Below are 1,015,004 nucleotides of genomic sequence, written 5' to 3'. Positions count from 1 at the left end.
AATTTCAGTAATTTTGTCGTGTTTATTACTCCGTGTCGTGCCGTCTCTGCTTATACTTATATATACATACATGCTTTCATATCATATATCCGTTCAAAATAAAATAATTACGAAACTCGACTCAAATTCTACTTGTATTACTAGGATCGCATACTGCTATTAGAGGTTATAAGTAAGATACGATTTTATAGTTAAACTGAATTTTCCCTCAAAAGTTACTTCTTATATTGGGATAACATAAGAGGAATGGAGGTCTTTCAACGCTAGATGGCGCCTCTGTAAGTGTGATAAATTGGTTATCAAATTTCGTTCTTCGTATTGAGATAACATAGGTAGAGAAGAGGTTCTGCATTATAAATAACTCCGGTGAATTTTCTATTAAATTTTATCCTTTATGATAGCATAATATGATCTAAAAACAAGCTGCTTAATATCAAATATTATTCTTACTGCGACGTTAAATTTATGGTAGAAAAAAAATAAAGAGAATTTTATCCTGAATATCAGAATAATATGACGATGAAAGTATCTCGTCAATTTACCCGCTCATTTCAAACAGGATGTGCTCCACTGATAAAACGTTAAAAGGTTTTAAACTAACGAGATAAAGGTCGTTAATTTTTTTCCTTTTACTCAAATCTAGCTTTTTCTAAAGGAAACATGACGAATTCAAATTAAATTTTAATGTAAATCGTGAACACGATATTATACGAAAAATCTAATAGTGCTAATACACATTATAATTACAGAATTTGTAGAAAGTTTTTACATAATTTAATATGTAAGTATTACGAAATACAAGCAATATTTTTCCTTCTTAACATACATAAATACGTAACATGCGTATGGCCATTTAGTCATAATACGCGAGTAAACGATTACAGATCATTGTTTTTTCCATTCTAAAAGATCTAATTATCACAATGTGCATTGGCGCACTATGTAAATCGAATGTTTGCGTCTGCGCTCGAATCTTGCAATATGTTCTCTCGTAGTTAAACCCTCGCATCGTCTTAGTTATTCATCCGACGGAAGAGGATCAGCTTCGATTCTCTCATTAACATCACCAGGCCACGGTCGACACTTGTGCATCATTCGAATATGGTTCTTTATTTCCTGTGTACACTTACGATTAACGAATCGATGGAAAATTCTTGATAAAATATTTATAACGTTCTTGTTCAGTTCTGACTAAACGCTTCATTTTTCTTAAGGGCAAGATCTGTTTAAACGATCATTTAAAATGTGGAAAACGTTGAGTTACGTTTATTTGTAAGTAAACATTTTTCATTTTTATAGCTCTCTATTATTATCGACCAATCCATTAAATAATCTATTAGGCGCTTTTAGTCCGACTATATTAAACTTTAGTTTTCAAAGTAGCGCGATCACAATTTTTATTAGAATTATACTTTCCTTGATAATAAAACGGCTCTGATCGCACGAAATTCAAAATTGGTCAAGCAAACGTTATACTGGCGGTTAAGCAAACGCGGATACCGCTGCAGACAGGAAAAAGGTCGATTTTCTGTTGCGCGTCTGCAAAATCTTTCGCAACACGATTTCAAGCGTACAAACTATTACTCGTCCTGATCGATCGTCTCAAAATGTTCAAATCGAGAAGAAATTGAAAGAATGGCGATTAGATATGTAACGGAGGATTATTATTATTTGCGTCTGTTAAATTATAGCCGTATACGTGCTTCCGTGTTTGAAGAGGAATTAAGCCGCGAAAGATTAGATAATATTCTGCCACTATTTTAATACAATATTCGAAACTTACGTGACCGAAAAATGTTACAGCCGACCGATATATCGAAATAATTTTATAAAGCATCTTTCATATCGTCGTTTCATTATCTTACGATATATACCGATTATTGATTAACGCATGATCGAAATAGAATAACGTTCTTCTCGATGAATTCGCGACTCTCGTTGGCGAACACGAACGAAGAAACTTGCGATCTACGTCAAACAAACTCGAACACGAGCACCGAATGCAATTTCAAGGAACAAGATCGCCGTTTGGTTTGTTTTCATGGCCTCGAGGATAAATGGAAGACTGGGTGATTATCGCCAATGCTTCGTTACTTACTAATAAGTATTTAAATAGCTGTGGTACGGAGAGAAAAGCATTTAAGTATGACTGTTTAGAGATGAGAACGTGCGAACATTGGTGCTTTGCTATTGGCCCCTGACGACCTTCGATCCTCAGACTGTTCTACAGGGATTTTCTTCTTTGAAAAAGCTAACGATCAGAGAAGGAAATTTGACTAAATTAGTGTCATCCTTTCCAAACGAGTCTCGATCGATCGAGGTTCGTGTGTTTCGTTGTATTGATAATAATATTTAACCGAGTATTTCTCTTGTCGTTACAAAAGTGATATTTTTCTTCAGAAATTGGAAATAACTGGAACTAAATTAAAAATACTTCCAGAAAATACGTTCGTCAATCTTTCGAACTTAAAGAGCCTGGATTTTCGAAACAATAGCTTTTCAGAAATCGACGTTGAAACTTTCAACGTCTCCTCGTTACGTTACATTTATCTTTCTGGTAAAAAACAAAAAAAAAAAAAAATGATTAATGAAATTTTTTTATGAATTTAATTTATAAACACAATTTATTTGGCAAAAGGCAATCCTTTGAAATGTACGGAGGATACGAAGTGGATTCTAAACAGAGGAAAGGGTTCGTTGGGCCACAAAATCGCCGATAAAGAACATTTACGTTGCACAGTTCCTTATGATGGCAGATCACTGATTCCAGTTGTGGAAATAATTATTGTAATCAATTTTATATTACAGTTTATTGATAAGAGGCAACGTTAATCTATGCAAACCTTTCGAACTTAATAAATTTACTATTTCAGACGTTGAAAGAGGAATGTACAAAGACTGTATGCGATTGTGAATTAGTATACGTATTTGGTAACGGAGGGAAACATATTCAGAAGCAACTGACGGCCTTTGTTTCGGTGAACTGTAGTGATCGTGGATTAACCGAGATGCCAAGTTTCTTACCCGCCAATACCACTACTCTTCATTTATCTGGAAACAAAGTTGCAACATTTTAAATACTATTCTTCGAGATGCTTAATATTAAAAGCTCGTTAATAACTAAAGCAGCATTCGGACGATCAATATTATTTGTCGATATTATTGTCAAGATTTAATGTGCTCAATGTTGTATTGATAATACATGTACATATTTATCGACCGGAGATTGATCTTTTACGTACGATAATATTGGAAATCCTAAATATCGACAACAATATTGGCAATAATATAGATCGGCTGAATACTTCTTAAAAAATAGAATTTTAATTGTAGATACAGGATTTGAGGCCACTCACGACGAATCCTGTGTATAAAGGAGTAGAGGACTTATATCTGAACGACAATATGATCGAATCGATTGTTCAATTGGAGGGATCTAGTTGGGTGGATCGTTTTCGATTGCTTAATCTTCGTGGAAACAAATTAACAGATGTTTGTATTATATTCTTGTCGATCGAAGACACGTTACTGGAACAAAGATATTAGAAGATTTGCGTTTGATTGGAACCGGCAAATTTAATACAATATAAATAATCAAAGTTTTCTGTTATTATTTCAGTTGCCTACGTATGCCCTACAAAACGCGTTACTACACAATGGAAACGCAGTAAGTTTGTATCTTGGAGAAAATCCATGGAGATGCGACTGTCTTTTTACACCGGGTTTCCAGGTAAAATTCGAATCATCATGGTAGATTGATATAACATAAAGAAATCAGAAATTTTCAATTAAATGCCAAGTTCCAAGGACTTTGAAAACATTGAAGTTTAATTCATTTGCAGGAGCTCCTCATTAGGTATACGAATTTAATAAAAGACATTAACGATGTCAGATGTTCGTCTACCAACGGGGATGACATTTCTGATAGAATTGTAAGTTATTCGATCATTTTTTACCACGTTTTTCGTTGGAGAATATTTAAACGATTCATATATCTTTTTCAAAGATAAAAGACCTGAGACGCACTGAAATTTGCGTTTCCTCGGACGAAGATTCTATAATTCATCCCTTGGACATTTTAAATATTATCCTAGCATTTCTGATACTTTTGATCATCGGGAAACTGCTGTACGACTACTGGTCTTTCAGAAAAACTGGCAAACTGCCCTGGATCGTTGCTAAGATACCATAAATGAATACTTATCCATGTAAGAAATACGACTTCAAATATATTCCAAGACTTTCCTCGGATATTATATCAGATTATATAGATTATATTATAGTATCGTGAAAAAAATCGTTGTCGAAATCCCGACGAACTACGAATAATCTGCAGATACGCGAATAAATACAAAGAACGAATGGCAACACATCGAAACCAGCTGGCTGCTGAAACGAGCAAAACCCATATAAGGAGAAGACTAAGAAAAAAAACATCCTACTGACCTCGCCAAAGAAATAGAATGGACAAACTGGAAGATGGTATCCCGCTAGGAGTAACCATCCACCAGTTATTTAGTAATAAATAGAGTTAGACAAATTGTAAAGCACATATTAAAAGAAAAGAGAACTACAGGTAGAAAATGTAATATAATAAATAAAGATCACTAGAATTATAAGACCAAGGAAGCTTACCTTCGACTCTGCTTTCTGATCCTCGCAATATTGACGATACAACTCGTCGGCGGCTGCTTTCTTTGCCACACACTCTCTCACACCACGACCTGTATTTATTTAGAAAAAGACAAACTAGATGCAGGAAAGAAAAACGAATTGGAAAAAGTTGTTATCCAAATTTCTAGACTAAACCTTCGCTGATATAGCCTAACGCAGAGCAAGTAGCGACGTAAGTCAAACCCTGATAAGTTTTCATTTTTTCCACACAATACTTTGGAACTGGAACTCCTTTTTTAAGACAAAGTTGATATAACTTTCTTTGAGCTGTTTCTCTCAGACCGTCCGTGCCTAGATTAATTATTTCCAACAGTCTGTAGATAACGTTTAACTTATTGATTATGATCATCTAACATTGATAAGTAAAGGGTCGTGAACTAGGTTTGTACGTACTCTTCCTGTGTAAGATCCACGAGTGCACCGAGCTTTTCGTCCTTCATCTTCTGATTCGCGATCATTTGTAAAATTTTCGCGGCTAAGTCGTTCTTTGTCGATTCTTCGGTAAAACCTCTAGATGTTGCTGTTAATTCATATAAGATGCTTCGAATGAACTCAATATTGAAATTTTTACGCAACGATATTTATTTACTGTTCATTGTTATTATCTAATTTGTAAAAAATGATTTGCTCTATTTAAGAAAAATAGCGTTTGTTTTTTCAATTTTTGTCGCGTCGAATGAATTCGTTAAATATTTACGTAAGATATTACCAGCAAATCCAGCGAGATTTCCACGTATTACATAGACGTTCGATTTGTGACGATGTAAACAGTCGCTTGTGTATTCATATTCGACTGGTATTTTGCAACGTTTTGCATATGCCTCTAAAATGTTTAATGGCGTTCTTTGACTAACGATTTTCGGTGAACTGTCGTCACCGCTACCCTTTAATTGATTTTAAATTGTCCAATAAATCGTGTAAAAATATTGTATAATAAATTGTACATATGAGAAAACAAAGACAATTGTCGTTTACTTGAATTGAAAGATTTATCGCATCATCTTTATCGACGATAAATTTTTCACTTGCGGTTTCATGAAAGCCAATTTCCATAACGGAATCACCAACGTCAGCACATGTTTCCTGGCGGTGCAGTGTAATAAAAGAATCCTCGTGTTCTATAAAACGTTTGATCTTAGATATCTAATTATATGGTAGAATTTTTTACTTAACACTAAATTGCAAATGTATGATAAAATTACTTTTTATACTGTGGCTTTCCATTTTAGTTTCTTCGAAATTGGCTCGTTTTTCGAACATGTTAATCGTTTTTTTAACAGATTGCACCTCGGCTGGAAGAACAGAAGTTGACTTAGCGATACGAAAGAAATAGTTTTATAACGATTATTAATACCAGCGTCGTTTCGCATAGCATCATCTGCTATTTTACTCCACTCCTCTAAACTGCACGTCTCTCTCATCAATTTAGTGGTATCTGCATGAAAATAATAATCAGTAATCAATTGAATAATTTTCTAAAAAGAGAATGTACAAGTCTATCGGATAGAAATCGAGATGTGTTTCCTAGTCAAGTAATTGAATTATTATAAAACTTTTATTTATTTTATAGATATATATAAGAGCTATGTTAATCATTAGATCGTAGACTTTTTGATGAGTTTGCAATGTTTTGATGTGCAAAAATATACAAAATATCTAAAGTATAGTATTTATTATAGCGTTTAGCAAATAAGATAATTTCCTATGTAGATTTCATTTCTCAAACTACGTTCATAGAAATATAAATTTCGATAAATATCTACAGTCCAATAGTTATCAATTCAAATAATAATGATCGAAGATAGGAACTAAAACTTCCAATGCAATTTGCATAATTCATTTTGTCTTATAGTCCTTTTTTCAGAAAGACCTTCGATTATTACAGAGTATCATTTTAATCTTATCGATAAATGAGACTATGCAAACTTGTTTCAACGTTAAGAGAAGCAGATTCATCGCTTGAAAACTTCTGCGTAGTAGAACTATTCGTCATCAGCGAGTCACTAGATTGATTTCCTATATCTTGTTCTTTAGTAACCAAATTTTGAGTTTCATCGATTAAGTTAACTTCTCGTTCGTCGATACTGCTTTCTGAAACTTGTATCTCGGCCACGTTCTTACTTATCGCGTCACTTTCTTCTATAGTCTATGGTACATGTATATTGAATCGTAAAGATCAATTTATAATATTGGGTTTCCGATACCTACGTCATTTTCAGTGATTACCGATCCCCTAGCGGAAAACATTACAGTTGAGTCTTCTGAATCTTGTGTAAAGAAAGAGGTGGATGTTTCTATCGAATCGTAAAGTGAGAGATCTTTTTTAATACTAGAACTCATGGATAATTAAACAAAAAAATGAATGAAATCTTATATAAATAATCGCCATCTACCAATTTCACGACAAGGTGCTCGTAATTGCTGAAGAAGATCTTCGGCTCGATCGATAACCGTCTCCATTTCGCATAAAAGCGGTGCCGCATTTGGAAATCTTTCGATTATCATGTTCCAGACGAACTCGGCATCCTCTGTACCTTGCAATGATTTTGGTAATTCATATTTTTGACACGTAGAATCTTGGCGTTCAGACATTCGACAACATGGACTTTATTGTATCCTATTTATAAGATATTAAGGTTTGGTCCGATTGCCAGACTGGCAACAAAAACGTATACTGTAAAAAAGAAGGTGCCTTGGTTTCATTGACAGATTGACAGGACGTCAGACAATAGACGGTAATATTTATAGCAACACTGAGTTGGCTTTGATACTTTTTGCACCGTCTTATTGCATTTGGCTTTAATAGTAGTTTCAATTATACGAACAAGTAATATAAATAGAAAGTGCAATCTAAAAAATAAAAAGTGATGAATATAATAAATCTTATCTTTACACATACGACAAAAGCTCATATTTACGATTGATTATGGTTCTAAGAAGTTAAATCTAAAATTTCTAGATTTCGTCTCGAATTTTAGGTAATATTTATATAGATCAATAATTAGTATAATATAATATTGCATATCCCATTCATTTCATGTCATTATCTAGGTATTGTATTATTGTCATGCAATTTTTATTGTTTTATTCTTCATTAACCCTTTTAGTGTCGACCGAAAGAATTGTACCTAAGCGAAGAATACCGAACCAATTTGATGTAATTTGATAAAGTTTGAGAAGGAAATGATAAAGAAAATAAAAACGATACTTGGAGAATTCAACAAGAAACATATTACGAAATAAAGGGAGAATAAATTAATGCCCATTGTATTTCAATATTTATTATAAATCACACCAATAATACTTATTCAAAATCATTAAGAAAAATGGAGAAGTCAGTTTTCTTTTATAAACAGTATTTGCAAATAAGAAGAATGATCGTTTGATTATAGTTTGATATAGAACACGTAGTATGAAGCATAATTATTGCATTCTCAGTTATTTGTAAAAAAACCTCTAAAAACAGAAATATACAAATAACAGAAAACTAAATGATGCGCAACAAGCGTCATGGATTACTTGCTTCAAAACAAGTGATTCGTGTATCTAGTACATCATTGAAATAACACCCTAATATTATTATAAACATTTAAAGTTATCCGGCTATAGAAAATGTATAATATTTACTCATTATTACTAACGCAAATAGTTTACTTGGCATTGATGATTACTAATGTATTCGCCGCGTAATCCTTTATTGTATAGATTGCAAATTGTGCGTGATCTTCGCATAGGCCTATCAAAAATTTTATTCTCGCCCTGTTGATGCATGATTATTTTATGAAACATAAGGAAATATTTTATTCTAAGCAATGTTATCTAAAATCTGTGATTACGGTCTCAAGCAAATCTCCCGTATCAAATTTTTATCTTATGACACAGCGTATACACAATCTCGGTATCAACCATCGCGGAATATTACAAAAAGTTAAATCATAAACAACTTTTTCAATTTATGGAACATCTCACATAGGACTTTTGCAGAGAAATTCAACCATTTATAACGTTCCATAAATATTCACTATAAACCCTCGAAATAGCCTAATTACTCTTAATTTTGAAACAATGCGCTAAACTTATATTATGTAATTTGCAGAAACATAAAATATTAAAAACTCCTTAATAAAAATATAAAAGGTCGAAACAATAAGTAGTGAAAAAACAAATATAGCGTGAAATTTTATTGATAATAAGATACCTCTTACCACTAATTTTAATACACATCACATTTGTCTTGTGAAGTAATGTGATCGTTAGGAATATATACAAAAAGCCATTACAGGAAATTCCTTGATACACGGCGATACATCAAAAAATGTGTAGAATTCGTTTAAGGTACGTATGAAGAAATCTTAATTCTCTAAATGCGTCTGGTGGTGTTTCTTCAAAGATGACGAGTGTACAGTTAAAATTATGTGTAACCAATGTACAGTTTGGTTCAATTAAGTAAATCATGTACAATCATTTAATTATACTTAAGCCGATTGTTAACTATAATTAACTCCTTTTTGTGTCGCTGTTCCAAATTTTACAAGATCTGAGAAATTTTATCTTTAAAACGATATATATGTTAATTACAAGTAGTAGTAATAATGTCACCAAAAAAATCGACGATTTCTTAAAAACAAAGGCATGAAAAATTGGCTTCTTGAATGCACTTAATCATAGACAAAAAAAAAAAAAAAAGAGAGAAAAAGGAAACAAAAGAGGACAAAATTCCTTCTCCCAGATTATTTTCTTTCACAATAAAAGTTCCTCCTTTTCTTATTTCACGTTTTCTTTAATCAGCTTTCTGCTTATTACTTTCTGGTGATTTGTCGCCATTCATTGGTGATCGAGAACGGCTATGGCTTTTGCTATGTTTGCTGCCTGATCGAGATCTCGATCTGTCGCCTCTTGATCTTTCGCGACTAGATCTATCTCTGGAAGAAGAGCTAGATTAAAAAAATGACGATTGATTTGCTTTTCTTGCGCTAATTATATCAATTGAACTCACTTCGAGGGAGACTTGGCTTTGGATTTGGACTGCGACCTGGACTTTGACCTCTCAGCCTTGGACCTAGAACGAGATCTGGATTTGGACTTTGACTTAGATTTCGACTTTGAGCGGTCTCTTGATCTGCAAAATTATAGTTCAAATGAAGAGGATGCAGGGAGATATAATTAAAAGTATAAAAAACTGTTTTTCTCTTTCGTATAAACGTGAAAAATGCCGTAAGAGGTTTCTTAAAAAAAAAAAAAAAATCAGCCCAAACACAATGCCAAAGAATGAAAGTGAAATACATGTGAAACGTAGGAGATATTTGCATAACATTCGATTATTGATAATTGCGCAAGAAAGAAAGCAAATAAATAAACTTTACATCACAAAATTAGAAGTGACATAACACAAATACACAGAAGAACAAATACTCACTTGGATTTAGATCGGGTTCGGCTACGTTCGGGAGATTTGGATTTGGACTTTGATTTTGATTTAGTATGTGCCCTTGATTTAGAACGGCTGCTGCGACGGCTACGACTGCGAGAACTGCGACGACTCCTGATACAATTAAAATATATATCATTGCAATATGTTTAAAACATACTATACACGAAATTGATCTAGTTACTTCAATAACTGTCATCGTATCAGTTGCAATTGTTCTACGTTAGTCTAGATGAATGTTCTTGTATTATGCGCGAGAACTGAACATATTTAACATATGATTAAACATTAAAAGGTGTAAAATAATTTGAAAATTTAAACATGAAGTATGCAGTAAATTTCGAGGTAATCAAAATTAGAATCTAGTATGCTACAGGTATGGTTAGTATTAAAGTAAAAAATGATGGAGACATTGCCGCCCCCCGACAGTACCTTGATCGGGATCGAGAACGACGATAATACCTTGAGCGGGAGCGGGATCGGCGACGAGATCGAGATCGTGACCGTGATCTTGATCTCGAACTTGAGGATCTTGAGCGACGCCCACGTCTTTTATCTTCAATCAGTCTGATTCTACGTCCATTTAGTTCTGTATCGTCCAATTTATCGATAGCATTCTTCAAGTCAGAATATGTTGCAAACTCTACAACCCTGTAACATTAAATTATGCCATTAATCAAACTACATCAATATAACGAAATAATTGTAAATGAAAATGTAACTTACCCTTCATTCCTGCGCTGTTTGTGCGCATCTGCGTATGTCACTTCACCAGCTTGTCTCATATAATCCTTCAAATCCTGAGCATCACACAAGAAGATGAATTAGTATATTACAATGATAAAAAGATGTGTCTTACATTAAATTATAATGAGATACGGTTAATATTCACGTATGAATAAGACTAAGTTTTGTGTTCCTATACTAAAGATTACGCATAAGTTAAAATGTGTCCTGTGCACTTTTGTCCACTATACTTCTCCTATCACATATTAAATATAGTAATCCTCCTTGTCCTGAAGTATATACCAAAAACTCTATCCTTATTGAAAAAAACCATGTTATATCTCCTGTCTGTCCATAATCTTCAGTGTGGAGAATATATGTTGAAAGCATGTGCTCGAATTTAGTATCTGCGGTTGATGCAACCTTTCTTTTTATGCAATTCAATCTTTAAAACAAGTATAGTCATTTGTTTTTATAGAAAACCTCCACCCTGCAGAAAAATAATACATACCGTGAAAGGCATCTTTCAGTAATTAAAGAAAATACTATATTTTTACTCAAACGAATATATCATCGAATGTATAATTTCTGCAGAGCAGCTCACAATAAAACTCCACCAAAATCATGCTGCGTACAAACAAGTTTCTAAAAAAGTCAATTTTTCTATCATTTAGTTAAATCGGAAAGAAATCGCAAACCGTAGGTTCGATCAAAAACTATATGGATCGTTGAAAAGATGGAACTGCATAAGGCAGAGAGAAGACAGTTGCCTGTGAAATCAAACAGTGAACAATGAAAGACGAATATGGTTCAGAATATGTTGAAAAAATATTCGGTTTCTTTTAGAATGTCTCCCACATTGCAAAACCTGTATTTCAAAGATGACAAAAATAAATGTAATTCGTGTATACAGAACGAGGAACATATACTTTATTTTCTATCACACCATAACTGGAAAATGGAATTCGAAAAATCCGAAGAAATTGGACCGATGCTGAAAGTAAGAACATTTTCCAATTATTTTCCTTTAAAAATAACCAACGTAGAGGAGAAATCATTTATTTGCTATGATATTCATCGAGAATCTCCCTTTTGGAAACTGTATATTCCTCTTGATGTAATATTCTTTTCCTATTATGTCTTCTATGATTTAATGATGTGAGTGGATGGTTCTTATCTGTTCTTCATGATTCATCGTCCATAACGAGGAAAAAATCTCTGTTTGGTATCCACTGTATACGTTCATGGTTGAGAGACTGTTTCTTGTATTTGTGGGAACCAGGTACGGCTTAATGTCGTGGACTCTCTCTTTCTCTCTCTTGTTAGGTGCGTGCGTGTAGGTAACTCTTGTCTTTCAATCTTCATGTTTCTTCGGAATCATGCATGATAGGTCAGTTTTTCAAAACAAATTCTTATCCGATGCGTTAAAAAATCCTAAATTACGTTCTTGTATCCTGTGTGCATAGTAAAGCGTAACAATAGGAATCTTGTCGATACATCAAATTGTTTTCCTTTAATGGATAATCTGCAACGACGCTCGATGACTGAAATGTCTCCTTTCTATGTTTTATACACAAACCCAAAATTGAGAAGAAAACTAAATTTTACGAAAAGAAATAAATTGCCTTGCATAAAGAAAAGTTGTTTTTTTTTTTTTTTTTTTGGTTCTCATTCAAAAAACACGTAAAAAGCGTCCGTTTCATGAAAAACGTAAACGCTGAGTTATTTGAAAATCATGATTTATAATGATCAACGAATATATACACAAAGTACAGAAAATTAAACCAACTGCTACATATATCGTTATTAAACGAACGGATGCCTAATTTCGAGCACACTTAATATATATAAATATATAAATATATATATAAATATATTTATATATATATATGATATATCTAATATATATCATAGAGGTAATTTGTTAAGCTGATTCCCTATTTCCGGTATTGGTTTTTTTTATTGCGTGTGCACGGCTCCAAGCTCGCTGAACATTCTCAGTAGAGATCTATATTGATATAGGATGTGTGTATATATACACACACGTATAAAACACCTGAACTATGGTGCACAGTTAATAGATATATAATATATATCTTAAAAAGATATCAATAAATAAGAGAACAAGTTACAAAAGTGTGTAAGTGTATATAAGATATATAATAGATATAATGTATATATCTAAAGAGTACACTCGGTTAAGGTGACGCATTTACCTTGGGCCCAGGCACCACCTTGCTTACGGACAGAGAGAAAGGCCAGACACAACGGCGCTTGGTTGGGTCGAACGGATCTGTGTGGCGTAGTCGCGGATGGTTCGGGTTTCGGCCCGTGTATGCCCTCATGGGTGGCCGCTGCCTGACTTACTAGATGGCTAGGTTGGTGACGTACCAGTAGCAGTAACAGTCGTGGTGTAGTTACAAATGTGACAGTGATAGTAGTAGTAGTAGTAGTGATAGTAATAAGTAGTAGTAGTAGTAGTAGTAGTAGTAGTAGTAGTAGTAGTAGTAGTAATGATGACGGTGGTGGTGATGATAGTAGTAGCAACAGTAGTGGTAGTAATATTGTGAGTTGTTCATTATGAAGAGTAATATAAAGGGTCAATAATAAAGTTGAGTAACAAGATGTCAAGAGTATAAATGTAATGCAGAAGGATCAAAGAGTGATGATGATGATGATGATGACGAAATATTTCATAAAGGATGTAACAGAGAGAGAATATGTGGTAAGAATGGTAATGATGGGAGGGAAGTATGGAAATATATTGAGAGTAAAATAGTGGTGATTGTTGTTGTAACACATCCAGGCAAAGATACAGGTCAGAGTCATTGATGATCGTAGAAGGCAGACGACGTTTTTCTCTCCCAGCGATCACGATGAGAAGATCGCAGATACGTAAGAACCTATCTCATCACTGGGTTTCACCACGTATCACTGCGCAAGTAGTAGAAGGTGGTAGGTAGTAGGTGTACCCAGTGCCACGCGGCTATCTCTCTCACCCGGGACACCTCAGAAACCAACCTGGTGCCACTTGACCTTAAGGCGGGCCCATCGCGTGCATCGTCATCTTTATCATCGCACATCATCAGTCTATTGGCCCTACCGGTCGCCCCTCCTCGGCGAAGAGGACATGGCTCTTCGGAAAGAACATCAATTTTATTGTTTTTCTCAACTGTTGGCCGAACGTAAATGAAATAATAAATTGAAAAAGGAACGTCGAAGAATTGATTGAGCGAGAGAAATTCATAGATAAGTATATACTTTTTTTTCATCAAAAGACAACCAATCATCCGAAAAGTACGATTAGAGGATATATGTTTATATATATATATATATATATGCAATGTATATTGATCAAGTAAGACTTGGTCCACATGCACACAAAGGATCTCTATTTCTGTCTCGTTTTTTTTTTTTTTTTTTTTTAATTCGTTGGCATGGATATTTAGAGTTTTGTGTACACAGATGTATACGTATATACATCTCTTTTTTAAAGATCAGAGATTTCTAAAAATGGAGTGCGTCCTGGTATTTCCCACATAGTTCGCATTTCCCATTGTTTTCCCAAGATTGCCCTTCCGATTGGTCTATCTCGTGTCTTCCTCTCCGCTGTTCATTTGCTCGACGTCTTCGAAACGTACACACCTCTTCTTCCAAATAGTACGCACAAAGTAGCACGATCCGATTTCTCAGTGTCATTTTTACGTTTACTCAAGAATCAATGTGCAACACACGTTATACGTGATGTTCATCGAGTGATTCGCATGCCTGTTCTTTTTAATCAGGGGGGGGAGGAGGGTCGTGTATTTTCCATATTCATCCCTCTATGTTTCTGCACCTTTCGTCTGGTACTTTCTCTTTTTCCGTACATTTTCACTTCTGCTCACCACCACGAGCGAAAGTAATTAGGATAAAAAATTTTGTTTCGAAAATATGCCATAGACTTACTTGATCAAAATGTACATCTTTTTTTTGTAAACTCGGATTAGAGTTTCAGTTATGCATAAACAAACTTAAAAATGACGAAAGAAAAATCGAATAAAAACATTAATGCTAAAAATGCCGCGCGTGTAAGTTTGGTTCAACTCGGGGAAAACACGAAATGCGGAACGATCGAACGCTAGCGAGAAAATATATAGGGATCGGTTACCCGCGCACATTTTCGACAGAATATTCGCATATCGTAATCATTCTGAAAACCTCGAGTAGCAATCAAACTCACGAAAAAGCTATCGGACGTATTGTAAGTGCGAAGCCAAGGGTACAGATATTACTTACCTGCCAGCTAACGCGACTCGAGAGATTCTCCACGGTGAGCCGGTATTCGGTGCGTGTTGGTGGTCCGTATCTACAAAGGGAAAAGTACGGATATTATCTACTTTGTATTATTTCAATAGAAGCAGGTTTGTCTTGGACCTGACTTTATACGTAACAATAGCGAAACTCTAAGAATGGAAACGTAAAACTTGAGTTGTAATATTCAATATTGTAATTATTTAGAAGAATAAATTATAAGATGTATCGTTAGAGCGTAACATTGGATGTATGTACCTGGGCAATGATTGCTTGTAGCTAGATGCAGTCCTCGTGTTTCTGTTCACACTATCTCTGCAAAAAGGGATGTCATGTGAACAGAAATAACGGATCGTTGGTTAAACCTTCAGCAAATAACTACAGATCTGCACTCATTGCTCAGGCACACAATCAATCACCTGTTCCAATCGAATCAAATCTACTCAAAATGCAGCAATAGCGTACCTGTCGTGCCGCATATCGTCTCGGCTGTAACAAACACAATACCACACATCTATTAGTCGCCAATTACATCGATCCACCTCTCTCATCTACCAGTAATAAACATAATGTCTGGGAGGGTATTCACTAGGCATTATAATATACTAATTATGTGTTAGATTTCTCAGCTAGTGAGAGTTTTTTAAGACTTCCATTAATTCGACGTACTCGGGAGAGCAGTCAAATCCAAGACAACCAATTCAAACTAATTAGAATTCGCCGGTGCCTAGACGAACTTTCATCGTATGCAAATTGGCAAGCTTTGCAACATTCACTCGTTCTCTTTCGTTCTCTTTCACACCCTCTTTCATACTCTTTCTCTCTTTCACTCTCTCTCTCTCTCTCTCTCTCTCTTTCTATTTTAGAGCTTATCATATCCAAGGTTACGTTCTTCCCTGTATGGACGATATGTAAAATCATTTTTCATTACATACAATCGAATTTAATGTACATTCAAAGAGAACATTTTCTTCCGTTTTATTCAAATATCAAAAAAAAGAAGTATTGAAGTTAACTCGAAAAAATTTATTCAAGATTTTGCATATCTCAATTTAATTGCCTGCAGGGGAGTAGGGGATAATGATCGCTCTGATAAAATAAAAAAAAGGATAGCGTGTCTTACGCAGATCGCCTCGAGTCCCCATAACCACCACGGGAGTCACCATAGCGCCACTGGTCACTACCCCTAGGTGTCCCCCTGGCCCTCTCTACAGTAATTCTGTAACAAGACACATTGGATATGCTTACTTGTCTCTCCAGGAGCGTGAGCGTCCGTAGCCACGGTCGCCTCGCCTCCCTGAAACACCCCGTGCTATCTCCACCGCCACTCTGAAACACACCCAACAAAACCCCGCCTAAGTCCTCGACTAATTCTTACTCTAAAGCTGCTTCCTTCCCTCCATCCTTCTTTCCATTTTCTTTTCCATTCCTCAGCCTGCTCTCGAAATCCGTTCAAATATCATCCGCCTCGTTCTTTATCTACAAAGTCCAGCCATTGAGGCGCTGTCCCCTCATCATCGTATTTGTCTCTTCATCCCCTCTCTAATTTTTCTAGTTGCTGTCCACTTATAATTCGCAACTTATTCATTAATCTAAGTTATACATTCGTATAAAATTGCTCAAGGCTTTCTCATAATTAACTGGGACCAGTTTGTATTCATTCTTTTCTTTTACACCTCTCTTAGCTTCGTTTTTTTTATCACTTCGAGGAATTGGACAAAAAAATTGTTCATGATCACCAGAGAATTATGAAAACGCATTACGAAAGATACATATTTGTATTTTTCTCTCGTTTTGTTTGTTAAACAAGTTGTTGTTTTGTCAAAGAAGCAATATACATTATGTAAAATTCTGAGGCATTCGTTATAAAGTATATCAATATAGTCTCTTTAACACATATATCGGGGAATTGATGGAAGTAGTTCAAAATGGCGGCAAGTCATATCGGCTATTTAAGTAAGATGCACTTTTATTGCAGAACAAACCCAATCAATAATTTGGAGGACAGACGCCGTTTTGTTAAACTTAAAGATAATAACAAAAAAAAAAAAAAAAAAAATGTTTTTGTATATGTTGCAATTATACAGAAGCAACAGCAAATTATTACGTCAATAAGATAGAATTCAAAATACTTTAAAAAACATTAAAAATATCTAAAAACTTGAACATAAACAAAAGTAAAATAAGACTTTAAAAGCGCAATTATTCGCGATTTTCAATTTGCAAACGCTTTATTCCCAAAAAATAATATCGACTCTTTTTTACAGATATTTAATATAAAACTCTTTTCCCTTATAGCCAAGAATTCTACTTTGCCTCTAATCGCAAATAACTAGGAAACTTCTAGAACAAAACTATTATCCAATAATGCATAAAAGGTTATTAAAGTAAAATAAATATCAATGCTATTGCTTCTCATGTATAATCCTACCTATTTTACATAACATTAACAAAGTTATTTTCATCTCCAAATCTTTCAAAAAATGCTTAAATAATATATGTCCATTAAATCAAACTTTTTAATATTATAATTAAACAGGTTAATGTTACATTTTTAATATATGTTTATAATATAATAATAAATAAATGGCAAAGAGATGATCAGTAATTTAAAAAATTGTAAAAAAAAAAAAAAAATGAACTCTTGTAATTTCCAATAATCATAATATTTTGTAAACTGTGCAATTGAAAATTACAAGTTTTAATACGTAAATGTGAATGTATAAAACAAAATTTAATGGTGAACAAACTAATCATGCAAAACATGCTACCTACACCATTCTTCATACTTCTAATATATTTGTATGTATAAAATATGTATAACAAATATGTAATATGTATTACCTTTCTCCTAGAAGCTCCTTTCCATTGAGCTCATAGACCGCATCATCGGCATCCCTATAGTCATCAAACTCCTGTAAACAAAATAGATTTATTACAAATCACAATAAGGGGGAAACTTGTCAGTTCCAATTTTTACATGCAGCATTATATTGTATTATTCGTGTTATTCGATACATCTTATTAATTCATAAAGTACAGCTAGCGTGTAACACACATATGTGAACCTGCAGTTATTAATATTCAGGAATATTCCACCAGTGCATACTAACAAAGTGGAGTAATAATCTATACAGGGAGAAGATTCAATTAATAATTTAATGATTTAAATAATTTTGATTTAGTAACGCAAAATTTTTAAGGAATTGTTTAATTTTGTAATTTTATGGCCTTTAATTTTATAATTGGTATTTTGTCGCAAAAGTAAATGGTAATTAAATATTTGATATAAGTAACACGATTCCCCTTTGATAATACGTAACTTACAAACATTTTGTAGATTAATCGATGAAAACCAGCACACAGTTCCATTAAGCAGCCACAGTACCAATGTGTTCAGGGCTCAAGGTAGGTCAGATCAACTCACGAGTTCAAGTTATTTTTTAAGTAGAACACTTTATCCTCTACGCATATTGGTCGCAGATGAAATAATAAAATAATTCACAATTTTTCTACGAAGCAACAAAAAAGTGTAGAAGCGGTTTCTACACTTTCTATTACTAAATAACAAGACCAAATTGAGTAGAGTAAAGTGTTGGGTATGTGTATAAAATTTGATTTAGGTACTTACAACGAAGCCGTAACCGTTCTTGATGAGGACATCACGGAATCGACCGTAGCCTCTGAAAAATCTCTCAAGGTCTCTTTCCCTGGTGCCGTATGGAAGCCCACCGACATAGACCCTTGTCCCTACCATACTGTAAAAAAAACAATTGAACCACATTAGACTTACCACAAAGGCAAATCCATTCTTCATAGCGACCTCCTTGATTCTACCATATTTCCGGAAGAACTTCTCAAGGTCGCGCTCTCTCACCCGGTATGTTAATCCGCCAACGAATACTCGGGTGCTCATTCTTAAAGGAAAATATAAAAACACCATACATAACAGGCTACTTTAAGAACCTGCCATTTAGTCGCATGACAACATAAGAACTGTTACGTTAATTTCCAATATTCTGGCTGAGAATGGCAATGCAACTTAATAAAATTGACATTGGTGAGTTTACTTTATACTTCTGTCGAAACTTTAAAAATTTATGTCAAAGAAAGCTTTACCACTTAGATTTGTGCCTATTAAACTGACGGCAATAGGTCACAAGTGCAATATAGAGGTGCTATTGTAATACAAAACTATGAAATTTGCTTCCAAACCTAACATTCCGTGTAGTCGAGAAATATAGTACTTCAGCATACATTCTTTTATAACAATCACACAGGGTCGTTTTTAACAAAACATGTAAAACTCCACACGTATATTAAGTTAATATACAAATAAAAATTCATTAAAAAATAAAGCAAAAATTATACTTCAATACTCATGTCTATACATAACTTGAGTATAAGTATAATTCACATTGGGTTACATGCTATAAATTATATACAAATATGTAACAAATATATAATTTGAAGCCATATGATTTATTGCATGTTAAAAAAAAATTCTGAGAAGCATTAATATCTATAGTTGCATAATCTAATGAATTTAATAAGACTAAGTGATATATAACGATCTAAAAATGACAACTTACTGAATATTAAGTTTATTTATTTTCAAGCAAAGAAACAAGAGTGAATAATTACAACTATAGTAAGCACATCTCATGCACTTGTGGATAACATAAAACATTCTTTGTCTATGTATAACTAAATAAAAAGTGTTTTAATAATTTGCACATTGAGATAAAATATGATTTAATATTACTACGGTATTCGTCTTCATGCTTACTCAGCCAAAAAGTTTACACAAGTATTAAGGAAGTATGAACATTAGCCGTGTTCGGTATTTACAATTAATTATTCTGAATAGGAGAAACAATGCAAAGCGGAAAATTTTACTATACGTACCGAACTCGTCTGATGTTGTAAACAAACAATTAGGAATGGCAAATATGTAAAACAATTTTCGATTTGTGAAACTTAATTTTCAATATGCTGTATCAACATTTACCATCTGAGCACTGACTTTTAGGCTACGATATAAGCTTATAGAGTATACTCATTCGTGGTGTTAAAAAGATAGTTTTCTACTTTTATTGCGAGATTTTGACTGTACTTTACGACAACGTATCAATACATATGTACTAATACATGATACACGGGTTGAATTATTTTCCCTCCTTCGCCTACCACACTTTCTAAAAGTAAAAGAGCTCTACAATCCTTTTCCTTTTGTCCAAATTTTAACTTGCTTTTTTATTCATGTTTAAGTAAATAAAGTAAATGTGACTTAATATAAAAAGTATAATATATATTTCAAACTCCAGCGACAAACCATGTTTTTAGTGGGCACTCGTTTCATAAAATGGCGGTCGTGTGATTGCTTATCGTCCTCCTTTTCTGCTACGTAATTTACACGATTATATGCGGATAAAAATGTGATAACTGTATTTATAAAAACATGTTACGATTATATAAAATAATTATATCTACTGCGAAACATTATTTTTTTTTTTTTAGTTGTGGAAACCTCTCGAAAATTATCAGTATGATGTGCGAATTAACGATAACGCTAAGATGGAATTTATAGAACATTATATACATAATATCTAGACTATATATATATATATATATAATAGCTATCTAAGGAAAACGATTAATTGCGACGTGCGCATATCCATTGTAATTAATTCTAGAAGGTCTTGTGAGCGAGCATCCATATGACGTAGCATTCGGAGCGCTCCTGCCACGTCATTAACATACAATTTAAAAATAAACAAATAATACGATAAATTAATTATTTTAATTATGAGAAATGCAATTGGGAAATCTGTATCATCGATGAATTATCGTTAAACCATCATGATGTGATATGTCGAGGGTACTTATCATGAAACGCGGCCGTTCCATCCATAAAACAAAGTATTTGAAAACAAATCACTTTTTTAATGCATATTCAGTATTATAAGGAAATATATATTTACAAACTTACCTGAATATGCGTAAAAATAGGTTGCTTTGTTTGCCGAAATCTGTTTCCACGACACGACACCACTCAAATTACTAGAAGAAGTAATGATCGGCGTCTGAAGCAAAATGACTCGCTGCAATAACGGAAACAGAACGGGGTTCACACAGTGCAGAACAAAGTCGCTGGCTTGTCAAGCCTCGACAACAGACGCCTAGTAGCAGAAGTTCAGCATAATTTTAAATAAATTTTACGAATTCTAAGCAATAATATAAGATTATTATCTAGGGTAATAATTTTACCTTTAATATATAACATAAAATTATATTTCTTAATATGTTTTGCTATAATTCACTATCCCCGCTTGAACAAAAAATTTATTTATAGATAAATTACGCATTTACTACGTTTAAAACAATAAAGTTTATATTTATTCATTGTATCCCATTTTTACTTAGTATCGTAATATATGTATAGCTGATAATAATTTTTATCGGACTGGCGGACCGATATAAATGCATCCTACATACAATTTGTATTCGGGATAGCATACGCAGCAATATAGAGCGCGATATTCAAAAGATCATATTAGATGACAACGATGTTTAAATATGTAATGTTATTTTTGAAGTAATTTTTGTATATTTTAATACAGAATACTATGAAAAAAATACTTATTTTCTTTGATACAATTCAAATATTATAAAATTAAATACAAATGAAATTTTATTTTATCATAAAATTGAATTACAATTGTTTATCGTTAGAATTTCTTTTAGGCCGATGGTATATAATAAAAGAAATTTTTGACAGCAAATTGCATTAAGACATTGAAATAACATGTATGAAATATTACGAGATACAATAATATGTATGATTTTAAATTTAAATAAACAATAAAATTATTAGGTCGCGGCAATAAACGTTGGTAAAGCTATGGACAGAGCTATGGTTCTCCTATACGTTGGTTAAGCTGGCGCCACCTACTGAAAACAAAAATGGTGGCCAACAATATGCCCTATCCCTGCCCTGGTTTTATGGCACGCCAAATGTCTGCGTTCTCTAGGCTTCTTTCTACTATGTATTTCCCTCCGTCTGATACACCCAATTTCGATGTGAACAAAGGGAATCATTTCCTCGCGGTCGACCCTATCTTACGTGCTAAATAAGTGAGGCTACTTCTAACCAAACCGAAGGTGATCCAAAACTATCGAATAATTTCGCGAAATTATAACCGCACCAGCTCGATTCATCGTGTCATTCACCTTATATAATGTAATTGGTTACACACAATTCCATACGGCGGTTACATGCCTTGAACATGTATTGCCCGTTACAGGAAACACCAAATAAACAATCTAGCATTGTGGCAATGCAGTAAGCAGCAAAATCCTATATGCTTTACTAATACAAAACGCAAGATAGATGTTTTTATTTTGCTACATGCTACGTACGAATTACGTAAAAAAAAAAAAATTTCCTGTTGTCTATGTAACATGTATCACCAAAATCATTTAATATATTTTATGCAATGTCAAATAACCACAGGGTCATATTAGGTTCGTACTATTACAGATAAAATATTTGTTTCCTTGACAACGGGCTCACTAATACTAATATTTTAAATAAATTTCATTGAGTGATTCATTAAATGAAGCCTGCAACCTTGAATAGTTCATTTTACTATTAGATCTACTGAATATGATATGTTATAAAAGATACGATAGAGATTGATTCTTTTATACTAATAAGAGACTACAATATCTATTACTGACGATATGCTTTCATTATTGTAGGTTGTTGAATTTTATACAAACTGGTAATGACAGATAGAGCAAACACAATGAGGTTGGAAGCGGAAATGGCTGCTCCTTTGCATCTGCAAAGATTGGAGCGTAGTCTTAATGTACAGCCCTTTTTAAGGCAAATTAATGAATTGTTTCAAGATCCTACTAGGTAGCTTCTTTTTTATATTTTATGAAGTAAGAATTATAAGGAATCTTATAAAAAATTGTTACTTTCTTGATATTTACAGTGAGGATGACAAATCTGTATCATCAGAATCTTCTGAAGGATCAGATAATTATCTCGATAATGTTCTGATTCGAAAAGAAGGTTTGTAGATTTTTTTAGTATTTAATAAATGGTCATTCTACACTTTGTACAATAAATTCATAACTATTAATTTTGCAGAGGAAAGAATTAATAAACTAAGGCTATATAACATGTCGAGTGTGGGAGAAGAACGTCGTTGGTTGCAGGATATTTTGTTAAGTGACTCATCGGATAGCTCAGCTTCAGGATCTGATACAGATAGCCCCATTACGGAAGAAGATTTTCAAGAAATGTTAAAGTTTCACATACTTAGAAAAAAATACCAAGCACGTTTTTACCAAAAACCAGAGGTAAAATTGAAGCTTAAATTAAGATCAGTAAAATATACGTATAGAATTGTTAATAATATGAAATTTTTGTTTTCAGAACATTCAATATCAATATTATAGTGCTGGATTATTATCCAATTACGATAGGTTCTTAGAACATCAAAAATTAATAGTTGGAAATAAAAAGAAAAAAGAGAAGAAACCAGAAAAGAAAGTTATGAAAATAAAAAAGGAAAAATTACCGCGCCATAGATCTTTGGAAGATTATCCTGTACGTAGAATAAAAATTGATACAATGTATTTGAGAAATAAAATGCTGTTATAAATATTTTAGGAAGGCGATTATCCAGATGATGAATGGGATCGTACAATTCCTAGGGAAGAAGAATTAGATGAAGCCGAATTGGAAGCAATAATGCGCCATCAACCACGCCAGCGTGGCAGAAAAAAGCATAACAATAAAAGTCCAGAGGTGATGGCTATGAGAAGAAGAAAGATTTGGGTAATGATGTCCAAAAAAGAACTGGGAAAAGTACAAAGAGCAAAAACCAATAATCATAAGGAAATATTAATTAGTTGTAAAAAAGTAGCACAGCATTGTATGAAATATTGGAGGCAAAAAGCTATGCAAGTGTGTATTACTATGTTCATTGTTATTTGTTTTTATGCAAAGTCATTTTTTTAAACTTTAATTTATTTTTTCACAGTCTCAAAAGAATATGAAAGAAACTATATGGAGAGCCAAACGCCTCACAAGAGAAATGCAATCTTACTGGAAACGTTATGACCGAGTCGAACGTGAAACAAGAAGAAGATTAGAGAAGGAAGCTGAAGAACAGCGAAAAATGGATGTAGAGCTTATTGAGGTGATTAACACTGGTTATATTTATATAATATGTTTTACTTATAATGCAAAACGCGAATACACTTTATTTATCTTATTTCGCAATTTAGGCGAAACGACAACAAAGGAAATTAAATTTTCTTATTACACAAACTGAACTTTATGCACATTTTATGTCTCGAAAATTGGGGAAAGCTTCCCCTGAAGAGCAACTGCGGATTTTAAATCAATTAGACGAAGAAAAAAATCCAAGACTTGTTGGAATTGATGATTACGATAGGTAAATTTGTTATTTTTTTTTTTATACATACTGGTAAACAAATATATGTTATATATTGGCATGATTTGACGTATGTACAAACAGCGAAGCTATGAAACAAAAAGCAAAAAAGAATGCTACAGAAGCATTTGACAATGAAAAAGCTCGGGCGAAACAGTTCGATACGGCAACAGCATCTCAGGAACTACGTCTTAGCGATACACCCGAAAATTTAGAACATCCACAACCTTCGATTTTTAAAGGAAACCTTAAAGGTTATCAACTGAAAGGAATGAATTGGTTAGCTAATTTGTATGATCAGGTTGGTGCATGTATTAAATTCTTGTAATATATAATGCAATATCAGAAATGCATTTATGTGAATATTCTTGACATTTTCTTCAGGGTATTAGTGGAATTTTGGCAGATGAAATGGGTTTAGGGAAAACTGTACAATCCATAGCATTTTTGTGTCATGTCGCTGAAAAATATTGTAAGTTAATTAATAAATACTCGAATCTGTGTACCTCAAATACATCTAAAACTGTTTATTATAATATAATGGACTTACTTTTTGGTAGCTGTATGGGGACCATTTTTAATCATATCACCGGCTTCGACGTTGCATAATTGGCAGCAAGAAATGGCACGATTTGTCCCAATGTTTAAAGTAGTTCCTTATTGGGGCAATCCACAAGAGCGTAAAATACTAAGACAGTTTTGGGATACTAAAGATCTACATACGAAAGAAGCTTCATTTCATGTAGTGATAACTAGTTATCAATTAGTTATTACCGATTACAAGTACTTTAATAGAATAAAATGGCAGTATATGATTCTAGATGAAGCACAAGCTATAAAAAGTACCAGCAGGTTGGTGCTTACTCGGATGTTTATTTCTATTTTATAGGGATGATATTATAACATCTATTTTACAGTATGAGATGGAAATTATTGCTTGGATTCAGCTGTCGCAATAGATTGTTACTTAGTGGCACACCTATTCAAAACAGCATGGCAGAATTATGGGCTTTGTTACATTTTATAATGCCTACTTTATTTGATTCTCACGATGAATTTAACGAATGGTTTTCTAAAGATATCGAGAGTCACGCGGAAAATAAAACAGGGATTGACGAGAGTAATATATTTTTGTTGTATATTTCTTATTTAATGATATAGTAAAATAATATTTCACAAATCTAATACTTTTTCCTTATATTTAGAGCATTTATCAAGATTACATATGATTTTGAAGCCTTTCATGTTGCGTAGAATAAAGAAAGATGTAGAGAATGAATTATCCGATAAAATTGAAGTGATGGTATATTGTCCTCTTACTACTCGTCAAAAATTACTTTATTCAGGTAAGGTTGTAATGTTTTTGCATATTAGGAGTTTACGTTTTTTATAGTATTAAAAAATCATAATGTATTTTTTGGACAGCATTGAAAAAGAAGATTAGGATAGAAGATCTCCTACACTATACAGTGGGTGGTGGTGACACTGCATCCAATGATAAAAATTTCACATCAAATCTTATGAATCTAGTCATGCAATTCCGAAAGGTAATAATCGATATATTTAAAATTTAACATATTCTTTATGTTATCCACACGCTATATTAATACCTATTTCATTAATTTTAGGTTTGCAATCATCCAGAACTCTTTGAGCGTAGAGATGCAAAATCTCCATTTTTCATGCACACTGAATGTTATGAAATGCCTGCATTATTATATAAAGAAGGATTGAGGCACCTCTCATTGCCATCTAAAGATTACTTGTTGTATAATAAGCTATTTATATTTGCTACTGAATATATACATCGGACTCTTCACGATGGCAATGGAAGCTTTTCTCAAAATTCTTTTTCTTTTAGTAGATTTATAAATTTGTCCCCAATGGAAATGAATAAAATGTTTATTGTTGGTATTATATTCAGGTACGTAACTCTTTATGTTAAATACGGAGTGATTAAAAAAAAAAAAGGATCCATCACGTCTAAGGTAGATCATACTCTCCTAATTATGAAAAAGAATCCGAATAAATTTGGCTCAAAAAATGAATATTTTTGAAGTAACAAACAATTTTTTGTTTCGGTTAAAGCGGATGATTTTCTTGTAGTGTACTCTTTAATAAGGAAAATACAAAATGCCAGTAAAATAGCTAGAACATGTCTAGGATTTTTTGAAAGAGTACACAATTCTTTGGTAGGAAAATGTCAAGCGTTTGTGGAAATGGAAGAGGAATATGTTAAAAAATATTCTGTAACCAGGAAAAGAAGAAATGATAACGACAACCCTTTGTTTCCACATGATATGACAGCTCCTGAAATGAAAATGTCGCTTTAACCGAAATAAAAAATTGTTTATAATTTTGAAAATATTAATTTTTTGACCCATATTTATTAGGACACTTATCCATCATTTGGTCGCTATTATCTATCCTAGAGGTAATGAATCTTTTCCTTTATCACCCTGTATATAGTATACTACATTTTACAATATTTATTTTATCATTTACGCTTAGATTGTGTCTCGCAACTATAATGGAGAGGAGAATAAAAATGATGCATTACTGGGAGGATTGGAATGCTGACGAGAGAACGGAGATACCTATGAACCAGATGTTCCTTTTATCTAGAAAAATCGACTCATCAACGAATACATTGCAGGATTTAATATTCACAAGAAAGATAATTGAAGGAGAACCTGTATATACGCATACAACTCATGTTATTCATTCAATGCCCGAGACTGTCGCTCATCGAATTTTACGTAGCAGTAAAAAAGTTGCTAATCAATTATTGAAGGTACAGAATCAATATTATTCCTCTTCTTTCTTATATTTATTTGATGGGTTAATCCAATCAAGGTATAAATATATATATTTATTTATTTATTTATTTATTGTAGAGAATACTCCCTTCTACCAAAGCTGAACAAGAAGACACAAAAGTGACTTTGTTACCGGAGCATCCCCATTTTCCTAGGCCACCAATAATGCGACATTGTCAACAGACCACCATTCCACCATTTATTTGCGATACTTTTCCTAAGGTTTTTATATTGATACAATAAATCAATTCAAAATCAAAATAATGGAAGATCTAATATAATTAATAAATATTTCAGGTACAAGTTAGTCCTCGAAAATTATACGTTAGTAATAGTTCCGCAGCGTGCGCATGGAGAAGACACGAAGAATGCGGTGGGAAGTTTGGTCAACGACTTCTTTGGTTTGGTTGTGAACGAGCTTTTTCTATTACAACGTCACAAGAGAACTCGAGCTTTCGTTTAACACAGATGACGTCAACATTTTCTGTAGAACCGCATGGTGGAATTTCTGCATGTACTCCTATAAATGGATGGTCAAATATTATAGTACCGGGTAAGAATTTTCTTTGATTTGTAGTAGATTTTTCATATGTATTTTAATACAACATTCCTTTTATTTGTAATATTGTTATAGATAAGCAAACTTTAGTAACAGATGCTGGAAAACTTTCCGTTTTGGATAGTCTTCTACGTCGTCTTAAAGAACAAGGCCATCGAGTCCTTATCTACTCTCAGATGACAAAAATGATCGATTTGTTAGAGGTATTTTTATTTAATCTGGATCTTCGAAGAAATAGTCATTACAAGATTTTATATCACGTCTTCATTGCAGGAGTACATGTATCATAGGAAACATACTTTTATGAGATTAGACGGTTCTTCTAAAATCTCAGATCGACGAGATATGGTTGCAGACTTTCAAAAAAGGTAACTGTTATATTTCTTTCTTAATTTTTGCATAGAATTTTCGATTATTTTATGAAAACTCGTAAATATTTCGCGTGTAATTTTATGCCGGTTAAAAATCGTAATATCTATCGATCGATACGAGCGTCGTCTATTAATTTAACGGTAATATATCATCGATAAACCGAATGAATGTTTTCTTAGTGCTGCTTAAAATATATATCAACTACGCATCATGTTGCATGTATAAGGCGTTGCCTCTTAGCATGTCGTTCCTTCGTTCACTCGCGCATAACTAACACGCGAATTAATTGGCGAATCGGTCCTGTCTCGTAGACAGCTGCAGCTTTGGCTGCTCGCCATGAATGCCATTTTAGCCATGTCATTATCTGTTAACATATTCTATTCCAAACCTGAGTTGAATTTCAAAAAAGCAAAGAAGAAAAATGCAATATCCTTTCACCTGTGTTTCCAATTATCAAAATTACAATCGGATCATGGAAATCTTGAAAGCGATAAAATATATTCAGCTAATGTATTTCATACTGGAAATCCTCTAAGTGCACCACCAGCGTACCGAATTAATTTACATGCAAAACGCGTCGTACTCGACTGTTCGATCTACATGCACTGTTTCGTGTTTCAGGGCGGACATATTCGTCTTTCTGCTGAGTACTCGAGCCGGAGGCCTGGGAATAAACCTCACTGCAGCAGATACGGTTAGTAATGTTATCCTATGCTTTATCGGTTCGTACCTTGTACGTATTCGCCTTACGATTTCACAAAGTCGGCCGTTCGCCTTTTGTTTTTTCTTTCGACGTCCAGGACAAATAGCACGAAACTTAGGGAACGATTGTAATTGATCGAAAACGAACGAGCATAGCGTGAGAAATGGCGATTCTATTTTTTATCGAGATAACGTTTAATCACGATATGCATTGGCTTTCGCTATTCAACTTTGCCATCATCGATTTAACAAGGCTGATATCCTCTACCTAATTTAATGTCGTCTTGCGTGATACATAAAAACACTTTAAAAAAGTACAAATATACATGATAGATAAAGATTTATGGGAAATTCTTTATATTATATAATTAAATAAATAATTGAATAAATTGGTCTTCGCATAAGTTTCTCATCTGTCCAAAGAAACTGTGACGGTAGATCGTATATCTTGATTACGAATAAAGTGATACCACAGATTAATGGTAGAATCGATAAGAATCTTTAGTCAGGGTCGTTCCCCTGCATTGCCGAAACTGCATTCTGTTACGTACGAAAGTGCACGAACATAGACTGCAGGCATTCATTTTGCGAAGCCTACGATTTGCATATGCTCTCGTTCGAATATCGAATGGAAGGAGAAGTGTCCCTATTTAGAGCACCGCGTATGATATATAAATATGATCTGATTTTCAATCGTTAATTTTTGTATTAAAAGATGGTATTTTTTACCACGAAAGCAGTTGTACACATTTTTTCATGAATGACGATCAAATTTTATTTCATAGGTAATCTTTTACGATAGCGACTGGAATCCTACGGTGGATCAGCAAGCTATGGATCGGGCCCATAGGCTGGGTCAAACGAAACAGGTTACAGTATATCGATTAATTTGCAAGGGAACTATCGAGGAAAGGATACTACAACGTGCTCGAGAAAAGAGCGAGGTACACTTGACTCAAAATTGAAAATTTACATCAGGATCATCCTCAGGAAAGATGACATTTTTTAATAGTAAAAGAAACGTAATTTAAAAATTTTTGCAGATACAACGTATGGTAATTAGCGGAGGAAATTTCAAACCGGACACTCTGAAGCCCAAGGAGGTCGTTTCTCTTTTGTTAGACGACGAGGAAATCGAAGCAAAATGTGAATATCTTTATTTAATTTTTATTCGAGCGTTAATTGATTTATTAGCGATTTCTTACAATTTAATTTATCACATTGTTACGACATGTTTACAATTATTATAAAACAAGTAACTCTATAATCTTGGTGAATGAAAGTTTGAATGCAAATAAAGAATACTATACTGCATTTTTGCCTGCTGAAGCGCGATTTCAGTTGTATTCTCGTGCCGGGACGCAAGCTGGCACACAATAAGATAGAGAGAAAGGGAATAAGAGAAGATAGGGGAAGGAAAGAGCGTGGATGCAGTTACATTATGCTCGTTAGGTTATGCTAATGCTCTAATAACGAATAATAATAAGAAAAGAAGTAACGAACGTCCCCGTATATAAGCCTGTCCGTATATTTCAGACAGCCAACGGAGCGAGGAGAGAAAGCAGCACGCGGAGGATACCCGACTTGAGTCGAACTTATACCACAAGGAGAGAGACCGGAAGAGGAAGTTAACCGCGCTTCCGGTCAAGGTAAGCCTAGCGCCCTTAGTGCCGCTATTTTCTTTTTCATCCTCAATTTTTCCCATTATTAATGGAATGTTTCTTATTTTTCCTTAATTTCGATCTTTTTTATTTTTATTTTTTTTTTTTTATGATTTTTTACCAGAGCGATGTAAAGAAGCCTTGTCTGTCTGATGCTAACGGTGACAAGATCGGCGACATTGTTCAAGCTAATTCCAATGAAAGTACTCTAGTCAGTGGTGGTGTTCCGTCATATCAGATTAATAATCATCAACAGATGCTCGATAACGCAGACGACTATAGCGTACCAACCAGTCCTGTTAAATCAGAGGTATGCGTCAGTACCGTTCAAGAATAATGATAATACAATAGAATTAATAAATTCGAAATACTTTAATATGTTCAGGACGAGACGAGCAACGATGGCCTGGTTGTGGATGTGGATGGTCCAGTGGGAGTATCTTCTGGCGACAGTCGACAATCTCGAACGGGTCAGTTTGCAGATCCTGGAAAAGTCAGCCGTCTCGATCACCACGTGTCTTTCAGCAGCGGAAGTAGCGTTCGGATGAGGCCTACGATTCGTGGTACTAGCAAGAGGGGAAGACCTCGTGGTTCCCGTAGAGGAGGACCCGTTGGAGGAAAGGGTCGAGGCCTCCTTCTGCTTCATCCACCGTCCAAAGGTGTCGGAAGCAGTCCTCAATCACCGGTATCTTTATCTCCGACCAGTAGTGGTACAGCCAACGATCACACTCTGCAACATGGCAAGTATTTAGTTTGTTAGATTTGTCGCTTAAAAAGTAAGAGTATCCATTATCGTTGATGGTGAACTAGGCTAAAACCTATTAAAAAATTAAAGTGCATTAGTAGCTGTATAATAATTCGTGCCAAGGATTTTTCACGGGAACGTACAGAAATATAGATTAGTCGAATCCAGTTGAACGAGTAGATTCATCGCCGATACGCGAAATTGTATAATGTCTCCTAATGAATATTTAAGCATGCACTTTGCACGTAACGCAATGAGTTCGTTAATATAAAATATGCATTACTCGTAATCCGTTACCACGAATAACGAAGATTATCTAATATCCCTATTTGTACAGCGCAGAATGCGTAATACGTTCGGCGAGAGAATTTTCTATGGACATAGTTAGATTTCGAGCGGTCCAACAACGTTCACCTTTGAAACTCGAGCTTAAATCGCTGAGAAACGCACGCTGACTCTGGTAGAGTATTGGACGATACGGCTAAGAGGATTAAGCAAGAACTTTCGGGGGCCGACTCGAAATGTGCCCCCTTGCCTGATCCAAATGACTTTTCGTGACGCACCCTCAAATCGATACACCGTTAATCCCGACTGACTCTTTCATAGATCCAGAGCCCCCTTTTTGCATCTACTGCGCCACTTGGTTCGGTTCTCATGGGATTTTGGTCTCGGTGCGAAAAGAAAACACCCCTGGGCACCGCGAATATCCCTTGACTGACGTGAAATCCACCGAAATTCCCTCGCGGTTACATGTGCGCGCAAGTGTTGCGACGAACAGTTGGCGCTCTTCCTAAGGGTACGCGATTTACCCTTGGAGATATCCACCCTCTTTGTGACTCACTCTTTCGCCCGCAGTTTTCATACGCTCGAGTACTATGTAGCGTCTTCTGGGACGAGGATATCTTGATTTTTTTGTTAGTTGGTCAGTGGTCATGTTTTTTTTTCTTTTTTTTTGCAAGAATGAAGCGTGGTTTGAATTGACGAGGATGACGGATTTAGACGGACTTGGGGCTCTTCAATCTTGTTTTTGTTTTCTCTTTTCTGTTATTACGTTGCATGTGTAATATACGTGATGATTATTGACGGGTGAATGTGCTCGAGAAGACTGAAATTTCTAGACATATAATAACATTAAATCTAACATTCGGGTATATTCTTTTTTTGTAAGTAATCCTTGGAAATTTTTTATCGAAGATAACTGAATGATACATTTACATATTTTCAGTTGTCACGAGTCAAATTGATGCAAGCGATTTTCTATAATTATTTTTATTAATTATTTGTTCGAAACTATTTTAAGTTATTGCAAGCTACGGGACGGTTCGTGTGAAGCTACTTCAAATTATATTTGAAACGTTATTTTGAACGTCGACCATTTGTAAGATTAATTCGGTACCGCGATCCTATCGTTGCATAACGCATTGTGTCGCGCGAGATGCAAGTTTCGAACGACAAAGAAGGAGAGGAAAGAAAGTCGCACGAGTAAGCAGGATGGAGAGAGATAGAAGCGAAGGAGAAAAAGAGAAGTGAGAAGAGGGCCCGACGAAAGCGAGCCGCACTTAGGTGGCCCTCACGCAACGACACGTGGACCGAAGTTTACGCGGGCAACGTACACGCCACCTTCATGCACGCGCGCTCGCTCGTACGCTATTTCGTGCTATATATACGGAAAGGAAAGGGGTCGTTCCCTCTCTCACTTGTCGTCGACTGGAAGGCGAGCGGACAATAGCAGGTGCGGAGCGAACGCGACAGCTGCGATCGATGATGTTCTTCTTAGGTTTTTGGAACTCGCTCGCACCCCTCTCCGTCTTTTCTACCTTCCCCTTTCGACTATCGCTTCGTTACTCTGCCCCCTTTATTTCACCTCGTTTCTTTCTCTCCTCTATTCATTTTCCTTATGTTCCTTTCTCTTTACTTTACTCTAAAAATCTTTGGATTTGTCACTAAGGAAAAAATTTATTCCAAATAATCTTGTGTAATATCGCTTTTATCTCGCGTGCAATGAAACAATGCCTCGTTAGTCCGAAGTACGATTCTGTCTCGTTAGTATCGATCATTTCTGTCAATGTTATTCCATTAACTCTATTTGCTAATTATAGGTTTTCACGCACTGCTTCTTTCACCTTATCTTACAATTAGTAATTTAAAATGCACAACAAGAGACGACACTGTATTTTCTGATTTGTTCGAACTTTAATGAAAATACATTATCTTCTGTCCTTTTGTATCGTGAGACGATAAAGGATTCCGTTTCAGATATATTTTGCGAATAAACAGCAACATATCGATCGATGAAAGTAAGCGATATAACGCGCTCTCTTCTCCGCCAGACGTTCTCTTTTCTCATCTGCGTTTCTAAAATTCTGCTCGCACGATACATCTCGAAGAAACCTATTCTCTGTAACGTATCTACAAATGTAACGAAATCAAACGGTTTCCATTGAATCTGGTTCGATCTTCGTTTGCCAGAGTCGATCAAATTTCGTTAGTTAAATTACAAATATCCAAGCATCGGCGTGTTCGTCGTTCGAGTAATCGTTCGCATAATTTTTCGCCACGAGTTAGGTAGTCCTGCTTGCACCAAGAATATAGGGGTTTAAGAGGGTTGGATTTTGTAGATTCGTGCCGTACCTCACCGTACCGTACCGTACCGTGTCATCTTGTTCGTCCGCATTGCTTTCATCATATTTCCGTGTCATGTAACGGAAAGTAATTTCAACCAGTTCGAGTGGTTGAGACAACCTCTGTAGCTACGAGCTTCCTACTTCCGCCATGATGATTCAGCTACCTATCATTCGATCCAATTGTTCTTTCTGTCTGAAATGTGATCAGACGTAGAATGTAATTGCTCTCGAGCCTCTCGGTACCGAATTTTTATCAAACTTTCCGAAAAATGTATTTTTGCCAATTATCGATGAAAGGTAATCCTGCTAAAAATAGTTACGTTTAACATTTAGCCAGTCGATCATTTACTTTTGTCCTTCGTACGAGAAGAATTTGAAGAGTCAACGTTCAAATACTTGTACAAGCTAGTGTATCGTACTTCGAAGGATCATTTCGAAATGTTCCGATAATCCAGTCCTTTTAGAATCACCGAAAACTCTTCTTTCTCTTTCTCTCTTTTTCTCTCTTTCAGGGACATCAAGACACCTTCCCTTAGCTGAAAGGCCATTCGTCGGCATTACGATAACGAGAATCTGACGATTCATTATCCTCATTGGGCAGGAACGACGGTCGTTTAGCCGGAGGGTAGCGGCAAAACTATTTCACTGTCTTCTGCTTTAGAATGCAATAATTTTCTCCGGTTGCAGGGTGCTCGAGGCGAGAGAGCATCTCGAGACACCGCGAAAGAAGCCGCGCCACGGCAAAGGACGAAAAGGGGCAGGGAATGAGAGTTTGGCTGTGTGCTGTACGGCTGAGATACGGCAGGATAATGCGGGAAGATAGGACGGGGCAAGGATATTGCCAGCCGGACGGTCGACATTCCGCGGATCCTCGCGTTCCATTCGTCCTTCCAGCTACCTCGAAACTTCTCGAGAACCCTCCTCTTCGTACGCGTACACCAAACTCTATCTCCCGCCACGGATCTAACCCACGCGTGCTTCTCGCGGGAATCGCGGGATCCTCGATACGCGAAAATATTTTAACCGACCCCTCGGTGTTCTTTCTTCTTCCTTCAGATTTCGCTCTAGGTTGAACATCAAACCAATTAGGCATCGGATCTTCCTTCATTTTCCTCTCTTTCTTCGTTTCTCCCTTTGAGTTCTCGTTGAACGATCTTGTTATGGTAGACTGTGAATGTTGAGTCAGGATTTGCTAAAAGTTTTCAACATTTTTCGTTCGCTTGGTCAAATTTTAATTTCATTTTTTATTCGTTAATCTTATTCTGGATATTAAACTAGTTAGCTTTTAATTTTAGGAACACACTAATATACTAATTCTTTCGCGTTAAACATTCCTGTGTATACTACTTTTTCCTGAACCAAAATTGCTATTTATTGCTATTAATAATCGATAAACGATTATCCTCTGCCAACGCTCAGTCTTGAAAGCGTTAAATATTCCTTACAGATGAAACAAATGTTCTTCAATTACAACAAATCGAAAGAACGTTTGATTTAATAAAAGATTAAAACTCACCTTACATTTTCAAACGATACCATGTGCATAATTTTTTTTTATTCGCTGCTGACGGCGGCAAACGCGCAAACTTAACGATATCGCAAACGGCTGTTTCTCTTCGATCACGGTGAACATCTTGTACGTTTGTACGAAAACGTTCAACGCCCTTACTTTTCTTTTACCATTTTCCCCATACTACTTCCTTTAGAAGTAGTTTAACGCTCTGCAAACTGTGATCGCGTCAGCAGCACCAAGTACACCTCCAGGACGCTCTTTGTTATCCGAAGGAATTGGCGTACGCGTTCGAGGATCTGCATGGAGAAGCGCTGCTTGGAAATCTCGTTAGAATCGAGCGCACGGAAAACTAGAAAAGCGCGCCTGCTATAATGAGAAAACGAGTCCCTCGTGCTTTTCCTACCTTCTTCGGCCTTTTGTTGCCGAGTGGCCACTTCAACTTCCTCTCTTTTGCCGAGGTGGCTGAAGAGCGTCTGCTGAAAGGATCGAAAACGTGCCAAGGAATGTCGACGACTCGAACGAGCGCGAAGCCTGTGTGCGAATGGGAAAAAGGGAAAAAGAATAGGCGAAAGGAAAGGAAAGGAAGGAAGGAAGGAAGGGAGGGAAAAAGGAAAAAGAGAGAGAGAGAGAGAGAGAGGGAGAGAAATGCTAGCTGGAAAGAGAAAGAAAACGTCCTCTTGTACATCCTTGCTCGGCTACTGACCTCCGACCCTGTCACTCACCCTCCTCCTCCGCTAGCCAGAATTTTTCTCTCTCGCTATCTCATTAAATTCTTCTACCCTCTCCTGGCCCCGCGTGCTCGTCCTCGTGTGGCCGGCTCCTGCGCTTACCATCAGTCGAATAGATACCGTGGCACGATCCTCGAGTTTGTCTTCGTACCGTGCCGCGGTGTACCGGTGAATAACCGATTAACTGGTCAGACCACTCCACGTTAAATGGAGGGCCCCGTTCGTACCCTGCATCTGCCATTATAATCGTGAAAAGTTGCAGGAGCCCGGCCGCGTGGTCTTTGCGTCCTCTTTCCCGCGAAATTCGTACCTCTAAGGCATCTCGCTTCTTATCTTGCGACCTATCGTCTCCATCGCGCGTCGAGCACGCCGATTTTCTCCGGTGATCTTCGCGCCGACAAACTTCCAATCGATTCTCTACGGCGCATCGAGAACGTTCCTTGCGTACGATAACCTTTCGTCGATTCGACGTGTGGTCTCCGATGATCGTAGTCCTGGAAACGCGAGGCTCTTCGTATTTAAGAAATTCGACCTCGGCAATCTTCTTCTTCTTTCTCCTTTCTATCTATACTGAGTTATGGGACTTTGTTTGATTTATTTGTATTTTGTGAGGCGGTATAGAAACGTTATTTGTAACAGCCGTGGCGGATAAACATCATAGTATGGATAAATATCGTTTGTATTTGTTTGTACTTAACGACAAGCTACTTAATTTACAAAAGCTAATAGAACGAGATAAAATAGACGTCGTCGATTAAATAGTTGTCGTACGTGTGCAAGAATTGAACATCTTTGAATAGTTTTACAGTTACCAGACGCAGCGTATGTAAACGAATAACGTAAAAGGTAACATTTTGAAGAGGATTATTTGATGTTACAGGGGTACAAGGAGGTTCCGGTCCAACAGAAGGCGATGGTCCCAGTTCGGTAGGTCCATTGGGATCGGTAGGAACATTGGGTTCTCTTCCAGGCAGAGGAGGAGCACCAACGATTCGACGTGGTCCAGGACGACCTCGGTTGAGACCAACGGGTCCCGGTCACCAAGGATATCGTACTGCCGGTCATCATCACGGTCGGAAGGTCCAGCGGCCACTTCCGGTTCCTCTTAGATCCCAACAGACGATCGCTAGTGTAAATCAACAGAAATCCTCGGCACATCGAGCCTCGGGATCTGGTCCATCCATTTCTTCTTCGTCGATGAACACCGGTGCATCGTTTTCTCCGACGACGGCAGAATCCAGACCATTCGGATTCTACACGCAACAACAGCAACAACAACCGCGCGGTTCGTCCTAGCTTTCGCAGGGAGAGTTCCTTAGAGTGATCCTCGAAGGAGATTCCTGAACTGTCGGAACTCGACAATCTGTGTGAAGTGTTGTCTAAGAAGCAATTGAATCGCGTTCGTCTGAAATGTTTGCAAGACGAGACCGTTTCTTCGCTAATTTCTGAGTAACGTTTTAATTAATTTAAATGAAAGGGAAGATACTTGGATCCAAAGGAATTTTGAACTTTTATCTCGAGGATTCAATCGCATCTATACTCTAATTTTAAAGTAAGCAGTCTTCGATCGTTACTTATTTAAACATAGAGACATTGTGCATTCTTTGACGGATCAATTCCGATTTCGTCGAATGATTAGATGGATTTTTAAAAGAAGCTTCTAAAAATGTGTTCAGTGACCAGTAGCGAGAATGCAATCGTCATTCTCTTGTTGCTGTTTTCTTATACACAAAAGTATATACACGATAAGTATATCCATGTAGTTTCTTTTTGTTAAGGATTCTGGACTCGATTTACAGTGATAGACTTTACTCGCGAGAACCCTACGCTCAAATAGTGCAATGGAGATCTTTTAAAGAAATACATGCAGCGTTTGTTCACAGCGACGTTCTCCGTTCGCGAATGAAATTAGCCTGCGTTAGTGAAGTTAGATCCAATTGGTTGGCACAGTGAACAACACGCGAGTGATTCCAGTCACCCGGATCTTTCCGTCTTCGACGAAAGGATTTTTATCACGTGATTTTGATAATTCGACGTTTGAATTCATCGTATCGAAGCGATGTTTCAGAACCCAAGTCGATTAATTAAGAAATAAAGGAATTTTATCGATCGCAACCTTCCTGTATTTTAAGCGATTTCGAGAAGTGCTGGTATAAAATTCTCGAGCCGTGTGTAAAGTATGTATAAAATTGAGATAACTTGTCCATATTTAAATAAATCGTTAAGGAACAATTAACAATCTCGTGCGTATCTTCTTAAGAAAGGGAAAAAATGGTCGAATAAAGTAAATAAAAGTTAGTCTTGAATTTTTTCAACACGCGCGCTATCCTTAGGCAATTTGTACAAATTAATCGTGCCACTCGTTATTAGGTACTTAATGAAGCAAGTTTGAGCTTGCTCGATTAGAAGCAAGTGACAAGGAAATTCAACGAAGAACTAAAGCAAAGGGGGAAAAAAAAACAGTAGCCGAAAAGAGAAGAAGCAAAAAAAAAAAAAAAAAAAAAAAAAAGAAGAAGAGTAAGAAAGTACGTTAGGAAATACAAATAGACAAAAGTCGACCGATTCAAGACACGGTTATTACCGGAAGACTTGCCAAGAAAGTTCTTTGCACTTTCTCGAAACGGAAAACGAAGAAACATGAAAACGAACAAGCGTCGAAACAGCACCGTGGAATAGCTTTTAGATTTTATTTTATGATTAGTTAAATGTCGTGTATAGAATCGTTCGATCTACGCGACGAAAATGTCGAAATATAGCCAGGAATTTGAAACGAATAAAAATACGAGGATGTTCGTGCAGCGATCGATAAAGGAAATGTATTATATATCGTATATTTTCTTTTTCTTTCGATGATCGACAAAACGATCGTTCGACGAAGCGAAGGTTGAAAAGAAAAAGAAAACATTCTCCCTCGCAGTCCTCGTTCTTTCACTTTTTTCTCTTGTCTCTCTTCTTCTGACTCTTTCTCTCTCTCTCTCTCTCTCTCTCTCTCTCTCTATACTTTATCTCTGTCTGTCTCGCTTTTTCTTTTTCTCCATTCCTCTCAACGTATTATAACTTGTCAAACGCAGTAGCATTATTCCGTCATTAGACTCGGTTAGACGATATTTTTTATGCGCATTATGGACCGTCATTGGGTCGATTCGATCTGTAAATGAATGGTATTTATATTAGCAATAAACGATTCAAATGGCCGCTAATTGTCAAAGTTTATTTTATTCCGAACTTTCCCCGTTTACCGAAGACTTTGGTACCTTTAAATTATTATTATTATCAGTGTCAATACGTTATACAACGGACGATAAACAAATAGTTCTTGATAGTTGGGTAAATCTTTCAAAAAACGTGTATTAAATCGGTTATATATTAGTATAAATAAAATTTATTTTATATTTTAAAATAACTGAAAATTGAGAATCGACTGTTTTCTACGCGACTTCGCTTGTAAATCGAAGACAAAAGGGAAAAATAATTTCTAAACCAATGAAAAAGAAGAAGAAGAAAAAAAAAAGATGAAGAAGAAAGGGTCTTTCTCAGGAATGGGATTTCTGTGTTGTTGCGTTTATTTTCCACGGTACATTCCTTGAATCGTGACGTGCGCGTTACGAGTGTCCGGTTACTGGTTTTTGTGGCGATACAACCAAGTGAACGAGGTAAATGAAGTAAATGGATGAACGGTGAATAATGGATGAACCGATGCTAGTGTCACCAACGTACGGACGAGCGTTATTCGCTTCTTGCTTTCGCGCACACCCATCTCTACATCGATATCGTGAAATGTCACTTAAATTCAGCTTATCATTAAGTTAGTAATTCAAAAAGGTAATATTTAAAGTTTTTACGATCGAATATTTTTTTATTTATTATTTTTCTTTCTTCGATTATTAACAGCAATAAATACCGATGTTAGTTGAAAAAAAAAGTAATATACGCAGGAACGTGCAGCGTGACAAGATAAAGCATACTGGTGATTAGTATAGAAGCGTAAGAGAGCCCCGAATATACGATTAGCGTTTAATTTTCCAAAAGGCAAACGTTTACACTCGATCTTAATCAGTTTGTTTCTGTGTAGCTGGAATTTACGAACACCGCTGACCTATCGTTGACAGTAGAAGATGTCGAGAGAAAGTCAGACAGACGGGTATTTTAAGTGTTCCAGGCTGATTCGATGGATCGTGATAAAGAGGAACAGAAAATGATCTTGGATCGTTACATGGTTACGAATCGAAATTGCAGACACGGCCAGACTGCGCAAATTGCGATACGATTTCTGCTATTCTGCCGCTTTCTACGCTTATTTACGTGCGTCGAGAAAATGGCACGCGATACGGGGAAACCCATAATTCAGTTACCACGGAATTATCAGTTCCGTCCCCTTTCATCGGTCCTCTTAAATCATACTCCCTAATCGAACGTTAATAATAAAGGGAAACGAGCTGGTTCGATAGTGATTTAAAGAGCCAGTTGCAATTCTTTTACTGCCTCTTTACACCGTCACGAAGAAACTCGTATGCACTGTCGCTCATAAGTATGCCGATTCTATATAAACATTTGTCACTTGCAATTTTCATTTTTTCTAAATATTCCAAACGATAAAATAAAATGAAACAGATCGAACGATAATATGAACGGAAAGTCCATACGTTTTCATTTTACGATATCCCACTGTATTGTTTCTGTAAGAATCGATTTATTCAGTCAACGATACAGTTTCCATTAGTGTCTGCGTATTAGCGTCTCCCATCGTTCCACGATCTTATTAATACCAATTGTTAGAATTTTTGTGACTTGGACGAGGAACGTTCTTCAAGGGTATCGTCGCATTCCTCGCAAGCTCTGAATCTTTTGCTATTCAGATAATTCTTCAACAACCTGAACAATCGATAGCCGGATGGTGCGAAATCGGTGCAGTACCGATAAATATTTCGCAATTTCTGTTTATAAGTTTTTTTAATTTGCAATCATCCCGATGGAAAATACCTTCTTTCCTATTGACGAGATGTGGCTGATCTATCGTCGAGCATTGGTTGCAATTGTTCACGATAAATTGCTGAATTAAAAGTCTGGTCTGCAAAAGTTACAGTACGAAGACGTCTCTTTAAGAACGCAGCAACCTTCCGTTCAACCTATTAAATATTCATCCTATGATTTTGAGTCAACTTTTTAAAGATTTCACCCACTACGCAAAGGAACTCGTAAAATTCCAAATTCTGCAGCGAAACGAAAAGGTCATTGTCGTCTTATGATCGTCGATTCGCACGTAATTACGCGAAAGAACCAAGGAATTCTTTGAAAATGAGATTGCTGTATAATCAAAGACGGCAGAACACGACAGACGCACGGCTGAAAGCCGAGGGCGGTGATCATCGACGCGAAGCAAGCAGCTGCTTGCTGTAGTCGCGTCATCGTCTGTGTGATTGCCTTCGGTGGCGATCATTCTCGTTGGTTCGATACTCAAGGAACCAACAGTTGAAATGGGCCAACGCGTTTCGGTTCCCGATCATACACCGCCCCCCCCGTACCGCTCGATTTACGCCCCAACCACTTGGTCACTCCACGATTATTACGTTTCCGTTTTCACGCCCCCTCATTTTCGATTCTGTAAAGCCCAGTCGGCTGTCGATGAAATGAAAGCCTCCGTAAGCGACGAATTACCGTCACACCTGGTAGAGTAAACGATTGCTGCGTGATCGTGATTCGTCGAATTTAAATGCATCTTCTCCCATTGTTCTTCGCTTATATATCTTCTATTGTTTGTTATTTGATTTAAATACAAGTGTTTAAATTAGCCCTTTGATGCTTGATGTTGTTTAAGTGATTTCAAATTTACGTCTATTACGTCCTCTTTATAAAATGTTCCTCTCCTTCCTTCCTTGCACATCTCCTGTTTTTTTTTTCTTTTTTTTTTTTATTTAATTTAATTACTTGATTAGGTTTCGCGCTCGATATCGCGTATACCTGCGAATACAATGCATATTTTACGAAAAGTCGTTGAAATCCTCCAAGATACACCACTGTAAGTCCATAAAGTTTCTATGAGTACTTATTGGCCCCTTTGATCACTCTAATAGGGTTATTATAGTAATAAAGTGCTAAAAATAATCGACAGAAGTCGTAAATATCCGACGGTGGAAAACACTAGTAAATTCACTTGAGAGAATCGCGGACATAAAAGGACGAGTTTTCAGGAGTATTTGATACCAGCATCTTCCCTCGTAGATCTTTTAATGCATGGACTATTAATGATCGTAAATGAAAAATACACACATACAATTAAGGTGCCCGCATGCGTTATGCAGACTGCGAATTCTCGAAGGTCGCGGGGACGCAGAAAGAAGAAAATCGACGGACTTTACATTCCGAAAAACAACTGCGAATTATTCCACCTTACGCGGTCAACGTATGTGTTGCACCGAAAGTGCGTCGTGCTGTAGAGATCGCAAGAAAGCAGATTCTCTCACGTTGCATGGTAGATTAATTCTACAGAAATTGTAAAACAGTAAACTACGATTATTTTGCACTTAGAGCAACGAATAGAAAATTTGTTGAATTTTAGCCTACGTTATATTAGCACGTTTAACGTGTTAAAAACGAAGGTAAAGCAAGTGAAAAATACCGAACTAACACAAAGAATAAAAAGAAAAAACAGCGTTGCATATTCCTGAAACCAAGAAAGAAACTGCATTGCGATTCAGTGAACGAAGCAAACGCGACAAAACTCGGCGAATACGAAATTCCAGCTATGTATCGCACGAAGCACCAAATTATCCACAAGAGTGCCTCTTCTTTCTCTAAATCGAAAGGGAGAAGGGAAAGACAATCGACTTACCGAAATTCTAGCATCGAATCGGTCATCGCGCAAACTGGTTCGAATAGCAGCAGCGGTCTGCGCACCGATGTTTAATTTTCCAATCGGTCAGCCAAGAGGAAAGTCTGGGCAGAAAAGGAGCGAGAGACGAATGGCAGGATCGACGAACCGGACCCGATCAATTTTATGTCCCTCGAATCGATCGATTGTCCGACAGTGGCACGAGAGAGAAAGACGAAGCAACGAGAGGACCGAGATCTTGCGATGCACCTGCTCTTAGCTGTACACCTCCAGTCCACACCTTCCATTCGCGCGTGCAATGCATCTTTTCTTCATCTTTCTTCCATCTTTTCGCATCTTTCCCTTCTTCTTTTCCTTCTTCTTTCCTGTTCTCGCAGCTCGCAGAGACCGATCTTACATTTCGAATATTGCGAGTAAACGTGCGAGAGCCGATCGACCATGTTGATTCTCGATTAAAGATTTCATGGTCGAGCGTTGAGAGCGGCGCGGAGCGTCGATCAGCGACGACTGTCTAGGAGATTCGACGGCCCTTCTAAGACATTCGTGCCCTTCGTTCGTCTTTGATGCAGAAATTTCCAGCGATTAAAGTGTCGATAAATTTATCGGCCGGGTTATTTTCGGATAACGACGTAACGTGGATTCGGTGGCCAGGTGCTTCGGAATCCGTGTGGGTCTACTTGTCGGCCAACGAAAGTCTGTTTACTGTACTTCGAGATGGCAGAATTGGTAGCTAGACGGTTTTCGCAACGATAGAGTTTTTCGTTATACGAATTGAGTTTTATTGTTTTCTAGAAGTATGCAGAAGGTGTTAGTAATATGAGATATCCGTTTCGTTCATTGATCAACAGAATCTCGGAATAATCGGAAAGGATTTGCTTGGGAAGGATAATAAAAAAAGAAACATACGTCGTTGATTAAATAGATCATCTGTAAAATAATGATTTTCAATGCTGTTTCAAAGAAATATAAACGAGCTTATTACACGACTAAATGTTTGCTTCTTAGTGGATCGTATCTTTCGTGAACCAAAGCCCAGTTGATCGTGTCGAATTGGACAACGGAACTGCAGATTTTAAAGGGAGAAGGGATAAAGAAGTAATCAGAAGAAAGTACTACATTTTTCAATCACTGAATATTCTAGCGTTTAAGGTAAGAGAAAGATCTATGTGAAACGCGGTGAGGGATAGAAAGCACGAAAACACGTACGGGACAATGTAACGATCCTGTAAATTAAAAGCGTGACGAATAGAAACTAGTTCATTAATATGTATGGCTGTAACTGCGGTATTTTAATAATTCCTACGATAGTAAAACGCGAGCCGAGCAATGGTGAAACGGTTCCTTCGTGGCAAAAATGCCGCGATTCTCACAAACCTTGCGCCACCGCGTTTACTGAATGATACTATTTATACGTTATTTCGTCGGGTACAAGAAATGGATCAGAAAGAAAAATCTTTTTTTATTATATACGACCGGACACTTTTAAACAGTAGCATATATCGAAGAGATTGGACATCCAAACGGCAAGTTAATATCTCGTCCTCGACCAACACTTTAGTCATTTATCGGTCGAATGATTTATCAAAAGTCAAGAGAAATATCGATTATTGAAGTACAAGAGCCATAAACTGATCGGTTTTCAGATTCGCGAGGGCAGCAATTAGTCGTACAACGCTTGGCAACACTCTTTCAAACTCCACGAACAGTCCGATCGGTTGTTTAACCAGCGGAGGTGCAATCGATTCACGATCTCATCGAGGACACGTTGCAACCATGACTGACAGGTGTTCGATTCGGTGGCGAATAATTCTCTTCGTTTCTCGAAGGTTACCGGCTAAATATTTCTGAATTTCCGATCTTCCAACTAACGAACAGTTCGTTCTCCTGGTACAGATTAATTCCAAACGTTGCTGCTCGATCAAGTCGGAACTTTTTTCAACGTTAATTGCCTGTCCATTCGATGGATAAGTTACAAGTTCAACGTGATTTTGAACGACGTCTTTCTTGCCTGCTCATAATGCCGATCTATCGAGCGGCATTCATAGACTGCGAATATTTATGCGAATTCCTATTTAAGATCATTCCTATTTAAGTTAAAGAAATGGAACTTGAACGGTGATTTCTTTCTTCTTATTCCTAAATATTACAACGAGTATTGTAGTTTTGGAACTTTATATGAAGATTTGCCACTAAGAATTGATGCAGGAATCTCCAACCGAGAAATATTCCATATTCTATAAAAATTGTAAATGGTCGAACATGCTTTTTAAAAGTTGGGTATTTTATTAGATGTATGAATTTTTATTTTAAATTTGAATATTCCCCCGGTCTGACATTATTATCGTAACGCTGAACGTAACATTCTAATTTTATTTAAGAATCTACCGAACTAATTCACATACGTAATATTAGTTTCATCCTTTTATTGAAATTGAAAATTTTATTGAGAAATTGAAATTTCAAAAAAAAAAAAAAAAAAAAGAAATTGATAATATTATGCGGTTAATCTTGTAGAGATTGAGAGAGACTGTTGCGTAAAAGTGAAGAGTTTTGATATCGTTAAAAGAATTGGAAAGACTAATAACAGATTTACGAGTTAGTTGAGTATACCCACTTCGAAAAGACGCGTTTTTGTGAACAGACAGGAAGTAATCCTCTGGAATCAACAGGTGAATCGTCTCGTAACAGAAATATCCCCCCGGTCGCCGTGTCTAACTAAATTTCAGCCAATTACAGAGACAACGATCGTCGGTGAGTGATTAAATTTTGATCGGCGGAATGCTGGCACGCTTCAGCCCCATTCGACCGGTAGGTAAAAATAGAAAGAACGTATTATAATATAATTTTTAAGATCAGTTGCATTTTCAAAAAATATATTCTCTTCTAGCTGTTGAAATATTAAAATGAGTATTGTTGATAAAACGTGTCCGATAAAAAAATAAAAAGAAATGAAATCTTCGTTAACATTCAGTCTTTAATCAGTACATAGCAGCCTAACTGCTCAAGATGTCACGATAAACTGGTAAAAGATCAATTAAGAAGTAGCTGTAACATCCAACCACTTTCTTACGCTTCAGTATTCAATCAACCAAACTGAGTCATTAAATCTACTGCGTTTAAATTATAACTCTGCATCTGTGCTTCTATTGTACGACTTTTACAAGGCGTTACAAGCTATTTATTTCAAGCTCTATTTATCGCTGAATAGTGATCTCAATTAGATAAAGATAGTCTCACTAAATATTGTCATACCGCGTAATAATTTGATAGATATCTTTTATCTTTTACATATATTTACGAATTGATTGGAAATTTTATCGATATAATTGCGATAGTCGTGTCTCGTCACAATGTTAATGAAATTTCCACAAGTTTCGTATAATGCTATAATAACATTTGTATACAACACAATCTTCGTTCTATCTCTCACTAGATCTTTCCCACCGACTATAATTGCTCTAGTTCAGACTAGGGGCTGCGCAACGATAGTAGATATCTAAATATCTGTGACTCTAAAAAAAGAAAAAAGGAAATGAGAATCGCCGTTAGTTCCAACGTACGGCAACCGTCGAGATACCGGCCAGTTACGAAATTTCGGCGCCGTTCGGTCGCATTAGAATTCAGGGCGCAATTATCGGTCGACTAATTATAATTAGGGTGGCGATACAATGGTGGATACTGTGTCCATGCCGATGTTGATCGCATCAAAAGTCGGTGAGCCGTTGTATGCTATGGTTCCCCCGCACTTTTTCGCTTGGCAATTACGCTCTTCTGTCTGTTGTGGCGAGCCACACTGACGAATCGAAGCATTTATTTCGGTGTGCGGACGGAGGAAAAGAAAAGAAAAAAAGAAAAAAGAGTCGGAAAGATGGGGTGAAGCCACGAAATTAGCGGAGTGAAACGGTATACCTAACCGCCCTATGGTCATGTTCAACGCGATGATCCAGCGAGACACCGATTCGAGGAAGGAAGTCGTACCGTGATGTCGGCCTTCGTTGCGTTTAGAACACGGCTTCGCCCCAATATTTGCATATGTATCGTTCTACTCGTTCCTCTTTTACGTTCGACCGTAACGCGAACACGTGAAACGCGGGTTTCTGTTTCTCCACGGACTGCGTATTTCGAACGATTCGAACTTTGCCAAATTCGCGGTATCATAGTAAAATCCAATGACATAGGGTTTCCTGATTTTTCATATTTTGTCCAGTTACACCTAAGGTACACGATGTTTTCTCATTCCTTCGTTGGTATATTAAGGTTTGATTATTCTACGGAAAGCTCGAGAATGAAGTTTAGGAAAACCGAAACTTAGATGACCCAAATAATCCTATCGTAATACAAATGGAAGAAGTCGAGAGAAGCAGAACATAAGTAATAAGGCCGATGATACTATCTTGCGAATTAACAATGTCCCAAAAGGGAGCAGTGGATGGAAGGAAAGTAGCGAGAAACAAAAGAGGATTATCGTACTCCAATTATAATTAATCATTCGGTAATTATAGGGCTACCGCTATCGCGTGAGATTATTGATATGCCAGATGCGAGATTTTAACGCGGCCAATTAGCGTCGAAGAAGCGGAAAGCATATCGTTCGATACGAGGGCTGACCGTGGCGATATCATCGTGTGATTGCTGTATCGTGGATCGCATGAAAAAACTGAATATTCGCTATAAATTTGCTTATCTTGTATTATTATGAAATTCGTTCTTTTCGTTGTAATAAATATTCCATCATTGTTCATCCAGCTGCATGCGCCAACAAGGATCCATCCAATTAACACGTGACAATTCTTTTCTCGTCCGTTTCTTAAGGCTTATATAGATGTTTCCCAAGATACAAATTAATTCGATAATACGATTATAAATAGAAATGCTATGGTCTGTCAAACAGCGTGAAATAGCACAAATATCGATAAGAGTCGCTGTACATACGACTGAGAAAGTGATTCTTTTGTCAATAATGTATAAGTATACACTATGGCTTTAGGATTTAGCAATTTATTAATAAGATGATTATTAATAAAATGATAAAGTTTTTTCTTCGAGTCAACGCCAGTGGTTAGTCATAGGGTTTTTGCAGCGGAGTTGATCCATTTCTCTAGACATCTATCTAGCTAGCTAAGTAGAATACAGTTACGCGTTCGTAGCACAGAACAGGTTTAACGTGGTTACGTTTGACAGAAAGCTTTCGTGAACTCGTTGTCTCTCCACAGAGACAATTAACGACGTCGTTAAGTCGCGAGACTCGCCTACGATCATAGAATAAATACTCTATTGCGTAGATTTCGCGGCGAATGAAGCGCGCGCGAGAGAGAGAGGGAAATAAAACTCAGGGAAGAGGGAGAGAAATGGGAGGTAGTCTTTGCGTGCGGGTCAATTAACGGCATCGTTAAGCGGCGTGACTTGTTCGTAATCGCGAGAAGGATTTCACCGAAAGAAATGGAACAACGTATACGCTCTTCTTATTGTGAATTATTTAATAAGTACAAGCTGTAAGATCAACTCGGCCCAACGATCAGCGGAGTTCACTTTCTAGTGAGATTCGTAAGAGATTTCTAACAGACATCGTAATAACACGTTCTCTCTCCATTGTTTCTCTTCGTTTTATTTTTTTCTTCCTCCTTGGTTACGTGGAGGTAGTAGCAGGTAATAAATTCGAATGGATGATAGCTTCTGCTCGAGTTCATCAGATGATACGTTGTCTCTTTGATACACTTTCGATGGTACACTTTCGCTTTCCGTTTCTGCACGTCGTGCCTCAGCTGCTTGTACAGGTGCGTGTTAGGCTGTTAGAATAGAGATTGGAGAACAGAAGATGGAGAAGTTAACCTCCATTAAGAGTTAATTAAAGAAGGTAGTCGTTCCAGCAAGACCAAGATCCAATACGTGATATCCAATATTGTATATCACATAGGGGCAATTAAGGTAAGTGGACCACCGAGAAAGATGAAACTGATAAGTAAGCGTGTACTTTTTCAGCTATTTGTAAAACACATAATATGTCAGTGTTAATTTGTTGCAGTGATTATAATTGAGTGTGTCTACGCTCTTTACATGATATTCCTATTTTGATAGAAATCAATATGTTAATTTCTAGTAAGAATAATTCTTTACGCGATCATAAGTAAAGTGAAACTATGTTTATAGATGCAATTAAATGTTTCGTTTTATAAATACTATACATTGTTGTTTCTTTTTTTTTTTTTTTTCTAAATCAAGAAGGAAATGAAAAAGTAAGGAAAGGGAAGAGGATGGTGTGAAAAGTGACGGAGGAAAGGTTGGCCCGGATAGAATGACCTTGGAAGTAGGTTCCTCGAGCGAGGAGCGCCGAAGGGCCTTCCACGGAGAGCAGCAACGAGGCAGAGGAGAAACTGGGTAGCGAGACGGTGTAGATACGCGTAAGGAAGCGTAACGCCTACGTAGAGCCGAGCCTCTGACTCGCGACTTCCGGTCAAGCGGCAGGAAGCACGCTCGGTGCGTCGCCGCCATCGACGTCGACTTTGCGTCCTTAGACCTATCCACGAGCTACGAAATATTTATTTAGTCTCTTTACGATTTGATCGAAACGTTCGAATTTGTCACTCGTTTTGTCTCTCAATACCAATGTAAAGAGAAATGCCCATTTTCTATTATGTCACGAGTGACTGGCGAAAAATTCCAAAATACGATGAAATTTTCATTCCATCGTGAGATCACGTGGCGAGATAAAGAGTATCGTGGAGTTATGTGGTTTAATTAATACAGCGCAGACATAAGGCAGCAACGCTGAATTTTTATATATAACAGAAGCAGCGGATGAATTTTTCTGTAACCGTAATCCATCCCTTGGAATTTTATCATTATCTAGGGAATTCTTGAAGCAGGCCAGACCAGAGACAATATTTTATAACTTCGAATAACAATCTTCAGAAAGAAACTTTATTTCGTTAAACGAGTTGTCTTTCTATTTAGTTAGCGATTAATGTTTAAATGATTTTGTAATTCTTCCGAGCATTTCACGCCAATTTTAACGTATATATATATATACACTGACTTTCGAAAGTATTTGAACATCTATCGTAGAAAATTTTTATGTATATATTTCGGGTGTATGTTATACAAACATTTTCAAATTTCATTCTTACTACAACGAGGTACGGCTGTCGTAATTGTATCGGTAAAATTTCAAACTAATCTGAAAATGCATATAGATGTTATGAAATTTTGTAGGAATTGATTGGAAATAGAGGAGGGCACAGAAGAAGGTACATGGACTGTCAAAGTTCGTATTTTGAGGCGATTTTTATTCATCAGGCGTAACGTATTACGAGCGTTGGCAAAGCATAGTATAAGACTTGAGTATATCAGTTTTATGAATCAACGTGATCTTTGGGGAGGAAGATGATGTCAGAAAATGAAAAATGATTTGAATCGATCGACGTCCGAGTTCCTCTTGATTTTCCACTTTGATGGCGGCTCGTTAACGTTAACTGGTTACTTTACTACGGGCATGAATATAGAACGAAGGGGAATGCCACGAAGGTGGCTTCAACCGTACATCCGGACGATATAAATGAGAAATTGAATTTCCTTGGTAGCCGCTATTAAAGTTCATCCAGCTTCGATGTTGTCTTAACCCATGATTGGAATCGTTATTTGACACGCGATATCTTTTTTGTCCTTCTCATTAAACGACGAATCTTTTTCATAAAATTCATTAACCTTTTGAGGAACGCTGAGTTCCATTCACGCACTATTAGGTGTATCGTGCTGCATACATTGCTGCTCATTAATAACAGTAATTAATAATATGCAACAAATAATAATAACAAACTAATGGCCGAAAGCAATATTTGCTTATAACCGTATAATATTATACGCTTAAGCTTGTAATTCAATATTTTCGAAATGCTCAGGAGGCTGGGAAAAGCAGCTACTTAATTCTTAAAATCAAATAAGGCACAATTTTGAAACTAGTCGGCAATATAATAGAATTTTTAAACAGTTTTTTTTTTTTTTTTACAAAATATGGGAATGTGATTTGTCACGATCTTTGCCTATGTTCTTCAAATAGCGTGGAAACGTTTAATCCTTTACTGGTTTTAAAAAATTCGTCCCTGAAAAAATTATATAACTATGAATTCCTAAATTTTAATTAACTTGAAATTTACTTGTGTAAGAGTCCGGTAATTAGAAATGGCGAAAAGTCTCGTTTCTCCAACGAATACATTGTTACGGTAGAAACTTCGTTCCAATAAATAAAAGAAGAGACCTGATTTCTCTAATGAAGATTCACGGGTGAATTAAAATAGAACTCGGGGAAATCTGATAATCCTGATCGTAATGGATAAACTTTTTGAAGCGTTGCGCATTGCACCCAAGTTTTCAATCGTAGATCGATCTAGATTAAGAAGTAGGAAGAGGAAGATGAAAATGGGTCGTCTGGTTCAAAGGGAAACTTTCTCTAGCCTTTAATACCCGTGAAACTTGGTCGGGAAAAGAGCAAGAACGAGTAGTGTGATAAGAGAAAGAATAATTCCTTGTTCGTACGACTTTGTGGCTCGGAAAGGAATTATCTTTCGGTCCGTGCACTCGGCAGGAAACCTAATTTCAGTCTTCCTGTCATGGGAATGTGCGCACCCTGTATCGCGTTTTATAAGAACACGACTGGCTCTGGCGTCGTTTTCGTTCGATTCCAATCACAGATCGTAACCGTTATAATCCAAACTAAGAAACTTATGGTATAAGAATTTATTCATTGATTTTTGCGTTTAGATAAGAATTAGCTTTTCTTCGATGAACTTTTTTGTAAAAATGTTGGAAACAAGCGTTACTTTTGGTCTCTGATCGAAGTCGACCTCGTCTCGTCGTTGGAAAACGACGATTGCATTACTGTGAAAAAATTTAGCAGATTAAAAATAGCTGAATGGAAAGGAACGGTTACAAGAATGGAAAAAAAAAAAAAAACGTAAACGCTAGTTGTGTAGGATCTATATTGTTCGAGACAATTGTGAGAGTCAGTCTGGTGTCGCAGACGAAAGAAGTAGTGTGAACTCGGTGCAATATGTATGTCCTATCTTGCATTCAAAACGGTGCAGGAAAAGATTAGATCGGTCTCAAATTTTCAGCGCTTGTTCCTTCGGTGTCATAACACTTACTGTCACATTCTTTTTGTAAAAAATTTCGTCTGCCTTTTGTAAGTTTGAATTTCACATGAGTTTGGACTCTTAACCGAGATTATCAAAAGGGAACGGTTGTCATTGTAAGGTGTATTTCTACGGGGTGTTTCAAAATAACAATCGCACGAGGCAATTAACCCATTAAGAAGGAGGATTATAGTTGCAACGTCAAAATAAAGAACACGACACGCCCATGTTTACTTGTGTAAAGCAGGACAACGAGTACGAGCAAGGTAAAAATCTAAATTAGCTGAAAATATCTATACAATTGAGAAGAACGTGAAAATAAAGCAATCGAATTTATCGTTGACCAGTAAGATAATAGGAAGATACGAATTTGTAAGAACAATTCCGCGAATCAAGAAGATAAGAATCGAGTTAATGATGTGGTTTAATGACTTTCCCTTGGCTCGGCTGCATGTGCACAATTCACATCACGAAGTCTCCCGGTGCTTTCGACTGCCCGTTTTCGGGCAACGACTCGAATGATTTTATCGTTGCATCCTCCTTCTTCTCCTTCCTGCTTCCTGGGCGTGCAAGCACCGGTCGTTTCGCGATCGTCCAGTTAACCTTATACTTCGTTACGGGAATTAACGATTCACGGTCGAATCCGTCGTACGGACTCTCCAGAGGGTTATTTCATCGAAAGCTGGCCCTCTCGTTGGCTTTGTAACGTTGGCACCGTTGTTACTCATATGCATCGATACTAATCGTAACCTCTTATTACACTGGATTGTCCGAAAAGTTCCTAGCAAAATTTACGAGATATCTGACAAGAACTAGAGATAAACACTATAAACAGTGTAACATTGCTAACAGCGTTACAAGAAATTTTTGTATAAAAACCGCTTTAAAGTTGTCAATAACGAGCACTTTTAACGTTGCATCCTCGGTAATGCAATTGTCTAGTACCGTCGTTAATACCATTGGTCCAATAATTAACAATATCAATGATAGGTGGCAGCAATATCGATAATGCAGTTGCCTTCGATTTTAAAGACACGTTTAACAAAGCAGCATGTTGTTGAACGAGGACGAATAAATGAGTCAATGGAGCATTGTTCGGGCGATCGAGCCGGAAACGAGAAGGATGTCTAGAGAGTTGGGCGAAGTGGTGTTCGATGTCGTGCGACAGGCGGGTCGCGGCCGGAAAAGCGCGAAAATAGGAAGAGGAAGCGAGTGAAGAAAGAAAGAAAAGAAAGGCGGAGAAGTGGAAGTGGCGCGTGGCACTGCCGAATAAGTATCGGATGCCGCCAGATGTTGCGGTGAAGCCAGCTGCTGCACCTCCGCCACTCTGCCCTCTTTTGCTTTTCCTCGCGGTTTTTCGAGAGAGCCGAGCAGGTACACACACTGACCAATGCAACGTTGGTATTTGGTGTTCACTGGTGGTACTGCCGTGTATCAATTATTTTTCCCATTTGTCACTTGCGAAATTTTGTTGAAGCAACGTCGATTAAACACTTTCTTGCAACATTACACTCGCGCCATTGTACCTACTTTGATTGACAATTCGAGTACGACGGATATCCAAAGATTTCGTTTCGCGTGATTTTTATTCAAATTCGGGACGTTTTATGTTTCCCAAGTGCGCTGTAGTTTTACTTTCTTCGTTCTTGTATAAGATAAAGGAAGTTTTAATGATAGGTTTACTTCGAACTGTGCTCGCTGTGATAGAGGTAATCACGAGAGGTTAAGCTGAATTGAATAACTGCGACAAACGTAATTAGATTGCGTGATGATACTAACAAGGTTTATTACGAAAGTTCTTGAAAGTTCATGTCGAGAAGGAATAAGAAATGCAAACTGTTTAAACGAACGGAAATTATGGATGTAGGAATCGTAATAGACTTTCCTTTCCCTCGCTTTTCCCAGCGCTTCTCTTCTATTTTTTTCTTAAAATTTGAGAATACTTATGGAAAATATAATATATGAAATAATTTCAATTATAATTAAAGGTTTACGATGCAACATGAAACATTGGTGAGCATTTTGAATTCATGAATGGAAAGCTATACTATTACGCATAACATCGTCCCGTCGGTAGTAAAAATGTTAATTACAAATGTTTTATAATAAGCGCAGAAAACTTGTTCGTGCTGTTTTTATCGAAGATACATAGCATTTTAATAATTGGAAAATAAGAGTGCAGTAATTTCTTAAGAGGAAAACCATTTCTAACAAGATTAATGTAATTATGTAACTTACGTGTTTCTCATGCAGCTTGTTTATTATACCTTAAAACAGTTGATTCTCACATCCAGAAATTGTTGCCGCGTTTAATCTTCAAGCAAAGGCGTAGAAATCGCGCGATAAGCATCGTAGCATTTTCCTTTTCCCGCCAAATTAAACTCACGTAAAGCGGAGTCGCACTCATTATTTATTTACTTACTTCTTTATCATTATGAATCCGCGGTAAAATAACGAATTTGTCCTAGATAGAAATAATCTTTTATCAACAAATAGTTTTATAGTTATGTAGAACATGTTCAATGTGCATATAATTAAAGTAGCCTTGAGGTTATGTTACATACAATCGTAGATATACTTACGTTGGAGTTTCTGTAATTTCAATAGTGATTTTTTTACATTTACAAACACTATGAAAATTCATACGTTTCGTTAAATGAATGGAAAACTATGGAAAACAACTGTTGCTATACAATTTTATCATAATTCCATCTATCACACGCGGCACGTTGCATTGTATATACTTGCTAAATAAGTACACACGCTTGCTTTACATAGGTTATACATAATTTCCGCGAAATATACGAATTAAAATCTTTATAGTTTACACAATCCTGAGAATTGCACGCAATGTATCTTCGCGTATAAGGACATAATTATATATCATTTACTATGAATGGGTTTGACTAAATTTACAATATGAAAAATTTTAATACGATTCTGTAACATCTATTACATTTTAAATATGTACATAGTATCATATTTAGCAGCCACATTGAAATTTGAATATACACAATTATGATCTAATAGAAGTTATAAAACTGTATTTACAATTGAATGAATTACATGAAAATAAAAATTGAATAAACTATATTTAGTCTAGACAATCTAAAATGCATATTTCAGCTTTCTATATTGTGTAATATTAGCGCAGTAAGTGATTCTAACTCCGCTCAATTCTGCCATGATGAAATAGTTTATAAAAATATGGTACAAGAAAAAACGTTAAATTCATCGTATGTATTGTGAAAGAATAAATTTATATTATAAATATTGTGAAACGATAAAATGATATTTTATTATATGTAGCTATGTAACTATGATCGTCATTATAAACAACGTCATTGTCGTTTGATTTATCAGTAATTTCATAATTAAAATATATCTTAGAAAATATGAGCAAGCGTGCGTATAATTTTAAGCGTTGTACATCGATCCTCCGTTGGAAGGACGCCTCTGGAAACTTTTCTTTTTCATAATTCCTTTCAACTTGATCCATCTATATTTAGGTATATATTCGTGAAATCAGAATGAAATCAGAATAACGAACCCGCAAGCATTACCGGCATCCCTTCCACTTTGCTATCGTAGAACTGGCGTGAAAACCGAAAAGGGACAAGGAGGAAAAGAAAAAGGAGGGCCCTTGCAGCCAGGAGAACGAGATGGGAAGGAAGTGGCGGAGGGGGTCGAAAGCGAATATCCTTCCTGCCGGGGCAGCAAACAGGCAGCTGCTCGGATTTGAGCACGTGCTACCACCGTGCTGCCACGATGAACCTCGTCTTAGATAGCCGAGGTTGGTAGGTTGCTTGGTAGATACGTAGGTAGGTGTTATACACCGGCCCTGTGTGACTGAATACGATCCAGGTATCCGGCATCAGCCGAGTATTTTCGTGCGTGTTCCGGTGATCTTTGCACGTGCTACGTTTTATTTCTTTTCCTATTCAAATTCATCGTGAACCTTCCTGGTCTTCCATTCTTCCAGCAACAATTGAATTACGGTTGAAGATGCTTTTTTCTCTGCTTTTCGCGATGACAATGATCCCTTCGACGGTTTAATTCTCAATACTTGACGAATTCAATTCTCTGTCCGCAGATGCTTCTTAACAGATGTCGTTACGCACTGAAATTTTAACATACTCGAATTTAGCAAGAACTTGTTTGAAAATTCTGAAACAATTAGCTTGTATCGAATTCTTCTGATTCAGTCACATAGAATCACTTCTGTTGGATCGAACCATCTGGATTTCGTAAGAAATTAAACGCCAGTCGTATATTTTGCTTTTCCTCGAATTGAAAAATTTGAAAAGGTAGAGTCGATCGGTTTATCTTCCGAATTGTTCGATTTGGATTCCACAGGCGAAGCGAGTGGATAGCACGTGCTACGATTCCGTTTTGCTCGTATGGAAAACCGACCGACAAAGGTTGCTAGGTTGCTGGATTGATCGGAAGAAGGTGTTATGCACCGACTCTTTCAATAGGAGGTGTATACAAGCACCAGGTATCGCCAGGAAGGGGTACGATCGTGCATGCATGCGTGTCTCCCTTCGTGGCATGAACTCTATACAAGTTTTCCTTTTCGGGCTGTTAATTCCCTCTCAAGGTGGTCTCTGATTTTGCAATTTTACACCGTCTGAGTTTTATGCGCCTTCTTTCCTTTACGCGACGTCCTTTACGGACGTATTATAATTAACAAACGATTAACCCAAGCAATGAAAACTGGGAAAATTGTTGAAATCTTGAATTTTGTTCACTTACGTGCTATTAATCTCGATTAAATTTTTTGCATGCGGCTAAGGGGAGTAGCAAAATAATTTAGCTACCGATTTCTTAGGCGATTAGCATGTAGCAGACTTAATAGATAAAATAATTTTTCGTGCGTCGGTTCGATAATTAAATCTTCAGCGAATCGAAGATGTCCTTATCTGATCGTGCATCCGCACGCCTGGCGTTATTAATTTAGTAGAAATCTGCAGGTGCTTCTACAGAAACTTGGTTGACGGCCAATGCTGTATCGGTGGCGGGCATGCACGTGATCAAATCCGCGTCCAGAAAACCATCAAAAGAATTTTATCGAGTTTAAAATGTTTTAATTGCAAACGATCAATGAAATCTGCATTAATAATTAAGAAACGTCGACTTTTCCAAATAATCGAAGAATTTCGATATCAATTACGAGATAAATATAATATCTAATACCGGACATTAGTCCAGATTCGCTCAAGTTAACGATCTAAATGAAACGCGACGAGTAGCGGATTTGCTGAGATCATTGGTTAATCGATTATCCCGCAAGGCGATATTGTTCGTCGTGTATCAATTAATTTCATTTTGATCGACTATTGTTAATTAATCAATTTCATTTACAAAACAACGGAGGGTTGTTTCAAAGGTAGCCTGTAGACGAGCTCACGACTCATTATTTAGAATATTGGAAACGATATTTATTGGCCGATCTTCTGGTATCTGATAATCATGCGACACCTGTTACGACACAACACTTACTTAATTGGAGGCTACGAACAGCTGCCCACACGACGAACCAATCACGGCTGTTTGCCTGAAATTCTTCTTTACCCGCGACATCCCTGGCGAGCACCTGTTCCAATTCGGAATACACCGACCGAGGATCCTTGACCAGGATTTCGCACGAAAGGAAAGTTCGCACTGATTGTCGGATTCCGATTTGTTCGATCGACAGGCCGTGATTTCGCCTCACTGTGACGCAACCGGCCAATTAATTAAAACACGTGGCCACGGAATTCCATATACATATTATATATACTAGCAGTGAAAAGTTTGGAATTTGGAATCACTGCGTGTTCTGTGGAACTCACGGAACAGTTCAACTTAAACTTCTGTTACCGTAGAGAAGTCTTTCGTTAAATTATTATCAATGTCTGCAGCATTAATTGGTAGTAAAATTTGTTACTGAGCAGATAGGAAAGTGATTCTAAGCTTTTCGACGGCAATGTATATCGACCATTGTTATTTAAATTACAAAATGTTTAATATTTCGTAATTTAAATAAATAAAATCGATAAATCGTAGCCAGAAGACGGAATATTATCAAAAATAAGCAAATGTCCAGATACTTTTGAACGGTAGTGTAGATTCGTGGAAACCACCGAATAAAGTTACAGATATAGAAGCGAAATCTGGCGACGAAACTTTCCGAACAAGCAAATGCAAACAAGCGATTGCATTTAGCTGCTACTTAAGTTCTATACGCTTACGATCGATATCTTATTTCAACATTTCACGAATTCCTTATCGCAAGTTTATACGCACATTTTGCAGCTGCCATAGCTGAAGCTGGAAATTTATCCGACTGATGGAAGCGTATCGTGCTCAAATATTCGAGGAGGCTGCAGCTAGTTCCTTAAGTCCTTCGCCACTTTACAACGACGCTACGTAACTAACGATGCTGCACGCATAGCGGCAGCTGTTGGCCCGTGTCCACAAGAGGACCACGCTCGAATTCTACACCATCCACGGTATCATACTCAAATATGTATTCGGACCGTATATACAGCTATGGCAGAATTTCTTGATGTTACCTCACCATACTTAATGACGCGTAAGAGGCCTGCGTATTACACCTGTCAGACCACCTTTACCAAAAATTGCTCAAATTCTGTGCCTTGCGATGGGACACGGTTCGAGGACCAAAACCAGCTGGCGCTACCGCGAGTTTACGCGATTTTGTAATATTTGATCAACGAAATTGTCTCGAGAAAATTGATACATTGCGAAGCAATTACCAATCACGACGATCGAATCGAGATGAATATATATTGCTAATTAAACGCACCTTTGATCGGCGAGCGATTAATGAAAATAAGAAAGATTTATACGCGGACCATGTAGAGAGAGACTAAAGGATTATGTATGGTGATCATATGAGAAAACTATGATGCTCGATTTTTGTTGGTTTTCCAACTTTCGTCGCTTAGTTGCTAACAAGATGTATTTTAATATGAAATAGTCGAAGAAACTAAATCAATAGGAAAAACAGTACACGTTGTGTTAACATTATCGAATGGAAGATCATGCGAATGACTGCTTCTGTAACACGAGTCTTTGGTATTCGAGAAATTTCTGGCTCATATGTGTGCGTAAACACACGACTGGTTGATTCACAAAACAGGTGCCAATACCCGTGCAAGGAATAGCACGAAGGAAAGAAGAGGAGACAGGCCGATGGCAATCTGACGCAGCTTCGAATCGAGCAAACGCTCGTCGCGGAAATTCGACGCAAAGATCATTTCGCGAATAACTAGAAAACGCGAGCTTCTAACGCGCCAAAAGCTTAGTCCGCGTGAAATTCAACCACCGAATCGAGAAAAAGGTCAGAAGCCAGCAGCAGATGGTTCTTGCTCTCTGCGGCTTCACGGATGCTGCGTCTGGCTAGATGCATCGTTGCACAAACGCTTATGGTTTTAATTGTCCGGCTTTAAAAGCGGATCTTGATTTATGATCCTGTTTTATCGGCTTTTTTCTTTTTCGTAATTTAAAATACCAAAGAGAATCTGAAAGCTAAAAACTAACCACCAAGCGTCTACAAGAGATTGAAAACCAAATAGCGAAACACTGGATATATTCGTTGCTAAATTCGTGGATAAACAATCGCGTTCCATCCTTATCATCGAAAGAAAGTCAAATACCAAAAATCTATTCAACTTTTACCAAGTCTGCAAGTTTCGATAAATTCTACTTTACATTTATGTTCAAACCTCCTTCGAAAATCATCCAACCGAGAGCAGCATAAGGTCTTGGCAAAAAGCGGCGGTCTATAATTGCTTTCGTATTCGTAGTCGACAGAAGGTGAAGCGAATGCGCGCGTCGAATGCTGGCTCCGTGGATCAGGTAAGGATTTCTATGCTGCATATAAACCAAGCCACGTCTCGTCGTTCATCTACCAAGCACAGATGTCGACGCAGCTTTTCTTCTTTCCTTCTTCCTTTTCATTTTTTCAATCGAGCAGAAAAGAAAAACCATTTCTGCCGGTAGAAGAAGGAAAGTGGAGACGTGATCCGGCTTAGCCTGATCCGGTTCGATATGATCGGCGGAACGTTGGCCGCGGATCGGTGGCGGCAAAGAAGCGTGGCACGTGCCACGGTACAAAGAAAAACGCGTCCCGTCGAACGCAGCATCCGCAAGGTCGGTGCCATCTGTTGCTACTCACGGCCTGGAAACTGAGCCCGCTGGCCCACTTCGAACGAATTCTTTTCCGGTATTTTATCGGGGAACCTTTTGCGCCGCTCGCGTGCCAACCTCCATCCAGCTCCTGTGTATGTACTTACATGGTTTAACGTTACCAGCGTTGTCGGACATTCCAAAAATGCCGCGGGATGCGACGCGTCCGTGAGATATTCGAGTTCCAACAGCTGTTGGCTACATCGATTGTGACATGTCGTTGCGATTGCGTAGAAACACTACGCGAGAAGAATATCAAAACAATATAAAAGCATCAGAAAATACCTGTTTTCGACGTTAATAATACTTCTACAATAAAAAATTTATAATTTTGACTGATCCTCTGTTTAACGAATATCTCAATATACTCAATATACTCATATATATGATACCTGACTAAGAAAATGATTTTCTTCTTTTTAACACATTTTTAAAGGAAGACCATATTTTTGTAATTTTTTAGATTTATGTATTTTACTTTTTATTTTTTAGTCTTTAACCGCCATCCGATAATAAACGTTGTATCATCGATTATTTATCATTATTTATCACGATTGATCGACATCAACGTCTTTAGAATCGTTTTACACGATGGTATTAAAAAAAAAAAAAAAAAAAAAAGAAAGAAAGCACCGTGTTGTTTTAAATGGATTAAAAAAAGGCCGCGTCGTTCGGGATCTCCAGTTTCTTCGCGGCTAGTCAGCAACCTATCGTTTTCTCCATTGATAACGAGATTCATTCAGCAAAACTTGGCGGGAAACGCGAGACGTTCGATGTTGGTTCCGTTGTAAATTCGAGTAAACGAACGCGACTGTAAAATTAGACGGGGGAATAACGCGGAATCGATCGATCTCGATTCGAGGGACTCCTGCCTGACTACAATAACCCGATGATAACGATCCCCTGGTGTCGGATTTGTCCAAGTTTTCGATTACTCCGATCGATATCTCGTCCTTGCGGTTTTCTACCATCATGGACGTTCGAAATTGACGACCACCTTGCGCTCGAGGATCGTAACTGGCGCGTACAGTGCAATGTGTTTCTTTTTTAATGGTTTTTATTTAGCTTACTTTTCTGTTTATCTGTTTGTCTTGGTGAAATTTTTTGAGCGAAATTTCACCCACTTCTCGACCGGATAGAAAGCGGAAATTTGGAACGCACACTCGTTTCCGATGTCAGTACAGTATAATTTAAAAAAAAAAATTAACGATTTAGTCACTGGAAATAATTGTCCGATTAGCCGAAGTGAAATGTGAAAAGATCTTTTTATCGCACAATGCGATCCAACGTGTATTATCGGATATCAGATAAAGAGTAAAAAATAAAAAGTAAAATACATAAATCTAAAAAATTACAAAAATATGGTCTTCCTTTAAAAATGTGTTAAAAAGAAGAACATCATTTTCTTAGTCAGGTATCATTGAGTCGTTGAATGGAATAATAATATACAGGGGAATCTGTATATGTTGAGTACGCGAAGTAATCGTATAACAGAGTGTCACTCAATTGTTGATATTATTAATCTAATTCTAAAGTTTTTACAATTTTAGCACTATCAAAGACTATCTATTGGATCAGATAAATCTCGGATTTATGATTTCAGTCGAATGTTCTTTCATTCCTCTCGTGATCGTAAGGAAACCTTATCTTCCTTACCTTCGTTAGAAATTTCTTCAACCAAAAAATTCATTCAAAAGAACAGAAGAGACGTTTGCCGACCGGGGGATGCATCGCAATGTTAATGCAACGAATTTCTTTCTTATTTTTAGTAATACGAATTCAACAATTGAGTGATAGTATATTATTATTACATTGAATTACTTAATGGTACCAGATTAAGATAATTACACTTCCTTTTAGTGCATTTTTAAATAAAATAAATTCTTTAATTTTTGAAATTCATATATTTTATTTAATTTTCTGCAACGATAAAGATATACGATCTTATGGGAGGAAAGTCTCGCTGCGTCGTTTAAAAATTTTAAATCATTTTCATATTCGATATTCATATATTCCCTCTTTTATTTTTTTTCTTTTTTTTTTTTGTAATGTGAACTTTTTTTATAAAGAACGGAAACTTCTCTGAAACTCTTCTAAAGAATATTCCACAGTAGCACGTGCCAATGGTTAAGAAAATTGATAGATGAAAGAACCACCGTCTGGCAACCACCTTTTCCAAGCGAAATATCAACGCAGCGATTGTCCCACCACTCGTCATCCCTCTTTTGCTCGGCCGCATCCATAAGGTCCCATACAGCATCTGTGAAAATTGAAAGGAAACCGCTTCCGCGGGAGAAAGACGACTACATCGAAAAGTAGCGATGAGAAAAGCAAAGGAGAAGGAACGCGAAAGGAAAACAGAGCGGAGGGAGAAGTTAGACGCGTGGTGGAGAAGTAGGTGGTAGGTGAAAAAAGGGATAGGAACTCGGGCTGACTGACTGGTTGTTAGAAGATGGCCTGTTGCCTGCGAGTCGGTGGTTCTCTTGTACTCCTGGGAAGTAGCGGCAGATGTTTCGACTCGGTTGGCGCGTGCCCGCTGCCACTTGGCTGCGAAGAAGACGCTACCATCTGCCCCTTCTTCGTCTTCCCCTTCGACCTCACCCTCCTTCCTCTTCACCTTGTTCTCCTTCCTCCTCTGTGATCCGCCGTGTTTGCGTATATGCAACCACGTGGCTGCACTGATACACAGTATACACGTAATATCTATTCTCGAACCAGATATCGATACCAATTTGCCTTTTTTCTACCGTCTGCCGAGATAACAGATTCCGCAGAAGGCGGCGTGACTTATCTCTTGCCCTTAGAGCAGGCACGCGCTCCGATGCTTGCTTTGGAAAAGAATCTCCCAGGGGGTGAGTGAGAACTGTGACGAAGGGGAAGGTAGATTTAAGTGGGTATTCCAGTGGCGTTGACAGTATGGAAAGAGGACGGACGAGGGAATGGGGTGTATTCGTTTTTTTTGGCCATGTTAGGGGCTACGAAGAAGCGGGGGATGGCGATAAGAAGAAATTAGCGTTTTTCGGGGTGTAGGGTTTGTAGGTTTTTGAGAGGGAAAAATAGAAGCTCGAATATATTAAGTCGTGGGAATAATGTCAAAGATCATCGTATAGAATGTACGTCGTAATAAACGATGTATGTTTCGTAATTATACGAAGCTGTAAACATTTTTGCCATATTATGAAAGATGTCGTTGTTGTTAGATGCCTTTGTCCTGACATTTCGTATAAAATTATTCGTTTATTTCGTATAGTTTGCACATTTTTTCTGTAGCATACGGCAGATGTATACTAAGGACGACAGATCTTCGACGACAAATGCTCTTTATTTAGCAAAATTTCGACCTGTGATTCTTCTTAATGTCCGACGCACCGGTTCTCCTTTCACGATTTTTCTTTCTTCGCCTACCATTTTTCCTCCTTCGCAGATGCAGCTTTTCCATTATGTTCGTCGGGCTCGTGCCACCAGTCACTTCCCCCCACGTCGACTTTCGATTCTCGATCTTCGCAGATGCGCACGTGCTCGCTGCCACCTCCCCGGTCTTCTCTTCCTTCTCGATTATCCTTTGTATCTTGCGACAAGGAAATCCGTCGCGATCTTAAGCTCGTCATGCACGACGTGGCCCCATTGTAAGCCAGTACAATGATCGAGGGGGCATCGTGGGCCATCTCGAATTTGAAAGTCTCGAGTGGGAGTTGAAGCGTAAGGTACATTTTTTGTCGAATTGGTATATGCGTATATTGTACGAAAAACAGCTTTATGTTAGTGACACGTGCTTATTTTTATTTATTTGTATAATACTCTGACGAAGAATTTAAAAAATCTATTCTTTTGAGAAAATTAATTAATTATTCTTCTCTTTCTTTGTGAAATTTATGGACGATATAAATATGGAGATATTCTGTAACGAATCCCGAGCATTTCTGTCTCTGTCAGAAACTCGTATAGACAAGAAAGGGAAAGGTGAAGAAAGAAGGGGGTCTTCCTGATCGCAGCTCGATCGTGCCAGATGTAGAGTGAAGGTAAGGAGGAACTCGGATTTCCGATCGAGGTTCCTCCTTTAATGTGCACTCCCTATTCCACCTTGATTGCCCCCGAAAGATTTTATTACCCTTATGAAATCGAGCTACCGCAAATCGCGGCCTCGAATCTTCCCCTACGCCAAAGGATTCCGAGAACGGCAACTTACCAAATTACGTTGTTACCAGACGTTAAAATATACGAATAAAGATATTGTATAGTATTACGCGTCTATTAAGTCTCGATAAAAATTATACGCTTGTTATCGTATCAGCTGCTCTATTTTAGTTCGATTATTTATGACCGGAGAAGTCGAAGAATGGACAAATGAAAGTTCAAGATCGAAAATTGTGTACACAGTGGCTGACGAAAGCTTGCAGACATTTTTTACGAATATATTATAGATGTTGCAGGAAACATTTTATAATTCTATGTATATTGGTAAACTTGTACTCATACTTATCGTATACATACGCTTTATAAAGATTACCAACGCACTTGAGATCTCAGTTACTCCTTATTAAGCTAACGTATCATTAAATTAATGAAACTCATGAAACTAACTAAGCTAATGTATCAAACTAACGTAAATAATTAATGCATCTATATGACATTTTTTTTTAAACGACGAAAGATATTTTGAGAAATCAAGCAGAGAATCTGCAAACTTTGTGAAATCGCTATTCACGATCACCGAGAGAGCTCGGAAGCTCGTATTCGCCGCCAGGTATATTCGGAAGCCAGGTATCGTCCCGGTGCCACGAAATCGGTCGAGAAAGGTGTCCGGGGGATCGTAGGGCCCGCTAATCTCTCGACGTTGAAAGTTGTAGAGCGAATCTGCTCGTCTCCGTTCCACCCTCCCTCTTTTTTCTCTGATGTACAGTGCATCTGACACAGCACCAGCAGTCCAAATATGCTTTTGTCGCCTGTACCTATCCTACTGTACGTAAATGGCCCGTACCTGCCAACGGAGCCGGTTGCATCCATAACATTCGTCTTCTCCGCCTGTTAGGTCATCCTCGCGATTCCTCGTGAGCTGATCGTACCAATAAAGAGCGGAATCTAAAATGTCAAATTACACGAATGTTGATCGAACGTGGCTATTAATGAAAAACAAGATTTTGCACGTTGATGTGGGTGATTAGCGTTGGAATTTGTAGACAGAATTTAATAAGAACGTAATAATACTGTATCGGTCGTTGAATGTAAAGATTAAAAATAAAAAATACAACAAATTCTTAAACTCTGCCTTGAATAATAACGACAGGGATGAAACGAAGTTGGACAGGGACGTAGACGCGAACAGTGGCTGTCTGAAAGTTAGATGCAAAGTTCTTGGTTATACAATCAACGAAACGTTCAGTTGATTATAAATCGACAGGACAGAATGTTGATTACCGTTAAAATTATGCAGTCGGTCCTTCCGTGGATCTTTTGCAGGTAAACTTGTTGATAGAATGCCCCTAACGACCCGTCATTAAGCGTTATCTTTAAAACATCTATGACCGTGGATTGCTTCATCATCGGATATAATCTTAATCAACCGCAGTCCCATTCCCACCGCGTTGTATTTTTCCGGCGAGGGAAGAATAGAGGCGTCTCTCCATTAACGATCTTCGACGCCAATAAATTACCCTTGCGCGTCGCGCATCAACCTTTACCATTCGTGCAATAACCGATATTCCATCGTTCGAACGTTCAAACAACCATAATTTCCATACGAGAATGATCGACGTTGAATCGCTGTGTCGCGATACGTGAAGAAACCTTTATCAATAACCAAACAACGCATAATTTCTCAAGAATTATTAAGGGGGAAGGAAGAACGAAGATCGGTTAAAAATCTTTGCTTAACGATGAGTTTGAATGATCTAACGCATGCTATCGAACAAAAATAAAAAATGACGTTATTTTGCTGTTACGAATAAAGACAAACATGGACAGAAGTTATATATGTTACAAAGTCTTGATCCTGTCGAGATAGTCCTATAGAAATTATTTATAAGTTTAGAGAACTCGTAACCGAGCAAACGCTTAGAAATCGCTGACAAATTGAGTTCTCAATTGATCTGCAGGAATTGAAGTTTACGTCTGCTTCAGAACTAAAACCAGGTTGTCGTAACAACCTGAAACAGACCAATAAGGATACTCTTTCCGTATCATCGATGGAGATGGATTACAAGGTGAATGGAAGCAGAAAAACACTGGGTCTCCGTGGAAGGCCGAGGTTCTGCCGGTTTTGGAAAATGTTCTCGATTCGTTAGAACCAAGCCTGTCGCTTTAACGAGGCCAATAACGGTGCCGGCAGGTGCCACGTGCCCACCACCACTGTCGCTGTCTATCATCGTTCTTGCTTTCTTGCTCTCAGCCAATATTTTGAATGAAATCACCAATCCTCCTGCAGTCTGATTCGCCGCGTATCGCCACGCTGGGTACCACGATTATGCCAATCGAGAAACGGAGAAACGATACTAATTAAATGTGCGTAGCTGCGCAATTAATTTATCAGTGACGTTTTATACTTTACGTACGGTCGAGATAGCCACTCAATAAGAATTTGCCAGCCACTTTCGTTCCACTGGATCGCTCGTGCTCTTTCCTGGTTCGTTGGTTTAATGGACCGATGCAGCTTGAAGTTTCGTTTAATTTTATTACGGCAATATACAGATGAAAATATTGTGAATTGCGTAGGTTGAAATTCAAACTGTAACTGTACGTTCGAAATGTAATGGAAAAGTTAAATAAATTAGGAAGATGAGAATCCTGAGGGTATCTTCAGAGTATAGGAACTTTATTTTCACAAATAAACGATGATCTTAACTCTGTAATACCACGATACAGCCATGCGCAACCTCATATGCAATTAACACTTTTCCACCTATGAAATGTACATGAATCGTGATCCTTATTCGTCTACTATTTCTTATTTAATAGTATTAAATTCGATTTGTTCTTCGTCCGATAGTTGGACAAATTTTTTCTCGCTAAACCGTACGAAAAGGAACTAACGATACTATGATTTTCGATTCCCCTCCTCTTCCTTCGTTCCCTCGTTTTCTACCTTTTTTGCATCTCGCTATTTTTTCACACCGGTGCGTACGGTAATAGAGTTTTTTTCCATCATTTCCTTTGCAGACCGAGGAAACCCTCGTCGAAGACACCCTTGGCAGCTGTTCACCCTCGGCGCGGAAGCGATCCTCAGCTATCGGCTTCTCTAGCGTTGAAAAACGGGAAGGGAGGCCAATAAATCGTGGTCAGAAAAAATTGATTTCTCGTCGACCGATGAAAATCCGGACGTGCAACGCTTTCTCGTAGTCTTAAACCGATTAACAGCTCGCCAAACCAATGCCAGGGTTCGTTCCACGTGTTGGCTTCCACTTTTATTCTCCGACTTCCTAAACCCACGAATTAACGTCGGATTCCCGCGAATGTTCCACTCTCTGGCACACGTAGGTCAGGAAGCTTGTAAACAAAAGTTTCATCGGCACTTTCGATTTTCCTGATTTTGAATTTTCCATCTTGCAAAAGAATCCGGAGGATTGGCAATTTCTTTTAAGAATAATCTCGAAAACGTTCGTACCTGGAATTAGCTGTCCGTTTCAAAGCGACATGTAAATTCTTTTCGCAGCTTCGGGAGAAATAATTTCCCTGTTTTGAGAAAATCAGATTTTTATCTTTGAAAGAACTGTTGATCGCAGCAACGATATTTCTACGTTTTTAAAATGAACGATTTTCTGCTGCGAAAGATACAACTTGCTTTACTTAGAGAGGCGAAGTTTTCGCGTGTACAGTCTGTAGACTAAGAGCTGAACGTATGAAAAAATATGAAAGCTGAAGATGCGGAAGCATACGAAAAAGGTGGAAGACCGCGACGTTGAAGGAAGATGCGGAATGAGAGCGGTAAAGAAATAACGATGCCCAGGAGCGCGTCGCTCCATCAGTCAAATTCGATCACACGATACGTATGTCCAGTCACCTGTCACACGTGACGCGTACGAAGCGTGTATTTTAACGCAAATGACGATAATCGGCGTAGCGAGAGCTAATTTTTCCAAGCGTGTCGCGAAGAAGTGACAGGCGTTTTTAACAACGAACGATCGACGTTCGCCGTTTTCCGCTACCTACCTACATTGTTGCGCGCTGGATCCTCGAGCTAACGATAATTACAATTTAATAATACGTCAATTTCCACCTAATTACAGGTTGACTGATCGGCCGCAGGTGAACACGCGTATGAATTCTCGTTTCTCGTGTGAATTCCTCGTTGCAGATACATAACACGCTTATTAAAGTGAAAACTATCGATTACAGAGTCAGAGATGCCTTAAACGGTAGAACAAACGAATCATTTTCGAAATTCTGATGGCGAACGAAACGACGACGAATTGCGTCAAGATACATTGATTTAGTTAATGACATTGATGCCGTCCACATATTGTACATGTGAAATTGATTTCTCAGTGAAAACACATGCTGCAAGTTACGAGTTAGGAGCTCGCTTATGGCAAAGTGGTAGATACGCAGATAACAAATTTTCAACATTTTGTACAATATAATAGTTAAGAAAAAAGTCAAGGAGAACTAATAGAAAAGATATTTCTTTATTAAAAACCTTCGTTTACTTTCTTTTCCGTAGACATAGTCAAATAAATTCGAAACGAACCTTCGGAAATTTCTATCGATCGGTTTACGATGAACAAAGTTAATCGTCGAATTCGCCAATGTCGTATCGTTTCGTTCGAGAAATTCACCGCATCGTGCTTATTTACGATTTGTCACAGTTTATTCGTCGCTTAAAGAAAAAATTGCAGATCGTTGTTGAATGTCAGTGTCACAGCTGTCACGTGAGAAATGTTCAACGAAATTGGACAAAATACAGTCTGTTTAACATTGTCATTACTAACCCGTTCATTAAAGAGGCCGTCGAATTATTCGTTAATAATCGTTCTTCCGGGGTTTCATCATCCATCATTATTGAAACTTGTAATGTACGGTATATGATTGATTACAATGACCATCAGAACTTAACATCAAGCCACATTAGTGTCGCACGTTACATTTTCTTTCAAATATTCCATGTAATAAAGCGATTACGATTTACGACCAAAGAACTGGTAATGTTAATTCGTCAGGTTCGATGCAGGATCCTTTGCTTTTTTCGACGCGGTAAATACCATTTAGTATCAGCTACGTCAGCATTATCTATTAATTGTTGTTGAATCAAATTTTGACACATTGTACATAGCTATATCTTACCTTGATAGACTTGGCACGAGGATTTGGTACCTCAGTGAGTCTGATATCTACAAGACCACCCAAGAACTTTTTATTTCGATGCGTTGTATTATTATAATATTTATTTTTAAGTTAAAAAAATGAAAGATATTTATAAACTGTGATTCATATGTAGTCTATAATTTTTTGTAGTCTGTCATTAATATATTTCTATAATTTTTATTAGAAAAGAAGTTACACGAAGGGTTAATTCAAGAACAAACGAACGATGATTTTTTGTCTCCTGACACGGGCAATTTTGTTTTTTATTTGTATATCGAGTACTTTGATAGAAATCATTGATAAAATGTTTCGCTGATTTTACTTTTTTAAATCTTAAAACGAGCGAGTCGACACGAATAAAAAAAAAAAAAAAACGAGGCAAGAATTCGTCAATAATTAGTTAGCCTATTCGATGACAAACTTTAATCTTTAAAGTACAAAATTATTTGAACGTATAAAACGAATTACACTGGAAGACCTCGATTCCCAGAATAACACAGAATGGCAATAACGCGGAAAGTGATTTTTTTTATTCTTATCGAAGCTTGTTTAAGTGGGCGAAATAATTATGCAGAAAATAACGGAGAAACGGAACATCGACGTGGTTATCTTGGCAGAAAAATTAAGTATTCGTTACAAGAACGAGAAAGTGCGAGTCAAATAAAGTGGCGATGTTAGATGAAGATCAGGAGAAGCACGTATATACGAACATGGACTGGCAAGATCGAGTATCGACGAAAATTCGCCGCTGCATAATCAAGCTTCATTGGCAAAGTGAAAGGCAGACATTATTTGGTAATAAACAAGGCGTCGTAATAACACGATAATTGAGCGAGTAATGCCACAGCGTTGCGTTTCTTTTGCGCGTCTTTACTATTTTCTGACAAGTAACCATTGATCGGTTCGAATAAATTTCGATCTTACGATCAAGAGATTAATTAGTTTAATTGAGATTTATAGAGGTGTAAGTCTATTTCTCATAAAACACTGTTTCTTTTAATATAATACAATTTAATATAATATAATTATTATATAGGTATTTTATAGTTTTATAAATCTTGAAAAGATGAATATTATTACGTTTATTATACTATACGTTAAATTTCGATCTCACGACCAAGATATTAATTACTTTAATTGAAAATCATAGAGGTGTAAGTCTATTTCTCATAAGACACTGTTCTTTTAATATAATACAATTTAATATAGTATAATTATTATATAGGTATTTTATAGTTTTATAAATCTTGAAAAGATGAATATTATTACGTTTATTATACTATACGTTAAATTTCGATCTCACGACCAAGAGATTAATTACTTTAATTGAAAATCATAGAGGTGTAAGTCTATTTCTCATAAAACACTGTTCTTTTAATATAATACAATTTAATATAATAATATTATATAGTATTTTATAGCTTTATAAATCTTGAAGTAATTACTTCTAGGAAAACTCTACATCTTTTTCTTTTGTATACCAGTGACTTGGACACCGCCGTTACTAAGAAAATGGAATTTAGTGGAGCAAAAAATAAGAAGAAAGGAGAGGTTCGTATTATTGTGCCCTTGAATACGAATGTTGTTTTTGGGTAACAAGGTCTAGAAACGAGAGAGTTATAAGTAGATTTTTATTGCTGTTTCTTGTAACTTTCAGCTAGAATTACACACCAAGGTTAATTTCTTGGTAATGTTCTTTACTATAAATGTATCAACGTGCTCCCTATTAACTCTTATCGTAATGTAACACTGCTAGAGCGAGGATCTGGATCAGCATACGCTATACCTGTACTTATACTTACTTCGATATATGTTTCCATTACAAATTCATCCAATAAATGTTGAAAAGATGAATGTTATACTATACTATACGTTTATCGTTCTAACATATTACGAAACCAAAGGAACAATGCTTTTTAGACTAAAAGTAAATTCAAATTCTCAAAATCGTGACTTACATCTCTACAAATAATTTTCAATCCGTCGATTACGGAAATCGAAGGGACTTGACGTTGTTACCGTTTGATGAATACCACCTTTTGTGTCTTTTCCATTGTTCGCGTACATAAACATCCCTAAAAACCTTTCAGGATCTTTTCATACGCGATCCTGCTTCCCTGTACGATTCATTGCTCCTTGTACAGATCTTCCCTCTTACGCAAACGATCCGGTGAAATTTTGCAACGGTCGTACAACGAATAGGACTAGGTCAACTGAAACCAGCTAGAGAATCAAGGTACGAGCAGGTGTCGATAGAACGGTGTGACCTAGAGAAAGGAACAAACGATTTTAGCTTGGTCATGAGTTATAACATTGGGGAGAGAAAAGCGACAAAAATCCTGGAATTATGGATTATGGGGATTAGGAAAGATGAGCGTTGTTTGGACGAAGAACGTCGGAAAAACGGTCATTAAACTGTGCAGGATGTATATGCATTTGGGGAAAATTTAGCGCGAAAAAATGTATAAAATATCTCTAACAAGAGAGATTTCCTCACACTGAAACACACGATCGTATCTGAAACGACCCAAAGGACGCATTGAAATTCGAGAGAAAGGGTCGAGTTAAGAAAGACAAAGATTTGCAGAAAAGATATTTTTGCAATGCTACGATGGAGTCCGTGAAAGTGAAAAATTGCGATTCTCCAAAGTAAAGTAAAAATACCATAATCTCTAATAATGACAAGAAGACATATGGTCAGTCTAAAAATACCAACGACCACGTGACGTATGTACGCGTTTCTCAATTTTTCCTCGTGGAGCAGTGTGCTATTTGAAAAACGTCCCCTATCGTGAGCCAAAGTTTATCCTAAACGCAAATCGATTCGAAACGGGGTTCCTTCTGCTCCTCGAGTTAGAAACGACCGTTGCGCTGTCAGCGGCGATGACGAAGAAGAAGATCGGGGGAAGACAAGAGGTAGGAACCATGGCAGTGATTCAAAAGATTCTCCGTACCTTTGGGGTGTCTTGCAGCTGTTCCTCGCCCTCTACCTTCCTGACTTTCGCTACTGTTCCTTCGATCATCTTCTTTCTTATCTGCGAGTCGTGCAGAAGCACCAAATTTCTTCCATCTAAGTACTCGATCAAAGTTCTATAGTAACGGAGGGCGAAGCGTCGAGAAAACGTACCCATTCGTACCCTTTCGTCCATTCGTCGTTCTCGAAATTGGTATCGAGATACGTTTTCACAATTTTGGCAGGCACGTGATTCAGGCATATTATTTATGACCCTTTACGATGGTAGAATTCTTTAGAAGAGGTAGGTTAAGGTGGTTCTCGCGTGGCAGAAGATGGGAAGATGGAAGATGAAAGCAATAAAATAATTTGTAAGATTTACGGTCAACGATATCCATCAAAACGTGATTAGATCGAGAGTTACGGGGTTGGAAAAAGGAACGGAAGGGAATGGAACGTGATAAGTCGAAGAGTAGCGTTCGTAGAATTCAGTTTAACACGTTGACTGCCGCGTCAGCCATATTCGGGTGACAGCAAAGTTTTTGATAGGGTCGAATACGGGCGACGATTATTCGACTACTTGCGAAGGATCGTCATAGGTATTTGAAAAGATTCCACAGGAAGTAATAAAACTATCGAATTGTTATAAAAGTAATACGAAAATGGTTTATCAAGAAAATTATTTAGAATGTAAAACTTTGAAGCATTCTATACGAAGCTGAGTTTGGTCGAGACAATTTGGACAATAAGTTGTTGTTTTCTTTAAATTCTCCCGTGTCTTTGATCGGTCCGTTCGACATTTTTTATCCGCATAACATAGTTTGCATGCGCGTCTAAGGAACATCGACAAATCAGGAAGCAAAGGATTCTATATCCTATAGAATCGTAAACTACAATTGGCAGAAATAAATGGAAACTCTTCTCTAACCCACTTCTTTGACTCGCAAGTCAAAAAATTGTACAGCCCAAAATGAAGCTTCGAGTTTTAGTAAAATTTGTTCGAAAAGATGTATAATTGCGAGGTCGAATATGGTAGCAGCGTGCGAAGGAGCAAAGAGCAATGGGAGGAGAAGCAAGAGGATGATGAAGGCCTTCTGTTGGCCCAGAAGGTCTTGCTGGGTGGAAAGCTCGCCGACAGAAAGGAGTCAGTCGTGAAGCGGAGTAAACGAAAGGCAATGAAAGAAACGAGTCGACCGGCTGGCAAACTCTTCGATTGCTGTCTCGATCGAAGCCAGCAATCTGTCGTCTTTACGCCCTCCTCGATCCTACGGGAATCTTTGTCGAATCCTTTGCCAAATCTCTCCACCACGTTCCGACCGTTTCTTCCTCCTCCTTCCAATCCCTCCCAGCTTCCTATTACGTAACCCTTAGAAGGGAAGATCGTAGATATGGGCTGTTTTCTGGACGAAATCTCATGCATCTTGAGAAAAATTCTTAACGATTTGGGAGGAATAAAAATATACTTTTATTCGTATCTGCATATCAAGGAAATCGGTATTGCTTAAATATTCTATCTACAACGAGCCTAAGAAAGCGATAAAATAATTTGCAAGATTTATGGTCAACGATATCGATCAAAAACTAATAATTCTTAACCCCCGCGTCGTATCCTGAATTTTTGTTTTCGGTTTTTATAGTTAGTTACTTTTGTTTCAAAAAGAAACTATCCAATATCAGTTATATTCGATATGATCGTAGACCTATCGTCAACCAAGAACAAATAAGATAGAAAGAATTTATTTTTAAACAACGCGCGTCCATGGTGAGTGACAAATATCCTTTTTAAGCTTGACAAATTTCTTTCACCCTTTCTCGCGTATCGACCACTCCTCCTTGGAAGCGCAGGATGCGGCGAACGATGAAACTGGAGAAGCGAAAAAAAAAAAAAAAAAAGAAAAAAAGGGAAAAGACGGAAAAATAGGGACGAAGAAACTTCAGAAATCTCACGTCATGCCAGAAGTAGGGGAGGGTCGAACAACCCTATACGGAGCTTCTTTATTAAGCTCCAGAGACTTATTCTCGGTGCCAGACGGCGTGCTGTAAAAAGGGGGAAGAAATCCTGGCAACCCTTTCCCCAGGAAGACGCCAGTCCTCGCATAGTTTACGACCTTTCCACTTTCGTTTTCCTGCTTCTATATCCGTCTGGCGGGCTTGCAGCACGGGAACGCTTCCAAGGAATCCGTGAATCGATCGAACTCTCGGAATTGCTCGCTAAATGGATTGAAATCGTTGACCTTGCTGGGTGAGGCTCGTCAAAGGCAACGCCTAAAGATTATATGATTTTTGCGTATATGAAAATGCAATTGAAAATCAAGTTTCTTTTATTTTTTGTCTTTTATATCCTTAATTTTTAATATTTCTAGCATTCTCAATTTTAATCTCAGTTTTAATCTTTTGTTTACGGTACTTCGATATTGCAATACTGTTAAAATATTTTTAATTTTCCATTTTTATATTTCGATATTTTAATATCTTTAATATGTTTTTAGTTTCCATTTTTTATATACTTTCCTCTATTATTTTCCATTTTATTTTTCGTAGATGATATATCATGATTTGAAATTTATACAAAGCACCTGCATGGTGTTCCGGTAAGATAATGAAAGGTGAAAGGACATCCGCAAGTAAGTTTACAGAATCTGTTTGCAGAATTTACCTTCCATTGACCATTGTTCAAACATACGCAAGCTGATTCGAAGTTTTCCACGAGCATCGGTTTTCAGGATACCTGTGGAAAAGGTTCGCAGTTTTCGATTCGCTTTCAACCACAAATAATTCTTCCTTTTCTTCTTTCTCTCGTACCTATCTTGTTTCGATCACTACCGATCAACGTTTCGTGAGAATCACAGAAAAAAATGACAGTACTTAAATTTACCTTTCCACCATTTCACAAGTCATATTTGATCCATGTTCCTTCAAATTACCGTATATTGTAGTCCATCGTATATTCGTGCGTGTCACATTCACTATTAAAGCAAAATTCCCTCGGTTGTTGAAGATACTGACGAGTAGATTACAGCTATTTATGCAACTCATATTTCTATCGATATAATTAAGAAAATCAAATTTAAATACAAAATAGCTGATATTCTTGTATATTATCTATATTCTATACGTTTATGTACCTTCAAATTCGGTCCATAGAAATTCCTACGCTATTCATGATCTCATAAAATCATCGATGGAGAAACAAGCCACGGAAAAGGAGCTTTCAGCCACTGCTCTTCCCCTTTGAACATTAGCAAGTACATTTCGCCATCATCCTGCTGGTTCCGTTGACTAAACCGCGCCCCAGGTTCGTCGATAATCTCGAGAGATTATTTCCGGGCCCAGGAGAATAGAGGAGGCTGTGTCGCAGAAAAACCTGTATGTGTTCCAGATACGAAGTAAGAAGTTCGTACCATCCGAAATGATAGCACATGCAGAGAGAAAGAGGGCCTTCTCTCGTAGCATCTGTTGCATCGTGCTTCGACACCACCACCACCACCACCACCACCACCATTGGCCTTACCACCAGAAGGCACCATCACTACCACCGGCCCTGACGACCACCAGGTGCTACCCACCTTCCGTGTCTCCCCATCGTCGTCTTCGAAAAAACCTTCTCCGTACTCCGCTCCGTAGCCCCCTCGCCATTATTCCCCGAGATTTCTACCATCTGCGTCCTCTGCGCCACCCTTCGCCCCATCTCTCTTCGATATTCGTGAGTTCACGGCGTAGTTCACCGTCTTGTTCGTTCGAACATCTTCGAAGACTTCTGGCAACCACCTTCTGCCGAGTACGAGGCTAATTGTGATTGGAGTCCGGGATGGTTCCTTGCCGGGAGCTGGATGGGGTGGTAACGCTACAGCAACTGCCGATGGATGCTGTCTGGAGATCGTGTGAAAGGAGAATACGCGAGGGTGGATTCGCTTGACGCGGAAATAACGGTAATAATCGTAGAAGATGTACGTCGTCGGTTATAAGCGAAGGTCACAGGAGAAAAGGAAAGAAACTTTTGTTAATTTTTATTTCGATGTCATTGTATGACTAGAAAATGGAATGTTTTAACATAAAGTAGCTGAAAGTAGAAAGGACCTGTTAGAACCGACGATATAGCTGCCAAAGTTTCGTTGAAGCCAAAGGTATAACTGTTAGGATAAATAAAATTTGGACATTTTTAATCCACGCTAATCGATTACATCCGTAATAAAATTGTGGAAAAAATGGCAATCTCTGTATTAACAATCTGATTTCTAGAAAGCAAGAGTCTGATCATCGTGTTTACCGTTCCTTGAGTCCATGCCATTGTCCCTCAAACAACTTTTGTTTCTCCTTACAAAAAACGAGTCGATGGGACGAGGAAACTGGGCATTTTCTTGCTTTCGACTGCTACCACCAACCGCTTGGTTCACTTTGTCCGACTTTTCGTAGTTTTCTTCGCGAAAAGAGAATGAGAGAGAGAGAGAGAGAGAGAGAGAGAGAGCTGTTAATGGAACTGGCTGTTGTGTCGCGGGAAGAAAAGCTGACAGAGGGAGAACAGAGTCACAGAAAAGAAAAAAAAAAAAAAAAAGAGAAATACCCTGCATTCTTCGTACGGCAGGTACAGGTATGTGGCCCATTGTAATTTCATCCCCGCATGGAACCAATGTATGCAGATTCCCCTTGCTCCGCGAAACGCCGTCTTTACACCCTGGCACACCTGATGAACGTATTCTTCCATGGACACGCAATGTTTTGAGAACTTCATCGAGAAATATCGATCCTACCGTCCGTGTTCGTTCATTCTGTCCACTGACCTGGGCTAGACGCTACGTTTTGTCGTTTTAGGGCTGTTTCGCGGAACACGTAATATTCTACTCGGTCGTTGTATTTTTATTTCGTTACGTCAATGGCGATGAAATATATCTCGCGTATACTTTGCAAGTATGTATGAAGTATATTTGGAACCGTGCAAATATTTTTAAACGGTATAAATAATATTTAGTATTGTCCAAGGATACAACGACATCGCTATCTACGTACTTTTTCGCTCTTTGTAACGTTCTTTTTCAATTCTGTTCGATTCATCTTTTATACTTTTTCCCCCTCGATGATAAATGAACGAAGCGATCAACGATGTACTTTATCACTGGTAATCGGTACACCGCGTAAATTGAAACGTTAAGTACGGAATTTAGGTACAAGTAACGACCAGTGTGGTAATTATTGTGTTCAATGTAAATATCACGTTCGAGTAGCCCGAGGCAGTTAATGCTACATTACGACGCATAGTGATATACTTAAGCATTACTACACGGCAGCCGCTAACCGTGCCGTGCATACGAATTATTCTACAGCCGTAATTGCCAGGCGTAGAATCATTGGAAACAGTCCATTGGTAATGATTGGCATCGTTAATCGTCCTCCGTGTCTAGTTTATTTATCCAACGATAACATAATCGATCGCAGTTAGTAGATGTGTAATTACCTTGGTCTTGGCCCCGTTTCACTGCAATTACGTTGCGTGATACCTGTCGACCGAGGGAACAGGTTGCTGCGCCCCGGAATTCGAAGCCATATGGGTTCCATATTGAAACTTAATTTCGCTGCGATTTTTTAACTTTCATAGGTATTTCAATTTCGTTTTTATCCCGACACGTGAAAAGATCTGTAATGTTTTAAGAAAAACTTCAGCGTATATCACGCGATATTTTTCTATCCTTTTAACGTTCTAAGAAAAGCGATATATATCGCTGCAACGATCTTTTTACATTTTCTTAACACTAAAAAACGAAGAATACGTATCAGCGACGATTCTTTTATGCCGTTTTAACGTTTTGAAAAAAGCTTTCGTACTCTAAGGTTCTATTATCTTCCCATCCCTCTACGTTCCATCCGTATTCCAGGCGAAAATAAAAATCAAGAATTCATCCACTCCCACCACCCTTTACGATATCACTTGTAACGTACAATTGGAAACATCACTTGCAACATACACGACGCAAACACAACACAAACTCTGTTATCGTGCCGTGCAACCGACAGAATATAGAGAGTGTACAAACAAAGAATGGAGGCAATTTCACGTGGCAAACAATATCCACCCCCCACCCCGTGAAACGGTGTTGGCCGAAACGCGCGGAGTTTAAGCTCTCTTGTTATGTCTGCGTGAGTCGAAGCTAAAAAGTTTCTGCTTTCACAGCTGCCGCTCCGCTGCCATGTGCCATACGAAAGTTGTTTATACTTTCGCGCCGGCAAATACACGTATTATCACGACGCGAGAAGCCGCCTACGCGCGCCCAAACATATTGCGACCCGTGTATCGACTTTGAAGTTTCACCATGCAAACTGCAATACGTGTAGATCAGCCTCTCAGTATCGATCGTGATTTGCATCGACGCAGCGATTAGTATTTAATTAGCGAGTAGGGTCTGCTTTCTACCGACGCAGGATACTAACTGCTATAACGATGATCGATGTAGATCTCAATGTGTAAGTACGCGGTATTGATACCGAACCTGTGCAAGATGCAGCGAATGAACATAGTATGGCAACTACACTGGTTGTATCGAGTTGGCAGCTAAGCGATTGCGGATTTTGTCAAAATTTCTCCTTTTTCTGCTTTTACTCGTAACGATAATGTCGAAAATCATCGAGTTCTTCCTGATCAATTGATTTGTAATTAAATCCGCAATCACTTAGTTGCCAACCCAATACAACCGGTGAAACCTGTATAATTCGTAATATAGAAATATAAATAAATATAAAAATGATACTTAAGGTGCTAGATCTGTACGCTTTTTAATTTATGAACAAAATTGTGCAATCGAAAATGCATTTCTCAAACACCTTCGTAACGAAAAGAATGAAACTGAAAGATTCACGCATAGTACTCAAATCAACGAAAAAAAGAAACTTTCTCCTTTTTCTGATTTTACTCGTAACGATAATGTCGAAAATCATCGGGTTTGAGTACTATGCTTGAATCTTTCAGTTCTATTCTTTTTGTTACGAAGTTGTTCGAGAAATGCATTTTCGACTGCATAATTTTGTTCGTAGATTAAAAAGCGTACAGATCTAGAACCTTAAGTATCATTTTTATATTTATTTATATCTCTATTTCATAAATTATACGGGTTTCGCGTACTTGTCGTAACTGATATTCGTTTCATGAAACCTTTGTGTCGATACGTGCATCGTAACGCGTTGCAGAACGTACAGACCACTTTTAGAGAAGCAACGTCGATGAATAGAATCGAGGGAAGCCGAGCGCGAGACAAATTTCGTAACAGTAGCTCGTATCGTTCAGTTTGCGCAGGTGATGCAACCGTGGTTGTTGGCCATCCAACGCAGATATCGTGCAGCAAAACGAACAGATCGTGCCTATGTGCCGGGGCCATAGCGCATACCCTCGTGTTTATCGATCTCACGTATTGTATCGTGCCGATTGGATGTTCGACACGCACAACGATTGTTTGCACAAGGTGATTATCGCTCTTGAGGAATTGGAGGACAATTTTTAATGCTTTTATTTAGCTTATTGTCCTGTCTGTCTGTCTGTCTGTCTGTCTGAATGGAATTTTCTAAACGCAATTTCATCCATTTTTCGAACAGCTAAAAAACTGAAATTTTCAAGATTAAAAGATAAAAAATAAAATATGCAAATTTCAAAAATTTGTTAACGATGATTTTTATTTAAAAACGTACTAAAAAAAAAAAAAAAAAAGAATAATTTTCTTAATCGAGTATCATTAAGTCATTGAACGTAATAATATTTAAAACCTGTATATGTCGAATATACGAAGTAATCGTATAATAGGGTGTCACTCGATTCTTGAATTTATGTTATTAAAAATAAAAACCTGACGAGCGCATATTGATTTAACTCCGAAGTTTTCACAATTTTAACGCTTTCAAAGATTATCTGTTTGATTAGATAAAACTTGGATTTATGATTTCAATCCAATATTCTTTCATTTCTCTCGTAATCGTAAGGCAATTGCCTTTCGTGCCTTCGTTAGAAATTTCTTCAACTAAAAAGTTCATTCAAAAGAACGGAAGAGACCGAATGGGCGATACATCGCAAGGTTAATGCAACGAGTCCGTCAGGTTTTTATTTTTAGCAATATGAGTTCAACAATTAAGTGATACCTGTATATTATTATTACATTCGATTATTAACGATACGTGATTAAGAAAATGATTGTCTTCTCTTTCATACATCTTTAAACTATTTTTCTTATTTTTGAAATTTATATATTTTTTCATTTTAGACAAGCAATACCCAACATTTATTGCGCTGTTAATATCGAACAACTGTTTTTTTTTTTTTTTTTTTTACGAGTAATTATTACACGGTCTAATAGACTCAATGTCAAGAGAATTAAGGGAGAGCCAAAGGGTTGGATAGCGAGGATTTATAGGTCGTTCGGCAAAGTTGAAAGTATCCACGGACTATAGACAGAAGCGAAACGACGAACGAGGAGGAGCTGCTCAGGCGAAACTCTTCGTGGCTAATTAATCGCGAAGCGCGAAATGCCTTCGTTGCGAGCATCGAGAAATCGATCGCGGTTGTTCACCGTCCCTGCTTTCTACGATGCTGTTTAGAATTTAGAGGCAGCTCGAACTCCGCGACTTTCATTTCCACCGTGCCAATTAATCTTTGATGCTCGAGAATTGCGCGGCTACGTAGAATTTAGAAAATGGCGAGGAACGTGAAAGATACGGCGATATGGTAATAAATTATAATCTCCATCAAGCGCAATTACGATAAATGATATATTAGGTAAGCGAAGATAATTTTGCGGTTTACATAATCTTTTCATGATCTACAGTTTTCGTGAATTATACGTCTCTAGGTTCTATTGAAAACCGTATAAAAAGTATCGAAGTGAAACACGGAGAAGGTGGAAATCACGAACAGATTGCGGACTTTTACGCGAGTATTGAAAATTTAAAAATGCAAAAGTGCACTTTATTTTAATTTTAATAAATCTCTGCCTTGGTTCTATCTTTTTATGATATAAATTTGTCTAATAATTATTTCTTACCCATATATATTTATAAAAACTGTATACGTCCAACATTATATACACGGCTATAATTCAAATGCCATCAAGAAATTAATAATATTTCTCTGTATATAATTAACGATGTATTAGTTTGTACGAATTTATTAGAGATTAATTAATCTTCACGGATCGATAATCCTTGCCCAATAATAATTCTTAAATTGTTCCTTAAACGATCTTACACTTTCTACGGTAGAAACTATAGTCAACAGACGCATAATCCAGCGTGGCTAATGAATTTTAGAGGCTTTCGTCGTTGCATCTTGCAGCCTCCTGGATTCCTGGCTCGCAACATAGTTTCCTCTAACCAGACAAGACTGCTCGAAATTAATCAATTACGTACTAAAACAGCTTTTCCGCAACGTTACATCTACCTCTGCTATACGTATACCGTTCGTATGCTTCACTTCTCTCCCTTCATGCTCCAATTCGTACGTTCGTCCGTTCGTTCCGTGGATAACAGAAGTTAGCGGAATTTAATAGTCCGCTGATTCGAACAAACGACCACTGGTCGCTGTGAAAATATTTCAAAAAAGAAAAAAAAAAAAAAAGAGAAAGAATTTATATCTCTATACTCCGCCCATGTTGTGTACACACGACGAAAAATTGGGGCAAATTGTCCGTTTGATTTACACAATTCACTCGCGTACAGTATGTTAACTCGTAATTGGTATGGTAAGCATTTTGCTACGCGGACAGTACGATGGGACGTACGGTGGTTGTGCAAGAAATAAAAGAAAATAAATTTGTCGTTGTTGGTGCGAAAGTAAATCGAGTTGACCTTTTTTAGAATAGTTTTTGTTCCGTTTTATTTTCAATTTTACACGATGTTCGTCGGAGAATCGAAAAAGACAAAAAAATGTAAAAAGCGAAAAGGAACGCGTTGGGATCCGCGAGTCAATGGCCGCGATCAATTTATCGCAATCTAATTACGATAACCTAGCCGCGCTATTTTTAATTAGCACCGCTTTCGCGATAGCGATCGTTACACTTTCGCTTGTATCCAAAATTCCGATCGAACCCGGTGAACAGCCAATCTAAACACCGCGAGTCTCATAGATTCTTGAGAAATCGCAACGCTTTAATGAAAAAGAAAAAAGAAACAGGAATTATATCAGATTTCTTGCACAATTGAATTATATCGTATTATTAGATAATACAATTTCCTGTGGTAAGCGTTCAAATATTTTTGTGTGTCGATGTATACCAAAGTTGGCCATTATGTCGATTCTTTCGAGCAAATATTTATCTAAGACGACTATGTGAATAAATTCGTATCGGTCAACAGTAACAGATTGCTTCCTATATACATTGGAATAATAATACGAATAATTAATTGTTCATTTAATCTTGTACGAATATATGCAGATAGCAGTACGATTTTTATTATTAATTTACCGAGAAACGATATTTGGTATTTGAAAAAAGTTTATTGTAAAAGAGAACGCTACGACAACCGAACAAGCAAGCTTGAAAATATATGCCACGTTCGGTAACACGATCATTCTCGATGTAATGCAGAAATATTTATGTATAATACATAAATATAATTTTATTCGAATAAATTCTTACCTGAACAAGTTATCCGATAAAGTTATGGTTCGGATCAATTCTTACATGAATAATTTCTTATTCGAATAACTAGTTATTCGGATAAACACCTACTCGATTGGATATTTATTCGTCAATAGCGAGTAAAATGTTATTCCTTATCTTCAGTCGTTATCTGTTATTCGAATAAAATTTTGCCCACCGCTGTTGTATACTTTCGTTGTTTTCCAACCGCTCGATTTCATTTCAGAAACGTATTCAAGAACGAAGCGTCAGCTGTATGCACCAGAGTGCAAAAGTTCTACTAGAGGCCAGAAGAGATAAAGAAAAGGAGAAAAAAGAAAGAAAGAAAAGGGAAGAAGAAAGACGACGAAGGAGAGAGAGAGAGAGAGAGAGAGAGAGGAGGAGGAGGAGGAGGAAAGTGGGGAAAGAGAAAGAAGGAAAGGATGTATAGATCGCGGCTTCAAGCTGCACCGACACCAGAAACGTCCCACGGTTTTCGAGGTTCAGCAGGGTTAAAAGGAATTACATTATCGTGAAGCGTTTGGGCGTGGGAGACCTAAACCCTTCTCGAGACTTTGCTTGTGATGCACCCATTGCACCCGCGACCTACCTTCCGCACTTCCTCTATAACCTGCCTCGTTTCTTAACGCGCCACCATCCTTTATCTTTTCATCCACCCCCGAAAGAGACTACCCTCGTACACGGTGCAGAAGCGTTTCGGATAATTGTATGGAAGTTTACACGACGTATGAGAAAGGTTAGGGTGGATCGTCATGTTCCAATCCGATCTTGGTTTTAAGAAACAAAAAGAAACGTCAGCTTTACAGAAATTGATAGACATTCCTTTTAGAAATTATTGCTGACTTTATAAGTAACGTCGTTGTAGCAAGCGTATCTACCGGCTACTGAAATTTTATACGAAATTATACGCCAACGAGTAATTTTCGTACGAAAAGCCTCTCTACACCGTAAGATCCCAAAATTATTCTAAAAATAACTTCCAAAGTTTTATGATATTTAATTAAAATTCGACGCGCGTCTCGATATCCGTGACCATATATCGAACCAGATCCAAGATATACATACCGCACGTGTTAACGTCAGCTTAATTAAACTGTCCACATGATTAATATTGTGCACTCGAGCTTTGATTTCGATATCATAATTAATTCGCTGGAAAGATGCATTGCAAGGGACGACAAATTATATTAATACAACAAATACTGTAATTAAAATGAGCAAAGTTGAAGACAAATTATATTAATAAGGAAGATATTCGCATCTTCATCTTGCCTTTTTCGGAAAGTATTATATAAATCGAACATAATCTCCATCTTACGTAGTGTGTGCCTTGCAGGTTCCGCTGTTTCGCAGCCATCAGCTTCCAGAGGGAGACGGACGAACTGGACCACTGGCAGGTAGCCGGTGTATGTGGTGCAGCAGGTGAGCAGTAGGTCAACTTTGCTCACATGTACATATGTTTATATGCGTTTATATGGGTTTATATGCGTGGCCGATGCTCGATACTAGAAAGTTCTTTGTTTCGATCGAGAAACATCGTTTGTTCCTCTACACGTGAAATCGACAACACCCTGTATTTGTACTTGCAAAAGAGTTTCGTGTACTTTCCTCGATCGAACAACGATAACATAGACCAGCCGGGACTGTGTCAAGGTCGCTCAAGGTCGTTCAAGGTGACACAAGATTTGTACTTATTTCTTAATATTCGTTAGTAACGAAGGAAATATCGCGTTAGATTCTCTTTTCGAATTTTTGTTACAATTCAACGACTACTACTAAATTATTGGAATTTTTAAGCGGCATTTTAAGTACCAATCGCGAGGAATTACTCAACGATCACCGGCAATTTGTTTGGTCTCGAAAGCCGGTCGGAACCTCGGAAAATAGCGAGGAACTCGATGCACGTTGATCAAAGAGAACTCATCGACTGGTCGAAATGATTTGAGTTTTCGGGTACAGCCGGTACAGACACACTCACACAGAGTTAGGAGTCAGGTAGTAAGGTGGGTAGGTGGTGGGTAGGTAGGTGCATACGCGTAGCGTGGGAAGGTCCGGCAGCTGAGCGCAGAAGGGCCCCAAAAAGCGGCTGCAGCTTCTTCTTCTTGCCTGTTGCTGCCGCTGCCTTCTGCCTCGGTCCTTCCTTGCCCGTGGGACCTGCCCACTTCTTCTTCTTCTGGATATACGACCCCTCGGCCTGACTATTCAGATGCCCGTGAACGCGACTTTTCCGCTTTCCTCCTCTTCCATGGCTCTTAATTCCCAGCTGCGCCACCAGTCCTACTCATCGAACTGTGTACGCGAGCTGACGCGAGATGATCGATTCTCTGAAAAGCGTATAACGTTCTTTTCACCTCCGATCTAATTTTTTCAAATTTAAAGATAATTCGTTGGCACAAAAATTTGATTTCTCAGTGGAAAACGGTAATTACACGCAGAATCCAAATTTTTACGTTCGAAGAGAGAGCTCCGCACGGTTGAAATACCATTTCCCAATATATTCGTGTTTTTCTCCACGGTAAGAACGATATTCGAACTGTAAACTAACCGTAATTCGCATGCTACTCCTTCGACGTGCGACGAAACAGGACGTCGAGTATCTGCCCTTTCCTTCGACGGTGGAACAGCGGCACATGGGAAGGTAGTTTCCACGGTGATTCCCAATCGCGGATGCGAGACGTCGCAACGACAAGGACAACGACAACCACGACGACATCCTGTCCCTTGAATTGAAAGGACAGCCATTCGGTGAAGGTCTCATTATTAATTGTTCGAGTTCCTGCTCAAACACAGAAGATTAAATCCGGGAGGAACTAATCCAGCACGTAGTGCCTCTTTATTCTGTCTGTCCCACGTACAGGCTCTCACACACGCGTTTCCATACGTGTTTCTTGCGTCCACGGGTCTGCTAAGATAGCTCTAGCTCTTGTGTATCGTAAATACACGTACACACGCCTGTCCCCTGTGTGTCTTCGTGAGGGTAAATACACGCCAGGGCCACGCAACGTGTCTTCCTGAATGAAATTTCAACCCTTGAATCGTGTTCTCTACCTGGAATATTTTTTTATTTTGTTCTTGTTTTTCTTTATTTTTTTTTTTTTTTTTTTTATTTTTTGTTTCGTTTAAAGGCTTAGGTTCGTTGTAAAACACCGCGAGAATGTTAATCGAGGATAACGAAGGGTACGATTTAAGAGTAGGTTGGATCGTGGCCTGGTTTCTTCAATTGTATTTTTCGATATTCGTTAGAAACATGACATAAGTTGGTTTTATGATATTTTTATAGAAAGCAGATGAAAAATTACGCACATATATCTCTTATACAGATGTATATTTCCATAATTTTTATTCCGTGATATCTACCGTAAGAGTTTTATCCTAAACGTGTAAGATATCGAAATTAAAGCGAAATTATAAGGTAAAGCGTATTGCTATTTACGTCTATCTTCAATTATGTCCATAAAAATATGAATCCGGATAAACATCCGTAGCCTGCTGGGACCTCCTGTCCACGAAATCTCCAATTTCCGAAAATCGTTTCGTTTCAAAACTATCTCACCCCCACCCCTTCGGAAGACATCGTACGAACAAGTGACGCGTGTAAGAAGGAAAGAAACAGTGCCATTGAGAAGTGTCGGTCTGAATGAAACCATGAGAAGCCGACTAAAAGAACACGAGCATTCATAACATCCGGTGCGGCGGATCGTTCGAAACAGTAGTCGACCATGCTAAAATGCTCGTGTCCCTGTTGTTCCGGGCTTCGTGGTGAACCCACGGAAATGGCGTACGAACGTCGAAAAACCAGAATAAATCCAGTTTTAAAATACAACGGTGTTTACGTAGAGCACGAAGATGGTGGAGAGCTGCGAGTGCTTGGTCCTGAATTCGAATGCAGGACAGGAAGCGCCAGCCTCCCCCGTTCTCAGCTCGTATACGTATGTATATATTCATAGGAACGACCTTCCTCCCCACTATCCTTCGTCCTCACTGCGCAAAGTCCCTATCTTCGTCTCCTTTACTCTATGGGTCTCGCTGCAGGGCCGAAAAACGCGCGCAACAAACACAATAAAAAGTGCTTCCTTCCGTTCCGTCTGTGAATCCTGCATCTGGCTCGCCAAGCCGCCGATTTACTCTCATCTTTTCCATATTCAGCCTTTCTCCTCTTTCGTTCGCTGCTTCCGTGTAACTTCAATTTTGTTTCCACGCTTCGATTTCTCTCTCCTTGCCTTATCGAAGCCAACTCTGTAAAGAGTGAAACTAAATACGAGCAGCTATATAATGAAAATTGTTCGATTTATATATCAAGTAACAAACTTTTGTCCATGTGTTTTTAAAAAATCGCTCAAATCCCAGAAACGCACAATTTTACAATTTTACGACAATTTGTAAGATCTGCTTCCAAAACTTTGTTCGCTTTATTAATTGACTTATTGGTATTACATAAGAGAATTTGTCAATACACGCTGATAATCTGTGTCTCGTAACTTATGAAATTTCAGAAATTTAGTCATTAATATACCGGTACCAGCATCGGTAATAGTCAATGGTTCTAATTTGTGTAAAATAACTTTCTTTTGTCCTCCGCAATAGCTTCTGGCGCGCGATAACCTGCAGTCTGTCTGGTGAATCCCTCTTGTTCCGATTGCTCCTTCTCTGCAGCTTTATCTAAGTGGATGGCTCAGCCAGCGTCCGAGGAACAGGCCTACGATCTGGTCCAATCTGCGGATCGGAGTATTTTAGGTAGGCAGAACCCGCGGGGATTGATCGTCAGATGGGTGGCCGATTCCACGCCCACGAACGGCCGGGAGGCGTTTAGGGTGGAAGATAGGAAAGTTTGATATCCGGAGCCTTGATTTGCCCCAGCCGCGACGCCCTGCGAGCGCCGCTTTTATCCCGTGCGAAACCGACGACTTTACCTTTCTTTCGCCATCGACACTATATTATCGATGATATTTAGTATTTTGAAATAGCTTGGTAGTTTAGATTAAATCGAGATTAGGATGATTTAGTTTTGATTCGATCGAGGCTTTTCCCTCTTGGTGTAGAATTATTTTGAGTCTTCTAAGTACACAAGCACGCACACACACATACACGGAAATCAAGGAAAGTTTCAACGCTACTGGTATAACAAATTTCGTGTTTTTTTTAGATTTTCTAGGTATTTAACACATTGAATAATTACAAAGGAAGCAATTTTGCTACTCTGTTCTAAACGTATATATCTGTTATGTTTGTAATGTTTTTAATAGAACAATTTAAAACGAAATGAAAATTATGTGGCAAAGAATCTTTTATTAATTCAAATAGGATTTATGTTTCTATCGTACCCGTTCCCGGAAAGATCATTTTTTAGGATTCGGTGTAATATAACTACATCTATCTAATAAATTCCTCCACTAGGAAGGCTCCACGAGATAAAAACGTTTCCATAAAAGAGACAGGAAAAACGAATGGAAAAATGTCATTTACCACGCTCCATTGATATATCGTGGCTCGCTTAATTCGCATAATCGCTTGCAGCCGCTTTCCTGCCAGCCCCAGCTAGTAAATAACGCGAAACATAAATATCACAGAAGGCTGCGAATGGCGTCGTGGAAAAAAGAGGCTAGTTGGGCAAAGATTTCGAGAATACAGAGCCGAGAAAACAAAGAAAGAACATAAAGAAGAGAAAACTAGGGAGAGAGAGAGAGAATAGTACGGTGGGAATGGTCACGGAAGAAGGGAGAGGAAGAACAAGAGGGACAGAGTGGGCGGAAGTGGCCCGTATAGGGAGGCTGCAACCACCTTGGCTTCCGCTATATTGAGAACCACCGATACAACACACAACCACCTTGTGTTTTTCATCTTTCTCCCATGGTTCCCTCACACGTGTTGCCGTACAGGATCGAGAGGAGAGCGTGTATTCCAACTCGCTTCTGCGAACACAGGCCTAAAATAAGTAGTCCTCTCGTCCACCGTGATTCGTTTTCTTCCTTGTTTTCTTTCCCGCACACACCACGGCTCGCCATTCCTCACTCGCCCGATGCTTCCCTTCGTTTCTTCCGCCTTCTGCTACTTCCTCTTTTGCTTTTCGTATCGCGTTTTCAGTTTATTTCTGATATTTTTTGCGATACTTGCTGTAATTAATTTGATACAGTTAATGGTAGAAAATGAAACGTATTTGGATTTGATAACACATTGACTGCCAGGAATTTGCTATACGTTACAGGCAAAAGTTTTACAGTATTTCTTCTTCTTATTCTTCCTATTTATCGAACGCTAAAGGTTAATCACACGTTGAATTTAAATAAATTAAGAGAAGAATAACCAGGTTCTCGATTCTCTATTCTACTTTGCTCCCTGTTCGTAACATCTGTCTTCTCCTTGCACGTTCTTCGACTTCTGTTTCTTCCTTTTTCCTGAAACATCTTGCAGCTATTCAAAGCAGCATTGTGACTTCATCTTCTTCAAACTCGGAACTTTTCTTTCCTACGTGAATAAATTTTCAAGAAAAATACCGTTACTCGAACTAAGGAGAAGGGATTAAATTTCCTATCGTTTTTTCTCGAAACACTAGATTCGTATTATCTAGAAATTGCAAAATTCAAATTTCGACGGAATTAGAGTAGGGAAAAATTTTCTCGAAAATTATTTCTCCGACCCACCCAAGTGGTTTGCCGCGAGGTAAAATTAATTAAGGGGTGAGCAGAGTTAATTAAAATTCGGGCTGACGAACGGTCAGAGGGTGTATAACAGCAAGGGTCAGTCTGCAGCTGACAAGATAATCGTCGTGAACTACGTCAGTTGGTCAATTTCGCTAAATGGATGAATGCACCCTAATGAAGCGAGAAGACAGATCGCTTCCTCGTCTTATTTATCTTCGTTGCTTAAATATCACCGCTCCATCAGTTTCACGCTAGAAAATTGCTCCTCCGTCTTTGGCCTGCGACATCAATTAATTTTTTTTATTCTAAAAGCAAAGCGGACTTCCTACTGTCTCTGATAATATCTACTTGCAGTGAATTAGAAAATTGTTAGCATAGACCAATTAAAAACAAAAAAAAAAGAAGAAAATAGCGATCCAAGTATATAATCACGTAAGCCTAAGTGCATAAACATCCACAGTCTACGATTATAAGATCCATATATACGCAAGATTTTTTATTTTTTTATTTTTTTTATTTAACAATTACCTATTATATATAGCTGTTAAAAAAGATGTTGGGTTTTGTAATTATCGGGATTCTTTATTGTATTTTGTTATGCTTAGAATCAACTTCAACCGTAATGACAGCATCAGGTGTATTAAAACACACAGAATATCGGCGTTAATGATACGTCGATTTCACGATGATCGTCGATTCAGAGATTATGATTCATCGCTAATTAGCGATTCAACGAGTGCTACTCGTGATTTAACCACCACCATTCGGCATAAATTAATCGCCTGACGATTTTAACTTGACAACGATCAATAAGGCGGCGATTACGATCTCTAATTAATTAGCAATTTATCGAACCTTTTTCGATGATAATTAGCGATTCATAGTTACCAATTAGCCAATCGATTAGTCGGAGATGAAAAGTCACACGGTAGGAATACGAGAAACAAGTCATAGCTTGTAGGTACTTACAATGGAAGATGGAAGAGGTAAAAGGGCCATTTACCTCGAAACCACGGTACTTTGGGAAAGTCGATGGTGGTCATACCTAATGACACTCGTGACAGCGTACACGACGTCCAACGACACGTACTGCATCTTTACCGATAAAGTACCTTAAGCTTTTTTCGCTTCGACTTTGCATACTAACATCGAGGATATATATAAAAGTCTAAACTGTCCGACGTGGGATGTTGAGAATTAGGATATATGTAATTTACAAATAATTATTTTAACAAGAAAATCAGTCTAATAAAAATATTCTTATTATGTCGAAAGGTTTGTTCCGACTATTATCGAAGAATATCTGTTTGTATTAATAATTCGTAGCTTGTAAAATTCTACTAATAATATGAATTTAATTGTGCAGCGTTTTGGCTATCGTAGACCTTCGTAAGCTAAAGTTCCAAGAAACAAAAACATTGCAAATTACTGCCACCATCGAAACGTTCAAAGTTCGATGTTCCAAGAACTCCGATAAATCTGTCGAAATATTGGCACCATCCCTCCACAAAATTGAAAAATTCCCAAGAATGTAGAAATATTAAAAAATCGATCGTCTCTTCGATCTGCGAAACATTGAAAATCTGAAAAGAATTCCACAAAATGCATTCGCAGAGAAGTCTAAACGGAGATCGTGGAAACCAGCAACGCCCATTTCGCGATTTCATATTAATTCGTCGTATCGTGGTTACCAGGTGATTCGCCGGAGGAGCCACAGGAACGATAAATCACGGCTGGTCGACGTGGTTGCGTTTCTCGAGCGGCTTACGCGTACGTACGCGGTGCCATTAGCGCGATGAATTCGCGTCACGTAGGAGCCGCGTGTGGGAAAACGTGGAACAATACGCGCGCTTACGGCTATGACGAACCCGTATGCATTGTTATGGTAAAAACGGCGTGGCTGCCTTGTCGCTTTAATCACCGGCAGCTCACCGACGCGCGATCGACGTGGTACGCGCGCCGCCCCAACCTTTCTCTCTCGGTTCCGTGATTTTTGAAATTATTCCGACGATACACCTGCCCCTCCATATCAGCTCCCCTTCTTCCCCTGCTCACCTTTTTTCTTCTTCGTATTCTTCTTCGATGCGCCGCTATGCCAATCGTTCGGTTCGATCGTTCGATCGATTCGACTGTTGGAATTTGGGTTAACAAGATTTTGAAAATCGAATTAAGTAGGAGTTCTAGAAAATTTGAATCGTATCAATTAAATCATATAGATATTTCTAGTTTGAAATAGAAATGACGAAGCGTCGTTTCAACGATTCCGTATAGGAGAAGAAGAAAGTTGAAAAACACGAACATAGCTTACCGAATCTTGTTTCTTGACCGAATAAAAGGAAGCATTGTGACACAGACAGTGACCGCTTCACGGCTGGTCCTTTGCAGGAATAATGGTGGAATAATGGTGGAGCTGTTCGTTCAAAAATCCACGTGTTACAGCGATTCGTGATGGCTATTTTTCTACCGTCGTCGTGGCTTCCGTGGCGTACACACCGATGTAGGTAGATAAATGGAAATCACCGCAGCGTTTTGTTCACCGTGCGACCAAATTCACCGGTTCCCCCAAAAAATGTCCAACCTGTGTTTCGTGGCTCTTCTGGAATGTGACTGCGTTGTCGAGTATCTCTCGAATACATTTCGAATTCGGTATTTTTCGAATAAAAGTCTCGAACGATCGCGAAAGAGATTCGAGGAGAATTCTTGAAAGATTCGAACGAACGATAAAATGTTACCAATGGTAGAAGCGTTATTTTAAGACTTAACTTTTAACTTTTATCTTTTCATACCCTTTATAAGATTAAAAATATCCTTTGTTATCGTTCATAAACATTGAACAATATTAATACATCGATTATATTAAGATATTATTTGTCTTAACGATTATAACGAAGCTGTAACGAAGAAAATAAAAGTTAGGAGAAAGAAATTGAGAAAGAAAAAGGAGATATACGAGTGAAATAACTCGAGACAAGACAGGGTGCATGCAAGGATACTGCTTCCAGCTGTACCGCAAAATTCTTCTGCACGTTTTTTTTCCTCTAAAGGGCCATGCACATTCTCCGGAGTTGCTGGAGAGAATCCACATCTTCCAGGCATCTTTTCAACCCGTTACACGTCGGATCGCCTCCCTTCTGTGCGGTCACTCTATAGAGGCCTATTAATTTCCAATGATCTTCTGGGGTAACCAGCTGCTTTTCGAGTAAAAAGAAAGAGAAGAGAAAGAAGAGGAGAATAAAAAATATCCTCTCGAAGGTCGAGTATCGATGCTCCTCCGTATCCCTACTTCTCCCTTTGTCGTTCATCACGAAGTACGGTTTCGTTTTGAGTACAGAACCAGCAGACTCCTTCGGTTTCTTCCATCCGTCTCTGTGTAAACTCTCTCTCTCTCTCTCTGTTTCTTTCCATCAATGCCATACCTCTGTCTCGTTTTCCTCAGTCGCCTCGTTCTAATGAAAAGAAAAGCGAGCAGAACAGATGCTGCTCTTCTTCGGTACAAACCAATTCTGCCACGATCGTTTCCCCCGCAGGTAACGCACAGTCAGATGCAAATCGCCGTTTTTCCTGCGCTGGTTTCTCTCAAGTGGCCACGAGCATTGTTATTTTCTTTCTCCTTCTCCTCTCTTCTTCCCATTACTTTTTTTTTTTTTTTTTTTAATCATCGTTAGTGTATTATAATTATAATTTTGTAAGTTTCGCATCGTGCAGTTTAGAGTTTCACGAGTGGACGATACTATATACTTTCAAAGAGGGAAACTATAAAAATGTAGAAACTATCTTTTGTTTTGGTAGGTAGTGGTTTCCAAGGTTCTTTACGCTACTGATTGCAAGTTAAATGGGTATGAGAGCTGAATTCACCGTGGTCTCTTCTTTTACCGTGATAATTGGACACCGTATGGTGTCTGGTGAAACGATGATGGTGAAATTAGAGGTTCCCTCTGAAGCGCTGAAAAGTGGTTAAAAATTAAATCTGTCTGGTACAAACTTATCTATATTTAGTATATTTTAAAGGGGTAATTTTGCGTTAAAGAATACTGAAACAGTAGTCAATTTACGCGAAGTATCATGGGATAATAATGGTAATTTGTTTGCTGCCTGGCATAATAACGATGAAGTTAATAATAATCGCGTTACAGTTGAATCGCTGTTTGAAAAGATAGGTAAGAATCAATGTAAGTGTTAAATAAAGAGATTAGTGAAGATTTTTTATTCTTTAGATGAGACGTCGTTTGAAATTATCTTTACTGCTTAATAATTAACGAAATCTGTTAAATCTCTCTAAAAAAAAAAAAAAAAAAAAAAAAATACATATGCAAATTCATGCTTTCACGAATTTAACTAAAAAAAAATGGTATCTAGACGGATAGTCGCATTGCGTATTACGAATACTTGTACATTGCCATATTTTCACATACTTTATACGTTCCGAGTATTTTTGCAAATATAAATATGCCATAAGTGCCTAAACAACGGCAGTTCAATCGTCACCAATTAATTATCCAACCTAATCCAGACAATCAAATCCACCGGGTCGATAGAACCATTGGATCGACCGAAGCCAGGACGAAGGTGCGTGTGTTTAACGCGCAAGTTATTTGTTTAGGAAGCTGGCCCGACCCTGAGCGAGAAATCAGGCCGCGTGCGTAAGCAGGAAGAGCCGCGAGACGAAGGAAGGAAGCAAGGTAAGGAAGAAAGGAAGGAAAGGAATGGAGCGGAAGGAAGAAGGAAAGAAAGAAGGTCCGCTGGAACTCGCGACGGGAGAAACAGCAGCTGCAACACCCGATACGTATCGTGTTGGGTCCGGGGCGTGGTGGGGAATATGCCCGGCAGGGTCACTCGGGAGAGATTATTATCATTTGTATCGGTCGGTTCGTGCGTCTCCGTGGATGGTCGGCAGCGTTCGGGCGCGTGGCACGCGTGCCGTATCCCTACCACTCGGCCAACTGAGGAGAACAGGCCCAACCCGACTGTTCCTCGGTCCCCGGCCGTCCGTATACTCTACTAGGGTGTCTTGGATATTACGCTTGACCCCGCGACGCCAGCGATCGTAAAACTGGGACATTGTGGGCTCGAAATGAATGCGGAACGCCGTTGCTGCGGACATGCTCCATTTTATATCCGCTACCAGCGAATGTCATCGTTATCGCGCTATTCCTCGATCCACTGATAACGCATGGAAACGATTATTGTTAGGTGTAATTGGATTAATTACGGACTACTACCGCTGTGTATGTAAATACAAATTTGTAATAAGATTAACTAAGGACATTTAGAATTGTGGAGTGAAGGAAAATTTTATAATGGAAATTATTCGTGGATCAAGTAACGGGATTTTTGTATCGATAATTATAAAATGATTCTAGGAAGACTAGATCCAGAGCTAGGAAACACTCAGTAGCGAGTAATACCGTTTGTTGGGAGTGGATTGACAGGCGGAGCAGCAGCTGTAAGGAGAATTTAATTCGGACATCGTGACTAAACTGGCCTGACGAAGCTTTCTAATGTAGTCGAAGAACGCGAGACTGCCTCTGCCCGCCAGGGCTTCTGAAACTGGCCCCTCTTAAAGTAGCAATCGACCCTCGATAAATCTCCGCCAATCGGCTGGAAACGTCACACTGGCATTAAGGCGATTCTGCGGAGGATTACGCGTCATTACGTGAATCACGCTGATCCAACGAAACACCTAATAAACGAATCCAACCACTCCTCCTAAGTACGATCGCGTATTTCGTGTCACGAAACGTTTCCAGTTTCGTATACATGATTTCATCGTCCGTGATAATTGACATGGACGAGAATAATCCAGGGGGAGTCACTTCGCGGAAATGGAAATGGAAATCGAACGACCCTTTTAAACCGATACAATCATCACTCGAGCATACGGATATAGAAAGAGAAAATGTTGAATGTGACGAGAAGATTCGTTAAAAGTTGAAATAATGACTGATAGAGAGCGTCACTCGAGTATACGAATTTAATTTTTCTTTTAAAGATGAAACATAGAAAAGGTGGCAACAAATATATCGAATAAAAGGTTCGTGAAAACTGGAGTGACGACAAGACCATGAAACGCGAAGAATCAAGATAGCGAAGCAAACAGAGGGAAGGATTAAGAGGAGTGCTTGCGAGGTAAACAAACCACTTGGGAACCACTTTCTGGTCTGTGAGAAATTCAAAGAGCCCTGCAAACAGAAAACCACCTCAACATCACCCCCTTGTGTCATAAAACGTTGTTGTCACACCGACTGGAACTTGAAATCTCGTTGGATCTACCTGTTTCATTGTAAAGCCTCCCTAACAAAGACCACTATTATGTAATAAACGAGGAAATTGCACGTATATAACATTGCATACAAATAGAAATTCTTTATTAGTCTTTTAAAGACAAGATTATGTTTTTCAAAATGCAGGATGTTTATCGTCTTTCTCGTTTTCGCTCTTCCAGTTCGAAAATATCTTCCTCTGTATATAATTCTCGCACGATCCTAATTACGAATGTATATGAGTGCTGATAGTAGAAACGCTTGAACGTCGGCCAAAGCATCGAAGATAAGAATTATTTAGGATAACACGAGACCCGCATTTCCGTGTTCGGGACAGAAATAAGTTGGAATTAAGCTGCCCGTTTCTCCCTTGGTCGATTTATGTAACAGGGGCCAACGATCGAATAAGGAGACAATCGAGCAGCGTTAAATTAACATAATCGTCGTGTCTGCGATCATTAGTGTGTGTCGCTTAAGAGATCGATTAATTTGTGCTTCACCTGCTCGCAAGCAATGTGGGGGCGAATGTCGCCACTCACTGGCGAAGCACACGATGAAATTTAAACCTGAGCATACCGAGCTCGCACATATTGCGCACATAGACGCGTTGATTAATCGAATTATCGTCGCGCGTCCACCATATTGCACATTCTTCCATTTTTTTCGCCAAGTTATTCGTTCTCGAGAAAGAAACATTGGACCGTGTGCACGCAAGTGAAACGCGATCTTCGTTCTACGCTTAAAACTTGTATCATTCCATCAAACAACAATACGCGCTTATGCCGAAAGTTTATAAAAAAGTTCAGATTCGAAAATATTTATACAAATATGGATTGACAAGATCGTTACTGGCGTGACAACGAAGAATTTTTCACACGATCAACGTTATTACAATGGCGTCAATGAAGTTACAAAAAGTTAAGATACTTAACGGTCAGATCTAAATCAATTTAAAGCATAATTTCTTTTTTTCGAATGTACAAACAAGATGTCGAGAATTTTCTTCCACTCATATTCAAACCTATTTGTAGCATACTTACTTCTGTCTCTAGCGCTTCTTCAACCCCTTCGATAATCTAGAATGATTCCTCGCCCCTTCTTTCTCATCCGCTCCTTTTTACCTTCATTTCCACGCGGCAGATGCTGCAATCAAACAGAAATTAAGTTCTCCAAAGGAGAACCGGAATAAACAAGCAGATGGACGACATTGAAACAGAAAGGTGGAAAAAAGAAGTAAGGAAGCTTGGAGTGGGGTAGAATTAAGGAAATCACCGGTTACTTGCGTCGGTTAGGTATAACCCATCGGATCGATCGATCGATCTGCAGGATTAACGAACCGATAAAGTGTTAGGACTGCGTAAATGGCTGGTCTCGGTGAAGAACCGTAGAGAATGACCGCAAACTACCAATCATAGCGTGCAAGATCCCGTACACACGCTTACCTCTAATGGTACACACATGTGCCTATTACTAGACCACGTCGTGTAGTATACCTTAAGCGTCAGCAGTTCATTGAGTCCGGCCTAAGTACGCATACCAGTGCAACGGGCGCATGTGCCGATGCGTCACGGTCTTTCTCTTTCTTTCTCTATCTTTCGGCCTTTGCCCGTTCCCTTTCCTGTACGTGCATACATGAAACGGTCTTCTACATGGCAGCACGTATGAATGAAAGAGCGGCGAACGAAGAAAGGAACGAAGGGAGTCGCGTGACGGATTCACGTGTTCCGCGCCTATCGACCGAACCGTCACGTTAAGACCTGTGGGTCGCAGGAATTCGACGCGTGTTTTTCAGGTGACAATTGCGTGAAAGAATTGGAAAATTATTCAAAAGTTAAAGAGTTAACAGTATGGTAATGTAATTCGTTTACATTTCGAAATATTATAAATTCTCACCTTACAAATATATCACCGATCATTTTTGGCTTTAGTCGATTTAAGGACTTGGAATGCTAGAGAATTTTTCTACGTACGTAATAATAGCGGGCAGAAAATATGAAATGCTTAGAAATTCAAAATGTAAACCGAAACGTAAAATGACGTAAAATGAACATGTACAAGACATCGTGCGCTATCTGAAAAAGAACCTAGACGTCTGTCATAGAAATTTAGATAATCTCGATAACATGGATAATAAAGATATCGAGTAACCGATCAAGATCGATCTGTCAAGATTAATATGGATGATCCTTTCATAAGGGCTTGTTTATATCGACAGCAATCTCTTCTCTAATTTCTAGATTTATCTTCTTACCTCAGTCTGTTTGTACACAAGCCGTACACAATCTGCGAGAAAGAGAATAGGACAAGAAAGTAGGAGACAGTGCTCGTTTGCTGAGTATGCTTAGAAAAGGATGGAAAGAGAGTACTACTTGCAACGTAGTGGCAGAAGCAAGGGCGGAAGTGGTTCCATCTGGCTCCCCCTTGGTCTGACCTGTTGAACCACCTCGTGACCGGAAGTATACCATACACCTACGGCCTACGGGTACCATGGTCGCCACACGTCCCCGTGGTGTACGCCACGAAAACAACAAAGGCTTCTTTCTCCTTCGTGACACGTTATCACTTTTGTTAGCACTGTTTGCTCCATCACGCGGCCATGATTTCGTCCTCCTGGTACCATACATCCTTGTTCCTCCGCTTACGATTATATAATTGTGAAATAAATTACGTGATTAAGTTAGGTAGGTGCCCTACGCAACAGTACTAGAGTTTTTATTTTAGCTCTTTCATAGTGTAGCAAACGAAGTAACTTTCAAATGCTTGCTAGCGTTTATCTTGTAAAATATAAAATACGTAGAAAGTAAAATTACGTAGCTCAGAATTAAGTATGTAAAACTCAAATGTAATATAATTTAAACTATAATGATCATGAATCGTTCAAGGATATCTGAGAATTACTGGGACGATTGAGAGTCAAACAGAATCGCAAGAGATGAACATGGTAAGATGATAGAGCAAAGTGGAAACGAGGATGGACCTGGAGAATTTTACGAGCGGTACAGTTAGTTTCCGAGCCATAACGTTAGATTTACGATTGCACTATTGTCCATGGCACTTTGCGGAACAGGCTGCGAAAACTAAATGAAGGATCGAAGAGGGGACGAAAAATGCGATTCGCGCCGGGGAACAATAGGGGGGACGTGGATTCGTGCTCGAGACAGGTCCAGGGTATTATAATCCAAGTACAAAAGCCCGCGACGAGCAGTATGTGCACCGTAATAATCTGTCAGCCCGTACACTACACCACATATACTTAATACTTACGCGTCTTGCATAGAGGGCCGATAGAGGCGGGGTGGGGTTCACCGCACCCCATCAGGTTTTGCAACGAGTGACGTCAGACCGACCCAGGAGACTTTTGCGTATTACGCGTCCGCTGAAAGAACCGGAGAAGGGTGACGAAACCAGAAACGTTCGACGAATAGGCTGCCTAACTCTCAACAATTCGCGAGCAAATTGAGTACCAATATCGGGGTGATACGCTTTACTAACGAGAGCCGCGAGTCCATTTTCGTACTCGTATTTTTAAAATAAACATTTTTTTTATTCGTGAAACTTAGAAGGAGATAGGAACATTGATCGATGAAAATACATACAACGGAGTACAACGCGGGAGATGATGCACTCTCGTCTATAAGTCGCTTAATTATTTACATGTATACGAGAGTATTTATCACTTTGTATAAATACCGTCGCAACTTTTTCGTCGCCAGATTCCACAATAACTTTACTAACGACAATTTTACTAAAGAACACCCTCAGATCGCGACCTATAACATAATTTCTTTCGAGGTAACGGTGATCGAGCGAGGATACGAGGAGAGAAGAGAAGAGGACCAATACTTGGACGTGATCAAACCAGCGAGTAGCGGCCAGTGGATGGCGGTGGTGTGTATCGCGACTTAGGTATTGCAGCCCGGACTCCGGTAACCCGATCTGTGAGCGTATCGCGGCGCGTAAGAAGCGTAATATGCTTAAAAAGAAGGGTATGACGTCACGAGGAGGTGGCACGCGGCGCGTGCCGTCGGATGGGGTACGGCTGGTACGAGTTATCGTGGCTCGTGGAACAGAGACAAGAGACAAGCTGGGGAGTGTAACCGGTGCAATGTTGGAACGAAGGGAGGTAGAGCAGAAAAGCGTGCGAAGGAGCCCGAAGAAGGAGTAGGACGAAGACATAACGACATTGGCGAGAGGTGAGGAAGCAGAGCGAGAGAAGGGGGGCGGGAGAGAAGACAGGCGCCCCGAGGAGTCTCCACGACGGACAAGCAGGCAAGCAAGCAGGCAGGCAAGCAAAGCGGGCAAGAAGTCCGCACGAGTGGCTGGGGTGTCGTACAGGGGCTACGGTGGTGGGGGTGGGCGCGTGCAGCCGGCCTGCAGCTGCCTCTTTTACCATCCCCTTCCCCTCACGGTCCCTCGCCCAAATTCCCCGTACCCCTCTAGAGTTCCACGCGTAGTGCCACGGGCGCAGCCGCTACCCACCACCCCTCTAGTTGGCCAACCCCTCCCGCCGGGGGCCCGGCGGGACCACAATTATAAGTAGGGGTGCCCGGCTTACTACCTCCAGTCGAGGGTTGCACGCCGTGGTGTAGACGCGGATACACAGTCCGTCGTATCCAGAACTTAAAGCGCACGCGTGTTCGCGTAAAGTAGAAGAGCGTTTTTAGTTGAGAGAAAGACGGACTATAGTTTACTACGCTTTATCACCTAAGGATATCTTCTGTTTCGTCGTGTCCTAGGAGCGACAGAGATAGAAAATAAAACGGGGAAAAGAAGCGGGCGCGCGAAGAGACTATATAATCAACACGATTCGGCAATATTCCTATACAGTCATCGTGTACACGAAACAAACCGAGATCGGACTCGCCATCTGTCGATCACGCGCTGCTAGTGTTTCGCGAGCCAGACGATGCTTATAGTGCTTCCCGAAGTGACCACAGTGTGGCGCTAGTGTTGCCTGTTAGTGGCGCGGAAACACGTTCGACGATACACACAGAGCTTTTCTAGTGGAAGTTACAACCGTACATATATATATATATATATCTACACGGTGTATATACCGAGAGAACGGAAAAAGGATAGGAATACGTTTAACCGAACAGAGAGTGAGATCAAGCTGTACTCGTATACCGACGTACGTACGCATACGATCGAACAGTACTTTCACAAAGGAAAATACGGGCTTACTGGCACCGGTACCGCGGGCTAAGGGGCGCATCTCTGGATCCAGTAGTAGCTCAGCTGCGGAGTAGTGACTTTCGTGCCGGTTCTCTCTATAGTGTGTAACTTCTCCTGCTTTCCCCTTCCCCTTAACCCTACGAAAACTCTTCCCCTCTGTCGGTGTGCGAAGGCAAAAGCACATTGACTCTCCCGTTCGTCTTTGACTCGTCACACACGACGAGGGTATCCTCGCTCCACCTCCACCTTCGCCTCTCTACCACTACCCTTCTCTTCTTCCTCCTACTCTTTCCTCCATCATCACCACCACCACCACCATCGTCGACATCGCTTCTCCTCTCGTGCTACTCTTGCCGGCGGTCTCCGAGGGAATATTCCTCACGGTTCGTCGACGGCCAGTCAGTGCGCGACTCGTCGTTGTTGCGACGGTTGGCGAGGAGGAGAGTGTGGTATTCGTGCCTTTTCGTGGAAAATTATGCTCGTGGCGGATCGTCGTGCTCCTCGTCGACGTAGTGGCTCGTGCGCCGCGAACGAACGCTCAACACGAGCGTAGTTGTGGAATTTTTAACATCGATCGAAGAGCTGACGGAAATAGAAAAAAAAAAAAAAAAAAGAAAGAATTAATAGAAATCGTCGAGTACACGATCTGTCTATCGTATAGATACATAGGCATATAGAGGCAAAGAAAGAATCTGAGGAGATAACGAAATCGTCGGAAAGAGAGAGGCGTCGCCCGAAGGATCGCAAACCACCAGTGTGTTTTTCATAGATCCTACGCGCAAGAGTATTTATCCTGTACCCTGTCGGACGAAGCTGTTCTACGACTCTCGGCGTCCCACGGATAATGGAATAAAGTGTGTCACACAGTGTTCAGTGATCGCGCGTGATTTTCTTATAATTCTCGCGGCAACCGTGAATACCTCTTTGCCATCGGATATACATAAATATATACCAGTATCAATTTTTTTCTCAGTGTATTATACAGTGTGCTACGGACCAGCAGAAGTGACCGCGCGAGTCATTCGCGAGTTCCCTTCGTTCCGACGACTTTATTTTTTTTTTTTCCTTTCGCTACGTCTTTCCGTGAAATAGAAACCGGTCAAAGTTTTCACATCTATCGAAACGAGGATTACCTATATCGACATCTTGACGAAATCGATCGACGAAAAAACGGAAAAAATAGTGTGTGTTGGAAGGATACAGTAGGTTGTACCTCGTACGGTACAGTGGCTATGCAGCCTCGCGAAATTACGGCGAGCAGGTAACGCCGACGAGCACACCAGAGCACCACGGTCCACACACCTCCGCCGAGGACGCACCGGCGGCGTGTAAACATCGAACGAAACAACCACCAAACATGTGGACCACGATGCTCGTGTGGACGTTCGCCGTCGTGCTTCTGCCAGCACCCCGAACGGTAAGTTTGATCTTTTATTCTTTTCTCTCTTCTTTATCGATCTCGCATTTTACGATCAATTGTGTTGCTCGAAATTTAGAAAGAAAGAAATTTCGGAAATATTCCTTGAAAAGAGAAGAAGTTTATTTAGGCGCGAAGCGTGAAATTGGTCAAAATTTAAATACCGCCATTTCTTTCTCTTTTTCGCATTGTTCGAGAAAGATGGTCGGCGGTTTCGTGGAAATATTCCTGTTTATTTTTAGAGGCGTCCGTAGGTTGCTGTATAACGCGTTGCAAAACTCTTTTTTAAACGCATGCCGAAGTGTTTTACAACCGCCTTCTTCCGAAATATCTCGTACCTCCACGTTCCGGCCTCGGAATTGTTCCTTCCGAACAATCCGATTCTCGAAACTGCAATTCTCTTGCGTGTCACATATCGATGTAACAAAGTCGAATGATAGTTCGTCGAAACTTGGATGGAGAAAGATGATCAGGATACAATAGCATCTATTTCACCGGCTCTTTTATCGGAGATTGTCTTATGGGGTCCGTCAATCATTGCTTCGATCGATTTCATAGGAGTATTGCTTAACGCGTAATCGCCGCGCCACCTTTCTATAAAACTTGTAAAATGACTAAGATCGATCGATAACGTATCTTTATATTAAAACTACCAAAATAGTCTAAATGTCTTATTGGTCGTTTTTAGCGTCGATGCTTAATTAAAAAAAAAAAAAACAGAAAAAGAAGGAACATTAGTGTAACCGAAATATATAATTTACGATACTTTGTATGTATTTTATAGATTTATAACGGTCAACATCTTTTATCATATATTTTTTCATACCCAATTTGACTATATCGGTACAGATTCCATATTCCGGATCGTATACGTGAATAGTTCTAATGTTAATGAAATCGAACGATATCGTAAAATATCGACATGCAATGCTCTGGATGAAGGAATAAAGTGGTATATAGGAATGAACGAATTATTTTGTCAACGGATCTAATCCGTGTCGCGTGTTGTCAAACGGAACGGAGAGGGAGATATACGTTTGTCAACTCGGAGACACATCGTAAGCGACCTTCGTCGTCGTCGATGAATGGCGCGATGTTTTGGTTCGGAATCCAAGAGACGTTCCCGTCTGTCAAACCGGTCGTAAGCTCTCTGTTGGTATTTATGGTAAAAACGATGACACGCCATCGATGGGTGCGTTCAGAATAGAAGCTCGTCTCTATATATTTACCATCTGATTTTGGTGTTTGTGCGCGCGCACCACTGATACGTTCTCCCGCGTCTAATTAAGTACTTGCGTAAGTGCGATCGCGGCTTATATTTATCCAGTCGACCGCTATATCTGTAAATGTGTATAAGGTTCGATCGAGCTGCAGAATGCTTTCCAATTTTAACTCACCTTCGATCTGTCTTTTCCCTCGGTCGTCCTTTTTCTCTTGTGGAAATATTCAATTTTATAAATTCAACGTAACAACGTATTTATAATACAACTTCGTGGTTGCGTGTATAATAGTTTCGTTTCTTTTTCACGCACTAGTCACCACGAGTTCCAAGTGTATTCTTCCTGGGAGAGATGTTTTTTTTTTTTTTTTCACTCTTTGCCTTTCCCTCTTTCTCGCGTAGTTCTTTGCCTGTCCCTCCCTCTAACGTCGTCCATCTTTTTCTTTCTCTGTCGGTCACATTTCCAAACCATCCGTCGAAAGAGGAGAAAACCAGTGGCAGCAGAATTCGCCGGCATACAACTCTAAATCTGGATCCACTCTTTTAGAAGTGTCTAGCTTCTGTTCGTCTGCTCTGTTCGCGTCTCGTACCCCGTCGCGTCTTACTCTCTTTTCGATAATTTCTTTCCGACCTTCGCTGCGGGCGTACCTTTGAAAATACGCGAAAGCAATCTGTCATCTTCGAATCGGTAAAATCGAGTAAAATATCGAAATACGTAGTACAATGCGACGTGGGATCACGGGTGCTGAAAGGGTTCCTCTAGAAAATTGTTTAGTGACGAAATAACGCCGGTTGTATCCGTAAATAGTCGGTGGCGGCCATTCTCGTTCCGAGAATAGCGCTCCAGCGCGCCAAAAATGAGAATTCCTCATCGAGGATCGTGGCGAACCGCTTGTGTGTACGCGTTACCTCTAACCTGCTGTGTTTTACGATTCGTAATGAGAAACGTTCGCGAAGGAATATGTATTTCTTTCGTTCGATCGCGAAACCTCGTAGCCGTGTATATTTTTTCTCGTTCCGATCTTACAACTCGTAAAACGCGCCCCCTATATTCCCAGTGTGCGTCGCGAAAAGCGTGTGGAACGATCGTTTTAACGTAAACGCGATAAAAATGTCAGTCCTTAATGTTTATTTTCTCACTTGCTGACAAAAGAAAGGTGAAGGAATGTGTCGGTGTCACCGAGTACGAAATTCGAAGATCGCAACGGGCGTATAATGGACGCGCAGGACGGATCGTAAAACGATCCGCAGGCTCGATAGTAAGGTTAGTGCGCTCCTCTCGTTCACGCGAGACACGATATATGTATAGTTTTGCTAGGCTATACAATGTCTCGTGGGAAGGCTTTCTCGGTTGTCCGATGACTCTGTGTGTGCACTTGCGCACCTGCGCGCGTATGTATGTGCGTGTTCACATAGCCGTAGGCCATTGTCCACAGTGGTCAAGAACTTTTGCTATCCGAACGACGACAAAGGACAGGGTAGAACCGGAGAAATATTGACACATCGGCTCTGTTTACACTGGATACTCTGTCGCCGAAGAAAAACCATTCCGCCCAGATTGCTCTCTGATTCACCGATCTTAACCTCTACATGTGTTTACGCCTCTCGCTAAAAGTCTTCGTAGAGTGACATTGTAGGTTAGCGGACATTTTGTTACAAAGTAGCCATTGCTTTTCGATCGATTTAAGCTTTTATATATGTATTTGACGAAATACAGAAATCCTGCAGATATCTCTGGTTACATATACGGTCGTTCCTACTCTACTCGACGCACATCGGCAATGACTTTAGTTTAGCGCGACGAGGAACAGCGGTCGGTAGCATACGTTAATACGTTTACGACTGCTTTCAGAACGCTTTCTTTTTTTCTCTCTTTGCATGAAAACGCCCCTCGTGTTCCACGATCGTCGAAGCTCGGCAGCACGCGTGGCGAAATGTCCATCTGCGCCTCTACCCGTCTTCTTTTCCCTCTTTTCTTACCAGCGGTTTCTCGCTCGCGTCTTGTCAACCGAAAAAAAGCACTTTTTGCTGGGTCACTCGCGCGGATATCTCTGCTCCTCCTGGGAGACGTGCAGCACAGAAGATGAACGCGTGCGCAAAAACGAGCTTACACACGTGCTGCCCCGGCGGCGGGTTCGGTCGTTGGGCACGAGACGACCCCCGACGTGGAGTGTGTTGGCCAAGTTTGTTTGTCGCGTGTTGCGAGCAAGCTCCGAGGATTCCTTCGTTTTCTTGTATATTCTTCTGTCGTTGTCGTCAGTTCGTGGAAACGAATCGGCGTAAGGCGTATAAATTCGAGTTAAAGTCCGGTTCAGACGAAGGACGCGACATCGTTTCAATTTCGTAGCGATAACGTTCAATTTGGTAGATGTATATTTCTAAAGATACGAACAGACAGCGCGAGGCTGCTTCAAGGCGAGCCAACGATCGTTAGTTTTTTGGCGAAATCAGAAGTACCTGATTCGTTTGTCTCGTATGACGTTAGAGTACGCGAGGCAAGTTACTGAATCATACAGCGTCCGCACGATGAAATTACGACGACATTGTGCCACTTTACCGCGTTACTACTAAAGATGGAATCACGAAATGTTTGCCTTTTGAATCTTTGTAATCTAGTGGCGCTAGTGTACAGTTGGAATAAATCGGTGCAGCGAGAGGGACGCACTTAGGATAAGAATATCAATAATTTGTTTCTTTAATGGAATTTTTATCGAATGAAATCCAATTTGTTTCCAGGTAAACGCCTCCGGGGTGTTCGAGTTGAGACTGAAGTCATTCGTGAACGAGTACGGAAAAGACAGTCTGGGCAAGTGCTGTTCAGGCAGCACTTCCAAGACCGGCGAGTGCTCAGGCGTTTGTAAAACCAGGTTCAGGGTCTGCTTGAAACAATATCAAGTAAAGATCGACACGACGACGCCGTGCACATACGGCGACGTCGTCACACCCGTTTTAGGCGAGAACGTCGTTAATCTCAACCCCAACGTCGCCTTGCCAAGCTTCACCAATCCCATCAGATTTCCATTCGAGTTCACGTGGCCGGTAAGTGTCTCAATACACCGCATATACATCATACGTCAATCTTTTAAAATATTAATCGTAATCTTAGCTCAATCGATAAGATAGATCGGTAAGGCTACTAGGTACTACCCTCGATGATAAAACATATTTACTGGTTATATGCCGCTAAACAATTTACAATTGCCCACATTGAAAATATCGTCATCGATAGAACCGTAGACTTTGCTTTCGCTCCTCTGCGTTTTTGCAACTGGATGGCATTAACATATCGCGTGCGTCGCATAGAACGCGAAAAATTGTCCGTAATGTAAGCGGAACTGAAAAGTGCGACGCGTAACAAATCGAACAAAAAGTCAATTCATTATGAAAACCATCGGGCACGATCGTGTTTTTCTCACGTTCGTACGAGAATCGTCTATTAGATAAACGTTTCCCGCTCGCTACAAAGACTTCATTTCCAACAACAATCTTCCTCAACGATCGTGATTGTTCGTTTCTTCTTTTTTTCTGCAGACACGTCACGCTAGGTAGAAAAAGGGAAGAGACTATTATAGAGGGTTTTAACGTCAGCGATCAGAGTGCGTGTTGTGGCGTCTTTCAGGTACAGTTAGTCGATTCTATGTTGTGTAGCTTTGCTTCCTCGATCTCTGACGAGAAGAAACGACACCGGTACGACCGCGGCTTCTAACTTTGATCCTTGTCTTAAAAAATGAATGCGCGCGAGAAATTAAGATCTCGTCGTTGACTGAAACACGAAAGAGACACGCGCGAGTTAAAAAAATCTCTCGTTGTATCAGGCTGATTTTTAACTCCTATCTTTCCACATTCTGGGTAAATTAGCTGTGGCGCGAATTAACGTAGTAACCAGGTTAACTGATATTTCTAACTTCAACTTTCGACACTTACCCAAAAAATTATTAACAATCTTAAATTCTCAAGATCTTCAGTCATCTTGTTTTTCGTATCACCCTGTACAGCAAAGGTAACATACCGTTGATATACGTTACACAGTTAGCGACATTATTAGTTGTCTTATCTCTACTTGTTTTCCGACGGTACAATATCGACGGTAGAACCATTCGAAGAGGTCGTAAAGGTTGTCTTTAACCGCACGTTTTTGTTCTTCTTCTGCCGCTTCCGTCAGGGTATCGATAAGGGAAAATTGAAAAGTAAATTGGCTGATTAGCTGTCGCCTCAATTACCTCGTTCTTTAAAAGTAGACTGCTTTCCATTCTTGAAACACGAAATAAAATTGCGTAAAAATCTCACGAACATACCGCACCTGCCCATCGCACGCGTAACCGGTCGCCTCGAGTAATTAACCTCGTGGCGAAAAAATGAAACGAACCAAGAGAAAAAGAAGAATTTGTGTAAGCAGAGGAAAAATTACAGCCCCCCTTGTCCTCTTCCTACTTTCTCGCGGTCGCGACGAAAGAAAGGCAGGTCGATCAGCATTAAAAACGAACGTTTCGTGGCACGGTGCGCGCGTGCACGCACAGCCGCGCGCCACGGTGCGACGAGGATGACCAAACGAATGGCAGATGGTGCGAGAACCGACAGTGCGAGCAAGACGGACGATGGCACTTGTCTCTCCCTCCTGCTGTTGCTGCTATTACTTGCTTGTTGTTGCTTCGGTAATTCCTGGCATTGGCAGAAACCGTCCATTTTTTGAAATGATAAAATAATTACACAATTTAGATAAAAAAGCTTAATGAAAGAATATGAGCAATATTTGTTTCACTTTTATTTAATTTTTTAGACGTATTAATTTTAGAGAGAAATAAATTCTGCGGTAGTAAAACTGTCATACTTGTTTTCACAGTTACGAAAAACGTACAAGTACTTTTGACAAAATTAATCTGCCGAAGTAGACATATGATTACATCTTCATCGTACCTCTTTAATTATTATTTCTGTATAATATATTTAGGAACGTCTAGCGATCGGTAATTCTAGTAATAATTATTATTAGCTATGTATATTTGTCTCGTGTATAGAAGGTTTCGATGACACGTAGATAGAAGATGAATGGCAGACTATATGGTCGCAACGTAAAATTATAATAATACAAATTCGTCGAAAGAAAGTAGAGATTGGTATGTTTTTATTCGATCGTGCAGCAGTATCGCGAAGAAACTAGAATGCCATCAAGTTCAAACACCTTCGTTACATAAAGCGACGCGTTGACGAGGCGGTGCATCACAAGCGTATTCGCTCGTTAACGCGTGCCATCGAGTAGCGTGTCTACGCCAATGTTTGCCCACCATCCCTGGTATACATCAGTTCTCTCGTTGCTGTTCGCGTACTTCTGCCTATGAGACGCACTGCAGGGCCACTGGCAGATGGCTAGGCCTTTTGTGCTTCTACACTTCCCTCGTAATCTCTCTTTCGTTCTCTCTCGCACCGTTTATACCCTGTCCTTGTTCTCTTGGAAGCTCTCTCGCGGGCAGAGTTAAATTTACTAACCCATATGGCGCCCCTCGCGCCACCTCTGCGCCAGTTCTCGTTCTCACTTCAAAAATTCGCCTTGCTCCTTCCTTTTCCTCGCTTTTCGTCCTATTTCAAACCGCTTTCTGCATCGTCTTTCACTTTTTTCTTTCACAACAGCCGTGTACGTATTTATTTATCTTCCAGAATCTTTCTACCTCTTCTGCCACTGATTTCCATCCGAAATTTGTCTACCGCGTCGTTTAACCTGCTGCTCTCTGCCTCCATCCTTTACCCCCACTATTTTCCAACAGTGCTATCGACCGATATTGCAAGCTATAAAGCGGCAAAAGGCTGTCGGTTGTAAGACAGGAACTCTTCTCGACGACGAGGAAGAAAAAAAAAAAAAAAAAGGGCGACGTTCTCGGAAGAGAGGCTGGCCGAAATCCTGTGTGTAGAAGCAACCTTTGAATCGGCACGGTAGTCTGTGTCTCTTCTTATATGCGGCGGCGGACGACGTCAGGGAAAAGGAATAGACGCCGTACGTGTAATCGCTATTTGGAGTGTCGGATTTATTTTCGTTGCGCCGGTACGTGAGAATGAGTTTCCGTCTGGTAAAAAAAGAAAAGAAGGATCCTATGCAATAATAATCTACGATTGTACCGCCGATTATCGATGAAAAATCATATACCGTATAAAGACTAAACGTTTAATTGGAAAATAGTTAACACCGTAGATGTAGCGAGTGGGAAATCTTTGCAGGTTTAAACGAATGGTCAACGAAGAATCGTACACTTCCACGTTAAGACGAAGCATTTAGTGCTATGAAAGTAGTTAACAGCGTATCTTGTTCGAGCGGGAAATCCTTCGAAGTTTGAACGCACGGGTGGATCGACGTGCCGGAAACGCGCTAATTACAGGCACTGCCGGGAGTCGCGGTGCGTAGACGCAAAAGCAACAATGCATCGTTAATAACAGTTAGCTGAGTGGCGTGGATAGACGAGCTTCTTTCGTTCGAAGACAGAACGAAAAGAGGAGGTGAGATAAATAAGTGTGCCTTTCCTTCGTGATTTTCCACGCCGGATTCATTCGCGAATTCCTTTCTTAATTATCCTCTGTCGGTCGATCACGAGATAAAAGGAAAAGACGGGTAAGCCTGGTGTTACCGAAAGTTGGCCAGGAAATAGCGAGGAAGAGGTTGGTTGCGCAAGCGTGCTTGTCTGAGGTACGCGTGTCTACCGTTAATTAAGAGGCTGGAAAAGACAGAAGAGGCCCCGAGCTTGATACACGTAATCGTAACCTTCGTCTGGTTGCATCAAGATCGAGAGTCGCTCTCTGCCCGCTTCTTTCTGTCTCCGTCCTTCTCGGATTAATTGCTTTACGTTACACACTGCGTTGCAAGTCTTATTAAAACAGCGCCGGCTCGTGACAGTACAACCACTGTGCGGAATCCTCGAGGAATTCGCTTCGTTCCGTCGATTTCTCTATGTACTCGGTCTTCTTTAATATTCGCGTACATACATTTCATCTTGATTGTCACGAGTCTCTTGATTCTACACGGTCACTTTCTTTTCGTTAACGTTTTTTTCCCCCCATAATATTAATATTGTTATTCCAACGTATTTCGTTTCCTATCCTTTCGTAGCTTAACTATATAACTTAGTGTTTTAGCGGATTTCTATCGATAATTTTTCATCATACGCGGGTAACGTAATCCTCATTGTCGCTCGTAGCCGGACAGAGGACTCGGACAAAGATGATCGGGTCGGTTCAAAGAATCATTAAAAAAAAAATTCCTTTCTTTCCCTTATCCTTCCTGTGTATCCGCGGTCCACAATGCAAGCGAGGGCTCTCTCGCGTATCGTACATACTCGAGGATCGTGGGTACCAACCGGAGGAGGACGTGGAGCGCAGAAAGAAAGGGAGAGAAGGACGAATGAAAGGCTCCCGCCGCGCGACCGACAGAGACGGCCAAGGATAGAGAGGAGCATAAAGGTGGTGCACACATACACAAACACAGGTATATACACGTAAAGCAGCCGCGCGGAAGGTGGGGAAACGACGAAGAGAAGGTGGGGCCGAAAGAGACAGAGAATCGTGGTCCCACGGCCGAAAAGGCTGCGTGATTCGCGTCCCAGACGAAGGAACAAGCGGAGAAGGGCGTCGGATGAATGGCTGACTCGGGTGTACGCCGATACGCGGCATCCACGACGTGAAACGTTTAGCATAAATTACGTCTTAGAGACGGGCAGAGGACGCGACGTGGACTCGGACGCCAGCTGACCGGTACTCTACCCGAGTCAGCTCCACGATGCTCGGATACCGCGGCTTTTTTCTCTTATATCGCTCCGCGAGATAGGTACACCAGAGGGATTCGGTGAAAGTTTCGCAATTGTAAATGCCGGTGATTTCTCGAGTCAACCGAGAAACCGTCGATTCATCTTTTATGGTACCGTCAAAGAATATCGATAAAGAATAGATAAAGAATATTAATTCCGAGATATTATAGTAGCAAGCCTTTCGCACGTTTACTTTAAAAGCTTTGTAGCACTTGTTTGCATCGTGTACATATATCATTGAATAACTTCTGGATTGGCATTTAGGCTTTACCTTTATTTATTTTCATTGCTACAGTACGCACTTTTCTAGAATAATGTTCATGGATTTGTACTGTATTCGCAGCATTGATAAATGATAGTATATCTGTATTAAAAAAAAAGTATATTTTTGGTAGGAAGGCCGTGTTTATTAAATTGATTCATTCGTAAGCTCGGTCATATGGTGGATGTTTGGCACATTTCTGTTTTCCTTCTGATATGACGCAAGACACGATGATAGAGATGACGAAGTTCGACGCCAGCAGATCAAACGAAGAAACGACTGCGGGCAAACTTATTTGCTAGGGCTAGCAAGAGATTTCAAGCTGTAGAGTATCTTTAGAACCACCCGCGATCGACCTCTTTTCTACCTCGTCGCTTCCTTTCTTTCTCTATTTGCACGCCGCATACGTAATAAGATCGTTTCGTGTATCTTTCGAATCGATATATATATATATATATCGACATCGATATATATATCGACAATACTTCAAATCTGAACGAGAGCCGAATGGCGGAAAAACGCGTGGCAGGTGGCGCCTCGAGGCGGCCATTGTGTTCCGATCGTGGGAAAGTCGGCTGCTAATTAACCGTCAAAATCTAATTAGCAGAATAACTAATTAGAGCGTTACGTCGGCTAACGATTACAAACGCGCTTGAACTTATCTACAAATAGCTTACTAAGAGGCGGAGGCACGGTTACTCGAAGCGTGTCGCGGATGATGATGAAGAAGCGGTCTTTCGCTACTTAGCTGCTCGTCTTTTGCTTCTTTTACCTCTCTAGCGTCTTCGTCTTCCTTACGGCATCAGTGACTTCTTTTAGAAGGATGCTGAAAGAGCTGAACGAGAGAAGCGAGGAAGAGTGCCCTCCGTAATAATGGTAAAATGGCTTTCTGCCCGGGGGCCATCTTTTTTTGCCGGTTCGTGCACGCTGCTGGTACCGGAAAGAAAGAGAGAGTGTGTGTATATGGGCCACGAGCGTTTCTAACTTCACTCTGGTTGCGACTCGGAATAGAGAGACACGTAAACAGGTACCCACATATGTTTCTGCCTCATCCTGGAGGTGCGACACGTGGTCATCGAGCAGGTACACCATCAGCTGATAGACCTGCTGTTTAAGCTTATTAACATGTCGCATGGAACGCGCGACCCGTTCACGTGGATTCGTTTCATTCCAGCCTGCTTTCTGGCCCATTTCACTTCTTGCCGGTACATTAGCAGCATTTTTTTCCCCTTATACCAAGATCGCACGACCAGTTGTTTACACTTTGAACGCGCTACCGTTCTTTTTTCTGCTTGTTTTTCTTTTGTTCCTATTCTTTTTTTATCTTTTTTTTTTCTTCTCTTTTGTCACTAGAAACTCCTCCAATTTGGCTCAGGGTGATCGTAAAGCAATAAAAAAAAAAAAAAAAAAAAGAAAAAAAAATCACGTTTATAGATCGAGCGTTTTTGCAGCTGCGCTTGTATTTTTTGTCAGATATCTTTATTTTATCTGTTTTTTACTTGACAGACTCTATCCCGCCTGAGACATTTGTTTCTATACCAGTGTATTTACGAGAATAGATTGTATCTTCATCTCTCAGTTCTAGCTTCTAGCACGTTTCACTTTTTGCTCTTCTCGATGTTGTTCCTCCTCCTCTCGTTCTATATCTTCGTTCATCTCGCGATGGTTTCCATCCGCGAGACGCGCTGAATGCATAATTCTGAACGCGACACCAACAGAGGAATCGAGTTTATGTTTGTGTTTCGATGCAATAAATCCGCGACCGATGCGATTCTATCGACCAGACGCATCGATCGCAGGAAATTCCGCTGAATAATTGAATAGATTGCGCGGGAAATAGAAACTCGGCGAACGGGTAATATCGCCGCGGTCGCTCAGTGAAATATCCATTAACAGAAGAACGCTCGCGCGAGTTAAAGAGGGACTGTGAAAGCGTGACTTTTGTTCGCATTACTCAAAACGAGGAAAGGAACGAATAAAATTATTCGGTTGGTGTAATAATTCAGTGTAACGAGTAGCGATTAAATGCACGCTCCTGTGTTCGCCTCTAAACTACTTCGACATAGTCTCAGCGGGGGGAGCGGGGACGTATCGTTTCCATTCGTCGATAAAAAAGGACTCGCGGAAATTGTTTCGTACTTTTGTCGACCGGTCAACGTTACGGGCTACGTAACGCGTTTAAAAAACTTGATATGCACGTTCGAGTGGGTGTGTCAATGTACTTTTCATAGGTCGTGAGCGCCTATAGGAGGCATAGCTTAAAGGCGAAGAGTCGACGCTGGCGTCGTCGCTCGTTATCCTCGGTTTCCTCTTCCTCCTTTCGACGAAGAATGGAGGCCACGAAAATTTCTCCATGCGGAAATGCCACGCTTGTCGAGCGCGCGACCACACGCTCGTCTACGCGCGCGAGACATTAAAGCGTGAATGGTTAAAAATAGAACCGCTAGGACGACCGGCTTTCCGCGATAGCTCGTTCGATGTTTTTCTCTTACACTGTGCCCTTTTTATAACAACCCTTATCTGATCGATGCTTCGTCAATTAACCTTTTAACAGGCGAACTCGAGCGAACTTATCATTTGGATATGACATTTTTCTTCTTGAAACAGATTTCTCATCGAAAAGTATGTTAACAGGTAAATATTGGCACGAGAATGTTTATCGTAAGAACTTCACTTCGTCTCCCTAGCATTTGCATATTATTATCAGGCATTAAAAGCGTTTACGATTATTTAAAAAAAAAAAAAAAAAAAAGGAGCACAAAGTTAGTGCAACCGGTTGTAAAGATCTAGCTCGTAGCAAGGATAATCGCGCGTTTTCCCAGGAGACGGCGAAAAGTCGTAGCCGACTTCCGGCTCCCTTTTCCACTATGAATCATGCTGCAACAGCAACAGTCTCAGCCTCGATACCGAATCACCGGTCGCATCTATATGCGATCGTGTACACGTTCAGGCTACCTGTTTCTTCTTTCTCGTTCGCCGCGACCGTTTTCCGCGATGATTAATATACGTGCATATATGTACATATATGCAGCGCGACGAGATTGCAACGCTTGCGCACACTGCGTGGCGAAACTGTGCGCGCGTACGTACGAAAGAAGGACGGATGACCGAACGAGAGGAGCGCTAGACGAGGTTATTCCATCGGGACGAAGAAATAGAGAAAGAAGCCAGGGGCTAGGTATTAGGAGTAAAAGAAGTGGCTAGATGTAGTCTCGATAGTGCGAAACGAGGAAAGAACATTCTTTTTTTTTCTTTTTCTTTTTTCGAGCGAATTGAACGGGGAAAGACGAATTACAGAGTAGAAAGAAAGGAGTCGACGTGATGGCGAGTTGTTAGAGAGAGGAAGAACGAGACGAAAGAGGAGCACGAGCAGGAGAGTCGTGTGGAGCGGAGAGAGAGAGGCGAGAGAAGGTGGAGGTATGCTGCGCAGCCGTGGGAACCAACTGCCGCGAGTGAGCGAGCCTCTGTCTTTCTTTCTCTGCCTTAAGCCGGTTTCTTCGCGTTCTCTCTCCTTCACGATCGCCTCGTCCATTCTATCCTCGTTTCTCTGTCCGTCGAACACGGAACGAGCAGAGGCTGTTTCTCTTCCTTTTCATCATTCAGGTTCCTCTTCTGTGTGAGTATATATGTATATATATCCAGAAAAGGAATATACGACGGTGTCTCTTTTGCAGTGCCTCTTTTCCTTCCTTTTCCTTTTCTCACTTTCAACGTTACCTTACTGCTTACGGTGCGCTTTTTTGCGTCTATCTTCTTTCTTCTCTCTCTCTCTCTCTCTCTTTCCTTGTTTCTTTTTCACACAGTGTATGTGAATACATATATAAATATATTCATGTATGTACTTGTACATATACATTTACGTACATGATGTATATGTATGTGGAAGTACACCGTCCCTTTCTTTCTCTTTCTTTTCCCATATCTTTCTTCTCATTCCTTTTCATTCAAATCTTCGGTCTCTCTCTCTCTCTTCTTCCTCTCTCCTTGTCGCTCCTTTGCTCATCTTTATATCTCGTTCCGCCGTGGCAGAACTGCTAACCGGCCACTGAACACACCCAACACATTGTTCTTAGGATGCCTACGCGAGGCTTTTTCAGGTTTTTGTCGGCTTAATTCCGATCCCCGTAATAAATTAGCGGCCGATCACGGTGGCATTTGTCTCCTCGACAATTTATTTCCTTCCCCCCGCGGCTCGAGCCCCCCTCTCGATTCTCCGCCTCCGCGGACCGTTCGTTTCATCGTTCCTTCTTTCTGGCCTCCATCGCGCCTCGCTTTCGTCCTTGCCGCGAGAGAAAAGGGCGGTCTGCCTCTTTCAGCTTTCCTTCTCTTTTCAGACATCTACACCTTCCGCTCCATCCTCTCACCCTTTCCACCTTTTCCCTTCTGTTTTATCCCCATCGTGCTTTTCTTCTCTCTTCCCTTCCTTTTTTTTTTCATCGTTCCATCTCTGTTTCTCTGTGAACGAATGCGCCCCATCTCGAAGGTTCAACAGAGGACTAAGGTATACCGCGGAATTCACGCTGGAACTTTCTAACGTGTACACGCATGTGACATACCTGCGGCCCCTCTGTCTTTTCGTTCTTTTCCCGGTGACAAATTGCCTCGTGATTTTACGGGATATATATCGGCCAGAGAAATCGCCGCGGCCTTTTTTCCTACGTTGCCTGGTATTCCAGGGACTTTTGTCTACGATTTTTTGATTAAAGACTCGAAAATGACGAAATTCTAAATGTTCGTTCTTAACAGATCCCTCTATGTAGCGTGTATACGAACTCTGTCGAAACACTTGCCTGTTATGATATATACATATTATTATTATTATATTATGAACGTGTCGCAATGCTAAGCATTTAACTTGCAATCATATCTTGGTAATATTCTCTTGTAAGAGAATTCGGTTGTGAGCGTAAGTGAGTTTCAGTCGATTAATATTAGTCGTTTGTTAGCGAAGGAAGGATTCAAATATTACATTTTACAAATCTCGGCAAAACATTAAACGGTATATCACTCGCCTACAAGTTTTAGCTCGCATTACCCACTGGGATCTCTCGACGTATCAAATATTCATAGAAATGAAACCTACCCTCGGTACTCGATACACAAACGTAGTTCAGTTACACATTTAATCATCCAATTTGCATCTATCACGCCATCGAGGCACGATTCATTAGCAATTGCAGCAAAACAGTCGCTGCACAGCGGAGTATCGCGTTTCAAACAACGATCAAAAGGGTGTACACCCGTGCGCACGACGTACAAATCACCCATTCGTCAGGTGCTATCACGAATCGTGGAAAAACCGGGTTAAATCGTTCTGTTTAACCCGCAGGGAAAAAGAGGACGGGCCCGGCTACGGGATAGAGAAAGATAGGTGTAGGGATACACGCAAAGCGGATTTCTCACACGAGCGATGCTCGACTCGGCTTACTACGCGCCAGGTCATCGGGGATCTCTGAATAATGAAATTGTTCCCAGTGCTCGCGGCACGTCCGAGTTGCCGGCTCGTTTACGCGAACAGGAACGGCAACGATGATGACAGAGAGGCCGGATATAAACATTTATTATTCACGGTGCGGCAACGACTAACGAGGTCGTGTGTAATACCAGCCGCTCCTCGACCATCTCTCGCTCTCTCTCTCTCTCTCTCTGTCTCGATAGTCTCCTTGTCTGGCTGTGTCAGGTACACACGCATGCCGATACAGAAGCATGCGTGTGGATGTGTACATACGCGTGCGTGTGACGTTAATAATTAAACGTCGCATTATCACTGCATGTACACGTACGGAGCACCGCGTGTACGGCACGTACTTATTACACAATAATGTGCCGCCGCGCCGGTGGACGAACGACAGCGGCGTGCACACGATGCGTGTGTCGCCGCGGCGTGGGCCGTACGCTCGTCCATAGGGAGTATCGTTGCTGGATTTATGGTCGTGCGAGCGATTCGACGCCTACACCGGTGCCTTTCGCGCCCGGATTTCTACGCAGAGACGTGCGAAATCGTTCGATTCGCGCTTGCTTCGCTAACCGTTTCTTCTTTTGCTAGATAATTAGGTTCGAAGTGGTTGGAAGTTGATACGAAGAGCGTTATCGAAGACATCGTTTTCCTTACACTAACAATAATTCGGTATACGATAATAAGGTATTAAAAATAGCGAATCAAATTTAGAATACAGTCGGTGTGTTTGTACTCTGTACACTCGCGTCGTTTCAATGTATAATTAGAAACGAAAGAAATATATATCCCGTCGACTTGTTTATTCTCAGCTCGTTAAAGACCGACGATAAACACATTTGATAAGCGATCTTTGCGCAAGTGGAAAAATATCAGACGCAAGATCGCATAGGTGAGTAACGTAAAAAGCCGAGGAATTTTCCGAGTTAACAGAAACCTTATCGAATTCTCCGATCAACCGAATGATCAATTACAATTACTGTTCCGTTAATACGAATCAACGTAACGATCGGGTCGTGCGCGGGAATTAATAGATCGCCGGTTGCGTGTCTGCAGAGACAAACGTAATTTCTGTTACACAATACACGGTCGCGTGTGAGACCCGTTCTGCATACACACACGCACAAGTGTATATGTCCCCACTTGTAGTCGTATATATCCATAATGGATAATGCAAACAAGAGTATAACAGGTTTCCCCGGAACGACGACGACGACGATGGCGACGAAAGTATTCCATTAAAACGGTCTCCAGCGCGACGTGGATCGATTATTTATTTTCGAGACCAATTAACCATCCCTCGGTAATTCTTGGTCAAACGGAGCGGACGAGCACGTGCCATCGGTGGAGAAACGCTTGTCGCATGATTTATATCCGGTTGGTCGTTATAAAAGTTAACCCTCCTCTGTTCGAGGCGCCCTCGCCCTCTTCACCCTTCTTCCTTCACGGTAATTCGAAAAGCTGGAGGGAAAGAAGGGGTTCGTCGACTCGTGTACAGAGAGGGTTGAAGGTACGCGCGGCGTAACACGCTCTGTCGCGCCTCTATCTGTCCGCAACGCACGACCTCGGCTCGAGTTCCGCCAGGTTTTTAGGCACGCTTCGCCAAAGGGACACACGCACCCTTCTAATGCGTGGCAGGTGCGCACGTGACGCGATCGGCCAGCCCGCCTCTGGAACGTTTAATTTATTGTTAATTGCGTGACGCGATGGCACGGACAGCTGCCTCGCTTTTTCGCGCCGAAACGTGGACACTTGGGTTCACCGTGTTCTGCGTGTCGTTCGCGTATCTTCCACTTGACTTGCTTTTGCGATCGAATCTATCGCGTTAAACGATTTATATCGTTGTTCAACGCTCGCACTGCACATTTGCTAATCACAAGCACAACGACTAGCAGAATTTGTTCTAACAGGTTAAGTAAAACGCGAGCAAAATAACGTAGGCTAACGTATAGCTTGTGGAGGAAACGAAGTTGTAATATTATTAATTTCGAGGAAATTGTTAGTAATCGTGAGTTCGTTGATATGTAGATATATCGATCTTTGCACAAACTGACGTAGATTTACACACGCCTGACTCTCGTTAAAAAATATCTTGGATAAATAGTACAGTTTGTTACAGGTTAGTTTATCAACAATAGCATGATAGAAGTCTCTTTGATGAAAATGGTCCATAAGCATCAATATCATTTCCTAATTAAAGTGTTCGCTATCCTGACCGTGTTAAGTGTTCAGTGACTTACAACCAGCGGTATAAGTAACCGTATAAGTCGATAGGGGTAGCTGTTAAGATAAGTAATAGGATTAAGCTTGGCGTCTCATCGAAGTTCACCAACCTCCTCTCTGTTCCCAGGGCACATTCTCGCTGATAGTGGAGGCTTATCACGACGCAGACAACACGACACACCACTCACCCGGTAAGTAACCTTTTCTACCCTTCTCTCTCTATCTTTCGTAATTCTCTCTTCCTATTAAGCCTTCCTGAAGACTGTATCTGGTCTCTGTAGCGTTATAGGCCCCGCGTGTGCGCCTCGTATCGGCGGCACGAGTGCGCTCGCACGCGCTTCGAATAAAAAGAAAAAAAGAGAAAACGAAGAACGAAGGATGAAGGAGACGAAGAGAGGAAAAAAAAAAGAGGAGATGAAAGGAGAGGTATGGAGGAAGGAAGAAGCATGATATTTTAAAATTAGTCCTCTCTCTCACTCTCTCTCTCTCTCTCGCTCTCGCTCTCTTTTTCTCTATGTATAGTTCTAAATACGGGGAAGGTTTTAGAAGTTTTGGGCATGTGCGGTCCAGCTGGGTCGTGGCTCTCGATACCATGCATCGGGTTCGAACCAGTCGAGAACTCACTTCCGGCCTCTGTGCACGACACTCGCCAGAGACGTAACCTCCTTGTATACTTCCTCTTCTTCTTTTATAAGACCTCCGACACTCTTCTCGTCCTCTTCTACTTCGTACGGTTTCGATACGTTCAACCTCCGGAGGGACAGGTCTCTTCCTGTGCCGCACATTTCCGCGGACAAATTTCGTTGCTTTTTTCTGAATGCTGCGGTTCCAGCTCTCAGTTAACCGGATCTCCGTTTTTTCTTTTCGAGCTTTCGGTCGAAAGTCTTGTGGATTTGACCGATGAGAAATAGTGACACCGACAGAAGATATAGTTTCCTTCGTTCGCGGTTCTAATAGTTCGTAACTCGGAAGAAGATCGAATTTTTATCGTATATTTCGATCGTATTTTTCGTTTTCAAATAAACGCGCAGCGTATTCATCCGCCACCGTACATCATTTATTGTGTCATTTCCCAACGACAAAGTTACATGTACGTATTTTGTTTCAACATCGTTACGATCTTCGAATTCCTGCATTTCGATCTCGTTCCTATTTCAACAGAAGAAAAATAACTCGAAGGACATAATAGACTAATGTAAACAAAAAATACGGTAATTCTCGTAATTCCAGCGAACATCTGCGTCCTCTTTGCCAATTTTCATCCTCTCACCGCAAATCGCAACCGCGTTGCCAACGTTCTGCCGATAGTTCCAGCTGTACTTTCGAGTCTTTCTTCCCCCTTCGCGACCGTGTCTGTTCTCGACCCATTTTCAGTTATGTTTCCTTGCTCATTACCGCGACGCGTCCACGTGCACAAAGTGGTCGGCGCTCTCTGTTGTGTCATAGCGTGCGGAGAACAGGCAGAACGAGGGAAAGAGAAGCAGCCGGAGGCGCTAGTGTTTCCTTCCTGTGTAACCGTAGCACCTAGCTTCCAGCAACGCGCCACGGTAATACGAAACCCTCTGTGGACGAGGATATGGATGTATCCTATGTGTACCCGGCTAACCCGGGGTTCTCGTCTATCGAACTCTTCTATGCTAGCCGATATTTTGCCGAGAAACTGCGGAAGTTTTCTATTTATATTCTTTGATGTCTCGTCGAACCATTTTTTTTTTTTTTTTTATAGTAGATCATCTCGTAGCAAATTAAAACACAAATTAAGCTTTGAGAACGAGTTGTTTAATTTTAACTTTCACGCGGTATCGTTAAATCGTAAAGTAATTATATCATGTTCAAATTAAATACCGTGAAATCGAGTGATCCCAAAGATTGAGAAACCTAAATTCGTTTAAGCATCGTTTAAGCATTTATAGAATGAAAGAAGGGGATGTATAGTTTCGTCAAGTGTATTATGTGAAAATATAGAATTCACAGCTTTTCCAAGCATAGAATATGAAATCTTGCTAACTGTAAAATATAGAAAGTCGAATTTTGTGAAATATAGAACGCAGAATTCTAATGATTTTTGAGTTGATTCGACAAAAGAAATAAAACTAACTGGCTCGATCGATAGTTGTATAAATCTTGGCATAGTATAACTATTGAGCGAAACGAAAGCGCGTATCCATTTACATCTCCAAGTATTGTACAACTTATCAGTGTTACCAATTACCGGAACGACTCGTCGATCCAGTGATACCCTAATTTCCTTCAATTTCCGCAGATGATCGTCGCGAGCACGCTTGAACACGATAATCGTCGCACGGTTTCGAGACACGACATTCTCTCGTTAAAGCATGTACTCCGCGAAAACATGCATGTAAATAGCCGAAAGACGAGCAGGACTGTTTATTGCTTCCGCATCCGGGGAAAGCTCAGTCAGATTGGCGAGATAAAAGCGAATTAAGCGGTCGAACGTGAGTCCCGAAATAACGAAATTCAATTACCGTCCTGGCGTGATCCTCGCGCTCGATGGAAGCGTAGGTAAAGCAATGTGCTTGGGTACGCACGCACGCACACACACACGCGTATATAAGAGCCACGCATGAGAGCGTTGCACGGCCACGTATAGCTTCCGGTCTCTGGTTCATTCTAATTGCCAGTCAGACACACAGGACCTCGGGAAAGAAATTAAGCGGTCTCGCTCTTCTTACTATGCTTCAGGCCTTTTTGATCTTTTAAGTTTAGAACGACGCAGCTAGACCAAGGGATCCGAGATATTTGCTCGATCGGATGAAAATCATTCAGTGCGTTAAGAATCGTAATAGCGGTGTATATAATTTGAAGCTTCGAGAGTATTAATTAACCTAGAGGCGTTTGAATTTTCAACGATCTTTAACATAACGTTGTCCAATATTAAATACAAGATATCGCTTTATGAAACGTAGCGGTGGACCGAGAGGTCGGGTCTGACTACCATGATGATTCGTAACGCGACTTATAATACTTCTGTTATTTGCTCTGACACATAGTATCCTTCGGTAATTTGGTATGCTAAGAATATTCCTGTTGTTTCAAACCTTGCAATTTCGTTTCTACGAAATGTCGTTTCGCAGTGCGATCCTCGGCTCTAACTTTTTAATCAAACTTCTCCCGATGTACTACGTAAAATGGTAATTCCACGAAACAACTTCCTCGGCATTCTACTCTTTCATTCTGCTGATTAATATCATTACTCAAACTGAAACTTTTCCGCGACATCCTACGAAAAAGAAAAAAAAATATTGCGGTTCTACGGAAATATCTTGCCGAAAGGATCGCTTCCGCTACTTTTTTAATGAAATTTCTTCCGGTTCTCCGCGAAGCTTCCTAGTCCCACGGAGGCTCCACAGCTGCGCAACTCCAGAAAAACTCTCCTCTGATCCCCGTCGAAGCGGCTAATTACGAAGGGAATCGAGCTTGGCTTCCTTTGTTTCAAGCTCGCCCGAGAACGGAATTCCTACCGTTATCCCACAGATGTACCTGCCCGGCGCATCCGCGGCTGAAAAGAGACAAACCGAGACGAAGCAAGAAAGATGGAGCAACCACGCTCTGCCATTAATATAGTACGACGACGCGCGTTTTGTCCGCTCGGTTCTCGTATGTTTGGACATACCCTGGACTCCTTTATCGCCGAAACACACCGCGCACATTGTGCTCGGAATTTTGTGTGCTCCAGCCGTGTATATCGTCCGCGCCACGCACAATATAATGCCCCCAACGTACTGGTGAAACGAGCCCTTTATTGCTGCTCGCGTTGCTCGGATGCTGCTTCCTTTCTCAGGCCCACACCGTCCTCCGTCTCTCTCCCTCCCTTTCTCTATGTTACTAACCTCTCTTTTCTCTCCTTCTCTTTTCCTCTTCGCCACACGATGCGTTCGTTTGCCCGTTGCCCATAAGCCGAAGATACACAACGTGGTTGCTCGAGGACCGCACCTGCGCCACGAATTATCGTTGGAATTATTTCTCGTTTCGTTTCCAGCAGAAACTTGCTAGGGAAATACGGTTAAATCGAGCAAAAGTTGGCCCTTTCTTCGTCACGACAAAAGGCATATTCTCTTTTTGCAGTCGATTCTTGTTTACGGATGATATTGTTCGATGGTGTAGGATTGTCTCGAGATTCGGTTGATTCCGCATCGAATGAACCGAAACTGTCAAGATTCGACCTTCTACCGCGTGAATTGTATTATGAAACTTAAGAAAAAGTAACATGCGATCCCGTTGATAATAGAATCCATAGAATCGATTACAATGGAATCAGAACGAATTAAACTTCCATTAAACTTTCCATTAGTCTCTTCGTTATGACGATCTAACTAACCAGTTTCTCTAAAACTTTCCTTAAGACATATCGTCTCGATATAATAGAATTTATATTCTTCCATGATCTTTAGAAGATTAAATCCCGAAAAACATTGATTTTGGTAACACGGGTCTCCGTTTCTCGTCTCGTTTATCGAAGGAAAAGGCGCGAGTGAGGCAGCAGCCAGAAGAGAATCAGCAGCAGAGAGGTCTCGTTTGCGGTAACGCGGTTCGTTAAACGAAACGAGACGCGGCTGGATTTACGACGGTTTTGCGGTGTGGCAGTGTGTACAGAGCAGCTTGAACGGGAACTCGGGTATAGCGAGCAGAGAGGAGATGGCTTACGTCATCGTCGATTGTCAACCGCTCTCCATCGCTTTTCCCTTTTGCTCCTGTCGGGACAGGGGACACGCCGTGTGCACGCGGCCGCGTGTGCACTGTGCACGCCGTGCGCGTTCCTCGCGGCGCACCTGCCATTCCACAGCCGAACGATAATGAGCGAGCGGAGTAATTGGTCCGCTGTCGCGCGCATGTACCCGCCGTGATAACACAGAACTGGCCTGGCTTGTTCTCGGAACCCCGTAATTCGTCGAATCGACGATGAGATATCGAAAAATCAACCTGCATGCGTATCTCCTTGCCTCGTCAGTTGGTAACAAAGCTGCATTAAGATGTTTTATCGGCTGCTAATTAATCGTTAAGTGCGTTTTCTCTTATCTTTCGTACAGTTGTACGTACATCCCTTCTTTTAAGCTTTTTTTCTTGTTGCTTTTGTACAGTTTTTTATCGTGTTATTTCGAGGTAAACAGGACTCGTTAGTTATACAAAGTTATATCATACCGAATTTTCGTATTTCCTTGGTCTTCCAATTTCCGTGCTAATTCGAACAGTTCGACGTTGACGAAGGCTTCTTACCGCGTTTCATTCATAAATCATAAATTTAGTTCGGGTTCGTAGAGGCGGATGACTTAGAAGTTCTGCGTGTGTGTGGTTCGACAGAGGGTGTCGATCGCGAAGGGTGGAAATCGAAACCGACCGCAAGTCCTTGAGTTACATTTGAAAGTTACGATTTAAGTCGTAAAGTCTCGACCGCGCGAGTTTACATTCATAAGAAAGTAACAACTAGTAATCTGTTACCTTTAATTATACGTTTATACAGACTGTGATATTTACTCGATACGCTTATATATACCTTGATGAAATCCATGCTACTCTATAAATCGATCGAAGCGTTCAGTTACGAATGCTAATCTACGTAACCATAAGTTATCGGTCTTCTCGATATCACAAGGTAAAAGCCGTAACTCGCGAGACCACAGTGAAATGACGATACGGATCGTCAAAGGCGGCGCAGTAACCAAAGCTCGTCTCGGCTTACAAGCCTACGGTTTGACACGATTAATTGATCTACAAAAACAACAAATAAACATGTTCTGTACAAAGACGTATGCCGCGTATGATTTATTCCCGACGATATGTGGCGACCAGTGGAACGATGTCGTTCGAAGAGGCTACTAGCTATCCGCGACGCGATGATCCAGGTTACGAGAGTTTTTTCCGCGATAGAGGAGCCACGGTGGTTGAGTAATGCATCTGGCTACCTGCCAGCTCGGGGCTATCCTTCGACGACCGCTCGTTTCTGAATGAACAATAGAAAATGTCTGGCTACTCGCGGCGCTGCCGCCGCCGCGTCGTTAATGAATACCTTGAATCGGCCTGGCCTCGAGTTCACCGGGCGTTTTACAGGTGCACACGCAGGCGTGCACGCAGCCGTTCCACACCGGAGGAACGACTGCCAAGCGTTTTCTCCCGGAATAACGCGTTCACGTCGAGAAGGAAGTCGCGCTAAGACCGGTCACGAGCGAATGATCGACCTCTTCACCGGCCTCTTAGATTAATATGTATTTTCATTCACTTTTATCATCTCTTTTCACGCAAATTCAAACTTTGTTTTCATTTACTCTGTATCTTTATATACGCTTTGATTTTCCTGAAAATTTTACGCGTCTTTCCTCTCTTTCTTCGTAAGCTTAAATTTTCGCGATCCACAGAATCTATAACGCGGGATACATCGAGTTGGCAACTAAGTGATGGCAGATTTTATCAAATGCGCAATAACTTAGTGGCCAACCCAATATATCGTACAGATCGTGCGATCTTAAGATCGTCGCTCGATAATCGATCTTGGAAACCTCGATAACGGAGATTCGAAAAGGAAAAGAAGAGGTTTAGGCAAAAACGTTGTTCAAGAGGTGGAATTTACGCGAAACACGCTGCGTTTGTTCGAAGATTCTCTGCCTTATTCGAGCGATATGAAATTATCATACAACAAGTTCATCGATCTGTCTATCCCGATACAAATAAGACGTTTGAAATTGTCGAAGAAATTCTCAAGTAACATGTAGTTTCATAGAACATAGAACACTTTTGAAACATCGTTATTAAAGCCTTCATCTCGCTACGATTTTCATTGCGTTCCGTTGATTCGCATCCGACATTAGTCGCGAACATAAACGATCCGCCTATACGCGAACATGAATAATTCCGTTTTAATGGTACAATGTTTAATGCATGAGCAAAATCCACACGCATAGACACAGGAAACAATAGGGAGTTTCTCGTTAACGAACAGCCAGGAAATCAGTTTCTTGATACGATTTTTCAACGTAAACAGACCGCTTAAGAACCGTTCTTTCCCCCTTTATATCCTCCTGGATCTATGTCTAGCCGTTAGAAAAAATACCGATTCGTCCGAAAAGCAAACGAATAAAACGTATATAGAGGCTCGATATAGAAGAAGCGGTGGAAAAAGATGGAAGCATCGTGCCGTGCGAATCGATGCCGAAGACGAAGGACGACGAAACGAAGTCGATCGCGCGTACACACGTCCATCTGCGGTGGTGGCGTGCGAACATCGGCGTTTTCAGAACTCGTAACAGCATCACCTGGGAAGATAGGCTCGGTAAACTGCTTCTCCCTCGACTCCCGTTTCGCCGACAGCGAAACGTTACTTCCCTTCTGGGAACAGAGGGCCCTGGGTATCCTGTTTAAGTATTGCCGGGCACGCCATCGGCGAATCCTGCGTTTCGTCCTTTTATTTCTACTCTTCTTTTTATCTTCTTTCATTTTGTTTTTTAACTTCTTTGCTCTTTTCTTCGTCGATCCCCCCTTCCTTCCCTGCTTCGATCTGCCTCTTCCGTCGATTATTTATTAATAATTTGAGATATATGTTTGCTTCGCAAACATTGTACGAGTATGTTTAGTTAGGCGATACACTGTGTATTTTACTTGAGAATAATATATACTTACGTTCCCATCGAGACCTTTAGTCGTGAGAAATCTCAGTTTTGGTAGTTTCCTTTTTTTCGTGCTTACCGTCTCGCCGCTCGTATTCGTCAAATATTCGGACGATTATGAGAAATTGAAATGCGCAAAAATATCGAAAGTACGTGCTCGGATGAAATAGGCTTGTGGACTTTGCAATACCGGTCAGACTCGATAGCGTAACGAAAGGTCCGTTTTCTGACGATTGTCGCCGCGCGATATGTTCACGGTTTTCCGTAGCTTCAAACAGGCGTCGCGAAAATCGTTGGTCGGCGCCTCGCGTTTCATCCTTCGCGAAACAATTGCTTTTTGTATCTCGAAAGCACCTCGAACGCATCTCGAAACCTATTCTTGCCTCGGCTATACCAAAACTCTCTTTTCGCCCAATTTCTACTCGCGAGTTTTCGCTGGCGATTACTGCCGCAAAGTAAAAAAAAAAAAAAAAAAAGAAAAAAAGAAAAAAAAATGGAGGCTCTGGAAATTCAACCAAGTTTCAAAAATAGACCCCTGGCGATCGCGAGACTGCTCCGGTGAACCGTTCATTAGGTTCATCACGGAGGCCCTGAAGGGAACCGAAACCTAGAACGAAAAGAAAAGAAAGAAAAGGATAAAAAAGAACAGGAACACGGAGGCTGACCACTTAACTCTTCCTTACGCTACCGACCACAACAACGTAACCATACAGCACGGTCGATGTATACTACTCGACCCATTTGCCCGTGCCATGAGTCTCTGGCACGAACATGGTGAACTGGCCCGGTCGGGCTTGCGTGGACCTTGTGTGCATCGTGAGACGCAGCTTTTTCGGTAGGGCACCTGATCGAGGCTTGAACGACGGAGAAAGATGGACGAGCCCTCCTCTAATCTGTTGGCCCATTACGATAATACGTTTAGTAGAAAGCCTGAACCGTGTGTGTGCTCTTCTTCTTCTTCCTCCTTCTACTTTTATTCTGTTGCGAAAACAGGTAGGCAATGGTAGAAGGAAGAAGAAGAAGGAGGCAGCCAGGAGAAGTAGAAGAGGAGGTGGAGATACATAGGAAAGGAAGAGGGTAGTAGTTTGCGTGGTGGCGGTGTAGAAGAGAAGGAAGAAGAAAAGAAGAACGCCTCTTTCCCAGAGCCACAACGTGGTGGTATACGCTTACTCTCTTTGTGCCGGATGCGTGCCGCCGGCGGAGTAGCAATAGCGGACGAACGTCCGGTCTGCCCTCTCTCTTACTCTCTCTGTCTCTCTCGCCGGAGGCCGATGCACTTCGATCGCATCATTGGGCGCAGCACCACCACCTCGCTGCTCCTCTCTCTCTCTCTCTCTCTCTCTCTTTCTCTTTCTCTTTCTGCCCTACCGATGGACATGCTTAATTACTTTTCGCGTTTCGTGCCGCACTCTCTCCCTCTGCCGTGGACGATTGATCGATCGAGATGCGCCAAGACGATGATGATCAACAGCGATCGATCTTTTAGTACTCTTTCGAGGTCGGTTCGTGCTGATTTATGAAACTCGCAAGCGTCAAATTTCAGACTTATCGTATTGATCGCGTTGTTACCATCGGTGTTTTTCGCGGTAGATTTTTGAATACGCTTTCGATTTAGTGTCACCGCGTCGATCAGCGACATTTTGACGCGTGAAATTGTCGCGTTGAAGAATCGTCGTAGTAATTGTATCGGAGGGGTTGGTCGATCGTATAGAGCGAGAGAGTATAGAATGATAGGTGGTATTGTTGGGGATGTTTCTGGGGGAAACGGCGACACGTGGGACATCGCGGACGTGTCGAAATCAATGGGTGGTAAATTGGAATTGATTTCAACCGGGTAAACGGTGCAGTTAATTGTATCGTATCAATCGGAGCGAATCTCTTGGCAAATTCAGTTGAATTACAGCGAGATTAATCGATCTCCTGGGAAAGCAATATTGTCGTACTGTAAACAAAATTATTGCTTCGTAATAAGAAAAGACTGGGAAAAAGAATAAGAATATTTTAAGACAGTTTCGTAGCGTAGAAAGAAGAAGATGCAACGAAACCTTAATAGTGCTTAATAGTAATTAAACGGATAACCCAGTGAAAGAATGTACATTTTTCAACTCTGAGAAATAACAAAGTATCACAAAATTTTAACGAAGACAATTTTCTTAATTTCCAGAAAAAGTATTGATAACCAGGCTGACGACGCAAAAGTGGCTGGACGTTGGGCCGAATTGGACCGAGGACGAATACAGAAGCGCACACGCGAAGATGGTGTACGAGTATAGGGTGACTTGCGTGGCGCACTATTATGGAAAGGGTTGCGAAAACCTGTGCAGGCCGAGGGACGACAATTTCGGTCATTACAGCTGCAGCCCGTCCGGAGAGCGCGTCTGCCTCTCTGGATGGAAGGGTGACTACTGCAATACACGTAAGTCTACTCTCTTTTTATTTTCTCCTTGCAGCGCCTATTATCGTACACGTAATATGCGTGCACTCCCACGTTTCCCATCGCGACTGCACCACGCGTGACATCCCTCCTTTTGTAGGAATTCCGTGTATGAAATTACAGAGACGATCCTCTCTGACGTTCTCTTTCTTCTTCTCTTCGTGACTCTCCTCGTCTCTCTGTTCATCCCTTGCCCCGTCCGGCTCTGTGTCTCGCGTCCTCACCGCCGCGTAATTTATACTGTTCACTGGTAATCGGAGAGGCTGTCGAATTTAGGATTTTCTTCCGTGCTTGTTCCGATGACACGCGAAAAGGACGAGCAACGTGATTTGTGTAACAGGGTTAAATGACGTGGGAAATTATGCGAGCAGAGAATCGGGGGAAGAGTCTGTAGAATTGCAAGTGTCGTGTCAATGGCAACGAAAGTGATCGTTACAACAGAGAAAGGTATAATTGTACCACGTTTTCGATAGTCACGCTAATCAAATTTCATATATCGATCGACGATTACAATGAAATGTCAAATTACGTTAATTTAGAGAATATACGAATTCGTCAGCCGATAAAAATTTTCAAATATTTCGCTTCTAAAGCGTTTAAACAGCGATGCGTGAAAGAAGGTAGAAAGAGCCAAGTATAATTTTCAGAAAACTCGCGTAGAATCCATCCGGAGAGGCTAGTCGGTTCGCCTCTCAACGCTTATATAACATTCACTCCAGGACGTTAGTCCGCGCCGGCCGGTATATAGCGTTCTCTCTATTCTCGTTCGTAGCACGAAACTCGACAAACTCGACGAGAGTCCACGAAGGAGAGGCCCGGTGCAGTGTCGGTGCAGTGTCGGGTCCGAGCGTGCAGCAGCTTCCCACGCTCGGCTCGCGCGCGCGCACACACATACCAGAAAGAGAGAGCCTTCTCTTTCTGCTCTGGCCCCGCTCTGTACCCCGTGCACCTCTCTATACCTCTCTCATTCTTTCTGTCTGTCTGTCTGTCTCTCTTCCTCTCCTTTTCTCCCCTCCCCCCTTCCATTCCCTTGTTATATCCGTATCTGCTGTCTATCCGTCTCTCCGTGTGTATATACGTGTCTCCTCCTCTCCTTTCTTTCTCTTTTTCCTCTCTCTCACCCTCTCTCTCTCTCTCTCTCTTCATATGTATACGTGTGTGTATGTATACGAGTATATTCTCTCTTCTGATCGTGTTCGAGTTCGTCTTCTGTATCCAGCATCCTCCTTGTCGCTCGTTCTCGCGTACCTGAGCTCTCCTCTCTCGAGCTTCTCAGGATTAATCTGTACGTGTATGTATATACGTGTAGCTCTCGGTGTCTACATTCCACGTGCATCTCGTGCACGTTCAGGATAATCGTCGATGTGTGGATGGAAACTCCTCCATCGTGTGTGGCTCTTTCAGTCTCTCACCGTGTTGGAGGCTCGTCTCACCCGCATAGACGTGTGGGTGTGCACGCGGATGAGACTGGAACGGGACGACTGGATCGCCACGTAGCTGTCGCTGTGCTTGCCTCTCGATGCTTCTAGTTTACGACGAGCAGGTTACGTGGTGCAGCTGGTGCGAGGACCATCCAAACCTTCTCTTCCGTTTTGTCTTCGATCGTTTCGATCGGTCTTGCGCTTTCTCTCCTTTGTTTCGCGGCAATTCTCTTTAGCTCTTTTTTCTCGTCTCGTTTCTCTGGTTCGTGTTGGTCGATGGTTGCGCAGGAGTGTCGGAAGGATGGATTTGAATGGACTCGGTTTCGCAAGATCCGCGCGCGAGAGGGCTTTTTCTCTCCCTCGACGATGGCATCCGAGATCTCGATCTTATTTTGTTTCCTTTGCCAGCGTGCCAAGTCATCGCATTCCCGTCCGCGGCCAACATTCGAGTCAACTCGCTGTCAGGGCAATGGTATTCGCGAATTTCGCCACAATCGCTAGTCTAAACGATCCTATAAACGATCTCGTGATCCATCCAGTCATTAAGACGTTGTTACATATTTGAAATCGTTCAAATCGGACTGTAGATTATTTCGATTCTAAGATCGAACATCGACAAACCTGCCACGACTTTACGAGAATTTCTCTCCTGCCAAACGTTTACCTGTCGAATAGTAACCTCGACTGAACCGAAAGTGACCAACACTCTCTAAATTTGTAAACCCATGAAGCTTTGGAAATTTGTTCGCAGGCAGCTGGCTACACAGCTAATCGTACCTATTTTTCCCAAGTGCAAATATAACCATATATAAACGCATATGTAAACCAAATAAAACCATAGAAAATTACAAGTCTTGCGTGTTTCGAATCTTCGAAACACTTGTAAACCTCCGTCGATCTTCCCTTAATCATCCTCCCTGTGCTTCGATAATCCTGCCGTAACGATCGACGAGAGGAAGAGTCAAAGTCGTCGACAGGGTCTCCGGGTGTGTTCTCGTGGCCGTCGTCGATCGGTCGTTGCACTCGTCGTCGAGCACCGGCGCTCGACAAAGTTTCTCCGCGCATTGATTACTAATAGACTACTTACTCTTCATTTCGTGACATTCCCGGCCATTCGTGGAATCGTCTGTTCGTGCGTTGAGTTTCGCGAAGGAAAGTCAGTCTCTGTCGAGTGCCGTCCCTGTCTCTGATAGACGGCGAAAAACGCCGACGACCACACGGTTGCCTCTCGTTGCGATCGCAGGCCGATCTTTTCTCACGTGTGCGGCCAAGCTCACGCCCACGCCACCGTTTCCAGGATTTTCGCCGCCTTCCTGTTCCTCCTGCACCGCCGCCGCCCCCTCGACGCGATGAGAATGGGCCATTGTTACGATTTAATGCGAGTTCTGGCCCCGTGGACGCGTGCGAGGTCTGGCGACGGGGAAACAGATCGACTACGATTAATCGCCACGTAATGTATGTGACACTCTTTGCTCGATCGTCTTGTCATTGTTCCAAGTGTTTTTCTTTTTTTTTTCTTTTTCTTTTTTGCGTGAGATTCACAGTTATCGGCGGGTAACACTTCCTTCGTTTATTTTCGTTAATATATACCACGAATTGGTAAGGAGATAAATAATAGATGCGTTGAAAAATGTATTGAAATTGAACTTGCCTGGCAAACAAGTTTCGTGAGAACGGTACAAAAAGCAATGGAAGCCATCGAGGTTCGGTTTCTAGAAATGGCAAGAGCACACGCGTGTATCGTGTCCTAGCGGCTGTGTACTCAGCGCGTTTGCTCAGCTGACCCGGTGTGCCGCTTTCTGTAAAAAAATGTCTACCACCCGTGGGCAGAAAAATGTGACGAGACCCCCCTTTGGGCAATTATCTTTTCGATTTTATCTGTCCGTTAATCCTGCTGCATTCTTCCACTTACTTTCGATCCAATCTCTCTATTGCTCTTCGAGATTCATCGAACGTAACTGACATCGAAAAGTTAGGAGCGAACCTTCCATTTGAATTCCAATCAACCTGGTAATTCGTCAAAAAAAGAAAAAAAAAAAAAAAAAGAAAAGAAGAAGAAAAAGCAAAATACATCGGCTTGCAATTCAATTAATCCATTAACCTTCCTCAATTCCAGTTCCCGTAAGGTAAAACGTAAAGTAAAATTCAAACAAGGGCTGACCCATCGGAGCAGCAGAAAAACACACTGACATAAACGGTTAATCGTTGGAGACACGCAAAAGGAGAAGAAAGGCCGGCGCACAAAAACCAGTCCCTCGAGCATGCTATAACACTGTATATAGCCGATCGTCCTGTAAAACGGGTTAACGAGGCTAGGGGTAGCGGAAGGATAGGGTGGCTGGCAGCCAGGCGCATTTTCGGGGGTGCCTGGACGTATTACAGGGGTTGTTGCAGAGGCAGCTGCAACACGAGCGGGCGAACTACGCCGAAAGAGGCCGAGTGGGCCCCTGACAGCTGCACAGAGGTCGGTGCTTTAACCAACAGCTGCACCGGCCTCACGTTCACAGTCCGCTTCCATTTCAACCCCTCCCCTGGCCATTGGTCCCCGTCACTCTTCTTCTTCTTCTTCTTCTTGTCTCTCTTACTTATTGAACAGATCTGATGGAGCTACCTGTGGCAGCATTTCCTGGATTTTCCTTCGATGCTTTCTTCGGCTCTATGTATAACTTTCTATAGAGCAATAGCCCTGTTTAGCGCGTCAGGTAGACAGAGGTAGATTGGGAGGGGGGGGGGGGAATGTTCGATTGAAACTCATTGTCGCTGTTCCACGAAAGGTCAGGCACGAAACGACGCCGCGCCGGTTAACAGTCGGAGACCGGAGAAAAATCGATACGTACGTTGGACACGAGTCGTAAAATTCATTTAGGGGGGCGAAAGTACGTCTAAAGGCTTGTGGACGTTTAAATAGAGCGATATCGGTTTCGAAGCGTTTCGTGGTGTCTTTACGTGGAAGGAAAGGTGGAACGCGGTTGTTGTCAAAGTTCTTCATCAGAAGGGTCTGTTGCGTGGCGCAGGTTGCGGTCTTCTCGCGGCTCTTCCATCAGCTGAGGGCCACGAGTCTATCGTCAATGTCTGGCCGAATGGTACCTGCGAATCTAGGACGCTTTCAGCCATACTTACGCTGTTTCCTGCGCTCTATTTCTTTGGCATACTACCACATAGACTATCGGCCACAAATTTTCAAACATTTATCTTTCCAATTCAGTATTATCTTTACCGTTACAACAGTGCATTTTATACAAAGACAAGCAAAATATATATCATGCAAGTATGGTTGAAAGATGAAATTTTTTCCTTACCGACACTTGATTCAAATCTAATTAACACGGAAGCGACTCTACCAATTCTCTCCGATCAGCCGAGGATGATACGTACTCTGCGAAAGATTACCACACACCAATGCCACAACATAGTCTATCCAGGTTTAAACTGGGCATCGGACGTTGCCGTAATCCCAGGGTTTAATTCAGGAACAGTCGGTTTTCACCAAAGCCAATTCTCTCTCTCTCTCTCTCTCTCTCCCTCTTTCCAGTCCTGCTTTTGAATTCTTCTTTTTTCAAGGGCCGATAGAATCTGTGCGATTTGCCCGGTCCTTTCGTCGTCCCGCGGGATCCAGCAACCAAACTCGAGACTCGTTCCTCACGGTTCTCCACTCTATAAATACCATACGCTCCTTAGCGCGTCGAGACTGGCGAGCTCCATCGAGAGCCGCCTTCGTGGGCCGTTGCGCTCGGTGCCAAGGTCACGCGGCCCATCGGCCCTCTCCTGTCCTCTCGGTGGCCCCCACACGCTCTGCCACAGGGTTCACCTTCTCTCCTTTATCCAGACGAACCACCTTCAACCCCTTCATTCAGGAAGACACTGGCCGACCGAGTTCTTCGCGGATCTTTTGTCCAGCTTGTTTTCACCTCGCGATCTCTTAACTTCTATATTCTTTCTATGAGCTTAGAGAAACACGTGTCTTTATGAAAGATTGTTCGTCTGTGAAATGTTCTTTCGGTGGGGTTAGGTTGACCTTGTTTCTTTTTTTTTTTTTTTCTTTATTTCCATTCGGTCGATGGACTTATTCTCTTTCCAGTTGACCGACTTTTCTAAGGCACGCCAAATAATTAAGGAATTAACTTTTGTCATACAGTTTCGAAGGAAGCATTCAACTTGAAAATCCGTTTTCCTGGACTGGGAAAAAAGAAAAAAGAAGTACCCTATAGAGAGGGTTTCTCATTCATGAAACATCCTTTCGATGAAACAACTTTGCTCTTACGTTCTATTCGATTTTTACAAACGAAATTATAGTCTCTGTTCGTCTAACTTTTACCGATCGAATACTTTAATCTGATCGTGGGTTTTTATCATTTGAATGAAAAATCGTAATTAATGGGAAGAATTAGTGAAAAATCCTCTTGTATATATGTAAATTCTAGTTTATTTATATTCCATTTTATTCCAAGTAATTAGGCAATCGACTGTATATAATTTCGAAGTGTGCCATTGAATTTTCCTATTTGAAAATATCGTTAACCACGAATACTTATTGTACTGCAAATAAAAAAATCCACTGTGAACGATTTCGTAGCGTATCGTGTAATTTTTGTATTCGACAAATATCGTCGACCTCGAACTCCCACTTAACGAATTTCAGATAGATTCCGCAACGTATTTTTGGAGAACGTGTGCCGGCGTATAACGTGCACGAAGGATCATTGCGAAATGTAAAGATCGGAGAAGTTAGAACGCAAAGGTTGTTGAAAAATTTCGCGGACGGAAGACACGTGTGCGGGAAATAAAACCGATTGAAGACGCGATAGATGAGCAGAGGAGATGGTGTGGTGGCGTGGTGGTATGGCAGACGCGATCCGCGATCTATATGCTCGAGGAACGTACGTAACCGAACCGGTGGCTGGCAGCCAACTGAAAGACTTTGGATATATTTGCGGACTGGATAAACTGCGCGACACGTGACACAATTTCGTTACCCTTGCTGGCGTGTGCTGCTATGTGGACGATCTTTCTTCTCGTACCCATCCTGTCCTGCTCTAATTTATTATCAGAATTTGGTCACCAGTGTGGGAGAAACCAAATTGAACGATGTATAGAAACGTCGTTAATTAAAGTATCAACACGTTGTGTACATTACATTTTTCAAGTTTCGTTTCAAGTATTTTTGGCAAAATTTTTTTATTAAAACGATGTTTCCATGCATACGTTTTTGCTTAGAACTTTATTTCTCCTGTTTGGTCTTTCACGCGCACAGTGTAATAAATTTCATTGAAATACATTAAAAAAAAAAAAAAAGAAAAAAATAAAAAATGCCTGAACGAACAGCAGAAGGTTTTAAACGAGGCTCGATGTAATTATCAGGCTTCTGAGCGATTTTCTCACATCGTTGTAATACAGTTTATTTCATCTTCATTTCGGTTTTGTTTTCGAGTCAAGGAAAGCGAAAGATTTATAAAATAATTTTGAAAGAAGGCGGAATTGGTCAATTAGCAGGGCGTTAGAGGTGTTTTCACGATCGTAAGATAAGGATCGTCACACGTGACACAATTTTATCATCCTTGTGGGACGCGACCGTGTGAGCGCGAGCGCACGCGCGCGAGCGAGCACCCGACGACGTATCGTTCACCACTACGTGCAGCTATGCAAGGAATCGTGCGGTCAGACTCCTTTCCTATTCAGGATTCCCAGAAAACGGGAACGATTCGTGGTATATATGACATAAATTTTAATTAGACGATTCCCTCCATCGTATATTCGAGGTGTGAGCGATACCGACTTCGTGTTTATAAATTGGTCCTTTTTGGTTGAGGAAGCAAGTGCGAGACATTTACACATTACCTGTGTGCATCCACTAGAAATTTACAACAGAACTGCTATCATCTCGTGGAAAATTTGCGCAAAATTCTTTCTATAAAAATAACTAGCTGTTGCAGCCTTAAAGCTTCGACCTTCGACCTCTAACCTCCGCTCTCCGTCTAAACGTCTAATCTCAAAATCAAAGGATCGTTCCTTCCAAATCCTTTCGAACGTTCAAACTGTTTTATCAATTTTCCACGGAAAACCGCTTTGCATAATTTACTCTCTGGATAAAGCAACCTCTCTGACCTGCATTGTCCTATCCCAAAAGCAGCGGATCGATTTTCCATTCGAGTTTCTGAACAATTTAACGATTCGATTAACGGCGACACACAGTGGGTCCTTGTACAGAGAAGGAAAGAGAGAGAGAGAGAGAGAGAGAGGAGAGTAGCACGTTGAATTATCGAGTTCTCCTGGTACCCGACTACCTATAGCAGAGGAATGCATCGGGATGCATCGTATGGTACCGCTCGTGCAGTCGTGAGGGACGCGATCGACCTCTTGCGGAGAGTTGCCTTAACCTTTTGGATTTTTTCTTACTCGTTTCAGCCCGCTGCCTGCCCGGATGCGACGAGCAGCACGGACACTGCAGTCGACCCGACGAGTGCATGTGAGTATACGCATACAATCTACCATTTTTCTTTCTCTGTCTTTTCCCTTCATGATAATGTGTACATGTAGCCAACTTAGTCTTCTTCTTCTTCTTCTTCTTCTTCTTCCTCCTCCTCCTCCTCATCGTCGTCGTCGGCCTTCTTCTTCTTCTTCTTCTTCTTCTTCTTCGTGCGCCTTTTCTTTTTCTTTTTCCTTACTGATATTACATTCCTGACTCGATACCTGTACGCGTTGTATCATACTCGTGCCGCATTAATAACGACGCGACGCGACGCCTCGATAAACGAGCTTCCCGCGAAAGTCGATCGTTAATGAGTCTAACGCGATCGATGATCCAGCCGTGTTAATTGCCTCACCGTGAGAATATTTTCAGTTCCGTTTTCGAATCCTTTCTCTGATGAATCATCGAAATTCTGCCAACAATCGTTTATTTATAGTCGAATCTTCTCCTCGAATTTCAGTTTATTAATTATTTATCATTTACAATTTCTAGACTATCTATTTATTCGGAAATGGTTACGACACCGTGTACAATTATCTATCGCTATAATTCTTTCGTTTCCTGAATTTCCATTTGCCAATTATATTTCGTTATATCAATCGATTATTTATTAAAGATTAGGGTCCTGCTTGGCAAACAGTAATAGTTATTAACGACCACCTGCATTTATTGAATTATGAAAACCTTCGCAATCTAATATCGTTCCAAGATTATTGAAAATATCGAATAATGTATACCGAAGTGGATTGCATATCGAATTATCCAAGCAACTATACTATATAGCGATAGTATTTACCTACAAAATATCGGAATTCTCGATTCGTCGTAAATAATTTGAGAAAACTGTGCGCCTTATCCAATCGAGTATTTCCATTAGCATAGCTACCAGTTTCCGCGATTGGGTCGCGCCATTCGATTTTCCCTTGACTCGAGGATCGGTGCGCGATTAGAATATCATCGGCGGAACTGGTTTCCGGGTGTTGCGATTCCCCTCGTTCCTGTTTCACCGGTAATTTTACAGTCAGAGGCGCGTCGTGCACGATGATCGTCGGGGGTCGAAGAGAACGAAGAGGAATTCGAAGCAGCCGGCTTGTTTCCGCCGTAACGAGAGAACCGATCTTGCAACCAACACGAATTTTCCCCTCTCGCGTCCTTTTATTCGATTCTCGTCTTCTTTTCCTCGCGTTTACGCCACCCTTTGCTTTCGTCTATTTCCAAAGTCGCGCGATTGTGTCGTTGAACCTTCTAATTCGACTCGACGAGTGGAAAAAAGAACACGCTGACTAGGGGCAAAGATCGATTCGAGAATTTCTGTATTTGTCGAGAATCCTGCTCTATAAATATGCCGCTGCCTCGAGCAACTCTTTATTGTTCTTGTTTGCGCGCGAATTTTTTCTCGGCTGGAAGAGAAGAATACCTTCTTCTCACCCTCGAGTTTTAAGTCTTAGACGATTCTAGAGACGCGTAGAATGTGAAATTCGATCGCTGTTTTCGCTATCGAAAAATACGCGAATATTTAATTCCTTTGGAGAAAATTGTATGCCCGTTAAACATTCTAACATCAATGTCAATGGGATTACTCGATTTAGCTTCCGTACGTTATTTATCCAATTTTTCTTATCGTCGTGGATCATCGTAGATTTTTATTTTTTATTATTTTATTAGAAGTTATCAGGAAGCATGGTTGGCTCACGATCATAGGAACACAACGATTTAGCTGTCGAAAATCACGATACTCGAATTTAGAACGAACGCAGTTAGAGCAGATGAAGATTCCGCGATAATTCCGATCTGTCTCCGCATGGGACTCGAATCTCGGTGCGACGTTAACCCAAGGTTTAGAGTTAACTCGATCATCTAATTACTGTACGAGACTGGGGTTAATTGTCCCGTTAGCCGCAGTCGTCGGTCCCCGTCGAGTTCCCTGAGAGCTCCATCCATGTCTCTCCTCCGCCATTCTCGTCCACTTTCTTTCCCAAGGGTAATTCTCATAAAGCCGTGGAAAAATAATATTTTCGAAAATAGACGGGGCACTCGTCCAGACTGTTCGCTGAGACGCGGCTTTTAAAGGTCCCAGACGATCCGGAATTTATGGGCGTACCGTAGGCGCGTAAATAAACAACACACCGAGTCGTCTGTAATAAATTGTTCGTTGAATATCGTGCAAAATACTTTGAGACATTGTGAGGGTTTTGCCGTAACTTTGCTCTCGGACGCGGAGCATCGGTTTTCATGTCCAAGGAAAACCTGTTGCGAAACGAGCATAGAGGTTCTCGACGATTGTAAATCGTTGAATTCCAGTGTAGTTTTATTGGTTATGGATACTTTAAAGATGATCGAACTGCATTAATTTTCTCCTAATTATAAGAGGCGAGAATCGATTCTCATAGAGCAACATATCGTAAATGGACACAAGGATAAGAATATAAAAGCGATGTTATAAGCAGGCTACAGATATTTGTATAAATTTAGATTTCGTGTGAATGCGAAGTGAATATTAAAAAAAATGAGTTCTAAGTGAACATTGGAACATCATCTTCTAAATGCTAGAATCAATACCTTAATTCTATAATGTGTTGTATATTTATTTCTGGAAATCTAGATGACTCGTAAACGCATAAAAACATCCGCAGACTGATCATAAGTACGCAAGATATTTGTGGCGCCAAGGTAGTGATGGATGGTGCAAAAATAGCAACGATCAAACGTTGACAAACGTTTCGAGGAAAGGTTTCGAATAAATAGCAACGTATTACGTGGACAAAGGGTAATCTGTTTTCTGGTTGCGTAACCGTATGCGTGGAAATAGTCGATACGATCGCTAAAAGCAGTTGCCATCTTAAGCCTCGTGGGATGTTGGCCCCATTCGTGATACGTGAAAGAATCGCGGCCCTACGGTGTCCCATTGAAATTTCGGAGTCCATGGCCGGAGTCGTACGTGTCATTGTAACTGAATACCGATGAGGATGCATATCGTGCATCATTTTACGATCTTCCCATCCTTATTTCTTTTAAACGTATCTACCTAATCTTATACCTACGTAATATTCGCAATTTCTCCAATTCTTTTTTGCACCGAGTACCCGAGATACTTCTAAATATCGGTACTCGAATATACCACTATTTTAAATTACCCTTATCGATAGTGTTGAACATTGGCATTTTCGAATACCGGTATTCCCGCACGCTAATATGCCTAAGTACCGGTATTCGTGCGATTCCCAAACTCCACACTTCTCCTCTTTCACTTCACCGTTCTAGCAATTACTCGATTACCTAAACTCCTCGAGTATCGGTACCCGAAGGTATTCTACCGACTTTCTAACTTTATTCGTTTCCTACATTGTTCTAATTTCGAATACGATAGCACTAGGATCAAGAATACGATCGTTTCTCCGTATGGGTACCGCTGAAAGCGAGCTGCGTTTCTTCGCGGTCGTTAGAAATCCGTTTCGCGCCCTAGGAAGAAGATTCGTTCGCTAGAGAGGACAGCTCAAAGAATCTCATTAGCTAAGCTCACGCGCGAATATATAAACTTCCATGAATTTATATATACGTATATATATTATGTACTTTTGTGTGTGTGTGTGTGTGCGCACGCGCGTATATATATGTATATATGTACATATGGTGGCACAGTTCGACTCATTCCGTTCTACCTTCTATATACTCTGTTCGCGGAGCTGCTGCTCGTCTTTCCTTCTTTCTCTCTCGATTACGTTGCTCGGTGTATACATGGGATTTAATGGTATAGTCATGCGACGTCGACGGCTTTGGGGCTATCTCTCTTGTCGCTGTTTCTTTCTACTTCTCGATGTGTGTGTATATATATATTTATATCTATATAATATATGTGTGTACATATATATAATATGCATGTATATATGTAAAAAATATATATAATATATATATATAAATATAGAAAGAGAGAGAGAGAGAGAGAGAGAGGCGGATGGGTATTAGTGGGCAGAGCAAGGCGCGCGCGCACACAGAGGAGCGTAACCTTTCCTTGACCCGCATACTGAACGGCTGTGCCGAGACTCGAACCGTGGGAACACAACTCGACGACTCGTCTCCCCACTCTCCTTCGAATTCTACCTCCTCTCCTGTCTCTCTTGGCTAAGGTTCTTCCTCCCTTCTCTCGACGGTTCTCTCCTTTTCCTTCTCCTTCCTTAACCTCTTCGTCTCTCTCTCTCTCTCTCTCTCTCGCTCCCTTTTCTCCTGCTCATTCTATTTCTCCTCTTCTCTTTTCATCTTTCTTTCTTCCTTCCTTTCTTTCTTTCTTTCTTCCTCTGTTTCTTTCCTCAATGTGAATTTGCGTTAGTCTATGTTTGTATTAGTGTACATATAAATGCGCGAGGAAGGTGTATTTATACGTAATATCGTATATATATGTATATGTACGCACGTCTCTCTTCATTTCTTCCTGTCTCTTTTTAATGCTTGCTCTTGTTCTATCTTTTCACCAAACCTCTTTGTCCTTTCTACCTCGGTATAACCCCCTTGGATGTAATGGCCGACCACCATATCCTCCTCGTTTCCCTCCCGCCTGTGTCGCGGATCCAGCTCCTCTCTATACTACCTTTCTCCTCGTCGCCTTCTTCTTCTTCTTCTTCTTCATCTCCGCGGCCTTTACCCACCTTCGCGTATCCTCTGTCACGGCGAACTGCCTTTCTTTTTCTGTTCAACCGTTCCGCCCGTTTCTTTTCCTCCCTTTGTCCCTTTTCTTCATCGCGTTTTCTCCTTGCTCTCTTTCCTGGAACTTCTTACCCAAAAACCAACGATCGTGTAAATCTTTGGTCACGATATCTCTATGGGCAGCTTTTTCTTTTAGTTCGACTCCTGGAACGAAATTCGGAAAGTTACCACAACGATGATATACATCGTTGGAAGTTCGATTAATTTTATCGGACGTGAGAAATAGACGATGATTTCGTAGCATCTTATTTTTATCACGTTCCTTAAAATTACGTCTCCGCGAGGATCGATTAGTATTTAACGATCCAAGTAATTAGAGTCTCGTACTCGTTACACCTCCACTGCTTGCATAAAGTAACTCGTGCGTTCGTACAGAATCACCCGGTATAAAGCTGGGTTACCTGGAAACGGGGATTCCTACTCGTCCCATCTTCTACCTCTTTATTGCGCGTCCTCTATCGCATTTCATCATTTTTCATACGAGTTTAACGAGGTCTTTGACATTCGTCTTCCAGCAAGAATCTCAGAGGATTCTAATCGTCGCCTGTCGGGGAAATTATACCAACGATAGCCCGAAAAAGATACGAAAGATAAAGATGTTCGTGTTTCGTTAAAAATTCTTCTTGTAACATTTGTAAAAAACGATGTTCCGATTAATTTAATTCTCACGTTGCTTCGTTCTTTAAAAGTTTCTCCGTTTGCCATGCATAGTCGAGTTAAAAGGAAAGCTTCCGTTAGCCGTCGCGCATAGCCGCGGTTACTTTCTCCCCGTGTTCGTCGAACATCGAAGAAAAGCGGCAAACCGATCAACAGAGCTAACGAGCAACATCCTCTCTTGTCTCGGTTACAGATGCCACAATGGTTGGAAGGGAGCATACTGCGACCAATGCGTGAGATATCCAGGCTGCCTTCACGGTAGCTGCCAGAAACCCTGGGAGTGCCTGTGCGACGAAGGCTGGGGCGGTTTGTTCTGCAACCAGGACCTCAACTACTGCACGAATCACAAGCCCTGCTTGAACGGCGGCACCTGCTTTAACACCTTTAACGGCCAGGGTTTGTACACCTGCTCGTGCGCGCCAGGCTTCAACGGCACTAACTGCGAGAAGCCTCTTTTGGACTGTGACTCGAACCCCTGTCTCAACGGTGGATCATGCACCATGGACCCGCCCTACGGCAATTCTAGCCTGATCAAAAGCTCCGTAGACTCGTCCTCCTCGTACTCGTCGTCGTCGTCTTCGTCGTCTTCGTCTTCGTCTTCGTCGTCGTCGTCGTCGTCGTCGTCGTCGTCGTCGTCGTCCACCAGGCAACATTATCGTTGCACCTGTCCACCCGGTTGGCGCGGTCGACACTGCGAGATCAGCTCGAGATCCTGTCGAGATTCTCCCTGCCATCACGGAGCCACCTGCGAGGACGATTCTCTTCACGGCTACGTGTGCCGCTGTCCGCCCGGTTACGCTGGCAACGACTGCGAATCCCAGCTCGACCAGTGTTCTCCGAATCCATGTTCGAACGGCGGCACCTGTACAGACCTGGGTAACAGCTTCCGGTGCTCTTGCCCGGCCGGTTTCACCGGCGAACGCTGCGAAACCAACATCGACGACTGCCAAGGCGATCCCTGTCTGAACGGAGGAACCTGCGTGGATCTAGTCAATCAGTTCCGTTGCCAGTGCGTGCCTGGATACGTTGGTCGATTATGTCAAGATAAGGTGGATTATTGTCTGACGAAACCGTGCGCGAACGGTGGCCGGTGCATATCGGGAACGAACGATTACCGGTGCGCGTGTAAACCTGGCTTCACTGGGAAGGATTGTAGCGTGGACGTGGACGAGTGTCGAAGCGCGCCCTGTAGAAACGGTGGCACGTGTCTGAACCGAGTGAACGGGTTCCTCTGTCAATGCCCGGAGGGTTGGCACGGAGACACTTGCTCGGAAGAAGCAGGCAGTGGAACGGCCAATTTGCCGGCTCCTTCGAACACCGCGGCCGCTGTTCCTGCTGTACCACCATCCGGAGCTAGTTACTGGTCGGGAAATCTGTCCAGGCATATCGCGTCCGCGTCCGCGGAGCCACGAGACGCCGGCTTGACCACGGAACACGTAGTGGTGATAGCAACCCTATCGACGGCAGTTCCAGCATTCGTTCTAGTAGCTGTACTCGCGGTGATGTGCATGAAGAGGCGACAGAAGCGGGAACAGGCGAAAGCGGACGAAGAGGCCAGATTACAGAACGAACGAAACGCTGTTCACAGCAGCATGAGCAAAAGAAGCGGTGGTGTAATGGGCGGAGTCGGTGGCGGAGCCGGAGTTGGTTCTACCGGGAGCACCGGGGTTGGTATCGGTAACGTTGGACTGTTAGGAGGCGGTGGCAGCGGGATGATCAGCGGCGGAGGCGGTGGCAGCGTGTGTACCCTGGGTACCGGGGATGCTCACATGATCAAGAACACATGGACGGCGAACAAGAGCGTGAACAACGTCGCGTCTGCCAGACAGGACGACCTCGACTCGTCGTTTCAAACGGACGTCACGCTGGATAGCTCTTGCTCGGGTTACAAGCCAGAACCGGTGCTGCAAGACGGTCGAACGCGGACAACGAAACAACTGAACACGGAGGCGGCCGCTCACAGGGCGTCTCACCTCTTCCAAAAGGAGAAGGACTGTCTGGGTCTTGGTCTCGGTATAGGCGTCGGTGTCGGCGTGATCGAGAGTGCCAAGAGGTCGTCGGTGTTCGCCGGTAACGCGACGACGGACAGCTGTTGCGCGGCGGAGGCGGCATTGCTCAAGAGGCCGACGACCATCACGGAAGGGGGCAGTGGTCCACCGGGTAGTGGCGGCGGCGGCGGCGGCGGTGGCGGTGCCGAGACCGGTTGTGGAGTGTACGTTATAGACGATCACTATAGACACGACACGTCGCTGGCGGCGACACTCGCGACGGAAGTGTAGTTATTCTTCTTCTTAAACGAGTGTTTAACTGTTATTCTAGTAGTATAGAGAAACAGAGCCACGGTCGAACGAGACGACGAAATGGACTCTTGTATAATTCGTAAACGAACTTTTTCCCTTTTTCCGTAACGACCGGTAATAAGCTGTGCATGCCCCCGCGTGCGACTCACACGCGACAAATCAAGAACTCTTGTAAGAACTCTTGTTTTCTCTCTGTGTTTTTCGCGTTCGTTTGGCGTTGCACTCTGTTGTACGCGCTCAACCACCGACCGACGCGACAGAAGAACCACGCGTGCGATATCCCCCTTTGTGCATGTACACGTATGCACGAGAACCACCACGAATGTTACACGGTCATCGGTGTGTGTGTGTGTGTGTGTGGTGCACCGTGCTTGGCTCTCCGTTATGGGCCAGCGGGTGAACGAGCGCGCGTTTCTTCGCGATTCCTTTGTTTCTCTCCCTCCCGTTGCGCAGGACGTCGCGCGTGAGAACGTTCCACCGGACTTTGCCACCACGACGACGACGACGACAACCAGGACGACGACGACGACAACGACGACAACGACGACATTGATGATGATGATTATGATGACTATGACGACAACGATGACGATGGCGATGACGATGACGGCGACGGAAGCTGGCGGTAGCCGTAACGATAGCCACTATGCTATCGTTGCTGTTACCGCTGTTGCCGTTGTTGTTCTCGATGGTAGAAAAGAAAGAAGTTGACTCACGCGCGGACGTTCCGCCAGATGATCACACGGGACGATCCTCGTCGACGTTGATGATGACGAGGAGACTGTCCTTTAAGAAAAAGAAACGGAAGATGACGAAGAAGAAGACGATGAAGACAAAGAGGAGACTTCAGCGAGAAGAGTTCGACAACAGGGGGACGAAATGAAATATACATATATATATGAAAAAATATATATATATACATGAAATGCTGTGGAGGCGGACGATGGCGAATATCGTCGTCCGACTCGTCCTTAGGTATTAATATTATATATATATCATGTTTGAAGCGAAAACTTTGTACAGAACTAATTTATTATTATTGTTATTTACTATTATTACTATTTGCTATTATTATTATTATTATTATTATTATTATTATTAATATTATTATTCTAATTATTATTAATATTATTCTATCGTATCACATTATCATTGTTCCGATAGTTCTCCATTACTTCTTCTATTTTTCTCCCTCTCTCTCTCACACACACACACACACACACACTCTTACTCTCTCTCACCCACACACCCACCCACCCACACACACACACACACACAATCTCTCTTTTCTCTGTTCTTTTTCGAATCGCGTGACTGAAGACTTTTCCCTCTCTCTTTCCTTCGTGGCTAACGAGAGACGCGTTCGCGAGGATACTTACTTTTGCGTGTACACAATTGCGCGTGTATTGTGTATGTATGCGATTCTACGTGTGTGTTTCGTATATGTGTGCGCGACCGATAGCGACATAGCGTGCATGCATCGAGAGTATGTCTGTTTTGGTACGTGTGCGCGCGTGCGTGTTCGTTGTCTTCTTTCGTATATGTAGTATGTATATATATGTAAATATACATGTATATGTATGTGCGTCCATCTGTTCGCAAGTCTGTCTGCGAGAGAGTACGAAGCAGAGTAACGACCAGAGAGAGGAGAGCGTTTGTATGTACCGTGCGTATATAGTTACGAGCGAGAAAGTTTACGACGAATCAGAATTCAAACGATGTTGCCCCTTCGTGAGATTTTTTTATTTTTTTTCTCCGATTTCTTTCCTCTCTTTTTTTTTTTTCTAGACTTTCGGATAACGCTTTTTTTTTTGATCGACGATCGATCGATATCGGTTCCTCTATTTCTTTTGTCATTTACTAATTTCGTAAGAAATGATCGTATTTCTTCTGGGACGGTGCCACGTGGATCTTGAAACGAGGCTTTCGAGGGTACAGCTTCGGGATCGCGCAGAGTCCTTGGTAATTGCGTAAAATAGCAACGCACGGTAAACAAACGTTGGAACAAACTCATCGTCCGGCAATCTGGGATATCCTGTTTCTCGCGGCAAGCCTGGCTTGCCGGATGATCGAGCCCTGAAATCTATGAATTAGCCGTTTCAACGTCGAATCATCCGTTCGAACCATCGCATCGGTAACAGAAACGTCAAAGGGACGAGAAATCGAAGGAATTCCAATTTCGTCTCTTTGGCGCAGAAACACGCGTTACCCGATCCGGAAGTCGTGAAAATTCCATGAACGGAGCCCTCCACTTGCCTCGTCCGAACGACGAGCACCGTCCCCGATCGTGGAATGTGACTAAAATCAAAATTCACGCACGAAACCAGCCATATGATCGAATAGCGAACTTTCGAACCGTGTTTTTTGTATTAAAAAGAGGAAACTTTACGACAAAAAAAAAAAAAAAAAGAAGAACAAAGAAGGGAAGAGGAAAGCTTATGGAGAAAATTCGCTATCGGAGAATGTTTGAAAAGTTAATTTTTATAAATTGAATAGAGTAATTGAAACGATTAGAATCGTGAAATTGAACTTTAGACGATGTTTCAAGGAATCTGGTAACTTTCTAGGGACATTCGACCATCGGCTTTCCTTCGCCCAACTTTTAAAACCTTTTCGTATCTGCGTGCGCCTCCGATGATGTGGCACATCACACAACGGTGAAATATTACTCGCGATATGTATAAATACAGATAAATAAAATGGATAAATAAATGAATATATAAATATATAGATAGAAGAAGAAATATATAGAAAGTATATATATATAAAAGTATATATATGTAAATGAAAAACCGGCGTCGTCGTCAACGGAGTGCGGACGACGAGACGGCTTACGTTTTCGAGATCGAAGTCTGCGAGCAATCGATAGCTGTTCGAAGAAATTCGATAAATCGACTCTTTTCACATAGGATTCGAATTATATTTCCATCGAAGTTTATAAAATCTATAATCGTTCGATTAAAATCTTTTTCACATCTTCGTTGAATAGACAAAAAATTAGCTTTTTTATACTTTGTAAAATTTCTCGCCCACTTCGACCGCGGAAACGCGAACAAATGACGATTATGTGTTGTTATCGCACGGTTGATGATAATTATTTATTTATATGGATGATGAAGCTGCCGAACAAACAATGATGAATATGATGATGAAGGATGCTGCTGATATAATGATAATAACGATGATTGACACGCTACGACGCTACTTGTCCGATACGATCAATTAACGCCGGTGGTGATAATAATGCTGATAGTGATGATCACGATAATAATGTAGAAACGTACGATGACGATGTAACGAACAAAGATTCGATAATGTTCCTGTTAATAAATAATAATGATAATTAAATAAACGAAACAAAGTACCACAACACTAAGTCAGGTCACGTATTTCTTTTTCTTTTTTTTTCTTTTTTTTTTTCTTTTGGGTCTCGCTCGTGAGCAAGGAGAATAGAATTTAAAAAAAAAAAATATATATATATATACATATACGTGTATAAGGAAATTTACAGAAAAAAAAAAAAGATAATGGAGAACAAAATAGTGGACGGAGCGCATATTAAAAATTGTATAAAAAGATGGAAAGAATAGAGAACGCGGAAGATAAGAAAAAAAAAAAAATAAAAAAACAAAGTGTGCGCGCCGGCACACAGCGTCGACGACGTGGATTCGGATCGATTAAGCGGCGATTAATCGATCGTTCGTTCACCGGTCGACCGGCGATGACGCTGGCCGGCATTCGTCGACCCATAATTAAACGAGAAGCACGTACGTATAAACGATTATATTATATGGAATACAATGTGTAATAAAGCTGTTGTCATTTTTTGTACTTATACTTCTTTCGACTGGATTTTTGATTTTTCGACGATTTTTTTCCGCGGCTTCGCGTCGAATCACCGCCTTGCTTCCTCCTTGCCTCCTTATCCGTAGATACCTCAGTTTTCGGGCATTGCGAGTTCTTAGTTTTTCCTCTCTCCACTTGTTCGCTTAAGAGAAAAATAAAACGAAGTATTTTTCTTTTTCTCGTTCCTCGTGCGATCGCACGTATTCTTATGTTTACGAGAAGAGAAGCAACGCGTATACATATAGGGTATACGATGTAAAAAGATTCCTAACTTGTCCGTAATTCTCTGTCAGCTTCTATAAAAGTCTTCTTCTATAAAAAGAAGTTACGTTATCTATACACGGAGATTTATTTGCGGAGATCTATTATGTATATTTGTAGCAGAAAATTGTACAATCGATCACGGTCACGATTTTGCGACTATTATTACTATTTTTATTCTTATTATTAATTATTAATTACTGCGTTATGATCATCGCCAACGTGTACATAGGGAAAACGAATTGTCAATATGAGGATGCCACGCGAGTGACAGCGAACGATTAATAACGATTCGTTAAAACGAATAAATCTGTGTCCTGCATTTCACCCTCTTATGTTTCACAATTTATTATCTATAGATTTTAAAATAAAATGCCACATTATCTGAAAGCTTAAACACGATATTCTTAAATAATGCGCAATACGATACAACAAAGGCTAACGAATGAAACGCGCAGTTGAATAAGTCGCCGCGAGACATCGATGCGATGTCTGCAAGAAATTAGACATTAATATACTATATGAACATATAGGTACGGAAAAATAAGAAGAAGAACTGAACCACGTTCCAAGAGTTACGCAATGCACGTTGAATCCTTAAAGGACGATCGCGAGCTCGCTATTTCCGCGGAGGGCCCCGCTTAAGAAGGCAAGACACGGATACATCGCGACAAAGTAGCCGCGAACGTGGCCCCGCTTGTGGGAAGATCGCGAAGAAACAGCGAGGAGAAAGGGAGAGCGAGAAGGAGAGAAAACGAGAAAGAAAGGTCCGGCTCGATGGAGGAAGTCGCATCTTCTCGGAATGACATCAGATTACTCTGATAAGGGGACAACGATTTTATGTAACCCCGATCGAGCATCGTCTCTGTACATATATACGATTTCCATTAGAATTCAGGGAATCACGACGATCGTTCTGCTGTTGGAATAAATGGATTCGACAGCAACCGTCAACCTTGCGGCCGTTTCTATGGGAAAGTGATAAGCGTGTATGGACGCATGATTCGAATTCTAGAAATCGGCCGAGGATCAGCGTGTTTCAACGCGTTACAATCCTTCCTTTTTTTCCCCTATTTTCTTATTATTTATTTTTATCTCTACCGTGCCTACTTTTCAGTGCGTTATCTTCGCGGTTAGTTTCTTATTCGTCGTCGTACAAACATCGACTTGCATGGAAGGATACCTCGGTGAAATTAGTGTCACGAATACTTTATACAGTTTTGATGGTTCTAGTCTTTATAACCCGCGGGACGAAAGCTGACTTTATGCGCGAATATTACGACTTTTGGCCGCTGGATAATTCCAATTGGCGGATAAAGGTCGGTTGGCAAAGTGATTCGTGGTGAAATTTTCAAACGATTTTAACGAACCTAAGAATTATAATAAATTCCTTTGCTTGTTTTCTCTTCGTTCGAATGTCTACGATAATAATACAGATTCGCACACAGTGCATAAATAATCTAATCTAATCCGATGTTATCAACGAATACTAATTGCTGTTTTGTTGTTGATCCGTTCCGGCACCGATGCATGGGAATACAAATACCTGCATATTCATAAAACGATGATCAATATTTATGATCACGTTATTAGATTTTACCTTCTCGCTATTATTATCTCCTATAATAAATATTGATTTCAACGAGGCGGCGGAGGGAGGGGGAGATAACGAGCAGCTTTGAAAAGGATTTGAAAAGGAAAAAAATATATCGAACGAATGTTCGAAAGTCCCTGATACACAGTGGCGATGTTAGAAAATCTCGGTGAACTAGAATTTCTAGTACTCGAATCTATCGGGTATTCGAACGCCCTCGCCATTAATTTTCTAGAAGACGTCGACGAGAAGAGGGACCGTGATTCCACGGAACACGGTCTCGGAAGATATTATACACGGTATACGATATAAGCAGAAGCCCGGGAACCTCGTGAAAGTCGTCGAAGTAACATCGTGGCCAAGCTACCCACGACTCATCGTGTCGTTATATACGCGCCGGTTATTACCTGCAGCTTTGCCGCTGCAAACCCATTACGACTGCCGTGGCATTCTTCGTGTCTATGCCTGCCTCCTCTCCCCACTCGCTACACCGTCAGCCCATCTTATTCTTTTCCACCTTTCCCCTATAGTTAATTAACATTTTTGCCCGTGCATTTTTCGCCGCTACTTCTTTCTATCAAAGCGTTTTCCGGTCGTGCTTTCGCGCAATCCATGTTATTAGGAATCGAGAAATATTTGCGTATACGCTATATACGTATATACGCTACACACCAACATTATCGGTTATTATAGGAAAATTATTATAAGAAGATCGCATGGGAAAAATACGGCAAACCCGTTTCTGTTCGTTCTCTCGGTTCCATGTCACTCGCTGTCTAAAAACCAATATTCTTATATAATTTTCTTTTTATCGTTTCAGAAGTAATACGTCATGCTCGTTCGTACATGTCACTCGACCGTGTACGAACAAACGTTGCATGGGAAACTATCGAATACTTTCCTCGGCCACCGTGTATACGCGAAGGTCAAAAACTACGAAGCGAAGAGCGAAGTTTCAGTCATTTGCAATCGCTGGTGTACTTCGTCGATGCTCCGTGGGATCTCGTTCGAAGGTTACGTCCAGGTGATCGATCGTTGGATCGAGGTTCGCCGATTTCTTGTTTAGAATCGAGGTTGTAAAAAGAACGGGCTATCGATTCAGTTGCCTGTCATCGTCTTAACTTATACGATTCGATCGGCGCAACGTTGACAGAAAATATCGTTGAAGATTTGTAACCGATCGCCGATCGATTCTCGATTTGGAACGCGATAGACAAGCTCGAGGTACGAAACAGCGCGCGGAACAAGTTCGAAGAAGTTTTCACCGTTCTATACGCGATGGAATATCTGGTTGAATGTAGGAAAGCCAACGGGGCGAAAGCGTTGAATGGTCGGAAGGGAATCGGCGGCCCGACGAAATCTGTCGCAATCGATCAGAGATAGGATTGAACGTAGCCGGTCGCGATTCCATTGCGCTCCAACGATCCCGAAATTTCCTCGTCGACGCGACGGTTCGACGTCGAGTTTCACCCCAGGAAATTTGGCGCCTCTGCCCGTCTTCCCGACGATGATCGAAACCGACGAACCGAGAAATTGTTCTCATTCGTCGAATCTTCTCGATCGAAAAGAACTTTGCTCTTCGTAAACGTTCTATTCGATAAAGATAGAACCGAATTACGAATTGTACTAATTCTAACGACTGATCCGAAGCTAATTAATCGACATCGAAATACGTGTACGAGCCGTTCGCAAATTCACATTGACCCACTCTATAAACTGGAAAATACAGAAATACGATGATGTCACAAACATTGTTTTCTAGATTTACCTTAGGATTTGCTATCGTTTAGGCCATCTTCTAGCGATAAACGAACTTATGCTAATAAGTCGTTTGTTCTCTTGCCAATTGAATGTTAATCGGCTCGTGAACTTGTAGATGCTCTAATTGCGGTAAATAGTCTAAAAGCAGAAAGTCTATCTCTAATTAAATCTTCCACGATGCTCGCTACAAATTTTCCGAATAATCTGATGAAAGAATTTTAATTGCTACAAAGTATAATAAGGTGATAAATAAAAGAAGATAATACAACAAATAAACTCTATTACACTAGGTGAGGCGGAAATCGTAGTACAACCGGGCACAGGGTGATTCTATAGGAAAAAATGATTCGTCCGAGACTTCGTTCTCGGGAAAATCAAGTTTGAAAATTTGTCGAGTATACCTTAACTCGGCCAAGTACCGAATAAGTATGAGTTATTGTACATGTGAAAATAGGTAAAAAATGATGAATAATATTTTCCCATTTAAGGCCTCGTTTCTAAGAAAATAAAATTTGTCCGTGTTTAATTACGAACTGACCTGATAAACACGCATTGTACGTTTCCGAGTTTATTTTTCTCGAAAACGGAGCATCTTACGAAAAAATGTTACTCTATATTTATGATTTGTTTTCACGCGTAGTTGAAATTTCCGTCGATCATTTGCTCTCGTTCGATAACCAAAGTTAACCAAATTCAAGTATACTTGTGAAACGTTCGATCTCGATTTTCTCGAAAACGAAGCCTCGTACGACAAACTGTTACTTCAAATCTTGACGCGAAATCACACCTTGTCCTACGTTGTACATTTTTACACCATTATACCACATACAACCTAGAAATATTTGAGTATTAAACAGGAATATAAGTAGTCGCGATTCGATAATGTTTGTACATTTTAATTGACGGAAATCAGCATCGAACTAACGTACGGTAGCTTCGTTCATCAAATATTTGCAACAAAAAAAAAAAAAAAGCAGTTTAAAAGCTGAATTCAACAATTTTGCTGCAGATGTACCTACGATTTATACGAGGAGACGCGTGGAATTGCATGCAGCTAAAGGATATACGTTCGAAGGCATACGTCCACGTATACACGCGCGTATTCCTCGACGTCGTCTTTCCAGAGACTTTCACTTGCCCTCCGGTTCGGTGTATCGGCGTGCAGAGTTTACAGCCACGTGAGACGGCGTTAAGGATCTTCTTCCTCTTCCCCCACTATTCTTTTTCAGAGGTTGATCCGCTTCTTCCTCGAGGTAGGTATCGTCGTGAATCGAGCTCATATACCAATCGCGACACGGTTCGTCGCTTTTTCACCTATACTCCATAAAGATTTCCTCCGTGCTGAATAGATTCGTTGTTTTTTCGGTAACGCGTTCGCTAATTGACGACGCGGTATATACCTAGTGGCGCTTAAGGGGAACATCAACTGGAAACCTGTAATTTACTGTTCTTGAATTATCATTTACGTAGACGTTCTTGTCCTCGTATAATGACGCGAACTAATTTATATTTCGTTCCAACTTACAAATTCTGTTTCTAAAGAGAAAAGATTAAACACGATACGATATAAGCTGAAATTTAACGCGACATTTTTCTTATTTATGGTCCATTAATTTTCATTCGATCTCGATCCCGTCTCAACGGCAAAGGAAATCGTTAATTTTCAAAGAAAAAAGCGCTCTAATATAAAATCGAAGGAGGAACCCTTGAACCGAAGAAATTTTACAAGTATAGGGACAACCCGAACAAGCTCTGAATGACCGAAAGAAGCAGGAAGGTTAAACGTTGGTTCAGTGTCGTACTACCGTTAAAGTTAGATTACAAGTAATAACGGTAGAAAGAAGACGTTGAATCTTTGTACGCATCGGGCTAAATCGGACGAAGCGCGCGTAGATCTCGTTGAACGCGCCAAAAACATCAGCGACCGCTTCCGGCCGGTTCCAGGTTCCCTTTCCAGGTGCACCGCGACGTTGCACCTCGGTGCACCAGGTCAAACAAGAGCATTCGGCGAGGAAAAGGGACAGCTCTCGCGAGGGGGATGCGCGGAGAGGCGGTTCCGGCAAAAAAATTAATTGGGCGGATGTAATCCGATCGATTCCCACGATTCGACTATGCGCCGCCTTTATACGCGACGTACGTACGAATCGATCCGGTCCATTATCGTCGATAACCGGTGCACCGACCACTATATATATGCTTCTGTCGGTTCTTTTCAGAAACGGCTGATTACTCCTTTTCGATGGTCGACGGACATCCGCGCCTCACGGGATTTTGTTTCGTACACGCTGGAATTAGGGAGCGGTTACGGGTTACAGACGCTATCATCTTTTTTCCTCTCGTTTCTTTTTTCGTTGATGATGATTATAATAACGACGTGCAACTTGGTATTCTCTCTCTCTCTCTCTCTCTCTCTCTCTCTCTTTCTCTTGTTTTCTGTAAAACGTAAGCTTGTAGCATTTCCGAAATCTTCTTCGCTTTAATTAGCAGAGAAGGATGCAGTGGCTCGGGAAAACATTTGAAACAGTTTTTGCGAATATATCGTGTATGTCGAGTAAAAAGTTAACAAATTTGAAAGCTTCATTAGCAGTGTCATGGTTAAAACGATAAGTTTTTTAAGCTATTAGGTCGATTTTTGTGATTCGTTTCGGACCAGTTTTTCACAGAAAAGAGCGGAAATTCGCTCGAATTGTCCGATAGGAACTTAATGCTCCGTTGATATTACAGTTCGCTTATACACGTAAATCGTTTATCGCTTTCCCATTTCTAAGGCGTCGATGCGGCCATCGATTCGACCCTAATAACCGGAATAATTTCAGCCACCTCGTGAAAGCGATCGTTTAATGTCCCCATTTTTTTTTTTTTCGTTCGTTCGTTCAAGCTCTTCTTACCAATCGAGTATCAGCCGGACTAATGCGAATCGTCTGCATCGTGTTAGGAAAGTAAACATAATTACGTACGCGTTGTTCGTTAATTGATACAATTCGTTGGAGTATCACACACGGTAGATACGTAATTAGAGAGGCGCTTGTCCCGTGAATTTCTTTGTCGCGCAATAAAGACCGATCCGCCGGCACGTCTCGCCAGGAATACTCACGTGGCGCCAATACGAGCTTCGCGAGCTTAATTATAGTCACTCGATTAGAATGCACCGGCAGGAGAACCGTGGTCGTTCGAGGTACAAGTGCAACGGTGCACCTTTCCTTTTGTGTTCGTGCCTCTCGCCTCGGTTCCCTCTGTGCGATTCCTCGCTTTTTTTGCCAACTGCGCCACCAAGACTACGTTCACGCGACAAAAATCGTATTTGGATGAATGCGAAGGGAAATAGAGCGTCTTTATATAGAAAATCCACTTCTAAAATAATTCGTTCCATTTAACAATTTTTCATATCGATGAATCTTCGCACCTATACACATCTGTTATACCGAAAATATCCTATTTGCAATTTCGGATCATAGGAGAGAACCAAAGCTTCGTCCTCTTTTCGTATCGTATCTTTCCGCATTGAATTAAAAATATCCAGTCGTTACGTCGCTACAGTTCGTGTAATATAACTCTATGTACAGAACAAAGTATACGGGAAACATCGAATGTTTTCAAATATTTGGAAAAATCAGCTCGCTCAGCGCTAAGGAAATTCCAAAAAGATTTCTACGAGCATTCAAATACGTTCGCGAGCCACTGTACGCATCTATCGACTTTCGAGGAAAGTTGCCCAGCGGCGCGGCGTGGCGGGCTCAGTTCCGGCAACATAACGATCCTTCGATAGTTCGGACGATCCTATTCTCCGCTCACTCCGCTCTATTCCGCTCGATTCTTTCTGACATTTGGAGCTCCCCCGGTTTATACACACCTTCGCACGCAGGTATGCAGAGCTATGCCTCCTCCTACACCTTCTCCGCGAGCTGCATGCCCTCCCCTTTCGTGTCGTACGTTTAAGCGATCGAACCTTAACGGTCTACCGGCGCCGCGGCCGGTTTTACCTAGATTCTAAGCGTACGTACAAGTACGCTTCGAACAGCGTCGAGAGAGAACGCTGGTCAAAGAACCGATAGAGAGGAGAGGAGGATACTACCGGCAAGGGTCAACTCTCCGCCACCTCCGACGCGCGTTCTTTTCGTCGGCAGGATGTGCGCGCACGCGGTTGATATCCTTTGACCTTACCGGTACTTAAACGCCAGGATTTCGATTGGATTTTGTCGCGCGTTTTCGTGCCGCTTCGCGCCTCTTCGTGGCTTTCCTTTATCGTTCGTTTCCTTGTTCGATTTCTCTGTTTCCTCTTCGTTTTTACATACATACGCCAGCGCACAGTGCGTAAATATTTATTCGCTTCGAATGAAACTTTTCAATGTAATTCTTCTTCCTACGTCACGCGAAGTTTTATTAAATTAATCGGTAGAAATAAAGATAGTTGATAATTTGCGTTCCTTGAAGAATGTTTTGAAGCTACAATGTGGTACGTTTCTATTCCCTGCGTCTCCAGTTTTTTTAATCAATTTACATTTCTTTCGTACCAAATTTGTTGTATTTTTAGCAATTGTATTTTACGTAGAATAGAAATTGATTCAGTTCAATGACTCCATCGACAAATGCATTCTTTCCTACCCTGAAGAAATTATAAATATTATAAATATTATTCTTATTATATTAATATAATGTTACGTAATTGAAAATATTAGAAATTATAATTAGAATAATTAGAAATTATAAATATTATTGTTATTATATTAATATAATATTACGTAATTGAAAATATTGGAAATATCTTTATAATAATATTAATACAATATCGGAAAATTAGAAATATTATAACGAATCAAAGATAGGTTGATTCTACTTAGCCAAGTTAATTGATGAAAATTGCAAATCTTACGAGCGAGCGTAACGTATGGGTGGACGTTGACAGTGTCTTGATGTATAATTTACATTGTTTTTAGCATCCAATTTTTATGTGCCACGGGACACTATCATGGAGATTACTGTAGGAGGTCAAGTATAGCGGATGGTCGAGGATTTTTCGCGGAGGGGATGCGTGTACGCGGGGCATGCAGGTGATATCCTTTGACCTTACCGGTACTCTAATGCGGGCTCGAGTTTGGCCGAACGTGGATGCATTTTAACGCGCTATGCCTGCACGGTTAAAACCGTTGCTTTTAGTTCTAAAGGCAAAGTCGACGAGGCACGCTCGTTCGATCCGTTTAAACTTTCTAATACGAATTTTGTATTTTCTACAAAAGTCGACCAATTCGTAATTTCGAATTACACAGCAAATTAATAATTGGTCACTCGGTTAGCTTCAAAATATTGCCATCGACGTGTTTCAAATGTAACTTTCATAAAACAGCGATCCTTAAGCCAGTAGCGAATCAGTTAGAAAGAGGATAGGAACAACGTTTCGATAAATCGAACCTCGACCAGGAAACAAGCGTTCTTATCGTAAACGCACGCGTTGCTTGCCAGCTGAGGGGAACCTCCTACTTTCTCATTACGTGCGTACATCGATAAACAATCGTTTTAAACAGACCACCGTCTAAGATTTTATCGCGCACTTCCGACTTAACTTTTTTAATTCGATTTACTGTGAGAACGAAACGAGATAACGCGTAAGAAAGTGTAAATGAACGTATTCGTGGCAAGATCGAATACGTCGTCTCGATCTTGGAAGAACAGTTTTTCGTTCGGTTCGATGGTTTCGATGTCAACAGCTACGAAAATCTCGTTGTTCCGTGTATTTATTAGGAAAAGAAAGAGGAACCAGAGGGCAGGTAAGGAAAGAATCTTGCACGTAGACGATGAAACGATGCAAAGGGATACGATGCAGCAAGGTACGGCACGGTACGGCACGGTACGTTCACCAATGACCGAGTGGCACGGATCTTCTTCCATCCTTTCCTCTCTTCTCTCATCTCCGCGTCGTGCAAACACTTTGTACCCACAAGCGTACCGCTTTCTGTACATGTGCCTCTATATACGTATATACGTGTAGAAGAGTATACGACCATGTGTACTTAGAACCACCGCGAACCTATTCCCCTTCGAATGCAAGGCTTGAATATTTCCAGCGGCACTCTTTGCCGGTATTAATAGTCCTTACTTTGAACGTGATATCAGACTTCTTACCGATGAATGATTTTCACAAGCTAGCCACCAGTCATCGACGTTTTTAATTTCACGCTGTTATTGCTCGATCGATGCAACTCGACATTCAGTTAGCTTCGACTTAGTTTCACGACGTAGTGGATTATTAATCCTTGGAAAAATTAAATAATCCGAGGCAATAGTTTCTACTTCAGCAAACGGAGTACAAAGATTCGATGTGCTTCCACGATTAATTTTATCAATTACTTTTAAAAATCAATCTTGCAGACTGTTACCGTGTATAGATGCAATAGCGACGATCGTAGAGAATAAAATCATTGCAGATCCTCTCCCGAATACGATTTTCCGATTGAAATACATTCAGCCAAAAGTATGGAAATTTCCAGAAATTTTTCATCAACGATTACGTTCGCAACGATTTATTCGTCTTAGAGCGGGAAGAAAGATGAGAATTGGAAAATTTTTAATCAGTAAGACGTATGCTTAACGAGCGTCGGTGAATCGGAAATCAACGAGAGGAAAATCAGTGAAAATTAAAGAGAGGACGCGAAGAAGGAAAGTATCGACATAGCGATGGAGTCTTGATAAGAAAAAATGGAAGGTAATAAATAGCTGGGATGGGAAGGATGCAAACAAGTTGAGTCGACGTTGGCTTCGCGGGGAGTCAGCCGCGGAAATCAAACGGAATTCCACTTGCATTGCGTTACGCTGCATTCTCCGCGATCGGAGGCTCCTTGTACTTTCTAATTACGCGTTGGTTTCTCATTCGTCGTGAAGGTGCCTCGTAACGGACGAGACGCGGCACGATAACACGGGCCGATGATTTTTTCGTAACAACCCGACCGATTATTTCGGAACGTGAATTTCTCCTGGTGAATTTTTTTCCATCGATCCAGACCACAACGTAGCCTAGCAAACACGGTCACGCTCGCTTCCTACTGGCAACAGTGAATCACTGGATTAATCGTATCAGCCGATGATATATTAATTTGTCTCTGGGTAGCTCGTGAATCAAGCGTTTATTACGTTTAATACGTAGCAATTGCAGACACAGATTAGATCGTTTAGAAAAATCCAAGTTCACGTATCGCGCGCTTCGTAAAAAATTTACAAACAACTCGATACGTATCTGACCATTGCTTCTCAACTCTACCGCGGTCCTCGAATTCTTCGAATATTCCAATCTCGTTCTATACGAACGTCCGATACGGAAAAAAAAGACTCGTAATATTTTAGGAAAACTTTAACAGAAAATGAAAAGAGAAATTCCTATTTATCGATGATGATTCTTTCGTATTTCCTTCTCAAATTGTACAAGTACAAGTAACTTGAATTTGCCATAGTTCATCGCTATATATCTCTGTTATTATTATTATTGTTGATAAAGTTCAAAATTTATTCGTAATATAGCGAATATAGAAATAAACTAGTTGGTAATAAGAAAAATCGATACTTTGAAATTAAAAGTTGCCAATTCAACTCGGTGTATTAAAAATAAAATCCAGCAGACTAATCCTCGCGTTCCATCATTTAAGATCCAGCAATCCCATTCACGCGCCTTCCTAAAGCGAATCGTCAGTAGCGGACTATTACAGGCTATGGGAAGTGGCTTCGCCTTTTCCTCCGCCAATAACGTCTAACGAAAAATCTGCAACAGCCATTGTGGCATAACGCTTGCAAACCGCTTTTACAAGTGAAATTGCGGAGGACAAGAGGTGGCGGCTGGTTGTGTTCGAGGCATAGAAAATCGCCAGCGATGAAGGCAGGAATTACGACGAGCGGCGGCGCGTTGCACACGTTCGCCCACCTTGAAAACAGAAAAGAAAGAGAGAACACCGACGCATCACGTGCATTCATCGGCTCCTACGAATTAATCCTATTATAGCGGAAAGCCTCACCTTCGTCGGCCACATCATCATCGGCGTCGCCGTCATCTGACATCGTCATCGTATTCCATCGTCGATCCCACACCGCGTGCGAAGGCGAGCCTTTTACGTAATGGACCGGAGGTTCCGTTTGTTTATGTAATCAGATCCCCCAGAAACTCGCGGAGAACGGTTCGACAATTTTGCAATAAATTCACCATTCATTTCTCGTGCTTTCCGCACCTCGAGATTTAAGAGAATCTACGCCATTCAAATTCCAATTTTTTTGCAACTTTTTAACGATATCGTGATGAGATGGCGCATTTTATCAATCACATCTGCAATTATACATAGAAATATAGATTTTTGTTTTGACTTAGCTAAATAATGTTCGTACTACGAGTAGACTGCGCGTGTTCGTACATTTATGGGAAACTTGAAAATTATTTACTTAAAAGTATAGAAAATGTTCAAGGTACACCGCTTTCGTTCACGATAACTTTTTCTTCTTGTTTCTTCTTCTTCGCTGCAATTTGTAGTTCTCTAATTGACCACTGTATAGCGATTGAACGAAAAAATTCTGATAAAAATATCGAATACGTGTCTCTTTGTATCTGCGATTACTCGCCGGCACGGTATTTCATTTCTGGTCTACGGTACTCGTGTCCTCGTAAATATCAATTGCAGCATTGGCAAATCGCTCTTACCATAAGGAGAACGCATCCAGTCGAATGGTCGAGCGGGTTACAATCACCGTGCACCGAGTAAAAAAATGATACGAGCGCCACGTGTAACCGCGCGATTACGGCTCATGGGATTTCCTCGGCAGATTCGATCTTCTCTCGCCTTCGATCAACTCCAGGGACAATCGATAGTTTTCTTAATCGCGTTGCACCGCCATCGAATATCTATTTTACGCCGCTTGTTCAGCCGCGGTCGCCGATGCGTAAACACGCGTCCTTCGACGTTAATAACTACGATAATGATATCACGGTTGCAAAAATGCCGCAGAGAATTGCGTGGCATCGTTTTCTGCGATTTTGCACGCATCGAAAATACAACGCTCTTATCCGTGTCCCGTGGATTTTTCTGCCTGCCTGCGCGAAGAACGCGCTAATTAATGAATCGCCGACGGTGTTGCACCTTTAGAAGAACGCGATGGGAATGCACGGGGTGGTGATCGAGGATCATAAACGAGGTCAAAAGATCGTATTATTTATATATCGAACCTTTCTGTTTCTTTTCGATTTGCAAACCAGCGCTCGATTAATTCCGTTTGATTTAATTCATTATGATATTCGTGATAATCTTCAACTCATTCTCAATATACCCCGTCGTCCGTAAGTCACCGGAAACTTGCTTATTTTTGACGAAATGATCGCTGCAACGTATATAATATAATAGTAACATAATATAAGATGCTTTTCGATTGATCTTATGGTTTATCCAAAAGTTACTTAGTCGAATGGAAATATACGCGATTTTATATTACGAAATAACCTATATGACGTTATGAAGTTAGAATCGATTAGATATCGAAATTACAAATTACGTCAAAAATATTGTAAATTGTAAGAATCATTTTGCCCAAAGTAGGAAAGCGTCCGGTGAATTATAGATGGGGTTCTAACGATTATCATCGATAATAATGAAACACCCTGTGTATGTGGATATTCATTTTTCATTCTTGCCTCTGTCTTGCCAATGATCGTGTTCGAAAAAACAGCCTTAGGTTCCCATTTCGAGCGCGTCGGATGCAAAGAGTACAAAGTGTGAATAGTGAAAAGCGTTATCCAAAGCGTCGTGTGTGTTCCCTGCAGCGTGCGATTGTTTCGTATTTCTGGTCACGAGTGCGGCCGCGGGAGGAGACAAAAGAAAAATGAAAATGAGGGAAACGAAAGGAGCAAGTGGAACAAGACGATTCTCGACGGACCAGCAACAAAAGAACTGATATATGTAGACAAAGAGATAAGGACGAGGAATAATAAAAAGAAATAGAGAGATGCAGGGAATCTAATGCCGCTGGTGTACTTGTGTACATACGTAGAGGACAGGAACGCGACACAGGACAGAAAAACAAAGAGCAAAAAACAAGCTGGAAATATACGGATACAATAAACGACGGATAGAAATTCTGTAGAGAGGAAAACGTTCTCGTTTTTCACAAAGGCCGAAAAAGAATTGCTGCGTTTCGTATCTCCGGGCTACATTCTAATTTTCGAATGATCTATACGCTTGAAACGATTAATTTATAACATAACGATTCGATGTACTACACGTACGTGAATTTATCGACAGCGATCTCGTTTTACTGTTCTATTATTCGCTATCAAGATCCATGTAGTTTTCGAAGATTAATTTCCGATCCGAAGGGGTTAATGTATCCTAACCGTCACAATGGCACATAAACGTCACATCAAACGATCGGTAAGAGGCCGGCGAACCGGCAGAATTGCCAGGAACAAAGTAATCCGGAGGTTGTCTACTCAAAACAGAAGAATTCACCTGACTGACTTCGTGACCCTAAGCCCGGGCACAGAGAGAGAGCAGACCCGGATTTCCCATTAGGCTAATCATCAGGCCGCGGGCGCACGATCGTACAGCATATACCTAATCTTCGTGAATGTACCGATTAAGGCAAAATTGCCATCCTTTTTGCTCCTGAAACGAGTCCTCAACTGGCGTTTCGTGATAAATTCAAATCTACTTTTTGATAAACAGATGGCATTCGTTTAGATTCGATGATTTTTCAAATCTGTAAAACATACCTAGACGATCGTAATCGTGAGTTCTAACGATATGTGAATTTACATTCGTAGTAATTATCTATTGAAATAAATAATGTCTATGATCGAACGTCTAGAATGTCTATAATTTTCTTAATTTTTCTCAATTTTAAGAATTCCCGTTCGAAACAAAACGTATACGTATATCTTATATATAGCTTACTTGATATATTCACAATTTTTAGTAACAGGCTATCGTGATGCAAAAAACTGGGTAGAAACAGTCGGATCAGGAACAAAGACAGATAATGACTTCTAATATAATAATAGCTGATGCGTGCGCTCGCCCACGGCTATTTTTTTTTTTTTTTTTTTTTTTCTTTATACCATTCGGTCCATCCTCGCTCTGAATTTAAACGCCGGAAGCAGGAGCAACGCGCTGGAACCTTAATAGCTCGTCGGAAGAACAGTCTAAAGCTTCGACGAATCTTCGACGTCGTAGGTCAAGATTCTAATAAATCAAGGCAAGTAATCCCGAATATTTCACCATTTTACGATTCATTCGCGTTGAAATTGAGAAAGCCAGTAGCAACGTCCACTTATGGTGAATTCTTTACTTTATGGTCGATTCTTCCGGACGATAGCATCTCTCCCTCCCTCTTTCTGCATACCACCACTGGTATTTTGACTGGAAACAATATAACGAACGGAGAATAAAGGTTCTTTGCGCAAAAACGATCATAAATCAGAATTTTCCATACATCGATAACAAAGCGACTTCTCGACAAAATTGCGAAGCTTGGTTCGAGCAATACCGTGGTTATCCTTAAGACCGTTCGAAAATAAAAGAACAGCTTCCATAGGTACATACCCCATTGACATCGGGGAATCTCGCATTTCCGCGTGTCTCCTCCTCCTGCTCCCTCCGCTGCCCCGGCAACTAAAGTACCGCTCACGTGACTAGGTTAGGACAAGGATGACGTGGTCATGGGTTAGCCGAAGGTTACTCGGAACTCGTCGACTCGTCGGATGGTAGTCGGCTGGCTATTGGTAAATCGCGACTCGGAGGAGCCAGCGGCCGCTTCCTTCGTGCAGCATGTCCGCGAGGAAAAGAAACCGATACCTCCGAAGGAGGAAGAGGAGGTGAACAACTTTCACGCGACCACGAGCTTCTTCGTATCGGAATGCATCCGTGCCAGTGTTCGGCCTCCCCGAGGGGAACAAGTCCCCCTAGCTGTTTTAATTGCAAATTTCTCCTGGCCGTTTGACCAATCCTCCTGCAAATTGTTCAACGGAACTAGCATCAGGGGTCGAACATTACCATCAAGGGTCTATGATCAGCGTCGTGAATTTCTGGCGAAAAGTCGCGCCTTCTCTGAAAACGTTATTTCCTCAAGGTTATATAACATGATTTTCTTTTGTTCGATGGATTTACGTGTGCCGGCGTTCGATCGTATATCGAGAGTGTGAAAACGAGGTTATATTAGAAGGATGCTTGTTGCAAAAGCCGGCTCTTGAACGAGACGTAATGAACTTCGATCATGACGCTGCCGTGTTTCCACGAGAGTCGGGTCGCGTAATAAGCTTTGAAAGTAACTAGCAAAGAGCCAAGTGATTCAGTCGGCGATAGCGCGCGCGGGGATGCAGAAAACTTGATGACGCAAGGACAGAGGTATGCGTGGAATTTCGCGGCTGTTCGCTGAATTTTTCTAGCCATTTACCTGAAATAACAATCAATATGCTAATGGACGCTTGAAACCTTCTTGCAAATGCTTATTACCTCTCCTTCGTCGGTCATTAATCATCGTATTATCGACGTGTAATACACGGCGAAGATGCCTATTAAAAATACATCTAAATCTTAGACGTTTCAAGACACTTGTCGCATTCTATTACTCCTTCGTTTGGCAATCAACTTCGAACATTCTCAATTGGGCATTGCCATTTCCCGACCATGGAACATGGCCGTAACTTGCGCAGACTGATCGACTTAATTATTCGCCAGATTTCAAAGAGCGTAATCGCGAGCGTAAAGGTGGCGCGATAGCAGCGTGGGGTTAAGCGCGACGATTATTTGACGTCGAATCGGATCGACAAGTTCATGGTCACGGCAGCTCCGGTGCCACGAGCCCAAGAAAAGAGAAACAGGTACCGAAAACGGTACCGGACACGAACAGAGTGTGCAGCAGGTGGATGACGCAAGCGGGATGACTTTACTCGTGGTTATCCCCTCTCGAAAGCCAAGTTTCTTTCTCCCAGAGGGACTTTACAGCTGACATTTCGCATCTTTCTATCTTTCAGGCTCCCTCATTTGCCAGGTTCTGGCATGATGTCGGCTTTCGGTAGACAGGTTATATACACACAGCCGTATACCTTTATACCATGCAAATTGCTTTGCGCGACGTCCTCCGCTTGATATATTTAAGAATTATCGGCTTCGATCGCCCATTATTAACGATCCTCCTTTTGATCTTTCGGACCGCGGTACATAGAAACTCTGTTGTGATCAACGTTGCATCGTTCGATTTCATTTGCTCGTTGTTGATGAAACCCGTTCACGTTTGGCAAATTATGCGCGACCAATGTTGTTGCAACGTTTTATGCTATTACGTGTTAGGTAATATCGCAGCTTTAATCCGACGTTTAATCGTCCGATAGAATAATTCTCTTATATCGCGTTTGTATCTTTTTCAACATATCTTTTTGCTTTCTTTTATTTTTATGTTTGCACGTTTATTAAAAGAATCGAAAGATATTCGTATTTCTGGTAAAATACACGACACATGGTGGAAAATGTTCAGGTTGCAGTAACGACGACATAGTGTGATCGAGCATAATCACGCACCATGTCCCCTTAGAATTTATTGTTTCGTTATCGAGCGGTTCGCGATCCACTTTGATAATTACGTACCGTGTAAAACGATATTAAAGGGATAGCGTTTCACGAACGTAGCAGGTGATAAGTAGGTTGCTACCCCGTAAATTTATGTGAACTTCGTGAGGCACGTTCTTCCTCGTTATTAACTGCACATACGCGACCCAGTGTGCCGCGCTTGCGAATCATCCATCTATCGGTCGATCCACGCTCCACCGTTCGATGAAACCATTCGAAATCGGGTCTTGCTCTCGTTTCTTTCGACCGGTGTTCCCGCGATATCGAACGTTATTGATCACCTTGCCCAATTATATCGACACAGTTTCTCGACCAGTGAAATACACATGTACTCTCAATTATATTCCATCTTGCTTGTCGTCAAAACTTTTTCCTCTCTTTCTTCGTGGCATATTTATTGCACACCAATGTGGCGCTTCAAATTATCATTCGATAAATGAAAAATTACTCGATCAAGTTTCTCGAATCAGCCGATAAGCGAGTACGACTAACGTTCTCAGCGTCGTTGGATCGTTCAGCTTGCGTATTCGCTTCGATCGGTTGATACCGCCGAGCGCAACACACGAATCACCGAAACGGACATGGAAAAATCACGTTGATTATTCCGAGGATTACACTCGGTCATTGACTCGCCGTCTTCCGGTAAATATCCCCTCTGAAATTGGCCGTGCAATCTGCTTCTCGACGCGATGGTAACACGTTCATTTGCATAACAACGAAACACGCGAAACAAGAAACGCGTCTATAGGGGACAAATTTTGCGCAACGGTCGCTAGCCGATCTTCCTGGTCCGATCGAGCTGGTTTTCAACGAATGCAAAAAAATATTATTAACGCGGAAATACGTCTTTGAAACGACTCGTCCTTCTAATAATACTATTAAAATACCATTAAAATACTATTAAACATCGCTACAAGATATTCAGAGTTCCATTGTACCAGCCTGTACAAACATCGATCGTGGACTATTAAATGCACAATGGAATCGTTATGCCTAAACCCATCGCCGGCTAAAACAAGATAAATCGTACGATTTATTTTGCCGGGGATCGAGCAGCGACGTGGATCGCAGGCTCGCAACTCGAAGCTCGCGTAGGTGCATCATGCGAAGCGCTAAGCACAGATATTTCAATAGCGCAACCAGCAACGAATGCCTGTACACGATCGTGTTGCCCACAGGCTTCGTTTGCCCCGGCACAGAAACCTTTCTCTCTTTCATCTCCTCGAACGCATCTACGCGGTGCTCTACGTCCTGCGGTATATGCAACCAAGTGCGGTTAATTGACGCAGCGTCGCGTAATGACGCGGTTAAATGATCGACGAGGTGCACAGTACAGTCGCACGATAACCAAATGCTCGCTTTCTCTCGCTTACTTGGCGTTTGCTTTTGTATACAATTCCAACGATATGTCGACCGTTAATAGGCTGATTTTTATATACATAGTAGCCGACGAAAGTAGCGAAACACTGTACGATTGTATTATGTTGTACGAAGCTTCTATAACGTATAACGACAATACACGAGAATAATTTTACATTCGTGACAGTCGTGTCTCGTTAGAGCGCTGAAATTTCAAAATGTTTTATACATATAACACATATATAGAAGGTACGGATGCGAGCAATATTTTACAGTATGCGTTCGAATATTTTCACGAGCCACTGTACGTGACATCTGCGCAGTTTAGATAAATAAGCAAAGATACGGTTAGAAATGCGAGAGATTTGTTTCACCTGAAAAATACAATGGTTATTGTAATTTGCCTGGAGCAATATTTGAAAAGTTATGAAAAATAGAGAAAACAGGATTGTCTGAAGGATTTGTCGCTTTCTGCGGGTCCGTGCGAGCTGATGATGCAGATACGCGTGAAAACGTATACTCATTGTTGGAGCACGTTCGTACCAAAGCCACGACCCACTAAAACTAATAAATCCGCGAATACGCTTAATTAATGCGCCACGACGGAAGAACGCGGCTAAAATGATCAACGACGCGCGGAATTAACGATGTTAATGAGACAGTTTCAGCCATACAATCTAATTTTATGGAGCCGTTTGGTACGTGTCAAGGTGCTTCTCGTTTTTTTTTTTCTACCACGTTCTTCATTAGGAATCCCCTTTAATTAAGCCTTCGTTTCGAACGCGTTTACTCGCAATTAGCGGCCGATGTAACCCGCCAGTTCTCACGATCGAATAATCCGGAATATTTAGAAACTCGGGCCGAATTCGAATTAGCCGAGCGCGTTTTTAATTTCACCCAGGTGGTCCGCTATGTTTGCTCTGACTTTGCCGTGTATCCGACAGTGCCACGCATCGCGCCCCTTGATAATAATGTTCTATTTAAAAGGAGGAGACAAGCGACGCGTTGAACACAGGGAAACGTGCGCGGTGAAAGTGGCTTTTTCTACAAAGAAACAAAGAGACAAGGCAATAATGGACGAAATATCACGGCGTTCATCGTACCGTACGATTGTGATCTGCATCTGCCCGGTTGTTACGCCTAAATTACGCATTGCCGGAGAAATTTGATGCGCCGTGGCAACGTAACGTCGTTATTCCGAGATAGCAACTCTTCTCGACAACAACATCACCGATAAAGTAATTCGATGACAAGCCAGATGCGTTTAATTAAACGATTGCTCCCTCTTCCAGACGACACGATGTTAAATCTTGAAACATCAGGACGCGCTAGCCACGTAATAATTATTCGTTCGCTATCTCGGATGAAATCTCGTTATACGAATTTTTCTCTCTTTCTGATGTTACCATTCTGCAACAGCACCATTGCGATCTTATTATTCGTAACCGTCGCAAATGAATCAACAAATAATAATCGGACGATTACGATTACAACAATAATAACAAAGAGATAGCCGATATCGGATAACGAGAAAATATTTAACTTCGTCTGTTTAATGTTTAATTTAAAGGAGCGTACCGCAACGACGTTTCACTCGCGATAGCCTTTAACGATCGACAAAAGCGGAAGAAAATAAATGCCTAGGACAACAATGGAGATACGAGGCGTTGTTGCGTGTCGAGGTGATCGTTCTGATTAAGTTTTCACACCGTCTTAGAAATCGTGCATTTTCAATCAACTGTGTACAGCCTTGGCCGTATTCCGATCTCAATAGTCGTTGAAAAGAATCGAGATACGTACGCGCGATTGAACGGAACGCGTGGATTCGCTCGCGATTAAGAGGATGCGCCAGCTAACGCGTCTGTTCCATGCGCCAGAAGAGAAAGGATTTTACTGGATAAAACGAGCGGATCGCAAAAGGAGGCTGGCTGCCGCCTTATTGCCAGCCACCGGTCTCACGGTCGGTAAAAACGGCCCGCTCTTGTTCCACGATACGATGAATAATTGATTTGTAGTTTCACTGTTTCGTGGATTACGTAACGATAAGGGAGCATAATTTCGTTACTTATGGATAATCGATGTGTAACGAGAGCCGTGACGTTTAAATCGTTGCGCCGTAACACAGCGACCAGCCAACTTTCGTTCGTCCGTGAGATTTTCTTTTCTACAGCTCTGGCTTTCTTGCATTTTCATCCGTCCAACACGCACCGTCTTCTCTCGTCCGACACTTTCGACTGGTCGCTTAAATCAACGCTTTACCGACCGCCAGCGATTCGACAGCATACGCGCGTCCGACCGCTAGCTCAAGCGCAGATTCTCCCTGGCGCCGGCTCTGTTTCGGTTTAGTCTCTCCAGTACCGTTCTTCTCGTTCATCGCGAACGCTAAGTTTTTCAAATAGGTATAAAATTGTGGGAGCTTGCAAAAAGCAACGCAACTGACGCAACCGAGCAATGTACCTTAGCACTAAGTAACGAATTACCGCTGGAATAACGAAAAAGATAGTCGACAACAAAAAGCCGATTAATAGGTAAAATGGTAAGACGGAAAAGTTCGTTGCGTTTGAGAAATCTAACGACAAAAATGCTTTTCGAAAAATTGTTGGTAAAATTGAAAATTTATAAATTCGTTAACACCTTGACTGCCACGTTGGTCGCGTACGACCAGCCGCGGTTTCAGTGGTGACCGGAGCGCTTCAACTTCTTTTGCAATTGTAAAAATTGAATGAGAATTGACAGTTTTTATTGGAATATCGATAAAAAAAAAAAAAAAAAAAACATTTTAAACATAAATGTGGCTTATCGATACAATCAGGTGGTCACCTTTTTGGTCCGATTCTTAGCAATTTTCGATCCTAACTGTTTAACATTTTTTTATAGCACTCTCTGCAAAATTTTCGCGCCACGTACGCTTGCCCTTTTTTCTTCTGCGTTTCGTGTCGCGATCTTTGTCGAATAGGTATATTTGACGGCTCTGGCGAATGGCACTGCGTAAGGTGCGTTGCTAGTGCCATTCTAAAATCTGATACCTTGATTTTTGTTTTTTTTTTGCTAATTTATAGAGTATCATCGCGTTTGAAATTGTATTCAACGATAACTCTAAAGCTAATTTTATACACCACTCGAGGGTTCTTTCATACGGTGTAGAATATGCTATCGTTCGATCTGACAAATCTACGGCACATTTTCCTCTGTTGTAATCTACCACTACCATTTTTTTACCTCTACCATTTCAGCCGAATGTTTCGTGGAAATCGTAAAAATGTCACGCTCGTCTCTCCACCTTACTATTATATATAGAACGAGCAAACACTGTTTACTAATATCTTCTACGCGTTCCAACGATATATTCCGGACGTTTTGCTTACGACGAAACAACGAATGCGAATGGTTTGTTGAAATAAACGAAGCCTCGTTATAATATGTCGCTACCAACTGTTACCAAGGCGCCACGGTGGTCATCCGTGACCACCAATAAGATAAACGGTCCATCGGAGAAGAATGTTGTCTTACATCGTCAATTTGTTATTATTTTGCCGTCATACGCTTTGAATAATAAAAATACTCCCGCGGTAGTCAAAGCGTTGATTCGTATTGTAAATCAAGTGCAATGGTACACTGGTTGGAAGAAGAAATGACGCGGCGACGGTAACTTTTTAGTGGCGAGTACTTGACACAATAACGTGACGGAAATCGTCATACCGCTGACAAAACGTGTCGTGCTTTACGCCTTTTAAACCGGCCCACGGCCTCGTCGCTTTTTTCTTTGCTTTTTAATGGCAGCTAGTTTTCAGAAAAACGCGCGGGAAAACGTGCGACCAAGCGAGTTAGCGTCTATTTTATCGTTGCGGAAATCCAACGACCATGAAGAACTAAGGAAACGATATCGCTGTTCGATCGTAATACTGCATAGAAATGATCGTCCTATGACATTGGGAATATTTCGTTACGTACAGTCCAACAACTTTCTAATCTTGCGTATTTTATTTGTTTCAGCTTGAAATGTAGCAGGTTTATGCGGATTGCATCGTATCGAAATTGCTCGTGGGTGGTTGAAATCGATGCACGCTCCGAATATCTGTCGTGCACGATAGAAAAGAAAAGAAAAGAAAAGAAAAGAAAAGAAAAGAAACACGCGTTTAATAACCGTGACGAGCGATATAACCGTATTCGACTTTTCCGCACCAAGGCAAACTTATGGAAACCATTTGCCAACGGAAATATATTTTCGTTGCGGTCAGCCTTCGACAATTCTTTTGTGCGACCTACGAAAATTGAAAATTCGTTAGAATATATCGTTGAATTAGACGGATATATTAGAATAGCACAGACTAGTTTTGCTAAAAGAAAATAGTGGAAGCGGAATACTTGTCCCGTTGAAAATCTTTCTAATTCGTCGTTTACCATTTGGAGGCCATTTAGAGTTTGAGAGATAAAATTCATGGATTTGAAAGTGTGCGGTAGAAAAGGACAAGAAGACTTTTGAGATTGTCCGGAAAGTACATTAATGGAATTACAGGACAGCGTATACGTAGCCAGGAGTAACGTTATCCCTGAGATACCTGGCTGGCTTTATCGTCACGATGCGTGACGAACGTTCGTTTACGTACGTTCCGTAAGCAGCTTCTCCGCTTCTTCTTTCTCTCTACGTCCACTGTCGGCTTGTCCAGAAAACCAGCAACTCTGCGAACCGCGTACAAAAATCATCGTACGTGGTGTAGTCGGTGGGTACCGGTGCCCTTAGAATTCCGAGTGATTCTCGTTAAATCGTAAACTCGATGGACCCGCTTTTTGACAGACCGTCGATTACTACGTTGCGTGTCTCGTCATACTCGCAGATCAAGAAGGAGGAAACGTTCTTCGATCATCGATGATTTTGCACGACTATTGCGAAAGATTTACCGATAGAAATGTTTATGTATGTAGGCGCTTAAACAAGTATGTTGGTATTAGGAAGTTTCAAATTGAGGAGATATAACGTTTCCACGGTTCGGTGTTCTTCATTTGATTAATTATTTGCGAGATCGCCGGATGATTTTCGGGCTACTTATTTCGAAAAAGAAACGACGAATTGTCTGTGTAATAAATTGAACAGAATCCGCACGAAGAAGTTAACAACTCGTACAGGAGCCAACTCGAGCGTGCACCCGTGCACGCTTCGTTTCGCTGAAATAATAACGAAGATCTTCGAGGCCCACCACGCCGTCACGGCGTAACCAGGAATTCCATGCTCCCTTTTCCTCCTATTTTTACCGAAAATTATGAAAATCGTGTGTGCCGATGCTTTTCTTTCAGTTTGCGCTCTCGCGAGTAATTTTAATCAATTACGAATCGTATTTGCGACATCTTACTGTACATTATACGTGCATCGAAGGAACAAACATGTTCTTAAAGACGGCATAAAAAACATTTGAGAAAAAGCTGCGTACGTAACGGGCCAGTAAAATATCCTTTGGATTATTATATAGAAATTATTTAAAATTATCTAAAAGCAAAGTCATGTAAAATAATATGGTAATTGAAAGTTCAACCAGCGTTCCATATCAGGAATATTTCCTTTCTATCGTATATGTGTATTATAACGATTCTTTTAAATACGTCGTGTCATTTTTAGAACGATACGGGCCAGTAAAGATTAATTGAAAAATATTTAAAATTTAAAAGAATTATCTATGTTTGTTTCTGTTCGAAAAATTAGGTATACGGAATTATCGTGTAGTATCGTGTAATTTGAAGAAATTCAAATTTCTAATTTCTGGAATAACTATGCGTAGAAATTAATGATTTTTATCGAAAGGCGATAAAGAAGAAATTTTACACGTAGTTGTTACCAACAGGACATAATCGTAGATCGTGACATACCATTTGTTGATCTTCCTTCTTATACCTTCCAATGATATATCGTTTCTACTTTATCGACCAAAGTATAATTTTATTTTTTCAGACGATGCCGCTGCGTGATTACTCTTCGAATGCTTTCCTCAATATGAAAATACGGTGTAATTAAGTTTAAGAAACGCAAGGAAACACGTACTTGGAAAAAGAAATATCCAGTAATATATTTAAACATCATCCCTTTCGTAAATTATCGTTTCGTGCATTCGGATACAAAATTTGTCATTAACTTATGATTAGGAAAATCGTAGTAAGGGACATTTGCCCTGTGTTTGCGCTTTTTACGATTAAGGCACGATTGCTTTCGAAATAATATAATCCTAAATAGCGTCCAGCACATTTAAAAGTAAAAGTATGATATTCGTACTTGCAAATATATTTTACAATACTAAGCTGCCGAAATATGACTTTCATTGTGCTTAAACTATTCGTATCACAGTCAAGCTATTCAAGAACGACGATTACTCGATGTACGTATGTTCTCGAAAGATACGAACGTTTTTACATAAATTATCTACGAAGAATATTATCTTATTATCGTTAATTATATAAATCCTCTGCATCTCGTTCCGAGCATTCGATAATTATCGATATAAATAGGAAATGCAGGCTACATTTTCAGGCAACGCAAAGTCTTATCAGGTACTTGAAGAGTGAATTGGAAGGAATTTTTCCTGAGATTGTTGGTTGCGTTATTGGTGACTAAATCACTGTCCTCATCCTTGGCATCGATCTCGACGTCCTCCAGGTCGATATTGTAGTCTCGCTTGCCCATTAACGTATCCAGACACATGTTCGTTTCCTTTATCCTCGAACGTACTAATAATTCCAATGTAAACAAATGCTCGTCTTGGGCTTCTGGTAGATAACGATGCATAAACTCTGCTAATCTGTACGTGACATATGCAATGAAATTTCAAGAAGAATATAAATTAACGATTTAAAAATTACAACCGAACGATATGTTATTTATGGTGATACGAACCGTAAAAGATACTCGACGTTGTGTCCATTCGGGCCGGAACATTCGGAAATTTGCTTGGCGATATTCTGAAGCGGTGCCTCACCGAGCCAATGTTTATTCTTATTGGTGGCGATGTAAATAATGACTGGAAAGCTCCTGTTTCCTTCGCGACTATGAAACGTGGCAATCGTCGTCACGTATCCTCCCAAAGAACACTCGCGATTTTCCAAGTAAGGCAATGCCGCGGTGTCTTGGATTTGGAAAGCCCGGCCGTAAACAATGCCCTGTGGGTAAACAGAATTCGTGTAGTTTTTCGTAAAAAAAAAAAAAAAAAAAAAAAAAAAAAGAAAAAAAAAAGAAATTACATAATATAAGAAACAACGAGAATGAAATGGTATTGTACGGTATGTACGTTAAATAAACTTGATGACGAAGGATAATATTTTTAGAAGTAATATTTACCTCTTTTTCCTCGACCAGCGTCACTACTCGTCCAGGCTGTAACAAAAATAGGGCAACTTTGATTGCAACGAAATAAAAGAAACAATGAATAAGAGTTTTTCTATTTTACGGTGGAACGACGCAAACGTATAACGCGAACAAAGGAGGAAATCGTGTACTCGCGAAAGATATCACTTACTACAAGTTGTAACTGGTTTCGCATTAATCGACAGGCAACCGCAACGTGATATCAAGAGAAATTCTCGTTTGATAAATCTTGTCTATATCTGTAATAGTAAAGGGCATGCGATCGACCGTAAGAAGTCGAAAATATCAGAAGAAAACGCTTGTAGTATATATTTATAATATATAAATAATATCGTACGAATTGGAGAAATTGGAACGGCAAGCTCATCGGCTGAAACTGTAACCGATTTTCATCGGTCTTAATGGAAGCATCCGTAAGTACTTACCGGAGCGTACTCGTACCGTTCCTACGAACATTATGCTCTACCGGATATTTAAGAGAATTACCGCCTATTAAATATTTTTCATGTTTCGATTCTGATTGGGCAATCGAAAGGACAAAACCAAAAAACGAGAGACAAAAGCATTTTTCTTAAAATATCTTTGTCAAAATATTTTAGGTAATATATTTACATTATACTATTCGTTAATTATCGTAAACACGTTCATTGTCAAAGGAAACTGCAACTTTGTCATTTGACGTGGAAGTCTGCCAGATCTTTGTGAAAGAATTCACGTGTTGAATTCATGAACAAGAAAATTAAAGGTATAAATAGAACATGCGAAACGAACATCGTGCGAAAAACTCGATCTGTCGGAGAACTTGATTCAAAGTTGAAACGATGTGGCCAGTACGACCGTAAATATTTATTCGTAAATGTTGTGTTTGTTATAATATTATTTTATAGCGCGTAATAAAATATTTGGAAACTGTGCGATATACATCGGCATATTTTAGGACCGGATGTAACGTGATAAATTATTTAAATATAATCATTTTGTTTCTAAATGCGAACGTTTGCAGTGATTTCGCCATATTAGAATGATTTTTACGCATATATGTAGAGAAAGCTTCACAACGTGGTATTAATAAGCCGTAAACATTGCTTCTTACGTTACTGAAATGGTGAAACTCCCAGCCGAAATGTGTTTATATTTTTTTGCGGAACAAAAATAACGGTAAACATTTCCGAGAACCTATAGAAGATATTTGGGGAATTCGCTTTGTTTAACCACGAGGAAAGAAAGCAAGAAATGGGAATGCATTTGCCAGACACTTACCTTTTCTACTGTACCACGGTGGGTCGTATTCCCTTGCCAAAATCTTCGATTGAACCCTCTGATATGTCCCACGGCACTTCTTTTGTATTTAAAACCCGGATGCCAGCACAAAGATCCATATCCGAACACCCACAGAAAATTCTCATTTTTGTTTCTAGCTTCCATTTTATTTAGGAATTGAAAAGCGCGGAAAAGCTTTTATCCTAGCGTAGTTTCTTTTTCGAGCGATTCGCTTATCTTTATAATTAAACAAAGTATATCTCTTCGAATTTTATTTGCATATCTTCCTGTTTCGGTAAATATTTCGATTTTATTCCAAAATAATCTCGCGAAGATAGATCACAGTTTGTCCTTGAAAATTTTACTTTCTACGTCGATGCATGCATCTCGATTTTTACTATGTAACTATTTGAATGGACAATTGATCATATTTCAGGTACGATTTACGTTTAAAGCAATTTCAATGTTCGAAGCCTTTATACTCGCATGTTTTACTTAATTTACAATATCGCAGGGGAAAAACGAAGAGATAAGAAGACCATTAGTCGTCCGTTTTCTACTTTATCATTCGAAATTGCAACGTAAGAATAATTGATTTGACAAGCGCAGCACGTGGCTCTACTGTGCTTTTACCCCAATGACTGGTATGTACTTTAAAGCTCGCACAGTCAAGACACTCACTCCCACTACAACATTCTAATGCACATGTTACCTCCCACTTTCGCTTGGTGATTTTACAGGATTATTATCCTATTCATCTGGTCAATCATCGTCTGTCTCTTTTCTTTTTCGTCTTTTATGCGTCGGCTTTTCAATATCACCCGTGCCATTTTTCAATAATAAATATCTAAATCTTTATCTAAAGTATCGTAAATGATTTTAATTAATTAGCTTTATGATCAATTAGTCGGATCTTGGTCGAAATTTTACTTGGTCGATACTTCCTTCGAAGGGTCGTATATAAATTGACAATTTGGTGATTAATCTTTGCGACTGTCGAATATATAGAAACCTTTGCACTGCTTGACTTGATCTTTGCGGATGTTTCATTGGAACTTTCACGGTTTAAATCAACAACAGACATTGACAAATTTGGAAGATCCGAATGCAACGTATACACCGTACAGATGCTTGACCGAGACTGCCGGTCGTCGGGCGTATGCTCTTACTTGAGCTGTCCTGCTAGAAGAAGATAGAACTATGCCGACGGAGAGAGATATAGGCGGCCGTTATTAGCGAGAAAGAAGAAGGTATAACGTTAGGTGCGAGTAGGAGAAACGGATGAGATGGATGATGAAACACGAGGCGCGGATTGACGTATGACATCGACCGTACATGCTACGTACATATGTCCAAATTGTATAAATACTTAAAATGTATACTTATCTAGAAGTTATTAGTTACGTCAGACAAATTGCAAGTTTTGTGATTAGCTTAGAATTACGTAAATACTGAAATTCCAATATTTTATTGTAAACATCATATGGATATTACGTATTAATAGAGAAAAGACAAAACATTTTATACCGTTATTTATTGGTCGAGTGTAAGTTAATTTCATTTCATGAAAGAAATTATTATTAAGTATTATGAAGTATATGTGATATATACGTTTAATTCTAATATTCGTCTTTTATCCAAAATTTGATTAGTAGTCATTTAATACGAATTTACAGTTTTATACGACTAAATTGCATGTAAATTGCATAGTAAAGTTTGCAAATTTAAATAAAATTTATCTTTTGGAAGAAAATATATTTTCCTTCGCATGATAAATGCAAGTTTAATTTCTTTTTAAAGATGTCGCTACTGCTATAAGATAGATCTTAAATATTACCAATAACAAAAAATCCCTATGATTCTTGTAGCATCCAATTTCCAAATCAGCTGGTGCTTCCGAACTCCGATTGTTGACGGACGTTTGAATTTTTACCTTTTCGAACGAAAGACTGAAATTTTGATTTTATTACTTAGATAAAGTGAAAAATTTTAATCGAACGCACAATTTCTACGTAAGGTAATACGATTATTCCTAAAATTTTATTTACTTTGGTATGTAATTAAATATATTTGTACCCTCTTAAAACGTGGCCTATATATGTTGCACGCTTTATGAAGTTTTCAGAGTAAATCATGCATACAGATACTCCTCCCTCTTCTCCAGACGTGGCTAATCAAGTAGATGACGAAGATATGATATACATAGGAGATGTAGAAGAAGTGATAGATGCGTACGATACGGAAGACATTGAAGAAGAGGATGCGATGGAGGAGGATCCTTTGGAACAAGGAGATGCAATTTGTGTTTTTAGTGGTCACAAAACAGGTAAAGAACGTTTCTGTTGTTACGATCAAATTTATGCGTATTGACGATAGATTGTGATTTTATATGAAAATATTAGGTTCTGTCTTTTGCGGTTCTTTGAATAAAAATGGGACGCTGGCAACTACAGGTGGAGAAGAGGATAAGGCTTACGTTTGGGATACGTCGTCAGGAGAAATCATTCTGGACTGTACAGGTCACAAAGATAGTATTATCTTTTCAGCATTTAATCACGATGAATCGTATTTGGCCACTGGAGATATGAGTGGAATGATACAAGTTTGGAAATTAGCTGATAAAACTAAAGTTTGGGATTACAATATGGGAGATGCCACTGTTAGTTTATTCTCCGTAATTAAATATTATAACATTATGGATTTCAGTAAACTGAAATATTATTTTCTTTATCACAGTGGATGATGTGGCACACAGTTGCAAATATTTTATTAGCAGGATCTGTTGATGGGGAAATATATATGTGGAAAATACCTGATGGAGATTGTAAAGTTTTCCAGGGATATGGTTGTCGGGCAGAGACTGGTTCGATATTTCCAGATGGTATTCGTGTCTTTGTATTTCTCATTTTTCAATTAAAGCCATAACTGAACTAAATGTAATATTTTAGGCAAGCGTATAGCAGTAGGTTATGAAGATGGAGTTATTAGAATACTAGATCTAAAAACAAGTTCGGTGTTGTCATCTATATCTTCTGCATTAGGTCATTCTTCTACTATAACTACCATTGATTGTCATTGGGATAACAATTTAATACTTTCTGCAGCTGTAGATGGTAAAACTATAATCAGCATGTCAAATACAGGGAAGGTAATATATCCAAAAGATTCCTTATCGAACAGTTGAAGATAATATTGTTTTAAAACCTCAGATAGTTTCCATCCTGCAAAATCTTAATAATGGTGAGCACAATAATGTTACGAATAATGATCAAAACGCTGTAAGTAGTGAAGGAAACAGAGATAGCAATTGGGTAGAAACAGCAGCTTTTTGTAAGGATCCTGCGTTTCAAGTTGCTGCAACTGGTACAGTTAATGGAGAAATCTTCATCTGGGATATCTCGAAACAGGTACTGCTATTTTCCCCATTTGACTGTAACTTTACCATTTCAAGTCAATAACTTTGTATTATTACACTTAGATGCTTAGACAAAAGATATTCCAAGAAAGTGGTATATCTAAACTTCTATGGAAGGGAAATACGACTCTATTATTTTCGGCGGGACTAGATGGTATGCTGAGGTGTTTTGACGGAAAAGATGGTCGACGTTTACGTTCATTCATTGGACACGTGGCAGATATTCTTGACTTATATATATCTGAGTAAGTTGAAAGAACTATAGGTATTTATTTTTTTTTTTTTTTTTTATGTCAACCCTTTAATAAAAATATACATAACAATAACAACCTTTTAGAAATGGAGAAAAAGCACTGACTACATCTGATGATTCTACAGCTAAAATTTTTGATATTTCATCTTTATCTTAACAAAATTTATTAGATAGAGAACAATTATAAATCTTTGTTATTATCTAAGAATATATGTACATTTTATGAAAGTTGTTTATATATCGTGCTTAGTTTCCTTTTTTAATTAAAAATAAAGTTTATTTATTTTTATTTGACAGCCTGTGGTACTTTATCCTTATACCAATTGCAATCTAAAGTATATTTCCTATTTTCCCAAAAAATATGAGTTGGACCATTTTCTTCTCCTTCTTCAAAGTTAAATAATGGGCTAAGTTCAATTGCAATTTGAGACCTCACTAGACCAATTCCTCCTGCCTTTTCAGGTGCAGGATGGTATATTCTTCCTGATTGAATGTCCATATATATTTTGTCTGGTTGAAATGGAACCTATAATGAATTTATTACTAAATATTGAAGACTAAATGCATAGTTATTTAATTAGTAATAAAATTAAATATACCATTAATAATTCTTCGGCATGAGCATAACCAAAGCAGTCTTCGGTTTTCTTTGTCGCACTATTATACATTTTAAGAACTTTTGTGAAAACTATTGGCAAATCATCGCATCTTATAAAATTTCTCTCTGGACCACAAAGAGAAACATAAGGAAAATGTTCTACATATCTACCTGTGTCATTCTTTTTTAAGCGCTTGAAAAAAAAGGCTAAAAACTTTTTATCTAAAATAATATGGCTGCCATGAGATATAAATCAACATAAATAATAAATTATTCCATTGCTCATGCACACCTTTAAAACATGATGTGAAGTTTCTTATACGTGTATCATCCAGGAATAACTATAGCAAATAAAATACAAATTTAATATTTAAGAGAAAGAACTTTAATACGATTATTCCTAAACTTCTACACTTCTGAACATAAATTTAATTAAAAATCAAATTGTACCATGCCTTGATGGTCGATGTAATAAAAATATTCACGAACTCGAGGTTCTGGCGATTGTCCTTGCACATACTTTACGCAATACCTTTTAGATGTCTGGGAGTAAATTGACTTAATTTTAATTGCGAACACTCGTGAACGATCGAATGCAAATATTTTATTCAATATATACATAATTCCAAAATTACAACCTCACTTTTAAATATTTACAGTACACTATGAGTTTTAATTGCGTCACGTACAACGTATCATGTATAATTCATGTTATCATGCGGTATACAATGTAATTAATTACAAACGATACAACTTTTCTTTTATTTAAATAATTAGCTCTTCTTCTCACTCTGACACTTGCCGAGGTTAGGATTCAATTGACCGGAGAACTGGTGACATCTGGTGCGATCGATTGGAACGTAGTCTCGATAGAAACAGAACTTCGATATTTTTCAACGTCACGTTAGTTCGCGCTACCCACGGACAGGCAGATTCAAGAAATGAGATACGACGAAGAGGTGGAACGAACGGTTTGTGAAAACGGTCAGAAGTTTCAAGGAAAGGATTGCCTTCAGGACCAGAACGCGGCGAGATGCTGCCGCCCCGTTGAATAATCGTTCCTGCACTGAATAATAACACTAAGTAAAAATGTTACCTACGAATTCGAGCAAAAAAAAATTGTGCATCTGCAAGCTGAAATCTCAAATTGTTGTCGTTGCCAAATAAGTCGTGCACAACGCAATCCTGTGGTCCCGGAATATGGCTTCGTCCACGAAGAGGTCATGGAAACTCCGTAAGTGACTGTCTCATTCGCAGTTGTATATTCTTTATTTAATACATCAGTCGGTTCGGTGTGCATCTAACGGATTCCGTTCTGGCGCTCTTTCTTCCCTGAGATAAGTAAACAATTCGTGTTTACAAATCTTTCGTTAAGATCCAATAATTAACTGTTCGCTGCATCTTCCTATTATGGTCATAACCTTTTTCAAACCGAAAATATACTGTCTTTATGATGTCATTGGTAGCTGACATCTTGTTCAAGTCATTTTGAAAGAATGATCTGTTTCTCCTTGTACAGAGGATTTTGTTGCCCATTCGTCCAATGTCAATTGCTTGGCACTAGGTCACAAATCTGGACGCGTTTTGGTCACTGGTGGTGATGATAAAAAAGTGAATCTATGGGCAGTTGGAAAGCAGAATTGTATTATGGTACAGTTTTATTTTTTACTTGCAAAAATGGTTCATTAAAAGGAATATTTCAGCTGAGATACTATAGTTCAATTTTATAATGTTTGATTTATTATTTGTATAATCCTGACTTGTTGGTTTACAGAGCCTGAGTGGTCATACCACTCCAATAGAATGCGTAAGATTTGGACAGACAGAAGATTTAGTATGCGCTGGCTCACAAACGGGAGCATTAAAAATTTGGGACCTAGAACATGCTAAATTAGCCCGTACATTAACTGGGCACAAAGCAGGCATACGTTGTATGGACTTCCATCCTTATGGAGAATTATTAGCATCAGGAAGTTTAGACACTGCTATTAAACTTTGGGATATCCGAAGGAAAGGTTGTATCTTCACTTATAAAGGACACAATAGGATGGTAAATAGTTTAAAATTTAGTCCTGATGGTCAGTGGATTGCTAGCGCAGGAGAAGAAGGAATGGTTAAGGTAAATGTTATACAAATCCTATTTTGAAATAGTGTCAATTAATATAAGTAATCAATGTCTTCTTTTTGAATCAGTTATGGGATTTAAGGGCTGGTAGACAGTTAAGAGAGTTTTCTGAACACAGAGGTCCAGCAACAACAGTGGAATTTCATCCTCATGAATTCTTACTAGCCAGTGGAAGTGCAGACAGAACAGTTCACTTTTGGGATTTGGAATCTTTTCAACTTGTATCTTCTACAGACCAAAGTCATTCCTCTGCAATCAGGTATTTACCAACTCTGTAGAATATTTATTGCTATTAAAGGTTTCCACTAATTTATAAATATTTTTTCTTTTGGATAGATGCCTCTACTTCAGTCAGGGTGGAGAATGTCTTTTTGCTGGTTGCCATGATGTATTAAAAGTTTACGGTTGGGAACCAGGTAGAACATTAGATTCAGTCCCAACTGGCTGGGGAAAGGTACAGGATATAGCCATCGCTCAAAATCAACTGGTAAGATAGTTGTTAACTGATTTCCTGTATACATAATAATTTACGAATTAAGAACTGTGTTTATTGGTTATTTAGATCGGTGCAAGTTTTCACACCGCAAACATTGTTTTGTACGTGTGTGACTTAAAGAAAATTGCTCCATTAGGGGGAGTATCAACATCCGGTTCTCCATTTAGTCATGGGAATTCTCTAAGGAAAAGTTTCTCCAGGGAAAGGCCACCTGGATTAAAAAAACACACGTAAGTTTAATAAATAAGTGTCATGTATTTTGTTATTTTTTTATACCTAATGTTTTGCTTATAGATTAGACGTACGGACCATAGAAGAAGCAGACAAGTCTGGAACTGATCCTGAAGATGAAGCAACATATGCGGATATTCCTAATGTCACTGAATATCATGACATATTTCAACCTAACAGGTCATGTAAGTACAATATAAAATTGTAACCATTACTCATTCTTTGTTGCAAGATCTGTGTCTCACAACATATTCAATTTCTCTTTTTGTTCTAACTCTTAATTACTCACCTACAATCACGAATCTGAAAATATAAACGCATTTAAAATTTGAATGTTCTGCTGTATGGTTTGTGAATGAGCATGCTATGCACGATGTGTTTCAGTGTCTCGCACTCCACCTCCAGAACCTGAGGCTTTCCCGGAGCCTCAAGACGTAGGTGAGTTCTCTCTTAAAGCAAACTCTTCTTACCTATTTTCTTTTCTTACTCCAATATTGCATGAATGCCAGTGTACAAATACTTGTACGGTTTACATAAAGAGTTCAACTTTACATCGTTTCGCTTGCTTTCTTTTTACAGATCCTACACAGCCACAAATACTACAAAATCTTTCTACCTCAATGTCAAATTTAAATACGGTGGATACAGAAGAAGTTCCACCTATCTCATCACCGTCATCTCCGCCTCCACCCGCACCAACGTTATCGTTAACAAAACCTGTACCAGTTCGTGTTCAACCGATTAAATCGTCGCCGCCAGTTCAAAGAAATGCAATTACGAGTACTAGCCAAATAAAAGCAAACCTTCAAGCAAATAACGGTCTTGGTAGAACATCAAAAAATCTCGCGTCTATACCACCTCTAAGACAAAACATTACACCTCTTCCCGGGAAAAAAAGCGGTCCTACCAATGATATAGGAACACTTCCACAACCTTTGGGCCCGCAAAGGTCAAACTCTACGCTGACGCCACGTGTAGCACCAATGGCTGCTGTCCTTCCAGTAATGGATGATGGAAAACTAAAGAACAGAGCACCTAGCCCGGATTCTCCTAAGCATTACTTGAAAAGACAGAGTAGTTGCAGAGATGGAGAACAGGGTTACGAAAGCGATTATCCGGTACAGTAAGTATAGATACTTGAAGCGTAGATATTAGCATATTATACAACAGTGACAATTATCGGAAACGCGTTTAACGTTCTTACAGAATTAATAATATAAGGCACAGCCCCTCCGACCCTGCGTTAAACAGGCCAAATTCTGCGCAATCTAGGTCTACTTCGCTGAACAGAAACTTTGCTACCTCAACGTCGCTGTCCGCGCGCAACGCTTCCACAACCACGACATTCGTTATAAAGAAAGCAAATAAAGCTCAAGTGCCCCCGAATCCTAAGTTAGAGGTCCGTGCGTCTCAAATAAGGCCCAACATCGAGAACACGGAGAAAGGCGAATTTGTCCCCATAAGCGCCGATAAACCTTACGGCTTGGACGTTGAAACTTTTCTACCAGTGAGTTTTTACTATTTTGTCGATAAATAAAACAGTGTTTTAAACATTAAAATTTATAAAATGACATTGTCTTTTTTTCTTATATATAGAATCATTTTGCAACTTCAACTGGTTTGGGTTTCTCGCAAATGGGAGTTCTAAATGAAATGTCAGAAGCCGAAGTACTCAACAGCATGATGCGTGGTCATGAATCGATGATGGCAGTACTCACAAGTCGTCATCGTTCTTTACAAATCATTTACTCTTTGTGGCACAATAAAGATCTTAAGGTAATTGATCAACTTCCATTATCGTACGTAAAATAGTAGCTAAGACAAGATTGTAAATTTCCAGGCTGCGGTGGAATCTGCTGTGGCAATGAACGATCTTTCAGTTATTGTGGATCTATTGGGGATACTGACATTAAAACCGTAAGTAATATGATTTCATGAACAATAGAAGAACATTATTGACTTCTAAGTTCTTATAACTTGTTCTTTATTTTCTTCAACTTTTTATTTACAGGACTATGTGGAACTTGGATCTCTGTAACTCTCTACTTGGTCCAATTGGTGATCTACTACAAAGTAAATATGAAATGTGAGTAAAAACCTTTCTTTAACACTTCTTTATTTCTTGTTTCACAACTTTTATTTTATTTTACGTCCCTTTTTAAATGTCCTCTAATTACAACTTACGAAAAAATCACTTACTTTTCATATTTCACACTTTTATAAATACTATTGAGATTTAAAAAACCTTTAAATTCTTAAAGAGATCATTTCTCATCCCATTATTATTTTTCCTTCTCTTTTTTTCTATATCGATTAAAAGTTTGAAACACGTGCCTATTCGCGCGTATCCTCTAACGTTACTTCAATTTCTATCGTGAAACACAACACGGTTGGTGAATTAGAGAAAATCGAGACACCCCTGTGTGGGCTGAGTTCTCGAATAGCGGATGAGAGGGTAAACAGGGTACTTCGAGTGGGGTCGCGTGCACTTCACGTAGCACGGCTGCCTGTATGGGAATGGCTAATTCAACGAACAGGGAAATACGAGGCGAGAAGAAGGGTTCACGAAAATTAGCCGAAACAATGGAAGATAGTGGCAGATGCAAATTCGAGCTTCGAATCCTCGGCTGTCGCGGGTATTATTGTTGAATCTTAAAGCTCGAAGGGCCACGCATATGTTGACGCACTCCATGGACAGTTACGGACAGTAAGTCCTTTTCTTTCTTGGCACTGACAGCCGATCATGAATATTAATGATGGCGTAGGAAGTTGGATATGGCTGTGACGCATTCTTGAAAAGCATACTTTTGTTCGTAAACGTTATTGATATTGGTGTTTATTCAAAGTATGAAAAAATTATCATTCCAAATATTAACGCGATAATAATTAGATCGTAAATTATTTTTTGACAACAGCTTTAGATAAGAAACGGAATAATGGCAATAGCTCGTTCGATCGATGCTCGAAACAATGTAATTAACCGGTGCTCGGTTACAAGCTGTTGCTATTGCGCTGTCGTGACGAGAAACGAGCATTTCCTTTCACGTGTGCATTGGTTATCCATTTCTTCCTGCCCATTCTTCCTCTAATTACGCACACAATGCGCATTATAAATTGTACACGCCTATTAACGTCGAGTGGATTGCGCGCCACATATATCTCGTTGCTCCGTCTTAATCGTCCTTTAAAAGAAAGAAAGTATGAATTTCATTGGGCAATGAATGGAATCATATTTCGAATCATATTCTAATTTCAGATTTGTAGAATCGTTTTGCAGTTGGTTTCTGCAAATTTGATCAGAGTAAATCCTTTTAGTTAAATAGATTTACATAATCACAGAAACTTTCCTATGTTAATTGAACGAGAAACCAATATCAATTCTATAATCCAGCGATCTAATAATATCACATCCGTTTAGAATGCGAGTTTACCAGTCCGGAAAATTGCCATTCCGTTCCTTTTGCCTCCTTATTTGTCATTGCTATTATTAGAAAGAAAAAAAGCAACAGAAAAATGATTATGTTAATCTCTTATGTTTTCTATCATATTCTTTTAGTTAATATAATATCTCTTAAATCTTAGTTAAAATCTATTTTATCACTGATGAAATATTTTGACCAGAATGGATTAAAAATGATTAATCGTGAATTACCATTTTCATTTTAAATCTTAGTTAAGATATTGATTAAGATAAAGATTACCTTATCTGTGATTATACAAATCTTTTAAATCTTACAATTGGTTAAAGCCTTGCATTCTATCACCAATGTTACGTCCCAATTCGAATTAATTGGAAGTTAACATTGACGTAATATTCTAATCAGAATGAACTAGAAATTACCATTTCATTTTAAACCTCAATTAGGATCTAAAAATTTATCGATTGCCATATTTATCATTGAATATAAAAATGTTTGAATCTTAATTTACGTCTTACATATTCTCACACGTTACATTCTAATCAAAACTAATTAGAATTCACTAATCGTACATTAGCATTTTTAATTTCAAATTTCAATTAGGATATAAAAATTTACCGAGCACGAATTAGTATTTGGAAAGTCATTAAAACAAAAGAACGTTACATGCAGGTAGATATTTTGTTAACACGCAAGTACAAGTTTCTCGTTTCTTCTGCTTTTTGCCGAGCGTTTATGGTTGTTGACCATATGTATGTTCAGAAAATAGCAGCCGATACCGTAAAAGTGAATTCAGACTAATTTGTTGGTCGCTCAGCAGCTGCCATTCGCAATTACTCGACGCAATAATTGAGTTCGTGTGTCTTCGTACCCATTTTTCTCTATCTATTACCGTTTTCTGCCTTTGTTTCGCTCTATGATCAGCTTGAAACGAAAAGAAACTAATTATCAAGTCGTACACTTTCATTGATCGTGAAACTTATGAGAAAACTGTGACTTTTAGGAATATAAAATAGCTCTAATGAAGATTTTACGGGCGATAAATATATATCGCGAAACGAGACAATTAAGATCAATCTAGTTTAGTAACGTGTGTTTCTTTCATCGTTTAATCGTGTCAGATAATCTTTCCTTCTCAGAGTTTTCTTAAAGCCTGACACGGTAATAAAATTAGTCTTGTGCATAAACGATCTAGTTCTGAAAGAAGTGTGAAAAAATATATTTGCCAGTATATGTATTAAGATTATTGTATTGTATACAGATTAATGGTAAAGACAAATAAACTCTCTTAAAACAGATATCATTTGTTGAAAATTGAACTTTGAATCTCGAAAGCCAAACTTGCCACGAATTCGCATTGATTATGGTACTTTCGAGTTATGGTTCGACAACTATCGAAAGGAAATTGCCAGCTAAATATACACATCTCGGTGTCGTAATGCAGCTCAGTTTGCATATAACTACTCGGCATTTTCACGGTTCGTTCGTCACGGGCTTTCGTCCTGGTCAAAGGTGGTAGGTTCGTGAGAAAAAAAAGAGCACGTCGAGAAATGTTTGATCCGACGTCACGTGCCACACGCTAAAGGGACCGCCACACCATCATCGATACTTTCCCCGCCCCCTTCTGAATCTTTTATAAATACGGAAGATATTTTTAAAAAGAAATATTCTTCTTACAGAGATGACAATTTAATAATCAAAGCTATCAATCTAGGAAAAGAAGATTTTCACAAATTAAAATTTGGAAAATTTTTCGTACGTAGGTGAAGTTAAACGTTAATAGAGGAATTTGTATACACGTGCTCGCGAAGGTTTGGAAATTTGGAACAAAATTCTCTATATAGATTTATGAGGATCGAAATCGTATTGGTGAGAAATAATTTTGTATATGATTTTGATAATTGAGAAGATTTTTATGGGAAAAGTGTACTTTCCCGTGGGCGATCGTGATACAGAATGTTCGTAGAAGGTAGAGAGATGAACGTTGGACGTTATATGGAACATTTATGAGGCGGTGCGCGGATTCGTCTCGCTGATTCGAACGGGAGCTCGCGCAAACCCTTTATCGCCGGTCGAAAGCGAGCGTGTCGAATCGCGGGGCCAAGCCTTTCGTGCCTTTCGTTATTTATTGGCATCGTTATGGGGTAATAACACGTTTTGGAACAAACTAGCCGTGACAAGCACCGGTGGGTGCCAGGATCGAGGCTTTCTCATCCTTTGCTCTTTTGTGAATCTGGCATACTTTTCGAAATCAGCGTCGTAGAATATCGAGTAATGATTAATTACTGATTTATACAATTTTCTCTTATTTTGATGTCGAAAGTAAAAGAATTAAAGAATCTCTTTATTACTGTTTCAGGTACATAACAGTGGGATGTTCGGGGTTGAGATTAATTCTACGAAATTTCGCATCGGTGATCAAGTCGAACGTGGAAGCTCCGCTTCACACGATCGGCGTGGACGTTTCGCGAGAAGAACGGTGAGTATATTTTATCTTTTAAATTCCAACAAAATCCGATTATTTTTTTCCTCGCCTTCTAACTACCCCCTCCCCCCCGCCCCATCTGATTATAAAGAAATAGTATTGCTACTATAAACTATATAAGTGAAAAAGAATTTGTTTTATATGCGCAGATACCACAAGTGCCTCTCCTGTTACGAGAAGCTCTCGACGATCAGAGGTGTTCTATTGAAGAAACAAACGACACCAGGTAAATTGGGTGCCTTGTTCCGCGAGATGATCGTATTAATACGAAGTCTCGAGTGACCACGGCTGAGGCATTTGGTGAACTCGACCGCCAAACTCGTCGTTACCTGACAAAAAATCGAGAAAGCTCGAGTAAAGAGAAGCAGATGTACATTGACCACGATGGGGAATCATCAGCGCGCTTTCGAGCTGCTTTATTCAGGAAAGCTTGGCGGATCGGCTCGTCGAGAATCGCTTCTTCCTTCTCTCTTCGGCTCCTTTCGAGTCCTAGCTTCCGATCGGCGGCACGTTCCAAGGGAAACAAACGAGTACCGTGGAACACCTGCGAGATTGACGACCCGATGATGTCAAAATAATGCTGTGAAAGAAGAAAAAGAGATTTTCTTCCCTCTTTCTTTTCTCTTTTTTTTTTTTTTTTTTTTTTAATTAAACGATGGAAACAATCGACGAAGAGACTTAGAGTCAATGTTATATTGATTGAATGCTGGCGATGAACTCGATGCACGTTATCGAGACTATACAACGTTTTCTGGCCCTATGTGCACAAGAGTAGTCAGCCTGTTTTAAAGAGAAACGGGTATACTTTGAACAGTGAAGTCTGAACGAGAAAAATTTCCACTATCGCGAATTGCTGTATTAATTCGTTGGTCAGAATTTTAGAAGTTTCTCGGAGTAGAGATCGATGCTTGGAATATAAAGATGTTAAACCGATGATTATTGTAAAATATTATATTATACAGGATGTGGTAGGACGTGCTGTACAGCGAGGCAGGGTGTGATTTTAGATGTGAAAATTTGTTGCGAGTGAAGAATACAATTTTTTCGCTTAACGCTAGAACTACCAAATTGACGGATTACGGATTTATTATAAAATACAATTTGGCTACTAAAATGTACAACTGCTCTTGGTAAAATTAATGTTAGCTTTTATCGAGTTTTAGTATTAAAACCTTGTTTTATGAGAAAGTCGACACTGAAATTCTATAAAGTACTCGTGCAATTGATTATATTCGGATTTGGTATTTATACTAATAAGCGATATTATGATAAATATTGTTTTACATACACATTATTGAACGATGAAAGTAACGTTCTTTTCGACACTTTCCGAATCAGAAAGCTGTCTTGATTTTGTACTACACTGTTTGTATGATCGGGTAAAATCCAATGATCGTTATAAGACAAGTTATAACAAAGTTATATTCACAGTTGTTATAAGAAACCACTGTGATTGTTTCGGAACAACAACGGAAACAGGCTGCAAGTAAACAAAACAGATTGACTGAAAGTGAAATACAATCCATACCAGATGATTTATAGATAAGAAAATAAGCGGAAAAATAGTGAAGTGTATACGTACTCAATAAATTTATAAATTGAATTTTCTCAAAAAACGGGGTTTCAAATGAAAAAATTCTATTCTTTATTTTCGGTTCATCTTTACATGTAAGATCACTCTCTGCCATTTTATACTACATGCTGTACTCTGTATGATATATTGCACTACATATGCATGTATATAAAATTTGATGCACGCGTTGCTTCGCGGACAATACGAATAAGAATAAATCGGCGTCGCGGAGATGAAATTTTTCTCGATGTAATTTCTCACGCGTCCGAGAGAAAATGCGACACTGCGGTATTATTGACGGCCTTCTTGCCAGTCTTGTGTTGATTTATACAAGCGAGTAACCCCAACTGAATTTATAAAATATACAGATACGCGTGAGAAGAGAAAGACGAAGATGCTTAACGACAAGTGAGTTAATTAAGAAATATAAAATAGGTAGTAACACTTTTTTTCTAGAAGTAACAGAAAGAGATAAAATAACAAATTGTATTTTTGCAAGAGCCATTTGCGTCCGTTCATTAATAAAAAAAAAAAAAAAAAAAAAGGAAAAAAAAGAAGATACTCTAATTGTAGGTATGTCTTGAAATCCCTGATATGTCGCACGAATATACAAACGAGAGAAAAAAATGTGTCGAAGCTCCTCGTGAGTGAAAGAAGCGCAAAGAGGAAAACTAAAATGATTCCTTCGAAGTTTGATCATTCGATGACGACACGAAAACAGAGTGAAGTGCGATTTAAGGATAATTATTCGAAAAGGAGACGAGAATATTTTACTTTATCTTTTTCTTTATTATTAGGTTGTAACGTATGTTTGTCTCGTTTCCTCTATTTGCAAATAAAGATGAAACTAGAATGGATTTATGTTACAACCCAATATATTTTTCTGTTTACTATATTCTTCGCTCTTACATATATTATTTTCAGAATTTTACAAGAGGTTTTGAAGTGAGCATAAATTGAAACAAATTGGAAGTTTCAAAAAGAAGGACGAAAAAGTTAAATATGTAGTTACGGAAGAAACACGAAGGTCTCGTTGAACAAACGAATCCAAAGATCGTTTTGAATTTTCTTTGTTCGAGTGCGGGACGAATCGATCGTTCCACGCGCGCAACGTTTCTTTCACTGTCCCCCAGGTTCGATTCTCGTCTCTTTTTCAGTGGTCCCTGTGATGCCAGCTTAACTTGTTCCCTTTATCCGTCTTACTCTTCGTCCGTTCACCAGCGAGTTATCTCAAGTTTCTAAAGACCGCATTACGAGAAATTTCATAGCAGAAGATAAATTAAAATCGTTCGATATGGTTCAAATTGGTTGAAATGAAAATTGTGTGGATGAAACGAAAGGAAAATGTGAAAGATAAACGGAAAGATAAAATGAAATTCTTTCGAAATGAAACGAACTAAGATATTTTATATTATCGCAATCGGAGATTGCAAAAGGTGAAATCACTCGTATCATAGCTTTTACAAACTGCATACAATAATATTTCATAGAAATCATTATTGAATATTTGGAAGGAGAATGTTTTTTCAGAGATTTTGGATTTCATTTTTTTTGCACGTCGTAGAGGTACCGCAAACCTTTCGACATCTTGTTCCAGTGACAATTTTTGGGATCAGAGAAGCAATCGGTCGACGAATGTAGCAAAAGAAAAAAAAAAAGACTACGTAGCGTTATTTTTTAAAATTTAACGAGAGAAAACGTATTTTATCTGGAGGGACGAGCGTTTTGCGTTTAATTTAAGAATCCCTCCTCGTAGATGTATTTAAGCAAGAGAAAGAGAAAACTAATGTCGAGAGGTATTTGTTTTAATCATTGTATTTTTCGATTATTTAATAATCAGTATTTTTTTATCAATGAAACTTTTGAGCGATCCCATCGGGGACCGAATGGTACACCCCGATCATCTTTGTGCGTTCAAAGTTGTCATATACTTTTTTCAACACCAAAACGGTAATTACTACGTTACGAGAAAGTTGGAAGAATTGATTCGGATATGTAACACTTTATAGGAAATGTACGATATCTTTCATCTTCATACGAATTTTATCAATAATCTGTTTTTATACCATGTGATCAAGTAAATTACCTTTATTGCTGAAACATCGATATTTTTTGTGATCCTGTTGCATATCAGTCTTTGTACACTTTTACACTAACTTTATAAACTTTCGATTTTGAAAGATGACTTTGATCGAAGATTCAAAGCTTCTTAATTTTATTTTTATTTATACGATTCTTACAGAAGAGTAAAAGAATCTTTTGGGAAAAAATAGAGAAAAAAAGGAATTGAACATGGTTTTTAACTATTGTTTATACTTCTTCGATCCCGTAGAATTCTCGATGGAACAGAGGTGGCAAGGGAACGAATTGGAGCGCTCAAAACTGAATCTTTGATACGCAATCTAACGCCGTTCTAACTAAGCGACAAAATGAGAGAAGAGAAACAAAGAATAAGAGTGAATCCAGAGAAAATAAAAGAAAAAAAGCACGAGGAGACTAACTCGTCGTCAGTTCCGTCCAACCGTATTTTTGTAAGGGAGAGAAAGTGCGAGAGCCACGAGAGGGAGTGTGAGTGTGCGTATTATTCCTTCGGTCATCAACTTCCGGATGCGCCATTAACACGTTGGCTATGATTGTTACAACATTTTTACGTATTTTTCCAAGGTTTTCCAATTAATCGCCGCACGTGAATTTACTTGGGATTCAAACATCTAGAACCTCTTCCATCGAAATTTATTGTTAATCCTTTGTGATCTAAGTTGATAAGACGCTTTTCAATAATCACAAAGTTTTTTTGAAGAAGCTTAAGCTTCCATACGAAGATAAGCTACAATATTTAATTCGGTAAAAAGATATAAAAATGGATAAAAAATATCTATATAATAAAATCTTAATTCCGATTTGAGATAACATTGAAAAGTGTTAATTATTCTAATAAATTTCGCTCGATCGACATTAATCCATCTATTATAAGGAATGTGAGCTGTCCAATGAAGCGAGGAAGATAGTATTTCATAGCCAAGGTGTTAACAAGTCGAACAAAGAGTTGACGAAGCGCATCCTCATGCACGAGGAAACAATCGGGTTTCCTCTTGTTCGACCACAATGTACATACATACATATATACGTAAATCGCCTTCGTTGTTTAAGCCTTTGCACTTCTAACGAACAAATACTACGAGCTGTCTACGCTCAATTAATTGTAACTCGACACACCGAACAGATATCGTAGTAGAGCTTACGATTGTAATTTAGGATTAATCGAACGTAAAAGTATTTAGATTATAACTTACAAGTGATTCCGATCCTCCGCGCGTTATGAACACACATGCTCATAGCTCGTAGAGATCGTTTTATTATAAGCATTTTCTTATTTTATCTTCTTGTTTTTGTTTTGTATATCATTTTCATCGTGCCAGTTTAATCGTATATAGAAAGACACTGTTTTCCTTTCCTTTTATTTTTTAATTACGAAGATTATTGCTATGTTTATTATAGATATTATGTGGAAGACGATCAAAGAAGAATTAAAATTCTTTTTTCGTTTTATTTTTTGTTTCGTATCGTTAAGGGACGTTTCGTCTTGCGAAATGATTTTTATCGACTAATAATTACGATAATAAATTACGATCACGATACTGTAATCGTACGAATGATATACATAATGCAATTAATTACAAAATAAATACGTCGATGAGGACGTATGGTTATAGGACGAAGATTAATATCATACGAAGCTATTAATCGTCTGCTAGAACGTTCTAGTTTTGTACGTTAATGTAAATAACAATAACGATATTTTCTATATATACTAATTGTACTATTTCCTCGTACTATTTGCGATCGCACCAGTGCAAAGGATTAAAGGCCTGTGAAGAACGCGCAGGGACGATGCGTTTAATTATATTGTTTCATCTGTTCGGTTTTTCGTATGTCTCGAGAGAACTTGTACGAGACGGTACTACGTTTAAATGAAATTTCAAAATTTTGCTATATTCGAGTTCTCGTTGGACTGACATCTTTTTTAAAGATTAATAATGATATAATAATAGTAATAACATATTATGATAATTAATAATTAATAGAAACCTAGATAATTAGATTATGTAATTTCCAATAGGCCTGGATCATTCGCATCTGGACTAATAAATTTACTTTACTATTAAGCCTAATTAATGTTAATGTAGTGTAAGCAATGAATTGGTATAATTTTAGAGTAGTACCGTCGTTTTTTCTTTAATGTAATTTTACTTTTAACGCGTGATTGTAATTCCCTCTGTGAAAATAGAAAATAACGGTGAATCCAATTTTATCAAAAAAAAAAAAAAATATATATATATATATATATAAAGTGTTCCACGAAACTGATAAACTTTGTCAGCATATTTACAGAGCCATTCTAAACGAAAAATGTTATGTAAATAATGATGTATGTAGGATTATTTCAATCTGTTAGCTATATAAGCTTCAAGATTTTAAATGTCTTGGCGTTTTTTATACGATAATGAGAAAATGAGAAAACGAGAAAGTGGCTCAAATAATCTTATGTAAGGATGCATGAAGTCATACAATTTCAAATAAATAATTAATAAAAAAGTTAAGTAGCTTCGATACATCTGATCGTTATTTGTGCTTTATATCAATACATTTCCCATATCTAGAAAACGAAGATGAAACGACACATTTTTTACTTGGAATAACATTCTGGACATGCTGACAAAATTTACGATCTGCTCGCGGAATACCCTGTATATTCACTATTTATAGAGTGCTGAAATCAAGACACACAGAGGGAAATGATTTTGTAAGATTCTTCAGAGTGAACTCAATCGATTTTTGTAACTCAACGAGCTTGTCTGTTTGGCTGTCTTTAACATTTATCAATTTTGTCGTTCCCATGCGACGTTCCTCGTTTAACGCGTAAAACTAATCGATCTTAGCGTTTAAGGATCGGCCACGGAACAAACTGAACGTCCGCGTATGGACAGCTGAGAACAAATAATAACTCTACTGAAAATTTAAAAGACTTACACTTATTACTTCCTTTCCATTTAATAGAAAATATATCAGGACAATAATTCTACTGAAACGAAAAATTTCGAAATCCTTTTCGTATAATAGAAAATTATCATAAATTGATCATATTGTATATGTGATAATATGTGAATAACACAGAACGTACAAAGAGTTTATCCGAGAATTATCCGAGTCGCTTGGGGAGCATTTACACGGTGCGAAACTAAAAAAAATCGAATCTTTGTTGTACGATCGATTAAATCCTCCACAAAACTCATCCATCACCTTCCATCTAATTTTTTTAGACGACAAAAGAGACACGAGACTCCAGGCGATAAAAAAAGAGGGAAGTATCATCGCTGATCAAGATTCTTGCATGGAAAAGTCGGTACGACGATCGAGATACCGTGAAACGAAGTGCAAATATTCGTAATCCGTGAAATATCACGGCAGTTCTAAAACGAGCTACGCGTGCCGGCTGTTTGCATCTAGATTATGTATTCATGGGATTATAAGAGCACGGAGAGGGGTAACCGTGTCCTACAACCCTTCATCGATCAGAGAAATCATATCAACGAAAACTACCACCGAAACGGACTATCATTATATCGAAAATGCACGTGAAACAATTTTCTTTTTACCTCGGGTGAAAATAAATCGAGATCGTATAATTTGTATAACGATAAAGTAAGGAAGACTTTCGAGTGATACAATAAGAGTCGAAATAAGTGGATTCATTCGACGGGAATTTACTTAATTGAATATTATATAATTAAAATCTCGTTCGACCAGATAGAGTTCGTATAGTCAGATTTCTGCTACAATACGAGCTGATACTTCCTAAGATTTTTCTGAAATGTTCGATCATTTATTAAATGAAGACATTAATGAAGATAAAAATTAATGGAAAATATTTCAAAAATATATTGATGATATTATTTATAATTAAACGGTTGAGTAAAATTTTGGTGCTTCTTCTTGAAACTCATGCAAGGATATCGCAACGGCGAGTCAGGTGCACTGTCGGGATCCGACGACGAAAACAAGAATTCTCGAATGTGAAAGGAAAGCCGGCCGTTCTTGTTGTGACGGAGATAAGTTAAGCTCTCTTCTTGTCGCCACCTCGAGCGTCGAAAATGCTGTTTTCTCACAAAACGCCGACAACAATGCCACCAAGGACGACGTGGACGACGTGAACGACAGACTAGTCCCCCGTAAGCGGATTATCCCTAACCGTAGAAAGCGATACTCAAATACACCTACGCTCTGGAATTAATGATTCGTATACACACCAGCATTCACGTCTTTTATTGTCATCGATCTTCAGAGCTATTCTTCTCGTTTTCTTCTCTTTTTTTTTTTCGACTCTCCTCTCGTCATCGTATACTCTGTAGTGCGTAATCACTATCTGCTGGAGATCTTCTTCATGGAGAGGAAGCTCATTCAACTCTCTATCTTTTTTTTTCTCTCCTTAGTTTCCTTTGTGAACGCTGTACACGATGTAGAGTATGCCGATAGTAAAGGTTCATAGTTAGTGAAATTTTCTCAGGAATTGGAAGAACAAGACGCAGCGGTGTTACGTACCGTTGATATAGAAATAATTATAATATTAATTTATTAAGAATCAAACGACGAAATATTTACGTATTCGCGAATACTCTACCGCTAAGAAACACGAACTTTTCGTAGAACATAATTCACATATATCGTTCTATTCCAAAGTCACACGTCCTTCAACTGCCGTGTTCTTGCATTAGTCGTTTTTCAATTCTCTTGGAAAAAGCTTTCTGGCCATGTATCGTATAAATAATTTCACTCTCTGAAACAACAAAAAAGAACAAGCAGAAAGTAGGGGAACACTACGTACAAGCAAAAGTAAGTACAGTACTGTATACAAATGTTTTACGCCTTATACCGTTACACCTTGAAAATGTGTTTGTAAATTTCTATAACTCGATTCGACGAAATAACAAAATAGAAACGAGCAGAGAGATTCTAGTAGAAATGATGAACACATTGATATGGATTAATATCTACAATCTTCCTGTTTTAAATGAATATAATAAAGAAAACTCATGGAAACTATTCAAAATGACCTATCGAAATGCTGTAGAAGAAATGAAGAACGTGTAATAGCTTAGGTAATAATTTATAAATTCCTTGATCTATAATTATCCTATAATTTTTTATCCTAGAGATTTCAAATAAAAAAGATCCAAAAGAACGGGAGGCCAGAAACAGGACGAAATATTCTTCGAACGAACTACGACCCAGGGGAAAAAAGCAAAACGATGAAGGGACCATTGTACCGTTCCTGTCTTTTGCAATTTAGACACACGATACGCGTGTTCGCACATACACACAGATATACATGTTAAATTATAGAGGCCCGAATACTATAGAAATCATTGGCTCGTAAATATATTTGTGCCAGGGGTTGGATGGTGGCCATCCGGCGATGGGATTGGCTAATTACGATGCAGAGGGGTAAAACTGACGTCACTGGGCGTGCACAAGCTACGATTGGCCATAGGTAAGGGATGGAAACAGCCACGAGGGGTAAGTTCCCCTCTTTCCTCTTAGTTGCGTATACGTGAAATCTACGGGGTGTACGTGAAATTTTCAGCAAGAGGGGACGGTTCGAGAAAGGGAGGATGTACTCAGAATGAAAAAGGGGACAAAGGAAAGGAGAGGAAAGGCGGTACTTTCGCATAGTTAATCGATAGCATCTCTTTTTCGAGCTATTGTCTAGGCTCTTACCCTGTCACCAACAGAAACTGAAACCGTATCCGAATTCTCTGTATGTTGCATGGCTTTTTTGAGGGATCTACTTACGTCAAGCTTTAATATAACGAGGAACGTTTAGGAGAAAGTTTTACGAAAAGATGTACATATGTAGATTGTTCAGTACCATCTGTAGCAGCTTACAGAATATGCACACACTTATTGTTCTTATATTTAGAGAAACGGAAAAAGGATGATTGAAGATTCTTTTCTCTAGATTCTATATCTTTGCTTCATACGATTTAAATAACAATGGCGTTATTACATATTTCACTGGATACGAGAAACGATTGCAGTTCTGGGTAGACGTCAGTCAGGTTCTCGAAGGAATGTATGAAAAGGATGAAATAGGAAATGGCTAAAGTGGAGTCCTAAAGTGTTGGCCAGGAGTCACGATAATTCAAGGAGGTCACGCACACGCCAGATGGATCCCGTGTTCTCCGTTACTCTATATGCGTGCACGACGCGTGGATTTCGTTGGACCTCTGCACGATATTTGCAGCTGGCAGGCGTACGTAAGAAACGAGCTAGCACGTGCTCCTTTCCACGAGTATATATATATGTACATGTCAGTGAAGACTTCTAGAATCCACGAATTTAGTCTCAAAGCTGGGAGAAATTCGATTCTTGCGAGGAGAGAGATAGAGAAGCATTCTTTGTGTATAAAAAATACTCTATAAAATGCTAATATTAACGCCTACACTCTCGAATTCTTTTAGTAAGTTATTAATTAACCAAACGATAAATGTATGTAATAGCAGTAGTAGTAGTTTATTTTTCTTGCCTTCTGACATTGAAAAAGGGCGTTTGTGAATAAAATCTTCCTTAAAAAAAACGAAAAAACAGAAGCAAAAAATAACGCTAACTCTACAAAACAAAAGGCGAATACATTAACTTACTTTCAAAGACTTAAATAACCTTGCTTGCTTAAAAAAAAATATAAAATAAAAGGAAATTTCTTATTATTAACTTAGGAACTTTGACTTTCCTTCTCCTTCTCCTTTTCTCTCCACCTTTCCTGTACGCTTGTTGTTTCGTGTTTCGTTATATCCTTCATTCTGATCATTCCCTTGCATTCCCTCGTTATATGCTCCATCGTTTCTTCCCTTTTTCCGCATAGTCTATAGAAATTTTTCCAGTATTTGTTCGCTCTTTCTTCATTTTCGTATTTAAATCTCGCGATCATTGCCCGATTTATTTTCCTGTATTTCTTTAATTTAAATACTTTTCTCACTCTGTCTTTTTCTCTAATTTTCCTATATTTCTCGTTATATTTTCCCGCCACGATTTTTTCACACTGTCCCTGCCTTTCTTCATTTCTATCTGTGCCAAATCATCCACGAGCATCCTTTCCTTTGTCTCTTTTGTAGTTAGGTTTTGCCAATGTATTCCTCGTTCTAGCTCTCTCGCATTTTGATATTTTCTCCTCTGGTTTCGAATCGACCTTCCATAATTATTTTGTTCCCTTCCGTCGTTTTCGTTCGCTCTTCGTATCTTACTGTTCTCCCGTATGCTCCAATCCTTATTTTATTCGTGGTATATATTCTTATACATATATCCGCATCATATACGCAAGGGTATTAAACTCCAAATCTAACGTCCATTTTACATATCTGGTTTGTAAACCAGATTTTTCATTGAACTAGCCTTCAGTTTTTGAAACTCTTCCCAGTCCGTTGATTCCGCGATGTAGAGCGTTATACTCTTCACCAGACTTTGGAAGATCTTTATTCTTCTTCCAAAGTTTGTTTCTGAATCTTCTCTATCCTAGTCCCCACGTCTGTTTCGTTGCTATCATCGTCTTCGTACGATGTACCCTGTATTCAACCCTGTATTCTTCTGTAGATGAAATCCAAGGTATTCGAAGTCAGCTTCAAACGAACAACTTGTTGACGAAATTTGAAGTTCACCTCCTCCACCTTCTCATCCCGCCATCTCCACTCTTCTTCCTTACTTGGGCCTTTTCCTTTCTAAAACATTAGCACTTTGGATTTAATATGTACATACAATAATAATAATTAATAAGAAACAGTTTTTTTCGCAAAATAAAAAGGACTCGGTCCTGAAACTGAACACAAAGTATTAACGATATTTATTTGTAATAAAATATTATATTAATATTTTATAACAAAATATGATTCATCTTAAACATTCTATATTCCGCTATTTAGAAAGACAAAGAAACAGTGCAGCGTCGTTTCAGTGGTAAAATTGGAATAGTTATCGGCCGCATTCGCGAGTCGACCGATTGCGTTGAAATAATGTTCCATGACACCGCAAATTCGCTCCAGCGATCCAACAAGCTGTCCAGCATCCGCAAAAGGCGAACCGTTATCGTCTGGCCACCGCGTATCGTCGACAGCATTGTCAACCGATGCGCGTGGTCGGCGATCAACGTGACGAGACCTTGCGTGTACCTCTTAGATATAGGATTACGGTATCGATATCGAATTATACGCCGTCTTGAATCGATACCGGTGGAAAAAAAACTCACCCGACTTCTCTCCATTTTGAGATGGTGGAGAGAACGGAAGACGGAGGATCCTTCTTCGTTTGCCCCGGTCGATTCTAGACCTTAACTCTGCTGCAGTCCTAGAATTTTTATGCCCGAATCACACTCACGTCTTAATGAAAAGAAAGATGTTTAATGTCTTAACAAAATCTTCAACGGAAGAACAGGAGGGACAAAAAGTTCTTTTCTTCCTTTAAATTTAAGAAATTTAGGGAAAGAGAGAAAAAGCGAATTTTCTTTGGTTTAATTACGACAGTGTTCGTTAATATGATCAATTACAAAATAGGAAGTCCATAAATTAACAAATTACTGTATCTAAGAGATCCCAAGAAATTCTATTCAACTCGTGTTGCACGATTAATCGAGGAATAAATTATTGGATTTGTTCTAAAAATACTACAAGTTAGCAAATATCTTCTTCTAATCGTATCGTTTCAATTCTATCAATATTGCAATGTGCAAATACAAGAATTCAATGAAAGTAGAAAAGAAAAGAAATAATATGAATTGGTAAGTTTCTTTTATGCGGTTTGACGCTGATGCTCTGTTGCCATTTTCTCGTCGTTGTATTCCGTTGTTGCTCGTCGATGCACGATCACCATGACCAGCGTCCTTCTCCATTCACGAAGACAAAGTAACCATGTAATCGAGCTTCTCCGAGGAAGCTCCTTCCGATCCACTATCTTTTTTTTTTTTCCACTTTTGACCCTTCGTCGTTGCTTTCGTTTCTTTTTCCGCCGTATACTCCGTTTCGTTCCATCGATAATCACTTGAAAACGAACAAATTGGATGAAAGCTGGGACGAGGGATTGAAATTTTATGTTACATAAAATTAAAAATTTTATGCTAGTCATTTTAACTGATCTGATAGTTGTAGCGTCAAAGATTCTCAATAGTAAAAGTTGTAAATTACGATGGAGGGCTAACTGTGAGGATAATTGTGAGTAGTTTGTCTCGCTGAAGTAGCAAAGGGGATGTTGGAAGGGAAAATTGTACCACTTGAGAAATCGTGACTGCCGAGGCGGCTCGTCGCGTCAAAATAGACATCTGCGTTCTCGATCCTTCGAGGACCTCTTCAGACCTCTTTGAAAACCTCCGTGGAGAGGTCCTGAAGGGTCAGATTGCGCAAACAGGGTCTCGACAAACAGACACGAGAACTATTTTCTATTTCCGGCTGGAGCACGCGTGCAAAGTCAAACAAATGATCGATGAATTGACCGCTCCTCTTTCAACTTTTTCCCCTTAAACTTGGAAAATAGTTAAATATTTATCCACGTTTCAAACACGGCTTTCCATAATCTCTGTGTGCTTTTACACCTTACTGCTAGTATGTTTATATAATTCACGTCACTCGTTGTCTATTCTAACGTAAAACGTTATCACATTGTCGTATGATATCCTAATTTGACTAATTTTATATAATACACTTCAGCAAACAAAGATTGTGTGTATTAATGAAAACAGATACTAATAGCCTACAGATTTAAAGTGAAATAAAATTCTCCATCGAATTATCCTAATTTCGATATCCTAATTTGACTAATTTTATATAATACACTTCAGCAAACAAAGATTGTGTGTATTAATGAAAACAGATACTAATAGCCTACAGATTTAAAGTGAAATAAAATTCTCCATCGAATTATCCTAATTTCGATATCCTAATTTGACTAATTTTATATAATACACTTCAGCAAACAAAGATTGTGTGTATTAATGAAAACAGATACTAGTAGCCTACAGATTTAAAGTGAAATAAAATTCTCCATCGAATTATCCTAATTTCGATATCCTAATTTGACTAATTTTATATAATACACTTCAGCAAACAAAGATTGTGTGTATTAATGAAAACAGATACTAATAGCCTACAGATTTAAAGTGAAATAAAATTCTCCATCGAATTATCCTAATTTCGATATTCTAATTTGACTAATTTTATATAATACACTTCAGCAAACAAAGATTGTGTGTATTAATGAAAACAGATACTAGTAGCCTACAGATTTAAAGTGAAATAAAATTCTCCATCGAATTTCTTTTCTACTAAATTTTTTCAGTAACAATTCATGGATCGGAAACAATTATCTATGGCTAAAATAGATTTAATGATTTCTCGACTGGAACTAGAAGAAGAAAAGAACCAATGGAACGAATTGAAAGGGAAAAAGTATCCGAAGAAGGCACTACCCTCCGCAGTACCATTTAAACGGTTTAACGTGGGTGTAATTGAAAGGCGCGTAACGGCTGATTACGAGTTCCGGAAGGGGCCTATTCATCCGTGCGACACAAAAGTACGACAAAGACAATGCTGGCTGTCGGCACAAACACGGCATCGCCTTGATTAAAATGAGAATTAGGGAAATAAAGCTGCCTGTCCTAATTGCGCCTAGCAGCTTATCGCATGACCTTATGTCGACACGACGAGTTGGCCCTCCAGATTGCCAGCTAACTTTATGAACCCTGACATCCTTTTACGTCGGTCAAAGACGCCTGTGAAACTGATTTTTCTCTGTACTGATTTGTACAGTTGTGTGAAAAGTTTTTCGATTTTCAATGAAATACTACTTACATTTTTCTTTATTTTAAGCTATTTTCTATATTCACGAAAAAGTTCAACAATTACGTCAGTAGCACAGATTAAATATCTAAATCGAATGTATTAAACAATCGAACAATGTTGTAACAACTTAAGATAAGATTTTCAGCCTAGAATGTTAATGACTTATTTGAAACTAGTAAATATAATCTTGACGTTTTTAGCGAAATATTATATTTTCTGCACTAAATCTAGAAGTCAAATATTTAAGAATTCAAAGAAAATCATTCTACACTTTGCTACGGTCACTACTTTCCCCCATAGTCTGTATTATGGGAAATCCGAGTTCGTCTTTGAAATCCAGATAAAAGGGTAACACGTTGTCCGATGACGACGATCTTTTTATGAACCCGCCCCCGTGCCGGAACGAATGGCAGACGATTAAATCCTCGACTACACGAGTCATTCTGCTTTACTGAAAAACGAACACATTCAATGAAACATGACTTTTAACCTGAACAAGGTTAAATCCATCTGAAACATCTCCTTTCCTTTTTCCAAATACACAAAAAGATAGAAGTAATTCCTTTTAATCTCTTCCAAAATCCAAAAGAGAAAAAGAGTAAAGAGAAAGAAAAGAGAGACGAAGGTCGTATCGAGACGCAAGAATGAAGGGAGATAGAAGAGATTTCCACGGGGGTGGGTTTTTAACGAGAGGGTGCATCACCTGGTAGGACCATCCATCACGCGAAGGAAGAAGGGCTCGTCTAAACGTATATATATAGCGAGGGAGGGCAAAGAGACGAAGGGACGACGGTATCCACAATTTGTCCTCGTCACGTTTAACTCGGCCGCTCTTGGAGGCACGCAAAACGGCCGAAAGGGGTTGTAGGCCTTCCTGCACCCGGTTATAACCTTGTTACACCGACTATATATTATGTGCGATTAAATACGCAACGGGAATGCTACGCGTAGCGTGTCCATTAACTCCTCGTCGCAGGATATTAACGTTTTGTATATTGTTCACTGTATAACCGTTCACAGGATGGAAGATGGGGCTCGTAGAACGAATACAATGTCCAAGTTATTCACCTACATACATTCTTTCCTGTGTCACTTAACTATTTTCTGACATTTTTACAATGATTTATTTGGGGCAATAAAATTCTTTTGCGAGCGAGAACATTGAAGTTAAATTTTAGATATTTTTGCAGATAGAAATAATAGGATTTTAGAATAATAGGTTTTCAGACAATTTGAATAGGCCATTCTGTTTAGTACACACAAACTGTTAGGAAGAGATTCATAATCCCAGAAACAGCTCTGTGACACGGTTTGACAACATCGTGAGGTATAGTTTTATAGAAACCTAGTTAAACAGTGACCATAATTAGAACCAGCTCGTATTTAAATTCTCTTAAATGTAAGACCCTTATAAAATTCTTAAGTTTTGTTTCCGTTTACCTGTTAAATATTTACCTTCGCAAGAAGACGATCTTTTTTAAAACGTTGAATTTTACTAATGTTCAATATGTCTATAATTCCTAACTATAAACATTTGTAGTTCTGCCACTATGACAAGCGTAAACTCATTCAGATTACTTAGTATTATAAAGGATTCCAACTATAAGACAAATCGACTTCGTCATTGAATCTATCTAAGCAGCTCTAGATTAATCTGCCCTAAGTTCCACGTGAATGGACTTCGGCCTAGAACTTCCTGCGGTGGTCCCATCGGCTCGTAACTCGTTTTTAGACGAGTAATTTTAGACGTTGCTCGCCGTTTGAATCGCGTGGAAAGGATTTCTCGGTAGAAGAAGCCGATGTCGCGGAAAACGGTCGTCGTTTCCCACAAGCGGAAGGGGCGTCGTTAATCGGCCTCCGAGCACCACCAGACATCAGAGACGTCTGGCAGGAGAAACAAACAGAACGGAGCCTACGGTGCCTTTTATTATCGACGTAAGCGCGGTTTTATTACGACGAAAAACTGTTTGGACCGCCGTCAGGCTTAAGCTTCCGGAGAGAGAAGCTGCTACGGAGCGTAAAACCAAAGCTTTGACGAGTGCCGACGGCATCCATATTCTCGCGACTTTTCTCCGTCTTCTGGCGTCGGAGATACGACTTTAATGAATATTTACGCGGACGTGCCTTGATTAGCTTTTTCGTAACTGTTAACTGTTCGTCTACTGTGGTGTTTCTTCTAGAGAAAGATGAAATATTGTTGTTTACGCGGATAAAACATAGTCTGTTGGCTTTGGCCGTCAGAAGGATACTGAAACTGGCCGCATTTGTACTATGGATATTATCGTTTGAATTTGTAATTATTTAGAAGTTTGGAATCATATTATGTACTTCTGTATTTGGAGGTACAATTATTTGGCTAACTAATAACATCTGCAAAATGATAAGCGACAGGTTGTAGGTTACAGACTTTTCTTTTTATAACGCAACAATTGAGTAAAATATATATAAGTCACATCTGTAGATATCATGGGCTTGGGCGTTAAGTACATTTTTCGCAAAGTTTCTATTCTCTAGAAATATATTACACGATGCAGCAGACTAGTCTGTAGCATTGAAAAGAACCGAGAATGAAGAACCAATAGAACGTATAATTTTGCTCTTTAAATTGGTGTACTAGTAAAGAGAGTCAATTCTAGCGACCGTCCAACAGCGTCCAGTTCGCAAAATTAGGGCGATAAGGAAAATTACCAGTGCGTCCAGTAGGATGGGCGGTCAGTTTCCTTCGTGAATGGTCAACTTTCCTCCGTGAACAATCGAAGAGGTTGACCATCGTCCCTTCCTCCTTTCTTTCTTTCTCTTTTTTCGTTATTTCGTTGGGTTGAAAACGTTTCGATTTTCGGACAACGTTCAACAGACACGCGTGCACGGCGCAGCTGCGTTACTTAATTGACAGAAAGGGCACGCCACAGGAAACACCTTGTAAATTTACCCCCACCCGTGTAATTCGATCAAGAACCCCGTTGACTCGCGACACTGTTGACATTTGGTTATTTTGACGTCACGCTGGGATCCATCGATTCGAGTGAACTTCTACGGAGCACCGGCGCTCGTAACCCTTCCACTTCTCGGCCCTCCTTCAGGGACCACCCGTGGATCCTGCTGCTCGCATCGACTAGCAAAATTACGACAGAATGCTCAGGAATTAACGGACACCAGATTGAAACAATATTCCACGATGAATCAGAAATAATTCATTCCCTGCCAGATTTACTCCTTCCATGACGTATGATGGCACGAAAGCGGGTACAAAACACAGTTGGTTGCGGGGACTCGCGAGCGTCGAGTAGCTCGTAAAATCGCGAACCGCGTCAGCCGGTTTTTAGAGACTAATGGAATATGATGTCAAGCTGGCCGCGGCGCTTGCGTTGTAAATCTCGATGAATTATCGTCGTTTAAACGACTGTGAAATTAGCGGTTTAGCGAGCCGCGTCTCTGGATCCTCTACGCATAGAAGCGCACCTCGTAACTGTCTTCTAGGTGCTAAATTTCGCACGAGCCCATCTCGAGGAGCGAAATCCCGGGACGTAGAATGGTTTCTGCACGAACTTGAACAGACACGTGTTTCCCCCATTGCTTTTGCGAGGGTAGCGCAATTATTCTGCGCTTGATAACGAGAAAAATGTGGATTTAACCACGATGCATCTGTTACCCTTCCAAAAGAAAAACGGTTTTGTTATTAAAACAAAAATAAGAGAAGCCCGGAACAACTTTTGGTACCATCATAACACCTTCTATATAAACTCATAGGAAACACGTATGAAATAAAGCCAACTATGACCTTAGTAAGAACGTAAACAGATTCAAATAACCAGACTCAGAATAGGTCACTCCCACGTCGTGTATTGTCATCTTATCAAAATACAGGAACCTGAACTCTGTGTATATTGGAACACCAACAACACTATCGGATCACTATTTTTATACTGCACTGAAGATACAAGATGCAACCTATATTATTAAGACATACTCATCAATATACGATCACTTCTAACTAATAGAACACAACGTAAAAAAAGATTCTAAATTGTCGAATAGAAATAGTCTTCTTGCACCACCTACGAAAGTATACAGAGCGTACCAACATGCCGGCTAATGACTAAATAATTATTTACTAATTAACAACACTTTCTGAGATAACTGTACCAAATTAAGTTTGTAATTAGTATTACCTATTACAATACCTTGCCAAGGGATGTGCTGATAAACAAAACATAAAAGAATGTCATTACTTGTTTTATTATTACCGTACTATTGATTAGTACTTTTAACATTTCTATACTCAAGGTTTTATAAATCGTAACAATCTTACCGACTGTCTAGCTCTGAATGTTTATGTATACTAACGGGCCTCATCCGCATATCAACAAATAAGTAATAATTATTGCGAAAGAAAAAAAAATTGAAAAATTATTATTCTTGATAATAGAAAAGAATCGAAAAAGAGCATCTAGAAAAGAGGAAATAGAAGAAACGGCGGAAACGACGATCCAGTTATTTGCAACGAATCGACGTCTCCCCTCGAGCGTTTTGCGTACAATCGAGGTCTATCCATGCTGAACGATACAAAAGTCGCGTCTTCCTATTTGAAACGCGTAACAGAAGCGGAACCGACATTTGCATCGACGTGGAATCGTGCCACTAGGTCTTTCCATCGAACAGCCGCGATCAGTAACCAGAGAGGGGAGGTGAATGGCGAAAGAACAGGTACGAGACCGCCTTATTTTGCTTTCCAAAAATGCACAAACCATCGGCTGATCCGTCAGTGGCATCGTTAAAGGAACCGACAGTTGGACAATAAGTCCTTTCGTATGCTCTTACGTATGCGAATTACACGGATCAAAGATCATCAATGTCCATCGATCATATTCGTGTCGGACACGTTGACGTGTCTTTGGAAAATTGGTCATTTTCACGGTTCTCGTTGATAGTTGAATGTCTTCACCTGGACTTCTCGTAATTGTAGAGATTTTTCGAAAAATTCTACTCTCACAAAAATGTTCACTGTTCTGGCCGATAGTTAAATGTCTTCACCTGGATTTTGTATAGTTCTTAAGATTTTAAGACTCTACTTTCACAAGAATCGATCATTTTTTCAGTTTTGATTGTTAACTGAATATTATCGATAGATTTTTTACATCTTTCGAAATATCTGAATGATTTGATTGCTTTTTTCCATGGCGAACATTTTGATCATCAAAAACGCATGAACATGATCTGCCTAAATTCTCTTTTTCGCCTTGCAAATTCCACATGCATGGTAAAATGGTAAAATCCACTTTAGTATCCTAGTAATCTACTGGAATTCCTTTGCAAACGTACCTGTTCATCGAGGAGTTGAAAAATCAGTTTCGAGTGAAAACGGTCGTTACATTTACCATTGATCGTCTCCTCGGAGGCGAGTCGAAGAAGAGCAACGTCTCAAGAGAGGCGATCAATGAAAGGAAACGAAATGCGAGCAATGGCGTGACGGGAAGTCGTTTCGTCAATGGCTACCGTGTATAGGCAGCTCTGACAATAAACGACAGCGAAGAGATCCAAGGGAGAGAACCCCCTTCGATTTGCCTGTTCGAACGTTCTCGAGGTGTAAATGGCACGAAATGGTATTAAAGGCACCTCCTCTACCTGCTGGACACTTTTCAACCCAGAGCCGTTCTATGCTCCTCTTTCTTTCTCCTTGGTTTTCTTTTCTCGTTTCTGTAAAATTGAAACGTAACGTTGACGCATCGAGGTCCATTCATAGAGAAGGACACGAGAAGCTGGGGCACGGTAGCGCCTTTCCTGGAACTTCTTCCATTCCTTTCACGTTTCCTTTCTTTCCTGTTTATTCATTCCTTGTCATAGTTATTCTTCGCCATCGCTTTTTTTCAAGCCGAACATTCCGCCGATACGTCGATCGTCGACGAGACTCCTTAAGAATGACGAATAATTGATTTCTTTGATGAAGATCGCGTGAGAATCAGAGAGACCAGAGGCTAAGAACAAGGGAATAAAACTGTTTTTAATGGGGTAGAATAATATTGGAATATGGAAAGACCAAACGTAGCGCTGTTCGTAATCGCTATATGTGTGATTAGTATGTATGTATTGGGTAATTATTGTAAATTACGTCATAAGACGCGGGCTTCTTTCTTCTCGCTTTGAATTCCGACGAACACCGAAATAGTGCTGCATCATTAACATGTATCAAATACAAATAATTATATTATTACAAAATTTGTATCTTTCGGTATAAACATATACTTTTGCGAAACTTAATAGTGATTCGGTGGTTTTATAATGAAACAGGACAAGAAGAAAATAGAGAGGAAGGCTATCAGGAACATTCGATTAGAGTATTTATAAGAATATTTCTAATTATTACAATTATCAGGAGCTTTGAAAATATTAGGAGCATACAATATGGATCTATATCTCTTCTTCAAAATTTACGGTAGGCTCGTATAATGATATAGAATTTCCTCCACGAAACCCTCGAAAGCCCGAGGATATTACGAATCAATTCCCAGCTATAAATATAAAAATATATCCGATGCCATAGACGAGGAAGATCCTGTCGGCAAACAGGATAGCGTTACAGATTCCTTAAAAGAGATCTTAGCTTTGAATTGAATGGCGGCCAAGAGAGGGAGAGGCAAAAACAGAATGGCCTGAATCGGAGCTGGATACGAAATCAGAGGATTAGCCAAGTTGAATACCTTCTCGGTGATTTCCTTTCTCGTCTATCTTCCTAACTGGTACATATATCTTTCCTTCTTCGAAATTCGACGGATCAAAGGTGAACGTCCCAAAAAAGGAAGCTAATCCGTACAATACATGCGTACGAGCATTTCGCGTGTGTAGCTCGATCCGGACGGGAAATCCTGACGGTATTATGAGATCTAGATCGCGTGGGAGGGTAATGTTTACACCTAAGTAACGTAACACCGATTCAAGAAATACTATAAGTCGTGAAATCGAACCTATTAGTTGCTGCAATCGTTTATTATCGGACTAAGTTTTATATCACCTGCCAAAAATTTAAGATTAGTATTTATCCATATTCTTATTTATAAGTATTTTTAGTATTATTAAATATTATTAAGTAGTAAGTATTGTTTATAAGTATTAACAGTCCTGATAATTTTGTATAAAATCTAACGATTGATCCAGATTATCAGATGACCCAGATTAAAACGATTAATTCTACGACCAAAGTTATGCATTCGTAAAGAATTAGAATACGTGAAAAAAGATTCGTGAAAATTATGTGCAGGAGTTTCAGGAAGCAATGCATTAACAATTGTATATTGTAGTATACAGATGCTATAATTTCAGTTGGGAAAATTTGTGATGAATTAAATAGGAAATTCAGAGGAGCTATAACAAGTTTCCATAACGATACGTCTAGAGGATGTTTTATAGTTTCTCGAATTATTCGAGAAAAGCCAAGCTTTCAACATAACGTCGATCGACGTCTGTTTCAAAACGTCCCAATGATATTTGACATTTCACACCCTTCTCTTTACAGCCCGTAAGAAAAGTAGAGAGGCGCGAGACCGTTCACGAACATTAATAAAAATTTCACTGATCGATGCCCACGAACCATAGATCCTCGCGAGCGTGTACTGCACGCGGTCGCAGAGAACCGAGCGGGTACGTTGCGCAGGTAACTCTTTCGATCTGGAAAGGGCACCCCTGATCTTTCTGAGCCGTCGCCCAGCGGGATGCTACGTTGGTCCCCCTTTATTTTGATTTATTCGACGTTAACTCGCTTTGACGCCCGGTGGCCCGTGCCTCTGAATAACAGCAGCGACTCAAAGTACCTCTGAAACATTGATAAAGAACAATCCCTTTCGTCGAGTGTTCGATATTGTACCTTTGACATCGTCCAACAGCAAGGAAGAAGAAACTAATTGCCTGGAGATGATTTCTCGCTTCTTAGATAACTATTGATGATGATAAACGTTGTACGAGATATAGCACGGAAAATGGTAACAAGATTCGATAATTCGTATCGGAGGCATGACGTAGTTTGACAAAAGAGCGAGTCGCAATTTTACCGATAAAGATGGAAATTCGCGAGCCACCCCAGCACGGGGGCAGAAAGGGTAACACATGTCGATCCAACAGTTAAGATACGGGGAACGATGGGGTTGGATTCGGCCGATTTTTACCCCAAAAGCTAGGTTTTGTGTCGCACGGGTCATAAATCAAGGGGCGTAAAATCAATTATCACTTATCGGTGGCCGTGACTCGGTGAAAGCCTGAACCTGTCGCTTATATCCAGTCTGTCCGACTTTTTTCATCGTCAATTGATAAAAAAAAACGGGAAAAATTAAGTCGTATGTAGCTTACGAGATATTTTCAGCCCTAACGTCCGTACATCGAATGAAATATTATTACTAGACTACGAATGTTTATGTAAATTCATATTTTTACGAATACAACCGAAGGAAAGTAGCTTAAATATCACAATAAATAGTAGTTGTACATATAAATATATAAACATTTACGATCTAATCGTTGTTGTCACAATAAAACAAGACTACGAGATGAAAATAGAAATACTTGTAACCTTGACAATTGAAAGAAACGAATCGTAAGATAAATTAGAAGAATGGAATCAAGGTGTGTGAAAGAAATCAATGATAGTCGGAAGCGAATCACTCGGAGCAATCTCGTCGCCTTTAAAGAGAACCGGCAACTGGTAATACTTTTGTGAGACAGTCGTCTCTGTAACGTCGAAAATCATGGAAGAATCGAATCGATTTTATCTTCTGTCAGGCGCAACGGATACTTTTTTTTTTCTTTCGGGCACTCAAGCTCGATCGAATCTTCCTGGCCCAGGGTAAAAAGAAAGGAAAAGAGGGAGGAAGCGATGCGTAGCGTCTCGGAGTGATGGACGATCGATCTCTACTGATTTCTTGCACCATAGAACACGAATCTTCTCGCTGTTCCTTGTCGAACAGTACATAAACAGTACATAGAAACGGTACAGAACCAACTGTACTTTCCAGATTTCTATTTATTTATATATTTTTGTAGATAATTGTCACATGGAATTTTGAGCATTCTGATTCTTTCTATTATTCGATATCGTTTACCGTCTAATAATTTGCTAAGACAAAATACGTGAAATTAATGTGATGTTAAATGGTCAACGGACAGAATCGATTGGGCTTTGATAAATATATTTATATCAAATAAATTATACGCTGCCACTTTCCGTACATAGTCCATTATTACACGCTTGGCTGAAGCTGTTTGCCTTTCCCATGTACGAAATAATCCGCGATTTCGACCGACTTGTCGCACGTATCGCGCCTTCGCATTATCCCGAAACGGGTAAATACCCTGTCAGCCTGCTCTGGAATCGGCTTAAACGCCGCTTCGCTGGCGTGTTGACGTGTGAAAAGGGGTGAGAGTTCACGATTCTCCCATATTTTCTATGATCACCTTTGACTTACTACAAACATCTTCAACCTATTAGTGATATCTTCAATTTGCATAAAATTGCAATGATACTGTAAAAATAATAACTTCAACAGGATTTTATTATGTTAATTTCACGAAGCTCACAGGAATGCGATCGAGTTTAGCGCTAAACCTACCGACACTTTGTGTATACCTATTCCTATCGTATGAGGTCAAAATAATCGGTGATTAAAGGAGTAATAGTTTTTATGATTTAACTTAGATAATGGTTAATCTATAACTAAATGTATATAAAACGATGAACTTTCATAAAATTTCGTCCAAATTTACCTTCGTTTAATTTCAATTATAGACTTAAATAGAATTACACTTTTATTTGTATAGAGATATATCTTATTCAACTTTGCTGCATCTTATTATCGAATGTACATTTGCCGCATAAATATTTCCCGCATCTTAAACAAATTTTCGTAATTTTGTAACCTTTACTTGAATACTAATTTCTTACTTGACAAGTTTTTTATAGTAACGAATCTGAACTTGTTGATAGTTTTATCGTATGGTTTGTTTCCGCGATTCTTTATATAAAAGTAATGTATGCACTAAGTTTATACCTAAATTTGTGAATTCTCTGTAAATTGGCCCCATACTGTAGGTACCATTGCAAATTTATCGGTTCGTAAACGTTGGCTTCTTTCCCTCTTCTTATCACATCGTATAAACTTCATAATTTTAGCAAAGTTCATTGTTTTTGAAAAAAATGCTGGTCTCCAAATTTTTTTCCACAAGTATGCATATATGCACCGCGGACATACAGCAGAGCAATAAATGCATCTAGCTCTCTCTTAGTCCCCAATACTCTAAATGCTTCTTCTTCCGTACATTTTATTATATGATTTCTTATACGGTGATCAATGACAAGATAAAATGCCGTCTTTACTTGTCCTTTCGTTATATGCCGTTTATCATATCTCCAAAAATATTATGAACCGATGTCCTGCCAGGTTTGGGACTTGTAACAATGGGCTATAAATAATGCTAAATTTTGTGGTGGTTCCTTAGGATTATAATGGATCTGAGTTGATTTGTCTTGACAGCCGGTAGCTAGCTTAAGAAAGATACATTATTTTATGACAAGATTACAGGTGTTAAAGCTGTTATTATCTGTTATTACTAATTTTGTTTGTTGTTGTTGACCTTGAGATAGTCTTTTCTTTGTACTGGTTGTATTTATTTTTAGCATAACTAATATACTTTGTCGGGCGGCCGAAATGAACGCTTACGGTAGGCAAGACAGAGTACAAATGTTTCTCAGAAAATAAAGGAGCAAACTAAAATCAAATACCGAAAAATATATTGTATGCATGTTTTAGGAAAAGTCAGAAATTACGAAGCGATATGATAAAGTTTAAATATGGTTAAATTTATGTAGAAGTCGCGAGAGCGGTCAATTTGGTTTAGTGTTAAAGGAAATCAGGAGAATGAAAGGGAGGACTAGCTGCAATTTAAAGGATCTTTCAACCCTCGTTGCTAAACAACGTTCACAGACATGCAGAGCGTGAGTAGGCGTCCCTGTTTTTACCCCGGTGGGTCGAGCCGAAATTCGTCGAGAACGTTTTATCGGAAGAAAATTCAATTATAATGAACGTGGACGCAGGCGCCGCGACGTCCACGTCGGCCATTGCTACGTCACCATGGATACCAGGGAGGAGACGAAGAGGAGACACGGTGAACCGGTATCGATCGTCGCAACCCTCGCTGCTCTTCTTGCGAAATTATTTCCATGTTCTCCTCTGCGAATCCTCTTTTTTCCCTGTTGCTGATTAATCCCGCGTCCCCGTCGAATATCGTTAACTGCGACAGTTCCACCTTCGTTTCTCTTCGTCTTGTTATTTTAATCTTGATTTCTTGTTTCCACTTGTTTGGTGGAATTTGATTAAGAATTGAATAACGCGAGAGATTTAAAAATTCTTTAGAACTTCTTCAAGTTTCTGGTATCTCGACACTAATATCTCGAACTCTGCTACTCTACGATCTTAGTCTAATATCTTAAGAACTTGAGTTCGATCTGGCCGAGGCGAAAGTCGAGGAATCACCGAATATGAAAGAACATAGTAGATTCTTAAAATGTTCGTGAAATGTATTACAAAATATTCTGCATTTGAACGAATATTACAGCATTCGATTAATTGAGATGGATCTTTTGCCTGCAAAAGAAGAAAAGAGAAACGTTATTCTTTGTGAACGCGATTCTCGTCGGATAACGTAACAGAATTGATAGGTATACAACTCAATTCAACTCGAGTCATTTTACACGGCTCGAAATAAATCCCTGTTCCACGGCCATTCAATCGAAAACGACACCGAGAAAACGAGAGAACAGAGAGTCAGAGGGGCGGTGAGACGGTACGAGAGAGGAGACGTTGCATCGGTATAATCCGACTCGTGTTTGCACATGTTTTACATCGACGCCCCGTCTGTTTGCAGACAGTAAATTATGTCGTACAATAAGGCTACCCCTTTCGGTATTCTAGCTCACAGATTATAAAACGAGAAAAAGGGAAAAAGCCTCCTCGTTGCTCTTTTATCGATGAGAACTTATGCTCTTGGTCCTTCCGTTTCCCCTCGTTTCAATGATATAAATACGCTTTCTTTCTTTTAGTTTTGTCGCCCGTATCGTTTCTCCTCTAAGAACCTCTTGTTGTTAAGTGCAAATATTTGAAACAGAGTGTTTTACTTCAAATTATCTCGAACTATTCTATCTAGTCGTTCGTAGAATAATAGTCCTGAGCAAGAATAACAGAGTACATATACGCTTGATGACTATAAAATTACTATAAAATTACAGATCCAAGCGAAACTGCCATCTTATTTCTCTGAACGTGTCGTTCTAGAATTACTCGAATATTCTCTCTGCAAGGAAAATTGAAGGCGATATTCCGCAATACACGGACATGGTTGTATAATGTTTTGCGTTCTCGCAGCCTGGTAAGAATAAAAAGGGCGAAACATCACGATCGTGTGGTCGGAATTCTGTGGTCGGTCTTACGATATTCGCGGCGGGAAGAGACCGCAAAGACAATCGAGATGACTCTCGGACGTTCATCTGGACTTTTACCGCGTCCGGACGTGCACCGTTAACTTCGCGAATTGCGTCGCTACTTTGTCGAAAAAAAGTGCATTGAATTTTAAACACGCCACTCGTCCACGCTACTATCTTCACTGTGAGCGAGTTCCAAAAATGAGACGAAGAGAGCTTGCAAATTTCAAATTATAACTTTTAACTGGATTTTTCATTGCTCGTGAGTAGACAACTAATTTTTACTCAGTCGCGTTTTTATATATACACAGTTAAAGATATAGAATCCAAACTAACATTATAATTGTCTAGAAAAATTATTCTCCGGTGTGTGGTACAAATAATGGAAATTTAATCAATACCAAACTTATTAAGGAAACCTCTGTAAATTCAACGTGTTGCGCTCTCCAAAGAACAAAAAAAAAAAAAAAAGAAAAAGAAAAAAATTCATAGGGGAAACGCGACGTGAAAACGCTTTTTTTATTCGTTCGTCGAACGAGGCAGTTCCACGAGCACGGAACGATGGCAAGAAGCAAGGAGCCAGGATAATAGAGACGTCGCCGGTTTGAACGGTACGTGACGTGTAATTAAACGCAGTCGCACCGATTCGTAGAGTCGCGTGGATCGATCTGCTAGATCCCCCGTGATGCTGGCAATTACCGAGAGCTTAGCATGGAGGGCTAAGGCTACGCGACAACGCTCAAAGGTCGGCCCGTTCACAGAGGAAAGCGCACCGTCCCCTGTCCACCCCCTGGTGCACTGAATGCTCGCCGATTCACCCGGGGCCACGTGTCCCGCTGCTTCGAAATATTCATATCCTGCCTCTGGTCTCTGCTCGAAACGCGACCGGGACAGTTCGTGAGCTTGTACAATGTGTAGATGTCGACCAACCGAACTCAAAGGAATGCTCGACTTCCTTGCACGCTTCAACTAACATCATCAATCAAATATTCTAAGGCACAAGTTACAAGTTAAAATATTTCTTTGCGTAACAGGAATAAGTATAGTCCCTTTATTATATTAAATTCTTAAAAATGTAAGAAAGTTCTGGGATGCTTACCAACATCTTTAACACGTTTTAACACATTTTTTACATTATTTCTTCATTATTTCTAAGAAACCACTGATCATGCCTGAATATGTTAAGTGAAATTGTTTTCGTAAAGAGGATAAATTAAAGGATATCAGGTGATGTTATATGGCAACTTATTGCCTTTCATAAATGACTTGGAAGATAAGAAGACAATTTTTTAACAAAATAATAGTCCTTTCTATACAGCCGTCATTATTATAAAAGTGGTTTCGACGTCTCGGAATAAAATTATTACCATGGACAATACCGAGTCCTGATCTGAAACCGATCGAGAACCTATGAGAAATAGCAAGGAAAGTTTACGGTTGAGAGAAGTCACTTACAGAATATGCCGCGGAACTTACAAAAAGAAATAGAACCTGCGTGGACGAATATTGAAAACGAAACTTTAAATAAGATAGTGGATAGTGTACTAAACAGATTCATAGAAGCAATGAAAAATAAAGGAAAATCCACTAAACATTGAATGGAAAGGTAACAAAATTAACATTGATTTTGTATTGATTTTTTCCACATTTTGAAAGAAGAAAATTTTTGTTTGTTGTACCTTCCGTCTTGTTTTATATTAAAGTATGAAATTATATAAACGATTTCATCAATTTTTGTTTTAATATTTATGAAAAATCAAAAAATGAGGTTGAGTTTATAATTATTCACGACACTGTATATTATACAATCATTCGTTAAGACAAATGTCTTAAATTTTTTCTAATAGAAATTAAAATTCTTGTTGATGGAATTTGATGGAAGAATATGATCAACGAAATTTTACAAATCATAAGTTCAACTTCCGCGTTATTTACGCAATAACACAGGAAATATAAATTTGTTCTTCTTTTTATTCAAAGTCAATTAACCATTTGTGTTCCGTGACTATATATATAGTCACTGAATATATATCTTATATACATATAAACGATTTTAGCAATTTTTATTTTAATATTTATGAAAAATCAAAAAATGAGGTTGAGTTTATAATTATTCACGACACTGTATATTATACAATCATTCGTTAAGACAAATGTCTTAAATTTTTTCTAATAGAAATTAAAATTCTTGCTGATGGAATTTGATGGAAGAATATGATTAACGAAATTTTACAAATCATAAGTTCAACTTCCGTGTTATTTACGCAATAACACAGGAAATATAAATTTGTTCTTCTTTTTATTCAAAGTCAATTAACCATTTGTGTTCCGTGACTATATATATAGTCACTGAATATATACTTGTACTCAAGTGCAGATAAACAATGAATTTAAAAAATGTAAAAGTTTCATCTTCATGATACGCGAATCTGTATGCACTTGGTGGTGAAACTTTCTCTAGGATGGCTCATTGACCGCGATATTTCCACTGCCGCATCGTCATGCTTAGTATCAGTTAACAGTCAGTGGACTATGACAATCCGTTTGTCATGCAGTATGCGCGACATTAGTTTACAAAGTGCACGAGAAAGATACAAACGTAAACTTTCTATATCTTTCTTTAACGTAAGAAATTCTCCGTAAAAGTATTCGAATATCGCTAGTACTGGTGAAAGAGATACCCTATATAATTCCCGTATTATAATCAACAATCTGATTTCTACCCCTAGTTTCAGAGGCAAGCAGATGGACCATAGCTACGATAAACCCTCAAAACGTCCAATCTCGCGACTATATCCCTGTCGAAGCTTTCGATCGGACCAATCCGGACGTCAGTCAAAGTCAAGAGTCGAAAAGGCAGGCTGACGTTTCCAAGACCCTGACATGTAGACAGACAGAACCGGTCGATGAACGTACGAATTCAGGCTCAGGTAGCGGCGCACCGTATCGCGTTACATGGTTATGGAGCGATCGAGAAGTCTGCAATGGGTTACAGTGCGTGGGTGTACCAGTACAGAATGCTTCAAAGCTGATGAGTTTAATCGTGCCATCTCTTTTCTTCACTTGGTATCTTTTGTTAATTCCTTTTAGTTTGTATATCTTTGATGAAACGCTATTGGATCGGGAATACGAACTCTTGCAAAACGTAACGTAATATTGAGCTTCGTAATATTTATGACAGACAATGTACGTGACGCTGGTAGCAAACACGTCAAGAACTTTTTTAATCCCTCTAAACAGTCCTACCTTCACCAGTTTATAAACTGAGAAAGCTTTAAAGTTCATGATGTTTTGAATACAAGCATTATTTTGTGCAGTTAGGACTTAAAAAACTGAATATTTGATGCTTCCTAACTAGAATTTTCATCATATTATCATGAATTTGTATTTTTTACATCAATGACACATATTTGGATTGGTTAATTACGTTCTTTTAAAAAATGAAGTTAGAACAGTTAACCAGGGAGACGAATTGGCCCGAGAATGGCTTGGTCTAAAGAAATAATCGCACTGCCGCGATATCTCCGATTCTTCCAAAATTACCACTCTCCGCCGTAATCAGGCTACGCTCGGCATTGTCCAGCTCGTGTCTCTTTGAACGATCCTGTACGAGTCCATGCATAACACAACCACCTCTGTATTTCGCTGGTGCTTCTAATGACCGGCTGTCAATACTCATGCGGCTCCCTAGCGGAATGAATGAAACGCTTTGGCAGTTCGTTTGCCAGGCGGGGGTGGAGGTATTATGTTCCATTCGTTCTTCTCTGTTCCGTCCATGGAACTGTAGGGTCAATATTGTGCGAGCGATTGAGCGTATCCCTGTATTCCTTGTTTGCGTTTCTCCTACGCCCGGAACAGGTCCGGAAAATTAGTGCCAATTAGATTCGTATGGCGACGGGCGTAAAGGATATATACGCAACTTTGAATGTTTGACCGACCCTCACAATTCTTTCTGACCATTCTGACAAACGATTCGAACGAACAAATGCTTCCCAACCTTTGTCGAGACCTTTCTGTGTTTAGTGCTATTAGACGTGTTTAATCTGTGCTTTAAGAAAACGATGTCATTGAAACGTCACGATTTGGAGATTTCAATGTTTCTTTTATGGATGAACAATCTTTTCGAAAAATGGAGTTCAACCGTTGTTTGTAAGTAGACCATTTATGCAAGGTCATATTCGTGCCAGCACACTTGAAGTAATAAAATCGTAGATTTATTTCTCTTAAATTTGCTGTATGAAATAATTCAGAAACGTATGTCGTTTCGCACTGGCTGGCTAGACGGATGATTACGTTATCCGTAGTCCGATCATTCAGCAGTCAAATAGGATCGATCGTGAGCTATCCATTACCGTAATCCACTTTGCACCGTGTTTTTTATGATGCAGATGTTCCTTCAGTGGTGTAGAACAAGGGGCGTTCGTGACATTGCGATATGCAAATCGTCGCACCGCTTTGAATACGATTTCGTTACGCCGTCGCGGGGACGTTGTTTAAAGTCACCGTTCGATCCAGGACTCAGCCCCAGAATCCTGTTTCAAGATCGTTATCGTTGCTAGACTCATTTCTCTCGTTTCATTGATTCATCTAACGTATCATTGGGGTGTTTACGATAAAGAACGATACGACAAAAGATCCAAGTCTACGATCGTGATAATTTATGGCACGAATATCGCGCTCTCCACATTTTTCTTTACATTCTTGGTTTGCTTATTTACATTTTGGATGTATTTTTTTACGTTCCTTTGATCGTTTATTCTTTTACTTATCCCATCATTTCCTTATTTCTATTCGATCGTAATGATACGTATAACGTACAAACCATAAAAAAATGAGATTCAATAACACGTGAAAATCCATCTCCAACAATTTTCATTGAATTCAAGCACTCGAGAATAGGAGGTCGAGCCGGAAATTAAAAAAGGATCAACGAAAACGTCCCCCTTTCGTTTTATCGATTCGACGATATTGTTCCGTTACCTAGATGTCTTGGTACCTGTATCATGCACGCGTCGCACGTTCACATTGCCCCGTGACGTTGATTTGACGTAATTGGCACCAGGAAGGAGACGAACGGGACAGAAATGATTGGGATAAGCCGGAATAAGCCGGGATAAGCCGTGCGTGGATTTCATCCGAGGGTCCCGTGAACTTCGACGTCGCCTTTCTTCATTTTTACTCCGGGAGGGAACGAAGCTGCTTTCGTATTTCCATATTTATCTCGATCGATCTGGCTGCCGTTTCAATCGACAAATTTATTTTATTACGTTCTGTATAAAATATTTCTCATTTTTCATTTTTCTTTCATTTTTCAAACGTGCGGTATCTTTTTGAGTTTTTCGATTATTCCTTGTCTTATTCAAAAATCTTACTCGAAAGTGGTTTCTTTGTTACTCAATGGTTCCTCTGAATCAATCCCATTTCATTCTGACGAAGTTCATATTTTGATTTTGCATTGTTATGCTTTGAATCGAAAACATTTTAAAGCAACTTTGGAAATTCTTTGATACTCTTCCATCTTTCAAACGAATATCTCATATCTTCTTGAGAACCTATTACTATTCCTTGTTTTATTGAAAAGCTGTTCCTTTATCATTTAACAATTGTCTCTTCCGACTATGTTCTATTTCATCTTGATCACGCATGGACCTTTCTTTCTCCGTGCGAATCAGCCGAGAAACGAGTGGATTTCGGCGTAATACGAACGTCAAACACTTAAACATCCCTGAGCGATGGATCAAGTCTGTGGGAGCGAACACCTGAGTATGCGGGAGAGAACTTGTAAGCCCCGCGGAATCGGGGATCGTCTGGAATCCTTGGGATTCGACCACTATCATATCGTCGAGGGCGCTTTGACCACGAACGAATTCAATTAAACGAGCCAACATCGCTGTGTACATACTTTCGCGATTCGTACGATCGAAAGAATTTGTTTAATTTCACTGATTCATATAGATTGTTACATATTATGTATTTCTCTCATTTGGAAATGTTTAATAAACTTTACAATCATTTCTATGAAATTTCTAATTGTGATCGTAGAAAATTAATTGTATAATATATTAAAAATTAATTTCGTTTCATTAATCGGAAGCTTTATGTTTTTTCCTTGCTTAAGAATTTTTAACAAATAATAAAAAATCATCCATAGGAAGTTTCAAGTAAAATAAATTGAACTTTAGATCATTGGAGATTGTTAAAAGGAGAAGAATTAATATTTCGAAGGATCCGGAATGAGCCAATTAGTAACCGAACGTACGACGAGCTACGTAGGCCTTTGTCCTCGAAGGGCGCGCGATTTCACGGATGTTGGCCGACGTGTACCCCTTTTTCGCGCATCTGCACCGGGGAACAGCGTAAAATTTAAATAAATGTCCAAGAGCGGGCTGCGCCGGATACGGTAAATTAGGTGACATGCTAATCACGGCTCGGTGCAAGCTCGTTAATATGCGAATAATCGGTTCCTTCAGAACCTGTCTGTTTTCTTTTCTTTCCTTTTTTGTCGACCCTTTTTCTCTCTCAGCCCTCCTTCGCTTAAAACAATGATAAATTCTTTGTCCATTTTTGTCTCATCTAGATGTAATTCTCATTGTTTCTTTTTAATATTATATATTTATCGTTATGAAAACTAAATCATTTAAGTATGTTTAGGATAGATTCTTTTACTATTCTAGATTTCCAGAAAATCATTTATGTCGTGTATCGAAAATATATCATGTTCGAAAAAATCGTTCGCGAGGAGGAATTACTATTTCACGGAGTCCTCGTGAAATCAGCTGGAAATTCTCTGGTTGCTCAATTTTCCGCAACGACACGTCACCGTATCACCTGGTTATCTCAATTTCAGACCATAAAGAGTTGCGCAGTCGATCGAAAGAATTGAACGGAGGGTTAAAAGAATTCGCCTTCGAACCCCTTTTCTGTCCGATCGTAAGTCTAGAACCACGAAGGGTCTGAGGAATCCCTGTGTCGTTCTCCATTCCGCGATTCGTTCCTTCTTTTACGGCAAGTTCATCGAGAAAGAAAATCGATCGGTTTTCAAATTTCCTGTGACCAATCGTCATCATTGTCAAAGAGCGTATATTCTGCAATGATCGATGTTCAACTTTACCTCAAAATAATTCGAGTAGGTATAGATAACTCTATTTTAGTGTAAATAAAATTTAAACGAGATTTTCGTACTTATAATTAATTTCTATAAATTGAATGCATGTGATAGAATTAAAATTTGGAAGAATTCGTTAAATACCAATTTCACGGGCTGGCTGGTAAAATTAGCACATGTTACTCGAACAGGAGGAATAAATTACCACCCTCGAGGCGTCCCGTTTCGTTCACCTGCGACGAGCAATTACACGAGCTTCCCGAGCGTCACGCATAGCAAGCTCGCGCATTCGAATCGGTCTGCGTATTCAAATCCTGCCCCCGTTAAATGCAAAACAAGAAGAAGGGCGTTGAAACGGTGCACGGACGCCGCGGAAAAAACCATAAATCACGATAAATGTGCACGTGCGACCACTCGACGCGCGAAACCCAAGGAAAACTATTAACCCCGTTACACGAGTCCCTATCAAAGCCCCTGTTTAATGGGGGTTGATCGTCGATCGACGTAAATTTTGCATACGATAGAATTTCACTTAGAATAACCCACGACTCTCTGCGATCCTTTTGTTCGATTATCTATTGCACGGAATCGATTTTTATATTAGTCGAGGCACCGAGAACCAAAGCGAATTAAGCTACATTTTATATTTTTGAAATAGATCTTTATCAGTCTCTGTTCTTGTTTATAGTACAAGAAAGAGAACGAAAAAACAAGAGGGAGTAGAATGTAATATACTTTTGTACTTCGACATTCGGAGAATGCAAACTATTCTATTAACCCTTGGCAATAAAAATAAAAGAAACACCCCCTTCGCGGAGGGGCCACATCTGTGCGGCGAGGAGCAGCCGGGGGTCTTTTTATTAATTCACTCCCCCAAGTTGAATGGAAACGAATCAAATGACGAGACAAGCAAGAGAAAAAGAGATAGAAAGGCTGGATGGCCGCTCCCACTATTTATTACCTAATCGTTACCCTGCCACCCATAAATTATGATATCGCGCAGGCAGGTGCTTCTACATGTTACTAATGATCCGCTTCTTCGCTTGTTTTCTGCTCGCAGCGTGTTATTTTCAAACAAAATACGTTTTAAAGGGTTCGATTAGACAATTAATAATGAATAATAATACCCAAGTATTTTATCATACTAAAATATTTCAAAATACTCCAAGGTGAAGTATTAAACCATTTTAAAGATACTCAAAGTATTTTAATAGGACTCGTTCTCTTTCTCTTTGAAGCAAAAATCGTATAACACGAAGACGTTGCTTCTTTGGCAGCCTGCAATTGGGTATCGTCTTAATCGACGCCTACCAGCAACGTGAAAACGAAAGATCCCCGATGACTGGTCCCCTGGTCCACTTGGTCGAACAAGTTCTTACGAGTCCACGCACTCATCGAATCGAGCTGCATTGATCGAAGGCGGCCATCCGTGAAACGCATTTAGCTTGTTGGCACACAGAACTCGACGGGGCAGCGGGCCCTTCGAGCCGATCCACGAGCATGCGAACGCGCCCACGTGCACGCACGGCGCCGACAACGCGCTTCATTTCACGCTAAGACGAATCAAACTGTCTACTAGGATTGAAATTACAAAACAAAAATGAAACGAATTGAAGAATATTAAGAAATGTTTAATAACAGCATTACTTTCCTTCTTAACACTTTGACTGCCACCTTGGTCATATATATATAGAAGATACTTTGAAATAAAAAGTGCCCCATTGAACGATTAAACATTTTTATTAGAACATCAATAAAAGAAAATGAGAAGAAATCTTGCATCTATCGATGCACAGTTTTTGCATCCGTATCTTTGAGGAGTAATCTACGAATATTATTATAAACACACCTTAGAAAATAATCGTAAATGCTGCTTTATAATCATATAATTGAAGTTTGAGGTGTAAACATACCTTACTATTATATATAGAACGAGCAAATACCGTTTACTAATATCTTTTACACGTTTCATTGATATTTTCTGTACGTTTTGCTTACGACGAAACAACGAATGCGAATGGTTTGTTGAAATAAACGAAGACTCGTTATAATATGTCGTTATCAACAGTTACCAAGGCGCCACGGTGGTCATCCATGACCACCAATAAGATAAACGGTCCATCGGGGAAGAATGTTGTCTTACATCGTCAATTTATTATTATTTTTCTATTCTATGTTTTGAATAATAAAAATACTCCCGTGGCGTCCTGAGCGAAACGTGTGATTTCAGCGTGGCAGTCAAAGTGTTATAATCTAGTAATAATTGAATCTTTGGAAGTTTCAGTTTTCCGAGTATACGTATAATTCTGTTACATCATAGGCTTCAGAAAATGTTATAGGTTTGCTATGTACGGTAGCTCATGAAGGAGTTCCAACTCCTGACGACACCTTTAAGGAAGGTACTATGAGTGTTACGCATGACGTTGTCACGTGTTATTAGCACTCTAGAAAGAACTGGATTGTTACGATTATATCGGTAAAATTTGAAAGCAATCTGAACATTCGTAAAACACATAACAACATAAGATAAAAGTTTTTCATGGTAAGTATTGAAATATCTTTATGAGTGAAAGTATATTTGGAATACCTTTGTTTGGAAGAATGAAGAAGAAGAAGAAGAAGATGTGAAATCAACGTAGAATGAAAGAGAGGTATACGATTTCCTTTGAATGAATTTCGCGATCACGAAACGACTGTTTGCGACGTGTTAACTTCTGAACGAACGTTACGCGTGCACGTCCTGTCTTTTACGAGGACCCACCGCGTGGAATAAGAGAGCTCGTCCAGCGTGTTTGAAACTCATTCGAGTCGAACATCGACAAGCATGCGGGCATATGTGCTCATTGTAACGCGATAGACGCAGTCAAACGAGCATTCCCCGTCGTGTTAAGCAGTTCTGGCGATATGGCCATCGTTTCTCTGCAATTCACTACAAGCACGAGCATCTCTAAATATAGGAAACAATGAAAGATAAACGATTCTTGCTTATAAATCGTGTACAGTGGCTCGAGAAGGTATTTGAATGCTTATTATAAAACACTTTTGAGAAATACAGCACAGTATCGCTGCTGCAAAATCTGTCGTCAGATCCTACATCGAACACGAGAAAACACACAAAAACGATAAAACAAATATCAAGGCGCCTCGTCCGAAGGATTACAATGACCTGTAAGGAAAATCAAACCATAGGCGTAAATTAAACCTGTAAGAGAAGAGCATAAAAAATAATCGCTTACGTAATCCCATAGCAGGAGAAAAGAAAGAGTAGTTCCAAAGATTGAACCCTCCCGTCCAAGGTACACAGGCACGATCCAGTAATATCCAACCTGCGCCGTATCATTAGAAGATTACAAATCCTCGAGGATCCATCCTCCATCAGGTTATTCCATCTCTTCCACGCGGCATTGGATTCCGCTTCAACGATCACCGCGACTCTCCGACGGGTTTCAACGACGACGAAGAAGCTCGTGAACGAAGAAAGAAATAAATGGAGCCAGGCAGATGCGTTTCTGTCAAAACACGCGCGACGTACGAGCGTGGAAACGAAACAAGAACGAAGCACGAAGAGACTAGAGACAGTGTCAGGTTGATCGTGCCTTTAGCCTTGTTCTCGAGAGGACATGTTCCCAATCTGCTCGTATTTAGGGAAGACGTATGTCTACATTCCCCGCATCGTGCACGAAATTAGATTCTCGAATTGACTGTAAACAAAGCTACTGAGAATGAAACGGATTGGTTCGAGTACTAGCGAGTACATAATTAGCACCTGTTTTCACTATTCAAACGATTAACCATGCTCAATCTGAGATCTGTACGATTCATGTATCATCGTCAATTTTTATAGAAAATAATGTTTTCATAGAGTTATGAAATATGAATTGTTTCCTTAATAGAAATGCCAATGTGCTTCGTTACCATTCTTACGATTTGTCTAAAGAAGCGTTATCGAAGAGCTCGCGCCTAACTTCCTGTGGTCAGTTGATAAAACGGTATCGTACCTCGTTACAGTTTTCCCAAATCACAGCCGTCGTGTTGTTTATTAAGCTGCCGAAAGGGAACCACAGGAACCACGTGTTTCCGATAAAATTCTCTCTTTTATTCTATATTAGAGTATTTCACCAGACACGCTTGCTCGACGATATTCAAATTAAAAATAAAATAAACCTTAAACGTTTAAATCTTTTAAATTAAAGATAAAACACCTTTTACGGTAAAACAAACTTTCAAACTTCCAATTAACAAGCATCCAACAAAAAATAAAATGAACTTACCGGTTTACAATATTTTTAAAATTGTAAGCACACCGTTCAGAAATATGTCCGATAAAATATTTACAAGTCGATACTACTAGAAATCCATTTTCACGTAAATACACTTCAATTTTAAAAGCATATTTAGGAAAGGAAAGCAACGGGGCCTGTAGGAATTCGACTAGGGTGCGACAGAGTAGAATGCAAGAGGGTGGTTGGGCTCGTGTATCGTTTTGTATTTGCTGAAAACAGTCGTATTGTCCACGGGAGGTGCGAGGGGTGAGAAAAATCGGAGACCCGGCGGGAAAGGCCTGTAGGCACTCGTCGCATCTGCCTTCGATTTATTTCCAATCGTAATTGATGACTCTTGCCCCCGGCACCTTTTTTCGCTGGACCGATATTTCGAGTGGCCAGATTGAAATGCACCCGGGAAACCGTGTCAAGATTTTGCATAATGGAGGCAGAAGTCACGCTTATGCCAATAAATTATCCCGCTCCATTATACGTGTATCCTCCACTACTTTCTACTCTTCGATGATCTATTTTGGAGGACCATTTTCGAGTAAATAGACCTTCGTTTCAGTAGAACTTCAAAACGAACTCGATGGTGTTCGTCGTTATTAACTTCATTCGTAAGTTAATCCATTGATTCTTTCAAGAACAATGTTCTTCAAGCTACAATAATTTTTTATTTTTCAGTCATATCTGTTTGAAATATTATTTCATGAAGTTCGTAGAAGTTGAAATGTTTCTAACGTGTAAAGTAAATTTTCTTTTTTAAGCCTCGCTTTTATCGTTGCCAATTTGCTTCGTTTGGAGCAAAGTATGGTAACCAGAACAAAAATATCTCGAGGAAGAGTTTCTTGAGATCGAGCGCTAATTTTCCGTTGGTTTCGCGACGTCGAAGAACCGTTCGTGGGAAATGACAACGGTTCTTGTTCCCCCGTATCGGTTCTTCACGAGTAAGGCTTCTTATAAGAATTCCGACGGTCGCATCATCGTCTTACATCGAGCCAATACTTGTTTGATCGTTGTTTCTTTCACCTGCTTCTTTTCGAAATTTCAATAACGTTCTCCTTGCTCACAGGAAACTTTCGGAAAATCTTTTTAATATTGTTCTTGCTCGAGAAAAATTTTGGACACTGTTACATATTTCGTTAACGCGAAAATCATCAACATCGATTATGGATAAGATGGTTTGTGTTAACATTAACTTTGTCAAAAGCACCTGTACGTGCTTCGTAATTGAGAGAACAAAAAATTAAACTTTAACAGGTTTGATAGTTCTAGTACCGAGAAAGATATCTTACTCTCTGAAGTTTATCCTGCCTCGATTCAAAATAATGTTGTAACCAATTTAGAATGAAGGAATTCGATGTTATGCGATGAGGCGTTTAACTCGAAACAATAAAAGCAGATTTACCGGGGAGATTTCGGGGCGATTTCCATTTGATAGGATCAACGGTGCGATACTCCTGTATTTCTACGCTTGAACGCCCACGGCATTATTCCAGAAAATAGCCCCCCTAATGCAGCACCCCTTTGCTTCGTAAATACATGAGCGTTTATTATTGTGTAGATGCACACGTATACTTACAAACATATTGGAAGAAGGTATTAGTCCTTCGAGCGGCTGAAATCGGCCGTGATTCCTTCGATCGGTCAATCGTCTCTCTTTTATTGCCTTTTGAACCATTCTTGATATATTTACTTATGCTTGCTAGACTGTGCATGTTTATACATTTTTCTGGAAGGACGGGGGGCGGGGGAAGGAAGAGGAGGAATTTCAATCGATAAAAATGTACCGATTTCTGCAGAATTTCTTCGATACATTATTATGTACGATTTGTTCATTTTGTAATTTCTTTTCCGAATTCCAATACTCCATTCAAGAAAACGCTTTAGGAAGTCGTTCATACATATTCTTCTAGTTCTCATTTCATTCTTCTCTGATCAAGCTCGAACGACAATACGGGAATAGGTTCACGGTCGTCTCGAATGGAAAGTGTTTCGTCATGTTTTCACGGAACATTAATCAACGAAGCTATTTCGAACATTGAGGATAGTTAGCGAACGAACGGCCAGCAACACGTGCATCGCTTAGCATTTTCTTACCAATCGATCGGAGAAACTTGCTCGTACAGAACGAATTTCTTTTCCTATCGACGGTTGAAAAACGAAGAATTCGAAAAATGAAATTCGGGGAAAGGAATAAAGACAATGAAGATAAAATATTGCAAGAAAAAGTAATGGAATATGGAATGTTGCAGAAAATAGCGAATAAAGGTGTGATAAATATTCGAGAGATATGGATAAAGGATACAGCCAGGTATAAAAGTGAAGGATCTTTCCAAGGAAATAAATAAGTAAAGCAAAAATGAACTATTCTAAGAAAATCAATCGATAGGAGATGAAATAAATAGTCGAGGAGAAGAAATAGAGGTACAATTAATATTGGACGAAAATTACGTTTAATCGATAAACAGCTTTATACAATCGGTGCGTGAAAGATCGGAGCGCGATTTCCACACGGTCGCTCGTCACTTCTGGGTTTTCCCCAGCGTGATTCACGATGCCGCGTCGCGTCGTGGTGAACACGACCCAGAAGGGAGCATGAAGCCGCCGCTATAAATTAACCTAACTCTTTACAAATATGTACAATGCAACGGAAAGATCGTGACGGTTCGCGTGTATATTCGACGCATACGAAACGAAATGTCGGTCGACGACTCGTCAAATGTTCACTTCCAAGAGAATTCTCTTGTGAATCACACTCCTCCTTGCTGGACATGACGCACTGCTTGATCATCTCTTTTCCTCCTGAATTCCAGCACGTGACATTTACTTTTGCCTTCATCGCCCTTCCACCAATAAAACATTCGTTACTCGTTAGGAAGACTCGAGATTAAAATCGTAAACTTTTGTTAATTTCTGATAAAAATTGAAAATATTTTGCTGTAATTCGAATACTGACGTGGAAGAGTGACGTGTTCGCTGTTTGCATTTGCATAATAAAAACGCTGGTGACATCGAAATAGGAATACTATTAATATCTCGTACGTTTTGCGATGTTGAGAAAACACGAACGATTCGGCTATTGCAATCGTATTTGGATATCTTCAACAGCATTTCTTCAACGCGTTTGAAATAGAAATTAAAAAAATTAAAATATTTCTACTGTGTAAAGCTGAAAAGAAGGTGAGTGGAACGGCTTGGATCAGACACATCTCAATCTTATACGCATTTTCTACTGTAGTACAAATATTCTTGACCGAAATGGACACATCTTTTAATTATACTGTCTGATGAATGATGTCGACAAAATATTCCTCTTGCCCCTATACCCACCTGTTATAGTCTTCTTTCCAGCTCTGGGTAATATACATCTTTTAAATCGGAAATAAAACAGAAGATATAAAAAAAAGTAAGTTCATTTTTTGATTGTTGATTTTCTGATTTAAAATGAAATTACGAAGCAAAAGAAAATGTAAGTAAATATAAAAGTTGGAGAAATGCTGATTCTGTAATTGAATAAATATCCGCATCGGTCGTGTGTTCTACATTGATATGTTAATCGGGGCGAAGACTCTAGGTTTCGCATGCGACGCTATTTATTCTATTTTTCCCGCTGGAAAAATATTGTATCGTCGGTAAGGACAGAAGATAAAAGGTACGCGTAAAGTTCGTTGCATGGCCTGGCGATGGAACAGAAACAATCGTAAAGTTTCTCTCCTCTCTATGTAATTTTCCTCTTTCTTCTTTTTTAAAAGCTTCATCTTAATTCGTGAATTAATTTTAATCCCTGCATCTAAACGATATATCTTCGTCAACAAGGAAAGAAAGGAAGAAAATACATATTATCGTATGTACATAAGATCGAATAAAAATCTCTCAATTTTGCAATAATAATTACATAACTCTCTTCTTCCATTGCAATAAAATAATATCGAACGTAACGACATTAGTGATCATTGTCAATGTTTAATAAAATAAACGACGTAGAGAAAAAATGTTAAAACGTACACGTTGCTTAAGTGTTATACGACGATAATAATAGTTCTTATTATCGTTAATTGTATATAGAAATTCGATCTTGTTACGTTCGGACTGTAATACTTGCTATGGCATGTTGAACATCCGAAGATAGATGAGTATAACAAGGATCGATTTTCATTCGTGATTCGAATCAATATACGATTCTCGTCGTTAGTATTCTGTAATTAATATAACTGACTATAATAATTTTAAATAAAATTCGACTGTAGAACGAGTCTGAGATTTTACCGATCCCTTAGAGATCCTCTAGAAACACCAACTTAATGTGCGTGTTTCTCGAGAATCTCTTCTTGAACGAAATTAACAAGATAGATAAATGCGTGTCACTTAATCTGATCGTTAGGTCGTGTTTGACGATCGATAGTGATTGATGTCTGTCGCTTAAAAAAGTTGTCGGAAATGATACATCATCAACGGCGGGAAAAATCTGCTGCCGAGAATTATCAAGAGTTTCGAGAAACGCAAGAAGTTTTCTACGAAAAGTCAAAAGTATCGTCACGCATTATTTTCAAAGGAATGTTCGACTGAAAGTAAAAATTCCATTGTTCCGAAAAATTACTCGAATCCAATAGCCTCAAAAATATTCGGTGCAGGTCGAAAACGGTAAATCACAACAAACAAATCTCTACCAACATCTCGCGATTCTCAATCTCGTGCAGTTACACTCCAAAAAACGTGAATACTTTACGAACGCGTACCAAACCGTTAGCCAGATTCCTCCCAAGGGATCTCTCGTCTCTCGTTCCTCCCGTCATTCTTCGATTAACTCCAGGACGATCCGGAAGTAATCCGAGATCGAAGAGGAGTCAAGTAGTTTCGTTGGTTACTTTCTCGGAGCCTCAGTAGGCCCTCAATCTGACTTCCATCTCGGGATCTTGTCGGTGGGTGAGATGAGGCTCGATGGTTCCGCTGGTTCCAGAGCCACTTCCGGCCACGTGATGGCTGTGATGACCGTGGTGATGGTGGTGGTGATGGTGATGATGATTCAAGTGAGGTGGTTGAGTAGCTCCGCTTCTGTACGCTCTTTGTTTCTCGTCGAAATCGCGTACTCGTTGGTTATAACGTTCTAATTGGTCGCGAAGAAGAGCGTCTTCTTCAGCGGCGCGTTTCTCGTCGTATTCCAGACATCCAACACCGTCCAACCTCTCTAGGTCTATCCATCCACGCCACATCACGCACACACCGTTCATTATTAAGCGAGACCTGAGATGTACCTGTAAGCAGATATTTTTTCGTGTTATATACGCAAAGATTACTCCAAAACGATTAACCATCGACTTGAAGGACTACGAGAGCATCTTAAAAATATCAGACGACAAAGGAATATACAATTTTCCGGAAATTCTAACTGCGTATGATAAGAAGAACAAAAATTATATTGAATTTTTAATAAATTTAGAAACTGAAGGATGATAAATTTCAATTAAAAAAAGGTAGAATTTCTTAACAATTTTAATGGCACTAAACAAGAAGAGACGCTAAAGAAATATACATATAATTTTCAAGAAATTTCGAACATTTGAACAATATATATTACATGCCAAACTGTTACATATATTTCTCCTATCTTTATATTTTCAAGTATTTATGTCATGGTATAATACCACATTTCCCAGCGATGATTCATGCTATTTCCCGGAAATCAGGCGTTCTTCCCGCAAGACCTTCGATTGTATTCGACCAGACGTCTACGTCTTAAACCCAAAAAGAATGGTCGTAATTAAAATACCAAGATTGTCGGTGTAATCTCTGGTGGAGCAAGAAACTCGTATCTACAACACGCTTGAAACTGTTTCGTTCGACCGTTAAGACGTAATCTTTGCTCCTTTTCCGTCCCTCGAGAAGCTTATACCTTCGATGCACCGTGGAAGGGGTCCATTAAGTCCAGCGATCCGCCTTCGACTTTCAATCATGTTTTTCTCCCTCTCCCGCTCTGTGCCGTGAACGTTTCTTATTTCCAGAGAACGATTACGCAGATTGGAAGGTACAAGCTCCGAGGAGAGATGAAATTGCGAGGTCGACGATGACTAGCGGAGCCGTGACGAGGACAACGAGAAAATCGGCCCTTTCGATTCATCTAAAGTATTGGGTTGCTTGAAAATTTTACAGTGATCCTAACACTCGATATTAACCTGGACGTGGATCTCTCGAAACCCGATTTAATATAATATGATATATATATTATGCGTCACCTTTTGTAACGCAATACGGAAAAATTCAATCTCTGTAGCTATAAAGTAAATCTTTTTTTTAAAGTGAAACTTATTTCCTTAACATTATTTTACAAATTACCATTATTTTTGTTTATACTAGCTAGCAATAGAAAAAGTTAGTTCCTATGTTCGATCTAAACCTCGAATAAAAGGAAAATATGCTCGGATTAAAAAGATTAATTATTTAGAAGTTACAGAAATAAAGTTGAAAACGTGAAAATATGATAGGGACAGCGACTGCTTTTCGGTTTTACGGTTTAGACACGACGTTGACCTACGAGCGATTTGCGCAAAGTAACAGGGACGGAAAGGAAGAGAAGGGTCGAACCGTCGGCCCTCGAAAAAGTCGAAACGGCCAATTATCTCTGCCTTGCTCAAGAGGGTTATTTTATTTCCTGGCAAATGGTTCTGTTTCCGGTCGTATTGTAAAATTTAGAAACTGTTACGGAATCCAACTTCTAACCGTGAAAAACCAGGCGAAGCTTCTTCTATTCTCTCGAACACGCTGCTCGAAATAATTAGAGACTCGCGTTTTCCATGTCATTTTGATTGTCATACTCTTCTCATAATTGCTACAGTCCAGAAATATTATCAATTTTGTCGAAGTCGAAGAATAACAACTACAGGTTGTACATTATTTAACGATGAGTGAAAGAAATGGAAAAGGTATTTGACAAACGGTGCAGAAAAGTTGGTAAGACGAAGAGACAGGAAGGCGTCGAACGAGAAATCATGGTTATTCGTTTCGCCTCCAGTTTCTTCTTTCATTGAAACATACAGCTGGTTGTCGACGCGACGTAACAATGTAACCGCGCGGCATGATGCTCTTTATACAATCATAATCGAACCACGGGAGCCATCAGCGGGCGGTGTGAACCTCGATAGACCCGATAATCGAATCGTTTGCCGCCTTTTCTGAAGGACCACTGAATTACTCTGTAATTTGCGCAAGATAGCAAAAGAAAAAAAAAAAACCTTCGTCACAGGGAAACTTCCAGATTGCCTTTGGCAAGAGGAAAATTGAAACATCAGGAAATTATGGAAATTCTGATTACGTATAACAAAGTTAGAAGAGATAAAACGAGGAATCTGAATAGTGGAAGTTGCGAAAGAGGAAAAATAAAATTAAAATTATTAAAGATACGAAACACGAAGAATACGATAAAGGATAGGAAAGAAAGGTTCTAAAAAGAAGAAACAAACGATGAACCTTGACACAACGAAACTAAAATCTAAACCAAAGGAAATACGTCGAGGAAAGAACTTCGGGAAACTCGTTCGTCAAAAGCTTCCAAAACTGATCGTGTGACGTCAAATATCATGCACAATCAGTAAGTATTACTCTATACAGAGGTGGTATGACTCTGCGTACAAATCGTTGTCTGACACGTAACGGGTAAGTACAAGATTCGAAGGACATATGCGATTCACGTATCTCTCTCGTTTCATTATAAATTTCTATTTAGCCAACTCTCCCACCAACGTGTGTGATCATATCACGACATCACGTTTTTTGTTCAGTCTGTAAACTGTAAACTATACTCAACAGTTGTCCAATGCGTTTATTCGATCGAATAAAAGTCAAGAAAGGAACCAAGACAAATGAGTAAAAATAGACTCTACCTAACTAAATTGTATTATTTCATATAAAATGTTTTTCTCAATTAATTAATATTATTCGTTTGTAAATTATTATGCACGAGTCTCAATAAATATACTTATTGCGTTATAGTCCCAATAAACGCAAGATTATTGTACAGCGAAAGTCTCGAATTTTGCCCACAAAAGGGATGAAACGAAATAAAAAACACGTGTAAAGGGAAGGGAAAGAAAGAAGAAGTCAAACCGACGAAACAATTTAAAGAACAACCGTCTTTAATCGTCGCTATAAGTAAGTTTCTCACGCGAACCGGAATCGTAGAAAGAAAAAAACATGAAAAAATCCATTCCACACCTTTCTCTTTCTGCCCGCCAGGGGCGTGACCCATTATCGCCAGGATAATAGGCTGCGATATTTAAACTGTAACGCGTGTCTCGTTCACGACTTTCGGCGAGCAACCCTTTCGTTGACTTATTTACATATTATACGATGGATGACAAGAGAGAAAGACAGATAGAGAAAGGAAAAAGGAAGAACGAGGTTGAAATGAAAAAAGCAAGATGCAAAATCGACCCGACGCGCAACGAAAGGGGTGAAAAATCGGGAAAGGGTGGATAGCTGGCATAGCTAAATATCCCGAGACAAACGACCGGCTATTTCGATGGCTCTTTTGTTTTTCGGTAGGCGTAGCCGTTTTGCCTTTTTGCGCGCGGTCCACGTCCGGCAGTACAATGGGCAGAACGAGAGACATTCGTCAACGCGATCCTGCCGGAAAGGAGAACACTGTGATGGGGCATACGGTCAGTGTGTCGGGGCCTTCTGTCTTTCCTCGAAATGTATAGTTGCTACGGTCGTCTTTCTTTCCTGGTTCTTTGTTTTGTTTTCATTTAACTTACTTTTACGAGGAAAGAGAAATCGGAGATTTGTGCAAAAAGGAGCCATAAAGTAACCTTGGGGACTAAGTAAACTGGTTTGGCAGTTTTCTAGTACAGAAACTAGAAGCAAGGAAATTTGAAGATCATTTAGAACTATAGGGCAAGCTTCTATGGTTTGAGTTTGTCGAAGTAAAGCGCGTCGTTTGATCGAGTTTTGGCTCACATTATGTTTTACGATTGGAGAAAAAGATAGAAGATACCGTTCGAGGAACTGTAATAGTTCTCCGAATTTATATTTACACCAGTGAAGGGACTAGCGAGTATCCTGGCAGAGATGTAAATCATCTTAAGCTAGGACAATGCATTTCGATTTTGGCTGAGAAATTTATGCCCTAAATCCTAATCCTAATTCTAATCACGTAACTGCCAACTCAGCTATCCATTCACTCACCTATTTCTAACATTAAATTAAATAACATTAAATTAAACTCGATAACAGGAATTAACTCTTCGTGTGTTCAAGATTATTTACTTTCTGCTTTTAGAATAGAATTAAGTTATTCCTCGTTCATTTTTATTTCAACTATTTTTGATAGATTGTAATTCCTTGTTGCTCGTAATTTATACAAATTTGTTGGATTTTGCGTTAATAAAATTACGTGTTCGAATCATTTTTAACGGAATGTTATATTTAAATAATAATAGAGCCAAGCGTTGATCTGTTCCAATGAGCAAAGCGTGAATAAACGAGATTCTACTGTATATGAAACACAAAATTCCAAAGATAAAGATTAACGACTAAAATCAGATTGATCGAGCAAGGAAGAGCACGTAAAACGAGTGTGAACTGTCGAGGAAAATTCGATAAGATCGACGAGAAACGACGAGTTCCTAGCGAACCCTTTTATTCATTTTGCCGGTCTTTATCGAGCTTTATCGAGCTTTATCTAGCTCGCGAATCTCTCCCTTAATTATTTCCTCTCTACGGGGAACGGGAAAGAGACAATGGTGGACACGTGCAGCCCGTGCGTCGCTCTTTATTACGCCTCTTTCTCTCCTCCGCTCATTGTCGATTAAAACAAAACGCTGGCCGCGGGCAGCCGTATAAACAACCAGGCAATTCCTCGTGTCTCTCTCTCCTTTCTTTTTATTTCGAGTAGGAAAATAATGAATCGTTAGCGCGACTCTATGGTTCGTTGCCTGATAGCGGAGCGTAAACAGGATCTAGAGACGATGATGGCTCTGTGAGATGTGGATGCTGGTGTGATTCACTCGTGATACGAAAAGTATAGGATTGCGAGATTGTTCGCGATGGTTAAAACATCGAAAAATGTTGTAAGATGATAAGGACTTGAAACGGGATATTTGAGATTTAGTGAAATTCTGGCGGAACTTTAATCGTGACTAAGTATCGACACTTTTGGTATCAATAAGGAACCAAAGTTCCCTAATTTTGGCACCAATTAAAGCAGCCACCATTTTTCGATAGAATAATTATTTAAGTTAGTAAACTTTATTAAATGGTCGAACTGCGCGTGATATCAACATACACCAGACACTAACATTTGGTCGCAACACGTTGATAACGTTGGTGTAAAGATGTTAATATCGCAATTTTTTGAAATAATGATGCATTGATATTGAATTACTCTCGAATCAACAATCGTATAAATGTCGAATCATCGTTGATTGAGTAGTAAATCAATATATAGAATTCATATGAAATCAATAACAACCCGATATTAAATTGTTTCAAAGTTTCTAGGAAATTAGCCATAGATCAACACATATTCAGTATTGAAAAAAGTTGAAAACGTTAAGGTCCGACAGGAGCGAAACATTGTTGCTTTCGATTTTTCCAAAGTCGAAAGTGGCGAAGAATTCTATCGGAGGACTCGGCATTCACCCTTCGGAAGAGGCCAAGAGAGACGGTGGAAGATTTATGACCCATTATATACCGGGTGACCTGTAAAGCGTTCAGGCATCTGGTACGGATTCTCGGGTTGTTTGACGGACTTGAAAAAGCGCTAATTGCCTTCGGTAGCTGTTAATGGGACCGCTGAATCTCTTGATTTCCAAAACTCACGCGGTATCGTCAATCTTAAAGCGCCTTTTTCAATGCTCTTTAAACTTCAACTTGTGATGTATCTTTTAATAACATTCATTCGTTTTATTCAACAAGATATTAGGTGGTTAAATAAGATTGTAAAAAAGAAAAGAAAGAAATGAAACGAAAACTGACAGAGGAAGAAGAGATTTGTAATATTTGCACGCGTGCTTTTTAGAAAATGGCGAATTCGCGACGCACCTATCGATCGCGATGGCGACGCCTCGACGCCCCTCTTTCGGCGCCGGCGTACAAGGATACGAATCCTTTTCAGTAGCTTGAAAAAGCCACGCGATAATGCTCATCAGAATACAAACGCGAAGATTATATAAACTCTATTATATAAAAAAGTATGAAAATTTACCTTTCTATAGTCGATCCTTCGAACACCAAATGTTCGTTAGACAAGAAGTCGAGAAACGACTCCTCTTCTATGGGGTTTTAGAATTTTCCTCGGATCATATTTGTTAGTTCAATCTTTAGAGCAGCCATAAATTTACTCGCCGCACTGTTACGTTGTAAATCTTGTTCATCGTCCGCAGGGATGCCGAGTTGAGAATTTCGGGACCGGATGTCTGCCATTCTACCAAGAATGGTGACACTATTGTTCAGGAGGTAAAGACGGATACTAAATTTCTCGTAATGGCGACACTACATCCCGGGACATATGACGCCAAGGACACGAAAAACTAGACGTTCTGTTCGAGCTCGTTTAATGACCTCCCTCACATTTGTCAGCTCGGAACGGGCCAATTAAGGTGACAATCGCTGTTACGAGTGTAAAGATACGCTACCATAAACGTAGATAGGTATCTGCTAATCGTTACAAATCACTGGAATTGCTCAATTATAGTTCACGATATTTCTATATCGATTTATATACGATATTAGTGGTATATAATTTGATGTAAACAAGATTGAACTTACGAATGTTTAAAATTCTATATTTCAAGTACTACGTTAGTTTAAGAATTTAAAACAACAAAGAATTGGAAATCAAAAGAATTTAAGTAGAAATTAAAAGTCAATCCTGCGTAAGCTAATAGAGTAGCTAATTGAGCTTAAAAGAGTCTGGAACACACTTGTCGATGTCCGTTTACCGCGCTGTTACAATCATTCGTTACGTCAAGTGTTTGAAATACTTTTCGATAAAAATGAAAATTCAGAGGAAAAGAATTGAAAAGAAAGAAAAAGATAAAGTTCCGCGTAAATCGGTTAAAAATGCAGAGATTTATAAGCGATTTGCGGCAAAGTATCGAAGAAATATTCACAAACCTTGCCGCGTTCTTTTTCAAAATCGCAGTCGTTGATATCACCACCGTAATTTCCAGATGCGTTTCCAAAAACGAGTTGGAGGTTTGTTCCAGTTGCGGCGAACGCGATTTCAGTGTAACCTTCCCGACAGCCATTTTGGAAGCGTACCTGACGTTCTTCAACAGGTCTGTCACGGTACCCAGTGTATCTGACCTGGGCAAGCAAAAATTCCGGAAATTTGTTTGATTATCTTTCATTCGGAATTTCTATGATTACGCCACAGATTAAAATAATTTCATTGCCATATATAATCCGAAATTTTCTAAGATTTGTAAGTAGTGGATATGATTCAGTGGTAATTCTCAGAGATTTAAGTAGCCGTCGGAAGCGGATGAAATCAGCGACGTGAATTAATTCGCTAGGAAACGGGAAACGAGAAACGTATAAAATTCAAGGAAACGATATTCTTTTTGAATGAGTCATTTGAATAAACCCAGTTTACTATTGATTAATGGTGCAGGTTCAAGGATAATTTCAATTTGGAAGATTTAACTATTTAAATTATCTAGGTGATTCACGTATAAATATAAATTTGAAGAACTTGATATGAATCACTAGAGAACCGAATTTGAATATCGAGTAAGCTAATGGAACTACGTAGCAGGCAAAAGTAAACGAAATATCAAGAGAAACTTCAACAATCGATCATTACAACGATCAATCGATCATGACCATGTTAAGCTTTTAAACGTGATTTATAGTATTCATAGTATTAATAGTCTTAAGTTACATGATTTTTTCATTTACTTCCAGATAAATAAACGTTCTAATTACCAAAGTTCATTAGCGTTTTTGCTCCGTACCTTGGACCTGCTATCCATGAATTCAGTTTTTTATCAGAACCAATTTCTAATTTCGGTTTTCTATCTACCAATTGTCTGTTAATGATATTATCTAAAGCAATAAATAAATAATTCTCGACTGACCTCGCTTTCGCGACTCAATCTCCTGAACAGTTCCTCCGTTTCGAATTTGGCCTTCTGATTCGGCACAACTTTGGGCATCTTGAAGAGGAACCTGGGTCGTTGTTGTTCAAACAAACCCATGCCATCGAAGGGAAGCACGCTGACACCCAGTCCTCCAGCTCCACCCGTGTGTTCGCTCATAGTGTGCATCATTTTGCACAGTTATTTCGAATCGGTCAATCGGATCAATTTACAAAGATCGATCGATCCAATCGAGCAATTTCATTTACACTTTGATAAAAACAGTTTGTTGTATCTGTTCGCGATGTATATACTTGTAATGTCCTTTCACAATACACCAGACGATTGAGAGAAATTTGCACGGAGTACCGAAATCCGCGCGTTCGACTGCGCCGTGTGGCGTCTCAGTGGAGACTAAGGACAATCTGGTGGCAAAAGCTTCGGGTTTCCTAGTCCTGAAACAAGCCACGCCTCCGACCTACCTCCGTTTCCCCCATCACGTCCCCTTTCGAATCGCTAAAGAGTGGGTTTACGAGGAAGGGGAAAACCCACCCTAACGCGTCTATCGCAGGATTCATCCTGCACGCCGGGCACGAGGGTTACGGGGTGACTCTGAAATTGCGTTACGGGATTCTGTAGTCGTTCGTATGTTACGCTGCCTGATACAACAATCTTATAGAATAATTTACCATTTATCTAATTACGTATTAGTTATCTAGTATAAATTCTAAGTTTCTAGGATCGAGTTCCATTGGACGAAACAACCGTTTTTTAAATGTACTTTGTAGGGTGGAAGATTGAAATTACGAAAGACATACTTTAAAAATTTTTATTTATCATCGAAACGAGGCGTTAAATTATTGAATTATTAAGTGTAACACGCTTTTACTTCAGAGGTACAATAGAATTTTAACGATATGGTGCGTATAGTCCCGATCATAGTCGCATATCGTCATTTGCTGAGACGTAAGCATCGTTCAAAGATGGAAATAGATTAAGAATATTCAATTAATTCAACTAAATTATTTTCCTCGTTTTTATCCTATTACAGTTGTAATCCAATAATCCAGCATATTTAATCATTTAGCACTGCCAGAATCATCAATATTCTTAATATTAGCTAAAGATCCGATCAATTCAAGAGATATGGAAACTCTAATCTCATTCCACATGTCCATCCTTCGCTTTCCAAACGTCTCATCTGTCCCGTGTGAATGAGAAAACAATTACAAAGAAAGAAAGAAAAAAGGAAACTACATAAATTTTCCAGGTCAGCTGGTAGCATGCTGAAAGCGATCGCTACTGGTTGACGAGTTAAAGGCAAGGATAAGAAAGGATGGGCGAGGCAAAGATCGTAGTAAGAGGATAATATAATATACTGTAGCAGGATCAGTTCGTACAGGGATTGGCTCACTATCCCCCGTAGATATGTGTCAGGGCTCCCTATTTGGTAGACAGGACTTGGTTGGAACACCGTGTATCCCCTCGAGGCAAGAGATCTTCATCGTTCGTCGAGAGCTCATCCGTTTGAGAGGATCATTGTCGAGGATCCACGATTAAGATCAACGACCCTTTGCACGATCCGCGTTGCACAGGCCACAGATACCCATATATCCGGTCTTCTTTCCTTCTCTTCTTTTTCTTCTCTTTTTTCTTCCTTGCTTCGTGCCGACGTTACAAACTTCTGTAATAAGGTCTTTAACCGACAAAACGTCTTTTGAGCAAAATAAACAAACGCTTGCTAGATTATTTTTACTTTTACGATTACTAGAATATTTCAGATATTTTCGTTCTTTAAAAGACTTTCTTCTTTTGTTCGAAAACGTTTCGTTTTGAGGTTTGAAATAAAAAAAAGGAAAGGAGATTTGGAGTTCGTGACAGCTAACGGATGAATTCTGTTTATTTTGAGTGATTTATAGTTTTAACTTAATTGCCTACTTTTATGACATACCCTGTCGAGGGCAGTTTGTTAGAGTTTATTGTGCCAATATTCGAGACTTTTGGCCTTCAAGTTGCCTAATAGAAACGAACTATCTGCCTTCTAGAATTATAAACAAACATCAATTGTTACTTTATCCTCCTACCTGATTCTTTCACCATCTTTGTATTGTACTTAGGAAAACATAGCTTTTTAGCTCTATTTAATTTTCGATAGTTATACAAATGCTTCAACCGGAGTAATTCCTGTACCTCTCCATCGCTTTCTCGGTCAACTTCTCCGTCAAAATCGACTCAGTCCCTTTTCAAATAAAAATTGAAATAAAATTTGTTATTTTTAAAGAATAGTTATTATCGATTTCTAAGCCAATCTCTCGATAAATTATTAAGCTCAACCTGTGATTCCAACTGATTCGCTGTATAATAATACGTATAGTGATCGATGCGACCGTAAACACGCAACATCAAGAAAAAATGATACAAATCTTCCAATTAAAATCGATTCGTTAATTTGATGTTTTTCTATTAAAAAACAACTCTCTCGAAAGTTGATCCGAAAATCTAAAACTAGTCAGCATCGTGAAGTAACCGAAATTTTATTTGTCGAAGGAATCCATTGAATTTGCTGAAATTGAATTTGCTTGCGTCGCCTTTCGTCCTCTGACGTCGCGGGGAGTCCTGTTCCGTCGCCATGAATGCCAAGCACGGCTAAATTAATTTCACGCTCGCGTTTACGGCGTCGCGACGACACGGAAAAAAAGCACGCGTCCACCGCATCTCCGCCTCCCGTGTAACGCGATTGGTCCAGCGAACCTACCAATCGCAGCTTCCACCAGAGTCTGAGAATTGTACTCGTAGTGGTGATCACGTGTGCGTATACTCACACGTGGTCATGTATGCACGTGTATGCATATGCACGCAATACTTATACTGGAACTGTTGCCTCTTTCAAACCATGGAAGCAACGAGAAGTTTCATCTATCGTAATAACGTTGCAATGCTTTTAACTTTGGTATGTACATACATATATTCTTAACAGGGAAATGATTATGAAGATGTCAAGACTAAAATACAAAATGAGGTCTTCATAGAATATAAGATTAGACTATACAAAATACAAATAAAATATGTAAATTCTTTAGGTTTATTCTTTAGGTTTGGGTTAATTTTTTAGGTTAGGTGTCTTATACGAAATTGAAGTCTATCGAAAATTCTATTCTTACTATTTTTTCGAAGTAAAAAGATATATCTCGATGCTGGTTATCGGGATAAACAATTGTATTTCGATTTTGCATTTGCACTTTGTATTTATGCATTTTGGCTCGACGTTTCGTAGATGTCGCAGTCTACCTCTTCAGGCCAGACCTGAAACTAAAATGTCTTTGACTCGAAACATAAAGAGGTGCAAAGTAGTTCGATTTATAGATTATTATTATATAATAAGAAGCAGTCGAAAATAGTAGTTATATATATATATCTTTGCTGTATTTTAAAAAATTTATATCAAAATAATTATACAAAAATTTAAAAAATGAATGAAAGAGTTGATTGAGTTTATGGATAAGTACTTTGTAGAGATTCGAATAAGTTGACAAAAGTACAATATTCTTTCAATAATTGCATTGAAAACTTTGCGTATTTAAAGTTGTACGATACTATGAGACGACAGTATGGTGGAAATTATGCAAATTTTTCTAAATTAATCATTGTATCGAATATATTAATAAATTGAAAATTCCTTCATGAAATTTATTAAACTTCCTGAGGCGTAGCAATAAAAATGCATCGGTTGGAATTTCGAACAATAATGATACCAGGTCCGAAATAAACGTGGTATATACTCTATATTAATAACGAAATCTACAATAGTCAAAGTAAATGCGATTCCCTTTCGTCGAAACCTGGCCCAACAAGGACGTGATCGATATAAGCTGGTCGCGAAAGCGTTGCTAAAGAAACTTGGTAATCGTATCATGTATATCTTGTAAACACTCGGAACGAGTTTGGTGGGTCGAGCAAGCAAGATGTCTCATGAACGAAACAAGAATTCTTCGGCTTCGTCCATGTGGAGACATAAAGCTTACGAACGACATCGTATAAAAGTAAATATTTATTAATTATCGATAATCCGTTACTCGTTCGATAACGGCAAATATCGCAGCATCTGTTGTATTTGTAGGTAAAGAAGGCAACGCGAGCGATTGACGTTGATCCACCGCAAACAAGACCTCACGTAGTTTTCAATGCAAAGGGTTTGCAATTGGAACGCGAGAAGCAAGATCGTATCATTAGGGAGAATTTTATCCTTTTGAAGAAACTTCGCGATATTATGCACCGGAAACAATCCACCGAAGAGAGTTACAGATTGAAATGGGACGAAACCAGATGTATCAGGACTCGTTGACGTGGGTTTCGTAATTAATCAACGTCCTTTCATAGTTTTATTTTGAAATCGTCTTGCGTTATTTTATTTTACGTGAAACAAGTTTATTTACACGTTTGTACTTTCGTAATAAACAAGTGAACGTGGATCTTGTATTTTATTCGATACCAAACCTATAAACTATAAATATCGACGAAAGAAAGGTTAGTTAATTTCATTGTGCTGACTGTACTGAAAGAATTGAAATGAAATACAACGTTATGATATATAAAAAATATCAGTGAATTAAAATAAAATATGATGTAATAAGATTCAAATATCAGAGAAAAATTGATCAATGACATAGTATTCGTTATTGAAGGAATCGAAACAAGAGTATAATGGAAGAAGGAGAAGGAAGGGAGTATGAAGAAGAAGTGGGTGAGATCGATAAATATCCAACTCCTACATTATCATCTATCTTCGATGATACCACAAAAGCGTTAACACAAGCAGAAGCAGGAGAGTGTCTTCACACATTAGGAAAATGCGATTCCGGTCTTGGTTATGCTTATCTGGGATTGAACGCATCTAATAAAGGCTTGACAGATATTAGAATCATACCAACGTTTAAATATGTGCTGTACGTGGACGTTTCCGGAAATAGATTAACGACCGAAGCACTTCGCGTTCTTTCGTCGATGAAATATCTCTTGATGCTTCAAGCTGATAGAAATCGTGTGTCTTCCGCGGAATTGGATCCTATGCCTTATCTTCAGGTTAATTCAGGAAACCTTATTAAGGATTTTTATCATTGTTACTTTTATTTTTCTCTTTATGACTTTAATATTCTCTATCTTTATCTAATTTTAATACTTTTCTACATTTCTTACATATTTATCAATCCTACTTATTTAATTGTGCTACAGGTTCTTACACTGAATAAGAATAAATTGACAAGTACATCAGGCATTTCTCATAAACTTTTGGAGTGTTTAGAATTAAATCATAATAATATTGAAGAAGTTACTTTAAATCCGTACGATCTTGAGAAGTTGAACAGTCTCGAATTACGTGGAAATATTCTTACCACAACAAATGGAATCTTTTTTCCAGGATTAATACGATTATATCTCGCAGAAAATCAAATAGAAAAAGTGGAAGGTTTAGAAATATTAGTTAATTTAAAAATTCTACATCTGAGGAGCAACAAAATATCGAATTTGGATGGATTTGATTCACGTTGTGCCAAACTCAGTTATTTGAATCTACGGAATAACGAAATAACAAAAATTTCGGAATTAGAAAAATTAAATTGCTTAACAGCATTAGAAACTCTAATTATTTTGGAAAATCCTGTAATAGCCGATAGGGAAGTAGAGGAAGACGCTGCTTATAGGCATATCGTTTTGGCTATGTTACCTAACCTAACACGTATTGACAAGGATCCAGTACTTTACGACGAAAGAAAAGAGGCTAAAGAATTTCATAGACAAATGCTTCGCGATGGAACAACATTCGCTGATTTAGATGTCAATCTTTTAACCGCAGGATAAAATTAATAACATTTACTCTGCGTAATTATGGGAATAAAAAAATAAAAAGCAAATAGAAATTAGCATCGTACGATAAGTGTAATTTAAAGACTATTATATAAAGTAGATTTCTACGTAATCGATTATGTTCAGTAGGTAAGACAAATTTTGTTGAGTCGTTGACATTATTTTTTTATCATACTGGTACGAACTTACTGATTAGTATTGTTTTTTAAAGACCACCTCTTTTTTTATTTTACCTTCATTAATAACATATATCACTTCTTTTATTTTAGACTGTGTATTAAATGATCTTAAATGTCAATATACTACTTTATTATCTTCGATATTATTAATTCACTATTATAATTAATATCATTAATTTCGAAGTGCAAATAAAATATCAGAAACTATAAAATAGAGATAACAATTCTCTTAAAAATGTTTCATTTTTCCTACTTGTTAAAATTGTCCCGCCAAAACGTTTACATCCCGCCACGCTACCAGCAAATAGTGACGGTCTCTAGCGGAGTTTATTAAAATGAGATTGTTGTACGTTCCTTGCCAGTAGTTTTACCGCAACTAGCCGGTGAACACATTTACTCTGGTGTATTGTAAGTTGTTCCGTTACTAAATAATCAGCCCTATCTTTTTGCAATAATTGTCTCTGTCAACGAAAATGTCTTCCAAACCTTCATTTAAAGTTGGTAAGTCATAGCTATTAATTTTGGAGTTACGTTAGTCAGACACGTGGTTGTTATTGAGAAAAAAATTTATAACCTTCTCCTATAATATTTAAAACATGTTGCTTCATAATTCGTACATCTACACATAGTAGTCGAATCACAAAAAAATATTAAAGTAATGTAAAAGAAACATACATTCAGATATAAATTCCAATTGAAAGTTGTTAAATGATGCCATGTGCTAGAGTAGTATGTGGAGATTAATCGATTAAGCATCTTCTAAATTAAGTTTCATAAATTGTGTTATAATCTGTCAATATGATAAATTTCATTCTTTATACGTAAAAATAATGATAAAATAAAACATGAAAAAGAATAGTTGTCTTTCTTCCATTTTTCATCGAAACAGAGCAATGAAATATTTTTAAATATATCATAAAACAAAGTTGGTTTCAAAATTTTTTATTTGAGCTCATTGATTCATCTATGAACAGTGATCTAAAATTTATAAAATCGATTTCTAACTTTTTTATTTGTAGCTGATTTGTCGTTGGCGGAATGGGGACGGAAAGAAATTACTTTGGCAGAAAATGAAATGCCTGGCCTTATGGCCATCAGAAAAAAATATGGTTCAGAAAAAGTTTTGAAAGGTGCACGAATTGCCGGTTGTTTACATATGACTGTGCAAACTGCGGTTCTCATTGAAACTCTGGTTGAACTCGGAGCCGAGGTAAGTTTCTTTCTACATCCCGATCGTTTTCGTTTGATGCTCAAAATTCGGTTAACACGTTCGTCGCCCAGCGTGATTCGGCTAAGTTTCCTGCGGGGTCCAAATCCGATCGCCGGTACGCAGAACGTAAATAGAGCGACAAGCAGGAATTTATCGTTTGTCGCCTTCGATTCATTATAAAGAAAAGATTATTTATTTATGAAACGGAGAAAGCGATAAGCTATCCAGCTAGAGTATTCCGAGGGATCTCATGGCAGATATCTCGGATCTATCATTTAGTCGAGAAGCATACTTGCGAGACGTACATCGGTGATTTTTTCATCCTCAAAATGTTCGGTAAACAGCGTGAAAATATATTTGAAAGTGAGGAGAGTAGCGATAACGGAGTCTAACTATTTTTCGAAGTGTCAAAAATCATCCCAAATGTGTTTGGAATGTTTTAACGAATACCATACGATATAGGATAATGTAATATATTATCTAGAATATAAATTAATAAAAAGTATGGTATAATGTGTTTTTAATATTTTTATGTTGTATATTCTATATATAATATCGTATATTTAATTAATTAACTCGAACAAGAAGAGCGTCACCATCATTTGGTCATTTCGGGGCCCACATGGAAATATACCAGTCTCGTAGATATGCGCGACGTGAACGATGAACGTGTTAGCATGTTGCTATTGTGTTTTTTGCCAGAACACTTGCATACTAAGATTCAATTCGATAGTCTCAAATTCATAAATACGATACTTTCTTTAAATCATTGATGAAACGATAATATCCCAGAAAATATTATTATTCAATTTATATTTTTATACACAAAATTAAAAATAAAAAATTGTTAGTTTAATATATTTATATTTGTATTATTAAAAACAAATTAAAGATACATCCAATTATAAAATTCATAAAAATCTATTTTGTAAAAAATTTATAATTATTACAAAATAATTGAAATGAAAAATCATAAAAATAGGAAAATATAGAACGAAGTACAAGAGAGAAGAATGAAGAAACTAGTACGCGTTTATAATACGTATGCAGATCGATTTCATCGATCATGACCCTGCATATTTCGCAAGATTTCCTAACAATTTTATCAGACATCGGAAAACTTTTGAACCATCTTCGAAGATCAGGATCAGATAAAACGATGCGGTTATCTCCAGTCGTTATTATGAAACACTTATATTTATTCAAAACACTTAACAGTACAATTTTACATTTATTCAAAGCTGTGAAAAATAAATATCATAAACTTTTATGATGCAACGAGAACGTCATATCTGTGAATGTAATATCATCCCGTTGTAAGAAGTTTTCGGCTAATCAGCGGTTAGTAATCGGTATCTTCTTATCATTATCATAATTCATTCAAAATACAATGAATCTTAACTACAAATTGTTCTTCATAAATCTTGTTCATTTGAACGTCACACAAACAGTTACTGTGTATATGTATATATATATATATATATATATACATACATATCACAATACTTAGGAACATTCTGTTCTAGTCTCCGACACAATAAAATTACTTGCAAATAGAAAATCTACAAATATTAATTATGATTTCAACAAAATGGCAAATTATAAAAAAAAATATCATTTTATATAATAATATAAAACGTAGTGGTTATCTCGGCGTACTGTATGGATGCATTGACGCTGCATCAAAAACTTGGTACAACCCTGTGTAATATTTCATATCCTGATTTACAAATGAAACATGTTACCTTTGGGTCTGATTTCATAGATGATTTTACTCTAGAAACCAAGAAAGATGTTAATGACTCACTATTGTCGTTATATCGATAGGTCCAATGGTCCTCGTGTAATATATTCAGCACTCAAGACCATGCAGCAGCAGCCATCGCAAAAACGGGGATTCCCGTGTATGCTTGGAAAGGTGAAACTGATGAAGAATATCTCTGGTGCATAGAACAGACCCTCGTATTTAAGGATGGAAAACCATTAAATCTGATCCTCGACGATGGCGGTGATCTGACGAACTTAGTGCACACCAAATTCCCGGAATATTTAAAAGAGTGCCGAGGACTTTCAGAGGAAACCACAACCGGGGTTCACAATCTGTATCGCATGATGAAAGAAGGCATTTTGAAAGTTCCTGCCATAAATGTAAACGATTCAGTAACGAAGGTTCGTCGCATTGTGCTCGAGAAACAGAAAAAATATTTTTGCCCTAAAGAGAAAGAAACTGTTAGGTTACTGCTAAGTAAAGTACTTATCATAAGTAAAAGATATATAAAAAATCTTCGCAGCGATCTTGTAAATTATTTTATGATCGTCCACTTGTCTCGTCTTTCTCTTACTCTTCTAATGATTAAATTTTAAGTCCCATGTAAAATAATTTTCTTCTGTCGAATAGAGTAAATTCGACAATCTTTACGGGTGCAGAGAATCGTTAATCGATGGTATCAAACGAGCGACAGATATCATGATTGCTGGAAAGGTCTGCGTGGTTGCTGGATATGGAGATGTTGGAAAAGGTTGCGCACAAAGTCTCAGAGCACTTGGAGGACGTGTAATAATCACGGAAATCGATCCCATTAATGCGTTACAAGCTGCCATGGAAGGATACGAGGTGATTGCTGAAACATTAAATCAAAGATCATATACTCGAAGTGTATTGAAACCAATACTGATCAAAAATTGCAATGGAAGTAAATTATAATTGGTGAATTTCTAAATTACTCTCCAGGTAACGACAATGGAAGAAGCTTCAACTAAAGGACAAATTTATGTTACTACCACCGGTTGCAAAGACATCATAATGGGCGAGCATTTTGTAAATATGCCAGAGGATGCTATAGTCTGTAATATTGGTCACTTCGATTGCGAGATTGACGTTGCATGGCTTGAGAAAAACGCTGTTGAAAAAGTCAACATTAAACCACAAGTAGACAGATATCAACTAAAGAACGGCAGGTGAATTAATAGTTCAATTTTGAAGAAAATATTTCTATATCGAAAAATCAAACATTAAATTGTGTAAAATTATTTGAGCAGAAAGTTAGACACATATTTTAGACGTGTTTTAATTAAGTTTGTACAGCGTAAACTTGAATAGATTTTCGATAGGTTCTACGATATTCCCGATTCAAATTCCGATTCTTCCTTTTCAGACATATTATCCTCCTTGCGGAAGGTCGATTGGTTAATCTTGGATGCGCCACAGGACATTCCAGTTTCGTGATGAGCAATTCGTTCACAAATCAGGTACTGGCACAAATAGAGTTGTGGACCAAATCTGAGTCCTATCCGGTCGGAGTTCACATGTTGCCGAAAAAATTGGACGAAGAAGTCGCTGCGTTGCATTTAAATCATCTTGGAGTAAAGTTGACTAAATTGACAGAGGAACAAGCGAAATATCTTGGTGTACCTAGAGAAGGACCTTACAAAGCTGACTATTATCGATACTAGTTATTATTTAAATTCCGAGGCTCTCATGTATTTTTTTTGGACCATATGATGAATGCAATTGGATTGTCAACCATTGATCTTTATAGCTGTTCATTTATTAATTTTAGCCTTAATATCGAGTGTTTTGTTATCTAGAAAAATTATAACGAAAAATCAGCTAACCCTGATTGTGTGTTTTGTATTTTATTGTTATAATTTGTGAACCTTATTGGGGATAATTATCACTTTTAAATAAAAATATCTTGTTCAACAAGTTCCATATAAATGGCAGAGAAAAAGATTTCCCTGTCTCCATTAAAAGTTAGTTCTTTGACAAAGGTAATGATATCTGATATAAAAGATTAAAATGTTATATAAAATATGGGATAATTTATATTGCCAGTTAGCGAGATGGTCGTGCTTAATTTCTGGCGTGATTTATAGTTTCCTTAAACGAAGAGAATATGCCACGTTGGAAAAAGTGCTACGAGAAAAAGAAGCAGAGAAATTTGCTAGAGAAATCTTTTTTGCTCGTGAAAAGATTCGTCTAAATACTGGTATACTTTAATGTTTCTCAGTGCATCTATGAATATATTTTGTGAACATTCTATTTTTTTACAGCTGAGATAAAGGAATTAGAACAAATATTTCTTGAAATGAGTTCATCTAATGAAGAAATTAATTTAGTGAACAATAACAATAGAGATGCATAAAAATTGCAAAAGATCTTAAAAAAACATATTTATTAGCTTCTCGTAACATTTTCTATATATCTTCACGATTATGTACAATTCATTCTTATCTTTTACTTATAACTTTAAGAGGGTAGAACTTTCCTGCAAACAATAACATCCACAGCCTGTGGGGCACAATGTTTGGTGAGTGAACCACGTTGCCAAATGTTGCGTGTGTCCTCCATGTCCACAAAATATACAGAAGTTGCTTGGACCTAAATATAAAAAAAAGAGATAATTATAAATTATTTTATTATACACTTTATAATTTAATAATTATGCTATTAAGATTGCACTGCATTAAATTAACTTTACCTCTAACAGAGATATGACAAATTACACATTCCAATGCTAATCGTTTACAACTTATACATTGAGGTCCTCTGCTAACTTTACCACACAATTGGCATTCACTCTGAAACTCGACGCCTTTGTGCGTGTCCAACGGAGTTGTGCTTACATGCTTTAATACTTGTGCACGTGCATCTAATAACCGCCACCTATGTAGCACTTCAGCATATGCTTTTTTATAACCATCGTAGAGAGCAGTATATTTTTCATCGAGCAACCTGTATGATAAATGCTTTCGCTTAATTCCTAACAAAATTAAACAATTTTACATTAAAGTCCTTAGGATTACGTACCTAATATTTTTCACGGAATCCCCGAATGTGTCTTGAATTAATTTTAAATCGTCAAGCGAATCGGACCACGAGTTAGATCGATGTTGCTTTAAATTTTGAAAGTTCCATCCCTCTAATGTGGTATCGGCCAGATGTATCGTATGATATGGAGAACCACCAGGCTAAAAAAATGTATCGAATGATATATAAAATTACGAGCCTATTTATAAACATTACGCGAACAATATGAAAACACAATATACACAAATGATATGTAGAAAAGGCATAATGTCTATGATCAGTTTCTGCACAAAGATGTTTGTCTTCTGTGTAAAATTTCTAGGTATTACCACAACAAAACAGTACATCACATATAATTAATTACTATTAACATGTACGATTATTTTATGGGTATTAATATTAATCATAATGTAAAACAGTTATTAGATGCAAGGTCAAGAAGTTTGGCATTTGAAATATTAAGCAGGGCCAAACCTGCATGCTTTGTGGCACCATGACACTTCCACTCCGATGCTGTAAGGCAGTAACAAATATCACCATGATAAAAGAACCCTAAGAACCAGTACATTTCAAACACGTACAAACTTAAAAATCTCCAAAAACCATGCCTTACCTTTAACCACCATTTTCCTGTAGAAAGCCTCTATAACAAAGATAACATAATATCAATCATTTGGTAATTTTTAAAAAATATATTAGAAAAGAAAAATACTGAAATAAAATACCAATGTATTACGTCGGTATAGCATGATTCATTTAAATTCTGGATTATTCCAATTTTGGAAATTTATTATTTTAGAGAGAAATTTATAATTATGACACATACAATACCGTCGCATCGTACGACATCCATACATTTAAATTATATTTAAACATGCATCGAAAAAAAGAAATGTGTGCTGAGTATGAAACATGTGATATACTGTAGATTGAGAAGTCAGCATTAAAACATGAATACAATATAGATGATTATATTTGAAGAGTATCCCCAAGTACTGAAATGTTCAGTATGTTTGTGAACAGAAGACAAAATATGATCAAGACATGTAATGTAGCAACTATCGATGATGCTATAAAAATTGTGCTTGTGCCAGGCCATGCTAAAACATTTTAATATCTACAAAAAATAAATACAATGTACTTACACTAACGTTAATGGACTTGCTACTTAGCCGTGTCTGAGCAACGTCCGGATTTTCCGAACGATAACTAAATGCACAACTCAGCATACCTGCCATTTGAATGTCCGATTGATTGGCATAATGCTGTATTCTAAAGTAGAGACAGATTGTTGTAAAATAATTTGTTTTTATTGTAAGTAGTAATCCATTACTTACAAGGAATGAATTAAATTTTGACCAAAAGGATGTAAAGGCCATGGAGCATCAATCTCAGGTGACTGACAAGAATTTTGTCCAATATTTGAAACTGGTTGTGATATTACAAGAGCGGCTAAACACCATGCCTGAACCAAATCAGGACGTTCCAATGATGCAGCTACATTTGCATTGTATTGACACATTGCTGGGATATCTGTGATATTGATACTAAATATAAAATAAAATTAAGAAATTATTTTTTGAAAATTGATGAATGTCTCTGAAAATTGTATCGCAATTATATATTGTACTCACACATATTTTTCTGCTAGTTCTTTGTTGACAAAAAACAATGAAGAAGCATCATATATCATTACCATAAAATGATAGTTTTTACAACATGATCTATAAGTCATTCTATTTGTATTATGCAATCCCCGATTCATTTTCTATTAATTTGAAATATTTAATGAGGTTCTTACAAGTATTTCATATTATGAACATTCTCACAAAAAATTTTATTATACATACTCGATCTTGAAAATAAAAAGAACTTATAGGAATATTATCATTTGACTGTACATAAGAATTTGGATACATATGCATAAAATGTTCTCCATTGCCTATTCCGTTTCCTAATGCAGAAAGTGCTCTAGGTGTTGTACACTCTGGTTTCATGGACGACCTCCTCGTATATGAAGCACGACCAAAACATACGAGTATACCTAACAAATAGACACAATGAATGAAGCTTCTATTATGTACAGTATTTTGTTAATATTTCTTATTACTTTTTTATACATACCCACACAACAAAATTTAGCGCCAGATGTTCTAGGAAAGGGTATGTAGGCATCTTGATAATTTGTATACATGTTAGAAGAGTTTAAGAAATTCGCATTGTCTTGAATGTCGTATCCTAAGTGACTACTTTCGTTCTCATCCTTTTTACATGTCTATAGAAATAAGAAAAACGTTAGATATTATAAAAGATGGACGTAATCTGAGAAATATATTTCTTTTACTTGCTCCAATGTTGTAATTAATTGTCTAAGACAAGGTTCTAAACATGATCTGTTTTTTTTAACGCGTTGCTGAGCAGTTTGCTTTAAAACTTTCAACAACTTTGCCAATGTTGTATTGTCGATCGTTGTTCCATGACAAAACTGGAATGTAGGTTGTGCACTGTATGGATAGTTTGCAGGAAAATTTACTTTTAATATTACATTGTAACTTTTATTTGATGCTGTTACAGTACAACTACGTTCCACAGCATCCATTGTATTGACCTACAAAAATAAAAATATATACTATATGTATTTCTATTTTACATTTATATGTATCACCTCTATGTTTGGTATGTTCATATTTATTAAAGAAAATTCTTGTTGCAAAGTTTTTGGTTGTGTAGGAGACGATATTTCTTTATTACTTTCAATATATGCATCTGTTTCAGAATTCAATATAGGCTCATCAACTTTTGTTGTTATACAATTCATTTCGCGATCAGTTTCAGCATCATTAAGTTGTAGCTGTTGGACGGATTGTAATGTTCCTATATTAATGGCAACTATATTAGTTGAATGAAAGAAGTGCATTATATTTATAAATAAGACTGAAACATACTTAAACTATTATCTTCAGGATACTGAGTATAAATAGATGAACCATCATCTATCCCATGTCCACATAACTAGAATAGAATTATATGTTATTTTTTTTTTTATGAATAAAAATCTTAACCTTTAGACATAGAAATACCCACTTTCTTTAAAAATGGATCGATTTTATATATTCTTAAACACTGATCCTTTGACCAAGTAATTAATTCAAAATCACTATTTTCTGCAAATCATAAATATATTTTATGATATTTTATTCCTTTTTATTTGAAAATTTATATACATAACATATACCTAATTTTTGATGTCTCCATTGAAATTCAAGAACAACATCAGTATGTCCTACAAAAGTATAAATAGGAGCACTGAGGTCTGTTGTATTCCATAATAACAAACTATTCTCTCCTCGTCGTAACTGCGGTACTACTATTGTTACTAGTCCTTCACCAAATGGCTATGGATAACTTATTGTTAGTTTTTATAGATAGAAACAAATTTAGATTCTCCATATATCTATATCTTTACCGTGTATCTCGCTCTCCATACGGGTGAGTTTGTTGTTAAAATGCTCTCAGCTCTTCGTGGATTACTGATATCAAAAATTTTCACTGTACAATCTTGGCTAGATGTTGCCAATTGATTTTGTTGAAATGGACACCAATCTAAACCATGTATCTAAAATAACTTTTATAAGTATGTCATCGAACTTTACTAAAGTGACATTATTAGATATTATTATAGTGAATAGAGCTATTGTGAAATCAGGCTGTACTTTTGTTAGATGAGCAGCTATGTACTGCATAGGACTATTTCCTTTTCTTTGATCCCATATTTTAATATCTCCATCGTGAGCTGTAGCCAACATGTTGGGAGAAAGAGTATTCCATCTTACTTGAGAAGAACCAGCTATAACACATTCAATTCTATGTATCTTTAAATGTTTGCAAATTATTTCACAATGGGTTTCATAATCTCTGTATTTACCAACTGCAGATAATGATAAACAAGGCTTCCTTTGATCTCTTATGTCCCAAATATGTATAAATGTATCAATGCTACATGAAGCAATGATATCTGATTCTTTGGGATGCCAGTTTAAGTCACTCACAACTCTTGTATGTGCTTTTAGACTATTTGTTGTTTGTAAGTCATAATTACCAGTTCCAGTAAGAGACAGTATTTCAATACGCGTATTGCTCTAAAATTTAAATACAATTAGGTATATCTACAATATTATTTACAACATATAGATTTAGTTTCTAACCGATACAGCGCATAGATGACAATTTATACTTGTGGGGTTCCATTCTGCAGAGCCAACTTCATATTTACTTTGTCTTTGAAATTTTTTTAATACATCAGCACTCTCGTCAAGGTGTTTTATCGCGAAACATCTGCGTCTAAAAATATATAATAGAAAAAGATCGCGAAAAATTACAAAACATAAAAATTATAGGAAATTACACACCAAATATATATAAAAATAAAAACTTCATTTTTTGTTTACTTACCCGGCAAGTAACACATAATTACCCGTTGCATCCACGGCCATAGTATTAGCCTATATACATAAAACAAAAATAATCCAACAATAAAAAGCAATTGTATATCATAGTATTTAAAATTGAAATACACGTTGTTTGTAATAATAACATATATTTTCATGTAATAAAATAACCTACCTGTAAATCACGGTGTTCCGTAACGACATAGTCGCTGCCCCAACGTTTTGACATTTTACCAATAAATTCGAATTCCTGTCAGCATTCTGCAAGGTTAGAAATAAACCGAATATACGCGGACTAGAATTGAATCGTACACAGTATATGCAATCGTACATACAATCAAAGCTAGTATATGATTCGTTGCATCGCGTCCTAACCCACACATCTTTATCGGTGGGTTTCGATTGGCTGAACAAAATTCATGTACATATCCCTACTAAAAAAACAAATGTGGGCAAGGGGTAAAGCGAGAGGAAGCAATGTAAAAAGAGTAAAAGAGAGGGAAAGAGAATTAGAGAAAGAGAGAAAAGATCAAGACGCTTCGCTGTGCTATTTCTGTCACGTAGAACGTTGCATATAGGTGTACTAATATCGGGACGCAAATAATTGATAAACGGTGCGAAACAGGAACGAGAAAGAGTAGAAGTTTGACGATCCTTGATTATTGCGTCGGAATTATATCAAATCTACGGTGGTTTTGTTTGACAGTGATCGTGATAATTCAAGTGATAGTGACAACAATGTCCGTAATTATGGATTGTTTTCGTCAGTAGCGGATGTGTAAAAGTTTCCTTAGTCACTTTGTTTAGCTGACTTCTAATAAACGAGTCTGATTCCTTGTTTTCTCACAACTCTTGTGGCACATTCGCCAGCGACTTTCAGTTTAGCGCGAGTTTTCGACCCTAAAAAAAAAGAAAAAAAAAAAGAAAAACGGCGTCTTTTGTTTCTCAAGGTAGTCTCGCCGTCTTGTCTCTTCTATACGCCGTTTTCCCTCTCTTTAACTTGCACGTCACTCGCACCAGCGACAAGAAAGCAACGCTGGTCACAGCTGAAGTTTAATCTGAGAACCGATTGCTGAAATCGGACTGCGTACAGACGGTAAATTCGTCTCGATATCTTTAATTAGAGATCTGTGATGTACAAGCTCGGCGTCGCGGGAAAAATCATTACGTCCACGATTAATTTCGTACACTCGAAGAGGAAAGGAATTTTCATATATATAAGAAAGATGTACAAAGACTCAATAAGTCTTCGATGTCCGAGAAATTTTCTAAATTTTCGATTATATTGAACACCTTGACCGTCCGACTGAGAAACGAGGTCAAGTTTAGTCGAAAAACACATTAAAGGTCATCAGCTCCTATGTAATGGAGCATTAATGACAGGAGTGTTACACTAAGAGATGCACAAAGGATATTCAGTACAGAGAGGCTGTTCTTACACAACATAAAAGGAAACTGCTGCTTGTCGACAAGATGAAATTGCTGGAGAGTACACGTTTCGAAGCTATAAACAGTGCCTTGTCCATCAAGACTGGAGACAGCAAAATAATAGGCAGGTAAGACAATTGGAAAGATATTTAGTGGAAATAAACTATTCTTTAAAATAATATTAAACATTATCTCTCTTGATCCACAGAATAGAGAGTTACTCTTGCAAAATGGCTGGAAATGATAAACAGTTGTATAAACGTTTCAATGCAGAGCAAGGTTTTACTCCACATGATCTTCAAGCTTTATCACCACCACAAACATCTTTAGGAACATCACCTGCTCAAGGGTACTTTAGGTATTAAAAATTGTAGATGAGAGATGTAATGAAATAATAAATTTAGAAATCTGAACATTATTCTTTTAAATAATAAAAATCATAAAAATCTACAATACCTTATAAAAGAATGTCTGTTTATTTTTTGACAGCATCTGTTACCTGTAGAGTGATTTAACACGTCTCCATATTTTTGCTCCAGCCGCAGTGTTTCTGGTGATGAAGATGGTCCACTATGTGATACAATCAGTAGAAAAACATTATTCTATTTGATTGCCACTTTGAATTCAGCTTTCCATCCAGATTATGATTTTTCTGATGCCAAGAGTCATGAATTCAGTAAAGAACCAAGCTTACAATGGGTTATGAATGCTGTAGATAGTAATTTGAGTGCAACCGCGGTTGATCATTATCGTACTCTTCGAACGGCACTTTGGGCTGCCATTGATCATGAAATATCTTTAAATGAATGTGATATTTATAGGTAAATATCTAGAATTTCATGAAAAGAAGGTGTATACTAAATAAAGTTAAGAATATGAAAATATTTTAGTTACAATCCAGATTTTGCATCTGATCCATTTGGAGAAGATGGCTGCTTGTGGTCTTTTAATTATTTCTTCTATAATAAGAAATTAAAACGCATTGTGTTTTTCCCATGCAGAGCAATAAAGTGAGTATAATCATTCTTCAGTTCAACTATTGTTTACTTATATTCTCTATCATTTTTTTTAAATGTGTATTTACAGTCCTCTCTACGTGTTAGATTCTGGTGTTGGCAGTGATTTTGCCATGGATGAAGATGAAGACAGATACTAAATTCATAATACATGTTTACAAACTTCATCACTATCTTTATTTGTTCTGCCATACAGAGGCACGAATGAACATTAAATTTCACCTATTATAGTAGTGTTACGTTTAACTAACCGCTACTATCCCCACCAGTTCTTAGAATTAGTTCCCCGAAACTTCTGACGTTACGCAATTAAAATAAACAAACGTGTCAGACATCCCTTTTGCATTCAACGGAGTACTTAGAATTTTCTAGAATTATACTTCTCTTGAAAACTGATCAGATATGATCCCGAGCCGCGGTTAATTAACGCGGCACTACTGTACGTAACTCATTATGTACAGTGATACATTTCAAGTTTTACAATTATTTCGTTTATTTTCACTTACAGTGATGTTTATTTTTAACAGAAAATTTAATTTAATTAAATTTAATCAATTTACTTTTCCGTTTCTTTTTTTTTTGTACGATATTAAAGCGTAATTGTATTCAACAAAGAATCAAACAGAAGAACAATACTGTACGATCTTTAAATTATGTTGGTTTCCTTATAAATTTATAACTTTCATATATATGTTCACTATCCAAGATATTTTAAACATATAAATCTGCTATATAGTAATCAAATTTTGATAAATCTAAGAATTAGATTTTATTTCTATGTGAAATGTTCAAGATATCAAAATAGATCTTTATTATCAACAATTATTTAAAAGAAATTTATATAACAAAGCAACAAACTTAGCGGATTCTAAATTATTGTTATGCTATGTTGCTCTATTAACAATAAGAAAATTAAAACAAATCTAATTTGATATTATAAAACGGGAGTATAAAATTATGAGAGCAACAATAGATTTAAAAGTGCAACGTTAACTTTTGAATCCTAGTCATTATATTTTTAAGTTATGAAAAATTTATTAGCTGTTTGTGCTCTTTGCTATGAAAATCAGTCATCTGAAGCTTCTTAATATCTTTGATAAGCTTTTCATATAAAATTGTTTATGTTTCGTATATTACTTTTGATATATATACACGATTCCAATGTATGTATTGATATATAAATACTCAGTTTTGTGCACTATAAAGATTTCAATTCAATATTTTGAATTCATTCTAAATTGATTAGATCGTGCAATATGTATAAACTTTACAATACTTAGTACATTTTACTGTAACTTTCTTGTAGAGTGGAAAATTTAATTTTATGTCACTCCTAAATATATATATGTATACATATATCTCGAGAATTTAAAAAATAACATTATTCTGAAGTTACTAGTTTTTGATTCAAAACAGTGATTATCTGGTAATTTGTATAATATATGTGTATAACCTTAGTTCCCTTAAGACTACATGTTTGTCAACATTTGAATAAACTTTATGAGCTGACACAATTCAGCCATGCATTGATATTTTCTTTACCTCTTGTGTTTAGTGGTATAAAGTCTTTATCACATACATGAAATAAATAAAGCAACAAGCACAAACATTATGCCTATTTTCATTGAGTAATAACTATAAACCTAACTTACCTAAATTATCAGGCAATTTAACTTATTTGTACATCATAACATCAGGAGATTGATACATGCACATATATGCATCGCATAACAGTCGTTTTGCATGTTCCGGTAGATGACGGTCGTCTGTCAATTCAGTTAGGTAATTTCCACCTTCTTCGCTTAACCAATATGGAAAATCTGGACATGGAACCATTTCCGGTATATTGTAACCGTTTTGTTCTCCTAAAGAAATAAGAAAAAATTTACCAGTCAGCAATAAAAATACAGTATATAAGCTTACAAAACATAATTGAAATACCTTTCCTATCAGCCATAGAATCAAAAAAGCACCACGGTGCTTCCGAACCAGAACCACATTTTACGAAACACACATAGTGGGAGGTTTCAATACAAACTACAGCCGATAATTCTAAATATAATCGTGGGATCAGACAATGTTCTTGTAAAATAGCGAACTCCATTGGTACTATAAGCTTCTTTGGTTCATGATTTGTCCTTCGTTCATGTCGATGTACCTAAACAAATTTTTTAAAACTTCTGTATTAGAAGTTCAGTTTTTTCTACCTACCTATTCATTTTACCTTTTCTAAACATTGCAAACAGAAAGCAATGCTTTCAAGTCCAACGCCACATTGTCCATAGCACTCTTTACATTCGTATTCCGCCAGCTTTCCGCAAACGGTACATTGCCTTGGAGCTACAAGTGAAAAATTGGACATGATTGATAAACAATATTTTTATATTACAGCATAATAATAATGCTTACAATCCTCGATTATATCCGTTACATCAAGTAATAATGTAGGTTGAATTTTCTGGTACATCTTGAATGATTTTCCAAACCGTGGCATTTGTATAATAAGACACGAAGGAACTTCTTTTAATCTTATATTACTCGTAAGGAAACTCTGTTCTAATAGTTGCTGAACAGTTGGAAGATTTAAGTGATCGTCTTTTTCGACAAAAAGTTGGTAATGATAAGCATCTTGACCAGAGCTTAATTTAAGAAATGGTTCAGCATTCAGAATTTGAGCAACCAGGGACGTTAAAAATTCTTCAGGATCTGAAAGAATTTAAACAATTTTATTTATTAAAATATTATTCATCTATGATCAAATACCTTTTTCTTCACTAGTGAGCCCGGACACAGACGACAATTTTTCAAGTAAAGTCCGGAGTTTCATCACCCGATCTGCCCTTACAAACATATTTTTCCTAAGTGGATTTACAATTTCTTCACGTAGTACCCTTTGTACCTCTTCGTACTGTGGACAATCTTTTTCATTTGGTGGTCTAAAAAGCAATATATTATGTATGACATCATTTTAATTTCAAAAAATGAAAATGGAATCAGGTTCGATTCATACCTAAATAAAAGATTATCAAAAACGCTAGTAAATGTGAACATGCTAAAAAGAGTAGCATCCAAGTAGCACGAATTGTGATGACCTTGAATTCCTCGATATTTTCCACAAATACTTTCTAAATTTCCTTTTACGGAAATAGGTCGTACCATACCAACAATAACAGAGCTTTCCATATTTCCGAAATTATCTGTACTTATCGATGTTGCTGGATCATCAATTTTTGCCTATATAAATATATTTCGTTACACGACTGCAAAAAGGATATACAAAATGATAATATTTACTATGGCATCATATCGTGAACATTGGTCAAGATCCGTGAAAACAGCTCTGTGAGGTCGACAATGGAAATATCTTACATCTTTATATGTTCCATCAGTACCAGATGGGTGATTATCACCCTAAAAATAAAACAATTATACTTTATAATTTTTTTAAACGTTAGTTTTTATTGTTAGTTTTTATGTTATACGTACCAATTCTACAGCTGCCATCAATTTACCAGGAGTAATACCAGGGGGAGTTCCGATCCAACGAATAATTCCATAGTGCACATCAGAATCCAACAGTACTTTCACATTTGAACCCACAATTAAATCTAAATTTTCTGTTCGTCCACATTTTTTATTTTCATTTTTTTCAGGTGTATTACCTGTTATAATAATAGAAATATATACTCATGTATTGAAATCAAAATAAAAACATTAGCATTAATAGCATTTCATAGAAAAGGTCAATTGTACTGTAATTGTGTATTGAAATTAAGGAAAAAAAGAGATGGAATGTAATTTAACATGCTAAATAAATATGAAATATGGAACGCTAGTAGAGTGAAGAATGTCTACTATTCCTTACTACAACCCAATGGACTTGAACGTCCAAGTGTCCCTTCAATATCACTATACACATTTGATTCAATATCACTACTCCATTTATGTTCTAATACAAAGAGGGGGATGTCTTGCAAAGCAGCAGCCATTTTAGAATAAAATTATGAGAAGTTTACAACACTAAAAAGCTTGCCGGTAGTACAGAGTGAGACTAAGATTCTGGTTATTTTTAACCATCTGAGTTATTTTTAACTCCCTCTACTACATGTGGTAGGTAAAGGCAAGTATACTATGCGGAATTTTTAGAAAAGTTAGCAAACTATTCTACTAAGCAATAAACTGAGAAAACTTAAAATTTATTTTTATATTTTTGTAATTACCATGGGTGGTGGTATTCTTAGTTACATTACTGTCATTTTCATGTGTTGTTGATTTTATTGATTGATGATATTCTTTTGACATAGATCTTTGGTCTCTATTATTATTTTTATTATCATCATATAGAGTGAATCTTTCTAATAAGACAGGTGGTATTGTATCCAATACAGATTTTTTCTTATCATTTGTATAATTATTGCCTGTTTCAATCTTTATACAGGAATCTGAAATAAAATATTCAATTAATGAATTAAAATTCTACAAAAATTGGAAGGTGTAGAATATTTATCTTTGTACTTTTATCTGGTTTTGCAAGACCTGTAGGACCTCCAGGTTTTATTGGGAAAATATTACTTAGTGTAGCAAATCTTCCTTCAGAGTGAGTAGAAACAAAATATTCGTTGCTTATTAAAGCAGTCTTAGATACTTGGTCGCCATCCTACAAATACATTGTCATATATGTATATTCATATTCATTTAATAAAAAATATTAAGGGTATAAACGACAATGCACAAAATATTTCATGGAATTACCAACAAATCAAGGCCAAAATAATATCCTTGTCCAAGCTGTGGCACAGGTCCAATATACTTAATAATAGCCAAAAATTTGGTACATCCCGAGGGATCAGCACAATACCAAACAGTGTCATTTATTTCTAGGCTCATAAGTTCTTCGCATAAGTGTTTGTAATTTGCCAAGCGAACCCTCTCTTGAGGGACTGACACAGCAGGTAGAAATTTCCATACTTCTGGTGTAACAGAAATCAGATCAAATTTGTGGCATCGCCATTCAGTGCCACGCCAAATTTCGGATCCTGTAGTATCAATCACGCGTACTTTGAGTGCGCTATCTCCTAAATCTTCGACAGCTTCGACCAGCATACCAAGACGTAATGTATTAACATTTTTGTCACATTCACTTGACATACGCATGAGAATGGTATTTTGCTTGGCGACAAAATACTGTGAGATCTGTCGGTCTTCTTTATTACTGGAATTCCGCTTTTCCATGATTAATCGTAGACGAACATCATAATAAAATAATTTATCAACCACACGTGCGGAGCACGCGGATAAAGAGAAACGTTTATCTCTGTCACTGTACAGTTTTTGTTTTAGATCAAATTAGATAAATATAGAAGGAAATGTAGAGAAATAGAAACTCTACATCCATGTTACTTAGTGTATTATTAAGATTTGAGAGTATCCAGTAAAATTACTTAAAGAAATATTGTTTAGAGTATGCACGAATACCTACGAGTGACAATCAAATTCAAGCAGAACAATGCACTTTGACTGTCAATCTATGTAGGGTATTTAATAGTGAGAAGATGGGTTGCATTGTTGGTAATCACTAGTCGGAAATTTTAAGCTGTGTTCTCATTCATCACATTGGATTGAGCTTTATTTTAGGGGTTCAAAAATTATAGACTTTCTTTATTTATGATCTTATAGTTTTCAACATGTAAAATCTGAAAACGCAAATTTTAAATTGCAGAATCTACTAGTTGAAATGTTATTCTTATGTAAAACTGAGTATTTGTAGGGTATTTTACATTTTGACGACATAATGACTTCTATCCATTCTTCGTCCAATGACTGGACTATACAGATGACATCTGATTGGTCACATAGATAAAGTTATATGCTCTTAACTTCCGCTTACCTTATTAAAAAATGTAGTGTATTTGAATCGCTCCCATCAACAATCCCATCAAATAAATAGATCATACAAACATCCGCATTCTTGCGAGACAGACAGGAATGAGTAGAGCATCCCTGTTTATGTTGGAGACATTCATAGCATCACAAGAAACATCTTGCCTTCCATGTTCATTTTTCACAACTAGTCACGACTAAATTTTCGAACGGTTTTCCTTAGGTTTCAGTATATGTCTGTCGAGACTTATTTATATGATCATGGTTATGACGGAAAAAACATTATTGGTTATGACGGAAACATTACAGGTTACGACACCATAAAAAGTTGCACAGGCGATCGGCAAATTCATCATCATAGATGTGACCTTTATCCTCATCTAATCTTTAGTTGGTAGTTAATTCGATTTTATTTTTTACATATGCGTACTATCTGTAGTTGAATTCCCAAAAAGTTAGTTTGTATTAATGTAATCGCCCGCCTCACGATAGTTTACAGTTTAGTGAGCCAAACATATTGGATTAATCCGCCAAAATGGCCGTCATCTCGTGCAGTCAGTGACTCCACGGACTTCACTCATTAGACGAAGCATGGAAATAAGTCAATATGGTGTCAAAGTAACATGTAAAATGTCCCAAAAATGACTAGTTTTACATAATTTAACATTCGAACAATTAGATTTTACATGTCGAAAACTATAAGATTTCGGCAAATAAAAAAGTTTATAATATTTGAATCCTATGTGTTTTTTGTATACTTGTTTATACATAAATTTTTTATGATATCTAAAAATAATAAGACATTTAACTAATCATGGTTAAAATCATTTTATATGCAAAGCACGTGAATCTTCATTATAAAAGATATCATTTTTTGATATTGTTACATTACAGAGATAAATTTTGTAAAGTATGAATCTTATCATAGTAAATTTTCATCGTAATAAATTACATTATTTTAAAGTTTTGTAATCTAAATTATTATATCTTTTTCTATAATGTCGAGATCAAAATCAAGATTACAAATTACTAAAACTAGCTAAAACTTATAAAATTCATATTCTTTCGAACATAATCGATTAATCGAGAATAAGAGAATAAATTTTTCGATTTATCGATAGGATACGTTTGCCTCTGCTGAGTTTGCATAGAATGACAGTTCTACAGGCAAGTAGTGTATAAGTATGTACAATTGCTTATTCCACTGTCAATTAATCCACGTGATGATCAAAAATTTATGGTTATTTTTTTGATCTTTTACGTTTCGTTTTCTCAGGCGCAACTAAGGCCATTCTGAATATCCACTTTTTTTTACTGATGTCACCGATTGCGTATTATGGATAATAAATGGAAACCGATTTGCCAAGATATATGTACTGATTGAAGACACCTAATGCAAAGTGATTCTTTCTTCACGCGGAATGACAGTGATTCACTGTAAGAAAATTTTTTGAAAGATTAAGAATATCGTGCATGTAACTTGTCATCGATCATACTTTTTCACATTTCATATTTCAATATTTCAATATTTTCGATGAATTAGCTACAACAAAATTCTAAAATTACGTCGTACATTTCGTTCGAACGGATACCATTAATGGAATCGTATTTACCATTATCAGAAGTTGGATAGGAATGTTCATTCAATGACTTCAGAATTGGCGTAGCTAACATTAACGACGCAATGGAAAAATTTGCTGTTGATTTGGACAAGGTTTTGGACGATTTCGAATTTAACGAAGGTAAAATTTATTTAGTTTGTTTTTATCTCTGTTTTAAATATACTCGAGATTCTATGAAGTTCTTAATCCTGGTTTTCTTGATAACTTTTTCTAAGTAGAATAATTTTTCTATTAAAACAATTTCAATTCTATAATTTCTTTTTTTTTATAAAAATTGATTTATAAATAACTTCGCTTTTTTTTTAAATAATTTCATGTCTGATAGAGATATTTTTATTTTTCGATACTGTTAATGTTACATATTTGTTAATGTTAATATAATGAATACAAATTTCAGACTGTGCAGAGCAAATAGCATCTGATAATCTTTCAACAAACAATGCGTCATCTTCTTCAGTTAAATGTAATCTAGAACCTTCAGCTTTAAAAGGTTATAATTATCTTCTAATAGAGCCTAAAAAAGCTAATAAAGAGTTTGATATTATATTACCTATAGAAAGGCATAAAGACTTGCAACAAATAAACACAAAAAACAAATGTATTAATGAAAGTGATATAGTTTCTGAGAATCTTAATTATAGTACAGAACAGACAACAATAGAAAATACAGATGTAAATCAGTTTTATACACAAGAATGCACAAACGATAATAAGTCAATACAAAAACAATCTGTTTCATCTTATGATTCTGAACAGGTTTCTTTAGCAATATATAATGATATATCGCAAAAGGTAATACAAAAACAACAAAATAGTAACAACAGCCCAAAGATTGACAATAGGTATGATAAGAAATTGAACCAGTCTAATCTGAAACCTAGTGTTAGCAACGTTTTCAGCAGTTTGAATGAGTACATTAATGCTCCACCTGGAAGTTCAGATTGCATTCATTCCGTATTAAATGATTCAGAAATACAATCTGATTTAGAGACTAAGGTACCTCAGATAATTCAGAGCAATGCTAAAGGTAGTGATGAAAGTATACCACATAAACAGACAGTTGATATACCTGATACAACTAGAGAAATTCCTGTTTCAAGCTATCAGGATGCCACAATACCCATAACGGTAGAATTACCAATTACATATGAAACTAACATTAAAGAGGATGTAAAAAACGTTCATGTAACAAATTTCAAACCATTGGAAAGCAAAACAGACCTTCCTGAAAAAGTTGCTCTAAATGAAGCTTGTATTGAATTAAGTAATAAAGCAGAAATTAAAAATGACAAAACACATAACTATAATTCTGATAGGATAGATCAGGAAAAAAATTCTATGCTTGAGTGTACTTATATACAAGATGGTTATTATGAAAATGAGTCTACAACACAATTGCAAGATAATGAAAGTAAATTAAGCGTAAAAAATATTGGTACAAGTGAGGAACATAGGAGCAGCTTAAATTCAGTATGTAAGCCAATTGGATTTAGTAATATTGATAATTTATCAGAAGATGAATTGACCAAATATTTAGCCGAATTAGAAGAAGAGGAGAAATTAAGGGAAAGCTGCATTAAATATGAAAATATTACAAATACAGCACAGAATGTTTCTCAAGATCAAAAAGATGAAAATAAGCAAAATGTCCAAGTTTTCCCAGATACTTCTGTAGAATCTCGCAAAATGATAGAATCAGAATTGAATGAAAGGATAGAAAACATTTCAGTAACTGACTGTCAGGAAAAGGAAACGGGTAAAGAATTATTAAATACTGCATTAATGAAGCAAAATGTACAACAATCTGATGATCGATTAAATGAAGACAGATTAAATAAACACACAGATATTTTAAGTAATCCAAGTAAAGAATTAAAATTGTTGCATAGAGTTAATGTAGCTAAAGATGATAAAATGAAATTAGAAAATGAATGCGTGCCTGATACAAAAGATATTGAGGACAGCCAAGAACATCCTACGTATAATTTAAATATTAATCAAGGATCACTAAATGATAGCAGAACTGAGATACAATTAAAAGAGGAGAAAGGAAATTCTACGCAATATAATCAAGCTTGTGAATTAAAAATGCCAAGCGATATTGATAATATTTCGGAAGAAAGAATTTCAACGACATCTGAGCTAAATACATTAATTGATATGACAAAACATAATGATGATGTAATATCTACATCTGTGGATGTTTACACAAGACCAAATGCAAGTGATACTAGCAATGATTCAGAGAAGCCAGTACGTCCCCAAACATTGGATATTGTTTTGTCAAACAATAGCACAGAACACCAAGTACTTGGTTCTACAAGTGATACACCATCTTATCAAGTTCAATCAGATACTGATGGTATAAAAGAGGAGCAAGGATCTTCGCCGGATATTTTAGAGAATTCTTTACCGGAATCTGGCTCAGTTCTGGGAAAACAACCACCATTCTGGGTTCCAGATAGCGATGCTCCTAGTTGTATGCTCTGTGATGTTAAGTTTACCGTTATCAAAAGACGACATCATTGTCGGGCATGCGGAAAAGTGTTATGTAATAAATGTTGCAATATGAAATATAAATTAGAATATCAAGGAAACATTGATTCACGCGTTTGTGTTTCTTGTTATCAGCTTCTTACTAAAGGTAACCTTCTTCAATTTAATATTATTTGAATTATTTTAACATTTTTCTTTATAGTATTCGGAAATAAAACGTTTATGCTTTTAGCTGAAACTGAACAGGGTATGGGAGAATGGTCCTCTGGTTATTCCACATGTATGAATAATAATGATATCAATTCACCCCAGGTATGTTAGATATAAATTATTTTATATGTATAGTGTTATGAATCTCTTTTTATGTGTAAATATATAAATTTTATTATTCTCAAAGAAATTGAGAAGAGTTCTTTAAGTATTACTCTTGTTTTATAACGGGCTATTCACGATTTGTAAAACTGGTCAAAAAATATATGTATATTTATTTGATTAAATGTTTTTATCTTCGAATTGTTCTTTCACATTATTTTATATATTTTCGGTTTGTTTGCGTTCTACATTTTGCATATTTGCATGTTTGGTTTGTTTATTTATGTTTTCGATTTATTTGTTTATATCGTTGTATTGACGAATTCTACAAAATGGGATTATGACATATTAATAATTGATGGTAACACTTCTGGAGCTCTCTTCACTGACACAAAGTATATACTGAGTAGCTTATTATATTTTTCATTTTAGTATAGCGTTGAATAATTACTTTCAATTGTTTATAATCTTTTGTTTCATTAATTTGATTCAGTTGTTTACAAAAATAGCAATATGAGATATTATACTACTAAATCTTTGATTGTGATTTCTACTACATTCTTATGAATGTTAATATTCAATAAAAATTTTTGTTTATTAATTTCTTAATTTCTATTGAAAACAACTTGCAATGGAATCTTGTAAGACTCATTAATCTTCTACATTTCTTCAATTTTTATTACGTTATTTTTTCTTTTTTAATTTGTAAATATTTTGTTGGATTTACTAATTCAGAATAAATGTACAAATTAAATTTAGAAGAAGCTTTTCACTTTGTGAATTAATTTAAATTAATTGTGAATTAGTATGAGTTTTATGACCACCTATAACAACTTGTTGAATACTTCTTTCTTGTTAGAATAAATTTATATCAGAAGATACTAATTTGATATAAAAGCTTGATATTTTTCAACTAAAAATAAATGTTTACTGTTTAAAATTTTTTCTTAAATCATTTAGGTAATAAATTCATAGTAATGTATTTTACCTGTTTGTATTATGTTCTTTGTATATTATGAATGTTTCTTATTTCTTTTGCCATGCATTGCAAATATAAGGCATGTGTTCGAACTGTAGTATTTTCGTGAAAATTGACTTGTTTGCTTCTTACTTTAATAGTAACTAATATCCAGTAAATATGAAAGATTTCTCATAGTTCGCATTAATTCAGTTGTACAAATTTATTAACAAATAGTTGCTTGAAATATTACATTAAAATTTTGTTAAACATATATATCCTTTGTCATTTTATTTATTTTACTGCTAATAGTGCTTGTTTGTCTTATTTGAGCTTTTTGTGAATTTTTCAAAGCAAACAAATTCCTTTTTAATGTTAATATTTCTAAGATAAGATAAGATTTTTAAGATATTTAGTGAAACATAATTTCATTATATTGAAACATAATTAAAATACAATTAACAGAAAAGTACTATGATATTTTATGTGCATGGCTTGTGTTTGCTGGATAAAGAAATAAATGTGAATGTTAGGAGTATTCGACAAATGGTTATAGGGGAGACAGCCTAATCCAAATAATCCCATGGAGTACTGTTCAACTATACCACCCTTGCAACAGTTAGCTGGCGGCTTGCCTCCACCTCCTACGGTTATGGTACCTGTTGGAGTCCTTAAAAGGGAAGATGGTACAAAGAGTCGGCCTGAAATTTCAAAATCTGTTATGTTCAGTGATGGTGAGTGAAGGTCATAAGTATTATGTTATTTAGATTTATTTAAATCAAAAGAAATGCATTGCTAATGAATTTGTCTTTATTGAAAGTTAATATTTCAGTTTTTATATGCCTTACAAATATGTGATTTGGTTTATCACAAAAATTATTTTTGTTGATATATTAGAACTGTGCTTCTGGCTGCAGATAGCTGTATAATATTTAACACTTAATGCTTAATATATATTATTCAAATCTACAACAACTTTATGTAATAACTCTTTACACTTTACTCTTAACATACCTTATTATAATATTTTTAGTTCTTTGAGTTAAAGTTACACTCCTCTGTCCAAGTTATTATTATATTTTACTTTTCACCTCCTTCAAATATTTCACCCTTACGCTGGACCTGTTCCTTCCTGTTTGTTTTGGTTTTATGCACCTCTAACTAAAACACAGGAATAAGGCCTGGCTGTGACCTGACAGAACTAGACATGTCGTGGGATTTGAAACCACCATACCGGAAATCTGGTAGTAAGAGAATACCAACACCTGGCTCATCTGCACCAAGTACGTCTGTCAAGAAACAGAACCTACCACGTTTTGACCCAAATACAGAAAGTTATGTGCCACAAGACCCTAATGCACTTCCACCAACAGTAACGATACATAAAGGACGTAAGTAATAATCTTATTTACAGGATAGTAGTTCTATGTTAATGTTGTATTACATAAACATGTTCAAATATATAAATCAGAGGTATCATATCATGCTGTAACGGACGAGAATCTTTTATACAAAACGCTGAAAAATGAATGTGAACCACCTGTTATGTTTGCGATTAATCGAAATCTCTATGCGTATGTCAAAATAGTGACTTGTAAGTATAAATTAAAGGTGTTATATTAGGTATAAATTAAATTTCAGATATTATACAATTACTAATAAATTTATTATTTGTAGTAAATTGTTGTGTTAATAAAACATGTTGGAATGTAACTTCGAAAGGATTGGATTGCGTCGGACAAGATGAAATTATACTATTAATCGAGGTACTACCTGATGAAACCCGGGTTCCTAAGGATCTGCTCCTTTTTATTAACCAATTACGTCTCGAAGCTATGAAAGGTATTATTTATATTCTATATTAATTAATTTACAATGCTACGTTACTTTGATCTCATGCAGGAAACATTGTGTCCGAATTGGGATTTTTAATATACCAGGGAGGAAATTTCTTGGATTCTCGGGAACACGCAGGGTTCTTGTTTATTCGACAAACATCGCAATGCTTGCAAAAAATTATATTACCTCCTGGCCCGTACCTATTTGGCCTCCTAGTCCACAGGTTTGTTTTTTTTAAGGTATAATGCAAATTTAATGGCTATTGAAAATGAATCAATTTACTATCTTGATATCTATAGGTGGGAAACACCATGGGCGAAAGTATTTCCGTTACGCCTTGTCTTACGACTGGGCGCAGAATATCGTTACTATCCGTGCCCGTTGTTCTCGGTTCGGTTTCGGGATGCATTATACTTTGAAATAGGACATACAGTTATGAAGGTTTTAGCGGATTTCAGAAATTTTGCGTACACGTTACCAAGTGTGAGGGGACTAACAATTCACTTAAGAAACAGAATGACGGATGTAATGTTTCCGAGAAATCGATACGATCAAGTGATCAAAGGTTTAAATAATTCGAATGATCATGTATTAGCATACGCTTCAAATTTTAGTATCGCTGCTGACTCACATTTAGTCTGTATACAAACTAACACCGGTGATGAAAGCACTTATCAAACGCAAGCCATAAGTATCAATAATAATCCAAGAACAAGTACGTATTCGATTTTTACTTATTTATGCATTTATTTGAATATTTTGAAAGTAATTGTTCAATCGATACAGTAACAGGTACTAGTTTTATCGTGATAAACGGAGCATTGAAATCATCGATGGGTTTGTCAGCGAAATCTAGCATAGTTGAGGATGGATTAATGGTAGAAATAATGCCAGAGAAAATGGAAGCCTTGAAAGCAGCTCTAAAAAATATGCAAGACTTTTCGATCGGATGTGGTCGACAAGGAGCACCCGAGCCAGATGAAACAGTGAACATAAAGTGGGTCGATAATGACGTGCAATTCAATGTGGGGTAAGTGTTACTGTAATAATTATTTATAATCATCTATTTAAGTCTATGTTACGTGTTTTCAGGGTAAAAAGTCCTATTGATAGACGACCTATGGATGGTATTCCTTCAATCCGAATACACAATGGTATTGATTATAAAGGAACGAGTAGATTTATACGATGGACAGAAGTATTTATCATTAATGTACGTTTAGAGAAAAATATGATATAAATTCTGAATTGTTTATTATATTTATAATATATAACATAGAATGTTATCTTTTTAAAGTCCGATGATCATCCGAATGGTGTTCATGATCCGGTGGATATAAATAAATTATCAGGAAATATAGCGAAAGCAACATGTACAGCCTTAGTGAAGTTATTGGACTTATTAGCCAATGCTGGTTTAACAAAGCTTGGTGTAAGAACAACTATTCATCCTGACAATGTAAGTTTAATGTGACAATTTATAAGCTTCTTCTATAAAGTGTGAAAAAATAATCAGATTTTAGTCATTTAAAATAATTATAATAATACTAGGTTGGTTATGAAGCCGGTAGCGAAGGTATGAAATTGCCTCCAATCTACATGAAGAGTTTAGACAACGAATTAATTCAAGTTCTGCATAAAGCAGCGCAAAGTAGTCAAGATACGCATATTGTGCTTGAATTAATTTTTTACATACTCGATGATTGAACCCTTGCTCCGTTCGCTCCTGTTTTGTTAACGATTTTATTAATATAACATAATAGAAATATAAAGCTCGTGATGTTCGTACACGACTGAAATGTATAATTAAAAAACTCGTGGAACCACTAAAAAGTAGATCTTTTGAGCGGAAAATATTTTCTATCTGAATACTATCCATCTATAATGATACACAAAAACAGCGCTTATATTATAGAAATATATATCGAATCATATTTGAATATAATTATAACAGAGAGAAATTATGAAATTTAAAGTTAAATAGATAATGAAATTTGTTTTAAATTGTATTAGCTTTAATCTTTTGAAACTCAAATTTGTTTGCTTTTTACGAGGAAAGAACATTGATATCGCAATTTTTGTATATGACATATATATATATATATATATATATATATTTATATGTATATATGTATATATATATATACACATATAAATTTTATAAAAAATAAATATCGATGGAAAATTTTTTGCGAGTAAAATCAAAATGAAGTACCATTATTTGTTATTGTGTAAATATATCTGTTTTGTTGTTATTCGTGTAATATGTGTATAACGATAGTTAATAGTACTTTTCTGTCAAAAGAGTATTAAAAATATTAATGTAATAACCTGAAAGATTCTTATTTATATTTCCATAATTTAATAAGAACAAAATCTTAAATTGTAAGAATTCTTTAACAAAATAGTTTTTAACATTTCAAATTAATTTTCTTTTTTATATATGTATGTTAAATATTATTAAATATCGATAGAAATGATACAAATAATGATACAATGATGAGATAAAAATTGTTGTATTTTGAATAATTAATCAAGGGCTTAAGGTTGAAAACTAAATGTTGTGACTATGATAAAAGAAATTGCGTAATTTGATTCAATATAATTTATACATTGCAGATAAGAAATTGATTCAGGAAATTTCCTCATATTTGTTTAATTTTCAATAATGTTCAAATTTTGTCAAATTTTGTAACTTTTACGTTAGGTGAAATTTTTGTACTTTGATGTTGACCTTAACAGGGAAACAAACTCTATGATATTTCAATAGAAAGAATTTAAATATGGGAATATTAATGACACGAATATTGATAATAGTAACTACTAATAATAATTTGTAAATATGTATGTATGATAGCTGAAATATGTAAGTTTGTTTTATTGTCAAAGCATACATTTCGTTTTTGAAAATAGTTAACAATAATCAGTAGATAAAACATTCTTCTAACTTATGATATAGTATTTTTGTGATTTAGTCTGTAAATTTTCTTTCTTTGCTCTATCTTGTAATGTTTTAGAAATTAGATTGAATCTTTATTTTTTGATGTTTCGATATCGTACGGTATCGAAACATATTGAAATACCAGAAATTTATAATAACGTTTAGTTTCAATTAGCAAGATAGTGAATAACACATACTTCTATATTGTTGTAAGCAATGTGATTATCGACATATATAAATGTTTATATTTGTTATTAAAAATTTGGGAAAAGAAAATCCACATATTTTAAGAGTGCAGAATTTTATTTTTTATTGCTTGTATTGTAAGATTGTCTAAAAAGCTGTTTAACATGATAAAAATTGAATATAGAAATTAAGAGTATAATTGCAACAAATTTACTTGACTGCAAGGAATTGTATACAATTAAATTATGTAATTTGTTAATGTAGCATGCAGATCAAGTTGACAAAAAAGCTAAAATTTGTAATTCGCAATAGAAAGTGATGTAAATAAATAAAGAAAAAATTGTGTGGGTAACGTTTTTGTGTTCATATTTTTATCACGTTTAAAAGAGAATGAACGTTAGCATATATAAGAACCTATCAATTAGTAGGAATCTACCCTGTTCAGTTGCTATTTAACATATATAAGAACATATGTATTTAAGCTTAAAGTTATAGATCTGCTCTGTTTGTTTGCACACTAGCATAGACAAGAACCTATTGAGTTCCATTCTACAAGAACCTATTTAATTGTACGGTCGTACGGAAAAGTTTATATCTACTTTCCTATCCAAAGTAGACAAGTATGAGAATGGCAAAATCGCGCAACAATGAAACTAATTGTAAGTTGCCTAAGAAAGAGAAATTAATTGTTTACTACATATTTTTTAGAGAAGAAAAGAAAACATTCCTTTTCAAACGATAATGGATCAGTGGAATGATGCAATAATCTTAATATATTTTTTATACACGGTAATGTTTTAGATTTAACATTAATTCTTGGCACTTGGCGTGTTAATTGTACTGACATGAATATTTTCTCATTGTCGGCATAGAACCACGTATTCTTTTTCTTTAGTACGTACTAATTCCGATTCCTGCTGACCGCGGAAACTCTCATATTCGTAAGGTAAGGCAAAACTTCACTATGATCACTATGAAGTCAGCCCAGAGAACAGTCGTATTCCGAATTCCATAGTTTCTGAAGAATCAATTCGTACAATGATTCTAGAAGCATTCGAAAGAAAGCTTTCCGTTAAAGCTGAGGAAGGATTCGCACCCGAGAAGATATCAAGAAAGAAGGGCGAAAGTCTCAAGAATCAAAAGGAAAACCGAAGAGCAGTTAAAATTTTTTCGAAGGCAGAAATTTACATTTGAATAATACAAGTGTCTGACTCAAACATTTTGAATGGTTTTCCTTTATAGGATGGTTTATTGGTATAGAGATGCACATACATATTAAGTATATCTAATATTTGTAAATGTATTGTTTATTTTCTTTGTTTTCTGTTAATAAATTATTATATTTTGACATTTTGCACTATTTCTAACCCTAGTTTGTATGTGCCATCGTTCTCCCAGACTCCCGTATCTTTTCCGTAAAAAATTCAGATATGTTAAATTTTCGTAAAAATTTTCAATTTTCTTCTGAAATGAAATTTTCGCAACCAATATTGACAGAATTTCCTATAATTTTAAAAATAATGTTTTTGGTAGGAAGTTCAGATTGGCTATTTTTTAAATTTTCATAGAATTAGTAATTTTGTGTCAGTAATGAATGAAAGATGGATAAAAAGTGTGGTTAGATTCGTGGTTACATATATATGTTGTTACGTTTTCCATGTCTTTACATCTTGTTTATAGTCAATTGGCTTTTTTTATTTTTATCGTTTTTGTAACTCATTTGAATCATGATTTTACTTAAGTTACTCTGTTCAGACATCAGCGTCGTTCAACTGACGGTATCACCGCGCACTGCCGTATATCGGGAGTTTTATTATTGTTATTAACTTCTAAAGTAAATGACTTTCGAATAGTTCTTAGAGTTTATTTAACATGGTATTTTTTTTTAAATGATCCATACATAATGCTACATCGCAAACATCGCATTTAAAAACTGTTTCTTTTCGAACTAACATAGATAAGCATATAATGCATCGTTTTGATGTTTTCCTTCCCCTTTTTAGTGTTGGAGGTAACCGTATAGGAAAATGCCGGCCAGTGTATCGTATTAATGAATCATTGATAGATGATGCCTCTCTTACTCTTACGTTTACTAAGTATTTTTCAATAATTTCTTCGGCTAATCTTTGCTTGTCGACAGGGAAAGCTCGACATTTTTTTTATTGTCTTTGAAAATTATATAACTCTTTAGTAACATCATGTTTATAAAGTAAAAAAATATTTTTTTATAGCCTTTTTTAAGTAGATACAAACTTTTCCGTAGAACCGTACAATTAAATAGGTTATTGTAGCACGGAACTCAATAGGTTTTTGTCTATGCTAATGTGCAACCAAATAGGGCAGATCCCTAACTTTAAGCTTAAATACATAGGTTCTTGTATATGCTAAATTGCAACCAAACAGGGTAGATCCCTACTTTTATAGGTTCTTGTATACGTTAACTTTCGTTTCCTTCAGCACTTGGTCGCGTGGTGCAGCACTAGTCTGGGAACAACCAGGAGCATAAGCGTGAGCACTCTCATTTCCTCTCTGTTAATATTAGGAGTATCGCGAAGACGATTCTACATACAACGGGAGTGCCGGTGCATGAGTGTTTAGTGATCAATGAACTCAACGTTGCTGTATATTGGGGCGTGCTGCCACTGGTCTTATTAAGCCGGCAGACGTATGTACGAGAGAATCCAACATTTTCTGTTACTTCATAATGTAGTTTGATTGATTCTTTCCCTTTAAAGATCCTAGGCCCCGCCTTTTTCTCTTCGTATCACTTCTCGTATATTTAAGATGCATCACTATGGGTCTTTTATTTCTCATTTCTTAAGACAATTTAAATTGATTTATCTATTTATTTCAATTGGAAATTCATGTCTCATAGAAGAAATTTAATAGCGGAGTACGGTCGACAAAACTATAGTTCAGAATATCGGTATATATTTGAATGTTAAGATCATTAATTGATCGACAAATCAACACTTTCAACCCTTTTAACTACAGCCAATCTCTTAACGTATTCCATTAGCACTGTTCGATTAGTAGTATAATCGGTATAATCATAGGCTTGACGTAACATCGTAACATCGTAACTTCTCGGTGAGATACTTCTAGAGTGGATTGTCGAATAATAAGTCAATAACACTTACATTTAGCACACATCATAGTCGTAAGTTATGTAAACAAACGTTAGTAATTTTTTTGAAATTATACAGCATAAGTAGGATCGACCGATCGCTTTTTGTATAAATCATAATATTTGACTTTTGATATTTGTGACTTTTCTCGTCTTCATATCGTTACATCTTTCGTACTTTCTCAAGAATTTTAGACGATCCGATGTAATCTGTATAAGATTTCACGATACTGCGTAGATACAGGATTACTTTGAGATCTAGAGGATAGAGAAAAATTTCGTGTATCTTTTTCGTGAAAATGTTTCTTGCTTAATCATTTCTACTGCATGTTGTCAATGTCAATGTAATATTTACTCGAAAGATATATTATATTTAACCCAATCTGTTTTTTGTTAGAAAAAGCAAATAAATATACTTTTGTTTAAGTAAATATACTTAATGTCTTGTTACAGATGACAATGTAATAGTGAATTATAAATCAAATTTTCCATAAGGAAATAAATTATAGATGGTCATCCTACAGTTTACAGTAGATGACTGAAAATGAATGATATAGAAAGTATAAGCATGAAAGGCAGTGGAGGATCTAAGATGCCTCATAGTCATTCGACTCCAGCAGGTGTGGATGGAGGTAGTAGAACCCCTCCTACAACACCTAGAAAAGCTGGTAAAATGCTTGCTGTTCGTGTGCAGATGTTGGATGATACGATTACAATGTTTCAAGTTCAGGTAATTTTTAGAATAGTTTCATGAAATGGTTCTGTTCATTGGCGAGGTAGTTACAAATGTAAGACACAAAATATTACAAGTGACATGCTTTCATTTCAAGTTTACGCTGAGTCAAATATATCATAACTGCTTCTATAACTAATGCAAAATATTAATGTATATGAAATAAATATTAAAAATTATATTAGATTGATTTTGTAATGAGTCAATTATATATCTTTAGTCACATGTTCAACTAATCAGTATTTTAATGTAACTACTAAACTAATTTAATATAAAATCACTGTATGAGATATATGCCATAATGTCTAAGAATAGAAAGGAGTTCTTTTTCAGTTTGGCGTATTTTTTATTTACAAAACTATAACAATGTTTTCTATTTTTAAATATTTTTATAAATTATTGTTTGTCATTGTATTTATTTGATAACAAAAAATCATTTACTTTATGCTATCTACGTATGTAATACTTCTAAATGAATAATTGGAGCAGATAATTGGTGATACTATATTGCATGGAGTAAATGTATTGATGTATTGATTATTCATAAAATATATATGGTGCATCTAAAGCATATTTTCAGTTGTCTTAGAGGGTAATTTAAAGCGTGATAACTTTATTTTGAAATATGTGACATTGGAAATTTTTTATGATCAAAGTAATTAGGCTTGTACTATTTTAAGTTTATTTAAATTTTAGGCAAAAGCTTTAGGCAGAGTGTTATTTGATCAAGTTTGCAAACAGTTACATCTTTTGGAAGCTGATTATTTTGGTTTGGAGTACCAGGAACCTAATGGAACGAAAGTAAGAAGCTGATAAATATGTGTTGTTAAATAATTTGTATATACAATTTTGATATTTACCCATAGTATTTATTTGCAGTATTGGTTAGATTTAGAGAAGCCGGTTTGTAGACAAGTTGGATTATCACTAATAGATCCCATATTAAGATTTTGCGTTAAATTTTATACACCTGATCCAGCACAATTAGAAGAAGAGTTTACAAGATATCTATTTTGTCTTCAAATTAAACGGGATTTAGCCCAAGGTCTATTACAATGCAATGATAATACGGCAGCCTTGATGGCGAGTTATATTGTGCAGGGTAATAATAATTCATTTCAAAATTATATAAATGAAAACAAATTATTAAGTAAAATAGTTTTACGACAAATGATTAATTATTTTAGCCGAGTGTGGAGATTATGTGATAGAGGATTATCCAGATCATACGTATTTGTCGACTTATAAATTTGTGCCTCATCAAGATCAAGAACTAGAGCGTCGCATTATGGAAAATCATAAAAAACACGCGTAAGATATTTTCCAATTAACTTTGTTCAAATATGTATAAACGTGAAATATGTATTTCAACGTTCTGAAAATGTTACGTTTTGTAAACAGAGGCCAATCACCGGCAGAAGCAGATCTCAATCTGCTGGAAACAGCACGTCGCTGTGAATTGTACGGGATGAAAATGCATCCAGCTAAAGTAAGTATCGCAAGATATGACTTATGTTATGCTTGAGTATATAATCGTTGTTGCATTTCATTTGTTATCGAAGGATCACGAGGGTGTACCGTTGAATCTGGCTGTGGCACATATGGGGATAGTAGTCTTTCAAAATTTCACCAAAATAAATACGTTCAGTTGGGCTAAAATCAGGAAAATCAGCTTTAAAAGGAAACGATTTTTAATTAAACTTCATCCAGAGGGTTACGTAAGTGTATTATATTCCGTTCAAATAATGTCGAAACGAATCTCTGAAGAGCCGGGTTTGAAAATTAACTATTTCGCGCAACGGTTGTAGGGTTATTACAAGGATACCGTGGAATTCTTTTTCGAAGGACGCAACGAATGTAAAAATTTTTGGAAAAAATGCGTAGAGAATCATGGATTTTTCCGTTGTTCGGTGGTGAAACGAGTGGTACGACAAAAAACACGAGTTCTTAGTCGTGGCTCGTCATTTAGGTACGCGCGTTTGCGCTAAAAACATTCCATATTATGTTATGCGTATAAAACATATAATAAGGCGTGTAAGCCGATTTAATGAAATTTCTTGATATTGCGTTATTAGGTACAGCGGGAAAACTCAGAAGCAAATCGTGGAATTCGTTCGGGACAATTACGTGAAGAGGCAAACGTTTCAAAGGTAAGTTGGATTAGCAGCGCGAAATGTCGTTCTATGATTGAATCAATTCTTGGATACACTAGTAATGTGTAGCTAGTGCATGCGTATCGTTATGTACTGTCCCCTTTTAATGCTGGTTTTATACCATTGAGATATATTTTAATTAACGAGCGCACTAATCTTGCGTGGGTAAGACGGGAGGTGGCACGGTCTTGCTTTTGCCGGGACATTAATTGGTATTTATCATGTCTATCGTTGTTCCAATTTTAAGTAGAACGAAGTGTTTACTCTATTCGTTTTGTACTTTCGTGTGTCAGTGTTGCCTGTTCGGACAGGGGTGGCGGGGAGTCAGGCTCACCATCAGGCACGATAACCCGAATGATCAATGTACCCTATTTTTGATAGTGTGGTCACTAATTCTCGTCGTTGTAACACCTAATGATACACACTGCAAAGTTACCATACTTCACTGTCCCGATCGAATCTTTACCAATCAGATATTTCTCCATCGTAGTAGCCTACTCTACAATAGAACATAGAGATTACGTACTTCCTTTATAATAATTTCATCCTTGTACATACAGTTAACAGGTATACATGATTTTTTATCACGCAATATCGATGTACAGTCGGATAACATTACTAAATAATGCGCTATTAGAGCGAAAAGCATCGTGTTTCACCGATAGATTCATCGCCGTTTGTGTGCACATTTTTATCGAATATCTCCGTGTGTGCGATAATTGAGCATGCGAAGATAACGAGTACTCGTGCACAGATCCTTTACGCGTAGCATTAACAATAGTTTGCGTGCAAAACTATAACTAATTTACAAAAACATTGAATTTTGAATGTAAAACTGTAAGCACAGGATGTAGGAAAATTATTAAATACAACGAGAGCAAATGTTTAGCTGATAATGGAGGGGATTTTTAACGATGATATGGTATCTTGTGTGTAAAGGATAGTTTTCATACGATTGCTTATTAACATTGCTATTATTACCATTATTTGACTCGTATATTTTCTGTTTAACTTAATGTACTATTTTATCGTTTTGAGGGCATACTTGATTATTTGAACATTGTTTTACATTTTACCGCGATCGTGATATCGGTTGCGATATAAGGGTAGCAAGCATCGCGAACGCGAGTGACACGCAACTTTTCCTTCGATACAAATACATATGTATTAAAGGAACGGTTTATGAGAGAGAGAGACAAAGAGATTTAAAAAGAAAAGGAGACCCTTGAAACGATAATGGTTAACCGTGTAAGCGTAACGAGAAAGCTACTATTTTACAAGAGATGATAGGGAGGTGGAAAAGAAAAATGTGAAAAATATTAGTTAGTTCTGGACAGGCTTGGCATTTGGTAGCCTAAGTCTGATGCTGAACTTGACTCTCTCTTGCTCGCAGGTCCAATTCGTTCCGGCAGACTAGCGGTGGTAGGGCATTGCAGGGCTTGGAGGGGGGAGGCTATCGTGGGGCCACTCCAAGCAGCTCCCTTATGGGCAGCTCCAGCATCTCTGCCCACCCCCTCCTGCCCCTCGGCGATCCTGGTATGTACCATGACCGACACCAACCTCCACGAGAAACGCTTTCTTTTTCATACCCCCCGCTCTTTGCCTCTGTTTCGTTTTTATGTTTTTTCTTTTCTTTTTAAAAGATCAGTTTCTCTCGATTGTCTTCTCGTTTTTCCTTTCGTTTTCATTTACTGTGTTATCGTTTATTCTTCGTTCGTCCCCTAGCATTATTTTATTTTTTTTTTTTTTTTTTTTGACATAAGTTCTGTTGAAGTATCGTACATAAAGTATCGTAAAAGTAGAGAGTAGTAGAGTTAGCGTATTGCAAATAGAACGCTTTTAAAAATGATTATCTGGAGTTTATTATCTGAGGCTTGTTTACGTTGTTCCGTCGAGAGAATGTAAACGCGGAAAAAGGCTATAAGGGAAGGAAGGTATACTATTCGTAAGAATATGGAATGTATCGATTCGCCGGGAAGAAGGTCTTGGAGCAATCGAGCGAACGCCGATGAGTTCAAAGATCCTTCGGAATCGCGAAAGGCGAATCGAACGAGAAAAGAAGAAAAAACGAGATAACAGAAATTGTGGGTAGAGGGGAAATAGTGGGAATCACGGAGGGAGAAGGATCGCAAGGAAACAGGGTTCGCGAGCGGGGGTAGGTGTACAATATCGGAAATGTAAAAGCTAAAGAAGGGAATAATTTCAGCTCTGGAAACCCCAGCTCTGTCTCTATCATGCGGCTCGATGACACTGGATTCTCCGACGACTGTGACGAGTGTCTCGATGGGAGGGACGATTCACCGTCGCGAAGACACAGCTACGTCGTTTCGGACACTTACATCCATCGACGTCCATTCCCCGGCCACCCCCAGCCAGGTCCCAGTACCGCGGCAGATGCTTGCTGCCAGCCAGCAACGGATTTCATCAGCAGGTCGTATCAGCCCCTCTAACAGCAGTCCTCCTGAATTTCCCCCACCGCGACCTATGCCTAGACATCCCTGGCAGCGATCGGCCAGTTGCCGCGAGTTGTACGCTTCTAGCTTCGAGGATTCAGGGAAAGCGCGATCGAAGGACGACAAACCTTCCGATGATCCTATATTGGAACCTTTCCGTTTGCCCTCCCAGGGAGAGCTAGACAATCCCGTGACGCGGTACGACGAAAGTAATCGATCGTACAGCGCGGCTAGCTCGAAGTTACCCTCTCTCGATCACGACTCGGTACCCGAGCGTGTCTATAGTAGCTCATACCCGGGAACTTCGTCGCTCTCCACTGAATCTGGCCACGAGGAATCTGGTCCTGCGGGAGATCTCTCTCACGACGATCTTTCGCACGATTCCTACGAACTTTTGGAACGCGAGCACGAATTTGAATATCCGGAATCATATTCGAGTCCGCGGGACGATGACGACGAGAACGAGCCAATGTCCGATAGGAGCGACGAAGGAATCGAGCACGAGATGTTCCAAATGGATTCCGAGACCGATTCCTTTGTGAAACACCGATCGATCAAATCCACCGATAGACAACAATTCAAATCTGTGCTCGCGGACCTCAAGAACGCTAGAACAAAGTCTATCGATCGGTACTCAACCGTTACCGCGAAATCAGACAGTGACTATATCACCGTTGAGTCTCGAATACAACGATCTAGCACTCAAATCGAACGAAAATTCGAGACACGACACGCTAATTCGATAGAGCAACAACAACAACAACAACAACAACAATCTAAACATTCTCTTCCGCATCAGGACTCTGGGAGAAAAGATCCTGTCGTGTTGCAAGTGCAAAAACAAAAAATGTCTGTGTTGAACGAGTTGAAAAACTTGAAGCCAAAGTATAAGATCACTCACGTAGATTCGGAGATTTTACGGGATGAGGGTATTATGCGTCCAAAATCTCGGATAGACGACGATTTGAGTCCGGTAGATTCGACCAATAGAACGATCATAGATCAAAGAGCTAGGACAGTCAGAGCACGCAGTATCGCCAGTTTGGAAGACCATATATCACGCGCATACGTAGAAACGGGTAGTTTAGGTCGGGGTTACAAAGGTGCTGGTACAGGTAGTGTTAGTAGCGGTGGTGGTGGTGGTGGTGATAGTGGTGGTAGGGATCGAAAATCGAGTCGCGAAAGCGAGACGAAGCTCGAGAAAACGTTGGTAAAGTTGCAAGACAAAGAGAGGAGAAGCGTGGACCGAGAAGAGAGAAAACGCGTCGAAAGGGATTATTCGAGGGAGTATTCGAGTAAGAAGACGGAAAGAAGCGAGTTGAGAGAACGTCGATCGGTCGAGCGATTGGATTCGCGAGATCGAAAATCGGACATGCACGGTCGTCGTAGCGTCGATCGAATAGACGCAAGAGAATTACGAAGAAGCATCGAGAGGCTGGACGTTCGAGAGAGAAGTTACGAACGGCTGGATTCGAAGGAGAAGTCCTTCCGTCACGGTGATCCTTACGTGTTACGCGGCAAGAGCGTCGATCGATTAGATTGTCAGGAACTTCGAGGTAGCACGGAGTATCTAAACAGAAGTCCGAAAGAAAAGACGGGTCATCGATATTCCGAATCGAGGGAACGTCGAGAGAGAAGCGTGGAACGGTTAGATTCGAAGGAGAAGAGGAGAAGTCCGGGAAGTCGAAGCAATACGGTCGATTACAACCAGAGGCATACGTTGGAACGTTTCGATTCCGGAAACAAAAGCCCGCTCGAACGGCTCAGTGCTGGCAGGGAACATCGTGGAAAAAGCGTCGAGAGATTGGACTCGCAGGAAAAGCCGACGTTTGATTTCGATCCCGTTACGATCGAACGATTGAAGTCGTTGGAGAGGTGCAACAACGTTTCGAAGGACAAAGGATACGATAGAAAAGCGGAGCGAAAGAGCTTCGAAAAGTTGGATTCGCGCGAACGAAGGCACCCAGATCGACTAGATTCGCGCGAGCGAAAACAATTGGATAGGTTTGACTCGAGAGCAGGTGGAGGGGGAGGGGGAGGAGGAGGAGGAGGAGGAAGAAGTCTCGAGCGGATCGAACAGATCTACGATTGGAGAAGAAACAGCATAGAGAGGATCGAGTACAAGGAATCGAGGAAAGGTAAGGGACGAACAGAAAGGGGAAAGTCCGAGGAGAAACCGCGTGAAAGGGACGACTGGAGAAGCTTGGAGAAAGCGCGAAAGGACGAGGAGAAGCGCGAACGAGAACGACAAGCGAGGCTCTCGATAGAGTCGAGGACGGACACGGTGATCGGTGTGCCGATGGAAATGGAAAATTTTAAATCGAAGACTATGTTTACGGAGTACGAACCGAAGATCGTGGGAGGCGTGGTGCTGGGTTTCGACGACACGATACCCGGTCATACACCGGTCGAACGTACCAAGAGCGATCCGAATCCGGCACGGCAGAGGTTAGGCTCGAACAGTAAACGGCACATACTGATGCATCAGAAATCCATCGACTTAACGCCAGCTGATTCGGGAGACGAAGATCCGTTCTCGGACAGTGCGGCTATGCAAAAGGCGAACATCGAAATACCTTACATGTTGCACAAACGACACGTCATGAATGGTACCGCGTCTGACGAGAAGTCCGAGTCGGATAGCGGGAAAACCATTTCGAAAAAGGCCGGTGCCGTTCGAGATCTTCCCAAGTTGCCTCTGAAAATGATCACGGACATTTCTTGTTTCGATCTGTCTAAGCTGTCCTCGATAGACAAGCCTAGTAACAAGCTCTCGCCTGATAAGCCAAAGAGCGTTTCGATCACGCCCATGCGACCCAAATCGATACTCTCGAGCCCGTCCGATAAACCGAAAAGTATCTTGAGTCCTACGTCGAAGTTATCACCTACCGACGCGAAAAACGTAGTTTGCAGTTTCTCTCCAACGAATAGAAGTCCATCCAAGGCAGGTTCGAAGGCTCCGTCACCAGATAAACAGCCGTTCAGATCCGCGTCGTTCGATAAAAATCGGACGGAAATCGTGATCGAGGATCGAACCGGTATTAAATCGTCCAGTCTCGACAAGAAAACATCGAAATTATCACCGATCGAACCGAATGTCACCATACTATCGTCGATCGAGAAACGCTCGCCCAAGGTGTCTCCCACAGATCCAAATGTAACAATAGTTTCCGTGATACAAAAGAGGAGGACATCACCTTCGGAGTCATCCAAGAGCTTCGCAAGCGCGCAACGGTCGCTCGATTCGAAGGTGAAGCCTTTGAATTTTGCCGACGTGGTTGGAATGGAAATGAAGATGAAACTCGAGCGCAAGGCCAAGTCCGAAATGGAAAAGGACAGTCTGAAAACGCCGGATGATAGTTTGGAGAAGCAAGACAGTATAGAAAAAATACCATTGCCGGAAATTCCTAAACCGGTTGCGACCGGGTTAGAAGACGAGAGATTCGGCTCCGAAAAGGTGGAAAAAGTTTCGCCTATAGACGACTCCTCGCGAAAAACGTTCGAGGGCGAAATCGTTGACGTAGATGGCAAGCAAATTAAAGATGAGAAACAAACTGAACAGTTAGAACCGCAGTCGCAGGAAAAGAAGTTGGAGAAAGTAATGGATGTACAATTAGAAGAAAAAGACAAGGAGAAGGTGAAGAGGGAAGAGAAGGAATCTTTACCTTCGGCTACTACCGTTGATGTAATCTCGGAGAAACCCAAAGTTCCGGAAAAACCAAAGACATTGGAGAAACCGAGCATACCGGAAAAAACGAAACGCATCTTGGAGAAGATAGAGTCAAAGTTTTCCGAAGCTAGAATCGCTAAACCGAAGATCATCGATACCGGATTCGACGATTTCGTGGAACCAGTCGCAGATCTGCCTTTGGACGAAGTGCCTGTGAAGCCCGCGTTAGAACTGGACAGCCTTAAAGTTCCTGAATTCGTTCCTTTCATGTCGAGGCCACACGGCGAACCTCTACGCTCGAAATCGTTATCGCTGGCCGAAGAGAAAGCACCGATCGATACTTTGCTCTCGCCGGAAGTCGAGAACAAACACTTTGTTCCGGATGTGTCGCCGAAAAGGGCGAAGAGAGCGAAACCGGAGCCAAAGAAGGATTTCAAGAAACAATCCAAGTCGCTCGAGGGAGACAAGCCTCCTTTGAAGAAAGCGACCTCGAAGGAGTCCCGCGTAACCACGCCCAGCTCAAAGATCGACAAGTCCAAATTGAAGTTGGGAGAGATGCCTCAGGAAATTATCATAATCGATTCGACCGACGTGGCACCGGAGGTAAGCATCGTTCAGAAAGGTAGATCCAAGTCTATCACTCGACTGCCGGAGAAGGCATATTCCGCGTCAAAGGAGGAGAAGGAGGACAGCAAAGGAGGTACTCGAGCGAAATCCGCCTCGGTCGACGACGATCTGATCAAAGTTACCGCGGCATCCGGCGTGAAATCCGAAAAAACGAGACCAAAGTCGTTAGGTATTTCAAAGAGTTTGAGTAGCAGCGCCGAAAGAAAGGACTCCGCGGAGAAGATATCGCCAAAGAGAACGATCGTCGAACGGTCGAAAGGTGGCACCAAGTCCGAGACTAAATCGACGGAATTGAAATCGCCTACATCGATGAAAGAAATAGTGGTGTCGAAGTTGCAGCAGGAATCTAGAGCGTTGCGTGCGAAGGTCGATTCGAAAGCGGAAACCGATATCGAGGAGCCGAGGGCCGATACCGATTTCGACACACGAGAGCGCGAGACTATGGACGCGCCCAGACCTGTAGAAGATCGCGTCGTGGATAAAAAGACCTCGTATCCACAGGATTTGACGCAGTCGCCGGTAATATTGCGAAAGCTGGGACAAACGCCCGTTCTATTTGCCCGTGCGCGTCTCGGTCTATCGGAGGGAAGCGGAATCGGTGCATTGCAAAGACAGGGCGCGACGCAGTCTCCGACCTCTCAAAGGCGAGCCAAGTCGTTGGATGCTCCGGTGATAGCGGTGCACAAACTTCCACCGGCGACTGCGTTTTCCAGCAAGGACGACACCGTCGACGTGTCGGAGAATCCAGACGAGGAAAAGGTCGACGAGGATGTGCCGACAGAGGCGGTTGTTCCATATGGCGGCGGTGCCGTCTCCACCACTGGCCCGCCAATGAAACCGCAATCCATTCAGATCGAGGCATCGCCCAACCACAGGTCCGACAGTACCGATCACACCACCATACCAGAGATCTTTACCGATTCCCTGTCTGTTACCGAAACTTCCGCGCAATATCTCGAATCGCCGTTGACGGAAAGCAACGAGATCATACCAAACGTGGATTTGATTCCATACGAGAGAGACGCGCTGCGATTAGACGCGAACGGTAAAGATCAAAAGACGATGTTGGAATCGGTGAAGGTGGACGAGAAAACGAAATTCATCGATCAGAGTTCCGTGGAATCCGGCACCGAACAGGAAGTGGTCGCGTTCGATAAAGCTGTTAGAGCGGAAAAAATCGATCTACTCAGCGTGTCAAAAACCATCGAGGGTTCTATTCCGCGACCATGCGACCAAACAGCGATCGAGACTGTGTCGCTGACGAAGGAGAAACTGTACGAACATTCGATAGTCGTCGACGAGTCGACTGGAAAAATTGCCGAGCCTGAGATTTCCACGACCGTGTCTATCGAAACCGAGGACGAAGAAAGGCGGCAGGAAATCAAGCTCGCCAAGGATTCGAAGAAAGCGACGGAGAGGGACGATCTTCCCGACGTAACGGTGACTACCGTAACCGTTACGCGAGAAGACGCTGGAACGACCGCCTTTCTCAGATCGACGACAACGATCGATTTCGACGACGGACAAGACATGGTAAAGTCGCCGATTCAGATCTCTATCGAGGAGTGTTCCGACGATGAAATCGGTGGTGACGCCGAGGAAGATGATGCAGAGGAGGACGAAGAGGAGATAGTAGTCCATAGCGAGGACGAGCGAGATGCGCAAGAACAGGAAGGCGATGAGAATCGGCCGTTGGATTCGGCGGATACGAGCGAAGATACGCTCGACGCTTTAGATACCCAGGTTCACATGAGAGGTATCGACAGCGAATTGAGCTCACCGGATTACGGAGTCGACAAAATGGACGAGAAGACCTTAGTGGAAGTAGAGTTGACGCCTGAATATTTAGAAATGAGAAGAGAGGACGAGGACGGTGAACTAGCCGAGGAACTGCCGAAAGACGAAGAGTCCGTCGAAGAAATGATGAAAGAGTCACCCGAGGATGTTCCGAGCGCGAATCGTTTGACGATCGACAAGAAGCTTAGGTTGAGTAGCGAACGTTCGAGAAGCGAGGAAACCAGTACGTGGACGCCGGATCGCGAAGACCCGGAATCCAGCTCCTGCTCTATAGCTCGACCGTTGGGAATTGGCCAGATCCAGCCGATCGTGGATCGTCGAGAAATCGTCGCAATGATGAAAGACACGCGTGGGCCTGGTTCCTTGGAGGAGGAGAACAGCAGCGGCTCCCAATCGGGACTTAGACACGATTTGAATTCGACTTGGAAGTCCTTTCCCCTGGAAAGCTCTGGAAGTTCGAGCAACGACGAAGGTTGGACAGGTCAAGACGAGAACAATGCTGTTCAGTCTCAGTCCGAGGATAGCAACGGACAGAATGAGGACAGTTTTCAAGAGGATCTTGCCGATTTTCCTGGCAGTTTCATTTATCCGATAGGTCCGGATATTCTAACCAGTTGTGGCACGTTTGCACTCACACGTACGTTATCTAGGATTTCCGAGAGATCCACTACGTCGGAACAGGATAAAAGCGATTTGGAGGACTCGTTCAAGCCTAGTTCAAGATCACCAAGTTTGGACGACGAGTCACTGATATCGAGCGACCATCAACTCTCTCTGTCCTCTGATCCACCATCCGGTACGCCTCTTCCCTCGATTTCCGATGATCGGCGCACATCGTCCGAATTGCCTGATATTCCTATAGACATGGTAAGCGAGCAAGAGGAGGAGGCGAAATCGCCGAAATCGGGTGGGAAGCCGAAGCTGCAGGAACAAAGCTCGGAGGATTGGCCATCTCCGCCTAGTTCGCCCGTGTTCGATCCTCCTGTAGTCAGCCACGTCGAAACCTTTTATATGGAGATCAAGCCTGAGGAGGCGGTCAAGGTAACGGTAACCGACAGCACCGAAACACCGGATCAAGTGGAACACGACAGCGATTCTAGCGATGAGAATCGAACACTGCACGACGATTTGCATTCCACGTTCTTCGAGGACGGTCACAGCTCGACCTCTGCAACCACCGTTGATGGTACTGTAAAGATAGCCGTTAAACCAAAGTCGAACTCCCACGTGACGGGTTCTTCGCACAGCGAAGACACCTCGATGGGTTTGTCGATGTCGGAATGGTCGAGTTCGAACAACACCGTGCGCCAATTTTGCCAATATTCTGGTACCAAATCCGACGACAACTCTCTGGCGGAACTCGGAGCCTCGATCTCGGACTGGTCGGGTAGCACGACCGTCATTCCTCAGCAGCATTACTCCTCGTTGACGCCGGTCGAGAAAAGTCAAAGCGACACAACCACGTCCGATAAAAGCGTGACTAGCATGAGACCGAATTCCAAGTGCAGAACGGCCGATGGTCCTCCGCTCATTGGTCCATCCTCGCCACCGTTGCCGCCACCGCCGACTACGCCTCCATTAACACCGCCCCATTCCATGTCCGTATCTGTTTCCGTTTCCGTATCTGGCAACATGGATCGACGTTCGCCGTTCGACGAGCATCTGGCGATGGGCCTTCCGTTGGATGGCGAACGATCATCATCGATCGGTCGAACGATCAGGAACGAACAGTCGAACGAAGCGAAAAGATTCATCGATAATCAATTCGACGAGCATCGACTGGCGACATCGCGTCACTGCGACGACGAACGGCAAGGTTCCGTACGATCGACGTATATCTCGCCACCTCGAATAACTCTTCAGAACGAGTTCGACGAGACTATCGACGACGAGTTTCGACTAATGTCGGACGACGGTGATGCGCCGCTTCCGATCCTCGAAGAGGAGGAAGAACTCGACGACCAGGAGGTTGCGTCAGGGAAGCAACAGATAGGAGACGATCGTTTGTACGACAACGTTCCCGCTATGAAATATTCGGGCGGCGATCAAATCCGAATGGAAGTTGGTCGAGGGGACAACGCCGAGGATATGCACGAAAAATACGCAGATTTGGCGCTCGGTTCCAGACCGGCGGACGACGATTGGTCGTTCGAAGAAGAAAGAGAGGAGACGGTCATCCAGAAGGAAAAGGTCCGCAGCAGGTCAACTCCCAAATTCGAACGAGGTTTCTCCGAACCTATGGAAACTGGCAGGTATCATGAAACTAGATCAACCGAGCGACCCGTACTCGTTCCCATCAGAGCGAAGTCGACTCCGTATTATTCGACAACGAGCCTGAGCGGCGAGTCGACCACCTCTAGTCCTCCGATGCAGATCAGGACGCAGATTCGGACGAAAACGATGCCTTACTCGTCCAGCAAAAGTCCCCAGAGCGAGGGTGATACGTCTTCGAGCATGGACAGTCCCGTTCACACGCCTGTTCACGGCCAGATAGCTGTTCGTCGAAGACGACGGGAAAACTTAAAGAGGCGTCATCGAGTAGTGGTGGATTTCGAGGTGAAGGATGGTCAGATTATTTCGAGTACCGACTCAAGCTTCGACGTGGCTACTATTCCGCCACCCTTATTGGCCGAACGTTCGAGGTCCGACGTTGACGATGACGAGGATGACGATGACGTCGACAATGACGACGATAACGATGGTGACGATGACGACGAGTACTCTGAGGCCAAAGAGATGCAGGAGAATCGACGACAACAACGTTGACGCGACTAGCGCTTCGAATCTTTTAACTCCTTTGTTGCAACGTCTTTTGACATTTTCAACGAGAATTGGATGATTTGTCCAGGATGAAAACACGACAAGAGGCAACAAGGAGTAAACGAGATCGATGTCGATCGGATCGACATCGACGAGAGTGGAGATCAAAAGATATCGTGAAAAACAATCTAGTTTAATCTATCGCGCATAAGGATAATTAGTACGTTTGTTACACGTTTTAGAAATTCAATTTAATTTGATACGATATCGTCGTTATCGCGTGGGAGCTTTACGACCCGTAAACAAACCTTTAACTCCATCGTACTTAACTTATTCTATCGTATATTTATACGTATACGGAACGAGCCGACGCGAAAATACGATTGGAACGAAGCTACACCTACTAACGATAATTAGTCTAGAAAATACGATATACGATAAGAAACGGTAGCGATCAAAGGTGATACGTATGAGATACGTTTCGAGATTAATTAAGGGTCGTTGCTACGCGGTTACCGCGAACGTATGTACTATGAAGGTATGACGAATTTCCGACGGCAGAGAAAGGAGAGTTAAAACGCGATCGTAGAAAAACGGCAAAATAGACAACGATGCTATTCCAATTGACGAAAACGACAATCATTGTTGAAGGTGAGATAGCATCGTTAAGAAAGTGGTAGGAACGGTGAAATGGAGAAGGGAAAGGCGGAGGAATTGTCTCTTTTAGTTCGAGAATTGAATCCTCGATAAGCGGTCGTATTATTTGATCGTAGTTTAATTTACCATATGTCTCGTTTAACGACGAAAGACAAGTTGCTCAACATAGGTACTTATACAAAATGTTTATCGCGTACTTTCGTTGATACACACGTACGTGCGTGTATTGTATGGAATTGCGATTCACGGTGCGAGTGGCTAAATCGGGAACGCGTGAAATATCGCGATAGGTTTAACGAACCGTCGAAACGTTTGTCGTCGAAAGATCGAACGATCTGCAATCTTTCTTCCCTCAGTTTTGTCTCACGGTGCTACGACTCTCTACGGCTTGGAGCATGATCGACGACCGATCCACCAGTTATATATTGCTAGACTCCGGGATCGTGAATAAATTTACGCGACTCGAGCAGATGCGGGACGCGTCTTCCGTTTAATTTTCTCGATAACGACGATCACGGTTCAGCACGTGATTTTTCAAGGTATCGATAATGGTAAATGGTAATGGTAACGGCCAAGGTCATCCGATGGTTACGGCACGTTAGGTCGTTGAATTTTCCTTGATGTCAATTATAAAGCTGCGCCGATGAAAGTATGACGTTGGATTTAAAAATATGAATGACCTTGAAATCCGAAGAATCGCGTGACCTCGGCGTTGTTTACCGTCACGGGGTTTTATGGAAGATGCTTTTTCTGCATCTTTAGAGGGAGAACGATCGACCGCGTCGCGTCACGTCGAATTGCTTGGACAATTTCGTACGTGAAGGATCAAACCGAACTATTCAACTCGGAGAGACAAAGAAATTTGAATTGGTTGAAAGAAAAAATTCCATTGGCTTCGATTTACGTTCTTCCGACTAATACCAAGCTTTCTATCGTATGCTCTATTCAGACGCTAATTTTTACACGATCAAGGATAACGGAAAATTGTATCGATATGAATTTCTATGGAATTTCGTAAGACAACGATCTGCAAAATAATGCAGCATGATGTTCTCAATGGTTTCTGAGTCTCTGTTGGTAATAAGATAACTCGGTTAGGAAGCTCGATACTGTTCATACGAGGGACGCATAGTTGGTTAGGTCGAGGCTAAATTTGTAAAACGATCGATATTAATATAATGGACTACGAGAAAAAGCCGGGAGTAAATAACTATCCCGTTGCAGGTCGGGTTAACGCGGTACTAACGCGTAATTTTACGTCAAGCGTAAGGGCGTCAATATAAAAATATCTTAGCACGTCGCGTCCCATGTTTGTTATGAAAATATCGTAGCGAAGGTTCTATGCTCGAGAAACAACATCCAAACCGAATTTCTTCGTTTCTTTCATTCGATGCGTTCGGTGTGTTTACTTTTTTTCAATGTCGAAGGTGTTTCGGTAGAATTTAGCTGTAATTTTGGTTTCTAAAGGAGTTTAGAGACGTTCAAAAGCAATAATTTAACGTATTCGTAAGGGGTTGATCGTTAGGGAGCGGATACGATTCCGTTAACCCTCTGACTGCCACGCGTAACATTCCAATCTTTACATATAGTCTGAATCATCCCTCCAATTTTCTACGCTTAACGTTTTCGTTTTTCGTTACCGTAGATAGTTATAGATCGCACAAATCGTTTAATTTTTCGTATCGAAACGGCAATGTTCGAAGCAAAAGCACTTCGTATCTTTTCTGTTTCGCGCACAACGACTCGATTGATCCGATCGACGATGGACGATCGACAAGAGAAGAGGAGACATCCGTTCGACAGAGTGTGCAGATATTAGAGAAAGGGCGTGGCGGTCGGAGCGGAGAAGCTGAGCTTAGATAGCCTTGTCTCAGACCGGTTTGAACGGTCTGAACCGTTCTGTGATTTGTCGCGAATTAAAAACGCGAAAGAAGGGAGAATGTATATATAGTCGATGGTGCGTCTCGAAATCAATTCACGCCTTGTTTCTTCCAGACGGGTAGGGGTAGCTCGTTTGACACGAGACAGGAAACCAACGCGATCTCTAAAGTAGTCTATCTTAAGCATGGACGATCGTTGATAATCACGTTGTCGTTGAATAATCGTTAATCACCACCGTGACCATTAATCGCCACTCCATTAGTCATTGTTACGGTATTATCGCTACACTTAATTGATTAAAAGGTTACTAGTTACTACATCGTAGAACGCAGTGAAGAAATATACAAAGAAACTAAGTACGTAACCACGTATCAAAAGCTATAATAAAAGATACGAGATTAGAAAGTGAATGCCGAGTGCTGATCACGATGTCGAGGCTTAAGTTGCTTTCTACGAACGCGATGACGAGTCAACGAGAATCGTTCAATCGTGATAGATCGATGGCGAACTGGAAACGCATTTTTGAACGATGTTCGCTCGCATACGTCCTTTCGTCGAGAATCTACGTTTTCGCTTGCGATTCCTCGAAGCTATACATACTATACGATTCGCGATATCGATTCTTTTCGAACGCAACACCGCGTTTGTCGGCGAAACGATACTCGAGCGACCGGCAACGTTCCCTTCGCATTCCTCAAGCATTTGCACGTAAGGATAGCGATTTGGCTGGGACAATCAGGGAAACGTTGCACGAGAACGAGTCGCGAGGAGTTCGCGATACCGTATTGATTCTCAATTTGTTCCTTTGCATGCAAAACTATCGGCATATCTTCGTAATCATCGCTCTTGAACGATCGACGCGGAATCCGTCGCGGATCCCACCGCGGTTATAATAGGGCCGTACTTCGGCTGCGCTATAATACTCACGAACGTTTATCGTCCAGTAGGACAGAGATCACAGTAAAACAGTAAGTCAATCTCGATGGGAGCATGGAAATATTAAGACGATTAACTTATGCGTGCATAATGATGGGCACTAGATTCGCTTATTGCTTGATACGATCAAGCGATCGTACCGGCTCAATCAGTTTTGTCTACAGTGTTTCAAGCATAATATCGACTGATCGTTTTTCGTGCCCATCGTTAGTTACCTTTACGCGAACGCGTCGACGCTTTGACGGATATCCACCGTCCCTGGAATCGTCGCTTTCTTCTCGAGTTCCTCGATCATTCTGGATCGCGCTTTCTTTTCTTTCTTTCTTTCTTTCTTTCTTTCTTTCTTTCTTTCTGTCTGTCTATCTGTCTTCTTTTTCTTTTATACATTCTCGAGGAAAGTTGAAAGGTACGGTCCTGCCGATCGATTCCTCCAAGCGAAATCCCATCCTAGACAGAAGAAGAGTATCGTCGTATCCTCGATCTATCCGTACGAGTTCCTGTATCGGTTTAATCTTGACTTGTCCTCGTCTTGCATTTGTGCATCGTCAATCCTGTCCTGCCATCGATATTACTACACACGCACGCGTCTCTTCGAGCACTATTCTCTTTCTGTATTTCTACGTTTTTCAGTTTGTCTATGTCATCGTATCATTATCATTGTCATTATCGGCCTCGCCATACCACCTTTCATTCTTTCCGTTTTACCAATGTTGTCACTCGACCATCTCTTCGTCCGTCGTTCTCATCGCAGATATCATTTTTCAATTTCGTTTCCTTGGTTTCCCTTTTTCTTCTACTTCTTCTTTTGAACTCATTCTCCCTCATGGTTATAGTTATTTGGTACGCGTGCGTGTTACTCGATTACACAGCGCGTATGTGCCGCCTCGAGATCGTTGCGCTCGAAGTTTTCGAATCCGTATGCAGACTGACAGTTAATGGAAACGGGATTGGAAACGGTGGATTTTTGGCTGTTTAGAAGCCGATCCTTGAAAATTCGTTCGTCGAAGAAAGTATGAGACGACGAGCTACTCGATACCGAGTTGCCATTTACCTGCCAAATTTATCGCCAGTTTCCGCAACGAGCTTTTGCTTTCGCGCTTCAATGAAAAGAAGAATCCGTTGCCAATGCGTTCCCAGCACGCGGCCCCACTGCTCGTATTTACGCCTTTTTTTTCCCTTTTACAAGCGAGTCACGATTAATGAGAAAGAGATTTTTGCCAAGCAACCCACGAAAACCTCGAGCCCGACGAGATGTTCAAAGTTGATCGGTTTATATCAATATTAACAAACGACTGAACACTATTCGTTACGATAAATGATATACATGTTATGTGTAAGTATATACGCGTATGTCAATAATACGTGTATATGTTTATATACAATATATATATTATATATATAATATAATATATATACATATATATATGAATTTATATTTAATTATAGACATAAGACGTTAGTATGCAAAGGTCGTGATACCTGCAATAGGGATCAAGGTATTAGACATAAAATATATTTAGATAACTTGTACGGTCATGCGAATTTCCGTTGCAGTATAAATGTTTGATTTGTTTTTACACGTTTCGCGTCGTTTATATCGATATTTCGTGATTTGTCAGGACACACGGGACACGACGTTTATTTGCTGCGAATCGAAATACGGAAGATGGTCGTTATTTAGTATTCTCGTTCGTATCATTCTTCGCGATCGAATGCAGAAATGATCGTCGGAGCCATATTATGTGTGTTGCATAGAGAGGGGGGAAAAGGCGATGACGACGAAGGAAAGGCAGGGGATTTCGAACAACGACCAACACGAATAGGTCGTCGGTATGGAATTGGTAGAGCGGGAGCACGGAGCGCATTCGCATTTTCGATGTACTCTACGTATGCTTTTCGACAGGTGGTGAATACAATCGTTGGAACTACGCGAACGGCTACGTGAACTCGCCGGCTTGGCACGTGCCACTTCGCATGGCACAGATTCGTAACGTAATGGTTCACGCAACGCCACGCACTCTCACCAATCGATTCATACCGGCATACCCACGTTGAGAACACTGCGGGACAAACAAAGAAGTACCATGCTACATCTCTGAGAAAATCGGAAGCTTCCTTAGCACGCTAGAGAGAAACAAAGTGAACCGGAGTGAAAGAAAATCGACGTCACGAGAGACGATCGGAAAGAAAGGGAGAAGATGCCTTCGTACTTTCATCTTCGGTGCTTCGTTCACATTCACGGTCACGTTTACGATTCTCGTACGATCACGTAGCTATGTTCCGGCGAAGGAGAGAGAAGATAGGAGACGCGTGTTCATCGGGTCTCGAGCTATGGCACGATTTAAACACGGATCGATAGATCCGATTCTCCTGCCACGGAGAAACCTAACGCCACCGAATTACCGAGCATAAATTTGCCAAGAACATTACTTGGAAAGCTCGGATGCAAAAACCGTGTTTCTCTTGGCACGGATCCGTTAGCTGCCGTCGCGTCGTCTCGGCCGATTTTGCTCTCTCGCTTATTGCTAGTCACCTCTATAACCTCGTTCCGTTACTCTCCGTTATAGCGCTCATTCTGTTCTTCGTCTCACATCGGCGCACCTTCTATACCTTTCTTGCGTGTTCTTCATTCACTATCCGTAATATCATTCACGTATGCACTGCACCTTTAGAAGGTAGAACGATAGCTGATCGATTTGTCTCAAAACATCGGTGTTCGAGCATCGCTGGGCGGTTCTTTCGATTTGTAGCTCATCCCTTCGCTTAACAGTTTCGCGACGTTTCACAAAGTTTCCCAAAGAAAACCTACGCTTTATACAGTTGCGTAGAACACTCGCCGATGTAAGTTCGAGTGTGTACAGTTTGTTTCGATCATCCTTTGGTCTTCTTTCTTTTTCTCCTCTTTTCTTAAGATTTAACGAGTTTTGCGTAGCTGCAACCCTTCCGATATCCATCCCTCGGTCGATCTAGCTTTTAGTTCCCGTAAAATGCACCGATTTCTCTTGCTATCACGTAGCTATCACTTTAGTTCACCTCTCTAGTCTGTCGTTCAAATTGGTCTACCCTTCGTTATTGTGCGCAGAGATGTGAATTTTTGCGAGACGTCGACGCGCTTTTGACGGTTTCGCGAACGTTCTCGTGAATTCGAACTTACAAATACGCGAGTTGCAGTAATAGCCGCGGTGTTAATCGTGCGCTATCTCCGAAATGCAACAAGATGCCACGATCGAATCTGCTAAAGCGTCATTTAGTCGCGACGCACTGATTAAACTCACATCTCTAGTTGCAGTGTGGTACTTGATTTTGCAGCATCGTACACGTACATACACACTTGCGTTGAACGTGTGTCAACTATTTTCTACTGTTTAGGAACCTTGTGAACCATTACGTAGCGAACCCTGTCACGATTCACCAACGGTTGTATCTTTGTCGCTTGCCACGATATCTTTCATAGTATTACCTACCGTTACCTATATCGAGTACCCTACAGAGGAAACATCCCTAACGAATCGGGCCACCCATGTCACACAACCAAAACACATCGAACGCACTCGTATACACTCGTGTCACCCGGGATACTTCTCTATAAGTTTTGCAACGTATGTGTATGACACTGTATGATTGTACCTCCGATTCTACGTTTTCTCTTCGATCCTTCTTTCCATTTCTACTTTTCTCTAACCGTCACCTTCTTCCAGGTGTTCATGCTCGCTGTCTTTTTTCTATGTTGTTACGTGTTCAACGTATCCTCACGGTCACACGGTGTATCGCAACGAGACTAGATCCGTTTCCCTCGACCCTCTATCACCCGAGCATTCGCTTCTTATCGGCTGCTCGATCGAAGAAAACTACCGACTATGTACTTGTTTCATTCTTTTCTGTTATCTCTGCCTCGTCGCATTACGGTGTTGCGATCGAAGTATTACGATACTCTTTTAAATATTCGTAATTATTCATAATACTTTTTGTCGATTAGTGCCAAATTTTGCGTAAACGCAGTTAAAACGATCGTATTTAGAATCGTATTTGTTGGATAAACGGTACGTTTGATTTTTTTGCACAGACGGAAATCCTCGTCTTCCACGAAACGTTATCGTAGTCGACTTAATTAGATACTTTTTATAAACTTTTTATACGCGTTATACTTGGCGGATTCCAGAAAGGATGTAGAACAAACACGTACCTTCGACGATCGATGAATTTCCGAAAAAACGCAATTATCGATTTCACACATTCACGTATTTTCGATTCTTTCCCATTTTTACTTAAGAATAATCGTAGCTTTCGAGAAGCGGGTCAAACGAACGATCGATTTAAAAGATGATGAAGGAGGGAAAGCGAAGGTTACTTATATATCAAGAAAGATAACGCGTGTCCGTCGTGTCGGCGCTCCTCCAATTTGTAATTTGTACCTTTTTTCGATCGTTTATCAACATACCGTACTTGTTAGCTCTCTCTCTCTCTCTCTCTCTCTCTCTCTCTGTCTCTCTCTCTCTCTCTCTCTCTATACGTACACGCACAGATACGTGCAAGCGCGTGTGCGCATATATACACAAAAAACAAACAAACAAACAAACACACACACACACACACACATAAACATGCACACAAGGATACGGTCCGACAATACGCGGTGATTTTCCCCTGAAGAACTGAAATTCGTGATTCAAATAAAAAGAGAAAGATGAGAGAGGTAGGTAGCCTTAAAAAGGTCTTAAGCGTTAAAAAGGGGAATCACGGCGTTCGAGGGAAGGGAAGATAACATTTCAAGCGTAGGAAATCTCTATTGTACATTGATTATTGATTATTGATACATTAATTATGATAATAATAAATTATATACAAAGTCACATAGCCAGAGGTTTTCTGTGATTCCGTTTTTTGTTTTCTTAGACGATTTCGTTTTAATTTATTCAACCTGTTTTTTCAACGTTGTCTTCCGTGGATTAGGTTTTTCTTTCGATTTCCAATTTTTTCTTTATTCTCTTTGTTCTTTACTCTCTTCCTCCCTCTCCGCCTTCACCTATCTTTCTCTCTCTCTCTCTCTTTCTTTTCTCTCTTTTCTCTCTCTGTAATTCTCCTCGCCATTTTTTTCTTTTCTTGATTCAATTGAACATTATTATTAGAGGTATTTTCCTAGTCCCTGCGCGTCGTCCTTTTTCCGTTCTTCATTACCGTATCTTTTTATCGCACTCCCGGATTCGTTGGTCGACCGGATGACAATACCATGTGTGAGTAATCCCTAACAGTGCCTATCTTTACTGTCAGTGGTATGTTTACTATTCTTTGCGGTTTGTTGTTTCGATGATTTGTTCATTTGCTCGGTAGTGGCACCATTTTCTTTCTTCTGTTAACGAGTCTGGATGTAGCCTCGCATCTTCGATTCGCTCAAATCTTAGAACGTGGATGCACGTTAAATTCAGACTTTAAGTTTGAACGGTCTCTGTAATTAGCCGAAGACGCAAGGTGGAATGGCTTCGTTGTTTGTCGAATTTGTATTCGACGGTTTTATTTGCCTCGGTACACGCTATCGAAGACGTAGCACTGCACTACGTAGGATTTTGCATGTTCAAAGCTGTTTACCTTTCCGTTTACTCACGTAATCCATCGATCGCGTCTATTTTAATCTTAATTGTGTAAGTGTACGGAAAAGTATTATTTTCTTGAGTTATATATATATATATATACATGGTACATACATACAGATTTTTAACTGGATGCATTTGAAAAATTAGACTCTTCTTAGCACCGTTTTGTAATGTGACACGTGTAACGTAGATTAACAACGTAGATTCTTTTTAAAAGTTCTTTCTTCCTTGAAACGCATCTCCTGTAACAATTCCTTGCACGATGTACGTAGGTACGTGTCTATATAATACTTGGTCATTTTAAAAGTTCTTGCGGTTCTTGAACCCTTTACTTAGAGAAAAGATTCGATATTCTATTTTAATATTATGCACTTGAATAACGGTAACGTGAAGTTTAATGGCCTTGATGTTATGGATCTGGGATGGTCGTCAAAAGACCTTAATAACTATATTCCCGAGATATTGAATTTCGGTGGAACTACGTTGTTTTAAAGCGAACGGTTTGAAGCCGCGACAACTTTCAGGACGAATGACCTATTAGAAAGAATGATTACTCTTCCGAAATCCTTGCTCGACATTTTTCTCTTTCTCTTCGTTTTTCTATCTCTTCTTTTTTTGTATATTCTTCGTTGCAAATCCTACCGTTATCGGGATAAGAATCGACGCGGCTAAAGTCAAAAGAGGCTGATACAGTGCACCGTAGCATGCGAGTCGAGTTCGTACTTTTTCCTCGAGCGTTTATTTCTTATTGTTTGTAAACCGCAATTTTCTTATTCTTTGTGGTTTAACTCGTACGATCCAAGAATTCCTTGTCTTACTTGTCCTCGTTTACAGATACCGAGACAGATAAGCAGGAGAAGACCAAGAAACAGGAGAACAATAATTCTGTTTTCGCCAATGAAAAATCCCCTGAGAAACGTACGAACGGTATGATGGAAACCAGCAACCCGAGTATGGTAAATACACCGGATCTAAGCCCAGTGAAAAATATACGAAACGGAGAGATGGAGGATGCCGAAGTTCGAAAGACTAAAGTGAGCTCACGTTTATAAATATTTCGTTTGCACTTTCCTACCATTGGATGAGTTAATGCGTGATTTTCTTCTTGATAAATAGAGATGGCCGACCGACAAGGCATATTATATCGCGAAGGAACTTCTTATGACCGAGCGAACTTACAAAAAGGATCTCGACGTTATAAACGTGGTACGTACACATCGAGAATATCCACGTTCCAAAATCGTTCGAATTGAAATGTACGTGGAGAACTTTTTTTTATTTTTTTCAAGTTGTAACATATATCTAGCGTGAGGATAACGAAAAAATCGTTGTGATAATCGCATGTCTCATTTTTACTCGACAGTGGTTCAGAGAGGAGGTATCTCGAGAGGCTGAACTGGAGGGTGAAGCGGTTGTTTCGCTGATCGAGCTTTTAGCGGACGTTCACGGGCCCTGCCTCCAAGAAATGGAGGCGAGATTGGAACGATGGGAAAGTAACGCTCGACACAACATCGGCGATTTTCTTTATAACACCTTGTTGAACGTACTGCCGCTTTACGATCAATATCTCGAGAATCTAATACCCGTCCTCGAGAAAATGGAATATTATACGAGGACATCACGTCGTTTTGACCAACTGTGCCGAGATTTCGAGGCGCAGAAACATTGTTATCTACCGTTAACCTCATTCCTTTTAAAACCATTGCAACGATTGTTGCATTACAACAGTATTATCGATAGTATGTTAATCATTCTTTGTTAAACTGATCAATACGCATGTATTACCTATACTGATGTACGTGCGTGTTACACTGATCCGATTCTTTTAGGGTTACTAGATCATTATCCAAAAGATCATACGGATTTCGAAGATTGCCTAGCGGCTAGAGATCGACTAGGCGAAACGTTACTTGAAGGTCTTAGCATAATTAATCAAGCGGTAAATATCTGTAATCAGTTGTTGGTATTTAGAGTTATATACTTCGATATTCGTTAATTTTTGTGTGTTATAAATGTAGGAGAATCTAGTTCAGCTTTGCGAAATGCAAAGAGATATCAATGGCTTCGACAATTTGGTTCAGGAAGGTCGTAGATTTATTAGACAAGGTTGCCTGCAAAAGTACAACCGCAAAGGTTTTCAGCAAAGAATGTTTTTCCTGGTAAGTTTCTCCAACCACCGTTTTCACGTAAATATCGTAAAAATGGCTTCTTTCGCATAAAATTTCTTACTCGATGGTCTTTCAGTTTTCGGACATACTATTATATACATTCCGTACTCAACAACCAACTCAGTGTTTTCGCGTTCACGGCCAACTTCCTTTAAAGGGAATGAAGATTCGAGAAAGCGACAATAAAACTGGATCGGACTTTGCGTTTGTAATCGACCCTCAAGGAAATCAGTGAGTATCGTGAATGGAGTATTGTCCCGTTTAAGTAAATTATTGAACTTAACAAGGTGTTAAAAGGACGAGGTCTCCATAGTTATTAAGAGGTCAATTGACTGTAAAGACTTCACTTAAGCGTACCATGCTCCCAATGTAAATGTACCAGACGTATCAGTGAACATTTTCGTGGGCATTTATTCATTGAACAAATTTTCTCCTATTCGCCGTTATTTCTCGCATTCTCTTCCCTTTTTTTGTCTTTCTCTTGTATTTTTCTTATTTCTTTTTTCACCGTCATATATTTAAACGAAAAAATATTCGCCTCGTACATTCAAGTCGACGGTTTACGTAGGTCTTTAACAGTTGCCGCTAGTAACGAAGAAGAAAAAGAGAGATGGTTAGAAGACTTGAATATGGCTATAGCGCAAGCTGACGCAGATCCGAAGATGCCATATTTGAATTTGAAGGCTTGTAGTAAGTATCCTTAGCAGCAGAACCCTCGTTTATTCAACGGATATGAAGCAGAATTATTACTTACGTGATATACAATCAAATTTTAGGTTCAGCCGACGAAATGGGCGACGGTGTTGGGTTAGAAGGAGACCGAGGAAGTTGCGGAGGTGCTAAAGCTTCTCAACGAAGCAACACGACTGTACATGTTTGTTGGCATCGAAACACGAGTATCAGTTACAGTGACCAATTGCGAGCGTTTCAAGTAAATGAATAAAAATTTCTATCAAGCAAGTAAAGATGTGTAATAGTTCTAAGGCATGTACGTATTTATTTCAGAACCAACTTAGTGGATTTCTGTTACGGAAATTCAAGAATAGTAATGGTTGGCAAAAACTTTGGGTTGTCTTTACCAACTTTTGTTTATTCTTTTACAAATCGCACCGAGATGACTTTCCACTGGCTAGCTTACCATTGTTAGGATACACTGTAACCACTCCTTCAGAGAAAGATGGTATCAATAAAGATTTTGTTTTTAAGTTGCAATTTAAAAGTCACGTGTATTTCTTCCGCGCCGAGAGCGACTACACATTTGGACGGTAAGAAAGATTTGTGATAAAGCACGATTAGAAATTTATCCTTCGAAATTTGTCTGACGGAACATGAATGTTTTTCAGGTGGGTAGAAGTGATTCGAAGCGCGACGCAACAAAGCCATGTGTCAAGTAGTTTTAATGGAAAAGAAGGATATTAATATACGTATTCCATAGAATGCTGAAATGATGTTAACAAAACATTTGAAGAGAATAGCGCTATATGCACCATTATTTCAAAGCGTTTTTCATCTTACGATATAGTATTAAAATCGAGAAATCTCAACATCTTCAGGACAGATATATGTTAGCAGTAACGTTGCGGCCTTATTCTAGGACTGAAATCAAATGTATACGATTGAAGTTGTAATCGACAATCAAATCAAAATCAAGAGTATCAAAAGAAAATGCAAGAAGATGATAAAAATATCGTGAAAAAGTCAAAGCATTCTGCTAATCTCAAAATTCGATTATTCCAAGAATCATTGATGTTAAGATATGTCGCGTTCTTATCGGTTTCCTTGTACTTTAACTGATGCGTAGTTAAAGATACGCTTGAAAATGGTGATAATTGGAATGTAAATATAATTATTTAGATCTAAGTGGATCGCATTTGTTTGGAATTTATATGAATCTGATATACGAATTTAAATGTATTTGGATTACTGATAAGAATTTGTTGTCCATCATACAAACGACGAAACTTCGATATAGATAGTGAAAAATGTATAGATATTAGCGTAAACCTTGGACCAATTTTATAATAGAATTTCTTTAGTCATCCATATAAAAAGACAATAATTTTGTTAGCGTACTGATAATTTTTTTTGTTATTAAATTAATATTAACAAGAGATATATATATAGAAAAGTTATTTCTCGCTATTATTAAGAATTTTATGATGTCATAATTGTTTTTGCTAGGTATTACTTTTTTGAAGTAATGCACGATTCAATTATACAAAGACTGGCTATGTGAATTTGACGAGAAATTTAGTACACGCATCATATTTGTAACGATCGCATGTAATTAAAAAAAAAAAGGACCTATGCAATAATAATATGAATACACATATCCACGCGAATGACTCATCTATGCGAAAAATAAAAGTCCATAACTTAATGGTTATGTTTTTTTTTTTTTTTTAGTTATTACGGTTGTTTTGTTATAATATAGAATTTAATTTATATATACACACACACACACACATATACATATATTATATATACATAGAAATCAAAGAGAGAAAAAATTAGTTTTATACTCGCAGAACCGTACTCACAAGTGCGCATAGGATATATATATCCGAAAGGATGCCTCGTAAGAGATACATGGTTATCTTTAGCAAATTTTCGAAATGTTCGTACAGAGAAGCGTCATTTAAGTTGCCAAATTTGTACGTTTGTTTCAAAACAATTGTATCGTTTTCGTTTCGATACATTTGATAACGTAGATTCGAAATAAGTTGTTATGTAATATGATGTATCAATATTCCACAATAAACGTACATTGCTACTTTTAAGACTCTTTTAATCAATTACGGTAATGGATGTAGTTAAACTTACAATTAGGTTGTTAAGACATTCATTATAAATAAGGAAAGAAATACATATTTATTTTTCAACATTCATCGCGAGTATGAAACGCACTCAATATATTCTTGATCTTTCTCAGATTAGATTACTTTTGTTCATGTTAGTAGGTAAATGTATCGAGCCTGAGTATAATCGTGTTGTTTCCCATGTATTCGTTGTGTATCGTGACATTTACAAAAGCTCGAAAGAAAAAAGTTTTCAATCACGAGATGCTGGAAATACCCATAATAAAATTCTAACAATTGTATGCGATATCCTTAATCGTTTCCTCGGTATCACGTTGATCTGAGTACCATTGATTAACGATAGACAATAATGTTCATATTATATATCATAATGGGAGCCAGTCAAACGAGTCTTTAACGTGAGAATTACGAATGCAAACTATCCTTGTAGGAGAAGAAAACGATAAAATCGTAACCACGAAACGAAGAGAACGGTATTTCCGCGAAATGAACTATCTGAACGTATTTTTAAAAATATGCAAGGAATCGTATAACTGTAGTCATCGCTTCGTACGTATGTATAATCGATAGAATATTATTATGGTTAGGTCAATGTCTAACTAATAACAAACATAGCTCCAAACATAAATCCGAGGTTATCGGTGTTTCTGTTCACGCGTACAATATTTTATCGAAGCCCTGATCGTTGTTCGATGACGTTTGTTTGCTGATTTATCAATACCAGTAACGATTTTTTATTCGATGAAACTTATACCAGTGATGCAACGAGACTAGCTACACCGATGTTCAAAAATGTTTTATGTCTTGCTACATTATCGACATTGCTTGCACAACAAAGCGATCATTGAATGAAAAAACACACGCAAAATTTCCAATGACGTAACCCCCAGCAGCTAACTGGTTTTACCGAACGTTATCTTTTTATATTTTTTTGTTTCCATCGAAGGATATCCCGTTTCTAGGACAAGCAACGGAACCAGTGCTGCGGACATTGTTCCTATTGCAAAATAGTAACCCAAAGTAAAGGGTAAAATAATAAATCCAACAATACATTCGATGCCTCTGCGGACGTTAATTAAAAGCCATATAGATAAATTTATTCGAAAAGCGTTTAGACAAAGGATACGCAAGAAAATAACTATGAGGATCTCGTTAAGAGTTACATAGCTTCAAGGATTTTGACGTCGATATGACAAACACAGATGTGTAAAGCGATGCTTGAAAATACATTCTTTTGCTATATTCCTTCAACAAAGCATAATAATAACAATGCTATCTTAAGATGTACAACAAATTTAAGCATTTGTTAAGAATGGACCAGTAACAACAAAGCAATGGCGAAGCATGTGACCGACAGAGAAAGAAAAGAATAACAGCATGTTTTGAAACTGACGAGGATCTAGGATCTGAACAGCGATCATTCAGAAATAGGAAAAACTCGAAGAAAGTAAGATAGAACGATTAGGCGCATTACACGTTCATCATCGGTTACCTTAGCCTTGGTTGGTAGTTGTATTTTTTGCTCCTGTTGTACCGTTTCACGCTTGGAACAGCGTTCGAAGAAGCGGCAGTTGTTACAGGAAGAACCGCGGGTAATCAGAGTGGGAGGAACGATATAAAGATGAGCGTCTTGCGAACGATCGGAATAGAAGAATCGATCCTACAACATGTGGAGATATCGAACGATCGCGCTTCTTGCCTTACTGGCTCTTCTCTGCATTGACGCACAAGGTACATTTTCTACTAATTCTATTCTTCTCTGAGATTAAATTTTACGTGGTGTGATTTCCACTTGCACTAAGTGATTATTTTTCTTTTTTATATTCGTTTCTTCGTTACATCGTAAATTAAGTTACATATTTAAGAGGTTAAAAGTAATTGTGAATACTTATATCCCTCTCGGATTTAATCTCAATTTTGCCAAGCAATGTCTAATTTTAAAATTATAAAATATTTGTTTAGCTGCAGAGACCAGAGCGAAACGTAACCCTCACGGATTTCACGATGCAGCCGCTGAAAGCAGTTTCCTGAAATCTCTCGCTGGTGTGGGTGGATTAGGTGGTGGACTGGGTGGTGGATTTGGCGGAGGATTTGGCGGAGGTTTCGGCGGTGGTGGCGGTGGTGGCGGAGGTGGAGGTGGTGGCGGATTTGGCAGTGGTGGAGGATTCGGTTCTGGTGGTGGTTTTGGTGGTTCTAAGGGAGGACCTGGCTGCCATACCGGAGGTTGCGCTGGCAGTGGTAGTGGTGCCGGAAGTGGCGCAGGAGGTGGCGCAGGAGGTGGTGCCGGAGGTGGTGGCGGAGGTGGCCTAGGAGGTGGCCTAGGAAGCGGCCTAGGAGGTGGCCTAGGAAGCGGCCTAGGAGGTGGCCTAGGAGGTGGAGCTGGCGGGCACGGTGCAGGAGGGCACGGAGGAGCTGGTGGTCGACCTGGCGGTGGTGCCGGAGCATATGGTGGCTCCGCAGCTGGAGGTGGCGCTGGAGGATACGGTGGCTCCGGCGCTGGAGGTGGTGCTGGCGGTGGAGCTGGAAGTGGCGGCGGAGCTGGAAGTGGCGCTGGAGGTGGCGCTGGAGGATACGGAGGATCTGGCGCTGGGGGTGGCGCTGGAGGATACGGAGGATCTGGCGCTGGAGGTGGCGCTGGAGGATACGGAGGATCTGGCGCTGGAGGTGGCGCCGGGAGTCATGCGGGTATGTTGATTTTACAGACAAGCTGTCAGTATTCCCTTTCATATAAACAGTACTTTCTTCACATTGTCATTTTTACTTTTAAATTATCAGGATCGAGTGGAGTAGTAAAAACTGGTGGATACGGAGGCGCAGGCGGCGGAGCTGGAAGTGGTGGTTACGGTGGTTCAGGTGCCGGAGGTGGTGCTGGCGGACGCGGTAGTGGAGCTGGAGGACATGGTGGTGCAGGCGCCGGTGGTGGAGCTGGGGGATATGGTGGTGCAGGCGCCGGTGGTGGAGCTGGAGGATATGGTGGTGCAGGCGCCGGTGGTGGAGCTGGAGGATATGGTGGTGCAGGTGCCGGTGGTGGAGCTGGAGGTTATGGTGGACTAGGCGGTGGTACTGGTGCTGGCGGACACGGTGGCGCCGGTAGTGGAGCTGGAGGTTACGGTGGTTCAGGTGCCGGAGGTGGTGCAGGTGCCGGTGGTGGAGCTGGAGGATATGGTGGTGCAGGCGCCGGTGGTGGAGCTGGAGGTTATGGTGGTCTAGGCGGTGGTGCTGGTGCTGGTGGACACGGTGGAGCAGGTGCCGGAGGTGGAGCTGGCGGATTTGGTGGAGCTGGTGCTGGAGGTGGAGCTAGTGGACACGGCGGCGCAGGTGCCGGTGGTGGAGCTGGAGGATATGGTGGCGCAGGCGCCGGTGGCGGAGCTGGCGGATACGGTGGATCAGGCGCCGGTGGCGGAGCTGGCGGATACGGTGGATCAGGTGCCGGAGGTGGAGCTGGTGGATATGGTAGCGCAGGTGGCAAAGGTGGAGCTGGTGGCTATGGTGGAGCAGGTGGTCTAGGCGGACCCGGTGGTTTTGGTGGTTACAAGGGAGCAGGCGCCACTTCCAGTGCCAGCGCAAACGCCAACGCCAACGCCAACGCGAATGCTTTTGCAGCTGCGAGTGCCAGCGCTAATGCACATGCTCTTGCTAATTCAAATGCGCATGCATCCGCTACTGCGAATGCAAACGCTGGTGCCGGTCTCGGAGGAGGATACGGCGGTTACGATGGTTACGGTGGTCCCGGTGGTCCCGATGGACATGGAGTCGAGTAAGTTAATTGATATTAATATATGAAGCAAAATAACTTCTTCAAAGAATTAAGATAAAGTGACGAGCTATTCCCTTTTACTTATTTTTGACACCGCTGAATATAGAAATTATTCAACGATTGACGAAATAATTAATTCAATGATTTTTGTCGAATTAGTCTTTTTTCCCGTCTTGGCGATATCAAGGAAGGAGTGAATAAGAGCGGAGGCGTGGATAAAGCCAAAGGTGTCTACAGCAGTAGCGCAGCCAACATCGATTCTACTGGAAAGGGATCGTACAAAGTATCGGCTGGAAAAATAGTCTAAATGGTCTTACCGGAGGAGGTTGAAGTCGACATTTACGATAGAAGACGAACAAGAATTTGATCTGTGATCAAAGGCTTGCGCGGGGCTCGATTCACGTATCGCTATTTTTACTGTTTATACCTAGTCTGTCTTTATTGTATTCAATGAATAAAATGCGTGGGCGAATCTCGCGTAGCGCTAAACCTTTAAAATACCTCCTCTTTAAAATAACAGATTTATATGACGTAAACTGTGCAGTTTGAATAAACGATTTATTCTTACTTATTTGCGTCTATAAAATATTACTGGATATGTCCTTTGCCCGACCATTGCATATGCTTCTGGAGATAAAGCCAAGCGGAGATTTTTTAAACTAAAGTTTATTTAATTATCATCTTTTATCGGCTAACTACGAATTAATTCCCGGTTGATTTTTCTGAAAACGATATTCCGAATCGTAGAACTTTTGTAGTCATATAGATAATTCATATGACTTTTAACGTGAATCCCAAGGTAACAGGAGTTTATTACGCGTTATTATCACTAATAATGCATCGTATGTTTATATGACTCGTTCGATAAAATTATCTTTTCACAGCTATTGGATACAACGAGGATATGTCTAACTGCAGATTCAAGATCCTCCCACTGATATGAATAATTCATAAGTTAAGACGCGTAATGTATATACATACTTACAAATTCTATCTTTGGGATATGTCAGTGACATAAGTGGTATTTCCGCATACACGATGTTACATTTAAATTCATTTGTAAAACCACGTTTGTCACTCTTCGCGTTAAAGATACTGCTATCCAATCCATTTGTATGAGAACCAACTTTATGTTAGATACTTCTTGACTACATGCGACTAGAATTGGGAATGAAGGAAAAATGTTGTCTTTTGTATGTTTGCATTTTATAACAAACTTGAATTCGAACATTGGTGATCGATGACACATTTCGGTGTATTTAAGAACAATCAACAACGTCCTTGATCGATCTTGCTATTTGACCATGATTTGAAGGATAATTTAAAAAAGTGGTTCTTCAAAAATAATTCTTTTTATTGATACATTATCACATGTATTAAATCTGTTTAACAACATATTTCATTCGTTAGTTACGTCATTATCCATTAAATACCAATCGATAACAATCGCCGTATAATAAGAATACAGTCGCTTCGAAGAATTGACATTAATTACCGGCGAATTATCAAGGCGCGTGTAGAGAATTCCATGTGTAAAAAGAACGGTAATTTTGTTCGTACGTTGATTTGTTTGTATTATAAAAGATGAATAGGTAAAACGAGTTACGAATAGAAATACAAACGATGCAGAGTAAAACAGTCGTTTACGTAATTTGCGGATGATTGAAATTTATCTTCTCTTAGAAATATCGTTCGTTTCCGTCGCTTAGCCTTTCACGAAAGTGGGTTGTGCACCTGCCCAGCCTGAAACAGCGTTTTATTTTTCAAAGTCCGATTCTTTGGCTATTTATGCAAACATATACGAACTGGATTTACAAAACTTACTGCTAGCACTGCTACTCGCATAAGCGGAAGCACCGCTCGAGGACAAAGCACCGCTTCCAGCTTGACTTCCTGCCGACGCTCCACTGGAAGCCCAACTTCCACTGTTTGCTTGCCCGAAACCCGTATTTGGTGCTAAAAACCAATATATTGTTTCGATTTTATCATACCTTAACTGAAAGCTTTATGAATTTAAAATGAGTTTTAAACAACAGGGACGTAAATATTAAAAAATTAAAGATCACAACAAAGGCGATAATCATCAATATCATATACATAGAATAACATATACGTAGAATAATTTCTATGTATAGCTTACATGCTATACACATACAACCCTATAACGGAATAGGATTACACAACGTCAGAGACATTAAAAGAACGGAAATTATTCGATGTATCCGATAATTATTATTAATTAACAGTTCATGCCTGTGATTTATGTTTTATCAGGAGCGAGATCTGATTGATCAACCTGATACGTTGGACGAAGAAAATAAAAATCCAAATAGAAGTGTTTCGATAGTAGACCTTGAAACGTTTTCCTATCTCTGGAAGTTTATATTCACTGGAAGTTATATTACCTATATTAATCTTCATCGAAGATCTCTGTCTAATCTTTCATGATCCGAAGCCTACTTTCTGCCTCATGCCGAGAAATTTAAATTTGCATAACGATGTTGCAATCGACACGATATAACAGAATCTCGAAATATTGGTATGATTAGCGTCTTTCTAGTAAATATATTTTTCTAGAAAGTCTATATTTCGCCAATCTAGTAAACATTAACAAAATTACGAGGTAAAATTATTGATAGCAAATAGACATACCAACTCCAGAACCAGAATTGGCGTGTGAAGAAGCTTGCGCACTGCTAAAAGCTCCAGCAAGTGCACCACCGAAAAGATTTCCAAATCCTCCCGGACCGATTCCAACACCTCCTCCGCTTCCCGAGCCACGGTTTGTTGTGGATGGATTTCTCACGGCTGAAGAGCTTCCGTCGTTCGTTGAACCTGAATTCCAAATCGAGCCAGGGTAATGATTGGAATGTTCTTGTTGTGTTTTATCGTCAAAGGAAGGACTTTCATTCGTTTGACTCAGTCCGCTATTACCCATGTTACTGTCTGGAGCAAACGATCCTCCAAGAATTGAATTAGGCGTGGCATCAATTCCGATGTCTCCCCTTCCGTGTCCTAATCCACTAAGGAAAGGATTATCTTTGCCAATAGGCTTAGGTGCCTGTCCTCCGATCGAAACAACGTTCCTGTCATCGCTGCCTGGACTCGCTGCTACTCCTGTACCAGCATGACTCCAAGCTCCCGCTCCCGCTCCCGCGACTGCACCAGTTCCTTGCAGGAAAGGATTTCCATGACCGATTGGCTTACTAGTAGGTGTTAGATGAGGACCACCTAAGATAGATGTTTTTTAGTATCCACAGCAAGCACAAATGAAAAGAGATACATATAATTTTTCCTATTAATTACCAGCACCAGGACTAGGAATCTTTCCATTTAAGAAAGGGTTCGACGGATACGACCCTACTCCTTCTCCAGGAATTTTATTCTTTGTTTCAGTCTTGTAAATGTATGAAGGATTGTTTGGTCCAGATGTACACCCGTCGCTGGTTCCAGATGTACAACCTTGCGGACCAGTTCCAGGCGTGATTTGTTGAGGACTTTGCGAAAAATCATTTGGATTTGCTTCAAAACCTCCGAATGGTTTAGAGGCCTTATTAACGCTTACTGAAAGATCGTTTGGACTACAAGGCTTGTAATCTGGAGATCCATTCAGACTTGTTCCACTGCTGCATCCGCTCCCAGTTCCACAACCTTGAGATCCATTTGTGCAACCCTTATCTGTTTCTCTCGATGGATAAGAATTAAGATCGTGCGAAGGCTTTGTTGTGCCGGTATTATCACGAGGAGCAGGCTGATAAGAGGGCTTTGTTGTTCCGGTACCCCCATAAGGAGCGGGTTGGTAAGAAGGCTTTGCCGTTCCGGTACCCCCATAAGGAGTGGGTTGGTAAGAAGGCTTTGCCGTTCCAGTATTATCATGAGGAACAGGACGGTAGGAAGGCTCTGTCGTTCCAGGACCACCGTAAGGAGTAGGCTGATAAGAGGGCTTTGGCTTTCCGATACCCCCATAAGGAGCAGGTTGATAAGAAGGTGGTGTTTTTCCGGTATCACTGTAAGGTGCTCCCGTAGATGCATGAGGTTTAACCCCCGCAGGGCTTCCTGGTACAGGATTTACGTTCACATAAAAGATCTTGCTATCTCCGTCTTTGGGAGTACCGTGTTTAGGTGCTGTACCCGAAGAACTTCCTTTAACACCAGTGTAATTAGGCTTTTGAGTTCCGTAAGGAACGTTTCCATTTGGAGAACCTGAAGACCCTGGCGTCTGTGCATTCCCAGATGGAGACCCATAAGAAGGAATGCCGTGTGAATGAACGGGATTGGAAGTCGATGGGCCGCTTGTGGGATGGCTAGAATCGAAACCGTTTCCAGTGGTCGGCGCACCAGTTCCCGCGTACGCTGTGCTTGAAGCTACAGCGTTTGCATTAGGATTTTGTGGGCTTGTCGGATATACTGAATTTCCTACGTTTCCCGGTCTGGCTGTATTTCCAGAGTTCCATGGAGATCCTCCGTATGGCCCCGTATCAGAACCGTGCCCAGTGTTACTTTTCGGCAACCCACCACCAGGATATTGCCCTTGTCCCGCGGGAGTACCGTGCGGAGAACCTGAAGGACTGCTTTGAGGCGATCCACTTCCCGGATACTGGCCTTGTCCTGCGGGAGAACCGTGTGGAGAACCGGAAGGACTGCTTTTCGGCAATCCACTAACAGGATATTGCCCTTGTCCCGCGGGAGAACCGTATGGAGAACCGGAAGGACCGCTTTGAGGCGATCCACTTCCCGGATATTGGCCTTGTCCTACGGGAGAACCGTGTGGAGAACCGGAAGGACTGCTTTGAGGCGATCCACTTCCCGGATATTGGCCTTGTCCTGCGGGAGAACCGTGTGGAGAACCTGAAGGACCGCTTTGAGGCGATCCACTTCCCGGATACTGGCCTTGTCCTAGGGGAGAGCCGTGCGGAGAACCGGAAGGACTACTTTTCGGCAATCCACTAACAGGATATTGCCCTTGTCCCGCGGGAGAGCCGTATGGAGAACCAGAAGGACTGCTTTGAGGCGATCCGCTTCCCGGATATTGGCCTTGTCCTACGGGAGAACCGTGCGGAGAACCGGAAGGACCGCTTTGAGGCGATCCACTTCCCGGATACTGGCCTTGTCCTGCGGGAGAACCGTGTGGAGAACCGGAAGGACCGCTTTGAGGCGATCCACTTCCCGGATATTGGCCTTGTCCTACGGGAGAGCCGTGCGGAGAACCGGAAGGACTACTTTTCGGCAATCCACTACCAGGATATTGCCCTTGTCCCGCGGGAGAACCGTATGAAGAACCGGAAGGTCCGCTTTGAGGCGATCCGCTTCCCGGATATTGGCCTTGTCCTACGGGAGAACCGTGCGGAGAACCGGAAGGACTACTTTTCGGTAATCCACTACCAGGATATTGCCCTTGTCCCACGGGAGAACCATATGGAGAACCGGAAGGACCGCTTTGAGGCGATCCGCTTCCCGGATATTGGCCTTGTCCTAGGGGAGAGCCGTGTGGAGAACCGGAAGGACTACTTTTCGGTAATCCACTACCAGGATATTGGCCTTGTCCCGCAGGTGAACCGTGCGCAGGACTGGAAGGACCGCTTTGAGGAGACCCACTTACAGGATACTGGCCTTGTGTCGGATTTGGTCCATAAGATGATGCAAAGGGACTGTCTTGTGATCTCGTTCGATCAACAGATTTATCGGCACAACTGGCATCAAAAGGACTGCCGGAACATTCGGCTGGAGATCCTTGAGGATTATATACTGCTGTTGGACCCGTGGAATGAACAGGACTTTCCTTCTGAACATTTGCGGGGTTGCCGGAGAATGGCAGTGGAGATTGTTTTACAGGACCAACACCGCTTGAACCTAAATTAGAGATCGACTAATGTAATCTTTATGCATTTTGTTAAAAATTTTCGATTGTAGATTTGAATAAAAATTCCAAAAAATTTGAATAATGTATTTGCGAATTTTATCTATTTATATTATATTATATTTATATTATTTATTGTCGAAAATTATTCAGAATTTCACGGTCAAGGAGATGAATTTATGTATAAGGTCAAACTGGTGTTGTTTGCTCGACTCATTGAATCGGCATCGTTAAATAAGATGTAAAAATTCTAGCTAACCTTGAGCACAGCCGGTGCCGTGTTGATAATTGCCGGAGCATCCAGAACCTGTTTTTGGACCACTATTCCAGCTTCCATCGCTGGTAGGACTCGATACATCCGCATTCGGTAAACTTCCAGAGTTCCAACTGTTAGAAGGATGCGAAGCTGTTCCAGGTGAACCACCGAACCCTTGGTTCCAGGCGGGTTTGGGCGTAGTTCCAGAGCCTGTGTTCCATCCTGATCCAGGTTGCTGACCGGTTACAGGCAACGCTTTGTTCCATGGTGAACCTGAGCTCGAGCTCCCAGTTTCAGGGCGTCCTCCTTTAACTGGCGTTGTTCCAAATGGAGCGCCACTTCCACTGCTCGCAGCATTTGACGTAGCGCTGACTCCCGTGTGCGGTCCTTGACCATTGGGATTAGGCACTCCTAATTTCTGTACGCCCGGAGGCGATCCTCCTTTATTTTTCTGTCCGCGATAATGATCGCGTTCTCTATACTGTCCATCGTCTCCGTCGTCGCAATCGTCTTCGTCTTTTTCTTCTGGTTCAGTTTCATCCTCGTCTTTCTCCCAGTAATCGTCGTCTTCCCACTTGCACTTAGGGCAGCCGCCACGCTGATTTCCTTTGACTCCACCGTTTGGCCGATTATTGCCATTGTAGCCAGTGTTATCGTAACTGCGAATTCCTTTGTGCCCGTCGTGGCTCCCATCAACCGCAGGTAGGCTTCCGATTCCAGTAAATGCGTTACTCAACGAGAATGCGCTTGCACCTGCATTCGCGTATGCGTTTGCGGATGCCGAAGCGCTGCCTATTCTCGGAAATAATGAAAACAGTTAATAAAGATCTTATCGATTTATCCTCTACATTTTAAAATACGATACATACTGTACGCTAGACTACTGCTTCCGCCACTTCCTTCGTGCGCTCCTGAAAGTAACAGATTAGAGTTTAATATCGTTGTGTGAGTGTTTTATCGTAGATATCTTCTTTCCGTGGCTAAAGTATTATATAACTGTGATGGATCGTTATGGAAAAAAAAAAAGCAACGTGTAAACGAGAGAAAAAAGATGAAGAATGTCGTTTACCTGAACCAGCAATGACCGTGGCGATTAGAAGGGCGAACATCGAGAACCGGATTGTTTGATTTATCCCGATCATCCTAAGATTACTTGGCACGGTCGAGTCCTTGATTGTTCGACACGAGCTTCGAGTCATTGCGAGGCGAGTCTCGATCGAATACTTCTATATATAAGGATACCCCCGGCAGTGAAAGGATGCATCGCGTTCAAGTGTCATCCCCGACCGTGAAGATACGCATCCGAATGTCGGTGGCAATGAGTAATACTTGTTTGACTCTTTCTACCAGATGGTATTCGCACCTAACGATAGGTACGCCGATCGGCTAGTTTCGACCAGCCGGCTTCGTCGCGACTACGTCATCCGGCTTTAGGAGTTTCCACGAGATACACGATTCCCCACACGTTTCTTTTGAAAAGGAAGGAGTATCATGCAAATTGGAGCGTAACCCATCCTTGCTTTTTTGAATTTATGACACTGCTTGGCATTACTTGTTGCAATGTTCGACATTCCTCTCCAGTGATTTTATTTTCGTCTCCTACGTCGCTGTTCAGCCATCTAACAACTCTTGTTCGCTTATTTTGTTGTGAATAAGTTAGTTACGAGCGGAAAAGAAAAAATCCAAACATCGCAGTCGTAGCGACTTCGACGCTCGCTCGGGAAATATGTTCAAATCTCCACTTATATTAGAGGCGTGCCGAATTTTCTATATCTATAGAAAATTATGCTACCTTCCGTAAAACAATAATACATATGATTCCATGCACTTTCTGCGAATCGTGGAAAAGAGAATCAATGATCGTTATGTATGTATAATTGTTACCGCATGATCGCAGAATTATTTATAGAACACGCGCTTTGTTTCATCAAATGTCGATATCCCGGATAGGAGATTATATCGGAATACGGGAAAACCACTGACATTCAGCTCTTTAATATTTTTCAATTCGAATAATCGCATGATTTGTATTTTGATTCGGGATGATTCAGAATCGTATGATTTATTTTAAATGCCTTATCCATGTAAATCGTAATATTCAAATACTATTTAATAGTATTTAAAAATTGTATTGAACGATCTGTATAATGTATCAAATATTTTTTACGTGATTATAGTCATGCAAATATTTGTTACTATGCGATTCGTATTAAAGCTTATTTGAATTTCCCTCCTCTCGAACGGAAGAATAATCGATATGCGAGTATAGTATCGATACAATGGCGCTTACGACGCCACACCTCTTACAGTATGGTAGGTACTTTGGTGACGCATAATAACGGGTGACCGGAATCCTTTATACTGGAGTTTTAATTTTATTCTGCAATATACTTTAACTGGGTGAGTTTCTTTGTTGCCATTTAGTTTCCTTAATTCGGATATATCGTGTATATGTTCTCTTGATATTACTATGTTTCATTAAATTGCCAAACAGCAAATGCTTTGGACACTCTAAAAGCAAGACTCGCGCGTTCGAATATTTTGTTCGAAAAATTGTGAATAATTGATAGTTCCGTAACACACACGTTTACAAAAGTTTATATATCTTTCAAGCATAGTATCGATAAAAGGATGATTGAAAAGTTTGTGGATCACGTCCTAGAAAATACGTATATTCCAATTGCCTACACCCTAACCTCTTCTAGATTCCAGAAAATACTGAAAGTATTACTTTGTTAAGGATTAGAATTCTATAAACGCTATTTGCATCTTGTCTGTTTAGCATTAAATCCTTGCATTATGGGTGACTCTGACGATGAATACGATAGGAAAAGAAGAGACAAATTTAGAGGGGAGAGAACGGAATCGTATTCTAGAGAAGGTCGACGAGATGACAGAAGAAGAGATGATTGGGTGGATAGGTAACTACCTAAATGATAAGTTTTAAAATACAGCATTAAAATAAATATTAACAAATAAAACCATATTGAAAATAAGTTATTCTGTTTTTGCATAAACAGGCTCTTATAGTTTTAACGATAGTAATTATTCCAGAGAATGGTCTAGTCGACCTAGACAGCGTCCAGATTACAGAGAATACCGTGGAGGTGGAGGTGGAGGACGTGATAGATATAGTCCTGGCAGATCGCAGGAGATGGCCCCACCTATGAAAAGAATGAGAACAGATTGGGACGATCGTCCAAGATATGGACATGATTATTATGGAGGTGGAGGAGGGGGTGCAACTTCCTGGGGACCAGACCATTATCCACCTCCTCACCATGGCAATCATCACTATGGAAACCACGGTAACAGTAACAGGTTTGTGTTTCTTATGTTATTTTTAATGCAGATTTTCTTTTTTCTCCCCCTTTTCTTTTCTTTATGAATTTGTTCTTGGTTTATAAACAGCATTGTCATGAAAAAAAGAGGTTGTATTATAAATATGCAAAAAAGGAGTCGATTCACTCCAAGATTGTTGGCCCGATTAAGGTAGCGTTTAAATGTTTTAAATTTCTTGATTAATTGTAAGCGGTTTTATGTTTTCTGCAGTCGAGAGGTAGCTGGTAACTTCAGCAATTCCAATGTTGAAACTCAACCACCGATGATGTCTTTCAAAGCGTTTCTTGGAACTCAAGAAGACTCGATTACAGACGAGGAAGCTATTAAACGATATAATGAATATAAATTGGAATTCAGAAGGCAACAATTGAATGAATTCTTCGTTGCACACAAGGACGAGGAATGGTATATTTCATTTTTTAATTCACTAATAATGGTCTCGAAATTATTCCTTATATGTATATTGTGAAGCTCAGTCGTACTTAAATGTGGATATAAAAATAATTAATTTCTACAGTGGCTTGGTTGTTATTTCTGTTAAAACAATAATCTTGTAATAAATGTTTCCACAAGACGTCGAGATCCACGTTGTTGCATGAAAGTTATGCCCACTGTAGAAAGTAATCTTTTAATCCTAATGAAATTATCAGACTATCTGTTCGGGTATGTATGCCTAGAGTGCATACGTGCGTTGAACAGAAGAGCGTTAGGGTGTAGTAGCTTTATAATTTTTGCTAAATTACAGACACAATTTTATCGGTAATTGCAAGCAATATGACCAGCTCTGTCTATCCCTACAGTGTACAGCCAGCAACGCCTTATGTCTTGGGCACAGGTCACCTCGCTCGTTTATTTTTACGTACGATATTTTATACATTTCGCGTTTCGCGCATCGCAGAAGAATTGAGGTGTTTATTAGGTAGTTAAACAAAGATGCGAGCTGGGCGCGCAAAGCCCAAACATGCTCGCGATAGGCCGCGTTCTAAACCCGTTTAATTATTTCTGACATTCAAAAGATATGCTATTGTTACAATAGACCTCTGAGTCGACAAGAAAACTGAATGCGAGTAAAAATATCAGACTCTACAGGTGAGGCTTCATTCTGTAACTGACAATGTTGACAGTAAAACTGATAATTTATAAATAATCGTCTCGAGGAAAAGGATATAATAATATTTAGTTACGAGGAATGATTCGCTCTAGATATGGATGGGAAACGTAACAATTACTGCTATATCTTATTCATCACCTATTGCGACAAATTTATCACGATTACGTAAATATGTTTATGATCGATTAAAAGCACGCTCTGTGCTTATACGAACATGAATATTTTCAGTATAAAATTATATTGAGGACTTAGTAGAACTAACTACTATCTTAATTCTAATGCACTTTCTTTCGAATATACATAAATGATAAATCCACAAATTGTACGTCTGTTTGCTTTAATTTATAAGAAATTTATTTCAAAATTGATTGAAATACCATATTTTTCTACCAATTTACCAGGTTCAAAATAAAATATCATCCGGAAGAATCAGTGAAGAGAAAGGAAGAACAGGTGGCAGCTCTTAAGGTATAAATTAACGATTTAAAAATATTTTTCCTAAGAGATCGATCGAACCTATTATTCTTACCATCTTTTTTGGTAGAAACGTGTTGAAGTCTTCCTAGAAATGCTTGAAATTAAAGAAATTGATAAAGTTTCTGTGGATGCCGATCAAGCTGATGCTTTGCTGCATCTACTAGATGCGGTAGTTATTAAATTAGAAGGTGGTACGGAAGAAGATTTACAAGTTTTAGACATAAAGCCAACAAATATGATTATAACTAAAGATACGATCAAAGATAAAGAAGACGCGAAGAACAAAGTTGGAGTTGAGAAAAAAGGCGATAATAGGTATGGATTGGTATTCGTTAAAAGAAGGATAGGGTAAAGTTTGAATGATTTTATAGTACAGTAAGTTTATTGTACACTTTACAGCGATGCGAATAAAGTTGATGAAGCTTTGAAAACAGAGAAAAATTTAAAAAATGGTCAAAATACAGAGTCTGAAGTTAAAATTGCAGAAAATGACGAAATTTCGATAGAGGAAGTTGAAAAGTCAGAGGAAAATATAGAAGAAACAAAAAAGGATGATAGCGTGGATGGCACAGGTATTTGATTTCGTTTATTAAATAAAAAATAATACTTACTATCTTTCTATTATCTTCATTTCCTTTTTACTTTTGTGTAGGCAAACAAGAGGAAATTAATATCAAAAAGAGAAAACGAACTGATAGTAACAGCAGCAGCAGCAGCAGTAGCAGCAGTAGTAGTTCTTCTGGCAGCGATAGTAATAAACCCGATACACCAAAAGCAGATCCTCGTAAGTTTCAATGTTATACTTATTTAAAAATAGTCTTAATATAATTTGTAAAATAATAGTCTTAATATAAATACTGTTTAATTTAATTTGTTCCAGATATAACTGAAAAAATGGATGTCAGTAATGAAAATACAGATGCACAGGATAATAAAGAAGATGATCAAGATGCTAAAACAGACAGCGAACCTTTGCCAGAAGCTAAAAAGTCCGCTATAGAACCAGAAGCGGTAATCGACCTAGCCAGTGAAGATAAAGACAAAGAACCTAGAGCTTTGCACAAGACTAGCAGTATCTTTCTTCGTAATTTAGCACCTACGATAACAAAGGCAGAAGTTGAAGCGGTTAGTTATAAATATATATCGTATATATTGTAGGTTACATTTTTTTTTTTAGATAAATCTAAATAATCTGTATAAATAGATGTGCAAACGTTTTCCTGGATTTTTGCGAGTTGCCATAGCCGATCCTCAACCAGAGAGAAGATGGTTTAGAAGAGGTTGGGTGTCCTTTGAAAGACAAGTAAATATAAAAGAGATATGTTGGAGCTTAAACAATATTCGGGTATGTTGATAAATAATTTAAATACACGTGTGCCAATAAAGGAAAAAAATTAAAATATTGAAACAACATGGAATAATTTCTAGTTACGGGACTGCGAACTTGGAGCTATAGTAAACCGGGATCTTTCGCGTCGTATACGCACAGTAAATGGTTTAACATCCCATAAACAAATAGTTAGGCATGATATCAAATTGAGTGCTAAAATCGTGCATAATTTGGATAGCAGGGTTGGTTTGTGGAATGAAGAAAAAAGAGACGATAATACAGTTAAACAGGATGACGACAACAAAGAAAATAAAAGTATTCAAAATGTACATGAAGTTGAGCAAGCTGTAAGACAGCAATTAATTTACACGTTCGATTAGCGCTTACAATGACGTCATTGAAAAATCATGACATATGTTGCTACAGGCATTTGGATTGTCATCTAAAAATCCGGTATTGAAGAACATAACCGACTATCTGATAGAAGAGGCATCGGCTGAAGAAGAGGAATTATTAGGAATGTCCGGTGACAAAGAAGAGGGTCAATTAGGAGGCGATGGAGATGGTCCAATTGAAAGAGATCCAACATTGATCAAGGTATTAAGTGTCAGCCGTATAAAAAGATTCGTTTATTATGATATGGAAATGTACTGTTCTCTTTTTTACTTTTTTCTTCTTTTTTTTTCTTTTTTTTTTTTTTTTTTTTCTTTAGGTCTTAGACAGATTGATCCTTTATTTGCGAGTGGTTCATTCGGTTGATTATTATAATCACTGTGAATATCCAAACGAAGACGAAATGCCAAATAGATGTGGAATCATGCACGTTAGAGGATCTCCTCCTACCGCTAAAGTTACTAGTACCGAATTGTCAGAATACTGTCGTAATTTTGAAAGCAAGATGGCGGCATTCTTGCAACCAATTGCAACGCTATCTCAAGAAGAATTCGATAAGCTGGGTGCTAAAAATGCTGAAGCGTATCCTTTTGTTTCTTTCGAAATATGTTGAAAAACATTTGTTACATAGCTCTTTTGTCTTTATTGTTTCTTTAATATTTGATATCAGTGAAGTCGAAAAGTTCGTTCAAGCCAATACACAGGAACTATCGAAAGATAAATGGTTGTGTCCACTTAGTGGGAAAAAGTTCAAAGGACCAGATTTTATTCGGAAACATATTTTTAATAAGCACGCAGAAAAGGTAGCAGAAGTAAAGGCGGAAGCGGAATATTTTAATAATTATCTAAGAGATCCAAAAAGGCCACAGCTTCCTGAACACCCGGGAAATAAAGCACCTCCGAGAGAAAGCTTACGCGAAGGATTTACTCCATATGGATGCAGCACGTAAGTGTTAAATATGCTCAAGTCACTTTACTCTTTCACATTCAAATTCATCATAACACGTATGATTCTTCTACTAATTACCGCTAATTTAATGGTGAAGATTCGGAAGTTACGGAGGTGGTTACGGTAGCAGCAGGGGAGGATATGGATCGAGTTACGGAGCAGGATTCGGTGGAGGGTTTGGAATGCCGCGTTCCAATCGTGGTGGTTTTAACCGAGGACGGTAAGATATTTTTATTTTAATTTTTCGCAATTCGCTGGCTTTGTATAAACAACCTGTAGTACGATGAAAGGCGGTAAAACTTCTGAGTACTTGAGTAAATGGTTTGTTTGAAAAATCGATCAAGCGGTGGTTTACGTAAATTCTTTTCTGCCATATTGAACGTGTGGTGATACGCTGTTTTACAGGGCTGCACCGGATTCAACTTCAAGGCCTGTTATTAGTTATAATGATTTGGACCAGCTAGACATGGATATGTTCTAAGTTTTATCAAGTACCATTTGAATTTTTTTGTACAGAAGTAAAAGCAATGAGAAAAATTCTAAACGATATCAAACTCTCGTGCTAGCAGATCTATATCTGGATTATGTAACACAGAGTATATATTTAGTATCGAGCGAACCGTCCAGTTAACGCAATGTGTTACAAAATCAGCACACTTCTTGCTTTCTCGATACGGACTAACTTAGACCATTCGTGTACATAAAGAAAGAAAATATAATTATGCCGTGTATCTTAGTACAAAAAAATTATTTTACTTTATATTCCTTTACAAAAAGAGAAGCAAATCGGCAGATGCTGTACTTTTATAAGCCGATAAATTGCAAATAAAAGTATTTGTTTGTATTTACGTGTGCTTTTATTTTATATCCCATTTCCGTTCGAATCCTATGTCCAGTTGGTCGTCGTCGTGTGCTGTCTCGTTAATTATTTTAGAATCTACATTTACACGTAGCTTTATTGCATCGCAAGGAACGAATACCTTGTTGAGAGTAGAATCTATTAATTTTTATTAAACGTTACAGTGGCGGCGGAGGAGACTTCCGACCAGTGATTCATTATCGTGATCTCGATGCACCACGAGAACCTGATGAATTTCTCTAAATTGCTTCGATAGACGAAAGGTCAAAGGAACAAAGGAATCATGTGTTTGGAATCGATAAGTTTGATGAAAACAATATCGGGATGTGCGTACTACATATCTGTATATGTATATAACAATCTATAAGGTCATACATGTCATATACATGTATATATTTCTTATGCATACATATATATATATATATAAGATATATATCTCTATGCATAAGACTTTATATAAACGTTACACTCACTTCGACATAAAAATATATCTACGTATATATGATTTTAATGTGTGTATAAACACAACTCGTGAATAGAGAAATGCACATTTAAAAAGCAAAGCTCTCCTACTTAGTAGTATATCTTATTTAAGGAAATATATTTTATTCGTAATACTTGGAAACAATGTTCTGTCGTAGTAACATACAAGATAGATCAGCTATAGCAAAAAACAATACTTGTAATCTGTCCTATGATACGATAATAAAGTATATCGTTTGCTAATTACACTCTGGTATTAAGTATTTTATTTATAAATTGTTTATTTTGTACCACTGTATATCTATACAGCACAGTTATGTACAACATTTAATTACATTAATTCGTAATAAAAATACTGTAACGTGAGATGTAAGTGCGATGAGAGAAAGTCGACAGACGTAAACGTAAAGTTAAGAAAATCGACCTTTACAGTGCCTCTCGTCGGTCCCATCGCCGCAATCGTCGATCCCGTTGCACTTCATTCCCTTCGTAATGCATCTATTGTTTCTGCGTGAAAATCAATCTCATTGTTACGTGACACATACAATAATATAATATTATAACGTCAGGCATTTCTGTACTCCGTTTAATGAGTCAGTCGAGGTAACAAGGGTGTAGGGATCGTATTCAAAAGCTTTAGATACTAGAGAAATAGATATCGATAAATTGTTCCTTATGTATTTAACCATCTGCTGTAACACAAAATTTTTGAAATCGAGTTTCGTCCGGCCTTTTCGGTGCAGACGATGCACAGTTATTGCGCGTGTCATACCCGAGAAATCAAAGGAGGCTCTAACAATTATTCACGCAAATCCTAGAATTCTGGATGATAAACATTTGGAATCCGTTGCATTCGTCGCGTGCTCAGCAAACAGATGTTCTCTTTACCTCTACCGACTGCACACATTGAACGGAATACAGATACATTATCGTCAACTTACTGGCACGTAAATTCGTGCTTATTGCACCGTCCTTGGCACCCGTGAGGTTCGTCAGATCCATCGAGACAGTCTGGCAGGCTATCGCAGAAGCGAGCTCTCAATATGCACTGGCCGTTGCTGCACGTGAACTCGTTTTCCGATGGACACGCTGGCATGAAAAGAAACGTTGTTGCGGACGTATTACGCGACATTGATGCTAACGAAGCAAGCGTCGTATGCGATTTTTCATTCTTTTAGAAGCGCATCAAGATATAGCGATTAAACGTGGCGACATTGCAATTTATGCCATAATGAAAAGCAGGCTGTGTGTGTGTGGTATGTAACATGAGAAAGGGATCGTAGTGCTTATGCGTGTGCGTGAAAGAGCATGCAGTGTATTTAGCGGTAATTGTGTATCGCATGCGGAAATCGAATGCGTATCAAATAAACGAGTATGTACTCACACCCACCGAGATTAAGACCTACGAATAAGAACAGAAAAAAAGAAGTTGAAAAAGACCTTAACCCAAAAAGAAAAAGGAAACGATAGTAACAGAAAAAGGGAGAAATAGGGGAATCGTGTTAGCCGAAAGTGCGCGAATAATTCAACGAACTATCTCCGTAAGAAAATCTCAAAGGGAATTATCATAGGATTATCCATGACGATTCCCATGGAAAAGAATATGTACATATGTTGGTAATTATTTCGACGAGTCGATAATTCGCGAACCAGCGGTGTACGCTTCTTGTGACCGCAACGAGTAGTTTGCGCATATCTTACCTAAGGTGCAATTAATCTCGTCGGCCGCGTCCCAGCAATCTATCTTGCCGTCGCATCTCTTTTCCAGTGGAAGGCAGGAAGTCTCGTTACCGCACTGAAAATGCGTCTCCAGATCGCAGTCTGTAACGAGAAACGTAGCAGGCGTTTTATCGTTCACGATCTTCTCATACGCAACGCGCCGTTTGCCTAACGAGAACGCATCGTCTAAATACTTATATTCGTTCGGCTCACGCTCCTTCAAAATCATCGAGCGTGTAACGCGCGTCGCATTTTTACCGCCGTCAGATTATTCCATATCGCGACAAACCGATAAACCGAAGCCTCGCAAACTACGACAAAGCCCCCCGGTAAAGCCGATAACAGAAGGAACGTCTTAAGTCGCGGAAAACTGGGCTAATGTTATATGCTATGTTATACGCGTGTACGTACCGCAATTGTGCTCGTCAGAATGGTCGTAACAATTCATATGCCCGTCGCAGTGCTTCTCGAGAGGGATGCACAGCGTGTTTAGGCAGGTCCATTCGTCATCCAAACAGTAATGCTCCATCTTGACGCACCTATTAAAATCGAGACAAGGCGAATTTCGAAAGAATACGTATGTAGGTCTACGCGAAGAAAAACGAGCAGGTGTTAGAACAATTTACCTACCTAAACGCGTCGACGTCAAGACGATGACACTTTTGTTTGTTGATGAGACAAAAACCGGCACATCCGGTTGGATCTTTGGGATCGAAAGGGATCCTGCAAGTCGGTGCTTCTTCGTCGACGAGAGCAACGCAAACCTCCTCTGGCAGACAGTCGTCGCAGTATCTGGTAGAGTCGAGGCTGAGCGGGCTCGTAGCTTCCGTTTCCGCTTCCGGCGCTAGCGGAGCGCGACTCTCCGGAAATGACGAGCCAACGTTTAAAAGAATACTCGCAGCGAGGGTGCTATTGGCCGAGGGCTGCATCGGTGTCGTCGATGACACCGCCGACGCGTTGTTCCATCCTTGTTCGCTGCTCGATCGACGTAGAAACGTTTCCGCGATTAACGCGTCGTCGTCCGACGACGAATTGTTCGTCGACGACTTCAGGTACTGTTGTATGATTTGCAGCTTCTCGGGTTCTGCTAAAAATCAGTTTTCGCGTTACCACGATTATGGCTGATACAACGATCAAAAGGAGGAAACAAAGACGAACGAGAGCTTTTTAATGGATTGTCAACGACCACGGCCGAAGAACGAGCGAATCTCGCATCGATGCTTGTCGACTAAAAATATCCGTTTAACCGAGAAATGAACGTTCGTCTACTGTTGTCGCGTCTCGGCTCGATCGTTGGTTTATAATAATGGAGCGTAATAACGTGCTCGTTAAATGTCTCGCGAACGTTTATTTCAGTGGTTGAATTCATCTGATCGCTACGATCGTTTTCCTCGGTGAAATAAAATCTCGATGCCGAGTGATAGTCGCTCGTCTCCGTCGGTTCGCTGCGATCGTTCGTGCGTTTCAACGTTTCGTGTTTCCTTGAACCGGATACAGACGAGTGCGATATTTTCACCTTGCTTTCTGCTACGTCGTACGTCTGTCTTTGTTATTCTTAATTGGGAAAACGAAGAAAGATATATGGCGCAGCATCAAAGAGACGCTCGTCTGTATCCGGCCTTTTAACACGACGGATATCATGTAAGTATCGCGTAACCACTCACCAAACGCGATGTACAGAGCAACAGCACCTATTCCTAAAAGTAGCAGCAACGCGATCAGCAGAAGAAAGAGGGGCCTGGTACACCCGGAAGCCTCGAGAGGATGCGCCAGATGCAGAGTCCAGCCGTGTCTGTGCTTTCGAAGTTTGGCCGGATGCGGGGGTGGTTCTCCTCTGACACTTCGTCGTAGGTTAATGCGATTTTGGGAAGACGGGGTTTGCGTTCGCACTGGGAGGGAGTAGGCCCTCTGAAAAAGTAAGATCGAATCGTTCGATACTTATCGATCGTGCGCATCGGCTACGAAATCTTCCGGATAAAGTTGCTCGCGATTTACCTCAAATTCAGCCATCGGTACTGCATTCTTTTCGAACCGGTCACGCGGTTCTTCTCGCTAGATATATATTTGATAATAGCTTATCTATTTTCCAATAGTATTTGAGTTTTAACTTCCCAAGAGTAAACGAAGGTGTGGCAGAATTTCTAGATACCGATTATAGCGAATTTTTTCGCAACAAAATCAACAGTCACTCGCGCGCGTTAACTCAAAACCATTTTTCTCGAACGGATATCATTTTCTACCTTGCCAACCTTCGACGCGTTAAATATAACCATGACGTTACCAAACCACATCTGAGATATTATGTATTATATTTTTTTTTTTTTTTTTTTTTTTTTTATAGAGCCAAAACCGAAGAGTCGCGAATTACGTCGACTGTTTAAGAATAGGGAGCGTAAGCGGATGTCGTGCCTTCCGAGGCAGTGGTCCGCGTCCAACTGATTACCGTCCTCGATACCGATCTACGTTAAACGCGACCCTAATTCCGCTTGCTTTCCAAGCACCGGTAAAATCACCGCGATCGATGCTCGATCTTTCGATCGTATATCGTGTTGATTCGAAGCGCAACGTTCGACGAGGGAGAAGGTGTCGTCGTGTCGTGTCTATTTCCTTTGCCCGTTCGCTTACGGAAGACTCGCCACTCGTACACCACGCAACGACACGCTGCCTGCCGCCCAACGATCATCGCGTCTGGCTATAGATAGACGTTTTCCACTTCCGTTCCGTTTTGTTCGTTTAGGGCGGACAAGCGCCAGACGCTCCGAAAGCAAAATGAACTCTCGTCTCGTCGAGGAAGCCATCATCGACAGGTCAAATTTCCCAGTTATTTATACGACGCGATCCGCGTCTGCCAATCCTTTCGATAACTACATATACATCGAGCGTGTTCTTTTCAATTTAACGTTGCAATCGTACACGTCACACCGAGATTACGGTTTGTTTTTTACTTTGAAACACGGGACAAGGACGCGAAAAAAAAAATGGCGAAAGCGAATCATGAGATTGCAAACTATATATAGATATATCGTGAAACAACGAAGGGTACTTCCTTCATCAATGGCGTGACTTCTCTGTTTAGAATACAAATGAAATGATCAAAAGACTTCGTCGATCGTGCGATCAAAGCTTCGTTCGATGAATCGCGCGATTTTTCATTCTGTTTCGGTTTCAAATTACGCACATGGATGACTCACGGTTCCGATACGATGTGAAGGGAATAACGAACGAAAGATTCAAAATGCGCTCCGCATTTTAGCCGTGAACAATCATCGAGGCTCGTCGACGGATAGAAATTCGTTGTGCGCAAGGTCTTCTCTCCCCTTTTTCTTCCCTTTCGACCCGTTACTTCCCGTACCTTATCCTGTGTATCTTTCAATACATGAGTACGCGTGCATTGTTTCATATATGTTTTTCAAATACAGGCGTATCTAAATGCACGTGTATTAATGTATCCGTATTTTGACCCTTGGGATTTTTCCCCACATTATTTCAGTAAATATATTGAAGTACTATAAACCTTTTATTAATTTCTTTCAGATTTCTCAGATATCTATGTACTAAAAATCACATGAATTAAAATACAGATACGTTAATACACGCGTATTTAAATACATATGAGATAGTGCACGGGTATCTATGTACTAAACATGTACGGATGGAGGTAAGGTTTACGTGCAATAAGTATATAAGTAACAGGTATATTTACATAATCACGATCTCTGTTTCTAACGATAATGAACTAACGAATTAATTTTGCAGTTGAGAAATAACCTCAACAATAAGGATCGTCGAGAAGGAGAATAGTTTTCGCTCATTTGTTACACAAAATTAATAAATACATATTTACATCGGGTTATGAAACTTATGTTTGCTCGGTACTAACTTTTCTCATTTCTAGATATAAATCTCTACCAAACGATACTGCGATATATGAGTTACTAAACAAAGTCACCCGAGATTCGTGAATAACATTTTACACAATGTGTAAAGAAGCAAATAAAAAGTTGTTCTCAGAAAAGAAATTCACCGTTTATTTGACTATTATTACGATTACTTCTTATCAGAATATCTAATTTCAAAAGGATATTCTCTGAAAGGTGCTGAAAGAGATTTATTGAGTTTCTCAAATGTTAATATGACCGGGACAGCGCGAACGCAGTCCCGACTATCAAAAATTATACGCCCGAGATACCCACATTAGGGGTATTCGCAAGGGTCAGCCTAACCGTAGTGCAATGGAAAAGCCTCGCCCTGGAGGAACCGCCTTCTTGATCACGGTAACCTCTGCGCCAGGTAAGTATGCTTTCCTTCGCTTCGAGTCCCGATTTATCCTAACTAACGATAAAGATCGCAAGCGAGAAACTTCTACTTCTTGTCGCCATCTAGCGGCCAGTCGAACTTTAAGCGATGATTCTCAACCTAATCACGTACTGCTGGCAATGGTGCTCAACTTATTCGCGCGCGTAAACGAAATCGATATCTCGCATTAATCGAAATAAGTTTAAAACTCCCATAATCTGGAGGCGCGAGTATGTAGATTTCCAAAGATTAATATCCAAGGCGTTGACAAGTGAGTGGTTTGTAGACCGAAATGGTTATATATAACTCCATCTTTTTTAAATATTTTAAATTTCACTATCAAAACATTTGATTAACGTTTACCTTATGAGCAGTGGCTACAGAAAATATTTCTCTAATTTTCCACAGAAACGTCATTTTATCAGATACTCGTCGTATTAAATTCTTGTAGCAGTAGTAGTAAAGATAATAAATGATACGAAATTTGATACATTTGGAGCTAATTAAGTAGCACATAAATGTTATAATTAATACAATATTGTGCAAATATTTATTGTAGCCACTGTAATTTTCTCCGCTTCTTGTTCTTGTAGAGTTAATTAATTTGACAAATGAACGACTCAAATGGTTTCGAACGGCACTCACCTGAAACGAACTGTGTTCCTTGGCGTCAGTGAAAAGCATCGACGCCCCCTTGGCGTACCAACGATCCTGCGAATATATGGAATTCACTCTCATACCCGGCCGGTTCTTTTCCGAGCCGATCAAAGCATTGTCCTCGTTGATCTCCGCCAAATTGACGAGATTTGCGCAACTGTGTAGCTCGTTTCTCATCAGCTTCGCCGTGCTCGCTGGGGATCCGCCGACTTTCTCAGAAATCGTGAATATCGAGGGTAAATTGGTAGCCGGCATCGCGAACTCGTCCGGCATTCTGTTCGGGCAGCACACAGGTAGCATGGTGAAATTGCGTGGATCGAGGATAGTTTGCGAATCGTTCGAATCCGATATTTGCAGACGCTGCTGTTGCTCGTTGTTCCTGTTTTTTCTCAGAATCGTTTCGCTCTCTTTGTCAGCGACTTGGTGGTGTTGGTCATTGCTAGACGCGGCAGCTTTGCTTCGACAATGCTTGCAATCCTTCTTCCTGCGCTTTTTACCGAGTCTGCATTCGGATTGGAGCGCGTTAGACTGCGCTCGAGACGAGAAAGCGTCATCGGCGAAGGCGACGATATCGGCATTCCACGTCGCGACTTCCGTATCCTCTCGGCGATCGTCGATTCTCTTTCCACTCGTCCCACGAATAGAGCAGCTACCGAGGGCAGAATCCAACCCGGTGCAACGTCGAAACGGTAACGTTAAATTACGACGGAACGTTCCAGCGATCTCTTCTCTATCCAATGATCTCGTCGTAGCACTTTCGCAAACGTATTCGATCGCGTTCGAAGGTCGCCGAAGAGCTTCATCTTGGCCGATCATAACTCCGGAATGCTTCGAGGGATTCTCTACACCGGGCAGAATGTCCTCGTACACGTGGCCATCCACGTTCGACACCGGGTCATCGGGCAATAGCTCGTTTGCAGACGTATCGAACGAGAACGAATCGTGGCGAAACTCTCGCGAAAATATCGGCGTTTCTTCGCTTCTTGGCTGCTGGTGCTCCTCCTCGAAACCTTGGTTCTCCATCTACATAGGGAAAAAAAGACAAATACCGTTAACCTGCGTCTTCATTGAAGCAACAACGAAGAACTTTTTGTTGCTGCATGTTCGAAGCATGTAGTGCCCAACAAATATCAACTTGTGGAAGCATTTTGTCCACACCGAAGCAACGCAATCAAACGAATATCTGGGTTTTGTTGCAATTTTCAGGAACGTTCATTTCTGTCGTGATCTGTTGCTGCGTGCTGTTTTATTTTTGTTTCATCTTTGCCGCTCCGGACGGAAACAGGTAACAAGCAACAACTTTTTTTTACTGGCAACAGAAACGCGAAGGAACATGGAACGCGAAACGTTGCACAACAACCAGCAACATTTTCAAGAAACATAGAATCAGCGGAAAGTTCCTCGTCGTTGCTTCGGTGAAGGTGCAGCTTTGGACGATATCAACGAGTCGATATACGATGGACTTTCGATCTCCAAGTTCGATCACGCGCGTCGTCCTATCATGAATATTATTAACTGATTCAGTCGTTTGGTTTTGACGTTGGTAGGTTGATCGATTCGTGACAGTTCGTACTGTCTACGAAAGGACGCCGTGTCCAGAGTTAATGAAATGTTTCGTGGATCGTGTTGACCCTGCGTTCGCAATTATCGTGTCCTCGATGAGCACCGCGCGCTGCTCCATTTTTTCCACCGGATAGTTCGCTCGGGGAAACCTCCTGACGATCGTTGAATCGCTTCGGTATCGCGACCAGTTGTCATTAAAGCGTATTACTTTATTGCAATTTTAGAACACAGAATTCTATTTTACAAGGGCAACGAATAAACGCGATATAGGAATATCTGGAAACAGGCGATTGTTACTAATACCGATGAAAAGTATCTAGTGCAAAATTACTAATATCCATACGCAAGTTGCAATTCTAAACTTTCTTTTCGCTATAGCCGTATATATTTGGTCGCGACGATCGACCGTCCCTTCGTTGCTTCGCACCGCTTTCCAGTTTCAAACGCCGTTTTCTCAATCTTCAAAACAATCTATGATTCATTTCCTCGAAATCGTGTATCGATGGGTAGATTTTTCTTTCGGACAAGTTACGAAACGCAGACGTTCGATCGTCGGGGGAATCGTAGGCAGTACGTTTGGAGCGACAATTAACGATCGGCAATCTTCGAAGTTAAGTAAATAGCGCGAGGGGCCGTAAATTGAACGGCGAAAGAGTCACGCGGAGAAAGAGAGTTGCGACGAACGAGGGAGCGGAATTAAGCGTCTCGTTGGGGAGCATCCCGACGATTGTCGCAATTATCGCGACTTGACTCTCCGATTGATCCCGTCAAGCTCCTGACGTCATCGACCTCGTGGATCTTCGGTGGATCTTCTACGATCGTTCCATCCGCGAACGCATACCGTATCGTTCTCATCTCGACCCGACTCCACTCCACTCGATCATGCCTTTCATTGCCCTGCTTTTACCGGACCAATTTCGACGCATTCTTCTCCATGCGGCAACTTCCCATGAAGCGCAACTTATAAAGAATCTGGCGATGGTATCGCGAGTGAAAGGAAATGTTCGAATCGGTGTGACGAACGTAACGGGAGGCAATAAAATCAGGAAGCGACAAGCCGAGACTCCCAAGGAAGATCGACAGTTCGGTTGTAGTTGCGACGCCGGTTAATCTCCGGCTTTCTTATTAGAAACGGAATCAAACGCCGGAATCCAGGGCTAATTCCGTGTATCTATCGGCTCAGATCGTGAGTCAACGGTGTGTCCATGGTGACGCATTGCTCGTGCCTAACAGGATCGCGTACAGCTGGTTACGCGTTAACAAAAGGAAAAGGCGTTTTCCTTCGAGTCATCGAATGCCGCGAAAAGAATCTCCGATGTTCAGCGAACGCGAGGATGACTCGAGTTCCTATCACGCGGAACCGCACGTTTTCACAAACGTGAGAAAAAAAATCCTACGACAAGAAGGACGAACCGTTACGTTTCTTCTTTCGCGCGTTCTTCGAAATGACCTTTGACGAGTTACTTTTTGTTAGATTTCCCACATCCGACGTACGATTCTCGCTCCACAAGGAGAGGAAGATTTTTTATTTGCAGATAATTTCCAGAACTTGCTGCCAAATATGATGGTTCGATACACCTTGGGGCGTATACCATAACCATTTATTCTTAGCTCGTGCTTAAATTTCTATATATACTGTGTTTTTTCCTCTCCTCCTCTTTTTTTTTTTTTGGATATATATGGGGCGTGTAAAGAATCTGCGTCTGGGTCGCTCTTCGTCGTTGTACAATCGATGATATCGTTATTGCCACAAATACAGGATCAACTACTGGACTCAACACTTGAACGATAACGACAATGATCGTGGGGTCGGTATCGCGAATCCACGGCCCACGGGATAACTGATCTACTTCGCTTCAAGAACTCACTCGCAATTCACTTACTTCTCGTAATACTTGTCCCTCGATGTGCTCCGTATTACTCACACATTAGGTCACTGGCTAGTAAGATTCCAAGCAAGAAAATTCACCCCTCGCTGTCGAGCAAAGCTATATAAGGTGTCCTCACGGCACCAGGTCATCGGATTATTCGGAGACAATCCCATAACGGGCCACAGGTATACGGGCTGATAGAGCAAAGGCTACCTGCCAATTGTGTACGATGCGACCCTCTGGGGGTCGTCTGGTTAGGTCGTTTATCGCCAAATGTCGGTACGACCGATTCATTAACGGCGAGCTATGCAATTCCACGTCTCTGTTAGGTAGAACATTTATCCCGTGACCGTGGCTACGCCTGGAACCCAAGCTCGTTATCTCAAGTTTCGAATAACCGTGTTTGTTTCATTTCATAATCGCTACAACATTCGGGTTTTTCCGAGTGATTCCAACGGGGGTCCCGTTGTCCTTTTACCTCCGACATATATATATACGTATACCTTTCCCATACGTTATACATATGTGTACTAAACAATTTATCCCGTAAATAAATGAACGAACGAGTAAATAATACACGGCGATGCCATTTAAGATCCACGTATCGATTTCTGTTTAAACGATACGACTAAGGTCAACGAAGGGGCGGAATGTTTAACCGTTTTTGCCCGATGAAGAGGAAGAAAAGAAGAGAAAGCGAGGAAGGAGCAAAGGCGTCAATCGGTCAGTCGAGCCGACCGGTAGCTAATTAGTTCTCATCTACGCTTCTAAGGCTGCCCTCTCTTCTTACGTTGCACCGTTCTGTTCATCGTGCGCTCAATTAGAGGTTAACCAATTAACGAACGTACGGATCTGCAAAGGGTTGAGGCACAGCTGGCGCCAAACCCCTTTGCGCTTCGCTTCCTTCCGGCGATCAACGATACCGATTCGACCGAATACGCGAGGCATTTTCCGCTCTCTTTACACACGGCAAGAAAAGGAAAAGAAAACTCGAAATAAAGGAATCGTCTTCGCGTTAGTTAGCGGTGGTCTCGGAAACTAGTAAAAGACGCCGGTTCCTCGATGAATTCGTTCCAGTTCAGCGTGTGCCGTAATTGGTTCGGTCGATGATTAATCGAGACCCGATTTCGACAGTTAGGTTCGCGCGCAGACAATCGGGAATGAAAGCGCACGAGACTGCACGTGTGTCGTTCTGCAGGGTAGCCACAATTAGTCACGTTGCGAAGACGCGTGCGATCATTTGCTCGTAAATACGGCGTCGAGGGTCCTTTCCACGTCGTCGAAGCAGTGCAGCTATCTGCAACTTTTTTCATCTCATAACACACATAATCTAATTACTAAAATTCTACAAAGTACTAAAAAATATATTATACACGTTTGATTCAGGATAGGACATTCGCATCGAACGACTATCGTTGTTCTTATTTGACAATCTAAAGGAGAAAGGATCAGTGCCCCTAAGTGTACATAATCGGTTATCGCATGTTTTAAAAATTTTGGCGACACGATGCGCCGCTTGAAAATCGGCGGACGTAAAGTAATACGGGAATTTCGCAAAGATCGCGTTGGAAAAGTTGCGTGTACTGTGGTCTTGGAATGAAAAGAACGATCGTTGGACGATCCAGACAGAGCGCTCCGCGTCGAAAGAAATAATGGAATCGGGCAGCAGCTCGGAAATTGTTCGTCCGAGAAGACCGGTTGTTTGGCCGCACGTGCGGTGCCATATGTCGATGCACGAGCTGTACACCGTGGGCGAACGTTACGCACCGATCAACGTCGCAGGTTACGTCGTCGATTCCGACCGAGGATATTCCGAACGCATGCATCGCGTTGAATCGGCCGCTATACCAGCGAGCTGTTTCGCGATCAAAAGCGCCAACGGCTATCGATGTAATCGTGACCTGTTTTGCGCTATTAGCATTTCCACGCAATTCAAACTTGAATTCTTCGAGGAATGGATCGTTATGACGAACCGCGACCTGCCGCGTATTTTCCCGCATTCGTTTCGAATTCTTTCTACGAGGAGCGGATGTTAAGGATATTTTGCACGTAACCGACGAATAGCCGCTAACGGATAGAAAGTGGAACGGGCAGCGTGCCTTTCGCGAACGAAGATAAAGAAACCTGGTAGGGCAGAATGTTAAACGCTCCGTGCCGTACCAAGGGTGACTGCGAACGAAGTCGTCACGGTGAGGAACACGAAAAAAGAAAAAGAAAGAGGAAAATCAAAGAGGACGAACGATGTTGGAACCGATCATCCGAGGATCGCGTTCGAAAGAATGGAAGAAGGCACTGCCCCAGCCAATGGAACCCACTCCTTGGAATCATCGCGGTAGATTCTTTGGCGACGATGGTCGGCGCTACTCGGTGACGCTCGTCCCGATTCTTCGCTGTTGTTCCCTTCTCGTGCAACGTGATAACGAGGAAGCATCGATGTTGCATTATGCGAGAACGAGGCAGACATCGTACAGCCGCGATTCATTCAGATTTTTCAAGAAGGGATTACGACATAGATAAGTTCGTTTCCGCGGCACCAGATCACGACTATTAATTACACGTTTCGTTGCTCGCTTGTTATCCTGCCCGTCTTCGTAGTTCCTTTACCAATTCGTAGACGTCGATTGGACGAACCGCCGTTAGATACCAAAGCTCCTCCGCGAAATATGAAGCATCCCTTCGCGGAGGCAACCGCTATGTTTTTCCGTTCGCCATGCAACCGTCGTAACCACCGTAGCGAGAAAGGAGAAGCTAGAAGGGAGAAAAACGAAAGAACAAACGCCTCTTTGGTGAATCATCGTAGCTGAACTGCGTGGGAAACGGTGAAACACGTGAAAATACGCAACGACTAACGAACAGAGAAAAACCAGCGACCCGATATGTTAATGCGTTCGATAACAACGCATTCGACGCATCGATTACGTGGACAGTTGCGATATCCTGTCCACGGAAACTGGAACGGTCTTAATGAACCGAAATTCTTTCGCGCGCATTTCATTCAGTTCGCGTCTGCGCGTTTCCCCCGTTCTATCACACGTCGCTGCCTTCTCTCCGAGGAAATTTCAAAATTATTCGTAACGCGACTTCGTAATTGCAAGATTTGTGATTCGCAACGATGCGGTTCGAACGGTTTGCGTTTAAATGGCAATCAAGTTATTAATGGTTGGAACGTGGTTGAAACTGATTTACGCGGTGGTCCGCAGCCTTCGTCTAAATCTAAATTATCGGTTTGACAGCCAGGCATCGCGAAACCAGACGCGCCGTTAATTAAATCATTGCGTCATGAAACCGTACATGATTTTGTACGGGAAGCGAATACTATGATTCCAACTTCGTATAGTCTGTATCACACCCCTTCTCACGATCATCTCGCAACCCCTCTCGATAGGGGATGTAGCTCAGTGGTAGAGCGTTCGCTTTGCATGTGAAAGGCCCGGGTTCGATCCCCGGCATCTCCAACTTTTTTCTCGCTTCTGTTATATTTATTGGTTTTATACGGTGGTATTATGCTTGCCCTCGATTCGGCCATATCGTACTGCGAGTCACAGGCTATATCGTTCGCAGCTAAATTAATTGCTTTTCAACTAGGAAATGAATGGTCGGCAATGTGCCGTGGTACAAAGGAATTATATAATACGTTACGTTTCGAAGGAAAATTAAGAGCAAGCCCGTTCGAAGGAGAGGAGCAAGCCGATACCAGTTTATTATTATTAACGTTTATTTTTATCTCGTTGAGTCGGCAGCCATGTCAAAGCTATTTTATTCTCTCGTCGAATTAAGATTCCGTTTAAAACCGACGAGCATGCGAACAGTTGGAGGCTCGGCTTATTACACCCCTAATAAGCGTTGTACAACGCGTCGATTATCCGGTAAGTATAGGGTCGAAAGCTAGAGGATATTGGCGGTGAGAGTTGGCCGATGACTGCACGTCACTGGCATGCACACAGTCGTAATTTATCCAGTCGGCTGTAATAGCCAACTCTGGATCTCTGTATATACCAACACAGTCACGGGTATCGTATTTTTTCTTCCTCGACTCCCTTTGCCACGAGCAACGCGAATAAATCATCAAATTCATAGCTGACCCTATCCCCATTTCCGACCATCCCGAAGAAGTCTTCGCAGAACGTAGAAACGCGGTACACGAGTCTCGAATGGCCGAACCTTGCACCGTCCCGTAGGAAATTCGTTCGAGTCAACAGGGGCCAACTACACTGCCAATTCCACGTTTACCATCGATTATCGAACAAATGAAATTGAATTCGACTATGAGACGGTGCGATTCGAAGGCGTAACGAGCAAGCGGGAATTATCGTTGCGTTAATAACGATTACGACAACTACGAGGACGAGGTCGAGACGGAAGAAGGATAGGTTTCGTGACGGAATCGCCTGATATCTTCGTTCTTGCACGAAGACTAGAGAACGAGCCAAGATTATCACGCCAATTAGCAAGCGCTTCCAGACGCGAGTTTCTAACGACGTTACGATTTCAACCTTTCGATCCGCCTTTATCCGTAAACTATAAAAAACTAGGCGCTTTCCAAGGCAAATGGCGGAAGAAAAACGTTTCTGAAAAATAACGTTTGCGAACCGGTGCAACTAAATTTCGATAGACTCCAGATTCTTCCATGTTCGAAGCGTTTCACGAGGTTACCCGATTCGCCGTGACACCAGCAGGAAGCTCTTTTGATCGCAGCCAAAGATATAAATACACCGACTAGTACGAGCGACTAGAGCTGAATTGGCCGCACAGAGACAGCACTGCTTCCCGACCTTACCTCATACTCGGTGATCGCAAGATAATTCGTTCGGCGGTACTTCTTTACGAACCACGTGATCTCTTATCACGCGATGCACGATGACCGCAAGACGCGTGATCTATTTCGGCGACGCTAATCGCGAAGATGCGAATAGACTGATTTAGCGCCGGAGATGCTTCTCTTGTTTAAAGCCACGCATGAGATTTGTGTATGCATTGCTCGGACAAAGGAATTCGCCTAGAGAATAGAAAGCGAGATCCAAGAGTTTTCCTCGGTCGTCGAGGAGCATGCGTCAACATTAGAGTTGACGAGGATTCTTAGGGTAATGGCCAATGGGTTCGAGAATGTCGAGCGTGCATAGGACCTGCAAGGTAAAAGAAAAGAAGAAAAAAAGAAGAGGAGAGAAGGGAAAGAAGAAAAGAGAGACGACCAGCTGACAATGGGACGAAAGAAAACGTTCCGCTCGGCCGCGCTTCGCTAACCGAGACGAGGGTTACGCGTTCCCTTTTATTTACACCTGGCGCGTACGCGTACGCGGCTTGGCACCCACGCAACGCTGACTCGTACACCGACTATGCCTGCACCCGTTCCGTTCGCCCAATTTTTTTTCATTTAAACCTATCGAATCCTAACCGTGTCATCCTAACCGACAAGCCACTCCTTCAACGATCCCGCTGGTCCGTCTCATCGGCAAACGCAAAGTGAAACAGCGAGACTCGCGTGGTCTTTCCATTCAATATCGTTGGATGTTCGATGTGGCTGGATGAACTTTCAACCGAGTTAGGCGAGTATATCGCAAGCAGTTACAACTGACGCGGTATAAATAGGTTGGCGTCGGTGAGCCAAATCCAGGAAAAGTTCGTGGTGGTTCGGCTGACTCCCAACGGAAACGGGATACGCGGCGTTGTTTTCGCTTTTATCTTCCATATCGTTTTTCTATTCGCGATACTTTCCTAATCCTATCCGGCCCTATGTCGAGTCGACGTTGCGCTTCATACGTAATAGTGGAATATGGTGTAACATATAACGAGTATATACAGTCGGAGACAGAAATTAGTAGGACAGTAATATACGTATCAACAAAGTTTAACCCAAACTAGTACTAGTGTCGTTACATAAATCCTTATACTACATAGACTGTTTAGTAAGTAACTGTAATTGATATTTATATTTTAATATAAACAAGGCGCGTGTAACGAAACTTCGTTGATACCTATTTTCACTACCTGTCCACTTACATTTTTATCCCAGACTGTATATCCAGCCATGTACGTACAAATGTTATCGTATAAGTCTGCTGCTAAAATATCCAAGTAGCGAAATACTGTACTATACCGAACCGACTTGACGATGGTGATTGACAAAATCAGCGCGGACTAACCGCAACGAAAGTTCGTAAATATCGTGGACCGCGAGAACTTAACGCTTCGGAAAATCTTTCGAAACGTAATTGTTCAATGCTCCAAATACCCTGCGACTTTTTAATTCCAGTTGACTCGTGTGAATTTTCAAAGGCGGCTTAACGTGGAATGTTAACGAGGCGTTCAGGGTACGAGTGCACGGTGCTCGCCCGATGTACTCGAAACGCTCGAGTGTACGCCGTTCCCAACAATGAACGAACTTCTTTGTTCGAGAAGACGATCACCAACTACTTCGCGATCGCTGTCAAGTCCTCCACTACGACAAAAGCTAACTGTAATCCCTTATCGTACTGTAACGATCGATTCGACGTTACATCGCGGTTAGCTTTGTTGCAGAATGAAGCGTGACGCAATTTGCGCTTAGATCGAATTTTTGCGTTTACGACTCGGCTAGCGAAACGGTCGACCAGCCAATTCAACCAACAGAGATCGTGAAACCGAGATAATCGTCCTGTATCTATGTTCCATGTTACTATTTAACTAAACGATCCACTACTCGTTTTTGTCAACAAGAAAATGTGCCATTTTTTTTTTTAAGGTTAGGTCTTGTCCTTTGCAACCGATTTCTGGGTTGTTAGAGGTAGTAAACTCGGATCCGAATCGTCTTCAAGGGACATGAAATAAGGAAACAAAGAAACGCGGGAAACTCGATCGTACGTGTGTTTAAAGCAGTCGGGACGAGCTAAATCCTCCTGCTGCTAGTGATACTATACGCGAATGCGCATACAATATGCATAAGCCGTGCTAGTTTGCGAACAGCCGCATGCACAAACGGAGAAAATAATCGTTCGCCGGGAAAACATATCGAATAAAGTATAAACATTTCTGAATGATTCAGCGATGTTTGGAAACGAGGAAATATAAATTTATCTATCGTTAAGATAGTATAAGCAACTTTCCTCTGTTTAACAATTCTTTCCAATAGCAGGAACTGTACAGTCGTGTTATTTCCCGGAAGTACGACGAGATTAATGTACTGAGCAAAATATGAATTGGCAACGCATACTTTGTCGAACGAATGAAACGAGAGAATGAACGAATATAATTATTGAACGTTTCGACGTTACGTATTTACTTTGCATCGTTGAAACATGTGACATAAACGTTTTCGGTAATTAAAAACGCTTTTTAACGAATGCCACTGTCATAGAATTCGATCTATCGCTATATAAAACTGTTTGTATTCACCTTTGGTTTGTCACGGTAATCTCATATTCCCCGAAAGTGATCTCTCAGTGGAAGGATAAAGACAAGGCAGCATATTCTAAATACTTTGACGAAGTTTCGAATCCACTGGGCTAATCGATCGGTAACTCGTCGATCATCGTTACTGTTCACATCCATAAAACATCACATGTTGATCCCACGCGCCTTCTCCACTCCAACAACGTGTAGCCGTATTCAGCGCGCACTTACCACGCATCGACTGTTACGCACCAAATGCCGCGCGCACTGTGAATGACGCGCGATGCGATATGCCAGCCTGCTAGTCCTATGGTTGTCAGGTATACAAGCCATAGTAACCAATCACCACTCAGTCATTCGTTTCGATAACCAATCAGGTTTATAGAATTTTTTACACGTAACAACTTAACAAATCGAAGGATAATTTATCGATACACGTGTGTATTTGTATTTTAAAAATTTTCCGTGTCAAATTATCGAACGACTTTTCTATCGATTAACCGAAGACTTTAACTAACATTTTTTCGATAATTATCACTTTAACTATCTTTTTCTTGTGAAAGTTAGTCGAAACTTAGATTCAAATTTGTATACAAACGTGTTCAAATGTCGAAAATTTTAATTCCAAATTATCAAAATGTTTAAAGATTATCGAGATAACGAGTTACCGATTGGAGGTATGTAATCGTGCACCGACAGATTGGTGTGTGGTGAATCGATAATGTCGCATGTGACATGAAAATGATAAGGGGGTGGCAACCCTTTCGCGGGATGCAGGAATCAAAAATAACAATTACTTCTAAAATTTGTATAAACAAAGTCATTGAGGAAAAGGTTTAAACGGAAGACAGTGATTCTAAAGAAATGTATGAAATTAAATTATTAGAAAATATAAATTTTTAAGTGTTCTGATTACAAATAACCATCATAAATGATTAAAATGATTAAAATTTTTTTGGTTACCGATAACCATAGTCCATAACAGAAACGCATTTTTACACAGCTTGCACTTTGAGATAAATTTACATGATTTTCTACTATTAATTATTATCGTGTTATTATTTTTGAATCATTATGACTTATTGCTATTACAACGTTTGTAAATTAAAAACATAGGGAATATTAAATTTTTTTCAACAAAAAATACACGCTCGGGAAAATATTGAGCGGCAAAAATCATAAAAATCAAGACTCGGAAATTTAAATTGGAACAGGAAGGAAGACAGGTTGTTCTGCAGCTATTGGTAGATATATCATAAAGAAAATCGAACTACATATATAAGGTGGCGCGGTGGCATGCATTTCGTGTTAGAATTATGGTGCAAGCTGTAGGCCGCGTGTTCGTTGTGCCCGTGATGACAGCACTCCTGACGCTATTCGTCGATCAAGTAAGAACGACGATGAAGAACCGTTTTAATGATGCAGCTCTCGTAAACCGCTGCAGCATGCTATAGCTCTGTAGAATGTTAGCGCATATCTTGTGTACCAGTGTCTCCTTGTTCTATTCTGCTTGACCTGAGGTCGATCAATACATCGGTTTTACGCACGGCTCGTCCGTGCCTAGGGCCTATACAATGAACTCTTGTTCGTTGTGTTTCTCATTCATGCGTAAGTCTTTTCTACATTCGCTTTTTTTTTATGACAACTTAAAATGTTATATTTTTCTCCATCGAACTGACACAGTGTACGACTAATTGTTGCATCGTATACTTCCTCGCGGCGGATATAATTCTTTGTAGTCGGATGATCTCTGACGGGTACGAGAGTATTGATGGAATTTTGGTATAGCAAGTATCGTGACACTTTTCATTAACAATTCGGAATTTTTTCGAAATATTTAGTTTTCTTCATTTATTAACTGATTACTCATCTATAGAGAAAATTACACAAAATATTTAGAAACAAGCATGTGTAACATTTAGATGTAATAGATGTTCTTCAAATCTAAATTTAATTTAACGTTTTTTTTTTTATTAAATAACAATTACCTTTTTTTCATTCATATTTAGGTGTCTTCTAGGCTGTGCAATGGGGGGCACGTGTAAGTCTTTGTATTTTCTATGTTTTAACTTACTTTATATAATCTGTAAAATAAACATGTAACGATTAGCTTGTAATTTTTAGCTGCTCTCCTCCAAAATACTGCTGTTCTGGTGGCTGTTGTTACGCTGTATTTCAGCTGCACTCTGCATCAGACATGTTTAATTTCTTGATTTGGACATATTGGTATTTATGGTCAGTGTCTTGTTCCTTGCTTTTATTAATCTTTCCTAAAAAATCATACCCGTTGCAAACATTATGCTATTAGGGCAGCGGTGCTTGTTGGATTGGCTATAGCAGCAGCATGTGGCTGCTGGTTATGGAAGCGCCACCATTCGTGTCATCATCGTGCCTGGTCGCCAGAAATAGTAGAAGATTTTACTTCTTCTGACAGAGGATCTTCAGTATCATGGTATTCACCACCACGTTACAGCCGCTCTGGTTCCTTTGTTCAAGCACTACCACCTCCATATAATGAGGTATATTTGTAATATATAATGTGATATATTTGTGTTGTTCCTGATTCTATATTAGTATACTCAATTTTTAGGTTACGGCCAAGCCAAATCTGTACCCACTAGTTATTGGATATGACGAAGGATCTGGCAAAGGAACCTCAGGATTTGTAATGCGTTATTTCAGATCACTCTCACATGCAAGCACGCTAGATTCGTTAGGTTCAAGTTTTATCTGTAATATGGTGAATGAAGCAAATACAATAATTCCACCACCATATTCGTGTAATAATAGCGTTGACGAGTTGTCCGCAGTAGAATGTGCGAGAATGGATAATATTGATGTTGGATCGGTTGTATCATTGGCTAATCATAGGACTACCTCTGACATATCGAGTCTAGCTGCTCAATCTCCGTGTTCACCACCGCGGGCTACTAGTCCAACGATAGAGGTATTTATTACATCTGAGTCACACACACATATAATTTTAAAAATAATTATATTTGAAATATTCCTTTCAACACTTCATGCTATCTTTCAGTTACGTGAATTGTTAGACAAGATTCAACAGCTACCCCAACTACCTGGTGGGCATAGCACTGTTTTATCTTGTTACCAGAATCGGCCACAAGTTTTATGTACGTCAAATGCAAACGGCTCTACGCAACGGCCTCTAAGTCCAGGGGACATTGGAACATGTAAAACTAGACGGACGCGAGGAAAAATGTATATGCCATTGGGACCTTCGAGTTCGAAGAACAAGACTAAACGATGGATGTCGCGATCGGCGCCAACGACACCATCAGGCACAATACCAATGTCCTTTTTGCCTGGACAAAGTAGACGACCTTCCGAAACAGATAATAATAATCGGCAAGTAGTTCCTTTGCTTTCGGAACAAGATGAAACGGAGAGCAATAACGTGGATCAGTTGAACAACATTCCATTATTATCCGAACAAGAAGAAGACCGACAGCAAACATGACGAATGGTTTAAACGTGTTTCGGGTTTACGTATTAAGAAAGGAATCTATTCCAGATAATGTCACCCTACATAATCTCTATATTTTTAACATGGCTGGTAAACTCTTTATTGCAACTTTGTACGAAAAGTTACTGTCTGTAAAACTTCGGTAATTGATTTCGTCCAAAAACAGATATTGCCTGTGCTCCTAGAAAAGAGAAACGTTTACTGCTGTAACATAATTTTTCGTTTTACAGACAGCAGGTGCCATAGTATCTTTCCCTTTTTCTAGCGAGTCTTTTAAAACCGAAGCGGTACGCGATAGAACGATAAATGATAATGTACTCTTTAAGCTCTGTGAAATAGCATATAATTAACTTACAGAACAGTTACAGAAACACGAAGAACATATTACATGAAACGTTACAATGATAGATCTTATTTAGAAATATTTAAGCCTTGCTCGTTGAAATCTTGGTCGAAGTATGTATTTTATACATCGAATTTAATTTCTGCCTAAAAACGGTAATATGTGTAAATGTAAGATATAAGTTAAGAAGTTATTTATTGCATCGATAAGTTTTAATCGTATACAGTATACAGTAATACAGTGTCCATCCAAAAGCAGCCAGCCAGAAAGAAGTTAAGGACAATATACGAGTTAAAATAGTACGAGTTGAAGTGTGAATGAAACACGGAAGAGTCAAATTTTCACGAGTCGATGTACAATATCAATTCTATTGAACAATAAAAAAAAAAAAAGCTTATGAAAGGAAAGTTATCGCAAGCACAACGATAGCCAGAGTATTGATAATTTTAATTGAAATGATAGATATGAAACGAAAGACGCAGAATAATACGCATGTAACGAGGTGAGTGAGATCGATATAAGCGCCGAACAGTTAGGAAGAAACGATAAATCTGCCGTGTCACGAGAATCCCATTCATAATCATAGAATTTAATAAACATTTGTTACGATCATAAACTTTATTCTTAAATACGTAAATGAGAAACGGTCACTTTAACTGATGAGTACTACATACTCATTCACTCACACACCCTGTATCAACATGTATTTTTTTATAAATCGGATATGAAATAAATCCAAGCTTTTACGAAATTGTTGCAACTGTTACCGTTCCCATTGTTGCCATTTGAACAACAATTAACGTTATAATAATAAAGATGTTTGAAATATCTTTATACTTTATTAACAATATTTTCCTCAATTTCGTTATGTTATCCTCTAAAAGCAGTATCTAGATCTTCCGCTTTAGTTTTGGGATGATAACAATCAATAATTTAAGCGTTTAAACATAGAACGATTGTAAAGCGCGGGAAAAAATCGAGAATCGATATTTGAAAAATCCAAACAAGGGATCTAACCTCTAATTTAAGCGTTAGTTTAAAATGCGTCGTACTCGCATGCTAGTACGGTAGTGTAACATTGCCGATTTATAAGAAAGCCAAACAATGTCTGTAAGTATAAGAAATATCGTTTTTGATATTAAAATTTCGTTTATAAAAAATCCATTGATGATCGGTATGTTGATATTTTACAGGCGGCAAAACAGGTAAAGATTCGTTATTTTAATAACATAACCTGCAAGCCGTTCAACTTTATTTGTGTTCTTTATAGCAACAAAATGCTCACGGAGAACCGAAAGAAAGAAAAAAGAAAGAAAGTATTCTTGATCTTTCAAAATACTTAGAGAAAAATATTAGAGTGAAGTTCGCCGGCGGAAGAGAAGCTGCAGGGATTTTGAAAGGCTATGATCCTCTTCTCAATTTGGTACTGGATAATACCACAGAATACCTGAGAGGTAATTTCACTAATTGTATTGCTTCGTTATATGACTATAGATATTTATTGATGCGTTTGTTTCTTTAGATCCCGATGATCCGTACAAATTAAATCAGGATACTCGTATGTTAGGTTTAGTTGTATGTAGGGGTACATCCGTTGTACTTATTTGTCCAGTAGACGGAATGGAATCTATCCAAAATCCTTTTATACAACAAGAAGGTTAAAAACTATTGTTTTTTCTTTGATTATTATCTTTGACAAAAAATTTCTTGAATAATCTGATTTCAATTAATTTTTTATAATGTAATCAAATATAACTTATTTCACACTGTAAACTATATCAAGATATATAACAAATAAACACGATTTTCATACAAAAATATAAATGTGTGCTCTTTTAAATAAATAATTTAGTAATTTGTCTTTAGCAATAACGTTGCTTTGTACACAACGTTTGATATTATTCCATTCCAAATTCATTCCTCAACCAAGGATACTCTTTAGGACAGTCAAAACATGTATGTAAATAGCGATACGATTTAAGAACTCTACTCGGTAATTTGCAACTATTTGGTAAATTGCAAGCGATTTCGAACGGTTGGAATTTTCTCCAGTTACATTGCCACGGCTTAAACGTTTCAATTGCATTTAAGGATGTTGGTTTACGCATCCATTCGATTACCTGATAAGTTGTTATGAAGTAGACGTCGTTCAATCGCAGTACGTCGTCCATAAATTTCTAAAATTGATTGATATGAATAGTAGCTGTGAAATATGTTGTCAGAACTATAGTATTTACTTACACTGAATGCGTAAAAGTACGACGGATTTTGGAACCAAGATGCATGAAAATGTAGACCCAGAGGCGCACGGTTGCTAAGGTAATGTTTTTTAAAATTCAGCATCAGTATTTTGTATACATCTTCACCTGACAAGTCCGAAGGACACGAATCCATTCTCGCGCAAGTGTATTGCTATTAAAGGCAATTATTTTCTTTATTTTCCTTGCCATTCGTAATATGCTGTACGTTGCAATATACAACTATACAAATTATAAAAGCTTACAGCTGCCAAAAGTTGATTTATTGGTAGTTCCCAAACACCTGGATACGCACGAGTCGGACAAAATTGCTCGAGACCTACGCAATTGTGCGGAGGTCTGTAGTCCAATGTGTAAGGCCATACAGGTACATTGGAAAACGGTGCTAACATGGACGAGTCGTAGACAAATCCAAACTCTGACATCATTAAAAACTGTCGATTCCAACCAACTCGTAAAAATGGTGTTCTCAAACCTATTGCGTCAATTATCGCAGGTCAAAGATCTTTAAAAGGACATAGTCAAACTTAATGTTCTCGAAGGAATTATTGCTTGCCTTTGATATCTTCTAAACGAACTGCAGCATATTTATTAATAATATTCGCCACTCCGACCATTTCGTCGAACCAGTCCTCGATGGTGGCATTTCTCGACCACCAATCTTCCGGTCCTCGATGCCTATATAATTGAAACTATTAACGCATGTGTTACTCGAGATCATCCGTTCAATTCTAAAAAGAATTTTTACGTGACGGAGTGCGCGGCGATTTCGTGTCCAACGTTCCATAAATATTGTACGTCTCTATAATTAGTATACTGGTGACTGACGTAGAAAGTTCCTCGAATAGGACATCCATTGGGATTTTTCCTATCGTTTGAAAATATTTCTAGAAGCAAAAGCAAAAGGTAGATAAATGATCGACTTTCTCCGGATGAGAGTACGTATTTGGTAAAACAGTATTGCGCTTACTAGAGAAAACCTCAAAATTCTCCGCGTTTACGGCATCATCAAATGTAATTGTTATCATTTGCGGTACCATCGATGTCGTCAAATTTCCAGGAATTTGCGTACCGTCCTTGGAGCACCAACAATTCGGCAACTGACATCGCTCCGGATTACAAGGTAGCGCGCCGTTTGGATCATCTTGAATATCTACGAAAAATTATACTTTGTGCATCGGTTGCATCGGAAAATGCCCGATTTTTGTATCGTTAAACAGTATTCTTACCGCACCAGGCTTCGTCGGAACCATCTGGACAATCAACGCTTCCGTCGCAGAAGTACGTAGCTGGGAAACACGTGCCATCGCCGCAAGCTAAATGTTTCTTTCCGCAATCACCGTCCTCGAGGAGCGGTCTCGGTGGTTGCGACTCTGTAAAACGCTTAAAGAATTTCCAATCACCACCCGATGTGAATCGATAACGCATCCCTTCTATCCTTCAACTACATCTGCGTTCCTTTCTAATCTTACAAAATTTCAAATCGCCTGTACCTGACATTACATCGCAGTTGTCGACGTTCGCCTTGAAATCACATACTTGTCTGGAAACGTCGAACAGCAAACCCTCAGAGCATCTGAATTCAAATACTTCGTTATCTGCGAAAAAATCCATTGAAATTACGCGTCGATCTCGCAAACGATGAAACGTAATACAATAGCAGTATACAGAATTACCTAAGCAAAGATAATACTTGGCACATTCGGCAGGCGACCAAACATTATGCGCCGGTGCATTGGGATTTCGATAAAACTTGTTATCGTCGATACACGGTGTGTCTTGTGATTTCTCTTTTCCCAGTGACGTGTTCGCTAAAATATACGGAAATTCAATCGAACTCCGACTTTCTGCCAAAACTATCTTCGTTCTGTCTCTTCGGTGAGCTAAATATGCTGAATGGATATAGAACGCGACGCGCACTGCGTATTGTTCCAAATTTGCAACGAAACAACTGGTCTAACTAGCCAACTCTATGTTATAAAACTTTCACGAGTCCCTTCGAATCATTGGAAACAATCATTCTGGAAGAGAAATCTTGTTACTTGCCCCGATATATTTTCACCGAGTGGCAAAAACGGAAGTGAAACTTCCGGTATGCGTCGCGGTTTGACCGCGGAAGCTTATCCGTTTCGAAGGTATACGATGCTGCGTTTGATAGATAGAAATCTTACGAACACTGGTAGCGATCAAAGGTTTTCCCAAGTTGAAATTAGCGTTGAATTAACTCATGATGGATCAACGTCTCGCTCTGTATAAATCATACGGAAAGCGGGCGATGATCGCGGTCGATCTTGAAATAACAAACGAATGGCGAGACTCACCGGAAAAGAAGAGCGCGAGCAGGAACAGAGAACGCAGCTTCGATTTCATGTCGATCGCTCAGACCGAAACGTTCCGTTTCTCGTTCTTCGTACGAGAGCTCGCACTTTCCAACTGACACCTCCTTCCAGAACCGTGCCTTATATGATGAGTATTCGCTTTGCCCGTTCATCTTCCGCCTCGCTTATTTTCACTAAGCGTAGATCGGGAAATGTAGAGCAACGGACAAATGTGTACGGACAAATTCTTTGCCATTCGATTATCAGACAATTTATATGCAACATACTGTGTCTAGTTTTATTTCCAACATAATGCACGCAACCGTAAAAGCGAGACCGTGGACGCAACCGGTCGAAAATTAGAGAAAGCACGAGCAACGGTTTTCGACATTTCACATCTAAACGCAGAGAGAAACAGATTTTCTTTGGCGTGCCAAACGAACGATGATGCAACCTTACAATAAATTTATTGTTTTACAATAGACATGTATACATCATTTCTGTTTAGCTGATCTGTTTTGACGAGCATTGGGATTTCAGAAGGTCGGAGCGTGAAAACACACGTGCTAAGCAACTTTGTCGACGTGGTCAATCTGTTCCAGATGACGGTTTTGCTTGCGTACAATTCGGAGATATATTTAAAAGATCTCCCTCTCGCTCCTAATCGCTACTTTGTACTGTAATAGCTGTTCCGTTAGCCTTGAATATCGTAGCTTCGCTTAGTTTGTATAAATCAATGTCACGATCAATGTGCATCATCTCGTTAACTTTATCGTTTTAGAAATGGACCATTTATCTCTGTATTTAGTTTCTCTTCCCAAAAAATAAAAGACTTCTCACATTACCATCGAACTGTCTGCGTGTAAACTGGAACATAAATAACACGAATGACGTTTGTCAGATCTAACGTTGACAGGCAGTCCTAATTAACTGTCGTCAAAGAACGATATAACTTATGATTTACCAGAGACGGCAACTTTTCTGATATTTCTGTAATTATTGCATTGTCTAAGGTAATAATCGTCTAATAATCGGTAGAAAAAAATCAAATCGTTATCATCTTATAAACTTACACGATGCGATCATTTCTTCTAGATAGATTGCATTTTGATCATTTGTGTAATATGTACATAGATTTTGGATTAATTGCGATATTTTCTTACGCTATATCTGATTAGCTTCAACGATGTAAAAACAGACGAAACCTAAAGAAATATCGTATGATATTGTCAATCGATGAAATTGTCTGGACTAAAGGATGAAAAAGAAGGGAGATAAGCACGAAGAAGAGATGCCAATGAAAGCTGGCGAAAGCGATTTACTTTCAGGCAAGTTCGGTGACTGTGTCATGGTGACACCGGCACCACCTGAGCCCCTTCCCTGTGTCGTGAGCCGTATTACCATGTCGTCCTTCTCTAAGGAGGGGTACTCTAAACTTAGCTACAACTCGAGGAAACTCGACTCGAATTCAGTGCAAAACCACCATCCTCTCGAATCAGTTTCTTCATACGCATCTCGCGGTTACCCCTTGTGTCTTCCCTCTCATTCGGACAACAGCGAGATAACCTTGCGTTCTAATTGCCTTTGTACATCCGATCGATTCGTTTTCGATAAAAATATTGGGAGGAAGAAAGTATCAAGCGCGATCAAAAAGGAGAAAAAAGGTGGCGAAGAAAGAGAAATAAGTTTGCTACTGACAGACAGACTTGTCGGATAATGGCCTACAGCTGGAACAATCGAGTAGATTTCATTGTAAGATTTCTTTACGGTTAGTACGTGGTTATTTTCGATAGAGCGTGCGTGTACGTACCTTGGCTATTGCACAAATAATGTTATTATTGTCTTTAAGTTGAGAGCATGTTTATCAGAGTGCTGTTATCGTCCAATTATCAATAAAAATATTAATGTGTGATTTCTGTGAAACTGATAGATCCTTGTGGGACTTCCTCCTTTCAGCATCATCGCAGGAAAAGTACATAAAATATGTATCGACCATTGATCCCTGTTCGAAGCGAACTTGTACGTACTAACAGGTTTCTATGTACGGAATATAAAATAAGCAGCTTTGTACCTGAGTTCTGAAAAAACGGAACGGAACGAACAAATAATTCTGTTGGCTTCGAGACTGTCATGCATGTTTAGGATGTAGGTTGACTTTAAAGTATACCATGCCGCCTTCGTAACGTCTGCAATTGGTTGATGCCAAATTTAAGCTTAGCTCTAATTTGTTTCATGGAACAATCTGCCTGATCTCTTTTTTCAACGTTTTGCTTAATAAGTGTCCTGATTGTATGCAAACGTTGTATCATTAACACCCTATGACGTTGTAACGATCGTAAACTTAATATCATATTACATGATAATGAACCAGCCTATTTACAAAAAATGGTGCGTTTTTCATTGATCGTAATCGACTCGAATCATAATTTGGAGTTTAACAGACATGGATATTTGATAATTTGGCTCGTAAGAGTTCGTAATAGTCGATGTATAAGAAAAGTCGATAACACAAAGTCGTAATATCGATACGCGAATAAAATCGATAATTGATTCAATCGAGCGATCGATGAAATTTCATAACGGTTATCCTTTGAATGTGAAATACGAATTAAATCGGACGATGCATCTGGGGGTCGTGCACTTGGTGATGAATGTCGACCTCTGCCAAAAAGTGAAATATTTGGAGCGCATCCAGCTATACAATAACAAAATTTCCTTAAAAATAAATTGGCACCATCCGATTGATTAACTGGCTGCCATACACGCATTGGCTTTTATACTTTGCGCGAATATGAACTCGACTAACGATCGATAATTTTCACGATGTTTATCGTATTCAGACACAGATAATAATGGCATATTGGAGAAACACGATTTCGAATGCATGGCTCTTAAGATGACTTTGATCGAGGGAAAAGGAGAATTTAGTTACGGTCGTTATCAGGAAAATCTGCACATTATGCTTTCTTTGTGGGAAGAAATTGCTGAGCTGGCCGACTTTAATAAAGTAAGATCAATAAAATGCTAGATTGCTTCTACCAATTTCTATCAATTTCATTTGCATTTTTTTTATTCAGGATGGTATTGTAACTATCGAGGAGTTCAAAGAAGCAGTACAAAGAAGTTGCGTCGGACGAGACTATCAAGATTTCCCACAAGCGATGAAAATGTTTATCGACAGTCATTTTAAAATAGTAGATTTAAATGGTGTGCACATACGTAAATCGATTCGTCGTTCATCTCGTTGTTGTATCATTAATACGTTAATTATTCTTTCGTTTTTAGACGACGGTGTAATCGCTGCCGACGAATTTCGCTATAATTGCGTAACAAGGATTCCTGTAGACAACGTAAATATTTTGGACGAAGCCTATCAAAATCTTCTTAATGTAAGATCATGTTAGAAATCACTTTGAGGGGTAACGATTTAAAGATCGCCTGATCTTATCTGCTATGTAACCTTTCTGTTGTATTGCATCTATACATAGAACTGCTTTTGATACATTCAATCTGATAAATCTGATCTGAAATTTATTACTTTGGGGAACATAAGATTATCTTTTAGGAATAGTTTTAGAAAATCTGTAAGTAAAATGTATTCTTGGCAGTATCGTGGATGAGAAAAGAATTAATAAAGTCACGGATACAATTGAATTAATTTTAAATTTAACATAAAGAACAATAGCTTGACAATTTGCCAAGTTTGGTGGTTGTAATTTATTTCCGGTAGTCAACGGAAGCATGTACCAATCGTTAAAGGTCTTTGTAGAACAAACTATCGTACAATTTCGATTTGATTCTACTCTTAACATAAATTAACATTCGTGTAATCTTACAATATTTTATGCTTCCATGAACATAGGAACGTAAATGCTACATAGTTCGATGAACTTATTCGTTTCTTATCTTGTTCAATAGTTTATTCATTCGCAGGATGATGACCGAAGGCGCGGAGGACTAACTTTATCGCGTTATCAAGAATTGTACGCGCAATTCCTTGGCAACCCGGACGAAAATTGCCCAGCAGTTCATCTGTTTGGTCCCCTGCATGCGATGGATTAACTAAATACATATGTTTCGGAATGAATGACGATTCTCACGTTGCACGTACAAAAGACAATCCTGTTGTATTTAATTATTATTATTAATTTATGTAAGATGTATGATACACAATAAATCCATTATTTTATTGTAAGATCTTTGGTCTATAAGAAATACTTGCCAGCACTGTTCTTCCACGCTTGTTAAATCTGTTCTATATAAAGAATACACGAGACGCTTGTATCGTACAAACAGAAAATTTTTTATTCATATTACGTGTTAACACAGTATCGTCGTGTTGATCGGACATCTCTTTGGTAGTATCGCCATGCCTTGCTCGTCACAAAAATTTAATACTGAAGATTTTGCAATGATATGTTTATGACATTTTGACATATGAATGAACCCAAGTATAATTTTACGTACTTGTTGCCAAATTATGGCACCTTTTATTTAACAGTCATAGTACTTCTTTTTTGTTAACCATGTATATATATAGGACATGCCTTTAACCGCTTGAATACTAATTTGGTGTGTAAGGAATACTCAACCGGATTTACAAACATAGATTTATATGAAAGAATATCGTTTTACCTGTGTATATACATAGCATAATATCGTAACAATCGTCAACGAATCATCTATTATTTAACTAACGAGATTTTTTGCAACATTGCATTACGTATTGTTTTGTTGTCAGTATAAAAATTGTTATTCGTATACAAATAATTTAGAAAACATGTTCGAGTTCAACTCGCAACAGGAAATATCCACATTTATAAAGGACATTGATATCGTTTCGATGCAATCAAGCTATCCGAACATTTTTCTATGTTCAACTTCTCATATGAAAAAACAATACTGTTTACATTTGTTACAGATATTGAGCAGAAACGTACAACTCTTAGGAGACACTTTACACCGATGAAGCACGCGAAAGAAATTAAGCACTAATACGACTATATCATTTAACTTCTAGTAATAAGGCTAACTACCTGTTTTTTTCCGTTTATCGAATGTCTTAATTACCTAGAATTATTTAGGCAAATTGTAAGAACGAAATCTACCAAAAACCAAGCGGCTATTGCATAGTAAAAAATAATAATTTCTCATTGCCTTTTCCTTTCAGTACTTAGATATTTGCTGTGATTTGTTTAATATTACCCATATCCAATAAGATTGCAAACAAAACAAAATCAAATAAAAAACTTCGTCTAAAATATCTATCGGTTATAAGAAAAAATAAAGGGAATACGAAAAATAGTTTCCGGATGCTTGGTTTAAACTAAAAAAATATTTCTGGAAACTGTTACTAATATCAACCATATATAAGAAACAACGAGTACTATCGTTTATACGTATATCATGGAAAGAAAATCAGGGTAAAATGTACTCCGATATGGATGCCGCACGAATTTTAAGCTGTTAATCTAAATCTACTTACGTTGAGAATTACGGCTTACATATATGTATATATAATTCTCTAAAGATTTATACAATACAAAATTCAAATTTGTACATATTCGATATTTCATCTCAATTATGGACGGTTAATATTTTTAGATGAAATTTCGAGTCATATTATGCAAAGTATTGGAAAAGACATTAAAAGAAATACGCTGTTTATCTTGAACCTTTTGATATGACATACAAATCTTACCGTCGAATTTTGGTTTATTCGAAACCTGCATTACACGACACCTATATCGGAAACTAATATTACCTCACAATGACAAAATGCACAAATAGAGATAAAGCACGATAAAAATGCAGGTACATTTACCGTTTGCCAAGCAACACAGGATTTACGCATTTTCACTGAAAAGATACCGGAAAACATAAAATTAAGATTAATTAAAATCATATTACAATATCTCTTGACACTTCCAATTGATTTGATCAATTGCACCATTTTAGATATTATACCCATAAATCTTAAAGCTTTAGAAATAGAATAACGTAAAATTATGAGACGTTCTTTTATAATTAAATATCTTAAATATAACGCAATCTTATTATGTTAATAGTAACAACAAGATACGAAATTTTTCTTCCTAGTTACGCAATATACCAGACGTGAACTTCATAGTTCGCATCGATTACATGATTCTCGATCACCATTCAACATCAGACGCAAATCTACTGAACTTTAAAAAAAGAAAAAATTGTTGATCATACATATATAGTAAAAATAATTCTGTATTATACAAACAGATTATGTTCAGTCTCTCTAAGTATAAAAGTCGTTTTATGAGTTAATTCGGATAACGATTAATGCTAAAAAGTCACTTGATGTAACTGCTCTATGGAGTTCACACTGGCGTAGGAAGTGGTTGGGTACTGATTGTTGTCATTTTGGAGTAAAGGAGAGTCAGGCCCACACACTTGACTCCTAGATTCGTTTCTAGCCCTGCTGGCACATTCGTGGGCTTTTCTACGCCCTCGGCGCGACATCACGCCTGCAAATAATAATAAAAAATAGACATAACTTGAGTCTTTATTACTCCGATATCCATTATATATCGTAGCTGGCTAAAAGCATGTTAAACAAATAAATTATAATGCAAATAATATTTAATAGAAAAAGAGAACAAAAATAATGATATGTTTGAAAAGGAGGAAGACATGAGATCTATTCACCAGTGGCAATACATCTTTCCATCTTTCCATATCCCTCTTTTAAATGATGTTGCAAAATAACTTAACACGATCAAAAAGCTGACAACTACTTCCACCGTCAATTATATTTTTGTTATTAAATCAGATTACCAATAGCATTTGTGATATGTACTTGATTTTATAATACACGCAATGGCAATTATACCACAAGAGCATTCATGAAACGTATGAAATAGAAAAGAGGAATTTCGCAACTAATTTATAGTTATTGAAACAATGAAAGGAAAATTACATTAACAAAGCAGTATACTTTCGTAGAAATTGATAGATATATATATATATATCCCATCCCACACTCATCGACATACACAGATTGCGTCGTAATAAAGAAATCTCAGAAAGAAGCTTATAGTGTTTGCACTTTCCAGTATCTGTTAAGTGCTCTAAATACCATTCAATGTGTCAGAAATATTTACAATACTAGTTTCATGTAATCATAAATAAATACTGTTTTTATAGACTAATTTTGAAATAAAGCCGGGTGTTGCATAAAGCTGTGTTGAATATCAAGTCGAACAAAGATAGAAATATTGTAATGATACGAAAGGAAGTGTAAATATATGTGTATCCTGCGTACCTATCTTTCATATTCAAGCACTCTGAACGTAGGTGTGCTTGTGGTGGGTGTGGGAGGAGAATTGAGTTTGCTTACGCGATGATTCAAGGAAGTCTCCTGTACGTTGTCCAGATTTCCTTGCATTGCTCTCTTGTGATTTGCTAACTTTTCTCTGTTCATTGGTGTGCCTAGAACCACCAGAAGCCATGACCAAAGCTCTCTTAAGTTGATACTGTACTTTTTTTTTTTTTAGTTCTTTCGAATAGAAATTACTAGAAGATCGTCAATACTTAAAGATAAATGTCAAAAGTTGGCATGCGAACAAAAACAAATATATACAAATGTTAATAGTGAAGCAAAAAGATGTAAGGGACCATATACTTTGTCTGCAGAGCACAACCTTTTTGTATGTCGATTGTACTTCCTAATGTCTAGGGATATGAAAATTAAACTTATTTTTTACTATGTTAAGTGGCACTGGTGTTTTAAGGAATTTAGTTTGATTTATATGGAAAAATTGATTTTAATGCGAGAATATGATAATAAAACCATAACTAATAAATCAATCTTACCAATGTAACTTAATAATACTGGCAGGAATATTAGACCATGTGCAGCCCCAAACAATACAATACCCAGGTACATTCTGAAGTAGAATACCTGAAGATTTTTTCAACAATTACTTTAGTTTTATTATAAAACAGGAATAATATATATAAGGACAACGCAAATAAACGTAATTATTAAGACCTACCTTAAAGATTTGACTCCTAGCAAAACCGAGTACTATAATTCCACCAAATTTCGTAAGAGTGATACCGCTAAAAATTGAACTTCCCATATTCGTTAATGCATCAGCAACCCTTTCAACGCGTGTTGTTTTTACCGATACTGAGAAGGAATGTACCAAATGACTACAAAATTCAACGGCAATTCCAACAGCCTGCAGAAAAAATACATTGTTTACTTTCCCAATGACATTCTATGTTTAAAATCTGAAACTCGATATACTTACCATAACAAGGTTAACGAGGGATACTGCGTTTAATGTTATGCGCCACCAATACATTAAACCACCAATATTGACCACAATCATCATAATGGTAATTACAACAATAACAGAGGAAAATATGTCCAAACCCATCAAAAGGAAAGTTACCACAAAAATAGCAATTAAGGATATCCCTATACTATATAACGTGTCCGGCCACATTGTTAAGTACTGCTCGTAAAAAACATAAAATATGCTGTACGGAAACACGTCAACAGTTGAACTGTCACCGATACTTCTTAAATAATTGTTAATCGTCTCTGTTATATTTGCTGATATAGCTCTTGCAGCTCTCATCGATTCGTAATAATCGGCAGATGTTTTTAATATAGTATGGTAAGCCATAAAATAGGACGCCCCGACTTTCGACAGACCTGTTTCAAGGTCAGTAACATAATTAACACCGCGACCATAAGCAGCATGACCTGCTTTAGCGCACATTTCATCGGGATTATCTTGCAAGAAAAATGATACATATCGTTCAAAGTCCGTTGGTATAGGTCTTCCAATATTATTTGAGGTGATATTACACGAAGAGCAATATTTACTAGATCCTGAAAACATGAAATATATATTTTCGTTCTCTTTTCAATATCGTGAGATATTATAAGAAAATTCAATTTTATACCTGTATGTGGACAGAAAGAATCATTTGAAACAAAATATTTGCAACACATCGACAATTGAGACCAGTCGATATAATCATCTAGCCACGATGATGCAGGTTTTGCTATGTATGTCCTAAATAAACAGTTATTTTAATAAGTCTGTTTTATGATTCGATACAATATAATTTATACAATAAATGTAACAATTACCTATTTGATTGTTTTGATGCTATAAATATTTGAGTCGATACCGAATCGTTATTACAATATTGACCGCCACATACAAGATTCTGTATATCTTTGTTAGAATAATTTAATCCTTCTTTTACAACAAAGTACATTGGTGGTCCAATAGATAAGTAATTATTTAAAAACTTGAAAAGAAAAGAAGAAAATGCTATAACCATTTCTTAAGTATTTGTGTTTTTCATTGTAAATATTATATTACTTACTTTGAAATATTTCAAGACAAAACTGTCTTCAGGCATAGAAAGTTCCTGATCTAGACCAATTTCAATGTGCGGAACAACCGCAATGCTTGAACAAATCCATCCAAAAAATACTATCATAACAAATGCACGCACCCATTTTTTCAACAATAGTGGAACATACACAACTTTGAAAAGTTTATACAAAATTCCGTTTACTACTTCCTCCCCGTCGTCTTTCTTCGATCCACGAATAAAACAACATACATCAAGTTTGTTGTTCTAAAAAATATATAAAAATGCCAGTTACACCAAACTTTTGTTTCAGAATATGTACTATTCAATTTTATTAATACATACTGCTTGACGAACAGTATCTAATGCTAATAAGCTAACAAAACAGGTTACTTGTAGCACAAAATCTACCAATAATGCCATACCGGCATATAGAGCAAAAGCTTTAACGGCAGGCATATCAGATAATCCACCTAAAGAAACGTAATATTTTCAGCATATTATACTCGACGTTCCTTAGTTCATACTTAATACATGTGAATCTTTTCAATATTTACCAAGGAAGAAACAACAACTTTCCGACACACTGGTAAGCAACATACTTGGTCCCACTTGACCGAGAATACGACCGATATGTTCAGGTATTGATTCATTAGGACGACGACTTTCCCTTTGATGTGTTTGGACAAGTATGAAAATATTGTCTACTCCAACAGCAAGGACAAGGAATGGTATGACTTCAATAATAATCAGCGTAGCCGGAATGCCAACAAAACCAAATAAACCAACAGAACAAACAACAGAGGCCAATACCAAAAGTACACCACCAAGGCCAAGTGTAATTTTAGAATCGATCTAAAAATAAAGAAGTAAATGTTAGATATACATCAGTAAAATAAATATGTGATACCATATCTGATTTTGAATTTTTTTCTTTTGTCATTTTTACCAAAAGTCGACTGCAATTTTTTAACTGCCCAAGAGAAATCGCAATATATGCAAACATAATAATATATGAGACAAGAATAGTTAAAACATCTGATTGAGATTCACGATTTAATTCATCCTCTATTGAACGTTCTGAAGTAAAAGCAATATCCATAAATGCTGGTTTCTTTGTTGCTATCCAATTTTTCATAAATTTGACGTAACTAAAATTACAATATCACTTAAATAATGAAGAACAAACACTTAAATATTCTTTTTCACTCTATGCGATTTAATCACCTCATCTCCCATTCCATTGCTGGATGTAACTTGGATTTATTATGATAATTATTTACTAGTATAGATAAAATTACTGCTGTGGCTTTCTCATATGAAGGATTCTGGAGATCTTGACCTGGTGATAGAAATCCCCCAACTGCGATTGCTGGTTCCACGGGACCACCATAAGGTGCCAGACATTCAGGATTATATGCGTTTCTGAAGATCAAATATAATAAATAATTGTTAGCAAAGATATATCTTAATACTAGTATGATGCTCTATAATCAAATTAGCTTACTGCGAACAAACTCTGAAGTGATCTAAATAATTTACTGTAAAATTATCATCATCTACAGTAGTGTAATCAAAAGTTTCTACACTGTCTTGCCAATATCCCCAAATACTTTGAATGACACATTGTGATACTGTTGGTGGTCCCGTAAATGGACTGGTTAATGGAGCAAAACATATGTTTGCTAAGGTATAATTATTTGGAGTTATTATCTTCTTTATTTCTTCTTGTAATTTGTAGATAGTTTTGAGAAAGGTATCATTAAATACAGGACCAAAGATAACTGGACCATTGGATGTATTATGTACAATCTAAAAATAATTGATATAGCTTTACGTCTTCTATATATTGCTAAAAAATAATTTTATTCTTCCAGTGATCAAAACTTACGTTCGGCAAACCAATTGATGTTATAATTATTTGTTCAGTTCTATAGAATGGTTCAAAATGTTGATCGAAATATTCTTTTTCAATTCGTGATCGAGATTGTGGAGCAGCCCATAATTCAACTGGATCAGTGGTAACATGTATATATTTTATTCCATGTCCCAAACTAATGATAAATAAGAAACCAACAAAAAGGACAAACCACGGTCGTGACGCGCATGCTAAAGAAAGAAATTGAATACTTCTGACCGTTATTGAAATATAATACTTTTGTAACATTATGCAATGAAATAATCACATACCTGTACCCCACCAACAAAAGAATTCTGCTAACAGTTTGTCAGTGCCTGCACCTAATCTTTCGATGAATGTTGATTGTTCTTCATCGTCGAATCCGCTCGGCAAATCATCTGCAGATATCACACCTATAAAAGTTTTTGTGTTACGGAAAAGAGCATATTGTAATGTATATGTCCAGAAAGTGCTGCAGTAAGTGAAATAAATTGTAAATAGTGTGCTGTAAACAGATACATTAAGCAAACTATTCATTCAGTTGTACAGAATAAAAATGTTGCAACGAAAATATTGAAATAACATATAAATTTTGTACTAAAACAATTTAAAGTAGAAATAATTAATATAAACATAGAAAAAACAAATAATAATTGGTTCGATTCAGCAACTTAAAATTTTAAATATCAAATATATTGCAGGCAACCATAATGTTTTGAATATTTCTATTAAAGAATGTAGAACATTAAAAGTGTAAAATATAAAATTAAATAAATGTAAAAATATAAAAGCATTTTAAATTTAACTTATTCCGTATGTTAATAAAATGAATATTAATTATGGAAGTATAAAAGTACCTAGTAAATACCATATATACTTTGAATCGAAATATTATGCAATGTTTACAACAGTGATATAACAAGTATTTAATAAACTGATTTACTTATTCTGTTCGCTAATTTTAGGATATGTTCCCATAACATACTGCATACATTTTGAGAAACATTAATATGGAGAAATTTGGAAGTACTTTAATGATGACAATACATAGTAACAATACACAAGTAAGAAATAAAGGGAAAGTTCTTTACTCAGGAAAATGACGAAGCACAAATGATGGGGATGATAACCAAGCATAATACCATAACAACAAAACGATATACAGTAATGAAAAAGAAATTAAGGATCAAGCACAAGTCCACATATTGAAGATACACTTGATAGGAACGTACTGGAACGTTTAGATTGAAGTGGGCTGTCTTCCTGGTCTGCGGCGAGAGCAATACGAGCACCATCTCCTGGGTGGTGTAACCCTGCGGCTAGGCGTCTACCCACCTGCCTTCCTACTTCCTCACCTCGTGCAACTATACATATACGCACACCATACATACAACTGATGATTCTAAATCAAATCTTTTCAATTTCATACAATTATCTTATTTATTCATGATACTATATTTGTCATGAGAAATGAATAATAAAAATAGTTGATATTTTTATTTCTACCGTTCATTGTAATATAAGCATTTGCCAATGAAATAATGACTGTCAAAATGTTTTGATGTTATTTTTAATATTGTTTTAATTGTCATATATATATATATATATATGCTCCTCCATAATTATAAATTATTAATCGAGGGAAAAAATAAAGAACAAATGTTCATCAAACCAAGCATAGTGCAAAATTTATAAAATAAATTCTTAAACCACAACCAAAGAATAAGATAATACAGAAGAAACACAGCAATAAAAATAATCCTGTATCAAGGAAGAGAGGTCAATGATATGGATTAAATATTAAGATAATTTGAACTGAAGTGTACTTGTTCTCTTTAAAATAATGTAAGTGATAATTACATACAAAATTAGTCACTAATGCAAGGTAAAAACAGTACTGTGTAAACTATTATTGAATAAAATATGGTACAGAGTTTGAGGGATAAAAGATGCATTTCACACTGCAATTTCCATAATACAATAAATTTAGCAATTTCCTTCACAAATATACAAAAAATGAGATGTTTCTTTCTGAATAAATATCTTTAAACAATAAATGAAGTTCCTTACCAATTTGTTTTCTATTATTGAAGCATACAATGGATAAGATGAAAAGAGCTGAACCACACACAAAAGTAATGATCATCATTACAGCATAGCCATCGTAGCCAAAAATGGTGAAAGGTGTTGGCAAGGGAGGTGGTGATGGTGGTACTGGGCAACTGGCTTCGCAGTCTACACAACTGCATGCTGGAGTATTTTTCTACATATATAGAACATATTCAATAAATTTCGTTAATTCAGAGAAAAGGTCAAATTACAAATTCTCTAAAAAATATTCATGTTTGTAGCTTGATTTATACTAACTCCATAATTTAATTAATATGTATATGTATAGTATACATCATATATCATATAGATATAGTATATGAAAACCAATTAAGCTTAATTTATTTATAGCTAATTAACTCTTACAAATACTTACATTTAATGCTTTATTGCAAGGAGTAATTTTAGGATCTACAGGAATAAATGAACCTACAGGTTCATCAGTATTTTTATATGTAATTTGAAATGGTACATATTGATTGTTTGCTGCATCACCCATATAATGGAACCATTTTAATGTGGTACATCTACTAGCTCCCCATATGCCACACATTAAATCCATTGCTAATTGTCCAGTGCTAGGTACTGATACTTTGTTACAGGAATTAAATGTACCTTCCAAATACTTATTTGTTATATATAAATCTATACCATTGACATATTTTACTTCTAAAAACAAAATTTATATATTATTATTTAATACATATTACAGTGACTTTATATTTACAGAAACATTGTTAAATAATCAAATTACCTTTCTCTGTTTGTATTTCTGTAACGTTGATAAACTTGCTTTGTACTGTGCTACAAGTAAATTCACAGAAATGCTTTACTAAATTATCCAAACAGCTAGGACATCTGTTTAAAAAATTAGATGCTAGCTTAATATTTTGATCCATTGTTTTTAACTGATTTGTATCGCAGCAGGTATTAATCCCATTTCCAGAATCAATCATTAAATGAGGACAATTTTTAGCCAACAGTTTTTGACCTTCATTATCCAATAACTTAGCTGGTCCTGTATAAGGGCAATTCTTTTTGTGCATATATATGTCTGTATAACATTCTCCATACCAAATACATTGACCATCTTGTGTTGCAGATACCTGTTGACAAATATTAAACAACTTATCTTTTAACAAAATACATTTTAAATATTGCTTCAAAATGTATTTCTAATTTATAGCAATATAAAGCAAAAATATTGATCAAAGACATATCAATTTAAATTATTTAAATTTTTCAATTCAATCTAATTTTTATTGAATTTAAATTATTGCGTCAACTATACAATATTAATAAGTAATGAATCACTGCCATGAGAGCAATATGAGATCATGTATAAAGACATTGAAATTCTTTCATAGTGCAATCATTTGATAAGAGATAGGACTAACATCAATTATGAAGTTATTATATGTTATAAATTAAACATCCTGTAATTACATTACATTGTTAAAGAAATAAAGTATCTGTTTATCTACTCTCTTGCATTTACAAATCATCATTTCTTATTTACTTATCATATCTTTTATTGTAACAAATGATAACAAAAATAAACTATTACACCGTCTCAACTCATGATTCATTTTTCAAGAAATTATTTTTTATCATAAAATATATTTATACAATTTGAGGTCCTAAATAACCTTTTTCGAAGTATACAAACATTTTGTAAAAAGTTTATGTAAACAGAAAGTATGACATTAATCTCGAAAGAAAATTTTGCGAATTCTTTTAAACAGGAACATTGATTTCAATAAGAGCAGTTAAAAAGATCTGCATTGATCTCATCAGGGCAAATAAAGATCAAGTGACATCAGTTAATGTCCCCTTAACGCACAAGGCAAAGGTATAATTAAATTTAATGGACTTCTTTGGACAAATGCAACAGCCGCAGCGACGATATCAACGGTAAATTTTCACGAGGATAGGCTGAGATGACGTCACGAATGCGAGATGTTTTACGACACCAGGGTGTGGTATAGACGATGAATTATTTGTACGATACTCGTAACATCGTAAATTTGTGAATAATTAATTAACTTACTGCGTTAATAACATTCCAAGCACCTAGCACAAAGATTATCACGTTTAGACGTGACATGCTAGCGTCTGTCAAAGTTCGACGGTGGCCTCGGTAAAACATATAAAACCAATACATAACTCGTTTACGAACACAGCCGATATCGAACAATTACTTTAATTTGTATTTTAACATCAACACGTAGTTTTGTTACGATTGCTCATTCCCTGTATTACTCATATTTATACATTTTATGTTGCTGTCGGAAACAGTCTACAAAGATACATAGGCGGCGAACGATCACGTTTCACTGAACGAACGACGCAACTAGAACTGCGCTCTACCAATGGCACGCAGCACGCAAAGACGCAGCATGATGGCGACATTGGTAATCACAATCCTAAAAGCATCGAATGATCCAGGGCCGTTCGGCTATTCTCGGTGTTGTTCGGCTCCCGCTTCAATTTCTCAGGAATGTTTACTCGAAATACGATACATATTCTTAAACTGCAAAATCATACGAAATATAGAAAACTAAGCGACTTATTTTTTGATCCCTGAACTTATTGATAGAGAAAGGTCATAACTATAGTCACGAATAAAGATCATAATTAAGTGACCTCTGATTAATAACTATATATAATCGTTAATCAGTAAATGTCATTTCCTCAAACTCTATATAGTATAAAATGTTTAACACCTGAATGTACGTTATCTAATTTCACTACAAATTATCAGTGATATGCATAGATATTATGTATAAATTAATATAAATTAATTCCGGCTATTAGTAATTCACGTAACAGTAGTTTATGAACATTAAAATCGACTGATCTTCACATTTTTCAATACTATAATTAACAAATTGGAAAACATTGTACCACTTGTTATTACCATTATTACTATCTGCTATCATTGTTCGTACTTTAATTAAATTTTGTATCAATATACATATGTAATATTATAACACATCTATTTGTTGCGTAATTGTTGTAGAGCTGAAATGAAATATCGGAATTTCTTCTAGAAGTTTACCATTCCTCATAAATCGATTTATAATGCATCGCTTGCTCGTATTTCGACGTATTATCACCTAAAATCAATTCGAATGTATTCTAGCCTTGGGGCAAAGACTTTTTCAATCGTTACTATGGATTTATTCGTCGCAACAAGATAAAAATCTCGAAACGTAAGAACATTAGAATTTTCGTAGAAACGAGAAATGCTTTCAAGATTCAGTTTGCATATTGTTTGTACGTAGTGATCTAGGTCACGGTTAAATAATAAATTAATATGCACAATGCATTCGCAATGTATTGTGAAAGTTGAAGCCTAAAAATCAAATGTTCATATTAACATGATTGGAATAATATATGATAAATTGATTTTACATTTTGAAAATTGACAATAATTGGTAAACTATCCACTAAAAATTGAATTAGAACCTATACTGCAATATACTGTAAAAGAACATCTTCGAGATTTTCGAATCCAGATGATATGCATTTCGTGACAAATAATAGACTGTTCCTTAGCCATGTATTTATATATATTCAGGGAAACGTTAATTTGGACAGCAACCGGACGTTCAGCATCATTCTTTGCATCGGTCTTTCGTAATAGATAATATCATATCAATTGTGAAAGGTAATATTTAGGTTCTTCCTGTTTTCTGTGATTTTAAGAAATTTAATGAGAATTAAATGACGAGTAAAAAACACATATATATGCATGATTCAGTAAATATTTTAATTGCCATTAAATACTTAAGAATGATGGGCTTTGCAAGCGATTAAAAATTTGTTTATTAATTATTACAGAAGACATCCTTCGATTAGTAAGTGTATGAAATGTTTAAAGTAGAATACGTAATAATAACAACAAAATGTACAAAAATAAGATAAGATGATATAAACACGAGTTAGGAGACTAACATTACATATGATTGATACATCGATTACCGTATTTAAAAAAGAGATCATTTAAACCCGATTGATCGGACATCTAGTAGCTGTGCATAAAATCATCGTGATGATAGGCATGTTGCAAGAGATTCTTGATAAATTGAGCATCGAGGCTAGATACGTTTTAGGTAGACCGTATTTCTTTCTCACAATTTCTGATCTCTCATCATACGTAACGTAGAAAGTATTCCTGGGATATAACTTGCATCAATGAAACTCTATTCCCTTTCTTTACGCTGTTTACAGCGTTGTTTTGTAAGTATTTTTCTTTCATGTGAAAATGTCGTCATATATTCCCTTGCCTCGTTCTTTGTATACCAGATGGCGTTTCTTTCGCGAATATTCGTTCATTTATTTCCAAATAATGGTGGCGAAAGCAAAATGTATTAACATTGAATATATGAAATTTTTTATTCGTTTCTTTGGCTTTATTTTTAGCATTCGAAAATAAATGTCACTGCTGTTGAATTACTAACATTTCAGAGATATGTTTAATCAGCCTTTTTTAGCATGTCATGTACGAAAACGATTAAAATGTCCGCGCTTCGATACCATTGATTGTCATCGTAATATCGCACTAAAAAAATGTTTCTTCTTTACAAAAAAGTCGACGGAAACCCAACAAGGCTTAAATGCGATCAGGCTGGAATATTTAAAACCAGAAGTTGTGCTTAGTGAGAAAAATCGGAAATCTTTTATCGAGAAGTTCAAGGCCAGTAGAGTACCACAGGTAGATGGTAATGCGATTCCTCAGGCCGCTGTTTTAATGCCATTATGCATGCACAAAGGAGAACTTGGTTTCTTGTATACCTTAAGATCAACCAAATTAACTTCGAATCGTGGACAAGTCTCATTTCCCGGTGGAATGTACGACAAAGAGGATCGTAGCCTGGAAGAAACTGCATTACGTGAAACATGGGAAGAACTTAAAATTCCAAGGGAGAAAATCGACGTTTGGGTCTCCGGTAACATGATCAATAAAAAGAATGTCATGGTGTTGCCAGTTTTCGGCTATATCGGAGAAATTGATCCAGAAAAGCTTCAAATTAATGTAAACGAAGTAGAAGAAGCTTTTTTTCTCAGCTTAAAAAATCTCTGCGATCTTTCAGTGTGTCGATTTACTCAGTTCCGTGAAAACTACACTTTACCGGTTTATTTAGGAGGGAAACACCGTGTTTGGGGTTTCACCGCAGCAATAACCCATATAGCCTTAAATGCTCTCGTGCCTGATGCCTATAAGCACAAACTTGTTTGTTCACGGCCAATGTTACTAGAAAAAAATAGATAAAAATATTTGTTAATCGTGAAATTGTATTGTATATAATTTGTATTTCATCCCTTATTTACATGTGTATATATATATATATATTTTTTTTTTTATTTCATTATGTGAAATACGTTTGAAAAATGCATACATATTTGTAATTTAAGAGGAAGCATTGTAAATCATATGTATATAATTACATATACATATTTAGCTCAGTAGTACATATGTAGATGTCACTGGTCACAGGATGAATCCGTATGTTCTGTTACGAGCGTCATTTATATATAAGTATATCGTCTGATATCGTATGGAGATGTATGTAAGAATATTATGAGATATTGAGATGCTATGAATATAATAAGTAGAAATGAAATTAGCCTCTAAATAAGGAAACCGTGAAAGCATGGCGGTTGTAGTAGAAACTACTATAGGAGATTTTACTGTTGATTTATATACTGAAGAACGTCCACAAAGTAAGTGTAAAACAAAAATGGAGGTTATGTTTTCTTGTTATTATCTATTGGAATTTTCAATGAAAGAAATTTGGTTGTTGATAACAGTATTTATTAATATGGATAATATTTTGCAGCATGTCGAAATTTTTTGAAATTATGCAAATTAAAATATTACAACTGGAACTTATTCCATTCTGTTCAAAGCAATTTTATTGCTCAAACCGGAGATCCCACCAGTACTGGGAAAGGTGGAGAAAGTGTCTATGGAATAGTGTTAGGTGAAAAAGCAAGATATTATGAAGCAGAGCAGATGCCAAAAATAAAGCACGATAGAAGTGGTTTATTGTCTATGGTTAATTGTGGCAGCAACATGCTTGGATCTCAGTTTTTTGTTACTCTTGCACCTGAACTTCAATCATTGGATGGAGAACATTGTGTATTTGGTGAAATTACAGAAGGTCTAGAAATTATTCTCAAGTTCAATGAAACTATCTGTGATGGGGATCACAGACCTTACCAGGATATACGTATCTCTCACACCGTTATTTTGGAAGATCCTTTCGAAGATCCAAAAGGTTTTATCATACCCGATCGAAGTCCACCACCCTCCAAAGAAGTTTTAATGGTATAATATCTTTTTGTTTTATGTTTTTAAAATTTGCAAGATTTTCTTTGTCATAGTAAGTAAATATATTTGTAGAGCGATAGGATCGGAGCTGACGAAGTGATAGATGATACAGCTGGTATGACGGCTGAAGAGATCACAGAAATGCAGAAAGAGAAGGAAGCTAAAGCAAGAGCAACAATATTGGAAATTGTGGGTGATATTCCAGATGCGGAAATGGCTCCACCTGAAAATGTTCTGTTTGTCTGTAAACTAAATCCTGTTACGACCGATGACGATCTCGAAATTATTTTCAGCAGATTTGGAAAAATTATTGGGTATAGATGGTTTAGCAATCTTGCTGATAGACACCTATTACGTTTGGTATATTGATCAAATTGTTTTTCTCTTTCCTTTTTTCAGTTGCGAAGTTATTAGAGATCGGCAAACTGGAGATTCATTGCAATATGCGTTCATCGAATTCGCTGATCGTAAAAGTTGCGAAGAAGCGTACTTTAAAATGGACAATGTATTGATCGACGATCGTCGTATACACGTTGATTTTTCGCAATCGGTAGCCAAAATGAGATGGAAAGGCAAGGGTAAAGGCGTACAATATTTTGACGATGAAGCTGATGAGGTTGGAAATAAGAATTTAGAAAAAGTCATTTCGAAGCATAAGCAGAGAGATGAAACTAGGAGCAAAGAAACAGAACACAGAAAATATGAGCGTATAAAGGACGTCGATAAAGCCAGGGTAGAACACACTTATAACAAGGATAAATATATAGAGAAGGAAAAGTATAAGGTACAAAGGCATCGTGATAGTTCGCGCGAAAGATACGAATACGACTCTAGACGGAGGAAAGAAAGCAAAAGGAGGAGTAGAGATAAAAGCAGAGATAGAAGCCGAGACAGAAGCAAAAGGGAAAGTTATAGAGAGCACAAACAAAAAAAGAAATCTGACGGTGAGAAAAAAAAATGGGATAGGGGGAATTCTGGTTCTAGTAACGAGGATTTAAGATACGAGAAACATAAAGACGGACATTCGAGCTACAAAAAAAAGCGCACCAAAAATCGATCTGCCGAGAGGTATGAAAAATCAGAAAAACACAAGCAAAAAAGGAGATGATATAAAAAATATTTGTGATATTTATCCATAGTACTACAAGTTTTACGCACGTAAAATACATATGCAATACACGATACGCGATATAATTGTGAATATCTATTTTGTAAAATTGAACTGTAAACTTCCACTTTTTATGCGAATAAAAATCATTATTTAATTCTTCCAATTATTTAATTATTTATAATATCTAATTTATATTAAACGTATGTATGTATATTTTCTTTCTGGTAGTATGTACATACATATTTTGTTTGAATTTAAATTAAACAAAAAGTCAAAGATGGTACCGACGGAAACATCACGTAAGATCATAGATGTACGCACGTTTAAACGCTAGGGGGCGATCATGCCTTGCAAAGAGCGTTTAGTAAAATTACAGGAAAAATAAAACTAGATAAAACGTAGTTTGATCAAAATGGTTGTGACATTTGTATGATTTTACGATTTATTAATTATTTATCATGCCGTGAGTGAATACAACAAATTGGAGGTATTCGAAGGAGCTACAACTGCTGGTAGGAGTTTCATTTAAAATTTAACTAGATAGAGATTAAAGTAATTTGAGGTTATGTCGAGTGTATGTATTTGAAATTCAACTATTATCTTTTTATCGTGAATTTATCGCTGGTACAATATTTACAATCGTATAAACGAATTATCGGTTGTTGTAGTATACGCTATAATGTAACGAAACTTTTATTAATGTTATACTACGTAGCGTTTGTTATCTCACGTGACCAAGCACGTGTATATACTTTGTACGGTATGGCGCGGGTTCGTTCAATCCCTTAAATACGAGAGTTTATAATGTCGATTTGATATCGTGTAATAATCGTAACCGTGCGTATATTCTTCATGGATAGATGGTTAAAAAAGAGAGCCGCCCACTACCTGTATGATCACGAAGCGAGAAATATTTGTTTTCACGACATTTATTTCAAAGTATCGAGAAGCCTCGATTAATTCCATACAAGAGAAACAATAAATTTACGAATGTACATGCTCGTACGACTACTAAACATTTTATTGTTGCTATCGTTGTATTACATTGTTATTAGAGGCCGTAATGATGCAAAGTTATTAGTTGATCGCGTTTTGAAAGTGGTGCACGATATACAACGAAATCATTGTTAAATTCGGTTTATCTTGGAGTCGAAATATTTCTAAACGTTCTAATTACAGCAATGTGTTGGTGTAAGAGCAATGTAATTGAACAAATAGACGATTTACGACAGTTTTAATAAAACTGCTCGTCGAATGTATTTAAATTATAAATAATAAAAATAAAATTTGTAGAAAACGATCGATAGTATTCTAGTCATGTACAAAATATTTTGAAGTAAACGACAATGCGTTTTCAGGATCAGGGGCTACTAAAAAAAGTAACGAATTTACCGGTGCTAAATAAATAAAAAGTGGCGCATAAAAAGATTACATATAAACTTGTTGATACGTTTCTTTTTACGAAACGATTATAAATAATTTAACGAAGGGTGCAGGCGGCCTCTCTTTTTCTGTCTCTGTTATTTTCCTGAGATCTCGTAGTCGTTCATTTCTTATGTTCCTCCTTGTATATACATATTTTCCTTTTGTTACTTTCTATTAAACGTATCAATTGTTTTTAACGGTTCTAGGATAGTAAAGGATATAGTACAGTTTGCCAAGAGGCGTGCGATTAGGAAAAGAGTCGTAAATCATAATTAGCGAATAGCAACGTTTACATTCTATTTCTGTGAGTATGTCGTAGCTTGAACTTACATATTATAATGAAACAAGTACCGTAACAAATCGTAGATCACTAAGTCGAAGAACCATATTCTTTATAGTTGTACACGTCGTGTGATAATAATTTTTCTTCTTTCTTACTATTGACTTCATTATTTTCTTTCTTTTTCTTTGTTTTCCTTAAAGAAGACAGTTTCGAGAATATCGGAGCCTCGGCCTTTGCACCCTTCTCACTTAAACCTAACGAATAAATACCTATTCGCCATTTCGATTTCTATCGATGGCTCGTCGAGGACACTCCACTCTCCAAAAATTTCATTCTTCCTTTCTTCTCTTCTCTTCTCTTCCTCTGTGTTTGTCCATCCGTCCGTCGTCCGTCCGTCCAACTGTCTGCCTGCTAATTCTACACCCGTGTATATCGTCTAGGATCAACTTTTTACAGACTATAGTTTCTTTTTCGGAGAGATTAGTGAGTCGTCCGAAGTGGTAATTAGCCACTAAGCTTCGTCGAGATACCTAATTTTATTGCGTTCTCGTTCAATTAAACGGGACAAAATAATTATTCAGCCGCGAATGCAGTGTCCTCGGTCGAATGAGACGATACTGCTAAATATTACGAGCGAAACGCGTGCATCCGATCGTGTTTTGCTGTCATCGTTGTATCCACGATGTGTTTTCAATGATGAGGGAAGAAGGGACGAGGAATTCGCCCGAGCCAGTCGGGACCAACACTTTTGTCTATCGATCATTCCTCTCAAACAAGTAGCTCGAAGAGATCGTCGCGGTGCAAACAGAACAGGTCCGATACTCGTTCGACGTTCGATCTCTCGCGAGAACTCGTATCCATTTTGACAAAATAGTAACCGTCCACTTTTCGTTCTATAAGACCACTTGCAATTTTTGCATACATATGTAGGTATATTTGAAAAACTCAAGCATCGAAATTGCTTTTTTACTTAGGAAGTTACACGATCGTGCGACAGAAATTCGATCGCGAAATAATTATTTCTTCCTTGTTATCTCTCGGCACGAGAGCGGAACACGATGTACATCTCGCAAACTCTACACGAGCATACGATATTTCCCTTTCGTTTTATTTTCCTTTCCTTCTTTCTTTTCTTTGTACTTTTCTTTGCCTCTCGTTTCTCTCAAAGCGATTCGGATTGGAATTGATTCGTTGCGTGCAAAGCCGTTTAAGCGGTTCGAAAGCGTTTGAATGGCTGCAAGGTGTCGTAGATAAATTGCATGGAAAACGTTCAATGAGAGTTGGAATCGACGTCGGAGCCGAAGTCACAGAATCAGAGTCGCGATTGTTTTGCGAGTTGGATGGCAGCCGGTCGATCGAGTTGGAAGTTCCGGTGAAAAATTTAGAAAGAACGTATCGACCGATCGATGATGGATCGTCGCCTTTCCTGGTATTTAACCGCTGCGTCGCGAGCACCTTTCGGAGATCCGAGTACGACCTCTGGTCCAGTTTCTTCTCGTTTGCACGCGGGTTTCGTATCGTGTTCGAGTCAGAGGGTGCACCGCGCAAGAGGCTCGACCAATCTCGATATGGCCGTCATCAGCAAACGATCCGTTTATCGTTTACTTGTGTAACTGTCGCTTGCGTCCCATGTTGCAGATCTTGAAGTGACACAAAGTCATATCTAAACAACACAAAGAAAAATCTCTAGTTAGCATTCGTCGTTTTGAGAAGCACTCTGTTCGTTAAAAAGCAGAAAAACCAAGGAACAGGAAAGCGTGATACGACTGCATTCGAGATGAACGAAATTCGTCTGGTATCGAATATTAATCGAATGGACCTCGAGGATCGGTCGTCAGTCGTTGATTTCTTTTCCAACGGCAGAAACGTCGCTCGTGACATCATTTGAATCAAAAGTCAATTGGCACAATGGATAGGTTCGCCGTTCTCTCGCGATGCACGCTCATTGTTTCTTGCTAGTTCTACGAAATCCTCGGTCCTACGCATCGAATGGAAATCAACACTTTACGCTTTACATTGTCGAACGAATCTGTCAGATCACGAATACGAGGGATAAAGACTTCGTTTACTCGATTATCTCGTATTGGACAAAGGATTGGATAACGAAGAATATAGAGGATTTCTCGGTGTGGGAAGGATATCTTGTCGACAAGCGGGGCACGTACTTATTCACCGAGTATTGCGTACTTAATAACGGAGGAAGAACAGACAGGAGAACGCGCGTGATCAACTCCGAGTATCTTCCAAAGTTCGTAAGACGGGATTCGAAATAATGCGGCTATAGTATCAGCCCTCGTCTAGAAATTCCAGCGAATCGAACCGGGCACGAGATCATCTGTTCTTCGCCTCTTGAAATCGCTTTTTCGCGTGTCTTTTTTGATCAGCTACACGCGTGCACCCGTAGGCGGTTACTAATTCGAAACGAAACTACGATCGACCAGAGACAAGAAATGCAGCCGAATTACGCTTATATATCGTTCTTTTATGGGATATAGATTCGAGGACGTTTCTCACTAAATGATACTCACAGCTTATCGAGGTACGCTTTCCGGAACGTTGCACCTGTTTATGCGGGGGATTCGGTGTTGGTATCTCCTCGACAGAGTAATCACCCGATGGAACCCTCATATCGTCTTTCGCCCTCGCTTCCAGTACCGATTGAAGCATCATTTGCACGTCGTCCAGTGTCTTTTCTTGCTCTACTATTTCCTCCTTCTCATCGATCACTTGCTTCAGCTTGTTCAGTAATATCTACGATACATAAATCTAATTTGAGCGGATTCGAACAGCGATGCTTGCGCCGAATTACGACACGAGAAAAAGCGACTAGCTTACGAGATTCTCAGCGTTGTTGATGAAGTTTTTGCTATAGAGGAGCTCCGACGGTATCGGCTCCGGCTCTCCAACGACGAAAACGTCGTTGGAGAGGCAGGACAACAACAGTGCCAGCAGACACAGGCCCGTCCGTTTCGTGCTGGACCTTCCCGTCATTCCCTTGATCCTCTTTATCGCTGAAAAGAATCACGTTCGAGATTAACGAAAAGTGTCGAATCAAATGGTGGAGCATTTGCGGCGGTGGTCCCTAAACCGATCGGGAATTCGACATCGCGAGTAGCAAACACGTTAGAAAAGAGAATAGATCGAACGAAGTTGGTCGGTCGTATGGAAACAGAATGGGTCCTGATAACGAATTAAATTAAAAATTAAATTTTAATTGAAGTATCAGATAAATATAAATTCTCATATTATATTCTAAATAAACATTTTCTTTTTTCAATTTAAATATAAATTTGAATTTTAAATCAACCGAACTACTCCAAAAGCGCATCGTACTCCACTTTTCTGCCTGTCATGTTTTGTAACATAGAGTACCTGTCTCTTGATTGAACAAATAAATAAATAAATTTGTTCGCGGGTCAGAAGATCAAGCGTATTTCGGAAGTTTCGATGTAATTTTCGTTTCCGGCTAGAAAACAGCGATCGCGTGTAAACGTAACAGATAAAACGAATTGAAATTTGGCCACGCATCGTTGTGCGGTTATCGCCCTATTTACTCTTCATCCATCATTCATTCGAGCCTGGTGTACGCGTTGAGAATCGGAATAGCGTCAAACGGAGCCGAAAATCTCGGCAAACTCGATGATTGACGCGTTCTGACAAACTCTGCCGATCAGCGAGGGAGAAAGGGAATATGAGAAAGAGAAACGAGAAAAGAGTAGGATGTTTACTTCCGAGTTGAACAAACCATTAAACGTCGATTTACCTCCAGGATCGGTCCCTTTGTTTTTCTCCGACCCTTCCTTTTTTTCGTCCGATCAGCAATACAGTTATCGTCAGCTGTTTCGATCTCCTTAACCATCGTTATCGATCTGGAAGGTTGCGCGACTTGCTCGATCGGCGATAAATTTGTTAAACTCGCAAACCCTAACGAATACCGACACGGAATAGACACGTTGAAAAGTCTTGCTTCGCTTCTAATTTGTTAAATGTCTAATTTCGAGGTATACGCGCCTTTGGCACAGGGAACGACGCGATTCGCCTCCGGACCGCATTCTCGATACCATTTTCGCTCATCTCGATGGAAGAATGTCCCGTGGTGTTTTGTATACGCAAAGGACGACGCACGCGTTTCAGAGAAATAAGAAATTGATCATATTTGCAGTCAATGCGTCGCCATCGTCGTGAATCCCAGTGGCGTTCTTAATTGTTCAAAGCATAATCTTGGTGTTGCGCGTCGTTCATGGAATTCTGACGTATTAGCCTCATTTATTTAAGCCTTTATAACTGCTCAGTATGCGCTCGGAAGCAAACAAATCTATTATTACAGAAAATGCCACGGACCGTTTTAGCCATGTAAGCCGTGTGTTATCCGGTGAAACACGGGGAGATTAAACACAGCCAAACCTGGAGAGTAAATTTTCCGACTGGTTGTCGATCGACTCGAATTTTCACTTGCCGCTAACGAATGTTTCTTTTTCATTCGTAACCGAGCCGAAATTAATCTGTCGTTTTTTTGCGCGTTGGCGTAGTAAAAGAAAAAAAGCGGGAAATAGAAGAGAAAAAAAAAAGTAACGAGCGAAATTCCTCTCTGGTTGGTCTATGAACGGGATATCAGATAACGATATTCGACTTCGGTCCTTGTTTGCGATCTCGCGTAATCTTATCCAGCCCCCCCCCTTCCGTACCCCGTTCCTCGAGTGACGCTTATCGCGCTAAGGGATAATCCTCGATGACCCAAGAAACGCGCGTGAATTCATTCAGCTGAGTAATTTATCTGGCGACCCGAATGAGTTGTTCGAACAGATAAGATCAGGCGGGGTGCGAGCAATTGCACTTTACATAATTCGGTTCGCCTACGACAAATCCGATCGAGAGTCGTTTCATCTCCCTCCTTCGCGAAGATTCTTTTCGCTGGTCCTTCTCTTCCGAACGAGCGAAGGAACCGCTTTAAAATCTTCACAGAGGTAAGAGTCGCGTGATCAAAACGAGTGGAATCTTAATCACTGACGCGAATACATGTTGATTACGCTCCGACTATCTTCGAAGCGTTCGTTAACGAACGAGCAACGATCGTTTTCTTTTCGTTGATAAAAGAAAAAAGTAGGAATTACTGTGCATCGGGCTGGTGTATTTATTCGGCCGATAACGAGCCACGATCGCTTTTTCTTCGGCATTTACCGCGAAAAATTGCGAGATAACACGCGATTGTTCCAACTCGAACGGCCTTTATCCGAACGAGCGGACCGATCGACCGTGCGGTGTAATCACCGGCCAATCTCACCACCTTCGATCGTATGCGTTCGATTTTATCCACGATCGGGATACGCGAACGTGCAATTCGCACGATTCTTAGCAATCGAATCGACAAGTATCGCGTTGTAAACCGCGTCGGCACGAACGACTAGTAAACAAAACGATTAACGATCGATTCGAGTGGAAGAAGCTATTTTTGTTTTAATCGGTTGGCGCGATGTCGTTGCAAGAATACTTCCTTGATCGCGAATAAAGCTCAATCGAGATGGTCAATGAAAAACGGATTCCCTTGATTCCCGATCGATCCATGCTGATCGAACTTAATAATCTTTCTCCGAAGAACAACGTCAAAGAGCACAGACGTACGAATCCTACCTTATTTAACTTGAAAATGCTCCTCTGCACGAGGACTTCTTCGGAAAGCGATTGGGCGATCGAACGAACACTGCGATAATACCAAGGCTCGATATCACTCGGACTTGAATTTTCTTCCCTTTTCTGTGCTTCCGTCGTTTAGCGAACGCGTATTTCGGCGAGTTTTTGGCAGAACGATGCGTGCTCGTAGAGTGAGCAGAGAGGGCTGTTGCACCCTCTATTATACCCTGAGCAGAATCCTCCACCACGCGCCACCTAGGCGCACCTCCTACCACCTGTAGGTCCGCGCTAGCACGAGGATATCTGTGCGTACAACGCCTACGTACATGCCATTCTCATTTCTCTTTTCCTTCCTTCCTTCCTTCTCCACCCCCCTCCCCCCCACTCTTTCCATCTACCAACAGTCCCGTGAAATAGCAGGATCACCGAAACATTAATTCGTTCACGTTACCTAATTAACGCGTATGCGTACGCGGGTATGCCGCGAATTTCGGCAAATTTTCCAATTCGCTTTTACGTAACTGGTTTTCTTCGACTTCGTCAATAGCAATTCGCAACATGTAACCCGCAGATTGACAGCAATTTCTTGCGCTTCGATATTTCATTAACGATACTCGCGACAAATCACCATATAATGCAAACATCTGTTAAATTCCACGAGATTGACGTCAGCGTGTGGAATAGGTGGTTAATTCCGTTCCGCGACTAATTCCACAGATTTTCGCGTTGTATCGTTCGTACAAAACTATTCGCGATCGAGCGAAAGAATAGAAACGCGCCCGGTTGCTTTACGAGTTTCTGGTACCCGCGCATCGCAATACGATTCGCTTCGTATCGCGCTGAAACCAAGTCAAACAATCGATTCTCATCGGTTTCCACGAATCGTTCACGAAAGAAAGAGAAAAAACAATCGGAGCTTCTAGCGCGATGAAAGTCGCTCACTCAGTCGTAAATCCGTAGGTACTATCGGTTAATTCACGGGGGCGATAATTTTCTTTGCCTCGAGCCAACCTTGCGTCCCTCGCGATGGTTTCAACGTAGTCAGCGTATTTTACTGGTGGCATTTCCAAATAGTCGAAGCATCTGTAGCGAAATTCGACCGCAAAGGACTAACACGCTGTGAAAACTTGCTGCCCACGTTCTAACGATTCCCGTTTCGCTATCCTCTTCATTCGCGATACCATGTCGCGGTTCTAGCGTCGTGACAAAGGATTCTTTTTGTTCTTTTTCTTCTTTTTTTTAACGGCTCTTTAAGGTTCTTAAGGTTTTGGCGTTCTGACGTCTCAGGCAATCGGATGTCGAGCCGCGCGCTCCTCTTTCAGATTAGACCGATCATCAGGCAGGGGACGATTAAAAATTGATTAAAAAGCGCGTTCGTTGGATCGGGCGCGATGGAAACGTCGCGCGTGCACTGATTTATCCGCCGATTCGATTCGTATCGCCGCTTACGAGCAACGCTCAATTAGCCCATCCCTCGGTTCCCCTTTTCGATCGCACGTTTTCTAATTACGTTAACTAATTTTGCTCGCGTAAAATATTACCGATGGTTTGGAGATTGAAATTGCCGTTTGTTTCTTCGTCGTGCTACTTCTTTCTTCCTACTTCTCGTAGATATCCGATAGAAACCAGAAATACATATCGCGAAATAAAGAACGACAAACGAATAATGTCGCGAGCGAACGTATGGAAAGTAAAATATTTCCAAAAAGTCTGACATAATCCTTTTAATAAAGGACGATGCCGATCAAGCGAGCGCGAAAAGTTGAATTTATATGTTCGTTATCATATGTTCGTGTCATATGTTGCGAAGTTATATCTTTATAGAACGAGAAAAGCATCGTTAAGGTGTACAGTGAAACGTCGACAAGGATGGCTCGCAGTCTCTTCTGTCTTCTCGACGAGAAGAGAAATGACGAATGTTGCGAGAATACACGGAATTCGATAGACGACCTCCCGCCACTGTTACTCGGTGTTTTAATACGACGACATCGATGCCGACCAATCGGCGCTCTAACCGACAATTACAGCCCCTCGTCGCTTATCGGCCTCGTTCAATTAACGGGCTCTTCTTATCGGCGCGATTCTCTTTTTTTCCCATCTCTTGGTAAATCGCACGCCCGGCAAAATGGCGGACCAGAAGCCTTCGATTTTTGCGTCGTACTTTCGTTTCCTTCGCGACGAATAGCGCGTGTCCTTGTTCTCAAACGTTTGTTTACTTTAATTCAACCACCATCGATCACTAGTAATCGATAACTGATAAACTTGGCAATAATCCTCGCATCTCGTTTAGTTTTCGTCACGTCGGTGAGAAAAATTCGAGTACGGCGATTACATGTTTGTCGAGTGCGCGCTACGTTGGATATTTTTAGGATCAAAGTGTTGAAAGCTCGGTAGAATTGGAAGCTCGAAAGAATGACGCAATCGAGCCGAAGGCCTTTCTGGAACGATATTACGACAATAATCGCGATTACGATGATTGCCAGGCGCAGCTCGAGAATTATCTTTTATGCGAATGTAAGCAGTTCTCGTTGCACAAGTGGAATAATACAGGATCGCAGTTCCTCGTTTTCGAGTACACCATCATCGACGCAAGTGCAACCAGCTAAAGAACGTCAGAGTTAGTCAAGGAATCGTATCTTTTCCTGCATTTTCAACATATTTGCGACACTTTGGATTTCAATCGAGTCATTCAGGTTCGCCCTGAACGAGCAAAGTGGAACGTCGACGAAACGTCGGAACAAAGAGCAACGCGTCGATAACGCGACTGAAACTCGATGAATTATTGTATTGTTCTATCGTATCGTTTAAAAACCAAAGGGGCGAACTTGGAGGAGTCGGTGAGTTCGAGCCGCGTCGCTTAACGTCGCGTCGGCTCGATTCTTGACATGAACTACTCGTTGCGTAAGCGTTTACCTGCACTCCTGACACTTCAATCCCTTTCACTTTCTTAGCTTTTAAACTGGATTAGGGGTCGGAGTGGCATCAACGCCCAACGCTACGATTCACCGTTGTTTGCTTTCAATTTAGAGTGGAGTTGATGTAACAAAGAGAAGGGGAAAGCTAAACGTTCGTTCCTCTATGCTTTTAAATTGCCTTCGCGTTCATTATTTCGCTGACGGTTTTCAGATCGATGTCGATGTCGGACGAGGAGAAGGAAGCGGAGAAACCGTTCGCGGTGGAACGGGCGAAAAGCGGTCGCGCCAAGTGCAAAAAATGCAAGTGCCCCATAGAAAAAGACACCGTAAGGATCGCGAAGCTAGTCGCGAATCCGTTCTCCGATGGCAAAATGAAAGCGTGGCATCATTTGAGCTGCCTGTTCGAGGTGTTCGCCAGACAGAGGGCAACCACCAAGAGAATAGACGATCCCGAGGAAGATGTAAGCGGTTGGCAGGATCTGTGCGACGAGGACAAAACTGCGATTCTTCAAAGAATCGAGGAGTTTGAAAACTCGTGTAAGATTTCCCTTTCCTGCGATCTGTAGATCCGGTCCGGTGGTGAGCGGTGATCTCGATGCCTGAAAACGATGCCTTTACCATCCGATAGTTACCGGCTCGATCCTTTAATTTCAGGACATTTGATTTTCGTAGGAATCGCCGTTTCGGGCCCTGTATGCAGCTGCATCGCGACGCGAAGATAAACGTACGGACAGATAACGAAATTCGAGTAATTTCCATGGCGTGAAAAGAGCGCGTTCATCTCTGTCAGTTATCGCGACGTGGCAGAGACGAGCGTTTTAATTGCCGTTCAATTAAATCGAGGATGTACAAATTGTATCCCATAAATCATCTTGCGAGCATTATCGCCTATTAGAGCGATCGGTCGGCCGATGATTTACGTTGCATTAAACTGGTTTCTCGTTCAGCAGCGATTATTATTACAGCCTTAAAAGATCATCGAACGCGGCACGTATAGATTATACCTTTTGTTTCGCGCTTCTGCCGCTCTCTCTTCCCTCCGATAAATTCCGGTATTCTCCCCAAAGAGATTTCAGAACTCGGGGACATCGAGTCACCCGGTGCTGATACCTCGACGATAATACGTCGAATACCACGATCGATTTTCCCTCGATACTAACCTCTGGGCGATCCGTCGAAAGCCTTTTAGCGCGAGCGAACTGTAACGGCGTTCGCTTTTTCTTCCCAGCTCCGTTCAAGACTCCGAAGACGACATCGGTCGCGAATCAATCCTCCGGCTCGAAGAAACGCAAACTTACTCGTACGACGGAGTCTGATCCTTCTCCTAACAAAAAACCGAGGAAGAAAGAGAGGGACGACTCCGCGTCCACCATCGACGACGCATCGGATATCTCAGGATCGGAAAAGACGCCCGAGAAGGTGCGAAAATCGACGAGAGACGACGCGTTTCAGGAATTTCAGTTGATCTGCGACAACGTGGCCAAAGTCGATGCCTACACCGACAAGACGGCGATTCTAAGAAAGATGCTAACCAAAGGGTCCGAAGGTGGTAAGTTTCAAGATTCGTCTTCGAATCAGTCTTTCGTGCCATTTTTTCTCGTTCCGCCTTCTCGTGACCATTTATTTACAAATCTAGCCACGTACGTACGTCACTAGACTCGACCGAATTTCGTAACGTTCTCGACGGGTCAAGGTTTCCATGGTTTCTCGCTAGCTGATCTCCGTAAATTAGCGGTTTACGTACGCCTCCGACGAGACAAACGTTTTTCCAGAAGGAGAGAAAAATTTCGCGATGCGATTGTAAAGAAGCCGCGTGGAATTAATCGAGTTCATCTGCGCGTATCGTCCACCAGAGATAGCTTCCGAGATACGCGATGTTTTTCTGACCTTGATAAGCGAAAATTAGCGACTCTGGCGGAGCAGCAGAGTAAACGATCTCGTCACGAGTCCCGAAAGAGAACCGCCAGAAGGGCAGAGGATGGCTACGATATTGAAAGTCGAAGTCACGGTAAAAAAGAGCATATGGGACTAATGGACGATGATGTGTCGGTGGGATATCGTTTGTGTTTTTCGCGCAAACATATTCGCGTTTCCCCACCCTCTTACTTTCTTACTTTTTCGATTATTTTTACTAGTTCGCGTCTTTTCTTCATTACGCCCTCCCGTATTCCTTCGCACCCGCCGTACCTCTCTCTCCTCTCCTTTTCGTTGAGGTCGAACAAATACGATACCGGAATCGGATACAAGGAGACCATTAATCAATCGACGGTGCGGATTCCCACCGCTGTGCTCGTAAGTGGAAGATTTTTACGGGGTTATCTGACTTCCAGAGCAACAAAACTCGAATCGTCTTTACGCGGCTTCGCGATCCAACTTCGAATTTGTATCACTGAAGTACACTTTTTCTTGTTGCGCGGAATTTTTAAATATTCGAAAATGTTACGACTCGATCAAAGATCGTAAAATCACCGTCACCGATATCTCGTTGAACGATGATATTTGTAAAAGTTGCTGCAAGAAACGTTTCGTACCGATTCGAGTTCGGGCTTTGCATCGATGCTCGACTCGTTTCGATCCGAAATCAGCTGATCGACCATGATCCGATTTAACTTGTGACACGAATCGCGCTTCGTTGATTTGTTGCCCGCGTCATACGCACGAGCCAGCGTTCATCGCGCCTACCGTGAAATTTTCCGTTTCTAGAAAAGTCGTTGATCGGTTTACGGAGCCACCCGACTGCTCGACCATTTTTTCACTTGTCCGAAACCACGTGAACGCTACAAGAGGTACTCACTGTGATCGAAAGTCTCCCTGCTGATGATGCTGTTCCTTCTTCTAGATATTCAACTAGTAGTCGTTCGTGGTCACAAGGAAAATTCCTCGAACGATCTTCTCGTGTCGTGTGGTAACGTCGATACGTTAGCCGCGACAAAATTCGATCTGTCGTTTCGTGATTTTTACCACCCAACGTTATCACTGGTTCGCTGGTAGATAGACTCCAGCCACTCAGTCGTCAGCGTTTTTTTTCTTCCTCGAAGGAAGATTGATCGGTCGTGCGCGGTTCCTCGAAATTTCCGTGTTCGATTATCCGGTCGAGATCGGTCGTGCGAAAGCGATAGTTCGTTTTTCGTAAAGCTGTTCGGCAGAATGTTTCTTACGCATACCACGCGTTAACCGTTTTGCGACTATTGGTCTCGAAGGCTGTGCTCTGGTGTCTTATAAGCTCAGCTGTCCCCACCTAATCAAGTTCGGTTTGTAAACGCGATGTCGAGCCCCTTCTCGTGTAGCCAGCTTGGCTCCAGACGTTCATCCATTCTTCCATTCTTTCCCTCTTTCTTCTACGCAGTCTGTTCCCTTCTCCGCATAGATAATCACTCTCTCTCTCTCTCTCTCTCTCTCTTTCCCTATCACATGCTAAACTCACCTCTTCCCCCCTCTTTTAATTGGCGATCTTCTCGCTTCTTCGCTTCCTTCCTTTTCTTTCCCCTTTCCTCTTTTCCTCCGCTTTTGCTCTTTTTCCTTCGGCCGATGTGTCTCGAGTCGCTTCTCCCGCGGACTAATTTGCCTCTTATTTGATCCGAACTACGATTTCCATGGTCGAAGGATTCGCCGGAGCGATCGTGAGAAGAATTCACGAGCGTTGGATCGCGAATCGGAACGAACAATCGGCCAGCAGAGTGACGTACGACGCGCTCGATAAGCGATTCCTCGCGACCTCTCTCGTTGTTTCTTTCTGTGAAGGAAAAAAAAGCTGTGCCGCCTCGTTGAAACTGCTGTCGAAATTAATGAACGAACGATAGTTGATTAAGGCTGAAAATTAACGGAGGAGCGGGCCATTGGTTCCCGGGCAATTAACGTTCGCCGATAAGCCAATGTTGCCTTTGATTTCGAGGTTCAACGAAACGCCAAACCAAACGATCTGCCAATTCTTTCGAAATGTTACGCTCGTTTCTCTAGGCTGGTCATCAATTCTAAGACGATTCTCGCTTCAATGAACGTAACGCGATTTACGTCGTGTGCACGTTTTCATTCGAGTATACCGCGTTTGTTGAAAACAAGGATATTTACGCGAACGACGATTATATAGCGCGTTATCTCCTCGATATTAGATAAATCGAGCGTATTATGGATATTATTGTTTTGGGATTGCGAGAAATTTTCTCGAGCCTGGTAACGCGAGTTCACCGGTGACCCTTAGATCGGGTCGTTCGTAAAGTGACGTAATGGTTTTCGCGCTGGGAGGCGAAAGCCGCGATCGGACCAAGGGGAAGGGAAACGTTGAAAAAAAGAACGGTGGCGTGCGAACGAGTTAAAAAATCTGACGACAGTGGTTGCGCAACCGAGACTTGCCAAACTCGTTGCCGCGCTGTGCCGACGGAACGACTGACCCCGACCGCCGCACCCTCGAATCGTCTTCTACGACTTGCGATATGTCGCGTATATCGATGCCATCGTCGGATACAGACCGATAAGCCGATAGATTCGCCTTTATATATTTTTTTTTCTTTTTTTTTTTTCGTTCACAGCGTAATACGAAAATTTAGACACATTATGAATTTTAATAACTTTTGTACTAAACGTTCTTTATCACATTGGCAACAGTTATCTATTCTGCGGTATATATCAAATTTAATCGTCGCTCTTATCAAATATATAATGAATCCATTTTGTACCATTATCGTATCTTTTTATATCCATTGCTTTATGAATCTTCTTTTGTCAACCACTGTACTTCGATGTAACGCGGCTGCCACCACGAAATACATAAACATTCTACAACTCTAAGCTGGTCTTAGGGAAGAATCGACGAAATCGTAATCTTCTTTCTATGATGTAGGATATTACGCGGGCGTGTACATACTTGCCACGCTTATCTCAACTGTGACGACGAATCTAATAACGAACGAGGATCTAATTTGGTAAATTGCTATTCGGTTTGGAATTCACGGAGCAATTCGTGTCGATAAACAGCGGGGTTTGTAACCATTGTTGGTCGAACGTCGCGGAATTCTGCGGAGGATTAAAGAATACCGGCATTGTACGCGGCTCGATCAACACGGCAGAAAAGTAGCGATTTGCGCGTCGAAATCGCGCGATCGCTCTATTTTCGACGATGATGAGAAACGCTGGTGGCGTTTCATCCGTGGTGGGAGCCCGTTTCGGCCGTCGAATCGCGCCGCGTTACGTTTCTTCAGTCTCAGCGAGACTCGTTCGGCACGTGCCACATCTATCATCGATTCTACATCCGCACACGTCGTTTTCTCGGAAGAGGAAAAGACCGAATTGTTGAAAATTAGAACACTTTCTTGGAATTTCATTCTTAATTCAATAACCGTGAGGTTTCGTACGATGCGTGCCCAAAATCGTTAAAGGAAATACTCCTGATTAGACGAGAATGTTTCAAAAATCATTGAGAAATGCCTCTGATTTGGTTGTAATTTAATTTTAATTTAATAGGAGAATCTGTAGGAAATCTGTAACAAATGATTTTCAATAAGAAGCAATCGGGAGCGATATGATCGTAAAAACCATTTATTTTTGTTATTCTTATTCCGTTTTCCTTGGGACTAGAAAATCTCTCGTGTATCTCGCGTGGTATCGCGACCGATGAACGCGCGATTGGTCGCGCGATCACGGGATTTCGTTCTAGATTTTTGCTTACGTCTGAATGTACAGACTGTTTCGGTAAAAAATATATCCAAACTATAGAGTAAACGTTTCTCATACGATTTGTTTTCGATAAAGTAAAATTTGAACATTTGTTCGATATATGTAAACTCGACTAATCACCTCTCGAGTAAATAATTAATAGTTAGTTATTGTATATGAAAGTAGGTAAAAAATATGGAATAAAATTTGTCGTATATATATTGTGCTTCCTCGTCGATTGCACCGTGATCGCTGACACACATTGTACAAGGTAAACCACGTGGAAAAATATCGTGGGTGTTGTTAAGTTGGACGCGATCGACTGTTGCTGAACGAACGAAAAAGGAGGAAAAACTTTTGCAAGAGTCGTATCGAATACGTGTAGTTTCTTCGAGTTGAATGGCCGAAATAGCGAAACGCGGAAAACAGGAATTCGCGTTGGACAGTTGCCGATGAAATCGCTCGCTTATCTGGATCGTGTTGGCGCGTTTAAGATAGTCAGATGGCGGGAAATCGCGTTCGCCCGTTCGTTCTCCTACTTTCTATAGGACGAGGATTAACGAGGATTAACGAGATCGAAAGGATGGTAGAAAGAAGAGACGAAAGGAGAGTGCGAAGGAGAAGCAGAGAGAGTGAGAGAGAAAATTTGCTTTATTTGCGTGGGGGCAAATAAAAGCGTATCTGACTTTCTCGCGTCCCTCCTCTTTTTCCGTAAGCCGTGGAAAATCTCATTGAAGCAAAACCGCGTTATCGTTTGTCCGCGGAACTACACTTTGTACAAGTCACGGTGGTATCGCCGGTGACCTCTGTCTATCGTTTTCGCGTTTCCTTCGGACGATCGATCATTAATTACCGCGCTCTTCTTTAATCTATCAAGTATGAAGTCACCTCTGCTTTTGCGAGCAAGCTTTCGTTTCTTTTGTTCGTTCGTTGATTACATAGTTGGTTTGTTCGTTCGTTCGTAAACTGACGGCATCTCGCTGTGGAATTCGATGTAATCGCAACTGCCCGGAAAGAAAGAAAAAAGAAATTCAATTGACCGCCACTTAAATCGCAGTTTTTTTCGTCTAACGAGATTTCAGCGTATCTGGCCGCGTTATCATCGGCTCGCTCTCCTTCTCTTCTGCTTGGTCGCGCTCCTCGTTTCCCGCTTCCCCAACTCCTCGGTCCACCGCGGAGGGGAAACGGCGAACAAGATCGGGCTTTTTGAGGAGACGCGCGTGCGAAAGGTCAAATCGTCTCTCTAGGAGTTATCGACCGTGAAGTGGTGCCGCCGATCGTTTGCGACACTCTAGTCCTCGAAAGCTCGCCGCCAACCCCGAATTCCAACTTCCTCGTCAATTTCCACTTCGTCCAGTGCAATTCGCCTTTTACATTTTGCAGAGGACGATAACGATTACCCTCGTTCGACCGCGATAGAAGAGCAGACGGCCGAAAGCGAACACGAGCGGACTAATTTTGGTCGCCGGGACGGAGGCTCGTTCTTCGCTGACGATCGGGCCTGATGCAACGTACGAGCAAAGTACGAAACGACATAGATCGATGATGTAGATCGATGTAGCAAATTCTACGAACTACTCGGAAGTGCTATCTTTTGTTTTCACGTAAAACAAGAGAGAATTATGCACGAGCGCGAAGATATTATTAAGCGCGTTCCGGGCGAAGATGAAAATACCTAGAAATCTTGCCTTTCTTTCTCTCTGTTCGCTCTACGCTATTACCAATATCGCTTTCCTCCTTCTTTACCGCGCAATGAACGACTCCTAACCGTTGGCAGAGCGCCGTGAATTACGTTTACTTTATCGATGTGTCCCGCATCGAGCCGAATACGATTTCTGCCGATTTTCCTTAATTCCCGATTACGTGCAATTCTGACTATTAGTCTTTTGGATTTGCGCGAGAACGAGTCTCTTAAGGCCGCTACAAACGGGTCAACTAAATGGCCGATTAACCGTCGAGTAGTTTTTATCTGCCAACGTAAAAATTTAATCGTGTAGATTGATAAAACGTAGTTGCGTTAGATCGACCATTGAATCCTGAATCCGAATTGTTAGATTTCCTGGTCGACTAGGCTTCTTTACTCGCCGCTTCTCGCCAGTTTGCAGCGGTCTTTAGAAGGATTCGAGATATCGCGAACCAAGCGCCCGAAAGGAACATCGTTCGGTGAAACGGACGATAATTTATATAGGCTTGCAGCTGCTCGATAATCGAGCCGAACAGACAATACGTCGCCGGTCGATGATCGTGCTTGAACGAAACGAACCGTCCTATCGATCGAATCGGCAGGTTCGTTCTTTTCTCTTTGCGAATATTCCATTCAAGCTTTCGTTGGTGCGTCGCGACCCTCCGTACTCTTCGTTTCGCGTCGTAAATTGAGCGCTGATCATTAGGCCGCGAATTTTTACGCGTTTATGCGAAGAATTTGAAGATGCAAAGATGCGTAAAATACATGTAACGCAGATATTTATATTTGGTTGTCCGAAAAATTTCTTTCGTTTTATAAGGAAATAATAGACGCACAATGTGTTTTGTTTTGTATTAGTTTATTGAATTATGCACGAATACAATAATAGAAATAGAACGAAATGGATCATATCTGATTCAATGAAATATAAAACAGAAATTGTTGTTCATCTATTATCACCTTGTGAAACGAAAGAAACTTTCCGGACGACCTAATAAAATATCAAAAGTGTAGTACTCGTTATATTAGTTGATAAGTAGACCGATTCTCTAACTAGATTCCATGTTTATAATTACATTTGTAAAAATATGAATTCGCGCAAATATCTACCGATCATTAAATTACGGATATCTATGCAAACGCACATTTTTCTAAGCACAATTTGAAAAATAGCAGATACAGATATTTCATCTAATACTCGAGTATTCTGAATACTTTACGTATCTTTGCATATTGCACCTATCGCGTGCATTTTGAAATTTCCCATAAATGCATAAAAATCCGCATTCCCTTGATCGTGGTTCGTTGTTCGTCAAAGATCAGTGGCAGAATCACGATCCATCGATCCTTCGACGATCTTTTCCCAAAGCGAAAGGAAAATACGTAGGAAATACGTGGAAAGGGAGGATCTCGACGCGAGATTATCCTCTACCGAGATAACCGTACCAAATCGCGGTGACTTTGTTCTCGACTAGTGCGATCTTCGGCAAACTTTCGGCACGTTTCACTTTCGGATTCCATACTTCTCCGCTTCTTGCCATCTCGATCGTCTTTAAACGGACGAACAAGCCCGACTCGCTCGCTCAAAGTCACGCAACAAGTTTGTCGATGCGGTCGATAGTTTCCAAAGTTGTACGTACAATTTACGGGATAAAGCCGAAGGTTCTTAGCTTCGAATGCCGGTCGACAAGCCTGGAAGAGGTGTGTACCGTTGTTGACCAATGAATCGTCGATAAGCCGTTACGCGACGATCGTCTCGCAATAAGGTGCATCGCGTATCGCGTGCTCACGCAACGTAAACACTGCGATAATTTCATATTTTTATAGGCTACTTATTTCGATGATAAACCGGGGCACAGAGATCAGGGACTCGCGCGCTGGATCTCTAATTAATTTCTGTGACTGTGCTGCTAAAATTTCGATTCGTACACGTTACGAAACACGCGGCTCGAACACGTTTGCAGTTCGAACATACACAGAGGTTGCGAGACGATGCCGACCAACTTAACCACAGGCGAATATCGGCTAACGGAGTTTTCGCTTATGTTGGCGGCGATCGAGGAACAATATCGGAAGAGGAGTCGCGATGAAAAGAATGAAGGTATCGCGCGATAAGCTACGCGCCGGAAGTACACATACATCGCGGGGACTGGTGGGTGCGCGATAACGATTGCGACTGTAACGGAGCCCGCTATTTATTCGTCGCAATTCGTTCGCAATTTTGCCGATGATCTAGTCTTCGACGCAAAGGAGGTCGTCGCTGAATTTTCCACGAAGCGCATTCTGATCGGTGTTCTTAATCGAAAAGATGCGACGCGTCCGTCTTTCGATCCTTCGCTTCTCCGCTCCGATTTCTTCTCTCTTCTGCATCCTTCTCGCGGTTTGCGAATGACGTTCCTTTCTACTCGGATACGTCGACTATACACAGGTGTTTCTCGAGTGCTAACGAGCGAATGATCCTTCCAGCGAAACGTCACGAGCTGCTGTCTGTCACCGTTAGGGAAGAAGGGAAGAAGGGAATGCGAACGAGAACCGTCGGCGCATCGGGCTGCAACGACACAGTGGAAAGTTACGAGGCGATAGCTGCGTTCGATAACCGCCAAGCTGATCGCGGATATTCTATCGGACTGCGTTCAATACGATTCGATTTCGTCTTTCTACCGTTCCGCGATTTCGTACATCGAACTTTGCCTATTCTACGATAGCGCACCGCATCCTATTAACATTCTATTCACCAGAAAACAACACTTTTCTCCAATCTTGTACTGGCCAGTGCTTGTGCACTTGAGCGGAAGCAATCCGCGGCTTCCGACCTTCGCACCTGAGCATCGGTTACTTGCGAGATACGCGTCCTTCGAGATCGAAACCACCAAGACTCGCTCGAACGGTTACTTTGTCGCAAATCTATTATTTCACTCGTATTATACGTAAAATATCGAATTTGTTAAGATCCTTCGACGAACGATGCTCGTATTTATAACCGACGGCGTAAACTTGTCGTCTTCGTTTCAGATGGTTTCAAGAGCGACGTAAAGCTGTGGTGCAGAATGCTGCTTCCGGGGACAGTGAAGAGGATATACAACTTGCAGAGCAAACAATTGGTGAAGCTGTTCTCTCGTATCCTGCTTCAGGACGAGGACGAGATGTTGGAGCATCTCGAGCAAGGGGACGTGAGCGAAACCATCCGGGTGTTTTTTGAAAAGAGCGTAGCTTTAAAAGCAGCTCTAAAAAGCGTACTTACGATTCAAGAGGTAATAGAATCTGTCCTATATTTTGGTTGAAATTTGTATCGATGTATCGGGTAATTTGCCAACTTTTTCCGCACGGGAAGATATTCGGAACGATGTTTCACCGTAGATGTAGACACGTGCCGCTGTATAATCGCGGAAAGCCCGTGGATGAAACGTTGGAGATAAATTCTCGGGGATAAAGAGAGACTGTGCGTTATCTTTATAATTTGCGACGGTGGAAAAACAAATGGGGCAACGAGCCTGTTTTTTTTCCCATGGTAGACAAATTGAGAGAAAGGAGGGAGAAAAGGAAGGAAAAAGAAAGGAGATGCTTAAAATTGAACGCCTCTTTGTAGGCGTCGTTTAATTTTTTTTCTCGAGCTACTTTTCCTCCTTCTCTTTTTCGATGACGTACTTCAGCACATTAAACGACACTGGAATAAACGGGATAAAGACAAAACGGAATTTACTCGCGTCGAAATAAGAGGCGGTTCTCCCTCAGCGTCGATCGATCTCTATCTCTGCGTGATTAAATTGCACGGAGGTTCGTTCGGCAGGGGAATTCTTTTGACGCCTCCAGGATTATCGAAAACCAGTTGGATTACCAAACGGAATTCCCGATTCTCGGCCAAATTTCGGATTTCCAGATTTTACTTGCCAAAAGTAAACCTCGGTTTACTTTCTATCTCGTGTAGGATTTGCTCTATAAAATAGGCAAACTATTTCCTAAAAATTAGTCATTATTGTCGCCATATCGATCGAGCGAAATCCTTTTTTATTCAGGTGGACGAGTTTCTGCAGCAGTTGTCGTTTTTAACTAAGGAGGACGAACAGATTCGTCACTTTCGTTCGATCGTTTCCAGGTAAATTATTTGCATTGGCCGCTTCCGTTGTATTTTCATTTATAGAAGGCAAATTGTAACTCGTTCTCCAGATGCACCGCGGACGATCTAAAGATGATCATCCGGCTGATCAAGCACGATCTAAGGATAAACGCTGGCCCGAAACATATGTGAGTCAATAGCGTATAAATAGTTGTGCCGTAAACGAGACGATTAGGCGGCGATCGATGATATTTTCCGTTTTTTTGTCGATACGTTTGCAGTTTGGCCGCGGTACACGACGACGCGTACAAAGCCTTTCAAACGTCCAGGGACTTGGACAGCGTGGTCGAACGATGTTGGCGAGGATCCTCGAAATTCGATAAACCGTCTTCGTCGCCGGGTCCATCTTCCAACGTCGAGATTACGCTCTCGCTGATGACACCCGTCTTACCGATGTTGGTAAGCTATTTTGCATGCCGCCTTAAAACGCGGCAGTAGGCGTTGCAAAACGTCGTAGCCTAACAACGTCTAAACCTGAACAGGCGGAGGCTTGCAAATCCGTGGAAATGGCGATGAAGAAATGCCCGAGTGGAATGCTGGCCGAAGTGAAATACGACGGAGAACGGGTCCAAGTGCATAAGAAGGGAAACGAATTTCGGTATTTCAGCAGATCCTTAAAACCGGTGCTCCCTCATAAAGTAAATATTCCGTTGCGTTTGTCTCTCGATTTTCTTCTTAAACGTACGCGTGCCTTTTTTCGTTCCAGGTGAACCTCTTCAAGAATTATATTCCGAAAGCCTTTCCAGACGGCGATGACTTGATTCTAGATTCCGAGATCCTCATGATCGATACCAAAACTGGGCAACCATTACCCTTTGGTACCTTAGGCATTCATAAGGTTCGTCTATTCGTTGACAATGGTACGATCTTCCCGAGAATCCTATTCTTGAAGTTCTATCTGTTGTTTCGTTTTCCAGAAAGCCGAATTCAAGGATGCCAATGCCTGTTTGTTTGTCTTCGACTGTATCTATTACAACGGTGTTGTCTTGTTGCATAAGTAAGTCGAACGAATTTAATTCGTTTCCCCCCGGCTTGAAGTAATCGCAGTCTTTCGCTATGCGCAGATCCATGATGGAACGGAGACGAATTTTAAGAGAAAGTATGACGGAGATACCAAACAGGATAATGCTGTCGGAAATCAAGGAAGTCTATGTAAGTGATTTTCGATTTTTTCCGCTCAAAGATATAAGTGGAAGATCGTAAAGCAGTGACAACCCCATTTACAGAAATCTCAAGACTTGGCAGAAATGATTGCCAGGGTTCTTAAAATGGGCCTCGAAGGATTGGTGCTTAAGGACATCCACGTATGTATCGCATTGTAACCTTGTAAGTACGAAGATGGAACATTTTCTCATAAAATGCGTTGCCGCTTTATCATCGTTTCTTGATTTACCATGGATGAGAATTGCGTTCAAATAGCAACTTTCCTAACATAATTAACAACAATAATTTATCGTAACTCGTGCGATAGTTGAGACGAAGCAATGCTAACGCGTGATTATTTACAGAGCAAATACGAACCGGGAAAAAGACATTGGTTGAAGGTAAAAAAGGATTATTTATACGATGGTGCGATGGCCGATAGCGCAGATCTCGTTGTGCTTGGCGCATGGTACGGCACGGGAAACAAAGGTCTGTACCATCTGTTTGTTCTACCATGAATTTTCCTCTATCACATCTACGCTACGAATATTTATGCAAATTCATGTTTTTATGAACATAACTAAAAGAACAGATTTTATCGCTTATCAAATATTAGAACAGTTACGTGGTTTCGTATATTATTTCTATATTTAATTTTTCTTTTATGCGTTCGGTATCTTTAGGCGGTATGATGTCGGTATTCCTGATGGGCTGCTACGACGAAGATCGTGGCACCTGGGTAACGGTAACAAAAGTAAGGAAACGCATACTGGTGCAACAATAAGGAATTTCGAAAATTGTATTTGGAAATTGATCGTACGTGCAGGTACACACCGGTCACGACGACGCAACCTTAGCCATGCTTCAGGATGAACTCGATATGATAAAAATAGGCAAAGATCCGGCGAAAGTACCGTGCTGGTTGCGCGCTAATAAACCAATGATTCCCGACTTTGTCGCAAAGGATCCAAAGGTACTCGACTTGGTTTGGTTTGATTCTCAACCGAAAGCAGCTGTATCGATATCTTCCCTTACGTATTTCAGAAGCAGCCAGTGTGGGAAATAACGGGAGCAGAATTTACCAATCAAGGTGTTCACACAGCTGACGGTATTAGTATTAGATTTCCACGGGTAACGCGTATTCGTTCCGATAAAGATTGGTCTTCCGCTACTACCTTGAACGATTTGCGACGTCTTTTCAAGCAGAGTTCCGAGTCGATAGATCTTAGCCTTCTTTTGTCTTCGACCTCTGACCATAAGGAGGAAGGTGACGATAAGACAACCAGACAGGATCCCTTACCTGAAAGAAAATCAAAGTCCCCGTCGAAAAGAAATGACGACTTCAAATCGATTAAGAGGAATTCCTCTCCGAACAAATCTCCTACAAAGTCAAAAGCCACCTCTAATCGTGTAAGAGCCGATACTGGCAAAAGAACGAACGAAAAAGCATGCAGCAGCGAAGGAACCAACGTTCCAGCGAAGGATCAAAAGGACGCGGAACAAGCAGAATTTTATGCTTTCGTAAATAACGATGTGCGTTTTCAACTTTCTATCAATTAACGAGCAATTACTCTTACCTTATTTAAATAAGATTCACAAGCCAAAGTAGCTAACTGCATTTTGCTCGTTTCATATAATTTGTTACATTTTCGGCTGATTTATTCCAACTTACTGTACATGTTTATTTATAGTACATAGAATATTCTGCCACGGGAATTCCACTAAATTGGATCGAGGGACGAAAGCCAGAAAACGGACTTCCGTCGAATGCAAAACCATTATGTAATCTAACGGACAACGAATTGGTACGTAATTTGCTGGTAAAACACAATTTTATCTTTTAACGAAGATCGAAACGTAATAAAACTATTTTCTGATTGACAGACATCTAAGAGTATTTTAAAGGGCGCGCCAGTCAGTTTGGCGTCAGGTTTTACAAAAAGCAAGCGAGAGGACATTCGCAAGTCACTCAAAACGTATCCTTTTACGCAACGTAGTCTTTTACGAGGGTCCTTTTCCTCGTCGGTCCGTCTTTGGAAACAAACCGTCCACGAAATTAGAGTTTGACTCGATCGATCAGATTCGATTACGTTCCGCTACGACTTAAGGGACGATTTTTAATTACTTTGGGGTGGACGCAGAATCCACTGTGAAACGAGTCGCATTTCATAGTGTTTTTTCGTCCAGTCGCGGGGAGACGCGATAGCGTTGAAGCGCGTCAACGGGAGTTGCAAATTCCCGTTACGATTAAACGAATCGACGCCACGAGCAGGGCGATCCCCTTATTTCTTATAGGATAATAGGGGTGTTTGGTTTTAAATATAACTGGAATCTACAGTTATATAATCTATATCTATTTATTTAATCAGCCTACGATACTTGTTGCGTCGACGGATATTGTTTGACTTCGTCGTGTCGGAAAGTGCAATAATTGATCGATTTAACGGGTAGAGCACCGAGAACTTGACTTTTGATATTTTTCGATATTCTAAGCGACTTTGTTCGTCGGGGCTTTCGATGTACGCAATATGAATTTTGAACTGAGACTGACTGCCCTTGGATAAATTCCTTGTCCTCTCGGGGAGACGACCCGCACCGCGCTCGGATCACGCCACCGCTCGCGCCGATGACCACTTATGCCGACTTCTTTGTGAAAATAAAGAACGAAATCGACGTTTCTGGAACTCGCGGCCGGGCGGCAACCGTGCGCTCGTCGATACATTGTATGTCTCGTCGGGAAGATGAGACGATTCGTGTATGACGCTGGAGGACCGCGAGAGACGGTTAGAAACACGAACCATACTAAGCCTCGCGACCTAACACATAGAAAACTCATAGATAACACCTCGGGGAGAAGCAGAGTTAACAAGTAGCATAATAGTAGTAGAAAAATGGAACACGAGGCTCTCTTTCGTGTCTTAGCGCGGCTCATATTCCCCCGAGGCGGATTTAAAGTAGACGAGTCGCTTAACGACCGTATCGCGAGAAAGAAACCAAGTCGATTATCTTGTAGGGTCGCTGGCGAGAAACGGGTCGCGAATCGTCGCGGTCTTCTTAACGCCACAACTTTTCGGTACAACTTTCCAGTAGTAAAAATTCAGTAGTAAACTTCCTTAAGCACCGTAAAATTCACTTTAGTCTCGGGGCCAAGGTGTTGAACGATCAAGAGAGATCCGGGGCCATGTACGTGGTTCATTCTTCCAAGGAGATTCCGTCGTCCCTTGTGCGCGTAAGTATAACGGCTTTTGACGGTTTATGTTAACGTTTCCGGACAAGTTGCTCCGTTTAGGGCAATTTGTTCGAACTAGCTCGACTGTTTCGAACGTTGCTCCGACGGATATTTCTACAGCGAGCTACCGCAGTGTTTCTCGGCGGGAAAACAAATTACAATTTCTATGCGATTTCATCGTCGTTGGAAAGCGAAAGCTTCAAATCGTATCATCTTTCAGAAAAAAGAAAGATATCGTTCGGAACGCGTTTTACCACTTTCCTGGCCAAACACTGGAAAACTGGAAGCAGCGGGGGAAAGAGGAAAGTGCGTTTTCGATCGCGTGGTTAATGAACGAGTTTTAAATCGATCGAACTTAATATTCTCGATAACGGAATTAAAGTTGGTTAACATAGCGGCACCATTTCCGCGTACTAGCGTCGGCATTAAGCGGCTTCAGACTCGTGGAAGTTGTCGGTTCCGTTAACCGTAGGCGCCAATTGCTCGCGTCGTTTGCCACCGATAATCTTCCGTCGCCTGTCGAATACGATTTCCCCACATCCGCCAGCAAACACGAACGCTAATCTGGCAATCACGATGTTCCTTGCGTTCACCTTGATCCTTCCATTTTTCAGGAGTTTGAGGACGTATCGAAGACGGCAAGACACGTAAGTGTCTCCTGGGTAGAGGCAGTTGTCTCGGCTTGCGAAATTCAAGAAACGGAAGAGCATGCGGTAGAATTGATCGCCGATTACTGTTCTTGCCCCTGTTTACATCGGTGATGTGCAGGTTCTATTTTTTATACCGTGAGTCATCTTTCTCGTTTTGTTCTCGGTAGTTGCAAGTTGTTCGATATCGTAAATCGAACAAACTCAAACGGATGATCGCGGAACAAATTCGAAACCTTTGTTCTTTCCATCTGATTTACGATCATTATAATTTATAATTCCATACGTATGCACCGTCGATCATAAGCATCAGAACAAATCGTATGCTTCTCGCTGTTTCTGTCTTCGAAGTATTTCATTATGAATCTGTTACTTTGTTCTTCGTATACGCGTCTTACAATATAAATCAAGTAAAATTTCCTATGGGTTTTTTAATATTTATGGCCGACGATGCATTTACTTAGCTTCTTGCATCTTATCGATATTCTGCACTGTGACGAAACCAGAGACTTGGAAACGATCTTAATTGCAAAGAAAGGGAACCTCCGACGATTGTATAATTATGGGAGACGCGAGTTGAGTAATTCAGCAAAGAAACGTTTGAGGAGAATCTTAGTTTGTAGCAGAAATACTGCAGTAGATAAATCCGTATCGACTTACCTTTGACATATCTCTCTCTCGTTCCGCGTGCATGTCTATATTATTTGCTTTGCATTCGCAGGTTCTCGACATTCATTTGCGACGTCCGTATCGGCATGTAGTAGTCTCTATTTTCGGATCGGTTTGGTGTCGCACGGAATGGATAATTCTTGCGAAAGAATGCGACGAGTTTTATACGTTGGAATGAAATTGTAAATTTTTTATCAGCTATAATAATAAAGTTATAACGGCGGCTGTCAGGTGTATTCGGAATAAAGGAGTTATTGGAACCGAGCGTGACTCGTTTTATTATTCATTTTAGCTGGAGGGCGATTGCATACAACAGAAATAAATTCTTTATTGAACTTTTTCCATTAATGATTACAGCCACCGTGTTCATAAACGTAAAATTTGATTTACAAGAACGTAGCGGTACATTTCGCTCCACCATCGAACAACGAAATAAGTCGTAAAGTCTATTTACGAAGAATAAAAATGCGAGGTGGCCGATCGCTATATCGCGAGAATATATAATCTCGATAACATCTAATCTACCATTTTCTTTCTTAATATCGAATACAATATATTACGGAAACTCGGTGCTAATTTACATCCGCTACATTTCCAAGTCTTTTGCTCGTGCTTTTCGCTTTTTAAATGAAATACCATTGGACGATTCGAATTTCAAGCGCGACGGTAGGAACAAACGATTCGCTTCTTAATAGAAATATGATTAGAGTTTCGTTAGATATCGTTGATATCACATCGTATGATTGAAGATCAGCGGAAGCGGGATATGCGCGGATGTAAAGTTCGCAACTAGAACCGGGTTCGTGTTCGTCGAGCTACACTCGACTATTTAAAAGTTACCACTGGACAAGAGAGATATAGGTGGAGGAGAAGAAGAAGAAGAAAGCACGATGGCGGTCGTCGAGTTAGCTGAACGTTTTATTTGCCAAAGCAGGAGACCGCGTTGAAAGCGCACTGTTTCCAGTAGCTGCGTTTACGCTGAAGATCCCCGATGTCCAGCTGATTCCGAAGCCGTTTCACGATTTGCTTCGTAAACAGGTAATTGATCAGAGCAGTCTCGATGCTTCCATCGTCGTCCACCAGCTGAAACACACGCTTTCGCCAGGTCTCGAAAAATCATACTCTTTGATCGAGTACATCGCGAATATTTATCGTCAATGTTGATACAAGTTTCACCATTTTTCCGCCATACGAGAAACACATTAAATTTTCGTTAAACCAAAGTTTATGATAGTCTTGCTGCGATGAATTTTTGCGGATACCGCGGTTAATCCGATATGTACGCGTGAAATCTTTTTCCGACTATCACGAGCAAACAGAGACGTCGCAAACTTTGAAAAATAGCTTTATTACATTTATCGTACACTAAATCTTCGTGTTCGCTCTGCGTTCACGCTGCTCAGGAATAGCCGTACACGTGTACATTTCCCTGTATGCAAAAAAAAAAAAAAAAAAAAAGAGGAAAAGGAAAACTCTCGATCACGTAACTAGCAATCTCGAAGGAAAAATGCTTCGAGTTATTGGAATGTTGTTGGACGTGTTAAACGTCGTTATTTCTAATTTCTGACTTTCGTAGCATCGACTTTTTCGGAAAGACCAAAGCTACGGTTCGATGAACATCGATTATATGGGTCGTGCGAGCGAAACGAAACAAATTTCATTGGCCGTAATGGCGCGCATCGGAAGTCAAAAAAAAAAAAAAAAAAAAAAAAGAGGGAGAGCATCCTATCCCTGTGACGTCGTATCGACCCCGATATATTTCGCCATCTTTCGCGTTACCATCGGAAAAAGCAACGTTAATGGATAATAATGCTCCGAAAGCTAACGCGATTTTATTTACGTTCAAAAGAATTTCGTGGCGTTAGAGAACATCGAGGAATCGTTTAAAAAATACGCGTGGATAACGGTATGAACACGAGTTGTTTTTCTCTCTCGTGCGGCTCTTTTTTCCTTTTTTAGGTGGGAAAATGTGCGCGAAATCAACGAAGCGTAATGTCGTTGAAGCAGGATAACGCGTGTATTCGATTCAGGATAGGAGGGATGCGAGTAAAACGCGATGGTTGTAGTCCGAATACGTAAGTAAACAAAGGTATTTAGAAAGAATCGAGAGAGATAGCGTGGTAAGCGTGAATATAGCGGGAGAGAGGAGTTTAATAATCTCATACCGAAGCGTTTCTCGTCTAAACGTTTGTGCGCGCTTCGAAAGATGAAATAGCAATTTGTAGGAGCGAATGATTAAAAATTAAGGAACAAACGAAAAGAAAGAAGAACGCGTCTATCGCGGCAGGAGAACGTTTAACTCGACGTTTATAAAGTTGTTGAATCAGCGTTCGCGACGGACAACCGGACGCTAAGTGAAATCGGATTGCCGTTGCCGCGCTATCGATTATCGGATCAGCCGCGAATTTATCAGCCTTCCTTTTAAGAACCACCGTTCTTTATCGTTGCTCCTCTCCATGGCAGAGCTCGAAAAGTCGTCGCGGGCGGAAACCGATTTTTGATATTCTGCGATTCCTCCGTAAGGACAGTCCGCCGGAAAAGATTCGCAAAGAGCTCCGTGTCGATTTCCAGCGAAAAAATTCATCGAAGAAACGTATTAGGCGAGATACCGTCGTTCGAGCCTGAGCGAACTCTGACTGACGACATGGGAAGGGAATCGAAGAACGAGTAACTGTATTGTTCGAGTTTTTTTTTGCACGAAATGATCTCCTTTCGAGAAAAGGAAGGAATAAATTCTTATCGATGGGAGATGCCGTTATTTCGCACGATATCTGCTCGTCTCCGATGTTCATTTCCCCGTAACATACGTATGCTAATGTCGAGTTACGGGAAATTCCTCGTGCGATATAACTGCTTAAACGAATGAACCTGTTGTTGAACGAGGCATGGCGCGCGGTACGCGATAGCTTATTTGCAATTCAAACGTGTAGATAAGAGTTACGCAACAGGACTTTGCGCGAGCGTCGCGTTTGTACTTTATACGATGGTCGTGGAAAGCCTGGATAAGGTAGCACGGATGAAACATCTTCGCGTAGCGTTTTCATTTAATACCGATGTAATGCTTCGAAGATCTTCGCGTTTTCCGTTGTACATCCTACGTTCGAGATGTAACATCGGCATCGCTGAATCCCCTAATGCCGCAAACTAAACCCTTGCGCGACGTATCCACGTCACTGTCGTTGTGATTTATAACGGACGAACAAACGCTCGTTCCCCTAATCGAGTTTAAGAGCAATATGTATAATTTCTAGGACAAGTTTCCTGGAACAACACGGCAAACTGCTGCACGTTCATAGGACGAGAGAAAAGAGCAAGGTCCCGATACTTCGACAAACGTAATTTCGTTTCGCTCGGCAATTAGCTTTGTAATCCGTTGCGAAGGACATACGCTTCTTTTTTCGTTTCTCCGCGCGCTTCCATCCTAACGACCCTCTTGTATTTGCAGCGGGGAAGAAATTTAATTTGTCGCTTTGAAATAGTAGCCAGTAGTAAAGGCATATTGAAATCTTAAGCTGCAGCCGTTCGTTTGGAAACGTTTAACAAAAGTCGCGTTTAACAGCGCGAATATTTCTTTCCTCCGTCGGCGATTAGTTTTCTCCAGGGAATCGACCTTCTTTACCTCGTGCGAATCGTATTTATAGTTTATCTAAGCGCGTTCAAATCTTCAAACTCGACCGATGGCTCGATCGAATTTAATCCCAGTATCTATAAACGTGCAATCGTTTAGCTGTCATCGCGACGGACAAGGATGTACCGTTGTGAAAGGTGAAACGTGAAATTGGTATTATTAAATCGTAAATTCGATCGAGCCGCATCGAAATTGTAAGACGGGATTACGAGACGCCGCACAAGTTTGTAACATTTGCGCCGATTACGGAGATCGAGAATTCTAGTAAGTACTAGTAAGTATGCAGATATCTGGAAAGAAATTGTCGAGCGAATAACGAGCCTATCACGAACGATCGTTTGTCTCGTACCTTTTTCTAAAAATGGAAGATATTTTCCGTAGACCGACAAAGCGGAGTAACAATAATTACACGTAATACCCGATATATTTTTATTTTTTCATAAGAAACAACCGCTTCGTGCCCACTTTTACGTTCTTATTCGGCTACTGTACTCGGGCTGTTAGCGAACTAGTGAGTGAATTGTGAGTGAAAAAACAAGTCGAAAGTATGGAATAAAATTTGTTCAAACGGCGCTACGTTTTTCAAGAAATCCAGTTTCAAGATTTGTCAAATGTACTTAAATTTGGCTAACAGAGTAGACAACGAGCAGAAGGTTATTCTACGCGCGAAAAGAAGTGAAATATATAAAATGAAATATCGAAGAGAATAAGTTTTGATCGTTAAATACGTTAGAAAGTCAAATTTATTTTTCTCGAGAAGGAAACGAAAAAATGTCATCCCACGTCCTTCGATTCTTTTCACACGTAGAACAACCTTGCGTTACTTATTTACTCTTGTTCAGCGAGGTTTTAGCCAGGTTCGAGCATACTTGACAAATTTACGAACTCGATTTTCTCGATAACGAAAGCTCTCTAGGAAAAAACGTCGCTCCACGTTTCCCACTTATTTTCTCGCGTAGCTTCTCCTCCTCATCGTATGTACCAGCGGTTCGGGAACATCTTGTATACGAGTTATAATCTCGCCTAATACGTAGCTATTTCTTGTCGTTGAAATTCCGGACGACAACGTGCCTTGAAACTATGCGACTGTGCCGTGGTAAGCGGCTTTGCTTTGACCATCCTGAGGACGCGCGCGATTAAACCGTATCTATGGATTATCAGAGATAGCGTTAATTGCGCACTTAACGTCGTTTGTGTTCGAACCTGCGTGGTAACATTAACCGGTGGAAATTCCGAATTAATAGAATCCGGAATTAATTAATTAATTGGGATCGAAGGAAACGGGGAAAATTGAAACGATTGGAAAGTTGAGCGCGAGGAACTCTCGCGAAGAAACTAACTAGTTTCACAGTTAACAAACGCGTGTCTGACTTGGCAAAACGCGACCGAGTCGACAGTTTGCACAGCCTTGGAAACGAAACTAACGCGACATTTCGCCAAATAGCTATAAATAAATTGAATTTGTCAAGCAGTCGCTTACACGCTGGAATAGGGACCGAGCAACAGGTTTCTCGCTTCCTTTTCAACCACTAGAGTTTTCTACCTTTTCCTCCCTACCCATGTTTCTCATCCGATTATCCTTTTCATTTCGGATGGCTCGACGTAGTCGTTCTTATATTCACCAACTCGCTCACGCTCGATAAAAGTTACGTCAGCAGAACCGAGTCGCGGAATTGCATTATGTTTCATTGAAATCCGGGTTACAGCAGCTCACCGATGTATTCCAACACTTTTAGAAACCTTTTATCCATTAGAAAACATTTTTAAATCTCACTAGTAACGTAACGAGACGCGACTATCGCGATTATATCGGTGAAATTTGAGATATTTATTGGAAGTATTTAATTAATTAACGTATTTGAACAGTCAATTATTCGTTATTAATAAGCTACGATATTTAGTGCGAGATCATTAGCAGTAATCGTACGTTAAGACTATCGTTCGTGTCGTATACTAATTTTTCTATAACTAACGATAAGCTAACGATAAGCATATGTTCGCAGCAAATGTCATATATGTATTTTCGAATTGGTACTCAAATACTACTATGAACACTAATGTTTCGTTATAGCGACAGCGAAGGTTCGAAAGCTTTCGTACTATCTCGAATATATTCAGAGAAGATTTTTCTGGTGCTTATTCGAATATTTTCGCGAGCCACTGCAACTACTCGCAGATGCATATTTCAAATTAAAAGTAATCGACTTTGATCTGAATTTCGTCGGATTTTAAAACCGGAAACTCGGCTCCAAGTGAGCTAGGATAAAGATTTCGAAGAGTAACGCGTTTTTCGAAGTCTCCGACATCGTTGAGAAATTGTGGAAATTTCATCATCGATCGTTGAGCGAACCTTTCGTTGGTCAAAGATAGGACCGGTTATTAACATTCTCTTGCAGCCCCCTGGAAATATCGAATATATCGAATACGTGGAGGGCAACACTTGGCATAATAAGAGGAGTCCTTCGTATTGAAAAAAGGACGGTTCGCTGTCACTGTCGCTATCCGTGTGCCTGGTGTGCGAAACGAGCATGCGACAGAACGGTATTCATTTGTATTGACGCGCGTGACTGTAATATAAATCGTTGCCTCTTTACCAAACTACATCTTCTCTCTTTTGTACGATCTCCCCACGAGCAAATTATTTGCTCGATGTAAAATTCTCATTTCCTATTTATGGTAATTATTTGCAAAACGGACGACCTCGTCGATTTCAACGAGCTTGAAACGTGTTGTCGGAATCGACGTTTTAAACGATTTTTCTCTATACGCGCGTTACCATCGCTGGCTCGGCTATAGTAATCAAGCGCAAGATATTTGCAAAAAGTTTCAGTTCGATATATAGTACCGTTACGCTTCGTTCAGGCATATAACGCATTTTCGACAATCGTTTCCAACTCGATTCGGAAAGAGAAATCAATGGATTAAGTTTGGCTGTGAAGCGGCCAATAACGCTACTATGAAATAAGCTCAGGTATTGAATAATAAAACAGATAAAATTCATATATTAAGCTTTATATTGTATTATTATTATTCGAAGCTGGAAACGCTTTTAATCACGATATTGAAAAAAGTGATTGTTCGATGATCAAAATTATACCTCGGAAACTAAAGGCGAGCGACGGTAACACGTAGAGGAAGAGATTGTCCACGATATTGTCTTTGATAACATATTTCAATATTATTGAAATCGGTCAATCCGCTTTGCAAATAATTATCCTAATTATTTATTTATTTATTCTTAGGAACAAATACGCTAACCACGATATAGCGATGTGAAAGTTACGTGTGCCGATTACTCGATCGCATTTGTCTGATTAATCGACGAAGAAATTAATTTGGAAGCGGAGAGAAGCCGCTGTTAAATGATGCAGCGAAATAGTTTCAAAGTGCGGTTAACCGATCGAAATGCGTCATTCGTCGACCGCGAATAACGTCGCGTCCATGGCGAGATCACGAGAGAAAAAGAAGGGAAAGAAGGAGAAGAAATGGAAGAGTACGATGGTGCGACTGAAAAAGAATGTAAAAAGCTGAAAGCGAGCGCGCAAAACCGATTGGTACGCCGTACGCGCAAATTTAAGTCTTCGGGTAGGTCTTTTTTGTTCAGTTCCATATTTTTTGTACGGCATCGAAACGAGTTCCAGGCGAGCGTTGCCGTCCTTCTCGCGGATAAAATCGAGGACAACGCAAGGTGAGAGGGTAACGAGGCACGTTTGTCATCGCTCGAGTGTCGCAGCGAGTACGGACGCGGTATTCTCTCGTCTACCGTGAGGTTGCAGCTTGTTATAAACGATATTTTCTTTCATTTATGCATCTCTATTTTAGAAACAAGTTTACGCGATTAATTGGCAAGCTAACAAGCAAGATCGATCGCGATCGCCGATAGAAACATCAATTATACCGGACGTGTATCGTTTTGTTCTTTTCTTAGGGGGCGGATTTTGTTACTTACGTCTATCTCGTTTAAAAGTCTCTCCTTGTCAGCGGCTGGAAGGGCTATCGACAAGTCGATCAGCACCATCAGGACCATGGCCAGAAATATGACAGTTCGTAGCGACGACATGGTGTATCTCTGTCCTGCAACAAAAACCTGGTTAATCCGACTAATTGAAAGGACTATAGTTGTTGCAAGTATTAAATCAAACGCTTCTAACGATCGACTCGTTAACGACTATTTTCTCCAACACGTAGCCAAAGTTAACGCCGATCTTGGTAGACCTTTCGAACAGTGTAAACAGATCATTAAACAGATAAACCTACGATATCGGACGGAGGCAAATTTCCAAGCTATACGAAGAAAAAACGAACGTCGGTGCACGTTGTGGAAGGAAAGCTCTATGGCGCTTTACTCTATGAAAATCATACGTTTATCGCGAATCGAAGAATCTGTCGATGACGCGAACCTATTTCTGTTAATAAGAAGCAACGATGCATACGCCGTCCAACTTTTCTCGATACGTATCACGATAGCGTGCAAGTAACGAGCGTTCGTATCACCCCATAGGAAGCTCTAAAAGTATCTAACGATGGCTTCGTGTGTTGATTACGTTTCAGAAAATCGAACGATTGCATCTTCGACAACGTCGAAGGGTGAAAGGCTCGTCGATACGCCAGGTGATTTAAAATCCCGATCAAACACAGTGTTCGACTGTCGTGGATGCGCCTTTTATAAAATTAAAAGCAACGTTTAGTCTATTTTCGCGACATATTTCCTAACGATCGATCGGCGAAGAATATGCACGCATACATATGTATAATAATTCTTAATTAATTCTTTTTCCGAATGCAAGCAACGCGAGTAGAAAAAGTAGAATTTTATACCGTGAAAGTCTTATCTATTAGAAAATGTTTCTACCAAGATGAAGCGACGGTAGCTCTCTCAAGAACGATCATTCGTCTTTCGTGCGTAAGAAGAAGAACATCTTCTATTTCGTAGTAATTTATTTAGGGGAAGCAAGCAAGCAAGATAAAGACGGCGGAGTTTATATGGCAGCGAATTCCGATTGGTAAAGCGAATGAAATCGATCGTTGATGGAATATTTTACTCGGTGTCAAAATAGGTTGGTCAGAAAACCACTGTCAGTTGGTTTTGTTTATTTGGGCCTGACAAGGGGGACGCTTTCGTCGGTACAGCCGACAGTTCGATTCTGCTTGATGAGCACCGACAGCCGCTCTAGCTGTCGTTGACAGAACGATAACTCAACGGAGGAAATATCGAGAGTGATACGGTGCCTCCGTTTAAAAATACTCGCGCCGCTGAGCGAAGAATCGTGATGCGATTTGCGCGATTAATTAAATATCGAAATACCGATCGGAATGTCTAGAGATACACAGGATGCCCTATTTTCGTCTGTAAATACAATTCGGGGAAAAAGTAACTTAATGTAGATACATTGCTTTAGGCAGTCAGCGTTATTCTTTAAATAGAATTATAGAATTTTGAATGCATCGAACGATCCATTTCAGTATTCTCTCTAAGAAAAAGTAAATCTATCTATGTCGAAAAACTATTAGTCTAGTAGGTATATCGCATCTTATTCTATAAAGCTTTTATGAAACGTATCTACGAAAAAGAAAGGAGACAGACTTTCCTATCTACGGAAAGACTAATTACACTAAGATCATGTTTCCCTCGAAAACATATAATCTGTCTCCGAATATATATATACGCATATATATGTCGAGTGATTTTAACGAAATATATAGCAATGCTCCGTTCTTTCTTTATATTTGTTGCATGGTTTCGTATTGAACTCGCGTGCGTTGCCGTAGGAGGAAAGTAAAAGACGAGAACAATGGGATCCGATAATTACGTGCTTGTTGCAACGAGTTGGGAAACGTTGGAGAGTTTGTTTTCGGAGACAAGACAAGGCAATGACGAGTAATTGAACTCCTCCCTGGGCAACAGGTTTTCCTCGACTCTGTCTAATGCGTGAATTACAGGAACGAACGCTTCGAACTTTACGATACCTTGGGAAAAGTGCTCTTAGAGCTTTCGAAGCTCCGTACTCCGAGATATCGGAAATTTCAAAGGCATTTGTGCACTTTTTCAAATCAACTGAATAATAGATCGCTCCACTTTAGGCGCAATCGGATGAAATGACTGAGTCTGCGAGACTACAATAAAGCGAAATGGAACGTTTGTACACATTGTTAGAGAAAAACGTTCGTAATATTCCGAATGAACGATTACGCGTAGTGACGGACATTTCACGATAATTTTCATTCAAGTGTCAAAGGCATTACAGCAGTCGTGGATGAGCAAACGTAATCGCGATTGTTTCGGAATAAATTATTGTGCCGTCGATAAGTTACGTAAAACGTTTCAAGCGCCACTTCCCTTACACGCGGTCTTCCATTTTCCCGATTATGTCAAAGGAATCACGACTCACCGATTTTGAATTGATCCAACAAAGATCAGGTGTACGATGGACTTTAAAAAAACGTAACGGTCGAGGTAGCTGAGACGAATGAAACGACGCGACACGAAACTCAAACTTGCAACATGCAGAATTTCCAAAAGGCATCCGGTCGAAGAATTACGTTGTCTAAATCCGATGGCGATTCGTGCGTGAAACGCGTATCGTTATGTGTACGTAGGAAGAAAAAAAAGGAAAAGCGATTGAGCGACAATCGATGAAAATGAAAAGGACGAAGGAAAAAGTAAAGTACCTTGTGGAAGCAGTTCCAGAAAGTCGAGATGCGATCCGAGGGTAGTCGGTGTCAGTGGGGCGGTTGTTTTTGGTGAGCAGCTGCGAGAATCGGTGCTTCAGCGGCAGAGTGACTGAGCTTGCAAGCACGCGACCACTTTATATCCGAGACAGGGACTGGGTCGGGCGGCGTTGGTGGTGGAAACGCTGGGGGTGGAAAACCCACCCCGAGGCACTCTTTCGACGATCACGCGTTCCACCGACGATTCGACGATATTTCGACGCCTGTACAGCAGCTTTTCGAAGCTCCGTCCCACAGGACACCTACCTGCCCCCCACGACACCCATCCGTCCCCCACCCTAGCCTACTCACCGTACCAGGTTACACCGATTAAAGGATTAATTCGATAAATGCACGAGTCGCGAAATAACTCCCTCCCTCTCTCGCAAGCTCGCTCCGCCAGAATCTACTAATTGCGGCAAAACAAAAGAGAAGGTATCTTTGAACGTAAAAAGGCCATTTATTAAAATACGAGCCCTTTGCGTTGACCGTTTCTTACTTTACTCGAGCGGAAGGGAACGTCGTTCACAGGAAGAGCAAGGAGAAATGTTGGTTGTTCGCAGGCATCGACGTGACGTGCAAATTGCCATAATTATCTCGATTCTCAAAAGAGACTATAAAGCAAAGAACGATCGATCATATTTCACTATCGTTGACTAACAGTTTCGATCGATACATTTCACGAGACCAACGAAACTTGAGATCGCTTGGACGCGGCAAACTTTAGCGCAGTGACGTTTTCGTTTCGGATGTTATAAGTTTAAAAACTGCACGCTTGAAGATTCAGGGTAAATTGTTATTGAAACAAGTCCAAACGAGAGGAAAACTTAACGTAGAACAGACGGCAGCCTCGATTAGTTGCTATTACGAATATGATAATTTTAGGATGCAAGGGTGGCGTGATATTTTTCAACGCGTGCAGGGATCCACTGTCAGTCTGACGGACGGACAGAATTGCGGGACAATGCGACAGCTGGGTTGGAAATTCGCGGTGGCAAGAGCCAGGAATGTCTCATCCCCCAAAATATGCCAAACGGTATGCCCGGTCGACGTACCACAGGCCTGACTCTTGCCACGAGATCACGTTTGTCCTTCCCTATCCCTTCATCTATCATTCGGTCGTGTTGTAACGTGTTCCGTGTTTGCTCCGTGTAATACGCACCGGTTTTACGCGTTTAATGGATTCCTGTTGTAATCGAGCTGCTACCGTCGCGTTTTCATGCAAAGAGATCGCGTCTCACCGTCGAGAGTGTCCTACTCTCCTTGACCGTTCGCTCGTCCAAATTCCGTCATTTTTCTTTTATTCGCAGTCAGGTTATACATGGAAACCGGTGATTTTCGTGCGATCGAGCTGCAGCTACGTAACGACGTTAATTTTTCATGCGAAGAACGTCGATACCGACCTCTGGCTATTTTATCTCGATATTCTCGAAGATGCGATAATCCCAATAGGCTACGCCTGGGTTTAGAAAATTCTTTGCAAATTATATTCCATTGATTTCTCTCTTTTTGCGTTTACGTGCACGCAACATCGTTCAAGAAATATCGAAGCTTATTTAAATTGACCTTACGGTTGTCGATTACAGCCACGTTGTTCAAGGCTTATAAGAACGCGAAAAGAAAGTTGCGAATAGTGGAACTTCGATATGCTCGTTATCGGGCAATAAAGAGAGCAGCAATCGACGGTATAGCGATATGTAATCGACTCGCTAGAAATGGGCCATCAACCATGGAGCTTTGGGAAACGTAATCACACCAGCGATGACGATAAAACGCGATAAAAGCTGCAGGTCATCGTTCACCACGACGGATCTTACACATTTTCCCAAAGGCGCTGCCATCAACTTTTTATTCTCGATGCTGGCTATCTCGGAAGTACCTGGGATATTTTGACGCTCGTCAAATAGTCGAGCGTTTCGAGAGGAGTCCGAAGAACTATAAAGCTTAGTCGTTTAATATATAATCGGATTAGAAATTACTTTATACGCTCGAAGCGTAAAAAACAGTTGGATATATTTTTCGAGCGAACAAGGCTAGCATCAATCGACTTCGGCACGAATAGTCCAGGTGATGATATTTCATCGACCTAAACTTAACGCCTGAATAGTTGCCATCTGCACAAGATGAGCGAACGATAACCGTTAAACTTCTGCAATACTCTTCGCTTAAAATTAGCCTTCGAGTTTGTTAGAAAATAGACGTATGTACATCTGTATTGTACGAGCGAGGAACGAAAGAGAGGAAGACAAAAGGAAAACACCACGAGAGGAGAACGTATTGAATGAATAGACGCGCAATAAAACAAATTCGTTCCTGTTTGAGACGTACAAGACAATAGAGCACTGTTCGTTAATATTTCAAGCTATTATGTTATATATCAAATAATTATTCTGTTCTAATAAATTTTGTATTTAATAAAACGTTACATAGTATTACTTTAACAGAATTCGTTGTTGAAATATGTACAATGTACATGCACAACTCGTCTAATCGTTTCGATTCTTGTCGCTTTCACGAGAAGGCAATTTCTAATTTTTTTCTACTGTTTTAAATCTCCGCGTTCTCCATGACACACGACCATTCAGTATTTTGACTGACTTGAGAGCTATGGTAGCGCGAAATGCGGTTCCGAGTTCCTGCGTCGCACGTCTCGAAGAGTTTGCTTAACGATGCATGTATCGATGCCCGTAAACAGAATCTTTATCTTCCCTTTGAGATTTTCGAACCACCAAGTACTTGTACCACAAGTACCAACTGCGCCAGCGCCCGCCGATAAAAACCGGACCGCTGAAATTTGCATTAACGACGTGTGGAAAGCTGCATCGTTTTTCTCCGGCGCTGCGTAATTTTACGAAAAAATCAAGGTAGCGTCGTTGAAACAGAATAACGTGAAATTCAACTTTTAAGAAAAATTCTCAGGGTCATCGACAACGTGTCACTGTTGCTTCGAGGTCACTCGGATGGCTGAGATAAAATCGAAAAAAAGAGTAAGCACCGGGATGATTAAACTTAAACGACGAGACTTTTCTGAATTAAGACTAGCACTGAACAAAATAGTTCTTCGATCGGACTCAGCTTCTCCGAACGCTTCTCCGAACGAACGATCGTACGGAAATTTGGATAAACCGATGACATAAATGTTGAAGTGATCGATACTTCTGAGAAAACTCTACATCTGGTCTTCGGCTTTCACAAGGCGCCGATGTCGTCGATAGCGCATAGACAAAAGAATGCGTCGACGACAGACGATAAGCGGCACACGTGCGACGTCTTTTTCGGCGTTCCTTTAGTCATAGGGTAACACTGCTAGCGTGCGGATCTGGACCAGCTTACATATATATTCCTACTTGTATTTACGCTTCTATATTAAATTATATTTTCTACCTTACAATCTATCCACACGTTTCTTTGTTCACACATCTAATAACCTCAACAATAAAGAACAACGAGATCGACGAATCGATGATCAATCGGTTCGGAGCCGCAACAAAATATCCGTTTAAACGCTTTGACGAACATTTTACGTAACTTAACGATGGATCCACGACTACTTCGCTGTTATCGCTAATTAAGTATTTTCATAACTTTATCTAATGTCTCGTCTGGTTTTCTTCTTTCTTCCTTTCTTTTTTCGACTCTATACCTACGCCTACACCTAACGAGCAATTTTGCCATGATACTCGCCGAAGAAGAAACCAACGGAAAAGATCACCTCGTACAACGCGAAGAAACGCACATTTTTTTGTTCGTAGGATGTTTTGTTCGTTCGTACAATTTTACGGGAATTGGGATAGGCGGTCGTCTCCTTGAAGCCTCTATCGCGTGTCAACGATTATTGTGTCTTTAACGTCAGGGAGTAGGCGAAGATATCAATATAAATTGTATCGCGCGACTCTCGCTATCTTTCGACAATCGACAATCACGAGGTGCTTTCACAAACCAAGTAGGAGAGACGTCGACTCGACCGCAGTAGAACGTACCGTTGTTCGGTCAGACACGAGGATTCTGCCTTAACTCCTTGTCGCTCCTTCGCACACGTTATCTCTGTTTCCTCGTTGAAGGATGTTGACGTAACGCTACATCCTTTGGAAATGTCACACGAAACTAACAATTGATCGTTAAATGGCAAATATTGTAAATCTTTCACACATTTTAAATCAATCAAAATTATCGCTTGTAAATGCGAAAAAAAAATATCGCGGATGTCTTGAAAATATTGGAAGAATATATATTTTCCTCTTTTTCTTCGTCGGTTTTTTATCTTCTTTCGTAACGTTACGCGATTCTTGGACGAAATAAAGCTGTCGCTGCCGGCGTTACGTAAACGCGTAATAAACGGTGAAAATTAAGTGCACTCTCGAAGGAGGGTTGCGCAAACTGATAATTAACCGAAGGTAATCAAAGAAACGAAGAAATCCGAAAATCAAAGAGCCCTTTCTAGGCTGTCTATTTCCCCTGAATACGTGTTTTCCCTTGACACGGTTGTCAAGTCACCTGACGAGTCGCAGTTCGAACGAAAAAACTAACGAAAACGAAAGAAACAGAGGAACGTGGATCGACGTTGTAATTATCCAGTAACGAGGCAGAGTTTCGTTGGTCAAGGGAATAGAAACGATTGTGAATCGATCGCGAAAAACAAAAGCCTCTGAACGGATCAAAGTTGTTACTCCACCGAAATTGGATCTCTTTTCAGCTTTTTCCACGTTCGTGTGGGAACGGGATTTACAGGCAACGAGGAATCATTAAAGCTTCTTTGGGAACATTTTGATTTCTCGTTTTCGTGCTTTCAAAGACCAGTTACCAAAACTGTGAACTTTCGGATTCGAATAAAAACAACCGTCTCCTACTGTAACCGTGGACACGAGATAATTCTCGTGTTTCCGACACCATGAAATATTTAATATACGCTCGTGAAGTATCGCAATTTGTTTCGCAGCTGACGGAAATAAAATGTCCCTAACTTAATAAATCTGTAACTGCCGGTGTCATTGTGGTTTTAATATACGGGCCGGAATATCTGTGACCTAATGGAAGGAAAAACCAAGAGAAGAACTTTGTGGCAGAGTGCGCTAGGTAACAAAGCATTGGTTTACCGTGGCGGATGCAACATCGTGTCGGTAATTCCTAAGCAGAAGGGAAGTGCCAAAGGGTAGTTTCTTTATCGAAGCCCAAGTCGCAGCTTATCGTGCAAGCTCGATCCCCAAATCGACAGCTTTCTGTCTCTTATTCGCGGTCGATAAAATCAACCATATTTTTTTCATACTATCTTTTCTTACTTTCTTTTTCTTTTCATCTTACACGGCTAGTTCGACGCTGATTTCCTAATCTTTCTCCTCGTGATTTCATTTTGTCTCGCATCGTAAAAATGTATCGTTAAAACTTATCGACCCTCCGATCACACGACTGCACTGCGACCGTGTAGAGGGTAATCTTCGTTCATCGAGATGTTAAGCTCGCGAGAGGAAAAATGCTTAACGATAAGAAACGAAGGAGAAACGAGGGAGGCGTTACGCATTTGTTTAAAAACAATTCGCTTGCATCGATCGACAAACAGGAAGTTGCGATTACAGTCGTAAACGGAGAAATATTTCGGTTTCTGACTGCGGCGAGAACAAGATCGCGACGGGTGGTTGAGTGGTACCAGAGAAACCTTTAGGCCGACTTTCCATTACCCAGGTCCGATCAGCCTGTACTCTGATTGACTTTCAGTGTCGCTGACGTTTTTCGCGGTCTTTCTATCCCGCTCTCTTCGACTTTTCCCAAAACCACGTTTCGTCCGACGACAGTTTACTTATCGTTCTGTTGCCCGAAATCTCTCGTGAACCGCGAGTTTTTCGAACTTCGTTCGTCGAGTTCTCGAGCTCCTTCTATTTCCAAAGGATACTTCAACGTCACGAGGCATAATTTGTGTACGACGTTATTCATTTTCTTGCTTATCGCGGATTTCATTTATGGCGGCTGTATATAACATATTTCGAACGGTCGTTCGGATAAAAACGGATAAAAAGTTCGATCCATCGGCGTCAAGAAGCGTTCCGTGGTTTTTAGTTTTATAAGAGCCATCGGCACGATCGTAAGCGAGCCACCGATGCATGTGGTCAGCTCGTTAAACGCCGTTTAACTTACTCGACGATAATTCCTGAGCCCTACTCGTAAACGCGAAATCGTCGATCCTAATATCCCGCTAACCTTTCGCCAAGAACCTTTGCCTGGCCGAAGATTCAATTTCGTATCCGCAATTACGAAAATCCCGAACGAATAAAAGTATCGACCAATTGGTTGATCGAATGTATTCGAACGCGCTCTTAGAAAAGTTTTATGCGTGTATTTTACGAGCACCGTGATTATTTTGATCTGAAAATGTGTACACACGTTACAAGATATTTATTGGAAGCATAAATTTCGCGAAGATCAGCCAATCACAGATCGCGCGTTCGTCGCCGTGCATCGTTTCCGCGGAGAAAACTTCGATTAACATTTTTGTGCGTAAACGACGAATAACTGTAATAGTAGTGATAGCACAGTAGAGAATCGTAAACGCTTTTTCTCGATGCTCGTTATCGAAAAAAAGCCGAAGAAGAAGTTTTAACGAGCATATTACAAAACGTATCGATCATAAACCGCGAATCGTGGTACGTTCTATTATTTCAGGGCGAACTTTCAACTGAACTTCGATTCTGTGATAAACGAATCGAAACTCGCATCACCGTCATTAACTAATTAATGGGACCAAAGCTAATTGCCAGATGACCCACACGATATTTGTTGTGGCAAAGTACGATCGGCTTTCGCTAAATAAACTGGAAACGTTAATCGCTATCCTTCAGCGATAACGCTCAGTGACGCGGAAAAATCGTTGTGATTTATAAAATTTATCGAGATTCGCGATATCTCCATCGTATAATTAGCTCTGTTCATTAGAATATCGACGTATTCGGTCAATTCTCAGCATCCTTAAAACCAAAACACTCCTTAGGGCGTATGCTATAAACTATAATTATTTAACTGCTATTTTCTTTTTACCTTTTGTTCTCTATTTACATATACTATACGTACATCGTATATTTGTTTATATATTTTCCTTACATTATACATATCTCTTTGTATAAAGGATTTATCTCACAAACAAATAAACAAATAGATGAATGGATAAATAGATAAATATATTTGGTTAAAGCGATACCGTTTTGCCTTTTTCTTTTTTTTTTTTTTTTCGTGCGTGTCTTTTACTTCCCATGCAGTTTCTCGCTGTTCGAAATCATTAGCTTTCGAATTAATCTTTTCCTTATTTCACGCTTAATTAACGCGTGCCCCGCGTATGCGAAGTTACCCTTCTATTGAGTTGGCAATTAAATGATTGCGGAGTTTGTCAATATCACTTAATGATCGTTCCGATAGCAGATATTTGCAGTTTCATAAATGTACGATATAATTAATGTTATCGATCAATACGGGTATTTTAACCACGAGATTATTATTTTAAGCCTTCTACTAAGCCTTCTTTGTTTTCATTATGACCGGAACTATTTTCGTTTATTACGTTCCACGCGTTTATCCTTTCTTACGTAACAGAGTATTCGGTGAATCGACGGAAAAAAGGACGTTCTCCGTCGCATCGAGTCGCGTCGTCCGCCTGAATTTGATCGTTAGACAAAGCCGATTGCACGAAGAATCGAAAAAACGTTAGCAAGTTCGCACTGGATCGTTTGCAAAATCAAGACGATTGCTTTGTTCTAACTTCGCAAAACTGGCGCGATCGTTGGTAATGAATATCATATTGATAATGACGATGAAAGCACTTTTCGTCGATAGATCGGTTAGCCTGTTGGATCGAGTTGAAAGAGAGAGAAATCTTTAGAAAGTAACCGACAAAACGTATGTAGGAAATTAATAAAGGCGCGGAAGGCAGAAAAACGCGAAAGAAACTGTGCAGGATGAAGAAAAATTCGGCAGGAGAATAAAATCCATCGAGGAAATTGAAGTAACTTCACGTCCGTCACGTACCTCACCGCAACGTTATTAGTCGTTAATTGTGGCCGGCACGTGACACCGAAAGTCGCTTGATTAAACGAGTCCAATTCTTCCTCACGAACCACCTGTCGCATTTGCGATTCTACTCCAGCGACGACTCGTTTCTCGCCTTTCGTTGTAACGCTCGTGCAGTCAGCTCGCGTTGGACATCGTCGGAGACAAATGCGAGGCTCGAGTAATCACGCGTAAAGCTGCGTTTAAACGAATGCTCGGTCTTTCCTCTCTTTCTTAAAATTTTAGTTAAACATTTAGTTAGCATTCTTTGGCCGTGTGGCGACTATTCGGCGAACCCTTTGCTCGCGTTCGTCGCGAAGAAGCTCTTTCGGTGTAAATGAGTTTACGAACAAGTTGCTCGATGTCTATTTACGTTAAAGGAACACGAACGAACGTTTTTGATGGCTGGGTCCAAACTTGCCATAACTTCGCGTTAAGCGCTAGGCTAAAGCTAAAACAGAGTGTGTAACGGAGGAAAGACCTCGGAGGTTTCCGAGAAGCAGCCCGATTAATCGAGAATAAAAGGACGAAGAGACGCGAACTCTTATTAGGAAGGGAACTCGGTGAGAGAACGAGCGAAAAGCCAAAGGCGGAGATTAAGATCCCATTTGCAGCGAGAAATTTTCGGAGTTTCCAACCAGAGTTACAATTCCCTGATCAATTCTTGACTTTGTAGTCACGATCTATTCCCTAACGAGACTGGCCACAAGTCGGATAGCACCGTGGCGAATTTGCCAACTGCATCTTTCCAACAAGTTCTCAAGTTTTGAAACGCGACTGAATTTATAAGAGAGTTTGCGTTTCTCAACTTTTAGTGAGTTGCGCGTTGGCGCGTACACGTGAAATCAACTCAACTAAACTCGTTACGTACAATTTTCAATCCCTACGAGTATGCTCGACTTGTACGTCGACTCTACGCCACCTTTTTGCCCAGTTTCCGATTCGCCGATGATTCTCAACCTGTATGCTCGGCCGATTATATAGTTCGTCATTGCGTTTCTCCGTTATGATAAGGAAGATCGAGAGGAGGGTTGGGGCGACATATTTATCACGACGAGCACCGCAGTATCGAGGCTCGCCAAACCAGATACATCTATCTGCGTGAATTTACTAACGTTGCTCCGATTCGCTGGAAGAAGATCGTTTTCGATGTTTTTCCGACGTTCGCGCTCGCAAGATCGAATCTCGTGCGGCAGAAAATGTGCGTCAGAATGGCAGGATAACGCGCGCGGTTTCCCGAATTGGACGGACATTTCCAGCGCCTGCGTAACATGGAGCACGCGTACGAAGTATATAGGAGAGCGGTTGCCGCTCGAGGCGTCACATTGCGTCCTCGAGTACATCCTTCGTCTTTCTGCAATAACCCACGTACAGGACATCGTCGATAACCATCGTTTGGTATCCTTTGCCAGTTTAGAAATTCGAGGTGTCGCACAACTAGCTGCTTCTCAACTTGCAAACGAATCGAGTCGGAAAGCCGCCGCGCTCGTCCTTTTTCTTGCCTCGAAACGTTAAGATAAATAGATAAGGCTGATCAAAGAAAAGTTTCGAATCACCGTAATTCCGATCGCATCTCGGTCAAGATCTGGAGTGAGATCGTTCCATCGCGGGAAAGCTTCCTTCGATCCAAGCAAAGAAACGATCGATTCGCAAAAAGGTGTACTCACGGATGCTGTAGTTTTACTCGAGAACCGCGAGACCATTCGACAAACGAAGAAGCAAAATACAAATATAAATGGGCAACGGAGTGATTCCATTGATGTTAGTGGCGATGGTGCCCATAATCGGTGGTACTATCGGCCAGCGTGCTCTCAGCAAGAGGAACGCGCCAACGAATCTCGATTATCCCGACTATTCGACCAAGTACGACGAGTATCCGGTGAGTAACTCGAAACATTCACGAAGCTCGTTTGCTTGTTCCTTTGTTGCGTCATAGTTCGTCGTAACGAAAACCACTACGTGGCTACGTAGATTGACCGATGGTCGCGTCGAAAGAAAGGTAAAGTTACATCGAAATGGGAGTGAACGTACAAGATCGTAGTCCAAGGGACTTTTCTTAATATTTTAGCCACAAGTATCGTCCTGTCTAGATCGCTCGTGGATTCCTACGTCGTTTTAATTCGCATAACACGTAGTAGCGTAGCTTTGTAAACGATGTTCGATGCGACGATCGTTTGATTCGAGCGAATCTTACCGGCAACGTCTCGGCTACCGCAAATTAGAGAAATTTGTTTGCGGCGGTCGTAAATTTTCATTCTCTTGCAGTCGATTTCGCAAGGGAAGTAAACGGAGGGCGATTTTAAATCACAATCAACAAGTAGAGTCGCATGCTCTTCCGCTAGATTCTCCCTTCTTCCTGTCTCTGTTTATCTCTGTGTTTGCGTTTTACGAATTTTCATTTTACCGTGAACGTCTTCGAGAAAGCTATAACGTGGTTGTCTTCGAAGAACATCGATTCATCGTGTTTCCTACAAAATCGCATTTAGCTGAAAAGAATGAAACTTCGACAACAAACGTAAAACTTGCTTGTATATCGTCCGATTTGTTTTGTAACGGTGTTTCGAAAAACGAAATAGCTTGGAAAAGTTCGTGATCGGAAATACAAAGGATGGATCGTCGAAAAGGATCGATATGGTCGCCTTTGCTTTCGATTCCAAACGAAAAGTATATAGGTTCCATCTAGTAATCGTGCGATAGAATATCCAATTCTTTGTCGTTCGCTTCCCACAATTTTCATCTCTCCCGAGATCCTCCTGAAATTTCATTCTTCTCGAATTTCTTTATTACTTGGTAGATTCATTTTCGCAGCTTTCTTTGTTTTGCGGTAAACGAGGGTTTTGCGTAAGCTGAGAATATTACTGTCACCGGTGTCGACCGTTTTCTTATTTTTATTTGCTCCGTGACGCTGAACGCGGAAGCTTGTTGTCGTTGAATCAATTCAATGATATTTCGCTTTTCGCCGATCAATCGTACGCGTCTTTCAAACGTACTAGCGTACCTTTTACCGATATTCATCGGCCAAGTCAATGCGTTTCAAGCTTTCGCGTCGAATAAAGCGCAACAGTTGGACATTCTTCGGATTAATCTTAAATCTACGTCGACGTCGAAGCGACGATGTTTTTATCGATTTACACGCAGAACAATAAAACAGGAAAGTTTCGAACGTACGACGCACCGTGCAATCCTCTTTGACCAGTACGTTCGAACGTTGTTTCCCGAAAATGTTTAACCGCTACGTTTAACCAACTTAAAAATTTACCTTCGAATACGATTTTTCTCTTTTCAAAGAAAAAAAAAAAAAAAAGAACATTGCGAAAGGACGACAGTAGAAACCATCGGTATTTTTAAAGTTGGCAAATTTCGTACAAAGATCAACTCGGTTCTGTCTCGAAAGTCGATAAACTTCAAATTACAATTAAACGAATTTAAAGATCGATCGATTTCAAGTTAGAAAATTTTGGGATGAAGTGGTTTTTAAGTTACGCTCGTAATAAGTTTCCATAAGTTTCAAGCACGTAACGTGCTTCTTGTCTTCGACGTTAAATCGCCTTTCGAAGAAATATCTGCACCCTGCGTGTACTAAAACGATCGACAGGATATAGAATCGTATTTTGCCGTTAATTCAATTTCAACCAAAATGTGCTACGGACCCTTATTCAAAGTTTCCATACAATTACCGATGAAATTAAAACGAAATGGAAGCGACGCGACGTCGGGTCGCGCGGAATTCAATTACAATACTTACTATTAATCGGTCGGATTTTCTACCGATTAATTAATCGTTCGATTAATCCCTCTTGCGTAGCAATTTTCGTTCTGCTATTCTTGCAAATTGTTCTCGTTCTTCGAATCGTCGTCGATTAATAATCCTCCGCTAGACAGTTCGTTCGAGTAAAATCGAAACTGTCTCCCGATTCAATTCGAAACGAACAACTTCGACTTGTCGTTTGCTCGTTTAGTCGCAATCCATGCGCGTTAATTCAGACGCCTGTCTCCAAGTTGAACCACTTAATTAATGAATTATTTCCAACTGCATTAATCATATTTACGTTCCACCGACGAAATAAGGCAACGCTAGTCTGCCCCGTTGGCTCTACGCTAATTAGTCACCCTATCCGTACGCTGCTTTCTATTAATTATTGGTTAATCCCGCAAACGATCAGCTTTTCGACCCGAGGTAGACACATTTTTCACGACGTACGATAATTATCTTGTACGACTTTTTTGGCCAATTATATATACATATATACATAATGATATATATGTATCATTGTCATTATATATATATATATATATAATGACAATGACGTGTCGGCTGTCCCTTTTATCTTTCGTTTCGCTCGATATTTACTATTTACTCGAACTCGTTTTCATGTCATTAATGTTATTCGTCTATGTATGCTTGCACGTCCGATTGAAAGCTACGGTTTAGATATCTGCTGATATGGTTGAGAGATAACGTCAGAGGAATTATTGTAATTTATATTATATTTATATACATCGAGCCGTATCAATGTCTTTTTGCAACATTTTATTCGCCCAACATTGTAGAGATTGTCACTGTTTGTCTCCTTTCCTATCTCTTCCGACAAAGGTCACCCACCTATTTTTCTTCGTTAAGGAGTTAACAAGATTACGACCCTATGATATATGATGCAGGCCAAAATTCACACTGTTTCGTTCAGATGAAATCAATACTTAGAAGCAACTGAACGCCAGGACAAATTTTCCTCGGATCGGTCGATTAAATTTCTCAAATGTCGATCGAGGAAACATGGGTTTGCCATTTGATACGAATCCTATTGTTCTCGGCAGATGTAGACGCGAGAGAAAGAAATTTTGGATTTCGCTCTAATCTTTCATATAGCGTGTCAAGGTTAAGACACTGGTTGATATTTCCAGCGTTAAAGTCTCTGAAAGGATGTCGCATCGAGTCGTGTCAACCGAACAAGTTTCAATCGGCAACTTCGACACATTTAAACTCCGGCGTTTCGATTTCTTCGATCCTTCTACGAGAATATTCGTCTTCGATCTGATGGAATGTTTCTATCTTGATGCGGAGAATACGCCTTGGAACGTTATTGCTATCGTTTGCCGATAAAATACGAGAAAATAATGAGACAAAGTACAAAGCCGAGGAGAGAAGTTTCGCGGTCAAGCAATTCGTTTGAATTACGTGATGTCTAAAGGAGCGCGTCTCGTTGTTGTGCTCGGAGTTCATCTTTCCGCCATTGGCAACTTCGTGGCAATAACTTTTATGTGCCGGCTAATAAAAACGTGTCATCAACGTGACTTTAATCATCGTTAAATCGATTCAACACCGCGTCGTCGAATTATTTGCGGCAGGAGACGATCGTTCTCTCGGTGTCAAGATTAGACGAAGCTTTCTATCTTTCGATGCGTTTCTCGACTGTCAGCCGTCGCTCCAGTAACGTCTCAAAATCTTCTTTCTCTCGAACGGCTACAAGAAGATAGATTTTCGCAAAAGATGATACATATTATAGGGAACATTTTGAGGTCTCGTTAACGCTGTAACGAAACACATTTTTCATCAAATTTGAGGCGAATCTGAAAATGTATATAAACGTCACAAGATATTTATTGGAAGAAACGGAATGTATTCATAAATCACGATATTTAGTCGGACCATCTTCCACGCTAGTTGTACGTTTAACATCATTGTTCATACTGTAGATATCTTAATTTTAGGTATATTTTTTTTATTAATTCGTCTAAATTTTCTGCGACAAGTGTTCGAATATTTTTGTGAGCTACCGTATCTGTTACTTTACACCTGGATTCGGGAATTATCGCGATACGTGAGTTTTTGTGGCAACGTCGTTCTTCGACAAGATGACAAGACAATGTCGATAGGCGCAAACACGGTAGAACACCGAGAATAAGATGCGTTTTATTAAAAGTGTACTATTGGGTTGACAACTAAGCGATTACCACCTAATGACCCAATACTTTTATTTGCTTCGTTAGCCCGAATTTCGAAAGGCAAAAACGTTCCTTCGATGTATAAACTAGCGCACTTTGCGTGTACCTTCGCGAACGATACGCTTCGATTCCACGCAACGGAGCAAATATCTCGAGCTATAAATTTTCCCCGATATACGCCCACGCATTCTTTCTTCTTCGTTTTCAGCATCTCGCGGCTGCTTTTTAACGCGTATTTATGCGGCGAAGCATCTGCTTGGGCGGTCGCGATCTCCTTAAGCGCTCGCAAAACAACGATTTACAGTGATTGTTTGTTCCGGCGTAAGAAAAATGTTGAAACTTTCTTCGAAACCGCGCACGTTAACGCGAATGAAATTGCACTCGACGCGAGTCTCGAGCGACGTGACGCGTCGTACAGGTGCATACGTATAGCGTCCCGTGGCGTGCGTCGGTCGATGCTAAAATTTCAAATAGACCGAGTTATCGCACAAGTATGACGACGCGACGATGTTGAAAGTGTCGCGTCGGTTCGAGATTATTTCACGTTCCGCACGTAAGGTGAGAGATTCGTACTCCAATCGATAACAATTGATAGTTGTTTCACAGTTTATTATAAAACTGACAGAGTAACGGTACAGAATGTCACATTAACAGAACGGAAAATAGGAACGGAATGGAATGTCGAGTGCTGACTTGAGAGGATTTTTATATCGAGGTTTTGGCTCGTGTGGAGGGGTTATCGCTGGATGCCGGCACGCGGGTATGCTGTTACTGCTTAATTGTAGTTTTAATGGCTATGGTATGCGAACTGGTATGCAAAATATGATTATTCCAAGATCACCGTGACAAAAGCAACGCATGGTCCGATTCGCGCGAAAGTTATGTGGAAAGAGATCGACAGACTTTTCGAATTTGTCGACGAACGAATTCTCTTTGGTTGCAAGCGTCGCGTCGATATCGATAAAAGCATCGACGTTGATCCATTATACGATCCGTTTTTCGAAAGGAGAGCAGCGACGTGTGTACAATTCAAAATAATTCAACGTTTCGAGAGTTAGGCCGATGGTAAATTGCTGCTCGTCGCACTCGTTGCAACGGCGTTTTCAACGAGACGAGTCAACTTTTAAAACGAAAGTGGATTCAACGTTACTTTTACGAAGGCTTTAAGAAAGCTATTTCGATCGAGTGCACGTATAATGTAACTACGCTTTCGTTTTCTAACAGTATAGTCGAGCGAAGTAACAGACTCGGCAATGATCGTCAAACGGCCGTTTTTTCATCTTCTCGAGGAAACTCTCTAGCAACGTTTGGAAAATTTCGAAGAAAGAAAATAGAGGCAAAGATTTACGCGTGGGCTGTGCATCATTAAAACTTCATTCCCACGGTTATTTTTTTCCTGGAACGATAACCGAAACTATTTTTCCCGTTCCTTGACCCATTCAATTTTCCTTACCGTGAAAATTCCCCTCGATTTTCCGGCAATCTAGCGACCCAACATCTAATCAACTAGTTTATCGCGATACTTACGATTAGGCTTCGCTCGGTTTCGTCCGCCGAACAAGAAAAAATAAACTTGAACGATATGCTTAATTAAAAGAAGATACGTCGGCCACGTTATTTCTAGATTTATACTGCCGACTGTTGAAAATATACGCACAAAAATATACGAAACTCTACAAGTACAAGATTTTCCCTAAGGAAGAATTATTCTCATATATATATATATAAAAACGCTCTTTTTTTCTTCTCCTTTTGTTTCTTTTTTTCTTTTTCCTACAGTGGCCGCCAACGCATCGCAATCGAACGACTACGTGTTCCATTAGCCATTTCCATATCTATTTAAAACGAACAACAAATTCATTTGGATCGCACGTACGTACGTGTATGCACGCATTTACGCAGAACAGCGCCAACTCTCTCCAACTCGAAATAAATCGATTAATTTGTCCGTCTTTGTCCGCGCGGCGACCATCCGGCTGTGTTGCCCTCCGTGCAATGTTCGTCGGTTACTAAAATTAGCGATAAAGAAATTGGCTGGAAATAGTGTTTAACACGCGAATATTGTTGAACGATACGCGAGCCGGTAAAACGATTACGATACTTGGCCTGTCGGCATTGAAACAACTAAATAGATGACTTTGGCGGACGCTAACAATTATACTCATTTTGGCCTGACGAATGCCCACGTAATGATAGCTTGCGTTTTGCGATTGCCTCGGTGACTGCGACTCGCGCTCGTAGGTTGACGAGCTTTATCGCACGAAAATAATTCTTTTGTCCGACGAAAGTAAAAAAGGAAAGAAACGGAACTACGGTCCGCCGAAAGAGTATTAACTCCGGAGGCCTTAAACGCCATAAAAAATTGGTCACTGAAAGTCAATGGGTGAAAGGAACACGACGAATCGAATCTCTAACGATCAACGGTCGGCGTAGAATAAAACTAGAAAATTTTCGGTAAACGATCCGTTAGAACGTTGGAACATCCGGTTCCCGTTGGCTCTGTTCGCTCTGTTTGTCGATCGTATCGCATCGTATCGACGCCCATTCGGAATTTAATTATCGATAAGCGACAAAGCTTCGATGTCCACGCATTTGTGATTAAATTAGCGATAAGGGCCGACAATGATACAATAATCGGACGACGCGTTATCGCGCTTGATCGCGCTAAGAACAAAGCTCACGATATTTGATAGACGGAGCAGCTTTCAAGTCACGTTAGAAGCATCGATTTTAATTAAATTTTTCAGCGACGATCTAGCGATCGCGCGAGTAACAAGCGACTCTCTATTATATTCTAAAAACGCATCGACGATCGGCTCAGCCTTTTGTAGCCAATGGTTATTAACTATCCTCTTTGTTGTCCAACTTATAATCCTAACGCGTGTGTCATTTGCGCACACATTCTACAAAGTGTCCTTTCCTTCGATCGCTATAAAAAACAGATCAAACTCTATCGGTTTTTTTTGTCCCGTTTTATGGAGATGTTCCTTACATAATCCTGAAGATAGAATCCACTTTGCTCTTTGTATCGTGACTAAGTTCTTTTCTTTTGGCACGTGACACAGTTCGCTAGTCGTGTTAAAATAAAAAAGACCGCCGGAGATGGAAAAAATGTTGCCCGTTTATCTGTTTTTCAAAGATGCGATATGCTCGTGCGCCACACGTTGCCATACGTTACACGCGCGCGAAGGAACATTTGTCTTCGCGTTAACGCGTACTTTTCGAAATTCTCGACTAATCGTGGCAATTGTAATTTCCACGTTTCGTGCCATTCGAAAGCGTATCCACGAATGGATGACGCGTGCATGACACGTCACTAAGTACGATAAGTTATACATAATATATTACACAATCCGATCAAAGAACGAACGATAGAACGCATACCAGTAAATGAATTCATTGGTGCGTATTCGAGATAAAATAACTTCTTACTTTGACAATTTATTCCTTCCTTAATCTATCGTAGAAAGAGACAGATATTTTTAAAAGTTCAAAGAATTTCAATATATTTACTAAGGGAAACTCGAATGAAACGTAATCGATTCGCTTCCACCTTGCACAATGAAATTTGTGTTACGGCTGGGACATCGACGCGTTCCAATTAAAAGGAATTATTTAAGAGACGAGAAAATTTCAGCGGTGAGCAGTGGTTTCGGCATCGACGAGAGAGGTTTAATTTTGTCCAAGTTCCATCGGGATCATCTTTCATTACTCGATAAATTTATTTCAAGTAAATTCCTCCATATTCGATAGACTTTTACCAATAAAATGACACCGCCGCTCAACTACGTATTGGCTCCGAGGGCATTCGAAGGTTATTGAAAATCGTTTACAGAATCGAAAATTGCGCGATCGAAGTCGTTCGACACCTTTTTACCCTCTGCATTCCAGTAAATTTCTCCAGTAAATACGCGTCTGTTAATGTTTTCTTTTCAGACTTTGCAAAGCTTCATTGCCATTAAAAAATACATGGATAATTGCTGTTTGTAATACAACGTACTTTAGCTGGAAAAACACAGACTCAAGGCAATTTTATACCTCAATAGACATTACACGTGGGATAATAAAATTTACTTTTAAAAGTTAATACGCAATAAAAGAATCGTTAGATCGCGTATTTACCTAAATAAAAATATGTTTTTTAGGAGATGCCCGGTTCTTCACACATCCCTATGCAAAATCAATTACGTTAACAATAGTTGCATTAATCGCGTTTGCAAACGTGGAAATTTTCTTCGCCATCGATTAGACTTCTTTCGCCAATCGCTTGCTGCATTTAAGAAAAGTGTTAAAAATGCTAAAAATGCTGAAGAATGTTAAAACGTTGCGTAATTCACTGACATTACTTTCGCGCCATTTATCACCTGTTTTTGTTACAAATCGCAATTATCCGTTCGTTTTATGTTATCGTATTTCTCTGTTGTATCGAAGTGCCAGCCGTTCGTAAATAAATAAATAAATAAATAATAATAAGAATTAAAATAGATAATTAATATTTTACATCTGAGCATTAATTTGCCGTTAATTCGTACGCGTGTTCGCGTATAGTTTATATAAAATGTTCACTTGCGACAGTACGTTGGACAAAGCAGTGCTTGCTTGAGAGTAAATCTACGAAAAGGTTCCGAGTAAGCCCATCAATAAGTTCTTATCGGATTTGCTAATGTCAGCGTGTTCGAAAGGAGGAAAAGATATTTGCTTCGTGTATTTCTTCTTCGATTGTTTCTAATACCAGTGGAACGGCCGTAGGATAAAGACGGCTTTGCTCGATGCTTCTTTTTCAATTACGTGCAAGTTTCTGTACGCTATTGTCGATTGGTGGCAGAGAATTTTAATTACTTTTGACTTTTTTCCAACTGTTCGCGTGTTACTGTCATCGGCGACGTTTTCGTTCTTCGCTTTTGCCCTGCGTCGCTTCGAGCTAACCCTCTGCGAACAAAACTTGAACTGATCTTTTCTTGCAGATCATTCCCGAATACCACTTTCTTTCTATTTGACAAGAGCACAATAAAACATTGCGAGTAAATTGTTTTCTTTTCAACGAATAACGGTATAGTTGACGGGAATCAAAAGAGAAATAGGCAAGAGAGCTTTCTTGGGACGAGTAAGGAAGAATTCGCAGGAAGAAAATTGGCATATCTGCGAATCAGTGGTTTTTATGTTTTTGCGATTGTTACAGATCGATCGTCCGTTTGTGCGATTATTCGTCGAATTCCAGTTGTCACGATTTTTATGATACGTCGCGAGTAAATAAAAGCCGATTGAGAATCCTGTGGGAAATCGCTCGGGTCGTATAATAGCAAGAAAGAAGCGCGTTTATTTACCTCGGCGTGTGTACGTTACAGGCACTTGGGCTTACTTTTCCAAGGGAAATCAAAATTTTACTGGTTACCGGTTTCCATCGTCACGAGAAATTGAACGTATCCTGACCCAGCTAGTTCCGTTATCTTTTATTTTATTTTATATTATTGTCAATTAAATCCATTAGATTCGTTTAATCGCATCACGGTCAATTTTATCTCTGTATTATGGATATACGATTACTTTGCCGTACACCCGATGACTAGTTCGTTGCTCTCTCCGATACGCTTCGGTAAGATGTAACTTGCCTTGATCGAAGAGGAACCCAAATGATATAATAGTCGAGCAAATTGGCTAACTAATCTGAAACGTGTAACGAAGGCGATAATTAGATCCGCATCGAGTTGCCAAGTTTCGGAAAGCTTCGAGCAACGACGAGATAATCGAGTGGAATCCTTTGGCTCGTTAAATCCTTCAAATACGTATATTCCGTGTCCTCGAAAACCGGAGACCTTATTTTCGATTAATTTTCTCGAAATGAAACAATTATTGCTACCAAACTGTAAGATATATTGTATAATCTCGCGATCGTCTCAAGATTTATATCTTACGTCAAAGGAACATCGATTTCTGCCAATTGCCGAGTTAAAGAAAGATTAATCTCTAACAAAACTATATGTAACGCGTTATAAATCCTCCTTTCTTATTGTTAGTTCGTCAAAGCAATGGAAAAGTTGTCAAGTTTACAGATTACAAATGGAAAATACAAAGAGATTGGCTATCGATACCGTTCGTTTCCGTTGGAGAAGATAATTTGTCGCGAAGAAACAGATATTCATCGACTGATGTCGCAAGAAAGTTGTTCGAACGAAAACTACGTGGGTTTTCCTCCGTTTATCTAAAGTAAACTTCTGCCTTTCTGCTATTTCTCGGAAACTTTACGATTGATAAAAATACTAACAAGTCGAATTCGTGCGAAACGGAATTATTAACATGGCAGAATAGGGATCGGCAACGGTTAAAATTAGCGGAAGATGGAAGAGAATTTCCTAGATCCTATTTTCACCCTGGTTGGGCTTTATCCCAGAAACGTGGAGCGAGAAATACGAAAGAAAATCAACAGGAGATTCACGTCAGGTGGCGTGATTCAGCGTTAAAACTCCACGGCAATTATCCTCCGGTCTAATTAATTTTAATTGGCGTAAACATTAAATATCAGGAGTAAGGGACGCGAAAGATCGATGAAAACAAGCAGGATAACAACAGAACCACCTTGTGTCTATGTATTACAGTCAACGCCGCTTGATACCATTCAATTAATTATCGCGCGAATCCTACGCACGTGTAATTACCATACTAGCGAATACCGCAAGTCGTGGTAAGCGTTATTATCACACCGATCGAATCAAACTTTCTTTTCCAGGTGGTAGTGCCAAAGAGGGCGGCTCTTTTGTTCGATCAATTGATGGTCGCGTTGCAAAAAGTTGTGGACAACCAGAACAGAGGAGAACTCGGAGGCAGACCGTTGCCGAGGTCACCGGGGCCTCACTTGCCGCTGGGAAATTCGCAAAACATACCTGCGACGGACGACCAAACGGTGAAGGTCTCATTACAATTTGCCTTACATACTTCTTTGCGCTCTCTCTCTCTCTAACAAATTCGTTGAGAAAGCTACGCCTTTTACGCAAAAGTGAATTTTTCGAAATCAATTTTCATTTGTTATACAGATGGACCTTCAACGGCGCGGACAGGCAAAAGGACGAGTTTACTGGCGTTGTTACTTCAACGCTGTAACATGCTTCAAGAGAAAGTGATAATGAACCAACGTAATCAGTCTACACCGCAACTTCGAAACCCGATTCGACCACGAGATTCCTCGCATGCTTTTCCCGATCAAAAGAGAAACAAATAAAACACAAACTCAGGACAAACTATACCCTAAGTCCAAAAATGATTCTGTCTTTTCTTATGAATCGGACTTACCACTTGTCAGCCTGCGAATTATCGAATCTATTTGTCTACCTCTTCGATGCTGTTCCTTTCTCTTATCCGTTATTAATCACAGTGAAAGCAACAGTTGTATCAAACAATGTGTCAGCTTATATATATCGTTCTGGTTTATAAAACGTTCGACATACAAATATCGATTAAACGTATCTACTTAAAGTGCATCAAACTGGACGAACCGTATTCACTCGATTGCTTCGAAATTTAAGCAATCCCTTATTCATGCATGACATATGCCCTAACATTACCCATCGTATCCTGATTCCCGCAATAATTCGCCTAGAAGGTAAGTTTATTTCAATAGGAGGAATAATTAATCGGATTACAAGCCGTATACGAGAGGCGATACCTTTGTTCGTATCGTTTATTAAAAAAGAAACGTTACAAGAACGAAATATGCAAGTATCGTCAATTATCACGTGCTTTCATGACCGTGGATAATCTTTCCAAACATAGAACTAACTCACAATGTTTGGTATATGGAAACATATCTACAGCAACGGCTTTTATCGGCACCATAGGTTCACCGGTGTATTGCTTTGAGACTGGCCTGGCTAGATCCACTAAATTTTTTGCAGCTGCTCGAGGATCGCAAGATATATATATTAGCCTGGATAATTTTTTCGCCTTGCGCATAGTCAATAACGCTCTTTGATCTGGAATAAACATGTTTATACTTATACATAGTTTCGTCAAAGTTAACAAAAATGACGTTAACGATGTCTTACGAAGTCCGGCTCGCGGTGGGTCCACGACAGCGATAATATCGGGCTTAGTGGTTCTGCGAATTACAGGCGACAAAACATCTTCGGCTTTACCAACAAAAAATTCGCAGTTTGATACTTCGTTCGCGACAACGTTCTCCTTCGCGTCTTTGATAGCATCCTCTATCATTTCTATTCCAAACACCTCGCCACAATACTAAAATCGTTTCTGTCTATTTCTTGTCCATACGATGTTTTATTTAATTATTGATTATTTTTGATACCTTTGAAAATGCAAGGCCTATCGTTCCGGTACCACAACAGATATCGAGAAACGCGGTATCCATGGTCGGCTTTGCCAAATCAATCGCTGCTTTGTACAATACTTCGGCGCCTAACGTGTTCACTTGAAAGAAAGCTTGAGGAGATATACGAAATTTCATACCCAACAACATTTCCTCTATGTATTTCGTTCCGCTAATGTGATAAAAATTGTTTTCACTTTTTCCGTCGACGCTTCTAATTAGAAATAAAAAGCAACTTAATTGGGCGAACGGAACTTAGCTATTGAACACTCTGCCGATTATCATACTTTAGTTTCATTATTTGAAGATATAACGATGTTACTCGTGCTTGTACGCCATTTCCCGTTTCAAAGAAAGTTTTGAGTTGTAATTGTAATTCCTCTAATTTTTCTGAGTTTAAATCTTGTGGATGTATTCCCACTATTACCATCAAATCGTTGCAAAGAGTGCTTCTAACAGTAACTTGTCTCCAATACCCACTATGATTAACTGGATCGAAAGGCTTTAATTCAGTATTTTTTATGAACTCTTCAAGCACCTAAAATACTCTCAATACAAAAAACAAATCTTGGAACTCAAATTGGAATAAACCTAAGCAACTTACCTTAACTACAACTTTCATTGCGTTAGGAATGTGACAAAGATTATCGATAGGTCCCACTGCCGTGGAACCAGCCGCGTAACTAGATAATCTAAATCCTATTACAACTTCATTTTCTTTTTCGCTTTTACCTGAATTAAATTGATATTATACATGATATATTTATCATAATCTATAAAGATAAAGATAAATAAATTTCATATATGGAATTACCAACTGTAAATTCACATTTATTCCTATACTCTGTGATTGTATCTGTACTCAAAATGGGAAGCAATTCACAAGGCAATCCATGATATTTAGTTTTTTGATGATTTAACCAGTCTAAAAGATCACCCTTACTTTCTTTCAACATTTGTTTACAAATAGTTGATAGAATCAAACTCATTTCTTTTTGTTTCAGTTCCAACTAAAAGCACATTATTCTCAAGTTTCTATTATATACATTTTATCTCGTATTGTCTTACTTGATTTGGATAAGGCATTTCCCAAAGGGGAATCGTAGTTAATTTAACTTTATCTTCTATGGATATATTTTGATCATCTTTGTCTAATTTTAAACGCTTCTTTGTAGTTTCTTCTTCTAGTTTCCTTTTTACAAATGGATCTGGTGCAGGTTTTGCAATCTATTTTTAATAGATAAAAATACTTTATGTACATATGCATATAATGATACCAAGTATCAAGACTTCATGATATAATTTGCATTCATAAAATAATATAATACTAAATTAAAATACCTGAGCACTAAGCTTACAATTTTTCCATAAAATTCCATTTAATATTTCTATAGCCTTTCGACGATTTTCCTCGTTTCTAAAAGATACGTAAAGCCATCCACTGCTTCGTTTTGGTGGCTTTATTTTACATGACTGCAACTCTAGCTTCTCATTTAAAAGCTTTTTAAATTCACCAATTCCATAATATTTTGGTAACCCGTGTACCTCGATTTTATACTTCTCTGACGTAAAATCGGCTCTTTCGAGGTATGCATAAGGATTCTTTTCTATTTCGGTAAGTTCGTTTGAAGTCATATTTTTCAAAACTTTTGTTCAATTGTATTTTACGTGATTGATTTAGTGAACATATCAATTTTTACTAATAAACGTAAACATTTAATCTAGCCACTTATTTTCTTCTAGCCTTGATACTCGTGTACTCCATCTGTTATATAAGGTTATGTTTGCGCTTAATCTGAGATCGATATAAATTACTATGTCCATTGGCTTTGATTTGGATAAGAAAACATTCTAGATTGATATCGTAAAAGAATAAATGAATGTATATAAAACATTTATATCGCTTTATTTCGGCTATTTATATCTATAAAGATATTCTTAATAGACCTATTATCAGTTAAAAGATATTGGATACTAAAAGATCAAATATCAGACATCTATTGAATGTTTATTTTCCTTATCAATAATTTTCATGCCGCTACCTTAAAAGTGTTATTTCTTTGTGTCTAGATGAATCAGCAAGCTCAAAGTTGTTATCTGAAAAGCAATGATAAAACGCTAAAGACAGTGTATTTACCACATAAAAAATCAATTATATTGGGTCGTTCTGAAGAGACAAATATTACTGATACACAATGTTCTAGACAACAAGGTTATAATTTTACACTTTGCTCTATGCAATTACCAATTATTTTGATTCATATTTTATCTATAATGTGCATTGTGTATTACTTTTTGTAGTACAACTATATGCAGACTATGAGGAACACAAAGTCTTTATCCAACAAATTGGACTTAGGCCCTGTGGTTTTAATGGCTTTAAAACACGTAAAGATGTTAAATTTATAGGCAATCATGATGATAATTTAGAAATCTTATATGGAAAGCATATTTATCAAATTGAATTTAATCCTCCACCTTTTAAAACTATTTTACCAAAGAAAAGAAATAGGGGCGCAGAGATATGTAATGAGAATGAAGAAAATTCTCATAAAATAGTTAAAGTTGAGGATGATAGTATTCAAAATGAAGACTGCAAAACTCAGGAAAAAGAAGCACGAATAGAAAAGAAGCATATAAAAAATACTCATGATATTTTGAAATTTATAAACAGAAGTAAAATAATTTCTGATAAACTTGAAGATACAGATAATATGATAGATTTAGATACTGAACAGGACACATGGGAAAGTAAGGAAAGTGGAGCATTATTAATATATACAGCACAGGGTGTGGAAAGTCGTTCAAAGGTAAATTAAAGGAATATTGACATTTTTAAGAATGGACTAAATCTTCTTATTTTTAGATAGCAGCATATGATATGGATGGAACCTTAATAAAAACAAAATCTGGTTTAGTATTTCCAAAGGATTATGATGATTGGCAACTTATATATCCTGATGTGCCAAAAAAATTACACAAACTTCATAACGATGGCTATAAAATAGTAATTTTCACTAATCAAGGATCTATTGGATCTGGAAAGATAAATCCAAAATTTTTCAAGAATAAACTTAAAAATATAATTAAAAAAATTGGGGTTCCAATACAGGTATACTTCTTTTTCTATAAATTTACAATAAGTAGAATGATCTTATATGTAATTTACAAATTCATTTACAGATATTTATAGCTACTGGAAGTAACATCTATAGAAAACCAGCAATTGGAATGTGGCAAAAACTGGAGGAGGTAATGGTTATTTTATAAAACGGTTATTCTTACCATGGAAATTTTGATTTTAAATAATTTCTTTACAGAAGAATGATTCTATATCAATTGATAAAGATAATTCCTTTTACGTTGGAGATGCAGCCGGACGCCCAAAAAATTGGGCTCCCGGAAAAAAGAAAGATCATTCGTCAGTTGACCGATTGCTAGCACTTAATTTGGGTTTAAAATTTTACACGCCAGAAGAACATTTTCTCGGTCATAAACAGGCCCATTTTGACTTGCCTACATTTAATCCAAAAAATTTACCGGATGGAGAGATATGCTCGGGAAGCAATATAACTTCAAGCAGTCAAGAAGTAATAATTTTTACTAAACGTTGTTTGAAAGTAATCCTTAAACATGTAATTCTTATATATAATTTATATGTTTAGATTATTCTAATGGTTGGTTGTCCTGGTTCTGGGAAATCACATTTTGTAAGAAATTATTTAAAACATTATGGATATGTTAATAGAGATACTCTGGGAAGTTGGCAGAAATGTATTACTATAATGGAAAAACATATAAACGAAAAAGATAGCGTAGTTATAGATAATACTAATCCTGATTGCGTGTCAAGGCAAAGATATATCGAAGTAGCGAAAAAATATAACATACCCGTAAGATGCTTCGTTATGTTAACAAGTATTGACCATGCAAAACATAACAATAAGGTAATAGTCTAATATGGAGTGATATAACGAAATTTACAATATAGATGCTATACTAAATATTTTATTTCAGTTTCGGGAATTAACCGATCCTAGTCACGTTAAAGTTAACGACCTGGTTATTAATTCTTATATGTAAGTAAAATCAAAACTACATTTATACAAAAGCTTATTATATTGAAATATTTCTAGGAAATCTTATCAGGAACCAAGTTTAGAGGAAGGCTTTACAGAACTTGTTCGTGTAAACTTCGTTCCAAAATTTCAGAAAGAAGAAGATCGTCAGTTTTATGAAATGTATTTGCTTGAAAGATAAATGAAATTTTGTTTACAAAGTACAAATTAATTTAATTAATACACGTGTTGTAATTATTAGTCTCTAGTAAAATAGAATAAGATATTGTATTATTATTTTATAAGTAGACATATCGAATTTGTTTGTATAACTTGATGTCAACAATTTTAAATTATTAGCTGTATTTGTTCATAATTTTTAATAAAACAGCTTCTTTTTTTTATATTTATCCACTTGTATATTGTTTTACTATTATCGCATTTCCTTTACAAAAGTACTGCCACCAAATCTATTGGTATGACCGATAGATTATATACCGATACATACAACAATATATCAATACATATCATGTATGTATGTATGTATATTCCATGGACAGGAATATGCACATGGCATAACATAACCTTTTTGGTCCTAACCTTCTTGAAATCCTAGAAACATAACCTCTATGAAAGGTACATGTGTAATTTATGTAAACATTCAATGTTCAGTAATAATTATAAATACATACATACAAAATGTCGCGATTAATAGTAAAAAATTTACCAAAAAATGTAAGTGACAATGTCTCACGACATCATATTAAATTATCATAATATTAAAATAAATAAAAGATTATAAATAAGAGATAAGTAAGAAAGTTAATTTGCGATGACGATTTATAGATTACGGATACAAAATTAAAGGAACTTTTCAGTGAAAAAGGTTTAATAACAGACGTACAATTAAAGTATACGAAGGATGGCAAATTTAGACGATTTGCTTTTGTTGGGCTTAAGACGGAAGAACAAGCTACAGCTGTCAAAGAATATTTTGATCAAACATGTATTGACACCTGCAAAATATCCATCGAACAGTGTGCAAGTTTAGGTATTTGTGAATCATTAATATATAATTATATTAAAAACAATGATGTGTATTTAATATTTACTCATATATATTGAGTTCTATAGGAGATTCTTCTAAACCCAGAGCATGGAGTAAATATGCGCCTGATAGTTCAAAGGGTAAGATTAATAATAAAGACTCTACCGAGATAACAGAAAACATAGCCCTGAACAAACAAACAGTAGACGAAAAGAAAGACAGTAATAAGAAAGATAAAAAAGAAGAAGGCGTAAAAAAGGAAATCAAAGAGGCATTGGAAAAGGTAGATATATAACTATAGTTTATTTTGCAGCTATATTTTTTAAATTTGGAAACTTAATTATCACATTCATTTGTATATATAGCATAAAGATGATCCTTTATTTATGGAATTTCTTGAAAGTCATGCAACAGATAAGGCTATATGGAAGAATGATACAATATTGACAGCTATTCAAATTAAAGAACATAGTGATAATGAGATCAATGATAGTAAATCTAGTGATCAGAATAATGATAAAGAGGACAGTAAGGAAGAAGAAGATGAGGAAGAAGAGAGAAAAGAGAAGGGGCAAAAGATTGCAGACAAAGTTATATCTGATTTAGAGGTAATTCTAAATGCGCACACTTTCTTCTACTTATGAGTTTTTCTGCATGTATTTATGTTTTTTCTGTCTTAAACAGTATATGGAATCCCTAAAAGGAAAAAAGGAGAATGTAGAAAAAAGGATTTCGAATGATAAGAGTAAATCTAAACATGGTTCTATAAAATTGTTTACTGTGAAACTTCGAGGATTAGCATATAATCACAAGAAGAAAAATATCAAACAATTTTTTCATCCACTGAAAGCAAAATCAATACGAATATCACCAAAAATTAAGGGTATTGCTTATGTTGGTTTCGAAACTGAACAGCAATTGAGGAAAGCATTGCTGAAAAACAAAAGTTTTTTAGGTATAAACGATATAGTTAACTGCAATTGGGAGCTTTTTTATTTTCCATCTTTTTTTTTACTTATATCTATTCTATCGTCCTTTTTAGATGGGAGACAAATATTTGTAACGAAATATGAAGCAAAAGAATATAATTCTGATGAAGCAGAAAGCAAAGACGAAAACGTTAGGTGGAAGAAACAATCAGAAGCGTTAAAAAGTGAAGAAAGCATCGCGGAATCTGGAAGAATGTTTATCCGAAATCTATCATATACAATAACCGAAGATAATATTCGACAGTTATTTGAAAAATATGGTAGATGACCGATTTTTATGCATAATACAATATTTACAATACTAATATCACGATCTTTTATATAGGTCCTCTGAGTGAAGTTAACTTACCTATCGATCGCACAACCAGAAAACCAAAAGGTTTTGGTACAATAACATTTTTAATGGCCGAGCACGCGGTTAAAGCATACAGTGAATTAGACGGTTCGATTTTAGACGGAAGAATGTTACATGTTCTTCCAGCTAAAGCGAAATCCGATCCTATGGAAGAACTTAACGAAAGTGAGAATAAATCGTATATAATTCTATCGTCCAATTTATTCGAACAATTGCAGTACGTATAACTTCTATGTTACAGAAGGATTAACTTACAAGCAGAAGAAAGAACTGAAAGCTAAAATAGCTGCGGGATCATCGCACAATTGGAATACTCTTTTCCTTGGTCAAAATGCTGTAGCAGACACTATAGCTACTACTTATAATACAACGAAGGAAAAAGTGCTTGAAGATGGGTCAAAGGGTTTAAGTGCCGCTGTTAAGTTGGCATTGGGAGAAACACAATTAGTTCAGGATTCCAAGAAATTTTTGGAGGAAAACGGAGTTTGTTTAGATGCATTCAATCAAGTAAGTATTATCATATATAATATAACCGAAAATAAAAAATGACAATCGAATAATTTGATTGATACATTTTCTCAGCCACCGAATAAACGATCGAAAACTGTGATACTGGTAAAAAATTTACCTGCTGCATCGCCGGCACAGGAAATTCGACAATTATTTGCACGATATGGTGAATTGGGGAGATTTGTAATGCCACCCTCAGGAATTACTGGTATGGTTTTTATTAGTATCATTATGTGTATCATTATCAACGACGAGTTATCGTGTAATGTTTGTTTAGCTTTGGTGGAATTCTTGGAACCTTCTGAGGCACGAAAAGCATTTACACAATTGGCATATACCAAATATAAACATCTACCACTTTATCTTGAATGGGCTCCTGACAATAGTTTTACTACCCCTCCTCCTGCGGGAAGAAACAAAGCCACAGAAGTTGGGGCAAACGATAAAAAGGACATTAAAAAAGTTGACAAACAGGCAGAGGAATTTTCAGAAAGTATAAACGGTACAAATAAGGCTAATAAAGAAGAAAGCGAAGATGAGGATGAACCTGAAGAAGAAACGACTCTCTTCGTAAAGAATATTAATTTCGCAACTACGGAAGAGCAGCTAAAAACGGTAAATAATTTAATATTGCATTTTTTCTATTATTCGATGGATAATGTATTGTTTTGTAGTATTTTGGCAAATGCGGTGCTCTTCATTATGTCTCGATAGCAACAAAGAAGGATCCAAAAAATCCTGGCGCTAAACTGTCGATGGGTTATGGATTCGTTAGATATAAAAGAAAAGTAGACGCGGATCGAGCATTAAAAGTCTTACAAATGACAGTGCTAGAGGGAAAAACTATAGAACTCAAACGTTCTGAACGAACACTAACGTATGTCTATAAATTTCCTACCAGTTCTGTTACAACATTTGCAACTCTAATAAACATTTTCTTTCATTGGAATAATTGCAGAACTGATTTAAAGAGCGTAAAGAAGACATCAAATGTAACGGCTCAAACAGGCACGAAAATTTTAATAAGAAACGTACCATTCCAGGCGACGATTGAGGAAATAACTGAACTATTCAAGTATGTATTTTATTTATTCTAACTTAGGCACGATTTTTATGTCTTCTTTACTAAAATGCCAGAGCGTTCGGAGAGTTGAAAGCGGTGCGACTGCCAAAAAAATTGGTTGGTGTTGAAAAGCACAGAGGATTCGCCTTCGTAGAGTATTACACAAAAAGCGAAGCCAAGGTATTCAAAAAATTAATACAATCTTTTATCATTAAATTAACGATCGGTATTTCATGCTCTTTATTTTGTTAATAGAAAGCGTTTAAAGCGTTGTGTCAAAGTACTCACTTGTACGGTCGAAGACTGGTCTTGGAATGGGCTCAAACCGAAGAAGGCGTGGAAGAAGTTAGGAAGCGAACCGCTAAACACTTTTATCAAGGTAAGTACGTTATGATTCGTTTTTACAGTGCGCGTGTCAATAAATTATTCTTTGACAGATCAACCGGTTCAGAAGAGCAAAAAGGCGACGCTAAATCCGGAAGACGTTGGTTTGGAAGATGCCTTATTATAAGTTACTTATAATACATAAAGATAATTTATTATGAGTTAAATTGTTTCTCAGATTTTGTACATAGCATTGACCGAGGAAACAAAGAAATAAATTCACGAAGTACACGTGACTCGCAGAGTGTATTTCCTTTCAATAGCTGGCAGTGATTCAAATCGATCGAGAGTTAAAAAATTCTCTTCGACTCGTAAAAGCGTGCACATTATTAACCTTCGCGTCACGTTGGAACTTTTTCTCGTCTTACTTTTCTCGAAAATACTTTGAATTTCTACCAGTAACATGCCACTGGTGACGCATCGTACTACGCGTACTAATTCTATGTATTTGGGTTTTAATACTGTTGAATTGGTTTCATGTGCCAGTGGATATCGCCTAGTTGATATTAATCTTCGACCCACGTTCCAGCTCGATTTAGTTGCAGTTTCGAAGACGGTTCGCAACTACAATTCTAGATCAAAACGTTTTATTGTATCGTAACTTTTAAACAACCTGTACATTCGCTTCCCAAAGCATAATCCTCTTTTAATTCGTTAATACGTTCTGATGTCACCTGGATAGTAATTTTGCGGTGAAATTTACGATTGTCGTACTCAGTGAATAAGGAGAATTTGCATAGAAAAAAAATCGAGAAGATTTATAGACTAATTTGAGAAAGTTGGAAAAAAGTGAGGCGTGTCAAAAAATTTAAATCAACTCTAGGACGTTTGTGCCGTAAACAAATTGGATAAAAAACGGGCGAAGATACCAGTGCTTTTGATATATCAGTATTAAAAGAAGCGAACTCGCAGAGGATTCGGGAGAAGGTGGAAGGGAAGAAATGTTTTCCTTTCACCTCTGTTAGAAGGAGTGGCAGGAATGGTTCGAGAGGCTTGGGGAGTCTCGCGGTAGAGGTGGAAACGACCCATGAAAGTAACAGTGCCTTCTCCACCTTCTGCTCAACACTTAGTCTCGTACTCCTTGCCCTGGAGAACGGTGCACGCGATTCTTTCAGTGTCCTTCGGTGTCGTCGTACAGGTACAAGGTCGCGAGTGCACCGGAAACGTGTGCACGGGGAATCGAGAAGTCGAGTCTATGCAAGCATAGTGCGCGATGTGCTCGACCTGAAGAGGTTCCAACGAAGACAATCGACAACCGGGGATCGATAATCAAACAACGAAAATGGATTGGGTAAGATCAGATGCTCCAGCTAATTTTGTTCTTTTTACAAAAACGCAGTTAACATCGAATTAAGTATAAGGATTGGCACACAGACGCAAGATTCTGTAAAGATTCTCTAGTCATCTTAAGCAGGTGATAATACTAACACCTTTATCGATCTTTTCCTTTGGTAAAAAGTTCGTTAAAATTTTCTATGAGAAAAGACAGGTCTCTTTGAAAAGCCGCTCGACAAATTTAGGTAAAAGATTCCACAAGTAACGGTAGCATAGCACTAAGGAACTTTCTCGTTCCGAGAATGAATGATAATCATGACGTAAAAAAATATCGTGTGAGTGGTTCGACGTTCATCTTCCTATGGCTTTTCGGTCTAGGTTGACCCGATTCTCATCCACGTTTCGACGGTTCGCTGTTTCAAGTTAATAGGCAACGTAGGGTGTTCTCTTACAAGGAGATAAATCGATAATCAAGAAATATGACTTGGACGTGAGAACTCGGTGCATCAAAAATAAACTTGCGGCACCGCAAAACTTCTTTAGGTCGTTGATCGATATCACTTTCTCCATACTCTTTATTCAGTGAATTATGACTGGTGCTAAACGTTAGTTTCTCCGAGGAAGAAAACAGCCTAGACCGTTGAAAGAAAGATGAGATAGAGTAGAACGTAGGATCCTGGGGCAATTGTAGCATCATCGGACGAAATCCTCATAGAGCGACGCCGCGCGTTTTCAAAGTTAGGGCTGGGCTGACCGGATTGTTCGAGGGCGAGATCTACATGCATATCAAATACTTGAGAACGATCGTCGGCTTCCTGCCGGTAGAGGAGGGAGAGGAAATCTACCGGTTATTCGAGCCATACCACTGCCTTCAACTGCACACTTCACTTTAAGCCGCCGCGACAAGCAAAGAAGGAGCGAATGCATGTAGCAATTCGAGATTGCAAAACAGTCGAGGTCGTAACAGTTCTCTTTACCCGCTTTATCCAAACCAACCTCCTACCATTCTATCTACTTGCTCCGAAAATATCATTTTACATAGATGCGTAAGTACTTAGATACCACCTTCTTTTGATCAGAATCGTGCTACTTTCTCGCCTATGGCAGAAAATAAACGTAGCATGTCCAAGCATCGAGATGAAAAAACAGTTACGCGCGTCCTTGGAAGAGTGATCCATCGCGAATAGGGCCGATCTAAGATTTCTGTAACGTTTACGCAACGTGAAATTCGAAATGCTGCAGGCATTTTTCAAGAACCATTAACTAAACCATAGACGGAATCAATCGGAAATAATTGTGCAATCGGTTGACGCAATCAAATGTAAAATGTATAATCTATTCCGTTTAATTAAACGTTATCGCTTTCATATCGTAAGGGAAATCATAGAACGATGGCTAATAAAGCTTAGACGAACTTTTCTTATTTGAAGTAGCTTATAACGTCCTTGGAAAAAATGTAGGCAAAGGAATGTTTCGTTCGCTTACGGACGAACGGACGGAGAAAGCAGACAGTGGACGAAGACTAAAAGCGAGAGAAGAGAAGAAAAGAACGAAAAAAGTACTTGGAGCGTGCAAGGAAGGCCATCTGCTGACCTTTCAGAGACTCGTTCAGCGATCTTTCTTTTCCTTTTAGTCGTCAATTATGACCTGCCTCTTTACGGCAGAAAGTAAGCTTTTTTCATCGATAAAGAAATTAAAAAAGTCATGGACACATTTCACGTTAAATCGGGCATACGATTTTATGATCTTGTTCCGATTTGCATTTTCGATCTCTCCTAACGACTCTAACCGGATTCCACGGACCCCGCATAATTTTTCCATGTTTTACGGTCGATTTCTTGCGATTGTAAAATACAGAAAAAGAACGAAGCCAGAAATCGCCGGACCGAATGCGGAACTGGAAATAGTGAAACGAAAGGAAAAACGTAAATGAATAAAGTAAAGAACGAGGACCACCGGGCTCCATTATGTTGCGAATCGTCGGGATTCCCTCTGGTAATTAAGAACGATAAAGAAGATTTAATTAAGGGTACGATCGTACTATTAGTTTCCTAGTAAACAGAGCGAGAGTCCGGTGCCTCGAAGCGAATTCCGTGGAAAGTAAAAGTGACCAAACCACGCTAGATTTATCCGCCAGAGACAGATCGACTCGACTCGGCTTTACTTTCGACTACATGTTCCATAGGGATGTGAAACAATAAATTACTCTTTCGTTTAAGGCTAACCGATTTCAACTTGGATTTTCAAAACCCAACAAGTAGTCTGCAGTTTAGAAACGGATGCAACTCGATGCAATTTCCATTATAGCTGATCCCGATCTTCAATTACCAATTGATCGACGTTAAGCGAATCCACGGTTACCATTCTTTCTCAAGATTACTCATAATTGAATCTTACCAAACGATCGTTGTTTCTCCGTGCGATTCGCGATTGCGGCGATAATTGGAAATCTCAGAAACAGAAGGGTATCGGAGCTGTAACCGAACGAAAATTTCATCACGATATGAGAAACGATATGGAATGCAGGATTAAAAATAATTAAATTAATCGAGTCATTGAACATGGCAGCCCTCGTTACAATGTCACACGAATCGTCCGGTAACCTTTGCAACTTGTTTACAGCTACCGGTGCTAGATTCTGGATCTTCAAGGTTACGATAAAATTAACTATCTCTCATTTCGTTCTTTCGTCCCTGCGTGCCTGGAATATCGAAAGATCCTCGCGAGCGTGTTTGGCTTTCGACCTTTGTTTCGCTCGATACGAACGTCGTTGACACTTATTTTCTCAACGTGCCTGTTTTCCTAAACTTAGAAGATGGAATTCCCCATCTGTCGGACGAAATATTTCGAGAAGCTTAGCCTTCTACTTTTACTCGTAGAGCAACGCACGAGAATCCCGGTTCTAAATCTAAACTGACGCGACTCGTTCTACATAATACACGTATCGATTGATTCTCTGGAAAGGTCTCGGTGTTGAGTCATCGACAACAAGTAACGGAATTAAAGCGAAGGGTGAAGTCATCGAAATCGTCTGGACGTCAACGAGCCGTTCAAATGTCACAGGAACTCGAAGCGTGTCCAGTGGCGGTCGCACGGATCGAATGTAAATAAGTTGCTCGTTTGACGATTCGTCGCCAGTTCCATCCAAATAATCGGTTCCGATTGAAACGGTTGTGTAACTTGAACCTCGATAATTGCCACATATTACAGGGTATCGATCGGTGACCGAATCGATGTAACTTTTGGTCCAAGTAACGCGTTCCTGTCTTTCCTGTATCGATAATTCCTATTACCCGCTGCTTTCACATCGAGTAATAGTCTTTCTTTTCGCATGAGGAATCGAAAGTACCTACGATCGACATTTCCTGGTAAAAACAATCAAAACTTGCGAATCATCTATGATCGATAAAGTTCGAATTCAGGTCTTTACGGCTATTGCGGGCATTGAAATCACCGGACGGCACCTGCAGTCTCTTTGCTAAATCTTTGGATAGGTACGAACAGAATCTTGGAATTCAACGAATAACGTTCAAATGTAATTACGCTTTCACTTCTAAACAACCAGTTGAAATATCTACATTTTCAAAGTTTGCACAGCGATAACTGATACCAGTCGGAGCTTCCGTGACGATCGGAATCACCGAAATCCTCGTGAATATTTTCGTTCCGGTTATGAAACTTCCCGAATGGAACTCGTCAGTGGAGCAGGTGGTTTTCACGCGTTGCACACCGTATCGTTTGCAGTCGCTAGCCAGAACAATTTCCCGGTTGAAGCGCGCTTGTAGAGCTACGAGTCTGCCGTTCTCGTAGAAAGTTATTTGACATTTAGATAGGTCCGCGGGGAATTTTCGACTCACCCACGTCCATGTCAGCGTGCGGCTATACATACAATTTATTCAATCGCGACCGTTTTCTCTTTGCCACGCGATGTTCCGATTTTTAAACCTTCCAACGAGAAATCAAAAATTCTTCTCTTTATTCTCCTTCTCTTTATGGTGCTTGTAAACGATCTGCTTGTCTCGAAAAACGATAATAACTTGGCGTTACTCCGTTGAAACGAAGAAGCAGAAAAATCGGGCGCACCCCTGTCGATCGTAGTTGTGGAATGCGCGATCAACGACGATCGTTTCGAGCCTTCTCAGCTTCTTCTCCCGGCCGTGCTAATTATTGTTCTATCGTTAGGAATGACGTTACGACGTAACGTTAACGTAACGCGCTCGCTGGCCGAAACGTACGAGAAAGTGGTCGCGGAACGATGTTCTTTCTTCTTGCTTTCTCTTTACGCACTCGTTACGCAACGAGGAGTGGCTCGTTGGGTGTCACGGTCCTGTTCTATTTGCCGGATACGTCGATTTATCCTCGAGGTCTTCGATATAATCGGAATCTCCGCTGTATATTGGCAGGTGCGCTGCTCGCCAACGCGACTCCATAACGACCGCCGTTCATCGATCGATCGCTTCTCTTTCCACGGTTAAAACGTTATCCTTAGTATCTTAGTCGACGTGGGAGTTTTTAATATAGAGCGCACAAATCGCCCGATCTACTTCTAATACCACAATTCGAAACGGAGATCGATCGTAGAGATAGATAGGATGAAAGTTTATAGCGAGTCTTTAACGCTACGATGATTAACACACTGTAGCCGCGGGCTACGTCGAATAGCGTGTCTACTTATTCTGTTGATAAGCACATCTACTTATTTCGTTAATTTCGACGGGCTATGCTTTTATCGCGTCACGATTTTTACTATCATATTAAGAGCCTTCTTATGATAAACTTACGCAAAATGTTAATTTCGTCCGTGATTTCGTGTAGAAAAATATGAAAATTTCAGACGCTGCTTATTCTCGCTTATGCGTAGAGAATATTAATAATCATATTATTATTATTAAACGAAAGAAGACTGATTCTTGCACGTACGCATCGTGTTTACTCTAGGCGTAGATGAAGATAGGTAAGTACGCGGTCAGTTTCACCGTAACGCGCGTCATTCACGCTAACTGACCACGAAGCCATTTACACGCAGATACAGTTAATTATTCGTGCTCCGTAGACACATCGAATAACGAATTATTAATGCGCCGCATCGCTTTTCCGTTACAGGAGAACCGAACAGTGTCGCTGCTACTTTGCTTAAGCATTCTGCTTGCGACGATTCACAACGGTGAGTATCTCCGAACGGAACTTGCACTTGGACAAGTAGTTTCGTGTCTCCGAGTCGATGGTGGAAGGCGAGACGTGCGATAGCTAAATTCCAGGTTGACTTATAATTTTCCGCGAGTTGAGAAACAGCCCGCGAATCGACACTACGAGTTTATCCTATAAGAGTGATTAATTAGTAACGATAATTATCGTCGCGATCTTTTGATCTATCGTTACGAACGAACGACTGAAAGACTATGATACAGTAAGAATAGAACTTGCGCTTGTTCCTGTCAAAATAAAAAATTGGGTCGACAAGGTTGGAACGACGAATAGCCCATTTACTTTGTGACCGAGTCTCTGATCTCTCTCCTGTAATTTCTCTAGCATAACCGGTGCAGCACGTGGGGATCGGTGCACGCACGCGGGTACAGTTTCACTGAACTCGCCAGATCTCGACCAGTGAAACGTATGCACCTTCTCGGAGAAAACGATCGAAGCAAAAACGGGGCCTCATTCGAGGTGTAGTCGATATGTATAGGGAAAGAGGCGATAAACCTCCAAAGTATGAACATTGTAAGCATAAAACCGTCGGGATATTTAATGCGGTCGTTCTCGCCATATTTCTACCCCGTGTTTCGTAATCGATACTTTTAAATCGTAATCGATACTGCTAAAGTGATCGCCATTTCTAAGAAAACTCTACATCTGGTCTTCGGTTTTCTCAAGCGCTGAGGCCATCGACAGCGCATAGACAAAAGAATTCTTTTAGTCTCAGGGTAACATTGCTAGTGTCACGTCGGAGACACAAAAGATCGCGAAATTAACGGATCGCCGGTGATCTCCTCGCGTCGCGGTTCGAACGAAATGATTCTTTCACGAATAGGGTGAAGAAAATAGAACTTTGTATGCGACAATGAGATTTATTGCAGAAATCCAACAGAGTGACGGTTACAACAGCGCGGTTCGGAATATTAGAACAGACCGCTTCGAGATGCTACGACGGACTGTTTTAGCGCTGGTTTAGGAAGGTCCTTCTACCGAGGGTCTAGTCCCTTTGGAGGAGCCTTTTTAGTTATTGTTTCAACAGATGTGGCATGCAGGGTGTTTGGTCTATCTGCTTACTGAGCGGATGGTCTTCTTGAGTGTGTGACACTAGCGTGCGGACCAGCTTACATTGTATTCCACACTTTGTACTTTAATATTCACAATATATATATACTTACAATACCTTACAATTTACCCACGCGTTTCTCTGATTCCACATGCATCAAATAACCTTAACAGATACGATAATCGTTGCCCGATTTGTAGGAAAAAGCTTATAGTCGACGTGACGGATCATTTTGATAAAGAAATACGACAAGGATACGATCGCGATCTATCGCGTACGTATATCGCGTATTACGGTGAAACTCCATTTATCTGATGTTGTCGGTAGACAAACAGTTTACACAATTAGAATTCATATGATAGCAACTCATCAATTTTCCTGCTATTATTGTTCGTTCAGGTAATAGAAACTCGTGTTCGTATAAACGAATTCAATCGGTAAACGTTCACTTAATCGGGCATTAACGAAAATCTCGTTGCGATAAACGAAGATGTACTACTATATTCCAATGGAAGAAAGAACACTCGCAAAATTCCTCGCGTCGCGAGATTGCCAATGCTACTTCGCACAGCTATAGAACGTAACGTAGTTTCTAACGACGAGATCAACTGCTTCGGATCATTAAGTATACCGGACACTGTACGTATCCTGTAGATCTAACGACCATTAACTTCTTTTCGATCGTAGGACGTCGTACTTAGGCGACGATGCTCGTTCAAGCATCGATAATCGGGATCAGAAATAAGAAACAGAGCGTTTTAGCGGTCTCGGTAGCAGGTAGACAGCGTGTTTGATACAGTTGCGGTAGGAATTCCAGATTTGCGGGTAACACCGCCGTGTCTCGAGCCTCTTACCGATATTATCTCCGGTATTATGCGCCGCGCTTAACTCCATTACCGTCTCTGTAACGTTCGTATAACGCGAAACTATCGCCAGCGTGCAGGAATGAAACAGAATCTCGGACGCTTTCTGTATCGCTGTCGATCTTTGCTCCGGGTCTAGTTCCTATTCACTGCTCGATTATCATTATCCTGTCAGTCGTGACACAAACACGAATGCAAGCACAATTCCGCTTTGTGCGAAACGTGCGAATCGAGGAAAACGATCGTGGAAACTATACGAAACTTTACTTCTACTTACGTATTGCTAGTATATTGCTAGTGAAAATCGAAAACGAAAACAAACTTTCCAATTCGGTGTATAGAATTTCATGTTAGAAAACTGCTGGTAATAACCGAAGACCGGTAGCGACTGAAATGCAGTTGAACAGTGTGTTATCAGTGATCGATGGAAGAAAATCATTGACCGAGTTGACGAGTCTCTATGCCATGTGGGTGGTCAGGGTCAGGTACGATCTTGATTCTGGTCTCGATTTTTACATTCTTTCTGGACGGCCTCGATTCGTGCGCGATCAGTGAAAGCATCGAGGATAATTCCCGATCGAAAGCGAGTACCGACAACGGTTCGTCAAGGCGACTGCAAATCGGGTTATCAATGAAGGAAACGTGTGAAAATAAAAGAGAAATCGCGACGTACCAGTCGCTGTGTTTCTCACTAACTATCTACGAATATATACGTGTAATCCTAAATTACGAACACGATGTGCGATCACTGATGACCGGTTTTGACATATTTCCGGTATAATGTAAGTACTTGTGCATAAGCATTAACGAACAATTTGCGATTATCGGCAAACCGGCACTGTTATCCGACGTCGGTAATTTTCTCCTCGTTAAACGGCTAAAACGCGATAAAAGTAGCAAGTACGACAGATTTTATTATACAGATTCGCGTCAGAAAGGCAATTCGTTTGAGTTAACGCGAGATTACAAGCCTGAAAATTCATATGCGATTCGCGGATCTGTTTCTCGCTCGACAAATGAAAGTTCAATCGCGTTTCAATTTCTCCGCAAAGTTTCTCTGTCGACCACTCGTGCTTGTCTTTCTATGAAAGAGTTACGCTAGCTAAAGCGCCTGTACGAAATGAAATTAACAAAGGAATACTCGGTCTAACGTAGGTAACGCCGAACGCAAGATCGTATGCTATTATACAAACTGGTCGATCTATCGACCAGGCACTGCCAAGTTCTCACCGCAAAACATCAATCCGTATTTATGCACCCATCTAATCTACGCTTTCGGTGGTTTCACCAAGGACAATGCCTTGAAGCCTTTCGACAAATACCAAGACATCGAGAAAGGTATGACGAACAAAGAGAGAGAGAGAGAGGACGAGAAACCAGATTCGTCTGGACACGAAAAAAATTGCATCGATTAACCTTGCGCAACTTTTAAAGGTGGATACGCCAAGTTCACTGGCTTAAAAACATACAACAAGAACTTGAAAACCCTATTGGCCATCGGAGGTTGGAACGAAGGTTCCAGTAGGTTTTCTCCGATGGTTGCCGACCCTGATAGAAGACGAGAATTCGTCAAGAACGCCATAAAGTTCCTTCGAAAGAATCACTTTGACGGTCTCGATCTCGACTGGGAATATCCAGCTTTTAGGGACGGTGGAAAGCCTCGGGATAAAGACAACTATGCCAGCTTGGTGCAGGTAAAGTATCAAATAAATATGTCACCGATCTAGCTAACTGTTAACGCGTTATGCTTCTGCCGAAACCATTCGTATTTGATTACAAAGGAACTGAGAGAGGAGTTTGAGAGGGAGTCTTCAAAGACCGGAAGACCGAGACTTTTACTAACGTTGGCGATGCCAGCTGGTATCGAGTACATCGACAAAGGCTACGATATTCCTAGATTAAACGAATACTTGGATTTCATCAATCTTTTGTCGTACGACTACCATTCGTCTTACGAACCAGCCGTCGATCATCACTCTCCTCTGTATCCTCTGGAAGAGGACAACGAATACAATTACGACACCGAGTTAACGATCGTAAGATGTTTCGCAGTGTGGATCGGTGTGTGGAATCTCGTAAAACGCTAACGCTGGCGATAACGTTTCCAGGATTACACTGTGAACTATCTGCTGAAAAAGGGTGCCTCTCCGGGCAAGATAATCCTAGGAATTCCAACGTACGGCCGATCCTACACGCTTTTCAACGAGGATGCTACCGATCTAGGTTCACCGGCCGATGGTCCAGGAGTCGAAGGCGACGCGACCCGCGAGAAAGGCTACCTCGCTTACTACGAAGTTAGCTTTCGCCGTTTATCATCGCGATACTAATTTTAAGACCAAATAATACGATATCGCTTCCACAGATTTGCGAGAGCCTAGCGCAATCGGACGAGTGGCAGGTGGTTCAGCCGAATGCAAGAGCTATGGGTCCTTATGCGTACAAGGGAGACCAATGGGTAGGTTACGACGACGAAGATATAGTCAAGTTAAAAGCCAAATACGCGAACGAGAAGAACTTGGGGGGAATTATGTTTTGGACGATCGACAACGACGATTTCCGGGGCAAATGTCACGATCGTCCGTATCCTCTGATCGAAGCGGCTAAAGAGATGCTCTTGACAGACAGCTCGTAAGTACATCGAGTCGACGAACCGCTGCTTTACAATTTCAACGGCGATAGTGATGTTTCCTTCGAAACTTCAGGAATACCGTTCAGAAGTCAAAGACAGCGGACAATCGTAAGAAACCCAGAGCCCAAGGTGCTCAGAGCAATAACGTAAGAAGAAAAGGTGGTAGACGAAGCACCACGACTGCAGCGCCTGCCCCGAAGATCCGAGCGTCCTCCTCGAGACCAAAGTATCGAACGTTTTCGCGTCCTAAAACCAGCGAAGAGGAAGAGGAGGATCAACGAGTCGACAGACGATCGTACGACCCATCCTCCGACGAAGAGGATAGCTCCGAGAGAGGAAACGCGGTTAAGACTGCGAACAAAAACGAAAGACCGAGCAACAAGAATAAAAGGAGATCGTCGAAAGATCGATCGAGTTCCAATGGGAATCGTAGAAAGCAAGCTCGCCGCAAAGATGAAACCAACAGCAACTCGAACGAAAGATCGTTGAGTAATAAACTGACTACTCCGGAACCGCCAACGACACCCGATCCCGGGACAGGTAACTTAGCCGCGATATTTCGCAAACGCCACACAGCAGAAATATTAACTTTTCGTTTTCGATAGATTTCAAGTGCGAAGACGAAGGATTCTTCCCGCATCCCCGAGATTGCAAGAAATATTTCTGGTGTTTGGAGAGCGGCCCAGGAGGTCTTGGCGTAGTAGCGCACCAGTTTACGTGTCCTTCTGGTAATTCAATTGCAATTATCCCAAAATCCATTTCAGAGGTCGCCTACTCGTTCTAAGAAATGATTCTCCTTCGATCGCGCAGGTTTGGTGTTTAACAAGGCAGCCGATTCCTGCGATTACCCGCGCAACGTTGTATGTCCTAAATCGAAAACGTCTCAGTCGTCCGCGTCGACGACCAGAGCGCCGATAACCGCTGCCACCAGCCGTACCACTTATCTCTATAGCACTACGCGTCGACCATCCCCCGAAAAATCAGACACGGAGGAAGAGTACGAGTACTACGACGAGGACGACGACGAAGTCGAAGAGGAGGATGAAGAAGAGGAAGAGGAAGAAGTGCCTAAAACGACTACCACTCCGAAAGCGCTTTTGTATAAAACGATTACCAGAAACAAGCCTAGTACGACTACGACTACGAGTACGACACAAGCGCCTTCGACCACCTCGAAGGTTGGGAAAAACGAGCCTCAGATTACCGATATCGAGGACGAAGAGGATCCTAGGGTTATCAAAGAGCTAATAATGCTGATCAAGAAAGCAGGTGGTATAGAGCAACTAGAAAAGCAGCTGCTACTTCAAGACAAAAATGCTGACAACGGCGCGAATTCTGGCAGCGTAAACGCTACTCCTGCTACGATAAGTCGCACTTTGTACGAACGTGTACTGAATCGACAAGCTGGTAAAGTTACAAATAGGCAACGCACTTCTACGAATACAAATAACGCGAATGGGCCAGGAAGTGCGCAGTTCGAGGGACTGGACGAGGTTCCGGAAGTGAAGAGTTTGAGGCGCTCGCAAAAACCGCAATACGTGACCATCGAGAGGCCAAAGTACGTGATATCGCACGTTCTGATGTTTCATTCGTTGCGTAACTATAACGTTTCCGTTCGTTTCGTTCCTTTGATACAGGCCGTCTACGAAGGAACCGCCGATCGAAGACGAGCCACTCGACGAAGAAGAAGATCTCGATGAAGATAACACGGATGTAGCTTCATCCGAGGAACAGACTATTAGCAATCCTTTCTTAGCTAGCTCGACGCAGAGAGCGACGCCTAATTACATCAACATCAGACGTACTCGACCTTCCACCTCGAGGTAAGTGACAGAGAATAAAAGCGGGAGGACGATGTTGTTCTTGTAAACGTTGCAATGGAAATCCCTCAGATACGAGAACGATGTTGAGGAGAAAAATAAGAACACGGAAGAAGAGGCGCCTATTCCCAGCCGACGCCGACGTCCCAGCGTGTTTCCCAAGTAAGTTCGCATTTAAGTAAAAATCGCTGTTTAGCAAAAGTAAAAAGACTACAATTTCGAAAAGCGAATAATTTGCTTCTTTCGATTATAGAAATACCGAGACGAGTTCTTCGGAAAATACCAGAGATCAGGAATCTCGTTCATCCGCAAACGAAGAAAGTCCACAGACAACTAAATCCAGGTTTCTATATCTAAAACAATGTCTGCCATTTAGTAAACTTCGAGCGACTATCTAATTATCTAATTATTTAAACATTCTTTAGGTATGTTAGCGTTCAAAGATTCAGAAGCACAACTTCACATTCTACGGAGGTTGTTTCGCAAGTGGCATCCACTAGCCAAGAACCAATCACGGAATCGATCTCGAGCGAAGCGACCGAAATCGATCAAAAGGTGGATACCACCACCGCGACGAGTCCAGTGATCAACATTTTACCTTCGATTGGCGTATCTTCGACACCGAACGATATCCTCGTCGACTCGGAAGCGGAAAAGCCGATTCCGACAACGACCCCGGAGGCTAGCTCGACTACCACCGAATCTGTGAAACTCGTCGAGGATTCGGCTACGGAAATCCTCCTAACTACGGCACCAGCGAACTTATCTACGTTGTCGGTTCCAAATACAAGGATCAACACCGCATCGGTATCTCAGCCAAGGCCTTTTAGCTTTAACCGAAGAAATAGACCTACGACCGAGCCTACCACCACTCCGTTGCCACCGTCCAACGATCAGACGAGGTCCAAGGTGAGTATATCGTCGCGAAACCAAACGCGCTCGTCCTTTTTGGTAGGACGAGATCGATTAAGACCGAGGCAGGAGAACGCCGGTCGAAACGAGCCGACCACCGAGAACGAGCAAATCGAATCTTCTCGCGGCGGCGTTGTCAAAGAGACAGCGTACACTCGTGGAAGGTCGAAAAGCAGAGGAGTGAGTAGATACACGCCGCCGACCTTCAGAGTTAGAAACGAAGATTCGTCCAACTCTGTGGTTAGAGAACGCATTCGAACTACGGAACCTCCTGTTAGCACGGCCACTGCCACGGATGCTTCGAGAACGCGGTTCCGCCGGCCAATTGCTAAAACCACCACCGAATCCACCAAAGCTAACGAACTCGAGGACAGTCCTATCGTTAGGATCGCCCAAGGTTATCCCAGAAGGAGCTTATCTTCGAGATCGAAAAACACGGTTAAGGACGAGATAGATAATGATAGAATCACCAACATCAAGGTATTCAAAAAGCCGACTGCATTGAACAGAGACGTGTACGCGAGAACCAGATATACGAGGAAAAGAAACAACGTAGAAATCGGTGAACTCAAAAAGGAGACGGAAGAAAAAACAAGCGAAGCCGCGTCAGATTTCTTCTATTCTTCGACATCTACTACGACAGCGGACTCGATCGTCGATCGTTCTTTGAACGACACCACCATACCCGCAATTGTAACTACGACCGAACGACCGATCGTCGATCGTTCTTTGAACGACACCACCATACTCGCAATTGTAACTACGACCGAACGACCGATCGTGAATTCTATAGACGAAACCGATAAAGTTTCATCTCCAACGACGATATCACCGAAAGCGCAAGAAACTACGATTACTGGTTTAGATAGCGAGACGAACACCGTCGAAGCTGTTCGTACCACGGAATTGACAATAGAGAACGAAGTGAAGACGGAGACGGACGATCGAGTCGATCCTAGCGAAGGGTTCGATCAAGTCCTTACAACGACCGATAGCGCTATCGAACTGCAAGATTTTGATCCAAACGTAATCATCGTCCTTCCTGCGAACAATACCGAAACGATTAACGAAGAGAATATAAACTTTGCTGCTCCGAGGCGCAGAAAAGTTCTGCTAAGAAGACGGCCCGTTACATCGAGCACGACAGCTGCATCGCAAGTAGAACAAGAAGAAAATAAATTAATTCCCCGTAGGAGGAAAGTGATCAAGCGTGTTCGGCCGGTTCAAAGCACGGTATCCACGGTAGATGCTGCTTCTTCCACGGAAAAGGATCAAATTTTACTTAGATTTCGATCTACGACTCCTGGAGAAGATCCGACGAGTACGACGTTCGTTGCTGAAACGTCGGACGTTTCGACGGAAAATTTCGGTTTGTCAACGACCGAAACTGTGACGGCAGAAACGATCGACTTGGATATAACCGATGGTTTCACAGGAGTCACTTTGGAAACGTCGACCGCAGAAACTGCGATCAGTGACACTGGTTTCTCCGAACCCGATGTCGTTACGATGGCCTCGACGATAATCGATAATGTTACCGCCGTTGCGGTCGATTCCACGACAAGCAAGGAAGAATGGACAGTGGAAACCGGTGCAACGGAATCAACCACGTCATCGAATTTCTTAATTAATTTCACCGACGCGAATGATATTTCGGATGAAACGTTACCATCGAGGAACGAACTCGACGCCCTGCCAACCACTATTTCGCAGCTCACTACACCTTCCGTGGCTTTCCAATCCAACCGTAGGTTAGAGACATACAATAGGACGTACTATTTAGACTCCAGATACGTGAGAAAGAAATTTGTACGCAGGCGGCCAGTTACTTCTTCTTCTTCTTCGGAAAATGTCACCAACGATGGGTATCCAAATATAGAAACTTCGTCCCACGTGCCTTTAACTAGCGAGAGAAACGAAGTGGGTCTGTCGAAACGTAGAAAGAGCCTGTTCGTTCGTCGTAGACCGGTCTCCTCTACAACCGCGAGAACAACGGGATTTATCGAAGAAGATTTCATAGATGGAAATAAATTCGGCGACGAGAAGGGATTGCAGTTGGAAGCGCAACGCGATGTCGAAAATGTTACTCCAAGAATCAATCGAGCCTACGACGAAACCTTCTACCCTATTACTCCATCCGCCGCAAGGGAATCGGAAGAATTCTGGAATCGCTACACTACTCCATCGACCGGTGAAAGACGTTCACCGTTTCCGGTAACTCTACAAAGCGAAACGACACTCGATAAAAGCTCCGCAAACGTCGACGAATCCTCGGAAAACGAAGAAATCCATCAATCGGTATACTTTAATAATCGCTCACCAGAGATTCGCCCCCGTTATAGAGTCCCAGAATCGCTGAAGAAAACGGCGAGCGTGGAGGGTCTTTATTCTCTTGATTCGTTACCAGAAGAATCCGGAGAATCGAACAATCACAAATCTAGATATCAGAACTTTCGTCAACCGAGAACGCGTTACAAATATCGAGAGATAACGAGGAATCGGGCAGAAGAGAACGGAGAATCGCTTGCAGATGCTACGCAATCGCCCAGCTTCGACTCTTCGACGCAGGTGAGAACGCGTTTCTACGCGAGACGTCCAGTTTCCAGCACAGAACCACCGGTCACGGAGACTCTGATTCCAGCGAAGAAATTCGACTACGTGGCGGATGCTTATAGAAGGCAACAATCTCTACGAACGACACCGCGCAATCAAAACGAAGAGGCAGATTCGACTACTTGGACGAGTTTGAACGAGGAACGAGCGGAGGTTCAGAACTTCGTAGATGGAGATTACGTGACTACACCTTCTTCGCAACCGCTGGTGACGCGGTTGGTCACATCCGTCGAGGAATCGGCCACCACGGAAAGACAAAAGATTCTGATAAAAACGAAATACTCTTCGTTAACGTCGACCACGAAGATTCCCCTTCAGACTACGATCGCTCGATTGGAACATCCTGCTACTACAGCCTCCCCGATCTCCGGTACGCTGGAAAGATCTACGGATTCTCTGGACGAATCGGTGAATGAGATTCGCCAGGGCCAAGTCGAAAGATCCACGTTGCCCATAGAGGGTGAATTTCTTTATCAGGCACGATTCACCACGGAATCTCATGAATCGTCCACGATCGAGATCGAATCGGTGTTCAACAATTTGATCGGCAGTAGAGACTCTACCAAGTAATAAAACGCGTCTTCTCGAATCGTTCATCGATAATGTATATATATATATATAGACACGATTATCCTTATCATTTATCATCAAAAATTCACAAGATATCTAACGATCTACGAGTCAAAAAATAGGTGAAAGTTCTCTCCTCTTCTGTCCTTCGTCGAATCACTGTCAACTCGTTTCCCCGATCTTGAATACCGGAACGAAGCTGCCAGGATAATCGAATCGATGATCGTCAAACCTCTATAGCTGACAACCAGAAAATCAGCATAGAATCACCGATATCAGCGCAGAGGATCGTCCACTTTCTTTACCTTCTCTCTCTTCTCGTTTAACACAAAAAGAGATTGCCCCGAGAATGCTGAAAAGAGAGAGATCGAAGAGAAAGGTTTCGGAAAATCGTCATTAAGCGTGCTACCCTCTTCTGATTTTCAGGTCGCCAGCTCGGAAGTCAATAGACTACCAACCCTCAAGGAACTAATTGGTTATCAAACGAACGAATACGCCAGCAGTCCGTCACCCATATTCTTGAGCTTGTTTCCTCTTAGAGCGAAGGGCGAAGAGATCTTATCGCATGAAAAAAACACGAACCGCATTCTCGAGGGAACAACTGTTCGCAATGATATAATTTTCAATGCAGAACCAACAACTTTAATGCCGAATAAGCATGATCGAAAGGAAGAGACAGGTTACGCGATACAAAATGATTTAGATTTATCCGTGGATAGTATAGACACGTATTACGTTGAGGATAATATGGCGATCGACGAAGACGATATTTCGTTGACTAACAAGAAGAGGATCGATCGACAGGATTCGTCAACGACTGTCACCCTAAAACCTACCACCATGCGTGGTATTCCTTTAGTTGATTTATTGCAAAGCCAAGTCCCCCGTGGTTTTTATGTTACTAGAAGCGAAACGGAACATCCGGTACCGGAACAAGTAAAGAACGACGAATCAACCACCGAATGGACAACATTGTCGATAGAAAACAAAGAAAATGTTTCTTCCAAGATCGCTAACGAAATCGAACAACCCGATGCAGGTAGAACGATCGTTACCGATTTTAACCATAATGATAGCGAAGAAAATTCCAAATCTTCGACTCAAGTTATTACAACTTTAAAGCCCGATTTTTCCACAAAGGGTAACGAAGTTAAAGACAGAGACGAAAGTACAGCACCATCGACGAATCGAGTGCAAACAGAAAAAGATATAGATCTCTTTACGGAGATACCAAGTTTGGAAACAAATGCAGCACCTTCGATTTCTATACCTGTAATTTCTCCGACCGATTCACCTGTTACATTTACTTCTCTATCCTCTAATGAACCCGAGTCTGTTGTTTCTACAACCAGTGAATCCTTGACTAATGACGACGCTACCCTGTCTATTAAAAATACTGACTCCACTTCAACCTCTGTAACCGAAGTACAATCTAATTTCACGACTAAAACAAACATCTTAGAACCCGTAACAGAAGCAGGATTACATATAGAAAATGGAACGCATGCTGCAAATTATTCGACAGACGAAAAGGTCAGTATCGTTCAAGAAACTGGCGAAGCTAGAAAAAACGTGGTGAAAGATGGCGAAGAATCGAAGTTGAGTTCATCGTTGTCAACCACGACGCGTCCTTCTACTCAATCCGAAAGACCGACGAATAAATTTAATCGACGCCGACAAAGGATCGAATTTAATCCTAATTACGAGTTTGGACGTAAATCTCAAGACCGTAGGCAGGATCATCGTTATGTAAGCCCACCGAACGAAGATGAAAAGGATTCGATAAAAGAAACAAGGAGAACGCAATATCCTCGTCGTAGAGTTATTAGTTACAGAGGGCGACACCGCAGACCTGTTGTTACTGGTACGGCTGTGAACGACTCGTTTGCCTCTAATACAACCACTCGTACAACTAATAGCACGGTCAACGACGATGGTAAACTGAAAGTAAGGAAGCAAATCGAAGCGATAACTGGCTCTACGAAAAGAACGAAAGCGGGTAATTCTGTAGAAAATCGAAATGATGGAGAAAACGCGAACAAGGAAGAGACAAGCGTGGAAAAGAAGGTTGTGCCAAAGGCAAATGTTACCGGAAAAGAAGCTATCTCCAAAGAAGAACGTCTTCGGATCGAGGAAAATATCGGTCGATCCGAGTCTGAGGTCAGTCTAGACTTTAAATTTCCTACACTTGCGACTTGCGATGACATAAAAAAAGAAGTATAACAATTTCTTTACGATATGTAATTCTAACTCAGACGCTATCGCTCGCTGTCCCTCTCCCTCCCTTTCTCTCTCTTTACATCTAACTAAACAAAGTGGGATACGCAACATTCACGAACCGTAAATAAAAACGACAAAATCGATCAGGCCTCCTTGTAGTTTATCCAGACATCCGGACGAAAAAAGAACAAAGCTACTCGTCGATGACTTTAAAAGCATACGACAAAGCGCAGATCGATCGCGGCATTCATTTCACGCCATAACGAAAGAAAGGAGTTGATCCGATTCTTCTGTGACAACGATTAACGAAAAAAATCGTATAACAGCAGGAGGAAAAGTATTTCAGAAGGGATCACTATCTACGGAAGAAATTCATCGAGCATCTTTTCCGCCATCTTCGCCATAATCTTCACCTACCACTGATTTTACTCTACCCTCAAATCAATTAACACTATTTTTTCTTTTACGAGGCGTGTGTCGCATATTTTAGGGCGCCTGCGTTACGCTTATTTTGTTTCATCTTACGATGTATTTTAACCCTTTGTGCTTTGCTCCTTTTACATATATGTATATTTACCGCGAACTCGACGATTATGAAACTTTCTCTATAACCTTTGTTCATTGATGCTTGTGAAATGGCAGTAAAATGTCAACAGTGCAAAGGGTTAATGCTTAGCTACGAAATTCAGCAATTTAACACAAGAATGGAGTGCCATTGTTGTCTCGCGTGCTTATTCTCTAATTATTCTTAGCTCCTCTTCTCTCGTGTATCGTTTCAGTGCTTTCTAGCCCTGAATACGATTATTCAAAATAAAATAGCCAACATGTCAATCGGTATAAGTCTTACGATGTTAAACCGAAGCGCAAAAATTACAAACGTTTAGGTAAGGGATTCTACGCTCTTGATACCTCACTGAGATTCGTTGCAGCGCGCTATCTACGAGCAATTAATTAATAAGATACGACATATTTTGAATTTGTATTATTCGCGCCATAAAATTCGAGGCATCTTGCGTTTCTGTTATGTTATCTCCTATCGAGGTAATATTTTGCTAATCACGTTTCATTAATCGGTTGTAAAAAAAATCGTTCACGAACTCGTTCTCGACATATTAAATACTTCGTAACATCAGCTTCTTGTTGATAACTTATACCAATTGACCGTCGACCAATATTTTTTGATCGACCGATGAGAAAATTTTACTTACCGTTCCAACGAACAGAGACGAAATACAATCTGCGTATGCTCTACGAACAGGTGAATTCCACGAAGAGTACGGTAACATCTCGTACACCAGGAAATTTGCCATCAACCAGGTTGAGGAAACCCACTACATTCAATTTGGCGACATTGCAAAGCAAAACTTCCAACACATTCGCGAATCATCGAAGAACTCATTCGAACGACGGAAAGTCTCAAACTCTTGTTAACGAAAAACTCGGTAAGTGATGATACGGACAATATAAAATCTACACATAACCATGATACTGTACAACTCGAAACTCTGTAACATGATCGCGCCGCGTCCCGCCAATTATTGCGAAACACAACGCCGCGTCGACCAAATATCGTACCATTAGAAACGCGTGCGTCTGCGTAAACAGTTGTGCGCGCGACATGTTTGAAATTCAAATCTCCTTTAATCGAATAAAATACAAATTTTTCGAAGAATATATTATTAAATAATTGTAGAAACAATTTACAGACACGTTTCTATATTGTGTTTTAGATGCCGTGGATGAAAGAACAGAAACACCGAAATCTGAAAAAGATATCGATCAAAGTAGTAGAGCACAAGAATTCGCGGTGACTTTGGCAGATCCACCGTCTCCACAAACATCAGCTACGGGTACACTCAACTTGTTAAATCCTCCACCATCAGATTTTTTAATTTATATAAACTAAAATGTTAGGTCGCATATTTCACTCTTGTTCATGGATCACTTGGGACATAATTTCTCATTGCACCGCAATTTTCGACTTATATTTTCTCATACTCTTCGAATCAATCGATGAGGACGATACTTTTCCATTTACTTACTTCTAATTCGTGTACTTCTTCTATTCTGATACTCAAACACTATAAAACCTTTAAGGAGCCGAGGTTACCATCAAGAACTAATCACATTTTATTCTTATTGAAGATGTACTTCATTGTTGGGGATCTAATGAAAGCTAATCAACATCTTTCGAGAACTCTACCTCGTCGACTTCATAATCGTTCACCTGTTTTGCTAATATTTTTGTCCTTTCCATACATTTCTACTCTATTATAATTGCAATCATGTTCTTCACCTTTTCCATCACCGTCTGTATCAACGCCCAATACGAATACTAATGCAATTATAACTTTTACGCACATTGATACTCTTTCCCTTTTTGCCTGTATCCTTACGTGTGCAGGCACATCTCGTTCTTCACGCTGGATAAATCATATGCGTGCTGATGCATCTTTTATGTTCTTCCATGGGTGCTAACGGGATTCTTCTAGTCTCTTTTGTTTTTGGAGATCGAATAACTAATCGAGTTACACAATCAGGTCGACCACCGTTAAGGAACGGTCTGAGGCGCAAAATAAGCACTACGGTTGCACCTAGAACGGACGCGACAACAAGCAGGGCTACCCTCAGATTCACCCCGAGTCTCAGAGATCGACAAAAGTCAAAGACGAAGGATAAAACTCTACAAAATGTAACGACAAGACCTAGGCGACCGCCTGTTATCGACTACGATTATTACGAGGACGAGGAGGAATCGGTGGTTGGAAAATCTACTTTCAACGGAAAACTCTTCCTCACCAGCAAAGGAACCTTCCGATGTCTGGATCAAGGCAATTTCCCACATCCCTATTCTTGCAAAAAATTTATTACTTGCGCCAGAATGGTGAACGGTCAGGTAATCGGAGCTGAGTACACCTGTCCCGATAAACTATCCTTTGATCCGGTCGGTGGTATTTGCAATTGGTCAGCCGGACTTGGCTGCAAAGAATAATTTTTTCTAAATCATTAATCGAACGATGTCTTAAAAGTCGCATAGATCGGACATAAAGTAATTTTTAATTCATATTTAAACTAAATCATGACCAATTCATTATACAACGAACAAGGAAGATTCGGCTGAATTTTTACAAACGGATGTAGCCATATCTAACGGAAATGAAGCGTGGTGATATTATAGTTAAAAATTTGTCTGTAAATATTATAGTTATTGTATATACATAGATCTAGTTTACTTTATTGCATGGCGTATCGATGAAATAACTTAAGCGTTAGTACATGTAGTACCGAGAAACTTAATAAAGTGTATCTTTGTAAAATACATGTACTTGTGAAACTCTTTGCACTCGATCAAAAAAGTTGAATCGGAATTACATATATAATAAGTTTTACGTTTGGAATAAAAGCATTCATTTTTAACCACACTGTTAGAAATTTTTATTTAAATAGCCTTTGTTATATCGCCCACTTGATATGACGCATATTAGGATACGTTAAAAATAACTACCCAATCTTGTCGCTTTATTTTCGATACAAAACTTGAACGGTCCTCTCTCTCTCTCTCTCTCTCTCTCTCTCTCTCTCACTCACTCTCTCTCTCTCTATCTCTCTCACTCTCTTTCTCTCTTTAAAGACCATTTTTTATTTTCTCATAGTTTGATTTTACAATGCTTTTTGTTATTAAATTAGCTGAGGAAGATGGAACTGATAAAACAAAAATAGGTAGAATAGTTGACAAGTGTAATATGCAATACGATACGATTGTCCAACTGATGTTTAGATCGAATTAAGACTGTAAAAGTTACATTAAATGATTTAAAATTATAAGAATTATAATTATACATATATGTGATTATTAATGAGAATGTATACGTATACACAATACGATATGAACGCATCAAAAAATTTGATTTTCAAAGCTATTTCTTTCGGCTATACATACATTGAACACATATGTACTTGTTACAGATTCATTATGTTTCGATATCAAAATGAATGTTCATAATCTCAACCTTCTGTGTATGTATGCGTGTGCGTGCGCGTGTGCATGTGTGTCTGTGTATTTATATATATATACATACATACGTATATATGTATGTATATATATATATGCCTCAGTATATACTGTTCAGTAGATCTCCCCAGTTCTTTTTATGTTGTTCATTTCTATAAAAAGCCCAATAATAATTTTATTTTTTAACAAAAATAAATGTAAGAGGAATTAAAGTGAACTCGTAAAACGCGTTAAGATACATATTAAAGAAGCACTAGTTCAAAGCAAAAAACGTCACAGTACTTTTTTCTCCTTTCGAATAAGTAATTGCATTTCACACACGAGCGTCTTCCATGACTTTAAATAACAATGATTCGATAAAATGATATTTAGACTGCTGAATATAAATTGTGATCTAATAAACATGACACAAAGAATGGCGGTTGCTATTTGAAAATTTTACATAATGGGTCTTATATTACAGTGGCCTTTCATTTATCACTTCTGTCAAATATTTATAAAAATAAATACTTTGAAAAAGTGGCTTTGTTTTACTACCATAATTAATTATCGGAACAATAATAAATAATCGTTTAATTCAAATAAATAAATAATTTGCTTTCTTTAGCATCGTTTCGCATTATTATTTAATATACGATTTACGAAATGTAAAAGCGGCCCCCCCCTACCCTCTTTCGTTAAGAATTCGTTATGCCGCTTATTATAAAAAAATATGAACGTTGTGTTCGATTTCGAGCGTAGTATTTTCTGGATTCTTAGCGAGAAAGTCGTTTCGTACGTATGTACGAATTTCCAAATATTCGTTTATATCGTTAATATTCTTAATTTATACACACATTATGAATTTCCGCATATTTTACGAACATCGATTTGCGCCTTACGTTTGAATCTGAGTATCTGTTTCTTTACAAAGCTTTATTTTATTAAAAAAATAAAGAAAATCCCATCATCTCCTGCTGGATTATATATGATTAGGAACTGTACGATACTCGTATTTAGTTTTTCAACTGAAACAATCATCTCGTTTAGAGAAATCAAACCTTTCTTTCCAAGGAGAAATTAAGCTATTTTTTTTTTTTTTTATGATATGATTTAAACAGCTTTTCCAAAAATATACAAATACTCCCAATAAAATGGAATTTTTTTGAACAATATGTACGACTGCAATATCGATGCACGCGAAAATTGTACGTAATAAACTGTTTAATCACGTTTTCCAGTTTAGCATATTAATCATTTATGGAACTATATTATCCTCTCCTTTTCTGGAACGTTTACGGAAAGGAAATGCTTATTATCCTCTCTATTATTGGTACTCGTGTGACTTCTCGGACATGTTTATATACAATTGAAACATTAACTTATTAATTATAGGACTCATCGTAGACATAGGCAAGAAGCAAACGTTCTAGAAGAATCTGTTGTATTCGATTGTGCTACTCTTTTAACGTCAAGGTATCTAAATTGTGTATATTTATTGTCACTGTACAGACTTATTTAAGTACCGACCACCTTCATCGAGCGCTATACGTCAATTTCATCTCGTGATAACGATAGAGAATAGACATCTTAGCAAATATCGGTGTATCAAAATTTATCGGTATAGCTCTCAGGTTCCTTTACGTTAAAAAAATATCACGAATAAAAAATTGCTAACACTCGTGACACGTATAAACGTATTAGAGCCTTTTCATCCCAAACGCTCCGAATATTATACTATATTTCTTGAGGCTAGTCAATGATTCTTTGATCGCGTTGAGATTCTCAATTTATAAAGATGCGTTAGAGTACCAAAACGTGCGACATACGTTTCAAATAACATTTCATCTGCTTTTTAAAATGGAAATCGTCCAAAAAGTTTTCATGATTTTTGATATGTATCCTTACAAATCTGATTCACCGTATAGAGCAGTAGAGAATGAACGATAATCTAATGCTCCAGGGATTGCATTCGGTCCTTTGTATGGAGGCATTCGTTGAACACAGTATTCAGCTTGATCAGGTGGCAATTCTCTCCTCAGTTCATCGGCCAAAATGTATGGCTAAACGATACAAATAATAATTAATTAATATTTCGAAATAAAATTGTGATCATTTAGATAAAAGTATGCAAACCTTGTCTCCAGCGAGTATACGGAAACTATCGATTACTTGCTCGGCTGTGTCTGTATCTGTAGATTCGCGAGTCATAAAGTCTAGGAACGCATCGAAATGTACGTAACCAGAATTATTTGGATCAACAATAGCCAGAATACGCTGGAAATCGATGTCGCCTTGCCTATCCTTTCCAATGGAATAACCCAGAGAAACAAGACAGGATTTGAATTCATCAGGAGCCAATCTACCTGTACGGTTCTTGTCAAAATGATTGAAACTACTACGAAATTCATTAAGTTGTTCTTGCGTAATGCCCTGCAATACACATTAAATTTATTTTAGTCGTTGGAAAAAAGATGAGGAAATAATTTAAAAAAAAAAAAAAAGAATGTTACCTTCGAATCTCTAGTAAGAATTTGGTTTTCGACTTCATTAATGTTACGATTTATTGAAGTAAGTAATTGCTCCCATCCAACTCGTAAAGTTTCCATCGTATATTGAGTGTATCGGTTCTCAAATATCATGCCTTCTTGGACAGCTTGGTGAATCTTCTCCAGTTCTTCAAGATGAGCTTTGTATTGATAAACCGCTTGTTCATATTCTTTCAGACGATGTAATTGATCTTCCAAAGTACCCTGAAGACCGAGACCAATAGCTGTAACTGCGTCTAGTTGACGTTCTATCCACGGACCAACGGCATTAGCTTTCTCAGCAAACTGTCGTCGAAGTAATTCATTATTCTGTTGTTTGCGAAGTTCCGCTTGCAGTGTACCGTCACGCTGAGGTACAAGTTGTCTGACATCGCTCCATTTCTTCGTAAGATCCAAAGCAGTGAGAGTAGTGTACGGATTTTCAAGACCTCCCGGAATTTGGAACTGTTTGACTATTGATTCAACTTCACGCACTAATCCCACAATAGCATTGTATTCCTTATCAGCTTCTCCAAGAGTTGCTTTAAACGCAGCATGAGCATCCATTAAACCTTGGATTTCCTCCATCGTATGAACGATAAACATATCTACTAGATCTTCCCTGGTTCCATCCAACCAATTATTGAACGGCTAAAAATTATGTCATAATCGTTACATTCCGGAAAAATTTTTTTACCACATACGTAATAATATAAACTTACAGCAGCTCGTTTAGCGAATTCCAAATGTAGGACGTCGATCTTTTCAAGAATACGTTCGGCCTCGTCTAACGCCTGACGTCTACGTTGGGTAAGAGTACCCAAGCGATCCCATTGGTCGCAAATTCGTTGACATCTAGCATTAACGGACGCACTATCGTGATACTCCAAGGTACTAAAAAAAAAAAAGTACCAATGTTATTACGAACATATCTTCAAAATAATTTGGTGCAAGTATTTCGAAAAATTACTTGAGCTCCTGAGCAATGGCAGCTATCTGTTCCACGCGATCCTGATGTGCCGCAAGATCAGATTCGAAAGCTTCGTGCTTTTTCTTCAAAGCTTTAAGTTCATTGAGTTTGCACTGTCGGAAATGTTGTGATGTGAGCATCTCTTCCTTTCCTGTGGTCCATTCTTCATGAGCATCAGCTTTATGTTTAAATTTCTGAGCCAAATGTTCCAAACGCTCGAGACGCATCATTTCCGACAAGAGCCATTCTTCGAATGACTTCTCTGCCAACTCTAAACCTACAATCGAATCAAACGATCTTGGTACTTTCGTCAAAAGTACTTGTTACTTCGTCGTCAGAGTTGACACAAGTGTTAGAATATTTTACCTTTCCAAGCCTTATTTATATCGGATACCATCTTTCCTTCGGTTGGCATATAAGCAGGTCGATTGCTCAGTCGCAGTTTCGTTTGTAAAGTGTTAAAATTCGTTTCGAGTTTGGCTTTTTGCTCAACTCGCGGTGGTTTATGCTTACGACGGTACGTTCTATATTCTTCTAATTTTTTCTGACAACCGGCAAGGGAATTATCGGTCTGACGACTAGCCAACCAAGGCATGGTTCGTCTTATCCATTCCAGTAAATCAGATGCCAGTCGTTCGTATTCTTCCATGAGTCTCTCATTTTCTTGATTCACTTTTAGAACTTTGCATATTCTATTTGCGGCAGTCTCTGCCTACAATAAAAAGTAGAAGTTCGTCTTATGAAACGGAGATCTTCAATGTATCCTTGTAACCGCTATATGTGCGTCGATATGTTTGGGTAAAAGCATATCATCAGAAATATGTTTCCAATTTAGTTGTGGTTAAACATTCAACGAGTAAATTGTACACAGATAATATGATTTTTACGTGTTATAGGTTAATTTCAAATGCAAACACACACCTTTTGTGCACCGCTAAAGCAGTGGTAGTAGGAGGAAACGTAGGTCATCACAGCTCTCTCATCAGGCATTGCTGTATTTCGCATATCTAGAAAAACACATTCGGAAAAACTCAAACCATGCAATGTTAGCTTAAGAATGTCCACTGAAAAATTTTGTTTGTCTTCTATCAAGGAATTTTAATTGATATTTGTAATTCTCATTGATGTATTAGAAATATATTAATTGTCTCTAGCTAATATCATGAATTGGTTGTACAGTGTACATTGTAGGGGTAACAGAAACAAACCTATAGATAAATCAAGAAAATCTTTCCAACAGTCAACATTTTGTCTGTAAGTACGTAGCATTTGAACATAAAACAAGTATAAGTTATACAATGAAATTAGCATGATGAAACACTGTTAAGTGTAAGCATACGATGATAGTGTATTAGTGAAAGATAGCACAGGTCGTTTTGTAACCAAAGTAAGGGAACAACACGCATTTCTTTACGCTGACCTGCTGAGCACCTTGGAACGCATGGTAGTAGCAGGACACGTACGTCATGATTGCACGCTCATCTGGCTTGGGTGTGTTGATCAAATCTATATGATATCAAGGGAATATAATATTAAGAATCTATTCGTTTAAGTGACAGAAAAAGCTCATCTGATCGTAGTTCCATCCTGAACCCCAACAAAATGCCTAAACTATTTGGTTAAAAAATATCTCTATCACGTTAATCGACAGTATACAAAGTGTAACGCATTTAACATTTGCTTTGAATGTGACGAAACGTTTAAGATAAAGTATTAGATAAAATATATATACTTACCATCAGGATCTAACATACGAGGAATGTCGAGATACTTTTCAGCAACATCAAAGGCAGTGTTCAAATTTTCTAAAGGATTATCCTTGCTAAGTTTATTGTAATCAATCAAATCAGGGCGATGACGATGAATGAGAGCGCAAAACGCCAAACCATCCTTGAAGGATAGATGGAAGTTTTGAACATTGACATTTTTATATGGTGCAGTTTTACGTTGGCACCACAGTAAAAGACCCTCTTTAGCAGTCATTTCTTCCACAGAAATGTCTTGAATAGCAAATCTCAGAATGATGGTCCAGATCATACCCAATGTCATCTTCAAGTTGCCATCCACGATTTCTGGTAAAAATTAAACAATGGCCTTGCACTTTATTCAACTTTACTCAATTCCTACAAAGAACTGTTCAAAGAATCATGATATTTACCCTCTGCTCCGATAGAAACTAATTTTACACCTTTACTGGCAATGTAATCAAGAGCTTTATTCACATTCGCGATCTTGTGGAACCTCATTTTGCCTCTGTCTGGTCTTGGCAGAGTTTCGCCAGAAATTACCTCAAGTAGTAACATTAATTTCAGTCCATTTCTAAAGTCCTCTTCGATCGATTCGATAGCGGTTCCAGCTTTGCGAAGGTGCGAATTGCACCATGCTGTGAATGTCTGCAAATATAAACATAACATTGACGTTCACTCATTTTCTATTTATCTATTTCTAATTTCTCAACAATATCTCGATATTTTGTTTTCTCAATATCTCAATCTCTACAGCATCGATTAAATAGTAATGTTTCACGGCTAAAAAGAATTTAAAATGGAGAATCGAGCTTGAATGCTGCTTAGCATATATTTTAGTAACGACCCCAATCCCTCCTGCTATATATATCTCCTGTCCCGGTTCTTAAACTGTGCTTCCCATTGCCCAGGCTAAAGATTTTCAAACCTTTGATATCTTGAAGCATAAAATTCGATACACTCAAACACACAATAACGATCTCAATTACATTATACCATATCCCATATACCATATTCATTAAACGAAGCAATTGACTTGAGACATACTTTATTTGAAAAACGGTTATTTATTTGTTAAATATTGCAATATTCGATTTATACAAACATAAATATCACACAGATATTTTCTTCTCCTATTTTCTTCTAATATATAGCATGTAACATTAATGAACATATCTTACAAAAAAAAAATGCTTTTAATTTAGTTTGAAATACAATTAGAGAATATCGTAGCGTGATAACATAAATAAATGTGGAAAACAGACGCGTTTCTTATTATTTCATTAATTGCAAATTATATCTTTCCCAGAACACAATATTAATAAGTTTGATAAAAACAAGTATTATATACGATCATTGATTTGACGATATTATTGATAACATCGTTACAGTCAACCCTAGGTTGTTGAAAAATGCATAAAGATGTGAAAAAGAAACGACATCGATACTTGTAAATTTTTTTAAAGAGGAATGGGCAGAGAGAGAAAAATATTGCCTGAAATTTAATACGGCTAGCGTGAAGCGCGACCGGCCAAAATTGGACATGAGCCACCTTAACTTCTACGAGCGCTCTAAGATCTATTTGTAAAACATTGACTCCTCCCGCGCTGAGCGCCGAAGCATTTCGAACACGTTCTGATCCGTTTTATTTTCAATCGGAATATTAAATTAATATTTCCACATTCTTTAATTTATCGTTCGTAGGTATAAGCTATTTGGATTTTAGTTCAATCACCGATATATTTACTGGAATCGAAAAGGAAAAGAGAGGAGCGAGGAGAGGGAGAGGGGGAGGGGTGCTCTATTTCAACGGCTAAGCAAAAAAGTTAGAAATAAAGGAAAAATTGAAAACTGATGAATGGCATAGAAATTACAACACGATTAAATTCATTGCTGATAAATCATTTGATCTATATCTATACGAGAACCATGGTCGTGTTTCTCTCGAGGAACCAAATTCTGTTTCAAAAATAAGTTTCGTGAGAATTCGCGAGGATTTTATAATCTCGTAACTTTTTCATCGTAGCTATTGCTGTATTTCTATAAATATCCAACGTTTCTTTGCTTTTCCCTGTAATTGCACAATACAAAAGGTTACAAATATTACCGGAGAAATAAATTCCGTTACATAAACGGTAACTTTACAAAAGTAAACCGAATATCGAGTTATGTAAACAAACTATACAATCATAGTTGCATAGAATAACAATGGAGTTACGAGGCTTTCTTTACTTACGTTCGTGACTCATACCCATCCTTTTATAAACGGAAAGAATGTCTCGCGTGACAATGAGTTAATGACACGATATAAACATATGATTTTTATTTGCAAGATATACTCTCGGTCGATCGAACGATCGATCGCCAAAATCATTTCACGCTACGCGCGATCAAATAAATCTTTTGCTGGCTATATCGTTGCAACGGGCTGTCGGGACAAATGTAAGTAGAAAAGTATATAAATCCGACTGTCTACACAAAATTTTTACAGCTACCTGCAGTTGCACCAAAAATAAACGCAGTTAAACACGAAACGCCCTGAATACGATGCACATAATTCACGTAACCCAAATTCTAAATATCGCGCGTGAACGCGCTTGCAACTTATATCTATTCTTAAATTCTGGCATTGAATTTCTTTTCGTTTGTGTCAAACTTCCATAAGATAGCTGAAACTTCTACTCTATTCTTACCATTAACAGTTACACGACGCGCTATACGTACATATACATATACATATCCATATCCTTGATAGTCGGTGAAAAATTATTGGCCAAAACGGCCAATTAACGAATCCTTTCTACGCAACTCCGCTGTACCTTGAAATACACCGATTTAAGGCCAAAATGTACGATAAAATATGAGATAGAACGACAGGAGAACGAAATTGCCAAGTTACTTTTATGATACACGTGAAAATCGCGTAGCAATGAAACTGTTGTAAAAGATATTTACGAGAACCAGCGTACGAACACATTATCGGTTCGCAGCGTTCTATTATTCCGCCGTTGAAATAAAGCACAGGTGGCGATGCGGCCGGATAGATCAAATAACGTTAGTTACATGAAACAAATGAAATTTTTACATGTTTCACAAGAGTGGTTGAGCGATTTCAGCAACATCGTCGTCCTATTTGCGATAGATCCTAGAGAATGTGTCGCGTAACCGATCGACTGGACATCGCGTTATGTAGCGCCGCGGGCTAATCGGCCGCGGAAACTCAATGACTTTGATTCGCGCGATGTAAACGATCGAGGTAAAGGAATTCAAGGAAAAAGATGTTACTTTGCGCCATCATTTACGTTTCTCTACGCACAACATGCCGAAAATAATCCTGGAAGATCATACGTAACGGAAAATATCATGGTCGACGTTCTATTTGCGGACAGTATCACCGCAGCGGGTGGAAATACCGAAAATTCATTCAAGAAACCATTCCAACCGATTACACTGAACGCAGATATTTCGCGTAATTATCGTTCGACCTTTGCAAACGGCGAATACTTGGCTGAAAATAGTAAAACGTGGGTGTCGATTGCATTTTAACGAAGCGTAATCGCGGAATTCGCAATAAACAGCCGGCAAAGGTGTTCAGGCGCGCGGAACTTATCATCGCATAACAATCGACTTACTGGTGCATAGCATGCGTGGGTCACCCGATTCCAATCTAAGATTTGGCGTACAGCCGAAACTTCTCAAAGGTTAACGATCTTCTGCTCGCATCGAGTAAGAAATCGATCGATAGCTCGCTCCTTCGCAACTTTAACTCTGCACCTCTTCTATCTTTGCAACTTCCAATATTCGTACAGTTTCCGCTTGGTAAAACAATTCGTTGTTATCGCCGGAACGCGTTACAAATTGTTTTTAAAACGATTTTTCTTCTTTCGTCCTATCGAAAGATTATACGTAACACGCTGTCACTTTACGGACTCTACTCACGCGAACGCTACGATCAGATCTTGGAGCAATGTGCGACAGACAACAGCATACTTTACACAATTGCAGGTAAGATCGTGTCGTGAACGCCGGTTAAATTTGAAAACGGCTATCGATCAGACAATATGATCGATGTCTTCGACCGCGTGCATTATCTATATATATATATATATTGCTTATTTATATAGCAATGTCAGCTCCGTGCGAATGTAAACGACGAAGAAAGTAAGTATGTACTTGTATACATCAATGCTGTTATATCCCTGACGAACCGTAACGAGTATCACCGTATCGCACCACGTAAAATAACCAGTTGACAGTAACACTAGATAAGCAGTTCCGTAACCTTCGACGATTCTTCGCAACAACACGTTTCTACGTTAGTGTACTTCACCACCACACAACAATCGCAAATTTCTCTATTACGCGTATCTATGCATAGAATGCGATTACGAATAAAAATTAAAACGTCAACGAGAACCTGTAATTAACAGCCAATCAAGTTGGTATCTTTCGTGTACAGATCGTATCCAGCGAAGACGAAGCCTGTGGATCAAAGCTAATTCTAACGACGCGACAAAATTATAGAAAAATTTCGGCAATTTGAACAAAGAAGTCGTTTCGTTCGAGATGTTCGTAAGTAGATAAAGTGAAACGGAAATCGTGAAACAAGCGTAAGAACAGCGAGTTTTCGCAAAGCATCAAGCAACGTGACCCATTTGAAAGCGAAAGAAAAAAATGCCTATCACCGTACCCCGGAATGTTTCGTGCGCAGTTCGAAAGCCGTCCAAGTGGCCGAGATTTTATAAGAAATTATACAGTCAACTAGCCGACAGCTTAGTTTCCCAAATATGTTACTATCTATATACTTAATCATTGTATGAAAGATACATGTATGAAAATATTAAACGAATATAAATATGCTATTGGTAATTAATGAGAATACGAAGAGCGAGAGAGATGAAACTCTTATTTGTCTTTTAAAGGAAATAAATATACTTTCGTGGTTGAAATATCATCACACGAGGACTTTTTCCAATTAGTCTACGTACTATGTATCTTAAAGTGTGAATTGTTAACGTGTCAAAAATATTCCTTAAAAAATACTTAATAACCAAGATAAAAGTATCCACAAATCTTTGGATTTTATTTCTAGAATGTTAAGTAAGCAAATTAAAATATATTTTGAGAATTGTGAATTCGAAAAATGATAACAATAAGAACATTGAAAATTATTTCGAGCATATGATAAATTATCGATAAAAATATCAGATTTGTGTTATTTAACATCGATAAATTAACTAACACATCAGAAATGTGATATCAAGATAAGATTAATATCAAGATAAAGCTCTTGTTGGCAAAAGACTGAAAATAGGGAACGAAAATTAGAAACGGTAATTTCATAAGATTCGAATTCTGTAAGAACTCTACTCGGCTCTGGTTCATCGAGCCAATTGTCAAGCAACCATAGTTCCGTAATAATTTACATATCTAAGTATTTCTAACAACGATACTTCGAGACTGATACAAATGAAGAAACGATCCGGTAACGAAGTAATCACAAAATTGTCACACGTGCCGATCAAACCGACGATACCGCGATCTTATTTCAACGATCAAAAATCGAGGAACATCGACGAAACTACGATAGCTTAAAATGACTCAGTGCTCGATTATTTTTGTCATAAAGTCTGAAAATACAATCCAAAGGGCTGCCACATCTAACGTCCCATGTAATCGAGTCGGTCTTGAGAGCCTTGAGCCTCTGCCAAAAATGAAGAAAACATTTTCAACGCGTACTTGAAGCTGTTCCATTTTATCAATTGACACCGTATTAATCTGCTACCCTTGTATCTTCTCCGGGTACTTCTTCTAGCATAATTATCTCTCCGTATATTACGAATCAAAATTTGCGTCGAAGAAACGCTCATTGTTAGTCGAAGACACTTTGCGTTTTAATCTCTATACACAGCATTTTAAAATATAATACCTACAATTCACAGAGAAGTAGCAGATATTTCGGAAGTATAATGGAAAGCATAAACATCTACAAGAAATAGAACAGCGATAGTCTTTCCCTCAGAAATAAAACTAAAATTAAATATTAAATGTTTTGCGATAAATACAAAATTAACTCTGAAAAAGTAAAGTTCGTTCGATTTGAGAAAATCGCGTACTATTGATAATTCGTATAAAATAAAATCAATTAAAATAAGACACTTTCGTTATCATTAAGATCGTATGCGATATATTCGCTTACTATATGCCGTCGTATGTATCCTAATACAACATTTGAAAATCATATCGTGCTCCGTGAGGTTATGTACAGTAATTCAAAAATCTAGTAGTAGTAGGCGAATATTCTGTAAGTGATAAACGTTCAGAATGAACGCCTTCACTGTGAAAATAATAATAACATTTAACAAATTTGCAAAACAAAAAGGTAGGTTAAACAAATATACTCAACACAAATGGGAACATTAAAATACCAGTTCAATCGCTCGATATGCAATATGATATATATATATAACTAAATCGAAGTTTTTTTATCGAAGCAAATGGAAATATATGAAATTCTATTAAATAAGAACGAGACAAACTCAACTCACCTTTTTCTGCTGTTTTTCCCAAGCTGGGTCCAAAAGACCTTCCCTCTCCCATTCTTCCTCGGGCTCCATGTATCCATCCCCGTAAGCTTCCATGTCGTTCATCCTTCCGCGGATATCTCACGTTCCTTTAAATGTAAATGATTTCTATGTCACACAGCTACAAACGTTTTCGTATGTACAAATCAACGAGCAAACACTTGAATATGTTGATCTCGATCATAACTGAGACTGACAATTTGTTCGGACATTTCTTACACTTGTTTCACGCTAATACTGATCATAAAAACTAAGTATATCGTTGATAAAAAAAATGTAAGTTGCCAATACAAAAAGAAACGAAAAGGAAATTACACGCGCGCACAGGCGATAGGAAGAGAGAAAGAAAGAAAATGGAAATATAAGTTAAAAAGAAAATAAATGAAGATTTGAAAAAAAATAAAGAAAAATGAACAAATAACTGAAAATGAAAAAAAGGTGTACGTTTTGTAACGTGAAAACGTACCCGCTAAGTCCAGAAAATGTTCGGTTCGTGTCGTTCTTTCTCTCGCGCTGACCCCTCTGCCACGAGTCTGACACACGATTTGCTCGCCGGCGCACGAGCCTCCCCTCCCACGCTATCGCTCTCTTTCTCTCTCTTTCTCTCTCTTTCTCTCGCGTGCGCGAGCGCGCACACACACACTCTCTCTCTCTCTCTCTCTCTCTCTCTCTCTCTTTCACCCTCGCTCATTACTTTAGTTGCTAGCTTTCCTTGATTCTACCCGTACCATTTACTTACTCAACACCCTGTCGCTCTTCCTACGCAACAGCTTTCGTAGCTAACCCCCGCGAATTGTAATAATGCAATCAAGTATTCCAGTGATATATATTATCAGTGGATCGAAAACTTAATTAGACTGCTTAACAAAATATGCTAGAATACATTATCCCTCTTTTTATATAACTATCACATATGTAAATATGTCTCATTATCTTTAATACGTGCCTTATTCACAAAATCAAACATAACATATGTAAACTTAATTATAAAACTAAATTCAGTTAAATATCGATGTAAGTTTATAACTTAAGATTATAGATATTTCGTAATATGTAAACTCTGTCCAAAAAGCAAATTAAAAAGAACTGAATGAATCCTAGTTAAATACGTTTACTATTAACAAAATTCATATTCTTGTTCAAATGACGCGTACAACAAATTCAAATAAAGACAAAATCAAATGTTGCTTAGAAGATAAAGTATCACATTTAAATAAGAATTCATTATAAATAAACAAAGCATTTCTGTAAGGTTTTTACAGCACAACGAAATCTTGTTACATTTATCAGTTGTTTCAAACTCGGTTTCATAGAAAACTACATACCCCAATACATCTGCCGAAACTAACCTCCGTTCTTCTTTTAAGCGCAAATCTCGCCCAGCAAACGGCTTAGAGAATATGAAGATATCGAAAATAGTATCAAAGACGACTATGACACCTGATTCACCCACACACGATAAAAATAGTACGGTAATTCGTGTGAAATTTCCAAAACAACAAGAGTAACACCATTCCTCCGAGACTTCACGGACATGCAGGCATAAACATTTTATACCTAGAACGGCAACAATTGCATCAGTCAAACTTACAGTATTCAATTACTTACTTACTTCAAATATATTATACTTTCCAATTTAGAACATACATAAGTATTGTTCTTTTCAGTAATAAAATATAATAAACTTTTATTCAGGTAATTTACATTTTTGTAATATATTATACGAAATTAATGAATATTACCATTTTATTAGAAACTTATAACTTCTTTTACATAGAGCTATATGTATTGTACATTTATTTTGTAATAGTGTAGAAATTTAAAGATAATTTCAATTCATTTATAAATAAAAATTGTCACTTATGACTAATACTTATATTTGCCGGTGGTGTCGCCACATGTGACTTTCTATAAAATTTTATCTAACCATGTCACTCATATATATATATATACATATGTGCAGGGGAATAGCATGAATAGACCTGAAGCTTCATGCAAGGAATGCCGATGTTTATTATCAGTTTTTAACAATATTCTGTGATATATTTTTTAACAAATTATAATTGAACATTTCTTCTTATCTATATATTCGAAACAGTATATTTTCGTTCACAAAAATATTTATTTTAAGTGAATTTGTGTATAATATAACAAATTTTGTGAAATATGTGAAATAATATTGTTAATTTGTCTGTGAATGATATATTTTTGACGTAGGAAATTATTTATAAAACATTATCGTGTCAAATAATAAAAATAACCTAATCTTAAAATGGCATCATCATTATCAGGTATGTAGAATTTTTTGTAATTTACCTAATTTTTCAACTTTTGTGTAAAAATTATCATTTGTTACTATTTTTTTCTTTTATAGCATATTGGGTAAAATTTTTTAAAGGAGCTGGATTTCCTCAAGATGTAGCTACAAAACATGCTGTTGTATTTTCCAATAATCGCATTAAACCAGACATGTTACCTGATTTGGACAAACCTAGTCTCAAAGAAATGGGAATTAATTTAATGGGAGATATGATTGCTATTTTAAGATATGCAAAGAAAGTAGTAGAAGAGACAACATGTGAAAGATTCTTAGTTGATACAGAAGATAATGTTGGAAAGCCCAAACCAATGATTAAAAAAGTAGCAACCAAAGCAGCTAGTTCTACTTCTAAAGTTATTGCTACTAAACTTAAATCTGATGCAGTAATCACAAAAAAGATTGTTAAGATTCCAACAAGTTCGGTCAAGAAAACTGTTGTTGTTAAAAAATCAGCATCTACGTCAGGTGAAATAATTACAGATCTTGCTAATCAAAAAAAGCAGACCATCCTTAAAAGAAAATTAAAAGAGGACAATGAATTTGATAGTAATAATGAAGATGAGTGGCAAGAAACACCTAAAAAACTAAAATCACTTGATAATAAAGATAATAAAGTAGGGTATACTGTAATACTTCCAAAAGGATCAACATCTAGAAGTCAACAAATTCTTAAAAACTCCGTAGAACAAAAGCGAACTGTATTTGACAGGCTGGGTGATAGTTCTGTAACTAGTACAACAAATCCAACTGAAACATCACAGACATTTAATATTACTGGATTAGGGAAAGATATCCTTAAAAGATCTGTGAGTGTTTTTAATCGATTAGGAGATAAAGATGCCAAAAAGGATAATACCATAACACAAACAGGTATATTGAAAAATGGAACAAATAGCGTAGGAATATTAAAAACCAGAAGTTCCAATGCAAGAACTTCGATTCTTACAACAAATAAAATTGTACCAAAAAATGTAGGCACAATGCGAGCTGATCAAGAAGCAAATAGAAAAGTTATGTCAAATAATGTTACACAGTTAATGAAAACAACGAAAAGAATTTCTTTTAACAACACATTAAGAGACAACAGATTGATAAAGTCCAATGTTACATCTGGAAAGCTAGGTATGCAGCCCAACATCAATAACACTGTTTACACATCTTTATAATTCTTTATAATTATATAATAATATGAATCTTTATAATTTTCACTGTACCAATTTTTTTAACTTTTATGCAATATTTTTGTTAGCTTCAGAAAGATTAACTTCGATACCAGCAAAAGCACGTTTGGGAATGGTTAAAACAAGCAGTACTAAACAAGTAACTTTCGACAGAATTACAACGGTAGCGCACGTGAAGAAACCGGATGTTTTCAGTCGCCTTGGAATTTAAGACTAATCATTTATATTGTTTATTTCTTATTAAACTAGTATTTTTGTGACCATGAATCCTTTGTACAAAGTTATATAGTTCCCTATTGCGTAAATATTAAGACGCAGGAGAATGATTATGTTAACTAAAGAAAAAATCAAATACAAACTCTTCAAAAAGTTTAATCGTTTATATTAATTGCAGTGTCGTACAGTATAACAAATATCATAATACATTATAATTGAAATAGACATAACAAAATTCTATTTTCATATTTTATGATAAAATAATTAACACATTAATTTAAGGATATTATTGTATAAATGTAAGTAAAAGAGGATGAACAATTGAATTTTTTACACGTATAAAAAGTAGATTATTTATTATAGATAAACAATAAAATTTTTATACAAAACATCTTAATTAAAAATTACAAAATACTCAAATCAACAGAGAAATATACAATTTTCATTTACATAAGTCTTAAATTTATGCCTGTATGCTATGAATAAATAAATAATTTATAATAAAAATATATAAAAATAGTATATGTATTAAAACAAGTATATCATAATAATGACAAAATCGATACACTTCTTTTCCTTCAGAAACAAAAAATGATTTTTTACATTTGCTCTAATCATTTTCATCATGCTTTATGTGATTTTCCATTATTAAAGCTTATGTAAGACTGAAAGTAATAAAATTTCTAATACTTTCAAAACCGCATCTAATTCATACTACTACATAATTTATGAAATACAATATATAAGAAATATTAAATTTATTATTAAATTCTTTAATTTCAACTTCAATTACCATACAACTCGATCAGTGGATGGAATGTTCCATGATGGCTGAAAGTCCTCGGGATACAGCTGAAAATTAAATTACAGAGTATACAAAACTGATATTTGGACAATTTTTGCAATAACTTTTACGTAGTGCAATGTATATGTTGTTTCATGTGTATAAAAACAAGCATCGATTTAATCGTACTCAACCTGTTTATTATAAAATCATATATTTTATAGAAAAGAAGGGGGACGATCGTGATTCCACACACTTTCCCAACAAGCACTATTTGTAATTGCTCCAAAATACTATGTTACACCAAACATTAAACAGAATGTGTCAGACATGCCAAACTTCGACTAGACCAAACAAACAAATCACATTTGTTACAAATCTAACAATTTGTATATAATACATTTTTATAAAACTAAATTTCAAATACATGGTTAATAAAGTTACATTAACGCCCACCTTTTCGTATGATCGTTCCTAGCAAACTTCAATGGCAATATGGTATTATCCTGTAAAAAGCAAATAATTACAGTCTCAGAGGAACCAGAAGTGTTACGATTTAACATTATACATAACAAACAGAAGCTTTGTAGTGTTCTAACGGACAGTTTAGATCCAATAGACTCGAACATAATAAACACTTCTTACAAAACAATTTTTATATTTGCTAAATACCGCTTTTAAAAAGTAGCAATTGATGTAGCATGGGGCAAAAATATTTTATATCACTACATGTTATTAGATATAATTTTAAAGCATTACATAAAAAAATCAGTCAATCATAAAATAAACACCATATATGATTATATGTATCATTATCTATATACATATAAGCATACATGAGCCAGAAAATGTAAATAGAAAGAAATATATACATAAACACATATGTATATGTATGCATACAGATATATATGTATACACATCACACATGTATATATATATATATATATATATATATATGTATGTATACATATTGCACATTTATATACAAATATATACGTATACATGTATATTATTTATGTACTTATGTACATATTAATATATATATAGTACAGATATTAATAACGCAACTTTCGTTCCATGTGAAAAGCATTTGTATGATGTTTCAGCAGCAAACTGACAAACATGCTGACACATTTCTCCTTGATACACCTGAAAATATTGATATATCCTCTATTGCATATGTAACAATTTTTTACATTAAATTCAGTAGTCATAGTAATAAACTAAAATAACATATTACTTTCATTAACTTTTTATAATCCACTGATCAGAAAATATATTCAAAATCTTTGGTTGACCTCTCCAGAGATTCATCATTGAGTGGATTTAAAAGATTTACGATCAATTCCCCCTTCAGTTTGATCCCGAGTTCTTACTATTTAAATGACAAATTGCACAAAACTCTAAAGATACTTTGTCTGAATTAACATGAAGACAGATTCCAGTATTATCTAAAGTTTGAGATATTTCATCTGCTTTAAAAAGGTTGGATGCATCATTTAAACTATCCACTGTATTCATCATCTCGTCACATTTTGGAAGATCTTCAAATATATCCATATTGAAAGAAGAAAACTGATCAAAATCGATACCAATGGTATCAGTATCTTTTTTTTCATTTGCATTGGGTAAATCTGCTTGAGCAATTGGTAATAAATTGTTTAGCTCCTTTGTATTATCCATATAATTATCTTCAGATATTAAATTGGTAGTCGATGTTATTAAGTTTGTTTCTTCTTTACTTTGAAGGTTGTTCTTAACATTGACTATTGTACTTTTGGAAACAGTATAATTATGATCCGAATCTAAAAAAGATGAAGAGATTTTATCAATGCTTGAATTCTTACAAGCAAGTTGCCTTAGGGAATTAATATATAATTCATTGTTTGGATCTTTACTTGTACCATGTTCGATCAATGAATCATTATTGACATTTGTAATAAATATATCGGTATTTTGAGTATTCAATATATTCTCCTTCACATTTGTAGAACATGTACATTTGTGTTGAACATCCAATTCATTTGAACACTCAGAAACATGATTCAAACGCAATGAATTCCTCTTCTGTGTACTAATCTTTTGAAGACCATCATTGATAGTCTTCAATAATGCAGTAATACTGGTATTATTGTTTAATACGCTCTTGAAATAAGCAACTTCACCAGTTAACCGTTTAAGGTCAATACCCTGTCTTTTTATAATGTTTACTAAATTTTTGTTTTCTTGCTGATAAAATAATAGCTTATTTTCTATTTTCTCTAGGTACGCTTTTTTCTTGAGCCGATTTTCTCGAGCCATTAAAGCATTTCTGTTAAGACAAGGCCTTTTAGAAGGACCTCGACCTCGCTTTCGTGGTTCTATAACAATCTCGTTTTCAGCAGGTACAGCAGGTTGTTGCGTATTCCTTGGCGATTCTCTCAATCTCATTTTATGTTTTGTTTCATATACATTATTTCCTTCTGTCGAATTTTCCCATTTAACATTACCTCCACGTAGCTTGCCTGACATCGTTACAAATGTCGATTTTGTGGTAATGATTGAAATAGCAAAATTTATTGCAGAAATAGTTTCAATGTACCAAATAATATTGTAATGTCAATCTCTCTGTATAATGTCTCACTATCTACGCGTCAGAAAATACGCAATTTTTTCTACCTAATTGAAGTTATCCTAATGTAAATGTACCTAGATAGTAAGTGATCTCGAATCACAAAATAGGAACTTCACTCTAAATTTTAATGACATTTATAGTGGCGCCATCGCAAATGTATCGTAACAAGTACACTTTATGATTACATAACAAAAAATTCATTTTAGAATGTGATCTAGTTTATTTATTTATTTTATTGTTTAAGAGCAGAATTTTTCACATAACTGTATCTATTCTAAAAACTATTTCAACAAAGTTATAAACTATTGCGAAACTATTAAAAATGCAGTTAAATATCTACAGAATTTAATCGTATAATATGTAGTTCATGACTAAATTTTGGCTAGTTAAGTGAAGGAAGTAGGAATTAAATAATACAAAGTGTTGTTTGTAACCAAAAATACTGATTTTTAATTGAAGATGTAATTTAAAAAGTTGTAAAAACAAAATGCTTTTAAGAAATATCAAAATGGCTTCATTTTGTGGCAAAAGAATTATTCTGTCACAAAATAGTTTTTTAAAAATTCCAAGACGTAATGGTTATTTGATTCTGTATGTATACTATAATTATTTTATTCGTAATAAAAATTACATAATTTTATTCTCAACTTAATACTTAATAAGTTGTGTATGTAAATATTCTGTATAATTTTCTTTGCACAACATAATAATGGTTTTAGTGGTTAATCATATTTCTATTTAGTGTCCCAGAAATCGGAGAAGATTTACCAGGAAAATATCCTTTACTAAAAGAAGATAAAAATCCGGAATTTACAAATATTACAATAGAAAAATGTGTTGCTGTTATTGGAAGGCAATCGTTAGAATTTGAAGAAACAGTTAAAACCGTAGGGAAACAAATAGAAAGTAATTCTTTTATTTTACTTATGTTATAATCTTTTAATTTAAGTTTATTGAAAACACTTATATTTTGTAAAATTGATTTACAGATGTTAACAATATTTCTCCAGAAAATTTATTTAAAAACGTATTAAACCCTATAGAGGAGCTGGATGCCTCTTTGAATATTACATGGGGCATTGCAAAAACATTATATTTAGGAAATCAAAGTTTAATGCCTACACAATATTATATAAGTGTTAGCGAACGTGCTAAACGAGCTTCAGCTTTTAAATACATTAATATACCAATATTTCAAGCATGTAAAAATGTCTTGAATAATAATGAAAGTGAATTAAATATTGAACAGAAAAGAATTTTAGCAAGATATATATTGGAAGGGAGATTAAATGGATTAGAATTGTCTGAGAACAAAAAAGAACAATTTGTAGCATTGAAAGTATGGTTGTCTGAAAAAATTAAAAAATATTCACAAAAAGTGCAGGTTTGTAAATAACAAAATGTTTGAATATAAGTTGAAGAAATATTAATACTACTTTATCTTTTCATAGACAGCCATAAATAATCTTACTTTTACTATAAGAGATCCTAATATTGTAAGAGATTTTCCTGAAGAGTTACTAAAATCTATGGCAGTAAATCCTACACAGTTTCTCGCAGGACCATGGATAGTAATTTTAACTCCTGATATCGTGGAACCATTTATGGGTATAAATCTATCTATAAAATTGAAAGTTTATTGATCATAATAAAATTTATTTTTAATGTTGTAAATATAATGAAATTAAAGATTAATTTTTTCTAATGTGTTTTTTCTGTATTTTTTCTATATTGTTTAGAACATTGCCATGATCGTGCTTTAAGATGGAGAGTTTGGGATGCAAATGTTATCAAAGCATCTTTATTACATGATAGATTGGTACAAACAAGTACAACATTAGAAGAAATTAGACAGAAAAGAAATCAAGAGGCTCGTTTATTGGGATACAAGTCATTTGCTGATTTAAGTATGGAAACTAAGATGGCAGGCAGTGTACAAAATATTCACTATGTATTGGATAATTTACTAGCCACAGGTAAAATTTGTATAACTACATTTGCATCGAGTATGCAGTATTATATATAACCAGTATTATTGATTTGCTTTGTCTATAAAAGCTCGACCTGCTCAAGAACATGAAATTAAAGAACTTCAAGCATTTGCAAATGAAAAAGGTTTAGATGGTGCACTTCAACATTGGGATATAGCATATTGGGGTAAAAAACAACTACATTCTGTGTACATGTAATTATAAAATAAAATTCAGAAACACTTTGTAATAAAAAAGAATATATATCATAAATATATATCATTGTAATATCATTTACAGGTACAAGGAAGAGGATTTAAATAATTATTTTCCTTTACCGAAAGTGTTATGTGGCTTATTTGAACTTATTGAAACCTTATTTGATGTAAAGATTGTTGAATCCAAGAAGCTAGATCTCTGGCATAAAGATGTTAGATTTTTTGATGTCTTTGATTTAAAACATTCAAGTACTGATCCAGTAGGTAGTTTTTATTTAGATCCATATGCAAGAGGGGATGAGAAAGTTCGAGTGTCACAGAATGCAGGATATACAGTAGAAATACAAAACAGAAGTAAAATATGTGGCATAAAACCATTAGTTGCATTAATATTCAATTTCGCACCACCCATGGATGAGAAACCTTCTTTACTTTCATTCAAAGACCTTCAAACATTATTTCGGCAGGTAAATTTTATGCATGTAAAAATAAAGTTGAAGGTTACTTATTTTTCTTAATATTATTCTTTGTCATTTAGTTTGGACATGCATTACATCATATATTAACAAAGGTGGAATACACACATATTGCAGGACTTTCGTTTGTAGAATGGGATGCACTATTTATTTCTGACTATCTTCTTGAAAATTGGTAGATTTAAAATCTTCATATTCTTTATAATTTACAACTACATATATTGTATAATGTTTTATTTGCTTATTAGGTTATATGAACCATCTTTTGTGCAAAGAATTTCATGTCATCAAGTTACTGAAGAACCATTACCTCTTAATATAGTTGAAAAAGTAAGGGATTCAAAGACGCATTTATCTGGTTACAATTTATGTAAAGAACTGTATTTGTCAGAATTTGATTTAGAATTATATTCTGGGTAAGATTGGATACTATAAATATATATAAATGTTATTTGAATAATAACTATAGTAATATATTTCGTAATTTCCTCTAAAATTTATAGCAAAGAATTTTGGAATAGCATAATGAACCGCTTATGGAAAAAATATTTTGTACTTCCTCCATATAAAAAGGATAGCCATATTTGTTCTTTTGATGCTATCTTTAGTGGACAATGGGCAGCTGCTTATTACAGGTAAGATTTTGTAAATATTAGAATATACATATGTTCTACTGGAGTATTGAAAAAATAAAAATGTTATAATTTCAGTCATGTTTGGTCAAAAATGATTGCTGCTGATTTGTACAGTGCTTTTCAAGATATCTCGTATAAGAATAAAGAATCATTGAAGGAACTCGGTGGAAGATATCGCGAATCATTTTTATCTGTTGGTGGTACTTATTCTGCACGTGAGAATTTCAGAAAGTTTAGTGGAAGAGATCCTAGTCCAAAAGCACTTCTGAAAAACCTTAGATTGGATACAAAATGTAGTATGTCAGAAATTACTAATGATACGATCCAGGGAAACTTGAAATAACTTAAGCAATAAAATGTAATTTGTATAAAAATAGACAATGAAAAAAATTTGTTTTCTATTAAAAAAGTTGACTTCATTGCGATATTAATATAGCCTTAATGGTATAAGATGTCAGGTTTTTATCACAAACACAAATATTTGTTTTAATTTTTATTATATATATATATATATTTTGCTTATAAGTATAATAATTATAATAATTATAAGTATAATATAATTCTTATAATATATACAAATACTGGTCTAAAATTAATAGATAATTAAGAAAATAAAATGTAGTAATTTGTAAGAACGGAATTTTTACATATGCATATATACAGAACATTAATTTACATCAAACGAAATACCTAACAGTTTTCATACAATAATTGAATGCATTAAAAATTATGGAAGTAAAGCAACAATGATGATACAAATAAAAAGTAAAATTATTACTATCCAGTAACCACATGTACGATCTTTGAAATTAATTGTTTGTACGTGCTGCGTTTTGGTAATTAATGATTCATCAGTCCTATCCATATGATTGGATAAATTATCGATTATTTCTACATAAAAATATAAAAATTTTAAAGTAAATTTTATATCTTCAAATTGATAAAGAATATTATATAATATTAAATTTAAGTTACCATTTTGGTGATCTACTTCATTGCTAATGGTTTGGCCAATTTGTTTTTGCCTTGCAATGACTTTACATAACTCTTCCAAACCTTTATTTTGCTCTATAAAAGTATTGGAAGAATATTATACAAATCTGGTAAAAGATATCAAAATTTATACCTTCTAGAATTCTATCTTGTTGAGTCATAAGATCAACAACACATATTTGTGTATCTATAGGTTTATCATCGTCGTCATCAGCTGCCCAAGAGGTTGTGCCTCCATCTGCAAAAGCTGATGTTCCTGATGTAAGTAAATTTGCACGAGAAGATACAAGATTATTTGTACGTGCGTCACACAATTTTTGTAATTGTACATCCCTGCTCTTCAATATTTCAATTTGACGTATCCTTCTTTCTGCTTCTTCAGCAGTTCTGCATATCTTTGTATTTTAAGGAAAAAATTTCTATGCTGGTAGGTCTTACTTCTTAATCACATGAACATGTAAAAGGATACATAGCTTTAGATTTTAAAGCATCATCTACTTTATTTTTAAGTTGTTGGACTTCACGATTATACTGTTTCAGACGAATTCGTATATTTGCAGATATACTTGCATATGCTTGCAAAGTTTTTGAATGTTTATTGCGAGCTGTAAATTGTTCCATAATCTCTCTGTAAAGTTTCTCACAGGCATCATATTCCGTCAACCTATGTTATTTAAACAAATACTTAAGTAACAGTTTTCACCTCAGAAGTAAACAAAAAAACCAAGGTTAATTATTCTTACCAGGGATCGTTGTCTTCGATATAAATGAGTGCCATTTTCGTGAATTTGTATATGTCTAATGTATGAAAAACAAAACTACGTTAAAATATTATTTGAATAGTGACATATCCACATAAATTTCTCGTATGTTATTGTCAGTGTTGTTTGCACATAATAATATATTTTGCAATTGTCGATGGTGCAGCATCAAAAGAAAAGAAACCTTTCTTTACATTAGCAACTGTTTAATACCTGGGTAAACAGGAATGCTTTAGTAAGCAAATTGAGTTTTGAAAAAGTATTACAATTTACATAGTCGAACAATTTATCATCAAGAATGTAACATAACCACGGATTGGCGCATGCGTTTATAACGATAATTAAAGAAAATGATGGAGGGGATTTAGCATGAAGGAGAAGGTAAAAAGAGATCGTTTGTGAGAGTGAAACAAAGAGAACCAAAGGGAAAATTAACGGGTGGAAAAAAGAAGAATATATGGCGTAGTAGCAAGACCAGTTATATTTTTATTATCAACTAGTATATTTCGTGAAGCTGTTTGGACGAATGTGTTTGACGTCAAAGAGGAAACGGAAAGAAATGCGAGAAAATGTTGGGTAAAAGTGAAACTCGGTGATCCAAACTCAAACTGGAGAAAATATATAGTGTGAAGGGAAGAAAATTTGGTGGATTATTCACGTTGCCTGTGGGAAGGTCACGATCATCAGTAACCACTGCGTTGGTAGATGGTTAATTGAAAGTGGGGAACTTCTAAGAAGCTTGATCATACAGGTCAACACGTACACACAATACGAAAGAAAAAGGAGAACACGTACGACAAGATAGTTCGAAAGGATCTTTCGTATACTACATTTGTTTGAAAAAACTTACGAATGGAGCACGGGTGCGTCCACGAGATGAATTTTTGCGCACGAATGGAGTACTGTTGTTATTGTTGTGCATATTGATTTTTAACGCGCGAGCCATAATCTTGACATTTATTCTGTGTTACTAAAAGGCATTTTTTCTTAATTTTTTCATTTGTAATTGTGATTAAAATGAATGTTCTTCGTATTTACAATTATCTTCCTTTTTCTTCAATTATATTAAATTCTTAGTATTGTTGTTTGCAACACTAATTTTTCTCAGATTGAAATATGAGTAGTACGGTGACAACGGAACCATCCACATCTCTTGGCGATATGATGTCTACAACTGCAATTCCTGAGAAAACAGCTCCAATATTCTTACAAACACGAGCAGCTCAAGGTATTGCTGGTGCATTTGTTTGGGTCGCATTATTCATAACTTGTCAACAGGTACTTTGTAACATATTTTTGACATAGCATTATAGTTAATTAAGAAAATATAAACAACTAATTTGATTTAATCGTGGTTTGTAGATCTACCAGCATTTAAGGTGGTATACTAATCCAACAGAACAAAGATGGATAGTGAGAATTCTGTTTATAGTTCCAATTTATGCAACATATTCTTGGGTGTCTCTACTATTTTTCAACAGTGAAAGTTATTATGTTTACTTTTTTACTGTACGGGACTGTTATGAAGCATTTGTTATATATAACTTCTTGTCCCTATGCTACGAGTACCTGGGTGGTGAAGGAAATATTATGTCCGAAATACGTGGCAAACCTATTCGTTCTAATTGTTTATATGGAACATGCTGTTTGGTTGGAAAAACATATACAATTGGATTTCTTAGATTTTGCAAACAAGCTACTTTGCAATTTTGCTTGGTAAAACCAGTAATGGCATTTGTCATTATATTCCTTCAAGCATTTGGTCATTATAGAGATGGAGATTGGTCCCCAGATGGAGGCTATATTTATATAACTATAATTTATAATATCAGTGTATCTCTTGCACTTTATGGACTTTTCCTCTTTTATTTTGCTACAAGAGACCTGTTAACACCATTTGAACCTGTCTTAAAATTTTGTACTGTTAAAAGTGTTATCTTCCTCTCATTTTGGCAAGGTAATATGTCAAATTACTTAAGATATGATCTGTATATGTAAAGAATATTAATTTTATTACTTTTCAGGGGTGTTATTGGCTATTCTTGAGAAAGCAAATGTAATTTCTCCTATAAGTTTAGATCAATCAACTAGTGCGGGCACAGTTTCTGCTGGTTATCAAAACTTTTTGATTTGCATTGAAATGTTATTTGCTGCTATAGCTTTACGTTATGCGTTTCCATATCAAGTGTATTCAGCTGGTTGTGTTACGGATTCAAGAGGAAGAAGTGTAACGATGCAAAGTATCAGTAGCAGTTTAAAAGTATGTTGCAATAATTTCTAAATGATTTAATAGATAAAGCAATAAGATTGACAATATTTTAATATTATACAATTAACTTTATACATAGGAAACCATGAATCCAAAAGATATAATGACTGATGCCATCCACAACTTCCATCCACAGTATCAACAATACACGCAATATAGTTCTGGTATGTATATAATTTATAATTTATTCCTGTTAAAATTTTGTTATAAATATTGTATTTTAAATTTCTTTTATTACTTTATTCAATTGATACATTTTCATGTAGCATGATGTAGCGAATGATGAACTAAAAATCATCCACATTTATAATTTATTTATATTTATCATTTAAGTTTTAAATGCAAAGTAAGAGAAGAATTACAATCATTAAAAAATCTGAAGTAAATAAATAACTATAATTGTAATTATTATGTTCCTTTAACTATGGATTTTAGCTTTTTATATGATAAAGGTTTATTATTTTAATATGTTTCTTTTAATATGCATCTTTTAATATGCATCTTTTAATGTACTCTACTGCCAATTATTAAAAGGGTAATATAATATAAATTCATTTATATTTATCTTTTGCGACAAAAATGTAATGAAATAGTTCTTTATGATAAAAAATACTTTTTATCATAAATTCAATTAACGTGTGCCAATTAGGATTATATTCTTTGAAGGCACTTTCTTTTTACTATTTTTCAGACGTTAATACCAACTTGCCGTATGAAAAACTATGAGAATGTGAAGCATCGTTTTTTAATTTCAAGAAATTGGACATGAGGCATTCATACATTTTTAATAGAGTTTGAAAAGTTCTTAATACTGTAGTTCATTAAAATTAACTTGATATTTTAAGTTCAAATCAAGTTCGAGGGTGGGCATAGTGTTCTCTGCTCAAATTATTATTTAAGGTTTATAACAAAATCAATATACATACACATATACATATATAAGCATATGATTCATTAACTTTGCAATTAATAAAATCTACTGTACATTAGAAACTAAGCACTTAACGCAAGAGCACTTAGAGTACAGTGTAATTTCACAAAAACGTTTTACTTTTTAATAAATGCAAAAGACAAATAATAATTGACTACTATTCTATGGCAGTATTGTAATTATGTATCTTTTTATGGATAGGTTAATAATTATTAAATATTGTTTCGTAATGCTTGTATATTTAAAAAGATGGCATGATTTATATTTAATTTAGCATGCTGATATAGCTATATATTTTTATATATTTTTTTCTTAAATATGTATGTTTGATAATTTTCTTAAACAACAAATTCAAATCTTTATTGTTATAACACGCATGAATTATTTAATAGACGTATAATATGTGTAGTGAGATCAATAAAATAAAGAAAGATGCTGTAAATTGTGCTATGTGTAAAAAGATTTCATTAAATTACATGTAAAACTGTACATAGCCTACAATCGATATAGCCAACAATGCTTTGAATTAAAAACAAAAATATGGGCATGATTTCTCGCTGTTCGCTGGCTGATCGATGTATTCATTAGTAACGGCTTTGTCAACGATAATACGTGATATAATGTAACAATCAGGAGCTCCTAAAGGACAACGTGGTATGCGGATATCCAGCTTCGATCCAGATGATCCACAGAATATGCCAATACCACCGCCTCAAAGACGGCATACTTCTCATCAACGTGTTGCTACAATCTCTCAAAATTATAATGAGAAAACAATGCTGTTGAGCAGTGATGATGAGTTCCAGTAGATATAAACAATAGATTGTGTACAAAATAAAACAAAAGAGAAAGAGACAAAAAGGAACATTAATGTTGGACTTCCGTGAATCTAATTTCAAAAAAACGCTATGTATACCGTTAATTGATTATACGTCATTAGGTAGGAACTTAACTCGCTCACAGAACAAACAACAAATAAACAAACAAATTCGGTGATGCAAAATTGTGCATCACAATATAATAGTTCCATGTTACATTCATGTTAATACATGTATTATGTTACATCATGTAAACATAGCATAGAAGATATTTATTTTAATATGCTGAACATGTTTAAAGCAGTGTTACCTATAGAGGTGGCTCTATTATCATAACATAATCATCTTTATTTTAAAACATAACTTACGTTTTTCAGAGAAAAGCATTGTACAGTACTTAATATTGAAATACTCACAAATATGTTGCTGCATTATTTACTGTAGTCAAACAATATTTTTACACTTTGAACAAAAACACTATGTATATGTTTATACATCAGTATTTCTAATTCATATGAGATTAATGTAATTTTGCCAGTGAAAAATACTTATTTTATAAAATACATTAAGAAAAATACTTCTAATTATTATTGCACGCGTCCGGGATATATATATATATATATTTATATATTATAAATATTCATATATTTATATATATGTATATATATAAAACTGAGCCACAAAAATCTTTGCGTCCTAGATTAAAAAATCAATGAGTGTATATATCGTTAAAATAGAATGTATTTAATAATTTAAAAATTAAAGAATATTCCTTCGATGTATTTGTTTTATTTGCATATAATTATTGACTACTTATTGTTGATATTTATCTTACTGATTTTATATACATAAGTATTTCATATTTAATACCTATCATGTGTCGTATTTTCTTAGGTATTTTAGAAAATGAAAACAAACATTAATCAAAATCTTAATTGAATTTTATTTTCTATACAAGAGAGTAAACTGTGTATATATGAATTTTTATGGAGAGGACATACTATTCTGCTCCACAAAATAACAATACAATTCATTTTTCAAAATAAATCATCATTTCATACAATTAGTATTGTTTATATTAGTTCTAGTTTTTACTACTGATTCATTGATCACAAAAACGTAATGAAAATAATTAGACTAAGTCAAATATACAATTGAATAAAAGATTGGATCTAATTGCCTTACAAAAAGTATATTGCATAAATTGCATTAATAGCATCAAATATTACAACTATCAGTGGAAAAAATAACTTAGCATTTTGTTAACAGCCTTATTTTGGCAGAAAATCTGTATATACACATACGTGTGTGTAAATACAATAGTACAATATTTGTTACAGTCTATTTACCAACCTATCCAATATGTATCTTTATTTGTTACAATCTTTTTCCACCCATGCCATGGTGATTCTAGATCTTGTTCTAATAGTGAATTATATGGTTCTTTTTCTAAAATCATTTTATTTAATTGTTCAGTATACATTTTTGAATTCAAAGTTTTATCTCTGGTAGATAAAGAATTTTTGTCCTCATCCTCAATATCTTGATATTGTAATTCATCATCCATATAAACGACAATATCGTTTTCCTCATTTGTGTATTTATTGTATTTTTCGGTAACGCTTTGTCTTGGTACTTTGTTTCTTTTATCTTGACTGTTAATACCTTCATCGCTATTACTAAAATCAATTGGTTTAAATCCTATTGACCTTAAACGAGCAATTTTTAGATCATTATCCGGGATGTTAACAGGTACAAATGCAGATACCCTTTCAGGTGAAAATTTATTTTTTTCTTTTGCACTCGAAGTATTGCTACTTAACGATGCATTTGAATTTATGGGGTGCTGTAAATTAGATGCAGTTTTTGTACAAGATACACATTTTTCTGTAGATGATCGAAATGTAGAATGATGGCCTCTATTTTTATCACCTAACTTTGTAGTTTCATATATTTCAGATTTCATATCTTTAAAATCACTACCGTATTCTATTTTAATAAAAGTGTATTGTTCATTACGAACATTATTTTGCACGAAATCGTTCAATTTCAGATTCTTTATTGCAGGTTCTTGAAGGAGAGAACATTGAGTAACAGCATCTGTTTTACATGGTTTTGAAATTTCTTTTTTATAGCTCTTTTGCAATTCTTCGTTAATTTTATTGCATTTTGAATCTCTGCAAATTGTTTGCATCAATTTTCTTTTTCGATCTTTAATCGTTGTATCGTTATTTTCTACAATTTTCACATTTTTCTTTATATATCTTGATCTTTTATCCTTGTCTCTCTTATTATTATCAACGTTATCATTGTCATTATTTTTCATATTATTATTATTATTATTATTATTTATAGCCGGTTTTGCAATATAATTCTTATCTGTTTTTTTAGAAGTAGTGAGATTCTTGCCAATTTTACTATGATTAAAATTTAATGTTTTTGACATTTTAACATTCCTAGTTTGACTTTTAACACGTTTACAGTGAGTTATCTTTGTAAGTTTATTTCTATCTTGAAAAGTAGATCGCTCTGAATTAACTTTACATTTGTTCGATGTATACATTGCACTATTAAAATGTTCACATGATTGTTCTGTACATTTGTTAATACAACGCAATCTTCTATATCGTGGACCACGTATCTTTGGTCCAATTTTTGCATCTATTAATAAATTTGTAATTTCTCTTATTTTTTTTTTATTTATATGTTTCTTTATTGAAGAATCAATTTTTCTCACAGCTTGTAAATGTATTCTTGCTCCTATTGTACTTCCAGAATTCTTCTTAATATATCTTGTTGAATCTGACAGTTCTCTCTTTTGTACTGTTTTTTTTTTTATACTTTTATTTTTTAAATTCTTGCAAATATCCGTTTTCTCTCTACTTTTTCCAGGATACTCTAAGATATCTAAAGACTGTACAGTTTCTTTTTTAAACTTTTCATTATGTATTTTATTATATTTTAGCATCTCTGACTTATTCGTTGTTTTTCTAGACAGTTTTCTGCGTCTTCTAAATTTGTAACATCTTGATCCATTTAAATCATCTGAAATAACTTCAAATTTAGTCCTTTCTTTCATTTCTTCTTTACCACTATTTCGAGTTACTATCTTATCTTTGATTTCTGGCTTGGTTGTTATTGCGTCTTCTGTTTGTAATGCTACAGATTGTTCCGATGTTAACCCTATCATATTACCCATTAGTAATTTTGATAAAGGATGGTTTTTGCTGTTAATCAAATGAACAATTTTATCTGGTGGCAATGAATCAATTGATTTGAATTGCTGTAATTCTTTGGATACCATTTTATGTGGTGAAATTTCATTTTTATACATACAATTTGTCATGTTTAACATATTAGTTGTTGTATTCGATGAATTTACGATATTGTTACATACGTCTTTGGAATCGTTAGTTATTTCTTTATGTGTACTATTGCATTCAAGTCTATAACAAGAATTTAAACTTGTATCATTTGTATCGCTGTTTATTTCTGCATTGACACCTTTAGGAAATTTTATTTTCATTAATTCTGGTTTTACAGTGTTGAGAGAAATATAATTAACACGCTTAGGAAATTCATTTGATATGATTGTTTGAGCTTTACCATCTAGATTTTTATTTTTATCTTTGTTGGATAAATTCCAACTTTCTATGTGTTGATTAGTTTTTACAATATTAATCGCTTTAACCGTTCTACAAAATAGTGATGAAGTATTCTTCTTACTATCGTTTTGTGTGCTGTGAGATGAATTATATAATCCTGTACGTATAGAAATATTTGTATTATGGGATTTAGATCCTTTGTTTCCAATATGAGTTAATGATTTGTTTTCTGGCATAATAGGCATGTTTGGTATATTTATTGTACACTCTGTATTAGTATTTAACTTTTTAAATACATGGCGAGTCACTATTGCACTTTCAATTACACCTTTCTTTGTTTCATCTACCTTTTTGTTTTCAATATTTTGAGTTTGTAAAAATCCATCCGAGTTTTCATGTTTCCCTTTTTGAATTATAAATTCAGAACCATGTGAATATTTTTTAAATTCATACATGTTTGGAGCAGAATTTTTTAAGCAGTTTTGTAAAGGTGTAGAAGAAGAATGTGAAGTAGATAGGTGATTACTTATAGCTAAAGGAGCCGGTTTGGTACTCCACGATGGTGGCTCTTGATCGTTTAAACGTGACAAAGCAAATTTATAATATTTTATAGAATCTGTATTTACACCTATCCAAAAGTTTGTTACAATGTACAAACCATCATATCTATAACCTGTTTTAGGTGCAAAGTCATTGAATAAATTATAGCTTCTAATTAATCTCACTGGTACTTGATTTTCATAATTTTTAGTAAGCGGATCTTTTTCTAATATACCAACAGAATATTTTTGTCCTGTAAGAGTAAGAGAATTACCCAAATCTACATCTTCATTTAGGTTAATATTTGAAGTACAAATTGAAGTAACTCCAAATGGTCCATTTTGAATATTTTCATCGAAGGGATCATGAACACGATCTCTAGAACAATCCATACGGATACCCCACCATGAACCAGATGGAAATCCTGAGATAGGTCCATATATATGACTTATAACCTGACATAAAATATTATAAAAGGACTATAAAATTTATATAAGATGACCATATACTAAGGATAATGTCAAGTGAAGCTTACATTGTTTTTACACCAAGAATTTAACTGCACTCCGTCTTTAGTTGCTTTCATTTGACAGATGTAATTAAGTCTGATAAACAACTTGTCATAATCTTTCTTATGTTTAATATTTATCTGAAGAATAGTTGATACTATTATTAATTACCAGTGAATAATATTATTAGAATATAAGTTTTCTCATGCAGTACTTACTTGACTTTTGAGATATGACTCCTGTAATATCTTTTCATTTTCTTGAACAGTGTTTGCAAAAAAGGTTATTAAAGCATCATTTGTAGCCATTTTATAACAGGCAATGAATAAAAATATGTGTACTGCATATATAAACAGTTAATTACAAACTACTTTTTCACTTATGTTATTTTTTAACAAATTATATTCTTACAACCAAAATCTTAAAGATATATAAAATTGCTCCATTTGCAATATCAACATATTTCATATTTCATAATTTTATATAAAATATACATTTTATCCTTTAAAGAAAAATTGATGTATGTATTTCTACTTGTTTTCTAACCAGCATTTTGATTCTATTTCGTAAATTAAACATAAAGCAAATTCTTTCAAAAACAAATATGGCGTGGGTACTTTTATTTTCTCTGCGCATCTAGTTTTATACATCGATCATTATTGCGTCGTACGTATGAAATAAATATGTCTTCTTAACAGTGCACGCTTATCACTTTTTTTCATAGCAGTCAACGTCAAATAAATATACAAAAAACTCAATATTACAAACAATGATTATGATAAGAATATTAGGACTAAATAATTTTACGATTTGTTCACATGTATATGTATTCGAATAAATCGTTTCACTTGAGGGGAATACGCTAAGAGGGGAAAAATACTCCTTCCACAGAGTAATATAGTTCTAAATTACCTATATATGTATATAGCTTTGGTAACATATACATTTATTGGCTAAGAAATGTGTATGAATTTAACTTAATTTACATAGATCAGATTATAAATGCATTATATATGAAACAGGCACATTATCATACAAACATATTTATTTTATATTTATATATATACAAGTATATACATATATACCAATTTATACATGCGATCTGTTTATTATAATTATAAATTGTATTTATTGATTATGAATTGTATAATTAAAATAGTAAATAAATAATTAAGATTAATTACTTTCACTTTCGATGACACTTTGAATGATGAAGTTCGTTTAAATATACATTTTCAATTTTTTAATGTGTAATTTTGTATATTTTTTTTGTTTTTGATAAAAATATATATATTTATATATCATTTTCATGCTCATAACAAATTTTTTATTTTCTTACAAAAGTAAATTAAAAAGTATATTAACATCAAAAATTAATTTTTGTACAAATTACTAGAAATTGAATGAACGAAATGAATTTTGGCATTATTACTGAAAAGAATGTTCTTCTTTTGGACTCAATGAACATTCAACATTTTGTTGTGTAACAAAAACGTTCTGTGTTTTTGCTGTTATGTTCCCCTGTTGCAAATAATTTTCACAATTAATAATCCAATTAATTATATTTTATGATTTTTACCGCTATATGTTATACACACCTGAGTTACTGTAGTAGTGCCGTGACTACTACTGGGCATACAAACAACTACCAATTTTGGTGCATTACTTTGTATATGTGCTTTTTGTTGGGTGACATTGGTTTGGCCTAGTTTAACTTGCTGTTGTTGCGATTGTTGTTGTTGCTGCTGCTGAGGTTGTTGTTGTATTGCATTAGTGTTAATACTTGTAGCGGTTGGTGTTTGAGATCGAGACTGCAAAATAACGAATTTTTGTCCTCCAGCTGTAGTTGTTCCACCAGCAGCTCTACTTGTTCCAAGCATAATTGTACGTCCAGTTTGTTGCCCGGGACTAGAGCTCGTCACTAAATAAAAAATGAAGATATCTGAAGTAAAAATACTCGTCTAACTTCATGTTAATAGAAACAATATTACCAGCTTGTACGATGGTTTTTCCAGTACATGTAGGACCTTGTTGACTTGTTGTTAAAGCTGTAGTTGTGGATGCAGTTGTTGTTAATGTTGCTGGCTGTGTACGAGCTTTCGCAACGGCTGCGCACAATGCAGGGCCTATATAACCATAATCCTGTTTGTAATCTTCTACATAATCTGGAGGAGATCGTATAGTCTTTAAGACGGGAGCTACCGATTTCTGTAAATTCCATTGCATATTTTTCTGTTAGGCTTTATACAGTATAATAATATATTAGCAAAAATAGCTAGGAAAAATACATATTAATACAATAAAATTTATACTAGTAAGAAATTATATTCACCACTAGTAGAGTCTTTATATGACCTGCTCCATTTTTATCTACACTTGATAGACCTGGTCCTTCAATACATGATTCAATACGTTCGGAAACAGATTTAATTTTAGGAATAACTAATGCTTTAATTACTTCTGGACCTAGCTCACAGAGTCCTTCAATTGCTCCATAAAGTGACGCCAGTGGAGTCTGAAAAATTTGTTGTCATTATTATTATTATTTTTATTATTACCATTATCACTATTATCATTGTTATTTCTGTGTTTCTATTTCTGCTATTATTGCTTTAGTATACAATTATACCTGGTTATTTTTTGCTAAAGCCTGGCTAAACATTCTAGTTACTCTAGTTTGTACATTATTGGTAGAAGTATTAAAATTTTTGCAAATTTGAGCCATAAGGCGTGATGCAAAATCGCGAAGTGCCCAATGATTATCCACTTCTGGCCTCATACATAATTGGCGTGAAACTATACATGTGGCGATAGATGGTATTAATTCATGTAACTATAAAATATAAGATTAATGAGTATTAATGCATACGTGCATGTATACGCACACTCTCCCCTTTCCTTTTATATAATAATTAATACATACATATTTTTCTAAATAAAGGCTGGGATTGTCCAAGAGAGCTTTAACCATTCTCATTAGATAAATTAGAAGAGCAAGATGGTTTTGTACTACATTAACACGTACACCTTCTGCAATAAAAGTGCACATCCGTGCTAACATTTCATGTAAACCTGGGTCAGCTGAGAGGGACTGCAGTGCTTCTGCTCTGCGTGCTTCATCAGATCCAACACATGCTTCAGTAATTTCTTTATAATATAATTGCTGTTCAACGCTTAATTCATGAGTGGCTAATTGTTTGACATGAACTGTTTCCACATTACGTAATTTCTGACTTTTACCACCACCACCTGGTTTCCCAACACCAATGTTCTGACTTTTGTTTGTAAGTTTACTTGTTGGATCAACACTTTCTAGCTTTTGAACATCTATTGTATTATTGATTAATTAATAGATATTACTTTTAGTTAACATAATATTGCAAAAAGGATAGTTTTATGCTATTGAATTACTACCTTTAGAAACAGGAGGTGGATTTTCTGGTATTGTAGGCTGAACACCATCTATGCAAAGCCAATGAGCACGTAGTGTAATTTCTAAAGGTAATTTAGGCCATGTTTGTCCACCAGACATTGATATAACTTCATTAAGGTCAATTTCTTTTTCTTCTACAAAATGTAATTCACGACCACCACCAGAAGCAAAGCGAAATGGTACATGATCCTTGGCAAAAAACCCATATGTGGGTTCAATATTTTTTATCTTCAAAGCATGATCTATATCATGTGTTGTCATTCGTTGACGTTTGCCATGTCTCATAAATTTAGCAGCATCCTTTACCAACATTAGTAATCTCAATTACACAACTTTAATATTATATGTAAGGAATAGGAATTATTTATAATTGGATTATAATTTGGAGATATACAAACCTGTATGATTTCTTTAAGTCTATAACTTACATCCTCCGCAAGATCTTTTGCAGCTTCATCTGGGAAATTTCCAACACCTATACTTTCTGCAATTACCTTTATTGATTCTTGGGACAAGGTAGTTCCATAAATGGAGTCGCTTTCATTCATCTTTAAAGTATCTTGGTCATTATATTCCATATGAGATGAATAAAAAGTTATTCCTTAAAAATAAATGATCGACAATGTAAACACTGCTTACTGTAAAAATATTATATATAGATAACACATTTTTGGACACAGCTCATAATTTTCAATCAACCATACAATATAATAAACTCTTTTGTTATTATAACTATAATCTTTTGTATTTTAGATTTAGTCTCTCATATCAAATATTAATACGGATACTGTTTAATGGTTTTGTAAATGTTTACCCCAAATAAAACTTAAGCCACTACAATTGGTTAGTAATTTCTGACGTAGTAGAGTACTGCTTTATTCCAATAAAGCTATTGGTCAAGCCACATTTTGTGACTTCAATAAGCTACTTATTATTTATTCACTTGTATAATAGCAATCTGTATAAATATGTATACACATTATAGAAGTATAGAATTTTATGCTTTATTTATGATTATAAGAAATTCTATCTCTATTTGTAATTACATAGTAGCAGATAGTAGTAATTACATAGTATAATGGTAAAAGTACTTTAGTTACAATCGCTATCAGTCACCTACCAACGTTATAAGTTTTAATCTTATGTTGGTATTAGATTAGATTGGTGACATTGCAAGCAATATTGAAACGGTGAAGGAACCTGTAAAATATTTAGCTGTGGTTAGACTCAAGCTTTAATAAAATATTGTGAAAAAATTGTTAAAAATAAGAAAGAGAACAGTGTCATGATTTAAAACCCGCCCTATAATTTGATACTCTTTTATGATTCTTTACCACTTTATACTCATTTAATTTTGTAAATTACATATACTAATATGTAAAAAAATTCATTTGACGAAATTTGCTATTATACATTTTTCTGTCATAAAATTTGAGGAATCTATTTTTATTGTATTTTCAACATTACCGATGTAGCAAAAAATAAAATTATGCTACTAGTAATGATCGAAATTAAAAACTGGATATGATTCTGAAATTACAGTATCAGCTATAGAGTATCACACTGACATGATATGTACTATGTACATTATCTTTGTTTATATGAAAGACGGTTAGAAGTTTTTTTTTTTGTTTTTTGTTTAGTTATAAACATGTGTATATAGTGCGAAAATTTTAAACAATTTTTAGGATATTATTACAAGATTTAAATGAAATCAATTTAATACAAATTTTATGACAATTCTTCGTTTAGTACATTTAAACACTTTTTGTTATAAAATTAAAAAAGTATACAGTGTTTGATTGATAAGCAGTGATAAAAATTGAAATTTAAATACGTTATAATTTTATCGAATTACATTAATAGTACCTTCACATCGTATTAAAAACATAAATATGAATATAAGTATGTATTATGACTTGAAGAATTGGTCAATATTTAGTTTATTAGAATCAAAATTTATATCGAATGTCCGTATGGCTATTGTATATGGTAATATTTATTTTTTGTATCAGTTTATTTTTTTGTATAATATTGTATTTGTATAATATAATATGTATTGCAAAAAAAGATTTTGTTCATTATTTTTGCTTAAACAGGTAAGGCAGCTAATGAAACCTTAATTGTAACGAAGGATGATATGGTGTATGGTATAGGAAACAATACCTATGGATGCCTTGGAACAGGTGATACTCATAGCACTATTTATCCAAAGAAAATTGAGGCATTATGTGGTAAAGGCGTAAAAACTTTTGCATATGGCAAAGGTCCACATGTCTTGGCTCTCACTGAGGAAGGAAAGGTGTTTGAAAAGATAATTTTATTACATCATTAATATGTAGTATAATGTTACATTATTTAATTTAATAATATAATTTATGTGAAAGGTATATTCATGGGGTTATAATGATTATTGTGAATTAGGAAATAGAACTACCAACGAATGTCTAACTCCAACACTTATATCCTCAGTATTGAATGATGAATTTGTTGTTGATATAGCCTGTGGGGGTCATCATTCTCTTGCACTAACGAGTAAAGGAGAGGTAAAATGAAAATATTTGATCAGAGCAGATCAAATGCAAAATTGATACATCTATTTTAGATATATGCATGGGGTCACAATGTATCTGGACAAGTAGGTTGTGGTACTATCCTTAGTACAGTTCAACCTATACCAAAATTGCTGCATATTGCATTAAATGGCAAGAAAGTTGTTCACATTAGTTGTGGAGACTCATCCAGCGTAGCGGTTATGGATAACGGAGAAGTTTATAGTTGGGGTCATAATGGTGTTGGTCAACTAGGAATTGGAAATTGTACTAGTCAAGTAGAGCCGCAAAAAGTAACGTCATTTGCAAAAATAGTAATAGGTAATATTGATCGTTTTTGTGAATATATGAATATTAAAACATTGTTAATAATATGTGTTTTAATACACAGAAAAAGTAGTTTGCGGTTACATGCATACTTTAGCATTGAGTGATGAAGGTGTTCTTTATGTTTGGGGAGCTAACAGTTATGGGCAATTAGGTCTTAATACAGACTCAAATGTTTGGACACCAAGAAAGGTAAAAATTTATTTTGTGTATGTACTGTTAAGTTGAAACTAATGAATATTTCTGTAGCTGCAATTACCCGAAATGGGAAGAATATTAGACATAGCAACTTCGCATTATCATCACATAAGTCTGGCTATGTGTGAAGGCAATCGGATATTTATGTGGGGTCAGTGTCTAGGTCAGAGTATTAAAGTTCCAACACTCACTCCACTAAAATGTTTGTATGATGCTCTTGCATATTATGCGTTTCCATCTGTCATGCATCAGCCACTTATTTTTCACAATGATGAAGAAGCAAATATAGCAAATAGTCTAAAAAATGCCTTTGATGATCCAGTATGTATTTTTTTATAAACAATAACATGTTTGCTGATTTTATCATACTTTTATGCCATCTCTTGCTGCATGTTAAAGACCACTAGCGATCTTGTAATTCAAGTACATGGGAAACCCATTCATGTACACAAAGCTGTTCTGAAGATACGCTGCCATTACTTCAGAACAATGTTTCAAGAGCATTGGGTAGAAAATAGCCAAAGGTAAAACAATTTTTCCAACTTGCACATTTATATTTTCACTAATATAATTACGCATTGTAGTATTATAGAGCATGAACAATTTTCCTATGACGTATACAAAACTTTCTTGAAATACTTATATACTAATGAAGTTGATATATCACAAGAAAATGCATTAGGTAAATATTTTTTTATTTTTCATAGAAAGAGAGCGTCTAATAATATGTTTTATAATATCTTTTTTTACATAGAACTTTTAGATTTAGCTAATGTTTATTCTGAAAATCAGTTAAAACGACATTGTATACAAATGATAAATAGAAAGATTACGGTTACAAATGTCGCTTATCTATACAGCATATCTATTCAATACAGTGCTAAGGTAAATAATATCTCTTACTTATTTTTTTAATACAAAATACAATTAAAATATTTGATATATTATAAATTTATAGGAATTAGAAGAATATTGTTTTAAATTTGCCTTAAACCACATGACTGCAGTAGTACAGACAGAGGATTTTGCGAAACTAGATGAGAGTACAATGAAAACTTTCATAGTTAGAGCTGCTCAAGCGGGTATTTTTAAAACTTAGTTCAAAGTGTTTATCACACAAAGGAAATAATACTATATAAATAATTCGCATTGTTATGCTTCAAGATTAAGCAGATATTACTTCCAAATATTCATATTTCTTAGAGTTAATATTTTTAATAATATGTAAATTTTGTATAAATGTATAGTTTTTTAATTGCAGAACATTTGTTTTGTATTACTACATTTTTAGAATTGTGACAGATTATTTATGATAAGCATAAGAAGTTACTTTGTATTTTAAGATTTTAATAAAATTCAAGATATGACATTTTTTATAATTGTTCTTCTTTTGTAATTTACTTCTGCATCTTTTTTATCTTATTAAGAATTTATTAAAGATTCTATTAAGATGTGAAAGTGAATAAACTATCATCAGAATAATGAAGCTTGCTGGTACTAGTTACTTTATTATAATTTATTTTTAGATCTTTAAGATAAATTATCTTCCATAGCTATAGTTGAATCAAAGATCTTTCTGATTGAACTGAATTTAATGAAGAATTCTGGAACCATTTTTGAGGAGGGGGGAGGAAAGTGTGAAAGTGCATACATATGTATATAAGTCTTTTGTATATAAATTTTATAAAAATTGTATATAAATTTTTTAATCTTCTTTTATAAGATTTAAAATTTGCTTGTGACTTGTATTTTAATATTTCTATTTGATACTATAATCTAAATAATTAAGTTCTCATTAATTATGTACCTAACAAGTTTTTTAGAATGTGACATAACATTTTTATATTTTATTACTCTTCATCGTGATGATTGCTTCTATGAGAGGAGGGGTCTTATTTATATGTCAAATTATATAGGTAAATTCGTGTTAGGAAAATTTTTCCGGAACAGTGCGAGGTAAAATGCATAACCTTAAATAATGACGGATCTAGAGGAGGGATGATAGGGATTAAGGTGAATATTCGAATGTCACTAGTAGACAGCGAATAGTTGCAGCTGCAGTAATTACATTTTGTTTACCATTACTGTTTCGTCTCATTGAACAGACTGTACAATAGTGTTTAATGATATTGTTTACAAATTTATTCAACGAGATTGACAAACTATTGATATATAAAACGTGAATACACATGTTAGTAAGAGAGTTTATTTATCATTGTTAATACCAGTTAATATTTACCATATTATACTTTATATCGATTGTTTATATTTTAGAATTATTCATAGTGCAGAATTTAAAGAAGAGTATACTACATTTAATTCATAAAAAAGAATGAGAAAAAATTATAGTACTCATAAATGATTAAGTAAAGAAATGTCTAATAAAAGTTAGAAGATTAAACACCGGAACTACTAAATAAAATTCAAATTATATTGAAATTATTATTAAAATTATATTGAAATCAGTTTGTTTTTAGAAATTTAGGATATATATATATACATACATATATATATATATATATATATGTAAAGATGTTTCTTTGGGATTTGAAGAATTGGCCAATTTTTAGTTTCTTAGACTCGAATCATGTTTCAAAAATTCATATGGCACTTGTATATGGTAAAATGTCTATTATTTCTACCTTTATTTTTATTCTTGTTACATATTTTATATCTTATTGTTACATAAGAACAATATTCGTATATGAATTTATGAAATATTATGTTTCATTAAACAGGTGATTTAGGTAATGAAGCTTTAATTATAACAAGGGATAAAATAGTATATGCTCTAGGAAGTAACACTTCTGGGTGTCTTGGAACTGGGGATGCTTGTAATACTTTTTATCCAAAGAAAGTTGAAGCATTATGTGGTAAGGATATAAAAACTCTTGCATATGGTAAAGGTCCACATGTCTTGGCTCTTACTGAGGAAGGAAAGGTATTTGGAATTTATAAGTCTTTATTACAATATTAATAAACAGTTTAATGTTGTATTATTTAATAACATGATTTTTATGAAAGGTATATTCATGGGGACATAACAGTCACGGTGAACTAGGAAACTGTTCTACCAATCATATGATTCCAATGCCTGTAACAAGAAATTTAAGTGATGAATTTATTGTCGATATAGCTTGCGGGAGTCATCATTCTCTTGCATTAACGAAGGAAGGAAAGGTTAGATAGAAACTTAAAGCTTTTTTTAATAATGACCAAAAATTATATATACAATAATTTACTATATATATATCTAATATATATATAAATCTATATATATATATCTATTTAGGTGTATGCATGGGGTGAAAATACATCTGGCCAAGTAGGTAAAAGTGTTAACATAAATGAAAATACACCTATGAAAGTGAATTCCACATTAGCTGGCAAAACAGTCATTTGTATTAGCTGTTGTCAGTCATCGAGCATGACAGTTACGGATACTGGAAAAGTTTATGGTTGGGGTTGTAACGATGTTGGTCAATTAGGAATTGGAAATTATGTTAATCAAGTGGACCCCTGTAAAGTTACAATGCTTATTGGTGTTGTAATTGGTAATATTATCTTTGTTTAGAATATATCTAAGCTGAATATTTTTTGAATACTGGTAATACGTTTTTGCATTGATAGAAAAAGTAGTTTGTGGTCATTCACATGTTTTGGCATTGAGTAACAAAGGGGCATTATATGTCTGGGGTGGAAATAATTATGGACAGTTAGGGCTTTACATGAAGACGAACATCTGTAGTCCAGTACAGGTAAAATGCAATATGATTACATTAATGAATGAAAATTAATAAAAGTTTTTTCAGTTGAAACAAGAAATGATGGGAAGAGTATTGGATGTAGCAACTTCACATTACAATCACATAAGCATAGCTATGGCAGAAGGTAATCGGATATTTATGTGGGGCGAGTGTTTGGGACAAAGTATCACATATCCGGTACTCACTACTTTAGGATCCGTACACGACGTTTTCGCGCGTTATGCATCACCTAGCGTTATGCATCAACCACTTGTTCTTCATGACGAAGAACCAGACGTGAGTTTAATAGATTGTTTCAGAGAAGCATTTAACGATCAGGTATGTATTTATACAGTAAAGAAATATCATTTCTGACATCGTTATTTTCTTGAAACTGTTCTCTTTGTCATTTGTAGACTACGAGTGATCTCGTGATACAAGTACGAAAAAAATTTATTTATGTGCACAAAGCTATTTTAGTAATACGTTCTCAATACTTCCGAACGATGTTTCAAGAAACATTGACCGCAAATAATCAGAGGTAGGTTTGTTGTTTTAACGAGTATCTAGATTCCTTAATTGTTACAATCATTCATTGTAGTGTTATAAAACAACAAAAATTTTCTTACGATGTATACAAAGCTTTTTTGAAGTATTTGTACACTGACGAAATCGATTTACCTCTGGAAAGTATACTAGGTATGTATTTCATTATTTTTTCCCCGAGACTTTATAATGTGGTTTGAAAATTATTTCTGGTTTTTGTGGATAAGAACTTTTGAAACTAGCGGTTGCTTATTCGGAAAATCAACTGAAAAAACGCTGCATACAAATAATAAGGAGAGGAATTACAGTTGAAAACGCTGCTTTTTGCTACAGTATAGCCATTGAGTACGATGCTAAGGTAAATAAAATTTTGTGGCTTTATTTAAACAAAGTCAGTGCCATTAATTTTAATATAATTCTAGGAATCGGAGGAATACTGTTTCAAATTTGCGCTAAATCACATGACTGCCGTAGTACAAACAGCAAGTTTTGCTAAATTAGATGAAAGTACGATGAAAAATTTTGTAATTAAAGCTGCTCAAGCTGGTGCTTTTAAAACATAGTTTGTAATATATCATAATTATATATAATGTAACATATTAATTTTATTGTATAATAAATATTATACAACATTTAACTGTTTCGTGCTAGAAAAATTTGTTAAATACTGTACCTAATACACATTACTTGCGATGATAAGGTTACTGCAACATGGGGTTTCATACGATTAGATTTTTCATTGTAGTATACTATTTGTGCATAGAATCTGAAATAAACGTTTATTATTTACGTCAATTTACCCGTCAATGAATCTGTTTATTAATGAATTGTACAATTAACGAAGAATAGGAAAGAGTAAAATTTTATAGTGAAGTTAAAAAGCGATATACTTTGATGTTTAAAATATATCATCAATTTTTTGATAAAAGGATATATGGTCAACAAAATTTAATTGACTATCATTCGCACATTATTTTTATTAAGATATTCTTAATATATACAAGCAGTAAATTTTTATTGTTCGTATAATATGTACGTAACTATTGAATAATAACAATGATGATAATGATAATAATGACAACGATGATGATGGTGATGATAGTGATAATAATAATGACGATGATCATCATGTTGATGATGCTGTTGTTGCCGTTGCTGATGAAGATGATGAGGATGACGACGGCGATGATAATGATGATGATAATGATAATAATAATAATAATGATGATAATAATAATAATAACAACAACAACAACAACAATAATAATAATAATAATAATAATAATAATGATAATAATAATAATAATAGTAGTAATAGTAGTAGTAGTAGTAGTAGTTGTAGTAGTAGTAGTAGCAGTAGTAGTAGTAGTAGTAATAATAATAATAGTAATAATAATAGTAATAATAATAGTAATAATAATAGTAATAATAATAGCAATAATAATAATAACAACAACGACAATTAATAACTAATGACCAGTAATCAATAATAGTATTTAATAAATAATCAATAATCAATAATAGTATTTAATGAATAATCATTATGTTTTATATTTATATATTTATACGTATAGATTATACTAGGTAGTCGGTTTGCCGTATGGTAAATTGTTAGATGTTTTTAGTTTGCACTATCTTTGCGTGTGCGATGTCCGATGCATTTTTCGATTCGACATCGATTTCTATATTTAAGAAATGCTATCGAAAATATTGTCATTGATTTGATATTAATTCCGATCAATGGAGGTTTAAAGATAGTTTATTGTAAACGTAATGCTTTTGAAATCGAAATTTATGAAAGTTTCGTCGATTAGAGAAAATTCATTTGCGTCTAAAATTGTCGTTAAATTGAATCGAATCAAAGAATTTCGTTGGTAAAATCAAAAGGAAACAAACGATCTTGAAGCAATACACTGATCGTGGCGAATGTTGCGTAATCGGGAATATGCATCGGACATACGCGACTCTTTGTTGGCCGATTGCGTTAATGATCGTAATCCAATACGACGATTAACGAGAAAACACGACCATGCAACTCGAAAATGTCGTATTGAATTTGATCAACTATTCGGCTACGGTAATTACTTAGTTTCTGTTTTTTTTTTTTTGTAATTAATTAGAGCGTATTTAGGCCTGCGGGCTACTTTTTCAGCGACTCGCTGTGAATCCCATTGACAGAAGTAAGATTTCTTTCGAATCGATAAAGGAAGAAAGATAAAACAAGGTTTTTTTTTCGCTAAAATAGTCTCTCCGTTGTTTTCCTCGATATCCGTCGGTCCTCCTCTTCCCTTCTTTGATTCGTATAAAAACATCAGTATCTATGGTTTTTCTTCGCTTCTTTTCTAAATTACGTTACAATATCGTACAGTGTACAGTGTATAGCATATCTAGAAACGCGCGAATTCTTTCCCTATATTTCACTTGTGTACACGTAAATATTTTCCTGTTCCAATCGCCTCTAACAACAAGTAATTTCTTTTACCGAGACACGAGTAACATGGTTTTTTTAGCCAGCTATATACACGTACTTGGGCTGTATGATATTTACACAAGTTTATTATCGTTGAGAATTATTCTTCGCATTTTGCGCTCATGTTGATATCGAGCGAAGAAGAACGATCTCGAGTTGAACGAATCGCCATTTTAGAATATGGAGGACCGACGGCGCGTGTTTTGCGATTATTATACATTAAATTACATACACAGAGTCACAGTTAGTTGCGCGAAAACTCGAACCGTTATCGCGATAATTATCATTTTTAAAAATTTTCTTCGAGCGTTCCGCCGTTGCTTCGCACGATTTTTCACACGATTCAACGAATGAGAAAAGTATATCTGATAGCAAATTCGTTATTTTTCCGTACCTTTTTATTTACTTTTTCTTCTTCTTTTTTTCTATTATGTTCTTTGACTCGAATGCACCCGGCGCCTGGCGCCACGATAGAAGATCGTTTAGAGTCCTTTGTACGGACTTGTAATAAATCATTCTGAAACTTCTGCCGGCTACTGGAATCAAATTACACCACTACCTCTCGATCATTCTCGACCGTGTTCGATGATATCGTGTATAATAGGCAAAGGTTGCGGAAGGAATCATCGCGAACAGAGATTGCGTATTTATTCATTCATCGGCGAATTCTACGTATTCTTGTTACCGTTCTGATCTCGTCGAACTATTCTATCTATCTCTGTTACCTATTTGCGGCATCGTGATCGCGATTACTTGTTCCACTCTATACTAAAGCGTTCTTCTCCTCCTCGACGAAACGAGCTCTATCGCGCGACCTCTGGCGTAGCTCAAACAAAGCAGGATGTAGAGCAAAGAAAAGAATTTCTAGAAATATACGCTAATAGGAATATCCATCTGGTCGCATTGAAAATAGATCGGCGTAACGAACGTTTCTATGCTATAAAATTTATCAAACTCCTCGTCGTTATTGCCAACACGAACAAACACACGTACGTTGTATATCGGATTAGTCAATAAGAACCTTTCGAAATCCAGATCTCGCTTTCTTTCCTTTTCTTTCACAGAGGGACAAGAAATAAGGAATTGAGGCGAAAGATGGAGAGGTTCAAGCGGGAGCGTTCCTCTTGAAAAATGTTCATCCTCGAACTAGAAAAGCACCGCGTGACGAAGAATCCTCGATAACGATGAAATACATTTAGCTCTTAAATCGCGTGTTCACCTGAACGGAGCCGCAATTTCACGGACGTCGCTTTTTCTTGGAAATATATATTAGGCGCGAAATATGTACGAGGTGTCTTGCAAACAAATTGTCGTCCGTTCTACCGAGTCGTTATCATTCACGAACATGCTATCGTATGACGCAATTAGGTATGTATATTTGAAAATTCGAAGAGAGGGAAACGTTCTTTGACTTGTATTTATTTGAATGGTAAAAACGCGTTTGAAAGAGAGGATATCGAGGAAATTTGAGCGCCGATTCTTCCGCGAATCGGAAATCAAGATATTTTAAACGAATCTTCGATCTTAAATCGATTAGGCTCAGCAAGCTCGTTTACGTTTCCGTCTGTTCGTTTCTTTTCGTTTCGCTTCGTTTCGCTCCATTTCGTTTTATTTCGTCCCATCTCGTTTCATTTCGTTTCGTCCCATTTCATTTCGTTTCGTTTCATTACAATCTCGTGAGCCGCGATAGGTGCGGGTGACAACGTATATACAAACGTACGACGATACCGTCTCTAAAGTGTTTCTATACATGCTACGTATGTATATATTTATATATGTATGTACTTATATATACGTATGTATAGTATGTATAATGTTATTATACATAATGCATTGAAATCGCGATCGCAGTGAGTTTAACGCGGCCAGGTGGACGCGTACACATATACGCATATACTTTCGTATGATTTATTATTTCCAAACTTGCTAATCAGAGAATCCGGAATACTTATGGGTCAGGTTTATACTTTTTCTTTCTTTTTACTTTGCTTATAGTCGATTAAAAGGGTATGCTATTTCTCGATTATTACCGTTATGGTATATTTACATAATATTATACAAGTAATGGAAAAAACGGGTTTCGACCAACTACAATTTCCAAAGTAACATTGTCGTGACCCAACTAAATTCGTATTTCAACTATAATCGTTCTCGCGTGACTTTTGCCACGCTTTGTCGCTAATCCTCGAACTAGCGTAACCAAATCGAGATCCATTTCGAGACAAAAGGAAAAATAGCTAAATTTGATCGTTGCAGAAGGCATCTCTTTTGATTTTATTCATTTACTTGCTCGGAAACCAGTCGTTTCTCCACAAAATTACCGATTACCGTAGGTAAGCTTCGTTCGTTCGCTGTCTTCCTTCTTCCGCCTTTCCTTGAAATTTCTTGGATTTTGCTCTATGAATACTCTCTCTCTCTCTCTCTCTCTTTTACTCTTGAACATAGACGACAGAGTAATCGACTAATTTTCTAAATACACAAGTAAGGTAGAAATGACAAAAAAACGATTCAACGGGTAGAGAACAGACTATTCTCGGGTATCAGTGGAAGCAAGTTGCTCGATACCGACAAAAAGAACAAGGCAAGAAGATCCGTTGGCAAAGCGCCAGCGATACTAAGATGGAAACAGTCCGGTTGGAAAGTGCCTGTCGTCGATCGAAAGCAGGAAAAAAGAAAGGAAAGTAGATTTAGCCGATTGGAAGATTCTCCGAAGTAGAGAATTTTCCTTATCATTTGCAATTTTCGTAGAAGCAACTTCTTTTACGAAGCTGTTGTTGTAAGAAAGTTTCGAGAGGATAGGAAACGGAATCCTCTTGGCCAATAATTTACCTTACTATCATTCCTTCTTACGTATAGCGAAGATCATTGATTTCGAACGATCACCGAGCAAATATACAGAGCGAGAGAGAGAGAGATCATCGAGGCAATAGGCAGAAAGAAAAATTGTTTGATCGGTCGATTCTTTGGTGAATCGATAACGCATTCTACGTACATGTATATATGTCTATCTGATATTTTGGGAAATATCGTATGTACACACAGAAAATACACGCGTTTACGTGTACGCGCGCTGTGTCATTCTACTTACAGTAATAGTTATTACAGGTAATTAGTGATTAAATCTTAATTAAAACTTAGCCTGCGTTCGTGCAAGTTTCCTTTCTACTGTCGCGAGGAATACGGGGAGATGGCGAGAACGGAAGAAAGAAACGCACGGTTTTTCGAGTTTGCTCTTCCTTTACTCGGGAATGGCGGGCGCTTCGTGCTCTTCGATTTCCTCTTCGGCTGATAGATCGTTCGTTCGTTCATCGGCCAGCCGCGGTTCCTCCTTTGACTCTAGAACTGTCTTCTCCCCGTCGCCGTTTCGACGGGATTTGTGTACGTTTTCGCAGCGTTGCGTTAATTTCGCGTTTATCCTGTCGACGTTTCGTCATGCTACGGGTAAGCTGAATATTATTTATTTTATGTATGCGGAATCGTGCATCGTCGTGTCCTCGGAATCACACGTTTGTTCGCGGTTCACTTCTAGGAAAATTGCGTTACACCGTTTGGAAGATCTCGATGTAGAAAATGAGACAAAGGTACACGGAGAATAGTGGTCTCCTGGAAAAGTCGTCTCCTGGAAGAAAGGATTACATATTCCACGCTTGCTATCGCACTTGGATTCTACGAAAGTAACGATAAAGAGGAGAGGGAAAGGAGCGGAGAAGAGACGCAGAAAGGATAGGAATCGCTCCGTTGGTGGAGTTTAGGAAGAAATTTCGATGTAGAGAGGACCGATGCTTGAAACGCTAAGGCGCGACCTTCGTCGGTAGCCGTGTTGGAAGAATAGAAGCGTATTCTCGTGTAAAATCGATGGCGGAGCCGCGAGGAAAATAGAGCGCGTGAGATACACGTAGGAATGCACCTTCGATACAGCGAGAGCGCACCTGAACGCGTCCTGGCGGTCGTTTCATTTCGATCGCCAGTTGGTACCGCAGTCGGAAGGATTTTAATACGACTGCGACGAACTCTGCATTCGCTGTCGCGCCATAAAATTTTACGACCTTCTCCTTACGAACAACCATCATCGTAGACGAAGCGAATGAAATCCAATATCTTTTCTCGAGCGTTCGTACGAACGATAGATCTTATCCGGAGAACAACGAAGAACGGTTCGGCAGTTTAGAATCGTTGGCGAAGAAACAACGTTTCGCTTTCTTTCTCCTATCATCTTAGCGATGCCATTAACTGATAATTTTGAAATTGCAAACAACGCCGACCATCCGTTTCTCTTGTACCACGAACGGACCATCGATCGAGCATTCCATTCACGTAGTCAATGTCGATCAGTTTACCGCTGATAAATCAGTCGCGTTGAACCGAATGCAATTTGCAATTCTGTCGGGACTCGATGCAGAAGACCGCCATGATTTCTGTCAATTTGCCGTCGATACAACGTATCGACGTGTACGTGCCTTGTGCGAAAATGTATTGTACTTTCGATCAGCGAATGGGCCAATTCGTTTTTCTTTTTCCAAATAAATCGAGTAAATAAAAACAGAGATATACGTCTGTGGTTTCTACGTCTCTATTTGTGGGAACGATCGCGTCTGGAGTTGCGTCGCGCGACGAACGGAACGAGGAGGAGATTTATTCGCGGCGATCGCTACGATAATATCGGACGGATGTTCCAGCATGGCCGAGCTGTTGGTCGGTCCCACGGCGTTTAAATCTCCGCAATTTGTACGAATGCAATCGACTCTGCAGTAGTTGCACCGCATTACAAACATGCGCACGTATAAGCGGCCGCAGAGTATATAGATCGAATTGCGGCTCGCATTACCGTACCTGTTGGTAGACAGTTGCAGCACCAATAACGGCAAGATTAAAAAGAAGTCGTGTCTCCGAAATGAAAGCCTGGCGAATGCATCGACCGACGGTCCACAGAACGTTTCTAGCCTTCCCGAAAATCCACGGACATCGGATCGCGCCTGCACGTCGCGACAATTTTTCTACAAATTTTCTTCAGCGCCAATGCGATCGTTCGACGATCACGCAAAGTTCGCTGAGCTAAAGGATAACGATCGTTTGTGCGATGACATTTTTCAGCGAATAGCGCGCGGATTATCCTGTCGCGGGTAGATTAAATATCTAGGGGCCGAGTGCGTTTCGCGATAACGTGCAGGTCCATAGCGGTGATCCCGCTTGTGAAATAAAAGCACCGATGCAGTGACCTATATTGTCGCGGCGTTAATCAAAAGCTAGAACGTACGGGAAGAGCGTGTACGCTGTCTGTCCGCCATCAAATTCTATTTTGTAGCGTATTTTTTTTCCTCTCAGGTGCAACGGTTCGATCAAATTAGTCGCGCGTTACGCTGTACTCGTCCTCCGTTGATCCCCATGGAAATTCTTAGTTTCAAGAACCAACTACGAGACAGGCGAATAAATTTGCGATACCCGAGCGAAATTGCAAACGCGGAATAAAGCGCGGTACGAGCGTGATTTTACATTGGTCGCGTGAGTAGTCGCTGTCGGAGTAGGTCAGACGATTTACGAGGGACCAATTGATGGTTTTAGGATGTTGGCGTCGTTCTTATAGCTAGGAGCGTCTTGTTCGATCGAGAGCGTGTCACGCGTCGCGTGTCGCGTACCTGGAAACGTGCGGTACGCGTAGTAACTTTCGATTCGTCGCGTACGTTATATCTTTACGATTACTATTTTCTCCATGTATCGCGACTCCGCCAACGATATCAACCACGGTCACGTTCTCGATTCGCGAGGACTTTGTCGATCGCGCTCTCGAAAGACTGAGAATAGAGGAATAGAGGAAAATTGGAGAACGATAAAACGACACTCTTTGGTGATCGATTACGTCGATTCAAGGAAATCTTCGAGTCCTTTGTCTAGCGTACAGTTTCTGCCGCGTCCCCTCCTCTAAGGGACGACGTAGATTTGTCTCTCGATCTACAAGATCTTTCTCACTAGCGAACCGGTGACAAGACGATCGTGTATAATGGGTCGATCGAGCGCCCTCCGCTGCATTGATATGTGTCTGTCTCGATTTGAATCGCCTCGAGATATCAACGAACGATGCCATTGATTCGTTTACACGCTTTAGAAGATCGTCGATCGTTTCGCTGGTCCGTATACGCGTTCCATTGGCCTCTTCCCGCACGATCGAGAACGATCCAAAGAGCTAACTGCGGAAGCTAGACGAGGCCCCTGAGGTCCATCATCTCCGGCACACTGTTCGCATCCGACTGAATCGCGATCCTATGACTGAACAGAGTACCAATTAGCAGCAGGCTCAACACCAGGAACAGATGTCCTCCGTCGGTTATTCTCGTACCGCTACATGCCATCTTCTGACTAAGTTCCAGTTTCGCTGCAACAGAAAGCAATGAAAAATTGCCTTAGATTCAACGACGACGATGACGCGACGGTACGCGTCGACGCTTTCGATTTTTAAACAAGTCAACAGAACAAAAACATATAGATCTACGCAGTATGAATAATATTAATAGCTAAAAGTAACTATCAGTCCCCTGAACATTTCCTAAAACGTTCGGAACAATGGGATCAAGAAGATGGATGTGAAAGAACGAGCGGAAAATTTGTTCCTTCGACGATGAAACCGCATCAATCCAATGAATATGAAAGTAATAAAAGAGAGATGCTACCTGTGCTGCGTTCGACGTTCGCCGAGAGGACGCGAAGAGCGTGCTTCGATAACGTGGATTACGCAACAAAGAATTCGCTTAACTTGGCGCGGAATGACCGGTGCGTCGCGTAAGATCTTGTCGTTACGACTGGCAGCCGGGAAACTCGATTAAAACGGATAATAGTCGACCGATTAACCTTAGTTGATCAAAGAATTTTCCCGTGACAACGGCGTCTCTTCTCTTCGAGACTTTCACTGGGATTCGTTGGGTTTCGTATCGGTTAAGTTGGAATTGCACGCGCATCAAAGTCGCGTAGTCGCGTAGATTGCGCGTTGCGTTTTTCTATATGAGCGTCGAAGGAATCGGCGATTAACGGATCCACGCATCTCCGTGGCTTTATGGACGATGATGCATGTATCAGGTGTACGCACACGTGCGCACGTTTGCGCGCACAGACGTGCCGCGGCGGCATCGATCCACTTTGCCGAGCGGCCAGTTCCACCCCCGCACCCTCGTCTACCCTGCTCGTCCGTTCGTTCGTTTCGTTCCTGGGTGCCGCGATCAAAACCCCTACCTTTCGTCGAGCCAGCTGCCCCTCCGACTTTATCACTGTTTTGTTTTCGAGGCGCGAGCACCGATCAAACTTGCCCACCAGTCAGCCCGACGTCCACCGACCCACTATGCTTTCTCCGTCCGCTTCTTTTTCCGCTTCCACTTCGTCTCCTAGCAACTTGGATGATTTCGCGTTGCAACCGCGAACGCAAACCGACTACTAATAAAAGGGAGAAACGTGTGGCGAACACCTGGACGTGCCAGTATTCCCGGGAGTACCGATGCTCGATTTTGCGATCGATTGGAAAAGTTCTCGGCAAAGTGCAAGAGGAACCGAACTCGTAATCGAACTCCAAGTTTCTCCTTCGCAATTCTCTCTCCACATATTTTCGTTTAATTACTTTGCAAGAGTAATCGTCGTCGGGTATCGGTCAACGTCCAACGTCAATTGTCCAACAACTTTCTCAACGAACGATCGAACGATCAGCGACAAACGACCTACGAGCAAGAAGGTTCGCTTGCGAAAATGTTTATCTCGTTTCCAGTTAATTATTTGGACAAATTTGCCAACCTCGGTGTAATTGCTCTCTATGATAATTCGAGCAGCGACGATCGACAGCCAATAGCGATACGTATATGCTGCTGCAATCGTCAACGCTGACTATTATCGTACCGTTCTGTTTCCTCTTCTTCGTGGCGACGGACGATCAATCAGTATGTTTGGAGAGGCTACGCGTGTCATTGTTTCCGCGATCGAGCACCCGTGTACAGTAATTAATTGCGATCTATCTATTGGACAACTCGTTAGCTGTTAATGCCTGCTAAAATATTACATATTTCCGCCAAAATATATTAAGATTCGTACAGAAAAGATATAGCTTACGTATATACATATATCCGTATATTTTAATGCACATACGAAGCAAATTAAAGAAAGAAAATAAAAGGCAAAGTAGGATAGGAGTAAAGGATACAAATGTCTGAGTCAAATTGTGGAGCAGTCGTTATGCTGACAGACTATACAAGAATGATGACGCCATGATTTTATTTTTAGCAATACGAGTTCAATAATTGAGTGATACTTTATTATACAATTACCGCGTGTGCTCGATATTTACGGATTTCTCTGTGTATCGTTATTACGTTCATTTGCTCGATGATACCCGATTAAGAAAATCATTTTCTCCTTTTTAGTATATTTTTAAATAAAAGTCATTTAAACAAATTTTTTCAATTTATATATTTTATTTTTGTCTCGATGTTTAGTCATTCAACGATGTACATCGACTTCCTGTTGTCGGATAAAAAGACCTTTCCACGTTTCAGCCCAATAAATTCAGCTAAATAGACAATTATTTCCAATAAAGCAATTGTCAATTTTTCGAAATTACGTATATCGTATTACGATGGGAAAGAAACACGTGTCTCAAATTTCAGCTTTCTAGCAGTTCGAGAAGTGGGTGAAATTTCGATTATAAAATTCCAACTAGCCAGACGGACAGACAAGTGGTAGACAGACAGTAGAGAGGTAGGTTAAATAAAAACCATCGAAATAAATTCGAAGAGTGCGAAGAATACGAAACGTTCTTTTAAAATTTTAAACGACGCGGTTACGCGTGGCTAGTTGCTAATGGAACTGTCGCCGTAACAACTGCTTTGGGCTACACGGAGGTTGTTGCGTTCGCGCAGTAATTTTCAAATTTCATTCGAAAGCTTCTTACGTCGTAACGTCTAGTAAGTAGAGATCGTCGCAGGAGAGAGAAGCAAGACAATTTCAGCATCTCCGCTAAGAGAAGCGAATCGATTCGAACTTGATAGTCGTAGATTTTCGTATCTTTCAATTTGATTGCTTATCCGTGTATTTCGATTTTCCTCCGATATGTTTTTATCGGTGATTCGAAAATTTTCGAATAAATATCCGCGATTCGTTTTCGCTTTTGATCGATTACGCGTCCTATAGTTATGGTTATAGTCGCGATTCCATTATCGCCCGTACACGGCCAACGTCGATGTTTCGATGGATTTTGGACGAAAGTCAAAACGATGGTGGCCAGCGTAAATATACTTTTATAAGGGATCGTTAACGCGAGATAACGGCATTATCGTGAATGTAATAGCGGTCCGATCCGAGCGGGTTGCAGGTTGGCGCCGTATCAACGGCAGTTCTGCGGCGCATACATAGATTACGGGGAACGTGTCCGATAGAAGGGTGCATTTAACTCCGTGACGTCATGGCTGCGGTAGACACCGGAATTGGTCTCACGGTTACGATAGCGTTACGCCAATGGCTCGAATTCGGATCGTTAGCGATGATGAAAATGACACCTTCGTCCGCTCCCGTCCGCTCTGCGGACTCGTACCGCGTTACCGTTACACGGTGCACCCGTACGCTGCTCGCCTAAAACCTCCGTTCATTTTACGAGGCGATAAATCCTCGTTTAAAAGCAACCGAGAACGTCACCGTGCGTGATCGATTAGGTCGACCGCCCAAACGTACAGCGGACCCGGATTACCGGACGTTTCCTCGGAATACGCGTTTGCTCGCGATCATCGGGAAATCGGCTCGCTTATCGATGATTCGTCGATGAATTGTCCGAGCCGGAACAAGGGAAAATACGAGCAGAGTGTATCTGCGGTTACGCCAATGGTTTACCGTGTAAACGAGCCATTAGTGCTCGTGACAACGACACGTCCCCGTGCTGTACACCCTCTACCTTCATTGGCGTGCGGTTAACCTTTCCAAGCTCACCGACGTAATTATAAAGCAATGCCGCGACGTCGTTGTTCTATTTACAGTGCCGATGCGCCAGACTAGAGAATCGCATCTGCCGCATATGCAGACATTTTATTTAACCGCGCAACGTTTCGTCCTAATTCTCCGATTCAGTCGCGAAACGCAACCGTCCTCCCTTGTCTTACTTATCCTCGTAAATGTAAAAGAGCCGTATGTTCTCGTCGAACGAAAAATTCGTTTACGAGTAGCTGCTCCACGCCATCCTCGGCTAACCAGGCGAATCATGTTGTTTATCGTAAGGCGAATCTCCGAAAAGTTTAAAAACCTCAGACTTTGGCCGAGCCGTAACGGTCGCGTGTACTCGCGAGTGAAGCAGAGCTCTGACGATTCTGTCGAAAGGGATACTCGCTGCAGCTGCAGGCACGATGGATGTTAATTGAAAAGAGGAGAAAAAAGGGACAAAAAAACAATCGACCAGAGGAGCGTTGGAAGAAGATACAGCACCGCGGCAGCAATTTTCCGCTGCACCGCCGCGCCGTTTTTATCCGTCGCGATATCATCCCATCTTTGCTTCGTCCATCTGCCCCGCTAAACCATTCACCGGATATTCCACCGACTAACGCAGCCACCCCTTTGTATTTTCTTTTCTCGTCCCCTTTGTTCTACCATCCTATCGAGATCTTTGAGTCGCAACTGCTGACGGATTGCTCCTCGACGCTGTTCGATTCTTGATTCGATCGCGAGTAGTTTATCCGTCGCGAATAAGCGAATAAATTCGCTGCGACCGTCATCCCTATCCTCGGCTCTCCGAGTCGCTGTGCGTCTCTTCCGTTTGCCCGCGAGCTTCTCCGCTGGAATTTCATTTTCCATCTTGGTGAATCGGTATCGTTGAATTTTCCTCGTTGAATTTTTCTTGTCGTTCGAATTACCGTTGCTGACGCATTCGTCGCGAGTGAACGACAAAGAAACAAACACGAGCGTTCGATCGTTCTTTTTTTATCTTTTTCACTAAACTAACGAAACGTCGACGAAACGTTTATCGAGAAGTAGTTACGACATTCTGGAGCTTTGGGAAGATTTTCCAAGAAACATGGTCTGAAATCGGTGCCACTGAAAATTGGCACGTCTCTCCGATTCGACGATTTCTTCGCGAATGGTGCCTGGCCAACGACGACGACAACGGTGCCGATATTGTTCGGGACAAAGAAGAAACGGACAGAGATTATTCTTTGAATAGATATCGATGGTTGGCTCGCAGCCATTCCTTTTCCGCGACCTAACGTTTCTCCAAAGGCACGGAGTACGCGTGCTAAGCATTCTCGATTGATAGCTCATCTCGCAGTCAATGGGATACGAAATTGCTTCTCGAAGGAGAGAACTTCTCGGTAATCTTCATCCTCCGACTCTCGTAGATTTGGCCAAAATTCCATTAATCAAACGAAATTAATCGTTAAATAAGTCTGTCCGGGAATTTGTAGCGAACGTTGTCAACGGATCGGTACCCGAGTATCTCTATTTTGTCGACAGTTGCGCAGAGTGAAAGTATGTTTGTCTCAAGGGTGTTGAAACCGTCTAGGAATCTGCATCGTTCACTCAGATTTGTATTGAGCGCGTTCTGTCTCGCGAAGCGTCTCACACGACGCTCGAAGGCCACAAGTTTCGCGATGAGAAATACAGGAAATCTTGCGTCTCGGACAAAAAGCGAACGCGAACCTTTGGTCGAAAACGCAATTACGGTGATAGAAAAAGCCATCTTCGTGCTCTTCTACTGGCCGATAATCGTGGCCAATAATCGAATCTGCATAATGGACGAACCGAATACGAAGGATTAGGTTTCCTCAGGCATCTGCCTGTATTTTGTGGAATGGCACGAGGCCAGAGACCAGTCGCCCCCTCAGTCAGGAAACCACGAATATCGTCTCTATTAAATTGCACTCACTTATAATAATGTAATTGGGATGGAATAATTTGATCATAGAAAAGCTGCCAAGAAAGCAATTTCCAATTTTCAAGTCCTACCTTTCGTCGCTGTTCGCTGTTCCACTTGGTTCGATCGTGAAACACCAGAAGGAGAAATAAAACGAGAGAAACTCGAATAGAACTTGTTAGTAGAAACGATACTTTTTTTTTCAAATGCGAACGAAAATTTTGGTCGAAACGCGTTCGAAACAATCGAATTCGCCTCGGTTTCGTCAGAAGCGTGTCAAAAGGGCGGAAAATATGAATCGGAAAGCGAAGGACAGAAAACAGCGCGCGGAATACGTGATTTACGTTTCGTCGAAACGATTGAAACTTTTTACGTGTGACAAGCAAAAGGCTGCGGGTCGAGAAGAATTTAAGAGAGCGAAAAGTTCGGGCAAACGTCGAAACTTGGTTGGTAGCTACGACGGTCGACTGTCTCTTTCATTGGATCAAGTTCAACAATGTAAAGAAAGAGTAAAGTTCGTTCGAAAATTTCAAAAGAAGCAACTTTCACTCCGTACTTGATTTACACACACGAATCGAATATTTCGAAAATTTCGCGTGTGTACGTATCGATAGGTAAGCGACTAGAATATTGGATACGCGAATTGCGACACGAAATCTTCTACGCTGGCGTTCCAACGTTTTTTTCGTTACGCGAAAAGGCTCGGCTATTTCATTTTGTTTTTAATTCGCCAAGTACAACGGGACTTCGTTACCGTACTTGGGTTAGATTTCGATAGAACGAAGGCTGGCACGTGTTTATTCCTCGATGACTCTGTCTCGTTCGTTCGTTGGTCAAAAATTGAGTCTGAAAATTTTCGAGAAATTACAGCCTTCTCGGCTCGAATTACGAATGCTTCGTAGCCCCGGAAGTTTAATCGAGAACGACTTGCATTCGAAGTTCAGTAACGGAGCGCTCGATTAAAATCTCTCGACCGGAAAAAGTAATCGAGCCGATTGATTTGCTTTCGACGGTCCCGAACGGCCGCCTTGAGGTTAATGAAACGTATTTTCCACTCAACAGGTGTCATAGGAGATAATCTAAATGCAGTCGAAGGGTTGAACGTTGAACGATGAACCGACCGTTAAGATAGTTGGCACGAGCGAGAAACACGTTCGACAAATTCCGATAAACGGCGAAAGATTCGAATCTTTCGTTAGGAAATAACGCAGTCATTGTTTTTCACGGTAAGAAGAGCAAGAAGAGTAAGAAGAAAGTAAAAGTTACTCACAAGTAGCGGCGAGGAGTTGCGGAAGGTATTTCTTCCAAAAAGTGCACTGCCTCGCTCTAGGTCCGTTTCCGATTTCGGAACTGTTGGTATCCAACGTCAGGTATTCCTTCTTGGCGGCAGTGTGCGGCGGCCAATAGGTCTGCGTCCATGACTCGACGTCTCCGACGTTCGGATCCCTAACAGGACGGTAGCCAACCGTTAGAGATGCGAAGAAAAGAGAAAAGCGGTGATCGCTCTTCGACTTACCCTGTTTTTGCAAAGTTCGCCCAATATCTCATCATTCTCTTGGACAAATTTATCTCCTCGGGCATGTATCCTTTCGAAGAATCCAACGGCTCGCCAAAGATGTAGCTGATTTCGTCCGCGTGCATCACACCGGTCCATCTTGGCCATGGATTGTTCGCCGATCTATGGATTTATGGAAAAGAAATCGGGGTCTCGTAAAAATCGTGATATAGGCGAAAGCGAGCCGAAATAAAGAAGCGAACACGTCCTTTACGGACGAGTCGCATCGATCGTTTCGCCTACTCGTGATCTCTACTGCTTCTTTCCGATTCGATCGGACATGAATCTCACCTGTGTTTGTAATAATACATGTAAACGGTGTTTCCCGTATCGGCGTAACGGCCAGCAAATTCGTTCACGTTACAAGTGAATTGATAGTCGCCGACGATTTTATCCAGGGCGTCGCGATTCACGTGAGGGTCGTCCGGGCGTAGCCAGTCCGTGTACTCGTAGATAATGGCGTGCCTTCCGAACTGATTGACGTACGGATTTAATTCGGTAACGGCGCTAACGAACTGTTCCCTGCTGACTTTTACATCCTCGGCCATATCGATGCGAAACAGCTCGGTGAGATAGTAAATAATAAAGTAGAAACCTTCCTCGGTGTTCGAGCCCATCATGATGTTGGCCTTTTTGAAGGACGAGGTGGCCAGCGAGCGTTGTGGCGTTTCATCGAGAAAGGCGCCGTCGATCACGGGAACGAACGGAAACTCGCAGATGCCCAGGGTGCCCCATTCGTTCTTCACCAATTCGATCGGATCCTTAATCAGCAGACAATCGATCACTTCTTGCAAGTTGTCGCGATCGTGAGGACAACCGACAGCTTCTGCCAATCGAATGCCGCGCATGATCGACTCCTCGCGCGAGATAATGGCCCAAGGTGCTGTTGGAGAGCCAGACTGCATGATGGCTTGACTGAAGAGATGCCTGAAAGCCAGAGAAACACAGAATGGTGTCTCCGTTAAAAGTTGGCCAATCGTTTGGAAAATCGAAGCGGCCCTAAGTTCGAGACCACCACCCTCCTTGATTTACGACGCGTATCGTCCAGCGGCAACTGGCGCTCGACCACAACGATATAATCGGTTGTTCGTCGAGGGGGTGATCTCCAACCGTCTATCGCGTAGCAGCGTCGATAGCAGTAGACATGGTAGCGGCAAGCAACGAAACAAACAAAACAACATAAAGTGACAAGGAGAAAAGGTATGCACCTTGATAGAGGCGAAAGGAGGTGCATAGAAACGGAAACGGCGCCCGCGCTCTCTCCGAACAGGGTCACGTTGTCAGGATTTCCGCCAAAGGCAGCGATATTGTCGCGGACCCACTGAAGGGCCATCATCTGATCAAACAGACCGGCGTTCCCAGGAACATCCGACGTTCCGAAGTACAGGAAACCCAGGCTGGCGACTCGATACTGCATCGAGACTAGAATCACGTTCTCCTCGGACACCAGGGTTTTGTGATCGTAAACGTCGAGGGTCGCCGATCCGGAGTAAAAGCCACCTATAAGGATGTCGCGCGATTCCATCTCTCGAAAGAAACCTCTGCTTTCCAAATAGATCATACAGACGCACGCACGCACGCACGCACGCACGCATGTACGCGCAAACACGATTAATCGAGTGTCAACTAGTGTCTGCGCCTATACACAGGATTTTTCGCAGACTCTCATTTGCATTCCATTCGGATTAATTTCTTTCACATTGAGGAGCTTCGACTTCTTTTTGAACAACGCTTATTTCGTGACGGCCGCGCGGAAAAAAGCTGACGTTCGCGAACATTTTTTTAAGCATCGCGTTGAATATAAGTAAAATCGTGTAAAGGCTTTCTCGAGCGTTCTTCCGATCATTTAGATGAAGTTTGGGTGGAAAAAATAGCCGCCCTAAAATAACGGCGCGCGACGAAAATAAGCGTTTCTCGTTAAGAAGCGACCACCTGTAAAAGAACGTCGACCGCTGGCGACGGTGTGCTCTAGTTTCCACGAGCATGTCTAGTCTAAGGATGTGAACAGGTGTCAGCTGGAACTCACCACCGAATATCCATACCATAACAGCGGCATTGGTAGGCCTAGGCCGTGGCGCGACCACGTTCACGTAAAGGCAGTCCTCGCTCAACGGTGTGTTCGGATTCCACATAGTCGCACCTGCGAAGTCGCCGAACACCGTGTCCAAAATCTGCACGCAGCTATTCGGTAGCGTAGTTGCGTTTAGAGTTCCTGACCAACGTTCCGCAGGTCTCGGATGCCGGAACCTCAAAGCTCCTGCAACAGAATCCCGTCCCGTTTGTCTCCTCCCAATCTCTCCGTCTCTCGAACGATCCAGTTCGATTCCTTTTCTGTTTTTCTTCTTCTCTTATCATTACCGCTCGATTTTACCTAACGATCCTTCGACCGTTTTTCGGATAAAGAGAAAGTTTCGCGAGAAAGACTTTCGAGAAGAAAGAGAAAATTTCCGAGAATAGCTCTCCGGGAGTAATCGTCCGGGTGAGGTAGCGATGAAAAGTTAATCACCGAATTTTCCAAGGCGATAGATCAGTACAGGTTGAACCTACCGAGAGGTTTCTGCGCGTAAGGGATCCCGAACCAGGCGTCGACCTCCTTTCCCGTGGTGGCAGTCATGGTCTTACCCTTGACCTTGCCCTTTCTGGTTTGCACTACCAGCGGATCGTCGTTCGAATTGAGGGCGGCTGGTCTAGGCAGCTCCTCGCTGCTTCGGAAACTCTTCGTGTCCTCGTAGGACATGTCCGCGTGATGTCTGCTTCTGTGAGACGGCGTGCACCAACAGACGTCCAGTTGAACGAGTACCGTTAAACTTAGCACCATCAGGGCCTCGAACTTGCTCAAGGAACTTCGGTTTCTTGACATCGTGTCCTCGCCTAAAACACCACATTGCTCGATTCAACGTCGTGCTTTTTTTTTTGCCTTTCCCTCGCGAAACGGTCGTTGGTTTTCAAACGGGTTCGCAGTTAGAGAAAACTGCCGATCGTACTCGAACGCACTCGTCAAAAGAGTTGGTTTCTAACGCGACTTCGGTTCGTGAGGTAAAGCGAGATAGAAGCCTACTGTTGTGAGAGACAAACGCAACGTAGGGTGGTTCATTCCGAGGGAAAGTTATTCTTTACGTGCGTCGGAAACGATCGTTACTTTCTTAAGGCGATATCGCGCGAGAAGGAGATTTGGCCTGCGATCCGATTCACGATCGATTCGCATCGTCATTTCGATAATTAAAAATAGGGTCGGTGTTTGTTCGTTTTTGTATACCGTACGTCTCATTGCGGACGAGTTTACTCTCGTTGATTTCATCTATCGAACTCGCGCTATTTACTCGACGATTAAATGCACCATCTTTCGGTACGCGCATCTTCTTGCCGTGGCTCATGGAATCGGTTCGTGTAAAATTTCGAGCGTTCGTTTCTTCGCGCTGTCTTCGATGTTCGGAAACCGAGCCGACTTCCCGTACGTGTCTAAACGTTCCATGATTTTGTCCGCAAAATTGATTTTAATTTGACTTGGAACAAAGTTCTGAAAATCGAAGGATCTCTTCGTCCAGCTGTGCACGACTGTTTTGTATTTCCTACATGTTAAAAGGAAACACATCGTGGCGATTCTATACGAAGGTCCGCGTTGATTGGTCATTTCCTTCTACGTGTTCCGTCTGTGTGGAGCGTTGGTCACGCGCGATTACACGCAGTATCTAAGTGTTACACGCGGAAGCATACGTGAGAGAAATAACAGATTAACGGTCATCGGGAATGATAATTTATCGCCTACCGGCTATTTTTTCGTTCAATATTCAACGTTTAAAGACAAATATTACCTGGTTGCTTTTTATTTTCGTTTCCGTTTTAATTTGGAATAACCGCGCTTTTAAGCGCTACACGCAAACAGAGTTTCTTGCAAAATTGCCAACGATTTCTTCTTGCTCGCTAACGAATCCTTCGCGGAGATCGGTCCCGATACAACTGTCCAACGATTCGATCAAACCCCGTTACCGTTTCTTCTATCTACCATGTAATTTATTTTCGTTTCCAACTGTGTTCTACTTACCGAAATTGTTAGGCAAATGAGACGATGCGAAGCTTCGCACAATAATAATTTCGTTGTTTGAAAATTTTTCACAAGGTAGAACAAGATCGATTTTCAGTTGCCCGGTTGCGTTTCGTCATACACTCTGCAGGGTGGAATTCGGGCGAAGAAAAGAGGAAGCTCGAGCTAGAGACGCGAGATACTTTTCTATCGAGGCATAGGCAGACACAGAGGCTGCGAACGCAGCCGACGTAAAAGGTTAGTTGTCCCCCTTCTCGCGGTGGCAGCATCGTGCAACGGGCGATAAGTCACGAGTTTATTATGAGAATCATTGCTAAAACTAGTTATCTCACGTTCGTTTCGCTATTTTCAATGTAGCGTTCAAATCTTACGTAATCGGTCGCTTGCGGATTCGACGGACGCCTCGTAATGATCGTCGCACGTTTTTCTCGTATTTTACTACACGTTTTCTCACATCGATTAACGCTACATTCTTTCATCTTCGATTCAATTTTACTTTAAGGTTAACTTTAAGGAATATCTCAAGTTTGAACGTGATTTAAAAAAATTCTCATTGGCAGGCATGAATTTTTATTTCAATTATACATGTATATTAAATATTTTCTCAAAACATTAGGAACTCGTTTGCTAAAATGACAGCCAGATTGAAACGTAAAAATTCGACGACGTAGCAAGGTTAACGATGCTATTACGATTCTACGATTAAGGTCTATTCGTTTCATTTCGTGAAACGTGCAAAGAAGTTTCAGAACGGTTAAAAATGAAAACGATACGGAGTTCGAGTCTGTTTTCGTTTCGAAATTCGATTAGCGTACGCGGACTATCGACGAAGAGAAGAGAGTGGAAGATAGCAGGGCGAAAAAAAGGTGCAACCTCGACCTCGCTTTTTTTTTCAAGTTTCCCGTTTCTTCGGGACAGTGGACATCGAAGCTGGCAGCCACTCGGCCCAGAGACCCGTCGTTTATCCTGACTGATCGATACAGCCATACCTTTCGTTTATTTATGCTCCTTGTCGCGTCTCTTTTGGCGTTTCTCTCGATCCTCGTCTTTCCGGGCAAATCTGCACGTGGTTGGCTACTCGGCAGCGGCTTAGTTTGCTATACGCTCGAAAGTTCAGTCAGAGCACACTCGACTGATGTTGTCGATCGTGATAATCGAGATATCTCTCGATCTCGTGCAAGCGATTGCTACGGTCAAGTAGAATATATATATATATATACATATATGTATATCTAGAGACGATCTTGGCTTGTATCGCAAACTTTTACGCTAGCTTTATAGGTTAGGTCTATCTGTATCCTTTGTATACATCGCGATTATCTCCTAATTAATTCCTTGCCACTTTTTTAGTCATTCTTTTTTCTTTTATTTCTCCTTTCTTCTCGTATCTTTTCGCCGGTTCAACAAGTAAAGAAAAAGTCGATTTACGACGAAAATTTAGCGAAAGCGCGCGAAATCAGGTATAGAAGGAAGCAATAACATGGTCGCTGTACATATCAGTCAATAAACGCGGATGCTGTTCTATTACGTATGCGTTCGTGTAACGAGTAATTCCGGAGAGTGTTTCGGAAAATATAGCGCCGAAATTTGCCACGGCGCTTGGAAATCGAATCGCTCGATTAAACTGGTAAAATCCACCTATGCATCCCAATGGAATTTCCTGCACGCGAGATTTTACATCGTTTTATTGCAAGGCTACTGCGTTATCAGTCGGCCGTGTTATCTGCTCGGTTTATTTGTCGAAATTATTTGTCACTGTTCCATTAGAAACAGAACTTTTTAAACTCGCTAGTTCAACTCTGTTAACGTTAACGCGGATTAACGACACGTGTCGCGGTATCGATTTTTCTTAAACGCGAATAAACGAACGAAAACGTTCGTGTTGATTATTCGAATTAACCTAAGGGACCAGAAAATGTTGACGGTTGCGTGTATCAATCATGTACCCTCGCTTTCCGCAAAGTGGATCGTTCGATAATTAATTACGCGTGTGCTGCGTCGACAGGGCAAAGAAAAAAGAATTCTACCAGCTCAACAGGCTCCCTCCGAGTTTATGTTAATTTTTGAATAAATACGGTGATATCGTAATTTTCATCCATAATGCGCGAGATCGTTCTGTACGATCGTATAAACTCGAGGCTAATCTAGACGGGCACGAAAACCAAGGGAAACGTATAATTACGTTGTCCATATCGCGGAATGGCACACAAAGAAAAAGTATATTTAAAAGCAAAGGAGGTTCGAGCCGAAAGTTTCGTTCGTTGGGGATTTGGATGGACTTCCGCTGATTTCCAAAGGAAGACCGAAGGGAATGCCGCATGCGTTTTCGAGACGCGATATCAATTGGCTCTGTACTCTCGATGGCGCGATGAATGGCCGGCGTAGCGTACCAATTAGACCGGCATTCCGTACCAGCTTTGATTTCGAGCTATTCGATTCGCTTCCTCCCTCCGGTCCAATTAGTTACTTACTTCCATGGTTACTTACTTCTTCTCGTCAATGCCAATCCGTTCCTTAGGCTTGGCGAATCATTTTTCCGAGACCGAGGGAAAACCGGAATCGTGGCTAAACCGGAATCCAGGGACAAAATGAAAACCGAATGGAAAGAATAATCATTTTGAAAGGAGAAACAAGAAAAACCAACGAGAATCACGATTTGGCTCAATTAGGTCATTCTCATTATCCCTCTTATCGATCTTTATACATCGTACCTCGACGTCCTATTCTGAAACAGCTATCTGGAAAGTTTTTTCTCGGATACGTGGCGGAAGAAGGACGAAAAATAAACGGATCGGATTTTCACGAATTCATCCGTGTTCGAAAATTGTAAAAGAAAAGAAAAAAAGAGAGAGTGGCGGCGTACTTACAATGTCCAAGTCTAGATGTGAAGATCTCAGGTATTTAAAGGTGAGGTAACGGCGAAGATGATAGCGGAGGTGGAAGAAAAGCCCTTCCTTCGATCCTGCGAGGGGCAGATCCGCTTTTCCGCCCTTCCGTCTACATTCCAAGTTCACGGATCATCGCTTGGCTGCAACAGCGGGAGTGGAAAATTGAGTCAGGAGTGTGGCAATCATGAGTGAAAAATTCGATAGGTCGAAAGATCAGGCGACCGTTAGCCCCGGCAATTACGAGATTCCGGTACATCGTCAAATCTTTCCCCTCGAAAGAACCATCGCGCATTTTCCTACGAAAGGTGAATCGTCGAAGAATGTGGCTCGAATGCTACTCCGAACGTTGCGAGAAATAAAATCGAGAAATTTGATCCTTAAACGTAGTCGGAATAATACACGTTGCAAGGATCGAAGAAGCAAGAACAGGAGAAGAGAGAAAGGGAAGAAAGTTTGTTGCTCTTATTAGAAAATCTTTTCGAGGAACGAGACTGCATCCTATCTGTGTCGCGTTCGAGCCATTAGGAGAGCCATTATCCTTGCTCTTGAGAAAATATTTTTCTTCGAGATTTTTCCCAAAGACACGGAGAAGTCTCGCCGGTCGACGACGTCAAGGAAACTGAAAATCCATTCTCATTTCGCGCGTGTCTCGGATGATTCTTTAAATTATTACAGAGATTATACTTTATGCGAAAGACGCAAATTCTATAAGCTGAAACCTCGTTTTCTAATCGAAATTTTAATTCCTTCGTTATACAAATTTCGAAGGGGAAATAACTGCGATAGCCAAAGGCACCCGATAAGTTCATGACGACGTAAATAAACGAACTCGTAAAATTACGATAACAAAATTACGATACGATGAGTTCTGTCAGATTTGAACGTAGCTGTATCATCATATCTAATTCTTAGAGAATGAGTCTCGCTACGACGATTTTTCCTTCGCTATTTCGGTTTGAGCTGATCCTCCGGCTAGAGGTTCCGTAAATTCCGCACCGGTCGACTTACACCAGGCAAATAGACCCGCGGTATACACGTACGCGGAACAATTCAGGAATTTCTAATAAGCGTATGTCCTACTTTCGAAATTCATTTCGAGGCTGCAGCGCACTGTACCTCGCCTCGCGGGAACGCGGATAATGAATTTGGATCGTATCGCCAAGATATTCGGTGCGAGTACCGTTCTCGCTTCTTCTCCGCAAACCTAAACTTGCCTTCCGCCCTGTAATTAACATTACGTCGTACAGCCTTTTCTTTCTCGTTTTGTGTCGTTTCAGTTAGAATTTTCTTCCTCGAAGAAACGCACGGCTCGAGTTACCGATTGATAACTCGTTATAATGCTAATTGACATTGATCGATGAAACAGAGCCTTATCTTATCTATCCACTCTTTATGACACTTACAATCGTTAAATGAACGATGGTGTCCTAAAAATAATCGCACAGTGGCTCGCAACATTATCCGAACATACTTGGACACTTCTTATTACATGTTATTTATATGTGTACTAAAGAAAACATTTTGATATCTGATTAGCACTGTAACGGAGGCGGTTATGCCGATGAAATTAGTAAAAACTGAAAGGAATCTGAAGATGCATACAGAAGTTACGAGATACTTGGAAGCATAGATACACTTGCCAAAGATCAACAAAGTAAGTACAATATTTGAACAGTCAATTAGTCGCTACATTAATAAGCTACAATTTGTAGTGAGATCATCCATAGCAACAATTGATATATTTATGACTACTATTTATGACTTCGTATCATATACTAACTTTTCACTAAGTCAACATTTGCAATAAAAGTTTCGCAATTTCTTGATTGGTTTCAAATTTTACGATTGCAGTCACGATAGTCGTGTTTCAGCGCTAACGAAATTTCACAAAGTTTCGTATAATGCACATAATATATTCATAAAAGAATTCTATGGTTAATGTTGAAATACTTTACGTATAGGTCGTCTACCGTACGTAGAATGGCGGGAAGACCAAAAACAGATTAGAGAAGAGGTGGTATTTGGAAGATTTTGAAATTTAAGGGATCGACGATTCCGTGGCGCTAAAGATGCTGGTACTGTAACACGGCTTTGTGTAAAAGCCGTGTCGGAATTGAAGCGAGCGACGTCGAAAGGACGGCGTGTAAAGATTCGCAGGAAAAGATTTCCCAAAGGTGAGCCAACGTGGGGATTCATTTTCCGGTTGGAGGCCGTTTCCAGTAAAAAAAGCTTCTTTTTTCGCGTCTCGTTTCATTGTTGCGAATGGTACGGTGCAAGTTGGTCGCACGATAGTACAGCAGAGGACAGGCTGCTAGAGAAAGAACGAGAGAAAAGAAGAGAGAGAATTTATCGCAATGACAGTCGGGCGAGAGCTTCGTTGGCTGATAGAGGCGCAACTTGCTGCGAGTTCCTGACCTCGCTTTCCAGCATTCCGTACACGCGAAACAATTAGTTTACTTGACCTGCGGCGATACAATTTCGGGAAAACAAACGAGAAGACCCGGTTTTCCGGTTGTCCTTGTTCGATTCTTGCACGGTTTCGATACTCGTGATTCCGTTATCGATAAAAGTATCTGCCCGTTTCTTTTTTATCTCACTCGTTGAAATTATTCGACCGTGTAACCTTGATAAGAATAATTAAATACGTATTAGGGTTTCTTATAGCATATTTTTGTAAAGATATATGAGGGATTCGGAAATACAAATATTCACTTTATTCAGCACACAACAGTTGTACACATATCTTATACTCTAAAGACCTCGTAAACCTACTTGCACGCATGCTTGTTATCAACTCACTCTTCCAGATGCTTCTAAAGGACTGTCAATCGTCTTTTGTCCTAATTAAGGCCTGGACGCCTTCTCACGCTTACACACACATTCGCATGTACAGTGTAACCGTATCATCTTCCTAACAATTTTCATCGGCAATTTTGCAGGCAGACACTTTCGATAATAATTTCGCTGTATCGCGTAGAAAAGAACAGATTTATCGGACGATGCTTAAAACAGTGGTTCGATGATCGATTGCGTCTAATCTTATCCGTCTAGTATAGTTTGTATGGAAAAGTTCTTTCTGCACTCGTAGGCGCAAACACACGCGCAAACACGGGACACGAATGGTAGAATCAAATTGAAAGTATACGTATACGTGTAAGTATGTAAGTATGTACTAGGAAATAAGTTGAAACGACGAAGGAAACCTTCTCGCCTCGATCTCGATCCTGGTATTTTTCCGATAACATAGAGAGGAAGCTTTTCATCGTTCGAACAATGCGCGTAAGGAGTCTTTAAATGCAAAGGGCCGTGATTCCGTGCCGTCAACCACAAAAGTGAGCACTGAAAACGCCACGAGTTCGCGGTCCACCGCTTGTCCGCGAAAACAATGCCGCTCGGCTTTTAAATAAAACTGCGACTCGTAATGGGAATCATTGTTCCTGCCTCGACGGCAACAGAGCTATATTTATTGTTCGGGCCGTTCGGTTCGTCGTCAAAAAACGTTTAAACGAAGCAGTTTCATTCGACGTTCATCTATCGGCCCGAATAATTTCCCCACGGCAGCCTGTGTCGCAAAGCGTTTTTCAATGCGTCGCACCAGCCCCGAGATTCTGCAGGAAACAAAATCGGCCGCGAGATTTACCGACTTGGAAATCAAACCAGAGTTGCGAATAATTTTTCATTTTCAACCGTCTGTTTTCATAGATCCTATGGTTTCGGTGGCTTCCGTCATTGATCTTCCCTCGATACTTGAAAACTGATTATCTCTTGTTTATTTAGATTTTGCTGCTGGATCCTGCAACGTAGATTGTAACGAAAGCGCGTTGAAACGGAACGCGACTACTCGAGTTGCGTAATTTTATACGCGTAATTTCTCCGTAATTATGCGCAAGCCGCGTAATTAGCAGAGATACCGTGGATCTTGTTAAGATTCGTCTGATCATACGATACGGCTATTCGGATTCAAGAAAGTTCAATTTCTTCGCAAGTCTCGTCGCTCTTTGATTATTTCGTCGCAATCGTATTTGTTGGAAAAAGAATCCTCGAAGAATTCGATCTCGAGCGTAGGTTGTTTCTTTGTCGATCACGGTAAATCGCGATCCACTCTGCGGCCTGACGAGAGGAGAGGATAGACTGAGGAGACGAGAGATTGGCGAAATACCACGCGAGCCGAAGCATCAACAATTCGACAGCAACTTCCAGGCCTAATAACGCTAAACTAAAGCTGTTGCGCGTGCATACGTGCAGCAGAAACTTTGTTGCGGAACTCGCTGAAACGAACGCTGCAAAGCGGTTTATTTACGTGCCGCGCGTATTCCTAGCCTCGATTCCGTGTTTCTCTGCAACAGCTATCGATTTATTTGTATCTTCGAACCGTTTCGCTTTTGTCGCGTCATTTTCTTCTTTTCCTTTGTCGATTTATTAAAAATCTACGAGACATTCGCACTCTCGTTGCCATTAATGCTATCTTATCTTGTTTATCCCCCTTTCTAATTTGTTGCAAATAAGACACGTTCGAGTATTGCCACTTATTATTTAATCGAGTCAATCAAGGTCGAGACGATAAATAGGGAAAAAAAACGATAAATTATCGACCTTAATTACGCATTGGAATAATCGTGCGATCGAGATAAGAACGAAGAGGAGGCAGGGGAGAGAAGGCTCGGAGGAAGAAGGAGAGAAGGAAAGTGGAGATTCGGCTACGCGAAAGCGAACGCAGCAGAGAAGGAAGACAAACAAGGGGTGGTTTGGGAGTCGGTGGTGACCTAGAGGTGTCACTGGGTTAGCGTGTTCATGGGCCATCCATAACCCTGATACGGGTGATACACACTCGGTTTTAGCCTGTCATAGGTTGGCATGCAGCCCTGCGGATACAACGGCGCATCTACATACGAACGTTTCATGTTCCACTTAAGCGTTCTTTCTCATCCTAGGCCTGCACGCAACCTGTAAACTACCCCGAATCGATCGAGTTTCGATCAGATCGAAAACGAACGCAGACTATTTAAATCGATGGGAATCGAACGACGACCGACGCGTACCGATTTAATAACCTCGCAATCATCCAACTGGATGAATCGTTAGCGATAACGAGCGCTGCCGCCTTCCAGTAATTTCCTTTGTCGCACGATGAAAGAATTGGCTCGATAACGAACGAAACAAAAGCATAGACGAAACGGCACAAAAGAATCGGATATCGCCGATGCGAAAGTATAATCATGGTGATTCAACGAATGCATCTGCATCGCAACGAAATCTACCTCCGTTTTGTCATTTTTATGGCATCGATAGAAAAGTTGTATGAAATGAAAGTACCGAGTAGCGACACCGATTGATGTGCAACGGCACTCAGTATCATGCGCGACATTCTCATTTTCTTTTAATAGAAAACGAATCACAACAAAGGCGTATTACCATCTTGTATTCCACTTGTATTACAAGCTTAATGCCGTAAAGCGATTGGGATTAACGCGCTTCGAATACCCGCGAAATTAACATCTGGAATTCGATCTAAAATAGAAGAACACTGGAAAATCGGCTTGCGATCGTCCCATCGGAAAACGATAATCGACAACATTAACTAATCGGGCGAGAGGCGGAACTACCGATGGGTGTGAGTTTGATTAGCGAAAAGCGAAAAACACGGAATCAAAGTGGAGCGAGAACGATCGAAGCGAAACAGGTCCGGCGAACAAAAGAGAAAAATGGCAAGTCGGTGCATTATCGAAAGTGGAACGACGAAGAAAGATATCATAACGAGAGGGTGGCTGAACAGACGGATGAAACGAGTACTCCGAAATCCATTCATTCGCATTCAGCAGAAAGTTTTATTAGCGGAACCGAGCGTCTACCAGCTACGCTCTCTGACGTTTTCTGTCATTTTAATCCCTCCACTCGTCTCGATTCACAGCCGCAGAATGGAAACGGTGTCGCGTCTTCGTTCGCCAACATGGTTTGTACAGCCGCGCGAAACGGATATGAATTTGTCAGCGAATTTTCAAACGGTGTAAGCTGCCCGATGACGAGCCACGTGCACCACGTAATGAGAAAATCGACCGCGATAAAACCCGCGACAAACAACTACCGGATTTACGTCGACTCGTTGCTGTCTTGAAAATCGGTCGCTATTGCCTCTTTCGTCCATCCTTTTCCTGTCTACTTTGCATCCTGCTAATTTTCCCACGGCACAGCTAAAGTCGGACGAGGGACCGAGGTTTTGTCCACGAGATTGCTTCCATCGATTTTAGTTCGTAAGTCGCTTTGTAAATAGCCTGGATACTTTGAGAAAGTCGTTCATCGGTATCGCGACGAAACTTTGAGCCGAGTTTCACCGCGTACAAGGAACAGACATCCTCGTTCGTCAGCGGACTCGTCAGGTGCATCTAGAAACCCAAGTTCCCACGGAGAAATGAATTTTTCTTTTCATTTATAAGATCGTTCAACGAGGAAATATAGGTTTCTCGAAATTAAACAAATACAATTCGATACTGGAATTTCCAAGTATTTTTAGCTAGGCGTATTTTACGCGTAATACGAGTATGCGACTCGCAGCTGACGGGATATCCCAAAACAATCCTCCTCTCGTTTTATCTGCAATGTTTTGCGATCGGCTGCCGATGCAAATACGACGAACGCGTTTGCAATGATTCGAGCATCGAAAGAATGATCGAATAGAGAGGCGGGAAACTTTTTGCGTTCGTGCGCGAAGAAACCGTAAGTTTGGAATCAACCGACGATCCATCGGAGCAGTGGGAAAAACTGGAAGAGGAAGAACAGCGAGATAACTTAAGCAATCGTCGAACGAAGGAGAACAAAAGAAATGCACGGGAACAATACGTGGCAAGGTTATCGGAGAGAAAAAATTCCGACAGAGTAGCGGCATTTCATCTTGATTTCGAGCGATTAAACGAAAGTAGAGCGATGCAGGAGAAGGGAGTTCGGGCAGGATACAAAGAAACGTGCCAGTCGAGCATCCCGCGTCACGTGTAGGAATAATCGGACGGCCTGAGGCCAGGACTCTGTTGTTTGTCTGACAATGCCGAGGAAATTTTCGGTCGTTGCATGAATTTGGCAGGAACAATGTATCACGTTCGGCCGGCGCGGCGAGCGGGTAAGTAGAGGCCAGAACCGCAACGTATCTGCAGTACAAGCTACGTTGGTAACACGGTACAACTCTGCAGAGTTGCATCGTGTGCGCGCACGTTTATGGGTTGGCGCGTGTACAAAGGCACATGGACCGAACGTATACAGACCTACCAAACGTGTATATGTATGCCTGTACAATGTGCACGTAAGGATGGAAGAACACGTGCAAATATACGCTCGCAAACACGGTTGGCCGAGCAGCCGAGAAGCGACGCGATTATCTCGGTGACGTCGTTTCTCTCCTGGACGTGGATGAGTTATAACGTTCAATTTCAGAGAAGACAATTGACGCTGAGAACGAACGAGACCGAGTTCAACGAAGGATATACGACGAAAATCACGATTAGGTTGGAAGATAGGCTACGGGGTTCGAACGAAGAAAGAAGAAGGAAGAATTCGAACGCAGGACGTGACATCGAAGGATCAGGATTTCGATGGCGAAGCTCGGTGATCCTTGACCCGGTTGCTGCGACCGAGCCAAATATTAACCCAACCTGTGCTCCGAAGTCTGTCTTTAGAAAGTCGTTAAAACGAAAGGTCTGCTCTTCTTAAACCGCGACACCGTTTCACGGCTCGTTACTGTCGCGGCTCGAGGTTCCTCTGGCATATATTAAAATAATAACGAGGAAGGTGTCTACATCCTCACCGACGGAAAGTCCTATCGAGTTCCGTTCGACGTTGTCGCGACCTGCAGGGCAAAACGGAACAAACGAATCGTGAGCCGATATCGATAGGAAGTCGCGAAAAACGCTACACGGACGCGCGATCGTCGGATAACCCGATAGTCTTTCTGCTGTCCTTCCGTTGAAACGACGCAACTCCGATGTTCGCGAATCAATTTATTTACTCGCGTATCAAACGAAAAACGGATCCATCGACTCACGTGTATCGATGTGATTGCGCGAAAGGCAGCTTCGTATTTAGGCTTCGAACAGTGTCAACGATTTTGCCTATTTTCTAGCCATTCGACTAAACATTACTTAACACCGAATGAAGAGCATCGATCGATATTTTACAAAGGACGATAAATCGCTTTAAGCAACGCGACCCGAGGGACCTCCGATTTCTTCTCGAGGGAAACCTTTGATCCCTTCTTTTCCTTTGTCTTTCGTCGTGATATGCCACGCTCGAAACTAGATCGTCTCCGTGCGATCGTATCGCGTGCAAGTGCATGTACTACAAGCACTTTCCCTAAATGGAGACTAAATGTTTGCGCATCGAAAGTGTATGGAAGCTACTGTGATAACGTCGATGCCAAGGAGAGAGTTTCGACGATGCACCGCGTGAAAAAGCAGATGCAAACGTAGTCGAGAAGAGACGCGTTCCGGAATATCGTTCTTCGACTTTATCTTCGTCAAAAATTCCGAATAAACTCGAAATCGTATGGGAGAAACGCGACTGACGCGATAATCTTCTTGCCTAATTGTTTGGAAAGCAACTTGTGCAAGTCGTAAATAGTTTTCACAGCATGCTGTACACTAGCGTACGCTCGACGGTGAAACTTTGGTCGTCGTCGGATAGACCCCGTTCCTCGCAAAGTGAATCGCGTTTCTAACCTTTGATCGAAATAATTTATTTACATGTAACGATGCGCTTGTGTTCTGTCGCGGCTTCAACAAATAAAATCGATGGAGACAGTTGCGGTCTATAAACACGGACGTACGAGGCGTTGAGACGTATTAATCTCTACTAGGCGTTGCATTTTTTGTATTCTTCGATCTGTGTTACGTCGGCCGACTCTCTACCTGGACGGGGCCTTGCATCGCACATGGCAACCATATGTCTGCACATCCTTACTGCATACTCTAAAGAATCTCAAGGACCGACCATAAATCTTAGAAAATCTCAACAAAGTTTCTCAGTCCGAACAAGGATCTTTTCTACGAAAGTAATTTCTAAGATCTCTGGTTTGTGTCCGGAAAACACTTAAAATTAGTTATTTTCACACGTGCGATGCTTCCCACCACCAACCTTCTATCGAGGGCGGCTAAGACCCCTCCTGGTCCACCAACAATCGTAATAGCCAATAGAAACAACGTCTATTTCCCTCACTTTCCTGACCAAAAAACTGTCATTAACGAATCCGATGATCCCATGCGTTAGACACACCCTTTCCCAGCTCTCCTCGGACACAGCATCGTCACTCTCGAGTCAGATCATCTTCGTCATCCGAACAGTCAATAAGTTTACCACGATTCTACCTTCAAATCAATTCGTTTGCAAAGTCTAACTATCGCATCGAGACATATCGTCAAATCGGGTCATATTTTCTGTAACGCATAAACTGTACTCATCGTCAAATACTTGTGACGCTCACAATATTGTATAATCCATTGTTGAATATATCTATCATATTAACCTGTTAACACAGTGTTAATTTCAATTAACCACCCCTGTTATCCTAATCGAAACACGGGGAACGACTACTTCGCGGCGTCGATTATCCGAATCGTAGCGAGAATTTACGCCTCTCGCTGACGCGTTTTCCTCGCGACCGCGTCTCTCCGCGAACGGTCGTAACAATCTGAGTTTCTCGTTATCGCGAAAAGGATCGTTCGGTCAGCGAATCTTAACGCGAAAAAATTAAAAATATATGCGAAAGAAAAGCATTGAACTTAGGATGCACGATCGAGAAACTTTAGGGTCTCGTACTCGTTAATATGTACAGGAAAACTTTTAAGCGATAACGTAGACGGCAAGTTCACGCGATCCGCAATGGAAAGCTGGCGGTGAAGCAAAGTGCCAGCCTGAACCAGACACCGAGACCCGTATATTCGTTCGACATCGAATTAGCCTTTCGTTCGCTTCTTACCATCTCCTTTTCTTTTCTTTTCGATCGACGTTTGCGATCCGGCGCGTCGCAGCTCGCGCAACGCAGCAACTTTGCAGATTTCGATGAAAATCGCGGAACGTTTAAAGCGACGATTCCTCCTCCCTTGCCGTAGAACCGAGGTAAATCTAAGCACGGTATCGATGGTTCTCGTTCGAAATAAACCGTTGCGACGTAAAAGCGCCTGGCGGAAAGCTCGAGCCGCTCTACAGATTGAAAAGCTATTGGAACACCGCGACTCGGATAAGTCGAGTGTTAATCGCCAAGCTCAAAGAAACGCGAGCGGGGCCGGTCTCCTCTTCTTCTTTTCCCGAGAGCTTTTCGCTTCTTAAAAGCTCTCGGAGTCGGTGCTTGCGACGTTAACATGCCTGAAAAATATTTTGTGTTTGCCACAGATGAACACTTACGACTGCGAGTACTCGGGCAATGACGTCGAGTTTCGAAACAACCGACAACAACGGCCTTTCTCTATTTCCCCGTTAACGCTTCCACTTTGCGATTACTTTGCATTCGAACTGGCGAAAACTGCTACCCCGTGAGCCCCGTTTTCTCTTTCGTTCCAAGTATTCGCGCGATTCGTCTCGTAAAATTCATCGTCGAATGTAACGTAGAGGAGAAACGACGCGTAACGAGTACAGTTCGATTCGTTTAGTTCGCTTGGAATTGTTCTACTGAATTTTTACGCGTAATACCGAGCATCCGGTTGGTTCGGACATTTGGCCTCATCGAGTTCGATGCAGCCTTTCGACGCCAGTTCACGGTGGCAATGCGTCGGAAACTGCTGCAGCCGCAATGCAGCTCCGGTGCAAAGAAAAATCGTTCGTAGCCGGATGCACCTGTCCTTTCTTTCTTTTCGTTCGCTTACACGAGCATCCGTCGCGTTCCGTCGAATCCTATCGCCATGCACGTAACAAAATCGAGACGCTGATAATTACAATCGTTGGTAAATTTCGAGTCTCGAGAGCGTCCTTGTAAATCGATGATTCGCGTTGACGTAGACGATTCGTTGATATCGATTTTACGAACGAACGGAGTCTCTCTCTCTCTCTCTTTCTCTCCTTCGTACAAGCTGTTTTTCAGGCCAGGTGTAAAACGTTTTATCGTGCCAAAAAACTCATCTAAGCCAGAGTGTAATTTCGAGTCCTTGCCGGTTAAGGAAGTCACGTGACGTTTAAGTCATGAATAAAAAATCAGGCTACGGGGGGTCTAATGGAAGGCAGATTGACCCGATTAGATAAGAATCTATCGCGAAAGCTGACATAATGAGCGTAACGGATAGCGGTATAACAAATGGAGGAAAATCTGGCAGGCCAAGTTTCGCATTAACTGCCGCGCCACGGAAGTCTATGTTCCACTTGCCGGCTGACTCTGTATCTTCACCTTCTACTACGCGTTTCCACGTACTTACACTGACAGTGCCAGTGCTACGTCACCACGTTGAACGAGTCTTTCAGAAATACTAGGGCAAACGTCGTTGATACCGTCATTTCATGCGATCATTAACGAATCAAAGTCGTTGATTGCTTTCGAGTTGGATGGAATTAAAGGCCGCGCGTCTCGCTGGCCATCGTTCTCGAAAGGTATATCACAAAAGTAGAAAAGGAACGTCAGAGAAGATAGAGTGGTCGACAGGATGAAAGGTTGTCGGTGAACGGGACATTGAGATAACAAAGGAAGAGAAAACGCGAGGAAATTACGGGAAAGAAAGTTTCGTCTCTGTTCGAACGTTATTGCGTACGCTCTTTTTACGTTTATTTCCGCTTTGTTCCACCTACGAGCAACTAGTCTAGATTTCTTGAGAAAGGTAAACGAACGCCACCGAGATAAGTAAAATTACCGATGAAAATTATTTGAAAAGTATTCGCGTTCTATCGCCAGATTGAAAACGTTGCAGTATTCGAATTTAGTATAACAAATATTAGAGATAGAAAATAGTTTAATCTAGCAGAATGGCAATCTGGCAACGAGTCTCGTCACGCGATGTGCCAGCCGAAATGGTATAAACAGTTACGTGTCAGCTGACACAAAGCCCTAGAAAAGGGACCGTAGATGGGTGGCGGTGGAAGGTAAACTGGTAAGTCGTAGGGGATAGGGAAGGATAGATTAACCTGGTTAGATAAGGATCTAAAGAGAATGTGGCGGCATGATAGAGCCTCGAGGGTTAGCTGCAGGTGCGACGACGGTTGGTTGCAGTAGTAGTTGCTTTCCTTTAAAGCAAGGCGAGCCTTTAATATCCTCCAGCAATTTCTAATATTACGCTTACTTGGCTAACGATAACAACTTTTTTCTCATTTCCTTCGATAAATTGCTTAAGGAATATTTTTACGTTCCATCGTACGATCGATTTCTCTTTTTTGTTTGGATCTCCCTTTTCTTTTGTCGTCTCGTATAACAAAACGACGTATCTATTGTGATTCAAATTTTCCCTTCCTTTTCTCTTTCCCTTACTCTTTTTACGTTTTTAGCAGCGTTTACTACAAACAGCGTGGAAAGGGTCGATCTGGTAGAAAAGACGCGGAATAACGGGCAAGCAAAGTTGAGGCAGCAGCGTGTCTTTGTTGTTGGGAATTGCAGACGCGCGCAGATTCGCCGCGATTACGGTCTCGTGCGAATAAAGGCCAACGTCCTTATCAGACCGTTGATCTCGACACTTATCGATATCGAGATGTACTTCTTTTTTTAGGGGACATCGACGATCGGACTATTATTCAATTTCCAAGACTCGTTTATTTCTGTCCTATTCCGTCGTCCGATTAAACCACGATCGAATCTTTCGATAACGTGAAATATGTTGTTCGAGTTAGAATTCCCGAGCCTAAACCGAAACGATCTGTCGTTATCGTCGAGAGCAACGGTTGTTTCACTCAAAACGACTGATTCTAACGAAACTCGAATGTTTCATTTTGACGACGTTTTATATTTACGGCAAACGTATGTGGGAGAAACGTACGGTAGTAGTTGCCAAGACAAGTTTCCAGGCTCCAGTTTATTTTAACCTGGAAGCCCGGAAAACAAGAGGGTCATCGAAAACTTTGCGAAGATTAACTGAAATCGTTAAGAGTTAATTAGCGCGAAAACGTGACTTCGCAACTATAGCAGCGTATTACAGAATCGCACGCTCCCAGGCGTTTATGCAAAGCGAGTGAATTTTACTCGATACACATAGGATATACGACATACGTGATACACGATCGGCTTTACGCTTAACGATGTTCGTAGTATTCGACTCTGAATTTTCTCGTTCAGCTAGCCGATAACTAGACCGAATCTATCCTCGGTGAGATTCGTAGTTTTCGCGATCGTTTATTTTTCACGGAACAGGTAGAGTCTCGGAGAAATCGTTGAAAGAAGAACGGCGACCAAGCGATGATTGGAGAAAGGAAAAAATATTGACTCGACCCTGTTTGCCTCTACCCATCTGAATTTCATCTCACTTTCAGCCACGCGTATATAGTACGTATAGACGGGTTCTCGATCGACGTCGTCGCGACACACAGACGTTGTATTAACGGCACATTGATTTGGTCGCGAGCAGTGAAAAATAGTCGGACAACGGGAGGAAATGCATAATTGTGGAATCGAGCGTAGTTAGGTCACGGTTCCTATTTTTAGTCGGTACTGATTGTGACTTCAAACGAAAGCAAAGGCCAGCCGTGTGTGTCCAACGTTTACTTTACGCCGTCGCTCTACCGTCTACTGCCACTTCTTTCTCTTCCCTCCCCTTTTCCCGCCCTCCTCCTATTCCCAATTCCCCTCCTCCTCCCCCCCTATTTTCTCTCTTTACCCTCTTTCTTTCTTTTTCAGGTACACAGAAACGTATACACACGCGTACCAACTCTCTCTTTGCAGAGCTTTTGACACGACCCTTGATCCGACAAAGCTTCGGCGCGCCAAGCCACGGAAAAACGAGCTTCCACGCGCACCAAGCACACGTCAATTTTCTTTTTGTCACGTGTATAACCTTGTCATTGTTTTTTTAACGCCCTCGACGAGTGTGCATGAGAGTGTGCTGCACTCCCTGAGAGCGCTAAATATATTATGGGTGGCGACGCGCGTGAAACCATACAGCATCGCGTTTCACAGCGTGTGCGCGGGAAAAGCCGAATGACAAATGGTCGCGGGAGAAAGACGAAAAGAAAACAAAAGAGCTAATGAGAATCGCGGCTCTTCGAAATTCAATTCTCCTTTTGATCCGCGCTGCTCGAGCGTCGTGTCGAGTCGTACGCTGCAACGATGATCTAGAATCTTTACGATGAAATATTTTTCAGCTACCGGTTAGGTCAATACGGTGTACTATATTTATATATTCTTATCTAGCGAACGAGTAAACAGATTTGAGAAAATATTGTATCGAGTATTTTTCTTCAAAACATTTTTCACCTGTCGAAGATAAGCAGATATTACGATCACGTTATTACACGGACAATCGACATGCACGATCTTTCGTTTTTATCGATCGCAACCTTGCGCATGATTCGGCTCGATTTGCTCCATTCCATCGGATTTTTCTGTGTACGACAGGGCAAATGTTTGTCGAACCATTACAAACGTTACGTTATTTAGCAAGTACAGGTCTTGCGTAACGCGTTTAAACAATAAAGGACAGATGTTTTACAAGCCGCGTGCGATCGATAAATTTTGTATTTCAATGTTTTCAACGAGCTTCATTATCCACTGGTTTCGATTCACCGTGTTCTCGATTCAACGTCTTCTCCTCTCGTCCCATTTCTCGCCTTTTTCTCTCAGCCTTCCGTATCGCGATACCCGTGAAAAGTGCGTGGAATATTAAAATCCGGCCTTTAGGAAAATCTACGAACAAAGGGTCTGGCGAAACGAATAAAGACGAGCACGATCTCTTGCCTCGAACTATAAAACGCGACGCGGTCTTCGCGAGACGAGATTTCGATACAAAATCGAAGATCGTAATCGTTAGATCGGAGCGCTAAAATCGCGATCAAAGTGGAAATACAAGTAGAGATGGAACGAAGAAGCGGCGACCTTCGCCGTAGATTTACCGGTTGACCTCGAACACGAAAATCCCATCTTCGATCTCGTGTGCATCCAGCGAGCTTAAGCCTATCGAAATTTATCACCAAACCTGGCAAACCTCTAGCCGACGTTAATCCGTCCCATATATACCCTGATATCCGTTTGTTGATCTTATCGTTGATCCGATAGCTTCGTCGTCGTAACTCACGCGGACTAATAGAACTATTGCGGAGCAATCTTTGTTTAAAATCGATCTCGTTCTTTTGCCAAGCTAACAGCTCTGGCAGGCAACGGCACGATTTTTTTTAAAGAATGCTGCAAACGGGAATACGCGCATCGATTTACGTGGATCGTCGATCAAGGCCCCTGCTCGTTCGTACGATCGATCCATGTTTCTCCTATACGACCGATGTTTGCTGTTTGCACGACTTCGTCGTTCCGACCTACCGTTGTTTCGAGGTCGTAGCTGCCTCGACAGTTGTTGCCCTTAATTAAAAAGGTTCCTGCTTACTTCCGCGCAAAAGAATGCCACTTTTAGCTGAAAATCATCGGCCGTGGAACAGCACAAAGGAATCTCGAGAACCATAGAGCTGCTGGAAGAACGCGAATCGTCTATGGACGGAGGATAACTTTGTTGGAGCCTTTGAACCCCTTTAAACGCGGTCGTATTTCAAAACAATTACTCGGCGATCTTTCTTATCGGTCCCTTTTTACTTGAACAAGGTGCACGATCCTAAGACGTCGTTCACTATCGCGAGAAATCGTCTCTTATCAGTCCTTGAAGCGAAACGCTACGAGAAAAATCGTTCGCTTCGATGCGCAACAACCGCGAGAAGGGATACGTTCGCTGTACAACGCATATTACGTTAATCCTCGCGAAACGTGCAACGTAGATGAGATTCGAAGAAATGGAGAATAAAACGAGGGACCAGAGTTCTTTGAGACGAGAAGACGCGAAAAGAGAAAACAAGGATTGCTCGCGTCGCCCAGCCGCTGAAAATCGATCTTTTTCGAGTACAAGCGGCTGTACACGAGTTATCGTTTCATCGGTTGCTTATCTCGGCTATCCAGCGAGCCTTTCTACAGGGAAATGGTCGGTGGAAAAATCCTACCGGCAGGACTGATGCAATTTTCTAGCGATTTTCGTCCGATACTCTTGGACTTCCGATAGATAGGGTGGCACGCTACAAAAAATCATTGACCTTCGATGCCGACTATGTTCAAATGTGGCGAATCGAGTGCGGTAAATTGCCGATCGCAGAACGGACGCAACGAAGCGAGTTCCTTCGCAAGAAAACTACAAAGGTAAACTTACGAATTTCTAAGAGAGCAAGCACCGTCTCTGCTTCTTCTGCCCTTGCGTCCAGCTCGGCAACAAGCACCGCGACGAGAACAGCGGCGACAAGCGGAATACGAGGTTTTAGCCGAAACGTGCGTGCTGCTGCTGCTGCTGCTGCTTCGGCTGAGCCCTCCGTTTATCGGCCGCCTCTTTTTCTCGCTCAAATTCTCTCGACCTTGCTCGCTTTTTTACCTTTCTCTTCCCTTTCTTCGATTATTTTCGTTATCTTACGTGACTCTTCATCGACGGCAAATTTTCCAACTCGAATCGGAAGGGCAAGTCGAACACCGACGACACGAATTAACGACAAACCAAACTGTACCTCGCTTATTACAACTCACGTGTGTTCCGCGAGCGAACAGTCGCTAAAACTTGATGGTTCGTGGTCGATGGCGAAGAGCTGAGAAACGACGGCAACGACGACGGCGACGACGACGACGACGACGACGACAACGACAACGACGACGACGACGACGACGACGACGACAACGACGACGGCGACGACGACGGCGGCGGCGGCGACGACGACGACGGCGACGATGACGACGATTTCGACGACGTAAATTGCGAGAATGAAAGGAATCGAAAGAACCACGCGAACAAGTAGGCCGGTTAACCGTTCAGGCCGCACTGACGAGTCGAGCCGTGGCGAGTAAGGGTGAACTGGTCTAGCATCCCCTCTCGGCTTTACCCCACTCTCACCCCATTCGGCTGGCGGTACACCACTCGGTTCCCTCTCTTGTGTTCAACCCCCAGCCAGCCGCTTCCCTCTAACACCCCTTTTCCTCCGTTTATTCACTCCCTCTTTCTTTTCCTTTTTCTCGCATCATCGTCATCGTCGTCGTTGTCGTCGTCTTCGTCGGCGTTCCATCCTTTTCCTTTTCTTCTTCTTCTTCTTCTTATTCCCTCCTTGCCTCTTCTCTTTCACCTTTATTCCGTTTTCATTACTTTCTTCGTATCCACGACAAATACTCCGACACAAGCTCTACCACCGCCACTCGCACACGCGCGTTTTCCCTATACTCCTCTCGGATACTCTTTTTCTCCTCTACTCTTTGCTCCTGCGTGTTTCGACCTCTCTTCGAGAAAGATGCGTATCCGTCTAACGTTCGAATATTTACCAGCCAGAAGAATATTCCTTTTCGATATGGAAAACCAAGGTCCATCGCAGAACCATTTCACGTATATCATTGATTACAGCGATAAGTATCGCGGTGGCAATGAATTTATAGGTTTATTTAGAAAGGAAAAAAACATGATCGCGCGCGGTCAATGTTATAAAAAGAAAAAGTTGCGACTTTGTAACGGCATTCTTCTCTTTATCGTCATCTATCTGCGACTTCCTCGCTAATCCACTACTACCGATCAAATTCTATCCGCTCTCTCGTTTCACATACTCTCGCGGAACTTTGTCAGAAGGAAATGTTCGGGTATTTTTCTTCGTTCCCTAGCAGCTTACCCATTCACGATTTACTACGTATCGAGAGTTTATTTGCCGGCTTACCTTCGGCCTTGCATCTAACCTTCGTTCTCATTGCTCCGATTTCAGGCTTCCAATAACCAAGTATTTACGCCATGACGATCGATACCGCGCGAATTTCATGGCCACCTAAAATAGCCTTTTCGGATTTATGGAAATTCACGCTTCGCTCGTGTTTAGATAATTACCGTTGGCCACGTATCGCTTCATGCACAGCCGATCAACGCGACTGAATTTTTCGTCGTAGCTATTCTGAAATTGCGGCGACTCTGCGCTCCGATGCGACGATCCAAATATTTTCCACGATTCTCTCTCGTTCCGGTTCGATCAGCGACGCAAGTCGACCGATGTAACGTAGTTAAATGGTCATTTGTAGCGCTGCAATTGCACGCTACGTTATAAACGTAGCTGCTCGCCGCTAGCCAAATGAAATCGACGTTTATCGTTGCGCGATCGACGTGTCTCCGAAATTGTACAAGATGAATTTTGTTAAATCGCGAAAGCAGAGTTGCCGTTCCTTAAATAAAGAACGATCAAGGGAATCGGTATTGTTGTTTCTTAATTTCTTATTTAGTTATTTATCAGCCGAATCGATCGATTCCGATATCGCGCATAGGATAAGAGATCTTAAAACTCGAGTGTACGATACTGACTTGTATATAAGGAACGATGTATTAACGAGCCGTGATATGCCGAAGAGTCGGATAGTGGTCGTGTAATTTATCAAAGCCAAGTGAGTATCTTGATTATCCGACGACTATCGGTTCTACTTGGGGAGTGGGGTTTTATATTTGCATAAAAAAAAAGTTTAAATTCCGCGTTAAAGTGAAATATTTCAGTCTTAATTGTCTACTTCTAAACTGCGTATTTTTTTTCGCTTTCAGTAAAATGCGTTTTCTCGTGCCGATATTAGCCATCGTGTTGGTCACCTATCACACGTTTCACTCCCATGTAGCCGACGCGCGACGTAAGTGAAATATTTTTGCTTTGCGGCTTCGATTTAATCGAAAGCGAATTCCAAACTAAAAAGAAAAATCGTTTCTCCTCGTTAAGAAACCGGAAAGTACAATGCGTACAAATCAGGTCAACTTCGAGGATTTCTTGAGAAATTTAAGGAGACGATGAAGAAAGGAGATGAAAAACATGGTGTTCCTGTTCTCGATCCTTTTATGAGCAAGCACGAGCATATAGATTTAAAGGAAAACGGATTGTTCTCGTAAGCGTTAATTACGAAAAGAGAATCAAATGACATTAACCGACATCGATTTTCTTTTTCTTCGAACAGAGCAAAAGGAGACCTGGACAACTTACGCGTAGCTGGTTTATCCGACTATGAAGTAAATCAGGGTGATTTCACGGTGGTTGGTCTTCGAGCCAAAGTAGCTCTTCTGTTCAGGCAAATTAACATTATGACTCGATACAATGTGAGTGGTACGCTCATCGATGAAATTTCCTACTACGGACGTGGAAACCTCGCGTAAGCTTCTCTCAATTATTTCATTTTATACACGTTTTATACAATATAATACAATATAATAGCTTAGCTAGCATGCGGAAGCGCGTAGATTTACGATACTCGATTCGCGCTTTATCTCCGAACTCTGTAAAACGATTAGATCTTTTTAGAAAACGAATATCTTTTTACCACGCAAGTAACCGCATCTTTGAATGAAACGGTAAAGCTTGGGAGCGCACCAGAGTTCGAAAAAACATTTATGTTTCGTCGAGAACGCGCTCGCAGTCGGTTTTGCAGTTTCCTAACGTCAGTAAACCAGTATTACCGAAACGGACTATCAACGCCGCCTGTCGGACATTTCTATAATTTGCACATTGCCTCAGCTACGTTTCATCGATTTTTTCGAATCGCAATTTGGATTTTTCGAATTTGTAGAAGGTATTTCACCGAATGAAAAGCCAACTAAGTTTTTTCAAATTTCAGCCTCGTCATTAGGCAACTTAATGTGACGGCAGACCTGAAACTGGGCGTAAAGGACGAGAGAATACACGTTTCAAACCTCGTAATCCATGCTCATGTAAAGGAATTCGACGTAAGTGTTGTATATGATTATAGCGCGGATTTTTATGCAAATTGATATCGTTATGGACGCAACTATAAAAACAGAACTTGAATACAGATCTATCTTATATTTAAAAACTATAACAAGTACGTTAGATATTTTATATCTTTTCATACGTGTTTGTATTATTAAATATCGCATAAATGCATAAAAATCCACAGTTTACATATAATCCTGTAACAACCAGTGCTTCGGTGATCCTGAATGTCCGAATGATTAACTTTGAAATGTTTACAGTGCGTTATCACCGGATTATACGACGACGAAAATTTGTCCAAGGTTATAAGCAAAACCATCACCGAGATGGTACCAGATTTGCTCGAGAAGTATCAAAATCGAATATCGCAATACGTGAGTAAGGTTGCTACAAATGTGATGAACGACATTTTGAAACAGTTCACGCTGAAGGACTTGTTGGACATGATTGGCGGTTAATCGATAATTCTAAATACATCTTCCTACATCTAGCAAATAAATTGAAGTAAACATAAACCTCTATTCATTACCTTGTTCTATATCGAAGCAAGTTACTGTAGTTCAGCGATCAAAAGGAGCGTGTCGAATACGAGCTGTGGCGAAAGTTAACCTCGGAAAATATTCGAGCTTTTAGCTGCGACCCCTTTCATTATCTCGCCACGGTAGATTAAGAAACGTTGCAACTTTCCAGCAAGAAAGCGGCGGTCTGAAAATTTGTTGGTAACCGATCAATTCTAGAATTTTCTTGTCCGCGTGTTTCATCCGTTACGATAACTCGTTACCTTTCCTCCGCTAAACCACTCCAAATTCTCTAAATCCGCGATGCGCCTTTAATCGACGTAATTAGTTGAAAATCGATGGGAACCCGACGTACCGAGAAAGATAAACTCATTTTCGGAGACGAACGGAGGGAACAGTATTACGATCGATTTTAGATTTCGTTGTTTCGACCGTTCGGTAACGAATATACAGAATGTCATCGAACTGATGTAACAAGCCGAAAGGAGGTGAATCTTCGTGAAAAAATAAGTCGATAAAGTAGAGTGACATTCTTTTATCCGTGGATCTGGTTTCAAGAATGTCGAGTTCGAAAATTTGTCAAGTATACTTGAATTTGGCTAATTATCGACAAGGTGAAAGTGAAGAATCAATGGAATAAATAAGCGGAGTAAAATGTTTTCATTCAGGGCATCAGTTTTAGTACACCTCTAACAAAATCTTAATTTACTTTTGTTGGAAACAAAGCGTATTGTAAAAATGGCTTATTCCGCACTTTCGACTTATTTTTTCGTGTAGAATCAGTTCCTGCTGGCGTGTATCGTTAGTTCAGTAACTGCTTGTATTCGGCTACGTAAAGTTCGCATAACCTCCAAATGCAGAGACTAGAAACTCTCTGCTTGAAAGGAATTTAATTATATCACTTATAGAAAAATAAACCATTGACTTGTACAGTCTCTTTGATATCAACTGCAAAGGCACGGTACTCCGAGAGTAACTAGGGCCAACTGAACTTTAACGTGTACCGTACGACTTCCTTTGATGCCGATTAGTTACGAACTGTCAAAGTGGAAATTTCGAGGCGGACTAAAATAAAAGTTTTTAAAATGTCGTGACTCTTACAGGAGGTTAGACGAAATTTTTCTTCCCTTTATGGTGCACGACGAGTTATGACAAGAGCAACAAGTATCTGTCGAATGAAACTTACTTATTGGTTATCGAATCGCGAGAGAAAAGATTCCTGTAAGTTACAATGGTCGACATACGAAACTAACTAAGCAATATAATTCACGTTGATAGGTGAAACGTCGATAACTTTGTCTCTGATATGTCGCGGTGTATCTTTTCCAAGAAGTACGATGATGTAATTGAGATTAACTATAACGTTATCAGTACATTGCACGACTAAATAATAGGATGAATCGTTTGCGAACTGACACACGCACGATTCGCACGGCAATGGACCGTTTAGTCTCTTTGTCGTGTTCCTGTTCTTTCCTTTTGTTAAAAGATGAGAGGAAACACCTCGCACCAGAGAAAGGGGAGAAAATTAATTGATAACTAAATCGGCGGAGCTGTATAAATTGTCGAGAACCGTCATGTCTCGACGTGCAATGTGAAATTGAAGTTGGCGTCGTACGCAGCGAGAAAATTAACGTTCTATCAAACTCTGCCTACATCCGTGTGCTCTTTCGATCGTTGCAACCCGTTTTAATAGAGTCGTGTCGTGCAGACAAAACAAAGATGCATGCCGCGTTATTCCCGCGAGGGAAAAGCTTTGAAACCGTAAACGAACGAAGAAAATAGGCGAACCTGAATTCTGCCAGAAATAGGTTTGAAACCTAATTCCCGTGATACACGGTGTAGCGCGGAAAAATGGCGAGAAAAAACGGGGCAGTTCGAAGAAAACCAGTTGAATTGAAACTCGAAACAAGCGGCGGAGCAGACAGCTGACAATTACAGTAGTCGAATAAGCGAGACGGCTTCCTTCCAGATACACCTGTGAATCTCACGAAAGTAAAAACGACCCGCACCGTCTAAGGACTAATCTCGTAACGGCGCGGCGACTTCTTTTTCACAACGCACGGCCGCCTAACACCCGGTATGTGCAGGCCAGGAACGCTTGTAAGTGGCGTGTGTGCCGTGTAATTACGAATTCTCCGTAAAGCGAGGAAAACGGGTAACATACCGTGAGGAGTTTCTCATTTCCGTTGAAACGTCGATATAGTCGCGGCAGATAGATATATACGAGGACAAAGGTTCGCGGTTGCCCCTCTGCTTTGCGTGAAAATGCTTTACCGGTTGTTAGAACGTCTGTCCAACCACCGCTAGGTAGTTTGTCGTTATTTAGATACAAGAACGATACGCGACTAAATCCAAGTACTTCGGTATATATGAATAGGAAGTACAGCATACTCGCCTACAGGATGTAAAATAGAATCTATAACATCGTGATTGGGTACTATGACCTTACGCGAGTTAACGTCGGTCACACGCAGCGTATGTTATACTGTTTTAATTGTACAAGATTTCGATAAAACGTATCGGTCATATCTCCTTTCTCGGCATTTTCGATGTCTCTTCTCAGAATGCGTATCGTCGTTTTAATCAGGAAACTCGTACTGCCTCTACGATTGGATGCGCCTTAACATCATTAATTAAGGGGAGATTAATTTCGTTACGCACACCGTGATCTCGGAACTCTAATTGATAACACGACTGTTCTTTGAACTCTGTTCAAGAGGGGTTTGCTTCTTGACAAATTTTACAGAACGACTACGAAAATCGTTCTATAGCCGTATAATTAAAGCAGTCTTACCTATATTTACAAACGAAATCCTTTCAAGTTTCTAGCTCATGGACTCCATCATATCGATATCACAGTAGTTCTATTATCGTACTCGATATCTTTGACGATAAGTGCATCGATCGATGATTCATTTCGAAATAAAGCCGATTACACGCGATACACTGTATTAAATGCTATTTTTTAATGTAACTGTTCCAACAAGATGATGTCAAGGGCGGACGAAAATGGTCGATCCCACGCGGTAACAACTTAGACAGATTAATTTCAGAGGACGACAAACAACGCGTTGGACAACACGGAAAATACCGGCTACGTAGTAGCACTCCTGGTTTGGAACTTGTTAAGAGACACGTAATGTTCGATGTCTACGACTTACAATCTGGTTGATGAGTATTCTCCTTGAGACACGGCGTCGCATGAACGAATTGTGTTTTGCTAGATTACGTTAATCGTCAGCACGTATAAAAGATTTTCCCATGTGTCGTGGTTGTACGCGCGTAAATGCTGCGGGTCTGGCTACGTTGCCACACGATACGAAACGACTGACCGGATACTCGAATTCGCAGAATCCAAGTCAGCGGCAGCCGCGTGTACACGAGTGAGCGTACGAAGAACGTTGTACCCGTTGTTACCAAATCGTAGACGATAAGCAACGTAGTAACAAATTGAAACGTTCCAAATTGTGTAACTTGTTGCCAAACATAGTGGTCATTCTATGCTATTCGATTCTCACATCAATGGAGAAATTATTAATAATTAAAATCTTCAGATATTTAGCGATAGAAGAATAATGTCTGATATTTTGTTTGTAAGTAAAATAACCGAAGGTTTTATATCTCGTCCCGCGATCGTCGAATTATTTTCCTTAAATGCATATACCTTCGAGATGTTTAAGAAGTAACATTTTTTCCACGCATAACATTACTTATGGATATTTTAACATTTTTAAATAATTTTACACGGAGTGAATGTCTATCTACACCAAATCTGTCGTCCAGGACATACATGTTTGATCAAGCCCTAGCATTCTTAAGATGTTCCTTTGGATTAGTACATATTGTTGAAAATTGTGGATCTTTGAAGCCGAAATAATGTTATAGGAACACTTAATTAATATTGAGGATTACTATTAAAACAATAACATATTTATTTCATGGACGATTCCTCATATATTCATCGATACATACTTGCACGCGTCTCTGCACTTTCTTCCATACCCGACTCTTAACCGACTTTTTCTCGACTTTTTCTCGACTTTTTCTCGACTGAACCGTTTACATTCTTTTGTCTTCGAGACGCTGCGCACACACACATACTCGCACTCACATACAAGTACCCCCACTACGCATTTAACCCAGTACAGCACAGAAAATTATACATATCTCAACACATATACTATAATTATTTATATTCATTCTTAGTTTACGCTCAAACGTTTATGTCTAGCTCTCCCTTACTTTGCTTCTCTTTTTTTGTACAAATATATACATACATTCGCGTTTATTTTCTGCCAAAGTGCTTATGCTATAAATAGATAAATATATAAGTAAGGATCGTAATTTTGCAAGTTCGAAGCGAGCTTTCATGATTTTAAATATCACATCGATGTAAAAGTTTTGAAAGTAACTTATAGAAGTTAGCATGGGATGCATACAGGCGATCGTTAATATGCAGGAATTCGTTGAACAATATCGCACGTGCCTGTTGCTTTCAAGAGAATCTTATCCGCAAAATTATCTGTTCGCGGCGTTGTTAAATACGTTTATTTGCAGTTTATCATATTCGTGGAAACTTGTACTCTAATCTAACTTCTTTCGTAATCAAATATCTGTCGGAGCACCCTTTGAACGATCGAGTAGAGTGGCGCTGTAAATGCGCAATATGTTATTGCATTACATGAAAAAAAAAAAAAAAAAAAAAGAAAAAAAATACGAATATTCTTTGGTTACTTATTTATACGCGGTTACTCATGCACTCGCTATTCGAACCGTTTACTTTTGGGCGTCGAGTAATAGCAATGTAAATAACGCGAGAGTCTCGGTCAAACGTACCCTAATAGTTTACCACACGTTTTCTTTCAGAAATTTTGTCGTTACGAATAACAAGAAAAAGATAGTGTGATGTTAAATACATTTTTTTCGCGCATTCGTCATTTGCCTTCCAACCTAATCGTCGGCATATCTGATTAGGCTAAATAGATTAGCAACGCGAGAATAAATCTAATGAACATTATTTTTACGTCGCGAAGCTTGATATGGATCGTGTTTCTAACCGTCTCTCGCGGTCCTCCAGCGTCATACACGAATCGTCTCATTTTCCCGACGGGGCATACAATGTATCGACGAGCGCACGGTTGCCGCCCGGCCGCGAGTTCCAGAAACGTCGATTCGATCCGTTCTTTAATTTCACAAAGCAGTCGGCATACGTGATTATCGGCGCGAGCGGTGGCGTGATCAGGGCATGGTGGGGGTCGTCTCCCCGAGAGGACAAGAAATTTATCCTAGGGCAGTTAGTCTTTCTTCAGAAATCATACCGCATACCTCTTAAACCCTAACGAATAAAATCGCGAATTCAACGAACATCGATAAATATCAAAAGTCAAGTTCTCGGCGTTCTATCCATCAAATCGATCAATTTTCGGATTAATCAATTATTGTACTGTCCGACACGACGAAGTCCAACACTATCTGTCGACGCAATAAGTATTGTAGGCTGGTTAAATAAATAGATATGGATTATATAACTGTGGATTCCAGTTATATTAAAAACCAATCACCCCTATTATCCCAAAAGAAATAAGGGGATCGCCCTGCTCGTGGTGTCGATTCGTGCAATCGTAACGGGCATTTACGACTCCCGTTGACGCGCTACAACGCGACCGCGTCTCCCCGCGACTGAACGAAAATACGATTATGTCAAATTGATCCTGAAACGAGAATTTTGTAAGAGATGTATCGATTTATCGATCGCTTCAGAGAAAAGCGTCCTCTAATTCCTACGGATATATCTCGATTAAACGTGCCATGACATTTGCGTGGCATGTACGTAGCTTGGAAAACTACTGAATCGCATATAGAAAAGAAAAATAATCGGCTGTACTTTTTTGGGAGAAACACAACGGGTGAGAAACACAATCAGGTTACACCTGATCGTGGCAGATCGGTCTCGTCGAAGATGGCCGAGGAGAACCGGAAGCAACCGAACGAGCACATCGCAACAGGCGACTCGTTTTAAACTAGTGGTCCGTGGTCTACCGGAAGTTATCAAAGCAGTGGGCTGTCAGTTAGCCGTCAGCCTTCAGAGTGGTTGTGTTGTTTGTATGTTATATCGAATATTCGTTGATGAACATAAGTTATGCTACGACAGTTCTTCTAAGTTTCGATATTCATTATCTTTCTTCTTCCAAGAAATGGCATGCGATAAGATTTGCAGTTTGTTTCCGAGTGCAGTCTCTTGATAGATGTCGGTGGCGTACCATCGAAACGTTCGTCGAAAAATTGAATTAAACGAAAAATCGACGAATAGAAGAAGCTTGTGTAAATTCGAGTTTAAACGTAGCATAATATTCGCGTGGCATGTACATAGTCTTGAAAGATGCTAAAACGCATATAGTAGAGAAAGAATCGACTATACCTTTTTGGGAGAAATAACGGACGTTGACACGCGATCGGGCATAGCTGTAGAATTGAATTTCTTGAATGACGATTGCCGAATTGTCACTCCCTGTAATAAAGAGCGACCAATGGAATTAGTGTCCTTGCTTCTTTATCTTTTAACTACTTTTTTTAGCAATCACGTGGGCCGATTGTATATCGTGCATATAAGATATTAATGCATGAAATAAGAGATATCAAAACTCGATTATCGGAAAGCTAGTGATTTTGTTTCAGTTTTATTATCTGTTACGCATTCGTGTTAGCCGACATGTTCCGTAAGTGGAATATTTTTGCTTTGCGGCTTTGGTTTAATCAAAAGTGAATTCGATTCATAGAAAATAAATTGTTTCTCCTCAATAAAAAGCCGAAGTGTTCGGTATGTTGAAGTCGGATCAACTTAATGGATTTCTCGAGAAATTTAAGGAGACGATGGAGGAAGGAGATGAAAATCTTGGTATTCCGGTCCTTGAACCATTCGTGAGTAAGCGCCTGGATATAAATTTAAACGAAGACGGATTGTTCTCGTACGTATATGTTTTATGCATTAATTACAGAAAGAGAATCGAGTGACATTAACCGACATCGGTCTTCTTCTTCTTCTTCAAACAGAGCAACAGGACGTGTGAAGGATTTACGCATAGATGGTTTGTCTAACTATAGAGTAAAGCGGGTTGATTTCCCGATGGCTGGTTTTAAAGCCATTCAAAGTAATTTTTCTGTTCCGCGAAATTAAGATCGAGACTCGGTACAAAATGCAAGGTACATTTCTTGATGAAAATTTCTTCCACGGACATGGAACACTCGAGTAAGTTTCTCCCAATTATTTCCTTTTGTACACGTTTTATACAATGAATATAATAGCTTAGCTAGCATGCAGAAGCGCGTAGATTTACGATACTCGATTCGCGCTTTATCTCTGATCTTTGTAAAACGTTTAGATATTTTTAGAAAATGAATACTTTTTTACTACACAAGTAAACGTATCTTTTAATAAAACGGTAGAGCTTGGGAGCGCACCACTTTTCGAAAACGTATTTATGATCCGTCGAGAACACACCCGCAGTCGGCTTTGCAGTTTCCTAACGCTAGTAAAACAGTATTGCCGAAGCGGACCATCAACGCTCGGAGATTTCTTCAGTTTATAAACTGTGTAAACTACGCCTGACCGCTGATTAAAAAGGCAACTACATTTTTTCGACTTCAGCCTCCGCGTTAAGAAACTTAAAGCGACGACGGACCTGCAACTCGAGATAAGGCAGGGGAGGCTGTACGTTTCAAACCTGGAATTGCAGACCAGAGTAAGGAAATCCGACGTAAGTGTTGTATATGATTACAGTGCGGATTTTGATGCAAATCGATGTTCTTATGGACAAAACTATAGACACGGAACCTAAAGAGGGATTTGCCTTATCTATAAAAATTATAACAAGTATATTATATATGATCCTGCAACAACCAGTGCTTGGGTGATCCTGCAAGACCGAATGGCTAATTTTAAAATATTTCCAGTGTGATGTCTCCAGATTATACGTCAACGATGATTTGTCCGAGAATATAAGCGAAACCATCTCCGAGGAGGCACCCAATTTCCTCGAGGAGTATCAAAATCAAATATCGCAATATGTTAGTAACATTGTTAGGAATTTGATGAACAACATACTAAGAAATTATACGCTGCTAAACTTGCTGGACATGATTGGCGGTTAATCGATAATTCTAAACACTCTTTCATACTTCTAACAAATAAATTGGAGTAAACATAAATCTCTATTTCCTTACTCTATATCGAAGCAAGTTACTGTAGTTCAGCGATCAAAAGGAGCGTGTCGAATACGAGCTGTGGCGACAGTTAACCTCGGAAAATATTCGAGCTTTTAGCTGCGACTCCTTTTTTCGACCAATCATTATCTCGCCACGGTAGATTAAGAAACGTTGCAACTTTCCAGCAAGAAAGCGGCGGTCTGAAAATTTGTTGGTAACCGATTAATTTTCGGATTTTCTTGTCCGCTGTTTCATCCGTTACGTTAACTCGTTGCCTTTCCTCCACTAATCCACCCCAGATCTCCTAAATCCGCGATGCGCCTTTAATCGACGTAATTAGTTGAAAATCGATGGGAACCCGACGTATCGAGAAAGATAAACTCATTTTCGGAGACGAACGGAGGGAACAGTATTACGATCGATTTTAGATTTCGTTGTTTCGACCGTTCGGTGACGAATATACAGAATGTCATCGAACTGATGTAACAAGCCGGAAGGAGGTGAATCTTCGTGAAAAAATAAGTCGATAAAGTAGAGTGACATTCTTTTATCCGTGGATCTGGTTCCGAGAATGTCGAGTTCGAAAATTTGTCAAGTATACTTGAATTTGGCTAATTATCGACAAGGTGAGAGTGAAGAATCAATGGAATAACTAAGCGGAGTAAAATGTTTTCATTCAGGGCATCAGTTTTAGTACACCTCTAACAAAATCTTAATTTACTTTTGTTGGAAACAAAGCGTATTGTAAAAATGGTTTATTCCGCACTTTCGACTTATTTTTTCGTGTAGAATCAGTTCCTGCTGGCGCGTATCGTTAGTTCAGTAACTGCTTGTGTTCGGCTTCGTAAAGTTCGCATAACCTCCAAATGCAGATACTAGGAACTCTCTGTTTGAAAGGAATTTAATTATATCACTTATAGAAAAATGAACTATTGACTTATGCGGTCTCTTTGATATCAACTGCAAAAGCACGGTATTCCGAAAGTAACTTGGGCCAACTTCAACGTGTACCGTACAACTTCCTTTGATACCGATTAGTTACGAACTGTTAAAGTGGAAATTTCGAGGCGGACTAAAATAAAAGTTTTTAAAATGTCGTGACTCTTACAGAAGGTTGCACGAAATTGTTCTTCTTTTTATATCGCACGACGAGTTGTGACAAGAGCAACAAGTGTCTGTTGAATGAAATTTATTTGTTGGTTATCGAATCACGAAAGAAAAGATTCCTTTTATATAATGGATTATAATGGTCGACATTTTTGCCGTATGAAACTGTTGAAGTAATTATTTCTAGGAAAATCTTATATCTTTTTCTTTTGTATACCTGTGACCTGGACACCGCCGTTACGAAAAAAAAAAAAAAAGAAAAAAAAATAGATTTTCGTGAAGCAAAATATTTAAAATAGTAGAGGACCATATTATTGTGTCCTTGAATATGAATGTTGTTTTCGGGTTACAAGGTCTAGAAACAAAAGAGTTCTAGGTTTTTATTGCTGTTTCTTGTAACTTTCAACTAGAGTTACATACCAAGGTTAATTGTTTGGTAGTGTCCTTTGCTATAAATGTATCAACGTGCTCCCTAACGACTCCTACTGTAATGTAACACTGCAAGAGTGAGGATCTGGATCAGTATACACTATACCTGTACTTATACTTACTTCGATATATATTTCTATTAGAAATTTATCCACGCGTTCCTCAATCAGATAACTTTAACAAAAACTAATTAAGCAATATGATTCACGTTGATAGGTAAAACGTCGATAACTTTGTCTCTGATCTGTCACGGTGTATCTTTTCCAAGAAGGACGATGATGTAATTGAGATTAACTATAACGTTATTAGTACATTATACGACTAAATAATAGGGTGAACCGTTTGCAAATGGGCACACGCACGATTCGCACCGTAATGGACCGTTCAGTCCTACTCTGTCGTTTTCTTTTTTTTTTTCTTCTTCTTTTTGTTAAAAACTGAGAGGAAACACCTCGCACCGGAGGAATAAAAGAAAATCAATTGATAATTAAATCGGTAAAGCTGTATAAATTGTCGAGAACCGTCATGTCTCGACGTGCAATCTGAAATTGAAGTTGACGTCGTACTAGCGTCGTCGTAGCGAGAAAATTAACGTTCTATCAAACTCTGCCTACATCCGTGTGCTCTTTCGATCGTTGAAACCCGTTTTAATAGAGTCGTGTCGTGCAGACAAAACAAAGATGTTTGCCGCGATATTCCCGTGAGCGAAAAGCTTCGGGATCGTAAACGATCGAAGAAAATAGGCGAACCTGAATTCTGCCAGAAATAGGTTTGAAACTTAATTCCCGTGGTACACGGTGTAGCGCGGAAAAATGGCGAGGAAAAACGGAGCGGTTCGAAGAAAACCAGTTGAATTGGAACGCGAAATAAGCGGCGGAACAGACAGCTGACAATTACAGTAGTCGAATAAGCGAGACGGCTTCCTTCGAGGGACACCTGTGAATCTCACGAAAGTAAAAACGACCCGCACCGTCTAAGGACTAATCTCGTAACGGCGCGGCGACTTCTTTTTTCACAACAGACGGCCGCTTGACACCCGGTATGTGCAGGCCAGGAACGCTTGTAAGTGGCGTGTGTGCCGTGTAATTACGAATTCTCGGTAAAGCGAGGAAAACGGCCAACATACCGTGAGGCGTTTCTCATTTCCGTTGAAACGTCGATATAGCCGCGACAGATAGATATATACGAGGACAAAGGTTCGCGGTTGCCTCTCTGCCTTGCGTGAAAATGCTTTACCGGTTGTTAGAACGCGTGTCCGAACACCGCTAGGTAGTTTGTCGTTATTTAGATACAAGAACGATACGCGACTAAATCCAAGTACTTCGGTATATGTGAATAGGAAGTACAGCATACTCGCCTACAGGATATAAAATAGAATCTATAACATCGTGATTGGGTACTATGACCTTACGCGAGTTAACGTCGGTTACACGCAGCGTATGTTATACTGTTTTAATTGTACAAGATTTCAATAAAGCCTACCGGTCATATCTCCTTTCTCGGCTCTTTCGATGTCTCTTCTTAGAATGCGTATCGCCGTCTTAATCAGGAAACTCGTACTGCCTCTACGCTTGGATGCGCCTTAACACCATTAATTAAGGGGAGATTAATTTCGTTACGCACACCGTGATCTCGGAACTCTAATTGATAACACGACTGTTCTTTGAAGTCTGTTCAAGAGGGGTTTGCTTCTTGACAAATTTTACAGAACGACTACGAAAACCGTTCTATAGCCGTATAATTAAAGGAGTCTTACCTATATTTACAAACGAAATCCTTTCAAGTTTCTAGCTCATGGACTCCATCATATCGATATCACAGTAGTTCTATTATCGTACTCGATATCTTTGACGATAAGTGCATCGATCGATGATTCATTTCGAAATAAAGCCGATTACACGCGATATATTGTATTAAATGCTATGTTTTAATGTAACTGTTCCAACAAGATGATGTCAAGGGATCAAAATGGTCGATCCCACACGGTGACAACTTAGGCAGATTAATTTCGAAGGACGACAAACAACGCGTTGAACAATACCGGCTACGTAGTAGCACTCTTGGTTTGGAACTTGTTAAGAGACACGTAACTTTCGATGTTTACGACCTATAATTATTCTCCTTGAGACACGGCGTCGCAGAAACGAATTACGTTTTGCTCAAAGTAAACGAATAAGAATTAAGAATCGAAGAAATCTATCGGACAAAGTCCGACAACTTCCTCCGTTACGTTTTCGAATCGAAATGAAGTCGCGTTAATCGTTTTAACCGATTGCGATATACCGTAGGATAAAGGATTTATTTTTAAAGGTATAAATAAAAAACTGGTTCTACTAGGAAGACGACTTTCATCGTCGGCACGCATAAAAGTTTTTCCCATGTGTCGCGGTTGTACGCACGTAAATGCTGCGGGTCTGGCTACGATCATCCGGCATAATCGTTGCCACACGACACGAAACGACTGACCGCATACTCGAATTCGCAGAATGCAAGTCAGCGGCAGCCGCGTGTACACGAGTGAGCGTACGACGAACGTTGTACCCGCTGCTACCAAATCGTAGACGATAAGCAACGTAGTAACAAATTGAAACGTTCGAAACTGTGTAGAAATTATTAATAATTAAAATCTGTAGACATTGAGCGATAGAAGAATAATGTCTGATATTTTGTTTGTAAGTAAAATAACCGAAGGTTTTTTATCTCGTCCCGCGATCGTCGAATTATTTTCCTTAAATGCATATACCTTCGAGATGTTTAAGAAGTAACATTTTTTCCACGCATAACATTACTTATGGATATTTTGACATTTTTAAATAATTTTACACGGAATGAGTGTCTATCTACACCAAATCTGTCGGCCAGGACATACATGTTTGATCAAGCCCTAGCATTCTCAAGATGTTCCTTTGGATTAGTACATATACTGTAATTATTTATATTCATTCTTAGTTTACGCTTAAACGTTTATGTCTAGCTCTCCCTTACTTTGCTTCTCCTTTTTTGTACAAATACATACATACATTCGCGTTTATTTCCTGCCAAAGTGCTTATGCTATAAATAGATAAATATATAAGTAAGGATCGTAATTTTGCAAGATCGAAGCGAGCTTTCATGATTTTAAATATCACATCGACGTAAAAGTTTTGGAAGTAACTCATAGAAGTTAGCATGGGATGCATACAGGCGATCGTTAATATGCAGGAATTCGTTGAACAATATGGCACGTGCCAATTGCTTTCAAGAGAATCTTATCCGCAAAATTATCTGTTCGCGGCGTTGTTAAATACGTTTATTTGCAGTTTATCATATTCGTGGAAACCTGTACTCTAATCTAACTTCTTTCGTAATCAAATATCTGTCGGAGCGCCCTTTGAACGAACGAGTAGGGGGACTCTGTAAGCGCGCACTGGTTTGCCAAATATTTTATCGCATTACATAGAAAAATACGGACATTCTTTTATTACTTGTTTGTACGCGTGTACAGATGCACCCGCTATTCGAACCGTTTTACTTTTGAGCGTCGAGTAAAAGCAAAGCAAATAACGCGAGAGTCTCGCTCAAACGTATCCTCCTAACTTTCCAGACGTCTTCATTGGGAAATTTTATCGTCACGAGTCACAAGAAAACAATTATGGCATGTAAAGTACAACGCTTTTTTCTTTTACCTTGGGAATGCCTTCGATAATTTACGGATTTGTCATTTTCCCTCTAACGTAATCGTCGGTTTATCCGCTTCGATTAAATAGATTAGCAACGCGAAAATGAACGTAATGAACATTGTGTTAAATCGATCCTGAAACGCGAGTTTTGTAAGAGATGTATCGATTTATCGATTGCTTCGGAGAGCAGCGTCCTCTAGTTCCCACGGACGTATCTCGATTAAACGAAGTATCGATGAATAGAAGAGGCTTGTGTAAATTTGAGTTTAAACGTGTCGTAACATTCGCGTGGCATGTACGTAATGTAATCTTGAAAACTACTGAAACGCATATAGAAAAGGAAAAGCATGGGCTGTACCTTTTTGGGAGAAACACAACGGGCGGTTAGACGCGACCGTAGCACGGTCGGATAGTCGGTGTCCCGTCGAGGATGGCCGAAGAGAGCCGGATCGAACCGAACGGGCACGAGGCAACAGGCGGCTCGTTTTAAACCCGCGGCCCGTGGCCTACGGGGAGTTTTCAAAGCAGTGGGCTGGCAGTAAGCCGTCGGCTTTCACAGCGCGTGTTTCGCTCGTACGTTGTATATCGGTTGCTGAACGTAGATCTTGTTACGATCGTTCCTCTAGATTTCGATATTCAACGTTTTTCCTCTTCTAGGATACAGCACGGCGATACTACGATTTGTTACGATTTCCGAGTGCAGTCTCGTGATAGGTGTTGTTGACGTAGCATCGAGACGTTTGACGTAACGTTTCTGAATCTTATAATGCTTTACGAGAAACATTCGCGGGGTAAAGAGTATATACGCGTTGGTTGAAATTATCGGTAATCGTGCGGGGTTGAAAGATATTAGCTGTACGATTTTATCGAGAATAGAGTTGGTGTAAAAAAAGAATGGTTCTCACGGAAAGTGACTGAATGGTTGAACGATTTATCGGTTAAGAAGAAAAAGAGCGCGCGACGAAAGCCGTTTGAAACCAGCCAATAAACACGCAGTCTTCTCGAGTAGACGGAAGTTTACGTTTGACGACAAATATCGAACGAATCGGTTAAGATTGCCGGCGCGTGCTTAGTGACGAGAGTCCGTTGTATTTATCTTTGGACGTTAACGGTGCTGAAGTGAGAGATATCGGTTTTCTTTTGGGGAAAAGTCTGCCGTGGACCGTTGGGACTTAATTTTCAGCCTGGAATCTCGGTCATGGGGGTTCTCGGATTCGAAAATCACGGAATCTGAAACACTTTTCCCGGCTTAAATTGGTAAATTGGTTTTTCGTCGAGATCTGAAGATGACGACACCGGTCGAGCGAGGACTGCTTGTCCTGTCGCTCCTCACTGCGATCTGTCAGGGCAACGAACTCAAGGACTACTGTTCCAAGCACAAATTCGACAATTTACCACCCGGTGGCCTGAGGTTTACGAAGGAGGTGGTGACAACGGAGTACGCGAACATCGGAGCGTTCAAAGCGCTTCACTGTTGTCTACGAGGATACAGGAGTATCGAATGGTGAGTGTCGCTTTATTATCCTAATGTTAAGATTAAGAAGATGGTGTTAAAATAATGTTAATAAAATATGAAAATTGTGAAAAGAAAGAACACCGCGTATGCAGATTTGTCAGAGGGAGTGTAACCGATGAAAACACGAGCCGCGCGTGGAATCTCGAGCGAAGGTTAAACGATGCGTCTGGTCAAGTTGATTCGAGTCGTAATTAACGCATAGGTTACTCGACCTATTTCCATTTTCGAGCTTAACGTAGCTCCGCGTCGATGAGATACGAGAAACGCATAAAAAATCGTAGTCCCGCCGACGGAAGAAGCGTAACGGAATATCTATCCCATGATTTTACTTGGACGTCCCCTGGCTCTTCCGAGTCACGCTCTCAGGATTCGAATGACATTCCCGATATTCGCGTAGACTGATACAATTTCTTGCCACACTTTTTATTAAACTCGACGGATACCTGGAAGTGTGTCCACTGTTCGCTCTCGTTGATTTACTACATTTACGGAATATATATATGCATATTCTTTTCTTTTTTTGTTTAAACTATCATCAGAGGATTACGTTAAACCGGTTATTAGTCTGTCATAGAATACGCTTGATTTAAAACAAACATCGTCCTTGACAAAGTACACATCGGCTGAACAGAGAAACACAAAGAGGACTTGGTAAATGGTTTGCGAATAAACATTGGAAAGTCGGAGAGACGCGTTACTTTGTCCGCTAAAATGGCGTATGGTTTGTCAAAAGCGTAACAGGTTTCCAGTGAAAAGGGTATTCGCGTTGGAGATAATCGTAAAAAGGAGAGCGAAGAAGCGATCGGTTATTGGAATTGTCGGGGACGCGGCGTGGTGCGGCGTTGCGCGGCGCGATACGGTGTGGCGACGAGGCAAGCGAGTCACGTCACGTCACCCGGTAATAACGTTTCTGCGAAGCGCTTGTTTATTCCACGATAAATCTAGAAACGGTACGAAGTACGAGATGAAAATCGCTGTAGGGGGTCGCAGTTTGAGACGCGTTCGGCTGTCCCCTTCGTAACCGCAAGGCGAGCTAACAAAGACACGGTTCCGAGAAGAGACCTTCGAGGGGTCGACCGGCCGATTTGCCGAATCCCTTCCGCACCAGGAACTTTATTATTCCTGGGACAAAGTGGGATTTTAGCTCGGCTATTGTGCGCTGCGCGCGCGTTCTCGGTATACTCCTCCAGGTGTCAAACGGTATAGTTGTTGCGCGCATTCACCGGCCGGCCTCTGCTGCTCTCGAGAAGGAGAGGTTGTCGCGTCTGCTTCTCGAAAAGTCCGTGGGTTAACGGACGTGTGGCCATGCTCCCGCTCCCGCTCTCTGTCCACACCTGTTACGTCTCTATCGAGCGTGTCCATCTAAAGCATGCCGCTTTCCGACCATGAACACGCACGAAATTATGCGGATGTTCGTTCGCAGGTCGCCCAACTTTTTCTCTCTTTCTCCGATCCTTCCATCCATTCTGTCTAATCGATTTCAACGGGCCGCGTCGTCCTGTCTGTCTATTGTCTTTTCTACGTCTACAATATTTCCCTCTATTCTGATTCGTATCGTTTTTACGGATAATTCTCACGCGCATAACTCGAAGCGCATAGCCCTTCGATTTTTTACATTTCATTTCGTATGCTGCGGTGATTCTTGTCTGCGGTAGTTAAACGTCGGAAAATCTGATTACCAGTCGTTTCGCGTTCTCCGAAATACCGATTCTTAGATCGACGTGTTCGATGTGTGTCTGCTCAACGTTTCTGTAACTATGTACCTGTGCTGCTTTGTCTACCAGGCTTTCCGCCATCTTGAATGCACGAGTATACGAGCGGACAGTTTCGCGACGAACGAAACATCGCGGGTACGGATCGAAAATGACGCGCGACACCACCGGTTGCTTTCCTTTGTATCACGATTTCGGCGAAAATATTAAAAACCGTCGCTACGTTCTTCCCTTTACGATTCTTCTTTACGCTTCGCGTACTTGCAAACGGGCATTTCTTTCGGGCGTGTTCGCAGAGTACAAGGACGAAAACATTGACGTACGAGACAGCCATTTTGAAAAAAAAAAACAACTGCTCGTAGCCGTAATCGGCGAGAAGGAAAGAGAGAAGAGAAAGAAAGATAGCCAAGATTCCACTCCTTTTCCTGGGCTCCGACGTTTTTTCCGCTTTTTGCTTTTCCCCGTAAGCGATTTTCTCCCTTTCTTCTTCCGGCGCGTATCGCGTCGATGACGATTCCGAGAAAGAGGAACACACGAGGGTCCGAATAGAACAAGGGGCGAAATCGTCGATGCGTAAATGTCCGACCGATGCTTTTTATTAGCGGTCGAATTCATCCGTGGAACAAAGGATACGCGGAAGGCATAAATTAAACACCTCTCCTCTTGGTTCAGTCGCGATAGAGCTGCGCTTCGTCGTTCTTTTACATCTTAAATTTCCGTTTGTCCCCGTTATAGAATCGCAGAGAATTCGAATGAAACAGCAACGATTTATGCATTTGTAGAATTTCACAGCAGTCAACTCCATTCTTCAAAAGTGAAACGCGTCTATCGATACGACGTTTCGTCTTTCTGCCTCTCGGCTATTTACATATACGTTTGCACGAAATTATTTTCACCGTTCACGAGAAACTATCGGTATATTAGTATAAAACGTTGCATTGCAAACAATTTAGACTCGCGAGGATGCAGCGGCGTTATCAATGTTATATTGTATAGAGCGTATGGGGCTTCGCGGCGCGCACACGCCCTACAGGCGAACGTAAAGAACAAAGAATGAAATTCAAGCGAAATCGTTGATGCGCAAATGTTCTCGGTTGAACGTCCTCGATGCGCGTTTCACCGGTAGAAAGTGGCGTTGTAACTAGTGGCAACATCCGGCTACGTCTAACCGCGAAGGCGAACTCCTGAAACGTGGCCGCCGTTATATTTCGTATTTTATCTCGATTTAACGAGCGAGGAAGATGGTGCGACTGGCCATCGTGCGATTCGCGCATCTCGCGTTCCGAACCGGTGGCGATCGTCGACAAAAAACTGGAAACTACGTGCAACGCGGCGCACCGTTCGAACCACTGACCGACACGACGCGCGTGTCGTCACCTTAACGCACCACGTTTCTCGTCAAACGAAGCCAATTTTATACATATACGTATCCGTGGAGCGGCCAGCGAGTCGCGCGGAGGACTATCAGCAGAGATGGTTTGTTTGAATTTATGCTTGAAATATTCGGCGAACCGAGGCAGTGCGCGAAAAGGTCGGCTTAACGGACGTTACGAACGACCGCTGCGCGCTGGTCCAGGCAAATTCGATTTTTCCACGCACGGCGGTCTCGACGCGCTGCGACGAAATTTCAGCAACGATAATCGCCGGTTGGTGGCGTCGGCGAATTTTCGAGTATCGCCGAGCGACGGATAACGACAGCGGTAACGTGTACCGCTGCGAGCGAAGACGAGCAACGTAACGAAAAGTAATCCACTCTATGGTCGTAAGCGTGTTTTTTTAGCGGTGGTCGTTTCGTTCCGTTCGAACGGCACGCATACAGTTACCATGTATCCGGATAATGACGATAGCGTGCGGAACGCGAACGAGGACCGGTCGCGAGTGGCACCGGGGATACGCTTCCGATGTAACGGAAGTCGGTAATCGTTTTGCGGAAAGTCGTTTCCCAATTGTCAGAGACGTCTCCTTTTCGTGTGTTTTTCATCGTCACGCGATAGTTTGCGTGCATTTATGTTTCAGCCGAGGCGCGTTTCCTTTCGACTGTTATACCTATTCTTCGTATAGTAACGTTGCCCTGTCTTTCCTTTCGTGCCTCAGCGTCGAAGCTTTCCTTCTCGCTCCTTATTTGCGAATCCGGATCGAAGCTCGTAGCTAGAATTTTTCCAAGATTCGTAAGAGAAGGTGGCAAAGCGATGGTTGTTGAGAGATTGAAACGCGAAAAGGAAGGGCGACGAGAGGGAAGGATAGAAAAGAAATCGCAATTGCACGGACGTCGCATCCTGGGGAAAGTTGGAGGGCACGTATACGCGTCTGCGTTGGCTCGGAGGCCCTCGGGACTCGGATAATGACAAGGCCAGAGAAACAGAACTGTAATTTCACATCGGCAAAGGGAGGACGCACCATTCTTGCTGGCTTCTCTCGACTCTGCTCCTTCACGGAATTCGTTAAGACGATTTTCGAAGAGCGAGTATGTAATTCCTAGTATGGGACTGGTCGAAGCATAGCACCAAATTGACGACTGGCCAGTCTCTGCTGATTACGGTTCTCGAGCAACGTTGAATACAAACACGGATAGCTCGATGATTTTTTTGCTTGGTCCGGACTCCAGTCGACGACCACGGGACCAACGGACTCGTCCTTTCTTCCGTCCCGTTGCGTTCATCGCAACCGGCGAACGCCGTCGACCGTACACACACGTCGGTTACTTACTTATACCGTTGGTTGGAAAGAATCGGAGAAAGAGACGACAATTGTTCGCGTTTGACAAATTCGCGGAGGAAATTGTTCGTGGACGTGGAAACGGCGCGTCGAGTATTTCCTCGGATTTTCGACGACGCTGGAAGCGAAGCCTAAATTTCACGGTAGCGGAACGCGGAAAAAGTTTTTCGATCTAGAAACCGTAGCTTCGTCTATCCGCTTCGTTTCCCGTGGCGGTTTTTCTCAAAGTTTGAAAAGCGCGAGTCGAGTGGCGAGAGCGCAGAACGGTGGAAGCGAAGCGGCAGGCGACGAGAGGAGACGAATCGAGACGAGGGCGAATTTCCTCTTCTCTTCTCTTCTTCTGTCTCGGTTTCGTGTAATACGATCCGAGTGCATCGTGGCACGTGAACGCCGTGGCAATGCGATTGAATTTAAGGAAAGGCAAAAGATGCAGCAGCGCCAGTGTACGGTTGCGGGTGCCGAGAAAGGGGATCTTTGGAGCGGTGGCCGCGGTCTCCAGGCGTTATCGATGCAAATGCAACGGGTTGCATTTCGCAATGGAAGGTACACGCTGCAAGGCCGTCTCTATCTTCAGCAACGTTGCCGAGAGAAAAAGTTTTCCTCTGTTCGAGAACCCGTTTCCTTTTCGCTCGTTCGTTCGTTCGTTCGTTCGCTCGTTCGTTCGAGGTCACGAGAACGTTTTTCGTCGAATTCGATCGCGCGAAACTCTGCGGTCGGTCGAACAATGGGAAATCGTTGCGAAACATCGCTAGATCTTATCGCGGTACTTTTCAGTCGGAAAGCAGCGCGGTCCGCTCCTTGCGAAACACTCGTTGCGGTTTCCTGAAAAATTTGTATCATTGCGAAAAGCATAGGCACGGCCGCGCGAATCGTCGAATCGTAGCGTCACGTTACGCCAATTTTAGTGGGTAGGTACGCGTGGTTACGCGATTCGCATAGTCGGCATCGAGCGGGAGGCCTCGGAACGGAAGATTTCGTGGAATTATTTCTCTTCACCTTGGCGCACATCCGTCGCAATTTACGGCCGCATTGCGTCTCCGTTACGGGGAAAAGCACGTCAAAAGTTACTGCGCGGCTTCTCGGAAAACGTAGACAAGAGCCCCCCGTAGCCTCGAATTTCATTCTCGGTCAGCTTGCTCGTTCGACCGTTCGAGAATCGCGTTACACCGCGCGAGACCGATTAAACGAAGCGGCTCGCTTTAACACGCTTCTCGATTAACGGGACACGAAGGTGTCCTACTATGTGTCGTTATTATGCCTTTGCGTGTACGTAGAAATACCAGGCCGGGAAAGTTTATACCGGAAGCTGCCGTGGTTTTATTTGCTGTACAAATACGAGACGGTTGTTTGGAGAACGCGTTACGCGCGCTACGGTTTTTTCCAACGGCTTTTCAAATTTTCGATAAATCGCGTGGCTGGCTGGCAACGACGAACGAGCATCGATAACGCACCCCAACATTCCTGTACAACATTTCGTAACCCGAGGCTCTTTGTATTTTTATCTTCGCGTCCAACTGTCTCTCCTCTCGCTTAGATGCCGAGATACCGCCTACTATATTTACCGGTTGCGTGACCCGCGCTAACTCGTTACGTTGCACAAATTTCTATCCAATAACATCATTTCCAAGCTGCGGTATAATCGTTGGTTTTTCCAACCGCGCGTCGCATCGTTGGTGCACCTGCGCCAATCATTCTTGCGAATCAGCGATTCTTTTTTTTTCTCTTTGCTTTTTGCCAGTCGGCTTTTATCCTTGCAAGTAAAAGGCTAATTTCTTGCTTCCTTCCCTTGCTTTAATCTACCACCTGACGAGTAGAAATTATAGCGTTCGACTATCGAGAGTTTGATTTTCCCCGAGTCTTAGGAAAGCTTGGACGAGCGAGTACGAAAGTGGCACAACGATAAACAGAAGCGAGTCGGTCGAACCGTCGTCGTTTCGCTCGGAGTTCTTCGAGAAGAACGCGTTCTCGTTTGAACGGAAAATTCGGAAATTCAGCGACAGCGGAGAAATCGTGAGAAAGTGTCCTATGGCATCGCGTATAATGATACTCGACACAGAGGTACGAATACGCGATGGCAAGCTAAACGTGTACAGTAGACGGAGAGCCTAGACGCGCTCGACGGAGCTGCAAGAACGTAGGAGAACGGCAAGGTAAAAACGCGAAAGAGAAGCGCTTTCGTCATTCGCCGAGGTCGTACCTTTCCCGCGACTCGCTTCTACCGATCGACACTGCCGATTTCTCGTCGTTTGCCATTCTTTCTTGGAAGAAACTCGCGAAATCCAAGCTGCAGATCGATCGTGCATCGCGAAACGCCACCTTGTAAAATAAATTCGTCGAGGCTACGGTCGGTCGCCGGTTTCCTCGGTTCCATGGCTTGTCGTTGCTTCCGATCGGTCATCGGTGTTTCTCATCCCAAGATGTAATCGCGAACACGTTGAAGCGAGACAGGAGCGATTTGCAACTGCGATCGTTCATCGGCGAGGTTGCAGAAAAAGGCGAAAGAGAATGGTTTGAAAAAAGCAAACGAGAGATGGTTTTGTCGAGAGTAAATGGTTCGGGGTATTTGGTTAGGGCCTCGATATTGAAAACGTCGCGACGTAACGACGGATATCCATCGCCGCAAATATTTGAGGGAATCTCGTTTATTTTTCTACCGATACTTCCCTGTTTGCGTTTGCGAGAATCACGAGTCACGAGTTTGGATTCACCGTTACTCGAAGCAAAACACTCGGCGGATGCGTCACGCTTTGCTAATTACCTACCGACCACGAACAAGAACACCTGGAACGAACAATTTTCAAGAAAAATCCCATCCGCGCGGCACCGTTAAAAAGCAACGGAACAAACGATCCTATGTTTTCCTTACTAATTTCGTCATTCGTCAACGAATAGCAGACGCCGCCCACTCGTTGCGATTTTAGCGAAAATTCGTTCGGCGTTCTTTTTTCCCCTTTTTTTATCCGAGATTTTCCAGCGTTGTAAACCTTTTCTCCGTTAGTCTCATCGATCGGAAAATTCGTTAAGGCGATATAAATCTGGCCTCGATGAAATCGCCTCGCATTCCGCCGACAGAAAATTGCATTTGGGTTGCGTTTAATGACTGCTGGCTAAATACGTTCGAGTTTTTCGAAATCGGATATCACGCCGTATCATTCCGTTGATCAAAATATCGTCAGCTGGAAACGGTCGTCGTAGCGTTACAGAGTACGCGGCCTTTGAAAAATCACGTTCGGTCGTTGACAAAGCGGCTTTGTCAAATACATTTCGAGAATCGTTGCTAATAAGTAGGCCGGTGATGGATCGTTCCTAAACCACATCGCTTAATTCGAAGCTACACGGCGTCCATATTTACATATCGACTGAAAATGTATATTTGCCGATGGCACGATGGCGTGGTGACGCTGGCAGGGAAATGCGATCGGCTGCGGATGCAATTTGCATCTGGAATGTTTTCACGGGGATCAATGGACGAAAGAGAGAGAGAGAGAGAGAGAGAATCTTCGAAGAAGCCGATAATACACCTCTTCTTCGGGAGCTGCGTCTACCCGATCTTATGGATTCGAGCTCGTGACAATCGCGCGCTCGCGGACCATTTTGCCTTCGATAAGACGTCGTTCCGGTATCGTCTCGACGGACGTAAAGTGTCCGGTTCTCGAATACGACTGGGAAGCAGAGGAACGACAAAAGGAAAGGAGAGAAGGAAGGGAAAGGGAAAAGGAGAGAAGCGCGTGTGCGAGATGCCTTGCATGTTCCATGAATGTTACCGTTTACACGGGAATACATCTGTAGACAGGAACGCAGGTGCAACTTGCAGGAGGGAGACACGTGGAGTCGCTGGTCGAACCACTTTCTTCCTTATACACGCGATAAATTTCCATCTCGCTCGGGCCCTCGATGTCTGGCTGCCTCTTCCTCTCCTTTTTTCTATTCCTTCGCCCGGGTCTCTCGCTCTCTTCTTTGTCGGTCCCGTGTTTCTTAACGCAACTTTTTCGCTGCCCGGTTTCTCCTCGTATTCCACCGTCCAGTTGCTTTCGCTTGCCGACCGACGAAAATCGCGATGAAGTTTCCCTCGCGAATGAAAAGAGAGAGAGGACGTTGACGAGGGAATTGCTATCGCGTGTGTTTCGAAAGAAAAATCGCGTCGCGATCATTTTGCACGGTCGACCTTTTCGAAGAGTATCGCTTTAGTAGTTTATTTCAGTTACTTATTTACTCATTACGCATACGGAAGAGACTTCACATTATGGTAGAAATAATCAGTGTGCAAATACATAAAGAAAGTGTATTAACAACAAGAATAGGTATAAAGAAAGAGATAAGAAAAACAGGTACGAAAGAAGTAAAACTGTTCTTGTCGAGGTTGACTGATGGAAGAACGAGTGGATGAATTTGTAATAGAAAAATATATTGAAATAAATAAAGGTATAAGTATATGCTGATCCTCGCTCTTGCAGTGTTACGATACGATAGAAGAAGCTATGATAGGAAGTAGGTTCATATATTTATAGCAAATGACATTACCAAAAAGTTAAGCTTGTAGCTGCAGCTGAAGGCTGCAAGAAACAACAATAGAAATCCACTTATAGCTCTTTTGTTTCTAGACCCCGTAATCCAAAATATAATTTATATTCAAGGGTACGATAATATGACCTCTGCTTATTTCGAATTTTTTTGTTTCACTAAATTCTATTCTTTTCGTAACAGCGGCCTCCAGGTCACTGATATACAAAAGTAAAGATGTAGAAGTAATTACTTGAACAGTTCTGTTCAAGTATTACAAGATTTTGTAAATTTCCCATCTGAATGTTCCGACGATGCCAGGAAAAAAGGCGTTATGCGAGACATCTGAAATCTGGTTAACTATATCCGAGCTAGAGGAATTTGAATTATTTGCGTAGAAGAAATATAGCTACATAATCCGGTAGACAACGTGGAACCGGTTGATCGCGTCGCGTCGACCGAGCTATACACACATATGCATACACACGTCGAAGCTATGCGCATTACGCATAGCTGTTAGTGCGAAATCTATAAATAGTTGGAGCGCATAGCGATCAGCGCGAACTGACGTTAGTTATTCGCGTCTTCTGCCTGTCGAGTGCCAGACGCGATCGATTTTTCCCTCCCGAGTTCATTCGTTTCTTTTTCATGATCGTGAAAGTAAACATCGCTGGCCGAGATTCCGCTCCGGGCCTGGCAGTCGATTCGCGTTAGGCTGCTTTCACACGGAGATACGCGTTTCGTAGTACACGTGTCGCGAGCTGCGTACCGTCTGAATATCGTCGTTCATTTCCACGTTTCGCCTTCGTAGGGAAAGTTTCCAAGATACAGGAAATATCGATATCATCGATGCTGTGTCTCGCGAGACTCGTCCTGCGAACGCTTTCATCGGTGCATATGCACTTTCAATATCTTGGTGTGAGAGCTGCCTCGGTTTAATTTTAGTCGCGGAATTGGTGCGTCGTCCGCGAATAGTCCAGACAGATGATATCAGTTTTGGTAAAGGGAAATCAAAGTTGGAGGTAATGGAGGATGGAAACGCGACGAGCGCAGGGAGAGAGAGAGAGAATGGTCGGTCCGTTTGCATGAGTCATCCTTCGTTTCACTCTGTCCATTGTTTCCACGATGCGATTCCTCGAACTCGTTTATGTAAATTTTCTTCGTTCCAAGAGGCGGAGTTGGCGTGGTAGATTGTTACTCTAATTAGCATCGAGTTTCGATATTGGGAGGGTGGGGTCGACAGTTTGTCGAGTTTTTCCAACTGTCGTCTAAATTGCGCCGATGCGATCACAAAAGTGTGTGGCGGTCGTATTTGCCGGAATTCAACGGAACTTACTTTTTCACTTTTTTCGAGTTATCGATGACGCGAGAGTAACGGCGTAATACGATCCGTAGAAGGCAAAGAATCGGGCCCGACGTTTTTCACACCTCCAGTTTGCCATTTCGTTCGGCAAGAGAAAACAAGTTCCTTTGTGACCGCACCAACCATTTCCTACGTTCTGCTTACTCTACCGTTTGGTTAAATTTCATACCGAAGTGGCCGCCGCGTACTAATTTGCGTTCCCGTTAATGCAACTTCCTTTTTAACTAAGGCGTTTCTCGGTAATTAAACGACGTCCCGCTGTAAAACGATGTTTCCTTGCTCGGTGGTCGCTTTTGGATCGTCGCGATCGACGACCGTTTAGGAAATGAAAGCTACCTTGGTTGAGACGATGCGAGGGGAGGATAACGAGAGCAGACGTATTTCGTTGAAGCGGATGCGTGGAAGGGGTCAGCCGATCGAACGAAACTGCTAAATTCCATCGCCCGTGTAACATCGGCGTTCGAGGTCCATGGTTAATCGGTACTTTGAATTTGAACGGGTGCACGCAGATGGGATTGAGAAAAAGGGAAGGCAAGCCGGAATTTGGAAATTCCAGGCAGTCTGGAGTTTGGAATCTTGTCCGGGTTCAAACAGGAGAGAGCAGGGTCCGGATCTAATCAGAGTTCGGAACAGTTACGGATGCAGGCTAGCTCGTGCAAATCGTCCGTAGCACGTAAATAGTTGGGATCTGCGGAGAGCTTCGCATTCTTCCGGTTTCCCGGTCGGAACATCGTTGCTCCTCGTTCTCGTATATCGGAACCACCTTTCGACCAAACGTGCTACAAAAGTTGCAAATTCCCAGGTCCCATTTTCCTATTGCTTCGTCGATGCGAATGGAGCGAAGACGACGATCGTCGAACGTCGATCGTCGATCGAGCTTCTCCCTCTGCTGTTTCTTGTCTCTTCGGTTAAATTCTACGTCGGTAATCGGATTTATTTATTTGATCGATCCGGTGGCAAAGGGTTGCTGTGCATCGAATTCGGGCAAGGCAGTTTGCCTATGGCGTTATTGTTGCTAACGTTGCAACGTGCATAACGTTGTTACGAAAACCTATCTAGCATTTCGCTAGAGCATGCACGTTTTAGCGGAGTCAAGAGACCTTATTCGCGTTCCGAGTTTACGTTCAGAAGCGAAACTCGGTCAGAAGAGTTTCCCTGTTCGCGGAACGTGGCGTGCTTTCGATATTCTGTTTCCAGAAAGTACACCTTCCCTGGAATCATTAAGTGAAAAAGTTGAAAAGTACCTCGCTAGAATTTTCTCGCTGACTTTCCAGATATACCAGGGAGAGGGATGCTTTTAAAAAATAAAATCGGCCAAGCGAGCCGATTTCCAAGCGTCGAACGTCGAGAACCGGAAATGTGGAAGAAAACGACACGAGGTGAATTAGGCAGCTATCTCGGCGAAAGCTCGGCTAATTAGGCGGAAGTCTGTCGAGATTTATGGTGGTCGTTCATGTTCGAAAACGGTGTTACGTGGATCTAGCGTAAAAGCAATCGTGATCGCTGTATGTGGAAAAGGTATGTGCTTGCCGATGCGATTGCACGCGCCCCGATCATGTATTGAGTTGGCAACTAAGTGATTGCGGAGTTTGTCATTAAGTGGTAATGACAACCAAATAGATGGTTTTCGATGAAAGCGCGCTACGCGTTCGTCGGGTTAAAGCGGGTGAAAAGCAGCGATTCAAAGGGTCATTAGCTGTGGAGAGTTTGCCGGTTCTTTGAGAACTCGCGGGAAACCTGCTGAAACATGGAGATATAGTCGAGACCGAGCGAAACAATAAAACGATCTCGACGACGCTTCACGCGGAGTCCGGTTGTAGTCTCGCGTGACAAGCCACGAACTCTGAGGTAAATGGCCTTTCGGCTCCCTTCCGAGGAGCTGGAAAGTCTTTATCGCGATGTTTGAAAGCAGTTGCGAGAAAATGTGGCTTCCGCGCCGAACGATCCCTCGTTCCAGCGATTTATTAACGCGCCGCCGCCGTCTACTAGAAAACCCATCGTCCTCGAAATTCGAACAGCAAGCAGAGTACTGGACTACTCGTGCTACGGTGATTTCGAGTCGCGTGTTTTACTCGCGTTCACGTTGCCCGCCGCAATCTTCGAACGATGTGGTCGAACTCCTGTCTCGTAACTCTTAACTCGGACGCAAACAATTCGATATCCTAAAAGGGGTTACCCGTGTCAGTTTGCTGGTCGGTACTTGCAGAATCCATTTCACTCTCGGTCCGTAGCAAATGGATATCGGTCGATGCTTTATGATTGAAATTCCAAGGTACGACTGGTTTAGGTACGGTACGAGTTTGCTTCTGCGATAGCAGACGTATATCTGCGCGGTGGGATGATCGTGCAACTTGCTTTCCGGAAACTTGAAACCATCGAGCAATTTCACGAGTTTCACGGTGCCTTTGCGACGGTTCGGGAATTTGTATATTACATGCGTATAGACGCGTATACGTCGATGAAAGAGATACTTTGGAAATTATGGCTGATTCGATTATTCGATCGGAATTCCATCGGAATATATTTGATCGTGCGACGGATAAGCGAGCGCCGTGGTGTTGCGTCTTTCGTGACTAGATCGCGTGTATCAACGACGATAAAAGATCTCGCTATGCCTATGTAATATAAATATATCGTTAGCCTAGATTGATAGAGGACGAGGGTCACGAGCGTCAGCCTTTTTACACCGAATAGTCGAGCGTCGAAAAGACTGACACGAATGCGAATTGGGTCTCCGCTGTTACGATTACGCACAGGCCGACGCTGACGAATCATCGATCGCGCGAATGGAATGCCGTACGCTCGAGTAAACAAAGTGAACGACGATCTTGGCAGAGTGTCCTTTCGAGCGGCCGCGTACGAAACTCGTCTCGAAATGTCAAATTGTTAAGGGGAAAGTATAAAACTGCGAGTAAACGATTCGTGGAATCTCGAGTAGCACGCGATCACGGGCTACACGTAGTTCGACTATCCAAAGGTTGATTACGCGTGCCTCGCTGCTTTTCACAAGTTCGCTACTCGCTCGAGAAGAGAAATCCGTCGAGTCAAGTCGGTGAAATTCTCGGCGATTCGATAACTCGCAACGAGCGATTCAACGCACGCGCCAATTTATCGTGTAAAAGTGGAATTTTATATCGTTATCGTGCGATAGACACGAATATTTACGAACAAAAGATAAACGTTGATCGCTTAAAGGCGTGTACAGTGGAACGAACAAAAGAACGTGGCTATTGGAAAGAGAGATCGGCTGGAAGACGCGAAGCGGAGGTGGAACGACGTTCATTTTCATGCGCCGAAACGCTCGTCGGGCGATTCTGCGTTGTGCGCGGACAAAGGAGATCGCGATTATGCACTCGTCACGTACTCTCTCCTCCGTACTTGTCTCGGAATGATAAATTCGCCAGCCATTGTCCCGTACCAGGAATCGCATCTTTTTCCGCGAACCCCTCAAAGGCTCCGAATCAAGGTGTTGGCTGATCGAAATGATTAATAGTCCTTTAGGCGACCGAACATTTCACGGAAAGAAGCGAGATTTTCAACGTCTTTCTCCGTCTCCGTCTCCGTCTCCGATCGAACGCGGAACACTGGCCTATTTCCGACTTGGGCCATCGTCTCCAAAAATCAACCGTTATACCCAGTAGTGGACAGTTAAGATAAGGAAAAGAGACGCGACGATGTTACATACACACTTACTTCCGATCAGTTACCGATCGGTTACCAGACCAAATATAGTAAATGTGGGTGTATGTGTGATTCCTTGGGAAAGCCGAGGCGAAAAGAGTCAAGCTGTACAAATGTGACAACACGCGAACAATAAAAATTTCTTTTCAAGCTATCGTACCCTGGTTGCAGCTCGTCTCGAGTATTGCTCCGTTATCTGGTTGACGCACTACTGTTACCTCGTTAACGATTTCGAACGTATACAACATAGTTACTTACGCCTAAGTGCTCGTGTTTCAGGCTGTTACGTGTCTCCTTTTGAACTTAGCGCATATCCTGTTTGTACAATTTTCTCAGCCAAGAATAGTACGTCGTGATTGCTGCATGAGTAAGAGACCGTGTCTATTAGAGGGCCGAGATATCCGAAAATTGAAACGCGACATAATTTCAGGACTATTCGCATCTCCTGTTCAACGCGAATATTCTCACATCTTTGCGAACGAGCGAGCGTCGCTGTGCACGAGAGGTATTGGCAGTCGAGAAAATATACACGTTCAACGTTTGCGTTATTCATTGTCGAGGCTTGTATTATTTTCATCGATATTTAGTTTCATTCGATTTAATTTCATTCAATAGTTAGATTCATTGTTAAACGGAGTTAGTTTCCACTGTCTGAACCACTGTCGTCGTCTTCTATTTTGTTAGGTTCAAAATAATATTCATTATCACTACTATCGCTATCGAACGTGTCGTTTCTGGAACTTTTAGCCATCGTGTATAAGGTATTATAAAAAATATATAAAGTATATAAAAAGCTTTCTGATTCATCTGGTAATGCCATTGAAAGATTGAAATTCGTTCTGACTCGACCATCATCCCGCATCGCGAGTTTACGTTAAACGCAAGATAAGATTTCTAAAGATCTATAATTTTCATGACATAGTACTCCTTAGTTTACTATACTCATGCGTAAATACGTATAAGATTATCGCTCAGAAAAATAGACATACGCCAGCCACTTCAAAATAACTGTCCGAAACTATGAACAGATTCTCAGATATCTAGACATATGGACGTGTACAGATTCTCCTTGGGATAAATAAAATGACATACATATGAGTCTTTTGGTTCTATGCCAAACGTATATGTGAGTTCCTCGGCCAAATTCATGGCTTGCACAGAACGCATATATATGCGGCGGTGGTTCGCAAAGGGTTAACACTTTGACTGCCACGTCGAAATCACATGTTTCGCTCAGGGCGTCACGGGAGTATTTTTACTATTCAAAACATATAATGGCAAAATAATAACAAATTGACGATGTAAAACAACATTCTTCCCCGATTGACTGTTTATCTTGTTGGTGATCACGGGTGACCGTTTATTTCAACAAACCATTCGCATTCGTTATTTCGTCGTAAGCAAAACGTCCGGAATATATCGTTGAAACGCGTAGAAAATATTAGTAAATAGTATTTGATCGTTCTACATATAATAGTAAGGTGGAGAGACAAGCGTGACATTTTTATGATTTCGACGAAACATTCGGCTGAAATGGTAGAGGTAAAAAAATTATGTTTGTGATAAATCAATGGTAGTGGTAGATTACACAGAGGAAAATGTGCCGTAGATTTGTCAGATCGAACGATAGCATATTCTACACCACATAGAAGAACCCTCAACTGGTATATAAAATTAGTTTTAGAGTTACTGTTAAATACATCAATTTCAAACGCGATGATACTCCATAAACAAGCAACAAGAACAGAAATCAAGGTATCAGATTTTAGAATGGCACTCGCAACGCTCCTTACACAGTGCCATTCATCAGAGCCGTCAAATATACTTATTCGACAAAGATCGCGACACGAAATGCAGAAGAAAGAAGGGCAAGCGTATCTGGCGCGAAAATTTTGCAGAGAGTGCTATAAAAAAAATGTTAAACAGTTAGGATCAAAAATTGCTAAGAATCGGACCAAAAAGGTGACCACCTATCGTCCAGATTGTATCGATGAGCCACATTTATGTTTGAAGTGTTTTAACACAGTGCACCGTTAGATGCAAGATTTGTCCTCATTTTTTTTGATGTTCTAATAAAAATGTTTAATCGTTCGATGGGGCACTTTTCGTTTCAAAGTATCTTCTATTTATCGTTTATATTCAAAATGCCCCAACTGTCAATTTTCGTACAATTTTTACAATTGTAAGAAGTTGAAGCGTTCTGGTCACCAATGAACACCGTGGCGTCACAGGAGAAACCGTGACCGGTCATATATGACCAACGTGGAGGTCAAAGTGTCAAGCCGTCTAAGCTTACGACGCTTGAACTTTGACGTTTGTTTATTTGACCAGTCGCGGAGAGACGCGATCGCAAGGAAGCGCGTCAACGGGAGTCGTAAATTGCCGTTACGATTTGACAATCGACGCCACGAACGGATCGATCCCCTATTTCGATTAGGATAATAGAAGTGGTTTTAATGAGTAGAATGCTTGATGAACGGTTCAAAGATAGTATATATTTCCAACAACTTTGTAGAAAAGATAGTTACGCTACGTGAGGGATAAGTTAAGTAGGTGATTGATTGGTGGAAACCCGTTCAAGAGATGTTGACTGTTCTAAAGTCGATGAACAAGTCAAGATATGTTGATTGATCTGTGGTCGTAGATCCAGTGAAGTCCAGTGACGATGCTGTTGCAAAGGAAAACTCTTGCTCGGTGGAGATTGTCCCACCACTGGTCGCTTTTGGGTGGAATCCCGGGAAACATGGGAAAACCTACGTTTCCCTAATTTTTATCTGATGGAACAATAACCATAAGAAATCTCTTGACTCGAAGATGTTTTATGCCACTTAACGGCCTTAACGGTAAATAAAAAAGCCTCGTTTTATGACAGTTCCTTAAGATTATTGCGATCCAACTAATTGTGTTGACGAGCAACGATTCATCCGACGAAACAACGTTCGATGTCATTTTTGCGCCCAAAGCATTGCTCTCTTACTCATGCAGGAATCGCGTCACGATCTTTGTGGCCAAGAAAATTGTGTAAACAGGATATTCACTAAGATCAATCTTTTCTGCGAGGATATTGATTTCCTTCGTATTCCCGACACCTTCGAACGTTTCTTACCTTTCGTTCTGCCGAGGTAACCAGCTTCGTATTGTAATAACCATTGCGTATCATAGCGTAAATAATGAAATATAAACGCCGTTCCTTAATAGGTTTCGCGCAGCACCGATATCGTTGCTTCGAGTAGCGCTTAAAAAGGTGTTAAAAGGAGGTCGACGTACGCGTTATCGAAATCATAAAAAGATTCAAAGGACCGTTTGAGAGTCTAATCGCAATCGAAATCCCTTAACGAAGTTGTTGGAAGTGGCTGGGTAAACGCTGCTTTTCAACGATTTCTCTTTCGCGAATGGTACGGGTTCGCAACAACGCGTTTCTCGTAGCATCGAGATCCGGCGAAATTGGAACGCGCAAGGTCGTTTGGAAACACGTAAAGGTGGCAAAGTTACGGAAGGAAGCCGAGATTCTGCTAATCGTTGCCGTAAGATTCCACGTAGCACGAAAGGTGCTGTAAGCCTAGTTGGAAATCCCGTTTGAGATCATCGAACGTGACGAGATTCCTTCGAGTTAATTGAAAACGTTCTCTCGATTTTCGCGAAAGTTACGCAACAGATCGGTTTGCAAGCGTTGAAACAGGATTGCTGAAACCCATCGAGCGGAGACTGCGTACGAATTTGGTGTGAATCCTCGCCCGTTTCCAGGCGTTCCCGGTGATTTCAGCCAACAGAGATCGCATTTAAGAACGTGGCTCACGATTACCACGGGCTATGTGCTTAATTAAGTTGCAGCTGATTACTATCTAGCGGAAGTAAACTGTGACAAGCGACAGTTAGGTGGACGTGTCTGTACGTGTTATTAGCACCTGTTGTCTACGCTACGGTATCGCATTAGGCGACCTGACTGAGCTCTCTCGCGATATTAATACCACCGCAAACACACAGCGACGCGACGTTCCTGCGAACGTTACGCGCCGAGTTTAGGCGATATACGGTATCAGAGATTCGATCGACGCGTTCCATCGATCGACCCTTTGGTATCGAGGACAACGAAATTAACCCTTTCGCTTCGGGCGGTTTCTCCGCCGCGGCATTTCCGCTGAACGAGTCGCCGCGCCGAAACAGTGCACGGTGGAAAGGTCGTCGGCGGCCGCGTTTACGGCTCGCTGCTCCGACGATGCTTTTCGAAGAAACAAACTTTCCTCAGAACAGAGTATTTGTAACTTCTTAACACACTCACTTTTCATTACAATTTGGAAACGAATAACATTGCAGAACATAATAATATGATATAGTATAATATAATTGTATGATACTAATAGTTTTTAATAATGGTATTGCGTGTGGTATTTTCCGAAACATGGTGTTACACATAGGCCAACATCGCAAATCTGGCACTGGTATCGCGATTCGCTCCACAGTTCCCACCAATCGATTATAATCGACAACACACTTCGGTTTTTGAATCATTTTTTGCCTGCGATAATGACGTTTCGTGTCAACAAATTCTTCATTGTGGAAAGAGGACAACATATACACTACCCTCTTGTCACAACATTTTATTGTTAATAAAAGGCTGGAGATGCATTAGGTCGTCCAAAAAGTTTCTTTCGTTTTATAAACAAATAATAGATACACAACATTTTTCGTTTTATATTATTTCATCGAATTACGTGTGATTCATTTTGTTTTATCAAAATAAAGATCACAACGTTCGACAGATTAGGTTTCATGTTTGTATAAAGACGCGTCGTAGTACAAGAAAGACACTTTTCGGACAATCTAATGCAATACGCGTCATCTTACGCAGAGCGACTATAGTCGGCCGCAGTACGTCGGTGGCATTTTACAAAGAGCAACTCTATAGTCGCCCGTAGTAGCGAAATTAAGGCGTCGTTGGGTCGATCGACTGCCGATTTGGTTCGATGCGTTCGGTAGAATCGAGCCTCTAGCTACGACCGCACGAGCCAGCCGTGAACTGCACTGCCGCCAATGCGCTTTGTATGTAAACTACGCTGTTAAAGAATTTAATTCTGCTAGTTCGCTATCGGAATAGAATAGAAATGTTTGAACGAGTTGTAAATAAAAATGTTGTCAACTTTCGAAGCAAGCAAACGAGTGAATCACTATATATAGACTGTAGTCGCGATCATAATTATGATCTCATACTTCGTAAATTGAATATGATCGGGCTTGAAGAGAGGAGAAAGATCGCCGACATTCTTTTTTAATTTCTTCTTTAAGATTCTGCTTTTAAGATTTATAGGTCTTAACGCATGTTCGCGGTCCTTGCGTAATACCATGGTTTCCTGTCTTGATTCCTTTGCCAACGATATCGGAAACAACGACTCGATTACCAGGCTGTGTACGTAATATCGGATCGAATATTATAGGTCTAATACCCGTTAATAAACAATAATGATAATAATAATGATAAATAATTGCGTTTTGCCAAAAAAAAAAAATGACTTAGCGCGAAGCCACTACGACGGTGCTTGGTAGCTGAAGGCTTAACGATTCGACGCGAACATAAATGTATTCGTCATAGTTTGACGAGCCCTGACGTGTGTCATTTTGTCAAGGGGCTTTTTTCACAGACTATCGTCGAAAGTCGTGGCAAGGTCAAGAAAAGAGAGAAGGCGAATAAAGAGATAAGACCAGCGAGTTGGAGAAGAAGAACAAGCAAAAGCGTATTCATCGCGGCACGCCAGTTTCGCTCGATCGGTTCGAAAAACTGGCGAAATTGGCCAGAATCGGGAACGAAATGGCAGCAACGGGCCAAGAGAGGAGGGAGAAGCGACGTCCCTATCTCCGTCTCTTTGCTTTTTTCTTTATTCGTTTAATTCAGAGGTGGTCGTCGAGCTCTCTTCGTCCGAACGCCAGCAAACCTCGAAAGGTAATTCGTGCTCGGAGATCGGAGCCACTTATTTCGTCTGTTCTTCCCCTTTTTCGAGGGGGAGTCCGCTTGCTCGAAGCGTACGAATCTCGAGCTTGAAGCTGGCCTCGGCTGGATCCTCGCGGCAGTCGCAGAAAAACACGGTGCGCCGAGTAAACCGAGAACACGGGGTGCATCCAGCGTAGAAAACACACGGCGACCAGCTCTTTTGACAAATCTTGGCGTCTTCTCTTTCCTTCCTCTTCGTTCCAAGTAATTTCAAATATAATTGTCTCGCTCTTCTCCTTTCGTCTCGTACCATGAATGTTACGTACGCTGCGTCCTCGATAAGCCGCTTGAAGTCTGAGAGCTTCGAAACATCCGAAATCTGCTCGCTGTTTCCAGTTTGCCGTAAGATTTTCCAAGAATTTTCGATGAGCTTCGGCTTTGCAACGATACGCAAAATTGTGGAACGGGACGCGCGTTCGATAGTTCCTCTCGGGTTTAGCGGCTTTGCCGGAAGGATATAAAATAACGGCCGGTTAACGAGAAAATAGCAGCGGAGTTTGCACGAGATTTCCCGGAACTTTTCGCCAAATAATCGTCCATCCCGGGAACGTTGCGTAAAGCGTACCACATTCTCTTCATCGTAGCGACGTGAATAAACGACACGCAATTGGCCTGTTGCGTCGATTGCGAAACGCGTACGAACGGCGTCGTTTCCAAGAACGCGTCGCCTCGATGGTCTGCCAGAGCCGGAGATCTAGATTCCAGGTTTAGGCTCGCTCTCTCGCTCAATTTCTTTCGTATACAAGAACGAGAAACAGCAGGGCTACGCAGCGGGCATATGTACGCTCACATGTGTCAAGTACGCGTGCTCTCACGCAGAGAACAGCAATGAGAATAGTACCGCGGTCGCTTATTATCCTTCGTCCGTCTTCTCTCCTCCCGTTTCCATTCTCTTTCTTCTTGTCCCTTCGCCCGGCCCACCGCCCTTCCTCTTTAATCTCTGCTCGTCGTTCCTCCTGTCTGACCCTCTCTTTCCCTGATTCTCCTCGTCCTCTCTCCGGTTCGACTTGCTTTGTTTTTCGACGATCGCGTTCCTGTTTCGCTCTGTGCTGCATTTGCCGTATACCCGAAAGGTAGCCCGGCATCGGCGCGTTTCGAGAGTCAGGTAAAACGCAGTCGAAGAATGTCTCGAACCCCCGAAGCTTGAAGCAGGCAGCGCTGCCAAGACCAACCGAGAAGAGAAAAAGGAGGAACGCCGCAGGCCTGAAAGGGCCGCCCGCCTTCCATCCCTTTCCTCGCTCTTCTCTCTTCCATTCCGTTTCGATTTCTTTCGCCGCGTCTCAGGATCACCATCGTGAGAACCTTCTCGAGAGAAACTTTCGACGAACGCTGGCGCAGCGCACCTCGTTGCCATCCATCTCCAAATTTCCTCGAACGCGTAATTTCTTGTTTGCGCGTCGCCTCGATCGACGTAGCGCGTGCCCGCGTCTAAACGTTTGCGTTTGCTGTTCCTCTGTCTTGGGAAAAGCGACGACAACGAGACGACGACGACGTGCCAAATCGTTTACATCGATCAACCCGGCGAGGGAGATTGCCGGACGATCGAGAAACGTGGAACGATATCGTCCCGGTCGGTGGAATCTTTACGATACGAACGTCCAATAAAGGAGCTCGTAAAAATATCGAAAAGCCGAAAATATCGGGGCCGTAATGCAAGAGCCACCGCCGTCAATAGCGTTCGTGGAACGAGCCTCGGTACTCGTTCTTGGTTTCATCTAGTAGTTCTGTTCCCGGGATAAACATTCCAGGCATATTCGTAACCGAAAATATATTCGCCCGGATGACGATCGAATTTTCATCGCGTTCGAATCACGAACCTGCGACGTGCTCGGAAAGCTAATAATCGCGTGGCCGCGGAGCGGAGGGTGTTTCATTAGCGAAATAAAATCGCACGCTGCGAAATAATCCAATTTCCGTCACGGAAAGCAAGTTTCGTGCCGTAAACATCGTTACCGGAGGAGCCTTAAACGCGATCCTGGGGTCTGTGCCTCTTCTCCCGTAAGTCGTTTACATCGAGGGTAAACTTTTACGCGAAGGCCGGTGACCCGACCGGCTCTAACCCGGTTATACGTTCGCCAGTCGCTTTTATCGGCCAATCTCGAGCAACGTCGCCGGGAAAAAAAATATCGCCACCGCCGATAATCGTTCGAACTCTTTGACCATGTCCTCGGTAAAAACGACAAAGACCAACGTGTCGCAGCTTCAGTTGGTTCCAGGATGAAACGCTCGTTACAGGCTGATCACGTAGTTTTGTTTTTCGAGGTTGGGTAACACGATAGTCGTCGGCGTGTCGCGTTACTCAATTTTTTACAATCTTTCTTTAGAGATTACGGAAAGATAAATCTTATGAACTGTCGTCGATGCAACGTAATGTCTTGCAGAAATACCATCTCTGAGGACACAATTGTGTGCGAAATGTTGCAAGATTTGTGGGATAGTCTATGCGTTAAACACAAGGGTTCGAAGGTAAGCAAGAGGATATCGACCCGACAACAAATCGGCTATCTGGGAATAGATACCTAGCTATTAACAGACCTGGGTTATCGGTCTGTTGACCATCGTTGCTTAGTTAACATTAGCTTCGCCTTTTTTAAGGACTCGGACTCGAACAGCGATAAGCTTTCGAGAGGTTTACTCAAAGTTTTTCTACCGCGCTGCTGACTTGTACGCGTTCCAGTATAATCTTTTTTTCTTTCTTTCTTGATTTCTACGTGACGCGTACCTATCTGTGAAAACAATCGGCAATCGCTAATAAGCGGCCGATGCTCCCCATGATATTGTCGAGAGAGAAAGAGAGAGACGTCATTTCGCGAATAGAAAAGATGGAACGAAAACCTCGAATAAAGATCTAAAGCAAAATTTGGAAAAAATGGTTAAGTACGTACGAAACACCTATAGGTCGATACGTTGTCATCCGATGATATATCTGCAATCCGTGCGTAGTAAAAACAATTAACAAGGAGTGTAAAACGATATTAACTTTTCATTCGATTATGACCAAAACGTCCTGTGGATTATTAACACTAGAACTATCGATAGTTAACTCGAAGCTACTTCTACCAAAAAAGTCAAAATAACTGGGCTTTAAAAAATACGTAATAATAGAATATTTTTATATTTATTGATTTATTACCTTCTTACAGAAGCAATTCCATGTTATGTAGTACATTTTTGGTATTGTTAATCCATCTGGGGCCATGATCCCTAAACGAGGCTTGACACATTTATAAAATCGTAGAACCAGTGATTTTGACTGGTGTGGTATTTCTAGTGTTAGCATCTAGCGATCTGGCGATCCAGAATTTTCAGAATAATTGATATCATCGTATCGAATGATACGCGGTAAAAATTTGAAAAACGTGTGGGAAGTTGTACAAAACGAGGAAACTGGTTAAGATAAACAGATTGCCTTTTACACTTTGACAAGTACCATTCATTTTGTCTGGTATTGGTATAAGTAGTCTTGATACAAAATTATTTTGAGTTCGAATACATAAAAAACGAAACAAAATTCAATCTATTATTCTTTTAGTTATCGTTGCGAAAGTCATTACATCATTGCGGAAAAAAAATATAACATGAAGTAGGAATTTTAAAATAAAATTGTAAAACCAGCCAATTTGGTTGCTGTGGTAGTTCTAGTGTTAAGTTTCCATACGATTGCTCCTTACGTATTCGACTATCTCGGTTTACGAACCGAATCTTTCGAATTGTCTTTTTCTCGCCTTTTCGGCGCAATTTCACCGCCGTGGAACACCGCGAAAGAAGGCTTAAAGCAACGTCGTTGATAGACGTGTTTTAGCGGAGAGATGTATAAGCGGCAATGCCGGTGAACCGGTCTAGCGGTGAGTTTTTGCGGAAGCTGAACTCGAGACCCTGGTGAAACGGTTGAAGCCTCGCGTACCGCGCGCATCTTCCAACTAGGATTCAAGACTGCTGCTCGATTGCCGTGGAAAAGTTTTGTTTCCGCTGATAGCGAGTTTAACTGAAACTCAACGAGGGAAGATTCTTTGTCTGGCGTGGAACGAGGAAAGTTAAGCCTGTCGGGACGCCTTCTGTCCGATATAGCTACAACTTTACCAGGTTGCGCGTTCAATGCATCGTAATCAAAGCAGACGACGTGGATTTATCAAGGATAAGGACGAAAGAGAGACGTCGCGTCGAAGAGTATCGCGTTGGTGGATTCGCGGCACGCGATTTCTATATTTTGATCGAATAACATTTAGCGCAATTTGCGAAAAGCGCAGTAAGCGAGAAAAGGTCGAAGATCTCGTTTATCGCGGAATAACTTGCCTCTTTTCGTCGATTCACGACGTACGTATTTACTTCCGACTCTCGAAAGCTTTTTCTTCGAACCCTATACTTTGCCGTGATCCTGATACAATGGCATAACGTTCACAATGCTCTCTCGTTTCCGCTCGGATGAGCCTTGTAACGTTCCACATCTCTTGTATCGAACTTATCGAGGATAAAGAGACTGGCCGTTTGACTTGCTGCGAGGAGAGAGAGAGAAAGGGGATGCACAGCCGAGTCGGAAATTTGTGACGTCGCTCGCGATTCCAGCTGTCCGTTATTCTTCTGCTATCCCTTTGCCACTGCTTTCTCGTCCGAAATATCGAATCGTAAGAACCAAAGTACGTAAGTGGAATACGTACATCGCGCGTGACAGGACGAGCTAGATGCCGCGATGAAAATCTGGCTTGCAGATTTACGCAGCGAGAATGCACCGGTGATTCGACAGTTTCGGCAAACGACGTCACTCGACCATGAAATTAAGGTCTGGCGTTAAGGAATTTCGAATACGCTCCGTTTGCTGTCGACGAACAGGATCGCGAGAGTGGATCGCTTTTGCCGAGCAAAAGTTAATTGCCGCGTGGCTGCAGCTTGAAATCGAGCTTCTGGTTATTAATTCACACCCTGTATAACGGATGTTGTGCCATTAGTAAAATGAGAAACGGAATTTTTCTGTCGTCGTGGCGCGTCGCGTCAAGAAGAGTCGGTGACAGTCGACCGCAACGCCAGGATCGATGTTACAATTTAAACGAGTTGCTTCAATTTTTTACGCGTTTCCATCCATTGCATCTGCTTTGATCCGCGATCGCGCACTGTTTCTGTTCGACGGCAGACGCGGTATTCGGTCTATTGCTTTCGCGAAGCGACCAGCGTTTCAAGGTGTCGATGACAAGGTTCTCGCAACAATGCGGATTTCCACGTCCATATGTCGCATACTGCTGTTCTTTATCCGAGTTCAAATGCTGCACTGGGCAGTGGTTTAGCCACCGTAAAAAAATGTATACGAAAACACGGGCCGAATCGATCGTTACAAAAAGAGGTAAAATATAAAAGAAAAAAAGAAGAGAAAGGAGAAGGGAAGGGGAGAGGAGAACAATTGCCAAGTTGCAAAGAAATCGTTCTTTCTGTTCGAGCGAAAACGTTTAATTAATTGCATTTTCCGGTGACTCTGTTTGTTATGATCGCTTGGCTGCTGCTCAAATTCGACGATATTGTTTAACGTGGATATCGCGCTTGGCTCATTTACACCGCACCTCTGTAATCGTGTCAAATACACTTGTAGAGGCGATCGTATTAGTACATAATTTGCGATATTTATCCGCTCGTATTACGTTCTCGCGCAGGATTTTCTTTCAGTCGGTTGATTTTCAACGAAGTCGAAATTAAACATTTAAATTATCCTGTTTCGCTTTGGCAGATCGATGCTCGTCGATTCGACGGCTCGCTGAAACGAATCTCGTTTTTACGTTCGGCCGGGCATCCGGATAAATCCGAATTGGTTGAAAGCCCAATTAATTTGAATCAGTCGGTGGCGGGCGAGTGATCCTCACCTGGCGACTAACGACGAGGCTTCGCCAGTCCAAGTCCGATAAACTCGATACACTGGTGAACCAATCGAGAATCGTTTTTATCGTGTTTTCGTTATATTCGCCGTTGTTTATCGATTCTTCGTTGGAAAAACACGGAATCTGCTCGAAACGATCAAACGGACGACGTGTTACGTCGATGACCGAACGCAGCGGCTAAACTAAACGTTGCCGTGGAACGTGGACGGAAATTGAACAGAAGCGGACCTCGTTAAAAATTCAACTTACTTCTCACCGATGTTTTCTAACGATAGAAAGAGAGAGAGAGAGAGAGACGTTGTTGTTTTTCCAGTGGACTAAAATATTGAAACTTCGCTTTACTGTGACATTTCATGTTTTTTTCCTCCCTCTTCTTCCTACTTATATATATATATTACTGAGATATGTGTAATTTTGTGTGCTACACGAGATTAGCCGCGTAGTAGTAACGCACATATATGAACACGAGTGTGTGGCAGTATGTGCGTGCACAGCGTCTCGTAAAACAGAAGAATGCATCTGTTTCGTTCGTAATGTGGTAAAGAAGATGGTGAGACGCGTGCAAATGTGTATCGACGAATATCTTGTAAATCACGCAACAAATAAATCTGAAACTACTTTGATATCAATGCTAAGTGTAATCTACGTTTTCCTATACGTTTATTTCGGTGATTAAAATCCATAATTCTCAACATATATATGTAAACTCCCTAGAGTTCACGTGGGATAGGGACTCTTTTTGTTTTACGGGTAGCACGACGTTCTTTGTTTCACGGACAGAGCGACCCTCTTATGTTTTACGGACAACCATTTCTGAGAGGCACGCATTTTCCCAAACGGACGGATAGAGAGTAACATCAGAGGCAGACAAGATTACAGAATAGTTGTTTAAAATTTTGAAGACTGACGGAGAAAGATCGGTAGCTCAGGACGTTGAAAATCGATTTTCGATTGTGCGAAACTTGTTATTTCTCGTTTATGTAATTTATTGTTATTTATTGTTATAGACGGATATCAATTGTTGTTTATTTTTGTATTTTATCTAATTACTTTCATAATAAAAAAAAACTCGATTTTCAGACTTCAGAATCGATCCCTGAATTATCCCAAGATTAACGATGTTACATATATATTACCGAGATATGTGTAATTTTGTGTGCTGCATTAGATTAGCCGCGTAGTAGTGACGCACATATATGAACACGAGTGTGTGGCAGCATGTGCGTGCACAGCGTCTCGTGAAACAGAAGAATTCAACTGTTTCGTTCGTAATGTGGTAAAGAAGATGGTGAGACGCGTGCAAATGTGTATCGACGAATATCTTGTAAATCACGCATCAAATAAATCTGAAACTATTTTGATATCAATTGTAAGTGTAATCTAAGTGTTCCCATACGTTTATTTCGGTGATTAAAATCCATAATTCTCAACATATATATATATGTCGGGTTTGAGTTGTTGGGGCTTGGATTATGGGCGTGTAAAGAATCTTCGCCTGGGTTGTTCATTGTTGTTTCACAATCAAGATAACGTTTATTAACGCGGATACAGATGAAATAAGATCGACCAGTGATCGCGGTAACTAGACGCTAATGGCAATGACCTTAGGTTCGATATAGCGAATCCACGGTCCACGGGCTCACTTCTTTATTAAACTCAGAATAGAATTTCTATGCACAAAAGTATCGCTCGCTATGACGCTCTTTATATTGCTCTCTAGACGATGTGTCACTCACCAAGGAGATCGCAAGAATAATTGAGTAATGGAAACTTTCCTCTCCTTACGATTGCGTTAGCTTTGTTTAACGTTGGCCCGGGATACCAACAAACTGCTAGGCAGACCCGCGTAACTGCGACATTGCTCTTGCCCGGGGTTTGATTGTTAATACAACGCGTGTCTCATAATATTGGTACTTTTCTGTTAGGTGGAACGTTCATCCCGTGACCGTGGCTACGCTCATTGTCTCAAGTTTTGAATGACTGTGTCTGGGTTATTTTGTGAATGCTATTGAGGTTTTTCCAAGTAATTTCAACGGGTGACCCCGTTGTCCTTTCATCTCCGACATATATATATATATAAAATGTTCTCATTGGGGTTAAGAGCGTGTAACGAATCTTCATTTGGATTAGCCATTGTTATACAATATGGATGACATTTACTGGTACAAATATGATTAATGGCGATTAGATACTCGAGATGCTAATGACAATGATCTTAGGTTCAACAACGAATCCACGGTCAACGGGATAGCAAACGCGTTTTCTTCCAAAGTCTAAGTCGAACTGAACTTACTGGTCCACAATTCAAGCGTAACTCAACTTACTTGTCCACGGTACAAGTAGAACTCAACTGATTCCACAATCCAAGTGGAACTGCACTTTTATACTCTTCTCCGTACCTCTCTGTACTCCTCGGGACAACTATATTTTTAAGGAGAGGTATACAACTACTCCGTACCTCTGTTAGCTAAAAACGTCCATCCCGTGACCGTGGCTACACTGTCGTCAAGCCCACTGTTACAAATCTCGGACAAACATAATCGGATTGAATAATAAACAACTACTTCTAAGTTTCATTATTTAGGTACAGCTATGATGAAAAGTCTAGACTAAGGTATTGGGGTCTTTCTAAAAATTCCAAAAGAAAGGCCCCGATGTCCTTTCATCTCCGACATATATATATTTGATTGCATCAACGTATCGAGTTGGTGAGAACTTCCGACCGTGCGAATACGCATCCACTGCAACGGTGGCCTTAATCGACCGATTTCGCTTAAAAATTCGGATACGTCGGACGTTTGAACATTTGGACATTGTTCGAACACGGAAAATCCATTTGGTTTTGTCTAAATACGGAAGAATACCGATCGCTTTTGTTGCTGCCGCTTTAACGCGCTGAGGTAGGTACGCTTGAAACGCGAAACGTTAATTCGAGAGACTCGAAACGACTCTCGAGTTCGCTTCGCGTAGGTGTATTCGACGAAGAAGGGGATAAGCACCTGTCTATAAAAAGCGTGACCGGATGTCCCGAACGGAATAATGCCGTTTCCTGTAGGAGGAGGCCGTAGGTGGGCACACCGGTTCGCGCGCGCGTTCGTCTCCACGATTTTACACGCGTTGCACGTCCACGCATGGCTTCGTAAAAATATACCGCACGAGCTCGTCTTCTTTTCATCGATGCGCCGCGTTCTCGTAATTCCCGATTTCGATGAAACGTTAATAGAACGACAGCACTCGACGCGATCGTTCGATCGGTGCGCGAAAGAAGGCAGAGTGGAAGAGAGAAACGAAGAAACTGCATTTTGTTATATACGTTACGTAGCCAGATCGAAGACAACTACGATTCACGGTATCGTACGTTATACACGTTTCTGTCGTGGTCGTTGTCGTTAGCCTTTGTCGCTAACCTGTGTTTTCGAAGATAGTTGGAGATCGGTACGAACGATCCTTCGACCAACGTAATATAGGATAATAATTAAGGAAAATTTGAAAGATGAGATAGCATTAAGTTAATTGCGAGAAGAACCGAGGGCAGAGCAGATTCTAATCGTGATTAGGTTTGGAATTTCTCCGACCATAAACTAATAACATCCTTGGAAGCACGGCAAACTTGAGACAAGTATCGAGACGATATTATATCCGTACCGTCGGTATCGCTAACTCGATTCGGCCGAACGTTTCCAACAATGTTTGTCGATAATCGGATATGCGATCCATGAAATCACCAACTACCAGCGATTCCTGGTTCGTGCGGTACTATGCTGTGCCGGAACGGCCGGAGCTGCGTTCCGTGCTCGGAGCAAAAAGAAGCGAGCAGTATCGTGGAGAAGGTCGAACCTGGGAAGAGAAGAGAAGAGAAGAGAAGAGAAGAGAAGAGAAGAGAAGAAAAGAGAAGAGAGAACAAGACGCGAGCGAGAGAGTGGATCGGCGAGTTGGAACAAAGGCAACTCATAACTGCTATTCACCGGCTGGCTCTCCGGGCTGCGATCTACCTTGGTTGATTATTCCGCGAACGGAGAACGGCAATTGGCCGGGCGAGTCGAGGAACCTAATGCTCGGTGGAGAGCAACGGGCTTTTCGACGGTAATTGTTGCATCGACGGCCTATGCAGCGGCGGACCTCGATGGGCGTGCACCCGATAATAAACGCCGTATCGATTTCACCTTTCTTTTTCTCTCGTTCGCCGATCGAGACCTTCGATTTTTTGGGTTCCTCTCTCTCTCTCTCCTTTCCTTTGGCCTTTCCTCTATTGGCTACCATACCAGAGAAAATAACGTTGGAAGCATAGCGAGAACTCCGAGACAAAATTCCTTTCAGACTCGACACCATTCGCTTTATTATCTTTGGCACTTTATCCATCCGCAAGGATTTCTCAAAGGTCCACAACTTGTACGTTCGATATGGCATCGCGAGCTTTGTACCTCGGTAAAACCCGACTACGTCGTTGATTCTCCACCAACTGGATCAAGGATCTCAGAGTCTCTGGAGAGTGGAGCAGGCGTGAGTTCACCGCGATCTCGCCCTGTCCAGTGTCTCTCTCTCTCTCTCTCTCTCTGCTTCTCTTTCTCTCGTTTCGCTCGAGACCGAGAGAAAGCACGAACGCTCTCGAAAACGTGTATTAGTCATCGTCAGGGAAAACGAGACAGCGACCTGGCAACGAGGCAAAAACAAAACACGATCGAGTCGCCATGTCGTCGTCGTCGACGGGATATGGTCGATCGACGAGCAAGTTTCGCGACGATGGCGACAGAAGCTTCGCTATCCGCGACTCGTCGGATTTTGCTCGATAAAAATCGAGGCCGACTAATTCGCTCATGGGAATCGAGCCCAACCTCGAAACAATCGTGGTAAGATCGCGTTTCGGTTTCCAAGCTCTCTCCGCTTCTTTCTTCTCCGGCGAGATGATATTAGTTTCAAAAAAGGTAGACCGGATGCGTTTTTCAAGATGGTTATCCGGATGAGATCATCGCGTATACCAGTCCGGCTGTAAAGAGCGCGGCTGCAGTATCTTTCCTTTTGTTTTCCACCGAGTCCGGCCTGCTTCTATTAAAATCAGTTGCCTCGAGTTTCGTATCTTTATCTCGGAGCTAACCTCGGACAGGTATAAATCGTCCAGCGTCCGAGATACGACCGCGAACCGACCGGATCGTACTTTTTTTTCCCACGGAAAACGCCTGGTCTCGTCGAGAGGATAATAGCGTTCCGTGGTTCTTGTAACTTTTCACCGCGCCGCGTCGCGAACAGTTCTGCCGCTTAGCTCTCGGAACGACTCGATGCACCAACGAGTTAATTTATTAGCGCCAACGAGTATCCGAGATAATCGGTGGAAAGTTTATCGTACGTCGTTTAGCGCGAACGGCGGAACGCTCGAACTTTTCCGACTTTGGTAAACTTTCGGGACGAAATAGTAAACGGACGTACGTTCGCCATTCAGCGACTGCTCGTCGTAATAAAAAATCATGCGAATGCTCCAAGAATTCTCTGCGCCTCCGAACGAAACGCTAGTGAACGTTCTCAGAGATTGGATCGAGCACCTTACAGCGTTCTCAGTTGACCACTTTCCGATTCAAGCAGACGGCACCAAACGGCGAACGAATGCTCGGTTACATTTTAATTTCCAAATTTGACTAAAGTTCGCTGTACGCTTTCGCTTTGCAAAATACGCAACGGGCTCGTATCGACGCGCATAATCATTCGACGAAGCTGGCTTTCTATTTCCGTCAAAACGCGACGGCAATAAGCGCGTATTCTTCTTGAATAAACCATCAGAACGGTCGCTCTTAAAGGCGCACGCACTTGCACGACACGACGCACTGTTACTCACGGACAAGATTACTTATAGGGCGAATCCTGTCCCGGTAATCCGGACTATCGGTACTCGTACCTTGTGTCGACAAGTCGGTTGTATGTAGTAGCGATGTAGCGAACCAGGAGAAGGTGGTAATTTAACGGGAACGACTGGATCGAACGCGAGTTACGTCAGTTCCCGTTTGCACGTTGCTGTTCGTCCCCGTGTTACACGGTTCGACGTTGTTTCGATCGCGCACCGTCTCCTCCAGTTCCGCGTAACCGCATCGATCGCGCCCGTTCCCGAAACTTCGCAGGGGATTCGAATCTTGCGAAGTGCGAAATACCGTCCATTGTTTGCGCGGTTTCGTTGAAGCGGCCGGCGGAAAAATCTATAGGTACAACAAAGAGCCGGAGCTGCGGCGGTTATTTCTGTTACGAAACAACGAACAACCACAAAAGCATCGGCTGAAAATTTCCTGCCTTTCGCGAAAGTTGTTGAAGTACTTGTTGCTTCGAGGGGCATCGACGGAGCCTCGCTAGGCGAAATTGTTCCTCCGCCGCGCGAAAGGAGGGAAGGAGGCATGACGACTCGAGAAAATAAGCTACGCGGAACGCCTCTACAAAAGGCAACTACCGTGATCGAGACAAAAGCGAGCTTGCAACTAAGCAGTAGAAGCCGCGAGGGGATCGCTTGAAAACGAGAAGAAGAAAAAGAGAAATAGGAAAAGAGTGAGAGAAAAAAGTCGTCCGGAAACGAGTTACGTGTTCGAACTACGAGCAGCGGGTTGAACGGACCAATTTCGCGCGTTCGATTCTCCATTCTTAGCCTGAGACGGGGATCGCGCGTGTTCCGATACCAGCGTTTACCTTGAATTCGCTATAAGCACGAGAAACACTCGAAGCAACGTATTTGCGACTCGCGATGAGTCGGGTTAACCCTGTCGCAACGGTGCGAACTCGCCTTTACCTCCGTCGCGTTTCTTTCGAACGGTCGCCGGCGAAGATTGATAGTCGTTCGTTGCCGTACCTCGAGCGTCGTGCGTACACGCCGGAACCTTTTTACGTCCTTGCCACGACTATTCGAGGCTGCTATCGCGCGTTCTTGCGTCCCTGAAACCAAGTTGAGCGTAGGTGTTATCGGAGATCGTACGAGCGAATATTATTTCCTCTATCGTCTCGTAATTATTCCAACGATGTTCAACGGTGGAATTGGCTTTCGTTTCCCTTTGCCTTTGAATTTTAATTTTGACCTATTCGATCGGAATAATCCGATCGAGTATTCCCTGAAACGCTCGTTTGGGCAAAATTTATCGCCAGCGTGTCGGCCGACTACATAACGAATTAGCAAGTTTGTTCGACTATCGACGAGTTTTCCAGCGGATTCGAGGCAAGGAAAATCGATGGAAATCCCGGCACGACCTTTCGAATCGATACGTTCCGAGTGAAAGCTCGGTGATTGTTCTCGACGGGACGACCAGAGTTACCTGCGATATTACGAAAAACGGTCGCAAGGGAATGTCGATCGCGCGATGTTTCGAGGAAAAATCCGACGTCCGAATGCGCGACAAATTCATCGTGTCGGGGTCGAGGCCACCTTTTTCACCCTTGCCTCTGGTAATTGAAAAAGGGACGTAAGAAAAATCCTGTAGCTTTTATCAAGAGCAGCGTATGCAGAGGTAAGAAGAATGCGGACTCGACGCTTCTTCTTCGCCTCCCTTCGCTCCGTTTATTTTTCTTCCCCTTGCGCTCCTTTCTCCTCGTGACTCGTTCTCACCGCGGCGTGACCCGCAAATGCAAATTTCCCATTGCATTTGTTCGAACCGTAGACCTTCGCCCTGCTCTCCGTCTTTCTTCTTGCCTCTTTCTTATTTGCCTCCGCTCCACGGCATCCCAAACACCCACGCGCGCCTTCCTTTTTTCATCCTTTTTGCGACGCTTTCTCTTCCTGTTGCCTCATCGAATGACGCACGAACTCGTTTCAGTTTGATTCGTTGAAAATTTCAATGCGTTCAGTTCGCCGTTAAATTTCTCACCTCTCGAGCCACGACTTTTGCCCCCGCATAAACGTGATTCGCATGCCAAACACGGAAACACGTCTATTCGACTATGGATTTCTCTCTCTGCCGCTGTCTTTTCCAAACGTAATTCGCGTGAAGCGCGATCCGCGCTCCTTTCGAGCTACGTAAGCCGAGGCAAGTTCAGCCACAGAGAGAACAGCGAAATCCATTTGACGCTGTACAAACATAATTAACGCGAGGTCGTCAACGTTTTATATCGATGACGCTCAAGGTCGCTCGATGATCGAGCAGACCAGTCGAGGTCGTTCGAATCCGCGCTCGGCCTCTCGCAACGAAAGACGAACGAGGCGCGATAGGTCGCTAGATCGCGCAAACGATTTTCGTTTCTTAGTTTTCCAGCCTCTAATCGACTTTTCACGGTAACGTTGCATCCAATCAGACTCGAGTTTCTTTCTTCTGGTATATTCAATTCGGAAATTTACAAAATCTCGTAAAACTCGTAGAACACGCCCCTTCCTTTTTTTCTTCTTCTACTTCCTCTCCCTTTATTTCCTTCTCCTCTCTATTTTTTCTCATCTGCCACTTTTTACGACTCTTTATCTGTCATTCTTATTTCTTTTATATCTTTCTTGTTATTGCGTTGTCGTTCTTTATGCATTATACACTGCTCCTACTTTAATGGGAATTTTCTCTTGCATACGAAACAAAGAAATAAATAACTAAGAACGAAAAGAACCGGACTCGCGTTCCGTCTATTCTGCATCCTGGATCCGAAGAGATCGCGCTTCCTTGTACTTTATGCTCCATCAAATTACCTAATAATAAGATTAGATTCCGACAAGGACGACGCAGCTACACGCGTTTGTTCTCGGAATGCGAGATCCGACGGCGTTTACACGATACACGGTGGTCCTTCCGCGTAATCTATTCTCCTCTGTTCTGGCATTCTCTTTGACTAATTCTTGCAAATGTCCCGACAAATGCTCTTCGTTTGGCGAAGGGTATTGCAGCGTAAACCGGAAAGCGAATATCTTTTAACGACGAATCTTGCATTTAATTTTCCCTCTCTTTCCCTCTTTTTCTCTTCTTAGTTTAGTTTAGTGGCAGGTAGAACGCACGAGGTTTCCTCGAAAATCGTTCGACGCATCGTCTGGCACTTACGCGTCTCTCAGGACGTTTACGCCGTGCTGTCTGCGTTGAACGCGTACAACAACCGGGATCTCGCGACCCTCGCTCGTTTCCTTCGACCAGTCTCGTCTTCCGCAACTTCATCGTCGCGTCATCGAGAATTCAATCTCACGAGACAGGCTGTTGCTGTCACCGGTATCTCCCCCAGGGTGGTGAAACACAGGAACAAGAAAGGGGCGGCGGAAGGGTCGGAGATGCGACGCCGAGACGAGAGGAAACTCGAGGAAACTCGTTTTATCCCACTACCCGTGACGTGCAGACTCCAGGGGGTTGATGACTACAGTCGCGTCGCCCATTCTTCCTTCGCTCGAACCACATACTTTACCGGCGCAGCGTAATGAAAATCTGCTCGCCTTGCGTGCGATTTCCAGTCCCGGCGCGTTACCGATCATTCGCATCGGCCACGAAACCAAGCGAGCAAGATATTTAGAGTATCGAGATCGCGGAAGAACCGTTGGATATACGAGAGATGGAATTAAAGCGCGTCCCCAGGTGGTTACGCTCTCCGAAATCGTTTACCTCCAACAAAGAGAGGAATAAGCTGTCGTGGTGGCTGAGCAGACAGGAGAAACGGAATTACGGAGCGGCGACCTCCTCTCGCAACGTTAACGATTCCTCGGTGGCGTAGAAGGAAAGCCGGCGTAACTGGGTGCTGTTCGTATTCGTTGTCTCCGGCCAGTCTGTCCTGGCAAACGACTGTTTACGACCAAACGAGATCGCATCGAGCCGCTCGTAAAGCGATTTATAGTTTGCACGCATGCCAAGAGAAGTTTGGTCGCGAGACCTTGTTCGAGCGTTGCATCGGCCCGAACATCGAATACCGCGTTCATCAATCTACATACGAAACGCGATTAGAATTTATTAGTCACGATCCGGACTTGGGATTGAGATTTATCGCGCCGTTAAGACTTTCGCACCGGTTAATCTCGCGCCGAGTCCGAATCCCAGTCGGTCTTCGCTTTCCATTCTTAACGAGCGCCGATCCAACTCCATTCGACCCGATCGAACCGACGAAAATTTCCGATCGTTTATCAACGATCGGGTGACCGACAAAAATACAATGACGCGAATACTATGAAACTCTCGAGTCGGATTACGTTCACCGATTCGCGCTTACGTATCGTTCGTTACTCCAGAGAAACACGTTTCGCAGAAGGTAGAAAGTTTACGTTACGGACATGGCCGTCGAATTTCAGGAGGAACAAAATACTGGACCAGGTGATGAGATTCGAGAGGATAGCGCGTGCCATTCGTCGTGCAGCGTTCACCGCCCGAAATAAATTTACCAACCGCTGCAATGAAATTCCCGCGGACGATAAATTTTCCAGCCGCGGTAATTGTAGCGCGAGCGCGTCACAGAAATTGCACGGCTAATCCGGCTTGTCGAGCGAACGAACGATCATCGCGTGTTATTAAATCGTCGCGAGAAAAAATTCGATCTCTTGCCGTTTCTGCTGCAAAAATCCCGCAACACGAATTCGTTGAATCGTAATAACTTTAGCGTCGCGAATCTAATGCGACTTTTCGATCCCCGATGCTCGAACGCCGCGCGTCCCCATTACATTTCACGTCTCTGCCTAGAGAAATCTACCTAGTTTCTGAATCTGTTCGTACCGTGTCAAATCCGAGGAAAGTATTCGCCAACTTGCCACGTTCCTCGGAGCTGCGGCATCCGGCGAATAGACGAGCGATTCGTGGATATTCCATAACCGTTTGCTCCGTAAATCTTCGCTACCGAAGAACATTACCTGACGGTGTAAGTCGCTTGATAAACATGGATATCCAACTCGCGGTAGTTGGTCGAGGAAGCTTTAGAGTTTGAAGTTTGGAAGCGGAGAAGGTGCGGAGGATGGACTCGGTGCTTTATAGAAACTTTATGGAATACTGAAATACCGCTCGTCACGGTTCCAGAGAATTTCAGGAACAAATTACGCGCGTATCGATTTTTCTGCATATATAATATTTATTTATTTCGTAGACGGAATGGAATTGCCATTGGAGTAGAAACGGAAAGCGTACAATGCATACAGCACGCTGACGCAATAGCGAGATTTTACTAATGTAAAGAGATGGAATTAAAATTGGGAGAAAGAAATAAAGGACGGATAGGGGCCATAAAAAGTAGAGGAGATGGTAGAGAGGTAGGAAATGAATTTTGTACTACACGTTGTTACAACAGCGTTACACGCGATACGTCTTCGTTTACGCGATATAAACCGCGATACGTATGCGCTGCTTGTAATTCCATGCTCGCGTTTAACGATTGATCGACGAAGCGACGCGTAAACGACAAGGGAAGTCTCGACTGGTTTCGAGTCTCCGAGATGCCTGGTCCGTCGTTTCAAACGTTGCCAACGTAAAGTACGCGTGATTATCGGCTAATTACGCGTTGTTGAGCTGAAATTTATTCGACAGGCGTCGTGCTGCTAATAATAACAACAATAAATTGGAAAAAGGCGAGCAAGAGCGCTCGAAGCGATAACTCGATGTAATTAGACATCGGTGTAAACGGTATTCGGATAATTGCGAGATAATCCGTTTACGCTGTCGCTCTCGCTGCGGTGGTCGTAATTCAATATAATCGGCCGACGCGGTAATTAAACGGGAGTCGATTAACAGGGAGGCAGACGACGTCTAATTTTTTCGCGTAAGCAAACCTCCAATGTGACTACCAACCGCCACGTTCCGACGTAAACACACACTGACATTTGTCCCGGTTATTTGCATAATTGTACGAGCGCGCTGCCCATAACTATCGCCCACGTTCGCGATAACTGTACCTCGCGGTAACTATGCTCATAAGCAGTCACCTCGACCACCTATAGTTTCTCCTCGTTACCAGACCTCGGCGGTCTCCTAACCCTTCAACGAGCTATTACTTTGCGACGAGTTTCTAAATTCTGCTTTCGGTCCAACGAAGAACAAAGCACGTTCGTTGGATCCAGCGGAACCGCACGATGCATCGATTCTCCTAATCAGACAACTTAACACTAGAACAACCGATAGTTAACGCGAACCAGTGAAAATGGCTGGACTTTAAAAAATACGTAATAATAAAATATTTTTATATTTATTGATTTATTACTTTCTTACGGAAGAAGAATTCCATGTTATGTAGTACATTTTTGGTATCGTTAACCCATCTGGGACCATGATACCTAAACGAGACTTGACACATTTATAAAATCGTAGAACCAGTGATTTTGACTGGTGTGGTATTTCTAGTGTTAGCATCTAGCGATCTGGCGATCCAGAATTTTCAGAATAATTGATATCATCGTATCGAATGATACGCGGTAAAAATTTGAAAAACGTGTGGGAAGTTGTACAAAACGAGGAAACTGGTTAAGATAAACAGATTGCCTTTTACACTTTGACAAGTACCATTCATTTTGTCTGGTATTGGTATAAGTAGTCTTGATACAAAATTATTTTCAGTTCGAATACATAAAAAACGAAACAAAATTCATTCTATTATTCTTTTAGTTATCGTTGCAAAAGTCGTTACATAATTGCGGAAAAAAAAATATAACATGAAGTAGGAATTTTAAAATAAAATTGTAAAACCAGCCAATTTGGCTGCTGTGGTAGTTCTAGTGTTAACAGAACAATATTTATATATATTATAATATTCTATATTACAACACATAAAACATACTCGTAATACATTCGCCATTAATCCTTTGAACTAGAGGGGCGACTCTCAGCGACCACCGCGTTTCGTGCTGCAACTCCAGTCACGAGCGAGAGGCGACAGACCCTGTTTATGTTAGATTTCGACATCTCCAATTGATGAGAGTGCAATATTGGTTCGTAAATTGGTCCTTTAGCTCTTTGTGTTGTTTGTCAACAAATGTAAAGTGTTTGACTTTAAAATGGAGATAAAATATTTAATGCCATATCCCTAAGAAATTATGGTTCTGACAACGTCCCCAACGTTAGTTCGGATTTCACGGTCGTAAGTATTATAGTTTCGAAACCCTAAAAAAATGGTGTTCGGAAGTGAAATTAACTGCTTGATTTTGAACTGTTGAAAAATGAAATCAATTATATTCAATAATGAATCTTGGTGAATGCTTTATAAATTATTATACAAAAAAAAAAGAATACAGAAATTAATATTAGAAAATCATATTTTCAAAGATGTAAATATATATCAATTATTAGAATATAATGTTTTTGTAAGTTAATTTGTATATAAAATCATTTTACGCTAGTTGTAAGACACGTGTAAGCGTCACGTGTAAAGGGTTAACCCTTTGCACTCGGAATTTTATTTCAATTTCGTTACCAGCAGCTCGCAACGCTTTTAGGTGTTCTATTTGATATTTACTTTAACTAAAAAATAAGACAATTTAAATAAATAAAGGAAGAAACAAATTCACTTAAATACCAGTTTTATTCATACTATTGTTGTATTTTGTAATTTTTAAGTGTATGATGTATCTTGAAACAATTTCCATAATGCAATCCTGGTTTTCTTTCGCACGTTCGAGTGGGACTCGATATAGGAGCTCCTGGGATAAAAACTGATGTCGTGTCACACTCGGCATAGGAGTGCAAAGAATTAGTACCGAATATTCAAGCGTCTTGCGATGTTTGACAAGTTTGTGTATTTATTTATTTATTATTTATATATTTATTTATTTGTCTGTGAGCTGTAGAGGATACACCTTATAGTACGCACGACTGATACAATAGAAAAAGTGATCAGAAAGGTCTTGGAGCGGTCGGAACAAACGTTTGGAATTTTGTTCTTCCGCTCTTGTCCAACATCGATGTTTCGCTCCTAATGCAATTTCAATTGGACGTTCGATTCAACGTACCGTTCAAAGACTTGGCCAAAAAAACGTCGGGCGTTTAAATAGTTGAACTCGTTTGCCTCGGCTCCGCTCCGTTTTGATCGGAGAATCTGTCACGGTTTCACGATTCGCTTTTAATCGCGTTTTGAGTCGAACGTGTTTGATCTCGCTTTGTCCGATTTTAACGAACAGCTCGACTCGACTCGACTCGACTCGCCTCGTCTCGTGCCGCACGTTTTGCTTCATTCATCCGGTAACTAGCAGCCTTAGTTCCATGAACGAATGGATTAATAAATCGTTAGACGCGGCAACTATGCCATAAAATCTCGCGGTCTTGCAAAACACTTGAACGTTCGCTAATCCAGGACACATGCGACCCTCGTTATTTACGCGCCGCGTTGCTTCCGTCCGCGCGGATGCACGAAATTCTGAAACAGTGGTAAATCGGCGACTCGAAAGCAGCCCGAATTTCGATCGTGGGAAGCCAGGCTTTTCGTCGAAATTCCACTTTGTCGTTTCTCCAGATTGGAACGCAGCAACGGAAGGTAGCCAGCCTGCGCATCCTTTGGTCGGCGAACTTTCCGTTAACCGGTTTTCGCGGAGCGAAACGGCGCAAAAACTCGCATCGAGTTGCCGAAACGAGGAGGATCAGCTCGAAGAAAACGGAAACGCCAGGACGACACGGCGCGGTCTAGTAGCGGTGCGAAGAAACACGAGCGCGAGCGCCCAAGTAATCTTGCTCACGGGACTCGTTAATTATCGGCGTCAGATGGTAAACCGGATGATAAAGATGAAACAAACTGTGCGACTGTAGGAACGTAGCGCGCTAACGAATCAGCTATTTCCATTGGCGAAGCGAATTCGCGACTACGCTCAAAGCCTTTGTAATCCTGGCCCGGAAGGGAAACGAGATTACGTTGAGCTCGTTCTCCAACCACGTGTGCTTTCACTGATTAATTAAAATTGTCCACGATCGCCCCAGCAGCATCGCACCGTGCCGTCTTCCTGTTAATCTTAACATTTACTAAACAGCTAGAAAAGTAATTGCGCTTCTTTCGGAGAACCAGCTCGACGATTTCAATGTTTCGAGACGCGACCTTATCGTACTAATTCTATGATCGAAATCGATGAGCAAGTTCTCCGTTGCTTTCGTGTTTTTTTAGCGCGTTTACCGCGCTGGCTTTTCCAGCACTTTCCCATTTGCAGATTGAAATTGTCGAACAAATGCCGTCAGAATATTTGTTTGGCACAGGTACAGGCGGTATAAATAATTTTTTTTTGTATGCGTAGCAGTGAGGAAAATACGAGGGTGAAGTAAATTTGTTTAAACGGAGCTCTGTGTCATTTTATTCTTGTTACGTTGTTGCTAGTTAGTCGCTGGTTCGAAGATGCAGCGAACTTGAAATCGCCTTGCGAAGACTCGGCGCAAAGGAAATGTCTGGAACAAGACGAATGCTAATTCGTGGCTAGTGGTGGTCGATGGGAATCCCAAAGAGAAGACCGGACGCGCGTCCACGGTTTCCGATATTATCGAGCTACGTGTCTCGGTGTGTAGAGGAGCGAAATTAGCGAGGAAAAGAGAACCCGACCCTACGCGACGACCGCCAATAGACGACTTCATCGGACACACAAACAGCTTGTAACGTTCCGCGAAAGCAGGTAACAGGCCGTAAAAAAGGGCAAGCTAGGAGGGGGGAACGGCAACCAAAAGGAACGATGGAAACAACAGACTCCGCTTCGGTCCGGTACAAATCTATGGAATCCGTCGAAAGAGAGCAGCCACTACCAGAAAAAGTCGCCTAACGGTTGAACCGCCTCGTCGGATGTTGCCTCCGTCCCGTCTCAAATCCGACTGAAAGTTACGAATCCCACGAACATCTGCTTAGATAGCGCGTAGTAACGAATTCAACGAAGATTTAAGCGAATTTTATTTCGCTTATTATACCGTTTGCGTACCCATTTTTCTATTGGGTTGGCAACTAAGTGAATGCCATTTTTGTCATTAAGTGGTAATGACAAAATCCGCAATCGCTTAGTTGCTAACACAAAAAATAGAATAGTTCGACGTATGTTATACGCGGTCGAGTACAGCCGAGAACCACGAGGAAGGACAAAGATATGGAAAGATAGAAAATAAAGAGAGAAGAAAATGGTAGGAAATGGAGAAGCAAAAGTTAAGGTTTGTACAGCGGGCGACTTGCTAAGTGTAGAACAGTCGGACGTTATTAGTACGTTCGGTGTAGAGCGTGATCTTTAACACGCTCGCATTTCCCGTGAAAAGATTAATTTTGTCGCTGTAGGAGATAGCTGGAGCCGCAGGTTCGGCAAAAGGGATCAACGGTATCGAAGCGAGACGAGTAGGAATTATTTTCCCTTGGTCGTTCCGCCGCGTTAGGAAAATCACGGCCGAACGAAACACAATTTTCCGAATCCCTCGACAGCGCAGGTTTCTGGATTTCCAGAGAAATTTCGTTCGACAACGTAGCAAATAGTCGTACGACACGCCGGTAGCAATTAGCAGAGATTCGAAGAGCCGTCGATAGTCGGAAACGTACCTAATTGTTCGTTATCTTCGATTCGAGCTGGAAATTGGTAGACGTTTCGCCGGTTTGTTCGCCTTCGAACGAGCCGAACGATGTAGCGAGGCTTATTAAATCGGCCAAGATCCGGCGAGAGAAACGAATCGACTAGCCATCGCTAGCTATCGCTAACTATCGCGAGCCATCGAGGCGAGCGTGTCGAACAAGGGAAAGAAAGGGCCAAGGGTAGAGAAATCCGTGACCAAGTGGTAAAGGGGCTAGCAGCGAACAAAGAAAGAAGCAGAGGGAGTGAGATGGAGAAGAAAAGAAGAAGAAGAAGAAAGAAATAGTAGGGGGTTGGAGAGAAACGGAACGATGGTGCGGGGTGCGAGGGAAAAGGAAGCAAAAGGAGACCGTAGGAGATGGTAGGCGGATCCTGTCTCGGCCTGGTGAAATTCCAGCATGTACCGGGTGCTCGGGAATGGAGCTTCCGAGGCCGGACCGCGCGCGCCGAACGCTATGCAAATTAGACAGCGTTCATCGTCCGCGTTAATTAATGCTGGTCTAGCGGCTGGGCCGCTACTCGTCGCCAGCCGAACCGCGCCGCAACATTTTTCTTTTCTCGCCCTTCCTGCGCCAAGTGGGTGTCGGTCGAGACGATGACGACGACGAACGAGAAACGGTGCTGTCGGTGAGAGTTCGCCGACGCGTCAATAAATTAACTTTTCGCCAGGCTTCTGGCTCTTTGCTCCTCCACGAATTCCAGAATTACGCGAAACGCTTCTTCGACGAGAATATGCGTGAGTTGCACAACAACTTCATGGATGAAGGAAGGAAGGAAGGAAGGAATGAAGGAAGGAAGGAAGCAAGGAAGGAAGGAAGGAAGCAAGGAAGGAAGGAAGGATGGATGGAAGGATGGATGGAAAGCTTCTCGATTCCGTAGACATTAATCGCGTTCGTTTACGCTCGAAAGGGGTACGCTCGAAGCGAAAAGTTATCCCCTCGAAGCACCGCCACTGCTGCGATCGTTGCTCGATTCCTCTTTCGTTTTTCCACTCGACTTCCTCTTTTCTTCTTTTCGCCTGGGTGCTCCGTTCCTCGAGAGTTATGGCTACAAGTTGTCGGTTAGTTGCCGACTCGGTCGCACCGATCACCAAAAGCAACCGCCTCTCATCTCGTTTTTCACGCGATCTTTATTTGTTTATCGAAAACGGTTGAAAATCGAAATATCAAGTTGTCCGAAAAGTGTCTTTTTTTACTGACACGTCTTTTACAACGATGCGTCTTTATACAAACATGAAACCTAATCTGTCAAACGTTGTGATCTTTATGTTGATAAAACAAAATGAATCGTACGTAATTCGATAAAATAGCATAAAATGAAAAATGTCGTGCATCCATTATTTCCTTATGAAGCGAAAGAAACCTAATACGACCTAATACGTAAATATATTAGGTTTGCAGAGGGAACTCCGTCGAAGGCTACGGTCGTCGAATTGACACGTAGGTAGGTAGGTAGGTAGGTATCGTGGCGAAAACGGATCGGAAAAACGGAAAGTTTTCTCTTTGTAGAGAAACCGGTGTTTAAAACACGGAGGAAACACGGACTACGGCGTTCGTAATTCCACGGTGAAGCGCATAAAAAAGTCTGGCATTACCGGGCGAGTTGGTGCGAACGGAACTTTCGTAACGAGCTAATAATTACGATTTAACGAGCCACTGCATTCGATAGAAGTTCGATAAAGTTCCTGAACGTTGCGCCGCGTGATTCGTTCCACGTTGCTTGCCTTGTTGTTCCGATGTTTCGTAACTTTGCCTCGTAGTTTTCTCGTAACGTCTCGTCTCTCGTTACTTCCGTTCGATTTCAGCCTATCGTTGTAGCGATTCAGCCAGTTGCGTCGCGTCGAACGTTTCGATCGAGCGACGAGAAGCGACACCGGCCCGTTCCAGCTTTTGCGAGCTGTCGAGCGACGCCAGGTAATTTCCGTGTTCGAAATAGGTTGGCGGAACGCGCGAAGAACCGGAAGCAGCTGTCCCCGGGAACGGTAGTCTCTAGAAAGTTGAGAGAGCCGCGAGTGGGATGCACGTGCAATTGAATTAACTCGTCGATCCCAACGACTCGACTCGCTTCGAACCGTTCTATTACGCCTCACCTTTCCGCGTTTCATTTTCTTCGCAATCTTCTCGTTTGATATTATTTGAAAATATCAAATATGTACCGAGATTCGTTTCACTTTCATCTACATTTTCTCGTTGCTTCGGATTTCCTTTCTGCAGATCTTTTCCTGTGTTCAAGGTTTGTTCGGTTCGGTTTGGTTCGGTTCGGTTCGGTTCGGTATAAGGCCGTGTCGTGTTCCCCGTCGCCGCGACGCAGCACGACGCCGTGAGGAAATTTCATCACGTGTGCCGGGTGTCGGAACGACCGCCGCTGTCTGCATACAAACCATCTTCGCGCTCCATACCGAGTTCACTCTACTCGCCTAACAGCCATTATTACCTGTCCTTTGAAAACAAACTACTCGACCTCTTTCCTCATCGTCCTACGTCGTAACCCGTCCCCCTTTTCTTCCCTCTTTCTCATTTGCCGATAATAATCCACGCGCATGACCCATGCTTCTACCTTTCCTCCAACTCTCTCTACTCTTCCCTTCTCTTCTCGTCTTCCGCGTTCGTCTCGTTCCGTCGTTCTTCCTTCTTCGTGGCATCCCGATACACCTTCGTCGCTGACTTTGCAGCCGATTTTTACCTGGAACAGAGTCTGCTCAGCCTCGAAATCGCCCAACTCACCGGACTCTAAGGGCTGCTTCATCTCGATTCGTATACGTTGAATTATAGCAGCGATTTTCAAGCTTTCGCATCTTACGGTACGCGTAACCCAACGTCTTGACGCGTTGATACCGACCTTCGGTCCCTGACGAAGGCTGCAACGAAACGTTGAGAATATTTTTTCTCTTGTACACAGCTTACAGTCGTAAGCCTGGAACGGTGTCGATAGCAGCAGCGTTGTCTTACAACGCTGCTAATTTGTCAGTTAATTTGACAATATATAATATTAGCGACTAATTTAACAGTTAATCGTTACGTCGAATTCGTTTACGTACACCGCGTATCGGAACTCCCGTCGACTTGGACTAGACGGTGGGTAAGAAAGAAAAAGTAGTAGGAGAACCGGAGCCGCGAGCGCCTTGGGGATTTGCCGAGCGGAGGTTTCGGATAAAGCGGGGAACTGGCGCGTGCACGAGAGTCGAAAACTGCCAATTAAAAAGGTGGGGCATACGTTTGAAAGATGGTTTCGAGGGTGCAATCTACGAAGAGAGAAACTCGCGCCAAGTGGCGCAATTTCCTTGGCGGAATAATTCACCAGCGAGGCAAATATTTCCGTATTAGTGACTTTTTCGCGCGAACGATAACAATTTCGACGAACGAGAGATGGCGAGTCGTTCGTAACACCGTCAGACCATGATCTCTAACCCTTTCTCCTTCTTTTCTGTTTCAGGTGAGTGATTTATATCGGTTGGATGAGGCTTCGCGAGAGCGAACACGCGCGGCCGCGTCTCACGGTAGGTGAGTTTTTTCCCGCTTTTTCATCCAATCCGGACCGAGGATTATGTTTTTAATCTGCATTAATGTTGCGGCTGCCGTGAAATTCTCTCTGGCGAATCGAGGAATGAAATTGAAACACGGAAACCAGCGTTGGAAAAAGTCATTTATAACGAGCTTGGTCCGATATTCGGTTAACTCGATCAGAATATCGGCAATTTGATTGCGACGAATCGAATCTCGGGTACCTCGGAGCGTCTCCGTGTTCGGCTACGTCGTCGTTGCAGTTGCTGGAAACTCGAAACGTCTTTCGGAATCGCATCCGTGTTTACGGTAAACGTGACACGGAGAGTACGGTCGCTAATTCGCTGCAACTCGATTACGGACGAAGACAGGAGAAGGACGAACGAGACCGACGAAACGACGATATTTCGTAGCTCGGCTTTGTTTACGCATCGCAGGAATCTTGCGCGAATTAATTATCGTCGCGTTGATAACCTCGATGTGCGGAGGAACGCGCAGCGAGATGAATCTCACTCGCCGCATCCAGGAAACAAAAGCATTCATCCTCGCTAGGTAGAAAAAATTCCCCTCGACACCGTAAATTCAGAATGAAAACTAGCGGGGGGCACTGCACTTTTTCCTCAGCGACGAAAATGAGTCGCTGTGTAGCGAGAACATCGAAGAAGGATGGAACTCGTCGTCGGACGCCTCGGGGATAAAACGCGTTTTCTGTTCCCGAAAGAGCGTCATTTGTACGTCTCGCGGTTTCCGATCGAAAGTGCATGAGAAACGGCGCGGCGTCGACAGCAGGACGAATAGCAGAGACAGTTGCTAATTTTGAATCGTCCGCGTCCGTGTGCTTGGCGTCGAATTTTCGGTGCTCGCGCGAGACAGCAGCCGGAAAAATCGACCTCGTGGTCAAGAAATAAATCTAGTTTGCATCTATGACACAGTATAAATACTTATTTAACGTAACTAAAGCACTCGCGTTAATTCATCCTACATTTTCATATTTCCGTACATTTACATCTAAACTTAGCGCTGTCTAAAGCTACAATTATAACCGAAGAAAACGAAACAGTCCACCATTGCAGAGATGTTGTCTCACTTTCAATATGCGTAAAATTCGGATATATTTTTTTATACATTTTTATATACAAATTAGCTTACAAAAACATTATATTCTAATAATTAATATATATTTACATCTTTGAAAATATGATTTTCTAATATTAATTTCTGTATTTTTTTTGTATAATAATTTATAAAGCATTCACCAAGATTCATTATTGGATATAATTGATCTCATTTTTCAACAGTTCAAAATCAAGCAGTTAATTTCACTTCCGAACACCATTTTTTTAGGGTTTCTAAACTATAATACTTTTGTCACGACCGTGAAATCCGAACTAACGTTGGGAACGTTGTCAGAACCATAATTTCTTAGGGATATGGCATTAAATATTTTATCTCCATTTTAAAGTCAAACACTTTACATTTGCTGACAAACAACACAAAGAGCTAGAGGACCAATTTACGAACCAATATTGCACTCTCGTCAATTGGAGATGTCGAAATCTAACATAAACAGGGTTTGTCGCCTCTCGCTCGTGACTGGAGTTGCAGCACGAAACGCCGTGGTCGCTGAGAGTCGCCCCTCGAGTTCAAAGGATTAATGGCGAATGTATTACGAGTATGTTTCATGTGTTGTAATATAGAGTATTATAATATATATAAATATTGTTCTGTTAACACTAGAACTACCACAGCAGTCAAATTGGCTGGTTTTACAATTTTATTTTAAAATTCCTACTTTGTGTTATATTTTTTTTCCGCAATTATGTAACGACTTTCGCAACGATAACTAAAAGAATAATAAAATGAATTTTGTTTCGTTTTTTATGTATTCAAACTGAAAATAATTTTGTATCAAGGCTACTTTAGGCGAATACCAGACAAAATGAATGGTACTTGTAAAAGGGTCCTGCAATCTGTTTATCGAACCCCGATTAATCAGTTTCCTCGTTATGTACAAGTTCCCACACGTTTTTCAAATTTTTACCGCGTATCATTCGATACGATGATTGTCAATTGTCAGGAAAATTCCAGATCGATCGCTAGATCGCTAGATGCCAACACTAGAAATTCCACACCAGTCAAAATCACTGGTTCTACAATTTTATAAATGTGTCAAGGGATCATGGTCCCAGATGGGTTGATAATACCAAAAAATGTACTACATAACGTGGAATTCCTTTTGTAAGAAAATAATAAATCAATAAATATAAAAATATTTCATTATTACGTATTTTTTAAAGGCCAGCCATTTTGACTGATTTTGGTAGAAATATCTTCGTGTTAACTATCGGTTGTTCTAGCGATATTGTCGGGTCGCTCGGAAAGTTCGTTTCGATTTACAATTCGATTCGATATACGTTTATCGAATTATATAGGTGCCACTTTGTTCCACAAGCTTTCTCCATCTTTCACGCAACTTGAATATTCCATCCTTGCAGAAGCTCTCAGGTTTTTTGGCGAATGGATTTTCCGTACGATTTTTCATGTCGTCGACCGCATTTCTCAAAAATCGGGACGAACTTTCCCAGCGACCCGGTACAACAGTCGATATTACAACTTTCCATGTTTAACCTTTGCGCGTGTGGACGATACCGCGCTTTGCATACGGTTAACGCAAATATGCCCGGCGATACGGATGAAAGCTGATCAAAGTCGACCCGTCACTCGACTGCCTCGAAAATCAATTTTAGAAGAATCGCGGTGATTCTGGAAAAATTATAGAAATCGACTAGTTTCCTTTCGAACGTCTAACACCGCCGCGGGCAAATGCGAAATGCGTATCGTTGAGATTCGCTTTCTTCCTGGCTTACAATGAAAATCGGCTCGAAATTCCTCATGGGCGACGAATAATCCGCGAAAGGAAAATCGGCTGTCGGGTAGGTCGAAGAGGATTGAAGAGGAGAGAAGAGATGGGAGAAGCCTGGAGTTACGCAGATCCAGCGGTCTGATTTTCCGGCTGTTCCACTTTTCCACGAGAACGTATCGTTCGACTAGGAAGCGGAAAGGAAATCCTTTTTCCAGGCGACTATACGCTATACATTGGCCCCGGCTCCGACGAAGAGCGGCGTCGAGCTTTTTGCAGCTTACAGTCTCGTCTCTCTGGATCTCTTTCGCCCCGCTCGAGGATTTTCTTCGATCCCCTTCGATGCGCCAGAGAAACAGCGACGCGATTCCAAATATCTGTACTCTCGCCGATGCGGAGAAAAATTGCTTCGCAACAACTGGTCGAGCTAATCGACTTGTAAACACTTAACTCCGTGAATGTCGCGGTTGTTCGGTCAAATACGCGTTTTTCTAAATATAGTTGTTTGATAGTTGAACAATTTATGCAGAATCTTTAAGGATGTCTGCCGGGAAAGAGGAGAATGTTCGTATCAGTTTCCAAAAAAGGATGGGAAAATTGTGGAAAACGAATGTAAAGGCGCGAATATGATGGTGATCGATCTCGCCTAAACGTTACGTTTCATCTTCTTTATTTACGGATATTGATTCGTTCTCGAAATAATTAACGACAAAGTCAACCGATGAATCGACCAAAGTTTGGAATCGAGCAAAGTACCGTAAAATCGTTGCTGCATGGTAACAACGATCGATAACGCGTTCACCGTTCTGCGTCCGAACAAGTGTACCGTTTGCATGTTCAAGGATTTAATGATTCGATCATCTTCGAATAAGAATGATATAAAATACATACCTATACGTTATGCGTGTAAGTATTCTTGAAGTAGTTGTGGGAATTTTTAGTTGATGAAAAGAATGAAAGCTGAGAGATGATATCATTAGCCGAAATTTCAGAGTAATCGAAAGAATAACAATTCTTTTCTGTCGCAGCTGTGAACGCTGTTTGTCATCGCAAGATAAATAATTAATCTTCTTACAGTGGTAGGAATTGATTACGCTATCTAGCTTATGTTATAGTTGACACTGAATTCGTGATAAGAGATTCTTTCTGTTGCATCTATTATCAAAAAATATCAGATAAATAATATCTTACTAAAATACAATTTTACCAAAAACTAAATTACATTTTCGACATTCCCATAGCTTAAAATACAATGTTCGACCGAATAACATGTAACAGCGGCTACGACGTGATTTATTGTTATTATTATTACTTGTTTCCACACGTAGGACGATCTCCTGCTGATTATTTAATTCTGTCTAGCGCGGAATTAACCATGTTATGTACGGTTGATGAATTTTCAAACTCGATTCTCTCGAGATCTAATCCGCAAACGAAAGAATTTTATTCTGCATCTTTCTCTGATTTTTTCACAAGCAATGACGTCGTATTCGCTTTTTACACGTTATTCAGCCGGATCCCGTATTTCGTATCTACACGTATCGATAGGCAAAAATAAAATCGGATTGGAAGCCATTCTTGCACAAACACGTTGATGCAAAGTCGACGGTAGCGCGCTGTTGGTCGTTGTTCGCATGTTGCAACGTTATTATGGTATTTTGGATTTGCTCGATCCCAACCTTCGATTGATTTACCTGCTGATTTCTTCACTGACTATTTTCAAGACGATTCGATATCTGGAGAAGAAGATGACGACGATGAAATGTAATAACGCTAAAGCGAGTTGTTTGGATTCATTTTTGACAACTTGCTCATCGTTTCTCGTATAAGCGATACGAGTATTTTTTGTTCCTTAGGAGACAAAACGCTTAAAGCTCTTGCCTGAATCTTCTAACTACAAGCGACGCCAAAAACGGCCACTCTTTTTAACAGCCTTCTTTCTACGCGCAGAACGTTATCGATATTATTTGCGATGGAACGAGTATCTACAGTGACTCACGAGCACTTTAGTATTCGACGCTTGACGCGATATTTTTTTATGAATGTATTTTTTGAAATTTATGTACGAAACCGTATGAATACGTATGCAATAGAGACCCGATGCACACGAGCAACGCGATCTGCGGACGGGCGGATGCGACGTCGCTGTGACTTGGCAGCGGTTACGTTGCGTTAACGAACATAGCCATTTGTACTTGTCGAAAGCAAGTAAGAAAATAAAAGCAGCAACGACTGGATCATTGTATTATAATTAGAAGAAATATATCTCCGTCGTATTACTTGAAACAGTAGATTCAAATTATACGCTCAACTATGTAGACGTAAGAGCTGCCGGAAAAGATCTAATGGTCGTATGTATATTCGAATGAGGCGGATTTTGTAAAAAAAAACGTAGCCTTACGCCGTAGGCGGTTTGAGAATGGGAAAGAGCGGACGGATCGAACGTGGAGCGTTAACGACCAAAGACATTCGATACTGTTGCGATGTATGTATCTGGATATGGAACGTCGGACTGACGCGAAATACGTTAGCGTATAATGGACAAAAAGAGGAGAAAAGGAGTATGGGAGAGGAATCGAAGCCGAAGGAGAAAACGTGCAAACGCTTACGGCAGGTACATCGATTTTCCATAAGCGCTTCTCCGAAATGTCGACGCGACGCGTTGCAATGCGTTCCGTGAAAACGCACGGCCACGTGGCCTCTCGGAATCGATGGGTTTTATCGTGGTTGCCGGCTCGATAACCGCCACGAATTTATCGCTCGACCACCTCGAAACTCTACACGTCCGATTCCGTGGAAACGATTAGAGGGAGGCCCCGCGTCGATCGATCGTCCGCTAAGTGGACGTCAACAAAAATTCGCTTCTCCGGTTACCTCGATCCTCTATCGAGGAAGCCAGGATCGCGCGCGCCAGCTTGTTCCGTTCCGAGAAAAACCACTTTGCACCTGGTATGCGTGCCGCGCAAACCGAGCGATCGGCTCGCAAAGTCCACCGAAAACTCCTCCTCTCGAACTGTTGCAGAACTTTCGCCGATAAAAACAAAAGCGAGCTCGATTAAATCCCTTTGGCTGGCCCGTGAAATCGAGCTCTATCCCACTATCCGCCTGCACTCCGGAAAAGCTTCTACCAAATTTCCTTAACCGACCGTTTAATTTCTCTTTACAAATAAAAGTTGTTCCGTCAAACGGAATAAATTATCGCCTCCATCGCAGTCCATCGTTTTCCTTTCAACGGTTCCCCTACCAATTCGCTGCCTTCTTTTTAATTCTCCTTTCTCTTCCCCGAACCCATGCACGACGAAATTAGTTTACCTTCGATGTCGTTTCTCGGATATCTGTCTATCGACGCCGATATCTTGGAATATGTGTGCATCACCGTTTATTATATTTGTATAGATTATCTCGCGCGTTAACGATTTGTTGGAAATAAGTATGGGTTCGAGCGATCGACAGCTATATGCACTACTCGTTTTAGTTGGAATTTTCCTCAGTATATTTGATCCAGTTACGGGACAAAGTATAGAATTAACACGTTCGTCGCCACGTCGCACGTATCTATGCGACGGGTATACTTCCGTGGGGGCCCAAACGATGGTGACGCTCTTCTTGTTCGAGTTAATTAATTAATACCATACTTTTTATCAATTAATATTCTGGATAATATATTAAATTATCCTATATGGTATTCGTTAAAACATTCCAAACACGTTTGGTGATTTTGGGCACTTCGAAAAATAGTTAGACTCCGTCATCGCTACTCTCCTCACTTTCAAATATATTTTCACGCTGTTTACCGAACATTTTGAGGAGGAAACAATCTCCGATGTACTTCTCGACTAAATGAAAGATCCGAGATATCTGCCACGAGATCCCGCGGAATATTCTAACTGGAAAGCTTATCGCTTTCTCCGTTTCAGAAATAAATAATCTTTCCTTTATAACGAAACGAAGGGGATGAACAATGAATCGAAGGCGATAAACGACGAATTCTTTGCTTGTCGCTCTATTTACGTTCTGCGTATCGGTGGTCGGATTTGGGCCCCGCAGGAAACTTAGCCGAATCACGCTGGGCGACGAACGTGTTAACGGTATAGAAACGTTCTTCCATTATAATTTTGAAAATATATCAATGTTTTGCTCGCCTTGTATCAGATGTTCTTACAACTATACGGTGTATTTATACGACGTTACCGCTTCGTTGAATCGCGTTTCGTTTCATCGAGGTTACTCGTGCAGAAAAATCGTGCGTCTCAAACTTAGCGTCGATCGACACTGACCTACCGCGAAGCGGCATTCGCGTGTTTCCAAGCTATAGACTGGAATGTCAGCGTCTATCACTGACTGGTGTTGTCTGCCAGTGCTTGACGAGCTTTCGTCGCGAACGTCGTAGGTTCTCCGTTCTCGCGACGATAATACGATGCAGATGAACGCGGACGCCATCCTGGCTTTATCCCGATAATTAAACTCGTCGTCGATCGATCGACGTGCTCGACAATAAGCAGCGGAAGGAAAGCGGCGAGGAGTAGGAGACCGATAAATGAATTCAACGACGAAAGTTTAAACGAGGAGGATCGCGTTATATAGAACGAGAGTCATCGACAAGAAAAAAGTTTTTATGAAAAGCAGCGCCGTAGACGTGGCCGAAAAACACCGTACTCGGGGCACATCGGCCGAAAAACTTTCTCCCTCGGCGCAATTACAGGGTTATTTAGCATCCGGTCGAGCGACCTGCGCGGAGATTTACTCGTCCTGCGGGAACGAAAGTTTGTTCGTTGGGGAAAAGGCACGAGCTCGGCCGCATTTTACGGAAAATCCCACCTTTCGCCACGTAACGTTCGGTTTTCGCGTAATGCGCACGAACGAACCGAGAAATCGTCGCGAGCGCTTCGCTTCGGTGTCGATAGCCAAAGCGAGACGCGAATGCAATATTTTCTTTCGGTCAGAATCGCAGCGAGAATTCTAAAGCTTTCGGCTTTAGGTGACTTACACATATGTCACGATGACGGCTCTACCATACCTCGTTCCAGGTCGGCTGACCTCTGTCTTCTCGGTCTTCTAGGATCCTGTTCCTTCAGGAGTGATCGAACGAGAGAGTTGATACGAACGTTTAGTTTGATGCGACCGCTGTTGCTTTTTACTTGTATTATCTCTGCGATGAATAGGATGTCAAGGACATGGTGTTTTGTTTAGTATATACCACGGTGTATCTGTCATTGTACGGACTATTTTAGATTGCGATCTTTGTACGATGGTAGTATCGGTTTTACAAGTACAACACCATAGTTCTATGTCATAAGTCCATATCGATCTTATTGTTGCTTCGTAAATAAATACTTTACTCTCCAGTGGTGATAATCTTGGCTATTGGTATATTTCAATTAATTATTAATTACATTACATAATTAAATTAATTATTTAGAAGTACTGCGATCTCATCGATTTCAATGACTTTTGTATATGTTGTAGAAAAATAACATTCGGAACAATTTTTTCCGGTACGTACAAACCCCGACCTTAATTTCCAAGACATTTGCAAAAAATTGGCATTTTTGGCGAACGCTTTGGCATTGGCGGTGACCAAATAAGGTAACACCTAACCGAAACTTATATAGGCTATAAACAAAAGATAAGAATTAGGGAAAGTTAGGCGTTATTTTATATCGGTGTTTATACCAGTTATTTTATATCAATATTAACGGATACGCTGCTCCTCGCACAGACACACACACACAATTTCTGCGACATATTAAAAAATCATGGGATTGGCGAGATAGCAGTATTTCTAAATAATTAGCAAAAATTCTAGGCGGACGAGACGAGATTCGCGCGATGATCCACACGAGATCGGTCCGCACTTTGTTTTTTTCTCTTTCCTCCTCTTCTTTTAATCGCCGACAGCACTTAAGCGACGGGTAGGTTTTTAAACGGCCGCAGACGCGACGAAAATATTCGAACGAACGAGGAATTAGCAGGCCGTATCGCCGACGACTAAATGCGACTCTGTCGTTGGGACGACAAAGAGAAGAGGAGTACGGGAATTCGCTTATCGGTGGAACGGAGTCCATGGATCGAGTCGCGCCAGTTCTGTCGTTTTTCCTTCGACCGGCTGCCGACCAGACTGTGTAATTAGCACGAGTCGTAACGATAGCGTCGCGAGAGTAAAGAACCAGGATCGATCATTAGGAGTCTCTTCTCAGTTTCTTTTTCTTTTCGCAACTCTCCTCTTGTCCCGATGGCAATGTCTTGGCAAATTCTCTTCGAGAACCACACGACCAATCTGCTGCTGCGTATCGACATCAAACTTCGAACGGGTTTCGATTCTTCCTTCGGACAAATTCCGTTTCGCTGGATGCATACGCCTAAATGCTTAATAGTTCATGCCACGGTTTCTCCTGTGACACCACGGTGGTCATTGGTGACCGGAGCGCTTCAACTTCTTACAATTTTCCATACAACCGATAAATAGAAGATACTTTGAAATAAAAATTTGAACAATTAAATATTTTTATTAGAATATCAGTAAAAAAAAATGAGAACAAATCTTGTGTCTAACGGTGCACTGTATTAAAACACATCAAACATAAATGTGGCTCATCGATACAATCTGGACGATAGGTGGTCACCTTTTTGGTCCGATTCTTAGCAATTTTTGATCCTAACTGTTTAACATTTTTTTTATAGCACTCTCTGCAAAATTTTCGTGCTACGTACGCTTGCCCTTCTTTCTTCTGCATTTCGTGTCGCGATCTTTGTCGAATAAGTATATTTGACGGCTCTGGTGAATGGCACTGTGTAAGGTGCGTTGCGAGTGCCATTCTAAAATCTGATACCTTGATTTCTGTTCTTGTTGCTTGTTTATGGAGTATCATCGCGTTTGAAATTGATGTATTTAACAGTAACTCTAAAACTAATTTTATATACCAGTTGAGGGTTCTTCTATGTGGTGTAGAATATGCTATCGTTCGATCTGACAAATCTACGGCACATTTTCCTCTGTGTAATCTACCACTACCATTTGTTTATCACAAACATAATCTTTTTTCCAGACCTCTACCATTTCAACCGAATGTTTCGTGGAAATCAGAAAAATGTCACGCTTGTCTCTCCACCTTACTATTATATATAGAACGAGCAAATACTATTTACTAATATTTTCTACGCGTTTCAACGATATATTCCGGACGTTTTGCTTACGACGAAACAACGAATACGAATAGTTTGTTGAACTAAACAAAGTCTTGTTATAATATGTCGCTAACAACTGTTACCAAGGCGCCACGGTGGTCACCCGGTAACCACCAATAAGATAAACGGTCTATCGGGGAAGAATGTCGTCTTACATCGTCAATTTATTATTATTTTTCCTTTATATGCTTCGAACAATAAAAATACTCCCGTGGCGTCCTGAGCGAAACGTGTGATTTCGGCGTGGCAGTCAAAGTGTCGTGATGTTGCAACGGTGCGATAACGGAGCAACCGTTTTACGAAAAATAACATCCTTATGGTAGTTTATGGTACGTTTTGGCCAACCGAACGGATGCTCGTTCTTCCCTCGCTTTAGTAAAGTTAGGACAATGCTATCTTTCTATTCAAAATCGTAAACTGGTTTGTTGACAGTCCTCAGCTCCTTAGCCTTATCAACTTCCATCCACCATCCTACTCCTCGAACTTTTGTTCCTTATTTTTTTCACTTAAATATCAGTATGCTGGCTGTTCTCTGTGCAACAGTTTTATCTTTTTCCCCACTGCAGACAGCGACCTAAGAAAGAAGATTTATGCAATCTTAGTCAAATCGAGCGGCGCGCAAACCTGCTTCCATGTACTTGTACACTTGTTTGTAATATCGTTTCACAGAATTATTGTATTATCCTGGTAGTTATTTTCCTCGTACTTTATACTGCGATCCTTTTATATAAAAGAGATTTTTATCCGTTTGATTAATAAATTGCAGTTAAATTTAGACGTTAGACACGAAAGCGTAGAGCAGCACTCGTTCGCCGTTCGACGATTACTCGGCGAAACAGAAATCGAACGTTCCAGTGCTGCAAAAGCTCTCTAAGAATACTACAAAAATGCTGTTACACAATTTGGAACCTTGCGATCCAATCGTAATTCGTCTTTTTTTCGCGTTTAATAAACCAGCAAGCGTTCTGTGACGGACGGTGAAGAGCGGCCGATTCCGGGAGAAAAGCGTGCGACGAGAGGTTTCTATAGCGAACGGAGGCCACGAATTACAGCGAGCGTAAAGGAAGCATCGGCATTCTGGCTCCGTACTCGAGTCCCCTTTTCAGGGCCTGGGTAATTGGATCGCTGCAATCTTGTCGAGCCCCGAGGACGATCTTTTCCTTTTTTTCCTATCGAATTACCGGAGAACGCGTGGCCTGCCACCAAATTGCCAACTGGCGGATCGCTCTAATTGCGTCTAACTAATCCGCTAGACTAGAAATGCATCGAATTATATAGAGGGCGCGGCAAAATATCCGGCCCCGCCTTTTATACCTGGAATCCAGGTGGTTGCACATCGACGATCGTGCAACGATACGTATACCGGGGCCACGACGAGATATTCGAGTTCGAAAGAGTCCTTGGCGCGTTTCCCTCTTAATATTCTCGCGGTTTCTCCGCGAGGCAGCACGAAGAAAGTTGTGGAAGCCAAAGCGAAGTTCCCCGTAGACCGTGACACGTTCCTGTTGCTCGGTTCCCGCGGGAGCTTTGTGGACCGGGCGGCGCGGCGCGAGAAATAACAATCCCCTGGGAGTTCTGGTGGAAAGGGCGGCGAATGGTTAATGCGGTCGGTACTGGCGCGACGAGAACGAGAGGATCGAAGGCGCGAGGACGCCAGCTACGAGCAAGTAGTCGATCTAATTAACGTTTTATCGAGGAACCGGCCTTCCTCGAGTCGCGTTACCGATTTTAGCGCGCGGAAAAAGAAGAAGCAAGCTTGCTCACGCCGTAAATCGGAAACCCTGCGCGATTTCAAACGAATCGCCGCATCTGGCTTTTAACTCTTTGCGCTCGAGGACTTTTTCGGTCGGGCGTTGCAGCTACTCCGGATGATTTAGCGCATACGTGACGTGTGTCTTACAGCTAGCGTAAAGTGATTTTAAATACAAATTAACTTGCCGAACAGCGCAAGACGCTTGAAAATTTTCTATATTAACCATTTGCACTCCTATGTCGAGTGTGACTCGACATCAGTTTTTATCTCAGGAGTTACTTTGTCGAGTTCCACTCGAAATTCTTTCAGTCCCACCTTTTTTTGTGAAACGTGCGAAACAAAACCAGGATTGCATCCTGGAAATTGTTTCAAGATATATTATACACTTAAAAATTGCAAAATACAACAACAGTGTGAATTTGTTTCTTCCTTTATTTATTTAAATTGCCTTATTTTTTAATTAAAGTAAATTTCAAATAAAACACTTAAAAGCGTTGGGAGCTTCTAGTAACGAAATTGAAATAAAATTCCGAGCGCAAAGGGTTAACCTTTTACACGTGACGCGTGTTTTACAACTAGCGTAAAATGATTTTATATACAAATTAACTTACACAAACATTCTATTCTAATAATTGATCTATATTTACCTCTTTGAAAATATGATTTTGTAATATTAATTTTTGTGTTTTTTTTTTGTATGATAATTTATAAAGCATTCACCAAGATTCATTCTTGAATATAATTGATCTCATTTTCCAACAGTTCAAAATCAAGTTCAGTTAATTTCACTTCCGAAAACCATTTTTTTAGGTTTTCTAAACTATAATACTTTGGTCATGATCGTCGAATCCGAACTAACGTTGGAGATGTTGTCAGAACCATAGTTTCGGAGGGATATGGCATTAAATATTTTATCTTCATTTTAAAGTCAAACACTTTACAGTTCCTAACAAACAGCACAAAGAGCTAAGGAACCAATTTACGAACCAATATTGTACTCTCATCAATTGGAGATGTCGAAATCTAACATAAACTGGGACTGTCGCCTTTGGAGTTGCAGCACGGAACGCCGTGGTCACTTGAAGTCGCCTCTCCAGTGCAAAGGATTAATCCTTCCTCCGTGAATTTCAGTGCTGCTGTGTTATAACGACTGTGTTACAAAATTTAAGAAACGTTGTTTCGGGTGGATTTTTATTTACACGTCGGATAATACGTACTCGCAACGCGTATGGAAGATTTCAAAGAAATACGTAACGGCTCCGTGTATCGTCGTGGCAATCGCAAATCTTGATAATTTATAGTTTTCGGCGTGCAACTATATCGTGCGTACACCACGGTGAAAGGGACAAATAATAACGAGGTTGGATTAATCGCGTTACTAACGAGAGAGACAGGTAAATCGTCCTACGGATCGAATTTCCAGCGGGGTCGACTTCTTTAATCGGCTGCACCCGATTACTCGATGGAATTGCGAGCCGTGTCCTCGAGCAATTTCATTCGTGACTGAAACACGTTTCGTCGGTCGTCCTTTGTGCACGCCATGTAATTACGTACTTCTGTGTCCGCGTGCTTCTCCAAACCCGTTGTTCTTTCTCGAGAACGTTGCGAGAGAGGCACAACGAGACAGAGTCAGAAAAGGAACCTCTTCTCCTCCTCTGGGTCTTCAGAGACGTTCGCTGGCCGAGAAGTTCTGCATAAAAGAGGGAGATCCCCGATACTTTGGTCTAGACTATTTATTATAGCTGTACTTAAATAATAAAACTTAAAATTAGTTGTTTATGATTCAATTCGATTATGTTTGTCCGAGATTTGTGACAGTGGGCTTGGGCTCGAGGCGACACAACTGGTCGCTAAACGTAGCCACAGTGACGGGATGGACGTTTTTACCTAATAGAGGTATGGAGTAGTTGTATAGCTCTCCTTAAAAATATAGTCGTAGCGGTACACGTGCTCGAGGACAAATAAAGCCACGTGTGGTTTTGCCTCGGAGTATCAATATCGTAGGACACACACATCGTATTAATAATCAAACTCCGAGCAGAAACAATGTCGCCGCTACGCGGAACTGCCTAACAAAGGCGATTGGAATTTTGTCGGTACCCCTCGACCAATATAAAACAAACGACGCGATCGTAAAGAGAGGAGAGTTTCATCAATCTTTTTTTTTTTCGCGCAATGTCCTTGCAGAGTTACATATCGTCTTTACGATTAGTTAATACCGAGCGTCCTAGCGCACGTTTTTGTATCCTTTATTGTTTCAAAATATACTCTACGTTTTAACAAAGAGTTATCCCGTTGACCGTGGTCTAAGACCACAGCCATTAGCATCTCGAGTGTCTAATCACCACGGTTGCTTGTCAAATTCTGTACTAACCATATTTATACCAGTCAATATTATCTCTATTGTACAACAACGATAGTTAATCCAAATGAAGATTCGTTATACGCCCCTAACCCTAATGAGAACTCGACATATATATAGACGATTACTCGAAGCTGCGGCCGAACTGGATCCAAGCCGGTCTCCGATGGCTCGGTTTTGGACTTCTGGCTACGAATTGAAAGATCGCGAAAGAGGCAATCGGAGTCGGTAGTCTTACAGGCCACGGAAACTCGCCGTCGATAAAGCGATCGTTCGTTATCGAGTTGCACGAAGCGGCCTTCCACGGTCAGAGAGAAAACTTTGTTTCTCGAAATTCGGAAGCATCGAACGCTCTTCAACGTCTTTCTTTGATTTAACCTTAACTTGTAGTAGATGCGTGTCGATCGAGGGCCCGACCGATCCTCCTCTTTATCCGGCTTCTCTACCGGGACAGGGTCGGTAAATGAACGCCGCTCTAGCTCGTTGATCGGTGACCTTTGCGTTCAGCTCGCCGCGCTAACTCGACCGCGTTCAAAATCCTGGATAATTGAGTCCTTGTCTTCGCGCGTCCTTGTAACGCCATCGACGTTTCTGCTCCGGTGAAACGAGTCTATGGATCGTGCTTGCCATCCGTCTTCTTTCGCCCGGAATCAGCCGCGTGCAGCGTCGTCGCTGCGAACCTGATAACCCGACTTTGATCGTTTTCCTGAAAATAGTGGAATGCACAGCGCGTAGGAATACGCCAACTTCTAATTTTTAACAAAAACTGTGCGAAGGAATACCGATTTTGCCACGAGTAGAGAAAGAACAATTTATGCTGAATACTCGTCACGCCGAGGTCGCTGTCCGCCTCGGTCTGTTAACTTCTTAGCCGCTTGAGTCCCAAACAACGCGATCGCGCTGTTTAGCTTTTGTGTCGGAAAGACCCAGTACATTTGAACGCTACGAACGATCGACGGTATTTTGTTTCATTGTTATCTTCTCAATAATTTTTATTGAACAAAACTTGAAATATTTATTAACTAATAGTACACATACATAATACTATAGATGTGTTTTATAAAAATAACAAATATAACGAGTGCTATTGCGCCGCTTGTTCCTCTTCGCAATCGATTAATACAAGCAACCTCAAACGGTTAAGCACACTATGCGCCACTATAGTGGCTCACTCTAATATCTCATATGCTCACCGTTTAAACCAAACGATGTTTTTCATTTGTCTTGCTTCACAATTTCTTTGCCCTCACAACGTTTTATAACAGTAACAATATACAGAAAAAATATATAGTCTTTGTTTCTGATACGCCAGTGTCAGGTATCAATTGTTGCTTTTCAGGTATCAATGTATGCTTATAATTTTGTAGAATCTTCAATCTCAAAATGTCGCTTCGAAATAGAAAACGAAGAGCAATTTGAAAAATACTCGCGCTGAGTGTGAAAATCGTGACGTGGGTCCATGTGTCGTACCGTGCTTTAAAAAAAAGGTATCACGTTCGATTGTATGATTAATTATTAAAGTAATTTAATTTAAATCGAAGTTAAAGTATATGCATCATACCTTTAAGGAAAATTATAATTTAGTTGTCAAAAACTTCATTCCAATGTGCTTGCGTAAGGAACAGAATTATCCGTGACACGTTGCAGTGCTGCATCGTTTATGCGTAATTCGCGTCAAACTCTGTCGTACAGAGAAACAGCCCCGCTCAAAATTCCCAAGTATTTAAGAGGTTAACGTGGTTTTGTCAAGGACATTTCTCTTTATCACGGATCGCGGAGCACAAAGCAGCGTGGAATAAATTAAAAAAAGGGTCGTTACGATCGATAGATTGACACAGCGCTGCAAACCGAAAAATCTCGGAGGTCAAGATGATAGACAGATCCCGCGCGCAATTATTGAGTTTAGTCGATCAAAGTATAATTCTGTCGAACACTATACGCTTGATTTAGAAAAAAATTGATAAAAGAAAAGATGATCTCGCTGAAAAACACGTACATTACTTCAAATTCTTTTCTTCCTTTATTTTTAAAGCTCTGTTTCCTAAACGTTTGGCTTAGTCCATGACCTACTATACAATATAAAAAAATCTTGTACACGTAGTAAACTATAATTGTAAATACGCATGACAGTTTCACAGTTGCACCACTGTCACAACTCTGCTCAGTGCTGCTTAATCAGGTACATACAATTATTTAATTTAGGTATACTTATTTTGATGTTTTACTACTAACCTAGGCTGGATGAAATGGAAATATCGCGACACACTCCACCGGACTGCGGGTTTTTATACAATTTCATACTTTTATTAGCATAACTAAAGAAATGGAACCTACATAGAGATTTATTTCATTCGTTAAATCTTATAACAAGATTTCACTTTGAATATTTTCTAGATATCTGCATATTATGTGCATAAATGCATGAAAATCCATAGCTGTTTCCTCAATACCGGCCATTCTACCCCGCAGGAGACAAAAGAGTGTTAATTCTTTCTGCCTTTTAATTAGCGCATCGACGTCACTCGTCGCAAAGGGATATTCGTCTTAAAGTCGAGAGCAACGCATACGTTACATTGGTCGCTTCAAACGCGTTGTCAATTCGACAATGTCAAATCCTACGTACGCGTCGAATTCGTCCACGAAACAGAGACGTCCCTTGGTCGTCCAGTTGTCTTTGATCTCTATGGCAGTCGGCGGAAGAAAATGGATTTACGTGACTTGATGCGAGGCGACGTGGTGCGGGGCCGTGGGAAATCGCGTCGCGCAAAAGATTTCTTTAGTCTCCGGAGGAAAGGGGAATTCGTTTGGCGATCGCTGCGTTCGCTCGATCCAACAGAACGTACGTCAGCCTGAAGCCGGCCAAGCTTGGATCTGCTCTCCCTTTGATCCTTTCTGCCTGATTTTTCATCTGGACGCGACGGAGCGAAAAAAGTTAGCGCGGAACGTGGCGCAAAAGTCTATCTCCTTTCACCAACTTTCTTATCCGCCGCATTACGGATCGCTTATCGAGAGATAGCGAGCTCTCGTTGGTAAAGAGCCAGAGAAATCTCGGGTATCTTTTTTTTTTGGTACCCACTTAGGATATTCGATGGACGCTAGGATTCAGGAGAAATCTCACAAAGGATTGGAAGGTGGTTTTAACTGTTTGTTTACCAGAGAGAAAAGAAGCAGCTGGAGCTTTTGAGAATTATCCACGCTTCATTAAAGGGATTGACGTTGATACGAAACAAGGAAATATATAAATGGAAGAAGAACGAAGGAATGGCCACGTGTTGGCATTTAAGAAAATAGCGCGCCACGTTTAAACCTCGTAACGTCACCTTAACGAATCGAGTACGGCAAGTCGCGTGGAGAACTTTGTAACCTAGGTTTTGCCAGGCATCTTCTCCACCGTCGTTTTATCCTCCATGAGCCGTTCTCTCGAAGGATCTTCGTTTTATTGGCAAAACAAGTAAAGTTTTTTCGCTTTGTCGTAGACCAACGTTAAATAAGTCTCTTTGATTGCTATAGTCGAAGCTTGCAAAGAGGGAGATGGAAAGATCCGTTTCTGGAGATGGAAACTAGCTCAAAGTTTTTCCTTCCTCTTCGCCTTTTTCTTTCTTCCTCGTTTCTTTTTTTTTTTTTTTTTGTCTTTGAAAAATCTTGATATCAAGCAATTCGATACTGGCGTTAAAAGAGAAAATGAAAACGCAGCAAATGAAACGCTGCAGACTGCTCGCTGGTGATTATAGGCATTGCGCGGTCGCGAATCCCTAGACTTTAGATTCGCTTTTTAATTACCGACGCATTTTTAATTACGAGAGCGGCGCGTTGTGCGTTTCATTTGCAATTGCTTCATCGGAATATGTCCGATCGATTTTTTATATAATTGCAACTTAATCCTCTTTAATTTCTTCGCTTTTGGAGCGTCGTTTCGAGCCAATTTCGGGCATACTTTTAATTATAATTGTTATTATTATTCACGGGTATACAACCCTTTGGTATACAATTCGATGACAAGATGTTTATGGATGACAATGCTCTATTGATATTATATTTGAAGAAAGAGGAAAAGTTTATCAAATTACGAAACTTATTGACGTTAATTATTATGCAAATTGGATGCAGTAAACTACGATTTCTTGACACTGACTTAATTTAATCTTAAGTTAAAAAGGCACAGTATTTCAAGACGCATGATTTAGTATTTTATGTGCCATCAGGATGTCAGATATAATCCGTTTGCGATCATAAATTTAACGAATTATACGAAGTAATATAATTATATTATAATTGTACGAGAAATCGAGATTATACGTCGACATTGGATCATCCATTCGATGGGCGGCTAAACGGAAAAATCGATACTGTGTACTTTCAAGCATATTACGAAGGTAATCTCGGTGTGGAGGCCAGACAGCTGACCAGTATTTCAAGTGAAAAAATAAGAACAATCTTAAAAGATTTAGAGGCTCTATTAAAGAGGATGAAAGTTTTAAATGCGTTGCTAGTTACATTAAATGATATACGTCTAACGAAAGAGATGGTTGAGAGAAAGGTGACGCAAATGTCACGAATATCATTCGCAGTAGACAGCGGAAAATCATTTATGGTGTAACTAACAGGTATAGCGTGCTTTCTATGTTACAAACGAATAATAGAGCATTTAGATAAATTAAAAAGTTAACTTATTTCGAACGCACCACAATTCCAGGTAAGCAAGGCTTACGGGATTGTACGATATAAGTAGTCGACTATGAGGATTATCAGTGGCATGAAAAAACAGCTTTAAGTCATTTGCAAACAACGAGAAGCGGCGATATAAAAAGCATTCGGACATATCGTTAATGAACAAAATAGAAAGTAAAGATCCAAAGACATACAATGTGCGAGCTGCTCGTAAATCTTCGCTCAACAATCCAGAGAACAATAAATGGAGTGTAGCGGATGTTGCAGCTTTTTCCTAATTTCTCATGCCGAATACTCGTTCGCGGACACCGTTCATGTTTATTAATCGCGTTTCGTTAATGATCTATTCTCGTATTTCTGCTCGCGAGTCGCTCGTCGCCTATTTTTGATCGTTTCTTCACTGCGCTCGATCGAACGCGAACCAACGCTACGATCTGAAGAAAAAACGGAGGTACGTCCGTATCGAGAATGTTTTAGAACTCTCCGCGTAGAAAAAGGAATCTCCTTTGCTTTTTCCAGGCGATGGAAAATTTTACGCGGAGATTGGACGTCCTCTGGGTTTTACCTGGCGTTATCGATTCTCGATGAAACGCACCGTTGCCGCTACTGCTGCTGCTGCTGCTGCTGTTGCTGCTGCTGCTGCTTCGGACAGATTAACGAGCCGCTTATTCGATTCGCTATATCCGGTTTGAGTTACGAAAGACCGAGCCTAGCCTAAGACCGAAACTATGTAATTCGTTCGAATCACGCGTCGAATCGAAGGTCGTAACTCGATTGTACTAGATTGTCCGAAAATTTCTTTCCTTTCATAAGGTGATAATAGATGAACAACAATTTCTGTTTTATATAATTTTATTGAATTAGGTACGATCCATTTCGTTCTATTCCTATTATTATGTTCGTGCATAATTCAATAAACTAATGTAAAACGAAAAACATTGTGCGCCGATTATTTTCTTATAAGACGAGAGGAACTTTTCGGTCAACCTAATACCTCTGAGAGGCACCAGTGACCGATCGAGACGAAATTTGATGAATTTCATAGGACGAGGTAGCAGATCTGCATTATATTATAAATATATATTAAAATATATATGCTGAGAATTGTGGATCTTAATCGCCGAAATAAATGTATAGGAACACTTAGATTACACTTAGAATTGATATCAAAATAGTTTCAGATTTATTTGATACGTGATCTACAAGATATTCGTCGATACACATTTGCACGCGTCTCACCATCTTCTTTACCACAGTACCAACGGAACAGTTGCATTCTTCTGTTTTGCGAGACGCTGTGCACGCACATACTCCCACGCACTCATACTCATGTAGTATGTGCGCTACTACTACGCGGCTGATCTAATGTAGCACACAAAATTACACGTATCTCAATAATATATACAGAGTGCTGGAACTGATCATCTCTAACAACTTCTACAGTGCAAAGTGTTGTACGAGAAAAATTTGTATGCAAATGTTGCATGGCTTGGAGGGTTACGCCAACGGTGCTTGTATTTTGTTTATAAAGTTGTTTTAGATGGAACGTTGTATGTTTGATATCAAAACGCGAAAGGCTGTTGAATTTTGAGTAGAAATGTATTGATCTTTGCTGGCGATTATACGGTTATACGATATATAATTATATTGGGTTATCATTACCATCTAATAACAAAATCCGCAATTAGTTGCCCACTAATATGTTACGTCGCGAGGCTTAGTATGGTTCCTGTTTCTAACTGTCTCTCGCGGTCCTCCAGCGTCATATACGAATCGTCTCATCTTCCCGACGAGACATACAATGTATCGACGAGCGCACGGTTGCCGCCCGGCCGCGAGTTCCAGAAACGTCGATTTCGGTCCGTTCTTTATTTTCACAAAGAAGTCGGCATAAGTGATCATCGGCGCGAGCTGCGGCGTGATCCGAGCGCGGTGGGGTCGTCTCCCCGAGAGGACAAGGAATTTATCCTAGGGCAGTCAGTCTCAGTTCAAAATTCACATTGCGTACATCGAGAACCCTGACGAACAAAGTCGCTTAGAATATCGAAAAATATCAAAAGTCAAGTTCTCGGTGCTCTATCCGTCAAATCGATCAACCTTCGGGTCGATCAATTATTGTACTTTCCGACACGACGAAGTCAAACACTATCCGTCGACGCAACAAGTATTGTAGGCTGGTTAAATAAATAGATATAGATCATATAACTGTAGATTCCAGTTATATTCAAAACCAAACACCCCTATTATCTTATAAGAAATAAGGGGATCGTCCTGCTCGTGGTGTCGATTCGTTTAATCGTAACGGGAATTTACAACTCCCGTTGACGCGCTTCAACGCTATCGCGTCTCCCCGCGACTGCGACTGGACGAAAAAACATAATACGTTATACAATACACTAATACACTATACGATACAATATACGATAAACAGTAGTTAACGAAGAGTTTCGTTTTGTTTCTTGAAAATTTACTTTACGTGATATGAAATTGAGCATTCGATTGGATCAAAGATTTCCGTAAAACAACGATGTCTACGTGACGATGTTTATCCGTACAGATTTTATCTCATCGCACTCGTCCGTCTTCGTTTAACGTCGTAATGTCGTAGATGTTCGAAATGGTATCCGTTACCCATTAACTTTAATACAGAGATGCAACTAACCAACTATACTAACCAACGAGGCAACTCCACTCTGCATTGTTTCTGTTTACCGTTCGTAATGCTTTACGAATTCGTTCTTTCACTTACTCCGGTGTTGTTGATTCACGGTAAGCTATGTTTTTTTAATGTCCACCACAGAAAGTAGTGCAGCGGCTTTAAATCCGGTGAACGTGGTGGCCACGGAAATTCTCCGCCACGATCGTTCCACCGATTCGGAAATTGTCTGTTCAGCATTTGCTTTGCTACATGTGCGTAATGCGCACATAAACTCTGCCGTCATTCGGACATTTTTCGTAATATTGAATATTCAACTTGATATTATACGTGGTAAATTTTCAAGAAACAAAGCGAGACTAATCGTTGACTATAGCTGTGTAGCAGTTTAGGACCAACGAAGGTCGATACGTTTTTACTCAAAATTCAACATCCTTCCATATTTTGACATAAAAAAAATATAGTTTGTCGTTGAAAATAACAACGTTGACCTTGAAGATCTCTGCCTATAAAAAATACACGCGTCCGCATAACGCGCTCCATCAAACCGTGTAACTTTTGCGTAAAAATTCTCTCGTACAACGCGTACGTTCCAGATTATTCAAGATGATCAAGTTAACTAAGACACCCTGTATATTTCTCTAATATAGAGCTAAGATTTTAATATCATGGGTCTCCTATTTCACCGAATTACGCCAAATATGGACAAACTTTATTCGAAATGAAAGTAAGAAATAACTGTTGGAAATAATTTATTCCGGACTTTTGTTCCTAATATTGTTATTTGAGAAGAAAAATATATTATCGACTCGTTTGAAATAGTTTAAATTTCAAATAACTAATTATTTCGGTAGTTCTATATTCCAAGTTTGACAAAGGAAACAATCCTCAAAATAATATGCTACAAAAAGATTTAATTTTAAGAAATTGTTACTTGGCAACTAAGTGAATGCGAATTTTGTCAATACCACTTAATGACAAAATCCGCATTCACTTAGTTGCCAACCCAATAATTTGCTTCAAGCAAGACTCTCTGTACGGAGAGCAGATCGGCGAGAGACTTTTGCCTGCATCCGTGTAATATTGTCGCGAAAGAAAATAATGTATTAATATAATCGTTCGCCTGGTGCGGAAGATAGAAGAGGGGTATTACTCTTCAGAAAAATGACTCTTATCCTCGAATAATCGTTCGACATAGACAAATCGATCCTTTTATCTTGCAGAAATGTCGATGCATTTGTTTCCTTTTGACTTTCGATATGAAACGTGGAATCGTTCGATGTTTCATCTCTTCGTCGCTTTCGAATTCGAAATCGTTGTGTATCTCTGATTTCTCAGTAGAGACTTGGTAGAAATTTCTCAGTTAGGAATATCTTCGTGATATCGATTTGCTGCTATGTCCGGATTAACGAGATTCGAGCGTAGAAGATCCCGTTTCTCATTTGTCACATCTGATATCCAACGCTTTCACAAGCATTTCAAATAACGATAAAGTAAAATAACGTGTTATTTGAAGTAATACGTATTTGAAACAACGTTATTTCAGAAACTCCCAGGTCTGAATGACAATCGCGGAATTTCGTCCCAATCGCGTACCGGTGCCATTCGGAATAATATCTCGAAACTGTCTTTTCTCGAATCCATCGCGTTGCTCTTCCCTTTCCTTTCGTTCTTCTCGCTTCGGTTTCCAAAGTTCTTCCGCTCGCTCGGTATTTCGCGGGTTTCGCGAAAACGCGCGAACGCTCGTTGCTTGCTCGCCAAACTAAACGGATTCTCGTAAAATTACGACGACGTTTCTAGAGCCGAGAATCGGACTGCCGGCGAAGCTATATTCCGTGAAAAGGAAGGTGCATGTTAGTAGTGAAATAATGTCGTTCCACGAACTTCTTCCTTCCCACTGTGCGTATGTGTGTGCGAACGTGTCTGTGTATGAACGTTCGTCTACAATTCGAAGAAACGTTTGCAGTCGGTGTGTAGCAAACTTATCGATCGAATCTACCGCCTCCACCTTATTATTTCTATAACCGAGCTACCTTGTGCTACCTAGCGAAACCGATCGAACCGGTCGATGGCATTCGAGACGTAGGGCTTTTATCGAGGATCCACGTGTCGTAGACGCTGCGTGTTGCGCCAGATTCCGCTGAAAATTCTTCTCTTCGTCGCGGAAAGGCTTTATCTGGTCACGACTGTCGGAAGAGAGGAAACGAAAGGGTGTCGCGCTTGTTCGGGCGCAAATGTTATTTCAGAGTAAAGGAGCGCGGTAACACGGTTACCGGTTTTTCTGTGCTTTCGGTCCGCGAGGAAAGTGCAGGACAAAGAGGCAGCCGAAGAAACGATTCGGCCAGAGAATTTCCAGAATTATGGAACCCAGGTTTGGGGCCTCGAACCCATGGATCTCGAGGAAATTTACGAGCGGACCGCTACACTGAAAGGCCGTTACACGAGCAAACCTCCCTTGTACCCGTCGAACTCGAATCTTCCGAGCTATTTACCATTTCGTTTCGGCTTTCCTTTCTTCGTTCGCTCTTTGATCGTTCGTAAAACTGTCCTGGCGCGGACAAGTCGCGATCGACGACGATCCGCAACGAACGAATTACGACGTTCGTCGTTTAGCGTCGTTGGTTAGGGGATCTCTCTGGTTAAGGAAGAAAACTAGTCGTTTCTCGCTACGGCAGACAAAGTAACGACGACCCCGAGCGATCTCGATCCCACGATGACGACGCAGATATCGAGTGCTTTCCACTCGATTCTATTTGACTCGACGTCCTTGGCGAATCGTTCGACGATATTGGAATAAATCGGGCAGGGTTTCACCACCGTTGCTAACCAACCGGTGTCGTGAAAGCGGACTGCTCGAAATCCACGTCCATCGTAAATTTCGTGCGAGGTCCTCCGAAGCGAGGTGGAAACCGCGTGTTCGCGACATTGAAATCCAATCGTCGAAATCCTCGGGGAACGTAACGAGGCTTATAGATGGAACTCGGTGCCGAACCAGCCCTCGGCTGTCGATCACGTCGGCCGGAGATCCTCGTGGAAAAGCGAAATTCCGTCGTTGCGGTAAACGATATGAAACAATAGGAAATTCCGAGTCGAAACAAAAAATACCGCGAGCTGTGCCCGTCATTCGCGGATATCGCCGGATCAATTAGAAACCGGAAGCCCGTATCGAGTATTTATTCCTTGGTAACTATTCTTTAATATATATATAATGTATTTATTGTTTTTTAATTTACGATAAAAATTTCGAGTTTTACATATTACTTCTAAATATTACTCTTTCAAAGTGTAATACTTGTTTATGGGATGTGAACAGGATATTTCATCATCTGAATTTGTATCATCATTTGAATTGTTATTAATTTCGTACAATTTTTCATACAATGACAAAAAGCTGAATCTTCTTAACCTTTAACGATATATATTACGACTAGAACTACCGATAGTTAACACGAAGCTGCTTCTACCAAAAAAAGTCAAAATAACTGGGCTTTAAAAAATACGTAATAATAGAATATTTCTATACTTATTGATTTATTACTTTCTTACAGAAGGAACTCCATGTTATGTAGTACATTTTTGGTATTATTAATACACCTGGGACAATGATACCTAAACGAGGGTTAACACATTTATAAAATTGTAGAACCGATCATTTTGACTGGTATGGTATTTATAGTGTTATCATCTAGCGATTGATTCGGAATTTTCCTGATAACTGGTATCATCACATCGAATGATACGCAGTAAAAATTTGATAGATTACCGAAGCGGCCTGTTTTGCGGTTAAGTTTTCAGGACAGAAATAACAATTAAAAACAAGAAGAAAGCTCCGCTCCCCAGCGGCTTAAATCCAAAGAATTTAACAGAAAGAAATAAAACACAAAAAATTGTAAAAACGCCGAGGCACAATACAGCATGGCTACGTTGTACCGTCGCGTATCGGTACTTTTGCCTAACACATCTTATTATAGTTCATAATTTATTGTGAATTACTCAAATGTAATAAAAAAAAAAATCTTGGTACAATAAATAAAAAAAAAAGCAGTACAAATTTGAAAAACGTGTGGGAAGTTGTACAAAACGAGGAAACTGGTTAAGATAAACAGATTGCCTTTTACACTTTGACAAGTACCATTTATTTTGTCTGGTATTGGTATAAGTAACCTCGATACAAAATTATTTTGAGTTTGAATACATAAAAAACAAAATAAAATTGATTATATTATTCTTTTAGTTATCGTTGCAAAAGTCGTTACATCATTGTGGAAAAAGAAAATATAACACGAAGTTGGAATTTTAAAATAAAATTGTAAAAGCAGTCCATTTGATTGGTGTGGTAGTTTTAATGTTAACATATATATACATAATATAATATAACACGTAGTAAGTTTGTACGAGAAGCAGCGAAATCACGAGTCACCGAGTTGTTTCTTGTCTCCAGAAACTTAAGGTATAATCTGTCGTGCAGATTTTTGTATTATATCCGAGAGAAAGAGAAGCGACATTGACGAGCAATCTGGGCGAAACTCTAGCCTTGATTAAGGGTGTTGAATGTCGCTCGTAAAACTCGTCAGGAAATCTCGTTGAAACAAAGCTGGCTCGATATACGTATACGTTAAGTCGGATACAGGTAAAACATAAGCTAGGTTCGATAAAAATGGTTAGTCATCGAACAAGAGAAACGGGCTCGGATACGAGGCATGGTGCGAGCGGGGAAAAAGCGAATCGGCCGGTTACCGTTCACCTTTGCGTCGGAATGATAGCCGTAGCGAGCTGCCGGTGATTTCCATAATCGGAACATAAATCCTGGTGATAACGACGCCAGTCGATCGAACCTAGTCACAAGTATTTCCACAGGTAGTTTCGCGACTCTCCACTCGCTCCTACCGTATAATTTTCGATACGCTGGCGAAAATCACGTCGCTACGGTAATATCGTAGGCGCATGCGAAGCCAGCTTACGTTCCTCTCGTTTCTTCCTCGCGTTCGCTGTGTCAATATTCCCGGCCGTTTACCCGACAAGCTATTCGACGCGCGTTTTCACCGACGCGTTCGTTTACGCAGCGGCCGACGCGGCTCGAGTATTTGAACTGTGCACGACCGTCTTAATTGCACAGCGACACCTACGAAGTCTCGTAATTATTTCCGAGTATCGGTTTAACGAGTACGTCGAACGTACCTTTCGGCGAGTTCCAGCGAACCTCGTTCGTATTTCGAAAGTATTCGATCCGGCGTTTTCACGTGCACGAAACTTTACCAAGTTTTGAACGAACGTAACGAAGGAACACGCTTTTTTTAAAAAACATATTTCGTACGAACGAACAAAACTACGCTTTATCGGCGCTATCTTCAAACGTCATTGTACGCTCCGGTATATAGGGTACTTCGGCTTAGCGTATTCCTTGCGGATTTTCCCTTGGAAAACGTCATAAACGTCAGATCGACAAAGTCGCTCGTTCACTTTCAGAAATTTATTTATCTAAATTTAGAAACGAGCAAAGCTCTTTTCGAACAACCTTATACGTACGTACAATACATTCGCACGTTCAACAGCACAAATAGATAGCGATCGCTAGGGAGTATACGTACGTACAAATAGGTTACGCAATGTTAATATTTACACATCTGTAGGCATTCGTCGTAAACTTCGATCTCACTCGTCGGACGTGGAGCATCGAGGCAGGGTGAGACTCCATTTCAGTCGACCATCGCGTAAAATGAAGCGCCCACGTCGGTTAGGTAAAAGTCGCGTATGTATTTGATTGGCAATACCAATCCAATAATACTACCAAGCGAAGGATACATGGAACGTTCAAGAGAATGAAAATATCGTAACAACGCAACGTTAATTATAAATACGAAACTTTGAAAGCTTCTCTCGTATCTCTCGACCGGCTTTGGCAATTTTATCGAGAACCTGGAACGCGCGTAAACTCGCATCGACGTGTATTCGCAAAGGCAAAGACAAATATTGAAAGACGCGTCGCGGAACAAAGCGACAGGGGCTGCGCGTTTCGCGCTTTGTCATCCCTTTGCCCTTGCTAACGAGACTAATCAATTTTCCAACTTTACGCAAGGAGCTTCTGACGACCGTTTTCCGAGAACAGCACCGCGTTACATCATCGGTCGTACGTGGAACTGTTCACGCGAACCCGCGACTCTTGGAAAAATTCCTGGAACAAGCGCAATGCCGATCTCGCAACGAACACGGCGAGATGCTCTCATTCGCCCTGGTGACACGGTGCAACACGTGTCATTCTTACTGGCCACACTGTATGTTGAGGTTTTTATATATCTCGGAATAGAAAGAGCAAACGCGTGAATAAATGTATCATAGAAATTCTTTATTCAGAAATGTTAGAAATTAGGACTTTCAGTGGTTTCTATCCTATATGATAATTTATTGATAGATGGATTTATTAAACAGAAAACGATGATTATTTAACGTGAACTTAATGCAGTAGCGATGACTCTGCGGTGGCTAACCGAACTTTAACTTGTTACGCCGAAATATATCGATGGCCATTAGACCTATCGAAGTTTTCCCACCGTTTCGGCTTGTCGGCATTTGCGCTTTATCATGGACATTGTCTCTATGTCGACGATCCTTCCACGGTACTATAACAGAGACCGAAGAAGCCGCTGCAAAGAGAATCGTTGTGCCAAAAACTAAACACTAGAGAAGATGTAGAGTTTTCCTAGAAGCGAGACTCGCTTCAACGCTGCCCACTAGCGTTTCATTGGGTTGGTAACTAAGCGATCGAAGACCACCCAATATATTAGATATCCTCATAGTTTAGATCATTTAGTAAACGACTGGAATTAAAATTTACATTCCTGCGTAAACGTGGCGTATTTAAGGAAACTTCTGATGCCTGTTTGCGCTACCTGTCCACTCATCTTTGTCCCCGGCTGTATATCGAACGTACAATCAGCGGTAATCGGTGCCGGACGTGATTCCGAGAAGCGCGAGCGATCGCGTCATCGGTTATCACGAAGAGAGAAGAGCCGTGCTTGGTCGGCAAGCCGGCTCGCGAGAAAATTCTATCCGGGGCGTTCGCGCGAATGCACGCTTCGTTGTATCGTTAGCGCGTGGAACTCGCGACGCGCGTCGTCGTCGCCTTCTCGGACCGTACGATCAACGTGTAAACAACGCTGTTATTTCCCGTGTTGCTGCCCATTCCCGCGAACAATTTTGCACGAACGATTCGTGCCACGAAACTCGATCTCTCGAGCAGCTGTAAAAATGGATATTACCAGCCAAGCGCGATTACGTTAATCGTTGCTCGTCCGAGAGAAACGAATTCCTCGATATTTCTTCGACGTTACAAACCGGCAACGCCGGCTTCCGAGTTCGAGTATCGAATCAGCCGAGTCGACGATTCGTGAAAAAAAGAGAGAGAGAGAAAATAGACAGAGTAAGAGAGAACGGACCGACGGACGTCGTTTATTACGAACGAAAACGAATACCGGTCGATTTGGTTTTTTTCACGTTCTCTCCGCTCTATTTTCCATGGAAACGATTTACTCGGAGTGTCGTCGATTAATGTTCCGACTCGCTATTGATCTCGCGGGGAACGAACTTCGCGGAATCGACGCAGCATGGTAATTTCAGTCGGCTGACCTGCCGTCTCGGCGTAAAGCGGCGGTTATTAAAATCGTCGGCCGCAAGTATCTGATATCGAGCAGATCACGTTGTCCCGTCATCGTTTCGTTCGCGACGTCTCTTCGCGACTCGTAGGCGAACCGTATCGCGTTCGTTTCTCACAAAAAAGACGAATATGGCGGGTAGTAAATTCAGGGTCTATATATTTTCAGCGACGCGACACGACGCGACCAATGTAGCCCATAAAGCAACTCCCATCGGATCGTCGATCGCACGTTTCTGGATTGGTCGACCGGTCGCGCTCGTTCCGTTCCACGCGCAATCGTTGTCGATCGCTGTCGATCGCTGTCGATCGTTATCGCGGTAAATACACGGTCGTCTCGAACGTTCAATCGACAGCGCGTCGCGCGTATTTACAAGCGCCGTACACATTTTTCGGCTCTAATTGTAACCGCTTTCCCCGGAACCATAGCAGTCGAGTATTTTCCCGTTCGGACGAGCGTCGGCATCGACGTAGTTGCAACGCACGATTTAGAGAAATGATCGCCGTGACGATCGTCGCTCCGTTTAACGTTTTGCGTTTGTTGAAATTGATTGCCAGCGCCGGTGATTCCGGCATTGCCTCGCTAGGCTGCCTTTCCTTAATCGACTACCGCTGGGAATTAATTACACGCCAACCCCTTTCCCTGGCGTTGCTCCGCTCGATGGCGGGGTATCGCGTTCCCGGGAAAATTAATCGCCGCGAATTAATGGGCTACGACTATTCGATTTCAAAGTGGCGTCTGCTACCGAGGGGATGCGAATTGTTTGCTAATCCTTTCGACACGCAACGCGACGCGACGCGACGCGGCCGACGACACGAGCGAGATAGAAATTGTGATTTGCTTGCTTTAACACTGTAGCCGCGAGCGACGCGAACCGAAATCGGCTCTGCTTATTCCGTTCGTTTCCGCGTGCCACGCTATTATCGCACTGGCGTTTTTGCATCGCGTTAAAAGACGCTTCTTACGCTAAACTTATACAAGATATAAATTCGCTGCATGATTTTCTACAGAAAAATATGAAAATTGCCCGCGGCTGCGGATTTAACGTTGGCTAAGCGTCGCGCGACTATTTTCTCCAGCTTATTTTTCAGACTTTCGCGACAAAAAAGCACGAAGGTCGGCGCGGAAGCGTACGTGCCGTGACTGCATCTCGTGTCGCGGTCACTTCTCGGAAAACGCGCGATCGTCCTAGAAACCTTTTTTCCCGCCAACGACGACGACGATCGACTCTGTTGATAATCGGTCGGCTAAGGCCACGGGAAAAATGAGAAAACACGGGGCAAAGAGTGGATTAATTCGCGTTCGTTCTCCACTCTCTAGCTTCCTACGATCCCGCTATCTCGCGTCATTTACGTAGGCAGTCGACTCCGCTGTAACGACGATTATCGTCGTGAAACTCTGCCGCCATGCGAAGAAAAACAAAGAATTCTGGGAAAAGCGTCTCTCGACTCGGCCAAACGAACCTTAATAGCATCCACTTGGTTAGCGAGCGTGCTACGCGATCATTGCTGTCTTCGTTGCGGAATTTCGACGATTTTCTAAAGTTACCGAGAAAATTGCGAAAAACGTTGTATGTCGTGTGTCGGATCGCGGAGTACAAGACCGGGTCGACTGTGTATGTATTTTTATATGTATTTTTTCCACGTTTCTTCGTGTATTCCCTCGTATACGTGGACCACGACTTGGGCAAATGCAACCTAGCAAGCTGTACGAAAGATATTGAAATGGCGAGTCGGACGGTCGTCTCAAGAACCTCGAAATTTAGTCTCTTGTGCAGGTTCTCGGTAGATGCGTATATATCGTAGGAAAAAGTAAGGAGAAGAGGAACGACGAGCGACATGGGCGAGCTCCTCTCTGCCTTTAGCGAGGTTGCTCCAAAGCGGCGAAAAATCTAGCGACGACATGCTGACTCGGTATATGCGTCGAGTTGGACACGGGTGAAGCACAGGAGGTTAGACTCGATCAAGGATCGAACGCGTAAAACTTTGGCTAGTACGCGATCGTGAGAAAAAATAAACGCGGAGGATCGATCGAACTCGGAGCGTGTCGGTGGCGATGAACTTTCCGAGAAGAGATGGTGGACGCGAGGCGACGCGACGCGAGTAACACGGTCGTGAAACACGCAGCGGGCAAAAATGCTTGGTGGAAATGTCGTACGTGTACACCGGTAGAAGCGGCTCGCTTTTTCCCCTAATCGGTTCCGCGAACAGAAAAGTGGAAGATTACTCGGCTCGAAATCGATTCGAGTCCCTACGTAATCGCCGTATCCTGTCCGTCGTTCCGCGACCGCTCTGCAATTTGCGAGGGAGAGAGAACCTCTTTCGTGGCGCACCATGAAAAATGACTGTCGCGTATTCCCACCGTGACAAGCAACTGTGTGTTCCTTGTCGCACGATCACGCGTCCGGCCGTCGAAACGCGGTGCGGCCAAGCATCTCGTCCAATTTCGATCGGTATCGTCGATCGCCACTGGTGATGAGTACGTCGCGAGCAGGTTTCAACATTCGACCGGATGCCTCCATCGGCATTTCGAAAAGAAGATTTTCAAGTAGATTCGAATTGAAACGCGACAGATTCGGACCCAGAACGAGTGCTTTAAATCACTTTTCTTCTTCTTATCATTGAAATCCATTATCGTAATTTGTTATAAAATATTATAAATCAAATATTACGTGCAAATAGTTGTAAGTGCGAGCAATAAAATAAAATTAATATACGACTCTCGTGAGTCGATTAGTAGTCGATAAGGTTTTAATATCGAATGTAAATAAATTTTTCATGCTTGCAAATGCACTGGTCGCGATCTTGATTTACGCGGCCAGTCGCGTCAGTGCTATACGAGATAAGGATAAAAGTACATTACGTTGTGTTGATCGTCAATGCGTGTACATAATTTCGTTTTGTACCGATAGACTTTATTTACGCGATTTTCATTCGCGTGAGACGAGTTCACGTGTAACGGATACTCCGCGTAAATCGAGGGACCGGTGTACTCATTTTGTGGTCCCGAAATAGCTTGCGAAGATCGAATAGTTCGCAAATACGTACGTGCAATGAACGAACCATTATATGAACCATTATATATTTCGAATTTGACGAAAAGAATCTTTGGTAATGAATTTAAATCGGATTTATAAATACACCTACATATAGAACTTAGTCCTATCGTTAATCACCGTGCAGAGAAGAATTAATAGGAAGAGAGATAACGAGATTTCTGTTTCGAGTAAAAATATTGAGAAAAACCTCGGCAGTTGATATCTCGGCGGATTGAGTTAAACGGCGAAATCTCAGTGACTCGATAGAAATGGAGAAACGCGCGAGAAGCCATCGGCTGCTTCTTCAAACAAACATACCGTGAAATGTTTTCGTTGGAGCTTGAGCCGAATAACATCGGGACGGTAGACTACCCGCGTTTGATTATTATAGCGTAGGAGAGAAAAACGGACTCTAGGGGTAGACTGTCGAGATTGTTTCATCGAGCATGATCGAAACCGGTAATTGAAAAAGAAGCGTAAAAAGCTTCGGGATAAATAGAATCTGCCAGATTTCAATGGATCGTCTTTCTGAAACTCACCGTGCGAAACTCGATTAAAGTTGGCGAGAACAGCTCGTTTATCGACTCTTTCTCGTTCCCTTTCTCGTTCTCGTTCTCGTTCTCGTTCTCGTTCTCGTTCTCGTTCTCGTTCTCGTTCCCGTGCCCGTGCCCGTGCCCGTGCCCGTGCCCGTGCCCGTGCCCGTGCCCGTGCCCGTGCCCGTTCCCGTACCCGTTCCCGTTCCCGTACCCGTTCCCGTACCCGTACCCGTTCCCGTACCCGTTCCCGTACCCGTTCCCGTACCCGTTCCCGTTCCCGTTCCCGTACCCGTACCCGTACCCGTACCCGTACCCGTTCTCGTTCTCGTTCTCGTTCTCGTTCTCGTTCTCGTTCTCGTTCTCGTTCTCGTTCTCGTTCTCGTTCTCGTTCTCGTTCTCGTTCTCGTTCTCGTTCTCGTTCTCGTTCTCGTTCTCGTTCTCGTTCTCGTTCTCGTTCTCGTTCTCGTTCTCTGTTCTCTGTTCTCTGTTCCGCGCAATCATTATTTTCCGTTTAAAACGAGGTCGGAAGCGCAGGTTTCCACGTCGTTACCGCAAAGTAGTCGAGAAAGGACGATCGCCGGCCATGTCGCCGGAAACGGGACGTTCGCCGAAATTATTCCACGAAATAAGGAGCACCGCTGTAATTTGCCGCGACGTTCGCGTGCTTCTCGCGTCGTTGCAAGGGCTTTATTAAATTTTTCTACCGGCTCGCGCGAATCGTCGTCGTCGAAGCTCTTCCTTTGGCGCTTCATCGAGACGCGCTAATGTCGTTCGTTCGCCAAGTTTTGTAATATCTCATCCATAAGTCAGCGGACAATTGTTTATTTTCGGACAAAACGACTTGACTGAATCTTATCGTTTATCCGTCTGCAACTATTGTAATATACGCGCAAGTCTATACTATGAAATTTCATATCTCTATTATGACATAAAGTTAGCACAATGCAAATGCTACGCAAAATATCTGACAATTTATGGACGAAAGACTATTACTAGAAATCTCACTGGAAGAGTGTAGCATTAGAATGTGATATCAGAAATTGCACGGCTGGAATTAGATTTGGTCTAAAATTGGCGCGCTCGAAGAGTCGATGAAAATTGTACAACCGAAAGCGACCTATTAATCGACTGGACATTCGGCGATCAATTTGAGCAAAGCAAAGAGATATAAACATAGCCCGTGATGAAACGCGTGTTGCGAAGAGGTCGCTTCGATGGAACGTCGCTGAGAGAACAACGCGTTTCTCGTTGTTCGTAATTTGCCACGCGTAATATGCGAGTGTCTTTGCCGAACGCAAATAACGGGTTCTCGAAGGAAAGGTAAAGAAAAGAGTCAAGAACAAGCAAACTTTGGTGTTCTCGAGGAACTGGCAGTGGGCTGGTTTTCTCGTTTTTCCGCGAACACACGAGGTAGGCAGACGAGTACGCGCCTATCGTCGCATCTGTAACGTACGTTCGCGTAAAAAAAGAAGACTGATTAGAAAGAAACTACTTTATTTACAGCGTTGCGTACAGAAGATTGGAATTTATCGAACGATGTACTGTTAACTTTGCTAATCCTCGGACCTTCAAATTCGTATAACGGCACTTTTGTTAAATCACGTTTAGAGTATGCGTCCGTTATCTGGTCGCCAAATCAGTTAAAATTCAATAAAAAAGAAAATAGTTTATCGACAGCGTGCAACGTAGTTTTCTTAGATTCGCAGCATATAAATTGGAACAGAGTATATTTGTTGCTGATCGTGCTTGCAGCACAAGTATGATGTTGCTGAAATTGCGATCTCTCGAGCCAAGGAGAGTCGCGGTGAATTCGTTTTTCCTTTCAAAAATTGTTGATACCGTTATTCATTGCCTCCGCTCCTTCGCTTGTTAAATCTCTATGCCTCTACGAGGTCGTTAGTTTCGCACGAACCTTTCCTCCTCTTTCCTATCTATCATCATCGGTTAATTCTGACACCGTGCGTCGTATACGAAATATCGCGAACTCATACTACATTTGTTTCCGTCTTTTTAGTACTAGCATCTGTGCCTTCAGAAATTCGGTTCGAAAAGTTTCGTAACGCGCGCGACACGTCCGTGTCTGCTTGCGTTCTACAGATGTAAGCATTCTGCACTTACACTTACGTACGCTAGTGAAAAGTTACCTTCGTTTATTAACACGTTGATTGCAAATGGTGCGAGTAGCGATGAGAATGAATTTATTCGTAGGTACGATCAAACTTCAACGGCAGAGCTAAAATCTTCGAGTTGTAGAGGTTTCGACTTTTCGAAAATTCAACGTGCAAAGACTTTGTACGGAACGCGTTACATTTACATTTTCAGAAAGTGTTCGTATCGAGTGTGTCTTCGTAGAAATCGCTTTGCCCAACGTGCGTAAATGCAAAAGCTAAAGACGCGAGATTATGCATTGGACTGATGAGAAACGATTAGTAGCTTCCTTGGATATACACGTGGCCCGAGGGCGAAGAAAAAGAAAAAGAAAAGGAAAGGAGAAGCATGCGCGTCCATTGTTAGTAAAAAAGGTCGATAGTATTTACATAGACAAGCAGCTAGAAAAAATGTTAAGAAATCGGCGATTTTATTTCAATTGCTTCGCGAGAATGAATATTAATATTACAAAATCGTACGTCTATAATTATAGTTGATACGTAACTAATTATCACGAATAAATATTCCTATTCATATTATAACATATTGTCAACATTTTCTAAAATATCATATAATTTAACGAAAAATACCGTCACCCAGATGGCTGACGCGTTGTTCGATATGTTAATAAAAATGATACGTATATAAATATTACAACGCACAAAGTATAATGGAAATACACTCGAGAATAACATCGAAGCAACATCGATTCGCGTGACAAATTTTACAGCGAGATTCCTTCGTCGCCACCCGATCGGCTACTTATCCACTACGATCGGCTGTAATTTATAGCTAACTATACCGATCAGCCGATCCAGTGAACACGGTTATTCGTTTACTTGGTTCTCGCGTTAGAGCAGAATACCGCGTGGGTCTCCGTAGCGGCGAGTTCGCGTTTCCAGCGAGTACGAGAGAGGCCTCGCGCGATGTCCTAGAAGATCGATCGAGCGCGAACCTCGCGAAATTAACGAGAAGAGAATACGCCGAACGGAGTGTGCTTGAGCCGAGCATTTATATTTTAGCGGAGAAAAGGTGTGAAGGGGAGAAGAGAATAAGAGAAAAAATACGAAGCGATTACGCGTGTTTCGCGTCGCGTATTCGAATTTTTCGCGAAGGTAATAAGGTTGTCGCGCTGATTGTTGCAGGTACAAGGACAACAGGGCTTATCCTTGGCCAGGCGGAGAGAGCCATTTCATCCTATATCCGGAGAGCGCGAACCAGACGATTTACGCGCAGAAGGTGAGAAGCTCCGACGCGGGACGATATTCTTGTCAGGCGAGAAACGACACGACCATCCTCGAAGGAGATATCACGCTCGCCGTTCTCGGTTAGTATTTTCTCTGAGGTTTTGTCCACGTACGCGTATTTTCACGGTTACGATCGAAGATGTCGCGACGCGTACACGTTTCCGCATTTTGTCGTCTTGCACGCCACGGTACTCGTCCGCGGAGAACGTTTAGCGAACGTTGTTCAAACAAACTGAATGAACAATTTCCTACATTGTATTATACGTTATCGTACATTAATCGATAAATCGGCGTACGCGTCGTTCGCGCGAATAGACGAGTCGCGATTCCATGTGTTTCAGCTTCTGGAAAACCTGTTTATGACGTTTTCTTTCCACGATAACTCGAGAATCGAGGGTCGGTCGAGCGCGGATATGAGATAAGAGACAGAGAGAGAAAAAGAGCTCGTCGAATCGAGAGTATCGTCGAGAGCGTATTATAGAAATCCGCAGAAGAAATTGAAATTTAGCGATGCGGAACAAGCGAAGCTGCGAAGCAAACGCACTCGATGCATCGTCTTCGTCGACAGCGACTCGAGGCATTCTCGATATCATTCACCTCGATAATTCCAATATCGTCGCGGTATTATCGCGCGACAATTACGCCATTTCTCGTTTATTTCGCGGAGCGATGGCCGCGCTTCGAGTCGAGCACAAGAGTCGCTGCCAGAAAGCTTGCATCGTAGCAGGGGTATATACACCGCGTCGGATCGATACGGTCGGTGAAAATTGGCTTCGTCCTTGGTTATTTACGTTGTTCGACCGATCGCCTTTTCGTTCTCTTTCGCGGGCCACGATTCCCGGGATGATTTACGTTCGGCGAGAGAAGGCCGGGGCAGCGCGGCGCAGACCGATTGCTCGCGCTCGCAGAAAACACAAAGTCGATATCTATGCGTCACACGCTTCGCGTAGATGGTAGTTCCAAGAGCCGCAAATCGATTCTTTTTCTGGGAAATTAAACCGCGTCCGGTGTGCAAGAGGCCAGGAGAGGAACGGCGCGTGGGCGAGAATTTCTCGTCGAGAAAGCATGCCGCGGCGCGCCGCTGCTCCGACAGATAACTCCGAGGCAGAAGCACGCGTCGCACGTATCTGTATACTGTGGATTCGAGGAAGCTCGATTAGAACGAATTTCCTCGTATCGCGATCTCACGGTGGCGTGCGTTCTCTTTCGGCCAGTGCGTCGTTTCATCCTTTGAATTGCAGCGATGCGACGCAACCTTTTAAACGCGGCTATTCCCATCGAGCCATCGAAACCCGCTTGGCCAATACTTTGTTCTCCAGCAGTACTGCTGAGAACGCTAAAAATACCTCACAGTTGCAAGTATGTACATATCAGCAAGTTCTATAGGAGAACGCCTTGTCTCTCTAACGTGGCTATTTCAATGGAAGTATCAAGTGCACCTTACTTTAACACTTTGCCATGTCGAAATCACATGTTTCGCACAGGACGCCACGGGAGTATTTTTATTATTCAAAGCATATAATGGCAAAATAATAATAAATTGACGATGTAAGACGACATTCTTCTCCGATGGACCGTTTATCTTATTGGTGGTTACCGGGTGATCATTGTGACGCCTTGGTAACAGTTGATAGCGACATATTATAACGAGACTTTGTTTATTTCAACAAACCATTCGCATTCGTTGTTTCGTCGTAAGCAAAACGTCTTCGTGCGGCGTTCGTTCGTGGAAAATGGAAGGCCGAATCGGTGAAACGAAGCGGAATGCAGACAAGAAAGGACAGCCGCCGAACCGAGTCCTTACTCGGCCTTGCGCCATCTCCCTTTGGTTACGTTCGCGATGGTTCGGCAGTCGCGTTCCGCCGGATTGCAAACCATCTTCGAGATAGAACGCGACCAACATATCGCTCGACCGTGTAAATTCCCAAACCCAGTCACCCACGAGGTTACGAGTACCGAGGTTACGGCATTTTCCATTTTATTCGGACGGGTTACCTGCATAAACGTCACAGTTCTGTACGATCGAGTTCGATATATTGAATTGGCAACTAAGTGATTGCGGATTTTGTCAATACCACCTAATGACAAAATCCGCAATCACTTGGTTGCCAACCCAACATATCTACTTATAACGAAATCGAATATCCAAAGTTCGCTATTGCGTAAGGATCGAGTGCGACTCGTAAGTAAGATGCAATGGCTCGTTCATTGCACATGCCAGGTATTCCATCTTCGCAAGTTATTTGCTACTCGGAAAGTTCGAGTGGAAATAGCAATCGATTGGCGAGAACGAGAAATGCATTATCTTTTCGTAGAATTCTTAGAAAATAACGAAGAGGCTAAGCCCGCAGGGAGTACGGACGCTTAGCGGCGATGCGTAACGGCGGTATCGTTGCGGGTTGCGCGACGCTGCAGATCCGAAAGCGGCCAAGTGGAAATTAATTTTCGAGCGAGTAACCCGTTGAAACTCGGCCCGTATAAATATGCATACGCGTTTAGCGTCGGCGGCGAGTCGGCTGTGCCGGCGGAGAGTCGCCGAGGGAGAGAATTACGAGCCAATACCTCAGAGCTAAGTGCACGGAATGGTTGTGCACCGCGTACATTAACTAAACGCGTATGATCTCGCAACAAGAGAGAGCAGGTTGCTCCGATGATGCTGCCAGTAGTGCCAGTAATGCAATTAGCCGATACAGCCTGCGCTATCTCTCCTGGCTATTTCCGAACGTCGACCGCTGTTCCACGCTCTCCCACGTCTCTCGTCTGACGTCTCCCGCCAGAAAGAAAATCCAGCTAACACGTAAAGAAGGCAAACGAGAGTTTATCCCGGGAGAGGACAGCGAGAATACGCGCGCCTACTTGTTCTCTCGGGATGTCCTGCGCTCGAGCGAACGCGCTAAAGCGGTCGACGAAAGAACGGCCTGGGAACGTACGACGACTCTCTTTTCTCTCGGTGTACACTCTCGTTGCAAATCTCCGAAGGTCTCGTCCGTATTTACAGCGACGTAGCCCATGGGAGAGCCGACGAGGAAGCGCGATACCTTATCGGGCACTCGTGTGCATCCCGGAATGCATATGCATAGCCACGAACCGCGGATTATCCTCGCACCTGTGCTGCTTTTGTACGCTAAACGCGTCCGGGAGGTCGCGCGCCACCGGAAACTTGCACTCTAGTCCCTTCCGTTCAAGCTGCGTCCAGCCAGTGCGAGTAGAAAAGAAACTTTTCTAAAGAATCGAGGTCAGTCGAGCGACCGAGCGGATCGATTCTGTGGTATCAAACTGCGCGCCGAACGTAGCGCACGTGTTTGCATGCGTGTCGAGTACGTGAACAAACGTGCACTAATGTTTCGAAAGGGATTGCGCGATTGCTAATGACGATGAAATGGGAACCGATGGAAAAGGGAAAAAGCGAGCCGCGACGTTAAGAGTACGATCTATCGGGGTAGTTTCATAGGGTTTCAACAAAGTTCGTACATACTTGTATGTGTAGCAAGACGGGAATATTAAGCTGCTACACTTTGGTCGAGCGCGGGGAACTGAGGCGCCTGATCGACTGGTCCGGTTATGGCAAAGGCCACCGAGCATACGTCTAACCGGCCTAGCGAGAAGCTTGATCAATTAAGCGACGTAAGGACGAAAGGCTGTGGGATGACGTCGACTCGGCGCGGTCGCGCGGTTACTTGCTTCTCGATGGTATCGCTCTGCCTTTGAGACGAAAGCGCGTGGAGGAACCGGTTCCGTCGATGGTTCGGCGATCGTGGCGATGCGGAAGTCTCCTGCGGAAAACGTTGCCAGGGCACGAAGTTTTCCCTACCTTTTTCCCGTCGACGTTATCAGCCCCGTTTCCAAGAGAAAGATTCACTCGTCCGGAACTGCGAACGCTGAACTTTCGTGGAAATCTATAATCTGGAAGCGAAAGAAACGATTTTCTTCGAGATTAATGGAAATCTCGAGACGTCGTCCTCGCCGAAGTAGACGAATCGCGCGACACCGGAGAGAGGAGAAAAATGACCGCGCTACCAGAGGCCACTGTCTTCCTCTTCTCCCTCGATCGTTCTTCCCCGAGCGTACAAGTTGCTCGGCGATATCGATCGAGTCCGCCGACTTCCACGTCCCTCGATTTCTCCTCCAACTTATAACGAAACAAGTAACGAAGACGAAGGAGAAATGGAGTGCGAAGGAGAAGCAGAGGCAGAGGCAAAAGTTTGAATAAAACTACCCACGCGCGATTCCGAGAAGCTCTGTTAAAGCCATGAAAGGAATTGCGCGTCCTTTCTTCGTCACGGTAACCGGAATTCTCGGAACTCTTTCTTCAACCTATCGCTGTTCGTGGCCTAGCCTTGGTATCGCGAGTCACCGGCCACCGTTCTTCGTTTCTACCTACGTCCAGGGCTACATCCTGCTTCGCGAGGATCGAGTATAATAGACAGAATAAAAAAAAAAAACAAGCCCAAGGAACGCGGATCCGATTGGCTATTTCTGATAGATCTAACCATACCGCGAAACCATCGCTCGGCAACTATAGCCAAGGCGATGGGTCGAAAAAAGCAATCGATCGACGATTATTGATCCGCGCGGAGTAACGCCGACGCGACGGACGTCGGCGGATCGTGCCTCGAGCTGGGGTAACGATAGAACCGATCGACGAACGGACGTGACGATAAAATGTCGTCTTCCGAAAGATTTCGAGACGCTCCTTCGCGCGTTTCGCTGAAATGAAGTAAAAGAATGTCGAGGACGTTCAGCGATACGAGGAAACGGCAAATGCGAATGTCAAGAGGAAGAAGAGCGCGAGAAGCGGCTTTTCCCGCGCGGCTAAAAAGTCTCTTCGCAGTCGATCGCGGGAATTTTTTTTTCGGCCAACGCTTTCGCGGTTGGAGATTTTTCCGTCTTTTTCGGTCGGTCGCGTAAACGCGTACGATCGCACACGCGTTTCGATACATCAAGGCAAAACCTCGATTTTCTCCCACTTTGTCTTCTTTTCGTTCTTTCGCGAGAACTTTCTTCGCGAGAATAAAACGCTTTCCGGAATCTCAAAGTGGAATCACCTAAATGGTCGCGTTTTGTTGCTCGGTTCCATGCAAGCGTATCTTTGATCGGTAAATTTTATAGCAACGGTATTCAGAGTGTTTGAACATGAATTTCTCACGTCCCGACGAATGGCTGGGGAGAACGAACCGATGAAAACGTTCTTAACCGTTTGAGTCGCAGGGATCTTTGAAAAAACAGAGTGGAAATATCTCGAGCAACACGATAGCGCTTGTCTTGATCGATTGCGAAGAGAAACAAGCGGCGCAATAACGCTCGTCATATTTGTTATTTTTATAAAATACATCTATATTACTATATATACGTACTGTTAGTTTATTTATATTTCAAGTTTTGTTCGATAAAAATTACTGAGAAGGTAAGAATGAAGTACAAAATACCGTCGATCGTTCGTAGCGTTCGAACGTACTGGGTCTTTTCGACACAAAATTTAAACAGCGTGATCGCGCTGCATGGGATCGAAACGGTTAAGACGACGCTGTTGGCGAACATTCGTGAAACGATTCCGAAAGCGTACAGCCGTGGAACGCGTATCCGACGATGAATCGCAGCCCATCCTGACCAACCGCAAGCCTTCGATATAGATAGGCGTAGGCATATGCACGTCGTGGCACGTGAGCCACACGTGCATCGAGACACGTTCTCTCGTATCGACTGTGGCCGTGCTTCGTGTCAAGGAACAGGCTGGTATTTCTTTCTGAAGCTGTTCAAGTATGAGGCCGATGGTATTGTCGTCGGTTATCGTGGAGCGTTGTCGCGCGTACAATCGCAAACGCAACCGGGAATACACGTCGAGCTGTCATTCTTTCCTCGTCGAGATGTCGCGCAATGTGCGTTAAATTTGGACGTCGGGTCGCGTCGCTTGAATCGCTGCGAGAGAAGACCGGCCGATCGATCGGTCGTTTCCAGGCTGCGTTGCATAGATCGTGATGCAAGATCTGTAGATGACGCGCGTTCGTCGGTGGATAGGTCACGTGGTTTAACGCAGTTCCATCGGGCAACCTCTGTACGCATAAGGTGTATGCATCGCGGTACGTGACGCGTCTCAACACAAGCTCACACGCACGTGTTCGAATTTGTCCTGCCATCCAACCGTATATCCTGAATATTACGCGTGCACGTGGCCGCGTAACACACGACGAGAGTTCTTGCGCGATCCGACGTCTACTCGACGCGCGTCTCGACCAACGACTCGGCGGCTGCACTGCTCAAAGGCACCAGTGAACTACTCGAGAAATTTCTCCTACCTACCTACGTCATGGGATGAAACAGTAGCCTGAAATATAGAATCTTAGGTTCGGAAAACTCGCGTACGAAAGAACCAGGTTCTCGTATATTATATCGACAGATATGTTTATCGTCCAACGATTCTTACTAACATTAACATACGTGCATCTGGAAGGCGTCAGACGTCTTGCATTTTCACCTCGATCTCGTTTCTCTCGCTTTTAACACGTTGACGTCGTCACCAGGATTGTTTAACCCTTTGCACTCGAGAGGCTGTTGTCCGTCACCACAACGTTCCGTGTAGCAACTCGAGAGGAGAATGAGAGGCGATAATCCTTGTTCATGCTAAATTTCGACTTCTCCAACTGACGAGAGCGCAGTATTGATTCGTAAATAGATTCCTTACCTCTTTATATTGTTTGTTACGGAATGTGAAGTGTTACACTTTAGAATGGAGATGAAATATTTATGCTCAAATTCTTCCGAAACTGTAGTTCTGGCAACGTCTGCGACGTTAGTTCAGATTCGACGATCGTGGCACAAGTATTACAGTTTTGTAAATTTAGAAGCTCTAAAGAAATGGATTTGGAAATTTGTTTAATTAATTCATATATTCTGTAAAAAAGCGAAAGAACGAAAGGTCACTTAACCACCTGCGATTTATAAAAACTTTAGTAGACCAGTTGAGAGAAGATATTCGACAATCGCGAGATCGAGCTTCCACGTCGACTGCTAATTGCGATGAAATTCGGTTAAATGGAAAGCTGCGTGTAATTTCAACAGGAACAAAAAGGTATTGTACGGTGTGTTCTTACCGAAACGAAGCAGGAGAAAGACACGAAACAATTTATTATTGCGATACTTGTGCCAACAAGCTAAGGATGCATCTTGGCAGATGTTTTATAAATTATCGTTAAAAAAATACAGAAAAAGTATTAAAAAATGATATGTTCAAAGATGTAAATATATATAGATTATTAAAATATAATGCGTTTTTAAGTTAATTTTTGTGCCAAATCATTGTATGTTACCTACAGGACACTCGTCACATACGCGTAAAATCTCCTCGAGTTGCTGTTTCGCCCGACCAAAGAGGTCGTCGAGTGCAAAAGGTTACCGAGCTAACGAGTTCGCCGATATGTTTAATATTTCTGATTCGGTGCCTCATTTTAAATGTTTATATTATACATATTTGTAATATATATGCAAGTCGTGCCTCTAACCCAATTTTTTCAGCTATGTATACCAAAGGGGTCCGTTAACGATAAATAAATAAATAAATAAATAATATATATGCATATAATAAATGATAATATAATATACATACAATAATATAATAATAATAATACATAATTAGATCATGCTATTTGGAGTAACACCGGCGGCGGGTGAGGAGGCGACGAAGATGAAGATGGTGCGTAGAAATCCTATTCTACCCGCCGTTCTAGACACGAGTTTCTTGCCGCGGAAAGACAAAGCGGAGGTATCGCCGGAGGTGTTCCGATTAATCTTTCAACCCGCGATCGATTGCTCCTCGACGCGGATGCACCGTATATCTGGGCGTCGTCGATCGTTTAAGAGCCATTTAAACGTAAAGCATGGCACGAAAAATAGACGCGAGGCAAATCGCGTTCCGCTGTTAGAAACGGCGTGACAATTTCGTAACTACCGATGTGTCGTAGCTTCGGCGATCGATGTATATCCTACGAGAGCGTGGCACTCGGATAAAATCGGCTCGTAACGCCGGAACACACGCGTCCGGTCGGTTTTGTTTTCTTCCCCCTCCCCCCCGAATCGAGCTTCCGATTCGTCGAACGAAGAAAATCGATGGCACGTTCCTTTGTCCGGTCGCGTCCACCCACTCTCGGCATTCGTTTCGAGTAATCGGTTCCGTACTTACTCACGGCAGCGTTTATAAAGCTTGGTGCTCGACTCGTAGCCGCTATTCGTCGCGCTGGATGTCGCGTTTGCGAAAGAGGATGCTGACAACGAGCGAGATAGCCGGACCGGTTAAAGCGGTCCTCTGTTCGAGAAACGAGCGACCCATCCCGGTACGGATGACGGTTTAACAAAGCTCTTGGCCGTCGCTTTGTCTCCGTTCCGAGAGAGAACTTCACCGTATGGTGGACCGTATGCATGGATAATTATTTGCGGAATTCCGCGAGGAAAATGAAATTTCATAATTATTCGCGGAAACGCGGCTGGTGACGGTCTTTAGAGTTGGTGCGGCCAAGCACGGGAAATGGATCGTCATGGAAATGAAAATCGCTTTAATAACGCCATTTCCGTCCAACTATAATCCACCGTTATGAACTGTTTGCGTTTTCGCGGTGTACTTTCCATTCCGATCTTCGTGGATGCGTCGATGCGCGCCGTCGACATTTACCGACCGGATAAAACGTCGATCGAGCGATTCCGTTAAACGGAACAGACGCCGCAGGTGGAAACGTCGGATCACGAGGAAAGTTGCGTTAATCTCGTTGGCGCTCGAGGCACGCGCGTTCCAAAGCTTCTTCCGCTTGGAAATCGAGGATCCGTCGAGGCACTGCTACGGAGTTTCGGCTTTGAACCGCGCAGCGAAACTCGCGTTTCCAACCGAGTTTTGGTTTACCGGGTTGGAAGTTGTGGTGGCTTAAGCGAAATTCGAGAGTAAATCGGGAAATTAAATCGTAAATTACGAAATACGTACTTCGATTACGTTCTTGGATTTTCGTGGTTTTGGCCCTCGAGAACCTGCAACGTGAAAACTTGGACGCTCGAGCGATTTCACGAGTGCGGTGTATCGCGGCAGACGCGCTACCGTAACGAACTCGAAAAGTTCGCAAATGCCACCGCGCGGAAGAAAACCCGGCGAACGATGCGATGCGGCGGAGGCTCTTCGGAAACTTGCCACGTTTAACGGACGAACAAAACGAGCTCTCGCTTTGTCAATTTTCGAACACGACGTTTTTCCTAGCGTTCTAAAACTCGGACGAACTCGCGCATTTGGAAGTTGCGCTGTTCGATAACGAAACGGAACCAGGTTCCCGACTCGAATCTCGGACAGTAGCTAGAGGGTGCAAGGTAAATGGATATTTCAGTGAGTTTAAATAAATATCGGTCGTCGGATCCATTAAAATTAAAAGTTAAAATTCGTTTAAGGCCGCGGTTACACGGTACGCGTATTCGGACGATGCGTAGTTCGTCGTCGAATCGAACGCTTTACAATAAAAAATTTGGTTCTACCGTTCGCACATTGGTCGTTCGTATACGCAGCTCGTTCTAATCGTTCGATTTTCATCGTTCGATTTGTTGCGGCTGAGGTGTGCAAATCCTTCGAACGAACGACGATCTTTTTCTAACTGTTTCTTTAGTTCTATCTGCGTGGAACATAAAGAAAAGATGCGGGATTTATCTGATAATGTCCTCGGATTTTTCTTTCTTTTTCTTTTAAACGAAGCATTTTCTTTTCTCGCGTCAATCTATTATTCATTGGCACGGTTTTTAATAAAGGATCGTGCAAGGTATAGGAGGAATATGTCGAATGATCGGTATCCACGTATCGTGTAAGAATACGTGCAGATATAATATTTTTCGTTTTAACAAAGCAGATTCAAAGTACGCTTGTTTCAACCTGTTGTACACCGTATTCTTAATTATGCCAATTGCTACGTCGACTGCCTGCACTTTTTTGCCGCGAATAGCTCTTTGTTGAATCACCTTGTGTACACCTTGTGTGGTTTGACATCGCTTTTCTACTTTTATGTTATGTTTTTATGATCGCTACGTTGTGTGTATCGTAATCGAACTGTGTCCCGTTAATAAATAATATTTTAATAAATTTACTTTTCCTCATATTGCATCTTTGTACCAAAGGGTTTACCACTTATTATTTACGTCAATAATAACCTGTATTGATAATAATAATAATAATAATATTATTATTAAATGACATTATTTGATTCGTGCTCTTTGCGAGCTATTGGATAGTGGACTTGCTGTGTCGGCCGCTTTCCTTTAACGATCATTATCTGCAAGTTGTTTCAATGGGAAACAAGGCTGTAAAAGCATTATCCTTAGATTTAATTTCTCGTTTGAAGAATCCTTACACTCTCCTAAAGCTGTACGTCTCGTTGGTGTTACCCCATGTGGAATATGCCTCTTGGTGTCATTACCACCTAATGACAAAATCCGCAATCACTTAGTTGCCAATCCAATAGTAATAAGAAACGTAAATCTAGTAAAAAGAAAGAATTAGAGAAAGTGGCTCCTTACGAAATCTCACCTACAAATACCAGATATGTAAATATGAAACCGGAATTTTTGTATACACGTTTATCGTATGAAAATGATTAAAAATATTTTATTCGAAGTATTGGCCATCGCTAGCTATACATTTTTCCCACCTGTCTGACAATTGGTGGATGCCACGCCAAAAAAACTGTCGCTCTTTCGAGGCAAACCAGTCGTCGAGCCATTTTCGTACATTTTCGTAAGAAGCGAAGTGCTGATCAGAAAATGCGCGTCCCATCGATGCAAATAAATAGTAATCGGACGGAGCCAAGTCTGGCGAGTAAGCCGCGTGCGAAAGTATTTCCCAACTGAACGCTTCAATCGTTTCCTCGACCGGTTTTGCTGCATGCGATGGTGCATTATCAGGAAGCAAAATTACTTTGTGTTGCCTTTTTTGATATTCTGGTCGTTTTTCGCGCAAAGCTTGATTCAAATCGATCGTTTGTTGTCGGTAGCGCTCAGTATTAACGGTTTCGCCAGGTTTTAACAGCTCATAATAGATCGTACCCTTCTGATCCCACCAAACAATGCTTTGTGTTTCGATGTGTAGTCGATGTCGGTGGTTCGCCTGGAGCTACCCATGATCTTTTACGCTTAGGATTCTCAAAATATATCCACTTTTCATCGCCAGTCACAATTCGGCGGAGAAACGACTTTCTTTTGTATCTGGCGAGCAGCATTTCGCAAGTGGTTTTTCGGTTTTCCTGTTGTCTTTCGTTCGGTTCATGTGGAACCCATTTTCCCACCTTCCGGATCTTTCCCATGGCTTTCAAACGTATGGAGACGGCTTCTCGTGTCACGTTTAATCGATCAGCGAGTTGTTGTTGCGTTTGAGCGTCATCCTCGTCCAACGATGCTTGGCAATTCTCTGTCTTGAAACTTTTTCGGTGGTCTTCCACGTTCTTCGTTCCTCGCGTCAAAATTGCCACTTCTGAATTTTTTAAACCACTCAAAGCACTGTGATTTACCAAGAGCATGCTCATCGTAAGCTTCGACGAGCATTCGATGCGATTCTGCAGCAGTTTTCTTCAAATGGTAACAGAAAATCAATGCTGTCCGCAAATCGTAGTTTCCAGGCACAAAATTCGACATGTTCAACGCTTATGCTGTTGTATGAAGCTTGTATTGTTCTGAGTCGAAAATGTTTGTGAGATGTCAACAAAGACTTTTGGCATCAATGACGCAGTTTAGTGATACTACATTATCAGCTATAGTCAAATTCCGGTTTCATACTTACAGACCTGATATCCTCTTGCAAATGATGATCGTGATTGTATCCCAAATACGACTACCTTCGATATAAAACCTTCGAAGCAGCGTAGGACTATTAGCGAACTTTTCTTCCTTCGCGATATTATGAATAATAAAATCGATAGGTCGGGTTTGTAAGACTTGGCCAACTTTAACGTGCCCATATTTCATGCGCCAGTTTTTAAGTCGAAATTCGGTCACACTACAAGTTTGTGACTAGCAAGTACGTGGGTCGAGTAGACTTATTCTTCAATTTCCTATTACGATGGAAGAAAATCCCATTGAACGTACGAGTAGCTTAAAGTTAACATCCTAAATAATTGTACTTACTTGTTTATGCGTATTCTTGTTTAAACTTTGTATACTTGGTATTATTTCCTTTTTAACGTCAATATTATTTGAAATAAATGTACGAGTAAATAAAATTAAATTAATTATTAAATCCACGTCTATTTCGTAAAATACAGAAATGATACGTAACCGTAATTCAAACGTTTTAAACATACAGATGCAGACGCGTCTGTCAGCGCGGACTCGGCTGAAGACGTTGAACGAAAAACGCGGTAACGGCGAAAGTTCTTCGTATCCGCGAGGCAGTTGGTTTCTAAATATCTTTTGCGATATGATCGATCGGGTTGCTTTTTTCAGGGGAGAAGTCTGGCGGATATACCGGGAAACCATTGCCAACGTACAGGCCGGCATCGCAATTGGTTCCCCTGGGAGGAGCGGCGAGATTATTTTGCGAGGCATACCTGGGAAAGGTCGAGCTTCCGGACGCGAAAAATTCGGTAACCTGGTCGAAGAGCGACAGCAACGTCACGTTACCGAGTCACGGCAGGATCGCCCAGCACAGCGTGTCCAGGTGAGTCCGTTTCCGATTCGTCCCTTTGAGACCTCGCGTCCGCTTATCGCGTATTCTACAGGAAGGTTTCCATCTAAACGTCTCTCGCACACCATGCCACGACCATACGACGTTGTTAATCGATTCGTGTGCGCGTTCGGTGGAAACGATGCCGAACGTTAAGACGGACGGTACGAATAACCGCGACATGTACCTGGTCAACGTCGGTCAACGAAGCGGAAGCTCGTTCGACGAACAGTAAGCTCCTGGCCATAAGTCAGCGAACAATTTCTCATGTTCGGCAAAATGATTATTCGAAAATAAACGCAACTTTCTTGATTCGTTTTATTCTTTATCTGCGAGCGAGATATTCGATCGATTTAAAACGCGCATGATTTTATACCTAAAAACGTTCGTACAAATATAATACGCTCTGCTTGTCTTCGTTTATGAGATATAACGAATTTTGTAGACGCAACGCCTATCGAAAATGTTGAAATACTTAGGTTTGGAATAGAACGAGTTCGTTAACATATTCGGGAAACACCAAGAACCATTGAAAGTGTAGCCGGATACGTGACGAGCCGTCTACAGACTTGCCTTCAAACGTAACGAATATATTCTGTAAAGGTAATTAGGTAACGCAAGATCGAAATAGAAAATTCGTTAGATGTCATAAACGAAGACAGATAGAACGTACGTTTACGTGAACGTTTTTTATCGTTTTAAGTGCGCGATTAGCTTTCGAAATAGATCTCGCGTGTTCCTTTACAATGCTGTCTATATATTACGAAATGGAGTATAGCATTTGCGCGAATGTGTGGAAATTACGCAATATCAACAGTATGATACGTTCTAACGAACATTTTGTCAAAAGTAGGCAAACTGTCGGTGACTTATGGACACTAGGCGCATATATTGGGTTGTCCGAAAAGTTTCTTTCGTTTCATAAGGAAATAATAGACGCACAATGTTTTTTGTTTTACATTAATTTATTGAATTATGCACGAACATAATAATAGAAATAGAACGAAATGGATCACACCTAATTGAATAAAATAATATAAAACAGAAATTGTAGTTCATCTATTATCATCACCTTATGAAACGAAAGAAACTTTTCGGACAAGCTAATAGCTTGCGTGAACGGCGCTTTGCTGCCAAATTCGGCTGGTTTCGTACGGGCCACGACGAGCGGCTTCCATCGAAATCGAAAGGTCGATCGATAAGGGTCGGAGCGCGTTCGATGGACAAGAGCGCTTGATATCAAACTGTTAATTAAGCGGCACTCGCAGGGGAGTATCGGAATTTGGCTTTGATCCGAGGCGAATATCCTGCTTGCAGGAAGCACGCTCGCCGCCTGAATCGCGTACGCTCCAGGATCGGTTAATAGAAGCGTGGCTAACGAGAGATACGTAATGAAATACCCGTGGTCATTATCACCGGAAATACGGATTTCCCGCTTCCTCTTTACTGATTGCAAAAGGAAGGGTCAGAGGTTGCACGGAGAAATTCACCGCAATGAAGAACGGTCGATCGAATCGCGTCTGGATTACGTTTCAGGATTTAAAACGCGTATCACTCGGTCGAATAATGTTCCGTAACGAGTCATTACACGCTCGTCCATTTCATTATCCACAACAACCTTTTGAGAATAGAAATTTTTTGTACTCTAAAGCTCCCATACACTTTTGCCACTTTTATTTCTCCGTCTACGCTTTTTTTAACACATTCGCTCGGACCAGCAACAATCTCCAAAGAGCCGTTACGGTTGTTTCAAAAATTAATCTTTATTTCCACTGATTGGAAATGGTCGGTTCTCATCTTGTTTACCAGTTTTTCGTATAGATTAGCAGTGGTGACCGCTGCCCTTGCCTCCTTACCGAAAATTCCAACTGACGAATCCGCTTGTCCCATGTTCTACGTACGCCCATCTCAAATTTTATTTTTCCCACACACGGTAAAACGACACGGTTCCGCGTAAATTTAACATGTATCCGCATGTTCAGTCTTCGAAGGTGTTCTTTGTGAAATATATAGTTATATTTAAAATTTGTCCCTTTGCACTCGACGGCCTTTTCGGTCGGGCGTAGCAGCAACTCGAGGTGATTTTGCGCGTCTGTGACGAGTGTCTTGTAGGTAAAATACAATGATTTTGCACAAAAATTAACTTAAAAACGTATTATATTTTAATAATTTATATATATTTACATCTTTGAACATATCATTTTTTAATATTTTTTCTGTATTTTTTTAACGATAATTTATAAAACATCTGCCAAGGTGCATCCTTAGCTTGTTGGCACAAGTATCGCAATAATAAGTTGTTTCGTGTCTTTCTCCTGCTTCGTTTCGGTAAGAACACACCTTACAATACTTTTTTGTTCCTGTTGAAATTACACGCAGCTTTCCATTTAACCGAATTTCATCGCAATTAGCAGTCGACGTGGAAGCTCGATCTCGCGGTTGTCGAATATCTCCTCTCAACTGGTCTACTAAAGTTTTTATAAATCGCAGGTGGTTAAGAGACCTTTCGTTCTTTCGCTTTTTTACAGAATATATGAATTAATTAAACAAATTTCCAAATCCATTTCTTTACAGCTTCTAAATTTACAAAACTATAATACTTGTGCCACGATCGTCGAATCTGAACTAACGTCGCGGACGTTGCCAGAACTATAGTTTCGGAAGAATTTGAGCATAAATATTTCATCTCCATTCTAAAGTGTAACACTTCACATTCCGTAACAAACAATATAAAGAGATAAGGAATCTATTTACGAATCAATACTGCGCTCTCGTCAGTTGGAGAGGTCGAAATTTAGCATAAACAGGGACTATCGCCTCTCATTCTCCTCTCGAGTTGCCACACGAAACGCTCGACGACGGAGAATAGCTTCTCGAGTGCAAAAGGTTAAAAACCCTGTGTCAGATTCTATTGAAACGTCCCTATCATCTTAGTGAAAATAGGGAATCGAGACGCAAACTTGCGACTTTTGTTGACGAGTCACAAAGCAGACGCGTCCGTCCGCCAACACAATCGAACAAATAGCGCTTTTTGAAGCGAGTAGAAGAGAGAGAGAGAGAGCGTACGTCGTGTGCCGCGCACCCGTACGCGCCAAATCGTGAACATGCAAACGATCAAATTAACCCGGTGAAATATCGTTCGTGCGAACGGAGACGGTTATCGCGTAATCGTCGCGTCGGCCGCTCCGTGGTGAAGCTCTAGCAACCCCGCGCTATTCGTGGTTTCCGCGAATGCAGTTGGTTTCGCCTGCAACCTCGTATCTCGGGGGTACATTTGGAAATGGCGCGCTGCAAACTTGTCGTCCAATTAGCGACCGCTCGCCTGGTGTACACCGATATAACGTGCGGCAGCTGAGCCGGGACACACCGAAACTCGTAACGACCACTCGTTTTCTCGTTTTACCAGCTCTGGTGCGTTTCGATGTTCGACGTATCATCGTGACAAGATGTTTTTGGTCGGTTCGGCGCGTAAAAAGGAATCGTCGTGGGGGATACATGTCGCGATCGAACACGCGCGTTTACTTTAACGTTAACTTTAATTGGTCTCGTCCTGGAACGTGCTCGGATAGCGGAGAACGATGGCGATACGGAGCGCGTCTGCGGAAATCGACGTTACGTAAACGCGTTCCGCGAACGCGCTTTCACTCGACCGGGTGTTTCGTCGTGTCGCCGGTTCGCGTGACTGGCAAAGGAAGCTCGCACGATTTCCTTGCAAAACACTGGCTTGCATAAACGTCGAATCGGTCGACTTGCCACGACCACAGTACAAAAGCCGAGGCCGACCGAATGACCGAAACGAAGAAAGTTTAAGATGGAAAGGCAGCCGGTCGCGCTCCAGAGGAGTCTTCTCTCTCGTAGGGAGGGTCGACGAGCGCGATCACGGGCCCGGTGGTTAGCCTTTTTGCCATCTCCAGGCATTACACATATAAAGGTAATAACGTCGAGACAAACTCGGTAGAGTTCAGCTGGGGCTCGACGACCGCGAGAAACCAGACGAGGACGAAATCCGTTCTTGCACGCAAAGCGCGAGAAAGAAAGGACGTGGCAGGTTGCGACGCGCGGCAAAGAGAGAGAGAGAGAGAGAGAGAGAAGCGAGGCAAGAAATTCCAAGGAATCTTGGCCTCTCTCCGTTTGCCGCCGCCCTTCCACGTCGCAGCAGCTCCGTCATTACGCTGATGATAGCCTGGCCTGTTACCTCGGTGAATCGGCCCCTTTTTCGTGTGTCCCCACGCTGCTGCCACTGCTGCTGTGATAATGCCGATTCCTCCGATGGTTACAAGCCTCGCTCGACATAGCTCGCAACTCGACCACCGCTCGCGAAGGGGAAATGGAAAAACGTCGGCCCGTAATTGTCCGCGTCTGTCCGGGACCGCGTTCGGTCTGCGGTTCTTGTAAGGTTTTGCCGACTCGTCGTTGGTCGCCGTGAAACTTTTAGTCGCTCGTACGCGCGCGGCCGTGCAAGAAATCGCTTTATTAGTCCGGAACTGAACAGTGAGAGATCGCGATGCCGTGCGAACGAGCGGAAACCGAATGTCGGCGAGGCAACGAAATCTGTCCATTTTCGGATTCTCGGTGCATACGATCGATAGAGGCTATTCCTCGCGACGGAGACGCTTCTAACTGCCAATTACCGTCTATCCCAAGCTTTGCCGCTTTCCACCTATAGGCACCGTCGAATCGATCGCCAAGTCGGTTTCCCGTTTCTCGCGTGAGAACCGGACAGCAGCTCGAACGCGGTCTCCCGCGACGCTCGACTTTGCGAGTTTGAGGGGGCAAAGGGAAAGTCCGTGAGGTCGCGCGAGCACGGTAGAGAGGAAGAGAAGAAGAGGGAGGAACCGGGTCGGGGAGAACGGAATGGAACGAGAAACGACGCGGTGCGGCGCGGCGCCAGGGTCACGAGCTCCTCCGCGGTTGGTTAGCCGGTTCTTCTACCCTCGATCTCTTTCACTCCGCTTGCTTTTTGTCTCTCGTTTTGTCGTCGAGCTCTCGATCATCGTGGCGAGATAGCAAGGTCCGTCGTCCGGCCATGGGTGGTCCATCGAGCTTCTCATATTCTAAGCGACGAGTCGCCTCGCTGGTCGGCCCGGATTAAACGAGATCGACGATACCTGAAACGACTCGTCAGCTCTCTCTCTCTCTCTCTCTCTCTTTTCCCCTCGTTTTCTCTCCATCCCCCTCTCTTCTTCAGCTTCCAATTTATATTCCATTCGCTTTTAATCGAGCTTCCATTATGCGACGGTGGATCGAGTAAACGCGCGAGGTCGTACAACGTCGAGGAGAAGCGATGGGGAGCTTTGGAGAATTCGCAGTCCGATGGACAGAAATCGAGGTGGAGAAAACGAGTTTCTCGACGTAACGCGATCGATCGACGAGACGCGTTCATTCCCTTTCTCTGCGCTCTACGCTCTACTCGTTTTCGCTAGCCGGAAATTCGCTGACGCGACCACGATTTAAGTCGGCGCAAGAAGGAAAGTCGGCTATTCGTCTTAGAGAAGCAGGAAGGGGAGCCAGTTAAATGCTCGCGGACGTAACGATGCCGTCGGAGATTCGTAGGTTTTACGCGCGCACCTCGCAGAACTTGCAGGAATAACCCGTCACGATCTTCCAACGCGTCGAAGAAACTCGGACCACTGGAGACTAAGAATCGTTTCTGGAGAATATGTCGCGAAGTCTCGTTTCTCGTTTCGCGACGCATCGTCGAACGTTCATCGAGAAGAGGAGACATTTTTCTCGGTCGCAAGAGCGGCAACTTTTCCAACAACGTCGACTGCTGCGAAGCAAAATCGCTGTCATACACGATATTTCGAGTATGACGAATATTCACGATAATTGGATAACCGATTAACACGACGATACTCTATTTATATTTTACACCATTCCATGTTACGGTATAAAATAAGCTCGCGATACACCGAAGAACAATATCGAAGCAATAACGTCGGTTCGCACGGCCAGTGTTGCAGCGTAATCCCTTCGTTGTCGATCGATCGATTACCGATCCACTGCGATCGATTCGGCTCTGATATATCTACGTATACATAGATAACTATACGGATCGTTATCGAATATTCAGACGTCTTACTCGTTGGCATTTTGCATCGGCGAATTACGTCGCGTTCGACTACTAAACGCTTGCGTACCGCGAATCTTGCCGAGCAGTCGCTAGACGCTACACGAAGAAACTAGAAACCGAGGTGTCGTGCGACTCAAGTTCATCATCGAGCGCGTTTCTCTGGTGACGCGTTAACCGGGAATGCGGTGATCGATAGAGTTCGCAGGTGTGACGAACAGATTGCGGACGATCGACGACGGTTCAGACTCGTAAATCTTAAGCGACCAATACTCGTCGACTAATAGAGACGAATTACACGCGGTCTCGTGGGCCGTACGCGCGCTACGCCGCGCTGCTCCGCGTCGATGCGGATCTATTAACGTTGATTGCATTCGAATGCAAATTCATGGTGGAAGCGGCCGCCCGCTAGCGCTAATTCATCGCCGACTGAAGTACTTTCGCCCGTTTCCATTCAGGTCGTAATTGTCCTGGACAAAGCAAGGAGAAAGCCAGCCCGTAAGCTCGTTTCAGCGTCGCTGCACCGATTTCCGGGTCGAAATAGAAAACGAAGGATAGTAGACGGTATTTTCGCGAGCATCGGGGCGAAATTATCGACCGAATCGGTCGAACAATTCGCGACGGAGGGCGAGTCACCCAGCCTTCCGGTCGGTCGTTCCGTCGTTCGGTCGGCCGATGGAAGAATAGAGAAAAGTATCGAAAGGAAGGAGTCGGCGGCGGGAGAGAGGGTAGACAAATGGGAAGGCGGTTGGGGAAGGATAAAAAATCGGTCGAGTGTTTCCAAAGCGACGCAGAAGGAAATAAGATGGAAGCGCGAGAAAAAAAAAGGAAGGGGAAAAGAACGATGAAATATTGAAAAGTGCCGAAGAGGAACAAAAGGAAAAGAGACGAGAGGGAAGGATCGAAGAGAAAGAAGTAAGAAGCGAAAGTTGGTGGTAGGGCGGAACTAGAAAAAAAGTAGCTGAGGCGGAAAAACGACGGTCGATGAAGCCAAACGTCGGCACCCCGGTACAAATGGCAACGCGTAACATCGCCTTGCCAAGATATCGTCGTGCCGATGAATGCGACGCAATTACCGAAAAAGGGGACGGCATTAATTGTAACGTCGTTGCCGGGAGAGCTAGAAAACGGCGCGGAACGGTGACGAGATGAAACGCGCGACGAGCATCCGGCGAGAACGGAGAAGAAGCAACGAGCTGACAGAAACACCGGAACAAAGAACGGAAACGTGCCGCTGCTTCCTCCGCGATATTTCCACGCAGTCGGTGAATTTTACTCGCGTCGAGTAAGACCAGAGGAACAGAGAGGTTGGCTCGATTTTCCCGTGGCCTGGAGTTTCGGAGAACTGCCCGCGTTTAACGATACACCGACGCGTGTGGGAGACGCGAGTACACGAAGAAGGTCGCGTTCCGCGATAGATGGTCGGGTATTTAGCTCTCGACCAAGTGAAATTTCCGTAACGTAGCGCGGCCTCGCTTGTCGTCGGCCACGGAACCGTGGCGACGCGCGACGAAACATCTGTCGAGTTCCCCGACAGTGAAAAACAGTCGGGGCGCGACCAGTTAAATTTCCCGCGTAATCCGTTTAATTCCCCCCGACGTGGCGAATTAATCGGCACGCTAGAACCGGAATTAATATTAATGATGCCGTAATAACGGGTCCGTAACTTAATTCCGAGTCGTTCCGCTCGAATAATACTTTTCCCCTGGGGGGAAGGAGACTGCGACTAAACTTTGCCGATCGATGAAATACCCCGAGATACGTTTCCCTTCTCTACTCGCGCGCCCTACGTCTTCTCCGCCTCTGCCCAACTATTTTTTCATCCCTTCGGAGCACGAGCCGAGCGAGTACATCCGCGCGAACTTATCCTGTCACGAGGAAAGAAAGGCTGTCTGCCGGTACATCCTTCCGAGTTGAACCCATGGAACGTCCTTGCTGCGAAATCCTTCCTTTCCACGCCAATTTATCCTTCAACAGCCTCTCAAATCTGCTCGTCGATGCGTCTGTCGTCTAATTACGATCGAGCATTGGCAGGGGCAAAACGTCGCCAAGGAAAGAAACACCTTTTTTCCTACGCACATAGCCTGTTTCTGGCACAACGTATACGTTCCAAGCGCGAATTCATAAAATCTTGTAAAACATATAGAGCACGTTTCCTCCATTTTCTTCTTTTTTTCCTTTTCTCTCTCCTTTTCGTATCGTCTCTCACAGGTTTGTACCTTCACATCTGTTTCTCTTACCTACGTGTTCTTTATACCTTTGTCGTTATTGCGCTGCCGTCTTTTACGCGTTGTACGCTATTTGTACTTTAATGGGAATTTTCTCTCGTTCACGAGATAAACAAATAAATAAATAGAAAAGAAGGAATCGAAAGGAAAGAAGGACGCGGACGGAAATAGAGATGCAACGGATTGAAAACGCGGCACCTCGAGTCGGAACGAAAAGCCTTCTATCGTAGCTTTTTGTAGCGGCGATATCTAGACCGCGGCAGAGACAAAGCTGTGTGCGGTAGAACGATACCAGACGGAAAATCGACCGATCTCCGAAGGAAATTAAACGAAACCGCCGTCGAATCGATCGATCGAAGCGAATAGAAAGGGGCGAGAGCGATGGCAAGATTGGAGTTGGTGGATTCGTTTGCACGATTCGAACAATGTCCCGTGCGAGGCAACGAGACGAATCATCGATGGAGCGCAGAATGTTGAGGGGAGCGGGGAACCGCGCGGAATTTGCGAAACGTTACGATAGCCCATGACAAACTGATTAATTAACATTTAACCTTTTGGGTAATTCGATTTCAGGGCGAACAGAGAAGCGAGCGAGCGCGAATGGAAACGCGGGACGGTCCGGCCGCAATTTACTCGATTAAATTAGCGTATTATCGGCCATTCGAATCGATTCCGGCACGCGGTCGGATTTCGGACATTAAAGCGTATGGAATCCGAAGTATCGTTTCGCTCTGTCGACGATCTCCGTTATCGCCGCGCTTCCACGAACCGTTCTGACAGCCCACGATTTTCCGCTATACTTTCCAACGAAATTCGCCGATGAAACTCGTCGCGGACCGTCCCTTCGTTTCGATATTTTTATCTCTTCCTTCGCCGGTCTTATCAGCCACCGCCGGAGCCAACGTATCCGCGTGAGAGACTAAAAACGGGACGATGTGGGGCGAGCGAAACGAAGAGAAATTGCAACGTAGACACTTAATCCTGTCCGTCCCGTGCCTACGCACGCGAAACTGTCTCCTCGATAGAAACTTAATCTGACCTGAGCTCAGCTGGCTGCAATTTGACAGACGAGTTCTGTCTGTCGGGACAACGGGGATCTGTCATCGCGGATTACAACGTGCCGTTTAATTATTTCAGCCCGACCGAACCGAGGGCCGAATCGGCCCGAACCGAACCGAGTCGGGTCGACGCGCACTCTGCCAGGAAATTACGTCACGCGTCTCGTCGCCTTCGAGCGCGTTCGAGTTTCTCTCGGTTGATTACGAGGGAAATGAAGCGCGGCTTTGGTCCCAAAGCTCGCGCGCCACGCATCTCGCCGATTACCTGCCGCAGGAAAGCAAAAGGAAAACCATTCCCCTCTGTTTTCTCTACGATGTATGGCTTATCCAATTATCCCTACTATTATTTTCATATAAAAATAAACAAATAAACACTCGACGAGATGTAGCGGAACGAGTCGCAGACGGATTATCGGCCGAATACGGGTTCTCGTTCGATTTCGCTTATCAGTCGTGTTCCACCCTAATTGGTAGCCTCTCGTCGAGAAATTCGAAACGAAAGCGTCCCTTCGCTGTCAGCCGCAGAAACAGTATCTCGTGACGCGCGGGGAACCACCTTCGTTCGATCGAGTCGCGAGACCTTACCGCTCAACTTGATATTGCTCGATCGCGATTTTCAGCGATCGAGCGACAACGCGAACGACGTACACAGCAAGGGAGGAGCGGTTTAACCGTTTGGAATACGTATCGCTATGTCATGCGAAATTTCGGAGCCGCGAGCGTCCGTTTTATGCAAATAGTAAATAGGCGAACCGAAGGGAACGGAAGTCGTTGGACGCGTTCCAAGAAATCCCGCACCTTAACAACTCGCTCGACGGAGTAGAGTCGATTGGTCGAGCAACGGGAATGGGACGCGGCCCTGGTGTATGCCCATGCCTCGTGAAATATTGATTTCGCGCGTGATCGCCGCGCGACTAACTTTTCCGAATAAATATTCAGTGGCCGGCGATCGACGTCTTAAATTGCCAGAACCAAACGTTCCTTTCGACTAACGTGGCTCTGAACGGCTAGATATCATTCGTTATATCGCAATTAAATGATATTTGTTGCGAATTAACTAAAGAGCAACCGGTTACGTCAAACCGATCGGTCGATATCGTCGTACCTTGAATGACTTAACGCTCAAGGTAGAGGAGGTTTATAGATCGAACGTTAGCGTAATTTAGCACTTTATTTGCACTTGTTGTATAAAATTAAAGTGTGTTGTTACGAACACGACAATGGTAAGATCTTGTTGAGAGCGAAGTATTTTCACCCGCACGGTACTTTAAATCATTAGGTTTACAGCTCGGGGAGGACAGGTAATTCGGAACTTCTCAAAGAAGGGAATGAACCTGTCCGAGCCATAAACGGACGGCCACTCAAAATTCCGAACGATATTCATTCTAAAGTAGAACTTAATTCGAATACTACAACTACGACGTTTAAGCTACGGTCGTGCGTTGCGAATAACGGACCAAATCATCGTGGTTCATGACTGTCAACCATTCGTCAGTTTGATTCTTGACTGGCTTTTACTGTAATTTGTCCCTGGGCGCGGTGATATCGTTCTTCGTTCTGAATGAACGCGCCAACAAATTGCTCGGAGTCCGTTTGATCGCTGCTCGTGGAGTTTGCGCGTGCAAGAACATCCGCTTCGTTGGAAGGTGTTCCTGGAAGCCGCGGCACCTCTGCCACCGCCCTGCCGCCTCCAATGCGAGTATACGACTACCTGGATAGTTACTCCGATGGGAACTGTCCACGATTGTTTGTTCGCTTTGCATCACGCATTTGGCCGAGTTTTTTCGCCGTCGAAAACGCTTTCGCGGACTGCCGGCCGATATTTGCAATTCCGCCCGGTATTATTCAAAAGATTAAAACCACTGGCGAACGTGACGTTGCCGCGTTTCGGCGACATCCCTGAAAATCCTCCGATTTGCGAGCAAAGCCCGTTGGCGTGCGTATTTCACGCGATTCGCCACCACCGGAGAAAAAAGATCTCGATCGTCGTGCTGTGTGTTTAAACCGATTACCGCTTCCACCGGAATCGCGCCGGATGCCCGTCGCTTTTCGTCGAAGCGCGTTTTATCTATAAAAGTAAAAGCGCTGTTGCACGCGCTTTCTCCGACGTACGAGCAATCTCGCTTTTGCTTTTAGAGACGATCGATCTCTGTTGAGAGGCGCGTCGAATTTGTGGCGATTCGGGGGGAGGGGGTCGAAGATGCGTCGGATTGGAGAAAGTAATTCTCGGTTCCGATTGTAACAAAGGACAAACGCGTCGACTTTGTCTTATTCCTTGCTTACTCGTCATTCGCGCGCCGGTGATCGCTCATGCCACACCCTTGTTTACGAGAAACTAATTAACACTTTGACTGCCACGCCGAAATCACATGTTTCGTACAGGACGCCACGAGAGTATTTTTATTATTCATAGCATATAATGGCAAAATAATAATAAACTGATAATGTAAGACAACATTCTTCCCTAATTGACCGTTTATCTTATTGGTGGTCACGGGTGACCACCGCGGCGCCTTGATAACAGTTGATAGCGACATATTATAACAAGACTTCGTTTATTTCGTCGTAAGCAAAACGTCCAGAATATATCGTTGAAACGTGTAGAAGATGTTAGTACACAGTATTTGCTCATTCTATATATAATAGCAAGGTATGTGTACAGTTCTAACTCCGATTATATGATTATAAAGCAGCATTTACGATTATTTTCTAAGCTGTGTGTTATAATAATATTCGTAGATTGCCCCTCAAAGATATGGATGCAAACACAGTGAACCATTAGATGCAAGATTTCTCATTTTCTGTTTTTAATTGATGTTCTAACAAGAATGTTTAATCGTTCAATGGGGCACATTTTATTTCGAAGTATCTCCTATTTATCGGTTATATTCAAAATGCCCTAACTGTCAATTTTCATTCAATTTTTACAATTGTAAGAAATTGAAGCATTCCGGTCACCAATGACCAACGTGGCAGTCAAAGTATTAAAATCAAGCAACGCTAACGAAAGTCTTTCGATCACGCAATCGATCGTGTTGAAGTGGGTGTCGCTTCTAGGAAAACTCTACATCTTCCTAGTGTTTAGTTTTTGGCACAACGATTCTCTTTACAGCGGCTTCTTTCGTCTCTGTTATAGTACCGCGGAAAGATCGCCGACATACAGACAATGTCGATGATAAAGCGCAAATGCCGACAAGCCGAAACGGTGGGAAAACTTCGATAGGTCTAATGGCCATCGATATATTTCGGCGTAACAAGTTGAAGTTCGGTTAGCCACCGCAGAGTCAAAAGTCAAGAGTCGTCATATCACGCTACTGCATTAAGTTCACGTTAAATAATCATCGTTTTCTGTTTAATAAATCCATCTATCAATAAATTATCATATAGAATAGAAACCACTGAAAGTCCTAATTTCTAACATTTCTGAATAAAGAATTTCTATAATACATTTATCCACGCGTTTGCTCTTTCTATTCCGAGATATATAAAAGCTCAACAGATCGCAATCTTTCTACCAGTGTTCGCACCTGTTCTCTTTCGCTACGCGTCCAGTCAATTACGTACTCTGTCGTTTACGCGCGTATTCGCGCGCCATTCAAACAATCGCCACACCCGCAGCGACCAACGCTGTCGGAATTTGTAAGAAAGCCGTTCGCGGAATACGCGGAAATCGGCACTCGTTGACGGCGCGACGCGCGCTCCAATGGTTGGCCAGCGGCCGCGCAGAAACGCGCAGAGAAAACGACGAAACGAGAATGACAGAGATTTAATTAAAATAGACGCGTCATTTCCGATAGTCGAATCGAGTCGGACGGCAGGACAATGAGTAGCGAGTTTATCGGTTTCCCTTAATTAAACAGGATTGACCACGCAATGATACGAGTAGCGATATCGGTTGGTCCGTCGATGAAGAAGTAGGGGAAAGCGCGGGGTGAGAACGAGAGACACGGAGCAAGAGGAAGAGGGGGAGAGGAGGAAGCAGGGCGGGGAACAGAATCGTTAGATTCATCGATTTCCCGTCACCTTTTACGAGATTAAAGCCCATTCGCGTACACGAGATCGCGTAACGCGCGTTTCTCCGAACACTCTATAAATTCCGAGCCGTTAAGTCGATTTAAACTATTTCAATCGACGAGATACTCCGAACCTTCACGGCCTGTTCTCCGAACTGCCGTTAGATCTGCCCTATCGATCTTTGTCCCCGCGGTTGATCCCGGAGATGTCGCTACAACGGCCACGAAGCCACGGCTAATTTAGCTTGATTTAATTTAATTCCATTTATCGATCTTACAAGTGAAAAACATTTGGTACAATAACGTTAAACAAAGAATTAGAACACGATTTACAGCCGTGTGGTTGTTAGGAAGATAATACAGTTACACTGTACATGTGAATGTGTGTGTAAGCGTGAGAGGGCCTTAATAGTTGGGACAAAAGACGATTGGCAGTCGTTTAGAAGCATCTGGAAGAGTCGGTTGACAAAAAGCGTGCGTGCGAGTAGGTTTACGAGGTCTTCGGAGTATAAGATATATGTATAACTGGTGTGTGTTAAATAAAGTGAATTATTTGTATTTCCGAATTAGCACGTACATAGATCTACGTATGCTAGATACTCTACACTCTACGTTGCTCTATGTATATTTACACCAAAGATCACGCACGAAAAAAAAAAAAGTATAAAGGGGACGGTATGATGCGGAAGAAACGCGATGAAACTATCTGCCCTCTCTCATGTTCGGGCCGCAGAACAGGACAAGTCTTGAACGTAAGAAAGGATTTGGAGAAAAGGTCGATAAAAAGTCAAAGATAATTAACCAACGAACAGATTGCCGGCGCTGAAACAAATTCGAGTTTTGGTATTTGGAAGGTATTTAGAAGGTATTTGGAAGAGGTCTGAATAGGAAGCCGAATCGAGAGGTCCGAGACGGTACGTTAAAATCCACCAGCGCGGTGACCCGTGGATCGTTAACACGACCGTTGACGTTAATGAAAAGAAAGATCGATGGATGAGAAATCGACGATTCGCCTTTGGCCGTTTTCTCGAACAACTCCGAGACACCTGTGGAGAGCTGGAAGAAAAAACAAAAGGAAAAAAGTTGGCGACGTGGACCGGTGTACGCGATGCGTTGGCCGATCATTGGACGCGCGCCGCGTTCCGGCATGCTAATTTAATTACAGGATGGATGGGGTTCGTGAACGTGATTCGCCAGCAATTAATTCCGAGCGCATAATTCGGTCGGTTCGAGGATTCTCCGCGCATCATCGCCTCGCGTGGTCGACTAGGAAACCGTGTTTCCCCAAAGCCGGGGGATGACTCTCGACTCTCGAAGCTCGTAGCACGGTTTCCGTTCCGCTGGATATTTGGCAAACAACAATATTTGCCAGCTCAGCGAAAATTTATTAAACAACGCCAGTTTCGGCGACTCGACCCGGAAGATCAACGTACACGGATTGAGCGCGCGTTGTGAGTTGCGAACTCGCGCGATTACAGCGTACAACGTGATCAACGAGCCTGTGAAGTTTCCTCGGTGAAAGAAGCTACGATAGCGATGGGATTCGAAACGCTTCGAATCTGTATATACGGCGAACAATTCGTATCGCTGCGAACATGATTCGAAGCTTAAAGCTCTTAAAAGTCTCGATAATTCCCGAGTACCTTAAAACTCTCCGTCGTCTCGAAATAAATGTATTTACGAAAACTCGCACTTTTCGCATTTTCTTTGGTATTTTATATTAGTTGTATTAGTTATACTGTTTAAGCAGAAATAATTAAAACAATCTTGAAATATTATATAGACGTTAATATTATACGGCTAGATTATTGAATATTCGTGGAGCTTTGAAAATCTGTCGAGACTGTCAAGAAATTCGTGACCCCGAAGAATCGAAACGTAGTGTCAAAAGTTTTCGAATCATGTTCGAAGCGATTCGAATTTGTCGCCGCGTGTGTATGCGCGATGCGGATTCGAAGCGATTTAAAACGTTTCAGATCCCATCAGGATGCGTCGATCGGTGGACGTGGAATCGATGGGAAACGAGCGGTGACGGGAAGGACGAGGAGCGAGCAACGGCAAATCGAGTCGAGTCGAGTCGAGTCGAAATTTGCTTTTGTAATTCGCAACGGAGCGTTCCGTAATGAATGGCGTTTCCCGATTGTTTCGAATTTTACCGTGCAACTTTTAATTAAAAGTTGCCGGATTGAATCGTCAACGGAAGGGCCTGATGGGAAGCCGAACCGATGCCAACCGATGCAAACATCGGGGAAGTTGTTCAATTTAAAATACGCGTTGCGCCTGGCCGCATCCTCCAACTTTCCCGACAATGAACGCCGAACCGTGGTCGTGTGTCGGTCTCACGGTCCGAAAAATCTTCCATCGCCGCATCGCATTACCCCCTCCATTTTTCCTCGATGCGATTAAAACCGACCGGACAGAATAAAATATTCCTGCGATCCGCGACCACGACCGCCAACACCTGCCGAAGAATGGAAAAGGTCGGAAAGAGTGAAAAAGCTCGGTCGCGCGGCGAATTTGCCCCGGAATTCGTTTTGCCTCGGCAAAGCGATTCGGGGGGATGCGGTTCGAAAAAAGTATCGCCGATGGATTGAATTTTCACTAGGGGACGCGACGCGACGCGCGTGGCGGATTCGCTTCGCATCGACTGCGAACGAATCACCACTTTTCAGCGGAATCGCATTTGCGAGTTTTTACGTGAGCTTAAAACGCAACGTCGCCCTATCACCGTTATTTTTTATCCTGATGAAACGTTGGTTACGGACGTTTGACGGGATACCGGAACCGATTAAACCAAATTTTCGCAGACACGCGAAGATATCGCGGTGTTATATCCGAGAACCGAGGAAAATTCGAGTTCTCGAGTCGGAGGCACGTCGCAAAGTAGCATGATCTCGCGTTGAATGCACTGGCGATAAAGATGATAGGAGTCGTGGAAGCCGCGTCGCGTCGCGACGAACACGCTTCCGAGAAAAAAGGCCGCTTCTCCCGGTGAGAGAAGAGACACGACACGTTCGCGCGATAGCGAGGTCGCAGCGACAGGACAGACGTCGATGGACAGCTGACGACGGCTCTATAAGCTTAATAACCTCGACGAAAGAACTTCTACCGGACGAACGTGTCCCCTCGATCGACCGATTTATGGCTGCTCGCTCGTCGACGATCAATGATCGCGGGCTCTCTGTGTTCTCGCGCTTCGCGGCCGCTCGAAAAATTCCGAGAACAAAAGGTTCGTCGTGGTCGCAGCCTCGAGGTCGTCCGATCGATTTCATTCGCGCGGCCGTCGACCGGCTGTCGATCGGCGCGGATAAAACGAAATTACAAGCGAAGGAATCGGCACGCTGCAGCCGGTCGTGGTTCGCAGATGTGCAACACGACGAGTCATCGCGTCTCAGCTTCTTTTTCCCTTGAAAACGCAGCAGGCGCATTCGTAAGCACGCGACGAGTCGCGGAGTAACTTTCAAAGAAGAGAGGAAAGGAAAACATGGCGCGACCGATCGTTCGGTTCACGCGAGCGAGGTCAAAGTGGGATGGGGCGATAGTTTCCGGAAAGCACGCGATATGACGTCCACCTGGCGCATTTATGGCCGCAGCTTCCCGAACGATGAGCGTTTCGTTTCCTTCTTCGGAACATAGATCTTTACGACCCGTTGTCTACGCGCGTATTCTTCCGAACGATTTTCCAATCTTCGTCGTTTTCCTGGCAACGTCGCTCTACGAGTAGACCCATCGCCGCGGATCGATCATGGTTCCCGAGGATCGCGGCGTTCCACGACTCAGAAGCCTCGCTATTTCGTCTCTTCTTTCCCTCTTTTATCTTTATTGAGATATGTGTAATTTTGTGTGCTACAGTGGATTAGCCGAGTAGTAGTGACACACATACATGAAAATGAGTGTGTGTGGCAGTATGCGACTGTTCCTTTGGTAGTGTGGAAAAGAAGATGGCGAGACAAAGAGTGTGGTGAGACGCGTGCAAATGTGTATCGACGAACATCTTGTAAATCACGCATCAAATAAATCTGAAACTACTTTGATATCAATTCTAAGTGTAATCTACGTTTTCCTATACGTTTATTTCGGTGATTAAAATCCATATTTCTCAACGTATATATGTAAACTCCCTAGAGTTCACGACGTTCTTCGTTTCACGGACAGAGCGACCCTCTTATGTTTTACGGACTACCATTTTTGAGAGGCACGCATTTTCCCAAACGGACGGACAGAGAGTAACATCAGAGGCAGACAAGATTACAGAATAGTTGTTTAAAATTTTGAAGACCGACGGAGAAAGATCGGTAGCTCAGGACGTTGAAAATCGATTTTCGATCGTGCAAAACTTGTTATTTCTCGTTTATGTAATTTATTGTTATTTATTGTTATAGACGGATATCAATTGTTGTTTATTTTTGTATTTTATCTAATTACTTTCATAATAAAAAAAAACTCGATTTTCAGACTTCAGAATCGATCCCTGAATTATCCCAAGATTAACGATGTTACATATATATTACCGAGATATGTGTAATTTTGTGTGCTGCATTAGATTAGCCGCGTAGTAGTGACGCACATATATGAACACGAGTGTGTGGCAGCATGTGCGTGCACAGCGTCTCGTAAAACAGAAGAATGCAACTGTTTCGTTCGTAATGTGATAAAGAAGATGGTGAGACGCGTGCAAATGTGTATCGACGAACATCTTGTAAATCACGCATCAAATAAATCTGAAACTATTTTAATATCAATTCTAAGTGTAATCTAAGTGTTTCTTTACATTTATTTCAGCGATTAAGATCCACAATTCTCAACAATATTTTCTTCCTGTCTCTTATTGTTTCGAATGTTCTTCAGAAATTTTAAGGAAATTTCTCGCGCGTTTCTCTGGCCTAACCGAATATTCCTTCAATCTGGGTGCTCTGTTCACGCCCAGAAGCTCGTTGACCGGTCCCAAACGCGCTTACATACTCGACACGAACATTCTGCCGAAATTTTCTCCTCCAGTGCGAGAGTACCGTAGCAGAGAGCGCACGCGCCAAAGCATTCTTTTCTCGAGTGATTCGCACGAAATTGCAAACAGTTAGCTGTGTGCAGGGGCGGGATTGATCGTCGGGACAGTTTGTTCGAGAGTTTGGGAAAATTACCGGTGGGTCGGTAGGGATTTGAGAAATGGTGGCCGGTCGGCGTAGAATAATCGAATCGACAAATCAAAGTTGGAGGGGATGGGTCGTGTAATTTCCTGATAAAAACTAAAAAATTCCAATCCGCCTCTGCCTCTATGTATAAAATCGAGGAGAAGACCAGATTTCTACTTATTCTCCTAGTTTGCTAATCAACGACTATTGTTTCAGGGAAAACAATCAGATCATCGGCTCTTACCTGGAAATCGAGGACATAACTCTGGAAGATTACGGGGAGTACAAGTGCGAAGTTAGCAACGGCGTGGACGAGGAGATCACGTTACCCGCTCACGTTTATCGGCAAGGTAATGGAACCTTTGAACCGTGTCGCGGCCGACGGGAAAGATTTTCTCTCGTGATCGTTTCCTCGCGCGGATTTCATTGCATCGCATCGGGATGACGAGTCCGCGGATATAAAAAAAGAAGAAAGGAGAAAAAAAGGAGGCGGTCATCTACGTATCCTTTGCTAATTAACGATCCGATCCGCGCTTTAAACAGTTTAAACGACGTCTCGCAGCGATTTCAATCGTTTCCGATTTAATTCGTCGCTCGTTAACAGTCGACAGCGTGACCCAATTAATTCCAGCCAATTAACCGAAATTCGTACGCTCGTGAACGTCGGACGTGGAATCGCGGTGCAGCGATTCGTTTACGCTCGTGCATCACGGCGAAAGAGATCTGTTTCCTTTTCTCCGGCACGCTGCGTTTCTTTCTTTCAAATATTATTCCGAGTGACACCGATGGCCGATCGTGATGCAATTTGATAGATATCATTGCACGAGATGATAGATTTAGAACGTAAAATCTTAGATTCTGTGAACCATTCGTTCGGAAGATTTTCACTGCTGGTAGACGTACTGTTCTAACATTAATATCCACGATAGCGAACATAGCTTCTTCTTCTCTTAAATAATTTCAGGTTTCCTCTTTCTTTCTCTTCATCTTGGAGATATTTTCTTCATCCTGGAGATGACGTAAACTGGTATTTTTGCGAATCATGACGTTCCACTGTGATTCGTGACATTTCTCGTGGTCGCTTTCGATCGGCGGCGAACGCATCAAACGAATATCACGGTTTTCGAATCGACAGCAAGAATCGACGTCTTATTCGTTAAAATCCTGATATGAGATAAAGAACAGAAAATCGAATTATTTTCTATTTGCAATATCTAACAAAGTAAATTTCCGTTGTGCAAAGAGAACGGAAGAAAATTTGTAATTTACGACGTACGCAGATATTTGTATGCATTTTAAGCTGCATCCAAGTGCCTTGTAAGAAATAATTGAATCGAGATGAAGAATTACGATCACGGCGAGCAAATTCGCTCGAGATAAAAAGAATCACGATCACGGTCGTGAATGAAATTAGATCACGACCGCCCGTGATCGTGATGCAACGATCACCGTGATGAATCACTTTGCTCGCCGTCTCTAGCCATAGCCTTTCCACGGCGAAGAAAATAAAGCGGACGTTTGCTTTTGCAGAGCCACAGTTCGCGTTGGAAGTACAAAACGGGTCCTGGAGAAGGTCGTTTCTGGTAGGCGTGCTGGTGCTGGTTCTGCTGATCTCGGTCGGCGCGTTTTACGCGCGCTGTTGGCTGCCTTTGGTGCTGCTCTGCCGGGACAAATTCGCCCCTCTCGAGGAGAACGGTAATTATCGTACAGCCGAGTTTCTCCGCTCGGTTACCTACGATTCTTAATCTCCCACCATTCCTTCCGACGATACGCCATAGCGACGCGTCCTCGCTTCGCCGAGCACTAGTCATCAAATTCCGCCCTCTCCTCATTCCCTCCTTTGCCCTCCTCTAACTCCTACAAGAGGGCCAATGAGAGCGACTTGCATCCAATCTTCTTATCGTCCTTGGTTTTTCAACGATCGTTTTCTTACTCCACGCGATGCAGGTGACGTTAATCCGTTCGTTAAGGAACGAACGAAGAAGCGGGCGCCGCAAGCGTTTAAGTAAGCGTCGTTTTTGCCACGGTACCGTTTCGTCGCTAACTTCGTACCGTCGAAATAACGCGCGTTTACGACCGCTATATTTTTCCGCTGACACTTGCTAAGTGTCTAGTCGATACTGTCCGAAGCAAATTCCACCCGATAAATAAATATTTAGCCTACCGTCTTACTTTAAAAATGAATTCTAAATGCTGCCATCGTGACGATATTCAGTCGTAGAGAGAGTTTAATCGTTTGCTTCTCGGAAAAAGACTGTCGCAGTACGTGTGTGTTGTACGGTTGCTTTTATTTCGTTCTCGCGAAACAGTTCCGTTCGACATCCGGCACTCCGCCGCGGTAAATTTCATCGATCGTTAGCCAGTTGAGCGTATTTCCGCGATCGGCTTCGTCCCGGCAAAGTATTCGGAGGGAGGTAGCCTATATCGGACCGAAATTAACATATCGAATTCCCATTTCGTGCAAGTTTTACGCATCCTTGGAATAGCGGCGTAGCCACGGTCGCTGCCGCCGCTCGATACTCCGGAGGAACTTCACGTTCTCCCTTTGAATCACCCTAATATACCGAGCGTTCTGCGATGGCAACCCCATCCGCGCGATAGTTGTGCCACCACCGGGTTACTTAATCTTCGTTTAATCCACGCTGGGAATGGCCCGCGAGCCGCGTTAACGATTTCCTCCTTTATTTCTTCTCCTCTATTTTCCACCTTTTATTTTGCGCGCGATTCGAATCGAGCGTAACGACTCTGTTCGTTCCGATAGCTGGAATACGCTCTATGAGAGAAAAAGAGAGAAAGAGAGGAGAAGGAGAGAGAGAGTACCTTTTACGTTGGAAGGCTCGCTGTTAAACGTTTCTCGCCTCGTTTCAAGCTCCTTCTGTCGGAGTTGCTCCCACTCTTCGAACCTTCCCTCGATAAGTGCCGCGAACCTTGTTTCTCTTATCGCGACGAACGATCCGCGTTTCGTTATCCGTTTCCTCGGTTCGTCGCGACTTTTTTTTTCTTCGGATTTTTGACAGAACGACCCGATAGGATAAAACGAATGCTGCAATGGTAGTAGGTTGTTCACGTTGGTAGCCTTATCCCTCGCGGTGTATAACGGGTGTGCGCGGTAAAATCAGACTGCTTAACGATAAAATATAACTTAATATAAAATATACTCGGTAATATGGTCGACAGTAACATCGAAACGACATCGATCTCCCTGATAAGTCTGGCAGGGGGTGATCGCTTCGTTTCCAACTAATTGGCCACCGATCGATTACGATCGGCTCGGATCTAATACGCGCAGCAATAAGTCGAGAAGAAAAGAATAACGTAATTTCATTTAAGGTTCCGTTTCCAAAGAAGAAGAAAAAAAAAAAGAAAAATTTGAGAATTCGACAGGTAACCGTGTATTATCCAATTACGAAGCTGCCTGTTATTGCTGTCATCTTATTTCCGTGATTTCGATGTGTACGTACTACTTTTTTTTTATTCCGTATTTAATTTGAATCGTTTCGCGAATAAGGATGAGACTAGTATACTTTTCAAAAATCCTTCGATTAACGTAACAAGCGTTCGAAACGTTGACTGTGCTGTTGCTGCACTCTTCCAACTAAATTATCGCGCACTCGTAGCGAATTATATGTATTTCGCAAGACTTGGAAAGCCGAAGCAACGTTTGCTTTTAATTCTTCCACGCTATTATCCTTGAAGCACACTTGGCATTCAATGCGTAACGCAAACACGAGCAGAAACAGAAATTTCGTAGTTGGAAACTCGCGGTCAGCGCGCATCGTTTTTTTCGGAAGCAAAGTCTTAAGCGAAAGAATGTTATTTTCCCTTTTCTCGGCTTACCGTTGCACGCAGAATCGCTACCCGGCCTGTTGTACAGCCATTTTAGGGACATCCTATATACAAGTACATAAGTTAGCCGCACCGATCGTCCTGGAACGTGTAGTCGAGCGTCTTCCGCGTTGCAGCTGTGCGTGGGTAGACGATGTCGTTGTTCACGGTTGTTCGCCATCGTCGTTCGACTAAATGCTTGCAAAATATCGCGAATGTTGCCGAGCGGTCGGCACAGGTCTATCGCCGAGGGTGCAACGAAAAGGAAGGAAAAATGGGAAAGATCGGCCGAGACACGGGGCGATAAATCGCGGCCGCGCGAGCCTCGGGCTGTGACGAGTTACACGTGTACGACGAAGCCTGTTACGGAAGAAGATGCCGTCTCGTCCGGACAAGATGTGGTCGATAAGGCTGCCGCCGATCGAGTGGCCCCTACCCTAATACGGAAGCTGGAAAATTGCCGCGATTACGGTGCTTCTCGGAAGCAGTGCACCGCGACGTCGTCCATTAACCGTTTTGCGGAGAACGTTTTCTCTTTGTTAGCCGACTGAAAAGATCGCGAACGCGTGCCAGACGAGCCGTGAACCCAACGAAAGTAAGTAAGTCGCTCTGGAAACAACGATTTCCAGAGGAAATCTGCGAATATCCGCAGGCGTTAACTCGCTCGTTGGGGCGAGCAACGCGCGATAATCGAAGTTGCCTAGACGCGAAAACCGAGACTTTCTGGCTGGACCGATCGAACGAACAAACAACCACCAAGCCGATCGATACGATTTCCCTGCTCCTTCTCCGCGCTCTTCTCTTTGTTCCGCGTTTGATTTTCGAATCTCTTTGCGAGGAATTGGTTCGTTTCCAGCGAACCACAAAGGGTAAGAGTCCGGAACGAAGCGCAAATAGGTTGGCAAACGGTTTTTTTTTGCTCCCCCCCCCCTCTCTCTCTTTCTATAGCTTGTCTCTCTGACGAGAGAAACGCTGAAAAATCGGTGGACCGATAAAGATGGCAATGGCGCCGGGATTTATCCAGTTCCGCGATTTTCAATCGGTGCGCAGTCAAAAATTTTGAAAACGCACGATACCTGACTATTTAATCGAGACCATCGACTACTTTTCCCTTAATTATTCAATTAAATATTTTTTGATGCGTAGCAAAATTTTAGTAATTCGTTTAAAATAAAGATATACCTGGCGCGAGACTCGTTTTCCTTTAACGTCGTAACTCTCGACTCTTGACACGTTTGTTCAAAATTACTGCACGTTTTAAAGATAAGATATATGTTCTTTCAAAACCTACCGAAAAATACAGTGAAAAAAAAAAAATATTCAATTTGTTCGTAGTAAGATAAAAGTACAAATGATGAAAACAGCCAGATTTAAAAAATGAGATGCTAATCCGTATGTTTCTTCTTTTTCTTTTTCACGCGTTGCGCATATAAAATTCATTACGTTCCTCCAGCACCGATAACGCTTTATTTATACGCTTAATCCATCGTGCACCATGCACTTACAGGGTACATGCGAAGAGTAAAGGACCGTACAAAACAAGCATTCCGCATCGTAATTTTCTTCATAATCACTTACCTCATTGAGAACAATTTCTACACTTATCTATCGATAAGTATCGAACTATCAGATTTATATGGATACGAGACCGGCTTCCTAACAGAAACTTCCAAGTGTCCCATATTCTCATTCGGAAAGCATAACGCTCCATCGAGTAGCTTCAAAGATAGATCTTTATCGTTCAATGATCAAACACTGGTAAATCTCAAGCTTCGTTGCATCCACTGTACAACGATATTTATGAGAATAATTATATAATTATTAGGTTGTTCGAAAAATGTCTTTCTTTTACAGACACGTCTTTTACAACAACGCGCCTTTATACAAACATGAAACCTGATCTGTCGAACTGTGTGTTGTGATCTTTATTTTGATAGAACAAAATGGATCGTACGTAATTCGATAAAATAATATAAAACGGAAAATGTCGTGCATCCATTGTTTCCTTATAAAACGAAAGAAACTTTTCGGACGACCTAATATTATTTTGCAAGTATTTGTAAATTAACGTTAAAGCTTCACCCCTGTACCTTATCTTATATTCTACGAAATGGACGTTGTTTCTTCGAAAGAAATTGTCGTAAAGCAAATAACGCGCGACATAACTTTTAAGTAACAATGAAATAATCGATCATATACTCTGATTCTTATACGTAATATAAACAAGAGACGATAGACAAACAGATCATCCCCATTTTGCATGTTTTTCGATAACTTTCTCACCGAACGTGTGGACATGTTCAGAGATAAAACAAAACACAAAGACAATGTACTGAATATTACGAGATTTGTTCGCTCCTTGTCGCATTCGATTTCTCGTAGGCTTCGATCCGTACTCCGTGACTCTCTCGATAATATTACATTTAGATTTGGTTTAGCTATAGAGAACTCATTATAGAGGGAGTGTATTCTTGAAAAGTATCTCTTCAGAGTCTCCGCGATAAGACTCCGTTGTGTCTCTACGTTACGCGTAGACGTTATGTACTCAGCTTATTCGAGTGTTTGCGGCGCAGCTAAGCACATATCGCATTTACACGTATGCAACTATAGCTGGTTACATCTTACTCGAGTTCGGAGCTAAAGTTCCAGGCAGAAAACTTTGGAAAAAATGTAAATTTGTCGACCGGTCAAACGACAGTCGTCGCGGTAAACAAGCCAGGCGATGAATTTTCTTCGGCAGCAAAGAAGCAAAAAAAAAAAAAAAAATGAGAACTTGATTAATCGGATAATATAAGAATTTACATAAAGTTAGACGAACGAGAGAAACAAGAACGAACGCGCAATTTTAAATTAAATTTTGAAACCGATCGATCGAACATCGAATCGGTCTGGCAAGGTTAATGTTAATTGAGTCGCTTAACTGTGTTTTAGTGACAGGGGTTTTTAAGAACCCGTTTGGGATTGTGCCATGCAGCGCGATAGCGCTTCGTTCGTTTGTTTGAGGGGAATGCCGATCGACGCGATCGCGCTGCTCTTTTTTTTTCGTGTGTGCAGGTGGTTTACGACTATTTGGAAAAAAAAAAAAAAGTAATTACGAGAGGAAACTGATATGACTCACGACGAGCTACGTTCGAAACCGAGCGCGTTGCGAATTGACGATCGTGACCAAACATCACGACACAGTTCACCACAGTACGCAAACAACGCGATCGCGCTGCGTGGACCTAAAACGATTAAAAAATATTCGAAACGCTTGATCGATTCCAACGCCAACGCGCATATAGATAAAACAACTGTGTAATAAACGGTTGATTAGGGAACGAAATAGCATCGTTAGGAGAGTTTTATAGCTGAGAAAAGCCGGGATCTTATATGAAATAGCTTTACATTAAGCGTGTCATGAGAAAGGTTGGAAATCGCTAGTTTAGTTCAAAGTCGTTCGACCCGGTCGGTTGCTGTCCCGCAGAGGCTGATGTTACGCGATCGTCCGTGTCGTCCGTCGTTCGTCGATCGATGTTCCTCGGGAATACACGCGAGAACGATCGAAGATCGCGCGCAAAGATAACGTTCTCGATGACCCCGTGACCGACTCGACGCGTCCAAGCAACGACAAGGAATAGTCGCACGAACGATCGGTCGCTTTCACTCGTTGGCACTGGCGGTGTCTACGACGGAATTCACGACGTCGCGTCGTTTCGGAAAGCAATCTCGCAAGCGTCCCAGTGCCGCTGAAAAAGAAACGAATCGACGTGGGAAGAACCGTGCGATCTGCTGCGACGAATTTTTGTTTCTGCCGCGACAAGGTCCCGTTTTAAGGAAAACGAGTAAATAGGAAGCGAGTATCTTAACGCGCGAGATCCTCGAAGACAATTTCGCTTGTTTCTCTTTTCCACCTCTATCGTTTTCGTCGATAGAACTAATTTTATATTTATATTTTGTGTCTTTTTATATCGATACTGTTTTTCGTCCAGTCGCGGGGAAACGCGATAGCGTTGAAGCGCGTCAACGGAAGTTGTAAATTCCCGTTACGATTAAACGAATCGACACCACGAGCAGGGCGATCCCCTTGTTTCTTCTAGGATAATAGGGGTGTTTGGTTTTGAATATAACTGGAATCTACAGTTATATAATCTATATCTATTTATTTAACCAGCCTACAATACTTGTTGCGTCGACGGATATTGTTTGACTTCGTCGTGTCGGAAAGTACAATAATTGATCGATCCGAAGGTTGATCGATTTGACGGGTAGAGCACCGAGAACTTGACTTTTGATATTTTTCGATATTCTAAGCGACTTTGTTCGTCAGGGATTTCGATGTACGCAATATGAATTTTGAACTGAGACTGACTACCCTTGGATAAATTCCTTGTCCTCTCGGGGAGACGACCCCACCACGCTCGGATCACGCCGCAGCTCGCGCCGATGATCAGTATGCCGACTTCTTTGTGAAAATAAAAAACGGACCGAAATCGACGTTTCTGGAACTCGCGGCCGGGCGGCAACCGTGCGCTCGTCGATACATTGTATGTTTCGTCGGGAAGATGAGACGATTCGTATATGACGCTGGAGGACCGCGAGAGACGGTTAGAAACACGAACCATACCAAGCCTCGCGACGTAACAGATACATCTGTTCAAAATATCTTCAATTTAATCTCTTTTATAAATTAATTTCAAAGAGTGGCTGATGCAAGCGAAGGATAATCGTTTTAATTGTTCCAAAGAGACGATTGGTCAGAATTGAAATACGATCAACACTTTGAATGCCACGCCAGTTTTACAAGATTTGGCTGTGGAGCCACGATGAATTTTTTATTATACCATACATGAATATTAAAGTACAATGTAAACTGGTCCAGACCCGCGCGCTAGCAATGTTACCCTGAGAAAAGGGTAAAAGAACCCTGGTAGGTAAAGGGTAAAATAAAAGAACCCTGAAGCCAACGTCGCACATGTATACATGCACATGTTGGTCTGACCTCGACGCATTCTTTTGTCTATGCGCTGTCGATGGCTTCAGTGCCTGAGAAAACTGAAAACCAGAGTTTTCTTAGAAGCGGCGATCACTTCAACAATAACTATCGACTATTGTTCAAATTATGTATTTCTACTGATGTTGGTGCGCCGATCTCTTTTGTCTATGCGCTCTCGATGGTTTCAGTGCCTGAGAAAACTGAAAACCAGAGTTTTCTTAAAAGTGGCGATAACTTCAACAATAACTATCGACTATTGTTCAAATTATGTATTTCTACGGATGTTGGTGCGCCGATCATCGGTGACCCTCACGACGCCACGGCCGAGTTGAGCGCCGGTCACAGGTGACCCCATGGGTATTCAACGTGTTAAACTAGGAACGAATCGTTTAGAAATAATAGAAATAGAAGATGGTAATCTATTCGTTGAAAGAAACGTTGTTATCTCCGCTGCTCTCTTCTCTTCTTTCAACCATCCTCGCCACGGTTCCACAAGTTCCATTTATTCCACGTTCCACCGACTTTAACCCTAGAACTACCGATAATTAACACGAAGCTATTTCTACCAAAACCAATCAAAATGACTGGTCTTTAAAAAATACGTTATAATAGAATATTTTTATATTTATTGATTTACTACCTTCTTACAGAAGGAATTCCATATTATGTAGTACATTTTAGGTATCGTTAATCCATTTGGGGCCATAATCCCTAAACGAGGGTTGACACATTTATAAAATCGCAGAACCAGTGATTTTGACTGGTGTGGTATTTCTAGTGTTAGCATCTGGCGATTCGGAATGTTCCGAATAATTGATATCATCGTATCGAACGATACGCAGTGAAAATTTGAAAAACGTGTGGGAAGTTGTACAAAACGAGGAAACTGGTTAAGATAAACAGATTGCCTTTTACACTTTGACAAGTACCATTCATTTTGTTTGGTATTGGTATAAGTAGTCTTGATACAAAATTATTTTGAGTTCGAATACATAAAAAACGAAACAAAATTCATTCTATTATTCTTTTAGTTATCGTTGCGAAAGTCGTTACATCATTGCGGGAAAAAGATACAACATGAAGCAGGAATCTTAAAATAAAATTGTAAAACCAACCAGTTTGACTGGTGTGGTAGTTCTAGCGTTAAATATCTGGATGGTCGCGATCGAAACGCGCTTCGTGAGATTTGCCAGGTGGAAGCGGTGAGCACGACCATAATAATACCTTTACTAATTACGATCGCAAACGCGAATTTCAGATGGAAAGGAATGCGACGCTTTGGTGTGCTACCACGAGAAAGACTCGAGCCTGGTCATCGGTATAGTGATACCCACGCTGGAATCGAGGCACCGGTACAAGTGCACGGCGCTGGAGCTCTCCCAGTTGAATCAGAATTGTAAGTCTCGGGTTTAATTAAACGCGGCACCGAGTCGCTCTCCGAGGGAGAAACTGCTCGTTGATAGCGTTATTAAGTTTCCTGTCGCGTGGTAGACCGAAAGGGTAAAGTAAAGGCTATTCCAAGGTCTCGAGGGATTGCTCGGTTCCTCGGAATCTCGCTAGATCCTTCCTCGCGATCGAGCGCGTAGCTGTTGCGGCCGAAAACCGCCCAACACCCTCGCTGCAAACTCTAAACTCTGGTTTCCTTGGGATGCGATGGAGGATCGACCTGGGAACGGCGACCGAATCTCGCGCGCCTTCCGCCTCTCGACGAAACAGCGCCAACGACGATGACGACGAGTCTTCGTTCGAACCGAGATTTGCCACGTTTAGTCGAAGAGACTCGGAACAACGTGCACGTAAAGACGTTTTTAATTTTGGCCACGTAACGTCGCGCTGGAGAACGCTGTACGGCGTCGCGATGATCAGAAATCCAGGGAGAACGATAACGGGGATGGTATTTTGGCGGAGAAATTGGCGAGAACGAGCGACGAATAGAATCTCGCGAAAGAAGGCTGAAGGGAAAAGGCGAAAGGAAAGCTGGCGAAACGGGGACGATTACCGGGAACAAAGGCGAACAAAAGTTTACGGGGTATAACGCGATCTAGTTTCGCAGCCACGTCGTCCATCCTGGTTCCGCATCTCATGAATATCAACGGCTAGGTGCTCAGCGTTGATAACGGGTGCTCGGTGAAAAATATTCAGACGCTAATTTCCTTCTAATTGGCAGGACGAAATTGGGCCGTGTAGGTGAGCGAGCGGTCGACCGCCCAATTTTATTAATGCAAATTGCCCCGCGCTGCCGGCTCCGATCTACCGATGCAAACTAGCCTATACATAAATTTTGTTCGCCATCCGTGGTCGCCGGCTGCCCTTTCTCCTTCCGTCTTTCGCCTGTGTCGCGAAATCAATATGCGCGTTTTTCAGACTGAAAGTCGTTCGTATCGCAGTTCGGAAGATCTTGTTCCTCGTGGCGAACGATGCACGCGCAAGCTCAGCGAATGGAGAACCGGAAACTGCCGGAGAAAGAACGATCTATCGGGATCGCGGAACCGTGGTCCGGTGCGTGGAAGTTTGCGAATCGAATTAGAAAGTTGGGGGGCCGGCTTCTTCGTCCGACGTCGTCGAGCGTTTAGTTCGTCGCTATGATTCAAACAGTCGCGGTTTCGAATTAAGCGTACGCGGTACCGCGTCCTCCGCTGATTCTGCGTTTGCGCTTCGCCAACTTCCGGTAACGCGTGCCCGAATCGAAAGACCGTTTCGCTCGCGCTTTCTTCTCTTTGTTCGCTCTCCGTTGTCCGCTCGTTCTCGATTCGTCGTTAAAAGCGAACGAACCTCGGAATTTTGGAAAGCAGACGGAAGAACGGTTGAAAGTGAAAGAAAGCTTTGGCCGAAGTTGCACGAGTTCGGATGAAACTCGAATTTTCCGCATCGACGGTTGCGTAGCTCCGATTCAAAAGTACTGGTCAAGCAAAAGAGAGAGAAAAAGAGAGAGAGAGAGAGAGAGCGAGAACGCGGTGAAAGCTTTCTATGGTCGTGGCATAGTTGGCTCGCGTGCCGACTCGACGGAATCCAGTTCATCCTTTGACTGATCGTCCATTTTGTTGGTAATTCATCAAACATCGGCGAACAAACGACAGGATGCCGATAAAGCTCGGTGCTCGCGCCCAAACGTCTCTCTACCAACGGTTATCGATGCCGAGGAATTTTCCAATCGCGATCCAGTCGATGACGCCGATTTAACGTTTCGTCGTTGTTAACGTTCGTCCGTACGTACGTACATCGTCGACGCTCTAATCTCACGAATTGTTTCCACAGTCGAAGAAAAAGAAATACAACGATTTTTCTTTCAGGGGGTGTGGAGATCGGGCCGCACGCCGTTTCCAGTCGAAGAGTGATCGTGGTGCTGAGTCCAGAGTCGCTGGGAAACGTTTGGAACGAAACGAACGTGGGGGTTGTCCTGAATCAGCTGTCGTCGCTCGCCACTCGAACGATAGTCATCATCACCAAGAATCTATTGAACACGACCGCGATCGCGAAACGATCGAGTCGAGCTTACAACAACATACGCGAATACTCGCTCGATCGTTTGAAGGTTTTGCATTGGAACGACACCGGGAACTTGGGTTCCGGCAGCCACACATTTTGGTACAAGCTGCGGCTCGCAATGCCACCGATTCGACCGGTCAGCTCCGAGAGCGGCTGCCAATCGGTCGCCATGATCGTTCAGGCGAACGGAAAATGCGGACAGCAGAAGGCTCGATCGCGCGAAAGTCTCGAAGTTCTCGTTTAAAACGGAGGAAAGCGAAACGATCGAACGAAGGAAACGACGTAATGCATCCTTACGTAGTTATATACTTACATATACCTACGTAGTCTCTTCGTCCGCGTTTCTCTTTCTTTCGCTTTTGTACGAAAGCGGCGACAAGGCCAAGTATCCGCGCACTTGCCCAAGTATCCATGCGTTTCGTGTAGAATCAGACGTTTGAAAACGTTCGTTCGCGTAGCGTGATAAACGCGCACCACGTTAACGCCGTTTCCTCGCCGAATCTCGCAAATAGCCGCATCTACGGAACTGTGAAAAATGTAGCGGTTTCGACGCTCTCCAGCAACCGATTCACGACCGTGTGTTGTCGTTCTGACTTGTGCTTTTCACGTTGTGACGTACGCCTTGGACGTACGCTCCTCGACTTTTGTCTACGAGAGCTACAGCGCGACCCTTTTAATTTTACTTTGGCTGCAGACCGTCCTGTGTACGACGAGCGAAATTCATAAATTTACTTGAACGTGCGCAAGTCGGACGCGAGTAGGTTCGACCATGTCGAAAGATACACGCGCACCACCTCCCTCCATCCTGTTTTATCTTCTGCACGTGGAGCAGACGCGACGACTGATCGCGATCGGCGAAATTCGAGGAAAGAGGAATTCGGGCGAAGCGCGCAGTCTTCCTTTTCGCGCGAGCACGCGGCGAAAAAAGAAAAATAAAAAAGGAGAAAGAAAGGAGAGTAAATAAGAATGAAACGCGTTGGAGAAGTTAGGAGAAAGAATAACAGGACGGAAAAAGTAAAGCGAGTCCTCTGCCACTCGCCTATATATACGTAATCGCTTCTCGTTTTCTCTGTTTGTATATATCGGACAAATCGGTGCTCTATCGTCCTTATTTATTATTTAGCTAAGTCATCGTACTATTTATACGACGTTTAGATTTTAGCGATCTCCCTTGTATCAGTATCGAAATCACGAATTACGTAAAATTCGCGTCTACGTTTTCGGGCACACTTTTCTAAGCGGATTTTACGCGCGGTTTTTAGCGAACAACAAATCTACGCACGATAAGACTAATAATGAACATAGATATTTTATACTGGTTTGTATATATACATATATATGTAAAAGGAGGAAAAAGATAATAAGTGCGTGTGTAGTAGGTGCACGCATGCGCGTGCACGTGTATGCGTGTGTACATGTGTATTATATGCGAGATTCTTTTCTTTTTTTTTCAAAACTATCGTTACGTCGAACGACTACAAGGCACTTAGAAAGATGTATCTGCGAACGTAACGTCAAACGATAATCCTGTAATTCTAATACTAGAGTAACGATTATCTACAACTATACAATATACACGCTCTACTATACGATATACATATAACCTAGCCGTTATACCCGCGTAATTGTACTTTAAATGTTACGCGCACGCGCAGAACCGCAACGTGAGCTTAATTTTAATATCATAGTAATCTCTTTACTGTCAGTATTACGATACACTAGTGTACTTGTCTCGCGAGAATGTGCCTGGGCGATTGACTCGCATCGTGGCCAATTGTTGCGAGCCGAGTATAAGCAGAGTATAGACATTAGGAGGTATACTTGTTTATTTAGCGATATAGAGAACAACAAAACGACGACTATCCTCTAATCGTCTGTCGTCGCGTTTCTTTCTTTTTCTTTTTTTAGTATATATACATACATATATGCGTGTTATGTGTGTATGTGTGTGTTTGTGAGCGTGTGTGTGTGTGTGTGTGTGTGGTCGCATGATGGCAACAAACTCGCGACCGTTCTTACAATTACCTATGAAACAGAACGGCGAAAAATGTGTGTACTGTTGCTTCTCGTCTCCGTTTGATGGCGTACATATCGAACAGAATCGACGATACAAGGCTCTATACGTACCAAATATCGGACGTCCGTTTCTCTTCGTGCTGACGTAATTAAGAAGTAAACGGAAATTGTTGTTCGAAAATTCGATAATAAACAAAGAGTATTTATATTTCCAGAAATCGTGTGTCTCGGATCGTCACTTTTTCTTACTCACATACGAAACAACGTTACGTTTCGCAACGTTGCTGAAACCACTGCCGTCGTTCAGCCGTTAAAAGGGCAACGACGACGACGACATTTTCCAAGTCGAGTAGTATTGGAAAATCGTTCGAGGGTTAAACGAAAAAGATAAAGATGTATTATCAAGATAAATGATTCCCTGCATTTATATTTTTCATCTATAATTAAATTACATAGGCACTTGTACATAAAACAATTGATTTCACCTAGAGGTACAATATATTTAATTGCACAGCGAATAAAATGATCACGGGGAATATCAAATATAAAACACGAATCTTTTAAAATCTCGCATAGGAAGAACTGCATTCCTGACACAGTACAAACTGGAAAGGTTTTTGTTCGAACTGATAAAAATCCTTCTCTTCCTTATCACATAATATAAAACATTGCGATGCAGACGGAAAACATTAGCAACCCGTAAATATTCTTTCAACGTTTTAACGAAACTGATTTCATATAGCACCCATCGGACAAAACGTTCTATTTACAAAAAATCGAGCGAACATCTACCCCCTTTAACGAATGTTTTTTTTTTTTTTTATATATATATATATTCTCGTAGCATCAACCAGCGATGACGAGAGAAGAATCGCAACAGCGAGGTAAAGCTTTATTCCGCAACTGTATATATGTATCGTTTATACAAAAATAGCGTCTATCACGTATTTAAATTTAAGTACGTTCGAATCTCGTCACGGTTATTCAAGGCAATGTTTATCTGAATAAAAGTATGTTAAGTTCATTTACAAAAATCTATGTAATAATACTGTATCGATGAACACGAAATCCGGTGAAAGATGGCTTGTTCAAATGACGTATGCTTCGATAGAGTTAACTAACCCGACCGATCAATAATCGTATAAAGAGAATATAAACTTATAAAATATAGCCCGTGGAGTTTGTAAAATCTAAAAAAGTGGCGTTTATTACCGTGTTTCGTTTATGAAATTGGCAAATGCGTTACGAAATTATCAGAGTGTGGTCGACGTACGATTCTCGTAGGTTTGGCGAGCGACTTCCTTTAAAACTTCTGCCATTGCAGGCCCGGTTTCGTTTATCATGCTGTTTAGATATCCTTTCCTTTCGATCAACACGTGCGGAGCATCAAACTCCTACGAGGTTAAACAAATTTGTTAAATCACTCTTCTTATCTTCGACTTACCTTCTGCTAGTTGTAATTCGATGCATAATGAGTAACTTACCACGGCTCTACCAGCATCCATCACTAAAATTCGATCACTGTCCATCACGGTATTAAGACGATGCGCGATGGTCAGCACCGTACAAGTGGAGAATTTGGAACGAATGGTTTTTTGAATGAGTTCGTCGGTTCGTAGATCAACGTTCGCGGTAGCTTCATCGAGAACCAGGATCGGATTATTTTTGACGATCGCGCGGGCGAGACAAACCAATTGACGCTGACCTACGCTCAGATTGGAACCACCCTCGTTAATATGAGAATCCAGTCCCATTTCCTTTAATTCGACTTCCTCTAACGCTTGCCACAGCAAATCGTCGCTGTAGTTGTCGAAAGGATCTAGATTGCTTCTCATTGAACCCGAATACAGGAAAGGTTCTTGAGGAATTATACTGATCTTCGAACGCAAATCGTGAAGTCCGATCTCGTTGATCTTCACGCCATCGATCTCGATGACACCATCGAGCTGCGCAAGACGAAACAACGTCGATATTAAGGATGACTTGCCCGCTCCTGTACGTCCGACAATCCCTATCTTTTCTTGCGGATAAATCACAAAGTTGAGATTTTTCAGCACCGGAGGCTCGGCCGCATCGTATCTCATATATACATTCTTAAACACAATTTTACCCTCTTCGGGCCAACTTTCCTTAGGTTTTTTATCCGGCGTGCTTTCGAGCGGTGGTTCGCTTTCCACGTTGCTAAAAATACAATTCGTAAATATTGCTTGCTTAAAGATCATGCTAATGATATTCTATCGAGACGCTCACCTGTATTCCACCACACGTTCCACCGAAGTCATTTGATTTTCCAGTTCGGTACTTTGCCGCATACCCCATTGGAACATTCCGGTTAATCCAATACTTTGCGTTATGGCCAAACCAATGTTACCACCCTCCGTTCCATCATCTTGCACCAAAAAGCTCAAGGTGACCAGCATGATGTAGATAACGCAGAAGAAATCCAACCAGAATCCAAATGCTCTCGAAGAAGAGATGAATATGTACCATGCTGACGAGTGTAAGTCTTGGTGTTGATCGAATTCCTTCGTAAGAATCTCTTCCGCTCCAAAGGCTCGAACAGTTGACAGCCCTTGCAGAGTTGCACTGAGATGTCCAAACACCGGTGACCGAGCTAGCGTTTTTTTATTACAAATTATTTAATCGTTACAATTAGTCCATTAGAATTAGAATATGAAAAACGATACTTTTCGCTTTTGGAAATAAAACGCGGAGGAAATAATCGTGTTAGAAACAAATACTTACTAACTCCTTCGAGCCGTTTCACGCTGCGACTAGTTGCCAAATAAAAGACACGAATATAGTAGAAGATGATTCCGATGATCACGGTGGGTATTAACAGCCAGTAGTTGGCTATCGCAACGACGACTATAATACCAAGAAGGGACAGGCCAATTTGTAAGGAATCGATTAGAGCTATTGGTAACACCTCGTCGATGGCTCCCATATCTTTCGAGAATCTATTAAGAACTCGACCCGATGGATTTGTATTAAAGAATTTCATTGTTGCTCGACTTATGCATCGGAACATACGATCGTGTAATTTAGTCGAGGCTCTCATACACGTCGTAAAGAATGTAATCGAACGTAGTAGAGTAATTACGACAGTGGAAACGATTAAGGCAGTGTACACGTACATGCAGACATCGCGGCTTATCGGTCCTCTCCAATTGATTTCAATCTTACCATTTGTCTCGTTCACCTTTAAACGAATATATTTACTCGTGACGATTCATCGAAATTATAAAATACAAAAAGAAGAAGAAGAAGAAGAAGAAGAAGACAGCAATGATAATTACATATTTTTCTTCCATATTGACCCACTGAGAGATAAAGAAATCGCTGGCACTGGCTAATATCTGTGCGAGCACGCAGAGCATAGCAATCGTAGCTACGATGCACCAATTTCCACCAGCTTTAAAATACGATGCATACACTTTACCGGAAACTTTGCCCTTTGTACGCGCTTCAGCTACCTACATATAATTTACAAACGCTTCTAGTTTTCGCTCGGTCTTTGTTCGCTTTGACGAACAAAATATTTACTTACCTCGATCGGATCCTCTTTCTCGGTAGTGCTACTCTTTAACGAACTCAAAGATGTACTACTAGCGTTCCGAGAATTAGACCTGCTAGCAGGTACAGAACCTGGTCGTTCTTCTTCAGTAGGATTTTCTAACAATCTTCCAAAGTCCATTCCCATCGCAATAAGCTCATCGTATGAACTGAAACGAGTAAAACTTGAATTAAATAAATAATTTGAAGAAGAGAAACGTGACAAAACTAGATGCCACGGATCGTACCCGTCAGCCTCGATTTCTCCGTCTTTCAAAACGATTATTCTATCGACATTTCGTAAGAACTGTAACTGATGCGTAGCGAGAATTCTAGTCTTTCCCTTTAAATATTTCACGATACATTCTTCAAACATATGTTTGCCTACATGCGCATCTACGGCGCTTAGCGGATCGTCTAATAAGTAGATCTCGTTTTCTGCATAAACCGCTCTGGCTAAATTGATCCTGTACATGCAAATGTGATCGATTAATTGCAACACAATATCGTCTTTAATAGAATGCATATAAATAGTATTATAATTACTGACCTAGCACGTTGCCCACCCGACAAACTAATTCCTCTTTCACCCACGATCGTTCTGTCGCCGTACGGCAACAAAGTGAAGTCTCTTTTTAATTGACAAACCTTAACCACACGTTCGTACCGAAACTGATCCATTTTTTGACCGAACAAAATATTTTGTCTAACAGAACCAGCAAACAGCCACGGTTCTTGACTAGCGTACGCGATTTTCCCATTTACCTGCAAAACAAAATAGAATGTTTACAATTATTTTATTATAGGAGGAAGATATAATTATATATAATTATACGAACAATACGAACCTCTATAGTACCCGATTTTAATGGTAATTCTTTTAACATTACATTAAGTAAACTACTTTTACCAGACCCAACTTGGCCAACAACGGCAATTAGTTCGCCTGATTTCACGTTGATATTTATATTCTTTAGCGTATCTTCGTGATCGTGTGAAAACCATTTGACATTAGCATTCTTTAGCGACATAATATATTCTCCTCGATAATTTGTTGTCTTATGTTTTCCATCACTTACACCTTCTTCTATGATATTTGCATCATTTTTACCCTTGTCATTTTTTGATTCCTTCTGCTTGCATTCCATTTTATCGCTATTTTCGTCAATTTCTTCGTACAACATAAACTTTTGTAAACGTCTTACAGAAACCAACAATTCAGCTATTTGCGTTATTCCTACGACATCGATTGTTTTGTTAGATTTAATCTATCGCTAATAGTTGTCTATTCGAATATACTTGCCTTGTGGAAAGTAGACAGTCATATTTATCCGCAGAATATTATAATACGCTTGTAACATGAACACTTTGTCGGCAGTTATTTTATGACCGTACAATATATAAGTTACTATTGTAATGAAAAGTGACATCCTTGTCGTAAACATAATGAAAGACATAGTAATACCTCTAACTAAAGACATGCCTCGTATAACACTAATTTCTCTCCTGTAACGATATCAATGATATCATGTTTGCAAATAGATATACGGAAAAGAAAATTCTTATTATACAAAAAATACCTTCTTGCCCTTTCAATTAAACTACTAAACGGTTTCTCCCAGGCATACATTTTGATCGCTTGAATACCATTAATAATTTCATTAGTTAACCGGACTCTTTCATCTGTTCTAAGAGCAGTTTTTAATCTGTACACCGAAGTTTTTTTACCCAAATATCCTATATTTTTAAAGGAAAAACAGAAGCTATACACAATACAAGAAACATTTGTACTACATTTAATACACAACAATTATTAAGTTTCATTACCTTGTAAAGGAATAAACAGTAGAAGTATTATAACTCCGAAAATAGCGGATAATTCTACTTCCTTGTACATAAAATATGTTATGATTATGGTTTCTAGTGGTCCAAGCCATAAGTAATGTAAATATATAAGTGCTACATCAAATCTATTAACATCGTTAGATAAAAGATTCACCGCTTGTCCTATTGTCGTTTCACCCAAAGCGGTTTTCGAAAGCTTCAATGCTTTCCTATAGATCAGTGTACAACAAGCTATACGCATTTTCATTCCCATATGAAGTATCCCTAACATGTACGGATGAGTAATAAATATCAACACTCCTGAACATAATATTACACCACCTGCATATAGATAGGCATCTTCTTTTGTCATTGTATCAGTGTAAAATTTTAAAAGCTTTCCGAGGAATATTGGCTGCATTACTCTGTATATATAAAACATAAGAAGTTACTATTCATGAAATATCAAGTAACTGATTAATTAACTAAATTCCAAACTACATAAACGACATCTCTATATTGATATTATTAAATATTAATCTAAGTAGTTAACTAACTAGCAACTAATTTTGTTTTACTTTCTAAGCAAAAGAGAAAAAAATATTAAGCTATCTAATACCAGATATGAGAAAAGGATTAGTAGGTGCAAGATACAACGGGCTTAGGGACTTAACGGTTTCATCGCTTCGTCAATTTCATGAACTTGCGAATTGGAAGAATTGTATAATCTGGTCGTTATAATATGCAGTGGCATAGATTCGACTTTCGTCTGATCGTAGTAACGAATCAAAAGACCGAGAAACAAGGGTTGTGACAATCTGAACAAGTAATCAGATTTGAAAAATTCGGTGCATTTGATTAACAGATTTTCTATAATTATAATAAATAATAAATATGAATAAAATTAGACAATGTACCTAAACACTATGTCCGAAATCGCATAAATTACTCCATAGAATATTAATTGAAACCCAAAACATTTCATAAGGACCTTTAGTAAACTAGGCTCCTTCAATTTCTTTCTTCCAGTATAACTTTCATCGCTACTTCCTTTTTCCTTGTTCAGTAATTTCTGTTTTCTATATGCTTCATAATCTTTTTGCCATATTTTTGATATTCTTGTACCTAAATAAGTGCTATTATGTTCTTTGAGAGTTTTATATAAGTCGGTTACTTCCAAATCTCTGCGATAACCAGCCCAAAAAGTAGGTAATGTAAATCTACCAACAAAGATAAAGTTTTTATTATGACAAATGATGTTCTAATTTGACATAATTTCAATGATAAAGAGTAAGCAATGCATCAGCATTTTTACTTTGCATTATCTTCAAATCAATGACTGAACCAAATGTTACAAGGCAATAGAATTATCTGTTTTCAAACGACTAATGTCAATAGTACCTGATTAAAGATAATAGGAAAAGTTCTTTCAAAAATTTTTGTCTATAAATACTGGTAGATAATGACAAACATTGACAGCTTCTTTCTCTCTCATTTATTGACTTAACAATATAATTCAAGATAATTCTTATACCATCTTTTGCAAGACTTCTTTATATCCGATTCAAAGGTATCTTTAGTGAAACATTGCTTACTTATCACCGTGAACTTGTGTTTTTATTAGTAGCCAATAACAGGAAAGAAACGAACAAGTCATTGTATTCTTTGAACTTACGCAAATGTTATATTACTAAGTGGATTTGCTCCTTCTCTAGGATTCTTTCTTCTTTCTGCTTTTACTTTTCCATCCATGACGGTTTTTGATTAATTAGCTTTTCCTGCAAAATTTTAGTATGGACAGGAAAGATAACAATTTTTTGTTAAATTAATGTATATTTACAAACAATAAAATTAATGTACTATGCTATTATAACTTTATTATTTCACTACAAATATATACAAATGAAAGATAAATAAATAAGTAGAATAGGCATATACTATGTAAGTACTTGTTCTGATAAGTGATGTACAAAATGATAAGTTAACAAATCAAATCTAACAATATAAAATATATCTTTAAGTATTGGTAGGGTTTTATCAGATTTCTAATTGGCATTAGTACATATTAATAGATATTATTGCTCCCGATTTGACACATGTTCTATATTTAACATAAGTACAGGAAATCGATATCTGCTCCTATATGTAAAAACTTTTAACAGTTCTATTTAATAGCAACAATACAAAACGATTATACTAACTAAATACGTTAAAGCAGACCATTTAATAATTGTACACTTAAACGTTCTTAATACTTTTACAGAATACTTTGGTTTAATCTCCTTATATAATATGGGATTGCTTGCTTAAAATAATGCTTCAAAGAACATTGATTAAATTACTGGTTATATATCAAATTGGACTTTACTCGTCCGATGTAATCTACACGTGCTTACTTCTTGTAAAACTATTCGAAGAAATCTGATTGGCAAGGCATTGACAAATCGAGTTTAACATATGTAATAGAAACTAGAATTTACAAATTTTCGGCAGTGTGCGCTACAGTTTGATTAACATCTTTAATAATATTACATGATTCATCGTTTGTTAGAATCACGTCTGATAAATGAACTGTCATATCATCATCACGCTTTTTCAAGATAACCCAAAACGATAGGTTTGATGCATGTTGCTGGCAGATAGAAGCGAGAAATATTATAAAATGTAAATGAAGGAAAACACAAACAAATGTTTAGTCAGTGTTTCGCGCGACTTACGATCGAAGAAGATAGACGTATCTATTTTCCAGCATACGAATGTCCCATTACTTTTCACTTGCACAACAATTCGTCGGATGACTAGCAACATCCACTTAAATAGAAGGCCGTTACTTGACTGTGCTTTACTCGCCTGCGCTCGCATGAGTTATTGGTTAACCTTAAACTAATACGTGATATCGCCCCGTAGTTATCTTTGCGTATATCTACACATTTCTATCTTTCTTTTTCTATATCCGTATTACTTCGCAATGACGATCAGGACGGCATCTCTTGACAGACTAATGAAAAGAGGGATCTGCTTATCAACACAGCACATCTTTGATGTAAGAACTGAATAAAAACATTTTCATCAAGATAATCAACCAGCAGATCGATAACTATATCAAATTAACCAAATAACATTAAATAAACGATAATAAAAGAAGCTAGTTTCAACTCCTATTCAAAATTTTCATTACACTGAATAAAACCCGCAGTCATCTAACAGAAGGATTCTAATTTAAGAATTAACTTACAAACTTTATTTAGTTAAATGACTATTTAATTACCCAATGTTCTTGTTATCGATAAATTAAATGACAAGAAAGAGATTTCATCGATACGTTATCTTTTAAAATGTTCATTGACGCGAACAACAAAAGGCAAAACTAAAATTTCTCAATGAAATAATTTCAGGTTTTCTGGTAAAACAATGGTCGACTGGAGTTAAGTTTTATTTCATATAATTTATCGAACTGTCGGTAACACTTTTGTACAATATATCATCGTACGTATTGAAAGTAAAAGAAAATTCAATAGAAATGTATTACAAGTATAATTTAAGTTTAAATACTTAACACATACATATAGAAAAGATATTTATCGATTGGCAGGTTGTAGCTTCGTGTCTTACTTATTGTTAGTTCAAAATTTGATCTTATACTATCAACTCGGATTTTTCGCAATTCGTAGTTCTTCGTCATCTTCGTCGTTGTTTACTAATACTCGAAATGTTCAACAACTTTGTGTTCAGGTAATTGTTCAGGTCTATTTTATGCGGTTAAAAAGAATAACTAAGGAAATTGTACAAATACGAAGAGCTGGTATTAGAGAGCTGGACATAACATAGCATTTTTATCATTTACTTTTTTTCCTTTGTAGGCCGTACTTGAAACTAGGAAATTTATACACAATGCATTGACGACATTTGGCACTTTTTGTAAAAAGCATAAAATTATATTAAATTTAAATGTTCGCTTATAGTGAATATATTTGAGGTTAAAAAAGACATAAATACTTTTGAAAACTCGAACGTAAAAATAATAGAAAATATTTTCTTCGTTAAATATCAATAAACGCAATATTTAACATGACTATACATACATACATACATACGTATGTATTTGCTCGTGCATACAATATAAGTATGTATATAAGATTGTATATAAGTATATATTGTGTGTCTGTGTGTTCACAGCGACGTTACGTTTTCAAGCGATGAAACGAAGTCCGTTTAAAAGACGCATGTGATGAGAATTACATCGTATACATAGTATATATATCATCAAGGCGTCGATTAAGCGTCTGAATTGAAAACACATCTTCTATCAAATTTTACGAATCTCATTTCCAAAAACTTACGTATCAGATTTATGATTGTATAACATTCATTAGCTTCAGCTATACGATAATAATAACACGTATGTATGTATATCGAAATTTTGATATCGCGTACGACGATCAGAGTCGTTGTTTAGCGTTAGGTAGTAGAAACAGGACAAACGACGGAAATTCGTGATATCGGTTTTCGATTAAATTCATAATCATAAACTTGAATCATAATCCGAGATTGCACGGTTATTTATTTTGCGTAGGAATTCACCTGAATTTCTTGTCCTTGTAAACGCGTTACAATTTAATTTCACGACTTAACGCATTTCTATGATCGCAAGAACATTGCTAAGTACTTGGGTGCCTCTGAATAATTCTACCCTTCCTCCGTCCGATATTCGAAATCTTTCGATGGGGGCGCGTCTTCGCTGTTTCGAACCGATGGCAAATCGATCTCGCAAATTCCGAATGAAACTCATAGAAACGAGGCGTTCGGATTCCAGGAAACTGATACTAGAAATACACGGTGCGTTCGATCGAATTTCTGCAACCTAATATTCCCATAGTATAACTTATCGCAAGGTTATCCTGTGAGAATACGAGCAGAGGCAACATCCGTTTTAATACTTGTGTACGTTGGCGAATCGACATACGTTGGAAGCAAGTTTTCGTATCGGTTTCCTTGAACGCGAAGCCTCGCTAAAGTAATTTCTTCCGCATTTTCTACCTACTACATTTTTCGCCATCGCTTTCGTTTTTTATTAGATCACACTTGTTACGGGATACTCTCATATTCATGAAAGATCAAGGTCTCACGTAACACCTTATACATATCAGCGTACATTTAGAAAGATAAAAAAAAAAAAAAATGGTTTCGACATATGTCTTTTTCTTTGTTCTAAGGGTCAGACGAACTAACATCTGCTTCTCGTCTTCCTGTTTCTCATTTTGTTCGTTTTTCGTCGATCGAACATAGAATCGAATCGATCGTAGGTACCTCTGCTTGACAACTGGACGCTATGGCCAGGTTTCAAGTGTTTTCCGGTTGGTTTAAATTACTGTTGAGTAACTCGGTATTTGCGTTGTTTGCGTTTAGCCTCTGCTCTTCCTTCAGCTTCTTCTTCTTCCGCTTGTTTCTCTTGTGCACACAAAACAAGCTAATGAACAGACAGAAGAGGAAGCCAGAGATGCAACAGGCGATCAATATCCACGTGTTCCTGGCCTTTTCCGTCTCCGCTTTCAACCGCTGTATTTCCGAGCACTGCTCGTACAGTTCCGTGGTTCTATTGCTGAACTCCGGTTTCGTGCATCCCCTTTCGTACTCTTCGGTGCAATTGTAGACCGGTCGCGAATGAATTCCACGGATGCGCAGCCACGCGTTCAACGTCTGGCACTCGCAGCTATTCGCGTCGAATTTGATCGGATTTTTAGATAAGTCAAGGATCTGTAAAGAGCAGAAGGAAGCCAGATCCTCCGGAGAAACAGAGGCAATGCTGTTGCCCGAGACGTTCAGGTGCAACAGCGTGGGGAGCGGACCCAACTGTGGTATTTTGTTAAGCCTGTTTTTCGCTAGCTGCAAGAAGATCAACGGAGACTTTGCTTCCATGTTTTTGAATAGGTCGTCGCTCAGTCTATTTTTCGCTAGATAAATCTTTTGGAGATACGGTAACTGGAAGAGACTCTTGGGAAGGGTATCGCAACCGTTTGTCGACAGATCGATCACCCTCAGGTATCGCAGATTATCGAATGCTCCCTCCTGGATCTCCTGGATGAAATTGTCGCTCAGATAAACGTAGGCGAGATTCGTGTACGCCGCCAGACTGTCGTTCGTCAATACTCGCACTCTGTTCACCGACGCGTCCATCACCTATAGCAAGAATTCGATTCGTTTAATGCTGCAAACGGAAGAACATAACAGTTTGGGAGATAGTGACGACCCTTTTCCGTCTATGATAACTTACTTTGCCATTAGCCATCTAGTTTTGTCGCATTGATGGTCAAGATGAAGGAAACGCTTTTTCACAATTTCGATCGAGCGTGATCGGCTGACGTAATCGCAGAAGAAACGCCGTACTTTCGTTTTCTCCACTTTTACCATCAACTTCAACCAAGTTAGATGTAACTTTCGAAATAGCTTATCACACACGGACTATCGCTAATCACTATCTTCCGGATTATGTAAAAACTTGATGCTTTGACTCGTCTCACCTGAATTTCCGTCTTCAAATTCGGAGGAATCCATTCGAGGCCTAAATTCTTGCAATGAACTTGGATCATCGAGTAGCCCCTGCTGTACTTGCAAATCCTCGAAGGGATGTCCTGATCCATGACTAGTGTCGGCCCGGAAAATCCAAGGACCATTGTCTCCCGCATGGTCGCTACGACGAAGCAGAGCATTAGGAGCCCGTTCATCAGAAATGCACTCATGCCTGTAACAGAGAGGCGAGATTTTCCCGTTGAAGCTTCAAGTTTGCTTTCGCGTCCATGCTTCGAGACGTTGGCGACGTTTCGGAAGAGACGCGAATTCTCGAAAATATCGGGGATAACGTCACGCGGCAGTTTTCACCCGCGAGAAGCTAGCTAGCGTTCTAACGCTTCTGGTTTCGCAACAAGCGAAACTCGGGCCGTTCCGCTTGCTCGAAAGGCCAATGAGATACGTACACGTTTGAAAACTTATCGCGAAGTAACGTGCGAAAATTCGCCGGCTGCGAATGGCAGGGAAAAAGTATGCCTTGTTATGTAGCGGACTTCGATCCATTATTCTCCGGTGACCGCTCTCGAGCGCAAACAATGACGACAGAATTTCTGAGAAGTATTTTCGATACGGCATTTCACATAGCTCCAACTAGCTATGGATGCTTTCGCCTCTGTAGAAAACTTTCCTGATCGATGACTGGCTTATAAAATTCATCTGATCGACCGCAACCATGAAACCGCGAACGAGACCCATTTGCCGCGCTAGATTTTCCAGGCTTTTCAAAGTCGAGCCCCGGTTATCGTTCTTTCGAACAGAGTTTGGTCACGTCTTGTTCGATGCGCGCCACGAAATTGCAATCGCGACGCTTTATCGCGCCAGTTCCTTATCACGGAAATTGATCGATGAATTTCAGGTTTTCAGGATGCTATGGAGGACGAATTCGCGGAAGATGGTTATCGTCGAGTTGCAAGAATTTCTCTCCATTCAGGCACGTGCCGAAGAAGTCGGTTTATGTACCGTGGAAGCAATTCGCGTGGCTGGAGCAGCTAGCGAGCGTTCGACGTTGTGTTTATTGTACCAAGCTTTGATGAACTGCAGAACCAGTCCCGGTAACGTAAGCCAACTAACTATATTCTCTGGCCGATAGACAGAACGGAGAGCACGCTCGACGGATACATTTTATGCATCGTTCGCGAAATTCAAAGCCGAGTCTCTCGATGCGTTGCGCAAACACCGCGGTACCTGTTTCGCCGATTCAACCGGGGTTTCCATCTGTTCGACGACTACGCGAATAACTCGACCGATGCAGATCGTTAAAGTTTTAAAATCGCTCGACTCGTCACGACCGTGTCAAGAACTCAGAAATTTTTCAACGAGCCTCCGATTGCAACGAATTCAGGGCTGTGGCGCGCGTCAATTAAAAGCTACCGAGTCGTTGCGTTGCTTAAGCGATTGTTGTTTCGAAGGAAACGCGCAGAGAGTCGCGAAGAATCGGATAAATACTAGGAACGTACGACACGCGGAAAGGATTCGGAATAACGTGGTAACCGAACAGAATCCCGAAATAGATCGGTATTATCGCAAAGATGCCTGCGTTACGCTGCTCGCGGCAACAGGTCTGTGAAACGTATGGAAAAGGCTGAGAGCTTCTCATCGTGGTTATTCGTGGCGCGCCCAAACCATCAAACTTTAAACGTAAACTCGATTAACCGATGGACCGACGATGGATCGACGTTGCCGAAAACGGGAGGATCACCGTGAGTATGAAGGAACAGGAACAAGCGCGTTAACTAGAGAAGACCAAGATGCTTTGTAGAGACGAGAGATAAAACGCGACTAACTGCAAGATAGGTGGGCCAAACTCGTGGAAATAAATTAGCGAGTTCTCGTGTATCAGGCGATTCAATTAGTAAGTAAGTTCGGTGAGACCTGTATTGTTACTGCTTCTATTATCCAAATACGTACTCAACTATCCGAACATTCTGTTATCTGAACGCTTTTTCTTCCGGAACAACGTTCACCATTCCGTGTCCTGTAGAAACAGAAACGTTCTACAACCGTTCTAACAGGTACGTACACAGAATGAGATACGAATCTGTCAGAGTGCCGCTCAACTCGATAAATATCGTCTATAACATCGTACACGGTGTTACTGGAAACATAAACTAGAGCGAAACGAATTCGACGCTCGTTTCGCGTTTCAAACTCAAGAAATGATTGCTACTCTATTCCAGTGTCTTCGTTCGGAAAATAGTCGTATACCTGCTCTCTGGTATACGATAAACCAATGAAGCGACGACGATGCGTGTATTTCGTAGGCTATCGATGCAACTGGTCGGATTCGATGCGACAACGCCAGTCTCGGCGATTTCTCTGTGCTTTGTGCTTTTCAATTTTTTACCCTTGTCACGAACTTTGGAATTCAGCTTGAAACGCGCGCGTTTTACGAGAACAGTAGCACGCGATCGTTCGTAATAATTGAAGTCGCAGGAAAAAATGTAGCCGGCGACCCGAAAAAAATCTGCGAGTTTTCAGTTTTTTCAACCTTTCCCGTTCTTCCCGAGCGAGGCCGTGCTCTGTCCTGTTAGAACAGCCGTAATCGGATGCTCGGTTGGTTCGTTCATACAGCCATCAACGTCGAAATTGTATGAAAAAATTCGCTATTCGCGATACGAAAGACACGAAGCTGGTAGATCGCTATGCTCTTTCAAACAATTTATGTTTACCGATTATCGAGCGATCACGCGCCATATCGTGCAAACGTTTTCTTTAAAATGAAACGTATGTACGTATCGTTTACTTTGATGACTACCGATCGTGACTTTACAAGTATTTGTTCGTGGATTTTACGATAACCGAGTCATCAAGTTGTAGCGTAAAAGCGGTAAAAGTTGACAGAATCGTTACTTCCGCGCTTGATACGATCGCCAAGCCGAGGATCACCGGTTCGTAAACCGTTTCATCCACGAATTCGTATTTCCCTTGTGACTTGTTCTCCCTCTCGATCCGGCCTTGCCCGTAAACATACTTTACGAGCTTGTCCAACGAACGCGCCACATTTGTCTCCCTTTTTCGTTTCACCTCTGTGTTTTTCTCAGCGAATTCCTAGTTTTTCTAGCGTCATCGATCGCTCTTTCTCTAGATCCCTGTTAAAAGCGGAACAAAATCGACGGAACAAAGAACGTTGGTTCCTCGGTTAATATTCGTGAGTTATTTCGTTTCAACGAAATGCATCGAACAAAAATGTTTTCTTCTTTCTTTCCTCTCTACCAGAGTTTTACATATTTTCGCATCGCCTGTGACGCGATATTCGATCCCCACCGATCCGAAATAAGCCTGCCCTTGCTGACATTCGCGTAATATCGCAACGAGACAAACTTTTTAGAAAGCGACATCGGTTCGAACGATATCGCTTGGAAAATAACAGGGTGTCGCGTAGCATTACGCCTGGCCGACGAAAACTGTAGTCATCGGTGATACTTGGAACGCAACAAGATGAAAGAAGGGAAATCTTAGAAAGTGGTGATAACGCTGTATGACAACGCGCCGACTCGATCGCTTTCTAGGGGAGACGTCTATCACTCATCGACTTATATCGCATTCGGTGAACTTTGCTCGTTAAACAGCCGAGTTTTCTCGATACAAGATTGCTTGTAATAGTTTCTTTCCCCGCTGTCTTATCTTTCAACCGGTTGAGTAGAATATAGCAACTTTTGCTTGCCTGTGTTTGCTCGATAACAACGGTCTCCGGAAAAATTTCGGGGACAATATATATTAAATAGAACTATCGACGATAAGAATCGAAGGGATTTTTATAAAAGTATTGTGTACAAGTTATCGCAGATTATTGTGAGCTCAGCGGTTGTGATTCGTCATTTCGAGATAAAATTATATAATAATATCAGGCGAATACGTGGTTAACGTTATCGCTATAACGTGTTTGTCTCAGATTTCGACACAATTCCAAGCTGTTGCCTGATTTCGAGTTTTACGCGAGTCATCCATTACCTATTAACGTTCATTACGTGCAAGTCATCGATCCATCGTCTTCGATGTAATTCCTCGTGATGTATTTGCAAAACGCGAGTCTAAAGTCGACGGCCGAGCTCATTGAACTTCTCGTAATCGATGTTTGTTTCCGACGTTAATCGTTTCTCGTTTCTTTGCTACGCGTTCTCTGTCAAATCGATCGAAGTAAAAGACATAAAGCGGCAATACGAGACACGATCGCTATAGTGAAAATCTGGAATGAAATCGATTGTAAACCAAGCATACGCCCGAAATATCGTGTCGACGTTAATTTCGAGCTTCGTAAGAAATCGTCGTCTATCGAGCGACGTTCTGACAGATCTTAAAGCCTGAAAGAGCTCGAAGCTTAGAGTTATCAAAGATTACAGGTATAATCGAGTAAAATATTAAGGCGGATACATCTTCGGTTGAATGAAATTAAATCTTCGACTTCGTAATATCCTTTTTCTTCGAATTCATCGTGCATTCGATTCCAAAGCACTCTGATGAAAGATTTCTTATTTTCTTCTAAACGAAGACCGCGACGAACAATTGCAAATATAAACCACGACAATTGCGTGATGATAAATTTTTCTTTTAGGGTACCAATCTCTTGCGCGTCCAACTGCTTCCATTTTACGAATATCGGCCGCTGCTTGATATTCATTTCCAGCGCGTCCACCAACTTCCCTCGAATTATCAACGACTGTTAGATAAACGAAACGTTTCCACACAAAAAAAAAAAAAAAAAAGTTACCCGAAGGGGCGCGGTTTAACGAATGGAACGCGGTTGCCGCAATTCTCGCGCTATTTGAAATTTCAATTTCAAATAGTCTGAAATCACGAGCGTTTTTCCGTGAATTCGCGAAATACGCGACAACGGTTGTGAAAGTTGCGTTGGAAATCAGCGAGCGAAATCGGCGAGAAGATTAAACGCGAGTGCAATTTTAGCGAGTGGCAAAGTGCAACGTAGTTGCATCTGGAAATAAAACGGTCAGGAGGAGAGAAAACTGCCGAAAATAACGGCGCAACGAGGCGTCCCGCGATGGAAACAAAAACATCTGAAGGAGACGAGAAGCGGACGGCTGAAAAGACGCCCTTTGTCGCGAGCAAGCAATTTTCCCGGAAATAGCGGTCCATCGAGCGCGCCAGAGATTCGTTTTCGAGAACCTCACGGGATCGCGTAGAAAGAGAAGAGAGTTTAACGATGCCGATGAATTTCACAGGTTATTTGTTTAATAGCCTAGGAAATCAAAAGACTACGCCAATTCAACTTTGAATAATCAAATAATTACGATTTGCAAACAGCGCGTTGTTTCGATTGTAAATTCCAACGAATCTGCGTGAAAGGTAGGGAAACTGATGGAATTCTGCCGGTGAAAATCGATCCTTGAAAGAACGAAAATTAAACGAGAAACGCATCCGTAATGCGCGCGGAGATTATTAACTGTCCGACGGCGTAATAAAATAACAAGGATAAGATTAATCCTGAAAGATCTAGAACGTAATTATTTCATTATCTTAAAGTTTCTTGCGTTTCTAATAACGGACGCAAAACGATAACGCGTACTTTCAACTTTTTATAGAAAGTAAATATTCCGAATAAATATAAAAATATTACGATACTATGTTCGACGAACCTCTCTCGAGTTACGCCGTGGAAGAGTTAACCGGCAGCGTTGATCACGCGTGTTTCGTTGATATGTCATTTTCCGACCGGTCGTTTGTGCGATCTCTCGAAATTAGATTTACCGTGGCACTCGTGTCGCTTCGTTTTCAAAGGGAAACCACTTGTACAATCGCGTGTAACAACATTCTATCGAGCGTAAAATAGTTTTTATCATCCCAGTAACGTGCCGTGTAAATTTGTCATGATGATGTAACAGTATCGTGGATTGTCGAGCATACAAAGTCGTTTCGCAAAGTCATCTCGTTTGGAAAATCCGTGCAATTTCTGCCGGAGCAACCGTTCGATCGCGACCGGTTTGTCCGCGTAAATGACAAAAGGCGAGCTCGGCCCGGCCACGCTTTTAACCTTGAAACCGTAACAAGAGACTCGCGATTGGCTCTCGAGTTTGGTCCAGACTAGCGTTCGAGATTCCTTTCTCTCTGAACTAGAAGAAAAAGAGAAAAGGGGACCGAGAAAAAGAAAAGAAACGAAAGTGGAAGGTCGGCAGAGGCGAAAAGCAAACGGTCACGGATGGAAAGGGAGGTAGCGAGTACGGAGAATTGGTATTTCGTCAAAAATTCAGTTGCCGGTGACCCGTTCCCTCTCCTCTCTCCTTTCGTTCCGTGCAAACATCGGGAACAGATATTTTCCGAGCAAACAGTCGTAGTTCTGTCGTAGCTCCCATTAACCGGTTGGTTCTTCCGTAGCTGCAGCAGTTTCTAGAGAAAATAAATTAAACGAGAGCGAGCCGAGTGTCGCGCTAGCACTCGATATTCGTCGGAACACAGCGCCATCAACGATCGCGTCTCTTCCTCGCTAAAGTTTTTCCTATCTTCCCTCGGGAGAGAACCTCCAAATTCTCGCCATCTCCGAGCCACATAACAGAAATATTTGCACCGGTAGCTATCGCGTTTGTTTTCCTCGTTTATTGCGTGTCCTGGATCGCGTCACGTTTCCTGACCCCTTGTCGAACGCGTTCGTGGTACGCGAAAGACACTCGGAATGCTCGCGCGTTTCAGCTCGTTTCTTATCCCGCTAGCGTGTCGAAGAGAGGGAATCGAAATCAGGGGAATAAATGCCAGAGGCTTTACGCGGAGAACAAGAGACGAACGAATGATAACGTTGCGACGAGAGCAAGAGAAAGTCAGAGACAGAGAGGAAGGAAAAAAGGAAGAGGAGGGGCGAGTGTTAGCTGTTTATCGGGTCGAGGTCAGATATAGTACAACTTATGGGATTTTTCTCTGCGTCGATAATTAAAAAAGACCGATCTTCTTACTAAAATCTTCGTGCAGGACCGACCGCAATCCGATCGAAATAAGCAAAGTTTTTCTCCGTTCAAACGGAGGATGGAACCGTCAGCTTGTTCGAGAGTTCGCCTTTCGGCCTGCTCCCTTCTCCATTATTCCGACCGAGAAAGGAGTTTCGTAAAAAAGTAAACTCTCTAATAAAGAATCGAACTTCCGGATGTGTTCTTTGGAGATAGTAAGGGCGAGCGAGAGTTATTTCGTGGTATCGAGCCAACTTTTGATACGAATCGACGCAAGCGATATTTAACAAACCCCTAAAAAACCCGTTTCTTTCGCACGAGCCCTACTCTAATATTAATTATTCTCTTTCTTCTTCTTACGATATTATTCGTTAGGTTCACGATTACAATTTCTTTCCTCGCCGAATGAGAGACTGCGCATAATACTGGCACAATTTCATCACGTACGATGAACGTAAGAAAGCGTGGCAGAGAATTTTTCACCGCTAATGCAGGATAGATATCGATCACGGAGGTACGTACTTGCAACCAGAAACGTGCCACGATAGTCCGTAGATCGAAGGATGAATTTGATCACGTGCTAGGTACTCTGTCAACAGTTGGTATATACCATAGAGTGGATTTTCGGATTGCCGCCACTCGTAGAAATCGAAGGTATAGGAATTAATTAAAAGTGCCGGTTGAAAATATCGAAGCGAGAACCCATCCTTCCGCGAATGCCTGCGAATCAGGTTAATAAGATACACAAGCAAGTCTCGCCGCTACAATCCTTCGCGATTTCGCATTGCGTATTTTGCTCGGTTCGTACCGAGAATCTGCGTTAGCACCTCGGTGAACCGCGAAGGCTAGCTTATCGTTAGACACAAGTCGAAAAAGACCACGAAATAAAGAAACTGTCGCTCGAGGAACGTTAATCTGAACCGCCCACGCGGCTAACTTGTTAAAATTCTAAAAACTTTAACGTCAAAACACTTGATTGCCGCTTATCGTATAAAATTCCATCAATGTTCTCTACCTTCTGTTTCGCGGAGTTAATCGATTTGGCAAATAAGCGGCTCGTTTATCTTTCGATGAAAAATCATTTTGCTCGGCGAATTATGCACGCGCCGAGAGAAAAGAGTACTGCGCTGCTATTTCACGCATCGGATCCAGTTTGCGCGAGACGAAAAGCAAAACTGTGGCGGGGGCAAGACTTTTTCAGCAAAGCCGACGCGATTGACGAAACACGGGACAACAGCACCCCGAGCCTCGCAGTGAGAATTAACCAGGCCGGGATTCGCGATTAACGCCCGAAGCAATAGGATTAGCTGCTTTTTCTAACCAGCTTTGTTTCGCGTCCTCGATTTACACGAACGAGGACGCCGGAGCAAACAGAGGAGAACAGGTGACGGTAACTTACGGATAATTTAACTTGTCAGAGTTGTACGATCTCGTAGCTTTGGTCGATGAGAAGATATTGAAAATATTAACGAGTAAAAACACGCGCTTACGTGCTTGGTTTGATTCGTTTTTCGTGTTTCCATTACTATTAACGGTGCGGCATGGAAAAGGCAGATGGACGAAAAGGGAACGCAAAACACTACCGTTGGGAGAATTCGTTGTGAGACCGATGAGAGAAACGGTGGTATACGTACGTTTATCCACCACCATAATTCAAAGCCACCGTGTGAACTTGTGTTTTATTCTCACGAAGCACTCTGTTTCTCAAAACCGACGACGTTATCTTAACACGGATAACGTAAACGCAAACGTTCCAGTTAAGCTGTAACACCGCGGCGCGACGATGATATTACAGCGAAAAAATTTGGTCCTTCGCATATGGAATTTCACGTAGCAAAACCTGATTCCTGATCACCGTTCTTAGATGGTCGTTCATCACGAGACATCGATACATGTACGTATGTATGTCGTATCCGAGACTCGCCGTACGTGATATGCCGTACGTTTTCCAACGATCGTGATAAACAGTCTGAAAACGTCCTCTAATAAGATCTATGTGCCAACTGTCCAAAACCGATTTAACGTCTGCACGGCTTCGAACGTCGGCGGCAGTTATCAAGTAGGTTGGTCCGGACGAACCGTTTCGCTCCTCCAACTTTTCTTCTTTAAAGGCTAGTCAGAAAGTTTAGATAATCCTTGAAAGATTTAAACGAACACGAAAGTCGGTCGCGAAGGTGATTTCAAACGACGAGTTAACTCGTTATATTCGTTCGACAGGTTAAATTGGGGATCGAGCTTGAGAGCGAGCCGAAGGTTGAAAGGCGTCACTCACAGGCTTAAGAGTATCTTCTAACGGGACGAGGAATCAAATCTTTTCTAGCCGCTTTAACGGCGTCTTTCGCAACGCGCTCTAACACGAACGCGATGCGCGGGTGGTAAATAGCGAGATTAAACGCGGTCGTAACCTCGAAAGCATCGTTGAAAACAGCACGGCGGCGGCACTAATCCAGCGAGCGACGATTGCGCGATATCCATTGAATATTTATGAAAACGAAACACTTTGACGATATATCGAGTCGACGCCCCCGCGTCTCCGTGTTCTTTCTCCGTTCGCCTCGTCGCGACCCTTTCGTCAAAGATTTCGTTTCACCTCCTTCGCTCGATTCCTTGACTAGATTAAGGACAAGATAAAAATAAAAGGCAATTGGAAAAAATCAGGACAAAGAGTAGAAACTTTTCGATATCGAGTGTTGCGACGTGACACGTGCTCCTAGAGTTTACACTCCTTCTTATTCAACTGCGGTGCGAGTTCAACGCACACACTGCTAGCCAATTCAACGAATCCATATACGTGTACGTAGATGATGCATTTAACTTAGCGGTACGAACAAAGTCGGGCAGGTTTTATAACTCAAAATAAAAGGAAAATCGAGATTAACGCAAGATTGCTTTGGAAGTGTCAGTTTCGAGAATTAACAGAAGGTTATTCTATATGCGAAAATACAGAATAAAATTCGAGAGAATTGTGTTCAAACGCGTTTAGTTAAGAATTTTTCAATTCAAACTCGACTTTTCTCGAAAATGTTTTGTTCTATATTTTCGCACATAGATAATAATTAGTCGAATACACTATACAGTACAAATACAAGTATACGCAGTTTACTTGACAAGTTTTTACACAAAATAATTTTGTTTATTCTTAATTTTCGTCTTATTTCGAGCCATAGAATCTCGCTTATGTCACGAATTTAGGCCCACGTAGTATAGCGACACCGGTCGAAGATTTGTCTGGTGTACGAACATGAGGTAAATTTCTCTGCAATACGTTTGACTTTTATCTTTTTCCGAACTTCCAAACGACCAAATATTTAACCGCGCCGGCACGAACGCAAAATAAATCAAGGTCGATTTTTCAGGAGATCGAGGAAAGCCATGGAAAAATAGAGGGAATTAGAAGGAGTATTTATCGAAATGGTCTCGAACGGGGCTTGGCTTGGAGGGCGTGCGTAATAGCAAGAGCAGCGACAAAAGCGAAAGGCTTGTTCCTTTTCCGACGCTTGAGCAAAGCCCCGTGTGTCGCGAAGAGACAGAGAGAGACAGAGGTTGGACGGCAAAGAAGGAAAATGGGCGGGAAACGCGGCCGCTCCTCCCGCAGCCTAGCCAAACGACTTAATGGCCAGTTATGAACTTTCTTCATCTAAGTTTCGAGTACTTTTTTGCGTATAAATTGAAATTTTTATCGAGCATTTCGTGTTCCTTAACGAGCGTCTCTTAGCACTTTCTGCTCGAGAAGTTTCGCGATCCGCGCGATCAGTCACGGTAGCGAACTCGGTGGTAACGCGCCAATTCGCCTTGCAAAACGAGCTTTATACGGTTTCCTGTTTTGCGATTCGTTCCAACATCTACCAAATACCAGACACTTGAATTTCCGAGAGTCGTTAGGTGGTTCGGTCTTCTCGGTGCCTCTCGAACATTTCGTTAAGAGAATTTGAAACAGACGTTACGTTTGCCAACACCTTCTCCTCTATCGTAACAATTTTCAATCTTTTTCATCTCACGACATACATAGATTAATTAGAAAATTTTGCAACACCCCCAAAAGACATATCGTATTTAATTGGATATCGTACGTTCACACCGACTATTGGAGCATACGTAGTTAGGTATCGCGTGTTTTAAAAACTCGGCACAACGCACATAGGTTGTAAATCGAGGCCCTATCGCGCAAAAATCACACGTGGTATCCAAAGATCGATGGCCAATTTCTTGCTCGATCGGTTCTGTCAGGATCAGAGTAGGACATTCTGACCGCGCTAAACGGCCAAACGCGAGACACTCGATTACCTCTCTCCTTATTTTCGGCCGCTTTCAACTCGGAAGTCGTTCTTCTTCTTTCTTTCCTGATAGCTGTTTGTCTAGACGCATCTCGTCCCGCCGACTGCGCACTTGTTCGCGCACGAAAGCTTCCCCTTAGCCCGGAAACGAAGCACACGCTCGTGATACGTGCTCGCTTCGTGTATCTTCCTAAAAATAACAACCACTTCTCCCGTTCTACGTCGCGGCACGGAACTTCACTGATTTTATTTATTTGATCCGTGCCGTCCGATCGCATCGACCTCGAAACTCGCTCGACGCCTCCACAAAATCACTGAAACTCATCCCGCAACACGATTTCCTTTACGATCGACGGAGCTTCGCTCTCGCTCTCGCTCTCTCTCCATCTCTCGTCCTTCGTTCTTCTTTGCTTTGTCATTCATGCGATTTAAAACTCCTGGGAACGGCAAAGTTGCGCGAAGGATTTTCAATTACTTTCGTGAAACGCGTTTAAAGGTACCTTTGTAGATAACGCATGCTCTCCCGTTAAAATCCCAGGGAAAAGATTCTAGAGAGGTTGCGGTATCTCCGAGATATTCCGTCGCGTGGAATCCGAGGAAAAATTTGACGCGAGTTCGCAGGCAGCGGCGAGACGAAGCAAAGCGAAAATCGAGCTTCGAAATAGTGGGATCAGGGTGTCAGAAGTGCAAGAGTAGCCGGGATTAAACGCGATTAATCACCGCGGTCTCTGAAAACAGATGGACGACGTGGCTGCGAACAGAAGGAGAAAAAAAAAGAAACGGTGCTGGCATTTTCGGTGATTTTACAGAAGCCGGAGCAACCTCGACATGTCCCGGAATCGTTGGACGGAATTTATGGACCGCCTAGTTCCTGGCCCAGAAAACAACTACCGCGAAAATAACGCCGAAGCTCCGTTGGTCTTTCCTTCTCTCGAAATCTCGTAATTTCGTCAGATGGACTTGATGGAGCGAGAACTTCCATCGTTCGTGCAGTCACCAACATAGCCGACAGGCATCGTGTAGTACTTGGGGTAAGTAATCAAAGAACGATATTTCAGGAGTGGGTCAAGTTTAACTGTAGTTTGTGCTTGTTCGATGTTGCTGCTATTGCTGGGTCTCTATAAATTCGGGACTTTGTCTCAGCGTTCCTTCCTCGACCGTCGCCGAAACAGACGCAAAGAATCGATGGATTAAGGGGACGAGCTTCGTTACCAAGTTCCAAACAAACTTCTCCGTTTACACTACTTCGCTTTAATACAATGTGCTTGTTTGCAGGAAGCGAAGTACGGATAGGTAGATATTCGCAGGACGAAAGGAGACGAACGATACGACACCGAAAAGGATTTAATTCTGGTAGCATCGCGATGACTTCTTAGACGAGGTAATCCTTGCCGATCCACGAGCGTTCCTAGGTAATCGGAAACCGCGTTTACATAAGATTGACGCATTTACAAAGGCGAGCAGGAAACCGAGCGGATCGTTGCAATACGAATAGCTTTAGATACAACGAGTAATTGTTTCAGCTGTAGATACGTAGGTGATTTCGAAAGGCAGCAGTGGTCGATCGAGACGAAGTTTGGTGGATATCGTGAGATAAGATAGTAATTAAACGTTGTACAATTAGAAGTGAAATATAAAATCTTAACTTGGGCAAATCGTGCATTCAGCCGATATAGATCTCTGCATCTCTGATAGACGGGCAGAAGAGTATAAGTGAGAATTATTAATTTCGCGGGGAAGCATTTATACTATTCAAAGTGCAATATGTAAGCTTAGCTATTATATTTTGGATATACCGTTAGAATCTCGGAAAAATTGAAATTGACTCGTATTAGTAGTGTTGAAGTGATCGCCACTTTTAAGAAAACTCTACATCTGGTCTTCGGTTTTCTCAAACGCTGAGGCCATCGACAGCGCATAGACAAAAGAATGCGTCGATGACAGACCGTAAGCGGTACACGTGCGACGTTGACTTCAGGGTTCTTTTAGTCTCAGGGTAACATTGTTAGCGTACGGATCTGGACCAGCTTACATTGTATTCCACACTTTGTACTTTAATATTCACATATATATATACTTACAATACCTTACAATTTATCCACGCGTTTCTTTGATTCCATATACATCAAATAAGCTTAACAAGTAGAATCATAAGGAAAAGAAAGTAACCTAGAAAATACTTATCCTGTTGACCACAATTTGACTTATATTCTTTGTTTTGCCTTCCCATCAGAGATATACGAAGTAGATACCGAATTTAAAGTTTTATATTTCAGATCTTCCGTTTGGCACAACGAAACCTACCAAATTTCGTCCCGATCTGCATTGGTAATAATATCCATTGTTTCGTCCTGCTTTTCTAACGAAGAAAGCTCCTCGAATCCCGCGTGCTTTCAAGGCTTTATATTAATGTTAATTTCGAGCCAAAATTCTCCTTGCTGATCTTTCGTTTCGATACAGCACACGAAGAGTAGAGTACACTTTATATCCCTGTAGGTAAAATACGTGCATTAGCGTGATATAAAAAAAGATTGCGTAATATTCCTGACGGATTAAATTTCTACATGTTACGCGAATACCTTGGCTCCGATGTCTAAATCGCGCGCTATCGACGCGCCTATGGAATTTCCAGCTCGAGTTATGCCATCCATATACTACGTCGAGGTGGGATTTTTGACATATATATTTGACGTAAATACGACAGAAAGTCGTTGAAAACATATTTCTCCGACGTATTGGCGTACTAGCGTCTGTTTCTCTGGTAGGAAATCCTTACGCGTGGAACTATGTCTAGCCCAAAGTAATTAACACGTGCGTTCAGACGCGCATACATCTGACGGTTCTAAAAATCCCATCTTTAAATAACCAGCCTTTCACCAGTGCTAATATGCTCTCAGCGTCACGCGTATGTCACGCATTCTAAAAGCCGCTTCGATCGTCTACTTGTCATCTTTTATCACTATATATGTAAAAATATATGTTATATTATGTAAGACATTGAAAATTTGAAACTCGTACTGTGCACAGAGGCTTCTTCTTTAATCGACGACAATGGTGAAAGCTTCTGTTAACGATAATTATAATATAATTACTAGTATTATGTACTTTGCGTTATCTTTCTAATAATCGATACCTCTTTCCAATCGGTCGTTAATTCTAAATCTTTCACTTTCGAAAGTAAAGAAACTCGCACCGCGACGATACACGTTTATCACAATGTATATAAATACACGTATAGTATAGAAGTAGGATCGATGTTTATATCCCGGATGCCAACATCCGACTTTACGTATATCCTTCTGGAATCTACCGAGGCATTCGCGAATTTATACGGAATGCAAGATACAGGAAACTCCACGATGGAATTCGTTAATCGAGGGTTTAAAGGTGTGCCACCCACGGTCTTCCTCCCAAACTGGCACGATATTGTCTGGTCGCGTACAAATCGTGTTTTTTCGAGGGTGTGACGCGTTACACCGAGAGATAGCAGCGGTTTTCGGGCCAGTTATCGTAAAATCGTTCTCGTTTCGACGATGAGCTGGACTCGGAACCACTTTAGTTACCAGAAAATTGCATTTTTGCTTTCCATATTGCAACACACGACGATCCCCGTTTTTATCATCGACGAGGGTCGCGCTCTTTTTAAATTCGAATCGATTCACTGGAATAAATAAAAAGCCCGGTAAAATGCAAATTATCGATGTCACAGCGTGTCAGAAAGTGCACGAGATATGTATAATGTATAACGCCAGAGATGGCGTTCGATAACGAACGATGCGCCGTGCAAATTACGAACGCTGATGACGATAAATCAAAGAAGGTGGCACAGCGCTTTTTCCTCCGGGCTTTCTAACTCTCGCGATTGTATAAGGTCGTGAATCGGATATTCGTCGATCTGGCGTTCTTTTTCAGGCTATTGTTTCACAGGAGGACGAGGATCGAGGACGAGTCGTCGTCGTCGATCGCGATAACAGGCATCGTTTACAGGGAACGAGAAACGACGAATCATCCGGTGCACTATAATCGTCAGAGTTTCTGACGATGGAAAAAAATCCTATCGCCGTGTTAATTGACGCGCAACGCCCGAGTAGGTAGTTTCGGCCGATCGTCCATTCTTATCGTGGATAGATCGATCGAGAGTCGACTTCTTTAAGAGTTTCCGAGAATGGAAGAAACGACGTTCTTGCGTATAGGAGAGAACAGAGATCCGACAGGCAGTCGTAAATCTCTTTTCCTCTGGCTGGTAAGTCGTTGTACGATCGGTATCGCGACGTATCACGGGGGCGAGGTCGAATCCTCGTAGGAGGAAGTATAGGAGGAAGTAGATGATCCGTGACGAAATCGTTCGCTGGTGTTCGGCTTTGGTCGAGCCTACCCATCTAACTCCTTTCGGTGACACTGACTTTCGTATCGATTATGTAACAATTAGTTCTTCGATACCGGGCAAACTAGTTTCCTGCTCTAGATACGGTAACGGCTGGCTGGCCTGTCCTCGATCGAAAGAAATCTAAGGCGCACGATACGATCGCGAGGTAGCCGCGTTTCATTGCGTTCTCCTTACGATCCAATAGGCACAACAGTAGCGAACCAAGATGCATCCGTTCTGTGAACTAGTTCAACGTTAGACCCGAACGTCCTTTCTCGTTAAAGAATTTGACGATTCTTCTTGGACAATTCCTCTGGTCGCTTCTCCTCGTCGACCTATTTTTGTATTATGTATATCTTATCCGGTCACAAAGAGAATTTTCTATTAGGAGAACGTGGCGTTTAAATCCTCGAAACCTGAGTACGTACCAGGTTCGTACGGATGCTCGAAGAACTCTTGAGATTTGACGAGAAATGCTCTTATCCCGTTCTTCCATCCGGATCAAAGTTCATTTCCGACGATTTTCCAGCCAGTTTTCGCTCGCGAAGCGAAACACCTTCGACAAGGCCTGTCGCGAGATTTTCCTTATCGTGGTTGCTATAGAAAATCCTATTATCAAGTAGGCGACGGGTTTGTTGAAAGAGAGGAAGGGAAGAAACGAGAAGAAAGAGAGAGAGAAGGAAGCGGCGGTGGTCGGCGCAATATGCCGAGCTACTTCGTCCGGAAATAATGTGGAAACGGCAAATATTATTTTAACCGTGGATTTATAGAGTGGGCCCGTCACTCTGACGAGAACCAAGCATTGTTGTTTCCTAACTTGTTTCAACGTTCGGCCGGCGCACGCGCGCTCCGCTTCCTTTCCAAACCCGCTAATTATAAACAGCTGCGAGTTCACCGTTTCTCTTCCGTGCGTTTCCGCAAAAACCCATCCGCCGCGATCGATGACGACAAGTAAGAAAAGAAGCAAACTACATTCTCGATGATGTTTCGTTCAAAAATTCCTTTTTTTTTCTCTTCCAAATGTACAGGAAAGGATCGACGCGAATTTAAATCAACAGCGGAAATTTGATTAATATCGAGCGAACAGAGTTGTTCAAAACCGTGAATAATGATCGCGTTGCAAAGGGTGCGCTGCAAGCGTGCAAAAAGGAAACTTTATCGCGCGTAAAAATAATGCAGCGAGCAGAGGCTGTAAAAGAGTGGACGTCCAAATCCTTTAACGAAATGGGCTGCATAAAATCTGCATAAAGTACGTGTAGTTTGTAACGGGTGTAATTCACCCGACCGCGTATACGAACGACGAATAATAATTCATGCTTTTTCATAAATATAGCGAGCTCTGTGGAGGGACGTTCTCCGATCCGGTGAAAGACTGATGCAAATTCGATTTGTTTGTCATTTTAATTCTATTCATAACTCAAAAATTCTGCAAACGTTCTCCGGGGAAAGGACGACACACGTTCATAAGTTGAAAATTTCTACAACGCGTTTTAATTCGAAATTTCTTTTGTTCCGTATTTCGAAATGTCGCGCAAATACATATCGTCGATAATAATCAACCATTCATCGCAAATATCGCAAATTGTCGAGAACGATTTTGTTTTTGTTCTCCTCTTTCGCTTTTTTCTCTCCGTGTGCTGTATTTGATCTGCCTGTATCGTAATATACCGCGCAAACAAGCATAAATAAATAAACATACCTGCGTGTAAGCAAACATACGCATAATGTTTGATAGAATATCCGATCGCGTCAGAAACTCCAGTGGCAAAACAAAGCTGTGCTTTGAATTGTGACCCGATTTGTCACGTCAGACTCTTCAGAGTTTCTTTTATCGTTTGATAACAAAAAGCAAGAGAAAAAGGGAAACAGAAGCGTAATGAAATTGTTTTCGGCCGATGGTCGATCCGTAAGGGGACAAAAAGATCGGTTCGCGAGCGGCACAGAAAATTAATAAGAATCACCGGGTCGTGAATAATTCCGCAAAGTTCGATCCTTGAAAGTTTAAAAGCTACTGACGAAGAAAAAGCGTGGAGAAGTTTCGAGAAGCCGACAACTTTACCGAAGCGATCGGCTCTAATAGAAATATTTCGATCTACTAAAACTCTTACGGTTGAACTGGGAATCGAATATATTCAGACGTACTTGAGAAGAGGGGCGAGGAGGAGGAGGAGCTCCGTTTAGCTAATAGACACCTTCGTAGATTAATAAAACATACGAGTGAAAGAGAATAACGAGCAATTAGACTAGTTCGATCTACGCAACTAGTTATTCCTCTAGCGAAAGAAAAAAAAAAAAAAAAAGAAAAGAAAAGAAAAACGGTTGGCTAGGCAAACGAAAAAGACAAAGATTAAATCGTTGGAACAAAAATGCTGAATCGAATATATATACATGTTCAGTGGCGAATCAGAAAATTATTTATACTTGTGTATAATGCAATTATTACTCGTGTATGTTTAAGGGGAATTAAACAAATCTCGAGATAAAACTGCAGCAGAGGTTTAATTTTTCCAACGTCAAGAAAATAGCGGTCATTATTGATATTCACGTACGAGATATTTGCTGACAAATGTATATATTACAAGAAGAAAATGTCATAATTGCCGTATTATCCGCACGAATATTTTTAGTACATTAACGCACATATTGTTAAAGCGTAGCACAATTTAGTCGCTTTTGTCTTTATCAAGAAAATAATGTAATTTTTGTAACATCGTATTTTATATTTTTCTTTTACTTCTTTTTTTCTCTTTTTTTTTTAATAACGGTGAAACCGAATAAATTACGCTACACTTTAATAATATACGCGTTAATGTGCTAAAGAAATTCATAAAGCTAATGTTTCAAATGTAACATATTACACACAGAGAGTGTATGCAAAGCTTTATGACCAACTGTATATAGAGGTTCCGAGATTCTTGAGTTATTTAATCTACGAATAACTCAAGTTGCACGTACATACAGCAGAATATTTGGTCTATCGAAATGGGAACACGGTTTCCGTGCTTTCAACGTACCACACGCTATTCGTTTTTACGTTTCAAACCTGCTAACAGCTACTCGAAGGATCTAATAAGAGCTTCTTTACTGCTTTCATTTCTGCAGCAAAATTGCTTCGCCGCCTGTAACAATGTCCAGCTACCGATTTGATTTTTCTTGCACGCGTTTCCCTCCCATGGGAAAAACTGTGACACGTTCGCCCGTCGTTTCGCCTACGATAATTGCAATATTACTGGCTCACGCGTCACGAAAACTCTCTCTCGAGAGACAAACGATCGTACGAAACGCTTCTTTTTCCTCGCATCGTCGACAATTCTACGTTTCACCTGAATGAACATTTGATTCGCTTCAAAGAGTAATTGAAAGTAATTACTTCGTTGGAACCTCGATATTTCACTGACGACGAATCGTGCGTAAAACAAAAGGAAAAAAGGACACGCGATCGCATGCCAAGACCGAGCAACGTTTATCGTTCTCACTGTGCAACGTCGGTTATCCGACCATCAATTATCTAAACCCCCAATTACACGGAAGCTAGTTTCGCGACTGTTAATTATCCAGATGCACGATTAGAAAATCTTGCAATTTAGATACGCGTTTCTATCTACATGTATAGATACGATGTACGTAGATGTCAACTTATTAATCTAAAGTGTTGCCCGATTTACACGTACGATCAACATTATGATTTGTGTAATTTTAAAGTTAAGCAAGCAACGTGATCATACGCGTAAAACTCAAAGAGAGAGGGACCGGTTATTCTTGGGAGAACAGGACGCCTGCTTTAAAAATTCATTGATAGGAACGCATAAACAAAGACATCAGCAGCCTATTAATTCATAGGCATCGGAAAGTATGAATCACGCGCCACAAGTCATTCATTTTGAATATACAAGGTAATTTCGACGCTCCACCCGATGAAATCGGATCCCGTTTTAAACATTACTCGAGGCAGTAATTTCCTTGGAATGTAAAGTGGTAACAAGAAAAAACCAATTTAAAGAGAACTGGTTTTACCTTTATAGATAGACTATCTCTATTTAAACCTGCTACGTTGCTTCGACCATTTTCGATACAATTACGTTTCTTTTAAAGTTAGAAACTACCTTCGGTTTGGAGAAAATATAAAAAAAAAAAAAAGGTTTATTTGTCCGAGTCATTCCTCGTTTCAGTTTGCTGAACATCTTGAAACATTGCACGTTCTTTTCGCTTGTTAAAATGAATGAAATATAAAAATTCGAAGAACGTAACAGAATTAAGAAGGAAATTTTTCTTGACCCCGTGGAATCGAGGAACCTCGCGCAATAGAACGGATAGACATCACCGATGGCATCCCTAAAGGCGAGGCGCGTCATTAGAGACACGACGAAACAACGTCTGTGGAGAAACGTTTGACGTGTGCCCGATGAATCGCGGCACGCGAAACCAGAGCACAGAGGCTCACAAAGCTCTCGCGAGCGATTTCTCATTCATCTTCGGCGAAGCTTCATAAATATTCTCGAGCTTCACGGATATTGTGCACGTGTGTATCCATTGCCGAGTTCTCATCCGACTTGGACAAATGAACCGGTGGAATTTCGTGCCACGGCTCCCCGTTCGTTCTTTCTTCTCTGTATACGCATCGACCGACGTGAAAGGCCACCCTAAAAGCTCTATCCACCTCCTTCGTGGAATCACCGCTTTTCGAAATTCATTCGACACGACGCGCACGATTGTCACGACAGTTTATGCACCCTGTGTTATGAATCTCCCCTGCGTGTATGCCACCCTCGATTTTCACGAGCGTATCCTGCCGATCCGACGCGTCCATTTCACGCGTTGCTTCCAGCTTTTACGTTAAACAATCTGTTCGATCGACTAAGAGCGTGCAAAAAAGAGAGAGAGTAAACATCGAGCAGGAGAAATCAATAGAAAATCGGTCGTGAAAAAGGAGAATCCGTGGTTGATATAATAGAATTTCGAAAGAGCGTGGAAAGAGCTCTGAGATAAGAGATAACCGGCTCGATTGCAATTAAAGATGCAGAACACTGTAAAGAACTATCTATCGATCGATCTAAATCGAATCGAATGAGAGGGAAAGTATAATATCTTCTTCTCTCGGCTTTATCATCTCTGGCAATAACGATAAAAGAGGAACTGTCTGGATTAGTGTGTAACGTATCCTTGGAAAAAGAATACGGAAAAAGAGGGAAGAAGCATCAAAGCGTATTATATTTATTATATCTCGATAAAATATTCTTTGTGATATCCTGGCTAGGAAAGGAATTGCCTCTGAGAGTGGTTCACAGTGCCGTCACGCTTTGTCCGAAGGGATATTATCGGAATTTTTTTTCCAAATAGCTTTCTTCTCGGAATTATTAGCAATAGGTGATATCGCATAATAAATAAATGTAAGAGGGAGAAGATGTTCAGTTATGGCAAGCTGCAAGACCTTCCGTTGCTACCGACGAGACATTCGATACCGAGATTCCATGATGGCATTCGATACTAATAACGTATTCTATATCAGGATGGAATCAATCGAATAAAGTAGACAAGGAGAGAATGCAACGGAACGTTCGTTCGCGATCGCGCGAATGCTGACTCGCGAGTGAAACCTGTAAGCCGATATTGCACGAACCGACATAATCGGAACCGACAACGGCCGTTAAAATGTTAAACGTTGCACTTTCGTATTCCTCGAATTCGCACCGCGCGCGAGCAACGGAAGAAATAATTAAAGAAGCGATGTTACGCCGTATGAAGCGGCCAACAAGTCAGCCCTTATTACCTGACTGTCAACGGCCCTCATACCGTTATTCTGACCTTCTACAGGCCCAAGGACCCACCATATACTCTAACGATAGTTCAATGTCTAACGTATATAGATGGGTCGATCGGTCTGCACTAAAATTACGGGACGTAGAGTCCCAAAAAGTACTTTACGTTTACAGCTACTCGGCTATTCACCACTACCTGGAATTTATTACGTGCTGGTAACAATCACGAATAAAACAGGTATCTGCCATACGGAAAGAGCGGATGTGTATACAAAGAAAAAAGGGACTTCATCCCAAAAAACAATATCATCCACTACCTAAGACGGTAGAAAGTCTCCTACTCCTGAGATGGCGAAAGAACGAACTGTCTAGGCGAATCTGTGCCTTCAAGCCCTCGCGACAGTCAAGTCAACTGTTCGTACGACAATCGGGCATTCATATTAACTCTACGTTCCGTCTAAATAATCGAATTCACCGACTTCGCTTGTGCGTGAGAGTGTGTATCCGTATAAAATTGAAATAAATATATATATTAATAAAACTGTAGACTACAGTTTTATTCCAACTGAACTACCCCTATTATCCCAAAAGAAATACGGGGATCGACCTGCTCGTGGTGTCGATTGATACAATCGTAAGGGGAATTTACGACTCCCGTTGACGCGCCTCCTCGCGAACGCGTCTCCCCGCGACTGGCCGAATTTACAAGCGAGATTCTCCGAAAGCTTGATTCTAATCTCGAAGCAAGTAGAAAATGTGGTGGCAGATCGCTGTAACATGGAGTAAAATCGCAAGAATTTCGCACGCTGCTAAATACATGCACGCGTGTACATATTACCTAAGCAACTGTTCGAGAGGCTGAGAACGCGGTTTCGAAATATGCTCGAGCGCTAAACATTCGCACAGGAACAAAGCGAACGTATTCCAATTAGAGTAACAAGATGGCAAAAAAAGCAAAGAGAAATTCACCGTTTTACTAATTTCTGCACCGTGTAACTTGTTCCTTCGTGGTCTTTACGCGAGGATGAAAACGCTTTTGGGTCAAGAAGACTGGATTAAATTGAAGGACGCTCATAGGCTAAATTTAGGCAAGGCAGAAGAAATCGAGCCCGACTTCTCCTTCCGCCTCCATTGCCACAGACCGCGATCGCGACACGGCTGACGATTTTGCAAAACTCGAATGTCTTCAGTTAGGCGTACACCCTGCCTCTCGAGAGTCCGTACTTTTTGCCTCCGGAGCAACTACTTCGCGATTCTCCGGCTTCACCGATTTATTGCGCTTAATTTTCTTTCGTAACTTTCATTTGATGATTTTTAACGCCGCTACTGCTTCATTCTTCTGGTCGCTAGCAACGTACCGTAAATGCCGGATACTGGAATACGTAAGAAGAAAGGGAAGAGTCGTTACTGTTACCCATCGATTAACGCGACGAATTTAAACATACGGTGGAACTCCATTTATCTGAACTTGCCGAGGAACGAACAGTTTATATAATCGGAGTTCGCTTATTTTCTCCGCTACCTATTATTTTTCGTTCGCATAATAGAAGCTCACGTTCGGATAAATGGATTCGATCGACAAAAGTTCGGTTACTCGGGCGTTAAACAAAACTTCGTCCAAAATAACTGCAGTTCGGATATATGGAATTCTACTATTACATGCACGTACGTGTCTTTCAGCGAATAAACGATCGAACAAACGCAATTTAGAAACGTGGCTGTTTCGAATCGGTAATTTCAAAATAATTCCATTATACGATACGGATGATTCTACTTATGCGCTATGACGAGAAAACGTTACCGGTGTACAAAGTCTAAGCTTGGATTACTCATTTCGATTGCGAAAGTAATAGAACGGCGAGCATCGTTCGTTAATCCGATACGCAAAGCTGGAAGCACCACCGATCGAACGTCACCGTGTATAGTATTTTAAGCCCGTTGAAATTGTAATTCTTCGGTAATTTCTCGCGGCTTCGGAATATGCCGCTTAACGAGACCGGATCTCGAGGAACGGTTCAAGGTAAAAGTTCACTGGCCTCGTCAAAGGAACTATAACCTGCAAAGTAAATGGAAGAGGTGATCCGCCTTCGAGCCTTTCTGCCTCCGCGCTCCCTCGAGGGAGTAGAAGCAAAGAGAACTTACAGGGGTCTAAGAAAACTTCTTCTGCTGTCGATGTAAAGTCAAAGCCGAGGTTCGGTACTTAACCGATCGATGGAAATTATCGCTCACGGTGGGCCGTTCGCGTATCGAACAATACGAATGTGTATGTGTGCGCGTGTGATGTAAGCGACGATCGGACGACAGCTAGCAAAAAGGTGCCTTGAGGATCGGCTGACGCGTCCATTGTTTTGCATTTCGCGAACGATCGATCGATTCGTTTGTCAAGATGTATCGTGACGTAAGATCGCGTTACATTCCGTACGGTGCAACGGCCTTGAAACTCGCAATCACGTATTCAAGAGGCCGTGATGTAGTTTGCAGGAAGCGCAGTTAGGCAAACGAGAGACTTTTCTAAGAAACTTATTGCGTTGGTTACTTTGATCGAGTGCGCCGGAGGAACAATGCACCACTGATTGGGAATGGCGTGCTCGTTTTTCACCATGTTTCTAGCAGCATGCGAGAAGAGGTGCGCTTATTCCAATGAAAAACGAGAAAAATCCTGTTGCCTGCCGTCGGCTATTTACTTCCATAAAATAATATAGAGTATATGGCATATAGCAAACGCTATCTAGGAGTAGTAGCTGCTCGCGTTTGCGAAACATCTCGACTGGGAAGTCGCTTCCTTCGTTTATCAAGAAGCGCCTTGATTTTCCCTTTTAGGGAAGTATATCCACGATGATGGAAAGAATTTTTCCAAACTAACTTAATTCTTCGTGTTGGGTTTCAAAAGAGCTCGCTCGAGAACTATCTCATTGTAATTCGTTCGATGTAAAACCGGCATTCTCTACTCGCTAAACTAGCTTAGCTCGACTCGAAATTTCAAGTATTTCTGTGCATTTCCAACGGTGCTATATGTACGTAGTTGATTCGCTCGCAACGAGAATAAAAATCACGACGCGTATCCCGTGCAGCGTGAAAAAGCTAGCGTTAGAAGGAAATCGGTAACGATCACGTCTGGCCTCGTTTGCGCCGACTTACCACCAGCCTCTTGGCTAACTCGATACACAAGTTGCTTCTTCGCAAGGCGGCGCGCGCGTATCCATAACTTCCGGAATAAAATCTTCCGCTAATTTCAGGAAGAATGCAGCCCCGAGAACGGCAGCGTCGTCGAGGGGAACTACGCAATTATTCCTTCGTTGCCGTTCGACTTGCCAGCATAGTTTTCCCTTTCTTCGCTCTCTTTTTTTTTTTTTTCGCTTTTGTTTCCGTAGCTCTCGGTGGCCGCGTTAGTCTTCCATTAACGCTCATTAACATGCCGTGTGCAGATTTAACTGGAACATCGATTGCGACGCGGCGGCTTCGAAGCCTCCCTCTATCTCTGCAATGTGTTTCTAAACGAGGAAACGAGGGAACGGTTAGAAAACGGTCGTTGCTTCGGCTCCCATCCCCGACCTCCACCCTTTTGCATCTCGACCACCCTCGATCCTCGACCCTCGACCCTCCTACCATCGCTGCCATCATTAAGAGAAACGCATCTCTTCGTAGGTCGGCTAGAGTCGAATCAACTTCCCTTTGTTTTCGAATAATTTTGATTCACCGTTTAGATATAGCTGTGAAACATCTACGAAATTTATTTCAACGTTTCGGGTCCGATCGTGATTCAACGAGCTCGTTGCTCGCTCGGATCTCTTGTTGCGACCAAGGCGACCGGGACAGGTCGTCGTCCTATACCGTAACGTGGACAGGCGCGAACGCATTTTTCACAGGATATTGCGGGCAATAAAGAGCTAGAGTTCGTAAAACCGAAGACAGATGCGAAGACCGATTTTCAAAAGGGCCTGGAAAAGGTAAACAGGGAAGGCAAAATGCATCAGGTCATTTTGAGTACGGCTTAATTTCCGTGCAAGCCGTTCGGCGGGATTAAATTTACAGCTTTTGGAAAATCCTGGCACGAACGGGCCACGTTGCAGGTTTGCTTAACGACACGCTCGCTTATAATGGCAGTAAACTCGTTTATCGCCTAAATACACGCGCTACGGCTGACGGAATTAACGTCGAACGGAACATTCCGGTAATAAGCGGGACGCACTTTTGTCGGGGAAATCGTCGGAGAAAGCGATTATTACGATAACGCGGCTCAATTTCAATTTCAATCGGCTAATAACGGCGATTAATTGAAACGAAGAGGAGCCACTGTTCCGAAATTAATAGCCAGTAATTATCGAAACAACCGGATCGCGATCGAGGATGCTCCACAGTCATCCTTTTGAAATCAATTACCTTGCAGATTGCGCAAGCTTGTCTCTCCGAAAGAGCGCGTTCGTTCGTTTCGCTGTTGAATCAACTGTGTATCGCGACTGCATCGCGATGTGAATTTTAAAACGGTCAAATGGAAGTTAAACAGAAGAATAGGGAGGCAGATCTTGCGAGAAGAAACGACGCAGTTGCAGGTTATCGTATACTTATTTATAACGTTCGTTGTGTAAATTGCCGCAATGTTTCCACGATGATATTATCGAGATACGCGCACAGCTTCCGTTTGAAAATTCCCACAAGGAAATCGTTTTCATTCGACCAGCCGAAAGGGAGCGATTCAATTTTCCGCTGAATCGAGACAGTTTCGTTTCGTTGATGGAATTTTAATAAGACGAGCATAGTGTTGGTAATTAATCCGAACATAGTTGAAATCGACGGGAATCGATGCGACGCGATCGAAATTTACGCATTTTGGCCCTTTCCAACTCTGTCCAGTTCTTCGGACCATTTTCCATATAATCGTGTTTTTCCGATCTTAACGAATTTTCTCAGTTTCAGAAAAACGCGATGATATCGTTTTTTGATATTACGGTACTAATTTCTCTTAAAACATTAAAAGCACCTTCTGCTTGCCGAAGCAAGAGTGAAATTAAAGTATATAAATTCGAGGATCGCAGTAGGGTTGATCTTGCCGATTCGTGCGAAGGACGCGCGTTTCAAATCTTTCGAAAGTTCGTACGAGATATGAAATCGAAATAATATTAATTTTCCATCCGTGACCGTACGCTAATTCCATCGCGTTCGAATAACTCGAGTGAGAGTTTAGAAGGTCAATCGCGTCGATAGCGCGCGTTCTCGATCGGTCAACGATACGCAATTATAAAAGATATCTACTCGAAAACGTTCGACGAATGAATCGGACCGAAACACTGGAAAGACAGGTAAAAAGCTTCATCTCGTTTCTAAAAACGGAATTACCAATTGTCCCTTTTGCCGCGGGTTCGAGATACCCAGCGTTGCGATTTAACGGCAAAGCGAGACCGAAACCAAAGACAATTTGTTCGGACTCGCGATAGTATGTACAAAAGAATCGAATTCCACGTTTCTCGATAAAACGTGTGCACGTTCAAATTTATATCTGTTGGCTCCGGTATCGGCAGAAAATAATAAAACCGTACAATCGCAAATTCGGAAGCGTGTAATAACGCGCGTTCGATTAATCGGTAAACGGCTCTCCTACGGCTCTCCTCGATCACTCGTAGCTTATACTCGAAAAGATATCTACACGTAACGGACGAAATAAATTTTTCACTCGCTCTCTATTAATTTAACCCTTTGTAGTCTGTGCTATTTGCCAACTTTCATTCCAGATGATTCGCCCTGACTTGCTCGATCACTGTCGCCAAGACGGTACTCTATAGTTTTCCACCGTTACAATATTTCAGCAGCAAACTAGTAAAATAACATACCTATGTATGTATGAGTTTAATATAATATATTTTAATCATATTCATTCTAATGTATATGTAATAACGAAAATCCTTACGATAAATCGGGCGATCGATTCTGGAAAATCGAGTTTATTTTGGGAATAATTAAATTAAACGGTTAATAACAAATCTACTAGAAATTTTACCTGAAAAATCGAGAATCGATTTTCTAAGTCCTAAATTACCGTTCTTCTCTATTCCATTCGGCAAATGACTGCCGGTAAAACAAAGTAAAAGTAAAAATGTCGTTTGGCGGATAGTTCGAATTCTATAGAATTTACATATATATATATATACGAAATGTGACGTCGAGTCGTTAATATAGTTATGTCGAGTTAATTAATTGACCACGATGCGGCATTTCTGAGAAGAGAAAGCAAGAAGAAAAGAAGAAGAAAGGAAGAAGAAAGAAAAAGGGGAAAAAGTGTATAGCTCCGGTGAAAAGACCAGCGGTTTTTTGGTCTTTGACCCAGCGAGATTCGGAGCACATCTGCTGCGACTTGTTCCAGGTGCGCTTAAATCGGTGAGGATTGAGATTGGTGAGGAAAAACTAGGGAGAACCGAGGCCGATCGAGAAGAATAGCGGCAGGGGCAGTCGGTCGAAGGATAGAAGGATCACAGGGTAGCACGGTTACGAGGTCGAATCGTTTCGAGAAGGGAAGAAACGTTGTTCGGAGAAGGAAAAGTATAGGTCCGGTTGTGCGAGTACGGTCCAAGACAATGGCAGAGGGGATCTCGACGAAGCTTGAAACGCGAGTCGATCGCGTTGCACAATGAAGCAAAAGCAATTATTCGCGAAGCGCTGCCCGTGAATGCGTTAGGAAACCGGCCAATGTGCAAGGATTATTACATTTATTCGTGATGCAACGTCGTTTAATTATATGCTGAAATACGCGGCCGCGGTGCGTGGCGTACGATACATTGGAACCCTCTTTTGTCGGAAACAGTTCGAACATGCGAGCAAATCAGCCAAGCGATTCGAACGTTCCATGGAAGCGCAAGTTCTTCACGCTCTCGACGTATCTACCGTACGACGACTTAATGGGCTTGCGTATCGCATCGCATCGCATCGCATCGCATCGTGCCTCGCCGAGTTTCCACTGTTTCTCTCGCTTGACAAAGATTAGAAAGCTTTTGAGCACTGGAACAACCTGATAACGATACGCCGTTACCTTCTTCTGTTCTTGTCATTACGTAAACGACGGAAAAATAATCGCGGGCATATCTCCTTAGCTTCGATAAAGCTGAAACGGAAAATCGAACGACCAAAGTCGTGTCGTTTTCTAAAATATTCTACCTCACGGATCCCCCCATTTACGAGGGCGGCGGTCGCTCAATGCCGGATAAAAATTAACGAATCTTTTTCGCCCCGGAGCTTACGCGTGCCGCGAATTTAATATTTAGTACGTGTAAAGGGGCGCGCACGTACATGAAAATTTTAATTACGCGCGCGAATCTGACGAATAGCACGAGTACGTGCGAACGCGATTCACGGCCGAATATTATTTTAATTAAAAGGCTGTCTCTCGTTCTTCGTTCGACCGACGCGAAACTTGGGTAGAACATGTCGTTTAACGCAGATTCAACGGGATTTTTCAATCAACACGCCAGCGTATATATCAGTTTTCCTTTCCGAGATATTTTCTCATTTTTTATCGTCCGGGTTTTGGTGTTATATTTGCCTTTAGCCTGTCCACGAAACAACCGTTTGCTTATATAACAAACGACCAGTTTGGAAGACGATCAACGGCAGTCGACCGCGGCTAGAAAAACCGTGGATACGATTTATCAACGTTCAAGAATGCAGATTAACTTTCTCGCCGATAACGCGGTCTCTCCTCTTTCCGTTCAAGGAAAAGTAATTTAAACTCTGTCTCGATCCGATCTTTAACGGTTATCGCACGCAAAAATCTCTCGGGTCCAACCGCGCGTCCACACAGTAATCCGATTTCATTCTGCCACGCGTACTTTTTCTAACGGAGTCTAAATATTTGCCTACGCCGATGCATAACCGATTCGCGCGTAATTTTACGAGCCATGGTTCAACTACCAAACGACGGCAAGAGGAAGAAACGAGAAATCCCCGTGGATTCGCAAAGAAAACAACGGTGCAACGGGAGATGTAATTATGCGTACTGGAATTGGAAAGGAACGAGCCTGGTAAAATATTTAAGAGCACGATGACCTTGGACCAAAAATATCAACCGATATTAGCGTTAGTGTGACGATATTAAGTGTTAAAAGAATACGAGCGAGAAACGCGTCTTTCGAACGGATTGCGAAATATCGCGTAACTACACGAGAAAGGCCGATCGATTTTCACGAAACGACGAGTTGTGCGATTCCTTTTGCGTTACGACATGACGCGCTTTGTCCTGCTGTATGCGGTGAAACGACGCCGATCTTTGAGCAATGAACAACCGAGTGCGAATGGATCGCATAAAAAACAAAACTTCTTTGAAACGCGAAACAACGCATAAATCAAAGAAATCAAAGAAACAGAAGAAACAAAGGATAATTTCTAGTACGTTTCCCTTACCTGTCTTTCCGTCGCTCCATCCTCCGCGAACGTTCCAAAATTGCTGCATGATCCCGCACGAACAAACGACTCGTCCCTATCGCCTTAGAAATTTCTTCTCTTTTTTCCTTCTCTTTGCTTCCAACGATCTCAGAACGTTGCGATGAAAAAATCGCGAGAACATATTTTCCAGCAGGATATCATTTTACATGTACACGTAAGGACGCACCGTTAGTAAAATCGACAGGCATCACAACGCACGAACGATCAAAGGGACGATCGTTGAAACACCGTGTATCCTTGTGCAACGACGAGAAGCAGGTTTCACTACATCGTTATTACTATTCTGACGACCGTTTCCGAGAAACTGCTCTTCCAGAGTTCCTGCCTGAACGGTTTTTACCGTTCCCACATGACTAACAGGTTGGCCGTGAACGCTGACCAAAACTTTTGTCCGTACACTTTGCACTAAATACGATATTTGGCTGCTCTCTTTTACTATATAACGGAACGATTATTGTCTGTGTATAACGAACCAGACAAGGATAATACTCGCAGGAGGGAAAGGAAAACAGCAACGACGCTATCGAAAGACTTGTTGCGGTAGGTCTACCCACGCGCTTCTTGGCTATTTGAAAGAAGACAGTTGGAAAATATTTCCCAGTTTTCCGTATCTTTTACGTCGCTTTTACGTAAGTATTCGTCCTTAGGGCTCGAAAGGTCTAATATACGGAACACAAACGTGTTTGCAGTTCGACCCCGTTATCTGAAAATTCCCGCGTAAACAAATTAGCTGTTCGTTTATCTGTTACATATTTTTCGATCGTTCTCGGAACGTTTAAGGAGTACCGAAATCGCGCAGTAATAATAATTTCGAAGGAGGATCGTTGAAAAATCGAACGAAAATTCGTAGAGGAAAGAGGACGCGACATGGAACACGATGTTACTTGCGCGACGTCTCGCACTCGACTGTGAGGTCGCCCGTTCAGACCGAAGACCGATTTAAAGCTAAGCCAAAGGCTGCCGGCCGATATCTCGGCGAGGACCGATTTTCCCTTCAGTTTTCCGGTGATTGCGGCTGAAATTGAAGGCATGCCTTGTGCTCTGGATAAAAGCTGGCAGGTAATTAACCTTCTAGGTGACGGTACAATACGGGACAAAAGAAATTGCCATCGCCTGACACGTCAAAAATCATAAGTGGGCTCGAAGGCATTTAGGCTCGGGTGATTAATCTTTGAAACTGAAAGATTAGCGGAAGATCGATCGGAAAGATCTTCGGATAAATTTAGCGGACATGAAGAATAGAAATTCGGTAAATTCTGATTTCGTGACCGGATCTGGAAACTTTCAAGATATATTAGACCGAAGTACCTAGTCACTTTAAGTGCTTCTATCTTCGAGTAAAGATCGTACTCCGTCGTGTTCTCGCAATCGATATCTCGATGCAATAGCGTATTTCAATCGATATCTCCTTTATTTTATCTGTTATAATCTTGTATCCCTTGAGCAAAATGTTTCGGATAAAATGTAATGATCGATACATTGCCGTATCTTTCGCACGTGTTTATTGATTAGATAATTTTTTTTAAATAAAAATATTTCGAATCGAATGTCAAACTTAATTAGCTCACTGATAATCATCGTTAATTTCATCTGCTCCTTCTTTTATCATCGTTTCTCGTAAAGAAACGTGCGTGTGTGTGTGTGTGCGCGCGCGCGCGCCTGTGTGTAATATATACGTGAACACCTATAACGATTTTTAAGTCCCCAGTTCAAAGACTTCCCTCGGCTGTCTATTGTTCGTTATCTCTGTCTACGCATAGGGGCCGATCTTACGTATTTTCGAAGGGTTTCAAACTACAATAATGAAAACAAAGAACATCGTCGTTTAAAACATCTGGAACTTTTTTCGTTAGGCATATTGGAAATGAATAGTGAAAATATGTTTCACACGAAGAAAATAAGAATTTCCATAAAACTGACAAAAATTTCCTCCTTTCTCAACAAGTTGACAATTTGACAACAAAAGAAGGTTACCTGCTTTGACTGCGCACAAAAGCAAAATATTTCTTTCAATAGACCTACTTCGAAGTTATCAATTTTTCATTCGACTTTGTGTTTTATTCCAAATACTCGACGACCGAAAATATACGAGCCTTTTGCCGTGTAATCGTTGCTCTCGAAGTAAAGTTTTCAATGCAATGACGGATTATGGAATATGCGATATGGTTTTTGAAACGATCGCGTTACGGTTATAAAGACTTTACTTCCTTTGACAAAAATATAACATCCTGAATAAAATATATTCAAGAGTAGATTAAACTGCTTTTTTTTATACTAAATAATATTTTATTTGTACATGTAAATCTACTCGTGCCGATTTTTTTTTTCTTTTTTTATTATTATAACAATGCAACAATAACTTATCACTGAAACCTCTGACAAAAATTATATTCTCGAAATTATAAGTAATAATTAAATTTAACCTCCGAGTTTATAGTTTTAATTACATTGATATTTTTGGAATTCTTAAATAATAATTATATCGAAAGCATAAAAATAGTACTTTTTCTGTTAAATAAGTTTTTCTAGTGGGGACAGTTGTGAGATTAATACTAAAAATCATTCTTTCACTATATATATTATGATGTCATATTTACATAATACATTTACCAAGGTAATAAAGATAGCCTAATGCGGTACTGGCATATATATGACTCTATTTGTCAGGAATGACTTCCAAACCCTGAAAAGAGACAAAAATTATGTCAAATATTGTATATTTTTATATATTAATCAAATTTTAACTAATCAATCTGATATTGTACGATGATACAAGAAATAACAAGTTATTAAACAGTTATAATACCATATACCTACATTAAACTTCCAAATTTTTTTACCACCAAATTCATAGTCTCTAACATATCCTATTTGCTCAAATATATTGTTTTCGTACAATCTTCCATTTGGCTGTAATAGCAAAATATAAAGAAATTAGCTCATAAAAACCTACTTAGATGTATTTTAAATATTGATTGAAACAACTAAAAAGCATTTGTACAATAAATAACACATTTATAAAATTGGCTATTACACAATAATTAACAGTTATGTTTTAAAGCACTTAAATTTTTACTCCAGAAAAGAAAGATAAAACGGAGCCATATAAATTGTCACTTCGTTGCAATATTAAATAATCTTTCTTATGTCAATCAATTGTCAATCAAATGGTTATTATATTGAGGTTATGTTACTTACGTTTCCGATAAAAAACTTATTTATGTATGGTGAAATGTAAGCAGGTAATGCTGAGAGTACTCCTATTATACCTAACGGTATCATAGCATTATACCACATTTTTAGCAAATATTTAAATCTATATAATATATCAAAATTTCCTAGATAATTACGTAACTAACTTCAAGAGCACGGAAATACGAATCATCTAGATTTGATTCTCTTCGCTACTATACGTTTCTTAATAAGAAATGTCGCGTCTGTATTATTTCTTTTATTGTTAACTTAGACATCAACTAAAACTTTCGAAACTAACAAGATATAAAATAAAATATAATATAAAAGTTGGTTAACTTATTATTAGAACAATTGTATTATTATAATAGATTTTGAGTTCTAAGAAATCTAATTTGGTAATAAATATTAAATAAAACTACCTTTACCTTTTTTACAATATTGCATTAAACTTAATTTATTAAATATTGATTGCATGTTTTAAAATACTTCAAATGTGCTAAACGCGAGTTTTATATGTATTTTTATTGCTATATGTAGATAAAATCAATTATTTAGTTCGAAATTTGAAAAATTAAATACAAAATGAATATAATTTCTAACATCAACTTGATATAAGACTAAAAATTATAATAATAAATTATAATAAACAATTTGCGCTAACCAAATAATAATGTATAATTATTGAATAGGGTAAGTAAATACAGCACGAACACGACTATTCGAAGCGAATAAAAGGTTAAACGTTCGAAAGCTTTTGACATTTCTTTATAGTATTGAATTTATCTTCCGTATTCATTAATGTAGTTTTTAATTAATAATACACAACAAGAATCTGATTTATTTTATTCAAATTCATTCATTAGAATGATGTAAAAGCAACAGCAATAACGCCGGTAGAAAGTTTTAAAAAATGTAATTAAACACGTGGTATGTATTATACATATACTTGAAAATTTATATTTTGTTGTTAGATTTATTATTCACAACATACATCATTCATATAAGATTTATATTGTTGTTTCTTAACATTATTATAAATTAGTTTAAATAAATTTTGGGCAATTTGTCCTTCCTTTTCCATAAAGTCATGATATGTTATCATAAAGTTTACGACGTAATTTGATAAAAAGATACATGTATCTTCAGATTCCACAAATTTCTTTTCACCAGCTTAATTAATTTGCATTTTTTCATAACACGATCACGTTTTCGATGGTATTTAATTATTTAGTGCATCAAAATGGTAAGTATCATGGCAAACAATTATGTTTATAAAAAAAGAGAAAAAGAAAAGAAAGATTTCGTGATGTTTGAAAGATTAAATGTTTTAGATATTTTATTACAATGACGAAGCAGTTTTTAATGAACTGTAATAAGCTAATTTAATAATTTAAAAGTAAACATAATTTTATATATATATATTTTTTCTAGGAGAGTTTAAGGAGAAGTTTCAAACCACCAAAGATGTTGCTAAGACTGTATTCTCTCGTTATTTTAATATTAGATCTTGTGACACTTTTATTTGGAATATTTTTTGCTATCTTAATTGCATTATATAGAATATTTAGACCTCCTCCTTTAAAAAATCTCTATGGAGAAGTCGCAATGGTAATAAAATTCTATACCCTTGTTTATGAAGAGTTATTAGGTATCAAACATTTACATTTTAGATTGTATTTTAGGTTGTCGGAGCTGGTCGAGGCATAGGTAGGGAATTAGCAATTCATTTATGTCAACTTGGTGTTAATGTTGCATGTGTTGACATTAATAGTGAAAATTGTGATACTACTGTACACTTAGCGTCTAAATCAGTAGGAGTTGCTAAAATGTATATTTGTAATATAACAGATAAGGATGAAGTAAGCATAACATTTATAAAATATATATTTATATTATATAATAAGTATTATACATTGATTTAATTGTAAATAAAATATAATAGGTAGCTCGTATAGTGAATATTATTAAATCAGAGTTAGGTGAAGTTACAATGCTTTTCCATTGCTGCAGTATACCAAGTCCTAGAGCATTACTTCAAGATCCACCTGAAATAAGGCATACAATTGATTTGACGATTCTAAGTCATTTTTGGGTAAATATCTTTAGAATGATACATAGTTTATCGCAGTAGTTATAAATTTTCGCATCACATTTTTTGTTTTCAGTTATTGGATACAGTTTTACCATGCATGGAACGGGCTGGAAAAGGGCACATAGTGGTTCTATCATCTGTGGCTGGCCTTTCTGGTACTGCCACAGGAGGAAACAGAGTTTCTTTGTCCACTGCACAATTTGCAGTTCAAGGATTAGCTGAATCATTACATACTGAATTAAGACATTTGAATAGTAACATAATAATTACTTTAGTTCACGTTTATCCATTTATTGTAGGCGCAGAAATAGCAAAAGATATTCGTTTTAGGTAAGCAATCAAATGATGATATTTGATTTTATCGAAAATTTATTTTTCACGATTCTTCCAGAATACCAAGTTACTTTGGTACAATGCCGGCCACAGACGCAGCTGAACAAATTTTAGATGGAGTTCGCCGAAATTATGCAGAATTCAGTGTGCCTGGATATTTACTTTACTTAGGTCATATTCTTAGGTAAATTGAAGATTAATATTACCAAGTCTATAAAGTTTTATTAATAATTAATATTTTACACTTGTAGAATACTTCCAAAGAAGGCATCATTTATGTTGCGTGATTTGCTAGACACTGGTGTTGATTTTGGATGATATTTAATTTTCCCAATCAAATGTAAGAATTTATTTTTATTATGTTAATAAGATTTTATAATGATAACAAAAGAACTTTAGTGTACTGAAAAACGAATATTTTATTTAATTTCGTATATGTATAATTTGATCCTTGAAGTATTTTTCACTACAGACCAATGTTTGTAGTTTGTTTTATTATTGTGGTATAAAATTTCATATGTATTTTTACTTATATATATTTTTATACATTCTAACATTTATATAAAACGAAATACTCTAGTTTATTAATAAATAATTACATGAGCTGCGTATAAAATATTTTGTGACTCAACTGAAGTATCAATTAGCAGTTAAAATAGATTTTATACTTACGTTGTGTGTATGATACATACACACGTGATATAAGTATTAAATATTTAATAAACTGAATAAGTACTAGTAGGCACTAAGTAGTTACTACACAAATACTATTCACAATGCAAAAATAACCTATATACACAGCGTCAATCTTATGACGATTTAATAGCAAAATATCTGGATGTACAGAAGACTATACTTCATTTCCTAATGTTGTACATAATACACATATATATACACTAATTTGTAACTATGTATTATCTTCTGAACGTCTTGTTTATTATTGTTATGTGCATATTTCCTTTAAAAAAAAAAAAAAAAAAAAAAAAAAAAGAAAGAGAAAAAGCACTCAGGTGTTAATAAATAAATACAAATCCGTAACTATTAATAGTAACATTATTTGACTTTTTACGGAAACGAAAGTAACGAAAAATTCACTCAGTTTGTTTTGTAGAATCGGAAATACATTTATCATAGTCTAAATAAAAATATACCATGTACTGAAGATAATGCATATATACAGTTATAAATACGAGTTTGTCATACCTATAAAAGTAATTGAATTTTCAATGAATTTTGAAAAAGAAATATTTACATTTCATGTTTGATTTGATAAATACGTGAATCTAAGATTTCAAATTACTGGATATTTCAGATATGACTGGACATAAAAAAATAATTTATAATTTACAAGGTAAATTCATTAAAGTTGGGACAATCTGTTGATGATGATTCAAATCCCAACACTGGAATGAGTTTATGCTAATCTAAACCAGGCGGAGCTGGTTCTGAAATATCAGTTTCCATAGTATCTGGTTTTTGTTCGATCGGATAATCACCGGGTGGTGCCTGCAAGAAATTCAAGGAAGAACTATTTGGATCAGTTCATATATTTATTTTTTCTTATAATAATATAAAAATCAACTCTTTATATACAAGTAGTTTTACTCACAATATCAAATTCATCATGTATGTCGCAAGGTGATTTACCCTGAATGACATCCATTATTGATTGCGGAATGTGCGCTTTCTGAAATATCACATCATTTCCGTATTAAATTTTTTGCATTCTTAGTAAAATATAAAACATAGAATAAGTATTACAGCATCAATAAAGTATATTGCAGGAAATATACCTGATTTTCGGCAAAGGCTTCGACATGCGCTAATAATGGTGCTCGTAAGTTACTCGCCATTTTTAACGCTTCGGCCAATTGTGCTGGAGGAAGTTGTAAAATAACCGCAAAACTTTGTGGTTGCGTACGTTCGCAACATTTTACAAAACCCTCCCATACTTTTGGTTGTTTCCAAACTTGTTTGAGAATTAATCGTTGAAGTATATTCATAACGAATCCACTTAACCTAGGATATAATGCTAAACTTTGTATCACTGTACGCATGAGTAATGTAGGAAGAGGGGTCATCTCCATAAGATGTTGCATTACAACAGCTACAGTTTCTTGTGTATATATTTGTTTCTCCGCAAAACATAGGGACGTAGCTGTAAATTGGTATTAATAAATATAAAATTTGAATGAATAATTGAAAAAGAATCATTTTAAAACAAACGGAGAAATTTTATATGTCATACCTTTTATAACTGTTTTCAATTCTGCTTTACTTGGATCTATATTATGCAAAGCTATTAACAATTCAGCAGGTGTGATAGGAGATGTATGAGGTACACCACTTTCATTATTATGAGTGCCTAGCAGTCTATTGAATACCTATAAAAGGAGGATCATTGTAACGTATGATACAAAATTTTATTTTAAATTTAGATAATATTATTTCATATCGTTTACCTCTTTAACAACGATAGGATTTAATTTTATGAGTTTTGGAAGAGCAGCTATAACTTCTTTCTTCGTTAAACCATTTAAAACTGGTATTAAGAATCGAACATCTGAAACTCTGGTCTGATAAAGTTCTCGTACTCTTGCTACTAACTCTACACTTGGTGCAGCTGAAAAGAAAAGAGATGTTAAATATTGTAATAGTTTTTAAAAAACTGTATATGATTGAATATGAAAACATATATACATTTTTCTGTAAGGATATGAATAATTCTTGTAACTAGCGTTTCAGCGCCTTTAGGGCAATTTTCAACTAATGACAATAATTGTGGACTCCCCATTCCTAAAGATCTTACAGGTCCTTCTACTAATCGAAGAACCATACGTTTTACATCTGCACCCATCGATGTATAAACTCTAGCCAATCTAGAAAACCAGTATTAATAGAAATTTGTATTTAACATATATATAACATTTATTAAGAAAAGAACTTACTCATGAATTAAATCTTGATGTTCACTTAACAGAGCAAGATATAATCCAAGACAAGCTCTTGTAGTTGACTCAGTCCACTGAGTTTCTACTTGCGGTCTACCTCGATCTTGTCCAAAGACGATCTCAGGTGGTGTATGTAGTCGTAAGAAACCTAAATAGAGAACTGCATACTCTTCTATGAGTTTACTTAATTCAGGACGACTATATAGTTGACAAACTAACTGTATAGCGGCTTCCCTTATCTATATATGAACAGAAAATTAAGATACTTAATACGCACATATATACTAAGAACTACTGCCATGGAACGGCGGGGATTCGGGGGGATGGAGAGCGAAAGGGTTCTAAAGTGATGTACATATGATATTTGGATTACAAGATTAAATAATTACAACTTACCGTATTGTTTTCATGGCCAGTATGACATAACAGTACGTTTAGGAAAACTAATTGTTTTGTTGGTCTACGAATAACCATTTCTTTTAATAATTGTAACGGCATCAGTCCTCTTGTTTCATCAGAAGACACCATTTTCAAAGCCTCGACTGCATCTTCGGTGATTAACGGAGCTTCCAAGTATAGCCTTTTTAAAATTCACATACAGCTAACATTATATATTCTGTTATTAAATGCTTTATTAATATCACTTACCTATATAGTAATGTGTCACGATCTTTGCCTTGAACTAAATCTATTGCAGATACTAAAGTACATAATAAAAAATTGTAAGCCTGATGCGGAGCTTCTTGGGGCTTTGTACATAATGTAGTTCGTCTTTGGAAACCCTGAAGTAATGCATATTCTTCATACAACCAACCTAAAGCTAAGTCTAAACGATTTCTCATATCGTCAGTAATATAACGTAATACTGCTTCTTTAATGTATGGATTAAACGTTGCTGCTAGAGTAGTTAAAATTTTTGATCTAAAGAGAAATAACAAGAAATATTTTGATTCACTTTAGGATATTTTCAAATAAATAAATAATTCATAAACTGATGTACCTTATGGCTGCTACACCACCAAATACAGCTGTCTTCTCAGAAAGCAAAATTCGATTCACAGCCATCAGTAACATTCTTTCTTTAATTTCTTTTGACAATGGTTTTGTAACTTCAGATAATTTCAAGGCTTTTAAACGAGTTCTTGCCTTCGCAAGTGATTTTTCATGTGCTTCCAGAGATGCCTTTGCTTCTTTTTCTTTTTCCCTATCTTTTTCACGTTTCCGCTCTCGTTTTGCTTCCGCTACGCTAATGGTTGGATTTTTCACTAAATCTTCCATCACAGCATCTTCATCCTTTGCATCCTTTTTTTTCTTTGTTTTAGCTTGTCTTATTTGTGTCGCTAGTAATTTAGCAATCGTTTGTCGTTGAGCATTTATATCGGTCGTTGAAGAAGGCTGATATTCTCTTTGAAAAATCGTTGTCATTGTGTCTGGGACCCACGCCTGTTAATGAAATGCGTTTGATACAAAAAAATGAAAATATTAAAAATCCCAACTAGTTTTATACAAAAATATATTCACCATGCTATCCATTACTAAATCTGTAACAATGTCTACACTTAATCTTTCAGCAATAAAACTTTCTGAAAGTTCAACCAATTCTGGTACTTTTGAGCTGGATACTAAACTAGCCACTATTTCTGATTCATCTGGTATTAAAGAAGTTTCGATTTTAACACGCTTTGCTGTGGAAGACGCTGCTGCTTCCTAAAAAATTATATATATTTCAAATGAAGAAGTGATCGTTAATATATTTAAATTAAAGCTGATCGCATATTTACTTGTTGTCGTTTCTTCATACGTCGAATATCTTCTGGTTTTGGATAAGCTTTAAGAATTTCTTGTTCTTTTGCTCCCAATTGAGTCAGTTGTTTAGCTATTGTGGACGCAAATTCTATGCTAGCTGGGTGCTTCATCAGTCCTAATAAAGTTAATTTTAATTGTTTTTGAACGCTAGTTACTTGAGAATCGGATAATGTGGGTGGTAAATCATGTTGTAACCTTTGCAAAGCTGTAAATATTGATATCTTTTATTTATAAATTTAGTATGATTAAATTACATTACTGAATATTTTATGTACCTTGTATTACACCAGGCATAAACTGAGGTCTTGTTTTAGCAATCAATGCTAAAGACCCCATGCATGTCATCAAATTAACGCTACTAACGTGTGGAGATCCATGAAATTTGATTAATAAGTCCATTACATCATTAGCTTCTTCCTCTAATTTGCGCCTGCGTGCTATTTTTAATGTTAATGGAATATCTTCTAAAGAAAAATCATCTGACTTTTTCGGTATATCTGGGTCAGGGTATGTTTGTATCAAAACAACACCTTCAAGAAATTTCACAGCTTGTGTTCTAATCCTGAATAGAGAAAACAAAGATTAGAAATTAACATTTAACGAATATATATAAATTTACAACTTAAAGACTCTTTTTACCCATCATTGTCACTATCAATCATATTTATAATTTGAATTTTGAGAGCACTAAGTTGATTCCATGCAACTTCCATTTCTGGCGTAACTGTAATGGCGCTAGATATCCATTTTAATGCAGCTCTTAATATTCTGCCACTAGCTCTAAGAGCTCTTTTAGCAACAGCTGATGATTCATCAGAAACTAGTCTTAAAAGTACCTGAACTACACGTGGAATTACTTCAGGTTGTTTTACACTGCAAATAAAGTATGATTATTTTATTAATGTGTGTGATGAAAGTAATATTACAATGCAATACATTATAAGTTGCATTAATGATCATTACCCAGCCTCTTCTATGAAACCTGTAATTGTTTTCCTAACTTCTGCATTCCTATCTAAGGAAAACTGTAATGCTTCATCCAAATATAATGGAAGTAATTGTGGCTCCTTGTTTATTAATATTTCTTGAACTTTACATAAATTTGCAACTTTTATATCTTCTCCTGGGTTTAGTGAAGCTTCATTTAACCATTCAACTATCTGTAAAATATAATCTAAATCAAAATACCGATTTTTTGTTCGTATAGTAAAGACAATTGAAATTTTATAACTAGGAATTTTTCGGATTCTTCTAATTGAAATTTCTTTCAAATAATCATCATAATTAATTGTTTATAGTCACCGTTATAAATATATACGCATATGTATGTACTGTAAATGCTTATTTTGTATCATAAAATGTATCTGGGAAACGATAATTTGAAAGGTTAATACACTGACCAAATCGCCCGGTCCTTTTTCCGGCTCTGTTCTTCTATGTATTCGAGGATCCATTATATTTAATAATAAATCATATAACGCTAAATGCAAGCAACGATTATTAAAAAAATGAGCTATCGGAAAATAATTGTCCCAAGTTTCGATATGTTAGTTTATATGTGTTTCTTTTGTAGATTTCCCCCTACCTAATACAAATAGTGTCTAATAATTTTAACAAAGAATCTATATTTTTTTTTAAATAATTTTTTCGAATATTACGTTTAAATTTTAGTTAATGAACAATAAAAGCTGTCCTAATATTGAACGAAATCGTTTACGTTGCCATCTTGGCATTTTTTCTTGACCGCTAAGCGCTATAATCGTCTCATGTTAACGAAGCGGGAATTTTAAGGTTTTATTATATTCTTTATTAATTTTTCTACTAGGTGCAATTGGTAATATATCTTGCACATTAAATTTTAAGTACAATGTATTAATTTAATATATATTTTTAAAAGTGCAATTTTATATGTAAGATTAACAAAGTAAATATTGTATAATAAAGTCATTATTTCATTTCACATAAATTGTACTTTCATATATACACGTATAATAAGGAAAACTTTTAGATGGATTGTTTAAACACAACGTTAACATTTAACATTTTTAATTTGTCCCATAACTCGTAAAGTCCAGTATCACTTTTAGCATAAAAATAGGTAGGTTTAAAAGTTATCAATATATTTGCTTACAGTATCAAAGGTCAAGTAGATTTAATCAATATATATATACTTCGCCTAATTTCACAAATACTAATGGAAAAATTGTTTGGATTAAACGAAAAATATAGCTCGTTATTGAATCATAAATACTGTTTGTACGTATGCTAATCGCTCAAAGTTCTATCATCCGTCGAGTAAGGAAACGTAAAGTAACGTTGTGCATTCACACTATTAAGTGACATGATTTCAAGTTTCTATGAAAAAATTGTTGGTACGTCTTCTACAGTGGAGTCAAATCAGCAGAAAATTCTTTGTATTGGATTAACTTGTTTGGATATTGTACAAACGTGCAAACAATATCCCGCAGAAGATTCTGATCAAAGGTAAGAGATGTTTCTATACGCGATTGCGCAGTGTTATCATTCGTTCATTGCTTACGTCGATCAGCTGATATTGATAAAGATATAAACAACGTATAATTATCATTTCTAACCGACATATATATATATATATACATATAATAACTTTGTACGATCTTTATAATAAATAAAAATATATTTTTAATACTTGTTACGCTATTGAGACTAGAATTTATTGTTCTAATGTGATTTACAGATCTGTAGAATGTCGATGGCAAAGAGGAGGTAATGCATCTAATACTTGTACAGTTCTTTCTCAATTAGGGAGCCCATGTGAATTTTTTGGTACTTTAAGTGCTGAAGAACATTTAAGTTTTTTGCAAAATGATATGCGGAGTTACAATATCGACTTTTCTCATTGTCCTATGGTAGAAAGTATAGGGTGTCCAATATCCACCGTTATGCTAAGTTTAAGCTCAGGGTCTCGTACAATTTTACATCATAATCCAAATCTGCCAGAGTTAACATTGAAAGATTTTGAGCAACTACATTTAGAAGATTACAGTTGGATTCATTTTGAAGGTAGAAACTTGAATGAAGTACTATCTATGATGCAGTGTGTGGAAAATTATAATAACACGTTGAATTATAGCCAAGATAGCAATAGTAAAGAAATTGCTTCTAGTCAAACACCAATTACTGTTAGCGTAGAATTAGAAAATCCAAAACAAGAATTATTAGATTTACTACCTTATGTCGATGTAGCATTTATCTCTAAAGATTTTGCCCAAAGTAGAGGACATGATAATATGAGTGAAACATTGAAGGATATTAGCGGAGATGCTAAATCTGGGTATGAATCCATATAAAAAATACTTTGAATTTATGGATGAAAAATTGATGTATCATGAAATTCCTTTTTTTTTCTAGGGCAACTCTTATATGTGCTTGGGCTGACAGAGGCGCTATGGCAAGAACTCCAGATAATATTACAGTACAATCTCCTGCATTTCCACCACAGAAGGTTGTGGATACCTTAGGTGCTGGAGACACCTTTAATGCTGCCGTATTACATTATTTAAATAAAGCAAAACTGGAATTCGTTAAAAAAAAAAAGTTAGAATCATGCAAAACGAATAGTGCCTTACAGAAAGATGTAAAAATCAAACGTAATATTAAAATGAATTATAATATTGAAAGTTTAGAATGTAGTCATACAGAATTTATTACACAAAATGTCCTGCAAGCAGCTGTAACTTTTGCTTGCCAAGTAGCTGGTGCTAAAGTTGGTTTAAGAGGCTATAATAAGTTAGATGAAATTTTTAAGGATGCATCAAAAATTTAATTTGTAAAGCATTGTATTGAGTTACACTATATATAGATATTTTATAGAACAGACTGTATAATTGGTTATAATTTGTAGCATAGTTATTTTATTTGCTTACATATTCATTAATAATTATTTTTTAGTACATATATACATATATTACATGTTTTTTATGTAAATATTAAAAAACATCTTACTTATATTTTACTTATTACACGAGTTATTATTACCTTTATATTGAAATCCTTAAAAGTTACTAACGACAAATAATAAAAATTACATCTATACTTAATAATAAGATAATAATTATGATTAAAATTAGCAAAAAATATTATTATGTATTGTAAAGTAAACATTTTCGTACATAATCTATTACAAGAATATTAAATATTCGTTAACGTTCTATATTTATACCAACATTTAGAAAGTCTTCTACGCGTTCTATGCATGTAGATGGCATACATCTAAAATTAGGAAACATGTTATCAAATGACGGGAAATTTGTAAAATATATATATACACAAATTATATGTATGTATGTATAATTACACACCTCAGAATAATATTAGCATAATACCAATATGTGGGAATAGAAATCTCTTTGGTGTTTTGCCGTTGCGCTTTAACTATTATATCAACTGCCTGTTTTGTTGAAACCAAAGACAATAGCTTTTCGAACCTAATTAGAACAAGTTACGTAAGTATTCTTTGTTATGTATATAATATAATTTAGATGACAATTATTTCTTCATATTTCGTTAACGATGTATTCATTTTATTACATAACTTCTTATGTCTGTAAGCCAATTATCAAATTTACATGTAAATATATATGAACAATATTACTCGATGATGCTATAAAATCTAATAATTATAAAATATAAAAAAATTTATAGGTAGCATATCATTTTGTATTTCGTTCAATTATATAATAAATATTTACTAATAATTTTGCATTATCTATCACTCGAACTAACGTTATACAAAATATTTTACCTGTAATATGGGTTTTTGCAAAGTCCTGTATTGACCATATACGGATAAACTGTTGTGAATTTGATATTTGATGGCTTTCTTTTATTCATCGATCGTAACTCTTCGTACAGTGCTTCCATCAACCCTGGAAAATCATCGACAAAAGAAAGTAGTAACGTAAAATATTGGAAAAAAAGTAATAATATAGACATCAGTTTTACCTCTTACTGCAAACTTTGAAGCGCAGTAAGGAACTATATTGGGTTGACCGAAAATACCAGCTATCGATGAAAGAGCAACAATATGACCGTAATTTCTTTCAATCATGCTAGGTAAGAAAGCTTGGAACATCTATACAGACAAATTATTTAATTCACGAGTGCAATAGGGAAGGAACCTTTTTATAAAAAAAAAAAAAGTGTAAAATAAATTACCCAAAAATGTGCTAGCACATTGATATCGAATATTCGCTTAATTTGCTCGGGTGTATGATTCATGAAAGTGAAACAAGGCATTATACCAGCATTGTTAATTAAAATTGTCACATCTCCTACTTCCTCTTTTACTTTTTTAGCTATTTTAAGCACTTCTTCTCTGTTCGATACGTCGCATCTATGGAGTATAAAAAATACGAATTTTATATCGGAAAATATCTTATAGGATATCTACGTACTTGTAACCGTAAGCTTTTAACGCGCCGTTTTGATTTATTTCATTTACTGTCTCGTTGTTTCCTTCTTCATTTACGTCCAAACAGACAACGATCGCTCCTAACGATGCATATTTTAATGCTAATTCTTTACCAATACCATGTCCAGTACCTGTAATCTGTACAAGATAATTGCTCGTCACGCGCTATTCATATTATTTATATAACATTAAGCAATCGTCAGCAATCGTATGATGGCGAGATAATGAAAATATAATTGATGTAAATTATAAAGGAACGAATTGTGGAAAATTTTCGCCTGAAGTCGGATATTAATTAATCGGATATTAATATTTAAAATGGTTATTTGGAAAATTGCAAATATGTGGGACAATAATTAGTTTGTAAAATACCAATACAATTTCGCCGATTACGCTTTTCTCTTCGACCGGTATACACAATCTGTATATTCTTAAGACAATGTCATAAAGTATTTTCAGCACAAGCAGCGATATATCCAATAGAAGTAACACAGCCTCCCGTACCTGGACCATAATCCTTTAAATAATTTCCTGTAAAAAAATGCGATTAACAAGCAATGACAATATATCAGATTAAGAAGTGCACAGTTTAAATTTTGCAACCAAATTTTCCGTATAAAACGTTTGTCGATCGTGGTAGCGTACGAGCAAGTAACGCACAAGAATTTAACATGCGAACTGAACGCGGCTCGTGGTTAGACGAGACGTATGTATACCGATGCGTATCATTTTCTCCAAGGCTAATTTAAGATCTGTGAATATACGGCTAAAAATTCGATAATTTTGAATTCTAAAGGTCGAAGTAAGCGGAGATTGGCGATAGAAACAACAAATTTTTCAATGACCTTAATGTGAGTAAAAAGTCGGGAGAGCTATTTAGGTCATGGATACTCAGAAAATAATATTCGGTTTAAGGCACGTGTCAAAATTTCGACATACTTCATATAAATTACAAATTTAATTACTCGTTTCGTCGTTCCATCGCTTATTGACTTCTGTATGTACTGCTCTCTGATTGTGGTAATGTAAGAAACTTAACAAAAATTTGATATTAAGCGAAACGAACCTGCCTTTATAGAAAAGACAGACATCGACTCACTCGCTTAAGCTACTTATATCTAGGAAGAACAAAATAAAAAATTCATTACTAAATTTCAGTATTAAATTTCCTTTCATATGTTCTCGTTCTAGGGCTCCGTGCATACGAGCGATTTCCAGCTCCTCGATATCGCTGCAATCGTACGTCTTCCTTTGTTGTTCTTAACTGGGAAAATAAAGAAAGATATACGATCGCGGCAATATCGCGCGGCTAGAAGTCGCTCGTCTGCAACAAAAGAATTTTAGAGCACCTTGTATTGTTATATTGTCATAGAGACATAAAGATAGAGTACGCGAGTCATATATTACCGTGCAAGTGGATACGATATGAGAACAGGAACGCGTTTTTTTTTTTCATTCTTTTAAAATAACGCATATGCATTTGTGCAGTAAATTTGTAAGACTGATCAATAAGCGACATTAATATACATGCTAGATTAAATAAGAACAGAAGACGCATTTATGCAGCGTTCTCGTCCTGTTTTCATATTGTATTCGCTTATATCTGTATGGTTATTATAGTAAGTTTTGTTATTCAATAGATTTGATTTGCCTTAGGTTTGAGAATAATTACTCGATACAAATCAATTGGAACAAGGAAATGAGTGACAATATAAAATTATAGTAATTACAGTTGTTAATAACGAGCAAAAAGATCATTATCTCGCGATAATTTTCTTTAATATATTAACAACGAAACGATTGTTTCCTGGAAACTATAATGATCTTAACGAGCTTAATACATTAATGGAGTTAGATGCTCCTAAGATGATGATGATTTAAAAATAATTTCAAATAATACGAAATTTGACATATGAAATTCACAAACTTTTATTCAGAATTCAGACTAAAAATAGGGGTTTCGTTAATCGATGGAGAACAACAAACAGAATTTTTAACAACGTAATATCCTTTTGTTCTTTATAAATAAACGTAATATGCTCTTAACGAACATAGCTTCTTTCCCCCGTATTTATTTATTTCCTCATACACAGAGTTTTAATAATCTTCCTAAAGATTAAACTAATTCGTCGTAAAAATAAAAAAATGATGAATAAATAAGAATTCGGTTTAACGCGATATAAAATCTCTCTGATAAGAAACAACACGCGAATAGACACGACGAAATGTCGAAGAATTACTTACCAACGATAATAGCAAGCAGTGTTAATGTTAAAAATAAGTTAAGTAAAAGGCAAGTCAAAAGTAAAGTCCGGCTGATTGAAAGAGCGAACTTCTCACGAAGGAAACGTACGAGTTTCTTTAGAAGAGCATTCAACGACGCGCTCGTGCGCTGTTCAAATATTAACTAAGCTAAACTGCCTGGGTACAGTGCTTTCCTATCAATAACATCGGGAATCTTTACATCGCTATGGACTAGCTCTCGCGATTGGCTATAGAATGATCGCAAATATTCGACACAATATCAGTTGGTAGCGTAGGTAGTTGTTTACAGAATGTTCGGTGATGCGTAATTATATTGAATTAGTTAGTCGCGTAATAGGGTTACATGTTAGAATAGTATTACACGAGGAATAGAGCATTAAAGTAATAAAATAAGCGCGAAATTAAGTAATTTTATATTTCCGATATACAATATAAATAATTTACGTCTTTCGTAAATATAGGTACCTTTAAATGTACATATCATTGATAAGAAAGAATATCTTGATTCCTAAGTTTATGATCGCTCGGTGGATGGAAAAGTTATTGAAGAAAAAAGATATAAAGAGAAAACGCTACACGAATCACTTCCGTTGTAGATTCGACAGAACTGTTTTAGTAATGCATCTAATGAGATGTATAAAAATACCATGTGTCTTTCGTATAGCAACACATCTTTTTCCAAACGATCAGTTCGAGCAAATGAATTACTCGAGATCATGTGCATGAGATTTCTTTTTTAATTAGTTTTATTTTCATCACTTTTAGTTGTATGTGTTGTGGCACTAAAGATGCTTACTTAAGATATTCAACATACATGATCGTCATCATGGTGACGTAATAAGTTTCATCGAAGCACGATGATTCCAGTGCGAAAAAAGATACGATCGTAATGTTCGCGATTCTTTCGTTGTGGTAAGTGCTAACAATATGTCTCATGAAAAGTCGCAAAGGCTATCTTTTGTATAACTGTATTCATTTCGTATATACATAGTTTTGAGTCTTAACTGATTACATTGTACATGCAATAAATGTTTATATTTACTCGTAAAACAATTATTCATAAAGTATTGTTATTCCTGTATTGTTATAAGGATTGAAAAATGAACAGTAATTGTCGATATTGTTTATTTTGCATTTGTTTTTTTGTTCACTTTTATTATACACAATATAGTTGATATGCATTATCGGTGAACTTTCTTAAGATTTTAATGTTTCATTTATTACGTGTGACGCGAGTAAGAACAGAAATTATTCTGCTAACAAATACACACTTTAAATATCGACGAATCTCGTAATAAGAAAAGCGAAACATGGTAAAATATCTTCATAGAGAAATATTATCGATATAAAAATATATGTCATTATAATTTTACTATTTCTTCAAATAAAGTTTAAATATTTATAAAAAGATGATGCACGTGCATGTACAGTACCGACTAGGGTTTTGGCGGACTAATCCATTAATCGGCTTTTAAGAAGCTGATCATTTCATTTTAAACACCGCTGCAAAATGCATCGAATTTATAATTGTTTAATATCACGAGCGCGAAGAGAAAATTTTTATCATTGTTTGTTATATTTATTTTATTATGTTTTGTTCCTTCGTTTTAAAGTTTTAAAACTTTAAAGTTTTTTATTACGATAAAATTAAAAAATAATAACCAGTTCTTAATTAATTGGTACTTATTTGATTTATTTCAATAAATACTAATTATTACTTTTTATATTTTATAATGTAATAATTATATTACATTCAAGTATGTACCTATAAGTAATTATACTGTGTCACTATATATTAAAAAATATTAAAATTATACTAATGGTAGTAGAGAAAGGACATTCTATTTTTATTTCTATGCTTTATCAAGTTATTACTACATAAAAATTGAATGCCGATCATTTGACTCTTTTCACCTATTAGTTACCGATTAATCATCGACTATAAAAGTGGCCGGATAGTCGACCGCTAGTCCGTACATCTCTAGAGTACACTAAGGTATGTTAGAACGAATGGAATTGGTTCTCAAATCACGTTTGTTATAGCGCAGGCGAGGTACAACTCTGTATCTGTACAGAGGCTATAGCATCTGTTCGTTGTGGCATGCATTGAAACATATGTATTTAGGAGTAATTTATCACAGGCCTGCAATTAAAAGCAAAGTTATCACTTGTACAACGATTTAAACACTGGAAAAGTACACTAAGGTATGTTAGAACGAATGGAATTGGTTCTCAAATCACGTTTGTTATAGCGCAGGCGAGGTACAACTCTGTATCTGTACAGAGGCTATAGCATCTGTTTGTTGTGGCATACATTGAAACATATGTATTTAGGAGTAATTTATCACAGGCCTGCAATTAAAAGCAAAGTTATCACTTGTACAACGATTTAAACACTGGAAAAATGTAATATAAACTACAAAGTAAGTGGTAAAGATAACGTAAAATTTATTTATTTAGTAGGTATCATAAAATAATGAGGTATTTATGCTAGCTCAGCCGTCTTTAACTCTTATTATCTTTTCACGAATAAATATGGTTCATCGACCGAGACGATATTTGTTCATCTTGGGTCACGGTAATTTATATATAGTGCTATTCACGAGTTTTTAGACTGTTTACAATTAAACGACAGAAAGAGAGATACATACAGATTCGTATCGTCATTTAATGTTTACTCTTTATCATTGTAAGAAAGACGGAGTGACAAAATCAGTCGATATTTCTCTGTGTTTGTTGTAGCATCTTTATACGCTATAGTATTCTAATTTGTTATAAAAATTGTTTGCTACAACATTTGTTCATTATAGCACATGTCACTGCATATCGGGGCCCATTAGCTCAGTTGGTTAGAGCGTCGTGCTAATAACGCGAAGGTCGTGGGTTCGATCCCCCCATGGGCCAGAATATTTTTTGTCAACTTTATTTTTAAGAAAGACAAAGGATAAATTTACGAAAATTGAACTATGCAAATGTGTTTTTTGTAGTACTTAAGTAAAATATGTATGTAATTAAGCTCTTCTGATTAATCTTAATGACTTCTGGTTCATCGACTAATGCTAAGTACACTACTTTAAATTATTAAGGACGCGGCTATTGACTAAATAAATATAGGATAGGATCATAGAGATATATAGAGATGTAAACATTGACTGCACGAGTAAGCCGATGAAACGATGTAGGAACAGAAAAAGAACACTGTATAGAGGCCCCTTGTGTGTTTGCCTAATAATGTGTATGCACATTCGTACAGTAAATATGTAAGTGTAACATTGTCACATCGATGAACAAGCGGCATCAAAGTTACAGACGGGGTACAGGAATAGACGCGATATACAATACTTTTACGAATTCTTTGTTTTGAGGGTCACCACGGTGATACCACACGGTCGCATGAAGGTCTGAAAATTCCCATAGTGGGAGTATAAGGTCCTTATTGATCGGATGATGTTGGTCAATTTGTTCGCAGTAAAATGCTTCAATCGAAAAGTTAGGATTCGTTGTATAATGCCATCGTGTAAGAATAACCCGAACCCGGTTGTCCCTGTCTTCTTTACTCTCTTCTTAACGATCGCGTACTCGACTCACGGTGAACCGAGTAGCAGGAAGAATGAAAGGAAAATAATTTTGTCTTAGATATATAATTATTATGGTTTTGTATGTAACTAATGTATCATAAATGTTATATAACATAAATTTTTTTTTATTATTAAAAATTTCTACAAAATCTAAAATTATACTATAACTTTACATTTTCAATAAAAAATTTAATAACATTGAAATGTTTCGATAATGAATAATATTTTGGACACGATATTATTTATATATATTATAGATAATGTTAGTAGTTAAATAATTTTTTAATGAATTAAAAACAGTCAGAAATAGATTTACTTTTCAATAAATGCATCAAATGTAAAAGTATTAAGCGTATGTGTACATATTTAATTTGAAAGTTGTAATTTTGTTATATTTTCATTCAAACAACATTTCTCTGTACCAAATGAAATACCGTATACGTATTTATATTGAGTAAATGATGAAAAATGATGAAAAGCAGTTTAGTTTGGTTATTGAGTAAGCTTAATGGTTTAGTTTAGATTCGTTACTTTTGACTGAACGATGGCGTTAAATACAAAATCCTAACTTCTCGATCGCAGCGTTCTATGGTGGCTGATTTGTAAAACAATTCTCGACTACATGATAATTCTTTACATTAAGAGCCCTACTGTCTCCACAGGAACTTCCAGACCTGTGAACTACGATTGTGCTCTATGCTTTATCTTTATGTGCCTATGGATAGGATAGGCCTGACATTATATATATATATCAGAGAGGAAATTTCCTTTCTGTATTCGTATGTATACACCGATGAGATACATATATGAGTACACTAATGCAGTACGGGTTTTGATCTATTCCTAGCTTAATATGTCTATTTGTGTCACCCAAAGTCTAATAAGCCGGTAGATCTATTTTCTATCCTAAAAAGCTAGGGTTCAACCCACATGAGAAAACATGGTTGAAGAGAAGTCGATAACCGAGTGAGAGCGAGTTTTGTTTTCATAATTACGGCAACTGTTGGTTGAAGGCGCTAGTGGTCATGAAAGTCGAACGCGTACGATGTGACACGAATCTCATTGAGTCGATCGTGCACCGTAGTTGTGCTCCAGCTAACGAGCGAGTAAGATTGTAAAGAATTTTCTCTGTCCGTGTTCCATTCGCAAGCGTTGTTTTCGATTTCCGCGTCGATCTTCTCGCGTATGACAAATCAATCGACGTAAAGATGACTTCCCTACGATCTTATTGTTGAACGAGTTACTTATGGAAAGGCAGCCAAAACCAGCCGTCAGTATGATGCAGGAGATCACAGACCAGTCCTCCAGGACTGTGCTCCTGAATACGTTTGTGGTAAAAAAGAAACGGTGCAGAGTCTACTTTCATCGTGGCACTCTCATCTGGGAAACCGAGAAACCTCCATATAGTAAGTGCAATTAAAATATATATGTGAGGATTTTATCGTCGATTAATCGAATAATCTTTGAGAATACATCGAGAAAGACTCGTTGCGAGTATGTGATAATTAGACTGTGACTACAGAATACATGTAATATGCAAAGATATATAAAATATCCAAAGTAAATATACTCGTAACATTTAATAGGGAAAACATAGATCTCTATTTGGACCCTGTCTCTTTAATTATATTCACGAGAATATGAAATTGTATAATTGTTCGTATTTTAGCGAAAATTCTCTGATGGTTGTTTTCACGAAATGAAGACAAAGAAGCAGTAGACACGTTAGGACGATTTTATCGCCTGCGCTTTAATGCCTTGTTGTTGTTACCCTAGAGAGTACGTTATCGTGCGCAAGACTTGCACTAAATTTTCTCTATTTTATCTGCCAGATATATATATATATATATACACTGCCCTTTATAAATATTAAGACACTTATTAAAGACGAGATAAATCTAAAAAATCATTGATAATTTATTCTCAATCTTTAGAATCTTGCAATAACTTCCTATCTAATTTTCTCATCGTTTAAATTGTAAAATTTTTATTCTCTGTAATGTTTTGATGTATATCGATATTGATTGTGTTCCTTATAAATGATTTTTTGTGTATCAATGAAAACATATAAATTGCCATTTAAAATAAATCTTTCTTCCAATCATTTTTAGCCTGTTATCATTCTCCGAAACATTTAATTGTAATATTTATCCTCGAAAAATATTTCTAGCAAGTGTTCAACATTTCTTGATTATCGTTGAAATGCCGTTTACCATCTCGAACCGAAATATCGAACATTGGATCGTTCACTTAATCATAGATATCGTACGTTTCGAGTTTCGAGTTTCGACCCATTAGATCGCAATTCACAAGAAGCTCAACGCGCCTTATTCGAACTTATCCCCTCCGCTGAGAAACTCATTTCCCTAGAATTCCACTGTTTTTCAAAGATTGACCGATTATTTTTATCGTTCTTTCATCTTGGAGGACTCGAATAGACCTCAATAGGATAATAGGAAATGAGGAGCGAATTTACGGTTCTGCGATGGAATCGTGCGACTTGTAACTTTTCCGGAAGCTGTTAATGGGACCACAACGATGCTTCGTGTTCTCGACTCTGGTGTTTATAGAAAGGTTGTTTTTTTTTCTTTTTTTTTTTTATTACACATCAGTCGTTGATAACGAACGATCGTATTGCAGTTTATCTTTATCAGGGAATATCGTCGTTGTTATTATCCGTATTAGCAGCACGGAGAAACATTTGGATGAATATTAGATTAACAGAATATTTATCGCTGGGAATGAAATGTTTTCTATTTGAAACATATCGCTAAGGAATTGATCGTTATCAACGAACCGAGTGGTCTTTCAAAATATTTTATTAATAGAAATTTAAAATACTTTAGTGAAATTAACAAAATTGTAATATCCTTTTATCAATCCGAGATATCGAGTTTTCAAATAATTTTTTAAGAAGTTTATTCGTCGAACCAACACGAGTCCGGATGAAATTATTAACAATTGATCGAAGATCGAGTCAAGGACCAGTGAAAACCCCAAGTAGCGGACCAATTGATCGCAGTCTCGAGTTGTTCGCGAAATGATCGATAGGTACGATAGGTACGACTCGTCGATCACTTGTCGTTGTATCACATTTTTGTTTTATAACAAAGTCTCATTCTGATTCTAAAACATGCGACGGCTGATAAGCGTGACACATGACATTGAGACAATAATTTTTTACAGATATTATTCAGTATATCAATTTATTGATACTTAATTCGATCATTCAGATTAGAGATAACGGCGAACAAGAAGAAACCTGTTTTTATTATTTTACAGGACGTTTGTTTGTTTGTTAAAGAAAAGGTTAAATTAATCTTATAATATGATATTTAAAATATAAACATTAACATTTTTAAATATTATCATTAAACATTACTAAAATACAAAACTTCATAATATAATAATTTCTTTCTTTTTTTTTTCAATTTCTCAACAGGAATTCTTTCAAGAATTTCTTCTTTTGCAAATAATATTTCGATAAACTGATTTCGTACTATCTCACCTTTGCACGACCGTTGTATGTAATATCCAAGTTGCATAGCGTTGTAAAGAGTTAACAGATGACTCAACGTGTATCGCGTATATGCACGGAATATCGATAGATTTTCGGCGATTGGCGTCCACTTCAAAGACAACGATACATGTAGAGAAGGTGCGTCCTTGAGTCTTGCTTACATACGGTTCCGTTTCCGTGTATTCGTGTGGACGATGAATATTAAAGAAAATCTCGCGAATCTCGAGAGGTCTTCTTTACACCTCTCACGATCCAGCCTTGATCTTTCTTGTATACCTTCGTCTCTAATCTCCGCTACGATATTCAACGTATAATCGTTCTTTTCTTCGTTTCTTTCTTATCTCGACGAGTTGTTTCTTTCTCTCTTTCAACGTTCCTATCTGTTGTAATTTTTATAAATTACACGAAAGAATTTTATACTGCGGTTGTTATTTCTATTTTATGCAAGATATTACGATATAAGATAAGATGCGAGATAAGATTATGCTTTGCGTAGATTCGGATGCTCTGGAAATGTATAGGATCGGTAAAACGTCGACGTTGTCACGTAGGAGACACGAGAGATCACGAAATTGACAGATCACCGGTGATCTCCTCGCGCCGCAGTTCGAACGTTTCACAAACAAGCTGAAGAATTGAACTTTAGATATAGTAGTAAAATTTATTGTACGAATCAAACAGAGTGACGGTTCAGAGTTTTATAATAAAAAAGTCATTGTTTCCATAGCTGTGGTATGTTCTGTATACTCTATTGCTGCTTCTGAGTGTGTGACAACGTATAGACAACGTTGGTGGAAAACAGAATGCGAGATGAGAAAAGTAATCGAGTTGAAGCGCGGTTACGCGTGTAAGAACACAGGCCAGGGAAGTATCGAATATGAAATAAATTAGCGCTCCTCACAACGTTCTTCCCACTTGGTATTCCGTTTGCGTACGGTGATGCTAGTATACAGCGTTTCCTATTTGCATACGATTATCTCTTTCTTCTCTGCTCTCTTTCCGCCTTGTCTCTATCGTCGTTCGATTGCCTCCGTTAAAATTTTCTTCGTCTCTTGCAATTCCACGAATTTCGATCCCGATGACCTGCACAAATTCGACGAATTACTGTCGTTCGTAAATTCGAGAAGCATCGATCTCGATAATTTGCAAATTCAATAAATTCCCCATCGTCTTAATTCGAATAGCTGCGATTCGAATAAATCCAATGGGAATTTTGTCGACTCGTTACGATAAAATTCGATCGGTACCGATATAACCGTGGTCACGATTCCCAAACGATTGCCACCGTGGTCGAACGCAAATTCGTATAAACGCATTCCACTTTGATTCTTTCGAATCGAATTCTATCCACGTTATCGGTCCAACCCGTTAAGGTCAAACCACACATTGGCCGCATTCTCCTCGATTCTAGCAATTCAACCGGTTACCTGTTTAGCTTCTCCCATCTTCGTTCCAACTAAAAGTATTTTAAGCGTTTTGCTCTCGGAATAAGATCAACGCGTATCGTTAGCGATGTATGTCACGGGAAAAGAAGAAAGATATTGGGTTGGCAACTAAGTGATTGCGGATTTTGTCATACGGTGGTATTGACAAGATCCGCAATCACTTAGTTGCCAACCCAATACAACGTTTCGTTAAAACGATGTATCGGTGTTGTAACGACACGTTTGGTGCAAGTCGGCTCACGGGATTGTAAGGCTCACGATGTTTACAAATTGCTCGATACGATGGCAATCGTAGTTAATCGAATTTTAGTTACTGTAATTAACACGTATATAGTTGAGTGAATGTCGTTGCTAGAACATAATTGCTAATTGCATAACCAATACATTTCCGTCTCTTCGCTCTCGGTCCTTTCCTTTTAAGATAAACTGTCATTAACAGTCTCGATTAAATCGTGCGGGATTAGGATAAAAATTAGAATAATTGTAGCGTATAGAAATTCCCGATTTGTCCTTAACCCTACATCGTTCTTTACATCGTTTTCCATCCAGTTGTATTTTTCTAATGTCTGAAAATATTTCAAGTTTGACCAACATATAAAAGGAATTCTCGTTGGTATATGCGATTCTCTGTTAAACGTCTTCCTACAACCTTGCAAATGTCTTTCGCTTGCTAAAGTGAGAGCAAAATTGAAAGATAAAAAAGTGGAGGATGGCGGCAGGATAAAGCGGGAAGATTCGAGCCTCTGTCCCATTATATCGATTTTAAGAGTTGCGTCGAATCGAAAAATGCAACGGAATGTATTATATAAACGTGAAACATGCAAAAGTGAAACTTGCACTTTGTTGCATATTACACCGATATAGCGGAATAGGTACGTGTGCCGCAGCGTGTATACGGCTTTAGCGTAATTTATGCGGGTGCTTCGTTTACGTAATTTCTCTTCTCTGGTCAAAGTATTTTTGCAGATGGTACGAAGTAGAAGAAAAAAGAGAAAAATTGCGCGACCTCGTTATTCATCCTGAAGATTTTCCAGTCGTATTGATTCGCATCCTCTTCGACGACCAAGTACAACGATGTTTCGGCACACGGCTCAATTATCTTGATGACGTGGCTGCGCATACCATTTCTGCCATATTTCCGATGCCGATCGTCGTTCCGTTAACTACTACTTTTTTTTTGCGCGCGCGCGTCACGGAATTTTCTTGCCTATTCTCTATATGTTATTTGTTTTTTATTTGTTACTTAATCGTTCTGTTTGTGACCACTGTGTATGGAATCCGCAAGGCGTAAAACGATAAAATAGCACTATAAGTAGGCTGATATGTACAGAAACTCATATTTTTACGAAGATACTTAAAAAAATGGAATTTAGGTAGAGAATTGTATTCACGATGCTAAATATTATACCGAGTCTTGTAGTTTGGATAATTTATATACTTTTGCATATACCGTGCATTCTGTAATTATGCCTTTAAATACGTCGTTAATAATTATGGCTTTTCATCGTTCTGCATTTTTCACGATACTGCTCTTTATCGCACGGAAGGAATAAATGAAATAGCACTTGTGGTAATGAAAGTATGATGATTATTATATCGTGTGATTGTAATATATTTAAACGCGTATACGATCGAAAATGGAAACAAGAAGAAGGCTATTGTATAAATAAATCCGCAAAGATTTATAATCGTTTCCAATTTGGAACAAAACCCTTAGTTTTAAATAGGATTACGACCGACGATTCGTGCTAATCGATAGCTCGATTCGTATAATTTCCAAGAAATTCACGGACATTTAGCTTTTTAATTTACTTTGTGGCACAACAAAAAGACAGTAAAAGTAGAGTTTAATTGTTATCATTCTGTTCCTTCTTTTTGTCTACTGACTTCCTGGGTCGTCGCTTATGTAAACCAGGCAAAAACAGCGTGTCACGGTTGCAGGTTGCAGCATGTGTTTATTGCGAAACGATTTAATTAAGACCCGCTGTCACAGAATTTACGTTTGCGTACCATTTTTTTTTTCTTTGACCCTACCGCGGAACCGATGTAATCGCACGACCAAGAGCTGCCGCCTATCTTCTTTTCGCCAATCACTCGCGCTGTCACTCGACCTTGGATTACTTTGGAAAGTAGCTCAATTATTTAGTCTTTCTTTTTCGCGAATTTTCGTTGTTTCGTTTTCTCTTCGATTGGCGCGACTCGACGAAAAATTCCAAAGAACATTAGAATTTTTTTGCCATTGGATAATCCGGTTTAGGAAACTCGATCGAAGAAGAAAGAAAACACTGTCTAAAGGCTGATCGTCCTTTAGATTTAGAGCGTAGAAAGAAAAAATGTTTAAAGCGTAGAAAGTTTTCTTTTTTATTGTTTAATTTGTACTTTACAATTTATCCAGCTGGACATTTGGTAAATTTTTCTAACTTAATTGCTAAATAACACGTGGATGGCTATTCTCAGCGAATTCGACTATTCTATTCGAATTTGACTATTTTATTTCTTTAGCGAGGTCAGTGAGTTTTTTTCTTCTTAGTCTTCTTTTTATGAGAGTTTTGCTCGCTTCAGCAGCCAGCTAGGAGCACAGAAAGTGTCCGGAATTAGCATAATCGAGTTGCAGATGTATGAAAATATATCTGTAGCTTGGTGCAAGAAGTATCAATGTCAGTATTTGTAAAAAGCTCGGGTATCAAATCGCTTAAAGATATGTTAACAAGAGTCACAGGAGTTTCTGCTGTTTCAAATTTCTTCTCCAACACAGAAAGAAAGAATTAAAGCTTGCGCTATTTGTCTTCTTCATGTTGACCTAGGTATCTTTCGCAGAAAGTTTATTTTATGAAAAATGTCGACGTAGGCGTGTACGAATCTCGTTGCAGCCATTTCTAGATAGAATTTGAAATTGGCGTCTTTTATATAGAACATACAATTGTTTAAAAACTCGATATGGGGCTTAACTGGTTGTTGCAAAAATATGATATTAACGCTTCTCGCAGCAAGATGTTAACATTTATTTTCGTTTAGTTTGATCGGTTTAATGGTGAGTGGTAAGGAAAGTTTAAGCGTGCACAGTAGGTTGTTAAATTACTCGCCACTCGACTAAATCGTTGGACGTATCTGTATGAGCCATTAGAGACCAGGAAGCGATTAGAGAATAATAGCGTCACGTGGCTCCAAGCGAACGTGAGAGAAGCGAAAGGTTTCACCGTTTGGTGAAGAGCGGCGACCTTCCGCAGCCTCTTCGGCTGGCAGCAAGGTTTTCGACTGGAGATCGATGTGAACGACCGACGCTGCCTAAATTTACCTGAACAAATTCAGGCTGCAGCGAACGAGCTGCCCGGAGGAATTACGGATTCCCTCCGACGACTGCAATCAAGGCTCGACCGTGAATAACACGGCGTGCTTTCAATACGAATTATCGTGGACTTCGAGCTCCTGCTAGCTACGATTTTCCGGAAAGTTTTCTCGGCATCCTTTTCGCGATCGTCGTGGATATAATTCCTACTTGTTAATAGGATTATATATATATATAAAGTATATTATAGACACAATGATAAGGTTCCAGTGAAAATATTATATGTGATTAAGCTAGTCAAGAATATTCGGATCATTTTTAATCTAATTTCGACGAATACGAAATACATTATCGCTCGTATAACGCTCGTGATTTCTCGCTCCAACTTTTTCTCTTCGTTCTGTTTTTACTTAGAATATGACGAGTTTCCATCTCGTTTCTCGTAGCTAAGAAGCAAAAACCTATGAAGCAGTGCACGTGCATATGCAATTACGCCCCTCGTTAAGATACATGATTATGCAGTTTTGATAATTATCGCGTTCGTCTAATCGAGCTATGTACTGTCTATCTGTTTGGATGGCTATTTCGTTGTAAAGAACAAAGCTCGCTTTTCATCCAAATTCTTTCACGAATCGCACGAACGATGAAAGATGAATACAAATGAAAAATCCGGTTTTAAAAGATCTTCGTCGTCTCGGGTAGCTACTCGTCGACCTTGTCTCGTTGGCCACGCATTTATTTTCGAGTTTGTTTTTCCACTTGACAAAGTTGTTTCGCGATCTTCCTTTGCCATCTTATCGAACTTCCGCTTCAATTTATATTCTCTCGACGTTCCCTTTCGAAAAGGTAATTTCTGTTGGCACGACCTTCGCGTGGAAAGCCCTTCAACCACTGGAACAAAGGCTCGATACGTTTCTGGGTCAGAGTCGCAGCCTCTGCGACTCCTAACAGCCACTAGATCACGAGGCTCGGCCCGATACGTGGGCGGGTACGAAAATTCCACGGAATTTTTTACACTCTCTACGATTTCGTACCTAACTGCCTGGATAAATTGTTTGTGTAAACCGTTTCGATCGAGCGGACCGAACCATTAATTGTTAGCGAATTACGTGCTTGTTGCCTTCCCCGTTTCGCATTACGTTTATGTACGTTGATGTTTGAAAAGCTCCTCCTATTTCTAATGGCATAGGATGGCCTTCATCAAATACACATCCTTTGGTCATTACATATTTCTCGAGTACTATTTCGAATCGATAGAATAGATGAAAGTGGTTCTTCTAGTGGTTTTCATAAGAATTAAATAAATCCAAATGTTTTCTCTCTATTATTTATCAACATCTTTTTTCTACTCGTGTATCTGACACGTGCTTGTATCGTTTATTTATTTGTCTGTTTATCGCGGCTAGGAAACACGATGTATGTGTGGATTTAGAAAAGCGAAATAATAAAACGATAGAAAAAGGGGGAATAAAATGATGTAAGAGATATAAGAGACGATTTAGAGGAGAAAGATAAAAGGAGCGATTTGTTGGATTTTGGATCAAATAATGGAAAATAATGGGAAAAAGAGAATATCGAAGTGTGTAACCAACGACTGGTATATGTAAATATACGATAAGCTATGCGGAGAAGTGGAACGAATCGATACGAGTGTCGCTGGAAAAGTGCAAGATACTCTCGCTAGATCATCCGTCGAATAGGCCATGTGCATCATATTTTTAGCGCAGATTTATATTTACAGCTCTGCGTGTTCACAATACGAGGATTAACAGATTATTAGGAAGACGTGGGAGTAGCTGAAAGACCTTGTCAATCGTTATAACAAGATTATATTTTATTATATATGAAACGATATTTTATTCTTCGTTATATATTCAAGCATATTTATTTTCTATGATACCATTTTATTTTTTAACCTGAAGTTTCGTAATTTTTTTTTTTTATAGCAAAGTTTCATTCTGTCATTCGCGATAGTTAAAAGGAAACTCTCAATTTCCCTTCAACTCGATTCCAGATTTCGTATCTCGGCACAATCTGCAGAATTCTAATTAAGGCTCCAATTACAGAGGACTCGAAGCCTCTGCTTCTTCAGTCATTCGCATATATATCACATAGTGACAGTAAATCCTATTAATTTAAAATCTAACTTAGTCCATCTATAAAATATCGTAATAATATCGTGATTAATTATCGTTATTGCAATATTTTACTACGATATCTCGTTATTACAATAGCTTTATCAATAAGCGAGAAGAAGAAGCGATACGATAATAAGCTACTTACTTTTAAACTTTTAAATCAGGCAGACGATCGAGTCGACCGACAAAATATTAAATATTTGTACTCGCGTGAATTGACAAGGAAAAGTAAAAAATAAATATTACGTATCTATGTAATTTCCTAATTTTATTATATATCCGAATGAAAATATTGACAAAAGAATTGGATTCTCGAACAAATATGTACCCCGACAATCTCTTTGACATGAATAAATCATTGTGAGTTGAAAACATTGTAAAAACATTTTTTTCCTATTCTAGGATAAGGATATTTCACGGAAATATTATTAGAACATCTTTTAGCAATATTATTTTACGAAAAACCTGTGGAATATTCCGCGGGATTATCGTTCGTGCAGAATTTTATATACGAAAATTTCAAATATCGGATATTTTGAGACGTTCTACTCTGTGCTCGATTGTTTTAACAATCGATTAGACCATTGAATTTCAAAACTTGCAAAAACATCGTAAATCGATCCTGCGAGACTTTGGTATAATGGTTGCTCTAAAAAATAGCGAGTTTTTGAAATATTCGAACTCTCGAAATTCCTTCTCTCTACTATTTTTAACACCAATTTCTTCTTTTCCTTTCTTTTCGATAGAAACAAATTTCCAACAAGTTTTTGAAATATTCGAACTCTCGAAATTCCTTCTCTTTACTATTTTTAACACCAATTTCTTCTTTTCCTTTCTTTTCGATAGAAACAAATTTCCAACAAGTTACAAACGATTTAGGAAATATTTTGTCCTTCTATTTCTATCTATCTATGAATTTTTTACAATCGTCCAGACCAGAGCTCAAAGGATATTGAAACTCGACTAAGACGGATACACTATGACTATGGTATTGCAACGCGTTATCTTTCGCATAATTTCGTTATCTATTTGCTTTAAGTTCATCCCCGTACTTTTGTCGTCGATTATGTATACGTAACATTGTCATTTTGAACGACAGCTGTCCCGTTTGTCGATAGTCACATTCAGGTCGGCTGAAAGAAATTCGCGGTTTCATAAAGTTAGCGGAATTCTTGTGTCATATGGAACAATCGAGCCCGACGATGATACTATTATTTTATATTAATTTTTTCAAGAGACACGATAGAAGTTTGCAAAGGTTTACGGACGAATATTAACAATTAATATACGTTGATATAATTTAACGATTCATTTTATTAGTATTATTAATATTAAATAAATTTTTATAAATATTTTTCCGTTTCTTTCGGGAAAAATTTTCATGAAAGTTTACAGAAGTTGATCGACAGTAAATTCGCAAACATTTTATTTAGCAAAGCGAATATTAAAAATAAAAAAAAAAAAATATCAAACGACTCGATGAAGAATAGACATTAATTCTGTGATAAAAATGTAATATCGGAACCGCACCGATTTCCTACCGAGGATTTTCACAAGAGTTTAAATTCATCGGTCGAATTCTTTGCAAAGAATATTTAGATGATTCGGAAAAATCGCACTGAAATCACGAGAGAACGCGCTGCTATCGACTTTCTTTCGTGCGCTTCACGATGTTTTGTCGTTTTCATGGACTGTCGATCGTGTCTGCCGGTTCTCCTGTACGGACATCGTAGTCGATTATCTTTCGTCTTTCGATTATCTTGTCTAGGGTAATCTTTGTTACTTCGCGTTGCCTTGATCAAGTTTCGTACAACGCAAACAGGTGCCTAAAAGATTTTTGTTCGATTATTTTGTGAATCTCCGAGGAGAAAAGTAAGATAACGACGGTGAAAATGAAATCTATAAAATTACACCTTGTAATTCAGGTTTTAAATGAAAACGTGGTCACGGTGGTTGATCAAATTGTCTAGATTCTAGAGTTCCGTTTGATCGATCGCTGCACGCTTTCTTTCCTCTTTTCTTTATTCGATAGCGATTATCGATTAGATTTCAAAGAGTATATATTTCGTGGATGAAGAAGTAGCGCTAGATCGCCACGTTCAATTATGCAAAACGATCGTACGTACGGTTTGAATGGTCTATATAGCTTTGTTCTCGTTACTTCATTGCAATATTAAACTACATCTATCAGAGAACCGGTAAACCGAGTCTCTTTGTTTCTAACCGAGTACGTACTTTCGTCGCGTAGTCGTTTTCGTTTTGATCTATTATATAACCGTGGAACGAATGCATAGAAAAAGCGACAGTTATAATCGTTGAATTTAGAATTAACGAATTGACAAATTAGGACAAATAAATTGACGAGTATTGATCGTCTTTAGTTTAGTCGATTATTTTCGCTATTCAAGATTTATCAATTCAAGTCATATCCTTTCGTCATTCCAAAGTCAAAAGGAATAAAATATCGGAAGCTTTCCTCGCTCGGAACACTCTTATCAACTTTAAAAATTCATTTTGTAATCTAATTACAAAATCATTTCTCGATCAATACGAAGAAAATTGCGAATACTTTCCCAGTTAGTGCGACTGAGGTGAATAGGTCGTGATAGGCACTGAAGAAACACTCGAATATATTTAACAATGTATATTTATTAACATATATTCTATGTGTATACTATGCGTAGAACTCGCGGTTGCTATTAGCGGATCGCGGTTCGCGATTATAAGTTCGAACTCGGATCGATTGTTACCGTTAATTACGAACTATCGATTCGAACAGGCGTCTAACTTTCCATCACGATGATGCTACATAGGAAAACTATGACGGGGTGTGTCTAAGGATGCGAGATCATCGGATTCGTTGAGGAAAGCCTTGGTTCGGAAAGCGAGGGAAATGGACGTCGCTGTTAATTGGCTAATTTTGTGTCGGTGGTTGGAAAAGGATGCTAATCGCTCTTGAGAGATTGTTGCTAGCGAGAAGCATCGTACGTGAGAAAAGCAGATTTCCCGTATCTTCTCGTAGTAGGTGATTGTTAAGACAAAGACTATTTGTCCCTTTGGAGAACCTTAGCTAAATAAATCCTAAGATCTATAGCGGGTCCTTAGGCTAGCTGAAAATATTCTCCGAAGATGTATCGACATCTGGCAATCATCTTATCCGAAGAACAGGGTCTTTGTGTAGCGAGCCACGGGACGGAAACCGTTGGAAAGTTTAATGTCGAGTGCCGCTACAGAATTAAATGGTAAAACAAGTCAGACGAGAATTCGTAAATTGGCGAAAAGGATAAGACAGTGGAGGCATCTGTTTTCAAAGCTACTTCTATCGACTCGATACGAACACTTTTTATATTTGCTCGCTCGGGCAACCGAGGCGAACAGATGTGCGTAGGCAAACGTGTGCTCCAGTCAAGTGATTCAGAGAAGTGCCACGAATAGTGTTAGTGACAAACAATGCAACAGCAGATATCAACGATCAAGATTGCAACCAATGGAGAAAAATATTACATAAAAGGGTCATCAGATTTACCAGGCTTACAGCAACAACAGCAAAATAATAACAACCAAAATGATATGGAAATAGAAGAAATGGAAGAGCAGCGGAGACAGGAGGAGTGCAGACACGATAACAAAATAAGTTACCAGGACGAAAACTGGAAGCTAGCAAAGACTAGCAAAAAACGTAAAATAATTGCAGACACAAATGCTGCAGGAAACCCAGATACAGGAAAGCAGCGATGGCTGCAAGAATTACCTCTAAGAAACTCCTTCAGCTCACTAACGGAAGAAATAGACAATGACCCGACAAGCAAAACCACAACTAAAACACCTTACATATCAAAACCACCACCAATATTTGTTGAGGCCCAAATAATAGACCCGCTTATTGATCGACTAAACAATGTAGTCGGGAAGGATAACTACACAATAAAACAAACAAAATTAGAACAAGTAAAAATTCAAACAAACACCCCAGAAGTTTATAGGAAAGTGATAAATGAACTAAAGGAAAAAAATGCTATATACCACACGTACCAACTCAAAACAGAAAGGAGCTATAAAATAGTTATAAGAGGTTTACATCCAAAAACTAACACAAAAAAATTAAGTGAAGAATTAGGAAAAATTGGCCATGAAACAAGAGCAATAAACAATATGACAAGATACGATACGAAGCAACCATTGCCACTATTCTTAATAGAACTGGAACCCAGAACCAATAACAAGGAAATCTATGAAATCAAAAAAATACTAAATACAATTGTAACAGTGGAACCACCACGCTACAAAAAAGATATACCACAATGCATGCGGTGTCAACAATACGGACACACAAAAAATTATTGCAACAGAAGCCCGGCATGTGTTAAATGTGCAAAAAATCACCTAACAATACACTGCCCATACACAGGAAAAATAGAACAAGTTAAATGCTATAATTGTAACGGAAACCACCCAGCCAGCTACAAAGGATGTGAAATAAGGAAACAAATACAACGTAAACTGTTTCCTCCACTTCGCAGCAGATCACACAATGACCATCAACCACAACAAAGTATAACGGATAACGAAACAACATTGAAAGCACAACAGGAACTAAACGCTATAAGCAGAAACATAGATCCCCAAGGTAAACGAAGCTACGCACAAGTAACTAAAAACATTAGCAAACCAACGCTTGCAATCAATCAGAATGAAAACAATAACATCGAAGACGTTACAGACATCAAAGAAATGCTCAAACAATCCATCAAAGGTACGGAAATGTTAGGAAAAATGGTAAGTGATCTAAACACAATACTAAGACAACAAGCACAACAAACAACAATCATGTTACAACTACTTACTAACTTGCTAAGTAAAAAATAGAGATGGACATTTTGAAAATAGCAGTCTGGAACTCCAATGGCTTGCAACAGCGAGCCCACGAAACTAAAATATTTTTGTATAAAAATAATATTGATATACTACTTGTCTCAGAAACACATTTCACCCTAAAAAACTACATGAAAATACCGTACTACACCATATACGATACCAAACATCCCTCAGGTAAAGCACATGGAGGAACTGCAGTAATAATAAAAAATGACATCAAGCATCACTTACATAGTCAAACAAATCAAGAACACCTACAAGCAACCACTGTCACAATACAAACCAATGACAATTACTTCCAGATGTCAGCAGTATATGCACCTCCGAGACACAAAATGACACTTAAAAAATGGGAAGAGTACTTCCAATCCTTAGGCGACAAATATATAGCGGCAGGAGACTTTAATGCAAAGCACACATTATGGGGTTCGAGAATTAGCACACCGAGAGGTAGAACATTGGAAAAATACATTAGAAGCAGCAACCTCAACGTACTATCTACAGGAAAACCAACGTACTGGCCGACAGACCCCAATAAAATACCTGACCTGTTGGATTTTGCAGTAACAAAAGGGCTAAATGTAAGCAAATTAAAAATAACAACCAGCCTCGAGCTTAACTCCGACCATACACCAATTATAATAGAATATACAAGCAAACCACTACTTTATAACAAGTCAGAGTCGCTTTGCAATAAAACCACCAACTGGCAAACTTTCAAAGAACTGATCGAAAACAAAATCAACTGCAATATCCCGTTGAAAACACCTGAACACATTGAGCAGGCAGTAGCAACTTTGACAGAAATAATACAGGAAGCAGCGTGGGCAACCACCACCTATGAAACAAATAGCAGGCAATCAAAAATTATTCCGCAGGACATCCTAGACAAAATCAGGGAAAAAAGAAAAGCGAAAGCAAAATGGCAAAAACAGAGAACACGAGAAAACAAGAAAAACCTAAATAAACTTGCAAAGGAACTAAAGAATAAAATAAGGGAACATCATAATAACGAATTCTCAAAATTCATCGAATCACTATCCGCGCATGAGAATACCGACTACTCCCTATGGAAAGTCACTAACAAAATTAAGAAAACAGTAAAAACAATCCCAGCAATCAGAAAAATGGACAACACATGGGCTAGAACCAACGAAGAACAGGCAGAAGAATTCTCAAAGCACCTACAAAATATATTTTCGCCGTATGAAATTGATAACAACATCCCTGGATGGCAAACAAATGAAGAAGTGGAAAATGCCAGCAACACAACTGATAAACGCTGCACCATACTCAGCACAACAGCGCAAGAAGTTACAAACTTAATTGAGGCAACAAAGACAAGTAAAGCACCAGGATTTGACTTGATCAATGGGAAAATCTTAAAAAACCTTCCCCCAAAGGCAATAAGACTAACAACGATAATATTTAACGCAATTCTAAGAATACAGTACTTTCCTACACTATGGAAAATAGCACAGATAGTGATGTTACCCAAACCAAACAAAAACCCACATTTAACTGCATCCTACAGGCCGATATCATTACTACCTGCGTTTTCCAAATTACTAGAGAAAATAATATATAACCGCTTAAAACCAACAATAGAAAAAGAAAAACTAATACCGAACCATCAATTTGGATTCAGGAATAAACACTCCACAATAGAACAAATGCATAGACTCGTCAATGAAATCTTACAGTCGCTTGAAACAAAACAATACTGCACAGCACTCTTTATGGATATCGAAAAAGCATTCGATAAAGTTAACCATGAAAAACTTCTTCAAACAATCAAAAAGCAATTTCCAGAACAAATCTACAAACTACTCAAATCCTACTTAAACAACAGAACCTTTGTAGTAAAAATAAATGATGCATACTCTGAAATTAAGGACATCAAGGCAGGAGTACCGCAAGGAAGTGTCTTAGGACCAATATTATACACACTATACACGGCAGATATACCAACAACTGTCAACAGTAAAACACTGACGTTTGCGGACGATACGGCCATACTAGTGAGGCATGCAAATCTAGAAACGGCCGCCGCACTACTACAAGAACACACTACAAAAATAGAAAAATGGCTGCAAAACAAACAAATAAAAGTGAACACCAGCAAGTGCAACCACATAACATTTACACTTAGAAAAGGAAAAACACCAGATATTCAACTGAACGGCGCCCACATAGCACAATCAAAGCAAGTCAAATATCTGGGAATAAATTTAGACACACGCCTTACATGGAAGCACCATATAAAATCAATAATAAACAGAATAAGTGCAAAAAGGAAGCAGATGTACTGGTTAATCAATAGAAAATCTAAATTAAGCACAATGAATAAACTAAATATATACAAAACAATAATCAAACCAATCTGGACATACGGAGTCCCATTATGGGGGACGGCAGCAATGAGTCACATAAGCAAAATAGAAATAGAGCAAGCAAAAATCTTAAGGACAATAGTTAACGCTCCATGGTACGTCAGAAATGAAGACCTACGAAAAGATCTAAAAATTCCAACAGTCAAAGAGGAAATCGCTAGATACGCAAAAAAGTACAAAGAAAGACTTGCAGCACACCCAAACCAGCTGGCTGCTGAAACAAATAAAACCAAAATAGAAAGAAGACTGAAGAGGAAGCATCCCGCAGACCTCGAAATAGAGATGCAATAGGAAACCTAGAAGATGGAACCCCGTGGGGGTAACCATCCACATGCTATATTTTATTTATTTCTATTTATTTTTATTTTTTATTTTTTATTCTTTTATTCTCTAAGCTATAACATTTTACCAAATGTCCTTCTGGACAAATTGTAAAAATTTAATAAAACAAATAAAAAAAAAAAAAAAAAAAACTTTTTATATTTTCAGCGCGATGGACGCTACCGATGACCGACGTGCTCGCCGTTCGTTACGGGGACGATTGGATACATGGAGTGAACCTGAAGGAGAAACAACCGCCTCCAACATCGCCTACTTCGCCCACCGTCTGTCCGACGAATTTCATTCTCCACTACGCTGTACGTGGACCAAAGAATAAGTGGAGCCATCACAGCGTGACGATGAGCCACACCGACCCTAGGCAAGTCGCCTCCTGGGTTAAAACCATCCGAAATTACCTCATGGGTGAGCTTCAGTCTTTCTTCATCCCATGTTATTTCATCGATCAATTCTCTTATCGTGAAATATCGCTTGGTATTTTCCGTAACGTGCAATTTTCTCTAATTGAAATATCGAAGCCTTCGTTAACACGTTGACTGTCATGCGACTTTTGCATAATATCTGATTTGCCCTGGAACCGCAATCGATTCAAATATACTATTGGGTTAGCAACTAAGTGATTACGGATTTTATAAATTATATTTGCATATTTTATTTTCGAAGATATTATGTAAAGATCATTCACATCGTTGACATACACATCGTTCTTCAGTCCACGGAATTTCTCTCGTACTAATTATTCTAAGGAATTTAGTAAAACAATATGGGCCATCGAGAACCATCGTGGCAGTCGGCGCGTTTATTTTTCCGATTCGAGCAAGAGAAGATTGGCGAGTTGTCCAGGTTTAGATTACCGCAAACTCGACATAATCCGAAAAGGTCATATTTGTCGCGAGTCAGCCAGTCGGATGACCAGTAAGCAAAACTGTTGCACGAATCGTTGCTCGGTTCAATAGAGTCGCTCCGCGACACGGTAATCGACTGCTAATTATCTCGACTCTGAAAATAGATTTTCTTACAATGAAGTCGAAGAGTAACGAGGTGAGATTTCGTGGAATCCTTATAGCTACCTCATCCACGCTAATGACTTACGCAAGCACGGTGACTCGACTATAAATTGTGGAAAGAAAAGGGGAAAAACAGGAAAGAGAACCGAGAATGGGAAAACCCTTAACATAGAACAAATACGTATCTAAATATTCTATATACGAATCATTGTAATTCAAATGGCGTTATTTAAAACCAATAGATCTGTGTAATTACGTTTCCATCTAAGTAAAAAACAATATTAATTTTGGCCAAAATACTTACATGTATGTTTTTAGTAATTATAAGAAAATAGAACCGGAAATTTATCATTTTGCTGGCTTCGATAGTTCCAGTGTTAACTACATGTGATCGATCGGCTGTGCTAATAATATCGCGCGCGAAGATACGAAATAAAGGGAAAAGTAGGTGAAAGTTGAACCGTGCCGCTCGCATGCGCTATTGTTTCCTTTCTATATCCGAATCGTGGAGATAGTCGTCGCGCGTTGCTTAAATAATTGAACTAGTAGGGAGAGAGAGAGAGAGAGAGAGACATACATTCGAACTAGAATTGAAATAGTATCGATTATTATGAGCACGTCCTTTAAGAACGTAACTAGATAGAAAGAAAATGAAATAATGTTTTTCAACATTTACGAAATAATTTGCGAAATATCATACGTTTCTGCTCGACGTTTATTCTTGTGTACGGTGTTGCGTTTCCCCGCGAACGAGTAGAAAGGATTAAACACGGCATATGCTGGAACTAGGTCGTTGGTTACGGATCAAGGCTGCGTAATTAAGGCATGCTTTTTGCTGGCTTGCAGAGAACAAAAAAATAAAGCCGGGGAACAAAGATTGCCAGTGATTTCCTACAGTTGTAGTGATCAGTCATCCAGTACTTGGATTTGATCTGTATGTAGTTGTAAAACGATCTGTAAATTTATTGCAACAGGCACTTTCAGTTTCGTTATTTCGTACTTTGACTTTGAGTGACTTTGTTTCTTGTGAGGGATCATCGTTAAAATATCATTAAAATGATGATAATTAATAATTGGAAAAAATTTATAGTAATTAAACACTCGTCTTTCTTTATACATCGCGATTTCTTGTTTCTTTCGTATATCATATTTTATGAGCAATACAAGGATATTGTATTCTACGTTGCAAAATGTATACCCGCTTTAACGTAATTTCAATTCTTCTCAAAAAGCACTCAAAATACAAAGATTCCTCTGTATCTCTATTTCTCGAACAATGTACTATTATTTCCCTTTAGTGATATTTTTCTAGGAAATTAGACGATTTTGCTTTATTTATGGATACTCCATTTTATTCCCGAAGAGAGTAAAAGAATCAAGCTCGGAAGTATCGAAGAAACTTAGCCAGACGAATCGAAGAACCCAGTCCGGGAGGACGTACGAGTTCGAACCTATAAAAATCCAACGATCCAATAGTAGAACCGAAGGATTCGAGCTTAAAGTAATGAAAAAATCCAAGCTTATTCGAGAAGAAATTCAGGACGTTGATTGTCAACGCGAATTTTACATATTAGTTGAATAAACGGCGGCCAACGTATCGAATCTCCGTAGAAACAGGAAGCGAAGAGAAAGAGAAACCGCCGCAAGCGTCGCTGTTCTATCGATCAGCATGCCACGACACCTCACAGAACGATACTTTACCTTATAAAACTCTCTGTTCGCGCCCACGATTCTTTCCCCTCGCGTTTCTACGCCTCTTAGGCTTTTACGTCATGCTCATTCAGCGGATAAAAAGCTGGAGGATACACACGTGCAGTTTCTGTAGCTTAAACAAACCGCTCTTTCAGTCTACCGCCTTTCACGTCGCTGTAGTTTAGCCGGTGCATGTTTGAAGAGCGTGTGGAATGACGATTGACGCACGGAGTGGGTGTTTCGCATGGTGTTCGCATTTATTAATAACGATGCTCGAAATAAGTGTCTCCATTGATAATTTTAGTCTGTCGTTACGCGGAGTTTATATTACGTTTATAGTTAGCGGACGATAAGGGTTGGTCAAGTTTAATCTACACACCCAAGCTTTACGATAAATAATTGCGGCAAAAGTTTCCAAGTTTCTATGAAGTTGGTGCTGTGACGATGTCGTGGGTTTATAAGATCGTAATTTTTAACGTAATTTTAGAATTCTAATTTGCCACTACATTCTCACTCGAATCGAGGTTTGATAGAAAATCAAATTCATTTGCTTATCGTTAGAGTCGTTTGGAAGCTAAAAGACCATAAATTAAGAAATAGAGAATGATATTGTGAACTTTATTCTTTGAAATTGACTCTGAAGTTTACTGTTAATCGTGTTATTTCCTTGTTGTAAATGGACTTATGGAAATAGGATCATTTGGTGTATTGGTTCGGTGAATTCGTGTTTTACATTTCACGATTTATCCCGAGAAATTAATCCGATGTTATGAAAATATCTCAGCGTTTCTTTCTAGGTCGAAGAACCACGATGTTTGCCGAAAACGGTCATGATTTACTTAACAATCATATACTGTATATTATGCTCTTTGGATTGCTTCCTTGGAGGGATTGCAAAAGCAACGTCGAAGTCTAAGAACACGTCGTGAGTTTCCAGAAAATAAAACAGCTTACGGCGACTATTCCGAAGAAACCGGTTCTTTGCACGATTAATAACTCAAACGATGATTCTTCAAGGTCTAGGTCGATAGTTCCAATTTTCCGCTTCATTGTCTACACTGGACCAAGAGATTTATCTCTTCTCGAGTCGTTTCAATGCCACGTACTAAATAATAACGGAAAAAAATTATCCTAAAATACACGTAATCTGTATTTGTGAAAAAAAGAAACACTAAAATATACATATATTTTTTAATTATTATTAACCGTTTAATCAACCAAGTTATAAACATGGATGGACTGTTTTATCTATCAAATATCGCAAAAAGTACTACACTTTCGACGTTTTATATATTTTTGCATATTATCAGCTTTCTGTGCACTTCTAATCCTTTTGAAACTTCTCATAAATGCATAGCAATCTACAATCTAATAAATAATAAACGACAAACAATCTTTCAGTAATCTTAGTAATCCTTTAAACATGTTTATTTTATCTATGCGATATCTTTCTACGAAAAACTTTATCAAGTACAATTCCAGAATTTTAAAAGTTTTTAACCTAATGAAGCGTTCATCGATTAAGTACACTCACTATGTATATCTGTGTACATAGAATAAAATATCGAGGGTTAAACGATAACTAATCGACGAGTGGATATCCGTGCACGCCTATCTCGTAATATTCCTAATACCGTGGCAACGAACTTATCGTCTTTTCCAATCAATCAAAATGCCACCTTCGAACTATATTCTCTCTGGGGGAAACGTGGGTAGAACGGAAATACAAGAGGGTGGTTCTTTGCTGTGCGTGTGACGCGATCTTTTCCTAGTCTATCTTTGTTGGGAGAAACAGTGGCCACTGTATTGATCCGGTTTCCTGTTTGCTACGTTGCGTTTCTTCAAAAATACTAACCTTCACGAATAAACGAACGTAGTCTTTTTAATAGTCTGTGGACCGTTACATTTACAACTGTAGGAAAAATAAATTATTTCAAATATTGCATAATTATTTTAACGAAGAGTTGGAAATTACTGGTTTATAGGATTAACCCATCGCCCTAGGAAGATTTTACTATTCGTCAACCCGTTTGGAGGGAAGAAAAAAGGTTTGAAGATTTGGGAGAAGGATGTACAGCCTCTAATGACTATTGCTGGCATTGATGCGAAGATACTAGTTACAGAGAGGGTTGGCCATATTCGCGATGTCCTCTTAAGCGTCGATTTGAACGACTTTCATGTAAGTTTCATTTTTCATTTCGTTCTCGACCAAATTTCGTGCTTTTCCCTTCGATGTATTTGGAGAAACTTTTTCTACAGAGCACCTTCTTTTTTTCTATTTCCTGCGTAATTTTCTTTCTCGTTTTTCTTTCACTTCCGTAACAAGTTTTAAGTCGTATAGAAATTTCCCGAAGCAATAGCGAAAATACGGCGCGAGGACGAAGAAGATTAAATCATTTTTATATAGGAATGTTTCATTCTTGTTCACTGGTTCCAGGCGATAGTATGCATCGGCGGAGACGGTACTGTCGCGGAGGTGATCAACGGTCTGGTACTGAGGACCTCGAGGGATCGACAAATCGACCCGAATAATCCAGAAGTGAACCTACCGACTCCTCGACTTCCGATCGGGGTGATACCCAGCGGAAGTACCGACACGATCGCGTACAGCCTCCATGGAACCACCGATGTGCAAACGGCGACGATACATATCATTTTTGGCGACAGCACTGGCCTCGACGTCTCCTCCGTGCACAACGACCAGTCGCTCCTCAGGCTATACGCCAGCATGCTCAGTTACGGCTATCTAGGCGACGTGATACGGGACAGTGAAAAGTTTCGTTGGATGGGACCCCAGAGATACGATTACTCAGGTAAGTAAAACATTTGTTCCTTCAAAGAAAGGAATAAAACCTTATTATTGAGCTATTTGTGCGTTGGTGATTGTTGTATGGGTTTTCCACTTTCGTCGTATTCTTGATACAGTTACTTGTAATGGTCTCTGTATCATGTATTTATTGCTTTGTATAAGAGAGCATAATTTAAATGTTGTGTTGCATATTCGACACGAATATGAGCCATTTACTGTAGCTTGAAAATACGTAAACAACCTGTTTCTAACAATAACGTTTAATCGCGCAATACATTTTTAACGAAAAAGTGACTAGCGTCTTTTCTCTTAAATTCGCTGCAGTCTTCTTCCATATATTGTCTAATAAAATCTGCTACGATTAATACTCGTGATTAGACTGCAGATTTTTATGCAACTTTATACTTTCGAGTATATAAGTTAGAAGATAGAACCTCGATAGAAAATTGGTTTACCTGCCAAATACTTTAGAAACTAACTGTTTCTTTTTTGGATATTTTTTATACATTGCTTCATACTACGTGCATTCTATGTAGGTTTGCACTTTCTGATTTCCTATAAATGCATATAAATCCGCAGTTTAGTCATGATCGCGCGATTTCACGATAGTTTCCTCTATAGCAAATTACAATTTGTTTTTTTATCGAAATCAGCATTTTTTTTTCCTTTTCATGACACGTTAAACTTCCTGGTGTGTTAGAAAATTATTGGTTATAATTTTTTCTGACGTTAATTCTACGAAATAATTAAGTAAAAGGTAAATGTATTTCGCAGTTCGAACTGTTACTAAGAATTTCAAGATTGCAGAACGTAAACGAGTGTTTGATTATTAGTGTGCTACGAAAATAAGATAATTTGAAATTTAAATCATCCCCTCTTATGTAATGCGATAAGTACGACAAGAGATAGTTCAAATATTAACATAACTGTATTTAATCTAATCTAGCGAAGAGAATCGATTAGTTTAAAATGTTCTCGACCATTTTTATGGTTTTTACGCGATTTTTTCTGTCACGTGTAGTATTATTTTGTGGAGTTCGTGGTTTTTTGATTAGGTCTAGCGTAATCTAGCAAAAACGTTTCTTCACGCGTGATTTACAATTTGTTTTTATTCGATGAATGTATTTCTTTCATACTTCTAGTAATTTTATTATATCTGTATGTGTTTAATACGATACTAGATATTCTTCGTTTCAAAACGTTGGACGAAAATCGAACGGAATGGCTAAGGAATAAATAAGGGTTTGATTAATTTTTTCCAAGGCTAAAGGTAGGTTGTATATGCCAAGGCCAAAAATAAAGGTAAGAAGGTCGAACCGCAAACTAGTAAAGAACAAAGTTTGTGAGGTTAAGGGATACATTTTATAAGTCGTAACTAGCTGTCAGCTAATGACAGGCAAACTATAGCCGCGAGGGATGTAGGAACGAGGCCAATAAGTGAAGGAAATTGTAAAGTATAGTTATTTTATATCGCGCAGTTTACAGTGCGAGCGTAGGAAGTAGGATGTACGACCATAGAACGATTTACGAGTTTCTTTAAGCCGGAAGGTTGGTGAACTAGATTTGTCCTAGCTTTACGGAAACACGTGCAAGTTCGTGGGAGTGGGGAGAAAGTGTATGGCAGAGAACAGATATTGTTTCACTTGGATAGCATCTCTTGTACAAATTCCTATATCGGCCGGTGAGAGGAGGGCGTACGTCTCTTTGATGTAGTCAGTGACAAAGCACCAAAAGAATGCGTAAAAAAAAATACAGAAGATGAAAGGGAACGACAAGTATCATATAGAGGCCTCGAGACGAAACGCTTCGCGAAAGTGTTTTAAGAGATTTTTTACGAATACGCGATGCAAGTTGAAATAATTTAAGAAGATGGCGCTAGTTGAGAGCACGCCGTAGCGCGTACTCTCGCGGGGAAGTAAAATATTGCAGGGAACAGGAGTAAATTCAAATGTTCGTGCAGGTAAGTATTTGGTTTTCGTTATGTATTTAATTAGTTGTGTCGTAAAGTATGGTCGTTTCGGTAGAAGATAGTTCTAGATATATTAATAACTAATCGCAGGTACTAGATTTGTGTATATTATTTCGATTACTAATTTCTCACATCTTTTTACTCTATTTTATAAAGTGATTGTAACCATTAGTTTCACTTTCAGACAGTATCATAATATATATATATATATATATGTGTTCCTTATTACAGGAGACGTCAGTAAAGAACACTACCGCAAAAAACTACTTGAAGATAGTGTTATATTATACGTGATAGGAATTTTTTATATTATACGTTATAAAAGTTTGTTATATATTTGTAAAATTCTATATAGCAATGTATTTGCTAGAAGCCAGAATGAAATAAAGGTATTAAGCGTATTCAGTTGAGTACGTCATATTTTCCTTGTGATTTTCCATTTATTCAAAACAAACTTTTGTTAAAATCGGAAAATAGTATTAGGAGAATATGATAGCCGGGGAGTTGGCACAAAGATCGTAATTCCTGGAATCTCACGTCATTTTTGTTCCGAATTTGATGAAATTCGTTCTGCCTCGCGTATTTTTTGTTTGATGGTTTTATCTTAACAGAAGGGAGGAATTAAAATAAATACGCACTGTATAGTTTATTAGTAATAAGAAGTATTGTACATTCCATAATCTTGAACAATAATTTTCTTACAGTATATGCTATAATATATATTTAATCATGTTTCTTTTCTTCTTTCGCTGTATTCCACGCTGGTACATCCTTTGCCTCATCATTGTTGCAATGTCATATCTGCTTAATGGCAAATACTGTTAATATCCTTTAAAAATTATTGAAAGATTATTAAAAAATGTATAATACAGTACATACCTCGAATTTAACTCAGGTTTCAAGAAGATCCTCGCGAATAAAGGTTACGAAGGTGAGATCCAGCTCCTGTCGGATCCTTGCCATCCAGCAACCAGTACAAGATGTATAAAAAATTGCACCAGGTGCCTCCAACACATGCACAACAGTATTCCAGATAAAGAAATAACCAGTTAGTTGTCTATTATTATTATTAAACTGTCGATTTTTATGCAAATTTGTATCGTCGTGAACATAATTGAACGAATAGCACTTAAGTAGGGATTTGTTTTTTCCACCATGTATGAAGAGTATTATACTTTAGATATTTCATATATTTTTGCACATTATATTCATTCTGCACATTTTTGCACTTTTACAATAAATTACGTAGAAATGCATAGAAATCCGTAGTCTAATTATTATTATTATTTGATATCTAACTGTTTGAACTTTATCTTTAATTTATCTTGAATCTACCTCAGGATGGTTGACCATCAGAGGCAAATTCTTCATGGTGAATGGTGCCAATCTCGCCTGTGGTTGCTCCAGGAGCCCCATGGGTTTCAGCCCTCATTGTCATGTCGGAGACGGTTGCGTAGACGTAATTCTCGTCCGACATACCTCGCTTTTTAACAATATCAGGATGTTGTTGAGGTTGTCCAGCAAACAGAAGACTTTGGTGTGTGAAATAATTGTAAATTTATTAATTAATGTAAGAATATACGTATATTCTTGATTCTCTCAATGAATATACGATTATATGTAAATTGTTTATCTGGGAAATCGCTTACTTCTAATAATTATTTATAATAATTAAATTATTCGCCTCACGATATAAAAATCCGATTTACAGTTTGCTAATTATTTCAAAAGTATTAGAAAATCGACATTAGAAAATGTCGACGATCGTTCGAATTGATCTAGCTAGTCTGTTTTCTTTTGCCAGTACGATCTGCCGTTCGTCGAGGTGTACAGAGCCAGGGAGTTCACGTTCCGCACTCTACCCACCCTGCACATGCAGTCTACTAGCGAGATTAGCAACCGCTATCTGAACTCGAGCCTGAGCGTATGGAACTGCGACGGCGAGGTGATCGATAGCTCCAATGTGAAAATCAGGTAAACACTCGTTCGTATATTTACAGACTCTTCATGCTCACTTCCGCTTCGATGGTTTACACGTAAGCTTCCACTATCCTTTCATTGCCGATCTTTGATATCTCTGATACCTTATCGACCCTTAATTTCCGTTTAAAATACCAATAGCGTACGGATAAAAAAAAGTACAGATAAAACGAATTATTTGAGTATTTTATGAGAAGAATATTAATGATATTCAGATTGATATTCGGACACATCACCATCTCTCTGTTTGTTGCTTTGCATAAGAGATGCATATTTTCGTGGAACAAATAACACGATATTCGAATCATTCCCTCTTACACGAGTCAAGAAATACAGAGGTAGTGCTGTGTCCGAATATTAATGCGAGCAACTGTAATTGACCTACTGTGATTTATCGACAGGGTACACTGCCAACTAGTGAACATATTCACGAGACGAGCCCAGGAACCAGTTCACGGCCGGACCTGTTTCTGTTAGTGGCGAGTAGTAGTCGATCTGCTGGTCATCAAGGTTGCGTTGCTTAAAGTAAGAGAACGACAAACGCGCGTTTCCGAACGAACACGGTGACGTTCAAATCGCATAGTTCCTTCGACTTGCCCTAATTAATCGTTATCGCGATATCGACGCGTGGCGCGCGGGAACAACGAACAATTGTCCCGCACGGCGACCACATCTCCAAAGATAACTGGGTATACCATAACATCTTTTCACGACTACGAAGAAACGTTTGTAGTTGTGAAACAGAAAAACTGTCTAAAAATATCGTTGAATCTATACTTTAAAGTTTACCAATGTATGAAAGTCGTAGAATTGGTAACGAGGAGATTTGACATTTTTTGAAAGAAGTTTGAAATTCGGAAACGTTTAAAACATGCAGTATTGAATATCTTGAATAGTCCATGACGTCGCAGCTCACAAGATATCGTCGTTGTTCGAGCGTGTCCGACTAACAGCGGAACTTTTTACCGTATACTCCGTGAGACGCGTATCAAAGCTATGCCTATCTGTCCGGTATTCCTTGGAATCAAGGTCTGAAACCACCAAGAAAGATGTCAACGTCCATAAAGACCACGAAGAATACGGGACCTTACGTTTGCACAGCGATACTCGGCCAATCCTTTCCCTCTTTCCCTTCTTATTATTAAATTATAGCCTGTAATCGTCGAACATTCCATTGTGGATGTCTCCACTACACCGCGGCTCGGCCGATAAAACGTACTTACAGAATTTTGTATAACGGAGACCGGTTTTTCCGGTCCTTTCCCAACGTTGTTGCAGTGGTTGGGCATTTTCGTACTTAAAATACACACACATACACACTTGAGACGCGATTATCGTAGATTCGGTGCATGGATGGACTCTTCCCTGAATGAGATTTCTAAAGATATTACCATTAGGGCGCTTAAGTTCACTCGATAGAAGTTTAGAACGTACAGTACGAGCGTCGTCCTTAAGACTCCATTATATATTTTTCACCCGGAGGACGAGCCAAAGAGACGAAGAAAAGTGACTTAAGTGCTACGAGTTCGCAATCGAAGAAAATAAGAAAATCGTAAAAGAATCGACGAAGTGTTGCTTGGGACTCTTTAAGGTATCACTATAGTCAATTGGTTTCTTGACGAGTTGAATCCAATGGGATTTACTAATTTGGATTAATTTTCAGATAACTTTCCAACTCTGGCCGCCTATGACAATTCTAAATTTCCAACAACGATCTTCTTTTTACTTTTCAAAAATCTTCCAAAGTTTTCCAACACAACTATATTCTGTAAGAAACGTTTCAAGACGTCAAATGATCACCCAAACACGTGCAAAGATACTTTGACTAAACTGATATCTTTGTGATTCAAGCGTTTCGTCGTCGATATCATTAGACTAGCGATATTTTCTTTACGAAGCCCAAGATGGCTGACTACCTGTACAGACAAAAAGAAAAAGAGAGAAAGAGAACACATGTATTTTCGTGAAACGAGCACGATTTTAAGAAAGCTGCATCTATAGCTGTAGAGAAAATGAGACGAGAATCATAGCTATTAGTGGTTAAGCTTAGAATACTTCGAAGAAGAATAGAGCGGCATTTACTTTACCGGGACAAGTATTTTCATTTATTTATTTAATTGTAGGAAATAAGCTTCGTGAAGATCGGTGTTAGTGCGTGACCGTATCGTGAGAAATGCACTAGTATGTCGATGCATTCACAGTTGCGTTGTTTCGATAGTTACCTCTTTTTATTTATAATTATGATGATATATATATATAATATGGACGGTTAGCGTTCATAAGCGAGTGAACAGAATATGGTTTCGAATGTTTGATCTAAGATCCATTTGTAATCAGCAATGTGGATATTGTTAACACGTTGACATCAGTGACGCGTGTTTTTTTATTAAATTTTCTAGAATGACCAAAGTAAGATAAATTTCATGCACTAAGAAATGTTCAACAATGTGAAGGATTTAGACAACATTGCCAGAGTAAACGCACAGTATTGTTCATTAAAATCTATTGCATCTCCCATGGGGAAAATATGTAAAATTCGCGTGACAGTCAACGTGTTAAAATTTTAAGAGCTTACGACAAGAATTAAGTTACCTTTTTGTTGATAATCGGAAATGAGAGAGAATCTGCTAGAAGTAAGATATTTTTATATATTTAATATTGAAATAGCTGAGATGGCCCAAATCGAAGAAAGAGTGTAAATATAAAAATTTATTGGAAAGAGAACGATATATCCCTTTGATTATAATTTAATCTTCGTCTTTCTTTTTCGACCTGAAAATTTGCAGATTGCAAAGAAAGATGATGCGTATTACAACGATAGGGAATTTGTAGTTGTAAAGGAGAAGCTTGTCAAACGCAGTTAATGTACGCGTTAGAAATTTTGTCGAAGCTTTAGAAAGGAGGACCGTTCCCCATGAAATGGTCCGTTTGCAAGCGAAGACGCGAGCGGCGAGTGGAAACTTTCGTTCGATCGTTTCTAGTCTGTTGCGTTTACATCGAAGCATACGTGTTCCGTCCTTGGTTTCTGTTTCCTGCAGCTTTGTTTATCGTCAAGGGACGGAAGTTTCCCTCGCCTATCCATCAATTCCCGATTTAGAGAGGAAGTTGTAAAAAAGAAAAAGAGAAAAGTATTTTTGTGGTATAATCAACGATTTCCCCTGAGGGCCAATCTTTCGTTATATCGTTAAAAGAACTATGTTGAAATTTCACTTTCGTTTGTAGTGTTTCGTTGGTTCTGTAATATTTTCAATTTTTTCTTCTTTTTATCTTGTTCGTTGAACACAAATCGTTCGTTGAACGTAGTAAATCCGCTGAATCGATCGCCGCGCTGTCGCTTTGTATTTCCGACTTTCAGGACCGACATATCACGGAGAAAGAACGACGTTACCTTGCGATCGGTGTTAAACAAACCACTGTACCTCTCGAATTTCGTCCAAAATGCATTTCTTATTTTCTCACGTCAGTGTTGGCTAGCTCGTTCGACAATTCGATTGCACGTGCTCTACGATTCTTTAACCTTTTGGGGTCTGATTCTTTACCGCAATAGCATTCTTCTCTTTCTTTCCTTTTAATTTCTTTCCTATATTTTTAATCAATTCTAACAACGAAACATTTCCCGCGGACTTTCTAGGAGACAAAAATAGCGGACCACAAGGGGTTAACGACGAATAAATTCAGAAAAGAAAATTAGCGATTAGATGAATGATTATTTTGTAGACGCGTATGTCCAGGTTGTACAGATATATATATATACATATATATATATACGATAATGATATATATAATATATATAATACATATGTATATATCTATATTTTAATTACGAGGTATTTATATACATATATAGAACGTAAAGAAGATAGTCGCGACGAGTCGCTTCCGATATGGTTGTATCCAAGTGTACTAATTGTTTTCGATCATCTTTGCAATGATGCACCGAATGTCGAGAATGGCTGCGTATATTATTAATAAATTGTACTTCACTTTTTCACCTCGTGTCTTCTTTCTCAATCCCATTGCATCCTTTAGCTCTGCGTATAGAACGAATAGATTGTACAAGAATAGCTTTGGATGAAAAGAAGCTAGGACGAAAAAAAAAAGAAAAAAGAAACAAAAAAAGAGGAAAGGTAAAAGAAGAATTAGTCATGAAAATCAATAAAACGTACAAAAGATCTTGAAATATGTATGTTGATCGATATCTTTGAAAATCAGACTACAACAGCATACTTGAAATTATATACGGACGCATAAAATTGAAATCTGGAACAACTCAAAAGGGGGATAAATTTTCGGCCAACATTCACATTTACTCTTTTCTTTTTTCTCCTCTTTTATATATTAAGAATTTTTAATAATCAATATTGTCGGATATATATATATATAATATATATTATATATATAATATAATACATTATATTAATTGAGACAGTATGGACACAACGTATAATTGGCGCGGTAAGGTGACAAAGAAGCCTCTCCCTTGTCAGTGTCCCTTCGTCGGAGGGTTGCCAGCTCCGTTCGCGAGTCGAGGTCGTTTCACGCACCCCGTATCGCTCGTTTCTCCGTTTTCCTCTTTTTCCCCTTCTTTCTCTCGTTTCTCCTCCATCCTCTAAAAATTTCCTCGATATCGTGCATGGTTTCCAGTCCCGCCACGCTTATCACAACTTTGGTTTTTCTTAAGCATTAATATTCGATGGTCGATCGTCTCTATGGAAAGAGGGCTGGTCAGTCGTACTTATCGTTTTCTCGGGCGTTTCTCGCAGAAACGTAATTACAAGAAGCATAAATCGAAACAGAGATCTTCATTAATATACGTCGTTCGAAATGGTTTTCCGTGAATTCGTTTTCCTAACTATCTGAATTGAAAGGGAAATTGCGAGTTCGTATGCCGATCGTTTTTTTTTTTTTTTTTATATCAACGCTAGATCTATGCTTTATTTTAATGTTAATGGCCGATAGTCCAAATATACACGTAGAAATTAGTATAAGAAAGAATTACCAATGTTTAAAATACTGAAATATGTTATCGTTGATACGTATTTTTGTCTCAGCGAAACTCAACAAAGCTGGGAATCCGAAGTTCTCTATTAACAAAAAAGAAAAAAAAAAAAATTACTTCGCAGAGCGTGTTTGTCAACCGAATAATTAAAATCTTTTTAGCCACTCTTTGAATAGAGAAATCTAATTTAACGCGTCTGACTCTCCCACTTATCGGTATCACCGCCTTCGTCACAGCCCTCTTCCTCGCTCTGCCTTTCCCAAAGGCCAACCATCCTCGGTTTCTTCCTTTATTAAGTTACTTCATTTTTCATTTCATTCGTTTCATCTCTTAACGTTTCTCCGCTGTTTCGCCGTGCTCTCTGCCTTTCCGTCGCGTTTTTCTCTTGCCACCTCCTTCGCAGCGTATCGTTATACTATTTAGTCTAATCCCTGATATATAACATGAACCTCGTTCACAATCGTAAAAAAAGGATCGTGAGACGAAAATATACGCGAGCTTCCGACCACCGTCGTCGGTGATCGAACGTTCGCGTTCTCGGCTTCCTCTTTCTTCCCTTTCTTTTTCTTCCTCCCGTCGCGTCTTTCGTGCTCTTTAGTCGCCTGCTCGCTTTTTTCGGGGATGCTCGGTTTGGAGCGTTAAGAGTCGCACACGAGTAAACTAGGAGTTTTCAATAGTAGACAAACGACGATCATGCGTGTAAAGCGTGAAATCGCTGTGTAGAATATTGCGCGTTTGGCGAAAGAAAGTTGTAAGTTACCGGCGGAATAAATGAAATATTCCAAATTCGTATGTTATAAATTTATATTTGAATGTCTATCTTTAAAATCAGAAGAGACATAAAACTATGAAAATCGCGACCTCCTAACAGCGCCAAGCCTCGACGACCCCTGAGAGTTTCGATACTATCTTCGAAAAACGAAATAAATCGCTCGCGTGTTTTCGCCTCGTTGCCTACTTTGTACAACCGATACTACACAATGTGTGCTATTCTCGTTTGCTTAATAAATATTCGATAAATATATCATTGTATTTCATCATTATAATATATGTATATCATCGTATTGCCGTAATAATAGGTAGTAATAATCGCACTATGTTACTCATCGCTGTTTCTCGTCGTTTACAATTATCAGTGTGTCGTTAAGTACCGTTAAACTTTATATATATATATATATTATTTATTATTATTATTATTATTATTATTAATATTATTGTTATCGTTATTTTCGTAGCTGAACTTACACTTCGCATGCTCGTGCGTTCTATATTCATCTATTGAATTCTCGCAACACACCCCCTAACCACACATCCCCAACAACGAAAAAAACAAGAAAAGAAGAATCCAAAAACAATCTTTTCTTCTCGTCTCGTTAATCAGTGCTCGCTAAGTTAATCGTTCGTTAGCTACGCGTTTACATGTTTTATATATATATATATATTATATATATATTATTATATATTATATATATTATCTATATATATACAGATAATATATAAATATATATAAATATATATAATTTATTATACGTCTTCAGTCCCCCGCAAGCTTAAATTCTACGCAGACGATTCACCGTCTTTCCTTTGTTCTTCCCCCCCCCCCTCCCCCTTTTTTTAACTCGTTAACGCTTAATTGCCCGAAAAGTAACGACGTCTCGACTTTCGATGATTTTTTCCCCATTCGCACAGAGTTTCCTCGTCGAGATTTGCGGTGATTTCGACGGAAGAATCGCTGTTTTCGTTTGATCGATCCACCTTCGAGGTGAATTGCCACAGTGGGTGGCCCGGGATATCCAGTCGATATTTCTTCATCCTCGAACCCGATATTTTCCCTCGATCGAGACGCGCGACTATCAGTCGCGTAATTAAGCTTCCCTCGCCTGTTCCGCGAGAAAAACATCCCTCGTCTATCGTCTTTCCTTCTAACCCTCTTCCCCCCGCCCCCTGCCCCCAAATTCTACTAGAGAAATATTCTATCTTACGTAGAAAAAGTCCTCGTGCGCACTGTCGTGCCGGTGGGAAGTTCCGGTTGCGGCTGAGGATCACTTTCGTCGAACCTTTCCTCGTTTATAGTCTATTTTTAATCTTCTTGTCGCGTCGTTGGTATTTTATAAATGGTATTCGGAGATAGTTATTCAGGGGTAGCGACAACAGGGTCAAAAGGAATAGCGAAGAGCGTAATCGAGCAAAGGTTTAATCACCGTGCGAACATTCCTCGGAGAAATAACGTGGAAAGGTTTGATAGGTTAATACTAGTTGGTATGGTGGAAAATTAATTATTTAGAATGGAATTAAGTATTCGGGAAAGCGTGGTTGATTTCGAGGGTTGAAATTATTCTCTAGCGTTCGAATAGCGCACTATTCAAATTATCACTCTCTTAATAAATTACTACGCTGCTAGTTAAACTACAAATTATCGCGAGATATGCAATTAAATAGTTTATCTACTAGCTACGATTAAGCGAAATATCGGATTTTCCACTCGTAACAAGGCAATTATTTCTAAGTTATCATTACGATCAACATTCGAATAATTCGTTCGTGTGAAAACATAACTGCTATCGTTCGATCCTCGTCGATATCACAACAATCGCTATAAAATACAAAATACCTAACTAACGTGTTATTTAGAATTAAGGGTAGTTTCTTTAAATTCTTTCTTTTCATTGTTCTTTTGTATTCCGTGTTGGAATCGTGATCCCAGCCGCAATGAATTCCGATCGGCTGTCGTGCGGACGATTTTTTAATGCACTTTCGGTTCAAGGCAGCTCGAGACGCTATAGAAAATGTTTGTGTGGATGCCCCGAGAGAGATCGGCGCGACGCGAGCTCGACGTTCTTCAGACGTCGTCGTATCGAGCGGAAACGCGGTTGGCTGCACTCTCGAATCAACTAATCGCGAAATCAAGCGGTCACCAGGCTCTACGATGAAAGATTTCTCTTAATTTCCTCGCTTTATTATCTTTTCTTCTCTCCAATAAACAGATTTTTCGCATAAAGTCCATTATCACGTACTTACTCGTGAAACTTGGAAAGTTGTAACTAGAAATTTAAGTGGTAAATTCTCCTTGGAATCTGAATTCAAGGATTTGAATTTTCGAATAAAAGTTTTATTTGAATTCGAGAGTTTCGATTTGCATTCGAATTTAACATTTCCATTAATTTTAGATATGGATCAAGAATAAATCTTCCGTCGTGAATTCTTTCTCGGAAGCCGACCTAACCACGACCTTTCACCCTATCGGGAAGACCTAATACTACTTTGTAATCGCTCTACCCTAATTGGCACTCTACTCTATTCGCATTCTTGAAATCGTACGTCGATAATCCTCGAATCACGTATTTTCCAAGTTTTATGCTTAAATATTCTTTTATAAAATTATTACATCCTATAATCACTCTTATTAGAATAAAAAGAATGTTATAACGTTAAAGTTAACGAAGAGGAACTTTCGAAACGTCCAACATCCAATTTTCTAATTTCTCCACCGTACCAAATTATTATTATTTATATAAACAGCGATTAGTTTTATATGTCGATACGTGATTCCTGATCATCAATTTCGAAAAATCCCGTACAAACTCCAGCGAATTAAACTGAAAAAAGATCACCGTAAGAAGTCCATTTGCGGTAATATACGTATCCCGAACCACCCTGGTTTCGCTTTGTTATAGTTCCCCGTGAAATTTCTAATTTTTCTTTTTTTCTTATTATTAATCGGCGTCGAGTGCCCGCCCATCTTCCTTTAACAAAATAAGAGCACGAAGTCTCGTTATAATCCCAATTGGCATTGACGAAAGTATTAAAATTCTTTATACAGCTATTGCGATCCCTTCGACCACCTCACGCTAACCACCCCCAAAGGAAGCTCTAGATCTTCTACTATGTCTACCCATCTATCCAGCAATTCAACTTTTTCCATATTTCTTTCAAACGTCTAGGAAATTGACAAATCCTTCTTTGGGAAAAAAATTCGTGGAGGGTGGTTGGCGAAGGATTCGAACGGAGTGTGCGAAATTCTTGATCGATCGGATCTAGGATCGATGAATTCGGCTGTCTTTCTACCCCTGTGCGTGACGTAACAACTAAGAATGGCCAGGGTGTTCCACCCTCTTCTAAATCGTTCGTATTACGGTACAAGCATGGATTTACTTTCAAATAGAAATTTGTCACCAACGAAATCTTTTCGCTTGTTCGAGAAAACATTCGATTAAACCTTCAATTATTTAAGAAGGTGTAATTAGAAAGCCTTTGCATCCCTTTTAATACCAACGACTTAACGAACAATAATTATTTTCATCTAAAAACCAAGGATGATCCACCCTGAGCGTGCGTGTTTAACGTACCCTATTCGTTTCGCGTTGGATCAATATATATATATATATATATTGATCAATATATATATTTTTTTTTACATTAACGAATCATTCTCCCGTAGTAACCGTAGTCGTAAAGCGATTAGTAGTTTAGTTAGTGTGTGAATTAATAGTAGTCAGCAATAGCAGCGCCCCTCCTCTCCCATAACATACGGCGCGCCTTAGTAGTTGAAATAGGCGGTGTAATAGTAACAGTTGTATGCGGTCGCCTTCCACCTTACGATTAATAGTTAATAATTAATAGTAGCAGTAACATAGTAGTAGTTTACCTTACAATAGCGTTGTTATTAATTAGTAATAGTAGTAGTAGTAGTAGTAGTAGTAGTGGTAGTGATAGTAGTAGTGTTAGCAGCAGCAACAGCAGCAGCAGTAGTAGTAGTAGTAGTCGTAGTAGTGGTAGTAGCGATAGTAGCAATAACAGTAGTAGTGATAGTAGTAGTAGTAGCAGTAGTAGCAGTAGTAGTAGTAGTAGTAGTGATAGTAGTGGTAATAGTAGTAGTAGTAATAGTGTTAGTAATAGTAGTAGTAGCAGCATTAGCAGCAGCAGTAGTGATACTAGTAGTGTTAGTAGTAATAGCAATAGTAGCAACGGTAGTAATAGTAATAGTAGTAGTAGCAGCAGTAGCAGTAGTGGTAGTAGTGACAGTAGTAGTGACAGTAATAGTGTTGGTAGTAGTAGTAATAGTAGTAATAGTATTAGTGTTAGTAGTAATAGTAGTAGTAGTAACAGCAGTAGTAGCAATAGTAGTTATAGTAATAGTGGTGGTGGTGGTGGTAGTAGTAATAGTAGTAGCAGTATTAGTAGTAGTAGTAACAGTAGTAGTAATAGTATTAGTTGTAGTGGTAGAGTAGTGGTGGTGCTGTGGTGGTAAGTGACTTTCTCTATTTTGTCTTCTTTTGGTGGTGGTGCTGATGGCGATGGTGGTATGGTGGTGGTGGTAATTGTTGTACAGTAGTAGTTATAATAATAGTAGTAGTTTTTCTTTCCCTCGTAGTTATTAACAATATAGTTGCAGCGGTATTTATCGTCGCTTCGTAATATTATTAGTAGCGGTAAGAAGCAATTTTTATAGGAATAGTAGCATCGTATCGCTCCTTTTAATTTCTTTAACTCGAGTCTGTGTAAATGTTACGCTTCTTTTTTCATTTTTCTTTCTTCTAACGCTAGTTATCGATATTGCTAGTCTCAAGTTCTTTGTACTATCACTACGAACCGATTGACAGGGTGTCTCCATTCTTCCCATTTAATCGCGATTTCGACTCGATCCTAAACCCTTTCTCTTTACAATTTCAATGTTTGAGATCAAATGGGAATCTAAAGATGAATTTTTTAACCTCTTGCTCTAATAAATGAAATTCTACTGTATCTTCCACAAGTTAATAATAACACAGCGGAACAATCAAACCTCGAACAAGTCACTCGTAACAAAACCTCTGGATTATAAAGCAGCGTTAGTCGCCTACGAATATTAATTTTTTAAAGACACATAAAAGCAGAGATATGCGAGCAAATATAATAAAAACCAACGGTCAGGGGAGGAGATAGAATGAAAAAGTGAAGCATCGGGCGTTGAACGATCGGGCGCCGTCTTATTTCTTGTGTAATTAACGCTAGGAACGGAACAAAACCGAACTAATATTTAAAAGCAACCGCTCGTGACAACGTACAACTTTCGTCTCTCTCCTTTGTTTTCCTTTTTAGGATCGCAGTGACGAATGGAACCGCGAGTTAATCGAGTTGCACGATCGTCGGATCCAGTCGTCGCTAATGGGCAAGAACGCCGCGCACCCTTTCAATCTTACTCGAAGAGAGAAAGAGAGAAAAAACAAAAGGGATTCTCGTAAAACTTTACACCAACCCAGGAAGAATCATCTCGTAAAACTACCTGGTCGCCTAGCGAATATATTAAACGCATTTCACGTAACGAGTTCCTTGGCAATCGCTATCGCTAGGTGTTATAAAGTGGACAAGTCGCCGTTCGTGCTTGCTTTTCAACCCTCGCGCTGTCACAATCAGAATTTCTCTCCTTCTTAATTCTTACAATATTTTTGAAAATGATATTATACGCCTTTAAGAACTTGGAAAAAGATAGATTACATATCGTGGCTGACTTGGTTCTTGAAAGTTGGCAGCGAAAGAGTCAAGTTTCAAGAAAAAAAGAAAAAGAAAAACAGATTCGCTCCGCATCGTCGGACACCCTCATTTAACGTACAGTCGACGGAAAGCACTTTTGGACAATATACAATATTATAGTTTAGGACCTTCGTTGTCATTGAGTTCGATGTTACATTATCTCGTTTATCATTGCGCGACGTTACACTAAATTCCTAAGTAGTATAATAACTATAGATCTCTCACTATCTCGAAACATCGTCCTCTCTTCTCCGAAATTCCTTTTTATAGTCTCGTTTTCTAGTTTTTTTTTTTTTTCTTCGACTTTCCCCTCTTCTTCCTCCTCTTCTTCCTCTTCGTTTTCTTCCGTTTCACTTGCATCTTCGTCCTCTTATTCACGCGCGCCGTTATATCGCTTAATCATCATCGATCGTGAAATAAATCGTACTCTCTTTTTACTTAGTTAACTGCTTAATTTATCAATAGTAATCAATATTAAATATTCACTTTATCTCTAACTAGCAGCCTCTGATGACTAGTCCGCGCAACTAGTCGTCCTCTTTATTTCTTCGCTTTCCTCCGTGTTTCTTTTTCACTAGTGTTAGCACTAGTCTGAGCATTAGGCGATTAATCAACGATTAATACAATTATAAAGTTATCAATTATCGTTTCATCGTTATTATTAATGTTATAATTAATATTATTATCCGTGGTTCGTGGACCGATTAGCTTCTATTCTGACCGATACTCGTCGATCGAACCCTCTCGACCTTCTCTCTACCTACTATCCTCTTTTTTTTTTTCCTTTATACGTGTATTCGCTTAACTTTCTTTAGATTAATTTTAAAAATGTCACGTTTCTCGTTCATCGAAGAAGAAGCTTTTCTCATTATCTCGACTACATCTGCTCACGTGTTATCTAAACATGCATGTGTACGTGTGTGTACGTATATACGTGTCTGTGTTCCTTCATAAATATTATAAAAAAATATAATAGAAAATTATAATTTCGTTATAATATTTATAAACTACGAAATTGGCACTAGAAAGTTCTTTTTTTTTTTTTTTCAATCTCTTCGTTTTCTCCTTGTCGTTAAACCCTTTCTCGAAGAGCACAACAGATTATATTTTTTTTTGTTCATCCGTCGTATTTTGCTTTTTTCATTTTTCGTCATATCTCGTAGACGCAACTATTCTAACGTCTTCTATAATTTTAGAAAATACCACGAGCGTGTATGTAGAAAAACACACGTTCCGGAAGGGTCTCGAAGCAGGAAGAATAGGAAACAGACAGTCGTTATAAAATCGTATGGAAAACGATACACTTTTCCGTTCTTTTCTGCAGTTCTTCTCTTGTCCTTGTTTCGTTTCGTTCTCTTCTTCTTATTTCCTTTCTTCGAGTTTAAATCGTCTATGAATTTTATTGGTCGACGGGACCGATCGACGACGATCGGGCGACGTTTCAATTAGGAGACGAAACGAGGGGTTCTTACTCACGTCCACCGAGTACGCTTAAGAGAAAAAGAGAAGGAAGGAGAAAGAGAAAGAGAAAGAGAAAGAGAAAGAGTTAGAAATTAACGGCGCGTCGAGAGAGGAGAACGACGCTTCCGGTGGCGCGGAAGTAATAATTGACCGAAACGCTAACCCCCCGAGGACGAAAAATGCCCTTCGTTCCTTGCAGGAAAATCAAATTTCTCACCGTAGACAATCTTTTTTTCCTTTCCTTTCGAAACACTACAAAGCCGTAAGAACGAATAAACGCGAAAACACGAATAAACGAATTCATGTTTTAACAGAATCTACACTTTTTTACAGCTACAGTTAACAAGTGGAATTAACTTTCTAAATAGACTAAGTACCTTTCGCTAGACTACGCATAGTCTATGGCTAATCAAATCGTTCGAAGAAAAATAATAAACAGAGGAGAAATAAAAATTCTCAAGTTATAAAATTGAGAAAGAACGAAAGGCGCCGACGAGCCTCAGAGGGTGAAGAAGGGCCGAGTGGTCGCATAGCGAGGACCTAACCCCGGTGTTCACCCCCTCTCAACAGAGCAATGGCGGGGAAGCCCGTTCGCCGGAAGCGCCCTCGAACGTTCCCTCGACGTGGCCCGCTTAAACTACGATCAGACTCTCAGGCACTCGATTCTCCGCAGGCTTAGGTCGCGAAGCTGAACACGACACGAGGAATCCTGGCGATTCCCCTCCGGCTCAGGGTAATTATCGTATGCGCCGGTATGTAACGACCCCGTGGAACATGCGAGCTTCTCGACGCTTTCCGCTCTAAGCCTCCAGTGTCACGGGGGAGATTTCGGTCTGCCGCTCTTGTCCTGCATCACTTGTTGCTGCTGCTGCTGCGGTTGCTGTTGCTGCTGCGGTGGTGGTTGTTGTTGTTGAGGTTGCTGCTGAGGCTGTTGCTGAGCTTGCTGGGACTGTTGTTGGTGATGGTGCGATGTCGGGTCCGTCGCCACGCCCAGATCTGTGCCCATCAAATTACCGGCGCCGCTCTTGTCCACCACGCTGCTCGCATGCACCGGGTGGAAGTATCGGTCTGCAAGATCACGATTTTTGCGACGGTTTATTTGCGATTCTCTAATCGCTAACTGAGATTTCGAAGGAAGAGACGACAACGATTAACCAGAGATTCGAAATTGAGCGTATTTCGATCGGAACATACAAAAGTTATATTCACCTTCGTCCATGGTGGAAGGCGGTTCGCTGGCAGTCCCGGTGATGATCGGAGCAATCATGTTGTAATCGTCCTCGAGATTGATGAACGGTGCGGTGTTCCAGCGTGGTGGCACGTTAGAGACCGATCTCTGGGTGGCCACCGGCCTTGTCACCGAAACTGGCGACGAAAATAAGGAGAGGTTCGTCGGGGAAATAACCCCTGACATCGAACTGATGGTAGGATACGTGAATATTTGCTGTCGACAGAAAGAAGAAGCACGTTGAAGCAACATTATTACTTGTTCGCGAAAATAAACTCACCTGTCCAGGTTGAGAGTGAAAGTGAGCAAAGGTGTATTCCCGGCTGGTGTGTGGCGCGGTAACGAGGATTCTCGCAGGGCTCTTTCTTCCGGCCGGATCGACGGAGCTCTGGCAACCGGAACTGACCAGTCCCACCGCTGCCGCGGCAGCCATTTGCTCCTGATTGGATGCCAGTTCGGCTGGGTCCGTGGGCGAGGTGGACGAAGTGGGGGGCGAGTTCGAGTTCGTAGCCGTCAGCTCGCCCGTCGACCTTATAATGGCGACAGGCCTCGCCATCGGGGCCGGAGGTGGTGGCGGAAGCATCGAGCTCGGATAATACTGTGAGAACTTTTGTATGCCAGTGCGGGGTCCGGCTAGCTGCGCCTGGAAATACCACACACCCACCGATCAACGTCGTCGACCCGCGCGTGATCCATTCACCCCGTTTTCTGTGACTTCGCACTCCCGGTCTACCGGACTAAGAACTTTGCTTTTCTTTGTATCTTATTCGTTCTTTCGTTCTAACCGATCTCTTGAATTTTTGCCTATCGATTCGTTCGATTTTGTCCGTTTACCGTTCAGGAGGTTTGAATCGCGTTGAAACCCGCGTTTGCGAGATTCGTGGATTTTAAGATAGATCGTATCGTGACTTTCGTCGATTTACCTAAAACGCATGTAGCTATTTCTTTGGATTCGTAACAATATCAAGAAGTTGGTGCCAATAACGGCGCATCGCAAACGTGGGGTCGGACGTTCCATTCGAAATTGCATTCTGAATTTTCATCGAACGATATCCCCGTGTTTCTCCAATTAACCATTTCAATTTTTATCCATTCCGCCGATAAATCTAACAACAAATTGAATTCGAAAAATCCAGGGCGATTGGAACACGGATGACGTTCACGCAGGTCGGAGAAGAACCGCCCCGTTGTCCGTTTCGTCCTCTCGAAGGAAACGAACGGTGTTCCCTGGCTCGAGTCTACGACAACGGACAACGTGACGGGTTGAAAAAGGATCCGGAAGCTACCTGGGGCAGTTGTTGAGTATTCTCGGCCTCCTGGCAGACGAACGTCACGAAATCCGACAGGGTGTCGTGACCGTTCTCGGGATACTTGACCACCCCCGTGGAGGCAGGGTGCTCCGGTTGATAGTAGGCAAGCCCGGACATACTTTGACCGGAACCACCGGCCAGTCCTTCGTGCGGAGAGTGCAATCCTGAAACACAATTCACCACTGTCATGGTCCGACTGCGTGGCCAAGGCCACGGTGAAACCACCCCCTAAATTCGACTCGAATTCCTTTCCCCGAATCGACTCCGTTTCTGCATCCCCTTCCACTTTTCATTCCTTCGTTCTCAACCGAACGAATTACTTTCTTCCTGTTTCGTTAATAAGATCTTCCGACGAAATTTGCGTTTTACTTTCCCTTTGCTTTCACCTCTGCTTCTTCTTCGTTTTGCTTGCTTCTCTCTGTATTTCGTACATAGCATTCGCGTTATTGTTATCACCGTTTAGAAGAAGAACTTTAATAGAAGCGAAAGACGTTGAATAATTTGGGCGATTAGGTAAAGCCGGTCTCTGGGCAATCACGTTGTTCACTCTGGTTTGGTAATGGTAATTGTTAATGCGGAGAACGTTAGTAAAGTTGGAGCCCGCCACGCGAGAGCTTAGCAGAAGAGGGAGCAAACAGAGGTAACGATTGCTGCTGCGAGTCTGTTAGGGGGTGGTTTTAGTGGTACTTCCGAGTGGGTAGGGGGTCGACCAACTATAACGATCGTGTTAAATATATATATATACACACACACACACGCAATATATGTATATATATATATACATACATATATATATACACATATATAAGGCACTCCAAGCGTGAGGCTGGCTGGCTGAAATGTACATGTATTTATATACCAGTGTACGTGTGCTCGCGCGCGTACACGTTCCTCTTATAAATTCTTTGCTTTTATTTTTCATATTAACATATATCTTTCTAGAATTCTACGGTAAATTTTCTTCGTCGCCGAGCACGCGCGCACACGTATATCATCAACACGGTTATATACATGTATGTATATAGAGAATATATAGGTATATGTAGAGAATATATATAGATATATAGTGCAACAACAAACATCAAACAGCAAGATAACAACGATTAAACAACACATCAAAAAAAACATCAAGGTAACAACAACATCAACATCAATACAATGATATACATATATATGCGGTGATATATATGCATGTACGTATGTATATATATATATATGTATATGGTAAACAACAACACCAAACATCGCAACAACAATATAGAATACGACATAGAGAGAGATAGAGAGAGAGAGAGACAGAGAGAGATAAGTAGAGCAATAAACAAGTCAAGTCTCAATCAAGATTCGAAATTAATTGAACCAATCAATCAAGTCAATTAATTAAGTCAATTAATCAATCAATGAATGAATTAATCCATCCAGCATACGACATACCCAGAGCATTAGCCGTGTGACAGTGAGTGAGAAATAGAGATAATATAATGGTGTGCACGGTTCAACGCGAGTACAGTCTCGAGAACTTTACAAAATCGTCGAAAATCTTTTTAAAATTCCATTTGTCCAGAATGTCCGGGTGTTTTTACGTTTTATCGTTATATCCCTCTCTGGTTCGTATTATCTTATCATCGTATCGCGTATTATCAAAGATTTGCGTATTTTTCCATCGCGACCTTTTATTTCGGACTCGAGGCTGTACCCTTAAAAGTAGTAATACGTGAACAGGTGGGTGTAACAGGGTGGGCAGACAGACAGACAGACAGACGGACAGACAGACAGACAGACACAGACGAACATACAAACAGACAGACAGTCAGACAGCGACAGCTAGCTTACCAGGTAGACCGGTACTACGCAGTTAGCGAGAAATGCCGTCCGTCTGTCTGTCTGTCTGTCCGTTTCCAAGCCCCGGATCTCATAATCATTCTGGTTCCAGTCGATGTTTCTCGACCGATTTTTTAAACGTCTACGTTGGAATTACGCTTCGAAATACACGGGGTCAGGGACTGGGTCGGCTAAATATCGATCCTCGCTTTTTTATCTCCTTCATATTTTTTTTTTTTTTTCTTTTCTTTTCACTCTGGTTTGATTGATCGGTAACAGACAGGTCAGTCAGACGGACAGGCAAACGGGGGCGTTAGAAAAATATACATATATAGATATTATACACATATGTTACTATACATACACAGGTGAACAGGAATATCGTAGAGTGTACTTATTTCCATATAGAGGCATATAAAAACACCAGTTTGGTTAGAGAATTATCGATTTGGTTAGTTTCGTGGGGGATGCATTGTGGGGATTGCGTTTTAGTCGTCGGTGCGATACAGCGCGAAAGCGATACAATTTTTTTCCTACATGAAACTAACGTTACGATATCGTCGAATCGTAAAAACACGATTAGAAATTAAAGTATGAACGATTCCATGTGGTTTTATTATTTCATATCTTATTGTTCCATGTTTTATTCGAACGAGGAAGTAAACCGTTAGCCGAGATATAAATGTAACTTAATAGATTTCTGCAATTTTCAGAACTTAAATGGTTCGATAGTTTGTAAAAGAGATTCTATCGAGAGTGCGCAAAGGATGGGAAAAGTTTAATTGTAAAGAGAATATATTACGATCTTTGGAGTGGCAGTAGAATGGGTTCGTGTTAAGTCAGACACGAGTACTTCTACGCTTGTCTGGCATCGATCGTACGTATCCCTGTACGTAATATCAACGTTTCTTTTCTATTTGGAATTTATCTAGACCCTTCGACGTAGAAAATCGTTCGCTTTTAAATCGTTTTCCACCATGGCTGTACCATATGGCTGAAAGCGCAAGCTTCGTCGATCGTCGAAACGACGCGACGCGTAAAAATAATGAAAATGAACAACCGAAAAATCTATCTCTGACACGCGGCCATCGAAACTACAACAACAGACATTCAGCTGATTCAATTTCTTTGATACTTCCCCTTTTTCCATTCTTCTTCGAACAATGACGGTGTTGCAGCAAACGACCAGAAATTGAATCATTAAATTAAACAGGCAGCCCTTCCACCTCGACGTCCAAAATGAAAGAGAACCGAACGAGTAAACAAAAGGAAGGAAAGAAAGAAAGAAAAAAAAAAGGAAAAAACGGTCAGCACGCCTACCAACGACAGCATTGCGCGAACAATCGTGCACACAGCTGCAGGCGGCTATATAGAATGGCGCAACAATTATTACGAATACACATACATATATACATCCATTTTAATCGTAATAGTTATCAGCTGGTGATTAGCTGGTGATTATCATCGAAGAAATACACATACATACGTATCGATCTATAATAATTGTCACACGCATATATGTATCTGTATATATAGTGACGAATAAAAGTATGTATTGGCACTAGATTCCCTTGGGATATCGTATAGGTACGTACAGAGGATTTTGTAGGAAAATCTGATTTGTACCGATACTTTTGTTCATTACTGTATACATGGGTATATTTAAACAGTTATGTGAGATGCAACACCGAATGCTAACACACATATGTATATAACAATTCTCATAATGGGCTAACATAGAACGTTCTTGCTTTTTTGGTTCCTCGTGACGCAGCGGTTTACCATATCGCAATCAGACGTCAGGTGGATTTCTCGGGGATCTCCCTGTGGTGGACAAACACGACCCTCGAATTAGTCCACTTTCTTCGTTTTCCGCCCTTTCTCTTCCCTCTCTCTCTCTCTCTCTCCCGTCCCTCTCCGTCCCTCTGTCGCTCGGTCGTTCGAGGGTGGAAAGGGATCGTTTCGATCCTTTTGCTCGACAATGCTTTGCAATTTTCTTTTACTATTTTGTTTTTAAACAATCCGTAGAGTACTGTTCTTTCTCGACGGCGAGTTCTTTGAGAGAGGAAAGCTTTTTTCTACTTCTAACGACAAAGTCCAGAGTATTTTCGCGACATCTACGATTTCTAGCTAACGTCCGGACCCGGTTGAAACTCCGCTGATCGTAAAGTGGAGAGGTGCCAATGTTTCATCGTGGTTTAACAAGTCATGCAGTTCGAAAGACTAGTTTCTCAGTCATATCCGGCATTCTTTAAGTCTTTTACGCTAGCTTTCGCAATTTAAAAAAATCCAAGTCGCCGATCTTTACAACGTAGGTCATTCTAATTCTCCGAAAAGATCGAGAAAGGTCGTTCATAAGTTTTAAAAGTTGGATATTCGAAGGTCTCGCGAAGATTAACACGCGCAAAACTTTCTACGTGGAGAAAAAAGGATCGTATTGTAATTCCTTTCTAATCGTCAGTTCCAAACGTGTGTTTCGTTACAGCGAAATCTATCAATTGAAAAATTAAATGTTCGTGCATCTTGGAGAAGGAAAATGGGATAGAAAGAGTACGCAAGAAAGAATACAGGAAAAGCGGGTAATGGAAACGACCAATAAATCGCACAGGGCTCGCGCACTGTACAGAACAAAGCTCGTGGACACTTGAACGGCAATCGATTGTTCGACGTAATACCGCGGTGTTCTATGCAGGGAATGCAGTAAAAAAAACTCGCTCGTATCGCGCGTGAAACAAGCATTTTCCATGTGGACGGTCATCAAACCAACCAATAACCAACGATGGAGTCAACACGGTGCAACAACTACCATAACAACAGCGTCGAGAACTAGGGAACTCGTAAAACAACAACAAGAAAGGAAACTTCAAAGAAAAAAGAGGAAAACACGAAGAAATAGAAGAAAAAGATGGGACAAACGGAACAGGAACGCGCCGTTTTAGCGTATTCTCGATGGAACAGATACATATACGTATATTTTGCGAGCTTTTAAAATCTATCAGGTCCTCGAGTTTGATTATATTGCCATATAGGAGGAGACGAGTTCAGGATCATAAAATATTAATTCGGAGGTGTTTCTTCCTCTGTAGCATAATGTTCGAAGAATTGGCAAATAACTTTTACACTCGGAGATTTACTATGTTTCTACGTTAAGACGTTTACAGATGTAAGTGCGGTTATATCGATTATGATGCCTCGACGACTCATAATGTCGCCGATTGTTTTAATATATAGCCTCGCTGTATTTTCTTCCATCGAATATACGCTGCGTTCGATCGACGAAAAGAACGGTGCTTAATTTCGATATTCGTATTTTCCTTCGTTTTCTTTTCTAATCAGACGATTGTAAATCGAGCAGAAGGATAATAAATCGTTGAAAAGAGGTAGCATGGCCCGTTAGAAGCTGGAAAAAATTAAGCACTGCACTTAGCGCGATTGGGCAATAGTTCTATTGAATTAAGGCGAACATAACGTATAAGAGAGGTGGTCTGAGGCAGAGAAGAACCGAACATCGTGGAGGAGATCGATAGCGAAGGCATTCGAGAGGTTTGCTCGACGACGGTGCATGCCGCGAGGAACGAATACTTCCTGCGTTTTTCTCTCCGTTTTATCCTCGTCTTCGACGTGTCTCCCTTTATCTTTCCATTTCTTCTTTTTAGCTTTCCTTTCGCGTAATTTCCCTCTTCGTCCCTTTCCTTTCCGAAATCTACGATACCGCAGGATGTTAAATTTGACCACCACGCTCACACTTTTCTTCGTTCTTAGTATCTCAGAAATCTGTATAATTTTTGTTTCTAGAGACAATCGTTTTCGAGAGAATTCATCGTTCTTAATTCCATGTAGTGTCGCGAGATTTGCAAGTTACGTAATTGTACGCCTATGTTTTGAAAAATGTTCTTCTAATCAAAAATCGCCAATCGATAATTATTTCTCTTTTTGCCGAGAAGCGAACGAACTTTGGCGTTATAGGTGGTTAGAATCGTCGCAGTCCTCCAAACAGAACTCGAGGCGTTCCAACCGATCTTCAATTTGCAATAACTCGCCGACGAGGGTTCGGAGGAAGTGTGTGCCGGGCAAATTTGTCTCCTGCCGCATCGAAGACACCCTCGAAATCCAGCGTGTGTACGTATGTGTTCGTGTGCAGCGGATGGTCGACGAGAAAGTAGATGTGTGTGTTTGTGTGTGTGTATGCGCGCGCGTGTGTGTGTAATGCTTGCAGAGACACCAATATACACTGAGAAATATATATATATAAAGATATACATATATAGTGGTGCTACGGAGGGTTGGTTCAGGGGTGGGAACGTGATTGTGCAATTTCGAGCTGCGTCGACGATTCGCGCCCTACTCTCGCGCCGAACGAATGCATATTCGGCCGGAAACTTTGCGAAGGAAGCTCGCCGATTTCGATGCCACCGGGATTCAGGAGCTCTTCAGTCGGATTGCTCGTTGATAACGTTAAGAATTTAGTCGTAGCGAAATCTTTTAGAATCGACGACGCGAGATATCGAGTATCGGCGACTCGAAAATTCGATATTCGAAGATTTTGGAATTTTAAATAGCAAGTTCGAAGGATTAACAGGATGGGGTGTTGAACGTTCGAAGAATCGGTAACGCGATTCACCTCTGCAATGTATAATGTTCTTGCATAATGTTCGAGAGAATCTCGAATTGGAGCTAACTGACGCTGTAAACTCTTGAAATTTCTAGGCGATTTTCTTCGATTCGAAGGGGTCTCTCGCGAGACATCTGCGATCCGCGATACGTTTATCGAGTCTCTAAACTGTGAGCTCTTGTTTGCGACGAAACTCTTGGAATTTTCGCGCGAGGATCGATCGCAATTTACGAAGGACGCGGATCGTCGGGCGGCGGTATTCGACCATACGTAATGTACAAAAGAGAAATAGAAGGATAGACGATAACAGAGCATCTACGGGGCTTAAGTGATGGTGTGAGTGCGTGAGTAGATCTCGTAAAACGTTCCAACGTATTTACGAGTGTCTCTGTGTACGAATGTGTGTATGTGTCTATATATGTGTGTACGCGTGTCCGATCGTGTACGTACAATATTCGTGATAAAGATAGAGAAATCAAAGAGAGAGAAAGGAAAAGAAGAGACACGACAGTAGAGTGTAAAAAGAAACAACCACTGGAAAGGAGAAATGACAAACGTGACAGCAATATAGAAAAATATTCGAGCGTATATATACGACATCGTGATGCATGTGCGTACATATACGCGTACACGGACACGCGGCATCGAGAGAACCGGAAGTTCCTTCGGTGGATGCGTGTGTGCCGGGTAACGAGCCACTGACACTCGCCCATATCGTTTGTTCGTCACGTGTGCTCCTGGAAACGCCAGTGAGGGAGCGACCGTGTGCGTTTACCTGCGTGCGTGACCGTCCAATAGGACGATCGAATGCGAACGTGAATCGTGACTGAATTCCTTCGGGGACATTTAAATTTGGCACTGTTCTAGGTTATTTCGTTTCTCTCTTTCTTTCCCAAGAATCTGAAAAAGAATTTTCCAAAGATTTCGTCCGATGTCGGAACAGAAGATTACCAAATATGTGAGAATTCGTACTTGCGCTTGAATATAGAAATTAAGCAAGCCGAAAAATTTCAGGTCTAAAAAAAAAAAAAAAAAAAACAATGTAAAAAGTTGAAGATTTAAAAATAGCGAAACTTAAAAGTTTGAAAGTTGATAATTTTGAGACGTTCCTCTACTTTCTTCGTCTCTGCTACGACTTTTCAGTCAGATACCTTTTAGAATTCTAAACTATGCTTACTCGAAGCATTACGCGCACGCAAACTTGACACACGTTCGCGCCAATAGCTAGTCCCACGCACACGACGTTTGTGCGTCCACCGTGTGTCACGTATACACGTACATATGTACGCTATATAATTTATACGTAACAAATATATATACATATATATAGATATAAATAGATATATAAGTGTATATATATATGTAGAACAGTCAATAACCAGTCACAAAGTACCTTTTAGTCGAGTTTAGCGAGCTTCTCTCTACGCTCGGGCTCAGACTGAAACAGAGATCATCACGCGTCATTTTCACGCGAACATTAAGGGCTTGCACGCGGTTTGCAAGGCTGTTCGCAGCTGCACGCGGCCATCGATCACGGATCCCATGGATCGTTCGAAAACTTCCGCTCGCTATCCTTCCGGATCTCCTTCTCTCGATCCCCTTTTAATCGTTTCCTCGCCTCTTTCTCATCTTCGATTTCCTTTCGAACCTTTACTTTTCAATCGAATCGAGGACATTGACTTTTGAAATCTAATTTCTTAGCATACCTTCCACGCGTTCTTTCTTTTCGTTAAAAATTTTCATCGGAAGCGGACCTTTCGAACCTAACGTTATGTCGAAACGAAACGACGGAACGACGCGAAACATTTAAACTTCAAGGATTTTCGCGTTGTCCAAGGACCAACGTTCGTTTCTTGGACGTTCTCGCGGTTCGTTCGACTGGCCGAAAAGTCGCGTCGAGCCCCACTAACCTAGTTTCAAGCATCTCGCTCCTAATTTAAAAGTATCGTCAGCGTCCGAGCCGGACAATAGAACTCGTCGACTGTTGTTTTATCGTTAACACGTTGACTGCCACGCGAATTTCATATATCTTTCACCGAAACGCGAAATCACTCACATTTTAATCGTATGCATAAATCTAGCAACTTGGATTACCGGTGCTCACCGTGGCCGTCAATGCGTTAAACAAATGCCAAACTTCGTTGAAATATACTGTCTCGTGGATAAACAGTCCAATCGTTACAACATATCTTAAACAACCAAGAGACTTTTTAAAGAATCGACTTAAAAAGCTTAATTTACGTTTCAAATTCTTCCAATATACGTCGAAACAAATGCAGATACGTTCGAAAGACGATCGTATCGTAAATGTTGTTCCGCCAGTTGTAAAGAAGAAACGAAAAAAACGTCGTGCAATCTCGAGTCACAATTACCCTACTTTGCACGAGATTATTCTATCAGTTTCCGTATCGCATCGCAGTTGCTCGACTATGTTCGAAGTAGGTTAGCGAGGCCGTCGCAGTGCCCGACGATCGTTTTACTCGGTTTCGATTCTCGGCCGTGTCCTGCGGGGATCGAGATCCAGCAATCCTTGGTGATCGATTTACTTACATGATGCCTGGCTGAGCTCAGTTTGGGTCTATCGCACACTGGACATTCGAGGCGCCAAATCGCCGACGTTGCATTGGAAGCCGGCGCACGGTGCAACGAGGATGCGCATTATTGCACATTAAAAACGCATAACCGCCGCCAACCATGCCAGAGAGAACGCTTCTACCGGGGTGGTGGAGCGTATAGTGTACAGAAAGTCGCGCGAAGAATCGACCATACTTGTTAAATATTATACGACAGGCTAATCGAAATAAATCATATGCTATTCAATGGCTTAAGAGGCTAATCGAGGATAAAGAATTAACTCGACATCGGAATTGCCAATTATTTCACACAATAATTTCTTTCCTTTATCTTTATTCGTTCAATGTTAAAAAGTAATTTTGATCTACAGATCTCAGAATAACTTAAGAAATATTTGCAAAAAATGCGAAAAATTCGAAATACATCGTCGTTATACCGTAGCGCTGAGCTCCTTAACCGATGAACAACGCCAACTGCGATCGTTTTATCGACGACCGGTGTTGGAAGCAGCGAAAAATGGCAATGGAACCGATGGAATCATTTGTACCATCCTTCTGGCGCTCCGCTTCCGAAGGCGTTTGCCCGGTTCTCAAAGGACGCGTGGAACCGTCGCGTTTTCTCGTACGTTGCTCGCCGATTACGTTAGGATCGTTTTTATTAGTGAACTCGTCAGGCAAAACAAGCGGACAGTACTGAAGCGCATGAGACACAGGAACAAGACGATCTTGTATTTTAAGATCTTGTACTCTCTGTCGTGCGGCAACTTCCGGGAGTAATGAACAAAAAAACAGAGAGCGAAAAATTTGGGAATGTCAGATGTTAGGGGTAAAACGGGTTTTAAGGGTTGAAGGCTCGAGAAGTCGCAATCATCGTCGGACAGTCTCTGTGTTCTTTGTGTCTTTAGCCGTACTTCCGGTCTAGCGAGTATGCATTCTAGTATGCAGAGTACTTACAGCGAACTCCCCATAATCAAATGCTATGTTAAAAGAAAACTCGCTTCCAAGATATTTTTATTTCATTTCTTTTCTTTTCTTTTTTTTTCTTTTTTTTTTTTTTTTTTTTGTTCAAGGAATCGTTAGGAATATTTTTTCGAGAACGAAGAGCAAATCTTGACACATGGACGCCATATCTTGGACTAATATTCGAGATTGAAAGGAAGTGACAGAGACTCGTACACGGACGACTAGTCCTTTAGAAACTGTTTTCGAAATATAGCCAGATTTGTACAATTTTGTCGTATATCTTTGTTTTGGAAAAAGATCCTTTACGTGATGCAACATAAGAATGGATAATTCGAGAACAGTTCATACGAGACACGTGTCTCTAGAGAGATCCTTCTCACCACTTTTCCATCATGTAAGCACCAAAGATGAAGTCCACGCGTTAAGATACCACAAATTACCGCTCGCTGTTATCATCCGGTCGATGGAGGATCTCGCGATCCTTGTAATACTACGTTATCAAGTTGTCAAGCTACAGATACAGAAAACAAAAGATTTTCCGAGAGAACTTTCTTTTCTCGTTTGGATCTTTCCTATCATATTTCATTCAAATTCGTTTAAGTCAATCAATGTCTTGTCGTTAGAAAATATTTTGACTGAGAAATTTTCGGCCGAAAGATCAGAGTGGTAAAGAAAGGATCATGATCTCGAGAGATCCTCCATTTGAAGTACCGTGGCAGCCACTTGAACAGGTGGCCTCCGGCAGTCATTTTTACGATTGGAAAGATGATGACGGCCTTAAGTACGAGAAATCTCGATAAATGTGCGCTTTTTATCGGCACATACCCGTCTGCGAGTGCGGAGAATCCATTCCACGGTGACCATCCTCGGGCCTGAGCACCGGCGAGAATGTCGGCGCACTCGATACGGAAACCGTAGGGGGCTTTTCAGTCTTGTCGTTCCTTATGAGCTGATGCACCGGTGGTGGGCCTACGAAACAGAAAGGTAAAGTTAAACACACTGCTGCAACGTTAAACAACGATTAGCGGTTACGTATGAAACGATTCAAAGTTAAAAGAGAGGAGAGTGGAGTTCAGAGCGAAATACAGTTCGCCCACTCCTCCGCGGTTTCTACTTCGTATTCTTCCGCGTCTGCTCGTTCAAACGAGCTAACAAAGGAGGTAAAAGTATCTCTCTTTCACAGAGATATTTCCCTTTTTGAATATTCAACCGAAAATTCTACCGCAACTTGAGTCAAATTGCGTGCTACAAGATTCTTATTAATTACCATTCTAACGAGAGAGTTAGTCAACGCTAATCCCACACACTACGTTACTATACTGTATCTATATTAAAATAAAATAAAAATTCGTGACGACTAAAATAATCCCAAATTCGTCGATTTACTTGTGCAACAAAGAAGTTCCTTCTATTTGTCAAAAACCCTGCTTTTCATACTAAAGCTACGATTCCATTTTCCCCTGCATCGTCCTTGAAGATAAAGACATCCCCAGTCAAGAACAGTTCGGCCCTTCAGATAGCAAACGACACAAAGAAAAGCAATAAGAACAAGAATACACGGTCTTCTTGTTAACGGATTTGCATGCACGTTCGAGCGGAGGGCGGTGGTTTCGCGGCAATAAAATTAGCTTCGTTCACCGGGGCACCACGATATTTACGCCGGTCGTTAATTTAACGACAATACAGTCAATCAAGTGTCCCGCGGCCGCTATAAAGGCAACGTATGTATGATAAAAAGGGAGCAACCGGGGGAAACGGGGTTGGCCCTGGTCCAGCTATGCTTATTGCTGGAATTTTTCCTGCACCCCCGACCCTTCTAGCCCAACCCCCAACGTCCTCACCCTCTCGCATACACGTTCGACCTCGTGTCTATATGTGTGTGTGTGTGCATGTATTTTGCTTGAGAAAGTGGTCATTTTATTCTGTCCGTAAATTCCGTCTATCCGCCGCCGTTGCAACCCTCCCAGCGCAAAGAGTCGAAACTTTCCGCGTGCTTCTCGCTGGAAAGTCTTAACGTTCGACCCGAACCCCTTCCACGTATTCGTCTTCTTGCCTTCTGACTCGTACGTTCGTATTTCTTGCTTCGTCCGACTCGAATATTTGTATTTCTTACGCTTTCGGATGCGATGGCCTAGGAAGGGTTGCAGCGCCAGCGATGGTATTCGAGGGTGCGTCGAGGATTCTAGGTTTGCGACAGGAGTGGATCGAGGCTATTTGGGACTAAAGTTTTACGACGGAATTTTTGGGGATGGAAGGGTTGTACAAAGATGAAGTTACAAGTTTTGTCCTTCGCTAGGGAAATATAGTACACCGAAGCACATATATCGTGTTATTATGTTACTGTTCCGAATTTTCTACTTTAATTCTCCCGCAATCTTCGCTACGATTTTTAGATAAATTCTATTCTAAATTCATAGAATACGAGGCGATATCTTCCGCTAATGTCAAACACAAAGATAGCAATGGAATCTCTAAAATAGTTAAGATTTTCAAAGAAACGTAACTTTTGTCAGCTTCGAATTAGCGCGAGAAACACTTTGCTCCCGCGAGTTCCTATTATCCAAACCCCTTCTATCTTTACGAATCTTTTTTGCCTACGAAAGGCTTCAGCCGGAAGTTATTCTTCTTTTTCATCTCCATCCAGTGACTTCCGTCTCGTGGCGTGTGTGCATAGAGGCAGAGGGCTGGTGGTTATCGTTTGATCGATGAAAGAGTTAAGAGGTGAGGGGGCAGAAGGGGAGAGAAAGAGAGTAGAAGAGCGGCGCGATAAAGCCGAGTTGGAGCGGAGAATAGAAAGAAAATAGAAAACGGAAAGAGAGAAATATATAGGGAAAATGATCTATAGAACGCTGAGCAAAGTAGACCCCGATAACAAAGGGCCGTGTGATAAGCCGACGGGATGAGACTGAATCCACGGAACAGAGAAAAAAAAGAAAGGATCTTTCGATCCATGACCGCTGGGAATTTGTTGTTACTCGAATAGCTCTACTCGGAGAATTAGATTCGATTTTGGTGACCACTGTGAAATGGTACGTTTTATGTATGTATTATCACTAACGAGACCAAGTCATTTAAACTTCGGAGAAATTGAACGCCGATCGTGTACCAAGGTAATAAAATCAAAGGAATGACGAGAAACGAGCTTAATCAGTTTGGCTTCCGAGGTGTCTTGGATCTTTCTAAATGGGAAGATTTATAGTACGTGCATACTCTTTTCATGTTTTACGATATTTTATACTATCTTGTATAAAATCACGGAGGAAATTTATGTCTCATATCTTGTACAGGTTTATGCTAAGGAGAATTTTAATACAACGAAAAAAAAAAAGAAAAAAAAAATGAAAATATGAGAGGGAGAAGGAAAAATATCTTTGTTAATTAACTTACAACTTTAAAGGTCGAGCTTTGGTAATTGTTGGTTAAAGGGAAACATAGCTAAAATAGTAGCGAGAGAAGTGGAAAATGTTTTGAAAAACGTTGCCATCGGCCATAGTCTGACGCACTTTTGCGAAGGTATTTGAGATGCACGCTGCTGTAAAACGCGATTCCGCATAGTTGCTCGGTGTCCTCGAACGGTTTAATTTTAGTGGACGCGTAGAAAAACGATAAAAATACCGTGAAATTCTGCCGTTTCGCAAACAGCGGCTGGTAAACAAGGTCCGTGTGTAGGTGCACGAGAGGGGAAAAGGCGCACGCCGCGATGCATCGTTCCGTGACGCATCGTTTCGCGACCGATTGCTCCGCGATGCAACCTACTGAAAGGCATCGGCAAGATTGCAGCCGGCTTCGATTACTATCCGCCGAACCGTGCCGCCTCGATACGTAAGGCGTCAATCGGCCACACTTTGAATTACGAGGCATTGATTTCTGCTACTTCGTATCACAACGCGTCGGTGTAAAATGTTTCAAAATACAACAGATTGATTTATAGCGTTTCCAATAGGAATATGTTGATTTAGTATGCTTAGGACTGTACCGTAATGACTCGGAAAAGTTCTTGAATGAACGCGCTACGATTTACGGAGCGCCGAATACCAGGGATTCCGATTCATGGCGTTTCAAATTACAAAATTTCTAATTCGCGGTGCTCCGAATCGAGTCTCCGATTCGTAGAGCCATCGAATTACAACGCGTTTAATTCGTGCCGCTTCGAGTCACAAAGTCCCCAATTACCTCCGCCCTCCGCAACGTAATGCTCCCAATTGATATAATCCACCAAACGACAACCTCTTAATTCGAAACGCTTTCAATCACGATATCCCAATTCTGTCTGTTTGAAATCCCAGTTTATCCAATTCTTCTCTCTCTCTCTCCCTCCTTTATTAACCCATTAATTCCCAATCAATCACACCTTCGACTCTCTCCTTTTTTTCTCTTCAAACTCCGATCCCTCTCCTTAATCTGCAATTCATCACACGAAATACCCACATATGACGTTAGGATTATAAATCAGTGGTGGAACCAGGTGACAGTGTGCATCCACTAAAAATAAGGACGAACGTAGAGGTTTTGAAACTCACTGAAGCTAGCCGCTGGCTGAGCATGATCCGCGGCCGTGGCTGCGGACGGAGGGGTGTAGCTGCTGCAGTAGTACGGCGGGTGCTCTATTTTGATCGCGTTTATTTGAGGCTGCATGTCGCTGAGGTCATGCAGTATGGACGCTGAAACCAGACACACATTAGCGGTTACGGATCCTAGCGCGTTTCGTACGTCATCCGCTTCTTCTCGTCGTTCTCTTGCTAAAGTCGTAATCTTCGTCTTGGTCGTGGTCTTTGTCGCGTTCGTCTTCTTGCGGTCTCGATTCTCGAGAAAATCGCACTTCCGCGCGTTCTCCTTCGAGAACCTTCCCCCTTCTTTTCTCATATTTTGTAAAAATTGTTTATGCAGAAGGCAATACTTTTTTCTTTCTTTTTTTTATTTAAGCGATTCCGTTTGATGCAGAGAAATTTGAACACTAATTTTCTCCTCTTTTGAATATCAGTTATTGTAAAAATTGTTTATGCAGCAGACAATACTTTTTTCTTTCTTTTCTTATTTAAGCGATTCCGTTTGATGCAGAGAAATTTGCATACTAACTTTCTTCTTTTTTGAATATTAGTCATTAACTCAGTATGTACGTACTAATTCTTTCACCGTTGTTTTAAATGACGCCGCAATAGCTATTTAAAAAGAAGTTGCTTCATCTGGATTTTGGATAAAATTATGCATCTATCTATTGATTAATATGCACCAACCATACGATAGGTTTTAAAACAGAAAAATACATAACGATTCATGTATCGTCGTAACGATTATGAATCTTAAAGATTTGTAGTTTTCAGCGGCCATCACTGTGAAAGAATTAATACCTTTCTCGAGTATGTTGTCTAGCAAAGTAGCAAGGTTCGGTCGTACGAAAACGGACATGCTAAGATACATGAAACGCATCGCTTGGAAATGTGTAGAGATCCGTGTTAGATTTCTAGGATATCGAATGATGGAAGAAAATAATAAACAAAGAAAATAAACCTCTATCGTCGTATGATCGCGCGAACTCGCTCCACGTCGACGATTTATCCAGTGTACCTTGCCGAAAACAATCCCGTTTAATCCTTACCAAGACCCGACGACCAATCAAACGTTCCCATCGACGATTAATACCTCCAATTATCTGTCTATTCCTCCCTAAATCGTGTTGTCGAGAAGTCGAAAGGGCACGAGTCCGAGAGAGAACTATCGTCTCGTTGTTCGCGTAAACACAATCGTGTTCCAAGGAGGGACGAAGAGGGAGGCAGGGAGAGAGAGAGGGACGATGGTGGCGGTGGGATCGGTTAATTAATCGTGGTGCCGGCCATTAGAATACGCTCCAGTTACACGTTGCGCTGAATCAGCGCCACCGTAAAATAATAGGATTCCAGTTTGTCGCAGTTGGCGACGCGTAAATATAGGGATCTCCCCGTTGCTCGACGGTCAACGACCAATTAGGTTGAGCTACTGCCGTGGAATTTGCATCTTGTGTAAGCGACCTGCTCGTAAACCTGCGACCGATTTCGCGACCGGTGTCCACCGGCCCCTCGCATGCAATATCTTCTGTGTTCTTCGATAATTCACGCCACGCGACGAATTTCCATCTGGATATAGGCCCCGGTCTACTGGTTTTCTAGTTTGAATAGCGGAAACAGCGGGCAAGATACCACAGACATAGTTGCTTTCGTGCTAACTATGAAGCTGGAATTATGGAACTCTATTGATACTGGTAATTATTTAGCAGGAAATGGAATCTCGGGATTCTAGAGGATAATGCGATTGTCTGATTTTTCTTCTTTTTCCTTTCTTAGCATCGAATCCTATATATATATATATTACACTTGGTATTTTATTTATTTTATGAGACTGTTATGCACGAGGGTGATCGTAAGATTTTACATCGTCAGAGAAAGTTTCAACAGTCTATGGTTTAATTTCTCCGATAAGGATAATTCGCATGTATGTGGCAATTAGGCATTGAGACGATTTTAGAAGAAACAAATCGCCTTCGTGTCCATATTCCGCTACCTCTTCATATATGTAGCCGCGATTCGAATCATCGGAATTTCGCCACTAAAACTCACCCCTTCCCCTAGGAGTGTTTCTATTATGTTCCATCTTGCACGTCGTCGACCGTCACCACCGACAGGATATTCTTCTCTATTTCACATCAGCCGAGGTAGGCTCCCACCCCCCGCGGAAATTGCGCCCCTTTTTATCCACCGTACGTGCTGCGCCTCTCACATCGGGGAGAGAGAAGAAAAATGCCTGGGAAATACTGCCCCCCTGCGGGCCTACCATTTTTTCCCGCTCGACTCGCGTACACGTACACCTGCATACATGTTTCTATTTGTGTACGTGTGTGTGCAAGTGCATTGTTGACAAAAAACCGGTGACGTATCCGAGGGTTGGAAAAAATTCGTCGAAAATCGCGCACGGCGTCGGGACACTGATTCACGGTTTTTCCTTTTTTTTCCTCCGCCGTTGATTCCGGCCTTTTTCGAACGAGAGCTACGACCGGACCAGTTGGCGAACTTTGAAAAAAATTCCTCCGCTAGGCTGGCGGCGTCAGGGGTGAGTATTGTCGGACGGTTAACTCTCCCGTGGCCTGTGTCCTCGGCTGACGCGATATTGAGATTGATGGCGAAACGATGATCGAAGGGGTAGGTTTATAGAAAGAGGGACGAAGTTGCTTGGAGTTTTTGGGATCGCATTAGCAAGAAACGTGGTCTATAAAGGTGCGGGAATGGGAAAAGTGGCGTGTCTTTTGTCGAGAGCTGAAGAACCTCTTCCGAGGATTTGTAGCTGAACTTTCGCAAAGAACTAAATCTTGGTTCTTTTAAATTGGAAAATGTTTCTATTTCTTTGCGACTTATCCCCTGTGTATCTATAAAATAATATACGAGCAGAAGAGTTCTGTCAATTTTCTTTAAAGAACCTAATTGACTCTTTTTGTATCTTCGTAACTCATCCTTAAAGCGTTAAACTATTTAAACTACCCTGTGGATGTTACGAGATAAAACGTACGATCTGAAGAATCCAAGAGTACATAATTCCCTTTAAACAACCCTAAACTTCTAGCTCTTCTTCGTCGAACTTAATCCAACCGAAATTAGAATCAATCGGGCTAAAACAAACGCGCTTTGTCCATGATGTTTCTTCGTCAGAATCCAAGAAACGTTAGAAAAAAGGCGTTCGATCGAGTTGCAAAGATCGGCAGAAGGGAGTTGGCTCATCCAGCGAGAGAGGAAGGCTGAGATAGAGGCGAGAGAAAGAGAGGCTGCGAGGCTCTCTCAGCAGCCTCTGAGGCCGTGAGCATTGTTCCCCGTCTATTAATACACCGGGTTGCATACTAATCTCCTGCCACGGTGACGCGAGGAGCGGTGTGGGGAAGTGCAGAGAGAGAGAGAGAGAGAGAGAGAGAGAGAGTGGCAAAAGGAGGAGGAGGAGGGTGGAAGAGTGCAGATGCATACGTCGAGGCGTTTCGAGACTCGCGCCGCTTCTCAATATGCGCTCCCCTGCCCTATTATTCCATTTAGTGGCGGTGCATGCGTGTCACGCTGCTCCCTTCGGCCACGATTCGATGAAAATGGATTCGAACGGTCCATTTTATCGTTTCAATTATGAACTGATGACTTCCTTTTGTCTTTTAGGGTAAATTCTCGATATTGCATCGAATCGGAAAGCAAGAATTTTGATAGAGTGTAATATAGAGTCGGAGAATGTTTGAAGAAGTTCGAAGGAATGCAAAAGCAACTTCAAGACTGTTTCAGCGAGCTCTTTGTAGGGTTTGGAATTTCACGTTGAATTTCAACTTTTATCGTATGGAATTTGACGAATTTTTGCGACGGTCCAGACTTCGAGAGAAATTTGGCTGTGCGGTTATCGGTGACTAATAGAGAAGCAGTCGGGAGACTGGCAGCACAGTGGCTTCTGTATATGTTCGTGACGGAAATTGGCAGACAATGTCGGGCAATAACACTCGGTTTCGTCTGTACTATCGATGGGACGCGCTCGGAGGACCGTTGACAACCTTGACCTACCAAATTACGACCTATTTGTCTATCTTACATTTTGCTATTCATCGCAAAAGAATACGAAACCAGCTTCAACATCCTCCGCTGAGTGAATAGTAGAATACTTACGAGAAAGACAAAGGATTAGATTCTATATTTAATTTTACAAATTCTCTGAACTTGACTACAGAGGGTGGTATCGAACAAGTGGCGTTCGCAACGAATACAATCCCTTCCTGATCGAGTTACACTAACAGAGCACTGTGAGCGTTGCACATGCAACACGTGCCAATCGTTCATCAGGTCCTTGATAGCGAAAGAGGAGTGAAGTGGTCTCAGGTATGCCGAAAGGATAACCGTCGAGTGGAATCGCGTTCCACGGCTAAGAATAACGTTTCTAACGTTAATAAATCAGCATCGATAGAACGACCAACAATGTGCTCGATCACGAAAATCAGCTTCGTGAATATTGGACGTTATCGTGGAGCGAGTTCCTTCCTACTTCATCATCGAAAGGATGCTTTCAAAAGGTTTCCTAGATATCGACTCGTTGATTACCTTTCGAAAGCATCCATAAGAAGAGTGTTTCAAGCTAAATAGAATTTTCTTTTAAACGTTCTTATCGTCTTTTTCCCTTTCTTTCATATTAAACAGATTGGAGACTTTCGATATCCCAGAGATCAGCGAATAGAGAGTCCATGCAATAGATGATGAAGAGAGGATCGTACGTCGTACCTTTTGAAAGCATCCAAAGCTCCTTGGAGCTGAAGACACCTGTCGCTAGGATCGTGTCATTGCAGACAACACCGTTATATAGTTCGTGGTAGCCTGCACCTGGGAACAGAACCCAGCCGACCATAAGACGTTACTCGTTCGTACGATTTTGATCAACTGACACACGAGAACTCGCGGAATACCAAGTGAAAAAGGTTGTTGGCATAGGATTTTAGGAAAATTTATTCGTTTACCTTTTCGCCGCCTCTCTTCCTCCTTGCTCGCGTTGCAGATGCCATTTAGGACCTCTGTAACAATCGAAGAGGATTTGCAAGTTAGTTTTATTAATTATCAAATCTTCTCGAGATCCCGTAGATTTCTATGGATACTTTATTACGCAGTTCTTAACGTGCATTCGTGTTCGATCAAATCTTTCTTCGTTCGGCTTTAAAGAGATTCTTAATGAAAAATTGTCCAAATTGTCATGTTTGCCTTCGTTTCGTCGAGTGAACTATCAAAATCTACCTTCGAATTTTACGATCTACGAAAACATTCACGTTATTATCTTATCCTCCTCGTCTTTCTTTCTTCTCTCGCTAAAATCAGTCCCTTTCAGAATTTCGCCATCGTAAAGCTATTTCAGCGAGACGAATCGACCAACTTGGGATTCCCCAGACGCGGATTTGGGAGGACGGTATCCTCGACGCATCCCATCTCACCTTTGCTGTCACACGGTGTTTTATATCGCGGTACCTTACGCAAATCTCATTACGCAACATATCACCGAAATACACGAGAGCCCGGAACGTGTGTTCGACTTGTTGAAAGAGACAGAGACAGATAGAAAGAGTATTTGTATCTGTATGCATACGTGCGTCTGTTGTAAGTGTCGTGGTAAGGAAAAGAGAAGGAGAGAGAAGAGGAAAGGATGGATTCCTTCTGCGCGGATGGAAATTCGGAAAAACGTTTCACAATCGTCGCGACATCCTCGATCAACCAGCTCGACAACGCTGAAAAACCGACGAACGACCGCTTATAAATAGACGTTAACAAACATACGTTCACTCTCGGGTTATTTTTAATTGCGTCTCAACCTTATATCGGTGTACACTGCGCCGCGATAAGCGATCTCCATTTTTGATCGTAGAATTCGTTCGAATGACGTTTAAATTTAAATCGAACGTCAATTGTCAAACGACGAAGAAACGAAGAAAATCGATGGCGAAGCAGAATTAACGTAAGCATTCAAGGTTGGACGGGAACATATTGGACTGACTAAGTATCGGATCGTGTTGTTTTCATTGCTCGCAGAATTTATCTGGTGAAACGACTGACAAGAAGACGTGTGATTTTAATGCGCGTCTATTTTAGTTTAGTCGAACAGCAAAATTCTGTATCTTCCTCCGAATCGAAGAAACCTTCTCCATCTTCTATCGTCACGTTTTCCGCCACTTCATAATTCCAAACTTCAGAACTTGTATTTGGTAGAAAAATGATATTACGATCGAGTAAATTTCGAATTTTACATTACGGACGATCGGCCGAGTTTCGAGCCGATTTAATTTTACGTCTGGTCTTTGAGCCGGTTGGTTCAGGATGCGCGTTAACGGGGCAACGAGATCGTTTTCCCGAGAATCGATTGCGACACACCGTGGCTAACGGAGAGGATCCTCTAGGCTCTAGAGAACTAACAGCAAAATTAGTCGGCCAGTGGACCGCCCGACAGGTGCGTGTGTGCGACGCAGAAATTTTAGCAGACACCGATAGATACGCTCGCTCTTGGAACAATAATAGAGAACGAATCTGTTGACACCATGTGATCCATGAGTGCGCGAGCGATTTTCGCGGCGACGGTACGGGAACGCCTCAAGGACGGCCATTTTACAGGCTTTTCTGAGAATCTTCTCGAAAACTGTGCACCAGATAGTAGAGAAGAACGAATAAATCGTCGTAACATAATCTTCCTGAGATTTAATCTTTGGCAGTGTAATTTATTCGATAGTCAAGATAAATAGTTGCTCGTTTTTTATTCAATTTACGGTCCTAAGAATTTGTATATCGATGTATTCGCGACTATAAATCAGCATTAATTATAATCGTGCGCATGAATAACTATAATCCCCACCTTGACCATTCATACTATAGAGCACGAGCTATCTAACCCACCTTTCCAAGAATTATTAAAAATAGACAAAATTTGTTTCTCACGTCATAATACTCAACCATCCACAACAAATTTTCTCCCCACTGAAATATCTAATTTCATTCTGCCTTCTTTCGATAAAATCACCCTTCCGTGATCCAAAATATTTTCTCAAACAGACTACAACTTCTATTTCGTCTCGTCAAACGTACTACAACTCTCACGGAAGATCTTTCGCTTCTGAATTTTCGCAGCGCATGTTTCATATACGTTGTTCTTGTCAGAATAAGGGAATAAAAGATCGATATTAAAAGACCGATGGCACTGATTACGAGTGCGTGAATATCTCGTTTCAGGTATTCGTAGAGGTACGAACGAAAATCAAGCGCATAAACGAGCACGGTATTCGAAAGATAGAAAGAAAGAGAGAGAACTCGCTACAAGATGTCCGTCGCTTATTTATTTATAGAGCGAGCACACATCGGCACGCATGGTCACATGCTCGCGTGCACGGCGCACCGACTGTAACTTAAGGGTGAGCGTGAGACGCGCGAGCGCACGCAAGAGTACGCGTACTCGCACGCGTTTCCCTCGGAAGTGGACAAAAAGTTCGCTCGACTCACCAGGTTTATTTTGTACTCCGTTTATTTCTTAACGCGGGGGCTGTTCTCATTGTTTGCAGAAATAATACGATGAAAGTGGCGCGAGTGGTTGAAGGAAATAAATGTGGGAAAGCAGCGGTTTCGCCCGTTGAAATCGGAAATGAAATTATACCGAGTTAAAGCGCGGAGGGTGGCATTTTCTTCTGTTCGAGACACGCGACTAATCTACCGTAGAATTCAATATTATAGGAACGCAAGATTCGTGAAAGCTGGAAACGGCTTGTCCACTTTCACGAAGCAGATGTTCCAAGCCTTTGTTGTAATTTCGGTATTTGCTGTTTGACCAGATATTAAAATATTAAAGATCCTTAAATTCCCTGATACTTGCGATTCGAGTGGTAAAACATAACGTCCAAGGACCATTGCAAAATGTTTGGAAAACGACGAAGAAAATATAGATGACTATATCATCATGGAAAACCTGTCTGAAAAGCGAGCAGAATTAATAATGGATCCACGTGGCGAGATATGGTTGGTGGACGTATCGAAAACTTGGTGGAAGGGCACCCGGTCTATTCCGGCTGTTGCCGGATTATCAAAGTCTTACGGCCTGGCTTTTCCTGCCGACTTTTCGATGCGGCCCGTCTAAAACGGACCTCGTCTGCCGTAGAGGCATCGCGAAAATGCGACGTGTCCGAGAACGACACGCGTCGAGGCACCTGTCCTCTCTCTAACACTTTCATAAGAGACGATGATACTTACGCAACCGGCCGGGCGATATTTAGCTCTTAGGGCTAATACGCAGAGCGTCTCACCGACGATCAACCTCCTCTTTCTCTTCTTCAGGTTAAATTTCATTTCTTTCCTCTCTCTCTCTCTCTCTCTTTTCTTCTTAGATCGTCTTTAACAGAATGATCGATCGAAAATTTGAAAGAAACAGGTACCCGCACTGCTGTTTAATCGTAGTTTCAGTTCGCGGATTTCAACGTAGATTAATGGATTAAACAGGATCTTCGAATTTCCTTTTTCAAACGAAACACGAAAGTGGAAACGATTGTTTAAGACGAGGACGACTCCAGTTACCTCTTTTATCTAACTTCCTACAGATAAAGTATGAAGACTATTCTAAAGATATCTTTCTTCGGGCTAATCAAGATCGACCTAATTGAAAACTCTTCTTTCCCCACTTTTGGTACCCTGAAGCCAGCGAAGATTCTCTTATCAACTTTACAAACTATTTTCTGCCAACGTAACCAATTAGGGACCATGTCTACCATCGATAATCCACCATAAGCCCAACAACCATTTAACCGTCGTTTTTCCTTCGTTTGAAAGAAAACGTTCCGTCATTCGAACGGCGATGACAACGAAGATACGCGAGTGCAATCGAAATATTAGGCGTCCCTGGTCCATCTCGTTTCGGGCTATGTACTTCCCTTCTGTAATAATACTGTCTATTAGGTCAGTCGAAACGAACGCAGCAAGTGTCTACTTTTAGCATACGTCGACGCGGCGGATAATCCGAAAGGGTCCGAAGTAGCGGAGCCTTCGCTATCCACGTCGTGCCTTGCCAGCCAGTAAGTTTATATTATTGTGATGCCGTGTATATTTACAGAGGGCCAGGAATTTTTATGATGTTGATCGTTCGTCGTCCGTGCACCGTCGACTGGCATTCTTCGACACTTCTGTGCATACGCCTTTAATTCGAGACACGGAGATTTACGAGAAACAAGGGCATGCATTTTTTTTAATTTAATCGAGACCTTGAAGCTTTGAAAGTAGGACGCGGAGAATAAAAAAACGAGCTACGAAATCTTTTTGGGCGAATTCAAGGAAGTTGGAAAACTCTGAAATGTAGCGAATCCGAACGAACGAATCTTCGCATGGCTCGAGACGGTCTTCGCAATTAATTGGGTCGCGAAGTTCGAAAAGGGTTTTGTGCTTGTAGTTTCGACGCGAATAAATAACAGCGATTAACCTGATCTGCCTTGAACAAGCCGGTCTAGCAAACTTCTTAGGCGAAAGGAATTAAACGACCACTTAACAATTAAAAAAATGAGAAAGGAAGAGATGGTAAAGATAGTACAAGATAGTAAAGAGAAGAGATTCGGATACTAATTAGACCACGGCAGCTGCTAGTTTCTATCACGATGACCGAATGCTAGAAAATGCACCGAATAGATTTCTATTCGATTTTTTAAAGCACGCATTTGATATTCTTATTCTAAGATTTTTATGATAATTTCCTTTCACATATAAATACATAATATTTATCGCAGTTTCATGGACATTTAGATAAATTCTAGTGAATATATCTTAGAGTACTACAGTTCCACGATATAGATAGAAACTAGCGGAATTTATAAAACTGGCGACCCAGAATCGACGACCCTATATTATAGTTTCTTCAAACAGTAGCATCTTCTCTTTATATGTAAATGAAAATATTCCTTCTATCGATGTACATTTTCTGATATTGTTCTCTTCGATTCAATCAGATATTGATATCAATTAGCAGAGAAATTAAACGATCAACCAGCCTGGGGAAGATGATGAATAGAAATAGGATTCCGGAATGAATACTCATCATTCAAAAACTAGGTAACAGCAACGGGGAAACTTAATTAATAGGTACAATTAAAAAAATAGTAGGAGGAAGATTCTGGTATATCTGGGTTAAACGATCATCAGAGTATGAAACGAGAAGGAAACGATCAGAGGTGGCGACGAACGGTCTGGAAAGTGCCTAACCTACCCCATGTCTTGGCAGCCGAGAGTTTTTTTCTCTTTCTCGTAGGTGGTGCGCGGTAGGCCTGGCCAATTTTTGCGTCAACCGCGGCTGTAAACATTAGAAAGCCGGCTGCCAAGGCGTGTGTGAGCCACACGGGTTCATAGCCTGGCGAAAAAGAAGAAGAGAGAAAGAGATGCGAGGAGCCAACACACGGAGCGTGTGCGAGTCACGGGGCGAGAACTGGGCTCTGCCAGGACGCGCGCGTACGTACGGAAATTACGTGTTTCCCGACTGAGTCAGTGAGTTCGATGAAACCGAATGAAAGAAGAAGCGCGGACGGGCGCCAGTCTCGGCCCTCCTGCCAGCTGCCATCGATCGAAGCACGTCGATCAACGGGCCACGTGTAACCGCTGTTGTCTTGCTTACTTTGTTTTGGGATCAGATCCTCTTTGGTTGTCGCTTGGTTCGATAACGAAACTAGGAAAATTTGGCTTTCCAGAAATTTTGAAAATCTTGCGATTCAAAGAGAGGGGTTGAAGAGGATTGGCTTCTGCCGGGGGAAGTTCAGGGGATTGAAAGGTTTTCCAATTGCGAGATTTCGACATGCGAGATACTCTTCGGAAGTAGGAAATTATGAATTTTGCAAGTGATAGGAATGTTATATATTAAATATTCACATCGAAGTATTCGATCGTTCCAAGGATTCGAGAACCACACCTTCTAAACTACGTGCATAACCTCAAACATCCCTAATATCCTCTCACCCTAACGCTCTAGATCTCCGTTTGGAAACCTTGAAAATCTTTCAAGCATCTACCATCGATGGGCTGTTTCTCCTATCTCTACAACCAATCACTTCTGTACTATTCATCGTAGAATCCGTTCTAGAATCCACGATGTAAGGCGTCGAGGTGGCCAGAGGGTATCGGGTTAAATTCATCGGATCATGGAACGCGAAACGACCGGATGCCTTGGACGTTGGACAAGATCGACTATTCTTGAAGAACGATCCTTGGAGTGGTAGCGAAAGTCTGCCAATCGGATCGTTATAGATCACCGGTGCTCTTCCTACGAGTCTTTGTCCCCCTTGACACCGGTTGGAAAACGAGCCAGGGAAGAATGGGCTCGCGCGCGATACCCAGGCTCGCGCCATGAAAACAACCGGAGCCCCGTCGCTGCTTGTATGGGGGCCGTTGAAATTGGCAGAGCGTTCCAAGAAACTTTGAATCGAAGCCGAGAGTCGAGTGGACACTTTGAATGGACGGATGTGCGAGTGAATGAACGCGCCACGCTCGATTCAGACCACCACCCGCTTCTCTGTCTCTCCCTCCCCTGTCCCTCTCTTTCTCTAGGTTCTGCTCTATGAGATCAACGAGAACCGACACGTCGAGCCAATACTTCGTGGTAGAATCAAAAATGGCAATAACTATCGATGGTTTGGGAGAGGGTTTGGTGTTTGGTGCTCGATCGAGCATCCAAAACACATTTAGTTTGGAGCAAAAACGGGTTCTAAGTTACACCGTTCCATACGTTTCAAGCACCTAACGTGTTTCTTGGGTGCAGCATTACATCGCTTTTCGATGAAACGATCTATGTATTCTAAACAAAGTACGCATCCTTCGTCGAACAAAGACGAGCTAACAGCTCTTTGTACCGATATAATAGCAGCTAATAGAGCTGATTATTTTTTTGGGTAGATCGTTCGCGAATCGTTTGGTTAACCGGTTGCGATTATTTGTTGCAAATAACTAACATACGATAAGACGCGATTCGTTCGTCTCTGAAACTGCCGATCGATCCGATTAATCGGCTACTCAAAGGTAAGAAAAGAAACGACTTTATCGATGATTCGAACGAGAGAACCGAACTACATATATTTCTAGAAAATAGATTTCCCTGTTTGAAACTCTCATAGGATCGAGAGTCTCTCCTTAATCGAACGAGTATAGTGGCGAACCCTTACCGTGGCTGGTGATAAAATTGGCGAGGTAGAGATCGAGTTCCCGGACGGAGACGTTGATGTGATAGGGGTTGACGCAGAGGCCCGGCTGAGCACATTCCGCAGTCTTCTCCAGCCGTTCCCCGTCCGTCGACTCCAACGGAATTGCCTTGAAGAGGATCACCATTACTAGGTCCAACCTCCATACCTGCGACATAACGACGACGACCAAGGGTTATCGACTGTACCTGAATGCAGGAACATCACCAGGGACCATATTCGATTTCCTCCGGTCCATGGTGGTTTTCGTGCTCCTTTCGCGATTTCATGTGAAATCGAACTCGTTGAAATTCGACAATTTCAACTACTTTTTCATTAGAAAATCGAAGTATTAGAATATTGAGTAAAATATCGTACTACTAGGTATTTAAAAATATAATTCTAAATGAAGTATATTCTTAAATACAAAGTGTAATGAATAAATGATTAGTTAATTTTGTAGATCAAGCGTCGCCTTGCTTTATGCTCATCGAAAGAGTTGCGATAGCGTGCGGAACTTAAGCAGAAGTAAGTAGATTGGGAAGAGAATGGTCAGACATACCTTATCGGCTTGACGCAGGCAGTCGATACGACGCATTTTACCCTTCTGGTCAGGATTACTCAGGACACACATTGCTGGCCTTTTCCCCGTGATACTCAGTACGAAGTCTTCCCTGTACTCCTGCGTGATATCCTTTCGTAACTTGCCTAAAAGCCGCGAGGCCCATTTCTGTTTTACTTCCAGCTTCTCGTTCTGTAATCCATGAAAATTTGTTTCCGTTCGAGTACATCGTTCAACTTGCTTCTTTTAAAACATTTATATTATAAAATTTCTAACTTTCTATCTTTCAGAGACGTAAATTCCTCAAAATTTACAACTTTAGTTCCTAAATACAAAAATTAGGTTTGCATTCTCGTAAATTTGTATATATATATATTATTAGCCAGTTTCCAGTTTACCAATTTTCTGTCAACTTTACATCGACTATAGTAAGTTAGCGAGGAAAATAGAAAGGACATGGCAGACAGACAATCCCACTTCCGCTGCCATCTTTCATAAAGAAGAGCAAAGATAACTGTCCGAGAGTCAACTGGCATTCGGACTCCTGGTAAACTCTCTGTCTGTCTTTTATGTTCAAAGCGTAAAAAGAAACGACTTTCTAGTATAGCACGCATCGTCGTAAACTGGTTACAGAAACCATATTCGAAAGGAGTTCCTCGTGTATATCGGTAAGTCGAGGCAGCTGTTGATCTGGAAAGTTCCGCCAGTTTACAAACTCCGTCCAATGGCTCGGGACCAAAGCAACGCTGACCTCAAACTATTCGTCGGAACGATATGCGGGAGCACGTTCCCATGTGTCCCCTTCTCCTCCACCCTTCTGATATCTTGACCTTCCTCGAGTTCCACGCGACCCTCTCTGTCCTCGTCCTTCGCAATTTTAATTCAGCATCTTTCGATGGAAAGGACTTTATCGCCGTGCTTTACGATCTTTCGCAATTCAACATTTTTACAATAATATCGGACCGATGTTCTTCGAATTCTTAATATGAAAGCTCTTTCAAACTCTTTCTATTCGACGAATTTATAGTGGAGCTTGGTTTAGACTGCAGTTTCAATTCGGTAGACGAAGAATTACCAACTACGAATTATGTATAATCCGTGCATATTTTGCATTTGAAACGGTGCGACAGTAGTGAATAGCTAACGGTAACCTAAGTACGTAGCTATAAATTATCCTAAAGCAAGGACTGGAAACAGTGGCGATCTTTTCTGTAATTTTTTATTCTAAACTTCGCACACTCTGGTCATCGTTTGTCTTTTGACAAAGCGAACCTTCGAAACTTTTGCACAAATTCCAACATCGAAGGGCATCCCCTAAACCGAATCCAGACTCCTGCATCATTTAATTTCTGTTCGTCAACGCGTAGAAACAAGGTTGCTCTTCGATTCCGTTCAAGAATTTACTATCATCGTCGTATTAAAGTATGGCAATCTTTTTTAAATGAAATAAAAAGATAACATAAAGACATAAAAAGACAAATCCTTACGAAGCCATATTGAACGTTTACGAATCGTCTGTTGGAACATTTCGAAATATCGACGATCACACGTTATAAGATTTCTCCGAAAATTTCCAAAGACAACGACTGCCGATCGTCGTAATATCGAGAGTCGCGGGGTCAAAATTCCTTTTTCGTTCGACCGTGTTCATTTGAAAACAAACTAAAATTCCGCGCAATGCTCTCTCGGAAGGCGAAGACTATCTCTGTTCGCGTATATCGGATAAAATTCCAGGCAGCGCTTACGCCTAGGGCAGGCTCGTTTTTCAGTCACCGTGGAAATCTGCGAACAAAGTTGGTCGCGTCGCGTTCGACTCGCAGGCGGGCACGCTCGTCGACCTGCCTCGGCTCCGCTTCTGTTATTCACCTCACGGCCAAGGCCCCCGGTGGAATAGCAAATGCGCGCGGGTGCATAAGGTCCCTGAGAAATGCGTCGAAAGCACGCGGAATGCATCGACGCGACGACGACGTCGATCTATCCCGCCTAGCCCCTTTCTGCCACGCACGTGCGAGCTCCGATACTTTTGCGAGGAACAAGAAAACCGCTGCCGCGTTGCTGCGCGTCCTAACGCGCGCGCCGCCTCGTCCAAATGCCTCAAAGGCCATCGACGATTCTTGGTAAAACCTCGACCTACGAGATTTTCCTTCGGACATTTCCAATGAAACCGAGATTTTGCTGGGAGATAGACTTTATACGGAATGATTACGCGATTTTGTTCCAAGGATGTTTCTTGGCTCTAGCTATCGTGTGAAAGCACAGGTTTTCTAAAGGTAAACGATGAATTTTCGGATTGGATAGATGCAAGTTTCTTAAAATTTATTTTCTGTAATATCTGGAAACAACAATGAGAATTTATCCGAAAATCGGTACAACATAAAAATATAATTTATACATGTACAATCATATTCATCTGTCCTACGTTCTACTAATCTTTTTAAAATGATCAACACGAGATAAACTTCATTCGACTAAATGGAACATCGTTTGTGAACGATTTAGATAACATCGTTAGAAAAGAGTAAGCAAATACGATATATATTTTGGAAAAATTAAATGTTATAACGCAATGTATTTTGAATCTATTCCGGTTGCCAAGATAAAATATATAAAATTCGCGTTGCAGTCAGCCTGTCAATTCGAAATCAAGCCCATCGATAAGAGCACCGTTAATCCAAACGCTGATCGGAGGCCGATCTACATATACGTTAGAAACACGTCGGTCGTTTACGAACGACGAACATTTTCCAGCTCGTTGCGTCCTTAATACCGTCTAGGCGGTAGTGCGAGTAGTCGCGCGAGCGCGTTTTTCGCGCACGAGAAAATTTCAGGCACGTCCCGGAGAGTCTCGCGCACAGAAATGTCACGCGGACACGCAGGCCGGCTCAACTGTGGGAGAGACCTGGGCTGCGGTTACGGTGCATCCTGCATAAACCCGATCAAGTATGCCGAGTGTGAAGGAGGGCTGCGAACGCACCGGCCACGTATATCGTGACATGCGTATGTACACCTAGGCGCGGCAGTTTACCTCGTTCACGCCACCGATTTCTCGCGATGCTATTCCAGCCGTTCTTGACCAGCGTCGGTCGATACGTGCTCGACGATCCGCTTCTACCACGATTGTTTGGAAATTGGTTCGAAACAGAGTCGAGAGTATTTCGATGGAGTTTAACAGGAAACAAATGAGCCTCTCAGGCAGAGAGAAAAATCTTTTCAAAGTTCAAGTTCGATCGAAATATTACGCTGAGAAGAGTTCTACCTTAAATATTCGTTGCTGCGAACGACTGTAATCTACTTAAGCAACGTGTTGATATAATCTTCTGGGACGCGTAAGAGAAGCAATCTCTCCGATGCATTACCGCGTCGATCGCGATCGCCGTGGAATTCTTCGAGCTCGACGAGTCAGGTATTGAATAAAAGTCGTAAGTTTCTCCGCGTAAATAAATCTCGGAGAGGCGGTTCATTTTTATGCTTTTCTCTCTGTAGCACATTCACGTACGGCTCGTTCGATCCGACCGGCCCTATCCAGCTTCGGCCGGAGCAATCGAATTCGTCTCACTTCCAGAGCCAACGAGCCCTCGTTACATTAGACTCAGTGAAATTGAACGTAAATACCGTGAAGAAAAGGACTGCCTCCAATTCTGACGGTTCGTCGCGTTTCGCGTGATTATTCCAAACGGAACGACCGTCTTCGAATTCTCCCTCTTTGAAATTGAACAAGCGTCGCAGGACAATTCGAGACAACTCGTTCTAAACCCATTCTTTCGGGATTTGCTCCTCTTTTTGGGAAACCCTTCGTTCCCGTGGACCGAAAGCTAGAAAATTCGTCGACTGGGCTATGCAACGACAGATAATTTGTTGACTGAAGAATTTTTATTCCATTTGTTATCTGCACTTAAATTCGCACGTAATGAATGGTTAACGAAATTCATACATTAGTCGCGAATGTGGCTCAGATTCGATATTCAAGCAAATATTCCCTAAATGCAAATCATAAATCCACCGCTTGAATCGATAAAAATCGTGCCTGAAAGGTGTTCGGATTCTGATTCCTCGAAAGAAAGAAAATCGTGCGCAAGTCAGATTTTTCCAGGAGCTTTTCCAACGCGACAATAACAGCCTTGTAAGATATATCTATAGAAAGAGAAGAGAAGGGGGAAGGGGAGAAGGAAGAAAGGAAGAGATCCGAGGATTCACAAAAGCGGCAGCTATTTCGGGCACAAACATCCAGGGAATGCGAGGACGACATCGAAACGGAAGTGGCGTGCAGAGTGGCTTAAAAAGGGGGCCAGTCAGCCAGAGGTAATCCCAAGGAAGTAAGGGAGCTTCAATCGCAATATCAACGAGAAACAAAGCCCGTCCGAGTGAAGGAAAGAGGAAACGAAAGAACGCGAGTTTTCTACGAGGAGGTGGAGAGAGAACAGAAGTAGAAGAAGTTGGTCCACGCGATTGTTGGAACGCGGAAGAGCATCGATGCTCTCAGCCGTTTCTATTTCCGTTTTACGTCTCCCTGCGAGTTCTTCCATCCGCCCCCACGCGACCAGGCCCTCACGAAAGATCGGAGGAACAAAGCGGAAACAGGTTGCCGCGTTTTCCGGACCAACGCGCGATTTCCTTTCGTTTCACAGTTTCGCCTTTCCTCGCAATTTTTTCCTCTGTCACCGCGTCGATTGTCGTCGAATAGTTACTTTCGCGATACGATAAGTATTATTAATCACTGCTTGACTGGTGATTTCGAGACGATTCAGCTTTTATAAGATACGATCGATTGCGAGGATCCAAGATCGTACTATCAGAATTTTAGAAGAAAATCTTTCAATTGTCCCCGACAATTTTTGCTTGCTCTGGAGAAGTACGATATTTGGTAAATTATAAATTATTGAGTCGATAACTTTTACAGTTTACCAAGCAGCGAGTATATTTTTCGAGAATGACGGGACACTTTCACGGAACGGTTTGGAAAGATAATTTCGAGACTAAATCTTCGAACGTTTTACTAAGAAAAACGCAGGGCTGCTGGAAAATGCACGCTTGGTATCTAGAGGAACAGCAAGATACGGACGCAACAGCTGCCGGCGATTTATTTTGGATTTGCCGCGAGCTTTCGTGGCACGGTTCAAGCAGCGCGAATATATGACACGGTGTGACACGGCGCATACCTGCCGCGGACGCGAAAGAAGCCCACGCGTGTGTAATGCCTCGCCTTTTGCCCGACGTAATCACGACAGCAACTCGTGAAAATGGGATTCGCTTTGATCTCACTACACACGGTATCGCGATCGAATGGTTTAACTTTGGAAGAGAATCATCCTAACAGAAAATGATTTTTATCTTACGACGAAAAAAGTGGCTTTCCGAGAAGCTTTTAATAGATTCGCAGTTTAAAAGAATTGATCGCCAATTGAGACATTTTTAAAAGTGAAACTTATTAACCTCGTGTTCTCTCGAGCAAATTCCTCTCGAATTTCTAAGAAGATAGCGCTATAGTTAAGTGGCAAGGGAACATAATACAGACTTCATACAGACATAAATGACTTTAACGTTTGCAATTCCTTCTTATGAGTACAAATAAATAAAATGTCAAAAATTATCTCAAAGTAGAAAGAAATGGCGGATACTAAATGTATCGACGAGTTGCTATGAAAATCGACACGTTCGGTGGCTCGGAATAAATGATTCGTCAGAGCAATTCAATTGGTGATTCGTCAAAGACTCTTCTGTGCAATCTAAACGTAGACGAAACGCGAAACCGACGTTTCACGAAGCTGAACATCATTCTGCAATTTCGTCGTTCTTTTTATTTCTCTCTCTCTCTCTCTCTTCTTTTTCAGAGCAGTGTTTTTTAATTTCATTGCCGGTACGTTCTTTTAAAATTCCACGTACATAATTACGAGAGCTCGTACGTGTGCCCGCTGCAGTAAGCGCATCCTCGAATTCGCGCACACCGAAATTACGTATTACGGTCGTACTTCTCGCGAATGAATTTAGCAAACGTACGCACGTTCTTGCATACCGGGTGGCCCGAGATTAATCGACTTGCAATGAACCAACGATAAACACTTTTCTTCAAAGCTATTTCTAACGGTCACCTTTCCTATAAAAAAGAAGATTCCCCCTTTATTTTCAATTAACAAGTTTTCTATTCTATCCGACTCAAAATTAAACTGAGAAGAGTTTCTGATAATATTACGAACTCTATCGCATTTTAACAATCGCTTTCGTAATCTCCATTCATCTAATTACCATCCGCGCAATTCATCCAAACACTGCATCTACTCGCAAAGTAAGCTGAGAAGGCAGCCAAAGTTAAATCCGAAAAATAAGGCGAATCGAGGAACCGGAGTAGGAAGTTCGCGACGGAAGTTTGTTAAACCCACCTCCTTACATCCTCCATGTAATACATAATGTTTTAGCCCGCTCTTCTGTAATAACCTTTATCCGCCGCAAAATCTTCTTTATCTTAACAATTCAAAAACGGATGGAAAAATAACCTTGGCAAGTGCCTAAAAAGTTCTCAAAATTATGGATCGGGTGTTGCCTCCATTCAATCCTAACATCATCGATTCGACCACGCATTCATTTCGAAAAATCAAGAACCACTTGCGATAACAAACACTAACAGCGTTACACCGGCGTCACCCTATATAAAACCCCCATGTGCATCATCCACCGTTAATGCATTCCCATGTGTGAGTGTGTCGATGGTTAGCGCGGCCCTCCCTCGGCGCCGCCGCCCCCAGAGTATCGTGGTAGGGGCTGACCCCCACTTCGAAAATGCCTGGGTGCCCTCGCTGTTGTGCCTCCACCGCTCGTCCTGCCGTGCCCCCACTGCCGCCGCCACGACAGGCCCCCACCACCGCTGCCGCAGCAACTACGGCCGCGGAGGCTCACAGGCTATTTTCAAGCGCGGGAAATAAAGCGGAGACTGCATTTTTAGCCTAACGGCCGACGGTCAGCTCGTTTTCGTCTTCCCATTCTCGCGAACACGGTCAGAGGATGAGAGGAGACAAGTACACGAAAGAGTGGAGGGGAATGAGCGAGAAGAATGAAAGGGATTGTCTCCTCGATGGGGTTAATTGGAGTTGTGTAATCGAGTGGGAGGGAGGATCGATGCTGCGAGAACGTTTCTTTATTTCCGATTAGGTTCTATTAGTTGGTCTTTTAGCGGAGTCTTGCTAGCTAAATGCGTTCCATCGTCTCTGCTCTAAGATATCTCTTTTAATTTCGCTAATTTAAACGTTCGTTAGCTAATTTGTACCATTTGCTTTTATTTTTCTTTCAGTTTCGAAGTATGTGTAAGATGCGGTCTCTTATATAATTAGTACGTACAGCTTTAAATAAATTTGTAACTGCAGGAAAAGAATTGTAAAAGTTCGCAGACAAGTGATACGTCAGGTATCCATTCTTAAATACGACAGACTGCAAACTTCTCAAATCGTTTTGGCATAATTATGATCTTGTAATCGTAGACTTCTAAATTTATAACTCCCGCTAGAACTAGAACTATATATACATACTGCATTCGAAAGTTATTCAATGAATACGAACAAACCAGATGCAAAAATCGAATGTAACGTATAATTAGAGAGTAACGGACATATTTAATTTCCCGAATCGATCTCAACGATAATCATCAAATACTCTGTCTAACTGCTTTCTAACGCAAGGCAATTGTACCTGGCGGTCGAATATAATCCGAACGAAGCCCTGGAAACAAGGCAGAGACGGTCGTTTAGAAGGGGAAGTTTCTGAACGAGCTGAGCCCTTTAACACGCGTTACGGTGTAATTTCAGCGAGCAGAGAATCGCTCTAAACGATACTCCGCGGCAACGAGGACGCTGGTCTCGAAACTTTTCGACAGTGGTCGGGGTACAGACGCCATCCTCCGCCGCCCCTTCAGCCACCAACGCCGCCGCCGGAGGTGCGTTAAGGAACGAAAAATCAAGGAGGACGGCGCCAAAGCCGGCGGAGCTTTAATATTTAGATTCAATTACGAGAAGAAAGAAGGCATCGTTATGCGGCAAATTGTCGCAGTCTGCTGGACCGCGAAACAGAGGGTGGGTGGCTCGGAGGTTGAGGGTAGACGGTGGAGAGAAAAAGGAAGCAAGGGCTGGCCGAGACGCGTTATATCGCGACGTAATGGACGCCTCGAGAGGCTTGCTCGCCTGGCCTGGCTACTTTGTAAAAGTTATTGTTATTAGAGGCGTACAGACCGAGAGGATTTCTGTGTATTTGCCGATTTTTTCGGGCCACTCTCCTTATCTGCCACCTCTTTTAAAGTGGTAATTGGTGGAGCTGGTCTACGAAGTATTTTATGAGGCTTTTTTGCGCGAATAAGAGGAGTTTATTCAACTTCAGGTGAAAAATTCTTGATATACGATGTGCTTCTGCCAAAAAGGACAAATCTCCTATTTCCACACTGTCAGCGAATTTTCCACTTTCTACTAAGCCTTTCATGCACACGATGAAACGATGATACTCGGTAATAAACCTCTACGGCGTGCATAATTTTAAATACGTTTATCTCGAAAAGCCGTTTGCGCGCGTTAATCCTTTTTTATCGGATTACATCACATATATAGATAGAGAATTCTATAAACACGGGGGTGAGTTTGAGAAGCTTGTCGGTGACATTGAATTTGTTCGATTTATCTTTGATTCGCGGGCGTAAATTTCGAACAGTTCACGAAATACGGATAAATCGGTTGTTCTCTCTTCGCAAATTACTCACATCTGCCCGTTCCATACAAGGGACACAAAACAAAGGATATAACGCAATTCCGAAAAAATCACAATTCCATCGAAACGAACTCAGTTCCGTATAATAACAAATGATGGAAATTGAATCATGGAACTGGCTGCACTGGAATAATCAAACAAATCGGAATAACCCACGTTCCGGAAAAGACGTAGAACCTTCTCAGAGTCGTTAAGAGTGAAAACACCGTTTCTCTCGCGTATAAAGGAGATCGAAGATCCATCGGGACAAAGAGGGATCGCGAAAACAGAGCGGTTCGATGAATTTTTCGACCGGGTTGGAGCCGGTTGGCGCATGATCGCGAAAAGAAAAGCGCGTGTTCGGTCGAACCACGTGGCCAGACTGTGTTGGCGTACGCCGTACGCCAAATCAACAACGCTAGCCCCCTACGTACGAATTACGGGTTTACGAATCTTTGGCAGCCGGCGAGGCGAGTTTAGGTCGGCCATGTGCACGCCACTTCCCGTGCCACGTGCTACCTCCACGCGATCTCTCCTTTCGAACGCGCTTGTACTTGGCCCCGGAGCTTTCTTCTTTTCCATGACATTGAAATTCTCTTCTGAACTGCTGCGTCATCGGATTTTCACGCAAACGTTCGATTTTGGAACTTCAGGTTGGAATTTTAGAAATCAAGATTTTGGATTTGGCGATGGCTTAAAAGACAGAATTTAGTAGAATTATTCGAGAGCTACTGGGTCACGCGCGCTTTTGATTCACGATGGGAACGTGTCCCGAATCTACACCGGAGCTTCTACGCTTACCGAAATGTCATGCATCATGGAATTGCAAAATGTTACTGTACTGAACGTGTCTTGATTTCAAATCAGTGTATCTTCTAAATTATTCGAAACTTTTTAAGGTAATAAATCGTACAATTCATTCGATTTATTTCCTCGCAAACATAAAATAATACCAATAATGCCAATAACGCAATTATTATTAGTATTATTAGAATGTTCCGCGAAGCAAAAGAATTATATCCGTTTAAATCAACGTCTTCTATATGGAAACGCATATCTCTATCTCGACTAGCTGGTTCAAAGGGCTTAACTGTCGGGGTTAAATTCAGGCCACCCTCCCTTCCCCCCGCCGGTAAGCGTAATCTATAGCGATTTCTCTCGCGGAGAACACCGACAGGCAACCTGGATGCACGTGTGCGCGAGTATCGATTCGGTTTTTCGGCCTCGGGCCTCGTTTCGAGCCGCTGTCGCGACTCTGTTCGCTGCGTGTTTACGCGCGCTTATCCTATCAAAATTGTGCACACGCGTTGTAACGCGTGTCACGGGAATTAAGCGGGCAAATGAGCCACTTTGCCATCAGAAAGCTCGTCCATTCCCGGCGAACTGGAAATGTCGTAAAATGATCGATTCGTTCCACGATACGACAGACGTTTCACGCTTTTTTTCTAGAAAGAAATATTCGAGAAGCTCGTACATCCACGAAGTTAAGTAGTTGGATCGTTATACTGTGAAAGGTTGTTGCGAATCGTCATGGTTTTCTAAAGACGAAGAAAGTAGTTTGGTCAGGGAAGAAGGTGTGAAGGAGACTCTTCTAGACAATTGTCCACTCAAGCTCTTAAACTTCGTCCACTCGTAGTTAGAAAGAAAGATGTTTCTACCGCGAGAAGCTCGGCCGAGATTTAAGGCTACGAGAAACTTTCTACCGCCACCGAGGGGAAGAAAAAGGTATTTCGTTCAAGAAAACCTCCCACGACTCTCATATTCCGTTTTACAAAATTATAACATCACACCGTACAGAAATGAAAGATCGATAAATATCTATCGTGTCTATCGGCGGCACAGATCGTATCACGATCTACGTAAACCGCATAAAAACATACAAACCACCCTGTCAAAATTTCGTATTCCAAACAGCAACCTCAACAGTTCGCGATACACCGGAATATCGTCTGTACTCCAATCGGGAAAAAATGGCCAAATTTCGAAAACAAAAACGGAAAGGAAAAAGCTCGTTCGAGTTGCATAAATCGAGATACTGGAAGACGGTTACTTCGGAAGCCGTGTCATAAATTACGAAACCGAAGAATCGAGACTCGGAGTGGTCGTATGCACATGTACGCGCGACGGGGAAAAAGCTCGAGTGTCCGTGGCTAGGAAAAGGGGTTAGCATAGAGGGATGGAGAGTTGGTCGGTGCGCGTCGATCGAGAATTTATGGGAAGCCCATAGGTGGGCCGCTTCCAAACGCTCGATGGCAATGGCTACACACGCTTCATAGAAGAGGAAGGGAAGAGGAGATGAGAGGAGAAAAAGAGAGAGGCTGGGATAGACTGGAATATATTTATTAATTTGGCATGCTTCCCGACCGTATAGCTGCTGGCCCCTTACGTTACTACGTTATGACGCGAACAAAGCGACTCCGCGATTTCTTTATAGGCAATTCCGGCCTCTGCATAGAGTGTTGTAAATATTACAACCCCTCCCACTATTCTTTCTATCTCAATATATGTATATATAAATCTCTATATACATACTAGGGTGTTTCAGGTTTTTGCGTAAAATAATGACAGGATATGGTACGAGTAAAAATAAGAGAAAATATTGTATAAGAATACGCTCATAAATACTCGATTAATAACCTCATTCATCTCTTATATCATAATATGACACATTTGGTAAAATAAAGGAAAATATTTATGGACGATGAGAATTGCGCGCCCCAATGTATAGGAATTTTATTTTCTTTCTTTATCTGAAATTAATTTCTATATAACATTTTTCATTATCTTCAATCGCAGAATATAATGGTAAAATGGAGCCAAAAAAAGATAAAAGAAAGTAAAAATAAAAAAATACCTGGGACACCCTATATGTATGATAACTACGTAGAGGATCGAGCATCCCGGGCCACCCCCAGTTTAACCCATCCTCCCCATTTGTTCAACCCCTGAGGCGCTTCATTCCGCGCGGCCTTTGAACTTACGCGAGACGACGAGGATTCCTCGAGACACCGCCGCGAAATGCCGCGCTTAATTTGTTTGCGAGACCTCTTCTTTGCAGGGAAACCGCCCCCAAACGTGGTTTGCGGTTCGGTTTGCGAAAAGCCATTTAGGAGAACGAGTCTCGAGGATAGGTTGATTTGATTTTGCCGAGGCTTTACTTTCTGATACGTTATTCGAGGTGAAACTCGCAGATGATACGCAGGTATGTTATACAATATTAGATTGCACTGTGGGAAACTTAAAGGAAATCTTCGGAGATAAAGTATATTGGAAGGTTTGTTGAGAAGTTTCCAAGAAATTCTTCATTCTGCGTTAGAAGAACCGACGAAGGAAATGTAAAGTAACTTTGGATATTACGAAGAAGATAAATTATTGTTATAGTCGATCTTTGTGCAGGACGAAAATCAAAAGGGGTTAACAGATCAATTTAACAGTTAACAAATAAATATTCTCGGTTCGATGTGTATTTGCCAAACGGAAGATGAAACAAGGTCATCCTCGATTTAAGAAGAAATTTCTTTTCAATCATAAAAAAAGCTGGCGTCAAATAGAAGAATCATGCTCTCGGAAGAAATAATTTTCTCCAGGACAATTCCAAGAACCGATATGCAGGCCGTAAGAGGAACACAAACTCGCGACTTTTATAATCTGAGTACGGCCGCGAGACGACATTCTTCTAGTCGCATAATTCATTCGTTTTTCAGACACCGGCGTCAGTCTCCTTGGGGGATTGCTTCGATCTACTCGTTTATTTTCGCGGATATCTTTACGCCGTTGAATGGGAATACTACCGCGGACAGATTTATTTAGAACGAGGAGAACGCGTTTTCCCCTTCATGCCTCTTTCCACCCCCTTTTATTTATCGTTACCGCGACAATGGAAATGGCCAACGGTGTCCTCGGATTGTACTCTAATTTAATGGACATCCGTGGCAATAATATGAAGAAGCTACCGTAGGAAACACGAAAATGGCGCCCTGTAAATTCTGAAACGTGGACCGAACAACTTTCGCGTACAGATAAATGGACGATAATTGTGTTGTAATGGTAAGACAGCGTTGTAAACTTCGATAAAAACTGAGTGTTCACTTTTCGATCGAACTGTTCTTGCTATCTTTTACAAAAGTTAACTAGGACTGGAAATAATCAATTTATCATTTTTCGTAAAATTACCATTTTTGGGCAATTGTACGACTGTTGATAAGGTAACGATAAAGTGTTAATAGAAGTTAATAGAAGTTTGGAAGATTTACACTTTAGATGTAAGTTGTGGTACGAAGAAAATATTCTTTGGAAGAAAAAGACACTCTTATGTGATGTCGAAACTAATATTCCGTTAAAGAGGATTTTAAAATCGAAGAAAATCAAGGTGTGTCGATTAGGAGACACACGGATAAACGCGATATCGATTACGCCTCATTTAAAAGTAAAACTGCCGGAATTGGGCCAAAGTGGAGGCCTAACGAATCCAATCGACTTATCGAGCCGCGATGAATTTCACAGTTCTTTACCACCCTCCGAGCCTTAATTTGCTGCCCATTCCGTATAGCCGACAGTCAGTTCGCCAAATCAGATTGTTGGCTCGCGCGTCGACTTTTAAGTATCTCTTACTTGTTCGCAAAATTACTAAATGCTGTATTTCCTTCGAGAAAGGCCAAACGTTCAAAAAATATTTTTAACTGTAATTAAAAATATAATAACATTACCTAGTACTCGGCTGAAAGTACTCCATGAATTACACAACAATCGTTGTTCTCAACAAGATACTTCGCGAAAGCAAAATTTACTCCCAGAATTTTCCATCGCCAAACACCAACCTCGACAGCTTTAAAAAGTCCTTAGTACCCAAAGAATAACCCTTGGCCTGTGCAACAGCTCTATCGAGAATTACATCGAACCAGAAGTCGAGGAACGCTGTCAAATCAATGTTTATTTTGAAAATCCTCCAGCATCCAAAGAACATCCCCTCGGTATACAAAAGAGCACCATTGACCCCTGTGATCACAATGCATATGATTACACCGACCCGGAAGTGAAGCGATACGGGGGCAGATTCGGGGCTATAAAACCGCCCGCACCCAGGAAACGCGTGGAGCGATTGGACGTGGGATGACGTTAGTCGGGGGTGGCGAAGCCGTTGCGAAAATTTTATTGCCATTGTTTCCGGCGTCTCAGGCCGGCGTTCCTTCGAGAATATTCGCGCGAAAGGGTTCCCTCCTCTCTCACAGACGTACACGATATGCTTTGCCGGCAATAAAACGCGAACCATGGAGCGGATGGAAAAGGGAGAGAAACGCGGAAGTGGATTATTTCGCGTCTCAACGATATGCCTGCCGTCAGGACGCCTCGAGCCAAGGGTTCGTCTTCTCGACGATCGTTTGTCTTCACAGCCTTCAGCCGAAAGGCCAGGCTACGTCCCGTAAAAAGTCTCACGCGCGATTAAACGCCGCTAGCTCCGACACCAGGGGGTCCGAAACCAAGTACAGAAGAGAGGGTTGATGTAGTTTTATTTTCTTCAACACGCAGAGAGCGCGAAATGAAGGAAACGACTGCGTTTGTTCGAGATAATCGAGCAGTTGAAGCGGTAAACGACGTAAGCGTAAGTGTAAGTAATCAGACACGAAGATTTTTAGTATAGAGGAGAAATACAACTCGTTTAATCCGCTAACCGCGACAGAAAGACGTGTCACTCGAATTGATAATCTCCTTCGAATATAATAATTTCTTTGTTTAAAGATCATTTATATTTTATTTTCGTGTGTATCGTTCCGTTAGTCTCAGAAAGGAATGATATTTAAATTTATAATGACTAAAAAAAAATATAGTAAAAGGAAACTGCTGGAGAATCAGCTTGACGACACGAAAATTCCGCGTGTCCTGTCCCGCATCGCGCCATTTATTTATTCATCGATTCGCGGCAGCAGTCGATGTGCATCGACCTCATTAAACCCCTCTTCTCTCTGTCCCTGCACCGCTTGCAAGCCGGCGTCCCAAAATCAACATGAAAAGAAAGAGGGGCTCGAAAAAGAGAAGAGGCGGTCGAGGAAGCGGATATTCCCTGGTGCCGCGGGTGCGTCGATATAATTAATAACCCGAAAGCCGAAACACATAATCCAACATTAACAAGCAGCGGAAAACAGGCTCACACCCCCGTGTCGCGGGTGTAGAGGTCGGCGCACGCTTGTGTATCGAGCCCCAGCCCCCCCAACGTAAACTGGAATACACCTCCTCGTGACGAGGAGGTGCGAGGTGCATCGTGATGCGATAGCCCGCTTGAGCTCGTTAGATGAATGGGGCCGACACACATACCGAACAACACCGAGCTAACCGACACGGCCAACCAGAGAAGGGGTTGGGAGAGGATAGTTGCCAGAGCGAGAAGGACGGCCAGATATCGAGAACTGTCGAAAAGAGGAGAGAAACGTCCAGAGAGGGACAGAGAGGTAGCGGCATGGGAACAAAGGGGAAGGGTTCATAGGTGGGTAGGATAGGCAAAGAGAGAACGAGAGAGGAAGAGGGAAAGGTATAGAACACAGAACACGAGGGTGGTTGGTGGTTGGGCCGAAGGGCAGACGGAGGATGGGAGTGGAGAGTAGAGGACGGCCCGCTAGTTTGCATAAATTTAGGAAATACAGGGTAGAAAATCGATATCCGCATAGAGATTATAGATGGTGGTTGGTAGGCGCCGCGTAGCCGCAGCCTCCGTCGCGACGGCGTATGCGCTACATGTCTACGCTCTCTGCCGACTACCCTCGTTCCACCCTCTGCCGACTGCACACCCCTCCTCGCTCTATCTCTCTTTCTCTTGCCAGATTCCGTCTCGCCCTAACCACCCTGGCCATGCCCCTATATCCCAACCCTTTCTATCTTCCTCCGTCTTTCTCTGTTTTCCCCCGATCTATCTCCATCCCGCTTTCTCTCCAGCTACCCGAAAAGCTCGTGTGTACCCGTGTACTAGGATACTTCTTGCGGGTGTTGGTAGTGCACTCTCTGCACCCCCGCACATTTTGCACCCACCAACCCCTCTTCGTCCCTCTGCCGCCCTGTTCTCGCGTGATAGCGCGACTCGTACACGTTCTCCGCGTCCTACAATATCTCTGTCCCGGTCTACCCACGAATCTTCCGTCTTTTCCACCCCGTTCGAAATCCCGCACCCTCTCTGACTCTTCGTCCTCTCGTCCCCTCCGCCCTCTTCCCTTTTCCTCGTCTCTCTGTTTCTCGGACTCTCGATGCCACGTTTTGTCTCCTCGTTCCTGGCTAACCGTCTCCGTCTCTCCGGATCCTCTCTCACAACCCCAACTCCCCCAGCCATCCGTAGTTTCTCGCTCTTCCTCCCGTCCCCAGAATTGAAGTAGTCGATATCGTCCTGCGGCCTGTCTCGAAATTAAGAGAAAACGACGGACTCGGACCCTGCTCCGCAGCCCCCTACCCTCGACGGTCCAAGAATTTTTCTTGCTTCCTTTTTTCGCTCTTCGAACGCTTCTTCTCTGACAATTTCCACCACCCCATCATTCGTATTCCTTTTTTCCTCTTTCTCCTCCCTTTTTCTCCTTTTTACTCGGTTTTTCGGTAGCAGGGTGTACCATATCGCCCAGTCGTCGGACCAGAGAGAAAGAGCGAGCTTCCATGCCTTTCCTCGTCCACTCTGCTCGTCCTTCGTGGTCGACGAATGTTTCCTTTTTTTTTTTTTTTTTTTTTAGATAGCCCCCGAGGGAATCAAGGGGAGAGGATGTGTTTTTTCGAGGGCACTCGCCATCGAACGAGACCTTTCACCGAAGGGGTTAATCGCGTATCGACGAGCCGCGATTATCGGTCGTTTCAGGGTGCTCGGATACGTAAACAGTACGAGGTAAGCTTTCGCAATTCCAATAACTGTTCTCTGATATTTCTTCCGACCGAGTCTCGATTATTAATAGAATCTTTTTTTTTACAAAGGAGGCAGATACGGACTACAGGTAAATTGCGGACTGTCGGGTGATTAATGCGGTATCGATAAAGGGGTTGAGGCGTGCAAACTTTTAATTGCAACGCTCAGAGACCTCGAAAGTCTTGATTTTCTCGAACAATGCGAAACTGCCTTACGTCACGCGATTCAATCCGATATAAGACATCCTTCTAAAGAATGGACATCGATCACGATTCTAACTGCGAATCGGTAAAGAATTTTTCTTATGATTTTACACGCGGCTACAGGCTGAGATTTTAGCAACGAAACAAAACGAGGAGAATTGTTTTACATCGTGTTCCAAGTGTAATTCTGTACAATGTCCTTATCCCGCATACATGAGAAACAGCAGACTACGAATTACGGTTCTCAACTTTATACGATCGATTTTAAGATTACGAACTACGTTTTTTTGTTTCACAGGATGAAGTACGGACTACAAATCCCCTTTTCCTAGAATTCGGACTACAAAGTAGCTATTTTCTATTTTACGCGAGGCTTTGGACTATAAATTATGCCGTAGATAGGCAACCGACTGCAAATCCCCCTTTTCCTATCTAGATAACGCTCTCGACTACAAAGCACCTCTTCTTTATTTATGTCCCACCACTTAGACTGTTGATTAGACCGCAGCCAAACTTTAAATGAACTTCAAACTACGGATTTAACCAATTCAATCCTTCGCGTTACCGAAGTTTTTACGATACGATTGTCAACGATTGCGGTATACTCTTATAACGGCACTTTTCCAGATAGCAAGGATTTTCTTGCGAAAAATTTATTTATACACTAACAACTGTCTTCTTTGCTATTCTCTTTATCGATGGAAATGGTACGAGAAAGATAACGAGAATGATAACGGGATGCGAAGAATGAACCGTGAAGAATGAATTAATTCTCCATCAAACCGTATAAAATTTACAAGTCGAAATTTCCCAATAAACAGATACTTGAAAATTCTCAATCATTATCGAAAACCACTTTGCCCAGGAATGTTAGAGAAGGGAGGAGACCTGCAAGGTCCCAAGATACCAAAGTTATTTTGCCCTGGCAGCTGCAATACTTAGATTGAAATATAACGGATATATCGTCATCGTATTGAAGTAAAAGTTTCTTTATTCCTTCGCGATCGCCTCAACCGATCCGGAAAAATAACTCTACGTTTAGTGACACAATCTCGGAAGTTCCAATTTATTCAACGATTACAAATGGCGTAAAGTATGTATGTAAATGGCGAGAAATATGTAGAGTCAGAGAAAGTGTCCGAGAGTGGAACGTGTTCCTGTTCGAATCGGTCCGCTTTCAAAGATCGCGATTAGAAAAGAGAAGAGTATACGAGAGAGAGAGAGAGAGAGGGAGGGGGGAGGGGAGAGGAGGTCTCTCTTCTCTGGAAACGTCCATTCCAATTTTCCGCGGGAACGAGTGTCGCATGTCAACGAGTCATGCACGTCGTCGCTTTTTATCCGCGAACGCCATGAAATGTGTATCGCTTTTTTCCCGGCTCTTTCTGGAAAGCATCTGCGTACGTGGCCTGTGTGTCGAGCGGCTTTCTACCAGCTCGAAAATTTCAGGTCGACGAATGTGTTGTCGCCCGATTACCGAGATCGATTCGTTCGTTCGGAAAAACGATACGAAAATGAATGAATCAAACGCGAGTTCGAACCAACTCCCAATCTTCTGTTTAGTCCTCCATCCTTTCCAACACTGAACAGTAGTAACTTGCTATTGCTTTTCAAAGTTTGAATGTGACCTAAACCTAATCTGAACCTAACGCCAGATAATGTTTCTTGGAGGGATGCCGACGCAACGATGCGGTGATAAAATAAAATAGTAAAATATACACGAGTAGGCTATTGATATTTATGCGAATTCGAACTTTTTATAACCGTAAGTGAACAGATGAAACCTAAGCAGAAAATCTTATTTACTAAATATCGTGAAGAGTGCTATACTTTGCATATCACATTTTTGCATATTATGTGCATTCTGTGTATCTTTACGCTTTCAAATATCCCAGAATTGCATAAATATCTGCAATCTGTACACGAATAACTTTCAAGTCACGTGGCACTACAAAGAACGAAGTAAGATATTTGAAAGCATATATGTATGTATGTTTCGATAAAAAGTAACCGAAAGCCAAACAAGATTTAGAAACCCTAACCGACGATAAATTCGAATTGAAGAAGAAAGATCGTTGACAAAAGTTAATTAAAATGGCAAAGGAGAAACGAGCAGATTCGCAAACAGATATCGTCGATTATGGGTTCTGCGAATAGGGCCCTGTTCTACGCTCGGTCACAATTTCATAAAGCCCGTCTATATAATGGTACAGGGCTCGGCCGAGCCTGCAGGGCTTCGTGCGACGCAGATTAAATGTACTTCATGTAAAATTCAACGCGACCCGCGCGCGCCTACGGCTCCGAGGCACTTTCGTTTTTAAAAACTTCCACGCAGCGACCCCCGGGAAAAATTTGTATCATGCCAATCGCCATTCCATCGAAGTCCTATTCGTGACTTGGAAAATTAGCTTGTTCGAAGGAAGGACGAAACTAAAAAAATCGCGTACTAGTACCTAGATACGAAGTGATACTCAAACCTAAATACATACATTGACTGACAATTTTTAGGACTTTTAAAGGAGAAAGGAAACTATCCTTGGGAACTATACAAAATATCGAATGTAAGTGATTAAAGACAAAGACAAATAAAGATCACGACAACGAAAAGAATCGACTGCTTATTTCAGCGTAACAAAGAATCTTGAAACCGTCGTTGTCCCTCCATTTGCGCTCCGTTTCACCTGTCATCGAATATCGGATTCTAATTCGCGTCGAATCAATCGTACGATACAGTCGTAAAACAGGGAGTTAGCGAAAAAGAAAAAGAAAAAAAAAAAAAATGGTCGTTGGCCGACGATTTCCCCTGAAGTCGACGATCCATCGATCCTCCCTCCATTCTACGATAGGATAGCTTCTTTCACGAGCATCGGCCCGTTCGTTCTTTTCGTCCCGCTAAATACCGCAGCATCGCGAAATTAAAATATTGATCGAACGGCGTCGCGAGGGAGAATACGAATTGCGGTGGATAGACGAGAGAAAGAGAGGACCAGCCGAATGTTAGCGGTGCACCGGTCGTTGGGAGAGAGGCTGGATGGTGGCGAAGGCCGCCACCGGGGGAGAGAAAAAAAGGACCAAGGGAAAAGATTGCGGTCCGGCCGAAAATTCGAATGTCAATGACTCGTCGAACCGAGCCGACGCGCCAACCTCGCTCGATATCCGGGGTTCACCGACTTCTCTTCCGTTTTTCCTCCCTTCTTCCTCTTCCTTCTTTGTTCGCGTTGCCTTCCTTTTTTCAGTTGCCTGTTTGTTCGTCATTTTATTTTCTACCCCCCTAATTGACAGAGTCGAGGTCGATCGGCCTGAACGTTACCTTTTGGGATAATCTGCGGATTCCCGTAGATGCGACCAAGGACTTTGTCGATATCTTACTGGTGAACCAGTGGAGAAACAAAATATTCGCTTCAGTCAAGAAGCGATAGATTGGGAAATTCGTAAGGTACTTGTGCGTCGAATAGAGTAAACATATTATTTGGTAGACTTTGCTGCGATTTTATCGGTAAACCGACGATGAGGCACGATGCTAGTCTCGTTCGAATATCAGTTCTCTAACTCGATAAAATAAACACAACGAATGTCTATCTCGTTTCGTTTAAGGCGAAATAACCAAATCCAAACTTGCGACTCACCGATGCCAGCAGATAGTTAAATTGCAGAATGCAAAAGCTTAAATATTCGACGTTGCAGAGAAAAACCTAGCACTTCGCGACAACTTCCCAAAAATTAAACAAGCAACGAAGCGTTTCGTGATTCACGCTATGCCTCGTTAATGTCCCTGGTCCCGCGCTAAATCGTTCTATTAATAAAGAGGTTTCCGAGACGAGACGCAGGACGATTGAGAGCTACTGGCTTTGAGGCTGAGCGATAGCGCGCGTCACGAGGACGCTTCTGCGCCAGAAATAGGCCGAAACCTCATTATTTTTATTCTTAACCATGAAATTAGCAGGCCGTAGCACACCTCCGTGTCGACGACTAGCTCGGTTTCGTGCAAACGTCCGCTGACATTCACCGATGAAGAGCCTCGCTGGAACTTTTATCGCGTTTCGACCTGGCATATCGATTCGTTATGACGTGTGCACCTCTGTGTATCGTTTTCATCCACGACTCCCACGTTTAAACACCTGAATTTTCTTCCTACGCTTTAAACTAGCCAACTTAAATGCTTGAAAATTTAACGCCATAATTTGACGCCTCCAAATCGTCAGGTTAAAGCGACGATAATGTCTCGTCTCTCGCGTTTTCCCTTTACCAATTTTTACGTGTACAAGCTTATTGCTTTCGTATGATACTAGATATTTATAGATTATTCGACTAAAACATCCTATAGGTAAACACACAGCCCATTCTGTATACATATATGTGTAAACACGCGAACCGTTTCAAAACGATATAAAACATTTCTCGCATAATTTACGACCTTAACAACACATTGTTAACGGTATATTGTGAAATAAATCTTATCCAAGTTTCCGCACTTTTTTAGAAAATATGTCAATGCTTATAAAGTGAAAAACATCGATCAAGTGTCCAGTGCTATAACAGCGTGCTAATATACGAAGTTAACAGATTTAGAAATCTAAAATTCGACATTGACAAATCCATCCGTGTCCTAACATCGTGTTCGACGTCTCGTCTCTATTTACGAAAAGAAAGAAAGAAAGAAAATATCGAAGAAATCACTCACCTGGAGCTCCTCCTTGCACTGACGTTCCTCTTCGAGACTCATCCGTTTCTCGTGTTTCTTGTAGTAACGCCTCTTGGCAGCTTGTAGGTTGAACCACGTGTACGAGAAAGACTTTACGAATGGTAGGAGGGCCTCAATGAATGGATGGAACTCATCCTGCAGGCAGAAACGGTCACAAATTGATTAGCGACGCGTTTGTCCAGTCGAATTCCGTCCGTCGAGAACGAGGGTTATCCTCGAAACCCCTTCGAGCCCAAAGGAAACACGAGCCACCGTCGATGTTTACTCTGTGCGCGCTTCACTCGAAAAAGACAACGAAAGCGTCGTGCAATCGAATTCGAACGAAAACACCACTGGGAAAATAGCTGATTGGTCGTTCGAATTCTGTTTAGGTGCGCGATTATTCGTAGCTCTATTCCTTAGGACTCTTGGTGGATTTAAAGAATAGTAACAGCAATAGTGATGGATTTGCAATTGTATTCTTTTTAAGTATTTTTCTTTTTCATTTTTTTTTTTTTTTTTTTTTTTTATTTTTTTGTAGAATTGTTGAGAAACGAGTATCCGTATGATTGGAAGCCAAGTTAGAGTGGATCATAGGGATTAGTCTCGTAAAAAAGGTGTCCTCTCGTTCTCGGATGAAATGGTTTATAAGCTTCGATGTTATTTGTATATAATCGTGCAAGGATGGTGCAAATTTTTGAACTAGCTTTCATGCGATTCAATTCGATTCATAGTGGTCTCGAACGTTCAATCTCGTTTAATACCTAGAACCCGATCCGACAAAACTACCATGCAGCGAAGATTTGAAAAATAAAAACTTTCAGTGAAAAAGCTGAAGTAGACAAATTGTTCGAATTCTTATTCGAACGAAAGATAAGAGAGAGGAAAAAGTCGCGGACATCCTGAGGAAACCTGGCCCTTATCTGCACTTCGAACTGTTCCGGAATGAAGACACGGCCGAACCTTCGTTTCCGGTTGACGGGGCGACAGGGAGAACCGGGAAAAGAGGGAGATCGATTATTGGTGGAGAGATCGACGGCGTTTGCCTTTGTCAGGCAAATGCGATTTCTCGTATAGAATCCCGCGATTCACGCTTCAAGAGGATGTAAACATCGTTCTAGAGAGATGAATTTTCCACGACTTTTCCACCGAGATGAAAACCCTGCTCGATGGAATATTTGTCGGCAGAACAATATCGCGTACCTGCAATCTCATCTTCTACTCTTTAGACATATTCTTGCGCACGAGAAAGGATCTTATTGAACGATAGGAATTTGCATGTTGATTGAGTGGTACGCTAATGACGTGTGGTTGAAAAATTGTTGGAATGTAACATAGAGGGAGATATAATTTAAGATCGATAAGGAAAAGTTGAAATTTTACAGATAAAATATGATCTATGTATAACCAGTCTGTCATTACGTAAAAGAAACATGATAAATAGTTTTACGCGCATTATTTACTGAACATTAACGAGACAACACGTCTGTCTGTATATTTTAGTAACATTTCGAAAATAACTTTAGTAATTTTTTCGAAATATGAGTCATTCCACGATCACATTGATCATCTCTATGAATTAATAAAAAATCGAGTTTGTCAATTTGCCCTCTGACAAACCCTGAATATCTTCCATTAAGAAATGCTTGTTGTAAAATTTTGAATCATAAAGACAATATCCTTCGTTTCAAATTCTTATCTACCAGGCTTCTTAAAACGATCAACGATCGTAAGAAATCTCGGTCATACTTTGGAACTTTCGTAAAATTAACCTACCATTGGTATGCTCTGATTCAGAAGTCTAATCCGATGAAAATAGGTAAACGGAAGAGGAAGGCACAAGCATAAATCGAAAAGAACACGCTACAGTTTATCCCGAGTTATCGTCCGTGCTATCGCGGCTCACCGATAAAGAATACGAAACCGCAGAATCGAAACTACGCGACGATGCGATACGTCGGAGGAAAGGCGAAGGGACGAGGAAGAACACGAGGCTAGCCTTTGGAACAAGCGTCAAACGACACGAACCATCGAGTATTCGCAAGCACTGCGGCTGCTGTGGCACACTACCGTCTGTCTGTCCCTCCTGCAGTCCGGCTGTCAGAAGCACCGATTTTCGCAATAACAACCGTCAGGCTCGTAATACTCCTCCGCCACCCTGTCGCAGATTGATCGTGGCCTCATCTGCACCACCTCTCCGACGACTTTCTTCTCCTCCTCCTTTCACCTGGGATCAACGAACCGACCTTATGGTCAATTTCAATCTCTTTGTTTCTTTCTATCTTTGAACTTATTTGGTGGATGTTCTTCTCGCAAGATTTTTTTTTTCCAACTATCTTGAGGAGGTCTCTTCCTGGTTGCGTCTCGTTAGCATGCTCGAGCAAGCAGAGAGGTAAAGGGTTTCTCCTTCGTTGTCTGCGTTCTCTCGAGGATTTATTGGCTTCCTCGAGGGAGACGATGTCTAGCGGGAGAAGCTTCAATCTTCCAATGGGTTTCTGCTGCGGGAAAACGGACCATGGTTTTGCGGTGGTTTGATCGGTCTCGAGTTCGGGACGATCGGTGGCGACTAATAAGGGAATTCGATCGTGGCTAACGATTCTTTGTATTTTTCATCTGCGCTGCTCAAAACAATCGGAACAAGAATCGAATCGGAATTCATCAGAAACAAAAGGTAGTATGAACCGGTTCTATTACACCCGCCGACCGAATAAAAACGAACAATTATTAAAAATAAAGTAAGTATAGAAATAAGGAACGACCCGAAGACCTGAAAACGATCCTCCGGTTGTTTCAAGCAGTGTATCTCTCCTGTAGGCCAATTTTGTGGCTAAACAAAACGCTTAATTCTAGCAAGTTTCATAGCACGTTGTTGTCATAAATCGTATCATACAAAGTAACTCGAAACTCGCAATACGTTGTTTTTACGTTTCTCCCTTTTGCAATATGCTACCCTCGGATACTTAAATTCTCAAGGTAATCTACTTCCTTCTCAAATAAAATTTCCTTCGATCCATAAGTTTTGTACCGAAGACTGGAAGAAAAATCGGAATATGTAACCCGTGGAAGAACAGAGGAAGATTTTCGCGTCGCAAGCCCGCTTTGTCACCGAATCTCGCCTGTCCGCGCGCCCTCGCGTCTATCTATAAGACACGTCGTTATTTTCGGAACGCGAACGAAAATCAAAGACATTAAGGAGGCGCACGGTGACGCTGTACGCGTCGTCATCGCGGAAAAGACCGGGGCAGGGCAAGGACGCGGGCGAAGGGGACGTCAACGTGCGATTTGCCCGGGTTTCTCGGGGGTTGATGAACCGCACGGATACATTTCGCGAGAACGAACGCCGAGGATCCAACGTTTCGATGTCGAATATCTTTCTCGGTGAAACGGTCCTTTCGATCGATCTGAAAAAATTTTCAAATTGTAAAAAAAAAGTAAAAACTTTGGAATTTGTGGAATAGCTAATAGAGTATTTAAAACGATGATATTGAATTGAAACAACGATATCATTAATCATAAGATTTAAGATCATTTTGAATTTGTGAATTAGTCAGCAATTAATAAATAATAGATTTGCAGTTAAATGTTATTAACAAATTTATATTTGTCTAGATATGTAAAAACTTCTAACCTCGATGAAAGTATTACTCTAAGTAATTAAGGAATGATCGATCAACGCTTCGTTTAGGGGATGATCGATCGATGACGTAAAATGATAAACTACGAACTAATTGGTGGTAATTTATTAGAGCAAGTGTGAAGGTTTAGAAATGTCTAGAACAATTCGTGGAATATATTCTACCGAAGATGATGAAAATAAAGTTAAATAAAGATGCATCGCACGCAGTGTCTGGACTTCTATAACGCGAAATGGATCCAAGAAACCGGGTTCCGAAGGGTGGAGAGGGATCTGGGCGAGCGCACGTGTCGCGGGAAACTTCTATTTGTATGGCGAGTTTTGGTGCGTAGTTGTCGGTAATAAATCGACGCGGATTCTGCGCGTCTGCGCTTGTTTATCGCGACGCATCGACGTGGAATACGTTTCTTCTACGATCTTTAGCCACGCCAACGTCGAAAAATATAAGCAGTCGTTCTCGCTTCCATTAAAAAACAGGACACCAGAAATCCTATACGAGAACATCTATCGAACAGACAGAATCAAAAAACAAACAGATTGCTATCCGATAAAAATTAATTGAAAAATAAAATCAAATTCCTAATATTAAGAAGATAAAAAAGTCACGATTGAAGGTTTCGAAATTGAACGACCAGTTATGTCATTGCACCGTTGCGCTGTAGTGCCTACTAACTCAACCAGTTAACCACGATCGAGACCCAATATGGGGATCGGTTTTCTATCACGAAACCATTCCAAATGCTTGAAAGCCACCGACGCCCGAGTAACCTCTCAAATACTTACAAGAACTACGCGTTCAGACCACTTTGAAAAACCGACAAGCCAATCAGCCCGCGCAGAGAATCAAAGATTCTCGCTAGAAACGATTCACCCGACGAACGACACGTTGCTTTCTAGCGACCACGAGATCAGCTGATCCTCCTCCAAGGAGCCAATCAGTCTGGAGTTGATCACCGACGCGCTTCTATCACCGTGATGACCGATCCTTTAAATATATCGAGTCGATACCGAACGACACTGATCCACTCCGGTTGCCTACCAAACCACCGTCGCTTCACTGATGTACCCTCCTCGAATCCACGAAAACCGTTCGATCGTAATTCCACGATCGAGATCGATAGAGCCAATGCGAGAACGATTTACGGAACACGATTCGCCGTGAACGGAGAACAAAAATGGCGAGGCAGAGAACGAGAACGCGCGCGAACGTTGAGAAACGAAACGAGAATCGTCAGAGCACGGATTGCGGTTGATCGCGAATTCACCGTGCGAGGGAGAAACGTAGGAAGAACCGTCGACGCCGGAACGACGGGTACGACGTCGGTCGTCGCGACGACACTGAGACGCCGGTCGTCGAGACGCGCGTATCTAGACGCGCGCCGAAGGCACCGCGCGGCGGCCAGGTACGGCACCCCAAACAGTTATTAATAGCCTCTGTCCTAGCTTACTAGATTTGCCCTCGAACCGACGCAACTTCCCCTCCCTCCCCACCCATCCTCAGCCTCCACACTCCTCCCGCCGTTCTGTGCTACACTTCGGCTCTTCCCCTTAGATCCCCTCCGCCTACCGAGTTTCCCATCCCCCGACGCCCCTCTTCCACGCTTTGCATCTCTTGCTCTCCCTCTCTCTCTCTCTCTCTCTCTCTCTCTCTCTCTCTCACACGCACGCACACACACACTCTCTTTTCCTGTCTTTCTATCGCGATCCTTTTGCCACTTTGCTGGGTCGTAGCTACGATCTTCCTTTTCTCGATTTTTTAAAAGGTTTTCGCCCTTTGTGATCCTACATCGAACTAGACTCGAGATTCTATTTTCCATGATTTATTTTTTTTTTTTTTTTTGTTTAGTGTTAACTCTGTCGCGGCCATAGTTATCTTACGAAATATATGTTTAGAATTAAGTAGAATGTTACTCTAATTAGAGAGACGAGTCATAAAATAGCAGGGAAATTTTAGCACATTCGTATTGTATAATTCTAACGCTCTCGTCTGTAGATGCAAAAAGGTTAATTTTATATCCGAAGCAAATATCATACGTATATTGGGTTCAGTAGTCCGCAGATTTGCGATTTGAAATTAAAATCGGAATTAAAATTAATCCTTGATAGTCGTACGCTCTGCCTTAATTGTATTCGTTCTTCGATCCACGGATACGATTCCTTATTACAAGGCAAGGCATCGAGGAACGCAATTGAAGATTTCAATTTGACATTTCGAAATAAAATGGTAATAATAATATTTATCCGTTTCGTATTAAAAGAAAAAGGGTTTTAATGGTAATTTACGAGAAAAATGTCTATGTTCGATCGGCGAGGATAAAAATTTACACTGCGACAGCAGGCGCTAGTGTCTAACGAGGGACGTCCCGCGGGACGATGGGCAAATTGCGTGAAACTCGAGGAAGAAGGCCGGGCAAAATTGATTCTTGCCACGTTCCAATTCCCCGCGGAGCTTCCTGTCCTAGCCGCCGCCGCTTTCCGCGTCAATAAACCCGCGAAAAAACAATGGAACTGATTTTTGGAAGCGCTAAAAATAGTAGGCGCACCGAGAAGCCCGATTCCGCGAAAATTTTTCTCTAACTCTTCCGAAAGGCGTGCACCGACTGCCGAATCAGAAGATACCAAAAACAGATAAAAACGAACAAAATACTTTGGATATCGTGCAAATCTCCTAAAAATTAATCCGTTTGAATTTTCACGAATTTCTTAGAAAGACGATAAACGATGAACGAAAAATTAACTTGTAAGATTCTTTTTTAACGATAAGTACGAAAGAAATATCAAAGACTTAAACAAGTCATGACACGATCGCTGTATCTTGTTCAAAAATCTCTACTCTCTCACCCTCTTACAAAATATATTAGATCGTCCCAAAAGTTTCTTTCGCTTTCTAAGGAAATAATAGATGCACAACATCTTTTGTTTTATATTATTTTATTAAATTATGTATAATCAATTTTGTTCTATTTGAACAAAATGCATTCATTATTTTCTTATAAAACGAAAAAAACTTTTGGGTCAACCTAATACAAAATATAATCCTACCTAACTTGCCATCCTCGAAAACACAACCATCCTAATACTAAGACCAATACTTTTATCTAAATTTACAAACAAGAGAAGCTAGATCAGGCTTATAATTCCAAAACCACGGTAAATCCTTTATCCACGAAACTATATTCAAAACTTTCCATAACCTAACGCAAAAACTTTAGCAACCTCAGCACCCTTAGGGATGAAACGATCAAACGCACTCGAAGAAATGCGTGCAACTACCCCTCTGAAACGACTTCCTTGAAATACAAGGACGCAGTTCTTGTCAGAAGGAGTTAAAGGTCCGCAGTAAGAAACCAACGGACGTTTCACGTTGGTAGGTGCATGTTGTCGCCGGGTCGCGTGGCTTGTAACCGGGAGGACCAGCAAAAGAGCAGAGTTGAGAGGAAAAAGACGTGCAGAGGGTGGCGATCGATAGCCAAACTCCTCGTCTGTACGTAAGATGGACTTCCTCCTTCCTCTACACTACCGTTCAAAAGTTTCTGGACACTTATTTACTTTTGTTAGGCAACTATAGATTATAATCGAACTACGGCGATATTATCATTAAACTACGAATGTTTCGAACCGCCCAATAGCTAAACCGATCGACACAGTCAATATCGATTATTTGATTTTTGAAAAATTGAAGATTTACACAAGCTCATATTCCGATATTAACATGAAGAAACTTTCAAAATATAAAATCGATCTCAGTTTGGTCGAATACTTATGAACGGCAGTGTACCCTCTAGCTCTTCTCCTTTTTCCTCTTTTTCTCGCAAGCAGATAAGAAGACACGCGTTATGCATGGACTCTGACTCGCTTTCGCGATTCCTGATACTGGAAACTGCCGTTTGCAACGAGTAGCCGATATTTGCGCGAGATAAGACGGATTGCCTGAGAGCCGGTAGTAAAACGGAAAGAGGGCAACCCTTTGATCAGTGGAAGCGACTGTTGTCGGATGGGAAAATCCTTGGCTTTTGAGGTTGTTGAACAAGTTGGATTTTCACAGGTGCTACGGTTGAGGTGGTTGTAGAGAATTCCTAGGTTTTCAAGTGGGTTAGGATGGTTTCGTCTAATAGTCAGAGCGTTTGATGACGGAGTTAAGCTTTCAAGAAAAAGGTTTATTCGAGATAGATTTCGATATTTTGTGGACGATATTTGGTAGTTTAGAAAAAGTTATACCGATCCCTTTCTATCTCGAAGCAAGAACGCTTTAACAAATTACCGTATAAGAAGAAGAAAGTTAGCAAAAGATAAAAAAGATCATTCCTCGGAATTCGTTGCTTCGACATAACCAGATGATAATGCTCACATTCTAACGAAGAAGTTTAAGAGTGTCGATATTCAGACAGATCTCTGGATAGATCACCGAACAATTAAATGTTAATTTAATATTGATATTAAAAGATTGGAATTGATTGACTTGGCTTTCGAACGACTTCGTTTATTGAATGATTTCCACCAAATCAAGATGCTCGAAGAAACGTGTTCGTTACGTGACAAGCGATTTCCTCGTAGATTTCCTCTGTGATTCGCACGAGTGATACACACGATGCAACGTATCAAGCCGCATACCACCCAAAGTAAATATCGTGTTCGCCACACTAATGATTGTTCTAAGTTTGCTGGAGACGAGCACGCGGAAAACGAACCTTCTCCGGTTATATCCACGCGACGTTTCTCCGCCAAAGTGGGCTACGAGATTTCCATTGTCACCGCAAAAGGGTTCGCAAACTCTCTACGAAACTCGCTGGTCAAACCATTAGCGATTGAGTGATTGAGAAACAGGTGTTTAAGAGGTTTCAGTGATTCTAGTCGGACATAGAAATGCGTAGATTTTCCTTTATGTCTTTCTACGTTCCGCCATTTATACAGACAAAAATTAACCGTACTAGGTATTCAACATTTTAAAAAATATGTGTGTCATAATAATATGTATTGTTTCATTTCGATACTTTTGAAATATCTGAAAAAGTTACGGTAAAAAAACAAAGATAATGTAATTGGGGACCTAAAGGTTAAGAATTCTATGCTCCACCATTCTGCAACCAAACATTACTTAGAAAGCATCCCCATAAACTTCTAAATGAAACGTAATATTCCCTAGCGAGCTGAACATAAATTCATTCTCGCAAACATAAAACGAATAATAAATGGAAAACTCTGAGAATCAAGGAGATCATTCCCTACTGTCGCTAAAAAAGAAGAGCGAGATCAAACTCGAAGGGCAAACTATACAACTACGGCACGACGTAAACGGATAAAAGCAAATGCAATCTAAATATAAAAAATCAGAGTGGACATAGAGAGCATGTGACGCGGAGTCGAGTAGTCGCGTTACGTAAGAACCGTGATTATCGGGTATAAATAGGCGTTTCCTTACATAATTACAACGTTTCACGCGCCACGAAAACGAAAGCCGCATTGCTGAAAATCAGCTGACGAGAAGAGGCATCGAGAACGAAACCGAACGACGATCGGGATATGACAGGCACGAATATGGATCGCGTGTGCGCCACACGATCCAGTATGTGTTTATACGCGCGGAAGCTATTTACGCGTCGCGACGCTTCGCATCGCGTTGCATCTAACCATTTCTACCCTTATTGCGACGGTTACGAACTTCACCCTATCGATTAAACCTATCCCACGGCAATTTCTTTCCTAGTTCCTGCACTTTTTCCATCTTCCTGACTTTCATGTCCTAACTTTGCTTCTGTTTTAACAAACAGAAGAACCTTTAACTTTCCTGTAAGAAAAACTTTGACGTAAAATCGAAACGATAAATCACTCGTATCGGCAACGATACCTCCGTATCCTTCTTGAGCTTAAAACCTCTTTAACGACGAACAAACGCGATTAGGGCAAAAAGGACCGAAAGAATGTAACAAACTTAAACTTTGAGTTTAAACTTCGAGATAGCGAAGAACGATTACGTAATTTTCAGATAGCTCGTGTCAGACAGATTCGTCACGTTTTTCTCCGCTCGATGGAAGACGATATTCGATCTATTCGATGAAACGCAGGTTCACGATGCACTTGTTCGACGAGTGAATCACAGACACAACGAATTTCTGCGAAAACCACCGAAATCGCGAACTCTCCAAGCAAAACACTCGTGTTTACGTCTGTCCGCGAACGATCAGGAGAAGGAACTCGACGCTGGTGCACGCGAGTCGCACGTGTTCTCCCGTCTTTCAACCCTTTCTTCTAATTCTCGTCCCTCGCCGACGAAAACAAGAGCAAACTGAAATAACCTTCGATACTGTCTAAAACAGAGCTCTCCTACAGATAAGACGAAGAATTAAGGAACATTACAAACTAGTATTTTTCCACTGAAGAGGAACAAAGATATCGGAGAAACGACAAAACATTCGAAAGAACGATCCTTCGTTCTAAACACGAGATCGTGACTTTCAAACATTGCTACGACTATTCGCTCATTCCAAACAAAACTCCACCAAAATCACTCACGGGAATAACGGACACGGTCTCACCAAAGAACGCGGTATTGGGAAGCGTGAAAGCATGGCACATTCAACTTAATCAAATAAAAGCGTGAGCGTGGCACAGCGCGTCAGGCATATCCCCCGAGCATCATATCAATCGTCAACCGAATAGAAAGCACAACTAAGCGAAAAGAAAGCTCGTAAAACTTTCTAAAGGAGCACTCTGTTTACGAATGTCCGATCCGGCAAATAGACGCGACAAACGAGATATGTATGTATATTGAAGATATTTTTGAAGGCACCTGTCCTACGGAAGGGGCCTGCAGGTAAGTCGAGACATCCGGTTCCACCATGCAGCTCCTCAGTGTGTCCGGGATGAACATGAGTAGCTGGGACGTCGGCTGTGGTACAGGCTGAAGCCGGCTCGCAGCGCGCTCCTCTAGCGAGCCTGTGCTCGCCAGTAGCGTCGTCCCGACGCCGCGCGACGCCGACGATCGCCGCCGTGGGACGCTGGTGCTCCAGCTGGTCGGCCAGCCGCTCCGCGTCCACGGAAAGTACGTGGTCTGGACCAGCTTTCCGCTGTCTCGACTACACCTCGACTACGTTCCAACTAGGTCGGAAGACAACGGGATTCTTCAAAGAAATCGAGGCTTGCGAGATCTTCGAAAGGTCGAATCGCGAACCGCTATTCTTTGAGATGGTCCAGATACCAGTGAACTCGGTGAACGGTCTTTCTCTGGGTTTCTGTGGCGGAAGTGGTGTTGGTCGAGCCGTCTCCGCCGTTAGACAGCCGGCACCGTGGTGCTCGAGGCAACCACCAGGTGTTTTCTTCTGTTGGCCGCGCGCGACCGCGCAATTACTCGTGTCGTACTCGATGTCGTCCCTTTGCGCAGATAATGAACCGATCTTGTTCACAGTGTCGCTGTAGTTGTGATTGTTGTTGATATTGATGACGATAATGATGTTGTTGTTGTTGTTGTTGTTGTTGTTGTTGTTGTCGTCGCAGTCGTTGCAGTTAGTGTCGTTGGTTATCTGGCTGTTGTTACTGAACCGTCGGCTGTCGGGTGGTGGTGGAACACCGCACCCAGGCACACGCATCCTATCTAACCACGAGCCACAACTCCTAACTCTCGACTTTAGGCCCTCTCTGTATTCTCTCGTGGCACGCAAGACACGGGGCTCGCTCGTTTGCTCTCTCTCTCGCTGTCCTTCTATCCCTCTCTACCCCCTTTGCTCCGGTTCCCTCCACCTACCCAGCCTTCTATGTATATCTTTCTCTATTCGTTTCAGTTCGCTATGATACCCTCTCTTTCTCTCCTCGTTTCTTTCCTCCGTTTACCCCTCTCGCAACCTCCCCACCTCTTCTTCGTCGCCCTACCCTTCTCCCTCTGCTTGCAGTCTCTCCCTCTCTCGCGACGCTCTCTCCCTTCCGTTGCGAACAGGCCGGCTAACCCTTACGGACCGTCTATTCGTCTCTCCTCCTCTCTATTCTCCCTCCCGTTTCTTCTCTTTTACTCTTCGCTTCGAAGGGGTTGAACGATTACTCGAATCTTTTTCTCGTAGTCCACCTTTATCTTCGATTTTGCCTCTTACTCGATTCGTATATGTCGTTTTCTTGATTTGACACGTTTTCTGTTTCGTTTTTTCTTGCGAATAAAAGCGTCGAAGAAGAGACGAGAGGAACTACGAGACACGACGTGCGAGAGGATAACGCCGAAGAGGATGACGTCGAGGTGCACGAATACGGACGCTCCTCTCTCTCTTCCTCGGCTCCCTGTAGGTTCCCGTTCCCGATCGGGAGGACGCCAGGTCCCAGACTACGCCGACTCCGAGCCACCGGCGCTGCGTCGGCGTCGGCGTCGGCGTAAAAAGTTACGGCTCGAGCGCAAGCTCGCCGGGAGCGCGCCGCGACGCGCCGCGAGGACGCCTCGACGAGTCCGCACGCTGCGAATAAGTGGGGAGAGGCCACCACGAAAAACAAAGAGGAGAATCGGTGATCCAACAGAGAGGAGAGATCGACATCACACACCCCATCCCACCCGATCCCACAGAGAGGGAAGAGGGAGGAAGATATCGCGAGAAGGAGAGGGAACAGCTGATTTCGTGTAAGGAAGGGAGAAGAGGGTGTCGGATAAACAAGGGGAGAGTGGTAGTAAAAGAAGAAGAATTAGAGCGCAAGCTGATAAATAGAAAGGGAGACGACAAATTGAAGGAGGGAAACCGGAAGTGGTAGAAGGTTGAGTTTAGAAGAAGGTCTGCAACAATCGAGTCGAACACGAAACAAATAATTTAATGGGGGACAAAAAAATAAACCCGAATATTTACGTATTTGTTTGAGAAAATAGTTAAGTAGGAAAAGTTCATCTATTTCATGACGACATTTATGACAGAATATTTGGCGAAATAAAATAACGGAAGTTATGTAAAATAAGTCTATGCTGTTAAGTAATCTACCGTAGAAAAAAATACGAATTACATTCACGAATAAAAAGAGAGATATATCGAAGAAACCAGAGCAACTCTAGCACGGAACTACATTTAATCAAACTCAGATTAGAGCAAACTTGCCGAAGTAGCTAGGAATATTTACCGAAGAAAGTAGCGAAACATCGTCAAGTAGAATGAACCTATCCAGTCAGACCACCAAACCTCACAATTTCAACTCATACATATATCAGCAAATAATCATAGAGAAACAAGTTTTAATCCTTTAAGAACCAATGTTTCGTTAACGTGACATTTCATTTGCAATATTTTTTTAGTTATCTTAGCCTATTAAATTCTGTTTTCGAACATTATAGTTGCGAAAATGAATTCTAAAGAATAATCTAATATTCTTTCATTACTGTTCCTTCTTCTAGGTAAATTTTATAATTTTTATATGATAAACGATTTTTCTTTCTGCCGTGGAGATCTTTCTTAGGTCGCCAATCTATCTGTATTGATAAGATGTTGCGTTCGCACAACTTTTACCTACTACTTTTCGTCTCAATCTTTAATGAATTGATTAAATCGTGGAATTTAACAGAGATCGAAATGAAAAATCGAAAGAAACAAGGTTGAATCGAAAGAGAGAAGGAGAGAGGGGAAGTGAGAAAGAGAAGGAAAGACAGAGTAAGGGGAAGCGAAGGATGAACAAGTAGGAGAAGCTCAGAAGACCCGTAATTCGTAAGCCTCTATTTATCCGGCTCGTTTTCGTTTCTACCTGCCTCTTCCTCGGCACTCTTCTTTGCCAGCTATCTACAGCCACCTCTATGCAGCCAGTCCTCTCTTTCTCTGCGTCTCTCTGCGCCGTGTATTTTTGGGCGCTCGTTAGGATTTAGCGCTGTGGGACTCGAAGGTCTCCTCTAGCCATAGCTCCTCCCCTTTCTCCGTGATCAACATGGAGAACGGAGGGTGTTTCGAGAGGATCAACGTTAACTAATACCCTGGTTACACCATATAGAGGCAGAAACGACGCCCCCGCGCGATACGAAAGTTTGTCAACAATCTTCCACCCGCGCCACCCCTCAAAAATAGCGACGGCTGGAACGCGGTAATCTCAAAATCGCGGCCAAAGCGAAACGAGATTACGTGCCCCCTTAAAACTACCCTCGCCCAACGCAGAGGAAAAGTTCGTAACTAGTCGCGAGACGACACGGCTTAAAACTTTCGTCTGACTACAGGAGGATTCGGAGGCTGGCCTCTCGTTCACCAGCTTTTGCGGAGATCGTTTTAGCTTTTGGCTGGTTGCAAGATCGTCCATCTACTTTTTACGATTCTTCACGAGGGAAAACTTTATTTTTCTCCATTTTTCGATTCTCCGAGTTCGATTTCTCTATGATCTTTCTTTTCTAAAATATTCTTCGTTCAACTCGACGATAATCGTTTGATGTCGATAACATTGGAAGACAAATGACGCATCTTATTTATTATTCTTCATTTTATATTAATCTTATCGAAGATACTCGCTGATCACTAGCGATGCAGATTTTATGAAAGTTTGTGTCAATTGTTAACCGTTAATTGTTACGTCCAGAAACGACGTCACTTTTACCGTCGCGTGGCGAAGGAAGAAGCGATCGAACCGCGCGAGGAGATCGCCGGTTGGTGGCCGGAAAACTCGCGAACTGCTACTGGTGAATGGTATCGGCGAGCGACTGAGCTCCATCGGGGCACCCTTCCCCGTAGAAAGAGGAGGCCGCCGCCGCGAACGTGATGGATTCCACGGTTCGAAGGGGCCCTCGTTCCTTGCTCAACGTGTTGCAGGCTTCAAGGCGCTTTTCGGAAAACGGTACGATCTTCTGGCGATAAGTTTTCAAATTAAAGAGATTTAAATTGTTATATAGCTCAACTTAACAAATTCGTCTTTAGAAGTATCAAAAACCTTAGAAATTTAACTAATAAATATTTTTGACGTAAAACGTAATTAATAACATAAATATTGAATATTGTCTATATTGTCTATATGTAAGCTTAGAAATATAAAGCCTATAGGTCAACACAGTTGATGCAAAATAATTAGCGATGAATAGCAAATAAGTAGTCTAATATCTGATACTATTTCCGAAAATCAGACTTATATGTGTTTACACTTAAAATAACAAAACTGAAAATCGATACGATACTCTTAGAATTTCATAAATACAAACTTATTACTAAATAATATTTCTTTTTTACAATTACATTACTACATAATAATACATATATTATTATTACTATTATTTAAATAATATTATACACTAGGAGGGCTTAATCTTTTGGATGCTGGAGGTACGGGACGATGTACGACCTTTCGATTCTTCTCGTTTATTTGTATTTACATTAGTATTAAATCATATGGATACAGTGTTTCGTAAGATAAATAGAACTTTATAAATGCAAAAAAGAATTGCACGCTTTACTCATACACCACCATTAAGTGTTTCAACTTCCCTCTTTTTGGGAGAAAGAAACGCACGATCGCGAATATGCTCGCAGTTATCGTTCGCGGACTGCGCGTGCAGAATTTAATACCGTTAAGGTACTTACATGTACATCAGACTTGTTATTCGTTACACACACAGCTGGAGATGACAGTGATTAGTCGATAAATGTATATTCATATTCAAATGAATTTGTTTTCGAGAACGGACGATATTAGGGATTGGCGTGTCTGGATTAAGGAGCGTTTGGAGTCAATTTAAGATATTAATCCGTTAAAATATCCTCTGGCTATGTATTAGCCAGATTGATTTATGGGCACTATTACTTTTAGTGACCTGGCGTTTGTGATTATTGCTATGTTGCTAACACGTCGTGTCCGTAAAATTAAAACTGAAATCAAAAGCGATATTTTGACAATTTTCATACATATCTTTCCATCTGTTATATCCATAGATACTGACCCTTTTTAGAAATTCTTCTGCACAAATGCGAGCTCTTGCATTCATGGACAATTTCATCTCACTGATCTCTCTGTCAATTTCCTCCATGAAATAAATCACAAAGTCTACGATCTTGTGTTTGTACATTTGTTCTACATGGATGTTTGTAATTAAAAAACTAATATCATAACCCTATAGAATAATAAATATTACAAACATTGATTATTTGTTTCTTCTGTTATGAATGTTTAACATATATAATAATATTTACCTCTATTGGCTTTCTCCTGAGGATAATAAAGTGTTCTGCCCTCATTGTCATAAATCTTGTGAAGTTATGACATAGCAGCTTTTCTAGATCATCAGCCTGTTTTACAGCAATGCTTATTCTCATACTGTTTATACTTGATTCGATCAATACTTTCTCCTTGTCATTTCTGCTTATTAATATCGGTGTCAGAAGAAGTTCTTTACTAGCTCGCACTTCAACTTCAGGTTTATTATGTTTCTCAACTATTTGAGAAGAGAAGTTCTCTAAACACATAGCAGCAGTAAGTGTTCTCCTCACTGCTGCCAGGTAAGGTTTTAGCGTTCCTGACTGTAACAAACGTATCAACGGTAAGTAACTTGTAAAGTTATTAAAAAATTCAAAAGTCATTGGCTAACACATAGATGAAATTTAAGTCTTTCTCGTTGCTCGATATAAAATTATATTTATTATATAAGTTAGTAACGGTCGAGGAAAAATATATCAAACAGTAAACAGAAATTAGATACGAAGCCATCCGGCTTGACTGATAAAGAATTTTATCATTTCGATAGGCACAAGTTACTATATAACCTATTTCTCGGACATTAAGAAATAGCTCTTACCATTATCCGACTACGGCTATACCGCAGCTAATAACGACACCTCCAACGTAGACTTTAGAAAACAATAAATGCTATCACTTGTAAATTACAAATACATTCTTATAAAACTATGAAATTGTCTCATCACAGATACCGAAATCTAAAATCCGGACGTAACAATGGTGGCAGGCGGTGAGATACGCTAGGGGGGCCATCTCCTTAGGGAGGGGCATCCTCCTATCGCTAATAGTTTCATCTGCTGCCGCTAGATGTCTATGATTTCCTAGCAATTTTGTTTAATTCACATTTCTACAAATCTAAATTTTAAAATTCTGCTTCTTTCTGTTGGAGATGTGTTAATTCTCTTTCTAATGTACGCTCCAACGAAACAATGACTGCATTTTTATATTATCTTATGTATTTTAAATTTACGAATTCTCACTGAAACAAATGCAGATCGTATCAACAAATTTAATTAAATGTACGATGAATCATCGTGATACTTTTGCACATACGTCTGCATTCTTATAATATGTGTAATTAGATGCGTTAACTGATGACTATTACCTGCTATTGCTAAATTCTATTCAACATGAAGAATCAAATGATATTCTTCTCACTAATCAAGCAAAATTATCATTCGCTTAAATTGCTCTTTCAAATATTTCTAGCTTTTTATTACAGATGTAATGTATATTACTCTTCTGTTAGGATATCAACATCATAAAAGTTAGGATATTAACTAATTGTAACCAGAACTAATTGTAACTGATCAACCACGTGGTCGCCTATAAAAGTTACTAGATTAAAAAAAAAATGCTTTAAATTATAAAAAATAAACAAGATTTATAGAAATTAATATTTCACATTCGAATATTTGTCTCCGAAGATTGGTAAATCTGTATTATGTAGAGAGCTAGGTTTTATAAAGTCAGAATCTAAGTTCGCAGGTTGAATCGAAATGATCACGTCCTCTGGTGTAGATCACAGGACCAACACTTCGCATTTGTGTACGTGCATATGTAAATAGAATTATCGATATGACAAGGGATACACAATAAGATTAAATGGATTGAACCACATGCAAGATGGTTGTTTGTAAATACTATCGACAAGGAAATTGTCGATTTGGACAATATTGTCAATTCGAACATATAAATACTTTTGGTAAGATATAAAGTTTATATAGTACAGAAAATTATACTTTTCTCTCCGTGATATTGATATTGACATTGATCGTTCTATAGGTGGTAATAACAAAGTTGAATCTTACAATGAAGATGAATATATTGCGTAAGTATCATAAAATTATTTAACAAAGAATGCCAAAATATGAAATTAATTTAATTTTTATCGTAAATCAAGGGTGTTGGTTGCAAAAGAAATGCTCAATGCAGAAAGAGGAAGACAATGGTTGCTATCATGTTTTGCACCATTTAAGGACAAACCGTGTATTCCTGGCATGGAAGATTTGTCTCCGGAAGAAGTTCGATGGGAGATGTACCAAGCTCAAAATAATGGGATGGTAGATCAGGCAGTTAGTATACGTAATTATTTCTGTTTGTTATAAAGTTATGAATTCTTTCAATATCTATGTTTTTATATTTCTTTCAGAAATTACATTTCCAACAACTGTGTACAGATATGAAGGCAAAAAGAGAAGCTTTTAGGAATCCTACCCGTGAAACACTAACTAAGCTTGTATGTAACAGCATAAAAAGTTGATATTGGTCTTTATAAATATAATTCAAAGTATTTTTATCTTCTAGAAAGAGATTCTAGGTACAGGACACAAGAATGCCAGGAATGATAATACATCTGGGAAATCCTCTAGTTTTGCTTTTGCAACTCCTCAACTTGGACTTCCAAGCAGTACTCCATCCTCCAATGTATTTGGAAATAAGACATTTGGAACTCAGAGCAATCCATTCAGCGGTGGTTTCCCGCCTACCAGCAATACATCAATCTTTGGGAGAACACCTACAACTTCAAATTCTGTATTTGGTAGTACACCAACTTTTGGCAGTAATTTAGGAGTGTTTGGTGGTGGTACCAGCACTAATACTGTATTTGGCGGGATTACAAACACTTCTACATTTAATGCAGGACAAAACACGCAGACTTTTGGATCGTCCGGATCGATTTTTGCTGGTGGAGCTTCCCAACCCGTTTTCGGGCAGCCTAACATATTTGGAACCGGCAATCCAGTGAACAATGTTTTCGCCAGGCATGAAACGTCCCAGGCGCCCATATCAGTATTCAATAGCGGAGCGACATCTCCTCCCTCTTTATTTAGTGGCACTTCTTCTCAATCTAACGCTTCTGTATTTGCCGGAGCTAAAACTTCTACTGCTAATCCGTTTGGCGGCTCTTCAAATTTACAGACAACTAACTCCATCTTCGGATCGACTCCGTCCACCGGAACCTTCAGTTCAGGTATATTCTCGCAGTCTGAAACACCTGCATTTGGGGGAGCATCAGTATTTGGCGCTTCAGCAACCTTTGGAAACAATCCCAGTTCGATATTTGGCGAGAAACCGGCATTTGGAAATTCTGGTGGCATTTTCGGCGAATCCAATACCGTAAATCTATTTGGAAATGCTCAGGGTACCACACCCTCTATGCCCACTTCCAGTGCTTCGCCATTTAGCGCAACACCTTCAACGACAACGAGTCCTTTCGCTACCGCAACCTCGCAATTTGAAACCACCAGTACGGCAGCCTTCTCGAAGCCTACGTTTGGGATGGCTACGGGAACTGCGGGTGAAACTTTTGCTACCACAGCTACTTCCTCTAGCACACCGTTTGGTACTACAAGTACCGGAGTTACTTTTGGTACACCTAGTACCACCACTTCTCCTTTCACATCGACGATATTTAGTGATATAACGAGCTCACCATTTAGTTCTACGAGCGTTACGTCTACAGCTACAACCACAAATTCGTTTACACCGCAGCAACAACAAATTACATCTCCATTTGGTACTTTTGCACAAAATCAAACTTCTAATACTGCTACGTCTACGCACGATCCGTTTGGAAAATCGACATTCGGAGTAACGGTGACGGCAATCATTATTGACGACAACATTTATTCGTTAGACAATCAACTAACAGACGACGAGAAGAACATGTACATGGCGGAGAAATTTATTTTTGGAAAGATTCCGCTGAAGCCGCCTACCAAAGAAATTAGATAATGCAGCGTGAAAGTAGTTTAGCTAGGAATATACGCTGTGATACTGGTTTTCTATATTATTCCTTTATAATTGAGATAAATCACAAGTTTATAGTAATAAATAATATATATATTTACCAACAGTGTGTCAATTTTTATATAAAATTTGATGAAATCCTCTTTTAACGAACTAATGTGAAATAAACTTGACAACGTTTTCAAATTGTAACAAAATATACAATAAGATGTAAAATTTACGTTGTTACAAGTTATTTGTAAACTCATTTTTAATATCATTCATCATTCACATTATAATGTAATACAAAATCAAACATATCGCAGATATATATCAACCTCTTTTAATTTAATCAGTTACACGATTATTTACATATGTACAGTAATAGAATGGTTAATGTGTAATTTCTCATACTTACATCATCATCCATACATTGTCGTAATGATAATGTAAATATGATACACTACGCTACATTCATACTTACATTATCATACATTTTTGTAATGGATCACTCCAGGAGGAGGTGGAGGAGGAGGAGGAGGAACGCTATTACCAAATTGACTTTCTTCCGACACCTGAAGACAACGCTCCTGTTTAATTTTAACTCACAGGGAATACTAAATTCTTTGGTTATTAAACAAACCTGTGGTAAATGGCAGAGAGGATTCGTTGTATAATTAGTCCTCTGTGCATAAGTTGCAGACTGATTTGGCGGCTGCGACAAGCCAGGTGGTATACCGTTTGGTGGTTTATATCCAGTGATCTAACAAATAAGCTAAACAGTTATCCAATGTGCTACTCTAAGCGGTAAAACATCAATTCTAATCCTTTGTACCCATCTTTTTATTTCTCACTTTTAATTATTTTAAGGGGTACTATATCCCTTGATTGCGAGCTTAATATTATCGATAGGACATTATTTTATGGACAATTTGAGAACAAAGGATTAGAGTGAACAAAAGGTCCACATACTTTGTCATTCATCTCTGGGAAAATGGTACTTAAATTGAAGTTGGTTAAACTTGTGCCAGAAGGGTGATGACTCATAGTCATATGATTGCCGGCAACGATGCCTGCTCTTGGCATGTTTGGATTCATTGGAAACCCAGCTGTTGCTACCGCAGGTACACCCTGAGAACCAGCCACAGGTGGTGGCGGTGGCAGACCATTTACCGCTTTGGTATATACATTTGTCTGCGTATGATTCTGATAAAGGGGGCTAGCGTGTGGCGGCGGTGGCGGCGGTAAAAATGTAGTAGAGTGATGATAATCCTCTAGGGGCGAATTGATACCAGACAAAGGAAACTCCAAGTTCTGCATGGTTCCATCGAGAGCTTTTCTTTTTCCTTTCTTTGCGTTCGTGGGATATGGCCTTTTATCACAATTTTGCTGCTTTCCATAGTGTTGATGGTTCTTTACGTTCGTATTCACGTTTGAAGTCGAGGTTGTCACGGTAGACGAGGATGAAGAGGTGGTAGTTGAGGTAACGGTCACATTTGATAACAAGAAGGCATTCGTTTCCATATAGTCAGTGTTATCGTGCAATGGCATCATGTAACTGGTAGGTGTGTTTGATATACTGGTTATAAAATTCGAAGTGGGATAAATATTAGCGTTAGAAGAGTATGTATACGAGTTAAAGTTCTGGTTCACCATTTGCCCGTAACCACTTCCATCATCCGCATTTGAGAAATAATTAAGGGGCATGACTGCATCCGCAGTGGGCAGGCTTGTTTGAAATTTGTTCTGCGAATAATTTGTGGAGAACTTAATCGAAGCGTGTTTGTCTTGGTTTGTGTCATGTACGCTACTATTAGTCCCTATTAATGCCTCGGCTGTGTAATTGCTCTTACAATTCCTGTTCCTCCAATGAACGTTATTCTGTTGATACTTTTGCTGTTGTTGCTGCTGTTGCTGTTGGTATCCTTGTTCAGGAAAGGTGTGCCCGGACGATTTCTGCTCCTCGTGTCTTTGATGTAGTTGATCATTACCTGATCCTTGTTTGCGGATATCCATCTGCCTTTTACTGTTTCCTCTAGGACTAGTATTGCTTTTCCTTTGATGCTTCCTCGCCTGTTGTTGTTGTTGTTGTTGTTGTTGTTGTTGATGCTGATGAGCATGATGATGATGGTGGTGATGGTGGTGATGGTGCTGTTGATGGTGTTGCTGATGAGATTTTTCAGCTTTCTCGTGTTCCACCAATTGACTCACTGAAAGGAAAGAGGATCCAGCTGTTGGATGCTGGACCGTCTGATTATTCAACACGGTATGAAAATCGCGTCCAACAACATTTCCTTCTTTATCCTTGATGGAATCTTTACTCTGATCAGAAGGTACTCTCGAAGGTACTTGCCCAAATAAGAAATTCTGCTTCTCGGGTATATTGGTACCTAAATCTAGATCACCGACCAACGTTGGAAGACTGGAGGGTACAATATGCTGATCTATACCCTTGACTGGTTGAGCTTGTTCAACATGAATGCTGGTTTTCGTCGGAGACCAGGGGAATGGTTGTTCCTCGGAATAGAACACTTCTGAGGTTCTTTTTGGCTCGCTCTGCAAGACCGGTAAATTAGAAAAACTATGAGCCGCGACATCGTAATTGTTATAAAATTGATTCGCTGTTCCTTGATTGTAAGATGGTGTTTGAGCAAACAGATTGTTCTGACAAAACTCTAGCTCCTTTCCAATAGGTGGTAAAATAATATCGGCAATATTGGCATTATGTTTAATCTCTGGAGTCATCATCCAATTTACAGGCGCTCTAATTGCGTGTTGTTGTTGATTTCCTTTCGCCTTTGTTGTACTCTGTTGCTGTCCATGTTTCCCATCGTTGTTGTAAGTACTACTGTCATGTTGAAGAGATGGGACCTGTCCTTGGACCAAAGGTTGATATTTATTCTGACTTTGCTGCTGAGATTTGTCAGGATATTTGAAATTCGAACTTGTATAAGTCTCAACAGGGTACTTCATTTGCGCGCTAACTTCGGACAAATCAAAGTTTACTTGGGAATCATAGTTAGACATTGGATAGACTGTCTTGTCCTGCTTCGCTGCCATGGATTGATGATTCTTTGGTCCATGCGGCTGTTGCTGTTGCGATTGTTGCTCCATACCGGAAAATTCGTTTTGAATATACTCTGATTCCATTCCATACTTAGACTTGTTTTTGTTTTCTGCGCTAAATTTGTTGTAATCATTGTTGTTGGAAGAAGTTTGATTTTGCATACGACTTTGCTTACTAGATGCGGGAACATTGGCCTGAATATTCCTGGTTTTAGAAGGATCCACGAAGGACTGTTTTTGTGTTTCCATTCCCGATTTCATTCTTGATTTGTCCATATTAGCCATAGTAGAATTCACAGAGAAAACATCGTTCGTCAACACGTTGGAGAAATTCGGATTTTCTTTATGCAGGGGAACATAACTATAATTCTCACATATCGTTTTTGCCTCGGTATTATCAGTTTGACTTGGTCCCTGCTCAAATTGTACCAGATTATTATTATTCCCTCCGCCTACAGGAGAAAAAGTCGTCCAAGACAAAATGCTGAAATTGGAGGAATTATGAGCAACGGTGGTTGTTGATTTTGCATGATTTTCAGTAACCGTACTCTGCTCATAGTTGGACGTAGCCACGAACGACGTCGGTTGTTGCGAGTAACGTGTAACAGGGGTATTCTGAATGAGAGATTTGTTGCTTATATTATTAGAAGAACTAGTGTTGATCTTCTTTGTATCTTTGTTAGAATAAGTAGAATAATTTTGGGTCTCGTCCCTTTTACTTTGATATATACTGTCAGTGTTCTGATTCAGAACACTCTGCTCGGCCTGGGTGCTCATAGATTCTTTCACTCCATAGGAAAATGTTTGAGAAAACGGATCGACATCCATCTTTTTTGTAGAATTATAATTAGTATCACGTCTATGACTTTGCGGTTCCTGAGCTTTTGATCTCAAAACATCGTTCAATTTTTGATCCTGATTCACTACATTGGTACCCGAAGAATCAGACTCCTTGTTTATCTTCGTATAACTGCGTTGGAAATGATCCTCGGATGAGTTTGATATCGGGTCCTTCGAAGGGTAACTCGGATTCCTGTTGGACGTAGTTGCGTTACTACTTCCTGTCGAATACGAATCCTTTCGAGGCAGATTTTTATTCTGATCAATGGTATAATCATTGTGAGAGTTCTGAATAATATGATCTTTCTCATGAACTGAAGTGTAATTCTGATGAACATTTTGTTGAGTAGTTAGAACGTGACTATCTTTAGGCTGTGATTCATAGACAGTCTGTATGGGTTGTGAAGAGAGAATTGGTAGAGTCGCTTCTTTAGATCGCATTGAATACTCTTGCTGGATATTCTGAGAAGGAGTGGGAAGAACTCTGTCTATATGGCCAGTATAGTTCAAGCGATTATTGGTAACTATGTTAGAATCTACTAGAGGATCCTTGCCATGAACCCCGTAAGCAACACGGGAACTATGAGATTCTTTATCCTTCATATGAGAAGTATATTCCATTTGCATTGTTTGTAAAGGCAGGGACGAAGTATTTGTTGTTGTGTTAGTATTAGTCAAATGAGAAACCAGAGGTGGTGCCTGGGACTCATCTGGAACGACATTTTGAGTCAAACCAGATGGATTCGTTTCTTGAATCGCCGAACTGGTACAAGGATTTGCATTCTGTTGCAAAGTGGTCAAATTGTTCTCGACGATCGTCGAGTAACTCGATAAAAAATCCTGAGAAGTGCTATATCGAACATTAGTGTCACAGGTTGATGCCTGTACAGGACAATTAGTTGGATCTGGTTTATTTGAAATAGAGGCTGTATTAATCTGAGAAACAGCGACATTTTCATTAGTAGTATTTGTGATTGCATTTCTCAAATTTGTTGTGAGTTGATTCTGACAATTTTCTCCCGTTTCTGAAGTATTGATAACTGAAGTAGTACCTGAAGCATTTGAAATAGAGTACATAGTCGCATTGGAGAAAGAACTAGAAGTTGCAGACTTTTCTACAACAATTTTATAAGGTTCCCTGAGAGGTTCGTCGTTTATAACTTTGGGCAAGGCTTTCGCAGTTGTAGTACATTCCACCATCATGTTCGGTGACACTGTCTCGCTCACGGGAGGATTTATAGTCTTTTTTTCTTCACATGTTACTTTCAGACGTTTCTCTGCGGTGGAATGAGGTGGTGATGCTGCCTTTAGCTTAAAACTGTTAGGCTCCATTGCCCCGATCTGTAGAAGCATGGGTGGCGTTTGACTATGATACTTGAAATCCTCTTTCATTTCCTCCTCTAAGACTTCTGTTTTACCATTTAGAGAGGACACTAACGGGAAAGCCATTAAAAATGCTGCTGTAGGAGATATAGATTCTGGATTGTGAGAGCTGGAAGGAACTTGAAGAGATGCAAATATATCATTTGAAAGATCAGAATGAAGACCATCGGCTCTATTACCAATAGGTACAAAAGTATTCTCCGTGTTATATGATAGTGACGATTTTGATACTTCGTCCTTTGATGCTTTTGCTATCTTGGATTCGTCCTCCACTATATTAACCGGAATCAATGACGATGACGGCGTTGTGATATCTGGAGTTTGAACTGCAGTACTTGTTTCTGGTTTCAAAGTTGTTGTGGTATTTGTATCTAGATTTAGAATAATTTTATTACTTTCTAAGTTAGTTGTCGTCCCCTCAACAACCTCTGGCTCTTTTGGTGCCACCTGTAAGAGATTGTCAAATTCTGTATCAAGATTACAAACATCTTTCATCTTTTTAGCCACAGGATTTTCAACCGTTTTTGTTACTTCTGTCAAAGTTGATTTAGAATCAGAGCAACCGATATTGTTGCTTGACTTTTCCAGTGTACTGTTTATGGGAATGTTAAAATCACTTTCAGGTGAAACTGAAACATTTTCATTGGAAGATTTTAAGTGTTCGTCCGAGAAAGTGACTGGGGATGTTGTATGCGAAACCGATGCGTCTCGACCTCCTTTTGTTTCACAATGCATGCTATCCGATGTCAGAACCTCCGCTGATTTTGAAGAGTCAGAAATATCCTCCTGATCAGTACCACTGGTACTTAACAAAACGGAACATTCTATGTTCGTTTTCGTATTTTCTTCAGAATCATTCGGGGAATTACTTTTATCTTGTTCTTCATTAGTTTCTTCACCTATCTTTTCTATAACGTGTTTCAAACTTTCAATAGATTTACAAGTGACAGCAAAATCCGACTTCGATATAGATACCGTACTCGCTGAATTGTGTTCACGGTTTTCATCCGTTTTTCGTTTTTTATCACTAGGTTCATCCACACATCCAGCTTCTGTGCTTGCAGAACGTTTAAGTACAGTTTTCTGCACAGAATTTGAGTCTTCAACATTTTTTGTAACTTTCTCTTTTTCATTCTTCTCTTCAACGGTTTCTGTAGGCTGTTGATTTTTAGAACCCTTACCGTGACTTTTGTTAGCTTTCAACCTAACTTCCATCTCCTTCTTAGATCCATGTTCTTTATATTTTTCTGCTTTTTCCTTATGAACCGCCGGAATAGGAACTTTATATGTCATCGTTGTTTCCGTAATCTCCTTACCCTTAGGTAAAATGCCTTTGTGGCCACCTATCTTTGTTGCATTGATTATGTTCTTCACATTGGATGTCCAATTTTGTGAATCCACTACCATTTTCGTGCGAATACTAGGGACCGTATTGAGCGTAACTTTCTGAACCGTATTGATCACAGCTTGATTGCAAATGGAAACAACCGGGTTTTGTACACGATTTGTTAAAGGTTGCATCACGATCATCTGATTTTGCTGACTGTTACCGAGGATTATGGGATTCGCAGGCTGTTGCTGAGTATTTACAATTATGTTCGACGTCATTGGAGTTACCAAGGGCATTAATTTACCGCCAGATAATATGAGGGTATTCGGGGTCAAATTAGTCACGGAATTATTTATACACTGCGTCAATGATTTTTTCTCTTCCTTTTTCTTCGATTTCCTTTTTACCTTTTTTTGAGATTCTACTTTCTGTAATGCTAAAACAGTATTTTATAATTAAATATGATAAATTGGTAAGAGAAACTTTAATGCGTAATTATATTTTCTATACCCACCATCGTTAGTTTTGCTATTTACTGGACAATTGACCGCTATGTCACAACCTAATTAACAAAACAGTAAGAAGTACATACTCTCATTATCCGAAACAAGTTGTAAAACTAGAGTTAAGTAGAAATGTTTACTTGTGTTCGTTTGACAACATCCTGGTTCTTTGGATCTTGTATCTGATGCATTGCTCGTAGCCTCTGAATTATCATCATTGCTGTTCGCAGAATTTACTTGATTCTCTTGATTCTCTAAGGAACTATTCACATCCTTAGAAATATCGCTATTTTCGATTGATTTTTTACTAGACGGATGAGAAGAAGTAACCGATTTTCTCTTAGAAGGCACTTTGAGTTCCGCAGACTTCTCCCTCTTGCATTCAGAATTCTTCACTGAAATCAAATATCTTTTACGAACACCTAAAGCCAAAAAAATTATTTCTCATTTACTAATATTACCTTTATTATTCGTAACTTCTTCCGTTTTGCCGAAATACTTTTCTGCGTCCTCTACGTTAATTTTATTCGACCACTTCAGGGGAGATATCTTTTCAAGGGCTGGCTCTGCCGGCACAGAGATACCAGCATCTCGTAGAAGAGTAGATAATAGTTGAGTACGAGAGAAAAGTTGAGTTACAAGTTTTTTCAGACGAGCCAATTCCTCCTCTATCATCAAAAATATATGATAAAAATATGAAAAAAGATAATCTCGACCACAAACAAGTTACAGTTATCGTGGAAAAATTCGCTTACTATGCGCTTCAGAGGCATGAGCAGAAAACAACTCCTCTGTACGGCTATGGAGGTCTTTGATATACTTCGATGCGTGAATCAGGATGTCGACCTTGTTGCGTTTGCGACCCTCCTGATGCGGGGGCAAAAGGTCTGCCAGAGTTTTGAAGTAAGCGTTCATACGTTTTCTTCTGTCTCGCTCCCATGTTTTCGCTTTGCTGAGAAGATGTCCACGTTAACGAGCGGACCATTAGATTTTTTACTTTTTATTTTTTAATTTATGTTTTACGTTTGTTCGTTCTTGTTCCAGAGAAAAAGACGCAAAGAGAAGGGGAGTAATCTTGGTAATAAAAGTGGTCGAGGTTAGAAGCTGGCTAATAGACACTTACGTGTTCTCTTTTCGAGGCATAATTTATCCTGTTGGCATCGTTTCGCGTGAAGAACGCGCCGCGGGAAGCGCTAATGCGTCACTTGTAACTGACATTACAGACATTCGTGGATTCCCGTCGAATTTCTGACATTTCGACCCTTCGATTGCCTCGATCGCGGAATACGCGAAATAAAAACTCTGCCGACAGGTCCCGAATGTCACGACAATCATTTGAACCTGCCCGCCCTCTATCGATTTCCTTTCACGCACTTTTCACTGCCTTTACCAGGTGTCATTATAGTAGGTATCACTACACTTTTTTTTACCAATATACGTATATTAAGAAAATTCGTCAGATCTCTACTTTATCTTTGTATGTTCAAAACGTTGCAGTCGATAAAATCGCACAAAATCTATTTTTAGAAGCTCGTAAAAATATGTATAGATGTATGTACACGTATAGATCAAAAGTTCATTGCATGAACATAATTCTTTCTATATAAAACATGCAATTGTCAATGTATTCTGTTGGATGATCAAGCGTAGTAATTCCTTCCTCGATCCTTGAAACGAAATCTTCGATAAAAATTCCTTTAATCCTCTTAATTTGGTCAGTCAACGAATAGTTTTTCATCAGAGTCGGTCAGTAGCCTACGAAATATAAGTGCATTCTCATCAACCCGATATTTCGTTAACGGGAGGCGCCAGCAGATTGTACAATCTCAATGAAGCGTGGTATGATCGCGACGGTGGAATATAGTTACAGAGATGCGTCGAAGCAGAGTCATACGTAGCCACTATGCGAAATGCATTCGAATGTCAACACAAGAGAGAGCGAGAGAGAGAGAGAGAGAGAGAGAGAAAGAGAAAAGCCTTGAAACCGGCATCAATACAAATCGCCGATGACAAGTGCGAATATTATACGGAATAAAAAGTAGTCACGATAAAAAAAAAAGAGTAAAAATAAAGAGATATTTCATAATACATAAGACGAGGCCAGATACATGCGAGAGAAATAATTTTTGCGCCGTTGGTAAAGCACGATTCTCGCGATATAGCGCTTCGGTCGTTTCTATATCCAACATGGCGGCGTGAATATGTATTTCGAAAATTTCAAGACAGGAATTCTGCAGACTCGACAGCGAAAATACCCAGAGGCCGTACCCCAACACGCCGCGACATATTTTTTCCACTTTCATCGGAAACGTTTGCTGTGGGATTTCGAGCGTTTTCTGTGCGCGCCGTTTATTTGGCAACGCCGCACTGCTGCATATTTCACTGTCAGCCTGTTTACAATAAAATTAACTCCTACTCGTAAGGAATAAACAGAATACGCATTTAGCGCGAGGAATAAAAAGAAAAGGAAAGATTCAGCAGAGGGAGAGTATCGTCGACGATTGTAAGCGTGCCTACGCTGCATCCTTGTGAACTGTAAGGCGGTATGGCATGACTCGTTAGAAATTTGGACGCCATTGCCGTTACCTTCGTCGTGTATGTGCGCTTGCGTTTATTCCACAAAGTAACTATAATCTGTCCGACGAGCGAAGCGAAGACAGTTGAAAAAAATCACACGGCCAAAATTTAGGGAAGAAGAACAGGGTCCGTTTCGCAATCCTGGTATTTTCGGAAATAGAACTTTTTACACGAGAATACCGAACGTATCGTCTTAGGTTTAACTTAACTTAGCTTTGCGTCAAAACATTCTCTACGATGTTGCACGGTAATCCTTGAAAATCATAATTTACCAGCGATTATATACCAGCCAATATCCGAAGTTGGTTATGTTGAGGTTATTAGACGTGTGAACAAAGAAACGTGTGGATAGATTGTAAGGTAGAAAATATAATTTAATATAGAAGCGTAAATACAAGTAGGAATATATATGTAAGCTGGTCCAGATCCGCACGCTAGCAGTGTTACCCTATGACTAAAGGAACGCCGAAAAAGGACGTCGCACGTGTGCCGCTTATCGTCTGTCGTCGACGCATTCTTTTGTCTATGCGCTATAGACGACATCGGCGCCTTGTGAAAGCCGAAGACCAGATGTAGAGTTTTCTCAGAAGTATCGATCACTTCAACAGGTTAGGTTAATCGATTCAAATTAGTCAACTAGCTACCTAAAAGACTTTCCTGCGATTCGGTGGAGGCGAGAATAGGAGAAAACAGGACGTGATTTACCTCGAACTCGTGCGTTTAGACGCGGTTAAAATCAGGATAAGATATTAAACGTTGGATTTCCAAGCGGAATATGTACAGCGAAGAATCGCGCGATTATTCAACAGTTAATCATCGCGGCAACATTTATACGCGCGGCCCCGTGCGAAACTCTAGTTTTCAACAGTGCAGCGTAGCGCGTGCGGCACTAATTAATGATTTAAGCAACACGCGGCCGAGTTTCGCATGTACGCACTCTCACGCATCTACGTTTACGTTTGCTGCCTCCGGAGCCCTGGCCAAGGAATGTGCCGCGGTATAATTACGATGCTCCCGTGAGAATCATTTATACGATTAACGGCTCGCCTTTCAGGAAGCGCCCTCGAGGAGAATCAACGTCCGTCGCTCGTTCGCGTTTCTCTTATTTCTCGCTGACTAACTTTATCCGTTATATTTGTACGACAATTTAACTGCGCTAAATCTTCAAACTAACATATATATGTAATATCGTTAATCTTGGGATAATTCAGGGATCGATTCTGAAGTCTGAAAATCGAGTTTTTTTTTATTATGAACGTAATTAGATAAAATACAAAAATAAACAACAATTGATATCCGTCTATAACAATAAATAACAATAAATTACATAAACGAGAAACAACAAGTTTTGCACGATCGAAAATCGATTTTCAACGTTCTGAGCTACCGATCTTTCTCCGTCAGTCTTCAAAACTTTAAACAACTATTCTGTAATCTTGTCTGCCTCTGATGTTACTCTCTGTCCGTCCGTTTGGGAAAATGCGTGCCTCTCAAAAATGGTTGTCCGTAAAACATAAGAGGGTCGCTCTGTCCGTGAAACAAAGAACGTCGTGCTACCCGTGAAACAAAAAGAGTGCCTATCCCACGTGAACTCTAGGAAGTTTACATATATATATACGTATTACACGTGTTCTTTCTTTGGATGATTGCATAGGCAACGATCGTATGGAAGAACAAAGAAGAAATAGAAGAGAGAATGGCAAGTAGCGAGAGTGTTGTTCGATGGCTCCGAGCGATCGATTGGTTCGATGCGAGCTATAGAATTGATCGCGGCCGAATCAGGATATCGTTGCAACGTTGCTAAACAAATTTTTAACGACAGCAAGATTATAGACTCGGTGGCGTCTAAGTTTCTGGTGGCCGGCAGATTCTGCGAAGAACTTGATTGGCGCGGCGTCTACGTTCGGTCGTGCCAAGATTTCATGGTATCTAGATGCTTCAAAACTTGAATTTACAGCGGCGCCTTCGCCTACGTTGAACTCTCCGGCCTCTTACGCTCTCGTTACGTACTCGGTTCGTAAAAATTGAAACTAGCAGATGAACGAGCCGGCCTATCTCCTTCGTTGCACCACAAAGACTCGCGGTTGTGCACACACGCAACAGGGAAGAGGGTAGAAAGCCGTGACGACGCGAAGGGAACGACGCGACGACAAAAGCCGATAAGGGAGGCGGTGGCGGCGACGGTCGGTGACGACAAGGAGAAAAATTCGTGGCGTGGCAGCCGGTGTCTGCAGGATTTCGCGTGGGTGGCGAGAGAACGGCGGAGCGAGGCCAGCCGACACCGGTATTGATTACGAGCAAGAGACCGCACCCTCTGCCACCCTCCGCTGCCCTCAAGGGGTTGGCCAACCGCCACCGCGACACACGCCGCATCGAGAGAGAAATCCTGCGCAGTCGTCGTCCCCGAATCTCTGTGTTTGCCCCTGTTCAGGCTCCGACGATTAATTCCAACCCTTCTTATCAGAATTTTCAACTAGGAGGTTGCTGACTCTCCTGTCGATCGATTCTCCTAACTTTTTACAATTAACTGGGATTTACTGATAATTTGAAGTATATTGGAAATTTGGCGGAATAACTTGGGGACTATGTACGCTTTTTTTAAAACTACAAAAGTTCCGATATAGGGGGGATTGGTATGATCGAGTTACGTAACGTGTCGCTAGAAAGATGGAAGAGATATCGATGCGATATGAAAGAACTTTGCAGAAGGATATTCTGTATAGAATCTGCGTGCAGTTACTATGGTATAAAATGGAGGATACACCATATTCGCGTTTTGGTTAAAGAAGAGGGAAGCAAGAACCCTCTAAAACCGGGGATGTAGATCCAATCGGAGCGTTGCTCTGCCTCTGTGCGGATGATATGGAGGTACGTGTGCGCAGCATCCCCTCTGGACCAACCCCCAACCGCGCAAAATGGCGGAAATTCCACGTTTCGCCTCATCGAAGTCTCCAAAGATTCATCGCGAACGACACCTATTTACCACCCATCGCGACAACGTACTTAACAAAGTACTCGGATAGGAATCATTAAAGCATTTGTTATTCGAATATCGAACTTTGGCGCTTACATTCTTACATTCACGAGATTCGAATCTTCCATATGTCTGTTATAAGTATATCAAAAGTTTCGTTCGTTCAACGAGCGTGGCCAAAGTCGTCTTTCTCGAGCAACCTTCCAAGACTTAACGAATCGATTCGTTAGACACGGCCTAGAGTAAACAAGCCCGTATACATAATTCGATTGACGCTCACCGCTTCGTATTAATATTAATAGTATCGTTCTCCCTCCTCTCCATTGCTCGATATCCCTCACTTTTCTTACCACCTTCCTTTTCACCTTCTTCTTCCTCTTTCTAGCTCTCTGTATTCTTTCTCATCTCCTTTTTCTTCTTTCTTCGCGAAGGGAACGAAGACACGTCGGTTGCTAAGCGTCTTAGACCAGTGCGCGGGAAAATGTAAATAGGAAATGCGAGGACAAAGGAAATGAAAATACCGGACGAACACGTGGATATAATAAGACTCTGCACGTTTTTTTTTTTTTTTTTTTGCAGCGTAATGCAAAACTCGACACCAAATGGAAATTACGCTGGCTACGTTTTTCTATGCACGACGAGCTCACCTGACGCTCTTCCGCAAAGGTCAAAAGGTTCTTTATGAACAAGGTTCTCTCTATCCGGCCAAACTGCATATGTAATGTATACGCTTTGCTCGGTTCTCTCTCTTCCATGAATCGTCGCGATCTCCGTCCTTGGCCAGCCTTCGACCGAACGCAGTCGAGATTTTGCGACACCTCCGCGAGCGCTTAAACGCTTGTTTAAACAATCAATCCCCCCCATAAACGTTCGCCGTGTTGGAATTTCATCCGTGCAAATCTGCACGTGCATCGGTAGAACGTCGTACAGCCTTGCCAGCAAAAGCGCTCGTTTGGAATTTCTATAGCGAACTCCGCCGCTCTTTGTCCACATTGATCCATTAGGGGCCAATATTGCATAAACCTAATATCTTGTTTCTAATTTTTTACTTTTCCTTTTTATTTTGCTACCTTTTAACGATGTTAAAACGACGCTCGAGTCCACAAGAACACGCTCACAAGTACGTAAAATTTAACTGAGAAAATTATAAGTTAGTTATTTTCGCTATCCTGATAGTCCGTACCTCGTTATCTTGTTGTTGAAAACTGTTTTTTTTAGGATTAAACGAAGAATCTAATCGCCTCGAAGTGTTCAAACTTACCCAACGATGTTAATAAAAACTCATTAGAGGATGACACGTAAAACGCTTCCATAAAGAGACCAGACAACGACGACGATTTAATCAGCTGGTCACGTCTTGGTAACTTTGTTGCAAGCAGCCGGAAGTTGAGAAGAAATTCCACCGATGGCGAGGTTCGTTCTCTCGGAATACCGTTCGATTTGCTGATTAATTTTCCTGTTGTATACCTTGCGCCTTCTTCGATTCATCAAAAAATTCGGTTAACCGTACCTTATTTCTTTCTATATTCTTTTACCTAATTGCACCTGAACGTGCAACGTCCAATCGATTATATAAATTTCTATGTTTACGAACGTTGAACATTTTCAAGGATGATCCCTTTAAATATAAAAAAACGTTTAACATCGTTTTACTAGTTTGGACAGACCAACGGAATTCCATGGTTAACCTACTCTTCCAATTAAAATGAGGTCAACCATACTTAACAAGGCTTCCCATTGAGTCATGTCTCATTGCTCGCCGCTTAAGGAACAATTCAAACGTGTCTAGTCTCTATGGTCACTAAAATCGAGAAAGTCTTTGGAAAACTGTAAGACAGCGTGTGTCACGGGGTGCCATAGCCATAGATGAGAAACATCTAGGACGTTATGTCGATGCAGCAGGAGAACGCGACCCTTGGTGACGTCAGCCTCCTCGTGGCCTCTGTGGACTAATATGGCCAGACCGGTCGGTCCCTCGGGGCCGCTCGTGTAGGTAGCCTCACAAATGCGACTACGGTTTGCTACAGCTCCTTTCAGAACTATCGACTGGATTTCCGATTGTAAACGATCGTGAGACTTTTCTACCGCTTTCGACGTAAGAAAGATCGATGATTTTACGTTCCATTGCTGTTAGACTCCATTCCACGTAAATTACATTGTGCCACCTAGATCTACGTATACGTAAATTGCGTCACGACTCAGGTTACATGGAATTCAGATTACGCTAGATCCAGGGTACTGTAAGGAGATGGCACAGAGAGAAGGGAAGCGCTACGCTCTGTCGCTCACCATCGCACGTATACGATCTTATTTGTATATGTGACACTTTCGGTCGATACGCGTGCTTATTTTTACAATTGTATTGGATCCAGCAGAAATAATCAATCAGATTCGCATTCCTTTATCCGAACCAGCTTCTCATCTCCACACCGAGTTACTCTCAACTCGAGTGGCTCGATTTCTTGGGTTTGGATTATAGTCGATTCGAATTCTTCTGAATATACCTGGTATTGAATTAAAAATACTTTCCACCGTGTTACCATACAGACCGAAACGAGTCAGGAAAATGCAAGCTAATTTCTTCCACGTTGATCGTTTGACAAATAATCGTAAATCGAACAAACCAGTCGACGTATAAATCAACGACAATCTTCTAAAACCTGTTGCATTATTGCTTCCCGAGTATCGATTAACACGAGATCGTATATTATTCGTCCGACTCGCTTGTCGCTCGTAAAAATTCTATGCAAATTCGTTACCCGCTAACGAGTACGACGTGCTGTCCGTTACCATTCCAGAACACTTGCAAATTTCTATCTGCATCGATCTACTTTACCCCATTCACTTACGATCTCCTCCATGTAGTTTGCATTGGTTCTATGTAAGCACGAGCGAATCTGGTACCATTATTACGCTGTACTTACTACTATTAAATCTACGATGCATCGTACTATTGAATCTAGAATTCAAGACTCTGAATCTAGATTCCATTGTATCTAAGTGGATTGCGTTCAACTTTAGTTGTACCGAATACGAATGGTTTCGATTCTGAGTTCCATTGAATCTATATTATGCTTTAGCTAAATTAGAGTAGACCCGCGATGGTGGAAAATGGACGCAGCAGGATTAAAGACGTAGAAAATTCTCTGTTATATCGAAAGAAATCGTAAAGCGGAAGAAAGTAAGGAATATTCGCAGCGAGAAGTATGGCAACCAGAGCTCGTGCGTCCTCCGTCGTCTTGTGGCTTGGTTCCCCACTATTAGAACGCGACGGTTGGCAAAGCTTTCCACATTTTATCAGGCCGTTAATACCGCGCGCAACGAAGAAAGATAGGGTGTTTACGTGGTGTTACGCGGCGAACCGTGACACCCCGGCGCTGTGCTGGTTCGATTGGTAAAGACTCGGCGATAACCTCTCTACGAATCGGTTTCGCGATCCAACAGAGTTTCTACTCGTGCCGATGTATTTATAAACCTGATTCACATATCCAGCCGCCTCGCGACATCGAATCCTTGAATGCGTGAACTGCGGGGCCGGTTGCTATGCCAGAATAACGATTACTGATCCGCGGAATCTGCTCGTTGACGTAGTTAGACGTTGCTATGATTTAAGGTGGTAGGAGATTCAGTTCGGCTTCGAGTTTCATTAGATTTCATCTCCGTGGTTCGATCACCGAACGAAGCGATTCGTTTCAAAATGTTTATTCGACGAAGAACGTGGGGTCGTACATCGCGATGCGCTGTCCTTTAGATTCCTTAACCGAATCTTACACGTAGGATGTAAACATTCTAGAATATTCTAAACAATGTTAGAGCTGGATTTCACCGGATCTAAATATATAATACACATACGTAGATATCCTTATATTTGACCTACCTTGGGTCGATCCAATATTAAATTTAAATTACACCAGCCCTAATCTACGATAACCCTAGCTACTAGTGGCATAAATCATTGCATATTTAGATTACTCTACATGTATATCGCGCGAATCTCCATTACACAATAGGTAGGCTTCGTTTTCCCCTTCCATCGATCATCTATCAGAAACTCGCAATTATAGAAGAATCTCGAACGATCCAACGAACGAATCGACGTATAAATCCTACCAGAGACGCAAGTATAATCCGATAATTTCCCCTAGCAAAGAGCAGCAAAGGTTATCACTCGACAAGCGCCCAAGTTCCCCCAGTTGAAACATCGAGTTCCATAAACGGTGGATATAGCGACCGGAAGGCACCGTTAACGGTAGCCTATCGGTTTCGTGGAAAGTCCCGGAGGAAATCATCTATCGTCACCTCCGCTACGAGGTTCGTGGCTAATCGAATGCCAACCGAAAGAAAACGTCGCCACGCTGCCGGCACCATTAACTGTGATTTGAAAGTAAGAAGCGTACAGCGCAAAGCGGAAGCAAGTGTCCCGCTGTCGATGAATATGTAGGTTGGCCCTCGACCTCGTGCCTCTATATGCGTGTCCTCCGCCGTGTATACGCTACATAGGCTTGCATACGGCCGTTCGACGAGCTTCTATGCATACACACAAGGGTGATCTATCGATAACGAGGCTCTCGATTAACCTTTTATCTCGCTTGGTCATCGCAATTCCGAACACGGGGTCCCCTTTCATATGAAAAACAGAATTTAACGGGACGATATTCTTGAATTTAATTGTAGGTCAAAGATGGTGTTCCTTCTACGTGTTCGAATAAACGGAGGGGAAAAAGAAGATGCGAGAGGAAAGAGGGAAGAGAAAACGGGGGAAGAACGATGGTTTGGACCGGCTGTTTTGAATTGTATGAACAGTATGTAATAAAAGTACTTGTACAGCGCGAGGATTTTAAACGGGCAAACATTTAAATGCGGATTTCATCTTTGAATAATGCATACGTCGGTATGGTGGATCGCGTCGATATTTTCCGAGGACGTTAGTTACAGAGGAGAGCTACGTCGCACCGGTAATTCTACATGGAGAACGAGCAAAAATATCCACGTTGAACAATGCCAACGTCGTTCGTCTCGATCTTTGGAGATCGTGGTTCGCCAGTTTATTTCTAGGTAAACGTGACCGGCAGAGATGTTTCAAGGATTCTGCGGATTTTACGGATTAGGAATAGTCAGGGATAGTAGTAGAGTTCATCGATGTTCGGATAGAGCGGAATTCGAGTAAGATAGAAGCCGCAAGAATTCTGATACGTGCAAGGTTTTGTCGAACTAAATCCTACTAAACTTTGCTTATTACGAACTTAGATCCTAGTTCCAGAAGTCTATAAAATCTAAGCTGTATGGAATCTAGATTCTATGAAACTGAAATTTTATAGTACCGGAATGCTAACAAACTTAGATAGTAAATAACGAAATGGCCTGTGAAATCTAGATGTTGCATAATTTAGGTCTACCATCTAAATTCGATTTCACTCGATTCGAATTTTCGTAGAACCTATCCTCACCAATGTGACATCTATCGATGTTAGGAAACTGTGACACGTGTCTCATTAGCCGAATCGATCCATCAAGAACCCACGGTTGGACCGCCGGACGAAATCTTGCTCGGACACGCGTTAAAGAAAATTTTAACGTAATTTTGTGCGCGCATTCCTTCGACGGATTTACGCCCACGAAGAGGAAGAGCCGTGTCGCTCGCGAAAGCGACTACGCCAGGCAAAAGCCGCACGGTTTATTTTCGACGTGAAGAAGTTTAAAGTTAGACAAGCAAGAGTACGTGCCTCCTAACGTACGCTGTTACTTCAAGCCAAGTACAAGATCGCTGGCCAACGGTAAACTTAACAATAACTACACGACAATTCAATTTACGGTCGTTTCGAGTCTTTTACATGAACTGCCTATATTTACATAAAAAATCGAAATTTTCTACTCGCCAGTAGGTAAAGAAATTCCTTAAGGACCTTTGTTCCAAAGGAAATCAATCTTCGTTTTATAAAAAAATTTTCACAAAACCAAATTTTTATCTTTAACCTTTGGCTAAGAATTTCCTCGCTAAAGTAAAATGTCCGATTGTTTTTTCACAAGCTACTTGAAACATAAAAAAGTCTTCGTAAGAAGCGGAGGTCTCCGAGCAATTTTTCAAACTCCTTCTCCTTTTCTCGATGATCGCGGAGGTCCCTAAGAAGCGAAGAAAGAAAAGACACGTTTCGAGGTATCCAATGAACGAGCATCTATCGATAAAAGATTAATCACAGAGGCATAGAACGACGAGCTAATAATAGTGACGAATCCGATGTCTCTTTCCTCTGGTGTTCACCGTGTCGGCATAACACGCGTGTCGTTACGTGTTTACGATCGCAAAGCAAAGTGCGAACCTATCGCAACCTTCGACCCGCTGTTTCAGATTTCTTGCTAGCCGCGTGCCGCAGGAGCCGTTCTCTGTGTTGCGTAATATCCTCCGTCTTCCTTTACTTTATCATCGCGCTATACTCGATAATACCGCGACTATAAGTATCGATCCTTTGGATATTACTTAAATAAATAATTTCACCATTCGATGTAAACGTCGCTAGTAACAAAATTAATTTTCCGTTAATTCTCCATAATACTTACACGCACACGCACACACACAAGGATACTTATCCCGCGCGCCAGCTATAGATTCACTATACAGCTATAGCATTTTAATAAGGACATAATACAAGCTTAGACGAACAGAATTCGAGCGATTTTCTGAAAAAAACTAAATATTCTATAAAAAAAAAGAAAAAAAACTTTCAACGGCGAGTCAAGTAACAAATATGTCAATTATTCAGACACATAGACGTCTAGTTGCTTGTCGATCAGAGAGGCATCGAACGCCAGCAAAAATCGATTATTCAAAAGGAGATCCGATCCTCGAGGCACGCATGGAGCCTGGCGCTATAATTGCAGAGCGTGTCGCGGGGCGCGTTATTAATCGTTTCGCGAGAGAAAAAACACCGGTAATTGCGTGTCCCTGGCTGAATGCCTGAGCAGCAGGTGCGGGAAAAGGAGAAGCGTTAAAATTCTCCGTTCTGCTTGGCGAGCAACCGCGCGAAACAACGCGTGTTTCTGCCCGCTTAGAATGTTGTCTGGCCAGTTCGAGTATTAATAGCGTCTGATTTTCCGCGTTTGTTCCCTGGCCTGTGATTTTCTCACCAATAATCGCTTCGCTTTCCTTTCCATTTTCGTCTGCGTTACCTTCGGTATTCCCTTTAAAACGAAATTTAATCGGTAGATCGATTCTACATTTTCTACGTGGCTATTCCTTTCGTAACTTTTCTCGCCTTTGTCTTTTAATGGAAATCTTGAAAAAGATCTTGAATATTCGTAAACACGTTATTAAACAATTTGTCTACCATTAAATAGATGAAGAGGATTCTAAACGAATTTAGAATGGTGTTTCCGACGCACTGTCCGAGTCAGAACACGTTAATGCCACACAAAGAAAATAGCGTTCCTGCGAATGCGACACGTGACGTTGCATGAATCGAGAGCCGAACCGAGTGCCAACTGCTGTCTCGTTGGACTTTCCATGTCGTTTGCACGTATCCACCTCTGCCGGATCCCCTCGTTACAGAACCTGCCATTCCTATTAATTTCTGCCTGTTATATTCTCAAATTTCGAATCGACCAAGACGAAGCTTCTGTCGAATCTCTTCCATCGAATTTAAACATCCGTGGTAGCAAAACGATCGCGGTTACGCGACTCGGCAAAGATAAATCCAACGTAACGGAATTTTAATATTCTAACAAACTTCGATCCGTTCTATCGATCTTGGTAAAAAAAGAGAGTGTAATAATCGAGTCCGATTGCGCGTAATTAGGCTCAAACTGAGACCAGCGACAACAAACGGAGAGGACTGGGACAAGCTTAGAAAGGAATGCAGAAACGACGACGACTTCTGGTGGGGCAAGAGTTGTTCGGCGAGTCACCGACGCGACGCGACGCCTCGGACTCTCATTTGCAGCAATACTCGCGCCTATGACCGTGGAACACGGTTATAGATACATCGGGGCCACCGCGAGGAACGAGATCACCGGTTTGCTCTCTCTCGGTCTTTATCCAATCGACTTAATCGACTATGCGCGTCCCTCCTCGTTGCCGCAAGGTGCGAGTACCAGCGATGGCCATTCAATTCGATCTCCTTCCATCGAGCGAGTCGGAGAAAGAGAGACTTTGCGTTCCAGCAATTTACTCGTATAGGGTGCGGCGAACATCTCGATGCAATGTAGTTTTTCTTGCGAATTCTGAAGAAACGACACATTAAGTATATGCAAAGCAGACGATTGTTTCTTCGTTGTTTCAACCATAAATCTATGTTGATTCTTAATATTGAATGTACCGATTTGCAATTCGTGCGCGTTCCAAGCTATATAATGTACATATCCGATCGATCAGATCAAATTGAAAAATGGAGAAAGATAATATTTTACAGATATTACATTACGTTACAGATATTATTTTTTAAATTAATTTTCGAATTTGTTACTCGTATCGTCTGTTTGTGGTAAACAAACTTGTGCAAGTAAATCACCCATTTCTTCAGAGTCGAACGTTAATCGTGTTATCTATGCAATGAAATTGAAAAAGATTTGACAGGCTTTACATATACATTACATTACATTATAAATAAAATTATATGTCTTCGATAAGAGTCAACGGTAACATTATCGGAAGCCACCCGAGTAGTTTTAATCCTGATAAGTAGAAAATCGTAAGCTTGCGTAATCAAAGAATTTACTTTGTAATATTCGTTGCCATTAACGCAAATAAATACAAGGAATTCTCATTTCCTTAGAATCACTGATAACTGACGTATATAATTATAATCTTTAATCACAGAAAGATGTAATATTATGTCAGCGATCATTGGTGTATCGATTATTGATACGACACGAATTGATCAAATATAGTTCTCAGCGTTATTCGCGATATTTTTTTCCGCTCTTTCGGTTAAAGTTGCATTTCGTGGAGATAAAACGATTCTTCTCTCGTGGTGATTATCTTCGTCTTTCAATCATCGACTTATACGAAATATTTTAACGCTTTGCGGTCGATAGATTTTTTTAAAGATTTATGCAGATACTTGGCTATGGGTAATTTAAATGAGTAATTGTATAGAATATTTAAAAATAGTCAACTAGTTTTCGAATAAATTATTTTAGTAGTAGCGACATAGTTCGTTCTGAATTACATGGAAACAGAGTATATCCTTCATTCCGATAGAAATGATTAAAAACTATATAATATTCTTCTTACTGCATCTTATTCTCGGACAACAGACACCAGTGTCGATTTTCAATCTCCATCATCCAATCTGCCACAAAAGAATCACCACGAAAGATTCAATTGGTCCAGCAGAGATCTCGAGACGCAGAGGTTTCTTTTAATTTGATAGTGGCTCGATTAAGCTCCGCTAAATAAGTGTCGTTCAGCCTCGCTGCTCGAGGATTGAATCAACCGCCATTGAACCAAATGGCCCGAGGTCATTCTCGAAAGATTTCCATCTTAACAATCTCGTATTAGACACTATTCATTTTCTTTTTATAAAAATCAAACGGTTTCACCCTCGTTTACAAATGAATCCACTGTCACTTCCATATAGGAATATGGTTTGAACGAAGAGTGAAAATGGCGACAAGAAATTTCAAGTCCACCTGATTTCGCTCGAACGAACGGTTCGTTGAAATTACGGTCGAAGAAATTTCAGGCGGAAAAAGTCAATGCTCAGAGTGGACGATCAGGTTCAGAAAGTATTATAAGAAAAGAAAAAAGAAAGAACGAAGAAGAAGACGAGCAAAAAGAGGGAGAAGGAGAAGGAGAAGGAGAAGAAAAAAGAAAAAGATAGACTCATCATCGAGGCAGCAGCTTCTGTCGTCCTGCGTGCGAATAAAAGGGAAGGGGTTCCGTTATGAAGAATCGTCAATTACCGGGCAGCTTCCTGCAGCCGCCTTTCCGTCTTGTTGCAACGGTTTTTGCGCCGCTCTCCGCTCGTTCCTCTAGGCATCGGTAAATTAATGAATCAGCGACAGAACCAACCTTGCTACGAGTGCTTCTCCGCCTTCTTCCTACGCTCGATTTCTTACCGAGACTCGCCCGTGGTCGCGATTATCTGCTCCGATGCAAATCGAGCTTCTCCGTTTGCCTATTGCCGCCAGTATGTAGTTCGCGTACACCGTTTCTGTGGAAATAATTTTCCTACTTCTGAACGATAGTTTCCCCTTTTTCGAAGACGAGGTTAAGTATCGGGGAGGGAAGGAATGACGACAGCAAAAGTTGCTACAGAGTATCGTAGGCTACGATTCGTAGTTGTCGTTATTATCGTATTTATTATTGTCCCCCTAACTTCTAGCTAGTTTATCAACGTCGTACGAGAAAGCAGATACGAGGGCAACGATGTTAACCTGACTGGGTTCTCTGGATCACCGATAAGAGATGTCCTCGTTCTCGAACTTCTTCTTCATTTCGGTTTTTTTCCATTACGCTCCACGCTTCGAATTACATATTAGAATTATGCAAATCTTGTTTTCGAAGAGATCTTATCGAACCAAATACTCGCGATAATTAACAGAGATTCCCAAATTCGAGATTCTATCTGTCCATACGGCGTTTAACGGTCTACATTTCGAAAAGAAGCTCCATCAAGCTGCGCCGACTAACAAAAATCCAATCCTATTCTTGCACAGATAACGATCTTCCAACTCGATGATCCAACGATACTCTACTCCTCCTTGAGAATACCGAATGAACAGAAGAGAGAACGTGACGTTATCAGCTCTCATAATGCAAACCTACCACCGTATACATCGGCGGAAGAAACACGCCTCGAAGGGATCATCGTCTCCCATCGTCTCGCTAATGTTACAGCCATCCACCACTCTTTGCTTTCCGACGACGCAATCAGTGCCTCTTTCCACTTTCTTTTTTCCCCCCTTTCTTTTTCTTCTTCTTATTTCTTCTACTCTTTTCTCCCTTCTCTTTTTTTCCTCCTCTCTTCCATTTATTTCCACGAGCGATCGGCGCGTTTACATTGATAAAGCGACCAGCCAGGGACGTTTACCCTGGAGGGGTCAGTGTCACGTCGTGGGCCTGCAGAGTTCGTTGACTGAATAAGCCGAGGCAACCTCGAGGACCGGTTGGTCCACCCTTTCGTCCCACCCTGCCCACTGACAGTGCCGGAGCTTTATCCCTTGTAGCCCTAAGTGCACGGGATCACGTCGACTACTTAATCCTCCATCGACTGTTCTTCCTTTTTGTCAGCTCCGTTTCAGAGTTCCACCTTCCTTCTTTCCTTCCTTCCTGCAACCCGGGCCTCGCGTCGGTTCATCGCCTCGTCTCTTCTTCTTCGATTTGCGTCGATACGCAGCCGAACTCTATGTACGTTTATACGTTCTCGCAGATTATGTTTCCCGTAAATGAATAGACAATCGCAGTATATTTAATATTATGCAACGACCTTGCGTAATACCGTAAGCTGTGATATTCTGTACGATTATAATTAAGGAGTGAGTGTGTGTCATTCTCGGTAAGAAATAAATCGTAAATATCTGACAAAGTTTAGAGCAAAGAGTAACTTTGCAACGTGAATTGAGGAATTGTGAAATGGCACCTAGGTAATAGTCGCGCCTACGAAGAGGCTTGATGACGTTTTCGCTGCACCCCGCCACGCAGTAGAAACATAATTTACAGTCAGTCCGAGTGTAAATAAGAGAGTGGATATGCGTGCAAAGAGGTTGTCGACGCCATGGTCGTCGACCAAAGATTTCCAACTCGTGCGAACGTAGAGGTAACGTTCGAGAGGTAACCTCGTGGCAGAACTCCAACTTCCTAGCAGTTTCGGTTAAGTAAATAAACTGCCATTTATTTTTCTCCCTTTGGTTTGCGCTATTCGATCATACGTTCGAGTAGATACGTCTGTGTATCTATTTAACATGTTATATTAATTATATAAAATTAGTTATTTCATTGTATAAAAATTTGACGCAGATAAGAATAGTAATTTCTTGCGAAAAGAATTCAAAGTTTCGTCGTCGCATCAAAGACCTATAGTTAGCAAGAAGTAACCGGCTACCTACCAGTTTCCAAGCTGCAATATAGGATTTTATCGTACCTATTAAAATTCACAATTCTTGGTGAAAAGTCGTAAACCGCTATGGGACCCGTAATCTCTGCCATTATTACGCGCGATTTACATTCGTAGTCTCGCTTGCCTGCCTTCCACTGTTTCGAAACGCGGAAAACATCGATGCTTCGAGTTATATACTCGTTATCATCCAGCATACCTGTCATTGTAGCGATATGCTCGTGGTTATAAATAGCTGAGAAGATAGCGCAACGACCACGTGGACCTCCGCTATTTTTCATCGTCCCGCCATTTTGATTGATTTACGAGAGTTACTTCTACAAAATGGCGACCATGTACAACGGGTCAAAATCAACTTTGACAGGAAAAAAAAAAAAAAAAAAAAAGAAAACGATAGAAGTTTGTTTATCGTGAAACAAGTAAATATTTGATATATTTTTCGAAACGTACGTTTAACAGGAGAGGTACCTCCCGCAGATAGAGGTTTCGTAAAAACATAATTTTTGCCTCGTTATCGTAGTAGGTACAACGTACAAAAAATACGATAACGTTCGCTTTCTTTTGCATTACGTACCCACCGAAGATTGCTCGTACACGTAGTGACCTGGATAGAGCAGATCGACGAAAGTGATAAAGTAAGCCGACCCCGTGGTTTTATAATCTTATGTATCGATTATCTTATTTGATCGAGAAATATGAATTAGTAAGCAAGAAACATGACTGTGGAACGACGGAGAAAAATAGAATAAACATTTACTTTCGTTAATGACTGTGTTATTTCGGATTTTTCGTTGAACAGTGTGGTTCTTACGATTTCATTGACCTTATGACAGAAAGAATGGAAACGTTACGGGGACGGATTAAATAGAAATTCTTTGGAACTAAAATTACGAAATACGATTAAAGATGATTAGAGAAATGTTTCGCAAACGTGGGTAGATATACATGTGACGATAACAGAAGAAAGGCGCAAAGATTAAAGGATTAAGAAAACACTCGATAATTCGATCTTTCGAGAAATCAAATACACGAACAATCATCGGAATATAATTTAAGAAAAGATGAAAACTAACTTTCTTTGGAAGGAAACACCCTGAGATATGTATAAAAAGAAGGGAGAAAGAAATGCTGGCAGGATAAACGTCGGTTGGTGGATCGGTCATAGCGTATGGCATCCAGCGATTTGCCGCATTTCTTCTATAAATAGACGCGTTGCGACGCAGAACCGCGATATTGTGCGGTTGATATCAACATCCTGCAGCAATCGGAGCTTAAACTTCCATCGATACCGTAGAATTTTGCGCAACAAAAGTTTACCATATCGGGTAGTAGCTAATGGTCGGAAATTAGTACTTACAATATATATGTATATTAAGTAAGATGCGGACGAACGATTACGCAACGAGAGATCGTGAACCGAAGAACGCAGCGATCCTTGACTGATGTTAGTCAAACATTAGATAAGAGAATCGTTGACAATATAGCGCATTAAACATCGCTACTATCGTTGCTTTAACTATAGATAACAGGCTCGTGAACCGACAAACCGAACTTGACACCCAAATTGAGTCCGAAGCTCAGGCTTCGTACGTACGAGAAACTGCTTAAACGTATCTTTCTATTTCCTCGAATCATTGTTTCGATTATTTAACATTTACCGTTCTAATTTACGTCGTTAGATGCTGAAAATTCTCAGAATACTTACAATTAAATGATAAATACTTACAATTAAATTAATTAATAATAATCGAATATTCAAGTGTTTCAAATAGGATTTTCATTTCGATATAATTGCTAGAATTCTGGTCTGAAATGCTTCGAAGCGAAGGAAGAATTTCAATTCCTACTACGTATAAAGTAGCGAGGCCGAATGCAGGCTATGCAAATGAACCCAACCTTTCGGGCTTATGTACGGTGTGTACGAGCCATAAGGACCGGATCGATAAGTCGCCACCTCGACGTAAAAGCACTCGAACGATCGGGTCGCGATGCCGTAAGTGGCGGGAATCATCTGCCGTGCCACGGCATCGTTCCATAAACCGAAGGATCTACGAGACACGCTAACCTTCCATTCCCTTCTTGCAGGGAAACACCTAAAAAATATACCTATGTCTATCTTTACCTAAAATTCCTATTTTTTTCTCTCCTTTATCAAGAACCACAGATAAAAAAACAGATAAAGACGATTCTATTACGATACTTGGATCATAATCTCAAGACGATGGATAGGCAACTTACAAGAAGAAAACAAATTCGATAAATCTGCGCGTTTTTCGACGGTACGCGGCGAAAAGAATACGAAAATACCAGTTTCGTACGTAGGAAATTCCTCGAGTTTAACTTCGTTCACGTTTAGTAACTTTGTTCAAACTTTAATTTAAGCCTATCCTGACTGATCCAGACTAAATAACTCGCGTCTGCGATTTTTTACACGTGTCTATCTAAACTGTACGAACTTGGTTCAAATAAATAGCTTATACTTGCTCGAAAATTTTTAGTTTCGATAGCGAAGACCAAGGAGATATAATAAGTTGGAAGGCGGTTCGAATGCAGTCGACTTCGAGCTGGAAGATCCCCGATCATCCGTCATTGGAGCGTAGAGGGACTGTTATCGTGGATCTCGGGTAACCAGAATCCGGCAGTGACGATCGTATCGGTCGAGGCTCTTTCAGAGACATTGATTTTCCATAAATACAAATGCCATGCTAATTAGCTGCCAGTTGCACTTGACGAGCTTGATCCTCGATCAGATCAATTTTTAAATAAATTCCACTTTCCAGATTCTTGATTTGTGACTCGAACCTCCGTATGCCTGACCATGATGGGCTTCTCTTGGATATTTTATCTCGAGTATCGACTATTCGAATCTCAATTTCGAACCGATTCAAAGTTCCGCAATATCATGATAATTCGAATCGCTCCAAACACGATTTTATATTTAAAACTCTCGAGAGTCGTAATAAACGCGTTGAATCGTAAGCGTCGATAGATTTTGATTTTTTTAAAGTTTCGATAAATCTTGAAAACTCTGATGGTTCAAAGTTACGAAAGCTTGCTGATATTCACCGTTTTATATTTTTTTAATTGTCCTTTGAAAATAAAATAATTTCTGTAACAATATCGCGTTACGAAAAACAGAAAGGAAGGATACACGCGCACTTTCGTATTTCACGTCGACCAAATATCGTTCTCGCTTACTTTGTTTCTCACAAAAAGATCTTAATTTATTGGAACGAATTTACACAGATCGGTCAGGTCACTGGAAGCCCTATATCTCAAATTTTTTCCTTCTCTTCGTTCCTTCTTTTTTTTTCTTTTTTCTTTTTATTTTTAGAAGAAGGGCTCTAGTTTTGGGGGACCTAGTAGAGAGACATAAATAATTAATTTTTTTCCATGGTTTCTACCAATATTTACGAGCAGTTTGACGGTTTCGGGTCGATAGAACGAATCAGGGTTTCTCTAAAGAACTCTCGATCACATTTGTTACGCTTCTGGATCGAGTTTCCATTGCTTCTTCTTCGTGTCCCTTTTTGGAAACGCGCTTCGTCTTACGTATCCCTATCTTCACCATTTTTCACTCGGCTTCGTGTTTTCGGGGAAACCGTTTTCGTCATATTACTACGTTCTTCGTCCCTTTCATCTAGCAAACCTTTCATTAAACTTCATCTTGGAATTTTTCGAAGAAAGATCGTATTCCTTTACACGCGTATTGTTAAAATAACATTCGTACTTTACACCTGTTTGTGATAATATAAAACGTGTACTTGTATTTTGCCGCCTCTCATGTAAAGCACAAATTAAGACGAAGCAGACCTACTCGAGAAATTTACAACGATATCGTTTAAGATATTGGCTGACACGGTGGTCATCGGCGAACGTTTCACTAAATTTTTTAAGATGACTGATATACGAGATAAGTTTTATGAACTGGCGAATGTTCAACAATGTGAATAACTTAGATAACATCGTGGAGAAAAAAGTGCATAAATACGCTGTAATATTTAGCAAGAATGAAATGTTAGATATGGTATATAGTATCTAATATATTTCGATCTATCTAACAAAGTATATAAAATTGTGGAGATGTCGGTAAACACGTTAAAGATCAACTTTTTATTAATCTCACTCCTGCAATGGATTAATCAAAAATCCGATCTTGCTCGTCTATCCACTTTGACAGTCATTTTCCATGGTTAATAGCCATTCTATCACTCAAATAGTCTCCAACAGATAAAAGCTATTTGCTTAGCTGTTAACAAGCGGAATATCGCTATCGTACAGATGTTCCCGCGTTTATTTCGCCAATAAAAAGGAAGATGGTTCGCGTAGGTAATCGATGACCTCGATCGATTTTTCGCCGAGTAGGCTCCCAGAGATCGGCGTCGATAAATTAACGGTGTTATCCGGCGATGTTATCGGCAAGAATCTCGCAATCAGCCGCGGTCGCGGCCGCGGCAGCGAACCGATGAATGTTAAGGGTGTTGCTAATTGCCCGTCGTTGCTTCTAATTGCCCGCGGACACGTTATATTAACGGCCGAGCGTAACGGTAACGATTACGTTAGCCAGACGCCGAGACGTTCCAATTATGTGTATATATATATATTATATGACGTATTCGCAGACGGTTTCTGCAATTTATCGCAAATGCTACGTAGATTACATGGTAGTTACAGAACATCAAAGTTTCATAGGGATAATTTCGTGCTCCTTGTGGAGGCTACGCGTGTCGCCGTGAAAATGCAATAGTATAGAAACACTTTCTGCGGTCTCTGTATGTTACGTTTTAGGTATAGAGTGTGAAGATGATGATCTTAGCCCTCTTGGCCACGGTGTGATTCACTCGGAAATAATTTTTGGAAAGTTAGTACGCGCTGACTAAGTTGCTTCTCTAAACTGCATCGTTTTACCGTTTTACCGTTTGTAAATCATGGCTGAGAGCGATGCATGGAATACCATAGTTGTATATCTGTCGGATAGTAAATATAGTATATGGCAAAAAAAATTCTATTTCCTTTTGAGTAATCGATGGGCGTTCAGACTGAAATCTCCGATTAACGAAATAGGCAAGAAGTTTAGAATTTCGGGCACAATTCTCAGAGTAATTACTGCGAGAAGCCATATCGAGAGGACCAGGAACGTGTTCGTTGCACCCGGGTCTCCTCCTGTGGACGGTCGGTTATAAATGGTCGGTCGTAAAAATTGAGCGTGTCGTGCGAGACTGACGACGGAGGGAACGAGAAGGAACAGGCTGATTCGATGAGAGACGAGGGTCCGAAACACTCCGTGCACCGCATTATGGCAGGCAAAAAAGTATGGGACAGACAGCAACCAACAGTCGCTCGTATCCTCCTGAAGAGAAACTGTTTCGGTAGTCAACGAACAATCACTTATACAAAGTTCCAAATCGTTTTATATATATATATATATCCGTAGAAAAATGCGTCGGATTAATAAACTAATTCGTCTTCCTTGCCAAAAAATAGTTGATTTCGATCTTGCTCAAATTATTTCAGAATGTTCGGCGAAAGAAGAAGACCGTTTATGAAAAATGAGAACAATTTTAATTTCGTAGAAAATAAAGTTAACAAGATGGTGAACGAATATTTAAAATCAATTACCTCGTAAACGAAGATCCTTCGTTCCGAGATTCTGCCTCGATTTCCGCTAAAGAATCCGTTCTGTACAAAGACCTTTCGGTTCTTCGGCCGCTCGAGGAAGAAATACGAAGCGTTTCGAGTCCATCGCTACCCTTTTAGCTCGCGAGTTTCTCCATTCCCTCTCTGCGATCCTCCATCCCGTATCGTAACCCATAAATCATTCCGATGCCCGCTAGTGTCGCCTTTCCATACCCACATGCTCCACCCTTTTGTATCTCTTCGTCTCGTATTTTCGATCTAAATCGCAATCATTTTCGAATCTTGAAAAAAGAGAAAACACTCTGTTCTCTTTACGAGGTGCGAACGGAAATGATTTCGAAATTTTTCAAACATCGTGGTCGAGTTATACGGTTCTCGGGCGATTCGACAGCCTCCAGACGATCTATCGATTACCAAGCGTAATCGAGATCGCGCATAATGCGGCTGTTCGGTCCCGTTGTTTTCTGATACATTATGTAACCTTCCAAGAGGACTGCAGTCACGCAGCCGTGCTTTCGTTTTCATGAATATATCGACAACGATCGCGAGGACCCGCGTGCCGATGCGACACGCTAATTCTTCGATCCGATCGAGAAAAAGAAGAAAGAAAGTAGAGGCGCGGTACGTGACGAACGCGATGCTGTTCACGGTGGTATCCCATTAAACAACGTTCCAACGTCTTTCCACTAAATCGATCTCTATCCTCGTCTAGTAAATTTACGTTAATTACGTTTTATTTTTAATTACGTTAATTAGTTACGTTACGTAAAAAACGCGTTATTATTTCAATAAGAAGAGATTATTTTGCGAGACGCTTTCATTAGGGTTCTTTTTGAAATTTATCTACATATATGCTTACTTTATGTCCTTTTATGTAAGGTGTGTTTCTATTGCTCGTTTTAAGCGACGTTCTCCACACGGAGGAAAAAGTAATTAATTCTTCGGACTGCTACTCGAATGGTGTAAAGCCGCTTATCGACGAATAATTCTATTTGAGCATGTGTCTCGTGTTTGTTCAGATGATCCGGTAGATCCACCAGGGAAGACCGGTTGCTCTTGGTGAAATCGGATCACGAGCAAACGATCCACTTGGAGAGATCGTAAATACCACTTTCTTGATATCCTATGTTTTATTTTTGTAATCTTGTACTTTTGGATATTAGCATTACAACAAGATATTTATGTCAAGGCGTTAAAGTATCGATAGCCGTTTTATAACTTACATCGATAAACAGTAACCTAATACTTGATGTTTGTATTAGATTTTTCATGATCGATAGACAATCTTATCTTATTGTTAGCGCTTTTGCATCCTACGTTCTTTCAACATAGAAGATACCAACTAAATACCTTCGCCATGTAATAAAAAAAGAAGATATTTAGAAAATTTCCAAGCATGTATCTTCGAGAGAAATATCGAATGTCAAACAAGATAAAACGTAGAAAGCAATGCATCGATGGTTTCCCACGTCTCAACTTCCGCTCTGCTATCGTCCCTTATCTGCCATCAAGGAGGAACGCATTCGGACGAAAGCTCGGCAAACCGTAAGGTAAGATCATCTGTTGACTTTTGAAAATATCGATTATCGATCAGACCCTAAACTCACGACCATACTCTATCTCCTCGAAGGAAGTATTATCTCGGGTCTAAGCCATATTTGCAAAATGATCTCGTCGAAACAGACACGAAGAAGATTATTCCTTAGATCGTTCGTTCGTCAAAACCTTAAGAGATAGAAAAGAATTTCCTATTTCTGTTTGGACTGACACGACGGCCAAATATTGTTCGTGAAACGATTTGCAGTTCGACCGAAGATCGATGGTTATCCTTGGAGAAGGTTTCGAGTTCCGTTAACTTGCTAACTACGAAGTTTAGTTTCAAAAATCCCTTACGGGGTGCATATTTAAAATCAGCCAATGACAAGTATACTCGTCGAATGCAGTTAACCGATCAAATCTTCTCGTAAACTTGTTGGAAAATTTTAATAAAATGAAGCTTATTTGTAGGGTTACCACTTATCGTTTTCAGGTGCACTCTGATTTTCAAACATCGAAATTCTATTAATTTCTCCAAATCTCTATGAATGCAGAGAAAGAACTATATCTTAATCCTGCAAAGGAAAAGTGAGTCGGTTGTGTCTCGCTTTTTTAATAATTCTTTAAAAAATTGCTTTTAAAAAAATGCAAGGGAATTACGGGATAATTCTCAATTCCTCTGCTATGTTACACGAACGTTCGTTAACCCTAATTTTTCAGACGTTTTTCATTCGTAAAAGTAAAGATAAAGATTCCTCTGGGAGAAATTCCAGGGGTGTTTCGCTTGGGTCGTTAACGATTCGGTTTACGATGGAAATAATAAAGAAAGGGCAGAGGAAAGGGTAAGTCGACGAGGAAAGGAGTCAAGGGACGGCCATAATTTGCCATTTGGTCATTCCCGTTGAACAAAGGTGTCCTCGGACGAAGTGGAGAAGATATATAGGTAAGTGGCCCTGTGGTGCAAGTGATTCACGCGACAAATATAATTTATCGGCGAGTTCCATTCCTTTTACACCAACTTCTTTCGCAGAGGATAAAAAAGAAATTGCTAAGAGACACGATTATACGATAATTATTGAATCAATTATGAAATTTTGTACGCAAGATATTTCAACAAAAATGGCCAGAGTCGTTTAGCATCAAAATAATAAGAGTTAGAGAGTGGCAAATTAAAATTCCACGAAGAAGCGTAAAAACCTTTTACCTTGCCCGTAATCCTACTAAAAAATAATAAAATAATCAAAATATTCTTATCGCACGAATGTTAAAATAATTTCATAAAAGAAGTCCGACTTGTTCTTGTAGCGAATTCGTTTCCCGAGACCGAGTGGTCGTTTCCTCCAGCATCGCCTCGCTTTTTCGTCGTCCACGGGCTTGATTTACATGAAACAAGTGTCACGGCTGGATATATTTAGACGTGGCGTCGTCAGGGACCGATTCCGCTGTCTCTTGCACTATATCATCCGACGAAGAGAAAGCCACCAAGAGGAAGAGCTTCTTTTTCGGTTTTTTATCCTCTTTTCTCCAACCGTAACACCCATTGTCAACCTTACGAATCCCTTAACGAGCCACGAATTTGTCCGATTTATACGAAATCGTCAGTGCTACACGACTGAATCATCTATTGTTCGTTGCTTCGTCTTTGAAACGGAGATGCGACAGTAGAGATATTCCGGCAGATTTGTACCAACAACAGACACGTAGACTTTGATCGCGGTCGTATCTCCTGGAATCCACGATATTAGCCATCTTAACGATACTCTTTGATCGGTTGGAAAATTAACACGTTCGCTATCATGCTAATTTATATATATTCAGCCGTGGGAGCCGGAATAAGTTGAAACATATTATTTTTTCAGTTTTGTATAGTTTTTACAACGTTACCTAGATCGTACGCGTTGTTAAAAATTTGCTTTGGCCCATGAAATTTATCTTAGTTTAATCGGTCTGAAAAATTTCGTAACTTCGGTCACTCTATCGGTCAACGTGTTTACAGGCGAAAATTAAGATAAAAAAATCTTTGTATAAGTCACGAGGAGCGATTAAAAGGTAGTTAAAAAGACGTAAAAAAGAAGAAGGTTACGAAAGTATGCCACGTGATGGTGGCTTCTTCTCGGAACAACGGAAATAAATCGCGGTACTCCCCTCTCGCGTAGGGTAGAAAGACATCATTTGTCTCGTATTTTAGAGTGCCTTTTTTCGTACGGCCGCGAGTCGTGGAAATCGTGCTAACGCCGGTGACGCATAAATAAACTTCTATCTTGGCCGATTCTACGATGACCACGACGAGGAAACGGTTGTAGCGTGGATGGGCCAATCTCGAGAAAAAATAACCGGCGAAGACCCACCGACGCGTTCCTATTTCAAAACGGGCACCGGCCCTTTTGCATAATTTTCCTCTTCTATCGCTTCTTCTTTTCCACTAAAATTTAGATCGAAGAATTTCTAAAACCTGAGAAAAACCGCATCGAAATTAAACATCACCGGAAGACTATTTCAAAACGGGCACCGGCCCTTTTGCATAATTTTCCTCTTCTATCGCTTCTTCTTTTCCACTAAAATTTAGATCGAAGAATTTCTAAAACGTGAGAAAAACCGCATCGAAATTAAACATCACCGGAAGACTATTTCAAAACGGGCACCGGCCCTTTTGCATAATTTTCCTCTTCTATCGTTTCTTCTTTTCCACTAAAATTTAGATCGAAGAATTTCTAAAACGTGAGAAAAACCGCATCGAAATTAAACATCACCGGAAGACTATTTCAAAACGGGCACCGGCCCTTTTGCATAATTTCCCTCTTCTATCGCTTCTTCTTTTCCACTAAAATTTAGATCGAAGAATTTCTAAAACGTGAGAAAAACCGCATCGAAATTAAACATCACCGGAAGATTATTTCAAAACGGGCACTGGCCCTTTTGCATAATTTTCCTCTTCTATCGTTTCTTCTTTTCCACTAGAATTTAGATCGAAGAATTTCTAAAACGTGAGAAAAACCGCATCGAAGTTAAACATCACCGGAAGATTAATACTGCGAGCGATATAGAAAGCAAGGCACTATCAAGAAAAAGGCTACAAAATCGATCGACTAACTACTTCGTAAGAAGGCTCGAACGGGAAAAAGACGAAAAGAAAAAGATCGAGTCCAAGGTTAATCGCTTTGTCGTTCCTCTTAATTATTCAAGTACGACTCGCGAATTGGCTTTGAAAGGTCGACGGGGTTCGAGCAACGATACGAATGCGGAGAACCGCGCGGAAAAAGGGGAGAAGAAACGAAACGAAGATCGTCAGGTTAGCCGTGGGGTTGTTGCCATGCAAGGGGTGGAACTCGCGCAGAAACGACCGCACCCTCGGCACAGTAATTGATTGAACCGCGCCCTGCGACGGTGTTAGCATGCCCAACGACGACTTCGATGCTTTTTCAGTTGGCGAACAAAAGTTCTCGTGTCCACTATCTACACGCCGTTTTAAACTTAATATGCTGGCAAACTGACAGGAAAATTATTGCAAGTTCTCGACAACGCGCAACATCGATAAATTTCTATTCGGTAGTATCAAATGATAATAATAAGATCTCTTAGAATTCAACTTTTTATGATCTACTTATACTATAAGGGGACAACGAGTATAACTCTATTTTCACAATCAGCACATTCACGTACTTTTACTATGTATCGATCAGGTATCTAAATACTAACGATAATGTACATTCTGGTCCCAAAATAAAAGATCGAAATTGATTAATCTCGACATTGGAAACATTCTCTGACATTGTCTGTTATCCTAACACAAGGATACAAAAGAAGAAGAAATAAACGCCAATTATCTTCCATCTTTTAGACGCTTTACCATTTTCTAGCGCTTTGGAAATGTTCATTTTTTAGAATTTATTTTCGAAAGATAATGGTTTTCTTTTAGTGAGATAATAAATTGGTAATTTGAAAAGGTTAAGCATCGAGGGAAGAGCAAACCCTTTATCGTATAGATAGAAAGTTGCATACGAAGGCAAACGTTCGGCCTGTACGACGACGTGGCTATATGTACTGCGACACTTGGCCAGGCAGAGAGGCCAGGAATAACGGCGAGGGTGCTGGCTATCGGCGTCGAGTGCAAGTCGAGAGCTGGTTTGGTGGTGGCGATGACGACGTTAAAGGTGGATGTCGAGAGTTGTGGTGGTGGACCGTCACGCCACATAGTGTGATAGTGGCGCATTAAACGGCCAACCCTCTAGCCTCACTCACCCTTGGGCCAACCTACGAGCTCGACGACCTCGAGTCGCGGAACCTGCGAGATTCGAGATCGAGATTGAAACAAAGAATCCGTTCGAGGTCCCTCGGTAACCAGGAAGAACGTAATAATTCGTCTGCCGTTCGTTTTTCTTCGTTTTATATTTTGCGATACGCTACACCGCGTACCCATTATTAATTTAAAATTACGATCAAGCTTTCCGTGCTTGTATGGCCAAGCATCCAACTTGTTCAACTCGTCTTAGTGTTGACAACGAAAATACCGATATGCAAAAAAAGGCGTCGATAATTCGATGTTAGTTAGTTGAGACTGTTACGTTCTATTTAGTCGCCGACGAGAAGGTTTAACGCAACTGGCAATAAGCTCCACTTTCGGCTAACCGAAGCTAAGCTACGTGCGGAAATACTGGCACGGGAGAGGATTAAAGTTGTTCGAAAGTAGATTAACAGTATAAAATGATTTATCGAAATCTTACTCGATTTCAATATTGACAATTAACTGACGGATATGGAATTCTTCGGTTGACAAAATGATGATTCTTCGGTAGACAAAATGATAACTGACTGTTCGATATACAAAACAAATTTACTCGATGACGTCTTTCTTTTGAAAATGTTTAACGTTCGTTCAACTGCCGACTTTGTTTACAATTTAAATCGTCTTAATATCGTTATAAGGACATAACATAAAAACATAGATGAATTTTTGCAAGATGTAGCCTTTAGCGACTTTAACCATCTTTCGCTTCAAATACTGTAAACACGGTTTCGAATAAACGTTTTAAATTACCTCGGTTTAGGAGAATTCATCAATTTTACTTTCGCGCTGCGGATCGCGGGACGTGACAGAGACAATTAGTAAAATTTAAACCCGTCTTCGTCGGATAATCGAACAGGTCTTAAAAGAAAGAAGGAAACTCGGAGGCTGGCACATAACTCAACTTTCTGTGTCGTTTCACGGAATATGCAAAACGTAGCGGGGAATTACGAGCTTGGACGCATGAATCTTGCGTTCTCCGTGTACCCTGCAACCCCCGAGGCAGCCAGGTGATTCACGATCGCTTAGATCAACCACGAGTCACACGTTTGCGGGGCCAAACACGCACGCCCTGAGAAGATCGTGGGCGTGTTTCATTTGCAAACGGCCAACGTTTGCACCGAGCTCGTTCGCTCGTCTCTACGTTCTCCACCCTCTTCTTTATTTACCCATTTTTCCCTAGTTATTTTTCCTTCTGCTACAAGTACAAAGTACAAGAAAAGACGATCGTGGTCAATTCGTTGACCGAACTAATCGTTTTTTCTCTGCCGTGGTTGCGAAGAGAAAGGATGTTAAGATGAATCAGATTGATCCGGAGACCTCTTCTGTAGGTTTCTTCTGCAGGTAGAAGAGAAAAAAGACACGAGAGAATTTCATAGGATCGTCGAAGGTAATTGGGCGAAGGTTCCGCGACTTTCGAGCCCCTACGACGTACGTACGTAGTACAAACGTACTATTGGATAAACATCTACAGTCAGTAATCTGTAATAACACTTCTAGCGAACAAATGATTGTATCCCTTCGACTATTCAATAACTTACAGAATCCTGCAAATTCTTTAATTATAGGAGCTCGGAAATGAAAAATTTTCCATGTTAGATTTTTAGCGATATAGTCGATGAATTATTAGAAAACGAAAGAACAAAGGGAAAAAATACAAAAAGTTTCAAAGGCTGATACAACTAATAAAGAAATCTGTCGTATTAATAATCTCAGAAAAAAGAAAAAGTTGCTGCAAAAGAGGAAAAAAGCTTGGATAATCATAAAAGAAGCGTGTATTTAAAAAAGAAAGCAGTTTGTGCAATTTGAACGAGTTATCAGCGTATTTCTTCGTCGAGGCGGAGGAATCGGGACATTTCTCAAACCCCATCCTTATTCTCCGGTTTCTTAGAGGCGATCGGTGCAATGACCTGAACCAGGCAGGGGGATGATATCCTGGCGAGTAATTAAAAGTTGGAGGTCGAAGACGAGGACGAGGTGGGGCTCGCGTGTGCGCCCGTACATGCAGCCAGGGCTGTGGATCTCCGCGAGATCCGGCCCCGAATACCGAACAGGCTTCGAAGTTGTTTGACCAGCTGCTACGAACGAACAAACCCTACCTCTCTCCCCCTATGTCCTCCTTTCCTTTCCTTTTTATTTCCTTTCTGTTTCCTTCTTCTTTCCTTCTTTCTTATCTTCTTTGCGAAGCTTCGCTAAATTTTTGCACCGCTTTTCATTCAGGTCCATCGTGCAGTGGTCCACTGGAATTCTTCCGCGTTAGTTCGAGCGATGGTTTTATCGGTCGTAATCGAGTAATAATGCTCGTTTAAATTCGCACAACCCAAGCACGTATTAAGGAAAAATCGCTCGATAACGTAAGATAGATTGTAGATTGAGATACTCTAGATGTTAAACTTGCTTTGAAAACCATAGAAAGCGTAGAAGATTTATTCGGAATATCGTATTACGTTTAGAGAATTAGTACTTTTCTATTCATCTCGCAAATTTATCTACCAAAAAATATATAAAGCTATTATCAGGAACGTCTTATACAACGTATAATATCGCAAGATATGCCGCATACCGTCGTAAGGAAAAGATCGTTGGTCGACACCAGAAATGTACGGCACTGCGAACGAGTTGACCGATCATGGACCACGGATGGTCGTTGGGTCGGTTGAACAGACCGTTGTAACAGTACCTCACGTGCCATAGGGATCCCATAACCGGCTGCACGTAAAAAAAAATACACTTCGGCGCGATCGGACGGTCGGGATGCAACGGCGACGCTGAGGTCGACCATGATACAGCTAAGCTGAAGCACGCTATCGTTTCATCCGAGAAGCTCCGTCGTGATCGAACTTTAATTTCTACGCAAGTCGATCGAATATCTTTTATTTAGGTTTTCTTTTTAAGAGATTTCTCTGTCTAACTTTTTTTTTTTTTTCATATCTTGACAAAAGGATCTAAAGGAACAAGTTACCGTAAAACACAAGGAAGAGAGAAGAGAAGAAAAATTTGAGGATCCAACGATCCCGAAGACCGCGTTACCACGGTTTCTCTTTGGAGGAAATAAATGGCGGGCAGGTTTAAAAATACAACGCACGCGACAACAATTATAGATTATAGACCGCTTAAACGCGTATTTATCGCGATATCAAAACTCAAACAACCTTCGCTACGTCTACGTCTCTATAATACGCCACGGCTGGCGAACACTTGTATTTGATTAGCGGATGTCGCCACGTACGCCGGCTAATACGTGTCCCGACAACTGATTCCTCCTCCTTCAGCCGCAAATAATGAGACACCGTGTTACGCTGACGCTTTGAATCGCAACCACTCTTTCGATCTACCACAGCAATTTGCCTGCTTGACTAGCCGTTCGCTTTTGGAATGCAACGAGCTACGAAAAAACTGGAGAGCGTCTTTCTCGTTGTTAATTGCTATATAGCTTTGATTACGGGTTTGGCAATTTTACTCGCCATACGAATATTAATATCATAAAGATGAGAATTAGAAGGCTATCGATGAATTTATGATACCGCGATGCGAAGGAAGATCTGTTGAAATAATTTCCGCTATTTAAGAATATTAGCAAATATAGAACAATTTTTCCAATGAAAACAAATATTCGTACTCTGATCTACAAATCATGGAAGGATTATAATTATCCTGATAAATCGCAATATAGCCCGGAAATTCCTCGTTTTCTCTCGTCAAAACTATCGATTAACATAATGCATTTGGAGAGAAGTTTTCTCCCGACATCGATGAATCTTTCCGCAGGATGAGACATCTAGAACTATGGATACGCCTCGCGTTTCGCGTGGCCGTGGGTCTTTTTCATCGATCAGCACATTTTTATCGTGGTGCCGCGACTCGATCGTTTTCGGTGACGTTAATTAACAGGCATACGCGTATAAATTTCACGAGCACGCCAAGCATCGGGAAAAAAAATTAGTGTATTCGTACACGTATACGCGGTTGTGGTCGAGCGCGCAACGAAACCCACCGGCCCCTGGGATACGAAACGTTGGATCGAATATTAAGACGGATCGGTGAAACAGCAGGAAAAAGAAGAAACAGGCGCAAAAAGAAAGACACACGCGAGCTTCGAGAGTAGCGTTGGATACTTGGCCCTTCTAACTTTTGAACGCACCACTTTTTAAATATAAATCGACGAAACGTTGGCAGATCTTTGTAATATTTCTTACGTAGAACGTAATCGGACTTATTTGCGAAAGGGTCTAAGATTTTGGAGAACGATGGTTCTTCGAAATATTGTACGGTTCGTTTAATCTTAAAATGGAATTCTTCGGAGCGAGAGCGACTCGAGGCCATCGCTGTTCAGGAGTTACCACGCGCGGTCAATGCCGTGTAAAGTCTCGTTCACGGGGAGGCATTTTGCGTCGGCAAGAAAAAAAGAAAAAAAAAAAAGATCACCTGGTCGGATCAGCCAGGTTCACCGAAGTTCTTATATGTACCTCGTTCTAATTTCGTTCACTGCCATAAACGATACGACGATTCGAAAGAAAATACCTAAAGAAATTTCAGCTGATACCTTTATAAAGACATCGCATAAAGACAAGAGTCGTTTTACGAATTTCGAATTTCAACGTCGTTACCATAAATAGTCGTGAAAAAAACGTGAAAATCGCATAAAATGGCGAATCTGCGAAGATATGATATGACCGAAAACGAATCAGAGTATCTTCGAAAAGATTTTGAAGGAGTCAATTAATTACATTTATTGTCGATATTTGTCGATCGATTTAATTGTACGAGGATCGGGGACCAATGTGAAAACGTTGATTTTATTTGTGCGAACGAACTCACGTGAAAGCAAGACTGGCACACGAGAGAGGATGATTCATCGGAGTTTGCCTGTTGCAGACGGATCGACCTCTTTCTTCCTTGCAACGGTGTGGTATGGCCGGTGTACAGGCGCATGTTTCCTACCTGTGCACAGGTATCGTGCCCGGTGGTGTTGGTGCGCTCAACAACCTCTTTCCTTGCTACCGCAAACCGCAGGCGCAACCCAATTTGTGCCCCCAAAAAAGAACCGGTAGAACCTGAGTGTCCCTTGTCTCGCCGCTGGACATCGTCTGCACGAGACTGTTTTCGTCGTAAGATCCGATTCAACACATTGGGTTATCACTTTTGATTGTCGATATTTAGCTAGGATGAAGAGAAGGATCGAGTTGCGAAGATTTCGTGAAAGAGGAATTCTTCCAACGGTACATTCCTATGTTTATAGCAATTTTAAAGATTTTTATGGTACTATCGTTACACCGTTTGTTGATCTCGTACCTCGAATTTCACCTTGCCATTTTCCCATTTTCTTATATCCCTCTTGTCTCTACGAGTAACTTAAGTATATTTCTATGTCCCTACGTTCCTACTTCTTTTACCTTTTCACATTCCTGCGTTCTTAGTATATTTCCTATATTTCTATGCCCTTGTTTCTATATCCTATGCCCTTTGTTAACACAACCTTAGACTCTTATATTCCATTTCCACAATCATAAGCTACCAACAACTATCCGAGAATTCCACGGAACCTCCATTAACAGTTTCTACAAGACCATTAACATCTCGTTGCAGCGAAAAAGAAAGGCATTGATCCACGCACAACAAGAATCAACTTATCCAGTGAAACTTAAAGGTCAACCTACGAATACACGATCGAGAACTAGCTGGAAAGGAAACGAAACGCGAAGCTTTCTGTTTTGCCGGTGGCAGCCCTTACGGAGGTTCTCTCGAGAGGCGTGCCCGGCTCCCGAAAAGGAAGAGGAAGTGGCTCTGGGGCCGGGCTCGGACGAAAGGGGACGGCTTGCATCGCTTCCACCAGACGGAACATCGTTTTTGCGGGAACTGAGTTTGCCGACACACCAATTTCTTCCCCTCTCCGCGCATCCATAGCGAAACGTGCAATTAGAGAATATTGTCTGAAGCGAATGGTGCTCGTTGCACATGGCGTTGCATTCGCTATCGTGCACGTGCACGATGCACGAAGACCAGCCACAGAGTGGCAGGTTTCGTGTTTTTTGTCGGTCGAGGCTGAGGGTGAAGGGAGACGCGGCGGAGGAACACGTGCGAACCACATGCGTCTTCGCTCCGGGGGTCTCTACCCTCCGGTGTCTCAAACTTCTAGGCTTTTAAAATGAAATCTCTTTCCAGATCAACGTGCGAATCTATAGCGTTAGGTAAAGTGTCGATTTCGATGATTCATCGGCTCCGATTAGACTCGAGCGGATATTATTATCGGCATGTGTGGATATTTTGCACTTAGGGGTTGATGGTAAGTCAACAATGTAAACAAATACAATTCGGGATAGATGTGAATATTTTGAAAGTTAAACCTTTATGATTTACGCTCTTCGTGTATACGTATTTCGATGTACGTTTCGAATTGGTTAGGGTCAGATGATTTCTACCACAGAACAAACGATAAATATTTCAGTTTATTTTGAAAAATAGTAGATGAAAGGAAATACGGAAAATGACCGTAGGGACGGTGAATAAGAGGAAGAAGAGGAGGAGAAGAAGAAAAGACGTTAGAATCGGTTACAGGCGTGGCGGTTTCCTCGTCGAATCGCGATCGTTCAATTTCCCTATCGGTGTTCCATTAACTAGGAACAAGCAAAACGAAAAATATCGACGAGGAAAAAGAGCGAACGACAGGAAAAGAGGGGAGACCAATAAAAGACGGAGAAAATAAAAAAGAAAGGTATCGAGTAGTAAAGAACTCGAAGAACCATGTTCCATTCCCTAACTCGAAAGAAACTGGTCGCGAAAGAACTCGCGGATGCCTCGACGCGATAGGGAAAGAAACTGTTGGAGATGGTCGATGAAACGTAATCAAACCGTGATATCGACTTGTGCCAACGCAACGCGGAGAAGGCAAGGATCTCTATTAGTTATTGCCAAGCGGAGCGAGATATAAATAACGAAGTCGCGATAAACGCACGGGTTTCGACCGAGACCCGAGCCGGCATCGATAATGATGTTGGCTGACAAGTTGCACCGCAGGTTGCACGCTGGTACCTACACATAACGTACTTACAAGAGGCAATATTCCAGCCCCGAGGACCGCCGTGACTTTCTTAAGGAGAGTCCACACGACGCGATACATTCGCTCGTAAGAGAAATCGTAAAATTACCATAAAATTACCGTCGATTAATCTAATATATCGAGCAAATTATATATTTCATTTTATTAATTTTTATCATAAAAAAAGCATCCGAAAACAAAAAAAGAGTTGTCGATAAAAACACCGGCATACGAAAATCGCCGAAATCTTCAACTAGTGGTGTAAGAATTTTTAAAACATGCAATGCTTTATCTCTGTTCCCTTAGATTATCAAACAGAAGCAACAATATCCGTCCTGGTGTGAATACGAATGCCCTGTCTTAAACCAAGCGTAATATATTCTTCAGTAAAATAGAATTTTAAAAGTTAAGTTATGTGTACCATGAGATGGGAAAGGTGAAAAATCGCTGCTATAGCGTAACAATACAGTTTATACCAGAGCAAAAGTCTTGGTCTATGGAAAAAATGACCTTCCTTAGAGTGTTTACGAAATATTCAAATATATTCTGTACGGTAGAAAATGTGTATTCGAAGCAGCAAATATGTAAATGGTTCGAAGGTTCTTCGTTACAATGTACTTGGTAAATATGAAATGCATTGAACGGTAAATAGAAGACAGGAATATCTCTAACGACGAAAGATCATCGTCGGTTTGCTAATCGGAGAATCAACTTCATTGACATTTGTGATACGACGAACGTTTTTAGAATTTCAAATGGAATTCTAAAGCAGTCCATCGGACCAAGTGCCTCGTCTTTATCGATCGACGATCGGCAATATTCGAGACAAGATGTGTTTCTAGACAAACGACTTGGTCCGGATAACAGGTTTCAACGTTTCACGCCTTCCATTGCCGAAGGAACTATCGACATTGTCACTTTAATATCTCGTATCGCTTTTTAAGGCCCAACACTCGCAATTCCTAAAGGCCTAAATTTCTAAATTTCTACGTAATCAAACGAATAAATTTCACAATTTGTAAATTTTGATATCGATAGATTCCTAGATGGTACGGATGATAACTGGCTAAAAATTCATAAATTTAGAAACTTGTCGCCAATACCTAGATTCCAAATCGTCTAAATTAGTAAATTCCAAAATTACAGAATCTTTAAATACTTAAGTATCTCCGCTGAATACCTAAACTCTTAAGTACGCTTACACATTGCATATTGGAATTTCATTCGTGTGAAACGAGCTTTAGGCACACGAATCCGCCTGTGTATAAATTGGCCAGTCGCGCGCGATTCGCTCGATACAGAGAGACGACCGTTTGAGAGGGTTTCGAAGGCTCTCCTCTTTTCATCCTCTTGCGTTCGTTTGGTTCAGTGCTGCGTCTTGTGCGTCTACCATTATCGCTTCACGGAAAATAATTTTTGTCTAGCGCCATTAAGTCCATCGTGGTGAAGCGACGGCCATTAACGAGCGTCTTACCATGCTCTGTAATTACGTTCGACGCCTAACGGCCAGTTTCGAATTTTTCTTCGTTCTTCTTGGCTCTTCTTTACCGTGCGAGTCTTCCTTTTATGTATGCAGCTCGAACGCCATACCAGTCGCACTTGCACGAGACGAGGATCTTTTCAATGTCATCCGAGACGGTGACGATTTTATTTACTATTAGTAGACTACGGATTTTGTGTGAATTTACCTGAAATACAAAGGCGCACAAATTTACGAAGACTAGACACAATGTTTGAACGTACATCGTGATACGCGGTCTTGATGAAACAAATTTCTATTTGATTTTCATCTTTTTAATTAGTTCCACGAAAATAGGCATTTGCATGAACATTCGCGGTCTGATTATTACTTAAGATTATACGTGTAGCTTAAAATAAATGATTAAATATACTAGTCGGCAACTACAGTTACAATTACGTTTGTTCCACATATATGTAGATATCGTCTTACCAAAATTCAATACAACAAGTGATTCGAAATATCTAACGCTAGCAGCGTTTATTGTTTAACTACGTTTAGTATGCAAAGAGCTATTGGTTAGCGATTACATATACTCGTATTCTTATTGGATCTATCGACTAGAGATAGACGAGGTTAGGTTTATGCTAGACACCTTTGTACCATGATTGCAACTAACTTCACGGCTAGTTGCACGATGTGGTGTAACCAGCACTCGTTATTTCAATTTCTTTGCTCGTGTTGTTAGTCACTGTTACTTTACATTATGCGCACTGAAGCAACAAGCACATGGTAACCACGAGCGAATTTCATTAATGTTATTTTCTTATGGAATTAACAAATAATAAATATAAATGATGTATACTTAAGACGAACACGAATTTGCATAATAAATATAAATATCTGCCTCGATAAACCGTCGGATTTTCATGTCTCGTTTTTTCAGCAGGATTTTTTGTAACTATACGATCGTACGAGGTGTACGATAAAACAGGCTGGGTAGAAGGACAGGTACGAAGAAGTGACAGGCGTTAAACGTGTCGTTGCCAAGTTACACGTGTACAAAGTAGAGTAAACCGGGCTCGCGCTTTTTCTTTAATTAACAGTAATTTATCGAAGCGATCCTTTAGCAATAAACGAACCCAGGATATTTCCTTCTATTCCCTACCTGTTGTCCTCGGTTCAATTTACTCTCGATAGATCGAAAAACTTCATTTGAAGCGACGAGAACTGGATTATCGAGAGAAGGGGCTTCGTCCTCCGTGATTTTCAACGTTGGTTACCAACCAATCTCGATATGTAATTCTTTAAATTTGATACGAAATATTATTTAATATACTCGATATTTCTATTTCGATCTTTGATAAGAGAATTTTCGTCGGACTTTATTTAAAAAATATATAGTGGAGCCTCTTTATAATTTTGCATGCGAGAACTATTACACAATGAGATTAAACATTCGAATTTTTAATTTGGAACGTTATTACATCTTACGCTTAGGAAATTCGTTTAGAAATTTTCTTGCAGATTACACGTAAAAAGTTTACACGTAAATTCTAAGTTTAGAAACTTATCCCGGGACCTAGGAACATTTTTGTTAGGAGAAAATTTCGTTTAGATTTCGTTTTGGAGAGGATCCGGAGGCAGGAAGATGAGGCGGCGAGCTGGTTCTACCGACTAAATTTACTCGAAACGGAGTGACACGTGGGAAATCCAGACGACCAGCAGCAACGTCAGTTACGAGCCACAAATATAGGTATAGCTTTCATACCATCAGAGTCCGATTACGATACATCGGTTGCGAAAATTTCCCAACAGTCATTGGATTACTTGCTAAGTCTAGTTTCGATCCAGCCTCGATCACGCCAGAAAAAAAGTTCATTCTCCATGCGAACTCCATGAGAACACGACCAGTCTACTATGGAAAATTATTTCGCCATTGAACATTATGGAACTCGGAACGAAAGACGGCCAATTGAAATTCCTTATAATATGATATGATTTAGTAAATATATAACGTGATGTATATTTTATCGATGAAATTAATAAAAAATTGCATGCTCATTACCGATATACGTAGACACGTAGAAGCTGGCGTCGTAAAATTCATAGAAGATTAACTAGGGTAATAAAAATCTTCGATGTTCGCTCTTTATCGTTTCGTTTCGTCTTCTTCGATCCAAGAACGATTTTATACACGATCTCTCCCGTAAAAATGCCCGCTAAGAAAGTCGTGAAACATCGAAAAGGTTACGATTCCTCCATAAAATCCACCTGTTTCTCGCGAGAAATCGGTTTCAATTCGAAATTCAGAATCGTCGGTGTGACACGGGCGTCTCACGCCTCCTCTCCGTTTAATTTTAATCGTTCAGTCACCGAAAATAAATTTCGTTCGAGACAACGACGACGCTTTTCGAAAGTCACTTTCGATTGCGTAACGTTCGAAAGCGTCTTCTGCAACCTGTTGGAAACCAGTGGCAGTTGGCAGGAAGCGAAAATTAAGAGAGAAGGAGCACGTTTACAATCGAGATGCCTGATTGCCAGGATAATTTTAATAAACTCGTTGACGTAATTACTCGAAACATTCTACTTCGGACAAGCTACTGAAAGTCGTTGAAAGTTAATGGAGTAATGGAAAAATGGAGGAATAGATAGCCGAGGGTCGGTGGAAGACGAGAAATTAAGGATAATAAAAAATAGAAACAGAGAAGAAAGGAAGGAGAATAGAGGAGAACGAAGGAAAATGTTGCTGAGAAATTAAAAGAAAGAACAGGGGAAAGATCCGAATACCAAGAGAAGTTTGAACATCTGCCATTTCTAAGAAATCCCCTTCCGTTTCTCAATCCCAAAGGTTCTCATCTTAAAGAATCGCAAAAATCCCCGTGTGCACAGGGGATGCAGATCGCAGAGAGAGATTAAAGAAAACAGGAAATATCGGAAGACCGAGTGTGATACCAAGAAAGAAAAAGAAAAGAGAAAAGAATCGAGATACCAAAGGGAGAGGGGAGAAGAAAGGAACGAGGGGGACAGAAAAGAAGGGAAAGAGAAGGAGAAGAATGAGAAAGGCGATAAAAAGAAAAGACGGTTAAAAAGGCAGGCTGGAAACACGTGATAGAGGAGAGGAGAAGAAGCTCCGCAGGATACGCCAACAGCTGCCTCGTTATTTTCAGGACTTTAACGCTGGACGAAGCCTCCATAGGATTCGACGAGAAACGCAACGCTTGCCTCGAAGACTTCGGCCTGAATTAAACCTCGAAATTAACGAGAATACCTAGGCCGATTTATGACGATGCTTTTTCTTCTTTAGACACAAAGAAATCCGACGCCTCGTTAGATGCTATGAGAAGAACTTAAATATTGGCGAGAGAGATTGGAACCACCCAACTCGACGAGGCCTTGATAATTAATTCTTCTTTACGTAGCGATTATTATGACGACGTAAAGATTTGGATATATTCCTTCGGCTTTCTAGAAAAGTACAGCCCACGCTTTCTGAAACAGATTTCTCCTCGCTGATTATCAACGTGATTTTATTTATACGTTACTTTATATATTATTTTATACGTATCTAGCATTGCAACAAAAACCAAGATCTTCCTTTTCCTTATTCTACCGGAGCTGGGAACACAATTTTATTGTTTCGCGCACTATTCTTCGCGCTTCATCAGCCTTTCTAAAAATAAGCAAAGAACTTAATTCCCAAGAAAAGATTCGACTTTCGTCTCCTAATCTTCCGAGATATTTCATGATCCAAAATTCTTAGGGTAAAAATAATTCAACTCTGTACTAACGAGATTCTTCGTTCCATAAGTTCAATAGAATTTTGTCACCCGGTATACGGTGGAATATTCGACACGAAGAGATCTTGGCGCGGATCTACGAAGGGTGAGGGGTCTACTAGCGGAGGCACGACGAGGGGGATTAACATTCGTGGCGTGTAACTGAACGTCTACGTCGTGGCACGATGCGACTGCTTCGGTCTCAGGGACGCGAACACAGGGACAAAAGCCTCTAGAATGGAATTCAGGGCCGTGTTTCTCGTATCCATTCGTTCTTTCCTTTCCACATTTTTAATCTACCCTCGATTAATCCGTGTAATTTTCATCAGATCCTCGATAAACAGGTTCTCTTCGTTTCTTCCTCGTCTCTCGTTTCTTTCGTACAAAAACGAACAAAATCGTCGAGCGAATATGGTAACATTGATAAGACGCATAAATTGTCGAGCCACAGGTACTATACTATACTAGATAGTGTAATAAAGATTACTTAATTGATCGAAAACTTGAAAAATTTCTACGTTTTTTGGAAATAAAAAAAAAAATCACCGATTTTAACCACTATCTTATAAACCCGTGGCCAAACTACTTTAGAAACTCTTTGGATGGAAGAAGAACTTACGTAACGCCGATCATAAAATTTCGCCCCGGTAAATGGTGATTTATTGGAGATATTGCGAATTTACCGTATGATTTATGGATTTACTTTGTCTAATTATCTACGAGTGAAGTGAATCTTCTAAGATTAAATTCTGGAATTCTATCGTCTCCGTCTAAAGAAAATCTCGAAAGATTATCTATCATTTAGTAATAAAATTCTCGTGTTCTAGGCATATTCATATTTGTAAGTTAACAGGGGAGAAATATCTTGTCAGATTTATTATCACAAATCTGGAATATCTTCCATATTGGGCTCCTATAAACATCGCTAGGTCTGTGTAATCTGAAGAGTTAGAAAACGATAAGAGAGAGCTTTACACACGATGGTGGTGGTTGACGGTAGTTGATAGATAAAGAGAGATTGCTTATAGTCCGCGCGTGTACGTACAAGACCCGGGAGCTCCGCGGCTTCCGCTTATCTTATCAGCAGGACATTGGACCTGCGTGCCGATGAATCGAGACGATAATAAATAACCGCGAGGTTCGGTCGACGCTACGGCGCCAAAAACTATCGGAACAGGTGCCTGAACGAGGCGTAGCTGATCGATACGTCGCCGGAAACCAGCCACGAAATGATCGATGGGACGAAACCGCTTCTCAGATTTTTATCAGACACAAACAACATTTTCATTTTGCTTTTTTCCGTACGAACTTTGAATTATGTACATACTAATGATTCGCATCTCGTGAATATTGAATCGAGTTAAGTTTAACCGAATCGAGTCTGATGTAGCTTAAAATATAATTGAAGATTTTAAGTTGAATCGAATCGAGTTTGATTTGAACTGAATCGAGTTAAATCGATCAGCTAAATGGAAATTTCAAATCCTTAACAATTTCGATATCTAGATCGTATCGCGAATGGAATAACGAATATTGTTCGAGTTTGATTTTATAGGTTTATTGTTTGAGATCGCAGTATCTAATTTATCTCGAAACATATTCTCCATCTTTACGATCTTTATTTTTACGCGCACCTTTTTCTGGACTCCGTAAAAACTTTTATTTTTCATTTATTTTTCATTCCAGACGTATCCGTACCTCTTTTCGTCCGAAATCTCGAAGACGGATCCAAGCTTCGCAAATATTCTGTAAGATCTCTGTGCGATATATCATCAAAGATCGTTATCGATACTCTGCAGTTAATTGAAAATTACTTAATTGAAAAGAGAACGGCACGAGATATATTCTTCGAGGGTATTTATGTTATATCATCCTCGACTGAGAACGATACTGTCCCTCTCGCCTTCGATTATTACACAATCGGGCAATTATTAATAAGTTGGACCAATCGAATGACGACGCTATGACGTGGAAAACATTCGCAACGAAACCACTCTCCATGCTCGATTTCTCCTCTCAGCGTTTTATTTTTAAATCACTGTTATTTAATTAACAGTAGCAATTAAGCGCGTGTATACTTAAACGTGTGTATACCAAATAATTAAACTTTGCTTGGGTTTTCGTATTATCGATGAGTTTGATCTTATCCTAAATACAATCTTTATTTATTCTATTGATACGTAAAAGTACACGCGAACATTAAAATACAATGTATATTTTCATATGTCTATGTTTTAAGAGTTCTAAGAAGAAGGCTGAAATCTCGTCGGATTATTCAATTCCCTGCGAATTGCCAAGTAATTTAGATGTAATAAATTAAGAACGATGAGCGAAGCAGATTGATTAAAAAAGAAGCACGAACGAAGGACTGAATAAATTTAAAAAATCCAACGTAAATTAGCACATAGACGTCCTGATAAAAGACCAAGTCATTGATGCCGGATGCACTTAACGATAACGACGAAAAGGACACGACGTATCACTGTGAAAATAATTTACAATATTCAGACTCGTAGAACTGACTGAACTACTTCTCTGTTTCACATTTGCGAATGTCTGACGCGATCGATCAATGTACATTAGACCTGTTACCGATTCGTAGCAACTTCGCTAGATCACGCGTGCGAAGGATCAATCGAATCCAAGTGCACAATTCAGATTTTAAAATACACGCTTTCAAGTATTTTTCTCCAACCATAATTAAAAACCTAAGAAAAAAGGAAGTAAAGATGAAAAATTTAGCAAATTCTGCGAAGCTAAATGACTAGATGTTAGAATAAAAAAAGCATATTGCATTGCACAAATCATTGCTTCAAACTATTCCGTAATTACACAAGAAATGCGATTACATAAGAAAAATATGCAAATATGTGTATCGATCGGTATATACTAATCTGTCTTAATCGATATACAGTTCGATATACAATTTATTTATATATTTATGCAATACAAATGCATTTTTCCTGCAATGATATTTTAATTATCTCGCATTCGATTTGATTCTATGCGTCATATAAGAAATAATGCAAGAAAATTTCTTTCACCTCGAACGCTATAACATTTTCCTGTCGATCGTCTTAATCTTACTCCCTTTTTCTCCATCGGACAATACAGGCTATTGACGGAATATTGTTCCTTCCTGGAACAATTCGTACAAGACAAGCGAGCCGTTGTATTCGAGAGGCATCTATGCACGATACTTTCTTGAGCCGTCGATCCGGCCAGATATCTTTCTAAAACGGCCCTGGCCATTGGCCAAAGTGCTTCGAACGCGTCAACCGACATCCACGAGTGCGGGGGATAATAGGGAAAAGTCACGGGAGCTTTGACTCTATTCTTGATGGATCGAATTTTCATGCTAAAGGTATCTAAAGTAATTACTACCAGCGTCTTCTTAAATATTAAAACGGCACACACTTTTTTACAGTGCACGTTTCGCTTATATTTCGTGGTATAAATTTTTCATACGACCAAGGTTTTGTTGCGTTACACTGTTTGCACGATATGTAAAATGATTTCTTTTATGTCAATAGCTCTCTATATGTAAGATTTCGTGCTTTACGTATTTTCTATACAATGGATTTTTTATAGTACTGATTTTCTATACGATGTTTCTTCTAGCTTCTATATCTTTCACGCAATGAATCGTTTATGTTAATTTTAGAGTTTATGTCTAATGATATTTTAATACTATAAATTCCTCGTGCATTGTCGTAAATCGTCTCTCTACACCATAGCTATATTTAAGCTCTATGAATACTTTTGTCCTTGTTATACTCTTCCCCCTTTTCGCCTCGGTGTATTTTCTTGCTTGTATATATTAGGCTATATAATTTGCACTAGTTCTATCTATTCTATAGCAACGATATTATTTTTATCCGATCGTTTCAATCTCAATTTTTAAGCTGATACTCTCCATAGAATTACACGGTATTCGCTTTGCCTTTATGTGCCTACCTCTTGCAAGCGAGACGAATAAATGAATAAAGAGATCCATGCACGTTACTTCGCAGTTATAAAATACACGCGCTGTTGCAACAGCTGCTTAAGATGCGCATAAGATGTCGTGCGATTATTTCAATTACTTATGCTTTTCCTATATCCCTCCATCTTGGTTGCAAGGACACTCCTCTTTTTATTAGCACCTTTGTGCAAAACACGCCGCTATTACGATCCCGTTTCTGAACCGGATTTCTTCGCTTTTTCCAGCTCACCAACGACAAACCCGAAGTAGACGATTCTTTTTTTTTCAAATCAAGTATTTGCAAAAATATCTCGATGATTAGCCTAAGACTATCCTAAGTTGCTGAATAATCTAGAAACATTTAAAACACGAAGGCAATAGATACATGTTAGATAACAGCCTTTCGAAAATATCGAAAATAAAGAAATTTATCGCTATGACTGTAACAACACAAATACGTAAGTACATAATTTCATAGAAATACAGAAGCTTATTTACTTACAAATATTCAACGCAGAGGTCATTTCACGATTACAAAAATGAAAACTGAAAATTAAGGCTAACACTGGACCATTAGCGTCACAAAGTATACTCCGTCGAGAGTTCCTCGAGACACTGATCACCTCGCCTCGCTTCGAGGCATTCGCATCAACAATTTGCCGCACAATTTCCGTCACAATGATTCTCCAATAAGCTCGTCGAAGAATTTACCACCTATCCACGTAAGTACGTCGCATCGTGAGCCAACCGATCGACGAGGGTAAAAATGGCCGAACGAATTTATTTGCTCGCGCAACCCCTCGCGAAGAGACCCACGCGATGCTTTACGATCGCGGCAACGTTTTCGAAGCATTACATTCCTCACGCGCCTACACACTCTTCTCTCTCCAGGGCACCGAGGCCGCGACTTTTAAAAGCTTCGTTTTCTACCTCCTACCGATTTTCTGCACTCTACGTTCTACGAAAGCTACATAGAGAAAGAGAGAGAGAGAGCCATACATGTTGCTCTCGAATCGAGACACACTCACTCCGCGTGAATGTATTTATAGGGATAGTATAGACTTGTGTCACGTGTACACGTGCAGCGGATTTATGCATGTGCCGCACGCACCGATGGAAAATTATTAACCGACCATTTCTCTCACGTGACTTCCAGCCACCATTTTTTACAGTCAGTCGGAGCTGTTTTTCGTCGAGGAACATTAGGTTGAAACAGGTGAAGAGGGAAACGTAAGAAAATACGAGTAGCTCGATCCACGAATAGGTTTTGGTCGCCTAAGATTTGGTTCGATCGTTCAAGAAGATCCTATTCGTGAATTTATAAAATATCTTTCTTAAGTCAAATATCTTTTTTCTTTTATTTTATTTATCGTTCCTGTTCGATTCGCTTAAAGGTGACCTCGTCCCCTCTCTTACAACACCTTGACTCACGCGTACCACGAAAATACACATCGACTGCCTCGATCTTGAAATTCTAGCTATATCAATGAAATAATATTAGAATAAGAAATTTAGAGATCCGACACATCATACCATATCACATGCCGCGCACAATTTATATTGTAGTACAGGACAGTTCTCTCGTATACATAATAGGCAATTACTATTCTTTAATCGATTTACTTACATCTAATAACTGATACAAGATACTACATTAACATAGTTATTTCTCTATATTACATATTATCTGATCCGAAAGATACAAGGAAAGTTCAAACTTATAATATAAGCGATTCGTCCATAAAAAACGATTACGACAAATTTGAACTGTTCTTGTATTTCGTAACTTCGATTCTTATACACATATTTTAGCATAAAGAGTTGACTTTTACCAGATCATATTGAAATATACAATCCATAAAAGGAGCACGCTTTTAACGATACTAATTGCCAGTCGTTTGGAATTCAGTATAGATCAGGTCCGAACAACGACGATATTCAAGTAAAATTATCCCAGCCCGATGACAATTCCAATCACGTTGATTTCGGAATCCTGACGACATCTTTACCTGACAGTATTAGAAGGTTCAACTTCAATCTAATGCTGCCCGGTAAGATGTGAACAGATACTCCGTCCGATGTTTTTAGCTTTAATCCACCATCCTCGGAGTTCGTCCCTTGCCCTTTTCGTATCTTTCTTCGTCCATTCGTTTCGTCCACGTTGTTCTCGTGGCTCGTTCCTTTTTTTAGCTCGTTCTCTTCGCTCTTTCCTTTACCCTCGCTCGCTCGCTCCGCCAACCCCTCTCACTCATTCTCTCTCTCACTCTCTCTCACACACACGCCATCCTCTCGCTTTTTTCTTTCTCCTTCTAAGAAACAATCGCGGACCAACACACGTTTCCCGTTACCGAGTGCCGTACCTTCTCGAAGTTGGCAATGGTCATTGGTCCGTTGGTAAAGAAACAACCAAATGTGCGAAAAAGTGGTTCCCAGAGATCTCAGAGATTACAATAAAGCGCGTAGAAGTCACTGTCCGCTTTATACGTTTAGTGCACCGAGCGTAAAAAAAAGCGGCGATGGCAAGGTGCGAATAAGTGCGGTAAAGAAAACGTGCAGGGAACTAAAGAAAACCGTTGGAGGAGTTGGGAAAGAGCAGGAAGAAGGAACTGTTATTCATTTACGATTGGACTGTCGGCAAGAAGGGCGTGGACGTTCGTTATTAATTTTATATGGTCGAAGCTTTTTAAAAGCGTTCAGGACTGTTAGAACGAGGACAGGGATATCGAGCAAGCAACATCTTGCATGGATCATCTGCCAAGGAAAGGATATCGATAATGAATACACAGAGAATATAGCAAATCGAGAGAAGCAACATGGCTGCAAATAGCTGCAAATTCTCACCGAGTGCTTATGATTAACCTATAGTGTAGAATCTGCTAACCACATTTCGCGTTTGGGTCAAGTTCAATAGCTAGAGGTCGTCGATCGTAAAATCCGAACTATGCGATCACGACGGTTGCACCTCTTTTTCCACGTGGAATCGACCCAAGATACGCCGAAGAATGTTCCTCTGCTTTTCCTTTTCTTTTCGGATAGATTCGTTTGCCAAGCCCCATTACCACGGGAGATAGCATCGTTCGGATAGAAGGCGAGCAGGGTGGAGATGAGGGGGTTGCCTCCGATGGTAGGAGGGGCAAGCATGTTTTATGTAATCACCAACCGACTCTGCGGGGCTTGGTATTAATACTGGTAATAAATAAACGCCGTCAGGGAGAGACTCGATCCTAAGGCATCTCGCTGTGCTTCGTCTGCCTCTTACCTCCTCGCTCCACCCTTTTCCTCATACGCATGGGCGTCGCAAGACTTTTGCACGCGGCATAAAATCACACCAAATCTATACCTCTTATTTCTCTTTTTTTTTCCAATGACTTTCAAACTTTCCCTTTTTTTTATGTAATATAGTATCGACACCATTGTGCTGCTTGCACTTTTCAACACATAACAACGATTACAACATAGTCTTTACATAAGAATATACTACTCGAACGTTAGCTAATTTTTCATGATAAAAACACAGTACATATCGTTGTATTCGGTTTTCACGTTTAGTTTGAAGCAAATAGAGTTCTCGTTTAATAACGCAAACGCGACGCCTATGGGCACGCATCCACTTTTCTCCTATTCATTCCCAACCATCCGTCCACATTACTCTTTCTCTGTCTCTTTCTCTTGCTCAACTATATGCATGTACCTACATAATCGAGGATGACTTTACTTTAATACTTAAACCAACCGAATAATACGCCAGTTTATATGCATATATGGTCATGAGGTCGAGTGTACATACATCCAATGTCACCGATTTTTTTTTTTAAAGCTTTCAATACGCTATTGATACAATCCGACATTGCCTATGTTATCGACACAACCAAACACTTGTGCTAACGGTCGTGACAGAGTATTAAGGCAAGTTTGTATTCAAGTTTTTATACCCACGATTATGCTTTTAACTTGTTAATTCGCCTTTTTTACTCGCGCCACTTTTTGCTCTCGCACGTAGCATAATAAAAACGTCAAGATAAATATTTCATTCCCTTTTATTCTAGCTCGTCTGTTAATCTCAACGATCATTTCCTTGATTTTATTAAACATATGTATATTATTTCCGTGGCTAACGTAATTTCACGTATGCAGGAGCTGCATTCAGCATAAGCAGCTTCTCTTTTTTTCTCTCGCAGTATTCAGAGCCGCTTCTTCTGTAAATTTACATTTCCGCGTATGTATCTGGCAACCGGTTTTATGAAGCGACTCACGGCATGCAACTTAAGTAGGGATTTTTCTTCCTACGAGATATTCTTCTGCCGTGGAAAGACACGAAATAACACGATCATGCGGAGACTATATTTTATACAACCAATGCCATATCTATATAAATTTGAAATTATTTAGAAACCGTTTAAAAACGATGGTAAATTTTAACGTTCGAAATTTAAAAATTCGAAGATTCGACAAAATTTAAAACGGTCGGTGTTACGATAAACTTCTCTTCGTTATGAACAATTGCTAAACTAATATTTGTAAGCTCTGTACTGGAACGGACTGGAAATCTCGGCAATTCGCGATTCTTCTCTTCTTTCCTTTGTTAGTCATGCAAGCGCGCACGCGCGAGGGAATAGAAAAGAGAAAGATAAAAATGAAAGGAAGGGGGAAAAAAATAAAAATTCTCTGGCAACCAGTCATGCCATCCGTCGCTCGTTATCGCACGACCAGTTGTATCAACGTCTCCGCCTTTATGCAAATGGCCGAAGGCTAATATCCATAATGAGCATTAATATGTTCTTTTTTTACTTAAAGATGGCTGGTCTTGTTCACCAAGGAGCAATCGAACGACGTCCTGCGCGCAAAAAAGGAATAAAACAGTTTTTCGATACGCTATTCCGCTATATGATGGAGTAATTTCATGGGCCGCAATAAAATTTAATCGATGCTGCCGGGAATGCGAATTCTCTCCCATAATTTCGAACCGAAAGTAAACCAAAGTCGTCGTCGTCTCGTACAGAATCGTTTCGACTAAAATTGCGGATGAATTAATTTTCCAGTCTACTTACGAAAATTCTAGCCCCATTCTTTTATCGAATATACGATAAACAATGCTAAAAAAAAAAAAAAGATAAAATTCGATGAAAACTTTCGAAAAATATTTCGGCCCACGAATGACAACAAAAAACAAGCAGACATAGAAAATGCATGCTGGCAGGAGATTAGAAGAATCTCCGAAAAAATGAGATTAACGCACCCGCGCACGCAGGTACACGAAACCGTTGTTAGATTCAAATGTCTCTCGAGAAGCTTCCGTTTCGCGGTTCTGTTTCCCTTCTTCTTGTCGAAATCGCGAAAGACGATTTCGAAACGCGATATTTCGGCCGTGCGAACTGGTGTAAACAAAGCGTTTGTATTAATTTATCACGAGAACGCGTACTTTGTCGATTACAAATGTTCCAAAATATCGGATCCTTCGTAAGGAGAAATTAATATCTTTTATTACTTCACATTTGTTGATGTGCCATTTTTCGTGGGGCAAGGGAAGAAGGATAGAAGAAAGGAAAATAAAGAAGAGAAAAAGAAAAGAAGGAGGATACCCGTTGCATAAGCTATATTTAACTGCACCTGCTGGCGCCAGACTACTCGCACACAAGTTCACAGTGTGCGCTGTGCATATTATACGCGTTGCTATACAAGACGCAACGCGCTCTGGTGTCGAACGTCCGTTTCATTCGACAGGATAAGGGCATGCGTATGACGAGATGGACACTCTTGACTCTAGCTTGTAATCGTTTCGATAGTTTCGTTCTTTCAACGTCTAATTTTAAATATTTCAATTTTTAAATAGTACATTTAACGACTTTCCATGAACTCGATCGTTTTATTTAATTCGAAACTTGAGATTTTTTCAAAAGTTTGATCGTTGGAACATATCCTCGAATTTAACGTATGTGCACACGACGATTCTGAAATGCGAACTACGTTCTGAAATCGTTCGAAGAAATTATTCGACCGTGTGTCACGTATCGCGTAGCGTGACACTAAGCCAAGACGCGGTCCTCTCGATAACGTTCCCCCTTCTTCCTCAACTATCCCAACCGAAACGAATCTAATAATAACCCGACCAGATCATGTTTGAATAATTGGTAGGGAAAGAAGCACAGGAAAAAATATCGAAACACGAATCCACAAGGGCGAAATGTGCTTTTTAGACAGCCAAATATGGTGCGACACCAAACGACCCTAGAAAACCACTACGAGGCGTTTAATTTAATTAAGCTTCGCGAAACGTACGAACGACGATGAGCCCGACCAATGGGCGTGTCCGTGTCTAACGACACCCGCCTACCCATTTCCAGTATTCCTCGTGTTCGAATCAACTCGGCCGTTTCAATCGTAATACGTATGTTTATTAGGCATATTAAGAATATGACTTCCGGCTAAATCACAATTAAACTAATGATTTTTTTCTGTTGTTTCGATCGAACAATCTTAAATGGGTAGGAAGAGAAATGATGAAGTAAAAATAGTAACATAAGTGGACACGTGGTATACACGTTCAAATTACGCGCGTTACATAATCCCACGTCGTTCCTGTCCCGACACGGGTATCGATAAATCATCAACTTTAAAAAGTCCCTAACGAATAAAATCGTCGGTCTATCTTTTCGTGAACATCCCTTTACAAACGTATTTGACTAGAAAAATTCGATTTCCGCGAGTGTACAATATCTCATAACATATTATCGTAAACTAATGTCTGGAAGCACAAAAATCATAAAAGAAGCTATAAATTGAAGGCAGAATGTTCACTCACCAAACGTTCAAGGCGTTTCATTTTCCAGTAGTGCATATTCGGTGACCATCGTCGACGTCGGGGCTTCACAACCAAATCCTTGCAAGGTTTTCGATCGATCCTTTGTCGGAAGACATAGAACGAAAAGGACGGACAGGTGCACCATTTCCAGATACCAGATATGACGCACTCTTAAGTAAAGTGCACGATGTCTCGACGCGGTTTTCCTTTATTTACGCTATCGACGACGAGTAAGCTCGAAAAAATAGATTCGTTAGGAGATTCGTAAATCACTGAGAATCGCACAGGAGAAGGAAGGATACTGTATTGGCGAGTCGCGCAGGCCCGAAAACCGCACTGTCAGCCGGAAGCGTGGCACACGATCGAGAACGAACGTGAAGGAGTAGGAGACAAACGAGACGGAAGGTGGAAAAGAACGTTCCGAACAGAGCGAAAAACGAAGAACCGAGTAGAGTGGGGACAAAACGGACAGACGTGAACGAGAAGTATAGACGATGGAACCATAATACTCTTATAGTGCCACGTTAACTGACCATCGTTAACCCATACTAATTCTTGCAATTAAATTCGTAAAGCGAGTCCCTGATATTATCTATGTAAAAACGTAGACAGTTAACGGAGCACTGCCGTAGTGAAGTCGTAAATTAAAGCATTAAACGGAGAGACTCGTTGATGTATTACATAGTATATATGTATTGCATAGAAGCCCTTTAAATATTAGATTACAAAAATCTTACAGTAATAAATCTTGTGCCGCGTGGTTCGGCAATGGTACACGCGGTCCGGATGATAAATCACGTTAGCACGACGTAAAACATATTGAAATCGTATTACCTTTAGCGTTTCGTTAATGTTTTACGATATTAAATTCCCTTCAATTTCTTAGTAACGATCGCCGAATTGATAAAAATTCATTTACAGTTGTTAAAAATTAAAACGTTCATCTACGAAAAACGCGAAAAGGAATAGCTTCGAGTTGACATCGTACGACCCTGAACCAGGCTCTAAGCTCCTTATAATCCCGAAAATTCTCAAATCGATAGTCTCAAATTACTTTACTTTTGTTTGAATCCTTAAAAGGTATCTATGTGGTTCTAGTTCCTGACCGATTTTACGACTTCACTGTATCTCTTCCATCGACCATAGACTTCCTTCCGCTTTCGGTAACGCGTGTGCGAGAGGATACGTGCGAACCGGCTTTCGTTCGTCGATGTGTATATACTCCTCGTTTCCCGGTTTCGATCGCGAATTGACTTTACAACTCTACTGACGAGACGATCGACAATCAGGGACGACAACCGCGGTCGAAATAACCAAGTAACTCCGTTACACCAACGGAATCATCGACGTGCACGAAACTGAACCAACTGCCGGAACAACTGCGAACGCAAACGAAGATCCAAACCAGTGGAATGAGCGGCGCAGACTAAGCTGCGCGGAGGCTGGCAAGAACTCCACCAGTCGCGAGTGCGCGTTTCCATCGCGCCGCTGAATGGTGGGGATAGTGGGGACGTGTGCGTGAGAGTGCGTGAGAGTGCGTTCGTTCCACCGACGACGGAAGCGTGGTGGGGAAGTGGTTCGCGCGATATCAGGAGCGGGGATGCGACTTAACGCACCCCGTGAACGATGCAGGTGGCGGGCACGGACGATGACTGCATTCGCACATCGCTACCGTATTCTATTAATTAACTCTTTCGTGGTCATAAGTCACAATTGAGATTATTTTGAACAAACAACCGTTTCAATACATAGCAATAGGATATATATGTTTATTTTAATAAAATCAATGTAATCTTTTTTTACATTTATATTATATATAAAGTATCTTCTATATAACGTATGTCTATATGTAAGAAAGATGAAATATATATAATATAAATTTATATACAAAGGATTGTAGATGTAAAGTATCGAATATATGACATATCGAATATTCATCGACTTTTCAAGAATCCCAAAATTTATCGAAGGTTCAAGATTCGCCGCAGTCGACATAGACCAAGCGTATAGACTTCAATTTTCTAAACGTCAGTACCTATTATCGAAACTAGTAAAAACGAGTGTAAAGTACAACTACAGTTCTTCGATGATTCGGTCATATTCGTCAATGTAGAGTATAATTCACAAAATTATTTTACGACTTTACACGCATCTTCCAAAATGTGACTAACTTCTTGAGTACCCAGTGGAATTCGTATTAACTCGCTAGTCATCGAAGGTAACGTTAAAGTTGCAAGTACACTCACATTGTTGCACTTTATGACGACTGTTGGCACAGAGTGCTTCGTCACTGACAACAGTGACAATGAGTTCAAGGCTCATAACGCGTGGTTACAGACTTCTTATCTTTCTATTTTTACCTTGCGAAGTCCCATACACATTTAGCATTCCAAAGAAAAGGAAAAGTAGTGGCGAGAAAAAGCAACGATCGCTTAATTATCAACGGTACATATTACGAGTACGAGTCGATTGCGACAGAAAACTCTTTATCTGCCTCGATTGCCGGACGCGATAATGCGCATTCGAATGGGACGTTCGATTCGTCGCAATGATGATTTATATCATCTTCACCGTGTAGCATGACTTGTCTGTCGTTGGGTGAAATCTTACCCTATTCACCGCTGTATCATTTGTGTAACCAATGCACTTATCTTTATTTTACATATTACGTATTTTACATCGGTAGTATATTATCAACTGGGAACGACCTAACGACCCTGTGTTTTCTCGTGTCCCAAATTCAAAAAATTTTATCGCGTTGAAAGCTAAATAGCGTTGCACGATGACCGAGGCTTACGAAATAGGGCAAGACTGGCGTTCATCGATAATGAGTTGAACAGATAAATGTTCGATGCGCGGAGAAACAAATATATATATTTGATATTGCATCATCGACTCTACACATGTTGGCAATTGTGACGAGATGCAGATAGAAAGACAGTTTTTCATTGTAAGACTGAAAATTAACTTCAATATCTTTATAGCTTACTCAATGTAAATAACGCATTTTCTCGAGTAACGAAAATCATTAAAAATTAAATGCTTTTTCTACGTCTTTCTTTAACGATGGAAATTCTAAAACTGAGAAGATTGCGTAAACGTTTAATTTCCGAGTGTTTTTAAGACACGCACTAGGTGGTAATAGCATCTCGTAACGAAGGAAGAGTGGCTTCTAACTATGCACAACTCGGTTCCGAATACCTACATCATGGACATACCTCCGCATTAGGTAGTGAAACAGGTTAAATATAATTTTCCTAAAAACCATGACCATCGAAGGAGGATGATTAATATATTTATACGTATATGCCGTCGGGAAATGGTATATTCGATTGAAAAATTCCTTGTCCTACAAATCCTTCAAATATAAATACATCTGCCTTTTCTTTTTCTTCGCAACGATGATAATCATGAATATATAGCAAGTCGAACTCCTTGGGTTAGAAAATTCGCGAAGCTCTTCTCGAGGAAGACTAAACATTTCAGAAAAAGAATGCTTTCGCAAGACAGTCAAGCCTATAGAAGTAGTCGTCAATCGTATGTGTATCTTTCTTCCTAAGAAATGTATTTCGCAACTCTCTGGAATTTCACTTCCGAATTTCTAAAGTACAACGCACAAATTGTACAAAAGTTTCAGATGTTATGATCAGCGATCAAATGCGAATCAAGAAGATATTGTTGTTTTCGGATCTATCGCGCATCTAACAAAGAAGAAGGTACAACGGATTCGGCTGGCTCGTTTTCAAAGAATAAAAAGCGAAGAAATTGGACATCACGGTCAGTGACATGGCTCACGATCGGCATATTTCCTCAACTACGTCATTGTCGAACAGTGGCCCCCGTGGCAGGGCAAGAATTTGCGGAGTGTATTAGTAGGCCATGACGAAAATACCAGCAGGTACGGATAGTAATAGCGAACATCTAGACGGCATTGACCGCGCCCGAATCCGCGCACAGGTCGTTCCCCGTACTCCTCGTTCCCCATGTTGCTCGTTAAAGTCACATTTAGTAAGAAGAGGTCTTTGCGAGACGCGTCACCAGAGACGCATTTAGAAACGGCGTTACCATAGCATCGTTTTGGTTTTTCAGTTGGCCGGCCGCGAAATCCAGGAACCATGAAACTATGGAAAAGCGAACGCGTAGCCACACAGCTCGATGATCCTCTCGTTCCTTTTTCTTCGATCCTTATCGATAGAACATCTCTGTAGCCGATGCCTTTCTGGCGAGTTAGCACGTTTTTCCCTGGAATTTCCAATTCTCATTGTGTAATACTCGTTATACTTCCTTGAAGCTCATTAAATGCTCGTTCAGCCTGGAAAAGAATTTTCCAATTAATATCAGGAGAAAATCGAATATTTTCGAAACTACGCACACTGATTCTAAATAAAATAATTCGAATTAAGGAGAAAGTAATATCAGACACGAACTTATGCTTCGTTGAGAAACGATAGGATCGATTTCTCGTTTCGAGAAAAAGACTTTAATTCAATGTTAATTTCGTCCAACGAATTATTCTGCCGGACGATTCTACCGGAAGCGCGATAATTCACAGAGGCAAGGGAACACATAGGCCACGCCTAGGTATAAAGCGAGTGAAATACACGTAAGGCTAGGTAGAAAGGTCGAGTCAGAATATATTCTCTTCCTTGCATACATACATATATCCCAACTGCTATATCCTTCCCCTTTTTCCCTTTATTTCTTTTGCCATCGACCCAATACGCCGCTCCCATGTTTGTCAACTACGTACGCCCCCATTGTCGTATGATGATTCCTAAACATGCTGGTACAAAACGATCGTCAGAAAGACGAGTTCTCTACGTTTTAAGGATCGGTCCAAACTGCACAAGATACAGCCAGCATGCCTTTACGACCAATAAATGTCTCCTTTACGAGCGTCATCCCGTGTATCCAACCGTTTTGTCTGTGCAACGCCGAACAGAGCGTATTTCAATGATCGAAATGCTCATTAATGGTGATTAAAATGGCCCTCCGTCACGGTATCGCGTTGCATTGTCCATCAACGAAATTGATTTAAACAACGCGTCGAAAGAAAACGCAAGCATGATCGATAAGCTGGATTTATCGTATGATAAAACATTGCCTGATGTTCTTATTCATTCGATACATTTTGGCCGTTTTAAAAAACTCACTTGTAAAGCGAATACGTTACATCTGAAATTATCGAGCAGTTAGCTTCATGTTGCTTTACATGTATATACATGTAAAATAAGAATGACAAAAATATTTGCATTCTCATCGATGCCTATTAATTTAATAAATTGCTCAATCCTTAAAATGCATTAAAAATATGTACACGAGTATCAAAAGATCATATAACGATTCATCAGGATCATTTTGAAATGTAAAAATTTACTCGGATGGTAATTATTTAGAAATAACATGCGAGTAACGTTGTAGTCTATTAAACGGTTAATCGAAATATTATTAAGTAAGTCCAGAAATGTTTATTCCGCTATTTTGTTGTCGCTCTATACGCGCAATAACCATCTTTGATATTTATAAATGTTGAAAAATTGATGGCGATTTCTTTCTTACACGCTGAAAATAATGGACATAAAGCGCCACTACGATAAAATCTGAACGTTTTCTTTCCTTCGTTTGCTCAACGGGTAAGAAAAGAAATGAAAACTACCGGTGATTGTTGACGATTACGGAGGTGAATTAATGAGCGATCTTTTTTTTTTTTGTGGGAGAGCAAGCGAGGAAAAGCGCGAAGAAACGTAACGAAATTATAACGAAGGACAAACAGGCCAGATAACCCGAGCATACCTCGGTTAGCAACACGATCGTCCGAGTATTACGAGAATGATAACAAACACGTATGTACTCGCTATGGTATCTGGGGTTATCGTTTTTCTTTTTTCTCCATGGTGGAATCAACAGGGAGGAGCATCAACTGCGAAGGATCAGAGAATGGACCACGGGTCATCCGAAGAAACGACTGACTATCCAATTTAGTAATTTATTTTTATCTTGTTCCATTTTTCCCGTTTCTTCTCTTTCAATATTAATCGTCTAAAACGAATAAGAACTGTCAATAATTTTTTGGCATTGAAAAATCTATTCTTATCCTACAATACGGTAAAAGACTATTATTACGTTATATTATTTTATTATATTTTATGATTATAAACAGTAAGATTGTATATGTAGGTATATATCTATACCTCAACGCCTTAACCTAATATTACAATCTTACGAAATCGCATGCTAGACATAATTGTAAACATGTTGACAAAATAAATGTGAACATAATTACTTGGATTGTCTCGTTTATTTCTTTATTACTTTATTCTACGTTTTGATACTATTTTTTACATAGAATTTATTGACCGAGGCCTTAATATTTGATCTTCCGTAGAAAAATTTCAGAAAATATAAATTATTCTATACATCCTTTGTGATAGTAATCTAAAGATTCAAGGTTAAATTTCGAATCCTCGGTTGTTCTTATACGATCGATCTAAACAAACTCGTGTCTATTCTTTATTAACATTAATACATATTACCTGCATCGAAGCATAGAAATCGCAAAAATGATCGACTACTGTTAGGGTTAGAGTCAACCTGTTTCCGGCAGAATTCCGAAATAAGGAACGGACAAGTCGATATATTGGCCACGATCATACCGTATGCATACATTCAAGAAACGTTTTACACGCAAATATTGTCGCAGTTCACCACGTCGAGGGTCTCCGTATCCGCTGACGTCACATTGACCTAACCGACCCCGCCGAACTTTGCGCCACATTAACATATCGATTTACAACCATTTATATACGTTTGATTTCCGTTCAAGAGAACGTTCCGCAATCGAATGGTGACATCGAATACGAAGAAGCGGGGTCGGTTGGTAAACAGCATCATTAGCCTCCATCAAACACTTTCATTTTAATTATAATGCACAGCTGTTCGACAATGATCCACAAGAATTCGTCGTTCCTATTGTGATGATTCTTGAAGGAGATGTTACACGTCGATAATCAGCGTTGACAACTTATCTTAATTAATTCACGACACGATTCATCATCGAGCCTTGTTATTCGAAGAACAATAGAGAATAATCGTTTCATCCTGTAGGAAACGACGGATATTTTAATAAATGTTACAACGTTATCAATGCATTAACAATCGATAATAGGTTATTAATCTCGGTTATAGTAACATTAGTAACCTTGCTACATTTTGTAAAACCTTTGGTTCTTAGATAGAAATGAAAAGAAGGATTGGTGTGTTATAAGTTGTTTCATAGAAAAATATTAAAATTCGAAGTATATATATATATATATATATATATATATATATAATATTAAACATTAAACCTTAATTGATTTATATTCTTTTTTTCTGTTTTCCTTAAATAACGGTTACATAATTTAGATAAATTCATAGTTAATTCGTATCAATGAGTTATATATGGATTAACATAAAATTCTGAACGTAAAGAATTGCTTTATGTAAAAAGATAGAGAATTAGCAAATGGATGATTTATTATTTGATATCATAATTTTAATATGTAGACATTTTGTGTTACGTGCTGCCGCAACGCGGATATTCCATGAATTAAATAAAAAATTAGAGTAATACTCGCTTGGTAATTGCTAAGTCGATAAGCAACTCGATCATTTTATAACCACAAACATATGTTTTGTATTCGATACAAAATACGTAAGGACGTGAAGAGCAACATATAAAAACAAATTTGCAAGTTATATTTTCTATTTTATATAATTTGGACAATGTAAGAAATTATATACTACAAATATATTTAATATATAATTACTATTATGTCAAATAATGTTTGACTGCAATGAATATACGTACATATTAATCATTTATTTTATAACATCAATGTATTTATTGTTTTTGAATTTACTATAAAAATTACTTCGCAACATTACTTAATGCGTTTCGATTTTTACATATTACTTCTAGATAATACTCTTTCAAAGTGTAATGCTTGTTTATGGGATGTGAGCAGGATATTTCATCATCTGAATTTGTATCCATTTTTGATAAAATATCAGTTCTTGTGTTGTAAGTTGTTGTAGTGTTGCTAATTAATTGTGTTGAATTGTTATTAATGTCATAAAACTTTTCATATAGTGCCAAAAAGCTGAATCTTCTTAACCTTTCTAAAATTGATAATGCAAGAGCATCTTTCGCTGTTTTGTGTGCTTTTTGTAAGAGCTGTTGGTAATCAATTCCATTAAACTTTGTCTGCAATAAAGATCATTATTATTTATAGTGAAACTGAAGAGATTAAATTGAATAAGGTTAAATACCTTTTTAATAAGTGTACTATATTTATTTGTTGCAAGTGGTTTAAGATTTCGTTTCAGAATCCAATTAGCTTCAAGTTTTTCTTCATTAAAAAATGTGACATAGTATTGGCTCTGTAAATTATATATATATATATATATATTTTAGCATCCGACATAGAAGCTATATTATATAGGAAAGAAAATATAACCTTACAGGTTTAGAGGAATTTTTAGGTAATTTGTAATATGTGCAAGTATCAGGACAGTCGTTAATAATACCAGGCCACCATGGGTAGCCTTTGACTTTTGCCCAAACAATGCTACCTGCGTTATAAATATTTTCAATTAAATCAATCTTGATGCTACATGATGTAGGATGTTCTGCTATGTCACAAGATGCCATTGATTTGTCTGTGAAATCATATAATAAAGTTAAACACATATATACATATGAAACATACAATATATTGCAAAAGAAAATGTACAGACCAGAATTCATTTCGCAGTACCATATTTTAGGCACATCTACTGGATCATGATAATCTTCAACGTATCTCCATTTTTTACATTTTTTTCTACAGCATTCAATCCATACACCGACATCCCTTCTAGGCTGTAGCCAATATAATTTTTCTTTCCAATTAAGATTATTGTCACATTGCGATAATGTTTTTGCATTTGGATTGAATACTGAGGAACCAAAAAAAAAAAAAAAAAGTACCATTTCAATATTATAGTGAATATATTAAATATCCGAGACATTTTAAGTTTGCATAAATTTTACTCATTATAAATCTATTATTTTATAAAATGGTATTATATCATACAATCTTATTACAATCTTTCCCTTAATAATAACATACTTATTATAATTAAATTAACAGCTAACATATACTGTTATACGCGAAAATGAATTAATTTCCCTTTGGTATCAATGTTTTTAGTTTTTGACACGTGCATGTATATTTTCTCACTTTTTGTAGACCTACCTACAGAAGATTCTTGTACTACATTGTTTTTGTTGTTTCCTATAATATTTTTATCGTTTTCTTTATCGTTCGTTTGTACCTTAATCTTGTCTAATTTCGCGCGTAATCTATGTATTTGACTCTGCGAAGAATCGAATCTATTGCATTTTGCTATACGTTGTTTGTGAAACATATCATTTGATTGGTTAAATTGAATATAAACGCCGCTATCTATGGCATCCAATTCATCGTCGGTGTAATGTAACTTTTTTGGCCTTAAACCTCCCTTCTTAATTTGCTTTTTATACTTGACTGGTGCCTTTGGCGTTGTTATACATATTTTATCCATTGGTGGCGTAACAAACGAGTCGGATGTATTTTCGAACGATTGTTTATGAAACAAATTGGTCTGTTAAAAATTAGGATAGAACAAGGTTTTTATTAATTCTTCGATGTATTGTCAGAGAGTAATCATTTCAGTATGATACCTGTGAAAACAAATTTGTTGACGAATTAGAATATTTCACTTGCCCGAATTTCCATTTTCCGTACAACATCGGGGAGGTTTGTCGATTCAAATCTGATCTTTCAAACAGAAAATTTTTTCCCTGCATACAGTTTCCGGTTGGTTGTTGCATGGTTCAAATTTCATTTAATATCATAACACTGTGTACGAAAAGAAAGATTTTATCTTTTTTAAACGAAAACAACTCAATTTTATTAGAAAAAAATCGCGTTCGCGGGATGACTAAAAATTACGATTGAACGAGAAACCCGCAGAATTTGTAATGGGGTTCGCACGTCATTTTGCACGGTATTCACTGCAAAGCAACACAAACCAATGAAAGTCTAGATTTTTTAACAAATGAGAAACATATGCGTTTGTGTGTATGTGTAAAATATATCGTTTAAAAACGCCTTTGAAATTTTAAATTTATAAACTTGTCCATTTATTTAAATTGTTTTCTTTGAATGTATTTAGATTGTTTGTGTAATCGGTAAAGGTAATATATTGGGTTGTTCGGAGAGTTCGTTCCGATTTTTAAGGAATTTGGTCGACATGAAAGGTCATACTGAAAAGCTTTTCACCGAAAAACCTGAGAGGTTCTAGAAGAATATTCAAGTTGCGTGAAAGATGGAGAAAGGTTGTAAAACAAAATGGCATCTATATAATTCAATAAATGTATATCGAATGGAAATTTAAATCAGAACGAACTTTCCGAGCGACCCAATAAATTCAAACAAATTAGTTAGTTTAATGGTTTTGAAATCTGGCAATTGCCGCCAACGCTGTCATTGGTGTATTGAAATTTCGTCGCGCGTAGTTACATTGTAATTTGCTCGTGATTCAAAAAACTGTATTACGTCAGTTATAGGTCTTATCGTAATTTAGTGCATGCAAATATTATAAAATATATTATTTAAATAGTAAGATACTTCATCATATTCATTATCATCGTATTAAAGTAATCTAGCGATTATTTCTGAGTAATTGTTTAAATACATTACTTAATATAATTGTATCACTTTTATTTCGCTAAGTAACTAATATTTTTGAGTGATAATTAATCGTTCGTAGATATCTCAGTATAATATAATAACGTTAATTTGATCGGTGTTGAATTAATTGTTTTGTATAATCTTTAGAATCGTACAACCGAATTTCCATTAATAAGTTATGTTTAAACTACTATAATAAGTAATGAAGTAACAAATTAAATTTTTTATTAGTCATTTCATTCATACAGAATATATAAATAAATGAATACAAATTACTTACATCATTTCTATTAGTATTCAAAGTGTATAAATGTATGCAAATGACGGAACAATATTACGCATTTATATACATCTATAGGCATACATGTGTGTGTGTGTGTGTGTGTGTATATATATATACGTGTTCCCTTTTGGAATATTCGAACAATTGAATTACAAAACTTTCTGCAATTTTCTAAGGGTTCTGCATTTATACAGTATTCAAAAAATTGCTTTCGTCCAATCAAATTGTATTTCGGAGCCGAAAATTGCCGAAGCTATGTTCGGTTCATTCGGGTACCCACATAGAAAATGGAGTTTGAGCAAAGCAAGCGAAGCAGCTATTCGCCATCGTTGATGGGCGCACAACGACAGTTCGAAGCTGGGTGCATCACATATTTTGTGACAAACGTGGATTTTTGTGCTTAATGCGAGTAAGAAGTACACCGAACTGAAACCAAAGTCGGGTGCAAGACATTTGACGGTAAGTTTATACGTTTAGCAAGGCATCTAAAGGGAAAAATCCAAAACGAAAACTGTAGGCATAGACGACCATTCGTTTACAAAACGCCATAAACCATAATCTGCGCATGCGCGGTCGCGGGAATGATAAATTTACACAGAGAGCCGAATATACAGTGGGTCAAAACGATATTTGTATACCTATTTTTTTTTGCAATAACTTTAAACGATCAATTGATACATTAAAAACTATTTACATTAAAAATGTTCTACGTATGAAAATAAGATACAACTATTTTCAATAATGCGTTATAAAAGTATCATATAATAAACATAAAAGTTTGACATTTAAAATAGTATTTGTTCATCTGCTTTTGATTTTCTTAAGAACTTATAGGAGAAAACTAACTGTTTGTGACACCCTTGAATTCGTCACGACGCAGCCTTTAAAATTAAATAAAAAAATCATATAGTGTCACTGAAGAGATGGTTATGATGGTTGATTTTTTATTAAATAAAAATCTTTTTTCTATTTTTAATACATAAATTTGTTTTTATCCCAATTGAATGCTTACTAACTTAATAGAGTTATTATAAAAATACTAGGTGTACAAATACTTTTAAAGTCACGCGATTTTAAATAGTTCGCGGGACGACAAATAATTGCTTTAACCACTAGGAAATATTCTTTTAAATTTATGTACGTAATATGTACGAACAAGATTTTATGTAATAAATTTTTATGTGATAATGCGTTTGTTGTTCGGTTATTCATTATAGAAGGAGATTATCTTAAAGCCTCCTACAACGCCTTTTCCTTTATGTTTTACGTATTCTTTGATAACGTTTATGTGCTTAGATAGTTCGGAATTTTACTACCAAAATTTTCATCGACTATGCAGAATTTACATATACCGTGTTAAATAAATATAATCCAAGTTTCATGTAATATTTTTTAATTTAACTTTGCTATTTATGTTCATTTTTCGAATTGTTATCTTTTTAATGGTATTTATTAATTTTTAACACAAAATCTAAATGTAATTTCTGTAACTCTCTTTTTAGATTCTAAAAGATGTCATCCACACAAGTTGATCGGTCCACCAAAATGGGTCATATTACTAAGAAGGAAAATGAAAAATCAAGAAAGACATTTAATGCTTCTCATAAAAAACACAAGCACGAAGACAGTCGTCATTTTAAGTTTGGTAGGAAACGTATACAGAGTTTTATTAGCAATGGTAAATTCTTTCCACCATATAAACGTAGGAAGAAGGAAGGTGTAATTATTCCACCTACAAAATTTTTACTCGGTGGTAACATACGTGATCCTTTAAATTTAAATAGCATGCAAGATGAGGAAATAAATAGAGCTATGAATGCTGTTACACCTAAGTCTAGCCCATTGCCCACACCTAGACATAAAACAGAGGTTATTGAAGTTATAATTCCACCAAATATCTGTGACCCTCTGAATCTAAGCAATTGTAATGACAATGAGGAATATGAAAAACAACTTATATCCCCAACTAAGAAATGTTCTAAGCGACGAAATAGGAAGAAAAAACGGGCATCTTCTGGTTCTGGGAATGATGCAAGTGATTCAACTGAAATCAAAACTAAAGATTGTGACGCTATTGATATTGTACAACCTACGGAACAAAGTGTTCTAGACAATATTGAGACAGAGCAACAACAACCACCACTCAATTCATCGCCGACTAATCCATCCAATCAGCCTAAAGAGGCAAAACCAGAAAGTTCACAGAAGGACAAGAATAAATTACGTTTGAAAGGTTTAGAGGAACCTAAAGACAAAAGGTTAAGGAAAGTGGATGTTAAAGATAAAATTGTCAGTCCTGTAATTCCACAACCTGGAGGCTGGAAGACTAGACCACTGCATAGGCCAAGTCAAGATAAGAAGAAGAAACAAACAATGCCCAGGTTCAGAGAGAAAGATGCTCGTTATCAATATGGAAATTACAACAGGTATTATGGGTACCGTAATTCTCATAATGATATGGATACAAGACTGACAGTATTTGTACAGTACAAATATTTATTTATTGACAAAGATGTATTAGACATTGGTTGCAACATTGGTCATATTACTCTTTCTGTTGCAAGAGATTTCTCTGCCCGCAGTGTAACTGGTATAGATATTGATAGAACACTCATCAATATAGCTCGAAAAAATATTAAACATTATGTCAATTGTGCACAGTCCCCTGCTGGTAACGAGGACAGTGATCATCAAGACGTAAACTTCTTTCCAATATCTATGCCAATCATTTATGGCCCAGTTGACATTCCAGGTTTCACAAAGAATAAAAGTCATAGAGGTTTCCCTTACAATGTCACTTTTGTACAGGTATTGTATTAAATTACATATCTTATATCACGTAAATTTAAGTTCGCGTAAAATTAAGTAAAATTTTAATATATTTATTTTAGGGAAATTACGTGCTTGAGGACGATTCACTATTATGTACAGAACAGCCGCAGTTCGATACAATTCTTTGTCTGTCGATAACTAAATGGATACACTTGAATTTCGGAGATGCAGGTTTAAAACAGGCTTTCAGGCGTATGTACGCACAATTACGCCCCGGTGGAGTTTTATTACTAGAACCTCAAAGTTGGAGCAGTTACACCAAGAAAAAAAATCTTACAGTAAGTGTTTCCCTACTTGTTTTAAAAGGTATTTAATCATTATATTATCCTAAAATTGATATATATTACTTTGTTTTCTTGTCATAGGAACGGATATATAAGAATTATGAGAGTATTGAATTCCGACCGCATAACTTCACGCAGTATCTCTTATCTTCTGAAGTCGGCTTTTCCAAATGTGAGGTGTTATCGATACCTCCACATCCATCGAAAGGATTCCAACGGCCGATCCATTTGTTCACCAAAGCTGGCCTATCGCAAGAGAGATCTGATAATTCTGTGAAATACGCAACAAAACAACAAGAACAAGAGATTGAAGAGAGGAGAGAATTGGAGCAGGAAGAACAGCATGAAGGGAGAAGAGAATTGGGACAGAAACGAAAAGATGAGGAGAGCATGGAATTACAAGAGCAACAAAATGATGAAAAGAGAAGAAAATCAGAAGAGGAGGGAAAGGATGAAGAGAGGAGAGAATTGGAGCAGGAAGAACAGCATGAAGGGAGAAGAGAATTGGGACAGAAACGAAAAGATGAGGATAGCATGGAATTACAAGAGCAACGAAATGATGATATTAGAAGAAAATCAGAAGAGGAACGAAAGGATGAAGAGAAGAGAGAATTGGAGCAGGAACAACAGCATGAAGGGAGAAGAGAATTGGGACAGAAACGAAAAGATGAGAGCATGGAATTACAAGAGCAACAAAATGATAAAAAGAGAAGAAAATTAGAAGAGGAGGGAAAGGATGAAGAGAGGAGAGAATTGGAGCAGGAACAACAGCATGAAGGGAGAAGAGAATTGGGACAGAAACGAAAAGATGAGGATAGCATGGAATTACAAGAGCAACAAAATGATGAAAAGAGAAGAAAATTAGAAGAGAAGCGAAAGGATGAAGAGAGGAGAGAATTGGAGCAGGAACAACAGCATGAAGGGAGAAGAGAATTGGGACAGAAACGAAAAGATGAGGAGAGCATGGAATTACAAGAGCAACAAAATGATGAAAAGAGAAGAAAATCAGAAGAGGAGGGAAAGGATGAAGAGAGGAGAGAATTGGAGCAGGAACAACAGCATGAAGGGAGAAGAGAATTGGAACAGAAACGAAAAGATGAGGAGAGCACGGAATTACAAGAGCAACAAAATGATGAAAAGAGAAGAAAATTAGAAGAGGAGCGAAAGGAGGAAGAGAGGAGAGAGTTGGAGCAGGAACAACAGCATGAAGGGAGAAGAGAATTGGGACAGAAACGAAAAGATGAGGAGAGCATGGAATTACAAGAGCAACAAAATGATGAAAAGAGAAGAAAATCAGAAGAGGAGCGAGAGGATGAAGAGAGGAGAGAATTGGAGCAGGAACAACAGCATGAAGGGAGAAGAGCATTGGGACAGAAACGAAAAGATGAGGAGAGCACGGAATTACAAGAGCAACAAAATGATGAAAAGAGAAGAAAATTAGAAGAGGAGCGAAAGGACGAAGAGAGGAAAAAGTTCGACGATCTAACTTAATCACGTGGATGAGGAGGTTGCGAGGTAGTGCCGGATCCTTACCGGCTAAAACCTCTAAAGTGGGCTACCACGGCGCGATCGAGGAAGCTCTAGGAATTTCAATGGAATACATTATAGAGTTCGTCCGCGTCGCGCTTAGAGCCTGTCTTCAGAGGGGATTAACAAGAGCCTCTCGTCGTACCCCGATTCCGCGGCGCTGTAGGACCGTATTATAAAATCTTTTACAACGCATGTGTCAGTTTTTTTATTCATTATTTTCCTCAACTTTCAATAATGTCAAGGTTATATTATATATTTATTATATTATATTATATTATATTTATGCGAAGGAATTATATTTTTAAGACACCAATCCTCAGTTAGCAGATAATGTATACAAATTAAGTTAAATTTTATTCACTTTGAAGCAAAAATAAAACGTAAAGTAGCTTTATTGCAGACTCGGCTTAAATAAAACGTTATAGGAATAGAGGAAGGACAATGGATAAAAACAGCTGGTACTTGTGTCTAAAAAGATCAACCGTACGATTGTTAATACTAGAGATAAAAAAAAAAGAGAAAAGGAAAACACGGCAGAAGCTTCCAAAACACGGACGTACGGGTGGCTTTCCTTCTTGTATTATCTAGTCTGTATATCATAGAGGAAGAATGGAATAATCACTTGACAGTAACTTTGTAGTTCAAAACGAAACTTCGTTTTCAATTCAAAACTTTCTCGCACGTTCCGCGAAACATTTCTGTTCGAGTATGTTTCATGCGCTCCAATTGTAATTATACGCATTTTTTGTTCAAGTTCTATTTATAAAATAACCACTTTGCACGCATTTATCACGATTTAAACTGACGATGAAACTGAATAACAAATCATCACAGGTAGAGTATGGCGTTTCGTGAAACAAAGCGATTAAGCATTGGAAAACACGATAAGGAAATTGTTCAGTAATTAGTAATTGGCTTCTTTCTGATATAAATTGTACTGGTTTATATTCTTTTATGTATTTGTTCCCGTTTTCTACTTGGTCGAATTTTTGAACAACTGTTTTTTTTCGTAGCGCATAGACATTTTGAACACGAATGCGACCGGCACGTTCATACCTTTCTATCCTTGAATAGCTATGCGATACGAAGTTCGGTGTGAAAAAATGAGAGAAAGATGTTTCAAAGGAGGAAAGGAGACGTGGACGTGTTACGTTTGAGAGGATGAAAGGAAAATGAACCACTTAGACGCTTACCAAGAACACTCATAGTGTAAGAAATAAAATTATTAATAATAAAGAATCGCTTTGAGTTACTAGTTGTGTATACTTTACTCTTACTGATTACCTGTAGTAAAAAAAAATTTTCATTATTTTTAGAATACGTCTAATAGTTAATAGTAATGATTCAATCATTTTGTATCTAATGTGCAGAATTTATTGTAGTAAGATAGCTTTCTACACTGTTACGATTTTATGCTAAAGATTTGAGGGATCGTTTGAATCCTTTTCGTTTTTGTTTCAGGACGCATCGAAGAGCAAAATTCAGTTCCGCCTGCGATTGAAACATTTTTTTTTTTTTTTACAATGATTCTTATAATATACGAATTTATTTGCTTTCGCGGATATTTCAACTTCTTTCTAAAAATGATCGCAAAGTTCATATATTCAAATTTCCTTAGAAAAGTAACAAGTATAGTCTGATATTCGCTCAATACATAATAAAATAATAGAACGCAAAAGCAGGTTTGAATCGTCGATAAGAGTTCGTTTAAAGGTTCGGATAAAGGCTCACGGTGATCAGTATCCTGAAATAGATTCGATCACACGAGCTCTCTCTCTCTCTCTCTCAGAGAAAGCAGTATTTTGAAGCATGCAGGCTGTGAAAAAATTTCGAACTCGATGCCATGGCAGTGACGATCCCGAGCATAGCTTGCTAACATGAGAGATTCTCGTGTTATCATTTGCATCTACTACTATATGTATATATTTATATATATAATATATATTTCTGTAATAGTAATATATCGTTTAAACTCTGTATATTTTTCCCTATACTTCATCAATTTGTTTTCTCTAGAAATGGGTGTGAACAAAAGGGAGAATCGACGGAGAGACGTGTTGACCCGCAACAGCATTTTCTCTAAAATCTTCGAAACGATGAAAAAAAAAAAGAAAACAAAACGAATTGACCATCGTCTCGGCACAAAGGTGCATGTAATATTTATCGTCTTCGTCTCAATTTCTGTTTAAATCTATCTCCATTATTTAAAATCTACCAAGGGGCGCCAGCGCCTCAAAAATTGCACGCTCCTGAACGTGCACATATTGTTTCTTTTTTTTTTTTTTTTTGTTTTTCTTTTACTTCTTTTTCCTTTATACTCCTACTGGATACACATATAACGTGTGCCTATTTGTATTGCTTTCATTACGACTTTAATAATGTACTGCATCGCTGTAGCGTGATAACATTATCGTTTGTCGCTGTTATCATAAATGCATACAAGAAGTCGTAACACGACATGGCAAAACAGTTGAAGGAAGGGAAGATAGATTCTTGTCCTTCGCTGTTACTATCGTCGATAACAGAAGTCTCGTTCTTTAAACGTGTAATGAGAAATTCTGATCTTAAGAAGTAAAAATAATTAAAAATATCCTGTACGGATTGTTTCGTGGTGGTGGATGTCCTGGAGAAATTCGCAAGATGCTATGACGTGGTAACGGATGTAAAAAGTGAATGTATCGCACCTGCAAGACGCTTAATTTGAAGACAGTCGAGCGATGCGATATATTTTTAGTAGATCTTATCTTCCTTTCGTTTACAAATATCAAACTACTTCTTTCAACGTTTCAGGGAGTAAAGCGCGAACTGCGTTGCTGCTGCACGAAACTATACTTAAAACGTGAAAAATGTCTCCTTGTCTCTGGAAAGATTCATCGACACAAAAGTGAGGCCACAGATAAACTTGCCAGACAGTTTTAACGTTCTTCGGGTTGGATATTGGACAATAAACGACGAACACATTATCGCCGGAAAAAATATGCTTGGCAACCGAATCAAGTTGAATGAAAACGTTTGCAAAATTTCCTATCGACTCAGCCGTTCGATTCTTTCGCTGAGGACGAACTGCTGAACGCGTGTTACTGAATTGTATTCAGCGCAACGATAAGAAGATAAACGTTTGTCACGTTTGTTCATTGGTATTAAAAAAAGTTCCACGATGGAACGATTCATCGCGATTTTGTACAGATCGCGTTAATAGTCTAGAGTCACCAGACTATTGAAGACAAAGGCAAAATTTCTAACAAGAGGTAGTCCTTTTATCTACTCGTCGACTAGTTCCCAAAGCATGAGCGCAGCGTCGGTCCCACCGACGGTGACGACATTCTGATCGTTGTAGAGAAATCTGGCGCAGGCCACTAGGGAACTATACACTTTTTCTTCGACGTATTCGGCCTTAGCACTGGTACACGGATACCTGAAAAGTCTCAGATAGCCTTCTGCATCACCACTGACTAACATGTCATGAGCTGCTGACCTACTTGACGTAGTTAGAACAGTCGTTAACGGATAGTAACGATTATTCCACATTCCTGTAAATAGTATCGTTAAATATTATTTTCATAATTCTGAAACTGTAATAATAATAATGTACAGTGTTGCTTTTATTGTTATAGAACTTGCGTATACTTACCAGATACCATGTATCCAACCATACAGTTGTGCGTGTACCATTTCACGTCCTTCATAACTAACGGACTCTTCTCCGATGATAAAGCTTTCACGTCCCCTGAAAAATGTATTTTAAGTTATTGTAAAATGTATTTATTCTCTTTAAAGTTTAAAGCTAATTTGATTATAAGAAGAAGCAACGTTACAGAACACTAAGTCGTAGTCCTGTGTAACGGTCTGGAGAAATCTGCTATCGGAACTCCAGTCGAGCTGCACCAATGGTTGCGTTCCACGGATCTTGTTGCTCTTCTTGTACGAGAATCCGTCTCTAGATACTCTAAAGAGATATACACTACCATTCTGAGAACCCATTGCCACAATTTCTCCCGCTGTTCAACAAAAATAGAATCTTATATCTTTTATAATCAACGTACAAAAGTATACAAATATATAATCATGTTTTATATGTGTATCGTACTTGGATTATAGCCAATGCATGATAAAGGAGAACCACAAACTCTAAGGGTTGCTACAGCTGCCCCTGTGTCTGCGGCGAGGACCAAAAGATGACCTTCGGAAGAACCAGCGGCGAGGGCAACTCCAAAAGGATGGAAAGCTATGCAAATGCACTCGAAACCGACCTGAGCAAACGTAACGTTTGAATTTGAATTTTAATTAGGATTTAAAAATTTTTATCTGGATGTGAAGATTTGAAGATTTAAATTAATACCTGCGTCGTCCACAAGAGTTTATGTCTGCGCCAAAGAGCAATATTCTTATCATGGCCCGCAGTAGCAAACACTTCGTCGTCAGGGTGCACAGCAAGGCCCCACAACTGCCTCCCATGGCCAAACACGACTTGATTAAACCTTCTTTGAAGAGAACCTTCTAAAATATTATTCCTGGTAGTTCCGACATAAATATTTCCGTCGTTCCTTCCTGGTCTCTGAGGATAGATACTTCGCACACCTCCCACTGCCTCTGGTAACTATGTAACGTTATATTCAGAAATAGCATAACATATAATACTTAACTGTTAATTAAAATCTAGGTTACACGCATACCTTAGTGTCCGTGATACGTTTGTAATTCTGAAGAGAATCCCACGCGGCGATTTTACGGTCTTTTTCTCCGCCAGAGAGCAACGTTCCCTCTGATAGCATAACAAGCGAGCTAATGCCTTTATTATGCGCCTCAAATTCCATTCGTACAAAGTATGCACCATCCGCATCCACGGAATAAACGGTGATGAAACCGTCGCTATCTGCCGTGACGACATCTCCGTCTTGCTCGAACTGGATGCTAGTCACGTGCGTACGGGACGGCTTAAATGGAAAACCAGAATCAGTAAATAGCTCCAAATAGACGAGCACACGTTCGCACGTTTTCACATCGCAACGTACAGGTTTGATAATGTCCGTCCTTTCAAAGAAACCGTCTTTCCGCCGATTCCAGAAGGTCAAGTGACCTCTACCGTGCGTAATCAGTAGATTGTCGTCGAGAGGATGAAAAGCTGCACCGGTCAGGTCCTCCTGCATGGTCTATAAAAATTGGTATTACACGCGGACATTATGATATATGATCATGACATTGTAGCGTGCGCGAAATAGGTGGAGAAAAGCTTACCGCCACTTTACCCAACAAATGGCCCCATTGCCACTGCCACACCGAGAGTATCGCCTCCCTGCCAGCGTCAACCGCTAATACGTAACTACCCCCGTTCTGTGCACCGAGAATCACATAGAAATGTGCTCGTTGTTCAATTCTTTTTTATACGATATTTAGGTTCACGTTATGTTAGTACATTAGTATCGCGTATGCGTGCATTTGTTGGATGTGATATTTTACCAGTTGCGAGAACGCTAACGCAGAGACGCCCATCTGGAACTCAGTCATTCCGAACACGTACAGAGTAAGCAGAGTCTCTGTTGACCATATGCGAACATGTGGTTGCGCTTTTCTGTGTCTACCAGCTTTTTGTCCGGATGCCACCAGCTCTCTACTTGGGTGAACCTACATATACATTAAGCGAATACGTTGAAACATTTAATCACAAACATTTAATCGATCTTAAAATTCCGGAGATGTTAAATTATCTTTTTACATTTTTCGATTTTAACGTCTGATCTATTTCAGGTTCCCGCGATATTTTTCCGATCGATTATAATCTGAAATCAACAATAATACCTCCATGCACGTAATATCCTCCGTATGGCCCACATAGTGCCGTTGTGCATTTTCCTCTCTGTCAAAGAGAACAGCCACGGCAGCGACATAGTACAAAAGTTCTCCACTCGGTAGAACCCAGAGATTTCTTCGGGTATCGGTGCCCCGATATCCGTAAACCCATTCGAGTTGCAGCTTCTTATCCGGCGGAGAATTGTCCACCGGTGGCAGGTGGGAAGGTGGATAAAAGGATCGTCTCAATCCTCGAATAGTCACTCTAGCTGGTTCGTCTCGTAATACCTCGACAACGCTATAATCTATTTAGAAAGAGCGTAATGTGCTCGTTTAATATCGTTATTTACAATTAGATAATCGGTGTACATAATGGATAAGCGAAGAGCGATATGGAGAACCGTTTACTCGGACGACGTCTGAATCAGGGGCATACAAAGCGCGTGGTCTGCTTTTGCTACGAGCTCGTCTTTGACGACCGATATCCTCGACCACGGTAGGTGGTCCTCGTGATCTGGATCTTCTTGCTGGGGATGCGGTAACAGCACCAGCTATACCCATCCCCGACCCAGTACCCAGATAAAAAGTATCCACGTCAGCGAATTCGTTCCTTAGTTGCGAGAAACTTCTTACCTGTCAACGGTATAATCATTTAGTTTAGAAACAGATGAAAAATTGTGGTTTTGTTTTTAATATTGTATTTAAAAAATTATCCTTGATTATAGATTCTAAGGGTGCGGTATCGGTAAAAACAAATGCGAGGGAAAAATATAGGTGTCAAAATGAATGAACCTAGACACATCCTGTTCCCGTGTCGGAATCGTGTCGCGAACGTCACTGTTGACGTAGACGTCACAGGGTGTATACACGACGATGCATAAGGTAGTCGAATGCTCGCTAAAGAAAATTGGTCAATTTGAAATTCATATACGGTCGTGACCTGGAAAGATGGATCTCTGACCTTTTTTCCCACGAGCCTCCAACCGACTTACAACGGCCGCGATCACCACAACGTATAATCGTGTAATCTGCTATGACGTTGTGAAACTCGAATCAAAAATGATTAAAATAACATGCAACGATGAGAAACAGGAATAATAATATCCTACTTCCATCTGCTATCTGTTTGCATTAACAAGATGTGAATTTCAGTATCTATTGAAGCGAAATTTTGTTTGTATCGCTTAACGACCTATTTCTTTTTTCAGGAATTTTATTCCCCGATTACCAACGATATTTTTCAGTATAATAAAAAGATCGTTCGGAGGCGATTGAAAAGAGAGTTAATCAACGACCCTATTCCATTTATTGCAAAGAAGTCGACCCCGATATCGTCACGCTTCGTTTCGACGCTTCTACCCCCACCATCGCATGCATATTTATGGACAAACATTATTCAAGCAGATTTTATAAGTACGATGCCGAGCCAATGTCTTCGATTTGCATAAATCGCTGATAAACTTTCGAGTCGCCCACGTTTCGGCCGTTCACGAACGTACACCAATCGATCACGATGTACGTCATCCTTCTCGACAATTTCGGCCACGGAGTTTTATCGTATTTCACGTGAATTTTTACAACACTTATTTCTATTACAGTATTTTACCTCTTGACCTGAAACCGTGAACATTCTTTTGGCCCCATTCATCTTCAATACTTGTCCAAGATCTTCCAGCACTTCTTCGAACGGTTGCGAAGTACGGAGGTTCAACAAGACTCGACACTGAAATCAGTTAGTTGTAACTCATAAACAAGAAAAATATAAAAAAATTTGAAATACCTATTAGTTGTAGGTGTGCTTCTTAATTACTACCTGTACTGTATGGTCATGGTTGTTAACGATTCGTATGACACGTCCCGAAGAAGGCTTTCCACCGCCAGGAGGTGGTGCTTCGTCGGTGATGGAAGCTTTCCTGCTAAGACTCGCCACCGCTGGTGGTCTACTTTGCCATCCTCCGACACCACCTCCGACGCTTGCTCCACCTCGGCTACCTCCGCCAGTAGGACTCGTGTACCAGGTGTTGCTTTTCTTTCCGTAGCTGGCCGGCTATTATTCCAAGTTAGATAATAAGTTAAAAACAAGTCGTGAAAACCTCAAGCAATTCCATTAATTATTTCTAACGGCACTGGCGTATAATTGGTTAAATAAATAAAGTGAAACTATGCTAGTAGCTTTAAAGCCACTAAAGTTTAAATGTTCATTTTAATTGCTAACATTTTATATCACGAAGTGCCTCCCTATATTCGTTTCACCCACTATAATTTAACATTAATATATAGAATCTGATTAGGATTTGGAGGACCTGCAACATATCGGCCGGCAGCGATATAACTTCAAAGGAATCGCTCATCAACACGACAAAACTGTCGCAGCCGTCCCAGGATTTAGGGCTACAGGACTCTAGCTCGGAGTCGCTATAAGAGTCCGCCTTGTCTCCGCCGGCGCCAAAGTCCGGCTCCAAGTCCGAGCGGGACGAGGAACTTGCCGACTCAATGGTGAACCTAGATCACTGTAGTCTCACTGAACGATATTCACAGTCCTTAGAGAACGTTCTTCACTAAACAGTAAACTTTATCCTTGCTTGTTCACATTCTTTTCCATCACTTGCTCACAGTAACCCTCGGTTCTTCTTCGATCTTTTTAATTCTTCTTAATAATAATAATAATACCTTATATAACAAATCGAAAAATTTTAGTTCGACAACTTAGAAACAGTCGCACAAGTAACAGACTGTTGTTTCTTCTGTTTTAATCGTACAACTACTATACTTCGTAGATTGGAAGACTTTAATTTGATTGTATAATTGTATAAACGACACGAGTTCGTAAAAAAAAGAACGGAAAACTTCTGTGGAAAAGGCGACGCCTTGTAATCGCAGTAACTGATCGCAAAGGGAACTACGATCGGAACGAATGAAAACGTGGTGTCCAAAGCAAACGAGGGCCGTGAGAAGGTTGTGCCACTAGGTGCAACCTCAACTGTGTTCGATGGACAACTGGAGGCGGGGTGTGTACTGCCTCATTGGGCTGGAGAACCAACCCCCTGGCTGCAACATCCCCTCCCTCCCCCTCCGCTTTCTAGGAGAGCCATCGCGTCTCAAGGCCAAACAGCCACCCCCTGTACTTGAGAGTATATAGCTCAGCAAATCGTGCGACACGTAGATTGCTGGTCAAAAGTTTGGATTCACTACACGTTCGAAGAAATGCAAAAAATCTTTAAAAGTCTTTTTTAGTCATCGACTATATATTTTATGGTCTTAAATCGAAGAGCTATCGAAGTACGGAGAATTGTAGTTGACACGTTAATAAACTGGTCGTTGGTAATTTTATATTCATAAAGATTTTATGTTATATCGTACAAAATTTTATATTTCTATCGTCTTTTTTTCTTATATGCCTTTTTATCTTTTGCATATCGTAAAGAATACTCTATAAGCAACTTAAAGGTAATATACTACAGGTGCACTATTTTCTTTTTTTTTTTTTGTTTTATCTCCATCTCACGTGTATAAGATTTTATATATAACAAGGTTCTTGCATACAGTTGATTGTTACAAAGTATAGTTCGAATGTAATTTTGCCTGTGTCATGATTTGTCGACAAATGATGGTATATTATGATGGACGAGTGGAAATTTTGTTAAATGGAAGCTTGATGGACACCTGTTAATGAGGATATACGTTCGGAAATGAGTGTTCGCGGTAGGAAATGAGGCTGAAAGCATTCTTTGGAATTAAGGGCGTCCACGCCCTGATACAGCGGCATACCGAATGAAAAAAGAAGTAGCATCGTATAGGACCAATTATCCTTGTTGACTAAATGGGGTCAATATTCAAGTGAGACAGAGAGGCAATGAAAAAAACGTTAACGAGGCTAATAGTGTAATAAACCGACTTATGAATTCGAGACACGCACGCTGCTGCCGGCAGAATGCCAGAGATTCGATGACCTTGCAATCGTTTGCTATACTTGAGATCTTTCCAAATTTATCAGTGGCAAATAACAAAATTTCATAAAATCGTGCAATTCAATTATTTCACGGATAGTTCCTATTTTTCTTTGTATTAAATCTTGTATTAATTTAAACTTTGTATTAAGCGACCTAAACAATGATACAAACAAATTTCAGAGAAATTCATCATTAAAAGATAATTCGATCGACCGATAGATGGGTACGCGTTCATCCTCGCGCAGTTGCAATGCAATGCCAGCTTTGATGGGATTGGTATGATAATGGAAGCATAGATTAACACAAGGTGAAGGTTAAACGACTCTCTCTTTCTCACACAGGCGAGCAACCCTTCCGGTAATGCACCCTCCGTGACGTAAGCTTAACCCATAGGAAAGCCATTCGGTGATTTCTTTTCTCGAAAATTGTTAGCTTTTTAATAAATTACACTTCGAAATGTACGTATGTTTAAAAGTTGTTCGAAGACGTCGTAACAAAGATTGAAGTTCAAGTTCAAATTGTTCTTATAATATACAATAAATACTCATGACAACGTGACTAAGACGCTTAACGGACTCAAGGCACGAGCTTCGAAAGGAGAACATTTGGACAGTGAAAAGATATACAATTTTTTTTTATATGAATCAGCAGCGATAATTTGGGAGGGATCGATTGGAAATCCGTAGATTTCACGAATTATCTGGTAACATTATTAATCCCAATGAGATATATTTCTAAAATAACTGACTTACAAATTTTTAATTTAATATTTAATTTATATTTTCGTCAATTAAATACACAGATACATACTATCAGTGTAACAAATAAAATTTTATAAATTTCTCATATATCGGTAAGTGATTATTTCCGCTATAGAATAAGGAATATTATTGTGTATAAACACCATCGCCAGTGAAATCTATAACGTGCTTAGATTCTTAACGAACTTCGTGAATTCTGTCCAAGGCTACCGGACAGTCTTTATTATTTATTTTCTTATATCACTGTCAAAGCTTACTATTCGACTAGACTCGAAACCAGTTTACGGGTCAACTTTGTTTCCGCAATCTGATCGACTCCAAGCAAGCTTGAAATCAGAACGACTTACACAATCTCTTCCATCGAAACGAACCTCGTAAGGTTCGCTGCTCACGAAAGTGTCTATTAATAAATTACAAACTAAAAATACACCCCTTCATCGACGTTCAAGGCACAACGTCGTAGAAAGATCTATTTCTCATAATTATAAGTATTTGCCGCTAGATGAAACGAAAGCTCGGAAATATTATGTAGTCTGCTTTGAAAAAATAATTTTCATAATTTCAAACGGATGTCGTAATAATTTGAAACAATATTGTTTTTTCTATGTAATACGGTACTTATATAATCTATAGATTGCAAGGTTTCAGGTGAACAGTTTGCGCGATGTTGTAACATGAAATAGCCATTTCGATCGTGTGGCTGGAAAAAAAAACAAGGTAACTAGGAGTGGAAAAAAGAAAGAAGAAACGAGAGTCCATTCACGAGGAGTTTAGCTGGTTCGTATAGTAATTTATGACGCTGTCCCCATAAATTACGATTTGCCAGCGAACCTGCAATATGTGTGAGTCAACGCATATGTTTGTTTGCAAGGCCAAGGTCACGGTGCAACAATCTTCCGGCTGTTGGTATGCGATCGGATGGAAGGCGCAACGAAAGTATGCGTGGGTGCACACTCTGAGTTCACCATGGGTGCTACAACCCTTAACCTTTTCACGCATTTACGCGGTCATGTACCCCGTTGATTCATCTTTCTGATACAACAATTCACGCTGCACAATATTTACGCAATCAAATTGATAAATAGTAGAATTTTTGCGACTTTCTTTTTTCACTTTTGACGTTATCAAGAATTTTACGTTCGACCTAAATATTTATCTGCATGTATTGTAAAAAATCTGCCACGTGATTCGAGTAATTCGATCTCTTTTCAGGTATTAAAGATCGAATTTTGTCGATTAACCGTGACCTCCAGTTTCAATGAAAATGAATTCCTGTATACTCTACAATCGACTACGCTATAACCGAGTATCCTATCAAGAATATCAGCCTATAGAGATTACTAAAAATATTCTAACAATCATATTTTTTACCTTATATCTTTTCTTCTTTGCTAATAATGTATTAGTAGAAAATTATTTGCTTTTCGCATCAATATATCCCTTCGCAGAGAACAACAGGACAGGATATTGAGTTTGACTTCCTCATCTACATTGGAACACTAGCTCGCAACGTACAACAGGGTGAATATCCGTCTTGACCGTTTACCTTGTTGATAAGAGAGCGAAGACCGTTGAAAGGTCGCTTCACTGCACTCCAACCCTTAACCTTTGGCGCCAGGTCACTGACTATAAATTATCATTTGCAACACTAATTCGATTACTCGAATCGAATATTTTAGTTAGAAAAGAGCGTTGACTATCATTCTGATAAAAAACAATACACTATGTATTTTATATATAAAATTGATACGAATTTGTGGTGAGAAAAAATGTATTTCCATTTTCCAACAGTTTCCACATGGCATTCGATGCACGCGCGCGGCACTATAATTGGCAGGTGATAAGGCTCGCTGCATCGATAAGCTGTTTGCGCCGGCGATCGTTGGGTTAATTCGGCCGAGCCGATTAACACGAAACATTTTTTTTTTCTTCCCTTATCGGTAATCTCGTGTAGCGTATACACAACCCTGATTTTTCGCGACGATCGTTGCCTAATATTAGCTTCGTGCACTTTGTGTAAGATGTTAATATAAAAATTGCTCACATGAAAATCATCCACAACTTACGACTATTTGTATCGTAGTGCCACATAGGCTCGATATACAATAGAACAAATGCGTTCCACTCGATCATCATTACTTAATATTTGATATATCAAACAGGGCTTTGATGAATTATTATAATTTCTATATAGTTAGGAGAAGGCTGGTCTTAACGCTTTGAAGACCAACTAGTTTCATTCCTAAAATAAAAATGGTTGCAATTTTTAGAGTAGATTGATTATCAAGATTCAACGGTATCAAGATTCAGTAAGAGAAAGAACAAGGTTCTTTCTGAAATCTTTTGAAATATATTTTGCAGAATAGTTGGTAAATAATATAATAACGTATGGTGGAAATAAATTAAATTATATGGGTTTTTATTACTAATACCACGTATCACAGAATTCTTCTATCGTTCCTTTCTACTGTTCTGATGTATTGGAACTTAGAATTGCATTACTTTTGTTTCATTCTGTGTATTATTAAAAGAAAATCGAGGGTTGTCGGGGCTACTTATGCATGCGAGAAGTTGAAATCGTAATTGACATATATTACAGGAGTGCGTGACGAGCGAGCGTGCTATACGGAGTGAGAGAAGGTTTAACACACAGGGTAGTTGTCCTGCGAATGTTCTGCGACAAGCGTGCAGGCAGTCTGGTGAAAAGGCAACGAATACCATACAGACGGGATGCCGCAGTGATTTACATATCGTCGATCGAGGTATACACGTCATGTGGCGAAAACGTGTGTGGATTGGTGTAATACGCACCGGAGGGAACAACGGATCGCGACCGGTTTTCTTGAAATGCTCCTCTTTAATCGACCCTTACCGAAATTCATTTATTTCGAATTCGAACCTCATACATATTCAACGCGACAACCGGCGATAAATGATCCGAGCCACGGATTACAATGCGAATAGTAACACGAATCTGCGTGTTTCATGATAACGGGAGGAGGAGGAGAGAAAGAAAGTAGGTAACGGAGCAACATTCTGACCACTTTGAATTCACACTTACACGTCCCCTTTGCGTATCGTTCAATTGCATGTCGATATGTCGAGAGGAAAGTCCGGAAGTTTTTCTTACCGACATAATTAGAAGGAACTTACCATTGCGTGGAACGACCTTATACTTACTATTAATCGCATTAACATTTCTATTTAATATGTAGACATACGTCTCGCCGTATATTTTCTTAATTAAACTTTCCTCATTTTTTCTCTACATCGCAATTTAAAAATCAGGTCACTAAAAGTCATATTTCCGAGTAACTTCTGTTTCCCATTTTATGCTATAAATTTGACCAGAGAAGAAATAGCGTATAATTAAATATCAGCCTGTATATTTAGGCTTCTACATTTGTGAAAACTGATTTAAACGCAAAGAGCCAAAAATAAAAGAGCGCAAAACGAAATAAGAAGCTCGATGAAGAACTCTCCAGCTCGAACTCTACAATCAGTTGGAATCAGATCGAATATTCGCGTAATTATTCGATAACTCAAGGTATATCGCTTACAGGATCGACGTAATAATGTCAATTAAAGTGGACTGCCGTCAGTCATGCAGCCTAGAAGAACGAAAAACAACAACTACCTGAAAAGGACGTGAATATCGAAAAAATTTACGAGCTTAAGAGAGTCCGTTTATCGTCGCAAATATTTTTCGACTACCTTCCTCGTTTCTTCGCCCTTTCCCTTGCCGAGTACGTGTAATTAATCTGCAGGCAAGCATGCAATATTTTCGTCGGCCCAAAGACGATAAAAGCAGGACAAAATTTGGTTCACCGAGATTATGGCTATCGAAATCTTTTCCTTACATGTCACATGTCCCATGAAATAGCCTCGCGTGAAACGTCTATAAGAACGCAACAACGATCATGTTACCGATCCGTTCTTTGTAATTACATATTTTATTCGTTTCTTAGGAAGGTATTCCTTGTGATTTCGTGACGCATATAGGCCAGATACGTGCAAGAAGTTTCTGGCGCTAGAGTTCGTGACATATCACGGTGGAGGGTGGCTGACATGAATTTCAGACCAGTTAACAATTATTTCTTTCAAGAACGCTCACCAGCGCTGTTATATCCCTTATGAATTTACGGGAGGGAAAACGTGTGCACACGACAATAGCTGCGGCCGACTATTTCAGAAAGAAAAAGGACTCGTTATCACGGCGAAAGCCGGCACGATATGAAAATGAAGAACGAGCTCGAAACATGCGTGACGGATCGTCCTACGTTCGAAACGTGCCACTACCGATTACAAAGAAATAATCGCCGCGATTATTCAATCGTAAAGCGCTGCCTGAAGGATGGTAATTTTTGGCAACGCTTTTTATATTTAATTTATATTACATCTGTGAAATTAATCAAGATACAATCGATAAGATCGAATACAAAAATGGTCGTAAGCTAAAACGATGTAAGTTACATTTTCAAGAAAAAAAGAATCGTATACGAGTACAATACATCATTCTGCTTATCGTTTCTTCAAATTTTATTTAAGCATTTTGGTAATATGAATAGAACGAAAATGCAAATACGATTATAAGAAACGTAGCGGTAAGCGATCAAAATGACGGAGACCTCGATGCCCGACTAGTCACTGTTCCATGTCAGTGTCACACATCCGAATCGGTCGACGTCGTCACATAGCATCGATGCCTTTAGATGAACGGTTGTCACACGTACGTGTGTATTACGTTTGCGCTCAGAGGTTTGCAGTAGTAATAAACTGTTACTTCCGACCGCAGTAGTAACGCCTTTGCGAGAGACGGTCAGAACATAATTGATTGCGTCAACTCACAGCCGGCTGTAATCGACGCTATATCTTCCACCGGTTCCTCGTCATTTCCGTTATCCCGCAACATTAATTTTTCATCGTGTTATCGCTCATCCATGCGTCACTATTTCATTGCAATTTCGAATGCAATCATAAATTTCCAAATATAACGTGATCCTCGTTTCTAACTGTGTGCTCTCTAACAATGGATTATACTTATCAGGGAAAGTGGGTAAAATTTTGAACCGTTAAGAGAATATCAGTCTACTTTGTCAAGTCTCTTCAGACAGAACAGTGGAAACACGGTTTGTGAATCGTCTATGTGGAGAACGTTGTATTTATTGATCCCTTGCGGGACTGACCAACGGTCAATGAGATACGGTCTCTCCCTTGCTAGCTGCCCTACGACTTGAGAGCCCTGCATCGGTCTCCTTAACGGAAATACGAACCTACCCTCTCACCCTGTCTCTAACCCCCTATGCTACAACGTGATTCATACGTTCTTGGAGAAACTCGACTATGTATACTACAAAAAAAAAAAAGAAAAAAGAAAAAGGAAAAAAAATGAAACAGCATAAAACGTTTCGGGGAAACGAGAAGAACCAAAAACTACATGTGCTTAGATTTCGGCCTGGCTAAATTATACAAAGTTCCTATATAAAGCAATTGAACAGACAGTGGACAGTCACTTAATGCATAAAACAGGAACGACACGAAGGAAACGAATTAACTGGCAAACGATCGAGCATCCGACCTACATTTTAGTCTGACGAAGATCAGTGGGATAAGTTTTTGTGGTGTGGCGCCATAAAGAAATTCAGGTCATCCGTGTAGCGAGGTGAAGAAACTGGAGTCCATTTAAAGGCGCAACCGTTATCACGACATAGAGGAAAGATGGATTAATGACTGGTTTGGTGGAAATGAAAATATGCAGACGAGTGGAACGCATGGAAACACGATAATGAGGCATTAAGCGAAATAGGATGGCGTACCATTTGAACGGGACCAGAGCGACATAAGAGGGTGGACTGGTGCGCAACCGCAGATCCAATTGGCCAGCCCTTTTCACCCCGCTTTCCAGCCAACCCTGTGGTGATACTTACTCCCACTTTTCGTCCCGTTGACACGCTCCCACCCCTACCTCAAGACCGCAGATTCACCTACGTACGTCGATCTTTCATGCCACGTGGCTTTGGTAAACAATAGTCAAAATATGTACCTGATACTGATTTAGTACAATTAGATTCGGTATCATTAAGAACGAATGCAGACAAAGTTATTCTTACGGAGGAGAATTATTGATGCAATTTTTTATTTAAATCTATTTAATATATTCGAATTTATTTAAAATTTTTAGACAATGCCTATGATTAAAAACAACAAGATGGTTCGTAGAGAGCTTAATATCGATTGAACCTCTTACGATATAGGTCAAGGTGAATCTCAGTCTAGATATTGCTCATGAGAATCCAGGATATAGGTCATGGGTGTATGAACACCGATTCCGGACTTCAATCGGCATGCGAAGGTTGCTATAAGTACGATAGGATCGTACATAAGCTTTGGCCACTTTGCCGGATTAAGGGCTGACCCGACACGAGACTAACGCCGATCGAAATAACGGATCGTACACAAGCCGAGGTAGGAAAGGAGAAACTGCGACGATACGATATACGGTATAACGAGCGGCTTGGTCACACCTTAAAACCTGGAAATTAGGTTGGGGCGTGGACCACCCTTCGCACGGCATGACGCAACGATAAATGATATCCAATCCTTCCTATCGGCACTTTCATAAAAATAATGAACACCCGTGGCCTTCCAGGCGAATTGAGTTGAAAGGTTTAGCCGTTAATTGGACAATTTTGCCCTGCAACCAATCCCTCGACTTTCGAATCTCGTAGACGATCCCTTTCGAATTGGCCTTGATTCGCTCTACGCTTGAATAATGCAGTGATTAACGTAAGCATTTTAGGATTGACTTGAATAAAACATAATTTTAAATGTTCGATATTTGTCAAAGAAGATTGATATAGAACAATGATCGTTGTGACTGTTCTTTTTAGGTAAACTAGGCAGATTAGTATTGCGTGTGGCCTGCTTAAAGACTGATCTGGGCCAGATACACAAAGATTGTTGACAGCAATATACGCAGTTTTCTTATAAATTGCTATATCGCGACCTGGCCAGCCCTATTATGCTTCCTATTGATATCTGCGTGTGTATGCATTAGCTGTATGTATACGCGTGCCCAACACGTTCAAAGTACGCATTTGTAGAAGTCGCCAGTGTTTTAACGTCCGTCCACCTTCTTGCACACAGGCTGTGGCTCATGAATATTAAGCGTGTGTTATGTGTACACCAGCTCTAGGTTCGCTTTAATTATACGAACGATACGTAAGCGACGAACGCCCCAAGTAGAAAAGGATATTTACTTTTCGCCATGCACAAGTCCCTGCACGTGTTGAATTATCGCTGTCGTAATAAGATTGGTTCTCTCGTTCGAAGGGGGGGTGGGAGGGTTGTTGTTACCTGACCAGATTTGATCTACACATACACGCGATCCTGTGTCTTAAGGACCTTATTTCTTCTTCGTGCAATGTATCAGATCGAATGACCCACTTTTCCGCCGGTGGGCGATTAAGACCCTTTTTTTCAAGCAATCTTAAACACCATGCATAGTAACCTGATTAGAAAGTAATGCTTCTTCACGGCAGTATTTCTTTCCGATGATACGTATTTCTAATGATTCTCATCGTTTCTGAGCTTTAAGATTTCATCTGGCGATATTATAGATAAAAAGTTATAAATAGAAAGTTCTTTCCGCCTACCTTGAACGATTTGTAGCTGGAAACGACGTACGAGGCACCGTCTTCGAGCTCATCCAAGGTGAGTTTACGATCACCATCCATGGAGAAAATGTGTCGCGCCCCTCTGGGCAGGTCCATCCGCAGGGACAGCCTATCCAGAAGTGCCTCCAGGGAACCGATGTCCCTTCCTGGCTTAAATCTGCAAGTTATCACCGTGATAAGAACTACGACTTCGATTTTCACAATCGACTTCCGTTTACCGATACGTTTCGTCAATATTACACAATTAATGCCATTTAACTCTAAAACTCATTGGTAAACGAATGAATCACGCTTGTACAGCTAGTATCTTTTGTATGCCGCAGGGAGAATCTCATTCATAGGCCAAAATCAAGGCCACGAAGGGTGGACACGCCACCTGCACCCAAGAAGGGTACTAGCGTAAGCGCCGCTTTGTACACATGACAAGGATCAGGCTACGTAACACGACCATCAACGGCAAATAGATTTTAATAGCTTACCTGAACTCAATACCAGGAAAATACGGGTCGCCATTTTTATAAAATGTGACTCTCCTGGCTCTCCAGTAACCGAGGTTGTTGTATCTCGCGGGCGCCGGCTCGTGTCGGCTCTTAGGCCTGTGCTCCGGCTGCTCCGGAGGCGGCATGCGGGGACTGGAGGGTCTACTCTGCCTCCAGAAGCCGGCCATGCCGCCTCCACCCCCACCCTCGTTTGCTAGAAGACCGCCACCGACCGCCTCTTGCGCCGCTCCACCTTCCACTTCCACGTCCTCTTCCTCTTCGTCTTCCTCCTCTTCTTCTTCTGCCTCCTCCTCCTCCTCCTCCTCTACGTCGCTGCGAGCGCCTCCACCAGGCATCGTAGAAGCCGTCGCGGCCGTCGTGTTGGTCGTCGTGGTGTTGTTGGCGTTCACCGTCAATGCCGTCGTCCCGACGCCGCTAGGTGTAGTTACTGTTACCACTGAACCAGTTGATTCTTTCGGGGAGTTCTCGTTCTGCGCCGCCTCCTGCTCCTCTTTCTTCATTACACCTGTTCACGACAAACGATGAAAATCGCAGAAAAATGTCGACGAACTTTCTGTCGATTTCCTTTTCTTCTTTTTTTTTTTCTTTTTTTTTTCGTTAATTCTAACTATTCATTCTTCGTTCGAACATAGGTAAATACAAAGGAAAAAATATTTTTATTAATCACCTTAAGAAACTTAAAAAATATATAGTAAGGAGTATTTCGAAGAGCAATGACGTGCTTTTGAATTGAAATGAAAAAATAGAATACTCAATCACATATATCGTTTGGTATATACACACATATGTACAGACGAAGAAGTAGTCCGGAAGGTAGACGCCGTACAAGCCACGGTACAGGCTTTTGTGGTACTAAATCATTTCGTTCATAGACTCTTGAGAAAGCCAATTGTATTTCTATTTTGACGTTTCAATTCCCTTTCAGTTCTTCGTTACTAAATTTCAATTTTTAAACTATCTGATAATAAAACGCACACGTTCTTTCGAAATCATGTACCTGCGAAATCTAGTTAACTACTCATCTTATAAGAACAATGAAACAGAGATGTGAAATATATTTGTTTTCTAATCTCAAACTTTTTCAAGAAATATTTTACTTATGGCCTCGGACGTGGCTTATGGCTTCATGAATTTCAACAAACGAAATCTCTCATCTGTCTGATAACAGGATCGGGGAGAGCGATCATTACGTGCCATAAGAGGTTGCGCCACCTTTTAGCACGAGTATCTGATCGGAGATCTGGGTGGCCGGTTCCCGGAACACATACTCGGATGATCACAATCTCAAGTTGGATAATTAGCTCTCTCACCTGGCTCCGAGGTAGTAGTTGCGCCGGCTCCACCAGCCTCGTTGCCGCCACCCACACTTCCGTCGCCTGCTGCCTCCTCGAGCTGCCCCAGGCTGGAGCCGGCACGCAAACTTGACTGATTTTCAGCGGCGATCATCGGCACAAGGCCGACACCTTCTGCCTCCTCTCTTTTCCTCTTCTCTGTTTTTCAGCCGGTCTCGCTCTTTCGGGATCAACGAAACAATCCTGAGGAAAATCTGCATTTTTATTCAAGTTTATTTATTATATATTAGAGATTGTTAATATATAATAGTATCCATTATGAGAAAGTTTTGCGAAATGGAAGAGAATCGATATTATACCAATGAATCACAAGACATAAATTTTACTGCATAATGATAACTCAAATAAATTAGGTTAGCCTAAAAGCTTCGTTACAGATACTTTAAATTAAATTTGATTAATAATTGGAATAATTTAACTTCAAGTAATGATAAGAATGGAATGAACAACTAAATCGCAAGATCGAGTTGTTACTCTTACGAACCTCGAGAATTGACTAATACTGGCCGGCGTTCTTTTCTGCAATGTCGTCCTCCGTGAAATTGCCTGTCAAAATTGATGGATCGTCGAATTGTTTCTTCCGTGAGGATTCAAGGCTCCACTTTTTTATGCCAACGCGCGGCAAAGAAGTGACTATAGGGAACGAAAGGGCCTCCTATATGCCGGCAGAACGTCCACGTGTCGCGTGATTTGTCGGGGATTCCCGATCGATCTCCCTGCTTACGATGCACTTTTATTTTATAACTGCAGTTCACTGCAGATCAATCGATCGTTTCCCTTCATCTTACTTAATTAAAAGGTACACTCAAAATTTCAAGTGCACATGAACAATGCCCAAAGCAAAGTCTCTCACAATTGTTCCTTTAATGATCCCGTGTTACGAACCCAACGTGGACTACGTGGTTTAAGATTAATGCCACGTAATTACGTTGCGTAACGCTAGATTATTCGTCGAGGAGTTAAGGTCACGAACTTTGCACAGTAATTGGTACACAATAATAATAAAAACCGAGGTGCGGCGGAAAATTTCGATCAAAGGGACTTTACATCGGATTATAGCATAATATAATTGATAACTTGAAAGAATATAAAGAAATCCTCATTTTATATTATATAAATAAAATACGAAATTTCAGAACAATTTGTACGCAAAGAGACCATCAAAATTAACATAAATCGATTTAGTTATACATGTAGATGAAACGTGGAAGTCCATCGTGAATCAGCGGGGGTGTAGCCTTTTCTATAGCTCCTCCATTCATTCCTACGCACCGATTTATCCTAGTCTATCCACCGGAAATTCACCACAATCGATTTCTTTCACTTCATCTTTCCATCCAGCATGATCACTGTTCATCAAAATTTATAAAGGAGGAAATACAGAATAGAAAAAGAAGTCATATTTGATTTCGTTTAAAAAGTAATAAGTCCATCTGCTCGGATTTCAGATTGTAATCACCAACTTCGATGTAAAATTAACGAAAGAAAGAAGATAGCAAAAGGAATAAAGGAAGAGAAAAGCACGTAACACCGTGTTGATTGATCGTTCATCGACACCGAGTCTCATTTGGACGCGAGATAACACCGGACAGCCGCGATAGTATACATATTCATGCGTCCTTCGGCGATGGCGTCTCGACGTCAAGTGTGTCGCTCCGAGGGACAGCCACGAACCACGCTACCTCGGCGCCGCCGTCGTTGTCCACGTCGCCATTCTCCTGCCCGGCGACGTTTGCCGGCATCGACGCCCCGTGTCAGTGAACCGTCGCCGGCGAAACGAGCACCGAACTTGTTGCACCGCGACCAGGAAGCTACGCGCAAGCCTCGTCTTCCGTTCAGATCGCCATCCACCTACCCCTATAATCGATGGAAATATCGTCGACAGAAATTGTTCGATAAAATAGATAAAAATTTACGGATCGTTAACTCATCGAGGACATTCTGTGAATTGACTTAAAAAGTTTCAAATAAAGTATCGCGATGATATATAACGTTGTTATAATATATAATTAGCAAAATTAAAAAAAAAATTAAGAATGGGGAAGATTTGTGAAAAACATACACGAAACTGATAAACATTATTTATATATATTATATAACTGAGCATTAAACTTGGGGGATTTCGTGCAGATAAGGAAATGCTGAATAGAGGAATTTATAATCACCATTGCTTTATAGAGATTTCTAATATTTCGTAAAGTTTCGTAAAGATTCATAAAGTTAAGAATATTGCGGCAGACTTTGGAAAATCCTGAAGGAAGGTATCTATACATGGTATAAGTATTTTGCGTGCAGAAGATTGCGATTTCTGAGAAGGAACGTGGCTATTTCGCATTTAAAAATTTCAGAAGAAACGTGGCGTATTTGCATAGACTGGTGTGATGTCCGACATCGATGTCGTTAATACGACATAAATATTGAACAATTATAATCTTAACTGAGAACGTTCGAACCGTATAACGCAAATCGACCTTTGCGTAATAACGGCTAGTGGACGGTTGGTCAAGTGGAACTTTGATAATTACTAGCACGAAACGAAACGTTCCGTACCGAATAACTAACGATTTAAATCGTAGAAGTACGAAACACGAAGAGAAACAGCAATCATTCTAGGACATAGGATTACCAAGTGAAAGAAACTAGGACAATATTTGATAATGCTGGTAATTGAAGCTTCGAATGACTTAAGTTGAAACGACTCGATGTTGTTCAACGTGTTTCAGTTTGTTCCCGTGCTCAATATCTTTTCTTAACAATTCCTAGATGGCTTGCATTGTGACTAGGATGATTAGCCGCATAAAGCTTAAGAATCGCAGAATGCATGATATGAATACAAGATACAGAAGGCGGCCGCCGCGAACGTTGAACAAAACAAGCGATAACGTTAATACTATACATTCGACCGACGCTCCTCTTTGCATAAAAACTTCCAACTAGAATATTTGTCAAACATTTTGAGACCTGTAAAATATCTGAGAATTTATTATCGTGATCCTATAATATCCGTTTAATATCAGAAAATATTTCTCGAGATATAATTTTTAATTGTATTTATTTCATGATTTCATATCGTAAAGTTGATTTGTTGCATTACAGTGGTCATCTTTATAATATTCCGTCCACGGAGGGGCGAATAGTCGATACTTTGGTGGAGTTGCGTGTTCGCCACGGAAGGCGGCTGACCAGATTCGTTCTTCAACCACTTAAGTAATCGAGCGGCCGAGCGGCCGAGCGGCTCGTATATCACAGTAAGCGTGAATCAGCGGGATTCGGTGAACACCGAATCTCAACTTTCTCTCTACTGGACTATTTGAAATTTGTTAGGTTTGTCTCTGTACGGAAATGTACTCGACTGAAAAAAAGCGAACAAAGACGTCGTTAATTAAACTAAACGACGAAACTAAAACACTTTTCAGTCTAGAATCTTTTTTATTTTGTATTTTTAATATTATTGCAATATATTGTAATTCTAATATTATTTCATACTTTCAACAGGATGAAGTTAGAAAGTAACAAGTGGAAAGTAACATTTTATTTAATTCTGTATCTGTAATTATTTAATATTTGTTTCACTTAGATCCACTATTTGTTATAAGAGTCGAATGCTATAAAATAAATATCAAAGAAAAGCAGTTTTGTTTTACTCAAATGATTGCTGTCACGTTGGAAAGCTACCGGAAATCCATAGGGATCAAGCAGGTCAACGGGTTTCGTGTCACGGAAGTACCGATATCCGATTAAGGGGCAAGCCATTAGAAAAAGGGAAAACTTTTTTAGTCCAGAAGAATAAAAAAAAAAAAATGTGCCTCGATGATTTCACGCGATACCCGAAACTTTTCCGGGCAGTCGAGCAAAAACAACAGACAGAGCCGTCTGTCTCCCTTCGTACTATCGACTTTACAATAAAACTGGAAGAGCCATTGGCCGAAATCGCTCTTTTTTTTTTTCTTTCTTTCTTTCTTTATACAGTTTCGGAACGATGGTAAAGTATCGTATTTGCGATAAAGATAAGAAGCTCAAATGATATCCAACATTGTTCCATAAATGTCACGAAAGTGCGTGTCTGAAAAACTGAACTTAATTAGCGCGCATTGTTAAAGAAGCACAGAAGAGTATAAAAAACAATAAAAATACTTCAAATGTTATCATTTTTATCAAGAAAAACAATATGAGAATTGTAGTTTCTGCATTCAATAGCATATATTTTAATATCTTTTCTATGAATTATCTTTTTTTATTCGTGATATTCGTTCTGGAAAGCTAAATTGTTAATTCTGTGAAAAGTACAGCTAATAAACGGCAATTTGCAGGTTTATAAGCGTAACACGTATCTTGAAGTAAAATAATCGTTACAGTACAGTTATAACGTATTTGCATTGTGGCATCTACTCGAAGCTTTCACTCTACGGTTGAGTGGCCTCCACTTATCCTGCTGCCATCGCCTGTCTTCCTTGCCTTTAAGATACACGCTTGTTGTGGTACATTAACTAGCGTTGCTCATGTCCCTCTTTGCTCTAGTACGATTCATGAATTTCTAGGTTCGATAGATACTGATAAACTGATAAACGCAATCACGTTATAATCTTTATCTACTGTTACAATATTAAATTTAAATAAACTTGACAAAAATATCACAGGATAAAATTCGCATCACAAAAACAATTATGAAAATTTCGTATTGAGCAGCTATCATGCATATAATTAATAATGCAATCACGTGGCTATATTATACATACGTAATTATTAGTATCATATTATCATTGAATATTACCACGATTCATAAGAGGTCGATTTATCAAAAGATCTTTATCGAAAGGTATTCAAAGACCTTGTAGGTCAACGCGACAAGGTACAGGAGCGTTCACATGGAATGCATTTGTTTCCGGGAATAGCAAGATAAGGTTGGTACGTGGTTAAGGCGTATTTTTCATCGCTCATCGAGGAAACATCATGTACATCATAAGGATTATCAGGATCGTTTTAACGATATCCTCGAGGTTGAGATTTAGGATGATATTTGAACGAATTTTATATTTGAAACGAACCATTTCTCGTGTTCTTCGATCATGAAACGAAAAATATTGAATTAAGCACGAATACATGGTAATTTATTAACTAATTTTTTAACCTACTGTTCTTTTTCACAAAAAGCCCTTACCTTCCAACAAGGAATTAAATGAAATTAAAGAGAAATAAAAGTAATAATATTTGATATGTAATTTTATGGTTTCGTTTAAATTAATTACTTTACCTACATCTTTTTTATCTTTTTCCAAACAATATGTATAAATTATTGTGGAATTTAACGTATTCGGTCTGAAGGACATAACATTGTAGTATCGGTTACGTGATGCGTGTTTTTGATTTCGTGCTGTGGTCGTAAGTTGCACGACATTGCCACGATAAAAAGACGTTGATTTTATCTGAAGTAACAGTAAAAATAACTAAAGAGATATCACACAGACAAAAAGCAAAATAAAGAAGAAAGGAAAAGAATATCGTATTTTATTCCTGTTTCTTTCTTTAATTCGACAGTATGTATTTACTGTTTTTGCAAATTCAATATAAAAAATCTCAATATATTTTACGTAACAATAATAAAGAAACGTCCAAGGATAATAAGTTATATTTTTAAAGGGTTTTCCTTTTCTTTTTCTGTAATGTGACTTCTTTATGAAGTGATAGTCGGAGACCTTTACGAGGCAACTTCATAATCTTTCGTTCAATCTTCCTTTTCTTCTTTTTAATAACAACTTCGTTATCATTCTCAGAATGCTCATCGTCATCATTTTGACAAGACTCATCGTTATCATTTTGACAAGACTCATCGTCATCGTTTTGACAAGACTCATCGCCGTCATTTTGATGTAAATCATTATCATTATCATTGTTTATTTCTTGGGCGATTTTAGCCGAATCAGAAGAAGCGTTTAGAATACTTATGCTGTCACTCTTTTCTTCATCTTTGGAAAGTCCTTGATTCGCGTTTTTCCTTTTCCCGCGCTTTTTCCTCTTCCGTGTCGTATCTGCTTTCTCAAGATGTAATGCTTCTACTTCTTCTACTTCTCTGTTATTTAATGCAACGTTTCCTTTTCGTTTGTATTCTGGTAGTGGCACATCAAAGTTTCGTTCAAATACAGCAACAAAGAAACCATTGCACAAATCTATGTCAGAATTGGCATAAAGACATTTGTCTGAACAATTATATTTCTTCGAACTGAAGTTTAGCCAGTTTTCATTTAACAAATCCTTCATGGAAGAAAGCTTGTATGCGTCTTGTACATTTTCAAGAATTTCATCTATTACTTGCTCATTTTCTTCCGGACGAATAGAGCAAGTGCTATAAACAATCCTCTTCACATTCGGGAAATTTAATAAAGCGTGTCGCAAAATGAAAACTTGGAATGCTTGTAATTGTTTGAGGCGCTGTGGGTCACATTTTTCGTTGCCATGCACTATCCGTCTATCCAACATACCTATGATAAAAGAATTTTTTTAAAATTACAATAAACATTTTTATTTATATATGTGGAATACTCTACCTGAACCAGAGCATGTTGGGTCGACTAGAATGTATTCCACATTGCGATATTCATTTGGGTTCAAAATTAATGCATCTTTATTGACAGTTTCTACACAAGTGGCATTTGTTATTCTAACTTGTTCGCATAATGTTTTGTACCTTCGTTCATCAATTTCCACTGCGTAAATTTTTCTAGAAACATCATATATAATAGAATTATAGAATACTCGGTACAAAATAGCATAATAGGTCTCACCCTTTATTTCTCATTATTGCAGCTAAGTGAGATGATTTCATTCCAGGAGCTGCACATAGATCAAGTACTGTAGACCCTGGTTCTGGATTTAACAGTTGTGATGGAAGACAGCTAGCCTGAAGATATAAGAAAAATGGTTAAAATATTAATCGTCTATCATTTTTGATAAAAATTACCTTGTCTTGTAAAAGAATTTCTCCACTTTGATAACCAGGGTGATCGTAAAAAGTTGTGCCAGGTGGAAAAATAAGTAATTCCGAAATATGAAAATCCTGAATAAAATTTGGCTTTTTTAAATTTTTTATGACATTTAAATGCTCTACATAACTCTGACGTTTCGGCATGAAAGACCATCCCTCCTCTTGAAAATAAGATATCCCTTTTTCTAGTGACACTAATAAAGTGTTGATACGAACATATCTTGCTTTTTTTACTGAAAAAAATGAGATTCTTTTTTAGCAATCGCATGAAGGTAACTGATTTTATAATGGATATAAAGTAAAACTCGTAATTTCTTACTAAACTATTTATTGTTAAATACATAGTAAATTACTATATTTGCTACTGGCATTATTATATATGTACAATAATAATAAAAAATATAGAAATATATAAATCACACTTATTATATATAGTTACTACAAATATCAAATATATTATACACGTTATTAATATTAATATGTTATTAATATATATTAAAATATATATATTTATGTATATATGCAGAATAAATACATTTGTTTTAATATCTAATCAATTTTTTCATTTAAACTATCTTTAGAAGGTTGATCTGCAATTGCTTTGATCTCACTAGCATTATCAGGCTCATGAAGTGCCTGATAAACGTAACAAGCTATTATTAAATTTACTGTAATTACTGCAGCAAATACAGAAATGCAATTTGTTATGAATCTATCTATGTGAAATTCAACCTTCATAATATGCTGTACTCCAAAAAATGCAACAAATGGTAGAGTAAACATAGCAATGCTGTATAAGAACAATTTCGCCAATATAGCTACAAAAGTCATAACTGGTCCTTGATCTTTGTTCTGATCAAAAGAATTTTCTTTTTGATTTACTTTTTGTTGATTTTTATCCATATAAGAGAAAAGTCTTTTAATTCTAGGATGGCGGCTAGTAAGTATACGGTTGTTACGGATGATTAGAACCATCAATCTGGATATATAATTCTCTTACAAAGAAATTTACTTAATATATCTTAGATTTGAGATCAGATGTGGTTATTAATTTTCCTGCACACGAATGGCCCATTTCTGTAAACATAATATGCATTCATTGGTAAGTAAATACAATATATTTTACCTGTTTTATGAGGTTTCCGAAGCGCATCAATGTTACTATTTCTTAATTCTTCTCGAAATTTTTGTTCATACGCAAGTATAGTTTGAGCAGGTTTACATTCAGTTTTCAAGGCCTTCTTCCCCCAAAGTAATTCTGTTATCAGGACTTTTGCTAACCACGGTTGCAAACGAGGTTCATTCACTAATATATTTGTTTTCTTTATAAGATGATCTAACTGCTCTTCTCTTTGCAATGTATTGAGGCATAAAGAATATATCGCGGATACATTCTATATTATTAAATAAAAAGGTAACATTATTATTTGAGAATAACATAAATAAATATGCACTCTTTCGAAAACCATGTGACTATGATACTCCGAAATGAGAAAAGTGATCAGTTATTCGATGAATTCAAAATAGTTATATATTCGGTAAATTTTTCTATAGTTTAATTATTTCATTTTGCTTTTCTTTTAATATGTTTATTAGATATTAACTTACAGGATGTTTTTGTCCGTAAATCAATGATTTAAGACTACCACCATTCTCACGAACCTCCTGAACAATCTTAGCAGCAGATTTATAAAGTCTTGGTACTTTGATGGAATGTACGAATCCGCTGGTCATGTTATCGCATCAGAAGATTGTACTTTGTAATATCAAATTTAATTTTGATCACTTACTATTCGATTAATTACTGGCTTCTATATAGATATGTGTTTCGTGCACGCAAGACGAAATAGAATAATGTCCGCCATGTCATTAGAAGATGCGCACAATCTACCAAACACGTTGTAAGTATAGCATGAAAAGAAAAAATCGTCTTCACTAAAAACCAAATTTAAATATGTAATGTATCCTTAAAAATAGATTTATTATTATTTCTTACAATTTTATCGCAAATAAATTCGATATTAATAGTTCGCATTTATTTAAAATTATTACTTAAAATTTATTTTAAAATTACTGAAACAATTTCTGACTTCAATGATTCTAATAAAAATTAAATTTTTAAAAGAGTGTACAATTTTCAAATTGTAATATACTTATATATGTATGAATCATTTAATGTTACTGATAAATACATAGCAGTTATAAGGAAAATGAGATGATATTTAAAAATAAGCCTTCATTTGTACAGAATGTCACGTGTTTGTTACCACTAGTACAATCAGTTCACACGTGAATTTATTTTAACGTACTTCGATCTAATCTCTAATTCGTTAGATACTTTGCAATTACGAAATGTTATTCATTGTTTTGTGTACGATTAAAAACATATTCAACTAGAAATATGATATCAGGAAAGTCCTAACTATTAACGGTAAGATGACAATTTTCTTGGACTAAATGAAATTTTATTATAGGTTAGATTTCGACGAATGATCGAAAAGTGTATTTTCAACTTTTTCATTAATTAGTTTTTATTTTCCTTTAATAGAGGTGTTTGAATTATAAATAAGTGGTATTTATTATTGCATTAACGTGCTTCGTAATGCGTGATTTTATTTTAAAAGTGAAATATAAAGACGTAGAAAGATCTGTTGCAATCATTTTGTATGAAACGTATATTTCAAATCGTCAGAATTTATAAATATCACAATTGATATAAGTAACGACTTAAGTAATTCATTCAATATGAGAATCAAAACATTTCGTTGTGTAATTTATTTATGACTTATAAAAAAGATCGATTAAAATTATTCCTTTGAATATTTTGCACAATATATAAATTATATTCTCTATTAATACTAATTTTAATATAAAAATGTTATCACGTGATGATAAATTGTTCTAGAAGATTTGGAAGCATTGATTTAACGGAGACATTCAAACTTTCATCTCATTTATATTACAACAAAGGACACTTCAATGACTAAAGACAAAAAGGTTTTATTGCCTTGTATATTACATTGCTTTATAATGCTTATTATGTGTGATACATTTCATATAGTTAATCATACGTGTATACATTGCACACAAGTGTTTGGGACTTTTAAATGTAAACGTTTATCTCATTAGAAGCATATAAATTTCAATACCGAAATGTGTATAGTATTTTGATATGTCACATTGTATTGTTCTTAATATATTAAAATTTCTTTGTGCTATATTATAATGTTATCTTTCTTTTATTTATTTATTTTTTTTTTTGTCTAATGTTCATATTTAAATAATTAGTTAAAGTATCACAATGTTGCTTATTATATGTGTTTTGTTATATATATTTAGTAAGTGCCTTATGATTCTATGTAACTGTACATAAAATGTATATCTAATCATGTAGATAGAAATTGTTCTTAGAAGGTATTTAATTATTGCTTTTTTTATGATTTCAGTTGATCCTGCATGCTGTGCACTGCATCATCGTTCTGCCTAAAGTATTGCACTGTATTTTTTCTTACTTTGCCAAACATATTACTTACACAATAAAGTAAATTACAAACTATGGCTGCCTACATCAATCGCACAATGTCCATGATTGGAGGAGACAGCCACTTGAGATCGACAGATATACGAACTGATAATTCTCCCCTTCAGATTTTTGTTAAAGCCAAGAAAAAGATCAATGATATATTTTCGGAAATAGAAGACTATGTGCAGGACACTGTAGGATTTATGAAATGTAAGTAATTCATTTGAAATATAGAAGATTTTGAATATGAAAATATGATCTTAGAAAGATTAAATTATGATATTAAACCATTTTTACTAAAATTATTTTTATAGCATTGCAAGCTGAACATAATATTGTCACTGCAGAAGAAGCACAAAAAATTAATAGTTATGTTGATAAGGTTCGTGCAATTAGAGATGTACTTAAAAGGGATCATATGAAAGTTGCATTTTTTGGAAGGTATATTGTTAGAATTATTACTAAAAAGTATTAGCCATATCTGAATTATATATCTTACAAAATATTACAGAACTAGCAATGGAAAGAGTACAGTTATTAACGCAATGTTACGTGATAAAATTTTACCAAGTGGCATAGGACATACAACAAATTGCTTCTTACAAGTTGAAGGTTCAGATAATGGTGAAGCTTACTTGATTACAGAAGGAACCACTGAGAAACAGCCTGTTCAATCAGTTGGTCAATTAGGTCATGCTCTCTGCAAAGAAAAGTTATGTGAAAGTCATTTAGTGAGAATATTTTGGCCGAAAGAAAAATGTTTGCTATTAAGAGATGATGTAGTATTTGTCGACAGTCCTGGAGTAGATGTGACACCAAATCTGGATGAGTGGATTGACAAACATTGTTTGGATGCAGATGTTTTTGTGCTTGTGGCTAATGCTGAATCTACTTTAATGGTGACAGTATGTATCCACTTTTGTTGAATTTTATACCATTTTACTTCTAGTTGTATGTACTTATAACAGTCTAATTGCAGGAAAAGAACTTTTTTCACAAAGTATCTACAAAATTATCTAAACCAAATATCTTCATTTTAAATAATAGATGGGATGCATCTGCTTCAGAACCAGAATTTTTCGAACAGGTATGTGTTATATAAATTTATAGAAACAGATATTATGTAAATATAAGTTTAATAATATAGGATTATAAAGTCATTAAAAAAGTATTTTTAAATATACTTCATTAAAAGTAAATTGTTTATTGTATAAAAAGATTCTGAATTTTTTTTTTATTAAAGCTGGTACTACATATTATTTCAAAATCCATTTGCACATAAACAATTTAATATTAGTGTATTCAAAACTATATGTGTGAAGCACAAATTTTTTTTAATAAGTAGCTGTATGCAGTGGCAGCTTTACTTAAATAATTCATGTAATACCCCATTTATCCTTTAGCTGGTCAAAGAGCAGAAGGAGGTAAGTTATTCTATTTGGTAAATTTTAAGTATAGTGGAACTCATATTTCCTGATTGTAAGATATTTCTTTCTGAGAAAGATATATATAACTTTAATTATAAGTAAAGTCGATGGTGCACTATGCAAGAGACACAATGTGCACAAATTTTGTAGCATGGAAAATTACTCGTTAAAATTAAGTTAAATAGAATCTTCTTTTAACAATGCAATAAGTTACATCAATTCTGTGCTTATAGTATGTGATAGAAACTTGACTATGTGCTTCTTGCTTTTTATATTATTTTTACAATTTATAATGTAACTTATGTTTATTTACAATTTACATTTGTGTAGGTAAGAGCACAACATCAAGAGCGGGCTGTCGATTTCTTGTCAAGAGAATTAAAAGTTTATACACCCAAAGATGCTGAAGAGCGAGTTTTCTTCGTTTCAGCAAAAGAAACTCTTCAAGCTCGTATGCAAGAACAACGTGGTCAACCTGCTCATAGTAAGACACATGGTTTCTTTATTTATGGTTTGTATTAATTATTTATTTTTAATATTTTTGAAACTTTTTGTAGATGGTGCACTAGCAGAAGGATTTCAAAATCGATATTTCGAATTTCAAGATTTCGAACGAAAATTTGAAGAATGTATTTCAAAGTCTGCTGTGAAAACGAAATTTGAACAGCATTCTCAACGTGGAAAACATATTGCTATGTAAATAACTTATTATCTGTTTTACTCTATCTAAATATTTATTTTTCAGTGCATAAAATCAAATATACTTTCTTCAGGGAAATACGACAAACTCTAGATGAAATACTAGATAGGGCACAAAGAATGAAAAGTGAACAATTGTATATTAAGAAAGATGTCCATGATAAATTAAATTATATGGAACAACAATTAATGTTGCTGACTCAAGAAATGAAGGACAAAATTCATCACATGGTGGAGGATGTAGAACAAAGAGTGTCTAAAGCTCTGAGCGAAGAAATTCGTAGATTAGCTGTACTTATTGATGAATTCAGTGTTCCGTTCCATACCGACCCACTAGTTCTAAATGTATATAAACGGGAACTTCATACACACGTAGAAAATGGCTTAGGTATTATTGTTTTTTTAATTTATTCACCATATCTTTATTTTATAAAATTTGTAACTTTATAATTTTATATAGGTTCCAACTTAAGAGCAAGACTCAGCACCGCGTTGGCATTGAATATTGAAAACTCTCAAAGAGAAATGACAGAACGAATGGCAAATTTATTGCCAGAGAATAAGAGACAAATGTCTCTAAACATTTTACCAAGACGAGAACCATTCGAAATTTTGTACAGATTAAATTGTGACAATCTATGCGCAGATTTTCACGAAGATTTAGAATTTCGATTTTCTTGGGGAATTACAGCCATAATTAATAGATTTGCCGGAAGACAGGGAAGGAAGTTAACCATTGCTAATTATCCACAGGAAGTAAGATAATTTATTCGATAGTACAAAATACTTTTATAATAATAAAATTGTTATTTAATCTGTATATTTGTAGATACCACCAGCAATCATGTCTCCTACAGAAAGCGTTGATTCTATAAAATTTATGTCAAGTACTCCAAACCATCAACCAAGATCAGATGATTTGTCATTGGCTACTAGAATCGCAATAGCATCTATAACATCTCAAGGAACTATGGGAGGACTTATAGTTGCTGGATTTGTAAGTATATTACACAATAAAAACAACTATTTTATTGAGGAATGAAATCTATTTTACTGAAATTGTTTGCTTAAGATGTTGAAAACAATTGGTTGGAGACTTATAGCGGTAACCGGTGCTATTTATGGTGCTCTATATCTCTATGAACGATTAACATGGACTAATAAAGCAAAAGAACGTGAATTTAAACGTCAGTATGCATCTCATGCTACAAAAAAGTTGAAACTAATAGTGGATCTCACGTCTGCGAATTGCAGTCATCAAGTACAACAGTGAGTTTTATTTTATTTTATTGAATTATTATTACTTTTACTTTATCGCAAAATTAATTTTAATATTATTTATATATAATTGCAGAGAGCTATCTAGCACCTTTGCACGTCTGTGCCATTTAGTAGATGAAACAACGTCCGAAATGGATACCGAATTAAAAAATGTTGCAAGTACAATACGAATACTAGAGGAAGCAACTAGTAGTGCTAAGGTTTTACGAAATAAGGCTAATTATTTAACAAACGAGCTCGATTTATTCAATGCAGCATATTTAAAGTCATTAAATTAAGTATTGAATGTCATTTTTAAGAAATATGAGTCACGAAAAATTGATGAACATCACTGTTTCAGAAAATATGTCTATGCATGTATGGTAATTAATACAACTTATCAATGTACTAATCAATGTATGTGTGGATATATTTCCCGAAACAATGATTTATGCATATAGAAGGAATGTTTTTACTAAAACATTGAATTTTTTGTAATTTAGAAAAGATAATTTGTTTTTAGAGGGAATAGCACAAAATGTCTTACATCAATAGACTTCCAACAAATTTTTTAATTTTTTTCTTTTTTTTATAATTTATTTCATCAAACAAATCATGCTAAAAAAAGATCTTTTTGCAAATACAGCGCGTGTTTTGAAATATGAAATCGAAGTACATATTGATTTATACTCAAATCTATTACAGAGATATAATTGAATCTTACTTATGTAGTAAATAAAATAATGAAATTAGATTTATTAGATTATACTTATAAAAGACCTTATGTTATTATATAAATAAAAGGTTGTTCATTGAGTAAGAATTATGTTCGTGTTTATTGATTGTTCTCTGCAGTGTGGTCATACAAATATAGGACAAGTTTATCTCATCGTAGAAAGATATATTAAGTGTAAACGAAACGCATGACCGAAAGAACATAACCTCGTAAAACATGTGTGAAGCTCTGAAATGACTCGAATGTATAATTACGTTCAAATAAAACAGTGGAACTATGCAACCCGATTGTTTAGTGCTGTAAGTTCCTCATTCAGTATATCATTCCAATTATTGTCAATTCAGTGAACATTCATTATTTTCATTTTAATTAGAAGGTATCTTCTAACCTAAAAGCTCCTGTACAGGCTGATTTAATCGGACCGCCTGATCCGGTTTCGAATTTAAGGCCGATCATTTTTGCAAAATCTGAGGATGAAAGCCTGCTAGAAAAGAAATTCAGAGAAGCCAGAGAAGACACGCAAATTTGGAATCAAAATTTTTGGACGGAACATAATAGTACCTTCATAGAGGTGTAACATAATTCTTACATAATGTCATTATGAAATATGTTTCAAATTTTAATTTATTGAATGTATTATAGGAACGTAAGCAATTTCAAGAAACTCTAAAAGCACAAGGGAAAACGTCAATTACTGCGGATGATATGTCAGTGTTTTATAAAGAATTTTTAGATAAAAATTGGCAGATGCACTTAAATTATAATATCGCATGGTATAAAAGAAATGTTAAATTACTATTCCTTGAGATCAGAGTAAGGATATCTAAATTAAAATTTAGATAATTTACAGTATTAATCATTATCATTATACATAGTATATTGTACAAATTTACAATGTAACGTTGTATTTATGTTTTATTTGTAAGTTGTCAGAAGCAGAATATATATATTACAATATAAATAAATATTAGTGAATATTTATTCATATATAATTCTATTGAGTATATTAAAAAACTTCATAATCACATAAACAATTACAACTAAATTTAATTGTCTGCATACTACATAATTATTTCTTTTTTAAATAATTCTCATGTTATTCTGACAAATTTGATTCTTCAAACATCCTATCTCATGTTCTCTTTCCTCAATAATCAATGCCATGTACCTGTGTTGCTGTTTTTCACAAATGAGTCTCTTTTTATATTCTTTCATAGATTGATGCAACTTTTGATAAGCAAATTTTGCAAGTGCTATTGCCTTCTGTTTCTCTTTTTTTAAATAATCTATTTCAACTATAAGTGTTCTACATTTTTCACATTGCGATAAATATACCTTGCTTAATTTGGTATCATTCTCATTCAATGTTATTTGCAAAGATTCATTTTTTTCTCTTTCTTTGTGTAATTCATCTTTAAGCTCATTAAATTCGGAAGCAACTTGCTGAACCATCACTTCACTGTCATGTAATAACTAATAAAGATAGATATTTGTTAATACAACATTTTAATTTAAATTTAAAATTATTTTAATAAATTTACTTTAATGGATATAAAACCTTCTTTTGTTTTGAAATTGTTTTATTTTGTTCCTCTATAATTTTGTCTTTTATTCTCAATTCAGATAAATGATTTTCCTTGAAAGTTTCTAATTCTTGTTTCAGCTGGTTACAAGTCGTTGTTTCTTCACATAAACAATATTGCAAATGATCTATTTTCTCCTCCATTTCTTTAAAAGTAGAGTTACTTGATTGTAACATATTTTTCATCTCTGATATCTCAATATTCTGCCAATATAACTTAAATTAGTATAAAATCATAATTCGATGTTTGTTATTGAATTTACCTTTTGAGATAATTCTTCATTTCTTTCATGTATGCTATGTAATTGACTATTACATATACCACTTACTTCACATATTCGTCTCTTTTGTATATTAATTACGTTTGTAAGTTCTAAAATCATATTCATAAATTCTGCTCTCTCTCTATTTAAAGCATTTTCTTTTTCTTTTACAGCATGTTTCATTCTATTCACTTCTTTTTTGACCTCCTCACACCTTGTATGATTGAAGCATGCATTTAATATCTAAAGTGATTCTTAGATTACATTTTAAAGAAACAAGAAACAATACCCATATTCATGTTAAAAATTATTTGAAATTACCTTTTAGATTCATCCTCTGATAAAGATTGTAATTTGCTCTTTAAATTGTCACGTTCTTGCGACAGATCTGTATTTTTATGTGCAACTTCGATTATCTGTTGCTGAAAAGATAATTATTTTACTATTAATAAAAATTATTCTTTTCTCAAGTACATACTTGTAATTTTGAAATCTCTTTTAATAATTCATCCCTATCTGTTTTGACTAAATCCGCTTGATTTTTTGATTGTTTCACTAAGCCCATTGCAACATTTCTTTGTTCTTCAGCTGTTACTAATACATCTTTTAAACAAGCTGCCCTTTGTTCACTACCTTCTTTCAAACAATTTAGGCTACAAGTTAAAGATTTCAATCTTTTTTCAAGTTCTTTAGTGCGTTTTTTTTCAGTTAAAAGATCCTATAAATTACGTATTATATGAATTTAAAGAGACAAAAAGTTATTATTTTTAATAAAACCTTTTGAATTCTTTCGAAAATTTTCTTGTCTTTTGCACAAATATCTTCTATAATCGAATCAATTTTTCCTAATTCATTTGAAATGCTTTCATCTATTTCTATTTGAAATGTTTCCTGCTTTGCTGCTTCATTCTGCACATAATTTGTGCCCAAACTATTTATACTTAATTCAGTGTGAATATTATCTTTTGTTGGGATGGTTTGCTCGCTTTTCTCTTCGTATGTATCAATTATTTTGTCTTGAGTATACATTTTATAAAATTGTGAAGTTAAGTCTACTTGATCAGATTTACTTTGTTTCTCTGGTTCTTTCAACTCTTTACCAATTGCATCATTCATTGTATTAACTTCATCCTTCAAATCTGTATGAAATAATAAACAATTTTGTATTAACAACATGTTCATGCATACTATCTTTTGCATGGATTAGTGATACTGATATACCTTCAGTTGATGGAACCTTCTTATAAAAACATAATTTTTTGCGTGTTTTGCATGTTATAACATTACACGGTATTCTCTTTTTAATACTATCATGTGATATACAATCTTCAGTGCAGTTGAACCTATTGCATTGGTCTTTTAAAGACAAAATTTTGTGGGCACAGTGACAATATTTAGCAATGTTATTGTATACATTACACTGTATAAAATATAATTTTTCCTACATTATTATTTTCCTGGATCAATTTATGTTTTATCTTATATTTACTTTTTTACATGTTGTTGTGGGATACACACTACATTCTCCATCCATCTTTTGCAATTTAGAAATAATTAAGAGCTGTCTATTCAAGGCATCAAGTCGCGTTGAAATATTGTACATTCCAGATTTTAATTAACACTTTAGAAATATTTATCATAATATTAATTTATATCTTTTTTGTAGATTTTAAATTACTGACATTTAAATAGGTAATGTAATAAATGATACACATGAAACTATTAGGCATTCGTCTTGCATATAGATTGTCTTATTTTTTTATTTTGTATAATTTTTCGATTCATATATCATAGATGAACGTGTACAAAATTTACTTTTGAACAAATATTATGATATTCTTTCAAGAAACAAGGAATTAAAAAGTAACACACAAAATGCAAAATAATGGTAGTGGACAATTACTAACAAAAAAGGTAGATATTTTTAAATGCCATTATTTGTACAATGTATTGCCGTTACTTAGAGTTGTTTAAGCAAAAGAGATCGCATTATATATCGTGGAATAGTTTATTCCTTTGGGGATTTGGATTATGGATAGCTTTATGTACAAGCAATATATATCATTCAGTCATTTCAAAACAACAAGGTAAATATTACGTTCTGTATAATAAATTTATTTAACATAATAGCTTTCGTGCAGTTACGTTATTTTACTTATAAAATTCAGATCTTGAAGTTGTGTATAATATTTCGACAAAAACGGAGGCTATAGAAGAAATGTTACACATTACAAAAGCAAATTATATATACTGTAACATGATAATAATGTTAAAAAATACTGTACTCCAATATGTTTATGTTTTTGTATCTATATCTTTCGTAATACTTTTCGCATGTTCATATAGCGATTTCCTTAAAAAAGCGATAAAAATATGGAATAATGTGTAAGTAAAAAGTTTGTATCGTAGAAGATGAATGATAAATGATAATTATGTTTTCAATATTGATGGATTTTCATAGGATGTGCAACTTTTACTCAGCTATCTTTTATTTCACAACTTTCGTAAGAAGTCGTAACAAAAATATTTTTAATAAAAGCGATTCAAATAAAAGTGTCTCTGCTATATTAGAAGCTAAATTGATGCCAACTTTTATGATAAGTACAAAATATTTAAAAACAGAATTGAGTTGTGATGAAGAAGAAGATAAATGGACTGTGGTAAAAAACAAAAATAAAAATATATTGGATACAAATATAAATATTATTCAAAGTGAAATTATTTTTAGTAGTTATACATTATTGTTTTTCAACAATTATGAACTTTATCAATACTTCAATAATCAACGTCTAAAAAATCATTTATTAACGAACTATTTCGTACGTCAAGATTCAGAACATATAAGGAGTAATTTAAAAACTTCAAATAAGTATAGAAGAAATAATAATACTTTGCCAAAGCAAGTCATACAAAGAGGCATTGTTAGCTCCTCACCGGAATTTAAAAAATTCATAGCAAATTTAAAAACATCTCAATTTTTTTACCCATGCATGTTAGAAGTATCTGTAAATTATATGATTCGTATAAAATCAATAAAATAAAACAATATTTTTATTTGTACAAACGTTTTCATTTTAAGTTTTTATAATATAAATATACAATAAGAAAACAGAATTCTGTTAAACAGAAAACAGAATGCTAATAATCTTATATTTTCTATTATCCAATATGTGGTACATATTATAACAAATTTTTTCATGAAAATTATGTTCTTGGAAAGTATACAAAAACACATGTTAGTTAATAATAATTTAAAAAATTACTTTTTTTATTATATAAAATATCTTTAAAAATTTTTATTAAAGTAAAGTAATTTATTATTAAAGTAAAACCGAAACATACCCAATATATCAATGCTGAACACTATCGGGTACTAACATATCATAGGGTACTCGATAGTCAGCGACGATGCGAAAACGATTGTTTAGTAACGTCTGTATAAACAGAATTGGATGAATAGTACCAGAAGCTTTTTATTATTATTTTTATAAACTAATAAATGTCCGAAGCTAAAATTTTATATTTGAAGTTCAGCCCCTCAAATTTCGTGTTGGTCGGTCACTAGAGCCCATAAGTCCATAGGGCTTATGTAAGTTGGTATGATATAAGCCATAAGCTCTATGCCAGTACCAATCGGAACTATAGCCGAAATATTAAATAAGCACAGATTCGTAAATATTTTATAAAAAGTTATAAAAAATATTCATCAAAGTAATAGTAAATTTTGATATATAATAATATATAAAAAAATAATTGTCGTCTCTTTCATTATTTTATTCTATCTGTTTATTGTTTGGAAACATTGAAAGTTTTCATTAATTTGTTAAAATAGAGTGAAAAAGATTATTATTTATAAATTTTATATTTTTTTACTTTACGTGGAAAGAACAGTATTATACTTTACAAGCTCACAAAAACTATTTAAAGAAACTCATTAAAAAAACGAATTATTTATCAAGAAAAAACTCATGAAATTATAGATAGCAAAAAGTCTAATTTTAGTTAAATCTCTCTTAACTTTCGTTATGAATCATCTTTGTAACCTAATAAATACAAAGTTTGATTGTTCAACTTTAGAACACTTTATATTTTTTTGGAAGGGTATAAGTATGACATTATGAGGTAATTAACTTAACAAGTAGTTCAGCGTGATTTATAAAATTGATATATACATATATATGTGTATATATATTTTACCAAACAAGTAGTAGCAAACAATAATCTCAGTTTCTTATAAAAATTTAATGATTTCATAACAAATATATTATATTTAAATTTTTATATTTAATTACTGTATATCCATATGGAATTAAACATATATATATACACTTAATTATCATAAGAGTCTTATATTTATTTTATACAAGTATTGTAAATAAACTCGGTATATATTTACTTTATGACTATAAATAAAAAATAATTAGTTCATCTTTAAATTACTTTTTAATTCAGTTAACAAGATAGAACCTATTACCATCTTTTCGCAGTTAACACAGATTTCCAAATTTTCATTACCTATCATTTTTATTGTTACTAATACTAAGGACTTTGATGCTAATGTATGGGCGGCAAATCTGCAAAATAGAAATCTTTTTAAACAAAATTTCATTTTCAATATATTACATAAAGTAATTTTGTAATATTTTAAATATTTATATCATAAATTTGTAAATTTATAACATAATTAACAAATTTATAATAAAATTTGTAATACTTTATTCAATAACATTTTAAAAAATTGCCTGAATAATTAATAATCCAAATTATTAATCCAATGTTCTTTTACCTTATCTCTTCATCACTGCTAGATATCATTGCAACATTCGCAGTTTCAAAAACTTTTTGGGATATAGTTTTCTTATTCCCAGAATATTGCACTTTCGCAATATGTTCATTCATACCCTTCAATTTAGTCTTTTCACATGTAAACATATTTTCTGACAAGAACACGGCTCTTATTATTTCTCCAATTGGAGCTTTAATAGTAACTGGACAGGAATACGTGTCATCTCCAATTGCAAAATCAATATTAAAATGTGCTGGTTGTGTGGAATCGTTAAAATTGATCCCCAATGTTGTGTACAAATTTGAATTTACTTCTAATAATGGTATTTGCATAAAATCATGTATAACCATTCCTTTTGGTAAATTCTATTAATGAAACAAATTGTCTTATAGTACTTATATATAAATATATATCAGTTAATAAATATTAAAAACTGATGATTCAATTGTTATAGATTATATAAATTTACCTTTACTCCTATTTGTATTTCTTTAATAGGTTCGCTACTTTCATTGGAAAATGTTAATTCAATAGTAACTAAATAAGCACTTACTAAGTGCTGCGATCTAGTAAATCTATATTCAATTTTCAAACCATGTCCCGTAATAGTATTTAATAATTCAGATTTCTTTTTAAATGAGACTGATGGATGAGCTGAGGAAATAAATGAGGCTGAAATTTCTCTGACATCATTTGTAATATTCAAATTGATAGGAGTAAGAAGACTACCAGCGCTTAATGGCATAACTGGTGTCATTGGAATCACTGAAATTAACAAATAAAGTTTTGAATGAACTGATAAATTATATTTGTTATAAATTTTAAGTTCTCTCTCTGTTAAACCACCAGTAGTATAGTTAAACACGATCATATTTACCATCATCTAAATCTAAAAGAAGATCAATGTTGCTTTTTGGTTTTTCTGTTGCTTCTTGATTTGAAGCCTTGTACCTTTCCTCGTCACTTTCCTGAGAATTCTCAGATGATTCTTCAGAATCCGATTCTTCACTTTCAGACTCGCTGTTCGACTCATCAGATACCTTGGTAGATTTCTTTTTCTCACTATTATTCTCAGATTTAACAGATTCTGATATATACTCAGATGAATCACTCCCCTCATCTGAAGAATCAGTTGTTGAAGTATCTGAAGAGTCATTTTCATTATTTAATTCTAAAAATTAAAATACTCATATAAAATTTAAAATAAGACTATTTAAATTAGTACTTGAGTAAAATCTTGTTTACAATTGCAATAATTTAAAACATACCATCTGCTTGAACACTTTCTTCATCACTATAAAAGGGTTTCTCTTTTTCTTTTCCCTTTTTGTCTTTCTTCTCTTTTCTATAATATTCATCTCTTGCATCTCTAGTAGTGCCACTTGCAACATCTCTTACGGATGGATCAGGAGCTACATCAGGGAAAGGTGGCAAAGGACGATAACCAGCACACGGCATATCTAAATAATGTGACAATGTTCCTAACTGATATTCAGAATTTTTGAACCTAGATGTTAGAGTTGGTGCAGGTTTTGGAGCTAGAAATATTCTTTTTGCAAGCTGTGGAAGATTTTTCTTATGACCATCTTCGTCAAAAATAAAACGTCTCAAGAAACGTGCACGATCTCTAATATCGTAGTTTTGATCGTATTTCGCAAGTTGGAAAACGTATTGACAAAATGGCTTGGTTTGAATAGGATTATTTAGACACAGCTTTACAGCCAAATTTAATATTTGGAGCTTTACAATATCTTGTTCATTTACAAAATTTTTAGCCATTTTTCTAAGCACATCCGGTGCTATCTTAGGTACTCTATCTGAATATTCTCCTAAGAGCCACAAAATAGATGCTCTGGCTTGTGGTATAGTTATGAAATCCATTAATTTTGCCATATGAGCAATTATATTTTTATGTTCGTTCGGTTGAGTTTGTAACAGCTTCTTTATAACAACAACGCTTTCTGCTACGACAGCCTCTGGATAACAAATTATATTTTACTTTTTGTAATACGTAGCTATATTATAAGTATTATATATTGTAATCTAGTTTCATACTTTATACAGGGTTAAAGAAACGTTCGGAACTAACGTGACAGAGATAGATTAACTATTTAATTGCTTTTAAGTACTTACCATCTCGATTACTTAATAATGAAACTAATCCATTCAAACATGTATCAGTCACTTCTTTTATATTACTTGCACATCTCCCAATTGCTTGTATACTAGCCCCAACAAATTCTTTATCACTACTAGAGATGTAAGTTTGGAATTCTCTTAGTATAACTCCAATACTAGTTTCAGTTGCTAAATTGGTCAAAATATCTAATTTCAGAAGTTTTATATGAGTAGGATCTGAAGTTCTCACAAAAAACGACTTAAGAAAGGGTTCAAACATTCCCTGTGCAAAAACAATAAAAATTATAGATTGTATCAAACTTCTACTATAAAAAAATTTCTGTATTAAATTAATATTTGCTATGTGTTTAAAAATCATTTTACAATAATTATATTACCTTTCTGGCAATTGATATGTTAGCAATGCAGTGGAGAACTATGCTCTGAACTTCTCTGTGTCCTCTTAGTAATCTAATTAATGCTTTGGCAGCAATCATTACTTCGCTTCGTGGAGCAGTGTGGTGATACAATTGAGATACTGCCATTACTACAGAAGCATTTCTACTTTGCAAAAGAGGTTTCGTATTTCGCAATAATAATCGATGATCTGGATCTATTGTTAGTTTTGGTTTCTTTGTATTAGACGAATCAGAATCAGAATCATAAAACGGGCGATTTTCATCATCTTCTATGCTCTACAAAAATTAATTAATGATATATATCTTGTATGTATAATATATATATATCTTGTCTGTGATTTTGGAAAATTATACGTACATCTACATTAGGGTTAATGAATTGTGTTCTTGCATATCTTGTAAGCATGTTGACTATAACAACTTGACCCCATTCATCGACATCTACTAATAAGTTACAGAGCTTTCTATAATTTTTATGTATCAAATCTATTCTTTCAGGACAAACCTCTTCAAATGCCATTGCTGCAGAACCCACAACAAGAGTTGTTTTATCTGATAGTAACTTTTCTAAAACACCTATTAATTCCTCTTTTTGCTCAGAATCTAGTGAATAAAGTTTAGGAATAGCATGTGCTGCAGTTTTTCGTACATATGGTGACATATCACTGGCTGAATCCTTGATAGCAAGCATTACTATAGGTACTATCATAGAAACTCTTATACTTGAAAGTACTCTTAAAGCACTGGCTCTTATTAATTGATTAGGATCTTTTAACGCTCGTTGAAATGTAGAAATAGATAAAAGTGCAAGATCTTGTTGATCTTCAGCATAACGGACCAAATAAACATAAACTAATTTTTTCACTTCAATATTTTTTGATACAACATTTTTTACTACAGCTGGGAATAATTCTGATGCATCTCGTCCCTTTGCTATCATCTGAAAAAATAATTTGTGATAATTATTTGTTAAAATAAGGATAATAAATTAAATTAAGAAATGAAATATTTTAATGAATATTAACCTATTCAAAGGTTACATTAACATTAATCTCAATTTTTAGATATGCACTTCTTTCTATTATTTCATATTGTATGTACATTTCTAATAATTTTTTAACATATACCATATATTATTAATCTTGAACAGGTTAATTTTTTAAAATGTATTATGCATTTTTATTTAAGTATATTTTATATACTTCTTAGCGAAAGATTTCAAGAAAAATCTAGATAAATGATTAGATAAATATAATTGATTTATTACCCCAATTATACGCTTCATAGCCTCTAATTTAAGTCCATCCTTATTACTATCCAACATTTGTTTCAAATCTTCATGTCTATAAAAATATAATAATTAACATACTTAGTAATATATTATACAATAAATAACATAACACATTTATTATTATTTAATTTTCAAATATACATTATAAAGATCAAGTATAAAAATTTACTAGCGTCACTGTTGAAATAAAAAGCAATATATTAAATAAATATATTTATAAATAATAATTAACGAAATAAATAATATAATATAATAATAATAACTAAAATAATAAATCTAAACAAATAAATACAGTTATCATCATTTACAATATTTTAAATGTTTAATTAAAGATATAGACACTGAAATATAAATGCTATTTCTCTATAGCTTTAAAATTACGACATAAAATTAAGATACTCTAAGTAAAAAAATAAAAATAATGCAACACAACATTACATTTGAAAACAATATGTAAAGTTTCTAATTGGAAAATATGTCAAATTTCCTTGTTACGTTTGAGTAAAAGTTCAAATATATATAAACATAGTTTTACAAATAAAGCATATTTTCACATTGAAATATTTACTTTTTATAATCCGAGTGAAAAAATCCACCTGAAGCGGGATCAGTTGCAAGTTCTGGGTCTGCTGTGCTCGACGGTCTATCATTGCTGTAAGAGCCACCGTTATTCGATAACGAATTCGCAGCAGCAGTTAACATTTTATTCCAATTTCACTCGAACCAAAGTAATTCTTCTTTCTTGTATTAAAAAAAGTCACACAGACTTTCCTATAGCACACGTGGTTATTTAAAAATTTATGACAAGATGCTTTCAGTACGTATCAACAGATACCCATGTTACTTAGATCTTAGATCTGTTTAGATTTGAGTAAAGTCCATTCTTTAAGAAATCCTGTTTTGTGTATCGAAATGTATCGAATGAAAATTTCTAAAAATAAAATAATGTGTAAACCAATTTTCTTCGTTAATTTCTTGCAAATACATTCGTTTCGTTCATTTTATTTAGTAGGGTTAAAAAATACAAGTTAATGACTATGGCATTTCTAAAAATAACGATTGAATGAGCGAAACCAGTTCGTGAAGCCACACGTATTACAAATAAGTTACTAACCTAGTAACTTTTATTTGTGCATGTAGGTATGAGAATATTTAATTATGATAAAAAAAAGTTTTATTTCTTATTCTACCTGAACTCAATAATTTAACAATTTCATAAATAAAATTTGCATATTTGCTCAAATTACATAATTATATATAAATATTAATACAATACTATAAACAGTATCAATGTATTATATAGTTACAGAACATTTTAAAATAAGCATTGCAAAATTAACTTTTACTAATAAATATTTTATAATATATATTTTCAATATTTAACAAGTACTGCACTACACAAAAAGCATAGTCTTTATAAAATAACGTTTGGAAACAAAAATGATTTTTATGAATGATATAAATTGAATTTTATATATTTAACTTTGTATGGCAAAATATCATTGATATCATAAATTATTGTTTCGTAACTATTTTTATAGTTCTAACATGTTTCGATTTTTCTTTATAAAAATAATTGATATATTAAAAACATTAAAAATACCGAATATACAAAATAAATATTTTATTTATAATCATTTGAATATTTATTTTTAAATGCTAATGATAGTAAAGTAAATAATAAATATGTATATTTCACATTTTTAAATTATGTTAATTTAAAGTTATGAAAGAGTTTATTTTGTATGACACTATAATACAAGTTCAACTAGTTCATTGGTATATTGTATGTTGTCTGGTAACAGCATAACAATTTTTTTCATAGGAAGCTTGCTAAGAACTTTTCTTCTCTTCAGCTGGTTTTTCTTTATCTGGCTTATTACATTCCCTGGATTTTTGTCCTCTTATTGTGGAATTCAAATCTTCTTGACAATTAGCATATGCCATACCTAATCCAAAGCCTCCGCCAGTTATAATAGGCCACTTTCTTCCTAAAAGAAAATTAATATTTATATTATTTTGTAATACATACATATTCATATATTTCTTAAAATATTAATAATAAATACATAATAATGATATATATGATTAAACCATGAGATTTTTAGATTATTGAATTGTTCAAAAAGTTTGTAGTTTTCTTTTCTTCTATTAAATGAAATTTTCAAACAAATACTGTTCTTAGTTGGGCACTAAAGAGAATAAAGGAGAGACAATGAATATTCATTAATAATTCATACTTTTTTTCTGTAAAAAATGTTAAATTTCGTATATCCAAGAAGTAGCTGAAATATTTATCTTTATCTACCTCATTTACAGAAGTACAATATTGTTTCATTATTACTTTGTCATTTTTACAAAACTTATTCGAAAGATATAGATAAAAAATTAAATACTTCAGAAGCCTGTAAAAGCTATTTGAATTTCTTAAACTGAAAGCTTAGTGAATTTGAAATTTACTACAAAAAAACGACAAATAATTTTTCAATAAAGATTTGTGATGTTGTAGATAGTAAAAAGTCTACTTCTAATTAAATCTTTCTTAATTTTCATTACGAATTTTCTGAACAACATAATATTAAACTGTCTAATTAATAAGTTAACAGATATCTAATAATAATATCTTATTAGATTTCAAATTCGAAATATCGTAGAACCTAACCTATATCATGTATGTAACGAAACAACTTTCATTACCTAAAATTTGAAAGCGAGAGAAATACTTGTGTAAAAATGTAAAATTATATGAAATTGAATGTATAATATTATATTACTTGTATTTTTCAGTCAAGATTTGAAGTTAACTTCCAAAAGTTACGTATTCATTTGAACAAAAACAAATTAAATTCATTATAATATTAAATGTAAATTTTTATTAATATTAGAAAATATGTGAGGATTCTTTTGTTAAAAAAATGTATTAAGTGATTTAAGACTTACGTTTGAAAAAAAATAGGGAGAATACTCCTCCAAGTAGAATTCCTCCTCCTATGAAGATGTCGTTATTATTATAATAAATACATTTGATCTTTTATTAATGTCCAGTAAGAGTCGATTATTGAATCATAATTACCAAACTTAAATATAGCGTCAGTAAAACACCGATCCCATTTTCGTCCGATTTCATCTTCAGCCCAAGTAGCCATTTTTCTATATTAAAGTAGATCTATAATATTAGATGTTATGTCACACGTCACAATCTATGACCATCGAAAAATAGTAATGTTGAGACATCGATTTATTCGTAAAAATTAATATTATAGGGATTCAGTATTTCTTTTATATTTTTCTCAATAATACATATGAACGTGTGATACGATAGAAGACGACGAAACCAATATAATTAAGTAGTTCACATCTCGTTCAAACAACGGAGTATGTAGGAATATACGGAATATGTATATGCTGTTATATTTTGGTATAAGTCATGACAGAAAATATTTCCTCATAATTGCACACATTCGCTAGATTTGAAATGTGTTTTCTTTGACGACAAGTAATCGATTTGTTCTATAAACTGGGTAATTTAATTGGAAACTGCCTGATCTATTTTTATAAATTTTTAAAAGAGAGAGAAAGTGGCGCCAACGGAGCTTTAGTTATTAGATTTAAAAATAAATCACTAGATAGTTTGATAATTTATTATATTTTTTAGTAACAAAATATCACTAAATACAGTGTCCATCATAAACATAATTTTATATGCAATAAAATAGCATAATAAGATTAATTAATATTTTATTTAACCAAAAATATATAATTATTTTTTTCTAATTTATTATTAATTCCTTTCAATGAGAACAAATAACACATGGAAATGTAGTTTTAATTTAACATAAGAGTAAATTACAAGATACTAGAATGTGAAGACATAATTTAGTAAAATAAATTTCTTCGTACTCTAATTTGTATGAGGAACAGTTTCTATCTAAGTAATATGTCTATCATCTAAATAATATAATAAAAATACTTCTTGAACTTTTGTTTTACTTTTTAAGATATAAGAGAAGATAAACATAGAAAAAGTGAAAATTAAAAATGTATTTTAACGCCATCTCGTAATCGATTCTATCCTATCCTACTAGAGCATTCTAAGCCTAAGATTTAGTATCCACTGTGTATATTCCATTTGACAACATGGTTGTCGAGAAACATCACTATAAAATTGCAATGACAGAGTTTCCGGTGCAAAGATAAGAAAAAAATTCGTGATTTGAACATGTTCGTTAAATATTGTAAGACGAAGAAAGGATAGTTTTAATCGATGCAGACTCGATGTTAAGTGCTGTAAATCAACTAGATATACATTCATGTTAAAACTGCGTCACAAATAATGTTATCGATTAATTTTTTAAGAACCTCTGAGTCAGTAGCCAAACGATCAAATAATAGTAATAGGAAAGCGATTAATATAGAATTATTAATGAGGTTCTCATTTTTTATTGTGATTTTTATCGTAACAACCCACCTATTGTCGACGGTTAGCGCAAGTGAGTCATTGGGAAATCCGTATAAAATATTAGGTGTTCACAAACGTGCGACCTTACAAGAAATTAGAAAAGCGTACAAAAATCTTGTCAAAGAATGGTACGTATAGGATTCTCTATTATTTCATTATTATTTTATGAAGATTAATATTCACTCTTATTTTTTTATATTTTAGAAACCATTTGAATATACTGAAGGTGTTTGCTATTAACAAAAATAAGCTATTTTATATTTAGAATTATAGACTTCATTGACATTGTACTAAAGTATGCCAATTATTTAAGTATATCGTTCATTTGCTGCAACAATATAAAATAACTCAAAAATAAAAAATTTGGGGAAAACAAGTTTGAATGTCTTGAATCGTTATAATTTTATAAGAACATTGTATTAAAATCACAGATTGTTGTAATAAGCTGATCAATTTGTATAAAAATATTATAATATTCTCATCCAGTTTAATAAATTCACATTCATCCTTAAAACAACACAACTGTTTCTTATATATTAATGACTCGAAGACTAAATTTTGATTTATGTCATTATTGTAGCAAATGAGTGATATCTGATCAAAAAGCAGAGAGAGATAATTTCAAATGATTTCTTATTTCTGTATTTTGGATTACAGTGTGAATACAATGAATTGAATTTATTTTTCGAAATAAAATTTATTTCCTTAGGCATCCAGATAAAACCAATCACCCAGGTGCAGAAAACAAATTTGTGGAAATTACCAAAGCTTATGAGGTAAAATTAATAGTAATAAAAAATATAACGTAATTTATCATCTCCTTTCACTAGAAATTTTCTTGTTTCTAGATTTTAACAGATCCAGAAAGAAGAAGGAAATTTGATAATCATGGAATTACAGAAGAAAGTATTTCTAGGCAACGAAGAGACAATAGTCACTTTAACAATGTCTTTGATCCATTGGAAGAACTATTTGTCAGAAACTTCAAATTTCATTATCAAAATCGAGACATTTCACTTTTCTATAAGATGAGCATCACATATCGGTTTGTATCATTCTGTTAAAAAGTGTTTAATACATATATATGTGGTTTGTATTGTATTGTTTGGGAAGCAATAACAAAATTTAAAAAGATTTCATGGTAACAGAATAAAAATTTTATTAAGCAATCTATATATTTTCATAATGATATTTTGCCATTTATTAGAAGTATTCTTAGTAATTGCATTTAATGTTCAGCTAGAAATATCTATTTTAATCCAATATTATATATTTTACTATTTATATGTTTTATAACCAGATTCCAATTTCAAAAACACTATGAACTTTCTGAGCAAATCAATACTATGTTTGTTTGTATTATTATATTATAAATATTTTAAATATGAATGATTTTTGCAGATCATTTGAAAATGTAATAGTACCAAAAACTTTACGTACACCTTATCTGATATTATTTTATTCGGACTGGTGTTTTGCATGTTTACAAGTAGAACCAACATGGCGACGTTTGATTGATGAGTTAGAACCACTGGGTCTTGGTTTAGCAACTGCACATGCTGAAAAAGAGTCTGCTTTAGCAAGGAAACTAGGAATTCATTCGCTACCATGTCTTGTTGTTACAATAGATGGCCGTACAAGTGTATATAAAGAATCTCTTTTTAGTATCCAAAAGATTGTTGGTATGTATTATATAATGTACTTCATATTTCTACTCTGTAATGTGATAGAATTAAATTGTTTATTTCTTTTACAGACTTCTTACGAAACAAATTTCCATATAAATTAATACCTAATATAAATAAAAATAATGTAGATAATTTTCTCTCAGGATGGATAGATAATCGAATTCGAGCTTTAATATTTGATAAGAAAGAATCTGTGAGATTACGATATCTATTCATTGCATTTTATTATAGAGACCGTGTTGCATTTGGTTTTGTCCAGGTACACTTTATTTTTACTTGACTTATTGAATTATGTAATTTTTCAGTTATTTTAATTACAATTTTCTTTGCAGACGGGAAAACTAGATACTGAACTTATTGTAATGAAATATAAAATTTCTGTGGATTTGGATACTTTATTATTATTTAATGAAAATTCCGAGAAACCTATGGCATCTGTCAGTATGAAAGATATATCAAGTGACACAATGCACAATGTTATTTCAAATAATAAATTCCTTGCTCTACCAAGACTTTCAAATCAAGCAATGCTAGACTCAGTTTGTCCACCTGAGTGGTTAAGACCTCAAAAACGATTATGTGCAGTTTTAATATCACAACAAAATAGTCCTCTTCATGATTTAGCTAGGCATAAATTTAGACAAGCAGCTTTAGAATCATCTTACAGGTAACAATGCTTCAAATATATGTGAATTTTAAAATATTTCATTCTTATTATAGGTTAAATCGCATTTATTATGTAATGATTTTACTATTTTCTATCATGAATGATTTGATTAATATTTTTTTATTATGATTTATTATGACTTATAACTCACCAATATTTACTTATTTAATATGCACATAATGCGTTATGTGATTTAACTACTTCAATAAATTTGAAATTATAGATATTTATATTACTCAATTTATACAAAATTACTAGAGAAGAAAGTTTTAAATGTAAACTTTCAAATGTATTAACTAATAAACAATAAATTATAAAATTATACACACAATTTTTTCTGAAATAATTTCAATATACTACGATTATTTTATTTCACAATATTTAATTTGCAGTACTGAAAGGGTACGATATACGTACGTATTTAAGGATACACAACCAGAATTTGTATCAGCATTATCAACAGGAGAAGGTAGTCCTTTAGAACCTTTATTACATATTGTCATTATTTGGAGAAGGGACGCGAATCATTTGAAATATGAATGGTTACCTACTGGTTGGATTGAAGCTGCTCAAGATGAAACTCAGTGGAATGAAACACGTCGCAACTTAGAACAAACCATACAAAGATTATTACGTGCATCGGAAGCTTTGCCATATGCCGCAGTTGTAGGAGAACTAGCAGATGAACATGCACAGGTATGTATTCTAGTTTTTGTTCAAAAGAGACCAAGATTAACCTCCTATCTTACATCACAGTTTAAAATTAATTTTAAATGTAATTTTGTACAGGGTACTGTAGACAAACTTATTGGAAAAGCATTATTGGCTGTAGATTATATTTCTGATAGTCTTACTAAGGAGCAAATATTGCCTTTAGTATCAGTAATTGCTACTTTAATGTTAATTGGTGCTGCGGGGTATGGGATGTCATATCTAGCGTAAGTAACATCACGTTAAAATGATGTTTTACTTAGTTTAGAAGATTCAAAATTTCGATTTTTTATATTTCAAGATCATTCTCATTTTATATTTAATTTATATAAATTTCGTTTTGAATCTTTATATTAGTTTCAATTCTTTAAAATAATATTGAAAATAAAATCCATTTGATTATATTGGTTTTTAAAATCATACAGAAAATTAGAGGAAGCAGGTATTCAAGCTGAACGTGCTCAATGTAAGGATAATAATAAACCAACGCCGTCACAGCCACAATTGCGATTACACGAATTGCGAGCAGAGAAATACAATGGTTTAGTTCGGCTATTAAAACCAGGTTGTAGAACCATTATATTATTAGTCGACGTTCAAAGTAGACTAAAATTATTACCAGCTTTTCATAAAGCTGTGTGGCCTTATAGGTAAATTCAACATATTAATAAAAATATATTATAATTGTAATATAAAAATAAAAAGTAATTGGTATTATTACAGGAAAAATAAAACTCTTATGTTTGGACATTTGTCTCTCGAAAGAGGGTTAGAGTGGTATAAAAAACTGTTATCTCTCACCTTGCCAGAACAAAAAGAACTAAACATAAATGCCAAGAATTGTGTTGGCACTGTATTGTCTCTAAATGGGCATCGTAAATATTTTTGTATGTACCATGCCAAACATCCAGAATGTACTAAAGGCAAAGGTTCTAAGGTATATATGTTTTATATATGTATATATAACTATTGGGTTGGCAACTAAGTGATTACGGATTTTGTCATTAGGTGGTAATGACAAAATCACTTAGTTGCCAATCCAATATTTTAAATCATGTATTTATTAAGTGTACAAAAATGATAATTTTTATATACATGTATATTTTCATGTATAGAGAATAGAACGAATGACAAAGCAGTTAACTCGAAGAACAGATGATGCAGAAGCTGGCGCATTTATAGGTTTTAATAGTTCCAATGAATCTGATGCTTCTGAAGAAGAGGTATGCTTTTTATATCTCACATCTCCTATTGCTGAGCTGCGATAATTAATATAATATAGTAATATTTAAAAATATATGATATTAAAATCAATTTCTCTTTCAAAAAATTCTCACATTATTTATATTCTATAAATTGAACTGTTCTTTGTATTTACAAACTTTTATATTACAGGGTGGAAATAATGTTTTATGCCAGGACAATCTTTTGGATGGTTTACCAATGTGGCTGGATAGGCTATTTGAAGGTTTAACACATCGTTATTATGTAAATTATTGGCCCGAGTTCACTGCCAAGTAAATGGAGATTGGTATACATTTTGGTAACGTGTATACTTCTTGCAATAGAAAAAGGGATCCAACTAGTCAACAATATCATGTGTCATTTAAAAGTCCTATACAATTTAAAGGGAAATACATCCCAAATACATATTTAATTTCATGTAAAATTAAGACATATTCATTATATGTACATGAAGGTATTATTTATTAATTTACATGCGATTTCTGTAAAAAAGAATTTTATAAATTGTTATAATAGTCCATAAAGTTCTTACAGGTTTAGAATTACATTATTTTCATCAATTTTCATGAGTAATAAAAATTCTCGTCATTTTTAATAATATTTTTAAAGTAATTCTAGTCGATGCCATTAAAGACATAACAGTATTTATATTACATGTTTAAATACTAGATACTGTATATTTATATATATTTATAACATGCCAATAATTTGTTTTTTTTTCCTTCAATATCAATGTTACGCTATGGTATATTGTTACTTTTATACCATTACGTTATAACAATTTCTACTTTCCATATAACATACAAGGTTTGATAAAAAATACTTGTATATCATAAATGTTAGTTATAGAAGTTATTTTAATTTTATGTCGATTTCTTTGAAACAAACATTTTCATTTAATTATCCTGTTTACATAATTTTCAACTGGGATATCTGTTTATTAATATGTAACAAAATGTTTATGGAATTTATTTTTGAATCTCTTCGACCTCATTATATTGGGAAACATGTACTTAATGAATGCTTTAGTTTTTATATTTTTGATATATTGATATACATTGATGATATATTGATTACAAATAAATTTAAAAAAACTGTTCATATTAATGACAAATTTTACGACAATATTTTAATTTTTATGCTTTTAATAAGTTTTAATGTTCTTGGTATATTAATGACAGATAAATCTGAAAATATTTTGCATTGTATCATTATGTACAATGTCTTTCCCAAATGAAAAATCAAATGTCATTATAATATTACATATATTCATATTATATTGCAAAGTTTAGAATGCTGTGTACATTTTGATATAAATTTTTTCATTTTTATTATATATATTGTTATGCAAATGTTATTTATAATAGGATTTTAAGATATATTCATTTATGTTCATAGAGTCACTTTTTTTTTTATCAGACTTTGTATTTATAATGTTAATATTTAAGAATATATCTTTGTTTCTTCTGTGAATAAATATTTATATTATATATTTTTTTATCCATGTATTTTAATTTGTCTATGAAGATTGATAACCAAAATATGCATATATTTATCAATTCATTAATGTAAGTTTTGGTTAAAAATTTATGGTAGTAATAAAGATAAATAATTACATGCTTTATAAACAATTTATAGTTCATGGAAAGAGAATGATTAATATTCTCATATAGAACAATAATATCAATTAATATAAAAACTAGTCCCTTTTCCAGCTACATTTAAGTAATCTATATCTTTAGATTATATTTTTAATAATTACACAAATCACTGCATTCTCCATTTGAATGTTAAGTCATCACATAAGTAATGTCATTTTTGTACTTAGGAAATTAAAAAGCAATAGCTCATTTTTCTTTTTCTTTTGATTTTTCAATTTATGGTATATTATGTTGTATATGAATTTATATTTCACATTTTACACAATTTTATATTTAAGATATTATCCAATTAAGATTTACATTAAAATATGCAAATTTAAAAAATTGCAGAAAATTACTGTTTAATTTCCTAATTTTTGTATCTCAAGATTTGTTTATTGAATTGTTGATCATAAAATTATATTAATCTAAGTGAATTATTGAAATTTCCTTCTGTGCGAAAATTATTTCTAGTGATAATTCAGCTAATAAAAGATAACAAATTTTCATTTTTTCAAGGGAGAAGTTAATCTATCAAAAATAAGTTATTACTACTATTGTATAAAAATAATATAATAAATATAGTTTCTTGCTGTTTCTTTATCAATTCTCTTTAAGTTAATACTTTAAATATTAGGTACTTAATTGTAATTAATTGCCGCAAAATTTAACTTTCCTGCAATATTTGTTCTTTACTTTCTTTCCTTTCTTGTTTTTTTTATTATTATTTGAATTTGAGAAAAATTGATCATATTTGAGATTTTGAATTGTACATATTATTGAAGTATATATTTTTTGTGGAGTTAGTCAAATTACTATATATTTCCGTAAAATATATCAATGTGTTTAAAAGAATCTTAAATGGCAAATATTGAAATGGCATGACTTATTTAATGACTTTATTATAAAAGAATCAATTTACGTTTAAGATATACATGGATCGTGTTTCATGAAATTATGCTCGGAATTTTTTAATGCATGGAAGAAAATTATATATAAAAAATTGTTTACATTGTGTATACATTCTATAAAGATATTTAAAATATGCTAAAATAAAGATATATGAATAAATATGTATATTATATTGATTTGTAAAGTATAATCAATTTGCTTTGCAATAGTCATTATTCAAAACCCTATATAAATATTTATATATTTCAGTATCAATTTGTACAGTTTACTAATATTTTGTAAATTTTATATTATCAGAATTAATCATTTGAACAAATAAAAAGCTGAGATTTTGATAAATCATATTGAAGACCATTGCAAATAATGAGCTTTATCTTATACAGATGCAATATTTTACAGATTATAATTATTAAAAAATAATTTATATTATTTCTATGTAATATAAATCTTTTTTGTGGTACTATTTAATTTCAAGATAAAATTCAAAAGTTCAAAATATTTTTTCTTACTATAAAGATTTTTAATACTTTATTGACTCTTACATATACCATATACCACTTCATACAAATAAAATACTTATTCGACTTAAATAAAATATATATAAGGATGTAAAATACAATAATTAGTTAAATAACGTAAAAAAAATCATAATTTTAAGCAAAGTTTATTGTTTTCGTTTAAATTCCGGAAATACTTCGTACATCAGAACTTCAAAGATATCCTGTAAGTAGACAAAGTGAATAGAATATAATTAACATGACATAGTTAGTCTTTTTTACTTGAGAATAACTTACATAAAATAATTGTTTATTTAAATTCACATTCTGTAAAGAATCAAATATTTTTATTGCACCACGTTGTGCACTTTGTGCTCCTACTAAATTTGTTAAGACATCAGGAATGTTATTTAAGAACTGTCTTCGTGCTTCGCCTCTCGTTTTTAATTTTTCTTCGTCTGTACGAAAAGTTGCTTCAAAAACTAAATGACCATTTGGCCACCATGATTTCGTAAACAACTGTATATAGTAATGAAGCATTGGCTCTGAGAACACCCATGCAATAGTATCTCTGATTTGCCTGATAATTATATTTATTATATTATATTTTATGCCTTCATTATAAAGAAATATTTTTTAATTTTACTTGGTGCACACTGAATGCAAGGGATACTGATATTTTATTTCAACCACCAAAATGTCGATCAAAGGAGAATTCTAATAACAACACTGCTTTCTGACCTAATAATGTATCACAATAACCATTTTAATCAAGAATAGATTTAAATATAAAATTTGAATTTGATTGAGATATGACAAGAATCATTAAAGTAAAATAAATAAAATTTGGTTGTGTTGTAGCCTGATGAAATATTTGAAGTGAAGGAAACTCTTTCATCTATAAGTTTAATTAGCTCTGTAATGTATTACCCTTTTGTTCAATGTGTGTTTACGTTTAAAACTAAAAACAAACCTGTTTATAGTTCGGCCATAGGTAATTTGAACGAAGGTAATTAACGATCGTCGAAGCCATCGAAATACTCCTCGTAGATCGAAAATTTCACCTAAAAGTGTATAAAGAGGTTCTGCTATTGCATCTTTATTAACATTAAAAATTCCATCCGTGGCTGATCGACCACTATCTGTATCATCTAATAGCAATGAATAATCTTCTTCCTCTTCCTTATCACGCAATTCACTGTTGTTGTTAGATCTAAAACAAGTTGTAATTTAAAGAAATTAAACTTTTATAGCAAATATACAGTTATTATCAAATGAATTTCGATCTAAAGGAATGCAAGTGACATTTTTCAAATTTTTTACTTAAAAAGGAAATAGGTAAATCGTTAAATTTAATGTTGTGAACAATTTAAGTAATCCAACGTTGTATAAAAGTATCTAGACTACTAAATAAATAATATTATTTCCCATATATTCAATAATTCATAAGCTAAAAGATGAAATTTGTTGGAAATTTGTGCATATGATCCTGATGTTAAGAATTAAATATAATATAATTTTTATAGAGGCTTCATGTGGAATTTTTGTAACACATTTGAATTTCAAACTCGAGTTCCTTTATATCAGAAAAATGTCACTTGCATCCCTTTGGTTCTAGGCGTCTCAAATAATATAGCTACCTACGTTTTAAATAATGTCGATAAAGAGAATCGAGATTTTTTAGGAGAAGGAGGAGCATATTTCAAATGTTCTGAACTTGGACTAAGGAATGTATATAAAGCCTCGCTCTGATTCAATTTTTCATCTTCTAAAACAAACTAAGAACGTTAACAGTTAAGAAGATTATCTAAACAATGGTTTACTACATTAATAACATTTAAGAAATTTACATTTAAATATTTTTGTATTTGCATTTTAGCTTTGTCCAAAGTATTTTTATCAGACTTTCCAAAAAACTTTAAAGGTTGTGAAGGTAAATCTAAATTTTTTACATTAGAACACAATTGGCGAAGTTTTCTGTGAAGATCTTGAAAATCTTGTAATTTTCTTAGTACGATCCAACCACTATATATACTTTCAGTGTTGTCTTCACCTTCTGTCATATGGACAACTAAAACAAACTGTGGAGATTCTCCATTATCTGGTACCTGTTTAACAATTATTTTTTTAGTTAAAACTGAATAACGAAAAACATTTTCTATTTAAATTATAACAGCTTGAATTTCGTTTTTACTTCTGCACTTTGCACTTCTGCTCTCCAATGACCCAAATGTTCTGCCCACATTTCTGTATGAGTTAAATGTGCTTCTAATTGCTTTTTCTCACTTTGTAACCATTCAACTTCTTTGGCCAAAAAATTTAAAACCTTACTTTCTGGTTTTAACGAAGATTTTAATGCTTGTAAAGCTTGCATTTTATTATTTAATTTTTCTTGTAGTTGGTCCAATTTACTGCGAGCATAATTTGAATGTTCTCCAACGAATAAAGATATATTTTCTGATAATGTTCCATTTCCCATTTGTCGGTCCTCCACTAAGTCTAAAAATTACTTTTACATTAATGATGACTGATTTGATTTTTAATAGAATTATATTTTTATAATGAAATTTTTATACTAACCATCAACTCTTTCATTAAGCAATGCTTCTTGCATATTTTTATATTGATCACTAACCATAAAAGATGGATAATATTTTTCTTCCAAAATTTTAACAACATTGTCTTGAACTTCGTAAAATACATTTGGCCCTATATCACCTAACAAAAAGCTTTCCATTTTCTTACGAATAGCTCTGTCAACTTTTATTTCAGCAGTTGGAGATGTTATATAAGTGTAAAAGATTTCAGCTCCCAATTGATGCCAATTAGATTTATCTGCATTGCGTAATTCTTGTACAGCTGCCCAATACCCAATCAAATCCTGACTGGCAACTTGTTCGAGAAATTGAGAAAGGTATCGTCTACCTATCACATTGTCTAAGATATATTGCAATGGCAAAATTCTTTCTTCTGTAACCACTGCTGCGTCAGTAACATCACTAGCCTATAAAATATTGTCCTTAAATATAATTGTTACTATTGTTTATTAAACAAAAGTGATTTTATAACCTGAACAGGATATCCGTTCCATCCTAATGATTGCATGTGACATTCACATGTATTTTTAGCATATGTTAGTTGACTGATATACCTCGTCAATTTTCGAGCTTGAATGGCATCAGACTTTCCAAATGCATTAGTATCTGGATCTAAACCTTGCGCTCTTTTAATATTTTGTATTGTTGTAGCTTGCATAATTTCAGTAACAATATTATATCTGATATGCTTTAAAACCTCTAGATCTTTAGAGCTTTTAATCATACGAATGAAGTCCTCAAATGATTCAGCATACTCATAAGTTTTTCTGTGCATTGCTTCTGCAAGTTGTTGTTGATCAATATATGATAAAATTTTCTGATTGATATAGTCTGGATTTGTTATTAAGTCTATTGCTGGTTTTAGTACTGAAGGAATAAAGAAGATAAACTGTCATAAAATGTAGATCAAATATATATTATGTATATGTCCATAATTAAATAATGGTTCCATACACTTACTTTTGCATGTAAGAATTTCTCTCAATAAATATTTCATTGGAGCAAGAGAATAACAAGGTGGTAACAAAAATAAGATATACAATTCACTGACCTTCTTCAAATAGTCTAGTTCAGCTGTAGGTGACATTAAGTGTGTAGATAAAATAAATACTGGATCTTCACCTTGTGTTCTATACAAAATACAAAATCTTTTTAAAAAGAATTATTTAACAAAGCAAAATTTCTATATTATTTTTTTATATTACTTCTATTTATATTATATATATTATTTCTATATTATATATTATATATATATAAGATTAAAAAAATTGATATAATAAATAATATATAATAATTTAAAAAATATAGTTAAACTCACGAAGCTGTTTGAGCAAGTCTAATTTTTTCAAAATGGAATGTAATTTTATTTACTATACTACAAACAACTAGTTTTGTATGATCCACTTTTGATAAACGATCATGAAGAGTTTGAATTGCACCCCATATGTCTTGCTTCATATTGTCAATTATTTGTTCAGAATTAAAAGCCAATTCGTTTAGCCAAAGACCAACAAAGTCTTGAAAAATTAAGTCCAATAAATTCTGCAAAGCTCCATCCACCATACGAGTAAAAATCAATGGATATCTGACATGTTTCTTAGTATTTTCAGTTTTAGCTACATACCCCTTCTGAAATAATCAATAATTTTTTAAATAATTAATATATTTACAATGTATTTATTTATATATTTAAATTAATAATGTTTAAATAATATTTTAAAATTCAATTAAAAAATTTATCAACATTGAAGTAAAAATAATCAGATATTTTTAAATAAATCTATATGTATATTTGTATAAATATAAGTCTTAGTATAATAAAAAATACTTTTATAATACAATATACATAGATAAAAAATACAGAACTTTACAAAATAAGAAAACTATTTTGATAGAATAATATCATAAAATATGGAATATGAACTCTAATAAAATCTATTACACAAAATATAGACTAGTTGTCATAAGCCTCTGACTGAAGTAAAATATATACATAAAAAGATTAAAGCTACACAAAATCTACAAACTATAAAATTACAAATTGATAATGAAAATGAAATAACATTTTGACGAGAAACTAACATAGATAGAAACATAGAAATTTTATTTTCACAATACATAGATTATGAATGTTTTTTCTGTGTCATTAAAAATTGAAATTTAACATTTTTTAATTATAAAAATGAAATATCATGTATGTTCAATAATTATCGTTATGAAAAATTTGATAATAATATAAAACAAACCATCAACAGATTATGAAAGGCATCCATCTCTGCAATTGTTTTTGAAGTTGTTGCAGTAGTGTGATGTTTCAGAGAAAGAGCAATGTTGATGAATATGACAATCAAACATCCCAAGAAGAAGCAAGATATGGTTAGTAAACCAAAAAAGTAGCACCATAATAAATTATTCCAATAGAAAAGTGCGATTATAGCTGGAATATACAGAATGCCGGTCCATATCATCTTGAATTGTGATTGTAATCACGTGTTGATGAATATTACGTATTTAATTTCATATTTGATAAACTTGCTGGTATAAACTGTGAAAAGAAGTGAACCATGTCAACAATATCGCCATTGCAAAATACAATACAGACAATACGTCGTATATACCGTGAAAAAAAAATACAGATCAAATCATGCACTGGCGCAGGTACAGGCGCTTGTTTATCCGTGTTCCAAAAGTTACTAGGAAGTTACCAAAATGTTGACAGTTACATTATTTTGGAATGTTCCTTCTAAAATTTGTATAATTTGATTTGTAACGTATTTATTATATTCTATTCTATTGTAATATTTAATGTGATATTCTATTTGTAATATTTAATATATCATCATATCCCTTCGCTTTGAAATATTTCAGTGTAGTGGAATAAAATCTGTTTCATGCGAAAACAAAATTTAAACTGGAAGTATATATGATTATTACTTTCTATAGGTCAAGTAGAAATTTAATATTTAAAATTTCCACAAATATTTTAATAATCTTCTTAAAATTGTATGAGTATATAGAACAATGTAATTTTAACGTTCTTTTTCTGTATAATTCTTTAATCATAATTAATGTATCATTATATCTTATTTCTTTTGCCTTGAAATATATTAGTTTAATGCAATCTTTTTCTTTTATGTAGAACCGAAATTCAAAGTGAATATTCACCACTTAATACATAATTCGTTATGTATATGGTAATACGTATCAATTTATATTTAATTACAAATTAAATTGAATTTACATATAAGACAGAGAAAATGTTCTTAGGTAATAAAACGATATATTAAGAAGGAAAGAGAGAAATATATATTTCTAATAACAAAATTTTTTGTTTCTATTATAACTAACATTTATGAAATATGTATTAACATAATAAAATAGCACATGCTTTAAACAATTGTTTTTGATAAAAGTATAAAAAATTAACAAAAATTTTTGGTCAGTGGTCGAGTTTTATCTATTTAAACATGTTATATTTTCGTCATAAATAAGTTAGACGTAAAAAAATGTTGTAATAAACCTAGTTTAGCGTACGTAATAGTTCATAACGTTATACGTTATAACGTAATGCTACATAACGTTATACGTTAATACGTAATGGCATATAACGTTATACGTTATAAGGTAATTCTATATGACGTTATACGTTATAAGGTAATAGTCTATAACGTTATACGTTATAACGTAATGCTACATAACGTTATACGTTATAACGTAATATTATATAACGTTATACGTTATCACCTAATGCTACATAACGTTATACGTTATATGGTAATAGTATACAACGTTATACGTTATAAGGTAATAGTATATAACGTTATACGTTATAACGTAATAGTTCATAACGTTATACGTTATAACGTAATGCTACATAACCTTATACGTTAATACGTAATGGTATATACCGTTATACGTTATAAGGTAATGCTATATGATGTTATACGTTATAAGGTAATAGTCTATAACGTTATACGTTATAAGGTAATGCTACATAACGTTATATGTTATAACGTAATAGTATATAACGTTATACGTTATAACGTAATGCTACATAACGTTATACGATACATGGTAAAAGTATACAACGTTATACGATATAAGGTAATAGTATATAACGTTATACGTTATAACATAGTGCTACATAACGTTATACGTTAATACGAAATAGTATATAACGTTATACGTTATAACGTAATAGTATATAACGTTATACGTTAATACGTAATAGTATATAACGTTATACGTTATATGGTAATTCTATATAACGTTATACGTTATAACGTAATGCTACATAACGTTATACGTTATATGGTAATACTATACAACGTTAAACGATATCACGTAATTCTTCATAACGTTATACGTCATAGCGTAAAACTTTATAACGTTCTACGTTATAACGTAATGCTACATGACGTTATACGATATAAGGTAATAGTCTATAACGTTATACGTTATCAAGTAATGCTACATAACGTTATACGTTATATGGTAATAGTATACAACGTTATACGTTATAAGGTATTAGTCTATAACGTTATACGTTATACGGTAATAGTATACAACGTTATACGCTATAAGGTAACAGTACATAACGTATAACGATATAAGGTAATAGTATATAACGTTATACGTTATAAGGTAATAGTATACAATGTATAACGTTATAAGGTAATAGTATATAACGTTATGCGCTATATGTTAATAGTATATAACGTTATACGTTATAACGTAATAGTTCATAACGTTATACATTAAAACGTAATAGTATATAACGTTATACGTTATATGGTAATTCTATATAACCTTATACGTTATATGGTAATTCTATATAACGTTATACGTTAAAACGAAATGCTACATAACGTTATACGTTATATGGTAATACTATACAACGTTAAACGATATCACGTAATTCTTCATAACGTTATACGTCATAGCGTAAAACTATATAACGTTATACGTTATAACGTAATGCTACATGACGTTATACGATATAAGGTAATAGTCTATAACGTCATACGTTATAACGTAATGCTACATAACGTTATACGTTATAAGGTAATAGTATATAACGTTATACGTTATAACGTAATGCTACATAACGTTATACGTTAATATGTAATAGTATAAAACGTTATACGTTATAGGGTAATTCTATATAGCTTTATACGTTAGTACGCAATCGTATATAACGTTATACGTTATAAGGTAATTCTATATAACGTTACGCGTTTTAAGGTAATAGTCTATAACGTTATACGTTATAACGTAATGCTACATAACGCTATACGTTATAACATAATAGTATATCATATTATACGTTGTAACGTAATGCTACATAACGTTATACGTTATAAGGTAATAGTATATAACGTTATACGTTATAAGGTAATAGTATATAACGTTATACGTTATAACGTAATAGTTCCTAACGTTATAAGTTACAACGTAATGCTACATAACGTTATACGTTAATACGTAATGGTATATAACGTTAAACGTTATAAGGTAATTCTATATGACGTTATACGTTATAAGGTAATAGTATACAACGTCATACGTTCTAAGGTAATAGTATATAACGTTATACGTTACAACGTAATAGTCTATAACGTTATACGTTATAACGTAATAGTATATAACGTTATACGTTATAACGTAATGCTACATGACGTTATACGATATAAGGTAATAGTCTATAACGTTATACGTTATAACGTAATGCTACATAACGCTATACGTTATAACGTAATAGTATATCATATTATACGTTGTAACGTAACGCTACATAACGTTATACGTTATAAGGTAATAGTATATAACGTTATACGTTATAACGTAATGCTACATAACGTTATACGTTAATATGTAATAGTATATAATGTTATACGTTATAGGGTAATTCTATATAGCTTTATACGTTAGTACGTAATCGTATATAACGTTACACGTTATAAGGTAATTCTATATAACGTTACGCGTTATAAGGTAATAGTCTATAACGTTATACGTTATAACGTAACGCTACATGACTTTATACGTTATAAGGTAATAGTCTATAACGTTATACGTTATAAGGTAATGCTACATGACGTTATACGTTATAAGGTAATAGTATATAACGTTATACGGTATAACGTAATAGTTCATAACGTTATACGTTATAACGTAATGCTACATAACGTTATACGTTAATACGAAATAGTATATAACGTTATACGTTATAACGTAATAGTATATAACGTTATACGTTATAAGGTAACAGTATTTATCGTATAACGATATAAGGTAATAGTATACAACGTTATACGTTATAACGTAATGCTACATAACGTTATACGTTATAAGGTAATAGTATATAACGTTATACGTTATCAGGTAATAGTATATAACGTTATACGTTATAAGGTAATGCTACATAACGTTATACGTTAGAAGGTACTAGTATACAACGTTATACGTTTCAACGTAATGCTACATAACGTTATACGTTATAAGGTAATAGTATATAACGTTATACGTAATAACGTAGTGCTACATAACGCTATACGTTATAACGTAATGCTACATAACGTTATACGTTATAAGGTAATAGTATATAACGTTATACGTTATAACGTAATGCTACATAACGTTATACGTTATAACGTAATAGTATACAACGTTATACGTTATAACGTAATGCTACATAACGTTATACGTTATAAGGTAATAGTATATAACGTTAGACGTTATAACGTAATGCTACATAACGTTATACGTTATAGGGTAATAGTATATAACGTTATACGTTATAAGGTAATGCTACATAACGTTATACGTTAGAAGGTACTAGTATATAACGTTATACGTTATAAGGTAACAGTATTTATCGTATAACGATATAAGGTAATAGTATACAACGTTATACGTTATAACGTAATGCTACATAACGTTATACGTTATAAGGTAATAGTATATAACGTTATACGTTATCAGGTAATAGTATATAACGTTATACGTTATAAGGTAATGCTACATAACGTTATACGTTAGAAGGTACTAATATACAACGTTATACGTTTTAACGTAATGCTACATAACGTTATACGTTATAAGGTAATAGTATATAACGTTATACGTTATAAGGTAATAGTATATAACGTTATACGTTATAACGTAATGCTACATAACGTTATACGTTATAAGGTAATAGTATATAACGTTATACGTAATAACGTAGTGCTACATAACGCTATACGTTATAACGTAATGCTACATAACGTTATACGTTATAAGGTAATAGTATATAACGTTATACGTTATAACGTAATGCTACATAACGTTATACGTTATAACGTAATAGTATACAACGTTATACGTTATAACGTAATGCTACATAACGTTATACGTTATAAGGTAATAGTATATAACGTTAGACGTTATAACGTAGCGCTACATAACGCTATACGTTGTAACGTAATGCTACATAACGTTATACGTTATAACGTAATAGTATACAACGTTATACGTTATAACGTAATGCTACATAACGTTATAAGTTATAACGTAATAGTATACAACGTTATACGTTATAACGTAATGCTACATAACGTTATACGTTATAACGTAATAGTATACAACGTTATACGTTATAACGTAATGCTACATAGCGTTATACGTTATAAGGTAATAGTATATAACGCTATACGTTGTAACGTAATGCTACATAACGTTATACGTTATAACGTAATAGTATACAACGTTATACGTTATAACGTAATGCTACATAACGTTATAAGTTATAACGTAATAGTATACAACGTTATACGTTATAACGTAATGCTACATAACGTTATACGTTATAACGTAATAGTATACAACGTTATACGTTATAACGTAATGCTACATAGCGTTATACGTTATAAGGTAATAGTATATAACGTTATACGTTATAACGTAATGCTACATAACGTTATACGTTATAACGTAATAGTATACAACGTTATACGTTATAACGTAATGCTACATAACGTTATACGTTATAAGATAATAGTATGTAACGTTATACGTTATAACGTAATGCTACATAACGCTATACGTTATAACGTAATGCTACATAACGTTATACGTTATTTGGTAGTGGTATACAACGTTATACGTTATCAGGTAATAGTATATAACGTTATACGTTATAAGGTAATGCTAAATAACGTTATACGTTATAACGTAATAGTTCCTAACGTTATAAGTTACAACGTAATGCTACATAACGTTATACGTTAATACGTAATGGTATATAACGTTAAACGTTATAAGGTAATTCTATATGACGTTATACGTTATAAGGTAATAGTCTATAACGTTATACGTTATAACGTAATGCTACATAACGTTATACGTTATAACGTAATAGTATATAACGTTATACGTTATAACGTAATGCTACATAACGTTTTACGTTATATGGTAATAGTATACAACGTTATACGCTGTAATGTAACAGTATATAGCGTATAACGATATAAGGTAATAGTATATAACGTTATACGTTATCACCTAATGCTACATAACGTTATACGTTATATGGTAATAGTATACAACGTTATACGCTGTAAGGTAACAGTATATAGCGTATAACGATATAAGGTAATAGTATATAACGTTATACGTTATCACCTAATGCTACATAACGTTATACCTTATATGGTAATAGTATACACCGTCATACGTTCTAAGGTAATAGTATATAACGTTATACGTTACAACGTAATAGTTTATAACGTTATACGTTATAACGTAATAGTATATAACGTCATACGTTCTAAGGTAATAGTATATAACGTTATACGTTACAACGTAATAGTTTATAACGCTATACGTTATAACGTAATGCTACATAACGTTATACGTTATAAGGTAATAGTATATAACGTTATACGTTATAACGTAATGCTACATAACGTTATACGTTATAACGTAATAGTATACAACGTTATACGTTATAACGTAATGCTACATAACGTTATACGTTATAAGGTAATAGTATATAACGTTATACGTTATAACGTAATGCTACATAACGCTATACGTTATAACGTAATAGTATATCATATTATACGTTGTAACGTAACGCTACATAACGTTATACGTTATAAGGTAATAGTATATAACGTTATACGTTATAACGTAATGCTACATAACGTTATACGTTAATATGTAATAGTATATAATGTTATACGTTATAGGGTAATTCTATATAGCTTTATACGTTAGTACGTAATCGTATATAACGTTACACGTTATAAGGTAATTCTATATAACGTTACGCGTTATAAGGTAATAGTCTATAACGTTATACGTTATAACGTAACGCTACATGACTTTATACGTTATAAGGTAATAGTCTATAACGTTATACGTTATAAGGTAATGCTACATGACGTTATACGTTATAAGGTAATAGTATATAACGTTATACGGTATAACGTAATAGTTCATAACGTTATACGTTATAACGTAATGCTACATAACGTTATACGTTAATACGAAATAGTATATAACGTTATACGTTATAACGTAATAGTATATAACGTTATACGTTATAAGGTAATAGTCTATAACGTTATACGTTATAACGTAACGCTACATGACTTTATACGTTATAAGGTAATAGTCTATAACGTTATACGTTATAAGGTAATGCTACATGACGTTATACGTTATATGGTAATAGTATACAACGTTATACGTTATAAGGTATTAGTCTATAACGTTATACGTTATAAGGTAATAGTATACAACGTTATACGCTATAAGGTAACAGTACATAACGTATAACGATATAAGGTAATAGTATATAACGTTATACGTTATAAGGTAATAGTATACAATGTATAACGTTATAAGGTAATAGTATATAACGTTATGCGTTATATGTTAATAGTATATAACGTTATACGTTATAACGTAATAGTTCATAACGTTATACATTAAAACGTAATAGTATATAACGTTATACGTTATATGGTAATTCTATATAACCTTATACGTTATATGGTAAATCTATATAACGTTATACGTTAAAACGAAATGCTACATAACGTTATACGTTATATGGTAATACTATACAACGTTAAACGATATCACGTAATTCTTCATAACGTTATACGTCATAGCGTAAAACTATATAACGTTATACGTTATAACGTAATGCTACATGACGTTATACGATATAAGGTAATAGTCTATAACGTTATACGTTATAACGTAATGCTACATAACGCTATACGTTATAACGTAATAGTATATCATATTATACGTCGTAACGTAATGCTACATAACGGTATACGTTATAAGGTAATAGTATATAACGTTATACGTTATAACGTAATGCTACATAACGTTATACGTTAATATGTAATAGTATAAAACGTTATACGTTATAGGGTAATTCTATATAGCTTTATACGTTAGTACGCAATCGTATATAACGTTATACGTTATAAGGTAATTCTATATAACGTTACGCGTTTTAAGGTAATAGTCTATAACGTTATACGTTATAACGTAATGCTACATAACGCTATACGTTATAACATAATAGTATATCATATTATACGTTGTAACGTAATGCTACATAACGTTATACGTTATAAGGTAATAGTATATAACGTTATACGTTATAAGGTAATAGTATATAACGTTATACGTTATAACGTAATAGTTCCTAACGTTATAAGTTACAACGTAATGCTACATAACGTTATACGTTAATACGTAATGGTATATAACGTTAAACGTTATAAGGTAATTCTATATGACGTTATACGTTATAAGGTAATAGTCTATAACGTTATACGTTATAACGTAATGCTACATAACGTTATACGTTATAACGTAATAGTATATAACGTTATACGTTATAACGTAATGCTACATAACGTTTTACGTTATATGGTAATAGTATACAACGTTATACGCTGTAATGTAACAGTATATAGCGTATAACGATATAAGGTAATAGTATATAACGTTATACGTTATCACCTAATGCTACATAACGTTATACGTTATATGGTAATAGTATACAACGTTATACGCTGTAAGGTAACAGTATATAGCGTATAACGATATAAGGTAATAGTATATAACGTTATACGTTATCACCTAATGCTACATAACGTTATACCTTATATGGTAATAGTATACAACGTCATACGTTCTAAGGTAATAGTATATAACGTTATACGTTACAACGTAATAGTCTATAACGTTATACGTTATAACGTAATAGTATATAACGTTATACGTTATAACGTAATGCTACATGACGTTATACGATATAAGGTAATAGTCTATAACGTTATACGTTATAACGTAATGCTACATAACGCTATACGTTATAACGTAATAGTATATCATATTATACGTTGTAACGTAACGCTACATAACGTTATACGTTATAAGGTACTAGTATATAACGTTATACGTTATAAGGTAACAGTATTTATCGTATAACGATATAAGGTAATAGTATACAACGTTATACGTTATAACGTAATGCTACATAACGTTATACGTTATAAGGTAATAGTATATAACGTTATACGTTATCAGGTAAAAGTATATAACGTTATACGTTATAAGGTAATGCTACATAACGTTATACGTTAGAAGGTACTAGTATACAACGTTATACGTTTCAACGTAATGCTACATAACGTTATACGTTATAAGGTAATAGTATATAACGTTATACGTAATAACGTAGTGCTACATAACGCTATACGTTATAACGTAATGCTACATAACGTTATACGTTATAAGGTAATAGTATATAACGTTATACGTTATAACGTAATGCTACATAACGTTATACGTTATAACGTAATAGTATACAACGTTATACGTTATAACGTAATGCTACATAACGTTATACGTTATAAGGTAATAGTATATAACGTTAGACGTTATAACGTAATGCTACATAACGTTATACGTTATAGGGTAATAGTATATAACGTTATACGTTATAAGGTAATGCTACATAACGTTATACGTTAGAAGGTACTAGTATATAACGTTATACGTTATAAGGTAACAGTATTTATCGTATAACGATATAAGGTAATAGTATACAACGTTATACGTTATAACGTAATGCTACATAACGTTATACGTTATAAGGTAATAGTATATAACGTTATACGTTATCAGGTAATAGTATATAACGTTATACGTTATAAGGTAATGCTACATAACGTTATACGTTAGAAGGTACTAGTATACAACGTTATACGTTTTAACGTAATGCTACATAACGTTATACGTTATAAGGTAATAGTATATAACGTTATACGTTATAAGGTAATAGTATATAACGTTATACGTTATAACGTAATGCTACATAACGTTATACGTTATAAGGTAATAGTATATAACGTTATACGTAATAACGTAGTGCTACATAACGCTATACGTTATAACGTAATGCTACATAACGTTATACGTTATAAGGTAATAGTATATAACGTTATACGTTATAACGTAATGCTACATAACGTTATACGTTATAACGTAATAGTATACAACGTTATACGTTATAACGTAATGCTACATAACGTTATACGTTATAAGGTAATAGTATATAACGTTAGACGTTATAACGTAGCGCTACATAACGCTATACGTTGTAACGTAATGCTACATAACGTTATACGTTATAACGTAATAGTATACAACGTTATACGTTATAACGTAATTCTACATAACGTTATAAGTTATAACGTAATAGTATACAACGTTATACGTTATAACGTAATGCTACATAACGTTATACGTTATAACGTAATAGTATACAACGTTATACGTTATAACGTAATGCTACATAGCGTTATACGTTATAAGGTAATAGTATATAACGTTATA

General features: G+C 39.5%; 73 protein-coding genes, 7 long non-coding RNA genes and 3 other non-coding genes across 234 annotated transcripts; 43 read left to right on the top strand and 40 right to left on the bottom strand.

Annotated features, from left to right (window-relative positions):
- The first annotated feature begins 863 nt into the window (after positions 1-863).
- On the top strand, positions 864-4,419 carry Swi2 (Protein singed wings 2). 6 transcript variants are annotated; one of them, XM_072020278.1, is made up of 11 exons: positions 864-1,272; positions 1,905-2,069; positions 2,158-2,320; positions 2,401-2,557; positions 2,639-2,787; positions 2,874-3,062; positions 3,334-3,492; positions 3,620-3,730; positions 3,843-3,932; positions 4,150-4,208; positions 4,337-4,419. In XM_072020278.1, exons 1-10 carry the CDS (start codon positions 1,244-1,246, stop codon positions 4,180-4,182), a joined length of 1,245 nt encoding a protein of 414 aa, XP_071876379.1. In that variant the 5' UTR covers positions 864-1,243; the 3' UTR covers positions 4,183-4,208; positions 4,337-4,419. The 6 variants fall into 6 exon arrangements, with proteins under 6 accessions (XP_071876379.1, XP_071876378.1, XP_071876377.1 ...); XM_072020277.1 differs by having other exon boundaries at positions 4,272-4,419; XM_072020275.1 differs by having other exon boundaries at positions 866-1,272; positions 4,007-4,208.
- Positions 2,792-7,421, bottom strand: LOC139996140 (uncharacterized). 4 transcript variants are annotated; one of them, XR_011802145.1, is made up of 12 exons: positions 7,068-7,421; positions 6,883-6,968; positions 6,601-6,820; positions 6,029-6,109; positions 5,877-5,966; positions 5,650-5,792; positions 5,384-5,558; positions 5,068-5,194; positions 4,810-4,988; positions 4,636-4,724; positions 3,357-3,528; positions 2,792-3,051 (listed from the first exon to the last, which is right to left on the bottom strand). XR_011802145.1 is itself a non-coding variant. In XM_072020270.1 (11 exons), exons 1-11 carry the CDS (start codon positions 7,264-7,266, stop codon positions 3,526-3,528), a joined length of 1,392 nt encoding a protein of 463 aa, XP_071876371.1. In that variant the 5' UTR covers positions 7,267-7,421; the 3' UTR covers positions 2,792-3,525. The 4 variants fall into 4 exon arrangements, 3 of the variants coding, with proteins under 3 accessions (XP_071876371.1, XP_071876370.1, XP_071876373.1); XM_072020270.1 differs by having other exon boundaries at positions 2,792-3,528; XM_072020269.1 differs by lacking the exon at positions 3,357-3,528.
- A 1,419-nt stretch (positions 7,422-8,840) lies between these two features.
- On the bottom strand, positions 8,841-21,275 carry B52 (serine and arginine rich splicing factor B52). Of its 23 annotated transcripts, none has more exons than XM_072020292.1 (12): positions 21,114-21,275; positions 18,753-18,879; positions 17,966-18,036; positions 16,245-16,340; positions 15,587-15,610; positions 15,380-15,436; positions 15,107-15,176; positions 10,829-10,902; positions 10,535-10,753; positions 10,091-10,216; positions 9,671-9,733; positions 8,841-9,608 (listed from the first exon to the last, which is right to left on the bottom strand). In XM_072020292.1, exons 2-12 carry the CDS (start codon positions 18,876-18,878, stop codon positions 9,455-9,457), a joined length of 1,080 nt encoding a protein of 359 aa, XP_071876393.1. In that variant the 5' UTR covers position 18,879; positions 21,114-21,275; the 3' UTR covers positions 8,841-9,454. The 23 variants fall into 23 exon arrangements, with proteins under 23 accessions (XP_071876393.1, XP_071876395.1, XP_071876398.1 ...); XM_072020294.1 differs by having other exon boundaries at positions 8,841-9,596; XM_072020297.1 differs by having other exon boundaries at positions 10,565-10,753.
- Positions 21,276-22,061: 786 nt separating this feature from the next.
- Ino80 (chromatin-remodeling ATPase INO80) lies at positions 22,062-39,520 on the top strand. Of its 3 annotated transcripts, none has more exons than XM_072020267.1 (27): positions 22,062-22,285; positions 22,886-23,045; positions 23,125-23,204; positions 23,283-23,494; positions 23,571-23,744; positions 23,808-24,104; positions 24,181-24,339; positions 24,428-24,597; positions 24,682-24,898; positions 24,982-25,069; positions 25,158-25,449; positions 25,515-25,717; positions 25,803-25,943; positions 26,023-26,144; positions 26,226-26,521; positions 27,109-27,391; positions 27,495-27,638; positions 27,714-27,969; positions 28,051-28,178; positions 28,249-28,343; positions 28,969-29,041; positions 29,835-29,993; positions 30,093-30,195; positions 30,586-30,698; positions 30,835-31,020; positions 31,096-31,465; positions 37,201-39,520. In XM_072020267.1, exons 2-27 carry the CDS (start codon positions 22,912-22,914, stop codon positions 37,614-37,616), a joined length of 4,911 nt encoding a protein of 1,636 aa, XP_071876368.1. In that variant the 5' UTR covers positions 22,062-22,285; positions 22,886-22,911; the 3' UTR covers positions 37,617-39,520. The 3 variants fall into 3 exon arrangements, with proteins under 3 accessions (XP_071876368.1, XP_071876367.1, XP_071876366.1); XM_072020266.1 differs by lacking the exon at positions 37,201-39,520 and adding an exon at positions 22,429-22,648 and having other exon boundaries at positions 31,096-31,485; XM_072020265.1 differs by lacking the exon at positions 37,201-39,520 and adding an exon at positions 22,429-22,648 and having other exon boundaries at positions 22,062-22,364; positions 31,096-31,485.
- A 61,289-nt stretch (positions 39,521-100,809) lies between these two features.
- Delta (neurogenic locus protein delta) lies at positions 100,810-149,186 on the top strand. Its single transcript, XM_072020676.1, has 6 exons — positions 100,810-102,814; positions 106,770-107,072; positions 119,885-119,948; positions 129,538-129,789; positions 137,631-137,691; positions 143,243-149,186. The coding sequence occupies exons 1-6, from the start codon at positions 102,755-102,757 to the stop codon at positions 145,326-145,328; spliced, it is 2,826 nt and encodes a 941-aa protein (XP_071876777.1). The 5' UTR covers positions 100,810-102,754; the 3' UTR covers positions 145,329-149,186.
- Positions 149,187-173,781: 24,595 nt separating this feature from the next.
- Positions 173,782-176,698, bottom strand: LOC139996248 (putative glutathione-specific gamma-glutamylcyclotransferase 2). 2 transcript variants are annotated; one of them, XM_072020494.1, is made up of 4 exons: positions 176,356-176,698; positions 175,069-175,104; positions 174,628-174,890; positions 173,782-174,532 (listed from the first exon to the last, which is right to left on the bottom strand). In XM_072020494.1, the coding sequence occupies exons 1-4, from the start codon at positions 176,518-176,520 to the stop codon at positions 174,253-174,255; spliced, it is 744 nt and encodes a 247-aa protein (XP_071876595.1). In that variant the 5' UTR covers positions 176,521-176,698; the 3' UTR covers positions 173,782-174,252. The 2 variants fall into 2 exon arrangements, with proteins under 2 accessions (XP_071876595.1, XP_071876596.1); XM_072020495.1 differs by lacking the exon at positions 176,356-176,698 and adding an exon at positions 175,247-175,364.
- An 838-nt stretch (positions 176,699-177,536) lies between these two features.
- On the top strand, positions 177,537-180,319 carry LOC139996247 (angio-associated migratory cell protein). 4 transcript variants are annotated; one of them, XM_072020491.1, is made up of 9 exons: positions 177,537-177,672; positions 178,224-178,372; positions 178,474-178,681; positions 178,758-179,014; positions 179,092-179,236; positions 179,304-179,503; positions 179,565-179,762; positions 179,834-180,015; positions 180,108-180,319. In XM_072020491.1, exons 3-9 carry the CDS (start codon positions 178,489-178,491, stop codon positions 180,178-180,180), a joined length of 1,248 nt encoding a protein of 415 aa, XP_071876592.1. In that variant the 5' UTR covers positions 177,537-177,672; positions 178,224-178,372; positions 178,474-178,488; the 3' UTR covers positions 180,181-180,319. The 4 variants fall into 4 exon arrangements, with proteins under 4 accessions (XP_071876592.1, XP_071876591.1, XP_071876593.1 ...); XM_072020490.1 differs by lacking the exon at positions 177,537-177,672 and adding an exon at positions 177,806-177,901; XM_072020492.1 differs by lacking the exon at positions 177,537-177,672 and adding an exon at positions 177,807-177,901 and having other exon boundaries at positions 178,520-178,681.
- LOC139996249 (UPF0598 protein CG30010) lies at positions 180,182-181,392 on the bottom strand. Its single transcript, XM_072020496.1, has 4 exons — positions 181,072-181,392; positions 180,914-180,962; positions 180,623-180,843; positions 180,182-180,549 (listed from the first exon to the last, which is right to left on the bottom strand). The coding sequence occupies exons 1-4, from the start codon at positions 181,240-181,242 to the stop codon at positions 180,310-180,312; spliced, it is 681 nt and encodes a 226-aa protein (XP_071876597.1). The 5' UTR covers positions 181,243-181,392; the 3' UTR covers positions 180,182-180,309.
- A 164-nt stretch (positions 181,393-181,556) lies between these two features.
- On the top strand, positions 181,557-195,974 carry Kat80 (katanin p80). 4 transcript variants are annotated; one of them, XM_072020488.1, is made up of 15 exons: positions 181,557-181,855; positions 182,141-182,271; positions 182,396-182,740; positions 182,815-183,005; positions 183,083-183,233; positions 183,309-183,472; positions 183,537-183,658; positions 183,858-183,911; positions 184,053-184,596; positions 184,746-184,980; positions 185,070-185,249; positions 185,314-185,390; positions 185,485-185,559; positions 189,252-189,371; positions 189,527-195,974. In XM_072020488.1, the coding sequence occupies exons 1-15, from the start codon at positions 181,822-181,824 to the stop codon at positions 189,657-189,659; spliced, it is 2,556 nt and encodes an 851-aa protein (XP_071876589.1). In that variant the 5' UTR covers positions 181,557-181,821; the 3' UTR covers positions 189,660-195,974. The 4 variants fall into 4 exon arrangements, with proteins under 4 accessions (XP_071876589.1, XP_071876586.1, XP_071876587.1 ...); XM_072020485.1 differs by having other exon boundaries at positions 181,558-181,855; positions 184,680-184,980; XM_072020486.1 differs by lacking the exon at positions 183,858-183,911 and having other exon boundaries at positions 181,558-181,855; positions 184,680-184,980.
- Positions 186,294-186,937, bottom strand: LOC139996250 (uncharacterized). The gene is made up of 2 exons (XR_011802178.1): positions 186,811-186,937; positions 186,294-186,655 (listed from the first exon to the last, which is right to left on the bottom strand). It is a non-coding gene; the product is annotated as an uncharacterized lncRNA (long non-coding RNA).
- A 20,175-nt stretch (positions 195,975-216,149) lies between the features above and the next one.
- Positions 216,150-219,433, top strand: LOC139996071 (uncharacterized). Its single transcript, XR_011802125.1, has 3 exons — positions 216,150-216,541; positions 216,631-217,885; positions 219,009-219,433. It is a non-coding gene; the product is annotated as an uncharacterized lncRNA (long non-coding RNA).
- Positions 219,434-230,082: 10,649 nt separating this feature from the next.
- Positions 230,083-241,003, bottom strand: LOC139996004 (protein big brother). The gene is made up of 3 exons (XM_072019970.1): positions 240,726-241,003; positions 239,761-239,952; positions 230,083-232,904 (listed from the first exon to the last, which is right to left on the bottom strand). Exons 1-3 carry the CDS (start codon positions 240,915-240,917, stop codon positions 232,530-232,532), a joined length of 759 nt encoding a protein of 252 aa, XP_071876071.1. The 5' UTR covers positions 240,918-241,003; the 3' UTR covers positions 230,083-232,529.
- Positions 241,004-244,230: 3,227 nt separating this feature from the next.
- LOC141445927 (uncharacterized protein CFAP97D2-like) lies at positions 244,231-245,194 on the top strand. Its single transcript, XM_074112134.1, has 2 exons — positions 244,231-244,765; positions 244,843-245,194. Exons 1-2 carry the CDS (start codon positions 244,688-244,690, stop codon positions 245,065-245,067), a joined length of 303 nt encoding a protein of 100 aa, XP_073968235.1. The 5' UTR covers positions 244,231-244,687; the 3' UTR covers positions 245,068-245,194.
- Positions 245,118-246,949, top strand: LOC139996243 (leucine-rich repeat-containing protein 23). Of its 2 annotated transcripts, XM_072020482.2 has the most exons (3): positions 245,118-245,249; positions 245,408-245,804; positions 245,955-246,947. In XM_072020482.2, exons 2-3 carry the CDS (start codon positions 245,427-245,429, stop codon positions 246,579-246,581), a joined length of 1,005 nt encoding a protein of 334 aa, XP_071876583.1. In that variant the 5' UTR covers positions 245,118-245,249; positions 245,408-245,426; the 3' UTR covers positions 246,582-246,947. The 2 variants fall into 2 exon arrangements, with proteins under 2 accessions (XP_071876583.1, XP_071876582.1); XM_072020481.2 differs by having other exon boundaries at positions 245,408-246,949.
- Positions 246,950-247,136: 187 nt separating this feature from the next.
- Positions 247,137-252,423, top strand: Ahcy (adenosylhomocysteinase). Its single transcript, XM_072020480.1, has 6 exons — positions 247,137-247,267; positions 247,786-247,976; positions 249,804-250,145; positions 250,375-250,590; positions 250,708-250,934; positions 251,132-252,423. The coding sequence occupies exons 1-6, from the start codon at positions 247,240-247,242 to the stop codon at positions 251,427-251,429; spliced, it is 1,302 nt and encodes a 433-aa protein (XP_071876581.1). The 5' UTR covers positions 247,137-247,239; the 3' UTR covers positions 251,430-252,423.
- Wdr59 (WD repeat domain 59) lies at positions 252,135-257,707 on the bottom strand. Of its 5 annotated transcripts, XM_072020473.1 has the most exons (22): positions 257,570-257,707; positions 257,410-257,495; positions 257,239-257,288; positions 256,992-257,127; positions 256,712-256,925; positions 256,500-256,633; positions 256,253-256,402; positions 256,022-256,181; positions 255,871-255,950; positions 255,732-255,798; positions 255,452-255,660; positions 255,131-255,394; positions 254,911-255,061; positions 254,637-254,830; positions 254,421-254,554; positions 254,124-254,333; positions 253,932-254,058; positions 253,400-253,429; positions 253,261-253,299; positions 252,787-252,947; positions 252,458-252,711; positions 252,135-252,357 (listed from the first exon to the last, which is right to left on the bottom strand). In XM_072020473.1, exons 2-22 carry the CDS (start codon positions 257,461-257,463, stop codon positions 252,218-252,220), a joined length of 2,958 nt encoding a protein of 985 aa, XP_071876574.1. In that variant the 5' UTR covers positions 257,464-257,495; positions 257,570-257,707; the 3' UTR covers positions 252,135-252,217. The 5 variants fall into 5 exon arrangements, with proteins under 5 accessions (XP_071876574.1, XP_071876573.1, XP_071876578.1 ...); XM_072020472.1 differs by lacking the exon at positions 257,570-257,707 and having other exon boundaries at positions 257,410-257,563; XM_072020477.1 differs by lacking the exon at positions 257,570-257,707 and having other exon boundaries at positions 257,021-257,127.
- Positions 257,708-257,788: 81 nt separating this feature from the next.
- On the top strand, positions 257,789-260,487 carry Maf1 (repressor of RNA polymerase III transcription Maf1). 2 transcript variants are annotated; one of them, XM_072020484.1, is made up of 5 exons: positions 257,789-258,790; positions 258,871-259,020; positions 259,202-259,483; positions 259,553-259,672; positions 259,766-260,487. In XM_072020484.1, the coding sequence occupies exons 1-5, from the start codon at positions 258,708-258,710 to the stop codon at positions 259,782-259,784; spliced, it is 654 nt and encodes a 217-aa protein (XP_071876585.1). In that variant the 5' UTR covers positions 257,789-258,707; the 3' UTR covers positions 259,785-260,487. The 2 variants fall into 2 exon arrangements, with proteins under 2 accessions (XP_071876585.1, XP_071876584.1); XM_072020483.1 differs by having other exon boundaries at positions 257,791-258,790; positions 259,749-260,487.
- Positions 260,488-260,682: 195 nt separating this feature from the next.
- Positions 260,683-265,209, bottom strand: Cyld (ubiquitin carboxyl-terminal hydrolase CYLD). Of its 2 annotated transcripts, XM_072020478.1 has the most exons (11): positions 264,431-265,208; positions 264,194-264,335; positions 263,899-264,120; positions 263,165-263,340; positions 262,973-263,089; positions 262,689-262,912; positions 262,442-262,614; positions 262,088-262,384; positions 261,903-262,018; positions 261,620-261,836; positions 260,683-261,543 (listed from the first exon to the last, which is right to left on the bottom strand). In XM_072020478.1, exons 1-11 carry the CDS (start codon positions 264,908-264,910, stop codon positions 261,353-261,355), a joined length of 2,355 nt encoding a protein of 784 aa, XP_071876579.1. In that variant the 5' UTR covers positions 264,911-265,208; the 3' UTR covers positions 260,683-261,352. The 2 variants fall into 2 exon arrangements, with proteins under 2 accessions (XP_071876579.1, XP_071876580.1); XM_072020479.1 differs by lacking the exon at positions 260,683-261,543 and having other exon boundaries at positions 261,720-261,858; positions 264,431-265,209.
- Positions 265,210-266,647: 1,438 nt separating this feature from the next.
- Positions 266,648-276,264, top strand: Sara (Smad anchor for receptor activation). Of its 6 annotated transcripts, XM_072020002.1 has the most exons (15): positions 266,648-266,740; positions 266,835-266,995; positions 267,102-267,300; positions 267,578-269,824; positions 269,909-269,988; positions 271,503-271,680; positions 272,119-272,337; positions 272,418-272,540; positions 272,624-272,788; positions 272,849-273,008; positions 273,085-273,500; positions 273,572-273,815; positions 273,878-273,998; positions 274,083-274,244; positions 274,337-276,264. In XM_072020002.1, exons 3-15 carry the CDS (start codon positions 267,243-267,245, stop codon positions 274,490-274,492), a joined length of 4,329 nt encoding a protein of 1,442 aa, XP_071876103.1. In that variant the 5' UTR covers positions 266,648-266,740; positions 266,835-266,995; positions 267,102-267,242; the 3' UTR covers positions 274,493-276,264. The 6 variants fall into 6 exon arrangements, with proteins under 6 accessions (XP_071876103.1, XP_071876104.1, XP_071876107.1 ...); XM_072020003.1 differs by having other exon boundaries at positions 266,723-266,995; positions 267,181-267,300; XM_072020006.1 differs by having other exon boundaries at positions 266,723-266,995; positions 271,566-271,680; positions 272,146-272,337.
- Positions 276,265-278,421: 2,157 nt separating this feature from the next.
- LOC139996019 (FERM, ARHGEF and pleckstrin domain-containing protein 1) lies at positions 278,422-307,242 on the top strand. 11 transcript variants are annotated; one of them, XM_072019990.1, is made up of 21 exons: positions 278,441-278,577; positions 279,493-279,769; positions 280,469-280,573; positions 280,652-280,874; positions 280,960-281,083; positions 281,174-281,261; positions 281,335-281,490; positions 281,581-281,741; positions 281,848-281,922; positions 283,319-283,461; positions 284,132-284,356; positions 303,129-303,328; positions 303,411-303,500; positions 303,658-304,033; positions 304,124-304,233; positions 304,313-304,453; positions 304,539-304,693; positions 305,031-305,152; positions 305,239-305,393; positions 305,468-305,727; positions 305,806-307,242. In XM_072019990.1, the coding sequence occupies exons 2-21, from the start codon at positions 279,584-279,586 to the stop codon at positions 305,879-305,881; spliced, it is 3,171 nt and encodes a 1,056-aa protein (XP_071876091.1). In that variant the 5' UTR covers positions 278,441-278,577; positions 279,493-279,583; the 3' UTR covers positions 305,882-307,242. The 11 variants fall into 11 exon arrangements, 10 of the variants coding, with proteins under 10 accessions (XP_071876101.1, XP_071876100.1, XP_071876098.1 ...); XM_072019994.1 differs by having other exon boundaries at positions 278,461-278,581; XM_072019993.1 differs by lacking the exon at positions 278,441-278,577 and adding an exon at positions 278,868-279,002.
- Positions 307,243-308,851: 1,609 nt separating this feature from the next.
- Positions 308,852-311,609, top strand: LOC139996027 (uncharacterized). 13 transcript variants are annotated; one of them, XM_072020033.1, is made up of 6 exons: positions 308,852-309,012; positions 309,244-309,747; positions 309,784-309,795; positions 309,850-309,966; positions 310,057-311,038; positions 311,198-311,609. In XM_072020033.1, the coding sequence occupies exons 1-6, from the start codon at positions 308,949-308,951 to the stop codon at positions 311,343-311,345; spliced, it is 1,827 nt and encodes a 608-aa protein (XP_071876134.1). In that variant the 5' UTR covers positions 308,852-308,948; the 3' UTR covers positions 311,346-311,609. The 13 variants fall into 13 exon arrangements, with proteins under 13 accessions (XP_071876134.1, XP_071876133.1, XP_071876128.1 ...); XM_072020032.1 differs by lacking the exon at positions 309,784-309,795 and having other exon boundaries at positions 309,838-309,966; XM_072020027.1 differs by having other exon boundaries at positions 309,784-309,966.
- Positions 311,610-312,371: 762 nt separating this feature from the next.
- On the bottom strand, positions 312,372-318,509 carry LOC139996023 (uncharacterized). 2 transcript variants are annotated; one of them, XM_072020008.1, is made up of 8 exons: positions 318,221-318,509; positions 318,021-318,062; positions 317,155-317,943; positions 314,345-316,888; positions 313,973-314,269; positions 313,691-313,873; positions 312,863-312,994; positions 312,372-312,781 (listed from the first exon to the last, which is right to left on the bottom strand). In XM_072020008.1, exons 1-8 carry the CDS (start codon positions 318,348-318,350, stop codon positions 312,744-312,746), a joined length of 4,155 nt encoding a protein of 1,384 aa, XP_071876109.1. In that variant the 5' UTR covers positions 318,351-318,509; the 3' UTR covers positions 312,372-312,743. The 2 variants fall into 2 exon arrangements, with proteins under 2 accessions (XP_071876109.1, XP_071876108.1); XM_072020007.1 differs by having other exon boundaries at positions 313,691-314,269; positions 318,221-318,508.
- Positions 318,510-319,441: 932 nt separating this feature from the next.
- On the top strand, positions 319,442-326,341 carry Ars2 (arsenic resistance protein 2). Of its 5 annotated transcripts, none has more exons than XM_072020019.1 (16): positions 319,442-319,551; positions 319,934-320,072; positions 320,206-320,472; positions 320,704-320,898; positions 322,006-322,072; positions 322,149-322,396; positions 322,481-322,653; positions 322,734-322,865; positions 322,962-323,206; positions 323,286-323,426; positions 323,510-323,758; positions 323,838-324,008; positions 324,124-324,386; positions 324,475-324,750; positions 324,851-324,973; positions 325,777-326,341. In XM_072020019.1, the coding sequence occupies exons 2-16, from the start codon at positions 319,951-319,953 to the stop codon at positions 325,853-325,855; spliced, it is 2,751 nt and encodes a 916-aa protein (XP_071876120.1). In that variant the 5' UTR covers positions 319,442-319,551; positions 319,934-319,950; the 3' UTR covers positions 325,856-326,341. The 5 variants fall into 5 exon arrangements, with proteins under 5 accessions (XP_071876120.1, XP_071876122.1, XP_071876117.1 ...); XM_072020021.1 differs by having other exon boundaries at positions 320,194-320,472; positions 323,510-323,737; XM_072020016.1 differs by having other exon boundaries at positions 320,194-320,472.
- A 10-nt stretch (positions 326,342-326,351) lies between these two features.
- On the bottom strand, positions 326,352-343,852 carry LOC139996026 (uncharacterized). Of its 3 annotated transcripts, none has more exons than XM_072020022.1 (9): positions 343,570-343,852; positions 332,756-333,790; positions 329,479-329,722; positions 328,445-328,901; positions 328,226-328,353; positions 327,797-327,916; positions 327,480-327,497; positions 327,037-327,184; positions 326,352-326,602 (listed from the first exon to the last, which is right to left on the bottom strand). In XM_072020022.1, exons 2-9 carry the CDS (start codon positions 333,788-333,790, stop codon positions 326,506-326,508), a joined length of 2,247 nt encoding a protein of 748 aa, XP_071876123.1. In that variant the 5' UTR covers positions 343,570-343,852; the 3' UTR covers positions 326,352-326,505. The 3 variants fall into 3 exon arrangements, with proteins under 3 accessions (XP_071876123.1, XP_071876124.1, XP_071876125.1); XM_072020023.1 differs by lacking the exon at positions 343,570-343,852 and adding an exon at positions 342,301-342,433; XM_072020024.1 differs by lacking the exons at positions 332,756-333,790; positions 343,570-343,852 and adding an exon at positions 329,810-330,680.
- Positions 331,950-332,112, bottom strand: LOC139996348 (U1 spliceosomal RNA). Its single transcript, XR_011802208.1, has one exon. It is a non-coding gene; the product is annotated as a U1 spliceosomal RNA (small nuclear RNA).
- Positions 339,586-339,656, top strand: Trnaa-ugc (transfer RNA alanine (anticodon UGC)). The gene has a single exon. It is a non-coding gene; the product is annotated as a tRNA-Ala (tRNA).
- A 979-nt stretch (positions 343,853-344,831) lies between the features above and the next one.
- On the top strand, positions 344,832-348,226 carry LOC139996030 (uncharacterized). Of its 5 annotated transcripts, none has more exons than XM_072020043.1 (7): positions 344,860-345,174; positions 345,250-345,323; positions 345,576-345,607; positions 345,691-345,801; positions 345,875-346,085; positions 346,157-346,513; positions 346,604-348,226. In XM_072020043.1, the coding sequence occupies exons 4-7, from the start codon at positions 345,764-345,766 to the stop codon at positions 347,045-347,047; spliced, it is 1,050 nt and encodes a 349-aa protein (XP_071876144.1). In that variant the 5' UTR covers positions 344,860-345,174; positions 345,250-345,323; positions 345,576-345,607; positions 345,691-345,763; the 3' UTR covers positions 347,048-348,226. The 5 variants fall into 5 exon arrangements, with proteins under 5 accessions (XP_071876141.1, XP_071876144.1, XP_071876143.1 ...); XM_072020042.1 differs by having other exon boundaries at positions 345,250-345,353; XM_072020040.1 differs by lacking the exon at positions 345,250-345,323 and having other exon boundaries at positions 344,832-344,954.
- Chld3 (Chitin and LDLR binding deacetylase 3) lies at positions 347,380-352,952 on the bottom strand. Its single transcript, XM_072020039.1, has 10 exons — positions 351,976-352,952; positions 351,331-351,465; positions 351,148-351,252; positions 350,884-351,027; positions 350,625-350,807; positions 350,403-350,541; positions 350,211-350,332; positions 349,900-350,129; positions 349,638-349,808; positions 347,380-349,573 (listed from the first exon to the last, which is right to left on the bottom strand). Exons 1-10 carry the CDS (start codon positions 352,022-352,024, stop codon positions 349,295-349,297), a joined length of 1,557 nt encoding a protein of 518 aa, XP_071876140.1. The 5' UTR covers positions 352,025-352,952; the 3' UTR covers positions 347,380-349,294.
- On the top strand, positions 348,370-349,220 carry Lsm7 (U6 snRNA-associated Sm-like protein LSm7). Its single transcript, XM_072020050.1, has 3 exons — positions 348,370-348,506; positions 348,667-348,850; positions 348,919-349,220. The coding sequence occupies exons 1-3, from the start codon at positions 348,501-348,503 to the stop codon at positions 349,056-349,058; spliced, it is 330 nt and encodes a 109-aa protein (XP_071876151.1). The 5' UTR covers positions 348,370-348,500; the 3' UTR covers positions 349,059-349,220.
- Positions 352,953-353,426: 474 nt separating the features above from the next.
- Scp1 (Sarcoplasmic calcium-binding protein 1) lies at positions 353,427-356,167 on the top strand. 4 transcript variants are annotated; one of them, XM_072020047.1, is made up of 6 exons: positions 353,427-353,740; positions 353,903-353,991; positions 354,813-354,979; positions 355,050-355,179; positions 355,258-355,361; positions 355,906-356,167. In XM_072020047.1, the coding sequence occupies exons 3-6, from the start codon at positions 354,857-354,859 to the stop codon at positions 356,032-356,034; spliced, it is 486 nt and encodes a 161-aa protein (XP_071876148.1). In that variant the 5' UTR covers positions 353,427-353,740; positions 353,903-353,991; positions 354,813-354,856; the 3' UTR covers positions 356,035-356,167. The 4 variants fall into 4 exon arrangements, with proteins under 4 accessions (XP_071876148.1, XP_071876150.1, XP_071876147.1 ...); XM_072020049.1 differs by lacking the exon at positions 353,903-353,991 and having other exon boundaries at positions 353,427-353,724; XM_072020046.1 differs by lacking the exon at positions 353,903-353,991.
- An 84-nt stretch (positions 356,168-356,251) lies between these two features.
- Positions 356,252-367,774, bottom strand: Npc1a (Niemann-Pick type C-1a). Of its 6 annotated transcripts, none has more exons than XM_072020013.1 (20): positions 367,410-367,774; positions 366,114-366,465; positions 365,736-366,028; positions 365,321-365,513; positions 364,483-364,614; positions 363,541-363,663; positions 363,242-363,459; positions 362,858-363,162; positions 362,578-362,775; positions 362,300-362,501; positions 361,908-362,205; positions 361,696-361,823; positions 361,360-361,617; positions 361,118-361,281; positions 360,928-361,040; positions 360,264-360,853; positions 360,003-360,191; positions 359,821-359,908; positions 359,345-359,436; positions 358,410-358,472 (listed from the first exon to the last, which is right to left on the bottom strand). In XM_072020013.1, the coding sequence occupies exons 1-20, from the start codon at positions 367,521-367,523 to the stop codon at positions 358,467-358,469; spliced, it is 4,056 nt and encodes a 1,351-aa protein (XP_071876114.1). In that variant the 5' UTR covers positions 367,524-367,774; the 3' UTR covers positions 358,410-358,466. The 6 variants fall into 6 exon arrangements, with proteins under 6 accessions (XP_071876111.1, XP_071876113.1, XP_071876115.1 ...); XM_072020011.1 differs by having other exon boundaries at positions 359,270-359,436; positions 367,410-367,773; XM_072020010.1 differs by lacking the exon at positions 359,345-359,436 and having other exon boundaries at positions 356,252-358,472.
- Positions 367,775-369,388: 1,614 nt separating this feature from the next.
- LOC139996098 (mitochondrial coenzyme A diphosphatase NUDT8) lies at positions 369,389-370,658 on the top strand. Its single transcript, XM_072020184.1, has 2 exons — positions 369,389-369,604; positions 369,957-370,658. The coding sequence occupies exons 1-2, from the start codon at positions 369,560-369,562 to the stop codon at positions 370,635-370,637; spliced, it is 726 nt and encodes a 241-aa protein (XP_071876285.1). The 5' UTR covers positions 369,389-369,559; the 3' UTR covers positions 370,638-370,658.
- A 232-nt stretch (positions 370,659-370,890) lies between these two features.
- Positions 370,891-372,967, top strand: LOC139996094 (peptidyl-prolyl cis-trans isomerase sig-7). Its single transcript, XM_072020175.1, has 4 exons — positions 370,891-371,089; positions 371,206-371,696; positions 371,772-372,013; positions 372,099-372,967. The coding sequence occupies exons 1-4, from the start codon at positions 371,020-371,022 to the stop codon at positions 372,805-372,807; spliced, it is 1,512 nt and encodes a 503-aa protein (XP_071876276.1). The 5' UTR covers positions 370,891-371,019; the 3' UTR covers positions 372,808-372,967.
- A 195-nt stretch (positions 372,968-373,162) lies between these two features.
- On the top strand, positions 373,163-400,461 carry Dnalig3 (DNA ligase 3). Of its 5 annotated transcripts, none has more exons than XM_072020159.1 (21): positions 373,277-373,322; positions 374,442-374,539; positions 383,273-383,598; positions 384,290-384,610; positions 393,407-393,645; positions 394,408-394,487; positions 394,559-394,636; positions 394,730-394,907; positions 394,991-395,146; positions 395,215-395,346; positions 395,426-395,505; positions 395,573-395,660; positions 395,735-395,812; positions 396,017-396,140; positions 396,335-396,405; positions 396,478-396,624; positions 396,696-397,184; positions 397,343-397,456; positions 397,536-397,627; positions 398,790-398,880; positions 399,495-399,851. In XM_072020159.1, exons 3-21 carry the CDS (start codon positions 383,277-383,279, stop codon positions 399,639-399,641), a joined length of 3,027 nt encoding a protein of 1,008 aa, XP_071876260.1. In that variant the 5' UTR covers positions 373,277-373,322; positions 374,442-374,539; positions 383,273-383,276; the 3' UTR covers positions 399,642-399,851. The 5 variants fall into 5 exon arrangements, with proteins under 5 accessions (XP_071876261.1, XP_071876262.1, XP_071876263.1 ...); XM_072020158.1 differs by lacking the exon at positions 373,277-373,322 and adding an exon at positions 400,249-400,461 and having other exon boundaries at positions 374,443-374,539; positions 399,495-399,644; XM_072020160.1 differs by lacking the exon at positions 374,442-374,539 and having other exon boundaries at positions 373,163-373,322.
- Positions 373,412-386,393, bottom strand: LOC139996095 (uncharacterized). 2 transcript variants are annotated; one of them, XM_072020176.1, is made up of 4 exons: positions 385,856-386,393; positions 377,354-377,529; positions 377,047-377,269; positions 373,412-376,181 (listed from the first exon to the last, which is right to left on the bottom strand). In XM_072020176.1, exons 2-4 carry the CDS (start codon positions 377,507-377,509, stop codon positions 376,120-376,122), a joined length of 441 nt encoding a protein of 146 aa, XP_071876277.1. In that variant the 5' UTR covers positions 377,510-377,529; positions 385,856-386,393; the 3' UTR covers positions 373,412-376,119. The 2 variants fall into 2 exon arrangements, with proteins under 2 accessions (XP_071876277.1, XP_071876278.1); XM_072020177.1 differs by lacking the exon at positions 385,856-386,393 and adding an exon at positions 380,147-380,345.
- Positions 400,462-400,504: 43 nt separating the features above from the next.
- On the bottom strand, positions 400,505-461,714 carry LOC139996097 (prohormone-1). 3 transcript variants are annotated; one of them, XM_072020181.1, is made up of 3 exons: positions 461,591-461,714; positions 407,774-407,898; positions 400,505-401,279 (listed from the first exon to the last, which is right to left on the bottom strand). In XM_072020181.1, exons 2-3 carry the CDS (start codon positions 407,882-407,884, stop codon positions 401,115-401,117), a joined length of 276 nt encoding a protein of 91 aa, XP_071876282.1. In that variant the 5' UTR covers positions 407,885-407,898; positions 461,591-461,714; the 3' UTR covers positions 400,505-401,114. The 3 variants fall into 3 exon arrangements, with proteins under 3 accessions (XP_071876282.1, XP_071876283.1, XP_071876281.1); XM_072020182.1 differs by lacking the exon at positions 461,591-461,714 and adding an exon at positions 426,381-426,589; XM_072020180.1 differs by lacking the exon at positions 461,591-461,714 and adding an exon at positions 410,494-410,640.
- Positions 419,860-431,977, top strand: LOC139996096 (uncharacterized). 2 transcript variants are annotated; one of them, XM_072020179.1, is made up of 3 exons: positions 419,860-420,436; positions 431,225-431,398; positions 431,529-431,977. In XM_072020179.1, exons 1-3 carry the CDS (start codon positions 420,293-420,295, stop codon positions 431,613-431,615), a joined length of 405 nt encoding a protein of 134 aa, XP_071876280.1. In that variant the 5' UTR covers positions 419,860-420,292; the 3' UTR covers positions 431,616-431,977. The 2 variants fall into 2 exon arrangements, with proteins under 2 accessions (XP_071876280.1, XP_071876279.1); XM_072020178.1 differs by having other exon boundaries at positions 431,225-431,404.
- Positions 432,141-434,452, bottom strand: LOC139996091 (tRNA (uracil-5-)-methyltransferase homolog A). Its single transcript, XM_072020171.1, has 8 exons — positions 434,159-434,452; positions 433,886-434,044; positions 433,632-433,827; positions 433,422-433,549; positions 433,105-433,355; positions 432,797-433,031; positions 432,537-432,729; positions 432,141-432,464 (listed from the first exon to the last, which is right to left on the bottom strand). The coding sequence occupies exons 1-8, from the start codon at positions 434,450-434,452 to the stop codon at positions 432,217-432,219; spliced, it is 1,704 nt and encodes a 567-aa protein (XP_071876272.1). The 3' UTR covers positions 432,141-432,216.
- Positions 434,294-437,279, top strand: Pnkp (Polynucleotide kinase 3'-phosphatase). 3 transcript variants are annotated; one of them, XM_072020173.1, is made up of 9 exons: positions 434,294-434,432; positions 434,888-435,029; positions 435,119-435,627; positions 435,684-435,929; positions 436,001-436,069; positions 436,138-436,407; positions 436,483-436,764; positions 436,835-436,896; positions 436,954-437,279. In XM_072020173.1, the coding sequence occupies exons 2-9, from the start codon at positions 434,888-434,890 to the stop codon at positions 437,075-437,077; spliced, it is 1,704 nt and encodes a 567-aa protein (XP_071876274.1). In that variant the 5' UTR covers positions 434,294-434,432; the 3' UTR covers positions 437,078-437,279. The 3 variants fall into 3 exon arrangements, with proteins under 3 accessions (XP_071876274.1, XP_071876275.1, XP_071876273.1); XM_072020174.1 differs by lacking the exon at positions 434,294-434,432 and adding an exon at positions 434,477-434,594; XM_072020172.1 differs by lacking the exon at positions 434,294-434,432 and adding an exon at positions 434,585-434,681.
- Positions 437,468-441,460, top strand: LOC139996089 (probable RNA-binding protein 19). 2 transcript variants are annotated; one of them, XM_072020164.1, is made up of 15 exons: positions 437,468-437,610; positions 437,722-437,926; positions 438,010-438,206; positions 438,289-438,531; positions 438,608-438,878; positions 438,966-439,172; positions 439,238-439,432; positions 439,512-439,774; positions 439,850-439,985; positions 440,055-440,392; positions 440,452-440,654; positions 440,736-440,852; positions 440,915-441,020; positions 441,096-441,219; positions 441,278-441,460. In XM_072020164.1, exons 1-15 carry the CDS (start codon positions 437,575-437,577, stop codon positions 441,349-441,351), a joined length of 2,715 nt encoding a protein of 904 aa, XP_071876265.1. In that variant the 5' UTR covers positions 437,468-437,574; the 3' UTR covers positions 441,352-441,460. The 2 variants fall into 2 exon arrangements, with proteins under 2 accessions (XP_071876265.1, XP_071876264.1); XM_072020163.1 differs by having other exon boundaries at positions 439,509-439,774.
- Positions 442,260-464,001, top strand: LOC139996086 (uncharacterized). Of its 4 annotated transcripts, none has more exons than XM_072020156.1 (18): positions 442,266-442,515; positions 447,603-447,663; positions 450,774-450,956; positions 451,053-451,312; positions 451,400-451,654; positions 451,727-451,912; positions 451,981-452,246; positions 452,321-452,787; positions 452,853-452,975; positions 453,058-453,805; positions 453,885-454,070; positions 454,140-454,229; positions 454,321-454,410; positions 454,493-454,976; positions 458,589-460,322; positions 461,641-461,824; positions 462,113-462,232; positions 462,787-462,996. In XM_072020156.1, exons 1-18 carry the CDS (start codon positions 442,507-442,509, stop codon positions 462,858-462,860), a joined length of 5,520 nt encoding a protein of 1,839 aa, XP_071876257.1. In that variant the 5' UTR covers positions 442,266-442,506; the 3' UTR covers positions 462,861-462,996. The 4 variants fall into 4 exon arrangements, with proteins under 4 accessions (XP_071876255.1, XP_071876257.1, XP_071876258.1 ...); XM_072020155.1 differs by having other exon boundaries at positions 442,268-442,515; positions 462,923-464,001; XM_072020157.1 differs by lacking the exon at positions 458,589-460,322 and having other exon boundaries at positions 442,267-442,515; positions 462,923-464,001.
- Actn (alpha actinin) lies at positions 463,421-477,734 on the bottom strand. 5 transcript variants are annotated; one of them, XM_072020170.1, is made up of 12 exons: positions 476,667-476,807; positions 476,165-476,289; positions 470,030-470,264; positions 469,608-469,943; positions 469,288-469,377; positions 468,793-468,878; positions 468,238-468,583; positions 467,872-468,148; positions 467,624-467,795; positions 466,887-467,552; positions 466,510-466,806; positions 463,421-466,436 (listed from the first exon to the last, which is right to left on the bottom strand). In XM_072020170.1, exons 2-12 carry the CDS (start codon positions 476,264-476,266, stop codon positions 466,278-466,280), a joined length of 2,766 nt encoding a protein of 921 aa, XP_071876271.1. In that variant the 5' UTR covers positions 476,267-476,289; positions 476,667-476,807; the 3' UTR covers positions 463,421-466,277. The 5 variants fall into 5 exon arrangements, with proteins under 5 accessions (XP_071876271.1, XP_071876268.1, XP_071876269.1 ...); XM_072020167.1 differs by lacking the exons at positions 468,793-468,878; positions 476,667-476,807 and adding an exon at positions 477,526-477,734 and having other exon boundaries at positions 469,292-469,377; XM_072020168.1 differs by lacking the exons at positions 468,793-468,878; positions 476,667-476,807 and adding an exon at positions 477,550-477,734 and having other exon boundaries at positions 469,292-469,377.
- Positions 477,735-478,169: 435 nt separating this feature from the next.
- LOC139996167 (uncharacterized protein C19orf47 homolog) lies at positions 478,170-480,076 on the top strand. Its single transcript, XM_072020332.1, has 3 exons — positions 478,170-478,491; positions 478,575-479,642; positions 479,770-480,076. The coding sequence occupies exons 1-3, from the start codon at positions 478,473-478,475 to the stop codon at positions 479,910-479,912; spliced, it is 1,230 nt and encodes a 409-aa protein (XP_071876433.1). The 5' UTR covers positions 478,170-478,472; the 3' UTR covers positions 479,913-480,076.
- Positions 480,077-480,256: 180 nt separating this feature from the next.
- Positions 480,257-483,361, bottom strand: LOC139996168 (uncharacterized). 3 transcript variants are annotated; one of them, XM_072020335.1, is made up of 5 exons: positions 482,600-483,361; positions 481,942-482,506; positions 481,158-481,850; positions 480,896-481,045; positions 480,257-480,769 (listed from the first exon to the last, which is right to left on the bottom strand). In XM_072020335.1, the coding sequence occupies exons 1-2, from the start codon at positions 483,210-483,212 to the stop codon at positions 482,055-482,057; spliced, it is 1,065 nt and encodes a 354-aa protein (XP_071876436.1). In that variant the 5' UTR covers positions 483,213-483,361; the 3' UTR covers positions 480,257-480,769; positions 480,896-481,045; positions 481,158-481,850; positions 481,942-482,054. The 3 variants fall into 3 exon arrangements, with proteins under 3 accessions (XP_071876436.1, XP_071876434.1, XP_071876435.1); XM_072020333.1 differs by having other exon boundaries at positions 481,942-483,361; XM_072020334.1 differs by lacking the exon at positions 480,896-481,045 and having other exon boundaries at positions 481,942-483,361.
- Positions 483,362-483,569: 208 nt separating this feature from the next.
- On the top strand, positions 483,570-487,009 carry LOC139996164 (uncharacterized). Its single transcript, XM_072020328.1, has 11 exons — positions 483,570-483,906; positions 484,058-484,221; positions 484,305-484,699; positions 484,767-484,923; positions 485,055-485,291; positions 485,374-485,500; positions 485,586-485,970; positions 486,042-486,154; positions 486,228-486,395; positions 486,483-486,614; positions 486,690-487,009. The coding sequence occupies exons 1-11, from the start codon at positions 483,803-483,805 to the stop codon at positions 486,955-486,957; spliced, it is 2,250 nt and encodes a 749-aa protein (XP_071876429.1). The 5' UTR covers positions 483,570-483,802; the 3' UTR covers positions 486,958-487,009.
- A 230-nt stretch (positions 487,010-487,239) lies between these two features.
- On the bottom strand, positions 487,240-488,657 carry Syx8 (syntaxin 8). Its single transcript, XM_072020336.1, has 5 exons — positions 488,351-488,657; positions 488,077-488,271; positions 487,741-487,994; positions 487,590-487,682; positions 487,240-487,505 (listed from the first exon to the last, which is right to left on the bottom strand). Exons 1-5 carry the CDS (start codon positions 488,383-488,385, stop codon positions 487,342-487,344), a joined length of 741 nt encoding a protein of 246 aa, XP_071876437.1. The 5' UTR covers positions 488,386-488,657; the 3' UTR covers positions 487,240-487,341.
- Positions 488,658-488,796: 139 nt separating this feature from the next.
- Tmep (Transmembrane endosomal protein) lies at positions 488,797-492,820 on the top strand. 2 transcript variants are annotated; one of them, XM_072020330.1, is made up of 6 exons: positions 488,797-489,231; positions 489,477-489,646; positions 489,731-490,325; positions 490,393-490,628; positions 490,717-490,801; positions 492,202-492,820. In XM_072020330.1, exons 2-6 carry the CDS (start codon positions 489,485-489,487, stop codon positions 492,375-492,377), a joined length of 1,254 nt encoding a protein of 417 aa, XP_071876431.1. In that variant the 5' UTR covers positions 488,797-489,231; positions 489,477-489,484; the 3' UTR covers positions 492,378-492,820. The 2 variants fall into 2 exon arrangements, with proteins under 2 accessions (XP_071876431.1, XP_071876432.1); XM_072020331.1 differs by lacking the exon at positions 492,202-492,820 and adding an exon at positions 491,329-492,010 and having other exon boundaries at positions 488,808-489,231.
- Positions 492,821-493,305: 485 nt separating this feature from the next.
- Positions 493,306-497,914, bottom strand: LOC139996163 (uncharacterized). 2 transcript variants are annotated; one of them, XM_072020326.1, is made up of 3 exons: positions 497,259-497,914; positions 497,067-497,180; positions 493,306-496,986 (listed from the first exon to the last, which is right to left on the bottom strand). In XM_072020326.1, the coding sequence occupies exons 1-3, from the start codon at positions 497,346-497,348 to the stop codon at positions 493,732-493,734; spliced, it is 3,459 nt and encodes a 1,152-aa protein (XP_071876427.1). In that variant the 5' UTR covers positions 497,349-497,914; the 3' UTR covers positions 493,306-493,731. The 2 variants fall into 2 exon arrangements, with proteins under 2 accessions (XP_071876427.1, XP_071876428.1); XM_072020327.1 differs by lacking the exon at positions 497,259-497,914 and having other exon boundaries at positions 493,306-496,955.
- Positions 497,915-498,388: 474 nt separating this feature from the next.
- Positions 498,389-501,507, bottom strand: LOC139996165 (transcription initiation factor TFIID subunit 6). The gene is made up of 8 exons (XM_072020329.1): positions 500,872-501,507; positions 500,455-500,773; positions 499,964-500,367; positions 499,670-499,873; positions 499,373-499,555; positions 499,032-499,248; positions 498,639-498,961; positions 498,389-498,561 (listed from the first exon to the last, which is right to left on the bottom strand). Exons 1-8 carry the CDS (start codon positions 501,049-501,051, stop codon positions 498,469-498,471), a joined length of 1,923 nt encoding a protein of 640 aa, XP_071876430.1. The 5' UTR covers positions 501,052-501,507; the 3' UTR covers positions 498,389-498,468.
- Positions 501,508-501,728: 221 nt separating this feature from the next.
- Positions 501,729-508,637, top strand: LOC139996267 (uncharacterized). The gene is made up of 22 exons (XM_072020521.1): positions 501,729-502,465; positions 502,573-502,775; positions 502,861-503,019; positions 503,079-503,346; positions 503,417-503,544; positions 503,602-503,871; positions 503,950-504,074; positions 504,135-504,232; positions 504,305-504,435; positions 504,509-504,648; positions 504,798-504,845; positions 505,482-505,563; positions 506,032-506,170; positions 506,289-506,491; positions 506,575-506,730; positions 506,843-507,104; positions 507,181-507,308; positions 507,363-507,635; positions 507,713-507,837; positions 507,898-507,995; positions 508,070-508,200; positions 508,265-508,637. The coding sequence occupies exons 1-22, from the start codon at positions 502,369-502,371 to the stop codon at positions 508,403-508,405; spliced, it is 3,405 nt and encodes a 1,134-aa protein (XP_071876622.1). The 5' UTR covers positions 501,729-502,368; the 3' UTR covers positions 508,406-508,637.
- Positions 508,638-508,799: 162 nt separating this feature from the next.
- On the bottom strand, positions 508,800-552,213 carry LOC139996259 (acetylcholinesterase). 4 transcript variants are annotated; one of them, XM_072020509.1, is made up of 9 exons: positions 552,195-552,213; positions 530,634-530,794; positions 526,272-526,595; positions 525,751-525,981; positions 524,933-525,224; positions 524,016-524,651; positions 523,686-523,847; positions 523,440-523,615; positions 508,800-516,679 (listed from the first exon to the last, which is right to left on the bottom strand). In XM_072020509.1, the coding sequence occupies exons 3-9, from the start codon at positions 526,582-526,584 to the stop codon at positions 516,504-516,506; spliced, it is 1,986 nt and encodes a 661-aa protein (XP_071876610.1). In that variant the 5' UTR covers positions 526,585-526,595; positions 530,634-530,794; positions 552,195-552,213; the 3' UTR covers positions 508,800-516,503. The 4 variants fall into 4 exon arrangements, with proteins under 4 accessions (XP_071876610.1, XP_071876609.1, XP_071876611.1 ...); XM_072020508.1 differs by lacking the exon at positions 552,195-552,213 and adding an exon at positions 546,932-547,600; XM_072020510.1 differs by lacking the exon at positions 552,195-552,213 and adding an exon at positions 547,297-547,600.
- On the top strand, positions 549,122-551,005 carry LOC139996260 (uncharacterized). Of its 2 annotated transcripts, XM_072020514.1 has the most exons (6): positions 549,122-549,168; positions 549,320-549,402; positions 549,489-549,651; positions 549,721-549,912; positions 550,375-550,483; positions 550,751-551,005. In XM_072020514.1, the coding sequence occupies exons 2-6, from the start codon at positions 549,324-549,326 to the stop codon at positions 550,946-550,948; spliced, it is 741 nt and encodes a 246-aa protein (XP_071876615.1). In that variant the 5' UTR covers positions 549,122-549,168; positions 549,320-549,323; the 3' UTR covers positions 550,949-551,005. The 2 variants fall into 2 exon arrangements, with proteins under 2 accessions (XP_071876615.1, XP_071876614.1); XM_072020513.1 differs by lacking the exon at positions 549,122-549,168 and having other exon boundaries at positions 549,257-549,402.
- Positions 552,214-557,349: 5,136 nt separating the features above from the next.
- LOC139996266 (uncharacterized) lies at positions 557,350-559,216 on the top strand. The gene is made up of 5 exons (XM_072020520.1): positions 557,350-557,727; positions 557,817-557,976; positions 558,062-558,175; positions 558,657-558,765; positions 558,962-559,216. The coding sequence occupies exons 1-5, from the start codon at positions 557,721-557,723 to the stop codon at positions 559,157-559,159; spliced, it is 588 nt and encodes a 195-aa protein (XP_071876621.1). The 5' UTR covers positions 557,350-557,720; the 3' UTR covers positions 559,160-559,216.
- Positions 559,217-562,146: 2,930 nt separating this feature from the next.
- Positions 562,147-562,807, bottom strand: LOC139996343 (uncharacterized). Its single transcript, XR_011802203.1, has 2 exons — positions 562,506-562,807; positions 562,147-562,419 (listed from the first exon to the last, which is right to left on the bottom strand). It is a non-coding gene; the product is annotated as an uncharacterized lncRNA (long non-coding RNA).
- Positions 562,808-564,921: 2,114 nt separating this feature from the next.
- On the top strand, positions 564,922-693,401 carry LOC139996331 (interleukin-1 receptor accessory protein-like 1-B). 2 transcript variants are annotated; one of them, XM_072020656.1, is made up of 7 exons: positions 564,923-565,913; positions 647,618-647,799; positions 660,164-660,377; positions 679,098-679,231; positions 680,412-680,576; positions 688,940-689,077; positions 690,972-693,401. In XM_072020656.1, exons 1-7 carry the CDS (start codon positions 565,696-565,698, stop codon positions 691,409-691,411), a joined length of 1,491 nt encoding a protein of 496 aa, XP_071876757.1. In that variant the 5' UTR covers positions 564,923-565,695; the 3' UTR covers positions 691,412-693,401. The 2 variants fall into 2 exon arrangements, with proteins under 2 accessions (XP_071876758.1, XP_071876757.1); XM_072020657.1 differs by lacking the exon at positions 688,940-689,077 and having other exon boundaries at positions 564,922-565,913.
- A 180-nt stretch (positions 693,402-693,581) lies between these two features.
- On the bottom strand, positions 693,582-700,340 carry LOC139996320 (probable multidrug resistance-associated protein lethal(2)03659). 2 transcript variants are annotated; one of them, XM_072020626.1, is made up of 15 exons: positions 700,238-700,340; positions 699,480-699,782; positions 699,237-699,380; positions 698,566-698,987; positions 698,319-698,475; positions 698,042-698,244; positions 697,587-697,975; positions 697,289-697,503; positions 696,987-697,205; positions 696,734-696,908; positions 696,483-696,659; positions 695,929-696,385; positions 695,434-695,797; positions 694,668-695,364; positions 693,582-694,577 (listed from the first exon to the last, which is right to left on the bottom strand). In XM_072020626.1, exons 1-15 carry the CDS (start codon positions 700,312-700,314, stop codon positions 694,437-694,439), a joined length of 4,140 nt encoding a protein of 1,379 aa, XP_071876727.1. In that variant the 5' UTR covers positions 700,315-700,340; the 3' UTR covers positions 693,582-694,436. The 2 variants fall into 2 exon arrangements, with proteins under 2 accessions (XP_071876727.1, XP_071876728.1); XM_072020627.1 differs by lacking the exon at positions 699,237-699,380.
- A 73-nt stretch (positions 700,341-700,413) lies between these two features.
- On the bottom strand, positions 700,414-735,757 carry Lapsyn (Leucine-rich repeat activity-regulated protein at synapses). 6 transcript variants are annotated; one of them, XM_072020660.1, is made up of 3 exons: positions 734,795-735,757; positions 705,081-705,301; positions 700,414-704,739 (listed from the first exon to the last, which is right to left on the bottom strand). In XM_072020660.1, the coding sequence occupies exons 1-3, from the start codon at positions 734,841-734,843 to the stop codon at positions 703,903-703,905; spliced, it is 1,107 nt and encodes a 368-aa protein (XP_071876761.1). In that variant the 5' UTR covers positions 734,844-735,757; the 3' UTR covers positions 700,414-703,902. The 6 variants fall into 6 exon arrangements, with proteins under 6 accessions (XP_071876761.1, XP_071876760.1, XP_071876762.1 ...); XM_072020659.1 differs by lacking the exon at positions 734,795-735,757 and adding an exon at positions 716,298-717,933; XM_072020661.1 differs by lacking the exon at positions 734,795-735,757 and adding an exon at positions 713,648-713,788.
- Positions 708,341-710,700, top strand: LOC139996342 (uncharacterized). Its single transcript, XR_011802202.1, has 2 exons — positions 708,341-709,466; positions 709,679-710,700. It is a non-coding gene; the product is annotated as an uncharacterized lncRNA (long non-coding RNA).
- Positions 735,758-738,929: 3,172 nt separating the features above from the next.
- LOC139996336 (17-beta-hydroxysteroid dehydrogenase 13) lies at positions 738,930-742,051 on the top strand. Of its 3 annotated transcripts, XM_072020671.1 has the most exons (8): positions 739,038-739,274; positions 739,463-739,639; positions 739,714-739,890; positions 739,974-740,123; positions 740,197-740,453; positions 740,515-740,640; positions 740,708-740,796; positions 741,769-742,051. In XM_072020671.1, the coding sequence occupies exons 1-7, from the start codon at positions 739,272-739,274 to the stop codon at positions 740,772-740,774; spliced, it is 957 nt and encodes a 318-aa protein (XP_071876772.1). In that variant the 5' UTR covers positions 739,038-739,271; the 3' UTR covers positions 740,775-740,796; positions 741,769-742,051. The 3 variants fall into 3 exon arrangements, with proteins under 3 accessions (XP_071876773.1, XP_071876772.1, XP_071876771.1); XM_072020672.1 differs by lacking the exons at positions 739,038-739,274; positions 741,769-742,051 and adding an exon at positions 738,930-738,958 and having other exon boundaries at positions 740,708-741,194; XM_072020670.1 differs by lacking the exon at positions 741,769-742,051 and having other exon boundaries at positions 739,039-739,274; positions 740,708-741,194.
- Sym (symplekin scaffold protein) lies at positions 741,242-746,916 on the bottom strand. Of its 2 annotated transcripts, none has more exons than XM_072020630.1 (16): positions 746,614-746,916; positions 746,177-746,373; positions 745,853-746,086; positions 745,489-745,775; positions 745,189-745,418; positions 744,929-745,114; positions 744,408-744,850; positions 744,056-744,328; positions 743,804-743,987; positions 743,405-743,646; positions 743,157-743,335; positions 742,919-743,079; positions 742,705-742,840; positions 742,250-742,614; positions 742,066-742,143; positions 741,242-741,984 (listed from the first exon to the last, which is right to left on the bottom strand). In XM_072020630.1, the coding sequence occupies exons 1-16, from the start codon at positions 746,665-746,667 to the stop codon at positions 741,949-741,951; spliced, it is 3,285 nt and encodes a 1,094-aa protein (XP_071876731.1). In that variant the 5' UTR covers positions 746,668-746,916; the 3' UTR covers positions 741,242-741,948. The 2 variants fall into 2 exon arrangements, with proteins under 2 accessions (XP_071876731.1, XP_071876730.1); XM_072020629.1 differs by having other exon boundaries at positions 741,242-741,962; positions 746,614-746,914.
- A 481-nt stretch (positions 746,917-747,397) lies between these two features.
- LOC139996334 (ketohexokinase) lies at positions 747,398-749,162 on the top strand. The gene is made up of 3 exons (XM_072020666.1): positions 747,398-747,697; positions 747,930-748,526; positions 748,604-749,162. The coding sequence occupies exons 1-3, from the start codon at positions 747,555-747,557 to the stop codon at positions 749,016-749,018; spliced, it is 1,155 nt and encodes a 384-aa protein (XP_071876767.1). The 5' UTR covers positions 747,398-747,554; the 3' UTR covers positions 749,019-749,162.
- Positions 749,163-749,306: 144 nt separating this feature from the next.
- Positions 749,307-753,088, bottom strand: LOC139996337 (short-chain dehydrogenase/reductase family 16C member 6-like). The gene is made up of 8 exons (XM_072020673.1): positions 752,910-753,088; positions 751,038-751,196; positions 750,649-750,803; positions 750,410-750,587; positions 750,197-750,326; positions 749,997-750,120; positions 749,554-749,679; positions 749,307-749,464 (listed from the first exon to the last, which is right to left on the bottom strand). Exons 2-8 carry the CDS (start codon positions 751,176-751,178, stop codon positions 749,395-749,397), a joined length of 924 nt encoding a protein of 307 aa, XP_071876774.1. The 5' UTR covers positions 751,179-751,196; positions 752,910-753,088; the 3' UTR covers positions 749,307-749,394.
- Positions 753,089-755,760: 2,672 nt separating this feature from the next.
- Trnai-aau (transfer RNA isoleucine (anticodon AAU)) lies at positions 755,761-755,834 on the top strand. Its single transcript has one exon. It is a non-coding gene; the product is annotated as a tRNA-Ile (tRNA).
- A 1,743-nt stretch (positions 755,835-757,577) lies between these two features.
- Positions 757,578-785,900, top strand: Cerk (Ceramide kinase). Of its 2 annotated transcripts, XR_011802196.1 has the most exons (9): positions 757,578-757,914; positions 774,655-774,909; positions 779,189-779,382; positions 779,641-780,016; positions 782,877-783,029; positions 783,322-783,518; positions 783,786-783,955; positions 784,363-785,552; positions 785,625-785,900. XR_011802196.1 is itself a non-coding variant. In XM_072020655.1 (8 exons), exons 1-8 carry the CDS (start codon positions 757,755-757,757, stop codon positions 784,436-784,438), a joined length of 1,581 nt encoding a protein of 526 aa, XP_071876756.1. In that variant the 5' UTR covers positions 757,578-757,754; the 3' UTR covers positions 784,439-785,900. The 2 variants fall into 2 exon arrangements, 1 of the variants encoding a protein (XP_071876756.1); XM_072020655.1 differs by having other exon boundaries at positions 784,363-785,900.
- A 10,873-nt stretch (positions 785,901-796,773) lies between these two features.
- Positions 796,774-858,706, bottom strand: Nfi (Nuclear factor I). 9 transcript variants are annotated; one of them, XM_072020646.1, is made up of 13 exons: positions 852,571-853,110; positions 850,182-850,651; positions 848,154-848,309; positions 826,691-826,882; positions 826,114-826,297; positions 818,929-818,982; positions 818,696-818,794; positions 813,959-814,099; positions 810,264-810,407; positions 799,446-799,633; positions 798,440-798,802; positions 798,141-798,375; positions 796,774-797,999 (listed from the first exon to the last, which is right to left on the bottom strand). In XM_072020646.1, the coding sequence occupies exons 2-13, from the start codon at positions 850,182-850,184 to the stop codon at positions 797,746-797,748; spliced, it is 2,013 nt and encodes a 670-aa protein (XP_071876747.1). In that variant the 5' UTR covers positions 850,185-850,651; positions 852,571-853,110; the 3' UTR covers positions 796,774-797,745. The 9 variants fall into 9 exon arrangements, with proteins under 9 accessions (XP_071876747.1, XP_071876748.1, XP_071876743.1 ...); XM_072020647.1 differs by having other exon boundaries at positions 850,182-850,648; XM_072020642.2 differs by lacking the exons at positions 850,182-850,651; positions 852,571-853,110 and adding an exon at positions 858,575-858,706.
- Positions 858,707-863,044: 4,338 nt separating this feature from the next.
- On the bottom strand, positions 863,045-864,692 carry Arpc4 (Actin-related protein 2/3 complex, subunit 4). Its single transcript, XM_072020674.1, has 4 exons — positions 864,491-864,692; positions 863,889-864,215; positions 863,639-863,809; positions 863,045-863,567 (listed from the first exon to the last, which is right to left on the bottom strand). Exons 1-4 carry the CDS (start codon positions 864,491-864,493, stop codon positions 863,562-863,564), a joined length of 507 nt encoding a protein of 168 aa, XP_071876775.1. The 5' UTR covers positions 864,494-864,692; the 3' UTR covers positions 863,045-863,561.
- A 612-nt stretch (positions 864,693-865,304) lies between these two features.
- Positions 865,305-867,919, top strand: LOC139996327 (uncharacterized). Of its 3 annotated transcripts, XM_072020652.1 has the most exons (6): positions 865,314-865,636; positions 865,717-865,762; positions 865,835-866,006; positions 866,084-866,170; positions 866,239-866,473; positions 866,576-867,919. In XM_072020652.1, exons 1-6 carry the CDS (start codon positions 865,558-865,560, stop codon positions 867,667-867,669), a joined length of 1,713 nt encoding a protein of 570 aa, XP_071876753.1. In that variant the 5' UTR covers positions 865,314-865,557; the 3' UTR covers positions 867,670-867,919. The 3 variants fall into 3 exon arrangements, with proteins under 3 accessions (XP_071876752.1, XP_071876754.1, XP_071876753.1); XM_072020651.1 differs by having other exon boundaries at positions 865,305-865,636; positions 866,239-867,919; XM_072020653.1 differs by having other exon boundaries at positions 865,307-865,636; positions 865,911-866,006; positions 866,239-867,919.
- A 71-nt stretch (positions 867,920-867,990) lies between these two features.
- Positions 867,991-876,043, bottom strand: LOC139996319 (uncharacterized). Of its 2 annotated transcripts, XM_072020625.1 has the most exons (8): positions 875,909-876,043; positions 875,541-875,737; positions 875,247-875,453; positions 874,926-875,180; positions 874,797-874,844; positions 868,636-874,718; positions 868,307-868,426; positions 867,991-868,238 (listed from the first exon to the last, which is right to left on the bottom strand). In XM_072020625.1, exons 1-8 carry the CDS (start codon positions 875,926-875,928, stop codon positions 868,152-868,154), a joined length of 7,017 nt encoding a protein of 2,338 aa, XP_071876726.1. In that variant the 5' UTR covers positions 875,929-876,043; the 3' UTR covers positions 867,991-868,151. The 2 variants fall into 2 exon arrangements, with proteins under 2 accessions (XP_071876726.1, XP_071876725.1); XM_072020624.1 differs by having other exon boundaries at positions 867,991-868,426.
- Positions 876,044-920,247: 44,204 nt separating this feature from the next.
- Positions 920,248-921,066, bottom strand: LOC139996033 (uncharacterized). Its single transcript, XR_011802120.1, has 2 exons — positions 920,582-921,066; positions 920,248-920,430 (listed from the first exon to the last, which is right to left on the bottom strand). It is a non-coding gene; the product is annotated as an uncharacterized lncRNA (long non-coding RNA).
- Positions 921,067-928,955: 7,889 nt separating this feature from the next.
- On the bottom strand, positions 928,956-933,946 carry LOC139996341 (uncharacterized). Its single transcript, XR_011802201.1, has 4 exons — positions 933,412-933,946; positions 932,672-932,917; positions 931,537-932,053; positions 928,956-931,190 (listed from the first exon to the last, which is right to left on the bottom strand). It is a non-coding gene; the product is annotated as an uncharacterized lncRNA (long non-coding RNA).
- An 809-nt stretch (positions 933,947-934,755) lies between these two features.
- On the bottom strand, positions 934,756-936,903 carry LOC139996332 (uncharacterized). Its single transcript, XM_072020658.1, has 6 exons — positions 936,624-936,903; positions 936,157-936,544; positions 935,657-935,857; positions 935,382-935,578; positions 935,189-935,299; positions 934,756-935,123 (listed from the first exon to the last, which is right to left on the bottom strand). The coding sequence occupies exons 1-6, from the start codon at positions 936,771-936,773 to the stop codon at positions 934,788-934,790; spliced, it is 1,383 nt and encodes a 460-aa protein (XP_071876759.1). The 5' UTR covers positions 936,774-936,903; the 3' UTR covers positions 934,756-934,787.
- Positions 936,904-938,042: 1,139 nt separating this feature from the next.
- Positions 938,043-943,816, top strand: LOC139996324 (uncharacterized). The gene is made up of 4 exons (XM_072020635.1): positions 938,043-938,377; positions 939,421-940,726; positions 940,810-941,028; positions 941,116-943,816. The coding sequence occupies exons 2-4, from the start codon at positions 939,431-939,433 to the stop codon at positions 942,523-942,525; spliced, it is 2,925 nt and encodes a 974-aa protein (XP_071876736.1). The 5' UTR covers positions 938,043-938,377; positions 939,421-939,430; the 3' UTR covers positions 942,526-943,816.
- A 1,584-nt stretch (positions 943,817-945,400) lies between these two features.
- On the bottom strand, positions 945,401-964,245 carry Dcx-emap (Doublecortin-domain-containing echinoderm-microtubule-associated protein). Of its 2 annotated transcripts, none has more exons than XM_072020628.1 (17): positions 963,075-964,243; positions 962,549-962,773; positions 961,218-961,743; positions 960,718-960,895; positions 950,165-950,398; positions 949,958-950,074; positions 948,753-948,984; positions 948,361-948,656; positions 948,022-948,186; positions 947,800-947,895; positions 947,577-947,714; positions 947,238-947,498; positions 946,904-947,161; positions 946,652-946,814; positions 946,380-946,562; positions 946,196-946,291; positions 945,401-946,094 (listed from the first exon to the last, which is right to left on the bottom strand). In XM_072020628.1, exons 2-17 carry the CDS (start codon positions 962,682-962,684, stop codon positions 945,826-945,828), a joined length of 3,348 nt encoding a protein of 1,115 aa, XP_071876729.1. In that variant the 5' UTR covers positions 962,685-962,773; positions 963,075-964,243; the 3' UTR covers positions 945,401-945,825. The 2 variants fall into 2 exon arrangements, 1 of the variants encoding a protein (XP_071876729.1); XR_011802193.1 differs by having other exon boundaries at positions 946,055-946,094; positions 946,380-946,582; positions 963,075-964,245.
- Positions 952,240-954,161, top strand: LOC139996149 (uncharacterized). The gene is made up of 4 exons (XR_011802148.1): positions 952,240-952,577; positions 952,643-953,004; positions 953,711-953,839; positions 953,934-954,161. It is a non-coding gene; the product is annotated as an uncharacterized lncRNA (long non-coding RNA).
- A 3,547-nt stretch (positions 964,246-967,792) lies between the features above and the next one.
- Nsun5 (Nop2/Sun-like domain containing protein 5) lies at positions 967,793-971,303 on the bottom strand. Its single transcript, XM_072020654.1, has 6 exons — positions 971,178-971,303; positions 970,696-970,963; positions 969,546-969,802; positions 969,370-969,485; positions 969,133-969,305; positions 967,793-969,066 (listed from the first exon to the last, which is right to left on the bottom strand). Exons 1-6 carry the CDS (start codon positions 971,301-971,303, stop codon positions 968,222-968,224), a joined length of 1,785 nt encoding a protein of 594 aa, XP_071876755.1. The 3' UTR covers positions 967,793-968,221.
- On the bottom strand, positions 969,996-970,646 carry LOC141445928 (uncharacterized). Its single transcript, XM_074112135.1, has one exon. The coding sequence runs from the start codon at positions 970,542-970,544 to the stop codon at positions 970,119-970,121; it is 426 nt and encodes a 141-aa protein (XP_073968236.1). The 5' UTR covers positions 970,545-970,646; the 3' UTR covers positions 969,996-970,118.
- Positions 971,304-971,328: 25 nt separating the features above from the next.
- Positions 971,329-977,501, top strand: Marf (Mitochondrial assembly regulatory factor). 5 transcript variants are annotated; one of them, XM_072020638.1, is made up of 14 exons: positions 971,833-972,000; positions 972,478-972,566; positions 973,016-973,302; positions 973,407-973,533; positions 973,604-973,997; positions 974,072-974,179; positions 974,496-974,516; positions 974,850-975,003; positions 975,077-975,215; positions 975,293-975,606; positions 975,679-975,974; positions 976,048-976,215; positions 976,291-976,487; positions 976,573-977,501. In XM_072020638.1, exons 3-14 carry the CDS (start codon positions 973,125-973,127, stop codon positions 976,775-976,777), a joined length of 2,301 nt encoding a protein of 766 aa, XP_071876739.1. In that variant the 5' UTR covers positions 971,833-972,000; positions 972,478-972,566; positions 973,016-973,124; the 3' UTR covers positions 976,778-977,501. The 5 variants fall into 5 exon arrangements, with proteins under 5 accessions (XP_071876740.1, XP_071876739.1, XP_071876738.1 ...); XM_072020637.1 differs by having other exon boundaries at positions 972,475-972,566; XM_072020639.1 differs by lacking the exons at positions 971,833-972,000; positions 972,478-972,566 and adding an exon at positions 971,329-971,470.
- On the top strand, positions 977,383-978,179 carry Coa8 (Cytochrome c oxidase assembly factor 8). Its single transcript, XM_072020675.1, has 3 exons — positions 977,383-977,513; positions 977,588-977,785; positions 977,857-978,179. Exons 1-3 carry the CDS (start codon positions 977,448-977,450, stop codon positions 978,055-978,057), a joined length of 465 nt encoding a protein of 154 aa, XP_071876776.1. The 5' UTR covers positions 977,383-977,447; the 3' UTR covers positions 978,058-978,179.
- A 39-nt stretch (positions 978,180-978,218) lies between these two features.
- LOC139996335 (uncharacterized) lies at positions 978,219-980,872 on the bottom strand. Of its 3 annotated transcripts, none has more exons than XM_072020667.1 (5): positions 980,549-980,872; positions 979,381-979,481; positions 979,060-979,273; positions 978,773-979,000; positions 978,219-978,687 (listed from the first exon to the last, which is right to left on the bottom strand). In XM_072020667.1, the coding sequence occupies exons 1-5, from the start codon at positions 980,660-980,662 to the stop codon at positions 978,295-978,297; spliced, it is 1,050 nt and encodes a 349-aa protein (XP_071876768.1). In that variant the 5' UTR covers positions 980,663-980,872; the 3' UTR covers positions 978,219-978,294. The 3 variants fall into 3 exon arrangements, with proteins under 3 accessions (XP_071876768.1, XP_071876770.1, XP_071876769.1); XM_072020669.1 differs by having other exon boundaries at positions 979,126-979,273; XM_072020668.1 differs by lacking the exon at positions 980,549-980,872 and adding an exon at positions 979,538-980,285.
- Positions 980,873-983,323: 2,451 nt separating this feature from the next.
- Rb (adaptor related protein complex 3 subunit ruby) lies at positions 983,324-988,377 on the bottom strand. 3 transcript variants are annotated; one of them, XM_072020631.1, is made up of 10 exons: positions 988,242-988,377; positions 987,650-987,725; positions 986,741-987,322; positions 986,362-986,658; positions 985,979-986,246; positions 985,114-985,821; positions 984,723-985,016; positions 984,315-984,610; positions 983,846-984,210; positions 983,324-983,633 (listed from the first exon to the last, which is right to left on the bottom strand). In XM_072020631.1, the coding sequence occupies exons 1-10, from the start codon at positions 988,373-988,375 to the stop codon at positions 983,480-983,482; spliced, it is 3,174 nt and encodes a 1,057-aa protein (XP_071876732.1). In that variant the 5' UTR covers positions 988,376-988,377; the 3' UTR covers positions 983,324-983,479. The 3 variants fall into 3 exon arrangements, with proteins under 3 accessions (XP_071876732.1, XP_071876734.1, XP_071876735.1); XM_072020633.1 differs by having other exon boundaries at positions 984,723-984,989; XM_072020634.1 differs by having other exon boundaries at positions 988,228-988,357.
- A 1,053-nt stretch (positions 988,378-989,430) lies between these two features.
- LOC139996318 (MICOS complex subunit Mic10) lies at positions 989,431-991,022 on the bottom strand. Its single transcript, XM_072020622.1, has 3 exons — positions 990,747-991,022; positions 990,614-990,661; positions 989,431-989,664 (listed from the first exon to the last, which is right to left on the bottom strand). Exons 1-3 carry the CDS (start codon positions 990,817-990,819, stop codon positions 989,507-989,509), a joined length of 279 nt encoding a protein of 92 aa, XP_071876723.1. The 5' UTR covers positions 990,820-991,022; the 3' UTR covers positions 989,431-989,506.
- Positions 991,023-991,766: 744 nt separating this feature from the next.
- L(3)80fg (dnaJ homolog subfamily C member 16 l(3)80Fg) lies at positions 991,767-999,716 on the top strand. The gene is made up of 12 exons (XM_072020621.1): positions 991,767-992,260; positions 992,842-992,908; positions 992,981-993,177; positions 993,534-993,814; positions 993,889-994,079; positions 994,153-994,487; positions 994,880-995,183; positions 995,277-995,425; positions 995,624-995,848; positions 995,922-996,135; positions 996,314-996,421; positions 996,594-999,716. Exons 1-12 carry the CDS (start codon positions 992,007-992,009, stop codon positions 996,717-996,719), a joined length of 2,451 nt encoding a protein of 816 aa, XP_071876722.1. The 5' UTR covers positions 991,767-992,006; the 3' UTR covers positions 996,720-999,716.
- Positions 999,643-1,004,709, bottom strand: LOC139996315 (sorting nexin-25). Of its 3 annotated transcripts, none has more exons than XM_072020618.1 (11): positions 1,004,336-1,004,709; positions 1,003,408-1,003,718; positions 1,003,050-1,003,219; positions 1,002,562-1,002,956; positions 1,002,073-1,002,496; positions 1,001,687-1,001,991; positions 1,001,343-1,001,600; positions 1,001,137-1,001,270; positions 1,000,466-1,000,705; positions 999,790-1,000,072; positions 999,643-999,716 (listed from the first exon to the last, which is right to left on the bottom strand). In XM_072020618.1, the coding sequence occupies exons 1-11, from the start codon at positions 1,004,555-1,004,557 to the stop codon at positions 999,660-999,662; spliced, it is 2,799 nt and encodes a 932-aa protein (XP_071876719.1). In that variant the 5' UTR covers positions 1,004,558-1,004,709; the 3' UTR covers positions 999,643-999,659. The 3 variants fall into 3 exon arrangements, with proteins under 3 accessions (XP_071876719.1, XP_071876720.1, XP_071876721.1); XM_072020619.1 differs by having other exon boundaries at positions 1,001,343-1,001,573; XM_072020620.1 differs by lacking the exon at positions 999,790-1,000,072.
- Positions 1,004,710-1,015,004: the final 10,295 nt, after the last annotated feature.

The sequence above is a fragment of the Bombus fervidus genome, chromosome 17 (genome assembly GCF_041682495.2).
Source record: "Bombus fervidus isolate BK054 chromosome 17, iyBomFerv1, whole genome shotgun sequence".
NCBI lineage: Eukaryota > Metazoa > Arthropoda > Insecta > Hymenoptera > Apidae > Bombus > Bombus fervidus.
The sequence above is the reverse complement of the archived record's forward strand: the minus strand, read 5'-3'. Positions and strand labels throughout refer to the sequence as shown.

What these genes read in the sequence shown, in the direction of transcription:
- Swi2 (XM_072020275.1), top strand. Translation starts at nt 1,244, where the DNA reads ATGTGGAAAACGTTGAGTTACGTTTATTT. An exon ending in ACGTTGAGTTACGTTTATTT is followed by an intron (nt 1,273 to 1,904) that starts GTAAGTAAACAT and finishes TGATCGAAATAG; the next exon opens with AATAACGTTCTTCTCGATGA. An exon ending in TTTTTACACCGGGTTTCCAG is followed by an intron (nt 3,731 to 3,842) that starts GTAAAATTCGAA and finishes ATTCATTTGCAG; the next exon opens with GAGCTCCTCATTAGGTATAC.
- LOC139996140 (XM_072020269.1), bottom strand. Translation starts at nt 7,266, where the DNA reads ATGTCTGAACGCCAAGATTCTACGTGTCAAAAATATGAATTACCAAAA. An exon ending in CGGTAATCACTGAAAATGAC is followed by an intron (nt 6,821 to 6,882) that starts GTAGGTATCGGA and finishes CATGTACCATAG; the next exon opens with ACTATAGAAGAAAGTGACGC. An exon ending in TTCTCTTAACGTTGAAACAA is followed by an intron (nt 6,110 to 6,600) that starts GTTTGCATAGTC and finishes ATTTTCATGCAG; the next exon opens with ATACCACTAAATTGATGAGA.
- B52 (XM_072020279.1), bottom strand. Translation starts at nt 18,878, where the DNA reads ATGGTAGGGACAAGGGTCTATGTCGGTGGGCTTCCATACGGCACCAGG. An exon ending in AGAACGGTTACGGCTTCGTT is followed by an intron (nt 18,037 to 18,752) that starts GTAAGTACCTAA and finishes TTTTGTTTACAG; the next exon opens with GAGTTTGATGACTATAGGGA. An exon ending in CGTTCTCGATCCCGATCAAG is followed by an intron (nt 10,217 to 10,534) that starts GTACTGTCGGGG and finishes TAATTGTATCAG; the next exon opens with GAGTCGTCGCAGTTCTCGCA.
- Ino80 (XM_072020267.1), top strand. Translation starts at nt 22,912, where the DNA reads ATGACAGATAGAGCAAACACAATGAGGTTGGAAGCGGAAATGGCTGCT. An exon ending in TTTGCGATACTTTTCCTAAG is followed by an intron (nt 27,639 to 27,713) that starts GTTTTTATATTG and finishes TAAATATTTCAG; the next exon opens with GTACAAGTTAGTCCTCGAAA. An exon ending in TAACCGCGCTTCCGGTCAAG is followed by an intron (nt 30,699 to 30,834) that starts GTAAGCCTAGCG and finishes ATTTTTTACCAG; the next exon opens with AGCGATGTAAAGAAGCCTTG.
- Delta (XM_072020676.1), top strand. Translation starts at nt 102,755, where the DNA reads ATGTGGACCACGATGCTCGTGTGGACGTTCGCCGTCGTGCTTCTGCCA. An exon ending in TTCTGCCAGCACCCCGAACG is followed by an intron (nt 102,815 to 106,769) that starts GTAAGTTTGATC and finishes ATTTGTTTCCAG; the next exon opens with GTAAACGCCTCCGGGGTGTT. An exon ending in AGTCGACCCGACGAGTGCAT is followed by an intron (nt 137,692 to 143,242) that starts GTGAGTATACGC and finishes TCTCGGTTACAG; the next exon opens with ATGCCACAATGGTTGGAAGG.
- LOC139996248 (XM_072020494.1), bottom strand. Translation starts at nt 176,520, where the DNA reads ATGGAAGCTAGAAACAAAAATGAGAATTTTCTGTGGGTGTTCGGATAT. An exon ending in ACCGTGGTACAGTAGAAAAG is followed by an intron (nt 175,105 to 176,355) that starts GTAAGTGTCTGG and finishes TTTTTGTTACAG; the next exon opens with CCTGGACGAGTAGTGACGCT. An exon ending in AACGTCGAGTATCTTTTACG is followed by an intron (nt 174,533 to 174,627) that starts GTTCGTATCACC and finishes TGTCACGTACAG; the next exon opens with ATTAGCAGAGTTTATGCATC.
- LOC139996247 (XM_072020491.1), top strand. Translation starts at nt 178,489, where the DNA reads ATGCATACAGATACTCCTCCCTCTTCTCCAGACGTGGCTAATCAAGTA. An exon ending in GCATGTCAAATACAGGGAAG is followed by an intron (nt 179,504 to 179,564) that starts GTAATATATCCA and finishes TTAAAACCTCAG; the next exon opens with ATAGTTTCCATCCTGCAAAA. An exon ending in TCTGGGATATCTCGAAACAG is followed by an intron (nt 179,763 to 179,833) that starts GTACTGCTATTT and finishes TATTACACTTAG; the next exon opens with ATGCTTAGACAAAAGATATT.
- LOC139996249 (XM_072020496.1), bottom strand. Translation starts at nt 181,242, where the DNA reads ATGTATATATTGAATAAAATATTTGCATTCGATCGTTCACGAGTGTTC. An exon ending in ACATCGACCATCAAGGCATG is followed by an intron (nt 180,963 to 181,071) that starts GTACAATTTGAT and finishes TATTTGCTATAG; the next exon opens with TTATTCCTGGATGATACACG. An exon ending in CTTCACATCATGTTTTAAAG is followed by an intron (nt 180,844 to 180,913) that starts GTGTGCATGAGC and finishes ATATTATTTTAG; the next exon opens with ATAAAAAGTTTTTAGCCTTT.
- Kat80 (XM_072020485.1), top strand. Translation starts at nt 181,822, where the DNA reads ATGGCTTCGTCCACGAAGAGGTCATGGAAACTCC. An exon ending in GAAAGCGATTATCCGGTACA is followed by an intron (nt 184,597 to 184,679) that starts GTAAGTATAGAT and finishes ACGTTCTTACAG; the next exon opens with AATTAATAATATAAGGCACA. An exon ending in GACGTTTCGCGAGAAGAACG is followed by an intron (nt 189,372 to 189,526) that starts GTGAGTATATTT and finishes TTATATGCGCAG; the next exon opens with ATACCACAAGTGCCTCTCCT.
- LOC139996004 (XM_072019970.1), bottom strand. Translation starts at nt 240,917, where the DNA reads ATGATGCACACTATGAGCGAACACACGGGTGGAGCTGGAGGACTGGGT. An exon ending in GATTGAGTCGCGAAAGCGAG is followed by an intron (nt 239,953 to 240,725) that starts GTCAGTCGAGAA and finishes TTGCTTGCCCAG; the next exon opens with GTCAGATACACTGGGTACCG. An exon ending in TTGAAAAAGAACGCGGCAAG is followed by an intron (nt 232,905 to 239,760) that starts GTTTGTGAATAT and finishes ATCTGCTTACAG; the next exon opens with GTACATCTCAGGTCTCGCTT.
- LOC141445927 (XM_074112134.1), top strand. Translation starts at nt 244,688, where the DNA reads ATGTCTCATGAACGAAACAAGAATTCTTCGGCTTCGTCCATGTGGAGA. An exon ending in ACGAACGACATCGTATAAAA is followed by an intron (nt 244,766 to 244,842) that starts GTAAATATTTAT and finishes TTGTATTTGTAG; the next exon opens with GTAAAGAAGGCAACGCGAGC.
- LOC139996243 (XM_072020481.2), top strand. Translation starts at nt 245,427, where the DNA reads ATGGAAGAAGGAGAAGGAAGGGAGTATGAAGAAGAAGTGGGTGAGATC.
- Ahcy (XM_072020480.1), top strand. Translation starts at nt 247,240, where the DNA reads ATGTCTTCCAAACCTTCATTTAAAGTTG. An exon ending in TGGTTGAACTCGGAGCCGAG is followed by an intron (nt 247,977 to 249,803) that starts GTAAGTTTCTTT and finishes TTATATCGATAG; the next exon opens with GTCCAATGGTCCTCGTGTAA. An exon ending in CTGCCATGGAAGGATACGAG is followed by an intron (nt 250,591 to 250,707) that starts GTGATTGCTGAA and finishes ATTACTCTCCAG; the next exon opens with GTAACGACAATGGAAGAAGC.
- Wdr59 (XM_072020473.1), bottom strand. Translation starts at nt 257,463, where the DNA reads ATGTCAAAACGTTGGGGCAGCGACTATGTCGTTACGGAACACCGTGAT. An exon ending in TAATTACAACATTGGAGCAA is followed by an intron (nt 255,062 to 255,130) that starts GTAAAAGAAATA and finishes TTATTTCTATAG; the next exon opens with ACATGTAAAAAGGATGAGAA. An exon ending in CAAAATTTAATTCATTCCTT is followed by an intron (nt 254,059 to 254,123) that starts GTAAGTAATGGA and finishes TCTCTACTTTAG; the next exon opens with AATACAGCATTATGCCAATC.
- Maf1 (XM_072020483.1), top strand. Translation starts at nt 258,708, where the DNA reads ATGAAATTGCTGGAGAGTACACGTTTCGAAGCTATAAACAGTGCCTTG. An exon ending in GACAGCAAAATAATAGGCAG is followed by an intron (nt 258,791 to 258,870) that starts GTAAGACAATTG and finishes CTTGATCCACAG; the next exon opens with AATAGAGAGTTACTCTTGCA. An exon ending in TTCCCATGCAGAGCAATAAA is followed by an intron (nt 259,673 to 259,748) that starts GTGAGTATAATC and finishes GTGTATTTACAG; the next exon opens with TCCTCTCTACGTGTTAGATT.
- Cyld (XM_072020478.1), bottom strand. Translation starts at nt 264,910, where the DNA reads ATGGAAAAGCGGAATTCCAGTAATAAAGAAGACCGACAGATCTCACAG. An exon ending in TCTTGCAAAACCAGATAAAA is followed by an intron (nt 264,121 to 264,193) that starts GTACAAAGATAA and finishes ATTTTATTTCAG; the next exon opens with ATTCCTGTATAAAGATTGAA. An exon ending in TTTGATAATCTTTTATTTAG is followed by an intron (nt 262,615 to 262,688) that starts GTATGAATCGAA and finishes ATTGCTTTTTAG; the next exon opens with ACCACCAAATGAAAAAGATT.
- Sara (XM_072020002.1), top strand. Translation starts at nt 267,243, where the DNA reads ATGGAAAAATTTGCTGTTGATTTGGACAAGGTTTTGGACGATTTCGAA. An exon ending in CAATAATAATCCAAGAACAA is followed by an intron (nt 273,501 to 273,571) that starts GTACGTATTCGA and finishes CAATCGATACAG; the next exon opens with TAACAGGTACTAGTTTTATC. An exon ending in CAGAAGTATTTATCATTAAT is followed by an intron (nt 273,999 to 274,082) that starts GTACGTTTAGAG and finishes ATCTTTTTAAAG; the next exon opens with TCCGATGATCATCCGAATGG.
- LOC139996019 (XM_072020000.1), top strand. Translation starts at nt 279,584, where the DNA reads ATGAATGATATAGAAAGTATAAGCATGAAAGGCAGTGGAGGATCTAAG. An exon ending in GAAAATCATAAAAAACACGC is followed by an intron (nt 281,084 to 281,173) that starts GTAAGATATTTT and finishes TTTTGTAAACAG; the next exon opens with AGGCCAATCACCGGCAGAAG. An exon ending in AACTTCATCCAGAGGGTTAC is followed by an intron (nt 281,491 to 281,580) that starts GTAAGTGTATTA and finishes CAACGGTTGTAG; the next exon opens with GGTTATTACAAGGATACCGT.
- LOC139996027 (XM_072020025.1), top strand. Translation starts at nt 308,949, where the DNA reads ATGTGGAGATATCGAACGATCGCGCTTCTTGCCTTACTGGCTCTTCTC. An exon ending in TCTCTGCATTGACGCACAAG is followed by an intron (nt 309,013 to 309,243) that starts GTACATTTTCTA and finishes ATATTTGTTTAG; the next exon opens with CTGCAGAGACCAGAGCGAAA. An exon ending in TGGCGCCGGGAGTCATGCGG is followed by an intron (nt 309,967 to 310,056) that starts GTATGTTGATTT and finishes TTAAATTATCAG; the next exon opens with GATCGAGTGGAGTAGTAAAA.
- LOC139996023 (XM_072020007.1), bottom strand. Translation starts at nt 318,350, where the DNA reads ATGACTCGAAGCTCGTGTCGAACAATCAAGGACTCGACCGTGCCAAGT. An exon ending in CAATTCTGGTTCTGGAGTTG is followed by an intron (nt 312,995 to 313,690) that starts GTATGTCTATTT and finishes ATTGGTTTTTAG; the next exon opens with CACCAAATACGGGTTTCGGG. An exon ending in TGCGAGTAGCAGTGCTAGCA is followed by an intron (nt 312,782 to 312,862) that starts GTAAGTTTTGTA and finishes ACGCTGTTTCAG; the next exon opens with GCTGGGCAGGTGCACAACCC.
- Ars2 (XM_072020016.1), top strand. Translation starts at nt 319,951, where the DNA reads ATGGGTGACTCTGACGATGAATACGATAGGAAAAGAAGAGACAAATTT. An exon ending in GCACACAAGGACGAGGAATG is followed by an intron (nt 320,899 to 322,005) that starts GTATATTTCATT and finishes CCAATTTACCAG; the next exon opens with GTTCAAAATAAAATATCATC. An exon ending in GAGAAAAAAGGCGATAATAG is followed by an intron (nt 322,397 to 322,480) that starts GTATGGATTGGT and finishes TACACTTTACAG; the next exon opens with CGATGCGAATAAAGTTGATG.
- LOC139996026 (XM_072020022.1), bottom strand. Translation starts at nt 333,790, where the DNA reads ATGGAGAACCAAGGTTTCGAGGAGGAGCACCAGCAGCCAAGAAGCGAA. An exon ending in AGGAACACAGTTCGTTTCAG is followed by an intron (nt 329,723 to 332,755) that starts GTGAGTGCCGTT and finishes TTACTTTTTCAG; the next exon opens with AGGGCCTACTCCCTCCCAGT. An exon ending in AAGCACGAATTTACGTGCCA is followed by an intron (nt 326,603 to 327,036) that starts GTAAGTTGACGA and finishes ATTTTCACGCAG; the next exon opens with AAACAATAGATGCATTACGA.
- LOC139996030 (XM_072020040.1), top strand. Translation starts at nt 344,883, where the DNA reads ATGGTGCAAGCTGTAGGCCGCGTGTTCGTTGTGCCCGTGATGACAGCA. An exon ending in TGACGCTATTCGTCGATCAA is followed by an intron (nt 344,955 to 345,575) that starts GTAAGAACGACG and finishes ATTCATATTTAG; the next exon opens with GTGTCTTCTAGGCTGTGCAA. An exon ending in TACCACCTCCATATAATGAG is followed by an intron (nt 346,086 to 346,156) that starts GTATATTTGTAA and finishes CTCAATTTTTAG; the next exon opens with GTTACGGCCAAGCCAAATCT.
- Lsm7 (XM_072020050.1), top strand. An exon ending in TACCACAGAATACCTGAGAG is followed by an intron (nt 348,851 to 348,918) that starts GTAATTTCACTA and finishes TTGTTTCTTTAG; the next exon opens with ATCCCGATGATCCGTACAAA.
- Chld3 (XM_072020039.1), bottom strand. Translation starts at nt 352,024, where the DNA reads ATGAAATCGAAGCTGCGTTCTCTGTTCCTGCTCGCGCTCTTCTTTTCC. An exon ending in ATCGCCGCGCACTCCGTCAC is followed by an intron (nt 350,333 to 350,402) that starts GTAAAAATTCTT and finishes TCAATTATATAG; the next exon opens with GCATCGAGGACCGGAAGATT. An exon ending in TCGTTTAGAAGATATCAAAG is followed by an intron (nt 350,130 to 350,210) that starts GCAAGCAATAAT and finishes TTGACGCAATAG; the next exon opens with GTTTGAGAACACCATTTTTA.
- Scp1 (XM_072020046.1), top strand. Translation starts at nt 353,689, where the DNA reads ATGGCCTACAGCTGGAACAATCGAGTAGATTTCATTGTAAGATTTCTT. An exon ending in AGCTGGCCGACTTTAATAAA is followed by an intron (nt 354,980 to 355,049) that starts GTAAGATCAATA and finishes TTTTTTATTCAG; the next exon opens with GATGGTATTGTAACTATCGA. An exon ending in TAAAATAGTAGATTTAAATG is followed by an intron (nt 355,180 to 355,257) that starts GTGTGCACATAC and finishes TTTCGTTTTTAG; the next exon opens with ACGACGGTGTAATCGCTGCC.
- Npc1a (XM_072020010.1), bottom strand. Translation starts at nt 367,523, where the DNA reads ATGTATTGGTTTTATATGTTTTACCGAGGCCACCGTCGAACTTTGACA. An exon ending in GCAATGGAATGGGAGATGAG is followed by an intron (nt 362,502 to 362,577) that starts GTGATTAAATCG and finishes TTGTAATTTTAG; the next exon opens with TTACGTCAAATTTATGAAAA. An exon ending in CTAGGAGTCAAATCTTTAAG is followed by an intron (nt 359,909 to 360,002) that starts GTAGGTCTTAAT and finishes AAAAATCTTCAG; the next exon opens with GTATTCTACTTCAGAATGTA.
- LOC139996098 (XM_072020184.1), top strand. Translation starts at nt 369,560, where the DNA reads ATGAAACTCTATTCCCTTTCTTTACGCTGTTTACAGCGTTGTTTT. An exon ending in GCTGTTTACAGCGTTGTTTT is followed by an intron (nt 369,605 to 369,956) that starts GTAAGTATTTTT and finishes TTTACAAAAAAG; the next exon opens with TCGACGGAAACCCAACAAGG.
- LOC139996094 (XM_072020175.1), top strand. Translation starts at nt 371,020, where the DNA reads ATGGCGGTTGTAGTAGAAACTACTATAGGAGATTTTACTGTTGATTTA. An exon ending in TACTGAAGAACGTCCACAAA is followed by an intron (nt 371,090 to 371,205) that starts GTAAGTGTAAAA and finishes AATATTTTGCAG; the next exon opens with CATGTCGAAATTTTTTGAAA. An exon ending in AGATTTGGAAAAATTATTGG is followed by an intron (nt 372,014 to 372,098) that starts GTATAGATGGTT and finishes TCCTTTTTTCAG; the next exon opens with TTGCGAAGTTATTAGAGATC.
- LOC139996095 (XM_072020176.1), bottom strand. Translation starts at nt 377,509, where the DNA reads ATGACGGGAAGGTCCAGCACGAAACGGACGGGCCTGTGTCTGCTGGCA. An exon ending in TCAACAACGCTGAGAATCTC is followed by an intron (nt 377,270 to 377,353) that starts GTAAGCTAGTCG and finishes TATGTATCGTAG; the next exon opens with ATATTACTGAACAAGCTGAA. An exon ending in AAAGCGTACCTCGATAAGCT is followed by an intron (nt 376,182 to 377,046) that starts GTGAGTATCATT and finishes TGTGTTGTTTAG; the next exon opens with ATATGACTTTGTGTCACTTC.
- Dnalig3 (XM_072020158.1), top strand. Translation starts at nt 383,277, where the DNA reads ATGTCGATGTCGGACGAGGAGAAGGAAGCGGAGAAACCGTTCGCGGTG. An exon ending in CACCCGTCTTACCGATGTTG is followed by an intron (nt 394,908 to 394,990) that starts GTAAGCTATTTT and finishes AAACCTGAACAG; the next exon opens with GCGGAGGCTTGCAAATCCGT. An exon ending in AACCGGTGCTCCCTCATAAA is followed by an intron (nt 395,147 to 395,214) that starts GTAAATATTCCG and finishes TTTTCGTTCCAG; the next exon opens with GTGAACCTCTTCAAGAATTA.
- LOC139996097 (XM_072020181.1), bottom strand. Translation starts at nt 407,884, where the DNA reads ATGTCGTCGCTACGAACTGTCATATTTCTGGCCATGGTCCTGATGGTG. An exon ending in GACTTTTAAACGAGATAGAC is followed by an intron (nt 401,280 to 407,773) that starts GTAAGTAACAAA and finishes CGTGTGTTTCAG; the next exon opens with CTGGTGGACGACGATGGAAG.
- LOC139996096 (XM_072020178.1), top strand. Translation starts at nt 420,293, where the DNA reads ATGGGCAACGGAGTGATTCCATTGATGTTAGTGGCGATGGTGCCCATA. An exon ending in CCAAGTACGACGAGTATCCG is followed by an intron (nt 420,437 to 431,224) that starts GTGAGTAACTCG and finishes TTTCTTTTCCAG; the next exon opens with GTGGTAGTGCCAAAGAGGGC. An exon ending in CGGACGACCAAACGGTGAAG is followed by an intron (nt 431,405 to 431,528) that starts GTCTCATTACAA and finishes TTTGTTATACAG; the next exon opens with ATGGACCTTCAACGGCGCGG.
- LOC139996091 (XM_072020171.1), bottom strand. Translation starts at nt 434,452, where the DNA reads ATGACTTCAAACGAACTTACCGAAATAGAAAAGAATCCTTATGCATAC. An exon ending in ATTGTAAGCTTAGTGCTCAG is followed by an intron (nt 434,045 to 434,158) that starts GTATTTTAATTT and finishes TATTAAAAATAG; the next exon opens with ATTGCAAAACCTGCACCAGA. An exon ending in CAATGAAAGTTGTAGTTAAG is followed by an intron (nt 433,356 to 433,421) that starts GTAAGTTGCTTA and finishes AGAGTATTTTAG; the next exon opens with GTGCTTGAAGAGTTCATAAA.
- Pnkp (XM_072020173.1), top strand. Translation starts at nt 434,888, where the DNA reads ATGAATCAGCAAGCTCAAAGTTGTTATCTGAAAAGCAATGATAAAACG. An exon ending in AAATTGGGGTTCCAATACAG is followed by an intron (nt 435,930 to 436,000) that starts GTATACTTCTTT and finishes ATTCATTTACAG; the next exon opens with ATATTTATAGCTACTGGAAG. An exon ending in CTGGTTATTAATTCTTATAT is followed by an intron (nt 436,897 to 436,953) that starts GTAAGTAAAATC and finishes AAATATTTCTAG; the next exon opens with GAAATCTTATCAGGAACCAA.
- LOC139996089 (XM_072020163.1), top strand. Translation starts at nt 437,575, where the DNA reads ATGTCGCGATTAATAGTAAAAAATTTACCAAAAAAT. An exon ending in GAAATAACTGAACTATTCAA is followed by an intron (nt 440,853 to 440,914) that starts GTATGTATTTTA and finishes CTAAAATGCCAG; the next exon opens with AGCGTTCGGAGAGTTGAAAG. An exon ending in CGCTAAACACTTTTATCAAG is followed by an intron (nt 441,220 to 441,277) that starts GTAAGTACGTTA and finishes ATTCTTTGACAG; the next exon opens with ATCAACCGGTTCAGAAGAGC.
- LOC139996086 (XM_072020154.1), top strand. An exon ending in GACACCCGATCCCGGGACAG is followed by an intron (nt 452,788 to 452,852) that starts GTAACTTAGCCG and finishes CGTTTTCGATAG; the next exon opens with ATTTCAAGTGCGAAGACGAA. An exon ending in CCACAGACAACTAAATCCAG is followed by an intron (nt 454,411 to 454,492) that starts GTTTCTATATCT and finishes AACATTCTTTAG; the next exon opens with GTATGTTAGCGTTCAAAGAT.
- Actn (XM_072020170.1), bottom strand. Translation starts at nt 476,266, where the DNA reads ATGAACGACATGGAAGCTTACGGGGATGGATACATGGAGCCCGAGGAA. An exon ending in TCGTATGTTAGATCCTGATG is followed by an intron (nt 469,378 to 469,607) that starts GTAAGTATATAT and finishes GATATCATATAG; the next exon opens with ATTTGATCAACACACCCAAG. An exon ending in AATTCGCTAAACGAGCTGCT is followed by an intron (nt 467,553 to 467,623) that starts GTAAGTTTATAT and finishes CATAATTTTTAG; the next exon opens with CCGTTCAATAATTGGTTGGA.
- LOC139996167 (XM_072020332.1), top strand. An exon ending in TGTTACATCTGGAAAGCTAG is followed by an intron (nt 479,643 to 479,769) that starts GTATGCAGCCCA and finishes TATTTTTGTTAG; the next exon opens with CTTCAGAAAGATTAACTTCG.
- LOC139996168 (XM_072020333.1), bottom strand. Translation starts at nt 483,212, where the DNA reads ATGTCAGGCAAGCTACGTGGAGGTAATGTTAAATGGGAAAATTCGACA.
- LOC139996164 (XM_072020328.1), top strand. Translation starts at nt 483,803, where the DNA reads ATGCTTTTAAGAAATATCAAAATGGCTTCATTTTGTGGCAAAAGAATT. An exon ending in CGTAATGGTTATTTGATTCT is followed by an intron (nt 483,907 to 484,057) that starts GTATGTATACTA and finishes ATTTCTATTTAG; the next exon opens with TGTCCCAGAAATCGGAGAAG. An exon ending in CAACTACATTCTGTGTACAT is followed by an intron (nt 485,501 to 485,585) that starts GTAATTATAAAA and finishes TATCATTTACAG; the next exon opens with GTACAAGGAAGAGGATTTAA.
- Syx8 (XM_072020336.1), bottom strand. Translation starts at nt 488,385, where the DNA reads ATGGCACTCATTTATATCGAAGACAACGATCCCTG. An exon ending in ATCGAAGACAACGATCCCTG is followed by an intron (nt 488,272 to 488,350) that starts GTAAGAATAATT and finishes TAAATAACATAG; the next exon opens with GTTGACGGAATATGATGCCT. An exon ending in TGAAGTAGATCACCAAAATG is followed by an intron (nt 487,506 to 487,589) that starts GTAACTTAAATT and finishes ATTTTTATGTAG; the next exon opens with AAATAATCGATAATTTATCC.
- Tmep (XM_072020330.1), top strand. Translation starts at nt 489,485, where the DNA reads ATGAGTAGTACGGTGACAACGGAACCATCCACATCTCTTGGCGATATG. An exon ending in TATTCATAACTTGTCAACAG is followed by an intron (nt 489,647 to 489,730) that starts GTACTTTGTAAC and finishes CGTGGTTTGTAG; the next exon opens with ATCTACCAGCATTTAAGGTG. An exon ending in GTATCAGTAGCAGTTTAAAA is followed by an intron (nt 490,629 to 490,716) that starts GTATGTTGCAAT and finishes CTTTATACATAG; the next exon opens with GAAACCATGAATCCAAAAGA.
- LOC139996163 (XM_072020326.1), bottom strand. Translation starts at nt 497,348, where the DNA reads ATGGCTACAAATGATGCTTTAATAACCTTTTTTGCAAACACTGTTCAA. An exon ending in AGTCATATCTCAAAAGTCAA is followed by an intron (nt 497,181 to 497,258) that starts GTAAGTACTGCA and finishes ACTATTCTTCAG; the next exon opens with ATAAATATTAAACATAAGAA. An exon ending in ATTCTTGGTGTAAAAACAAT is followed by an intron (nt 496,987 to 497,066) that starts GTAAGCTTCACT and finishes ATTTTATGTCAG; the next exon opens with GTTATAAGTCATATATATGG.
- LOC139996165 (XM_072020329.1), bottom strand. Translation starts at nt 501,051, where the DNA reads ATGGAATATAATGACCAAGATACTTTAAAGATGAATGAAAGCGACTCC. An exon ending in TCCACCTCCTGTTTCTAAAG is followed by an intron (nt 500,368 to 500,454) that starts GTAGTAATTCAA and finishes ATAATACAATAG; the next exon opens with ATGTTCAAAAGCTAGAAAGT. An exon ending in CTTTAGCAAAAAATAACCAG is followed by an intron (nt 499,556 to 499,669) that starts GTATAATTGTAT and finishes CAAATTTTTCAG; the next exon opens with ACTCCACTGGCGTCACTTTA.
- LOC139996267 (XM_072020521.1), top strand. Translation starts at nt 502,369, where the DNA reads ATGAATATAAGTATGTATTATGACTTGAAGAATTGGTCAATATTTAGT. An exon ending in AAAATGCCTTTGATGATCCA is followed by an intron (nt 503,872 to 503,949) that starts GTATGTATTTTT and finishes TGCATGTTAAAG; the next exon opens with ACCACTAGCGATCTTGTAAT. An exon ending in TTGACCGCAAATAATCAGAG is followed by an intron (nt 507,838 to 507,897) that starts GTAGGTTTGTTG and finishes CATTCATTGTAG; the next exon opens with TGTTATAAAACAACAAAAAT.
- LOC139996259 (XM_072020509.1), bottom strand. Translation starts at nt 526,584, where the DNA reads ATGTCAAGAAACCGAAGTTCCTTGAGCAAGTTCGAGGCCCTGATGGTG. An exon ending in TATGGTATGGATATTCGGTG is followed by an intron (nt 525,225 to 525,750) that starts GTGAGTTCCAGC and finishes ACATCCTTATAG; the next exon opens with GTGGCTTTTACTCCGGATCG. An exon ending in CTCCTTTCGCCTCTATCAAG is followed by an intron (nt 524,652 to 524,932) that starts GTGCATACCTTT and finishes TCTGGCTTTCAG; the next exon opens with GCATCTCTTCAGTCAAGCCA.
- LOC139996260 (XM_072020514.1), top strand. Translation starts at nt 549,324, where the DNA reads ATGCGTTTTCTCGTGCCGATATTAGCCATCGTGTTGGTCACCTATCAC. An exon ending in CCATGTAGCCGACGCGCGAC is followed by an intron (nt 549,403 to 549,488) that starts GTAAGTGAAATA and finishes CTCCTCGTTAAG; the next exon opens with AAACCGGAAAGTACAATGCG. An exon ending in TACGGACGTGGAAACCTCGC is followed by an intron (nt 549,913 to 550,374) that starts GTAAGCTTCTCT and finishes TTCAAATTTCAG; the next exon opens with CCTCGTCATTAGGCAACTTA.
- LOC139996266 (XM_072020520.1), top strand. An exon ending in AACGAAGACGGATTGTTCTC is followed by an intron (nt 557,977 to 558,061) that starts GTACGTATATGT and finishes TTCTTCAAACAG; the next exon opens with AGCAACAGGACGTGTGAAGG. An exon ending in CCAGAGTAAGGAAATCCGAC is followed by an intron (nt 558,766 to 558,961) that starts GTAAGTGTTGTA and finishes AAATATTTCCAG; the next exon opens with TGTGATGTCTCCAGATTATA.
- LOC139996331 (XM_072020656.1), top strand. Translation starts at nt 565,696, where the DNA reads ATGACGACACCGGTCGAGCGAGGACTGCTTGTCCTGTCGCTCCTCACT. An exon ending in GCCCAGCACAGCGTGTCCAG is followed by an intron (nt 660,378 to 679,097) that starts GTGAGTCCGTTT and finishes CTATTGTTTCAG; the next exon opens with GGAAAACAATCAGATCATCG. An exon ending in CGCTCACGTTTATCGGCAAG is followed by an intron (nt 679,232 to 680,411) that starts GTAATGGAACCT and finishes TTGCTTTTGCAG; the next exon opens with AGCCACAGTTCGCGTTGGAA.
- LOC139996320 (XM_072020626.1), bottom strand. Translation starts at nt 700,314, where the DNA reads ATGGATGGAAAAGTAAAAGCAGAAAGAAGAAAGAATCCTAGAGAAGGA. An exon ending in ATTGACGAAGCGATGAAACC is followed by an intron (nt 698,988 to 699,236) that starts GTTAAGTCCCTA and finishes TTATATATACAG; the next exon opens with AGTAATGCAGCCAATATTCC. An exon ending in TTAATTGAAAGGGCAAGAAG is followed by an intron (nt 698,245 to 698,318) that starts GTATTTTTTGTA and finishes ATATCGTTACAG; the next exon opens with GAGAGAAATTAGTGTTATAC.
- Lapsyn (XM_072020659.1), bottom strand. Translation starts at nt 716,565, where the DNA reads ATGCGATCGGACGGCACGGATCAAATAAATAAAATCAGTGAAGTTCCG. An exon ending in GGCCGAAAATAAGGAGAGAG is followed by an intron (nt 705,302 to 716,297) that starts GTAATCGAGTGT and finishes TCTCTGTTACAG; the next exon opens with GCATGAGTGCATTTCTGATG. An exon ending in ATTTGAAGACGGAAATTCAG is followed by an intron (nt 704,740 to 705,080) that starts GTGAGACGAGTC and finishes TTCTTGCTATAG; the next exon opens with GTGATGGACGCGTCGGTGAA.
- LOC139996336 (XM_072020671.1), top strand. An exon ending in GCAAAAGATATTCGTTTTAG is followed by an intron (nt 740,454 to 740,514) that starts GTAAGCAATCAA and finishes CGATTCTTCCAG; the next exon opens with AATACCAAGTTACTTTGGTA. An exon ending in TACTTAGGTCATATTCTTAG is followed by an intron (nt 740,641 to 740,707) that starts GTAAATTGAAGA and finishes TTACACTTGTAG; the next exon opens with AATACTTCCAAAGAAGGCAT.
- Sym (XM_072020629.1), bottom strand. Translation starts at nt 746,667, where the DNA reads ATGGATCCTCGAATACATAGAAGAACAGAGCCGGAAAAAGGACCGGGC. An exon ending in TATGCCTGGTGTAATACAAG is followed by an intron (nt 745,419 to 745,488) that starts GTACATAAAATA and finishes CAATATTTACAG; the next exon opens with CTTTGCAAAGGTTACAACAT. An exon ending in TACATGATGAATTTGATATT is followed by an intron (nt 741,963 to 742,065) that starts GTGAGTAAAACT and finishes AATTTCTTGCAG; the next exon opens with GCACCACCCGGTGATTATCC.
- LOC139996334 (XM_072020666.1), top strand. Translation starts at nt 747,555, where the DNA reads ATGATTTCAAGTTTCTATGAAAAAATTGTTGGTACGTCTTCTACAGTG. An exon ending in GCAGAAGATTCTGATCAAAG is followed by an intron (nt 747,698 to 747,929) that starts GTAAGAGATGTT and finishes TGTGATTTACAG; the next exon opens with ATCTGTAGAATGTCGATGGC. An exon ending in AGCGGAGATGCTAAATCTGG is followed by an intron (nt 748,527 to 748,603) that starts GTATGAATCCAT and finishes TTTTTTTTCTAG; the next exon opens with GGCAACTCTTATATGTGCTT.
- LOC139996337 (XM_072020673.1), bottom strand. Translation starts at nt 751,178, where the DNA reads ATGGTCCAGGTACGGGAGGCTGTGTTACTTCTATTGGATATATCGCTG. An exon ending in TTCAAAGTTTGCAGTAAGAG is followed by an intron (nt 750,121 to 750,196) that starts GTAAAACTGATG and finishes ATGATTTTCCAG; the next exon opens with GGTTGATGGAAGCACTGTAC. An exon ending in TGCAAAAACCCATATTACAG is followed by an intron (nt 749,680 to 749,996) that starts GTAAAATATTTT and finishes TGTTCTAATTAG; the next exon opens with GTTCGAAAAGCTATTGTCTT.
- Cerk (XM_072020655.1), top strand. Translation starts at nt 757,755, where the DNA reads ATGGAAAGGCAGCCAAAACCAGCCGTCAGTATGATGCAGGAGATCACA. An exon ending in CATCCGAAATTACCTCATGG is followed by an intron (nt 774,910 to 779,188) that starts GTGAGCTTCAGT and finishes ACTGGTTTATAG; the next exon opens with GATTAACCCATCGCCCTAGG. An exon ending in TCGATTTGAACGACTTTCAT is followed by an intron (nt 779,383 to 779,640) that starts GTAAGTTTCATT and finishes CACTGGTTCCAG; the next exon opens with GCGATAGTATGCATCGGCGG.
- Nfi (XM_072020642.2), bottom strand. Translation starts at nt 858,655, where the DNA reads ATGTTCATCCCGGACACACTGAGGAGCTGCATGGTGGAACCGGATGTC. An exon ending in TCAGCCAGCGGCTAGCTTCA is followed by an intron (nt 810,408 to 813,958) that starts GTGAGTTTCAAA and finishes TCTGTTTCGTAG; the next exon opens with GCCCACCACCGGTGCATCAG. An exon ending in GCCTTCCACCATGGACGAAG is followed by an intron (nt 798,000 to 798,140) that starts GTGAATATAACT and finishes GTGATCTTGCAG; the next exon opens with ACCGATACTTCCACCCGGTG.
- Arpc4 (XM_072020674.1), bottom strand. An exon ending in TCAGGAGAAAGCCAATAGAG is followed by an intron (nt 863,810 to 863,888) that starts GTAAATATTATT and finishes ATTATTCTATAG; the next exon opens with GGTTATGATATTAGTTTTTT.
- LOC139996327 (XM_072020651.1), top strand. Translation starts at nt 865,558, where the DNA reads ATGGTTGTTTGTAAATACTATCGACAAGGAAATTGTCGATTTGGACAA. An exon ending in ATGGGATGGTAGATCAGGCA is followed by an intron (nt 866,007 to 866,083) that starts GTTAGTATACGT and finishes TATTTCTTTCAG; the next exon opens with AAATTACATTTCCAACAACT. An exon ending in GTGAAACACTAACTAAGCTT is followed by an intron (nt 866,171 to 866,238) that starts GTATGTAACAGC and finishes TTTATCTTCTAG; the next exon opens with AAAGAGATTCTAGGTACAGG.
- LOC139996319 (XM_072020624.1), bottom strand. Translation starts at nt 875,928, where the DNA reads ATGCCTCGAAAAGAGAACAC. An exon ending in ATGCCTCGAAAAGAGAACAC is followed by an intron (nt 875,738 to 875,908) that starts GTAAGTGTCTAT and finishes ACATCTTCTCAG; the next exon opens with CAAAGCGAAAACATGGGAGC. An exon ending in AAATAGCAAAACTAACGATG is followed by an intron (nt 874,719 to 874,796) that starts GTGGGTATAGAA and finishes ATACTGTTTTAG; the next exon opens with CATTACAGAAAGTAGAATCT.
- LOC139996332 (XM_072020658.1), bottom strand. Translation starts at nt 936,773, where the DNA reads ATGCAACAACCAACCGGAAACTGTATGCAGGGAAAAAATTTTCTGTTT. An exon ending in CAACAAATTTGTTTTCACAG is followed by an intron (nt 936,545 to 936,623) that starts GTATCATACTGA and finishes AATTTTTAACAG; the next exon opens with ACCAATTTGTTTCATAAACA. An exon ending in ATAGTACACTTATTAAAAAG is followed by an intron (nt 935,124 to 935,188) that starts GTATTTAACCTT and finishes TCTTTATTGCAG; the next exon opens with ACAAAGTTTAATGGAATTGA.
- LOC139996324 (XM_072020635.1), top strand. Translation starts at nt 939,431, where the DNA reads ATGTCATCCACACAAGTTGATCGGTCCACCAAAATGGGTCATATTACT. An exon ending in ACAATGTCACTTTTGTACAG is followed by an intron (nt 940,727 to 940,809) that starts GTATTGTATTAA and finishes TATTTATTTTAG; the next exon opens with GGAAATTACGTGCTTGAGGA. An exon ending in CCAAGAAAAAAAATCTTACA is followed by an intron (nt 941,029 to 941,115) that starts GTAAGTGTTTCC and finishes TTCTTGTCATAG; the next exon opens with GAACGGATATATAAGAATTA.
- Dcx-emap (XM_072020628.1), bottom strand. Translation starts at nt 962,684, where the DNA reads ATGATCGCCGCTGAAAATCAGTCAAGTTTGCGTGCCGGCTCCAGCCTG. An exon ending in CGTTAGCGTTCTCGCAACTG is followed by an intron (nt 947,896 to 948,021) that starts GTAAAATATCAC and finishes CTCGGTGCACAG; the next exon opens with AACGGGGGTAGTTACGTATT. An exon ending in ATGCATTGGCTATAATCCAA is followed by an intron (nt 946,563 to 946,651) that starts GTACGATACACA and finishes TTTGTTGAACAG; the next exon opens with CGGGAGAAATTGTGGCAATG.
- LOC141445928 (XM_074112135.1), bottom strand. Translation starts at nt 970,544, where the DNA reads ATGGTTCTAATCATCCGTAACAACCGTATACTTACTAGCCGCCATCCT.
- Nsun5 (XM_072020654.1), bottom strand. Translation starts at nt 971,303, where the DNA reads ATGACCAGCGGATTCGTACATTCCATCAAAGTACCAAGACTTTATAAA. An exon ending in TTTACGGACAAAAACATCCT is followed by an intron (nt 970,964 to 971,177) that starts GTAAGTTAATAT and finishes TTAATAATATAG; the next exon opens with AATGTATCCGCGATATATTC. An exon ending in CCCAACATGCTCTGGTTCAG is followed by an intron (nt 969,067 to 969,132) that starts GTAGAGTATTCC and finishes CTTTTATCATAG; the next exon opens with GTATGTTGGATAGACGGATA.
- Marf (XM_072020639.1), top strand. Translation starts at nt 973,125, where the DNA reads ATGGCTGCCTACATCAATCGCACAATGTCCATGATTGGAGGAGACAGC. An exon ending in TTGCTAATTATCCACAGGAA is followed by an intron (nt 975,975 to 976,047) that starts GTAAGATAATTT and finishes GTATATTTGTAG; the next exon opens with ATACCACCAGCAATCATGTC. An exon ending in TGCAGTCATCAAGTACAACA is followed by an intron (nt 976,488 to 976,572) that starts GTGAGTTTTATT and finishes ATATAATTGCAG; the next exon opens with AGAGCTATCTAGCACCTTTG.
- Coa8 (XM_072020675.1), top strand. Translation starts at nt 977,448, where the DNA reads ATGACTCGAATGTATAATTACGTTCAAATAAAACAGTGGAACTATGCA. An exon ending in CAACCCGATTGTTTAGTGCT is followed by an intron (nt 977,514 to 977,587) that starts GTAAGTTCCTCA and finishes CATTTTAATTAG; the next exon opens with AAGGTATCTTCTAACCTAAA. An exon ending in ATAATAGTACCTTCATAGAG is followed by an intron (nt 977,786 to 977,856) that starts GTGTAACATAAT and finishes AATGTATTATAG; the next exon opens with GAACGTAAGCAATTTCAAGA.
- LOC139996335 (XM_072020667.1), bottom strand. Translation starts at nt 980,662, where the DNA reads ATGTACAATATTTCAACGCGACTTGATGCCTTGAATAGACAGCTCTTA. An exon ending in CCACAACAACATGTAAAAAA is followed by an intron (nt 979,482 to 980,548) that starts GTAAATATAAGA and finishes TTATCTTTTCAG; the next exon opens with CAACAGATAATCGAAGTTGC. An exon ending in CAATTTCAAAACAAAAGAAG is followed by an intron (nt 978,688 to 978,772) that starts GTTTTATATCCA and finishes TATCTTTATTAG; the next exon opens with TTATTACATGACAGTGAAGT.
- Rb (XM_072020631.1), bottom strand. Translation starts at nt 988,375, where the DNA reads ATGTTAACTGCTGCTGCGAATTCGTTATCGAATAACGGTGGCTCTTAC. An exon ending in ACATATCAATTGCCAGAAAG is followed by an intron (nt 986,247 to 986,361) that starts GTAATATAATTA and finishes GTTTTTGCACAG; the next exon opens with GGAATGTTTGAACCCTTTCT. An exon ending in ATTATTAAGTAATCGAGATG is followed by an intron (nt 985,822 to 985,978) that starts GTAAGTACTTAA and finishes TTTGTTATCCAG; the next exon opens with AGGCTGTCGTAGCAGAAAGC.
- LOC139996318 (XM_072020622.1), bottom strand. Translation starts at nt 990,819, where the DNA reads ATGGCTACTTGGGCTGAAGATGAAATCGGACGAAAATGGGATCGGTGT. An exon ending in TGACGCTATATTTAAGTTTG is followed by an intron (nt 990,662 to 990,746) that starts GTAATTATGATT and finishes ACATCTTCATAG; the next exon opens with GAGGAGGAATTCTACTTGGA. An exon ending in CTCCCTATTTTTTTTCAAAC is followed by an intron (nt 989,665 to 990,613) that starts GTAAGTCTTAAA and finishes ATTTTCTTTTAG; the next exon opens with GAAGAAAGTGGCCTATTATA.
- LOC139996315 (XM_072020618.1), bottom strand. Translation starts at nt 1,004,557, where the DNA reads ATGATATGGACCGGCATTCTGTATATTCCAGCTATAATCGCACTTTTC. An exon ending in GGAACGGATATCCTGTTCAG is followed by an intron (nt 1,002,497 to 1,002,561) that starts GTTATAAAATCA and finishes AATATTTTATAG; the next exon opens with GCTAGTGATGTTACTGACGC. An exon ending in CAGAAGTGCAAAGTGCAGAA is followed by an intron (nt 1,001,601 to 1,001,686) that starts GTAAAAACGAAA and finishes ATTGTTAAACAG; the next exon opens with GTACCAGATAATGGAGAATC.